The 1153433-nt window shown below is 42.0% G+C and overlaps 7 protein-coding genes across 16 annotated transcripts; 3 read left to right on the top strand and 4 right to left on the bottom strand.

Annotated features, from left to right (window-relative positions):
* Positions 1-17946: 17946 nt before the first annotated feature.
* KL (klotho) lies at positions 17947-79863 on the bottom strand. The gene is made up of 5 exons (XM_074959478.1): positions 79105-79863; positions 33174-33684; positions 29721-29989; positions 25113-26229; positions 17947-18287 (listed from the first exon to the last, which is right to left on the bottom strand). Exons 1-5 carry the CDS (start codon positions 79861-79863, stop codon positions 17950-17952), a joined length of 2994 nt encoding a protein of 997 aa, XP_074815579.1. The 3' UTR covers positions 17947-17949.
* A 141598-nt stretch (positions 79864-221461) lies between these two features.
* On the bottom strand, positions 221462-486824 carry PDS5B (PDS5 cohesin associated factor B). 3 transcript variants are annotated; one of them, XM_074959431.1, is made up of 35 exons: positions 486676-486821; positions 442121-442247; positions 425815-426018; positions 400152-400238; positions 399968-400065; positions 399130-399256; positions 371622-371702; positions 365106-365246; positions 336367-336482; positions 334052-334146; positions 331780-331925; positions 330132-330283; positions 329269-329382; positions 327125-327206; positions 320985-321033; positions 319265-319404; positions 319073-319188; positions 304178-304283; positions 299768-299928; positions 295913-296036; positions 294937-295095; positions 294122-294190; positions 287588-287724; positions 279271-279394; positions 268281-268485; positions 260910-261024; positions 260085-260217; positions 257645-257764; positions 257259-257321; positions 253373-253518; positions 249269-249374; positions 240974-241419; positions 240763-240864; positions 237317-237458; positions 221465-223908 (listed from the first exon to the last, which is right to left on the bottom strand). In XM_074959431.1, exons 2-35 carry the CDS (start codon positions 442226-442228, stop codon positions 223873-223875), a joined length of 4350 nt encoding a protein of 1449 aa, XP_074815532.1. In that variant the 5' UTR covers positions 442229-442247; positions 486676-486821; the 3' UTR covers positions 221465-223872. The 3 variants fall into 3 exon arrangements, with proteins under 3 accessions (XP_074815551.1, XP_074815532.1, XP_074815541.1); XM_074959440.1 differs by having other exon boundaries at positions 221466-223908; positions 249275-249374; XM_074959450.1 differs by lacking the exon at positions 240763-240864 and having other exon boundaries at positions 221462-223908; positions 486676-486824.
* A 25274-nt stretch (positions 486825-512098) lies between these two features.
* LOC141991173 (uncharacterized) lies at positions 512099-647301 on the top strand. Of its 3 annotated transcripts, none has more exons than XM_074959386.1 (11): positions 512099-512225; positions 514893-516340; positions 524629-524753; positions 537985-538073; positions 538489-538565; positions 546764-546907; positions 592249-594125; positions 597126-597211; positions 599567-599612; positions 602050-602248; positions 647174-647301. In XM_074959386.1, the coding sequence occupies exons 2-10, from the start codon at positions 514893-514895 to the stop codon at positions 602238-602240; spliced, it is 4083 nt and encodes a 1360-aa protein (XP_074815487.1). In that variant the 5' UTR covers positions 512099-512225; the 3' UTR covers positions 602241-602248; positions 647174-647301. The 3 variants fall into 3 exon arrangements, 2 of the variants coding, with proteins under 2 accessions (XP_074815487.1, XP_074815477.1); XM_074959376.1 differs by lacking the exon at positions 647174-647301 and adding an exon at positions 615911-616841; XR_012640342.1 differs by lacking the exons at positions 592249-594125; positions 647174-647301 and having other exon boundaries at positions 602050-602066.
* On the top strand, positions 624884-671340 carry N4BP2L1 (NEDD4 binding protein 2 like 1). 3 transcript variants are annotated; one of them, XM_074959409.1, is made up of 6 exons: positions 624884-625093; positions 647174-647301; positions 649963-650051; positions 651128-651204; positions 654328-654557; positions 671321-671340. In XM_074959409.1, the coding sequence occupies exons 1-6, from the start codon at positions 624954-624956 to the stop codon at positions 671323-671325; spliced, it is 669 nt and encodes a 222-aa protein (XP_074815510.1). In that variant the 5' UTR covers positions 624884-624953; the 3' UTR covers positions 671326-671340. The 3 variants fall into 3 exon arrangements, with proteins under 3 accessions (XP_074815510.1, XP_074815501.1, XP_074815520.1); XM_074959400.1 differs by lacking the exon at positions 671321-671340 and having other exon boundaries at positions 654328-656035; XM_074959419.1 differs by lacking the exons at positions 651128-651204; positions 671321-671340 and having other exon boundaries at positions 654328-654536.
* On the bottom strand, positions 668066-754971 carry BRCA2 (BRCA2 DNA repair associated). The gene is made up of 26 exons (XM_074959363.1): positions 754893-754971; positions 748796-749047; positions 746857-746968; positions 745885-745937; positions 745742-745782; positions 745159-745270; positions 742828-742883; positions 742339-742453; positions 727019-728233; positions 720038-725254; positions 717934-718026; positions 715832-715901; positions 714912-715354; positions 712672-712865; positions 705313-705500; positions 702744-702914; positions 702072-702426; positions 701221-701376; positions 695355-695499; positions 685512-685633; positions 680804-681005; positions 679243-679409; positions 679007-679145; positions 671579-671835; positions 670395-670547; positions 668066-668903 (listed from the first exon to the last, which is right to left on the bottom strand). The coding sequence occupies exons 1-26, from the start codon at positions 754969-754971 to the stop codon at positions 668262-668264; spliced, it is 10749 nt and encodes a 3582-aa protein (XP_074815464.1). The 3' UTR covers positions 668066-668261.
* Positions 754972-761793: 6822 nt separating this feature from the next.
* On the top strand, positions 761794-765639 carry ZAR1L (zygote arrest 1 like). Its single transcript, XM_074954669.1, is given in 5 exon segments — positions 761794-762138; positions 762140-762454; positions 765247-765311; positions 765313-765337; positions 765505-765639. Coding segments are annotated over 5 exon segments (885 nt in total).
* FRY (FRY microtubule binding protein) lies at positions 764324-1087516 on the bottom strand. Of its 4 annotated transcripts, none has more exons than XM_074959329.1 (62): positions 1087233-1087516; positions 992682-992881; positions 966777-966830; positions 954045-954184; positions 948976-949066; positions 948494-948573; positions 948300-948380; positions 943691-943859; positions 941230-941322; positions 941030-941128; positions 934527-934628; positions 927843-927946; positions 927215-927323; positions 926313-926399; positions 920420-920591; positions 918646-918778; positions 912896-913003; positions 907788-908043; positions 904427-904609; positions 903401-903487; positions 902169-902428; positions 901663-901852; positions 899390-899514; positions 898743-898800; positions 897088-897179; positions 896696-896868; positions 893937-894097; positions 892921-893031; positions 889232-889386; positions 885294-885393; positions 884851-884920; positions 881231-881487; positions 880661-880807; positions 873116-873284; positions 872245-872335; positions 868719-868801; positions 863370-863520; positions 862237-862340; positions 858987-859172; positions 850899-851097; positions 847727-847848; positions 845467-845654; positions 838259-838353; positions 835581-836188; positions 834140-834237; positions 833875-834045; positions 827269-827409; positions 826401-826580; positions 821254-821415; positions 820685-820759; positions 819395-819565; positions 811096-811296; positions 806801-806962; positions 801700-801866; positions 796511-796700; positions 785731-785880; positions 782532-782630; positions 781754-781837; positions 775375-775392; positions 772437-772547; positions 769927-770129; positions 764324-769389 (listed from the first exon to the last, which is right to left on the bottom strand). In XM_074959329.1, the coding sequence occupies exons 1-62, from the start codon at positions 1087435-1087437 to the stop codon at positions 769131-769133; spliced, it is 9090 nt and encodes a 3029-aa protein (XP_074815430.1). In that variant the 5' UTR covers positions 1087438-1087516; the 3' UTR covers positions 764324-769130. The 4 variants fall into 4 exon arrangements, with proteins under 4 accessions (XP_074815430.1, XP_074815419.1, XP_074815441.1 ...); XM_074959318.1 differs by having other exon boundaries at positions 767436-769389; positions 884749-884920; XM_074959340.1 differs by lacking the exon at positions 1087233-1087516 and adding an exon at positions 1041369-1042182 and having other exon boundaries at positions 767438-769389; positions 884749-884920.
* Positions 1087517-1153433: the final 65917 nt, after the last annotated feature.

Here is a 1153433-nt window from a genome sequence, read left to right as displayed (position 1 = left end):
GCCAGATGGAAAAGGTTGCTCATATAATGACCAGGTTTATCTGTTTGGAAAACAGCTACTCAAAGACTTCAGAAGAGATTGCTGCTGTCTGAGATAACTGAGGTAGATTATTGCCTCCAGCAGCATCCGCCGCAACAGCTTTTCTATCAGTTCATGGAGCATGGAACAAATCCTCACAGAAAGCTCTACACAATTGCCACCAAGGTTAATCCACAACAGGACAAAATCTCAGTGTATAGTCACAAAGGTGCTAGCTCTTCAGTCAGACGACTGAACTGGGATCTGCTTCCTCTGCAGTAGCTTCTAAAGAAACAAGGCTATTTTCCCTCTGCCAGTGCAGTATTTCCACGGAAACCAGACAAAGCTTTTTGATTCTTATGAAAACAACAAGAGCACAAGTTTAGAGCCTCCTTTTGAAAATGTGGTCCCTGAGCCTTAAACGGACAAAGACCTAACTACCACAGGGGCCTGCTCTGGCTTGATCTCCTGGTACTCCTTGGTGATACAATTATAGAATCATAGAATATCAGGGTTGGAGGGACCTCAGGAGGTCATCCAACCCCCTGCTCAAAGCAGGACCAATCCCCAACTAAATCATCCCAGCCAGGGCTTTGTCAAGCCTGACCTTAAAAACCTCAAAGGAAGGAGATTCCACCACCTCCCTAGGTAACGCATTCCAGTGCTTCACCACCCTCCTAGTGAAAAAGTTTTTTCTAATATCCAACCTAAACCTCCCACACTGCAACTTGAGACCATTACTCCTTCTATCATCTGCTACCACTGAGAACAGTCTAGATCCATCCTCTTTGGAACCCCCTTTCAGGTAGTTGAAAGCAGCTATCAAATTCCCCCTCATTCTTCTCTTCCGCAGACTAAACAATCCCAGTTCCCTCAGCCTCTCCTCATAAGTCATGTGTTCCAGTCCCCTAATCATTTTTGTTGCCCTCTGCTGGACGTTTTCCAATTTTTCCACATCCTGCTTGTAGTGTGGAGCCCAAAACTGGACACAGTACTCCAGATGAGGCCTCACCAATGTCGAATAGAGGGGAATGATCACGTCCCTTGATCTGCTAGCAATGCCCCTACTTATACATCCCAAAATGCCATTGGCCTTCCTGGCAACAAGGGCACACTGTTGACTCATATCCAGCTTCTCGTCCACTGTAACCCCTAGGTCCTTTTCTGCAGAACTGCTGCCTAACCACTCAGTCCCTAGTCTGTAGCGGTGCATGGGATTCTTCCGTCCTAAGTGCAGGACTCTGCACTTGTCCTTGTTGAACCTCATCAGATTTCTTTTGGCCCAATCCTCTAATTTGTCCAGGTCCCTCTGTATCCTATCCCTACCCTGCAGCGTATCTACCACTCCTCCCAGTTTAGTGTCATCTGCAAACTTGCTGAGGGTGCAATCCACGCCATCCTCCAGATCATTAATGAAGATATTGAACAAAACCAGCCACAGGACTGACCTTTGGGGCACTCCGCTTGATACCGGCTGCCAACTAGACATGGAGCCATTGTTCACTACCCGTTGAGCCCGATGATCTAGCCAGCTTTCTATCCACCTCATAGTCCATTCATCCAGCCTATACTTCTTTACCTCGCTGGCAAGAATACTGTGGGAGACCATATCAAAAGCTTTGCTAAAGTCAAGGAATAACACGTCCACTGCTTTCCTCTCATCCACAGAGCCATTTATCTCGTCACAGTAGGCAATTAGATTAGTCAGGCATGACTTGCCCTTGGTTAATCCATGCTGACTGTTCCTGATCACTTTCCTCTCCTCTAAGTGCTTAAGAATTGATTCCTTGAGGACCTGCTCCATGATTTTTCCAGGGACTGAGGTGAGGCTGACTGGCCTGTAGTTCCCAGGATCCTCCTCCTTCCCTTTTTTAAAGATGGGCACTACATTAGCCTTTTTCCAGTCGTCCGGGACTTCCCCCGATCGCCATGAGTTTTCAAAGATAATAGCCAATGGCTCTGCAATCACATCCGCCAACTCCTTTAGCACTCTTGGATGCAGAGCATCCGGCCCCATGGACTTGTGCTCGTCCAGCTTCTCTAAATAGTCCCAAACCACTTCTTTCTCCACAGAGGGCTGGTCACCTCCTCCCCATGATGTGCTGCCCAGTGCAGTAGTCTGGGAGCTGACCTTGTTCGTGAAGACAGAGGCAAAAAAGGTCATTGAGTACATTAGCTTTTTCCACATCCTCTGTCACTAGCTTGCCTCCCTCATTCAGTAAGGGGTCCACACTTTCCTTGACTTTCTTCTTGTTGCCAACATACCTGAAGAAACCCTTCTTGTTACTCTTAACATCTCTTGCTAGCTGCAACTCCAAGTGTCAAAGAATCAGCTTCCCTTGGACAAACCTGTATTTACAGTGGTGGCCACAAGAGGGTGGAATGAGACATCATGGGTGTTTTGTTTTAATCAGGCCCTCCCCATCTCCCTGAATAGGAAAGCTGCAAAGAGTTTTTTCCATGGCCACTCTGGTGCCTAAGGAATTGCACAGCTTGTGGGCCTATGTTCGTTTTTAATGATTTTATGTTTTGGGATTAATGTTGTTTTAGCGTCGTGTATGGCTCCCTGAGCATTTTGGCAGGGGAACATGGGCTGTCTGGGGACAAGATTATGCCATGGCTAAGGAACAGGGAGTAGTCAGCAGCTGAAGGTGCTGTTCCCAGCTCCATCCTTGGTTCTCCACATGCCCTTGGACAAGTCACAAACTTTCTGCACTGTATTTATCCCATCTGTAACAGGTTGGATAAATGACACATCCTACTTGTTAGATCATTTTGATATCTACAGCTGAAAAGCGCGATTGCAAGTGTTCGCTGCTGTTACCAATATAAATAATTATTGCAAATAGGCAGCGGGTTTAAAACAAAGATGAGGAAGTATTTCTTCACACAGTGCAGCATCAGCCTGTGGAACTTGTTGCCAGGGGACGTTGTGAAGGCCAAAAGTATAACTGAGTATTCAAAAAAGTATTAAAGTTAATGGAGGATATGTCCATCAAGGGCAAGTAGCCAAGACAATCAGGGGTGTAACCCCATGATCTGGGTGTCCCTAAACCTCTGACTGCCAGAAGCTGGAACTAGACAATAGGGGAGGAATCACTCAATAATTGCCCTGTTCTATTCATTCCCTCCGAAGCATCTGGCAGCGGCCACTATCAGAAGACATTGGATTAGATGGATGATTGGTCTGACTCCGTATGGCCATTCTTATGTTCTTATAAGTAAAAGAAAATTAAACAGCCAACACTGGGATAAACTAAAATAAAAGTAAACTTTAAAATACCTCCCCCTGCCATCACTGTAAATTTTGCCTGAATCTTTTTCAGCGATCGCTCCATTGATTAGAATAGAAATACACGGATTACTCGATTCTTTGAAAAAACCATGCAATTTAATCTTTTCAGTGCCTCATAAATCGCACCCTGTAATTAGAGATAGGAGATCAATAGCAGAGGTACAGGAGTACTGTAGTACTTTTAAATTAAGTGTGTCCTTGACAATGTCACCTGTGCATTTATATAATGATTATGCAGCATTAATATGAGCAAGCAGATACAAGGAGAAAATAATAAAAGCTAGGTTGTATTTTTTCTTCCTATCCCATAATAATATGTCAACAGAGGAATGTGCATGTGAATAGCAAACAGAATCAAATGTATGCTGAGCAGTGCAAGATCCATCTAGCTTACTGTATTAAAAGTAAGGGAAGGCAATATCCGGTCACATATCCTGCAGCAATGTGACCGATAAATGAGTTACAAGTGTGTAAAAAAATTCACAAACCTCCATTAGGAATAGATTTAAAGGCTCAGTTAGTCCTGTCAGGGATCACAACACTGGCAGCTTACTTCACGGGTATTTATTTTCTTAGCTTTCAGAAATAAGAAACATTCACTCCCAACTGGAAGAATGACTGGGGGAGGAGAGAGAGTACCCTGCGAGATTAACTAGCAACAACTACTCACACTTAACTGTAGCTAGCGCTTTAACTTCTAAACTAACCCTCGTGACATTCCTGCAAGATGGGTAGGGATTATTTCATAGCTGGGGAAGCTGAAGACTTGCCCAAAGGCAAAAGAGGAAATAGGAGTCCGTGTCAGGTTGGAATTAGAACTCCAGCATTCCTCATTCACAGCTCAGACCATTAGACTACACCTCTCCCAAAGGATGTTGAAAAACTGGAGAGGCTGCAGAAGAGAGCCACAAAAATGGCTCAAGGGTGGAAAAAATGCCTTGTAGTAAGAGACTGCTCAATTTGTTTAGTTTTTCAAAAGAATATTGAGAGGTCACTTGATTGAGGCATATAAAAACCTCCATAGGGAACAAATACTAGATATTAAAGGGCCCTTCAATCCAGTGGAGAAAGGCGTAACAAGAACCAATGGCTTGAACATAAAGCCAGACACATTTAAATGTGAAAGTAAGCATGAATTATTAATAGTGAGAGTGATTAACCAACTGGAACAAACTACCAAGGGAAGGGGTGGATTCTCCATCTCTTGGAGTCTTCAAATCCAGTTTGGATGTGCTTTTCTGGAAAAAATGCTTTAGTCAGACAAGTTGGTGGCTCAGTATAGGGGTAACTGGGTAAAATTTAATGGCCTGTATTATACAGAGAGTCAAACTAGATGACCTCATCATCTCTTCAGGCCTTAAACTTTATGAATCTAAGAAGGGTCTCCAGGAGACGTGCACTGCCTGTGAATGGTAGAGCACTAAGCCCATTCCAGAAGACAGAATATTGTTCTTGATCATTCACAGCACTCTGTAGTTTGGGAGAACCCGATCATTTTGCCAGAATTCACTGAGCCTTGGCAGGATTTAAGGTGGCCTCCAATAAGCGTTTGACTCTTGCACTGTTAGAGAAAAGAATTTTGTTAGTCTATATAAAACTTTAAAGCTCAGTTCCTACAGTTCCCCCTTTTGACACAAGCTGTTAGAAATATTCAGGGTCTTGTGGGTTGTTTCCGTTAGGAGGAGAAACTGATGACGGAGTCTGATTGCCCCAAAGAAATACCTAAAAATGGACATAAAATCCTGTTTCCCCGAACACAGTAGGAATCAAATAACAGGAGAGAATTTCTCTGTGTGTTTCTGTGGTGTTTGTCTCTCACTCTTGTGTACACACACACACACAAACACACTTGCTCAAACAATAACCAGCCCCATGCATGTGCATTCAGCCCCCAATTTATCCCTTCCACTTACATAGCTCAGATTCTTAACTAGCCTTACGTGTGGTCTGTGGTTTGGGTGATTGTTTCAGCTCTCTAGACTATTCCATAAAAGGAGCTTAGCTGCTTTTTACATTTATCCTAAATAATGGTTGGCTCTTGTGCCCACTCGTTTCAACACGGTTTCACCCAACCTCCATGATAACACCACAAATATGTTTATAGTGATCTTTCCCTTCCACTTTTTTAAAGGAAGCACTAGTTTTTAGTACTAGACTGGAAATGATTCTAAGCCGCAATGGTGTGAATTTGCTAATCAAGAATCACTTAAAACAGCATCCCCATTTTTAGAGGCTAGGTGGGGACTGTCCCAGGAAAGTGATGCAGCAGTCTGACATACTCCACAATAGTAACCATACAGTTGTCCACAGCAAGAATTCACATTTTGGAAGCCAAACCAAACTAATTCAAGAAATGTATTTCCAGCCTAAATTTCACCACATTCCCAGAGCAGATGGCTCCATCCAACCCTGGGTAGCTTACTTAATGCAGCAAAAAAAACTTTGGACAGCTTTATCAGCACCATATCAACCAGCACCACCATCACAGCTGCCACCACCCCAACATGCTAGCACACAGGTATTTTACTATTACACCATTGGTCTCCTTTGTCCTGAAAGACTTTTTGACAGGACCAGATGGGGATTTGAGACTAGATGATGCTGTCACTGCTGTGGCTGGGTTCTGAGCAATTCCTGAGATATGAAATTAAGGTTTCTGATATATGCTGATATGTCCATTTCCTCTCACCTTATTACTCCTTTTTCTTTTCATCCTCTGTCTTGGTTAAGCCAGTTGGCACAAATCTAGACTTTCAATGCTTTGCCCTGTCCCGGCTGGCAAGCTGATACGTTTGCAGTGTGTTGTGCCTGTGGTTTACCAACAGTTTACCAACTACACACATCAAAGAAAGAAGTAACTTTTCCCTTTCTTCCCCTCTTCCTCTCATCTGTGCTACACCTCAGCTTTGTGTGCCTGAAGAAACCAGATAGAACTGTTTCAGATGAAGCTGAGCACTATCACCTAAAACTGACATTTTCTTCTCCTCAGGAAAGGCACTTGTCACCGGAGAGACTTCAGACAAAATGGATCCCCTTTGAAAGATTCCATGCCACTAAAGAGAAGAATACGGCAGTTTGATAAAATTAAGATTTATTAATTTTTTTGTTTTAAATATTTTGACTCTTCCACTGCCACTGTCTCCATTTCCTAACCTTCCTGCTGCCCTCCTTATCCTGAGCTGTTTGGGAATGTTTTCTCTCTCTCTCTCTCTCTCTCTTTACACACACACACACACACACACTATATTGCCAAAAGCACTTTTATTGCCAAAAGCACACACACACACACACACATACTATATTGCCAAAAGCACTTTTATTGCCAAAAGCACTTTTATGCAGATAACAGTATATCTACAGTTACTCTAAGGCTTATACCAGCATAGATATGTCATAGAAAGGTAGGGCTGGAAGGGATCTCGAGAGGTCATCTAGTCCAGGTCCTTGCACTGAGGCAGGACCAAGTAAACCTAGACCATCCCTGATAGATGTTTGTCCATCTTGTTTTTAATCTCCAACAATGGGAATTCCACAACTTCCTTTGGAAACCTATTCCAGAGTTTAAATACGCTTATAGTTGGAAGGTTTTCCTAATATCTAAACTAATTCGCCCTTGCTGTGTATTAGACCAATGACTTCTAGTCCTACCTTCCATGAACATGGAAAACAATTGACCATCATCCTCTTTATAATAGCCCTTAACATATTTGAAGACTTATCAGGTCCCCTCTCAATCTTCTTTTATCAAGACTAAACATGCCCCGGTTTTTGTTTTGTTTTTTACATTTCCTCATACGTCAGGTTTTCTAAACCTTTTATCATTGTCATTGCTCTCCTATTGACTCTCTCCAGTTGTCCACAACCTTCCTAAAATGTGGTGCCCAGAACTGAATACTTTGTACTCCAGCTGAGGCTTCTCCAGTGCTGAGTACAGGAGGACAATTACCTCCCTTGTCTTAAATACAACATTCCTGTTTATACACACCAGAATTACATTAGCCTTTTTTGCAACTGCATCACATTGTTGACACATTTTCACTTTCTGATCCACTATAACCGCCGATCCTTTTCAGCAGTACTACTGCCTAGCCAGTTATTCCCCATTTTGTAGTTGAGCATTTGCTTTTTCCTTCCTGAGTGTAGCACTTTGCACTTGTTTTTATTGAATTTCCTCTCATTGCTTTCAGACCAATGCTCCAATTTGTCAGTTATTTTGAATTCTAATCCTGTCCTCCAAAATGCTAGCAACCCCTCCCAGCTTGATATCATCCACAAATTTTAAAAGCATACTCTCCACTCTATTATCCAACTCATTATTGAAAATATTGAATAGCACCGGACCCAGAACAGATTCATGCAGGACCCCGCTAGGTACATCCTCCCAGTTTGACAGCATTCTGGGGAATAAATCACAGCCCTAATCAGCAGAGCTATGCTGGTATAAGTTTTAAGTGTAGACGAGACCTAGTGTAGAGGCAGCTATGCTGGCAAAAAAGTGCTTTTGCCAGTATAGATTATTCCAGTCTGACAAGCAAAATAAGCTATATAAGCAAAAGTACTTATATGTCAGTATAACTGTATCTACACTACGGCTTTTGCTGCCAAAGCTATGTAGCAGGAAAAAAAAAAGCATTATAATGCATCTGACATAGCTATGCCAGCAAAATTTAAGGTTAGATCTGGTCTTAGTCATTGGCAATAACCCCCAAAATGCAAATTACTGTTAATGATGTTTCAGAGTAGCAGCCGTGTTAGTCTGTATCCACAAAAAGAAAAGGAGTACTTGTGGCACCTTAGAGACTAACAAATTATTTGAGCATAAGCTTTCGTGAGCTACAGCTCACTTCATCGGATGCATGCAGTGAAAAATACAGTGGGGAGATTTTATATACACAGAGAACATGAAACAATGGGTGTTACCAAACACACTGTAACGAGAGTGATCAGGTAAGGTGAGATATTACCAGGAGAGAAAAAAACCCTTTTGCAGTGATAATCAAGGTGGGCCATTCCCAGCAATTAACAAGAATGTGTGAGGAACAGTAAGGGGGGGGAAATAAACATGGGGAAATAGTTTTACTTTCTGTAATGACACATCCACTCCCAGTCTTTATTCAAGCCTAAGTTAATGGTGTCCAGTTTGCAAATTAATTCCAATTCAGCAGTCTCTCCTTGGAGTCTGTTTCTGAAGTTTTTTTGTAGAAGAATTGCCACTTTTGGGTCTGATAGTGTGGCTGATGTGATTAAGCCCTATGATGGTGTCCCCTGAATAGATATGTGGACACAGTTGGCAACGGGCTTTGTTGCAAGGATAGGTTCCTGGGTTAGTGTTTTTGTTGTGTGGTGTGTGGTTGCTGGTGAGTATTTGCTTCAGGTTTGGGGGCTGTCTGTAAGCAAGGTCTGGCCTGTCTCCCAAGATCTGAGAGAGTGATGGGTCGTCCTTCAGGATAGGTTGTAGATCCTTAATGATGCGTTGGAGAGGTTTTAGTTGGGGGCTGAAGGTGATGGCTAGTGGCGTTCTGTTATTTTCTTTGTTGGGCCTGTCCTGTAGTAGGTAACTTCTGGGTACTCTTCTGGCTCTGTCAATCTGTTTCTTCACTTCTGCAGGTGGGTATTGTAGTTGTAAGAATGGTTGATAGAGATCTTGTAGGTGTTTGTCTCTGTCTGAGGGGTTGGAGCAAATGCAGTTGTATTGTAGAGCTTGGCTGTAGACATTAGATCATGTGGTGTGGTCTGGATGGAAGCTGGAGGCATGTAGATACGTATAGCTGTCAGTAGGTTTCCGGTATAGGGTGGTGTTTTTGTGACCATGGCTTATTAGCACTGTAGTGTCCAGGAAGTGGATCTCTTGTGTGGACTGGTCCAGGCTGAGGTTGATGGTGGGATGGAAATTGTTGAAATCATGGTGGAATTCCTCAAGGGCTTCTTTTCCATGGGTCCAGATGATGAAGATGTCACAGTGTAGCGCAAGTAGAGTAGGGGCATTAGGGGACAAGAGCTGAGGAAGCATTGTTCTAAGTCAGCCATAAAATGTTGGCATACTGTGGGGCCACGTGGGTACCCATAGCAGTGCCGCTGATTTGAAGGTATACATTGTCCCCAAATGTGAAATAGTTGTGGGTGAGGACAAAGTCACAAAGTTCAGCCACCAGGTTTGCCGTGACATTATCGGGGATACTGTTCCTGACGGCTTATAGTCCATCTTTGTGTGGAATGTTGGTGTAGAGGGCTTCTACATCCATAGTGGCTAGGATGGTGTTTTCAGGAAGATCACCGAGGGATTGTAGTTTCCTCAGGAATTCAGTGGTGTCTCGAAGATAGCTGGGAGTGCTGGAAGCGTAGGGCCTGAGGAGGGAGTCTACATAGCCAGACAATCCTGCTGTCAGGGCGCCAATGCCTGAGATGATGGGGCGTCTAGGATTTCCAGGTTTATGGATCTTGGGTAGGAGATAGAATACCCTTTATCGGAGTTCTAGGGGTGTGTCTGTGCGGATTTGTTCTTGTGCTTTTTCAGGGAGTTTCTTGAGCAGATGATGTAGTTTCTTTTGGTAACCCTCAGTGGGATCAGAGGGTAATGGCTTGTAGAATGTGGTGTTGGAGAGCTGCCAAGCAGCCTCTTGTTCATATTCCGACCTATTCATGATGAGGACAGCACCTTCTTTGTCAGCCTTTTTGATTATGATGTCAGAGTTGTTTTTGAGGCTGTGGATGGCATTGTGTTCTGCACGGCTGAGGTTATGGTGCAAGTGATGCTGCTTTTCAAAAAAAACCCTTCAAAAACAGACTCCAACAAGAGACTGTTGAATTGGAATTAATTTGCAAACTGGACACCATTAACTTAGGCTTGAATAAAGACTGGGAGTGGATGTGTCATTACACAAAGTAAAACTATTTCCCCATGTTTATTCCCCCCCCCCCCCCCCCCACTGTTCCTCACACGTTCTTGTCAACTGCTGGAAATAGCCCACCTTGATTATCACTACAAAAGGTTTTTTTTCTCTCCTGCTGGTAATATCTCACCTTACCTGATCACTCTCGTTACAGTGTGTATGGTAACACCCATTGTTTCATGTTCTCTGTGTATATAAAATCTCCCCACTGTATTTTCCACTGCATGCATCCGATGAAGTGAGCTGTAGCTCACGAAAGCTTATGCTCAAATAAATTTGTTAGTCTCTAAGGTGCCTCAAGTACTCCTTTTCTTTTTGTTAATGTTGTGGCAGTAGAAAACTAACTAACAGGGTTAATTAAAAATTATCCTAAAAATCCTGCCACTAAAGCTTTACATAGGGCACTAAAAGGCCCGTACTCTTTTTGTTGTAAACAGGAAACTGGCAGATGTACAATTAAAATAAAGTTTGCAGTGTGTGATGTACAGTAAGTTTGATTCTGTTTCTAAGTGAGGGCATTGTGTCCCTCCTGGAGCTGCAAAGCAGGGGACTACAACTGCCATCAGGCCCTTCCCCACTGCACTTTCCTTTTCCCCTGGTCGGGTAAGAAGGGGAAAGATCCTCCTGAACCAGGAGGTGGCCAGAGCCTCTTTGGAAGTTTAAACAGCAGCCACATGACAAGCAGAGAACTGGAAAGAAACTGGAAGCAGGAACAGATGCAGAGCTGCACGTGGAACAGGCTGTGACTGCCGGACATTACAGCTAGGCAGGTCTGTGTGGGACTTACAGGGGCCCAGCAACTGCTGGGCAGGGAGCCAGTGCTGAGAGGCCCAAGTGAGAGACAATAAATGAGCCTGGCCTGGAAACCTGCAAGCACTTATTTGCTAGAAATAAAGACTGAGCTGGAGATGGCACCCCAGGCACTAGGGCTGAAGAACCCTGACTCTGGATTGGACTGGCCCTGGCACCCAAACGAGAGCTGCTATTGCTCACTTTGAACTGCAATTGTTGAAGCCTCTGTACCTAGGGTATCTGCAATCTGTCCCTTTCCTGCCATCCTTAGTAAAAACCTTTCCCTTAGCCATGAGTTTGGGTGGTTATTGGGACTCACCAGGTCTACCTCCTACAAGGCCTCGCTGCTGAAGCACTTACAGTGCTTGCCTCTGAGACGTGGTACACTGGGAATGCTACTGGCACCCTAGGGGCTTGGGGTACAGAGTAACTCCAATAATAGCAACAACATAAATACAACATATACTGCATACATTTTGAAAATACTTTCCATTAGCATTCATTCTTTACAGCCTGCCCCAGGAAACAAAAACAGCAGATTTCCACCTGTATCACAAAAATATTTTGGATCAAAATATAATTTCATATTTTACAACAGTGTTTGAGCTGTAACTTTCAGTAAATTGGAAATAATGTACATTCTATTAGCACAATTAAAAACATGAGCATATGCATTTCACACAGCCTATCAACACCAACTATCTCAGGTGCAAAAGCTTGTTAATTTTCAAAACTAAAGTATTATGCTATGTTTAGATCTCACTCTATTTTTATAATAGTGTTCTGTTTGTTTAAAAATTAAAATCTGGTTGCTGTCCCGTCATGGCACAAGACACTATAGATGCTCTCTTCACAGAAGAATGCTAAATCACCATTTACAAATAAATATCAAAAGCAAAAAAATTCCATCTGTATTACACCCTGATTACGGAGGAGGAGCTGAATCAGTCTGCAGGAGCACAGTGCAAATGTTGCCCAAGACTTAGGGGAGCGGTGTCCAATCTTGGACCATTGAAGGGCCATTTGGGCAATTTTCAAGAAGTCTGAGAACGGCTCCTAATGTCCATAAAATGAAGTAGACTGCTGAGTCTATACCCTGGCATGTGCTCTACCAAATCAACCTGTAGTTTGCCTGGGCCACCGCTCCATGTTAAAGGTACGGAATTAATTCACTCAGATTTGTACAGTGTTCTGAAAAGGAAAAGCACTTTATAAGTGCTTATTTGGTCTTATTTGGCCACGAACTTTCCTTTGGTCACTCCTATCTTATTTAAAAAGAGATTGCTCAGTTTTAAAACAGCCTGCACATGTACTGAAGTAGATAGGATATTGTGGAAAATATTTCTGCATATATTTATATTGAATCCATGAGGTCAGTGTTCTTCAGGGGTATTTAAAGTCAGTTTTGAAAGTAAGAGCACAAAAGGCTGTATTATTTCCACAGGTGCTAGCAGCATTATTGTATGGGATAATGTTTCTCTTACGTTACTGTAATGAATCCCTGATTTACATACCCTAGATAGTCAGTAAGCACCATTAGAAAACTCAACATTTGCCACTCACCAACTACAATATCACCTAATCTAAGTATCGGAAGAACCTGCAATGGTTGCAGATATTTGATCAGTTAATTTGGTTTAATGGTGCTCAGCCTCTACTGATTTCAGGGGTGCAAATTTTCACTAGGGTGATTTTTAAAATGGCACAGCATGGTCATCTGGCAAAACGCCAACCTAACCATGGAACTCTAAACAATCCTATACTTAGAATCATAGAATATCAGGGTTGGAAGGGACCTCAGGAGGTCATCTAGTCCAACCCCCTGCTCAAAGCAGGACCGATCCCCAACTAAATCATCCCAGCCAGGGCTTTGTCAAGCCTGACCTTAAAAACTTCTAAGGAGATTCCACCACCTCCCTAGGTAACGCATTCCAGTGTTTCACCACCCTCCTAGTGAAAAAGTTTTTCCTAATATCCAACCTAAATCTCCCCCACTGCAACTTGAGACCATTACTCCTTGTTCTGTCATCTGCTACCACTGAGAACAGTCTAGAGCCATCCTCTTTGGAACCCCCTTTCAGGTAGCTGAAAGCAGCTATCAAATCCCCCCTCATTCTTCTCTTCCGTAGACTAAACATCCCCAGTTCCCTCAGCCTCTCCTCATAAGTCATGTGTTCAAGTCCCCTAATCATTTTTGTTGCCCTCTGCTGGACTCTTTCCAATTTTTCCACATCCTTCTTGTAGTGTGGGGCCCAAAACTGGACACAGTACTCCAGATGAGGCCTCACCAATGTCAAATAGAGGGGAATGATCACGTCCCTCGATCTGCTGGCAATGCCCCTACTTATACATCCCAAAATGCCATTGGCCTTCTTGGCAACAAGGGCACACTGTTGACTCATATCCAGCTTCTCATCCACTGTAACCCCTAAGTCCTTTTCTGCAGAAATGCTGCTGAGCCATTCGGTCCCTAGTCTGTAGCGGTGCATTGGATTCTTCTGTCCTAAGTGCAGGACTCTGCACTCGTCCTTGTTGAACCTCATCAGATTTCTTTTGGCCCAATCCTCCAATTTGTCTAGGGCCCTCTGTATCCTATCCCTACCCTGCAGCGTATCTACCACTCCTCCCAGTTTAGTGTCATCTGCAAACTTCTTGAGGGTGCAATCCACACCATCCTCCAGATCATTAATGAAGATATTGAACAAAACCAGCCCCAGGACCGACCCTTGGGGCACTCCACTTGATACCGGCTGCCAACTAGACATGGAGCCATTGATCACTACCCGTTGAGCCCGACAATCTAGCCAGCTTTCTATCCACCTTATAGTGCATTCATCCAGCCCATACTTCTTTAACTTACTGGCAAGAATACTGTGGGAGACCTTGTCAAAAGCTTTGCTAAAGTCAAGGAACAACACGTCCACTGCTTTCCCTTCATCCACAGAACCAGTTATCTCGTCATAGAAGGCAATTAGATTAGTCAGGCATGACTTGCCCTTGGTGAATCCATGCTGACTGTTCCTGATCACTTTCCTCTCCTCTAAGTGCTTCAGGATTGATTCCTTGAGGACCTGCTCCATGATTTTTCCAGGGACTGAGGTGAGGCTGACTGGCCTGTAGTTCCCCGGATCCTCCTTCTTCCCTTTTTTAAAGATGGGCACTACATTAGCCTTTTTCCAGTCGTCCGGGACTTCCCCTGATCGCCATGAGTTTTCAAAGATAATGGCCAATGGCTCTGCAATCACATCCGCCAACTCCTTTAGTACTCTCGGATGCAACGGATCCGGCCCCATGGACTTGTGCACGTCCAGCTTTTCTAAATAGTCCCGAACCACTTCTTTCTCCACAGACGGCTGGTCACCTCCTCCCCATGCTGTGCTGCCCAGTGCAGTAATCTGGGAGCTGACCTTGTTCGTGAAGACAGAGGCCAAAAAAAAAAGCATTGAGTACATTAGCTTTTTCCACATCCTCTGTCACTAGGTTGCCTCCCTCATTCAGTAAGGGGCCCACAACTTTCCTTGACTTTCTTCTTGTTGCTAACATACCTGAAGAAACCCTTCTTGTTACTCTTAACATCTCTTGCTAGCTGCAACTCCAGGTGTGATTTGGCCTTCCTGATGTCACTCCTGCATGCCCGATCAATATTTTTATACTCATCCTTGGTCATCTGTCCAATCTTCCACTTCTTGTAAGCTTGACTTAATCCAGTCTACACCAAACACATTTATCCTATCACTACTTGTGAGAAGACTTTATACATTCTTACTATGTCTAGTCCATCCTAAATGTCTTGCTCTGTATAAATGCAGTTTAGGAATTAGGTTGGTTTTTTTTATGGTGCAGGTGTTATTACACGTTGGTGCAGTTATTGCACCATTGGTGCAATCACTGACGCAGATAAGGGGAACAGAGATGTCCCCTGCCATCTTTTTGTTACTCTGTTTATTTCCCCCTCCATGTGAATGCAGCTTTCATGCCTTCTCACTTCTGGCCTCCCACTGCCCGCAACATTTCAAAATGTGGCTTCACAAATGACTAGCTCAAGATAGTAACGCATTGATCATTCCTAGGTAGTGAAATAGCTGCATGATAAATACACATTTTAAAACAGCCACCCAGTGAGGAAGAGAGTAAGAATATAAAATACTTGTTTTGGGTTAGGATTTTCAGAGGTACTCAGCATACGCACACACACAATGCAGTCAGTGAGAGCTGCACATGCTCACCGACTCTAAAAATCAGGCCCAGTATTTATTATTCTAGCATAGTTATAGAAAGGAAAACTAGCACATAGATATATTTGGCCATGTATATATTAAATATTGTCCTTCTCACCATCAGCTGAGTTTTCCACCTGACACCATGAAATAAGCTATATGTTAAATATGTAAATAGGTGACTCTTTACAATGACATAGAGAAATCTATATAGCTCTCCATATATTCAGCAAGAACCATCTCTTTGTATTGCAGTCCATGCAGCGCCATATGGCAGCAGGTAAAGGTAGAAACAACACACAGTAAAATTTTAAAATATATTCTCCTTCAGCAAACTTTTCGAGGCTAATATACATTTTCTATACTTTATCACCTACCCAGAATTTGTCACTTGAATCCTCATAGCAAAATATATATATATATATTAGTGCAAATGGAGACTATTGTAAGTCTGAAACTAAAATACAAACATATTAATCACTATGATTGAACAATAACTATTTTCTATTTCTGTACATAACCTAAATAGGAAAGAAATGTAATCTAGTTTGCAAATGAAAGTAGGCATGTTTCACATATAAATTTCAATTTACAGTAGATAAACATTCACATTCAATACAGCAACATCAGCTTCTGCTAGATAAACTACTTATAATCGACACAGAGCATATTAGATTAAAAAATACTCTCCAGTGATGAACATAACTCATGTGGCAAAATAGAAATAGAAGCATAAACGCATCTGATGACAATGCAAACACGGAGATAGAGAAAACAATCACTGTTCTGCATTATGCACAGTGGGCTCCTAATATACTGATTCATAAGTCAGATAGGCAAAATTACCTTAGGGCTTTTCCAGTCTCTAATTTCTATGATTCTATTAAGAAACAATGTTGCTTTTTGTGTGTGTGTGTGTGTGCTAATTTATTCCATTGAAAGAGAAGGGAAAGTCGCTCATTTCTGGATCTGAGTGCTATCAACGCCTGATCCAATTCCCATTACAATCCATGGAAAAGACTCCAATGGGAGTTGGGTCAAGCTCTTAGAGAATAGATAAGTGAGCTTCAAAAGCAAGGGATGCAAGACTTAAATCCTTGGCAAACAAGGCAGCAGGTTGCCAGGGTAGAGGTGTGAAATTTAAAGGCTTAAAGCCTCCAGACCCAACATAATTCAGTCTCAAACAAAGCCCTTCCTCAAATCATTCCACAGTTTGCTAACCAATGGGAACCTGGGAAATGGTTAATTGCCAGTTTTGTTTTTTAACGTTGGGGGAAGGTGCACAAGTAGGAGGAAAAGGTTCTGGTTACTAGGTGGTGTATGGGAACATGCTGCATTTGCCCCCTGCACCCTCAAAAGACATACATTTTCCTGTTATCAAGCACAGCAAAGGTAAGTGCAGTTCTCCCATTTGTCAACTGGGAGCACCCCATAGCCTTCACCGTTACTACTCTCCCCCTTCACAAAACAAAAGACCCTTTAATTGTCTTTAACTCTCCCTTATCTCCAAGGCATGAACCCTACCCCCAGTGCTTAATTTGTAAGGGAAGAGGTACTGGGGCTCAAGCAATTAGGTGCCAGGGTTCAAGCAATTTTTTTTACTTTCATAACTGATGCAGCAAGCCCAGAGCTGGCGGGCCTATGAACTGCCACACCTAGAGGTGCTGAGGCTCAGCCCTGGCATAAATTAAACACTGCCTATCCCCTTGCCAGGAACCACCTTTACTGCCCTCCAAACATGAGTCAATTCCCCTTGCTGCTGTTTCCCGTTGGATTCTTCAGGTTAGACACAGCAAGGCGGAGCTGGATCATGCTCCACAGCTTGGAGCCAGGGCAGCAGACTGGCAAGGTGACAGCACCAATGGAGACAGAGCAGGTAGGGAGTGTGGGACCAGCAGCCTCCTTTGCAGTTAAGTGATTTACCCAAAGTCACCAGCACAGCAGGGGGAAAAATCCCAATCTCTTCACTCCCTGTCCTCTGCTTTAGCAAGAAGACTCTCCTTTCCCTTTTGATACAAATAGTTGTTGAGTCTCTACTTTCCTGATCATTTAAATTATGTGTTTGTTTTGTATCAGGTGCCATAACACCTGGTTTGGGGAGATGGTTTCTTTTGTTTCCCATCAATCTTTCACCCGGAGAACTCCACATCTGTATTTTCCCACTACTCTAGGTCTTAAAATAAAACCAAAACCAATTTACATCTAAGTTAACACCTTTGTTTGTGTCTCCACCATCAGGCTAATTGTAGGCCTTTTTTAAAAATACCCTTAGAATCATAGAATCTCAGGGTTGGAAGGGACCTCAGGAGGTCATCTAATCCAACCCCCTGCTCAAAGCAGGACCAAACCCCAATTCTTGCCCCAGATCCCTAAATGGCCCCCTCAAGGATTGAACTCACAACCCTGGGTTTAGCAGGCCAATGCTCAAACCACTGAGCTAACTCTCCCCCCCAAAGTGGAAAAAAACCTCCCCAAATAAAGGGCCTCAATCAAAGTCCTGAGATAAATTTGATGACAACAATCAAGGATCTGTCATAAACCAAAGGTATTAAAACACAGAGAAGGATTTCAGGGCCCTATGTTCACAATCCATTTTCAACTTCAGTGCTTCACAGTATTACACAGTGCAAATGGTTCCCTAGTATTGAAGTGATTACAACCTTGTGTGCCATTATTTCAGAATTCCCAAGGGAATGCAGACGGAGGAGTAGCGAGTGCTGTATGCGAAGGGGCAGCACTATTTATACCTTCTTTCAATCCTCCTAGAGTAGTAAATAATGAAGAATACAGTAACAATAAAAGCAAAAAATATAAAAGATATAAAAGCTAATAAAGATTTTCTGGTTTGGAAAAAGTTGCATTCAGGGCACAAGACAAGCATTTCTGGACACAGTCTATCAGGAGTTTCTGAACTGGGAAAACCATTATTGTCAATTATCTCTCTGTAATGTTTCATGGAAGGCTTCGGCTCATACTGATTAGCAATGTAACGATAGAGGCCATATTTGGGAGCAGTCCTGTCATTGAAAGAATAGACAAAATATCCCCGTAGATTGACATTATCCAGGGTGTATGCTGCAAAAGAAAACAAAGGGGAGGGGAAAGGAAAATAAATCAGTTATTAATTTATTTAAGAACAATGCTGTGTGCTACTGTATGTTGCTGAGGAAGTTCAAAGCCAAACCCAGATTTGAACTCATCTCCATAGAGAGGGAAGATAGATATGCATACATACATTAAGAGGTTATCATTCAAAAGTGAGCATTTGATGACAATTACCATACAGCGTGATCACCACACAATTTTTCCTTTTAATTAAAATATATATGGTCACTCTGGGGTAACGGTTGGCCTATTAATGCAGGTATGGATCTGTTTGTATAAAACAAACAGTAGTATACCCATGCACAGACAAACTTATAGTATAAAATATAATTTGTATGGTCAATGAATACATCTTCATTCAAGGGAGTGAAACCTAGGGCACGGAATCCATCACAGAATTCAGCCAGTGAAATTATCTTTTTTAAAGGCATGACAAAAGCAGTTTTCATAATTTTCTGCCTGATATGTTGTTTCGGGGTTGGGATTTTTAAAATTTTCTCTGCTTACTCATGCCCCCAGCAGTGAAGATAAATATGGTGAACACAATCAAGTTCTTTACACAGTGCTTCCAAATGGCAAAATGGGAGCGTCACATCAATCACTCCTGCTTGTGGCACCAGGAGAGCATACACACTAACAGGACAGGTTTCAGAGTAGCAGCCGTGTTAGTCTGTATTCGCAAAAAGAAAAGGAGGACTTGTGACACCTTAGAGACTAATGAATTTATTTGAGCATAAGCTTTCGTGAGCTACAGCTCACTTCATCAGATGCAACATGAGGGGAAGGGTGCAGTTGGAATAGTCAATGTAACCTTCCTCAACTGGTAAATCCTGCTCCATAACATCAGAAATCATTCCAGGACATGCTATGTGTATCAACCCCATCTCCTCATATTGCCCTGTGATTTTGGACTGAGGAGACCTGAGTCATTAACTGAGTCAGTAAGGTACTTAAGCACAAGTCTAGCTTTAAACACATGAGCAGACCCACTGAAGTCAAGTTAGGCATGTGCTTAAGTACCCTGCTGAATCAGGACCTGTCACACATGGACTATTCAGCTGACATCATCTCACAGTGTATCTCAGCTCTCAGAAGTAAAGTTATGCATGTGCACAAGTGTTTGCAGGACAAGGCTCTTACTGAAACATACAGACTTCTTGGCAGCAGGCTGTGCAGCTGGCAAGGAGAGTCAGACTGGGGTGAGGCAATTAGTAAGGCTGGTGTGTAACGCTGGCAGTAAATTGCCCCTTAGCACAGGCCCCATAAACCCCTAATCTGCCTCTGGCCCCCTTGTCCCTGGTTCCAGCACCCCTGACCTCCTACCATCCAGTGGGAAATTCACTCGTCAGGCCCTATAAACCCCTAATCTGCCTCTGGCCCCCTTGTCCCTGGTTCCAGCACCCCTGACCTCCTACCATCCAGTGGAGAATTCACTTGGCAGGCCCCATAAACCCCTAACCTGCCTCTGGCCCCCTTGTCCCTGGTTCCAGCACCCCTGACCTCCTACCATCCAGTGGGGAATTCACTTGGCAGCTTCCCTATACCCAGCGTGTGGCTCCCACTCTGCATTTTGCATCCCAATGACGATGGATCTCAAAGGCGGGGAAGCAGCTGGCTGAGTTCATAACCTATGAGTCACATAGGCTATGAGCTGCAGACCGCTGCTTCCCCACCTTTGAGATCCTACTTCCACAGAAGGTGGAACTTGAGTACAAACCTCTCATGCCTTATGTGATGCCTGCAGTATCTCCATATAACTCTGCAAGGGGGAACATACAACCTAGAAACCCATATAATGCAGTAACCACATCACCACATCTCATCTGCCTAAGGGAAATGAAATCCACTGGAAATACCTCAGGCATGTAGCTCTTGGAGGCATGATCTGGTGCAATATTTAACATAAGAACAGCTGTACTGGGTCAGACCAAAGGTACAGCCCAGTAGCCTGTCTTCCAACCATGGCCAATGCCAGGTGCCCCAGAGGGAGTGAAACCTAACAAATAATGATCAAGTGATCTCTCTCCTGCCATCCATCTCCACCCTCTGACAAACAGAGGCTAGGGACACCATTCCTTACCCATCCTGGCTAATAGCCATTAATGGACTTAACCTCCATGAATTTATCCAGTTCTCTCTTAACCCTGTTATAGTCCTAGCCTTCGCAACCTCCTCAGGCAAGGAGTTCCACAGGTTGACTGTGCGCTGTGTGAAGAAGAACTTCCTTTTATTTGTTTTAAACCTGCTACCCATTAATTTCATTTGGTGGCCCCTAGTTCTTATATTATGGGAACAAGTAAATAACTTTTCCTTATTCACTTTCTCCACACCACTCATGATTTTATATATCTCTATCATATCCCCCTTAGTCTCCTCTTTGCCAAGCTAAAAAGTCCTAGCCTCTTTAATCTCTCCGCATATGGGACCCATTCCAAACCCCTAATAATTTTAGTTGCCCTTTTCTGAACCTTTTCTAATGCCAGTATATCTTTTTTGAGATAAGGGAACCACATCTGTATGCAGTATTCAAGATGTGGGCATACCATAGATTTATATAAGGGCAATAAGTTATTCTCCGTCTTATTCTCTATCCCTTTTTTAATGATTCCTAACATCCCGTTTCCATTTTTGACTGCCGCTGCACACTGCATGGACGTCTTCAGAGAACTATCCACAATGACTCCAAGATCTTTCTCCTGATTAGTTGTAGCTAAATTAGCCCCCATCATATTGTATGTATAGTTGGGGTTACTTTTTCCAACGTGCATTACTTTACATTTATCCACATTAAATTTCATTTGCCATTTTGTTGCCCAATCACTTAGTTTTGTGAGAACTAAGTTTTGTTATGTTTTGTGCTGTTTGTACGAGAGTGTTCTCCATCCTGATGTGCTGTTCACAGTCTGCACTGTGTCACTCCTTACAAACACAGCCGTGTCCTTCAGTGATCACCGGGAGGAGCTTGCCCATTTACAGTGGCAAGCCTCTGATATAGGCCTGTGGGAGGACGGCAGGGGGGTCAAGCAATCCACTGGAAATAGTAGAGGTTTAGCTGTGGTGGGGCAATTAGAACAACATATAAAAGCAGGACAAATGGAGCAGTATTTAATTTAGCTGGGAGAAGAAAAAGCTATTCCTGAAACACTGTGCCGATTGTCTGATGAATTTGGTTACTTTACCTGAAGCAGATATTTTAGAATACTGTGTCTCAAATAAAAAATATTTTGCTTTTTACTCAGATCAACAGCAAGAATATTATTTTCTACTTGATACAGCAAGATCAAACCCAAGGCCGATTTGGCAGCTCCCTAGGAACCAGAACCCGTGGTGTGTAGAAAGGGAGAAAATGCAGTCTCCCTCACTATTGATATGGGAGCGTGGCCAACAGACCCTACAATTCCCCATATGCAATCTATTGTGAGTCATGCTTCTTCACAGACCACACCTGCTTATTTAAAAGGAGGTTAGTCACAGACTGCCTATTAGAAATCTATGGGCTGAATTTGGAACATGAGATGTATCTTGTCCACCCTGCGATACAGAGGCAGTAATTTAGCCAAAAAAAAAAAATGCTTAGTAGATAGATGACTAGTTTCTGGATTGATTTGTATCATCAAGCCCATTCAATCATGCTAAATTTAGCCCTGTAAATATATTCCCAGGTGACAGACTGATTTCCAGGCACTAGTATTGTCTCACTAGACTAAGCAATCCAAACATATGGAAGAAAACAATAAACACTACAAAACCTCAAAAATCGCAATTTAAATTTAAGAAGCATCTTCTAGTTTTCTGAGCACAGGACTGAGAGCTAGTAACTCCTGAATTCTCATCCTGGCTCTGAGAATAACACTCTCTGTGGCCTTGGGCAAGGTGCTTAACCCCTTTGTCCTAGTTTCCCCATCTGTAAAATAAGGTAGCAATATTTACCTGAGGGCTGTTATAAGAATTAATTAGCTCTGTTTGTAAAGCTCTGAGGATTAAATAATGCTACGTAAGTGGTAAGTATTATTATTTATTTGGCAGAGATGTGCTTACATATAGTACAAGACAGATAAAAACATAGCCCCTACCTCAAGAATCTTAGGGCCAGATTTTAAAAAGTATTTAGATGCCTAGTAGGCTTTTCAAAATCATCTATAGGCTAAATGCACAAAAGGAGTTAGACACTAGAACAGGGACTTAGGCACCTAGGTCCTTTTGTGCATTCATGACTAGGTGCCTAAAACTCATGATTTCAATGGATATTAGGTGCATAGATGCTTTTAAAAATCCCACTAGGCCGGGGTGGGCAAACTTTTGACCTGAGGGCCACATCGGGGTGCGAAACTATATGTAGGGAAGCCTGTGCCCCCGAAACAGCCTGGCCCCCACCCCCTATTTGCCCCCTCCCACTTCCCATCCCCTGACTGCCTGCTCCTGGGACCCTCCGCCCCAAACTGACCCCCCCGGGATTCCACCCCCTATTCAACCCCCCCCCGCTCTCTGTCCCCTGACTTCCCCAACCTATCCAACCCCACCCTGTTCCCCGACCCCTGACCGCCCCAGAACCTCCACCGCCCCTAACAGCCCCCTGTCCCCTGACTGCCCCCCGGGACCTGCTACCCAACCCTCCTGCCCCACCGCCGCATGCACCACCACCGCCCCCTTACCATGCCGCTCAGAGCGGTAATAGCTTGTAGCCCCGCTGCCCGTGTGACATCATAACTGCGTGGGAGGGGAAACAGCAGGGGAGGGGCCGGTGGTGAGCCTCCTCAACTGGGAGCTCAGGGTCTGGGTAGGACAGTCCCACGGGCCATATGTGGCCTGCGGGCCGTAGTTTGCCCACCTCTGCACTAGGCACCTAAATACCTTTAAAAATCTGGTTCCTACCTCATGGAAGCACCACGAGTTTTGGAGGGCTCTGAATGAGGGAAGAGTAAGGGAATGTCTACACTGCAATCAGAAGGGGTACCAAAGCCACAACAACGCGAACTTCAGTGTGGTCTAGCTGTCCAAATAAGTACCCAGGGTCCCAGGCAGGATCCTACAGCCTGCAGCTAGTACACACACTTGCTACATTAAAAGCTAGCTCAGGTATGTCTAAACATGGTGCAATCACATCTCCTACTGTAGTGCAAACATACGCTGAGAACTCATTTCAAGTGTATGGACAGTGTGGAAGAAAACATGAGACTCATAGGCTTTATGGTCAGAAGGGATCATCATTCTCATCTAGTCTGATCTCCTGCACATTGCAGGCCACAGAACCTCACCCACCCACTCCTGAAATAGACCCCCTAACCTCTGGCTTAGTGAGAGAAGTCCTCAAATCATGATTTAAAGAATTCAAGCTACAAAGAATTCACCATTTACACTAGTTTAAACCTGCACTTGACCCGTGCCCCTATGGTGACCAGATGTCCCGATTTTATAGGTACAATCCCAATTTTTGGGTCTTTTTCTTATATAGGCTCCTATTACCCCCACCCCCATCCCGATTTTTCACACTTGCTGTCTGGTCACCCTACGTGCCTCATACTGCAGAGGAAGGCGAAAAAACCCCAGGGTCTCTGCCAGTTTGACTGGTGGTGGGGAGGAAATTCCTTCCCAACCCCAAATATGGCAATCAATTAAGACCCTGAGAGTGTGGGCAAGACCCACCAAGCAGATACCTGGGAAAGAATTCTCTGCAGTAACTCAGAGCTCTCCCAATCTAGTGTCCCATCTCTGGCTGTTGAGGATTTTTGCTACTGGCAGCCATTGATGGGCCACATGCTATGGTAGGCAGTCCCATCATACCATCTCCTCCATAAACTTATCAAGCTCAACCTTGAAGCCAGTTAGGTTTTTTGCCTCCACTTCTCTCTTAGGGTAGATGTGTAAAAGCAAGTGTAAGGTCTTGATGGCAAGGGCAAGTTTTAACTTAACACAGAGAGCAAGGGGAGCTAGTACAGAGATGTGAAAATTGGGCTTCTGTGTTGTGACTGGAAAGATAATGTGTGTTCTGGAGGGACAGTGGGAGTGATACCCTACATGACACAATCACATGAAGAGATAAGGGAATGCACAAGTGTTTTAGCCAGCAGCAAAGACAGGACGGACTGAATTTTTATAAATTGTGAAAGATGTAGTGGCAAGACTTGGTGATGGCCTAAATGGGCAGGGAGAAGGAGGAGGAGGAATTAAAAGTGACCCCAAGGTTGAAAGCATGAATGACAGGCAGGATGATGGTGTTGTCAGCAATCACAGAGAAAGTATTAAGAGTTTGGTTTTGGCCATGCTTAGCTTGAATTGAAGACAGGCCACCCAAGATGGTGTGCTGGAGAGACAGTCAGATATGTAGCACTGGTCAGAAATAGTACGCAGAGGTAGACTGGTGAATTGGTGTGAGGAGAGGACATCACCCATGAATAAGGTGTAGGGAGAAAAGGAAGGGACTGTGGACTGAGGCTTGTGGTACTCGAACAGAGAGGGGAAAGAGGAAGAAGCACCAAAAGAGATGATGAAAGGAGTAGTCGAGGGATGGGGAGGAGGGTAGGAATCTCATGAGCAGATTTTGAAGCTATTCACACCAGTTATTTAAAGATATATTTTTCCTCTTCTGCTTTATTAAGAACATGTGGAAGTAGCTCTGTCTTCCTACTGCTTAACAACAACAGTAGATTTATGTACCATAGAATAAGTTATCCATTATAAACTACAGCATAACTACATGTTAGATGCTGTTAGATGCCAATTTTTTTTCCCAGTCATATGCTTTGCCAAAATTTATGCTAGTACTTTCAGTGTATAAACTTTTCATGGATTCCTTACCTTTTAAAGCTTCATTGATATAATTTTGTATGTAATATACTCTCAGTTTATCTTGAACCATATTCTGATCATCATCAATTCCATTGGCTATAATATAAACTGGGACATCCCCATACTTGGATTTAACCCACTTGAGCATTTTGCGCAATCCCCAGGGCACCACTGCGGCTCTGCTTGGGGAGTTCAGCCATGTGATGTCTTTTATCATTTGAACTTGAAGATAGTGATCATACTTCAGTGCATCTTCTTTTTCCCAGTCCACAAGAACAGTAGTGTAATGACTTAAGGCAAAAAAATCAAATGAGCCTTGGATTAATTTCTTTTCTTCTTCAGAGAAATAAGGCAAGTGAAAATTGTATAAATCAATGCTGTTTCTTTGGTGAAGCCATTCTCTCATCACATGTGGATAGTCACCATTCCCAAAGATGGGCTCAGCAAGCCAGCCAATGTCAAATTCTAGAACTCTATCAGCAACTTCTTGGTCATTTTTGGAAAAAGGACAGGCTGGCTCTACCCAATCAGCTTGCAGAGCTATAGATATTTTACCTTTCTGAAATCTTCTAAATTCTTTGTCATACAGGTGCCAGGCTTTAGCATGGGCTTTCAACAGATTATGCCCTGCAGAGTATGTCAGGTTCCTCACATAGGGTTCATTCATTGTAATCCAAAATTTGACATGGTGGCCAAGAGTTTTGAAGCACAGCTTGGCATATTCAACAAAGGCTTGAACTGTCTCTGGGTTCTCCCAGGCTCCATATTTGGCTAGCACAACCGGAAGCCCTTGGTTCTCAGCCATAGGTTGCCATAAAGCTACAACAGGATTTATATTAACTCTGAGAAGTTCACTAACAAAACACTGATAATAGTGCAGGAATGTGTGGTTGATTTGAGACAGGTTACCCAAAGGGAGAATCAAAGACCATTTCAGTGAAAAATGAAAATGTGTGACATGCATTTCCTGCAGCAATGAGATCTGGAGTCTGATGGCAGCAAAGTCAACACAGTGACGCTTACGTTTTGGGGTAACAACTCCATCAACTTTAATAAGCTTCTTCGTGTGGTGAACATCCCACACATATACATTAGTGTCAAGGAATTGGGAGGGGGTTGTGTCTACCTAAGAAGGGAAAAGAAACACACAAGATTCAAATTGTCAGTTCTGATTATACGGAAAATTCATAACCATCAGACAAGGTTTATGAAAAGATAATTACAAGTAGACTATTTCTTTTAATTGATGCTGCCTCCTAAGATGAGCACATTTTTCCTTTCAGCATCTCCCTCATACATCTCTAATTAGGGGGACCAGATGTCCCATTTTTAAAGGGACAGTCCCGTTTTAGGGGACTATTTCTTATATAGGCGCCTATTACCCCTCACCCCGTCCCGTTTTTTCACAGTTGCTATCTGGTAACCCTCTCTCTGATGCCATCTCTGACTCATATGAATGAATGCATCTTAATATTGTGAGGTCAGAAAATGCCAAATATATGTAGCACCTTCACCCTACTTTTATAAAAGGCAGTGTACTAGCGTATGCCTTCTGTTTACACTCTCCCCACAACACTCAGTTCTGTGAGGGAAATCAGGGGCTGCTCAGGGACAAAAAAGCAAATCCAGAGAAGGATAATACAGCAAAGTCTGTACTCATTTTTAAAATAATTTCTCTAAAGTTTAAAAGGCTATATTTTAGAGCTATTTGTACACTATAAATTACCATAAATAAGCCTTCCTTTTTCCTCTAAAGTGGAACAAAATAAGTAATAAATGAAACATGAAGAATTAAACAGTTTCCTTATTGGAACCTGTGATAAAAGAGAAATGCTCTTTTCAGCATGAATTTCAGCATGAATACAACTGATGGGTAAGAATTTTGCTTCTTGCTAAAGAAATGTCCTTTAACTGCACTAGCATATTGAACTAAAAAGTGTCATTCCTTCGCTTTGACGACATGAAATTGGTTAAGATAGCATGCTGTTTATTTCTAAGTCATATTTTTGCTCTGATATCAGAGTCATGCCAACGTGCATCTCTCCAACAATAAGCAAATTTTCCACAAATCTTTTGGGCTTGAGAGCTAGAGAATACCTGTATTACCCACTGAAATCAATGAGAGATATAGATGCTCAGAGTCTCACAACATCACATCTTTATTTTTTAATAAATACCATGATAATAAAAAGGACTCTAAAGGGAGGGAAAGAGTTACTTGGAAGGTTTTATGATGTGTATTATTTTTTTCTCCTTCCTAGTCCAGTTTACCTTTCAAAGGAAAGACCCAAACTATTGGACACAGTTCCTACATATACATCTGTCTATGTCCACTATTTTTCTTCTTAAATTAAGCCTCTGAGCCTAAGTTTCCCTGTTGGACCTTTTGTTTCAAAAGCAGGGTCAGCCTAAACCCACTGTTGAGCCTGTAACTGAGACTGTAGAATTGTGCAGAGCAGCTGCAGATCACTTGCTGTTTTCTCTGGAGAGGTCAGTGTTGTGCTTACAGAGGAAAGCAATAAAAAACAGCATGTCAGAGGGAAATTGCTTTTCTGGAGAATTGTTCCTTGTAGATTACTAAAGCATGCATTTTCACTAATACTGTGGGAATGCTAACAGAAATGTTTTTCCACTGTGATACATCTACAAATCATTCTACCTCAGCCTTACAGCACAAAATGTTTGAATATCCTTTTGAAGTGGAAATATCCAGAGTCTGAAGGGTTTTTTTTAAGTGTCTTGAACTAACAGACTCAGTAACTTTACAGCTGTTATTGATCCCAAAGGTAGCAGTGCCATTTCCAGTCTCAATTTATTTGGGACCAGAAGGACAAGGATTGCTGAATTTTCTTAAAAATCAATGCATCAGGTAAGGAGGTTGCAATGTTTCTCAATAGTGTGAAGTTAGAGCTTACTTTTAGGATAAGAAACAGAAAAAAAGCTATGCTCCAGCTCATAGGTGCTGGAACCAGGGGTGCTGCTGCACCCTCTGGCTTGAAGTGGGTTCCATTATACACAGGGTTTACAGTTGGTTCAACGGCTGTCAGCACTCCCATGATAAAAATTGTTCCAGAACCCCTGCTCCAGCCTTCAGAAAGTTTCTGTCTTTGTGGAAAATCTAAATTAAAAATTTTGCTCTTGGATCCAATCGGAGAGCTGAATTTTACATTACATCTTTATTGTGGCTACAGGAGCCCTGAAGACAAAACAGTATCTGAGAATTATACAGTCACATTTTCAAAGAGACCACAACCTGTCTATAATTTTTGCATGTGAAATGAAGGCTTTAATCATGAAGGGTTGTCAGAGGTAACAGATCTAGCTGGAGAAAAGAAGTGAAAGCTAAGAAGAGGGACTCAGGTTGGTTGCTACAAGTGGGCAGTGATGCCGCAGAGAGAGAGGCAACACTGCACTGCCTGGCAAATGAGGAGCACAGCAGAATTGTCCATTCCTGTTTCAAAGGTATTTTCCTGTACACACTCTGCTTTTTTTTAGCACATAATGTCACTAACAATGATGCTGTGATGCACATGAAGAAAACATGAACACATTGGGAACAGAACTGAGCAAATAACAGACTTTTCAGTTTGGGGGCTAACCAAAAAAACCCAATCTACCAGGCCGCGGGGAGGGGGAAGCCTGGTTCAATTCAAACCAAAACAATTTTTTTTCAAAATTTAAAAAAAAAAATTCAACCTCCCACCCCCCCCAAAACCTCTTAAGTTGACTTTAAACAATTTATTTTTGTTTTTTCAATTTGTTTTGGTCATTTTCAGGTGTGGGCAAATTTGAAAACAAGATTCCACTTTGAAACAAAAAGTTAAAATGAAATGATTCAATGTTATTAAACCAAAAGATTTTCACTTTTTAATTTTTTCCCCATTTTTGGGGTGTGTGGGGGGGGCAAACTATTCACCAGATTTGACCAAGATTTGCAAATAGTTAGTTTCACAGCCCTGAAAAATGCATTTTTCTGTAAAATTCCTAATTGTCAAAAAAAAGTGAGCGCAGCTCTAATTAGGAATGGCCTTTAGAAAACATGCGTAATGATGGTTTCATGACTTTTAACATTTCCAAATGCAAGGGTATATTTAAATAAATTTCTTGCCATTAAAAGGAATCGATTTGGATCACAACAACTGCATATGCTGCTGTTAAAACTATGGAGATAAAAATGCCACTTGCAATATTTGCCATTTTCATATATTAGTACCTTTGTGTGGAAGTGTTGAATTTAGTAGATAATTATCTTCCAAAATGAATTTGAAAAAGAATGTATTTTTGTTAACTGAACACATAGGAAGTGATCTAGGAAGATGTACATTAGATCACATTTTCTGTTTTTTGTTTATGTGGTGTTTGTTTTTAGAAAGTCTGTTATTTATGATATTTAAATTTGGACCCACTTTCATGGTCACATTTAGGATGCCTGGTGAAAGCTGGGAAGATATTCTGTAAAATGTGCAGCTTTAATAAATTGGTGTTCCCACTACATCATTATGGTAACAGACCTTATATCACCCAAGTTAAAATGATTATATACTTGCACAATACAATTATTATATACTTAAAGAACAGTTTGGTTGGAGCATCTATTGACTTTGTCATCAGACTTACCTGAATGTAGTTATCAACAATTCCCCAAGCGAAGTCGCAGGGAAATTTCCCATCTATGGGTTGATTCTCAGGCAAAGGCGGGAAGCCATTTTTCTCTATTAGCTTTTGGTAGAACAAAGCTGAAGACTTTGGCAAAAACTTCTTGTCATGGCTTTGAAAATCAACATAAAATAATCCACGTCTAATGCTGTATCCTCTATGCCATTCAAAGCCATCCATGAGGGACCAAACGGTGTACCCAAAGACATCAACTTCATCATATCTGATGGCTGAGAAGAAAAAAAACAAGACGACCTCATATTGTTCATTTTTTCCAGATAGAGTATACCATTTAAAAAACGATTCTAATATTTGAGCATTAGAACAATGCAGCAGGATAAATAAATGTCTTAAGGCTTGATTCAAATTCCATTCAGTGGAACTCCTTCAATTTACTTTAATGGGCTTTGGATCCAACTCTTACAGTTTACATCCAAGAAGTTATATAGAAACAAAAAAGTTACTCTGAAGCAATTATCATGAAAAATTTAACACAACTTTTTGGTGTTTTTAGGGATTTGCATTAACTATCCAGGCAATGCGGGTGGCAGTGATAATGCTGATGAGACTTTATTCATTTGATTTTACAGACCCCCTCACATCTGTGATGAGAATACCATTTTCTGGTATCAATATCTGGCACTTATTAACCCTCATACCTAAAGTAGGTTGAAAGCCTGTTACAGATGTAAGGGTCATACCAGCATTACTATTGTTGTGACAAGTTCTACTGTGTGATTTAATCTGAGTTTACAAATGGTTTGCATTTCTATAGATATTAAACACTTAGAATCAGCAAAATGTTCTTAGAGAGGGTCCCGATTCAACAAAGCTCTTAAGTGTGTGTGTTTAATTTTAAGCACATAGTTAAATCCATTCCTATTTAGCGAAGCATTTAAGCACATTTTAAAGTGCTTTGTTAAACTGGGGCCTGTATCAGCATCCAGCACAATTTAGCTTCATCACTCACCACCTTATGTAAACACAAATTGGATACCTATTGAACTTAACATTACACAGCCTAGTTACACTGCCAACATTTTACACAATCAAATGTCAAAGTGTTCATATTTCCTAGTTTTACAAATGTATCTCATTACAATCAGATATGAGGGGCCAAACTGATTCTTGATGTAGCGCCGTTTGAACCAATTAAACTAATGGAATTATAAAAGAGATTAATTTGGCTGTCTCTTTAATTTGCCATGATAAACTCACAAAGAAACTAGAATATTTCTTTCCCTAAAGATTAGTTCTTTTCTGTTTGGCAAACATTGATTTTTTTTAAAAAGCCCTCCACATTTACACAACGCTTGCTGTTCTAACAGAGTAAAAGTCAGGGTGGAGTCACGTTGTTAACTAGCATCAGCAAAAATTTCTCTTAGACTAGCATTACACTCCTGCTGCGTGTCAGCAGAGAGAGCTTCTACATTGCTTTTCTGGCACACCAAAAATTCTCCTAAAATCCCTCCTTAAAAGTTTGGTGACTTGTGCCATGTTCCCTATGAGAAGTGAGTTAAAAAAATTTGAAAGCAGGAAAAAAGTCTCAAATACAATGTAAGCATCAAGCAGTGCACATGCCTTATCGAGTAACCACATGACTTATTGATATTACTTTTATCTTCCTTCATACTTTCCCCTGCCCCCATGTTCAATCTTCAGGGCAGGAACTATATCTTTACTTGTTTCTGTAAAGGGTTGATCAAATTTTTGGCATTCCAAAATAATAATAGTTCTTGTTATTTATTATGGATTTCTTGGTGACCGAGTGGCAAATTGAAAGGGAAAATATAGTCTATAATTTAATATGTTGCCAGTAAGCCCTAGTCACACTGAGAGTGCAGATCTATGTATATATATCAATAATTTTATTAAACTGAATAAACAACACCTTTTTGTTAACAAGAATATGACTATGTAGTTTCCATATAATGCCACATACACCTCTAACACATTGTACTTGCAATAATTAATAACTCTAGTACACACTATCCCCCAGACTTTAGATACAACATTTGGCTTGCATGTTAATTCAACTTTTAGTTTAGATGTAATAGTGAGGTGTTTGCAAAAGCAGCTGAAACAAATGTAGTAATTCCAGGATCTTTTATCCCGGTTGAGAGGCAAATTGAAATCATCTGCACTACACCATTAAAGGAAAATTCCATTGTAACATAAAAGCTATTTAACCTGAATGAATAGTTTAATTCAGCTACTAATATTGTAAAAACCCTTGAAGCATATAACAGAGAAATAAACCAATTATGACAAGTTTTGTAGTAATAAAAAGTACAGTATAATAAAAATAATCATTAAGGAGGAAACAGGGAACAGTTATCCCAAAAAGTTGTTGTTGAGAAGCCGGACTGAAAGAACCTACAGTACTTTGCCATTAAAGAAGTATTAGAAAATGGGACGGGTCAATGTTATAAAGTAAGTTGGGGGGGGGGGTGTCATTTTTTTAATTCTAGGTTAACAACTGGTAAAAAAAAATAGTTAAAATAAAATAATTTTACTTAAAACTTCAAAGGCCTGATTCTCAGACCAGTGTAAATCAGGATTAATTCCGCTGAAGTCCACAGAATTAAACTGATGTAAGAGCAGAATCAGGCTCTAAAACTACAGGAGAACCCCATTTATCCAAGCCTCCATTATCTGGCTTTCCATATTAAGCAAACAACCAGCACACACACAGGATCATTACAAAGCATTAAAATGTAGCCTCCTTCTTTATTTATAGCATACACAAACTGTTACTTCTAGTAAACAGTACAGTACCAGCTTTTTAAAATGCAGAAACGATAAACTCAAGAAACTCAAAAATAGTACAGTATTGCTGTTGTTGCAACTTAAAACTATCATTTCTGCATTCTTAGAAACTGGATCTTTTTACTAGAAGTAACGGTTCATGTACGCTGTCAATAAAGAAGGGGGGTATGTTTTAATGCTTTTCCAGGAGGGGTCAGCTAGTTTAAAGCAACTCTGCATTTTAAAATAATGGTTAGAAAGCTCTTTGCCCATTCTCTGGATTATCCAATGTGTACATTCTTATTCAGCTAACATATTAAAACTCATCACTGGAGTTTTCCTGTAATGATTCCAAGCAAATCCCATTGATAACTAAACAAACAGCACTTCCTCTTACTGAAATCAATAGAAGTTTTGCCATTGGCTTCAAGGAGAGCAGGACCAGACCAACAAAATCCCATCCATATCTCACTCATTAAAAGACTCTTGTCAACCACTGATAAAAATGAACCTAACTAACTGATTTGAAGTCTCATTTCATAGCAAAAGTCTAGGTAAACGTTAAAGACCAAAATTAAGTTTTGGAGCATTTGTTTAATGAGCTTTAGTGGGATATTTTCCATAAGTTTTGTCAGGAGAATAATATTAATTTGTCAACAGAGCTACCTTTTAAAGTTTCCATAATGAACTTCTTGAGATAATAAATATATTTGGCATCATCTCGCTTGGTGCTACCAGAGACAAACCAGCTGTTCTCCACAATGAATATTTTGGGCTTGTTATATTCACGGCTTATCCAATAAAGGAGCTGCCTCAGGCTTAGTGATTCCAACTGATGGAACTTCATCTGAGAATCCAAGAGCTGGAAACTCAGTGTTGCTCCAAAAGAAAGAGCAAAAAAGTCAGCTGTTCCCTTGATGTACTTCTTCTCTGCGTCACTGAATTCAGGCAGCAGAGATGAGAGGTTATTTTTCATGCTATGAGGGTAATCACCATCAATAAATATGGGTTTAGCAAACCAGCCCAGCACAAAGTCAAGGGATTTTTGACATTCTTGTATGTCTTGTTCAGTCATAGCTTGAGGTTTTATCCAGTGGGAGCTGAGGGCAATGGACACTTGGCCTCCTTGAGTTGGACGAAAATGATCATTGTAGAGATGCCAGACTTTGGCGTGGGCCTGTTGAGAAGAAAGACTACAATGAATGCATCAGAAATTCTGTCTTGCATAACAGAAATGCAATAGCATATTCAATCACTAATGTTCCGATTTGACAAGCAATGCCTTATCCTCACATCCTTTAGGCTAAGTCTTATTCCCTTCTCAGTGATTTATGATTGCTAACTTCTATTATCCTAATCAGAGTAGATAATATTACACTGATCCAAGAAGAGCTTGTTTTAGAAAAGCAGCAAGATCTGCTTAATTTGGTGTATATTCCATGCACTGAATATAATGCTGGTTTTTCTGATCTTTTGAAAAATAGTGTTTTAATTTTACAATGAAACCTAGCTTTGTACTTACCTACTGTATGAGTGAAACTTAGGCTTTTGGTTTGAACACACATAAAAGAGAAAGGTCACTCTGTCTGATATCATTACTTTTTAAAGTTTTGCTGGTTTTAAATTTTATTAAATTGGTAACAAATTACACCTTACAGTATTATTGGCATCATGAGATTTCAAATAGTTAAAAAGTAAGAGCACATTTTAAAAATGTATTTGAAAAAAACATGTTTCAGATTGTATTTTACATTACAGGAGTCTTAGCTTGTTTATCACTGTTTTAGATTAGATGCGTAGAAATTGTCAAAAATTACATTATTACGTTTTTAGACAGTTACAAAGAAAGGCAAAACTAGAAAAAAAGCTATGGTAACTTCTTATCTGGAACTGCGGAAAAAATCTGGAGGTCCTACATTTAGCGGTTAGAGCTGGGACTGGTGGTCAAGAGAATGACTTCAAAACTCTGCCATCTCTGTCCTATATATAATCTTTTAAAATCTTTTATTTCTTTAATTTATAAATGAATGAATAAATTATATCTGACTTTTCTTGTTGTTCAAAATAAACTGGAGTTTTCAAACAGATTCTGAATCATAAGGTCTGATTTAAAACTATGCATAGAATCACGAGGATTTGGAAGAAGGATAGACATGAGCAGGAAGAGAAGCCAGTGCCCCTTCACACCCATTATAAATGGGTTTAAGGCTACTAAATCCAGATGGTCAGGAATCTCATAACCCCCACATCTCAACCCCAGCCCCCAAACACACACAGAGACACACCCATTCTCTCTCTGCACCAACCTATTCAAAGCCAAGTAGGAGCCCCATTCTACAACATGCAGGAAATGCAGAGACATCCACGTATAGCCACTGTTTCCAGCCCTTGCTCAAGATTTAAATGATACAGAAGGCCTTGCATCTCCATCCTGATAAATGTATCACTGATACATTGATAATTGCTTCTCAGTTTCATTTTAATCCAGAATTATCATTCACAGCTTCCAGTTGCAATGAAATGCCAGATTTATTAAGAACTAATTGTTTACATGTCAGATTGTCATCTCTATTGCCATAAGAGATAAATTTATAAAACATGATTAACTACTGAGGAAAAATTGAAAATTGAGAAATAGTAACTCTACTTCAAAACCTCACGTACAGACATGCTATCTGAATTGCAGACTCACAAGACAATTTGCCATACATTGTAACCCCATCCTCCTGACAAAAGGAGAAAACAGAGAAAATACCATGGTGTCACACTGTCTGGAGTGGCTCACTACCATGAGCCACTCAGGGTAGACTGTCAAAAACTGGGCAGACACCCCATACTGGTGGTATGTTCTATAGATTTCCTCAACCCAGTAACAAATGTGAACTCCTGGATCACTATAATAGTCTTACCATGGAGTTCCACACAGTTCCTTTAGGCTCTCCAGTCTATTTTGCCACCCAGGCAAGATGGACTATGTGATAAATGGCCACTTACACCAAAAATGATAAAATATTCAGGTTACACCTGTTCCAAGTGACCAGTCACTCACCTGGGTTGATTTGCATCCTAGATCTCACACCAAAGACAATGCTAGGAGCCAATTCTATAGTAAACTAACTAAAGGTTTATTAGCTAAGAAAAACAAATGAGAGTTACTGAGAGGTTAAAGCAGGTAAAAATATATGTATATGTGAGTCACAGTCTATAACAGTGGTTCTCAACCTGTAGCCCCCAGGCTGCTTGCAGCCCAATGAGCACACAGCTGCGGCCCATGTGACATCCTAAGGGCCACACAGATCCTATATGTATTGTGCAGATACGACCCACATAACATAGAGAGCAGCCCACAATGTAAACAGGTTGAGAACCACTGGTCTATAATTTCAAAAGGTAGCAGAGATGTAATCTGCCAGTTTCCCAAAAGTCTTTTAGGGCTACACAGAGTAACTCCAGGGATCTCCATCTTCTTTTCTGTTATTTTTCCCTGTTAGAATCCAAACAAAATAATTTTTCATGTGTCCATATTTATAGCTTCTTTTCACAGAAACTAAGCTGACAGAACAGCCTCCAGTGTGTCCTTTCTTTTATGATGGGGAAAGAGGAATGTACTTAGAGACTTTGATCTCACACACAATGACCATATGCTTTTCATGCACAGGAATTTGCACTTTCCTGTTAAAGTTCTTCATTTGCATTACACAAGGGTTTTTTCTCATTTGATGGGTTACTTAGTTACAGGGGTATATACAATGCAAATGTTTGCTATTACATTGTAACAGGGTACAGATAAGAGAAAACAATGCTTGCGACATTCCCCCAGTTTTTCATGAAGTTTAAACACAAACCACATTCTTATACATTTTAACATCTACTTTGAATTATACTAACACACAAGCAAACTGGCTTGTATTACCTCCTCCATAAATCCCCCTACGTTTCCTCATAATAGTGGTATCTATTCTCCCCATGTGACTCATGCCCCCCATCCCATATCCCTGACCAGACACCTGGAGACACTCACCATGCATGCTCCCAAAGATACATGACTTCTCTATGTCAACGGAGACCCATTTCACAATCCATGTTCAAAATACCTGTATCCCCGTACATGCTGTCCTTCTGTGTAACACTGTCCCCTCCAAGGTTGTACAGGGAGTGGCCCAATATGTCCCAATCCTTTCCCTCTAGGGGAGCAAAACAGATGCCTCCTTCAGATAAGCACCAACTCCAGAGGTGCTCCAAGGCTCAAGCTCCCAATGGAAAAAAATAGGGGGTGCTCTGAACCCACAGAGCCAGATTAATCTTTTGTGGGCCCCAGCCTCACCCCCCCCCCACTCCACTTGTGTTCTGCCCCAAGGCCCCACACCCACTTGGCCTCTTCTCCCCGAGGCCCAGTCCCCACTCAGCCTCTTCTCCTCCAGGCCCTGCCCACACTGCACCCCAAGGCTCAGGCCCCAACCCTGCTCAGACCCTTCCCCAAAGGCCCCACCCACCACTTGCAGTGGGGGGGGGAAGGGGCAGAGAGGAGATACTGGCAAAACCAAAAGTCAACACCTGTGGTCCTGCATCTTCATATCCACCTATCTCAAAACAAAGCCAAAGAGGTAGGGACTTCTTCCAGCTCAATCCTTTCTTCATAGCAAAGAGGAGAAACAGATGCTGGACAGTTCACCACTGGTGAAAAAGAAAGTACAACAATGGCCAGCCACTAACATTTTGAAAAAGTTGCATTTATACAACAAATGCCTGCCTTTCACAGTTTGCCTGGGTAAAAGGAATGAGACTGTTTTTGTGGCCAAAAATCCTGACACAGAAAATAACATGCCACACATTCATTCTAATGATTATGGACAGAGTGCCAATCAACATTACTGGAGTATTTGGGAATAGTTTGGTGTATGGAACCCTGGAATTTCTGTAATTAAAGGCTTCTGGAGATAAAGCTGCAGGAGGCCAGTGACAGAGCAGAGACAGCTGGTAGTAAATGTCTATTTGTTCCTTTGTCCTTATTTGACCTCTCAACTCCTGATAGTGTAGCAATGGCAAGCAAAAACTGACTTATGGTTCATGCAATTCAGTTCAGGGTTGAATGTAATTAAGACCACCAAAATCCACTATTTACTTGTATTAACTGAGACTTCTACTGAGCCTGGTTTGCCTAGGCATTTTCGAGCTGGTTGCGCAGCTTGGCATGAGCTTGGGTTGATCTGGAATGTGCAGTGATCATACCTTTTATATTTTGGCTTGGAAGGAGGTGCCTCACTAACATGGACTTGTTACAAACTGGCCCCCTGACCCACTATACAGTCACCAGTCTGTTGCAAGTGGACCCAATCGCTGGGTTCCACATGCTTTCAAGCCACCTGAGTCTGGATGTAGTCTAGTCACCGTTTCTTGCTCTTGGACTCTAAGGCTCACTCCCAGGTTCAAGCCTCTAGTCTGATACCTTTTTTGGGGGATGTGAAACATTCCATCCAGCCACCCTAGACGCTAAAACCTCTGAGCCCTCCAGTTACTTTCAAACACTCCCTCAGCACCCCATCTACAATGAGCGCACTCTGAGCTTAGTAGTTTAACTCCTTCAGGGACAACATGGCAGGGCAGCAAGGAATATGGGGTTAGCAGGGGAATTTCTTAACTACAGTCACTTTACTCTTAAAGTAGTTGAGAGTTACAGCTCTTTGAAAATAACAAAAGCCCTGAGACACACCCTCCCTTAATCTGAGCTCACCCCTTCTTGTGCATCTGTGGTTCATCAGTGTTTCAGGCATGGCAGAGCCCCTCCTGTCCTCTCTCTCCATCTCCTGCCAGTCCTTACATAGAATCAGAAACGTAGGGCTGGAAGGAATCTCAAGAAGTCATCAAGTCCAGCCCCCTGCGCTGTGGCAGTATCAAGCTTAACTACCTTTATAGTAGTAAGAAAGTTTTTCCTAATATTTAATCTAAATCTAAATCTCCCTTGCTGCAGATTCATCCCATTACTTCTTATCCTACCTTCAGTGGACATAGACAACAATTGATCACAGTCTTCTTTATAACAGCCCTTAACATAGTTGAAGACTTATCAGGTCCTCCCACTCCAGTCTTCTTTTCTCAAGACTAAACATGCCCAATTTTATTAACCTTTCCTCATAGGTCTGGTTTTCTAAAAAATTTTCATTTTTGTTGCTTTCTGATGGACTCTCTCCAATCTTATCCACATCTGTGGTGCTGAGAACTGAACACAGTACTCCAGCTGAGGCCTCACCAATGCCGAGTACAGCAGGATAATTACCTCCCTTGTCTTACATACAACACCCCTGTTAATATATTCTAGAATGATATTAGCCCTTTTTGTAACTGCATCACACTGTTGACTCATTCAGTTTGTGACCCACTGTAACCCCTATATCTTTTTCAGCAGTACTACCACCTAGCTAGTTATTTCCCATTTTGTATTTGTGCATTGATTTTTCTATAGCAGTTTTAGCTTGAGGAGACACCCGGTAAGGCTGGGCTTTAATTGGGTGAGCATTACCTGTGTCAATGGAGCGGTATGCCCGTTCAGTCAGTCCTGGGGTGGCTGAGAACGTCAGTGCGTAGCTAGTGCACAGCTCCTTTGATCTGCTGTCGCTGCATACGCCCAAGGGTCATGGAGAGGTTCACCTCTTCCACACCACCATCACTTTTTCCTTTGTAGTAGACACTTTTAGGCTACTTCGCGTTATCTCCTCCCTGGGCTGTAAACTGACAAACCTTTAATTTTTTGGAATAAAAGGGCCTTAGAGAATTAATATGGTACACCTTAGGCTTTTGGTTTGAGGTGGGGAATACTATGAGATAATTAACAGCTTCTAGGAGCTTTTGGACCGTGAATGGCCTTTTTTCATGACGCTTTCATTTTATGGGCCTGGAGCGCCTTTAAGACCATGACCTGGTTTCCTACTTTGAAGGAACGCTCTCTGGCATGTTTATCATACCAGGCTTTTTGCTTTTTTTGAGCATTTTTTAGGCTCTCTTTAGCAAGGGCTAAAGAGGTTCGGAGGGTGTTTTGTAGGTTGGTTACAAAGTTCAGAATGTTAGTGCCTGGAGAAGGTGTAAACCCCTTCCATTGCTGCTTTACCAACTGTAATGGCCCCTTAACCTTGGGGCCATATACAAGTTTAAATGGTGAAAACCCTAAACTGGGATGTGGTACAGCTTTGTAGGCAAAGAGCAACTGCTGCAACACTACGTTCCAATCACTGGAGTGCTTATTTACGAATTTATGTATCATGGCCCCCAAAGTTTTATTAAACTTTTTTACCAGGCCATTTGTTTGATGGTGGTAAGGGGTGGCAACCAAATGATTCACCCCATGAGCTTCCCAAAGGCTTTTCATGGTTCCTACCAGGAAATTAGTTCCTGCATTTGTAAGGATGTCGGAGGGCCAACCTACCCTGGCAAAAATTTCTGTTAGTGCCTGGCACACACTTTTAGCCCTGGTGTTGCTTAGAGCTACTGCTTTTGGCCATTGAGTGGCAAAAATTCATGAAAGTCAGTATGTACTGCTTTCCTCTGGGTGTCTTTTTCGGAAAAGGACCCAGAATATCCACAGCTACTTGCTGACATGGAAGCTTAATGATGGGGAGTGGCTGGAGAGGGGCTTTGACCTGGTCTTGGGTTTTTTTTACTCTTTGGCACACCTTAAAAGACCGGACATAGGTAGAAACATCCTTGCCCATTCCCTCCCAGTGGAATGACTTTTCCAAATGGTTTCTGGTTTTGTTCACCCCAGCATGGCCACTAGGATGATCGTGGGCTAAGCTCAAGAGCTTTACCCAGTACTTAGTTGGAACTACCAACTGTCTCTGAGAATGCCAGTCTTCCTGGTGTCCCCCAGAAAGAGTATTTTTGTATAAAAGTTCCCTGCCTGGGCTGCAGGGACATGGTGCCGGCCGCTTCTGAGAGTGGCGCGGGGCCTGCAGCAACACGGGGGACAATCCCACAGGCTGGATCCAAAGCCCTGAGAGGCTGGATCTGGCCTGCGGGCCATAGTTTGCCCACCCCTGGTATAAAACATACTTCAGAATTTGATACAGCCATATCACACTCCATCAGAGAGTTCAGCAGAGTTATGAGATAAAATTAATTTAAGAATATATACCATCCTGCCTACTCCCCAGGATTCCTGCCCCAAATAACCGAGACCTCCTAAGGTTTGGCATTGGCAATACACATCATTCTGTGCAATTTTGGTGTCAATCTCTAGGATTATCCTAACAATATCTATGTTATCCTTACATGGCAGATCCAGAATAAGAGTTTAGGACCTCCTGACTCCCAGGACCATGCTTATTCCTCTAGACCAGTTGTTTCTCAACCTGGGGATAGCGATCCCCGGCGGAAACGTGGGGCAGGTTCAGGGGAGTCACAAGCAGGGCTGGCGTTATGGTTAGGAAGCAGGGCAATTCCCTGGAGCCCCATGCCACAGGGGTCCTTTGAAACTAATTTACATGTTTCAGCTCAGCGCCAGAGAGTGCTGAAGCGCAGAATCCCAAACTTAAGGTGAGGTGGGGTTGAAATTTTTTCTATTGTGGTGGGGGGGAGGTTCCACGATTTTTTCTAAAGTCCAAAGGGGGACACCAGCACAAAAAACTGGAGAAACACCTGCTCTAAGACCATGTTGTACCAATTTTAATGGTGTTTTCTGAACCAAGAACAGTGTACTCTTCATTTCACAAATAAACTGTGCTTGCCATGCCCAAGTGACATATCTGTATTTAGTCTCTATTTGCATGTTAATGAAACTCTGCATAGTAAAGTGTTACCAAAATTCATTTAGCAATACAAAGAAAAAAGATAACTGGAAAAGACATGCAAAGGATTTGATTACTGTAAGTACATTAGGTGGGTGAAATTCTGTGGCCTGCGTTGTGCAGGAGGTCAGACTAGATGATCATAATGGTCCTGTCAAGGTTCCTCCCCCACTCTGAACTCTAGGGTACAGATGTGGGGACCTGCATGAAAAACCTCCTAAGCTTATCTTTACCAGCTTAGGTCAAAACTTCCCCAAGGTACAAAATATTCCACCCTTTGTCCTTGGATTGGCCGCTACCACCACCAAACAAATACTGGTTACTGGGGAAGAGCTGTTTGGACACGTCTTTCCCCCCAAAATACTTCCCAAAACCTTGCACCCCACTTTCTGGACGAGGTTTGGTAAAAAGCCTCACCAATTTGCCTAGGTGACTACAGACCCAGACCCTTGGATCCTAAGAACAATGAACAATCCTCCCAACACTTGCACCCCCCCTTTCCTGGGAAATGTTGGATAAAAAGCCTCACCAATTTGCATAGGTGACCACAGACCCAAACCCTTGGATCTGAGAACAATGAAAAAGCATTCAGTTTTCTTACAAGAAGACTTTTAATAAAAATAGAAGTAATTAGAAATAAGAAATCCCCCCTGTAAAATCAGGATGGTAGATACCTTACAGGGTAATTAGATTCAAAACAGAGAGAACCCCTCTAGGCAAAACCTTAAGTTACAAAAAAGATACGCAGACAGAAATAGTTATTCTATTCAGCACAATTCTTTTCTCAGCCATTTAAAGAAATCATAACCTAACACGTACCTAGCTAGATTACTTACTAAAAGTTCTAAGACTCCATTCCTGGTCTATCCCCGGCAAAGACAGAATATAGACAGACACACAGACCCTTTGTTTCTCTCCCTCCTCCCAGCTTTTGAAAGTATCTTGTCTCCTCATTGGTCATTTTGGTCAGGTGCCAGCGAGGTTACCTTTAGCTTCTTAACCCTTTACAGGTGAGAGGAGATTTCCTCTGGCCAGGAGGGATTTTAAAGGGGTTTACCCTTCCCTTTATATTTATGACAGGTCCCTTCTGACCTAAATATCTATGAATCTTTGAATCTATATCTAAAAAAAAATTCATTATTCAATCCTAGATCAGAAGCCCTTTTGAAACGCATATAATTATCAGTATGGCTTGGGAAAGAAGAAGAAAAATGTAATCTGTGTTTTTCCTTACCATCAAAAGGAAGGATGCGCCATCTTTAGACCCAGAGTGAAGTAGGTTTTATCTATACAATCTCTGAGCTGACACAACATTCCCTCTCAGGAGAAGATGACAGCCCTAGCATAGTATAAGGGACACATATGGCTATTAAAAAGCTATGCTATTTCTTCATATTTGGAAACTGCCAACATAAAATATTCTATATGTAAATTTTAGTACCAATTTGTAAGCCCTTGTTATGGACAACATGTCAGGCATTTAAGATTTTTATTTTTCTTCTCTCTCCTATTACTTCCCATAAATATCTCTTGGTCTACTTCTTTATTAGAACAAGGTGAAGTACTTTGCACCAGACAATTACCAAACAAAATGTAGCCCCTTCTTCTAATTGCAAATATCGGAGACCAGAATTAGTTTTTTACAAGTATGTTTGGTATTTGATGAGTGTTTTATGTGAACCTATTTCAGCCTATGACAGGGTTCTTGCAACACGTTTTTTAGTGGCCTCAGAGTGCAGCCACCAACTCTTGCTCTGACACTGACACTTTTTCCTAAAATACTTGATTAACTTTAGGAAAAACAAATAAATAGCACATAGACACATCCAAATCATTGTAATTTATTTATGTAGATTTTTTTTTTTGCAGACTCAATAAAAATATTACTGTGAAAAGTGGTATTTGTATGTTTGTTAATATCACTTTTCTCAGCAAGTCCCAGGACAAATTAAGCCCTTGATAGGGTTGGGGAATGGAGGCAAAGGCAATTGGGGTCCGGGGCAATGGAGGGGTGGGGATCAGCACCCAGAGCTGGTGCCTGCTGCTGAGCAGCTTGGACTACAAGTCAGCACCCGGGGTCAGCGGCCAGGACTGGGGGTTGGAGCACGCGGCAAGGGGTTGGTGCCCAGGGCCAGCGGCTGCCGCTGGAGTCGGGGATCGGTGCCCGGGGCCAGCAGCTGCTGCCGGGGTCGGGCTAGAGACAGGGATTGGAGCCTGCTGCCATGTGGCCAGGGGTTGGAGCCTGTACTGAAACCCCATGGCCAAAAGCTGGGGCTGCCTGGAGCCTGCCTCTCAACCACCCCAGGGCTGAAGCATGGAGGTGTTGGCTCTTCCCACTACACAGATCAGGGTTCTAGTCCCTGAAGAAGCTCACACCTGTTTTTATAAACCCCCAATGACAGAGATTCCACAACCTCCTTTGGTAACTTATTCCAACACTTCGCTACCCTTAGAGTTAGAAAGTTTTCCCTAATATTTACCCTAAATATCCCTAGCTGCAGACTAAGCCCATTACTTTTTGCCCTACCTTCATTAGACATAGAGAAGTGATCACCATCTTCTTTATAACATCCCTTTGCATATCTGAAGACTTATCAGGTACCCTCTCAGTCTTCTTTTCTCATGACTAAACATGCCCAGTTTCTTTTGGTTTTTTTAACATGCCCTCATAGATCTTGTTTTCTAAACCTCATATCATTTTTTTGCTCTCCACTGGTCTCCAATTTGTCCATATTTTTCTTGAAGAGCGGTGCTCAAAACCAGACACAGTCACAGTACTCCAGCTGAGGCCTCACCAGTGCCGAACAGAGTGAAACAATTATCATTCATGTCTTAGATACGCCACTCCTATAAATACAACTCAGAATGGTATTTGCCTTTTTTGAAACTGAATCACATTGTTGGCTCATATGCAACATGTGATCTACAATGACCCCCAGAACCTTTTCTGTACTATTACTGCCTAGCAAGTTATTCCCCATTTTAAAGCTGTCCATTTGATTTTTACTTCCTAAGCATAGTACTTTACACTGTCTTTACTGACTATGGTTAAACAGCAAAAAATAAAGATCATATAGTCCCTACTTTGTAAACGTTGATGTTTGTATTGTATATATGTGTCATGACAACATGGATTCTTCTGTTTGTATACAAAGGACTTGTTGAAATGTTCTGATCATTAAACTACCAGGTCTTTTTTAATGTAGTTGATACGAGGAAGCCAAGTTTTCAAAGAGCTGGTGTAGGAGTCGCTCCTAGAGTTTTTATTTTTCCTGCACTGCAAGGTACTTTCCAATTTTTTGTATTTATTAATCCAGCAGAAGCATATTAGTGTTGCACCACTATACTGCAATAACAGCTAGAGCAGCCAAGAAAAGAAACTGTAGTAAAGTTTGACCTTAATTTGGAACAGTTTTCATCCAAATCGAGAAGTGCATACAGTGGGGCAGGCCATATGATGGCAATAATTTTTGTTTCGAGATTTGATTCCAAAGCATACAGATTTGAAGACACTCCCGTCCTATACAAATAAAACCAAAAGCTAGTTAGCCATTTCTCTATCACCAAGCCTTGCTTAGGTTGCCAGTTTATTTATCCTAAATAGTGTTTCAAAGGCTCTGAATGGAAACTGATATTGTTTTAGGAGATGGGAACTCTTCTTAGAAGTATTGCTAATTGGCTGAGGTTCAGACGTGCTGAGTCTATCCACTTATGCCACTGAACTCAATGAGAGGTAGAGGTGCTCAGCGCTTTTGAAAAATCAGACACATGGCTTATAACTAAGGCTACGTTTTAGTCGCAGGGATTTTAAGTAAAAGTCACGGACAGGTCATGGGCAGTAAAGAAAAATTCACAACCCGTGAGCTGTCCATGACTTTTACTAAAAATACCAGTGAATAAAACTTGGGGGGAGGGCTGCCCAGGGGCCCCACAGGTGCTGGGGGAGGGTGGCCCAGCTGCTTGGGGGGTGCGGGAGGGCGGTGGTGAATGGCAAGGACCCCCACTGGTGCTGGGGTGGGGGTTGGCAGGGCCAGCAAGCTCCCTACCTCCCCAACAGCAACAGAGTTTGGGTGCGGGAGGGGGCAGAGGATTGGGGCACCAGATGGGATGAGGCGGGCTCTGGGCGGCGCTTACCTGGGGGGCTCCCTGGAAGCAGCGACATCCCTCTCGCTTAGCTGCCAGCCAATGGGAGCTGCGAAGCCAGCACTCTGGGCTGAGGCAGCGCGCAGAGCTGCCTGGCCATGCCTCTCCCTAGTAGCTGAGCAAGGGGGATGTTGCCACTTCTGGGGAGCCCCCCTAGGTAAGCACCACCCAGAGCCTGCCTCACCCCATCCAGGACCCCAACCCCCTGTCCCCTCCCACACCCAAACTCTGCTGCTGGGGAGCGCGGTGGCCCAAGACTGACCCAGGAGCGGCCAGTGTGACTGGCACAGGGGCTGCCTGAGCTGCCCCTCAGCCAGGCGCACGGGCCGCTGCAGAAGTCACAGAAAGTCACAGAATCCATGACTTCCCTGACCTGTGACCAAGTCGTTGCCTTATTTATAATACAGCAGGCCAACATGTTTCAGGTTTCCTTCTTTACTAGTCCTCCATATACGTAATCTCTTTTGGAGTTGAGTAGGCATTTATGAGAAGAGAGTGTACCTCTGCCACAAGGCCTTTACCACCAAAGAAGTTACAAAATATTATTTCAATTTTGGCTAACACTCAGAGGAATAAGTCTTTTTTTATGAAGCATGTATTGTCTGAACTCAAGGAATTGGCCGGGGGGAAAGCCTCTGTTATCTGTTTAATTTACTTGAGTGGCACAATTTGTCTTTTGTGTACTAGTACAAAGTACAATACTATGTTTTGAATTAATCAGAAAAACAGTGTGCTCCCTTTGTACCTAGTAATGTGAATGGCTTTCTGTGTAAGAGTGCATGTGTGCGTATACATATATCTAGTCAACATTGGACTGTGCAGCTAAAAACTAAATATTAAACTAAGTCTGAGAGATCCCAATCCTGTCCCCATTTTCTTTTTCCTGCTGAAGCCACACAGGGCTAGCTTTAGGGCACACTCTGTTCCAGATAAGCGTTGTGATTGTTTTTTGGAGATCTTTTAAAACAGAATGAGGAAACATAAGGGGGAATGAAGATCTGAAACAAGTAGGTTTTTCACAGTTTTATAGTTTATAAGATCCTTGGCCAGCGAGTGGGGGCCATGTTGTGCTCTCAGTTACACCAATGGAAATTTGATGTGAAGGAAGGCAGTAGTTTGTTGTGTATTCATGCAGCCTGAAAAACATCATGGATGCCTACTGCTATGGTGCAACATGCAAATATTAAATCACACAGTACAATTATAATTTGAATAATGATAATAGAAGTTATTCAAGGATGAAGCATGGCCTTGTGAATAAAGCCCTGCACTGAAACTTCTAGCTCTGCAACAGATTTCCTGTGTGACTTTGGTTGAGTCATTTAACCTTCCTGTGTCTCTGCTCCCCATTGCATAATAGGGATAATAATGCTTCTCTACCTATATGATGTCATGAAGATAAATTCATTGAAAATATAGCTCTATAGTGATGGCAGCCATATTGATACCTAGCTGGATAGAGATCTATGAATTAGCGGATGTATTAAAGGGGTAGGGTTTAAAGTGAACAATGAGACGTCTCTAATTTATGCTCAAATAAATGTGTTAGTCTCTAAGGTGCCACAAGTCCTCCTTTTCTTTTTGCGGATACAGACTAACACGGCTGCTACTCTGAAACCTCTAATTTCTCGGCAATTGATTGAACTACATATCCAATAGTAGCAGAAATTTTCAATGAGATTTCCTTATAAAGCAACAGCAACGTGACAGCAAGACAGTATCTGTTTTTTCCATAATTTATCTCAAAACCTAGATGTAAGCACATTTTTGGTACCTCCCTGAAACTCCTTCCACAGCTGAAAGACTACTCAAGGACATCTCTGGTCTAAATACTAGAGAACAAATATCAGGGGGTAGCCATGTTAGTCTGTATCCGCAAAAACAACAAGGAGTCTGGTGGCACCTTAAAGACTAACAGATTTATTTGGGCATAAGCTTTCGTGGGTAAAACACTACTTCTTCAGATGCATGGAGTGAAAATTACAAATGCAGGCATTATATAATGATACATGAAGGGAAGGGAGTTACCTCACAAGTGGAGAACTAGTGTTGACAGGGCCTGACATCTGAAGAAACTCCTCAAGGATTCCCTAGTTGAAACAAAACTTTAGTTGCACCAGTGATGCTGCAGCAAGCTGTTCAGCTGGTAACTCAATAACTAACTAGGTGTCCATATGCCAATAAAAATCAATAGGAAGATCAGTATGGGTCAGGGCCCTGAGGGCTTAAGCAGGCAGACACGGTGCTGATCACCCCACAACAAAGCATAAAATTCACACCCCTGAGAGACATAGTTAAGGCAACCTAAGCCCTGGTACAGACACTGCTACATCAACAGAAACATTCTTCAGTTGACCTCGCTACCACCTCTCAAGGGGGTGGATTTAATACTACAGCGATGGAAAAACCCATTCCGTCACTGCAGCAAGAGTCTACACTACAGCCTGGAGCAGTGCAGCTGCAGCACTGCAGCTGTGCTGCTATAGCATTTGCAGTGTAGACATACCCAGAGGTTTGAGCTAACAGGGAGATTAGCACTTCCACACCCATCACTCTAGAGAACCATCTGGCACCAGTTATACACTTTTCTAACAGTACACGGTCAGCCTTCTATAGACACTGTTTTGCACAGGAATCTAACTTTTATAGAAGCTAAATGCATAGGGAACAAGAAAACTAGAACTCATTTATTTCCATATTTTCTTACAGTCTTACTGGCAAGAAGGGATCCCTGGAGAAGAGGCACTTTGAAAGAGAGGACAGGCAACCTCGATTTGTAGCACAAAAATTTCTTTAAAATTCTGTTTCAATAGTATCTCACACTAGCAAGGTCCAAATGCATCTCTCTCTCACACACAAGTGGGGATAAATATTGGAGAAATAGTTGTGATTTTATGTGTATATTGTGGAAGTCTAATTTTAAAGACAGTTTTGGGATGTGATTTGTAACCAAATATTACAAATATATTGGACATTTATTACCAAATGATCCACTGGTAATCCTTTGGGGGTTTCCTACAGAAATTAATCTCTCATCCATTAGTAGCCTAGTAGATTATTGGAAGAGAAAAAATAAACCCCCAAATTAGAGTAGGAGTCACAAAATATATGGGATGTTATGGAAAAATAAATGTATCAAGTGCATTTACATAGCAAAATAAAGGATATCCTTAGCTATTTGGTTAACATTTATTAAATATTTAGGATATAATTACCAACAAAAAATAAATTTAACACATTTCTTTAAAATAATGAATATAATAGGCTAGAACTTTGGTCTGCTAATATGAGTGAAGACAGAACTATCTATCTATTTATACGTCAATTTAAACAAACAAACGTGTCAAAGGCTGTATAGAGAGGATTGTCTTGTAACTTATAGAACCCAATCAAACAGAAAAAATTCACGACTGTGTTGTTGCATAATACTTCTCTAATCAAAACAGTGATAGGTTCATTTTCAATCAGTTAATATTTGTATTTCTTCTATTTGTATGGTAAATGATTTGTAAAATTTCTCATACTTCCTAAATAAACAGCTTTTAAATAAAAACAATGCATATGGAAAAATAATTGCTACAGACCCTGAGTGAGAAAGGGATGGTGTCTCCAACTCTCACCCACAGTCAAGGAACTGGAGTACTTGTGGCACCTTAGAGACTAACCAATTTATCTGAGCATAAGCTTTCGTGAGCTACAGCTCACTTCATCGGATGCATACTGTGGAAAGTATAGAATATCTTTTTATACACACAAACCATGAAAAAATGGGTGTTTACCACTACAAAGGGTTTTCTCTCCCCCCACCCCACTCTCCTGCTGGTAATAGCTTATCTAAAGTGATCACTCTCCTTACAATGTGTATGATAATCAAGATGGGCCATTTCCAGCACAAATCCAGGGTTTAACAAGAACATCTGAGGGGGTAGGAAAAAACAAGGGGAAATAGGTTACCTTGCATAATGACTTAGCCACTCCCAGTCTCTATTCAAGCCTAAGTTAATTGTATCCAATTTGCAAATGAATTCCAATTCAACAGTCTCTCACTGGAGACTGGTTTTGAAGTTTTTTTTGTTGTAATATCGCAACTTTCATGTCTGTAATCGCGTGACCAGAGAGATTGAAGTGTTCTCCGACTGGTTTATGAATGTTATAATTCTTGACATCTGATTTGTGTCCATTTATTCTTTTACGTAGAGACCGTCCAGTTTGACCAATGTACATGGCAGAGGGGCATTGCTGGCACATGATGGCATATATCACATTGGTGGGTGTAGTGGTAAACACCCATTTTTTCATGGTTTGTGTGTATAAAAAGGTCTTCTGTACTTTCCACAGTATGCATCCGATGAAGTGAGCTGTACCTCACGAAAGCTTATGCTCAAGTAAATTGGTTAGTCTCTAAGGTGCCACAAGTACTCCTTTTCTTTTTGCGAATACAGACTAACACGGCTGTTACTCTGAAACCAGTCAAGGAACTGTGTCTTAGAATTTGTTAGCAATTAAAAATTGTGTTTGAATCAAAGTCAAACTTACTGGTTAGGGAAAGCATGATGCTTTAAACCCTGAAATACCTCCTGCAGTGTGGGCCAGTCATCCCACTAGCAGGCCAGGAAAATAATCTAAAAGGACAAAGCACACTAACTGCATGCTAGCCTATGGCACATTACCACTCTTGCTGAACCTACAGTGTAAATGTACCTGGGAAAGAGAATCTCTCAGTTACTTTAATCCAGATTTTAAGGGGATCCCAACAGAAAGAATTAATCTGATAGTGTCCATATAAGAACAGCAAGAAGAATCACATCAATGACCCGATCCACAGGCTGCTGGAGCTGGTTTGGCCTCTGCAGTGAGTAGTTATCTACACACAAACTTGAACCAGTTTAGCAAGTGCAAGCAAGTGCAAACTCTCTTGTGCACACTCTTGTTTTGGTTTACCTTGAAACTGGTCCGTGTCAACTTTAACTAAACTGAAATAAGATTGGGTTAAATGGAAATAAGAAAAGTGGGAGGAAGGGACAAAACTGACACATGCCAGCCTGACTGGAGGCCATGATTTAGCCCTACTAGTTATGCATTTCCTTAAATTCAAGCAAGAGGATGTTGTTTAATCAAAAGCTAAATTTTCAGTGTTACAACAAAGGATGTCACATACCTTATGTCAACTTTAGTTCAAAGGCAACAGCACTCTGAGCAGGGTTAAAGGCTTAAGGCTTTACCAAAGGCTATTACCTTTCAGAAGCATTTGACATGCTATCTTAATACAAAGGGAGTGATCTGGCTGTTAGAAGACTAAGGTAATTTTATTACATTGTGCAAACACATATCATGAAATATTCCGTATTTAAAATTTAATACCAGCTTGCAGAATCTTGTTACAGACCACATGCCAGGCACTTGAGATTTTAAACCTTTTTAATTTTCTGTTTTCTCCTTTATAACTTCCAAAATACATCTATTGCAATATCTAAGATGAATTAGATTTGAATATTCTATCTAGGACAGGAACTGATGTGCTGAAGAAAAAAAATATTTATCTCCTAACAAAGAGAAATTGTGACAATTTGCATACTGCTTATGCTACAGAGAGGAGTGTAGTAGTCATTGATCCAAGCAAAGGCCTCAACAGGACCTGGGAGTTACTGATGATGGCACAAAAAGGACAAGAGGTTCCAGGCAGTGGTGAGCTGGAGCCGGTTCTCACCGGTTTGCTAGAATCGGTTGTTAAATTTAGAAGCCCTTTTAGAACTGGTTGTTCCACGAGGGACAACCGGTTCTAAAAGGGCTTCTAAATTTAACCGGCCAAAAGTGGCTCCTTAGGCGCCAACACCATGGGTGCTCCAGCCCTGGAGCACCCAAGGGGAAAATTTGGTGGGTGCAGAGCACCCACCGGCAGCTCCCTGGCCCACCCCGGCCCCAGCTCACCTCCTCTCCGCCTCCTCCCCTGAACACGCCACCCCGCCCTGCTTCTCCGCCCCCCCTCAGGCTTCCCACGAATCAGCTGTTCGCGTGGGAAGCCGGGGCGGGCTGAGAAGCAGGCCGCGACTTCCTGCTCAGGCCCAGGGAGGCGGAGGTGAGCTGGGGGGGCGCGTGGAGGGCCGCCCGCGCCGCAGCAGGTGACCCAGGGGGGGAAGGGGGCACCGGGGAACCACTCCCCACCCCAGCTCACCTCCGCCACCCTCGGCCTGAGCGCGAAGCCGCCGCCTGCTTCTCAGCCCTGCCCGGCTTCCTGCCGAACAGCTGATTTGCAGGAAGCCGGGGGAGGGGGTGGAGAAGCAGAGCGGAGGGGTGCATTCATTGGAGGAGGTGGAGGCAGAGTGGAGGTGAGCTGGGGCCGGGCATGGGGTGGGGAGCTGCTGGTGGGTGCTCTGCACCCACCAAATTTTCCCTGTGGGTGCTCCAGCCCTGGATCACCCAGGGAGTCGGCGCCTAAGGCGCCACTTTTGATGTGATCAGTGGGGGGAGTGGCCGCCCCCCCTGCTCCCCCCAGCTACGCTCCCCTTCCCCTAGGAGCCAGAGGGACCTGCCGGATGCTTCCTGGGAGCTGCCCCAGGTAAGCACCGCTGGGACTCCCCACCTCGCCCCCCGGCAGGTCCCTCTGGCTCTTAGGGGTAGGCACCCACTAATGGTGCCCACGAGACCCTCCTACCCAGTTCTGGGGGCAGTCAGGGGACAGGGGAGGGGGGTTGGATGAGGCAGGAGTCCCGGAGGGTGGGGGTGGGCAACGACCCCCTCTTGGGGTGAGGAGGGAACCCGTTGTTAAGATTTTGGCAGCTCATCGCTGGTTCCAGGCAATATTACTATTATAAAGTGCGCCTTCTTTTAACTGTGGGGTGAGAACAAAAGTAATCAACTCTCAATTTTTTGACTGCATTTGTTAATTTTCTTTTATGTTTAGTAAATACTTAGCACATTTTGGGCACATCTGGAAGCTGCGCCAAGTGCTTGGCACATGTGGTGGAGGGGAATCAGTAGGACAGTAGGCTACTGGAGTCCAATTATTGAACAGCGCTCTATAACTCCTCACCCATCACACTGTCACCTCTGACATCACAGGAGGAGGGAAGGATGGAAGGATCCACCCTACCTACTCACACCCTTGTGCAGAGCACCCCGTAGAGCTGAGCTACACACAGCAGAAAGTTTATGCACCCCAAGGAGGTCTTCTGGAATCCTGTCCCCCTTGCAGATTGGAGCTTCACCAGCCACACGGCCCGCAGAGGACATGATTTTATTTGGGATAGTTGCGCCTACACAGCATGGGCAGAGTCTGGAGGGAGGGGCATTGCATCGCCAAACTGCAAGCCTCAGGCAGGCAGGCAGGCAGCCTGAGTGTGCAATGTAATGAGTTCTGCAGAGGAGACAGGAGACTTCTCCCAGCTTGTAACCCCTGAGGCAGAGAGTCAGAATTTTGTTTGAATTTTGAGTGATTAACAAGTGATTAAGATAAGAAAGGGCTATGAGAATATTTCCTTAAGTTAAATGATCTGTTCCAAGCTTGGTGAACTGCAAAAAGTAAATACCCTAAATGACAGAAAGTAACTGTAGATTTTTCTACAATTGTTAGATTCAAGAGGTAGTAACAAAGTTACTAGTATCTTTTTTGAGAAGATAACTGATTTTTTAGACAAAGGAAATGCAGCAGATCTAATCTACCTGGATGTCAGTAAGGCATCTGATACAGTTCCACATGAGAAATTATTAGTTAAATTGGAAAAGATGGGATGAATATGTGAGAACTGACAAGGAACTGGCTGAAGGGGAGACTACAATGGGTCATACTGAAAGGTTAACTATCAGGCTGGAGGGAGGTTACTAGTGGAGTTCCTCAGGAACCAGTCTTGGGACCAATCTTATTTAACATTTTTATTACTGACCTTGGCACAAAAATTGGGAGTGTAAAATTTGCAGATGACACAAAGTTGGGAGGTACTGCCAATACGGAGGAGGACCAGAATATCATACAAGAAGATCTGGATAACCTTGTAAACTGGAGTAATAGAAATGGGATGATATTTAATAGTGCAAAGCAAAATATCATGCATTTAGGGACTAACAAGAATTTTTGTGATAAGCTGGGGACTTATCAGATGGAAGTGACAGAGGAGGAGAAAGACCTGGGTGTATTTGTTGATCACAGGATGACTATGAGCCATCAATGTGATGCAGCCGTGAAAAAGACTAACATGGTCCTGGGGTGCATCAGTAGAGACATTTCAGGTAGAGACAGGGAACTGTTAATACCATTTTACAAGGCACTGGTGAGACCTCATCTGGAGTACTGTGTGCAATTCTGGTCTCCCATGTTTAAAAAAGATGAATTCAAACAAACAGGTACAGAGAAGGGCTACTACGATGATCTGAGGAATGGAAAACCTACCTTATGAGAGGAGACAAAGAGCTTGGCATGTTTAGCCTAACCAAAAACGGCTATGAGGAGATATCATTGCTCTCTATAAATACCTCAGAGGGATAAATACCAGGAAGGGAGAGGAGTTATTTAAGATAAGCAGCAATGTAGACCCCAGAACAAATGGTTATAAATTGGCCATCAACAAGTTTAGGCTTGAAATTAGGTGACGGTTTCTATCCATCAGAGGAGTGAAGTTCTGGAGTAGCCTCCCAAGGTGAGCAGTGAGGGCAAAAAACCTAACTGGCTTCAAGACTGAGGTTGATAAGTTTATGGAGAGGATGGTATGACAGGACTGCCTACAATAGCGTGTGGCTCATCGGCGACTGCCTGTAGCAAAATCCCCAATGGCTGGAGATGGGACACTAGATGGGGAGGGCTCTGAGTTACTACAGAGAATTCTTTTCCAGGTATCTTCCTGGTGGATCTTGCCCACATGCTCAGGGTCTAACTGATCATAATAGTGGTCAGGAAGGAATTTTCCCCAGGTCAGATTGGCAGAGACCCTGGTGGTTTTTTTGCTTCCTCTGCAGCATGGGTCATGGGTCACTTGCAGGTTTAAAATAGTGTAAATGGTGAATTTTCTGTAACTTTAAGTCTTTAAACCATGAGTTGAGGACTTCAGTAACTCAGCCAGAGGCTAGTGTCTTAACAGGGCTGGCCCTGCAGGTGGGTGGTCTGGGAGGTGGCCCAAGGTGGCCCGCTAAAGGAGGGCTGGGTGCAGAGTTTGCCTGATTCCTACCTGACCTGCTGAGAGCCAGCTGGGCTGGCAGAGGCAGGCAGGTGGAGCAGCAGCGTGTGGAGGGGAAGGAGGGACCCGAGCTGAAGGGGGGCAGTTGGATGAAAAGCCAAACCAGGTGACTTCTCCAGAGCAGGGTTGCCCCTCCTCCCCACTGCTCCAATGCCACTCCTGTCCCCGCTCCCTGTTCCTCCCCGGAGTCCCTGGCCACTCCACTGTAGGTGTGGGTGATCGCCACATGCACCAGTGCCGGAAGCTTTTCCCTCAGTGGTATCTGGAGCGGTGCCTGCATGGCGCAGTATGAGGGGCACTCCGACAGTGGGGAAGGAGGGGCAGGTCATGAAATGGACATGAGCAACATATCTCGAAGAACACCAGTTACCAAAAAAGGTAGCTGTCTTTTCTTCTTCGAGTGTTTGCTCATGTCCATTCCATTGTAGGGGACTCCCAAGCAGTACCACCAGAGGCGGGTAGGAGTTCATGGACATGTTGATTGCAATACAGCTCTGCCAAATCCAGCATCCTCTCTTCCTTGCTGGGTGATGGCTTAGTGCTCATGAATGTGTGTACCAAAGACCACATCCCGGCCCTGCAGATATCCTGGATAGGGACATGCTCCAGGAAGGTTGCTGAGGACACTTGAGCCTTAGTCTAGTGGGCCTTCACTATATGTGGCGGCTCGGCCTGAGCCAGCTCATAACAGGTCCGGATGCAGGTGGTGATCCAATTTGAGATCCTCTGTGAGGACACTGGGAGACCTTTTATCCTGTCCACTGTTGCGATAAAGAGCTGGGTCGACCTATGGAAGGGCCTAGTGCACTCCAGGTAGAACGCTAGGGTGCGCTAGACATCCAGAGTGTGTAGCCACCTCTCCTCATTGGTTGAGTGCGGCTTCAGACAGAACACCAGGAGGAAGATAGCCTGATTGACATGAAAAGGGGACACCACCTTAGGCAGGAAAACTGGATGAGGTGGCAGCTGGACCTTGTCCTTGTAGAATACCATATACAGAGTCTTCAAAGTGAGGACCTTAATCTCGGATACATGCCTTGCCAAGGTAACGGCTACAAGGAAAGCAACCTTCCACGACAGATGGGAAATGGAACAAGAAGCCAGAGGCTCAAAGGGCAGGCCTGTGAACTTAGAGAGGACCAGGTTGAGCTCCCATTGGGGAACTGGTTCCCAGACCAGCGGGAAGAGCCTTTCGAGGCCCTTTAGGAACCGGACAGACATCTCTTGCGCGAACACCAATTTGCCCTGGACACACGGGTGGAAGGCTGATATGGCTGAGAAGTGCCCATTGATGGAAGAAAGCGCGAGGCTTTGGTGCTTTAGGTGGAGCAGGTAATTCAGGATGGACTGTAGAGATAACTGGGTCGGGGAGATTCTACACTCAGACACCCAGCAAGAGAACTGCTTCCACTTTGCCCGGTAAGTCGCTCTGGTGGAGGGTTTTCTGCTTTCCAAGAGAACCTGCTGTACCTGACTAGAGCAGGCCTGTTCCTCTGGGTTTAGCCACTCAGCAGCCAAGCTGTGAGGTGACAAGAGGGAAGGTTCAGATGCAGGACCTGACCATAGTCCTGTGAGAGTAGGTCCGGGCGGCTGGGCAGTGGCCAGCCATGGGGCAGCCATGGCCAGATCCATGAACATGCGAAACCAATGCTGGCGAGGCCACACCGGAGACTCATGCCTTGTCCCTTTTGATTTTTGATAGGACCCTGCTGATCAGTGGAATCGGCAGGAACACATACATCAGATCCCCACCCATGATAGGAGAAAGGCATCAGAGGGGGCGCCCCTGCCAAGGCCTTGGAGAGAGCAGAACTGATGACACTTCCTGTTCAGTCTGGTGGCGAACAGGTACACTTGGGGAGACCCCCGCTTCTGGAAGAGTGCCCAGGCAACCTCCAAGTGGAGCAATCACTTGTGGTGAGAAAGAAAAAGGACCTGCTGAGGTGACCTGCCAGTGTGTTCCAGACGCCGGGGAGATGCAAAGCTTCCAGGTGGATCACGTGCTGGATGCAAAAGTCCCACAGGCGGAGTGCTTCCTGACAGAGAGCCAACAAGCATGCTCCCCCTTGCCTATGGACATAGGACATCGAGGCCGTGTTGTCTATCAACACCTACGGCACTTGACTGGACAACTGTGGCAGGAAGACACAGCAGGCTAGGCAGATGGCCCTGAGCTCTCTGATGTTTATATGCAGTGCCAGCTCCTCTGAGACCATGTCTCCTGAGTCCGCAGTGTACCGAGATGTGCCCCCCAACCGAGGCCTGAGGCATCCGGTATCAGGGAGACCATGGGTCGTGGACTCTCAAACGGCACTCCTTCCAGCACCCACCTTGGGTTGGTCCATCACTGTAAAGAGGTAAGTACCTTTGGCAGGATTGTGATGACCTTGTCCAGGTGATCCCTAGATGGGGAATACTGTCACTAGCCACAGTTGAACAGGCCACCATCTGAGCCTCACATGGCGAACGATTTAAGTGCACATTGCCATGTGACCCCGAACCAGGCCATGGTGAGTGGGTGCGTGGAAACACTGGCAATGAGATCTGACATCGTCCTGAATCTGTCATGCAGCAGAAAAGCCCTGGTTTGGGTAGAGTCAAATACCACTCTGATAAACTCTATCCTTTGGCCCTGGATTAACATTGATTTTTGTTCATTTATCAACAGGCCCAGAGCATGGCACATGGCTTGTAGCATGGTGACGCTGCGCTGGACTTGGGTCGTAGAGCTGCCCTTGTGGAGCCAGTCGCCGAGGTACGGGTAAATATGCATACCCCAGCGTCTGAGATAAACCGTCACCACAGACATGCACTTGGTGCTGTTGCTAGGCCGCACGGGAGCACTGCAAACTGGTAGTGGGTGATCTCCACCGTGAAACGTAGAAAATGTCTGTGTGAATACTGGTGTGTGAAAGTAGGTGTCCTTCAAATCGAGGGCGGTATACCAGTGTCCCGGTTCCAGAGAAGGAATGATGGAGGACACGCTCCATGAGGAGCGCTCTTAATCTTATGTCCTGCTCCTTTTTTGTCTTGAGCTTGAAGAGCTTACAAATGTGACACTTATTGCTGATGTGGGCTTCTCCCAAACACTTCAAGCAACTTTGATGAGGGTCGCTAATCAGCATAGGCTTCTGACAGCGATCACAAGGCTTAAAGCCTGGGGAGCGGGTAATGCCTCATCCCAAGCCCCGAGGGGACTATCTAAGCTATCTACAACACTAACACTCTAACTGTTAAGAAGACAAAGCATTACTTATCTAACTATTTACAATACTAAGATAAAACCACTGGGTAAGTAAGTGCTTGCTGAAGCAAGGAGACATTCTAGCACCATCACTGGTGATAAGAAGGAACTGAGGGTGGGGGGAGCCGGCAGCGCCCCTTATACTGAGGCATACGTGCGTCACTCCAGAGGGCACCAGAGCCGGACCCCTATGGATACCACTGAGGGGAAAACTTCCGGCACCGGTTCATGTGGAGAGCACACATACCTACAATGGAACGGACATGAGCAAGCACTTGAAGAACTGTGTTTAGTTGGAAGTTTAGGTTGCAACAGGACACATTTCATCCAGCCAAAATCTTAAAAGCACAGAAATAAGAAGGTTTGTGCATTCTATAGGCCTTGCTAGAGCCCTTGGCATTAACTATCTGTATGAACCAAAGGCTGTGAACCAAAGTAGTCTTGGCCTTGTCAGAACAGTAAAACACCAGGTAATGGCTAACCAAGGGAAGCACATTCCTGACGGAGAGGATGGTACAAGAACACGCACAAGTAACTACATAAACAAATTCCCAAGATATTGTACAGGAATGCATTGACCCCAGCACAGAAGTAAGGGTGGCATGGTATGGTACTGGCATGGTATGGTCTCCGGCCGCCCAGCTCTGAAGGCAGCGCAGAAGTAAGGATGGCAATACCATGACCCCCACCCTAACATAACCTTGTGACCCCCCTGCAACTCCCTTTTGGGTCAGGACCCCCCAATTTGAGAAATGCTGGTCTCCCCCAAGAAATCTGTATAATATAGGGTAAAAAGCACACAAAAGATCAGATTTCACAGGGGGAGACCAGATTTCACGGTCCGTGACGCATTTTTCATGGCTGTGAATTTGGTACAGCCCTACACATATGGCTTTCACTTCAATATCCGTCAGGTATGAAAAAAGCAATATGCACCCCTACTTCATCAAACTAGCACTCTAATGCAAAACCTTAACAATTACCTCATATGCTTTTACACCAACAGATCAGCACATCTGACTGCCACACATGCTATGCATTTGAGAAGTTATTCTCTCTTTGTGGTACTGACGTCACCCAATTTGCCATCAAATCTGGTAGGTTCACTTAAGTGCACATCTTTACTGTTATGGCTAAAATGCTATAAAATGCTCCATAGACAAAGACGCCCAATATTCTGGGAATCAGCAAGCGAGAAGCAACAATGTGAACAAAGGACTGGTCCCCAAGCATTGTAGACTTCTTTTTGGCAACGGGAGACAATACAGTGAAAAACTGCCAAAAGGCATGATTGTTAAATGTATTGTTTTCTCTGTAGCAATTCTTTTCTCAAACTACTTAAAGGGAATAGGACTGACCTATTTACTGCTGTTGAAAAGTGGAGGGGGAGGACAGCCAGCACTGGTAAATGTGGTAAGAAGTCAGGGGGTTCTAGTCCTAGGAGGAGAAAACAGTACTATGATGGAAGGGTTGTTGGTTGGTGGAGGGTAGTGGCATGTTAGCCAGGTAATGGAAAGTTGGTAGAAAGAGCATTGAGCTTGGGCTGATGCAGGAGCCAGTTGTCATTGTACATTAGAAATGGGCAGAGAATGGCGATTCCATTTCACAGATTATTTCTAAATTAATTTTTGTACCAATTTTGAATGAATTTGAAAGTTTCAAAATTCTCTGCAAAAAAAAAAATTGAAAAAAATTGCATTTCAATAATGGGAACATAGGACTGGAGAAAACCTCATGGGTCATCAAGTCCAGTTCCCTGGTGTCACAGGCAACCCCATCAGATAACCCCATTCAAATTTATCAAGCTCCATTTTAAAACCAATTAGGTTCTTTGCCCCGACTACTTCTATTGAAAGGTTGTTCTAGAAATTCATTTCTTTGATGGTAGATACATCCTTCTAATTTCCATCTTAAATTTACTCATGGCCACTTTATACCCATTTATTCTTGTGCCAGCACTGTCTTTTAGTTTAAATAGCTCTTCTCCATCCCTGTTGTTTAGCCCCATGTTTCATGTTGAAATGAAACAGTTCAACCTTTTTCAGCCCAGAACAGAAAAAAACAGTAGCAGCTAGTTTGATTGGAATTTTCACTGCATCACTTAGTCCAGGCAGGGAGAGGCCAGAGAAGGATAGGAGTACTAGTGACTGACAGATGTAAATAAAGGCCAAATAAATAAAAACTCCCCATAGCAGAGATGGAAGAAAGAGTGGTGGGGAGGGGGAAGGTGAAGGGGAGGTAGCCGCTTGCCACGCCACAAGGTGATGCTCAAGTATATGGGAGAACTTTGCAATAGTGACAGGTCAGTCAAAGGTGGCTGCCTGCCACCACTGTGAATTGGGCTCCCAAGTGCACAGGGGAAAGACTCTGGAATCAGTGCCTCTGGTCCCACCTGCAAAAGAGGCACCCACAGGTACCGTGGAGGCACCAAGGACCCCACTAGGAGCCTCTGATGTGCAGATCAGACTTAGATGATCCAGTGGTCCCTTCTGGCCTTAATCTCTATGACTCTGAGTACGCCTATGACATTCCCTGTCAAGAGACTCATGCACCTGCTGGAGACTGTAGGGCTTGTTGCACAAAAGTGGTGCTCCAAGTACAGATTTGATGGTGGGCAGGAGAAATGGGTAACAGCCAGCTGATGGAATGACTGGCCATACACCCTTCCTTAGCTGCTAATAATGAAGAGGGTCTGAGTTAGACATACCAGCATCGTATCTTGTAAATATTCCTCCACCATCCTCTCTGCTGCAGCAGCATCAGGCTCCTGCTCCTCAAGATGGGAAGAAACAATGTGACCATTTCAAATCCCCCAACCTCTGCCAAAAGGAGGACGACGACCTTTTGCTCTCTCTCGCCCTTGGTAGAACCCATGTCATACTGCCCTCTGCTAGTGTTGCCTCCTGGTGGTGACAATGTCTTGAATCACCCCATCAATGACATTAGCCACCATGTCTTTTAGGGTGTGACTACCTTACAGTCAGAGGTGTGACTGCAGCACATGTAGAATAAATAAAAGCTATCTTGGGTAACTAACACAACAATTATCAATGATGCCACGGCAGCATGGGTGGCAGCACAAGCTGTTTTTCCACCTGGAGCATGCCTGCCTCCCTGTTCTCTGATGAGAGGAAGGAAGGCATAGTACTTTTGAATCAACAGTCTAGATATGTTGCTATCCAGTTATGCTCCTTCTCCCAGATGTCTAAGAGATGGTGATTTCCCAGAAGAAAAGACCGCATGACTCCCACCAGGGATTCCCCACTCTGTTTCTGGAACATCCGTCTCAGTTCTCTCTCCAGCAGACACAGCAAGGGAATTACTTGGTTGATCCCTGTGGTCTCAAAATGTCATAGGAGTTTGGTTAACTTCTTCATGAGGAGCCAGTGGGTGGGTGAAGTTTGGAGGCTGGTGTTCATCTGTACATTCCTGGGCCCACAGAGCTGGAATCCTACCATTGCTTTTCTCTGCTCATACAGACTTTCCATCCTGTAAAAGGTGGAGAGCCACCTGCTCACCACCTCCTACTTCAACTGGTGGCAGTTTGAGTGACTCCTGTAGCTCTCTAAATTTGTAGTGCACTTAGACTAGCTGAAGTGGCCACAGAGCTTCCTGGCCATTGACAGCAGCACCTGCAGCCCTGTATCACACCCCTCCCAGGAATTCCCTCACAAGACTGAGGCAGTGAGCAAGACAAGGGACAAGTTGGAAGCAATCATCACACTCTGCCTTTGTGATGTCTACTCCATTGTCCATTGCCAGAAACCCAGCAGAGAGGTCCAGGGGCTTTAGCCACTTGGTGACAGCACACCTTCTCTAAGATGTTTCTGGAGGTGTGCTGTTTTTCAAGACCCCACATGCAAAGCATGGTGGGCTGTCGACTGAGGGTATACATATTGCAAATGCTGTTGCTAATCAATCTGCTGCTGCTCACCCAGTAGATCATAAACAGTCATGCAGTCACTATCTGATCACTGGTACACATGTTCATGGGCAGATGCGCCCTTCCACCTTCAGTTACCCAGTCAGCCCTACTTCACTTCTCACAGCAGTACACAGACCTGGAAATGCATTTTTAGGAAAAGAGGAGTGTCTAAGGTTCTGCCATCTGCAGACAGCTGCAGCCATAAGGTGTCTGCAGCCCTCATCCTCCACATGGGAGAAAGGAAATATGTCCACAGCCAGCATCCATACACATTCTGTAACCAGTGTCACAACGCTAGGGTGGCTGCAATCGTATTTTTGCCCCTTCTGAACACTCTCTCCTAAGCTGTCAAAATCATGGAAATCACAGGTTGCGCCAGCCTCTGCTCCGTAGAAGACCCAGTGCCTGGCTGTTTCTCTCCAAAGCTAACCTATTTCAGTATGTGTGCTCTGTGATTGAGTTCCATGTGTGCCAGCATGCCTGATGTCCCCAGCCTTTGTGGTGACAGCCCAGCCTGAACCAATGTCTGCATAATTGGCAAATGCACTGATACTCTCTCCAGTATCAACTTTGAAGTGTTTGCAAACCCAGGAGGATGTCCATTTAGTGCATTTTTCAGGAGAGATTTGGGGGATTGTAGCTGGCGACAGTTGCTGCTAAGTTACATGCTGCCTAGGAGCACTGCCTTCCCCTCTACTGTTCCCACCAAAAACCATGGCCAGCAGAGATGGAGTCAGTGGTTGTCCTCTCATCTGGGAGCTGTGACTATAAACCACATACTTTCCAGAAATTAATGAGTGGGAGCAGTGGAGCTAAGCTTAAGAGGAAGCTAATGGTCTCTGAGCATAGCTTGCTGGGGGTCAGCCTCCCGATCAGAACCTGCAACCTGCTAAACTAACTGGAGATACACTAACCTCCTCCACCTCCTAGTATTGCTACGTCCCTCAGCCTGACTGGTCAATTGTGCCTCAGGGAAATATTCCTTTTCAGAGGAGCTGTCTGCCTGGGGCAAAGTGGATTCTGCTAATTCCTGTTCCTTATGAGATTCTGGTTTCACTCCCTGGGGTTCATGCTGCAGAGCTTCCACAACCCTTTCTCCACTGAGAAAGCCAGAAGTCATCTTTCTTTTTCCCAACCCTGAACTGCTCCATGGAAGAACACTGCTTCCGAGCAGCCACACATTGTTTTGAGACAGGCATTCTGAGAGGGATGGCACAAGTTCACCACTGTTCATCCTACAAGCAGTTTCTGAAAATGTTTTTGCCCTCAAACTATTGCTGTTTTAAAATTCCTCTTTTCATCTTGGAGGATTGGAGGATAGGATGATGGGGGAATGAAGGCAGGCAGGCTCCTGAGGTGAAATAAATAATTACGGTCTCACACAGCAGTCATGCCACCAGCCAGCAGCTACAGAGGCGAGTTAGACAGTACCTACTATGCCAGAGGAATTCTATCCTGACAGTCCTCAGTCTGCTACATTTCTTTCACTAAAGAATAAGATGCATCAGTCTGCAACTTCAAGCAAACAAAGTAAACAGTCCTGCTGCAGCAACTCACACTGGAACTTCACATGGGTAAACTGAACAAATGTGAAACAATGTGTTCTCACTCAATGAAGGAACACACAAGGCAACATGTGCCTCTGCCATGTACATTGGGCAAACTGGACAGTCTCTATGTAAAAGAATAAATGGACACAAATCAGATGTCAAGAATTATAACATTCATAAACCAGTCGGAGAACACTTCAATCTCTCTGGTCACTCGATTTCTGATCTCAAAGTGACTATCCTTCAACAAAAAAAACTTTGAAAACAGACTTCAACGAGAGACTGCTGAATTGGAATTAATTTGCAAATTGGATACAATTAACTTAGGCTTGAATAGAGACTGGGAATGGTTGATTCATTATAAAAAGTAACCTATTTCCCCTTGTTTATTCCCTCCCCCCCCCCCCCCCACTGTTCCTCAGACGTTCTTGTTAAACCCTGGATTTGTGCTGGAAATGGCCCACCTTGATTATCATACACATTGTAAGGAGAGTGATCACTTTAGATAAGCTATTACCAACAGGAGAGTGGGTTTGTGGGGGGGGGGAGGAGAAAACCTGGATTTGTGCTGGAAATGGCCCACCTTGATTATCATACACGTTGTAAGGAGAGTGATCACTTTAGATAAGCTATTACCAGCAGGAGAGTGGGGTGGGGGGAGAGAAAACATTTTGTAGTGATAAACACCCATTTTTTTCATGGTCTGTGTGTATAAAAACATCTTCTGTATTTTCCACAGTATGCATCTGATGAAGTGAGCTGTAGCTCATGAAAGCTTATGCTCAAATAAATTGGTTAGTCTCTAAGGTGCCACAAGTACTCCTTTTCTTTTTGCGAATACAGACTAACACGGCTGTTACTCTGAAACATGTGAACAGAGTGACTGACACACTACATTGTAATGGAATTTTTCAACAACAAGGTGAAATAAAACAGGAAACTCAGAATGAAATTCTAAAGTTGGAACAAAACGAAGTGGTAAAGTCAATGCAACTCAGTTTTTAAATTTCACTTTATTCCAAATTTTTGTCAAAATTGAAATGTCTCTGTGAAATGTTTTGATTTCAATGAATCAGAAAATTTTGATGAAAAAGATCAATCACAATTTTTTCAACCAGCTCTAATTCCTATATATCATTTTGGGAGGAGAGGAAGTGTCAGGAATCTGAGCAAGGGGTAGCTGATCTGATAAAGGGCCCTCATGGATCCAGTTAACACAGCTAATTGGACAGAGGTCATTAGTTCTGCCAGACTGATTAACATCAGGGAGGCCAATAGCAACATTCCAGATGCTTTGGGACCAGGAGACCTGGAGATGGAGCCAGCCTCACCTGTGCCTTAATTAATTAATTGTTTCTCTGTCTGTGGGGCCAGGACTAACTGGGGGTCAGGTGATAGTTTAATGAAAAGCTGGGCCTCATAGGAGAGCGGAGAGAGATCTGTCTGGGGAGTGGGCAGGCTTCTGTGGACGGCCCTGAGCCATTGTCATCAATCAGGTGGGTACCCCAGGAAAACCAGTGCTCTATGGCAGAGCAGTGAGAAACCTCAGGGAGCAAGCTGGGTTTCTGTAGAAGGTCTTGGAGTAGCGTCTTGAAGAAATATGGAAGTCTGGGATCTATCCCAGAGCCAGGAAGGTAGCCGAGAAGGTAGCCCAGACTGTGAGAGGGACTCCAGTGGAGTCCAAAGCAAGGTGGAAAGACCCTTTCGTCTGTTTAGAACTACTGTTACCCTGAAAAGGGACTGAGAGTGACCCAGACAGAGGACTGAGCCATATGAATCTCAGAGAGAAAACCTGGGTGAGGAGAACTTGAAGCAGGAAGTGCCTGCAGTGCCATGTACAGCCAGCAGGTGATGCTAAAGGACACCCATTGCCCACTACTTACCTCCAGAGAAAGTTCCCTTCACACTCAACACAACAGAAGGGGAGCAGAGACCTCTCAGGAAGTTGGATTATCTCCACTGACAGTAGAAGCCCTCCTGTTGGTGTAGATAGCATCTTCACTGAAGCACTGCAGCTGTGCCATTGCAGCCTTTAAAGTATAGACAAGCCCTTAGGCTTCTTTGAAAAATCCCAAAGGCCAAATACCTATGTGCTCATATATTTTGATGAGGTGAGTAGACTTACCATTTGATGACACATCATATGCCATTTACCCTTTTCTTATGGCTGGAGGGTGGAGTCCCCCTTCAGGGAGGCTAGCCCCTGGCTCTTCCCCTTCCACCTATCTCCCCACCACCACCACCGGAGGAGCCCTGCGCTGGCCAGAGAACCAAGCACCCCACCCCCACCTGCCCGGAGGAGATCCGAGCCAGCTGCACCATGCCCCTTCAGACCCCAAAGCTGCCATGGGGAAAAGCGTCTCTGACTCTCTCCAGAAGAAGCTTTTGCTATGCCTCATTCAGATTCCGGCGCGGCCGAGAAGGCGGTATTTGCTACTCAGATTCCTGTGTTCATCAGTAATCTCTCTCTCTTCAGGGAGATTATTTATGAAGCCGAGAAGCTGAGTAGCAAATACCACCTCCTCAGATGCCCCAGAACCTGCATGGGGCATAATAAAACAAACTTCCCGCACAAACCCCGCAACTGGGGTTCCGGCAGCAGAGCCTGCCCTGACCTATTATACCCACTACCTATGCCTGTTCTGTTTTTCAGATTGTTTGGATCTCCCTCCCTTTCTCAGAGTCTTGAACTGGCAATGATGAATATGATCAATCACATCTCTGGAATCCAGATCAAGTGCAAAAATCTGAATCTTGGCCTTTAGCTCCACCACCTACACTGAAGCTCATTAAATGAGGAGTCAGACTCACCAAAATCATAAGATTATCTTCAAAATCTTATGATTTGTAAGCCAAAGTCATGGTGGGTTTTGCCAGCTTTCTGATATTTTTTTGCCTTTGGGGAAGGCCAATTGCCCCGAATTCCATTTTAGTTTCAAATGTCAAGCTTTAAAAACACATCACACAAATGCAGGCCTCCTTGTTTGCGACTCAGAGGGGAATCCACTTACCAACACATACTTCTAAGTCTGCCTCCTCCACCCTACTTTCTCCTGACTCCTCATAGGATCAGGTCCTGTTTCCTAACACATTCCTCATGCCGTTTTCCTCACAGTCTCACTACCAGCACCTCTGCATGCTTCTGTCCCCTGCCTGGCTTTAACATGGCCACCAAGAGGCCACCATTTTGTAAATAATGGGAGATGCTGGCCACTTTAGCTCAGGACAGCCTCACTGTCACCTACAAAAGGTTAAAGGGATAGGGGGACCATCTTGCTGAGGGCAGCCTGTTGCTATGTTTATAGTTGAATAAGATATAAAATACGATGCCAACAATACAGTAAAGTACATTATAATGATAAAGGGCCCAATCCAACATTCATTTAAGTTAATGAGTTTCTGGAATTGACCTTTTTGTAAAGAAAATTAAATTGAAATCTAAGTAAGAGGATACTCATCTGACTACACAATGTATTTCAAACCAACTTTCTCAAAAGAGAACCAATAATTGGCATGGGACTGGTGTTTGCAAATACTTGTGGCTTAAGACAACACAATCAGAATAATGAATCAGTGACCAGGTTCAAGAGTTACTGGGGCTGCTTTTAAAATGAGATAATTTTTAAAAATGCTAAAAGTTAAACAAATTAGGTACACTTTGCCCTTAGCTCTGGACAACAACTGATCTAATGGAGCTGCTAAATACACAGAGCAATAACTGAAAAAGAGAGCTGATTAAAAAATAGCTCTGACAATTACCGTGGACTTTTATCAGATAATACCATTGACTAGCTACCAAAACCAGATTACCTTTTGCTGTTTTCTTGAGAAGGAAATGAATATTCTTATCTATTCAACTGTAAAAGCAAACATTCTATATTGGGATGGACATGTAATGATTCTAGTGGTGCCAAAGTTTCCTAACCTTTGCTAAGGACATTAAGCTGTAAATAGATTTCTAGGTTGACTTTTGGACTTACAAAATAGCAAGGCATTTCCAGAAAATAATCTCGCCTGGCTGATTTTAAACTGTCCTGTTGCTCTGTGCTGTGGTGGTAAATTGGAGTAAAACATAAGTCCAAGATCAATGGCTATGACAGCCTTAAAATTGGAGAAACGATTATCTCAATTTCAGGGAATGCTGGGAGTCTCAAAATTAATTTATGTTCACTAGAGCTGGTTGAAAATTTTTTCAACAAAACACTCTTCCGTTGGAAAAACATAATTCACTGAAACGCGGAAACCTGTCGATTTTGACAAATTTCCATCAGAAACCTGCCTGATTTCCTGATAGCTTTTGAAACCTGCCCACCTAGCAGGCTGCCACAGAGCCAGAACCCCCAGGCTCCCCAGTTTGAAAGCCAGCTAGCTCTCTGGTAGTCAGGCAGCTGGGGGACCCAGCTGGCATGGGAGGTGGGAAGCTGTTGGAGCCCCAGCCAGGTGGCATGCTGCAGATCTGCGGTTTCCGGCTCCCAACCTCCAAGCCTCCTGACTCAGTCCAGGGATCCCGGGGCTTCTAGACTCACTGTTTGCCAACTTGTTTTGAAATGATCAAACAACATTTTTTTTTTTCAAATAAATGTTTTTAATAATCTTTGTTGCACAGAGAATTTATAAATTTTTGGTTTTGTCTGAATTGAAGCAAAAACAGATTTTGAAATGCTCCATGAAACTGAATTACAGCTGGGCAGAGAATGGCAATACACATAGAAATGAAGAGCCATGGGTTTTGCATGTCAGAGAGGCAATGTACTTCAATTTGGGCAAATTCAGAAATGCTGGAAGGTAGTTCTCAAGGAGCAATGCTGGACCAAGTTATGCCAGTTAAAATTCAAAATATCTCCATTGACATCAGTGCAGATATACTGTGTAAAACTGGTGTTAAGCGGGAAGAGAATCAGTTCCAGAGTCTGACCCATAGTATTTAATTTACAATTCTTTTGCCCACCCACAGAATGCTGAATCAGTGCAAGTTATACTACGTTACCAATTATGGGTGAGATTCACCAGCATCGTCTGAGCTGCTCAGACAACACAAAACAGCCATAAATCTGGTTTAAAAGGCAAATTAAGCCTTTCTTACAACTGTCTTGCCCTGCTGAAGCAGTGTGAGGTGCCTCGAGCATGCCCATAAATCTGATCCCCATATCCAGTTTTATGACCAAATTAAATCAATGACTAATGTACATCATCTTTGAATTTCGCTCATTGAATCCAACTCCTACTGATGGTACCCTACCTCTCACCAGCCGACCCTATCCCTGCAAGAAAAAAAATACTCTCAACACCGGTTATCTGCACACATGTACTATTTTGGCCATATTTCAGGTTAGTGCGAAGCAATAGTTGAAGCCAGGGGAAATTCACCTTTTGTTTCTCGTTGTAGATAGATTTGTGAAAGGAAGATTTTATAACTCAGTGAAAACTTTATAACTTTACTGAAGGAGTTAGTGTTGTAAAGAACACCAAGGGCCAGATTCTGCAAGTTACACCAGTATAAATCCAGAAGGACTCCTATGAATCCATCAGTGTCTCTGGGCCCAATTCTGATTTCATTTCCACCAAAGCAAAAGACATCAGAGTCAGGCCTCCATAGGTTTAAATCCTGAGTAGGAGATAAGGACACCAAATGTCTTTTACCCCAGAGTTCCTGTATAGCTTTCTGCTAAGACGTGCTGAATAGAGATTGCTCTTCTCTTCGTCATAGCTCACACAGCTTTGCTGTCTTCAGTCAAGAAGTAAAGGCAGGAATTACAAAATTATAAATGCTATCAAATTAAGCTATCAATTTCACCCTTTAAAAACTGAAGTTGGTTTTTATTCCAAACACCCAGACAAAAGTACGGTTAGGGATTATTCCCACCCTTTACCTGGAATACTAGGGAAAATTTGTGAAAATAAGGAGAAATATAAAAATAAAAATTTGTACAACTATAGAGTAGAACTGTGCATCTCATGAGGTATTTAAGGAGCATTCTGTAGAAGTATTCAAGTCAAGAAAGCAGCCACTCCTGCAGCTCTTAATCATAACAGCGGGCCCACAGCCCCACTATTGCCAGTGGGACTACTCCTGTGAATAAGGGCTGTGGGACTGGGCACTGGATCTTGATCAAAGCCCACTGAAATTAGTGGGAGTCTTTCCATTGACTCCAGTGAGTTTTGAATCAGGCCCTCAAAAGTACAATTATAAAGAAGTAAAGGTTCTGAGCTACTTGATTGAAGTGTAAGTACCAAGAGCAGGGCCAGTGCAAGGATATTTTGCGCCCTAGGCAAAACTTCCACCTTGCGCCCCCTCTCCTTCGTCGTCCCCCCCCCGACTCACACACAGTTGACACAAAGTATTAGCAAAATGATGCAGCAGCAATTGCCAGAGTCTTAGATCTGAAACAACTCAACAAAAATAGTTAGCCTCAGTCGACAATCTCCAGAAACTAGTAAACATAGCACTATAACCAGCCTGTCAGGCTGCGCGTGACGAGGAAAATGACGTCATTGCCACTTTGTACCGTAGTGAAGCAGCACGCTTGTCCCACCCACCCCAGACACTCTCCCCAGATCACAGCCCTCCCCAGAGGCCCCTGGCACACAACCCTCTCTGTCTCCCCCCGGAGCCTGGCAAGGCACACAACGTCCCCCCCCACATCCCCCTAAAACCCAGACCAGCGCACTCCACCTCGCTCCACAGCCCCCTCCCCGGCTGGCTTGGCCCGCTGTTCCCCACCTCGCCCCCAAAGCCTAGTCCAGCACACAAAGAGCCCCCCAGCCAGGCACACAGTCCCCCCCCTTCACAGCGCCCAGCCAGACATGCAGCCCCCCTCCGCCTTCTCCCGCCCCGGCACACAGCACTCCTTCTCCCCCACCAGCCCTGCTCGGCAGACAGCACCCTCCCCCAGCACACACACCCCCCCCCAGCCCTGCCTGGCACACAGCTGAGTCCTGCTCCCGTCTCCAGAGCATGGCATGCAGCCCCCTCCAGCCCAGCTCGCCTGCGCCTCAGGCTGGCCCACGGGACCCTGGCCCCGACTCCAGAGCTTGGCATACAGCCTCCCCGCCCCCTCATTTCTCCCTCCGGCCAGCCATGCCACACCATACCGCCCCTCCCCCCAGAGCCTGGCACACAGAGTCTCCCTGCCCCCTCCGCCCCCCGAACCCACAGCACCAGCAGGCCCCTGCCTCCCCACCACAGGGCAGAGCCCCCCAGGCAGCACATGGAGCCCCCTTCTGGCAGCCCAAGCCTTCCTCCTTGCCCTGCCCCCACAACCCTGGTGCCCAACGCTCCCTCCCCACTGCCCACCTCACCTCCGCGGGTCCGGGGGAGCCGGGGCTGGGCACTGGGCTGGCACCTGCAGGGGGAGAAGTGGAGGCAGAGCGATCAGCACGGGGGGTTGGGGGGGCGACTCCAAGCCCACACCCCCTCCGCCTGGCCACCTCCTACCTGCGAGCTCATCGCCGCTCATCCCACCGGAGCCCTTTTTGGCGCCCCCAAATCTTGATGCCCTAAGCAGCCGCCTAGTTCGCCTAGTGGTTGCACCGGCCCTGACCAAGAGGTCCCTACCACTCTATCATCTTTTATTAGATTAACATAGAAAAGGGTATCAACAAAGAGCAAATACCTTTTGACTTTCAGTCCTTCAGTGCCGAGTAAAGTTTTAGGAAGGATTCTTTTGGTGACTATCCAAATGCCCTTTATCTTTATTAAACTGCAGTTAACCAATAGTTCACTATCTTCCTGGCAGTGAGCAGAAAATATCCTATCCAATATGTACCAATGTCAAACTAGAACTTTGATCTTAAATAAAAATATTGACACTGCTTACATAGGAAAGCAACAACAGAGAATTTACACATTGCGTTTGAATAGCATTTCCTTTTATCTCTTCAAGTTCTGATCAAGATATAATATGCCTACAGTTGAAGGACATCCATTTAGAGCCTAACCTTATCACTCTTACACACCTTGAACAGCATCTTACTTCACAAGTTGCCCTAAGTAGCAGAGTAATGTTAGCAATTGTGGTACAACTGGGACTTTATTTACTCAGACTGAGTATTTGAAAACAACTCATTCTGTGAATGTAGTGTGCAATCATATGCTTGGAGGACAAAATGGGATTACTTTCATCCTTTCTCCCCCAGGTATTTACAGTTGATTTTTATAAAAATACAGCCAACCCAAGAATTCCTGCCTTTTGTTTTAGCACAGTTTACAACTGAACTCTTACTTTTTGTTTTTAATTTTTTTCATTCATGATGAAAGCTTCAAAGAGTCTCTCACCTCACAAATGGTAGAATTTGTGATTATATCAGAACCACCTATATCAAGAAGATTACATTATAGGAAATCATGATGTTTAGTCTGAATTCTCTATACTGGTTTAATTATACTTGTTCACCATCTCTGACACTTTAAAGCCACATGACTCAAAAGATGAGTGATTAATTTCCATTGAAATAAAATATTTGCAAACAAATACTATCCAAGAAGAGGAGATGAAAAGATATTAAAAGCTAGAAATTAGATAATTTCTTATTTGTTTCCATTTCCATTGTAACTGGTAGTATTTAAAAAAAAGGAAGGGGAAAATCTGCATGATGTGACAAAACAGGATTATTTACAGTTGCTCCTTGTTAAAAAAAAATCTGCTAGATGTATTTCTACAATAACTATCAGGTGTATTCACCTCTAACTGGGCCAAGTTCTGCTTTCGGCTATTTCAGAATAAATAGATCAATTGACTTCAATGGACCTACCCTGCATTTCCAAGTGAAAACAATGTGGTGCACCAACTATGCATTATTCTTATTTAATATAAAGGAGGTAGTGTGCATGCACTGAGAGGAGAAAGTTCCTAGATTTATAATTGTTCACACTTTTTAGGGTTTAGTGTTCAATGGTCAAACCCCAAAAGGTCAATACCTAAGCACAGTATTTATCCAGGAAAAGGAGAGGAAAGTCAGCATCCTGTCTGTGATGTGACTGGTTTCTAGGCAGCAGCTCCTCTCCACTTCTTAAAGAAATAAATGTGTTCTTTGGTTTCTGAAAATGCAGTTTATATTGTGCAAATTGGCCCAAGTTCAATGCACAAACAATTCACTTGGATCAAGAAACAGAAAAAATGTATTTGCAGAAACAGATCATTTCTCTGATTCTTTGAGGAGAAAGGGGACCGGTCACCAATACTCTAGTCACTCAGTAAGGGGACACGAACTCTTCTCTTCCCTATCTGAAGGATAGTGTTGCCCCTTTTCAATTCGAGGGGCTCGTCAAACTTCAGGCCCTTGGAGGTGTTCCAAATGGAAGTATAAACTGATAATGGAATCTTATATTTTCTTTGATGCAATCTTGTTTATTTACAAGGAATGTACAAGGTCCTGCTTCTCCAAATGCAGGAGGAACTAGAATCAAAACAATAGCTTCTTAGGCCTAGTCTACACTAGAAAATTAGGTTGGTTTAACTATGGCAGTCAGAGACAGAGCTGGCACTAGGCATAAGCAGATTAAGTAATTGCTTAGGGCCACGAGCAGCTCAAAGGGCCCCACGTTCACTTTTTTATTATGTGTTGTGAGTGGCGCCCCCCCGAGTTTTCCCGCTTAGGGCCTCCAATGGGCTAGCACCACCTCTGATCAGAGATGTGAAAAATCCACACCCCTGAGTGGCATTGTTTAGACGACCTCAGTCCTCATGTAGACAGCGCTAAGTCGACAGAAGAATTCTTCTACAAACATAGCTAATGCCTCTTGGGCAAGTGGATTACCTACGCTGACAGGATAATCTCTCCTGTCAGCGTAGGTAGTGTTTACACTGAATCACTACAATGGCACAGCTGTGCCACTGTGGAGTTTTAAGTATAGACATGCCCTTAGTTTACAGTCCCAAGCCTCCTGAGTCAACACTAGACCCAAAAACCCTCTCTCTAGCTTTTTTCCAGGGTCATACACCATGCTCACAGGCTGTTGCTTGGATTTTTTGCTTCTTACCTCTGAGTCTGTCTCTGTTCCACCTGTCTTAGTTTCTGTATCTGCACCCCAGTTTCTCCCTCTAATCTCTCTCTCTCTCTCTCTCTCACACACACACACACACACACACACACAGTGGAAACCTCCGGCTACACATGCTGGTTTGTCAGGTGTGGTCCCTTAACCGTCTCTTACAACGATCTTAAGTGAAGGGCGCATTCACACATCAGTTTTAACAAGGTTCTAACGCGGCCCATAACAAGATTTAACCCAGCTCATAAAAACAGGACGCATCCTACATTTGTCAACTTTCTACCATTCTGTTTTCTGACTGTAGACTTGAGCGGGTGTCAACTTCTATGGATTCAACCTGTTCTATTCAACTTCTTTTGTTAATAAAAAGGCACATAATTGTACCTATTTCTTACCCAGTTTTGGAGTCTGAGACCAGTCAAAAACAAAGCGTTAGCTTAAGAAAAATATTCATTTTCCCCAGTACCCTAAAACTAAGGGCCAGATCTTCAGCTGGTGTAAATCAGCATAGCTGCATTGACTTCAGTAGAACTATCCAGTGGTTTGTTTCCTACATACACTCACAGAACAAAAATAATCTCAACTATACTCACCTACATTATACATCTTCCTTATTATTTATTAGTCATACAAAATGTGCCTTATTTTATCAATTCAGAATTTGAAATGAGGCTACCACAAAGAGCTCTATAACTAGTGAGTGCACATTTATAGAACATGTTGTGACGCTTTCCAGCGGTACCCGGGGTTGTGAGGCACCTTGCTAATACCTGCCCTTAACGTGAGGAAGCCATAAGTGTACCTTCTGCTGGTCAGCTCTCCAACTCTACCTGACAAGGCAACACAAGCATGCACCTCTAGGCCTAGGCAGGCCCCACTGTCTTTCTACACGTTAGCAATAGGTACACTGCAATCTCCAAGCCCTCTGAGCGTATCCGTGGAGGGCCCAGCCCCTGGTCCACTGGACACTCACAGAATTCCCAGATCCACCGTTCCCAAAGGAGTAGTACACCCCTGCTTACCAGATTCACCTCAGGATCACAGCTCCGTTCAACTCACAGCACTTAGATTTGTTAATAGTGAAATCAAGTATAAGTTTATTTAACAAAGCACAGAGACTGAAGTAATAACAAGTAGAAGTATTGGAAACAAATAGTTACATATAAAATAAAATCATAACATGCATTCCAGAACCTAGACTTAATTAACTAGATACTTTCATGTCTTGTAGAGTAATGTTCACCCAAAGTCTTTTCAGTGTTTTACAGACAGTCTAGCTGGGACCCTTCTTTCATATGACAAATACGCTATTAGCTTGTCTCCTCAGTGATACTGTGTTTTTCTGTGCATTTCCTAACGTACCAGACTAATCCTTTGATCTTAGTCATAAACAGGATACTCCCCTGCTATTATGTTTCTTCCTGTAGATTTTCTCTCTTGTAGATTTTGCAATTTTTTTGACTGACTTTTAGCTTAGTGTGCATATAAGCCTCCATTGTGAGACATACAATGCACAATACACATGTGGCCAGACAGAGAATTAAGCATCTGTTACCTCCTGCCTGAAAGGAACATGTCCAAGTATGTCACTTCCCGGACACCTGCCTTAACTACCAGACCTTAAGAATATACTTTTTTTTAGTATAGCTACATAATTTCTGAAATATTATCCATACATACATTTCACAATGATAAGGATGACCAGTGGGCTACGGACTCTCAGTAGAGACCTCACATGCCAACCTTTGGTTATGCAGCTATTTCACTCAAGGAATCCCTGTAAAAATCTTTGTACCCCTCTGTGCCCTCTGGCAGTTGGCACTGAGAAGTCCCTGTGTCGTGCGTGCTTATATTTCTCTCCAAAATTAGCACCTGTGCACATGCAGTTTCACTAGCAAGCACTTTAACATTTTCAACAGGTGGTGCTATTGGACAAATCCTACAAAGGTGACTTCTATAGGAGATGAAGTTGCCTCAGCACTTTGCCTCAGCATTTTGCAGGATTGGGCTCTAAATCATGAGAACTACTGTGCACCTAAAAGAGAGCACAAGAAGTGGTAGGTTGGCCAGGGGTTATGACAATAAGCATTCAAGTGACTATGCAACATGATTAGGCACATCTTTAGGCACCTAAATTTAAGCAACGTATTTATGCTTGCAAGTATTCATGATGTATTTTAAAAGTTCTCCATTTATAACGTTTCATTCCACAATTCCTACATGTCAAAGTATGGAACCATATACTGGATTTTCAACATTATAAAAAATTTTTTTTTTAAATTGTCACCTTTGCACTAAAGTTCAAAAATTGAAAAATGTTAATCGCAAAGCAGAAAAAACAGTGACTACATAAATTAAAAAGTTCAAAAAAAAGAAAGAAAGAAAGGTAGCACATATAACAGTTTAAAATGAACACACAACCAGACACATTCAGACCCAGGTAAATGCATAAAATTCAACTGACTTGTTTATACCAACCCTGAATTTGACTCGCATTCTAATTCTTATCTGATTACTTATTTAGATAATAAATAACTTATCCTCAGAAGGAGTCCAAAATCCACATTAGTATCTGTGGGATTTAAAGGATTTGAGGGACATGAATTAATACTTTATGGTAATCAACATTCTGTAAAATGCATCAGTATAAAGACTTGCACAAGCTTCTTTTTGCTCACAAAGGTCTTTGTTTGAATAAAAGCAAAAAAGAAGCTAGAAACTCTGTACATATTGTAAATTAGGGGATAAATGTGAAAGGACATATATATTGGAGAGGTAGGGTGTTCATCTGTTGATAGCCAAACAGTTGAAAACAAAGGAGTTTTTCTGAAGATATTCAGCAAGCTTGATTTCACTGGGACAAGTAAGGAAGGAGAGGTAGTAGCGGAGAGACTCAGGAGGTCAGTCCATGGAGACAGATCAGATGACATGCTGGGACCAGGGGAACTGGGACCAGTTGGGGAGAGAGACTGGGAACAAGGAAGGGAACTGGTAATGGCTGGGCATTGGACTGGGAGCAGAGTAACTGGGAATGGAAGCAGGAGGGGAGCCTGGCACTCGGACAGGAAGACTAAGGGGGAGACTAGCGTGGGCTGGGCAAGGAGACTTGGATTGGGATGAGAAGCCTGAGGAGTGGAGACCTGGACTAGAGTGAGGAGCTGGGTTGTGGGTAGAGACAAGACTGACACAAGGATAAACTGGACTGGATGGGGCAGAAGGGGTCAAATTTCAAGGTAACAGACAAAATAATCTGTGCCACTAGCAGTGCTTAATTTATGCTGAGGCTTGCTAGGGCTGAGCCCTGGCACCTCTAGGCTTGGCAGTTCATAGCCTCAGCAACTCTGGGCTTGCTGTGTCAGTTATGAAAGTAAAAAAAAATTGCTTGAGCTCTGGCACAAGTTACATTACAAATTAAGTACTGGCCACTAGTCAAAGCCTGGAATGAAACCCAAGATTCTTGAATCTCACCACTGCTCTGCTGTCAGCAAATATCCATAAAAACTACTGAAGAAGTGCATGTCTCATCCTCATCTAGTGCTGGTCCACAATGAGGATGACAACCTATCAATGTTACTCAGTTAATCAGTGACTCTGTTAGCTCAAGTGGCAGTGGTGTGTGTGTGGATTTAAAAATCCCCTGCTGATGATCCATGTGGGTGTCAATGTGATGCTACATGATGGAGTTTGGGGATGGGAGGAGTGTTTCAGTTTGCTTTAAAAAAAATTAGAATTTTACACACACCTGTAACAAAAACTGTGTTAAAAGAACATTATTAAGGTTGCAAAATAAAGCACTCAAAAGTTTTGAAATGCCTGTGCAACTTTAATTCAGTCCCCTTATGAGTATACATTACCATATGTTTTTAAAAATCACATACTATTATTTTCTACAGGACCTTTGCCTCATTCAGTGCACTGAATGGGATGGTGCTGCCACACATCTTCCAACTATTGCAACAGGGGGGTGGTTTATTCACAACCCTAAGCAACATAAATTATGCCTGCATAGGCTATAGTGTAGACATAGCGCTAGCTATTATAACACGGGGAGGTGGAGTTCCTTCAGCGATGGAAAAAACACTTATGTCGCTGTAGTCTATGTCTACGCTATGGTACCATAGCTATGCTGCTGTAGCACCTGTAAAGTAGACATGGCCTAACACAAAAGAGGCACAAGTACTGAAGGGAAAACAGAAATTTTCTTTGTATCCAAAGATGAATATTAATTTGTGCTAGGTACAATGAACTTTGTACTTTGTCAGTGAAATTAAGACAAAATTTGTAGGTACTTTCCTGAACTCTGATTGGCAAATTGCAAGTGCTTCTGCCAGATACAATAATTCACAAATATGACCCAACAGGTAAACTATACAACTGGCCATTTGTATAACTGGTTAGGAAATGATTTTTTCTTGTTCAATATTGTCACAAAAATGCAAGTGGGAAATAAAAAAAAAATATCTCCATTTTGTTAAAGTTTTGTCTGGTCAAGAAAACATTCTGATGGAAAATTTTCAACTAGCTCTATCATCTACATTAATCTATGAAAATATTTTTCTCAGAAATATTTTACCACTATACCAAATATTTCCACTGAATCTTCAAAAGGAGATGCTACAAGTCAACATATCTGGATGTTTCAATTAATACAATTACACAGATAGAATTGAGTCTACAGATCTTTTGGAGCACAATATGTAACCGTTCTACAGTGTATTAATGAATGAAACAATGTGAGGCTTAGTTTAGTTTATTTTCACGAGTTAGGGCGGACCGTAAATGCAAAGTGCATCCACAAGTTCTGTGTATAGACATCGTTAACTAACGAAAAGATAGCGTACCACCCAGCTCAATGTAATACGATATATATTTACACAGTACCAAGTCATGTTTTATCTTAATTTACTATTTTATTTCAGTTTTGTAAGAGGCTTTTGCTACACGTTATTTGAGTGGAGAACACAACTACATCATTCCATCACGCAGACATACAGCGCTGAAACTTTTTTTAATATTGCAGATGTCATAGTCTGAATTTGCAGATTTACTATAGTGGCAATTTTAGCAAGGATGCCAAATGTATTTCATCTTCTCTGGTGGATGGCAATGAATTCACAAAGTCTGTGCACCACACAAAAGTTCAGAGGTGGATAGACATTAGGAAGATGAATATTATCTGCAAGCAATCTACAAACATGTAGAACTCCACCTCATCTCCTTTGCCTGCCTCTGAATCCCATTCATCTACTCTAGAAAATATCCCCTCTGTCTCAGTAAATCCCAGTGTAAGATATTTACAGATTTCCCCCAACCGTTCTTAGGGTAGGCGTACATCCTTTGCAATGCTCTTCCTGGGAGCCTCCTTTCTTCCACGTTTCTTCGATCGGCAACTCCTGCCAGGCATTTCCCAACTTGGCCAAGCCCCCGTATCACTGCCAGTGGAAATCTGCACTAACAAATCTGACTGTGTAAACCCCAGCTCCTGAGCCGATTCCTCGGTGTGTGCACGAGACAGCCCCCTTTCCCTCTCTTCCCCTCCACTACCCACCCCCCGCTTCTCTCCCCCGTCCAGCCACCGCTCCTTCCCAGCTGGGGGAGGGATTTTCTCTCCTCTCCAGCTCAGAGGCGGGCTGGGAGAGGAGACTGAGGCGCTTTCGCCTTCTCCCTCCATCCCCACTTGTGGGGCAAACTCCTTGGCCGGCCATCCAGCTCTGCACTCCGCCCCCCCATCCATCCATCCATCCCTCCCTCCCTAGGCGTCTCCTCCCCTCCATCCCCTGCCCGCCGGGCGCCCAGCCCGTACCTGCAGGAGGTTGTGCGCCGCCCTGTAGCCCAGCGGCGGGCCGCCCTTGACGCCCGGGGGCAGCCTGCCGGTGGCGTAGCCGTGCCAGGCCACCACGTAGGGGTTGTCGATGGTGAGCCAGTAGCGCACCTGGCCGCCGAAGTGCCTGAAGCAGAGCTCGGCGTAGTCCCGGAACAGCTCGGCCAGGGCCGGGCTGGCCCAGCCCCCGTAGGCGTCCTGCAGGCGCTGCGGCAGGTCCCAGTGGTAGAGGGTCACCACGGGCTCCACGCCCCGCTGGCGCAGGCGGGCCAGCAGGCGGCCGTAGTGCGCCAGGCCGGCGGGGCTGGGCGGCGCGGTGCCGTTGGGCAGCAGGCGCGCCCAGGCCAGCGAGAAGCGGTAGTGGGAGACGCCCAGGCGCCGCAGCCCCTCCGCGTCGCGGAAGAGGTTGTTGTAGCTGTCGCTGGCCACGTCCCCGCCGGCGGGCGCCGGGGGCTGGCGGGCGCCGGGCGGCGCCGCCCGGTGCGCGAAGGTGTCCCACACCGAGGCGCCTTTGCCGCCCTGGCGCCAGCCCCCCTCGGCCTGGTACGCGGCGCTGCCCGCCCCCCACAGGAAGCCCGCGGGGAAGGCGTCGTAGAGGAAGAGCTCGTCCTCCGGGTAGGGCCGACGGGCGAAGCGAGCCCAGGTGCCCGCGCCTTGCCCGGGCTCCCCGCGCAGCCGGCGGCCGCCCAGCAGGCAGAGCAGCAGCAGCAGCAGCAGGTGGCGCGGGGCCGCAGGTGACATGCTGCCGGGAGGGCGGAGAGGGGACGCGTGTGAGCTCCTGGCTCCCGCCCCGCAGCCCCCTTTATCCCCTCCCCGCCCCGCGGGTGGGCACGGCCATTAATCATTACCTAGGTGCTCAGCGCCCTTCGGCAGCCTCGGCCCGGGGTGGGGGTGGGGGGGCGAGATGGGTGCCCGGGGGGCGCGCCGGGCTTCGCCGTGTCTGCGGGGGGGTGTCCCGGGGGGCGCGGCCCGCGCTGCCAGAACAGGGAAGGGGACGGGGAGCAGCTGTCCCCTTGGCTCCAACTCTTCTCCCCTGAGAAGCAGCGCGTCGGTTTGTCTCCCTCCCTCCCCTGCACCTGGAGCAAAGACCCACCAGCGCTTCAGAGACAAACCCTGCGGGACCCATGGCAGAGGGCGGTTATGGCCTGGATACCTAAAACGCCCTGTGGTGCCTCACTTTAAGCCAGCGCCTTTGAAAACGAGCCCTGTGCTGCTCCCGGCTTGCTCCACTCCCTTCTCTGGAGAGAGCCATTTAAAACCACTTCGGGGTGTTTTCTTTGAATCGATTACATGAATGATTGCTGGAGCGCAAAGGCAGGTGAGAAATAAGCTCCGGCTCTTGCGGAGCAGTATGGCATAGTGTACCGGGGAAGGAATCTCTCTGCACCCTCAGGCATGAGCCCAAATCTGACTGGGGAGACACTTATTTCTGTAAGGAAATATTGTAAGGAGAGTGATCACTTTAGATAAGCTATTACCAGCAGGAGAGTGGGGTGGGGGGAGGTATTTTTTCATGCTTTGTGTGTATAGAAAGATCTTCTACACTTTCCACAGTATGCATCGGATGAAGTGAGCTGTAGCTCACAAAAGCTTATGCTCAAATAAATTGGTTAGTCTCTAAGGTGCCACAAGTACTCCTTTTCTTTTTGCGAATACAGACTAACATGGCTGTTACTCTGAAACTTATTTCTGTGTATCAGCCCCAGGCTTGGTATGTGACAGCGAGCACGCTTTAAATTGCAAAGCACTGGTGCAGAATGGGTTTATTGGACAGAAGTGACGAGTTTCACCAACTATCAAAGTCAAAATAAAACAGTCTTCAAGAAACTTTTTAACAGGCATCTAAATGTCAACTCTTCCAGAGCTCTTGAGACAAATGTATGATTAAATTGCCTTTCATGGTCATTTTTCCACCTGTGCGCATGGACAATTAGGAAAGAAAGGGGGAAAGTACAATACCATCCTGTAATCTTCGTTCCAACAGTGGAAAAAACTGACTGTGACGAACTAAATATTGGCATGTATTTAAGACTAGTGTATGCTGCTAACTGGAAGGCTGTACTTTGACTCGTTAGGACCACAAGCTAGAATCATACCGACAATCACAGACAATAGAAATGGAAATGACTTATAATGCCCTGGAGTTACAACCCCCTTGCAGTACATTTACATACAGCACTTTGTCTAACAGTTTTAAATGTCAGAGGCACAGCGGCATTAACATCCTATAGAAAATTACCCTAAAATAAATGTATCTCATGTTTTTCATGGTACAATATCAAGAGTCATCGCAGCTGCGATCATTCCACTCATGCAATAAAAAATTAATTGACCAAAAACTCTATACTCTCACGCAGGCATATACTAGTTTCTGGGTGGCCACCCACAGGCAATATCCTATTTTCCTTTCTGGAGGTGAAGACTATGGTATATGGTTGTTTGCTGCATGCAAAAACGTTTCAATTAGAAATGCCTCACAGATCTTCACAGGGCAAAATCCATCAAGCAGTGTATTTAAGTTTAATGATTTTAGTCACTCCCTTTAATTGCTTGTGTGAATGTGATATGTGGACTGTTTCTAAAGGTCAGGTTTCAAATGGCTACTCTTATCTCATTTAAACCAAAAAAATCCGACTAGAGCAGTCAAATAAAAAAAGTTGAAAAGGCCAGTATTTAAAATTCAAATATTGGGGCATCTAAAAGCAATATGCATCCACTAGAGAGGCTGATAACTAAAGATAGATGTTCCCAGGAGATAAAGTTATTATTTAACCAAAGAATGAAAGTATTATGATAATTTAACTATTTTTAGAAAAATAATCATCTGCAGGGGGGGAAAGGCAGGTAATTGCTTATAATTCATTGTATCTCAAGCAGCAATTGCTGCTGAAGCTGGAGGTTTTACTTATTTTTCAGGTTGGTTCTAACCTTTCACAAGCACGACAGACCATTTTACTTGGCTTTTGATAGTGTTCCATCTTTTTCCCCTTTGCACTGATTAGACTTGAAAGGGTTTGTTTTCTTTGTTTTTTAAATATAGGAACCCACATTTGTCATACTGGATCATACTACTTCTCCATTAATTCTGATTAATTTATTCTTCTGTCAGATGGCTAGAGCTTTAAGTTGATGGCTGTACAACAGCAGACTGTACCCGTTAATGCTGTGTGCAGGAAATTTATTAAATGGAAGCAAATAAGAGTGTAAGTAGGGGTTGATACTGGGATGGTGGTTAATCAGCTGCAAGGAGTGTATTTCCAGGCTGATAACCAGACAGTAGCAATACAATCTGATCAGCTGAATAAATTCGACTCCAGTTCAATTAAATACAGCAACAATTGTGGTTCAAACGGGGCAATACAAAACAATTCTGGGTTTGTGCTGAGTAGCACCTAAAAGGTTTAATCATTTGCTCCAGCAATAAATTAGGACTGGACACCAATGAAACATTTCAGTGCAAAGAGCAGTTTAATTTTTCTGGTACTGTACAGTGAAAATACCTTGTTTGTTGGGTGGTCTATGAGTTTTGCATTACTTTTAAACATGCTCTTTTGTGTAACATGCCATGTTGCTGTTCTCTGTTTTTTTCCTATGAGTTTACTGTTTAAGGAAGAGAAACATATGATAACTATTACTGATATTAAAGGTAGTGACCAGAAGCTCCAGTTATACTTGGGTCCTTTGTGCTGGGTGCTACACAAACACATGGTAAGAAATAGTTCCTATTCTGAAGAACTTACACCTTAGAACTGCCACGGACTTCACTGTGTAATGAGTGTAGAATGAAGTTCATTCAGCTACTGATCAAGGTTCTTAAATCTATCTAGTTTACCCCATACCATGATATTGGAGTACCTCACAATGTTTTTAATTTATTTATTATTATCACACCATCGCTGTGTTACCGCTTAAACAGTTTTGCATTTCTTAAATAGAAGATTTGTAAGTCATCTTTGTAACTAAACTGTGCTCAGTGGTAAAAGTAAATCAAAATAGGAAAGGGAACTCACGTGTTTTGGAGGGTGTTATGTCTGGGCATGACATCAGATCATCTTTAGGTGTGGGATGCAGCAAGAAGAGGAGACTGCGGAGAAGAGAAGAAATGTATCTTTAAGTTCCTTTGCCCAAACAAGCCCACAGCCATCTAAGTAAAGGTGTGGAGCTGTGCAATAGCGCATCTCTGAAGCTCCCCACTCCCTTTCCAATAAATCCCATAGTATATATTTAACCAGGAAGGAGACTCTTAACTGATATAGAAACAAATACAAATGGGGGAGGGGAGGGGTTTCCCTTGGAGAATTTTTAAATATCGGATGCAACATTTTTGAAGATGTTTCACAAGAGCACTTTTATGAAAAAGGCAACACATCTCATATAGTTCCAATGACAACTATATATTCTGTTTAAAAAAAAAACAACAGTGAGTTTTCACCACTAACATCAAGGCTCCTGTCAGTCATGCACACTTAAAAATAAAAACCATGACAGGTGTTAGTAGAAATGAAGAACAGAGACAAAAAACCAGGGAAGGTTATCCTGCTACTCTGTGCATACAATAATGGGCTCATTCCCATCCACAACTAGATCTCTCAACCCCCTTCCTCTTTCTTGGTCATGTCCCCTGAAAGCTAAGTTAACGGTTACATATTTCATTGTAATATTTTGACACAAGACTTTCTATATAACAGTGCCTTTTTAAAAAGCTTACATTGTCTCCCAGATTTTCTCTTTTCTTTTCCTTCCTTTAATTCATTCCTTTTCCCCCCCTCTTACTCCTATGTCTGCCTCTTTTCATTAATGTTTAGTTTTCTCTATGATTAACTATTAGTTCCTCCATGCTTTTTCTATTGCGCTAGTCCTCTTCCTCCACCTCTTTTATCTTAATTTCCTTCATTCCCCCCACCATCCTCTCAATTCACACACACACATATATCCAGTTCATCTCATCCCCTTCCCATGACTCACAAGCAGGGTGTGAGAATGGAATATTCGGAGTGAACATAGTTCTCTCAATCACTCTCCCATTCTTAGCTTCCCATCTTCTCCTCTCACCCCCCGTTCCTATCTTCTGTCAGGCCACATCCTACTTCCATCTTCAAGTCTCCTGCTCCAATCTCTTACATTTTCCCCCAGTCACTCCCACTTGATTCCATCTCCACAAAGGATGAAAGAACGGACATGGCTGTTTTATTGCTTCTAGGATCTAGCTAGGTCTATCTTTTCTTCCAGAGCAGAAGGTAAGGCAGTATCAAAATGTGTCCCCTTCCTATGCTCTGGCCCTGAATGGGTGAGGAAGTCAATAGAGGAACAGATCTTCCTCTAGAGAACGGAAGATTGGTAGAGAACTTTTCCTGACTCGGACATCTTGTCTTCTCCTGTCAGGTTCAGCTACTATTCCATCTATTGGCAGGAAGGCTGAGGACCTCAGAAGCTCTCCACCAAGCTTTAGCACCTCCTTATGCTACTAGTTCAGATTCCTTCAGAGGCCTCACTTCACCAGCCAAAGAAGATGGGAAACTCTGTGGGACAAAGTCCCAGTAAGAGGGAGAATGAAATGAGCTCTCAGTCTGCTTTTAATAGAGCAAACTGTACTCTGCCATTCTCCCCTTTAATTTCAGGTTGAGTTGCGCCACCAACATTTTGAAACCAGTTAGGTTTGGTCCCCAAATACTACTACAAAAGCTTGATTGTGTGCCACTGATACAGTTTAGAAGTGACAACACTCTAAAAGTACCTAAGGTGACCTTTCATATAAGAACAGCATCCTTATTTCGGGTATACCTGAAGCACTTCAATTCACTGTTGACAGTCCTAATCTTTCAATACTGCTGGCCAGGTGCCATGTCTACTATGATAAGTAAGATCCACAAGGCTTAAATGAATAGATAATGTTGTCTTACTTAGTTACTATTAAAATGAATGCAATGTAGAGTTTTCAATATAATTTATGTCTGTAAAATTTTGTCCAGACAAACAGTCTATAGATCACTTTCTGCAGGGAGATTGATGAGAACTGCTCTTGCTGAAGTTACACAGCAGGACAAGTAACTGCTAGGAAAATTCATATTTATAGTGAGGAACTGAATGATAACATAGGTTAAGCACTTGTTTCTTGCTGGGTACAGCTCATGCAAATATTGGTCCATTTTACTATGAAAGGAAGATTTGGTTCAGCAGGAATAAGTATGGTTTTAAAGTATAGCATTGTGTGTATTGCTGCAGTAAATGTTCCATTCACGTTTTCCTTCTTAACGAAACTACTACATTCAGGGAATTATATAATTTTAAATTAAATTGGGCTGAAACTTTGTAAACATCTAATTTTAAACTATAATGCACTGCACCTTAATACGTGTACAAAGAATTTGTATGGCTACACATACAAACATAAAATCATTATATTCCATTATATCTTGTTAGGCACTCAATGGCCTGAAGGCATATGGTGCCTGCTAATAAATATAATTCTTGTATTACACGAAATATTTTAAACCATTTTGATTGATTATTAAAAACTATATTTGAGTCTGAAACAGAATGAAGTACAGTAGCTACTATCCAGCATAATTCTGTAAATCAAGACCTTGCAAAAGCAAGGGCAGAACAGAAGAGGAACCTCTTAGTAAGACTGTCCTCTTCATGCATTCTGTTGCTATCAATCCCATTCAGATCTGATATTCCACCATCATTGCTACAATTATCTGTCCTCTTCTTCCATCTGTTGCAACTCTGTGAAGTATAGTGACTTGTGGGGATAACAGGGAGGGGCTGTGGAGGATCACTACATCGAAGGCTGTAGATAGCAGGTGGCTGTAATGTTCTAACAATTCATGAACATCCTGCCCGTATCTGATTATTAGTCCCCTTTACCCAGCAGTGAAGTCTAGAAATCTTTGGTATCCATATGCCTGTTAGCAAACCAGTGTATTTGGTCTGCCTTTGCAATAGGTGGGAGAGAAGACCCAAATCTTGGTTGCATGAAGTGATGACAGGAACTTGGAAGAGGCATATTTGGTACACCCTTAGTCTCAAAACGCAAGCAGAGGATTAAGTGTCTTGCAGTCCTGTGCAGGTTCAACTGTGGTGCTAAGATCAGCAGGGAGAGGGAATTGGGCAACAGTTTTATTTCCTTGTCAATACATATTCGCCAACTCTGGACAAAGATGCTGTCTAAATCCTGCAGCATGGTAGAAGAGGACACTTCCACAAAAATAAACCTTTCATTTAAAGTGAGATAAAATAGAAGGATGCATGTTCTAGATTTAAGATACTCAGTTTAATATTTGACAAGACAAACCTTTTAAAATTTTTCCAAGATTTCCAGACTTACAGTAAATGCATCTACCATTGAGCTAAACCACCTAAATCTAACACCTACTAGGTATCAAACTTTTATTTAAATGCTCTTTTATATATGCCCAAAATATAATCTGTGCAGAAAGTTAGCTTGAAAAATGCACTGCATTCTGTATGACTGAGTTTTATATTTGCACAGATTTATGGAAGAATGTACCCTTTAACAGTTATAGTGTAGGTATTGCTCATCTGAGCCTAAATGAAAAAAATAAGTTATATTTCTCTTTGAGGACAAATACTTTCACATAAATACAATACACCCACAGAGAGAAAGATGGACCATGACGAAAAGCAGACCATTCGAAACTCGCTTCATAGGAGACAAGATCAAGATGTCTCTTGAATTTAAGAAGTTTGTTACCGTTACTCATTGTAGAGAAACCCATACATTTGGTGAACATAGAGAAAGGATTCATTATTGCCACAAAGAAAAGGAGTACTCCTTTTCTTTTTGCGAATACAGACTAACACGGCTGCTACTCTGAAACCTGTCATTATTGCCACACTTACTGTCAAGGTAACAAAGAATCAAGATTTTTCTATAAGATTTTTCTATGTTTTATGTACCAAGAAGTACAAGAGATTTTTTTTACTGACTTAACTAAGCATCTATAGAACATGCCCTTAAAGTGGATTTTCACATGTGCAATTCGTGGCCATACATAATGATTGGTTGATATTACTCTTTTCAGTATTAACTTTGTGACCTGGTAGCAGATACCCAGCAAAGTTAATTTTGTCTTTTATGATTAACTTTGCACTTGAACTCATGTGGCCAGATCATCAGCTGATGTAAATAAGCATATGTACATTGAAGTCAATAGAGGTACACTCATTTACCCTATCTGAGGATCTTGGCCATGTGTCTTTTTATTATTTCTGTTTTTGGTTCTCCTTCAAACTTATATTTCATTAAGGATTTAAAAAGCTGATCAACTTATTAAACATTTTTACATGTTTAGCACACCCTTCTACATTCTATACCCATCAGCATAGTACCTGTGCATCTAACACATTTTCCAGAATTTGAGATTATCATGCTTTTCAGCTGCCCCAAATATTCTTTCTTTAAAGTAAAATGAAATGTAGCATTGATATTTGAAGGTCCTCCAAACAACAATAAAACACAGAAGAGTAAATAACGAGGTTCTTTGAGATGTGTGGTCCCTATTTGTACTCCACTGTGGGTACGTATAGATGAATAGACTGCCCATAATTCCAGAATATTGATGTGCATCCAGTTCTCTCGGGGTATACAAGTCCTTTTGGCATGTGTCTGTCCATGCGGGCTCCCCAGCCAAAAAGGGAGACATCTGTAATGACTGTCTTGTCTGGTAAGGGGAAAAGGAAGGGAATGCCCACACATACTTGATGGGGATCTTTCCACCAGAGTAGGGATGATGTTACCTTGGTGGGAACTGTTACTATGATGTTCATGAACCGTTTGTTGGTGAGTACACTCTTTGAAGCCATGCCTGTTGGCAACAAATGTGGAGTCTGGCAAATTGTGTAACATAAGTGCATGAGGCCATATGTCCCAGGAGAGAAAACAAGTCCTGATTGGTGTCCAGGGTTGTGCATGAACTGATCTATTATTGTCCATTGCTTGGAATCTTTCCATGAGTAGAAAAACTCCTGCTGTGACTGAATTTAGGGTTGCTCTGATGAAGTCTATAGTCTGTGTTGGAGTGAGACTTTTCAAAGTTTACGATGATCCCTAGGGAAGAGAGGAGATGAAGCATTAATGAAATCAACTCCTAGGCTTCTTGATGTGTCTTGACAATGAGAAGCCAATCGATGAGATAGTAGAAGCTGGTGAAGTTGTCAGGTCTGATATGGGCTGCTATGATCAGGAAGACATCGGAAAAGACCATATAATCTCTATGGATAGAAATTCCATGCTTGAATAATGAATATAACTGAAGGAATATACTACTGACCACCTGATCAGGAGGGTAACAGTGATTGTGAAATGCTCAGGGAGATTAGAGAGGCTATAAAAACAGAAAACCCAATAATAATGGGGGATTTCAACTATCGCCATATTGACTGGGAACATGTCACCTCAGGACAGGATGCAGAGATAAAATTTCTGGACACCATTAATGACTGCTTTTTGGAGGAGCTTGTCCTGGAAACAACAAGAGGGGGAGGAGCAGTTCTTGATTTAGTCTTAAGTGGCATACAGGATCTGGTCCAAGAAGTGAATATAGCTGAACAGCTAAGTAATAGCAATCAAGCTGTAATTAAATATAAAATCCTTTTGGGGGGGAAGGGGAATACCACAGAAACCCCCCACAATAGCATTTAATTTCAAAAAAGGGAACTACACAAAAATGAGGAGGCTTGTTAAACAGAAATTAAAAGGAACAGTCACAAGTATGAAATGCCTGCAAACTGCATGGAAATTTTTTAAAAACACCATAATAGAGGTTAAAATTATATGAATACTTCCCGTGTTGTCCCCCCCCCCCACACACACACACGAACAAACACTTAAGAGGACCAAAAAATGCCAGCATGGCTGAACAAAATAAAAGAGGTGGTTAGAGACAAAACGACATCCTTTAAAAATTGGAATTCAAATTCTACTGAGCAAAACAGAAAGGAACAAACTCTGGCAAGTCAAGTGTAAAACTATAATTAGGCAGGCCAAAACAGAATTTGAAGGTTAACTAGCAAAAGACAAAAACAAAAAGCAAAAAATAATAATAATAATAATAATTAAGTACATCAGAAAAAAGAAGCCTGCCAAATACACTGTGGGGTCACTGTAAGATCAAGCTGGCAAAGGAGCACTCAAGGAAGACAAGGCTGTTGCAGAGAAGCTAAATGAATTCTTTCCATCAGTCTTCAGTACAGAACATGAGATGGAGATTCCCACACCTTAGCCATTATTTTTAAGTGACAAAACTGAAGAAATGTTCCAGATTGGGGTATCAGTAGAGGAGTTTTTGGAACAGATTGGTAAATTAAACAGTAATAAGTCACCAGGACCAGATGGTACTCACCCAAGAATTCTGAAGGAACTCAAATATGAAAGTTTAGAACTACTAATTGTGGTATGTAACCTATCCCTTAGATTAGCCTCTGTACCTGATGACTGGAAGATAGCTAATGTGGCCCCAATTTTTTTAAAAAGGCTCTAGAGGCAATCTTGGCAATTCCAGGCTGGTAAACCTAATTTCAGTAGCAGGCAAATTGGTAGAAACTATCATAAAGAACACAATTATCAGACACATAGATGAACACTATATGTTGGGGAAGAAACCACACGGCTTTTTGTGAAGGGAAATTATGCCTCCACAATATATTGGAATTCTGTGAGGGGCTCAACAGCCATGTGGACAAGGGAGATCCAGTCGATACATTGTACTTGGACTTTTGGAAAACTTTTGACAAAGTCCCTCACCAAAGCAAAGTAAGCTGTCATAGGATAAGAGGAAAGGTCTTTTCATGGATCAGTAACTGGTTAAAAGACAGGAAACAAAGGATAGAAATAAACAATCAATCATTTTCAGACTGGACAGAGATAAATAGCAGGGTCCCCTAAGAATCCGTACTGGGACCATTGCTGTTCAACATATTCATAAATGATCTGGAAAAGGAGTAAACCGTGACATGTCAAAGTTTGCAGATGATACAAAATTACACAGGATAGTTAAGTCCAAAGCAGACTGTGAAGAGTTACAAAGGGAATCTCACAAAACTGGGTGACTGGGCAAGAAAACAGAAGATGAAATTTAATGTTGATAAGTGCAAAGTAATACACATTGGTAAATATAATCCCAACTATACATACAAAAAGAAGGGATCTAAATTAGCTGTTACCACTCAAGAAAGAGATTGTGGAGTCATCATGGATAGTTATCTGAAAACATCTGCTTTACGTGCAGTGAGAGTAAAAAAAAAAAAAAGTAACAATGTTAGTAACCATTAGGAAAGGGATAAATAATAAAACAGAAAATATCATAATGCCACCACATAAATCCATGATGTGCCCACATCTGGAATACTGCGTTCAGTTCTGGTTGCCCCATTTCAAAAAAGGTATATTAGAATTGGAAAGGTACAGAGATGGGCAACAAAAATGATTAGAGCTATGGAACAGCTTCCAGATGAGGAGAGGTTAAAAAGACTGGGACTGTTCAGCTTGGAAAAGAGATGACTGACAGGAGATATGATAGAAGTGTATAAAACCATAAATGGTGTTGAGTAAGTGAAAAGGGAAGTGTTATTTACCCCTTCACATAACATACAAACCAGGGGTCACCCAATGAAATTAATAGGCAGCAGGTTTAAAACAAGATAAGGAAGTACTTCTTCACACAACGCACAGTCAACCTGTGGAACTCATTGCCGGGATGCTGTAAAGGCCAAAAATATAACTGGGTTCAAAAAAGAATTAGTTAAGTTCATGGAGGATGGGTCCATCAATGACTATTTGCTAAGGTGGTCAGGGACACACCCCCATGCTGTGGGTGTCCCTAAACCTCGGACTGCCAGAAGCTGGGACTGGAGGGGAAGGGTGAGGATAGGTCACTAGATAAACTGCCCTATTCTGTTCATTCCCTCTGAAGCATATGGCAGTGGCCACTGTTGGAAGACAGGCTACTGAGCTAGATGAACCATTGGTCTGTCCCAGTATGGCCATTCTTTTGTTTTTATGTTCTTATGGCCCCTTCCTCCACACCAACCAACATTAAGTCTATCCCCCACTTCCATTCCCACTATTACCCCACTTCTTGCTGAGGTCACTTTCTCCCTTGGATTTTATCATCATATCTTGCTGCCTTTTCAGATTTTCTTTCAGCTTACCTGATGAATAGTTGATAACAATCTCTGTTGGATCAGTACAATCCCAGGTTTGCAACACCCATCTCATGGAACTAGAGTCCTGGTCAATGCCTCGTTACTGTGACATCTGGTAGGGTCCTTACTGTGTTCCCTTACCCTCACCCAGCTCTGGAGGAAGGGCAAGTCTTTGAGCAGCCACCACATTTATGGGCTGATCTACACACAATGTACACAACTAGATTAGTTTATAAATGGATATTGTTAAATTGGTATAACTGGTATAAAGGTGCTTATATCAGAAGAACTCATTTCTGTATATTTTGGGGAATAAGGTCTACTGATGATAGAACTTTTATATCAGTATAACTGTCCAAAGTAGGGGATTGTATTAGTTTAACTATAGCCATTTTAAACCAATATAATTAAATTGGTACAAAATTTTTTTTAGATGAGCCTTGTATTCAGACCAGGAGGAACGGGCAATGGCGAGATCATAGCAGCTTTTGAAGCCTTGTAACTCACAGTTTGCTCATCATGAGATTCCAGATGAGTTAATAACACATAATGGCTCACAATTCACATGTGGCTCATTTTGGCGATTCTTATTGATATATCAGATCAAGCATACCACATCAGGCCTTTACTATGCACAATCACGTGGGTTAGGAGACAAGTCAGAACAAACAGCAAAGCACAGAAGAGAACAAACCAACCCAAGGAGGATACTAGGTCTTTTTCTTCAGGACATTTAGGATGCTACTGATTTTGCACCTGTACTGACAGATGTAACACAAGCCCATTTAGTCACTGACAGTGAAGGAGCACCAAACAGAGACTTCAGGTAGCAGAGCCACCTCAGTGGCTGAAAAGGGCAATGCTGATAGCACTGTTTTAAGAACAAAAAGTAGCCATGTGATCAGAAATTATTACAGTTCAGACACAGCAGTTACTGATTGGTTGTATAGGTTTGTAACTGTTGTTAGCTGGTATTATACTATAATTGCATTTTATATATTTTATGCTTGAAAAGAGAAGTTGTAATTAGCCAGTGACCCTGTGTTGAGCCAGGAGCATGGTCCTTTGTAACCCAGTCACAGGATAAGTGAAGGATTCAAAACATTCCATTGTGACCTTCCTGATTATGAAGTTCCTGACTAACAGCAAATCTTCATCCACAATTTCCCCAACATCCCTGATAAACACATGCACACCATGTCCAAATTCTGCAATCATAAGGAGTAACTCCTCTGAATTCAGTGGAGTTATGCCATGTTTACAGTGGTTACTATGAACTGAGAATTTGGCCTCTGACCTTGCCAAATTACCTGTTCTCAGCCCCCAATACACACACACACACACACACACAGAGCTAGTATGACATAAGAATGTGAAGCAGGTGGAGGTGGGAAGGTTGTACATGATGTCTTGGGTCTTGTAGCTAGTAGGCAGTGGAGAAAGGGATTTGAATGATTGTAGAGAGGCCCAGGTTTGCTAGAAACGGACCTGAGACTGATAATGAAGGAGAAAAAATCCTGCTCCAGAAACCATGATCTTGATCAAGTCTTCTGCTTTTAAAAGCTTCAGGCCTTAATAGATGACCTGTTCAACTTAGATTTAGTTTGCTCAGATTGATAGCTCCTTGGGGCAGATCTTTGTACACATCTTTGCATTATGCGTGTGAACAGTGCCTAGTACAACAGGGTTTCAATCCCTAGCTTATGGCCATAAGGGACCTATAGGTTAATGCAATACAAATAATATATAATATTTATAGCTCTTCCCCTGAGATGTGGCATAAGTCTCCTCCCTTTTCTCTCCCAGGTGCTTAGAATTGCTAATGTTTGCAGTGGCTTGTAGGTCCTCAAGTCTTTATCTTGGTGCCTGGTTCTTTTATTCACTATGACCCCTCACTGGGCCTGATATTGGGTGCTGTCCTTTGAGAAATCGCTGATAATTCTACTACTGGAAAGTAGTGTAAAGCCCAGGGGCCAATAAAGTAAACAAAACAAACTTCAGCAAAGGAATGACACACCAATAATAATAGTATAACAAAGTGAGGAACTTTATGAGAACATGAAAATAGGATTTGAGGAAGGAAGGGGTTAAGGCTATCTAATAATTAACCAACATTTATAAATAAGTAATTCTCCAGCTCCTCACATTCAGACTTTTCCCCTGAGTGGGGCTGGGTCCTCTCCTGACTTCAACCAACTCACTGGTTTCCTTGGTCTGGAATCCTTCTGGGATCTCATCTGGTCAAAACTGTCTCTGGATCCTAGTCACTGCAGTGCTGGAGCTGCCTGATTCCTCTAAGGAGAGTCTTACAGGGGTACAAACTCCCTTCAGGGAAGTAGTAATTTAGCAGAGCCTCCCTGAGCCACGTTGTCTCTCTCTTAGGGTATGTCTACCTTGCAATTAAACACACATGGCTGGCCTGTGCCAGGTGGCGCAGGCTATGGGGCTGTTTAATTGCAGTGTAGATGTTCAGGCTTGGGATGGAGCCCAGGCTCTAGAACCCTGCAAGATGGGAGGATCCCCACATCTACACTGCAATTAAACATCCCCTTAGGTTGAATGCCCTGAGCCCAAGTCAGCTGGTACAGGTCAGCAGCGGGTTTTTAATTGCAGTGTAGACATAACTCTTAAATTCCAAACTCTTTGTCAGTCTGCCCCTTCCCCAATTAACTTGCTGGACTGCTCAGCTAGATCACCCTATTCAGACACCTCCCTAATTGCACCTAGCAGGGGGTTCCAGTTTCATCTGTTCCCTGCTGCCTCCAACAAGACTGGGGATAGGGTCACAGGACTTTGGTAGCCATCTTAGTAGTAGTGCTCCCTAGAGAGCAGAGCACTAGAACCTGGCAAACCCCAAGTGGGGATTACACCATTCAAAGAGAGTCATGGACTCCTTGGTGGACTGTCTACGCTTTTGCTATACTTCTGCTAATCTACTTCTCTCTCCTCTTCCTTCTCCCTGTTCTTCATTCATCGCTCCTCTTTTGTTCCCCCTTCCTTCTTGTTGCTCTGATTAGTCCATAACTTAGGGGTAGGTTATGCATTTAGCCCTGCGCAAGTGCAGTGCATTAACTGCGTGGCCTGAGGAAGCATTGTGCCTTTTCCCCTTGTTCTGAGAAAGAAGTTAGTTAGGTCCAGATCAGCAGTGGTACTCAAGTCCCATTTTAGGCACCTTTGCAAGCCACAAAACTGCTGCTTGGCAGCTGCCTAACACTATACGCACCTAAACTCAGCACATCAGTTTTTGCAGTCCCTAGATGCCCATGTTTCTGCCTCTGGGCATGTGCACTGCTGCCTACCTCTAGGCATCTGGGCACCTATCTCCCACGTAAGCCCCAGAGTGATTCATGAACCTGGGGACAATAGGCGTTCCTCCACTTAACTCACATGCCACTGGACTATGGGATATTCATGGGGGCAACCTCAGTCATTCCTACTGAAGTTGTTCCACTTTAATTAAGTAATTGAATAATTAAATGGGCCAGAGAAAGAGTGAGAATTATTCTATAGCCAGTTGTTGGAGCATTCATCTGAGAGGTGGCAGAGTCCTGTACGAATCCCTTCTCTTCATCAGGCAGGTGGCAGTCTCCCACATCCCAGATGAGTATCCTAACCACTGGGCTAAACGTTATAAGGGAGGGCCTCCTCCTCCCTACTCCAGCTGTTTTGTCTGGAATTAGATGGCCTCTAAGCATGCCAACTGGACGTTGGCCCTTGCATGCGAGTTAGTTGGAGGAGCAGCAGAGCATGTATCTTTCACTGGTTTGTGGATAACAACCAGAGATAGGCGCCTTCCTGCAGCCCAGACTTAGGTGCTTATCTCGGGGAGAGGGGTAGGGTTTAGCACACCCCTCTTGTCAGCCTCTCCTGTTGGCTAGCTAAGGCATTCTCCCAGCCTAGTGGGTTGCATTTTGTGGATCACATTCCAAGGTACCTGTCGCTTTCCATTCATTGTAGAGGGAGCCTAACCATCCGACTCAGGCTTTGTGGATTGTTCCTGTGATTTCCTCGGTGCCTAAAAGTTAGGCATCATGACACTGTGTCACAACACCTCAGTCTGTTTGTGGATCCATTCTTCACCACTACCCTTCCAACAGTACAGCTTATTTCCTGTCTCGTGCTTCACCAGCACGTTGCAGGTGATGGAGATGGAGATGGAGATACGGCTCTGCCCCTCCCGACCCCCATGTTTACAGGGAAATATCTGGAGAACAAGGGGTGCACTCTGCACCCCACAAGACCTGGACCCAAGATTTAGGTAGGTCTCGCTCAGCTGATCAAGAGGAGTGGGGAGTCTTACTACCCTGCTCAACCAAGTAAGTCACAATCTAGGCTTTTTGTAATTTATCAAATAACAAGAAAGAACACAAAAGGAACAATTATGTGTTACATAATCACCATTCTGTTGTATTAAAGGCATTCATTTTTTCTGCCTGTGGCCATGACATTTGTCTTTTCCTTTCAAAATGCTGAGTGAATTTACAAGTGACTTTCAATAAGACATTTGTAGTAATTTTCTTTTTTCTAAAATAAATTTCTTTTAAGGAAAAATAACGTCTCCCACATTCATTATAACGGAAGTCCTTTTGCAAGACACATTCTGCCCAACACATTTACTTACAACAAAAGAGTAAATGACGTGACAGATTGCAGTTTCTAGTCAGCCAAACAGCATTACAGCCCTATTCTTTTCAATAGCTTAAGACACTGCAAGGAATATTTTACACAAACTTTTTGTTGTTGCTTACATGTACAAAAGACAAACTAAAGTTATATTTGTGCTTTTTCTAAGAGTTTTTTTTATTATCTTTTTCTGTTTTAGCCCCCTGACCTAATGGATCAAAGCTTAAAATAAACAAGGCTATGTCCACTGACAGAAAAGAAGCGTGTTTGCAGAGAACTTTGACTCGATTCAAACTAATGCATTTGCCAGCAGTTTTGTAAACTTCAGCCATCTGTTGTTGAGTTTTGGAAACCATGATTCCCTTTTACATGGAATAAAAGGTGCTAAATTTAGATGCTATTTAAGAACAAGACAAGCTATCAGGGTGAAAACCTTGAGAAACAGCAGAAGCAATAAGTGAAGATAGCTCTGAAAAAATTTAAGGTGTGCAGCCTAACAACATCACAACACGTAGTGGGGGTAGATTCTCCTCTTACTTACACTGGTGTAAATCAAGAGTAATTTAATCAAAATTGATATAGGTGTCAAATTGATGTGGAATTAGAATGAGGCCCATAGTTTCTTAAGATATCTGCCTGAAGGATTAAATTCTGCTCTCAGTTACACTGGCATCAATCTAGAATAACATCACTAACTTCTGTGGATTTGCACTCGTGTAACTAAAGCTGCATTTGGCATAAAAAGTTGTTTATGTCCTCTGAAATAATGGCAAACATCCAGACTGACAGATGTATTCAATGTTTTGGCCACCTGAAAAGAATTGGTTGGCTAAATGCAATAGTTTGTTCTATTTCTTTTCACAAATCATTCCTATTTCCTGCATGTTTAAAAAAAAAAAGATTTCAGATAATTCTGTCATTCAAGCACCTTATCATCAACTACAATGAAATTTATCTGTTTCCAATTATCAAAATGTATTGCAGAGCACATCATCCTTGAGAACGGAAGCTGATAACTTTAAAAATAAAAATATAAAACTTACAGGAACAACAAAAAACACAAATGAGAAAAGCATTTTGTTTCCTTTTGGTGGATATTCTATGCAGAGGATATAGTGGCTACATGATATTCAGCAAACAAACCCTCACACCTTATGAGACTTGTGCCTGACATCGGGTTTGGCACAGGTTTCAGTGCTGATTTGAACTCCATGATTTTTTAACCAAATTCAAATATCTATGTGTCTTTTCAACTTTCTCTCTATGCAGTTTTGTTTGTTTTGTTTTGTTTACCAAGTACGTCAGGGGAACAGATAACTGGGGGTGGGGGCTAGCATTAAAAAATAAGAAGATAATAGCTGTTGAAAAGCACTTTAATGAGTAGTTTGCACTATAACTCAAGTTGTCCACTTTTAATAAAGTGAAATAAACAAACTTCTGTTCCAAACTCAGTGTTTGTTTATTAATGAAATCCCTAAATTTTGAGGGGATGCTAAAGCCCTCATTATCTATATCCATGTACATATAAAACAAATTGGTCAGTTAGGTTATCATGCAAGTATAACTCCAGAGTAACTCCATTAATTTCAGCAGAGTTTTAAAAACCTAAGAATGGCCATAATGGGTAAGATCAATGGTCCCTCTAGCCCAGTGTCCGGCCTTCCGACATTGGTCAATGCCAGATTTTTCAGAGAAAATGACAGGGCAATCTTTGAACTCCCCATCCCATGTCCTCGAGTCCTAACTTCTGGCAGTCAGAGGTTAGGTACAGAGTATGGGGTTGCATCACTGACTATCTTGGCTAAATAGCCATTGATGGACCTATCCTCCATGAACTTATCTAATTATTTTTTGACCCCAGTTACACTTTTGGCCTTCACAATATCCCCTTGCAATGAATGCCACAGATTGACTGTGTGTTGTATGCAGAAATACTTCCTTATGTTAGTTTTAAACCTGCCACATATTAATTTCATTAGGTGACCTGTAGTTCTTGTGATACGGGAAGGGGTAAATAACACTTCCTCATTCACTTTCTCTTTTCCAAGATGAATATTTCCAGACTTTTTAATCTCTTCTCATATGGAAGATGTTTCATTTCCCTAATCATTTTTGTTGCCTCTCTCTGTATTTTTTTTCCAATTCTAATATATATTTTTTGAGAAGTGGTAACCAGAACTGCATGCACTATTCAAGGTGTAGGCACACAATGGATTTATGTAGTGCCATTATAATATTTTGTCTTATCTATCCCTTTCCTCAGGGTTCCTAACATTCTCTTAGCTTCTTTGACTGCTTCTGCACATCAAGCAGATTTTTTTCAGAGAACTATTCACAGTGACTCCAAGATGTCTTTTTTGAGTGGCAACAGCTAAGTTAGATCCCATCATATTATATGTATAGTTGGGATTGTTTCCCAACGTGCATTCCTTTGCATTTATCAACATTGAATTTCATCTGCTGTTTTCTTGCCCAGTCACCCAGTTTTGTGAAATCCCTTTGTACTTCTTCCCAGTCTGCTTTGGCCTTAATTATCTTGAGTAATTTTGTATCATCTGCAAATTTTGCCACTTCACTATTTACCCCTTTTTCCAGATTATTTATGAATATGTTGAACACTAATGGTCCCAGTACAGATCTTTGGGGGAACCACACTATTTACATCTCTCCACAGTGAAAAATGACAATTTATTCCCACCCTTGGTTTCCAGGCTTTTAACCAGTTACTGATCCATGCGAGGACCTTCCCTCTTGTCACATGACAGCTTACTTTGCTTAAAAGCCTTTGGTGAGGGACAGTGTCAAAGACCCCTCAATTTGTCACCTAAAAAGAATGGGTCAAGTGTGGGAACCTCCCTCACATCTCCTGCAGTGAAGACCAATGCAAAGAATTAATTTAGCTTCTCCCCACAATCATGTCTTCCTTGAATGCCCCTTTAGCACCTAGATTGTCCAATGGTCCAAATAAAAGTTTGGCAGGATTCCTGCTGATGATGTACTTTAAAAAAATCCCTTTTTTTGTTTGTTTCTTTTGCTAATTGCTCTTCAAATTCTGTTTTGGCCTGCCTATTTATACTTTTACAGTTGACTTGCCAGAGTTTGTGTTCCTTTCTATTTTCCTCGGCAGGATTTGACTTCCAATTTTTAAAGGATTTCTTTTTGCCTCTAACTGCCTCTTTTACTCTTTTGTTTAGCCATGGTGGCATTTTTTGTCTTACTTTTTTTTGTTTTGGGGTATACATTTAATTTGAGCCTCTATTATGGTGTTTTTTAAAAAGTATCCATGCAGCTTGCAGTACTCCAGAGTTATACTGTTGTTACAGAACAGCATGTGGCCCATTGTGTGTGAGTACATTCATGCAAACTGTTGAAAAACCCAGAAAAACACAAATCAGAGTTTTAACAAAGTCTTTTCTGTAGAACCAGCGTAAATTTGACCCCTGTTGTGTCTGTGTGGTGAGTTAAGAGAATAGTCAATAGGGCTTACCTGCTAAACAGGAGGAATGAGTTCTGACAATCATTGCTTGCACACCCAAAAATCTTGTTGAAATTGGGGCAGCACAATAGTTCAGACCATGGGTCTCCTGACATTCCCATCACACTCCCTCATTTCAAAGGCATCAGACTGAATGTTGTTGTAAATGTGCAATAGTTAATAAGATTGTAAGCTCCTTGAGGCAGGGACCAACTTTTTTGTTCTCTGTTTGTACCGTGTGTAGCACACTATTGTCCTTGGTCATGAGTAGGGCTCGTAGGTCCTATGGTAACACAAACAGAAAATAAAAATACAAAAAAGTATTGTAACAGTAAATGTTTTAAATATTAAATTCAATAATTTATTTATTTTATTACATATTTTAACTTGGTTAACTAAAGATTTAGCTGATATGAAAGTGATAGATGCAACGATACATGTTAAAGAAAAATGTCTGTTGTGATTACATATGCCATCCTCTGCCCCTTCTCCAGAGACTGTCCACACTAGGATCAAAGGTGTATTTTTAAAGACTGTTAGCTAACATGTTTTAACAACCTAGTATAGACAGGGCATGTTGTGTTTTAACACATTAGTCATTCAATGTGAACCCTAGTAGAGAACTTAGAGTTCACCTTAACCAGCCAGCACCTGTTAAAATCCAAAGACAGAAGATAGTGGAGCCACCACCTACCATGGGGTATAATCACTTCAAGGACAAAATGACCATTCTTGGAAATCTGCACAAACAATATGACAATGTTCAAAGCATATGTGTGGAGCACAGTTAGGGCCTAATCTTGAAAGAGTCAATAAATGTTGAGGGCCCTCAGCATCTTGCAGCCTCTAAAATAGACTGATCACTTTTACTAATCCAAAACTAATTTTGTTGGACACTGCTGTCACGTTTTAGGGTTCAACCTAGACCAGTGAGAGGTTGTGTCACCTCTTGCCTTGTAACCTCAGGTGCCTTAAATGCTCTGCTGCTGTGGTTCATAGCCCGGATACCAGCAGTCAGGCATGCTGCAGTTCCCTGAATATCTGTGTGTTGTAAAGCCCTGGTTCAGCACTCTGACCTCAGCAGAATCTACAACAAAACAGACCCACCCTGGTTACCACCTGCCTTGGTTATTATGTGTAGGGTGACCCCAACACACCCTCAGTCCCAAATTTACCCAAAACGTTCTGCCCTGAAATGTCCAGCCCTGTCATGGAACGTTCAGAGGAGTAATATGGTCTGTTGCTTCCTTAAAGAGGCAAAAGCCTCCAGCAGCTTGTTGCTTTAACTGGCGTTAACAATGACTTCAATGCAAGCACAGCGCTGGGTTGGTTTAGTTTAAAAGTAAAACAAAAGGTTTTAACAAAAGAGAAAGGTTTTTAGTGAGTTCAAGTACAAGGATAAAGTCAAGACAAAATGGGTTACAAGCAAATAAAAGTAAAATACACTTTCTAGTGGCTAAGACTTAACTCAACAAGCTACAGCCTTGGTTCAAATAGATTTCTTACCAATTTTTTTCTTTATAGGCATGGCTGACTCTCAGTCAAGATGTTCTACAGAAGTACAAGGTGCTGATTTCCCTTGCCTTCCTAGGTGAAAGATCTAAGCAGGTTTTTTCAATTATATTCAGTTTCCAGAGACTTCAAACCCTTGGTCAAATGGCCCAGCTTTCTCAGCTTGCAAGAGCTCTGTCATCCAGGGATGGATTCTAAGATAGCTTCTTCTCTCTCCTTATATCTTCCCAAACTCACTCTTTTGTCCCTAGACTCAGGATGACCTCATGCTGTTCTTCCAGTCCTATGGACTTCCCATCTCCCCGCTGATTTATAAATGTGACTTCCATTGTTTTGGTCACACCTGGACTAATTTTGTTGGAGAAAGTTAAATAGCAACTTTCCCACATGTCTGGAGGAAAAACCTGTTTCTCCATGTTTGGTCACAAACTAAAGAATAATATCATTGAGTATTCAAAATTTCACATATAGTGTTAATATATCAGTAATATTAATTATCAGTGTGTCATTAGCTTTCATAAAAGACTACCTGATACACTTTTATAATACACTAATATTGTATACAATCAGTTGCGGCAATCACTTACCATTTGAGGTTTAGACTCCCCATCTGTATAATCCAAAGACTCTCTCTCCCAGTCACTAAGTTGGTGGCTTTGTTTACCTTTTATGTAAACGGACTTTCATTGTCTGTGCCTGACAATCAGGCTGGTCAGACAAACAAATACACATTCCATTGTCCAGGGCAGCCTGGACTTATACATTGCTTGCCAGACACATTTTAAGAATGTAATTCTAGCACATACCTGTAACTCTTTGTACATGCCCTGTACATACACCACATAAGAATATTAATGATCAGTGAGTTACTAGTTTTCTAATGTTATATACCAAAAAGTGGCATGTAATATATCATGACAACAGTGTGTTAGGTGTAATGAGTATGTAAGGCCTGATCAGAGTTGTTCACACAGATTAGTGAACCATCAGTGGGCCATTGTGTCACAACAGCTTAGGAAGTGCAACCATTTCCCTTAATGTTTTCATCACAATTCTAATTTCCTATCTAACTGAGTGGAACAGTGGCACCATGTACTTTAATGTATTCCATAATATGCAGTATCAGTCCTTGCATAAGTTGCTTCCTGCAGCTGACCTGCTATTGCAATAAATAGTACTGAAGATCTATTCATTTTAATGGCACTTAATGTAAGAAATGTAGTAGAGCACCCTATTCCTGCCATTGTGTTGTTCAGCAAAGGAATAGTATAGTGCACAAGAAGAGGTTGGTTTCATAGTATACAATAGGATTGCTGCTTCATGCAGTTTTCTTCTCCTAATGTTTATCCTGCCATAGCTTATGTTCAGAAAGTTGCTACTCCTAAGTGTAAATACAGTTCACTTACCACTTGCTAGCTGCAGCATATGCTCAGGGCAAGAATAGAAGGGACACTGACAATTCACATTCCAAAGTGAAACAAATACCTTCCCACCCCAAATCAGACAACTCTAATCAATAACCAATAATGATTCTTTATTATAACAAGATTTACACAGTGCTTCTCATGCTGGAGGTACTATATACATAGAGTAACATTAGTATGCAGCTACATGTGGAGTTCATGTAGGGGGAGGTGGAATCCAGCCAGAAAACACACTGCACAACCATGAAGGGAGATAAAAACTTTGGCCAAGTTCCATAAGATCTTTAATGTCATCTCAGAGCAGTAGTACTGAATATTTATATAACTATGACACCTGGTGGCCTCCATCAGGATTAAGGCCCAATTATACCAGGTACTATAAAAACCAAACAGCAAAATAAAGCCCCTGCCCCCAAATAATTTACAATTCAAGAAATCAATAGTCTAAAAATAAATACCATAATGTGGGTTGATATGGCTCCAGGCTATTTGGCACAGGAACGCTCAGTGCCATGCAAGAGCCTCAATCCAGCTTCCATTGAAGTCCGCAGACAGATGCCCCTTGTTTTCAACAGGAATCAAATAAGACCCAGCGTGCACATTCAGTGAGACAAGGATTCTCTGCTCACTGAATAATCTACAAAAAGAAAAGGAGGACTTGTGGCAACTAAACTAAAACCTCTCCAGCTAAAACCTCTCCAACGCATCCTCAGCGATCTACAACCTATCCTGAAGGACAAACCATCACTCTCACCGATCTTGGGAGATAGGCCAGTCCTTGGCTACACACAGCCCCCCAGCCAGAAGCAAATACTCACGAGCAACCACACACCACACAACAGAACCACTAACCCAGGAACCTATCCTTGCAACAAAGTCCGTTGCCAACTGCGTCCACATATCTATTCAGGGGACACCATCATAAGGCCTAATCAGATCAGCCACACTATCAGAGGCTCGTTCACCTGCATATCTACCAATGTGATATATGCCATCATGTGCCAGCAATGCCCCTCTGCCATGTACATGGGCCAAACTGGACAGTCTCTACGTAAAAGAATAAATGGACACAAATCAGACGTCAAGAATTAGAACATTCAAAAACCAGTCGAAGAACACTTCAATCTCTCTGGTCACTCGATTACAGACCTAAAAGTGGCAATTCTTCAACAAAAAAACTTCAAAAATAGACTCCAACGAGAGACTGATGAATTGGAATTCATTTGCAAACTGGATACAATTAACTTAGGCTTGAATAAAGACACGAAGTGGATGGGTCATTACACAAAGTAAAACTATTTCCCCATGTTTATTCCTCCCCCCGCTGTTCCTCAGATGTTCTTGTCAACTGCTGGAAATGGCCCACCTTGATTATCACTACAAAAGGTTCCCCTCCCCCCCCCGCCCGCTCTCCTGCTGGTAATAGCTCACCTTACCTGATCACTCTCGTTACAGTGTGTACGGTAACACCCATTGTTTCATGTTCTCTGTGTATATAAATCTCCCCACTGTGTTTTTCACTGAATGCATCCGATGAAGTGAGCTGTAGCTCACGAAAGCTTATGCTCAAATAAATTTGTTAGTCTCTAAGGTGCCACAAGTCCTCCTTTTCTTTTTGCGGATACAGACTAACACGGCTGCTACTCTGAAACCTGAATAATCTACCTGGCAGACTGAAAAAGGTGGAGATCACTTTAAACAATACGCATTGTGTCTACATAGCCCTGCTTTATTCAAAGTGTCTATTTGCTATGCAGCTAAATTATCCATGCACAGTTCAGACTTACCTTCCTTCTGAACATGGCTTATTTAGTGCTGTCATTACTAAACATTTACTGCACATGTAGAAAGTGTGATGGTCAGTCATAAGCTAAACAAAATCAGGGTTCATTGGAACATTCAAAGACACTACTTAGTCAGAGCTAATGCTCGCCCAACTTTCAACCCCCAGCCATGTCAGCTCTAGAGTTGTTCAGAAAAAGGTTGGCAAGGTTTGTATTTATTTATATTAGAGGATAAAGTGTGGGTTTTTTTCACCTTTCTCATACTCAAAAATGGATTTCAAAATATCAATTTTAGACAGAGAGCAGGCCTGGGAAATGTCAGCCTGATAGGTGAAAGTCTGAGAAAGTTATGAGCAATTCAAAACAGGATCTCTTCACCTATGCAGAACCCCACTGGTGGATCTTATTTCAGGATCGGGAAATAGTTTGGGTACTTTGCACACACAGCAGCCATACTGGTTTATAGGCCCCTGAGATAGAAAATAAAGTTTAAAGACATATATTGCATGCCATGCATCCATGTGGTTTTAAGGATTAAGGAAACGAAGTGAAATTTACCACTGTGTGACCTATGCAATACTTAAGTTCTCCTTAAGCCCTCAAAATAGAATCATAGTGCTAAATTCTCTCCTAGAGTAGCTCTCTTGAAGTGATTAGAGTTAGATGAGCAGAAAATGTGGCCCATAGATTTTAAGACCAAATGGGACCATTCTGATCATCTAGTCCAGGGGTGGGCAAACTTTTTGGGCCGAGGGCCACATTTGGGTGGGAAAATTGTATGCAGGCCAGAGCAGGGGGTTGGGGTGTGGGAGGGCATGCGGTGTGCAGGAACGGGCTCAGGGCAAGGGATTGGGGCAGAGGAGGGGGGCAAAGGACAGGTGCAGGGTGTAAGAGGGAGCTCAGGGCGGAGGATTGGGGTGCAGGAGGGAGCTCAGGGCAGGGGATTGGGGTGCAGGAGGGAGCTCAGGGCAGGGGATTGGGGTGCAGGAGGGGTGAGCAGTGCAGCAGGGGTCTCAGGGCAGCGGTTGAGATGCAGGAGGGGTGCAGGATGCAGCCAGGGGGCTTAGGTCAGGGGTTGGGGTGCAGGGTGCAGGCAGGGGGCTTAGGGAAGGGAGTTGGGGGGCGGGGTGCACGAGGGGTTCATGTTCCAGCCCGGCGCTGCTTACCTAAAGCAGCTCCGGGGTGGCAGTGGCGCACACCAGGACCAGGGCAGGCTCCCTGCTTGTCTGCCCTGGCCCCATGCCACGCCGGGAAGCGGCCGGCACCACATCCCTGTGCGGCCCCTAGGGGAAGGAGGGCACAGGGCTCCATGCGCTGCCCTTGCCGCGCCTCCAGGTACCTCCCCCAAATCTCCCATTGGCCACGGTTCCCTGTTCCCAGCCAATGGGAGCTGCAGGAGGTAGTGCCTGGAGGCAAGGGCAATGCACAGAGCCCTCTGCCCCACCCCCGCACCGAGCCACGGGGCCTGTGGCACCATGTGGGAGCAAATCCTGCGAGCTGGATCGAAAGCCCTGATGGGCTGGATCTGGCCCGCGGGCCGTAGTTTGCCCACCCCGATCTAGTCTTGAGAAATCTCCCAGTGTTTTCAGTAGTATAGGGAATTATTCTTTGCTATTAGGCAAGTGAACACCGTCAAGCCCAATATTCAGAAAGACCTGAAATCTTAAAGACTCTATGTGATGATGAATTTACAACTTCCTGTGGTAAAATGTTCCAATTATTAATAACCCTCTTAAAAGCCACTTCTTACAGGCAATTTTAATTTTTGTAACTTTAACTTCCAGCCGTTGAATCTTGTAATTTATAGACTATGATCAAGTTGCCCTTTAAAAACAGAGCTTAAAGGGAACTTAAGTTGTGCGTAAGTCTTGTGCAGGCCCTCTGCACGCGGACAAGTTTCAGCCACTGAGAAGAAGGCAGGCAAGAGGAAATATGGAATGGCAAAGTAGTGGGTTTATTCCAGAGTGATAGTAGAATGATAATTGCTCCTGTAATCTCAAGCAATTACAGATCTTGAAACACAATTAGGGTTTCTAATATTAAAGTTATTGTAACTACACTCATGATATTTACACTGTAGCCAAAGTATGTGTTATCATGAAAACATGATGGTATTATATCTAACGATCAGTATTACTGCAACAACTAATTCATTCTTAGTTTTCCCATAAAATATACTTTTTTGATTTTTTTTATGTTTGCATATTTCTGAAATTCTATTTAAAATGTTAAATGTATGGTGGGAATAACAAGTAAGATTTGCTTTGATTTTTCTAGAAGTATCACTTTAAAGGTTCTTCTTATAAGGCCAATGTGGGGGAAAAAAACCCTGAAACAAATGGAGATCCTTTATAAATTAGAACAGCTCACCTTTGGTATAACTAAGAGTTGGTAGAACTGTAATATTAATCAGACTGAAGAGCAGAGGAAAGTATTTAAATGGTCAATTTGTATATTAAAAATATTGAATGGTGATGGACAGAATGTTAGGAGAAGGAGAGAGAGGAGGAGGACGAGAAGGAGAAAACTTCTGGAAGAGAAAACTGAGGGAAAGGAGAAAGAATTGGATGGAAGAGAAAGAGACAAGGAGGAAAGGGAGAACTGGGAGAAACAAGGAGAGTGCAGAAAAGGAGGAGAGATTTGGTAGAAAAATGGAAAGGAAAACTAGGGGAGGGAAAGTGACAAGACAAAAAAGACGGGAGAGAGAAAATGGGCCAAAAAAGGTCAGAAATATTTTAACCATAACACTTTTTGGCATCTGGGGAAATGCAAAACAGGAGCTCAGGCAGTTACAAAAGTGTGCTTTCCAACCAGAAAGTTGGCAACCATTGCCATAATGAATAATGGTTAAATAATGAATCGCCCACATAAACAGTCTCATATATTCCAAGACCATATTGCATGAACTACTTACTGTGCTTTACAATAATGAATTAAGCCTTACAAACTTCCCTTTGAAGCAAGCATCATAAGTAGTCATTCCACAGAACTCACGGGACACAGAGTTTTAGTGACTAGCCCAAGATCCCACAAGTCCTTGGCACTGCCAGGAACAGAACTTGGATCATCTGACCGATGGTCCTGTACTTTAACTGCTAGATCATGTTCAAACTCTAGAATGATCATTTAGAATCATCATGGTACAACAGAAAAAACAAACTGGTAGACAATCTCATCAGTTAACTAGGCTAATATATATGCTTAGAGTGTCCCTTCTATAGCAGCAGCTATAATAATTATCTTCTAAAATTGATGCTGTGTGACAAGCGTATAGCAAATTAGCAGCATCAAAAGCTTAATAAGGTTGCTAAGCAACGTAGCTTTGCATCATTCACAGACTGATTTGTACAAAGTCACTCTAGAATGACTTTGATGATTGCAGCCTTTCTCCTTGATTGCCCATTAGGAGTAGGAACTGTAATTTGGGGTTGCCACCTGCCTGTTCTATTATTAGTAAGACAATTTCTTATTCTCATTCTCTGTCCTGCAGACTGCACCCAATATAGTGGTGTTTGGGGAGAGCTGGAATCAAATTGTCATGTTTTAAGGTTCCAGCTGGAAACCTGTTACTTTGAATGTAGGAGAGGTATTGAGCATTTTCCATTCCCACTGAAGTCAAAACAACTGTGGGAGCTCACCACCTTTAAAATCAGGCCATGTATGTGTGTTTCCAACTCCTGATGACCTATGCTGGAAGATGGCTGAGATAGATCAAAGAAGTGGGACTTCTTTGCATACCAAAGACAGCAAAGTTTTCTAAAACAGATGATGGTTATTTCATGTTTTAGAATAAACAGTGTATCATACTTTGTGACTGTTGTACCTTACTTAGCCTCACTTTGGCTCCCTTCTGAATTTTGCCCTGTGAATTCTTATGAGCATGAGTTTTGTGTAACTGCAACCATGGATCATTACAATTAGACTTCCAGGCAAAACTGAACAGTTGCTTGAGTCTCCCAAAGCTTGAGTTCACTAAGAAATATGAGAGTGGTAAGTATGTGAAAGAAGAAGATAGGATTTGTGAATAGTCATATTTGACCAGGAAAAAGATAAGATTAGTTCTCTAGTGAACGTATGAGATAAGCATCATTAATTCTTTCTAAAAGCATTGTCATAAGGTCATCAAGATCAGCACTAATATTTTAAGTTCTTCCTTCTTTGGGACAGGGACCACATTTTTGTTTTGCATGTATACAGAGATACCCTAATCTCTGACTGCTGCCTCTAAACAACCACCAGAGTATAAACAATAAGTAATAACCTTAAATGGTGGAAACCTGGCAAGAACATCTAGTCTCATTACATTTTTGAGCCAACATGTAATGAGAGATTATTTGGATGAGATTTCTGTTATATCAAATCATTTCTGCATACTACCTTCCAAAGGCAGAAAACCCAGAATTTGCATTCGTAGTTACATCAGGATACACAGTGCTTACGGAATTTTCACTGACTGCAACAGCCTCATTATTTTTGATAAAACATGCCAAATGGATGTTATGCCAGATGTTGACCTGGCAGATCTATATGAAAATATTAAAGAAGAATCAAAACTTATATGCTTACAAAATGTCCGTATCAGCTTTACTAGTTCTAAGATGGGTTAGTCAAGTGGTAAGGACTAGAGGCAAATTGAAAAGCAAGAAAGAGCTGGTAGTCATAGTAAAGAATCTGCTTACAGGTGATCCAGGAAGATATTGCTATTTACTGCTTGACTTGGAAACAGCATTCATGTTCTGCACATCTTATGTTGGAAAAAACTGCTCAGCATGTATCTATCAAACAATTTTAATGGTTTATGTATCATCCATTGCTGTGGTATCTAGAAATTTTTAGCATAGCTGTGCTCACCCTCTGTAGGGAATGGGTAGGATAAGGTGGTGTTAAAATTATTTAATCAGACCAGCAAAGAGCATTTGGAAGGGCACCAGATAGCACATGATATCCAGTCATTTTCACCTTTTGAAAACCAAAAGAAACTGATAAACATGGTTGGATGTGGGATACATAGGATTCCAGAACTATCGATTAATGCTCAGCTAGCATAAAAACCTGTTTTGATTTACCTGAAGCATCCCAAGACATAGGGATTCATTTTAAGGTCTGTATTTTAAGAAATCATATGCACATTGTGCATAAACTGCACGCTCAAATCATCCACTAAACGTATGACTGCTGGTTTGTGTGCACAAACACAGAATATGCATACATATTAGACATTTATTTACACCCATATATTTCTGAAAATTTAGGTTGAAATTCCTTCAAATATTGAGAAAAACTAGGTAGACAGCATTAGAAAACCAAACCCTAACTTGGAGACTCTTCAAGAATGCCCCATATTCAGAATGGAAGTTAACCAAGGAATTCTTGCCTTGGTGTAGTTCGCTAAGGTAAGTTTATAGGGCTTGATCAATGGAGGCCTCTCCACTCATTTCAGTAGGTTTTAGATCAGTCCCATAACCCTTTATATTGTTATATATAGGTTCTAAATCTATATAGAAACTAGCTTTGCTTGTGTTTGGGATAAAAATATGCTTCATTGCTTCTATTTGAGGAACAAAGATGATGGTTTGCTCAAATTAAAAAACAAAAACCACAGACCTCCACATTTTCTATTTTTTCCTCTGTTTTCAATTGTTTCCCTTCTTTTGTACAACAAACAGACGAAAGTGTGGGAACCACATACACACCTGTACCCAAATACTGGATTGGGGAAAGCTGTAGACATGATATATCTTGATTTTGGACATTTGACATAGTTCCATATGACATTCTCATATGTAAACTAGGGAAATGTGGTCTACATGAAATTACTAAAAGGTGGGGGGTAAAATTAGTTGAAAGACTATACTCAAAAAGTAGTTATCAATGGTTAGTTCACTGTCAGACTGGGAGGCCATATCTAGTGGGATCCAGCAGTGGTCAGTCCTGGGTCTGGCACCGTTCAATATTTCGTTAATAACTTGGATAATAGAGTATACGTATGTTTGCAGATTATACCAAGCTAGGAGGAGACGCAAGCAAGCACTTTGGAGGGTAGGATTAGAATTCAAAATGACTTTGAAAAATTGGGGAGCTGATCTGAAATCAACAAGATGGAAGTCAGTGAAGACAAGTGCAAAGTACTACACTTGAGAAAAAAAATGTACAAATGCAAAATGGAAATAATTGGCTAGGCAGTAGTACTGCTGAAAAGGATCTGGGGGTTATAGTGGATTACAAAATGAACGAGTCAACAACATGATGCTGTTGCAAAGAGGCTAATATCACTCCAGAGTGTATTAACAGGAATGTCATATGTAAGAGATGAAAGCTAATTACCCCACTCTACTCAGCACTGGTGAGGCCTTAGCTGGCGTGAAGTGTCCAGTCCTAGGCACCACACTTGAAGAAATATGTAGAAAAACTGGAAAGAATCCAGAATAGCAAAAATGGTTTAGAAAACCTGACCTATGAGGAAAGGTTAAAAAACAAACAAACAAACAAACTGGGCATGTTTAGTCTTGAGAAAAGAAGGCAGAGAGGACATAATAGTATTTAAATACGTTAAGAGCTGTTATAGAGAGGATGGTGACCAATCTTTTTCCATGTCTACCGGAGGTAGGACAAGTAATAATCAGCACTAAAGGAGATTTAGAGTAGATATGAAGAAAAACTTTCTAACTAGAAAGGTCATTAAGCACTGGAATAGGCTTCCAAGAGAGGTTGTGGAATCCCTATCATTGTAGAACAAACACCTATAAAGAATGGTCTTGGTATATTTGGTCTAGGGTGACCAGATAGCAAGTGTGAAAAATCAGGACAGGGGTTGCGGGGTAATAGGTGGCTATATAAGAAAAAGTCCCAAATATCAGGACTGGCCCTATAAAATTGGGACATCTGGTCATCCTAATTTGGTCCTGCCTCAGCACAGGGGCAGGGGGTGGATTAGATGACCTCTTGAGGTCCCTTCCAGCCCTGCATGTCTGTGATTCACTATTCTAATTTTACTACTTAACAAATGTAGCATTGAAAAACTTTCTTAGGGTTGGAAAGCATTTTGCCTGAGGTTGAATGCATTTAATATTTTCTCTAAACACAAATTCCATGCACCTGGTCTATATACAATCAGATATTATATAGATATGAGAATATTCATAGTTAAATTAAATAGGCTACTTCTATAAAAGATACAAACCTACGGCATAATACAACAATTAACTAACATGGGGTGGGGAAAAACTTCCCCTCTGGATAGGTTATTGCAAAACTCTCCATTATGTAGCTTTTTGCACCTTTCCTAAGCATCTAATACTGGCCACTGTTAAGGACAGGAGACTGACCCAGATTATCTGATCTGGTATGGCAATTCCTATGATTCAGAAATGTTCAGTGCATGAAATTTGCTAAAAGCTGCTACTTGAACAGAGATATGCTGGCCTAAAAATAGAGATAAGCATCGCAAAAATACACCTGTCTACCAACTCAGCTAGGGCCATTATCTTCATTGGTTTTTTTGATTTTTATTTTTGAACAGTTATTCTAAACTAGAGTAAAATGATTTTTAAACGGTGTTAAACAAGTCATTCAGACAGTTTTCTCCTAAATGCAGTCCTTCTCATTGGTTTCTTTGTATTTGTCCAGTACCCTGGATGACAATGTTCTTTCTTCCTTTTGTCCAGTCCTTTATTTTTTATCACACGCTTTTCTATTGATGTATACAGAAAAGAAATACAAATTCACAACTAAAAGAAGGTAACACTGGTAACAAGAAACACCATGTTACCAGGAGCACCGAGGCAGATTCAATGTACTGTTAGCAAATTAATCCTGGTAATATTAATAGTTTACATTCAAATCATACCTACTATCAGAACAATTCTAATGGTACAGAAAAATAAAAGAGCAAGGGACATAACAAATAATGCTGTGGCAATTAACAACAATCCCAGCACTGATTACAAGGAAGCTTTGAGCAGAGAAGCTTGCAGTTGGAGATAAAGAGGTGGGGAGGAAGGTATATGCTGGAGCTCAGCCATATGCAGAAGTAGCTTTCTAGGTGTTCTGGATTGTCCAGCAGATGTTGCCTGCTCTGAAAGTTGGTGAAAAGTCAGTCAATATTCTCCCCCTGCCCCACCCATAAGTTACTGTTATTATTTCTTTGAATTTATACAGATTTTGAAGTCAGAAGGGACCATTACATCATCTAGGGTGGACACCTATATATCACAGGCCATAGAATTTCACCCAGTTACCCATGCATTGAGTCCAATAATTTGTGTCTGACTAAAGCATACCTTCCAGAAAGGCAGTCAGACTCCATCCGAAGACATCAAGAGATAGAGAATCCACCACTTTGTCAAGCACCCTGACTCTTAAAAATTATCTATAGCAGCAGACACCCATGCTATGCTCTGGACCTAACTGGTTTGCCCAGAAAGATAATCACCCCAGCCCCAGCTTGATCAGTAGCTTGAGAAAAGAAATAAGAAAGATGAGCTCCCATAAATAACTTTATTTTCAACAGTTGTTCCATTTGTCAGTGCCAAAATACAAGTGTATATTTTGAAGATGCAAACTGCACCGACAAAGAGGGAGGTGCCCATCTGAAAATCTGTCCAAAAAGGTATTCTTTGAAAATGTAACCCTGAACGTGTGTACAAATGTGACTCACTGAGAAGCCCAATCCTTTTGCCATTGACTTCAATGGCAAAACTCCCCAGTGACTGCAGTAGATGGAGATGGAGCAGTTCCTTAGTTAGCATCAAGCCTTCTAACCATTCTCAAATCTGTTCTCAACCAACAGCCTTTTATAATGACAGAAAAGTGTACAACTTATTTTTAAAAAATCAGTCTTGCTCTGAAATATTCTGAAGGCTCAATTGTAAATCTTGTACACATAGTACCAATATTTTACTGTTCTGGGACAAATCAAATAAAAGAGTACAGGCATTTTATTTTTAAGTCTAAAATGTGTTTGCTGAAGTTAAAGATTAATGTGAAGACAGTAGTTCAGAATTCCAGTAATCACTGAAGCTAAACATACCATGTGTACAGGGCTTGGACTTGTTTTTCTCAGTCTTGTCCCGGTTCACTGGTCACAAATGTATAAGGAACTGTAGAGCTATCTCATCTTCAGGTCAATCTTTGTTGAGTCCGTTAGGTGTTTCCTTTTGCTACTTCAGGTATGTTTCTTTCAGATTTTACAATTTTTTAAAATCACATTGAAGATAGGATTTCTTCAACATATTGAACCTCAGCCCATCCTCAAGGAATCAAGCCGTAAGTCTTTATGGCACTTTGCTACAAAAATTATTTAACATGCATCTAACATTTCCATTTTCTGCTATTCTATAATATTTCCTTTTCTTCTTAACACAGGCTTTTCAAGATTTAAAGACTTTGATAACATTTCCATCATAAGATATATATTGCAAATCATAAGAGTAATTTTATAAGTGAGGCTAAACAAAATGGATCTAGTTAACAGTTTCATTTTTTCCTATTCCTTCATATATAAAACAGATAAAATGAAGAGTCATAAATAACAAAGAAAATTAGTTTCCTTTTGTTTAAAATTAACAGATCAGATCAGGCCTATTTTATACACAGAGATGCAAAAGAAATATTGTGAGTTTATTAATTGCAAAGTATAAAAGAACAGGAGAGCTAATTTTTTCCTGTGGCCTTGTACAAATCTAAATTTGTCCTTCTTTGTCTGGAACTACATACTGGGGGGAATTAACTACTCCAAGTTACCCAGTGGTTCCCTTCAGGTAGTCATGGAAAATGTATAACAATAACAGCAGCAACAAATAAAACTATTGACTTCTACAGTACTTTTCAGCTGAATATTTCAAATGTTAAGCCTCACAACATGCTATTATTCCCATTCTATAAATGTGGAAATTGAGGAAGAGTGACACTAAACTACAAAACAAGTTAAAAGCAGAGCTGGAAATAAAGCCAAGAATACCTGACCCTAACCAGTAGACTCCATTCTTAAGTCCTTTAATTTTGCTGTTAAACTCCAATTTCCTAAATAGCAGAAACTAAACCTAGATATATGGGAAGAGTTTCCCAGTATTATAACCTGGCCAGTCAAAAAAACATAGCTTCCGCCTCTCGTTGAGGTGGGGTAATTATGCCGAAGGGAGAGCGCTCACCTGTCGGCAGGGTGTGTCTTCACCAGATGCGCCACAGTGGCTCAGCTGCTTCGATGTAGCTGCACCGAGGTAGCATGATAGGGAAGCCAAGCTTTCAAGCTACTCAGAGCTCTTTCTTCGGGTCACGGTAGGATGTATACAAAATAATGAAGGGAAGGTAAATCAAGAGCTATGTGTCCCCTCTCCTAACAGATGAAAAAGGCAACAACTTTAAGGAATTTAAAAGTGATAAAAAGAAATACTTCACAGAATTAAACTGTGCAACTCATTACCACAAGTTGGCATTTAGGACAAGAATTGATTAAGTTCTTTAAAAAAATGGGGGGGGATTAGGCATTTATATGGAGTGACAATAGCCACAGTTACATCAGACAGGGGGGTTTGGATGGGATATAAACCCTCATGCTCCAAGACAAAAGAGAACTGCTAACGGACAGATTAGAAAGAAATTTTACCACAGGCAGGTTATTTTATATTTCTCTCTGTGAGGTTTCTTGTACCTTCCTCTGAAGCCTCTGGTACTGGCTTGTCAGAGAAAAGATACTGGGGACTAAATAGACAGCTAGTCTGATTGGGTATTCCAATTTGAAGTCAATGGAGCTTCACCACCAAAGATGATGATGATCATGATTTATGATGGCCCTGCTATGCACTGGACACTTTCCCAACAATCAGGAAGACTGGTTCCTGCTCTGAAGGTTTCACAGTCTACAGGGGAAGGAGAAGAACAGCAGGCAATGATATTGTGATGTATTTGGCCCAATGTTTTACCCAAGTTATTCAATACTATCCATTAAATCAGATAACTGCACTTTGCTAGGAGGAAACAAAGCCCATTCTTTGCTTTATAAAATTACCCCTATCTCAGATTCATGTTCCCAGATAAAGCAGGCTCAGGCCACAAATGCCTGGCAGAGATTTCCCTGCTGCAATGAAACTCCCTGTTGGGCACAAGTATCCTACGGAGGGGGCCTGTGTCCGTGCTGCTGCTACCACCAGGCATAGGTGATATGTAAGGGGTATGTAAGAGCCTGGAGGAGCTCCACTTTAGCCCCAAACTTGGACCAAACCTTTACTGAGGTTTAAAGAAAGAGGAACTAACTTTTCCATTACTATACTTAATTTTTGTGTTGTTGCCTGAATGGGAGCTATGCTCTCATGAAAATCTGGCCCATGAACACGTTTTTATGGTAAGCTTCTGATCTGCTATAGTCTTAGATAAACATTATCACAGGATCAAATAAAAAATTGTAAAGGCTAAAGGTAAAAACATTTTTTTATAAGCCAGACATTAAAAATTATTTTAATTTGATAAAAAAGAAAATGCTACAGCTAATTATAAGCAAAAATAGAAAAAGATTCAGGTTACATATAGAAATCTATAGACAAATTGCAAGGATTACAATTTTTTTAAACAGATAATAAAATGGAACTAATAAGCCATGTGCTCATTATCGTCCTGACTACTTTGCACATGTTGTATTTCTTTCGCTCTCTGTATTTTTGTCTCCTTAAATTGAAAGTTCTTTAGGGCAAGAACTAATTCTTCCCATGTTTTTGTACCTCAGTAAGTACAATGGGGCAAAGTCTCTGAACACTAAGTAATTTTAATAATAATGCATCAGTTGTAGCATGCACTATAGAAGACTATATGTCTCAGGTTTGAAAGCCCTCAGCACCAAGAATTCCAATTGACTTCACTAGGAGTTCCAAGTATGAAAGGCTTGGAGAACTGAGCCAATAGCAGAAAGAACTTTAATTGAAAATACATTCAATGAGAAGTAAAGTTCTTAATTTTAATACTTCAGATGTTTCAGCACTAATTTTCTGAGGCATTCAAGGTATTTCAGTTGAAAAAAGAAAAATAATTAATATGCCCAGTTTAGTTTTCCAGTTTCTCAGATCCTGTTTTCTTATGTTGCTTCCAGAAAAATGTAACTATTAAAACAGATTAACAATAATTCAGCAGCTGCTCTTAAGTTCCCTTAGTAACAAAGACAATCATGAGAACTCAAAAAATTCCATTTTGCTGTGCTGTTATGCAGGCCAGTAAAAACTATCCTGCCAACTGATATCAGGCTTTAATTTTTCTAAGGGACTCTAACTACGTTGCAAATCCTGCCATCATGTACCACCATTTAGTCATTATTAATAATATTTGTAATGCTTTGGGGTACTATAGATTAAACAACGTACTCAGTTATACCTGAAGTCCATGATAGAACAGGTAACAATCCAGACCTCCTGAGTCCCAGTCCAGAGCCTTAGCCACAAGACTGTCCTTCCTCATTATTCATTTTGGAACCATATAAGTTCCTCATTAACTTAATGACAACAACATAGGATAGGTAATGTACAGTACCATGCCATAGTCTCGCATTCCAAGTAATGCTTTGAACACCACAGAGGAGCTCCCCATTAATGACTGGCAAACCCGACGAGATGAAAAACATGGGATCCACAGACCTATCCTCTGAAATTTTGCCCAAAACTTGAACTAGAACGTTTTTTTAGGTGTAAAGGAAAAAGAAAAAGAAAAAGGAAAACTTACTAACTTCTATATTACTGCTATTTTTCAGTTGTTCTTCTCTTTACTTGTAAGTGGCAGTTAGGACTAGACTCAACAATGCCCAGGAGAAGATGAGAAAGGCTGTTTTTGTAGTATATCCAGCCCGAAAATCAGAAGAAAGAACCAGGAATCTCACAAGGAAGCCTGATCTCCAGAGATTTCTAGCCACATTTTGCAGAACCAAGACATTTGGATAAAGTCTGGGTAAGCATCCAAACTTGTGATGGCTTCTCTGACACAAACCAAACCTTGTGAGATGTCTATCAATAATCTCAATACAGAAACAAATATGGAAAATCTTCTGTGAACGGACTGTCATTCCTTGTGGTTAAAATAACCTAGAGAACACAGGAAACTTACCTGTAAAGTATATGTCAATATAGGAGCCTGAGACACTATCCGCCTTTCAAGAGAAATGAGCAGCATACTGAATTCTTAACCTTCAAAAGAAGAAAAGACTCATAACCCATTGGCTAATGAGTTTTTGAAAACAGCAAATATACAGTGGCTTTGCTTATAACAAATAAAAAGTCCCTGTGATATTAACCCTTCGGATGTCAGTATGGATGTGCTTGTCCTCAGCATTTTTCATATTTATTCATTCAACTTTGCAGAAGCCCCTACCCAGAACTGTAGGTGCAGACAGATATGTCACATACATTCAAAAATTCAGGAGATTAAAATTACCATAAAGCCCTCCCACACCATACACGTGCTTCTTCTTCCCAATAACCCTTGGAAATTAACAGCCTCCAGAGGACATCCATCTGGCTACTAACTATCTTCCAAAGAATTAAAAACAAATTAAAAAGTTGACATTTTGTACAGTAAAAGGAAAAATTAGCTCTCTTGAAACAGCAGAGATCAAACTATGTTCAATTTAGTCATACTGTTTGGAAGGGAAATCTTCCAGGTTCTCTGACATTGGATCAGTGTTTGCAAAACTCATCATGCCCAGCTGTGTAGAGGCTCCAGTTTGGGACCTGCGTTAAATATTTTGGGGCTCAGATTATTGCTGAAACTTGTTGGTTATCTTGAAACATGGGATCTGCTTGCATGGACAAGTTGCCTCTTTCAGTGTTGTGTTTAGGGCAGCTGTTACCCTTGTATTGGGCTCACAGGTAGGAGATATTGCTAACCCTCAAGAACTTCACCCAACCTTCCCTGGCTAAGAGGTTGGTGTTTGCAATACAAGGTCTAGACAGCTGGATTTCACACTAAAAGGAACTCTTTGGGGACAAGATTGTGTTCCTTTTTGCAACAAACTAATTAAAAACGTGTGCACGTGTGCATGCACACACATACACACACACAAGATTGAGAGCTGCTATTTCCTGGTGCATTTGTTACATAGGTTTATTTTTATATTTGTGAATAATGTAAATATATATATTACTTTCCATTCCAGGAAGAGGCTCTCTTTTAATATATAACTTTGCCACTATGCAAAACGTTGCCAGCAGTTTCTACCAATATCCACCCTCTAGCACATCACTATGGCTCCTTGGATGGTTGATTTAATTGCCTCTTTCTCATGTAATTAATCTCCATTAACTGTGTGTTCTTTTGAGACACAGAATGAAAACCAGTATTTCCTAGTAATTGAAGACAATGAAAAGAGAAATTTGAAAGGCAATTTAGAGGTATAATAGGGTTTGAGCACAGGACTGGGAGTCAAGACTCCAGGGCTTTCATCCAGTCCCTTCCACTGGTGTGTTGTATCCTAAAAAAGGCTAAGAAGTAAACTTTAGTACGGAGACATGAGAAATCTGGGGCACAACTCCACCCAAGAAAGTCTTGCTCTATAAACTTGTATGTTTTTAACTGATGAGCCCTTGACTAGTTCTGGTTCATACCACCATTTTGAAGCAGTTGAAGTCCTCATGTTTGGAAAGATTCAGCTAAAAAATGGGATCATGTAAGCAATCTGTCAGCCTTTATAACATTCAACAAAAGTCTGGCCATTTTATGATGTTATCAGATCTCCAAAGATTGGTGCAGGACAATAGGCTCCACAGGACCTCCAGGAAATAGTGTACCTCATATATGGAGAGAGACAGACAGACAGACATTCATTCCAAGTGAAATCTGGGTTAGGATTTCAGCCTCCATCTTTTGCAATCAATTATCTTCAAAGTGTTACAGACAATTAGTTTAAAAAACAAACAATTCAGGAATTTTTGAGAAAAAAAACCTCTAAGTTGGAGTGAAGGTGATACATAGGTATCAATATTTAAGGAGGATGTGGGGAGGTGTGGAGAATCTTAAAATAACAGTCTTTTAAAAAAATTTCAGAGAGGCAGAAAACCCATAGTTAAGATTTCACTTTAAAAAACACTGCAAATAAATGAAAGTAGCCAAAGCAGAATAAAGGCAACTAAGGAACCCCACTTCCTTCCCTCCCTTCACTCAAGCTCCTGCAACAATCTTACACCCACACATCATACATTTTCAACAGCATAAACTGTGGCAGGGGCTCCCCTCTCTGATAGTTACCTTCACGCTCCCACCCCTTGTCTTGGAGGCGAGAAACCAGCATTTGGGGTAAGAGGAATTCACCCAGAAATCACTTCTGCACCTCTATCAAAATATAAAAAATCACCTTTTCCAGCAAAACTATCTAAACACCCTTCCAGCATCAATTGCTCAGTCAATGATCAGGGTGCCTCCTTTCCACCTGGAGGTCTGGTTGATTCTCACTTGTGATGCAAGTTTATAGTGACACAGGCTGCTCCCTGATCCTGTCCCCCTGCCCTGGGCTCAGACTCTCAGCCCGCAATGTCCAGCAGAAGCATGTGCCATCTCTGACAACCTGCGCAGCTCCATCTCAGAAGGCATCTGCATCCTCCAGTTGGAGGAGATCAGGCCTCAGGAAGAAGAGGTGGAATTTCCTGCCAGCTCCCTAGAACAACCAGGACTCTGGGGACAGAGGACTGGCCTATTCACACAGTTGGTATCAGGAATAGGGGCTACCTCACTGTACTCTCCCATATGTGACATATTAACATATTTGCAACAGCCACATACTCTACTTCTTCTCTAGAAGGAACCTTGCTAAGTCACAGGACTAAGAGTAAAGGCATGTCTTCATGAGCACTTACTGTGTGGCAAGCTGGCTTATAAATCTACAGAGCTCTAGTCTGCCACACACTAGGTGTCCATATGGACCTTGCTGATGTTTATGTTAAATCAGAGTGTCCTAAAGAGCTTTTAGTGTGCATCAGCAGGGCCCATACAGACACTTAGCTGGTGGCAACCTGGGGCATAAATATACTTCACACTAGCCTGCCAGGCACTAAGTGTTTGTCTAGACAAGCCCCTGGTTCTCATTGAAATGCTGCATTCTGTTCTTACCTCCAACCACTGTACACAGGAAAAGCAGCCTGTGAAATTAAAAAAAACACACACTTGTGCAGCTGTCCCTTTACAGATTAACTGAGTTATGATGAACATTTGCAGACACTTGAAACTTTCACTGTAATGTTTACTATAACATAGTAGATGGTGATAAGGATCATATTCGCCCATCACGTTCACCCCCATATATTAGCCATCCTAGAGAAGGGTCTAAAACAAACCCCAGATCTGAGCACACACCAAGCTTGAGGTGTTAAAAAAAAATTAGATCTGGGTCTGAAGGTGAAAGAGTCACCCTAATTTCATTTCTGCAAAGTATTATTCATAATGTAATTCTCATAAGCCTTGCTCAGGATTGGGGCCCTCTTGTGCTAAGGAACTGTGCCAACATATAGAGAGGCACGGTGCTAGCCCTCTCTTCTTGATAGTGAATGGTTACTACTGTCTTTCCACAGAGCTATTTATTCATCTTCCCTCTCCTTGGATTCCAGAGTTCTATTTTTGTCCATGTTCCTATTCTGGAGGCAGTGCTGCCAGGAGGAATTAATATTTATCTTATTCTCAACTAAAATTTAAGATGAGCGTGTGCCTGACAGCCAGGCCATGGATCACAACATGATTATGCTTGAACTACAATACATTTATCTCATCATCTTGGCGGTCTGAAGTGCTACATGTGAACCACGTGGACCAAACTTACATTTTTCATTCCCATTCAAAAGTAAAGCCAAACTGACAATGGATTACAGAAGCCCTGTCTTCCCACAGTCCACATGCAGATCTTCCTCTGCTGCAAAGAAGTGCCGCCTTTGTAGCACAGTCACCTTAGATTCCATGAGGAAACGGAGAGGAGAGAACAGGGAAGCAGGGAGAAGCAGCGAGTATGGAATCACTGAACATGTAGGACTATATTAGGTTTGCTGCAGAGTCTTCTCCACACTGTGGAACCTCCACTTTAAAAAATTTCTAGGGCCAGGGAATGGAGACTTGCTGCCAAGGAGCTCTGGGGTGGGCAAAGGACCCCAGAACCAGGCCACGGCCTCTGTAAAGGTGGTTACCACCATCAGGTACCTGAAAGCTGAATGAATCAATAGAGGAGAAAGTCCCTATTCCCTAACAGAATGATCTAGAGAAAACTGCCTGAGCTGAACCCACTCCTCTCCCAAGCCTCCTTCCTGCTCCTGCTATTTTTCTATGGGAGGAGCCAGTCTGGGATATAGGACAAATGCAGGACTGCAGTAGTGTGTGTGTGACTAGCTGCCTCTTCTTACCTACTGGGCCTATTGCTTTCTGAGCAAGCTAGTGCTCCCCAAAGCATGGACTAGTTACTTTTCCCTTGCAGAGTCCAATAAAATGTGACCCTGATTTAAGATGTCTTGTCTTTCAGCAATGGAGAGACTAATGATTTAACTGTCACTACCAAGCTTTGAAAGACAAGTGCTGAGAGCTAGGACACTGAGTGAAGGACAAAAATACCTTAATGAAATGACAGTGCCGATTTTAGTTTCATACGGCTTTCAGTCACATCTTGGGAAACGGACGGTGTTGTCATCTAGACTCTTGTTCTGGGATAGCTGAGGTTAGGACAGGAGGAGAGACACTGGAAAGTCTGAAGAATGACAACAGTGATGTGAAGAGAAATCTAAAGATAATTAGAGGCATTTAAGTTTATAAAATACCTGCACTTCTAAGAAGCCATTGGAAGACATCTGATTCGTACTACTGACAGATCATTTTGTTGCTTAGTGACGGTTTTAAGTAACCTGATGCATTACTAAACAACACGTAATTCATTTAAAAGTAAGGGATGGTACCCCCTCAATACCCCTGCCACAGACACACACACATTTATAGTGTCAAAAAAAACAGGAGATATCTCTTTTAACTCCTTTGAGAGTTTGGCACTCCTGAAAGAGAAGGGCAAATTGTGTTGGCATCAGTCTGATAATCTGATGCACTGCTCAGACTCCTGAAGTTTACCTTGCTGTTAAGAGAAGCCACCACCTCACTAGGAAGAAATTAATAGGGACAGCAACAATGAAGCAAGGTGACATTTTAAAGGATTTGTTTTAATTAAATAAGTCTGCAACAGAAAGAAAGCTGGTTCTAATCAGCTAGCAAAGATCAAACATCAGGATAATCACAAGGAACACCTCTCTCTTTATTTTAAATTAGTTGTGTGAATTTAATGCTCATGAAAATTGCCCAGTTGACTGAAAGGACTGGAGTGCAGATGTAAACTGGTTTCAGGGAAGTTCTGGCTCTGTCATTCACCACCAGTGACTTTCACTGGTTTGCTAGGAAAATGTTGTTAAATACACCTAGAATGTTACTATCCCCTCTGATCAGCCAGGGAAATGTTATTTAAGTCTAGATAACAGAGCTCCCTTTTTCCAGTGATTGCAAATTCTGAGGTTTTTGCGGTGGGTTACTTTCCTGTTGAAAGAGATAGGTCGCACAGACACAGTATTATCTGATCCTCTATCTTTATTCACAAAATGTACTTAAAGCCTTTTTACCTTGAGCAAAGATGTAAAACCATCAGCACACCAGGCAGTCCACTGACATAAAATCCACCTAAGACACCACTGTGTCCAGCCCATTTTCCCCAATATTAAAACTTGCCAGTGTGTGAAATAAGCAATAAAGATTTAGGACAAATGACCAACTTGCAAAGCACCTGTATTTTGTGGGCATCATACCATAACTAACAGATTATAATTGTTTTTAGGGAAGCCGTGACCAAGTGAGAAAAATCTGTTTTATTTTTTATGAAGATAGTACATGTCTCGGTGTGTGTTTATGATGGGTTAATTACTATGGAGTTAGATCCAACGGGTATGTTAAAGGATCCAGGTACAAAAGTAGAACAATGTCCTAGATAAGGAGCATCCCAACACACACACAGACACAGTAACCAGATTTACAGCTGCAAAAAGGCAACTCCTCAGCCCCAACCCTGGTACACAGCTGCTTTGCCAAGGCTGAGAAGAGAGACATCAAAAGGAAGACAAAAACACTAGAGGATCCCAGGACCTAGGCAAGGGGTGGGAGATTGAGTGACCAGAGGCTGCCCAGAGAGTGTCAGTGAAAGCTGACAGGCTGCCAAGGGAAATGCTGCAAGCAAGACAGTCTGCTTCTCCCAGCCAGAGATGGGGGTTAGCTGGGCTGGGGGAAACTCACAAAACCTGGCAAGGAATGATTATGGTGCAAGACAGATGCAGGCATATTGGTCTGCTGTTATTTTTACCCTTTTCTCTGTGTGCTTTGTACATCTGGGGAATGAATAAATAATGCTTTGTTTTGAAGATGTTGGATTTGAGTCGCTTTAATCAACTTGCTGGTCACAGGCCCCTGGAATGAAAGGGCTTACAGGTGCCAAGCAGAGATGGCTTGTCATACAAACTTCATTGGAAAACTGGGGGCTGCAGCTCAGAGATCCTGTCTAAGAGCAGTTGGACCACATGGTTCCACCCAGAGTGAGGTGCAATAAGCGAGGCCTGTCAGCTCAGGTGCATTCAAAAGGGACTAAGAGGGGTTTAAAGTACAGTTTGCCCAGTAACCATGACACGTTTTCTCGCTATGTGAACTATATAATCCCATTTTTAATAAAGAAAACTGGAAAAACAAAGAGCATAAAGAGGCAGCAAGATTCAAACCCTTAACCTTCAGTTCTCCAGCACAGACTTCTACTTCTTCAGCTAAAGAAGTAACTGCTAGCTCTTACGGGGACCTGCCCCCGGGAGGAGACTTGACACACACTTTGCCAGTGGGTTACACAACTATTTGCTAGACAACAGTGGACTGTCGGAGGTCAACAACAATAGAATGTTGGGATTCTTTACTGGCTCACAGAGGGGAGCGCAGTCTAGTAGTCAGAGCAGTAGCTAGCAATATGCTAGCCAACCTCATAGACATGGCACGTTCATTCTGAGAAGTAGCGTGGTTGAATGGATAAGACTTGAGTCTGCCTGACATGACCTTGTACCACCTCTCAGTTATGCGCAGGAGATGTATGAGAAATACTTGTGGACGGGGTTGTCAATGCTTGGAAATGCTGAGGCTGGCAACAAAGGTTTGACTTTGGTTGGTGTGGTTTAGTTATTTACTGGAGCTACTTGCCAACGTCAGGCAACGTTTCAGGCTGAGTTTCAACAAATCAGTTTTAAGGCAAAGATGTCAGCTAAGATAACCATGAGGCTGAACACCAGAGAAGCAGACTTAAGTATATTCATAGCAAGGCTCAAGCTTCAACCCAGGTGTCATCTTCCCACTGGATGGTAAAATAGTGCTTCTGAATCACTGTGCTGAGCCAGTGTGCACATCAGAGTCTTTGTCCAAAGTGCAGGGAGGTTACTTATCCAACTTACTTGAAGCATTATGTTAAGATAATATCTGAAGACAGAGCTGCTGGAGGGATGCCCAGAGTCACTGCTACTGGACCTTTTCTCTTAGTAAATGTTCCATCACTGGAAACAATTTTCCTCTAATAATAAATAAACTCATCTCCTTTTCCAAGGGGAAAGGTTACCTCTTATAAACAACACTCATTCACTGCTGCTATCAATTTTAATTCTTGAAATGAAGAAAGAACTGCTCACTGTTAGTTACAGTTGGTGAAATTGGCTATGTATAAACCCTTTGTAACATGTAAGAGTTTCTTTGGTCCTGTAAAGGAAGCCCTAGAAAAATAACCAGGAGATATAGCTGCCACTAAGTACTATGTATTTACAGTGGTGGTGGGACACCTCAATAGCATCCTTTCTTCAAAATGGCCAGAGACTTTCAAACTTCCTACCTACAAAAAGGCAGGGGTTGGGGAAGATTCTTTTCTTCTCTTGAGCAGAGAATGCCAGTCACATTAAAATGTATAAAATTTTGGTTGAGTCTTATGATACAGACAAATGTCCACTTTAGGATTATGTTGAGACCACCACATGTATTGCTTGGGACCTGTGCAGCATTTAGACCCATGTTTCCAGAGAAGAAAGAGTAAGTGCATTACCGTCTCCCATTCTTGATATGTGAACAGTTGGTAAATAATGTAAACAACCCAGAAATATTCATCCCTGTAGAAGTTTTGTCATAGCCTTTCTATGCCACTCTATGAGAGGGGGGTTCCTGCTGAGCAGACTTGGCTGGAAAAGGTTTTTCAATAAAAACAGTGAAATAACTTCCACAATAGTTTTCTCAAAATATATTTTCCTTTTTTTGACAAGCTGGTTCAAATTTTTCAAAATGAAAAATACCTTGGACAAAAAAAGAGGGGGAAACGACAGAAGTATTCACTATTTTTCCACCACCTCTAATGCTGAGTAAAGTGCCACTCCCTTGACAACCAGGGGCTAAGCACATGGGGATGTCAGCTTGAGCAGCATCATGTGCAGAAAGACAGTACGTCCAGAAATTGTACCAATGTCTCTTAGATGGCAGAGCAGAGCTCTACACTAGGGTATCAAACCAGAAGCAGTTACCTGTCTTCGTTAAAATCAAACAAACCTGAAAGGAGGTCTCTGAACTATAGTATAATCTGTTACTGATAAACTGTCTTCATTAACCCAATGGCAGGCGGGACTCACATTATGAAAATCATTTAAGAAAATTATCACAGGCATTTAAGGGAACAATTAAAGATAAAGTGAAGCCTGTAAAAGTCCTGGAAAGAATAAAAGCTACATTTTCAACTAATTTCTTCTTTCAGCTGCAACCATTTGGGACACACTAACATAAGCACAAAAACTCCAGAGCAGGTTCATTTCTTGCAACACTAACATTTTCACTCAGTACAAAATACTTAACGGGTTATGTTTGCCAACAGTCCATTTATATTATTCTTACTGCTGCAGCTGAGCATTTTGAGTTGAAAATGATAATCCTCGATTACACAAGTGCACGAAATACCAAAATCAGTGGGCATCAAAGGAGGATAATGAGCTAAGGGAGGAAAGCAAGAAAAAGCTCCTCACAGACAGCACTTCACTAAACTAATCTTACCACTAAGAAAAGGCCAAACACTAGGAATGGTCTCAAGCCATAAAACTAGCATCAGGATCCAAACTTCTCCAAAACTTGAGGTGGGGCTTGGACCTAGAGCTCCAGTTTGGGCCCACCTCTGCTATAATCCCTAATTTATGTAGACAGAAGCCTTCCCCTGATAACAGGCAGACAGTGGATTGTTGTACCCTTTCTGGGGGGTTAACATCATAGTTTACTTTGGATTCCTGTTTTTTCCATCTGCTCATAGGACCATTGTGAATTGGCTAGACTGGCAAATTTGGACCTTGAAGGATGCACATTTCTTTACATGGCCAGCTCTGAAGGTTCTTGTAATATAGGATAGGGTTAGTTCTAGTTCTTTCCCATGTACTTAGAGGTGAATGGCTTTGATGATTTGCAAGGCCAAGGAAGTACATAAGAATGTTATCATTTCTTGGATGCCATGTTCTTTGTTCATGGATGGCTGCCAGGTAGGTACGGTATGTCCCAAGGTACCTGTCATACTCATCAGTGGGAAACTGTGTGTGTGACTGAGTTGAAAATAAAGTTCTTGTTTCAACATGAATATAGAATTACACAACCTGTATTTTACATTCACATTAAGTTTGTGCTTTGGAATTTAGAATTCTCCCCTTTCTGTGGTTCTTCTGAGGGCCCAGCACATTTTATTCAGAAAGGACTTTATTGCAGTGAAGACTGATGAATGCTGAAGCCAGAATGAAAAAACATTTTCAGGGAATTATTGAAGAAACAATATTGTACTGTTCACTGTATCGTTTGATAACCCATGAAGTTCACCTGGAAACTACTGTTCTTTTTAATACCTGATCTAATATTCCTCTACTCCCCAACTACAATCAAAGGGGTATCCCTCCTACACCAACTGTTACATCCAATTAAGAAAAAGACAGCTGCTTTATACCATGCCATTCTCTGTTTGACAAGGCATATCACTAGTTCTTTTTTGATATCTCCCAACGCTGGCACACCCCTCACAAAGTAAAATTTCAGCCTCTCTCTCTGACATCTCCTTGTGGATATCTAGCTACCAACTCAAACTGAATGTGGCTAAAACAGAGCTCTCATTCCTCCCCTTCACCTCACTTCTCAATTAATGTGGACACCACCATAATCCTGTTGCTCAGGCCCTAACCTGAGCATCATCTTCAACTTGAATCCTCTCTGTGTCCTCACAACCAGGCTATGTCTAAATCTTGCCCATTCTTGCTGCATAACATCTCTAAGATACATGCTCTAATCTCACTTGTTGATTACTGCACCATCCTTCTTTGGCCTTGACAAATGTGATTTTGCCCTGCTTGTATCCATTCAGAATGTTGCTGCAAAGATCATTCTCCCAGTCCATCACTTCGACCATGTCACCCCTCTCTTTGCATCCCTCCACTGGCTCCCTTTCTCTATCTCATCAGATATAAGGGCCTTCAAAGTCAATCCACCCTACCTATCATCTCTCATTCACTGTTGAGTTGTCGAGGCTCACCTCCAGTCAGCCCATGATGCCAGCCTCCATTGTCCATGTTACATTTTCAAACAAACACCTATGTACTTTCTTCCACCCTGCCCCTCACGCTAGGGAGGATCTCTCATAAACATCTGCTAAGATACTTTATCCACCTTCAAACCCTCCTCCTCTGTGATGCCTACAAGAAACTTGACAATAGTTAGGCTGCTAGTGTGCTGAGACCACTGCCCATTGTGCTGACCAATACTCTCATTGTTCACTTGTACTCCCCAGTCTGTACCACATGCACTGACTTTGGGAGTTCCCAGCTACCCCAGGCCCCGCCCTCACTCCTCCTCTCCCCCCAAGGCCCCACCCCTGCTCTGTTCTTGCCCCTTCCTGCCCTGCCCCACCTCTTCCCACCCAGTTCTGCCTCCTCCCCTGAGCATGCTCCACCCGCTCCCTCCTGCATGCCGCTGAACACCTGATCATAGCAGCTGCTGGGAGTGAGGGGGAGGAGTTGATTGGTAGGGCCCACTGGCAGGCAGGAGGCACTGGGTGGGAGGAGTTGATCGGCAGGGCCGCCAGCTGGTGCTGAGCACCTACTATTTTTTTTACATGGGTGCTCCAGTCCTGGACTACCCACGGAGTCAGCACATTATGAACCATAGAATATCAGGGTTGGAAGGGACCTCAGGAGGTCACCTAGTCCAACCCCCAACTCAAAGCAGGACCAATCCCCAATTTTTGCCCCAGATCCCTAAATGGCCCCCTCAAGGATTGAACTCACAACCCTGGGTTTAGCAGGGCAATGCTCAAACCACTGAGCTATCCCTCCCCGACATCTAGATATGGTCTGTATCCATCTCCTGTCTCTTCTCTTATACTTAGATAGTAAGCTCCTTGGACCAGGGACCATCTTTTTGTTCAGTCTAGCCTAGCACAATGGGGTCCTTGGATGCTAGGTCTTCTAGGCAATACAGTAATATAAATAATAAAAGTAATATTCCTCCCACAAGCAGACCTGCAACATAAGAGCATCCTCTCCCATTAAGAGGGCAGAATTAAGGAGAGGGCGACAAAAATAACCTTAATCTGGCAGTAGGAGAACAATGTATTTTATTTACAAGTTACAAAAATGTATGGCAGCCTAGGACTTCACTTTTATCACCCTGGACTCCTTCTGCTCCAAAAGCAGAAGCCCTTACCACAGAGCTAAAGGATATAATCTCCATTAATTATTAGCAGTATAAAGCCACTGACATGGGTGAGTAGTTCTGAGTCTAACCAATAGGCAGTAGTTGCAGCTATATATATACACTAGCCAGGACGTTATACATACATACATATCTACAGTGCTCAAACACAGTAGGGTCTGCTGTCAACCCTCTCTGGAATAGAGCACATTGACTGTCATTCCCAGGAAGAGATTAAGAGGGCCACCAGGGGATACTATGCATCTGACCTGGAAACCAGAGCTTTTAATATATAATATCTTTCACTGCAGTCTCTCAAGTTAATTTAGAACACATTGCCCTGAATGACAGAGGAAATATAGTATATTATTGTTCTTTGACAGCATAAGGATTATAAAAAAAATACAGGCTCTTAATCCTTTATTAGCCACTTTCTATACTGTGCAGACGGTGAATCATCCATTCAAAGGAGGAACTGACAAGAGAAGAATTATAGTGGCAGGAGCTGTCATTGAATACCTGCTGGGTGATAAATCCACTAGGAGTTTTCAGTTTCCATGCTCAGACTTGAGGAAAAAATATAATATAAAGCACACAACCTAGAAAAGCACAAGATGCCTCATGACCTGGTCTTACTCAATGACATGGGACATTTCTGTCATCGGCATGATAAATTATATATAAATATGCTTAAAAATATGTTGAAAAGATACTAATAAAACAGGCATGATATTCCATAAAACTATTGAATTACATAAAATTCAGTATGCACCATAATCTTGCTAACTTGCATTAATGATTGGGAGACCAATGGCAAAAGACTGAATTTTACAAATTAGTGAATGAACAAAATTTAAAAAGCAAGGACATCATCATAAAATATACTTTGCTCATATACTTGATGGTGAAGCTTAACTTTTACCAAAGGTGAAATAGAGTTACGAAGTCATAGCAACATGAGACTTCATCACAGTGCCCATTAGCACCATGCCAGTCCAAAATAAGTACCAGATGGATGACATAAGAAGGGGTTGTTGGAGTTGCAAGTCATCAATAACAGCATCTTAGTCTTGGGTCATTCTAAGGAGGAAGATGATGTGAACTTGTATTGTATTCAAGAGTCATGTGAAAATAGTGCATGCCTCAATGGAAAAGAATTATTTGCATTCCAGAAGTATTATTTAACACCAGACATTTAGAGCACATGCAATGAGAGTAACAGTGAAATCCTTGCTGATCTTAAACACAAAAAAGAAACTTACAAGAAGTAAGCTCATTCTCCACACTCCATGCAACTCTGCTTCACTACTTATTCTGCCAATAAGTTTCAGAGCTGGATTTTTTTCTTGATTGTCAGGGGCCACACCACGTAGGACCAGCTGCTGGCTGGCTCCCTGACTAACTTCACTACTATGCAACCAATGAGCTCAGCTGCCCTGCCTTGGAATTGATAGAGTAGCCACAGCCCCTTATTGGTGGCTGTTTAACAGGCCTGCTTACAAGCCTGCCCCCACAGCAGATCAGTGGTTTCTCAACACATACCACACCCACAGCTGTGCTTGCCCATGTTCCAACCCTGGTCCAGCCTGCTTCCATTCCCTGCTCCTGCTCTGCTCCAGCCTGTTCCCCTCCTGCTTCTGCCTTTGATTCCAGGCTCCGCACCTGGCTTATGATTCTGGATGACCCTCCAGCTCTGGCTTTCAGCTTCTATTTCTTCTGTATTGATCCTTTGCTCATTTCTGCAATCTGCCCACCCTGGGCCCAGCTTTAACTAATAGGCCAAACTCTCATTTCAATCACTAGGCCTGACCAGCCCAGTCGGCTACAGTTTGAGCAGCCCAATATAAAGGCTAGAGGCCCACCTCAATGTCATGGATCTCACTCAGGCCAATTTTTCCCTTGCAGAGCTGGTGGGAGCTATCTGAAACTTGCAGGTGCCCATCCTGCAGGTGCAGAATACAGCCCTACAAGCCCAGATGGCTTTGCCAGCAAACCTGGCTCTGGCCTCCTGGGAGCCAAAGGTGACACTGCCAGACAAGTTTAACGGTGATCATGGTCACTTCTGAGGTTTCCTAAACGAGTGCCGGCTCTTCTTCTTGATATGCCCCTAATTATTCCCCACAGACCAGCCCTGAGTAGGGCTCATCATTAGTCTGCTCACTGGGGAGGCCTCAGCCTTGGTCTCCCCTCTTGTGGAACAAGGGTGTCGATCAGCTGCCCAATACACTGCCAAATTCTGTTGTCTCTCTGCTGACAGTGAGTGGAATGAGGCGGCACAATGTTATCAGTTTCAGACTGGGCTGAACAATGATATAAAAGACATGCTGGTGCAAGTCAAACCACCATCCCATCTCAATGACCTGATTGGCCTATGTATCAGAATTGATGACTGCCTTACCAAGCAACACAGTGAACAGGGCCCAGTCCCTCAAGCCCTGATGACACTCTGTACTCTGACCTCACAACAGCACCCCCTGCTCCAGGATACAGAATACATGCCCATCGACTGGCCCACCCATGCCTATCTGAGGCAGAGAAGCGTGGATGGTGAACTTCTGGCTGTGCCTGTATTTTGGGAGAAGCAGACACATTGCCTTGAGATGCCCTATAAAGGTCAGACCAGCTTTGGGGTTGGGAAACAGCAAGCCACAGCCCCAATAAGGGGGCTTGGGTTGGGCCGATCCCTTTCCCCGTCCAGGGATTCTTGATTTCCACCTGCCTGTCAGGACAGAAGCAACCACGAATCCACGCTTGATGCATCTGCGACTGCCATTGCAGCTCCTACTCCCGACAAGCCCAACGGTCCACCTGGAGGCCCTGGTTGATTCAGGTGCTTCAGGTAATTTTATGGACCAGGATGTGACTAAGGCCCATGAGATCTTTGTTGTGTGTAAGAATTCCACAGGTCAGGTGGAAACCATTGATGAGTTGCTTCTGGCCTCGGGGCTGGTCGCCCCGCAGACTTACCCCTTAGGGGTCAATACCCTCCAGGGGCACCAAGAGAACCTTCAGTTTGGGTTGATTTGGTCATCCTAGTTGCGGCTTGCTGTCCATGACCCTTGTATCTGTTGGGGAGCAGTAAGAGACGGTATGCTTTTGCTCCAGTGAGTCAGCCTGCCTGAGGACATAGAGAGAACCACTATCCTCTGCAGCTCATGTCATCATCCAGGGATTCCCTGCTGTGAAGGAACAACCCCACCAGAGTTGGGTGAACGCCCAACTGTCCTGTTGCTGCCATTGAAATATGTTGCAAGTACTATGACCTTGCAGTCATATTTGACAAGGGAAATTCAGACACCCTGCATGTGCACTGGAATTACAACTGCCCAATTGACCTTCAGCCAGCAGCCAAAATTCCCTTTGGTCACATGTACACCCTTTCTGAACCAGAGCTCCAGGCCCTTTGTGTCTATCTACAGAAGACATTTATCTGGCCATCCACCTCTCCAGCAAGGCATCAATTTCCTTCATTAAAAAGAAGGATGCTTCCCTGAGCATCTGAATTGACTACTGAGACCTCAACAAGGTGACTACTCCCCCTCATTCATGTACTCCTAGACTGATTATGCTCTGCCCGTATTTTTATGAAGTTAGACCTCCATGGGACCTATAGCATAGTGTGGGCGTGAAAAGATGATGAGTAGAAAAAAACGCTTTCCACACCCAATATGGATACTTTAAATACCTGGTCATGCCATTCAGTCTGTGTAATGCTTCTGTGACCTTCAAGCACTTTAGGGGACATGCTGGATCAGTTCATTATTATCTCAATGACATCCTTATTTTTTCAAGTGACCAAGCACAGCACAACCTGCACATGTGGAGTATCTTATAAAGGCTTTGCCAATGCCGCCTGTATGGCTAGCCAGAGAAATACTAATTCAACCAGGACATAGGAGCATCTGCGAGCTACATCATCTCCCATGAAGAACTGGCCACGAACCCATAAAAAGTGACAGCCATTGTTGACTGGAGGTCACCCGGGGACATCCAGGAGGTGAACCACTTTTTGGGCTGTGCCAATTTCTATAGATAGCTCATTAATGGTTTCTAAGCTGGTTCCCCCATTCATTCACAGCCCTCCTGCAGGCCTGACCTCCCACAGCCTAGTCAGTTACACTAATGTAAATACCTGACCACAGGAACTGAACTGATTCCACCCACAAGGTTCACACAGACCAGTGAACAGCCCTCAGATGTTACAGCTTTGTTACTGCCAACCTGGGTGAGAATTCCAAAACTCTGGATCTCTGAAGGTCAAAAAGGATTTTGCCAACACTCAGTCAATAGAATTTGGATAATAAATATGAATCATAGAATCATAGGACTGGAAGAGACCTCCAGAGGTCATCTAGTCCAGTCCCCTGCACTCATGGCAGGACTTAGTATTATCTAGACCATCCCTAACAGGTGTTTGTTTAACATGCTCATAAAAATCTCCATTGATCGAGATTCCACAACCTCCCTAGGCAATTTATTCCAGCCCAACCACCCTGACAGTTAGGAAGTTTTTTCCTAATGTCCAACCTAAATCTCCCTTGCTGCAATTTAAGCTCATTGCTTCTTGTCCTATCCTCAGAGATTAAGAACAACCATTTTTTCTCCCTTCTCCTTGTAACAACCTTTTATGTACTTGAAAACAGTTATGTCCCGCTTTCAGTCTTCTCTTTTCCAGACTAAACAAACCCAATTTTCTCAATCTTCCCTCATAGGTCATGTTTTCTAGACCTTAAATCATTTTTGTTGCTCCTCTCTGGACTTTCTCCAATTTGTCCACATCTTTCCTAAAATGTGGCACACAGAACTGGATACAATACTCCAGTTGAGGCCTAATCAATGCGAAGTAGAGTGAAAGAATTACTTCTCATGTCTTGCTTACAACACTCCCGCTAATACATCCCAGAATGATGTTCGCTTTTTTTGCAACAGTGTTACACTTTTGCCTTGTATTTAGCTTGTGGTCCACTATGACCCCCAGATCCCTTTCCACAGTGCTCCTTCCTAGACAAGTAATTTCCCATTTTGTATGTGTGCAACTGAATGTTCCTTTCTAAGTGGAGGACTTTGCATTTGTCCTTATTGAATTTCATCCTATTTACTTCAGCCATTTCTCCAGTTTGTCATGATCATTTTGAATTATAATCCTATCCTCCAAAGTACTTGCAACCCCTCTCAGCGTAGTATCGTCCGCAAACTTTATAAGTGTACTCGCTATGCCATTATCTAAATCATTGATGAAGATATTGAACAGAACGGGACCCAGAACTGATCTCTGCAAGACCCCACTCATTATGCCCTTCCAGCATGACTGTGAACCACTGATAACTAGTCTCTGGGAATGGTTTTCCAACCAGTTATGCACCCACCTTATAGTAGCTCCATCTAGGTTGCATTTCCCTAGTTTCTTTATGAGAAGGTCATGCGAGACAGTATCAAAAGCTTTACTAAAGTCAAGATATACCATGTCTAATGCTTCCCCCCCATCCACAAAGCTTTCTTTGATGGGGTAACAAGCCATCATGTTCGTTTGACACAATTTGTTCTTGACAAATCCATGCTGACTGTTACTTATCACCTTATTATCTTCTAGATGTTTGCAAATTGATTGCTTAATTATTTGCTCCATTATCTTTCTGGGTACTGAAGTTAAGCTGACAGGTCTGTAATTTCCCAGGCTGTCTTTATTTTCCTTTTTACAAATGGCACTATATTTGCCCTTTTCCAGTCTTCTGGAATCCCTCCCATCTTCCACGAGTTTTCAAAGATAATTGCTAATGGCTCAGATATCTCTTCAGTCAGCTCCTTGAGTATTCTGCGATGCATTTCATCAGGCCCTGGTCATTTGAAGACATCTAACTTGTCTAAGTAATTTTTAACTTGTTCTTTCCCTATTTTAGCCTCTGATTCTGCCTCATTTTCACTGGCATTCACTATGTTAGACGTCCAATCACCACCAACCTTCTTGGTGAAAACCTAAGCAAAGAAGTCATTAAGCACCTCTGCCATTTCCACATTTTCTGTAATTGTTTTCCCCCCTCATTGAATAACGGCCTACCCTGTCCTTGGTCTACCTCTTGCTCCTAATGTATTTGTGTATATTTGTATATTTTCAATGTATACATTTATGTCTCTAGCTAGTTTGATCTCGTTTTGTGCCTTGGCCTTTCTAATTTTGTCCCTACATTCTTGTGTTGTTTATATTCATCCTTTGCAATTTGACCTAGTTTCAACTTTTTGTAGGACTCTTTTTTGAGTTTTAGATCATTGAAGATCTCCTGGTTAAGCCAGAGTGGTCTCTTGCCATTGTTCCTATCTTTCCTACGCAGTGGGATAGTTTGCTCTTGCGCCCTTAATAATGTGTCTTTGAAAAACTGCCAACTGTCTGCAATTGTTTTTCCCCTTAGACTTGCTTCCCATGGGATCTTACCTACCAACTCCCCGAGTTTGCTAAAGTCTGCCTTCTGGAAATCTGTTGTCTTTATTTTGCTGTTCTCCCTTCTACCATTCCTTGGAATCATGATCTCTACCATTTCATGATCACTTTCACCCAAGTTATCTTCCACTTTCAAAATTTCAGCCAGTTCCTCCTTATTTGTCAAAATCAAATCTAGAACAGTCTCTCAAGTAGCTTTCTCCACCTTCTGAAATAAAAAATTGCCTCCAATACATTCCGAGAACTTGTTGGATAATCTGTGCCCTGCTGTGTTATTTTCCCAACAGATGTCTGAGTAGCTGAAGTCCCCTAATACCATCAATTCTTGTGCTTTAGATGATTTGGTAGTTGTTTAAAGAAAGCCTCATTCACCTCTTCTTCCTGGTTAGGTGTTCTGTAGTAGACCCCCTACCACGACATCACCCTAGTTTTTTACCCCTTTTATCTTTACCCGGAGACTTTCAACAAGTCTGTCTCCTATTTCCATCTCAACCTCAGTCTAAGTTTATACATTTTTAATATATAAGGCAACACCTCCTCCCTTTTTTCTCTGCCTGTCCTTCTTGAGCAAATTGTACCCTTCTATACCAATATTCCAGTGATACATATTATCCCATTCTGTGATGCCAACTTTGTCATAGTTGTGTTTATTTACTAGCATTTCAAGTTCTTCTTATTTGCCATACTTGTCGCATTAGTATACAGGCTTCATACTTCACATACAACAGCTTGATGTTTCTTATGGTTAAGAATGATGCAGCTTTGACGACTGATGCATCATCCCTGTAGAAATCAATTGCAACCTCTTGTATTTATATAATGTCCTTCACTGTCTGCAGGGTCTGAACACTGTACAGAGCAAAACACAAAACATAACATTATTAGTGCTTGGGAACAATTAAAATCTATTGTGTGAGGAGGTTTGCCTGGAGCTTGTTAGAGTAATCCCCTTGAAGAGACTTTTTGTTGTTGTTAGCTTTGTAACAAATTAAAATAGATCTGTTCACTTCTGTCATTTAGCAGAACCTCAGAGATCAGTAACATGAGAACTGAGAACATCTGGATATATGCTGAGACTGGCTCTGTAGACAGTGTAGCTGTAGCCGCCTTTGTCAAAAGAAAACAAAATTGCAAGGCACCTCTTGGTGATAATTCAGCCTCGGTTTAGAATTTACAATGAGAAAAAATGAGAGTCACTTTCTTCTGAGCTGTGTTTGATGTAATGGTCACTGCGTTTCAGCAATGAGGCTAAACTAGTACTTCAAGCAGTCTCTTGTCTGGCAACTTCCCAGCAATCGTGCTTCAACACAAAAAAACTGAAGACAGTGATGATAGAATTTGACTATGGGCAAGAGAGAGCCTCACTCATATTTAAAAGTACTTCACTTCTGGTCAGTGGGACGAGTCACCAAGTAAAATGCTACTGAACCACAGTAATGGGCATCTGGCCCTTTCAGATTTTCTGTTTGTAAGCACAGGACAGACACTGGAAGAATATGATAAACACAAAAAGTGATATCAATAAGAGAAATATGAGTTGAGCTAACAGTATAGATTCTTGAAAAAGAACATTCAAGGACTAACCTCATCTTTCTGACCTCCTGGTGCAAAATTCCCCTTCCCAATCTCAACAAGTACCTTTCCTCTGCTGCCAACCCATCAAGGGAAGAGGTTGTCTCATATGTGGGGCTCTGTGCTAGCTTTGGCCAAGGTTTTCTTCTCTTCAAATGTTACAGCTTTGGTTTGTGTCATGGTATTACCATGGCTTCAGACAGTAAATATTTAATTGATTGATTTTGAACCAATGCCAGAAAACCCATCTTTACTGTTCAGGGATCATTTTCAATAAGAAGTGTGGTTACTGGTACACCCTGATTGTACTCACCACTAATATAATCTCCGTTGAAGTCAATGGAAAGAATACCATTGTCTTTCCATTGCCTCCAGTGGGCATTCCATCAAGTCCTTAGGTGTCAAAGGAATGTCAGGGATACAAGGCAAACAGAATGCCTAGCCTAATAGTCATTAGACCACTATCTAGCCATGAAAAATAAAAAGAGATTTGTGAGTGAGAAAGTGTTTTAAACGTTCATATTCTAGACAGTCCATCACTTTCTCTAAATACTATTATTGCCACCTAGCTCAAACATTTCTTTTAATCAATATCTCCTTTATAAAGTGCTTTGAGACCTATTGCACTGGTTGGAATTGCTCTGATTGCCCCTCAGTGGTTTTTCCTGTAAAAAGTTACTAATTCCCTTGATGTCATGCTGTTCATCATATACAATTTGTTAGGGGCTTATTCCTTCACCCGCTTACTTCCCTGGTCCTTCTCACATAAACAGAGAGCAACAATACCCGAAGTCCAAAGGTGGAAACAATTCGATGTTTATTGGGGTGAACTTCCAGCAAGCATGATTCCAGTTTCCTTCCTTAGTGTCCCCCTTCCCAGCTCTGACACCACAGAGCCTTACCTGTGTGCCTGTTCCCATTCCCCCCCTTAGCAAAACATGATTCCAATTTCCCCACCCCCATTCCCTGTTCCCCTTTCCCCCTTTAGCAAAACATGATTCCAAATCCCCACCCCCATTCCCATTTCCCCCCTCACTTCCTGATTGACTATATCGTAAAACTTAGATTGCAAACTATATAGTAAAACTTGAGTTCTGCTTAGCTATACCTTAACCAATCATTTTACTGAAATTTAACTAACCAATCCTAACATATTGTAACATGATTATTTAACCAATTATATCCCACCACCTTAATTAGTTTACACCCAGCAAAATTAATTATACAGCAGACAGAAACAATCACAGAACCAGACAGAGATTATACAGACAAACAATAGGGAAATGGGGACTACAATGATAGAACAAAACAGAAATGAGGATTTCACATCCCAGCTATTGATAAGTGAGTTCTTGCCAGACAGGATGCTATCAAACTAAGTTTTCTTTAAATCTTCCAGCACTTCCCTTTCTCTGAAGGTGATAGGCACTATCAGGACAGAATTGTATTCCTAACAGCCCAATAGCACCTTATTTCAATGTGACTAGTTTGGAATGTGAGGATGTGACCATTCGCTTCCCAGCTTATGGCTGCCTCTGCTGCTTAGCCAAAGGCCTTAGCCTAAGAACAGGGCCTCAGACTGTCACAGTAAGAGAAGGCCCTTACACCGGCAGACAGTGATTTTGATTGTTTCTTTTATACCTCTGTAACTAGCCAAGTGATAAGAATACACCTAAATTCTTAGAGTATAGGCCTTTACAGAGAGGCCTGAATATCTATATCCTAACACAACTGTGTAAGGGCACAGGAAGAGAAGGAACAAATTAATAAAACTGCATTCCCTACACAAAAGAACGCTCCACAGATGCTACAGATATTTTTTCAGTGGTCTCTTATTGTTCTGCTTGTATTGCAGGACTAATCTCAAGAATGAGGGAGGAGGCGTGGGGGAAAGAGGGACATCAGAATTGAAACAACTTGCTCCCATGCGCACACATACAGATTTCTCGGTGGCAGTCAGCCTGCCTTTAACAATCACATTTATAGTGTGAGCCTACAACTCCCACTGAAGTTCACGCAAGTTTTGCCAGGGTTTTCTGTGGGAGCAGGATCAAGCTGCTGAGGACCTCATGTAGCATTCCAAAAACATGGTAATAATTGCTTTTCTATTTTGAAATAGAAATTGGAATAGTCTGTTTGAAATCAGTTTCCACTCCTGGTTGCTGATAAACATTGTTTATAACAGAACACAAAAAGAAAACCCATCAAGATACAAGTACATCATTTTGGGGCGGATTAAACTGGGTATCAATTTAACAATTCACAGAAAAACTTTATCAATGCTAATTGGACCAGGTACTATATATGAGGAGGAAGCAGTGCTGACATCCATGATGGTCTGTGGGACCCAGGGACTCCTTAATGCTAACTGGCAGAGGACATAAGATGTACAGGGATCCCCTGGGTCTCATGTCTACATAATAGGGTGGCATGTGAGGTCTCTGCCAACAGCCAGTAATGCACTAGTCATCCTAATCATTGTAAGGTTTATGTACAGACATTTAAGGAGTAATGTATCTATACCAAAAACTGTGTTCTTAAGGTATGTGACAAATCTACTATGAAGGAACACACAGCAGGAGGGGCTCCCGTTTATGACTAAGAATGAATTAGTCTGGTATATCAGGAGAATTCAAAGTCACACTGTATCCTTCACCTAAGGGACAAGCTGCCAGCAGTCTTGTCTTGTGAATGAAGGGTTACAGCCAGCCTGGAAGTCTTTGGATGAACTAATCTTTATGGGACAGCAGGTGTATTATGGTTTTATTTTTACATGTAACCATTCGTTTCCAATATTTTTACTTGCTAGTCTCAAATGACTAGGCTTTGTTAAACAACAGTGAAAACAGGTATAAATTTAACAAATCTAAATGCTGTGAGTTGAGGTGATCCTGAGGTGAATCTGGTAAGCAGGGCTGTACTGCTCCTTTGGGAACAGTGGATCTGGGAATTCTGAGAGTGTCTAGTGAACCAGGGGCTGGACCTTCTGGGGGAGAGGAGGTACTCAGAGAGCTCACGGGTTGGAGCGCACCTATCACTAACCTGCAGAGAGGCAGCAGAGCCTGCACAGGCTGAGGGGCAAGTGCTTGTGTTGCCCCTGGCTGGTGGAATAAAGGAGCTGACAGGCACAGACAAGTTTCCTCACACTAAGGGCAGGTGGTAGCAGATGCCTCGCAAACCTAGGAAGTGTCAGTCTGCCATCCACACAGCTTCACCTTGAGGTTTCAGTAGACTTGGCTGGAGAACAAGAAATCCATTTTGTGACACCTTTCAAGGTTTTGAAATTCACTTGTGTTACACATTGGACAAGAAATGAAACTATGTTGAAATGTCCATTTGTGGATCAAAAAGGTCAAGTGTTTATTTGAATCTCACTCTCTCCACCCCCACAACTGGGGAGTCCACCCTGGACCTCAGAAACCTTACCATGAAAACCAATACATTCACACTAAATGTTTCATCTTTGATAAAACTGCATTTTTACCAAAGGGGGAGGGGAGGGAGAGTAGGTTTTCTATTGAACTGAACCTGGGGGATAAGATAATCAAAGAAGTGCACTCAGTTTGCTCAGGACTGTTAACCTGTTTTAAATGGAAGTTTGGTTCATTATTCTGAAAAGCGAGAGCACAGTAAACCCCACCCCACGTGTGCACAGTGGAGTCCAAGTAACAATGTTTATTAACTATTCACAACATGCAAGGCTTAGTGAAGTATACACACACACACACACGTTCAGGCAGGGCTTCTGAAACAGATGATAGTGAGGGTCAATAGGACTTATTAGCATACAACTTAGCATAACCAGCTTTCCAGTGGATCTTTCCGAATCATCTGCAGGTACAGTGATCTGCTCCAGTATGCCACCATTCCTGCAAGCACAGTCCCACCCTCCAGAAAGCCATAGACCTGATCCAAAACTTATTAAATGGAAACCTTTCCTATAACTTCAGGGAGCTATACTTCAAGTCGTACATGAAGATCATTAAAGTCATGGGTGACTTTAATTTTCCTGATATTTGCTGGGAGAGCAATACAGCGGTGCATAGACAATCCAGGAAGTTTTTGGAAAGCATAGGGGACAATTTCCTGGTGCAAGTGCTAGATGAGCCAACTAGGGGGGGAGCTTTTCTTGACCTGCTGCTCACAAGCAGGGAAGAATTAGTGGGGGAAGCAAAAGTGGATGGGAACCTGGGAGGCAGTGACCATGAGATGGTCAAGTTCAGGATCCTGACACAGGGAAGAAAGGTAAGCAGCAGGATACGGACCCTGGACTTCAGGAAAGCAGACTTCGACTCCCTCAGGGAGCGGATGGGTAGGATCCCCTGGGGGACTAACATGAAGGGGAAAGGAGTCCAGGAGAGCTGGCTGTATTTCAAGGAATCCCTGTTGAGGTTACAGGGACAAACCATCCCGATGAGTCGAAAGAATAGTAAATATGGCAGGCGACCAGCTTGGCTTAATGGTGAAATCCTAACGGATCTTAAACATAAAAAAGAAGCTTACAAGAAGTGGAAGGTTGGACATATGACCAGGGAAGAGTATAAAAATATTGCTCGGGCATGTAGGAATGAAATCAGGAGGGCCAAATCGCACCTGGAGCTGCAGCTAGCAAGAGATGTCAAGAGTAACAAGAAGGGTTTCTTCAGGTATGTTGGCAACAAGAAGAAAGCCAAGGAAAGTGTGGGCCCCTTACTGAATGAGGGAGGCAACCTACTGACAGAGGATGTGGAAAAAGCTAATGTGCTCAATGCTTTTTTTGCCTCTGTCTTCACTAACAAGGACAGCTCCCAGACTGCTGCGCTGGGCATCGCAACATGGGGAGTAGATGGCCAGCCCTCTGTGGAGAAAGAGGTGGTTAGGGACTATTTAGAAAAGCTGGACGTGCACAAGTCCATGGGGCCGGACGAGTTGCATCCGAGAGTGCTAAAGGAATTGGCGGATGTGATTGCAGAGCCATTGGCCATTATCTTTGAAAACTCGTGGCAAACGGGGGAAGTCCCAGATGACTGGAAAAAGGCTAATGTAGTGCCAATCTTTAAAAAAGGGAAGAAGGAGGATCCTGGGAACTACAGGCCAGTCAGCCTCACCTCAGTCCCTGGAAAAATCATGGAGCAGGTCCTCAAGGAATCAATCCTGAAGCACTTAGAGGAGAGGAAAGTGATCAGGAACAGTCAGCATGGATTCACCAAGGGAAGGTCATGCCTGACTAATCTAATCGCCTTCTATGATGAGATTACTGATTCTGTGGATGAAGGGAAAGCAGTGGATGTATTGTTTCTTGACTTTAGCAAAGCTTTTGACACGGTCTCCCACAGTATTCTTGTCAGCAAGTTAAAGAAGTATGGGCTGGATGAATGCACTATAAGGTGGGTAGAAAGTTGGCTAGATTGTCGGGCTCAACGGGTAGTGATCAATGGCTCCATGTCTAGTTGGCAGCCGGTGTCAAGTGGAGTGCACCAGAGGTCGGTCCTGGGGCCGGTTTTGTTCAATATCTTCATAAATGATCTGGAGGATGGTGTGGATTGCACTGTTAGCAAATTTGCGGATGATACTAAACTGGGAGGAGTGGTAGATACGTTGGAGGGCAGAGATAGGATACAGAGGGACCTAGACAAATTGGAGGATTGGGCCAAAAGAAACCTGATGAGGTTCAATAAGGATAAGTGCAGGGTCCTGCACTTAGGACGGAAGAACCCAATGCACAGCTACAGACTAGGGACCGAATGGCTAGGCAGCAGTTCTGCGGAAAAAGACCTAGGGGTTACAGTGGACGAGAAGCTGGATATGAGTCAGCAGTGTGCCCTTGTTGCCAAGAAGGCCAATGGCATTTTGGGATGTATAAGTAGGGGCATAGCGAGCAGATCGAGGGACGTGATCGTTCCCCTCTATTCGACATTGGTGCGGCCTCATCTGGAGTACTGTGTCCAGTTTTCGGCCCCACACTACAAGAAGGATGTGGATAAATTGGAGAGAGTCCAGCGAAGGGCAACAAAATGATTAGGGGACTGGAACACATGACTTATGAGGAGAGGCTGAGGGAACTGGGATTGTTTAGTCTGCAGAAGAGAAGAATGAGGGGGGATTTGATAGCTGCTTTCAACTACCTGAGAGGTGGTTCCAAAGAGGATGGTTCTAGACTATTCTCAGTGGTAGAAGATGACAGGACAAGGAGTAATGGTCTCAAGTTGCAGTGGGGGAGGTTTAGGTTGGATATTAGGAAAAACTTTTTCACTAGGAGGGTGGTGAAACACTGGAATGCGTTACCTAGGGAGGTGGTAGAATCTCCTTCCTTAGAAGTTTTTAAGGTCAGGCTTGACAAAGCCCTGGCTGGGATGATTTAATTGGGGATTGGTCCTGGTTTGAGCAGGGGGTTGGACTAGATGACCTCCTGAGGTCCCTTCCAACCCTGATATTCTATGATTCTATGATCATAACTACAGGAGCAGCTATGAAGACAGAGATTGAAAAAAAATTATGGGTAATATGTAAGACATTCTATATGATACTGTTTGTGAATGAGTTTTTATAGAGGTGATTTTTAATGTATCTTAACCCTTTACACACGTCCTCTGGGCACACTCAGGGACACTTATTTTAAAGGCAAGTCCAATAAGTTTCTCATACAGACCTGATGTACTATTCATCATGGGATGTATCTGGTGCCCCTTTTGCATGAGATGGACTGGGCAGCTCCTGGGTGCTATGGTATCAGAGCAGAGGCAAAACTCCAGCTTTATATTAGACTCAGAAACTCCATTCATTTTTCTCCCTACTTGGCATTCAAATTAGGAAGGGAACTTCATTTGTATGGGAGAAGTCCTTTTGCACTGCAATTTGCAAATTTCTTTGGATAACAGTCATTCAGACAGCAAAGAGGACCTATGATTAATCAGTTTACTCATCTAAAAAGTTCACACTATAATGAGTGAATCAGTTTTCAGAGAAATTGCCAGGAACAGATGATTTAAATCCTCCAGGATTGAGTATCACACGTCATTTAGCATCTCATGTGCAAATCTCTTATGAGTCACATGCACCATCTACACAGACTTTTTTTTTTTGTGGTTCTTATCTCAGTGTATTGTGTTCAGTTTATCTTGTTTTAGTCTCACATCCACAGCAGCGCGCGGTTACATTCACAGTGATGTCTGGCAACACAGCCCCTCATTACTCCCAGAAAACTAAGACAAGCCATAACTTCCTAGTGACCTGCACAAGCTAACTGAAGTCAGTGGAAAAGTCGATGGTGGATGAAGTAAGAGACAGTTCTCATGGTCATAGCCTGGTTTGCAGTACAAAATGAGTTGTACACGAGGTCATGTCCATTACACAAGAGCATTGTATTTGTCCAGGGTTTTTTAAAGAATAATTCCCATCACCTAACAAAAGTAAATTGCTTGCCTAATTGTTTTGTGAACACGAGGGACTAATTGCATAGGCTAGAGTCAGAATATGTGAAATAGACATTACACAGGCTTCCCAGCACACATCTGCCAATGCAGCCCAGTTCTGATGTACATAAGGCACAGTTGTATTGCCCCTTTACCAATAAGGTTCTAGTTCTTCACACAGGCCCATGCAGACCTGGGGGGGTCCCCTAGCATATCATCTTGAAGGCTGGTACCTATATATGCTCTTAAAACTTATTCCTGCAAGGTGCCAAGAGTCCTCAATTCAAGGGGAGTTGGTGCTCCACCCCCAGTGGGATCAAGCCCTTAGTTTAGAGTATTCCAGACATTCCATCAGCACCATGCTTTCAGGTTAAACAGAGCAATTTATGACTTTGGATTGGAAAAATATCAATAGGATCTTGTATAAGATTTGCTAAGGTTCACGAAAGAATAAGGGACATGGGGGTGTTTGCTACTATTGCAGTTCCCAGTGTCTGGGTCCTTTAGTATAGTCTAGTCCTTAGTGGAAAGCTCTAATTTACATCCAGCTGCTGTGACACCAAGGGCCATTCCAGCAGATGGGAATAGCTGGGGCACAAAGGTAGCCCCCTACTAGGACTGAAAGTGCCTTCTTTTGAGTTTGGACAGCACCTGGCACTTTGTGGGTGCTACTGAAAATAAATACATAAAATAATAAATGAATCTTTACTAAAGTCTCAGAACCATCAGTTTTCTTATTTTGTGTTTTATACACTTACTTTGTGTGTTTTATACAGCTCAGTTACAGATACCTCCTCTAAATTTACTCTGTGGTATTTTAATACATTTCTGGGGGCTCTTGGAGAGAGAACAATTATATCAATGCCTACTTGAAAACCTACGTACTGTGAATAACAAATCTAAATGTATAACCAAAAAACAAACTCAAAATGTCAAATTTCTGTAAATATTCCCAGCTGTGACCACACTTCCACAAAAAATCAGAATGGCCAGATGTGTCAGCTAATGTCAAAATCTGAAGATGAATTGAGAAGATTTAGACAAAGAGGCAGAACAAAAGCACTAATTCTCAAACCCAGTGCAGCCTAAATGAAGCAGAAAAAAAGAGGAGTAATCCCATACAGAAAAGAAATAGGAAGCAGGATTTCAATGTAGCCAAAAGGAACATACCTGAATACAACCACACATCACAAACAGTTCATAACACCATCTCCTCACTCATCATGCAGAGAATTCTCGTGGAATGTTACCACATATTTTATATAAACCATTTCACACACACACACACACAAGAAGGTGAAGAATTTGTACACCCTTAATTTCTGCTGGAGAGGTTGTGAGCCACTGTTGCACACAAGTTCTGGGACTTCTCATGGATTCAGATATGCTGGCCACACATACAATCCCCTAAAAAGTGTCTTTATTATACTGTTAGATTACAAATTCAATAGACTCTTTTCTTGGATAGTCACCCTCACTCCCCTAAAAACACTGCAAATATAAAGAATAGCACATAAAGCATCATCGTGTTATGACTCCCCCGCCCCCCCCCCAAAAAAACTACAATTAATGAGGCTGAACAAAATGCAAATTGCAGTCCAGAACAAACAATACTAGGACCAATATGAGGTTAGGTTGCCTTTAGAGATATACTAAACATGTGAGAAAAATAAACAATTTCCACCCAAGCACATACATATCACCATTGTATATTAACTGTTAAGTGCCAACAACCTGTGCAGTGCCATACAAGTCAAGGAGTTCAGAATCTAGTAGACAAAAAAGACAGAAAAGACAAGGGAGTGGGAAATGCAAAGGAGGTGTATTTGAAAAGCTGTCTTCAAACAACCGCAGATCTTAAAGCACTTTAAATAATTTCACTCAGTCCTTGAAAATACATGGTCAGGAGGGCCCCATCTTGGTGTTTCAAGTAGAATTTTCCAATGCCAAGATCATCAGAGCTTACAAGTTGAGGCTTACAAGAATTTAACTAGATTTAAAAAGTAATTGGATACTTCTGTGAACAACAATAGCAGCCTGTGTTGTCATAATCAATTATGACAAATTTTGGAAGGATATTAAACTTCATGCTTCAGGTCTTAAGGGATCAGGATGAGACCTACGCGAGTGGCAGATTATCCCACCTTTGCCTACTGTGGTGTTTTACTTTCCTCTGAAGCAGCTGAACCTGGCCCCTCTCAGAAACAGGATACTGGACTCAATCAACTTTAGTTTTGATCCAGTATGGTAAGTGCCTATGTTCCTACAAGTACTTTATGCTGCTGCTAAGCTTTGTGAAGCCAGTGCTCTCCGCTGTGCTGGAGAAAAAAGTCTATATACTTTGTCACTAAAATATTTCATCGATCAGATACAAAATTACCCAACTCTTACTATTTAATCTGTCATACTATCAGAATCATAACCTGTATAATTATGGAAATTATTCAAATATAACAACTACAGCTAGTGATAATGTATTTTATATCACTTGCTGTTACAGTATTAACAACGTGTTACTTAGCAACTGAACAACATCAAAGCTTTCAACATATGAAAAAGGTAGAGGAAGTAAAAGTACATTAATCTTTTCTTCCAAATGTAAAATGTGTGATGCTGGGAATCAGAAATTTTTTCTAACTGACAATCTCTCTCTTGGGTTTTATACAGCCACCCGTCACATAAAATCAATGGCAACAGCAGAGTCCTTAGTGGACTTCATGGAGTCTCTGGCTGGTCTTCCTTCTGGGGGTAAAAGCCCTGCTTGGGACATGGTGGGTTGGAAGGTTGATTTGTTTGTTTCAGTTCTCTCCTTAACTGTTTTCCTTTCAGTCTTTAGTATTATACACAAGCTGGCTTACTGTAAAGAAATGTGCACATGTGCACACACACCCTACTATTTTCTAGATTTCCTGGATAAAATAGCCCAGGTGGTACTTTTTAGCTATCTTCTGTGCTTCCATCATTCATTACCTGCTTTCTGAATTTTTTTATAGGGCAATGTCAAAGCCAAACTGAGTTATTAAACTGGAAAGACTCCATGTATAAAAATAAATTTGTCCTTTACACACACACACACACACACACAAAACCCTATTAGAAGACACTAAGGCCCAATCTTGGAATCTGATCCATACACCTAGACCTATGCAGCTGTGCAGGGCCACATTTACTCTGATGAGGCTCCCCACAAGCATTCAGGTCCACTCATGCAGATCAGACTGCAGAATCATAGTCTAATATGGTACAAAAACCACACATTGAACATCAACTTGTGAATGAGTAAATGAAACCCAGACTACATTTAAGGTTTTGGGGCAGAGACTCTCCTTCATCCTGTGTTCGCAGAGCACAAAGCACAACGGAGTCATGACCTGGTTGCCCTATAGGCACAATGGGAATATACATGATAAATAAATAATAATTTTAAGATAGGCTATGTTGTTCAGAAGTTTGATGAATTAGTGTTTCAACTCAGAGTGAGGGTTCCACTTAAGATCATACATGAACATTAGTTGGGTGGCCTCAGTCTAGCCTATATCACAAACGCACAGTTTGGCACAAGTCAGCATAGCTATCAGATAGGAGATGCCCTCTGCTGGAATAAGCAAGCTAGGTATTGCAAACTGAACAGAACTCTGTGAAAGAGGTTGCACAATACAAGCCCATACAATACATGGCTGTAGGCACTGTGGTTGCTGTTGCTTTGATAAGCATAAAAATTAACATTCACTCCAACAAAAAAAAAATTTCATATTTATGACCTTAAGTGATAGGGAGGTAAAAATCTTAATTCCAGTGACAGCTAGAAACACTGATACTGTAGGTGATGCACAAAGATAACTATTCTTCATTAACTCAACAGCAACGTACTTAAACAGCTACTCATTTTCCATAGTCCGTCTTAGTTAAGAAATTTACAAAAGCATCCAGATGTTTAGTGGATGTCATGCACTGTCAGATTTTATTAAACCCATTTAAGAATCCTATACCTAAAGAGACTGGCATAAACAGATGGGAAATCACCCCATTTCCTAAACACCAGAAATACTGCAAGAAAAACTAAGGCCATACTGCTTTAATAGGAGGTGCCTGGAAAGTATAAAAACATCTAATAACGTGAATGGTACAAGAAGTTCTATTTCTAACAATACATGGCTACACTTTTTTAAAAAATGTCCTATTATCTGATGTTAGTGGCAAACTTAAAACCAAGGTTCCAGTAAGTTAATCTACTCTCCTCTGCAAAGTTGGGTTGTATGTATTTTACAAGGGTTGCAGCAGAGAACTCAATTTATTTTTAATAGTGCGACAGGCCATCCACTAACCTGTGTTGTTTAAGAGCTTCTTAGAGGATGGCTGGGGACATATTTATGATCATCCAAAGTTGCACTCTGATTGCTGGCTTGGACCTTTTCCATAGCATGCACCAGCTCACAATGATGCACAGACAGAACCTCATTACTCAAAACAAATGAACAAAATCTCTCTCTCTCTCTGACCTCATTAAGTTCAATGGGTGAGGGAGAAAAAATAAAAAGAGGACTTCCTTTCTTTTTTTAAAGAGAAAGCCCTGCCCTTCCACCTATGCATTTTAAAGTGTTTTATTTTTAATATAAAAGCCACACAGATGTTGGTGCATTTACAGTGAAACCTATAAACCTACACTTTGACACCTGAATGCCTGAAGTCACGCTCATAAACATAAGGGATACGATTTACAAATGTGTTGAACAAGTGCAGCTCTCATGGAGATCAAAGGGAGCAGAGGGTGCTCAGCACTTCTGAAAAAACAGGCCACTTTTGTGTAGGTGCCTGCCACTATTCATTTTGGGGCCTAACCTTCACGCAACCATTTTTCAAAACATTGGCCTCAGGGTTTCAGCAGTGCTTCAATTCCAGGTGACTGGGGGGGCGGGGGGGAAGGGGAGAGAATCCTCCTGCTTTTACTGAAAAAGGGCTCTCTAGAGTTGTCTGTTTCCGCCGCCCCAAAGGGCTCTCTTTAGTTTATTTTCCAGTCAAATCAGAAAGATAAAATGTCACGGTGACAGGTGCCACTCACTTCTTGAGCACCTCCTGCTGCATCTAGTACAGCAGGCCTCTTCCTACTCCTGGCACCCCTTGTAGAGCATCAGCCTCTTTAGGCAGGTGTTCAGTGGCTCAGCTCTCAGACCAAGTCTCACACAGTAGGAATGGATGAACAAACAAATGAACCCCTTCCACAGAGGTCCAACAAAAACTATTTCTGTGCCCTTATTAGGGTCTTCAGCCCTGTCTCTGGGCCTTTTGAGTCTAGCCCCTTTCTCAGGCTTTTAATAAAGAGTCCAGCCAGAACAGTCAGTCTGCTATCACCAGGTCTTCAGTCTTGTCTCTGGGTATTTTTATTTAGACTTTTAAACCAGCTACATCCCCTTTCTAGGACTTAAGGATTCCAGCACTGGCTGGCAGAGGGAGAGAGGGCAGGTCTCAACATAAAGACCCTATACACAGCAGCCACATACTGCTCCCCCCAGTTCGCTGCTGCTTTTCCCACATCGCTCCCTTCTCTTCATCCTTACCTCCAGGCTGAAGTTCTCCAACCTTCCTCCTCATCACAGAATGCAAAATATCACCAGAAACCATCTTCTGATTCTCTCTCAAGCACCTCTGACCAGCAAGAGGCACCCCTTCTTGCTCCCCTGGTCCCACCAGGAACTGACTTGTTCAGGTCCAGCAGCTCCTTTTATCTGAGCCTGCTGGGCTCTGCTTGGCTGCTTCTGTGCAGCCTTTCTAGGCAGGTCTGGAGGACCCAATTCCACTTCTCCTTCCTGGAGCAGGGTGTAGTAGGACCACGGGCCGTCAGCAGGGGGCCTCAACGGGCCAGGTACAGCCTATCACAGTCACACTGACTGAACGGACTGGGGGGGACCCGTAAAACTTTCAAATGCATGGAGCCTGAATCTCCTTTCACTTACACTGATGTAAATCAGAAGTAACGTCATTGAAGTCAGTAGATTTACACCAAGGTAAGACTGGTTTAAGCAACAGGATAATCCAAACAATGTATCCATAGATGGATATTATCCCAAATCACCTTTGATATTTTTATGGCTGAAACTGTAGGGTAGGAGAGCAAAGATTGCTCAATGGTTGAAAACTAACCTGGGACTTAGGAGACCTAGGTTCAATTCCTTACTCTGCCATAAGGCTTCCTGTGTGACCTTAGGCATGTCACTCAGTCTGTGTCTCAGTTCCCCATCCATAAAATGGGAATAATAGCACTTCCCTACTTCACGGGGGTATTCTGAGGCACTCAGGGCTGGATCCACAAAGGGACCTAGGTGTTGCAACATTCAGTGTCATGGTGCCTGTTACACACAGAGACCCACAAAGCCTGAATTAGGTACCTAGGTTCCCCATACAATGAACTGAGAGTGATATGTGCCTAAGAATGCAATCCACAGATGCCAGCATTGATTGCAATGGGACTTATGCACATGCTTGAATGCTCTGTTAAATCAGAGCTTAAACTGGGAGCTGCCCATTTTACCATCTTTAATTTTTATAAAAAAAAGAGAGTGAGAAAATTTGCTGCTGAGTAACCCAGTTGCCAGCAGGGCTTGAAGGAATAGACGCTTGAGGGTCAAGGTATCTAACAATGCAGAGTTTTACAGTTTAACAACTTTAAAGAGACAGAGAGAGAGAGAGCAGGTTAGAAAAAATTAACAAAAAAGTGGTTTTAGCTTTTTCACTTGTTTCCTCCTCATTTTATAGGAACTAATTTGCAGAGTGGAAAAATAGTGTAAATCCCCATAAAACTGCCTTTTAAATGTGTGTTTTATTTCTTTAGATTTAACATTAACAAGAATGTCCCCATACAATCATTGAGTAATAACCAGACAGCATAATCAATACTCAGATACAAATAAATTAATCCCGTCAGGCAGCAACCTGGAATAATCCAATAGAGGTGACAATAAAATTGGGAAAACTCCAGAAAAACTTCTCACCTGTGAATCATACTCTGCAACATGCCCTCCTCCCCCCCCCCCACATTTTTTAAAAATTGTTTTTAAAAGTCAAATTAATTATTCATATTATAGTACCAGTAAACTACTCATGGAGTGCATTAGTAGGCTATTGGTGCAATTATTGAGTTATTGGCCTCAATCAATCCAGGACTGGATTAAGGCATAGGCACTACAGGCCCATATCTAGGGCCCCCCGTTCCTGGGGTGTGCAGCTAAGTCAGAATTTAAAACAGAAAGTCTCCATCCCTCATGGTTGTGAAGAAAATCTTGACAATGTGACCAGAGTGTACCCAATTCAGTGTTGATTGCCTGGATCTGTAGAGAGCCAGAAACAGTAGCTCTGAGAGATGCCCCATTCATCCCAATGTTAACTCCAAGACTGCTAATCTGGGAGGCCATGCCAACACCAACCTAACAGAGGAGAGAGAGCGAGAGAGAGAGAGAGAGAGAGAGAGAGAGAGAGTGTGTGTGTGTGTGTGTGTGTGTGTGTGTGTATGGCAGGGGGAGGTGAATGTAGACAAGCCCTTAGTTTTCATTGGCTCACATTGAAATGCTGCATTCATGTCTTACCTCCAGTCACCGGGCACAGTTAGGAAAAGCAGCATGTGAAATTAGAACACATTCCACACTGGTACAACTAGTGTTGCATGCCATCCCCATTACAGCTTACCTGAGTTACCACGAACGTTTAAAACTTTCATTGTAGTGTTTTCTGTAACATAGTAGCTGGTGCCAAGGATCTCGCCCATCACTTTTGCCTCCATATAATTAGCCAGCTCAGAGAAGGGACTGAACCAACCCCTCAGATTTGAGCACACTTGAACTCATCACAAAATTCAGTCTGATTTTTTTAATGCTTCAAACTTCATCTCCATACCTGCCAACGTCTGAGAGCTAAATAACGGGGCATTTGGGGAAGGATGCACAGTTAAATTCCAGGTAAATACATTGGAGTAGGGAAGCTTTTGAAGGGACACAGTAGACTTTTTCCCCTCTTAAAAATAGGGACATGGCTCCTCCTGCCCTTTGTAAGGATAATTGAGCTGCACTGGCTACTGGTAGGAACGGAATGAAAACACCATGAGAGAGCCATGGAAGATAAGCTGAGAGGATATGCTTCTCTTTGGCTTCCACTGCATATGTGCTGAAATCCTGGGGTTTGCATAAACATGAGCACTTAAAGAATTTATAAATGTATTAGATTAGATACAGAAGTGCAAGATGTCCCTCCAAAATATACCTGGATAAATGCAACAGGATTCCTGCCAAGCTGCCGGTCACAATGAACAAAACAGGAAGTACAATTGTTGCCATAATTTCAGACCACAGAGAGAAAAAAATGATCAGCATTCAGGGGAATTAAGAGAGTGTCTTAGCATTTGAAGGGAAACATTGGTTCATTTTTTCAGATCTTCCCACACGAGAGAGGATGTAGAGATGAAATCAGCTTTCTAACAAGACACCAGTGAAGCAACAAATCTGTACTCTGCCCTGCTCAGAATAAAATGATAGCAAATAAAATATATAGCTTTGACCAACTGTTGAAATCAGCAAAGATGAAACAGAAGGTTCTGAGTACAGACTGGAGATCAATTAAGTGTCCTGCTTAGAAAATCTTATGTTATTGGAAATCAGAAATCTGTCACTTATAACTGTTTGCTGAACTTGCTGAATTTTTGGTGATGTGTCTGACAAGATTTTGTTTTTCTGCTTCCTGAACTCAGTGAGTGTATGGACAGGCACTTACAAGATCCCAAGACTGTAGAATATGGTGTTATAGATAATGTCATTATATTTAATTGGTGAAATTTGTTTCATATTTGCATATACACGAATGTGTCTGTATCTTGCTGTTTAGCTCTATCTGTACTGAAATAGAAGAAAGAAAGAAAGAAAGAAAGAAAGAAAGAAAGAAAGAAAGAAAGAAAGAAAGAAAGAAAGAAGTGTAACCCAGCTTCACAGCTCTGTTGCCACTTTCAGTGCCTGTTACAAATGTAATTATCTTCAGTAGCCAGACTATCCAAGTCATGTTACTGCATAATTAGGGGCTCTTCTGGTTTGTCATTATGGTAGGCTAAATAAGATTTTTTAAATGGCTTGATCTTATCTGTTGTTTTCTACTGCGTCATCTGAACTTTCTTGGTGGCTATTAATAGGACAATTAATAAAAAAGGAAACATTTTGTTCCTGTTTTCCAGTAATAACTCTTGCTAATTTCCATTGCAAATAGTTTTCCTCAGGCTTTGGAAAAAAAGCATTGCATTGATAAGAAGTCATTTATTTCTGTGAATAGCAAAGCCTCTACTTTACAGCTGATAAACAAGTAAACATGTTTCTTCAGGGAAAAAAACCCTAAAATGCTTCAAAATGACCTCTGATGCACAAGCTGACTTTGATCACGGATCTGAAAGTGGCTGTCTCTCCCCCCCCCCCGCCACCCCCATAGCAGAATATTAGCTGAGGCTCAGGACAGGGGGAAAAGATCAGACTTCTTTACAGGCATTGATGTACCTAGCGACTGAATACTGTGCATGCAACCTAAGGCCATGAAAATAGAGCAGCAGGCTTGAGCCTTGAGTAATAGGGTCAAACAACAATTAAGCAGAAGTGGCCCACAGATATTAGGAGGTCATTCAAACTCTTGGCTCTGATGGAGACAATTAGTAAAACCAGATCTACTGTTAAAGCAGGCTGAAAATGCTGTCTTTTCACGAACAAGGAGATGTTCTAGCATTTCGTGGCTAGAAAAAATACTTGAAAACACTCTACTAAGCATTATTATTCCTAGAGAAGGGAAAGACAAGGCCCAAAAAGTGACCTGCCCAAGGTCAAATGGCACAACTGGCAATAGCATGCATATATCCCAAACTCCCATCCCCGGGCCATATCCACTGGAGCTACACTTCCCTCCTTTACACAAAGAGTAATAACGATTTTGAAGAATATATTCCAGGAAAGTAACAGGTTGGCTTTTCAGAGTGTGAAGCACATCATTACAATGGGGACAATATAATATTCCCTTTTAATTGGCCAAGGATAGGCAAATGGCCAATTTACAATTCCAGATCTGGCACCATCTGACAATATTTTCTGTTCATATGTATTTACCCAAACTGTAAAGTCTGAGATTGGGAGCAGCTCATTAGCTAACAAAGAGGTCTCCGTTTCTGGTAACTATTATGATGAGATGGCATCCTAATTAAAATATTGATCACAATAGACTCATTATGAATACTTTTCATCTCTATAAGAATTTCACACAATATAAAATTTTGCAAGAAAACTTACTATTTATGCAGATATCACTCTGTTAACAAGTCATACACATTGTAAATAGGTCCATCCCACTCCTTGACCTCCATAGAATTGGCCCAATAGTTGTAAAACGAACATTTGCCAAAGGTTATGCTCAGTAGTAAAGGCTGATATGCTGAAAGCACCTGTCAGAAAGCAGGTATGCAAAGAGGACAGAGTTGCCACAGGACATGAATGTGCTATAAATACATTAACAGAGACTCTGTCACAGGGTAGCTGGTCCCTGTGGATAGACTAGGCTCAGCACCCCTAGACCAGAACATGGGAATCCAATCCAGTCAATTAAAGGGAGCTGGACTACACCTGGACCTATAAAGGGCTGCTCATGTGCAGATGGAAGAGGGATTGATTGAAACAGGCTTTGCCTGAAGAGGGAAAGCGATAGAGTAGAAGAACCATTTCCTGTAGTGGGTCCCCGGGAGCAAGGTGCTCAGGGAGACAAAAGCAGGAGAGCTTCTCCTGCCAACAGAGCTACCGTGTCTCACGGAGGTTGTTTTATTATGCCGATGGGAGGCCTCTCTCCCATTGGCAAGAGCATCTTCGCTGTGCTGCTGTAGTCCTTGTACTGTAGACTAGCCCAGAGGCAGGGAAGTTGCTACAAACTCTCCTTTTAGTGATGGAGTTTTAACTAGAGCTCTGGGAGTCCCTCTAGCACAGTGTTTCTCAATCTTTTTGATACCAGGAACCAGCTTGCTGCTTTCCTAAACTGTGTCAGGGAGATATCTGAGACAAGCACTGGGCCACTGACCAATCATTGAGAAACAGCCTAGCACATCCCTTCTGTGGAAACCTTAATTCTGAATTTTTAGGATGATCAGATGAAGATCAGGAGTAGAACTGGGTGAATAACTGATTTTTTGATTTTCCAGCAATTCTGAAAAAAATAGAATCAGGAAAAAAATTGCTTTTGGTTGAACCAAAAATAAATTTTTTCAAAATGTTTGTTGAATCAACAAGTAAAAAAAAGTTCTAGATTGAACTAAACATTTTGTTAGACCCAAAACAAAACATTTAAATTTTGAGCAATTTTTAATATTTTTGAATTTAGAAAAAATTGACATTTCTAAATGAAAATCATTTAAAATGGAAACTTAAAATATTTCATTTAGAAAATGTCAAAGCAAAATGTTTTGATTTTTCCATAATTTTTATTTAGCTTTTTGTTTTGTTTTTCCAAATGAACAATTCAACACAAACTCCACAAATTTGTGAAACATTTTGCTGTCACCAAATCTGCATGTTTTGCCAAAAAATAGTTTTGGCTGAAAAAAATCTCGCAGGACTAATCAGGAATAATTTCAGGTTGGTATCAGATACATTCTCTTTCATTGGGAGAGTATATGCTGCTTTTATGGGGATGATTTGGCAGTCTTTTCCATCTTTAATTCCTATTATCCCGGAATGTCAGTCTTTTGTAGCTCATGAACATCACTTTTTTGTGGTTTAATTCCCTTTGTTTCTTCAGAGAAAAAGGGAAAAGACAGACAAATGCTGGGGCTTTGGGAATGAGATTGCTTCTGCTCTGAGATCAAGATGCAAAACTGCCAACATCCATGCCTGATGAGACTTGCACTGCTTGGAAAGCAATATTTGAGTTAGGTTTGGCCCAGAGCCAGCCATGCTTCTCCCATGCCACCCCTGAGATTCAGGAATCTGTCAGTTTTTCTCCCACACACCACTTCACTAATTTTTAGATGAAATAAAAACTGGATCCCTCTCACCTCCAAAGTACAATAAGCAACACCTGTAACAGAGCTGAAGCAGTCTCACTCTGCTCCCGTCCCTCCATCCCAGACTTGAGAAGAGGAGTCTACTGCTGGTCCTTGGCTCTGTCTGGCTGTTAGAGAGGGAATTGCCAAATAGTGCCTGTCTGTTTACTTGGATTCCCTGTACTGGAGTCGAGGACAAAGTTCTCCCCTCCCTCTCATCACCTGAGTTCAATCATATAGGTGCTTGCAACATAGACTGGAAAGAAAACTTTTGTTCTCCAACCCCTCTTATCTCTTGGCCTGAAGCCTGCTTACAAGCAATAACTAAAGACAAAAGTCCTGAAGCTAAGTGTGCAGGATGAAGTCTTCTTTTCATACACAATGTGGTTATTTTAAATTGGCTTCTCTGCTTGGTTTTTACTAATGAGAAACTAACCATTTTCCAGTTACCATTGGGCATGACCTATTCCCTATGTTGCAGGCATGTGAAATAAAATCGTGGTGATGTACAATCAGAATTGTACAAGCAAGAGTGCTGTGATATTGTGCCACACAGAAGGATGTACAACAGTTTGAACAATAATCAACAGTAAGGATAAGCAATGAGTCAGCTGACCGGGATGAGGGCAGTCTGGCTTAGTGGCCGGGGTCAGAGCCATAGTCAGTCACTGGGAGCCAAAGCCAAGGGTCAAAACCAGAGGCTGAAGCAGGAGCCTGAGCAACTAAGCTTCACGGTGCCTCCTGTGGCATGCGGCCATAGGCAATTTCCCTGCTTGCCACCCCTTAATGCCGACGCTGGTTTTTATATGCAGAAAACCAGTTATTGTGGCACAGGTGGGCCAAGGAGTTTTTATAGCATGTTGGGGGGGGGGGGGGCTCAGAAAGAAAAAGGTTGAGAACCCCTGGCCTACCCCATATTCTGCAGGATACATTGTGCCAGTGAGCAGAAAGAAAATACTTGTTGTCTTTACTGGCAGAAATGTGACATATAGAAGTTTTATCAGCACCTAACACATCTTTGTCCCACCTGCCCATCTCTCTTACAATCTTTCCCTCACTCCAATCATGCAAGTTCCAATCCCTCTCACCGAACCAGAAAAATAAATACCCATTTTAAACAACCAAATTAAAATATATTTTTTAAATAATATATTGGAACCACCAAAGCCTGCACATAAGAAACCTACATCATAGCATGACCTTATCTTCCTCCAATCTCCTGACACCAATTTTCTCCTGCTTCCACTCTAAATAGTCTCTGTAGTTTAGATTTTGTTGCAAAAATAATACCTGGCTGACATAATGCTTTTCACCCACAAATCCTCAGTAGTATCATTATCCGTGTTTTACAAATGGGAGGTCTATAAAATCATGACTGGTGTGGAGAAAGTAGATAAGGAAGTGCTAGTTACGCCTTCTCATAACACAAGAACTAGGGGTCACCAAATGAAATAAATAGGCAGCAGGTTTAAAACAAACAAAAGGAAGTATTTTTTCACACAATGCGCAGTCAACCTGTGGAACTCTTTGCCATAGGATGTTGTGAAGGCCAAGACTATAACAGGGTTCAAAAAAGAACTACATGAGTTCATGGAGGATAGGTCCATCAATGGCTATTAGCCAGGATGGGCAGGGAGGGTGTCCCTAGCCTCTGTTTGCCAGAAGCTGGGAATGGGCGACAGGAGGTGGATCACTTGATGATTACTTGTTCTGTTCATTCCCGCTGGGCACCTGGCATTGGCTACAATAGGAAGACAGGATACTGGGCTAGATGACCTTTGGTCTGACCCAGTATGGCCATTGTTATAGAGAAATTAAGTGATTTGCCCAAAACTTCAGAGCTTGTCAGTGGCACAGTTGGAAATAGAATTCATTCTTATGCCCTCTCCACCAGATAATACTTTTTTCACAGGGTCTTCAGGGCAATCACTATACATTTTTAACTTATCTGTCAGGCATTTTGCATGCTGTTGGGTGTGGTATAAATAGGAAATCATTATAAGCATGAGTTTGGAAATACACATTACTTGATGCTCATCTCTAATGTGGTCACCCCAGACTCAGGCTGATAAAACCTTTCTAGCACAGCAGGGGGAAAAAACAACAAATTTTTAAATAGTGAAATAAATCAATGTGGAGCGTAGATGTGTTTTTATTAACTTCAGCTTGGACAAGCTGTGTTCTCCACTGGCAACTGTTACAGGCAGTGTTAGAAGTATGCCGAGAGCAACAAAAACATTTGGGAAAAGGGTGATCTTATTTGTGCACATATATTCCAGAAGAGCCTTTGGAGTTGATCCTGCTGAAATGTATCTTGAAAGGGCTTTCAGTTCATCACCTAAATCACTCGCATCAATATCTCGCATGTCATCATGTGTCAACACTGTCTCTAGTGCCCTACATTGCTGGTGTAGCTCTTCTTCAGGTATAGTGAGGAGTTTTGGAATATCATACAACATCCCAAATATACTGCTGTGTTCCTTGAGATTCATAAAATGTTCTTCAACTAACTGTACTGCACAATCTAACACCTGGTTAAAGAATTCAACTTTGAATTGTTGTTTGGGGTCTCTTATGGAATTATCCTGTGCCTCATAATCAAAATGTCTTCTTCGGTGACTCTTGTATTCTTGAATGGGTGGGAACATAGCTTCAGTGTGAAGTTTCTCTGCCAACTTCTGTGCACTCTTCAGAACGTTTTGAAATCCCTCATCTGACCGGTAAGACTGTAGGTACGACTTTGCTTTGTCCAGTTGTTCCATTGCTCCAGATATATCAAGGTCAACACCTTGGAGTTTCTTGCATATTTCAAACAGTATGTCATGCCACAACACTAAGCCACACTGAAAGTTGAAGTTATGTATGTTTCTGGTGATTCCATTTCCCTCTGCCACTGTTCTCCCATGAACAGTTCCTCTCATAGCATTATCCTCCATAATGGCAACTATGGCATCATCTATCTTCCCAATTTGGTGTTTGATAGGCTTCATCGCCTTCACTCGACTTTCCCATCATGTGGCACTCAGTGGTTTCAGTGTCAGAGAGGATGTTCCCAGATATTGCTTCAAAATTTGCCATCGATGAGTTAATGCAGAGAAAAATACATAAATGCTTTGAATTACATTAAAAAAATTCAGCAGCCTCACTAGAAGCTGATGCTGCATCACTGACCACCACATTCAATGAATGAGAACCGCATGGGACAAAAAAAGCAAGAGAGTTTAACTCTCGGATCCGTGTCTGCACTCCTTTGTTCTTTCCTCTCATGTTGGCACCATTAGCCCTGACCTCTCATGTCAGCTATTGCAATTCCCATATCTTCCAGCTTTTTAAGAAGCACATTTGTCATACCGGCTCCTGTAGTATCATCAATGTCAATAAATTCTAGAAAATGCTCTCTGACAGTCACCATTGCAGGGACATTTTCACTAGGTTCTGTTGTTGTTACAAAACGCACCATTAAAGTCATTTGTTCCGTATGGCTGATGTCAGGTGTGCAGTCCAGAATAACAGAGTAATATCTTGCTGACTTCAGATCTGCCACAATCTTCTGTTTGACTTTTGTTGCCAGTAACTGTATGATCTCATTTTGAATTGTTTTTCCAAGGTAGTGGTGTGTGTACATTTCTTGGGTGGTGACTCTTCTTAAATGCTCCTGGAGTACAGCATCAAACTCAACCATCAGCTCCACAATTTTAAGGAAGTTTCCATTGTTTGGCACATACAGCTGATCTGAAGTGCCACGCAGTGCTAGTTTTTGGGTAGCAAGCATTCTCAACGGCAATGAGCCTTTTCAGAACATTTTGCTAGTAAAGAGACTCTGATGCAATCTTCTCTTGATGCTGATCATCTATGGTGGCCTTTAACCTTAGTCTCATCTCAAGCTCTTTCCACGTATGGAATGCTCTCTGGTGATTTGCTGCCTTCTCATGGCATGCCAGATTTCTAGTCAGATTTTTCCAGTCCTTTGTTCCTGTAGAACCCAGTGTGACTGGAACATTAGACTGGAAAAGTTTGCAACAAAAACAGTATGCAGCATTCTGGGTTTTTGACTACATAAGCCATGACCTCTCCACTTTGTCACCATTGGGGATTTCATGCCAGTAATGTTTTGGATGGAAACTTCTATTTTCATTGTCTTTGGGCAACATGAAGTTTTTCACTTGCTGTGGCCCATGCAGTACAAGGAAGTCCCTCAGGCTACTGCTCAAGTGGGTCCAGAGTCCTGGATCATCTAGACTTAAGGAACTAAACTCAGCAGCAGCTGTTTCTTGTGCCTCCACCACACTCTTCTCTGATTTACACTTTTCTTCAGGAATGTACATGGTTACATCCATTTGAGATGGAGATATGGATGCTGCAGTAGCTGCCAGGTCACCTGCACTCTGACTAACTGGAAGAGCAGGCATCTCCTCACCACTCACATCCTCACTGGGGCCGGAAGGCTCACCGTGAACATTTGTGTCTATGTATCTCAGGAGAGCTCCATCCTGCTTAGATAGAAAAGCTTCCTTTGCTTGCTTGCTTTCTTTTTCTGAATGCTGCCCCAGAGGGGCGTTTTCTTCTTTCACTCATGACTGCTGTTCTGTGCCAGCTATAGTGGCTCTCAACATTCAATTGAAGGGGACAAATAAGCAGGTTGGTAACAGGGCCTGAGTGAGGGAAGATATCAGCGTCTTAAGGGCCTAACTGGCTCCTGCTACTTCAGTTGACTGCCTGTTCTCCTCAAGTGGGTTCAGGGAAGCAGCAGGAAACAGGCAGCTCCCTGTGAAGCTGGTGTTAATCAGTCCAGGCTCCTGGGGGTGCTAGAGAGGTACATAAGAGGCTCCTCCTCTCTCCCTGCAGCTCCTGCTGCTTTCTGTTATTCCCTCTCACCTTTTCTCCTGCCTGCCTGTTATGTCTCTTGTGCCATCCTTCCTCCAGCACAGCACTCCACCATCTCTGTGCATCTAGAGCAGAGAGAATACATATACACCAGCACCAGACACAATTTTCTACACTCTGGGTCCTAGTGGCCCCTCCAAGTCTGGCACCTGAGGCGGCCGCCTGAGTTCGCCTCATGGTAAGGCCAGCCCTGCACCTAGGTGAAAATCCCTACTCCGTACTCAGATATTAGTGCAATATTGACTCTCAAAGAAGCGTGTCACCTATGAAATTGCCAGCACACTCCCTGCAGCACCTGAGTTTTTTCAAAAGCTCTCCCATCTAACTAGTAACCCATTCTGATATTGCGCAGCTTGTGAGATCTGATAAGATCACAGCTCGAGTTGATATAACTGCTGTGGATATGTATGCATGTAGGAGGGATGGAGATATCTACTGCATGGATTATTGTCAATGTCTATTGGGGAAGGGATCCTTAATCAAGGCTGATGTCATAATACACTTCATTTAAAAGGAGAAGCAATACAGAGAAGAAACTGTAAACCACATTGCATTTCTAGAGTTATGACTCCTTTCCACTGGTACATACGCAGCCACACACTACTTATGACTCATTTATTATTTGTTAAAAACTGACCGTGTACTCAGAACTGAATACAGGACAGAATACATGATCTTTGCAAGGATCTTCAATGGAAAGTTAACCTGTGGGACTACTCAAAATGAGTAAGGGCTGCAGGAGGCAAGTGTCCAAACAGTACCAGTTTATAATCACATTCACAACTGTGGCTGCCACAAACATTAAATAACAATATTAGCAATAGCAGCTCTTAGCTATCCTATAAACTTTAATTCTAAGAAACACTTGGTAAGCTGTTCTCTTCCTTTAAGTATATCCCAGTGCAACATGAGTTGCTTTACTTTAATAAAAGGACCTTATGTGCTTGATGAAAACATAGCAGAGCTAGGACTGCTGTTGCTACGGCTGCTAAGCAACGTTACTACCTTCCTGTCTATTCTTGCGTTACAGCTTTGAGTAATTATTCTTTCATGTAACCTTTATTTTTCTGTCACTCATGTTCCATAGCTGGACATCTTCATAACTAAACCAAAACCCTCGATCCAAATGCTTCTCGTATTTGAGGAAACAATTCCTCACTGTCTGTAACTAGCTGAATTGGAAGCCTTGATCCAAACATCCCCAGACTTAGGGGAAGTTCAGGTCTGCATCTAGATCTGAACTTTGTGGCATAGGCCACCTCTACTCATAACTTTCATCATTTGTTTATTTTCATTTATAACAATATATAAAAAAATTTAAAAGCACACAACCTGGAATCCAGGTGCCTTTGCCAAAATTTAAAAAACAGATCACTCCACTGGCCAAACATTCTGGCACCTCTTTTCGAAACAGGTGTTGGGCTATTGCATTCTCATTCCTAGGGGGAAGGTGTTTCAGTTATGCTTATTACAAAATTGGAATGTAAGAGTCACTGCTGTATGTGGTGGGGAGCATTGCTCCATCTGCTTCTGCTGACATCTCCCTTGTAATAGAAATGAGAACACACAGCTCTACCTCACATCCTTTGTGATCCTGCCCAGGTATTAACCCTCCTGAAGGTCAGGGCAGTTAAAACTTCCCAAATCCATACAAATCAAAAGAGAAGGTATAAGGGCTTCTGGGGAGCGTTTACTTGGATGGCTATTTTGGTTGGCGAGGTTCAACAAGTGAAACCAAGCCCTGGCAACCCAATGCCAAACCCAGATTATTGTTACTGTTGAAGCAATATGAAACACAACGATTAGGTTCACTCAGTGCTCAAGTCATGCCAGAATGCTATAGAACACTGTTCCAGCACTTTTTTTGGGTGCTGGAACAGCATTCCAGGGGCAAAATCGTGCATTCCGGCACTACTTCTTTTAGGACTTGAGCACTGGGTTCACTTAGAACTTGTAACATCCTGAACAGTACACACCAGGTACAAACTGTTCATGTTAGCTATTTGTTACCTGATTCACCACATTTCTGGCATACTGCATTGCAATTTGAGTATTTTTCATCACGGTTTCTCTATACACAGTATTTAAGATCACAAAACACAGTAGCTGCAATGAATTCCTTGAAAATTTAAGCTATGTAGAATCACAAGGTTTATTTGAAAAATTAGAACGAATTGAATTTTGAAATTGCCTCTTGTTTTCCAACTCAAACAACTTCACTAAGTCACATGTCTGTTACTATTAGTCAGATCAGGTCAACAGTAATAAAGCTTAATAAAGTTATATCTCTAGGAATGCAGTATTTTAGCTTGCCAGTGGCTTTATATTAAATTTTTGAATTATATGATCACAATACTGTACAGTATAATAACCACTTGTAAATAAAATGAGATTAAATTCAAAATATTAAAACATTCACTGGCATTTGTTAAAATGCCCATTTTCATTTAATTGTACCACCTGTGATACTGAAAGGTGTATAGAAAGTACACTGACTCAAAAGAAATGTTCTTCCTACGTATTCTATTAATCCAGCTCCCCTGGGCCATGATTCAAGGCTTTAAGCAGGGGTTCCAGCAGACATGCCTCTTGTCTAACGTGTTGGAGGAAAAAGATGGATTTGTGGCAGGAACGCACAGCCTGATGCTTAGATCTGAGTTCTCTTCCCAGGTCTGCTGTGTGACTTTGGGAAAGTCGCTGAATTTCTGGATCCTGGTGTTTAGGTAGAGGCAGCACATCCTCCAATAACAGCTCGCCATGGTAGAGACGAGACGAGACGAGGGAAGGCGCACATACCCACTGCATAGTCAGGCCTTCAATATTTCAGCTCCAGCAACTGCACTTTGACCATCCATCTGTCTCACCTCACAATCTGGTACAGTTTTTAAGGTCTAAACACCACCAAAATGACATATGCCGGCACACAGAGTGGGCGAAGGTAGTGGAGGATGTTGCTGTGGGTGCATGTGTATTGTGTGTGTCAACAAGAAGGCACCCCCAAAGCACAAGTCCCTGTGCAGGTGCACATGCCTAGGCTGTTCCTGTTTCAGCTAATACTTTAAACTAATTATTATAGATCCATTAAGATAGCACCAAGGAAAGAAAATATGTATAAACTCTTGAGTGAGAGTTTCAGTAGTACATTGCTTTGTATATGTGTTGAGAACAACGGCTGCAGAAGCACTGCCAATACCAACACCAATAGAAGTTGGCTTATTCCAGAATTGTACTATCCAGGCAGGCATAACCATCAAATTTTAAATATCTATTTTAACAAATAAAGCCATTGCTTTGTTTCCAAGAAAATAAAAAGCTATATAATTTCCATAATTTTGGTCTGATCCTACCAAATTACACGTTATAAATTCCCAGTGCTTTGCTATGGCAAAAGATATGTAAATAATAATGCATTTATCCAACACCTTCTATTAGAGGATCTCAATGCAATTTATAAACATTAATTTACCCACACAACACCCCTTAGTCAGGGGCATATTCACTTCATCAAGTTACTGACTTACACTAAATCAATATGTCAGGTGTAAACTACTGTAAGTGTGTTCATATAGGGGCTTCCATCAGTTTCAGTATATTGATTTTTAAAATAATTTAGGTTATGTACACCAGGCCCATGTCTTCCTAAGTGTCTGAGCACAACACCTCGCACAATGGGGCCCCAATCCTAACTGATCCATTGGGATGCTACCACAGTACCAATAAAATAATAAATAAATAAATAATTTGGAAAAAACAAATGTAGTTGGGAAAACTGTATTATTGTTCAAGCAATGGGCAGAGGATTTAGAAAATAATTCTACTCATGGAAATGTGATTCTTTATGTAAACCAAGAAATTAGAAGTCCCATCCTCAATTCCCACTGGTTTTATTGGGAGTTTAAGCAGTTCCGCACCTTGCCGGATTGAATCCCTACACTTTACACCTCATATCTAAGTCTAGTTTTTAATTATTGCTATGCACCAGTCACAGGAATGCTACAGGATGCACTCTAATATACATTGGCCTCTGGGTACAATGAGGTCCATTAGGATAGACTAGCTTTGACCATTTTTTCAGCTAGCTCACTGAACGTTTCTATTGACTTTTCTGTGGTTAAGTTTTGGCAGTAACTAGTACACGTAGTAGCAGTGATTGCTTTCCTGTTGCATACAGCACAAGACTGTGAAGGCTATTTCATTATGACCTTAATTTTATAATTGCCTTAAAATTCAATAAGAGAAGAATTTTAATCAAAATGTATTTATGTGGGATTAACCAGGCAACAAATGCAAAACTTCTATTACTTGGGTTTAAAAATTCACTAAATATGTCTTCATGAATATCTGAACATATAACAAGTTCCCTAATAAAATTAGCTCTATCTTTAATACAAAGACGTGTTCAATACTAGCAGGTAAACATGTATTTACAGAGGCCTGACACATAACATATGTAGAATATAACTAATCCTCCGCTTTCATCCTTTAATAATCATACCATTAACACACTGTAACCCCTGTAAATCTAAATTTTAAACCTTCATTTTAATTGTTAACCTGCTTCAGTACAGTATGTACATTGACCAGTAATCTTCCTATCTACTTAAAGTCACTGAAGATAATTTGGTCTATTAGAATTAGGAGGGGTTCAGTGACTGGCAATGCGAATGGTTAGGGAGATGGACAAACTTTCCTATGAAGAAAGATTGAAAGGATTGCAACATTTACATTAGAAAAGAGGAGAATGAAAAAGGAAATGATAAAAGTATACAAATGAGTAGTATAGAGAAGGTAGATGAGGAACATCTACTCTCCTAGGATACATTTTTTTAAGTGCCAAAGTGATTTAGGTACTTACAACCCATTTCCCAAAAGTGGCTTAGGTATTTAGGAGCCTACATCTCATTGAAATTGAGACAAAAGATTAAAATAAATTCCACTCACCATCTCAGCCACTGCCTGCAGCTGGTATTCACCACACAATGCCCTCTCTCTAATCCCTCTGGGCCAGAGCCCAGACCGTTCCCGGAAGTACAAGGATGTCTGATATGCTGGGGATGCATGAGTAGCCACCCTAACTTTACCCCCAGAGTTCCACTCTTGTGGGAACTTTGTCTTTAGAGATGAATCATAAAGGGACAAATGATCATGGAAGGAGACAGACAGACAGGTGGTGTTAGGTTTCCAAAAACCAATCATTCTATATTGTAGACAGCAAAAGAAATATGCAGCTCTCAACTAAATAAAACAGCTGTTGGCATTTCCCTGCCCAATGTCATGACGAATCCTGAGCATTCTTTGGGCTTAAGACAGAGTCCTCTAAGGAGTCCAGGATCCATGCTCCTGGACATGGCTTCTTCTCTGAGTCTGTCTCCATTTCACTCTCCTCTACAGCCAGTTTCCTTCTTCCTGGGCTGGTCTCACAGTTAAAAAGGACTCTTCTGCTACAAAAGCATGCTTGTCTGTTCCTCTCCTCGGCCCAAGCTTACTGTGTCTCAGAGTCCCCCTCCGTCTCTTCTGCCACCCGCACTCCAAGTCTCTCAGGCTCTGTATTTTTTTAAGACTCAGCACTAACATCTCCTTTGTTCTGTTGCTAATGGATTTTCCATTCTTCAAATGCCAGGCCCCCACCAAGTGGTAGGAGAAGACTGGTTTCACCTAGGATATGGTCACACACTGTCCTAAAGTGCTCCCATTTGAACAGGAGCCATCAAGGTTTAATGACCCTCCATTGTCCCTGGCCTGGGATATGTATAACACAGCCCTGCTAGCAGGTGGAGGATTCTACATATACTGAGGCATTCAGTAATACAGCTTCGTAAGATCAGCCAGAATTCATAAGCTGTACACAAATAGGCTCCCAAATCATTACAGTGTCTAAATATGGATTAAGGTACCTAATTTTAGGCACCCAAGCAATTTGCCCAAATTGAAACAGGAAGTCTGTGATGGATCTGGGAATAGAAACCAGGTCAAGATGCTGTGATGTTTAGATGTTGCTTGTAATTATTAGAATTGGGAGCACTGGCTGTTGGGAGTCTGAAAGGACAGGAAACAGGAAGGAGGGGGGAAGAGTTGAGAGGCTGGGAGAAAGCTACAGAGGGTGCAGCAGCAGCTTGGTAACGAGGTTTCCACTTTGAAAATAAAGTCCTGTTGAAGCTTGTTAGTACCTTGCCTGGTTGATACAACATTTTGGCGACAAGGATGGATCTTCTGTCTCTGAACCCACCTGCACCCTTTCTGCAAAGCCCAGGTGAGCCTCCAATTGCTTTTACTACGTGGATCCATATGTTTGAGATTTATCTGCTTGCAATCAGTGCTACAGATATTTCTGAAGTAAGAAAGCATGCTCTACTAATCCACTGCCTTGGAGCAGAAGGGCACCATATATTTTACACTTTTCCAGGATGCAGCAGCAGCTTGGTAAAGAGGTTTCCACTTTGAAAATAAAGTCCTGTTGAAGCTTGTTCGTACCTTGTCTGGTTGATATGAAAGATGCTTAAGTCCTACTGAAAGCCAATGAGACTTAGGAGGCATCAGAATTTCCCCCCACATTACTAAACTTCCTCCGTTAGTAGCAGCTGGAGTGGTTGGTTGTTTTTCAGATTAACAAAGTAGGGAGCACCATTTTTCTTAGAGGTATCTATAAACCTTGCTCACAGCTCTAAATCAAGGGTTTAATGACCACTTCTCCCAACCCAGCACTTAACATAATGCTAAAACCTTCACTTGTATCTTAATGTGAGTACACTGGTTCTGCATTTACAAGTAAAGGTAAATGTCTTATGGTGGGTAAAATAGCAGAATTTATTTCTGTTTAGTGGCAATTGGTGTAGAGGATTACCTGTTTAGTCAGAATATGTGGATGGCTGCACTTTGAATTTTGGCCTAAAAATATTTACAAGAGTGATCAAAACCGTGTATTTTCCAACTAATCTGAAGTACAACAGCACAACGAACCTTGATCTGGTTTGTCAAATGAATATGAGTAACATATGGTTCTTACTGATTCAAGTTAAACTGAATAAGAACATAACACAGAATAAGACCTGTTTTAACCATAAAAAACAATTATTGGAAATCATTCTTACATACTGCATATTACTGACAGGACTGAATGTCATTTGGGGCCAATAATCAACCACCATTTAATCCTAGTGTTTACAACCATCATGAGGCTAATGGTTTAAAATACAGACTCATGAATATAAAAATGTATTGTGTAAGGTGAATGAACTAGCGGAATGGAACAGTACAAAGTGCTCCAATATATGTGCAATAACTAGGACATTTTAAATTCAAAAACAATAATAAAATCCGTAAGAGCTGTTATCAGAAAAACTAGGTGGACACACCTTGTTTTAACTGCATGTTTTGCTTTTTAGTGACATGGCCTTGTGGTTTATTTATTGTGAATTAGTTGCTTGCAATACCATGTGGTGGTTAAAAGTCCAAAGCTGTTTTGGGTTACAGACACATCACAGAGCAGAAGCAACAGTAATGTTTCATTAGCAAAGAATGAAGCTGAATGCAGGTTAAGTTGAACTAATGGGACTTTATTAAACCCTGTGCGCTGCCCTATCCATGTGGCTGAATTCCTTCCACCTGACTCCGCCAAGTCCTTGTTCCCAGTGTCCTATCAATAATAGTCCCTCCAGGGAATGTGAACCCTCTGACTCCAGTTCCCCTTATCATGATACATCTTCCCTATTTTATAAACATTTTAATATAAACATTTAAAACAAATAATTGATGTCCCATGTCCCTTTGGCCAGAGGTTGCTAGCACATAGAGTTGGATTCTTGTCTTTACAACACACTCAGCTGGTTACCAAGTTTTTGAGATAGTTTGGCGTCCTCAACAGGTGACCACATCAGGAGTCACCTGTCTAGCAAACTATTCGTCTGTGGAGTCTCCTCCATCCTAGATGTTTCATTGTTATTCTGTTCTGTGATTATCTCTGTAGACTCTCTCTGGGTGTTGTGTCTGCTGGCTTTTTAGTGCCACCTGTTCTTTTGCATCATTTGTCCATCTTGCATAGTCACCTCATTATGACCTAGGTGCCACTGTGCCCCTTACAACATCTTCAGTCTGCTCTTTCTGGTATTTCTTTTATGGCTAGATCCTCACAGCAGTGCCTGTCTCCAAGGCCAGTAGGTCTTTGGCTGACCTGTCATACCCTAGTGCCTACTTTCTTTGATTGTTGGTTATCTCCTCTCAGAAGTATCTCCTTTCTTCTGGCTGCAACAGGTCTTCCCTCATTGGTAACAGGGTTTGGATCTTTTGTCCCATCAGTGCCTGCGTTGGATTGTTTTGGTACCCCAATGATGGGGTGTTCCTGTGCCAAAAATGCTAAGAAGGAGTCTGAACCACAAGGAACAGCCTCATGTAACAGTCGTACCTGTTTTCACAGCTGATTTTACCTTACCATTACTGTGTGTGTATGCTGGAGAGGTGGTGTGGTGGTCAAATGCCCATTTGTGTGCAAATTCCTTGAATGCTTCCCAGGCAAGTTATGGTCAGTTGTCAGTGAATACAATGTCTGGTATGTATGTGACAAAGTGGGTCTTCAGTTTGCCCACTTCTTGTATCAGGCAGGGCATTGACATCACAAAACTTTGAGTAACAGTCCACTGTAACCAAGAACTACTTTTTCTTGAAAGTAAATAAATCTGCTCCCACCTTTTCCCATGGTAATGTGGGCAGCTCATTTGGTAACCAGGTCTCTTTCTGCTGGTGGTTCTCCTGCTATCAAGGAACAGAGTTGTGTACTCATTCCCAGACAGTAAAACAAGTCTTGAGCCCATTAAAGACAGCCATCAATGCCCAGGTGCAAAGTATGTACATTTTGCATGACATCCTTGTTTCTCTTAACAGAAGTTGGTTCAATAAAATATATTACCTCACCCACTTTGCCTCTCTAATATCCTGAGATCAACAGGGCTACAACAACACTGCATACAACCTATAAGAACTTGTCTTTTGCCTTCTGGCCATCCTGATGGTATTGGTCTCCTGACTTCCTGTAAATTGGATGTCCTTTTCACTAGCCTCTTTGATTTTCATCAGCTTCGCTGCTGAAACTGGGAGATAAGACACTGAATCCATTAACATGCTGCACTAATACCCTTCACCCAGCTTGCTGATGCTGGGTATATATGAGCTGCTCAAGGTGTCAGCTAACACCAGTAATCATCCTGGACAATATCTGATCTCTCCCTGATAGCACTGGAAGTGCATCAAAATGCACTGCAGTCTCTTTGGAGCACCAAGATGGCGCTTTTCCATGATTGTCTCCAAGGGGTTGTGGTCTCATTATACTATTGTTGGGTGGCCATAGAATGTACTGATGGAGTCACGCCACTCCAAATACCACAGCCAGAACTCTCTTTCTATTTGGATTAACTCCTGTTCAGTCTCTGACAGGGCTCTGTTGGGAAAAGTGATCAGCTGCTCTGGCAAAAGTGCAACACCTAATCCTGTCTCCAATGCAGCACACTAGAGTGTCAGTGTATCTCCAGTCTGGGAGTACTTCAGAAAAGGGGCATCTGTTACCTTTTGTTTCAGCATGTCAAATGTTTACTGTTAGAAACCTGCCCAATTCCACTCAACATCCTGCCTTGTGAGCTAACATATGGGTTCCGGTTTGTTTACCTGCTGTGTCCGCAGGTTTGGCCAATTGTGGCTTCCACTGGCTGCGGTTTGCCGCTCCAGGCCAAGGGGGGCTGCGGCAAGCCGTAGCCAACACATCCCTCGGCCCGCGCCACTTCCCGCAGCCCCCATTGGCCTGCTGCAGCGAACTGTGGCCAGTTGGGGCCGCGATTGGCCGAACCTGCGGACGCAGCAGGTAAACAAACTGGCCCGGCCCGCCAGGGGGCTTACCCTGGCGGGTCGCGGGCCAAAGATTGACAATCCCTGTACTAGATTATGTAGTGCCACTGTACTTTTCCTTGGTGGTAAACACATAGGTTTCTCTATGGAGTCTACTTCCAGTCACAGCTTTTCTTCAAGGCAGTCATCACCTCTGAAAACATCTACATATGTTTTAAAAATGGTCTCCATTTTCCCTGGGACCCCCCTTTTTGGTTCTTCCACTGCAACTATACAATTCTGATGCTGCATCCTGATGAGATCCAGGGCTTGTATGGCAATATTCCCTCTGAGGAGTCTGTGTGGTGCTTACCATCCACCACTGCACACTGCAGTTAGTACTGTCTTATTTTTTGGGTAAATTACTAAGAGGTCACATTTTCCTATGGGCTGCATTATGTTCTCATTGTACATTATTAGCATGCCTCTGCTCTCTGTAGTGGGAGTGTTTGATTCCTATTCCCCGAGAAATCACACTGCAGGAAGGCCCACTATCCAGCTGAAATCACAGAATGTTTCCCTATTAACATTGCTGCATAGTCAGAGGATGGTATTGTCCCTTGTTGCTTTCCTGTCCTGAAAACCTGAACCTGATGAGCTCTCAGACTAAAGGAGAGAGCCATGATGATATCACCACTGTGATGTGCCACTGCCCTTTTGTACAAGCCTGACTGAATCTTTCTGGGACTTTCCTCTGCTCTTGCCCACACTGCTAAAATGGTTCAACTTGCCACATTTCTTGCAATGCTGTCCTAGTGTGGGGCACTTCTCCTTTACCTGCGCATGCTGTTTCCCACAGTAAATGCATCCCACTAAAGGTATGGAACTCTGGCCACCTGCTCTCCTTTGCTATTGTCTCACTACGTGTTCTTCTGAGACTTTTATCCTCTCTCTTGAAGCTTCAGCTACAAGCCCCATGTCTAAGCATCTGTCTAATGTGAGATCGCCTTTCTGGTGGTGATCCCAAGTGCTGCAGACCATCCTGTCCCAAATCTGGGAGTCTGTCAAGTTCGCAAAATTGCATGTAGCAGCCAGTATGCTTAAGGAAGTAACAATAGTGGTCTATCTCCTTGCCTCCCCTTCAGTTGGCATCTAGTGAAAACAACCTGTGTCACTCCATGGTTAGGTCCTAGGATTGCTGTGAGGCTTGAGGCAGTGGTGAGCTTCAGAGTGGTGCAGACTTCTCTGGGTTGTTCCTGGTAAAGTAACAGTTTTAGTTTCCTGCTGTTGTCATCCTCCTGCATGCCAGGTCTCTGGACAGCTTAACCTCCTCTTTTCCCTGGGTCCATCACTGGGCTAGATTTGTGTCTGCAGGTGGCTTCAGACCAGGAACTGCAGAGAACTCACAGCTCAGATGCTGCCACTATGTTTTATTCATAAACTCTGAAGCAGAATGCAGTTTAAGTTGAATAAGTGAAACTTTATTAAACCCTGTAGATTGCTGTGTCCATGTGGCTGAGTTGCTGACACCCTAACTCCCCAGTTCCCCCTTAAATAGCAGTCCCTCCAGGGAACAAGGGCCCTCTGACTCCAGTTCTGGTGATCATAATGCAAGTGAGACAACTCATGTCACCAAGGCACAAAGCATTTGGAGCAGTGTGTCATGCAGACCTGCTCTAAGCAGGGTTAAGTAATGACTCTACAATTGTCTGTGTAGGTAGAATACTGTTCCTGAACAGGTTTTGACATTTGATGGGGCACATGAGCCTTTAAGACCAAAATGTGATTGGATGGCCCTCTATGTTGCCTGGAGAAATGAAGATCCTTTGCTGCTTGAAATTAGGTGATGGTCTTCCAAGAGAGAAGCTGGTTTGTAATGTTCTCATGTCAACATCTAGTCCAAAGACCTAAATCGTCAACTGCAGCCAGCAATGTAGGAAGATTCTTTGAGAGTCCTAAGAGATGGAGAGAAGAGTTGAGTTTGTGTATTTTGATCTGATGCCTTGTCAACATGTATGTCGAAACCTCCAGGCCAATGAGTCTGGGCCACCTCACCACTTTCTCCAACAGCATCTCAGCCACTCTATTATGAAACCTTTGGTTTTCAGTGATCTGTATGAAAATCCATGATGGCATTGGCTCCGGTTTCACATGGTAAGTGTAGGAATTCCCGAGGGGGTCCTTGTTTTGTATTTGAGTTGGGGAAATGGACACAGCGCTGCCGGTTATCTTCTCTGCCGGTACCCTTGGATGAGTGGAGTGAGCTGGGCAGATGAGAAGAGCTAGCACAGGGTTTGTGTTGTCATCCAGCCAGATGTTAGAAAAGCAGAGTGCATCTGGACACTTACTGACAATGAGATTGTGACTGGTTTTCTGTCTGTTGACTGCTGATCTAGCAGTGATCAACACACGTTTGAATTCTTGGGGCTTCTTTGCATCAACTTTCATTATTGTGTGTAGTTGCTATTTATTACCTGGGTACAGTTCACAAACCTCTGGTGTTATAGGCTTCTAAGGTATACGCCATCTTTCTTAAGATTGTTCCTTCCATTTAGAATTTTAATAAGTGAGGAGGATGGTGCAATTGAGTGAGGACTGCTTCTTGTGTGTGCCAGATGAGTCTGCTCCTGGGTGGCACTGTCACCTGGCTGCATGGCAAACGAAGATAGAGCTGGCGTAGCCTGGCTCGGAAGGGGTGGTGGTGGTGGGGTGGAATAAAATATGCATAATGAGGCTACACAGTGACTAATGCAGCCTAGAAGGATAACCATCTACAAGCATTTTGAAGGTATAAAACATTAAAGAGGAAGAGGCTTTGTTTGAGGTAGACCTAAGAATAATGGGATGCAACTGAGGAAAGGAAAATTTAGGCTGAATATTAGAAACCATCCCTGAGAGATATGATGTCACCATCCAAAACAGCTAACCGGCACAAGTCAAATATTTAAAACATGGACAACAAGTGGCTAGGAGAATTGTAGTGCCTGAGAGGGCTAAACTAGCAGTGTAGCTTACTAGATATTTTCCTATTTTAATTGCAATAAAACACATCTGAGTTAAATCCAAAACACCAGTGAGTTCCCAGAGAGTTATTCCCAGAAAGACTCATAGTGAAAGTGGTGGCGCTTTAGCTATTGCTCAGCAACACTGAGGATTAATGTTTGTAAAGTGCTCTGAAGATGGAAAACACTCAGTTTTTAGTAAATTAATATAAAAACTGTCCTAACAATGGGCTCTATGAAAGGATAGAATAATCCCTCCAGGGAAGTGGCAGAAGCAGCATCACTTCACACATTTTAAATTGGCCTGAACAATACTAAAGAATATGCTGTAGGGAATGATTCTGCATTTGCCCCCAGGCAATGAACTAGCTGACCTAGCACCTAGCAAGTGTTTTCTATCTCTAGTTTGTAGCAGCCTTTCCTGAGGTTCAAGCAGTGGAGAAGATTATTCTAATTAGATTTTCTTTATAACTAACAAGTGAGATGTATTGACAGGAATTAAGTGTATCATTCACCTAGTAAGGCTGGCAGCTAAACGGAGATTATTAGTTACATATTCTCTAGGATTAAAATATACACACTGGAGAAGAATGCAGGGTCATCTGACTTTTCTTAGTAACCAGTACAAACTTACAAGCCTTTTTCATTCTCTATGCAGTCCTGCTCACTGGTGGGATGTCACCCAGCACTGGTCAGAAGGAATCCCTGGTCATTAAGAGCCAATCAGAATCCAAGTGTAACGCCAACAGACCCCGGTTGTCAGGATCGAACCTGGGACCTCTGGAACTAAATGCCTGAGCCTCTACTGCACGAGCTAAAGCTGTAGAGCAGACACATTAATCTCTCTCTCTAAGTGGTCTCAGTGCCACCAGATGGGACAGAACACCCAGGAGATGTGTGGGTTACACAAGCAGGGAAACAAAGGAGCAGCTTCTGTTCTTTTCTCCTCCTCCCACCATGCAAAAAGCAGCTCTCTTCCCCACCTCCTGTCCACTTAGGGCTCAACTCAGGCAGGGGAAGCAATGCCTCAAAGGGCTGTGGAGCCAGCTTTACAGGCCCTTGTAGAAGTGCTTTCCAAACTGAGTGCAGTGCAGGCACAGGGCAAGGGAGAGGTTGGGGAGAGAGATGCCCCACTCCACTCCTCAGCAGTACCAGCTTACCACCACTCACCTGTTCTGATGCGTAACTCACTAAGTGCCTAATGATCATCATTGTGACTCAAATCTTATACGCCCTTACACCCTCAAAGGATTGTGGGATATGTGGGTCATGGGACTATCTATCTGGACTTTTGTGTGTCACAAACCAAAAGCAAGTTGATAGATTCATAGATTTAAAGTCAGGGAGGATTACTGTGATCATCTATTGATCCTGCAATTAACAGGCCCCAGAATCTCCCCCACTAATTCCTGCATCAAGCATAACCACGAGGGCTTGGACTAGAGCACATCTTCTAAAACATGTTTTCACTGCTGTGTTAACTTGAGTGACCTACTTTTGAATTTCTCCTCTTGCATTAGCCTAGTCCAAGTGTGAGTGGCAACACTGAAATAACACTGGTGTTACTGTGTCCACACTGGCACTTCACTCACTCATGTGTAGCGCTAAGACTTCTGAGGCATAGCCCGTGTTTCTTATCACTGCTGTAAGCTGAGCTGCTAACGCTATGAATTCTTTCCCAATGGACTGTGAGAGCACTTGTCTGTCCTCAGTGGACACACCAGAGGAATTGTGGGAATGCATTGGAAGACTAGCAACAGTTGAGTGGCCGTAGCCTGTACTCACCTTTCACAGTGTTTATGTTAGCAGATAACCAATTGTGATCGCTGGAGCTGACGCCTATACCTTCGATGGGGCAGCCAGCTTGAGTTAAAAGCACCACCACACTCAAATTAAGGTGTTTTGTGTAGACAGGACTTGAGTTAGGGGCAAGTTAATTCTGCAGTGAAGAAGTGATTGACCCCATCATTAGTTTCATAACTAACCTGTAGCTCGTAATCAGAAGTAAGGCTTTGGCTAATGATCTTAGCCCTGGTCTACACTAGGAGTTGACGTCGAATTTAGCAGCGTTAAATCGATTTAACCCTGCACCCGTCCACATGACGAAGCCCTTTTTTTCGACTTAAAGGGCTCTTAAAATCAATTTCCTTACTCCACCCCCGACAAGGGGATTAGCGCTGAAATAGGCCTTGCCGGGTTGAATTTGGGGTACTGTGGATGCAATTAGACGGTATTGGCCTCCAGGAGCTATCCCAGAGTGTTCCATTGTGATCGCTCTGGACAGCACTCTCAACTCAGATGCACTGGCCAGGTAGACAGGAAAAGGCCCACGAACTTTTGAATTTCATTTCCTGTTTGGCCAGTGTGGCAAGCTGCAGGTGACCATGCAGAGCTCATCAGCAGAGGTGACCATGATGGAGTCCCAGAATCGCAAAAGAGCTCCAGCATGGACCGAACGGGAGGTATGGGATCTGATCGCTGTATGGGGAGAAGAATCCGTGCTATCAGAACTCAGTTCCAGTTTTCGAAATGCCAAAACATTTGTCAAAATCTCCAAGGGCATGAAGGACAGAGGCCATAACAGGGACCCGAAGCAGTGCCACGTGAAACTTAAGGAGCTGAGGCAAGCCTACCAGAAAACCAGAGAGGCAAACGGCTGCTCCGGGTCAGAACCCAAAACATGTCGCTTCTATGATGAGCTGCATGCCATTTTAGGGGGTTCAGCCACCACTACCCCAACCGTGTTGTTTGACTCCTTCAATGGAGATGGAGCCAACACGGAAGCAGGTTTTGGGGACGAGGAAGATGAGGAGGAGGAGGTTGTAGATAGTTCACAGCAAGCAAGCGGAGAAACTGGTATTCCTGACAGCCAGGAACTGTTTCTCACCCTGGACCTAGAGCCAGTACCCTCGACCCCACGCAAGGCTGCCTCCCGGACCCGCCAGGCAGAGAAGGGACCTCTGGTGAGTGTACCTTTTAAAATAGTATACATGGTTTAAAAGCAAGCATGTTTAATTATTAATTTGCCCTGGCATTCACGGCCAGTACAACTACTGGAAAAGTCTGTTAACATGTCTGGGGATGGAGCGGAAATCCTACAGGGACATCTCCATAAAGCTCTCCTGGATGTACTCCCAAAGCCTTTGCAAAAGGTTTCTGGGGAGGGCAGCCTTATTCCGTCCACCATGGTAGGACACTTTACCATGCCAGGCCAGTAGCACGTAGTTGGGAATCATTGCAGAACAAAGCATTGCAGTGTATGTTTGCTGGTGTTCAAACAACATCTGTTCTTTATCTCTCTGTGTTATCCTCAGGAGAGTGATATCATTCATGGTCACCTGGTTGAAATAGGATGCTTTTCTTAAGGGGACATTCAGAGGTGGCCGTTCCTGCTGGGCTGTTTGCTTGTGGCTGAACAGAAACGTTCCCCGCTGTTAGCCATGGGGAGGGGGGAGGCAAAATGCGACCTTGTAACGAAAGCACATGTGCTGTGTATGTAATGTTAACAGCAAAGTTTACCGTGAAAGAGTGTACCCATTGTTCTATAAAATATGTCTTTTTAAATACCACTGTCCCTTTTTTTGTCTCCACCAGCTGCATGTGTTTCAAGGATCACAGGCTCTTCTCCTTCCCAGAGCCTAGCGAAGATTAGAAGGTGAAAAAAATGCACTCACGATGAAATGTTCTCTGAGCTCATGCTGTCCTCCCACACTGACAGAGCACAGACGAATGCGTGGAGGCAGACAATGTCAGAGTGCAGGAAAGCACAAAATGACCGGGAGGAGAGGTGGTGGGCTGAAGAGAGGGCTGAAGCTGAAAGGTGGCGGCAGCGTGATGAGAGGAGCCAGGATTCAATACTGAGGCTGCTGGAGGATCAAACTAATATGCTCCAGTGTATGGTTGAGCTGCAGGAAAGGCAGCAGGAGCACAGACCGCCACTACAGCCTCTGTGTAACCAACTGCCCTCCTCCCCAAGTTCCATAGACTCCTCACCCAGATGCCCAAGAATGCGGTGGGGGGGCCTCCGGCCACCCAGCAACTCCACCCCAGAGGATTGCCCAAGCAATAGAAGGCTGGCATTCAATAGGTTTTGAAGTTTTAAACTTTTGAAGTGCTGTGTGGCCTTGTCCTTCCCTCCTCCACCACCCTTCCCGATGCTTCTCTCCTCCACCACCCCTCCCAGGCTACCTTGGCAGTTATCCCCCTATTTGTGTGATGAATTAATAAAGAATGCATGAATGTGAAGCAACAATGACTTTATTGCCTCTGCAAGTGGTGATTGAAGGGAGGAGGGGAGGCTGGTTAGCTTACAGGGAAGTAGAGTGAACCAAGTCGGGGGAGGGGTTTCATCAAGGAGAAACAAACCGAACTTTCACACCGTAGCCTGGCCAGTCATGAAACTGGTTTTCAAAGCTTCTCTGATGCGCACCGCGCCCTCCTGTGCTCTTCTAACCACCCTGGTGTCTGGCTGCACGTAACCAGTGGCCAGACGATTTGCCTCAACCTCCCACCCCTCCATAAACGTCTCCCCCTTACTCTCACAGATATTGTGAGGCGCACAGCAAGCAGTAATAACAGTAGGAATATTGGTTTCGCTGAGGTCTAACCAAGTCAGTAAACTGCGCCAGCGCGCTTTTAAACGTCCAAATGCACATTCTACCACCATTCTGCACTTGCTCAGCCGGTAGTTGAACAGCTCTTGACTACTGTCCAGGCTGCCTGTGTATGGCTTCATGAGCCATAGCACTAAGGAGTAGGCTGGGTCCCCAAGGATAACTATAGGCATTTCAACTTCCCCAACAGTTATTTTCTGGTCTGGGAATAAAGTCCTTTCCTGCAGCTTTTGAAACAGACCAGAAGATGCGAGAGTCATGTACCTTTCCCGGCCATCCCACGTTGATGCTGGTGAAATGTCCCTTGTGATCCACCAGTGGTTGCAGCACTATTGAAAAGTAGCCCTTGCAGTTTATGTACTCACCGGCTTGGTGCTCCGGTGCCAAGATAGGGATATGGGTTCCGTCTATGGCCCCACCACAGTTAGGGAATCCCATTGCAGCAAAGCCATCCACTATGACCTGCACATTTCTCAGGGTCACTACCCTTGATACCAGCAGATCTTTGATTGCGTTGGCTACTTGCATCACAGCAGCCCCCACAGTAGATTTGCCCACTCCAAATTGATTCCCAACTGACCGGTAGCTGTCTGGCGTTGCAATCTTCCACAGGGCTATTGCCACTCGCTTCTCAACTGTGAGGGCTGCTCTCATCTTGGTATTCTTGTGCTTCAGGGAAGGGGAAAGCAAGTCACAAAGTTCCATGAAAGTGCCCTTACACATGTGAAAGTTTAGCAGCCACTGGGAATTGTCCCAGACCTGCAACACTATGCGGTCCCACCAGTTTGTGCTTGTTTCCCGAGCCTGGAATCAGCGTTCCACCACATGAACCTGCCCCATTAGCACCATGATGCCCACATTGCCAGGGCCCATGCTTTGAGAGAAGTCTGTGTCCATATCCTCATCACTCACGTCACCGCGCTGACATCACCTACTCGCCCGGTATCGCTTTGCCAGGTTCTGGTGCTGCATATATTGCTGGACAATGCGTGTGGTGTTTAATGTGCTTCCAATTGCCAAAGTGATCTGAGCGGGCTCCATGCTTGCTGTGGTCTGGCGTCTGCACAGAAAAAAGCTGAGGAACGATTGTCTGCAGTTGCTCTGACGGAGGGAGGGGCGACTGATGACATGGCTTACAGGGTTGGCGTACAGGGAATTAAAATCAACAAAGGGGGTGGCTTTACATCAAGGAGAAACAAAAATAACTGTCACACAGAATGGCCCCCTCAAGGATTGAACTCAAAACCCTGGGTTTAGCAGGCCAATGCTCAACCCAATTCTCAACCCACTGAGCTATCCCTCCCCCTGGTATTTCAGGCAGGACTGAATCTCCATTAAACATTTCAAGGTGCCCAACAGACCTCACCGAAATGATTGTCAGCCATTGATTTCATGGAGCAAGGGACGGGGGGAGCAAATGAATACAAAACAAATCTGGTGTATTTCTTGTTTTGATCCACTCCATCTATCTTTTACATCTTTGGCTGGCCGCAGACGGTGCAATAGGACTACTAGCTATCTTCATCTCCTGCCTGCTTGCCATAAGACGGTACAATAGGACTGCCTGCAGGACTAAAGAGAATGACCTGGTCGAGTCACTCCTAATTTAGTCCCTGCGCCCATGTCTGCCCAGGCGCTCCTGACCGACCTTACCGAGGCGGCCAGGAGCACCTCAGACATGACGACGATGGCTGTCAGGCCTATTGCACCGTCTGCTGCCACAAGGCAATGGGTTGCTGCTGTGTAGCAATGCAGTACCGTGTCTGCCAGCACCCAGGAGACAAACAGTGACAGTGAGCTGAGCAGGCTCCATGCTTGCCGTGGTATGGCATCTGCACAGGTAACTCAGGAAAAAAGGCACGAAATGATTGTCTGCCCTTGCTTTCAGGGAGGGAGGGCCTGACGACATGTACCCAGAACCACCCGTGACAATGTTTTTGCCCCATTAGGCATTGGGATCTCAACCCAGAATTCCAATGGGCGGCGGAGACTGCAGGAACTGTGGGATAGCTACCCACAGTGCAACACTGCAGAAGTCGATGCTAGCCTCAGTACTGTGGAAGCACTCCACCGAGTTAATGCACTTAGAGCATTTTGTATGGGGACACACATAATCGACTGTATAAAAATGATTTCTAAAAAACCAACTTCTATAAATTTGACCGAATTTCGTCATGTAGACATACCCTCCATTTACTCTCTTAAGGCAGATGCCTGTAAGTAAAGATGCCACCCACACTGAGGGTAATCAATGTGTGAGTATTTACAGACTTTGAGCCATTATTTGTTAAAGTAATACAAGACCATATGGGCCACTGTAATGTTGAAACCATTTAGCTACAAATTGACTCCAACAATTAAAGAAGGGGGAAGGGGTGTGTTGCCGGTAATCACCATAAATTGTTATGTTCCCACTTCAAATTGTTTCATCTTTGCAGAAATCATCTACTAAGAATATGAGCCACCATGAATTGAAAAAGTCAAGCAAACATGACAGCTATAGGACTAGTTTGCTTCTCACTCTTTGGGTGAAAATGCTCTCAAAAGCATTTCAGTGTGTTTCTGAGATGTTAAAACACATGGTCAGGAATTTTAGGAAAATATTCCCGCAGGTGCTACTGCTAATTCAGTTCCATTGGACGGTAGCTTCGATGGGAGCCCAAATATAAACAAGGCTCTGGTGGCTTTCAGCTTTTTTACCACCTGTCTATTAAATTTGTTCCTTGAGTTCTAAGTGCTGGAAACCACCCATGCCTTATCTACACCAGGGCTCCCCCTGAGTCAGCTGAATTGGTGACTGAACAAGGGGGGCATTTCTAAAACCCATAGAGTAGACCTAGACAAAGCCACAGAGGAGAAGGAGTAGTCCAAGTTCCCAGCTACATTGGGCTCTTTTTGACACAGAGCTGAAGTTACTGACACATCTGAACTGTCAGTTGCCATCCAACTTCCCAGTTCAGGAATGTACTTACACCTAAACAAATATGGAGAGATATCCGGCATCTTCTGCCAATCAATTAATTTCTCTCCCAACAAAAAAGTAACCTATCCCTGGAGTTCTGTCTCTGCTGACTGCTCAGAAGCTGGAATGCTGACTATCGAGATATGTGGTTATATACTGAGCACAGTACCAGTTCAAATGGCACGGCTGGACAAATAGCCACACTACCACAAGGTCATGATTCAGGCAAGCAAGCAGCCTGGAACTCAGAATCAGAGTGGTTTGGTAGGAAGGTTTCTAGAACGAGGCAGGGACCAGAGATTTAGCACCTTGAATCACCACAAAATAGATATTATGTGAAATATCATGCTGGGCCTATACTGTTCAGAACAAGTGGCTATCTCAGAACGCACGTATCTCCATGGTGAGAGTCATACACATTACACTGATGGAGCATGACCTGATAGTGCAGTCCTTGGTTATCAGAATTAGCAGTTAGGATTCTCTCTCTACCTTGAATCAACATCAACATTCAAATCCCCAAGTGCCCAGATTTCACCATCAGCAAACCTGATGGATGTGCTAGAAATGAGTTTAAGACAGTTATTTAAACTTAATTAGGAAATGAGGAGCAATTCCAATAAATCAACAAGGTTTTTGTAAACCCTGTGTAAAGATTACTAACAGAACAGTGCACAGAGGCTTATAATATGACAAGGTATGTTAATGTTCATACCAGTCCTGGGAGGATATAAAATGCTGTAAACATACCACATATCACCATTATAAAACTATTTCATTCACTATGATAATATTCTACAAGTATTAATAAGTCTATCTTGTTTTACTGAAAGCTTTTTGTGGAGTACAAACATGCCATGATGCAAAACAAGAACTCAGTATGATGCATTACATTTTGAAAATAGCTTCAGCTTATTTAAATAAAATGTTAATGTACGGAGAGGATAAATCAATAAAAGCCATTTTCAGAGACGGTCTCTTAGTAACCACAATAACTCGCTTGCCATTGTTTTTGTCCCACCTGCACATTGTGCATTGTTTGGGGGGGTAAATAATGGTTTGTAAAGGCTGTTGAAGGATTGATAACAGATTAGGATTATCCAGAATAAAAACACACAATAATTCATGCAGCTGCAGAGGCAACACATTTACTGAACTACTCCAGATAAAAGTACACACGTGACTAAACCAGCCGACTGCCAGTGTGCAGTGCTTTACACTATCCCCTTTTAATAGTCGAGTTCACTTTCTGCACTTTTTATCCTTCCATCGTCTGCAAAATAAAACCAAGCAATGCAAATCTTTGGCAAACAGTGCCAGGGTAACATTTTTAGTGCTGGGTGTAGGGAATTAAATGAGCAATTTTACTTCTACAGTTCCTCACTCAACTGTCTGAAATCTGGGGAATGTTTTGTTGGAAAAAAGTTTGCACTCAACTTTAGTCCATGAGTTGGCTGATTAGGGATAGACCATAAAGTTACAGTCCAGCCTGGATAAGATGCAGCACGTAGATGGGATGCCTCTGGAGCAGGTAAGGGATGGAACTGTGACTCAGTCATAATTCTCGCCCTTGTCCCTCTTTACTCTAGGGGAGGCAGTAATTTGCTGCTGGTTTCATCATGCTGGTTGGTACCAGTAGCAACTTATGTCTCTGCACTGGCCTAGCTGTTCTGGCTGGTATGCCGTGGGTGGAGACAAGACTCTATCCATTTCTGAGAGGCGAAGGTATCAGCCCTGCTGAAGCTGCTCTTCCCCGGGACTTGGGCACGCCAGGTACATAGCTCACGCGGAAGATCATGACATTCCCTTACCCTCTTGAATGTGGGACTAGGGCAAGGGTAAATCTTGTCCTTAGTCAGCATGATCCAGGAAGTAGGGCACTAGACTAGGAGACAGGAAACTAGGGGTTTGTTCCTGGCATGACCTTGGTCAAGTCACTTCACCTCTCTGTGCTTTAGTGTCGCCCATGTTACAAACAGGGACAATAATCCCACTTACCTACCTTTCTAAAGCACTTTGAGACCTCTAGATCAAATGCACTATTTAAAGAGTAATGATGATCATATTAGCCACAGAAGCTAACTCCTTGAAAGTTGTGTCATTTCTGATACAGATATAGTCCCTTTAAATTGTATTTGCAGCACTAGCATCAGACTTGTATCCTAGCACCTCGTGGCTGCTGGTGTCCAAAATAAGTCATGCAGCTGCCACTAGCCAGCTCCCCCCCCCGCACCCTTGTGCCCCTCTTCCACTGCAGGTTGATCGTATTTTGAAAGTGAAAAAGTGTAACAATCTCCAGTGCTTGAAAACTTAGCACCTTTGAAGTTGATCATGAGAAACATAAGAGCTGCCGTACTAAGTCAGACCATGGTCCATCTTGCCCATACCACAGCTCCAGGGGGAGTGTACATAACAGGGCAATTATGGAGTGATCCACTCTTCTCTTCCACTCCTGGCATTCAAAGGTTTAGGTTCACCCCAGGCATGGGGTTGTATCCCTGACCATCTTGGGTAGTAGCCATTGATGGACCTATCCTCCATTAACTTATCAGGTTCTTTTTTGAACCCAGTTATACTTTTGGCCATCACAATATCCCATGGTAACAAGGTCCACAGGTTAGTTAGAACATAAAAATGGCTATACTGGGTCAGACCAAAGGTCCATCTAGCCCAGTATCCTGTCTTCAGACAGTGGCCAATGCCAGGTGCCCCAGAGGGAATGAACAGAACAGGTAATCATCAAGTGATCTATCCTGTTGCCCATTCCCAGCTTCTGCGTATAGTTGCGCATTGTGTGAACAAGTATTTACTCTCGTTTGTATTAAACCTGCTGCCTATTCATCTCATCAGATGACCCTTGGTTTATGTTGTGTGAAAGGATAAATAAAACTTCTCTATTCACTTTTTCCACATCATTCATGAATTTAGAGACCTCTATCATATTCCCTGCCCCGAGACATTTCCTTTCCAAGCCAAACAGCCCCAAACTTTTTAGTCTCTCCTCATATGAAAGCTGTTCCATACCCTTGATCATCTTTGTTGCCACCTTCAGAACTCTTGGGTGAATACCATCTGGTCCTGGTGATCTTCAGAAGGTCACAAATCTTGTCAATTTAACTGACATTTTAATAAAATTTCATCTAGTACTTTTCTCTCCTTACCGACTGGTTTCAGATCCAGATTATATCCTCATTTTTCTCAAGTGCCAAAAGAAGATCTAAAGATGTATCTAGAATCACAACCATTCCCCATTTCTCCTACTTATGGTGAGGCTTATAATGTGGGTGGGTCAGGAGGCTTGTAGTTATAAAGGTCATGTCAATTGATTCCCTCTCTTTATACTCATTGACGCTCCAATAATGATACCACTTCCAGGCCTGTAATGAAGATTTAAAATTTATAGGACAATGGGAAGCTTTGTAAGTATCCCACACAAAAATCTGTGAACTCTGAGTTAAGGTTGCTGGCCTGCATAGCTCAACTACTCAAACCATAAAAAGCAAACAAATCAGCAGCTATGCGCTATGCCCCACCCATCAGTTCCCTTTATCAACCTCCTTTCTACTCCCCACACTGCCTCATGCTCACCCTGAACCATGTGTGTCCTTAAATTCCAATTTGATTACAAGTATTTGTTATACATTAATGGTGTTCCATGATCTATCCAAGGTTGATTCAACTTTCATAAATTACACCATACATGGTTTTGCACTGGTATGTGTAAATAAGTGAGCTGCAAGCTATGTTTTTCCTGTGATGTTTAGGTAAGCTTATGTGAATGGGTGATCTTTGTTGTTCATGGTTATTCTAGAGCCAGCAATTAGAGAAAAGCAGTGGATCTGATATGTTATATGGATAGTCTGAGTTAAGACTTAAAAAAAAAAAATTCGAAGTCCAACTCATAACGCATCTGTGACAGGTTTCAGTTGGTCCACCGAGCCGCTGGGAGGCGGTGGGGAGCTACTGCCTCACCGGCAGGCCTTGGTCACACCTTTCTGTCACTAGGGAATTAGCGAAGGGAGGTGTGCCGGCCAGAGCCAGTGGCGCGCCCCTCAGGCAGGGGAGCGCCGGCCAGAGCCAGTGGCGTTGTTGGGATTCTTCTACCCAAGGCGGGTTGGCCGGGGTGGGGAACACAGGCCCACCCAACTCCACTGCATTCCGGCCCAGGGCCCTGACAGTGGTGGGAAGAGAGGGTCCCGCCACTGGGTCAGTGGGGGGCTATCCGCAACATGCTGACCAAATAGACCCACTGCACTGTGCAGTTCTGCCCCTGGGCTACTTCCTACCCGGTCTCTCGAGCAGGTCCCTCTGGTCTCTCCAGCTCATCGGGGTATTCCGCTGCTGGCAGCTCCAGCTCCAGCTCCCCCTCCGCGTCAGGCTCACGCTGGCCCGGGTTACTGCCTGGCTCCTCCAGTTCCTCGGGGTACTCGGCGGCTGGCAGTCCTGGTAGCCCCAGTCCTTCCTCCAGGTCAGGTTTCTCCTGGCTTGGCAGCAGGGTCTGGGGGGAACAGCCAGCAGCCTGTGTCCATCTCCCTCCCTGGTGCTGCCCTGACTGGGCTAAGGGCCCCACCCTTTGTACTTCCTGTTCCACCCCTCCACTTCCGGGGGTTGGAGTAAGCTTGGTCTGGCCCCCTTTCTCTCAGGCTGAGAGAGTGGCTCTTTACCCTCTGGTTCGGAGGGAAACCACCCTGGCTCCCTACCACATCCTTATCTATGGAGTCACCATCAAAACTTCCATAACATCCACTGTGGGAGACTTCATGGATTAGCTTGTTCCTATTAATTTTCTCTAGGTTCAGAATGGCCCTTCCTCATTTCTACTTTTTCTACATTATCAGTTGGGGCCAGTTGCGTCAGTTTACCAGTCGCCACATTTCTAACAGGCCTCTTGCCTCAGCATGGAGGCCCTGTATGCATCATTACAAGTCGTAGCATTTCTGTATGAAAAGGACAAGACTCTGCACCCCTCCCTCATTTTGCTCAGAAATGGGTCATTCTTCATGGCTGTCTTCATGAGAAAATATTAGTCAGCAACTCCCAATTGTTTAAAAAAAAAAAAAAACCTAAGAATTTCTATAGCACTCATCACCACATCTGGCTTCCTCAGTTATAATTAGTGAGGAAAGGCCTGTGCAAAGAGAGGACATCTTACCTTGCATTTAAAGGTTACAGCCCATGCCAGACTGTTCCCTACTGTATGTTTCCTAGTATGTTCCTCTCCAGTACCTTTCTAAATATCTCCATGCAAGGGGCTTCTATAATTAGAACAAATACAGTTAACTCCTCGACTACTATTGTTTCCCCTTTAATAGCCTCCAATAGCCTGTCTAGTATGATTTGATTTAATATGGGGATTATTTTATCTCCAGTGGAGCAAACGATCAGCATTTTCCACCCATTCCCGAGCTGTCTTTACAAGTTTATCTTACTCACATCCTTGTATTTTGATTCAGAAGGAGTGAGATCAAAGCAGGGAGCAGAGGCGGCACACTTTCAAGATTAAAAATTGGCCAGAGGCAAGCAACAGAGCAAGTAAATAGCTATTAAACAGTCTAAGGAGCAGTCTAGTCTCATGTACACATTTATGTTTCCATACGATTCCTGCCGTTCTTGCCCTTCCTCAGTTACACAAGCTGGCTCGGGAGATTATGCCTGCCAGTCACACTATTTCTTGTTCCCACTCACCCCCGTTTTAGTTCTTGTACCTTGTTAACAATGATTACAGGATGTATTCTTCTGGTAGCAATAAGTATGCCTTGTGGTTTTTCATTTTTATTTAACAAGACAGGCCAGAGCTTTTTTTCTTACAAATATAGTGGCTAACCATGTAAAGACTTAATGCAGTATTTGACTTCACTGGAACTCCTTAGCCTAGTAAGCTGTCAAGGTTCCTCCCCCACTCTGAACTCTAGGGTACAGATGTGGGGACCTGCATGAAAACCTCCTAAGCTTACTTTTACCAGCTTAGGTTAAAACTTCCCCAAGGTACAAATTAATTTTATCTTTTGTCCTTGGAATAACCTCTGCCACCACCAAACTCTAACTGGGTTTACTGGGAAACGTAGTTTGGACACGTCTTTACCCCCAAAATCCTCCCAACCCTTGCACCCCACTTCCTGGAAAAGGTTTGGTAAAAATCCTCACCAATTTGCATAGGTGACCACAGATCCAAACCCTTGGATCTGAGAACAATGAAAAAGCATTCAGTTTTCTTACAAGAAGACTTTTAATAGAAATAGAAGTAAATAGGAGTAAAGGAATCACCCCTGTAAAATCAGGATGGTAGATACCTTACAGGGTAATTAGATTCAAAACATAGAGAATCCCTCTAGGCAAAACCTTAAGTTACAAAAAAGACACACAGACAGAAATAGTCATTCTATTCAGCACAATTCTTTTCTCAGCCATTTAAAGAAATCATAATCTAACGCATACCTAGCTAGATTACTTACTAAAAGTTGTAAGACTCCATTCTTGTTCTATCCCCGGCAAAGCAGCATACCAACAGACACACAGACCCTTTGTTTCTCTCCCTCCTCCCAGCTTTTGAAAGTATCTTGTCTCCTCATTGGTCATTTTGGTCAGGTGCCAGTGAGGTTACCTTTAGCTTCTTAACCCTTTACAGGTGAGAGGATTTTTCCTCTGGCCAGGAGGGATTTTAAAGGGGTTTACCCTTCCCTTTATATTTATGACATAAGCATTATGCCCAGTAGCGAGCAGCTGCCAGATTGAACCATAATGTTTAATCCCCACCACTAAATATTGTAGTATGTAGATGGGGCTTTGTGACGGGAATTTCAAAAGTGCTCAGTACTGGCCTGGTTTCCCCGCCATTGAAATGAGTGGTAAAACTCCCAATGATTTCAGTAGGAGCAGAGTTAGGTCAATACTGGGCTATTCTGAAAATTATTTGCTTGGTGTTTATGTCATGCCAGGTATAACTCAGTTCCTTAACATTGTTTAATGTTCCTCAATATTTTATACAGTAAATGAACCCAAAATTGTGTCATTAAATATTGGTGTCATACCATGTACTGAGCATAATAGTGGGACTGGAAATGAAAATAAAAAGGGGATTATCCTTGTTATTTCCTGGGGAATTTTATACATTTTTGTTTCCATTTTCTTGGCAGTTAAAATTTTATATGGAAAAAACATACATTTTACTAAAAAAAATTTAAAATGTGTCATTTTATTAGCTTTCATTGTAGCTTTACTTTTAAATCAGTGCCTTCCCTCCTCCCTCCAACATACTTGAGACATCATGCAACATAGTTTAAAGCCATTATCGTCTTGCTCTTGGAAATTCATTTCTGATCCATGGTCATTAGGCTTGTCCCATGCCTTCAGCTTGTCAGAGTCACAATGGTTACAGCCCCTTGGTCTGCACCTTTGCCTGAGATATGGCCAAATGCATCTAGAAACAATAAAACGTAGGCCTCACCTACAGCATGGGGGACTGTATCCTGGAAAGCAGTGAAAGGCACCTTATGGATTGTAGTGGCCAAGCCACTGAACGTGAGCTCACAGTGGGATACTATGTCTGAAAGGGCGAATGCAATCCTTGGATATAGAGGGGGGGAATACTTAGTACGAGTAGGGAAGTAGTATTACCTCTGTACACGGCACAGGTGAGACCATTATTAGAATATCAGGTCCAGTTGTGGTGTCTATGCTTCCAAAAGAAAGCTGGGAAAAAAATCAGAAAATTTTCATAGAAGTCACAAAAATTATTCGAAGACTGAAAACATGTCTTATAGTGAGAGACTTGAGGAGCTCAATCGACTTTTCAAAGAGAAGGCTAAGAAGTGAGTTGATCATTGTCTGTGGATCGTGTGGTGTGGAATTCCACCATGATTTCAACAATTTCCATCCCACCATCAACCTCAGCCTGGACCAGTCCACACAAGAGATCCACTTCCTAGACACTACAGTGCTAATAAGCCATGGTCACATAAACACCACCCTATACCAGAAACCTACTGACCGCTATACTTACCTACATGCCTCCAGCTTTCATCCAGACCACACCACATGATCCATTGTCTACAGGCAAGCTCTACGATACAACCGCATTTGCTCCAACCCCTAAGAGACAAACACCTACGAGATCTCTATCAAGCGGTCTTACAACTACAATACCCACCTGCTGAAGTGAAGAAAAATTGACAGAGCCAGAAGAGTACCCAGAAGTTATCTACTACAGGACAGGCCCAACTAAGAAAATAACAGAACGCCACTAGCCATCACCTTCAGCCCCCAACTAAAACCTCTCCAACGCATCATCAAGGATCTACAACCTATCCTGAAGGACGACCCATCACTCTCACAGATCTTGGGAGACAGGCCAGTCCTTGCTTACAGACAGCCCCCCAACCTGAAGCAAATACTCACCAGCAACCACACACCACACAACAGAACCACTAACCCAGGAACCTACCCTTGCAGCAAAGCCCATTGCCAACTGTGTCCACATATTTATTCAGGGGACACCATCACAGGGCCTAATCACATCAGCCACACTATCAGAGGCTCGTTAACCTGCACATCCACCAATGTGATATATGCCATCATGTGTCAGCAATGCCCCTCTGCCATGTACATTGGCCAAACCGGACAGTCTCTATGTAAAAGAATAAATGGACACAAATCAGACGTCAAGAATTATAACATTCAAAAACCAGTCGGAGAACACTTCAATCTCTCTGGTCACTCGATTACAGACCTAAAAGTGGCAATTCTTCAACAAAAAAAACTTCAGAAACAGACTCCAATGAGAGACTGCTGAATTGGAATTTATTTGCAAACTGGACACCATTAAATTAGGCTTGAATAAAGACTGGGAGTGGATGTGTCATTACACAAAGTAAAACTATTTCCCCATGTTTATTCCCCCCCACCCACTGTTCCTCACACGTTCTTATCAACTGCTGGAAATGGCCCACCCTGATTATCACTACAAAAGGTTTTTTTCCTCTCCCTGCTGGCAATAGCTCACCTTACCTGATTGCTCTCGTTACAGTGTGTATGGTAACACCCATTGTTTTTTGTTCTCTGTGTATATAAAATCTCTCCACTGTATATTCCACTGCATGCATCCGATGACGTGAGCTGTAGGTCACGAAAGCTTATGCTCAAATAAATTTGTTAGTCTCTAAGGTGCCACAAGTCCTCCTTTTCTTTTTGCGGATACAGACTAACACGACTTCTACTCTGAAACTTGAGGAACTGTGATTATAATCTGCTTCTGTGTCTGGAAGCAGATGGAATGATCTGGCACGTCTGATATTTGTTTACAAAACAGACCAGTTCACGTCTTTAGTTCTCATTCTTTTCTTATATGTGTGGTCTTGGTTTCGAAAGGATAAAATATTTAGTAACAAAACAAATAATCACTTTCTTCTAGGAAATAGACTTTAAACAATAAACTTCACAAAACTGCTCACAGTATGGCTAAAAAAAGCAAAACAATAAGTGTTAGAGCTCATCTGACTCTAGCTTATTTTTCACTGGGCTTTGCTAAATGGCCTTTCATGTCCTGGCTTATGTTAGTCAGAGCTCTGCTATGCATGTGAAATCAAACCACCATTGGGCTAATTGAAGCTAGAGTAGGAACTAGAGGATCAGCCTTAATTACATCTTTGAAAGATGAAACAGCTTCCACGGCCATGTCAGGCATGTCTCAGCCCTGCTTACTCAGACAGCAAATTGAGAGGCAGAGTAAGTCACTGTAATTAGATGGCCTCAGTTCCCTTTATTGTTCCCACAGGAGGTGTTTACAGAAAGAAGCAGATGAAGTTTTGGGAGGCCAAACAATTTAGTATTAACAGGTCAGCCACATTCAGAACCTTGCCCAGGAAAAGGATAGGCAGCATTTGTGAAAGTTTGTCACCAAATTATTTCCTTTCTAGGGGTGACTTCATCCGTAGTCTGAGAATTTGGACTGTACCTCACTTTCTGGAAATACTAGAGGCAATTCAGACTTGTCCATGAGGTTGCAGGGCCGGACACTCCCTTTCTACCCTCACATCAACTGACTACTTTAAAAACTGTATGGAAACGTTACATTCTTCTTTGTGTAACCCTTCTGCCAGGCCAAGTTGATAGCAGCAAGGGCCGGGTTCAGTACACAGGGGTTCCCTCTCATCAAAGCAAATGCAAAACTGGCTCGAGCCCCCACCCAGTGACCTGGGAAAATCCTACACACCCCCTGGGCGCCTCAAAGAGGCAATACTTCCCCTCTTGCAAACACAGGGTCTCGGTGTAGCAGAGAATCTTTAAAAACATGAGGTAAACGACATCAGCATTACATTGGGAAAACACCACAACTAGTGTTCATTAACCAAACCATGAGCAAAGACCCACCCCAGCAAATTGGGCCACATCCTTTCCCTCGGGTTCTTGAGTCCCACAACCCAAACGTCTCTCGAGTCCAGCAATCCAAAAAAATCACCCAAAGTCCAAAAAAAATCCAGCCCCAGAGTTCAAAAGCTCATCTGCAGAGTGTTACTCCCCAGTCTGGCTAAAAATGTGCCCGTGTTGGGGGGGGGAAGAGAGCTAAGGGGCACCTTACGTGACCTGAAGCTGACTGCCCCACAGCTCCAAAGGGCTCCGCTCTGCTCGCCGTCACACGAACAGCTCTGCTCTGCACAGCTCGGCTCCACTCGCCGTCTCACGAACGCTCCGCCAGCCTATCCACGAACAGCACCACTGCACTCTAGATCTTCCGGCTCCCCACTACTTGACACAGTGCTCAGTGATTTTAGCTCTTTAGTCATTTCAGCTCATAGCAGTGGGAGCCTTAGTGCTGGTGCACCATAAGGCCAAAGTGAATTCAGCACAGCACCTGTAGCAAGACTCTTAATAGACCCAAAATTAGCTCTGACATTCCACAGTGGAGAGAGACAGAGGTGGAATTGGTGTTTCAGGCCCTCACAAAGGGGCCCACACCACCAGGTACTAATGCCTGTCTCAAGCCTCTCTCAATTCACAGAGTTTTGGAACCCATGTCCCTTGCCTAGTGAGTGCTACTTAGTTGATGGTGAGTCCCTCCATCATACCAAAAGGCCAAGAACAGTTCACTGTCCTTGATTCCCATAATCAGGGTAATAACAATTTATTCTTCCTGCCCCAATAACAGAGACTCTGGGGATCCCACAGCAGCCAAAGTGACCATTTGGGCAGCTATGGCCTCATTCTAGGCGGGGTGGGTGTGCCTATGCAAATGAGATCAGCCCCTGAAGTTCTTTTCCACAACTTGCCACACCTCACCACCAGATGTCAGGGTGGAGCTCATCCTGACTCTGCTTACATTTGTAAAATAATTTAACACCGCCAACTTACATCTCTATCATACCCTTGAACCATGAAGAGATCTCTGCAGAGATAGCTGGAAAATTTGTCTTATGTGGGAGAAACTGCAGGGGAGGGTCAGAAATGAAATCAGGTGATAAATTTGCCATTCTGCATTCTAACTGTTGCCACCGTGTGGGACATTTGGGATACAGCTAGCTGGAAGGAAAAATTAGTAGTGAGAAAGAGATCAATCAAACGGGAGAAGAGAGGGATTTCTGATTTCCCCTAAATTAGTAATATTAATCTATTCTGAGATTACCACTTGGAGCACTTTCCTGACAAAAGATATTTCTGCAGAGGACTGAAGATCGAGACCATGATGCTTTGTAGAAGTGTTTGCCCAGGTGACAGCTTTACAGATGGAACACTTCTTGGTTCAGGGACATTCTATGTGCCAGTTCACTTTTGTTTTCAATGAGCCCTCTATGTAGATTCCCCTGATGGCAGCCAGGTGATGCTAGGAGAGAACCTACTCCTGGTAAGCATTTAGACATGAACTTCTGGTATCTACTTTCATTACATACGCCATGGTCATTGAGTTGTCTGATTGAACCAGGATATGCTCCCTCCTCAGGTGAACCCAATGAGTCAGCCTGTGCACTCACCTCTCTTAGGAAACTAATGCTCATGATCTGACTTTGACAACATTACTGTGTATTGTGGTGCCCCACAATTATGCTTTCTCCTGCTCACCCTCTTTCTCTGGCTGGATCTGAGTGATGGCCATCAATTTCTTCATGATGGGTTCAGATATAGCTGGGAGAAATAACCCTGAGCTGGAGAAGCAGGGCTGGTTGTCCTTGTCAAAGTACCAGCCTCCTTTTTTTGTCTCATGCTCCCATTTGGATCTTAGCCCACTATGGTAGAGGGTTATCCTCAGCATTTGTGCTCATCATCACATGCAATAACTGGAGAAGTGAAGACAAACATCTCTAAGAGCCCAGTATCATTGTGGGAAGGAAAATCAAAAGGATGTCGATTCCTTGCCAAGTGACTTGATTACCCACTTAAGAATCTGGGATAGGACCGAGGAGCTTTTCCCACTGTAGGTGGATTCAACTAGGAAGGGGTTTGAGGGAATTATTGGGCCGAGGCTCACAACATGCCTTTAACTGCAGACGATGGTCCCAAGAGCAGAAGAGGAATGGGCTTGTGGACGTCCCTCTGCTTTTGTGGGGGAGATGGACAGTTATCAACAAGCAACCCAGGGAAAGGATATTCAGGCTGGAAGCTATCACAGCAGAATTCCCCTTTCTGTGGCTCCTGAGAGGGTCTCCTCTCAGATAACTTGCTCTATGTAGTGTCCTTCACCAAGAAGGGGAGAGGGTATGGAAGAAGGAGCTAAGTGGGTGCCCTCATTTGGAGACCAAATTCCCCTACATTTGGCCACCACAGGCAGGGGTGCGGTAGCATCCCCTGGCTTGGAGTGGTTTCAATCATATACAGGGTTTACAATTTGGTTCAATGGCTTTCAGCACCCGCACTACACAAATTGTTCCAATGCCACTGACCACAGGAGAGTGAGGGGAAAGGATTTTAGTTGCAGCTGCCCCAACTTAATAAATTAATAAAACTGGAACACTGAATCATTGCTCTGTTTGCATCACTGGAAGCAGAGACTCATGTGTGGTCCAATGGGATGGGGCTAAGCTCTCGGACTTTATGGACAATTCTGAATTGTCTCCACTATTTAAAGGTGGAAAAAGTGCAGCCCAAATATCAGGATCAGAAATGTAGTCATTTTATTAAATTAGAAATTCATGTATAGGTCCCAAAGTTATGAGAACTTGCAATATTTGAAAGGCTGTTTTCCAAGAGTTGCATTTGACAGTTCTTATTTTTCGACACCCAACTTTGCTGTAACATTTTCCAAATCCAATGCTGCTCTCAGAGTGTTTTTAGGTGCAGAAAGGTGCTTAAATGAGCTCCATATCAGGGTCAGCTGCCTCCCACCTGCCCCCTCATAAGAACAGCCATACTGGGTCAGACCAAAGGTCCATCTTGCCCAATATCTTGTCTTCCGAGAGTGGCCAATGCCAGGTGCCCCAACAGAATGAACAGAACAGGTAATCATCAAGTGATCCATCCCCTGTCGCCCATTCCCAGCTTCTGACAAACAGAGGCTAGGGACACCATCCCTGCCCATCCTGGCTAATAGCCATTGATGGACCTATCCTCCAAGAACTTATCTAGTTCTTTTTTGAACCCTGTTATAGTCTTGGCAATGGTGTAGCCAGGTGAAAAAAACAGTGGGAGCAGAGATTAAAAAAGGCGCCACCCACTAGTACTCACCCGGCGGCGCTCCAGGTCTTCAGCAGCACTTCGGCATCAGGTCCTTCACTCGCTCCAGTCTTCGGCACCGAAGGACCCCATCCCCACCTCCCGCCACCGCAATGCCACCGAAGGACCCGACACCGAAGTGCTGCTGAAGACCTGGAGCGCCGCTGGGTGAGTAAAAATTTAAAAGGCGCAGAAGAATTAAAAAGGTGGCACTTCTGCTTGGTGGGGGAGCGGCCGCAGCTACTGAGTCTTGTAAGGAGTTCCACAGGTTGACTCTGCGTTGTATGAAGGAATATTTCCTCTTGTTTGTTTTAAACCTGCTGCCTATTAAATTTCATTTGGTGACCCTTAGGTCTTGTGTTATGAGAAGTAAATAACACTTCCTTATTTACTTTCTCCATACCAGTCATGGTTTTATAGACCTCAATCATATCCCTCCTTAATGGTCTTTTCCAAGCTGAAAAGTCCCAGTCTTATTAATTTCTCCTCACACGGAAACCTTTCCATACCCCTCATAATTTTTGTTGTCCTTTTCTGAACCTTTTCCAATTCCAATATATCTTTTGTGAGATGGGGCAACCACATCTTCATGCAGTATTCAAGATGTGGGTGCACCGTAGATTTATATAGAGGCAATGATATTTTCTGTCTTATTTCTATCCCTTTCTTAATGATTCCCAAAATTTTGTTAGCTTTTTTGACAATCGCTGCACATTGAGTGGATAATTTCAGAGAACTATCCACAATGACTCCAAGACCTCTTTTGAGTGGTAACAGCTTATTTAGACCCCATCATTTTGTATGTATATAGTTGGGATTATGTTTTCCAATGTGCATTACTTTGCATTAATCAACATTGATTTTCATCTGCTATTTTGTCACCCAGTTACTCAGTTTTGAGAGATCCTTTTGTAGCTTTTCACAGTCTGCTTGGGACTTAACTATCTTGAGTAGTTTTGGATCATCGGTAAATTTTGCCACCTCACTGTTTACTCCTTTTTTCAGATCACTCATGAATATGTTGAATAGGACTGGTCCCAGTACAGACCCCTGGGGGACACCACTATTTACCTCTCTCCATTCTGAAAACTGACCATTTATTCCTACACTTTGTTTCCTATCTTTTAACCAGTTTACTGATCCATGAGAGGCCCTTCCCTCTTACCCCATGACTGCTTAGTTTGCTTAAGAGCCTTTGGTGAGGGACCTTGTCAAAGGATTTCTGAAAATCTAAGTACACTATATCCACTGGATCCCCCTTGCCCACATGCTTGTTGACTCCCTCAAAGAATTCTAGTAGATTGGTGAGGCATGATTTCCATTTACAAAAACCATGTTGACTCTTCCCCAACAAATTATGTTCATCTATGTGTCTGACAATTTTGTTCTTTACTATAGTTTCAGCCAGTTTGCCCGGTACTGAAGTCAGGCTTACCGACCTGTAATTGCTGGGATTACCTCTGGAGCCCTTTTCAAAAATTGGTGTCACACTATCTTCCAGTCCTTTGGTACAGAAGCTGATTTAAATGATAGGTTACAGACTACAGTTAGTAGTTCTGCAATTTCACATTTGAGTTCCTTCAGAACTCTTGGGTGAATACCATCTGGTCCTGGTGACTTATTACTGTTTAGTTCATCAGTTTGTTCCACCTCCTCTAATGACACCCTCGTGGTCAGGGGTGTCCCTACAGTGCTCTAACAATTTCTCCCTTCTCCAGGGCTCTCCCATTACAATCTCACAGGCCCTTTGGGCTGGGTTGCAATCCCGGGTCCTTTCTGGCCAGGCTTTTATTTCTTTTCCATTTTCCCAATGCAGCAAACCAAAGCTGAAAACAACATTACCCTGCTAACCTCAAGCTCTGTTCTGACAGGTCTCTCCCACACGGTTTACTGCCGGGTTTCCTACCTCAGGCAGCCTCAGCAATTCTCAGACACACCTTAACTGCAGCTTCCTGTTGCATTTTTTGGGGAACTTCCTGATCTAGCCCAGCTGTGGCTCCTTCGCAGTCGGGGTTAGTTAGCCAGAGGCCCTCCAGCCCATAAGGGCAAGTCATCCTGTTATAATCCCTTTTAAAAAACACAACACATTTCCAGGTTTTTCCTCAGGAATCACAAGGAATAGGAGAGAACAGGGCCACATTCACTAAACTAGATTTAAAAAAGTTAGGAAGTAAACTTTTGTTTTAAAAAGTAACTAGCAGTAAATTTACAACTACAACCATGTGGGGCATGTTTTGGAAAGTAATGCAGGTCATGTGCTTGCATACTCTAATGCCAAAATGTTTTAGTGACTCATGCCATGGTTTATAGCTGTACTTAACACTTTACGCTATCTGATAAACAGCTTCAGAAGTTCCAAAACACAACTACAATTTACAGTGGCATTGAACTCCAAATGGCCTCTTGGTCAAATTTAAAGAAAGGAAAGAGTTAGATGAAGGAAACATGTCATCAGTTATAAACAACGCTAATGGGGTATAAATCCTCAGCTGCTCTTCTAAATACATTGATAACTAAATCTGGGTCCACAGATACACTCAACAATGCCATAAGCCCTGCAAGAGCTAACGAGCGTCTCCACTTCAAACTAATTTTTTGGTATGTATGTAAATTATTTAATTTATTCCAGCAACACTTGGTACACAATTTGCAGAACCAGCTGTGAACTCTCTTCTCCCGCAAATATTCAATAATCTGTTTAGAGGTTACTGCTTTTAACGGGACTTCCCTTTCTTTGTTTTTTTTTTTTTTTGCATTTTGGTGAAATGTTTATGAGTTTGCTAAATGAGTTTCCCTTCACTGTTTCAAACAGAGAGAAACACATTCACTTTGTATACTCTCTTTTTATTGTCATCAGCATTATTAAGGATGTCAGCATAGGTTTGTAAACTGTCACTTACGCTCCAGCTGTTGGTTTGCAGCAGCAGAGGAGAAAATAAATATTGCCAGACGTAAAAGTTCTCTCATTTCGAATTTTCTGTCACTAAGTAGTGGATTTAATTCCCTTTCCTCCTCACCACCATTTCCCTACTCTTTTAACACACAACCAAGTTCTAATTTGCTTTTGGACAACATCCAAATGCACAGCCAATTCTAACACTTATAAGGTTAGATACTTGAGGTGGTCCCTTTAAATATTTAAGCTTACAATACATAATGCTTCATGGACTGTAGAGTGAGTCTTCCTTCATGGTATTCACAATAATACTGAAAAAATACTGCCAACATTTTAAAAAATTATCCTGTTTCTCCAAATAAATCTATGGTTAGTTCTACAGATCCCCACCATACAATGTAGTATTTAGGAAACTCCCACACTCCCACTTCAGAGATCACAGAGGCATATTTTTAATTGATGGTACTGTGTAGCATATAAAGTGAAGTGTTCTACTGCAGGGAGCAATTCTACATTGGAAAAGAGATTAACTGAAAGAGTTAGAAGATATTTTCTCTCTCTACCTTCTATAATGCTAGATAGTGTACTACAATCCACAATGGGATATCCAGATGTTTAGCATCCATCTTACATGATGAAACAAAAAAAATGAACTGTAAGAAAGCATGACTTTCTAAAATATGGAGTAAATACATGATTATATTTAACTGAAATAAAGTTTCAGATTAAATATAATGCAACTGTATTGACATACTATAAATTAATCTTAAGGGTTTAATTGTACTGTATTGAAAATCTTCCACAATTCAACAGTTTAAAACACCTCTAAAAGATCTGCAATTGTAGATGAAGGCTACCCCAAAGGCATATGCAAGTGATAAAATATGGTCATGTTGTCCTTGTAGGATGGTATTCACAAATGGAAACACATCTGAAGATGAGTGCAGAGCACTGGACTAGATGACCTCTCAAGATCACTTCCAGTCCTATGATCCTATGATGCTTTGATTCAAAAGAATCCACAATAAATCAACCTCTCTCACCCCTCCTTCCATTTTATTAGTTTTAAAAATGGGTGCATACAGTTAGAGACTCATTTTCTTGCACCATCTACTGGGTTTTAGCCGTAACTGCAGTCCAAATGCTGGCATACTTGGTTTCCTAGTCTACACATATATTGGCATATGGTTCCTTAATATGTCTTTATTTTCCAATCAGACTACGCATTTTCCTTTGTTTGTTGTAAATTATTGCAATACATTTTCTTTGGTATACAACTAAAGAATTTGTCATGCAATTTTTTTTTTTTTGCAATTCTCTTTTCACATGTATATATTTCTCCTCCATGCTATTGCCATTATACTATATGCAGATGAGAGAGTATTTGATGGAATCCAGCCACTTGTGCTTAGGTGACTGATGCTGGTTATAAACACTCACCCAGCATTTGCTATTGTAGCTTTTTCTAGATTGTTTATTTTTAGGGAAGGGTTGTCCTGGTTTCCGTCCATCTGTACCTTGGGCACCTGTAGGGTCTCTTTCTGTGCTTGCTCTCATGTGATACATTTTCAATATTACTGTTACACAGAAGCCCCTGAATAAAAAAATTACTCCTTTTGTTATCTTGACCTAACATGCCATTGCATTTTGTTCATATACCACAACACACTGTTGAGTAAAAAGAAGCAACTAACAAGTATTGGTATGAACAAAATACTAAACTGATCTGTACCTTCCAAATATTTATACATCACAGCATCTCAATTCCAAGATTTAAAAAAATTCTCAAAAATGTTGATGCTCAATGAGCCAGTGACACTAAGAAAACCAATAACTGCATCCAATATGCCATGTTAACTGCTGCAGAACTGTCTTCAATAATAGTTATAATCCTGGATTTACAGGTATTTTCAAAATCTACTCTCACTATGTCAGATTTAAGTTCCACATTCTTACCTTCAAAGTCCTACACAACTGTGCACTCCCTGTCGTTTCCTTATTCTCCTCTCTCATCAAAGCTCACAAACTGCATCTCTAATTTCTTGTCCTTCTCCCACTCATCTCTGGACTCTCCTCCATTTGGCCCATATACCTGGAACTCCTTCCCTAATCTGACTTTTTCTCCTTCCTAATACACACCTCTTTCAAAAGACCGAATACTCCTAAACCTACCTTCAGAAGAGTGTTAAGCTAGAACTAGATGCTTGAAAAATCTCTACCTGCAAATTTGCAAGTTTCTAGTTTTGAGGGGCTTGGTGATTGTTGTTGCAAATTAACAAGCCACTTTAATGAATCACTAATAAGCCATCTGCCTCGCCTGTTTATGGATTCATTAAAATTTCCTTTCCAAACACTACACTACAAATGTGCACATAGCTAGTCTATGTAACTAATGTTCCTATTACAGTTTTCCTTAACTTCTCCCAACAGCCTCCACCGTGCGCTTCACTCATCTGTGTCTTTCAGAAGACCCGAAAGTTTTTGCAACAGGGACTGGCCTTTACTGCACATACTATACATACATCACCCGGTACTAGTAGGAATGATCTAGATCCTTTTGGACTACTGTAATACCAATAATAAATCCAAACGGAAAGTCCAGCCCAGACTATAACAAGCTGACCAGACCAAATGTGACAATAGTGGGACAATGGAAGTTTTTGGTCAATGGAATAAACTTTGCTAAAAATAAACAAACAAACAAACACCCAAGATAGCAAAACCCTCTAACTCCAACATCTGACAAGCCAACCTGGTGCAAAAATATCTCGTATGTATGCATGAATGATTGCTTCGCTTTCTGACAGCTGGTCCGCAGAGAAGATAAGGGATGAACCGCTACCTTCAGCTACGTGTGTTCTTCATAAAGTGGGAGAGGACTGTATGTAAGGATTGGAGGAGTGAGGGATCTAGCGCCAGCTGTCTGTGTGAGATTTGTACACTAATTACATCTGTTGCCTGCTAATCACTGATTCATTACACTGTAAAAACTCCAGGAATAGCTATGCCTGTATCCCAATGATCCTTTGTATACCAGGGGCTGATACTATATTAGTGGAGTGAATAGGCTTTTTGTTTTTTGGAAATCCAGCTGTGCATCTGACTGGCGTAACAGTTAACTTCAAAATATAGAACCAGTGCTATATGATGTATATAGTTTACAGCCTGCAAAGCTAAACAGGTAACACCCCTTACTGGAAAGAGAAGAATACATCAGAAGACAAATCTACAGAAGACATCTACACCGTGGCATTTTACTTAAGATAATGACCTCCAACAACCTATTGACTGCACAGTAATATGGCAAAACCTATTTAAGTGTGTGGTAAGAGCTGGCCTTTGGGGCCTGCAGAATCCACATCTGTAGAGGCACCAGTGCTGATGCTGGAGTTCCTCTAAATTACCACCTTATTTTCAATTTTGTTACGAAGGGTGTGCTTCTAGAGCAGAGGTGGGCAAACTACGGCCTGCAGGCCTCATCCAGCCCACGGGACCACCCTGCCCAGCCCCTGAGCTCCCAGCCGGGGAGGCTACCCCCGGCCCCTCCCCTGCTGTCCCTCCTCCCCTGCAGCCTCAGCTCACCGCGTGGGTGGCACGGCTCGCGCCTGTCCACCTCCCAGGCTTTCCAATAAGCCTGTCCTGCCACTCTGAGGAGCCTGGTAAGGGGGCGGGGGGGGCTGGATAAGGGGCAGGAGGTCCCGGGGGGCAGTCAGGGGACAGGGAGTGGTTGGATGGGGCAGAGGCTCGGGAGACAGTCAGGAGACAGGGAGCAGGGGGGGTTGGAAAGGGGGTGGGTCCTGGCAGGGGCAATTAGGGACAGGGTCCTGGGAGGGGGCGGTCGGATAGGTCAGGGGTCCTGGGAGACCTGTCAGGGGGCAGGGGTGTGGTTAGGGGTCGGGGCAGTCAGGCGACAGGGAGGATTGGATGGGGGTGGGGTCCCTGGGGGGCAGTTGGGGGCGGGGGGTCCCGGGAGGGGGCATTCAGGGGACAAGGAGCGGGGGGGTTGGATGGGTCGGGGGTTCTGAGGGGAGCAGTCAGGGGGGCGCGAAGTGGGAGGGGATGGATGGGGGGCAGGGGCCAGGCTGTTTGGGGAGGCACAGCCTTCCCTACCCGGCCCTCCATACAGTTTTGCAACCCTGATGTGGCCCTTGGGCCAAAAAGTTTGCCGACCCCTGTTCTAGACCTTTCTGTTGCAGATATCACCTTGAAAATATAAACAAATTGCTGGAATTGAAAATTTGTGGCTGTGATTTTTCCTTAAATCCCCTTATAGCTGCCCAGGGACTGAGTTAAGCCTGGGGCCGTTGATCTGAGACAGAACCGAGAGCGATTTGTGACTGTGCATGTGGGGTTGCCTGGGTGCAGTCAGCTTCCTACCCCAGACGTTTACTTATTCCCACATCTAAACTGGCTTCACTGCTGAGCAGCCAAAATAGCCTCTAACCAGAAGGGCCTTGTCTACACTAAGAAATTCTTTGATACATAATTCACAGGCAGCTCCATTGATGGTAGCAAGAGTGGAAGATTTAGCATAGGAAGGGGTCAGACATTTATTCCATCATAATGTCTAATTCTACCCAAAGTTTCCACCATTATTAGCAGCAATGGAGTTGCACTGATGAAGAATCCAGATTTTGCCCATGCACGGGTAGCAAAGTAGGGACAGCTCCATAACGTAAAAGACCTGCGGACTGAGGAGAAAAGCAGGAGCAAAGACTTCAATATTTGTTAACCCCAGCTCTGACAATGACTGAGGGCTGTATAGAGTATCTCAAGCACTCAGAGAGATTTCCAAAAGGCACAAATGAGAATTAGGCTCCCAACTTCCATTAACTAATTGCCTTTTGAAAAATCTCCCCCATAAGTTAGTGCCTTAGCTCCTCCCTATCTGTATAATCACTCACCTAGCCCATACGGGGATGCTATGGCAATTAACTACTTGTTTGTGAAGTACTATATACGAAAGGGTTAACTCTGATTAAAGAGAGCTAGAGTTACGTCAGGAAGGAACCAAGGAGAGAGAGTGGAAGAAATGGGGAACCCTTGAAGGACAGACTTAAGATGCAATGAGTAAAGAGGACAGACAGTACAGAAGGAGGAAGAAAATGTAAACAGAGAGGACAAGTGGGTGGCCTGGAGACAGTGGAGGTGACTGACAGAAAGAATGAAGAGATGCTGCTGTTAATAAAAAAAAGACGAGAGAGAGAGAGAGAGAGAGAGAGAGAATGGAGATGGACAGAAAGGGACAGACCTGGAAGGGGAGAAAAGAGGGGTAAAGAAATAGAATATAGGAATATGAAATAAAAGGCACTTTTATGTTGTATTTAGTTACGCTTCTTTGTGTCATTGAATTGTCCTGGCAGATATTTTGGGCAAAAGAGATGGGATGGCTATTTTGAACATTTGTATTAATATTGCTGGATACTCTGGAGTCTATGTTACATGATTTTATGTAACACAAACACAGCAATAGGTGCTGTACAGACAATTGGGAAGAGAAGTTGATAAGGTTGACAAGGGGTCGGTCCTGGGGCTGGTTTTGTTCAAAACATCTTTATTAATGATCTGGATGATGGGATGAATTGCACCCTCAGCAAGTTTGCAGATGACACTAAGCTGGGGGGGGGGGAGAGGTAGATATGCTGGAGGGTAGGAATAGGGTCCAGAGTGACCTAGACAAATGGGAGGATTGGGCCAAAAGAAATCTGATGAGGTTCAACAAGGAAAAGTGCAGAGTCCTGCACTTAGGAAGGAAGAATCCCACGCACTGCTACAGGCTGGGGACCGACTGGCTAAGCAGCAGTTCTGCAGAAAGGGTCCTGGGGATTACAGTGGATGAGAAGCTGAATATGAGTCGGCAACAAGGGCACACTGCTAAGAAAGCAAACGGCATATTGGGCTGCATTAGTAGGAGCACTGCCAGCAGATCGAGGGAAGTGATTATTCCCCTCTATTCGGCACTGGAGATGCCACACCTGGAGTATTGCGTCCAGTTTTAGTCCCAGCACTACAGAAGGGATGTGGACAAGTTGGAGAGAGTCCAGTGGAGGGCAACGAAAATGACTAGGGGTCTGGGGCACAGGACTTACGAGGAGAGGTTGAGGGAACTGGGGTTATTTAGTCTGCAGAAGAGAAGAGTGAGGGGGGGATTTGATAGCAGCCTTCAAATACCTGAAGGGGGGTTCCAAAGAAGATGGAGCTAGGTTGTTCTCAGTGGTGGCAGATGACAGAACAAGAAGCAATGGTCTCAAGTTGCAGTGTGGGAGGTCTAGGTTGGATATTAGGAAACACTAGTTCACTAAGAGGGTGGTGAAGCACTGGAATGGGTTACCTAGGGAGGTGGTGGAATCTCCATCCTTAGAGGTTTTTAAGGCCCGGCTTGACAAAGTTCTGGCTGGGATGATTTAGTTGGTGTTGGTGCTGCTTTGAGCAGGGCATTGGACTAGATGAACTCCTGAGGTCTCTTCCAACCCTGATAGTCTATGATTCTAAGGTTCCTGCCTTTCTATGCAAATGGTAGTTCTGAATAGAGAAAGACACATGGAAAGTAACATTGTGCTAGGAATTGGCCTAGCAGCCCCCAGAACTCTTGCTTACTAGAATTGTCTCTTGAACATCTTTTTCTGATGTTTGTATGGACCAAATGTTCTGTTAATATAGTGTGATGAGAGTGGAAAGAAGTCAACTAAGTTTTTAAAGGGATCTGGGTGGCAACTCAGAAGGCTTTTACATGCCCACCCCAAAATGCACAAGTACATTTATAGGCATGCATGCACCACATCATACAATTACAATTTTCGAGGCAACTTTTGTTTAGTTCACCAGGTCTTTCATTAACACATAGCAAGATCTTTGTTTAGCTGCATTCACTGACCATACAATGGCTATGGCAGGTCTGCCACGGGACACTATGAAGGGCAGCAAATCAGCCATTATGAACAAACTTCAAATTAGTGCCACCTTGGAGAATGGTGAGAAAGAACAGTGTTAATTTATAACATATGGGACTAGCAGATCCAAATTTAACCCTTAGGAATCTGGCCTGTTCCCAGTTGGCTGTTTACATGTGGCTGGTTAATTTTCGGGCTGCTATGGATGCTTTAGTCATGAGGAATGGGGGAATTTGCAACTGCATGAGAGAGTCCAGAATGGTTCCATCTCTGCATACCAGGAAAATCGCAGTCTGCCCTGGCCAGCTCTTTCCATATGAGCCACCTTCCCCATGCCAGGTCCTGCTCTCCCCCACAAGTAGGACTGGCAATTTCCCAGTGTGGAAGACAAGCTCTGCTGACAAGCAGGCTGAGAGAGAGAATGAGCTGTACCTACTTGGAGAGTCAAGGACCTCTTTAGAGGCCACAGGAGGGCTATCTAGGGCTCATTCTGGAGGGAGAAAGAAGACAGAGCAAGGATGCGGTAAATGCAGCTTTGGAAAGCTAAGGTGCCAAGAAGAATCTCCCTCAGTACCATTTACTGAGGCTGTCCATTACCTCTTTGGAGGCAGACATGTCCTCAAGCTTCCATCTGTCCAGCAGTATGGAAAAGACAGAATTCTAAAGGGATGAGTTTTAAGTTTATTTCACTCACAGAGAGACTGTGCAAACACTGAAGGTCAGAAAAAAAACCACACACTAGCCGGTTAAGTATCTTGCTGAACTGTAAACATATGGTTTGAAAAATATTCTAGTATTTCTTCAGAGAAGCAATGCACGCAAATTCAGTTAGAAATGTGGAGAAAGGCAACTACTGAAGTGTGTGTCTCCTTTTAAACTATCACTTTTGAATTACACAAATATGAACTGAAACTTAAGACAATACACATTTGTGAATGTTATTTGTCAAGAAATGGAGGTCAGGCTACTGAATAACTGACTTCAAACTAAACTAACTTGGGCTAATGGCATAATCAAACCATGCAATTCATACAGCTCCTAATGGAACAGCACACATCCAAGATGCTATGCCAATTGTACCTTCCTATATTGTTATCCAAAGACTCCTGGTCACTAAGAAGAACCAATTTTGTCATTATCCTGTAACAAATAACCTTCCCTGAGTCTCTGGGCCACAGCCTCAGCTAGTGTAATTCAGCAGAGCTGTGCTAACTTAGATTGACAGAGGATCTGTTCAATTACAACCTGGAATGATCTCTTTAAAAAGCCTGCCTTCAGAGATGATCATATTACTTGTAAGAAAATTGCTGAGAAAATTGTCCTATATTTTGCTAACTTGGAACGGGACCCATTGATTAATTCAATTTAGTTTTTTGAAGAGGAAAATCAACATAATTCCTATGAAGAACTTTTATAGTGATGGAGGAAATGTCAGTGAGTTCTGAAGTTATTGAAAGTACTGAACCTTTTGAGCCTTAGCTTCTTCTCTTCCATCATTTCCTTTCTCTACACTTGCATAATGACAGGTTTCAGAGTAGCAGCTGTGTTAGTCTGTATCCGCAAAAAGAAAAGGAGTACTTGTGGCACCTTAGAGACTAACCAATTTATTTGAGCATAAGCTTTCGTGAGCTACAGCTCACTTCATCCAATGAAGTGAGCTGTAGCTCACGAAAGCTTATGCTCGAAGTGAGCTGTAGCTCATGAAAGCTTATGCTCAAATAGATTTGTTAGTCTCTAAGGTGCCACAAGTCCTCCTTTTCTTTTTATCTACACTGTAGCTCAGGGGTTGGCAACCTTTCAGGAGTGGTGTGTCGAGTCTTCCTTTATTCACTCTAATTTAAGGTTTTGCATGTCAGTAATACATTTTAATGTTTTTAGAAGGTCTCTTTCTATAAGTCTATAATAGATAACTAAACTATTATTGTATGTGAAGTACATAAGGTTTTTAAAATGTTTAAGAAACTTCATTTAAAATTTAATTAAAACGCAGAGCCCCCCGGACCGGTGGCCAGGACCCGGGCAGTGAGAGTGCCACTGAAAATCAGCTCGTGTGCCGCCTTCGGCACCTGTGCCATAGGTTGCCTCCCCCTGCTGTAGCTCAAGGAGTAGCTGAGAATTGGTAATGTAACCAGTGCTGGCCTGATCCTCCGAGGTGTTGAATACTTTCAGCTCCCAGGGGAGTTAATGGAGAGATGTAGGTGCTCAACAACAGACTCAAATTATCGTATTCCCAAGGCACTTATGAACCAAATACCAGTGCCAGAGTGTTCTGTTTTGTTCTTTTTTAATGTAGATTTTGTACCGTCACAACATTTTAAATTTAAAATATTAAAATTCAGAAGTATTAAAATCATTGTCGTGCAATCATGATTCTTATTGGATGTGCCTGGAGCTGACAAGGTGTTTTTGGCTCAGCTAAGTCTGATCTGGTTCCAGTTTTTAACTAGTCTTTTCAACAAATTATGAAAAAATATACATATACCTACTATCCACTGTGCTCTGGCACCAAACACTTCTTCCTCAACCCCCAAATCTGCAACCCCCTTATTTCTCTATTAGTTATCCGATACTGTGTTTTCTCCAATTTTCTCCAAAGACCAATTATGGATAACAAATTAGTTATTTTAATGTAAGATATCACTACTGATCAAATTTGTGTCACTGCTGTTCAACTCATGTGTGTTATTCATGGAGATAACATTCATTTTCTAGACCAAAAATGGTTCAACAGGTACATGATGATGACATTAATCTAAGTAATGTCTGCTCTAATAGAAACAATGCCAAAGCTAATATACACATAACTAATGGATTTATAGGTATGGACACTAAATGGAGTAGCACAAATCACTCGCAAAATTTAATCAGTACTAATTACATGATCCATAATAAACTGTAATAATTAAGAAATGCAAATCCTGTAAAAAGCAAATTCTTCATACCTGATTCTAACAGAGCTGAAACACTGAGTGGTTCATGCGGTTTATAGATCAAAGTCTCTTAATCCATACATTATCCCAAGAGGAAAATAAGTACCCTTAGGAGTTGTCTCCCAAACATTTAGACAAGTCCAGGCCCAGTCCTGCTCTCACTGAAGTTGGGTTCCATGGACTTCAGTGAGAACAAGATGGGGCTCTAAGTTTTCTAAAAGTTTGGTTTGCACAGCAGCATTAGTAATAAATGGCATATTATGCCATACAACAGGGTCAGTATAATGTTTTGATAGTATTTAGGATCATATAAAATGCAATTATTTTTGGCTTCCTAATATGCCTCTATTTCAAATTACACTGAATGAATTGTAAACACTGACATTTACACACAAAATCTGTTTGTGTAGACCATGTTTAAGTTACTCAGGAAAACAACTGAACAAAACTCCATAAACAAACTATTGCCTTGTATGCCTAAAAATACTGAAATGATGTGAAATGGACACTCTCAAAGCCATATGCAGGCATCAGTATTATGTGCTAAACAAAATCTGAGCCAGACAATCAGATTGCTGCATGGCTGACCATAAATTTAAACTAAGTCTGCCACTTTGGAATGAGCGTATTTGTGTCAAAGTACAATTAACTCCAAGGTTTTCCTTTGTTTAAAAAAAAAAAGGGGGGGGGGGCAGCCTGCCAGTGTGGTCTCTCTTCTTTCCTCTTATGGCTTCAAAAACTTACTTCCAGCCATCTTTCAGTACGATTGCTTTAGACTGTTTACTGAAAGAACACAAAGAAAGAATACTATGTTAAAGTTTGGCAGTCAATATAAAAGCCAATTGTATTTGTTAAGTACTGCTCTCTCTCTCTCTCTCTGTGTGTATAAAAATTAGAAACTCAAAACATTTTAATGAAAAACTGGTTTCTGATTCATCACTGAAATTCAACTCTGGTTCTCCACTTGTAAGGTAACTCCCTTCTCTTCGTGTGCTAATATACATATTTGTGCCTATATCTGCAATTTTCACTCCATGCATCTGAAGAAGTGGGTTTTTTACCCACTAAAGCTTATGCCCAAATAAATCTTAGTCTTTAAGGTGCCACCGGACTCCTCATTGTTTTTGTGGATACAGACTAACACAGCTGCCCCTCTGATCAAAATACAGTAATTTGTTTGGGAAAAAAAAGTAATACTTAAGTGCAAGGATGTCAAGACCCACAGGATCTCTTTTACATTTAATAGATGAAAGCTGCAGACTAAGGATGGCAAATTGTTTTAGTTTTGGATGGGAGAGTCTTCTTTCCCTGGCTGCATTTCAGTGGTGGCCACCAGGCTCTGTATTCACTCTCTGGCCCAATCAATATTTAATTATTGATACAAAGTGGAACAGCTTCAACTCGGGCAGGGGGAGAGGAGAGAGAGAAAGAACATGTGCAACCCACCCCAGACTTGCCATGGGCTGGTGCTTAGGTTCTCACCAGAGAAGGGAGGGCTGGGTTCCAGAAATGAAGCATTCTGACATTTGCCAATTTTTTTTCCAACCAAAACAATTAGCTAAACCTGACAAATTCACACAATGTTTTGATTGACCTGAATCTGCATTTTTCAGGGAGGAAAGAAAAGGGTCAGATGAAAAACGTTGCCCAGCTCTTCTTGGCAGAACACACTGTGTACTGTGTCTTGCTAAATGCTGCATGAATTGGTAGCCTGGCATCTATCAGTAATAACCACATAACATGTTTGGGAGAGGCAAACCCTGATTTCTGATTCCTCCATACAGAGAGCTCCACAATGGTACTTCAGACCTGCACCCACATTTCTGATTAATATGGTTATGGTATTTTACTTGAACATATCCATCAAACTCCCAAGTATTTTCCTCTAAACCACACTCACTTTTCCTTTTATTCTGACTGATGCTAAGAGTGGCGGATCAGAAATGAATACTTGGATGAAAGGGAAGCTGTATCCCCTACCCCAGAAGCATTCTAATGCAGCTATGGAACCAGCAAACTGATCTTCAACTTCTCTGAAGCTCCTACCCCACAGATTCCTATTACTCCTGCTGTTTCTCCTCCCCATCCTTGCCTGCCTCCCACACAATTCCCGCTACTTCTCCAACCCTGACTTCCAATCTCATTCTTCAGTTTAAAACAAAAATAATAAAGGGGTTCCAGGGGCTCCCCTAAAAGCATCATCACTGAGCTATCTGAGGGAATTGTTTAAATGACACCATCACGTACAACAGAATTTTAACCTTTTACATCTCCTTAATGCTACTCCTTCAGTGATGGAATGTGGTACTGCCTCACTCAAGGCAGTAAACATCCATAGCACTGCTCAGGTTATGATCTGCTGAAAGTCACTGTTCTATCGAAATATCATTAACGCATATGAAGTTATGAGAATTGTGTTGTATGATTGTCACTAAAATATGCTGTGGGTTTTGGAAGCGCCCAGATACTAGCTCTCTAGAGACAATGCCAAAGAAAGTAACCAACGCCTGGGTGGGTGTCGAACAACCCATCAACAGCTATTGTCCAGCAAGGGAACTATAATTCAATGACTCACCTGCAAAAGGCCATACCAGGGAAATTGCTCAACCTTGCCTAGGGACTCAGCAATGCCCACCAGACATGGCTGGCCTTGTGTTTGCCAAGCACCTGGGACTAAGGATATAAAACAGAACACAAGGGCTCCATGCTTGGCCTTTTGTCTGCCCCCACCTATGCTGCAAGCAACAAAGACACTCAAAAGAAGATTGAAGACTCCAACAGAGGAGACTGGCCCAGGTTTAAGGGACAAATCTGTATATTAAGGACTGCAATATCCAGTGAGGTGAGAAAAACTGCTTAATCTAGATGTCGCCCAGTGTAATAAGGTTGAGCGTTTAGACTGCATGCTTATATTTTATTTTATTTTGATAACTGACTTTTGCCTATCACTTATAATCTTTTGTAGTCAATAAATTTGTTTATCTTTACCAGTGAGTTTGCTGAAGTGTTTGGTAAAGGTTCTTGCTCAAGTTTACAAAAGCTGGTGTATATCCACTTTCAACTGATGAAGTGGTGAACCAAGACGGTATATTCGTGAGGTACAAAGCTGGGAGGATTTGGCTAGTGCCTTTCTCTGTGAGGCTCATGAGTAGCTCTGGGAGCATTCATGCAACCTAGCTGGGTGTGGGGCTCCACATGCCGTTGTGCTGAGTCATCACAGTGCCTGGAGGGGTTTTCTGTTTGTCACTAGCAAAGCATTGTGAGAGACAGCCCAGGCTGGAGAGTTAAGGGGGCACAGCGGTCCCACAGTCCCAGGCTGCACCCCAGGGATCCCATTATATCTCCTAAGTGTCTTTGCAGGGACTGGAAACGGGTATCTCTTAGGGAAAGGAGGGCCAGTTGGATTCCTGGTGAGCAAAGTGGGGGTTATTCATGTTGCGGGACACTGAAGCCTGACAAATAGTTATAGTTGAATTACAGGGGAAGGCCAGAATGGATGGCAGCACAGGTGCCACCATGACTGTCAGGACCCCATTGTGATACGGATTGGTGTCTTTAGTGTTAGCTTCAGTACTCGCACGGGCCTCGGAAGCAATTGTGGTGCCCTTTTATCATCTTAGGTAACCCCAAGGCATATGTTCTGGGGTGGGATGTTGGCCTCTCTGTCCTCACTTTTAGCCATGTCTGCTTCATATGTTGCTCAGATGGTGGCTACTTTGTCCTAAGCAGTTTGGTTTCTGGCCTTACTTGTTTCTGCCTAGGAGGCATCTGAAAAAAAGGAAGAAACAACAGTTCAGTTTCTGGGATGGGGACATTGGCATTTTTTTCACTTTAATCAGCTTGGTTTGGTTGGTGTACTTCACCTCTTATCTCAGTTAGATTCCCAATGCCCTGCAACTGGCATTTTGAGTCAGGAAAAGGAGATGGGGATTACAGAGAACACAAATTAAGAAAGAGGATTTAACACACCTCGGATACTAATATCTCACAGCTATGTGGGTATCTGCTTGTGTAATCTTCCACCTTCCCACTTCTTTCTCAATTTCCCCAGGCAAGTCATTTATCCTATGTGTTTCCCCATCTGCAAAATGGGGATAATACAGATTTATCTACCTCATGTAGATATCCACCTTGCAGGCTTCTGTTAATATAAAAGGTGGCAATCAATCCCATCTCCACTTGACCAGAGGAGTTATCTTGGTTGAAGTTTGATGTCCTGCTACTCCTTGCTCCTACCACCATTTATCTGTGTAGATTACCCTATTCTCAACTCAAATTTCCAGTATTTTCAAAGTGCTTCCTTCCACCAATATCCATTCCCCCTGCCAGCCACACACACTCCTCCACACACCAGTGTTTAGAGTTCACCTAAATCATTTCAAAGGGAAACTCTAAGTAGAAGCATGACAAGATTCTCTCAACTCCAATTCTCAGTTCTTTTCAACCATTACACACGGAGGGTCAGCAGCTGCTTTAGGAAAAAGTGGAGCAGTATCCGGCCTAGTAGGCAGAAGGCCAAAGGCTAGCACAGAGAAACGCAGGCATCTTATTCCCAGAAGGTATGTTATTGCACCTATAAAAATAGCTTTAAAAATAAGAAACTAATTTATTTAGAATTAGCATATTATGATTTTATTAAATATAGATTTAAAAAAACCACATTTCTGTTCTTTCAAATAGTTTTAGCTTACATGTATATTATTTTTTCTGAATACAAATATGCTACAGGGACTGTAGACACCTGGAAACTTAAAATATAACTCTTTAGGACAAGGACCAATCTTATTCTGTCTGTAGCACACTGTTGGGCACTTGATAAATACTAATAGAAATAGCTGCTAATCTAGAAGCTTCCTTTTATATTAGGTTCCCACATGCTTTGTAGTAATGAGAATAGGACTGGACTAAGTTAAACAACGTGTACTTTACTACTATACACACAGGATAAAGTGAGGGGGAATACTGGCATATTCTCCTTATAGTACCCAGCATTTTATATTCTATAGTTTTGTGCAGAACCAAAGACACTAGCTTATGAAATACAGAACATTTTAAAAACATTTTCTGCAGTGACTATGTGTCTGAATAAGCAGAGAAATATAAGAAATGCATTCAAACACACTGCTTAGGTTTCCAAAATACTACAGTTCTTTAAAAGTGTCTACCTACGTTTAAAGTTTAATACAAAATATCAGAAAATAAAAGTAACCCAATAAAATACCTGTGAGATACTGTACTTTATGCATGTTAAAATCAATTCCAAAGTTGTACTGTAGGATTTCTGAAATGTCAGAGTATGGATTTGTGAAAAATCTATTTTTATTTCAGAAAAAAATCCACCCTTAGTCCTCAGAGCATACAGATACAAAGGACAGTATATTGCAGCTGCCAAAGAATATACGTGCTAGTTATTGAAATGAATGTGCTATTAAAAACAAGACCGAATACTTGTAGTGAGGCACTGATTTACAGTGCAACATCAGATGCTTTGTTTTAGTTGCGACTTATATGAGATATTTACTATATAATAACTAATGCACATTTATTTACCCTCTGCTGCTCACAAATTTGTTAATGTTACTTAGTGAACTAATTAGGTGGAAGTCAGAACTTTTAGATGGTAGGATTTGAATCAAAGTTTAAGAACAAATTGTTTGGGTTCTACTGTTTTCGTTATGCTTGCACCTACAATTGGTAACATTCAGATTTGCAATTCTCCACTGGTCATGATAAGAGTGGATGCTCTCCTGAAGATAAAAGCGCAGTTATTTTTAACAGCATGTTGTGTAATCCTTTGGACACAGCAGTATAAACACATGCTCTGCCTACGTTATAGCATCCACCTTTGCTACCTAGAGGGGAGTTGCACCTAAATTAAAGGTAGAATTTTCCTTGTGTAGACAAGGTCTTTGTGCATGTGATGTCCATTAAGGGTAACGAGATTAGAGAATGCCAGCCTGACTCCTACAAGGAACTGAGGGTGAAGAGTTCTGAGTTCTACTATTCATTCTGCTGCTGACTCAATGTGTGGCCATGTTTAAGTTATTTGAACCTCTCGATGCCTCATATTTGTAAAACAGGGATAATGAGAGATCTACAGGATGGTAGTCAGGAGCTCATTCTAATCATGACTCACGGTGTTGCCTCGAACAAGTGTCTCAACATCTACCTCAGTTTCCTCAGTTGAAAAATGGGTAAAATACTAACAATACCTACCAGCTCACTGATGTGAAGTTGAATTAATCTGCCTAAAGCTTTGAAAACAAATGGCCAGATTTTCAAAGGCCAGATTCATGCACAGGCTCGCAATTGTGCACACTTAGGTATACACACTTCTTAAAGACATGTCTTGTGTGCAAGTGTTATAATACCCAAAGTATTTTAATGGAGTTGGTTGCTGAAAAAAGCAAGTATATATTTTAAATCCCAATCCTTCAAAAATTTATGCATCTGAGTTTACATTATCAGACCCCTAACATTTACAATGTGCATTCATGGAGACAGATTTTGATAACCTATCCCATAAAGCCATTTAAATCCTAAGTCTTAATAGCAATAATAATTCAACCTCTTTGTGAACTGTTTTGAGATCCTCAGATGAAAGATATTACACAAGTGTTAAGTACTTCACCTCTAAGTTTGTTGCATTTTAGTCACAAACAGGACACATTAGTATTTAAAGGAAATTTCTTCAGCTTTGGTGACTCCTTTTGTAAATAATTATTTAAATGTTTGTACTAATAGAAAAACTTCAAAACACCAAGATTCATATGCTTGAAAAATGGTTCAGTATTTTGTTATGAAAAGTAAAATGGCAGATTTAAATATGAACTCATATGTAGAAAGCTTAGAAAAAAAGAGGGCCAGATTTTCAAAGGCCATCTTCATGCATAGACTCACAATTGTGCATGTTAGGGTACTTAAGGAACTTCCTGAAGCAATTTTGGAACCACTAGCAATTATGGTTGAGAATTTCAATATCTGGAAAAATACTGGAACAATCTGTAACACCTAGAGGCTAATAGGGTAATAAATCATAGAATATCAGGGTTGGAAGGGACCTCAGGAGGTCATCTAGTCCAACCCCTGCTCAAAGCAGGGGCAATCCCCAACTAAATCATCCCAGCCAGGGCTTTGTCAAGCCTGACCTTAAAGACTTCTAAGGAAGGAGATTCCACCACCTCCCTAGGTAACGCATTCCAGTGTTTCACCACCCTCCTAGTGAAAAAGTTTTTCCTAATATCCAACCTAAACCTCCCCCACTGCAACTTGAGACCATTACTCCTCCTTCTGTCATCTGCTACCACTGAGAACAGTCTAGATACATCCTCTTTGGAACCCCCTTTCAGGTAGTTGAAAGCAGCTATCAAATCCCCCCTCATTCTTCTCTTCCGCAGACTAAACAATCCCAGTTCCCTCAGCCTCTCCTCATAAGTCGTGTTCCAGTCTCCTAATCATTTTTGTTGCCCTCCGCTGGACGCTTTCCAATTTTTCCACATCCTTCTTGTAGTGTGGGGCCCAAAACTGGACACAGTACTCCAGATGAGGCCTCACCAATGTCGAATAGAGGGGAACGATCACGTCCCTCGATCTGCTGGCAATTCCCCTACTTATACATCACAAAATGCCACTGGCCTTTTTGGCAACAAGGGCACACTGTTGATTCATATCCAGCTTCTCGTCCACTGTAACCCCTAGGTCCTTTTCTGCAGAACTGCTGCCGAGCCATTCGGTCCCTAGTCTGTAGCGGTGCATGGGATTCTTCCGTCCTAAGTGCAGGACTCTGCACTTGTCCTTGTTGAACCTCATGAGATTTATTTTGGCCCAATCCTCTAATTTGTCTAGGGTCCTCTGTATCCTATCCCTACCCTCCAGCGTATCTACCTCTCCTCCCAGTTGAGTGTCATCTGCAAACTTGCTGAGGGTGCAATCTACACCATCCTCCAGATCATTTATGAAGATATTGAACAAAACCGGCCCGAGGACCGACTCTTGGGGCACTCCACTTGATATCGGCTGCCAACTAGACATGGAGCCATTGATCACTACCTGTTGAGCCTGACAATCTAGCCAGCTTGCTATCCACCTTATCGTCCATTCATCCAGCCCATACTACTTTAACTTACTGGCAAGAATACTGTGGGAGACTGTGTCAAAAGCTTTGCTAAAGTCAAGGAACAACGCGTCCACTCTTTCCCCTCATCCACAGAGCCAGTTATCTCGTCACAGAAGGCAATTAGATTAGTCAGGCATGACTTGCCCTTGGTGAATCCATGCTCACTTCCTGATCACTTTCCTCTCCTCTCAGTGCTTCAGAATTGATTCCTTAAGGACCTGCTCCATGATTTTTCCAGGGACTGAGGTGAGGCTGACTGGCCTGTAGTTCCCCTGATCCTCCTCCTTCCCTTTTTTAAAGATGGGTACTACATTAGCCTTTTTCCAGTCGTCTGGGACCTCCCCCGATCGCCATGAGTTTTCAAAGATAATGGCCAATGGCTCTGCAATCACATCCGCCAACTCCTTCTGCACTCTCAGATGCAGCGCATCCGGCCCCATGGACTTGTGCTCATCCAGATTTTCTAAGTAGTCCCAAACCACTTCTTTCTTCACAGAGGGCTGGTCACCTCCTCCCCATGCTGTGCTGCCCAGTGCAGCAGTCTGGGAGCTGACCTTGTTCGTGAAAACAGGGGGGAAAAAAGTATTGAGTACATTAGCTTTTTCCACATCCTCTGTCACTAGGTTGCCTCCCTCATTCAGTAAGGGGCCCACGCTTTCCTTGACTTACTTCCTGTTGCTAACGTACCTAAAGAAACCCTTCTTGTTTCTCTTAACATCTCTTGCTAGCTGCAACTCCAGGTGTGATTTGGCCTTCCTGATTTCACTCCTGCATGCCTGACCAATATTTTTATACTCTTCCCTGGTCATTTGTCCAATCTTCCACTTCTTGTAAGCTTCTTTTTTGTGTTTAAGATCAGCAGGGATTTCACTGTTCAGCCAAGCTGCTCGCCTGCCATATTTATTAGTCTTTCTACACATCAGGATGGTTTGTCCCTGTAACCTCAATAAGGATTCTTTAAAATACAGCCAGCTCTCCTGGACTCCTTTCCCCCTCATGTTATTCTCCCAGGGGATCCTGCCCATCAGTTCCCTGAGGGAGTCAAAGTCTGCTTTTCTGAAGTCCACGGTCCGTATTCTGCTGCTCTCCTTTCTACCCTGTGTCAGGATCCTGAACTCTACCATCTCATGGTCACTGCCTCCCAGGTTCCCATCCACTTTTGCTTTCCCTACTAATTCTTCCCGGTTTGTGAGCAGCAGGTCAAGAAGAGCTCTGCCCCTAGTTGGTTCCTGCAGCACTTGCACCAGGAAATTGTCCCCTACACTTTCCAAAAACTTCCTGGATTGTCTGTACACTGCTATATTGCTCTCCCAGCAGACCTTAGGGTGATTGAAGTCTCCCGTAAGAACCAGGGCCTGCGATCTAGTAACTTCTGTTAGTTGCCAAAAGAACGCCTCGTCCACCTCATCCCCCTGGTCCGGTGGTCAATAGCAGACTCCCACCACGACATCACCCTGTTGCTCACGCTTCTAAACTTAATCCAGAGACACTCAGGTTTTTCTGCAGTTTCATACCGGAGCTCTGAGCAGTTATACTGCTCTCTTACATACAATGCAACTCCCCCACCTTTTCTGCCCTGCCTGTCCTTCCTGAACAGTTTATATCCATCCATGACAGTACTTCAGTCACGTGAATTATCCCACCAAGTCGCTGTTATTCCAATCACATCATAATTCCTTGACTGTGCCCGGACTTCCAGTTCTCCCTGCTTGTTTCCCAGGCTTCTTGCATTTTTGTATAGGCACTTGAGATAACTTGCTGTTTGTCCTGCTTTCTTAGTGTGAGGCAGGAGCCCTGCCCTTTCGCGCTCTCCTGCTCGTGCTTCCTCCCAGTATCCCACGTCCCCACTTATCTCAGGGCTTTGGTCTCCTTCCGCCGGTGAACCTAGTTTAAAGCCCTCCTCACTAGGTTAGCCAGCCTGCTTGCGAAGATGCTCTTCCCTCTCTTCGTTAGGTGGAGCCCGTCTCTGCCTAGCACTCCTCCTTCTTGGAACACCATCCCATGGTCAAAGAATCCAAAGCCTTCTCTCCGACACCACCTGTGTAGCCATTCATTGACTTCCACGATTCGACGGTCTCTACCCAGGCCTTTTCCTTCCACAGGGAGGATGGATGAGACCACCACTTGCGCCTCAAACTCCTTTATCCTTCTTCCCAGAGCCACGTAGTCTGCAGTGATCCGCTCAAGGTCATTCTTGGCAGTATCATTGGTGCCCACATGGAGAAGCAGGAAGGGGTAGCGATCCGAGGGCTTGATGAGCCTCGGCAGTCTCTCCGTCACATCATGAATCCTAGCTCCTGGCAAGCAGCAGATGTCTCGGTTTTCCCAGTCGGGGCGGCAGATAGATGACTCAGTCCCGCTGAGGAGAGAGTCCCCGACCACCACCACCCGCCACCTCCTCTTGGGAGCGGTGGTTGTGGAACCCCCATCTCTAGGACAGTGCATCTCATGCCTTCCAATCAGCGGAGTCTCCTTCTGCTCCCTTTCCTCAGATGTATCATCTAGTCCACTCTCCGCATTAGTACCTGTGGAGAGAACATGAAAATGGTTGCTTACTTGTATCTGCGCTGCTGGTACATGGACGCTCCCCTTTCTTCTGGAGGTCACATGCTGCCAAATTTCTTCACCGTCCTCCTGTCCCCGCTGCGCAGCCTGCTCTGAATCTTCAGAACATTGTGCCCGTAGAAGCATATCCTGATGTCTGTCCAGGAAATCTTCAGTTTCTCTTATGCAACGCAGGGTCGATACTGGTTTCTCCAGACCTTGAACCTTCTCTTCCAATATGGAGACCAGCTTACACTTTGTACAGACAAAGTCCCTTCTGTCCTGTGGAAGAAAGACAAACATGGCACATCCAGTGCAGGTCACAACAGCTGAACACTCCCCATCCATATTACCTTCCTTCTACGAGCTTCCTCAGGAGTTGTAGTAACTACTCAGAGAAACCGGCAAGATGTAAGCCTCAGTGGGCTCTCCCCAGGCGAACTCCCAGGCAAACTCCCTCTGTTAGCTTCTCTGCTGTTCGCCACTCAGCTGGTTCGCAGCTGACTGACTTTTTATAACAGTCAGGCCCACTCAAGGCTCACCTGGAACAAAGCACTCCTAATTCACACTTTTCAAACCAACAACCAATCAAGCACACGGTGAAACTGTCCCCACAACAGACACTCAGATACTCACCAACACAGCCTCCCTAATGCAGCCCTTAGCGTACCTCCTCTCAGACAGATCCCAGGCAAACTCCCTCTGTTAGCCTCTCTGCTGTTCGCTGCTCAGCTGTTATAAGTAATAGCCAACATGGATTTGTCAAGAACAAATCATGTCAAACCAAGCTAATTTCCTTCTTTGATAGGGTTACTGGCCTTGTGGATTGGGGGAAGGCTGCAGACATGAAATATCTTGCTATTCTTCAAAAAAAGAACTAGATAAATTCATGGAGGATAGGTCCATCAATGGCTATTAGCCAGGATGGTGTCCCTAGACTCTGTTTGCCAGAAGCTGGGAATGGGCAAGGGAATGGTGCACCTGGCAGTGGCCACTGTTGGAAGACATGGTACTGGGCTAGATGGACCTTTGATCTGACCCAGTATGGCCGTTCTTATGATTTTAGTAAGACTTTTGACACAGACCCCCATGACATTCTCATAAGCAAACTAGGGAAATGTGATCTAGATGAAATTACTCTAAGGGGCCACAAAACTGGTTGAACGATTGTACTCATTGTTCAACTGGTTGAACGACTGTTACAATGGTTTGCTGTGAAACTGGGAGGACACATCTAGCGGGGTCCTACAAGGTTCTAACCTGGGTCTGGTACTATTCAGTATTTTCTTTAATGACTTGTATAATGGAGTGGAGAGTATGCTTGTAAAATGAAAGGATAACCCCAAACCGGGAAGGGTTGCAAGCACTTTGAAGGACACGATTCAGACCTTGATAAATTGGAGAACTGGTTTGAAATCAACAGAATGAAATTCAATAAAAATTAGTTCAAAGTCCTACATTTAGGAAGGAAAAATCAAATGCACAACTACAAAATGGGGAATAACTGGCTAGGCTGTAGTATTGCAGAAGAGGCTCTGGGGATTATAGTGGATCACAAATTGAATATGAGCCAACAATATGACAGAATTATGAAAAACGCTAATATTATTCTGGAGCATATTAAAAGGAGTGTCATATAACAGGCCGGGTCTACAACTAAAAGTTACAGCAAGCTAGCAATATTGCTCAAGGCAGTAAAAACGTCATGCTTATGTGACATAGCTAGATTGCCCGTACCACCACTGTAGAGACAACCAGATTGACAGCAGAATTTTTCCGTCAACCTGGCTACAATCTCTTGGAGAGGATGATTACTGACACTGAAAGAATAAAACCCTTCCACTGATGTAGGAATCATCTATGCTGCAGCCTCGGAACTGTGCTGTAGACATGACCTAAGACACAGGAGGTAATTGTTTCACTCTACTTGGCCCTAGTGATGCCTCAGTTGGAGTATTCTGTCCGGTTTTGGGCGCCAATCTAAGGGTGTGAATATATTAGAGAGTTCAGAGGTGAACAACAAATATGAAAACCTGACCTCTGAGGAAAGGTTACACTGTGCATGTTTAGTCTTGAGAATAGAAGACTGAGGGGAGACCTGATACCAGTGTTCAAATATGTTAAGGGCTGTTATAAAGAGGATGTGAACTCCACGTCCACTGAAGGTAGCACAAGTAGTAATGGGCTTAATCTGCAGCAAGGGAGGAGATTTAGGTTAGGTATTATAGGTATGAAACACGTTCTAACTATAAGGATAATTAAGTAATGGAATAAGTTTCCAAGGAGCTTGTGGAATACCCATTACTGGAAATGTTTAAGATCAGGTTAGACAAGCACCTGTCAGGAATGGTCTAGGTATGGTTGGTCCTACCTCAGTCCACAGGGATAGACTTGATGACCTCTGAAGATTCCTCCCCCAGCCTTCTATGATTTTATGATTTATGTATAGATAAAGATTATCTAATTTTGTGGGTAGATTATTCAGCTACAACTGTCAAGCAAGCAGTTTCATATATTTCCCTATTTATGAGTAGCATAAGAAGAGCCCTTAATATTCACATTCTCAGAGGTGGTGGAGGAAACAAGGAAGAAGTGTCAAAAACCAAGCTTATGGAGTCAGAAAGTAAATTAACCTTTAACAGCTAGAGAACAGTTACAGTCACTGCATGTATTTTACATGTAAAGTGAAGAGCTTGGAAAGTTTCCTGTTGGACTGCAGCAAGAATACGAAATGTAATGAAGATCAGCTTAATTTGCTGCAGGATACAAGATACTCACTGTAATTTTGTAAGAACTTCATACTGGACCTTGTTACAGTGAGTTCAATTTGATTTTTTAATGTAATACAGTACATTTTTATAAACTGAACATTATCATTGCAGAAGAACATGCTAACTGAATGTTAGCAATTTATATTTTTATACATAATTATTTACTCTACTGTAGCTACTGTATGCAGATCTCAATATTAGTACATAAAATATTCATTTTACTTATATGAGGAGATGAGGATGAACCTAGAAGAGGTTTGAATATCAGAATGTCATATCTGCTGCACCTGTTTTCCCAAGAAATAATGAATTACACACTATAACCCAAAAAATAAACATTTAAATTGCAAAACTATAGTTTAAATTTACATCAATCATATTTTATGATCAGTTGTTGTGCATCTATATTCAATGAAATTTGATCTAATCATGCTTATGGACATATAACCAACAGCCCGCAGCAGTTTCAACACCAGTTTTTCATATTTTGTATAAAATGGACTTAAAGACATATCTTCCATAAATGTTTTCAGTGCAATTCTGTCAATGAAGAAAATATAAAGTTAACTTTCAATTTTTATTTTATAGGATAAAAAACTTGCATTTGCCCTGCTGAAGTGTAAATAAGCTATTAGGTTTGTTGTGCTAATAAAAATTTCAAAGTTAGTCACTTAAACCAACTTTAACTGCCCTTATGGGCAGCAGTTCCCCTCTATTCATGGGTATAACTAGAATAGTTGAATACTGGGAAAAAACTTAAGTAGAGGCAGAATAATCTACTTTTTGAAAATGAAGTTTTCAATGAACAGAAATTTTAAATTGAAAAAGTCAAAAGAAAACAGTCAAAGTTCTTATGATGTAGTCTTGAAATCAGTAAAACCATGTTTCAACACTATCATCCTCTCTCACATCCCTATGCTCTATCTGCTATCTTGCAATTATAACTTAAGAACATATGCTTTGATGGGTTATATGAAAATGCTCCATTATTTAATGAGATAAAGATTTAATAAGTTAGAAACTAATCTTTTTCAGTCAACTGCAAGGAACCAGAGGGAGAAGTGCACCTGAAATTATAAAAACGTGCTTGGCTAAGCATAAAATAATAACCTATACATTTTGGTTCAAAGACAGTTTGTAAAACTGCACACAGGATACTGCCTTACATATTTCGTCTCTGTTCTTTGTAGATTACACCCAACAAACAAAAATTCAACAACTCTAAGGTAGCACTAAATAAAAGTGAGCTTCATTCAAATCTCGAATACCTGACTGCAAAGACCTACAGCTGGTCATTCAATGACAATTTAGCTCTTCATACCAAAAAAAATTTGGCTCACAAAAAATAAGTATAATAAACTCTTGGTAGAAGGTGCTCTCATGAGGCAACCTACCATATACTACTGCTAGGTAAGAGTTTCCAAAAAAAAATTACATCCTATTTTCAGCACATTTTTCATAAACATGCAACTCACTATAAAATACAAAACACTTGGCTCTCAAGAACAGCTTTATAAAGACACACTGCATCAATAAAATTTTTTTTCTTTGTGATTAACTTTACATTGTAATAAGAACTGTATTTTCACTAATGTTTATATATCAGATTTCATATTATAATGTAGTAATAATTTGCTCTGTGTGAACATAATGTTCAGGAGGAAATATCTATACACATTAACATACTAGACTATTAAAAACTCATTCAGTTACAGAATTTTATTGATACAGTAGATTAATAAAAACTGATAGGGGAAGATAAAATGGATAGGGTATTCAGTACATTATTTAACAACACATTTTTAAAATTAAAATATTTTAAATCCTTTCTGAATTTTCAATGCCACTAGAAGTCCAGAAAAGCCTGGCATGAATACTGAGGCGTAAAGTGAATCAGACAACTTATTTCACAATTTGAATCTGTTGTATTATTCTATCGGCCATCGTTCACTGGTAAAAGAAAGTAATTTAGCACTTTGACGACAGGTGGGTGCTTAAAAGTAAACTCTAGATTAGATACAAAAGAAACAAAGATCAATAGTTTTCTTTCCCCCCCTCAACAAATAGTGGCAAAAGAAAATGGCACTATTTATTCAACTGATTTTTTTTTCACAGTTAAATGCCAAGGAGAGTACAAATATGAACACTGACAGATATTGCTTGAGATCCATTCTAACAAAAACTTTTTTCTTTTTTTAAATCAACAGATCTAATAAACAGTTGGGCACTGTCAGTTTAAAGCCACTGATAAAAGCTATACAAGCACTTCAGAAGTCGGAAACATTAAAAAAGGGCTATTTACAAGTTTCTTCTTTAGTTCATGTCTACAAAGGCAGCACACATTACACTTCACAAAAATCCACAGTTAATGATATCAACATGTGTGTGGCTAAAGCTTGTGACCTAGGGACTGCAAACGTAGGGGTAGTAAATGTAAAGTAAGTTTTTGTCTTCAGCAACCCCATTTTGTGCACCAACAGCTTCATTCAGCCTCAAGCTTCAAATTATGAGCATTCTTCAAAGCTTTCACCTTGGAACACGGATAATTACATGCTTCTTCATCGCCTCTCTCTTTTGGAAGTTCTGCGACGTACCTGTTATTGAAGAGAGAGTCAAGAGATTAAAATAAATAAATAATTAAATTTAAAAATTGTATTTATAAAATGAAAAAAAAGCTGCACATACATTATTGTGAAAAAGTTCATGTGTAAATGTATTCCATTATGGGAAAAATGTTGAGACTGACAATTAATTTACACAGTTCTTTATAACCTAGGAAATGATAAATTTATAGGAGCTCCCTCGGTCTGTCTCCTTCTAGTATTACAAAAAACAAAACAAAACCCACCTTTCTGGGAGATACCAGTTACCAAAAACTGCAGATGAACAGTTCTTGGAATTGGCCCAAATAGTAAATTCAGTTACATAGTTTTGGGGGCAAGACTTTGCATTTTGGGTTTTGATTCTTATAAGTTGTGCTTTTCAGCAATTACATCTGTTCTATAGCATTGTGGCATTGTTTGCAGTTCTCCAGTTTACATTGAGATTTGCAATTACAGGAGGGATTAAATCCTGTGCTTAGATACAAAAATGTTAGTCTATCATTTCCAATTTTAAAACAAAAAACTAATTCTTAAGATAGGCAGGAAAGAGATAAAGACTGAATTTTCTGAAAATTACAAATAAATCTAAAGTTTGAAGGAACTAAAAATACCTATTTAAAATTTAAACTTGGTATCATGTATTCCTTGCATCTGCCAAGCCTAAAATTCATAGAAGTAACACGCCTTAAACTTGGCACAATTACAGATACTGGTAATATCTCAGAACTTAAATAAATTATTGGAATTATCTGTCATAGCAGTTTCAATGTATGCTGTAGAAGCAAACTGAGAAAAAACAGTACGAACCAGAAAGAAATACTATTTTCTACATCTACTTCTAAGGCCTGTAAGGACTCTTGCAGACTTTCTAAACTCAGCAGGCAGGTAGTCAGGGATTGCTTAGCAGCTCTTTGACAAATGGGAACTAGAGGGAAAAACGGTTACTCACATTTTCGTAACTGTTGTTCAAGATGTGTTGCTCATGTCCATTCCATTGTAGGTGCACATGTGCCCACGTGCACGGTCATCTGAGATTTTTGCCTTAATGGTATCCATATGGCCGGCTGTGTCACCCCCTTGAGTGCCACGCTCATGTGCTGGAACATCGGGCGCTGCTGGCCCTATGCCCTCTCAGTTCCTTCTTGCTGACAACTCCAACACAGAGGGGCCAGAGGGTGGCTAATGGAATGGACATGAACAACACATCTCAAAGAACAACAGTTGCGAAAAGGTGGGTAACCATTTTTTCTTCGAGTCCTTTCTCATGCTGATTCTACTGTAGGTGACTCACAAGCAGAATCTTTGGAGTGGGCTCAGAGTTCACAGCTTCGCAGATTGTAGTACACCTTTGCCAAAGCCAGTGTTGTCACAAGTTTGCTTGGTCAGTGCATAATGCAACACAAACATGTGAATGGAAGACCAGGTCGCGGCCTGACAGATTTCTTGCACCGGCACCTGTGCTGGGAACGCTGCCAATGATGCCCATGCCCTAGTCATGTTACAATTACCGGAGGGGGTATCTTAGCCAGCTCATAGCAGTAACGGATGCAGGCCGTGATCCAGGACGAGATCCTCTGTGCAGACACAGGGTGACCTTTCATCCTATCTGCCACTGTGACGAACAGCTGCATTGACTTACGGAATGGTTTTGTTCTATGTAGAAAGCCAGTGCTCACCTGCCGTCCAGGGTGTGAAGCCTTCATACCTCATATCCGATGCCTGGGGCTTCGGGCAGAGGACCAGTAAAAATATATCCTGGCCAGTATGAAACTGGGACACAACCTTGGGCAGGAACGCCAGGTGAGTACGCAGCTTAACCTTCTCCTTGAAAAAAAAACCGTACAGGGTGATTCCGAAGTGAGCACCCTGATCTCCAATACCCTATGGGCCGATGTTATAGTGACCAAAAAGGAGACCTTCCAGGACAGGAGGAGGAGGGAACAGGAAGCCAAGGGTTTGAAGGGAGGACCTGAGAGTCTGGAAAGCACAAGGTTCAAGTCCCAAGGGGGAACTAGCTCCTGGACATGTGGGTAGAGGCATTCCAGCCCTTTCAAGGAAGGCACCATCATAGGATGGGTGAAGAGGGACCCACCCTGGACCAGGGGGTGCTGAGATGGCCGCTGGGGGACCCTGATGGAGGAAAAGGACAACGCTTGACGTTTCAAATGCACAAGTAATCTGGGATGTCCTACAGCCAGGCTTGCTCAGCCCAAAGATGCCTCTCCAAGGCCTAGCACGCTAACCTTTTCTGTTTCGCCAGATAGGTTGCCCTGATCCAGGGTTTTCTGCTGCCGAGCAACACCCGCTGAACATGGGCCGAACACGCTCTTTCGTCCACATTCAGCCACTCCGTCAGGTGCAGCGCAGCCAGGTTCGGATGCAGCAGGTTGCTGTCGTTCTGTGACGGCAGATCCGGTCGAAGGGGCAGCAGGAGAAGGGCTGCTGTCGATAGGTCCAAACCAGTGCTGACAGGGCCACGAGGCTCACTCTCCCTCTATCCTGTTTGATCTTCACCAGAACACCTGTGGATCAATAGCACTGGTGGAAAGGCATACATGAGCACTCCCCATCCACGGAATGAGGAAGGCGTCTGAAGGAGCCCTTGTCCAGACCTTGGAGGAAGCAGAACTGGTGGCACTTTCTGTTCTGCCTGGACGTGAACAGGTCCACCTGGGGAGTTCCCCACTGTTGGAAAAAATCAACCTGACCACCTCTGGCAAGACGAGGGACCACTCATGGCAAGACGAGAAGGTCCTGCTGAGGCGATCTGCAATGACGTTCCTGGAGCCAAGCAGATGGGCGGCAATCAGATGAATGGCGTACCACACACAGAAGCCCATAGGCTTAGCGCCTCCTGACAAAGGACTGAGGATCTGACCCCTCCCCGCCTTTTGATGTAGTACATCACAGGGGTATTGTCAGCCAGGACCCTGTACCACCTTGCCTTTCAGGTGGGGCAGGAACGCCTGGCAGGCCAGGCGAACTGCTCTGAGTTCCCTGACATTGACATGGAGGGCCAGATCGTCCTGCAGCCAGCAGCCCTGGCTGAGTTCGCCCAGGTGGGCTCCCCAGCCCAGATTTGAAAGGTCTGAGACCAGGATCAGTGACTGGAAAGGGGCCGCAAAGGGAACCCTCTGCAACACCGACTTGGGGTCCAACCACCAACTCAGGGACGAAAGGATGTGGTTCGGTACTGTGACCACTCGGTCCAGGGAATATTTGTTGGGGATATAGACCGAGGCCAGTCACACCTGCAGCGGCCGCAGATGAAATCGAGCATTACTGACCACGTACGTGCTCATGCCCATGTGCCCCACCAGATGCAGACATGTGTGGGATGTGGTGAGTGGGTGCCTTCTTAACTGGCAAATCAAGTCTGCCATGGCCTGAAACCAAGCTTCTGCAATGAAACCAAGCTGAAACCAATCTTCTTGTCCGTGTGGAGTCGAAAACAGCCCCGATGAACTCTATGTGTTGGACTGGCGTGAACATGGACTTTTGCGTGTTTATTAACAGACCCAGGTTGCAGGAGGTAGAGCGCACCAAGCGAAGACTTCTCTGTATCTTATCTGGAGAGCCAGCCCTTCATGAGCCAGTCGTCGAGATACAGAAACAGGTGGACCCCCCGACATCTGAGGTAAGTGGCACCAGCACCATGCACTTTGTTAACACCCTCGGGGCTGAAGAGAGGCCAAAGGGTAGTGCCATGAACTGGAAATGGTGCCCTCCCACGACAAAATGGAAGCGCCTGTGGCCCGGGAATATAGAAATGTGGAAGTAAGTCTCCTTCAAGTCGAGAGCAGTGTGCCAGTCTCTCGGATCCAGGGAGGGGATGATGGAGGCCAGGGAGACCATGCGAAACTTCAACTTCTTGAAAGACATGTTGAGGCAGCACAGGTCCAGGATGGGTCTGAGGTCCCCTTTCAGGATTAGGAAGTACTGGGAGTAGAATTACTTTCCTTTCTTGTCCCAAGGAACCTCCTCCACAGCCCCCAGACGCAGAGGGTGGGAGGGAGCGGACAAAAATTGTGGGATATAGCCCTGCGATATTACGTCCAGGACCTAGAGGTCTGACGTAACCCACAACCAGGCCAAGTGGAGGGGAACAAGCGGTTGAGGAAAGGTAGCAGACCCAGGGAATTGGCTGGGGCATCACTCTCAATTGTGCCATCAAAACAAGCGTTTCTGCCCTTCAGAATGCTTGGTCTGTCTGACTTGCACAGGCGAGTGGGAGGTAGAAGGGGGGCAATGACCAAAAACAGTGCCCCTGTCCCTCCTTCTCATGGGTCCGGGCGAGACTGCCATGACCTCAACGGCGGGGGCAGCTGGAATGGCTTATGCGCTAGTTGCGGTGTGTGGCTACCCAATGAATGGAGATGGCCTTGGTGTCCTTCACCTCGTGCAGCCTTGCATCAGTCTGCTTGGAAAACAGATCGTTCCCATCAATGGGAAGGTCTTGGATAGAGGTCTGCATCTCTTGGGAGAGACCAGTGACTTGAAGCCAGGAGCTGTACCTCATAACCATCATGGATGCCACCACCCTAGCTGCTGAGTCCGCCGAGTCCCACGCCATCTGAAGAGCAGAGCAGGCCGCCGAGGTGCACTCCTGAACCAGAGTAACAAACTCCTGGGCTCAGTCCTGTGAGAGGGACTCCTTCAGTTTATGGGACTCTCTCCATAAATTCAAGATGTAGCAGCCCAGGAGGGCCTGGTGGTTCACCACCCGAAGTTGTAGACTTGCAGTGGAATAAATGTTTCTTCCGAACAAGTCAAGTCTTTTGGCCTCCTTATTTTGTGGGGTGGAGTTGGTGTGCCCCTGCTTCTCTTTTTCATTGGCCGCAGAGACCACCAGCGAGCCAGGAGGAGAGTGGGTATAGAGATATTCAAAGCTTTTGGCCAGCATGAAGTACTTCTTCTCGGCCTGCTTTGAGGTGGAAGGGCATCTGCCTGCTGCCTCTGGCAATTTTCAAGACGCCTGTGTGCACGGGTAGTGCAATATGGATATGGGTGGAGGGTGACAGCACACTGAAAAGAGTGTCCTGTTCCTCAGCCATCTCGTCCACTTGCAGGCCCAGGTTGTCAGCCACCTGCCGGAACAAGGCCTAGTGATCCTTCAAGTTGTCGGACGGGCTGGCACTGAAGGGCCCAGTGACTGCCTTGTCAGGATGACCAGGAGTACTGAACCGGTGGCTGGGGGGCTTGTTCCTCCTCCGCTGGGGAGGATGGGTAAGGTGTAGGTGCAGCCTCCTGAACCTCGGACACTGGGTGTGCCTCCGGCATGGGGCCTGGTGTTGATGATCACTGCTCCGCAGCTGCGGCCGACAAGTGAGCCGAGGGGGGGCAACACCATGACTGGACCCCCCCAGGTGTTCCAACATGACCACTGAGCAGCCACTGTCCTGGTTGTCACTGTCCCGATGCCGCCACTAGCTCGAATGCCCAGTATCACCGCTCAGGTCAGGGCGATGGGCTGAAACGCCATTCATTTGCTGATGAGCCACCCTCTGGAGACCATGGAAAGGCTGTCAAGGCCTGAGTTTGCCTCAAGACCACCAACACTGGAGACAGGTGCCCCGGGGACTGGTACCAATGGCACGGTGAATGGGTGCAGTGTCGGGGAGATTAGAAGCAGGAGGGAGATCATTCCCACAGCGTTGGTGACTGGGAACAGCGTCTGGGACTATGACCGACTTTGATAATAGGGGGACTAGCGGCTTTCCCTTGGTGAATCACATCACAACAGCGGCGACTGCGACGCCAGAGACCGAAGATAATTTTGTGATGATCTAGATGATGGTACTGGCACCCGTTGGTCTGGAGGTGGAGAGCACGCCATTGTCTCGAGGGATCGGCAGTGCTCCACTGCTCCCTGGGAAACCTTATTGATTGGCTTGGGGAGCCTTACTCAAGGCGTGCAGCACTGGCTGTGCTGTAAGCACAGATGGAGGTTTGAGCTCCTTCGGTGCCTGAGTTCGAGAAGGTGTTGGTGCCAGCAGGACAGTCGGTCCTGTACCACTCGCTGGAGTCAGAAGAGGACCTTTCCACAGGCTAACGGCCTCAGCAGCAGATGGTCAACTGTGGGGCTCCAGCGTGGGTGGGTAATTCGGGGCAGGCTCCTTGCTCACTGCCACCTTCTTCGTCGGTGCCGGAGAGCTGTGGTTTTTCGCCCTCTTCTTAGGAACCAGTGACGAAGAACAGTGCCAGGTGGGCACCGTGGTGCACTTCGCGCTGATGTCGAGGTGCTGGGTGACTCATGCCGGGCCAGCTCTGATCCTGGGCAGATTTCATAAGGAGAGCCCTGAGTCTGATATCCCTCTCCTTCTGGGTGCGAGGCCGAAAGTTCTTACAAATCTGGCACCTCTCTTTAATGTGCGCTTCCCCCAGGCACTTGAGGCTGCTGCCATGGGGGTCGCTAACAGGCATAGGCCTGTTACAGGAATCGCAGGGCTTAAAGCCCAGAGATCGGGACATGCCCGGTGAAGTCCCCACTGGGACCCAACTCTAACTACAACACTTAACAAATACTTAACAGTAAAGATAAGTATGTACAAGCCTAAAGGCACAAAGTCCAAGATAAGGAAAACCGAAAGTCCTTGACAAGCAAGGAAAGGCACTCCAACTGACCACCACGGGGGGGTAAGAAGGAACTGACAGTGCGTAGGGCCAGCCGTGCCTGATATACCAGGACATGAGCGAGGCACACAAGGGGGTGACGCAGCCAGCCCTACAGATACCGCAAAGGCAAAAATCTCCGATGACCGCGCACGTGGGTGTGCCCACACCTACAATGAAATCAACATGAGCAAGCACTCAAAGAAGAACTTCTGTTCGATTTACTGAGCTCCATAAAGTAGCTAGATGGTTTATACCATATAAATATAGGTTTCAGAGTAGCAGCTGTGTTAGTCTGTATTCGCAAAAAGAAAAGGAGTACTAGTGGCTGTTAGGATATAGATATTCAGGCCTGTCTGTAAAGGCCTGTACTCTAAGAATTTAGGTGTATTCTTATCACTTGGCTAGTTCTAGAAGTATAAAAGAAAGAATCAAAATCACTGTCTGCTGGTGTAAGGGCCCTCTCTTACTGTGACAGTCTGAGGCCCTGTGCTTAGGCTAAGGCCTTTGGCTAAGCAGCAGAGGCAGCCATAAGCTAGGAAGCAACAGGTCACATCCTCACATTCCAAACTAGTCACATTGAAAGAAGGTGCTATTGGGCTGTTAGGAATACAATCCTGTCCTGATAATGCCTATCACCTCCAGAGAAAGGGAAGTGCCTAGAAAATGTAAAAGGAAACAGCATCCTGTCTGGCAAGAACTCACTTATCAATACTGGGATGTGAAATCCTCACTTCTGTATTGTTTTGTCATTATAGTTCCCACTTTGCTATTGTTTGTCTGTATAATCTCTGTCTGGTTCTGTGATTGTTCCTGTCTGCTGTATAATTAATTTTGCTGGGTGTAAACTAATTAAGGTGGTGGGATATAATTGGTTACATAATCATGTTACAATATGTTAGGATTGGTTAGTTAAATTTCAGGAAAATGATTGGTTAAGGTATAGCTAAGCAGAACTGAAGTTTTACTATATAATCTGTAGTCAATGAGGAAGTGGGGGCCTTGGTGGGAGGGGGTGGGTGTGTGTAAAGGGGGAAATGGGAACAGGGAATGAGGGTAAGGAAATTGGAACCATGTTTTGCTAAAGGGGGAAATGGGAACAGGGAATGGGAGTAAGGAAACTGGAATCCTGTTTGGTTAAAGGGAGAAATGGGAACAGGGACACAGGTGTAAGGCTCTGTGGTGTCAGAGCTGGGAAGGAGGATACTAAGGAAGGAAACTGGAATCATGCTTGCTGGAAGTTCACCCCAATAAACATCGAATTGTTTGCACCTTTGGACTTCGGGTATTGTTGCTCTCTGTTCATGCGAGAAGAACCAGGGAAGTAAGTGGGTGAAGGAATAAGCCCCCTAACAGTGGCACCTTAGAGACTAACCAATTTATTTGAGCATAAGCTTTCGTGAGCTACAACTCACTTCATCGGATGCATTCAGTGGAAAATACAGTGAGGAGATTTATATACACACAGAACATGAAAAAATGGGTGTTGTTATACACATTGTAAGGAGAGTGATCACTCAAGATGAGCTATTACCAGCAGGGGGGGGGGGACCTTTTGTAGTGATAATCAAGGTGGGGCATTTCCAGCAGTTAACAGGAACGTCTGAGGAAGGGGGGTGGGGGTGGGGGAATAAACATGGGGAAATAGATTTAGATTTACTTTGTGTAATGACACATCCACTCCCAGTCTCTATTCAAGCCTAAGTTAATCGTATCCAGTTTCCACATTAATTCCAATTCAGCAGTCTATTGTTGGAGTCTGTTTTTGAAGTCTTTTTGTTGTAATATTGCGACCTTTAGGTCTGTAATCGAGTGTCCAGAGAGATTGAAGTGTTCTCCGACTGGTTTATGAATGTTATAATTCTTGACATCTGATCTGTGTCCATTTATTCTTTTACGTAGAGACTGTCCAGTCTGACCAATGTACATGGCAGAGGGGCATTGCTGGCACATGATGGCATATATCACATTGGTAGATGTGCAGGTGAACGAGCCTCTGATAGTGTGGCTGATGTTATTAGGCCCTATGATGATGTCCCCTGAATAGATATGTGGACAAAGTTGGCAACAGGCTTTGTTGCAAGGATAGGTTCCTGGGTTAGTGGTTCTGTTGTGTGGTTGCTGGTGAGTATTTGCTTCAGGTTGGGGGGGCTGTCTGTAGGCAAGGACTGGCCTGTCTCCCAAGATTTGTGAGAGTGATCGGTCGTCCTTCAGGATAGGTTGTAGATCCTTGATGATACGTGGGAGAGGTTTTAGTTGGGGGCTGAAGGTGATGGCTAGTGGCGTTCTGTTATTTTCTTTGTTGGGCCTGTCCTGTAGTAGGTGACTTCTGGGTACTCTTCTGGCTCTGTCAATTTGTTTCTTCACTTCAGCAGGTGGGTACTGTAGTTGTAAGAAAGCTTGATAGAGATCTTGTAGGTGTTTGTCTCTGTCTGAGGGGTTGGAGCAAATGCGGTTGTATCGCAGAGCTTGGCTTGGATGGATTGTGTGGTGTGGTCTGGGTGAAAGCTGGAGGCATGTAGGTAGGAATAGCGGTCAGTAGGTTTCCGGTATAGGGTGGTGTTTATGTGACCATCGCTTATTAGCACCGCAGTGTCCAGGAAGTGGATCTCTTGTGTGGACTGGTCCAGGCTGAGGTTTATGGTGGGATGGAAATTGTTGAAATCACGGTCACCTACTAAAGGACAGGCCCAACAAAGATAATAACAGAACGCCACTAGCCATCACCTTCAGCCCCCAACAATTTCCCCCCTGCTCTCCTGCTGGTAATAACTCATCTTAAGCGATCACTCTCCTTACAGTGTGTATGATAACACCCATTTTTTCATGTTGTGTGTATATAAATCTCCTCACTGTATTTTCCACTGAATGCATCCGATGAAGTGAGCGGTAGCTCACGAAAGCTTATGCTCAAATAAATTGGTTAGTCTCTAAGGTGCCACAAGTACTCCTTTTCTTTATATAAATATAGTTATATTTTACCTACAAAGAACCTTACAATGGCTAGGCAGTTGATGTTTAGAAAAGCTAGACGAGCACAAGTCCACGGGGCCGGATGCACTGCATCTGAGAGTGCTAAAGGAGCTGGCGGATGTGATTGCAGAGCCATTCACCATTATCTTTGAAAACTCATGGCGATCGGGGGAAGTCCCGGACGACTGGAAAAAGGCTAATGTAGTGCCCATCTTTAAAAAAAGGGAAGGAGGAGGATCCGGGGAATTACAGGCCAGTCAGCCTCACCTCAGTCCCTGGAAAAATCATGGAACAGATCCTCAAGGAATCAATTCTGAAGCACTTAGAGAAGAGGAAAGTGATCAGGAACAGTCAGCATGGATTCACCAAGGGCAAGTCATGCCTGACTAATCTAATTGCCTTCTATGACGAGATAACTGGCTCTGTTGATGAGGGGAAAGCGGTGGACGTGTTGTTCCTTGACTTTAGCAAAGCTTTGGATATGGTCTCCCACAGTATTCTTGCCAGTAAGTTAAAGAAGTATGGGCTGGATGAATGGTCTATAAGGTGGATAGAAAACTGGCTAGATTGTTGGGCTCAACGGGTAGTGATCAATGGCTCCATGTCTAGTTGGCAGCCGGTATCAAGTGGAGTGCCCCAAGGGTTGGTCCTGGGGCCGGTTTTGTTCAACATCTTCATAAATGATCTGGAGGATGGTGTGGATTGCACCCTCAGCAAGTCTGCAGATGACACTCAACTGGGAGGAGAGGGAGGGTAGGGATAGGATACAGAGGACCCTAGACAAATTAGAGGATTGGGCCAAAAGAAATCTGATGAGGTTCAACAAGGACGAGTGCAGAGTCCTGCACTGCTACAGACTATGGACCGAATGGCTCGGCAGCAGTTCTGCAGAAAAGGACCTAGGGGTTACAGTGGACGAGAAGCTGGATATGAGTCAACAGTGTGCCCTTGTTGCCAAGAAGGCCAACGGCATTTTGGGCTGTATATGTAGGGGCATTGACAGCAGATCGAGGGACGTGATCGTTCCCCTCTATTCGACATTGGTGAGGCCTCATCTGGAGTACTGTGTCCAGTTCTGGGCCCCACACTACAAGTAGGATGTGGAAAAATTGGAAAGCGTCCAGCGGAGGGCAACAAAAATGATTAGGAGACTGGAACACATGACTTACGAGAAGAGGCTGAGGGAACTGGGATTGCTTAGTCTGCGGAAGAGAAGAATGAGGGGGGATTTGATAGCTGCTTTCAACTACCTGAAAGGGGGTTCCAAAGAGGATGGATCTAGACTGTTCTCAGTGGTAGCTGATGACAGAAGGAGGAGTAATGGTCTCAAGTTGGAGTGGGGGAGGTTTAGGTTGGATATTACGAAAAACTTTTTCACTAGGAGGGTGGTGCAACACTGGAATGCGTTACCTAGGGAGGTGGTGGAATCTCCTTCCTTAGAAGTCTTTAAGGTCAGGCTTGACAAAGCCCTGGCTGGGATGATTTAGTTGGGGATTGCCCCTGTTTTAAGCAGGGGGTTGGACTAGATGACCTCCTGAGGTCCATTCCAACCCTGATATTCTATGATTCTATGATGTGTTGAGACCACTGCCTATCATGTTGACCAGTATCATCTTGAGCTGTAGCTCACGAAAGCTTATGCTCAAATAAATTTGTTAGTCTCTAAGGTGCCACAAGTACTCCTTTTCTTTTCGCGAATACGGACTAACACGGCTGCAACTGTGAAAAAAGTATCATCTTTGTTTCCTTATCCTCCTGCTGTCTGTACCCACCTGATTCCTCTTGTCTTACATTTAGTTTGTAAGCTCTCTGGAACAGGGAGAATCTTTTTATGAGTTTTTACAGTGCCTAGCACAATGGGGCCATGCTCCATAACTGGGGCTTCTATGTGCTACTGCAATACAGATACTAAATTATACTTTGAGTTCAATGGGCTAAGTAGTTCCCCAGAAGCCAAATCTCTAAAGACCCAATAAACTCCTCAGGATCCAGGGGCTGTTGGCTGCATCTCTCTTCCAATCACCTCTTCTGACCTATGAGGTTTCCAATTCTGGAGATGAATGCAGTCAACCACATACTCAAGGACGTTCAGTAGCTCCCTAATACCCTGTAATTTAGGGTCATTCTGGGACTTCACTGAGCTTCTTAATATTTTCCAACACCAGCATACTTCATTCTTACTGAGCTGGTTAAGTACTTGAGCATTTTTTGCTTAAAAGCTTTAGCATTTAAAATGGTAAGTATATAAAACTAAGCCATAAGTGTTAAATTATCTTAGTTTGAAGTCTGTTTGCTTGGCACATCATAGTAGTTGAAACTTTCTTAACGTGCAGAGTTCCTCAGCTTCAGAGGACAAAGCAAATGAAAGTTTTTCAGATGTAGTGGGGAAAGAGCTGCCAAATTCCTTTCAAGTTTAAAGGACAATATGGAATGTAGGTGAGGAAGGAATGGGGCTTAAAAAAATAAAAAGGAAATACACTGATCCAGGGAGTGCCTCCAATCTTAATTTTTATTCTGGCCACTCATTGTCCATCTTCCATAATAAATTATACAGTCCTGAAAGACCTTTATTCCAGCTCAAAAACTACAGACTCCTCTCTTTCTATAACTCAGGAATTTAACTTGCAAACCTTCCCATCTCTTACTGAATTTAGGAGCCAGGCACCACACAAAAGTTGATGTCCCCAGTATATCTAATCTTAACTATTAAAGATCATTTTTCTTCCTGGAAGAAAACTAGGAAATACGTATTTAAAAATTGTTAATTTAGAGAGAAGGTTGCTTAAATAATAAAATCCTTATGCAAATATACATGTTTTAGCATTGCCATTAAAAAAATCAAAGTTAAAATGACTATAGCTAAATTCCACAAATATTTTATTACTCTTATATTTCAGACATTCAGCTAGTGACATTGATCATGAAAAGACCACCTTAAAACATCCTCTTACACACAAGGGAAACAAGCACACCCACTTTAAAAATATACATCACCAATATAGGTATATATTTGAATATTTATGATGTACAGGTTTTTATTGAAGGAGTTCATACGTACGGCTAATCGAAAACCAAAATTTCTATCGTGTGGGAAATTCTGAATTTCAACATTTGTCTTCATCCCAAATCTAGATGGAAAGTCAAAACGTTGAAATTTATCATGGAACAAAAACATTCTGAAAATTTTTTATTCAGAAATGTCAAAATGTTTCATTTCAGGGCATTAATCTACATATACCTGAGCCACTGCAATACTTCATGGGAGTTATTGGTCAGGTTGTGTCCCCAATTTTCCAAGGGCTAGGTTCCCCAACTGAACCATATTTTCCACAATCACAGGACTCCCAGAATGTCTGACAATCTCTCCTTTCCTCTGGCCCAGGTGCATCATAGGAATCCCATGACTGTGATGTATCACAGGAGATGCCGTTTGGCTGGGGTGTTCTGCCCATGGAGAAGAATGGAGGTAAGAAGCACATGAATTACAACTCCCGTGAGGCATCACAGCAGCTCAGGCACATGCTGAGATTAATACTGTCTTGAAACAAAATTTTGTTTAAATTTTCCCTACAGAAAATTGAAAGTGTCTGACAAAAATCGACAATTTCCCATACAAAATTTCAATTTTGCAGAACTCCTATTTTTCACCAAAAAAACACTCATGGATATTCTCACCAGCTCTACTTGTAAGTATATCTTGAGAGCTAAAATATACACTATCAGAATGTGAAAAGTGAGTTTTTGCTCATCAACATTAGGCATACGGAAAGGTACCACATAGATCTACAGAACACATTTCAAACATGTATCTTACACTGATCGTGGAAACTTCCTCTTCCTCCATTACTTCTTCTTGGGGAATGTCATCACTGATAGGAGAACTACCCTGAAATATATCCATCTCTTCACTAGATTCATTTTCTTTACTTGCTGCTTGTTTGGTGCGTCCAGCACGGCTAAAATTAAAAAATCACAGATTAATGTTACAGCACATGAGTCTTTAAGCACATAAATAAACTCTGCAATGGAAAAACACTTCCAGCTAGCCTTTTAAACAGTTGTTCTTAATATGCTTCCTGTAAAACTTCTACTCTAAGTGCCCACCTACTTTTATCTGTAACCAGAGGGTAGAAATTCTATTAGGCTGAGTGATTTTGCAACCAAAATTACCCCAGGATAATATATCAGGAGTAAAAAACATTTATGAGGCCAGACCATTAATATGTTTGGGACTATTTATGTTGCGCTTAAATTGGATATATTTTTCTTTCTAACACCTTAAGTCAAATTGCAGGCCTAGGGGTGGGGGTTTTTTTTCGTATCAATAACCCTTATGAAAAGATAGATGTATCTCAGGTATATTGTTGGTTTCATGGTTCTCGGGTACAGCACTGGTTTTGTGGTAAAATGAAAGACAAAAACACCATATCTCTCATGGGAAAACACTTTTCACAAAGCAATCACTCCATATCTGATCTTTCAGTACTTATCCTCAAGGGAAACCTGCACAACACCTTCAAAAGGCGAGCTTAGGAACTTTGCTAGACACCAAAAAACATGGACTTAACAGTCACTGGTTTTATGGCTGATTACAACAATTTGTAATATACCACATGGCCTGCTATCCTTAATTGCCCACTTCAAACCCTTTACGCATAACACTAATCCCCAATTGCCCACATCATTTTGAGTGGCCACCTCCAAAATGCATGAACCCTTCTGCTTAGCAATCTGATTTTTTCCTTCCTAAGTGAAGTACTTTGCACTTCTCTTTATTGAATTTCATATTAATTCTCCAATTTGTCAAGGTCCCTTGGAATGCTACTCCTGTCCTCCAAAGTGCTTGCAACCCATCCCAGTTTGGGGTCATCCACACATGCATGCTCGCCACTCCATTATCCAAGTCATTTTTGAAAATACTGAATAGTATCAGACCCAGGACTCACCCCTGCAAGTCCTCACTAGATACATCCTCCCAGTTTGACAGTGAACCATTAATAACTACTCTTTCAGTATGATCATTCAACCAGTTGCTCACCCACCTCTAGTAATTTCATTTAAACTACATTTCCCTAATTTGCTTATGAGACTGTCACGTGGGACTGTGTCAAAAGCTTTACTAAAAATCAAGATATACCATGTTTACTGTTTCTCTCCTATCCAACAGGCCAGTAAGGTTGGCTTGGCATAATTTGTTCCTTACAAATCCATACTGGCTATTCCTTATAACACTATTATTCCCTAGGTGCTTATAAACTGATTGTTTAATCATTTATTCCAGTATCTTCCCAGGTATTGAAGTCAGGCTCACTGGTCTATAATTCCATGTACCCTTTCTTCCCGTTTTTAAAGAAAGGTATTATGCTCACCCTTTTCCAGTCCTCTGGGATCTCACCCATCCTCCATCAGTTCTCAAAGATAATTATTAGAGGTTCTGAGATTGCTTCAGCTAGTTCCTTAAATACCCTAGGATGAATTTCATCAAGCCCTGCCAACTTGAATACATCTCACTTATCTAAATATTCTTTAATCTGTTATTTTCCTATTTTGGCTTGCCCCCGTTTCCCCTTTTTGTTAATATTAATTGTGTTGAACTTCTGGTCACCATTAACCGTTTTAGTGAAGACTGAAGCAAAACAGCCCTTCTTGATGTCATCAGTTATTAACTCTCCTTCCCTGGAAAGTAGAGGACCTACACTTTCCTTAGTTTCTCTTGCTCCCAATGTATTTAAAGAACTTGTTCTTACTTCCTTTTATGTCCCATGCTCATTTTGTGCTCTAGCCTTTCTGATTTTGTCTCTACAATCTTGTGCTATTCTTTTGTACTCCTCTTTGGCAATTCATCTATGTTTCCACTTTGTGTAGGATTCCTTTTTTATTTTCAGGTAATTATAGAGCTCCTTATGCAGCCATATTGGCCTCTTACTATTCTTCCTATCTTTCCTTTGCACTGGGATAGTTTGCAGTTATGCCTTTAACACTTAAACTTTAATCTGAGGAACTGCCAAGTCTCGTGAACTCCTTCATCCCCTAGATTTTCTTCCTATGGGACTTTACCTTCCAGTTCCACCCCCTCCTTTTTTTTTTTTTTTTTTTAAAAGCCATTGTTTTTATTCTGCAGCTCTTCTTTCTTTCTTTCCTTAGACTCACGAAATCTATCATTTCATGACCACTTTCACCCAAATTTCCTTCCTTCTTCAGATTCACTGCCAATTCCTTCCGGTTAGTCAGAATCAAGTCTAAAATGGCCGTCCTCTGGGTTATTTCCTCCATTTTCTGGAACAAAAAGTTGTCCCCAATACATCCCAAGAACTTACTAGAAATTTTGCGTTTTGCCATATAACTTTTCCAACAAATGTCTGTGTAGTTAAAGTCCCACATTACTAAAAGGTCTTCTGTTTTGGCTATTTCTGTAATTTGTTCTAGCAATGCCTTCTCCACCTCCTCGTACTGATTTGGTGGTCTACAGTAGACTCAACCATGATTTCACACCAATTTTTGATCCCTTTTAATTTTACCAATGTCACCTTCTTTTGGACCTCAGACAAGCATATACATTCTTGTTGTATGATGCAACACGCCCTCCCTGTCCTTCCTGAACAAACTATATCCCTCTATACCAGGAGTGGCCAAACTTGCTGATCCTCTGAGCCACATATGATAATCTTCATAACTTCAAGAGCTGGGCACACCTGCCAGTGCTTAGGGCGTCAGCACTGCAGGGCTGCCAGCTGGGGCTTGGGGCTACACCGCTGGACTGAAGTCCCAAGCCCCACCACCCTGCTGCAGGGTAGAAGCCCTGCCCGTCTGGTAGGTGGAGAATGGAGTGGGGGGGCATGGTGGGCTCCACGAGCCTCACTTTAACTGTAAAAGAGCCACATGTGGATCGTAAGCCAGGTTTTTGGTCATCCCTGCTCTATGCCAATATTCCAGTCATGAAACTTATCCCACCTAGTCTCTGTGATGCCAATTAAATAATAATTTAGCTTATGTACTAATATTTCCAGTTCTTCCTCTTTATTCACCATACTCCTGTCATATGTAGTGACAGAGCTTCAGATACCTACAGTTCTACAGGTAACTACGGAGAAGTGAGGCAAACCATGTGCCCCAAGACCTTCAAGAACAGTAACTCTCTGTAGACTGTAGCACATCTTGTATAGAAAATATTAACCACTGAGATGGTCTCCAAGTGAATAAAGCCTGACCTTTCAATAGGAAGGCTAGATGAAAATTCAGAAGGTTACATTCAGAACTTACACTTTTTTTTGCTGTGATGGTGGTGTTTTTGGTGGCCTTCCTCGTCTTTTCTGTGGTGTAGACTGTGTTGATTCAACTGCACTAGTTTCAGATGGTTCTACTCTGTTTTGAGGGAGACCCAAATTGCAAAATATCAAATTATAATTAATATCTAAGGGGTTTTTTTTGTTTTTTTTTTTAAAGAATGCACTTTATAAGAAAAGAGACACACCTTTGTTGCGCTCTTCTTGGTGTCCTGTATTGCCTGCCTTTTGGCTTCTGTTCCATGTTTTCACTTTGCCCTTCTTCCTCCTCCTCTTCCTCTTCCTCCACTGATGCTACAGGCACTGCTTTTTTTCTGCCCCTTTTAGATGTCTTTGCTGCTGGTTCTTCCTTTGGTGTACCCCCACTAGCTACTTTAGGAGGTCGTCCTCTTCTTCCCTTCTTTGGTGGACTGTTTTGTTCATCCTCACTTTCTAATACATCTTCCTTTAGTCTCTTTTCCTCTGGCCACTGTGGTTCATCAGATTCTGAAACAACTGCAGATCTCTTCCTCCCCCGCTGACTCCCTCTAAGTTTCTGTTCTTGCCCCAATTTATTCAGGTCATCTATACCCAACTTCTCTTCTGAATCTGTAATGGTTGCTTTCTTTCTACCTCTGGGCTTCTCCATCTCTGACTGAAAAGATAGATTAGGTTACTTTTTTTAATGAAACATTTCAATGATCTTATTTGACTAAAGTGACTTTCAATCCATGAAGAAAAGTAAATTATGGCAATTTTTCACCTTCAACAAATAAAGCCCTAAAGTTAAGGTATTAGAGTAAGATCTTGCACCAACTTCAAATACCTTTGCAAGGGTATATAAATATATATAGAAATGTTGACAAGAAGACATAAAATACTCTAAGAAAGCTGGCTATTAAGGCCTACCAACATGTGGGGCCTTCCTCACTTGGATTCCCAGCTGTGAAAATATGCAAGTAACTGGATAATTAAGACATTGTAAAAAATACCCATAATCCTATTTTTAACAGTGGTAGAGGACCAAGATATAGTATCTTGCCTGGTTTTGTTTAGGAGGAGCTTGCAGAAAATAGGTTACTTAAAAGATACGTAAATTATGTTCTCCAAATACAGTATTCCCAGTTTCATACTTGGTGTTGGGTTCAGTATAGCTGAAAAACTACAACACTTGATTTCCTTACCTATACATAAGGCTATATTATATTTAGACCCCCTCTCATACAAAAGGGAGAGCATTCCAAAAGGATATTTACATCACGACATTTTACACCAATAATACATTTAGTAAAGCAACATCATTATATTGCAATCCAAATACAATGCTTAAATGCATACTGACATCTGCTCTGTCCCCATTTGGTTGAAAGCAGACATGTTCACCAGTATGCCATTCAAATACAGATTGGACATTTCTCCTTTCAAACTATACTGTGAAGACTTAAGTTAGTAATCAGAGAGTTTATGACGAGAAGTCATCTTTGCTCAAGAAAAATGTGGAAAGTCCAGTCAGTGAGAAGGAGTTGTGAGAAAGAACAGGGAAGCCTACAGGACGAGATATTAACTAGAAGAAAATGACCTGGTTACTGTAAAAAAAAAATGGTTACTAGCCTTTCCGTAACTGTTGTTCTTTGAGATGTGTTGTACATGTCCATTCCACTGGAGCTTTCCAACTGTGCTCCAGTGCACAGTTGGAAAGTTTTTCCCTTTGCGATATCAGTTGGGGCAACATGAGCATCCCCAGTGCCTCTCACACAGCGCACAGGCATAAAGGGCAGAGCTGCCCCAGCACCTCTCACTACCAGACAGATTCTGATAGAGAGGGGAAGAAGGGTGGGTCATAGAATGGTAAGTGCAACATCTCAAAGCACAACAGTTAGAAAAAGCTAACTAACAGTTTTTTTTTACTGTGACCTGTTCACGTTTTCTCAGCTTAGTCATGTATATCTAGTTGGTTCAAGTTACCACTCCAAAGTCCAAGCCCACCTCTGTTTTGGAGTCTATCTGAACAGGGATTGGAGGACTACTTGTCCAAATCTGACATCGTCTCTAGACTGTTGAGAGATTGCATAGATAGAGGCAAATTTATGACATGAAGATCAGGTTGCTGCTTTGCAAATGTCTAATATGGGAACGTGAGCCTGAAAGGCTGCAGAAGCTGTTTGGGACCTAGTTGAATCACCTAATGACCTCTAGCTGGAGGCATTACATTAGCCAACTGGTAGCATAAGCGAATACAATTGGAAATCCAAGGCGAGACCCTTTGAGTGGATACTGGACAGCCTTTCATTCCGTCTGCAAACACAATGAACAATCATGTCAAAGACCTAAAATTGCTTGGTTCTGTCCAGATAAAAAGATAAAGCTCTTCTAACGTCTAGATTATGAAGCCTGTCCTCACCCTTATGGCCATGAGGCTTTGAGAAAAAGGTCGGCAAGAAGATTGCTTGGTTAAATGAAAACTGGAAACCACCCTAGCAAGAAACATGGGGTGAGGATGAAGATTATCTTTGAAGAAAACTGTATCTGATATACTAAACGTCCTCAGTTCCCTGCTGGCTTTCGTAATAGCCTGAAATGCAATCTTTATATAAAGGTTCAAAAGAGAGCAGGTCACTACAGGAACAAAGGGGGGACCCACTGGCTTTAAGACTAGATTAAAGTTCCATGGGAACAGGATCCTGCACCTGTGGAAAATGTCTGTCCAGGCCTTTCAGAAATTTAATGGACATCAGATTTGAAAAAAAGTGAGCAGTTATCAATAGGCAGGAGGAAGGCTGAGACAACTGCGAGGTGCACTTGCTAACCCTTGATGCTTTAGGACAGAAGATAGTCCAAAACATGCTGAATAAAAGCAAGGTCTGGGAAAACTGCATTCACTCTGGACCAGATAGAGAAACTTTCATATAGCCAAGTAAAGATGTAAAAATTTTATTAAAGTTAATGTTTAAAATCAAATTTACACAAGTTAAGAAGGAAGGTACTGTACATCTAGGGGTCAGGCTTAAGTTATAAAAGTATTGGTTACAAGGTTCACAAGATATATACATAGTATATAACCAGCATAGACCCAGATTGGGGTGCGGGAGTTTTTAAAACATCAGTGGTTAAGTGGGCTCGGGTACGCCACCCATAGAATGTATTTAAAGCCCAAGTCAGTATTGGTGTAGCGAATAAGTAGACCGGAGGAGCGCGTCCCTTGATTCGTCAGGGGAGGAAGTGGGTTATTTCCCTGGCTGATGGTCTCAATTACTCGACCTGATACTGATGGCGTCCTGTGATGTGTTCCGTTTAGATGTCTCTGGACCACCTGATGGTGTCCGACACCATGAGCTGTCTTATGAGCTGGGCGTAGCACTGACCGACTCCGCATGCTCTGAGCACTGGCTCATTGCGGGGCTCCGACGACCAGGGTGTGGATCTGGACCTCGTAGCTCTGGGCTCTCAGGGTGTCGGCCAGCGGTGGTATATTTCAACACCTTCTGAGCTCTGGCCTCGTGGAAGGCCGGTGACCTGTTTTCAACTACTACTCAGAAGCACTTCCAGGACCCCCTGTAGATGTTAGCCATGAAGCCACCAGACTGTCAGATGAAGGGTTTGTACATTGGATTGAAGGAGGCACTTGTGATTAGGCGAAATCAAGTCTTCATGTAGCAGGAGTGACAATGGGTGATTGACTGACAAGGCGAACAACTCCACAAACAGTACTGATGGGAGCATGCCGCGGCGATGAGTAAAAGATGAGCCTTGCCCTGTTTGATTTTGCACAGAACTCTGGGCAGGCGAGGGATGGGATGAAAAGGTTACAGAAGACTGTCTAACCACATCAATAGAAAAGTGTATGTTAGTAAACCAGGGCTGAGGCCCACTTGGGAGCAAAACTTGGCACTTTCAGTTGTGTTTTATTGCAAACAGATCCACTGGGGGAGTTCCCCAGAACTAGAAAACAGAGATGCTATATCAAGACAAAGGGACCACTCATGGTGATTGATATACAATTTGCTTAGGTAGTCTGCCAAGGTTTTCTGGATCTCTGGAAGGAAAACTGCTTTCAGAAGTATAGACTTGGCAACGCGGAAGTCCCAAAGTAGAATCGCTTCCTGATACTGCAGTGAAGATTGGGCTTCTCCTTGTTTGTTTACATAAGACACAGCCATTGCATTGTTGATCAGAAACAACAAGCCCCTTCCCCTTGGTGTGTGGAAGAAATGCAATGAAAGCTAACTGGGTAGCTCTCAATTCCCTGACATTTATATATAGTCTGAGATCTAGGGGAGACCAGAGACCTTGTATCTGTATGAGACCCAAGTGAGCCCCAACCCAAGTCTGAGGCCCCCATGACTAAAGTGAGAGATTGTTGAGGCAGGGCAAAGGGAACTCCCTTATAAAACTTTGGGAGGATCTGTTCACCAATCTAGGGAGGATAAAATTTGATTCAGAATCCAAACTGTCATGGCCACATGGTGCTTCCTTGGTGAATGTACCTCAGCAGCCCTGTTGCTCTTGAACTAAATAAGTGTACACTGCCATGTGCCCTAGCAGCCTCAAACAGCTTCTTATTGTGATGAGGGAATAGGTCTAAGTCTAGAACAATGCCTTGCATCATGTGAAATCTTGCCAGTGGAAGGAAGACCTTGGCCCTCATGGACTCCAGGACAGCCCCAACAAATTCTATTTTCTGTACTGGAGACAGGACAGACTTCTGTGTTTATCAGCAAGCCCAACACATTAACTGTAGACTGGATAACGTCTATGCTGGACAACATTATGACCTGGAACAGACCTGGAAGACATGGACTTCTGATCTCCACAGTTATGCTGTTATCACTGTCATGCACTGGGAATACCAGAGCAACAGTTGACAGATCAAAAAAGGGCAGAACAGTGAATTGGTAGTGGGAACAGCTGACTGTGAAACTTAGAAACTTTTTGTGCCTCTAATAAATTGTTACTGGGAAATAAGTGTCAAGGGCAGCATTCCAGTCCCCAGCTCCAAGGAAGGAGTAATGGAAGCTAGAGTGACCCTCTGTAATTTTGATTGGATTAGGAACTCATTTAATGCTCTCAGATCTAAAATAGGCCTGACATAGGCTTTCAGGATCCTGAAGTATCATGTGTAAAGCCCTTTTACCCTGAGCAATGGAGAGACCTCTTCTATAGCTCCTACAAGAAGTAGTAATCGAATGTCTCACAACAACATGGCTTCATGACAGAGGTCCCAGGGAAGGAATGGGACAGACAGAAATTGAGGGGTGTATCCCACTTCCACTGTGCTTAGAACCCACTGATCCTTGGTGATGTGAGCCCAAGCACAAAGGATGTGGGATAGGTGGTCTGCAAAAAGCAGGGGGGAATGAAAAGATGGCACTCTTGGATATGGTACTCTGCCTTCGACCAGTCTGTTAAAACATGCTCTTGGAGGATGCAGCCTTCCTTGATAAACTGGCAGCTGCAGAAGCAAAGGACGGTGGTGGATGTCTTTTGTAACATCTACTCCTCCTCGGTAGCTCCTGGGCTTGAGTAACAAATCCTGGAAATCACTGGGTCTTATGTGAATGGAAGGACTTCCTCTTTTCCACAGGTGTATAAATCCCTAGTCACTCTTGAGAGTCACTCTCGAGTCCTGAAGTCTATTCAGAGTCTCATCAGTCTTTTCCAAGAAGAGTGACGGCCCTTCAAAGGGAAGGTCTTGGATTGTTGGTTGTACCTCTGAGAGACCACCACAAGATTGTAACCATGAAGACTGTCGCATAATGATGGCGGAGGAGACTCAGTGAGCTGCAGAGTCACATGCGTCTAGACTAGCCTAAAGAGCTGTTATAGAAACCAACGTGTTCACCACCACCACCACCTGAAATTCCTATCATCTGGGAGCTTGTCCTTAAACTTTGAAATTATATCCCATAAGGTAAAACTCTAGCATCCCCAGCAGAGCTTGCTGGTTTGCAGTACAAAGTTGTAACCCTCCTGTGGAAAAAATCTTCTTTCCAAACAAGTCTAGTTTCTTAGCTTCCTTGTTCTTTGGTGTTGATGCCTGGTAACCCTGCCTCTCTCTTTCGTTAGCTGCAGATATTACCAGGGAGCCCGGTGATGAATTATTGTAGAAGTGTTTGAACCCCTGAAGGGGGACATAGTACCTCCTATCAGTGTTCCTTCTAATTTTTCCCACCCATGTGTGGAATGAATTTTATGTGCACCAACATGGAGGTGATGTCACACATTACCTCCATGTTGGTGCACATAACAAAATTCATGGGGTGGGGGTGGGGCTGAGGGGTTCGGTGTGTGGGAGGGGCTCAGGGCTGGGGCAGAAGGTTGGGGTGCAAGGGTGTGAGGGTTCTGGCTGGGGGTGCAGCCCCTGGGGTGGGGCCAGGAATGAGGAGCTCAAGGCTGGGGCAGAGGGTTGGGATGCAAGGGGGTAAGGGCTCCAGATGGGGGAAGCGGTTTCTGGGGTGGGGCCAGGGATGAGGGATTTAGGGTGCAGGAGGGTGCTGCGGGGCTACAGCGAGGAGAAAGGACTCCCCCCAGCTCTCTCCCCCCGCAGCAGCAACTAGGCTGGGGGGGAGAGGCACCTCTCGCTGCTGCGGCAGCTCCTGGGCTGGGGCACAGGATAGGTGACTCTCTCCCAGCAGGTCTGGGCAGGAGCTGGGTTTGGGCTGGGGGAGGGCAGCCCCAATCGGGTCCGGGCCCAGCCAGGTTGGGGTCAGGATAGGGGCGCCTTCGCTGGGTTGGGGACGGGGGAAAAGCACCATGGCAGGTTGGGGGCCTGGTTAGGTTGGAGCACCCCTCCCCCGGCAGGTCCCTGGGCGGGTTCCCTGAGCGCCTGTGCAGCACTAAGAAGGCTGCTGCGCGGCCGCGCAGCTTACAGGAAATTTAGCATCCTTTCCACCCTTCTTGCAGCAGGTGGTAGAGGGAGTCTCAGATTTTGGAGAATCCTATTTCTGATCTCTATCTCAAACATGCTCAGTTCATAAATATGAAAGATATTTTCAGATCTATTAGAAGACTTTAATACCACTGACGACAAGAATTTGTATCACCTGCAGGATTTACTAGAGACAGGCTAATTTCCTTCACAGTTCTCAGAGGGCTTTGATAAATGACTGATCATCTATCCCCCAAAGCTCTCACAAATGGGGTCCCCTTTAAGGTAATAATGCCATTCCTACAGTAGAATGTGTATGCCAGACTAATGACAACACTTTACTGTATCCTGCATTTGGCAGTGATATCACAGAGAAGTTTCATTTATATGTTGAACAATAGAGGCAAAAGCCTTTATTCTGGACAAACACATATCAAATCCTTTCGTGATAACACACGTGTTCATCACCACTGATTGTCTTCCATCTTCTAGATATGATTGGAACCACTGAAAGGAAGTAATGTTTTAGTTTCCAAAGCAGCAAGCAACAGTTAATCATACTGAAAGCTGGTGAGAGATCCAGCATGACCAAAATGGCCAACTGACTTTGATTTTAAAAAATCAGTGGAACATCGTGACTCGGGCATGAGCAATGTCCGCACCAAAGTTAGACCAGAATGCAAACTGTTATGTATGCTGTATGTCGATGTTCAAGTGCACATGTAATTTAATAGCCATTGCTTTCTCCCTCACTTCTACAGTAAAAGGGGGGTTCTGATACTTGGTGGTAGTTGACAAGCACACTAGGTAAACATCAAGGTAAAATTATCTGAGGAGACAGCAGACGTACATGTTTTAGCTGGCAATCTCTCCACATAAAGCAAAGTTCTGAGAATGCTTGTCAATGAAAACCAGAGTTATCTAACTTTGCCTTAATATGAAATATCCCACTTACTTAAAAAAAAGCAAAAAACAAAAATCGGACAAGGGGTGCACTTTCAAACTTCTCAGTAGGGTTTACCAAGTATCTCAGACAGTCAAACCAGTCCCCAAAACCAAGTCAAACATATGGTCAACCTTACGGGAGTTCTCCTTGATCTGCAAGGTAATCAAGCTTAATCTTCCATAGCTGGATTTGTTTTGCAGTGCTAACAATAGCTAGGGTCATCTTTAAGCACAAATTAGAGCAAGCAACTGCTAAGGGCCCTGAGCAAATTTGCAATTCACATGCCTGCCCAATTTCTTTCCAACAGGTTCTGAGCACAAGGCAAATCATGCACAAATTCTCACTAGCCTAGCTCCTCTAAAGCCTTCAATCCCAACTCTTGATGGTAATCTGCAAACCTTACTGCTAGCCTTCATGGTTTGGTCAATAACAGAAAGCAAAGACAACTCACACACAAAAAGAAACAGATATGTTAAGTAAGGGGCTGCCTTTTAAAAAAAAACACAGTCCTATTTCATCTCATAACCACATTGACCATCATGGACATTAGCTCAACTCCATGTAAAAGTGGGAGTTTACAAAACTACATTAGTTAATGCTTGTTATAAGGACTGTATCAGCTTATTTGTTCAATGTTCAGTTCATTAAGTTTAAATTTAATTGAAATAGCTGCAATACAACCAAGCAGCTCACCCTTACAAGATCAGAGTCATCCCTCTTGTCAGTTTTCTTTCCTGGTAAAGGTGAAGCCATTGTGAAATCTTCATTTTCACTGTGGTCCATCTCAGTACTGTCGAGCCTATCAACGCAGACATTTAATCATTACTTAATATCAGGAATGCAGTAACATAATTTTAATAAAAGAAAAGGAGTACTTGTGGCACCCTAGAGACTAACAAATTTATTTGAGCATAAGCTTTCGTGAGCTACAGTTCACTTCATCGCATGCGATGAAGTGAGCTGTAGCTCACGAAAGCTTATGCTCAAATAAATTTGTTAGTCTCTAGGGTGCCACAAGTACTCCTTTTCTTTTGTGAATACAGACTAACACGGCTGCTACTCTGAAACCGATCATAATTTTAATGTTATTGTTCAGATCTCAACTGTCAAACTGGCAGCAGCTTTGTCTGCATAATAAATCTAAAAAACCAACAAGAGCAAACTGAATTTTCCCTTTAGTTATTTTTCAGCTCATCTATCACTGGCAATGTCATAACGGGTGACTTGTATAACACTTTTTTTTTTATGGCTTTTCCCCAGCATTTTTGCAATTACTGAAGAAATCTGTTTTAATAAGAGTCAATCACCCAGGCCATCCTCTGTCTTTGATTCAGCAGTGAAGACAATGTTCAGTTTGTGACATCCCAATCAGACTGATGTCAAATAAATTCAATACTTCTGTGACACATTGTAGAAAAGGTTAAGCATCCTGCAGGATAAATGACCCAAATTCAACCTTCAGGGACATATTGGTAGATAATGTTTGTGTTTTTACATATATATTGTTAGAGGTTAACAATGTAACCAAACGGTTCCTGTCTATGCTGTATTCTGTTAATTCAGAGATCAAAAGGAGATAACATTTAACTGAACTGTAAATATAGTGATGTCACTGTATTGATCTCTTTAAAATGTATAGCAAATCACCTGCGAATGGTGGAAAACAGGCAACTGCCTTACTTTAATCCGTGTAGCTAAATACTGGTGATGCTTAGGAAATGGGTCTACTTCAAAGTCTTGATGATAGGTCGGAGTCCTTTGGCGAAAGCTAGGCAAGGAGAAAGCCTAGAACTGTATTCAAAACCCTTGGGTCCTGATCCTTTTAATCTCAGATCGGCTTGATGCTTTATGCTTTAAGTTATAAGACAGATCTCCAGTCCCACCTGGATCACCCTCAATATGAACATTGGACTGAATCTATGGACTAATTCTAAGAACCAAAGCTCACCATCCCTACTATGAAACTGGTCTAAGAACTGTATTCACATCTGTATGTATACTAATCTTTTACCAATCCTCTCTCTTTACTTTTTAAATAAATTTTAGTTTAGTTAATAAGAATTGACTATAAGTGTGTATTTGGGTAAGATCTGAAATAGTCATTAACTTGGGAGGTAATGTGTCCAATCCTTTGGGATTGGCAGAACTTTCATATTTGACTTGGGTGTTTGGGTGGAAGCCCAACGCTGGGATGCTATAAGAGAAATATGTTTTGGCTTCTGTGCAACCTGTAAGGTATTGTAGAAGCTGTTTTATGCTGGTTTGGTAAATCTAAGTATTGGAATATCCAGCAGCTTTGGGGATTGCCTGCCCCATTCTTTGCAGTTTGCCCTAATTGAGTAACCTCAGCGTGGCTGCCCTGGGACCCCAATCACAACTTCACTACATAATCTAACAGAATTGGACTGCAAACAGCTGCTAAAAAAACAGGAGGAAATTTTCAAAAAAGATAGTTGAAATTTTCCCCTTTTTTCAGTCAAATTTCACCAGTTTATTTTTATTAAAAAAAAATCAAAATTTGGAAAATTCCAGCCATCTCTAGCTGTGAAGGAGAAAGATACAATTCAAAACAAATACACTTTGACTAAATATAATTTAGAAAGTTACTGGCTAACTAATTTTTAATATAACTCTTTACATTTTTTTCCTAAGTTTTCCTCATGTTAAATTCCTCTAAAACCACACATTAAAAATTCAAATTCTGGAATAAGAATTTAGCTTAATAGCTGCATAATACATCAATCAACAAGACTAGAATTCAGAAGACGATTGAGCCCTAAGCCAGAAAAGGTTTGGCAGAGTCATTCAACTTCGGTTATTGGAGCTGACACATCGCAGTACATCGCATCATATCATAATTTGTCACTCCTAGCCAAAACAAAGATGTTGATGGCAAACTGGGGGGGCACTGAAACTCAGTGATGAGAATTCAAAATGATGGAATAGATAATTCATTTAGCTTCACAGATGATAAAAATAAAACTTTTTAAACAATTCAATAGTAAAATAGGACAGTTCATATATCATATAATTGTGTAAAGTGAAAGAGTGAGACATGTAGAGACAGTATTTTTTCAGTTACTGAATGCTGATACTTGTTATCGAACAGTAACTTTCAAGCTGTTTTACATAAATTCTCAAGTAAGTCTTAAGATTGTTCCTCAGTTAAGGTGGCATTTATTTTATTATTTACATATCAGACATGGGGGCAGATTGGCAAAGTCACAGGACAGGATTCTGTACCTCTTTCAAAGTTCAAGCAAAAAACATGTACACAGTCCTTTTTGCAAAAATACAAGTGATATAGTGTGTACATAAATACACCAGTGCGTGCACTTTAAAAAAAAAAAGTGTGTACACACTATGGCCTAGTTGATAGAGCACCAGAATGGAAGCAGGAGACTTGGGTTCTATTCCCAGCTTTGCCACTGGCCTGCTGGGCGACCTTAGGCAAGTCACTTCACTGCTCTGTGCCTCTATATCCCAATGATACTTACCTTCTTAGTAAAGCACTTTTGGATTTACTAAAGTAAAGCACTATATAAGAGCTAAGTATTATTATAGTATATGGAGGACCATTTTGTTTCATCTACTTTGGAGCTGAAATGAGGCAAGCATTTTAACACTGCAAACATTGCACAATTGTTTAGGGACAAGAAGTGAAGACTATCTTATCTAACAGAGCAAAGGGATAATTTAGGTATGTGGAATATAATTCCTTATTCTAAGATATGGTCTGGAGACTGTCCCAGTTATTCCTACTCTTAGAAAAAGTGCCAATGAGATCTTTAATGGACAGGAGTGATCTAGAGCTCAGTTTTACATTTCATCTCAAAGACTATATACATACACAGTGTTGCAATGTCCTGCCATCATGCTGGTAGATTGGTTCAGTACTGATTACAAAGAGGAGTGATACCTACTGAGTCATTAGCCTCATTTTGTGCAGTATTTTGTTTTTAACATGGAGGTCTCCATTCAAGTACTAACCAAACTTGGTCCTGTTTAACTTGTAAAATCTGATGAGATTACAGCCCAGCCTACACATTTTGTTGCATTGCAAAGAGATGACTGCTGAACAATCTGAATCTAGCTAGATTATTAGCCTAACAGACGAAGTTTACTCACTGGACCAGGGAAGAAACTGGCTTCCAGCCTGTTTTCAGTGAACAACTATTGTCATATACTACTTGTATTACTTCTAAATTATTCTTCAACATGGTCCTTCCAGCAGGTGCTCCAATATATGCAATCAATCGCCTTCATCAACTGCTCACAAATTGATTTAGTTACAAACCATTGGTCACATTAAAACTAGTATTACAAATTAAAAGGTGATATATTGTCAGGTGACCAGAGGCAACATAATTCACCACCACAGGATAGTCTACCAAAAATCTTAGGTCACGAGAGAGCTCATGCGTCCTTACACTCTTAGACTCAATGGGAGATGATGATGATGAAGTAGCTGGAATTACTGTTTACTGCACAAGCTTGATGGGAACCCCAGATCTATAACTGAATGTGGGTTGCTTTTTATTTTACATTGTACATGACGATTTCAATTTGGCCTGCTTTCCTGTAATGTGTTTGGACTACTTTTTAAAAAACTTATCTATTTTCATTGTGGTAGTGAGCCAAATTCTGGTTTCAGTTATACTAGTGTGCTGGTTATTCTGGATGTACACCAACTTAAGAGAACAGAATTCAGTCTAGCACTTTTAACCAATATTATAGAAACTCTTGCAGCTTTAATAAAAATACTTGAGCATCAAAGCTGCACTGCTATATACCCACCTCCCTTTGATCCTTCCTGGAGAGCTTGGATTTGAACTGCTGCTGGCATTGCTTACAGTTTCCATTCGTGAAGATTTGGATTGAGACTGCTTGCCTGCTGCCGAAAGAGGCTTATTAACTGCTCCAAGAACATTGGCTGCTTTGGGCTGAAACCAAAAATATATTTTTTATTTTAACCTACATATTTAGTATGTTACATACCTAGTCTGAAATAACATGTACTAAGCTTAAAATGTTTGCATGCAACCTGCGCACATTCTACAATCACCAGCATCTTTTTTTAATTAGAACACAATTTACTTAAAAAGCAAAAATAAAAGGACATAAAAGTTACAATTGAAGCCAGATGGAAGGTGGCAGAGACTACAATTTCCATGAGGAAAAAATAGGTTCAGAAGCAAAACATTTGGGATGAAGTCCTGACCCCACTAAAATCAATGGGATTTTTGCTACGGACTTCAATGAGATTAGGATTTCACCCAGGGAGCCAACATTTCCAAACATGGTTGGATCTTAGGTTAGCCCTTCAATAAAGAGTGGTCTGATTTTTAGATGGGCAGAGTACCTTCAGCTCCCGCTGACTTTAATATAAGTTTAAGATGTTAAGTCACTCTCCGTATTAAGCCACATACCTAGATGTCTAGCTAGAGAGACAAATTTGAAAACCTGCTAGAGATCATACATATAAAAGAACATAACTATTCTTATTCTCTTATGGATGACAGCAGTGATGAGCTGCCAAAATCTTAACAACCAGTTCCCTCCTCACCCCACGTGGGCCCCCACCCCGGACCTCTTCCCCATCCGCCCCCCTCCTCTGTCCCCTGACTGCCCCGGATCCAGGCAGGAGGGTCTCGTGGGCCACCGTAGTGGGTGCCCACCCCGCCCCTAAGAGCCAGAGGGACCTGCTGGGGAGCGAGGTGGGGAGTCCCAGCGGTGCTTACCTGGGGCGGCTCCCAGGAAGCATCTGGCAGGTCCCTCTGGCTCCTATGGGCGGGGGAGCAAAGCCGGGGGGGGAGCAGGGGGAGCAGCTGCTCCCCCCACTGATCACATCAAAAGTGGCGCCTTAGGCGCCGACTCCGTGGGTGCTCCGGGGCTAGAGCACCCACGGGGAAAATTTGGTGGGTGCAGAGCACCCACCGGCAGCTCCCTGCCCTGCGCCCGGCCCCAGCTACCTCCACTCTGCCTCCGCCCCTGAACGCGCTGCCCCGCTCTGCTTCTCCATGCCCCCCCGGCTTCCCGTGAATCAGCTGTTCGCGCGGGAAGCCTGGGAGGGCTGAGAAGCAAGCGGCGGCTTCGCGCTCAGGCCCAGGGAGGCAGAGGTGAGCTGGGGCTGGGAGCAGTTCCCCTGTGCTGTCCCGCCCCGGGTTACCTACTGCAGCACAGGCGGACCTCCTCGCGCCCCTCCGCCCCAGCTCACCTCCGTTCCGCCTCCTTGGGTCTGAGCACAAAGCTACCGCTTGCTTCTCAGCCCTCCCAATCGGGGGGGTGGGAGGGGGAGGGGGAGGAGAAGCAGGGCGGGGCAGAGCAGGGAGCTGCACCCACCAAATTTTCCCCATGGATGCTCTAGCCCACCGGCACCACTTTTGGCCGGTTGTTAAATTTAGAAGCCCTTTTAGAACCGGTTGTCCCTTCTAAATTGAACAACCGGTTCCAGTGAACCGGTGCGAACCAGCTCCAGTTCACCACTGGATGACAGTATAATCCATTATTTACTTTTTCATTACAGGACTGTTTAATATTAAACTAGTCCCTGTCTCTAGCTGACTACACTGAATGATGAAGGCGTATAACATGCAAGCTTTACCAAAAGACAGTTATCAGTGATTCTGTAGACAGAATGTGTGTCTTACAGAGGGGCTCGTTGTGCCTCCAAAGTTAAGGTTGAACTGAGTTTTACACTTACAGAAGGGATTCACTCTATTGTGTATGAAGAACAAAACATATCCTTCCCACAATTCAGTTATTCTCTGCATATAGTATTAATTTTTCTTAGAATGTGCAAGTAAATCTGTTACTTCATTTAACATCAATCAACAAATAGGTCCTTTACGAAATTTAGCACCACTTCAGACCTCCTTTTGTCCTCGATGATCTTAGCAATGAGAAAAACTCTTTCAACTTCTCATACAGTTAAAACTCATTAAAATGTAGTGTGTAGGCAACTTTTGACGACATTTGGTTATAATTAAGCTAAATTAACAACAATTGTTGTACCTAAGATTTGATTATAGGCAGGGCCACATCAAAAGAGCAGATCATTCTTAATTTGGCTCAGACATGAGATAACACAATCAAACATTACCATTCATCCGCACCTAATTTGCATGCGGCAGCTCTATCTATTGTAATGAGAGAGAGAAGACTCCTGTCAGAAGTTTTTACTGGTTGGTTACTTGGCCCCAACTATTGCTGATCCTAAAAGCGTCTATGACCACTTGCTAGTTTGGGCATTGGTGTCTTGACTCCACTGTGCAAGATGCAGCACTGCCTGGGGAACTCAGGCAGAAACACAAAGGCAGCCCTTAGAACAAGGGAGCCTTACAGGGGCTGTACTGGGCTCCAATCTGAACTATAGATTCCTACGTTACAGAATCATAGAAATGTAGGGCTGGAAGGGACCTTGAGAGTTCATCTAGTTCAGCCCCCTGCACTGACGCAGGACCAAGTATACCTAGACCATTTCTCAGGGGTGAAAGTAACATAAAAGACTTACGGGTACAGGGGCCCGGCTCTGGGCCCCTGGGCAGAAGAGGCAGGGCTGGGGGTCAGCCTCCCCGAGCCAGCCCTTCTGGGCTACCTGGCTCATGCCGCCAGGGGCTCCAGCAGCAGTTTAAATCGCTGGGCACCAGGGCAGCTGTGCTTTCCCCCCCGCACTGTCCCATCAGCGGCCCTAGGGTCCCTACCGCAGACTGCGTACAGGCCCATACTGATGGCCACTTCTTACCGGTATGCCGTACTGGCCCACTTTCACCTCTGCCATTCCTGACCATTGTATAAGGCCAGAAGAGACCACTGTGATCATCTACTCTGACCTCCTGCATAACACAGGACATAAAATGTCCCTGAATTAATTCCTGTTTGGACTAGGGCATATCTTTTAGAAAAAAAAAATCCCATCTTGATTTAAAAATGCCAATGATGGAGAATCCACTACAACCCTTTGTAAATTATTCCAATGGCTAATTACCATCACTTAAAAATTTGCACCTTTTTCCAGTGGGAATTTGACTAGCTTCAATTTTCTGCCACTGAATCTTGTTATACCTTGCCTGCTAGACTGAAAAGCCCATTATCAAATTTTTGTTTCCCACGTAGATATTTCTAGACTGTGATCAAGTTATCCTTGAACCTTCTCTTTGTTAAACTACATTGAGATTTCCAAGTCCATCACTATAAAACATGTTTTCTAATCCTTTAGTCATTCTCTGAACCCTCTCCAGTTTATCAGCATCCTTCTGATAGAGACCAGCAATGGATATAGTATTCCAGTTGCACCAGTAACAAATATGGAAGTAATATAACCTGCTTACTCCAACTTGAGATTCCCTGTATATTTTCTTAACATTGTTGCCATTATTTCTAGTTCATATTTCATACAGTTTTAGTCTACTATAAATTTTTTTAGAAATTTAACATTGTTCAAAAAAACCCAACATTTTACAAGTTTGCTAAACTTTGTATTAACAGGAGACAACCACCTTACTGTTGCGTGTTTCTCTTCCTCCCAGCTTCTGTCCCTGTTTTGTGGGATTTGTTTTTGTTTTTTAAAGTGTTTAAGCCCTTTGGGGCAGAGGCCATGCCTCCTTTTGTGCCTGTGCAATGGTTAGCCTATTGGGAGAGTTTAGTTGAAAAAACAAACAGGTAATCATTAAAAAAACCGCACCTTTCCAGGAGTGAAAAAAGATTTCATTTCCGGAGGGAGATAATTTTTGGTGTTGCTGAAATTCTGCAAGCAAGGGAATAAAGAAAAGAAAGGTTAATCAATAAACAAATTATAAAAATAGGTTTATGAGGTGGTACTGGCAATTTTTTTTTAAACCTGATTTTTTTCAAACCATCTATGTTTTTTAAACGCTAAATCTGAACATTTAAGATAACACACGTGCATTGACTTGAGACATTATTGGGATCATAAGTAAAAAGAGACTATGTAAATTACAAGAGCTCTATTTTAATAAAACAGATGAAAGCAAACTGTCTATTTAAATTGTTAGCGCAATTTAATTTGAAATTAAAAAAAAAAAATCCAACCCAAACCCCAAATGATACCTTGTCAGGTTGTGTGAAATATCGAGCTGGAAGTACTGGGTCTTTAGGGGATTCCAAACTGTATGTTGTACTCTTTGACATAATGATATTCATTGCTACATCACAAACTGTGTAGAGTTTCTGTTACAAAATAAAAATGAGTTATTTTTTTAAACAGACTTGGCATTGCCCTTAATTTTGACAGTAACAAGTAGCTCTGATGTGCCACTTTAGAGGCATACTGGAACTTATTCAAAATCCAAAGGATTTCTTTGCTACCTGAGTGATCAAACAATTTGGTCAAACAGAGCTGGTTCTTGTGGTCTCGCTACATTAGAAAACTGTACATTTCAAGATTAAAAAAGTACAGTTAAATATAATTTCTGAAAATATTCAATCTGTCTACACTAATTAGTCTGGCTTCTGTAAACCATCCACTTAACAGCACACTGTTGATGCACCCACGCACTGTAGTAACCTGGGTGGATTTTTCATGAGATCAGCAAGAGGTACTTCCTTGCCACCAAGGTGTGTTTCAGCCAAATTCCAAGTTTCCATTTCGAAGCATGAGGCCCTAGAGTTCTTCAGAGAAGTGATGGAGGGAAAAAATGCTTAACCCTGTTCTCGGAAAGGGTTGAACTATTTCCACTGGAACTTTAAAAAACTTTTAGCCTGCAACCCATATCAAGCATGGGAAATTTATAAGCAACTAAAACAGGGGGTTTTTAGCTGGAAGTGTTAGGCAACCTTAACTGTAAGAATCATTACTAACTCAGCCAACAATATATTCGGTGCTAATAATAAACACAATAATCTGGGAGATGTATGTAGTATATAATACATATATTCCCACAAACAAAAGCCATCTTATCATTGTAATAGTTGTGTAGTACAACCTCCGCCCCCAACAAAATTACTTACAAGAAAAAGAAACGTCCAGTTAAGTGAATTATCTTTAGCATACCTTACTAGCCACACATCACATTAACTACTCTGTGATAGGCTCCACCTTTCCAAATTCCAACAGATAGAAATAATACATACCAAATTCCTGCACATCTCACTCTAACACAAACAGCAACCTCACACACTTCCCATGTACATAACACATCACACACCTAACTAGTGCATGTCCACGCTACATAAACAGGAATACTAACGTTTTTGCATTGTAGAAGGGGTGTTAAACTCATACTATGGGGAAGACTAAATTCCATTTTCAATTATGATCCATAGGGTGCATGGGACCCATATTTAGGACTGTATGCCCCCCCTCAAACCACAGCAGATCTCTCACTGTGTCAATGGGAAATATTTACAAGAACAAGGGTAGATGTTGGCTTTACGTAGTACCTAAACTTTGTACTTCACATTTATTATTTGTTCAGTGACACACACTAACTACATGGGGTTCATTCCTACATCCTTCCTCAATCCATCAAAATTATTAGAATTGTATAGTTAATACTAAAATCTAAAATGTCATTATTAGGCAAGAGAGTTAATACCGCAAATGAGATTATGGGTGTGACTGGAGTCTGCAACTCTCAAACACTGTTTCAGGCTATCTGCAGTGAAAGAAAGACACAATCTGTTTATACTCAGTTCATTTGGAAGGTGAGGTGTTGTGTGGGGTGTTTTCCTGCAACCATAAGGGCTAAAAACTTATTTAGGGAGAAAAAAATAAGCTTACATTCTTCAGAATCTGACAGGTTCAGAGTAGCAGCCGTGTTAGTCTGCATTCGCAAAAAGAAAAGGAGTACTTGTGGCACCTTGGAGACTAACCAATTTTTTTGAGCATAAGCTTTCATGAGCTACAGCTCACTTCAGTATCCGATGAAGTGAGCTGTAGCTCATGAAAGCTTATGCTCAAATAAATTGGTTAGTCTCTAAGGTGCTACAAGTACTCCTTTTCTTTTTTCAGAAATCTGAATATATCACGTAATTTACATAAACACATGAAGAGATCCAAATATCTGACACGTTTGTGTTATTAATGTAAGTTAGAGAAATTTGGTTTGTGCATATTTTTAAAATAAATGTTCAAAAAACTGCTTACTGGTAATTACTCTGCAATTTTTGAACACTGCTGCAAAGTAGAAAAGCCTCACCTTATAGAACTCAACCCTAACTTGCCAGAACTTAAATTTATAAACCAGTAAAGATGTTACGCATATTTAAAGAAAATGGTTTATTGAAACTAATTTTTAAAAGAAAGATAATAGGTTCCTGACAATTTCAACTCGCTTCTGAAGAATATAGGCATCTACTGAAGCCAAGTATGTAACAGGACACCTAACCTAAAGTAAGTCCATAGCTTTGATTCTAGTGTACAGATCACCTAATGCCTTCTATATATAATTCTATTCAGAAATATACATATTTTAAAATAGGCGTAAAAAATTCCTCAGTTTCAAGATATTGGAATAAATAAGCAACTTCCACTAAAGGTAAAACATACTTCATTCATTTTTGGATCATCTGGTCCTTGAGCATCTTTTGTCTGCTTAATGTTTTCCACCATTTTTCTGATAAACGCATGACTATTATTTTCATTTTTAGCCATCAATATTTCCAATATGAACCACAGGCACCTAAGGGGAAAAATGGTTTTCCTTATTAAGTACAATAAGAAAAACTGTCAAAGAAACCTTGAAAAGATCTGGTTTAAGAATACAGTTTACTTTAACATGAATTCATCCACTGATCAGTTTGGCTTTTGGGAATGAATTCATCTTCAAGTTTTCTAAAGATGCTGGGAAGGAATAACCAAACGCAAGAGCAGGAAAAATGCATTACTCACATTGAACAGTTCCCAAATGCCTGACACCATTGAGTTAAACAGCCAATATGAGCTACGAATATTTAGTATTTTTATACTAATTTAAGAAAATAATTACTCTTCATAATTATGTACTGGACAATTTATCATGGCATCTGTAACTTAAACTATCATGGAATTATCTCAAAGTGACAAGTTAGATCTTAGGCCATGTCTACTCTTACAAGCTTACAGTAGCATAGCTGTACCGATATAGCTGTGCCACTGTAAAACTGCTGTGCAGCTGTGTTATGCTGATGGGAGACGGTAGCTATGTCGGCAGGAGAGCATCTCCCACTGACATAGCACTGTGCAGCCAAAAGCTTATGCTGTAAAATTCATGTCACCCAGGGGGGTTGTTTTTTCCACATCCATAAGCAACAAAAGATTTGCTGGCATAAGTGTTAGCATAGAAATGGCCTTAGAAATCCTCAGAAAAAATAGTATCAAAGGAAAGTGTCTTACTCTTTAATGTCCTTAAGTTGTTCAATATCCTGGACTTTCACATAATCTGGGTCATGTGCCAGAAGGTGGATAGTATATGGAACAACATATTCTGGTAGAAGTGACAACAGTTTTTCTGAAAGTATAGAACAGAATTAAAAAAAAAAGGAAAACAGTTGAGTTAGAAATCTGTATATTAGTTCAAGTTTTTTTTTTTTTGCCTTCACATAAAAATCAAAGAGCACTATATAAAGTCAATCAGCATTAATTTATAAACTAGTGCTGGTTTGGTGGACATAAAGAACAGTTATTTGCCCTATAGTAACTGTGGTTCTTTGAGATATTGTCGTCCGTATGGATCCTACCATAAGTACACTTGCGCCTCAAGCTCACAAGAACTGATTTTTTGACTAACAGTGTCTATCAAGGCCTCATATGTGCCTTGTGAATCCCTTGTTCTCCTGTATGAGGGCATAAAGGGCAGGACAGCCGTGACCCTCCCTAAGGTCTCTGACTTCAAACCCGATGTTACTGAGGACTCTGAAAAGCAGGGACAGAGGGGCAAACTGTAGTATCCACAATAACTACATCTCGAGAAACCAGTTATTGTAAGGTAATTAACTGTTCTGTCTTCTTCCAGTATGTCTTGGTGTGGATTCCAGCATAAGTGACTGGCATGCAGTAACCTCCCTGGATGGTGGGAACGAGGTGTTTCAGCTTATCAGTCAAATGGTGATTGCATACTGCTCTCCTGAACAGGTGTCTGACCTGGCTGCCATGTCAAGGGCATAATGTTGAACAAAAGTAAGCAGGTTGCTTCACGTACTGCTACCCTGCCCATCTCAGAAAGTGCCATATTTCTGACATAGTTGAATGATGCCACCTGTGCCCTGGTGGAATGTGCTTTGATGTTCAGTGGGAAAGGCTTAACAGCCCAATTGATAGCAGGTGGAGATATACTGCGTGAGAGTCTGAGTTAGCTTGGCCTGATATGGCTATAAAGAGGCAGAGGGAGAACCTGAAAGGTTTAGTCCTGTTAAAGTAATAATGAAAGGCTCTGGAGAGATCCAAACTATGCAGCTTCTTCTCTCTCGGTGTTGAGCGTGGATTGAGAAGGAGACTGGCAAGGTGATGGATTGGTTCAGGTAGAATTCTGAGACCGTTTCCGGGATGAACTTGGGATGTGGTCTCATCATCACTTTGTTCCTGTGGAAGGCTGTTTAAGGTGCCAGCTGCAATGGCTTGGAGTTCGCTGACTCTCCATGCCTAGGTAATGGCCACGAGAAAGACATCCTGATAGTTAACAGAGCATGTTGAACATTTCAACAGCAGCTCAAAGGCAGGCTCTATATAAGTTTTAAAAGGATGATGCTAAGGTCCCACATGAGAATTGGGTCTCTGACTGGAGGACAAGTATGAAGAAGGCTCTTAAGGAATTTCGATACCAGAGGATATGAACTGGAGTGCGACATGCTGATATTGTGCCAAGGTGAACCTTAAGGGATTTAAATGCTAGCCCATTTTGTTTCAGAAGTAGTATATAATCCAAGATTCAAGTATGTCTTTGTGGTGCAAGGTCTCTTACTTCGCACAAGAATATCCTGAACTTGTAGCGCACAATCTTTTACAATAGTGCTGTCAATCAGTCAACATCCAAGCCATCAAATGCAATGACTGCAGGTGCAGCATCTGACTGAAGTTCTGGGATATTATGTCTAGGTAAGCCAGGTGACATATGGGAGGCTGCTTGGACATCTAGAACAGGTCCAACAACCAAAACCACCTGTGCTATCGTATCAGTATGGGGTTATCATGATGATCAAGGTCTTGTCATTTAATTTTTAGATATTATTCATGGGCTGGGGTGGGGTGAAATCAGGGGAACTGGCAGTAAAGCATACAGGAGGCCCTAAAAGCACAAAAAAAAAAGATTAAGGCATCTAGCAGGAAGCCAGGGCTCTCACCTTCTCTGGGGCAGAGATTTGGACACTTGATGTTGTCCACTGTGGCAAACAAGTCTGTGGAGGGAGGTCCCCCCTGCAGAATATGGGGTCTAGGATAGAATTTCCGCAGTGAGCACTCATGGCTGGTTGCCACATTTCTATTCAGGAAATCTACTGTTGACCCCTGACAGGTGTAGACTTAGTGGGATCATGTCCCAGAACTTGAAAGCTTCCTCACAAAAAGAAGATGACTGAGCATCTCCTGGTTAGTTATGTAGTGCCTAACCAATGTGGTTCATCAAATCTGAACCGTGGAGTTGCACAGAATGGGCAAGATACTATATGCTATAAAAGAATCTGATTACCCTCAGCTCCAAGACGTCCATGTGTAGTTTCAAATCATCTTGAGACTACGTGCCTTGCATCTGAAGGTGGTTCAAGTAAACGTCTCAGTTGGCTCTGCGGCATCCATGAGAAGAGTTACTGTTGGGGAGAGGGACAGAAGGTGTCACCCTTTCCTCAAAGCAAGCTCTCACAGGACTTGAGCTAGGATTATGATCATCCTATTCATGTGATGTGTGAAAGGGGAGTACATGGACCTCAGCCACAGTTATAAGTGTTGAAGGTAAAATCTGGCAAGTGGTGGCATGTACTTGTATGCTGATTTAAGGCTTTAAGAGTCCCAGACACACACAAACAGTCATAGTCTTGCCTGTAGGTCATATACTGGTGGACCGAAGAGATTGGAACCTGTCGTCTGGCAGTTAGGCTTTTTCAGATCTAGAGCTGATCAAAGTTCCTATAAAATCTTATCAGTGATGGTGTGAGAGATTATTTCTCACAGTTCACAAGGATTCCCAGTTGAAATAAAAGTGATGGGACACAATCTGAAGCTATTTAAACCACCAGCTCAGACCTGTCCCTGATCAGTCAGTTGTCCGGATACAGGCATACATGGATCTTCCATTTCCTTAAATGTGCTACCACAACCACCAGTGAAAACTCTCAGTGCAGTGGAGAGTCTGAAGGGCAGAACCTTGTACTGTAATGGTTGGGCCCCACCATGAATCTTAGGTACTTCCTGTGAGCTGAGTGGAGGCTATGTAAACATACATATAAGAACAGCCATTCAGTAGAACCTCAGTTATGAACACCAGAGTTATGAACTGGCCAGTCATCCACACACCTAATTTGGAACTGGAAGTACACAATCAGGCAGCAGCAGAGATTAAAAAAAAAAGAAGCAAATACACTACAGTACTGTGTTAAATGTAAACTATAAAAAAAGGGAAAGCAGCATTTTTCTTCTGCATAGTAAAGTTTCAACGCTGTATAAAGTTAATATTCAGTTGTAAACTTTTGAAAGAACTATGTTTTGTTCAGACTTACGAACAACCTCCATTCCTGAGGTGTTCGTAACTCTGAGGTTCTACTGTACTGGGTCAGACTAAAGGTCCATCTAGCCGAGTATCCTATCTTTCAACAGTGGTCAATGCCAGAGCTTCAGAGGGAATGAACAGAACAGGTAATCATCAAGTGATCCATGCCCCGTTGTCCATTTCCAGTTTCTGGCAACAAGAGGCTAAGGACACCATCCCGACCCACCCTGGCTAATAGCCATTGATGGATCTATTCTCTATGAATTTATCTAGTTCTTTTTTGAATCCTGTTGTAGTCTTGGCCTTCATGTCTTCTGGAAAAGTGTTCTACAGGTCGACTGTGCACTGTGTGAAGGAATACTTCCTCTTGTTTGTTTTAGACCTGCTGTCCATTAATTTCGTGTGGGGATTCCTAGGTCTTGTGTTATGAGAAGGAGTAAACAACACTTTGTTATTTACTTTCTCCACACCAGTCATGATTTTATAGATCTCTATCATATCCCGCCTTAGTCATGTCTTTTCCAAGCTGAAAAGTCTCAGTCTTATTAATCCCTCCTCATATGGAAGCTATTCCATACCCCTAATCATTTCTGTTGTTTTTTTTCCCATATCTTTTCCAATTTTAATATACCTTTTTTGAGACGGGGTGACCACAGCTGCATGCAGTATTTAAGATGTGGGCATACATTGATTTATATAGAGGCAATACCATACTTTGTCTTATTATCTATCACTTTCCTAACGATTCCCAACATTCTGTTAGGTTGTTTGACTCCTAATGCACATTGAATGGATATTTTCAGAAAACTATCCATAATGACTCCAAGATCTCTTTCATAAGTGGTAACAGCTAATTTAGACCCCATCATTTCATATGTATAGTTGGGATTATGTTTTTCAATATGCATTACTTTGCATTATCAAAATTGAATTTCATCTGCCCTTTTGTTGCCCAGTCACCCAGTTTTGTGAAATCCCTTTGTAATTCTTTGCAGTCTGCTTTGGACTTAACTATCTTGAATAGCTTTTTATTATCTGTAAATTTTGCTACCTCACCTCTTACCCCTTTTTCGAGATCATTTATGAATATGTTGGAGTACTGGTCTCAGTACAGCTCCCTGGGGAACACCACCATTTACCTCTCTCCATTCTGAAAACTGACCATTTATTCCTACCCTTTGTTTCCTATCTTTTAACCAGTTATTGATCCATGAAGGAACCTTCTCTCTTATCCCATGACAGCTTACTTTGCTCAAGAGTCTTTGGCGAGGGACTTTGTTAAAGACTTTCTGAAAATCTATATCCATCAGATCACCTTTGTCTACATGTTTGTTGAATTCTTAGTGGTGGAGATTAGTTCCTTGATGCCTGTGCAGGCAAGCCCATTACTCCCAAAAAGGCCATGACATGCTGTATGCGTACAGATGACCCCAGGCTGTTGGCTGGACCAACAGCAGGCTTGGTGGGCCAGCGGTGGCTGAGGACTGCAGGTCTCTCAATGGCACTGACTGAACACCTGAGAGGGGAAGGGTCTCTGGTTGATGACATGGAGAATAATGTCTGCCCTGGTGAAGGCTTGGAGGAGAAGAATTCGTCTAGGGATGGCATCAACGTACAACGCACTAACTCTGTACTAGTGCTGACTGTCATCTTGGTGCCAACAATGGACCTGGGTTTGCACGAGTTTGATGCCCCCAGGCTGGCATCAATGCGAAGGTCACTGCGGTAGAGTCTGTTGCACTGCAGTCTGTTCCTTCACACCATCCCTCAGTGATGTGAGGCTTGGACAATTTTACTCTGAAGGTTTTGCTATGTCTGTTCCCACACAGGAGCTCATTGAGTTCCTTCTTGAGCGTCTGCCTTTGTGCTCAGACTGTCCGATTTCAGCCCTTGACTTTAAGACCTGAGATATTACTACCAGGTTCAGTGTCAAAAGCTGAGGTCGGTTTTGATACTGGTGCTGGGACTTTCCTTGGTGCCTCATCTTCATAGTAATCTTAAGTGCCTAGAAGCTCATAGGGTAATAAGTAATAGTCAACATGGATTTGAAAAGAATAAATCACGCCAAGCCAACCTTATTCTCTTCTTTCACATGGTTACTGGCCCATTGGACGGCGGAAAGCAGTAGACTTGATATATCTTATGTTATGTTGATTTTGTAAGGTTTTTGACACAGTCCCACATGACATTCTTATAAATAAAATAGGGAAATGTGGTCTAGATGAAATAACTATTGTAGAAGAGAGCACTGGAGCACTGGGCCTGGTGCAACACCTGAGGCCTGAACTCGAGACTGTGAACCAAAGTCAGGCCACGTATTACAGTAGTGCCCTTGCCAAGCTCATGTATCAGGCAGTGAATCTGTAAGCATCAGAGTCTCTTGCAGAGGGATTAGTCCATCGTAGGATGGACAGTGTTTCAATCCCACAGGTTTCAAATCCACCATTTAAAAAGCCCTGCTATAGGGGGGCTAGATCAAACAAATTTTCATCCAGGCAGTTGGTTATCAGTTCATGGCAGTCAAAACAGGATCTCAAAAATGATTCTCAGGATTTGAAGAAGATTTCAAAGAAGTTTAGCTTGATTTCAGAACCAGCAGATTGGACATTCACTAGGTTTCATCTCGCTGCCCTGGGAGAGAAGAAGTAACTGAGGGATGGTGGCGGCTGTTCTGCCTTTTATGTTCTTGTACAGAAGCATGAGGTGGTACAGGCTGCTTATTGACTGAGTGGTGTGTGGTGGAGATATGGGCCCAACAAAGGCTGTTCGGTTGACCTTGATATTGATTTACATACTTGTACATTTTAAAAAATTATAATCTCGCCTTTGAATTTTCTAATTTCTTAATGGATTAGCTTTCATTAACCACGCACTTATTTTAACATTTTCCTCTGACATTACTGATACATTTTTCATGGTCTTAAATATACTGGTCCTAAAATTTCTTTAGATTTCAAAAGTTACGTTTTTAAAACATTCCAAGAATTGCTGTGGTGCAGGAATCCATTTATTACTAATCCCCACCATGAAGTCTTAAGAACTCAAAGAACATAATCTGCAACCCTTTGCCCAATGCAGAGATTACTATACCTACATAGAATCACAGCGGGCTCACATATTTCATGACCACTATATATAATAAATTATTAATCCACCCCATTTTCCTAAAATTAGTCTAATATACCAGTCGTCACTGAAACACACAGAATGAAACAGATTTAGCCAATCCTAGGCCATGCCAAGAACATTTGGCTTGTCACAGGACAAGCGAAGAATCAAAGGGAAACTTTTTTTTATAAAAATTTTATTTATTGTAAACAAATTAAAATTATCCAAGTTGTCTTAAAATTTTGAAAAAAGGTTATTAGGGCCATTTTCACGTGCATTTATTTAATTCTGGTGAAATTAGGCATATCGGCCAAAACTGAAATTATAATGGAAAATTAGCTACAACCTTAATTAGTGTCTCTCCATAATGATTCATAAAACATATCAAGGACTAAACTGCAATGGTGTATGGGAGAAGGACCATTGCCTGTAATTCCCTTTGTGCTGGAGACTACAATTGTAGGACACACATAGAATTAGAGGCGGCGGCTCTGGAACACACCAGCACAAGGGCCAGACAAAATCTGACACCATGTGCTTTTAAACCATTAATCTTGTTTCCTGTTAACTAATGAACTAAAATCTAAACTAAACAACTAAAATGAACACTTTGTTCATAATGCTGTCGTATGTAACAATACCTCTGCATTATCCCTTGAACTTTAATTTACAGTCTAACTGTGAGCCAAATACCGATACAACTCTCAATAAAAAGATTGTAATACTTCATTTTGTAACAGTATACTCTATTTTAACAACTTCTGTTATGTGAAATTAGTTGTAAGATGTGTATAACCTTTCATTAGCTGAGGTATTTCTTAAAATTAAATTTATTACTTTTTATTTATTGAAATATTATGCAAAAATAAATCAATATTTTTACAGTCTAGTCAAGGTCTGCATACAAGCTAGCATACTTGTATTTGCATTTGCTGAGAATTACTTCTATTTTTTTTTCTTACCACTCACTGCTGCATGCTGCTTCAGATACTCTCTTCTCACATTTATGTTTTTCACAAGGCACTGCCTAGCATGTGCTCTTCTTTCCTTCACTGGGTCTTTTGCACACAATGCACAAATGGCCATATATTCCAGCGGGAGCCGTAGTCTGGAAAGGCCTTTGTGGAGTTTCTGAGCAAATATTTGTCTAACTTGGTAACACTCATCCTGTAAAAAATATACAAAAAACTGAGCATTTTTACATATAATAGAGACTTTTAGAAGTTACACACAAAAATGAATGGTATGTATGAAAAAAATCAATCCATCCCCTTGCAGCCATAAAATTCTTCCTATTCTATAGAAAAGGAAGATCTCTTCATCCTCCCCCAACCAGGAACTCACTTGGATTCAACTGAATGTATCCTGAAGGACAGAAAATCCCCTATAGAACAAGAAGAATGTTAAAGTGTAGGTTTAGGTCCAACCTTGAAGCCTTTTTAAGGTCCACCTGAGAAGCATGTGCCTAACTTTAAGCACATGAGTATTCCCTCCCATTGACTGAAAAGGGACTGCTCACAAATTTAATTTTAAGCACGTGTAAGTACCTTGCTGAATCAGGGCCTAAAATAATGAGTTCCTCTGAAGTAATAAAGCCTTTATTGATAGTTAAAACAAACCAAAAAAACCATGTGGAAATGTAAAGTGGCAAAATCAAAACAGATTTTTCAGGCCACTGAAAAGGACCTGACAAACTCCATCTCCCTGCCTAACTTCAGCTTTCTACATCTCCTGCTTAATCAAGAGACGTCCAACAAAAGTTTACAAATATTTTTACAATGGCAAAAGATATCCTCCCCTTTAGTCTTGGTTCCTGAAAAGTAACCATACAATAACCTAGTTTCAATCGCTAGAACTATAACATGAACATTCATACATTATCTGTTAAACAGTGCAAAATTAATTCAGCAATGGACAACAAACGGTGCGTAATTAGTGCATCAAATGCAGAGAGCACAAAATGTTATAACAAGATACAGTTTCAAAAATATACCACAAACAGCACAGGAGCGCTGTGACTGTCTGAAGTACTGCTAGGTGAAAGACCATAGATCAGAAAGTAGACCAGAACAAGAGGGGGGAAAAATAATCTTTCCACTTTTAGAATATTGCCTGAAAATTAATCTATGAAGCACCATTGGGCTCTGGCTTTGTCAGTTGGCATCCTCACCTGTGACCAGAATCAACTGATGCCACTAAGCGAAGGATGAGAATTAAAGAGGGATGGGTCTGAATGTCTAACATTAAGAAATGAGCTCCGATACCAAAAGGTTACTCGAAACATATATGTGTAAAAAAGTCTGAACTGGAATATATGGAATTGACACCCAGGTATAGCTTTTTATTCCACCTAGGTGATACAGATTGCTGTTCCATTGAGCATCAGTAGTAGTGCCTCCTGGAAACACAAAAGTCACTATACTATATTAGCTGCTCTAGCATCAGGTGCAGAAAGAAAGGTTACTTATTTTACGGTAACTGGTGTTCTTCAACATGTGTGGTCGCTATGCGTATTAGACTGCAGGAATGCATGCGCCCCACATATCTGGCACCAGAAGATTCTTGCAAGCAGTGTCTGTTGGAGATCACCTGTGCCCCTATCCTCCTTGTGCCCCAAACCAAGGGCATAAGAGACAGTGTGGACCAACCGACTGCCTCTCCAGTACCTTTCTACCATGAAAAACCTTAGACAATGCTCTGTAGCAGAGGGAAAGGAGGGTGTATAGTGGAACACACACCTTACAGTAATTGGAGTTCTTAAAGACAAGTAACCTTTCTTTCTCTTGGTGATGGTCCCTATGTGTATTCCATTAAGGGTGATTCACAAGCAGTATTCATTGAGGAAAAGCATGCAAGGACCTCTGCTCTACCACTAATTGGAGCACTGCTCTGCAAAAAGCTGCATCAGCTGTAGAAGTCTGCACCAGGGCATAATGTCTTCTGAAAGTGTGAACAGAGCTCCACGTTGCCGCTTTACAAATTTCCAGGAAAGGAACTTCTTGGAGCAAGGCTACTGATGCAGACTGTGTTCTAGTCAAGCAGTCCCTTACCCGTCATGGGAGAGAGGTTGTCGTTAACTCGTAACAGAGTATGATGCAATCTGAAATCCATTTGGACAGGATTTAGGATGAATCACTTACAAGTTCCACAAAGGATATGAACAATCTAGGTGATTTCCTAAAGGACTTATTCCTTTGCAGGTAGAATGCCAAGAGTTGATGGACACCCAAATTGAAGCCATTTCTCCTCACTGGAGGCTTGCAGATTTGGGAAGAACACAGGTAAGAAACTAATCTGATTTAGATGGAATTCTGAGATCATCTTGGGGTTGAAATTTGGGTGTAATCTCAGGGATACATTGCCCCTATGGAAGACTGTGAAGGGAGATCAGTTTTAAGGACCTCCCGCTCACCTACTCTTCTGGCTGAAATAATGGCCAACAGAAAGACAAGCTACATTGATAGGTGGGCAAAGGAACATCTGGCTAAGGTTTCAAAGGGAGTCTTTGTTAATGCTGAGAAGACTCAACTGAGGTCCCAAATCAGGGTAAGATTTCAGTATTGTAAGAAAGGTTCTAATGATATGCCCTTTACAAAATGTACAGGATGGGTGAAAAGTAAGTGGTTGTCAACTGCACAGTGACAGATGCTGATAGCTCCCTACGGATGCACTTAGCTGTTAAGAAATAGACCAATGACTTTAAAGAGAGGAGATATTCCAAGATGATAGGGATATCAGAATCCTCTGGTGTTAACCAACAATACTGACACCAAATACAAAACCTTTTCCACTTTGCCACGTAGCACTTTTTTGTGGATTCCTTCCCTACAACTGTTATAGATGGATTGAACTGCTTCTGACCATGTCTTTTCTAGGTTTGTTGCCCAAACAAATGAATACCAGGTGTTTAGGTGGATGGATGCAGGATTGGAATGACTGCTCTTGCCTTTGTCTTGGATCAACAGGTCTGGAAAGAGCTGGATATGGATGCATGAATGCGCTGACATCTGGAGAATGATGGGAAACCAGAATTGTCTATGCCACCTGGGAACAAATCAGGATCACCAATGCTCCCTCTTGCTTGTTCTCTCTTACAATCTAAGGTAAAAGTAGAATAGGTGGGAAAGCTTGTGTTAGTTGCCCTGACAATGGAACCAGAAATTTCTCTCCTCTACAGCCCTGACCTTGAGCTCCTCTGGAACAGAAGGCTAGACATTTCTTGTTCTCCTGAGATGCAAACAAGGCCCAAAATGGGGACCTTCATTGTCTAAGTACATTCTGAACCACCCAAATTGTGTATTTCCCATTCATGGTCCCAGGCAAGTGCCTGCTGAGGCTGTCTGCTAACTTGTGTATCCCTGTTAGATGCATTGCTGAGATGACCATCTGGTGATAAATACATCAGTTCCAAAGATTGACTGCTTGTATACAAAGATGGGTGGACCTTGCTTCCCCTTGTTTGTTGATGTAGAACACTGCTGGTACATTGTTTGACTTGACTTGGACATTCAGGATTCGAATGAACAGAAGAAATCATTGGTCGGCCTTGTGAACTGCTATAGCTCCAGGAGATTTATGTACCTTTGGGACTCTTGTAGGGGAGGGTTTCATGTAACTTGGGCTACATGTTCATCTAGATGGGCTCTCCATACTATCAAAGAAGCATCTATGATCAGTCTCTTTGCAGTTGGAGGCGGTACAAAGGGCTCCCACAAGTGCGCACAGCCTCGTTGCTCTCCTACCATGAAAGGGAAGCTCGCACTCTTGGGCGGGGAGCAAGATTAATCTGTCTAGAATGTGTTTGCTCAGCATACAGACTGCCCTTTACCAAGGCTGCAGACAGCGATGGTGAAGTCTCATGAAGGATATCACATAAGTAACTGATGCCATAGAGAGATGAGGCACGTGCAAACTGATGTCTATGGACTCAGCTGAAGCTGAGTGACTAGATCTTTTATGGATTGGAGTCTGTTCTGAGGTGGGTAAACTTTGGCATTGAGAGTCCAGCATCATCCTGATAAAGATCTATATAGTCTATGCTGGAACTAAAATGGACTTTTTAATGTTTACTTTAAGTCTCAATGAACACAGAAGATTAAGTACAATGTTGCTGAGGCAGTGAAAAGCTGATGAGTCCCAGCAGTAGAAGTGGGCTACCACTATCAACAACACTTTTGTGAATATACTTGCAACTGTCAAAAGGCCCAAGGGGAGCACTCTGTATTGGTTATGATCTACAGTGAATCTCAGGAATCTTGTGTGCAAGATGGATGTTTTCATCCTTTAAACTTACAACTGAGAAACCACTGTCCTTGATCAGTGAGGGAGTTATTGAGGGCCAGGGTGACCATCCTGAACTTTAATCGCTGGATGAAAATATTCAAGCATATGAGATTTAAGGTGGGTTTCCATCCTCCTTTCTTTTTGGGGATGAAGAAGTATTTTGGAGTAAAATACCTTCCTCCTGTGTTGCGTCTGGTTCTATTGTTCCCAGATGATGCAGGGAGTATTCTTCTAACCCTCTCCTGAGAGGAGTCCCTGAAGAGAGACAGGGAAGAAGGTTTGGAGGGGAAAAGGAAAGAAATTCTACAGTGTTGCCAGTACAGATGATCTCCAGGACTCATTCGTCAGTCATTAAAAGATGCCAAGCTTGGCAAAAATGAGCTAGGCAGCTACCTAATTGGGTGCTGGAGTCCTGAACAGATAGCTCTGGTAGCTGGATTGATTTGCAGCTCTCAAAGATCCTGTCAGAAGTGCTTTCTCATGGGAGGTTGGGATTGGAAGGAGGGTTAAGGGGGAACATTATGCTTGCTCTACTGAACCCTCTGCCGCTTCCCAGGTGGCTTGTAACCCTTTTCATAAAAGGGTTGAGGAGCTGGTCACTGCTTCTACGGTTGCGAACTGGAATGGTATTTCTCCATGGCTCTGAAGTGTAGCTAGCCAGTGAGTGAAGGACTGCCCGTTAGTCCTTAAGGGAATATAACAACTCATCTGTCTTTTCACTGAACAAACTGTTTCCCGCAAAGGGCAGATTTTCCTTCTTGGATTGGACTTCTTTGGGAAATCTGCAGGATTGGGGCCACAATGACCAAAAGATTACTATAAACCAGGGGCGGGCAAACTTTTTGGCCTGAGGGCCACACTGGTTTTCCAAAATTGTATGGAGCGCCAGTTAGGGGAGGCTGTGCCTCCCCAAACAGCCAGGCATGGCCCGCCCCCCGGGACTCCTGCCCCATCCATCCCTTCCTGTCCCCTGACTGCCCCCGGAACCCCTGCCCGACTGCCCCCCGCCGCCCCATCCAACCCCCTCTCTCCTTCCTGACTGCACCCCCAGGACCCCTGCCCCCATTCAACCGCCCTGTTCCTCACCCTCTGACCGCCCCAACCCCTAGCAATACCCTCGCCCCCTGACAACCACCCGAACTCCCATGCCCTCTATCCAACCCCCCCGCTCTTTGCCCCCCTACAGCGCTGCCTGGAGCACTGGTGGTGCTACAGCCGCGCTGCCCAGAGCGCCAGGACAGGCAGCCATGCCGCCATGCAGCACAGAGCACTGGGTCAGGCCACAGCTCTGCAACTGTGTTGCGCAGCAAGAGCTTGCAGCCCTGCCACCCAGAGCATTGCGTCAGTGGTGCAGTGAGCTGAGGCTGCAGGGAAGAGGGAACAGCAGGGAAAGGGCCGGTGGCTAGCCTCCCGGGTCAGGAGCTCAGGGGCTGAGCAGGAGGGTCCCGGGGGCCATGTAGTTTGCTCATCTCTGCTATAAACACTGCCAGCCAGTGGGAGGCTGCATCCGCTGTATTGCCTGAGGTCTGAAGGGAAGATCTAGCCAGCAGTTTGCCCTCTGTGATGAGCACTTTGAACTGCAGCCTATCCTCCTGGAGGAATGCGCCAGTGAATTCTCAAGCCTAGTATAATTAATGTGGTGATACTCTGACATTAGTGCCTGATAAGATTTTACTTCAACCAGCTTCCCATTCTGCATAGCAAATTTTCTCTCAGAGGTCTAAATGTTTAACTTTTCTACTAGAAGGAGTGCATCTCAGCTGACACTGCCTGCCTCTTTCAGTGAAGCTTGAATTACTAATGAATTCAGAGCAGGGTGCGTAAATAAAATTCTGCTCCTCTAGCTGGCACAAAGTACCTCTCCATTTTTTTCCCCCAGGAGTAGAGGTACACATGGCCAGGGTGTTGCAGACCATATTGGCCACTTCTAAGACTGCCTCCTTAATGGGAAATGCCACTTTGCTGGGGCCAACACTTTGGGGAACATCCAGAAGTTTAAGAGAAGTGTCCAACATTTTCTCCAGAGGGATCTGGAATGTGCCTGTGATCCTCCTTAGTAGGTCTTGAAATTGTCTTTAGTCATCAGCTGGCGAAGATGAGACTGGTGCAACCACAGTCTGGGGATGATGACGATAACACCAACAGAGGGGTGGTTCTCTTGGATCCAGTTCTTCCTCTTCCTCCATTAATTCCTGAGGAGGTTCAGGCTCCTCTCTGGGAGTGAAGGGTAGTCTGGATTCATGATAGGATCATAAAGACTTGGATATAATGTGCATGGGTCCCACAAGCCTCAATAAGGTCAGTGCAAGTGGTCAAAAGGAAATTGAGGTGGTCCCCAGGGACTAGTGTACCACTGGTACTGAGGTGCATGATCTCTCCTATGCAACAGGGATGGTGTCCAAGAGGCTCTAGATCCTCTGTCTGGACTGATCCCATGACCCAATGGGAGTGGACATGCTCTCCCACTAACACCCGACTTGCCAAAGAAAAAGGTTGCTTCTCACTCCAAGGGCAATGCTGTCAATACCAGGTGCATTGTTATGCCCCAGCTAGTAGAGGTTATCAGTGAACAACTATCCCTTGTTTGTATGCATTAGATAAATAGTATGGGGACTTCCCTGGTCATGATCAGTTCTGATAGGATTGGAATTCCGGGTTCAGAAGGATAGCAATGCCCTTAGGGATGGTGTAACTATCCCCAGATGGAAGGGGGTGGAATTTACTCCTTTCCACACGACTGGCAGTGTAGGCCTTGTGCCTGTCTTACCATGGTGTGATGGTACCATTGGTGCAGGAGGCATCCACTTCTGTTTCTCTCTTGCCGGTACCAAGGATGGTCCTGCTCCTGCAGTTAGTGAAGTTTCAGGCGCTCTTGCTCTTCAGAACTGGGAGACTGATACCATGTTCCTTGTGCACTCCTGACGTGTCTGCACCAGGGTGAGGAGTCTCATCCAACATGGAAGATGGCAGAGAAGAGGTCCTCTTCTCGGATGAGGACCTGGATGGGGATTGCTCTCATTTCTTGTGAAAATGTTTCCTCTCTCTCATGCCACTGTTTGGAGAAGTCCTTACCTCTGCTCCCACTGGCCTCAGAGTCGGAGATCACCATCCTTGGAAGGGTGCTTCTCGGTGTTTCTGCCCAATGTACAGGAGGATATGCCAGGCCAGAGTTGGAACAGTATAGCACAATTCATCAAGAATTTCCAAAGCCTATACTCTTGGGCTTGACAGGCTCAGCTTGGGAAGGGTTGACTAATAGTGCACTTCAAGGGGATGTGAGCTTCTCTGAGGCACCTGATGTGGTCATTGCTCACTGGGAAGGCCAGAAGGCAGGAAATGCAGCTCTTAAACACTGGGATCTTGGGCATACTAGTCACCCCATACGAGGCTGGCCAGGGGCACATCGGGGGAGAACCCCAAGACCCTATTTACTAAAAACTATGCTTATTTAACTATAAAAACTATCTAAAATCTGTTTAGAAATATTTACTGTTCAACACAGAAGAAGCTAGCAAACACTGCCGATACTGAAGAGGTTCCACCTCAGACTATGGGCTGTTGGGGATTGGTCCTGCTTTGAGCAGGGGGTTGGACTAGATGACCTCCTGAGGTCCCTTCCAACCCTGATATTCTATAATTCCGTAGAAAGGAACTGAAGAAGCAGTTGGTGTAGGCCACCCCTTCTACTTTCAGTTTGGAGCATGAGTGGTGCAGGCATGGATCAACAAACTACCAACAAGAATCTTCCAGTTTCTGGCATGTGGAGCGCATGTGCACCCACAGTGGAATTCACATAGGGACCATCAATCAAAAAAAATTGCTGTTAGATGCGCTGGGAAGGGAAGGAAAGCAGGAAGTGCCAAAGAGGGTGGAGGAAAATGGCAAGGTAAAGTGTGGGGTTTATTTATTATTTTCAAACCTCAGAAGTAGATTAGAAGCCTAAGGGAAAAAAATGAAGCCACAGTCCTGCCTCGAAAGAGCTTACACTCTATAGGACACTATACGAGAAGGTCGTGAACAGACAAAAAAGCAGGGGAGGCAAAGTGATAGAAGGGACAAGAATCACAAAAGTAAGATTGTGGTTACTGAGTAAGGCATTTATGAATTTTGATGGTTCCATTAACTTTTAAATCCCACCCCCTTTTTTAAACTCGCATCTTGTAGGAAAAGTAGAAGAATTGAGTTTTTAGGACAAATCTGAAAACAGCAAGGAATGTGACTTGGTTAACAAGTTTGCAGAACGATTCTATGCACAGGGGAAGATGCATAGCAGGCACAGACGTGGGAATGTGAGAAAAATAAAGGTGACATGAAGGCTGGAACCAGTGAGAGAGTGGAATTGGTGAGGAAAGAATGCAGAAGGCCTATCGCAGGGGTGGGCAAACTTTTTGGCCTGAGGGCCACATCTGGGAATAGAAATTGTATGGCATACCATGAATGCTCACAAAATTGGGGTTGAGGGCTCTGGGGTAAGGAGAGAGTGAGGGCTCTTTTGGGGATGCGGGCTCTGGGGTAAAGCCAGAAAAGAGGAGTTCAGGGTGCGGGAGAGAAGTTCAGTCTGCAGGACGGGGCTCCAAGCTGGGGCGGGGTGCAGGCTCTGGGGTGGGGCTGGGGAGTTTGGGGTGTAGGAAGGTGCTGCAGTCTGGGACCGAGGGATGTGGAGGGGCATCGGGGCTGTGGAAAAGGGTGGGGACGCTCGGGGTGCAGGCTCCGGGCAGCGCTTACCTCAAGTGGCTTCCAGAAACAGCAACCATGACCCGTTTCCGGCTCCTACGTGAAGCCAAGGCCAGGCGGCTCTGCACACTGCCCCATCCGCAGATGCTGCCCCTGCGGCTCCCATTGGCCGCAGTTCCCAGCCAATGGGAGCTGCGAGGGTGGTGCTTTGGGCGGGGCAGCATGCAGCACGGAGCTCCCTGTCTGCCCCTACACATTGGAGCAGGGCCATGCCGCTGCTCCCGGGAGCCATGTGGAGAGGCCCCCAACCCTGCTCCCCGGCTGGAGCGCTGACTGGGGCCATGCCACAGCATATCTAACCAAAAAGGTCGGCCAAATCCCTTTCCTGAACAAGTTTTATAGCAATGAAGATCATGTATTCTTGTTTTATACACAACTTGGTTTTTTGTTCTATTTTTTAAAAATTAATGTATTAAACTTTCGTAAGGTCCTTAGTTGTGTATTTTCTGTTTGTTCTCATTCCAATTAGTGCCATTGCTACTTTCCTTTTAGTGCTTTAGTAGATTTTAAATATTAACTCTGTGCTAAGGACTCAAACATATATCTCAACTGCAGGCCCATCTGCTGTTCAGTCTCTCATACCTCTCTCAGTCTCTCTCATATATATTATCTTGGATGGCATGCCACTCTCTCAGGCTCAGTATAGCCAAAACCAAGTGATACGGTTGTTTTTGACTCTCTTCTTTTCCCTGTGGTCTGGTATGTAACCAAAGCCTGTCACTTTGTCCTCTACACATTTTAAAGTCCTCAAGACAGTGTTGAAAACAGGACACTGGACTTGATGCACCAGGATGGCTTATCTCATGTTTCCCCCTTCCTTCCAGTGCCAGTAGCCAAAATTTGTCCATGCCTTAATCATCTTCCTCCTTGACTAAAGTTCCTCCAGTCTTCTAGATACTCATTGTCCCCAACTATCAAAAACCCTGGTTGTTGGTTTGATCCTCATTTCATTGTGTATCACCTCCTTTTCCTTGCTTTTAAAATCCTACATCATTCACCACCTACCTCCCAATAGGTCAGGGGTGGGCAAACTATGGCCCCTCGGGCCAGATCTGGTCCACCAGCCATTTTAATCCAGCCCTCGAGCTCCTGCTGGGGAGTGGGGTCTGGGGCTTGCCCTGCTCCAGAGCTCCAGCCAGAGAGCAGGGTCCGGTGCCACTCATGCAGCTCCTGGAATGCCATATTATGTCCAATTCAGACTTTAAACTCCTGGAGGCAGAGAGCTGTACACTTTAACTCTGAAGAGCCATGAACATATACAGCACTGAATAAATACTAGAAAACTAAAAGCAGGGGAGGTAGAGTTGAGAAGTCATACTCTCTAGCCCGAGACTAAACGTCTACACTGCAATTAAACAGCCCCGTAGCCCGAATCAGCTGACACAGGCCAGCAGCAGTTGTTTAATTGCAATGTAGACATACCCTTAAGGTCTGCAGGATGAGAGCTTTTTTCTGCAGACCACAAAACAAGTCAGTATCACAAAGTGAACTTTGCATGGCTCATAAGAACCAAAGATCTCTCTAAAAATCACCATACCCCAGAGTATCTCTCTTACATTGCTACTTCAGCATTAAAATAAATTTGTTATCTAGCTGAAGTATGGCAAATAGATACTAGAAAAATCTTTTAGTTGCAATGAATATCAATTTTGTAATGCTCGTTCCACTGCTCTTACTATTAGACCACACTCCTTTATTACTTTTAGTTCCTCATAATATTCATCATTTCAACATATAAAAAACCCTGAATTTTCAGGATCATAAGAAACAAATTTAAAATTGAGAACAAGTTAGAATTGCAATCTGAATATTGAGAATGACTCTTCAAATTAATATTCTTAGTGATCTGAAGCCTTAGATTATTAGCATACATATTAGCTGATTCAGACAAGCACACATACACTCCTCTCTCTTCCCTCCACCCCATTTCCTTACATTAACGGCTAATGCACACAGCTGGTATTGTTCTAATGTGATGATTTCATGGTAACAAGGTTCCTGTGCCAGCTTCACAACAGCACTAGCAGCAGCCAGCCTCAGACGAGACATATCGGGTTTACTGAAAAACAAGCACAGAGGTAGATGGGTTAAATTAGTGCAAAATTATTTAATTATCTGTGTCATGGAATCACATCCCTCAAGTTTGAAACAATTTTTCTCCCATCACGCTGAAAAATGGCTCAGGTGGAACAGGGAGGAATTTGCATGGCCTTTGCTTTCTGTATGCAAAATAATTATGTAAGTAACTGAAAAGTAAAATTAGAACCTTGTAAATTAATACTTCTAGATGGGTAGAGATTCCATGAGAAGTTTACATAGTACCTCTGCTAACCTTGTGTTATTTGCTGTATGAAAGGGATTAGTTTCCAGATTCAGGACAGCATAATCACAGCCTACTTAGGGTACACCTATACACTTGGGCACATTTTCCCCAAGGGAATTAATGTCCTTTCTGATTTCCTCAAAGAGTTTCACATGAGGAAATGGTTGCAGTTTGCCTTATCATAATGCCTATGTACTCACGGATGTAGGACAATATGCATCATGTCCTCGTATATATACTAGGGCTAATGAAATCTCAGTATAAGGGCTAAAGCATTCTTTCTCCTATGAAGCCAGATAAAGGGATCTGGTGAGTCAAAACAATTATCTCTCAATATTTTAGGAGTACCAGTAATTGGTTTACATGCTCCTCTAAGTAGGCATTTGCTATTTTCCAAATATGGTTGGATTTTTGGTACATTGGGTGATACTATATTGACAAAGAGATCATAATAGTATCAAATAGTTTCCTCATCTTATCTTTGCAAATTGGTATTGACCCAATCTATATAAACTTAATCAGCAGTGCACAGAAGCCAGAATAAGATCAGGGCCCAACTGTGTTAGAGATTATACAAACACATGATAAGAGACAGTCCCAGCCCTTAAGAGTTCACAATCTGAATTAAAACAAGCCACAAGTGGTTGTAATAAGCAAATGAGTTAAGAATGTGTGGTGGTGGTGGTGGTGGTGGTGGGGGGGTAACAGGGGGAAGGGCCATGGGGATGAGGCTAACAGCAATCACACATGGGGTATTATACAGGAGAAGGCATTGTGAACAGAAATATGAGGATTTAAGAAAGGGGCTCTGATATAAGCCATATATTTGAAACTGCAGCAAAGTGAGACCAAATGGGTAGATAAGTTGTGGTACTGGAGTACTCAGTCTTAATTTTGTGAAGTTCTCTGTTGTACATAATCTAAAGACATGTCTTGAAAGCACTTGTAAAAATCAATGGCTTATAAACTTCAGTGTGAACTGACATTTTCTCTCATTCCACAGACTAATGTTTAAGTATGTCAAAAAGAAATCCTCTTCTGAATGCACAGCGTGTAAATGAAAGTCGTCTAACCCTCTCAACTTCTTCCAAGTCACATGGAGCTAAAGGATTCCTCTGAACAAAACAAACTCTTTCGCAATATTGGGTATCAAGCTGGAGCCCGGAGGCAGCATTATGCCTGAATCTATAAAGCACTAGCAGCCACCGAATGAATGATATATTTTTCTTTCATCCAACTGTTGGTTTTCCCCTGCTAGTTTCATTTTTCTGTAGGCTTTCATTCTAGATCAATGTGGATGGCATGGCCTTCAATATTCTTATTTCCAACATGCAGTTTTATGAGGGGTGGCTTTTGGGACCTACTGCCAGTCAGATCTCCAGCCCCACTGAATTACTCTTCAAATAGATTCTTGCCCTAGTATCAGTATTCTTAACAGCTATTTGCAGCAGCTGGTGTCCTGTGGTACTGCAATATCCTAGTGCTCTTTTCACAAATACTTAAGCAATACTGTATTTTTACATTTCATGCTTTCTTTAGATCAAAATAAGAACAGCGTGGTGTGGCAGCTTTAACTTAAATTGTTTTAGTTTAGCCTATTTCAATTTAGTCTCAAGCTTTTCTAAAGAAATATTTAAATTTAAAGGGTATTATCATCAAGGTGAATAAGCCAAAAATGTCATCTGTACACGTGCTAACATTGTATGCATAAAGGAGTATAGTTGCTATGTAGAAGATTTACCTGGAAGCTAAAAAAAATAAAGCACTGCAGCCAACTATCCAAAGAAACTATCTCTGAGAGAAATATCTAAGCAGTTGCAGTCTACCAAGTTTCTTCAGCCAACTGCCCCATGGTTTAAATGGGAGATGGCTGTGCCAAGTGTTTTCCATGTGGTGCTCTGACTGGAACCCAGTTCATACCTACATATGACAAAGTCTGGACTTCGCGACTTTCAGAGCATGCTGCAAGGCCCATTTTCCCTATCCTGTCTGTAAAGAAGTGGGGCGGTATAGGTGTATAAGTGAGAAGAGGGGGGATAGAAATCTTATTTATGGTGGATGGGAGATTCTCTTTCCAAGATAGGGACATTCTTGAGGAAGGTGACTGAGGAGGAAACCGACTTCAGTCGCAGAGTGTATGCATATTCTGGATGGATACTGTGAACCTGATAGCCGTGTCTGATACAGTTCGAGACCCATCTGGAGAGCCGCTGGGCTGATATTACTGTGCCTTTAGACCTATTTGCAATAGAAAGAAAGAACCTAGGAGATTTCCTAAAAGCCTTTGTCCTGTCCAGGTAGAAGGCCACAGCTCTCTTAACATCTAGCATGTGAAGTATGGCCTCTCTGTTATTGTGGTGAGGCTTAACATAAAATGTCGGGAGGTGAATCGGTTGATTTATGTGAAAAGATGAGGTCACTTTGGACATGACCTTTGGGTGTGGCCTGAGAGTAACCTTTTTGTGAAAGAAGACTAATAGGGGAGTGCGCCCACAAGCACCGTTATCTCCCCTATTCTCCTTGCCGAGGTGAGGGCAACTAGAAATGTGGTCTTCATTGACCAGTTTGTGAGTGAATGGGTGGCCATAAGTTCAAAGACCAGTCCAGTCAGGCTCTTAAAAACTAAGTTCAGGTCCCATGTTGAGATGGGATATATGGGTTGGGGAAAGAGGTTTGCTATGCCCTTCAGGAACCTCTTTGTATGAGGTGTGAGAAAACCGAGTATCCCTCTGTTTGTTGATGGAAAGTCACTAGGGCCGCCAGGTTTACTTTGAGTGAACTGAGAGAGAGCCCTGACTTATTGAGAGTCCGTATATAGTCTAATACAGCAGGGAGAGTAACAGATGCCAGGGTAATTTGCCTGGAATTGCACCTAACTTGAAACCTGGTCCAGTTTTCTAGGTAATTACGACAGGGAGCCGATTTCCTACTGTTTATAAACACTTCCTGTACATCCTAGAACAGGAGCTCTGTGTGTGTTGGAACCATGAAGGAGCCAGGCTTTGAGCCGGAGTATCCATAGGTTTAGATGGAGAGTGCGTACTTTGTTCTGCAACAGAAGGTAAGGACTGAGTTGAAGAGGGATTTGTGGACACACTGCCAGCCGTGACAGGTATGAATACCATGTCTGTCTTGACCAGGTGAAAGCAATCAGTATGTCGTTTGCTTTTTCTCTTTTTATTTTTAAAAGGACCTTCAAGAGCAGAGGGAACGGGCGAAGCCGTATAGAAAGCCCTCATCCCGTGGAAGAAGGAGAGCATCCCCTAACAAGTGCTGTCCAAAGTCTGTCCTGGAGCAGTAACATGGGCATTTCTTGTTCAGGTAAGTGTCAAAGAAACCTATCATCAGTGTCCCTCATTGACAGAATATGCTGTGAAATACAGTTGGGCTCATTTCCCACTTGTGGTCATGTGAGAACTTGCAACTGAGACAGTCTGCTGTTGTGTTCTCCACTCCCGGTAGATAGGCCGCTGATATTACAAAATTGTGGGAAATGCACCAGTTCCATGGTTTTAGTGCTTTTGCGCAGAGGGCGGATGATCTGGCATCCCACTGGATGATTTATGCAGTACATGCATGCAATGTTGTCTGTCATGACCTTCATGTGTGTACCTCTGATCAGTGGAAGAAAGCAAGCACAAGCATTCCTGACCGCTCTGAGTTCAAGGGGGTTGATGTGGAGAGTTGCCTCCGCGGGTGACCATTTGCTGTGAATCATGAGGTTGTTGAGATGGGCACTCTATGAGGGATATATCCATAGTGAGAAGTATCGGGGGAAAGGGGGAATGGCGTAAATGGGAGCCCTGTGCAAATGTCTGCTGGGTCTTTCCACCAATCCAGGGAGTGTTTGACCCTAGAAGGCATAGAGAGAGGTTTGTTTAAACAGTCTTTGTTTGGCTTGAAAAACCGAGGTGAACCACATCTACAGGCACCTCATGTGAAGTCTGGCATGAGATATTACGAACATGCCAGCCGCCATGTGCCCCAGAAACTGGAGGCAATGTCTGGTCGATGTTTGAGAGCTGGTTTGCATTGTCCCTAAAAGCACTGTCAGGCTGTGAAATCTGTGCTGTGGAAGGAGCGCCCTTGCTTGCAGTGAATAGAGATGGGCCCCTACAAATTCCAAGCATTGTATTGAAGTTAGGGGCGATTTTTGGACATTGATTTGTAGACCCAGTTTCATAAATAGGTCCATAGTTCCATAGGTGGCCCGTAGAGCTTTTTCAAAGGAGCAGGCCCTGAAGAGACAGTTGTCTAAGTATGGGCAGATGATGATCCTGAGTATGTAGGTGGGACAGCATTACGGAGAGGACCTTGGAGAATACTGTGGGAGACAATGAGAAGCCAAAAGGGAGTACTCTGAACTTGTAATGGTCCTGACCCGGAGTAAATGGGAGGAATCATCTGTGGGACAGCAGGACTGATATATGGAAATACGTGCCCTGGAGAGTGAGGGCCGAGAACCAATCTCCCATTCCAAAGACGGAACAGGGATGCTACTTATGCGACCACACTGAATTTTTGAGCCTTGATGTATTTGTTCAATGCTTCGAGGTCCTGTATGGGTCTCCCACCTCCCCTTTTCCTGGGGATCAGAAAATATTGAGAGTGAAACCCTTTTCCCCAGAGATGAAGTGGTTCTATGGCTCCTAGACAGAGGAGGTGATCTGTCTCCTGTTGTAACAGTCTCTTTTGAGAAGGGTCCCTAAAGAGGGACAGGGAAGGGAGGTTGGGGGAAAGGAAAGAGGTGAAATGGACCAAATACCCACGGGAGATCATTTCCAAAACCCATCTGCTGGATGTTGTGTGTTCCCAGTAGGGGAAGAACAGAGTAATGCAGCATCCAAAGGGATGCAAGGGGTTGGAAAGTGGCAGCTGTTGTTGAAGGGAGTGATCTCCTGGGGTCTTGACCAAGGCATCAAAACTGATTTTTTGAGGTGGAAGATTGCGATGCTGAGGATTGAGGGCCTGATGGTTTGCACCTCTGAAACTTGGAGCTTTTTCTCTGTGGTTCATAATAGTGTTGTGGTGGGAACTGTGGTGTACACAGTTTGTGAGTAAGGGGAGGTCTTAGACAGTCACCTGAACCTCCTTCAGGAAACCTGAAATATGCAACCACAAAGCTCATCACATCACGACTGTCGTTGATGTGGCTGATACAGCAGTCCAGTGCTGTCTGGAGCATTGTTTTGGCCACCGACTACCCCTCGTTGATAATGGCTTGGAATTGTTCTCATTGTGACTTCACTAGATTATCAATAAAGGCATTGAATTTAGCATGCTTCATATTGTCATATCTTGCTGCTAGGGCCTGGTAGTTTGCAATTATGAATTGCAAAGTAGCAGAAGAGTAGGCCTGCCTCCCAAATAAGTCAAGGCGCTTTCAATCCCAATCATAAGAGGTGGATTTGGAATGATGTTAGCGGCCACAGAAGTTCACTGCGTTAATCACAGTGCAATTAGGCAGAGGGTGGGAGAAAAGAAATTCCATGTTCTGGGGGTGTATGTGGGTGTGTACACACATAGTACTTTTTATCAGCCCTTTTACATGTCCGTGTGGCCAATGCTGACATTTGCCATATGAGCTAGCTGCATCCAAAAGGGCCTTGCTGATAGGGAGGGCTATCCTCGAGGAGGAGGATGTATGTAAAATATCTAGCAGCTTATGGTGACTGTGTTACCGCCTCTACTGGTATTTGCCACCCTCTTCATAAGGTCTTGGAAGAGCTTAAAATTGTCTGCCACAGATAACGAAGGGGGCATAAACATCTCTTCTGGAGGGGAGGAAGAGATGTTAGAATGTGGTGTAACATCCTCCTCAAGTCCCACTTCCTGCTCCTCCAGGATCTCCTCAGGAGGTTCTGACGCTCTAGATGCGGTGGTTGTGGTAGAATGCCTCAGAGTCTCTCAGTGCGTGACACCAGACACCCGGGAAGGCATGATGCCTAGAGGCCACCCATGGATCCAGTAGGGCCACTGGGAAAGGCATGGGAGGCTGAGCCCATGGATGGTCATGGTAGCAAGAAGTAGAAGGAGTGATGAAAGAGAACCTCCTCCTGGTCACTGTCCAAATCTCCACTGAAAAGTGGTGGAGCTGACATGGAAACTGGAGGTGCACAGCTCAGTGCTGGTGGTAAGCCTTCGGCCCGAGATTTGCTCAGTACCAGGGCTGTGGTACCAAGTAGAGGAGACTCTGGTACCTCAGGTACCATAAGGTCCTTAGAGAATCTAAACTCCTGTGGTGCCACAGTAATATCTACCATCAGTGGTTGTTGGTGTTGAGTTGCTGGTGCCAAAGGGACTGGAGGCCTTGGCCGCAGCAAGCGGTCTGATGATGGCTGCCTTGCAGTTGCCTGTGCCGGGGGCTTCTGTAGCAGAGCTGTCTGCCCAGAGGTGGTACAGTCTAAGTCCCTGTCCCTGACCAGCAGTACTGCTGCTTTGGTGCCTGGGCCCACAGGGTCCTCAGGCTTACCAAAGGTGTCTACTGCAGAGGTCCCACCCAATCTGTGAGTACTGTGTTTACACGCTTTTGATACCAAGGAGACTGAATATGCTGGGTGGCAGCTGGGCTCCCGGGAGGGGGATTGTGGCTGAGTGAGAGCCCGGGCTCTCAGCCCCCAACATTGCCCCTGTTAAGTCAATGCAAGCGCTCCTGGTGAAGGCACAGACAGAAGGAGGGTAGTGGGGACATGGAAAACCACAGTAATTACTGTGGTGGCTGTTTGTCGACTTAAGTCTACTTAAATTTGTAGTGTAGGCATGCCCTAAGAAAAGAATAAAAGCACTAAAAACCAGAGAGCACCACATTTCTGAATAAGTAAAGTATCTGTGAACGGACTGCTAATCACTCCATCTCTAGCCAGGGGCGGCTGAAAAGGAACTGAGTGTGTTTCTCCCCTCAAGGCAGAGCACGAGGACATGAGCGTGCATGTGGGGGCCGAATGGACACTGCTACAAAGATTTCCGATCAGAAGCGCAGGAACGCACATATGCCTAAAGTGGAGCACGCAGGAACACTACTCGAAGAAGAATTATTACTACTTAATTCCTTCACGGACTGACTTCTATTTATGGGTCTTGTGATAGTATTTAAATTTAAGAGTGTTATGATTATTTACAAGTTATACTGAAATGGAATTCTCAACTTGAGTGCAGTGACTATAAAGTTAATGCATAACTACAAAATGCTCTATTTTGCAATTCCCTACCCTCAGGACTGGTTTGGTGTTTGATTTGCATAATGATTGTACAGTCATTTGACTATATACCAAACATGGCTATCTCTTTATTCTGACTACTGTAATCCCTCTCTTCTCCCCATTGGTTTCTGTAAACAGAATTTTCAACGTTTGCCAAGAACAATGATGGTGAACTCGGCTCCTCACTTATACTTGAAGGAAGATTAAGAAGTTTACACAAAAATAAACATTAGCAGTCAAAGCAAATGGGCTAACAGCCAGATGAAACAAATTGTTAAAAACCAATCTTCTTTACTTATTTCCCTCTTCCCCTTCATCCTTATCTCCCTTCCTAAAAGGCAGAGTGCCTTCAACTAGCCATAAAGTGCACCACAAGGTAAGATTTTTAAAAATTTTTTTGTTTAAAGTCAGTTTAGAAGGAGAAAAAGGAGAAATTGTGCAATTTTTCCTTTCAGTATGAAAAGTAGTTCAGAGTGGAAGGATGAGAGAAAAAGTAGAGGAAAAAGCATAACTTTTTACTATGATTTTGCATTATATTTATAGTAACAAAATAACTTTGAAGTTCTTTGGACTTTTTATCTGGGAATATAAAGTATAACATATATCGATACATCCTAAATGCCCTTAAATTCTTCTCCATACAGTGCGCATTGCCCCTTCTAAGTTACTGAAACTGTTGAGCAATTGTACTGTCCAAATAGATGGTTGCACTTAATTGCCGATGGCATACCTAATTTTTCCCTGTTCTGTCAAGTCTCCATCACTGTGCAATATTGTTGTTAGCAATCTCAGAGTAGAGGTTCCTGATTTACTGTGGTTATTCTTCATTCCTAGCAACCATCGAACCATCATCTTCATGGCCTGGATCTGAAAGAAATGTTCACAAGTAGTATGTTAATTGCACTCTGCAAACAAAATTTTGAAATAATCTCTATAGTAGCCTAATCATTTAGCAATATAATCTTCTCAAATGCTTTAATTAGGTAGAGAACATATTCCTCACAAGCATGTGACACATGCATTCATCATCATTGCAACATGCATAGTTCCTAAAATTTCTGAAATGTAAATAAACCTTACTAGTTTTCACGAAATAAAGCAATTTTTCATTGAAAGGTACAATAACAAAATTATACAACATTTACTATTGTAAGTAAACATCTGCTACAGAACATGGCTAATCAAGCCTTCCACCACAAACATTCACATCCGCTGTCCTGTGACACCACATAATATTTATTTTGAAATACATGATAAAAGTATTACTATTAAACTTTGGAACTCACAGGACAACCACTATAAATAATCCAATCATCATTTATTTTGTTTTTATGCATATGAAGAGCAGAATTAATATCTTATTTGTGCATAGAGATCTAAGATGTTGAGCAGATTCCCACACTATTGTCCCTCTTGCTGCTCCGATGACGTCACTATAATTTTCCGTTTTCCTCCCTCACTACATATTTAGCCCTCTGTTAAAATCACTTTTTTTTATACCTACCTGTGGGATTTTGTCACCTGCCCCCTTTGAACCTAGTTTAAAGCCCTCATCCCTAGGTTGGTGAGTCAGTGTGTGAAGATATTCTTCCCCTTCTTGGTCAGATGGACCCCATCTCTTCCCAGGAGTCGTCCTGTTCAGAACAGGACCCCATGGTCAAAGAAGCCAAAGCCCTTCTGTAGGCAACATCTGTGCAGCCATGCATTTATCTCCAGGATGCATGTGTCCCTGAACTGGCCCTTACCCTCAACCAGGAGGATGGACTGAGGGAACTGGGATTGTTTAGTCTGCAGAAGAGAAGAATGAGGGGGGATTTGATAGCTGCTTTCAACTACCTGAGAGAGGATGGTTCTAGACTATTCTCTGTGGTAGAAGAGGACAGGACAAGGAATAATGGTCTCAAGTTGCAGTGGGGGAGGTTTAGGTTGGATATTAGGAAAAACTTTTTCACTAGGAGGGTGGTGAAACACTGGAATGCATTACCTAGGGAGGTGGTAGAATCTCCTTCCTTAGAAATTTTTAAGGTCAGGCTTGACAAAGCCCTGGCTGGGATGATTTAATTGGGGATTGGTCCTGCTTTGAGCAGGGGGTTGGACTAGATGACCTCCTGAGGTCCCTTCCAACCCTGATATTCTATGATTCTATGACTGGACTGCCACCTTTGCTCCCAAATCCTTCACCCTCACTCCCAGAGCCCTGTAGTCCTGCTGATCTGCTGAGGGTCATACATGGCAGTATAATCAGCACCCATGTGGGTGAACAGCATGGGACAGCGATCAGAGGGACAGATGAATAAATAAATAAATAAATATATTTGTTAGTCTCTAAGGTGCCACAAGTACTCCTTTTCTTTTTGCAGATACAGACTAACACGGCTGCTACTCTGAAACCTGTCAAGATGAGCCTCAGCATCCTTTCTATAACATCTTCAATTTGGGCTCTAGGCAGACAGCACACCTCCTGGGATATCATGTCTACTGTCGGAGACCACAAGCAGCCAGCCTCCTCCCCACAGAGCAGCCAGTTCTCCTCTTTCCCCTGGTGCTCCTGTAGTCATCTGTAGCTCGCTAGCATACTCCATCTTGGATGTCTCCATGTGGATCCTGTCAATGAAGTCCTTATGCTCCTGTTACATCTGCAGATGAGACACCTCCTCCTGCAGCTCTCTTACATGCTTTCTAAGGGGCTACACCAGTGGTTCTCAAACTTTTGTTCTGGTAAGCCCTTTCACACAGCAAGCCCCTGAGTGCGACCCCGCCCTTATAAATTAAAAAAAAAGTTTTTATACATTTAACATCATTATAAATGCTGGATGCAAAGCAGGGTTTGGGGTGGAGGCTGACAGCTCGCAACCCCCCCCATGTAATAACCTCGTGACCCCCTTAGGGGTCCCAACCTCCAGTTTGAGAACCCCTGGGCTACAGCAACAGATACCTCTCACTGAAATAAATTTAAATAAAGGGAGTGGAGTCTCTTGTCCTCAGTACTATTGTGAGGTTTTTGGTAAAATACAGATAGGTGGGCTGTTTGGTTCAAGTGAAAATTGGAAGGAACCTTGGGAATAAGCCTGGGATGTAATCTCAGGTAAACTGTCTCTGTGAAACATCATATAAGGTGGGGGAACTATGAGGGCCCCAAGCTCACCCACTCTCCTGGCCAATGTACTAACAGTTAGGAAGAATACCTTCACTGTTAAGTTTAAAAGGTAGCAGGAAGCCAAGGACTTGAATGGCAGGTTTATAAGTGCTGATAGCACAGAGTTCAGGTCCCACACAGGCCTGGGTTTTAATACCAACAGGAATGTTCTGATAATGCCTTTTAGAAACTTTATTGTTGTGGGGTGGCTGAAAACTGGAAGATAAAAGATATTAATAGCTGTTAAATATACCTGTAGTGAACTGACAGATAGGCCTGATGAGTTCAAGGAGAGTAGATACTCCAGGATAAGAGGAATCCTAGACTCCTCCCGAATCCTGCTGACACCACAAAGAGAACCCCTTCCACTTGGCAGTATAGCACATTCTTGTAGATGATTTCCTGCTATTGAGAAAGATAGATTGGCCCTCCTCTGAGCAAGACTTCTCTAGCTCTGTTGCCCATCCAAAAAGCAGGCCATCAGATGGATGGATACAGGGTTGGGGTGGCTGGTGCTACCTCCATTTTGCAACACCAAACCCAGAAATGGCTGTAGGTAAATGCAAGGGTGAGAGGCCATCCGCAAGATCATCATGAACCAGAACTGCCTCAGTCCCCATAGTGCTATTAGAATTACTGCTGCCTAGTCCTGCTTGATCTTCTGGAGGATGCAAAGGAGTAGGGGGGATAGGAGGGAAGGCATACATCAGTGGGTCTGACCACTACACTATGAAAACATCCCCTCTGGAATTGTCCCAAGTGCAGTAGGCCAGGTATTTCCTGTTTTTCTGGGTTGCAGAGAGATCCCAATACGGAAATCTGCACTGTCAAAAAATGTGCTGGATCACTGAAATGTGAGGCTCTCTCTTGTGATCCTTGTGAAAATGCCTGCCGAGGCTGGCTGCTAGGGAGTTCATTTCTCCCAGTAAGTGCACATCAGAAAGGGTGATCAGATGTTGGATGCACCAGTTCCAGATTTTGATACCTTGAACCCTGAGCTGAATGGTCATCCAGGTTCACTCCCTATCCCAGTAGTGGGGTATCCATCATAAGCGTCTTCATGGGTGGGGCTGGAACAAAGGGAACGCCTATGCAGACATTGGCATTTGTGTCCCAGCAGGTGAGTGATGTCAGAATGCTATGAGGAAGTGAGACCCATTTGTTCAGGGAGTCTGTGCTCAGAGCTACACATTACTCAGTCATGCCTGGAGGCACCCATAGGTGAAGGGGGTAATATAGGTGCAAGAGGCCACGTGGGCTAGCATGATCAGACTGTCACTGGGGCTATGTCTAAGTTGAGAAATTAGATCTCATCATGAGGAATCTGTCCTGAGATAAGTATGCCCTGTCTGCAGTCAAGTCCTGATTCATTCCAATACATTATATTACTCTTGTGGGGGTTAAAGTGGACTCTTCTTGATTTACCTGAAGTCCCAAGGAATGACGCAGATCAAGTAAGGAGGTGATAGACTGGCTGCTCATGGGACAGTCTTATCAGAAGGTACAGGCAGCAAAGTAGGGAAATATTAGGCTGCCCTGTAATTGCAAGTAGGCTGCTTATCACAGCCCTCACTTTTGTAAAGACCCTCTGGGGTGTCAAGAAGCCAAAGAAGAGCGCACTCTATAGTGGAGGGCCCATCGTAAAGGAAATATTGTGTGAATGTCTATATGAAAATACGTGTCCCTCAAAACAAGAACTACAAGCCACACTTTCACTGAGAGAGGGGATTACTGCAGCCAGGGTAGTCATTCTGAATCTTCAATGGCGAATGAAGACATTCGTCTGTCTGAGGTCCACGATGGGTCTCCAGGCCCTTTCTTTTGGGGGATTAGAAAGTATTTGGAGTAAAGACCCTTCTCCCTCTGTTGGAGCGGTATGGGCTTCTACTGTCTCTAGCTGGACCAGCGAATCCAGCTCTTGTCTGAGAATTGTTTTCTGAGAGGGGTCGAGAAAAAGGGTGATTTGGAGAAGGGGCAGAAAGGACTCTGTTTATGTAGCCACTTGAGATGATGTCTAGGACCCATTTGTCCGATAGGATGTGCTGCCACACTGGGATGAAATGAGCCAGGTGGCCAATGAATGGGGTGGGGAAAACTGATTCTGCATGGACTGGCTGACAGCTCTTGAGTGACCCATTAAAATCCCTACTTGGTAGGTGGTGGGGTCTTATGAAGAGATGGTGGTACCCTCTCATCTCCTCAGAGGCTCACAGAAAGGCTAAGGAGCCAGTCAGCATCTATAAGGCAGTGGCTTAGAAAATTGTCTACAAGGTGTTGGGGTGTATAAGTCCAAGGAGCAGAAGGTGTGACAAGAATTCTTGAGGGAATGAAGCAATTCATCAGTCCTCAAGGGCTTCACTCTTATCTCCATTATTTTAGGTGATGGGATGACCATCAGCAATGGAATAGTTAATGTTGGCATAGCAGTGTCATCACTGTCCCTTACAGAGATTACACTTCAATGAGATTAAAAGGGAATAGGCGAATTCACCTCTCCCAGTCACGGCTTCAGTCTGCCTGACAAACCTGACAGTGGTTTACACTTGGTTCATGTTTGAAAGGTTCTCTCTGTAGCTATGGGGCCTACCAATCTTATTTAAAAACAAACAAACAAAAGCTTACATTTTGCACACATTTCAGTACATCAGAAGAGCCACAGAAATATATCATGCAGACCAGATACATCCTGTGAGACATGTTTGACACCTCTAGTGTAGAGGATGCAGCACAATACACTGAAACGGTCGGTTACATATGCATGTATATTTCATAAATAAGCACAGAAAGGACAAAGATATAGCAGGTTATTTCTGAGAGAAAGTGTGGCTGGGTAGATGGAATTTTAACCTGCCATAGTAGAGAACTAGGTTAAATTCCCCGCTTATGTAAACTGTCACAATGAGGCATTGCTTAATAATAAAAGTTGTGAAAAATGAAGTCTTAAAATGTTAAAGGTTTTAGGTGAGCTGACATCATCAAACAGGGAACCAGGAACACAAGCCACAGGAGTAAAATGGCACTAAAAAGCGAACCAAAATGTTAGGATACATAAGGAATGGCAAAGAAAATACTTCTGAAGATATTAAAATATCATCATCAAAATGTATGTCCACTTTGGGAATCTTTGCATCTTCTTCTGAAGCATTTTGTACAGACTGGTCACCTTCCGAGACAGAATACTGGCCTAGATGGAACACTGGTATAATCTGCAATGGGAATGCCTGTCTTACCCATGTATATTTAGCTTAATAACATAATTCCACCTCATAGTTAGTACTGCACTACAGAGTTGTGTATAAATGCTTACAATTTGGTGGCTGCATAAATATTGTACAGATCAAGGGTTCCCAAATTGTGGTATGTGTACCACTGGTGGTACATGAGATTGCTGGAATGGTATTCTGTAACAGGGTAGTCTGTCTCCTTTAAGGGGTAGTGGGGTCTGGGGCTAGTCAACTTTTATTCTATGACATGACCCATTTAGGGAAACAGGTACTCAAGGGAGTAGAAGACTAGCTGGGGAATAAGAGCCAAGGTGTTAATGAAGTAGCTACCTCCTTAACATGATCAACCCCAGCTGCTAGGTGATTCCCAGTACAGGAAATAGGGCAGACAGCCTGGAGAGCAGAACTCCAGAGAAGTATCAAGTCAGCAGAATAGGATGAGATGGGAACAAGAACCAGAAGGGAGACATGTGAGCTAGGGAAGCCAGTCTGAATCACAGGCCTTCCTCAAGAAGGATGCATGTGGGGCCCCTGAACCAAGGTAAAAAGTGTGAAACACCAAGGGATGCTTTGTGGAGCAAGACTGGAACCTGGATACTGGTGGGCTGGGGAAGCCCACTTGAATCACGGCAGAGCCCCATGAAGGAGACCTGTGGAATCCCAAGAGGAAGGAGTTGTGAGTCCAAGCCTATTCTGACAAAATTCTTATTTTATTAAACCAAACTTCTTTAGTTTTAGAAAGATCACAGGGGCAGACAGATCTGAAGGAAACATACAGAAAAAAATGACAATTATTAATGGCAGCTTTAGAAATTCTGGGCATCTTTAGGTATACAGACATTATTAATTCACAATTATTATGCCAGTAAATATACACCAAGAAAAAGTTTTAAGAGCTACTTACTTTGACAAGTGTTTCAGGCGAAACTTCCTCATCTGGAACCCAAAGTTTAGTTGTCTTTTTCCCAGGAAGCTAAATAAAATTTTACATCTTGTTATGTTTAGTTTATTATACTATTATTAACAGGATACTATATTATTAGTAAAGACTACTATATCTTATTTGCTTCTGTCTGCTTTTAAAGACAAACAGCAGCATTCACTGGTTAACTATATGGCTTTTGTAATGCTAATACACATATTCACTATTGACACAGCCAGTTTAATCATACTGAAAAAGATTTTTTTTTTTACCGATTTCATTTTTCTATTTCCACAGAGAAAGCAATTGCTTTAAAGTATAAGCCAAACAAAGTTAAATTCTTGCATTTAAGATCTGCTATTTCAAAATTGGAATAAAGCCTTCTTAAAGTGTCAAGTTGTTGGCCCAAGCACAAGAGAGGAAATCCTGACCCAGCTTGAAATCAACCACAAAAATCCCATTGACTAACATGGAGCCAGGATTTCACCAAGTGGATTTAATATTTTTAAGTATTAGACAGTCACTTGCTGTGATCCATGAAAGGAAAACGTATTCTACACATTATCTGGGGGGTGGGGGGGAAGCCCTCTTACCCCCCCTTTTACTGCATAAATTTCCAGTCAAGTTAAAAAAATACATGCCAAAACACCAAAATATCTCGAGATGTATACAGACAAGTGGAAACATACATGCTACTAATTTTTATAACTATCCTAATTTTCTATTTCCTGAATATCTTACTAAAGAAAAAAAGTCAATTTCTCAAAGGCGGCACAAATAGTTAAAAAAGTACTTACCCTGTCATTCATTAGCAAATCTTTAACAATAAAGGTGGCTACCAAGGATTTCAAAGGGGCAGCAAATTGGTCTGGGGCCAGCATGGCTATATGACCAATAGAAACCAATGGTGTAATAAGATGTTCAAGGTTGCTTGGATCAAGGCTCTTATGCAGTGGCTAAAAGATAAATACACGCAACGAATTCAGATCATACCAATCTAATCAGTTTAGCTATATTAAAAAAGTGTTTATTATTGAACACTAAAAATTCAATTCAATTAAAAGTTTCACCTGCTACAGCAACATATTCTCTCCCTCCCTCCCTCCCACACATACACAACCCCCTAAACCCTCCCCTCCCACCCCCCAAAAGCGTTGCAGGAATTATGAACTCATTAGATTAACGGATATATTTTTCTGTGTTGTTAAATTGATGTCACATTCCATCCCTCAAAATTACTATTTCAGTAGTGGACTAAGCGATTCTTCTTTGAATAGTGATTTAAGATCCTTCAAGATGAAAGGTACTATAAAAGTTAATTATAAAGGATGGTGAACGCATAAATTTCCATTAGTCCCATTTAATCCCATTTACCCCAAGCTTCCAAAGGAAAGTGAACGATTTACACACTGTTCCCTTTCCGAATACAAACTGAACCATCAAGGACTGCTTGCTGGAGCCTGTTATCACTACAAGGTAAGCGTAGACCCTCTACCAGAATCTATTCAACCAGCAAGATTGGAGCCCTTTAATATGACCTCCACTGCACCAACAAGAACTATTCATTTGAGACTGAAGGGAGAAAGGAAAAAAGTTTATTTCCTTTAGTTTTATGTCTTGGATACTGGGGAAGGACTGATAGAATAACTTGTGTTTCAAGATTAGTTTCCACTATACTCCTTATTTTAACAAAATAATAAAAATACAGAGGCATAAATATGAATATGCAATATGAAGATTAAAAGAAAAATAATTAAAACCTTTTTTTCTTACCTCAAATATCTGTGCAAACTGTGTTTCTTTGCTGGAAAATATTGCATGGATGCAGTGAATGGCATACTTGGCCTGACGAGGGGGGCCTTTTTTAGCTTTGTGATGCAAAACTGGGAGCAAAGCACTGAAAGTAAAAAGTGAATATCTTTTACAAATTTTAAAGTTTACTACTTTATGTGCTTTCACAATATAGCTATACAAAAGAAACTTTCTTATTTGCACAAATGACTGGGGGACTCCTTGGGAAATTCAGTTTTTTCCCTGTCCTTCATCTGGTTCTACAAATGTTAAATATGAAAGAATATCTTTCCAGCATTACAAAAGTGATTAACTTAGGTAACAGGCTGTGGTAACTGAAGTACAGTAATATGGAGTTAGTTTTCAGACATGCACACTATGTATCCATAGCCTGAGAATTTGAAAGTAATAGCGTCCATTGGTACGCGCGCACACCTTTGGCTCACCTCGTGGTTTTCTGAGGTGATAAAGAGATGGGCAGACCAACCGCCTCTCCAGTTCCATCTCTACCTCAAATCTAACAGATACAAAGCAAAGAGGAAGGAGAGCGGGAAGTGGAATACAATAGGCACCATGCATCTCAAAGAACCTCCAGTTACAGCCAAGTAACTTCCTCTTCTTTTTCAACTGATAGTCCCTATTGCATACCACTGAGGGTGATTAACAAGCAATACCTCAGTCGAAGGAGGGTGCAAGGATGAAGTTGGAATGGTTAAATGGAAGACAGGTGTGCTGAAGGAGGAATCTGCCACTGCATCCTGCACCAAGGTTTAATGCTTAGCAACACTGTGTACTGAACTCCACACGGCTGCTCTACATATGTCCCCAAGAGGCATACCATTCAAGGAGGCCATGGGTCTGAATGAGGTCTTGTGGCAACTTCCATGAGGTGCTTCTGAAGGCAGAGCCCAGCCTTCTCAGGTACAGCTGGGGAAGGACGGACAGATACTGCACTGGGATGCAATGTGGGCTTCTCCCAAGCAGCAAAGGCAAGGTTAACGTTCGTCGCTGACAGAGAAGGAATGTGGGCAGGAGGCACAGATTTCAAAGCCTAGCGTCTTCGGCATAGTCCAGTACAAGCACATGGCTACAAGGGGGAGGGAGGATATTTATGCAGAAACACCCCCCCCCCCCCCCGCAAAGTCCCAATTCTACTCCTAAAACTAGTTAACTACAAAAAAGGACTATATAAATAGTAAAAACAGTAAAATACTCAAACTATGTACAACTATATATTTTCAGAAGTTCATCACATGCAAGAGGACACTATAGCGCTGACCTGGACCATGTGGTGGTGAGAAGGAATTGCAGACATGGTTGGTCTGCCCTACCCTTTATCACCTCAGACAAAACCATGAGGTGAGCCTATGGTACATGCGTGAAAAAACGGTTACCTACCTTTCATAGCTGCTGCTCTTCGAGATGTGTTGCTCAAGTCCATTCCATTCTAGGTGCGCGCACCCACGTGCATAGCCGTTGGAGATTTTTGCCTTAGCAGTACCCACAGGGCTGGCTGTGGTGCCCTCTGGAGTGCCACGTTCATGCCGCGGTATATCAGGTGCCACCGGCCCTACACCCTCTTTGTTCCTTCTTGCCAATAACTTCAACTTTTTCTCAGCCCGTTTCGAGATGGGCAAGATGGAGGAGGCGGTCTGCCACAAGGCCTTGGCTATCTTGAGGACCCCCTCATACACACACAGGGCAACCCAGGTGGGCGTAGTAGCTGAGAGGTTGAAGAGGGCGTCCTCCTGCTCCACCATATCTTGCACCTCGAGCCCCAAGTTCTCAGCCACACACCAGAGAAGGGCTTGATGCTCCCTAAAGCCATCCAGCGGGCCAGCTCTAGAAGGTCCCGTGATTGCCTCATCTGGGGATGAAGAGGAAGACTGAACTGCCGGTGGGGATGCTCGAGTCTCGACCACTGTCATAGAAAGGAGCTTTGTGATGGCCACAAGTTCCTCCGCCCCGACCTCTGAACGGGCTTCTGGTACAGGGTCTGGGGCCAGTGGGGCCGTCACCAGATGTTCCATCGCGGCCGCCGACAAGTGCTGTGAAGGAGGCATCATCACAACCCGCATGCCCCTCCCGCTCCAATGAGGTCACTGCGCTGGCCACTGGCTGTGCAGTCATTGAGCTGCCACTGAAAAAGGAGCGGGCTCCGGTGCCTAGTGATGCCGATGAGACCGTGACGACGGGCTGAACTGGCCCTCTGTACCGGAGGAACCCCCTTTCAGCGACCAGGAAGGAGCAGTCTACGCCTGCATTTGTTTGCTGGTCGTGGCTACCGGTGACCATTGCTCAGGCGTAACTGAATGGTAACTGTACTGTGAAAGGGAGGACTGGTACCACGAACATTCCCACCATGCTGGTGATTGGGACTGATGCCTAGATGACGATTGTTGAGAAAGTGAACAATGCCGGGAATAGTAAGGGGAGCGTTGGCCCCGTGCCAGAGAGTAGTGCCGTGGGGATCTGGGAACTCGCCTGGACGACCAACGATGCAGCGTTGTTCCTGTCTCCTGAGGGGTCTTTATGGTGGACTTCCCCTCTTGGGGAGCCTTAGCTGCGTCCTGCAGCACCAGGGTTGTCATCGGAGCAGGTAGACCTGTGCTCTCCCTGCGCCATGGGAGCCTGGGATGATGAAGATGCAGGCAGGAGCGCGGATCCCCTACTGCTCCTAAGAGTCAGTGGTGGACCTTTAAGGGGGCTGGGCGGCCCAGACAGGGATGCACGATCATGTAGTTCTGGAGCAGTCTGGTGGGCAGGTCTGCGTCTTTTGATAGATGACCCCTGGGCCTTCTTGCTTGGCGCCGGGGCGCGCTTCTTTCCATTCTTCTTCGGCACCAGTGATGGCAAACGGCGCCCGAATTCAGGTGCCTGTGAGGCGCTGCACATGGAGGCCGAGGCACCTGGTGCAACCTACCCGGACAGCTCGAAAGCTGGGCGGAGGGCAGACTCCATCAGGAGAACCCTGAGGCCGATGTCCCGATCCTTCTGGGTGCAGGGCTGAAAGTTTTTGTAGATCCAGCATCTCTCCTTAGCATGTGACTCCCCCAGGCACTTAAGGCAGCTGCTGTGGGGGAGTCACTCGCAGGCATAGGCCTGCTGCAGTCAGAGCAGGGCTTGAACCCAGGAGACTAGGGCATGCGCCGCCTGGGGCAACGTCCAGCTGGGACCCTAACTACTAACTAACTGACACTTAACTACTTAAGAACTACTTAACACTAGTAAAGCAAACTATATACAACGGCCTTAAAGCACGAAGTTCAGAATGGTAGACAACCGTTAGCTCTTGCTAAGCAAGAAAGGCGCTCCGACTGACCACCACGGGCGATCAGAAGGAACTGTGAGGGCATAGGGCTGGCGGCGCCTGACATATCGTGGCATGAGCGTGGCACTCCAGAGTGCACCACAGCTAAGGCAAAAGTCTCCAACAGCCATGCATGTGGGCGCGCACACACCTAGAACAGAATCGACATGAGCAAGCACTCGAAGAACTAACGGATGTTACTGCTTTCAAATTCTCTCACTCCGGATGCATGGTGCGCATGCATAAACAGTCAGTGCAATACAATAGGGACCATCATTCGAAGAAACACTGCTTTTCACCTATTACTTGCACTTCTACCTTTCATCAGTTAATGCATTTAAGGGTTTTTAAACCACACTGCTATTCTTATTAAAAGCCTGAGTGCCACAAACTTTTCTTTGGAGTAACATGCAGTCCTTCAAAAAAAAAAAAAGGATGTTAAATATAGCACTTCCACATGAATAAAATTTAACTTCTAGAATTCCATTTAATAAAGAACTGTACTCAAACAGTATAATCGAACTCACGATCTGATGTGAGGAAAGTCCTCTTCAATTTTACTTCCTGTGTTTTTAAAAATTTGTAATGCAGCTTCTGCCACCTTTTCATCATCCATTTTCAGGCAAGCCAGAAGGGATTCAAAAGTTTCAGCTGAATGGAATGAGATAGGGTGTGTAAATGACAGGACCTGCAACAAGGAAGTGACAAGTCACATGTTAACTTTAAAAAAACAACAACCCCACAATTGTTTAAATTATCAAGTGTTATCATCTGCCATATTTTGAACCCTTAGAATACACTGCAGTTTTTTGGAAAAGCAATCCTACCTCTCACCTCTCCACTGAAGACCTTCTTTCCCTCACTTCTGCTCACTTGTCTCCCTGTGGCCATGGTCTTAATAATGTTTATGTGCTTTCCCCATCCTCAACCTCCCTTCACAATCCTTTGATTCTGTTTTTTTTTCTCCTGTGTCCAGCGGTGGGGTCTCCCAAAACATTTATCCCTAACCCTTTAGACTGCTCTTGCCCATCCTATTCCATCCTGCCTTGCCATCTCCTTCTCTCTCAAAGAACAGACTATCTCCAACCATAAAGAAACACTCTACTTGATCCTACTTCATTCTCTATCACCTCTTCTTCCCTTCATTTCCTTGAGTAGGCTGTTGATTTTTTGGAGCCTCAACTTCCTCCCTTTCACACCTGATTATGTCCTCTCCACTTTGCTGAAATGGTCTTCATGAAAAATCACTAATGACATATTTTTCAACTTGTGTGCTGTTTCTCATACTCCATGATTTCTTTGCTTCCTTTCACATTGCTGACTATCCTTCTCTTCCTTGGGCTTCTGTGGACTCTATCCTTTCCTAGCTCTCCACCAGCCTTTCTGACCACTTTATCAGCATTAATTTCAGTGGATTCTCTTCCTCCTCCCTCTCTTCTCTGCTGATAGTCACGCAGTTCAGTTCTGTCCTAGATCCATCTTTCTCCATTGTCTTCCTGAGCGACATCTTGGCTCGTATGGTCTTCCTTACCACCTCTGATGACAAGTCAAACCTACCCTTTCACTCCTGACTTCTTCCAACTTTGTCCAGACATGTACAGATCTTCAACTATGGATGTTAAACATCTACACTCACCCTTCCCCATCCCCAAATTACCATATTGTTAAATAAACTGGCCTCAGATCTCTGGATAATCTGGGCTATATGTTCTGCAGACGTCAGTCTACAGAGCTCTCATCTTTAATTGTCTGAATCCAACTGTTAATTTTTGGTGACCCAGAAGACCTTCATTAACTTGAGGCTGTACTCTACAGCATAATGTATCTGATGCCATAAACATAACTAAGCATATATGATATGAGCAACACAGTGGAACCCTTTATAGTGAAGTCAGATCATTAAATTCTGTACTGCTTCAGTTAAAGAGATTTTCACACTGTTCAGAGTACACATTTGTAAATCATAAGGTGATGAGCTCTTCTCCGTTTTTTATTTTGTCAGAGTTACAAGAAAAACAGGAGAACAGGAGAGACATAGGAACTTTGTTTAACTATGTTTATACCATGTCTAGTTTAAGAGATTGATCCTGACTGGGGCCTTGGCATACTATCCCAATATTAATATTATATGTAATAATAAAGTGTGGTAAAAATTAGGAATTGGCTGTTCTTTGAATAAAACAGTGATTTTAAAATATTAAACGATTTGACTATAGCCAGGTTCCACTGTAGTTGGTTTCTGAAGAAGAAAAGGGAGGCAGAGGCAAGTCACTCTCCTATGGATTAGAAAGAGTCATACCAGCAACTCAAGGATGAAGCCCAAAGGAAAATCCATGATATCAAAAATAAGTAGTGGTGAGAAAAGGCCTAGGAGATTGAGCTTTATGCTGATAAACATGACGTGAGGAGTTTCTTTCAGGCAATAAGGGCCATTTATGGCCCATGCTCCCATGAACCCACACCACTCTGAGCCCAAGACGGGTCAACATATTTTAAGCACAGCGAACCTTCAAAGCCAGATGGAAGGAGCATTTTGAGTTACTCCTGAACCATGAATCAATGGTCTCTGATGCCACTATCGAATCTAAACCTCAATGACATGAAAGAGAATCTCTTGCTGACACCCTACTCTTGAAGAAGTAACACGAGCCATTATGCAAACTAAGAACAAGGCAGCAGGGCCAGATGGCATACTAGCTTAAGTTTGGAGGTGAAGAACTGGTAGGGAAGCTCCACAAACTTTTTCTTCATATCTGATATAATGAGAAGATTCCAGAAGACTTAAGAAATGCTAACATTGTTACAATCTTTAAGAAATAAATCGGAGTATGGAAACTATCGAGGCATTACCTTGCTATCTAAGTAGGGAAAATTCTTGCCCGTATCCTCTTAAACCGATTACTTCCCTTGCTGAGGAAATATTGCCAGAATCTCAGTGCAGTTTTAGACTATCCCGCGGGACAACCGACATGATCTTCGTTGCCTGGCAAATCCAGGAAAAGTCTCAGAAGCAAAATCAGGACCTGTACATGGCTTTCATCGATTTGACAAAGGCCTTTGACTCTGTCAACCGCGAAGCCCTGTGGAAGGTACTGGCCAGATTTGGCTGCCCTCCAAAATTTATTAAGGTCCTAATGCTTCTCCATGATCGGTCATGGTTCTCTGTAATGGCCTTGAGACGGAACCGTTCGCCCTCAAAACTGGGGTTAAGCAAGGATGCATTATTGCTCCAATCCTGTTTTCCATCTATTTAGCAGTCATTTTGGTCCTCGTTAAAGATCATCTCCCCAGTGGAGTTGACATTAAATACAGAATGGATGGGCAGCTTTTTAACCTTCGACATCTCCGCTCTAAGTCTAAAGTCTTCAGTGCCTCCATTACTGATCTTCAGCGTGCTGATGACTGCGTCATCTTCATGCACACTGAGAATGACCTTCAGTCCATACTGGATTTTCTTGCACAACCTTACCAAAGCCTAGGACTCTCACTCAATATTGACAAGACTAAAGTTCTCTATCAGCCTGCTTCAGGCCTTGCACATGACCCAACACAAATCACCACTGAGGGCCAAACTTTGGAGAAAGCTGAGCACTTTTGCTAGCTCAGTAGCCAACTTTCTCAAAATGCAAAAATCGACAGTAAGATCCAGCATCGGGTCCAGTGCACAGGTGTTTCCTTTGGGAAATTGCTCCGACGCGTTTTCACGGACCATGACCTATGACAGGACATGAAGATCGAGGTTGATAAGACAATTGTTCCTACACTCCTCTATGGATGTGAAACCTGGGTGACCTATTGACAGTACCTCAAGAGTTTGGAGAGGTATCACCAGCGATGCCTCTGGAAGATCCTTCGCATCAAGTGGCAAGATCGCCGCACTAATGCCAGCATCCTCGCCGAAGCCAGTCACTAGCACTGAAGCAATGATCCTCATGCACCAACTTCGCTGGGCTGGACACTGTGTGTGGATGCCAGACTCTCGCCTCCCAAAACAAGTCCTCTACTCTCAGCTCACCCTGGTCAGAGATTCCATGGTGGTCAGAGGAAACGCTACAAAGGCACACTGAAAGCATGTCTTAAGAAAACTGATGTGGACATCGCAAGCTGGGAAGAGCAAACTACCATCTGACCCCAATGGCACCATATCCTCTATCAGGCAGCAGCCTGCTTCAAGAAGCACCTTGCCCTCGAAGCTGAAAAGGTACAGAGGAGGAAGGAAAAAGAAATAACTTCCTCCCAGCAGGCTGCTGGCCTGCCACAAAAATGTCTGTAGCTACTGCAGACAGATTTGCAGTTTCAGGATCAGACTCCTGAGTCATCTCAGGACCCATATGTAAATCCATGTAGAGATCATCCTCAAATCGAGGGATCACCAATCAATCAATCCAATCAGTACCTTGATTGACAAGTTATGCAGCAACACAAGACAATACATATGATAAAGGTGAAAATGGTTGCACTAATGATTGCTAGTGTGTGTGTGTGTGTGTACGTACAACAGGACAAAGGAATAAAACCAGAAGGTGATGGATGGAAGTGCAGGCAAATGCGCACTCCAATAGCTATAGCTCAGACCCGAACCTCCAAAAGAGAATAAAAATTTATTTTAAAATTGAAAGTAAAGAGAATATATAGCATGGTGTATATAAATATCCTCACTACCTTGTTATTTACGTCATGCATGAAAAAAGGACACAGTAATATTTGAGTATAGTTGTGAAAAGATACTGAGCTTGCAATTATAGTTTCTATTGCTCTATCACTTCATTACTCTATCTAACGTGAAGAGTATGGAAAACATTTTCTTCTGGATAACTGCTGTAAAGCCTACAGTAACTTATGAAATTTAGAATTAATAATATATTTTAACAAAGTTATTTTAGAGAATTTTAAAAAAAGCTATCTTACTGTTCACTGAACAACAAGAGAAAATTTACCTTAAGCAATTCAAGACCTGCTCTGATTGCCTGATCAGTAGGTACACCTTCATCTTCATCATCTGCTGTTCCATCTATAGACTTGTTTACTTGCTTGATAAGGGCACTGAGAAATGGAAAAACAGAACGTTGACTCAAATTTACAAATTACTGCAGATTTCAGCAAACAAATCCATTTCTAAAACATTAAGTTCAAATCTATTAGAAAGGCACTGTTAATCAGCCTTACACAAATATCTGATTGCTCTTCCCTAATATATAATTTGAGATGATGGCTCTAATGTAATATTTACACTCACAAAACCGCCTTGTTTACAATAATGAATATATAAGCTGTAAATAAATTACTCTGTTTAAGGGAGACCAATGCGAAATAAGTGAATAGTTTGAGTGCTACTAGAAAATTAAGTTAGTTAAAACGTTATTTTTCCACTTCAGATTACTGGCTATCATGGTTTCTTAGAACTGATAAACTCAGGGGTTGCTCGTTATTTAGCCTACAGCCAGAATTTTAGGAGATGAGTGGTAAAATAAAATCTATACTTTTTTCTTTCTAAGTGTACATTAAAGATGACAGATACTGTAAAATTGGAAGTAATGCTTGATTGCTCTTCCTTGCATTACACTTGAAGGGGAGCTGTGATTGCCAGACTAGACATGTTTGGCAATGCAGAGGCAGCTGCTCAGAGAGACACTCCTGAAAAATATTGTACGTAATCCCTGGGTTCGCTCTCGCAGAAAGGGAGTTTAGGATGACATTTTTTCAAAAACTCAAAATTTTCCTGTTTCCTGACTAGGCCTAGTCAAAACATCCGCACAAACATATTACTTCTGGTCGCTCTTAAAAACATATTTGAATTGAAGATGGAGCTGGCAGCAACAGCTATACTTAAGCAGCAGCAACTTCACGTTGCTAAGATGTAGCCATGGTGGTGTGCAAAATGGACTTCCATTTTGAACGATCCCTTGCAAATACTTCTTCCTTCAGCAAGAGTTAGTATGGAAGAGTTTAGGTTTAAACCCCTCATAATTGCATCTTCCAACATCATTTCTGGTTCGCTTCGTACTCTACTTCCTTCAACCTTAGCTCTAGAAACCTTCTGTAAAAGTGTACCTTCTTCTACGTGTTGGACATGACCCAACCACTGCAGTTGTCTTTTTCTCAGCTGGTTCAAGACTGCAACTTGTTGGGATCACCTAAGTATCTCCTTGTTTATGATTAAATTGAACCGACGGATGTTAATCACAGGACTGGAAGGGACCTCCAGAGGTCATCTAGTCCAATCCCCTGCACTCATGGCAGGACTAAGTATAATCTAGACCATTCCTGACAGGTGTTTGTCCAACCTGTTCATAAAAATCTCCAATGATGGAGATTCCACAACCTCCCTAGGCAATTTATTCTAGTGCTTAACCACCCTGACAGTTAGGAAGTTTTTCCTAATGTCCAATTTAAACCTTCCTCGCTGTAATTTAAGCCCATTGCTTCTTGTCCTGTCCTCAGAGGTTAAGAACAATTTTTCTCCCTCCTCCTTGTAACAACCTTTTATGTACTTGAAAACTCTTATGTCCCCTCTCAGTCTTCTCTTTTCCAGACTAAACAAACCAAATTTTTAACAACTTCCCTCATAGGTCATGTTCTCTAGACTTTTAATCATTTTTGTTGCTCTTCTCTGGACTTTCTCCAATTTGTCCACCTCTTTCCTGAAATGTGGTGCCCAGAACTGGACACAATACTCCAGTTGAGGCCTAATCAGCACAGAGTAGAGCAGAAAAGAACATTACCTTTTCCGTAACTGGTTTTCGAGATATGTTGCTCATGTCTATTCCACAATAGGTGTGCATGCTCGCCACGTGCACCGGTGCCAGAAGTTTTCCCCCTAGCAGTACCTGTAAGGGGGAGCCCCCCTCACGACCCCTGGAGTGGCATCTGCCTGGCGCAGTATAAGGGGAGCTGCACCCTCCCCCCACCCTCAGTTCCTTCTTGCCAGACAACTCTGACAGAGGGAAAGGAGAGTGGGATGTGGAACAGACATGAGGAACACATCTCGAAGAACACCAGTTACGGAAAAGGTAACTGTCTTTTCTTCTTTGAGTGATTGCTCATGTGTATTCCACAATAGGTGATTCCAAGCTATATCAATTGGAAGTGGGTAGGAGTTCACAAGTTCCCAGGACAGAGGACAGCCCTGATGAACCCAGGGTCATCCCTGGTTTGGGAGACGATCGCATAGTGCAAGGTGAACGTCTGAACCGAAGACCACGTGGCGGCCCTACAAATGTCCTGGATGGGGATGTGGGCCACGAAGGCAGCAGAAGAGGCCTGCGCCCGAGTCAAGTGTGCCCTTACAATGGTGGCGGGGGGACACCTGCCAGCTCATAGCAGGAGCGGATGCAAGAAGTGATCCTACTGGAAAGCCACTGAGTGGAAATCCGCTGGCCCCTCGCACGCTCCGCCGAGGCAACAAACAGTTGCGAGGACTTCCTGAACGGCTTGGTCCGCTCGAGGTAGAAAGCCAGAGCCCGCCACACAGCGAGTGTGTAGAGACAGTGCTCCTCACTGGACACGTGACGCTTGAGGGCAGAGGACTGATAGAAAAATGCCCTGACCCATGTGGTAGGTGGAGACCACCTTCGCGAGGAATGCGGGGTGCAGGTGGAGCTGGACCTTGTCCTTATAAAAGACCGTGTATGGCGGCTCAGAGGTCAGGGCCCTGAGCTCCGAGACTCGCCTGGCCGATGTGATTGCAACCAGGAAGGCCACCTTCCACGAGAGGAGAGACCAGGAGCATGTGGCCAGCGGTTCAAAAGGGGGCCCCGTGAAACGAGCCAACACCAGGTTTAGGTCCCACTGCGAAAAAGACGGTCCAAACCCTTAAGGAACCGGCCAGTCATAGCATGGGAAAATACTGCGTGCCCTTGCACCGGCGGATGGAAGGCCCATTAGGCTGCCAGGTGCACCTTGACTGACGAGGGCGCCAGGCCCTGGGCCCTCAGGCAGAGGAGGTAATCAAGAATAAGCTGGATCGGGGCAGCAACGGGGTGACACCCTGGTCCGCCTCCCACCTAGAGAACCGGGACCACTTGGCCAAGTAAGTGCAGTGAGTGGAGGGCCGTCTACTTTTGAGGAGGACGCGCTGAGCCTATTCTGAGCACACCCTTTCCTCTCCGCCTAACCACTGACCAGCCACGCCATGAGGTGAAGAACCGCTAGGCTGGGATGAAGGCAGCGGCCCTGGTTCTGAGAGAGCAGGTCCGGGCGGAGTGGCAACGGCCACGGTGGAGCTACCACCAGGCCCGTGAGGGTCCCGTACCAATGCTGCCTGGGCCATGCCAGGACAATCAGGAGGACCTGGGCCTTGCCCGTCTTTATCCTCTCCAGGACCCTGCTGATTAGAGGGAACGGGGGAAAGGCGTAGAGAGGCTGGCCTGACCAGGACAGGAGAAAGGCATTGGAGATAGTGCCCCTCCCCAGGCTCCCCCTGGAGCAGAACCAGGGGCATTGCTGGTTCTGCCGAGTCGTGAATAGGTCCACCTGGGGAGTTCCCCACCTGAGGAAGAGCTGGTGGGCCACTTCCAGGTGAAGGGACCACTCGTGTTGCGAGGGAAAAATCCCCGCTCAAGCGATCTGCCCTCTCATTCCGGGCGCCCAGTAGGTGGAAGGCCTTCAGGTGGATGTCGTGGGCTATATAGATGTCCCGCAGCCTGAGGGCTTCATGGCAGAAGGCAGAGGATCAGGCCCCGCCTTGCCTGTTGATATAGAACATCAAGGCTGTGTTGTCCTTGAGGACCCTGACTAACTTGCCCTCCAGGTGTGGGTGGAAGGCCATGCACGCCAGCCACACCACCCTGAGCTCCTTGACATTTATATGTAGGGTCAGGTCTTGAGCCGACCACAGGCCTTGGGTCTGAAAGTTCTCCACATGGCCCCCCCAACCCAAGTCCAATGCATCGGACACCAGCTCCAACGACGGGGCCCTGTCCCTGAATGAAACCCTTTGGAGCATATTGTTTGGGGCGGATCATGATGGTAGGGAGGTGATCACAGAGTCCAGCGCTGTGAGGACCTTGTCCATCCTGTCCGAGGTCTGGGAGAACTTAGAGGCCAACCAGAGCTAGAGGGGCCTCATCCTGAGTCTGGCGTGATGGACCACATATGTGCATGCCGACATGTGACTCAAGAGTTGCAGGCAAACCATTGTCACTGGGAACCTTGTGACTGAGTCGATGAGACCTTTCAGGGTCTCTAATCTGTGTGGCAGGAGAGAGACCCTGGCCGATACTGCGTCCAGGAGCATCCCGATAAACTCTATGTTTTGGACTGGGACTAACGTGGAGGTGGTGTTGTTTACCAACAGGCCCAAGGCAGTGCACATGGACACAAGGAGCGCCACGTGATCCCTCACCTGCAACCGGGAGGTGCCCTTGACAAGCCAATCGTCCAGATAGGGAAATATCTGGACCCCCCGCTATCTGAGGTAGGCTACTACAACCAACATGCATTTTGTAAACACCCTGGGGGCAATAACAGACCAAACGGGAGGACCAGGAATTGGTAATGATTCTGTCCCACCATGAAACGGAGGAAGTGCCTGTGCCCCTCTAATATGTGGATGTAGAAGTACGCGTCCTACAGATCGAGGGCAGCATACCAGTCCCCGGGATCCAGAGAGGGGATGATGGAGGCCAGGGAGACCATGCGGAACTTGAGTTTTACCATGTACTGGCTCAGACCTCACAGGTCGAGGATGAGTCTGAGTCCCCCTTTGGCCTTTGGGATAAGGAAATAGCGGGAGTAATACCCCATGCCCATGAACTCCTCGGGCACCACCTCTATCGCTCCTAGTCCCAGGAGCCACCCCACCTCCTGCTCGAGCAGAGCTTCATGGGAGGGTTCCCCCAAGAGGGATGGGGATGGGGGGTGGTTGGGCGGGGAGGAAGTAAACTGGAGGGTGTAACCCTGGGAGATGGTGTTGAGGACCCATCGGTCCAAGGTTAGCCGCAACCATTTCGGGAGGAAAGCACACAACCGGTTGGAGAAAGGTAGCTTTATTGGTGGTGGATCCCTGGTAAGGACTGGCAGGGTACCCCCGAGCATCCCGTCAAAAATGCCTTTTCCCTGCCTGTTTGCCCTTGGAGGACCCAGGCTGGGGGGCAGGCCGAGACTGCCTCTGGGGGAGTCTCTTATAGTCCAGCTGCTTCTTATGGGCGGCCTCATACTTCAGGAGGGCGGCCTGGGCAGGAGTCTGCTGCGGCGTGAACTTCGGTTTTGCTGGAGCCAGGACATAGAGGCCCAGAGTCTGGAGGGTCGTGCGGGAGTCCTTCATGCCATGCAGCCTTGTATCTGTTTCCTCCACAAACAGAGCCTTCCTGTCAAACGGGAGATTCTGCATGGAAGCCTGTGCCTTGCTGGACAGCCCAGAGAGCAAGAGCCATGACATCCATCTCATGGACACCGCAGAGGCCACTGATCGTGCGGCCGTGTCTACAGCATCCGAGGCTGCCTCCGAGAGTCTTTGTTCTTTGGGGTCAGGGCTGGCTGACCCTGCCATTCCCTGTGGTTGACTGACTCGACCACCAACGAGTTGGGTGCCTGGTGGGTATACAGGTACTCATGACCTTCAGTGGATACAAAGTACTTGCGTTCCACCTTTTTAGAGATGGGGGCCAACGAGGCCGGTGTTTGCCACAGGGCATTTGAAATCTTAGCCACCCCTTCATGAAGAGGCAAGGCCACCCTACCCGGTCGCTCCCCGCCATGGGTACTACTAGGGGAAAAACTTCCGGCACCGGTGCACATGGCGAGCACGCACACCTATTGTGGAATACACATGAGCAATCACTCGCAGAAGAATAATTACTTCTCATGTCTTGCTAACAGTCCTGCTAATACATCCCAGAATGATGTATGCTTTTTTTTACAACTGTGTTACACTGCTGACTCATATTTAGCTTATGATCCACTTTATTTAGCTTATGATCCCTTCCTAGGTGGTCATTTCCCATTCTGTATGTGTGCAACTGATTATTCCTTCCTAAGTGCAGTACTCCGCATTGGTCCCTAGTGAATTTCATCCTATTTACTTCAGTCCATTTCTCCAATTTATCCAGATCATTTTGAATTTTAATACTATCCTCCAAAGGACTTGGTATCGTCCGCAAAACTTTATAAGTGTACTCTCTATGCCATTATCTAAATCATTGATGAAGATATTGAACAGAACCAGACCCAGAACTGATCCCTGCGGGGCCCCACTCATTATGCCCTTCCAACATGACTGTGAACCACCAATGATTACTCTCTGGGAACAGTTTTCCAACCAGTTATGCACCCACCTTACAGTGTCTCCATCTAGGTTGCATTTCCCTAGTTTGTTCATGAGTATGTCATGAGAAACAGTATCAAAAGCTTTACTAAAGTCAAGATATACCACGTCTAATGCTTCCCCCCATCCACAAGGCTTGTTATTCTGTCAAAGAAAGCTGTCAGGTTGGTTTGAGACGATTTGTTCTTGAAAAATCCATGCTGACTGTTACTTATCACCTTATCTTCTAGATGTTTGAAAAACTGATTGCTTAATTATTTGCTCCATTATCTTTCCAGGTACAGAAGTTAAGCTGACTAGTCTGTAATTCTCCGGATTGTCCTTATTTCCCTTTGCATAGACTGGCATTGTATTTGCCCTTTTCCAGTCTTCCGGAATCTCTCCCGCCTTCCATGACTTTTCAAAGATAAATCGCTAATAGATCAGATATCTCCTCAGTCAGCTCCTTGAATATTCTAGGATGCATTTCATCAGGCCCCGGTGACTTGAAGACATCTAACTTGCCTTTTTTTCCCTGCCTGTCCTTCCTGAAGAAGCTGTTCCCTTCTATACCAATATTCCAGTAATGCACGTTATTGCACCAAGTCAATATGTGATGCCAACTATATCATAGTTGTGTTTATTTACTAGCATTTTGAGTTTTCCTGATTATTCCTCATACTTCTCACATTAGTATACAGACATCTAAGATATTGATTTGATTTCCTCTCCCCCACTCCCACCCCAGATCTGTCTGGTCTCTCCCTTATACCTGCTGTAACAGACCCTTCTCCCACATCTCCATGTTTTTTACTTACCTATGGGCTTTGTTCATCTGCCCCCTTCGAACCTAGTTTAAAACCCTCCTCAGGAGGTTAGCCAGTCTACATCCAAATATGCTCTTCCCCTTCCTCGATAGGTGGACCCTATCTCTGCTTAGCAGTCCTTCTTCCTGGAACAGCATCTCGTTGACAAGGAAGCCAAAGCCCTCCTGGCAACACCATCCTCACAGCCAGGCATTCACCTCCAGGATGCATCTGTCTCCAGTGGGGCCCCAACCTTTGATTGGAAGGATCAAAGAGACCACCACCTGCACTCCAACTCCTTCACCCTTACTCCAAGAGCCCTGTAGCCACCTCTGATCTGCTGAGGATCATACCTTGCAGTATCATTAATGCCCACATGGATGAATAGCATGGGGTAGTAGTCAGAGGGCCGGATGATCCACGACAATCCCTCCATAAACATCTCAGATACGGGCCCCTGGCAGGCAGCATACTTCCCACAATGCCATGTCAGAGCTAGATGGGTGCCTCTGTCCACCTCAGAAGAGAGTCACCAACCACCACTACCCAATGTTTCCTCCTGGGAGTGGTGGCTGTGATCCTCCCAACTTGTGGGTACATGGCTTCTCCTCCTGCACCTTTGGGGGTGATTCCTCATCACTCATTGCCAGACCAGCATATTGGTTTTCCATCACCATGGTGGGTGGGTTGGGAGTAGGGGTGGAGCACTGCCTGCTGCCAGAAGTAACCAGCAGCCAGTGTCCTTCCTGTGACAGAACCATATCCTCTTCCCCCAGTGGTGTGACAGCAGTCCTCTGTAGCTGGATAGCTTCCTCAGCCTTGGATGCCTCCATATAAATATTCTCGAGGAATTCCTCGTGGGCATGGATGCTCCTCAGCCTAGCCACCTCCTCCTGTAGCTCTCCCACATGCTTCCTGAGAGATTCCACCAGGAGGCACCTTTCACACTGGATGATCCCCCCAGCCTGTCAGTGGGAAACGCAGACCACAGTCTCTGCAAGTCCACACCAGGATCTGGGTAGAGGCATCCATGGTTAGGTTGTCTTGTGGATACAGGCGCAGGCGGAGGAGACAGGAGCAGCATTGGCACTGGTGATGAGGCCCTTCCTAACTACAGTGATATTATGTCTCCCTCCCACAAAGTCCCTCTCAAACTTCTAAAACGCCCTAACTTTTAACAATGAAAACAGTTTAGTTTCCTCACTTCAGCTGTTTTTAACAGACATGTTTCTGCTCCATATAACAGCTCTCATCACTATCATGTTGAACACCTATATTTTAGTTGTCACCCAGACATCCCACAAACCAAACAGAAGCCTTTGAAAACTCTGAAAGAGGAGGTTACTTCCTGTAACTGGAGGTTCTTCGAGATGTGTGGTCCCTATTTGGATTCCAGATGTGGGGGTGCATGCGCATCATGCACCAGAGCTGTAACTGTTTGTAGTAGTGCCCACTGACCCGCACAATGACCGTGAGTCGGCCGCGTGGTGCGTTGACGCGCCTCCAGGTCCCTCTTACCAGCAAGCAACAGAACCTGCAGTAGAGGGGATGGAAGGTGGATACTGGAATCCAAATAGGGACCACAAATCTTGAACCACCTCCAATTATAGCAAGTAATCTCCTCTGTCTTCGAGTGATGGTCCCTATTTGGATTCCAGACGTGGATGAGCAGCAAGCAGTGCTCAGAGTGGAGGTGGGTGCGAGGACTCACAAGAAGTCATAGGTTGTAACACACAGTGTGGCTCACTGTCGCATCTGCCACCGCTGCTGGGATGATGGCATAGTGAGCAGTAAAGGTGTGGATGGAGGACCACATGGCTGCTTTACAAATGTCTTGACACAGCATCTCTGCGAGAAAGGCCAACATGGTGACATGCACCCAATGAGAGTACAGTGTGCCGTGACTCCCACTGATCTCAGGTTCTGCACTTTTTCACAGCTCTTCCAGCATTAGCTGCAGTTGGTAAGTAGGCTCTCCAAATAAGGAAATATAATTTGCATACTCTAGATCCGCTAAAGATGCATTTTTAATTTTACAGCTGTACTTTGATGTCAGTCAGCTTTGCTATCACATGGTGTATCAGAACGTTAAACAACATAGGAAAAACACATCCTCCAGGTGTACTCCTGGTTCTACTGAAAACCAGTCTGTAATACAAACATTTAGCTGTGTGAGGGTCAATGGATCACTATACAGTTTCTCTACTAGGGACAGTAAGTCCTCAGACGCCCCATACTGGCAGAACAGTATCCACAGTGCTCACTGATGCAGCAAAAGTGGCTGCAAAGTCTACAAATGTGATGCCACTTCCTGTTGTCACTTTAGTTGTTTTTCAATAACATTCTGCAGAGCATATATAGCATGGATTGTAGATTGACCTGTATGGAAACCATACTGGTTGTCCCTCATTTTTGGGTTCAGACACTATTCCAGTCAATTTAGTAGACACCTTCCTTGGGACTGACAGCAGTGTTATTCCCCTATAATTTGAGCAAGATGATTTTTTCCTTTTTTTGAAAAAAAAGTAATGATGCAGATCCTTTTCCAATCTTCTGAAATATTACTGGTTTCTCAAACTTAAGATAACTCTTTGAAGCCAGTGAACTAAATCTGAGCCTCCACTCTTTAGCAAATCTGATGAAATATTGTCAAGACCAGCTGCTTGCTTTTCTTAACTGCTTGACTGCAAGTGTCATGTTCTTTAATGTCACCTGTTTTCTAGAGTGTTCATTAAGATATAGTTTACACCATACTAATTATGATAATTCTGATAGGCCCCTGACTGCTTGCTCAAGACATTTCTTTTTCCTCTATTGCCCATTTCCTCCTCTCATCACTGACACAAGAGAAAGTTACTCATCTTGTGCAGTAAAGGAGGTTCTTCAAGATGTGTGTGTCCCTGTGAGTGCTCCACTTTAGGTGTCCGTGCATCCCTGTGCTTGTAATCACAGATGTATGGTAGCAGTGCCCGATTGGGTTGCACTTGCGCGGTCTCTGTCTTGTGCTGCTTCACGTGGTTAACTGGCAGTGTGCGACCAACCCCCCCCCCGACCACCCCCACCCCCTGTGTTCTCTCTCTACTGCAGAGCTTAGTACTAAACTCCGAAGTAAAGGGGAGGAGGAAGGGTAATGGAGCACTCACATCTCAAAGAATGTCCTTTACTGCACAAGGTGAGTAACTTTCTCCTCTTCTTCGAGTGATATCCCCATGGGTGGTCCACTTCGGTGACTTCAGAGCAGTGCCCTCTGGTGGAAGGAGAGAGTTGAAGTCATAGCAGATGACAGCACAGTGTGACTGAACAGCGTATCGGAAGATGCATGTTGTTACAAAGCATAATGCTGGGTAAATGCATGGGGTGAGGCCCAGGTTGTAGCACTACAGATTTCCGTGATGGGAACATTGTTAAGAAACAATATAGAGGCTAATAGGGCTCTGGTACAATGTGTGTGGATCCCCATAGGGGGCTGTCGGTCATGCCAGAAATAAAGTTTTATGCAGTCTGATATCCATTTGGATAGCCATTGTTTGGATATGGTGTTGCCTTTTGATCATTTGGCGATTGCGACTAACAGTTTTGGAGACTTGCAAGAAGATTTTGTTCCGTCAGTGTAGAAGGCTATAGCCCTGCGGACATCCAAGGAGCGTAATCTCGACTGTCATCTATCCACATGTGGTTTTGGGAAAAGTGTTGGGAAGTGGATTGTTTGGTTGAGGTGAAAGGATGAAGCAACTTTAGGCAGAAACTTGGGATGTAGTCTGAGGCAGTGGTTCTCAAAGCCGGTCTGCCGCTTGTTCAGGGGAAGCCCCTGGCGGGCCGGACGAGTTTGTTTACCTGCCACATCCGCAGGTTTGGTCGACTGCGGCTCCCACTGGCCGCGGTTCGCTGCTCCAGGCCAATAGGGGCTGTGGGAAGGGCAGCCAGCATGTCCCTTGGCCTGCACTGCTTCCTGCAGCCCCCACTGGCCTGGAGCGGCAAACCGCGGCCATTGGGAGCCGCGATCGGTCGAACCTGCAGACGCGGCAGGTAAACAAACCGGTCCAGCCCGCCAGGGGCTTTCCCTGAACAAGCGGCGGACCGGCTTTGAGAACCACTGGTCTGAGGGATACTTTATCTTTGAAAATGATTATTTAAGGTGGGTCAGCCATGAGAGTTCCCAGTTCTGCCACCCTCCTGGTAGATATAAATGGCCACTAGGAATGCAACCTTCATGGAAAGGTGTAGCAGGGAGCTTGTAGCCATGCGCTCAAACAGATGGGGGTGAGGGTGTGGAGGACTCAGTTGAGGTCCCATGGTGGGTCAGGATTTCGAACTTTCGGGTAGGAATTAGAGAGGCCCTTAAGAAAGCATTTAGTAAGCGGGTGTGTAAAAGAGAATCCATCTACTTTGTGATGGAACACCGTGATAGCCCATCTGTTTTAGTTCTAGCAAGTAGTCTAGAATGAGAGGTAAGGGGGCTGACATGTGTGGCCTGTTTGCATTGGCACCATGAGTCGAATCACCTCCACTTATGTATGTGAGTCAGGTAGTCGTCCTCCAGCTGTTTAACAAGATGTTTTGTATTTTTGCGGAACATGTCATTTCAAATCCTGAGAGCCATGCAGTAACCACGCTTTGAGATGGAAGTCTTTGGGGATCCGGATGGATGACGTCTTGCAATAGCAGCCAAGGTAGAAGTAGGTGTATACGTGGTTAACAGACTGCTATGTGGAGAAGGTAAGGATACCATGTCTGTTGCGACCATGTGGGGGCTATTAAGATCACTCTGGATCTGTCTTGTCTGATCTTGTGAAGCACGTGGACTAAGATGGGGTTGGGACGGAAGGCATATAGGAGGTGAGCGTTCCACTTGATGAGGAAGGCATCATCCAGAGTGTGTGGACCGAGTCCTGCCCTGGGGGCATTTGGTATTTTGTACAGTTGCAAAAAGATCTATTGTTGGAAATCCCCAAGTCCAAAAAAATGTTTAGGAGTACACATATACTAAACTCCCACATCGGAGTGTGACTAGAGTGCATGATGTCCACAGTAGGTGACATCATTAGCAGAAGAGGTGTCGAGGTACTCGGTACCGACCGTTTAGTCGTGTCCGGTGGTATCGCGGCATGGGGTTTCATTTTCCCCTTGGTGCCTGTGTCCGAGCTCGGTTGCTTGACGGCTTTGATTTTCTTGGTACCAATGGTGCCGGAAGGTGCCACTGTTCCGGCTGTTGACATGGCGGTGTGGTCGGCACTGGGAGTGTTTGCCCATTAGCGGAGTGCCTTTTCTTGGCCAACTCCAATGTTGGGGATGTGGTAACCTGGGTTTTTTGCTGCCTTCTGAGCAGGCTGATTGGGAGCCCGGGCAATGGAAGGAGAGCCCTTGTCAGAGGCTGCATTTGGCAATTTCTGGCCAGGTGGGGTGCGTACCTCAGGCTCATACGCTGGGCAGACACACTTCTCCATGAAGAGAAGTTTAAGTTGGAGCTCTCTTGCCTTTCTGGTGCTTTCAGATTGTGACAGTGTGAGCACTTCTGCGGTATGTGTCTTGCTCAGACACCGGACATACTGAGAGTACCCGTCAGAGAGAGATAGAAAGCCTGCACGTACTGCAGCATTTGGAACCTGGGGAGTCAGGCATGCCCCTAAGGGAGCATACTCTCTCCATAAGGGAGCAGGGCATGAATACTGTGCTGCAGTGGTGGAAAAAAAGAAACCTACAGCCCTCCCTATGAGGAGAAAATAAAAATTGTTTTTGAACAAAAAAGGACAGGGATAAAGTATTAACAACTAACTATTCTAATTGAAAACTATGCCAGGTATTCTCACCAGGCTTTTACTGAAAGCCCCTGAAAATCGTTCAGAAATTTCAGGAGAAAAAGCACAGCAAAACAATATATTTTTCCCCATGTCAAAAAATTCTTACAACCATTTCTTTCATAAAACTCTAGCACCTGCATGTTTTGGAACAGGCAATCTGAAGTTTGGCAAGAGAGTCACTCTGGAGGCAGTGAAGTGCTTTTATGTTGACTCTGAAAATTTGAAGAAACCTGGCCAAGTCTGAGAACTGCCACTTCCACATGCTCAGAGGATTGCAGGTAAATTCTCTGAACATTCTGTTGGCACCAAGCATCCTTCACACCAGGGTTGCAGAGACTGCTGGGCTGGTCTACACTAAAGCTGTAAGTTGACCTAAGAGACGCTACTTCAGTTACGAAAGTTACGTAACTGAAGTCAACGTAATTTAGGTCGACTTACAGCAGTGTCTACACTGCACTGTGTCTACAGGAGACGCTCTCCTGCTAACTTCTACCTCTCAGTGACATGGAGTACAGATGTTGATGGGAGAGCACTCTGCCATTGACTTAGCTTGTCTTCACCAGACGCGCTAAATTGACACAACAGCACTGATTGCAGCAGTGCTGATTTATCCATAAACATAGACAAGCCCTGAGAATGGCTTTTCCTGCAATTACTTATCAAGCACCAAAACTGACAACAGGGAGATAGTCTCTCCTGTACTCTCGATACCCTGTGCTAGCACCCAGACAGCATGAAGGAGGAAAAGAAAGCAGTCTGTCTCAAATGAAGAGGGGTGAGGAGCAGAGGGGAGCCAAAACCAGGCTGTCTTGCAAATAACTGTGCTATCCGCTGACAAAGCCTACTACTGCTACCAGTTATTCCATTAGGACAAGTAGTAAAGGTCTGTGATGTGAATCTAAAGGCCCCAAGCCTGCTAATAACCCACATAGAGCTCAATATGGTTACCAATTATAGAATTATAGGTTATAGAATTCTGTTTGTTCAGTTTGCCTTCTAAAAGAAATTAGGAAATTGCATACAAAAACCAACTACCTCAAAAGACTGTTAAGGTTGAAAAGTAAACACTCAAAAGTTACGAATTGGGAGAATTAAGACAGTCTGTACAATCTTAGTTCTGCATTTCTTTGTGCCTCAATATTATGATAGATTTCAATTACACGATCATATACTGATCTTTCCACAGGACCCTTGCCTTATTCAGTGCACAAGACACATGGTGATCAGGGAATGAATTAGGGTTGTGTAGTGACTGAGACTGCAGGACTCCTACTTCCTTTGTTGCAGAAGTTGGAAAGTATGTACAGAATGAGGCAGGTGAATGTGGGAAAAGGAAGTTCAATTGATATGTCTAGTGAGCTGTAGCTCACGAAAGCTTATGCTCAAATAAATTTGTTAGTCTCTAAGGTGCCACAAGTATTCCTTTTGTTTTTGCAAATACAGACTAACACGGCTGCTACTCTGAAAGAAATATTACTGTTTGTAATGAACTACATGAATATTATTACAGTTAATTAAAATGTGCATGTTTTCTATTGCTTTTATGATTGTTCATACTTACAATATGACAGGTTTTTTGGAATGGACATACAATTAACTGGTTCTAATAATTACAAAGAAAACAAGAAATCCAATCCAACTTTTCCACTCTTTTCAGGTAGGTTGATTCTAAAATAATCTTTTCAGGACCTGTCCAGAGACTGAGATAAGACCATGCGGGGAACAAAGATTTTGGTGTAGATTTTTAAATGGAATAATTTCAGTGGTTCAGCTGTTTTCAATGCTGAATGAAATGGAAAAAGTAAACAAACAGTACAAATGCTGAAAAATTTAATTTAAAACAGTTTTAATCTATGATGTTACTAATAATAGATACAATAATACAGTATCTAAAAATACTTTAATCTGATTGTGTCTTGTTGACAAGCCACTATTTACATCTCAAAGCTTCGATTAGTTTATCTGCAACCCAATCAAAATACATACCTGATTGATTCTGTATCAATGTGCACAGGGGCTATCCTCTCCAGAAGAAACTTAATCATTTCCAGGAAAGGGTTTGTAGGTTGTTTGGGATTGCCCAACTTCTTTGTAATTTCTCGCTGCAATATATATTTGAAATAGGTTAATAACCAATTTAGTTACCAAAACATCAAATATTCTGAAAGCTATTCTTACCACACATCCTTCAGCCTGCTTGCAAGAACATGATGGGCTAACAAGCATTTCTAACTGGTTTCTTATTTTCTCATCATCTTCCAGAACTTGTGTGAACTTCTTCATGAAATCCTGAGCCTTACCAGGATCTGGCAAGTTTCCTTTAAATATTAAAAATCTTCAAATTAGTACCAACTTGGCAAATTTTAATTTTTAAGCAAATGTTTACTTGCTTGATAAAAGCACTGAAGAGGAAAAACAGAATGAAGCCTCATATTTCACACTGCTGATTTTAACTACAATGTCCATTTCTAAAACTCTTCCCCCTGTGCTCTCAGCCTCCTCTCTTTGCTTCCCTCATCGAGCCCACACCAGACAGCTCCCTCTCCTTGCTGCCGCCTGAGGCTTCTCTATTCTGCTGGTAATACAAAGAGCTAGGGCAGAAATGGTGATGGGCCAGCATTTGACCTATAGAAACTTTATTACTAGGGAGATGTAGATCAGGAACAACACAGCAAGGCTGGTACTTACTAAAAATACAAAATGTATTTACACAAATTGATCTTATCCAATTTACATATCACTTACATATAAACATGGAGCCTCACACTGCCATTTTAACAAAGTTACTTTTCCACTAGCCCTATACTTTATGACGAGATCTTTATTGTCGAAAAAAGTTTGAGAAGCCCTTCCTTAGACAGTAAATAGAAGATTACTGAACATAAATAAAAAAAATAAAACCCCCCAGTCTTTTAGCAATGGCAGCATTTAATACTAATCAGCATACTTTTTCTGCTGGTACATTAAGGAATGGGTGACAACGACAACAAGGGTAGAAGACCAATACATGCCTGTTAAAGCTAATAATAAGCAATCTTTCTTAGACAATTTCATACAAAAATATTTATTCTAAAAATTACATAACTTAGAACTGAAGGAAACAAGAAGTTACAAACTGACCATCCCTCCTACCATGGAGGAAAAAAAGATTCAGGAGAAGGCTAAAGGCAAACAATAGAAACTTCTATCATGTGCTAAATTCTTTCACAAATGGCACACTTTATGTGAAGCCTTTGTTATTTGAACCAGCTTGGATAAAACTAATTCATGATTTAAGATAAATTTAAAAAATAATTTTAAACTAAAATTTTTATTTTATGTTTATGTTCTCCAATTCTTTACTTTCTTATCATGTTTCTTTAACTAGTTTCCTTTTGGAAGAATTTCAGATTTTACATAAAGGTTCGCTCTTGTACAAAGTCTCACATTTATAATGATCATCTACACCAAAAAACAAGTCCCTTTGGTTCATGAACATCTGTTGTGGTCAGAACACACATTTCAATACAAAACTTAAGCAGACAGCCAGTGTTAAATCTGCAGCCAACATCACCTTCTAATATATTTTGTGTGCTACTATAAATGCTGCAGGACAAGTTGTTTACTTGTGTCATCCATATTCATCTGACTATTTTACTGTAATCTCTAGAAATGTTGTCAAAGTGTGAGAAAGAATATCAGTACCATGTAACTAGTTCTGTGATTTGAGACTCTGTACTATTTTATAAGTAATAGTGTTTTTCTGTTGCCTTGATGATCCCTCTCATTGAAAAAACAAAGTAAAATGCAAAGTTTGCTGTAAAAAGTTTACAGGCTAATGTACCAAATATTTGAAAACCAGGAAACATCATATTTCAATTCTAATTTTTAACAGCATAAAATATTTAATCAGACTTACTTGTAATGACCATCACTTTTGAGAATATAGCTTTACTGCTGGCATCTGTCTGAAAATCACAAAATAAGAAAAATCTGTTTGAAGTGAAGACTTGACATTTTATGCTAGCAAATGGAGACAGTGTGAGCACAATTCTGTAAGGCTATATAATCAGAACCAGACTTATTACTAATGCTGGGTAATACCCCAGTATATTAAATGTAAAAAAATGATATCAGTATTAGATGTTTAATCACAAAGTCAAAGTTTAAAGTTTTAATTTAACAGTACTACAGCCTCGTGGCATATTATGGATATATTTAGAGAATCATTTAATAGTTTAACTAGTAATAAAAATATTTTATGAACAATGAAAATGAGCTGTTTGTATGAGAAACATTACATTTAATTACCTTTTGTATTTAAATCTAATCTTAACACTGCATTCACAATTTTTTGCATTTTATTATCTTAGGGATTTTGTTTGTTTTTAACTGCTTCTAAAATAAACAAATAGTAGATAAATAACCTCAGCTGAAGTTTGTTTCTCACTACAATGAATGAAGCACATTCATACCATAAGCTGTCACACTGTTTAACTGAAGGGGTTTTTTTTGTTGTGTGTTTTTGCGAGGCAGAGGAACAAGAGTGACTAACAGTACAGCAACACAACTGTAAAAGCAACCATCAACACCACCTGCAATAGCAAGGAGTAGAAATGTATTTCTGGAGGACTATGCTATTTGTATTTTACTGAGACATTTACAATCCCCTTCACACTAAACGTCCCAATAACTACAAATGAGTATGTCATACCTAGCAGAAAAAATGTGCATGTGAGGTCAGAAAAGGAGAATGCAGTTTTTCATTCACTAATGACTCAAATGTTGGAGGAGGACTTTAAACTCCACATGCAGGTATTTCACACTAAGAACTTTGCTAGGTATGAGGAGTGAGGGAGAGAAAGGAGAATGTTTCAGAAATTCAAGAGCATATAAATCTACCAGGCAACTATTAGTTATTCCAATAAGGACATTTTTCCTTATCTGTAATTCTGGTTTCTGGAACATTAAAAAATGCATCCATTGACTTCTTCCTGTAGGTGTCACTCCTCTAGGCAGTTAAACCAATTACCAGACAACCTCTTCCTTCTTAGCTGCACTCTATGAGGTTCTACAGTTTGGAATTTTCCATAGCACTCACACTCAACTTTTTAAAAAAATATGAGAAAACTAACATTGAATAATATTCCCACCCACAAAATGGGGATAATACTTAATCATCCTTCTAAAGTGTTTTGAGATCTATGAATGAAAATTTAAGTATTATTCTCAGACATTTGACTACTTAATTCTGGTGTCAAAAAGTGGGTTGGGTTTGTTGCAGAATCTCAAATGGACAGTTGCAAAAACCTGGATTTACAAGTAGAGGAAATCTATACATCTGCTCCTATCCATTCTCAAATCTGCAGCAATACACTAAAGTAGCAGGTCTACTGGCTCTTCAGTCATAATGGGAACACTTCTGTTGCATGGTTCCAGCTCCCAGTTCTCTTCTAGCAGAGACTGACCATCCCGATGCCAAATTATGAAGCCTGTAATGCCTTGCAAAGGTATGCAAGGAGAACTTTCAGTTTCAGCTTTAAAACAGCCATGGCTCTGACATTTTGAGCTCTGAGAAGAAAGCGTTTGATATTTGAAGTGATCAACACTAAGTTACAATTAAGCTGAAAAATTCTTTCCCCCCACTCCCCACACGCACACACCCTTTTTGGGTAAGTCCTTTTACTGCAGGCAAAATTAGCAGCCAAAGTAAACAACCCTAAAAGCTGAGGACAACTTATGAAACTTAAAAGTAATCATCTCAGAAATAAGTCTTACCTTACAAGAAAAACTTCCCCAAAGAAACACTTAACTACAGGATGAGACAAAGGCCTCAGCCTTATCCTTAATAGGTTCTAGTCAAGAAATTATGTTTAAAGGGTATTAAGGAAAAGACCAAGCTCCAGACCTGTTTGTAGAAAGTCTAAAAACCATTTTTGAGGGGATAGGGGAAGAACTGGAGGCAAGGGAGGAAAATCATGCCCAGGCAAATTTCACTTTTTTGCATTCTTTCAGGGGAAATCTTTCCTAATACCAAACAAAGCCAGGAAACCAAGCTACATAGGCCTTGGAGATAACAAAATATCTACCTAATAGGGCAATTTTGACCATTGTGTATCTTTTACTGAGTGGCCAGAGAGGTTGAAGTGTTCTCCTACCGGTTTTTGAATGTTATGATTCCTGATGTCAGTGGCACTGCTATGGGTACCCGCATGGCCCCACAGTATGCTAACATTTTTATGGCTGACTTAGAACAACGCTTCCTTAGCTCTTGTCCCTTAACGCCCCTACTCTACTTGCGCTACATTGATGACATCATCATCATCTGGACCCATGGAAAAGAAGCCCTTGAGGAATTCCGTCATGATTTCAACAATTTCCATCCCACCATCAACCTCAGCCTCGACCAATCCACACAAGTGGTCCATTTCCTGGACACTACTATGCTAATAAGCGATGGTCACATAAACACCACCCTATATCGGAAACCTACTGACTGCTATACTTACCTATAGGCCTCCAGCTTCCATCCAGGACACACCCCACGATCCATTGTCTATAGCCAAGCTCTAAGATATAACCGCATTTGCTCCAATCCCTCAGACAGAGACAAACACCTAAAAGATCTCTATCAAGCATTCTTAAAACTACAGTACCCACCTGCTGAAGTGAAAACACTTTGACAGATTGACAGAGCCAGAAGAGTACCCAGAAGTCACCTACTACAGGACAGGCCCAACAAGGAAAATAACAGAACGCCACTAGCTGTCACTTCAGCCCCCAACTAAAACCTCTCCAGCACATCAAAGATTTACAACCTATCCTGAAAAACGATCCCTCACTCTCACAGATCTTGGGAGACAGACCAGTCCTCGCTTACAGACAGCCCCCCCAACCTGAAGCAAATACTCTCCAGCAACCACACACTGCACACCAAAAACACTAACCCAGGAACCCATCCTTGCAACAAAGCCCGATGCCAACTCTGTCCACATATTTATTCAAGTGACACCATCATAGGACCTAATCACATTAGCCATGCCATCGGGGGCTCATTCACCTGCACATCTACCAATGTGATATATGCCAGCAATGCCTCTCTGCCGTGTACATTGGCCAAACCGGACAGTCTTTACGCAAAAAAATAAATGGACACAAAGCTGACATCAGGAATCATAACATTCAAAAACCAGTAGGAGAACACTTCAACCTCTCTGGCCACTCAGTAAAAGATTTAAGGGTGGCAATTTTGCAACAGAAAAGCTTCAAAAACAGACTCCAACTAGAAACTGCTGAGCTTGAATAAATATGCAAACTAGACACCATTAACTTGGGCTTGAATAGAGACTGGGAGTGGCTGGGTCACTACACATATTGAATTTATTTCCCCATGTTAAGTATCCTCACACCTTCTTGTCAAGTGTCTAAATGGGCCATCTTGATTATCACTACAAAACTTTTTTTCTCCTGCTGATAACAGCTCACCTTAATTAATTAGCCTCTTACAGTTTGTATGGCAACTTCCACCTTCTCTATATGTATGTATATATATTCTTACTGTATGTTCCATTCTATGCATCTGATCAAGTGGGCTGTAGCCCACAAAAGCTTATGCTCTAATAAATCTGTTAGTCTCTAAGGTGCCACAAGTACTCTTGTTCTTTTTGTGGATACCGACTAACACGGCTGCGACTCTGAAACCTGTCAAAATTCCATATGGTGACAACTGAAAAGTTAAGTATGCAGAGAAGGGCAATTAGGGAATAGCCAATAAGGAGAAATACTTGATCATTATCAAAGAGAATTTATGAACACTATTTGATAGTTGAATGGATTAAGAATTGTTTATTTGGAAGTTTTTCCTAGTATGAAATTCTTTTTCTAGCACTTTTTCCAGAGACTAATTAAGCCTACAGCACTCCAGTAAAAATATTTCTTACATCAGAAGAGTATGGAACTGATGACCACATATGAACACAAATATTTCAGTATCACCACAAATCTATTTTTAAAATAGAGTATTCGTGGAAGCCTTCACTAAAACTTCAGTTTTAATATTATGGTGTTATGTCACACCAGTCTGATGCCAAAATTGATGACAAAGCACTCATTTTCAGGTAGATATAAATTTCCAAAATAACACTCTTTCAACTGAAATTTCTCAGACATTGAGGATATTTGAAAGTTTGATAAAATCAGGGCTTTGGAGCTGTGCTCCAGCTCCGCTCCAGCTAAAGGCAAAAACCTGCAGCTCTACTGCTCCGGGCTCCGCTCCAAAGCCCTGGATAAAATTCAGGCTATTGTTGAGAAAAATTACGACAAACAAAATAAATGATGTTTTTCACCAGTCAGGAAATTTTACAAAATGTCTTTTTGCATTTTACAAAATGATCCAAAACCGAAGTTTATTTTTCAAACTTGTAATGGTCTTATTTCAAAAAGTACTAGTCCTCAATGAAAAATAACTGAAGGATTAAGTAACAAGCATGCAAAAATTATAGTGTGCCTGAATGTACTAATAAATAATTGAGTTTACAATTGGAATGTAACTGTGATAATTTTTTTTTAAATAAAGCAACAAAATGGGGAAAACAATTTTTTTTTATATTTAACTGCATACGTACTATATAAGTATTGCACCATAAATCATTTAACGCTGTGTTATGGCTGAGATATCAGATTAGACTGATTCCCTCTGCAAACATAACTTGGCTCCTGGCCGCCTATAACATCATAGTTGTAAGAAATAGGAAAGACCTATTGGATCATAAAGTTCATTTATTTGCAAGAGCAGGGCACAGCACTGCAGAGGACATATTAGATAATATACTGATACATGTAGAAATACATGAGCAACAGGGAGAGAATGCAATTACAGTTTCAGTGAAAATAGTAACTGGATCTCTTGTTATGTCTCCAAAATCTCAAAGGTAACACTGCATATTAACATTTTTGCTTTCACCTGTATATACAATGTACACTTATTGCACTGTAATACCTAAATGTTGTCATTGCTCATGTTTCCTCAACACTACACACCATTTGTTTAAAAGTTAATGGGAAACACCAGATTAACTTTGTGACACTGATGTTGCCCAAAATCAGAAATTATTTTCAAAGCTTTAACAGAAAAATCTTGTAACAAATTCACATATTTCAACATATGCTGGGACTGGACAACAGGGGATGAATCATTAGATAATTGCTCTGTTCATACCCTTTGAAGCACCTGGCATTGACCCCTTCAGAAGATACGACACTGGGCTTTTTTATTTATATTTATTTACACACACACACACACACACACACACACACACACACGGGTGTGTAAAATTCTCCTATGCAGTTAGGTGTCAAGCAAAACACTGATTTTACAGAATTTTACATTAAGTTGTAGAAATAAAATTTATTATTCAATATTTATATGTAATAAACATTTATTAGGAGATAAAAATTTATATGACAACGATAGAAAAAAATACACTTAACTAACTGAATTGTCTGTCTTTGGAATAACCAAATTTCCAACAACTTGCAGAAAGAAAATATAAAATGAACTCTGTCAGGATAATTAATATACTTTTTTTTTTAAACTGTTAAATAATTTAATAATGAAAAATAAAATAAGTTTTTAACATTTGTGTACTTCCTTGTACTTCACTCAGTTTGGCCATCAGAAATAGATCGTTCAGTTTCAATTTCTAATTCTCCAGCCCTGATACATTCCTGCAAAATGTGGCTTTTAAATACTGGTATTTAAATAAAAACAAAATCTCTTTTTAATACTTTTTTACATTTTCCAACTAGCTACAAAAAGCCACCTCCTACGACAGACACACACACACACACTTTGCTATCTCATAAATAGTCTGACTAAATTTTATTTGGGTTTCCAAAAGATTTCACATCTGTCACTGAAAATAAGCATAGCAAGTTTCAGCTCGCAAGTAATAGGTTCTGGACATAAATTAACAGCGTGTCCCTTTAAGTAGAGCCATAAGGGATATACACACAAAATAATTCAAGAAGGAACTAGAATACCTGTAGAGTTTAACTTACTTTGGGCTGTTTAATTAAGTCGACCAAGTCCTTTACCTGGTGTCGTAGCAGATTTTGACATTTCCACATTTCATTCAATGCTCTGAAGTGGGGAAAAAAAAAATTAATTGACAGAAGCTGCTACTCATTGACATGCCTGTAAACATATAATATACCAAGTGACTTCAACTCCCATTAACTTCAATGAAACTTGAGGTGCTGAGCATCTTCCAGGGTTTGCTCAACTAGTCACAAGTTCAAACTATAAATAAAATTGTTTCCCGTGTGGTATGACATTTAATTGCTTGTCTTTTATTTTAAAGGTTCTACTAGTATACCTGTAGAGTTTAACTTCCGATTATTTCACCTTTAAAAAGGGTGGTACAAGTCATATGTCTCCTCTACAAAGAGTTCTTATTTGAACAAGTCTGAGCTCAGTGTCCTAAATACTTTGAAACATGGTAGGTTACAGCAGATAATTAAAAGTCCATTGGCTTAAAGCAGTATCTTTCTACGAGCTGCCTTTTTTTATTTGCAGGAGCAGCAACTTGACAAAGAGACCAGACTGGACTTGTTAGAAGCATCTTAGAAATATTATATAAAGGAACAAAATCAAATGTCTACCCCAAAGGCAAATAACCTACATTTTAAAAAATCCTCTAATCACAGCATCCTTTTGAAATACAAAAAAAATCACCAAATTTTACACAGTTCATTGTTGATAAAAATGCATTTTTTAAACTTTTAAAATATACTAAGGCTTAGTTTTTAAAATACGTATTGCTACAGCTTTATGAACCTCTACAGAAAAACAGCAGCAGCAAAAGCAAAATGAAGATTTTTTTGTCACTGCCCAAAATAAATACTGGAAAAGCAATTCTTTCTACTCTTAAGATAGCTATTTATTTATTTATTTCACTACAACAAAGCTTTAAGGACAACTATGCCACAATATTTTAACTTAAACCATGTAACAGTTCTTACCATAATGCTAAAGAAAGAACATCTTTTGAGCTTTTTTTTTTTTTTAAATTGTTCTTGACCACGTTAAATACATGCTACAGCAACGCAGCACTATCAAAAGATCAAGACAAAATGACAAGTGTGGCGGCTTTAGCCATCAACTTACGCAGCACTTAAAAGCTTTCATTTGGAAATACTTATGTTTCTGTCCTTAGAGTGGCAAAAATAACCTACCAAATGTAAACCAAATAGAATACATATTTTTCCTGAGTTTGCAGGCATGGAGCTCCAGTGTCACTGCAATGCTCATGATCAAACAGCAGCACAGTGAAATTAACAACACTCTTGGTCAGCTTCTGAACCCTGGAGGCAGCAGTGAAACTATCAATAATCATGTCCAATTCATGCTTCTGCTTGGGAGAGCGATGAACAGCAGCAGACGCAAGCTCTGCAGTTACCAAAAGCAGGTGCTACAGGGAAAGGGTTGAATAACAGACTACTTTCCACACTTTCCCCTTTGAGCAGCCAGGAGGCTGAAGGCGGGGTAGAATAATGGAGACCAAACTGCCAAATATGATCCAGAAACAGCACTCCTACCTCCCCATTTCCAGCAGCTATAAAGGATATGGTGCTCTTGCTTCTCACCAGGGATTTGTTCCTGAGCACACCTTTCATATCTATTTATGATTAGTGGGTTTAGTCACCTCATTAGGAGGTGTTTCAAAAATTCTTCAAGCCCTGAATTAAAATAAATATATACATACATACATACATACATACATACATACACACACACACACACACACTTTAGCACTGTATGTTTATTGATAATTTATTAAAAGGATTTGTCCACTACGGCCTGAACCATCTACAGGTTTTCCAACATTTATGCAAAGTAGTGGTAATACTTTGTACTAATACAGTGCTTTACAACGGAATATCATTTTTACAAATGAAGCAGCTCTGGCACAGACACATTAGATGACTTGCCTAAGATCACTTAATTGGAGGCAGAGATTGGTTTAGAACCCAGGCCTCTTAATTCCCCAACTAGTGCTAACTCCCAAGACAGACCAATGGGGCTCTATCCAGGTTCATTAGGATCCCTCTATTAAATATTCTCTATAAAGTAACCCTGTCAATCCTCTTAGTGCTGCAAAGGTAAAATATATTCAAGTTCATATTTATTATATGAAACATACTTCACAGCATTTGAGTCCAGTGTTGCATAAAGGTAATATAAACATTTCATTCGTTCATTTGTTTCCAAATTGTGAGGGACCATATACTGAGCAAAGATGCGTTCAACAAGCAATCTGAAAGAGAATATTAAGAAGGAACTTTAGCTATAATGCAGCAAGGTGGTTCTAAATTCAAATTACTAAAACATTCACTTAAAAATTCTCAGAACAACAGTCAGTGGTAGGTTTACACAAGAAGATGGATGCTGTTTAGAAATCTGAAAGCAAGCCACTTAATTCCCATTAATGGTCTCAAGTAGAACTTGATCACAACAGAGCTAAAAGTTATAATAACCCTACTATCAGAGTCTGACACAAAAAAGACTATGATTACTAGACCCAAGTGTATTGGAATTTGGGTATGAATCTAAGTATTTAGAGATTATTTTAGATCAGAAAACTGGAATTAGTAGGCTTTTTCCAAGTGAGGGAGTTTAGAGGATGGAAGCTTTTACCACATGGGTAAAGTCCTCTCAGGGTCATCTGACATTGCATGTGTTTGATTCTATTGTATATATTTTTAAAGTTTATATGTCTCTACAACAAAGCAAACAACTTTTTGAACACTAACATGAGATGAGTGAGAAACAAAAAAACTAGAGTAATTCTACTCCACTGAAGCAATATTTCTGAGTTTAAAAAAATGGAACACAATTTGGCAGTGTCCATTCAAGAACACAAGTTGACCTATTATATATATAAGGATAAAATATATTTTTTCCGTTTGTCATCATTTAACAATCAGAAAATAAATTCAAGTTACAAAGCTAGGCAACCTGTATATAACAAGTCTCTAATTTTCAAAACCGAGTAAACTGACCTACCTGTCATCAATACTGTTTTGATAATATATATGCAGCAGTTTGTCCTTGATCCATGAAATTTGTTTTGCAGCTTCTTTTCCCGCCTCTGACTGTAATGAATATTTCTTGTATATCTGTGCAAGTCCCATCATAGCTTCTTTTCTCACTCTCCACTAAAAAATATTGCAGTTTTAAAACTCAAAATAAACTATTTTTAAATATTATTTTAAAAGAAAAAAAATCTCTTGGCAAATAAAAAATTCCTTTTTCCTTAAAAAAAATGAAATGGTGATTCTAATTTGTGTCAAAAAAATGTTTACTGCATTTTATTAAATTTACTAAAAAGTTCTATATTTATCATTTTCATCACCATTCATAGCTAGCATGTGAATAAAACTAATACCTGAGTAAGCAACAAACCCTCTGGACTTTAATGGGTAATATTTCTAATATCAAACATTTTTTTCTTCAAGGAACTATACTGAATACCTACCATTATTTTATGGCTGCATAGGGGGAAAGCATGTCACCAAATGAGAAAAATAAAATCAGGAAATGACAAAATGTGATAGGTAAAGTTTTCCCTCAGCTTGCTTGCTGTTAATGTTATTTAGGATACATTAAAACAGTTTTAAAAGTTTACTGAATAATGAAACGTGGTTAACTGGAATTTCAAAAATGCTCAAGGTTGGAGTTTAGTGAATTTGCTCACAGTCTTCAAGGGTTCTAATGAAAAGTGAGCAACTTGACAGGCTCAGGATGATTGAATATTTTTCACTTTATTCCACAATAAATTTTGAATTCTGTGTTCCACGTTTTTCAAAAAATATTTCAATATCTTGGAAGAATTTCATTTTTTATTTACAAATACTAATATAACAAAGACAACAAATGATACAGAAAATACCGTTAAAATAGTTGTAAGACCATAGACTGAACACAACCCACAGTACTACAGTGCAAGACTATGGTTTGATTTTTGGTCTCTATGTATGAGCTGGCAGGGACACAGCACTATGGAAACAGGATATTCAGGCCCTACGGCAAGAGAATGCCTCACTGTTTAGCAGTGACTATTCCAGCTAAATATAAATGATCACCAATAATTTCTCCAAAGGGAATCCTGCCAAGTTCTCCTCAGCTGGAAGGATAATGATTACACAATGGTACCTCGAGAGGGGGATGTTTAAAATGGGATATTTCTCAGGGCTCAATAAGTGACACTCATTTTGTCATGCCCTAAGAGGAGAAGAAAGTGGACTGAAGTGAACACTCCATTACGCTATGATGCAATACTCCAAAGAACATAGTTTGTTGTCTACTTGTCTTTGACAAAGACACATACTATGGTGTTACCAGATAGTTCACCAATAACCTTTCAATCACAAGTAATTTTTCTCTTCAGTTTTAACTTTTTTTTAACCATTAGACTTCAAAATATTTTAAAAACTTGAAATTTCAGATGAATAAACTTTAAACTATCAATGGTAAATGTTTTTATCTTACTTAATAGTTTTTATAATCTGTTCAAATGAAAAATTTTAATTCAGGTGTTTTTAAAAACCAAAGTTATTTCTTACCAAAAAACAGAACGCTAAATTTATTACAAGATATTTGAGACTAACACTACTACAATTAATCACTATTAGAACTAATCTACATGTCTTACCCGTTTGTCCAGTGTTCTCTCTCTTACAAAATTAAGTAGGTGATCATTGACAAGCAAAAGATCTTTTTTAGCAGCAGTAACTATGGATACAATAACATCATGCCTAATGGCTTCTTCAGGGTCATGTGACCTTACTTTAAGATATTCTGAAAGAAAAATACGACAATTAAAATGAAATATTTATGCAGCTTTAACTGTATTTAATTCCCTAGAGACTGCTTAAAGAAATATGACTAAAGCCAGCCACATTTTATACTATTTCAAACATCAAGTATAAAGTCACTGAATTCATCATAAGGTGAGATGAACTGCCAGTTATTTAGCAAACTTGTTACTTAGAGTACAGTATATATAATTATTCCACTATTAGTCTCTCAACTCCCATCTATAATTAGAAGTTTTTTATTTTTGTTAATAGTTCATTCATTCAGATATACAGATTAAGATTTTCTTTCCCAGGCTACTTCATGGTATCCGTAACTGGTAACGATTTCCTCTGCCTGATCACCAATATTTTAAAAACAATACAAGGGGGAAAAAAGCTCAGAATCAGTAATAAAATACATAATCTTTTTGCCAGTACAGTCATTTAATCAAATTTGTACAAAACTGATAGCAGACCAGAAGTCATTGCACCTTGATCACTGTTCAGTGATCAATGAAAAATGAGTCATTGCAAACAACCACCATTAGTACTACTGGCAGCAAGCTGCGGTGCCATGGACAAAGTCCAGAAATAATGAAGTCCTGACTTCAATTTATAGAGGCTTTGAAATTTGAAAGCTATACCTCTCAGGGTGTGTTTTTCCTTAAAAAAAAAAAAACAAAAAAAAAAACAAACAAAAAAAACCACAAGGATAATTTGGCTAAAGCAGGTGGGCAAACTACAGCCTGTGGGCCAGATTCGGCCCCTCAGGGCTTTGGATCCAGCCCACGGGATTGCCCCCCATGGTGTCACAGGCCCCGAGCCACTCTCAGAAGCAGCCGGCACCACATCACTAGGGCCTGGGGGGGCTCCGTGCATTGCCCTTGCCTCCAGGCACCGCCCCCCACAGCTCCCATTGGCCAGGAACAGGAAACTGCGGACAATGGGAGCTTCGGGGGAGGTACCTGGAGGTGTGGCAAGGGCAGCACGCGGAGGCCAGTGCATGCTGCTGCCACCCCAGAGCCGCTTTAGATAAGCGGCACCGGGCTGGAGCCCGAACCCCTCCTGCACCCCGCCTCCCAACTCCCTGCCCGCACCTCGCACCCCTCCTGCACCCCAACCCCCTGCCACACCCCGCACCCCTCCTGTGCCCCAATGCCCTGCCCTGAGCCCCCTGCCGCACCCCTCCTGATTTAAGCCCTGTCGCACCTCACACCCTCCTGCACCCCAACCCCCTGCCCTGAGCTCCCTCCCGCAATCTGCACCCCTGCCCTGAGCCCCCTCCTGCCCTCTGCACCCCAAACCCCTTCCCTGAGCCCCCTCCTCTGCCCCAATCCCTTGCCCTGAGCCCGTTTCTGCACACCGCACCCCAACCCCCTGCTCTGGCCCTGCATACAATTTCCCCACCCAGATGCGGCCCTCAGCCCAAAAAGTTTGCCCACCCCTGGACTAAAGTGATATTTTCTAAAAGAATTCACCTAGAGGACACAGTAATGAACTAAAGTCAGTGACACAGTATTCAAAAAAGTTCTCATCCATAGTTATAAAGGTTGGAACAAAGATATTTTTCTATGACTCAGACTTAATTTGGGGGGGGGGAGGGGACCCAATACAAATCCACTATTCTCCATCTCTCAAAGCGTTCCACAGTGCAGGCCAGGAAGCCTAGTACGGACATGAAAGCAGACAAAAGTCAACTCAACCACACTTCCAGGACAACAGAAGGAACACAATTAACCTTTTGTTTAGTAAAAGACTGAAAATAATGCGCTGAAATTTTAGGTGAAAGATTTCCTCAGCTATATTTGTGTTATTTTGCTCTGCTTATCTGAAACACTTCATACTGTATTCTGTGAAGACCATGGAAGCAGTGTGATTAGGTAGTTATTAATTACTGAAAATACAAGTGTAATCTGGTCCAAAATCTTAAATTCATCTTTGCTGATACTTATCAGCTTTTCCATTTTTCATTCACTGTAAAAATATACTTAACCAGCACATTTCAAAACCGCATTTTTCACAAATGTTGCAAGCCACAATAGTAATCAGATACCTAATTCTGCTATTACCCTTGAGAACAAGATAAAAAATCCTGAAGAATATTAATCATAATAAAAAAACTGGTACCTGTTAAATCTTTTGCTAGATCTGGATGGTTCATAAGGCAGTGGCTAGCAAATTTCACACATTCAAGCCGGATAGGTACATGGATATCATTAAACCTGTTTAAGGAACAAACACTGCATTTAATAAATCAAGATGTATGTGTAACTCAACATTATTTTATTTCATTTCCATCAAAGCACTGAAATAGTGATAGTCCAAGACTGATCTTAAACTAGGAGAGACTCTCACACACATTTTCACTTAAGACTAGCACCTTCCCACTTCCTGTCCCCTTGTATCATGCAATCTTGTATACATACAATTAAGTTCTATGTCTTTGATACTATCTCTAAGGGCTGCGGATTCAGTTGATGAACTGATCAATAGGATTAGACTAGAGGTTTTGGGACACAGGGCAAAGTGTTCCAGGAACCACTATCTGCTTTTACATTTAGCTAAGGCAGCATGAAGCAACCTAACTTAAGTGAACACAAAACAGATGTAGCTGCTTTCTAGCCCTTTTCTTTTCCAACTATATCTATGCTTCTCATGTATGGATGCATGCATAAAATAGATGTCCTTAATTTTACATTGATAATTTGATTGGTCTTGCAAAGTCTCATTTAAAAAGGAAACTTGGAAATATTTCCTATATACACACAGTTAATTTATTTGCCCTTTACTAATGGAAATATCTTCCCCTAATGAATATGGAAAACTCCCACGAACACAAACAGCAGTTATTTATGGGTAGCAGACATTGGTTTAAAAATATATATGGAAATGGTGGACAGTGGACCATCTAAACATCAAGTATTTAAATAGTAATATGAAGAATCACATGGGTTTCACCAAAAAAAATTAGTTTCCTAAATTGTCAATCCCAAACAATCTATTCCTCTTTGAACTGAATAATGTAAGGCAACATTAATAGGCTTCTATATGCATCAAAGGTAACCTAATAGGAATCTGTTTAAAGATGGACCACTTTAAAAGTAGCTAAAACTTGAAAAAAAAAGTCTCAACAGAAGCATATGAACAGTTGACAATACAAAATCTAGTCTCATGTTTGATTTTGATTGGCATTGTGCTATAGAACTATCCAACTTTAAATTACTTTGTAATATCATCAAATACAAATTTAATATAAGATACTATACAAAAGGAATTCTTTGGAAAAAATCAAATGCCTTGTGCAATATTTTCAAAATCTCTAAACTAAAATTATCTAAATTAAATAAATTTAAAATTCCAAATTTTTAAAAATATAAATTCAAGATTGTGACACAGGGCTAATGTCATTTATGAAAAACTTTTGGCACAATAAAGACTGCATTTGAATGTAATAATGCTATACAATAAAAAAAATTAGCACATAATTTAGAAAATAGAAATATAGAATTACACTATATTTGAATGAAAATGGATTTATAAAAGGCATTATTATAAAATATAACTTTACTGGTTACTTATTTTTTCAAATGTCTAAAAGATTCTACAAAACAAATATTAAGTTTTCAAATTTGTAACCTTCTTAAAACAGCCACTGTGATTAGTTGATGACAGAGTAATAACACATCTTCATTACTATTTTACTTTACAATGAAGTATTTTCTACTAGGCCCAATTCGCATCTAGTATTTTTTTAAAAATATAGTATGCAAATATGTTTGATAGTGTCTTCAAAAACAATTTCAGTCAAAACAATCCTTCTACACTGAAATTTTCTAAACTTTTTATCTGTAGAAAATTTCTCTGAATACTGATATTTTATCGTTTTAATATGATGTAATAATATTTGCAGTATGAACTATTGCCCACTTGCATTAATTTACAGGAATTAGCACTGACCCCACATCAGGTACACTTTCACTACACAGTCTTTAGACCAATATTTTTAAATACAGCAATTATTATTCAGTGAGATAAAAAACAGTATAAGCATACAGTATATAAAGTCTCAAGATCACTTAAATATAATCTACTACCACCAATGCCATCTGATGTTATTTTAAAAGTTATAAACTCATTATTTCACAGTTTTATATATCTGAAAAAAGTAAAATAAAATGCTGTTATCTTGGCAATGGCAGTAAAGACATTTACTGTATTAAAATTATATCAGTAAAGAAAAGGGCTGGTTTATAATTATGAGCTCTATAGAATCACAGATGTAATATATTTAATATTATCTGTGTCATATTTCAGAGCAAGCAGCAGAATAGAATTCTTACTTATGCACAGATTATACTTATTTTAAATAAAGGAAATTTGTAAAATGTTGAATTATACTTCATTGTTTATCCCTGTGGGAAGGGAACTAAAACAGTGTATACCTCCCCAAGTAGCACTGCCAAAGTGGTTTGTTTTGAGATGCCAACTCTGAATCCTTTGCCCCAAACATTTTTGCTAGTAGTTTTACAACCTGCAGGCGTTCTTCATTGTCATTGCTCTGGAAAATGAACACATTTTTCAAAAATAAAAACTGTATAAATGATTTTACATATTTATCTTACATTACATACATTTATCTTCAGAAAAATTAAAATGCAGATTAAAATATACAGTTCTGATATACAGCAATCTGTGTTTCAGAGAGATAAGACTATTAATCATGGAGATGAGGAAATTAATATACAAATTAAGGAAGTTCAAATAAAGATGCAATGTAGAGTGCCCCAATAATACAAACCTGTTTAAAGAATACCAGGCTTATGTACATTATTTCAATCCTCATTAACAGTTTGCTAATAATTTTTATCTGTATTTGTTAAAAACTAACAGAAGTTAGGCATACTTATACAACCAAACTTAAGCAGATAATGAATGAGGTAAAACTCAACATTAAAAAGACAATTTAGAATACTGTCTACAAGTATACTATAAAAATGTTCTAGATATCTCCTACTATTGATATAATGAGAACCTGAGCAAGGAGTAAGGTTCACTGCCCCTAAGATTTTATGGAGTCATCACTGAAGGCTCTTCAGCATAAATTTTCAAAAGAAATAGTGATATAATGCCTCAAATTTTTGAGTGCCCAACTTGAGAGACACCTTGAGGCCTCATGTTCAGAAAGTGATAAGCAACAAACTTTTAGAAAATCAGGCAGTTTTCAAACGCTCTCTCAAAAGTTGGGTCCCCTAAATTGAGGCATCCAAACACTCTGGTTACTTTTGAAAATTTAGGCTTTTATAATTTAATACTTCCCAAAACTACAACACTTCCTAAAACTAAGCTTTTAGTTGGAAATTAAATTTGCTCCTACACAGTTCAAAATGATATTCTAGCTAAATATTCTAGTACTAATTTTCATTCCCACCTGTTTGAAGTACAAAACATATCCTTTAAGTTTAAAATATACTGTAGAGATGTTGTCACATTTGTTAGCTTTCTATACATTTACAATTCACCACACAATGACATGCATATTTTTGCATAAAGTAAGAAAACATGAAAAAGTTCTCCCATGGCTACACTCGCAGTTTAATGCCGCTTCTTTGCCCCTCCACAGTCATTAGCTGGGCACTCCTGGCTCCTCCCACTCTCCTTCCAGCTGATATAATACAAGGGGAGTCTTGAGGCAGGAAGGTACTGTTCCATTATCATAGACATCCTTATCGTATCGGTCCAACCCTGTTTGCCTCCGTTGGAGATAGCCTTTATCATCAAGAAATGAGGGCAAGGTGGTCTTCGTTAGCATTCCCTAGTCTGACTTGGTGCCCTGCTGTGCCTGGTTCGATACACTCTACATACCAATGGTTACTGTGTGGGGAAAGCACCGGAAGTTGGGCTTGCCCCAACTTGGATGGCATCTCCTAATTCCAGCAACACCATTTTAAACGACTTCTGGCCACTATCAAATGTCCCAATCTGTACGTAGGCACCACGACACTCTCCAGCAGTGGCCACTCATGTCACCTCCAGCTACTCAGGAACAGGTTGAAAATGTTTGCTGTACATTTATTTTCACACAATTTTCAAAATCTGAAAATATTTCACATATTTACAGTGAACATGCTCAGCTCTGCAATGTAATTATAGTTCTAAGAAATAGCCATATCCAAAATATGTAGCTCATATAAATACTGAGCATTTCACATGAGAATGGAGACAGCCCTTAGCTTGAATACTGTATTTATTTGGTAACAGAATAATTCAATATATTTTACTTCTAAATTTAACCAATAAATTCTCTGGTTATGGTTCTCATTTATTATTAGCAAGAACTGGCAACAATGATGTGTATTTATCTGTCCATTTTTTCAGATGAATGTTCCAGTTCCAAATTTGCCATTCTATTATGTGGTAATAAGGCAGATGGTGGCAATATTTTCAAGAAAACTATTTTTCAGTTTCTGCTCTTTTAATCAGTTTATAGGACTATTTGTCCGTCATTGGCTTCAACAAGTTCCAGGACTACAGTATCTTTTCCAAACTCATGCCAAGAATTTGTCTACTTGTGCAATTTCCTGCCTAACCACCTGGACAAAAAAAACAAACAAAAACCAAAGGTCTGCACTGACTAGTACTATGTGCTACAATCTATCTATTCATATGTGCATATCTACTTTCCTTGCAGGGAGAAAAGTCATGCATACCACCATACACTGAAGCATCACTCCTGATTATGCCATATAAATTTCAGAATCTGACCGACACTGGCAAGTGAGATGCCAGCTCTTGCCAAGACTGGAGGCATTAGCTAAGAACTAACAAATTCATATCTGGAGACCAGACCAGTTCAGCTATATGTTAGTTTTACTCAAAACAGGTATTATGTCTTATAAGAATGTATTTAGGGTTTAGACTACATGAAATGTCTGTAAGATGCTGCATGCTTTAGTCCCACATGTAATGTCAGTATTCCATGCTATAAGAAAATATGTAAGTTTTTCTTTATAACTTTGAAAATGTATGCCATTAACTTGTGAACTCAGGTACAGGAATCGGCCCCCCAATCCAGAAGGGCTATCAAAATCAGATGGGCCATCAAAGAACATCACAATACAAAAAGATTGATTAATGGCCCTATCACACCTTGGAAATGCTACATGCAAGGAAGCTCGTCCTGTGGGCTTGGAAGCTGAGTGAAGGAAATAAAACAAAGGCTATGGTTACAGTTGAGAATTTACAGTGGCACAGCTGTAACAGATGAAGCTATGCCACTGTAAGCTCTCTAGTGTAGACAGTCTAAGGCTATGTCTACGCGATCACTTTTGTCAGTGTAAAGAACCATCACTTACGTTCTTGTAACTGTTGTTCTTCAAGATGTGTTATTCACGTCCATTCCAATCAGGTGTGTGCGCGCATGTGCACAGTAGCCAGAAGATTCTTCCTCGAGCAGCAGCCATAGGCTCGGCCCGGGCGCCCCCTGGAGTCACGCCTTCATGGGACCCAATATATAGCCCTGCCACCTCCTCAGTTCCTTCTTGCCAGCTACTCAGACAGAGGAGTAGGAGGCTGGGTTTTGGAATGGATGTGAACCACACATCTTGAAGAACGGTTACTCACCTTCTTGTAACTATTCTTTCATTGAGTGCTTGTTCATATCAATTCTAATCGGATGACTCACAAGCCCAAGTTCAAGAGGCGGGGTTGGAGTCGTCCACTGATTGGAGCACTGCTCGTCCAAAGGCCTCATCGTCTCTGGCCTGCTGAGTAATAGCATAGTGCATGGTGAAAGTGTGGATCGAGGACCATGTTGCTGCTCTGCAGATTTCCTGAACCTGCGCCAGGAACACTGTTGATGAAGCTTGTGCCCTGTTGGACTGCACAGCAATCAGGGGTGCGGGAACTCCCGCCATGTTGTAACATTCCCAGATGCAGGATGTGATCCACGACAAAATGCATTGTGATGACAGAGGCAGACCTTTCATTCTGTCTGCCACTGCCACGAATAACTGGACTGATTTTCTGAATGGCTTCGTTCTCTCAATATAAAAAGCTAGTGCCCTGCGGACATCCAGAGTGGAGTGTCTGCTCCCTGCCTCTGGAATGCAGCTTAGGGTAGAATACTGGGAGAAAGATGTCCTGTTTGATGTGAAACTGCGACACCACCTTTGGAAGGAAAGCAGGATGAGGTCTGAGCGGCACCTTGTCCTTATAGCACACAGTATATGGGGGCTCTAATGTTAGGGCCCTGAGTTCAAACACCCTCCTGGTCGAGGTTATCACTATCAGGAACGCCACCTTGTAAGAGAGACAGAGGAGGGAGCATGTTGCCAAGGACTCCAAGGGTGGTCCAATTAGTCTAGAAAGGACCAGGTTCAGGTCCCAGACTGGGACAGGCTGTTGGACGTGAGGACATAGCCTGTTGAGCCCTTTTAAAAACTGGCTGGCCATAGGGTTAGCAAACACCAAGCGGCCCTCCTCGCCCAGGTGAAAGGTGGCTAAATGCACCCTTATTGATGACAACAAAATCCCCTGCTGCTTCAGACGGAGGAGGTAGTCCAGAATAAGCAGCACTGGTGCCAGCGTCGGGGACGAATGGAGCTGTGCCGACCAGACTGAAAATGTCTTCCACTTGGCAAGGTAGATGACTCTCGTAGAGGGTTTTCTACTGCCAAGCACGACTTGTCTAACGTATTCTGAAAAGGAAAGCTCAATCGGGTTCAACCATGGACCTTCCACACCATGGGGTGAAGTGCATCGAGGCTCAGATGTTGAAGATGACCATGATCTTGCATCAGAAGGTCCGGGAAGAGTGGCCAAGTGACTGGGGCTTCCATGGACATGTTTAGTAGAGATATGTACCAGTGAGGTCAGGGCCATGCTGGAGCTATCAATATAACCTGAGCTAGTTCCCTCCGGATCTTGAGGAGCATCTTGTGAACAAGCGGTATGGACAGAAAGGCATATAGGAGACAATCTCCCCAATGGAGGAGAAACGCATCCACTCTGGAGCCCGGGCTGTGGTTCTGGAAGGAGCAGAACTGTTGGCGCTTCCTGTTGTGTCGCGTGGCGAATAGGTCTATCTGGGGAAATCCCCACCTCTGGAAGAGTGAAATCGTGACATCCGGATGAAGGGACCACTCGTGGCCATGAAATGACCTGCTGAGGTGATCCGCCAGCTCGTTCTGTACCCTGGGAAGGTACGACACTTGCAGCTGTATTGAATGTTCTACACAGAAGTCCCACAGCATGAGGGCTTCCTGGCACAGTGGCGAGGAGACCCTGTTGGTTGATGTAGAACATTGCGGTGGTGTTGTCCGTCATGACTGATACACATTATCCTGCTACGTATGTCCGGAAGGCCTGGCACACCGCTCTCAGCTCTCTGACAATGTGGAGAGCCAGATCTGGCTGTGGACTGGTGAAGGGGACCCCATATCATACCTCCTGAGGGTCAAGCCACCACAGGAGGGAGTCGAGGACCAGGCGAGGTAGGGTCACTAGCCTGTCCAGGCTCTCTCTGGCCGGGCAGTATACTGATGCCAGCCACGACTGAAGAGGTCGTACTCTGAGCCTGGAATGCTGCACCACATAGGCACAAGCCGCCATGTGTCCCAGAAGCTTCAGGCAGTTTCTTGCTGTTGTGGTGGGAAACAGGCTGAGGCTTCGAATGGTATCTGTGAGGGCCTGAAACTTTGCTTGCTGCAGGTATGCCCTGGCCTGGGTGAAGTCCAATATTGCCCCTATAAACGCTATCCTCTGGACGGGGGGAAAGAGTGCACTTTTTGCTTCGTTTAAAAGGAGACCCAGGTTGACGAAGCTGGCTCTGATAAACTTGACCTGAGCCTTGGGAATAAAAGCCCTTGGCCCTGTGTTCCTCAGGAACCTCCTCCACTGCCCCTAAAGATAAGAACAACTGCACCGCTTGGATAAGGAGTTGCTCATGAGAAGGGTACCTGAAGAGGAACTGGGAAGGGGGTGGAAGGGCTGGAGGGCACAGAATTGGATGGAGTATCCCCTCTTTACCGTGCAGAGCACCCATCAGTCCGAGGGGATACGGGACCATGCATGGTACAAAGGAGATAGTTGGGACGAGAAGGTAAGGCAGGGTGGATCCATTGCCAGGTTTGGTATGCCGCCCTCAACTGTGCCTTCAGAAGGCATGCTTGGGGCCTGAAGACGGCTTCAGTTGTCCCAAGCTCTGGCCAGAAGGTTGACATGGCCTTCTCCTGCCACTTCTGATACACCTTCTGAAGCCATCTTGGTGGTTCTGCTGATCGAACCTCTGGGTAGGCTGCAGGCGGAAGTGTCTCCGCTGATTGGAGGGCATACAGAGGCCCAGGGACCTGAGGGTGGCTCTGGAGTCCTTCACACTATTTAGCCTTTTGTCTGTTTTCTCAGAAAATAGAGAGTCTCACCCTCGAAAGGCAGGTCCTGTATCGTTTGTTGGACCTCAAAGGGGAGACCTGATACCTGGAGCCATGAGTCCCTTCTCATGGCTACACCCGTAGCCATAACTCTAGTAGCAACATCTGCCGAGTCCACTGCTGCTTGCAAGGATGCCCTGAAAATCAACCTCCCCTCCTAGACCAAAGCCGAGAACTTGGCCCAGGAGTCCGAGGGGAGCAACTCCGTAAACTTAGCCATCGCCAAGCAGGTATTGTAGGCGAACCTGTTGATGATGGCCTCTTGGTTGTAGTCCCACCGTGGAGTATATCTTCTGCCCGAAAAGGTCAAGCTTTTTTGCGTCCCTATTCTTGGGGGAAGGGTCTTGGAAACCTTGCCTCTCTCTCTGGTTTGCAAAGTCCACCAGAGAGTCAGCTTGTAGGTGGGTGTATAAATGTTCATAGCCTTGGAGGGCACAAAGTACTGTCACTCATTGCGGTTGGTGGTAGGGAGGCCGGGGTCTGCCACAGGGTCTTGGTCGTGTCCATGATGGTTTTAATGAGCGGTAAGGCTATACGGGAAGGGCCCCAAAGGGGCCAGAATGTCTACAATAGAGTCTGCATCATCTGTAACTTCTTCTCCCTTAATGCCCAGACCCTGTGCAATCCAGGGCAGCAACTGCTGCAACAGCCTGGAGTCTTCCAGGGCTGAGGCAATGGTAGCACCTGCGAGTGCCTCATCCGGGGAAGATGACGACGAGGCCACTAAGGGAGGTGGTCGCTCCCTTCCATCCCGACCAGAGGGATCACATGAGCCGATGGGGACCGTGATGGTCTGGTCTTGGTGCCAAGAAGAGTGCTGGTGTCGACATCGCCCCCGACGTTGGTGCCGGAAGCGCTCTCAGGTGGTGTGTTTGCAGTGTGGTGGTCATCGACTTTGGTGTAGACAGTGTCGATGACGGTGTCAGTGCCAGTGCTGTCGCAGGAGCCGGTGCCACAGTTGGTGCCAAGGGCGCTGTCGGCATCGTGACCTGAGCCACTGGCACCTTTGGTGCTAAGGGCAGTGCCAAAGGGCACGCTGCCATCGGCAATGTTGATGCAGATGATGGCATTGACGCTGGAGGTAGCTGCTCGACCGCTGGACATGGTGGGACAAAGGTAGCAGACACGATTGAAGCAGCACCTGAGCGAAAGTGCTGGCTCCGACCCTGGGCTTGGTGGAAAGCCCATGATGTCCAGAAGGGTCACTGAGCTGGGTTCTGCCATGAGGGGCCCACTGCCTCCATTGGGACCTCCTACGGTGCCTGGAGGATGACATTCTGCTCCTGCTATAGTCAGAGCGGTAAGAGTCTGACTCAGAAGCCTCAGAATACAAGGACCAAGACACCTCTTGACATGGAGCACTGGGAGTCCTAGGACCGACTTCACTCCCTAGATGGAGGTGCTGGCATCTGTGGTTGCCAAGGCGACGGGGACTGGTGCAACATCATAGCTGCCTTTCCTTTAGACGGCACAGGACAGGATGGAGCCTGTGGTGCCGATGCTGTCTCCTATCTGGGGGAGTGGGGGCGGGAGAGAACAGCACCGTGAGCCTGAGCAGGTCCTGCACTGCCCCAAACTTTTCAGGAGTCGACAGAAGCGGCAGGCTCTCAGAGGGGTTCGGCGAATGCAATTGGCCCGGATTTGACTGCCTCGCCTGGGCAGAAGTCGACAAGGCCACCCCTTGCATCTCAAAGCCGCGGCCCCCCCTGTAGTGCCACTGATAGCTGGTCTCTGGGTCTAGGTATTGGGGATCGACCCCTTTCGACCCTCTTCTTCTTCTGCACTGGCGACTGGGATCTGTGCCAAAGGTTGGAGTGTCCTCGAGACGCTCCATGTCGCTGCCGAGGCTCCTCGGGCATGTCTTTCTTTGGCATCTGGTCCCTCGAAGAGGGTGCTGATGTGCCCCTCACTGAAGACAACATGCTGGTGGGAGGGTCCCCGGCACCGGGGTCCGACTGTGGTCGAAGAGCTGCCTCCATGAGGATGATTTTAAGCTGCTGCTTGCTCTATTTCAGGGTTCTTGGTCCGAATTCACGACAGATTTTACAGCAGTCTTTTTGGTGACCTTAGCCCAGACACCATAAACAAGAGGTGTGAGAGTCACTCTTAGGCATGCGCTTCACACAATCCTTGCAGGTCTTGAAACCCGGGGATCACAGAATGCCCTGAGGGCAGCAAAGGAGGGGGGAAACGGGGGGAAAGAAGGACTCGTAACAGAACCTAAAACTAATTAACTAGATAACAAACTATACTAACTGATTAAACAAGAAGAATACAATGAGAGTCAAGCGGCTAAGCCACTTGCTGGAGTAAGAGCCAGGGAAGTTCCAGATACCGTCCCTGCCGGTAAGAAGGAACTGAGGGGACAGCAGGTCAGCAGGGATCTGTATTGGGCGTCATGAAGACGCAACTCCAGGGGATGCCCAGGCCAACCCTACGGCTGCTGCTGCTAGGGGAAAAAAATCTTCTGGCTCCTGTGCACGCATACACACATGATGGGAATCAACATGAACAAGCACTTGAAGAACAACTGACATCGCTAAAGGGTGTGAAAAAACATACCCCTGAGCGACAAATTACACTGACAAAGGGACCAGTGTAGATAGCGCTATGTCAGCGGGAGAGCTTCTCTCCTGTCGGCATAGAGCGGCTACATGAGAGATCTTACAGCAACACAGCTGCATCAGTATAGCTATGCTGCTGTTAGCTCTCTAGTGTACACCAGGGCTGGGTGGTAAAATAGATTGGAGAGTCTAAAGGCCGCCTGTGATTTCAAGGTATACCTGTTGTAGTGATCTAGGAGTTCACAGCTATTACTGGCTTGGTGAAATCTAATTATAGAACACACTACCAGTCTGGGGTGTCTGCCCTGTTTCTGATAGTCTGCCCTGAGGTACGCACTCATGGCAGTGAGCCACTCCAGACAGCAGGGCACTGACATATATGTAGTTGACATCTCTTCTTTCACAGTAATCTGGCTTTTATCATTCATTATCTTTACAATAAGACCTACAAACTACTGCCTCAATTTGGCCACTTTCCTAGATGTCTTATTTATAAACCTTCACTCTTCTCAATGTTGTACAGAGTGGCAAACTGACTTTCAAGAATATCAATCTGGTTCCTCAGGTGTTCAGCTAGACAAGAACACAGTTATCATTCCTATATCAAGGAATCTCAATTCGTGCTTCCCACGTCACGATACGTTCATAAACCTAACAAATGCTGTATGGGAAGAAGGGCAATGAAAGAACATAAAAATACGACATTTAATCTGTCTACATCAAAAAACTTTCACCACCAACATCTATGGTCCAATTGAGGGAAACAGCATTTGCATAGTCTGCCACCAATCTAAACATTCTGGAAAGATTTTTCTGAAACCTAATATTAAAAGAAACGTTTCCACTGAAATTTCAGTGAAAACTAGTATCAAAAATATTCCTTTGAAATGTATGTGACCAGAGCCGTTAAAGGGAACATGCACATATACAAACGTGCATCCAGGTCTTTTGGGCTTCATGTAGCAGATCCTCACTATTTGCAGATTAACTATGGCAGATTATGCACACAGGCAGAAGGAATGTCAATGGTGCAAAATATATGCCCAATCCTCCAGTCAATACCAAAAACAACTTTGAAAGGACTACATCACTGCAGTAAAGGAGACAAGAGCAGCCATCTATTCCTCCACCATCAATTAGAAGAATTAGTTAGGGATGGTGGAGTTGCTAATATGATGAATGCCAGTGAAAATGAGGTAGGATCAGAGGCTAAAACAGGGAAACAACAAGTTAAAAATATTTAGACAAATTAGATGTCTTCAAGTAACAAGCCTGATGAAATGCATGCTAGAATACACAAGAGGCTGACTGAGGAGACATCTGAGCCATTAGCAATTATCTTTGAAAAGTAATGGAAAACCGGTGAGATTCCAGACTGGAAAAGAGCAAATATAGTGCCAATCAATAAAAAGGGAAATAAAGACAACCTGGAGAATTACAGACCAGTCAGCAATCAGTTTGCAAACACCTAGAAGATAATAAGGTGATAAGTAACAGTCAACATGGATTTGTCAAGAACAAATCATGTCAAACTAATCTGATAGCTTTCTTTGACAGGGTAACAGGCCTCGTGGATGGGGGGAGGAAGCGGTAGACATGGTAGATCTTGATTTCAGTAAAACTTTTGATACTGTCTTGCATGACCGTCTCATAACCAAACTAGGGAAATGCAACCTAGGTGGAGCTACTATAAGGTGGGTGCATAACTGGTTGGAAAACCATTCCCAGAGACTAGTTATCAGTGGTTCACAGTCATGCTGGACGGGCATAACGAGGGGTCCTGAAGGGATCAGTTCCTGGTCTGGTTCTGTTCACTATCTTTATCAATTATTTAGATAATGGCAGAGACAGTACACTTATAAAGTTTGTGGACAATACCAAGCTGGGAGGGGTTGCAAGTGCTTTGGAGGATAGGATAATAATTCAAAATGATTGGGACAAACTGGAGAAATGGTCTGAAGAAAACAGGATGAAATTCAATAAGGACAAATGCAAAGTACTCCACTTAGGAAGGAGCAATCACTTGCACACACACAAAATGGGAAATGACTGCCTCAGAAGGGGTACTGCGGAAAGGGATCTGGGGGTCATTGTGGACCACAAACTAAATATGAGTCAACAGTGTAACACTGTTGCAAAAAAAAAAAAAAAAAAAAAAAAAAACCGAACATCATTCTGGGATGCATTAGCAGAAGTGTTGCAAGCAAGACATCAGAAGTAATTCTTCCGCTCTACTCCGCACTGATTAGACCTCAACTGGAGTACTGTGTCCAGTTCTCAGTGCCACATTTCAGGAAAGATGTGGACAAACTGGAGGAAGTCCAGGGAAGAGCAACAAAAATGATTAAAGGTCGAGAAAACATGACCTATGAGGGAAGATTGAGAAAATTCAGTTTGTTTAATCTGGAAAAGAGAAGACAGCAGGGACACTTAACAGTTTTCAAGTACATAAAAGGTTGTTACAAGGAGGAGGGAGAAGAACTGTTCTTCTTAACCTCTGAGGATAAGACAAGAAGCAACAGGCTTAAATTGCAGCAAGGGAGGTTTAGGTTGTACATTAGGAAAAACTTCCCGTCAGGGTGGTTAAGCACTGGAATAAATTGCCTAGGGAGGTTGTGGAATCTCCATCATTGGAGATTTTTTATGAGCAGGTTAGACAAACACCTGTTCGGGATGGTCTAGATAATAGGTGACTGGACTAGATGATCTCTCAAAGTCTCTTCCAGTGCTTTGATTCTGTGATGCTAACTGAGTTTGGCCCATCACACTTGCTCAAGCCCAAGGATTCCTAAAAATATCAGAACAACCTGTGAAACTGACCCAAAACTGACAAAAACCTACTGATTAACAACTATCCCCACTATGAATGAAATTGTTAGCGCTTCCTTCAGAGAAACATGTCTGCCAAAGTCCTTGGAAAAAAAGCAATAGCTCACCAGTCCTCAGAAAACCACCACTCTGGCCTTAAATGCTAACAAACTATGAAATCTTACTGGGAGCAATTCCTCCACATTAGTGAGGAGTGTAGTCAGTGCTACATGTGATTGTATGGAGTGCTCCATAATCATCATCAGGGACCCTGGTACCACCTCTTAGTCTTTTAGTGCCAAGCGTTTCTGAAGATGAACAAAAGGCACAGATGTTGGCACTAGGTGCTTTGGTGCTGGATACTTCAATGTTGATGGGAGATGAGCTGCATGTGTAAGTGGCGCTGAGATTGTTCAAATATCAATTGGCACTAATCTGGCCCTTGAACTGCCTCCTAGCTTGGACCTACTCTGTGTCAGTGAGGGAGATCTACATCTTCCAATCACCCTGGGAACCATGCTCCTTTTTCCCCTCTCGTCTGATAATTGAGCTAAGGAGGATTCAGAGGCTCTTGTTGATTCCACAGCAGAGGAGTAAGACTTTCACCAGTCAGTGGCTGTGGAGCTTGGGGTGGACCTATGGCTTACCATCACTATCACTGATGTTATCTGATCCAGTCTTCTTCCCCTAGAGCTCAGGAGAGGCTCTCATGGATCCTTCAATGAGGAAGAATTTAAGGGCTGATTCCCTTGCTTTGTGTCCTTTTGAAACAAGTGGCATATTGAGCACTTGTTTGGCATATTTGCGTCACAAAGGCAAAAGAGGCACTTAGTGTCCATAGTTAATGGGGACAGCTGTCTTGTAGGTTAGACAGGATTTAAATCCTGGAGACTGACTGCTATATCAATTCTATACAGAGGTTTATATTGCACTCATCATTTATATTGCAACCACCTTCCAGTAGTACATTAAGCAATGTGACTTCACATCTGTCACATATTGTTTGTTCTCTCATCCTCTCCCCTCCACCTCTGGTTTATGACTCCGGTTGACCTTCCAGGTTCTGGCATTCGGCTTCTGTCTCTTTTTAGTCCCTGAAAAAACTCATTTCCAGTCTCAGACTGCCCCCAGAGAAAGTTCTGTCTCTCACACATACGGGCTCTTATTGTTGAGCGTTCCATTCTACCAGAGGAGCTTAGTTGTTAACCACTTCCCTAGTCCCAGAGTTTTAGACGATCTTTTAGATATTCACAGAGTGATTCAAAAATAAGGACTGAGACCTTGAACTGGATTTGAAATCCTATGGGAAGCGAGAGTAGAGAGTAGAGGACAGATCTGATATGTTTGGGGTAGACTGTGTTGCTGCACAGTTGTGAACAAGTTGGAGTTTCCTAAATGCTGAAGGTTTCATGCCCAGGTATACTATAATCCAGGCAAGAGGTGATGAAGGCACAAACAACAGAGACCAGATCCTCATCCACTAGAATGGGATGGAGATTCCTGGCTAAGCAAAGATGGTAGAAAGTGTTACATGTATGTGTGGGGTGGGGGAGGTGTCCACCATCAGCAAGGAATACAAGAGTACAAGACCAAAGCCCTGAGGTAAGTGAAGATGTGGGATACCGGGAGAAAGCACGAGCAAGAGAACGTGAAAGGGGAGGGCTCCTCCCTCATACTAAGAAAGCAGGACAAACAGCAAGTTATCTCAAGTGCCTATACAAAAATGCAAGAAGCCTGGGAAACAAGCAGAGAGAACTGGAAGTACTGGCAGAGTCAGGGAATTATGATGTGATTGGAACAACAGAGACTTGGTGGGATAACTCACATGACTGGAGTACTGTCATGGATGGACATAAACTGTTCAGGAAGGACAGGCAGGGCAGAAAAGGTGGGGGAGTTGCATTCTATGTAAGAGAGCAGTATAACTGCTCAGAGCTCCGGTATGAAACTGCAGAAAAACCTGAGTGTCTCTGGATTAAGTTTAGAAGCGTGAGCAACAAGGGTGATGTCGTGGTGGGAGTCTGCTATAGACCACCGGACCAGGGGGATGAGGTGGATGAGGCTTTCTTCCGGCAACTAACGGAACTTACTAGATCGCAGGCTCTACTTCTTATGGGAGACTTCAATCACCCTGATATCTGCTGGGAGAGCAATACATCGGTGCACAGACAATCCAGGAAGTTTTTGAAAAGTGTAGAGGACAATTTCCTGGTGCAAGTGCTGCAGGAACCAACTAGGGGCAGAGCTCTTCTTGACCTGCTGCCCACAAACCGGGAAGAATTAGTAAGGGAAGCAAAAGTGGATGGGAACCTGGGAAGGCAGTGACCATGAGATGGTAGAGTTCAGGAATCTAACACAGGGTAGAAAGGAGAGCAGCAGAACACGGACCCTGGACTTCAGAAAAGCAGACTTTGACTCCCTCAGGGAACTGATGGCAGGATCCCCTGGGAGAATAACATGAGGGGGAAAGAAGTCCAGGAGAGCTGGCTGTATTTTAAAGAATCCTTATTGAGGTTACAGGGACAAACCATTCCAATGTGTAGAAAGACTAGTAAATATGGCAGGCGACCAGCTTGGCTTAACAATGAAACCCTTGCTGATCTTAAACACAAAAAAGAAGCTTACAAGAAGTGGAAGATTGGACAAATGACCAAGGAAGAGTATAAAAATATTGCTCAGGCATTCAGGAGTGAAATCAGGGAGGCCAAATCACACTTGTAGTTGCAGCTAGCAAGGGATGTTAAGAGAAACAAGAAGGGTTTCCTTAGGTATGTTAGCAACAAGAAGAAAGTCAAGGAAAGTGTGGGCCCCTTACTGAATGAGGGAGGCAACCTACTGACAGAGGACGCGGAAAAAGCTTATGTACTCAATGCTTTTTTTGCCTCGGTTTTCACGAACAAGGTCAGCTCCCAGACTACTGCACTGGGCAGCACAGCATGGGGAGGTGGTGACCAGCCCTCTGTGGAGAAAGAAGTGGTTCAGGACTATTTAGAAAATCTGGACGAGCACAAGTCCATGGGGCCAGATGCACTGCATCCGAGAGTGCTGAAGGAGTTGGCAGATGTGATTGCAGAGCCATTCATCATTATCTCTGAAAACTCACGGCGATCGGGGGAGGTCCCGGACGACTGGAAAAAGGCTCATGTAGTGCCCATTTTTAAAAAAGGGAAGGAGGAGGATCAGGGGAACTACAGGCCAGACAGCCTCACCTCAGTCCCTGGAAAAATCATGGAGTGGGTCCTTAAGGAATCAATTCTGAAGCACTGAGAGGAGAGGAAAGTGATCAGGAACAGTCAGCATGGATTCACCAAGGGCAAGTCATGCCTGACTAATCTAATTGCCTTCCATGACGAGGTAACTGACTCTGTGGATGAGGGGAAACAAGTGGACGTGTTGTTCCTTGACTTTAGCGAAGCTTTTGACACCGTCTCCCACAGTATTCTTGCCAGTATGTTAAAGAAGTATGGGCTGGATGAATGGATGATAAAGTGGATAGCAAGCTGGCTAGATTGTCGGGCTCAACGGGTAGTGATCAATGGCTCCATGTCTAGTTGGCAGCCGGTATCAAGTGGAGTGCCCCAAGGGTCGGTCCTCAGGCCGGTTTTGATCAATATCTTCATTAATGATCTGGAGGATGGTGTGGATTGCACCCTCAGCAAATTTGCAGATGACACTAAACTGGGAGGAGAAGTAGATACATTGGAGGGTAGGGATAGGATACAGAGGGCCCGAGACAAATTAGAGGATTGGGCCAAAAGAAATCTGATGAGGTTCAACAAGGACGAGTGAAGAGTCCTGCACTTAGGAAGGAAGAATCCCATGCACCGCTACAGACTAGGGACCGAATGGCTAGGCAGCAGTCCTGCAGAAAAGGACCTAGGAGTTACAGTGAAAGAGAAGCTGGATGAGAGTCAACAGTGTGCCCTTGTTGCCAAGAAGGCCAATGGCTTTTTGGGATGTATATGTAGGGGCATTGACAGCAGATCCAGGGACATGATCATTCCCCTCTATTCGACCTTGGTGAGGCCTCATCTGGAGTACTGTGTCCAGTTTTGGGCCCCACACTACAAGAAGGATGTGGAAAAATTGCAGAACATCCAGCAGAGGGCAACAAAAATGATTAGGAGACTGGAACACATGACTTATGAGGAGAGGCTGAGGGAACTGGGATTGTTTAGTCTGCGGAAAAGAAGAATGAGGGGGGATTTGATAGCTGCTTTCATCTACCTGAAAGGGGGTTCCAAAGAGGATGGATCTAGACTTTTCTCAGTGGTAGCAGATGACAGAACGAGGAGTAATGGTCTCAAGTTGCAGTGAGGGAGGTTTAGGTTGGATATTAAGAAAAACTTTTTCACTAGGACAGTGGTGAAACACTAGAATGGGTTACCTAGGGAGGTGGTGGAATCTCCTTCCTTCGAGGTTTTTAAGGTCAGGCTTGACAAAGCCCTGGCTGGAATGATTTAGTTGGGGATTGGTCCTGCTTTGAGCAGGGGGTTGGACTAGATGACCTCCTGAGGTCCCTTCCAACCCTGATATTCTATGATTCTTAGATTATGGACTGTGGGTGTGTATCTTCAACCAATGGATACTGCACCATTGCTGCAAGTTCTTTTAAGTACCTTCCCCCTCTACCCACCAACATCACCTCTCTCATGCTTGGGTTCTGCTTCAGCCATTTCTTCATCCAAGAACAGATCTCATCCAAGCACTCGGCCATCTTAGTAGTAGTGTGGTCTGGCATTGAGAAGAATAGGTGGAGCTGTGTATCAGCTGCATATTGCTGGTACCTGAGTCCATGTCATCTGACCAGCTCACTTACTGGCTGCACGTAGAAAAAGGAACGGAGAGAAAACTGACCCTTGTGGAAGTCCACAAGTGAAGGGTCTAGTGGTGGAGATGCAGTTTCCCATCACTACTCTTTGGGTGTCTGCCACCTCTTTCAAGCGAGACAGCAGAATTTTCTCTCATTGTCAGTGTCAAATACTGCAAAGAGGTCCTGGAGGATGAGAATCAATGTCTAACCTCTATCCATTGACAGGAGATCATCCATCAGTGACACTATGGTGGTTTCAGTTCCACGTCCAGGCCTGAATCCAGATTAAGCTAAATCCAGAATGTTAACTTCTGTTAGATGAGTTGTAATTGGCCTAACAGGCTTTTATATGAGCTTGCTGAGGAATGGGAATTCTGATACAGGGAGCTTCTCCCGGACCTGAGGCCCTCCTTTTTGCTAACAGGCTAAATTATACTAAACTAGAACTACAACTATAACAACTAGGTAGAGAGGAAAGTGAGCACACAGTGCCCAGAGATGCAGCTACTGCAGGGGTTTTGTCTTACAGCCCTAGCAATAAGAAGAAATTAAAGGATGGTTGTGGCCACCCCATTCTTTATGCCAGCAGTCCCCAAACTGTGGTGCACTCCCCCCTAGTGGGATGTGATGGGGCCTGTGCCAGCCCCCACAGGAGGCGGGGAGGGAGCACCACCCAGCTCCTCTCTGCCCCCAGCTCTCTTCCAGCCCCACTCCCAGCTGCAACTCTGGTCCTGGCCTTGGCCCCACTCCAGCCCCAGGCACAGCTCTGGCCCCACTCCCAACTATGGCTCCAGCTCTGGCCCAGCTGAGACTCTTGATTGCAGCTCTGGCTCCTGGCTGCAGCTCCTGGGTGTGTGTAGGGGCAGGGACATGACTTAAGTTTGAGGACCGCTGGTTTATGCCCTGAGCTAAAAGGAGTGAGAAGGCATCCAGGACACAGGCTATTAAAAATAATCTGATCTTACCAGCATGGGGCGCAAGCACACCAGAAATGGAATACTGTACATACGGACAATCACACAAAAAAGAAAATTCAATTGCCCACCTTCTCTGTGGCTTAGGAAGTGGTGAACACATCAAGCCTGTGCTCTGGTCTCTTGACTAACTCCCAGGTAGTTTCCTTTGACAGTTTAAGGCCTTGGTTCTCATCTTCAAAGCGCAATTATTGGATCAAACCTCATAAAGACTATATTGTGATATATAAACCACTGGAAGTTGTGCTTATCTGGGACAATTCAAATGCAAAGCACAGGATGAAGCACATAATAGCTGGGGACAAGGCACTCTCCGTTGAGGTTATCTTGCTATGGTACAAATTTCCATAGGCGATCAGGCATATCTATAGTCTGATCATCTTTAGGAAAAGCTTCAAAACCTTCCTTTTTCAAAAAGCCTTTCCACTATAGATAGAATGATAATCACAATACGACTATCTACCCAAAAAAACCCTAACTCTATCCCCACTCTGACCAAAAAAACCCTACCCCCTAAACAGAGAACAGACAGATTCCATAAATTCCACTAAGTATTTTACATACCAGGTGTTAAAAGCACAGTGATAGGCAGACGTATAAAATCCTAAAATAGACAGACGTAAAAAACACTTGCCACCCAATCCACCAGTACAATTGAAACATTAAACCTGTGTTTCCCAAATTGCAGGACAAACACACCTCAGAGTTTGAAGACCCCAAAAGAACAGTTGGAGAGTTGATGATATGCCACAATTGAAAACCAGAATCTGAGCTCTCTTTTAAAATGTCTTAAAATATTATAGTTGTAAAAAAAAAAAACCCTTGAAAATATGATTTAAGCATAACTGAAGCAGTGATGACAGTAATAGCTCTTAGATGGGAACTGTTCCATTAGCTGAGATACTAATGATATTTTAAAGGTCAACAGTGTTAACTATTTAACTCCTAATTAAATCATGTACGAAAAGAGGAAGATTTACGTAATACACTCAGATGTTGGGAGATACCACTGTTTTTTTTCCCCTTAATTAGAGAAGCCATGTTGGCAACTGACCCACAATGAGGAAAAGTCAAGCTCGAAGACCCCAAAGGAGACCATGGCTATGAAATGTTCTGTTAGAGAAAAAAATTCATGCAGCCACATAGCAACAATAAATATTATAAATAGGACCCTAACAAATTCACGGGCCATTTTGGTCAATTTCACAGTCATAGGATTTTAAAAACAGTAAATTTCATGATTTCAGATATTTAAATCTGAAATTTTACGGTGTTGTATCTGTGTGGGTCCTGATCCAAAAGAGTTCTGGGTGGGGGTCACAAGATTATTGTAGGGGGATTGCGGGATTGCCACCCTTACTTCTGCCCCGCCACCAGCAGCAGCACAGAAGTAAGGATGGCATAGTGTGGTATGGCCACCCTTACTTCTGGGCTGCTGCCTTCAGAGCTGGGACCTCAGCCAGCAGCTGCCATTCTCTGGTGGCCCAGCTTTGAAGGCAGCAGCCCAGAAGTAAGGGTGGCATGGTAAGGTACTGCCACCCTTCTGCGCTGCTGCTGGCAGGGTGCTGCCTTCAGAGCTAGGCACATGGCCACCCACCACTGCTCTATGGCCATCCAGCTCTGAACGCAGTGCAGAAGTAAGAGTGGCAATACCACAACCCCTCTACAATAACCTTGTGACCCCTCACCGCGACCCTCTTTTGGGTCAGGACCCCCAGTTTGAGAAATGCTTGTCTCCCCCATGAAATTTGAATAGTAGGGTAAAAGTACACAAAAGACCAGATTTCACGGTCTGTGACATGTTTTTCACGGCCACGAATTTGGAAGGGCCCTAATTATAAAATCATTATTTTTCACATTTACAGTCATGTTACCAATGTTCCATGTCAGTTTTGAACTCTAAAACATGTTAAAATGTTTCTTAACATATAATATTGAATATACATCATTCCTTACATTAAAAATTTAAGGACACATTTTAAAACGATTTAATTTTATTAAAATCTAAAATATCAGTATGTATTTATAGCACATTTGAGTTAAAGGAGGAGGAGTCTGATTGGCTTCATTTACCCAGGGGAAAATACAATCAGCCTGAGTGGAAAAAGGAAGATGGGCTGAAAAAACAGAATGGGGGTCTCAACCCACCCTCTCTGCCACAGAAGTACAAGGCATGTGGTCTTCCAACTCCCCTACTCCTTTTTCTTTACCCACTGAACCTCAAAAAAAAGGGCAGAAAACTGTGGAAACTCAAGGAAGTTGACAGGGACTCAATACTCTTTTCCCAGGAAATGAAGTGCAGTGGGATCCTTAATCTAAACAGCTGAAGCATGCTCTACATGGCAGAGGACGACAGTGAAGTGACAGTGAAGAAACAGTTGCTGAAAAGTCATTCTAGGGTCTGTTGGAGTTAAGAAGTCAACTGGCTGGGGGCAGGAAAAGGGAGTCAAGAGTGGGGATTCTACTGGCTGAATCAGTTTGGAAAGATGGGAGTCAATTTATTTTGGGGCTAAGTAAAGTTGTTTGAAGCAACAGCTAGAAGATTACAGGGAACTTTAATTGGGAGTGGCACATATTTGGTGTATAGGAGAAAAGTAGAAGACAGAAGATATCATGGATATGCAGGACTAGTTGGAAGAAATTGGGCTGGAACAAAAGCCAGTAAAAGGGATTTCTGCATGGAATGGCAGCACAGAGGGAAAAAATATAACAAGTAGAAATAAGAATAAAAAATATACATATCAACACTGACATAAAATACTGGTGTAACAATATGAACTACTTAGCAACTGTTCAATGGTATCAAAACAGTCAATTTCACAGTTCTCAAACCGCACACTGGGGACAATTGTCGAACACCAACTATTTCCAGTTGACCCTCAGAGGTGCATCTATGAGGGTCTGCATCTGTCAAACAGCGAGTCTACCTGCTAACTGTAGCCCAGTACAGTCATCTTGGCCTCCTTCATGACTTTCATGCCCTACGTTGCTGGGAGTTATTTTTATGTAAATTCAGCCATGATCAAATTTGCAAATGACACCAACATTGAAAATATGCAAACATAGCAAAGGACAAAACTAATCTTCAAATTACCTTGGACAAATTAAAGCAGTATGGGCTGCGAACTAGGAAAGATTCAGTGATAATGAATATAAACGGCAACACTCGGACACAAAAGTGGGGAATAGAGAGGAGTAGGATGGGGAATAGGATGTAAGAGGAAAAATCACATGCACAAACATAAAATGGGGAATAACTGACCAGGCAGTGGCACTAGAGAAAAGGATCTGGGGTTATAGTAGATCATACACCTAGTGAGTCAACAATGTGATGCTATTGCAAAAAAGACAAAATGTCATTTCGGGAGGTATTCACAGGAGAGTCATATGTAAGACACGGGAGGCAATTGGTCTGCTCTACTTGATACTGATGAAGCTTCAGCTGGAGTACTGTGTCCAGTTTTGGGCACTACTCTTTAAGAAAGAAGTGAACAAACTAGAGAGGGGCCAAGAGAGCAACAAACACGATAGAAGATTTAGAAAACCTGACCTGCGAGGAAAGACTGGGCATGTTTAGACTAGGTAAGAGAAGACGGGGGACACTTAATAATTTTTACATATTTAAATGGTTGTTATATGGAGAATGGTTATCAATTGTTTTCCAAGGGTAGGACAAGTAGGGAGATTTAGGCTAGATATTAGGAAAAGCTTTCTAACTCTAAGTACAGTTAAGCACTGGAATAGTTTACATGGGGAGGTTGTGGAATCCCCATCAGTGGAGATTTTTAAGACAAGATTAGACAAAAACCTATGGTCTGGACTCTATATTACACCTGCCTCTATGCTCTGAGGTTGACATGGTGATCTCTTGAGGTCCCTTCTAACCCTATATTTCTGTGATAAGTGAAGCAGCAACACACTGTACTGAAGCGAGTTTATTTACAATTATTTGATGTTCATCTTATTTTCCTAATTTTTTTTATATTACTTACATCATTAAACATAACATTTATACTATGGTAGTACCCAAAGGTCCTAATCAAGATTAAGGCTCTATTTTGCTGGATACTGTACAAACACAGATAGGAAGATGATCCTGACCCTGGAGGGTTTACAATCTAAAAGGCACAAACAGATGAAGAGCAGGATATAAAATACAACCAAATAAATATAATATAATGATGAGTTACCATTATTGTATTGTTGGGTTTGTTTTTATTTTTATGTGGGGCAGGAATGCGCGCATTAGTAAGAGTCATGAAGGAGATGTGATGTAGTGAGAGGAAGGAAACAAGTCTCTGCTGTGTGGACAACGCTGTCACATAAGTGAGAACGACAACTGTCACACAGAAGGTAGGAAATCAAGATTGGGAAAGAAATTGTTTATCTTAAGAAGTGGACAATCATAAGAAAAATCTGAAATCTAATGCTTTAGAAAAGTGAATGGAAGAGTGCACATATCTTTAAAACCCGTTGATGAACCTGATATCAAGCATTCTAGTGTGCTTGCTCAGTAAATATCAATACGTATGAACAAACCACCATAGTTGCAAATTTGTTCAAAAATTTTAGGTGTCTGAATCTTTGACGTATTCGTGTTCATCAAAATTTGACTGTTTTTAAAATCAATCACCTAACAGTATCTCTTAAAATCAGTAATACAAATCAGTTTATAAGCACAACAGACAAATACCTTCACTTTCTTAAAAATTCTAAAGACTAACAAAAGCACATTTAATGCTACACAAAAAGTTTAAAGGAAATGTGAAGGCTTTTAGAAATTCCATATCTGAATATAGATATTTACATGGGGGTGGTCTGCAGTGTTAGAGAAAAAGCTAGGAAGAAGGGCCCATTAATAAATGAGGATGACAATGATTTATATACAGCTAAGATATTGAACTCCCTTTCAAACAGAAAAAAGTTTGCAAAATTGGCAAACCATGAAACCAAACCCAAAAATGATCTCTGGACATATATTTTGGAGTCCTGAGCCCAATTTTCAGCTCCACCAAAGGCTTGTGTGTGACCACGTCATTCAGTGTATTAACATTCTCCATCAACAATGGGTCAAGTTTTTCCCAGCTGGGTTTCACCAGCCTGGAAAGACATGTCCAAAGCGCACAGTTTGTAGCTCAAAATATTTCCAGCATCACTTAACATTCCTCACAAGGAGCAACACTGAATGAAGTAGAGTAGACAAAGGGCCAGAGTCTCCAGTCCACTAAGTTCACTTTCCTCCATGAAAGCAGTGCAAAGAGAACTTACGTCAACCAGAAGCTCCTACAGAATTCTCCCTGAGTAGGGGGAATCTCCGCTAGCATAAAAGTGGAATAGATAGCCTAGCCACCTTTACGCCACCTGCCCTCACCCATAACCACAGAGAGGAGTGGGCGCTGGAGGCAGGTGGTAATGTGAAGGAGGCACAGCCCACTACATCCAGTTGTCTACAGGTATAAGTTAGAGTGGCCCCCTATTGGTCTGTTACCAGTGCTGGGCCTCTGACAAGGAGCTGCAAATGGCTCCCTATGGCTTCCCCTCTCCACTACATCCAAGCAGAGCCACAGAAACAGTTAAGTCCAAACCTTTCTAATTTTATCTACAAGTGAACATGATATTTCCTCATAAAATGATGCGGAGGTGGGAACTTGTATTAATTTAGTGCCTCATACAGTTTTTATTCACCACCCCATCTACTACATGAAACAGAGTAGTCTACACGAGACTTGTGTATATATGAGAGTTGTACGGTCTAACCTAAAGTGTGTTTAAATTTACTTTAGTTACGCTTGTATCAAAGGCTGCCTGGACACTTATTTCAGTTTAAACCAGACTTATTTCAATTTAGCTTAAGTTTACTGGGAACAGGTTTAAGCTAACCTGAAAACCCTCTTAAATCAAAATAAGTGTATCCACACACGGTTTACACCAGTATAATAAAATCAATTTAAAAATCAACTAAATATGTTACAATAATAGGTAAAAAACATACATAGGTGATTTTTAAGTTGGTATGCTTTTAAGTCTTAAAGAGGAAAGCAACTTTTAAATTTTGTGTAGTTTGTCAGGGTGTGCACACATATACCTAAGTACGGCCAAGAAGGAATTAGTCCAGAAGAATTAAAGCATGAGACTTACTGCTTTGTACACATCTACAACACTCCAAATTAGCCTTCTTAGGATTCATTCCAAGGCTTTCTTGCCACTATATACTGGATGATGAAGTACAAAAAGAGTTGTACTTAGGAAGGCCTGATTATGATCTATGTAATTTCATCTTAAACTGAGTGTATGCCTTTTTTTTTCCCCCAGAGGATGAAAAGATCTTAGCAAGGAGAACTTCCTTCAACCTGTTTCAGAGTAGCAGCCGTGTTAATCTGTATTCGCAAAAAGAAAAGGAGTACTTGTGGCACTTTAGAGACTAACCAATTTATTTGAGCATAAGCTTTCGTGAGCTACAGCTCACTTCATCGGATGCACGAAAGCTTATGCTCAAATAAACTGGTTAGTTTCTAAGGTGGCACAAGTACTCCTTTTCTTTTTCCTTCAACCTGTAAAACTGGATATTCAATTTTAGGAATCAACTCCACATTAATTCCAAGAACCACCTTATACTTGCAAAGTATACAATGTTAAGCTTCAATGGATAATGCCCCTAGTTCAGATACCCTCCTTGACAAGGTGATGACTAAAAGAAAATTATTTTCATCGACAAGAAGTAAAGACTTTTCAACAGAGGTTATAAATTGGTGCTTAGTGAGAGTATTCAGGAAAACGTTCAGCTCCTATGGCTCTGTTCTATCATTTTTCTGAGTAGTAATTAGGCATGCTCACTACACAATTTTCTGATACATGGGTGAAAGCCTGTTGACACAAATATGCTGACATATAGCCTCCATCTGACCTTAAGTTTGGGGTTTTTAAATCCCTATCAAGCCCATTTTGCAGAAATTAAAAAAAGTGCTGACCTTGTCGCTTATAGGAAAAAATATCCTGGCCTTTACACCAAAATTTGAATTGAGACCAAGTTATAGAATATGTTGACGCATTCCTTGACACTAGTAATTTGGCAAGACTAACACGTTAATAGCCTCTATTTTTTTACTCTCTCCTTTCAAAATTGAAGCAGTTACATTTACGGCTGGCGTACACACAGGCTAGCCCCCAAATCATGAAATGTTTCCTAAAACTGATTTATTTACTTGGGTGCAAGTCTTTCTTCGGACACATTTTGGAATATATGTGGATTAGCTAAATTGATTTTAGCCACTTTTATTCCAAATAAGTGTCCATGGACAAACTTCCACTGAAAATAATTAATCTGGTTTTAATTCACACCTTGTTATTTCAGTGAAAGTTTCCAGCCCCTTTGCATCTTGATGTAGAATGAGTCCACGTGACAACAACAGGTATTTTCTGCAATGGAAATAGATGAGAAGGCTAACTGACATATTGCCTACATAACAGAACTGAGGTTGCCTTGAACAGAGGGGGGCAATTAGAAGCATAATTGATTTCTCCTTCCTGATCTTCTGAATCAGGCTGGATCAACATAGCATTAAAACAGAACTGGACACAAAACTGCCCATAAACTCCTCCTTGACACATAAGAGAGTGAATGGAAGATCTAAGCCAGTGGCTCTCTAACTTTTTTTTTACTGGTGACCCCTTTCACATAGCAAGCCTCTGAATGCAACCCCCCTTATAAATTAAAAGCACTTTTTATATATTTAACACCATTATAAATGCTGGAGGCAAAGCAGGATTTAGGGTGGAGGTTGACAGCTCACGACCCCGCCATGTAATAACTTTGCGACCCCCTGAGGCGTCCCGACCCCCAGTTTGAGAACCCCTGATCTAAGCCCAGCCTCCTGGCCAATACTGCAGGACCAAGATCTGGTGAGTGGATCCAAGCCACCTGGAGAGCACAGCAAAACAACTTCATCCTCAGAAATAATTACATTGCTGAACTTTACATCAATAACGGTTTTCAACTATGAGCTATATTTGTTCATGTTCTTGAGGGCTGCAAGGAATGGCAATGCAGGGTACTTCATGGAGAGAAAATAAATTAATCTGCATCAGAATTTGGTGGTTGTTGCAATGGAACACATGGGGCCCTTTGCGCTGATCGATAATATAAACTTTTTGGCAAGGTTCTCCAACAAGTTAGATTTAGCCCAGTATGCCCATTCCTCTTGGATAACATTCTCTACAGATAGCTGTGGGACATGGGTGTTTTAGATGCAGATGAAAAATACTTCTGAGTTGTCTGATCCTTTTGTATTTTACTCTTCTCCTTTCTCTTCCTGTGTCAGATTGTTAGGGGAAAAGATCTAGATTGGTAATTAACCATGTGAGGAGAGTTTTAAAAACATTTTTAACTGAAGATGTCTTACCCTCTCTCTTTCTAAGGTTTCTGCCCAGCATAAGATCACTGGCCTTCCAAAAGAAAGGGAAAGTATTCTTTCCCTTCTTAGGACTCAAAGACTTTTTCTTAGAATTTGATGACCTATAAAATTTCAGTTATGTCATTGGCCAACTAAATATAAAGAACAGGCTAAGGGAGAAGCTCTGGTGTTTTCTCTTTGATCTGCAGTACACCACATATTTTAATCAATTTATCTGGGGCTAGTTCCTCCTCTAATGTGGAATTAAAACCAGAGGAAAAAAGATAACTAGTCTTTAGTTTTAATGGAATCTTGGACAGCTTTGCTTTTTCTCAGAAGCAGCCTTCCTGGCCTTGGATTTCTTTTTCTTCAAATCAGCCTCTGCCTTAGGGTATGTCTTCACTGTAATTAAAAACCCACAGCTGGCCCATGCCAGCAGACTCGGACTTCCGGGGCCCAGGGTACGGGGATGTTGAACTGCAGTATAGACATTCAGGCTCAAGCTGGAGCCTGGGCTCTAGGACCCTGAGAGGTGGGAGGATCACAGAGCTCGGGATACAGCCCGAGGCCAAATGACTACACCATAATTAAACAGTTTGTAATGGGATCGCAAGCTCCCCCTGTCCAAATGCGTGTGCCTACACTCTCTCAGTCTGTGGTGGGTCCTCGGTGACTCAACCTTCCAGCCAGAGTTACACACAATTTGTATGTAAAATAGGGAAACAGTCCAAAAGGGGGGCCCTATCTCAGTTGGGCTTTCTTCCCCTGTCGCCCTCCCTGGGCTCAGGCCCTTAATTAGTCCTGCAGCCTTTAAAATGACCTTGGCCCTGGCATTGAGCTATACTCCAGGACTCCTTCCATGGAGGCAATGTCCTCACCCCCTCTGGGCCTTTTGGGCCCAGAACTCCTGCTGGGCCACTAAAAGAGTTCAGTTCCCCTTTGGGATGCACAGTTCAGGCCACTTTTCCAGTGGCTGATGCGGGGAACCCAGGCGCACCCTCTACTCTGGGTCCCAGCCCAGGGGCCCTAAAGATAGCAGCTGTCCACCATGCCCCTTTAACTGAGCTGCATTGCTGCTATGATTCCCTGGGCCATGTCCTTGTGGCCCCAGCACATTCTTCACCCTTATCTCAGGGCCTTGTCTTGGTTGAGTCCCAGCTGCTACCCAGAGCTCCTTCTCGCTCCCCCGGGTCCCTACCAGCACTGCTCTGTCCAAGGTCCTGTAGCTCCCTCAGCCAGCTAGGCACACCAGCCACGCTCCTCCAACTCCAGCAAGGAACTGATCTCACTCTGGCTCTGCAGCTCTTCTTATACTAGCCTGGTGCATCCTGATTGGCTGCTCCCTGCAGCCCCTTTCCGATTGGCAATGTCCCACACAACCACTCTAAGCAGCTTGAAGGATCCTCTCCACTGCCTTTTTCTGGGGCAGGCTGTGGCAAGGCTGCAAGGCCTCCAGCACGGGGCCTCAGAGCCTGGTCCACCCCACCCACTCTTAGACAGAGTCAGCTGGCACAGCCTGCCACATCTGTCTAATTGCATTGTACACATCAAAGGTGACAAAGAAAGGGCTTTCCATATTTACTGGGGACAGAGGAGATTCCTTAGGCTCACACTCTCAGTTTCAGATTTTATTTTATTTTTAATTAAAGGACACAAAGCTTGGTCTTTGGTGATCTGGCTCCTGGGAGATGGAAGTTCCTGATGCAGGAAGGCAGGGGAGAAATAGGCAATGACAAAAGGTCAACACAGCCACCAGCTGTGGTTGATAAGGCAAGTCCAATCATCTTCCTGCCCTTTGGGATGTACCTTTGGCTAATGCTACTTTGTGAGGACTCCTTCTCAGTTAAGGGGTATTACCACTCGCTTCCCCATATCAGTCTGAGTTTCTGGTCCAGAGTGGCTTCTTTCTTGTTTTGCCAGCTTGTTGCTTTGAGGATGGGTGTGACTGCTCCTTTCAGACACTCCCACCAGCAGAGAAGAATATGAATAGCAGCTTTAACCTTTGCTTCTTCATAAGCTCATCAGACATTACCAGGCTCTCATATTTAACACACTGCAACAGGAAGACCTGGTTAGCCTGCCTACAGCTGTGGATTGCGGGCTTGTCAGGGACAGACACACTCCTATTCTGTTCTGGTCTGCTTCCTAAACTCAGAATTGGTTGAAGACCCATTATTTAGGATCTGTGGACCTTATTACGCAGAAGAATAGAGAGAAGCAGCGGTGATAGACAAGAACAGAAATGGGTAGGACAAAGGCAGGCAAGGAAAAAAACATTACACCCCAAGCCCACAATGAGAGTGCCTTTTTATTCAGAGCTTAAACATTTCTTCCAGGACTTTCCCAATTCAAGCATGAGGAAGTAGAATGAGTAATACAGAAGACCTGAACCTGGTAAAAAATACTGACCATAGGCCTTATTTTTAAAATTATAAGGCCTATTTTTCCCCCATTCACGAGACTATCATTTTGACAACCTGAAAAAAAAGATGTGCTGCTTACTCAAGCGAGATGGGAGGGAAACAGCTCAGCACCCACATCCCCCTCTAATATAGATTTGAGAAGACCGACAGTGAGGCAAAAAGTAGCCCAGAGAGGGGGAGCATAATGCTCAGGGATGACCACACTAATGAAAATGGATATTAATTCTTAAATTTCCAGAAAGTAACAAGAAAGAAGTTGCTGTTTTCCCACTACAAAGGATAACAAATGTTTCCCAATCTAGTGACAGCTATACAGTATTTTAATGTTCACCAGACATATGCCCAGGAATTCCACCCTTCCCCACTCAAACTTTTTAATTACTACATATGCCATTAAGAGACACATGATTTTCAATCTATTAAAATTTGTGAACCACTGCATAGGCATTTAAATAAATAGTAACTTGCAATGCCAATGACATAAAACTGGAAATAAGTTATCTTTTTGTATGAAACATGTGAATCACACTTATAAATGCAGTCTTTTCTAATTACTCTGTGACATAACTTCTATAATTATGTTTTTTCTACAACTTTCAGATTAGTCCTCTTATACAATTACTCTTATGCACTGGTTGTTTTGAGTTACTTAGATGTGACAGTAAGAAAAACATTTAATTCCAAATTAGACATGGCAAACTTTTCAAATATTACATAACACATATTCAGAGCAAAAAATTCCATTTTAAGACTGTCTAAAACAAATATAGTATGGTATTTACCTTAAGTTTGAATTCAAGCTGTGGTAAAACAGAAAGCAAGAGATGACTGTCAATATTGTATAACTCCAGAATTAAGTCAAAGACATGCTCTGACAGATCACTGATAGAAGTTTTCCCAAGCATAAGCACCTGATTAAAGAACTGGAAAGTAAAACAAAGAACATTACATCAGTAACAGAATACAAGTAAAATAGTATACATCTTGTGTCTTTTCTAAAATTCTAACTTCACCTACCACTGAATCAATATAATATCTTCACTAATTCAGGTAAGGATACAAATTTCTATTAAAATGATAAAAGTGGGGGGAAACGAGTTTATGGAAAGATAACCCTTAAGATATAGTACTTTTTCCTATCAATTTATATTCATAAACTAGAGATGAAAAGCAACCATACAAAAAGGCGTCATGCAATGTTTAGTTTATCACAGCAAGTCTAGAAACAACTTAAATAATTCCTCTACCAGTTTCAATTATATCAGATATTTTGTAGTGACTAAATTTAGAGTTATTTAACCACAAGCGACACCAATTTATTTCAAAAGCATTCCATCCTTTTGCCTAAATGGGTCCAATATAGAGAAATAGCTAGGGAATTACTACACTACTGTAAAAAAATAATGTATGCGTAGCTGTAGCCGTGTTAGTCACAGGATATTAGAGAGACAAGGTGGGTGAGGTAATATCTTTCATTGGATCAACTTCTGTTCATGATGAGAGAGAGATTTCGAGCCACACACAGCTCTTCTTCAGATATCACAGCTCTGTGTGGCTCAAAAGCCTGTCTCTCTCATCATGAACAGAAGTTGGTCCAATGAAAGGTACTATCTCACCCTTGTCTCTCTGATTTATAAAGCTGTTAAATAGAAATTTATGAACTCACAATGACTGTATGGCTAAGAATTTATATCCACAAAGCAGCATTTTTGTACACTGCAGTTATAAAGCAAACATTTCTCATCGACTTATATGGACATGAGGGTAAATCTGTACTTTCAACTATAAAATAATTACATGGAAAAACAAATTAAATATTGCTTTACTTTTTAATCACTCTGTTACTTACTATGTACTGAAATATGTACTGTGTGGTAGGAAGGAAGGAAAGAAAGTTATCATTCCTACCTCATTTTAGACCACGGAACTGTTTCTCAAACTGCTTTTTTTAATCTACCGAAGAGCCCCATGCCCAAAGTGTGCAACACTGTTCATGTTACTCCAAAACCATCAAGTCCAGTGGTGGAGCACATTTAATTGGTGCTCACTCCTGTCTCTGCCTGGACTTGGGCACAGCATCAACCACAAAGCTTGCTACCCACTCTACCTGATAATATATCAGATCAGAGCAAGTACCATGCACTAGATCTAAATTTTCAAAAGTATCCACTTTTAGGTACCCAACCTGAGAAATCTTGGGTCTGATTTTTCTAAGTATTAAGCACCTACAACTCACCTGAAGTTAAAAGGAGCTCCAGGTACTCAGGCCCAATTCTTTTGAAACGGGCACCAAAAATTTGAGGCACCCAAAAATCAATGCCTACCTTTGAAAATTTGACAACAGGTATTGCATCAAACAAGTGGTATTGTGCCATGCAACAGGCAAGCCAGGATAGAGGAGACCCCTCTCCTTCCCAATAGTCAAGAGGAAGAAGAGCATCCTACCAATAACCAAAAGGCTGTATTAACCTGATAGGGAATTCTTTTATGGATCCTTTGAGAGAAAGGTGTGATTTGAGGTGAGAGGAAAAACACAAAGCTTAAGTTGTGCACCTTTTAGATGGGTGAAGATGAACCTGACTTCTTTGAACTCAAAAAAACATTAACCAATTATGCCCTTTTCCCTGTGTCAAATTAATTTTTCCACCCTTGTGTTTCTAAAACAAATCATAGAACTCTTTTGTGCATTAGCATGATCAATTTGCAAGGAAACGTACAGACCTTGGTAAAGCATTTGAACAATTAACTACAAAGCCAGCAGGGGGAGTTCAAATGTTCAGTGTGCTACTGTAACATAAATCAAGCCAATTAGGAAAAAAGGGAGCTTCTTTCACAAGGTGAGAAAAGAAAAGAAAAATGAAAAACTTAACTGATCAGGAAAGGATGCACAAAGGATATTTACAAATCAAAAAACTGTGTGCTACACTAGAAACACTAAGCCTGTGAACTGGCCTTATGGGATGTGTGTGGTTTTTTTTTTTTTTTTTTTTTTGGGGGGGGGGGGGGTTAAACAAGCAGCTTCTACTGGAAGATGTACATTCCTGGTTCAATTGTGTGTCCTCTATTGTGTTTCTTTATTTACCCTACCAAAGAAAATTGTTCTTTAATGCTATAGAATGTATTAAGTATCATTCCCACTTGTGGGGTGCATTTTCAGAACAACAGAGCTGTGAATGCAAAGATTTTTCACCACGAGGGAGGATTTTTATTGCAGTAGCACCTTGAGGCCCCAGTCTGGATTCATGGACCCTTTATGCCAGATGCTATACCTACCACAAACAGCTTACAATCTTTGCATGAGACAAGATATGTAGCTACAAACAGCAAACTGGAAGGTTGTGGAGAGAGAATCAGTGAGACATGGTAACAGTGAAATAATCACATTAAGTATAAGCAGCCACAGTATACCAACTGCCTAGAATGGAGACCAGGGTTGCCACATTTCCAAAAAACAAAAATCTAATCAAGCTCCATTCTTGTCTTTCCTTCCCATCTTCTTATCCATGTTAATTAACATGAATCGTGCAATCATGAATTGTGGTGGAGTAGCAGCAACAACTGAGTTAAGCTGAAGCCCAAGTTTTGCTTAAGCAGGAATGTTAAAACTTTCAAAATTATCTGCTTTGATTATCAATATGAATTACTAGATGTCCTTTGCATAATTTTTACACACACCCTTAATAGCAACCTCTCCAATCTTAAGTTCGTAAAACATATTTAATATTGTATCAGATGTAAAGATTTCTTGCTACAAGAGTATGAGGTCAGAGTTGCAGAATCTTGTAAGTGTACGTTTGATGAAGTTGGAGTGCCTATTGCTTTTATCTGTCACAGTTGGAAGTAAATGCAGTGTGGTATTGAGAGCATTTAAGGCTACATGAAGGTGGTAAGCAATAGTGAATATTTCCCCTAAGTTTATTTCCATGCTCTTAAGGTTTAGGGTGGCTGAGGTATGCCCTGCTGCAACCTTACCTGTAATAAACAAAGACTGTGTTACTTATGTTACTTACAAAAAAGCACTCATTTTTCTTATGCCTGATCCCTCTTCCTTCTCATCTCTTATTTCTCTCCCTCATCATCCATCTCTTCTCTGAGGTCTTCCCTCTCTATTCAGCTCTTAACTATTCCTTCCACGCCACCTGTAGTTTTTCTTTGTCCTCCATCCTTCCTGTCTATTCCTTCCTCTAACTCCCTGTTCCCCCTTTTTTCCCATGACAGTGGTGTAAGAAATCTAGTCATACAGTTACTCCCACGGTCAGATCACTTTCTCCATACCTGTAACAAACAGTAGTACATTGCCTACTTTAAGTCCTTTAGGCAGAGCAACAGAGGTGTGGAAAAATCAAACAGATATGGTAAGAGATGCATGAATTCTGCTCTCAGTTCTGTGGATCATGCCAGGAATCTAAGCAGCAGCTTAGAAATGGAGAATGAAAAACATGCAGGTAACACCCCTTGTCAAGCCAAAAAGCTTCAACAACATAGGCAGTAGGCCTAATACAGATAAAAAATAATAATTATCCAAAATAGGGCTATCGCATGGTTAAACAGAATACCATTTATTTAAATATTTTTGGATGTTTTCTACATTTTCAAATATATAGATTTCAGTTACAATACAGAATACGAAGCATACAGTGCTCACTTTATTTTTTATTACAAATAGTTGTACTGTAAAAATGATAAAAGTAGTATTTTTCAATTCACCTAATACAAGTACTGTAGTGCAATCTCTTTATAATGAAAGTTGCACTTACAAATATAGAATTATGTACAAAAAACTGCATTCAAAAACAAAATAATGTAAAATTTTAGAGCCTGCAAGTCCACTCAATCCTACTTCTTGTTCAGCCAATCACTCAGAAAAACAAAGTTTACAGTGTCACCTGAAAGTGAGAACAGGTGTTCGAATGGCACTGCTGTAGCTGGCATGTCAAGATATTAACATGCCAGATGCGCTAAAGATTCATGTCCCTTCATGCTTCAACCCCCATTCCAGAGGACATGCGTCCATACTGATGAGGGGTTCTGCTCAAAAACAACTGAAAACTAGGCAGGCTGACATGTTCATTTTCATCATCTGAGTCAGATGCCACCAGCAGAACGCTGATTTTCTTTTTTGGTGGGTCGCATTCTGTACTTTCCGCATCAAACTGCTGCTCTTCTAAGAGTTCTGAAAGCATGCTCCACACCTCGTCCGTTTCAGATTTTGGAAGGCACTTCAGATTCTTAAACCTTGGGTCGAGTGCTGTAGCTAACTTAGAAATCTCACATTGGTACCTTCTTCGCATTTTGTGAAATCTGCAGTGAAAGTCTTCTTAAAATGAACATGTGCTGGGTCATCATCCAAGACTGCTATAACATGAAATATAAGGCAGAATGCAGGTAAAACAGAGCAGGAGACATACAATTCTCCCCCAAGGAGTTCAGTCACAAATGTAATTAACACATTTTTTTTTTAACGAGCGTCATCAGCATGGAAGCATGTCCTCTAGAATGGTGGTCAAAGCATGAAGGATCATACAAATGATTACCATATCTGGCATGTAAATAACTTGCAATGCCAGATACAAATGTGCCATGCAAATATGACTGTTCTCACTTTCAGGTGACACTGTAAATAAGAAGAGGGCCGCATTATCTCCTGTAAATGTAAACAAACTTGTTCGTCTTAGCGATTAGCTGAACAAGAAGTAGGACTGAGTGGACTTTTAGGTTCTGAAGTTTTACATTGCTTTGTTTTTGAGTGCAGTAACGTAACAAAAAAAATCTACATTTGTAACTGGAACTTTCATTACAAAGATTGCGCTACGGTACTTGTATGAGGTGAACTGAAAAATCCTATTTTTTTGTTTATCATTTTTACAATGCAAATATTTGTAATAAAAAATAATATGCATTTCAATTTCAGTTACAACACAGAGTACAAAATATATGAAAATGTAGAAAAACATCAAAATATTTAATAAATTTCCATTGTTATTCTATTGTTTAATAGTGCGATTAAAACTGAGATTAATGTTTTTAATTGCGATTAATTTTTTTGAGTTAATCGCATGAGTTAACTGCAGTTGATAGACAGCCCTAATCCAGGACCAATTTTTTCTTCTAGCAGGAGCTTCCTGGAATGTATTCCACTGAAAGACCAGAGAGACTGGTCTGAAGGTGTGATTTGTATACACCTACACGCCAGTGGTTGTAGGTGCACAAATGAGCAACTGAGAAAGGAGATGCTCAGTCCTGTTAGCAACAGTGTGCAGTACCACAACCTTCGGTCTTTCCTGAAATCAAGAGGGATCCAGGAAGTTTTCTAAGAGGAGCCTGAGCTATCATCTGACTGTCACAGATGAAGGAACAGTTCCATTGTAATCATGATCATGGGTTAGATCAGACCAATGAAGAAATTATGCAAGAAGCTTCTATACTTGCTGACATTGACTACATATTAATGCTAGTTTGTGTAGGTTTTATTTCCCCCTTATCTTATGTTAATTACCATCCCCCTTGTCTGAAGAGGTGAGCCCTTGACACCAGACGACTGTAAAAAACAACTTTCATTCCATTCATACACACACCAAAAAAAACAAACAAAAAAAAAACTTCCTTTGATTTCCATTTTAGAACACTGAACCTAAAAAAAAAAAGCGTAGAAGCCATAGACCATCAACTCCCTACTTACTGGTATTAGGTCGTGTCTACACCAACTTGCAACTAAGTTCTACAGTATGATAGAAGACCTGCCCAACAATGCAGCATAAGCTAATGGGCAAGACACCGGACTGGAAGTTGGAGGCCTCGGTTCTATTTCCAGCTCTGCCACTGACCTGCTGTGCCACCTTGGGCATGTTACTTCATCTCTCTCAGCCTCTATTTCCCCTCCCACACTTTGTCTTGTCTATTTAGACCGTAAGCTCTTTGTGACAGGGACTGTCTCTCACTACATATATGTATAGAACCTAACAATGCAACTAACATGAATGGGACCTCTAGGTGCTATCCTAATACAAAATGATAAAAATAAAAGCAGTTTGGTTTTGCAACTGTCAGGAAATTGTAACAGAGTACCTCAAATTTGGTAATGACTTTGGTAATTTCTAAACAACTGAGTATTAGATTTTAAGGGCAATACGATATGGTATTTCTAATACAGCAGATGTTCTCCACCAGATAACAGTCTCAAACTATTAATCTTAAAAACTACCTACCCTACAACAAAATTAGTAACTACCAATAAATTACTCAGCTCTTTTAAAGTTATTTTCACCCATGTGTTTAACCACTTGCAAATCTTGACTTACGTTAGTAATGTACGGTTCAATAGCTTGAGCTGTCCTCTTTAGTAAAGCCTTTGCCAAGTCATATGCTTGCTTGTTTAAATTCTGAAAAACACAAATAGCAAACTTTGATCCACACATTAATCTTAAATATAGAATTTAAGAATCTTGAAATTAACATATACCAATAAATAATAAACCCCCTTGAATCCCTCAGTAGTTAAAGGGATGCTGTCAGATCAAAGTTGGTCCAAAATTTAGGTTTTGTAAAACAGAGTTTGGAAACTTAATTCACCTAATAGACAGTGAGTGGTGAATGGGGCATTTTCCCAAAGGAATCCAGGAGCATGAACAATCAATTCTCACAGAATCTAAAATTTAATATTTTTCAAATTAAGTTAATCACCATTATGGTTGTGAAGATAACCTTCCAAATATGACCCAACGTAGATGGAATCAGTGCTGCCTGTCTTCCTGATCTGTAAACCAACAGCCAAAGTGCCTGCATCTGCTGCTGTTCCTCATGGCTCTTTTGCTGCTTGGGGAAAGCTGTGCGCCACAACATATACTGGCACTGGAGTTAGTCATGTGAGAGAGACCCCAAAATGGAAGCTGGTGAGAGGCAGAACAGCAGATGCCTGATGGCTGCAAGGGTAGAAGGTATCTATGTGGGAGGGGTATACAGCACAGAGATCACAGCCTTGCTCTCCTACAGGGGTATACAGCATAGCGATGACAACCTTGCTCTCCTACAGATGCACAGTCTGGATGATTGGGGAGAGAAAACAAAAAAACAAAACCCTTCTTCCCCTCTACCACGAGAAGAGGTTGGTGAATACAAACATTCCAAGAAGCACTTTGGTAGGGATTTTGGCACACCTTCCTCTTCTATGATCTAAAAGTTGGGTTATGTTTCTCACCATGATACTGCCCATAAAACACATTACTGGTGGGCTTCCCCTGCCTTTCCCACCACTGATTTCTTTTATCAATCTCTGACTAGTATGTAAATTTTTCAATCCCTGTTGCAAAACTAATTTTTCAATAATTTCAGGAGCAGCAGACCAATTAAAACATTCTCCTGCAGTATTTGCAACACCACAATTGCAGTACTATTTTAATGCAATGAAAATTTCTTTTAAAATTACCCCTTATGGTTAAGCAAACAAATGTGAAACTGAAACCTTCAACTGTAAAAAAATCAAATGCTCAGTTCTCATTATCTACAGTGTTATTTGTAATAAGAAAAAAACAATTTTTAACCTGAAAGAACCCTATACAAGATAATACACAGTTGTTTTTGTACTCCATTTAAAAGAAAAAAATAGTTGTCTTCAAGTATGATCTGTTTAGAAATCATAGAACCACTGGGTTAGAAGGGTCGGCAAAGGTCATTAGTCTAAGCCCCTGCCAAGATACGAGATTTGTTGTTTCTCAACCATCCAAGACATAGCTATCCAGCCTCCTTTTGAAAAGTCTACAGAAGGAGATTCCATGACTTCCCTAGGCAGTTTGTGTAGTATAGTAACATTGCTACATATGAACTGATATTCTTCATTTTACTCTAAATGTTGTTTTCTAAATTATTCCTAAACAGCATGCATCATCAGAAACAGGAACTTACCTGAAAGAGGTTTGCTTAATTTCTACGTAGCTATTTTAATGCACACAGGGAGAAATATATCCTTATATTTGTAACAGCACTCTACCCTTAAACTTTCCAACCCTAAACATTAGTATACTTGACCAGAAGGTTCCAATCTGAGGGACAGGAGCAAAGTAAGATTTTTAGTTGTAATGGCAAAGAAAAACAAGACATTGGTAAGTAAAAATATTAAAATCAGTCAACAAAAGAAAAATCTGAAGACTATGAAAATTATTTTTTTGAATATTTATTGACTCAAGATTTGAGTCACTGCCTAAGTTCCCTCTAAGATGCGCGGCCGTGCAGCAGCCTATTAAGTGCTGCGCAGGAGCTTGGGGCTGTGGCAGGGAGATGCGCCTCTCCCCCAGCCCCAACCCAACCCAACCCAGCCCACCAGTACTGGGTTTATATTGGTGCCAGGCCCCAGGGGCCCCGCCAGCCTGACGTTCCACCTTCACTTGCGCTGCAACCTAGCAGTGCTGGCTCCTCTACTCTCTGGCCCCTCCCCAGTGCCCCTCTAGGCCCAGGGCTTCACCCAACACCCCCGTCCCCAGGGAGCCCGAAGCCCCGGACCATCACCAGCGGGCCAGACTGCAGATGGACCTGCTGTGGATGGGGGAGAGGCACCCCTTCCCCGGCCCCAACCCTGCCCAGGCCAGGGGAGAAGCGCGTATCCCGTGGCTCCAGCTGCAGAGCTGCTGCGACGGAGAGAGGCACCTATGCCGCGCCTCCTCTCCCCCTCACCCCCCCCCCAGCCCAGTGTTGCTGCAGGAAGAGAGAGCTGGGGAGAGTCCTCTCTCCCCACTGTAGCCCTGGGGCAGCCTGCACCCCAAGCCCCTCATCCCCACCCTGGAGCCCTCACCCCCTCCTGCACCCCAAACTTCTGCCCCAGCCTTGAGTCCCCTCCTACACTCTGAACCCCCTGGTCCTAGCCCCGCCACGTTAATTTTGTTATGTGCACCAATATGGAGGTGACGCATCTCACATCACCTCCATATTGGTTCACATAACATTCATTCCACACATGCGTGGGAAAAATTAGAGGGAACACTGGTCACTGCTAAAAGCAAATAAAAATTCTCATCCTGAACAACTATTCGGTGTTTTCACAGAACCTGATCATGGAAAAGACTTGAAACAATAACTGATCTACAACTATCTTCACTTTTTTTCCTTGAGAGATAGGGACATAAAACTGATCCATGTTTAGCACTTGAACCCAGACAGCAAGGGAAAATATGCTACATACAATGAACAAAATCAATCACTGGAGACACAAAGTCATAGTCAGCAAACAAAACCCAGAATGAGCGGATGAAGTCAAGATATGATGATTTAATATGCTCCTGAAGATTCTAAAACAATTAAAGAGCATAGTAACTCACAATTCTCTTGTTTTTAAAGGACTTGGATAATTAAAACAAAAATCTTGATTTTTTTTTTTTTTTTTTTTTTTTTTAGAAAAAACACCTACTGTTGTCAAAGGGTATCTCACCAATGTCACAATGATGAGACAAGTCACTCCTCTAGAAATGTGCATTTAAGCAGTAACAAGGAGGAAACTTTAAACTGTATTCAAGAATTGCAGATCATATAATTTTCCACTTTCCCAAAACAAATTTATTAAAAAACTTGACAAGTATTTTTTGAAAGATGTAGTAACTTACATTTTTTAAACTTATATTTAATGGAAGTGAGACATAAGGAAAGCCGTTAACACCCAAAGAGACACAGCAGTAATAATGGACAGCAAATTACATAATAGTTTGCAACATGATGCGGCAGCAATTACAAATAGTAGTAGTAGTAATACAAGACTGCGGGCAGCATGTGTAGAAACCTCACATCATGGAGCAAGTTACAGTTTCTGTCCAGCGAAAACAAACACGGAACATTGTGTTCAAGCTCTGGACACCTTTACCCAAAACCATCAACACAAATTAGAGGGAGTTCAGAAAAAAAGCAACAAAAAATTAGAGTATGTGAAAGAATGACTCATGAGATAAAATAAAAACAGCTAAGTATGTATAGTTTGGCAAAGCAACTGTCTAATATGGCTGTGCTAACTGACTATGAACTTTTGAAAGGTACAAAAGTAAGAGACAACATTATTTAGGGTGGTACAGGCAGGAATAGCTGTAAGTGACAGAAGGAAGTTAAGAACGGGAAAATGATAGTGAGATCATCAGGCTGCGGAAATAATGTTCCAAAAGGTGATGGAAACCCTATTACTTGAAGCATTTAAAACTAGATTTTCACAAAGCAGTAGCCCAAGTGCACTGTTTGGAGCAACCATGCTCTAGCAACAGGACAGACTAACACTAATAAGGCCTTTCGTTCTTAATTTCCATGATCTGATGCATGGTTCTAATATTATGAAAGTTATTTTGCAGAATCACCCAAACTCTCTGAAGTGAGTAATGATACCAATTTCTTCCCCATCTATAATGAAATGAAACAGAACTCTATAGGATGATTTAGTTGGGGAATGGTCCTGCTTTGAGCAGGGGATTGGGCTAGATGACTTCCTGAGGTCCCTTCCAACCCTGATATTCTATGATTCTATGATCCTTTATGCACTACAGCTTGAAACTGTTGGCAAGGGTATCTAACAGTCAATCCAATAAAATCCTTTATTGGCCTAAAAAGGGGAGGCAGTCAATGGTAATGAGGTGCCAAGGAGTTTCTAAAAATCCCAGTACGTACAAATCTGCATCTTTAGGTACCTAAATATCTTTGGAAAATGTTCCCTTGTGCTTTAGCTAGTAAATTTTTGACTATTTCACACTGTGCACCAAAAGCACTATAAATGCAGCACGAGAAATAACAAAAGATACATTCTAAAGAAAAGCTTAGACCCATTAATACATGTGAGACAAAAGCAAGATGTGATGAATTCAAAAGTTTAAGTGGCTTCAGGGGAGGTGGTGATATAAATAGGAGAAAGTATGATGAAGGGAGCAGAGACACCCATACTACAACAAAACACACTTGTTTTTAACAAATCCATAGAACCAAAATGTAAGATATTACTCGGTGGATAACTATTGAATAATTTTCAAGTTTTCCCCTGTCTTTCATCCTTTGGTGTTAGTTGGTACAACCACCACAGAATACTTGCAAGAAGAAAACTACAAAACTCCCCACATGAAAAGAAAAGCTATACCTTCATATCAAGTTAAAAAAAAAACTTCTCTATCAGATTGTTCATTATTGCAAGGGACTACTTGTTCTATTAAGAGTTTGCTCTTTTTACCTTGCTATTCATTAGTCTGTTTTTCCTGACACACATTTTCATATTACAGAGTATTGTGCTAGTGCTTAACATTCTTTGGCATCTCATATTCCTTCTAACTGAGAATCATCTCACTTATCTCCACTTTTTGTAACACTGTGATGTTTAACATTATTTAATCTTAATATTAAGTAGCTGCCAGAGGACACAAAAAAGTCCATTGTTCTATACACCATGCAGAAAGGTAGACATGGTCCCCATCAAAAAGAGCATAAAATCTTGCCATGATCTTTTTCTGCAAGTGCTGAAAGAGAAAAACTGAAGCATGTCTTTACAACATAAAAGCACTTTTTTCTTGCATTGAGTGATACAAGACTAGTGGAAATGCTGTAGAATTAAGACAGTTGTCCCTGCAATTCTATAATTTAACATTAGTAAAAGATAAAATTGCACAATCTTGTTCACACACTATTTCACTAAAGAGAACCAATACCTTATAGTACATTAAGGACTAACATCTGAAGGCACTGTTCATGTCACATCTCTCAATTTCACCTACAATTTTAGTGAAATATTATCCATGAGAAATTTCTTCATAATCGATATGTTGCGAAAGCCATCAAGAGATTTCATAATTCAAAAGATCGTGCAAAGATTAGGAGGCATACTAAAAATGCAGGAAAACCACTAGATACCAAGAACTTTGCTGACACTGCCTGATCTGCATTCTTAAACATATTGCTGAGCTTTAGATTTTCAGGAATCAGCTTACTTTCAAAATCTCTGACAAATATATCCTGAGAACTGACATTTCTGAAAAGTGAGCACTTTAGAAATAAATTCTACCTTTTTTTTTAACAAGATGTGTATCTTACTGAGCAGCTATTTGCCAGCTTATGACCATCACTTGTCATATCATGTTTAATATGAACTGTATTCTCTGGGGGGGAGGGGGGCAGGAAAGATGTTTACAATTTTGTGAGGCACCTAGCACGTTGCTGAGTGTTCTAAAAGATAATTATGTATAAATAAATTTGTTTTCACCTCTTCTCCACTACTTGGTCAGAAAAGACCATATGGTTGCCCCTCTCAATGATCTCTCTATCATACACACTAAGAATTTTGTGCCACTTGTGGGTCCTCCTATGATTCTCCTCGAGCTTCCCCACTTTGATTTTTCCCAAGATGAAAGAAATTAGCTCTACCCCATTTAAGAGGTTTGTGTTTTCCTGTAAAAACAGCTTCCCTCCTGGATGGGTGTTTGTACCAACTGACAAAATTACAGAACACAGCCAAAAGCTAGCTTTTAACTTTTGAGTCTGTGCGTGCACAAGCTGCCTTGCACAGCACAAATACAGAGGTCTGAAGAGCAGCCTTTGAATATACCGAAGTGAAATAAATGACAAAAGATTGTTGAGCCCAGAGAATAAAATCTTATCTATATTAGGATTTATATTTAAAAATACCATTAGTGCAGCATAAAAGACTGTTACCATTCCTAACTGTTGTTCTTCAAAATAGGTTGCTCACGTCCATCCCACTATAGGTTCTGTGCGCTCGCTACATACACCGGTGCCAGAAGTTTTCCCCTCAGCAATATCCGTAGGGGACCAGCTCAGGCACCCTCCGGAGTGGCATGCATATGCGCCAGTATAAGGGCTGCTGGCAGCTTTCTTCCCCCTCCCCCCTCCACCAGTTCCTTCTTGCTGGAACTCCAACAGTGGCGAAGGAGGGCGGGCCATGGAATGGACATAAAGCAACATCTCGAAGAACAACAGTTACGAAAGGTAACCATCTTTTCTTCTTCAGGTGCTTGCTCACGTCCATTCCATTGTAGGTGACTCTCAAGCAGTACAATCGCAGGTGGGTAGGAGTTCATGAACATGCCAATTGCAACACAGCTCTTCCAAATCCAGAGTCATCTCTGGCTTGCTAGGTGATGACATAATGCGTCATGAACGAGTGTACCAAAGACCACGTCCCAGCCTGAGGATGTCCTGGATAGGGACATGCACCAGAAAGGCAGCCAGACGCCTGAGCCTTTGTAGAATGAGCCTTCACTATCGGTGGAGCCACAGCCTGTGCCAACTCGTAACAAGTACGGATCCAGGTGGTGATCCAATTTGAAATCCTCTGAGAGGACACCGGAAGGCACCTCATCCTGTCAGCTATTGCGATAAAGAGCTGGGTCGATCTGCAGAAGGGCTTGGCATGCCTGACATTTAGATTGTGCAGCTGCCTCTCCTCATTGGTCGTGTGAGGTTTTGGATAGAACGCCAGGAGGAAGATATCCTGGTTGACATGGGAGTGTGACACCACCTTTGACAGGAAGGCCACATGGAGCCACAGTTGGACCGTGTCCTTGTAGAATACCATGTACTGGGTCTCCAAAGTGAGGGCTTTAATTTCAGAGACACGTCTTACCGAGGTAATAGCTACAAGGAACACAACCTTCCACGACAAGTGGGAAAGGGAACAAGAAGCTATAGACTCAAAGGGCGGGCTTGTGAGCCTGGAAAGGACCAGGTTGAGGTCCAATTGGGGGACTGGGTCCCAGACCAGTGGGGAAAGAGTCTTCCAAGGCCTTTCAGGAACCTAATCGTTATGTCATGTGAGAATACCAATCTATCCTGGACATGAGGGTGGAAGGCTGATATATATATTAATTGAAAAGAAGGCGAAGCCCTGGTGCTTTAAGTGAAGCAGGTAATCCAGAATAGACTGCAGAGACAACTGTCAGGGAGATACTCCACTCCACTGCCCAGCATGAGAAACACTTCCACTTTGCCAGTTACACTGCTCTGGGGGAGGGCTTCCTGCTCTCCAAGAGAACCTGCTGTACCCGACTAGAGCAGGCTTGTTCCTCTGGATTCAGCCACGCAGCATCCAAGCTGTGAAGTGGAGTGAGGTTATGTTTGCCATAGCACTGCACACTCCAAGCTCCATCACTGCCCCCCGCCTCCACCAATCCCCTATTCCCCACCTCACCCTACACATCCTCTAGGCCCACATGTGGCTACGCCCTTGTGTGCGCGCCTGCACTAATCAGGTGCGCAGTCCTTGATGGCTTCTTATGCGGCTGCGCAGGCACAAACCTTAGAGAGAACACAGGTTATTTCTATCACAAATGTACTAAATTTTCTGTGAGCAGGATGGATGGATGATGTGAAAATAAGTATCCTGCACATCCAGAGCAGTAAACCAATCCAGCAGATTCAGTGAGGAAAGTATAGCCCCAACAGTCACCATTCTGAATGTCTATTTCTAGAAAAAAGTGTTGAGTTGTCTAGAATGGCCTTCCTTCCCCCTTCTTTATTTGATACAAGGAAAAAACAGGAATAGAAACCTTTTCCTTGCAATTAAATGGAAGCTTCTTCTATAGATCTAACAGGGACTGAACTTTTCCTCATAGAAGCAGTTTGTGAGATAGGTCCTGAGACGCTAGAGGGAAGGGACACAGGGGACATCCTGAAACTGTATGACATATTACAAACAAATTATTTCTAAAACCTGTCTGGCCACAGAGATGTTTTCCCAGGCCAGCTGGAAAAAAATCCAAATGCTGGCCAAAAGGAGGTAGGTCAAATCATCAGATTTGTTGTTTGGTGGAAGGCTGCTGACAAGATGAAATAGAAGGAAATTTCATGGAAGCAGAAGAATGAGGTTTCTGTAACTGTTTCTTTCTGGATGGATCAGGTTGTTTCTGATAAAAGGTTAGAAGACTGCAGTGGTCGAAAAAGTTGCTTGTAATGAGACTCTGCAATGTCTCTTTCTGGTTTGTGGAGTATAAATTCCCCATGTCTTGAAGATAACTCTTGAATCCTTCGAAGTGTGTAATGAGCCATCAGTCTTGGAACTGAATAAATTTGTTACTTTAAAAGGAAAGTCTTCAATTGTATGCTGAATTTGACATGGGAAGCTGGAAGACTGAAGCCATGAAGCTCTTCTCATGACTATTGCCACTGCAGCTGAACGGGCAGCAGCTGTGTCAACTGCATCTGTAGCAGCTTGTAAAGCTGTTCTGGAAACCAAAGTCCTTCATTAACAATATTCTGCCTTTCTTGTTGAGATTCCTGAGGCAATTGATGCAAAAATGCCAACTTTTTCACCAACAGACCTGACATATCTATATAGAAGAGCTTGATAGTTACAAATCCTCATCTGGAGTGTATCTAAAGAATAATTATTTCTATCCAGAAAATCAAGCCATTTAGGCTCCTGGTCCTTATGAGTCATTTTGAAAGGTTGCTGCTTTACGTGCTCTTGAGCAGCAGTGACCAAACAATTGGGTGATAGATAGGTATAAAACATCTCCAAGTCCTTAGCAGGAACCTGAAATTTACTATCAGCTTCCTTTGATGTAGCTGCAATTATAACTGGAGTTAGCCATAAAGTTTGAGCTGGTTCCAGTAATCCATCGTTTATGGGCACGGCTATTCTGTCAGAAGCCAAAGAATGTAAAATATCTAAAAGCTTATGAAATTTAATTAGAAGAAATCTCAACTGTTATTTCCAGAGCTGCTGCAATCCTCTTTAAAAGGTCTAGAAAAGATCTATAATCATCTGGAGGTAAGGAAGAAGTTGTTGTTACTCCATCAGGAGAAGGCAACAAAATATTTATAGGAGGCTCTGACCTTGTCTTTCTTCCTCCCCCATAGCCCGAGCTCCGTGAGCCCAAGTCAGTTGATATGGGTCAGTCACGGGTGTTTAACTGAAGTGCAGACATACCCTCAGTGAACAATCAGAGGACTGACTATTTCACTCAACATTCCCTTTTGGGGTTCTTAACAGAAAAAGCAACTGTCTGCCAACAACTTTTGCAACAAGCTTTAGCATCATGGTTAGAGGCCTGAGTGGATACAAAATTTATATCTGTGGATGTGGATATCCGTACAGCTGCAGGGAACCACAGTGGAGAAAGCAGCAGCATATTGGGCCACCGCTCGCGGGAGCCAGAGCCCCATGCTGGCAGCTCCTCCAGCGTGTCTGTACCATGCCCAGGCCCGCCCACTGGGGAAGGCACCAGGCTCACCAGCAGCGGTCCATGGTCACACTGCTATGTGCAACGAGATGAGATGCACACTGTTGCATGGAAGGGACTCTCTAGTCCTAAACCCAAGAGACGTCCTCACCAGAGTGGGCCAGAGAGAGGAATCCCTCCATGAGCTACATCCTGACCACCACTTGGTACGTGAGATTTCAGTTCCCTCACCTGCTCAGTGTCCTTTTCCTTCAACTTATTTCTTCCCCCCCCCCCCCCCCCAGCCCCCTTTGGCCTTCTGTTTAACAAGAGTCTGGCTTAACTAGCCATAACTGCCTATTTTGAAACAGTGCTATTAATCAGCGACTAGGGTGTCAACCAAAAGCAATGTCCTAAACAGCCCAGTGCTGGTACAAGTTTGCCAGGTCTCAGAGTGATAAGACCATGTGCTAAGCCTGGGTTTTTCCCAGCAGTGAGGCTGCAAGTCAAAGTCCACAACAAAGATAGAAGCTGAATTTTCTAACTTTGGTCTTCTTTTCTCCCCCCTTTTGCCTGTGTTTGTCTTGTTTTGTCTTCTGAAAAAACGGAATCAGACTTAAACAGAAACAGCTCCAGCCCACCTCAATTAACTTCTCTTTTCCCCCAAAGTGATACAACTGTCAAAAAGGGGGTGTTGTCAAAAGAGGTGTTTTTTCCCTTCTAAAAGCTTTTTCCTGATAAAGGGAAAGGGAACCAAGGATGTTGTTAAAATGAAAGCCTTATTTAATACTTACTTCAATTTCTCTTTTTTCTTTTTCTTTTTTTTCTTTTATGCATCTTCAAGCACATTTGTTGGCAACCAGTTGGGAAAAACAAGGCATAACCCCAGTGCCACACCTAGCCACATGGGGTGGCCCAGTCATCTACAGTGCCTATGGGTCAACCAAGAACCGGGCAACAGGGACACATTGTGCTAGGTACTATACAAACATGGAATAAGTCATAACCCCTGTCCAGATGAGTTCACAATCCAAACAGACAAGACAAAGGGGTGGGGAATGTATAACATACAAGCAGAGTGAACCAGCATGATGGGTCAAATGTCATGTTATCTCTTATGTATTTATTTATTTAAATCCTTTCAATGGGATGTTAGGAGGAGATTAGCTAGATCATGGAAAGGAAGGGAGTGCAAGGGGATGGAGCACACAGCTAACCTGCACAGTGAGGAAAACATTCAGTGTGAAAACTGCAAAAGGACTTGGACAATATTATCAGTTTCCATCCCAATGCCTGGACTGCATGCGGGCAGCTGCTCTACTGGCATCAAACATTCCTATTTTATAAGGCCAGAAGGGACCACTGTGATCATCTAGTCTGGCCTGCATTACACAGGCCACAGACTTTCTCTGAATTAATTCCTGTTTGAACTAGAGTGTATCTTTTAGAAAGACAACTAGTCTCAATTTTAAATTTGCCAGTAATCGAGAATCCACCACCACCCTTCATAAGTTGTCCCAATGGTTAATCTCACTGTTAAAAATGTATGCCTTATTTCTAGGGTTGTTAATTGCAGCTAACTCACACGATTAATGCATTTTTTTTTAAACAAGCATCATTAGCATGGAAGCATGTCCTCTGGAATGGTAGCCAAAGCATGAAGGGGCATACAAATGTTTAGCGCATCTGGCATGTAAATACCTTATAATGCCCCCTACAACAGTGCCCATGCAAACACCTGTTCTCACTTTCAGGTGACACTGTGAACAAGAAGAGGCCAGCGTTACCTCCTGCAAATGTAAACAAACTTGTTTGTCTGAGCGATTGGCTGAACAAGAAGTAGGACTGAGTGGACTTGTAGGCTCTAAAGTTTTACATTGTTTTATTTTTGAATGCACTTATTTTGTACCTAATTCTACATTTTTAAGTTCAACTTTCATAATAAAGAAATTGCACTACACTACTTGCCTTGGGCGAATTGAAAAAAACTGTTTGTTTTTTACAGTGCAAATGTTTGTAATAAAAAATATAAAGTGAGCACCATACACTTTGTATTCTGTTATAACTGAAATCAATTTGAAAATGTAGACAACATCCAAAATATTTAAATAAACTGTATTCTGTTATTGTTTAACAGTGCAATTAATCACGCGATGGAGATGCATTTTTTACTCGCTTCACAGCCCTACTTATTTCCAGTCTGAAATTGTCTAGCTTCAACTTCCAGCCGCTGGATCGTGTTATACCTTCCTCTGCTACACTGAAGAATCTTCTATCAAAATATAATTCCCTGTGTGGGTATTTCTAGACTGATCAAGTCACTCCTTAACTTTTTCTTTGTTAATCTAAATAGTTAGAGCTTGTCTTTCACTATGAGGCATGTTTTCCAATCCTTTAATCATTCTCTTGCTTCTTGTCTGAACCCTTTCCAATTTAGCAACATCCTTCTTGAACTGTGGACATCAGACCCGGACAAAGTATTCTAACACTGGTCGCACAAGTGCCAAACACAAAGGTAATATAAACTTTCTATGCCTACTCGAGAGTCCGCTGTTTATACATCTAAGGATCCCATTAGCACTTCTGGCCAGAGCATTGCACTGGAAGCTCAAGTTCAGCTGATTATCCACCAGGATGTCCAAATCGTTTTCAGAGTCACTGTTTTCCTCCGTTCCGTAAGTAAGGCCGACATTCTTTGCTCCTAGATATGAGAGTTTATATTTGGCCATATTAAAACAAATTGTTTGCTTGCACCCAGCTTACAGAACAATCAGAATCACCTGTACAAGTCAACTATCCTCTTCATTATTTACCATATCCCCAACCTTTGGCTCATCTGCAAACTTTATCAGTAGTTATTTTATATTTTCTTCCAGGTTACTGACGTATTGAATTTTATTGGGCCAAGAGCCAATCCCTGCAGAACCCCACAAAAAATGCCCGCTCCATGAGCCCTTACTTAGTTATATTTTGACACACATAAATTAATCAGTTTTTAATCCTGTCAGTCTCTGGCTGAGGACCTTATAGTTTCTTTGCCAAAATCCACATGGCTAGGGGGCCAGGTGGGGGGGAAGGGGCGTGCCACATAGGTCATAGTGCCCACAGAGGGGTGTTTCCATTACACAGTTCTGGGGGTACTGGAGAGGGTTACCCCCAGCTAGGCCCGATTTCCCCCTAGTGCAGCAGAACCTGTTGGCACCATTGTTTGCAGCTGCTGTGCCTGCTTTTAAGATGAGCTAAGCAAGTAAATTCTGGATATCATAGACACTGAAGCTTGAGACAAACTCCGCTGTGCCATTTTACAGGGTCGGTTTCTCAGAGGCCAACAGCCCTAATATGGTGGTTTGTGAACCTTCCAGACCTCGTGTTGCTTTCAGGTTTAAATTTTAGTTTTTCAAACATACTGCTAATGGTTATTAGTAGACATGAGCAGTAATAATTTTTTTTTGCAAAACAGAAAATCCTAAATTTTGGAAAAAAATTCATTCTGCAGAAGAACAAAAATGAGAAATGGCTTATCTGAGAATTCTCTCTTTTATGCAGCTTCTCTCCAAATTCACTACTACTAAGTCAAAGCCCCCCACCCTGTGGCACAGTGTTGTTGCTGCAGAATCTAAGACTAAGCGCCACCCTTCAGCTCAGGCCACCAGAAGAGTTTTCCATAGCTGTAGAAATACTCCAACTTATTAAGACAACCTGAAATAATTTATTAAATTAACCTTAAAGGCAATATATGTTTAAATCTCACTCTAGAGAAAAGTTTCAAATTTATATTCTCATCATTTACCAGACTATCAGCGTAGGCTGAATTTGGAGAGAAGCTACTTGGGGGAAGGGACAGCTCAGTGGTTTGAGCATTGGCCTGCTAAACCCAGGGTTGTGAGTTCAATCCTTGAGGGGGCCATTTAGGGATCTGGGGCAAAAATAGGGGGATTGGTCCTGCTTTGAGCAGGGGGTTGGACTAGATGACCTCCTGAGGTCCCTTCCAACCCTGATATTCTATGATTCTACTGACCGAAAGTTATCAGGTAAGAAATTTCTGATTCTGTTGCACAGTTTCTATACTCATTCATTACTCATGGGAAGTAGCTAGAAGAGAATCCCAGAAGTCGGGGTGGAAAGGATAAGCTTTAATTTAATTATTTAATTTTTAAATAAGTTTAGTTTAATTATTATAGTAGAATAATGGACAGGAACAGAAATTCCCCCGACATAAAGCAAGAACTTTTTAAACTTAGAAGTTTAAATTGCAGAGAGATGGCAACTTACTTTGCAAATCTTCCTCTAATGAGGCTCATACACCCCCCCCCCCCCCCGACCGAGTGCCTCCTGCAAATATTTTCCCCAGATGCCTAGCATGCCAGCTCGTGCCAGATTTTTACATCTTGCCTTCAGCAACTTTGAGGCCCTGAGGCTTTGGCAGGTTGGATATAATAAGATGAACGGAGTACAACTGGCATATGTAATCAATAAGCTCGAGATGTATCTTCAGAGCTCTAGGAATGCTAATTTATGCCACAACCTTCCAAGGGTTAGAACAAACTGATGGGAGAATTATTTCCCAAGAACAGTGAAAAAAGAAACTTTCCTTGAACAGAAAGGTTTCTGGAGCCACAAGAATAACCTCTTCCTCATGATAAAAGCAGTTTAGTTCTTGTATGAACCAACTCCAAAACTTGCCTTTCAGAGGTCATGGCAAATAGAAAGGCCAGCCACAGGGTCACGTAATCAGTTATTCTGATTACACTTCACACTTGAAGAATATAATGTGCCTATCTACAAAATACCGGCATGTTTGGTAACCACTTTTCTAAGATGCTTGTTTGCCAGACTCCAACCAAACCTTCTGGAGAAACTCTAGCATACGTGAAATCACCAGAAAAAATAGCTACTAAACTGTATAGTCACTGCTGTTCTTAGAGATGTTTTCTCCACATATACATTCCACTCTAAGTGTCCAATTCATTCAAATCAGAGACTTTTGCCAGCAGTACCACTAGGTGGCACATGCAACTCTGCCCTCTTTGTGAAAAGGGGCATGGCTACTTCCCTCTCTGTTGCTTCACACCGAAATCTAATACACAAAGTAGCAGGAAAGGTGGGAGGATTGTGGAATGTACATGTGCACAATACATCTAAAACACAGTTACTTAGGTAAATAACGATTTTTCCCCATTGAGTTATTGTGCACATATACATTTCACTGTAGGTGACTCCCCAGCAGTGACTTCTGATTACTTGAAAAGAGACTGCAGCACTGACTTGCCAAAATTGGCATCATCCCAGGAAGCCTGAGTGATAGCACAGCATCTGACAGCCATTTTGCTGGCTTGCAAACATCCACTCTAAGTATATTACTCAAGCAAGCTCATGAAGTGGTATGAGCCATAGTAGAATGGGCCATTATTTTCAGAAGGGAAACCTCTTCTATATTATAGAAGATCTTGATACAGTCAGAAATCCAGTGAAATATATGCTGACTACCCTTTAATCCTTTCAGCAAAAAGGACAAAAGTCTAGGACACAATCTGAAAAACTTCATGTGGTCCAGGTAAAAGGAGAGAGCCTTCTGAATGTCCAAAGTTTGACGCCTCTCTTCATCTTTGCTAGAATGAGGTTTCAGAAATAATATTCAGAGGCATGACTGAGGTAGAATGCAGATATAACCTTCAGCATACACTATGAGAAACCATGTCTGTGTTAAATGTCGTAAAAGGGGGTCAAGCTTGTGGTGCCTGCAGCTCCAACACCCTTCTCGCTGCAGTTTTTATTTACAGCAATGATGGGGAAATTAATGCTAAAGGCTCGAAGGCAGAATCAATTAAACCAGACAATACTTCAGGTCCCTTGAGGGATGTGTGAAAGAGACCATTTAAAAATCTATATCCAAGTTAGTTGAAAAACTGAAAACTCATCTATGGTAGATGTAGCTTCCAACTCCAAGATAAATGTTCCTAGAACTCAGCCCTGGGCTCGGTACTCCCGGAGTCCAGCTGTCCGATGAGGTAGCCAATCCCTTCTATCAGAGGTCACAGAATAGGAGCACCTTGAGTGGGGTCCCAGGATTGTAGGAAACCCCCAGGGGTTCCAAAAGGGCTGCTGCATTAGCATAGGCCCCCTGGGACCACTAAGCCAAGCACTCAAAGGCACTCAAGTGCCTGGATCAATGGCAAGGTAGGGATGACTGGAAGAGCGGTAGCACCGATTCCTCGGATGAGGTGTCAGTCTGGTGACCACGAAAAAGTAATTCCCACCAGTGCCATATATCGGTGCCAAGGCGTGGAAGCCTGCGTCGGGGCCAACATGTTTGGTTTCCCCTTAGACAGTACCACAGGACCCAGTACAAGACAATAATTGGTGGCCACACACACTCTCATGTCTGCTGGCACCGATACCACCAACTCCTGTACTGCATGTGACACCAGTACTGACAGTGATGGCAGGTCCGTGGCAGCAGCACCGCCTCTGGTGCAGACAGCACTGCAATAGCGCTGGTACCACACTGTCCCTCAGGCTAAGTTCCCTGTAAGCTGCGCGGCCACAAAGTTGCACAGCAGCCTATTAAGCGCCATGCAGACACTCAGGGCTGCAGCAGGGAGAGGCGCCTCTCCCCCAGCCCGGGACCTGCCGCAGCGGGGAAAGGCGCCCAGGCCCCAGCCCCAGCCTCCTGGCCAGGGGAGAGGCGCTTATCTAGTGGCTCCAACCCAGCCCAGGAGCTGCCACGGAAGGGAGAAGCATCTCTCCTCCACAGCCCAGGTGCTGCTGCTGGGAGAGAGAGCTGGGAGGAGTTCTCTCTCCCTGCTGTAGCCCCAGAGTAGCCTGCACCCCAAACCCCTCATCCCCAGCCCCACCCCAGAACCCACACCCCAACCCTCTGCTCCAACCCTGAGCCCCTCATCCTCAGCCTGGAGTCCTCACCACCCACACACACACACACTCCAACCCTCTGCCCCAGCCCTGAGCCCCCTCCACACTCCAAAATCCTCAGCCCCACCCCCGCCACATTAATTTTGTTATGTGCACCAACATGGAGGTGATGTGTCACACATCACCTCCATACTGGTGCACACAATAAAATTCATTCCACACATGCGTGGGAAAAATTAGAGGGAACACTGCCCTCCAGTGCCAAAGGGTCAGCCGGTACCAGACTCAATGACACCAACTGCTGAAATGCTGAGGCTGAGTGGCGGCGTGACTTAGGTTGCACTCCTCTCTGCTCCCCATACCAGGCCTTCTTTGATGTCAGGGCACAACCCTTCTTGGCTGGCTGCTTCTTATGCCTCTTCCTCGGCACTGGGGATGGTGAATGGTGCCATGACTCTCGCCCAGTGGCAGGAGTGCTCCTCACAAACGCCGAGGTGCTTGGTGCCAAGTCCAACCAGCTCAGCTCAGAGGAAGTTCTCAGTGCTGCTTCCATAAGCAGAAACTTCAACCTGGCTTCCCAGTCCTCCTTTGTACAGGGTTTAAAGTCTCTGCAAATATGACAGTGATCCCGATGGGAGGCTCATCCAAGCACTTCAGGCAACTAGAGTGCAGGTCACTCAGGGGCAGGAGACACAGGGCCTGAAGCCCAGTAACTGAGGCATGCCTCAGTACTGGGTATGGACAAAACTCCACTAACGAATGTAGAAAAACAAACTATACTAATGAAGACTAACTACTGACAACTACTAACTATATACAACTATCAGAAAAATAGACCACAGAGAAAGCTTACCATAGCAAAAAGAACCGTTTCAGAGACCATCATGGTCAGTAAAAAGGAACTGAGGGGGCATGGGGTGGGCTGGACCTTTTTTATCAGTGCTATAAGCATGTGGCACCAGAGGGTGCCTGAGTTGCTCCGATGGGTTCCGCTGAGGGGGGGAAATTTCCGGCAACTGTTTTCAGGGCGCCCATGCACCTACAGAAGAGTAGGCATGTGCAAGCACTCAAAGAAAAACTTTAAGACAAATCACCATTTCTTTGTCCTCATGGGGAATGAGGTATAAATAGGACATTTGTTTCTTACAGGTCCCTTGCCTAAACAAATTAGGTAACTTTTGTACCTATCGGTGACAGGAAAAGGAGCCCTGCATGTGACACACTGCTTACATCAAGGGGATTTCTATAAGCAAAAAACCTTGAACAACTAACTAAACTATAACTGTACTAAAGTGACCTATAACTATATACAAAGCAGAAACCAGTTTCTAAGCTAACTGAAGTTCAAGAGCAACAGGGAGCTCCAATTCCTGCCATGGGCAGTAAGAAGGAACTGAGATGGAGCAGGTGGCCACGCCTGTTTTATGCTGTTTGCTCTGTGCAGGAGGAGAGCATAGACACATGCACTGCCTAGTGGTAGTACTGGCAAGTCTTCAACACGAGGGCATTGAGCGCACACACCTACAGTAGAATGTATATGTGCACAATCACCTGAAGGAGAACTTTGGGATTATTAAATTTGCATTGCAATTGCATTTAGAGGTTACAGCCCCATTGTGATGAGCTCTGCACAAACACAGAAGTAGTCCCGGCCCCAAAGAGCTTTGTGTCTCCTCTTGAACTGTAATGTAAATTTGACCAGATCAATGAATGAAATATCCGAGTTACATCTGGATACCACACTTTACTGGACATTAATCTAGAATCCATGCTCAATTACACTTTTCTTCCAGTGCCGAAGCTTTTAACTGTATGTGTTCCCGATCTGAATGAAGAGGTCCCTGCTTCTAGAGGTCTGGTGTTTTGTGCAGATAAAGTGTGGGGTCACTAGCTATCTAGCAAGTCCAAAGTGCCTTCAGGTCCAGTGGAGGACTATGAAAAGGACTTCAACTCTCCTTTTTCTCTATCCTTTATGTGAACTGTCTTGAAGATAGCAGGTTTTTTGTCTATCCATGACATTGTTTCCATTGCAATAAAGAAGCTCTGATCTCTGGTTACTCCCTGGTTTTAGAAAGGATATAAACACTCATGCTTCAATCGTAAGTCAACCTCTAATGGTAGGAGACGTCCTCCGAGTACCATAATTGCTCATTATGTGGTTTCTTGTACCTTCTACTGATGCAGCTGGTACTGGTCACTGCCACAGACAGGGTACTGGAACTGATGGACCACTGGCCCAATCCCATATGGCCACGTCCATGGAGTTTCGGAAAAAACAAAAAAACACCAACACCATCCTAATAGAGATGTCAAAATGAACTAAAAGGATGCATTTTATGAGATTTCGGAAATCAACCCTCCATAAAGAGTAAGCAAGGGTCTAGAATGAAAGTTGGGTTGACTTTTGGCTTCTTGTTTCTACTTACCTGCCCACCAAGGTGCATTTGGATGTGATCTGAAAACACCAAATTTTGCATTGTATCAAATGCATGGTTCTAGGTCCTCACAAGAAATTTCTGAAGGTGCATTGAGAAACCCACTCAGGAGATGTAGCGAATACATGGCATGAGTAATCCTAGCCATTGGAAATAACTGACTAACCCTCAGGAAAAAAACTGATGCAATGAAGTTTGGATCTCTGCAAATCTTACCATTAGGACAATACCCACCCATGTCTTGACCTCTGGGTGAGCAATTCTCTGCATTAAGATCAAAAGATGTTGTTTATTTTGAAGACCTGGTGGCTCTGAATCCTCTCCAGCTGTTGTCCATTTATGAACAGGTCTGTTTCAATGGACAGGATACTGATTAGCATGCTGCCTATGAATGGGTATAGGGTGCGTAACACACAACCTGTGCCTTGCTGTGACTACCACCAGCCACCTACGACTCTGGGTGCAGGGGGTGGCTCAGAAAGAGTCTTGTACAGGAATTGTGAGCTCTCCTACGCAAATGCTCTTTTGTCTGTCATGCTGAGGATTGTTAGTTTGGAGGAAAATTTATGTAGGTTTCTGTGGAAGCGTCAGCTACAGAGTTTTCTTTCTGCCAGGGTAACAGTCCCTTTTTAGGTACCCTTGATGTGGTAGCAACCAACAGATTGCTATGCTGGCTTTGACAGTGAGAGTTGAGGCCTCTCTGCAATCTTAGCTACTAATTTCATTAATGTTTCCCCCAATAGCTCCTCACGTGTAAGTCTGGATGCATATCTGTTTAGGATGATCAATGGCTATTCAGGAGTATAACGTGGTTTTCTTGTAGCCATCAAGATATCCATTGCTCCTCATAAATCACATCAAGGGTTTGACCAAGACAGAACCCAGGATCTCTCTCTCCAAGCAAGGATCAAACGTCTAGATCAGTTTCTCAACGACCAGTCTGTGGACTGGAATCAGTCCCTGAGATCTCTTTGATATAGTTTAGAAAGGCAGCAAGCTGGTTTCAAACATCAACAAGGTTGAGAAACACTATTCTAGATAAGCCACTTGTTTGCCACAAAGTATCCTTTCCTTACTAAGTGTATGAAAAGATTTTGGTCTGAATGGCTATCGCTAAGGCTCTGAAATTGCTATGCAGTGTGTCACCATTCGGAGGGTCTGTGGGATCTTTTCGAAGGAAGTCCCCTTCTGATGATGACTGTCTTTCACTCGTGGAGCTACTGCTGCAGAAACCTTAGGCTCCCAAAATGTATTAAATTTGTGTTTTTACAAAAACATTTAATTTAATCAGATATTCTCATTTGGCTATTATGATACCCTCAAAGGCCACATCAACAGGAAATTATGCATCTACTAATGCTTCAAAGGGATGATAATATTAATGAGTTCCTTGTAAGCCACTGATAAGAACATAGGAACATAAGAATGCCTATACTGCGTCACACCAAAGGTCCATCTAGCCCGTATCCTGTCTTCCAACAGTGGCCAATGCCAGGGGCCCCAAAGGGAATGAACAGAACAGGTAATCATCAAGTGATCCATCCTGTTGCCCATTCCCAGCTTCTGACAAACAGAGGCTAAGGACACCATCCCTGCCCATCGTGGCTAATAGACATTGATGGACCTATCCTCCATGAACTCATCTAGTTCTTTTTTGAACCCCGTTATAGTCTTGGCCTTCTGACCAGGATTTCATTTGGTGACCCCCTAGTTCTTGTAACACTTCCATATTTACTTTCTCCACACGGGTCATGATTTTATAGACCTCTATCATATCCCCCCTCAGTTGTGTCTCTTCCAAGCTGAAAAGTCCCAGTCTTATTAATCTCTCCTAAAACGGAAGCCCTAATAATTTTTGTTGCTCTTTTCTGAACCTTTTCCAATTCCAATATATCTTTTTAGAGATTGGGCAACCACATCTGCATGCAGTCTTCAAAAGGTAAGCATACCATGGATTTATATAGAGGCAATTTAACATTTTCTGTCTTATTTTCTATCCCTTTCTTAATGATTCCCAACTTTCTGTTCAGTTTTTTGACCTCTGCTGCACGTTGAGTGGATGTTTTCAGAGAACTATCCACTATAACACCAAGATCTCCTTGGGGTCTAAATTAGCTGTTACCACTCATCATTTTATATGTATAGTTGGGATTATGTTTTCCAATGCACATTACTTTGCATTTATCAACCACGAATTTCATCTGCCATTTTGTTGCTCAGTCACCCAGTTTTGAGAGATCCTTTTGTACCTTTTGTGTCTGCTTGGGACTTAACTATCTTGAGTAGTTTTGTGTCATGTGCAATTTTGTTACGTCATGGTTCACCCCTTTTTCCAGATCATTTATGAATTAGTTGAATAGGACTGGTCCTAGTACAGACCCCTGGGGGACACCACTATTTATCTCTCTCCAGTCTGAAAACTGACCATTTATGCCTACCCTTTGTTTCTTATCTTTTAAACAGTTACCAATCCCTAAGAGGACCTCCCCTCTTATCCCATGACAGCTTACTTTGCTTAAGAGCCTTTGTCAAAAGCTTTCTGAAAAATCTAAGTACACTATATCTACTCGATCCCCTTGTCTATATGCTTGTTGACCCCCTCAATAGCCTGTCTTAGAAAGGTCCTGTACATGATTTGTTTTTGTGATGCATGTATGGTACTTCTTCCCCCAGTTATTTAAATGGGAGAGGTAGCATGCTATTCATCCTGGCATGGAAACCACACAACGAAAGACGGGTACTGGTACACACATCTCAACTGTGGAAACTGCTTGTTAAAATATCCTCAGAGAGCTTAACAGGCCACCTCTACCTGCACCCCCAGGCTGCTTGGCACCCAGGTAAATACTGTAGAAGCAATCAGGGGTTTTGCCTAGTAAATCAGGATCATATATTGCCACAGGAAGAGATTTCTCACCCTTTATAATTCTAGGGTTGTACAGCTTTGTGGGGAGTGGAATCCTCATGTGCCTCTGCTCTGGTTACAGACTGCCTGAAGTGCTCCTAAGTCTTTAATGTGGAGTGAGCCTGTGGAACAGGGAAGGGGTGGAGAGCAAGACCCTTTCCTTAGCAGAGCAAAGGTTTATGGCTGATGATGATAAGTCACAACTCCATTCCACTCTTGCCTCAAATGCGACCCTCTTTCCCTGGCACAGAGGTGGTCCTTGAGCTGAAAGCCAGGTAGGAACAATTCCCTTTAGGCTGCAGCCTGAGGCAGGACTGCACAGGAGGGACAAGATCCTCTACATGCCCAGACATGCTGCAGGGTCAGGGAAGGATGGTGAGCACAATACAAAGGACTGCAAGACATACTTTACAGGAGAATAACCCCAGAAAACACTCCCTCAGGAGAAGGCAAAGGAGAAGAGGTTTAACCTTTGATTTTCATCCTACTTGTTGATAAATAATACTAATCCATACCTTGCAAAGGACACACTTGTTTTTTGCTTTTTTGGGACCCGGAGTTTGCAAGACTTACCGCTTAGACAGTCAAGAAAATCTCTTGATTCAAAGTAGGAAAAAGGGGAGTTGCATAGGAGCCCTGGTTCTTTGCCCAGGGAGCTGACAACCCACTTAAGCATACGAGGGACACTGGATCCTTTTGGAAACTTTCACCCCATCCGCCCACCTCCGACCCGGGTCTGTTGTGGGACTTACCCCTGAGCCAGCCAGATAGTTTCCTCCTCAACCTGAGACTCCCCCCTGCCCCAAAAAAGCTCAGAAGCTCCTGGTAAGGCTTTTCTGTGTTGCAGTCATGGCTCCTCAGGGCATGGTGAAAGACCCAACAGGTTAGTCTCACTGAGCCCCATACCCTGGCAGTGCAAGGTTTGTCCGGCTGGGAAGAGGCAGGACATAATTCACACACTGTAGAGCCTGTAACTACTTCCTCATATATGAAACACAGCTTAAATTTAGACAGGTGTTTGCAGGGCAGCTCTGCCATGGCTGAGTGGGGACAGAGTAGTCCAACAGGCACCTGCAGATGGTGGCTGAAACCAGAACGCTACCGTTTACCCAATCCGGGAGGGAGGAAGGGAGGGAGAAGGAAGACTACTAGAAGTCACATGCACGAAAACTATTAAATAAAATATTTTAAAACAAAATGGTTGGAAGAAACTGAACCACCAACTTATTCCACTGCTAGAGGCAGAAAATCTGGTAGGTTGAGCTGAGGGCAGAGATTAGGCCTGAAGCATCAAGCAACCACATTGGACTGCCTCTGAATTCCACTAGTTGGAGGTATTAGACCATTTATAATGAATAATGACAGAAGCTGTGCAAGAGAAAGTCTCTGAATTTTTTGTAAAACAGCTGCCAGGCCTCCAAAAGGACAGCCTGGGTAGCTGGCCAGGCATAAAGTGGGCACCCAGAAAACTGCTCAGAAGCCTGGGACCCTAGAAGCCTGGTCTCCCAAGACATCCAGGCTCTTGCTTCCCCATCCATCCGTCTGTTTTCCATGAGAATTTGGTGAAATCAACATGTTATGAAGAATGTTTGATTCAGAGGAATCAGTATTTTCCAATGGAAAAAACCTTTTTGTCAGAAAATTTCAAATTTCAGTTAATTTTCCCAGGTAGGAACATCTGTAGTTCCCTCAGGAATCTTGTTCAGCAACCAGTGGGAAGAGAGATGATCTGTACCATCTTGAATAGGAAGGGTAAAAAAGCACAATCTCTCTATTATGAACAATTGTGACAACTCCTGCACTACTTAAGTTAACTTTTAGTCTCATATACCCAAATAAAAGCCTTAGAAAATGGCAATTACTACAAGACTTAAACCACTGCAGGACAGAAAGCTATGCTGTATATATATATCACTAAACCCCTTCCTCTTCTACCCTCCCCACCTCTAAAATAACTATCCTGTAAATTTGACTCTACAGAGCTCTCCACCCTGCCCAGCTTGAGTAACACGCACCACTTGTAGTTCCTCCTAGCTAATGATAAACATAAAAAACAAAAACGAAACAAAAAAATAAAGTGAGATTGTACTTTTTTTTTTTAAACTGACCCTCTGAAAAAAAAAAAAAAAAATCTATAGTCAAGCTGATTAAATGTCCATTTCTAAGTCTTTAAAGGAAATGGTAAGAGTGTAAGCTATGTGCATATGTAGGAGAAAAAGGTTGTGGGGTTTTTTGTATTGTGTGGCCCGTGACTGACCCTTTTTTCTTTCTGATGGCAGGCAAAAGCCCTGCCCAGGTAGACTCCTATATCAGCACAGGCAAGCACATCTGCCTGAAGAGAATTGAGGGACTGCTGCAGGCCCTAAAACACATAAGAAGGTGGGGGCACCCCTGTAAACCAACTGTAGCAGTGGTGAGCTAACTTCCTCCCCATAGGAAGAGAGAGCTGGGAATCATAAGAAGCAGATATTCTCACCATACTTATGCGGCCCGGGGGGTGGGGGGGTAGGGGGGGGTGTAGACAAGGCCTAATTCTCCTAGTGGTCTTTTGATTTCTGCTGGAGGTATATGGGAGCTAGGTACCCTTAACCTCTCATGGAGAGAGGTGGGCTTTTTGGAATAATGCAACCTCAATTTGCATATCTTGGTTTTCTATCATTTGAGGAATTTTGCTTTTTTTTTTTTTTTTAAAGCTAACATTTTTGTAAAGTAAAATACATATAAACCACTGATATGTGCCTTCAAACTCAGGCTTCACCTTAACTAAGTTTTTGTGATGAAATATAAATATATCACTTGTATTGACTATGAAGCCTAAAATCTGTAAAAAAATTTCAGACTACTGGCTGAATAACCAGATGTAAAATACAGACCTGTATTTCGCAGAGTTAGATCACAACAGACTTAGATCACATACATACAAGTCTCAGAACATACTTATGCAAATTATGCAAATAATTGCAACCATTAGCGAGCATGTATTTAGGGCTTCTGATTTGTGATTTTAACCAGTAAAAACCCACAATACAAAAAAATTAAATCAGTGTTTAATCCACTAAAGATCAGAAAAAGAGCAGAAATGGTTACTTGAATCTAAAGGCTCGTCTATATAGAGTACTAATGAGAAATATAAGGGTGTGATTTCAAAAGCGTACCATCATGCTGCACATTTTCTGGTCCACATAGACCCTGTTGGTGCACATTAAATGTTTGTTAGTGCACTTTAATGTAGTGCTGTTTGAAACGTTAAAAAAATTAAAGCGCATTTCAGAATAATACGAAGAGATTACTCATTACAGTATATACCCCTGTAATGAGTAATGTATATTATATGCATTACTCATTACTGGCTGTACAAAAAGAAAGCCCCCAAAAACCCAAATTCTTGGATTTCTACTACTGAAAATTTGATAAAATAAACTTCAAAACACAAAATTAATAAACCCCAAAACACAGAAGCCCTGTATATAATTAACATTAGTGTAATTAAAAAGGCCACCTTTTATTAGCAAGAGGAGGGAGAAAAGCCAGAGTTGAAGCCTTACACAATTTGGTGGATTTCCTGCCAATACCTTGCTTTTATCCACTATAAACTTCCAAAATGCCCATCTGAGAGCCTACTATTCAACCCAGCCTGCACAGTGCTCAATAATACATCCAATCTTCCCTGAATATTTTAACTTTTATTCTATAAGGGTCAACGAACTACTTTTATTCAATAGAAGTTTAGAACTTTCATGGAAGCATATTGACCCATCTCTCACTAAAGATGCAGGAAAAACTTTCCACAAAATGAGAGAGAATAATTTGTAAAGTCTAAAGATTAATGTGGCACAAAAAACCAAATAAAAGACAGATATTCAAAAAAGAAATTCCAAATTGAAGAAAAAGTCTTCAGTCTTGCTTTTACATTTTTCATACCCTGAGGTCTCCTCTAGTAAACCTGAATTGCACCCAGAAATTTTGGGGCCGATTCTTTTGTCACAGATAAGTACTGGTATTGCTCAAATTACATACAATATAGCTGGGTGTAAGAATGCAATTTGAATATTTTCAGTCAAAAAAGACTGATACAACAACTTAGGTGCTCTCTCTATGCCTTGAATAGTAAGACTGTCAATAAAAAACAGCATCTTTTCACCTACTTAAACGCTGCTTCTCATTAAACCCGGTAGCGCTCAGTCTGCAAGTGGCCCATGTCCCTTTGAGGTTTGCCATGATGATGATGATGAAATTCTACTCCTATTAATTAATTTTCTATGTTGAATACATAAAGGTGAGGTGTACAGAACATTGTACTACCTTGCTTTATTCTGTCAAAGAGCACCTCTTCAAAAGTCTGACTGCATTCCTTCCAGTGAACCACGCTCTCTTACATACTGTTCTGAAGCTGCTGAAATCAATTTACCCATAAAAAAAATATGAAACTGCTTAAAAAAAATACCAGGCAGCACTTGGAAGTGACAATCAAAATCTTTCACATATCCATCTACTGTAGCCTGTCTGTAGCAGTATAACATTTAAAAAACACTGAGGCCTCTTTTCTTGAAAAAATAGTTCAGTTTCAAAAGACTCTGTTCTCCCCTGAGTACATCTAAAGCTGTCCAGAATTTAAGTAGTCACATTTCCAAAACTATCTTACATGGAGATAACTGAATTTTGTAACTTATATAACTTTGCATCGTCTTATCTACGTTACATCTTGTATCCAAAGTTCCACGAGATAACATCATGCAATTGTTTATACCTCAGAGCAAATCCAGCTTTCCTTCTTTTTTTAAGAATCCAAGGGTGATAATGTATACCCGAGATAAAAGTCTAAAACAGTCATTTCCCAATTTGCCTAGTAATAACTGCATGATTGCATGTAAGCTATCAAAGTAAAGCATCCATCCTTTTAGTACTTCATGTTCCACCATTTTCCTAATGTTTTTATTAACATCACAAACAATGTTGAGAATACATTATGATGCACTTAGTCACTAACACTTGTCAATTCAAGGGCAAAAATCATGAATTCGATTAATTTTGCCTCCCTTTCCCCCCGCAATTTATAAAAGTATGGTACTTGGGCCTGTTCACCCATGTACAACTATAAAACCAAAATCATCATTAAAAATAAAACAGTATCAACCTTGGTTTCAAAGGAAACAATACATTTATGCAAGGTTCTTACTACCCACACACCACTTAAATAAAGATGTCACAAACAATTAACTTTCAGACAAGTCACAATGTAAATAAAGTTTACGAAGAAAAATATTTACAACATTAGGCTACTGTTAAAAACCAAGACGCAACATTTTCACTTCATGACAACCCAATGAAAGCAATGAAATGTCACTGAGTTTTACATAAAATTGAGTCATGAAGGCTAGACCAAGTAAATTTAGTGGATTAATTCATTTCACAATTTGCCCTGTAAATTTGATCAAGTTTCAACATGACCGAACCATAAAATTCAACAGCTATTAAGGCTTACCTTATGTGCTGGCACTAGATTAACTAAAACTGTATCCAAAAGCTCCTGAGACACAGTATCTCCTTCACAAATGATAGAGCTCATCAAATCCACCATGTGCATGTGTACTTTTTGATTATGACCATTGCTGAAATTAAAAGTAGAATTTCTTAGCGTATATAAATATATGTATTATATTACAACAAAGTACTACCTCTAATCACAAGGCAATGCCAAAGAAATAGGCAGTGAATGCAAAAACAGCGCCTTTTTTTAAAGGAGCATTTCCTAAAGAAGTGGTTTCTAAATTTTGGCCTAGGAAGTTTCTTTCAGTTTAATTTGTTTTAAGGATATTATCCTGACAAAACCCAAAAGAGCAGAGCCAGAGTGAGCTCTCATTTTCTACTCTCTCATACATTATCTCAGAAATATTTCCCACACTTCTGACCTAAGATAATATCTAAATAAAACACACAACTAAATTTTTAAAGCTTTTGTATATTCAATAGTTGTTCTCCAAACACTAATACATTCTCAAAAAGAAAAGGAGTACTTGTGGCACCTTAGAGATTAACAAATTTATTTGAGCATAAGCTTTCGTGAGCTACAGCTCACTAACTGAATCCTCCTACAAAGTATTATCTGAAAAACAAGGCAGAAGATATACTTTTTTAATCCTAGGCAGCAGCATAAGTATAATAAACTGAATTCTTAAAACAGAAATGTTAAGCTTTGATTACTACAATATCCAGACTAAAAGCTTTAATGAGCAAGCAGAATATATACAGATTCAAAGTTTATATATTTCAGGAAAACGATTCTAATTTAATTAAAATTACATCGATCAGAATATACTTACTTTATTACAGAAAACAGCGTTCTGTACAACTGTGTGAAAATTTCATTGCTGTCTTCTAGCTCAAAGCATATATTATAAGATTTGACCCAAGCAATATTCTGTGTTGGGGGGAAGAACAGGGTACAGAAGTTATTAGGAGAACTTGAAAAAGTAAGAAGAAGAAATAGTAATAATTTTAGCTTACCTCAAGTAAATAAAAATATCTATTGAACTGTGGGCTTTTTGTATCTTCTAATCCTTTCAGTTGCCTTGTTATAAACATAAATATATCCTAGAAAGAACATACATAATAGTAATTTGTTTCATCATGTAACTTATGACTGCATTTAACTAAATTGTCTAAATATTCATTTTGAACTGTTTATCACATTCCACACTAAAGAACTCCCACAAAAGCCAGAAAAACCAATCCTCACTGACCCTGGCAAGTAGGATGACAAATAAACCTATGAAGAATTATGTGAGTGATAGTAATCCTTAGAAAGTTTCACCTTGGTAACAAGGTCAGGAAGGAGTTAATGTTGGTTAAGTTTCACATGAAAACATTAAGCTTGATGGACAGAAGGAAGCCTAGAGAAAGTTCCATTCTGCACTTGGCAGACATGACCCATGGGGTCAATGGAAAAGTTACGCATCCTCTTGTGAGCTGGATTTTCATTTCACAGTGCAACAGTTTTATCGGTTTGATTTTGGGCTGTTTTTTTTTTTTAAATAGAATTTTAACCTGTATACAGTGTGTCTCCATCTCTGTTACCATTCAAGACTAGCATATTGAGCAATGCTTCCTCTAGTTTTTTATATCCATGTGCGGAATGAATTTTATGTGCACGACTATGGAGGTGACATGGGGGGGGGGAAGGGTCCGAGGGGTTCAGAGTGTGGGAGGGGGATCAGGGCTGGGGCGGAGGGTTGAGGGCTCTGGGATGGGGCTAGGGCTGAGGGATTCAAACTGTGGGGGGACATGGAGGGGCTCAGGGCTGGGGCAGAGGTTTGGGGTGCAGGGCTGAGGGCTCCAGCTGGGAGGTGAGGGTTCTGAGGTGGGGCTGGGGCTGATGGAATTTGGGGTGCGGGGTGCCCCGGGGTTGGGGCCAGAGGACTCCCCCCAGGCCTCTCACCGCTGGCAGCAGCTCCCGGGGCGAGGCGCTTCTCCCCGCCAGCAACAGCTCCCGGGGCTGGGGAATAGGCGCCTCTCTCCACAGCAGCCCTGCACGACCCAACTTGCTCCCCTCCCCACGTACCTCTCTCATCTCCCCAGACTCCTGTGCCTGTGCATCTGCACAGGCCTCTGTAGCCTGCTGCGTGGCTACGCAGCTTAGAGGGAACTTAGATATTGAGCCCTCCTTTGACAAAAAGCAAACAACAAGAAAGGGTTATGGATGCCTCTCTCAAGCTTCAGTTTGTCAAATTACATTTCCATAGGAACATCTCTTATGAAACAGAAAACTCAAATAGGTAACATTAAGCAACAGCATCAGAAAAATTAATTATGTGCAGACCCTCTGGATTGGTAATTGACAAACATCTTTATTTTTTAAAACTGTTTTTATGCACTCAATGCACCAATACACACTGGATAATTATCCCAACCAACTCAAAATTCAAAAGCATGTGCTCCCACCACACGAAGGCAACATCCACAGACTGAACAATTTCCAGACTTCAATGCCTAAAAAGAATCCAGGGATAACCAGTTTGCTATCTTGCAAATCTCTTCTAGGATTCCTTTCAGTGAACAAGCCAAGGCTCTGGTAGAATAAGAGCATGAGAACACCCATACTGGGTCAGACCAAAGGTCAATCTAGCCCAGTATCCTGTCTTCTGACAATGGCTAATGCCAGGTGCTTCAAAGGGAATCAACAGAACAAGTTATAAACAAGTAATCCACGCCCTGTCATCTACTCCCAGCTTCTGGCAAATAGAAGCTAGGGATACCATCCTTGCTCATCCTGGCTAGTCGTCATTGATGGACCTGTCCTACCTGAATTTATATAGCTTTTTTTAGAATCCTGTTATAGTCTTGGCCTTCACAACATTCTCTGGCAAAGGGTTCCATAAGTTGACTGTACACCGTGTGAAGAAATGCTTCCTTTTGTTTTAAACCTGTTGCCTATTAATTTCATTTGGTGACTCCCTAGTTCTTGTATTGCGAGGAGGAGTAAATAACACTTCCTTATTTACTTTCTCAACACCAAACATGATTTTATAGACCTGTCATACCCCGCCCCCTTAGCAGTCTCTCTTCCAAGCTGAAAAGTCCCAGTCTTAATCTCTCCTCATATGGAAGCTATTCTATACCCCTAATAATTTTTGTTGCCCTTTTCTGAACCTTTTCCAATTCCAATATATCTTTTTTGAGATGGGGCAATCACATCTGCATGCAGTATTCAAGAGGTGGGCATACCATGGATCTATGTAGAGACAATATGATATTTTATGTCTTATTATCTATCCCTTTCTTAATGTTCTCAACATTTTTAGCATTTTTGACTGCCGCTGCACACTGAATGGATGTTTTCAGTAAACTATCCACAATGACCAATAATTTTGTATGTATAGTTGGGATTATGTTTTCCAATGTGCATTAGTTTGCATTTATCAACACTGAATTTCATCTGCCATTTTGTTGCCCAGTCCCAGAGTTTTGTGAGATCAAAGAATATCAGAGTTGGAAGGGATCTGAGGAGGTCATCTAGTCCAACCCCCTGCTCAAAGCAGGACCAATCCACAACTAAATCATCCCAGCTAGGGCTTTCTCAAGCCTGACCTTAAAAACCTCTAAGGAAGGAGATGCCACTACCTCCCTCCCTAGGTAACCCATTCCAGTGCTTCCCCACCCTCCTAGTGAAAAAGTTTTTCCTAATATCCAACCTAAACCTCCCCCACTGCAACTTGAGACCAATTACTCCTTCTTCTGTCATCTGCTACCACTGAGAACAGTCTAGATCCATCCTCTTTGGAACCCCCTTTCAGGTAGTTGAAAGCAGCTATCAAATCCCCCCCTCATTCTTCTCTTCTGCAGAATAAATAACCCAGTTCCCTCAGCCTCTCCTCATAAGTCATGTGCCGCAGCCCCCTAATCATTTTTGTTGCCCTCCTCTGGACTCTTTCCAATTTTTCCACATCCTTCTTGTAGTGTGTGGCACAAAACTGGACACAGTACTACAGATGAGGCCTCACCAATGTCGAATAGAGGAGAACGATCATGTCCCTCGATCTGCTGGTAATGCTCCTACTTATACAGCCCAAAATGCCGTTAGCCTTTTTGGACACAAGGGCACACTGTTGACTCATATCCAGCTTCTCGTCCACTGTAACCCCTAGGTCCTTTTCTGCAGAACTGTTGCCTAGCCACTCGGTCCCTAGTCTGTAGCAGTGCATTGAATTCTTCCTTCCTAAGTGCAGGACTCTGCACTTGTCGTTGTTGAACCTCACATGTCTTTTGGCCCAATCCTCTAATTTGTCTAGGGCCCTCTGTATCCTCCCTCCAGCATATCTACCACTCCTCCCAGTTTAGTGTCATCTGCAAACTTGCTGAGGGTTCAATCCACACCATCCTCCAGATCATTAATGAAGATATTGAACAAAACCGGCCTCAGGACTGACCCTTGGGGCACTCCGCTAGATACCGGCTGCCAACTAGACATGGAGCCATTGATCACTACCCGTTGAGCCCGACAATCTAACCACCTTTCTACCCACCTTGCAGTGCATCCATCCAGCCCATACTTTAACTTGCTGACAAGAATACTGTGGGAGCCCGTGTCAAAAGCTTTGCTAAAGTCGAGGAACAGCACGTCCACTGCTTTCCCTTCATCCACAGAACCAGTTATCTCATCATAGTCAGGCATGACTTGCCCTTGGTGAATCCATGCTGACTGTTCCTGATCACTTTCCTCTCCTCTAAGTGCTTCAGAATTGATTCCTTGAGGACCTGCTCCACGATTTTTCCAGGGACTGAGGTGAGGCTGACCGGCCTGTAGTTCCCAGGATCATCCTTCTTCCCTTTTTTAAAGATGGGCACTACATTAGCCTTTCTCCAATCTTCCGGGACTTCCACCGATCGCCGTGAGTTTTCAAAGGTAATGGCCAATGGCTCTGCAATCACATCCGCCAATTCCTTTAGCACTCTCGGATGGAATGCATCCGGCCCCATGGATTTGTGCTCGTCCAGTTTTTCTAAATTGTCCCGAACCACTTCTTCCTTCACAGAGGGCTGGTCACCTCCTCCCCATGCTGTGCTGCCCAGTGCAGTAGTCTGGGAGCTGACCTTGTTCGTGAAGACAGAGGCAAAAAAAGCACTGAGTACATTAGCTTTTTCCACATCCTCTGTCACTAGGTTGCCTCCCTCATTTAGTAAGGGGCCCACACTTTCCTTGGCTTTCTTCTTATTGCCAACATACCTCAAGAAACCCTTCTTGTTACTCTTAACATCCCTTGCTAGCTGCAACTCCAGGTATGATTTAGCCTTCCTGATTCCATTCCTACATGCCCGAGCAATATTTATATACTCATCCCTGGTCATTTGTCCAATCTTCCACTTCTTGTAAGCCTCTTATTTGTGTTTAAGATCAGCAAGGATTTCATTGTTAAGCCAAGCTGGTCACCTGCCATACTATTCTTTCTACACATCGGGATGGTTTGTCCCTGTAACCTCAATAAGGATTCTTTAAAATACAGCCAGCTCTCCTGGACTCCTTTCCCCCTCATGTTGTTCTCCCAGGGGATCTTGCCCATCAGTTCCCTGTGGAAGTCAAAGTCTGTTTTTCTGAAGTCCAGGGTCCGTATTCTGCTGCTTTCCTTTCTTCCTTGTGTCAGGATCCTGAACTCGACCATCTCATGGTCACTGCCTCCCAGGTTCCCATCCACTTTTGCTTCCCCTACTAATTCTTCCCGGTTTGTGAGCAGCAGCTCAAGAAGAGCTCTGCCCCTAGTTGGTTCCTCCAGCACTTGTACCAGGAAATTGTCCCCTACACTTTCCAAAAACTTCCTGGATTGTCTGTGCACTGATGTATTGCTCTCCCAGCAGATATCAGGATGATTGAAGTCGCCCATGAGAACCAGGGCGTGCGATCTAGTAGCTTCTGCGACTTGCCGGAAGAAAGCCTCGTCCACCTCATCCCCCTGGTCCGGTGGTCTATAGCAGACTCCCACCATGACATCACCCTTGTTGCTCACGCTTCTAAACTTAATCCAAAGACCCTCAGGTTTTTCTGCAGTTTCATACTTGAGCTCTGAGCAGTCATACTGCTCCCTTACATACAGTGCAACTCCCCCATCATTTCTGCCCTGCCTGTCCTTCCTGAACAGTTTATACCCATCCATGACAGTACTCGAGTCATGCGAGTTATCCCACCAAGTCTCCGTTATTCCAATCACATCATAATTCCCTGACTTTGCCAGGACCTCCAGTTCTCCCTGCTTGTTTCCCAGGCTTTGTGCATTTGTATATAGGCACTTGAGATAACCCGTTGATCGCCCCTTGTTCTCAGTATGAGGCAGGAGCCCTCCTGCTCGTGCTTCCTCCCGGTATCCTGCTTCCCCACTTACCTCAGGGCTTTGGTCTCCTTCCCCCGGTGAACCTAGTTTAAAGCCCTCCTCACTAGGTTAGCCAGCCTGCTCGCAAAGATGCTCTTCCCTCTCTTCATTAAGTGGAGCCCGTCTCTGCCTAGCACTCCTCCTTCTTGGAACCCCATCCCATGGTCGAAGAATCCAAAGCCTTCTCTCCGACACCACCTGCGTAGCCATTCATTGACTTCCACGATTCGACGATCCCTACCCCGGCCTTTTCCTTCCACAGGGAGGATGGACGAGACCACCACTTGCGCCTCATACTCCTTTATAAAGGAGTATGGAGTATATAAAAGATATGTTGCTCCTGTCCATTCCATATTAGGTGCATGCACGCCCATGTGCACAGCTGCCGGAGATTTTTCCCTTTGTGGTATCTGGAGGGCCGGCTCTAGCACCCTCTGGAGCCCCATGCTCCTTGCACTGGCATAGGGGGCACTACCAGCCCCGCACCCCCTCAGTTCCTTCTTGACATGACCTCCCTCCTTCCCTGCAGTTGGATTTGATGGAATGGACATAAGCAACATCTCGAAGAACAGTTACAAAAAGTAGGTAACCGTTTTTTCTTCTTTTGAGTGCAAGCAGTATCCTTGGACGTGAGCTCTGAGTTCACGGACATGTTGTTTGCAACACTGCTCTGCCGAAGCTGGCATTGTCCTGGGCTTGCTGGGTGATGGCGTAATGGGATGTGAACGTATGGACTGAAGAAGTACAGGTAGCGGCTCTGCAAAGGTCTTGGATCAGTACCTGTACAATTAAGGCCGCTGATGAAGCTTGTGCTCTGGTGGAATGGGCAGTCACAATAGCGGGGGGTGACACCCCTTCTTGTTCATAGCAGAGTTTGATGCATGTGGTTTTCCACAAGGAGATTCTCAGAGGAAACCAGTAGAACTTTCATTCTGTCTGCCACTGCGACAGAGCTGTGACGACTTAGGAAAGGGTTTGGTTCTCTCAGTGTAGAAAACTAAGGCCCACCTAACATCCAAAGAGTGTAAGTTATGCTCCTTGTTAGTCTTGTGAGGCTTTGGGAAAAAAGACTGGTAGGAAGATGTCCTGACAGTATGGAACTGACACACCACCTTTGGTAAAGCTGTGGGGGTACAGCTGAACCTTATCCTTATACACCACCATATAAGGGGGTTCCAATGTCAATGCTCTGATCTCGGAGACCCTTCAGGCTGAAGTAATCGCTACTAGGAAAGAAACCTTCCATGAGAGGAGCAGCAGTGGTGAATGGCTTGAAGGGAGGGACCCATGAGCCAGGAGAGCACCAGATTTAAGTCCCACAGAGGGATTGGGTCATGAACCTGGGGGTAACTCTGCCCAACCCTTCAGGAACCTGAACATCATTTCATGGTAGAAGACTGATCTGCCCTGACTCAGAAGATGGGGAAGGCTCAGATAGCTGCCAAGTGCACCTTGATCGACAGAAGGACCAGGCCTTGACACTTGAGATGGAGCAGGTAGTCCAATATAGAGAGTGTAGTGAGGATTCCATTCCGAGGCCCAACACGTAAACCGCCTCCACTTAACCAAGTAAGCCAGTCTGATAGAAGGTTTTCTCTTCGCCAACAAGATTTGCTGGACTTGCACAGAGCAGACTTGTTCCTCTATATTCAGCCATGCAGAAGCAACGCTGTCAAGTGCAGGGATAGTAGGTTTGGATGAAACAGCTGGCCCTGATTCTGCAAGAGCACATCTGGACATAAAGGGAGCTCCAAAAGGCACCACAGACAAGAGGTCCAGCAGTATGCCGAACCAGTGTTGGCATGGCCACGTGGGGGCTACCAGGATAACCTTCGCCTTGTCCCTCTTGACCTTTAGGAAGACCCTTGTGAACTAGGGGTATCAGCAGGAAAGCATAAAGTATCCTCCCCATCCATGGAATCAGGAACATGTCGGACAGAGAACCTCTGTTAAGCCCGCACATCAAGCAGAACTGCTGGCACTTTCTGTTCTGTCTGGACGCAAACAGGTCTACCTGGGGAGTCCCCCACCACTGGAAGATGACGCTGACCACCTCCAGGTGGAGTGACCACTCATTCCAAGAGTAGGACCCGCTGAGGCAAATCTGCCAGCGCATTCCAGGCATCCGGGAGGTGCAACACCTCGAGGTGGATGGCATGTTACACACAGAAATCCCACAGCCAAAGAGCCTTTTCAGCTTTGTATCAAGAGTGGGCCCCGCCCTGCTTGCTGACGTAGAATATTGAGCTGTATTGTCTGTCATGATCTTCACCACCTTGCAGGACAGGAACACTGGTAGGCTAAGCATATCACTGATTTCCTTCACTTTAACATGAAGGGAGCAGTGCGCCTGGAACCAGAGGCCTTTAGTGCTGAAGTCGCCAAGGTGGGCTCCCCAACCCAGATCCAAAGGGTCAGTGACCAGCGTCACCGAAGAATGTGGGGCTACAAAGGGGATCCCGCTTAACACCGACTGCGGATCCGTCCACCAGTCCAGGGATGATAAGACGTACAATGGGACTGTGGCAACCAGGTCCAAGTTGTGCCTGCTGGTGGCACAGACCAACGCCAATTACATCTGCAGGGGTCTGAGGCGCAGCCGCGCATGCTGTACCACATAAGTACACACTGCCATGTGGTCTAGTAGCCTAAGGCATACTCTGGTGCTTGTGAGTCAGTGAGCTGTGATATACACAATAAAGTTCCAACATTACTCGGGACCAGAAATCCAGTAGGAAGACTCTGGCCTGAGTGGAGTCAAGCACTGCCCCTATAAAAACTCTGTTCTCGGAAGTGAAGTCAGAATTGATTTCTGTTCATTTATAAGCAGGCCCAGCTTTCGATGGATGGCCCGTACCAAACTGATGCTGTGCTGAACCTCGGATCACAAACGGACTTTGATTAGCCAGTCACTGAGGTATGGATAGATCTGCACACCTGGACATTGCAGGTAAGCTGCCACAACCGCCATGTACTTTGTGAAAACTCTCAGAGCCGACGATAGACCAAAGGTCAGTGCTGTGAATTGGTAATGGCGTTGACCCACCACAAACTGGAGGAATCTCCTGTGCCCACGGAAATAGAGATATGGAAATAGGCATCTTTTAAGTAGAGGGTGGCGTACCACTCTCCCAGATGCAAGGAGGGGATGATGGAGGCCAGGGACACCATGCGGAACTTTAACTTTTTGAGATATTTGTTGAATCAACGCAGGTCCAAGATCGACCTGAGGCCCCCCTTTGGCATTCAGGATTAGGAAATATCGGGAATAAAACCCCTTTTCCCCTCAGCTCTCAAGGAACTTCCTCTACAGCCCCCGCATGCAGGAGGGCTCCTCCTGGACAAGAAGTTGCTCATGAGAAGGGTCCCTGAAGAGGGATGAGAAAGGGGCATGGGAAGGAGGAGTGGAAGAGAACTGTAGGGTGTATCCAATCGCTACTATGTTGAGCACCCAACAGTTGGAGGTAATGTGGGACCATGCAGTAAGGAAAGGAGACAAACAGTCCAGAAACAGATGGGGGTGGGGGGGTGGATCCTGACACAAATCTGGTACACCATCCTCAGGTACCCTGTAAAAATCCCTACCGCGAGCCACTAGGGTGTCTTGCAGAGCCCAACTGGGAAATCGGGGCAGACAGAGTGAGTTGACAGCATTTATAATCTCTATCCCTTTTCTTCTGGGACCTTGGGGAGGTGGGCCCGAGAACCTAGGAGGTGGCGGCTGTGGCCAGAAGTGCCTCCGTGAGGCCAGCAGCATGTATAGGCCCAAGGAGCACTGAGTGACTCAAATCTTTCAGTCCATGCAACTTGGTATCAGTTTGTTCTGAGAACAGCGCATTGCCCTCGAAAGGAAGGTCCTGGACCAGGTGCTGCAGCTCATGGGAGAGTCCCAAGGATTTTAGTCGCAAACTGCACCACGTAGACACCACCAACACCATCAACCTTGCTGCCAAATTGCCCGTGTCCAGGGCAGCCTGGAGAGGCGCACTGGCTACTTCCTTGCCCTCTACCATGATAGCCAAGAACTCCTGTCTCGCCTCCTGATGCAGGGAGTCCTTAAATTTGGCCACTGAGTTCCAGATATTGAAGTCATATCTCTCCAACAATGCTTGCTGGTGGGAGATACGCAGTTGCAGGCTGGCTGTCAAATAAACCTCTCCCCCAAATAAGTCCAACCTTTTAACGTCTTTATTTTTATGGGATGGACTAGTTTGCCCCCACCTGTATCATTTGTTGGGGGCCGAGACCACTAGTGACCCTGGGGGAGGGTGGGAGTACATGTACTCATAGCCCTTGACAAGGGCATAGTACTTCTTCTCTGCCCATTTAGATGTTGGGGACAGAGAAAACGTGGTTTGCCACAGTGCCTTAACCAGCTTGAGTACCCTGTCATACTGGGAGTGCCATCTCAGAGGGAACAGCCACAGCCAATGTGTCAAAGAGGCTGTCCACAGCTTCCTTAATCTCCTCAGCCTCCAACCCCAAGTTCGAGGCAACGCGTTTGAGCAGCTCCTGGTGGGCTCAAAAAACATCCAGCAGCAGCAGGTTCATGGGCCCCACGATTGCCTCATCCGGAGAGAATGAGGAAGAGGCCATCACCACAGGAGGGGCTGTGGCACCGGGGTTGTTGGGGTTTCGGTACTGGCTTCCAGATCCTCCATAGTCGGGGCCAATGGCACCGGGGTTGTTGGGGTTTCGGTACTGGCTTCCAGATCCAAGTTGGTCTCCAGTGGTGGTGGCCAAGTCAGCACCTGGGTCCACCTCTAGGAGACTACTGAGGACCATGACTGGGAATATAGCCCCGGCATCGGTGAGAACCCCCACGGGGTCCAGTAAGGCCATTTCGCCAGCCACTGCCCTGGCAGTCAAGCCATTGACAGACCTGCAGCTAAGTCCAGTGCGTACAGCCAATGTCAGTGCCATGACATGGGAGGGGTAGCTTCCTCCCCAGACTCGAATGAGCACTCCTCCCTCAGTGACCCCGGAGGAGCCGTCACTACCATCTCCTGCCATCTGTGATGCAGAGAGCAGTGCCACACCCAGGACTGGTGGCGGGGAGCTGATAACCACTGCCACAGGGCTGGAGATGTAGGACATGGCAATGGGGAGCAGTTCTGAGGGGCTGGTGACCAAGAAGCCAGTGACTGGTGCCATATCGGAGATCAACGTCACAGATCTGGTGACAGGTCAAGGACCTGTGCTGGGACAAGGCCGACTGGGGAGCCCCATCAAGGGCTTCCCTCTCAAGGCGACCACCTTTGCTGATGGGTGAGAGTCTCTAGGCATGGGTGGCACCAGGAGTGATAGGCGGCCTTTTGCCACCTGAAAAGCCTCCAGCATCGAGGGGGCTTGAAGATGTAGGGGTCCCTGACTGCTCCCAGGAGTCAGCAGTGGGTCCCGAACAGAGCTGAGTGTCCTAGCAGGCATATCTGCCACCAACTGTGGCTCTTGAAAAGACGAGCAACTTGGCATGGGTTTCGCTTTGTTAGGAGTTTCCTGCCTGCCTCTACGCAGCCCCAGGGAGCACCGCGTTGCCACGCTGTTTTTTTGTGCCTCTTCTTTGGCATGGAGGAATGAGAACGGCGCCAGGAAGAGCCCGGTGCCAACGGAGCACTCTGCACTTAGGCCGATGTGCTCCGTCCTGAGTCTGGAGCACAGCTCCGAAGCCAGATGAACGGCAGCTTCCATTAACAGGCCCTTCAAACGAATGTCCCTGGCCTTAAGAGTGTATGGTCTGAAGCCCTTGCAGATCCCGCACTTTTCTTTGATGTAAGCTTCCCCAAGGCACTTTAAGCAGCTCATATGAGGGGTCGCTCACTGGCATAGGCTTGTGACAGGCTGCACACGGTCTGAAGCACAGGAAACGGGGCATGCCCCAACCCTGGGACAACCGCCCAGATGGGACCTTTAACTAACTAAACTAAACTACTAACACTAAAAACTATGTAGATAGAAAAGTCCAAGGAAGTCCACAGACAAAACCACAACTGACCTTGCAATTGTCATGAGCAACAAGAAGAAACTGGGCAGGTGCGGGGCTGGCGGCGCCCCGCACACCAGTGCATAAGTGCATGGCTCCAGGGGGCGCCAGAGCCAACCCTACAGATACCACTAAAGGAAAAATCTCTGGCAGCCATGCACATGATCCAGTTTATCGTGATCATTTTTAATTCTAATCCTGTCCTCCAAAGCAGTTGCAACCCCTCCCACTTTGGTATCTTCCACATACTTTATAGATGTACTCACTATGCCATTATCTAAATCATTTATGAAAACATTGAACAGAACAAAACCCTGGAAAGATCTCAGCGTAACCCCACTTGATATACCTTTCTAGCTGGACAGTGAACGAGTGATAACCCCGCTGCACACAGTTTTCCAACCAGTATGCACCACCTTAGAATAGATATATCTAGTCTATATTTCCCTATTTTGCTTATCAGACGATCATGTGAGACTGCACCAAAAGCCTTACTGAAGTCAAGATGTGATATATCTACTGCTTCTCTCCGATCCACCAGGCTTGCTACCCTGTCAAAGAAGGATATTAGGTTGGTTTAACGTGAGTTTCTCAACAAATTCATGTTGACTGTTACTTACCTCCTTATCTTCTAAGTGCTTACAAATGGATTGTTTGATTATTTGCTCCATAATCTTCCTGAGTACTTAAATTAAGCCGACTGCTCTATAATTCCATACATTAGGATAGCCATACTGGGTCAGAACAATGGTCCATCTAGCCCTTCCGACAGTGCCCAATGCCAGGTGCTTCAGAGAATGAAATGAACAGGCAATCAAGTTATCCACCCCCTCATCCACTCCCAGCTTCTGGCAATCAGAGGCTAAGGACAACCAAAGCATGGAATTGAATCCCTTACCATCTTGGCAAATAGCCATTGATGGACCTATCCTCCATTAACTTATCTAATTCCTTTTTGAACCTTGCTATAATTTTGGCCTTCACAACATCCCCTGGGAAAGAGCTCCACATCTTGACTATGCATGATGTGAAGTACTTGCTTTTCTTTGTTTTAAACCTGCTGCTTATTAATTTCATTGGGTGACCCCAGCTCTTGTGTGATGTGAAGGAGTAAATAACACTTCCTTATTCACTTTCTCTAAACCATTAATGATTTTATAGACCTTTATCACATCCCTCTTAGTCATCTCTTCTCCAAGCTAAAAAGTTCCAGTCTTACTAATCTCTCCTCACACGGAAGCTGTTGCATACCCATAATCATTTTTGATGCCCTTCTCTGTACCTTTTCCAAATCTAATCTATCTTTGAGAGGCGGTGACCCCAACTGCACACAATATTAAAGGTGTGAGCATACCTGGATTTATACAGCAGCATTATGTTATTTTCTGTCTTACTGATTCCCTTCTCAATGATTCCTATCGTCGTTAGCTTTTTTTTTTTTGACTGCTATTGCACATTGAGGAGATGTTTTCAGAGAACCAACCACAATGACTCCAAGTTCTCTTTCTTGAGCGGTAACAGCTAATTTAAATCCCATCACTTTGTATGTATAGTTGGGATTATGTTTTCCAACGTGCATTACTTGGCATTTATCAACATTGAATTTCATCTGCCATTTTTGTTGCCCACTCACTCTTTGCAATTCTTCACAGTCTCCTCTGGACTTCATTGTCTTGAATAATTTTCTATCTGCAAATTTTGCTACCTCACTGTTTACCCCTTTTTCTAGATCATTTATTAGTATACTCAACACTACTGGTACAGATCCCAGGGAGACCTTACTATTCATCTCGCTTCATTTTTAAAACTGACTATTCCTAACCTTTGTTTCCTATCTTTTAACCAGTTACTGATCTATGAGAGGACCTTCCCTCTTATCCCATGACTGCTGACTTTGCTTAAGAGAGTGCCTTTGGTGAGGGACCTTGTCAAAGGCTTTCTGAAAGTCCAAGTACATTATATCCATTGGATCACCTTTGTCCACATGTTGGTTGACCCCCCCCGCCCCCTAAAGAATTCTACTTTATTGGTGAGGTATAATTTCCCTTTACAAAGGCCATGTTGACTCTTCCCCAACAGTCATGTTCATCCATGTTCTGATAATTCTGTTCTTTACTATAGTTTCAACTCATTTGCCTGGTACTCAAGTTAGGGTTACTGGCTTGTAATTTCCAGGATCATCTCTAGAGCTTTTTTAAAAAAGTGGCGTCATATTAGCTATTCTCCAGTTATCAGGTACAGAAACTGATTTAAATGATACACTACATACCACAGTTAGTAGTACTGCAATTTCATATTTGAGTTACTTCAGAACTCTCGGATGAAAACCATCTGGTTCTGGTGACTTAGTACTATTAAATTTAGCAATTTGTTCCAAAACCTCCTTTATTGACACCTCAATCAGGAACCGTTCCTCAGATCTGTCCCTAAAAAGAATGGCTCAGGTATGGTAATCTTCCCCCACATACTCTACAGTGAAGACCGATACAAAGAATTCATTTAGCTTCTCCTTACGCTCCATTTTATAAATACAGTAGAACCTCAGAAGTACGAACACTAGAGTTACAATCTGACCAGTCAACCACACATCTCATTTCGAATTGGAAGTATGCAATCAAGCAGCAGCAGAGAGAAAAAAATAAATACAGTACAGTAGTGTGTTAAATCTGAACTATTAAAAAAAGGGAGTTAAACAATTTCCTTACCTTGTCAAATCTTTTTTAATGTACTTGTTACATTTAAATTAAGATGATTAAAAGCAACATTTTTCTTCTGCGTAGTAAAGTTTCAAAGCTGTTTTAAGTCAATGTTCAGTTGTACGCTTTTGAAAGAACTACCACCTTTGTTCATATTTATAAACATTTCAGAGTTACGAACAACCTCCGTTCCCGAAGTGTTCGTAACTTTGAGGTTCTACTGTAGGTACTCTATTTGCTCTTTTCCAGTCCTCTGGGATCTCTCCCGTCTTCAAAAATAAATAAATCCAATACTGATTTATATTGAAGACATGTTCAAAAGGAATCATTTGGGGGATGTGCTATGGTGTGTTATATAGCAAGAACACTAGATTATCACAATGGTCCCTTCCCGCCTTGGAAACTATCCATCTCTGAAAACAAAAACTGTCCTAAATGTGGCCCTCAGTGTTCAACTAAAGCAGGATTAGGAAAAAATGATCCCAAAAAACAGGCCTCAAATCAACATCAAGAGCTTAATACTCCATAAACGTGTGCAGCAAGTTCCATATAGCTACTCTTCAAGTGACACCTCTACCCCGATATAACGCGGTCCTTGGGAGCCAAAAAAATCTTACCGCATTACAGGTGAAACCGCGTTATATTGAATTTGCTTTGGCCTCGAGCATTTCTGTTATTAATAGTCAGCAAATCATTTTTGTTAGAACTAACATGGTGTATGCAGTAAATAATTCTGTTCTACAATGGCTAAATTGTATCTTCTTTCTTTAATTACAACAGTTATTTTATAAGCTTACTTAAAAGATACACTGTATTAACACCGGTACTAAACACTGCTAAATGCAGCCATGTGGGCTAGGTTTCATCATACATCAATCGTTTGGTCTGCATGTAATGCTTAAGAAGATGCAAAATTTACATAAAGTATCAGAAAAAGCTTTTAATTACACATCCTTACAAATTGTTGTAAAAAAGGATTTTGGTATTTTAGCAAATAGAAGCATGGGCCACTTTGTCACTTAATCTGTGTATAACATAGTTGGCTAAGTACTGTAATATGAACTGTTAACTATTAAATACACTGTAGTTTGAAAACATTTTGGACATGGGAGTAGAAAAGGTTAAAATGAAGCTAAAAAAGGTAAAGTAAGAAAGTTTTAGAGATTGATAAAATGGTAAATACCTTTTTTGGGGGTACAAGATGCTTTCTTAACATGCACCCCTTAACATTTTTTTAATTTAAAAAAAACTTGCTATACTTTGTTGCTTCATGCTACTGAGAGCCTTCTTTGCCAGGTCAATTATGGATTTCAACTGCAGTATTAGCAGTCTATCCACAGCCTGGCTGTCTAGCCACTTAAGATCAATCTCTAACCCTACAACCTCATCTGCAGCTTGGGGCGGTGGCTCCGAAAGTTCTTCGTCACTATCCTCAGGGTTAGACATTTTCTGAGGCACCAAGTTGTTGAGGGGCAACATTATGAAATTATATCTACATCTGTAAGTCGTTCATAGGTTGGACACATAGCATCCACCTCCATCCACTCTTGAACATCAGCTATCCGAGTTTGAGCCATAAGTTCCCTGTAGACTCCATCTGCCTCCATGGCCTCTTCTTCCATAAAACCTTCAAAGTTGTTCTTATCTTTTTCTTCTTCCTCATCTTGGTTGTCGTCGCTTTCAGTGACTAAAGCACTTCTGAGACCATGATGCCAACATTTCTCTATCATTGACAGAGCAATTTCTAGCCAGGCTGTCTGGCCTAAGTTAAATACATTTAGCAAATTCAATTTCTTGATTACATCTGTTATGCTACTGTTGTCCTCAACTATTTTCTTTACTAATGCTTTACAATAGTTCATTTTAAATGTGGCTACAATGCCCTGATCGAGGGGCTGTATTTTGGACATCGTGTTCTTAAGAAGGTAGCTCACTTATCTTCCCGTCCTTGTTGGTTAAGGTCTCAACTGGCGGGGTGTGCAGGACAGTTGCCTTTGGCTCCAGGTTTTGTCTGCGTAGATGGCTCCGGACAGCTGGTACAAAATATTTCTTAAACCGTTCCTTGAAAATATCCGATGTCATCCAGGCATTTTTTTGAATGGCGATAAATGAATGAAAGCGAATCCATGTTCTTATGGTGGAAAGCCCTAGGTGAACTGGATTTGCCTATGCACAGAGGTTTAAGTTTGTGTGTACCAGTTTTATTCATGCAGAAAAATACTGTCATTCTCTCTTATCACCTTGAAACCTTCGGCCTTTTGTTCTTTGATCCTAGAGGCAAGTGTTCTCTCCGATAGCATACAGTAACATAAGCCGGTTTCATCAGTGTTATAGATTTGCTCCGAAGCATAGCCACCCTCGATGATGATCTCTTATAACTTTAGCGGGTATTCATTGCAAGCTTTTATATCTGCGGAGCGCGTCTCTCCTGAAATTGCGACTTGCCGAATGCCATGATGTTTTCTAAAATGATTAAGCCATCCACTGCTAGCTTTAAATTCGTTACCTTGATGTGCAGAAACGTCCTTGCCTGAGCTTCTAAAATAGAGATCCTTCTTCAATTTCTCCGCTTGTTTCCTTATAATGTCACAGGAAATTGGAGTGCCATCGGAGCGTTCTTGGATAAACCATGTAAATATTGCTCTATCTAGCTGGTTATCCTGGGCAGTTTTTAGGCACTTCCTTTCCAGGTCTTCATTTTCATCCAGTTCAATTAGCACTGATCATAATTTTTCCTCATCTTTGATCCACCTTCTTAATGTTGATTCCCCCACTCCTAGTTCTTTTGAGACCTTCACTTGGCTCATTCCTGATTTCAGTCTGTCCAAAGCTTCCAATTTTTCTTGGACTGTCCATGCCTTTCATTTCCATGGCTGTGAACTACTTGCCATCACACCAATGGTATTTTAATACTGTATTAATGCTAACAATTTTTTTTAATTGTTTAGAAAATGTCAGTGCAGTTACAATGTTTCCAAAATACAACTAGTGAGACAACTTAAGCTTAGTCTATACCGCACACAATTTAGAAACAAGATTAAAATAGGCGGAAGAGATGAGAATGCGTAACGCAGGGGTGGGCAAATTTTTTTGGCCAGAGGGCCACATCCAGGTTCAAAATTGTATGGAGGGCCATGTAGGGAGGCACAGCCTGGCCCCGCCCCCTATCTGACTCCCACCTACTTCCTGCCCCCTGACTGACCCCTCAGAGCCCCTGACCCATCCAACCCCCCCCGCTCCTTGCCCCCTGACTACCCCCTCCAGAGACCCCCCCACCCGTAACACCCCTCCCAAGACCCCACCCCCATCTAAGCCCCTCTACTCCTTGTCCCCTGACCTCCCCCCCCCCCGAAACCCTCTGCCCCTTATCCAACCCCTCAGCCCCAGCCCAGCACCCTTAACACGCCGCTCAGAGCAGCGTGTCAGAGCCAGACATGCTGATGCCCCCCAGAGCACTGCTTTACCACTTTATATCCGAATTCGTTTTATATCGGGTAACGTTATATAGGGGTAGAGGTGTATTGGAGACTGACAGGATAATACAGCTCTAGTAGTTTAAAGCTGAGTTTTAGTCCACCGATAACAGGTCTGAACGTTAATTTATTTGCACAGATTCTACACCAAAATACACATTTCTGGATTTCTTTCCAAATGGTTCAAAAATTATGTATCCCTACCACAGGAAAGTGTTAAGCCACAAAAGCTGCATGATGAACCTCCAGAGAAACAAGCTGAGGCTCATCAGTTAAAGTACTCAAAATTGAAAGGATCAAACAAGAAAAAGAGCATCTGAGATTACCTACAACCCCAAACAGAAAAGCATTTTGACTTTGAAGGTCATGCTCTTCATATGAAAGATTTATAGGATTTACCTATAATCTGGCAAACACATACTGATAACCCAACATTCCTCCACTTGGGAGAGAAGATTGCAGAAACAGCAATGGTTTCCAAATCATAGCCAGGAGATGGCAATACCTGAACTGGTACACAGAAACACAGGAATTGGTATACAAAATCAGATCAATGGCCCCATGTAGTTCAGTATCCTCTCTGAGACAGTGACCAGATGCTTTAGAGGAAGATAAACTCCCCTATTGTAGACAGTTATAGAACAACATGTCCATACAGAAGCTTCTTCAAGAAGCCAGTTGGCTTTCTTTATCCTACCTAACCTGAATATTCTCAGTATCCATATAACTGGTTAATTTTTTTTCCATTTTACTGAGCTCTTGGGCTCAAATACAACATCTCTTGTACACCTCTATTATACACACCCCACACACACCTCTATTTAGAGAGGAGATGAATAGTCACAAGTCTTTTCAATACATCTTCCTATGGGATTCTCTCCAGCAGAGCACATATTCTTGTTGATCCTGGCACCTTCAACTAGTCATACACATTGCTGGGTTCTAAATTAACTATTTAGAAAACCTCTGGGCACCACTGTGGACAGTTCATTGAGAACTTCAGTGCAGCGTGTAGTGGCAACCAGAGACTATATTACACAAACTACATTAAAACATTAAGGTTACAAAGAAAAGCATTCAGGAGTTAAGGTTGCACAGGCATTTCCTAATGCAGAATAGTAAATATGCATTATGATACTGTCTTTAATTATATGATCATAAAATAGGTTTTCCACAGGCCGCTGATTCATTCAGTTCACAAGATGGACAGAACTCATTTAATGAGCTGCTACTCACTAGTTTTTTTCCCCCATCATTGTTCAGTGCATGGCCCCAGACCTTGTTTACTATACCCTCTTCTGAACACAGAACTATTAATTTCCTCATGGGCTTTTCTATGAAACTCATCACTATAATATTTGAATGCTTCACAAACATTCACAACCTCCCTGTAAAGTGAAGCAGAAATATTACTCCCATTTTACAGACAGAAGATCAAAAGTATCCATTAATTTTGAGTGCCCAGTTTGAGACCTGGAATCTGATTTTTTCAGAGTACTTAGCATTGTATACGTTCAAGTCACATCTTCCATTGACTTCAGTTGAGTCCTCAGCACTTAAGCAAATCAGACCCCAAAGTCTCAAGGGGAATGAGAATAAAAAACAACTGCTGACGTTCTCTGATAAGTCTGGTAAATGACTTGCCCTTCATCACATGGGAACAGAATTAAATTCTCCTGAGCAGCATCCAACTTGGCTTAACCATAATACTGTCTTTTCTCCTTCCACAATCCCTTGCCTCATTCATTACAGACCTTCCAACTTCCGCAACAAATGAGACAGGTTCCTACAGACAATAGCCTCCTTAACAACACAACCCTGATTCACTCCCGGAGCAGGTCCATCCTGCATACTGAATGAGGCAGGAGTCCCGTGGAAAAATAGTATATGATCATGTAATTAAGGACTAACATAACGCATATGAACTGGCAATCTTAACTCTACCATTTCCTAATTTTGACTGCTTGACTTTGCAACCTCTGTAATGTTCTTTTAACTAACACACACACAGAAATTTACCAGACTTTTAAAAAGCTAACACATTCCATCATATTAACCCCCACCCACTTGTGTCGTCAGCAGGGATTTTTTAGATCCACCGCAGAGACCTCTGCCATTGAGCTAATGGAGTAACTGAAAGCAACAGTAAGTAGTCACCCTCTGTGTGAACCAGTACTAGATGAGGATGAGACACACACACTCTGCTAGTGTGTTTCAAAACTATTTTCTGGCAGAGGAACGGTGAAACTCAGAAATCTTGGCATTCATTCCAGGCTGTAGAGGGGAGTGTGCTCTTGTAGGCATAAACTCTGCTGCCCATTCCTTCCAAACTTGAATCCCTCTGCCCTGGCCCTGTCTTGTTTATTCATCACCATGGCTCTTTGTCCCAGCCCCAGTGTTCTCGCCTCAGGCTTCTCATCTGAATCTTACTATTCCCATCAGGGCTCCCCATCTGAGTCCCAGTCTCCCCCATTTTAATCAGTCTCCTTGCCCAGCCAGTCCCAGTTCCAACTCCTTCCCCAATCGGTCTCTTCTCTAACACCCAACCTCCAGTTCTTGCCCCGCCTCAAAGGTTTCACTACCACCACCAGCTCCCAGTGCCTGCCTCCATTCCCAGCTCCTCATCCAGGCTCAGTCTCCCACCTCAACTTCTTGCCTCAGTCTCCCCACTCCTTATCCCAATATCTTTGCCCAGCGAATTCCTGTTCTCCCCACTCCCCCGACACAATCTGGCTCCTCATCAGATCTGTCTTCCACACCATCATCTGGTCCAGGAAGTCCCAGTCACTTCCACCTCCTCATCTAATCTCAGGATTCCCCAATGCCCTGTTTCCCTCAAAGATTCTCAGTCCCACTCTCCTATCTCAGTCTTAGCCTCCCCTTTACCCCAGTCCCAATACCTCCCTTGGGCTCCAAGTCTACTTGCCCAACAAGTTCCAGTCTCCACCCCAACTCCACAGTCAGTTTCTTTTCCCGCACCCTTCCAATCCCAGTTTCACCAGGCTTCCTGTCCCAACCTACTCCTTTCCCTCCCATTCACAGTCCAACTTTTGTCCCCTTTGCCTTTGAGTCAGTTAGCTTTTTCCCCTCCGCACTGTGTGGGGGCTAGTAGGGAGTGGTCATTGCAAGCAGAAGACGACAGACTCCCTACTCTCAGTTCTGGTAGCCAACACCACGCCATTCTGCAGCAGCTGAGAGTAGCCATTACAGGGTAAGTCTGACTGCTTCTGAAGCCCTGGGCTGGAGCATATTCAGTCACTATTCAGAGATGGTGCACGCGCACATACAGGAGCTGTGAGAAGACTAATGATATTCTCTCCCTCTGAGGCGATGGCATATGTGCAGCCTCCACTAGCAGTTGTGACAGGATGGAGCATGCTCAGTGAAGACAATCTTTGGAGATTTTAGCTGCTGAACTCTAATCAGTCTCAACTAAACAGGTACGCATTGAGATTTTTCAAAATCTTATAGTAATTTAGCCAAATTAGGGCAAATTTTCACAGGAATATCAAAGACAAAGGCCACCTGCCTGCCACGTTTCAAGTCCCTGCTCCAAAGTATAGGGGCACTAGAGCGTCTCAAAGAAAATGTCACCAGTATTTTTTTTTAAAATGACAAAATGTATTTTTCTCTAGCCTCATTCTAAGAAACAACTGAAACATTTTGGATGGAGTTGTCATACAATAACTTCAGCCTGAGTCAGACATCCAGAATGGAAAATTTCAGCCCAAATGTCAAAGTTCAAAGTTATAAGGCTCTGAAAATAGGCTCTTATAATGGCAAATGTCAGACAACCTTAATTGGTGGACTACTGACTCCACCTATACCAAGGAATAGGATAGAAAATATTGATTTACATAATGGCATTATAATTCCAATTATATGCCCTAACTGTGCGCATATATTTTAAAAGGCCAGAAGGAATGGTTTGAGTATTGGCCTGCTAAACCCGAGGTTGTGAGTTCAATCCTTGAGGGGGCCATTTAGGGATCTGGGGCAAAAATTGGGGATTGGTCCTGCTCTGAGCAGGGGGTTGGACTAGATGACCTCCTGAGGTCCCTTCCAACCCTGAGATTCTATGATTCTATCAATCATAGGATTTTAATGCCAGAAGGCACAACTATGAACATTTAAGTCCAATTTTCTTATCTCAAAATACAGAATTTCACCAAGTGATTCTTGGATTGAACCCATAACTTCTGGTTGAGCTAGAACATATCTCTCAGAAAGACATGTGAATCTTGTTTTAATTTGGGGCCAGTCACATTCTCATTGCCCAACACGGGACAGCTTAAAATGGCCTCATTTTTACAGTGTAGGGATCACGCCTCATACGAATCTCCCCTTTGCTCAAGAGAAGTTGTGCACAACATTCTCATTGCAGGATATTCTATGTGGACCCTGAGGACAACACTGTATTAATTGCACTATCAGATTCTTTCACGGGAGACTCAAGGCAACAGGGCAACAAATCTTTGAGTGGGCCTTAGAGCCTGAAGCCCAACCTCAATTTCAGGCTAAAACAATGTATGCCTGATTAAAAGGCAGAAAGATTTAGAAGGAAAATGGTGGAGTAAGATCTGGGAAAACAAAACACTGGTCCAGAAAGAGGCATTCTTCCCCTTACCTTTTTCCCCCATGAATATGAAGAAATTATCACCGTTGTTTGTATCAAAAAGTCTTTTAGCCCTGCAACCAGGACATCTGTGAACTCATTTCATGAATATAAACTGTCTTAGTGTTACACACTATACCCTATATTTACTATTTTTACAGGACTACAATAAATTTTGTACAAAGTATGCCTTATAAGATGTACTGAAAATTACTGTCCTGGTAAAATGTGTTTATCAACCACATATAAAGTTATAAGATTCTACATGCTCCAAGTTTAAGAAAAACAGGCACAAACCAGTGTTTCAGAGACAAAGACATATGAGCACCTCAGCCAGGTATCAGCATCATCAGATGAACTATCACCTAGGTAAGTGACCATTCTTTGAAAGAAGAAGGTTGTAAGCGAGAACTTTACATATTGACAGTGGAACAGCTGGGAGTTGGTATGTAAGCAGATTAGTTGTCGCTTGAACCACAGCTGGAGATAATTCTCAAAGGAGGGGAGAAGAGCATAAGAAGGAGAAACAATGGCCTCCAAATCACCTAGGCTCCCCCCATCTCTACTCATGGAAGCTACAATGCTTGAAAGACAAAGGAGGCATCATTGAACTGGGGAAGGGGTCCTGGCTGGGAGCCTTTTCAGTCAATACAGATTGCTGTAAGCATATTATGAGATAAAAATCTTTGCTTTGAATCCATTTAGCTTGCTACATTAGGTATTAGTTTACGTATTATCATTTGATTCTTAACCAATTCTGTCTTTATGCCTCATTACTTGTAATCACTTAAAAATCTATCTTTCTGTAGTTAAAAAACTTCTATCTAAACCTGTGTGTTTGGGTTGAAGTGTTGGGGAACCTCCACTTGAGAAAGTTGGTGCATATCTAGAGTCCTGCCATGAGTGCAGGGGACTGGACGAGATGACCTCTCAAGGTCCCTTCCAGTTCTACGATTCTACAATTTTCCACTGATGAAATGACAGACTTTATATGAGCTCATACTGTCCAGTAGAGAGCTGTTCAGTACAAGATGCACATTTCTAGGAGAATTTCTGGTCCTGGGAAGTTGCTGGTGTTGCCCTGTATGTAAATCATGAGTGGCTGGCCAGAACATTCATGTAATTCAGTTGGGAATGATTTTGCATGCTAGAGGCTGTGTGTGAACTGGCCAGGAGTGGTAGTTCTCACAGCAAAGCAGTGTAAAAGGCACCCCAGGATTGGTGAATTGAAGGGACAGCTGTTCAACGGTACAGATTGTACCCCGTGTAAGGTCATACTCAGCAACAGTCTGCTGCACCACTGTTTTATAAGAAAGTGACTCCACTACCTGCCCTTTCTTTTTTCATGTCTTTGATACACTTACAAATTTACCTCTGAAATTTACAATTCTGAAATCTGCAAACAAGAAGACTAGAGAAGTGAAAGCCAAGAGCAGAAGACAATGAACAAAAAGACACCACCATTTTTTAAATACTAATTTTCGCCGCTGCCTATTTTAAAAGAAGAGAGAGCCCAACCCATCAGTCAAGATTTAGACAGGGTAGTGAAAAGTTGTTTGTTTTTGTATGTTTGGGGGGGGGGGGGGGGCGCGAGAGAAGGAGAGAGAAGGTAGGACTGGTGTTCAGTGTTCCCTATAATTTTTTACGTGCATGCGGTGAATGAATTTTGTTATGGGCACCAACATGGAGGTGATGTGTGGTGGGGGTAGGGCCAAGGGGTTCAGAGTGTGGGAGGGTGCTTGGGGCTGGGTCAAAGGGTTGGGATGCAGGCTCTGGCAGGGGATGTGGGCTCGGGGATGGGGCCGGGGATGCGGGGTAAAGGAAGGGGCTCAGGGCTGAGTCAGAGGATCCGAATGGGGGGGGGGGTGAGGGCTCTGGAGTGGGGTTGGGGAAGAGAGGTTTGGGGTGCAGGCTGCCCTGGGGAGAGAGAGGACTCCCCCAGCCCCCCCACCACTCTCCGCAGCATCTTGGGCCCGGCCAGGGAAGAGATACCTCTCCCTGGCCGTGACAGCTCCAGCCAGGCCATGGGAGGGGTGCCTCTTCCTGGCCACCTTTCCCTGCCAGCGTGGTCCTTAATAGCCTGCTGAGCAGCTTAGAAGGAATTTAGCTGGTGGTTTTTTGTTTTGTTTTTTTAAATGACAGAGTAAATCCATCTAAACTGCCATAAAACGAAAGTTTCTGTAACAAAAATATTACTCTGCAGCTGCTTGTTTAAATTGTCATTTCCTAATCAACCATCTCCATCTAGTTGGGCTATGGGTATTTCACGTAACGTAGAGTAAGGTCACTCTTAAAACTTTGCAACTTTCAAATTCTCAGCAGAAATGATCACTCTCTCAGTTGGGTGGAGAGTAACACCATAATTTGAACTATTTGCAAACATGCCTTTCTTCAGTAAAATAATCTCTCCCCTCCAAGAGCATATCTACACTGCACACTAAACTTGGTCTCTGACTCTGGTTTGAGCTCAAGCCCCCCCATCAGTTCACACAAATCAGTCCAACCTAGTCAGCAAGCACTCAGAACCCAGGTCCTAGAACCTAGATAGACGAGTGGGTCAGAGTCAGAATCCCACTGCAACTCAGGTTCAAGCTGTTACTTTGCAGTGTGGACGCACTTCAAGTAATGGACTAGAGTCAGAAGGTCTGCGTAGTGCAGTGTAGACATGTTAGTATGGCTGAGACCCAGGTCCAGCAACTGTAAACTCAGGTTTACAATGCAGCGGGGCACATAAGTGCAGGCTTGGAAACACCAAGTCCACAAGCCTGGGTCCCACAGATCCCGTGCAGTATTGAAATACCCCAAAATGCTAACTGAAAGCACTAGAAATCACTATTTTAGAAGTGCTGGTAGAGGGGATTTTGCTGCTCTCTCACAGAAGGATCCTGTGGAAGCTATAGACCTGTCAACACTACTAAAAGGACAGCAGAGTAGATATTCTAGTTAATCTCATATTGAAAACAGATATAAAAAGTTAATAATTCCAAGAGCCTTTAAATATTACATATGGAAACAGAGGCTGCCTGAGATATAAGGTGGGTGAGATATCTTTTATTGAACTAAATTCTGCTGGTGGAAGGTACAAGCTTTCAAGATACACAGACTAAGCAGTTTGAAATCTTATAACTTCCACCAACAGGAGTTGGTTCAATAAAAAAAATATTACTTTACCTATCTTGCCTCTTTCATAGGTTGGGACTACAGTTACAACAGTTATGCTTCTCACCAGTTATATTTGTTAAGTCTACAATATAACTGAGTTAGAAGATTTAATTACAACACTGTTATCTCCCGACTTTTATAGTAGCTAAATTTGCAGTGCAGACAGAACCTGTGTCCCCATAACGAGGTTAAAGCCTTGGATTTCTCAGGTAACTTATTTATTTTTATTTATACAATAACTAGTAAACTTGTTGAACCAGAAGTAGATAAAATGATTTGGCTTGGGATGCAATGGGTGAAATATATTCGTTCTGCCCTTACTCTCCCACCACCTTTTTTTTTTTATTTAACATATATTTTCCATGTGCGTACTTATTTCAACTTACTTTCAGTTTATCTGGTGAGGTGTATGGAGCTTCAGGAGCATAAATTCTGAAAATATCAGCAAGGCAACATGCTACCAGCAAGCGCACATCTTTATCAGGGTGTTTGAGAAAAAAATCTGAAGCAAGATGTAATGCAAGATTTAGATACAGCTCCTTTTCTTCTTCAGAGTCCTGGTCCATATCCATGAATGTTTTCACAACCATCTACAAAAAAAATTAGATCAATATATAAGTGAAGCTCTCTAGGTAAACAGGTCTTCATTCAAAATAAGGCAAGAGCTCATGCAATTCTACCCTTTCTCCACCCACCCAACACTCAGCTTTTGCACAGTGTTTAATATGCCTCTAAAGCAGCCATTCTCAAACTGTGGGTCAGGACACCAAAGAGAGTCCTGACCCTATTTTAATGGGGCTGCCAGAGCTGGAGTTAGACTTGCTGGGACCTTGGGGCCGAACCTAAGTCCAAGCCCCTCTGCCTGGGGCTGAAGTCCAAGCTCCACTGCCCAGGGCCAAAGCTGAGGAAGCCCTTGGACTTCATCTTTTCTCCCCAACACACACCTCTGGGGCGGTGGGGCTTGGGCTTTGGCCTTCCCGGCCGGGGCAGTGGGGCTTGGGAGGGCTCAGGCTTTGGTGCCCCTGTTGGGTAGTTATTTTTGGTGTCAGAAGGGGGGGCGCACTGCAATTAAGTTTGAGAACCACTGCGCTAAAACGACAATTCACTGATGCGACTGAGATAAGAGGTGTTTACCTGTGCATCAGCCATGCACAGGTAAACCCAGAAAGCAAAAGCAGTCAACTTTTATTAGGAAGCTTATAATTTCTGCTTTAAACATTTAGAGTGACACAGACAAAGTTGACAAACCCCAATCTGAACCTCCCCCCCCCTTTATTTTCTTTTTGATATTTTAAGTTTCTGTCCTCTAAAACAAAGGTTGAAACAAGCTTCTCACCAGGACAACTCACCAACTAAAGCAGAGTGCACTGGGTTTTAATGCAATCATACATTAACCCAGGACTTTATGCAAATTAATAGTATTTTTATTACAGGAGCACTAAGCGATCCCAATCAAAATCAGGGCCCAACTGGGCCAGGTCCTGTATAAACATGGTGTAAAAATGGTCCCTACCCTGAAGGGTTTACAGTCGAAATGGGAAAGATAGACAGACAGAAAGAAAAACTAGTGGCCCAATAAAATATGTTGAAGACATTCATTCACTAGTCCAATTTAAATAAAACACTTGTTTGAAGGGGGAAAATAGATGTATTATGTTTGGCCTTTGATTATTTAGAATGAAATTCCAATACCTACTTTCCATATGATGCAATTTATTTTATGGGATATTTTTAAATTGAAGAATTTAAGTCATTATATAAGAATTTCTTATTTGAATCGCGGAGATGTAATTATTTTAATTAGTGCAACTGCCATTGGATGTAACAAAATGGCAATTAAAGCTCGATCTTCACCCATTAAAGTTAGTGGCAAAATTCCCACTGATTTTAGTGCTACAAGATTAAGGCCTTAAGAGATAGATTACTTGTTAAGTGGCTCACTTTGCACTTACTGATAAAATACTTCAAAACAACTATGATATTTTATTATCATAATATTTTTAGATATGGCGAAATCAGAAATCTCTTCTGGCTGGCCAGATACCAAACCAACCTGATTTATGGCAATTCTCTTGCATGTTTGAAGGACCTTCAGAGATGCTAAACTTCAAACCACATTAGAAACAGAAGATTAAAATTATAATCTGTGTGTTTCTAATGTACCCATATAATTTCCATTGGAAAATGAATCTCCTTTCCTACTTAGCCCAGAAGAAATCAGTTGCTTGGGCTATCACACCACCAAGTCCCTTCCAAATTCCAAAGAGGAATTGTTTTTGTTACAGAAGATTGAGTTTCTGTAATTTATTAATGTACTAATAAACTACTACTTGGGCTTCAAATGAACTGAGCCACAAGTATGCTTCATGTTCATTCTGGGAATTAGCTTGAGTTCTCTCCTATTTTGCATTTAAACCAAGTTCACCATTTGTCAACATTTAAATGTTCGTTAGTTTTGAATGACCACTACCACCAAAAATATACAACAAAATTAATTGACTTTTTTTGCATTCTCATGTCAATTTGCAACTCATGGAAGTGAGGAATTAACATTTTTAGAACTAGGTGAAGTGCAGAAAGCCACTAGCATAAGTTTCTCCATATAGATCAGCCAATACTCTTAAATCCTGACCTGAAATTCTTCTACTATTCAAGTATTGGATTTTCCCAGAGCTCACAGTAACAACTACGCAGAACTGTGCTAAATTGGATTATGGTACTAGGATGAAAAACAGTTTCAGAGACTAGGATGAAATTAAATATTTTCACTCGTGACTTAAAGGATTTCAAACCAAGTTTCCAGCGCTGAAAACCATCCTTCCACCTAGATGCAAATGTGATGCTTGCATATAAAAAGATAAACAACTAGGAATTGTAAAACAATTCAAAATATTTGAAGACTACAAACACCAAAGAAAGAGATCAATTATTCAAGAAAGTAAGAGGAAGTATAACCAGAAGCATGGGCTGAAACTTGGCTGATCTCATTAGTTGCATTTTGAGGCCCAGGACTCATGAAAGGACTCATAATTTAAAATGTGACTTACATTTCTTTTTTGGATTGTTTGGTGATTTGAGTGTCTTGTTCTTTTCTAATGAGTCAGCAACTACTTTATATCCACTGGCTTATCAATTAGTTTCTACCCCTGAATACTTTGAGAATGACAGCAGTTGCTTTTCAAATCTGCCTTCCAAGAGTGCAGCCACCATGCACCTGCAAGATGCTATGCTGTACTCCACTCCCCTACCTGAGAAGCTTAAGTCAGGGATGCAATCAATACAAATGCCACTGGCACAAGATATGGAGAAAGGAACAATCTGTAGGAGTTTGACAGTTAGCTGGATGGATTCCAATAGAAGCCTGTCTAGGCCAGGATCATTACAGCTAAGCACAGGATGAGGATTCCCTTACAACTGAATAGGTTGCCTTGAAATTATTGTGCATTCTCATATGCAGGAGAGAAAATCTCTTTTCACAGGTATAGCTTTGTCCTTTGCAAAGGAAGAAAGTGCTACTTCAGCTTTGGGTAGGCTCAGAAGGTCTGTCTTACTTTGGTGATCATTATAAAAAGTGTCTTGGAATATTTGCCTAGGCTCTTGACCTTTGAAGAGGCCACAGTCCTCTATGATTTTTAGGGCAGCATATAGCAGCTATATACCTGTAAGAGCAAACTACAATATTCACGATTAAAGTTTGTCCTGAATTTCTTTCTTGGGCATCAGGCTCCAATTCAGAAAGCTAGCTTTCTTCCCCTGAAGACAAACCAACTAGTCTAGTCCTGTTCTATTCAGATTTTTTTTCTTGCTTTTCTAATGCACCTTCCATCTCCCACAAAAAAATATAAGGATGAGGTGGAAGCCTCTTCCTCCACTCCTTTGCACAGTGAATCCTAGGTATGATAGTGCTTGATTTTTTCCCCCAAGCTGAGTCTTCTACTCCAATTCTGAAAGGAAAAAGTATGGGGGAAAGAGGGGTTTACATTACCCGCCTACTGAGAGCAACTGCTAACCTTCAGCCTTTATTGGTATTGCACTGGGGGCTGGAAGGTCACTTTATTGGTCCTGACAGAGATAAGGAAAGGTATCTCAGGCATTTGTCCAAGGATAATCTGTAGGATGGATACTGTGATGGGTTCCCCCCTAGCCTGATAGATAAGTGCGTAGTGGGATGTGAAAGTGTGGATGGATGACCAGGTGGCCACTGTACAGATGTCCTGGATAGGCACCAGGCCAGGAAAGCTGCCGATGAAGCCTGCGCCCTGGTTGAACGGGCGGTGACAATCGCTGGAGGTAGCACATTTGCCTGATCGTAACAGCAGGGAATGCAGGTGGTAATCCAAGAAGAAATTCTTTGAGCGGACATTGGATGACCTTTCATCCTGTTGGCCACGGCAACGAACAATTGTGTCGACTCGCAGAATGGCTTGGTCCTTTCAATGTAGAAGGCTAGGGCCCTCCTGACATCTAGGAAATGCAACCTATGCTCCTCCTCTGACTTATGCAGCTTTGGAAAAAAGACAGGTAAGTAAATGTCCTGGCCCACATAAATCTGTGAAACCACCTTGGGCAGGAAAGCCGGGTGCAGCTGCAGCTGGAAAGTGTCTTTGTAAATGACCATATAGGGCGGTTCTGAGGTAAGTGCCCTAATCTCAGAGCCCCAGCAGGCAGATGTTATTGTAATAAAGAACACAACCTTCCAGGACAGGAGAAGGAGACAGCAGGAAACCAGGGGTCCCATGAGCCATGACAGCACAAGATTCAGGTCCCACGGAGGAATGGGGTCCCTGATGTGCGGGGTAGAGGCGCTCGAGGCCCTTGAGGAATCTGGTCGTCATGTCCTGGTCAAAAACCGACCTACCCTCGAGTGGTAGATGGAAGGCCCGCTCGGGCTGAACGCCTTTATCCAAGAACTAACAGGAGAACAGCTTCCATTTGGCCAGGTAGGTTGCCCTAGTGGAGGGCTTTCTGCTGCCCAACAGAACCTGTGGGACAGCAGCCAAGCACTCCTGCTCCTCTGCACTTAACCACGCAGTAGCCAAGCAGTCAGGTGCAGCACCTCCAGGTTCAGATGCAGAAGACTGCCGTGGTTTTGGGACAGCAAATCCAGCCTGAGTGGTAGCTGCACTGGAGCAGCCACCCAAGAGGTTCAGAAGCATGCTGAACCAGTGCTGGCGCAGCCAAGCCATCACTACAAGGCCCCTCTTCGCCCTGTCCTGCTTGATCTTCATGAGGACCCTGTGAATCAACGGCACTGGGGGGTAGGGGTGGGGGAAAAGGTGGAAGGCATACAACAGAGCCCCAGACTACTGAAGCAGAAAAGCATCCAACAGGGTGCCCCTGTCGATCCCCCCAAAATCAAGCAGAAAACACAGCATTTCCTGTTCTGACTGGATGCGAACAGGTCCACCTGAGGAGTCCCCCACCTCTGGAAGATGAAGGTGACCACCTCCGGATGGAGGGACTGTTCATGGGGAGACAAGATGGTCCTGCTGAGGTGATCTGCCAAACCGTTCCTGGCCCAGGGGAGGTGCCCAGCTAAGGTGCCTGGCTAAGAGACGCATGTCATGTTGGAGACAGAAGTCCCAGAGCCTAAGGGCTTTGCAGCCAAGGGCAGACAATCTGGCTCTGCCCTGCTTGTTGATATAGAACATATACGTGCTGTAGTGTCCGTCAGGACCTGGACCACCCTCCTTTTTATGTGAGGTAGGAAGGCTTGGCAGGCCAGGCAAACCAAGGGAGTCCCACAGGTTAAAACTGTACCTGCCTAACAGGGCCTGGTGGTTAGACACCCAAAATTGCAGGCTGGCCATCGAATAAATCTTTGTGCCAAATAAGTCCAGTCTCTTAGCGTCTTTGTTTTTCAGTGTGCCACTGACTTGGCCTGACCTGTCCCTTTCATTAACAGCAGACATGAGCAGTGACGCTACTGGAGAGTGTGTACACAGCTATTTGAACCCCTTTTACAGAAGGACATAATACATCTTTTCTGCCAACTTAGACGTAGGCTGAATGGGAAAAGGTCTGTCACAGCCATTTGGCAATCCTGATTGGACAGATAGTGCGACCCGGGCTGGGGTGAGAGGAAGATATAACATTGAAGAGGTCATCAGACTCCTCCATGGCCTCCTCATTTTTTAAGTTCAAGTTGGTAGCCACCCTTTTAAGAAGAGCCTGGTGTTCCCTGAAGTCATCAGGGGGACAGCTCATGTGGGAGGGACCTGCCACCGCTTTATCCGGAGACGACGACGATGATTGCTCCACCGGGGGAGGACCAGGTTCCCCCTCCTTCTCTGGGGATGGCTCCTTAGGTGCTGGAGTCCAAGGCGCTGCCCCTGCGTCTGACTCGGTACCATGTTCCGACTCTAGTGCCAGCAGTGCCAAGGGCAGTTTGTCTGAGGCAGCCAGGGAGGATTGGTGGGAATATGGTACTGGCACTACAGGCACACCCCACAGGTTCCAGTATGGCCATTGAGCAGGCCACTGTCCCTGCTGCCACACCATGCCTGCAGATGCTGCATGGGTTTCGCGGGTCCCAATCCAACTCCAACCATTGCCCTTCCAGCTTCCAGGGCGGAGCCATTGAGGCCTGACTTTGCTCATTGACCCTGGTTGGCAACCAGCGAGGGTCGGTGCCTGCCCAACAAGCAGTACCGGGGAGACGGAGACTGGTGCCATGACAGAGAGCGATCCCGCCCAGGTGGGGACCAAGGTCTGGTAACCATGTAGCTGCTTTACAGATGTCAGAAATGGGTACGTTATGTAGGAAGGCAACGGATGTCGACATAGCTCGAGTGGAATGAGTTCTAATGCCTTCGGGTGGTTGAATATTTTCAATACGGTAAGAGGATCTGATACAGTCAGAGATCCATTTGGACAGACGTTGCTTAAAGATAGCCGTACCTTTCAATCTTTCATTAATGGAGACAGAGTCATGGGGACTTACAGAATGGCTTAGTCCTGTCTAAATAAAAGGCAATTGATCGCTTGAAGTCAAGAGTATGCAGGGTTGCCTCTTGCGGAGTCTCGTGAGGTTTAAGATAGAAAGTAGGTAAGTATATTGGTTGGTTAAGGTGGAAGGTGGATACCACCTTAGGGAGAAATTTAGTATGTGGTCTCAGAGTGACTGTGTCTTCGGAGAAGGTTGCGTAGGGAGGATAGGCCATCAGGGCGCTTATTTCACCTACTCTACTTGCTGATGTTATTGTAACTAAGAAAGCTACCTTCACAGACATATGAAAAAAAGATGAGGTAGCCAAGGGCTCGAATGGAGGTTTCATGAGACCGTGAAGAATGAGGTTAAGATTCCATGTAGCTGCCCTTGGATACATTTCAGGGTAGAGATTTTGTAGGCCCGTGATAAATCGTTTTATGCTGGGAGAGCATACCCTGAAATGTATCCATGGATGACGGTAGGACATGCGGAGTAGGTAATGATACCACAACTGTCTAGGCCAAGCCAGGGCAATAAGTATGACCCGCGCATTATCGTCTATGATCTTCCGAAGAACCCTGCGTAGCAGAGGGATTGGTGGGAAGGCTTACAAGAGAGTTGTTTCACGGGATGAGGAACGCGTCTCCTAGGGATGCAGTCCCGAGTCCCGAGTCCCACTCTGGAGCAAAACAGGCAACAATTTCGATTCTGGGTTGTGGCAAAAAGGTCTATTGATGGGGTGCCCCAGAGGGAGAAGAGCTGTTGAAGTATTGCGGGGTGCAGTTCCCATTTGCTTTCTGTTGAGAAGTGTCTGCTGAGTGCGTCGGCAGTAGTATTGTGGCAGCCGGGTAGGTATGAGGCAATGATTTGTATTTGATGTTGTGTGCACCAATTCCATAGTCGGATGGCTTCCATGCACAGGGAATGTGATCAGGCTCCCCCTTGTCTGTTGATGTAAAACATACATGCTATGTCATCTGTTAAGACCCGAACAGATTTGTTCTTTATGAGGGGAAGAAAGTGAAGGCATGCTCGTCACACTGCTCTGAGCTCTAAGAGGTTTATGTGCAGGCGTGTCTCTGATGTGGACCACCAGCCTTGTGCCCTGTGTCCCCCTAGATGTGCTCCCCAGCCGATTAGGGAAGCGTCCGTGGTGAGCATGAGCATTGGGGATCGTTGCTGGAAGGGAATGCCCATGCAGAGGTTTTCTGGTCTTGTCCACCAGTGTAGGGAAGCTAGAACATTGGGAGAAGGGATTAGCAGCATCCCTAAGGTGTGTCTGTTGGGTTTGAAGTTGGAGTTGGAGTTGAGCCAGCCCTGAAAACATCTCATGCATAGCCTGGCGTGCTGGACCACAAAGGTGGTGGCTGTCATGTGACCAAGGAGCTGTAGACAGATTCTTGCCTGTGTCCTGGGATGAAGAGAGAGCGTGCATATCAGTTGTGTGATAGTGAGGAACCTGTGACTTGGGAGCGAGGCTCTGCTTCTAATTGAATTCAGATGAGCTCCAATGAACTCGATCTGTTGTGTAAGTGTCAGGGTGGATTTCTGGACGTGTATTTGGAGCCCTAGGCTGTGAAAGAGGGAGATGGCGAAATGGGTAGCTTGAAGTGTCTCGCCATAGGAGTTGCCCTTGATGAGGCAATCATCCAGGTAGGGGAAAAAGTGTGATTCCATGTCTGGGGAGGTGAACCACGACCACGGCTAGGGTCTTAGAAAAGACTCTCAGCGCTGTGGAGAGTCCAAAAGGAAGAACTCTGTATTGAAAATGGTCGAGACCAATTGTGAATCACAGGAAGCGTCTGTGAGCTAGATGAATTGGTATATGAAAATAAGCGTCCTGTAGGTCGAGGGCTGTGAACCAGTTCCCTTGATCCAGTGCAGGAATTATTGTGCCAAGTGTGACCATCTTGAATTTTTTTTAACCTCACAAATTTGTTCAGTAGGCATAGGTCCAGTATAGGCCTCCATCCCTCAGTCTTGTTCTGGGTCAGAAAGTAATGGGAGTAGAACCCTTTCCCTCAATGTTGTGTCAGCACAGTTTCCACTGCGCCTAGTTGTAGAAGGTGAACCACTTCTACGCGAAGTAAGCGCTTGTGAGAGGGTCACTGAAGAGGGACAAGGAAGGGGGAAGGGTAGAATATAAAGGGGCTAGAGTAACCAGACTGAACTATTTCGAGGACCCAGCGATCCTGTGTAATCCGCTGCCAGGCATCTTGAAAACTCTGGAGGCAGTGGCTAAATGGGCAAGTAGGCGGTGGATTCAAGGGGAGGTCCTGCAGACCCTCCACCAACGTTTCAAAATTGTTGTTTATTCCCCAGTGGGTGGGAGGTGGTTGCTTGAGCTTGATTTTGTCTGCGCTTAGGGGGTCTAGTGCGACTCCTAGTTATGTCGTATGATTTGGGTTGAGACTGATAATACTGTTGTGTGTGGGGTCTTTGGTAGGGTTGGTATTGTCTCCTGGGAAAAGATGGGTGAATGCCCATGGTGTGCAGTGTCGCTCTAGAATCTTTCATGGTGTGGAGGAGTTCATCAGGGTTTGGTTGTTTTTTTTTTTTTTTTTGGGGGGGGGGGGGGGAATTGGAGAAAAGTTTATCCTTATCAAAGGGGAGGTCCACCACTTTGGTCTTCAGATCTTTACGGATGCCAGAGCCATGAAGATCTGCGCATAACCACAGCAGTTGCAGTAGTAGGGCTGCTGTGTCTAGAGCTGCTTGTAGGGCAGTTCTGGAAATTAACTGGCCCTCAACCAGGATTGATTTGAAGTCTGCTCTCCTATCCTCTGGAATATAGGAGGCAAATTCGAAAAATTTATTGTCATTATCCAAGTCATAGCTGGTGAGGAGGGCAGAATAATTCGCAATTCTGAATTGTAGAGTGGAGGACGCGTAAACCTTGCGACCGAAGGTGTCACGGCGTTTAAGGTCCTTGTCTTGAGGGGTGGGCCGATATTGCAGCTGTTTTGTTCATTGTGCAACTGCATCCATGACAAGAGAGTTCGATTGTGGATGAGAAAATAGGAAGTCAGCGTCCTTAGTGGGAACATAGTATTTACGTTCAGCCTTTTGCAAGTTGGTAATAAAGAAGCTGGAGTTTACCAGAGAGTGTCAGCTGGCTCCAAGAGTGCCTTATTTATGGGGAGCGCGATCTTTGAAGGCGCAAAGAGTTGAAGGATTCTGAGGAGTCTGTGTTGTGTTTCCTGAACCTCTTCTAAGGAGATGTCTTGACTGAGTGCCACCTTCTTGAAAAGTTCTTAAAATTGTTTACGGTCATCCACGTTCTGTGGAGACGGAGGGAAGAGGACGCTGTCTGGAGCTGATGGAGAGTCAGGGGTCGGTGAGTCAGGATATGGTCCGTAGCTCATGTTCTCAGAAGGGGGTTCAGGCACTCTAGAAGTGGACAGAGCTGGAGATAGAGGCACAGAAGGAGGTAGTGGTTTGGTAGAAGAGGTCTAAGGGTGAGTGGTAGGACGATGTGGCCAAGGGTACCACTGAGGCCAAGGCATAGGATAGGAGAACCCAGGTGCTGTCCACCGAGGGGTGAAGTAGGGAAACAGACTGGTGGTTGTGAGCCATGACCTGAGGCGGAAAAGGTTCCAGTGGAGGAGGAGAGGCAGGTGGGGAGAGCAACTGTTCAAAAAAAAAAATGAGCCCTGTGTGTCAAGGAGCAAGGCATTAGGCTCAGGTGGCACTGAGAGATCACCTTGAGTGAGAAACTGTTGCTCCTGCTCCCTGGGCTGCACTGAGCCTGGACTGTGCTCTAGCGCGTTGTCAATTGAAAGCCTCATTGGTGCCCCGGTGCATGTGGAGGAGCCCTGCAGGGGGTCCATTGCTGGTGCCAGGGCAGGAGGCAGGCTCGGTGCCGACATTCTTCCTAGCAGTGTAGCAGAGCGCGCAGTTGGCACCATGGCTATTTTCAGCCCAGAGGGGGTAGGTGCTGACGTTCTTGTCAGTACCAGAGCAGAGTGCGCAGCCTGCACCGCGGCTATTTTTAGCCCGGAGGGGATAGGTGCAGACCTTCTTGTCAGCACTGGAGCAGAGCACACAGTCGGCACCGCGGCTATTTTTAGCGCTGAAGCTCTTGGTGCCACAGAAGCCTTCCCAGCACAGGAGGTCGGGTTCCTGCCTCTGTGGGAGTCATGGCTGAGGTGTTGTGACAGCCTTCTGCGCTGTCAATACAGAGGGTAAGGATCTTGCGGGAGACCCTTTACCCTTGTTAAAGTCTCTCCTCGGAGACTGTTGGGCTTCTTGCCTCTGCTATAGAGAGGGTGAAGCCATGCTCCCAATTGGCTATGATCTGGTCAGGGAGCATGAGGGAGAGGGTTTAACTTTCCCCGTCTCCGAAGGCAGCTGCAGAGATTTTACCATTAGCAACATTTTAAGGCACAGGTCCCTGTCGCGACGAGCCCTGGTCTTGAGGCTTGCAGTGAAGGCATTTTGCAAGGACAAGTGTTTCGCCAAGGCACTTCACACATCATGAGTGCCCATCAGATCTTGGCATTGAGACCTGGCAGGAAACACACTTCTTGAATCCTGAAGCCCCTGGCATATTGAATTAGAAATGGCAGGGGAAAGTGTCTCAGCGGGAGACAAGCCTGAGGTGAAGTTTTTGGTTTTGGTTTTTTTTTTTAAACTAAGTAACTAAACTATTAACTATTCTAAGGAAGGGAAACAACTGGGATGTAACTAATAACTATTTCTATAAAAAGAAAAAAGAAAAGGAGTACTTGTGGCACCTTGGAGACTAACCAGTTTATTTGAGCATGAGCTTTCGTGAGCTACAGCTCACTTCATCGGATGCATAGCATATTGTGGAAACTGCAGAAGACATTATATACACACAGAGACCATGAAACAAAACTTCCTCCCACCCCACTGTCCTGCTCGTAACAGCTTATCTGAAGTGATCATCAAGGGAGGGCCATTTCCAGCACAAATCCAGGTTCTCTCACCCTTCCCCCCGCCCCCCCCACAGACACACATACAAACTCACTCTCCTGCTGGTAACAGCCCATCCCTCTTTGAAACCTCTCTTTATAATGCACATGATAATCAAGGTGGGTCATTTCCAGCACTAATCCAGGTTCTCTCACCACCGCCACCCCCCCACACACACACACCCCCCTCCAAAAACCACACACACAAACTCACTCTCAGCAGGAGAGTGAGTTTGTGTGTGTCGTTTTTGGAGGGGGGGGTGTGTGGGGGGGGGGGTGGCGGTGGTGAGAAAACCTCGATTTGTGCTGGAAATGGCCCTCCCTTGATGATCACTTTAGATAAGCTGTTACGAGCAGGACAGTGGGGTGGGAGGAAGTTTTGTTTCATGGTCTCTGTGTGTATATAATGTCTTCTGCAGTTTCCACAATATGCTATGCATCCGATGAAGTGAGCTGTAGCTCACGAAAGCTCATGCTCAAATAAACTGGTTAGTCTCCAAGGTGCCACAAGTACTCCTTTTCTTTTTACGAATACAGACTAACACGGCTGTTACTCTGAAAACTATTTCTATGATCTTTGTTACTGTTTCCTACTGAGACCAGGGAAGAGAAGCAGCACTGCCCTGAGTCCCGTCTTCAGCCGAGGACGGTTGAGAAGGAACTGAGGAGGGTGCAGGACACATGCACTCAGGAAGATTCCAACGAGACGGGAAATACCAACTGAGTGTGTGCGTCCCGACCAGGCACTGCTACCGAAGATCTCCGATCAGCAGCGCCAGGACGCACCGTCACCTAGACTGGAGCACCCACAGGGACAGCACTCGAAGAAGCAGCTAGGATCCTCTAGCTTGAAGGGTATAGCAAGGGGATATAGAGAACTAGCTCTGGCACATAATAGGAGGTTCCAGAAGCTACTGTTCTCAAGCATTGGTTCTCTGGAAGACAGACCAACTGTGACTCCAATCTCCAGCCTTGAAACAACTAAGGTACAGCTGCTAAGGCTACCTGCAAGTGGGAACCCACTGAGAGGTCCATTGGGTACAGGAACTGGTTAATCTACCCATGTAAGGACAGCGGTACTGGATAGATGTCAGAGCTGGAGAATAGACAGGGCAGCCTTTTACTGGTACCTTCCCTGGGTCTCAGCTGTCCTCCACACTATTGCCTTTTTGCCACAGTCAGGCCCAGACGCTGTTGATCAGGTTCGGGCAATTTTGCACTCTTTCCCCACTTGTAACATCTCCTAAGGAGTGACTAGAGTGGGAGCACCTTCAGCTGCTCCTCCTGTGATGCTACTTGGGTCTCTGAGCAAAGTAGACTTAGTTCTTGCCTTGCTGAGGGTGGCTTGAGCAGTCAATGGCTAACCTGATAACATGAAACGTCCTGGCTGTAGATTAGAGAAGATGTCACATCTGTTGATACAATGAAGCACTGGCACCAGAAATGAAGTTTTGCCTTTCATTACTTCTGGGCACGATGCTGCACCTTCCTCATTAAAAAGGGAGCAACTCAGGTGAGATATCTGAGACACAATCCCATGTCTTGCCAGAAAGCTCACCAAATAATTAATGAAAATTTTATTCTTCACAATGACCAATTAGTTTTGCTTGCTTATGTTCTGGACTTTTATTAGATGTCATTAAGAGTTCTGCAGCAGGAAGGTCTGGAAAAGACAGCTTGCAGCTGCAGCAGCAAACTAACTAACCGGTTCCATGAGAGCAGGGCTCCCATTCCCATCTGTCTGTGATGGGTAAATTTTGTTCTGCCTGTGATGCGGTGTTAACCCCACACAAGGCCTGGAAAGGTCAAGATAGCTAAGTTGGCCAATTAACTGCCCAGGCTGCACTTGGAGGAGGAGCTAGGGAACAGGGAATTGATTAGAAAGGGCTCAACTAGGTAGGTAGAAGTGGGGCCTATAAAGTCAGGAAGCTAGCAACAGACACTGGCTGATTCACCCCCTGGGAAGAGGGAGGAGGGTTTGAAGCTGGTACACCCGCAGAAAGGAGGGGAACCAGGAATTGTAGGAAGCATTCCAGGGAAGGAGCAGTGAGGGCTGGGAGAGAAAAAGCACAGGAGTGCTAGGTTGAGGGTCCTTAGACTGGAACCCGGAGCAGTGGGCGGGCCCAGGATCCCCTGTGGGCCACTAAGGAAGTGGTACCATCAGTGCAGTGCTGGAGAAGACTGCCTGAGACAATTTGTGCAGAAGGACTTTGGGTAAACCCCTCGAAGGGGATACCACAGAGTGAGTCAGCCGGAAGGCTAAGTCACAAAGAGGAGGATGCAGTTCATGGAGCAAGAGGGGCTGCAAGGCGAGATGACACAGAGACACCGCCAGGGGAGGGCAGCACCCGACAAGAGCTATTTCCCAGAGCCACCAGGAGGCAGCGCCACATGCCGTGAGTGGACCCCATGACACTGCCCTTAAAGCTGCAAGATGGCTGAAGACACACTGTTCAGATCTGAAGGGGAGATAACCCTAATTTTTTCCTAATGTTATACTACACTAAGATTCTTGGATACAGGAGACTCCAAACACCTTTGACTGTATCAAGTCATCTTGATTTCTGAAGGACACATTAGATGTACACAGTACACCCATGCTATAACGCCCTTCACAATAATTAATCTTCGGCTGTAACAAACCCTGGGGGCTGGAAGAGCTGTCACCCCTCTTCCCCCCCTCAAAAAACACCCGTCCACAGGTCTCTTTTTGTTATAATGAACTCCTGGCTATAACAAATAAACGGCTTGGATCCCGAGGGGTTTGTTATAGTGAAAGTAAACTGTACCTTTAAAGAATAAAGGAAAACTCTTCCAACTCCTGAAAGAATCTGAAGGATGCTATGTATGCATGTGCATTATATCAAGAAAAATCTTAGAAAAATAGTAACTGAACTAAATGCTCTGTATTTGGAACCTGAAAAGGAACTACCCATTACTCAGGTTCCTGATCTTGAAAATCTGATACATAGAGTCTGCCGTCTCTTGAGAACCTTTTCTAAATCCTCTCCAACAGCACATCTCCATAAAAAGGCATTCTAATTAAATGAGTTTTTAATACCATAGTTTCCTTCTATAGATTGAACTGAATTGTTTTTTGGATGTCACTTGCCACTATACCTCTAAGACACTGACAAGGAACTCAAGGTGCGGTCAGCTAACCATTCTGCTGCCTTAGCCAAAGAAAATGTTTTATTTAAAACCAATGGATAGGAATTGGCCCTTAACTCTTGCAGCTACAAAAATACAACTCTGGAAATCAACCCAGCATACACAGCTTCCTGCACCCCAGTTTTTATCATCTCAAATGCCTGGCTTAAGGGCAACATCTGCTATTCTATTGACAGATCTTTAAGCCTGGAGTAACCTCAAACTGGAATGACATTTTCCTTCCCATGTTAGAACAAATATTTCAGCAGCATTTCGAACTGTAGTAATGCTCTTGATTTTTTAGAACTTATCAGAGTTGTAGCCACCCAAGAAACTGTTCCCTACATGTTTGTGTGATATAAGTTTAATCTTAGAAACATCTAGAGTTTGTGGTAACAAATTTTAATGGAAACCATTTCTAAATCCCCTGTATTTCTTCAAAAAATTCAACTATCTAGGAACTGCTGATGCTGATCCACCAACTTTGTCATATCATTATGGGCGGGAAAAACATTCTGGAGCTTTGCACTTAGAAAATAATTACATCCCCATCTGTTTTCCCTAGTTCCGTAATATCCACTCATCTTTTTCAGAAAGGTTTTCATATCCAAATGTGTCAAATGGTCCAATTTAAATATCATGTTATTCAATACTTTAACCTTAACTAATAATTCTCACATTGCAGCCTGGCACAACAGAAGTATTTATAGGAAGTAATTGTCTCTTACTTGCAATCTGCTGTCCTCAGCCACATTAAGACAGTTTCTATATTCTAGTGCATTAACACCTGGGCTTAACCCTACAACATTTTCATTTGGTACTAGACAGCCTCCTACTGTAAAAGCACTAATTAAGCTAATAAAAAGGGAAATTTTATTTTTATTTTTCTCTTTCCTAAGTCTATATTTTATATGAAAATGAACCACAATAGGACTGTTCCTCCACTGAAGAGATATTCAAAACAAATAGGAGAAAAGACAGGGTATCAAATAAAAAGTTTAATTCATTTCCATGTGCTGATCAAAAAATTGAACCTACTAGCTCTGGACTGGCTCTGCTCTGTCACACCTCAGCACCACTATACTGGAAATCTATCAACCACAGATTCCTAACAGAGCACACAGAACTTACTGGAGAAGGCAAATTATTTTTAAAAAGCAATCACACCTCTTTCCAGAATAAAGCAGCCGGCACCACCACCCTCCTGAGATATGTGAAAGGGATTCTGAAAGTGAGAGAAAGATTCATCCATACTTCTCCCATAAAGATATCACACACTCACCCAGGGCAATTCCCTTTGTTTCCTTCCTATTTAAGGAGATCCTTCCATATACATAGCCTTGTTTTTAAAGAAGAAGAAATTTTAAATAGTATTTCATAGAAATAGTAATATGTCATTTATTTCCACTATTCATTGCCACTTTGTGCTTCTAATTTTATTCAAATATTTTTGGACGGACTAGTCTGAGGTAGCGGCAGACCACAAAAACAGAAAGCAACCAATAGTTATTCTGAGAGTATAACACGAGTAAAAAAACCACAAATTTAATAGGTATTACATATATATTTTTTTTATATAAAAAATATATATTATGCAAAGTCTCATGTTCATATTGAAAGAAATTTCAAGATACCCCAAATGAACCTCCAAAATTTAGCAAGCTGTTTACTAACCTTTAACCGCCTCACCATCTCTTCTTTAGATATTTTATCAGAGATTTCTTTGACTCCTGGAGGATACGTAATTTTTCCATCATTGGCTCGTGTCTTTGAATGAGCCATGATTTCACTGTTTTAAAACCTGTAAAGAGGAAATCAAAATTAGTTAGATTAAAAAACAATGATTTGTGAAAGTACTAGCTTGATATAACTTGCAATGCAACAGACAGGGGTGAATACATAAGCCATCTGCCCCACTGGGATATTATTTTATAGGCAGTGAGATAAATATGAAGGGCCCTAAATTTACCCTTCAAACAAACACTTGCAAGTACAACTGAAGCCAACAGGAGCAGTACCCTTATTACTGATGGTAAAGTTGGACATTGTTTGTCTTTCAGTAATCAACGGTGTGATTATACAAACCCTAAGGTTTCTTCTCACATAATGGCATCCTAAATAAAGGAACCAAGAGCAACTGTTTTCTTGAGGTATTTTCAGCCACCAAGACATTCTAACTGAACAGGACCTCCAGAAGTAGAACATAAACACCAATACAACAATCCCTCATTCTTACTTATAATTTGACCATTATACTTAAGGTGCAGATAATGCTGCCTTTAGTTACCATGCTGACAGCTTGATAAATCAAAACAACAACATGCTCCCTAGATCCTATGGGCTTCTAGGATCTCACAGTAGATCTCTCTTAAGAACTAAAGAAATAGTTAGAAAAACAGAAGTAAACAAGTTAAAGATGTTGGGTAAAATTTTCCTAAGCATTTAAGTGATTTAGGAGACTAACTCACTTAGGTACCTTTTGAAAATTTTACTTTTAATTTGCCAGTGGTATGCAAGAACCCTCGTCTCCCATCCTAGAAGAGATGTGGAAAAACTCTGAAACATAGCAGGAGCATGGGTAGTAGCAACAGCAGGAGAAGGGAAGAGGACAGGCCAATTGGGAGCTTTCTCCCTTGACCCTGCTCCAAACTTTGGGGCAACAGGCCCCAGATTCCCTTTTAGCCCCCAGAAACATATTGACTAGAACTACTCCAGCAGCACTTCCAGGGAACCACCTATAAGAAGCCCAGGGAAAACAGGAGAGGAGCTACACATCAGCAGACTTTTACAACCTTTAATATCTGCGGTGAAGTGATGCTTATCTTTATTATTTGAATTACCACAGCCCACAGAAGCTCTACTCATGGACAAGAACCCCACTGTGTTAGCTGCTGTATAAACACTGAACAAAAAAGTCCCCGCCCCAAGGAGTTCACAATCTAAGCACATGCAAGAGACAACAGGAAGAGTACAAGGAAACAATGAGACAACATTTGTGACTGGCAGTGGTCACAGCACATCAGCAGCCCAACCATCCTCAAGATTTTTGTAGACATCATGGTTAAAGAGTTTTGAGGAGGGATTTGAAGGAGAATGAGATAGCGGATGTTTACAGGCACCACCTCCCCAGCGTTAGAGTCAACATGGGAGAAAAAAAAGATACTTGTTTGAAAATTTAAACAAGTGGGCAATGGAGACTGACATCATGGGGCAACTGGAGGCAGGCATCAACAGCTTGATGCAAATGAGAGATGATAGTTAGGGTGGGGATTGATGTGAAGGGCCCTGAAAGTGAAGATAAGCATTTTATACTTGATGTAATAACCAAGGGGGAGCCACTGGAGGGCTGCAAAGAGAGGGATGACAAGGTCAAAGCAATGGGCTAGGGAAATGATCTTTCAGCAGCACTCTGAATGATTATGAACAGAGAAGACTGTCAAAGTCCAAGACAAGTATATTGCAGGAATCAAAATGTAAGATGATGAAAGTGTGGTCAAGTTTTAATTGTGTGGATGGGTGAGGGCCATACCTTAGAGATGTTATGCAGAAAGAATCAGCAAGATGTAAACATAGCCTGGATATGAGGATCTAGATAGAGGTCCAAGTCGAACAGGAGGCCCAGATTACAGACCTGAGTGACAGGCAGGTTCATGGTGTTGTCCTCAGTGATCAAAGAAGGTGGTGGTGGGGAGGGCTTGAGGAGGAAGATTGGGAGCTCTGTTTTTAGTCATGTTTAGTTGGAGCTGATAGCAAGACATTTATAAGGAGAAGTCAGAGAAAGAGGCCGAGATTTCAGTCTGGACAGAAGGAGACAGGTATGGAGTAGAGAGGTAGATCTGTGAGTCATCAGCATAGAAATGGTAGCATATCAGATTATTCAGAGAAGGTACAGAGGAAGAAGAGAAGGGGACAAGGACAGAGACCTGAGTAGCACCTACAGAAAGCCGGAGACGTATGAGCAGCACTGTTCCCTCTAAGCTGTGTGCACCGGCGTGCACAGATCCTAAACCCCATGCACATAGCAAAACACCGCGTGCACAAAAATGTGCACAGAAGCAATTTTTTGCATACACGGCCTGTCAAAAATTAGAGGGAACACAGATGAACAGAATCGTCTAAAGGATAACCATTTTCCCCACCATCACTGACAAGTGGTCTGTGTGAATCCCTATTTTCCCTTCTCCCCATACAAGGGTTCCCCTATCTCCACCCCACCTGGGGTTCCGCGTTCCCCCAACACCCTATCCACCCACTCCAAGGTCCCTCATTCTCTCTCCTCCTAATGCAGAGGGTCTGTACAACCTTGTTCCATACCAGAGGCCCCCTCCCATTTAGTGTCCCTCATTCTATCCCTCTCCCCACATGCCAAGAGCTGTGTGCACACCCCCATTCCCCCCCCCTTTACTCTCTCCTCCCCCACCACCATTATTCTTCTGTCTGGCTGTTAAGTCATTCAGAATGTCAACATGTTAACTCTATTGACAGGATAAGCAAGGATACTGTTATGCAGAATGCATTAATGGGTGCCATCAACCAACTGTTTGATCTATAGATAATTGTAGAGGTGCTTGAAGCCACTATGGCTGTGTTAATCAGATGGAAGGGACTCCATTTTTTCTGCATTTTTCCCTTTGTTTTCCAGTTTTCTCAAAACCAAAAGGGTTCTGGTCAGTGGCCACTGATGCCTAGTACATTCCATGAAATGCTGGAATTATGGGATGCAACATTCAAAAAAGTTAATGCATTACACATAGAAAAAGGCTGTGGAGTTGAGTGTAAGGCCTTTGTAAGCACGGCCAAAAATTGTATATTGTTTGGAACCAGGTTACTCAAGAGCTCACCTCTTTCCCCAGGCCATGCTGTCACACCTGAGATCAAAAGAAGTATTCATATTGGAACCTCGATACAAAGTGAGAATGAGCTGCTAAAAGGTATTCACCATTGGGGTCCTTGACAGTGGAATTTGGTCTCCCCACCATTGGTTCGCCAGACCCTAGATGTTAACTTTCTTGGCACACTGAAAAGCTCACCTTTTTCACCCCCTCAGTCTTGAGGAGGGAATAAGCTAAGAGTTGGAGAAGTTTGGTGGATATCTGTGTATTAGTCCTTATGGAGGTGTTAGTCAGGATTCTACAGTTAAGGCTGAGCTGAGTTTTTCACCTAAGCAGAGATTAACACACACACACACTCTCTCTCTCTGTATGAAAAATACAGTGTGTCCTCCCCAAAATTATAGCATTTTTGAATTTTCTTAGAATTTATAAGTAAATAAGGTCACTGATGAGTTAAAAATTAATTTTAAAATGGGTCAGTGTCAGACCTTTTAGCTTCCCATAAAGTTAAAATTCACTGAAACTTTGTGCTCATAGACTACATATGAATTGTTTTAGGGTTAACAGTGTTTTTGTTTTGTTTTTTGCCATTCTTTAGCAGAGGCTGAAGAATATTGTTCGACACCAGAGAATTCTACAACAGACTACCCTCTTTCATGGTTGAGATCTGCTGCTATTTATCTAAATGGGAATGAGGCTAGAAGGTAGGCTACTGTAAAAGATGGTCATTCCCTTCATTCACCTGCACCTCACAGAGGGCATTCTAAGGGCTTGTCTACACCGGCACTTTACAGCGCTGCAACTTTCTTGCTCAGGGGTGTGAAAAAACACCTCCTGAGCACAGCAAGTTTCAATGCTGTAAAGTGCCAGTGTAGACAGTGCACCAGCGCTGGTAGCTATTCCCCTCCTGGAGGTGGGTTTTTTAGGATTTGTCTACACTTGCATTTTATAGCACTCTAACTTGCTGGCTCAGGGGTGTGAAAAGTCACCCCCTGAGCGCAGCAAATCTGAGCGCTTTAAAGCGCTAGTGTGGACAGGCTTGGAGTGCTGGAAGCCGCGCTCCCAGTGCTCTGAGCTAATCCCCTTGTGGAGGTGGAGTACCAGGAGCGCTGGGAGAGCTCTCTCCCAGTGCTCACGAGCAACCACACTCAATTCAAAGTGCTGCTGCGGGAGCGCTCCCGTGGCAGCGCTTTGAAGTTTTCAGTGTAGCCTTGCGCTTAGAGCGCTGAGAGCTCTCTCCCAGCGCTATGTCGTGACTACACAAGCCAAGTTAAAGCACTCCCGCAGCAACGCTTTAACATTGCCAGTGAAGACGTGCCCTAAGGCCTCAGTCCCATTGAAAACAATGAAAACAGACATTTTGAAAGAGCAAATCTTTGCAAGTTCCTCTGAGAGAAGATTTTATACATCAGAATCTGCTGACAGATACATTTCCAGATATGAAAAGCAATAGCAAAAGACCACCACTCAACAGGAGGCCAGGAGGGAGGCAGAACAAGCAACGTGCGTGGACTTAGGGGAATGCAGAGGATAGCTGAAAGGTGAATGTGCGGTGTACATCTTGGCTGATTTCCACTGTTCTGCTGATGCAAAGGAGTTCTAAACTCTAATGGCGTAAAACAGTCAGAGTACACCAGGGAATAGGGCTCTCAAAATTAAAATAGGAGATGCACCCATAGCACAAGATAGACTCCTATTGATTTTTTTAAAATATAAATTTGAAGAAAAATAACGGTTCAGACATAACTTGGGTGTGTATCTTCACATCTCTTCCCTCAAATCACCTACCCTACAATCCTAGATTAAAAATACAATTTAAAGTATGGCATACTTTTACATGTGACAAAAACTTGGCATAGGTTCCATTTTTTTCCAAGTTCATGAGCTCTTAAACTAGCCAAGAATAATTAATCATCTACATGGTAAATTAAAAATGCTCAGGACAGCAAAGTCAACCCCGGCAAGTTCAACATCAATTTAGACATGAATTATGTTAGGGAGAGGGTGGAAGATAAGTAGAGGGCCCAGATGCTGCTTCTCTTCCCATGCAAGTCAAAACCAGGTAGCACACAGTCCTTGCTGTTTTGAATTGGAGGATATGGGGAACCAGATGTGAACCTGTGGGTATATGTGGGGAAATTGGTAGATGTAGGTGAAGTGGCCAAGAGAAGAAGAGATTGACTTTTTTTTTTTTTTTTTTTGGAAGTATGGTACAGACTTTGGGGGAAGAAATGGGAGAGACAGTAAACGGAGGAAAACGATAAAAAACAAAAGTGTAGGAAAAGAGAAGGGAATTATAGAGAAGGAAGAGAGGGAACACACCAAGAACAATGATATGAAAATAAAAGTGGAGTGAAGCCAGAGAGGATAGAAAATGTGAAAAGCAAGGAGAGCATGTAAGCTAAATTTTTATTAAACAGAAGGTGATTAACACTGCTACAACTAAATACAGTACAAAGTACACAATTGTTTTATTCCTTTACAATGCAGAAGTGCAGCAGAGCAGGTATTTCTCATTTAAACTGGCAGACTTAATCATTGTGGCTAGTTGATATGAAAAATTTCAATCTTTGGTGATGAGCACTTTAGTAATACTTATAACAATTTAGCTTTCAAAGAAAACTATCAATTGGTCCAAATGCATGCACACAAGTGTCATAGCATTTCACTCTACTTCTGTGTGAAGAAGATTACATTTAAAACCACATTTAATGCAAAATTACGGTTATCCACAGAGGGCTGGACTGAATACAACTCATTACCATTAGCAGAAACATCAGGTAATAATGCCTGTCACTGCCAACCTAGGACAGATTCAAATTGGTAATCTGAAAGCTAATGGTTCTGTAAATAATTACGAAGACCCCAGAGTCATCCAATTATGTTTAAAAAACAACACACACAGCTATTTTAAAATAGGTTACCAAAAGGTGCCCTACACATACACTATTTTTATGAAGATTTTTAGAATATTGTTCCTTGCTCTTCCATATGTAAGAGTATAGAACACCAATTTTGCTGTGTGCTTATGTGTAAATAAAACATGGATTATGGGTCACATATACTAAATACAGATGCTCCCCGGGTTACACAAGATGCAATTTACGCAAATCCGCACTTACGGAAAAAGTTCCGTAAGCTAGAAATAGGACGTTTTTTGCTTTGGGGAGGGCATAATGGTCGGGTATACGTTTCCGACTTATGCAAATTCGACTTACACAAAGCGATCCGGAACGGAATGATTGCCTAAGTCGGGGAGCATTTGTACTGACATGATAGATTTAATGGATTTAGTAAGTACCATTACTGTATCTCAAGTCAGTGATCCATGCCTTAACAGACAGGTCTCAAAACACAATTCAGTGACATGCAGTTTATTATTTCTGTTTGGATGGCAGTTTACATGGCTCAACATTCTTCACTTTAGTAAGTTTAAGACAGACCCATCACATAGTGCTTCAATGAATTGTGGTGATATTAAAATACGAACATCTCCTAATATATATGAAGCCAACTAATGAGAGCACTTTTTCAAAGATCCAATACATATTTCACTGTAATATAAACCCAGAAGAAAAATGAAGCTCTCCTCCCTTCTGCTATTCTTGTATGAAAACTTTCCCAAGAGATAAAGGAAACTTTATCCTAGAGATAAAGGAAAGATAAAAGCAAAGGATCAATTTTACATTTCATGCAAGTTTATCTTTCTGTTTCTATTGGCTGACTTTAAATCACATATTATTTAAAATCCCAAATCCTAAAACTACCAATACAAAAAATTCACCCTGTTAAACTACTTTTACAACTATTTCACTTAAGATGTTTGTAACACATGGACACGGTTACCTCTAATCATTTTAGAGGTTTATAAAGGGGAGTAATTTTAAGGGCTTGTCTACACGGGGATATGATTTGTAAAGTGCTCTAATGTGCTGCGTTCACTGCCTCATGCAGACTCTGATTTAGCACTCAAAAGGGTACCTAGTTCATGTTCTTCAGTTAATAGTAAATTACTTGCAATGAATTTCCCATATGAAGCACATACAACCTTCTAACACTTACACTTCGGCTTTACAACACAGATTACTCAAACAAAACAGGGTGTGCAGTAGACAAGGCACTTGCCAAGTGTTCTCTGCTGTCCATAAGTCAATGGCATATGACATGGAAGTCTTCCCTCTTCAAAGCAAGTACTCTTAGGGAGATGGCTGATACAGTTTAGAAGAAAAGTCTTAAGAAAAACTGCCAAATATTAGGGTTGGGCATTTGACCAGTCCAAAAATAACTGGTCAACTGACTGGTCATATATTGTCAAATAATGTGAAAAACGGTAAAATATTTTAAAGCATTAATTTATTTTAACAGTAACAGTAACAAAAAGGAGTAAGACTTTATGGTCTCCAATCGGCTTACCCTTAAATGCTGGCAGCAAATTACAAAAAACAAATTTTTAGCAGAGTTATTTTAACTAAAAAAAATGTGAAACCATTAAATGAAACTCAAGAAAAAAAAAAAAAGACATCATGCAATTCAAAGGTGGGCCACTGCCTACATCAGGGTATTTGTTCCTGGAATATTTGACTGTGGACAAACAGATGATCAATTACCAGACATTATTTGACAAGTCAATTGACCAGCTTGCCAAGCCTACCATAAACTACCCTGCTTCAACAAATGCTGGGAAAAAGCTTAATCTCTCCAACAAACTCTGAAGTATTCTTGGTCCATTCAAATGTGACTTCAATCCCCTCCATAGTTGAAGACTATTCTATCATCCTTGACCTCGATGTCACGTTTAACAGCGTAGTTTTAAAAGTCTTTGCCGTCAGTAGTCTCTTTTTTGGACTCTTGAGGACAGGTGCACCTCAGACTCTAGATTAGTAACTAGAACACAAGGTCCAACTCTCTTGCTGCTTCACTGATTCCATCCTTGAAAAGGGAGCTCATTTCTTCTGTGCTGCTTGCTATGATGAAGTCCTCAATCAGTTCACTTACTATTACCAACACTTAATGCCTTTTCTACTATCCAGACAAACTGACAAAATAAGTTTCAGGGATGTGGTTCTCAACCTTTACCATCCATTACAACAGTTTTAAACTCCTCCCTTAAAGAAAGGAAAGGTAATTGTTATCTCCTCTGGGCTCTCTCACAATGCTGATGGTCGAGGGAATATCCACCCTTCAAGTGAGTAGGGGATTTTATTTTTTAGTTCTGCACTGAATAAAAATTTCACTGGCTCAGGGGCTGCCATGCTGAAGGGCAACAGAAGGCAGATATTTAGTGATCACAACTCTGACTGAATTTGCACAGGGAAGGTGCTACCCTTTGGATCCAGAACTAGAAATAATGGTTTAAAATAGAGAAATTTTTAAAAGAAGTTTAAGCATCTTTGTATAGTATTCTTATTTACCAATATTTGAACAAGGGAGATGTGCTTAAATATACAAAGTACTTGCAGCACATAACTGTGCACATATGTTCAAAACATGTATTAAGATTAGTAGTAAATATAACTGCAAATGCTGCATAAAAAAGAAGCTATAAGACATGGGGGAGGAAAGAATGTCATGGAACAGATTTGCATGTAATTCTCCAACCCAGGGTATGGATCAGTAGAGGGAAGCCCTTTACAGCTACTACTCCAGCCTTACAGCTTCAGAGAACCCTGGGGCATCTATCTTCCCCAAAGAGATAGGCGGCAGATCTGGAGATCCATTGGCCATGCTTTAATTTCTATAATATGGTGTGGGAAACCACTGCAATCCACAGTACACAGGAGGTGCTGAATCTCTGACTGGGTTCTCCAAATCCTGATACCTCTATTTGCAAGAAGACCAGATGGGTTCCACTGTGGTTACCTATTGTGCCAACAGATGAAAACGCAAGTGTTTAGACCAAGAGAAGATTTTAGTTTCATTTCTGCTTGATGATTTTCACTTTCAGATTTGATTTGGAGTGTAGTAGAACCCCTATTTTACGAACTAATTGGGGACGTTAATAAAAATCAAAAAGTTCATAAAACTGAACTTAACATTACAGAAAATATGGTCCCTGCATCTTTGTCTTGTCTTTTAAAGCACTGGAAATTGCTTTGCAATGAGGTTTGAAGGCACTGGAACGTGAAGGGATGTCAATTTGTTTTTCATCAACATCACCAGCATTATGTGATTTTCCCACACACACACACACACACACACACACACACCCACCCCCCATCAGGAAAAATGGTTCATATATCTGGTCATACATAAAACAGTTTTTGTAAAATCAGGACTGTATTGTAGTTCAAAACAAAGGGTTTTACACACATTTCTTTTGGCTTCCCAATCCACCCCAAACAGTTCATTGAATTGGTGATTGAAAAAACTACAGAAATTCTCTTCCTCTTGCCTTTCCCCAAAACCATGTGGAACCATACATCTCCCCTTAAAAATAAAATTACTTGCTCTTTCTTATTTACTGTAATAATTTGAGCAATCTGTCTCTGTACAATTTATTTATTATGTTTTAGATTGTGTTCTCCATATGTTTAAGTCCTTATGACTATATGGCAGTCAGTTTACTCGATAGAGCACTGGACCAAGGCACCAGAGACCTGGGTTCAATTCCTGGCTCTGACAATGGTCTACTGGGTGACCTTGGGCAAGTCACTTCCTTCCCTGCACCTCACTTTCCCAATTTGATATTGATCACCTTTGTAAAGCACTCTAAGGGCTTGTCTACACTTGCAAGTTAGAGCGCATTAAAGGAATCCTGGGCACACTAGCTCACTACCCGTCCACACTGGCAAGGCACGTACAGCGCTCTGACTCCGCGGCTAGAGCGCTTCTGGTACTCCACCTTGGCAAGTGGAATAATCTTTTGTGCGCCCCCACTGGAGCGCCGCAGCGCCAGTGTGAACGCCTTGGTCTGTTAGTGCGCTCTGACTGGCCTCCAGAAGTGTCCCACGTCTGTTCTAGCCACTCTGGTTATCACTGTGAACTCTACTGTCCTGCCCTCAGGTGACTAACCATTAATGTCAATGAAACGCCCAAGGTGATTCACAAGCACCTGGAGAACCATAGAGAAATACCCCTTCTGATTAACGTACTCGGAGGCTAGGTGGGCTGGTGCCAGAATTGGCATGTGTGCCATCTATCACCCCTCCGCAGTTAGGGAAACCCATTTGTGCAAAGCCATCCACAATGTCATGCACGTTACCCTGAGTCACGGTTCTTCTGAGCAGGATGCGATTGATGGCCCTGCAAACTTGCATCAACACGATTCCAACAGTCAACTTTCCCACTCCAAACTGGTTAGCGACCAATCGGTAGCTGTCTGGAGTTGTCAGCTTCTAGATTGCAATAGCCACCCGCTTCTCCACCGTCAGGGCAGCTCTCAAGCTCATGTCCTTGCGCTGCAGGGTGGGGGCGAGCTCCTCACACAGTCCCATGAAAGTGGCTTTTCTCATCCGAAAGTTCTGCAGCCACTGTTCGTCATCCCGGACTTGCATGACAATGTGATCCCACCACTCAGTGCTTGTTTCCCAGGCCCAAAAGCAGCGTTCCACAGCGGTGAGCATGTCCGTGAATGCCACAAGCAAACTCGTGTCATATGCGTTACTGGTGTCGATATCGGAGCCCTCACTGTCACTTTGGATCATAAGGAGTAACGACTGCCAAACGTGACGTGCTGGCAAAACTTGTCAGCATACTCCTCAGCAGTTCGGGCTCCATTCCCGCAGACCGAAAGGAAAGAGAGAGCGCAGTACAAAAACCGATGAAAGATGACGCCAAATGTGGACAGAAGCACAGGGGTTGCTGATGCATCACGGGGCATTGGGACAGGACCCAGAATGCCCTGCACCTCCCGCCCCCTTCCCACAAGCCACAGCACCAGAATGGGAAGAGGTGCTCTGTGGGATAGCTGCCCATAATGCACCACTCCCAATGCCGCTTCAAGTGTCACAAATGTGGCCACGCCAGTGCGCTTGCAGCTGTCAATCTGGACAGATTGCAGCTCTTTCCCTACTGCGCTCTCCAAAGGCAGGTTAACTCAAAGCGCTCTACATCTGCAAGTGTAGCCATGCCCTAAAATCTACTGATAACTGCTGTACAAGAGCTAGGTGTTATCATCTGCACCATATCCCTGCCTAAGTGGCGCGCCTGAGTGTCTGTGTCTGAACAGGATGGCTGTTAAAGACCATCAAAACCTGAACAGATTTTGCCCAAACAAATGGGAAGGCTGAAACCTAAAAGAATCAGTTAAACCCAGCTTGTCTGCAGGGAAGGAGAGGAGCAGTGGAACTTCCCCAGGAAGGGAACAAAGACTGAGGTACAGCCCTTTAAAAACAGAGGCTGAGAACCAGAATGGACAAAAACCAATAATTATTTCTTTAAATTAAAATTCAGATTTAATTTTAAATAGTTATTTTAAAAAATGGTAATTGACAGCATATGTTAAGGCCTAACCTTGTTAAAACCATTTAAATTAAATACAAAAAATAGCAAGCAGTACATTTGCTGCCAAGTTTTAAAGTCAAACCACTGAAAAAATGGAAGTCATTGGCCAATCACCTGTAACCAGAGTTTGCTGAAGTACTATACCAGCTTTTGACAGCAGCCTCTTCTGCAGTTGCAGAAAGAATATTTTCTTAATTTCAGTTTATTCAGCTACTTCAACTCAATGATTAATTAATGCAAAGTTAAACTAGGAGTTGAAAAAAAAAAGCAGGAGAAAGTTTTTCCATTTCTAATCTATGAATACAAACTACGTGCAAGGGGACATGACCTACTAGTTTTAAAATATTGAAAGATATGGTCATCAGAAATCAGTTCCATTAACTACTAAATACTTCCTTTAATAAACATTAGTTATAAATGCAAAACTTGTTTTGATAAACTTTTTTTCTTATGCACCCAGCACATTTAAGGTACCGTATATACTCGTTCATAAGCCGAATATTTTTTGTAAAAAAGTGACGCATCAAAGAGCAGGGGTCAGCTTATAAACTGGTCTACACCAAAATTTGATGATTTTTAACTCTATTAAATCTTTTACTTGAATATCTAATACATTGTCGTTTTGTTTACCTGGAGCGTTCACAGGCATGGAGCCCCTCAGTTCCCTATGGCCATGGTTCGCCGTTCCCATTGGCTGGGAACGGCGAGCCGCAGGGAACTGAGGGGGCTCCGTGCCTGTGAACGCTCCAGGTAAACAAAACGTCCCGACCCGCCAGCGGCTTACCCTGATGGGGCGGGAGCCAAAGTTTGCCAACCCCTGAAATATACGATGGGCTTATGAAAGGGTCATACAGTTTTTACTATTTTTACCTATCCATCTTGGGGGGGTCAGCTTATAAAATGAATGGGCTAATGAACGAGTATATACGGTAGTTTTATTTAATTAAAAAACTAAATGCTGTGCCGGTGAATTGAATTGAATTTCCATCCATCCAGAGTTTTTACACAAATCACAAGTAAAAAATTAATCTAGTAAGAAATGCATCATTTATTTTTTAACATCATGACAAATATAACAGTTAATCTGAACAAATGTAAATTAATCTGAAGGAAGCAGACTGCAGAGGTCAGAGAGACTCCATGATTTTGGAGGAGAAGGTCTGAGCTGAAGGAGCGTGCTCCAACAGAGTGGACTTGGAACCCTGAAAGGACACTGACCCAAATCCCAAAGAATACTCGAGAGTGAGGAGGAAACTGAGGCAGAAATGGTGTACAGGAGTTTCTTATTTTCCATGGATCTTTATATCTCTTGTGCTGTCTAAAGTGAAGAAACGTGATTTTAGAAATTATTTTCCAAAGCCTGTATCTATTTCCTTCAACTATCACATGTCCATGAAGTTGCTATAAACCACAGTGCCCAGAAGGGTGGAGTTCTGGGAAAGGGTGTCCTTACGCTACTGAGATGTCTTGGTAGGTAAGCACTGATCATGGGGTCCCACTTCCAGAAGAGGTGCCAGACAGAGTCCATCCCCAGAGAGCATGCTGGACAAGCCGGTGCCAAAGACAGACTGTGTCTACATCACAAACAAGGGGTGTAATTCCCAGCTGACATGCCCATACTCTCATATGCGCTAGCAGGCTAAAAAACAGTAGTGTAGCTGCAGTAGCACAGGAAGCAGCAGCCCAGTCTAGCCACCCTGAGCACATACCTGCATGGTTCAGGTGCCTGTGTACTCAGGGCAGCCAGCTCATGCCACCATGCTGACTGTTGTACCACGGCTATGCCACTATTTTTAGTGTGCTAGCTCAGATGAAAGCTAGTATGGAATATCACTATAGAAGCTGGGAATCACAACCCTAACTAGTAGCGTAGCCGTAGCCTCAGTGGCTAAAGCCTACCACTGACTAAGGGGAGCTTAAAAGCCCTCAGATCCACTGTTTGGATGCAAGGGGACCTCAACCAGGTTTGTAACGTTTATTACCCAGTTCCTTCTCAACCCCATATATTTTTCTGCCAATCTCTTCCGCTACCTCAATCCAGAATTTCTTCCCTCGTTCTCCGATTCCCCATTCTTTTTATTTCCTCTTCTTAAAAGAATGCACAGCCCTTTGGCAACTTTACAGTCGTGGGAAAGAGGGATAGACCATTCAGGTCCGAAGCAATATCATTAACCAAAGCCAAACAACTTTATAACTCAGTCTTTCAAGGAAATCTTACTTTGGGTCTTGTTAAATTCCTACTTGGGTTAGCTGGTTATCAACAGTGTTTTGGTCTGATCTGGCTTAAAGTTTCCCACTAAAAGATGAATCTACAGTCAAGGAATCATAACCTGATTGTAAAAAAAAAAAATAATAATCACTCCAGACTGACAAGTTCCCAGACCTAGACTAAAACAGAACACTTTACAGAAGTTGAACCAATATGGTTTAGTGTGTAAATATAGGTATGTTTCATATTGATTCAGACAAACTATTTAGATGAAAAGAGTACATTTTTCCTTCCTCTCATTAAAATGTCTTTAGATGTGACACTGCTTCAACTGAAGAACTGCTGTTCAAACAGTGAAGGTATATAGTATTATTCACAGCCCACAGTGGGCATCAACAAAAGAGGAACTGTAAACCTTAAGGGGTTTTATCCTCCTCTCTCTGCAGGACAGCATTATCCCCAGTAAGGATTGGTGTAAGAAGTATTTACAGAAACTGCTATCTGCTTAATCAAACATCTTCCTGAACTGAACAATCTTGCCAGAAAGGCAAAACTAACACTTCACCATAGACAAGTGATATGAAAAGTATTGGGCTTTACCACAAAAAAAAAAAAAAAAAAGTCGTTAATGACAGTGATCCACTGAGAGTTACCATGTCAGGCAACTAAATGTTTCTGCTTAAAATCAAGAAACCTCTTGTATCCTTTTAGCCTTGTATTACAAAATACGGGGGAGAGAGTTACTATGAAACAAGTTGAAACAACGAGGAGTCCTTGTGGAAGCCTAGAGACTAACAAATTTATTCGGGCATAAGCTTTCGTGGGCTAAAACCCACTTCATCAGATGCATGGAGTGAAAAATACAGTAAGCAGTATATATATCACAGCACATGAAAAGATGGGAGCTGCCTTACCAAGTCGGGGGGGGGGGGTGGATGTCAGTGCTAACGAGGCCAATTCAATTAAGGTGGAAGTGGCGGGGGGGGGGGGGGTGTCATTGCTAACGAGGCCAATTCAATTAAGGTGGAAGTGGCCTATTCTCAACAGTTGACAAGAAGGGGTGAATATCAAGAGAGGGAAAATTACTTTTGTAGTGCTAATGAGGCCAATGCAATCAAGGTGGACACTGCCCATTGCCAACAGTTGACAATTACCAGGGGGTTGGATCTGGGGTGAGGTCCTGGGGGTGGTTTAGGGCAGGGGGGTCGGCCATCTGACTGCCCCCTTGGATCCCTTGCCCCTTATCCAACCTCCTGGCCCCCTTACCATCCCGCTTACAGCCACATGTCTGGTTCTGAGGGGAGCAGTCAGGGGCGGGAAGTGGGAAGGGGAGGATAGGACGTAGGGGCCAGGCTGTTTGGGGAGGCACAGCCTTCCCTATCCGGCCCTCCACATAGTTTTGCACCCCTATGTGGCCCTCAGGCCAAAAAGTTTGCCCACCCCGGACTAATGAATTTAAATACCTACAGTAAAGAGGTTAAAGGAGAAGAATAAAAGACAGAAAATATGGGATGGGGTTGAGAACAAAATGTAGGGAAAGAGATGAGAGGAAAAAAGAGAAAACAAAAAAAAGAGACACCATGATTTTTAAAAAGTGAAAAGCAGCAGCAGAGTTCAGGCAGAAACAGGAAAAAAAAGATGTCAAGATGAAACAGGTATGGTTCCTGAAACAGAACTCAGCAAATATGTTATGTTTAATTTTACCAATTAATAATTTCTATTAATACATTTTTGTGATATCTGACCAACTCATTAGCTTTATTACTTGGTCAATTACTACACTACAAATATACTAGATTAAGACTGGTAGAAGTCTAATATATTAAACAATTTTTCTTCTGACCATCCCTAGTAGTAAGTCAAATATTTTAAAATATTTATTCATATATTCCAAGGCAAGATGGGATCATTGTGATCACCTACTCCGACCTCCTGCATAACACAGATCATGGAACCTCCCCAAAAAATTTCTAGAGCATATCTTTTAGAAAAACAGACAGACAATCTTGGTTTGAAAGTTGCCAGTGACTGAGAACCCACCGTGACCCTTCGTAAATTGTTCCAATGGTTAATATCCTTACTGGTAAAAATGTATGCTCCCCATTTCCCCCCGCCCCAATGTAGAAGAGAAATATTTATAGAACAGTTCTGCCTCTTTTGCATCAATACTGATAATTCTACCATTTCCATTTATTAATAGACCAAAACTATTGTTAGCATTATTTGTGTTCCTAATACACAAACTTTTTTTTATTGTCCTTAACTCTGCTGGCCACAGATTTCTCCTTGTGTCCTTTTGTTTCCCTTGTCATTTTTTTTACAATTCCTAGCTTCTGATTTATATTCATTACTATCAACCTCCCCTTTCTTCAATTTCTTATATATATTTGTTTATTATAGCTGCTTTCACTGCCCCTCTAAAAAAGATTTTTTTAACTAATACAGCCTTCTCCCTCGATTGTGGGTTTGTGGCTTTTGGGGCATCTTGTGAAGTTCTTAAACAGTTCAATTGTTATTTACATTATTCTGATTAAATTCTTCCTCCCAACTGATTTGGCTCATTTTCTGTTTTCTGCTTTGTGAGACTGACCCTTTTAAAGCACCAAGTATATGCTTATTTTTATATGTGTGTGTGTCTGTGTGTGTGTGTATTTATTTATTTATTACTGGTCTGGCCTTTATTCTTCTTGCACATTATAAATGTGATCACATCATGATCATTTGTACCAAAGTTACCATTAATTTTTAGTTGTGAAAAGATCCTTATCTGTCAAGACAAAGTCTAACATAGAATTCCCCTGTGTTGGCTGCAACATTTTTTGAGTTTGGAATTTCTAAACGTAATAGATGACCATTTCCTAGGATGTTTTAGTATTGGTAGCATGAGACCTCCACAGCATGTGTCATTCAAATTGAAGTCCCCCATGATCACACAGTGTTTTTTCCTCTACATATTACAGATAACTGTGTAAGGAGCAGGTCATCCTAGTGTGATTTGGTGGTCTGTAGCAGACACCAACTAACATCCAGTCTTGTGCTTTATCTGATCCATAAGCATTCAAGATTGTTTTCTTCTGAGTTATCAGTGACTCAGAAACAGATAATGCTATTTTTGACAGAATGCAACTCTCCCCCCCCGCCCCCTTTTGCCTATTCCATCCTTCCTAAATAGGTAATCAACACTGATTTTAACATTCCAGTTATGCAAATCATCCCACAAGGTTTCGGAAACACCAGCTAGATCAAATTTATGCTAATAAACAAGCGATCCCAAATCCTAATTTGTTATCTAGGTTCCTCGCCATTGTGCAAAGGCAAGTAAAGAAATTATTCTTTTTAAGTCCTTTTGTTTGCTTGATTAATTTTGTTCTCAACATCTTGATTTTGTGCTAAGTTAGTGCTCATATCATCCTTCTTACCCTTCCTTTTTGCCATTAGTTTAATGCCTGCCTAAATACTCATCAGCCTGTCCCCAAGGAGATTCGTTCCTCTTCTACTGAGGTGGAGGCTATCCATACAAACTATACAGATCCCTCTCCCCATAGAAGGTGGACCAATGTTAAACAAAACCAAAACGCTTTACCTTACACCACTGACCTAGCCAACAGTTCACTTCCAGAATCTTCTGCATTAAATTTCCTTCGCTCATAAGGCGGGAACCATCTCAGAGAAGAATGTCCAAACTTTCTTCTTCAGCATGATTGTCAAGTTCCCTGAAGTCATTTATTATCTGTGAGATCAGTGTCGTTAATGCCAATATGAACCATCACCAATGGATCCTTGCCAGTTTACTTCACAGGCCTATCAAATCTTAGAGCAGCATCTCTTGTCTTGACTCCAGGATGACAGCACACTGTCCTGGTATCTGCACATTTTGTTCCTTGGAAAAAGCTCTTTCGATACATCTGGGTATTGAATCCTTTACCAGGATCATCTGTCTTCCTTTGATGGTTGGGGATCTCTGTGGGCAAGCCTGATTTTCTTACAGATTGGGCCAAGCTGCCATCCACAGGTACATCCCATACCCTTCTCCGTCACCTTTGACAAGCTAAATCTTGAGAGGTATCTTCCACAGTTTCCAGGCTGAAGTCCTGGTATCAACTGGAAACTTCTAGCTGTGTGGAACTACTCTTAGTTCTTGTCTCTCAGGTGGGCACAGCCTGCACATTTTCACCTCTCTAGTAGTTACGAATTGCCACACCTCCTCTCTTTCTTCCTTGAACCTGGGGGACTGATGTCTCCTGAATCTGGCTGGCAAGGAACTCCTCTGCTTCTCTGATGCTCAGTATCATCTCTACTAGCTCCTCCAATCCAACAATTTTTTTTCCTCCAGCACATAACCACCAACCTGCACTTCATATACAGGAAGTCCCTTCTGGCTTCAGGCAGGAAATAAAATATGGCACAAGCACTGCAGGTCAGCACTGTTCCCTTGCTGACCTTCTTGAAATCAAAGATGAACCTCAAAGGCAAGCCTCACATGCTTCCTCTCTCAACTCCCTACAAAACTCTCGTTCGCTACCTATGTTTACTATTCTCGAGTTTGCCTAGTAAGTGACTTTTCATACCAAGTCTCCTTGCTTAAATCAGTTCAGCTTCAGCTCTCGCCACCAGGGAGCGATGAACCACTCAGAGGCTTCAAACAGAAGGGATGATCAAAGCTCTTAAGGTCAGAGCCACATGGCCCTTAACAAGACACCAAACAGTCGTCTCAGGGCCCACAGCCCAACTACACAGCCTGTATGCAGAAAACAGCCGAACAATCCACCAACAGACCACCAGCTATTCACCAAGTTCCACTATTTCCACACGGAGTCCACAGTTATGCCCTCCAAAACTCTCCTATTAGCTGTCTCTGTTCATGGTAAAGTTAAATGATAAGATGTTATAATTAAATACAAAGTACAATAAGCAGTTCACAACTGCCTTATTCTTTTAGATTACAGGGAAATTGACCCTCAAAGAAGATAAGGCAGCAAGGTAATTTGCACCCTGACTAGTATGTTTAACTATAGGGCTTGGTGTTATCTGGTAATTTTCTCAAGACCTCTGGTACAGAATTGATTTCACTCAATGAAAAGTGATAGCTCTACGGCGCCTTAAAAGAAATTGAGGCAAAACACAACAACAAAAAATGTTGACTTAGAATAGCAAATAGGTGTGATTTCACCATGCTTGTAGAGACAAACCAAGAAGAAAGTGGTTGCCTCTATTTCCAAATATCTTCCTATCTCAAAACTGGTGTAAAACTCATCTTATTTAATAAAAAAAACTACTACATTTTAAGGTAATACATCTAAAAAAGGACTTTATAAAATGATTGTGACTCTGAAACTTTTTGTAATTTCAGTCATTATTTCTTTCTAACTGTATGTATGTCTGTATGTACAAACGGTAAAGTTTAAGAGGCACTGTTAAATACTTTATAAAAGTCACTTTTTAAACTTTATTTTAGGGAAGGCTGGTAGCGCCATCTACTAAGGTTGTCCTATATACTTTCCACTGTAAAACCCTGTTTTCAGTTACTTTTAAACTTTGCCACTTAATTGTTTGGGCTGACATTTTCCCTTGTGGGTGTCTGCCTCAGAGTGAATTTTGTTGGAAGATTTCAGCCAGAATGATTCTGCCATTTTTGAGAATGTGGCTATGGAAAAAGACATCTGGCTCAGGTTAAATTACAGTGAGCTTTTCTTTGCACAGTTGTTGTGACCCCATGCTTCAGGGCAGGAAAAAGCGGCTACTCACTTTCTCGTAACCGTTGTTCTTCGAGATGTGGTGTTCATGTCCATTCCAAGCAGGGTGTGTGCACGCTGCGTGCATGCCAGCTGGAAGATTTTTCCCCTAGCAGCGTCCGTAGGGTCGGCCTAGGAGCCCCCTGGAGTGGCGCCTTCATGGCGACCAATATCGGGCCCCGCCGACCCCCCACCCCCTCAGTTCCTTCTTGCCGACTATTCCGACAGAGTGGTAGGAGGGTGGGTATTGGAATGGACATGAACACCACATCTCGAAGAACAGTTACGAGAAAGTGAGTAACCACTTTTTCCTCAAGCGATTGTTCATGTCCATTCCAAGCAGGTGATTCACAAGCTAGAGCTCAGGAGGTGGGGTCGGAGTTATCCACAGAGAAGAGCACGGCTCGCCCAAAAGCTGCATCCTCCCTGGACTGTTGTGTAATTGCATAGTGCGACGTAAATGTATGTATCGAGGACCACGTAGCCGCCCTGCAAATTTCCTGAATAGGGACCTGTGCCAGGAACACTGCAGAGGAGGCCTGGGCCCTGGTAGAGTGAGCGGTTATCTACGGAGCGGGCTCCTTTGCCAGGGTATAGCACTCCCTAATGCAGGACATTATCCACGACGATATGCGTTGAAAGGATACCGGGAGGCCCTTCATTCTGTCCGCCACGGCTACAAAGAGTGGGACGGACTTCCGGAATGACTTAGTTCTCTTTATGTAGAAGGCTAAGGCCGTACACATGTCCAGTGAGTGCAGCCTGCGCTCCCTATCGGAGGAGTGTGGCTTAGGATAAAACACTGGGAGGAAGATGTCATGTGAAAATGGGAGACGACCTTCAGGAGAAAAGCTGGATGAGGCCTGAGCTGGACCTTATGAAAAACTGTGTAAGGGGGCTCAGACGTGAGGGCCCCGAGCTCCGAAACTCGTTGAGCCGAGGTAATTGCCACGAGGAATGCGACCTTGAACGAGAGATATAACAGGGAGCAGGTGGCCAGAAGTTCAAATGGCGGGCCTGTAAGCCTGGAGAGGACTAAATTGAGGTCCCAGGCAGGGACAGGCTGACGCGTGTGTGGGAAAAGCTTGTCTAAACCCTTGAGAAAACGACTGACCATAGGGTTTGCAAAGACCGAGAGACCATCTGAGCCTGGATGGAAGGCGGAGACAGCGACCAAGTGTACCCTTATTGATGACCGGGACAAGTCCTGATGCTTTAGGTGAAGGAGGTAGTCCAGCATAAACGGTATGGAGGCGAGAAGCGGCGACTGACTACACTGCTCCACCCAGATGGAAAACTTTTTCCACTTGGCCAGGTAAGTAGCCCTGGTGGAGGGCTTTCTATTACCCAGGAGAACTTGTCTGACCTGGTGCAAACAAGACAGCTCTGTGGCACTTAGCCATGGAGCATCCAGGCCATAAGGTGGAGCGACTCTAGATTTGGGTGCCAGAGTCGGCCCTGGTCCTGCGTGATCAGGTCAGGGACCAATGGTAAGGTGAGTGGGGCCGCTATGGACATTTCCAGGAGTGAGGTGAACCAGTGCTGACGCGGCCACGCCGGCGCTATTAGTATGACTTGGGCCAGGTCACTGCAGATCTTCAGGAGCACCCTGTGGACAAGGGGGGGGGGGGGGGGATGGGTGGGAAAGCATATAGTAGGAAGCCCTCCCATGAGAGAAGGAAGGTGTCCCCGATGGACCCTGAGCCGTGGCTCCCAAGTGAACAAAATGTCTGACATTTCCTATTGCCCAGAGAGGCAAACAAGTCTACCTGGGGAGAGCCCCAAAACCGGAAGATTGAGCTCACCACATCTGGCCGAAGGGAACACTTGTGGCCATTGAAGGTCCGGCTGAGGCTGTCTGCCAGCATGTTTCGCACCCCTGGGAGGTATGAAGCCTGCAGGTGGATCGAGTGCTCTATGCAGAAATCCCACAGGACAAGGGCTTCTCGGCCCAGGGGAGAGGAGTGTGCACCCCCGTTTGTTGATATAAAACATCACCGAGGTGTTGTCTGTGAGGATTGAAACATCTGCCCATTATGTGTGTTTTGAAAGCGTGGCATGCCAGACGCACTGTCCTCAGCTCTTTGACATTGATGTGAAAAGCAAGGTCCACCGGAGAAAAAAGGCCTTGGGTCTTGAGGTCCCCTATGTGAGCGCCCCCCCCCCCCCAACCCAGATCTGAGGCATCTTACACCAAGGTGAGCGAGAGCTGGCAAAAGGGACCCCTGCGCAAACCATTCAAGGGTCAAGCCACCAGAGGAGGAAGTCCAATACCAGGCGGGGCAGGGTTACGACCTTGTCCAATGGATCTGACTGGTCGGTACACCGACACCAAACAAGACTGGAGTGGGCGCAGCCTGAGCCTGGCATGCAGGAGGCCATGTGTCCCAGCAGCTTTAGACAGTTTCTTGCCGACATCGTGGGGAACCGTCTGAGGCTCTGTATGATGTCCTGAAGTGAGCGAAGCCTGGCCTCCAAGAAGTACGCCCTGGCTTGGGTAGAGTCCAGGACCGCACCTATGAACTCTATCCTCTGCACTGGGAACAGAGTAGATTTCCTCCTTGTTCAGGAGGAGACCTAAGTCGAGGAAAGTTCTCCTTATAAACTCGACCTGAGCCTCCACCTAGGCTCTCGAGCGACCTTTATCAGCCAGTCGTCGAGGTATGGAAAAACCTGTATCTGGCGCTTGCGCAGGAACACCACAACGACTGCCATGCATTTTGTGAATACGCGGGGGGCAATCGACAGTCCGAACAAGAGGATGGCAAACTGGTAGTGCCCTCTGTTCACCACGAATCTGAGGTAGCGTCTGCGATGTGGGACTATTGCGATATTCAAATATGCGTCCTTCAAGTCGAGGGTGGCGTACCAGTCTCCTGGATCCAGTGAGGGGATAACGAAGGTTAGTGAGACCATGCAAAACTTGAGTTCCTTTACGTACTTGTTGAGCTGTCACAGGTCCAGTATGGGTCTGAAGCCCCCCTTGGCCTTCAATCTGAGGAAATACCAGGAGTAGAAACCCTTGCCCCTTAGCTCCTGAGGAACCTCCTCCACTGCCCCTACCGAGAGGAGGGACTGCACCTCTTGAATTAGAAGTTGCTCGTGAGAGGGGTCCCTGAAGAGAGATGGGGAACGGGATTGGGCGGGCGGGAGGGTACAGAATTGGATGGAATATCCCCTCTCTACCATGCGGAGCACCCATCGGTCTGAAGTAATTCAAGACCAGGCACGGTAGAAAGGGGATAGACGGGATGAGAAAGAAAGATGGGAAGAATCCAAAGGTCGTACTGGCAAGCCGTCCCCAACTGTACCCTCAAAAGGGTGGTACAGAGCCCAGTGGGGCCCTGGGCTGGCCTGAGCTTTGTTCAGAGGGAGGGCTTTGCCTCCTCCGAGTGCTCCTGTTCCACCTACACAGAGTGTCCTGGCGGTTTTGGAGTTGGTAAGGACGAGGGGCAGGCTGAGGCCTAAAATGTCTGAGCTGGGTAGCAGGCGTGTGAAGCCCTAGCGAACGAAGGGTAGCCCTCGAGTCCTTCAGGCTGTGAAGTCTTATCAGTCTTCTTGGAGAAAAGAGCTACACCCTCGAAGGGAAGGTCTTGAATGGTCTGCTGGACCTCGTGGGGAAGACCAGACACCTGTAGCCAGGAGCCTCTCCTCATAACCTCATAATCTCCCTGTGGCCAAAGTGGGGGAGACCACATCCACCACATCCCAGGCTGCTTGCAAAGACGCTCGGGAGACTACTTTCTCCTCCTCCAGAAGCTTCCTGGGGCAGAACTTCTGTAAACTTAACCATAGATGAGCAGGTGTTATGCCCGCAGCAGCTTACTATGGCCTGCTGCTTGGCTATACGAAGTTGCAGGCCTGCTGTCAAGTAGACCTTCCAGCCAAACAGGTCCAGTTTCTTGGCATCCCTGTTTTTAGGGGTGGATCCTTGAAACTCTTGACATTCTCTCTGATTGGCCGCACTGACCACCAAAGAGTCCAGAGGAGGGTGGGTGTAAAGATATTCATACCCTCTAGACGGAACAAAGTAGCGGCGCTCCAATTTCTTGGCCGTAGGTACCAGAGAAGCAGGAGTTTGCCACAAGTTCTTAGATGTTTCGGTTATCGACTTGATAAATGGCAGTGCAACCCTGAATGGGCCGGAGAGAGCCATGACGTCTATGACAGGTTCTAAATCCTCTTCCACCTCCTCTGCCTGAATCCCCAGGCTTTGGGCGGCCACCTCAAAAGCTGCTGAAGAACCCAGTTGTCCTCCAAAGCTGGGGTCGTCAAAGTCCTCGTGACCGCTTCATCGGGTGAGGACGAGGAAGAGAGAACAGGAGGTGGGCCCAGTTCACTGCCTTCGGCCCCCAGCCAGGGTCCCTCCGCACACAGTACTCTGACTGTGGAGCCGGTACCGATGAAGAACTCTGCGCTGCAGCCCATGCCGGGGCTGATAAATCCAGCGGGATCGAGACCGTCGGGGTCGGTAGGGACAGAGCTAAGGCTTCCACCGGTGCCGGAGCTGGCCGAGGTATCTGTGCCAAAACCATGTGACTCGGCAGGGCCACTCCACCAGAGGACAGCCCTGTCATCAGTGCCGGCACCACTGACTGTGGCACGAACAATGCTGAGGACACAGACACTGTTCTGGAGCGCGGACCATGGACTTGACCCTGGCTCTGATGGTACACCCAGGGTGTCCAGAACAGCCATTGAGCAGGTTGTTGCCACTGTTACTGCCACGGTGCCAGGTATGGCTGGTGACTGCACCGTGACCTGGACCTTCTGCTCCACGATCGGCTAGATCGAACTGAGTCTACCTCCGACTCCGAGGTCTCCGAATAAGACTACAGAAGAGCAATCCCCTGGGTCGCCAACGAACAACGACTTGATTCCGGGGAGCAGTGCGCTTCCTGCATCGGGGCAGGTAGTGCCAGAGATGGAGACCGACAGGCCATCATGGTTGGCTTAACCCTGGAGTGGAACAGGGGGCGTGCAGTCGCTGGAGATTTGTCCCTCCTTTGGGGGGAGGACGGCACCGGGAGGCGCATCAGGTCCGTTGCCACCTCGAACGCCTCCAGCGTTGATGGTGGTTGTATGTCCACCAGAAAGTCTGGGGACCGAGGAGGGTTTGAACTCGACTGGATCCCGGCCGGGGCAGGAGTCGATGAAACCCTGGGCGGAAGCAAGACGGAGGCGGTCTGTCCCAAGCCACTCGCGGACAGCGCCGGCCCCTTAGGTTTCGGGGGTGGGGGCGGGGGTGGGTGATTGGTCCCTCACCCGCCTCTTCTTCTTTACCAGCACCGGAGATGGAGAACGGTGCCAAACTGAGGGCGACGCCCTATGGCCCAAGTAGTGGCAATGCAGGTGGGCTTTAGAGTCCTTAGCCAGGACCGTTTCGCGCGCCGTTGGCACCGGAGCACTGCACACCGAAGAGGACATGCTCGGTGCCAGGTCGTTGGGTCCCGGGTCGGATTGCCCTCTCAGAGCCGCCTCCATGAGCAGGAGTTTTAGAGTCTGCTCTCTGTCCGTAAGGGTTCTTGGGCAGAAACCCTTGCAAATGCGGCACTTGTCCTTTTGGTGAGTCTCACCAAGGCATCAAAGGCAAGGTGAGTGAGGATCACTCTTGGGCATAAACTTTCCACAGGACTCACAGAGTTTAAACCCCCGAGACCGGGGCATACCCCCAAAGGGGAAATGAACTATCTAACAAACCACTACTAACTAACTATAGAGAATAACTATTTACACTAAGAACAAAGACGCTGCTAAGGCACTTGCTGTAAGAGCGAGCAAAGTTCCAGCTAGTCATCACGGGTGGTAAGAAGGAACTGGGGGGCTGGAGGGGTCGGCGGGGCCCGATATTGGGCGCCATGAAGGCGCCACTCCAGAGGGCACCCAGGCTGATCCTACAGATGCTGCTAGGGGAAAAATCTTCCAGCTGGCCTGCACACACCCTGCTTGGAATGGACATGAACAATCACTCGAAGAAGAACTTGACATTTGGCATGTGTGTCAGGGATGTACCTCTTGTTCTCTCTGAAAATCCACACAAATTTGGCCAAAATATAAACCTTTGAAAAAGCTCAGTTTGCTTATGCTTAAGAAAGACTGATTTTAACCACCAAAATCTCCAAAGATTTCATCCATACGCAAGCCTCTCACAGCAACAAGGGCTGACAAGACAGCACATACACCATCCCCATAGAGCAACTGAGCACACTCCAGCTCAGGGCTTCACGGATGAAGCTGGACTTTCTCTGTAATAGCTGCTCCAGATCAGGGTGAGGTCAGCACTGGAACTGAAAACAGGAAGTCTGCCTCCTCTGTCCTCTCAATGATACCCCTGCGGGCATTCAGGCAACATGGACAAAGAAGCCATCTGATCCAAATGCAGAAGGAACAAAAGCTGGACCAGGAGGAGGGACAAGAAGTCTGGTGAGAATGGGACTGAGGGGATGGAGAGAAAACCTGGGATGGTTACAGATCCAGGGAGGGAGCGTGTGAGAGGGGGCAGAGGAGACTGGGAGCCCGTTGGAGGAGAGTCAAGGACTTTTTGGGCAAAAAGACTTAAACTAGAAGCTAGGGGAGGAGAATAATGAGACTGAACAAGGCACAGGAGGAGGGGGCAGGCCAGGACCAAGAACCAGCATGAGGGGAATGGGGATCAGAGGAGATTAACTGACAAGGAGCTGATATGCAGAAAAGAACTGGACTGGCTGGGAAAGAGACTAGCAAGGAGCTGGGGGAGGAGGGTCAGTGCAGGGGAAGAGTAGGACAAAGAACCAGTGTGATGGGGGATGCGAGAGAGATTGGACAAGGAGCTGGGAGAGAGAACTGGGGCTGACTGGGTATGGGTGTGTGGAATTTGGGACTTGGACATCCAACCAGGATGAATAAAAATCAATGATTTTTTAAAAAAATTTTTTTTTTAAATCGGATTTTTTTTAATTTAAACCTGATTTTTTTGATAAAATGCCCTTTAGGTTTTTCCTAAAAAAAAAATCTAAAGATTATTTTAATTAAGATACCTTATAGCTCAAAGATATCTCATCATGGAATAGGGATTATAAATTCTAATTCTATAGTATGAAACAATATATTCATGTAACATTTAAGAAAAATTTTGCAAATGAGTTCCAATAGTTCATGGATTAGGGACCCAATCTTATGGGGTTCCAGGGGCTTCTGTGAAGATTATTTAGCTTAATCTTTTTATCTACCCATCTACCAATGGGGCTCAGTCTAGAAGATACCATCAGAGATGCTTAGTTTTGCAGTTCTCAAACTGTGGATTTTGTCTCCAGAGATAATATGCTTGTTAACAGCAAAAATGTTTTTAAATAAATAAAATAAATATATAGAGGTGAGAAATGAGACCTCAACCCTATTGTACCTCTGCAAAATTTGTGTACATAGAGTCAATCCCTTATCTCTCTCTAAAAGTGAAAAGCTTCAGAAAGTTCAATGAATAGAAGATTGTTGGGGGCGGACTAGATCTGGACAAGGAGAAGTCTGGAGATAAATGTGAGAAGGGAGGGACAGGCAGTAGAAACAAAAACTGTTTGAGCAGCATATTCCAGAAGTCTTGAGATCTTTCCAAGTGTAGCCTTCATTAATTTGAGATCTACAATACTGTTCTCTCACTAGAAGGGAAAACCTACAAGGGCAGCAGGCCATAAAAGAGACCCAATTTGGGAATAAGAACCATTCAAGATATATGTTTGCTGAAGATGTTTTAAAGAAAGTCACACCAGTGAACTGGAGGAAGTCACTTAAGCACTTTGATTCAGAGACCGTTGAAGTGATAATCTCACTTTTAACAGCAGTAGCTTCTTCTGCCGGTGTAGAAAGAATACTTTCTTCCTTTGGACTCATTCGTTCCAAATTGAGAAATTGTTTGGGACCTGAAAAAGCAGGGAAGTTTTTCTTTTCCAGGTTATGAACAACAGGAAAATGAAAGTAAAGATGACTGAGTTAGCTGCAGAAGCCAATATTTTGAGTTTCTCATGTTGACCCGGCTGACAGTCTATTTAATTTGTTTTTTTTTTTAAATATTTAACTTTTAATTAAACAATTTTAATAAAAACAAATCTGATTTTAAAAAACTTGAATGTTTAACTAAATTCAAAAATTCATATGCTTGTTTTGTTAAAATATTATATGTTTGCTGTTGAAGAAAAAAATCCAGAACACACAACGTTGTTGTTTTAGTTAAATAAAAAATGTAAATGTCTGTCTGGTGATGTTCTCCTCTTAATACAGCATGGCAAGAAAATCCTCCAAATATTAATGATTAACCTATGGAATTGGAGATAGTTCACCTCCCAATGACTTCATAAATACCTGCTTCAATTACACCTTTGGTAAATGAAATAACCAAACAATCGTTCATTTTCTGATATAACTGTAAAACTAATCTGAAAAGTTTTCAAAATAAATCACTTTAAAAATGTATGTGTACACCTTCTAAAAATGAAACCTACATCTATCTCTGAGTTGTGAAGAATATGTATTAAGGTTATAACAACCAACAAGAATGCACTTTTATGTAGAAATCCATGATTAAATTGAGTCTTCCTGACTAGTGATTTAAATCAATCCACCCTGCATCACACCTAGAGGGGAATACTATGCCTGGCTGAAAAAGAAGCCTGATGAGAGGAAACTGGGACAGCAAAGAGAATGGGACAGGGAAAAGGAGTCCAAGTAGAGAACTGGGATAGGGCAGAAGAGACAGAAAAGCAAACTCACAAGTACACACTCCCCTCCAGAGCCTGGACAGGAATCCAAGATATCTGAGGATCACCATTCCTCTACCAAGAGCAAATAACCATGAGAGCCACTGACAGTGTGTGTGTCTCATCACCCTCTATTGCTGTCCACATAGAAGCAAAAGTCTGTGTTGTGGCTCTAAAGGTTCCAACTCTGCTGATGACCAATGTGGATGTCAATCTGAATCCACATGGTGGAATGTCTACTTCTTCAGTATCTTTGTTTTTTAAATTAGACTATTAGGAACATTAAGGTTGTGAAGTTAAACATTCAGAAGTTGGAAACATGCTGGCATTTCCTTACGTGCATCTTTATTTTAGCTTCCTTGTGCATATGCATTATTATAGAAATTACATGATCATACACCTTTTTTCGACAGGACCCCGCCTCAAAATGGACCATGCTCTGGGGCTGAATCATGGTTGTGTAGTAAAAAATGCGGTTGCTTATAGGATCCCCTACCTCACTTGCTGCAGAAGTGAGAAGGTGTGTAATGAATGAGGAAGGGGGATCATAAAAGAGAAAGGATGGTCTCATGGTTAAGGCAGTTGAATTCTGTCCTAGAAAAGTGGTGTCCATCCCTGTCTCTGCCACAAAATTCCTATGCTAGGAAAGTCACATAAGCCAAACTTTTCAGAGGCGGTCACTAACTGCGTGTTCCTCATTTTCTGGGTATCCTACTTGATACTCCAGGGTCTAACTTACATGAGTGCTGAGCACTCACAACTGCAGCTGAAATCAATGGGAGCTCTGCTTGAATATATAAAATGCTATATAATGCCAAGTACTCTGAAAAATCTGGTTCCAGGTGTCTCAAATTGGCTACCCATAATCAGTGGAAACTTTTGACCTTAATCTCTCAGTTCTCCATCTGTAAAATGCAGACAATAAGGCAACCTCTCAACTCATGGGTGTTGTGAAGATAAATTAATTGATATTTGTGAAGCAATCAGATACTATAAGCACCATAGAAAAGCCCATGATGATTTTAACTATCTTCAGAGCAGAGGCTTCCTTAATTCTTGTATTTACTAATTTTTGAATGCTTGACTTTGCACCTTTAACAATGTTCTTTTAACATAGTTTTGTGTGTGTAATGTATAGTATGTACATATAAACCAACACAAATACTATGGCTCTGATGTTAGGAAGTCTAGTGCATGGGCAGGCAGCTGACCCTTCATACCACATTTTCCAGGATTAGGCATATAATTAATCTTTTTTAACATGTCTTTTTGTTGTATCAAATTCTAAAAACCATACACTAGAAATTGTTACAGAAGCCTTGTTGCATTAAATTATATTTTAAGAGATTTATTCCTTAAGCAAAACTTATTTTGTGATAACCATTAGTTACATTAATATATTAATTATATTGCATTTTCCACGTTGGTATACGAGTAGTTTTATTCCTTCAAACTACATTTGAAAGAGGTCATGCATGTACTTCTTTTTAATTACTAGAGTATAAAGACAGACATCAGTGGTTCATTCAGTTTACGCATGCAAAATTTAAAGCCACTAGATCAAATTACATCCACAGGTACTATTTTGCAGGAGTAAGTAATTTTTTTTTATGTAATTCCAAAATGTACTGAAGGCACCAGTCTCAATAAACAGGTTCAAAGTTTTAAGAGTTTAAAATCTAACCTCTTAAATAAGAAACTCTAGCAAGTAATTCTTATTTGCGTCATCAAGATTGGAAGAGTGATGGTATTATGGGAAAGAGTGCAAAATTCATAGTTTAGTTAAAGGAAAAGTCAGACCAAAGAATATTTTAAGTTGTTTGTCAAGGGAATTTAAGAGAAAAACAAGATATACTTTTATGGTTTAAAAACCATTTAAAAATTTACTCCACTACGCAGGACTTACAAAGAACCAACCTGCAAAAATTCATGGAGGAGTTATTTAGTAGCAAGCTGGCCAGAGGCGGAAACCATAATTTTTATTCAAAAAAATGTCAGTTTTTGCTATAAGTACAGCCATGATAAACACACAGTTGTAATAGTCATGTATAGCATTCAACTTTCCTTCTTGGTCCTTGGAACACAAATAGGATTTTTTTATTTCAATCCATAACGACTAAGCTTGGCAGGATTCAATATATTACAATTCAATAACAAGCTTAATGAAATCTAGATTCAATAACTTAGTTCATCTGCGATACTTCAGAGATGTATTTGTTTTTATGAAATTGCCTCTGCAGATTCCTACTGTATCACTGAACGAATGATGAACTGTGCTTCCTGATCTCAGGACTATTCTATAGCAGTTTAAATTATTAGGGATATATATGTTTCGAGCTGTTGACTGGGAGTTCCACTCAGTTATAAAGCCCATGCCCATAAAATCTGTTTTCTTTCCATTTGTGAATGTGGTCTTAAAACAGTCTTTCCTTTACTGTATAATTTGTTTAGCTTTACATTTTTATCAATCAGTATGTTTAAGCAGTTTAAATACAGATCTAATTACAGTAGTAGTAGTTGGTAGCATTGGCCTGAAATGAGGGATTGGATAAGTGTGTTCTGGCTTTAGGCAATGTGATTAATGAGATTACATACTGGTTTATGATGGGAATTTAAAGAGCTTGAAATGCCTGGGAGGAAGTCATTTCCTTGTTCAGCTTTTATTCCCAGAGCAAGCATCACCTCAAATTTATCCTTTTAGAGACAGAAGGCAAAGCAAACAAGGCTATTTCTAAAGGCTCAGAGTTTTGTATCTGAAACTGTCAAATCCTTCACCAAGAATACAATGAAAAAAAATAGTTCCAGAAGCTCATTCTAACCACATAAAGTCCTTGGTACCACTACCATCCTCTTCTCAAAAACTGTATTTCAAGGCCTCAGGATGCACTGACAAAGTTCTCCAAAAGGAATTCCAAGTTAATTAAACCAATCAAATGAAAGAGATGCTCATCTATTTGGATGTGCCCTGGTGTCATCTAACTTCTCTGATTAATATATTCACAATCCATCTCTTTGGCTGAAGGTGGAAATGGGGGAGAAGGAGTGGAGAAGAGAAGGCCAACTGAATTCTGCAATGTCCTCTCCTGAAAAGTTCAACTGGGCAACACCTCAGAAATAATTACTCCTAAAACAGAATCCAATAAAACTGCACCAGAATTCACCCCCTTTAAAAACTCTTCAGTCCCTAGCCCTGTATCAGAGAGATCATCATTTTCAAGAAAAGCAGAGAACTATCAGATCCAGAATGAATTTTCATCATACCAGATTCTAATCAGGTCAGATGCCCACCTAAACACCGCAGCTAGCCTAGCTAACACAAATACGCTCAAGCCAGACCACTGATCAGTATCCTTGAGAAGGCAGGAGAACACTACAAAAACTTCAAACCTTCCATTCTCGGGAATGCAAAGTCCTGATACAGTCAGACAATGTTAGAGTTTTAGACGGGCAGCAAGCAAAGTAGAACCAAGGGCTGGAACATTAATACTAATCTTCTGGAACTTGATTCTGCAATAAGGACAACTGCCTTAGCTAACAGTCTCTCACAGAAAATTCATCCCTGTCTCTCAAAATCTTTCAGTTTCTGATAAAATGGACGAAAGGTGAAGGGAACACCACACATGCTTCTGTGTCAACCAAAAACGTCACAATCCAAAAAGACGACAGCTATAAACTGGAAACCAAAGGCATAATCCTCCCGATGCAGTCAGGCAAACTATTTTGGGCTGCAGTGAAGAGTGGAGCACAACTGTTGTTTGCCACTTTTTCCAGCCTTGAAATATCACCCTTTTCTTTACATATCAACTGAAAATAGTGCATAATGATGTCCTTTTAATGAGTTAAACACAGGCACAATCTTTGTTTCAATATACAAGTCTCCGACATTTCTACATTATTCTGCATGTCACTTCTTTGAAGGCCGATCTTTGTAGTGCTTAAGTACACATTTAGTATTATACACAACAGTAGTATCAGGTTTGAGACCACAGGAAAGGAAAGAAATCTGAAGGAAAGGACAAAATAAAACTTGGAAAAGAAAAATAGTGAGGGAAATAACTGAAGCGGAGAAGGTAACATACAAATAGAAAGGAGAAGACTGCCTAGTACTTGTAATCTGACAGCAGACCTCAGATGGCAATCAGATTTGATCCTCTGAACTGTCCCTGGGGAAGAGAAATTGCTTAACCATCACTTTAACAGCCCAACTAGTTGAAAAAGAACAACAATGAAAGGGTACAAAGGGAAGATGTGTTAAATCCCATCCTGCGCTGAAATTTTAAACTGTCCAAAGTGGACAATAGGTGCCAGGATGTTGTTTTAAATCTATAATGGGAAATTTTTCAAATAAAGTATAAAACAGAAGCAAATGAATTTGTAAACTAAGTTCAGAAAAACTTGCTAATTAGGGGTTTTCAAGGCTTTGGGTAATTTTAAAAATTGCTTGAGTAACAGACCAGAGGAAATGCAAGTTAATGCACTACCAAGGATTTTGTGCTGATTGGTTGAGTTTGAGAGGACAAAGTTGCCTTCCCTTTGGGGGATTTTTTTCTCTGGGGAGCATGGCAATTTACTCAGTGTGTCAGTGAACTGAGAGCTTTCTATGTTTTTACACTAACTAGTACAATAATAGCCTCTTGATACTACTATAAAATAAATAAATCTTCTCTCCATTTGTGTGTACATCTTGACTGGTCTTTTAGGAAACAGAATCAGTCTTTAATAACAGAACATAAGAATTGAGAGCTACCACCTAAAACTCCTCAAAGACATTTATTACTATTTGAGAAACTCAAACAAGAATTTTCCCCCTTTAAAATTCCTAAACAAATGAGAGGGAATAAAAGAGACAAGGTGGTTGAGGTAATAGCTTTCATTGGACCAGCATCTGTTAGTGAAAGACAAACTTTCAAGCTTACTCCATAGACCTGAAGAAGAGTTCTGTGTAAGGGAGATTATGTAAAATACAGAAGTGAGTAAAAATTCATTTTAACATTTTGCTTTTTCCTTCCTTCCTTGGTTCAGGGCACACCAGCACAACCAAACCCTAACACCAAGATTTAGCAATAATGGTGTGTTAGTAAAGTTAACAAACAGGGTAGCAAAAATAAGAAAGCTTTAAAACTCCTATCCTAAACACCAGAGAGATATGCATTGGTATAGGCTAGAAGGAAAGGGAACAGGGAGATCCCAGAAACTCCTCCATCCTCCCACATAAGGGAAGGGTAAATCTGCTAAAAAGGGATGAGAGCAAAGAAGTGCAAAAAAAATATAGGAGAGGTGGAGAAGAAAAACTAAAAATTTTAAATTGCAGGACCCAAGCTAGTTCTTGAATATTGATCTCTCCTCCAACTCCACAAACAAAAATCTAGGCTTTAGAAGTATTACTTGAGTAATAAGGTACCACTGGAAAGGGCCCAGTTAACCTGGCACCTCAGAATGACTAGCTTCAAATTTTTCATTTTTTCTATAGTGAGTGCAATGCCCTCTAGCCATATAGGTGAGAGCATATAAAATTTCAATTGAATGTACAATTGAACACATCCAGATAAACATCTGGGATAGTGGCATGCATGACTGGAGGTGTTTGGCAGAGATGCCAGCAGTCAAGGGATGTTTAAGAGGACAGTATGATGCTTTTAAAAAATGACACTGATTAAAATATGCCACTCAGGTAAAACTAATCTGGTTCATCTTATGCCTAAACTTTTATTTAATTCTACGATGCCCAAAATACTTGTACTCCTATGCTTATTAAAATCTTGCACCTTCCTAAGTTGTTAAGCATAGAAAATAACATACATATATCATACACTACTATGTTTTCTAATTTGCCTATTTTTCTTCAAATATATCTAAGGCACGTCTCAATTTTTATTAATTTATATATGAATACCTAAAGACCCCAATTACTACAGTCATTTTACTAGGCACTGTACAAATAAAGACTTACTTACGCAGCTGGGGTAAAAAGCAATTTAGCTTAATTTGCTAAATAAAATTTAAAAAACAATTTTAATTAAACCAATACAAGTTGTATGCATACAGACAAAGACACAGGAAAGCACAATCCCTGCCCTGATGACACAGACAAATGCAATATAACATAAAATGCAATATAACAAAAATTAGTAAGGTGAAAACTCAGGACAGCTTTATCGGTTAAATGTCGTCATTTTTTGTTTTACTTTTTTTTTTTTTTAACGGGGTGGGGAAAAGGGGGGGGGGCAATCAGTATTTAGGGCAAGGAAAGGGCAAGTTAATAAGTGAAGAGGAAGGACAGCCACAATTTGTCACCTCCTTAGCCATGATCAGCAGGTAGAGTTTTGTAAGCAAAAAGATTACCTCATCCTGTTTCACATACCTCCTTAAGACTAATGAGCCTATGAGAACCACAAACTTAGTTTAAAGGTGCTTTTATAAAGCCATACGAGTTTATATGATTACACATAGTACTTCCAAAAAATTCTGTTTGGAAAAAACACGTGTAAAATGTTTTGAATGCTCAAAACAGCCCAACAGAATTCTCAATCCTTTTTTTTTTTTTTTTAAAGCGTGATAGAACATACATGAACTTCAAGCAAACAGGTAATTTTTTCAGTAAATTATATGAGCATGAAAACATGTAACTTAAAATTAGATCTCTTCAACCTTAACTACAGAAACACTAATAGGATACACACTGTAAGATATACATGGTCCCAACTGCATCGGACAACCTGCACCTCATAAAGAACAGGTTTCAGAGTAACAGCCGTGTTAGTCTGCATTCGCAAAAAGAAAAGGAGCACTTGTGGCACCTTAGAGACTAACCAATTTATTTGAGCATAAGCTTTCGTGAGCTACAGCTCACTTCATCTGATGCATACTGTGGAAAGTGTAGAAGATCTTTTTATATACACACACAAAGCATGAAAAAATACCTCCCCCCACCCCACTCTCCTGCTGGTAATAGCTTATCTAAAGTGACCACTCTCCTCACAATGTGCATGACAATCAAGGTGGGCCATTTCCAGCACAAATCCAGGGTTTAACAAGAACGTCGGGGGGGGGTAGGAAAAAACAAGGGGAAATAGGTTACCTTGCATAATGACTTAGCCACTCCCAGTCTCTATTCAAGCCTAAGTTAATTGTATCCAATTTGCAAATTAATTCCAATTCAACAGTTTCTCGCTGGAGTCTGGATTTGAAGTTTTTTTGTTGTAATATCACAACTTTCATGTCTGTAATTGCGTGACCAGAGAGATTGAAGTGTTCTCCGACTGGTTTATGAATGTTATAATTCTTGACATCTGATTTGTGTCCATTTATTCTTTTATGTAGAGACTGTCCAGTTTGACCAATGTACATGGCAGAGGGGCATTGCTGGCACATGATGGCATATATCACATTCGTAGATGGGCAGGTGAACGAGCCTCTGATAGTGTGGCTGATGTTATTAGGCCCTGTGATAGTGTCCCCTGAATAGATATGTGGGCACAGTTGGCAACGGGCTTTGTTGCAAGGATAGGTTCCTGGGTTAGTGGTTCTGTTGTGTGGTATGTGGTTGTTGGTGAGTATTTGCTTCAGGTTGGGGGGCTGTCTGTAGGCAAGGACTGGCCTGTCTCCCAAGATTTGTGAGAGTGTTGGGTCATCCTGCAGGATAGGTTGTAGATCCTTAATAATGCGTTGGAGGGGTTTTAGTTGGGGGCTGAAGGTGACGGCTAGTGGCTTCTGTTATTTTCTTTGTCAGGCCTGTCCTGTAGTAGGTGACTTCTGGGAACTCTTCTGGCTCTATCAATCTGTTTCTTCACTTCCGCAGGTGGGTATTGTAGTTGTAAGAATGCTTGATAGAGCTCTTGTAGGTGTTTGTCTCTGTCTGAGAGGTTGGAGCAAATGCGGTTGTATCGTAGAGCTTGGCTGTAGACAATGGATCGTGTGGTGTGGTCAGGGTGAAAGCTGGAGGCATGTAGGTAGGAATAGCGGTCAGTAGGTTTCCGGTATAGGGTGGTGTTTATGTGACCATCGTTTACTAGCACTGTAGTATCCAGGAAGTGGATCTCTTGTGTGGACTGGACCAGGCTGAGGTTGATGGTGGGATGGAAATTGTTGAAATCATGGTGGAATTCCTCAAGGGCTTCTTTTCCATGGGTCCAGATGATGAAGATGTCATCAATATAGCGCAAGTAGAGTAGGGGCGTTAGGGGATGAGAGCTGAGGAAGCGTTGTTCTAAGTCAGCCATAAAAATGTTGGCATACTGTGGGGCCATGCGGGTACCCATAGCAGTGCCGCTGATCTGAATATACACATTGTCCCCAAATGTAAAATAGTTATGGGTAAGGACAAAGTCACAAAGTTCAGCCATTATGCAAGGTAACCTATTTCCCCTTGTTTTTTCCTACCCCCCCTCCCCCCCCCCCCGACGTTCTTGTTAAACCCTGGATTTGTGCTGGAAATGGCCCACCTTGATTGTCATGCACATTGTGAGGAGAGTGGTCACTTTAGATAAGCTATTACCAGCAGGAGAGTAGGGTGGGGGGAGGTATTTTTTCATGCTTTGTGTGTGTGTATATATAAAAACATCTTCTACACTTTCCACAGTATGCATCCAATGAAGTGAGCTGTAGCTCACGAAAGCTTATGCTCAAATAAATTGGTTAGTCTCTAAGGTGCCACAAGTGCTCATAAAGAACAATACACCTCTGACCTGCTGACTCCTTCAACCTAATTCCACCAAAACCGTGAGGGGATGCCAGAGGATTTCAGCTCAACTAGAGGTGAAAAGTTTGTGCTGGGGTAAAAAAGTGGTTATCTGGGGCCCTCCAAATTCCCCCTTGTACCCCCAGGCAGTAATATAGCACCACATATTAATAAATCTCACTTATTAGCTTATATTAGTTCCCCAACACATTGTAAAAGCTGCCCAGACGGGAGGGAATCCACAGATAACAGTACAAGTACCAGGCACCGGAATGGAAAAAAGGGCAATCCATCCAAAGGCCCTTTGCCTCTTCAAATTAAGCAATGGGAGAAGTGCACAAATCACACCCCATAAAGAAATTCCAAAAATGGATGCTGGCAAAATTTATTCTCTTTAAAATAGATTACTCCTATACACAGGAAAACAAGGTCCCTAAATGCTTAGCCATCAGAAAGCTTCACACTCATCTCAACAAGTAAAATAATTACCAATGTCTTGCAGGGTGCTAAGAGCAAAATCATGATTGTGTATCAGTGAATAAAAAAAAAGTCAGAAGTCAAAAAAAGCATTTTATTTAAATCAGATCTTTTATTTAAATTATAATATGGTTCTTTTTAAAAATAAACCTACTTAAAATTACATCTGAATTTAATACAAAATAAGTTAAGGCCTAAATTTATTATAATCTGTCAAAACATTTAAATTAAAAATAAATATGCTTAATTAAAGTGTCTATCACTTTTCTATATAAAGAAAGAAAGAATAGGGGAAAAACATTTAACTTGTGAGGTCAAGCTTTATGAATATGGAACAGCAGGTCATGTACTGTATTGTGAGCTTGTTTTGATTTAATAAAAATAAATCTGATATGCTGTTGTGTGTTTAATTAAACTCCAGTTACTGTTCTAATGTAGCTTGACACAAATCATGAGCAGAGGGTTAATTATCTCGTAAATAAGCAATATATCATTCATCATTTTCTAACGTACTACAAATATACAGGTTTCAGAGAAGCAGCCGTGTTAGTCTATATTCGCAAAAAGAAAAAGGAGTACTTGTGGCACCTTAGAGACTAACAAATTTATTTGAGCATAAGCTTTCGTGAGCTGTAGCTCATGAAAGCTTATGCTCAAATAAATTTGTTAGTCTCTAATGTGCCACAAGTACTCCTTTCTTTTTAGAAATATACAATTAATATGAAAATATTAAGCTATATAATTGCTTAAATAGTTATAGTGTACCCTCATAGGCAGAAAAAAGATGTACCAAATCTAATGTAAATTAATCAACATTTTAATGGTTATGTCAACCAATGTGAATACACCTTTCTTTAGAAAAAACTGAAGTACAAAGAGAAAAACTGATTTAAATTGGGCCTTTCCACTTGGTCATTTGAATCATTATTTAAATCACCTTGATTTAAATCAATCCACCCTAAGCCACCTAAAATCTTCACATTGTCACATAACAGATATGCTTAACATAAAATAAAAAAAAATAAAAAAAAAATCAAACCACAGAAAAACTTCTGCTTGTTTCACAAAGTTCACTAGGATGCTTAAAACAAAGTTTCTTCCACAACATGTACTTTTGCCCCATATTCTCAACTTACAATTTCTGCCCATTTTGTTTTTATCAAAATGAAGTTGCGTGGGATGCACTTTGTCAAATCTATGGAAAATAAAGTTCTTTATTTGCAATATCCACGAAAATATATACAGAAGCAGTCTATAGACACTAAGGGCATGTCTATACTTACAGTGATGCAGCTGCGCCGCGATAGTGCTTAGTGAAGACGCTACCTACACTGACAGGAGAGCATAGATCGATACGACACTCTCTATATCGGGAGGTAGGTCCGTATAACTGCATCACTCAGTTGTTTTCTCCACACTCCTGAGCAACGTAGTTATACCGACATAAGTTTGTAGTGTAGACCACGGCTAAGAAAAGTAAAGCAAACAAGTTAAATTCAAAGGGGTTTTAGAACTGGACATGGAGAGTTTGTATATTTAAAGAAATGTTTGGACACTCCCTACAAATTACACGACTTGCATCCACTTAGTGCCACAAGAGTTGAAATCTCTCAATTTTTGAACAATTAAGTGTCAATTTTTTTCTTTTCTAGTTTAACTTATCTCAGAAATTGATATCTGGCTTAACTGTATTATAGTCATCTCCAAAAGAATAAACTGGGTTTGACTGACAGAGAAGCCAAGGCTGGAACTGCTTTGAAAGCAACAGACTACGCTAACTCTTAGTACAATGGGAGAGGAGCCCATTCAGTAGTTGCCCTTCCAAAGCCAGTGATAACTAGGCTTTTAGTTCACTAGTGAGGGTCTAGTCCTCTTTACATGGAAAGGTATGAGTGATAATTTAGGCAACTAGAGCACTGGGGGATTAAAAGAAGGATGATCTGGGTTCTGGACTTTAAGGACACTTGTGTTTATTTTTTCATTAAGAAGTTCATCAAGAAGTGCATCAGCAGATGTGGCACACATGTAAAAAAATGGCACTCTTGAGGAAAATCTGCAGTAGCACTGAAGTTTCTCCAAGCAGTTGACTACTTATTTCTAACTTCTAAAGATAGGTCATCAGATTCTTAGATCTGCACAGAGTGGCACACATCCAACCCCCACCCCCACTGCATTGACAACTGCATATCTTATGAGACCTGCAATAAAAGGGAGGAGAGTGTAAATTAAAACAAAGTTGAGAGCAACACACACACACACAAAATTTATATTTTCCTGCTTGAAGGACTCAATTTCATTTAAAAATTCTGATAGAATGAAAGGAAACCCAGGAGGTTTTATCCTTTTCTTCCATTTCACGGTTTCTATTAAAGTTAGGCAGAACACCACACTTTAGTGGGAAGAGCTGACATTACCAAAAAAAAGTCTTTGTGAAGGATAGATATGTATCATTTCCGTGACAATAAAATACAGTTTACTGTAAAAAATGTCTACTCTATGCCTCAATCTCTGTCACACATACTATTTACAATGTTTATAAGACATTAAACTACTTAGTGAACCAGTTTCATCTCTTGGAACTGACAATTTTTTTCTATGTTTACTTAATCCACAAACACCAAAAGACTGCATTCTCAGGTACTGCTTATGGCCCCAATTCTGTATCGGTTATGTTAACACTGACCCTTGTCTGTCAATAGTCCTAGTGATCCCGATGGAAGACCACTCTGATTCAGAAGTCTGCATTAGAAAATCTCAGATAAAATAAAATAAAAAAACATTTAACACCAACATAACCCATCTAATTTTGATGGGGAGTTGCTGTTTTACCATCTCTCACAAAAACTACACCAAAGTTACAATCAGCTAAGGCACTAGAGCTGGAACACGCTCAATTTAAAAGCAAGGGGGCTGCTGGCAGGACATGCCCCACCAAAGGCCCCCAACTCTGGAATTCACTACTTCACCCCCCCCCCCCCCCCCATTTCCAGACCACCACAACTCTTGACTTTCAGGACATGCTTCGAGGCCTACCTATCTTCTCATGCTTTGGAGTGGGATTGAAGAGGCAATCTGTGGTAGGAGGAGTGAGGGAAGAGATTGGTGTTCTTTAAGAAGGCTGAGTTCTTTATGCTTTTGCATTGATTCCTTGTTTATTACATTACATAACAGGAGTTATTTTAGATTAAGTTTTTGTATGAATTGTGTACATTTTATTTTTATTGTGAAATCTTTTAGAACTTTAGAATAGCTACTTGTATAAATCATCATATACACACATTTGTTCTTGCTAGCGAGGGATTGCATTGTTTATCTCATGCTCAAACTCATTTACTGTTTGTATCAATACTCTATTTAAAATGAATTAAGCATACTCTACTATATCTAAAAACTAAACAGAAAATCAAATTTCCTCTGAGACCAACATTTAACCGATAATTTCACTGAAAGAGGGTTAATAAAGATACACCTTTATCTTCACATATACACACAAATATAAATGGTTTAGCTTTTCCAGGTGGGTTTGGAGGCAGGGAAGAGGAGAGAGTCCATTCTTAAAGGCCCTCTGTTCTGGCAATTCTTCTCCAGCTGATGTCTGCACAATTCCCTCCAGAAACTGTCAATGCCACTCAAGCACTGTCCATAAAATAAGGCAACCTAACGCACTCCCCACTACTCTCACAGAGGAGGACCAGGCTGCTTAATAACCTTTTTAATACACAATGAATTTTCAGAATTTTTCACACATCAGCCACAGTTCAGGACTGATTTTAAAATAATTCTCTCAAAATTCTCACTCTTTCTGGGGGTTTTTTTGGTTATATGATTGCATACACAGACACTGCATTATTTTTACAAACCTATGAAAGGACGATGAACTTTCATATCAGCACAAAGTGCCACACACTATAACTGCCACTAGACAGTAATTTAGAACTATTCTGGAGGAGGCAAAGGATGTCTGAAGGAAAAGAATGCATCCGATGAAGTGAGCTGTAGCTCACGAAAGCGTATGCTCAAATAAATTGATTAGTCTCTAAGGTGCCACAAGTACTCCTTTTCTTTTTGCAAATATAGACTAACACGGCTGCTACTCTGAAACCTGAAGGAAAAGAGACAATAAAGGAAGGAAAGCCTAGCAAAGAATTGGGGCTGAATAGCATCGAGGAGGGCGAACAAAGAGGAGATTATGAATTTGCTCTCATTTTTCCTACCCTTCTTTTCCTATACCTAAAAATCACCCTTCTAATCTCCCACTTTGGATCCTCCTTCCACTCATCTTCATGCCTTCTTCCAAGTTGTCCCTTTGAAAATACTCCACTTGCTGCACAAAAGGAGTATGTTGTCTCCTCCAAATCCAACCTCAGAAAACACTTCCTCCAAGAAGCCTTTCAATTATTATCACTATTAGACTTCAACACTTTTACATTATAATCATTTTACTATGTATAAATTGTGCTCCTGTCTGAAGTAGGCTATAAATGTTTTTTTATACTCTTGTACAGCATGAAGTACAATATCAGTGCTCAACAAATAAAAATAGGACAGAGAAAGGGAGACCAGAGAAAGAAGAGAAAAACCAAAGATAAAACAAGAGTGAGACACAAAAAATATATACCACCAGAAAAACCTCCTGTTATCAGTCACAGACATGCAGCACTGCCTCTAGAAAATATGTACACGTGAGAGAGACAAGAGTAATAAAGGATTACACCTTTACAACTTTCCTTTTCAAAACATTGACAATTGTTGAAATTTACATTTTTTTTAATTTCAACCTTAATGATTTCTCCTAACTGTCCAACTTAAATCTCTACTTTGAAGACTGACTTTTTCAAAATGTATTTTAGCATGTGAACTTCCTACATAAGTCTGACATTCACACTTCCACAACTTTGTCTTGTCTGAGAAGAAGCTGGATAAACTACACAGAACTACAGTTTGGTATACCAACCAACTGGTATACTAGTAAAAAGTGTAAATGAAGTATTAGATATTACCATTGACCTATAAGAATAAGAAACATGGGCACAAGGGAAAATAGGTTGAATACTTAGGCACAAGGTGTAAGGGCTAACTACGACTGTTTTCTCCTGCACATGCTTTCAGATGTAGGTGGTGAGCACGTGGCACATTACAGTCAAAAAGAGCACATCATTTCTTGATTCTCTAACACAACCATACATTTTTTTAGGTGGTTTGTGCATAATATATATTCAAATGTTTCACAGAATCAAAGATTAGGGTTGGAAGAGACCTCAGGAGGTCATCTAGTCCAACCCCCTGCTCAAAGCAGGGCCAACCACAACTAAACCATCCCAGCCAAGGCGTTGTCAAGCCAGGCCTTAAAAAGTTCTAAGGATGGAGATTCCACCACCTCCCTAGGTAACCTATTCCAGTGCTTCACCACCCTCCTAGTGAAATAGCTTTTCCTAATTCTACTTCAACTCCTAATTCAATTCTACCTTGATTAGCTAAGCACAATTAGTGCTGTTCCAAAAAAAAAAAAAAATTAAAGGTTTTTCAACTATTCTCCCCAGTAATTTAAAACAAAATACACAGAACTTGTATAGCATTTTACACATGAAATGCACTATACCAATTTTGATCAAATAGATTAGAACCTGCTGTTTTCAGGAAGAAGACTATAACTTAATTGGTTTGGAGGGAGGGAATGTGAAAATGTATGTCACTGCATACCCCCCTGAAGTCAAAGATTGAGGGGAGGGTTAGCTCAGTGGTTTGAGCATTGGCCTGCTAAACCTAGGGTTGTGAGTTCAATCCTTGAGGGGGCCATTTAGGGATCTGGGGCAAAAATTGGGGATCGGCCCTGCTTTGAGCAGGGGGTTGGACTAGATGACCTCCTAAGGTCCCTTCCAACCCTGATATTCTATGATTTGAGATGTATTCCACTTTAAATATCCTCAATGTTTAAAATTTTCTACCTTGTTTGTTATCTATTTCACAGTTAATGAGGAGACACTGAACTTGGCAAAAGTGCCTCCCCAACACTTCATAAAGTGTTGAAATCAAATAAAGAATTGCGTGGCTTTCAGTAACTGTGTTAAACCAGAGTTAATATAACACTCAACAAGAAATAGTTATCAATAGGTAACTATTTAAAAGTCAAAACCCATGCAACTCGGAATTTCATTATTTCTTTTAGAGTAAAATCCTGTCCTGTAAGAGCTCAGCTACTGTAGTTGAATTTTCAGGTTTGTACACCATCATTTATTGTTGATTTGTTTTGAAGAACAGATAGGAAGTTATTTGCAGCAGCATGAAGTTACAGACTTAGATTCCTCGACCAGAGACTCAAATAATACATATTTTAAACACAAGATGTCCTTCACCTGGTAATTCAAGTGTAAAATTTCAGATGTAGTAACCAAACATCCATATCTATCTCCCCCCCCCACCCGAACGTGGTTTAAAAAAAAGACAACATGAGGGAACGAGCTTGCTGCAAATAGTGACCCGGCAAATCCAGGTCGTCCTCAGTCACCATCCCCCGCTAGCTGAGCAGCCTCCGATCACTGGGGAGAGGAGAGTACTGAAGAGAGTGAGATGCGGTCTTTTCCCCCCTTCTCGACCTCGAGCAGCAGCAGGACGAAGGGGCTGCGGGAACCCCGGGTGCCGCTAAGCGGGGGCTAGGCCAGCTGCCCGGGGCAGCGAGGGGACAGCCAGCGCCAGGGGAATCACAATTGTTAACCCCCTCGGCACGGCTCCGCCACAAGGAGCCACCAGCCAGCAGCACATTGAGGGAGCGACGCCGTCCGCCAGGGACACAGCAAGAGCCCAGGCCACCGGGGAATGGGCGGGGGACGACCCACAGCACCAGCCACCAACTCCGGGGGAGGGGGCAAAGCCCCGCCAAGGTCACCCCCTCGCTGCGACCCCCCCCCAGCCAGGAAGGGGAGGGGGCGCCAAGTTTAGTGTGTAGAGGCTGGAGATCGCGCAGGGGCGGCGGTGGGGGGAGGGGAGCAACTAGCGGGGGGGGGCGCCCCCACACACTGGCCGTGCAGCATGGTCCGGGCTGGCGCCGCTCCGGCCCAACTGCAGCGGGGGAGAAAGGAAAATGGAACAGCGTGGGAGGCGGTTGGGGGCGCACAGCCGCGTTGCCGGGCTCCTTACCTCCCCTGCAGCAGCCGCCGCCGCCGCCTTTCCTTGCTGCCAGGCGGGTCCGCTCCGCGCTGCCGCTGCTCTGGGCTCGGAGAGGAGCCGCCGCCGTAGCCGCAGCCAATCGCCTCTAGCCGCCTCCCCTTCCGCAGCTCGCCCCGCTCTCCCTGTCGGCTTCAAAATGGCGCCAAGTTGTCTCCGGCTGTTCCAATGGAACCGCCGAGAGAGGCGAGCGGGCAGCAGGGCGGAGCAGCAGCGCCCCCTGCCGGCCGGCGCGGGCAGAGCCCCGCACCGGCGCGGGCAGGCGGAGAGAGAGCGATCCAGACTCACACAGAAACAACTTACACAGCCAGGCACTTACCCCGTCAAAGGGGTGAGATTCTGCAAACCAGCGTCGGCGGCTGCAGAGCAACTCAGCCATAAAGGCTGCGGAGCAGAGCCGGCTCGGATTCCCCCCACCTAAGCAACGTACAGAAAACTAAACTCCTGCTGCCCTCACAGCAAACCCTGCTTCCCCCTGCCAAGCACTAGAGGGCTAAAAAGTAAACCCTAACGAAAGCGTGATCTAGCTCTATAATACGTATTCATTGCCTGGGCGCAATAACGCTAACTTCCCGCAAGGGAAGCGATACACCCATCCCCTAACGAAAAAGCAAAGAAGATGATAGCCCAACAGCTAGGACACCAGACTATGAATCACGAGGAAAAGCAACAAGCTAAACTATTACAGATCCTAGCACGGAATTCTTGAACTAGCAGAATACCTCACTATAGTGACTTGCAAAAAGAAAAGGAGTACTTGTGGCACGAGACTAACCAATTTATTTGAGCATGAGCTTTCGTGAGCTACAGCTCACTTCAGCAGATGCATACTGTGGAAACATATTCCACATACATACATATTCCACATACATATTCCACAGTATGCATCCGATGAAGTGAGCTGTAGCTCACGAAAGCTCATGCTCAAATAAATTTGTTAGTCTCTAAGGTGCCACAAGTACTCCTTTTCTTTTTGCGAATACAGACTAACACGGCTGTTACTCTGAAACCTATAGTGACTTGGACTCTCACCAAATACAAAAAGAAAAGGAGTACTAGTGGCACCTTAGAGACTAAATTGGTTAGTCTCTAAGGTGCCACAAGTACTCCTTTTCTTTTTGCGAATACAGACTAACAGGGCTGCTACTCTGAAACTCACCAAAGACAGAAAGCAAGGACCATATGCAAGAGGGGGAGGGGTAGTTCAGTGGTTTGAGCATTGGCCTGCTAAACCCAGGGTTGTGAGTTCAATCCTTGAAGGGGCCATTTGGTATCTGGGGCAAAAATTGGGGATTGGTCCTGCTTTGAGCAGGGGGTTGGACTAGATGGTCTCCTGAGGTCCCTTCCAACCCTATGATTCTATGACTTTAATCCATCAATATACAACTGCCAGGTGGAAACAGAAGGACAATGCACCATCCAAATGCAGAGAGAACTGTACAATCAGTGTAACAGATGGGAGGGAGAGATACCATCTATTTCACGTGCAAAAGAAATATTTCCTAAAATTAGCAGGAATTATAAACTACTTATCATAGAACAGTCATGAATAAATGTGTTTAATCTTGGGAGGGAGAGACAAGGAGAGCTGAGCAGCTCCAATGAGTGCATCACTTGACTGGAAGGCAAGTGAGAACAAATGTGGTGTATAGTTCCATCTCCCAGGTAAACACTATGAAAGAGGAGAGCCAGAATATCAGAAGACAAAACTAACAAGTTTAAACTGCAGTTATGTTTGTTTTTAAAAAGGGACAACACTTCACTCAACAAGTCTGCTAATACAAAGGGCTTTGTCTAGACTAAAAATAAAGGTTTTTTGACATTAGTTAACGTTACCCTAGTGTAGACAGGTTTCCTAGGACTCTCCTCAGCTATCTAACACATTAAAATACAATATGTGTGATCTTCACTGAAGTTTTAAAATATGTTAAAATATACTAGCTAACAAAATTTTCTTTTATTATAGTCTAAATAAAGCCTACAAGAGTAAACTGGATCCTTCATTGCCAGAATTGTTAGTTTAATCCAGTTGCCAGGGCCAGGCCAAATCCTGGCCTTTTTTACATCTTTGCAACTCTGTCTGCCCTGAGTTATGCCTGTTCCACCATTCTTGAAAACAAAAACAGCACCACACAGGTATAAAAGAGGGCAACGTTTTGCCTGACAAATCTTTATTGCTGGTGATAATTTACCAAAAGTAAAGAACCTAGCTAGACTTTCAGGGCTCAGAGGAAATTTGTTGCACTCGCAGTTCAGGAAATCATTTTTACTTGCAAGCTGAACACATATGATATGTCAATAATAATTAAAATAAATTTCCCATGTGATAAGATTACTTTCACATAAGATTATTTTCCTTTTCTTTATCCTGCCCCTTTTCCCAGTCCTCTTCCTATTGTGGTGGTCTTTACCTAGATTATAAGATTTTATGGTCAGACAATCTATATTTATCTTTATTGTTGTGTGAAGTGCTAGACATATATCAATCTCTGCAATAACTGCAATTTAAATTTACATACAAGTGTATCTGTTGTAGACTCTCCAGTTTAATTGTTGACTTTTGAATCTTCTTGCCATTCCCTGTTTACAATAAAGTGTATCTCTTACTCCTCATTCCTGGAGCAGGGAAGGGTACTTATCCCCTCCATCTGATGTCAGGATGCCTGTCAGCTATGGACAGATGTTTGGAGACTGAAAAATGGTGAGGTGGATGCTGCGAGGAAGCCTAAGTCATTTCAGAAGTTAACGCTTTTATATAAATCCCTTTATTTTTTCTCCTCTCCTCTACCAGTGTTAATTTTCTTGTAGGGGTTAACACACAAACAAAATAAAACATCCACCACTAGTTTACTTAGCTACATCTTACTGCTTGGTAACTCAACAGCAGTACCTTTCATTTTCCTCCAGAGGGGGCCCTTGCAGCACCTCTTTTCATGAGGGTTAGCTGCTGATTCCTCCTCAACTGTCATAGAGGGGTGCCAGAACTTGAGTGCTAGGAGTGTGACCGAACCTCCAGGCTTGATGTATTAATAGCAGGTGAATGCACGGCTTTCATCACATTCAGGGTTTACAGTTTTGTTCAATGGCGTTCAGCATCCCCGCTATAAAAATTGTTCCAGCGCCCCTGCTGTTATTCGCAACTTCCAGAGATCGTTCTGATTCTAACATCCCCTCTTCTTGTTGTAAAGGGACGTGACTCAAAACATTCAAACACTGAAGTTTGAAAAGAGGAAAATAATCACACATACCCTACTATACATGCAGCAATTTTTCTGCTCCCATTGCTCCAACACCACCCCTGGAGTTAATTTATGGCAGAAAACAGCTCCTGATGCTACAACTTCAGAGAAACCGACGAGCCAACTACCGTAAATTGGATACTTGCCCTGAGTGGTGATAATCAGCAGTACTGCCCTACCCACACAAGCTGCAGGAGGCAGCAAGGAGCTGCTGTTACCCAAACACCAGCCAAATCCAGGTGCATACTGACTGAGGCCAGTGATGAGGCTTTACAGAACACTCTCATATGTTGCATTACATTTCTATTAAAATTACATGGTTGTGCTGCTATAGTCCCTGTAGTATAAACATGAGCTGTCTCTCAGCTCTCCATCTGTAAAAATGAGGATGATAGTACTTCCCTACCTCACAGGACTACTCTGAGAATAAATACTTTAAAGACTGCCAGGTTTTCAGATACTGTGGCAATGATCCTAAATAAGTACCTTAGATAGAGAAAGGCACATGAAGAAACAGAATTCAGTACACATTCTCTTGTTCTGGCTCTTCAGTGCAAATAAGAGTAAAAAGCAGTAGTAATGGTCACAGGCAAAATTGGCCCCTTTTCCTACTTACTGTAAAAAATAACAGTATCCCAGAGAGAACCTGGAAGAACACTGATTCAACTTTTCCACATCATTCTCTGGACTCTTTCCTTACTGAAATAATCCTGAACTCAGAGGACAAAGATGTGTGTATACATACAGCTCGGAAAAGTTTTCAGGTGAATAGTTTATTCCCCCCCAAAAATGCAGTTTCAGTAAACCTGAAACTATTGTGAATTGATCTAATTAGTTTCAACTGAGAAAAAGATTTTCAGGGCCATCTTCAGAAAAGAGAGTGAGCGTGAGTGTGTCTGACCATCTTATAACATTAGCCCAACAGTTAGGCCTCTTGCCTGGGATATTAGAGACATAGGCAAGAATGAATCCCCATTCTATAGCAGGGATATCCCCCTCCTAACCACCAAGATAGGCTATTCTGTTCTCAGTCACTCCTGTTTAAGTTGTTCCACTTTGTATAAATACATATATATTCATTGGGCCAAAGAGATAGAGAGCAAGAGAATGAGAATGACTCCATTGCCTGGTGATTAAGACATTCACCTCAGAGGTAGGAAATGTGGATTCAAATCTTCTCTCCCAGATTCAGAGGAGGGATTTGAATCCACATCTCCTGCCTCTCTCTTTGGGCCAATGAAATATGTATTTATACAAAGTGGAATAGTTTCTCTAGGAAATGCTGAGAGCAACCCACCTCAGAACAGCTGACAGCCAGATGATGAGGATGATTACCAGAGGGAGGGGAGACATACATACAACCTGAAACAGACTTTTCTCATTTTCTGACAAATTCCAAATATTTTGTGAACTGAACCAAATATTTTTTCTGATTTTTCAGTTTGCTGACTGAACTGAGAAATCACTTATTTCCCCCAGCTCTGTGTATATCTATCTCTTTACCATCCTCTCCTTGAAGGCCCTACTATTCTCAATCTCCTATTTAGTTTCTTATCCTGACTTCACTACACTACAAGTCTCCTTCACTACACCCATGGCAACAATCTCACTGCTCAATTTGTTTCCTCTCCCACCTTCATGACTTCTTCAAAGTTGCCCCTTACATAGAATGATACCCCAACTTCAATAGAGCAGACCCTACAGTCTCCTCATTCAAATCACTTCTAAAAACTCATTTTGTTTTATCTGTCTCTCTGTTCTACAATACAATCCAGCATTCAGGGCATAGACTATTATTCTTTCTATAAATCCAACACATTACCAGCATTGATTATACATAATACATATGTGGTCATGGTAGCTATGAAAAAATTCTTTTATTTCTGCTACCATGAAGTAAACTGCATTTATTCTGGACCTTCTGCACTCTGTCCTTTGATTCATATGCCATAGGGTAAGGGCTAGCCTTATTTGTAGGGCCCTAACTTGCTGGACGGACATAACAGGCTATGAAATGCCCCATTCTCTAGTTCAGTGGTTTTCAACCTGTGGTCTATGGTCCCCTGGGGATCCGCAGACTATGTCCAAGATTTCCAAAGGTGTCTGCACCTCCATTTGAACTGTATTTGGGATCCACAAATGAAAAAAGGTTGAAAACCACTGCTCTAATTCCACAACCAGATGAAGAAAAAGGGCCAGTCTGAGAGTATAGAATTTGAATAAAAACAGAAGCTCAAGCAGCCAATTGCTTTGCTTGTGCTTGAAAGCACCCCAGTCCAAATTACTTGCTTCCAAAAGTCCAAACCTCTATCATTCCAGAACAAAATGTTTAACAGAACCTACCAAGTATGTTTCCCTCTCTCTATTGATCAGGTAAAAGCAGGGGTCTGAAACAAATTTTGTCAGAAATATCCAAAAAGTAAAATTTTGTTGTACCTTTCTTCCTGTTAGTGGCTTGACCTTTCTTTGTAATGTCATTGTGACAGGCTAGATAAGAGAATGCAAACTCTGTTCTAACATTTGTATCCCTTCCCCTGTATCAGTTCTCTTATTTTCCTGTTCCCTGTTATAATTATTAAACTTTAAGTGATTTGCTGTACCAAGAACTGTGTTTGGTTAGAGAAGAAGCTAAACAGGAGTACAGATCATTTATAGAATTATACCAGCCCATTGGTATGGTTTACAACAGTTGGGAGAGGGAAGTGGAGATAGGGCCCTATATAGACAGTACTGTACCTGGAAAAGAAAAATATAGTTGATTCCTTGGACTGGTCCTATATATCTCTATACATAACTAAACAGTTGTTTATTTGTAACTTGTTTGCACTCAATTCTGTTTATAAACTTACAAAAAAATATTCCTGCCTATGTGATTGAATAAGCATATAATAGTACACAGTACTGGCAATTTGGTGGTGATTTAGCAGCTTGCACAGAAATTAAATTTTCACTTTAAGTTCAAACAAGAAAATTAATTTTCTAGCTTTTATGGTTAAATTATATAGTTCTCACAGTAGTGTCTTACTGGTTCTGTGGACAAACTGAAGCAGTGACTCAGAAGTGACACATATTCACTTGGCTCAATTAAGTGTTAATTCAGAAGCTGAATAAGGAGAATGTAAATGTCAATATTAACTATTTCAAAGAGAATCATGTCAGTAGACACATCCAGCTATTCTTGCATTGTGGCACTATTTATGCTATACAGTGAAAGGGCAGAAGTCAACTGAGAGGATATAGACACATGAACTACTTGTAAAGCATTAAACTTTGGGGCTAGAGGACAAATCAGCTAATGGCAACAAAATCCACTTATTTTGTCTATCACAATCCCAGCAGCTCTCTAAATAGGGCTCTTTACAGCTGATGGGCATGTTGATCTTGCAGGACAGTTCAAATCAGACTAAGTGACTCTATCACCAGCAGCCTTTTAATACTGGTCTTTAAAAAAGTTACTATGACTCTAAAAGTTATGTGGCAGTAGATTCTCTCTCTGATTTCCTTACTCTTTCCGTTTTCCCTCTTCATCTTTAGGTCCTGTCTAAGGAGAGCTGTACCATTAGAGTCCCTTATGACAAAACAGTAGAAAAAGGTGCTTATGTGTTTTTCCATGTGATAGCTAGAGTAGAACTGGGTGACATACCTCAAATTGTAAGCTCTTTGGGGCAGGTACTGTCTTCGCACTGTTTACAGTGCCAAATGCAGTGGAATCCCTATTAATGATTGGGATAGTTAGCTGTTACTGCTATCGAAACAATTAACAAACTTGGGTAGCAACAGCAGTAGGTGTGTTGGGTTACGGAATATTTTTACTCAAACCTTTTCCTTAGGATTTTCTGATACCAGCTTCTTTCATGGCTTCCTGACAGTTTTCTGTCTCCAACTGCCATGGAACCTTCTCTGGTGTTTTATAACACCACTGCCAGTCTGTCTCATACATTAACAATGACAACTCCAGTTATTTACAGAGTATACAGCCGACAATATTAATTTGAACAAGAACACAGCAGTTACTATCCAAAAAAATAATAAGCTTGAGAAAATAATTGTTCCTGTCTTTACCTTCTTTCACTGTCTGGAAGATAGATGCCTTGCTGGCAGATGGGGTATCAGAGATCTAGCATACTTGGAGACTGCAGGAAGAAGTCTGCCTCTTTCCAAGGTAACTGACTGGCATCAGTAGAAATGGTTTAACCCAAAGTTGTTAAAAGCCCTATCCTAATCTATACTACTGTACAGTTCTGTATCTGATTTCACAGTTGCTGCTACTGTATTTTTGTTTGTTTGTTGTTTATTATTTTTATGGGTGGAGCATGGAGCTATGTGTATACTTACAGGTGCCTAACACTTTCCATTATAGGACTCTGTTTTCAATTGTTTATAACATTGCCAAACTTAAACTCTTTGGACTGAAATTTTCCATGATGGGTATCTGCTTTGGACTAAACACTTTTGGAAAGTTTGAGCTAAAATGGTTCAGCTGTTTCTAAGAATGAGGTTAAGGGCAAATTGCTTTGCCCTTGTTAAAAAATTCTTATAATCATTTCACAGAAAAGATCTAGTGTCTCCCATGTTTTGGTGCAGGGACTTGAAATTTTGCAAGGGAGGTGCTAGTGTCAAGGAGGTGCTTTTGGCTGCCCCCGGGAAAATCCAACCAAATTTGGCCAAGTTATATGTTTCTGCAAAATTGAAGGTTGCACATACTCAGTAGAGGTTTGTTGGAGTCTGGCAGCATTATTCTTCACATTTTCTATCTGCACTGAGCATACTCCATCCTCCCACATCTGGCTCCTATGTGCTGACTGGACTGACCATGCCCCATTCCATGTTTGCAAAGGCTGACTAGGACTTTTTCTGTTCTTCATAGCTATTGGAGGCTACTGAAGCACCAGGTATCAGAACTGAGAGTAGGGAAACCGTCACCTGCACTTTCTAGGTTTCCCTGCTGGAACCTAGGCACCAAGAGGAGGAGAAGCAGCTCGACCCAAATGCAAAACAGCAGCAGAAGAAGGGGGAACCAAGGTAAAGTGGAAGTGATAGGAATATGGTGCGGTGGAGTATAGGAGCAGAGAGGACAGGTACAGGAATGGTGGTGGGTAGCAGAAGAGGAGGATAGGGAGAGAAGCTGGGGTGGTGGTGGACAGGTGGATAGGACCAGAGAGTGATGAGGGCAGGAGTTGTGGAGGGGCTAGGAGCAGAGGAACACAGAGACAATCTAAGAGGACAAAGCAGAAGAGTCTATAACCAGTAAAGAACACTCTCTTCCAGAATCTGAAATTGAATCCACATAGAGCATAACTGCCTACTACTACTATTAGTTACTGTGTTAGCTCAAGTTGCAGAGATCTGTGCTATAGATATAAAATTCCCAACCATACCGATGATCAATATGGAGATCAATATGTTTCCCCATAATGGAGTTTTTGTTTTTTTCACTTTGCTTTTTAAAAATGTAGGAAATTAAATACAAAATTACTCTTTTAACAAAATGTTAAGGTTAAAAAGTCAAGCACTCAAAAGTTAAGAAATGCCATTAGCAAAAGACAAAAAACTAACAGCAAGAAATTTTTTCAGTACATCAAAAGCAGGAAGCCAGCCAAACAATCAGTGGAGCCACAAGATGATTGAGGTGTTAAAGATGCACTCAAGCAAGACGAGGCAATTTCAGAGAAGCTAAGTGAATTCTCTGCATCAGCCTTTACTGCAGAAGATGTGAGGGAGATTCCCACCCCTTGGGCCATTCTTTTTAGGTCTCAAAACTGAGGAACTGTCCCATATTGAGGTGCCATAAGAGAAAGCTAGGGAACAAACTGATAAATTAAACAGTAATAAGTCACAAGGACCACATGGTATTCACCCAAGAGTTGTAATGGAATTCAAATATGAAATTGCGGAACTACTAACTGTGGTATGTAACCTACCATTTAAATCAGCTTCTGTACCAGATGATTGGAGGATAACTAATAAGAAGCCAATTTTTTAAAAAGGTTTCAGAGGCAATCAGGGCAATTACAGGTCGGTAATCCTAACTTCAGTACCAGACAAACTGGTTGAAACTATAGTAAAGAACAGAATTATTAGACATATAGATTAACACGATTTGTTGGGGAAGAGACAACATGGCTTTTGTAAAGGGAAATCATGCCTCATCAATCTATTAGAATTCATTAGAATTCACTGTGGACAAGGGTGATCCAATGGATACAGTGTACTTAGACTCTCAGAAAGCCTTTGATGAGGTCCCTCATCAAAGTTCTTAAACAAAGTAAGCAGTCATGGGATAAGAGGTAAGGTCCTCTCCTGGATCAATAACTGGTTAAAAGATAAAAGAAAAGGAGGACTTGTGGCACCTTAGAGACTAACCAATTTATTTGAGCATGAGCTTTCGTGAGCTACAGCTCACTTCATCGGATGCATACTGTGGAAATTGCAGAATACATTATTATATACACAGACACCATGAAACAATATCTCCTCCCACCCCACTCTCCTGCTGGTATTAGTTTATCTAAAGTGATCATCAAGATGGGCCATTTCCAGCACAATCTAAAGTGATCATCAAGATGGGCCATTTCCAGCCCATCTTGATGATCACTTTAGATAAGCTATTACCAGCAGGAGAGTGGGGTGGGAGGAGATATTGTTTCATGGTGTCTGTGTATATAATAATGTATTCTGCAATTTCCACAGTATGCATCCGATGAAGTGAGCTGTAGCTCACGAAAGCTCATGCTCAAATAAATTGGTTAGTCTCTAAGGTGCCACAAGTCCTCCTTTTCTTTTTGCGAATACAGACTAACACGGCTGTTACTCTGAAACCTGGTTAAAAGATAGGAAATGAAGGGTAGGCATAATTGGTCAGTTTTCAGAATGGAGAGAGGTAAATAGTGGTGTCCCCCAGTGGTCTGTACTGGGACCAGTACTATTCATCATATTCATAAATGATCTGGATAAAGGGGTAAACAGTGAGGTGGCAAAATTTGCAGATGATAAAAAGCTACTCAAGATAGTTAAATCCAAAGCAGACTGCGAAGAGTCACAAAGGGATATCACAAAACTGGGTGACTGAGCAACAAAATGGCAGATGAAATTCAATGTTGATAAGTGCAAAGTAATGCACATTGGAAAACATAATCCCAACTATACATACAAAATTATGGGGTCTAAATTAGCTGGTACCACTCAAGAAAGAGATCTTGAAGTCATTGTGGATAGTTCTCTGAAAACATCCACTATATGTACAGCAGCCGTCAAAAAAGCTAACAGAATGTTAGGAATCATTGGGAAAGGGACAGATAATAAGACAGAAAATATCATAATATTTATCATTATCATTTAAAATTATCATAATATACACAATATCACTGTATAAACCCATGGTATGTCTACACCATGAATACTGCATGCAGTTCTGGTCATTCCATCTCAAAAAAGATATATTAGAATGGAAAAGGTACAGAGAAAGACAACAAAAATGATTACAGGTATGGAACAGCTTGCATATAATGAGAGATTAAAAAGAATGAGACTGTTCAGTCTCTACTGTACTGTGTACTCAAGTGCTTACAAAACACTAACATGATCAAATCAAAATATTGTTTATAATTAAAACAACTATTTGCAAAAATTCCCTTCCACTGTTCTCTCAGCTGTACTAAGTACTACATTGCATCAATTAAAGCAAATGTGACCACCCCTGCCCATAGTATAGTATCAGAATGAGCAGTCAATTTCCAATGTCTTGATTCCAGGGCGAAAATACAGTACATTTGATGGAAAATGTTAAAAAGGGAGAAGTGTTAAAATTATGTGTTTGTATTTTTGCCCTGGAATCAACACATTGACTGCTCATTCTGATACTATACTATGGGCAGGGGTGGTCACATTTGTTTTAATTGATGCAATGTAGTATTTAGTACGGTGGAGAGAACAGTGGAGGGGAATTTTTGCAAATAGTTGTTTTAATTATAAATATTTTGATTTGATCATGTTTTTTTTAATATCTAGCAGATAGACTTTTTAAAACATTAACATTTATGTTCAAAAGTAACCATATTACATTAGTTTTTACTTTTTTAGGGAGGAAATACTCCAGCATGTAAAATGCAGTATTAGTGCTAAAATAAGTCACTAGTTATCAATACAAATATCATTTAACAGTTATGTCACAATGGAGGGAAGTTAGATTAGGGAACCAGAAAAGTAGGATTCCTGAGTTCTATTCCCAGTTCTTAAACTAGCTTGCTTTGTGACTCTGGGCACGTCACTTAGACTCTCTGTGCTTCATTTTCTCCATCTGGAGAAGTTAATAACTGCTCATCTTTGTAAAGCACTTTGAGATCCTTGAGATACTATAAAAGGGGCATACATTATTTATTTGTAAATGTTTATTAATGCATGTTTCAGTAGATAGGTTGTTGGCCTGAGAAACTGCTTTAGTCCAGATATGCATACTGTTTTATATAGTACAGTGTGCATATGAATAGCTGTTCCAAAGTATCAATCTAAACAAAATCTGTATTTTCATTTTTCATTAATGATAATCATATTAAGGAAGATAAACCAACATGTTAACTGCAAATAGCTTCTATCCCCAGATGATGTATGCTTCATGATTTATCTCCTTAAACGTAGAAAATCATTCAGTATTGTAAACGTGCCCAGATGCTTGGGCAATGGGAATATGTGTGGTTTTTTATAAATAAATTAATAAATACATTTTTTCTAAATAAATTAGCACAGCATCAGCTTTGTGCCAGACAGAAAAATCGCTTCTACTGTGTCAGGAGACCCAAACATCATTATTTGGTTCTGTTTGTATGTACATTGGGACTTTTAGTTCCTTACCAGATTGAATACATGGAATAAAGCTATTAAAAATGAAACAGTCCTAGTTAGTCTCTAAGGTGCCACAAGCACTCTTTTCTTTTTGCGAATACAGACTAACACGGCTGCTACTCTGAAACCAGTCCTAGTTTGGGTTACCTCCTACACCTTTGACTTATGTCAATATTTGTTATATTTTACAGTACTGTAGGTGTTCATAAAAGGAACACATAAAAAGACAGATCCCTATTCTGTGAATTTACCATCTAACAATATGTCTATATCTCAAATGAAGTTTATACCTGAGGGCATTCTCCCCTAAAAAATTAAAAATTCTGAGTACAATATTTTAAAATTTTGCAAACTTTTGCAAGTTTTATTTGTCAATAAATAAATGTAGAGGCTCCAGCATTGCAGTGGGGAGCATAGGCCACTGGCTGCACGAAGGTGGGAGATCACCCTGAAGACCCCCCATCCCCACCCATGGGACATGATTTAGCCGTGAGGCTGCACCTGACCCTAACACAGCACAAGGCCTGGGCCTGCCCCTCTTCACCAGGCATACCAGGTGCGTGGCAGGCAGGCTCAACCAGGCAGGATCCAAATGTGAAGGGGCTCAGTGTGGGGGGATACAGCTGTGGGGTGAGAGGGTTCTGTGTGGGACAATCTGGGTGCAGGCAGCTCATTGGTGGGCCGAGGTGTGGGGAAATCTGGATGCACAGAGGCTTGTTGGGGGGGTTCCAGGTGCAGGGGCAATGGGACTCTGCAGGGGCTTCCAGGTGAAGGTGGTTGGGGCTCAGTGGAGGGATCTGGGTGCTGGGGGAGTGGGGCTTGGTGGGGTGGAGATCTGGGCAGAGCTGGTTGGGGGTCAGTGGTGTGGGTGTCTGGGGACTCAGGGTGGTGTGGGAGGGATGGAGCTCGTCAGGGTGGGAGTTTGAGTGCAGGGAGCTCAGTGGGGAATGGTCTGTGGTGCAGGGGTGGGGGTCCAGAGTCAGGAGGTCTGGTGCAGGGGGGCTCCAGATGCAGGAGTTGAGATTCAGTTGGGTGGGACTCAGGTATGGAGCGCTACATATGGATGTACAGGGTAAGGCTTGACAGGGGTGTCTGCGTATGGAAGGTCTGGATACAATGACCCCTCCCCACCAGAGCTGAAGAGTGATGGGGGCAGGAAGGGGAGTAGAGGATGCTGAGCTTCCTGCAGGTGCGGGATGTTTCTGGGTGTGTGTCTGATACAGCCCCAGCCACTCCTTGCAGGGGAAGAGGAGGTCCCGTCCTCTCCTGCCTCCAGCCCAGCCGGGACTAGCAGCTGATCCCAGCTCAGAGTAGGAGCCACTGGCTTATGTGTCCCCAGCCCCGTGGTGATTGACCTCTCTGCCGGCTGTTCCAGGTGCCTGAAACGATGTATCTGTATGGCTTGGGAGTGATGCATGACTGCTTTTGCAGCTTCCCTTTGCTTCCCTGTCAGAAAGTCATTTTTCTGTGGGGAAGCAAAGAAATCTGCAGGGGATGTGAATTCTGCGCATGTGCAGTGGTGCAGAATTCCCCCAGCAGTAGAAGTTGTAGTTATAGACAGGTAGACATACCCATGCTAACTTTAATCTAGCTAGCACAGTTAACAACATTAGTGAAGATGCAGCAGCACAGGCTTCAGCGTAAGTTAGCTGTCTCCATACAAGCCCAGCAGATGGGTACTTGGATTGCTGGCCCTTGCTGGCCACTGCATCTTCACTACTATTGTTATCTGCACTTGTTAGATTAAAGTTAGCATTGCTATATCCGTGTGCTACCATTACACCTTAATTTGCAGTGCAGACATACCTGAAGACCTCAGTCCTGTTAAGCCTTACAAATATATTAACCATGGGCAGCCCTGCCCCCCTGCCTGCTGGAGTCCCGAGCACCCCCCACCCCGTGGCCAAAGGAGTCTCCGCCCGATGCCCACCCCTGCTGACCCCCCCCCATTGCTGGGCCAAGCTGCTAGCCCCCTCCCCCGCCCCTCCCAGTGCCAGGCTGAGTGGCTGGGCCAACTCCCTCCCTCTGCTGGCCACAGTGCTGCTCCGGGCCGCCAGTGGGCCCGATCTCAGGGGATCCTGCCTGCAGGAGATGAGCCCCTGGTGCCCTGCAAGCTTCAGGTAGAGAGGGAGGGTAGGGCCTCAGGGTGCAACATGGGCGGGGCCACATCCTGGGTCAGGTAGGGTTGCCAACTTTCTAATCACACAATACCAAATACCCCTGCCCTGCCCTTTCTCTGAGGCCCCACTCCCCACTCACTAGATCCCCCTCCCTCCATTGCTTGCTCTTCCCCACCCTCACTCACTTTCACCAGGCTTGGGCAGGGGTTGGGGTGTGGGAGGGAGTGTGGGCTCCAGCTGGGGTTGTGGGCTTTGGGATGGGGCTGGGAATGAGGGATTTGGGATGTTGGAGGGGGCTCCGTGCTGGGGCAGGCGGTTGAGGTGCAGGGGGGTGAGAGCTTTGTCTGGTGGTGGGGCTAAGGATGAGGGGTTTGGGGTGAAGGGGGGGGGCTCCGGGCTGCAGCCAAGGGGATTGGAGTGCGGGAGGGGATGTGGGCTCTGTCTGGGGGTGTGATCTCTGGGGTGGGACCAGGCAGGGGGTTGGATTGTGGCAGGGGGTTGAGGGCTCCAGTTGGGGCTGGGGCCAAGGATGAGGAGTTTGGGGTGCAGGAGGGGGATCTGGGCTGGGCCAAGGGGTTGGGGTGTGGGGGGGTGAGGACTCTGACTAGGGTCATGGGCTCTGGGTGGGGCCAGGGATGAGGAGTGTGAGGTGCAGGAGGGGGCTCTGGGCTGGGTCAGGGGGCTGGGGTGTGGGCTCCAGCTGTGGGTGTGGGCTCTGGGGTGGGACCAGGGATGAGGGGTTTGGGTTGCAGAAGTGGGATGCGGGCTCCGGCTGGGGGTGTGGGCTCTGGGTGCGGCCGGGGATGAGGGGTTTGGGTGTGGGAGGGAGTGCAGGGTCCTGATGGTTCTGACCACGGCTCCGAGGAAGCGGCCTCCAGACCCCTGCAGTTTCTCAGCACATGGGTGGCCAGGTGGCTGGGTGTGGTGTGCGCTGCCTTGTGCCTACTGGCACCACCCCATGCAGCTCCCATTGGTCGTGGTTCCCAGCCAATGGGAGCTGCAGAATCGGTACTCAGGCGAAGGTAGCACACGGAGCCTCCCAGTCCTCAGCCACCCCAGCGCCTAGGGCTGCAGGGACCTGGGAGCCACTTCCGGCAGCCACACAGACCTTGGGCAGGCAGGGAGTCTGCCTTAGCCCCGGGCCTCTGCTGCATCATCAACCAGACGTTTAATGGCCCGGTCGGCAATGCCGACAAGAGCCACTAGGGTCCCTTTTTGACCGGGCATTCTGGTTAAAAACCGGACGCCTGGCAACCCTAGGGTCAGGGGAGATTTAGCCTGCCCTAGCCTATGATACCCACCATCCATGATATTAACTTTATGCATTGTGAGTAGTCTCATTACAGTACATGCAAAAGTCTTTGCAGGATCAGGATCTTAGTAAACTGCAACACTTTACATAGTATTTTAATTTTTAACTTTTCAGGGTTTTACAGAAGAACTATTAGCACAGTGTTTCCCAAGCTGGGGGTAGGGCAAGACTTGGGGTAAATGACAAGAGCAGCAAGGGCTAGGGAAAGTTGGCTGACTCCAGATTTAATCTTGCACAGTTGCACTCCTTCTCTTCTCCTCTCCTTTCCTTCCCCAATTCCCCTATTTCAAACATACTTCTACTGCAGTAGCTGGCTCCTTGAAAGCCACCTACCAACTTACCTACCCACTGCGTTCCTACAGGAGCTTCTAATGCAGCCTGGAGAGAGCTTGGAGATAAGTTCATTCTACTATGGCTTGGGGAGGCATATTCCAGGAAGACTATTTTTATCTATATAATAACCAGGTACAGCAGTTTCCCATGTGGGTAGGGTGACCAGATAGCAACTGTGAACAAACAGGACGGGGATGGGGGGTAATAGGTGCCTATATAAGAAAAAGTACCAAAAAACAGGACTGTCCCTTTAAAAACGGGACATCTGGTCACCCTAAATGTGGGAGCTGTAGCAACTGTAGACATATCATCAGGGAAAATCACCTTCATTGAGGTTAAAAAAATTAACATTGGGGTATTGTCAATTACAAATTATGTGGTTTATTTAATCAGGTACCTGAGTATTGAGAGAATTCCCAAAATGAAATATATCTGAGACAGGAAATGATTGTTGTTATAACAAGAGGCACTTGAGAATTTTTAATCTCCAGATACTGGCTGCAAAAGACACAAATGAGGAAGCAAAATACAGTATATTTGTTTCCTATCTAAAAGGTTAATTTTGATGCTTCATGATTTACCTTGTCTAGAGACCTGAGCAGTAATGATTTAGGAAGGGATATCTTGAGCGGGGAAGGGGAGGTCTTTAGGAGCAAATAATCAACAGTACCAGTATTCAAAGTTTTTTTTCGCCATAGGAATCAGGAACACTTTGTGCCCAAAATCTTCTTACATTTGAAAAATCAGGAGCAACTCCAATGACTTCAGTAGAGTTAAACTGGTGAAAAGCTGGTGTGAGTGAAAAGAATTGGATTTGTCTCCCTTTTGAAAATGGACATTCTAATGCCCTTTTCAAGTTAAAGTAATAGCCCTGCTTGCATGCATAATAAATAAATGAGCTTGTATCACTCTCCTAGCATCTAGCACTCTTGTTTTAGTTTTTCCACTGGAAAAGGACAATTCTTTGAACCATTTCTACTTTCCTTCTCATGAGAGCTCCTGTGGGTTTAAATGATACAAGCTTCTTTACACATTCTTTTGCTGTGGGCTCCAAAAAATTATTAGAGCAGTCAGGTTTCATGTCTCCAGGCAGCAGTGTTATTGAAGAAAAGACTGTTCCAGCCCAGGCAATAAGTATGTTGGAAGAGGTCCCGCCCTAGTTCCTGGCCTGGAGTGCAGTGGAGACTGTGCCAGCCCTGCTCCCTGGGAAGAAGCTATACACTGGTTTCTCAGAGTATGTCTACACTCGCAGAGTTACATTGCCGGCAGTTACATCGCTGCTCAGAGAGCGCTGAAGGGAAACCGCTGTTGTGTGTTCACACTGTCAGCTGCCTATGCAATAGCATGTTCACACTTGCAGCACTTGCATTGGTATTCAGAGCGGTACACTCTGGGCAACTACCTCTCAGAGCATCTCTTCCTCTTCTGCCGCTAAGAGTTGTGGGAAGGCGGAGGGGGTCGTGGGGCATCCTGGGTCCTGTCCCAATGCCCCAGGATGCATTGCTTTGCATCCCAGCAATCCCTGTGCTTCCGTCCGCATTTGGTGCCATCTTTCAATGGTTTGTGTACTGCGCGCTCTGCCTCTTCGGTCTGCGGGAATGGATCCCGCACTGTTGACCAATATGCTGCTTGCTGTCACTAACACATTACGAGTGGCAGTGGAGTTATTCCTTAAACTACAAAGGCAAGAGGAGTTCGACATTGATCTTGCCACATGTAGTAGCTATGACATAAGATTGCTGTGGCATTCACGGAGGTGCTGATCACAGTGGAACGCCGCTTTGGGGCTCGGGAAACAAGCACTGAGTGGTGGGATCACATTGTCATGCACATCTGGGACGACGAGCAGTGGCTGCAGAACTTTCAGATGAGGAAAGCTACATTCATGAGACTTTGTACTGAGCTCACCCCAGCCCTGCAGCGCAAGGACACGAGAATGAGAGCTGCTCTGTTGTTGGAGAAGTGCGTGGCAATTGCACTCTGGAAGCTGGCTACTCCAGACTGCTACCGATCAGTCGCTAACCAGTTTTGAGTGGGAAACACTCATTGGAAACACTCATCACAACATTGGACTCATGTTGATGGAAGTGGGCAGAGCCATTAATCGCATCCTGCTCTGAAAGACCATGACTGTGGGCAACGTGCGTGACATTGTGGATGGCTTTGCACAAATGGGCTTCCCTAACTGTGGAGGGGCGATAGGGGGCACGTGTATTCCAATTCTGGCACTGGACCACCTAAGCACCAAGTACATTAATCGAAAGGGATATTTCTCTGTGGTTCTCCAGGTGCTTGTGGATCACCGGAGGAGTTTCACTGACATTAACGCAGACTGGTCCGGAAAGGTGCATGACTCACGCATCTTTTGGAACACTGGCCTGTTCAGGCAGCTCCAAGCAGAGACTTTCTTCCTGGACCAGAAGATCACAGTAGGGGAAGTTGAAATGCCCATTGTAATCCTGGGAAACCCTGCCTACCCCTTAATGCCATGGCTTATGAAGCCATACACAGGGAACCTTGACAGCAGCAAGGAGCCGTTCAAAAACAGGCTGAGCAAGTGCAGAATGACCATTGAGTGTGCTTTTGGCTGTTTAAAGGCCTACTGGCGCTGCCTATATGGGAGGCTGGACCTGGCTAATGACAATATTCCTATGCTTATAGCTGCATGCTGTATGCTCCATAATCTTTGTGAAGGGAAGGGTGAAAGCTTCACTCAGAGCTGGACTGCTGAGGCTCAGCGCTTGGAGGCTGAATTTGAACAGCCAAAGACCAGGGCTATTAAAGGGGTGCAGCACGGGGCCTTAAGGATCAGGGATGGCTTGAGGCACTAATCTGAAGCTGAAAGCCACTAATATTTGTTGCTATTCTCGGGAGTGCAGTACTTGTAATGCTAGGAGGCGATTGTGATTGGTGCAGACGATGCACTGTGAAGGTTTAAGAAAATTGCCTGTTGCTTTCCTTTCAATTAATGGAATAAAAATTGCTTTCAAACCAAAACAATTCTTTTATTAAAAAACAACAACCGGAGGAGAGAGACAAACAAAAAACCACATCAGCACTGCGGGGGATGGGAGAAGGGAGAGTCCCAGGAGGAGGTGGGGTCCCGAGATGGTTAAAGATTTGTGTACGTCCAGGTATCATATGCAACCTTGTCCTTTGGAGTACAGTGCAGTGGGTACTATTCTTCAGCAGGCCTAAAGTGCAGAGGGACAGGTGTTGAGTGCAGTGGGTACTGGGAGTCCGCAGGGCTGGACTGCAACGGGGCCGGAGTGGAATGCAGTGGGTACAGACTGGAGCCAGGAGGCTAAGAGTGAGTTGGTGGTGTCTGGGGGGGCGCATGGGAAAGAGTTTTGCCACAGCGGCTGCAGGGAAGGGCAGGTGCGGGGCTGCTTGGTTTGCAGGGCTAGTAGCACCTGGAGCATGTCCACTTGGTGCTCCATAACATTTAAGAGCTGGTTCAGGGCTTCATTCTGGTGTGCTGCATTCTCCTTTTGGTCCCTCTTCTTGCTGACCTGCCACTCCTTCAGTTCTTGGTTTTTGGCCACGGAGTGCACCATGACATCATGCAGAAAGTCCGCTTTAGTTTTTCATGGCCGCTTTCTAATTCTGCACAGCTGTTCAGCCAGCGATAACGAAGAGGGAGGCTGGGCTCCTAAGGTCATATCTGTGAAGCCAAAATGCAACATTTTACAGAAGCAGTATTGTTTGCAACACACAGACCACTGATTCAGTGATTTAAAACACAGCCACTATTCGCATACCTTTCACTAACTGGCTGACCCCAGGCAAGCACACATGAGCCACAAGACCCCCAAAATGGTGAGTAACCGCAGAGCAGGGGAAATCAGTGTTCTGGGACCGTACTGGGCACGTGGGCTCCTGGGGAGAGCCAGCACTGTAAGGGGGACCTTGTAATCATTACTGTCCCCACATTTTCCACAGGCTGTGTTCTTTATGGAAGATATCTCACTGCTTAGGGTGAGCAGGGAATCAAGGGAGGGTCTTCTCCAAGACTGCGGCTTCCGTCCTGGTCCTTATGCAGCTCACCTTTGTGCAGCAATGGTCTCTCCCACACTGACGGCAGAGTGGCATGGGAAAGTTACCCTTAATGGGGCAAGAAACAAAGCAGCTCTGCCAAAGAATCTATGGCAGCAGATTGCCCAGTATCTCCATGAGAGTTTCGTAGAGATCTCTGAGGCAGATTCATGTGAAGTGAAGGAGTCAATCAACACCCTGTTCTGCCGCTCAGACTAGGCATGTGGTGATATGTGCATCATACAGACACAAGCCTGCATTCTGCAACCCTCCTGCCCTAACACCTTGCTTCAGTGATTCCCAAAATCAAAGCCACTTACCAGGGGCCTCCTCTCCTGTTTGTGCTTCGCTAAGCTCCAACCACTATGACTAGCTAGCCTCCTCCGGGATAGAAAAGAGCTCCTGGCTGCATGCATCTCTGGCCTCCAAGTCATCCTCTGCCTCTGGGTCCCCTTCCACATCCTCATCCAAGATTTCCTCCGCCTGGCTTGGTCCACTCTCGACTGGCATGCGAGCCATCAAAGTATCCATAGTGGCCTTCGCAGTGGAGATGGGGTCATCACTGAGTATCATGTCCAGCTCTTTGTCGAACCAACAGCTCATGGACGTAGCACCGTAGTGGTGGTTTGCCTCCTGCACCTTGTGGTAGGCGTTCCGCAGCTCCTTCACTTTGACCCTGCACTGCAGTGTATTCCGGTCACGGCCCCTTTCTGTCATGCGTCGTGAAATCTGTCTGTAGGTATCATAATTACTACGGCTGGAGCACAGCTGGGACTGGACAGCCTCCTCTCCCCAAATGCAGATAAGGTCCAGCAGCTTGGCATTGTTCCAAGCGGGGGATCGCCTGGTACATGGAGCAGGCATGGTCACCTGGAAAGATGCACTGAGACCACTGCATGTGTCACCGAGCAAACAGGAATTTAAGGGGTGGGGCTGATGGTTGGTCACCTGAGGGCAAGGCAATAGAGTTCAAACCAATGACCAGAGAGGCAAGAACAGGCATTGTGGGACACCTCCTGGAGTCCAACTACAGTGCTGTAATTGACCAGGGTGTCTACACTGGCAGGGCATTGCTGTAGCCCCGGTGCAGAAAGCTGTACATCTCTCGTCGGGGTGTTTTTTTACAGCGCTGCAACTGCGCAGTTTCTGTGCACTACGTGGCTTGGCAGTGTGTACACCTTGGGAGTTACACCACAGAAAGCTGCTTTACTATGCAGAAACTTGCCAGTGTAAACCAGGCCTCAGGCTTGGTTGTGGTGAAGAGGAAAGTTAGCCATGGAAGATAATACACGGCAGCCATACCCCAGTTGTCTCCATTAGAGCAATGCTACCATGACATAAGAGGTAAAGCTACACCCTGCTCACTGGGACTAATGTCTATATAGGGAATGGCTGGCATAGAAGTAACAAACACTGTGAAGAGCTTGCAGTGTATAGTAACTGAACTGGTGTTGTTGAGACCTTTTTCCCACCTTGGAAATGACCATTTATGCAACAGAATGATATGAAAGTTTAAATGTTTGTTTTTTAATGCAAGTGGTTTTAATACAATGGTTCTTGGAAGTAATTTGCCAGTATTAATTTTACATATCTTTCCATAAGAGACCATGCTAGAGAAGAGTACAAAAGAACAGCACAAGCACGTAGGGACTAAATCAGAAAGGCAGGAAGGATGGGCTCCACCTAAATCAAAACAGAACCAGATTGCTGGCATGTAAAATTAAAAAGGTCCTAGAGGAGTTTTTAAACTAAGGGCTGGCGGAAAGCCGACAGGTATGGAGGAGCACACCGTTCAGACAGAGACATCTGCTAGCCGAGGATCTACTAATGGGGATTCTCTGTAAGCTAGTGTAGGCCTTGCTGGAGCTCCAAGCATAAGTAACAGTATGAATCAAAGGTTGTGAACCAGACTAAGCCTGGCGTTGTCAAAATAGTGATGCACCAAGGTGTAAGCTAATCAAGTAAGCACATTCCTGACAGGAGAAGATGGTACAAAAACACACAGATCTCTCAAGTAACTGTAAACAGATTCTGAAGAGATGATACAATGTTCATTCCCTCATGAATGTTCATGAAGTATCTGGCATTGGCCACTGTCGGAAGACACAATACTGGGCTAGTGTCTGACCCAGTATGTCCGTTCTTATGTTTTTATCTTAAAATCCGTGAATGCCTTTTTCTTGTATCTAAAGGAAAATTAATAAAGGGAACCAGTTTCTTGGAAGTAGTATGGCTGCTCTGTTCCACATCCCTAGTAGCATCCGGCCACAGGACTACCAACCCATGTAGGGTATTCTCTGCTATATTTGGGACTGGACCAGCCAGCCCAAAATCAGGGAAGTGCAAAGATGAGCTTTACATCCCACTCTCCCAACCCTGCATATAGTGTGCTCTTTGAAGGCAGTTGAGGATGTAGCCAATTACCCTTTCTCCTTAATAGATTACAAACTATTATTGTTTAAATGACCTTGATGCTAAGCAAGCTTTTTCACAGATTCATAGAGTTTAAGACCAGAAAGGACCATTAGATGATCTAGTCCGGGGCAGGCAAACTTTTTGGCCTGAGGGCCACATCAGGTTTCCGAAATTCTATGGAGGGCTGGTTAGGGGAGGCTGTGCCTCCCCAAACAGCCAGGCGTGGCCCAGCCCCCCACCCCATCCAACCCCCCCTGCTTCTCGCCCCCTGACGGCCCCCCTGCCCCTTCCAACCCGCCCTGTTCCCTGTCCCGACAGCGCCCCCGGAACCTCTGCCCCATCTCTCCCTCCATGTCCCCTGACTGCCCCCTGCCGCCCCATCCAACCCCTCCTCTCATTCCTGACTGCCCCCCCATGACCCCTGCCCCATCCAACCGCCCCTTCTCCCTGACCGCCCCTGGATCCCCTGCCCCTGACTGCCCCCCACCGCCCATCCAAACCTCTCTCCTTCCTGACTGTCCACCCGGGACCCCTTCCCCCATTCAACCCCCCTGTTCTCCGCCCTCTGACCGCCCCAACCCCTATCCACACCCCCACCCCCTGACCACCACCCTGAACTCCCCTGCCCTCTATCCAACCCGCCCTGCTCCCTGACCCCTTACTGTGCTGCCTGGAGCACCGGTGACTGGTGGTGCTACAGCTGCGCTGCCCAGAGCACCAGGACAGGCAGCTGTGCCGTCCGGCTGGAGCCAGCCATGCCACCGCACAGCACAGAGCACTGGGTTAGGCTGCGTCTCTGCAGCTGTGCTGCCCAGCAAGAGCTCGCAGCCCCACTGCGCAGAGCATTGCGCCAGCAGGCCGTAGTTTGCCCACCTCTGATCTAGTCTGACCTGTCTCTCGTAGGCCATTACACCTCACCCAGTTACTGCTGTATTGTGCCCAATAACTTATGTTTGACTAAAGCATATCCTCCAGAAAGGCATCCACTCTTGATAGGAAGACATTCAGATATGGAGAATCCAATGCTTACCTTAGTAGTTTGTCCCAATGGTTAATCATCCTCATTGTTAAAAATGTGTGACTTCTTTAAATTTAGCTGGCTTCATTTTCATCAGTGGTTATGGCTTTCTCCACTAGCTTAAAGAGCCCTGGAGTACCAGTATTATCTCCCCTTATCCACAGTAATCTGTATATATGACTATGTGTTATGACAGTTATAATTTTTGCCATTATAAGTAAAGCATTGCTCTTGTGTGTTTGACTTTCCCAGTTCCTATGATCCAAAATGATCTGTTCTCAGGAGAAATTCTGCTGTCAGCTATGCTGATGTAAATCTGGAATCCCTGATTCTCTGGAAAGCTTGCTTCTTGGTTTGGTAAAAAAGAGCTTCTGTTTCTATAAATGTATCTTTCATCATATCTGCATCTTTAAAATGCATATATGGAATCCTTTCTACTTTAGTGGGGTTTAGTAATACAATTTGTTACCTTTCACAGCCAAGTCAGCAGTTAAAATCCAACCTAGGTTGGCAATGACCATGATTTGTTATATTTAAGTTTAACAATTTGGTGACTCACTTCTTAGTAAAAGAGTCAGTTTTAGGATTTTTGGGTGGGTCAGAACAGTATTTTTGATCACATATTCAAATATAATTGACTCCTGCCACCATGATCAAACCATTATGCACAGTCAGCCTGATGATTTGAGGGAGGTATGCTACACCGCATTACTTTTTAACATCAAAATTGTTTATTTGTAGAGATGATCTTTGTGTTTCCTACTGCTGCAAAAGTGGATCCCAGCTGTATGTGCTGGGATCTGTACGTAGCTGTGATCATGTAAAAAAAATTGCATGGGGGCTTTTGCTCAAATGAGCTGGAGATATGGGATAGCTGTAAATTTATTGAAAAAGAAGTATGATCACTCTAGTAACTGACTTCTAGTAACCCATTATTAGGGAAGAGTGAGAGCCTACAAGACTTGTTTACAGACTGGTTGTTCTAAAAATATTAGAAGTGTGGCAAGAGATTGGAATCAGAAAATCAATCTTTTCATGAACAGCTAGAGAAAGAAGAGGCACAATTCTGAAAAATATGTAAGAAAGGCAATATAATCTGTTTTAGTACAAGACAAATGCAAGCTAAAGAAAAAGGAATTCTCTAAATCTCAGAACTCTCTAAAAACGAAAATGTATTATGTCATTTCTTTGCATAGTAAAAGGAAGTTAGTCTGCTGAAAATATACAAACAGCCCTGGGGGACAGAGGAAGACAATTATACTATATTCAAATTCATACTGACAGAGCAGTTACAAGCCAAGATCTACCACTGTAGTTTATTTTTAAGAAAAATAATCCAGCATTAAAGAGTTTTAGGAAGCAAAACCAAACTGCAGCAACCACAAATCGGAAACGGTTTCAAAATGTGATTGTAAGTATAGTCTGCAACCTTCAGCAAGTGGCCACTGAGAAGAAACCACAAACCATCACCCAGACCCCATGTTTCCAATAGCATCTGAAGAGCTTTTTATTTTTCTTTTAACGCTTTAATAGTTATGTAAAGAAATCACACTTATTACATGTCTGCAGTCCCACTCCATAAAACTAACACTGAAATTCTCCCCTCATTCCCTGTTACTCAGGGAGATGGGGCAAGAGACTGTAACAAATGCAGAACCCCCCCAGAAAACAGATCATTCACAGAGAGGTAGACTGGAAACAGTGGTCCTAAAAACCAAGCCCCAAACAGGGGGTATCCCATCCCCTCCGAAACAAGGGGAGCTCCCCGCTTCCCAGTTAAGGACCCCCCAAAAAGGGGGGTCCGCACCCTACTAATAATGTCTCCTTGTGACTCATCAACGTACAAGGCATCACCCACGTAAGAGTCACCACCCCAGGAGAGACCTTCTCCCCAGCCTGCCCTGGTCCACCACGTTCAAGCAGCATCTGCCAGCACTTCTCTGCAGACCTTTCCCGGGCGGCCCCACGCCTGAGCTGTGGCGGAAGGGCCGCCCGCGGGGCATTCTGGGCGTTGTAGTTCTAAGACCAGGCAGGGCTGCACTACAAGCCCCACACCAGGCTGCGTTCACCCCGGCGTGGCTGCTGAGGTTTCTAACGCCATCTTGAGAGCGAAGCGCAGTAGGAACTCCCCTCCCCCAACTGCCCGGGACTGCGCTGCTGCGAGCCGGAGGCCAGGCTAGGCCGCGGAAGGCTGTTGCTGTCTCTGCCTGGAGGTTGGTCCTTTCACCCAGCCGTGGTGGTGATGATGAGAGGGGGGCGGCCGGTGCCGGGCGCCTCCCCGCGTGTGAGAGGGCGCTCGAGGGTGGGTTCCCCCGAGAGCCCTGCCGGGTGGGGAGCGGGAACGGGGTGGGCCGCACAGTGCTGGTCGGGCCCCAGTGCGGGAGAAACCGAGTCAGCAGCAACAGCCCCAGCCCAGAGAGACCCTGTCACACACACACACACACAGCAACAGCCCCAGCCCAGACAGAGCCTGCTGTCACACACACACACACACACACAGCAACAGCCCCGGCCCAGACAGAGCCTGCTGTCACACACACACACACACACAGCAACAGCCCCGGCCCAGACAGAGCCTGCTCTCTCTCTCACACACACACGCACAGCAACACCGCCAGCCCAGACAGAGCCCGCTCTCTCTCTCTCTCTCACACAGCAGCACCCCTCCAGCCCAGAGAGGGTCTGTCTCTCACACACACAGCAGCACCCCTCCAGCCCAGAGAGGGTCTGTCTCTCACACACACAGCAGCACCCCTCCAGCCCAGAGGGAGAGAGACTGCCATACACACAGCAACCCCTCCAACCCAGAGGGAGAGAGACTGTCACACACGCAACACCCCTAACCCACAGAGAGCGGAAGCGGTGGACACAACAACATGCACCCGTGCACAGAGGGAGAGACTGTGTCACACACACAGCAACACCCCCTACAACCCACCCCAGAGAGAGGGGAGAGACTGCGACACACATCATTACTTGCAGCAGAGAGAGAGAGATTGTCTTATGCCCACAGCAACACTTCCTACCCGAGAGAGAGGGGCGAGACTGACACACAGTAACACTTCTTACCCAACGCTCCCCTCCACGGAGAGAGGGGAGAGACTGGTACAAACATCAACACCCCCCCAACCCACTTCAGAGAGAGGGGAGAGACTGTGACAAACACAACAATAGCCTGCACTCTACCTGGAGAGAGTAACATCCTCCATCCTAGCCCTAGAGACAAGGGGAGGTAGTTTATAACACAGAGCAACATTCCCTGTATCATTCTTGAAGTTGGGGGTTGCAGCATGGGTGACAATTGGGGAGACAAAGATGTGTGTGTACATATATATAAATACACACCTATATACATATGTACACATACACCCTAACAATATCTGCATCCCGAGAGAGGAGAGACATTTCTTCCTTTCCCAGTCCAATCTTATCCCCAGAGTAACTCACAATGCAGAAAACAGCAAAGTTCTCTTCCCATCCCTTGAGATGGAAGAGACTAATATGCACGTAGCAAAATTATTCTTATTTCCATATTGGAGCGGGAGGGTAGAGGCTAACCTTCCTCACATATAGCAAAACTTTTTTCTGTAAGTGGAAGGTGAGACTATAAAAACTACTTAAAATTTCGTGTTTGGATAAGGGAATCTGACTCTCCCTGCAAATTGGAGAGTTCTCTTTAATTTTGTTATAGTTCAGTTATTGGATTCCTGTCACTTTCCAGAGTTCAGAAGTTTAATAGGTTACAGACAATAGTAGAATTTATCCTCTAGTAGGAACTTGAAACTGGAAATTGTCTGTTATCCACAGTCTTGTCTGATGCATTTATCGCTTTATTTCATGCCAAAAAAATAGCATGTCTTGTCTTTTGAAAGGCAGTTGATATTGCATTCTTTATATACCTCTGCAATGCCATGAAAGACCATGTATTTTTGGGTTAGGTGACTTTGTATGTAGGTGACTGGATGACACTCAGAGGAGTGATAATGATGGCCTTTGGAGACTACTGCCTGTCATACTGACCAATATTGTGTCACTATTTCCTTGTACCCTTCCATCTGTCTGTATCCATATGTTGTCCCTTGTCTTGTACTTAGACTGTAAGCTCTTTGAGGAAAGGTCAGTCTTTTTGTTCTCCATTTGTACAGTGGCCTTTTACAGTGAGGTCCTGATCCATGGCTGGGGCTCCTAGGTGATATGGTAATACAACTAATAATAGATTATAGCTTTAATTTTTAAATCTGATCTAGTTTATTATTGATTAATAACTGGCATCTAACAGGTGTTCGTTTGGTGGGCTATGAGTTGGATTAGTCTAGTGCGTATCATAGAAATTACATCACAGTGGCTCTAAGTAACATTTTGTTGGCAGTCTGAGTAGAAAGGTCAAGCATTAACTGAGCACAGGCATTTGGTTATCTAATTCTTAGGAGCGATCCCTGTAGAAAAAGGACTGAAGCTTGTTGGCAAGGATGTAAGTAATTGTATTGCTAATGCCCATACTGAACCTGTCCTGTGGATAACTAGAGAATTCCAGTATTCAGGCTGCTGATCTAATTTATTTCTGAAACACTAAATTCACTTTTAAAAAATAGCTTAGCACAGATAGTAAATTGCTAATATTTGTCACTGAAAGATGAGAAAAGCTCTGTACTAAAATAGTTGTTATATTACCTACTGAAATAGGTAACTTTTATTTAAAGCCAAAACTACATTAGCCTATAGTGGATGCTTTCTTTGATGAAATGAATAACTAACTTATTTTAGTTGTGAAAGTAGATAAACTCTGATGTTACAAATTATAGCTTAGAATAACTTGTAATTTTGCATAATGTATTCTAAAGGTGTATGTACTGTTAATATTCTTGCTTTTTTTCTTTAAGATGCTTCATGCCGAATGTAAAGTAAGGCCTTCGGAATGTCAAGATGAAATTACAATTGAACCATGTTCTAAAAAAATGAAATCAACAGAAGAAGCTCATGATAAATTCTGTGATGATAGTTTCCAGGGATCTCATATGAAAACAGACACTGAGAGAATAAACAATGAATGGATACCTTTATGCATCTCTGATGACCAAGGAAAACAGGAAGTGCAGCAGAAAGAGAATGAAAATACAAATGTCTTGGAAACATCCAGTGAAGAATTCCCTTGTAATAGGCCGGGGATTATTGAGTCTACTCATTCAACGATCATGCAGAGTGTAAATCTTCCAATAAAAGACACTGAGGTTACAGAAAATAAATGCCCTTTCATTACAGAAAAAGGTGATGAAGCTAATATTAAAGAAACTAGCAATAAATCATTCACAGTAAAGGCTGAAGAATATGGTACAAGCAAAGTATTTATTGGGCCCGTTTACAGACCTGTGGAGGAGAACAAACAGGATGAAACCAGGAATTTCACTAAATTTAGGACAGGCAGAGAGGAACAAAATGCTGTACTTGACAACAAAATTGACAAAGAGGAAGGAAAGAAAATTCAGACTCTCTCTTGTGATGTATCAGAAATAGATGAGGAATTGTGCCAATTTTATAAAGAAATTCAGCAGCTTGAAAGTGATAAAGATGAGTTAGAAGGTCACTTACAGGAAAAAGAAACTGAATCATCTCAGGAACGATTTATACCATGTAGTAAATACAGTCAGTCATCTCACAAGGATGAACAAGATACCTGGTACAGTAGAACACAATCATATTATGACAATGAACAATGTTTCTATAATGAACCAAGTGGCCGGAAGACAGGCAGTGAACCAAAATGTTTTGACAATGAAACAAATGGCTGGAGAACTGAGAATCATTTTAATTGGCAGGCGGATTCTAAATTCTGGAACCATTCAGTCCCTCAGTTTAGGCCTGGATGGCAGCCAACTCCAACGCTATCTTTCATAATGCCTCAAGGTCCTCTTCCTCCTAGGTTCAACCATCATTTAGATGTTCAAACTCTTAATTCCCCACCACATCAACCAGATACTCTCCATCCTCAGAATGATGGACCTTCTCACAAGAATTATGTGGGTTACTATGGAAATAGTGGCAGTACACACAGGAGCTGTCCATTGTTTGATCAGAATAATAGTTATGCTGGTCATATTGATATCCATAGTACGCAAGTCTCCAGAAATGGATATAGCGACCAGGATGGATGCATGAATAATGGTTTCTGTGAAACAAGAAAAGAGTGTTGGAAAGATCCTAGAACTTACCAGATAGAGGGAATACACAATTTTAATTTTCAGCAGTTTTCAGAAGACAGGTTACGTAGGTTGCAGAAATTACTTCTAATTTTAAGAGGTCTTCCTGGCTCAGGGAAAACAACGCTGTCTCGGTAAGTATATGTTGAAATAATTTAAAAAAATAGAACTCTGCTAGTTTGTTCTTGTTTTAGGTCCTGATCCTGTAAAAATTTACACAAGTAGTATTTTTGAAGTCAGTGGGACTACTCTTATGTATAAGTCTTCAGAATTGAGGCCCTATTTGTTACATAGTGAAGGGGTACAGTTGTGAATATTGGAAATATTAGTCACTTCATTGTTAGCTGTTCTTTTGGTCTTTTTCAGTAAGAATGCTGATGATCACAAAAAGCTGTTTTATATTTGTTTTAAAAATATTTTTTTCTTCTATCCAGTGACTCATGCATTCTTCCATGCTAACTCCTGAAACTCCAAATGCTTCTAATACGAAAGTTAGCCACCCTCTGGTCTTTCAGATTCCTTCCTTAAAATGTCTTCTTCCAAGTCTACTAATATTCATTTAAATTAGAAGTGCTCTTTTATGCCAATAAAATAAACTTTAATGGGACACTATCAGCTTGAAAAATCTCATTCATATGAACGTTTTACATTTTCTATTGTTGTTTAATTTTACAAATAACACTTAAGATTAGTAGAAGTGAAAGAGACTAGAAAGAACACCTCTTGTTTTCGGTGTGTTTCATTTGTGAGTAATTAATTTAATAAAACTTTGTTTATAGTCCCTTTCACTGTTTTTCCAGTGTAGTCATTCAGTTTCCACATTTGGTGAAGGCCTTTCCCACAACAAAAGGGGATAGAAAAGTTTTTTAAAGGAAGGTATGCTAGTTAAACTATAGAAATTCTCAGGGACTCAAGTCTGGTATGAACTGACACCACTTTTAATTTTTTTAAAATTATTTTAATTAACTAGTTTTCAAGTACATAGTGTCTTACAACATTCTATGACAATGTGCCTGTCATCAAAGAGCATAGTTTATGTATCTGTCACATCAAAAAAACCTACGTTAAGGGAACTTTTGAGTCAGTAGTTTCACTCAATTTAATAAAATCACCAGAAACAACACTTCCTGCATGATTTAAAGGAGCTTACCCTGTTAAATAGATTTGATGATCATATTACTGCATAATATTTCTTGGAACAAAAAAAAGCTCACGGTTGTAATAATTAGCATTTGTTTTTGATTTGTAAATCCGCTAAAACTTCCTTTAATACTTTATTTTTCTTTTCTTCTTCTTCTAAAGGGGGAAAAAAACAATATTAAGCTTGCTAAGTCAAGCACTAAAAAGTTAGGAAATGCCAGAATTAAGTTTGTCTTAATTTGAGCCCCCTTGTGCATATGCATTGCATAGAAAAGACACTGTTCACTTAATGAGCAGCTATTTGATATTTTGTTTCCTATGCTTTTCTTACTGTATCTTATTCAAATCCTGCTCCAAAGACAGAATTGTTAATTTCTTAATAAGCTTTTTATGGCATTTGATGCTATAGTATATGAGTGCTTCACAAACATTACATTGTTTTCACAACACCCCTATTAGATGACATGGTTTTATTTTCCCAGTGTTACATATGGGGAGCTGAGACACAGATAATTTAAGGTCAAAAGTATCGACTAACTTTGGGTGCCCAACTTGAGACACCTAGGACCTGATTATTTCAGAGCACTTAACTTTGTACGTTCAAAGAACAGCTTCCAGTGATTTTATTTGCAGTTGGGAGTGCTCAGTACTTCTGTAGATTAGACCCAGGGGTCTCAAGTCAGGCATCTAGAAAATGTGGGACACGCAATTAGTGACCATCTGTAAAAAGTTTGGTTTAGGTGAAGCTTGGCAAATCCACATAGGAACTTGTTGCCAGAGGCAAGGGTAGAATCCAGTTCTCCAAGGCAGCATTCAGTTGCTTTAACTATGCTCCAATTCTTTCTATTCTTGCAGTTCCCTGTCTCATTCACTGCACACCTTTCAATTTCTGCAACAAAGAGTAAGGGCAGACAACAGCTCTTTCAGTTCACAACCCTAATTCATTCCCAGAGTAAGTCCATCCTGTGCTCTGAAAGAAGCATGGGTCCTGTGGAAAAAATAGTCTGTGATCATGTAATTAAAGACTGAATCCTTAATAACATTTTAAATGTAGATTTTTGTGTATAATTTCCTAGATTTTTTTGAAAAACAAAGTGAACAAACAGAAATTTCATCATGTGACATCATATTAACACCCACCTGATTCATCAGCAGGGATGGAACCTTTGGATCTACTACACAGATCTATGCCATTTGAGCTAATGGAGTAACTGGTAGAAATAGTAGGTTGTCATCCTCTTTGCAGACCAGCACTACAGGATGCTGAGATGCACACTTCGTCCAGGGGATTTCATAGATATATACAGAAATCAGAGAAATGTCTGGAGGGGAATGTGGTCTAGTAGGCAAGGACTTTTCTGCTCATTCCCTCAAAGTTTGACCCCTTCTGCCTCATCCCCTTCAAGCTGTCCCAGTCCTATCTGTTTCCCACCCCATTCCCCTCATCCAAGTCCCAGTCTCTACTCCTCAATCTCTAATCCCAAGCCATGTTTCCTTATCCAGTCAGTCCTGGTCACCACCTCCTGACTCCCTATCCCAGTTTTCCTCTCCCAGTCTCCCTGCCAACCCATTTCCAGTTCCCCCCAAACCCCATCAGCTCCTCGTTGCCAGTTTCCTTGCCTGGCCATTCCCATCCCTCCTCCTCCCCCTCTACTCCTTGTTTGATATGTCTTCCTCCCCACCCACTTTTCCCATTTCCCCTGGCTCCCAGTCCTAGTTTACCTCCTCGGTCTCCTTATCCAATCTCATTCCACACCCCGGCTCCTGGCTCTTTGCTCAACCAGTCCCAATTCTCTCCCCATTCCCTGCCTCCTCATCAAATCTTTCTCCGTCACTTACTTCTGCCCTTTCTAATGGTTCCAAGTCTCATTGCCCAGCTAGTCCCAATTCCTCCTCCTTGCTCCCTGCCTGGTCCTCATCTAATTTCAGTTTTCTCCCCCACCCCCGGGGGAACTGGCTCCCAGACCCAACCCCCCATTTCCCACCTTGGCTCCCATTCCTAGTCCCTTTGCCCAGCCAGTCTCTTCCCCTCCCCCCTTCTACTTGTCTGTTTGCTCCCTAATCCCCTCCTCAACTCTTGTCCCCTCTGCATCTTAATCAGGCAGCTTCCTCTTCCATGCTGCCTGGGACCAAAACCACAGGATTGACATGCTTCCTGCTCTTGCTGACAGCAGCCCAGAGAAACAATTGTTGGGGAAGTACTTGCTCAGTACAGATGGAATCTTCCGGGATTTTAGCTATGCTAGCAAGTGTCTGCTGAATATATGTGAACTGACTTTTTTTTTTTCAAAGGTTTATAACTTGGCCAGATTTGGGTTTTTATGAGGATGGCATATGGCCCACCTTTGGCATTAAGGTTACCCCATGCCAAATTTTAAGTCCCTACTTCAAAGCACGAGGGCACTAGAACTTCTCAGAGAAAAGGTTGCCAGAATTGCCACTCTTAGGTCAACAGAAAAGCTTCAAAAACAGACTCCAAGGAGAAACTGCTGAGCTTGAATTAATATAATTGAATTGAGTAAGCTCATCTTAATTAATTAGCCTCTTACAGTTTGTATGGCAACTTCCACCTTCTCTATGTATGTATAGATCTTCTTACTATATGACCCATTCCATGCATCCGATAAAGTGGGCTGTAGCCCACGAAAGCTTATGCTCTAATAAATTTGTTAGTCTAGTCTAAGGTGCCACAAGTACTCCTGTTCTTTTTGCGGATACAGACTAACATGGCTGCTACTCTGAAATCTATTGTTTAACAGTGATTAAAACTGTGATTAGTCGCAATTTATTATTTTTTTTAGTTAATCACGTGAGTTAACTGTGATTAATCAACAGCCCTAATTTTAATATATATGTTATGACTGTCTTAATTGTGCTGTATTCAGAGTTTTTGGCTGGCGGTAACCAATACATGGAAAATAAAATAATTTATTGTGTTTCTGGGATTGCAGGACTTTTGTGCCATTGTCAGTGTTGACTTTAGCAAATAGGAGAATACAGCAGAATGTGCTGGATATGTGTCAGTACAACATAAAATGCTATGTAAATTGTACATAACAATGACACTGTAAAATTTAAAATAAAACTGAAGGCCACACATTTAGCCTTGCAGAGAGACTTGTTAAAGTCATTGGGGCTCCTCAGAGGTGCATGAATATGGCTATATATAGCCAGTTGGTGGATTGTGGCGTAGTTATCTACGACCTGTTTCGTTAAGGTAGGTACTTTATCTTAAGATATGAGAAATTTTTGTTTGTAAGAATCTACTGAATTGTCAATTATTGCTTGGGAAGAATAGCTACACCTGAAGTATATGTGTTTTATACAGTAGGTGAATAATATGGAAGCCGGATCTCATTGCCAAAATGCAGAATTATCCTGAGCTGAATAAGAAAGTCAGCTACTTGTCTGAAATCATGGCTTCCTGGAATGTTGTATCTATAGAAGAAAGTTTTTTTTGGGGGGGGGGGAAATGAAGTGCTGTCAGGCAAGGGAAAACTCACCATTTACCTCAAAGTTGTTAAAAAGGCATCAGTACTATGAGCTTTATTTGCTCAGGAGGAAACTTGTGTTCAAATTCTTATACATTTAAAATGTCATAAATTGTATTACATATATTGATAAAGATGTTTATGTAACCCTATCTATAGGGGTGGGGGAAGAAGAAAATAAATTGGTTAGTCTCTAAGGTGCCACAAGTACTCCTTTTCTTTTTGCGAATACAGACTAACACCACTGCTACTCTGAAACCATTCTTAGCACAGTCTTGATCATACTACTTGCAACTTGGATCATTAGTATCTTTTGGACTTCATTATTCTTAATGCCATTATAAATTGCTGTGTTAGGGCGCTGTAAATGCATAAGTAATATAAATTATACACAGATTAGATAAAAAGAAAAGGAGTACTTTTGGCACCTTGGAGACTAACAAATTTATTTGAGCATAAGCTTTCGGGAACTACAGCTGTAGCTTTTCTTTTTGCGGATACAGACTAACACGGCTGCTACTCTCAAACAGATTAGGTACTGTGTTATGAGCTTTATCTTCATGATTGATCTGGCGGAGTGGGGTGTCAGATTCCTTCTGTGGTTGAATTTTTAATGAAGATGTGTGGTTTTGTGACTGGTCTACAATGTTAGATTATATACTACTTATGATCTTGCTGACTTATCTTGCTGATGACAGTGGGTTGTGTGCACAAAGTTAAGGACAGAATCGTGTAATAACTAAACTTCTAACGAGTAAAGTTATTGCAAATTTTTATGGACAGGTATGGTAATTGAGTGTGCAAATTGACACACTTATGCTTCTACGTTATTTGTGATTTGTCCTGTTCTCCTCCTTTCTGGTTTCTAAAATGTAGGACATCCCAGAATACAATGCCCCACATGCTGCTCTATTTCTTATCCTTTGGCTACTCTGTTTCCTTTTGAGGCAATATAGCATAGCTGCCTAGATTTCCAAGAATGCACTGATACCAATATGGTTAGGCAGTGTGATAGTTGTGGACATGTGTTGGTAGTGGCAGAAAGACTGCTGTGTACATACAAATTTAACCATGTTTACTTGAAACCTGTTAAAGTAATAGTGGGTCTAAGAAGTGGCTGATAAATATGAATATATTAAGTAGTCTCATTTTGACCCTGGGTTGAGATTTTGATTGTGCTGATGAGGTAGCAGATAATTCTGTTCCTATAACTGAGCTGTAATAAATCAACCTTCCTGGTTCACAAATATGTTTTGGCATGACTAGGCAATATTGAAATGAATTTTGGATAAAACAAAAGTTTGTTAATTTTAGCTGTATTCAGAATTTAAAAATTGAAAAGAATAAAATCATTCATATAAAAATTAAGACCTCTTCTGTAATGGCTTATTTATCATGGTAGTTGATGACAAAATTAGATAAAAATATAGGATTATAAAAATGTGTGTATAGTAGATTTTGGTGACAATGAGTGGTATGTTTTCCCAAGACAGAACTGCTTTTGCATTACTGATTTATTTGAGATTGCAATAGCATTTCCAGTGAAAATAAAATGCATATTTATGATGGTCCCATTCCCTTAAAAAGAACTGGACAGGCCTCCATGGCTTCAGTGGGGCAACGTAGTGTTACATTGGTAGATTGTGGCCTTAATTATGTACATACTATTCTTCTGATGGATCCTACAGGAGCTGCAGAGGACACTTGATGGGTTTATTTTGGGGATGATATGGCTTTTATAAAAATCATAATTCTCTGGCCCCATATATTTGAAATATGAAAGACACTTGATTGATTAAATAATAATAAAGTGTTAGGATGTCTGAATGAAACATTAGTAGTATTAAATGGATCCAATCCATGATACAATACCAAACTGGCATTGACAAATTTTAAAAGAAAATTTAAGGTGGAGGGGGAGGTGAGGTGGTTTAGGAGGATAGATTAGTAAGAGAACAGGTAAAGGAAAGAAGAGCAACAGAAGGAGAGAGAGCAGAAATTCATATAACATAAATCAGTCTCTTTTTCTTTGCCATTTCTTTAAAGCTTTTTAAGAAACCATTGTCAACCAAGATTGTTTAATGCATAGAAGTGTTGGCAAAGGTTTTATTTTAAATAAAAAATGCCGTGCATCAAATAATTATGAAATGTAAACCCTTAATTATTAAAATTAAGATACTTAATTTTTTGCATTAGGGAGTGATAGTGTGGTGATTGGATTTAGTATTACATTGATGGAGGAATGTGCTTTTTTTTTTTTCTCCTGGTTGAGCTAAGAGTGCATGCAGTGACACTAAAACAGTGTTTTCCACTGAAAATTTAGGAAAGATGGAGGGTAGAGGGACTCATCAAATGATTTCTCTGTGTGACCAAAAGTGGGAGAAGTTAAATTTGGGGCGGGGGGAGGACGGGGGACGGGTGAATCAAATTGCTTGTCTTATTTTAAATTAAGTTAAAAGTGAGGGATGCTTTTAAGAAAAGCCATATGCTCTGTTGCAGTTCTGACTTTCCTCAGTAGAACAGTCCTGCAGGGTTGTTACATTGGTGCTGCTGCCACTGCCTGTTTTTCTTGGGTGTGCAACAGCAATAGAGTAATTGACGTGTAAGTCTTGTTAGTTTTACTGTGCTGCTCCGGCTAGGCATGTACTATATGCTAGAGCAGGGGTTCTCAGGACAAATTTTTTGGTGGCCTCAGAGTATGGCCACCAGCTCTTGCTGATGGCTGCTCTCACACTTTTCCCTAAAATACTTAATTAGCTTTAGGAAAAACAAATACATATGCAAACTGACCAGTCCAAAAGATTGTTATTTATTTATTGCTAGATAGAAAGTCTGTTGTGAAAAGTGTTGTTAATAAACATGCCAGTATCACATTTCACAGCAGACTTACTCAGCCCTGCCAAGCCTGTGGATAAATTAAGCCCTGGATGGTGGCTGGAGCTGAAGCCCTGCAGCCGGAGCCTGGGGTCTACCGCCTCACAGCCACAGCCCGGGGCTGGAGCCCAAAGTCCTTCAGTCAGAATCTGCTGCTGTGTCACCTCAGGACTGAAGCCCAAAACCTGAGCCCCACTGCTCTGGGAAGGTGGGGAATTCATTGGCTGCCAGATCCTCCAGCGTTGTGCCCCAGGTGTCTCCAGAGGGGGGCCGAGCCCAACCGCTGCTGGCAGCCCCAGCAATCAACACTAATGTGGTGCATCCAGGAGCAACAGGGAGGGGGAGATGCTGCTATTTTGCCACTCACCCCCCACCCCACCCCCATCACAGTCCAGGAGGGTGTGGCCACAAGAAAAGCCCCTGGTGGCCGCATTTGAGAAACGCTGTGCTAGAGTTGCACAGGTACAAATGAGAGAAAGGATGGTCTAGTGGTTAGGGCTCTGGTCTGTGACTCAGGAGACCCAATTCAATTCCGAACTCTACCACAAACACCCTGTGTGATTGTAGCCCATACTACCCACCTGCAAGATGGGAGTAATACTTCCCAGGAGCGTTGTGAGAATATATACATTAAAAGATTTGGAATGTGCTCAGTTGCTACTGTCATGGAAATTAGGCACAAGTGTACCTCCTGTGAGGAGGGGAGAAAAAACAGCGAATAAAGAAACAGTGGAGAGTAAAGAAAATGCTTAATTTTGGGTTGGAAATTGTTGAGTTTCTTTTAGCTACAAAACTGAAAGTATCGAAGATCAAAAATAGTACAGCATTAAACTTCTCTATATCACTTTTATTGTTTACCCTCTAAAGAATAAGATTTGGTTAATTTGTAATGGTTTTCTTTTTCCTTTGTTTAACAGTATTCTACTTGGTCAAAATCGTGATGGCGTGGTGTTCAGCACCGATGATTATTTTCGACAGCAAGATGGATATACATATAACGTTGCTCAGCTTGGTGATGCTCATGACTGGAACCAGAAGAGAGGTGTGAACCCAGTGGAGGAATTCTTTTAGATCTTGAGTGGTTAGAATATGCATGTATAGCATAAACATATATATGCACGTGTCAGTGGTCAGTTTACATGGAATTCACAAATACATAACTTCTGTACCCTTCTTTAAAACTAAAGATTCAGATGTGAGAAGACTGTAGACAAAAAACCTTTTTCTTCTTTGTGCAAAATCCGCAGATCTATTACAGTGGATACTTCATCCTGCTTTCAGGCTCAGGGCAGAACCAGATCTGTTAGTCACTTGGCAGCAGGGGAACACCCTGTGTCCTGAAGTTCCCTGCAGTGGCCAGCGTCTCAGCCACCCCTCCCTGCCGCAGAACTTTTCTGTGGGAAATTCCTGTCTTTTATTTCAAAATTTTAGACTAACACTGGGCCTCAGTAATGTTTTTGTCTAATTCCCAGTCATGTCCCAGGGCTGCACTTGATTTTGGGGCAATTGTCCCCTCAGCTCTGCGTCCCTTTCTGAGGTGTTTGCATCGGATGGTGCCTCTGCAGGCTTCAGGGTGCAAGCTCGGTCAAGAAAAGCTAGAAGCAAAAGGAAAGGCCCTTTGTCTCCTGCTCCCCCGCTTACTTAGTGTCTCACTGGGTATCTCAGTTGGCTCTGCAGGCAGGATACAGTTTCCCTCTCAGCCCAGGGATGGCAGGGTTGGCTTATTGCCTGACCCGTTCCTGGGAAGGAAAGGAACCAGACAGTGTTGGGGAAGCCAGCTTTGCTGGGCAAGATGCAGTTCAGGCGTGGTGGGGTTGCTTCAGACCCTCTTTGCCTGGTAAGAAAGGAGTCAGGTAGGACTGGAATGAAATTGGCTCCAGGGCAATCAGCCACTCCCTTTTCACTTCCCATGAGGGGAGGGGAGTGAAGTCAGAAGGGCAGCATAGTAGATGGAAGATTACATCTGAGTTCCTATAACCTACACTAGCAGCTGTGCCTGTGACTGAGGAGCTCAACTGCCTCCTCCCTGTCCCCTTCCACTTTTCTGTAGGTCACAACTGGAGTGAATCGGACAAAGCGTGGATGCTGCCAACACCAGAGACAGTGGTAAAAGGCCTTTGGACCCAGCTCCCTCCCCATCGTCTCATCTCTAGAACAGCCTCCTCTAGGAATCCCTACTCCTATTCCAGGCTGAGTCCTTGGGGGAAACACTGACTTATCTGGACCATGTGGATCCCAGGCAGTAGAGAGGGGTGGAGCTCCTGGGGAAGCCCATCTTTGAGCACCAGGACAGGACCTTCCTGAGAGACCCGAAAGGGAAACAGTCTCTGTCCAGCCTCTTTGAGGACAGAGGTATCGGTAGCCACTTGAAATATTTCTGGAGCAATTTGGGACCAGTTTCACTCCCCCTTCTGAAGCCAGATTATGAGGACAGATTCCCAAAGAGTGAACAAATGAATAATAAAATTGGCGCTGTTTCCCCTGCTGACCTTCACAAAGTGCAGCAGGGCAGATAATCCTCTGTGAGAGTTCCTCTGCTCGTCTTCAAAGTGCAGCAGGACAGATCAGTGAAGAAAAGACTAGGCCATAGACAGGTGTTGATTCCTCTAGGCATGCACCTCCCCCCACTTAACACACATGCAAAGGGAATTCTTCCTGCTTGCAGGAGGAAGGCCAGCAGATGAAATCAGAGTTAGAAAATCAAAGAGTAAAATAAATTTAAACAAACAAATAACACAGCAGAAGATAGACACTGTTCGACAATAAAGTACTGAGTATTGTGAAACAATGCACAGGAGGTCTGCAGCTTCTTACCCAAGAAAAGCTGTAGCCATATACTCTTCCTTATGCACTCTGGGAAGATGTACTGAAGGGATAGGGATTTCTGGCCACACCAAAAAGACTGGGAAAGTATCATGCTGTCATTCCCAGCTGCTGCTGTGCATCCCCATACCCTAATATCCAGATTATTGTTTTCAACCTCTGTTGCAGGTTGCCATGTCTCTCATCATTACTTCCATCACTTCCCACCAGACACATGGGCTATGGGGTGAAGGAAGAGACAGCAGCCCAGATGTGAAAGAAACAGTGGGCAGTGTGAGGCCTCTTGACTCACCATTAATTTTTTTTCTGCCCTGGCCTCCATTTTATAAGGCCAGAAGATTCCTCAATGTTCACTAGTCAATATTTAACCTGGGTTTGGTGTCAGAGATAAATGTGGCTGTTTTCCCTTGTGGTGAGGAATTCAGTGTTTTGAACTCAGAGAGATTTTTACTTGAAAGAATGGCCTCTTCATATACAGGCCCTTTACAGCCAGCCAAGTTCAGTCAGGCATCATCTCATCGCAGCCTTCTTTGGGCTGAAAACTTTTAGGTGGCATCAGATGAACAAAAATAAAACAAATATGAACTGTCATCTGACATGCTGAGTGTCTCCCTATGCTTTCACAAGCAGCACTAACAAAAGTGGAGATTATTGCAACCTAAAAATTGCTTGGCCTAAGGGCTTCTCCCTGGAAAGAAGAAAAAGGGAGAGAAAAGAGGTTCATATTTGTTTCATGCATGTATATGGGGCTTTGGACCTTGGGATTAGATGCTCAGACAAATCAGTTTCCAGCTATTTTAGTGATACTGTGGTTCTCAGATCTGGTTAACATAGCATTGGATCTTTAGATGTCCCTATCTCACAGAAGAGATCTGCTGTTGCAAAACCAATCCTTCCTCTGGGACCGGACAGGTTTAAAATGAATACTTGGATGAGGTGACTTGTTGCTGTCATGGACTCCAAAAGAGAAGGAAACAAATAGAACTTAAACTGTGGACTGTGCACCAGTCAGTAGAATAACTACCATGTTAAATAAGTGAAACATATCCTTGAGTGGCCATAGCCTGGAGAGCTTTATTGTGAGAGCGTGAGCATCCCAGCAAAAAGGTCAAGGCTCTGTAGTATAATGTTCTCAGCGTATTCAATAAAAGGCAGTTTTTTACACATCCCAACATTAAATCTCTCTTTAGGGCATCAATCTTGCCCTAACCTCACACAGTCACAGAGTACAACCTTGGCATGTTGTCCTGCTCCTTACAACATCGCCCAGATTGAAACCTTGCAGGAAGGGATGTTACACTTCCTGTCCATTAGAGTAGACCTCCAGATAGCTACTATCTTCAATCAGATGAGTTTCTTTTTTTAAATAAATAAATTGAGAGCTTTTTAACTGATATTTAGTATTGTAATTTTAATTCAGACAGCTGTCATAGCATCCATTCCTTAAATAAATTCAAGAAATATTCCTCCTTCAGTTAAGCATCAAAGTCCAGTCCTTAGGAACGTTGACAATCTCAGGACAGAGTAGTCATGTCTCTGCTATTGATATCTGCTAGACTTCACCATATTCTGAATATTTGCTCATCCAGCCTTATCCAATGCATTTTCTTTCTTTGGATAGAAATTTTATCCACACCTTAGTGCCCAAGGAAAGATGGAGGCAATATTTATATAATTTACCTTGTTTTGGATGTCCATTTTTAAAGCATATTCCTGCTTCCCATTGTGGTGGGACACTGCTATGAAAATCCCCTTCTAATGGATCTGTGGATCTATGCACCAAGAATAAGGAAATGTATCAATGTTTACTTGAAAATTTTCTTTCTTTAAGTAATAAGGTCCACAGATCTGGCCCACCATGGAGACAAGTGGATCATAAAGAACAGAGATGGAAATTGACATCCAAGGATTTGGGGTTGTTGCTATTAGTTAGTATTTACCTAGCTTTGCAGTAGGAGAAATTGTTGTGTTTTTCCTCAAAGTATATTTAGCACAATCTGTAAATTTAAGTAGGTTTGAAATATCCTGGCTGTGGAAGTTATCTGAACTGGAGGGAACTTCAGGAAGTAGCACGTTCCCAGGCTGCTAATGACTGATAGGTCTGGTTCTACCTCCAAGCAGGCTGAAGTACCCATTGTAAAGGATCTGTGGATCTTATTATTTTAAAAAAGGAAATTTTCAAGTAAGCACAGATAAATTTTCGTATTCCATCGAAATAGTGGAACAGCAACAGTATAGGCTTCATCCACTGCTTCTCAATGGTGTTATGGAGAGGGACCAGCTTCAGGAGTAGAGTGTAGGTTAGTTGATTAATTGGCCGTTTGTTTAAAACTGCCAACTATGGTAATTGTGGTGGATTTTCTGATATAGACACTTATTCACTTGGAATGAGACTGTAACTCATTTGGTGTATTCTTGTCAGTATTCTTGTCAGCAAGTTAAGGAAGTATGGGCTGGATGAATGCACTATAAGGTGGGTAGAAAGCTGGCTAGATTGTCGGGCTCAACGGGTAGTGATCAATGGCTCCATGTCTAGTTGGCAGCCGGTGTCAAGTGGTGTGCCCCAGGGGTCGGTCCTGGGGCCGGTTTTGTTCAATATCTTCATAAATGATCTGGAGGATGGTGTGGATTGCACTCTCAGCAAATTTGCGGATGATTACTAAACTGGGAGGAGTGGTAGATACGCTGGAGGGGAGGGATAGGATACAGAAGGACCTAGACAAATTGGAGGATTGGGCCAAAAGAAATCTGATGAGGTTCAATAAGGATAAGTGCAGGGTCCTGCACTTAGGATGGAAGAATCCAATGCACCGCTACAGACTAGGGACCGAATGGCTAGGCAGCAGTTCTGCGGAAAAGGACCTAGGGGTGACAGTGGACGAGAAGCTGGATATGAGTCAACAGTGTGCCCTTGTTGCCAAGAAGGCCAATGGCATTTTGGGATGTATAAGTAGGGGCATAGCGAGCAGATCGAGGGACGTGATCGTTCCCCTCTATTCGACACTGGTGAGGCCTCATCTGGAGTACTGTGTCCAGTTTTGGGCCCCACACTACAAGAAGGATGTGGATAAATTGGAGAGAGTCCAGCGAAGGGCAACAAAAATGATTAGGAGTCTAGAGCACATGACTTATGAGGAGAGGCTGAGGGAGCTGGGATTGTTTAGTCTACAGAAGAGAAGAATGAGGGGGGATTTGATAGCTGCTTTCAACTACCTGAAAGGGGGTTCCAAAGAGGATGGCTCTAGACTGTTCTCAATGGTAGCAGATGACAGAACGAGGAGTAATGGTCTCAAGTTGCAATGGGGGAGGTTTAGATTGGATATTAGGAAAAACTTTTTCACTAAGAGGGTGGTGAAACACTGGAATGCGTTACCTAGGGAGGTGGTAGAATCTCCTTCCTTAGAGGTTTTTAAGGTCAGGCTTGACAAAGCCCTGGCTGGGATGATTTAACTGGGAATTGGTCCTGCTTCGAGCAGGGGGTTGGACTAGATGACCTTCTGGGGTCCCTTCCAACCCTGATATTCTATGATTCTATGGTGGCTAATCTCTTCCTGATAATGGACAACGGTTGTTTGACTATTCTGATCCTTTAAAATCTGTCAGCAATCTTTGATACTGAGGCCACGTCTACACTACCCGTGTAATGATCGATTTATCGGGGATTTAATGAATGATTTATCGGGGATTGATTTATCGCATCTAGTGTAGACACGATAAATCAATCCCCGATCGCTCTGCCGTCAACTCTGGAACTCCACCAGGGCGAGAGGCGGAAGCAGAGTCGACGGGGGAGTGGCGGCCGTTGATCCCATGCCGGAAGGACGCGAAATAAGTGATTCTAAGTCGATCTAAGATGTGTCAACTTTAGCTACGCTATTCTCGTAGCTGAAGTTGCGTATCTTAGATGGTCCCCCCCCCCCCCCCCCCCCGGTGTAGACCAGGCCTGCGGTTTTGTTAACCTGCCTGTGGCCACTAGTTGAAGTTTCCTCTCCAAGGCTTTTTGTAGAGTAGGGGAAAAGGTGCTTATTTTCAATCAGATTAACTCAATTCAATTTAAAACCCAATTTAGCACCAATGTAGACTTAGTTTTATATTGTTTGCTCATTTTTTAGTAGGCAAAGGCTATAATTAAACCTGATAAAATTGAGCTAACGTTGTTAATTCCATTTAACACTAATATACATAGTTAAACTCAATTTGAAAATAAGCACCTTTTTCCTACCTAGACAAGGCCAAAGAGGTATTGGAGAGTGGTTCTGAACAATTGCTTATCCGCTCTGAAGAATCTCTTGTAAATAGCATGACATTTTGGGACGTAGGGTCATCCTTATGCAATTGACATGCTGCTCTGCATCTTCATTTTTATCAGACCTGGATGATGATGTGTCTGTGCTTTCTCAGCACCTGGCCAAGATTGGGACTTGGATGAGAATGATCTTTCTGTGTAAACCAGACAAAATAGAAGTGGCTGGTGGGTTAAAGGAAACAATTATTTCTGCTCCTTTTATTTGCTTGTCTTTTGTCCAAGGAAATTTAAACATGGGAATGCTCTTGGACCCCTGTAAACTTGGGTGGTGGTCGTGGAGGTGATGAAGAGAGGAGTTTGTTATATTTTGTTTGTTTGTAGTTTTTTTACATCTGCCTGGCAAGTTAAAAAAAGAACTAGATAAGTTCATGGAGGATAGGTTCATCAATGGCTGTTAGCCAGGATGAGCAGGGATGGTGTCCCTAGCTTCTGTTTGCCAGAAGCTGGGAATGGGCGACAGGGGATGGATCACTTGATGATTACCTGTTCTGCTCATTTTCTTTGGAGCACCAGTCATTGGCCACTGTCGGAAGACAGGATACTGAGCTAGATGAACCTTTGGTCTGACCCAGTATTGCCGTTGTTATGTTCTTAAGTTGTTTACAACATTTTCTTACACATTCAGACAGTTATCCATGCCACTGTGTTTTCTGGATTTGGTTACTGAAAAGGCTCTGATTTGGGTCACACTGAAGAAGCCTTGTGTACTCCAACTGGTGCAAAATATGGTTTCCTGCATACAGGAAATGTATTACAGAAGTTTTCATAGTTTTTTAGTTCATTTCTTGATATAGAGCAGAGTTTGACTTTAGTCTTGAAAAGCTTTACTCGTTCTAGATCTTAGCTATAGAAAAAACAACTTTTCTCCCAGTGAGCCAGCATGGTGAATGAGGTCAGCTGAAGTGTTTGAGCGATTTAGATTCTAGATTTAAATGTTAAGTGATAGAATATTCTCAGTTCAAATTTTTTTTTCCTTTGTTGGTGACCAGAGCAATAATCTGGTATGTTGCCCTTATGATACAGTGTTTGATTAGAAATTGTTTTGGAAGGGAATTTTGTTTTGGAGAACTGTAATTTTTTTCTTCTAGAGGAGGGCAAAAAATGTACATTCTTAAGTGTTTTTTGTCCCTGAGACATGTTAGAGGGCATTTTATAAATAAAAATATAAATAAAGGCCACCAAACAGCTGTCATTTGATAATGATTTTTAGTCCTTTCTGACCTGAGACTAGCTCAGACTAGTGACCTAAAGGTGAAAAGCTCTATATCTCCTTATCCATTTATCTAAGTTATCCAATATTTCTGTATTTCAGTATTTAATAGGAACACTGTTCCTATTTTCTGAAGCTGGGGTGTGTCTGTGCAGTACCAGAACAACTCATTACCTTCAGTTTTAGCGTGCAGTGAATGCCTTTATACAGCTTTGGGTGCAAGCAGCTATTAATTACATCATTATGTAGGTGTTGGGGAGGTGCATACATTTATTCATAGACTTGCTAAAGTGCTTGTAGCCCTACACATGTGTATATAAGCCTTGAATACTACTTATACTAGGATTACAGTGAAGAAAGCAAAGATGAAAGTACACTTCCCAAATGAGGAAATTAGTCAGTCAAGAATAATTTATGAAATTTTTGTAAAGCTGGAAAGGTAATTTAACGTTATCCATCTCAGAACACTTGAGAGTTACCTGATACCTATTTTACAAAACTACTAATTAGATTTTAGCTCAGAGTGAAATTTTAGACTCCAAAATATTAATTTGAAAATTAAATTTACAGATTGTAACTGATACTAAAACAATTTATATATTATAATTGTATATTGCATTTTAAAAACTGTTAATAATGTAAGGTTGCAAAGTCAAGTAGTCAAACATTAGGAAATAGCAGAATTATGGTTGCTTATGCAACTTTAATTTGACCTCCTTGTGCATATGTATTATGCAACTGTCTTTAATTACATTATCACTGTCACAGTTACAGGGTGACCTGTACTTGAGTCCCTCTAGTGCACCCTTTCAGTGATAGGCTTCACTACTACAACTTAAGTAGCAAAATGCCCTCTTCTCTAATAAGGTACTGCTTACCCAAAGTGCTTTTCATGGTATTTTCAAACAGAATGGCTGGAACCTTCCTTTCATGAGACCAAAGGCCTGCTGGCACCTTGTCTCCAAGATGAAGGATGCCAGGGTATCTCTGATATATATTGATATAATAGACCAGTCCTTTGTTCTTCATCTGTAAATAGGGTTTTCTTTTCTCCTCCCCCAACCCCATATGCTGTTCACATCTTCCTCTTGATTTCTTCTCCTGAAGTCCCCACAATCTCTTCAATGGTATTTGACTCAGTATGCAAATAGATTTCCATTGTAAGATACAGAATACACAGTGGTCAGACAAGGAGATAAATGTCTCCTACCTCATGTCTGGTGTAACCTTTCTTAAGGTATGTCACCTCCAGGTGATCTGTCTTTAACTTCAAGGCATAATTCACAGTTACATATACATAGCTCCTTACATATTATTCACACATACATTTCACAATGATTATGATGAACAGTGGCAGGCTTTCAGTAGAAACCTGGCATGACAGTTTTTGGTGAATGTAAATACCAGAACCAGGGGATCCCTGTAACCCTTATGCACCCCTGTGTCCTCTGCCAGTTGGCATCAAGAGGTCCTTGGGTCACACACACAATTAGTGGCAACCTCTGAAAAGTTTCATTTAAGTGGCTTGCCTAGTAACACATAGGAAGTTCATGGGAGAAGCAGTGATAGAATCCAGTTCTTCAAGATGACATTTGTGGGGAGGGATAGCTCAGTGGTTTGAGCATTGGCCTGCTAAACCCAGGGTTGTGAGTGCAATCCTTGAGGGGGCCATTTAGGGATCTGGGGCAAAAATTGGGGGATTGGCCCTGCTTTGAGCAAGGGGTTGGACTAGATGACCTCCTGAGATCCCTTCCAACCCTGATATTCTATGATTCAAGTGCTTTAAGCATGAGACTGTACAGTACAGTACTATAGTTGGGAGGTGCCTCCGCCTTACCTCACACAGACACTGGTACTGGAGACAGTGAGGCAGGCAAGGAGGCTGAAGGTGCTGTAGGCTAGGAGAAGCACATTGTGCAGCAGCGGCAGCTTCCCCTACTCTGCAAGCACCGGGGCGGGGGGCTCAACCCTCGGCCTGCCCATTCCACCCCTTCCCCCAAGCCCCCACTCTTAACCCACCTCTTCATCCTCTCCTCCTCCTCCCCCCGTTACGCTTCACGCCGCGTCCTCGCTCCTCCCCTGCCTGCTTCCCGCGGCAATCAGCTGGCTTGCGGCGTTCAGGAGGGAGTGGGGAGGAGCGAGGACACGGCGCCCAGGCTCCCCCTCACTCCCCTGCCTCCTGCCCTCAACAATCAGCTGGTTTGCAGCGTTTGGGAGGCAGGGGAGGGTGAGGGAGCCTGCGTGCCAAGTCCTCGCTCCTCCCTCCCCCCTCCTGAACGCCGCAAACCAGCTGATTGCCGCGGGCAGGAGCCGGGGGAAGGCGCCGATCTGTGGGTGTCTGCCAGCGGGTGGGAGGCCCTGTCGGGGGGTTTAGGGGGGCTGCCAGCTGTGGACAAAGCAGGCAGCCAAACGGTGTTATAGCGAAGCATTGCACAACTTTAAATGGAGCATGTTCTATAATTGAGCAGGGAAGTAAGATCGAAACACCGTTAAGCAGGGAGTTACTGTACATATCTTCCAACTTCTGAAATCAAGTTAGGGATGCATGGTTCTTATAGACAGTAGTCTCATTCATTGCACAGGCAACCTTAGTTCTGTCATTACCTAAATTTGTGCACTTGACTTTGCAGATTTAACACACTTTTAACATAGGTTGTTTGGGCTTTAACTTCTTAGGGTTTTAAAAAAGTAAACTGAAACCCACCCACATTCCATCCTGTGGAGCCCTGCTGACTCTTGCATGGATCATCAGCAGGATTTGGATCTTAAATCTATCAGGCTTCTACCACTTGACCTAAACTAATAACTGGTATCTGTCTTGGGTACTTAAATAGCCCTCCGTTACTCTAATATGTGAGTGCCTCACAATCTTTTTAACATTTTATCACAATACCCCTATGAAAAAGAAACTACTGTCATCTCTATTTCAGAGATGTGGAATTGAGGCAGAGTGAGGCTAAGTGACTTGCCCAAGACTCACACAGGGAGTCCGTGGCCAAAGAGAAACTTGTAGAGAGGTCTACCAAGTCCAAGTGTAGTGTTGTAATTGTTGGATCATCCTTCCTCTCTATGTATGGTCCTCTCAAGTAGCAATAGTATGCTGTGTGGACAAGCCACTAATGGAAGATGGCGCACCTTTTGCAATGGCTATTTGCTAGGCAATAGAGGAATTTTGAGACTCTGGAAATCTGGGTCCAATTCCAGGTTCTGGAGGGGAATGTGCTCTTGTGATGATAGACTGGGGGTGGGCAAACTTTTTGGCCTGAGGGCCACATCTGGGTATGGAAATTGTATGGTGGGCCATGAATGCTCATGAAATTGGGGGTTGGGGTGTGGGAGTGCTTGAGGGCTTTGGATGGGGGTGTGGTCTCTGGGGTGAGGCCAGAAATGAGGAGTTCAGGGTATGGGAGGGAACTCCAGGCTGGGGCAGGGGGTTAGGGGGAGGGGTGGGGAGTGAGGGCTCCAGCTGGGGGTGCAGGCTCTGGGGTGGGGCTGGGGATGAGGGGTTGGGGGTGCAGAAGGGGGCTCTGGGCTGGGACCGAGGGGTTCGGAGGGCAGGAGGGGAATCAGGGGTGGGGCAGAGAGTTGGAACATGGGAGGGGGCCAAGGGTGTAGGCTTTGGGGGGCGCTTACCTCAAGCAGCTCCTAGAAGCAGCGGCATGTCCTCCCTTCGGCTCCTACGTGGAGGCACAGCTAGGCGGCTCCGCATGCTGCCCCCTCCGCAGGCGCCACCCCTGCAGCTCCCATTGGCTGTGGTTCCCAGCCAACAGGATCTAAGGGGCCAGCGCTTGGGGCGGGGGCAGCATGCGGAGCCCCCTGGCTGCCCATATTCATAGGAGCCGGATAGGGGGCGTGCTGCTGCTTCTGGGAGCTGTGTGGAGCGGGGCAAGCCCCCATCCCCGCTCCCCAGCTGGAGCAGGGCAAGCCCCAGACCCCGCTTCCCGCTGGGAGCTCAAGGGCCAGAATAAAATGTTGGAGGGCCAGTTGCAGCCCCCGGGCTGTAGTTTTCCCACCCCTTTTATAGACCCTTTTGTCCTTTCCCCTCTCTGCTCCTACTCCTTTCCCCTAGATACTACTCACATATCTCTGTTTCTGTTCACCACCACACCATTTTCTGGGCCATTCCATTTGCTGTTATCCCTGCTTCCACTCACTCGCTACCAAGCTACTCCTTCCAATTTCCTTCTTACCCCTTTTTTGCATTTGAGTCAGTTTTGCCTCCTCTTTACCACCCCATGTTACCTAGTGGCTAGTCCTTACTGGAATACTGCATTCCGTTTTGGTTTCCACACTTAAAAATGGATTTTGACGAATTGGAAAGGATTTAGAAAAGAGCTACCAGAATGATTTGAGGTCTTACAGTGAGACTAAAACTCCATTCAGCAAAGAAAGTTCACTGGTGATACTTGATCTGTCTATAAGTATCTATATGGGGAAAAGATCTCTGGTAGTAGAGGCCTTTTTGGTTTAATACAGAAGCCATAACAAGATGGAGTGACTAGAACAGTGGTTCTCAAACTTTTGTATTGGTGACCCCTTTCACACAGCAAGCCTCTGAGTGTGACCCGCCTCCCCCTTATAAATTAGAAACACTTTTTTACATTTAACACTATTATAAATGATGGAAGTGAAGTGGAGTTTGGGGGTGGAGGCTGACAGCTGGTGACCCCCCATGTAATAATCTTGCGACCCCCTGAGGGGTCACGACCCTCAGTTTGAGAACCCCTGAACTAGAAGCTAGAATAAATTAAGATCAGAAACAGGGTGCAGATTTTTTTACAAAAAGGTTAATTAGCTATGAGAACAATTTACCTAGAAATAAGAACGAGGAGTACTTGGCAGCTTAGAGACGAACAAATTTATTTGGGCATAAGCTTTCATGGGCTAAAACCCACTTCATTGGATGCATGCAGTGGAAAACACAGTAGGAAGATATATACAGATACACACAGAGAACATGAAAAAATGGGTGTTGCCATACCAACTCTAACAAGACTAATCAATTAAGGTGGGCTATTATAAGCAGGAGAACAAAAAACTTTTGTAGTGATAATCTGGATGGCCCATTTCAAACAGTTGACAAGAAGGTATGAGTACCAGTAGGGGAAAAAATTAGCATGGGGAAATAGTTTTTACTTTATGTAATAACCCATCCACTCCCACTCTTTATTCAAGCCTAATTTAATGGTGTCCAGTTTGCAAATTAATTCCAGTTCTGCAGTTTCTCGGTGGAGTCTGTTTTTGAAGTTTTTTTGCTGATACAGACTAACACGACTACCACTTTGAAACCTGTTACCTAGAAATGTGGTGGTTGAAGTCTTTAAATCAAGATTGAAGGTCTTTCTAAAAGATATGCTCTAGCTCAGCCAAAAGTTCTAGGCTTGATAGTTTGCAGTTATTCATATGGGATTTTTATTAATGGATATATTGGTTGCTTAAAGCAATAAAGTAACTTAAGCATAAGTTTTTCTAGAAGCATTTTCATGCCATCTCTGTCACAATAAATGTGTATTCCATGTAATGTGGCCCTTGTAATTATTACTCTAGGAATTAACTGTAAAAGTAACTATAAAAGTTCTTTAGCCAACACTCTTCTTGTCTTGTTCCCCACAACAAATGCTTCCATAGCTTATTATTAGGAATCAAGAAGGCAATAGGCAGTTTTCCCTGTTAACTATATAGCTCTCTTAGCACTTGTCTGTGTTAAGCAGATTACTGTTTGTTGGTTTACCCTGAAGCTGTGGCTGCCTTATTTAAGTGGAATCTAATTAAATAGAAATCCAGTTTAGATTCCTTAATTAATCACAACATACTAATGCAAACCTCTTGTAGAACAAAAATGCTTGTCATCATTTTACTTGAAATAGACAGAATATTCATTCCAATTTTTCACTCATATATTGAGGGTTGTATTGTAATCTTTATTTACTGCAGCAAAGCAAGCTATGGACCAGGGAAGATCTCCAATTATAATAGACAACACTAATACTCAAGCCTGGGAAATGAAGCCGTATGTGGAAACGGTAAATATAACTACTGTGTAATTAAATCCATTGTTGTTATACTGTGTTTTTTTTTTTTTTGCAGACCTACCTTCACAAAGCACGAATGCAACTACTTTGTCTAGTAATGGGTCTTCCTTGTTGACATTCCTTTCTCTCCTCGAACAGGCTATTTCTTTGACATAGCCACTAACAGGTATGGGGGTAGTCTAGTTTGGATTGACTTGACCTAATGTTTTTATCCTAAGATGAAACCTAGAGGTTGTGGGGTAAGTGATCTAAAGTTCAGTGGGCTAAGACTGCTTAGTATTTAATTTCAGTAAGTCTGTTTTTCATTAATATTTTTTCTATTTAATGACATTATGTTTGTTGCAGCATAAACTAGTATAATAATGTTACACCTGTTCTGCATACTGTATTTCTTTGTTTGCTGTAGGCTCTAGGGAAAGGCTACAGAGTGGAATTCCATGAGCCAGACACATGGTGGAAGTTTGATCCTGAGGAGTTAGAAAAGTAAGACTTGTGTTATAGTAGCCATCATAGTTATTTTCTTTTGTATTGTTGTTTAATTTAAATTTTTCTCAGTACTTCAATAATTGCTTAGGTGCTTTACTGCTAACGTGTGTTTTCTAGTATGTATTGACTTCTGTTAATATGTATGTAAATATACTGCTTACATAAATATCAGCTCAGGAATACACAGAGGACCCTGTGTCCTGGTCCCTTTGAAATCAACAGCAAAATTCCATGGACTTAAGTGGAAAAATAATCAGGCCCATAGGACACACTTCCTTACACAGCGGATGATTAACTTAACCTGGGAAGTCATTACTACAAGATGTGACTGAGGCCATGAGCATTTATATAGATTAAACATTTATATAGATAAGAACACCGACAGTTTAATTAGGTAGGATAAAACATTTTACAAGGAATATAAATCCTCATGCCTAAGGGTGTAACTCCATTCCTAACTAGTGGGGATTAGGAAGAAAATTTCCATATGAGCAGGTTATTCCATAATTGTCCATCACAGTGTTTCTTGAAACTTTTTTCTGCGCCCCCTCTCCCCCAATCATCGGTAGTAAGTACTGTCAGAAACTTGATACTGGATTAGATGGACTTTTGGTCTGACCTGTTATGGCAGTGCCCATTTAATTTTGTTTGTTAATTTCTGATGTTTGTCATCCACTCCAGATCCTCTTGAAATCTATGGGATGTCAGTGCATGCCAGGCAAACTTGGGAGAAGTCAAATGGATGAAGATGTTCACTGTTTTTTCCCCATCTCTTGTTGACATGGTATCATTTTAGGGCTACCGACAAAGTGATTGGGTTGAGTTAGCCTTGCAATGGTATGTTAACAGGGGATAAGGAAAAAATAGTAAGAACATTCACCTTCTAACTAGATAGTAGTCAGAAGAGCACAAAATTTGGTTTTCTTGTTTTGGTAACTAAAAATATTAAAATTTAGATTCAAGCATAGTGTATATAAAAAGAATAATAATTACTAAACAATGAGAAATTGCATGCATAATCTCTCTCAAATTAAACTAAATTCTTAATGACCAAGTATCTGAACTCTTTCAAAATGTAGGTTATAATGAAAACTTACATAAAGAAGTGTAATGGCTCTAATACAATACTGGAGTGAAACAAAAGTAGGAATCCCAATTCAGTATCTCATCAGCTCTTAATAGCTAAGCAGGGTAGGATCTAGGTAGTACTTATGTAGAAGGTCATCAAGGAAAATGCAGGGCTGCTTAGGAAGTGGTCTTTGGTGGTTCCGTAAGACATTCTATCCTCAAAGTCAGTATTGAACAGGTGTTGCACTTGTCAGAGGGACTTTACCGTGAGAATCAACATCTTACCAGTTAGTTCTGATCACATGTAATTATAAAATAGTCCATGAAATTATTTTGCAAGAGTTAGGGACGTTAACTCTGGCGACCTGGCCAGATTCTTCTCTTGGTAATTACACATTACATTTCTCCTGCAATTGGGTACAGTATTTGTGTGAAGTGTTGCTCTACTCTGTTAAACACTTGCTGTTTCTCCCTCCATAGAGGCCTTCATTCATTCATTCATATAGGTCTAAAGTGAATGGCATGTGGAGGTACAAAATTGCAGTTCCTTGTGCTGGAGAGGTTCATTGTGCTTTGGGAGAATTTACAATAGGGTAATGGCAAGTGGTAGTTCTACTATCCTGCTTCTTCAGGTTTTATGCCATTGGAGGGCAGCCTTAAGCTGCAGTCAGTGTTCCTTAGAAATTCTGTCCATGGACACTATTGTGGGGATGTACTGAACTAATGCATCAGCAACTGTGGCCATGCCTCCTCCACTGTCAGCACCACTTACCTTTGGGGCCTAACTGGCTCTCTGCAGGTGCCTTCCTCAGTACAAATTCTTTGCAGCTGCCTGTGCCACTGGACACTGCCCTTCCTCCCCCATCCCTTACCAATTCATACAATGAAAGACTTAAAATAGGAGCGACCACATACTAATTCTGTGGTAGGTACTGAATTATTATGGCATTGAGAATCAGTGAGTTGGGAGCAAAAGAATGACTGGCAAAATCAGAAACATCAGCCTCCATTGTCAACAGAAGGGATCTAAATGGACAAGGGTGGCAGCAGAAATGAAAGCCTCTTTTAGCTGATTGAATACATGTTGACTCTCCGCAGACCAGACAAATCAGGCTCCCTTTTTCAGAAGGGCCACTGGGGGGCTACCGGGTATCGAAATCTCAGATGAAACACTGGTAGAAGTTAGTAAACCCTAAGAATCATTGTATGCCCCAGACGTCCCTCGGAGCGGTCCACTCTGGGATGGTAGACCTTACGTGAGTCCATAGGCCCTCTGAGGAGACAGTGTAACCCAGAAACTCAACTATGTTCCAACCAAATTTGCATTTTTCTAATTTAGTGTAGAAATGGTCTGACGTATTCTTTCTAGAACATTGTGTACATGCTGGTCATTCTGATATTTGTTTTCAGAGAAGATCAGGATGTCATCTAAGTAAATTACTACAAAATGGTCCAACATATTTCTGAAAATGTCATTTATAAAATGTTGAAAAGTAGCAGGGGCATTGTGTAGTCAGAACAGCATCACAGTGTATTCAAAATGTCTATACTAGGTGCAGAATGTAATAGTCAACACACAGGTGTAGGAAACCATCCTTCTTGGTGACAAATAAAATTGGAGTCCTGCTCGAGGACTTGGAGGAGCAGATGAACCCCTTGCAGACTCTCTTGTAGGTAGCTTCTAAGGGCCTGCAGCTTGGATTCTGAAAGGGAATAAATATGTCCCAAAGGAATTTCCACTCTGGCCTGGATATGTATAGGGCAATTATAGGGCTGACAAGGCAGCAAAATATTGGTCCTCCCTTTGTCAAAAATATCAAATAGATCCTGATACTTTGCAGGTATAGCCACAGTAGTTGAGGGGCGGGTTGTGTCTCATCAGGCCCCTCCTAACCTGCCTTAGCCTGGCTTGGAGAGAGACAGCTTCAACAAGTACAAGATGTGGGCTGCCTCTTTTCTCGGACTGAGGTTGAGACAGCAGGTCTGACATCAGTGCAGAGAAGTGAACTTGATCAAGCTAGAGCTCCAGCAGTTGTGGGGGTCATGAGTGGTTAGCCAAGTGATGCCAGAAATAACCAGGAAGAGGGGGAAATGGACTAGGCCAAACCGAAAGGTCTCCTGGTGGTCCTGGATAGTGGTGACTTCTGAAGGAGCTGTTTCTCATGTAACTGGGCTGGAGGAAAGTAGAGATCCATTGACCGCTTCAATGAGGTCTGGGATGGGATTGACTCATGTTGATATCTGGTGTTGTGAGATGCTCCTGTGTCCACGAGGGCTTCCAGGTGGACATCTGCCATGGCCGGATGTCTTAAGCGGAGCGGGAGCCGAAGGTGGAGCACCGCCACTAACAGGGTACCTGTGATGTGGTACTGATGTATCAAGCTAGATCCAGGGGAAATCACCTCCAACCAGAACTCTTGTAAAAGGTGGAGGGCTGGTATTTCCTTGCTGGGAGACGAACCAACCTTTAGCTGGGCAGCTTGAGCTGTAATGTCTAGTTCTGCCACAGTAAAGGCATAGGCCTGCCAAGTGGCATTGGTTCTTTTCGCCATCAGAAAGGCAGGATCAGACAATGCCAAGTTGCATGGGCTCTGGTTGCGGCAGGAGGTCAGTGGGGAGCTGAGTCTGGGCATGAGTGACTGAGACTGAGGTATGGTCAGGGCACCGTTGCCTTTTCCTGGCAACGTTCCCGTAGCCGGCTATCAATTCTTATATTCAGGTTGATCAGGGGTAACAGTCTGGCCAAGATTTCTGCCCAGGCCACTTCGTCCTTCTCTTCATCACTCAGACCACGCCAGAAGTGGTGGTGCTGTGTAGCCTTGTTCCATTCCGTGTCAGCTGCGAGGCAGCAGAATTTTGTGGCATAGCTAGTGACCAGCTTGTGGCCTTGTCTCAGGGCTTGAAGTGCTGATTCTGCCATATGTATCTGGTTCGGGCCATCGAAGATGGTTGTCATGGCCTGGACAAAGTTCTTAAACTCTCCCAAGAAGGGACTGGCTTACTCCAGAAAGGGGGAAGCCCAGGCAAGTACCTCTCAATCAGGAAACTGATGTCGAGCCCCACCTTGGCTCTATCGATGGAATAGGTGTGTGGTCTTATATGGAACAGGAGTGGCATTGGTTCAGAAACCCATGAGAAGCCCTGTGATCCCCATTGAACTTGTCTGGGTGGAGAATCATAGTACTGGAAGAGACTTCGAGAGGTCATCTAGTGCAGTCCCCTGCACTCATGGCAGCACTAAGTATTATCTAGACCATTCCTGACAGGTGTTTGTCTAACCTGCTCTTAAAAATCTCTAGGGATGGAGATTCCACAGCCTCCCTAGGCAATTTATTCCAGTACTTAACCACCTTGACAAGAAGTTTTGCCTAATGTACAACCTAAATCACCTTTGCTGCCATTTAAGCCCGTTGCTTCTTGTCCTATCGTCAAAGGTTAAGAAGAACAATTCTTCTCCCTCCTCCTTGTAACAAACTTTTATGTGATTGAAAACTGTTATCATGTCCCCTCTCAGTCTTCTCTTTTCCACACGAAACAAACCCAATTTTTTCAGTCTTCCCTCATAGGTCATGTTTTCTAGACCTTTAATCATTTTTATTGCTCTTCTCTAGACTTTCTCCAATTTGTCCACATTTTTCCTGAAATGTGGCACCCAGAACTGGACACAGTATTCCAGTTGAGGCCTAATCAGCGTGGAGTAGAGCGGAAGAATTACTTTTCATGTTTTGCTTACAACACTCCTGCTAATACATCTCAGAACAGGGGTGGGCAAACTACGGGCCACATCCAGCCCGTCAGAACTTTTAATCTGGTCCTGGAGCTCCTGCTGGTGAGTGGGGTTGGGAGCTTGTCCCGCTCTGGCTGGGGAGCAGGATCAGGGGCTTTCCGTGTATCCCCCCTCTGGTTCCTACGCATGGGGGTAGCCAGGGAACTCCGCATGCTGCCCCCGCCACAAGTGCCACCCCCAGCAGCTTCCATTGGCCGGCGATGTGGACGGGGCAGCGCGCATAGCTGCTTGACCAGCGTTGCACCTCCGCGTAGGAGCCAGAGGGGGGCATGCTGCTGCTTCTGGGAGCTGTGGGGGTGGTGCCTGCGATCAGGGCAGCGCTCAGAGCCGCCTGGCCAGCGCCGCACCTCTGCATAGGAGCCGGAGGAGGGGACATGCCGCTGCTTCCGGGAGCTGCTTGAGGTAAGTGCCTCCCAGAGCCTACACCTCTGAACTCGCGCTGTGGCCCAACCCCCTGCCCCAGCCATGAGTCCCCTCTTGCCCTCCAAATCCCTCAGTCCCAGCCCAAGCACCCCCTGCACCCCAAACCCCTGATCCCCAGCCCCATCCCAGAGCCTGCACCCCCAGCTGGAGCCCTCAAACCCACCCCCCCCCCGTTCCCCAGCCTCCTGCCCCATCCCTGATCCCCCTTCCGCCTGCCGAACCCCTCAGTCCTAGCCTGGAGCACTCTCCTGCACCACAAACCCCTCAGTCCCACGCCGGAGCCTTCACCCCCTAACCCCCAGCCCCAGCCTGGAGCCCCCTCCCACACCCTGAACTCCTCATTTCTGGCCTCACTCCAGAGCCCACATCCTTAGCCGGAGCCCTCACCCCCTCCCACACCGCAACTCCCAATTTTGTGAGCATTCATGGCCCGTCATACAGTTTCTATACCCAGATGTGTCTCTCAGGCCAAAAAGTTTGCCCACCCCGTCCCAGAATAATGATCGCTTTTTTTTTTTTTTTGGGGCAACAGTGTTACACCATTGACTCATATTAAGCTTTTGGTCCACTATGGCCCCCAGATCCCTTTCCACAGTACTCCTTCCAAGGCAGTCATTTCCCATTTTGTATGTGTGCAACTGATTGTTCCTTCCTAAATGAAATACTTTGCATTTGTCTTTATTGAATTTCATCCTATTTACTTCAGACCATTTCTCCAGTATGTCCTGATCATTTTGAATTTTAATCCTATCCTCCAAATTACTTGCAACCCCTCCCAGCTTGATATCATCCACAGACTTTATAAGTGTACTCTCTATGCCATTATCTAAAAAAATCATTGATGAAGATATTGAACAGAACCGGACCCAGAACTGCAGGACCCCACTCGTTATGCCGTTTCAGCATGACTGTGAACTACTGATTACTGTATGGGAATGGTTTTCCAACTAGTTTTGCACCCATCTTATAGTAGCTCCATCTAGGCTGCATTTCCCTAGTTTGTTTATGAGAAGGTCATGCGAGACCGTATCAAAAGCTTTGATACTGTCAAGAGGAATGAAATGGTTGGAAGAGAGGTAACCAAGCTTAGTGGCCAGGTTAGGAGCTAAATTATCACGTTTAGAGGGGCTAGCTGAGAGCCAGAGACCAGGAACCAGGGGCAGAGCAGTGATCAGAAACCGAATGCCAAGTGCAGGGAGCGAGCCAGGAGCCAAGGTTCAGAGCTGTGGTCAGAAGATGAATATCAAGTCCAGCGAGGAAGCCAGAGCCAGGAATCAGGAGTCAAGGATCAGAGCCAGAGTGGAGGCAGGAGCCAAGAGCAGGGATTAGGAACTGGGAGCCATGATTAGGAATCCAGGAACAGAACCAGAGACGAGCCAACAGGAGGCAGGAGCAGGGATTCAGAGTAAGGGCTAGGAGCAAGAAGGGAGCTGAGAGCAGGAATAGGAAGCAGGACTAAAAACACAGGTGCAGCTGTGGAATGCTGTGGAGCAGCCAGGAACCCAGGGCTGATGCAGTGCTTGTTTAAGACTGAGTGCTGAAGTCTTCAGCCAATCTGGGTTCATTAGCGAGTCAGCCAAATCCAATGAGCAGGGTCTGTGTTCAACTGTGGGTCCCTGACACACCCACTCAATGATATGGCCCCCATAATGGTTCTATTTAACAGCACCGTAGTATCTGATAGGTAAATAGAAAGAAGAGTCCTCTTAGAACGGTATACACATATTGTCCATATTAACAGTGTGTAAGATATTGCAAACCCATGCAGTATCTTTGGGGTCCATTGTTTTAAATACATGGTTTATGTATGATTGTGTTCTATTCCATGGGGGAGGATTACGATAGCTCCTCTGGGAATTAAAAACAGTGGGTGGTGACTAAGGCAAATCAGCCAGGTTGTAACCCTCCCAGAGAGGTACCATCTCCTGGAGAGGCTCACATATACTATTTCTAAGCAGATTCTCCGAAGACTAACAGACAAAGAAAGGACTTTTGGGTAAATAGCCTGAGTTTAAACTGATTTGGGGCCTTGTTTCTGGTCCAGCAAACAGACAGGAGCTGCTGTCACAGCGGGGCCCTATCCCTTGTAGAAGGATTGGAAAGACTTTAGCCTACTTGGGCCCCATAAGACGAATGGGTGACCTCTGGTAGGCTATTTGTTTTTACATGTGTATTTACCTGGTGAACAAATGTGCTTGCTTAGAAAAAGCTGTGTGGTAACATGTAACAGCTGGCATTAACACCACTCATAGGCCTTGAAGAGAAAGCAAAGCACAGGTCTTGGTCTTTTTAGGCAGACTGGCTTGCTGCTATTATTGCAGTAGAAGACAGGGAGCTGTGCAGCCTTAAAACCACTGGTCGGGGGGGAGTGAGATGCAGGTCTCTGCTCAAGAGAGGTGATGACTGGGAGCCAGAAACGTTGAAGTGGGTGCCCCCAAGGGACCACAGAGGGGGAAATACAGGTGCAGTTGCTCTGAAACTGTGACAAAAAGCACCACATTACTGTATAAAGGAAAATACTTTTGTTTTATATTTTTGAAGTATATATATTTGTATATTTGTACAGTATATACAATGAATTGTGTTAAAAAGATGTAATACAATTTGTATATTATAAAATGGTAAATACTGTGTAATTAAATCTGAACTTCTACACGCTACAGCATATTGTTTTTCAGAAGTGTGTAGTCAGTTGTAGTGAATTTATTTCAAAACAGTAAGCTTAAATATAGTTGTAATGTTGGAAAACTCGATGTGATCCTTCTGGATCTCGAAAGTGGGCAGAAAATTAAATGATGGCATTTGACAGTTTGGACAGATGGAGAGGATAAAACACAAGATATTCTTCAAAAGTTTAAGAAAGACTGCAAACATATAAAAAGTACCAAACAGTTTATTTAAATTATTATTTTTGTAGGAGGAATAAACATGGGGTCCCTCGTGAGAAGATTGCTCAGATGTTGGAACGATATGAATATCAAATGTCCATCTCTGTTGTAATGAATTCAGTGGAACCTCCTCACAAAAACACACAAAGGCCACCTCCACAGCGAAGACAGAGGTGGGGAAGCTGTATAGACTCTTGGAATTATTTCAGTATTTCAAATAACCGATAACTCAGGTTACATTCAACTAACACCAGTTTGTTGATCACTCTTTTAAAAATATTAAACAGTGGACTTTCTCCTGAGGTTTAAATAGGCTTAATGCAATTAAAGGACCATTCTCTCTTGGAGATTGTTCCATTAAACAAAGTTTTGGAGGCTTAAATGTAAATAAAATTTAATATAAAAATGTATGTTAAATGTTTTTACAATCTCTATTTATTACATTTGTACTAACTTTGGTTTTGGATAGTGTAAAGTAAACAAGTCTTCCTTTATAGTTGGGTCTCAAATAATGTTATCTACAGAGGATATTGTTGAGCAGATTTTTGTTTTTGTTCTTTTTTTGAGGAAGTCCTAACAAAACTTAGGAAACAAAACTGTTTTTTAAATAGAACTCAGAAAAGCCCAGAGTTATAAGTTATGTGTGTAGTTATTTCATTTTAACTATTTTCACTGCTTTTTAATATTTTATCCAACTTTTACCAGGTTTTTATACTGAACAATTATGTTTTCTATTTCTTGCTGGATGCTTGTTCATTTTAACTGGTATCCAAAATGTTGTCACACTTATAACCCAGATTTCCTTTCCTCTTCCCTTGGTTTCCATCTTCACTTTTGGCTCAGAGTCTCATCCGGCAGTGAAATCAATGTGCTGCAATTGCAGTATTCACCAGCCTGAAATTACAAACCATGATTTGTCTTAAATTTGTTTGCTATCTACTGAAATACCAAATGTAGTTGTGCCTTGAAATTACCTAAATTTATTTTTTGAGATTTTTGTTGGCATGAAAATGTACAGCTGCATTTCTTTAAGTTTACAGCATTAAGATGCTTAATTGGAACTGAGTCTTTTGGGGCTAAGTGTTCTTACTGGGCAAAGAAAACAGAATACTTAAAATATTAGTCTCTCAGGGATCATCTGCAGTTGGAGTATGTGCAATTGCACCAAGTAGGTACAGGTGGACGGTGGTCTCAGTTCTGTAAAACCACATTACATTCTTTTCAGGATTTTGACACAGGTAATATTCTCTTCTTAGCAGATGCCTAAAACTGAGCCAGCATGGAGATCGATCCTTTTATTGCCATAGATCCTTTTTACCTTAAGCTTAAACACTGGTATGGTAGTAAGTTTTAAATTTAATGCTTGCATTTTTCCTGGTCCCTGGACTAATAAAGTATCTCTCTGTCTGTTATTGCTGCCATTGTTTTAGTAGTCCAATGTAAGTCTGACAAAATTAGTATTTTGTTCTTATGTTTTATCGTTTTATATTAATGAAAATATTACTTAAACAGCAGTTGATATAGTTAATGTTTAGACTGTGCCACATTGGATTTTCTGTTGTGTGTCAAGAAACGTGGGGGAGATCTTGATGGCAATTTTTTTCAGGAATCTTTGTCCGTTGGATAAATAGATCTTCATTTAATATTTAATTCTGTTCTTCAAAGACAATTGTAAAGAACTTGGTTGTGTGCAGTACTATTAGAATAAGATAGCAATTATATTGCAGACACCAAGATGCATTTTTTACTTTTGTGCAATGAATGGATAAGTTTATAATGCCTCATTGAACATGTTTATACTGTAGAGATATGATGGCAGAAAAAAAAATCAGCATTTTACAATGGCTGCTCAGGTAAACTGCCCAAAGCAAACCTCATTAATTTCAAAGAATGTAATACGGTATCAATTTGTACTTATACAATAAGGGGCTAAGCATACAAGACATCTACAGGTAATGGGATGAATTTAGTGATCTTTAGATACATTGGCTGTCTACATGCTGTCTGACTGATGAGAACCACAAAACAAGTTTTTAAATCTGAGGCTCTTTCTAGAAAAGTGGTTGATGCAATTAAGACTTCTGTAATTGTGTAGGAAACTATAACAAAGCAACTCCAAAAACAAAAAAAAGTATTTATTTGAAAATTTGCATTTAAGACATACCTCAGTCTTTCATTTTTAAGGTTTAGGTATGAAATTACAGTGTAGTTAGTCTGCTATAATAGATCTTGAAAGGGAGAAACAAGACTTTAAATCGGTATGTACCGTTAAAGTACACATCCTATGGGTTCCTGTTATGTTTTGTATTGTGTAATCATGATATTTGAAAATTGGCCCTAATTCATTTTTAAATATTGGAAAGTCTTAGGTCAGTATGCTTTGTTGTATTAAATAAAAATATGAAAATAAAAATGTCAGCAGTCACTGGGTAGAACTCTAAAAGGTGCAGCCCATTTGCTCTATAGGATTTATAATATATAAACACTTAATCATGTTTTCTTATTATATGTTTAAACCTGATTACATGATTAAAGGGACACTTGGGTTAAAAATGACTATTTAAAAAACAGTAAGTTTCCCTGTGTGGGTTATTAGTAAATTTGATGATTAAAGCTGAAATAGTTGGATAAATTTAACTTTTTTTTTTAAATTTTTTTTGCATATTTCTCAACTTGGAGGATAAAACTAGATTGTTCAATTCTTGTTCACATTCAGTTTTCCCTTTGATCAAACACTGCAGGAAGGTGTTTAAAAATCAGACAAAGTTTTTATTAACATTTAAAAGGGAAAAAACTATTTACATTTTCTATTGTATTAACAAGGGATGTTTTTTCAATTTTTAAATAAAATCTAAATCTTGGGTTTAAAAGTACCTGACTTTGTCCCTTCCATGGCACAATGTGCATTTGTCCCCGTCACCATTTATTGGGAGTCCAGATGTGCAGTGCAAACTTTTAGGACTTTATACAGCTGTCATTCTAGTATTCTAAGAAGAGTATATCATCAGGCCCCATTATAGTGGCTTTTGGAGGGGAACATTTGAACCTGTAATGGGGTCAGGTTGAATAAACCATTAAATCATTATTTCATTTCTGAGAAAGGGAAGATCAGAAAAGTTAAGGGGAAGTTGTAGATGCCTATGAAGGGTGGCTGCATATAAAAATACATGTCAAATCACTTGAGCTCTCGATTAATCACAGTTAACTCACATGATAAACTCAAAAGAATTAATCACGATTTAAAATATTAATTGCGATTAATCACAGTTTTAATCGCATTGTTAAACAGTAGAATACTAATTGACATTTATTAAATATTTTTGGATGTTTTTCTACATTTTCAAATACACTGATTTCAGTTACAACACAGAATACAAAGTGTACATTGCTCGCTTTATCTTTTTTATTACAAATATTTGAGCTGTGAAAATGATAAACAAAAGAAACAGTATTTTTCAATTCACCTCATACAAATACTGTAGTGAAATCTCTTTATCGTGAAAGTGCAAGTTACAAATATAGATTTTTTTTTTGTTACATAACTGCACTCAAAAACAAAACAATGCAAAACTTTAGAGCCTACAAGTCCACTCAATCCTACATCTCATTCAGCCAATTGCTAAGATAGACAAGTTTGTTTACATTTATGGGAGATAGTGCTGCCCACTTCTTATTTAAAATGTCACTTGAAAGTGAAAACAGGCATTCACATGGGACTTTTGTAGCCGGCATTGCAAGACAGTTACGTGCCAGATATGCTAAACATTCGTATGCCCCTTCATGCTTTGGCCACCATTCCAGAGGATATGTTTCCATGCTGGTGATGCTTGTTTTTAAAAAAAAAATGCATTAATTAAATTTTGACTGAACTCCTTGGGGGAGAATAGTATGTCTCCGGCTCTATTTTACCCGCATTCTGCCATATATTTCATGTTATAGAATCTTGGACGATGACTCAGCACATGTTCATTTTAAGAACACTTTTGCTGCAGATTTAACAAAACGCAAAGAAGGTACCAATATGAGATTTCTAAAGATAGCTACAGCACTCAACCCAAGGTTTAAGAATCTGAAGTGCCTTCCAAAATCTGAGAGAGATGAGGTGTGGAGCATGCTTTCAGAAGTCTTTAAAGAGCAACGCTCTGATGCGCAAACTACAGAACCCGAACCACCAAAAAAAAAAAAAAATCAGCACTCTGCTGGTGGCATCTGACTCAGATGATGAAAATGAACATGCGTCGGTCCGCATTGCTTTGAATTGTTATCGAGCCTAACCCATCATCAGCATGGATGCATGTCATCTGGAATGGTGGTTGAAGCATGAAGGGACATACGAATCTTTAGCGCATCGGACATGTAAATATCTTGCGGCACCGGCTACAACAGTGCCATGAGAACACCTGTTCTTACTTTCAGGTGACGTGAACAAGAAGCAGGCAGCATTATCTCCTACAAATGTAAACAAATTTGTTTGTCTGAGCAATTGGCTGAACGAGAAGTAGGACTGAGTGGACTTGCAGGCGCTAAAATTTTACATTGTTTTATTTTTGAATGCATTCTTTTTGTACATCTATATTTGTAAGTTCAACTTTCATGATAAAGCGATTACACTATAGTACCTGTATTAGGTGAATTGAAAAATATTTTTTTTTTACAGTGTAAATATTTGTAATCCAAAATAAATATAAAGTGAGCATTGCACTCTGTGCATTGTAGTTGAAATCAGTATATTTGAAAATGTAGAAAACATCCAAAAATATTTAACCTATTATTGTTTAACTGTGTGAATCATCGTGATTAATTGCTATTAATTTTTTTAATTGCTTGACAGCACTACATAGCACTAGAGAGCAACAAGGTCCATTGCACATCGGAGTAGAGCACTGATATAAGATACTGGTTTTAGAAGAATAATCTGCAGTTAGTTATCACAATTTTGTTTTTAAAAAAAATCAGGATTTGGTAATTAAGGAAAAATGTTTGAAATTTGATAATCTCTTTTAATTATTCTAAGATTTTTGAGGTGGTTTTCTATATAAGCATATTAGGCAATAAATAGTAATACATAACTGAACTAATGTTTTAAGTGCACTTTTTGGTTTAGTGGGGCTTAGTTTTGAAGACTTGCATCAGCATGCTTTTGTTTTATTATGAAGCAATTGTGGAAAACAGTATTTTAAATTAGAGTCTGCAAATCATCAAGGTTGAAAATCCAGACATTTAATTCAGTCTCTTTCTGTGGTTCTGTACACCTATTGTGCAATTTTAAATTTGTACAATGTGATGTATATCTAAGTGTTTTGATAAGAAATTTTATTAAAACTAAAAGCCTGACATATGATTTTGTTTTCTTTTTAGTAATGGTTTTAGTCATTTGCAAGTTATTGCAGTGAAGATGTTTTTGTAGTCCGTGCTTGAATTGTTAAAATATTTAAATTATAGTGTATTTCATAAGTTAATGTTCTATTAAATACATCCAGTTATTGTATCTTATTCACAACCACTTGTATTACTTTTTCTTCAGTTTTCATGTTTAGTTATCAACGTAAATATCCTTAAAGAAGGCATGGAAATCATAGGAAAAAGTCAGAATTATTTTCTGTGTCCCAAATCTTTGTACACTTAAACATAAAAATACATTACTATTTTGAGGGAAAAAAAAAGTTTTAGGAAGCCTCATTTCACTTACCATTGTGATTGTTAGTTTCTCTAGCCCATAATAAGGTTAGAAAATTACTTGGTTTTGTCTTCAGTTTACATCAAGATATTATAGGAAAAAATAGCCAATGACTGGAATCTGATATGTGTTTGCAAGGATTTTGCAATAACTTAACCTTCAGCTTTTAAAGGAAGTTGGGAAGTTGACACTGAGTTTTAGTTTTCATTTGGAAATTTTTGTTTAAATTTTGAGGTTTAATTCTTGTCTGAAAGGTTAAAAAACAATATACAGGCATCTTCTATGTTTTTGGCCTGTCTGGAATTATAATTCATGGGTCATGGTTATGTTTTTGGTATAAAAAGCACACAGATGAAAGTAGGCTAGTATGTATGAAGAACATATTACTTTTTACAGCTTGGCATGTTACCAGCATTTTCTGTAAAGCTGTATTCTATCTCATCTGTAAACCTATATTTTAGGGTAAGTGCAAAGGTGTGGTAAGTGTAAACAAAATGAAAATGCTCTGCTGATTGTGTAGTATGTATCCTTTGTTATATTTTGTTTTTTGCTATGTTTTATTTCCTTGTCTTTTGTATATCTGTATCAGCTGGGGATATGAAAAGTCATTGTAATGAGCTCTAATTATAAATAATACCAGAACATTAAGCACTTCATGCCAGAAACTTTGCCCTCTTTTTTGAGTCTATATCCTTAGGAGTGCTGCACCATAGGGTGTACATGTGTCTGTGTGCTCTCAATCGGAGACTGCAAATTAATGTCCTCAGACCTGCACAGAGTAGCACCTCGTGTGCTGAACAAGGGCATATAGGGAGGCGTGAACCCACCCCCACTCAGTTCCTTCTCATCTGCCTGCAGTTCGAGATAGAGAGTTCTGCTCTCTGCTGTATTCACTTCCTGCCTTCACTTTGTGAGTTCTTTACTTTGTTTGTTTATTTGTTTTCGTAGTTTCTTTTCATTATCTATTTTCATTTGATATCTTTATTTTATTTATCTTGTATCGGTTGAGGGATAGGGGGCTCTTTCCCCTTCTCTTTTTTTGATCTTTTATTTGTGTCAGAGCACAATTTGTTTAGCTGTGGGGTCTTGGGCATAGGACCTGAGAGATTTGCCACATGCCATTTTCCCATAATGAGGAACACTCCAGCTACCTGTGGTTTTTGGGTACCCTCACAACCCTTCTGAATGTAAGGTCTGTCTGGGTTTGGAAGGCAGATGCAAGAAAGACAGGGAGAATAGACAAGCTCCTATTAATAGAACGTGCTGTAGCTCTGGAGGGGTCTGCTTCTCCTCCCTGTACATTGGCCTCTACATTTCAAGCTGCCTCAGTCCCAGTTTGCTGCCATGTCTGCAGCCCCGGACAATAAGACTTTAAAAAGAAGAAAACATACCTGTCCAAGCAAGGAAATGGAGAAAAGGGGCAGGTCACCCCATGAGACTCACTGTCGGGAGGCCTCTTATTCCTCTAAGGGTACAGGAGAGGCTCTGACTGAGTCCAATACCAAAGGAGAAACCCAGTTTTGATATACCTACCATCAGAGCTGCTACTATGGCAGCACTGTCTGATACTTTGTAGCACTGTGAGATGCACAGGGCTTCCATCCGTTTCCTGGTATCTGTATCTCACTGTACCTCTGAAAGGGGAGATGACTCTACAGTTTACCTCAGTACCACAAAAGCCTCCATGTCACAAGCCAGTAACAATCCAAACTTTATGTGAAAGCCCTCCACCTCCTTCCAGGTTCCTTTCTTCAGAGGATCTCATTATCTCTGATGAACCTGTGTCGCCAATGTTGGCAAGATCTACCACTGCCACCACCTTGGTACCAGCAAGCAAGCAGCAAGTTGAGACTTGTTTACGTCTCAAGGCTTCGGTATCGGTTAGGGGAAGTTTCCTCTGATTCAGAGATCTTGGTACGGGGATACATACCCTACCCTCATGAGTCCCTTTCATGAAGAGGATCCTAGAGAACCTACCAGGCATCGTAGGCTCAGAGATTATGATTATCATTGAGGTCCCTTCTTTTATCCCCTTCCCCATTAGGGTTACTGGGACCTATGGGGTACAGCAACCAACTCCATCAGGTGCCTAAGAGAAAGCACTGGCACCCACCAGTACTCTACCAGCCACTGGCACCTACAAATCGTCCTATAGTACTGTGTGCATCTGTCCCACACACAAACACACCTCAGTACCACATGATTCTCCAGTGCCGGAAAATATACAGGAAGAGCAAGAATCTCGGGCTGAGGAGATCTCCCCTTAATTTCCAGACGAGACAGTAATGTTACCACCTCTCTCTTACACTGATGATTTTAAGACCTTCCAGGACCTCATGAAAAAACTACTGGATTTACTTCAGATCCCACTAGAGGAAGTCCAAGAGTCAAAACATTACTTGATGGACGTCCTGAACATCAGTCCCCAGAGAAAGGTGGCCCTACCCATCAATGAGGCTTTATCATCTGCTGCACATAACCCTTTGGCAAACATCTGCCGCAATCCCATCAACCTGTAAGTGGACAGATGATAAATACTACATCCTACCGAAAGGCATGAAGTACTTCTTCTCCCACTCTAACCACCGTTTCCTTTTAGTGGATCAACCAGTGTAAGGAACTGTCAAGCTTACTCTAGATTCCCTGTCAGATGGAGAGGGCCTAAACAGCTGGAGTTGCTGGGAAGGAAGAGCTACTCATCAGCCACTCTCCAATTATATATTACCAACTACCAGACCCTGGCAAAATACGATTTTAACACACACTCCAAATTTACCCATTATATTGAGCACGTGCCACGAGACCAGAAAGATCAATTTTGATCTGTCATCACTGAAGGGAAGTTGGTTGCAAAAGCCTCCCTGCAAGATGTTGTAGATGCTGCTGACACAGCTTCCAAGTCCATGGGCATGGCAGTAGTTATGAGAAGAGCATTCTGGTTCCAATCTTCAGGTGTTGCAAGGGATGTACAAAACACAGTGTAAAACATCTTGCTTGAAGGGCCCAAGCTCTTCAGCAAACATACAGACTCCTCTCTCCACATGCTCAGGGATTCCAGAGCAATGTTGTGGTCACTGGAAATTTATTTGCCTGCAACAAAAAGGCCTTTAAGTAGATTCCAACCCACTCAAAGATCAAAACCATTCCAGTACCATCAGCGCACTTTCCCTAAGCCTCAGGAGCCCTTCAGGAGAGAGGCCAGGATACAAAAACTGGGGCCTCCATCCCTACTTCTGCCCAATCAGCCCCTCCGGCTAAGAGGCAATTTTGACACCTCGGTCTAGAGCATCAACTAGTTCACTCCACTGGATCACATGTTCTGTGACTACCTCTCCTTTGGAGACATCACACTACCTACTTGTCTGGAGTACCTTATCTCAGATAAGTGGATACTGGAGGTTGTCAAAATGGGCTACTCTATACACTTGGTTCTTTTTCTCCTTTCTATCCCTCTTCAGGGATTCTTCTCATGAGCAACTCTTAAAACAGGAATTTCATTCTCCCCTCTGCCAAGGAGCAATAGAACCAGTCTGACTAGAGTTCATTGGAAGATGGTTCTATTCCAGTTACTTGTTCCCAAGAAAGGTGAAGGGTGGACTCCAATCCTTGACCTCAGGAACTTGAACAGTACTTGAGAATGGTGACATAATTCCATCCCTAAGCCTATAGGATGCCTACTTTCATGTAGCCATCCACCTCTCCCACAAGCATTTCCTAAGATTTGTGATGGGGCGCACTGTCAATATTGATATCTCCCCTTCAGACTCTCCGTGTACCCAAGGGTGCTCACAAAGATTCTCTCAGTGGTAGCGGCTCACAGTGTTCCCGTATTTTGATGACTTGCTTCTCAGAGGCTGGTCACCGCAAGATGTCCAGTCGGCCCATGTCCAGAGCAGTAACACTATTCCAATTTCTGGGCCTCAACATCAACCACAAAAAATCCATACTAACTCAGGTACAGACAATAGACCTTATCGAAGCTACTCTGGACTCTGCAACAGCAAAAGCTTACCTCCCAAGGAGAGATTCTCCACCTTGTCGAACCTAATCTCAGCATTACAGTGCAGCCGGCAAACCATGATGACTTGTCCGCAGGACTTGGGCCACATGTCAGCCTCCACATATGTGACTCCCCACAAGGATGCCTCCAGACATGGATAAGAACAGTGCATACCCAAAACAGACGCAACCTCTCCAAATGCATTATAGTGCCTCAGAAGGTGTTGGACTCTACTACATGGTGAAAGGGCTCAAGGAAGGTCTGTGTTGGACCCCCAGTCTTAAATCAAGCACCTTTGAAGACCCTCACAACATGCGTCTCTGTTAGGATGGGGAGTTCAGCATAGGGAGACAGCAAAGGGCAAATGGTTGACACAGGAATTGACATTCCATATCAATATCTTGAAGCTAAGAATGGTACATTATTCTTGCCAACACTTCTTTCACGCCATATGAGGTCATAAGTAACGCTGGACAACAGGGCAGTGATGTAGTACATCAGCCTCCAGAGCAGAGCAAGATCCCAGTCCTTATGTGCAGAGTCATTAAGGCTGTGCAACTGGTGTATCTACCAGCAGATAGAGATATCAGCAGTCTGTCCACCAGGGCTCCAGAAAACAGTTACACAACTCCCTGAGTAAATACTTACAGCAAGCTCAGGAATGAGAGCTCAAAAGCTTTTCCGCAGCATCTGCCACACATAATGTAGTCTGTTTTTACTCTAAGGGAGGTTACAGCCACAACACTCTGGGAGGTGTACTGACAACACCATGATCCCATACCCTTTGTACTTATACCTATACCATTATGCACAAGACTGTTCTCTAGCTGCCCCGAGAAGGAGTGAAAGCTATCCTCATAGCACCTTCTTGTCTGAGACAGATGAGGCACTCAAACTTTGTCCACCTCTCAGAGGTAGCACCCCTCAGACTCCCTGCATTCTATTGACCCAGAACTCAGAGTCCCTCATGCATCCCAACCCCTCCTTCCTGAATTTGAGAACAGGGCTCCTCAATGGCATTCAAGCATGGAAATGACCATTTTGGATAGAGATCAGTCAGTTCTCTTATCCGGCAGAAAGCCTGGTACTTACAAGACTTACCTCCAAAAGTGGAAGCACTTCCAATCCTGGGGTTCCCTCTCATCTTCTCAAGCCTCAGAAGTTCCACTTTTCAAGATCCTGGACTACCTGTTAAAATGAAAAGCACAGGGTCTCTCAATGAGCTCAGTCATAGTACATCTGACCACCTTCACAACCTTCCACTCATCTATCAAGGCTTCTCAGCCTTTGCCCACCGTACAGCAGCCAGATTTCTTAAAGGCCTGTACAACTTGTTTCCTGCCATTTGACAACTGGCCCCCCAATGGGACCTCAGTCTGGTTTTAAACGCTCTAAGGAAACCCTCCCCCTTCAAACTAATAGTGACCTGCTCCCTCCTCTACCTGTCCCTCAAAATTTTGTTCCTAATTGCCATCACCTCCGCAAGGAGAATGGGGGAGCTAGGAGTGCTCATGATGGACCCAGCATACACCACCTTCTACAAAGACAAAGTTATATTACATCCCCATCCTTGCTTCCTCCCAAAGGTCTAATCATAACATCACCTTAACCAGGATATTCCCTAAGTTTTCTAACCAGAACCTCAGACCTCCACAGAAAAATCAAGCCTTCATTCATGGGATGTTAGAAAGGCGGTTCATAGAATCACAGAATATCAGGGTTGGAAGGGACCTCAGGAGGTCATCTAGTCCAACCCCGTGCTCAAAGCAGGACCAATCCCCAATTTTTGCTCCAGATCCCTAAATGGCCCCCTCAAGGATTGAACTCACAACCTGGGGTTTAGCAGGCCAATGCTCAAACCACTGAGCTATCCCATATCCCCAAAAGCCTCTGCTTTCTATCTGGACAGGACTAACCTATTCTTGGCCTCTCTCAGGCTATTTGTGTAGAATAAAGGGCCAACTGATTTCCACACACAGATTGTCTAAGTGGGTTTTGGGTTGCATCTTGAGCAGCTATGAAAATGCCGGGGGTCCAATTAGCCTTAAATTAGATGTCTTCAAGTTTCAGAGAGAAACAGCACATTCCACTAGAGCTCAATCCACATCTATAGCTCTGCTGAAGAACATTCTCATAGCAGAAATCTGCAGGACTGCTACTTGGTCTTCTGTTCATACCTTTGCCAAACATTACCCCATCGTACCAAAAGACACCACCTTTGGTGAGGCAGCCCTTTGAACTGTCCTGGACGTACCTTTTCAGCACCCACCTCCTCACTGAGTTATTGCTTGGGAGTCGTCTCTGGTAGCGCACCCACAGGAACATATACTTGAAGAAGGAGAGGTTACTTACTTTGCAGTAACTTGAGTTCTTTGAGATATTTTGTCCCTATGGGTGCTGCTCCACCTCCCACTCTCCTTCTCCTGTGCTGTGGAGTTCGGCTTCACAGTTGAGAAAGAAATGACTGGCAGCCAGCTCACACCTCCCTATATGCTCTTGTTCAGAGCACAAGGCACTTCTCTGTGCAGGTGCAGGCCCACAGATGTTTCTTTGCAGTCTCTGATCAAGAGCCTTGGGCGCGCACACATCCTGTGGTGAAGCATCCATAGAAACAAAATATCTTGAAGAACTCAAGTGACTGTAAAGTATATAACCTCCCCTCCTTGTCTGTGTGAAGAGCATCTAGCACACTGAGTGCTATATAAATAACAATAAGAGGTAATGAATAATAATAAAAGAGGAAGTGAAACTGAAAGGAATTGCAGGGGGAATTTCCTTTTGCACCCTTAAAAGTAAGAAAAATCACTAATTTTGTCAACAAGGAACACTCCTTGAGGAACAAACTCAAGTGTGGGGCCTAATCCTCTTAATACTGTGAATAGTCTTTTTTTTTTTCTTCTCAATGCAGTAAACTCTTTGTCCAACAGTATATATATCCAGAATCGGGTCCTCTTTGAATATTTAAGTAACAAACTTGTAAAATAAATTGCCAGTTCTTTGTATTTTATGAATTAGTGGAACTAGAATTTGCTTTCTTAGAAGTTAATATACAGAATTTCTCATTTTTCTAATCTAAATAATAGCCATCAAAATAGGAATGCTCTTTCATGCTGATACAATGGCATACAACAGAACTTTGCTAATCCACATTTTGCTAATACTTTTCATAATCTACCCAGAAATATCCATATTATCCTGACCTCTCAGCAAAGATTTAATAAGTGCTATTGCATGGTATTACAAGAAGTTCTTGGAATGTATTGGAGACAATTTTTTATTTCAGAAGGTGGAGAAAGCTACTAGGGGAGAGACTGTTCTAGATTTGATTTTGACAAATAGAGAGGAACTGAGAATTTGACAGTGGAAGGCAGCTTGGGTGAAAGTGATCATGAAATGATAGAGTTCATGATTCTAAGGAATAGTAGGAGGGAAAACAGCACAATAAAGATCATCGATTTCAAGAAGGCAGGCTCTAGCAAACTCAGGGAGTTGATAGGTAGCATACCATGGGTAGGAAGTCTAAGGGGAAAAACAGTTTAAGACAGTTGGCAGTTTTTCAAAGAGACATCATTAAGTGCACAAGAGCAAATTATCCCATTGTGTAGGAAAGATAGGAAGTACAGCAGAAGACCGCCCTGGTTTAACCAGGAGGTGTTCAATGATCTGAAACTCAAAAAAGAGTCCTACAAAAATTACAGAGGATTAATATAAACAACACAAGTATGTAGGGACAAAGTTAGAAAGGCCAAGGCACAAAACGAGATTAGCTAGAGACATAAAGGTAACAAGAACACATTCTATAAATACAAAAGGGCACGTCTTCACTGGCAACGTTAGCGTGGCTTGTGTAGTCATGGCACAACGCTGGGAGAGAGCTCTCCCAGCTCTCTAAAAAACCCACCTTCATGACCCACCTTCATGAGGTGGTGCACTGTCTACACTGGCACGTTACAGCGCTGAAACTTGCAGTACTCGGGTGTGTTTTTTCACACCCCTGAGTGAGAAAGTTGCAGCGCTATAAAGTGCCAGTGTAGACAAGCCCTTAGAAGTAAGATGAAGACCAAGGACAGGGTAGGCCCATTACTCAAGGAGGGGGGAAAACAACAGAAAATGCGGAAATGGCAGGAATGCCAAATGACTTTTTTGTTTCAGTTTTTACCAAAAAGTTTAGTATCAATTGGACATCTAATTTAATGAGTGCCAGTGAAAATAAGATAGAATTGGAGGCTAAAATGGGGAAAGAACAAGTAAAAAATTACTTAAATTAGATGTCTTCAAGTAACCAAGGCCTGATGAACTACATACTAGAATACTCAAGGAGCTGACAGAGAAGATATCTGAGCCATTAGCAATTATATTTGAAAAGTCATGGAAGATGGGAGAGATTCCAGAGGACTGGAAAGGGGCAGTTAAAGTGCCTATCTATAAAAAGGGGAATAAGGACAACCCAGGGAATTACAGACGAGTCATCTTAACTTTCAGTACCCAGAAAGATAACAGAGCAAATAATTAAGCAATCAGTTTGCAGACACCTAGAAGATAATAAGGTGATTAGTAACAGTCAACATGGATTTGTCAAGAACAAATCCTGTCAAACCAACCTAATAGCTTTCTTTGGCAGGGTAACAAGCCTTGTGGATGGGGGGAAGAGGTAGACATGGTATATCTTGACTTTAGTAAGGCTTTTGATACTGTCTCACGTGACCTTCTCACATACAAAATAGGGACATACAACCTAGATGGAACTACTATAAGGTGGGTTCATAACTGGTTGGAAAGCTGTTCCCAGAGAGTACAGTAGAACCTCAGAGTTACAAACACCTTTGGAATGGAGGTTGTTCATAACTCTGTAATGTTTGTAACTCTGAACAAACGTTTTGGTGGTTCTTTCAAATGTTTACAAACGGAATACCCTACGCTATCTGTCTCCCCATAGCCCCTGTCTCCTGACCTGGCCTGACCAAGTGCTGTGAAGAAGGCAGGCTTTCTTTGGCAGGCTTTTTCTTCCCTAACTGGCCAGGAGTTGCTGCTTTTGTCTATTGCCACAGTATCCTCTGGTGCTCAAAAGGTGGAACTGCAGCAACATTTTGGCAGAAGCTTTTTCTGTGCAAAAAATTAAAAATCTGCAGGGCTCATTAATTATGCGCATGCGCAATAGTGCACAATTCCCCCAGGACTAAGTAGTCTGGAAAGGTTGACAGCCACTTAATTATTCATTGACTAATTTCCAAAAAACTAGTAACTTGCAACGTATCTTCCATGTACTGGTACAAATTAATAAGGTTTTAGTGTACGGTTATGTCTACTAATGAAGGAAAATGAAATGTATTTATTTATCATTTTATCTCTTGCCTGCTTTTCTTTTGCATTAATGAATTTATTTTCTGACATGTTTGAGAGAAATTTTCAGTAGCCTATATATTAGTATGTCACATTATATCTATGCCAGTAAATGGAGAGATGGTTATTAGCACTCCAATTTTCCTTTTTTTCAGGGCTAGAAAAAGTGTTAGTGCATTATTCTCTCAAATCAGATAAGAGATATAAAGGGCTCATATTATGAAGATATCTTCCATTCAGTGATCTGAGTCCTCTTCAAGCTTATTCTAATCAAATTGTGAACATTGTTTTAAACTCTTCGATTTTAAAAGGGGAGAGACCAAAGATATAATCTTCTCCCTTTGAAATAAGTTGGTGTTCTATTGTTGTTGGTTTTTTTGTTTTTTTTTACTGAAGTGTACCCTGGAACTTTATGTAGGAGGTGGGTAACTCAAAGCCATGTTCTGTCTATCTTTGTTTTTTTCTGTGGCACCTGGCACATAGATAGCTAATCATTCTGTCTCTCTCGTACCTTCTTACCCCCAAAAGGCTGCCTTAATTTTCTTAATACCGACTTTATTCTGATCATAGATTTTAAGGATAGAAGGGACCCTTTAGACCATCCAGTTAAAAAATTCTGATTTGGTTGCGGGGAGGGCAAAATTTCCATTAGGAAAATCTAAATGAAATTGTCACAAGATTCACTCACTGTTGGGTGCCTCTTTGTGGCCATGTCTGGGGATTACCTCCATTTAGGTCTGATACCCCTGCTCTTCTGACGGATTGCTTACACCACATCTCTCCTTGCTCTCCGGGGCTTGCAGTGCTTCCTTTTGTGGCTCAGTCCTCCAGCTAGGTCACTGTGTAGTCTCCCCTTCCTGGGTATCAAAGTCCCACTGGGTCAGATGTCTGCATGCTGTTCCAGACAGCCTTCCACTCCAAGGCTGGGTCCTATGCCACTTCCCCTTGTGGTTGGCTGGGGAATCCGGGTCCGCCCGCTACTCTGAGTTCCAGTCCAGGGACCCTATGTCTAGCAACTATGCTCTGCTTGCTCCCAGACTCTGTAGCTATTTGCCTATCTTTTGCCCCCTCCTTCCCTTGGGTTACTAGCCCAAATTCCCTCCTTTCAGGAAGTACCTATAGGCTACTTCCCTCTTGGACTTCTTGTCAGACTTTGTAGCCCTAAACACCCCTCTCTTCTTCCAGGGAGTGACTCCAGATTACTTCCCCTGCAGCCCTCTTCTGTTCTCAGCTTCCTGGCTTTCTACAAACTCAGCCTGTCCCTGCCCAGCTAAACTTCATTATCAGTTAGCCTTTCTGTTGCTGGCTGTCCCCCAGGTGCAACCTACCAGGTTAATTGGCCTGACAACCTGCTCTGTCTTGTATGGGAGAGCACACTCTCCACCCCATCACTGAAATATTTTATTTTGGGTTGTTTCATCCCAAATGGGAATACTATGTGTTTTGAACTGACCAGGAACATTTCATTTCAAATGAGCTTTTTAAAAAATTTAAACTGTATTTACATATGGTGCATTTCCCTATGGGTGTTGTAGTTAGTATTAATTTGTATTACCAAATCGTCTCTGAGTCTTACTTATGGACTAGGATCCCATAGTGCTAGGTGCTATCCAAACACAAAATAAAAAGAGGGTCCTTGCCCCAGAGTTACAGCCCCTGTTCCCGTCTATGGGCTAGGTTCCCTGGAAGACTATATTGCATAATGCAGTACATTCCCCATAATGCTTTTCCTCTGTATGATGCAACATGGCTGTCACATGAGTCTGGGTGCATTATGGAAGATCTATTTTGGCCAGGAAGCCTGGCCCGTAGGAAAGAATGGGGGTCCGAACTACAACTCCCATAAGGGAATAGGGAAATGCAGTTCAATGTTGAAATGCAGTTGAACAAACTGAGACAACATTTCTATTTAGGGAATATTTTGATTAAAAATGTCAAAAGAAGTTGTTTAAACATTTCTGAATCACAATACCTTTGAATTTGTCCATTCTGCAGAAAATTTCAACCTTCAACATTTTGTCCTATTTCAGGAAGAAAACAGATTTTGAAATATCAGAATTTGCCATGGAATGGAAATTAGTTTTGCTCAGCTCTTGTTAAATATTTGTGTCTTATTTCTATTTTTAATTTGTCAGGTTTTAACTACCAGACATTGATTCTTGTTATGCCTTTCTCCACTGGATTAAAGAGCCCTGTAGTACTTTGTATTTTCTCGCCATGAAGATACTTACTCATCAAGTCATCTCTTTGATATTCTTTTTTTTGATAATCTAAACAGATGGATCTTTTTCAAGTTTATCACTGTCAAACATTTTATCCAACCTTTGAATAGTTTTTTGGTTCCTCTGCACCTTTTCCAATTTTTCAACATCCTTTTAAAAATGTGGATGCCAGAACTGGATTTAGTATTCTGGAATCGGATTCTCCAGTGTTGTATACAGAGGTAAAATCACCTCCCTACATGTATTTGCTTTTTACACGTTCAAGAATTGCACTGGATTGCACACATTGAGTTGTTTGTACATTGTGACCCCTAAATTCTTTTCAGAGTCAATTTTTGAGAATACAATCCCTCGTTCTGTAGGTGTGGTCTGTTCCTACATTTATGATTTTGCATTTGACTGTATTAAAATGCATTTTGTTTGAATGGGCCCAGCTTACCAAGTGATCCAGATCTCTCTGTATAAATGCCCTGACTTCATCGTTATTTACCATTCTGCCAATCTTTGTATCATCTGCAAATTTTATCAGCAGTTGATTTTCTGTTTACTTCCCAATCACTGATGAAAACATTGAATAGCACTGGGCCTAGAACCAACCCCTGAAGCCAGGGCTTTGGAGCGGAGCCCAGAGCTGGAGCGCGGAGCAGCTCCGGAGCAGTGGAGGTGCAGGTTTTTGCCTGGAGCTGGAGAGGAGCTGGAGCACAGCTCCAAAGCCCTGCCTGAAGCACCCCACTTGACATACCGCTATTTAATGATGATTCCTTATTGACAACTACTTTTTGAGATCTGTCAACCAGTTCTTAATACATTTAACACGTAGTTGATCAATATTGTGTAGTGCTAATTTTGTAATCAGATTGACAGGTATTACTAAATAAAAATATGCAGTTAGCTTTATCAACCAAACTTCATCAATCTCGTAGAAAACAAAGTCAGGTTTGTTTGACATTACCTATTTTTCAAAATCCCTGTTGATTGACATTAATTGTACTCCCATTCTTTTAATTCTTTATTAATAGAATCCAGCATCAGCTTTTCCATTATTTTGTCTGAAACTGATGTCAGGCTAATTGGCTGTAATTACCTGGGTCATGCTGCTTGTGCTCTTTCAATATTAGCACATTAACACTCTTGTAGTATCTTGGAATTTTTTATTATTATTCAAAATTAACATCAGTGAGTTAGAGATCTCCTGAGCCAACTCTTTTATGACTCAGAACTTGAGTGCAAGTTACCTGAGGCTGCTGATTTCAAAATGTTTATCCTTAGTAAATGCTCTATAATGTCCTCCTTATTTACTAATAGACTGAAAAGTTCTTCATCGTCTTCCTGTGGTATGAATATATCTTTCTTCTTCTTTCCAAATAGAGAACAGAAATATTTATTGAATACTTCTGCCTCTTCTTATTTATTATTAATATTATTTATTATTATTTAGTGATGGCCGTATATCATTGTTAGGATTTTTGTTCCTGATAGATTTTAAAAAGTATTGTCCTTAGCGCACCAATCATGGATTTTTTCCTTGATGCCTTTAGCTTCCCACATCAATTTTATACACCACATGACTTCCATTTTTTGATTGATTGTTAGGTGTAGTGTGCCTTTGTTTTTAAGTGAGTTAACTATGTGAAAAGTTTGAATGAGTATTAGGGTGTTTTATAGCTAATGAGGCACAAAAGTTAGAGAAGTAAATTTTGAATCAGGCTAATTTTACTTACATGTAACTCAAATTTTGACCAATTTTCTTCACACTTTACAGAAAAATTCTATCCAACCTTTAGATTAAACTTGGCAATTTTTAGGACAAAACAATTTTACTATTCAGAGATATAAAGGGACTAAATATAAGACTGCTTAAGAACCTAGTTGTAGCCTTAATTGTGAAGAGTTATATTCTCTCTATAATAGACGACTGAACTGCTATCAGACAGGGATGACTTTTTTCCCTGCCACCTGGGCTGGAATCAGATTGCTGGCCTAGAGTGGGAAAGCTCTGTGGCATTGTCTGCACTAGCCTTTTTTTCTGGAGAATTTCTCATTACTGCTAACACTACTACAGTTTCACTAGGTTGGAGTGCTAGTGTAAACAAGGCTCCAAGCTGTTGACATTTTAACTACTGTGTCTTTTAAACTTTCTCAAAACAGGTCTACACAAGATGGAAGTTAAAACACCCATGGCCCCCTGGAGCTTTGTCCAGATTAGCACTGTCACCACGACTGAGCAGACCTGATAATAGAGTTGATGTGGAATATTTTCAGAAAATAGATTAGCATAGACAAGACACTATAGCTGGAAAATCTTCACTTTCTGATGCTGCAAAGGTAGAGTGAACAGGACCTGGGTCTAGAAGTCATTCAGTGGCTGGTTCTGCCCCTGACTCTGTGCATCTCTTCTGGGCCTCAGTTGCCCCCTTCTGTAAAATGATAAAATATTTACTTTTTAGAGGATGACAGATGAAAACACTATGTAAGTCTTATTATTATTAATTTTCTTCAAAGTAATTATTATATGGAGAAGTGAAAATACTGTTAAGCATTAGAGTATCGTCTCCACAAGAAAAGAAGAGAAACTTTTCACTGTAAATCAAAAACAATGGAAAGTAAAACATCTGGAATTGGGTAAATCAAAAAGTCCTAAAAATCCTAACCTTCTGTACTTTAGATTACTGTAGACTTGAGTAAACGCTTACTCTGGTGATTTAGGTTCATATTACAGATTATATAGCAGATTTCTGCATGGTATATGCTCAGAATATTCAGATATATGAAGTATATGAAGAAATTCCAGATTTTATTTTTTTTTAATCTCATGATTACTATAGTTGGAAGAGGATTTTCCTTTGGCCACATAGGAAAAGTAAAAAAAGATTTTGTTCCATTTTAATATCCTCATTCACCTTCCACTTTCAAGAAAAAAAAAAGGGTTTCTGATTTTCAGCATCTTAAAGTTTAAATGATGAGACTATCTTTCACCAAAAGTATGAGGGGAAAATCTTTGTTTATTTTTCTGGATTTTCATAAAGGAATTACTTATAAAACATGTTCAATGAGAGATTGAATAGGCAAAGCATAAAGAGCTAGGGGCTAGGAGACAAAATCTAGGGGAAAAATATTCAAATATTGGGAAAAGTAGAAGGAAAGAGACTTTTTACTGTAAACTATTTTAAACGTAATACTAGAAGTTCCATTTTATATAATATATAGACCTAAAAGTTACTTGATTTTGTTTTTTAGCAATCCATACTAAGCATACCAGTTTCTAATGCTATGGTCAGGTTACTCCACTAGAATGTATCTATAATGTTGTCTTTGGGCACTGCAAATTAAGGGCAAGATCGTGAGGAAATGATCTCCCATGAACAAGGGCAACTCTCCCTCCTGGTTCCCCTGCTACTATGGGAGGTAGTAAATTGGATGCAGGATGGTCCCATGGTTAGGGCACTAGTCTAGGGCTTGAGAGTCCTGAGTTAATTCCCTGTTCCACCACAGATTTCCTATGTGACCTTGGCAAATATCTTAGCCTTTCTCTGCCTCAATCCCCTCTCTGTAAAATGGGGATAATCCTACTTCCCTACCTCAAAGGACGTTGTGAGGATACATATATGAAAAATTGTGAGGAGCTCAGATATTTTGGTAATACAAGGTCTACACCCTGGGGGGTCTACACCTGGGGGTGTGGAGACAAGGCTCTCCCCATTCCTCATGCCATTCCACCCCCTCCCACCCACTTGTTCTGGATGAGGGGGAAGTAGCAGCTCTGTAGAGCCTGCTTTCACACCCATGCTATGATTTGTGATGTGCCCCCTTTTGCCCACATGCTGCCGTGTTAGCTAGGCCATAATCGGGACCGTAGTAAGTACAACAGTCGCAAACTCCTCAGGTTTCATCTTCAGAAATCAGGACTATGTTCTCGAATAAAATAATACTTTTCATTCATAGATCTTAAAGTACTGTACAGAAGCAAGCATTATCAAGTTAATTTATAGATGAAGTAATTAAAGTTGTATCAAGTCAACAGCAGCGTTGGATAAAGCGGCCAGATCCCCCAATTCCTGGCTCTGTTCTCTAATCAGACAATAGCTGCCCCCCTCTACCCTCAGCTTTATTATAAGGACAGATTTCCCAGTTCACTTTTCGTCCTGTACAGGTGCTACAGTAAATTTTTCCTCTCAGTAGAAAGGGAAAATATCTTCCTAGAGTCTTAGTCCCTTTATTCCTCTTCCTTGGCATATTGGTCTTGGAAAAATTATCTTCCCATTTGAATTTTTGCCATTTAACTAACAAAAGTAGCATTTTCTAATCTTCATAGAAAACCTAAATACATGTATTAGTAGAACTCTAGAGATCCGCAGATATCCACTTTATATCGCAGACCACTTTTGCGGATCATGGATCGGATGCGGATAGAAATTTTGTATCCACTCAGGGCTCTAGGTGTTAGTATCTATCTGTTCTGTTAGAGGAAAGTAATTAATGGAAAGGTGTACATAAGGCTTCTCCTGACTGACTCCAGAAACTACCCATCCATGCAAAAAGTGTTACATTTAGAAAGAGAAATTGGGACTCCTACATAAAGGGTAACTTCAGCTTCACAGTTTTTCTTTCTATAACTTCTGCTCTCCCCTTTCTACTTTGATTTCTTTTTAATGATGCTTAAGCATTGGTGAAAGGTATTGAATTGACAGATGTTACCTGAGGTCCTCTGTCTAGCCACATAATTGGAATAACGGAGGTATGTATGCTTCTTCATGCGGTGCATGTTCCTTTTTTTCAAACATGTCTTGGAGGGACCTCCTCAAAAAGTAAAACGGTAGCTGACCACATGCCCACTGAGTTTTTGGTGCCTCCGCTTAGAGCGCCAACAAGGATGCCGAGGAGCAGTAGTGAGTTAATCAAATGATTTACATATAGGCCTCAGATGTTAAGAACTTGAAATCACTATCAGGTCTGCTACAAGAATTTACAGGGCATCAGAAGTAGGGTCCTATTGGTGCACATTGCGCCCTCACTCTTGTGAGAAACCTACTGTCTCATGGTTCAACCTCCTCTCACAGAGAAGCAGCTGAAGGCACCAGCCAGACCTTCTGCTGCATTTACTTGGACTGATTATTTCGTTCTTCAGATGCATTCATGAAATGCCATCAACCCCAGCACAACTACCTTGGCTGATCTCTTTCCCACCAAACAGTGGCCATGACTATTACAATCTTGTGTCAGATTCATACTTGTCACCTAGACATGCAAAAATTCTGTATTCTATTACTTATACCTTAAATAGTTCTGATTCTAAATTCACTGACAGCAATGTCTGTTGACCATCAAATTACCGGATGAGGACATACAAGATTGTATGGCAACATAAGACAGTTCTACATCCAAACCACTTTATTTTATCAGAATAAAAAAGTAGTACCTGTAGTTGTACGTTTCTCCAGACGATAAGAAGAGTATGCGATAGTTCTTTGAGTGTTTGTTCATGTCCATTCCATATTAGGTTTGTGTGCTTGCCACATGCACTGGTGCCAGACGTTTTTCCCTCAGCAGTATCTGTAGGGGACTGGCTCTGGTGTCCTCTGGAGTGGCGCCTGGTTGATGCTGTTTAAGGGGTGCTGCTGGCTCCCCTCACCCTCAGTTCCTTCTTGCCTCCAGTGATGGTGCTGGAATGTCTGCTGGCATTGATTCCTTCTCTGTTCTTGCAAACTTTGAAACCCTGTAAAATAGTTATACATAGTTAGTAGTTTTCTTAGTTACCCTTAGTAGTAGTTCTCAAACTCTTCATTAGTCCCGAATGGGACCTAGCCGGGGGTCAGGGCATGCCCTGGTCCCCAGGCTTTAAACCCTGTGATAGCTGCAAATGGCCTATGCCTGTCAGCAATCACCATACCAGCTGCCTAAGGTGCTTAGGCAAAGGGCACATAGGGCATTTGTCACTTATCTGCAAGTCCTTCAAACCTAGGACGAAGAAGGAGGACTCTTAATGGAGTTGGCACTCACTCCAGCACTGGAGCAACAATTCGACTCCACACTGAGCACCATGGCCTCTGTGTGCAGTGCTCCCCTAGCACCATCCACAAGCCGGCACTGGTCTCCCTCCACGACTCTGGTCAAGAAACCGAAAAAGACTGAGGGGAAGATCTCCTGCTTCCTGTAAGGGAAAGGAGAGGGCAGGGAGTTAGCCAAGACTCGTGTCGGGCAGGTCAACATCCCCCTTGGGAAGTCGGGCCTCAGCTCAAGCCGAGCGGTGCAGCCCATCCCAAGCCTTGCTTGCGACTCCAGATAGCAGTTTAGGTCCCAGCCAGCTTCAGGTGCCATTGACCCGCAAAGCCCTTCAAGCAGCTCAGGAGATCCTGACACTCCTGGTGCCGCCCTCACTGGCTCCCATGGTACCCCAATCTCGGGGAAAACCCACGTCAGGACCTATGCGTGTGTCCCCGCCTCAGCGGTACCATTCCCCATCAAGAGGGACGTCTCGCCAGCATTGCCCTGCCTGCAGCCTTCTCTCCCGTCCTGAGGTGTGGGAGGCTCAGCGGAGCCCTCTTCGGTCCCCATACGGGGGGCACCGATCAAGGGAATCGAGGCGTACCTCGCTGGTAGATTGGCACAGACCCTCTGCGGCACATGCCACCCGGCAAGAACCCCGGGATTGGCCCCGACCACCTTCAAGGGTCCGGGACCGATCCCGGGACTGGTCGGGCACCAGAGACTGCCGATTGCTGGGCCGTCATCGCCGTCTCCAAGAGGAAGGTTGCCCTACTCAGGACGATCCTCCCGGCAGCAGGCTCATAGCAGCTCCCGGTCCCGTTTGACATCCTGGTACCAGTCAAGTAGCGTGAGGCATGGTTTACCAGGTATCTGACGCAGATCCGCCGAACACCGTCGGTCCCCGAGAGCCCGACCAAGACAGTCCCGCTCAGACAGGTTGGCTTTGGGATGCAGCAACTGGCACCAGTTGGACAAGAGCCACTGCTTAGCCTGATCCTGCTCGCCTGGGACCAATAGCTTCGCAGGTAGCTCCGGCTCAGAGCGAGGTTTCCTGACTGCGGGACAAGCACCGGTACCGATGGTGCAGACTACATTATCAGCACCAAAACCTGTCCCATGGCACCAAGCGCAGTGGCCGGTGCGATGGTACCCGTGGAACCCTTAAGGGTTCACCCAGCCTTCCCAGGCTGCCTGATTGGTGTTGGGAGCCTCGGAGAGGCCAGCGACCTCAGTATCCCATCCCCCTTCAGTATGTGACAAGCCATGGCCAAGTTCGAAGGGTTGCTCCCTGAGGCTTCCAAGAAACGTGTTCCGAGTGATCCTTGATGAGGGCATGCCTGCGACCAGGGCGGCCCTCCAGGCAGAGTCAAACGCTGCGGATGCTGCCTGCACCATGGCTTCCGTTATCTCCATGTGGCAAGCCTCTTGGCTGCTCCTCTCTGGGTTCTCCATGAGGCTCAGAAGTCAATGCAGGATGTGCCCTTTGACAGCTGGGCCCTATTTGCGGAGCAAACAGACAGCAAATTGCATGGCCTCAAGGACTAAAAACCCTGGGTGTCTGCGTCCCAGCCCCAGCGCGTAAGCGGTTCAAACTGCAGCAGCTGCAGGGCCAAGAGAGTTGGCCTCGGCAGGACCAACTCTACAAATGAGCCAAGTGCTACAACCGCTGCCTGAGCCACCCTCTGCCCAGTTGGGTTCGACCTGTAATAAGCAGGGGGCCAAACAGTCATTTTGAGGGTGCGCCCAAGTGCATGTCAGTGGTAGCGACTTACCTCAGCTGCTGGGGTATTCAGATTTACCTGTACCTTGACAACTGGCTCATCAAGGGCAGCTCCAGGTCTCAAGTCCAAAGGGATGTTGTGGTGCTTCAGGCCACATGCTGCTCTGTGGGCCTACTGGTAAACAACAAAAAGTCGATGTTAGTGCCGGTGCAGAGGATAGAGTTCATTGGAATGGTCCTCAACTCGACCTGCGCCAGGCTTTCCTGCAGCTGGAAAGATTCCACATGTTGATGAGCCTCATCACGGAAGTCTCTGTATTCCCTCTGACTGCAGCCAGGGTCTGCCTGCACCTCCTGGGTCACATGGCAGCATTCACTTACGTGGTCCACCATGCCAGCCTCCGAATGCAGCCCCTGCAACAATGGCTGGGGACCATCTATTCCCAGTCCAGAGACCCACTGGAAAAGATGGTTACAATTCCCCAGGCGATACTTCGCTGCGATGGTGTACCAACCGTAAGACAGTCCTGGAGTGGGTTCTGTTCAACAACCCCCAACTCCATTGAGTTGGTGTTGGACGCTTCGGACTTTGGCTTGGGTGGGCATCTCGGCAATCTCCAGACCTGGGATGTGGTCCCCAGAAGAGGCAAAGTTGCACATAAATGTCAAAGAGCTCGGAGCAGTCCGGTTGGCGTGTGGTGTCTCCCTGACCCACCTGTCGGATAAGGTGGTACGAGTCCTGATGGACAACACAGCCTTGATGTTCCTACATCAACCGGCAAGGGGGAGCGCACTCTTCAACTCTCTGTCAAAAGGCATTAGGTCTATGGGACTTCTGTATCAGCCACGAAATCCACCTGGAAGCTTATCACCTTCCCCGTGTCAAGAATATGCTGGTGGATCAGCTCAGCAAGACTTCTCCTCTCACCATGAGTGGTCGCTCCATCCAGAGGCAGCCTGCATGATCTTCCTAAGGTGGGGAATGCCCCAAGTGGACCTGTTTGCTACCAGACAGAACATGAAATGCCACCGGTTTTGCTCTCGGCAAGGTCTTAGCAAGGGCTCCCTCTCCGATTCCTTCCTCCTGTCGTGGTCAGGGAGCCTGATGTACTTGTTCACTCCGATTCCACTCATCTGCAGGGTCCTGGCAAAGATCAAGAGAGACAAAGCGCAGGTTGTCATGATGGCCCCGCCTCGCCAACATTGGTTCGCAATGCTCATGAGCTTGTCAGAGGCCCCTCCCTGTCCCCTGCCCAGCTGCCAGGACCTGCTGTCTCAGGACCACAGCCGGCTCCTACAACCCAACCTTGAGTCCCTCCACCTCTTGGCATGGATGCTGCGTGGCTGAACCTGGAGGAGCAGACCTGTTTGGAAGGAGTCGAACAGGTCCTCTTGGGGAGTAGGAAGCCCTAAGTCAGGCTGACTTACCTGGCCAAGTGGACAAGGTTTTCCTGCTGGGTGTCCGAGCATGATATCTGTCCCTCCCGTTCCTCCATACGGGCTGTCATGGACTACCTGCTCCATTTGAGGAACCAGAGCCTGGCACACTCTTCCATTAGAGTGCATCTAGCGGCGATCTCCGCTTTTCACCCGCTGATCCAAGGACAGACAGTGTTTTTGCATGACATGACGGTCAGATTCTTGAGAGGGCTCGAGAAACTCTTCCCGCAGGAACAGACTCCTGTCCCGCAGTGGGATCTTAACTTGGTCCTCTCTAGGCTCACCAGCCCGCCCTTTGAGCCACTGGATTCCTGCTCCCTTTCCCATCTGTCATGGAAGGTTGCATTCCTGGTGGCGGTAACATCAGCAAGACAGGTCTCTAAATTAAAGCCTTGACCTCAGAACCTTTGTACACAGTCTTCTACAAAGATAAGGTTCAGTTGCGGCCCCTCCCGGCCTTCCTGCGAAAGGTGGTCTCTACCTTCCAGAGGAACCAGCAACGTCTTCCTCCTGGTATTGTGTCCCAAACAGCACAAGACCAGCGAGGAGAGGCATCTTCATGCCCTAGACGTCCAGATGACCTTGGCTTTCTACTTAGAACATACCAAACCTTTCCGAAAATCGACTCAACTCTTCGTTGCTACAGCGGATAGGATGAAGGGTCACCTAGTGTCCTTGCAGAGGATTTCCAATTGGATTATCTCGTGCATAAGGACCTGTTACTATCTGGTGAGGGTTCCACTGCTGCAGATTGTCAGAGCCCACTCAGCAAGAGCTCAGGCGTCTTCGGCAGCTTTCCTGGCTCACGTCCCTATCCAGGACATCTGTAGAGCTGCAACGTGGTCTTCTGTCTACATGTTTACCACTCATTATGCCATCACTCAGCAGGCCAGAGACAACGCTGTGTTTGGCAGAGCTGTGTTGCAATCTACACGTCCGTGAACTCCTACCCGCCTCCACGGGTACTGCTTGGGAGTCACCTAATATGGAATAGACATGAGCAAGCACTCAAAGAAGAAAAGACAGTTACCTTTTCCGTAACTGGTGTTCTTCGAGATGTGTTGCTCATGTCCATTCCACAACCCGCCCTCCTTCCCCACTGTTGGAGTTTCCGGCAAGAAGAAACTGAGGGTGTCGGGAAACGGTGGCGCCCCTTATACTGCGCCATGTGGGCGCCACTCCAGAGGGCGTCAGAGCCACTTGCCGATACTGCTGAGGGAAAAACTTCCGGCACTGGTGCATGTGGCAAGCATACACACCTAATATAGAGTGGACATGAGCAACACATCTCGAAGTACACCAGTTACAGAAAAGGTAACTGTCTTTTTCTTAATCACCAAAGGTATTTTTGCTTCATTAGGCTTTAAGAAAGTAAATCCTTATTTAATTCTCTTTGATCCTAGAGTTAAATCATACAGCAGAAAGATTGTGATGCTGAAGTGAGGTTAGGTTGTGAGGGAGAACATTTTTGTTCAAACATACATTTGGAATAATAGAAGAGAGGATTATTCAAGTAAATATTTTATATAAATATTGCTTTTATTTGAGTCAACTGACAAAGTAATTTCTCTAAATAGCATATGTCCTAGTATTGTGCCATATTCATGGGCACAGAGTTATTTTTGAGTTATCAATTCATTTACATTCTATTTCAGGAACAAGTACAGCCATTCTCAGATATTATAATCAAGCAATGTTAGCTTTTGGGATGTGCTAAATTTGAGGCTTCTAAAGTGGCAAAGCTGTCTTTGGTTAAACTGCTTGTTTTGAATCTGGCATATTTTAGAGAGGTCTGGCATAATTTTTCTGTATATTTTTCTCTGTGTACTGTACTTCAGTCAGAAGCGCATTTGCTGTTCCAGTGGGCAGCCTATTTTGAGCATAGATTTTCAATCAAGCTGGACTTCATTAATTATTTTGGGCACTAGCGCATACCACAAAATCATAAGTATCAGAGCATCACTTCATTGATATTTCATGCTTCTTTATTGGTGGTAGAACAAAAGGATGCAAAATATCAGCAAATAAGCAATAAGACTCTTATATAATAAAGACAAAGTGTCACCTTTCAGGTTTACTTACGAAGAAACATTGTTTTTATACTTACTGTACAGCAATATTTAACAAAACTGAAACAACAACTTGGTTTATTTTCTTGGTATTCTTTGGGGTTTTGTTTTGTTTTTTTACACAACCCTACTAAAAAGCTCCACTTTGTAAACAACTATCTCCATGCTGGTTCCCAAATTTCCTCGGTGTTTCAATGTACCTTATTATGTGTGTGGTTTTATGATACAGAAAACTCTCCACCATAGATTTATGAGTGATCAAAAAGAGAATGAAAGAAGCAAATATTTCTACTAATTTTCTTTGATTTTTTTTTATTAAATTCTAAAATCTTAATATATGACATAGAATACACACCAGGCAAAAGTATCGTTCCTAGTGCTGCTAGCACAACGAAACATTGACAAACACATGCCTTATCAACCAGACTTAGGATAGAACCTATTGAATGAAGTGCATCTGTCTGGGCAAAAGAGAGGTAAAGAATGAGGTCAGATGTTTGATCTAGAGTGTAGCACCATTGCTTTTTTTTTTTCCACCCCGAGTTTTTTGCTAAACTAGCTTAATGTGTCTTGTTCTACTAATACTTCTGTTCTTCCAAACCCTAAGTCATTGACATGGCCTTATGAACGTGGAATAATATAGCTCAATCTCTGCTAAATCCATCCGTCCAGATTGATGGGTTGCACTTCTTATTGAGTTTGGCAGGCAGCAATTTCAATGAAATAATAGCTATTGGTTCCACTAGATCAGGGGCGGGCAAACCTTTTGGCCTGAGGGCCACATCGGGTTTCCAAAACTGTATGGAGGGCCGATTAGGGGAGGCTGTGCCTTTCCAAACAGCCAAGCGTGGCCTGGCCCCCACCCCTATCCAGTGCCCCCCTGCTTCTCGCCCCCCAGTGGCCCCCCTGGGACTCCTGCCCCATCCAACCACCCCTGTTCCATAGAATCATAGAATATCAGGGTTGGAAGGGACCTCAGGAGGTCATCTAGTCCAACCCCTGCTCAAAGCAGGACCAATCCCCAATTAAATCATCCCAGCCAAGGCTTTGTCAAGCCTGACCTTAAAAACTTCTAAGGAAGGAGATTCTACCACCTCCCTAGGTAACGCATTCCAGTGTTTCACCACCCTCCTAGTGAAAAAGTTTTTCCTAATATCCAACCTAAACCTCCCCCACTGCAACTTGAGACCATTACTCCTTGTCCTGTCATCTTCTACCACTGAGAATAGTCTAGAACCATCCTCTTTGGAACCACCTCTCAGGTAGTTGAAAGCAGCTATCAAATCCCCCCTCATTCTCTGACGGCCCCCGGACCTCCCGCCCCTGACTGCCCCCTGCCGCCTCATCCAACCCCTCCTCTCATTCCTGAATACCCCCCCGGGACTCCTGCCCCATCCAACCACCCCTTCTCCCTGACCGCCCCTGGAACTCCTGCCCCTGACTGCCCTCCGCTGCCCCATTCAAACCCCCTCTCCTTCCTGACTGCCCCCCCAGAACCCCTGCCCCATTCAACCCCCCTGTTCCCCACCCTCTGACTGCCCCAACCCCTATCCACACCCCGACCCTTGACCACCACCCTGAACTCCCCTGCCCTCTATCCAACCGCCCCCTGCTCCCTGCCCTCTTGCCTGGAGCACCAGTGGCTGGCGGCGCTACAGCTGCGCCGCCCAGAGCACCAGGACAGGCAGCCGTGCCGCCCTGCTGGAGCCAGCCATGCCACCGCGCAGCACAGAGCACCAGGTCAGGCTGCGGCTCTGCAGCTGCGCTGCTCGGCAAGAGCTCGCAGCCCCGCCGCCCAGAGCATTGTGCCAGTGGCACAGTGAGCTGAGGCTGCAGGGTGGGGGAACAGCAGGGGAGGGGCCAGAGGCTAGCCGGCCGGGCAGGAGGGCCTGCGGGACGTAGTTTGCCCACCTCTGTGCTAGATCCTTCAGATTCCTGTTTCCACAGTCTCTGGTGCCAGTAGTTGCTCCAACTTAGTTAAAATACAGTTAATGGATATAGAATCATAGAAATACAGGGCTGGAAGGGATCTCAAGAAGTCATCAAGTCTAGCCCTCTGCTCTGAGGAAGGACCAAGAAAACATAGACCATCTCTGACAGGTGTTTGCCCAACCTCTTATTAAAAACCTCCAGTGATGGGGATTCCATAACCTCCCTTGGAAGCCTATTCCAGTACTTAACTATCCCTGTCATGGGCGGTGAGTATCGTAGGCTGGGGGAGTCACTGCCTCCCCAAACAGCCTAGTGTGGCTCCACCCCAAGGGCCAGGTCCCCCTCCTGCAGTTCCCCCCAGCATTCTGCCCTGACCCAGGCTAGCTGGGGCTGGCCGGCCTGTGTCTCGCAGGGACTCAGGGCGGCTGGCACTGGGGTCACGCTGCCCACCCAGCGCTCAGATCATGCCCTTTGGCGCTCTGGGACTGGCTGCCCAGTGCATCAGGGCTGTGGGTGCTGCAGACGCACTGCCTGGCGCACTGGGGTAGGGGGCGCTGCAGCTGCGCCACCTGGTGCTCTGGGGCTGGCCACCCAGTGCACCAAGGCTGGGTCACTTCTTCCCAGCACACCAGGGCTGGGTGCGCTGTGGCTACGCCTGTGGGAAAGGGAGGGCAGAAGGGGAGAGTGAGGGATGGGGCCTTGGGCACAAGGGGAGGAGGTGGGATTTTGCCTCCCCCAATGGCTGTGTCACTGTCCGCCCATGATCCTTATAGTTAAACGTTTTTTCTAATATCCTACCTAAATCTTCCTTGCTGCAGATTAAGCCTATTACTTCTTGTCCTGCCTTCAGTGGATATGGAGAACAATTGATAACAGTCCTTTTTATAAAAAGAAAAGGAGTACTTGTGGCACCTTAGAGACTAACCAATTTTTTTGAGCATGAGCTTTTGTGAGCTACAGCTCACTTCATCAGATGCTGTAGCTCACGAAAGCTCATGCTCAAATAAATTGGTTAGTCTCTAAGGTGCCACAAGTACTCCTTTTCTTTTTGCGAATACAGACTAACACGGCTGCTACTCTGAAACCAGTCCTTTTTATAACATCCCTTAATATATTTGAAGACTGTTAGCCAGTCCCCCCCTCAGTCTTCTTTTCTCAAGGCTAAACATGCAGTTTTTTTTAACCTTCCCTCAAAGATCATAACCTTTCCTCATAGTTCATGTACTCCTGCTTTTCTTGCACTGCTAGTTGAATCCTGTTAGGATGTTATTCTGCTACCTGTTTCAGAATGATGATTGGGGCAGGGGGGAAGACTAACTGTGTTAGTCTTGTGATTTTTTCCTCACACTTTTGTAACCCTCTGCAATATGTTAGGAACCCACCCTCCATTGTAGGTCCCAAGAGAGCTGGGCTCTCATGTGGAATGGATTGAGAGAAGTGGCCCAGTATATCAGGAGGTAAGTGAGTCCTCAACTTTTTGTCAATTTTTTAAGCCCATGGGGAAGGTACAGAGAACCTGCTTTAATCAGTATTTGTAATGTTCCCTTTGCTTGGGCCTCAGCAGGCTGCAAAGTCACATCTAGGAGAGGAGAATGATAAGAAGGGATAGAGCTAATCCAGCAACCATAAGAGAAGTAAATGATGACTCCATACCTTTGCCTTTGGATTTCAATTATACTCATTCCTGCTAACAACATTGGAAGTATGTCTCTCAGATCTTTATAGTTGTTCAAGCACTTCTGTACTATAGTAGCATAATACTTAGTTCTTTTGTAATAGCAAGGAACCCGTTACTGCAGATACACAGGGCAGCTCCTTTTGTGAAGTTGGGACATCCCTGTCTTTGTCTCATTGCAAGAGACCTTTAAGGAAGACGTTTGCATCAGTTCTAGAGAAGTCTTCTAGCATCCCTGTAAATCTTCCATATAGAATCATAGAAATGTAGGGCTGGAAGGGATCTTGAGAGGTCATGAAATCCAAACATCTGTGCTGTGGCAGGACTAAGTAAACCAACCATCCCTGACAGATGTTTGTCTAACCTGTTCTTAAAAACTTCAAATGTTGGGGATTCTACAACCTCCCTTGGAAGCCTATTCCAGTACTTAACTATCCTTATAGTTCGAAAGTTGTTCCTACTATCTTAATCTCCCTTGCTTTAGATTTGGCCCATTTACTTCTTGTCCTACCTTCAGTGGACACGGAGAACAATTGATCACCATCCTCTTTATAACAGCCCTTAACATATTTGAAGACTGTTATTAGGTCTCCCTTCAGTCTTCTTTTCTCAAAACTAAACATGCCCAGTTTTTTTAACCTTTCCTCATAGGTCATGTTTTCTAAACCTTTTATCATTTTTGTTGCTGTCCTCTGGACTCACTTCCATTTATCCACATTTTTCCTGTACACAATACTCCAGTTGAGGCCTCACCAGTGCTGAGGAGAGTAGGATAATTACCTCCTTTGTCTTACATACTACCCTGCTGTTAATACACTCCTGAATGTTATTAGTTTTATTCTCAGCTGCATCACATTTTTGACTTACATTTGGTTTGTGATCCATTATAACCCCCAGATCCTTTTCAGCAGTATTACCATGTAGCCTGTTGTTTACCCATTTTGCAGTTGTACATTTGATTTTTCCTTCCGAAGTGAAGTACTTTAATAGATTCACCGATTCTAAGGACTTGAAGGGATCATTTTGATCATCTAGTCTGCTCTGCTGTATAACACAGGCCATAAAACTTCCCCAAAATAAGTCCTAGAGCGTATATTTTAGAAAAGCATCCAATCTTGAGTTTAAAATTGTCAGTGATGGAGAAATCCACCATGACCACTGGTAAATTGTTCCAGTGGTTAATTACTCTCACTGTTAAAAAATTACACCGTATTTCCAGTCTGAATTTGTCTAGCTTCAGGTTCCAGCAATTGGATCATGTTATACCTTTTTCTCTGTTAGGTTGAAAAGCAAATTATTAAACATTTGTTCCCATGTAGATACTTAAAGATTGTAATCAAGTCACCCCTTAACCTTCCCTTGGTTAGACTCAAAGAGCTCAGTCTAGTTAACTTATTACTATAAGGCATGTTTTCTAACTCTTTAATGATTCCTGTGACTCTTCCACCCTCTCCAATTTATCAACATCTTTCTTGAACTGTGGGCACCAGAACTAGACACAGTATCCTGCTTCCTGGGATATGATCCTGTAAATATGGCTTACATTCTTTGTTTCTACATGTATATGTAACGCCAACAGACCCCGGTCATCGGTGGGTAGGATTGAACCTGGAACCTCTGGAGCTTAGTGCATTAGCCTCTACTGCATGAACTAAAAGCGAACTGGCTGTAGAGGTGTTTGTGTTCCCTCCCCCGCATGTGGAACAGAACACCACATCCAGAAGGTATGCGGGTTACATTTAGCCATATTAAAACATACATTGCTTGTGCCCAGTTTACCAAAACATCCAGATCACAGTGAATCAGTGACCTGTCCTCTTGATTATTTACCACTCCCCCAATTTTTGTGTCATCTACAAACTTTATCAGTGATGATTTTGTGGTTTTTTTCCCAGGTCATTGATAAAAATATTAAATAGCATAGGGCCAAGAACCGGTCACTGTGGGACTCCACTAGAAAGACACCCACTTGAGGATGATTCCCCATTTACAAGTACATTTTGAAACTTATCAGTTAGCCAGTTTTTAAACAATTTAATGTGTGCCATGTTAATTCTATATCGTTCTAGTTTTTTCATCAAAATGTCATACGGTACCAAGTTAAACGTCCTATAGAAGTCTAAATATTATTTAGACTAAATAGTCGATACTATTATCTTTTTCAACCAAACTTTTAATCTCATTAAAAAAATACCTTAGTTTGACAGTTTCTATTTTCTGTAAACCCATGCTGATTTGAATTAAAGAATGAAAGGTGGGTACTGTAATTATTAATCGAGTCCCATATCAGCCACTCCATTATCTTGCCTGGGATCGATGTCAGGTGATAGGTCCGTAATTATTCAGTTCATCCCGTATACCCTTTTAAAATTTTTTTGACAACTCTAGCCTTCTTCCAGTCTTCTGGAAGTTCCCCAGTGCTTCAAGACTTACTGAAAATTAGATTAATGATTCAGTAAGCTCCTTAGCCAGTTCCTTTAAAACTCTTGGATGGAAGTTATATGGACCTGCTCATTTTAAAATATCCAACATTAATAGCTTCTGTTTATCATCATCCAGAGATACTAGAGGAACGGAAAGAGTTATCGTCACCAAATGATTAGACTATATCTTTCCCCCTTCCCCCCAAATAGAGAACAGAAATATTTATTGAACACTTCTGCCTTTTTTTTCTTCGTATTACTATTGATAATACTACCATTTCCATCTAGTAAAAGACCAATTGTCAGGATTCTTTTTATTCTGAATAGATTAAAAAAAACACCTTATTTTCCTGAACTCTGCTAACCATAAATTTAAACTAGTGTCCCTTTGCTTCTGGTATCAATGTTATACAGTTCCTAACTTCTGATTTATATTCATTACTACCTAATTTCCCTTTCTTCCATTTGATAGATATTGTTTTTTATAGCTGCCTTCACTTCCCTTCCTCTGTAAACTCTTCACTTGAATTACATTTTGTTGATTTCAGACCAGTTCTCTAATTTGTCAGTCATTTTCATTTCTAGTTCTGTCCCCAAAGTGATTGCAGCCCTTCCCAAATTGCAGTAATCCACAAATTTTGTAAGCATTCTTTCCACTCTGTTATCCAAGTCATTCATGAAAATATTGAATAGTACCAGACCCAGGCTGACCCTTGTGGGACTCTGGTAGATATGCCCTTCCTATTTGACAGTGAACCACTGATAACTACGCTACCACTCTGAAATCTTTGAGTATGGTCTTTCATCAGTTCTGCACTCACCTTATAGTTATTTTATCCAGGCCACATTTCCGTAGTTTGCTTATCAGAATTCTGAATATCGGAAGAGGAAGAATTAGTCAGCTCTGTATCAGGGTTAAAGGGATTGATTCTGTTTTTTCTACATACTTACTCTAGAAAAATTTTGTCTCTCGATATATCAAACTTTCTACCCAGCTGCTAAAGCAAGGTAGATAATTTTTATATCAAAGTGTTGTCAAAGTGTTAAATATGGCCCACTCATCTCTAAAGGATCCAACATCCTGTGTCTTTAATTTATTGTAAATTTTATTCATAGTTAGACCTAAAAGATGCCATATTTTTGGTAGGAAGTACTTGGATGCAGACATTCAGGCTATATTCACACTACAGCTTACGTTGGTATAAGTTATGTCACTCAAGGGTACGAATAAGCCACTTCCTTGAGCAACTTAAGTTACACTGACATAAACGCCAGTGTGGACAGCACTATGTCAGCGGGAGAAAGTCAGAGCTACTGCTGCGTGTAGGGGCTGGAGTAATTCAGTTGACGGGAGAGCTCTCTCCGGTTAGCGTAGAGTATCTGCACTAGCAGCGTTACAGTGGTGTAGCTGCATTGGTATAGCTGCACCGCTGTGAGCTCTGTAGTGTGGCTATAGCTTCAGCTACAACAGTGTGCATAATATAAATGCGGCATGCGATAGGTGCTCTCTCTCAAAAACTTGTCTCTCCATTTAATGTGTTCGGGTTTATTGTTACCAGGAAAGCTTTTTGACCCTTTGGAAAAGTAGAGCCCTATCCTCAACTTTGAGGATACTTTTGTAACAATGTACTTCAAGAAATAGGAAATGATGGGTTGGAGGAGGAGAGTCAGTTTCTTTTTACCTAAGTGGAGGCATCCCCTTGCCTTAAGAGCCTGACATCTATTAAGGAAGACTAATCTCTTAGTAGAATTCCTCAGCTGGCTGTCAATTCAGGGGAAGCTAACTATGCACCCAAGCAAGTTTGATCTCACAGATGCCAGACAAAGACCTTTTTTTCTTCTTTTTGCACCAATACTGAGCTGTCCACTTCTGCAGCTGTTGTCAGATAATATGGCGATTTTCATGGTCACTTTTTTCCCCTATTGCCATGGTTCCAGAATTTTGTGATGTCATTCATTCCCCAAAATTATTTAGAAAAATGGAATATCAGGCAGAAGACCCCAATACATCTAGTAGTTCTTGCCCTGGACACCTTAGCTCTGATTTGTCAATATGGTTCCCTCAATCTGTTTTGAATTCTTTCATGAGAGGGATACAATTAACTGCTTATTTGTCCTCTCAGATACGCATGGATTGATCTGAGGGAACTGGGATTATTTAGTCTGCAGAAGAGAAGAATGAGGGGGGATTTGATAGCTGCTTTCAACTACCTGAAAGGGGGTTCCAAAGAGGATGGATCTAGACTGTTCTCAGTGGTACTAGATGACAGAACAAGGAGTAATGGTCTCAAGTTGAAGTGGGGGAGGTTTAGGTTGGATATTAGGAAAAACTTTTTCACTAGGAGGGTGGTGAAGCACTAGAATGGGTTGCCTAGGGAGGTGGTGGAATCACCTTCCTTAGAGGTTTTTAAGGTCAGGCTTGACAAAGCCCTAGCTGGGATGATTTAGTTGGGGATTGGTCCTGCTTTGCGCAGGGGGTTGGACAAGATGACCTCCTGCGGTCCCTTCCAACCCTGATATTCTATGATCTGTGAGAGTGCGCATCTTCAGAGACTGAGGGTCAAGCTCACTTGTGCACCATTACATTATCAAAGGCGAGTCAAAATGACTTGTTCCCTTTTGAACAGTTGTTCCACCTTGGAACCTTAATATGATTAATTAAACTGTTGTCTTTGGCCACTAATGTTCTTGAGCATTAAGTGTTCTTTTAGGCATGTTGTACATTACAAAAAATAGCATTAATTTTAATAGGTTTCAGAGTAGCAGCCATGTTAGTCTGTATCCGCAAAAAGAAAAGGAGTAATTGTGGCACCTTAGAGACTAACAAATTTATTTGATCATAAGCTTTGCCAACTGTGTCCACATATCTATTCAGGGGACACCATCATAGGGCCTAATCACATCAGCCACACTATCAGAGGCTCATTTACCTGCACATCTACCAATGTGATATATGCCATCATGTGCCAGCAATGCCCCTCTGCCATGTACATTGGCCAGACTGGACAGTCTCTACGCAAAAGTATAAATGGACACAAATCAGACATCAAGAATTATAACATTCAAAAACCAGTCAGAGAACACTTCAATCTCTCTGGTCACTCGATTACAGACCTAAAAGTGGCAATTCTTCAACAAAAAAACTTCATAAACAGACTCCAACGAGAGACTGCTGAATTGGAATTAATTTGCAAACTGGACACCATTAAATTAGGCTTGAATAAAGACTGGGAGTGGATGTGTCATTACACAAAGTAAAACTATTTCCCCATGTTTATTCCCCCCACCGGTTCCTCACACATTCTTGTCAACTGCTGGAAATGGCCCACCTTGATTATCACTACAAAAGCTTTTTTTTCTCTCCTGCTCCTGCTGGTAATAGCTCACCTTACCTGATCACTCTTGTTACAGTGTGTATGGTAACACCCATTGTTTCATGTTCTCTGTGTATATAAAATCTCCCCACTGTATTTTCCACTGCATGCATCTGATGAAGTGAGCTGTAGCTCATAAAAACTTATACTCAAATAAATTTGTTCGTCTCTAAGGTGCCACAAGTACTCCTATTCATTTTAATGCAATTGCCAGCAATGGTAAGGCTGCTGTCATGGTAGGAATCAGATAAGTGCTAATGTAGAACAGCGTCAGGCATTTTTACTAGTATTATTCTAGCAACTTAGCACAGGTACAGCTGCCCTGTTGTTGTGGGCTCTGTAACACTTTTTCTAGTGTGCACGCACACATTGGTGACCACAGAGTGACAAGCTGGCAAATTGTCTTGTATTATAGTTTTTGTTTTATATAAGGAAAGTCTTGTGTTGAGGACCATTTCCTCCTTCCTTTTTCTGTTTATCTCAAGGTTTATTTTGAATTAAAAATGCATGTTTTTGTCCCATTCTATATCCAACAAAGAGCACCTTTTGGTGCTTCTTTGTCACAGAAGACTCCTCAATTAATCTGGAAAGAATTTGGCATGTTTCTGCTAGTGGAGGGTCTCAAGTATATTCACAGCTTAGATACCAGGTTAATTGATGCTTTTTTTAAAAACTGTAATATAAAAGGGAATCAAGACTTTCAAATCCACTATAGCTTGGTGAATTTGTCTGAGACCTACCTCAAAGATTGAGACTTACCTTTGACTGAGACCTACCTACCATATCCACTGAGAGTCAAGGTGCCTCTTCTTTGATTTCCAACGTGTATTCCACTCAAGGTGTGCATGCACTCCTTGCATCTGAGACCAGAAGATTTTTTCTAGCAGCGTCAGTTGGTCCACACCAGTGCCCTTCTGCTCCTTATACTCTGAAGTAAGGGCATAAAGGGTGGTCTAGACTAGTGGCCTCTCCAATTCCTTTCTACCACCTGTGGCCTGAGATGGACTTCTCTAGTGTCCGTAGCTTTAGATAGCATTCCTGTTAAGAAAACATAGATCTGTTAATAGTTTTACCAATTTAGATAGTGTCATTTCAGTAGTTCAGGAGTACAAGGGGCGCCCTCACCCTGATACCCCCCTATGCAGGTACCTAGGATGCCGAAGACCCTGGGATTCAAGATCTGTGTGGCCTGTCCCCAGGCTTTCCCAGTCAGTGACGACTTTGATACATGTCTTTATTGCCACGGGAAAGTTCATATCCTCTCTCACTACAGTGTCTGTTGATCCTCTCCTCACCAAACTAATCAACCCTGTGAGTTCAGGCTTAGAAGATTCCTGATGGATCATTCCATGAAACCTCATCCAGTTCTGGACCATCAGATGGTCCTGTACATCGGAGAGAGGCACTGAGAAGCTCCCCTTTGAGCAGGGTGATCTCTGGCTCTGAGGCTGTTCAAGGTGGAGTTAAAGACTCTTCCAAACAGAGACATCAGGAGGGTAAAAGCAAACTCTCTCACAAGAAAAGTGAGAAATCTCCCTCCAAGACCTCATCCAAAAGAAGATTTCCTCTCCAGCACCCTTTATGTCAGTTATCACTTTGCACCTATGGGTGTGGCGTGGCACTCACCACAGTATTGGTTCCTTAGCACTGAACCACAGAAGGAACAAGCAACCAAAACTGTTGACAGCTGCAGGGCTGGAAATATCGTCAGTATTGATGAGGGAGAGAAGACAGTGGATGCCTCTTACACCAATGGTACTGATGCGCAGAGAAAAGGAATCGTCGGTACCCAAAAAATGCTGTCCATCTGAAGCTGGCACCACTAAGGTATGGGAGCCTGATCCACTCTCCAGCACCTGGGGCTGCCACTAGATACACTATACTGGAGGACCTTATGATCTGTGCAGACCCAGAATCACCCATACTTTCAGATCCAGTCCTAACCAAGCAGGTCCCTACACCAACATTTTGCCACTTTTCAGTATTGTCGACCAGCTGAATCATAATGAGACCACGGCTACCAACGGCACCTCCTATTGTCACAGAGACCTCATTCTCCTCCAATGAGTCTGATGGGGGGGAGAGCTTCACCACCCCTATCGAGGCGGGAAGTGAGCCCCAATAGAGGCTCCAAGATCTCCAGGGCACCTTCCCAATCTCACAGGAAGGAATATCCAACTTGGAACCAATGGTGTCCTCTTCCATGGGGACCACCCTGTTACCCCTATGATTAAGGTTAAGATTTTATCCTGGTTATTTTTAGTAAAAGTCATGGACAAGCCGCAGGCAATAAACAAAAATCCATGGAAGCCCAGGACTTGTTGGTGACTTTTACTAAAACTATTTTTTGGGGGGAGAAAGACTACCGGGGGGACTAAAGGACTAAAGCCTGAGTCCCGCAGTGGTGAAGATGGGACTGAAAGCTCCAGGATCCGCCACTGGCTGAAGCCAAAGAAGTCGTGGATGTTCATTAAAGTCATGGAATCCATAACTTCCATGATTAAATTGTATCCTTACCTATGATCCCTCACATTGGCCTTATTGGGGTCCATGGAATCATAGAATCATAGAATATCAGGGTTGGAAGGGACCTCAGGAGGTCATCTAGTCCAACCCCCTGCTCAAAGCAGGACCAATACCCAATTAAATCATCCCAGCCAGGGCTTTGTCAAGCCTGACCTTAAAAACTTCTAAGGAAGGAGATTCTACCACCTCCCTAGGTAATGCATTCCAGTGGAATCCATATGTGAGGTATCCCAGATAAGCAAGGTTTCAAGGGGAGTCAAGACAGGCTTCCCATTTTGGGGCAGAGCCTTAACCTGCTCAGGGACACTGAGGAAGAGGAGCAACCTGAACAGGTGGAACCACTCGTTGCTGAAGAATTATGAATGTCCTCACCAGATGAGGCAGTCACAGCAGCCTCACCATCACCACCTGATAACTACAGGCAATTCCAGGACATTCTGAAGAGAATTGCAGACACACACCAGATCCTGCTGGAGGAAGTATATGACACCCCTCATAAGATACTGGATATCCTCCAGAGCGCTAGTCCCAGTAAAGTGGCACTGCCTGTTAATGAGGCTAGAACTGGCCAAAATAGTCTGGCATTTTCCAGCCACTTGCACTGCCCCCCCCCCCCAAGGAATGGAGAAGAAATACTTTGTATTATTAAAGGGGGCAGAAAAGTTACTTTCACACTGTGCTCCAAACTCTTTAGTGGTGCAGGCAGTCACCAAAAGAAACAAGCAACAGCCAACCTGGATCTACAGCCACAAAGAAGAAGACCAAATGTGTAGCCCTCTTTGGAAGAATGAATTTCACATCAGCAAGTTTGTAGTTCTACATAGTGAACTACCAAGCATTGATGTCTAAGTAAGTATGATTTTATTAATTACAATAAGCTCTCTGAATTCAATAACAAACTACCTCAAAAGGATAGATTTCAGTTCCAAGCAATCACTGGTGAAGGTAAATTGCTAGCTAGATTGGCCCTTCCAGGCTTCGGTGGACGCAGCAGGTACAGCATTCCTTCTCGATGGCAACATCCATAGTTATGAGTTGGGCTTTGTGACACCAATCCTCCAGATTTTCAAAAGAAGTTCAGTCCACTACAGAGGATCTTTCATGGGAAATAATCTATTCAGTGAGAAAACAGAGGAATTGTTATGTACCCTCAAAGACTCAAGAGCAACTCTTTGTTCTCTGAGTATCTTTACTCCCGCACCAAGGAGGATATATCCTAAGGCTCAATCTTATAACCGTATAATAACCATCTCCTCAATCATTCTACCATCAAAGAGCTTTCAAGCCTCGTAGAAAACACCAAAGAATGCAGTATAGTGAACAGACTGTTCCTTCTTCATTATCCTTCTAGCCCCAGCCTCCCACCAAGAAATCTTTTTGATGGGACTTTTGTGTCCCCCTACCACATCCACACATACAGAGATTCTATATCGCAGTGGTACAGAGTGTATTCCAATTATGGGATCTCTTTGCATCCCAAGAAAACAAGAAAACCCTGGCATACTGCTCCAGAGTGGCTAGGGGCCTCAAGTGCAGAGGGGATGTGTTTCTAGTACAATGGCCAGAAACACTGATGTATGCATTCTCACTCATTCTGCTCTTACTTTGAATCCTGAGTAAAATCATACAGGACAAGGCATTGGTGATCTTAGTTTTTTCTCAGTGGTCGAGACAGTTCTCGTTCACCAGCCTTCTCCAGGTGGCCTCACACCTGTTCCTCTGCATTCAGCTCTTCCCAGACCTTTTGACCTAGGACAATGGCAAGATCCTCCACCCCAACTCGGAATCTCTCCCTTTAACAGGTGGTTATGATGGATGCCAAGTGCAGAATGATCATGCTCAGAGATAGTACAAGCCATTCTTAGCTATAGCTGAAAAGACTTCATGAGAAAATGCTATACAGCTAAATGAAAAAGATTTTCTATCTTGTGCCATAGACCATCAGAGGATGCTGAGATCCCTACTATTCTGGACTGCTTCCTCTCTCTAAAAACATTGAGACTATCTATCATCTCGTTGCAAGTGCACTTGAGAGTAACTTGTGCCTTTCACCCTCCAGTGGACAGACATTTGGTCTTTCCCCATCCTCCTACAAAACAGTTTCTGAAGGGACTTGTCAGAAACTTTCTTCTGGTACTAAAACCTAACCCAGTATGGGATCTGTCTAGTCTTAATAGCATGAATGAATGTTCCATCTAGCTACAAAGGTTACCTTTCTGGGTGCAATTACCTCAGCCAGAAGAGTAGGTGAGCAGTGGGTCCTTATGGTGTACCTGCCCTATATGGTCTTCCAGAAGGACAAGGTTTCCTTGAGGTTATATCCTAAATTCCTCCCCAGAGTAATCTCAGAATTCCATCTGAACAAGGTCATCCACTCACCTCTCTTCTTTGTGAAGCCACATGCCACCAGACAGCATAAGCAGCTACATACTCTGGATGTCTGTTGAGTCTTGACATTACACCTGCAAAGGACAAAACCCTTCCGAAAATCCCCTAAACTGTTTTTCTCCTTTGCCAAAAGCACGAGTGCGGAGGCAGTCTCCTCACAGAGACTTTGCAAATGGATTTCAGGCTGAATCTTGCTTTGCAATGAACTAACTGCGACCTCTCCCGCACAAGTGTGAGGGCCCACTCGACCAGAACCCAGGCTATGTTAGTAGTTTCACTTTGAAGTGCCCCTCTTGTGGAAATCTGTAAAGCAGCAAGGTGGTGTTCTGTGCACACCTTTGTGAGACAGTACATGCTGGTACAAGCCTCTACAGCAGATGCAGCCTTCAGCAGAACAGTCTTCCAATCTGTGGTAGAGTAAGGTTCCTCACCCCCCCCCCCCGCCCTCAATGAATACTGCGAGTAAGCCCCCTCAGGTTGAATACACATAGGGACTATCATTCAAAGAAGAAAGTACGGTTACTTATCTTATGCAGTTACTGAAGTTCTTTAAGAACTTCAGTAACTTTGAGTCCCTATGTGTATATTCCACTACCCGCCCTCCTTCTCCTCTGCTGTGGATCCTGCTGGTAATTCACTATAGAGAAAGAACTGGAGAAGTGGTCAGTGCACTGTGCCACTGATGCCCTTAGTTCAAAACACAAGGAGGAGAAGGGTGCAGACATGGACCAATGGAGACTGCTAACAAAAATCTTCTGGTCTCAGACAAATGGAATGCATGCACATCTCAAGTGGAATCCACATAGGGACCAAATATTTTGAAGAATTCCAGTTACTGTACAAGATAAGTAACAATACTTTTCCAGTAAAGAAATGGAAAATGACATTTGTAAGATGACAGGTTAATCATTCTTGCACTCATTTACTGGGTATTATAGGGAGGAAACAAATCTCTATGGATGTGGCCTCGAGGTATGGATGTGGTACTCTACTGGTGGTATCAACTTTTCCCTTATTTTTTATTTCTATAGAATCTCTTCTCAAATTGTATCAGTCTGTTCTGGTGTATATGAAGGTATGAAAAGAAACTATTTTACCTATATAGGTCATCAACCTCAGATTCATTTATTTGGGATTACCTTCCCTTCATTGCATCCGATGAAGTGAGCTGTAGCTCACGAAAGCTTATGCTCAAATAAATTTGTTAGTCTCTAAGGTGCCACAAGTACTCTTTTTCTTTTTGCGAATACAGACTAACGCGGCTGCTACTCTGAAATCTTCCCTTCATTGTTTTGCTCTATAAATAAAAGTATAGCTATAGAATATATTAAATTCCTGTAATAGGTTTATCTAGTCATCTTTATTTTCTTTATTTAGGGCTTAGTTTGGTTAGAAACCTGTAATTGAGAAGTGTGAAGCCAAAAAGTTTAGTTGCCATTTTTATTTGTACTGCTGCCTGTTAATCTTGATGAGAAGTGCAACTCAACAATTCAGATTTATAGACTTGAGATTCATAATTACATAATTGCCTACTACTAAATTAATTTGTCTCTAGTAGACTTAAATCATTGGATTGAGGTTCACTTACTCAACAGATGGGTCTAAAAAATATTTATTAAGGCAAAACACTCAGCAAGTAGTTATCAGTTACTTATAAGTAGGAAGCTCATTAGAACAATCTCATCACAGTCACCTCCAGCACCAGACTCTACAGCTTCAACCTCCCTTTCTTACACAAAGTTATTTATAATTTTTGTTATTTTTTCTTAGACATATATATTATTCTCATTTCCATGTCAACTCTCCTTCCCTGTCAGTACAGGTTTAGTATTAGTTCAAACTGGTCTTTTATAGCTTTTTAGTTAGTTTATCTTTTCTTGTTCTCACAAACATAATTATTCTGCAGTTTCTTACACATACAGTTCTACTTATGTTTACACTATTGAACATTATCAGAACAGACTCTTAAAATCCACAGCAGGCTTCTGGAAGGCCTAAATATACCATCTCTTCCAACAGTCATGAGGTACCACTTTGTTCCAAATTAAATAAGTAAGTAATTAGAGCTACTATACTCCCCTGATAAAATGCATGTGTACACATGCTAAACATGGTACATTGAGCAATAGGTCTGAGGGAATGGTAATAATTATTAAACTTGTATGTCAATCAGGATTTTTTGTACTTAGTATCTTCTGAATTATTGAGTCCATCTAATCTATTTTGCCCAATAGAAGAACACTCTGATATCAGTGGGATATTCTAACAGAAGGAAAACAGATCATGTTACTCTCCACTCATTTTCCACCATTCTGAACATTGCACAAAGTGGAACTTCACAAAATTACAGAACATGGGCAAACCCTAGATGCTGAATGACTAGTGGGGATCAATCATTTATAATTTTGAAAGACGCCTGAAAATGCTGCTTTACCTACTGCTTTGTTTTAAGTTGGAAGTTCTTGAAATGAGATTCAAACTAAAATTCAGTGTGTGTATGTTAAACAGTTTAAAGATGCTTTGTGAATGGTAAGACACATTTATATCATGTTTTTGAAATATACAGAAATGGTAATTTTTAAATGAAGAGGTATCAGGATTTAAAAAAAAAAATTCAGTAGTGAAGGGATCAAAACTTGATTACCAAATAGTTAAATATTTTTTCCTAAAGCTGCATATTATGAGTGGGTTATTACTGCTATGGATTTTCTTTCATATTTAGTTTTTTTTATTCTACATTTAGGGAAACAGACATTAAGAAGAAACCTGGGCACAGACTGAGCAAAGCTAAACAGAGGAAAAAGCGAAAAAGAAACAGAAAAATGAAGCATGATCATGTTAAAATCACAGAGAAAAAATCAGATGGAGCCCCTTGTCATCTAATTCCAGATGACCAGGAAACATCAGAGAGTGAAGAGGAAGATTCAGAAGAAGAAAAAAGAAAATCAGTATTTACATTTAATGGAGATCCAGGAGACGAAGGTTGTGAAGGTCGTTCCAATAGTGACTATAATGAAAGCCCAAAATCTACAAAGCATCAAACAGGAAGTTTACCTATTGCTGTGTCTGAGACTTCAGCAATGTTAGCTAGTCCAGTGAAAAGTGACTTGTTTACAGAAGATGCTGGTCCATTTCTAATAAATTTGACATCTGCTCCTAATAAAAACATAATTGAATTTGAACACACACTTGATGATCAACACGGCTGCTACTCTGAAACCGATGATCAGGTGGTTGCTCATAACCAAAATAAAAACCTTAAGGAAAATGAGACCAATTCCTTAGATACAAATGATCACAGTTCTGTTCTAGTCACAGAATATAACAGTAAAGAAAATAGTGCTATGATGTTAAACAATCAAGATGAACTTACATCAGATCAAATTGCATGTGAACCTGACCTAGAAAGTAAATTGTTAAATGTAAGTAATGGAAAAAAAGAAACCCTGTCTCTCCAGCATGATTTGAAAACATCTGAAATTTGTGTTGTCTTGCCTGATAAAACCATGAAAGACAGACAGACATCAAAAAGGAATGAGAAAAATCCTTGGGCTTTTTTTTCAATTGATTTAACTGATATACAATTGCAGCTTGGCTCTGATAGGCCGGGTTCTTGTTCTTGGCCTGAGGGTGCCCATAAATTCATATGTGAGCAAAGACCAAAAAGAGTGAGGCGGCCCAAACAGGCCTATCCTGACAACACAGTAGAACAAACTCATGAATCTAATGAAGAATTAGAAAAAGAAACCAGTCTGCAAACATTAAATGAAGAGAGTGGCAGCGTAACACATGGTGGTCTACAGTCATCATTGATTGACAAAGTACATAATATTTCATTTATAGAGTCGGGAGTCACTGTTTCAAACTGCTTAACTGAAATAAATGTTCCAAGCAATGTAGGTACACCAGTTCCATCGAAGAAAAAAGGAAGATGCAAAAGGATTTTCAACTTGGCACCAAACTTTCATCTACCAAGGCAGATTGCTGTTAGTACAAAGGAGGGACGCAAGAATGCTCTATTAATGGATGATAACCTATCAGAAAATGTTTTGAAAACAGAACAAGAAAGAATTTCAAATAAGGACAATGGAAAGAGGAATGAGCAACACCTTGAATTTCAAGAACATCTAGCACCTTCTAATAATAATGTGACAGATTCTTCACTTAACCATGGTGTGGGATCTCTCTTACATAATAATCAGTTGGGACAATCTCTGTGTCTTTCAAAGAAAGCTGTTTCTTCTCCAGCTCAGAAGTTTCCCTCTAGTTTTTGTATAGTTTCTTCAACAAGTAGGGAACAAATTACAACTTTTAAACAAGAAAAAATACTTGATAAAAAAGAGAGTGAGGGAGAACAGTTCTCTTCAGCGCTTACAAATAGTCAACCAGATATTTTGTGTTCTGTTAAAGTAACATCTGACTGTCCTACATACCCTAATGTATTTGAAAGCTGTGGTGAAGATATACACAAAGCAGATGAAAGTAAGCCATCACAGTCCTCACAAATTGAAGCTAATCAAGATACTTTAAATACTAAATCCCATTTTTTGGGTCTTCCGTTATCATTGGGATTTGCATTTCAACTTGTAGACCTTTTTGGTTCTCCTGGATTTCCACTGGGTAATATTATTATTATTTATTATTATTTATTTTTAACAGTGCTTAATTATATAAGTCTCAGTTTCTTATTGCAACTAGCAATTACATAAATGTGATAATATATTGTAGCTGATCACTGCTTGCCAATATAGATACTTTTGATGGCATTCACTTAGTGTCTTGCAAATGGTACTTTGCACCAAGATTTTGCTTTTCAGCTCTGTAGATTATCTATTACGCAATGATCACTGTTTTCTTTTGTTAGCAATTTACCCTCATTGCATGATCTTGAGTAATACTGAGTACTTACTAACTTTAAATGCAAGGAATGATGTCCTTGTAGCTGTGTTGCAATTTCAGCTGCCCAAATACATCATACGAGTGAATTTTTAACCTGTCATTTAGGAAACTGCATGAAAACACGTATTATTTGGATTTGTATTTCTTTGTTGATAAATGTTTGTTTCACCTTTGTAATACAGTAGTATCCCTTTACTAATAATTTAAAATTATAGGGTAAAATTTTCAAAAGCACCTGCATCACATTTTCAAATGTGCCATAGGCATTTTGGAGGTTTAATTCCACTGCCTTTCAAACAGACATACGCTCTTAAATCACTTCAGCAGTATGAAAATTTTCCCCCTAATCAAATTTAATTTGAAATTGAAATTAAAAACAATAAAGTATTTTTTCTAGTACTGAACATATTCTTTTAATCATGCAATCCATACATTCAGATGTCATGGTTAGAAGGTAAATGAACAAACAGAGCTTGAATTTTCATATTCTAGTGTCATTTAATGTATACTAAGTCATGTAGTGTAAACCCTTTTAGAAAGATTGAACTGCTTAAGCCCTAATTCTTCAGAGTTAGGCACATGGTTAATTTTACCATGGGACTATTCATGTGTATATATCTGACTGTGCATAAATCTTTAGAGCCCTGCGCAGATTCAAAATTTGTATTTTCATCCAATCCGCAATCAGCAAAAATGGTCTGCGGACATAAAGCAGATATCCACAGATTTGCAGGGCTTTATAAAGGATTGATGTCACTTAGACCCCTGTTTAGCAAGGTACTTGTGAACCTTCTAACTCTCTAATTGTAGTCTCTCCTTAATGAAAACATTAACAATTGCTCCAGTGCAGCTGCGCCACTTTAAGTTTTCTTTGTGTAGCTGTTCTAACCCAATGACGGGGCGGCGGAGCCTTCCAAAAAGTGTGGGGTGGGGGGCCTGCCCCTCCGTGGCCCTGCCTCTTCTGCCCAAGGCCCTGCCCCTGGACAACCCAGAAGCCGGAGTGGGTCAGGAGCTGCAGGCCCTCCACCTACCTGGGGTGGGGGGGCCAAGAGCAGGCTCTGGCCCATGTCCACAGCCTGAAGGCCCCCCTCCAGCCCAAGGCAGGAGGATCCACGGCTCCCCACAGCTCCCCGAGCAGCTCTTACCCTGACATGGCTCTGGCCAGGGGAAGGGGTCTTGGAGCCACAGCCTGGCTATGGAAAGAGCCATGCACCCTCCATCTGCCCTGGGCCAGGGGACCTAGGAGGGGTGGGGACATGGGAAGGAGGCTGCTCTCGGCCACCTGACCCCGGGCTGCTGGAGGGTCCGTGGCATGGCACCCCATGCTACCCAGGATCCCCAGCCAGGCTCCAGCCTCCAGCCTAGATGGGGCCTCAGGTGGAATAGGAGGGGCAGGGGGGCAGAGCCTCTGGCAAAAAGTGAACGGACCAGACCCCGTCCACTTTCAAGAAGTGGGAGGGCCATGGCCCTCCGGGCCCCCCTATTCCAGCGCCCCAACCCTACGAGTGGCAGTAGCTATGTTGGTGGGAGAAGCTCTTCTGCTGACATAGTGCTGTCCACACGGGTGCTTAAGTTGGCATAAGTTATGTTGCTCAGGAGGGTGGGTAATTCACACCTGTGAATGACATAACTTATGTCGACTTAAGCTGTAGTATAGGCATAGTCTGAGGCACTGGCCACTTGTGATCATTTAAAGAACCTATAGCATTTTTCTCAGAATTATAGGTGTTAATTCCACTGTCCTGGCCATATTCTGATTTGAGTATCAATATTATTTCTTCTGCAATATTATTTCGTCTGCTGCAATTTCAGTCATGCATATTTTTCCTCATTGCCTGTCCTAAACTGTTGTGTACTGCTGCGTACTGTTAAGGCAACTACAATGAATGTGTGGGTCAATGGTTTCATAAAGCATTTAGGAATATTCCTAAATGAAAGGTACTATAAATGTTGTTTGTTGTTCTATTGGAAGGTAAATAGCTTTTTAGTTAACAAATTTATTTGTCACTTATTTACAGTTAACACATATAACAGAATGTGTATTCCATAAGCGTTTTACACTGTTTTTCTACAAAGCATTTCTTTTCAACTTCGAAGAACTTTCAGTCATTGAAGAACTCTATCAGGTTAAAAATATGACATATTTATAGAATAATTTCCATATACTATGTTAAACTTTGAAGAACTTTCAATCATTGAAGAACTCTATCAGGTTAAAAATATGACATATTTATAGAATAATTTCCATATACTATGTTAAAATTCCTCTTATAAATTGTTAAAACTGATAAAATTTTAAAAACTAAATTTACTTTTCATTTAAGATGTTTGTTTACTTTTTGCATTTTATTCAATTTAGAGACTTAAGTTTCACTTTTGTTTTTAGTGATTTTCCTAGTAAATTTCACTTTCCAGTTCCCATGCACTTGGACAAAGCTACAATTTTGGCAGTGTAAATAATGCAGGAAAATGTTTGGTTTAAAAAATATCTTTACATTGGCATTAAACAAAAATATAGACTTTTTTTTTATTGGTCCTAGGTTCTGTAGAAGCTTATTTGTATAAAACCTAAATTCTGGGCTTTGTTTGAGCTGGCAGTATCTCCTTCAGATATGCATGAAACCTGACAGAATATAATGCCATGATACTATTCTGATGGATCACTGCTTTATGTAACGAGGTATTAATAGTCAGCTGTGAAAATGTCTTGTTCTTTTTCAGAGTCTTTACTGCCAGATGATTACATAGTTCCTCTTGATTGGAAAACATCAAAGCAGATCCATTTACTATGGAAGACATCTGTGGAGGTATGGGTTTAAGTTGTCTGCAAGGCTTTCTTGTATTTTAGGAGTAAAGAGGCACCATTTACTTTAGGGTGTAACCAGAATTTTCTGAAGAAGTGGGCCCAGGTCACCTACCATGTCCTCATTGAGCCACCATCTCTCCTTCCAGAGTGAGACCATAAGTGGAAGAGGCAGTGTGAGAAGATGGCATCCTGGGGTTCTGGGAAGCAGGGAGCTGGGTCAAGGGGGTGCCGGGAGCCAGAGCCACATGAGAAGCTGCCATCCCAAGTCCCTCCCCTCCCCTCCCCTCCCAAGGACCAGCTGGGACCTTCCCTCCCCCAGGAAAGACTAGGGGAGACTGTGAATTTGTGTTAGCATCTATGCCCCTCCTGCTGCTCCCCCCCCCACCCCAGTCATTGTGCTTCTGGATTCAGTTCATGTGGAGAAAGAGTATTTCTTGCTGGTAGGTCCATGTTTTATATAAATGAATACAAACGGTGAAGGAAGAGGCATTATATAGATCCTGTCTTGCAAGCCCTGTGCAAGGGAGAGTTCTAACCTATAGCAGGGTTGAGGGTTTAGGTGGACAGAGCAGCAAAAAAACATATGAACCAGTCAACAAAAATAAAACTGCTCCCTATTGCTCAGGGTCCTTCTTTTTACCCCGCAGATACAGTCCTCCTCCTTCCTTTTCCTCCTCCTTCTACTGCCCTCTAATCAGACTCCACCCCCGGTATCTGCAGTTCCTTACCCATCACTTCAAGCAAAAATGCTCACAGAGTATGTGCTGAGTGGCTGACTGGGACTTAGCTTACTTTGTCTGATCAGAAACTGTAATTGTTTCACACTCTGTCAGTGCCCTCCATTCAGAGACCCAGCTCAGTGCCACTCCCCTCTGTCGGTGAAGAGAAAAAGAGCCTTTCTCCAAACCTTCCTCCCTTGTGGGGATAGATAAGAAGAAATCACCCTAAATGTGTTGAGGGGAGGAGGTGAATGAGCTTAGACTCATAGAAACTGGAAGTGACTTCAGGGAGGCAGATCTAGCTTATATGACTGATGAGGGCAATTATATGTATCTTATGATTTTAAAAACAAACTTTGTATTTGTGGATAATCTAAGCACTATACCCAAATGTACAGACACTCTTTTCTCAACCTATGTATTATATAATTTTTTTAACATTAGCTTTAATAAAATTCATGTGCTTGGAGGGTATACAAGGGAGAATTTGATTGATGGGATAATGTATAAGGTGTATGTGTGAATGGTGGAGGAATGAATTAAGGGAGACAAGGGAAATCAGAAAAATTATACTCTAAAAATAAGTTTAAGGGGAAACAGAATTAAAAAAGAAAAGTTATGCCAAGATAGCTAGGCAATGGAAAGGAAAAAGTAGAGAAAGGAAAAAAGAATGGACAGGGAACACAGTACATTTTAAAAAAGTTTAATGCTAGTGTTGTTTTAAATAATTGTAAAATGAGATAGAATAGCTGGATGGGTAGGGGAAAGTGGTGCACACATTGAAATTTCCTTAGAGGAGCAAACTGTCTAGGGCTGTGTCAGATCTCTGTGCATACTTAGAACCTCTCTCATTTAAACAGGAGTTTGGGTGAAGACGATTTTTAGGATGGGGCTCTGTATGTATACATATATTTATATACTGTTTCCAAACTTTCAGAAAGTAGCCTCTGCATGCATGGATATCTATATCCATACTTTGAGCATTGTCATTGGCACTTACAGTTGATAGAATTTACATATGCAAAACCCGTCACTTGCGTGCACAAGTGATAGACTGTCACATGTGCCTTCACATATGTGTGATCCAATAATATGCATGCAAAACAGAGGCTGGGTTTGGCCCTCTTAGAATATTTGTCCCACTATATACATATATACATATTTGAACATGCAGGCATTCTCTACTGGTTGAGGGTACAGTATAATTTCACATGTTAGGAAATACCCCATTATTGATAAAGTAGGACAATGCAGAGCTGTAAGTGTGAATGTAAACATAGTTTCATATTTCAATATTACATATTTGTATACTGTTTATACCAGAGTAGTTTAGTCAATAGTTGGACTGAATCATATTTCTGAAATAATTTTTTATATTTCTTAACCTTTTGTTTGTCACTTCTCAATGAAAGGATAGCCTATTACTAGGGCTGTTGTTTTATGGAGGCAACTTTTAGGAGATAATACAGGATAGTGTGATGAAAAGGACAAAAGCCTTGTAAATACAGTTTAAAAACTTAAGTAATATAATATAGAATTTGTTCTGTACACGGATTACTCAATTCCCCCCCCATCATCATATAGATTTTCTTTTTCTTCTTCTCTCCTTTATTATTGCTTATTTTATTTGTTTTTAGAGGAAACAGAAAAAGAATGGATTACAGAATGGGAATTCCTCGGCTGGTAAGCATAACTTCGTGAACAAAAAGAATGTAAACGTTATTTATTCAGTGCAACAATCAGTTAATGTAGAAGTAAGTAAGTTGAAAGTTACTGTGCAGGATTTTGTACTGTAGTGTATGGTATTAAATGTATGCCTCCATATACAGTATACATACAATGTGGCAGAGTTACAGCTGCTGTGGGACACAATTTTGAATTTCCTCACTTGTGATTTGAAATTCTCCAACTTAACAGTTTTTCTTATTAAATGAATCGAATAATTTTACTTTGAGTCTACTTGAATCCAATTCGGATGAAGCTTAAAGTTGTAGTGCATAGGCTTTCCTTTACTATATTCACTGCCTTGCCTTAATTATATTTAGCTGCTTTCATTATATTCAGCTGTAATGCAAGAAGCATACAGTATCCTATATCCTGTAAGACATTAGCTGAAGCATAAGCTAGTATAAGTGTGGTTAAGTAGGCTGTAACCCTTGGCATAGATTAATGGTTACCTTTAGATTTTAGGAACTAAGGATCGCTTGCTCAATGGTAGGAGGTAGAATGTTCCAGTAAGTGCTACCACAAGGAGCATGGAAGTAATAACCCCAGATCTGCTTAAGCAAGCGATGGCGGATATGAACATGAGTTGAAATTGTAGTTACATGTATCAGTATACTAACCTACAGAAAGAGGACACCTCAACATTAGTAGGATGAGGAATTACACATAAGGAAAAGGGGGACAACCCCTACTGACTATGCATTAGATATAGTGGCATCAGCATAACGTATTATAGAAGTTGCATGCCAGTCCATGGGCAGTAGGAGAGAGAAATGTAGCCCTTAGTAGGGACCAGAATGATGACCACTAGTGGTGAGGAGGAAGGTTATGGTGATGAGGAAGATAATGGCTAACATTTCAGGTCATCCTGCAAGGGATGGTGTGAGTATATGGATATTCAGATGTACATTCTGTAGTCTCTCTATCTCCCTTACTGAGTTAGAGTGTTTGTGACTTTGCTAAATGTATTAATAAACTATTTGGAAATATAGAAGAGTTCCAATTGTGTGAGTGTTGCAATTGTGCACGTTGGGGGTCCCAACTGTATAGTAATTTTAATAATACTGGGCCTGATCTTAGGACAAGAGCCTGTCAACCCTTAAAGTGGTAACTGGGAATTCTTAAGTAATCAATATAATAATACATAATCTATATATCGGGCTACAAAGTGGAAAACATGTTGTCTTAGATTTTATCTGTGAAGCGTTGGGGGTCATCAACTCTCATTGAATTCAGTGGGAATTGAAGACGACCAGCACCTCAATGGATCAGGCTCCTAGGCCTCGGAGGAAAGTGAGGTTTGATGAGAACCATCAAGAGCTATGTTAGGTGAAGGAATCCTGTAGTGTTCAGATGGCAGGAGCATGTTTCCAGTTGCCTCACACTGATTTTCATTTCTTAGGATGGGTGGGTCACGACTGACTTCCAGTCAATGTCCTCCTACTTTGGGGACTGGGAGCATCAAAAGCATCTATCCCACAATTCTGCTGTCTTCAGTGGGAGAGCTGGCTTCCAGCAGCCTCCCTCTGTAATCACCAGCTGCATCTATCCTCTCACTCTAGCGCATAGGATCTCTGAAGGCAGCTGGAGAATACCCTGCTGGCAGCCTTTCCCTAAAGGTGTCTGCTGCAGCAGCGTCTGGTAATGCACACTACTTCACATACTGTATGTATGTGTTCTAAAATACTATACCATACGAGAATAATCACGTCTAGGGAACAGCTTTTGGTGTTTAATATAATTGCACAAGTTGGCATAAGGCCTTCTAAAATTGTTGGAAATGCATGATATAATTATTTCCTGGAGAATGACAGATAACTTGGTGTCTGAAGTTGGGGACAGATCCAGTGGGAAAAGAGAGACCGAGGGTATGTCTACACTGCAATTAAACACCCAAATCTGGCCTGTGTCAGCTGATTTAGGCTCACAGGGCTCGGTATAAGGGGCTGTTTAATTGCAGTGTAGAAGTTGGGCTCAGGCTCTGTGATCCTCCCCCCTCGTGGTGTTCCAGAGCCTGAATTCCAGCCTGAGGCCAAACGTCTACACCTCAGTTAAAGAGCCCCTTAGCCCGAGCTCTTTGAACCAAATTCAGCTGACACGTGCCAGCCACAGGTGTTTAATTGCAGTATAGACATACCCTGTAGCTCTTGCCTTGGAAGTTAATTTGCTGGAGAGCCAAGAGAGATTCAGACCAGCAGGGAATGTGTGTAATTGTCAGGGCACAGCTGAAAAATCCAACAAACTAGATTAAATATTTTGTGTGTAAAATTGGTAACATTTGTAGTTTTCTAGGGCAATAATCTTGTTCTGTAAATAATCTTGACAAATAAAAATGACAAACTATATAAATTATACTTTGGGTGTCATTTGGCAAATTACAATCATATTTTTTTAGTTGGTGCCAAAACTGTGGAGAATACAAATAAAGATTGCCAAAAGAGTCAAGAATCTTCTGAAACCCTTCCAGAAACAAACCTATATCAACATGTAGTAGAAGAGAACTCCGCGACTTATCCAGACAACAAGCACTTGTATAACATATCAACCAATCTTGAATGTCATCTTAAACAGAAAAAGTCAACATGAAGATAAAGGTAACATTTTATAAAACTGTCATTCTTATGGATAATGCTGGTCTAAACAGCTGAAAAACAAAGATTATTCCATTCATTTATAATAAAATGATTTTAAAAATACTAACAGCTCATCCTGTCTGTAAGCACCTATGACTTTACTATAAGTAAATATTTAATTATTTATAGAAATTGGAACAGCTCCAACAGGAGAGACTGAGAGAGACCCATCCCAGAATAGCTACAGCCTGGTGTTTAGGGCACTCACCTGGGATATGGGAGACCCAGGTTAAAGTTCTTTCCAGGCAGAGCGGAGGATCTCCCACATTTCAGGAGAATGCCCTAGCCACCAGCCTATTGGCTATTTTGGGTGGGGAATCTCACTTTCTCCTTTTGACCAGAAATTCCATCTTGGACCTGAGAAACCTTCCTGATAAAAGTTTAATTGAAACTCATATGTTTCAACGTATTTTCTAATGAAAAATGTTTTATCGAAAAAATCCCAACCATCTCTACCTAACATTAACTCGTGCTAACGAACAACACATACTGTGTCTCGTGATCCAGAGGTTGGGAGATTCATTTCTTCAATCCTTTTAATTCTAACTATTCCAAATAATTATCTGATATTTTCCTAGATGATATTTCTCTAACCCATGTTTTGTAGGACAGGACACTGGCTGATATCTTAACCATAAAACTTGTTTATGTTACTATATTTCTAAGCAATACAGAATTAACCTTATTTCTGTATTTTGTGTATGTACAAGTATGTCTGTGTTTATGAAGATATGTGTGAACATTATGAGCGTGGGGAGAAAAAAATTTCCAAGCTCCCAAAAAAAAAAAATGTTGGTTTAAATAGAAGTCCTAAAATGTAATGAATATCATTATCATGACAGAGTAAATTTGGGGTGTGATATTCCAAATGAACTAAGGTGGTTATTTTTTACAATTCAATGCCTCTCTTGTGATACTATACATCCTACCTATCAGACTGTATGTGGATGGATGTTCAGTAAGTTCTTAGCTGAAGTATCTTCACATTTACCCAGAATGGAGTAAACATGGTTTAATTAACCTCATTGGGGTTTTTAAAATTTATGCATATAAATATAGACAGTGACAAATCCAACACGTGATCATGTCATCAAATGGTGAAAGGAGGAGTCTAATAACATTTGAGTTGTTGGTGATTGTGTTATTTTTCATTCTGCCATTTTGAACTCAATAGTGTGAAAGATCTGCTTTTAAGAATGCATAGTCAGGTATAATTACTTATAAATTAAGTTATAATTACTTAAACATACATGTGAGAGTACTGAATGTGTATGAGATGTGCAGGGATGTGTGTGAGAACTAGCTCTGAGGGGCTCACAAGAGCCTGTTGTTAAAATGTTGCCATCGGTTTGAAGGGAGGTAATCTCTCTCCCTCTCAAGAAATCACACATTTCCCACCTCCCCAATGGATGCTAATAAAGTAATCCAGTCAGAAGTGACATTCTGGAGGCTTTTAAAAAAAATACTCTGAAATATAAAAATCTTGAAATGGACCATATTTCACCAAATGTCAGGTATTTTAAAAATAAATTTCACAGAGGCGAAGACTCCTGGGAATTTCCACTGTAACCTCTTTAAATTACACAATGCAGTTGAATGCAGTGCTAATGCTATCATCATAGTCAGTATATTTTTGAGAAACATGTTATAAATATTTCTAGCAAAGTTCAGTTTAATATAAATCTGTTTGCCGAGTGGTGGTGCTTCCTTCCTTTAATAGCTTATGTGTTTCGTCTAAATGAATACATTTGTGTCTCTCTGCTCCTCTTTGCACACATATGCCTCCCAGAACATGGTTTGTTTCTGGTTAAGAGACAACATTTTTGTAAGAATTCCTTATCAAAACATTGACAACAAATCAGTGGTTGAATAACTTGTTCTGGGGAACAGGCAAATGACTATGATCAAAACTGCTACTGAAATAAGCATCTGTAGATCAATGGAAACAAGTGTTTTTATTTATTAGTTTGTATTACCATAGTAGTTAGAAGCTGTAATCAGGGACGAGGACCCTATTATGCTAGGTGCTGTACAAACACTGACAAAAGAAGGTCCCTGCCCCAAAGAGCTTCCAGTCTAAGACAAGAAACAACAGACAGGTGAATACAAAGAAACAATAAGACAGTATTGGTCAGGATGATAGGAATGGTCTTAGCACACCAGCAACCTAAGCATTGTCCAGTTTTTTTGCAGGCATCATAGAAAAAGAGAGTTTTAAGCAGAGTTCTGAATGAGGATAATCAGGTAATTTTCTGGATGTTTATGGGCAGCCCCTCCCAAGTGTGAGGGGCACCATAGAAGAAAGCACAAAAGTGCTTATTTGAAAATTTAAGAATTGGGCAATGAGGCCAGGATCATAAGCCAATCAGCGGCAGGGTACAACATCTTGACTGTGAATGAAAGAAGATAAGTAGGGAAGGGAAAGGGTGTGAAAGTCCAAGTAGCTTATGGAAACATGGACAAATTGCTAAGGATTGAATACAAAAGAACAGAGCAAACATGTAGAGACAAAATCATAAATGCTAAAGAACAAAATGAGTTACATCTAGCAAGGGACATAGAAGGTAAAAAAAAAAAAAAGAGGGTCTATAAATATATTAGGAGCAAGAGAAAGACAAAAGAAAGTATAGGTCCACTACTTAGCGGGAAAGAAGCTAATAACAGATGACATCAAGAAGGCTGAGGTGTTTAATACCTATTTTGCTTCAGTCTTCACTGAAACAGTTAATAGTGACCAGCTGCTTAGCACAAATAACATTAACAGCAAGGGGGAAGGAACACAAGCCAGGGAAGAACAGTAGAAGAATATTTAGGTAAGTTAGATATATTCAAGTTGGCAGAGACTGATGAAATTTACCCTAGGGTACTTAAGAAACTAGATGACGCAATCTCAGAACCATTAGCAATGGCCTTTGATAACTCATGAAGGACAGATGAGATCCCTGAGGACTGGATAAGGGCAAACATAGCATCTATTTTAGAAAGGGGCAGAAGGAGGACCTGGGGAATTATAGACTAGTTAGCCTAACTTTGATAACTGGAAAGATACTGGGAACAAATTATTAAACAATCAATTTGCAAGTCTAGACTAGAGGATAATAGTGTAATAGCCAACATGGATTTGTCAAGAACAAATAATGTCTAACCAATCTAATTTCCTTCTTCGACAGGGTAACTGGTCTAATGGGGGGCCGGGGGGGAGAACAATAGATGTGATATATCTTGATTTTAGTAAGGCTTTTGACACAGCCCCACGTGATATAATCATAAGCAAGCTATCAAAATACTGTTTAGATTAAATCACTACAAGGTGGGTGAACAACTGGTTGAAAGACCATATTCAAAGCATAGTTATCAATGGTTCACTGTCAAAATGGGAGGACATATCTAGTGGGTTCCCACAGGGGTCTGTCCTGTGTTGGGTAGTATTCTCCATTTTCATTAATTACTAGGCTAATGGAGTGGAGAGTTTGCTTATAAAATGTGTGGATGACACCAAGATGGGAAGGGGTGCTTTGGGAGACAGGATTAGAATTCAAAATGACCTTGATAAATTGGAGAATTGGTCTGAAATCAGCAAGAATAAATTCAATAAACGTAAGTCCAAAGTACTACATTTAAGAAGTTAAAATTAAATGTAGAAGTACAAAATGGGGAATAACTTGTTAGTGAGAAGTACTGCTGAAAAGAATCGGGGGGTTTTAGTGGATCACAGAATGAATATGAGCCAACAATGTGATGCAGCTGCAAAAAAGGCTAATATTGTTCTGGGATGTATTAATGGAGTATCATATGTAAGGCACAAGAGGTAATTGTCCCATTCTACTTGGCACTAGTGAGTACTGTATCCAGTTTTGGATGCCACACTAAGAAAGATGTGGACAAATTGGAGGAGTCCAGAGGAGAGCAATAAAAAAGATAAATGGTTTAGAAAACCTGACCTGTGAGGAAAGGTTAAATAAACTGGGCATGTTTAGTCCTGAGAGAAGAAGACTGAGGGGAGACCTGGTAACAGTCTTCACGTATGTTAAGGCTGTTATAAAGAGGATGGTGATCAATTGTTCTTCATGTCCACAGAACGTAGGACAATAATTAAAGGGCTTAATCTGCAGGAAGGGAGATTTAGGTTAGGTATTAGAACAAAAGTTTCCAACTATAAAGATAGTTAAGTACCAAGGGAGGTTGTGAAATCACTGTCATTGGAAGTTTTTAAGAACAGATGAGACAAATACCTCTCAGGGATGGTGTAATTTGCAGAGTTGTTGTAGTCATGTTGGTCACAGGATATTAAGAGACAGGGTGGGTGAGGTAATATAGAATCATAGAATCATTGAATATCATGGTTGGAAAGGACCTCAGGAGGTCATCTAGTCCAACCCCCTGCGCAAAGCAGGACCAATCCCCAACTAAATCATCCCAGCCAGGGCTTTGTCAAGCTTGACCTTAAAAACCTCTGAGGAAGGAGATTCCACTACCTCCCTAGGTAACCCATTCCAGTGCTTCCCCACCCTCCTAGTGAAAAAGTTTTTCCTAATATCCAACCTAAACCTCCCCCACTGCAACTTGAGACCATTACTCCTTGTTCTGTCATCTGCTACCACTGAGAACAGTCTAGATCCATCCTCTTTGGAACCCCCTTTCAGGTAGTTGAAAGCAGCTATCAAATCCCCCCTCATTCTCCTCTTCTGCAGACTAAATAATCCCAGTTCCCTTAGCCTCTCCTAATAAGTCATGTGCTCCAGCCCCCCTAATCATTTTTGTTGCCCTCCGCTAGACTGTTTCCAATTTTTCCACATCCTCCTTGTAGTGTGGAGCACAGTACTCCAGATGAGGCCTAACCAATGCCGAATAGAGGGGAACGATCATGTCCCTTGATCTGCTGGCAATGCTCCTACTTATACAGCCCAAAATGCCGTTAGCCTTCTTGGCAACAAGGGCACACTGTTGACTCATATCCAGCTTCTCGTCCACTGTAACCCTAGGTCCTTTTCTGCAGAACTGTTGCCTAGCCACCCAGTCCTTAGCCTGTAGCAGTGCATGGGATTCTTCCGTCCTAAGTGCAGGACTCTGCACTTGTCCTTGTTGAACCTCATCAGATTTCTTTTGGCCCAATCCTCTCACTTGTCTTGGTCACTCTGTATCCTATCCCTACCCTCCAGCATATCTACCACTCCTCCCAGTTTAGTGTCATCTGCAAACTTGCTGAGGGTGCAATCCACGCCATCCTCCAGATCATTAATAAAGATATTGAACAAAACCGGCCCCAGGACTGACCCTTGGGGCACTCTGCTTGATACCGGCTGCCAACTAGACATGGAGCCATTGATCACTACCCATTGAGCCCGATGATCTAGCCAGTTTTCTATCCACCTTATAGTCAGTTCTTCCATCCCAAACTTCAACTTGCTTTATTTAACAATAAAATATCTTTTATTGAACCAACTTCTGTTGGTGAGAGAGATAAACTTTTGAGCTTACACAGAGCTCTTCTTCAGGTCTGGACCCAGCTCACATTTTATCACAATTATAATGAAAACTTAATGTTCTTTTTGGACAGGTGAGTAAAATATTAAGTGCCCAGTTCTCTAACTTTAGTGGGAAGTATAATCTATTAAATATATATAGTAAAAGCTATTTTGTCTGGCACTTCACCAACCGGAAAGCTCTATAAACTGGCATTTCTGATCTTCATTGAAATTCTGGTTTATAGTCCGGTTGGCATGGGACTAGCAGGGGGTTGGGGTGCGGGGTGCCGGATATGGGGGGGGGGCACTCATCTTGGGTGGCTCCTTGCAAGTGACGAACTGTCCTGGCTGCTCCTAGGCGGAGGTGTGGCAGGCGGCTCCGCCCGCTGCCCCGCCCCAAGTGCTAGGTCCGCAGCTCCCATTGGTGGGGAACCACAGCCAATGGGAGCTGCGGGGGCAGTGCATGTGGGTGGAGGCAGCGCACAGAGCTGCCTGCCGTGCCTCTGCCTAGGAGCAGCCGGAACAGGTCACCACTTGCGGGGAGCCGCTCGAGGTGAGCGCCCCCTGGATCCAGCATCCCGCACCCCCTTCTGCACCCCAACCCACTGCTCCGAGTCCTCTCCCACACCCAAACTTCCTACCAGAGCCCACGCGCTGCATCCCCTCCCACACCCAAACTCCCTCCCTCTTAGTTAACTGGCATTTTTCACTTACTGGCATCGCCCATTCCCCCAACATGCCAAATAAAACAGCTTTTACTGTATTACTTTGTAAGAACTGTGTGATGTAGTGAGTATACAGATATCCACAGATTACATTTCTAGTTTACTGAATCTTTCCCATGTTGGTATAACGTTTAATTTACACTCTATTATTATTCAGCATAAGATAAAACTGTAACAGTCTGCAGAGAAAGGTATGCTAATACCATAGACATGTGGATAGTCAGTGCATTTATGAGCACAGAGAGCTAGCCATGAACAGTCTCTTCTCATCATTAAATGCAAAACCTCTACACAAAACAAAATAGATCTTTAGACTATTGACATTTTATGCTAGAACTAAAGCTCAAATGAAGGAGAACACTACCCCCTTTGTTAAAATAAAATTATTTGTTTAAATATACACAGAGATTGGACAAATGTGGAGAAAGAACTCCCTTGTACAATGTTTACTAATAGAGCTCAGTGTCACATTTGACTTCAAAAAGAGAGGAAATAATTGATAGGAGACACAAGAGTTATATAGAATACAGGCTTGTATCTACTTAGAAGAGCTTAAGAAATTGTAAATCAAATTGTGCTGATATCTTCCACAGAATTCCTCAGATTTTTTTATAGAGGACAATCAGGTTCCATATAAATTTAACAGAAAAAAAGAAAAGTTTATACTTGAAATCAGTTTCTGAAGCCTAGCTATGACTGAAGTAATATTGGTGACATTTTAAGTTCATTTTAAGTATTGTTATCCTTTATTCCTATTCTTGTTTTTGATTCTTCATGATGTCTAGCTCCTTGTCTTGCTCCAGCTCTGACATTGTCTTCCTATCTTCCCTTCCTCTATATTCTTTTCAGTCTTCCCACCTTTTCTACTCTCCACTTCATTTCTTTTCTAAGGGTATGTTTACACTACGAAATTAGGTCGATTTTATAGAAGTCAATTTTTAGAAATCGATTTTATACAGTCGATTGTGTATGTCTCCACTAAGTGCATAAAGTCAGCGGAGTGTGTCCTCAGTACTATGGCCATCATCGACTTATGGAGGGGTGCACTGTGGGTAGCTATCCCACAGTTCCAGCAGTCTCTGCTGCCCATTGGAATTCTGGGTTAAGCTCCCAATACCTGATGGGGCAAAAACATTGTTGAGGGTGGTTTTGGGTACATGTCGTCAGTCGCCCCTCCCTCCATGAAAGCAACAGCAGACAATTATTTTGCGCCTTTTTTCTTGGGTTACCCATGCAGATGCCATACCACGGCAAGCATGGAGCCTGCTCAGCTCACCTCTGCTGTTGTGAGCATTGTAAACACCTCGCGCATTATCCTGGAGTATGTGCAGAACTGGGCTAAGAGGACAATTGTGATGAGGACATGGACACAGACGTTTCTGAAAGCATGGGCTGTGGCAATTGGGACGTCATGGTGGCCATGGGGCTGGCTGATACAGTGGAACGCCGATTCTGGGCCCGGCAAACAAGCACAGACTGGTGGGACAGCATAGTGTTGCAGGTATGGGATGATTCACAGTGGCTGCGACACTTTTGCATGCGTAAGGCCACTTTTCTTGAACTTTGTGAGTTGCTTTCCCCTGCCCTGAAGTGCAGGAATACCAAGATGAGAGCTGCCCTGACAGTTAAGAAGCGAGTGGTGATAGCCCTGTGGAAGCTTGCAACACCTGACTGCTACCGGTCAGTCAGGAATGAATGTGGAGTGGGCAAGTCTACTGTGGGGACTGCTGTAATCCAAGTAGCCAGTGCAATCACTGACGTTCTGCTATCCAGGGTAGTGACTCTGGGAAATGTGCAGGTCATACTGGATGGCTTTACTGCAGTGGGGTTCCCTAACTGTGGTGGGGCGATAGAGAGAACACACATCCCTATCTTGGCACCGGACCACCTTGCCAACCAGTACGTCAACCGCAAGGGGTACTTCTCAATGGTGCTGCAAGCACTAATGGATCACAAGGGACTTTTCACTGATATCAACGTGGGATGGCCGGGAAAGGTGCATAACACTCGCATCTTTAGGAACTCAGGGCTGTTCGAGCAGTTGCAAGAAGGGACTTACTTCTCATACCAGAAAATTACCGTTGGGGATGTTGAAATGCCAATAGTTATCCTTGAGGACCCAGCCTACCCCTTGCTCCCATGGCTCATGAAGCGGTACACAGGCAGCATGGACAGTAGTAAGGAGCAGTTCAACTATAGGCTGAGCAAGTGCAGAATGGTGGTAGAATGGCCTTTGGACGTTTAAAAGCTTGCTGGCGCTGTTTGCTGACTAGGTTAGACCTCAGCGAAACCAACATTCCCATTGTTATTGCTGCTTGCTGTGTGCTCCATAATATCTGTGAGAGTAAAGGGGAGATGTTTATGGCGGGGCGGGAGGTTGAGGCAAATCTCTTGGTGGCCGATTTTGAGCAGCCAGACACCAGGGCAGTTAGAAGAGCACAGCTAGGCATGTTACGCATCAGAGAGGCTTTGAAAACCAGTTTCATGACTGGCCAGGCTACGGTGTCACAGCTGTGTGTGTGTGTGTTCTTGCTGCAAACCTGCCCCCTTTGTTGATTTTAATTCCCTGTAAGCCAACCACCATCCCCGCTTCGATCACAGCTGGCAAAGAAAATAAAGTAACTATTGTTTTGAAACCATGCATTCTTTCTGTATTAATTTTTTTTTAAAAAGTGAGATAACTGACAAGGTACCCCGGGTGGGGTGGGGTGGGGTGCGGGAGGACAAGGCCACATTGCTTATTGTAGCCACGCTACAAATCAAAACTGTTTGAATGACAGCCTTCTGTTGCTTGGGCCATCCTCTGGAGTGGAATGGCTGGGTGCCCAGAGCCTCCCACATTCTTGGGCGTCTGGGTGAGGAGGACCCTGGACTTCAGGAAAGCAGACTTCGACTCCCTCAGGGAACAGATGGCCAGGATCCCCTGGGGGACTAACATGAAGGGGAAGGGAGTCCAGGAGAGCTGGCTGTATTTCAAGGAATCCCTGTTGAGGTTACAGGGACAAACCATCCCGATGAGTCGAAAGAATAGTAAACATGGCAGGCGACCAGCTTGGCTTAATGGTGAAATCCTAGCGGATCTTAAACATAAAAAAGAAGCTTACAAGAACTGGAAGGTTGGACATATGACCAGGGAAGAGTATAAAAATATTGCTCGGGCATGTAGGAAAGATATCAGGAAGGCCAAATCGCACCTGGAGCTGCAGCTAGCAAGAGATGTCAAGAGTAACAAGAAGGGTTTCTTCAGGTATGCTGGCAACAAGAAGAAAGCCAAGGAAAGTGTGGGCCCCTTACTGAATGAGGGAGGCAACCTAGTGACAGAGGATGTGGAAAAAGCTAATGTACTCAATGCTTTTTTTGCCTCTGTTTTCACTAACAAGGTCAGCTCCCAGACTGCTGCGCTGGGCATCACAAAATGGGGAAGAGATGGCCAGCCCTCTGTGGAGATAGAGGTGGTTAGGGACTATTTAGAAAAGCTGGACGTGCACAAGTCCATGGGGCCGGACGAGTTGCATCCGAGAGTGCTGAAGGAATTGGCGGCTGTGATTGCAGAGCCCTTGGCCATTATCTTTGAAAACTCGTGGCGAACGGGGGAAGTCCCGGATGACTGGAAAAAGGCTAATGTAGTGCCAATCTTTAAAAAAGGGAAGGAGGAGGATCCTGGGAACTACAGGCCAGTCAGCCTCACCTCAGTCCCTGGAAAAATCATGGAGCAGGTCCTCAAAGAATCAATCCTGAAGCACTTACATGAGAGGAAAGTGATCAGGACCAGTCAGCATGGATTCACCAAGGGAAGGTCATGCCTGACTAATCTAATCGCCTTTTATGATGAGATTACTGGTTCTGTGGATGAAGGGAAAGCAGTGGATGTATTGTTTCTTGACTTTAGCAAAGCTTTTGACACGGTCTCCCACAGTATTCTTGTCAGCAAGTTAAGGAAGTATGGGCTGGATGAATGCACTATAAGGTGGGTAGAAAGCTGGCTAGATTGTCGGGCTCAACGGGTAGTGATCAATGGCTCCATGTCTAGTTGGCAGCCGGTGTCAAGTGGAGTGCCCCAGGGGTCGGTCCTGGGGCCGGTTTTGTTCAATATCTTCATAAATGATCTGGAGGATGGTGTGGATTGCACTCTCAGCAAATTTGCGGATGATATTAAACTGGGAGGAGTGGTAGATACGCTGGAGGGGAGGGATAGGATACAGAAGGACCTAGACAAATTGGAGGATTGGGCCAAAAGAAATCTGATGAGGTTCAATAAGGATAAGTGCAGGGTCCTACACTTAGGATGGAAGAATCCAATGCACCGCTACAGACTAGGGACCGAATGGCTAGGCAGAAGTTCTGCGGAAAAGGACCTAGGGGTGACAGTGGACAAGAAGCTGGATATGAGTCAGCAGTGTGCCCTTGTTGCCAAGAAGGCCAATGGCATTTTGGGATGTATAAGTAGGGGCATAGCGAGCAGATCGAGGGACATGATCGTTCCCCTCTATTTGACACTGGTGAGGCCTCATCTGGAGTACTGTGTCCAGTTTTGGGCCCCACACTACAAGAAGGATGTGGATAAATTGGAGAGAGTCCAGCGAAGGGCAACAAAAATGATTAGGGGTCTAGAGCACATGACTTATGAGGAGAGGCTGAGGGAGCTGGGATTGTTTAGTCTGCAGAAGAGAAGAATGAGGGGGGATTTGATAGCTGCTTTCAACTACCTGAAAGGGGGTTCCAAAGAAGATGGCTCTAGACTGTTCTCAATGGTAGCAGATGACAGAACGAGGAGTAATGGTCTCAAGTTGCAATGGGGGAGGTTTAGGTTGGATATTAGGAAAAACTTTTTCACTAAGAGGGTGGTGAAACACTGGAATGCGTTACCTAGGGAGGTGGTAGAATCTCCTTCCTTAGAGGTTTTTAAGGTCAGGCTTGACAAAGCCCTGGCTGGGATGATTTAACTGGGAATTGGTCCTGCTTCGAGCAGGGGGTTGGACTAGATGACCTTCTGGGGTCCCTTCCAACCCTGATATTCTATGATTCTATGATATGGAACTTGGGTAGGAGGGCAGGCGGTTATACCATGGAGGCAGCGGGGGTCTGTGTTCTTGTTGGCTTTCCAGCTCCAACAGATGCTTCATCATGTCCGTTTGCTCCCCCATTAGCCTCAGCATCGCCTCCTGCCTCTGCTCTTCGCACTCACTTAATGCTTTCCTGGCCTCTGCCACTGAATGCCTCCATGCATTAAGCTGTGCCCTATCAGTGCAGGAGGACTGCATGAGCTCGGAAAACATGTCATCACGAGTGCGTTTTTTTTGCTTTCTAATCTGCTATAACTTCAGGGACGGAGATGATGGGGGAGCACAGAAACATTTGCACCTGGGGGGAGATAAAAAGGGAGAGTAAAATTTAAGATGATACATTTCTGAGAACAAAAGGAAGACTCTTTCACAGTGAATCAAGCAATTCACAGCACATGTGCTTTAGGTACAAGGTCACACTTTGCCTTTTATATTGAGCACCTGCCGGTATGGTGACACATCACACACAGCTGGGCAACAGAATTTGGTTTCCAGGCAGCCATGGTAAGCCTTTTGGTACACGGGGTTGGGCTTCTTCCACCTTCATAACATGTGGGAATGGTTTCAAACTGCAGCGCCATCCTTTCCCATAGCGAGCTATGCTGGTTGGGTTTCACCGGAGGGGCTGCGGTTTTCAGGTGGATGTGCAGCACACACTTCCCCCCACCCCACCGCATGGCTATTCTCTGGGATGATCCCTTCACCCGTCCTCCTGCCACGTGGCTATTCTCTGGGATGATCCCTTTACCCCTCCCCGCGCCGCGTGGCTATTCTCCAGGACAATCCCTTTTAGCCAAGTGCAAACAACCCAGCATGAATGGGGTCCTTTTACTGTTCCCTTATAAAAATTCCCCTATTTCAACCAAGTGACCGTGAATGATATCACTCTCCTGAGGCTAACACAGAAAGATAAAGACCGAATGTTGCTTGAATGCGACCCAAACCCAGGACCATTCGCTGCCATGTTTTGTCCTGCAATGATTCCAGACTACTTGCTACTGGCTTGGCATGGTAAAGTGTCCTACCGTGGAGGACAAAATAAGGCAGAGGCTTTCAGAGTACCTCCACGAGAGCTTCATGGAGATTTCCCTGGAAGATTCCCACTCCATCCCCAGACATGTTAACAGTCTTTTCCAGTGGCTGTACTGGCCACAAATGCATCCCAATTCTTCAGGGCAAATCAAACATTAAACACTATTGCTTTTAAATCCCGTACTGTAGTTACAAATGTGCACTCACCAGAGATGCCTTCTCCGGCTTCAGGGTCGGGGATCCCGCCTTGGGAGGGTATTGGATCCAGGGTGATGAAAAGGTCCTGGCTGTCGGGGAGAACTGATTCACTGCTTGCCTGCTGTGCATTCATCTCCTCCTCCTCATCTGCAAAATCCTCCTTGTTGCATGAGAGTCCCCCCTTGCAGGTGTCCAGAGACAGTGGTGGGGTAGTGGTAGGGTCCCCACCTAGAATGCCATGCAGCTGATCATAGAAGCGGCATCTATGGGGCTCTGACCCAGAGCGACCGTTTGCCTCCTTTGTCTTTTGGTAGGTTTGCCTGAGCTTAACTTTCACGCGGCACTGCTGTGTGTCCCTGTTATAGCCTCTCTCCACCATGCCCTGTACGATTTTGGCATATATATTAGCATTTCTTCTTTTTGATCAGAGTTCAGCCTGCACAGATTCTTCTCCCCATACAGCAATCAGATCCAGTGTCTCCCTTTCGGTCCATGCTAGAGCTCATTTGCGATTCTGGGCGGACTGCATGGTCACCTGTGCTGCTGAGCTCGCCATGCTGACCAAACAGGAAATGAAATTCAAAATTTCCCTGGGCTTTTACTGTGTACCTGGCTAGTGCATCGGAGTTAAAAGTGCTGTCCAGAGCGGTCACATTGGAGCACTCTGGGATAGCTCCCGGAGGCCAATACTGTGTAATTGCATCTGCACTACCCCAAATTCGACCCAGCAAGGTTGATTTTAGCGCTACTCCCCTTGCAGGGGAGGAGTACAGAAGTCTATTTTAAGAGCCCTTTAGGTCGACGGAATGGGGTTGGTTGTGTAGACGCGTTCATTTTAAAATCGACCTAATGCGGCTAAATTCGACCTACTCCATAGTGTAGACCAGGGCTAAGCCTTCAAAATCCCTCTTTGTACCTCCTTCAAAAGGAGGAATGAAAATCAAACTGTAAAACTGAGAAGGAAATAGATCCCTTTATCAGGGACTGGAGGTGAACAATTATCGTTTAATACTCTCTTTTAGTCATAAGGCGGGATGTGGCAATATTGAAACAATGTTTACAACAGTTAGTATTTTTAAAATCTGCATTGGTTATTGGTTATTATGATGCTGCAGCAGGCTCTCTTCTTTTATATTACAGAAATTTGTCAAGCTTGGCACCATCATGGAAGGACCTCAGTTTACAATCGAGTGTTATAAATGTAAGGAAGAACCTGGGAGAAGTATTCAGTGTAGAATTTGGTGCTGAATCCATGACCCTCAGTAATCCTTAGGCTTTATATCCACATAGCCACCCATTCTGGTTTTGAAATAAAAAATTGTAATAATATTTGATTGTCAAATGGCCAGTTTCAGAAGTCACTTAATATCCATGCTTCTTTTACTCATCCTTCTATGGCACAGAGAGACTGAAAATAAAGGAGATTGTTTTTCCCAATGTCCATTTCTTAAACTGGCGCTCAGTTACTTGGTGTTTCTGAGAGGCAGAGGTGGGGAGTGGAGAATGTCCCAGAGGTGCTGCAGGAGGAGAGTGGTCAAGTAGCACTGAATGACCAGCATTCATACATAAATGGTGTCAGAACAAGTGTGGGAGGAGTGAGGAGCCCAGAAGGGAATGAATGCGGTGTGGTGAACTAGAGAGGGAGGGGGAAAGCAAGCGGACATATGTAACAGGAAGGGGAGTGGAAAGAGGGGATAAAGTATGAAGAGGGAATAGTTTTGGCTATAAAAAGGAGTAATAACACACAGGAGGAGAGGAGGAATTTAAAAGCAGTAAAGGTAAAGACTAACAATAGAAAAGGAAGTGGGGAGAAGGTGAAAGGACAAATTGATAGTTTATGGCATAGTCAGATGGCACTACAAAATAAAGAAATACATAGTTACACATAAAGAAAACAGAAGGGAAGAGAGAAAATGCTACTTACCACTAGCACAACTTTTGTCAATCACAGAGGGCCCTGTCACAGGAGTGGATGAAAGCTTCTCTGTGATGTGTGGGAATGAACAGAGAAGGACAAAAATTACCCTGACTCATGGCAGAAGTGGAAAAAATAAAAGACCAGGGGGTGGAAGAGTGGAGAGGCTATCACATTAGAAAGCTTAGTTTGCATATGTTTGTCAAACAAACAAACTACCTGGATTAGGTTACCACAGTCCTCCCCCCCCCCCCCACATGCTTCAGATTAAAAAACAATTTAATACAGTTTCTCTGACTTGGGCATCTCTTATCTTCTGCCCTCCCGCCATTTCCCCCTCACCAGTATTTTATTATGTATCAGCTCCTGACCAGAACGCCTGCTAAAGGATTGCTGCTTTGTGATCTATCTGCAATTTCCCCACAAGCTCTAATGTAAAACCAATAAACAAAATTGAATAAGCAGCTCTAGCACATCAGCATTTCTAAAATTATTAGTGCACCACTGGCAAAACTGGTACTTCCATTTTGCTTAATATTGTTTTCCCTTGGGAGAAAACGTACTGTACTTCTGCCAACATGAACACTATATAAAATAATAAGGGGGTTGGTATTTCACATTGGTTGCAACATTAGTGCAGCATAATTTAGCATAAAACACTAGTGACGTTAGAACAGGTCTCATTTAATTTAAAGAAAGATTCACCCAAACATTTAACAGAAATGTGATTTTTTTTCCTATTTATGTTTATTTGACAAAGAATAGGAATCTGAGTACATTTACTGTCCGTGAAATTTAATCTTGTTAACTGAGTATTGAACTTCCAGAACACCTGAAATAAAAAAGAAATGTCAAAATCTCTCTTTTTTTTTTTTATGAAAAAGAAAAGGTTTTGGGGTTTGACTCTTACAGGAATACTGTGAGTTTAAAAATTAAATTTAAAAATAATTTTGTAAGCACTTGGAGGATAATAAAATTATAAGGAATAGCCAGCAAGGATTTGTCAAGAACAAATCATGCCAACCATTATAATTTCCTTCTTTGACAGGGTTACTGACCTGTTGGATGGGAGGAAGAAGTAGACATCATATATCTGTGGATTTTGTCACAGTTCCACATGACATTCTCATAAGCAAACTAGTGAAATACAGTCTAGATGAAATTATTGTAAGGTGGGTACACAACTGGTTGAAAGACTACGCAAAGAATAGTTATCAATTGTTTGCTGTCAAACTGGAAGGGTGAGGCCAGCAGGGTCCCACAGAGCTCAGTCCTGGGTCCAGTCGTATTCAATATTTTCATTAATGACTTGGATAGTAGAGTGGAGCATATGCTTATAAAATTTGTGGATGACACCAAGATGGGAGGGGCTGCAAGCACTTTGGAGGACAGGATTAGAATTCAAAATGACCTTGACAAATTAGAGAATTCTTAAGAAGGAAAAATCAAATGCACAACTAAAAAAATGGAGCATAACTGGCTAGGTGTTAGTACTGCTGAAATAGATGTTGGGGTTGTAGTGAATCACAGATTGAATGAGAGTCAACAGTATGTTGCAGCTATGAAAAAGGCTAATATTCTGGGATGTATCAACAGGGGTGTCGTACATAGGACACGGGAGGTAATTGTCTCACTCTGCTCAGCATTAGTGAGGCCTAAGCTAGAGTTCTGTGTCCAATTCTGGACACCACACTTCAGGAAACATGGACAAACTGGAGAGATTCCAGAGGAGAGCAACAAAAATGATAAAAGAACCTGATGTAGGAGGAAAGGTGGGAATGTTTAGTCTCGAGACTGAGGGGGACCTGATAACATTCTTCATATATGTTAAGGGCTGTTACAAAGAGGACTGTGAACAATTGTTCTCCATGTCCATGGAAGGTAGGACAAAAACTAATGGGCTTAATCTGCAGTAAGAGAGTTTTAGGGTAGATATTAGGAAAAAGTAACTATAAGAGTAGTTAAAGTCTGGAATAGGCTTCCAAGGAGGTTGTGGAATCTCCATCATTGGAGGTTTCTAAGAAGAGGTTGGACAAACGTTTGTCAGGGATGGTCTAGGTTTACTTGGTCCTGCCTCAGCACAGGGGGCTGGAGTCAATGACTTCTTCAGGTCCCTTCCAGCCCTACATTTCTGTCATTCTCTGATTTTATAATGTGGCCATAATATGTAGCACATGTGCCTGGCTTCTTCAGATCTTCATAAGAATGTCAACATTATCCTCCTTTTCAATACATTTCTCAGTATTGTCAGCAAAACCACCTCTCAGCAGATGTGCATAGTCTTTCATTGATCACCAAATGATGTCACAGAGCTATCTTCAGCAGATATGTTTATAACATTTCCCCTTGAGGTCTGATTATCTCAGCTGTAAGGTGAATAAACACAGAGTGACCTGTCAAGTGGCTTGCCTACAATGAAAACATCCTTTACAGCTTTGGAAACAAATATAGAACATATCTAGTAACTGCCACACCTGATTTTTTGGATGTTTCTGGGTTAGGTAATGGTAGGGTTGCCAGGTGTCTATTTTTTTACTGGAACACCCGGTTGAAAAGGGACCCTGGCATCTCCAGTCAGCACTGCTAACTGGGCCATTAAAAGTCTGGTTGATGGTGTAGCGGGGCTAAGGCAGGCTCCCTGCCTGCTCCATGTGGCTCCTGGAAGCGGTGACATCCTCTGGCTCCTAGGCACAGGGGCTACCAGGGAGGCTCTATGTGCTGCCCGAGCCCCGGCTCTGCAGCTCCCATTGGTCGGGAACCACGGCAAACGGGAGCTGTGGGGGACGCACCTGCGGGCAAGGGCAGCATGCAGTCTCCCTGACAGCCCCTGCGTCTAGGAGCCCTAGGATGTGTCGCTGCACCTGGGAGCCGCCTCAGGTAAGGGCCACCTGGAGCCCATCCCAAACCCGCTCCCAACCCCCTGCCCCAGCCCTGAGCCTCCTTCTGCACCCAAACTCCCTCCCAGAGCCTGCACCCCCTCCAAACCCTAGCCCCAGACCTGAGCCATCAGTTGCACTCTGAACCCCTTGGCCCCAGCCTGAAGCCCCTTCCTGCGTGCCCCACCTCGGAGCCCTCACTCCCCTCCGCACCCCAAACCCCCGCCCCAGCCTGGAGCCCCCTCAAACATGCTGAACCCCTTGGCTCCACTCCCCAGCCCAGAGCCCCCTCCTGTACTCCAAAACCCTCATCCCTGACCCCACCCCAGAGCCTGCACTCCCAGCCAGAGCCCTCATTACCTTACCCCCGCCCTGTGAAAATGAGGAAGTGAGCGAGGGTGGGGGAGAGCGAGCGATGGAGAGAAGGGGGATGGAGTGAGCAGGGGTGGGGCAAGGGTGTTCAGTTTTCTGCAATCAGAAAGTTGGCAACCCTAGGTAATGGGCCCTGCACTCTGCATATGCACAGAGACACACCACCACAATGTTTTAAGTGACCTGAAAATATTTTTGTTGCAGCCTCTCATACTGTGTCCTCACACCTTTGTGGATATTGCAATAATAAACTTATTACTATTACCATCATAATGTAAGAAAGGTGTAAACACAACAACTGCTGTGTTTGTAAGTTAAATTTTCTTAGGAGCACGTACTTAGTACAAGATAAGGTTTATATCGTGTGTGATTATTCAGCAGGCAGAAGCTGAGATCCACGAGGAATCTTTATATTTAAAGCATTAAAAACATGTATCATTTGGTTAATTCTAATGGGACAAGAGTGCCACCACTTTATATGTATTGCTTATAGAGCGGATCCTTCTACAGCTAGGCCAATACCCTCTGTGTGCACAGCAGGATTTATCATGGCACTATTAGGCCTTCATTCTCCTGCTCTGACCAGCACAAGGCAGAAAGAAGGAGCAAGATCACCTTCATTTTAACTTTAAACTAGAGCTGTCGATTAATCGCAGTTAACTCGTGATTAACTCAAAAAATTAATCCCGAATAAAAAATTAATCGTGATTAATCGCACTGTTAAACAATAGAATACCAACTGAAATGTATTAAGTATTTTCGGATGCTTTTCTACATTTTCAAATATATTGATTTTAATTACAACACAGAATAGAAAGTGTACAGTGCTCACTTTATATTATTTTTATTACAAATATTTGCACTGTAAAAATGATAAATAGTGTTTTTCAGTTCACCTCATACAAGTACCATAATGCAATATCTTTATAATGAAAGTGCAACTTACAAATGTAGATTTTTTTTTTGTTATATAACTGCACTCAAAAAACCAAAACAATGTAAAACTTTAGAGCCAACAAGCTCACTCAGTCCTACTTCTTGTTCAGCTAATTGCTCAGACAGACAAGTTTGTTTACATTTATGGAATATAATGCTGCTTCTTATTTACGTCACCTGAAAGTGAGAACAAGCATTTGCATGGCACTTTTGTAGCTGGCATTGCAAGGAATTTATGTGCCAGATAAGCTCAACATTTGTATGCCCCTTCATGCTTTGGCCACCATTCCAGAGGACATGCTTCCATGCTGATGACGCTCGTTTAAAAAAAATGCATTAATTAAATTTGTGACTGCACTCCTTGGGGGAGAATTGTATGTCTCCTGCTCTGTTTTACCTACATTCTGCCATATATTTCATGTTATAGCAGTCTCAGATAATGACCCAGCACATGTTGTTCGTTTTAAGAACACTTTCACTTCCTTCAGATTTGACAAAATGCAAAGATGGTACAAATGTCAGATTTCTAAAGATAGCTGCAGCACTCAACCCAAGATTTAAGAATCAGAAGTGCCTTCCAAAATCTGAGAGGGACGAGGTGTGGAGCATGCTTTCAGAAGTCTTAAAAGAGCAACACTCCAATGCGGAAACTACAGAACCCGAACTACCAAGAAAGAAAATCAGCCTTCTGCTGGTGGCATCTGACTCAGATGATGAAAATGAATATGCCTCGCCCCGCACTCTTTTGGATCATTATTGAGCAGACCCCATCATCGGAATGGATGCATGTCCTCTGGAAGGGTGGTTGAAGCATGAAGGGACATATGAATCTTTAGAGCATCTGGCACATAAATATCTTGTGATGCCCATTACAACTGTACCATACAAACACCTGTTGTCACTTTCAAGTAACACTGTAAATAAGAAGCGGGCAGCATTATCTCCTGCAAATGTAAACAAACTTGTTTGTCTGAGTGATTGGCTGAACAAGAAGTGGACTGAGTGGACATGCAGGCTCTAAAATTTTACATTGTTTTATTTTTGAGTGGAGTTATTTTTTTGTACATAATTAACATTTGTAAGTTCAACTTTCATGATAAAGAGATTGCACTACATTATTTGTACTATGTGAATTCAAAAATACTATTTCTTTTGTTTTTTACTGTGAAAATATTTGTAATAAAAATAATATAAAGTGAGCACTGTACAGTTTGTATTCTGTGTGGTAACTGAAATGAATATATTGGAAAATGTAGAAAACATTCAAAAATATTTAAATAAATGGTATTCTATTATTCTTTAACAGTGCGATTAATTGCACGATTAATTGTGATTAATTTTTTAATTGCGCAATTAATCACAATTTTTTTAATCACTTGAAAGGCCTACTTTAAACCATTTCTTGTAATTTTGTCAGGCCAATATTTACACCTGTGAAATATTGCCAAGGCTTTTCTACAGGAAAAGTTAAGATGAGTGCTCCATTACTTCACACCTTTTTGGACTGAAAAAAAGCAAATGTGGGTTACCCCTGGCCTGTACAAAATTTTTTAAATGTTCAAGACAAGTCTAAGACCTGATGATTAATAGAGGGTTTGGGAATGAGTCCTGCCATCTTCGAGGGTTGCCCTAACTGCCGTTGTCAAAACTAAGGGCACTTTATTTTTCAATGAAAGCATCCACACAGGGGTTTAAGGCACTGTAATGTATGTACATTAACTTCACACCTTTACTGTCACATGACCTAGACAAGCCCTTAATAAGGGAAGTAATGAGGGAAATAGATGCGGGGGCGGGGAGCCTCTATTAATTCCTTTAGTTTAAAATGCTTTAACAGGTTTTGAATGACACCCATACAAGCGGGGGAAGGTGCTGCAGACATTCAGATGTAACTATCTGATGAGAAAGGAGCAGTGTTAGCCACACAATCAGTATCACATTTGTCAAGCTATGAACAATAATGGGTAACTACATAGGTGCTGGAACTAGGGCTGCTACAGCATCCTTTGGTTTGAAATGATTTCCATAGGGCCGTCCCTTGCTATTCTGGGGCCCTATGCAGCCCCTCTGATGGGGGGGCAGGCCTCCGGGGGAGGGGGAGCTGGCTTGGGGGGCAGGGGAAAACCACCCCGCAGCGCTCACTGGTGGCATGGCTGGGGCCAGGTCGCTGCACTTCCCGCTGCCAGTGAGTGCAAGCCCAGCCCTGCTGCAGTCCTCAGGGGAGTGGGGGTGGAGCAGGGGCAGGGGTTTCCACTGTATACAGGGTTTACAGTTTGATTCAATGGCTCTCAGCACCCCACTATCAAAATTGTTCCAGCACCCTGGTTAATTAAACATCTGAGTCAGGATTATAGTCTGTGTCTTTAGTGTTAAGAAAATGTGTGTTTTTACTTTGGGATAACTAACATGCATTAGCTAGCTCCCTTTAAAAACAGGTGGAGATAAGGTACTTTCATTTCTCCAAAAGGCAACCAATGCAAAGGAGTAACAGGATAATTTATCTTAAAAAGTCCTTGATTTTGACAGTAGAAAACAGTAAGCTTGTCAGAATAAAGAACATCACTGAAATGTATCTTAACAAAATATGTAGCATACATAAAAGGCTATGACATGAAAATATGCAATTAGAAGTATAAACAATAGAAAAATCAACATTAATGTATGCAGCAAATGAATTAGTAGAAGAGTATAGTGGGCCCTTCAGTGGTGGCAGGATGGGGAATTACTTACAAAAATAAGGATTTTAAATAAGTTTTCAATTACAAAGGGTGCAGAGGGAATCACATGCTACTTGAAGACCAAAACAGTATTGACTGTTACAGGAATGTACAACTTCTTTACAGCACCTTAAACCCATCAAAAGTAAATATAGGTCTATGTTTTTTTTAGGAGAGGTTACAAAAAAAGTAGGAAGCTATGCACCCTAAAGACTGAGTAACAAAAAAGGCAAATTAAAAGAACCCAAAATGTATGTATGTATTTATTTTAATTTCGTGACTTTTGGGTGCATAATTCATGATTTTTGAATACTGATGGTTGCCAATTAGGGTGACCAGATATCCTGATTTTGCTGGGCCAGTCCCAATATTCTAAGCTTTGTCTTATATTGGCACCTATTACCCCCCTTCCCGATTTTTCACACTTGCTATCTGGTCACCGTATTGCCAATCTATCTTGCGGTTGTGTACCTATCTTGAGTAAAAATTACAGCAGACATTTACTTTTGAGAGGGATTTAATACGAAGAGTGTAGTGCTCCTTGATATAGTGCTCCAGATTTTTAAATGTATTTAGGCAACTAGTGGGCTTTTCAAAAGCAGCTAGATGCTTCCAACTTTTAAAAATGTGGCCTGTAGTGATCCATATTCTACACACAAGTGGGGAACCTGAAAAAGGACAAGGATGCTGGATAGAGGCAAAATAACAGCTGCCAAAGGTAGAATCCCCTTTGGTCGATTAAAGAAACCCTAAGTTTTGCCATCAACCCAGGAAATCAATCAGCCTGACATCATATGAGCCCCAAAAATAAACTTGTGTAGGAAAAAAAAATCCATTTACCTGGCTGGCAAGGGAAAGGCCGCCCCGTTCAGGCAACTAGGCCAGCCGACAAGGCAAATTTTGTCACGTGCTAAACTGTCAAACATTGACCATCGCAGTTGGTTTTGGTGGGGGCGGGTCTGAAACAGATGTCACAGGATCGCCGCTCCTTTAGCGACTCACTACAGCAAATCAGGTGGGGCCGTGGTCAGACACTGGGCTCTGGCACAGTGCCTTGACGGGCACAGCCCTGGGAGGACCCCGATGCTACGAGCCGCCCCCTCCCCTTTCCCCCCTTTTTTTTTTTGCAGGCGCTGCAGCCGTCTCAGCGCACCTGGGATAACGGTTAGCTCCGCCCCCGCCCCGCGGCTGGTAGCGCCTCGCGCACGCTCTCAACCCCACCACTCCTCCCGCGAGCTGGCCCCTGAGCCCCGCCCTGGGCAGCCCCACGCGCCCCTGAGCACGTGGCCATGCCCGGCTGGGCTGTTAGCGCGCATGCTCAGTGCAGGCCGAGCCGCTCGCAGCAGCTGACGGCCCGCCGCGCGCCCATGGAGGGGAGCCTGGTCCGCGCCTTCGGGGGCCTGAGCCTGAAGCCCCCGGCCCGGGCGCAGCCCCGCAGGCGCCACTTCAGCAAACGCCTCTACCTGCTGCGCGGCCTGCCCGGCTCCGGGAAAACCACGCGGGCCAGGTAACGGGGGGCGCCCGGATGTCGTGACCCCGCTGGGGCAGGGACGCCCCGCGCTGCTCTGGGCCGCTCCCATTGCGGGGCTGCCGCGGCAGGTGCCTGGCCGGAGCCTGGCCTGGGTGTGGCGGGGCCAAGCGCCCGCCTTGCAGCCACCCCGGCCGAGGCGTCCCTGTCCGCCGGGGGCACTAGCGCTGGCGGGCGGGGCCCAGTTCCGGGACGGGAGCGAGGCGAGGCCGGAGTCGGGCTGCGGGCGCAGGCTCACGGAGCGCGGCCCAGCCGCAGGGAGCGCGCTGCCCTTCGGGGCACATTTGCTGGCTGCCCCGCTCGTGGCTGTTGTCTCCTGCGGCCAGCGTCGGAGCGGGGCCTTTGCGGCCTTAAAGCGTCTCCCGAGTCTGTAGAGCGGCAGCCGTAGCGCCCTCAGCTGGGTCCCGCCCTTTTCTGCAGCGTTGCGGGAGGAAGTGCCGGGTTCCTCTTCTCGGGGCTTCAGGAACAGCGGTCACGTGTCTGGCACGCTACTGGGTGGTGGTGGTGTAAAGTGAACAAGGTGGCAGCAGTGGCTTCGCACTGGGGGAAACCCGCCCTCCGCCCCCGCCCTTTGCAGAAGGAAAGCTAATGTGGAAACTGACTATCGCTGTTGTATCCTTTTTGTTAATAAAGTTGAACTGAACAGAAATGTACACTAAGCAGTGACTGGATCACATAGAAGCTGTGACTTTTCTTCTTTTAGTGTATTCTTTGATTTGTACACTGTGCCTGTCAACACTTGCCAGCCACTTTACCTACACAGACCAATTCTCATCTCTGTGATACCTTTTCTTCCTCCTGTTGTGCACTCTCCACCTCTCATTGTTCCTACCTGAATGTATTCAAAAGCTTGTCACTGCAAAACAAAACAAAAATCTTTGCTTTAGTTTAACTCAAAGCTAAAGCAAACTTAAGGCCACTTTACTTCCAAATGATCTTATCCACACAAGGATTAATATGTTTTAACTAATATGTGTTAAATTCATGTGGTTAATTAATTTGGCTTAATTTCCCATGCAGACAGCTTCAGTGAAGAGAAAAACCTTGGATTACACAGCACCGTATCCAAGAACCTTACGAATACCACGGGCAAGATTCTGTGCTGCATCTCTTATGCAGCGCAGTGCAGGGGAGGGGGGACTTTAAGACACGTTTTTGCCTTCTTGATCCAGGAGTTGGAGAGGCCCCCAGCATACCATACACAGACCTGGGGCCTCTGAATTATGGCAGGCCCCCCCCATTGCCCTGTAGACTGCAGTGTTATGGCCTCACTCTTGACATATCCCTCCTGCTCCCAGTATGCTTCCTGCACCAGGACTCTCAGCTGTCTACTGTCTTGGCTGTACTAAAGGAAACCTCAGCTGGAACTGGGACTTTTGAGGCCCCTTTATGCTGCTCTGGTCCTTTTGTTCAGCCTAAAGGGGCTGGAATGGGCTTGAGGATCTCAACCAAAGACTTTAGCCTCACAATACACTTATGAGGTAGGGAAGTATTATCTCATTTTATGCATGGGGAATTGGGAGATTGTCAGTCCCATGCCCTAAAGGAAGTCTGTGGCAGAGTCAGGAGTAAACCCAGCTTTCCCATGATCTATGCCATTGCCTAAAGTATAAGAGCATCCTTTTTTTCCTCTGGAGGATCTGTGCCAAAGTGCAAATCTGATAAAACCCTCATTGCAGTATTAGAGGTTAATGTAGTACATCAAGCATCGTCTTCTAATGGGAGTTGAGGCTGGGGGCACATCTATATCAACTGTTAGTACAGGGCAAGCTCAGATGTAAATCTACTTTGCATTAGTCTGCTGTGCATTAACCTTCCACGTGGACCCTGCTGCTCTGCACTTCACCTTCTGTAGTGCACTTTGATCTACTCCCATTTCAAAGTAGAGCATATCAAAGTGTGCTAGGGAACTTTTACTGCATGGCCACAGGGTCCACATGGACAGTTAGCCTGTGACGCTGTGACGGGCTAGTGCAAGGTAGAATTACAGCCTAGCTTGCTGTGTGCTAACTGTTTGTATAGTTGGGGGTTTTTCTTTGGTGTCTGTCCATGTATGTTTCATATTCAGCTTTATGTACTACCATTCTGTGAATATGAAACAACTCTCCCATTTTTCTGCTCTTTCTGTGTGATGTCAGTTAACAGGCAAGTTAAATGCGTACACAAGTTTATTGGTGAACTGAGGAAAACAACTGGCATAGGAGAGCAAAGTCACCAATGTGATTGGTTTCACAAATACTGTTGCATGCAGCGATGATTAGTTTTGTGTGTGTTGTAGCTAAGTCACTTGTGCACCTTAATCAGGCCCCATTAGGAGGGAGGAGTAACACAAGAGAAGTGGATGCAGGGAAGGGGGGAAAATAGATTCACAATGGTGAAAAATTAGGTTTCACCCCCATGGGAAAAGTAAAAAGAAAAGGAGTACTAGTGGCACCTTAGAGACTAACCAATTTATTTGAGCATAAGCTTTCGTGAGCTACAGCTCACTTCATTGGATGCATTCAGTGGAAAATACAGTGAGGAGATTTATATACACACAGAACATGAAAAAATAGGTGTTATTGTTACACCAAAATGTTGTACCAATAAAATAAAAACCAGCAGGATCTTATTAGAGGGGAAAGGCAAAATGCCACATTTATTGTAAATATAATAAAGAAATATAAAACTCACACTGTCCTATCGTTACTTATTCCTTGCTTAACTATATATATATATATATTCATTCATTCATTCATACCAGTTCTGCATAGGGGTTTATAGTTACCAGCCTAGAGGTTGCTCGTGACAGGGTACTGGCCAGGTAACCTGTACACGAGAGTGGAGCCGAGTCCGTGTCAGATGCGCATCCGATGCTCCTGAAGGGTAGTGGCAGAACTGGAGACTCAAAGTTCTCAGTCCTTAGTATCCATTTTTATAGGAATTTCTTCCTATGCCAGTCCATGGAATTTGCTTTGTCATATTGTTAGTCATGACTGCTCCAGGACGGCTGTCAGGTGCTCATCAGCTTTCTTTATCCTTTGAATTGGTCGGGTGGATCCCAGTCTGCCCTCCGGTGGGGTTCTCTGGTTGTCTCCACCTGGCGTCTTCTTCGGCCAATCGATGTTAAATTCCTAGGCTGGCACTTCCCTGATTATTCAAAACCCACCATTCATTCACATACATTCCTTACTTTAATAAAAAAACGTATTTCTCATTTCACCGAGTATTGTTATTTTATTTGAGACTCCCTGTCTTTTAACATTCTTTCGGTATTGCCTTTCTTCTATTATACAAAGGTGTTATTTATTTGAGACTCCCAGTTTTTTAACATTCCTGATCCAAACTATAGAGGGTGGGGGGTCTCTATGTGACATTTCTATGAGTGCCGCTCCAATTCGCGGTTCTTCATGGGTGTTACAAACAAGCATGTCAATCTCCATCACAAAGTATCCGTTTGCAAAGTGGAGCCAATTGAACATAAAGTGAAGTTAGTTAACAAGCATGTCAATCTCTATCACAAAGTATCTGTTTGCAAAGTAGAGCCAATTGAACATAAAGTGAAGTTAGTTAACAATCATGTCAATCTCCATCACAAAGTATCTGTTTGCAAAGTAGAGCCAATTGAACATAACCATTTGAGAAAGTAACGTTAATTGATTGGTTTACATTTATAAGCGTCAATCTCAATTACAATCAATGAAAAGCGCCAATACAGAGAAAGCAGAGTCAATTAAGCCGTTTAGTTTTACAAGCGTCAATCTTAATAACAAGTGAGAAAGTATCAATTCAGAGTCAAATTGAGCGGTTTAGTTTTACAAGCGTCCTCATAACAAGTGAGAGAAAGTATCAATTTAGAGTCAATATGAGCGGTTTGGTGTTACAAGCGTCCATCTTAATAACAAGTGAGAAAGTATCAATTTAGAGAAAGCAAAGCCAATTGAGCGGTTTGCAAGGTACGGTTTGCAAGCTTTAATACAGAATTGTAAATCAATATTGCAGATTTACAATTATGTCAAATAGAAGAATTATAAATGCAGATTTAATAAATATTATGAATCAATATTGCAGGTTTACAATTTCTTATGAACAGAATCACAAATATTGGAATATGCCTACATTATCATACACATTGTAAGGAGAGTGATCACTTAAGATGAGCTTGTGGCACCTTAGAGACTAACCAATTTATTTGAGCATAAGCTTTCGTGAGCTACAGCTCACTTCATCAGATGCATACTGTGGAAAGTATAGAAGATCTTTTATACACACAAAGCATGAAAAATAGGTGTTTACCACTACAAATGGTTTTCTCTCCCCCCACCCCCACTCTCCTGCTGGTAATAGCTTATCTAAAGTGATCACTCTCCTTACAATGTATATGATAATCAAGTTGGGCCATTTCCAGCACAAATCCAGGTTTTCTTCCCCCCTCCCTCCCCCCCCACACAAACCCACTCTTCTGTTGGTAATAGCTAATCTAAAGTGTTCACTCTCCTTACAATGTGTATGATAATCAAGGTGGGCCATTTCCAGCACAAATCCAGGGTTTAACAAGAACGTCTGAGGGGGTAGGAAAAAACAAGTGGAAATAGGTTACCTTGCATAATGACTTAGCCACTCCCAATCTCTATTCAAGCCTAAGTTAATTGTATCCAATTTGCAAATGAATTCCAATTCAACAGTCTCTCGCTGGAGACTGGTTTTGAAGTTTTTTTGTTGTAATATCGCAACTTTCATGTCTGTAATCGCGTGACCAGAAAGATTGAAGTGTTCTCCGACTGGTTTATGAATGTTATAATTCTTGACATCTGATTTGTGTCCATTTATTCTTTTATGTAGAGACTGTCCAGTTTGACCAATGTACATGGCAGAGGGGCATTGCTGGCACATGATGGCATATATCACATTGGTGGATGTGCAGGTGAATGAGCCTCTGATAGCGTGGCTGATGTTATTAGGCCCTGTGATGGTGTCCCCTGAATAGATATGTGGGCACAGTTGGCAACGGGCTTTGTTGCAAGGATAGGTTCCTGGGTTAGTGGTTCTGTTGTGTGGTATGTGGTTGCTGGTGAGTATTTGCTTCAGGTTGGGGGGCTGTCTGTAGGCAAGGACTGGCCTGTCTCCCAAGATTTGTGAGAGTGTTGGGTCATCCTTCAGGATAGGTTGTAGATCCTTAATAATGCGTTGGAGGGGTTTTAGTTGGGGGCTGAAGGTGACGGCTAGTGGCGTTCTGTTAATTTCTTTGTTAGGCCTGTCCTGTAGTAGGTGATTTCTGGGAACTCTTCTGGCTCTATCAATCTGTTTCTTCACTTCCACAGGTGGATATTGTAGTTGTAAGAATGCTTGATAGAGCTCTTGTAGGTGTTTGTCTCTGTCTGAGGGGTTGGAGCAAATGCGGTTGTATTGCAGAGCTTGGCTGTAGACAATGGATCGTGTGGTGTGGTCAGGGTGAAAGCTGGAGGCATGTAGGTAGGAATAGCGGTCAGTAGGTTTCCGGTATAGGGTGGTGTTTATGTGACCATCGTTTATTAGCACTGTAGTGTCCAGGAAGTGGATCTCTTGTGTGGACTGGACCAGGCTGAGGTTGATGGTGGGATGGAAATTGTTGAAATCATGGTGGAATTCCTCAAGGGCTTCTTTTCCATGGGTCCAGATGATGAAGATGTCATCAATATAGCGCTAGTAGAGTAGGGGCGTTAGGGGATGAGAGCTGAGGAAGCGTTGTTCTAAGTCAGCCATAAAAATGTTGGCATACTGTGGGGCCATGCAGGTACCCATATCAGTGCCGCTGATTTGAAGGTATACACTGTCCCCAAATGTAAAATAGTTATGGGTAAGGAGAAAGTCACAAAGTTCAGCCACCAGGTTAGCCGTGACATTATCGGGGATAGTGTTCTTGACGGCTTGTAGTCCATCTTTGTGTGGAATGTTGGTGTAGAGGGCTTCTACATCCATAGTGGCCAGGATGGTGTTATCAGGAAGATCACCGATGGATTGTAGTTTCCTCAGGAAGTCAGTGGTGTCTCGAAGGTAGCTGGGAGTGCTGTTAGCATAGGGAGTCTACATAGTCATTACCAGCAGGAGAGTGGGGTGGGGGGAGAGAAAACCATTTGTAGTGGTAAACACCCATTTTTTCATGCTTTGTGTGTATAAAAGATCTTCTGTACTTTCCACAGTATGCATCCGATGAAGTGAGCTGTAGCTCACGAAAGCTTATGCTCAAATAAATTGGTTAGTCTCTAAGGTGCCACAAGTACTCCTTTTCTTTTTGCGAATACAGACTAACGGGGCTGTTACTCTGAAACCTGTTAAGATGAGCTATTACCAGCAAGGTGTGTGTGTGGGGGGGGGGGCGAAACCTTTTGTAGTGATAATCAAGGTGGGCCATTGCCAGCAGTTAACAGGAACGCCTGAGGAGTGGTGGGGGACATAAACATGGGGAAATAGTTTTACAAACTGGATACAATTAATTTAGGCTTGAATAGAGACTGGGAGTGGATGTGTCATTACACAAAGTAAAACTATTTCCCCATGTTTACCCCCCCCCCCACTGCACCTCAGGCATTCCTGTTAACAGCTGGCAATGGCCCACCTTGATTATCACTATAAAAGGTCCTCCCCCCCGGTAATAGCTCATCTTAAGTGATCACTCTCCTTACAATGTGTATGATAAAACCCATTTTTTCATGTTCTGTGTGTATATAAATCTCCTCACTGTATTTTCCACTGAATGCATCCAATGAAGTGAGCTGTAGCTCACGAAAGCTTATGCTCAAATAAATTGGTGAGTCTCTAAGGTGCCACTAGTACTCCTTTTCTTTTTGCGAATACAGACTAACACGGTTGCTACTCTGAAACATGGGAAAAGTAGCTTGCAAAACCCTTAAACAAGCACAACATTCAACAGTCAGTCTGCTTTTTCTTCAGAACTACTGCAACAAATTGAGTTTATCAATCTATCCTTAGAAATAATTACTTCTAATCACACCTATAGCACTGTAACTGTATATGCTGCTGTTCAGAGAAAGGTCAGTGCCAAACTGAATGGTGTTCTTAAGAAGGGCTAATAATCTAAGGGCACGGGTAAATATGTTGCATCCACAAAGTATAGCAGAGGAAGGATGGTTTTGTGCTTAAGGCACTAGACTGGAACTCATGTGCTCTGGGTTCTTTCCTGGCTCTGCAATAGACTTCTTGTGTGAACTCATTAAACCACTTACTCTCGCTGCTTATTATAGTTGTAATTTGTGTTACCATAAGCCTAGAGCTACAAAGGGGACTTAGAGTCAGCAGTGCAATGCCTTACTGGCATCCACAGCCCTCAGTTTGGTGCTCAGGCTCCCTTTGCATTGTCTGGGGGAGAGTAAGACACCTAAGAATGGGATTCACAAAAGCCAGCAGGCTGAATGGGGAGCCATCTAAGCTGGACAGTAGGAAGAGCTGAGGAGAGGGATGTGCATGCCCCTCAGAGATAAATGTCTAGTGAGAGGCACCACCCTCTCTGTTTGGGAGTAAGAGCTCTGAACCCTCTCCAACAGTTAGGCACCTAAACCAGATCAGTCCTTTCTCAAAACAAAAGGGAGGAGGAGGTAGTGCAACACTTGCTCAGGATGTGGGAGACCAGGGTTCAAATCCACACTGTGAGAGATGTAGAGCAGGGACTTGAAGCCAGGTCTCCCTCCTAGGTGAGTAGGTGAGTGCCCTAACCACTTGGCATTTGGTACTCTAGGGCAGCTATTTCCCACTCTCCTGTTGAAGTTGTTCCACTTTGATTCAGGGGTAAGAGATTAATTCTATAGCCCAATGATTAGGGAACTCACTTGGGATATGGGACACCTGGCTTCAAGTCGCTGTTCCACATTAAGCAGAGTGGGCATTTGAACCTGGGCCTCTAACATCATAGGTGAGTGCACTAACTCCATGGCTATGGGAGTATAAACTAGGGTGGTACCACCACCTGTGGGTTGTGCTGGTCCTGACCTAGTAGGCATGCTCTGACAACACCACCCAGATTGGGCACCACAGGTGAGATAGGTGGGGGAAAGATAATTTGAGGATCCAGCTAGGCCCTGGGCCTCAGGACTGAAGCAGCATTGTACATGTCCACTAGCAGAAATTTAGGCACTTCCAGTTAGGTGGCCACTGAGCAGGGCTTTTGAGGATCTATGTTTTGGATTTAAGCATCTAAAGTGACAGGTGGGCACCTAAATTCCTTTGTAACTCTAACTCATAGTGCTTAGGAATCATAGCCATGGACTGGGTACCCCACTGTGCCAGGTGTTGCACAGATAGAACGAAAAACAGTTTCTGTCCCACAGACCTTGCAATCTAAGGACTGTTCTACACTAGAAAATTAACATGCAGATGTGTGAAAAATCCACACGCCTGAGCGACACAGTTAAACCAACCTCACCTTTGGAGACAGTACTAGGTTGACGGGAGAATTCTCCCCTCGACCTAGATGCTGCCTCTTGGGGAGGTGGATTATCTGCACTGACAGGAAGAGCCCTCCCATTGGCATAGGTAGCATCTTCACTGAAGCACTGTAGCAGCACAGCTGCAGTGGTTTATGTGTAGATGAGGCCTTAGTGTAAGACAAGAGACAGATGGATATAGTTGGGGTGCAGGAGGTGGGGATAAAAAATAATGAGACAATTACTGATTAGAGAGTTGGCTCTAATCCAAGTAAACCATTCCTTTACTGAGGCAGAGAAAGTGATATACAGTGCCATGGGGCACTTTAATTGCTCTTACTCTACAACACCATAGCGAAGGAGACTGGTATTCTCCTGTGTCAGCTCACCAAAGACTTTTCTGGGAAATAAAGTTGTAATCAGTATTACAAGTAAAAAGGTACTTTCTGTGAAAGTGCATGTGTTCTAAATATGAATGATCCTTAAGTGTACACCAGTAGTTCTCAAACTTTTGTACTGGTGATCCCTTTCACAGCAAGCCTCTGAGTGCGACCCGCCTTATAAATTAAAAACACTTTTTAATATATTTAACACCGTTATAAATGCTGGAGGAAAAGCGGGGCTTGGGGTGGAGGCTGACAGCTTGCGACCCCCCCATGTAATAACCTCGTGACCCCCTCAGGGGTCCCGACCCCCAGTTTGAGAACCCCTGGTGTATACCATACTAAATGCCCTTCTAGATGTTCCAGTGATCCCTTGCTTTGTGAGGAGTGAACAGAATGGGTGTGTGGAACTGCTGTTAGATGCATTAGAACCCTAAGCAATTAAATAGGCAACAAATAAAAATCTTGGAACTTTGCCAGTTGTTGGATATGCGTAACCTATGATGCCTTTCCCAATCTGAATGATGAAATATCCATTTCAGTATGCTTTCTAGAATTCAATGTCTTTCAAATTCTGTGATTAAAAACACCTGAAAGCTCTGATTATTTCCCCAGCAATGTTATCCATGAACCTGGAGGCGTCTCCCCAGCTGCTTACTTGCATTTCTGCACCTATGCAAAATGAAGCTGAACATTAACTACTTGTTTTCATGGACAGAAACAGGCATATAGTTAAGTCTGAAATGGTTATATGGAAGCCTTGAAGAGTTAATATGCAGTGCTCTCAGCAAAAAAAGGACTTTCATTTTATCCTTATTGATGTAAAACACCAAGAATGTAGAATGATGTGTGAACTTGAAAAATAATACATAATTAACATGATTACAATGCTACCCAACTCATTTAGTTATTTCATATAAACAATGGACAGGAGAGGTGACAAGACAGAACCCTGCAGATCTCATGTGAGTGCCTTTAGAGTGGACAACAGTTGGCCAGCGTGACCTTGTGGGATCTCTCCAAGAAGAACAAAGCTACTGGAGAGCTGTTTGTCCATTCCACAATACCTTGTGTCAGCATCATCAATTGCTGTTGAAAAATCCAACAGAACCAGATGTTGGTATTCTTTTTGTATTGGTTTTCTTTCCTTGATACATTAAATTTAAAAAAAAAATTTAAAGTGGACCTTCCATGGGCATATACAAGGACTTCCCTAGAAACCCTTAAGCAACATATGCCATCATGGACTATGTTCTCATCCATTATATACACCTACAACCGTTTGCAGTTCTTTTATCAGAGAAGTCATCTGGGACATCTCCTTTCAACAGTGCCTGGACTGTTTGAGTTTTTTTCTTTACATACTGTATTTTTTTATTGCTATATTACTGTTACTACTCTTATTACAAGTAGAGACAGTTCCTACCCAGAAGAGAGTAAACCAATACACAGAGGATGAGAATTTGCAGCTCTAAGTGTGGGGAGAGTATCTGGTGGCTTTACGCTACCTTTGCCTCCTCCCAGTCTTGTGGTATTCTGGAGGGTGGAGAGGTCTCCAGCATAAATTGGACAACCCTGGGTCTGTCTATGTTACAACAACCTGCCCAAGCTGCCCTACAAGCCACAGCAGTGCTGTGTGCTTCTGTCCCACCACTGACACATTCCCCTACACCAGGGCTTGTCATAGAATCCTCGACCAACAACCTTATAGTTCTCTTCCACTGCACCTGCGCTGGGGGAAATCCTCCTCAGCCAAATACAGGCTTTTCGGTCCCCTTTATGCTGCTCTGGCCCTTTTACCTAGCATAAAGTGGCTGGAGCAGGAGTGAGGAGCTTATACTGAATATTTTAAATAGTCTCAAGAAACACCCCCAATTCAACTTTTTAAGCAGCAAATAATTGCCTCTTATAGTTAAAGCCCATTGGAAAGTTGGTGTTAGAGTTCAAGCAGAACAGGAGAGGGGAAGGAGAAAGATACCATGGTTTATGTGCTGGCTTGTAAAGCTAGATATTGAAAATATTTGAATGATAAGAATTTCATTACAAATAGAGGAAATACTGTTTCCCTAAAGCAGCCTTGTAGTCAATTCTAGTGACAAAATTATTGTTTAGCAAGATGCAAAATATTTAAACAATTTATTGTAAATAAAAGTTATATATTTTATAATCGCACTAAGACAATAGAGTGTAGGTTGTTAGGCAATAAAATGGCCCAACCCATGGGAATTCATATTAGCAGTTAGACAACTGTTCCCTATCACATTTTAGTACTTAAAGTCCAATGACATTGTTTAATAATAGAAAACAGAGCTGATAAGGTTCAGTTACAAGCATCCTTTGATCTTGCTACCAGCTATGTTTTCTGTCTTTTCTTTCTGTATATGGTTTTGTGTGTACTAATCTAACTAATATGTGGGGTTTTCTTTTTACAGTTCTGCTCAAAATCTACTACTAAATTTGTATTAGTGACAAAATTTCCCATTTTCAATGCCTGGTGTAGATTTTGATAAAATGTAGGCATTGTGTTGTTCAAGGTAGTATTTATGGTGACACTGTTGATAGTGATATAACTTTACTTCAGTTAAAAATCAACATGTACTTAATATGGGTAGACTGACACGGGTGATTTTTAGGAGTAGTGTGTGCACTTTAAATAATAAAGGTCAAAAGAGAAAACTTTTGGCAATTAGCCTTTTACATAGACTGTAAAAGAGTTTACAGAAAACATGAGAACCTATTACTTACAATATTTCAGTTTGATTACTTTACAAAGCCAGATGTAAACATCTCCTTTCAATTAATGTAAGCTTATGCTCTTGTCAATAGGCATTTACATATATGCTTCTAAAAACAGAACATATCAAATGTGCTAATGATTCATAATTTGTAATGTACATTGTGTCATATAATTTTCTTTTTGAAGCACAAATAGATTGGAAGCTGTTAGGCCTAAATACCAATGGGGTGAAACTGGTAGCGCTAGTTTTGAGTTTACAAACACCCTGCAGATACAGTCTAGATAGCTATGAGGATGAATATCAAAGCCACCATGTGAAATATGTGAATGTATGTGAGCTGTGTCTGGAGTGAGATAAGGCAGAACAATTAACTTGTCCTGATTAAGCAGCTTATTTTCTCAAATTGTGAATTTTACTAAAGGATGCTTATCTGTTTTCTTGCTCAAGAAACTTTGAAGTAGCAATTCTGAGGGGACAATATTATTCCTCTCAAGATAGCCACCTCTTCCTCTGACAGTCAAAGAAAGAAGGGGCTGTTTACTCTATCTAAACTATTTGTTTACAGTAAAGGTCATGATTCGGAGGCTAAGATTGAGCCAGAGGGCAAGACAGTGTTTTGCAATATCAGAGTTAAGACACAAGGTCAATTTAAGTTTATCAACATACAGAAATACCAGTTTCATTGCCACAGTGACAACATGTTGGCAGAAAGTAAATGTTCCTTTTTAAACACATACACCACCATATTTTTTCATTTTGCAGCAGTTGGAGTTAAACTTCCTGCAACTAAATGATCAGTAAACGTATAGGCACATTCATGCAGAATGTAACTTCTGGACAGAACTCAAGATCTTGCTCCAAGATCTCAGGGACAATGTGATGGTGGTTGTTTAATTTGGTTCTCATGCTTATTTTGCTAAGAAGGGGCTGTATTTCGCCAATTCTGAGTGTGAGAAACTCCCAAACAGTTGGAGTTCTTTGCATAGAACAAGGGCAGAATCAGGCAGAAAAAGTAAGTGTTTGCAAAAGTACCAAGAGTATTTTTTTTTTTTTAGACATCTGTGCTTTAAAGCAGTTATGTGAACATCACTTCTTTTCAGAGGTTGGAAGGCATAGGTTATGTAGCTGTATGACTTTTGCAATGTGGTGTAGTAGCAAGCACAGGACTATGAGCCAAGATTCTCAGCAGTTGACTTGGTCTGTGATGTTGGGTGAGTCACAAACTCTATGGCTCAGTTTCTCCAACTGTAAATTGGAGATAATACAGTAGAGCAGGGATCGGCAACCTTTTGCATGCGGCCTGTCAGGAAAATCTGCTGGCGGGCCAGGACGGTATGTTTACCTGCAGTGGCTGCAGATTTGGCCGATCGCAGCTCCCACTGGCTGCGGTTCGCTGTTCCAGAGCAATGGGCGCTGGGGGAAGTGGTGTGGGCCCAGGGATGTGCTGGCCGCCACTTCCTGCAGCCCCCATTGGCCTGGAGCGGCGAACCGCTGCCAGTGGGAGCTGCAGTCGGCTGAACCTGCGAACGTTGCAGGTAAACAAACTGGCCCACCAGCGGAGTTCCCTGACGGGCTGCATGCCAAAGTTTGCCGATCCCTGCAGTAGAGCCTCAAAGATACGAACACTATAGTTATGGGCTGACCGGTCAACTGGACACCATGTGAAACCAGAAGTAACCAATCAGGCAGCAGCAGAGATTTAAAAAAAAAAAAAAAACATATACTCTACTGTGCCTATATTGCATCTTAAAGGTAGGCACATCTGGGCTGCCTGCCCCTGCCCCCATCCCTACTCACGGGGCAGCCACTTACAGCAAGATGCTGTGGCTGCCAGCCCAAGCCAGCCAGAGACAGCAGAGCAGGAGCAACGCTGGGGTCTCTGCAGCTTTCACCCCCAGCCCTCCTCTGGGAGTCGGTTGTGCTGTTTTTACACCCCTCCCTGCTCTTTACACATACACACACACGAACGGCCATACTGGGTCAGACCAAAGGTCCATCTAGCCGAGTATCCTGTCTTCCAACAGTGGCCAATGCCAGATGCCATAGAGGGAATGAACAGAACAGGTAATCATCAAGTGATCCATCCCGTCGCCCATTCCCAGCTTCCTTATTTACTTTCTCCACACCAAGCATGATTTTCTAGACCTCAATCATATACCCCCTTAGTGGTCTCTTTTCCAAGCTGAAAAGTCCCAGTTTTATTAATCTCTCCGCATATGGAAGCCGTTCCGTACCCCTATCATTTTTGTTACCCTTTTCTGAACCTTTTCCAATTCCAATATATCTTTTTTGAGATGGGGTAACGACACAGTATTCAAGATGTGGGCACGGATTTATATAGAGGCAGTATGATATTTTCTGTCTTATTTTCTATTCTTTTCATAAAGATTGTCAACATTCTTTTTTGACAGCTGCTGCACATTGAGTGGATGTTTTCAGAGAACTATCCACAATGACTCCAAGATCTTTTTCTTGAGTGGTAAAAGCTAATTTAGACGCCATCATTTTATATATATAGTTGGGATTATGTTTTCCAATGCGCATTACTTTGCATTTATCAACCATGAATTTCATCTGCCATTTTGTTGCTCAGTCACCCAGTTTTGAGAGATCCTTTTGTAGCTCTTCACAGTCTGCTTGGGACTTAACTATCTTGAGCACTTCTGTATCATCTGCAAATTTTGCCATCTAACTGTTTACCCCTTTTTCCAGATCATTTATGAATATGTTGAATAGGACTGGTCCCAGTACAGACCCCTGGGGGACACCACTATTTACCTCTCTCCATTCTGAAAATTGACCATTTATTCCTACCCTTTGTTTCCTATCTTTTAACCAGTTACCAATCCATGAGAGAACCTTCCCTCTTATCCCATGACAGCTTACTTTGCTTAAGAGCCTTTGGTGAGGGACCTTGTCAAAGGCTTTCTGAAAATCTAAGTACAAGACATCAGCTGGATCCCCCTTGTCCAAATGCTTGTTGACCCCCTCAAAGAATTCTAGTAGATTGATTCTTCCCCAACAAATTATGTTCATCTATGTGTCTGACAGTTTTGTTCTTTACTATAATTTCAGCCAGTTTGTCCGGTACTGAAGTCAGGCTTACTGGCCTGTAATTGCTGGGATCACCTCTGGAGCCCTTTTAAAAAATTGGCATCACATTAGCTATCCTCCAGTTCCCACACACACATCCCGACACACACCTACCTCTGTCGGATCTGGAGCCTGAACTGCGCTTTGTTCAGAGTTACGAACATTTCAGAGTTATGGACAACCTCCATTCCCAAACTGTCCGTAACTCTGAGGTTCTGCTGTACTTACCTTCCTGGGTTTGTTATGAGGCTTAATTAATGTCTGAAAAGTGCTTTGAGTTTCTCAGAGAAAGATACTAAAAATGTAAGTGTAAAGTGTCACACTTTTGATAGTTTTCTCAAATCTAATGATGCTATGTTTATTTTTTCAAATGCAAAACCAGTGTAACCTTGTCTATTAATAAATCTATATAAAGAGAGCGTATACTCTCTCCTTCTCTATCTAATTAGGCATTTTAAGATCCAAAAAGGGAAAAAATAGATAACACCGAAACTTTCACCTTTGTGTAGTGTGTAAGAAAGTCCAGTTAATTATGGTCTCAGAGACCACCTATTCTATCAAAAGCAACCAAAGAGAAGGATGTGTAGGCTAAACACAAGATGCCTGGGATTTTGAAATGTTAAAACAAAAGTTTAAAATAATAAAATTCTGCAAAAGCAAAATAGTTCAAAGTTAATATACTTGCTGTGTTATCACTTTAATTCATGAAAACCCCAACATTTGGCTGTACATCACTGCTGTCACATTATATATTGCTCAAAGAAACAAAATGTTCTAAAATCTTTCAGATGTCTAGATCGTAATGAGATTCAATATATAAACCTAAGCATGGTACAAAGAAAATGCATCTGTTTTTGCAATAGAGCATGCATACCTTAGTTAGTGGCCCTCCCATTCTGGCATGCACAAAAGTACTTGGACATGTGATCCAAATACACAGGCTTTGGTTTTGTGGAGTGGATGGGAGGCAGGCTCTCGGACAGCCATCCAGGCAGCAGCACAGGTTTGTGTCTGTACTGCTGCTGCACATACCACTTCCACCACAGAGCTGTAAGGTAAAACTGACTGGCATTCTGTGGCTGCCTCAGCCAGTGTCTGAAAAAGAACAATGACATCTTAGGGGAAGGAAGATAGAAACAGAGAGCTAGATCAAACTGAAAGGGAGGTTGGAGAAAGCAAATAAAGGGATGAAAAAAGTCAGGGAAGTGGGGAAAATGAAGTGTGGGGAGGGAGGAGAGGCAGACAGAAGGGAGGCTGGTCCCCTGGCAGCACATCAAATTTTAAGACCAACTTGGTCTCTCACTCCTTGTGTCATCCAGGGATGAGAGAACTGAGGAGGGCATGAACTCGGTTGCTAAGAAGAGGTTATCCCTTGTGAATTTAAGGTCTCCCCAGCTAAAGAAGCAGCTCCAACTGGCTCAGGAGGGATCTACATACAGCCTTCTTCAGTTATGTTGCATGCTTTAGGTGCCACTAGTACTCCTTTGCTTTATGAAGGCTACTCTCAAAAGCTGGAGTGGGATAGAATCTGTCACAAAGAGGGGAAAAGAAGTAAAAATGAAGCTAGGCGGGGCAGGAGGGAGACAAGAGAGTATAATGTGTGTAAACGTAGCACTGTCCTTTACTGGGTAGAATGTTGGATCTGCTCATGTGTGTTCCCTAAACCGTAATACTGCTACAGTCTAAAGGTATTTCTATTAGTTCATGTGGTAGGGTACTGTGCTTTTGGTGCAGAAAAACCTGAGTTATATGACCGTAAAAGTCCTGGGTAATCAACAATATGTGGTTTAATTATAATGATGAGATCATCTGTAAGTGACCAAGAGAAAGAAAGCATATCTGGTGGGGAGTGGGAAAGAGGCAAATACAGGAGAGAGAGAGAATGGTTTAATTTTAGAGGCATTTGAGGAAAAATTAATTACATTTGAGTTTTGTGATTATGAGTCCAATATTCAGTTGGACTGGCAATGGAAAGAAACTTAGGAATATCACTAACATTTTATAATTTTTCCTTCCTTCCTCATTTGAAACGGGAGGTTGGAGGTCTGACAAAATTAAATTAATTTCTTTCACTGAGAGTAATGGTTTATCGTTGCAGGTGGTTTTAATATGTAGTTGAAGTCTCAAGCACAGAGCTTGCATTAGAGTTCTGAAAGACATGAACTGCTCTTCTTTTCTCTGTCTAATGTTAGGGTCATAGATAGGCTGTATCATATGCCACAGTGAACTTTGGCTCTGCCACATCACACTGTCTTCACAAAATGTCTGTAGGTTATTTCAAGTTTCTTTGCTCAAACCTAACTTGAGTGAATTCAGGATTTTTGTCATGAGGCTCAGTCATGCAACATCTTTGTTCCCAAACCAACTTCCAGATGGTAACACAGGTACAATAGCTTTTTCTGACTACCATCATTGGACATTTATCCATGAAATTACTTCAGCAAATACAATGCAGCAGCATTTAATTGAAAATTAGCCCATTAGGATGTTTTGGCCAGAATTTTCAAATTGAGTGCCCTAAGTTGGGCACCTAAATCAGTGGCCTGATTTTCACAGATGCTGACTTTAGTTTCTACCCTTAGCTGTAATGTCAGTGGGAGATAGTGGTGCACAGCACCCTTGAAAATAAGGCCACCGCTTTAGGTGCCAAACTTTAGGAACTCATATTGGAAGATTTTGGCAGTACCTACACAACCTCAGTGTTATTCAGAACAACTGAAATAATTGCAAATATTGGTCCTGCCTTGAGGTTTTATAGGAAATAGATTTTACATTGAACTCAAATAAACCAAAAGATCTTGCAGCCTGAATGCTTGTAGTAACTTCACTTAGTAATATAGAAAGCAGAAATAGGTGGTATTGGATGTATTAGTCACAGGACTGTCTGCAAAAGGCAAGTTAAAAACAAGAGATGCAAGCATGGAGTACACCAGAGGAATGTACCATTCTAACCGGTCTAACCCATTAAAACACTTGCAATACACCTCAAACTCACACAAGCTCCAACTTGTTTTCTTGCATTTTTAAGAACTATTTAGAATAGCTTTCAGCAGGTCTAAACCAATTTAGTGCCAATGTGGACAGCATGAAGATGCTTCAGATAGGCCTCCCACTACTGCCCCACAGGGGACTGATGGCCTTTCCAGGTCTTCCTGTTTCTGTAAGCTATGCAAGGAACTGGAGGATAGGTACCCAAAGGCAGTGCAAATTAAACGGTTGAAACAATACCAGTATGGACAAAAGCAAGATAGTTAGTGTGAATTGATATATTGACAGGCTCTAATACAAATAGTTACAAACAGCTGAATTCTCCACTGCAGATCCAGCTTTTGGAAGGTGAAGTCTATGGAATTTTTATAATACAGAGGCTAGTTCTGGCCATCAGCCAGTAACTACTGAGTCACAGCTGTATGTGGCGGTAGCTACCATAAAATAGCACTCATTTAACTGGCAGATAAAAGCCACAAAACAGAAAAAAGGAGCAAACTCAGCAGCTGAACCGTACTGATACAAATTTATGAAGAATAATTGCACAGTCTAAACCAATATACAACATAATTTACAAGTGAGGAACTTCTAACAGCAGGCAGATTAAGGTAGACAAGTACACAGACAGATAGCAAACAGAGATGACAGAATTAATCTTTGGCTGTCTGCCTCTGTTTATTTGTAGATAACCCAAAGCAGTTCCTTCCCTGCTATTGCTCAACTAGATAACACATTGAGAAACAGTTTTGCATCTTAAGAATTATGGATATGGTAGTTTAACCCTTTTTTGAGAGCACCCTGCACTCTTGAGATGGATATGGGATGGGTGCCCCCTACTCTTCATAACCATATCCTGACACTGTTGCTGCCATCTGTCTTTTTTCTCTTTCCTGTCAGTCTGCTTTTCTGTCTCTTCTCTTTTCTCCTCATTGTCTTTTTCCCTTTGTTATTTCTTTTTCCTTGCTCTGTTACCTGGCTCTACTCCTCTCTTCCATCCTTTCTGTTGTAGTTCTGACCCTTTCCCATCCCCATTCACCAGAAAAATCCATGATGTCTACGGTGCATGATATCCACTGATGGCACCCAAGGCTGACTGGAGTGCTGAAGGAGTGGAGAAAAGAACTTGGGCTGATGGGCAGCTGCCTGAGCCTGAAGTCTTCTATATAAGAGCTGCTCCCCCTGTCAGCTGTGTGGGGGGCCACAGTGGGTACAGGGAGGGAAGGTGGGTGGCTTTCAGTGCACAACCTGACATTTTATCTGCAGACACAGCAATGCAGGAGGAAGGTGGAGATTTCACCTGCAACTTTCCCACCCATGTTATCTTCTCTTCTGCCCTGAAGCTCCTAACTTGCCTGATCCCCCCCCTCTCACCTCCCCGACCACCGGGAAACATTGCTTTAGAAGATGAAAGATCTACAGTGAAATTATTCAGTAAAGAAATTTAATGTCCTTTTTAAGAACGCGTATAGCCAGTGTTGTCTTTTCAACGTGTGCGGGGCTACAAATGAAACAGTTACCTTAAAATACTTAACAATGAGGTTGCAATTACAAAGTTTTCAATAATAATAATAAATAATTAGTTGGACGAGAGAACTGAGTGGAAAATAAATATGAGAAAAAAAGAAGTAGAGCAGGAATATGTGATGAAAACATACCAAGTAGCAATGCTCAGGAAAAAAAAAAATAAAAAAAAAATGGGGATCAACAATCAAAGCAGTGAAATAAAAATGGTAGCAGGATTTTAAATAGTCTCTGAAAAAGGTCAAAAGGATTGGAAAAATAAAAAGTTTAGGGCAGAGGACATTAGACCATTGGTAGAAAAAAATAAAAGTGAGGCCATCATCAAACAAAAGGATAGCGGGTAAGACTGAGAGCGTCAAATGTGAGAGGAAGGAGAGATCCGTGGAGACACACACACACAAAATTGGAATATATGGAGCACAAGAGCTCAAAGAGGCAAGTCGACAAAAAGAAATGAACTGAATGTCTGCTTGGCTAATGCACAAGACATTAATTTTCTAGATGTGCCCTATATCTGACTGTACAAAGTGACACTATCTCACCACAAGAGTCAATACACCAATCATGTAATATAATTACCACGTAATTTGATCTTGGGACAGAGCATAGTCAGAGCTGTTAATGCTTCCCTTATCCATGGGTCTGCACACATGAACTGAAACAAAAGAAAAACAAATACTGGAGCTTCCCTCAGTACCCCTATTCTATATTTAGAGTGTCTGGCTGTTTTAAGGTGGTGACTAGTAACTGGCCAATTTGAAATTCTTTCTAATCCAAATAAAAAAACATGTATGAGTAGAAGAAAATCACAGTAAAAAATATGAAATTGAACAACCTATTCACATATCTGTTGTTACTGATTAACAGCAGTTATGTCTTGCCCTCCACTAACTCCTCCTGTTGTCCAGTATCAGTTCTTAAAATGGTCTGAAAAAAGTGAGGGGGGTAGGTAGGAGGGGGGGGTCTAGCTACAGATACGAAATTGCTATCACATCGCCTGACTCTTCATTAACTCTGGCCCCACATCTGTCTTCCTACCTTCCCCCCCCCCCCCCCCCAGTTCTTCCTACAGTTCCAGTTGTTCTTCACCTCCCACTTTCCCAGGCCTGGGAGGCTGCAGCAAGGTCCCCTTCTCCCCTTTCCCAGGAGGGGTGTTGCAGAGAGGCAGGGATGGGGGGGGGGAGAAGCAGAGGAACTGGCCAGTTGGTCAAAGGAAGGCGGGGAAGAGGAAGGGGTGTAGCTGCACTAAGCTGGTGGGCTATTTAGCTCCCTCCTCCCCTCCTGTGAGATTATTGCTGGGTAGTTGAGGAGAGGGAGCTCTGCCTGCTTCCTGTAACAGTCCTGATTGTCTGCTGACACCCAGGAGGGCAGGGCAGTGGGAAAAGCAGCCAATCAGAAGGGAGTTTCCCCCAGGCTGACCAGAAGTGCTCCCTCAACAATCCCGCTGGAGTTGTAGAAATGTTATTTGTGGGGTCAGTGTCCCCTTTTGACCAGGCACACTTTAAGCATTGCTTATAGCAGTTCTTCAGCAGTCTGAGTCTAAGCATAGCAGATAGATTATGGACCCCTGCAGAAGGGAGGCCAAGGCTTAGCTACCTCATTGGAACCATCCCTGAGCAGCAGAGTTCCTAAAGAATCGGATTGATGGAGAGCTGGGGCCCAGAACCTGTGTGGTGATACAGGGCCTCTGTATAGGTGGTCCAAGCCTCCCTGGAATCCACCAGGTTTCTGGGAAGGCCCAGTATCCTTTTGTGTGGATGGGCAAACCCCATCCCCCTGATGGATGCAGAGAGGAAAGTATGGTTAGGTCTGTGTTTCAAATTTGAGTCAGTAGGAAAGGAACATCCTTACTTCCCACTGCTGATTAATGGGATATTTGAAAGGTTGCTCTTCTCATACCTAAGAGAAAACATAAGTGTCCATACCACAAACAACTCCCCTTCCAAATTTTCACTGGTAATCTCCAGACTGAAGGGTCATGGAAACTGAACTATCAGTCACTCTTGCAGGTGCATCAACCATGAAGCATATAGGGAAGAAATGTGCCTCTGTCCATAGTGGACCTGTTTTATGTTAAGGGACTTTAGCGTCAGTTCAGTAGATTTAAACATATTCACTTAGAAAAAATGTTTCATTATAAAATGAAATAAAAGTTACAAACTTTGGAGGAAAAGGGATAAGTATGAATTACACATACAGCTAACACGCCTAAGTAAATCAACAAAAAGTCAGTGGTAGACAAAAAATTGTTGTGATAAAACTCTTTGTATTACATTAAAAGAGTAGGAAAAATGTTGATTAATCATGCTAAAATTTATTTACAAATATGACAATGCAGATGTGTGTGCTATGTAGCTAAAAAAGCAAAAAATGAAGAGGTGGGATAGAAGGAAAAAATATGAAAACTGGTAGAACAGAGATGAAAATCACATCTTCCTTGGCACCAAACCATGCCCCTTATCCACTCCACCTGTTTTTCCCAACTGTCTTTGAAAAACTGATGTTTCTTTATGTACAAAGAGTTTTTCCTTCTTTAAAGGAAAAACTCAGATGATCAGATTCTCTTTATTTCCTCCAAAAAGACAGATTAGCTTGAGGTTATTGATAGCTTTTTGGAAATTTACAAGCATTCCCCCTTCGGCTAACTCAGAAAGACAACTGGATTTATCAACATGATTTATGACTTAGACTCACATGTTGAACACTCACTGTTGATCTCTCTTATAGATTAAAGGAAGGGATCAAAAACATGCCCTTCAACTCCATTCCTTTCTGCCTGTCTTCCAAGAGATTGAGGAAATATTTTAGTTTTTCTTTAATTGGTATCTGCAGAATGAAAGCATTATGCAATTGGCAGTCAGTCATGCAAATTTTTATTTGTAAGTTACATAGTAAAGGAATAGATTTATGTGCATTAATCCTTCTCTCACCATTTTTCAGACAACTGAAACGTGAATTTCCTGGTGCTGTGATTCTTAGCACTGATGACTTTTTCTTCACGGAAGATGGCACCTATGTGTTCAGTCCTGATTGTCTAGACGAAGCACACTTATGGAACCAAAAGAGAGGTGATTGAAACCATTGCTAGTTTCTTCACAATCTTAATAGATTCACTCATATCAGTCGGTCTACATACTTATATGGCCTTCAAAACCATAACATTTCAGCTTAGTATCCTTGCATTATAGTGACACCCGAGGATGAGCGAGAGCAAGTTGATCTTCCATTGAAGTGCATGGCTTGTCAGTCTTCTCAAAAACCATAGGATTTACAGTCTCCAACTTTGTTCTCTAGGATGTTAAAGAAATAAATTCAGTATTACATGAACGAACTTTGATAAACTCATGGCTAATTTTGTTTTTAAAAAACTTTTTTAAGCAGTACACACTTACTATAGAAGTGCAGATGTTGCGAAATTTAGATATCGATGTGGTGTAGAAACTCCAGCTGAAATTGTTCAGAATATAGCAGCTTAACCATCTACAATGATTGATTTGTGGCTTTTACACTAGGTATTTGTTGTGTCAAAGAGATGGTTTACAGAGTTTATTAGAAAGAGATTTACTAGGTTTGGGAGCTGAATAACAGTAACATTTTAGGGAGAAAATTGTGACAGTCTTTTAAAGAGATTGATGAGTGTGAACTTGTGTATATCAATATTACAACATTCTATTTACTCCTGGGGGGATTCTCTACCAAAAAAATTAAAAATTCTGCACCAAAAACTTAAAAATTCTGCATGTTTTATTTGTCAAAATAATGCAATATAATCACACCAGTTTCAATTGTTTTGGTAGTTATTTAAACTACAATACTGAAAAAAGTCACCATAATTATTCAGCATTTCCTAAACACATGAAAGTTAAGTTACAAACACTTGTAACTAATACCCTGCATTCAAGTTATCATCCTGGATTTTCATTTAAATTACGTTATGCCAAACAGGAAAAAAAAAGTAGAATGTAATTTTGAATTGCTCAGACTTTCACACATGAAAGTCATACAGTTTTGCTAATCATTGTCCTGTACCTGGCTGGGTACTTTGGGAAGTGCTTGGTTCTGATTGTCCTGACATTTTATTGACGGCTTGGTAAATGTTTTATTTGCCCTCAAAGTCTTTTTTTTTTTAAATGGGTAAATAAAGTAAAGCCTGAGCTGTAATCTAACTCTGTTGTGCCACTTTGGCACAGGAAAAAAGTGAAAAAGCACAGATCTTCCTAGCTGATTCCCTTACTGTCATTTATAAGGCTTTACATCACTCTGGCAACGTAGCGGCCTTAAAATTGTTTACAGGTTTTATGCTCCTGGGGGAATTGACTGAGAATGGGAACAGTTAACTAACAATAGGAACATTAACAATGTTACTAGGCAGGCAGGCTGCTCCATTTCTGCCCCAGGGAATGAGATCAGTTAAGTAGCAGGCAGGCTACTACATTTCTGCCTCGGGGACAGAGCCTTCCTCTTGCATAATAGAAAGCCCTACCCCTCCATGCTGGTGTCTCTTGCTGGTTGGCAGATCAATGTCTCCCTATGGTGATTTGCGTCTCTGAGGCACACTGGAACAGACGCGCTGCCTGGGGAGAGGCGCATGTCCCCCCGCAGATTTCTTTTGCATTTTTCTGCGTGGGGGCAGAATTCTGCCAGGAGTATATATTGTACCAAAGTGTATTTATATCTGCTAGCAATCACCCTTTATAAATATTTCATTTACATTGCTACTGCTTATATAAATCAAAGTATGTTCTAAAACTAAATATCAATATTTAGAATAAATTATTTTTAATTCAAGTTTTACTACTGAGCACATCCATTGGCTACTTAACATCTTCTAGCAATTTTAAAAGCGTTAGCTGATTACAGTCCATCATTATTTATTTTCATTGTGATGGGTATAGGCACCGATTCTCCATGGCCCCGCCCCTGCACCATCCTCGCCCCACCCCAATTCCACCCCTTTCCCCCAAGTCCCCGCCCCGTCCCACCTCTTTACTGCCTCCTCCCCCTCCCTCCTGGAAAGTCCTAAGCACCACCAAACAGCTGTTAGGTGGCAGGTGGGCAGCGCTGGGAGGAACGGGGACATGGTGCACTCGGGGGAGGAGGCGGCGAAGAGGGGGTGCAGGCGGGGGGAGCTTGGCTGCCGGTGGGGGTGGAGCACCTGCTAATTTTTCCCTGTGGGTGCTCTAGCCCCGCAGCACCCACAGAGTCGGTGCCCTATGGTGACGGGCCCTCAAAGTCCAGGTCAGGAATGGGACGCCACTTTGCTGGGGGTCGTACAAATAGAGCAGCGGTTCTCAAACTGTGGGTTGTGACCCCAAAGTGGGTCATGACACCGTTTTAATGGGGTCAACAGGTCTGGCATTAGACTTGCTGGGGCCCAGGTTGAAGCCAAAGCCAGAGGGCTTCAGCCCTGGGCAGTGAGGCTCAGGTTACAGGCCCCCTTCCCGGGGCTGAAGCCCTTGGGCTTTGGCTAGTCCTATTCCCCCACTGGGGTATCAAGGCTCAGGCTTTGGTCACCCCATCCTGGGGTCGTGTAGTAATTTTTGTTGTCAGAAGGGGGTCACGGTCCAATGAATTTTTAGAACGTCTCAAATAGAGAATGTCTTCAGTCTGGATCCATCAGTTATCTGGTGCCACAGGACTCTTTGCCGCTTTTACAGATCCAGACTAACATGGCTACCCCTCTGACAGTTGTCTGGTGTTTTTGAGCTTTATTTAATGTTATGTTACAGCACATAAAGCAATGAAGAATGGGAAATCCCCGGTTATTATTGATAATACCAACATCCACGCTTGGGAAATGAAGCCATATGTGATTATGGTAGGGAAAACTCTGATCGACTATCATTCTAAATGCTTAGCTATGAAATTTAAGAGGTGGACTGATTGAAAAAAAAAAAAGGGAAAATATTTTTAAAAATTAGTATTTCAATTTTTCTTTTGATCTTCAGTTATAACTATCAACAGTTGAGTCCTTGCAGAAGTGGGTGAAGAGGTTTGCCTGTGTACATGCTAATAAACTCTTTAGTTCAGTAAGAGCAAAAATCATGTGAAAATATTGTCTGTTGTTAAACTTACCTGATAATTACTGAGAGATCAACCTGTAATTTTCCTTCCCCCAATAATAGTCTATATTTAACAGTTTCCATATTGTTTATCTGACAAACATATAAAGTCCTAATTTATGGCCTTAGTTTACATCTTGCTGTGTGGAGATCACACAAAGAGTCTAGAGGCTGCATTTGTATCAGCCTTTAATGGTTGGCAGAGATGGAGCTTTATTGGCAGTCTTCCTAGTATGATAGTGAGGCCAGTTAGTGCTAATATTTCAGTTATGCTTGAGTACAGCCACCTTAGATTGCGATCTTGTTAGAGTTTAAAGGGCTGAGACCTCCAAGATGCAGGAAATAATGGTGGTGGTGGCTCTGTGTCCTCTCAGCTGCTACCAAACTAGTGCTTGTGTGTAATTTTTCTAATGAAAATCAAGGTTGTCTCCACTTGTGGATGAATGCATAGTAACAGCAATCTAGATCAGAGGTTCCCAAACTGTGAATGTGTGGCTGGTCATGTGGTGCTGGCTCTCCCCCTCCTTTCCAGCTACTAAATTGGATTCTTTTTAAAAAGGTAAAAATATTTTAAATACTTTTTTTTCTAATCTCACTTTTCCATCTAAGCAATTGCTGTAGTTGCCACAGACATGTTATGTAATTGTGAATGGGAAAGAAGATGATCTGTGTGATTAGGAATGGGAAGAATGTGGACCACCCTCTAAGTTTGAGAATTCCGGGTGTAGGTGACTAGGCACATAGTAAATGTTAAGTGCTAGCATAAATCTTCAAGAGATGTAAAAGATCTACATGGTAACTGCTTTAAAATTTGTTCACTTTTTCAAATCAGGCACGTGAGAATAACTATGAAGTTATATTCCAAGAACCTGACACACACTGGAAATTCAATGTTCGAGAGTTAGCAAGGTACATCTTTTTTCCTTAATTCATCAGCTTGCATCTCAATTACTTCCACATTTGTGCTAGAAGAAAGAGCAAGATTGTAAGATGCTCCTCCCTCCTTGACCATTGACTAGAAATAGTCTAGTAAATGACTAGTCGAAGACGGCTGAGGAATAGTTTTGTTAATTTAGTCCACATTGAGAGCTAAGTAACACCCAACAACTCTAGTCATGCTGAAGGGTATGAATCAATAGGAAGGGGTTCATTTAGATTGTAAGCTGCTCCTTAGATTGTAAGATCCTTAGGGGCAGGGATCATGTTTTTGTTCTGCACCTACCACAATAGGATCCTGGTCCACGACATGGACACCTAGGCACTACGATAATACAAATAAATGAATAACTATAATAATACCTACATTTTGTGACTTATGCACTTAAAATATAACCATAATATTTCTTTAATATAGTTTGGGGAGGAGTAGATGCTACATTAATAACATGCAATAAATCAGTCTCCGAAGGATCCTTCTTCAGATCTTGACTGACATCTATAAAAGGGACAAAATATTGTGGGTCTCAGAAGTATGGCATTGTTTGCCTTATCCATGTTGCTTTTGGCTAATTATGATGATGATTCTTTATTTGTGTTATGGTAGTGGCTGTGAACCCCAGTCAAAGATCAGTGAGTTTCCCCATTTTGTGCTGCACAGACAAATACCAAAGATGATGGTCTCTACCCAGAAAGCTCACAGTCTAGGTATCAGACAGGATGGAAATGTGGGCAAAAGAGACAAGTGGTTTGGGGATGGGGATGAGGTAATGAACAGTTTAGCTGCACAATGAAAGTCTTGGGTTGCCTAACCAGTGCCCAAGATGGTTAGTGATTTGCAGGCATCACAGCAGAAGTAGGTTTTAAGGATTATTATGTATTTGTAGTAAGAAGAGGACCTGAAACATAAGGCCTTGTATCAGAGGCCTGAACTAAAGTAGAAGTTAAAACTTTGTTATATATGAGGCAAAGTTAGGTTGTGAGCAAGAGGAAGGCCCTGCTCACAGAATTCGGCAAGCACAGGGCTGATATTGCAGAAACACATATTCCTAAGAGGTGCTGGGCACAGAGCACTCACGCAAGCACGTTCCAGAGGGTGGTACCAGAACACCTCCATACCAGCATATTCCCCAAAGATAACAGGAACACACTGACCCATCCTAAAGATAAGGTCAGAATAACAGCATAATAAATAAAAAAGTTTTAATCAAACCAACATGTACAAGGCAACGGGTGACACCCTAATATGTCAGGAGCAAAATTTAACTTGTTTGTATTGGTGTATAAAGATGTATCTCAGAGGGAGTGTCTTTGGCCAGCCTAGGGGGCAATGGAAAGTCCCACCACTGACTGAGCTGCGTCCATTGCGACAAGCATACATGTCTTAGTACCCTCGTAGAGTCTGCAGGTGCTATTACCATGTTTTGTCAACAATAAACCTGGCCAGGTGCCTTCGCTGAAAACCGAGTCAGTGGATTTATTGGGCAGTTTAACTGAGGTCTGTCGTCTCCTCTATCTCTGCAGAGCTGGGACAGCACACTGAATGAACACACATGCAGTCAACATCTGACCATAGTATTAATTTTAGGGTCAGCTTCCTAATGATTTGTATTTTATTCTATTAATCAGTGGGGTGAATGTCAAAATTTCACCCAGATGTGCAGGGAAGTGGATATCTAAACCAAATCTATCAAACATACAATTTAAGGCAACACATTGGAAAGTGATTCAGGTAAAGACGGAGGGTGGATATCAATGAACTATTCAGTCAGTAACACACTGTAAAAGTGTCCCAATTTTGAAACGCTCCCCTATCCCCTATCCCTTAAACTAAGAGTTGTACAAGCTACAATGGGTTACCTTCGATGGCAGGTGTTACTGCCCTGTCTAATCACCATCTCTTTGTGGATGGTCACTAGGCTACTGTATTAGATCCAAACCTTGGATCTCACATATTTTTAAGTCTACTGAGTCTGAGAAGTGTCCAGAAACTGTCTAAGACTAGCCTTTCAAGTACACTCCTCGGGTACAGACTCCAATGCTGGTACCCCTTCTTGGGATGTGGGGCCCTTCAGCCCAGTTGCCCCTAAGCCCCAAGATTAGTGCAGACCCACTAACTCAGTAGCTCATGCACGCTCTCTAGGGTTTTACCCACATGGTTTACCACTTAGCTGTTTGAGGGCTACATGACAGTTAAAACAAGGAACACGCAGACTTTGTAAACTTAGACAAAGCACAAGAGATATACAGATGTATGGAAGAACCACCACATGCAAGACCCTGCCTCAGTTTCCTCACCACTCTGAAAGCCCTTTAGGTCTTAATATTCTTCAAAAGATCCAGGGTCCTTTTGTATCCCCTCTCCTCCTGTCAAGCCTTCCCTTCTGGTTTTGCTCTGGACTCCCCTTGCTAGAGAGTATCCCTTTTTGACAGCAGATTCTAGCACCTTTGTCTCTTTTGATTCTTCCCTTGGGGGTTTTCCATTCTCCAGTCCTCAACGTTTGTTGCAGCAGATCAGAGGCCTTACCAAGTCTTTGGTAGTCTCCACTGTGCTGGTAGGACCCTGAGTCTGTCCTATGCGGAGGGTGGCTGTGCTTCACTTGGGCTTGAACAATAACAGATCTTGACACCTGTGCTGTATGGTTCAGTATCAATGAGTGGGCAGTCGAACACCATTGTCTGCCTTTCTGCAGATGTGAACTGTCCCAGGACTGAGCTGACTCTCTGCACCCATGTAGCAGACATCATGATAGTAATCAAAAAGAGCTACATATAATATTCATAAAAATAATAAAGATATCGCCCATGTTCTTCACAGCAGTTTCAGTGGACTTGCCCTTGTTCCAAAGGATTCACCTAAAATTACATTCTGACTGCCCATAAAAATATTTGGGTTACATTTTGCAGTGAAGTGGCCAACATAGCTTTGAAAACTAGGTTAGCTGAGAGGTAGCAAAAATGTTAAAGCCTGACCCAGGGGGAAAAGAATTAGTGCATTACTAAACACAGCAGGAAGGTTTGCAAATGTAAGAAAATCCATCTGATACACTTAGAGAGGTAAATACTTACATTTTTCTGTTAATTTTAATTCTATAGAAGAAACAATCATGGCGTCCCGAAAGAAAAGATACAGCGCATGAAAGACCAGTATGAGCATGACATTACTTTTCATATCGTGCTTCACTCTGAAAAACCAAGCAGAGATGGCAGAAATTCCAGTGGACCAAATGCTGCTCACAACACTGGGGCTTATTCCAATATGTGTCCAACATTCCCAAACAGAAGACCACACAGCCGCTACACAAATGAAAGATCATTTAATAGAGGTGGATTCCAGAACGTATTTCATTAGGGTATAAAAGACTAAAAAAATTACTAATTTTACTCTCAATTTTTATATTTTTCTACTAAATCTCTAAATCAGGAGTTATTTCTGTTAATTTACAAGTCTTAAAATATCACTGTAATGTTGTTTTGTCAATTACACAATCTGAGACCACTAAAACCAATATAAACTGTACACATCATCCCTGTCCCAGTACACCCCAGTGTTTGCCAGTTTTCCTTGTTTAGTCATGTCTTAACCTTTGATTATAAATTTTGCAGCGTAGGGATGCGGTTTGTCTCTTGCCTGTAACGATCATGAACATTTATGATGCAGTGTAAATATTATTTCTTCCTGTCTTCCAGGCCCATTCTCTCTCCTTCTCCCCCATATACAGTCTCTCACTAACGCCAATCACTTCTTTCTCCTTAATAGTTCCAAAATCCACCCTTTCTTCATGCTCTCCGTTGCCAAGACACTTGTCCATGTTGTAGTCTTTTTTAGCTTCTCTACTTTCTCCTGTCTGGCCTCAGTGCTTCTCACTTCTTCTCACCTCAGCTTGACCAATGTAAACTTTCAATTCTTCCATTGGTTTCCTGTCTTCTTACAGGAAATTCACCTTACAAGACTCTACACAACCTTCTTCCTACCTGCATCACTGCTTTCATTTCTCATGCTCTTCTCAATCCTTTCACTTTTCTCCCCACTTTCCTCAAACTGTTTCATGCCGTCTCTCATGCTGCCCCTCTACACCTACTCTCTCCATCCTCATCTGCCCACCACCACCTCTCTCCTCATTCAAACGCCTTTTTTAGCAATCCCTTTTCCCTTCCCTTCATTAATCACCACCACCTGCCTACCCTTTTCCTCAACTGTTGTTCTGTATTTGTTCTCTCTTATACTGTAATCTCTTTAGGACAGAGAACATATTTTGAAGTGCAATGTGAATTACTGGCATCATATAAAATTTTAAAATAAAATAATACTAATAATAGAAAAAATAAAGACCTAAATGCTAATAATTCCATACTGGGGACATTGTAAAACCACAAGAGAAATAGAACAATTTACTAAAGACAGCCGAGTCAATTGTCTTGCAACCTTACCTTGAGAAACTACCAAAAATGTTTGTAGTTATTCCTTTGCACATTATGTGGGTTTTTAAGACATTTTATCACAGCACTAAGATAATTCAAGGTATGTTGACATTATCTAATATGACACCTAGATAGTTTGAAGACGCATGGCCTGATTTTGAGAGCTTCCAATATAACTATTTTGTCCTCTTCTAGCTCAATTTTTGTCTGTTTCATCCCTGTTGCACCTAGTCCAGCAGTTCTCAAACTCTAGCAATCTGGGGATCCCCATTTTTATTTAAAATTTTTCGCAGACCCTCAAGCCAGCTTCTAATATTCCACGGGGGTGCTCAACCCCTGCTCAGCCCCAGGCCCAGCTCCCACTCCACCCCTTCCCCCAAGGCCCCACCCCCTACTCCTCCTCCAAGTGTGCCCCTTCCCCGCTTTTCCCCCTCCCTCTCAGCATCTCCTGCACGACACTGAACAGCTGTTCCGCAGCATGCAGGAGGCACCGGGAGGGAGGAGGAGGAGTTGATCAGTGGGGCGAGTGGCCCTGGACAGGACTTGAGGACCCCCTGGAGTACCCTTGCAGGCCCACAGAGGTCTGCGGACCCCAGTCTGAGAACTGCTGATCTAGTCAACATCCTAAACTTTAGAGCTCTCTCGGGCAAGGGCACTTTATTGTTTGTTTGTACAGCTCTTAGCACAATGGGCCCTGATCCTTTATTTGGGCCCATAGGCGCTACTGTAATATAAAACTAATAACAATTAAATGGGGACTGTGGAGACTCGCCTCTGAAAGTTGGGCTGTAGGGCCTTGTTTTTCAATTTGGTGGTCTAAAGTTAGACACCTAAATATGGATTTGGGAACATTGTTTTAGGCATACAAGTTTGAAACTGAGGGGTTAGCCTTGGGCCTCATGGTTAGCCTTGTCATATTAGACCATGTGAAATCTTTTCATTCCTTATCACTCCAGGATGGACAGTTCACATACACTGCACTAGTTATGGAGTTATCTGGCATTTGATGTTGTGTCACACAGTATCCATGAGGAACATGACACCCTTTGTATAATATTACGTATAAGAATTTGTGTACAGATATTGGGCTTTTTCTTGGTGCTTGGGTACTGCTCTACACTCTGGTTCCTGCTTTGTGGCACATCTCTTTAGTCTTGTTATTGTGTAAAACTTGATTTCTCTGGTAATCTAACTGGAAATGCACATTCTCTGTTTATGTGTTGTAATGTCTGTAGATATGAAATCACTCTTCCTCAATCTGTGAAAAAGGGTCACAAAACCATTAAAGTAGCCTGAGAATAGTGGGCTTATTTAAACAGAAAAAAATGTAAACAGGAAAAACAAATACATTTTGATGTCATGGTTGGCTTTCAAGTTGTATTGCTTTTCACTGTGCAAACTATTGACCAAGTAGAGGGATGGCTTCCCTGTCAGGTAATCAGGAGATGCAACTCTGGCTTTATAATCAAAATAGACTGTGAACAGAAGAGGATTAAAATACACACAACATTTGAGATTTATAAAAAAAGCAAAAAAAACCCCAAAAAAACCCGGCACACATTAATATGCATTGTTTTTCAGGTCATTTAGGAGGCCTCATGTGCTGAGACTCAGGGAGGTTTGGGTGAAGAGGGAGAATTTTGTCCTGATATTTCAAAAACAGAAAGTTAGTCAAAAGGTAGTCAGACAAGCAGAAGAAATCTAAAAAACTTTGTAAGTACTTGAATGTATGGAAGTTTTCTCTTTCTAAACCATGTCAAATAAAAAGATAAAATGGGACTTTTTCTTTTCTTTTTTTAAGTGTGAGAAACTAATCTACCTTAAAAACATGCATGACCACAACCAAAAAAATAAAAAAGAATAAATATGAACCGTTTGTGTATTATAAAGTATGGGTATTAAGGCATGCGAGCTGAGGAAGCCTTTGCCGAACCACATCATCTCTGTGTCTCAGTTTACCAGTCTATAAAAATGGAGATAATGTTTACCCACCTAACTCACACAGGAGTTGTGAGCATTCACTAGATAATGTCTCTATAGTGCTTTGAGCACCCAGAATGTCAAAGAACTCTAAGTATATCTTTATGGTGTGGACAAGCATGTTGGCTTAGCTGGTGATGTGCCTGATTTCTAGTGATTGCTTTATTAGGAATGTGGAATTTATTATCTGATCGTTTTCTTTCTGCTAGCAGCTTCTCTCCTTATTCATCTCTAATGAGTCAATGTGCCACACCTGTGGAATTCAGAGACAACACAATGTTGTTGCTGGAAGCTCCAGGATTAAGCCCCGCCCTTGAGCTCCAGTCACCAAGAGAGTTCTTCCAAAATTGTAGAAATACTCCAGGAACCAATTATTAGCATTAAGACAACAGACTTGATATATCAATGAACCTTAAGGCAAAGAGAACCTTAAGACAAAGAAATTCTATTCCAATTGTTTATCAGGGTGGATTGAATGAGGAGAGGAGCTGCTAGCAGAAAGAAAACCATTAGGTAATAACTTTCTGGTTCTGCAGCACAGCTTCTCTTCTCATTCATCACTAATGGCTGGTAGCAAGCAAAAAGAAAAGGAGTACTTGTGGCACCTTAGAAACTAACCAATTTATTTGAGCATAAGCTTTCGTGAGCTACAGCTCACTTCATCGGATGCATAAAGTCGTAGCAAGCAGTGAATCATAGAGGGGGGAGGGTGGGGAAGAAGGAACAGAGCTTTAAGCATTATTATAATAGAACAATAGGTAGAAATAAAAGTGTTACTCCATATAAAGCCAGAGCTTTGTAATTTAAAGAATTCTTTGAGGACAAACCCAGTAGCACTTTCCGACCCTAGAACAGTACTACAGAGGAATGGAAAACTACTTTGAAATCTTCATTATGTGAAGCTCATACAATTTCCCCCCACAATACCACTAGGGTCCTTGTAGAGAGAGTCTTGATTCCTTCTCCATAAATACTTTCCTAGATGTTTAGCATGCCAACTGGGGAAGGATTTTGACATCTTGCTGCAGCAAGCTGTGGCCCTAAGGCCCTAGCCTTTTGGATGGAATGATCTGAGCAGAGTACAATTGGTGTGTGTTCTCCATATGTTTGAGATATACTTTCATCATTTTCCAAAGGGTGCTAAGGATTAAAACAAATGATGGGAGAACTATTTCCCAGGAATTGTGGAAAGAATTTACCTTGAACAAAAAGATTTCTGGAACGAAGAGTAACTTTTTCCTCATGACAACAGCACTGACATAGATTGAGGAACTAATTCCAAAATCTGTCTGTATTCCACTTAGGGTTATGCGCATGTGCCATGCGCCCGGAGCCAAAGCTTTTTCAAAGTAGTAATGTCTGTCGGTCTGTGCATGCACCCTTGTACTGCATTGTGATTTTGCCCAAGGTGATAAAGGACAGGGCAGACCAACTGTGTCTTTGGTTCCTTCTCCACCACAGATCTACCAGATCCTCAGCAGAAGCGAAGGAGGGTGGGGTTGAAATACAGATAGGGACCACACATCTCAAAGAACTTCCAGTTACAGGTAAATAACCTCCCCTTCTTCGAGTGAGGGTCTCTATTGTATTCCACTGAGGGTGATTAACAAGCAGTACCTAAATAGGCGGAGGGTGAAAGGAAGATGATGGAATTGTTGAATGGCGGATCACTGCACTGAATGAGGCGTCCATCACAGAACCATGCACTAGAGTAGAGCATAATGAGAAGAAAAGGTGTGTACCGTACTCCACGTGGCTGCCTTACATATGTCTACTAGGGGCACGTCATGGAGCATGGCAGTAGTTGATGCTTGCACTCTCGTGGAATGGGCCCGTATCTCACCTGGTGGGTACCATCCCAATAATTGATAGCAGAGCATAATGCACCCTGAGACCCACTTTGAGATTCTCTGGGTGGAGATGGCCTACCCTTTAATTCTCTCCACTATGGTGACAGTTTGGGAGTTTTCCAGAATGGCTTTGTCTGTCCTTTGTAGGTAAAAGGCCAGGGCTCTGTGTATATCGAGGGAGTGGAGCTGCCATTCCTCATTTGAGGTGTGCAGTTTAGGAAAGAAAGTGGGTAGATGTATGGGTTGGTTTAGGTGGAAGCAGGAAACCACTTTTGGAAGAAATTTGGGATGCAGGTGCAGTGAAACCTTGTCCTTATGGAATGTGGTGAAACGGGAATTTGCCATCACGGCCCCCAGTTTGTCAACCCTTCTTGCAGAGGTAATAACAACCAGAAAGGCGACCTTCATGGAAAGGAGTGAAAGAGAGCAGGAAGCCAGAGGTTCAAACGGAGAGTTCATTAATGATGTAAGGATTAGGTTGAGGTCCCATTGGGAGTGATAGGCTGAATGGGCGGGTATTTATGTGCAAGGCCCTTCCAGAATCAGACAGTCAAAGGATGGGTAAAAAATGAATCTCTCTCCACTGGAGGGTGGAAAACGGTAATAGCTGCTGCGTGTACCCTAATGGAGTGGAGAACAAGCCCCGAGGTTTTCAAATGGAGCGTTGGGATACCCACAGCCTCAGGGGCAAGACCTTTCTTGGGCCCAAGAAGTGAAACATTCCCATTTGGATTGGTAGGATTGTCTCATGGAGTCCTTCCTGCTGTTGAAGAGGACATCTTGTACTGCCAACAAACACTCCAGTGCTAGTGGAAGCGTCCATCCAAAAACCAAGCTGTCAGGTGAAGCGTCCGTGGATCAGGCTGCCGGAGTCTGCCATGGTGTTGTGTGAGCAGTTCTGGAAACATCAGTAGTGGGAGGGGAAGATGCTTTGACATGTGGAGAAGAAGGTGAAAACAGAACTGGTGAGGCCAGAATAGAGTTATCGTGTTGAACGTCGCCCTCTCCCATCAGAGTTTGTGATGGATACATTGCAGGACTGGTAGGGGAGGGAAGGCTTAGTTGATTCAGTCCGACCATTTGACGACCAGGGTGTCCTCCTTGTGAATGGGCACCAAATCCTCCCTTTGAACGGTACTGAATGCACTTGATGTTGGTGTGAGATGCAAATAGGTCCCTGATCAGAGTTCCCCAGTGACCAAAAACGTCCACGATTACTGTGACATGTAACTCCCATTCATGGTTGTTGCAAGGTTCCTGCGGAAGGCATCAGCAATCACATTCTGAGTTCCTGGCAGGTAGGCTGCCGAAGAAGGATATGGTGTGCAATGCACCATTTCCAAAGGCATAAAGCTTCTGCACACAATGTTGGGGACCTTGTGCCCCCTTGTTCATTTATGTAGTAAACCATAGTGGTGTTGTCCAACGTGACGAGGACATGATGAGAACGGAGAGCTGATAAAAACATGCAGCATGCCTTGTGCACTGCCCAAAGTTTCAGGATGTTGATGTGCATCCTGGCTTCGCGAGTGGCCCAAGTGCCTTTTGTCATGCAATCTCCCTTGTGGGTGCCCCAGCCATCAAGTGACATGTCTGTTATGATTGTCACACTAGGGGAAGACGGAAGGAAGGGCATTCTGGAGCAAACTTGGAGTGGGCCTGTCCCTCACTGAAGGGAAGAGATGACTTCTGGTGGAATGGCAAGAATGGTGTCCATGGGTAGGTGTACGGGGGAGTAGACTCCCTGTAGCCATAGCTGTACACAGTGGAAGCACAGGCAAGCAAAGGCCATGATGTAAGTGCACGCTGCCATGTGACCAAGGAGGGAAAGGCAAGTTCTGGCTAGACTGAGGGACTGGTAGTCATCAAGGTGATCAGGTCTAGTAAGCTTTGGAACCTGTCTTCTGGCAGATAAGTGCGTGCTGAGGCCGCATCGATGCATGCTCCTTGGAATTCCAGGAACTGAGTAGGATGCAAAGTCAATTTTTCAACATTGACGTTTACTCCTAGGAAGGAGAGGAGTAGAAGGAGTTGGGATGTCGACTCTTCAGCTTCCTTTCTGGATCGTGCCACCAGCAGCCAGTTATCTAGGTAAGGGAAGACAAGGACTTGACGTCAGAGGTGAACCTCTACCACAGAGAAAACCTGTGTGAAGACCCATGGGGTAGTGGCAAGTCTGAGTGGGAGAACCCTGTATTGGAAACGCCGAGGACCCACCATCAATCTCAGGAACCATTTGTGGGTTCTGTGAATGTCGATATGGAAGTAGGCATCTTGCATATCGAAAGCAATGAGCCACATGACTTCTTCTAGTGAGCCATGTGGAACTCCAGCTTGTGAATGGAACGGTTGAGGTGTCAGACATCCAATATTGGTCTTCATCACCCCTTCTTCTTGGGTACCAGAAAATAGTTGGAACAGAAGTCTGTGCTGATAGGCTGCAGGGACTGGCTCCACTACTCCTCTCTGCAGGAGGGTGTCCACCTCTAGAGTAAGCATACTGTTATGAGAATGATCCTTGGGCCACGATTGGGGCAGGAGATGTGGAGGAGATAGCACCATAGACTCGATGGTATAGCCATGTCGAATGACATCCAGGACCTACTTGTCCATTATCACTCTCCATGCTGGCAGAAATAGTTTGAGATGACCCTCGAAAGGGTGGCTGGCAAGAGAGTTGAGATGCAAAGAGGCTAACGGCTCTCTAGTTGAACTCAGATATATCACTTACATGACGACTGGGGCTGGAGCACCCACTGGGAAAATGTGGTGGGGGCTGAGCATCCACCGGCAGCCCCCCTATCATCTGCCCTCCACCCCGAGCGCTTCCCGCCCGCTGGTGGGCCCCATGGATCAGCACCTCTCCCTCCCTCCCTGCATGAACAGCTGTTTTGTGGCATGCAGGGAGGCTGGAGCTGGAGCGGGAAGAGGTGGGGTGTGGGTGGGGCCTTGGGAGAAGGGGTGGAGTGGGGGCAGGGCCTGGGGCACAGCCAGGAGTCTAGCACCCCCCGGCAGTTTGAAAAGTTGGCACCTGTGGCAGACAGGATCTGTGAACCTTTGGGTGTTTCTGTGGAGGCATGTAGGCTTGGTGATAGAAATGGGAAGACCTGTAGCATTGTGTAGGCGGCGGATGGTAAAATTTCTGCTTTGGTGCTGGCATATATATGCCTAAGGAACACAGGGTGGCTCTGGAGTCTTTTAGTGAGTTCAAGGAAACATCCGTCTTCTAACTGAGCGATATGATTCATCCAAAGAGAGGGCCTCAATTGTTTTCTGTACCTCCCTAGGGAAACCTAAGGAATGCAACCAGAATTCCCTCTTCATGACAATTCCAGTTGCCAATATGCACGAGGACATGTCTGCTGAATCAACTGCTGCGTTAAGTACGGACTTAGCGATTAACTTGTTTTCTTCTAAAATAGCTTGGAATCAGGCAAGATCCTGTTGAGGTAGCTTATCAGCCAAATCCACCATCTGTCCACAGTTTACAAAATCATAGTCGGTCATCAATACCAGATAGTTCGAGATCTGGAACTGGAGATTGACTGAGAAGACTTTTCGACTTATAAGGTCTAACCTCTTGCCCTCATCAGCAGGTGTGCAGTGTAGATGCTGTTTTTTAGCTTGGTCCGTAGCAGCCAGAATCATCAGGGAATTGGGTGGAGGATGTGAGAACAGAAACTCAGACCCCTTGCAGGGAGACATAGTATCTCTTTCCCGCCCCTTTCAGGGTGGGGGCACACGTGGCTGGGTTCACATGGTGCCTGCTGGTTGTAGAATGGCATCATTGATTGGTAGGGCCACCCTGGCTGGTACTGATGTGTGCAAAATGTCTAGTAGTTGGTGTTGACTGTCTTCTAATGGGTTCTGAATAGTGTTAGTTATCATCTGTAGCAGCTCGTGAAACTGACAATAGTCGTCTGGAGGAGAGGAGGGTATCGATGACACAGCCATGTGCGGGAACGACAAGGGAAACCTCTCCGGATCTGTCAGGGCCAGGCTGATTGGTGCATCATCTAGCACTGGTTCTGAACATCTATTTGACAAATGATGAGGCAGTGAAACAGAGGAGTCCTCCCACATTGAAAGAGACTGTTCCGAAGCCAAATATTGGGGCCACAAGCTCCACTATGGCCAACCTGGTTGATCCTGCTGTTACAATGGTGGTGCCCAAGGAGTCGAGTACCAATGACTCCTGGGCTTAGGTAAGGGAGGGTATTGCCACAGTGCTGTCGGAACCCTCTGATAGTTATGTCTTTGGAATGGAAGTGGCAGACCATGCATAACATCCGGATCCTCAGACTCAGAGTCCTGTACAAATGGCGATGCCGACAGAATGGGGTGTGTGTAGGAACACGTCCAGAAGGTGGTGGATCCAAGACACTGGATGGAGCTCTCTTAGTAGGTGAGAGTACCGGAACACACGGAGACCTCATCCTTTCCAGAGAGAACTCCTCAGAGATAAAGGCCCAGGAGCACTTCCAAGTTTCCCTAAGTCAGTGGTACCTTGGTCTACGGACGGAACCAGGGCAAGTAAGGAGATCTGTCTCAAGCCCGACGACTCATAGGATACCAGCGGAGCTGATGCAGGAGGGGTCTGGGACTGGCAGATCTGGTGAGCGATGTGACTTTTTGTCACTCTTGTGGGCCTTGGAACGCAGTGCTGCTCCATGGCTGGAACTCGTGGATGGGTTCTTTCTTAGACCTGGAGGAAGACCTACTGTCATGCTTATGTGCATGCTTCCGTGACTGACGGCTAGGCCCTGGCGCAGGGTCCGTAGCATTGGTACCGGTAGAGCTGTACTGAGGCTCTATGGTAAGAGGCTCTTGAACTGTTCTGGCTGACGTACGTGGGGATTCCCTAGCAAAGATCCAGCTGCGGCCCCATGGTGATGTCCATGAGGTACTTCTTAATACAGAAGGCTCTACCTTCCCTTGTACAAGCAGGGAAGGAGAGGCAGATACTGCACCGGGACATAGCGCGAGTTTCCACCAAACAGTACAGACAATGTTGGTGTTCATTGCTGAGAGGAAATAGATGGAGGCAGGAAGCACAGACTTTGAATCCCAGGTTCTTTGGCATAGTCCAGTACCCAGACCTGGATGCTGGAGTGGGGGATTGTTCAGTGGGAGACCGCGGAAGCAGTGCCCAAAGTCCTTAATCGTACAAGAACTTTCAGAAACAAGAAAATTACTACAAAAACAGCAAAAAATCTTGACTGTATACAGTACCCAAACCTGGGTGCTGTGGGGGGGAAGGGTTAGGGATTGTTTGATGAGAACCACGGAAGCGGCGTCCCTAGCGTGTAAACCTACAAAACTTCTAGAAGCAAGAAAACTACTACAAAAACGGCAAGAATCCTGACTATGTACAAAAATAAAAATAGTTTTACAGAAGATTGGAAAATGCATCACACCAACGGGAAGACAGCAGAAGCTCCAACTCAGATCATGTGGTGGTGAAAAGGAACTGAGCATGCGGTGAGTCTGCTCTGCCCCGCCCTTCATCGCCTTGGGAGAAACCATGAGGCAGTGCAAGGGCACATGTGCGGACCGACAGACATAACTACTTCGAAAAAGCTCCAGCTTTGGGCGCATGGCACATAACCCTCAGTGGAATACAACAGGGACCATCACTCGAAAAAACTTGTCTCTCTCAACAACAAAAATTGGTTCAATAAAAGGTATTAACTCACCCTCCTTGTCTCTCCAAGATCAATGACTGAAATTTTCTGGTTGAGTTTTGTCTGGAAATCAAAATGGATCAATGAGACTAATGGAGAAACTCTGCTGAACTATTCTTTTCTTTTGATGCCCAGGCTAACTATATGTTGTCTAGGTCTGATTAAAGGAGAAGTCCCTGCTTCAAGAGGTCTGGTCTTTTCTGACAGTGCAATGGAGGTTCCTTGACTGTCCATCAAGTCCAACAGGAGCATTCTGCAGCTGCCTGAAATCTGAGCCACTTTCCCTGGAGAAAGGCCCTTAAGCACAATTCCCATTACACTGCAGCCTAAACCAGGGCTTCACCGGAATAATAGGTTTCCCTGCATGCCCAGACATGCTGCCAGGAAGTGAGAAAGAGGTGGTGAGCTTGATACAAGACAACAGTGAGACTGTTGGTGTGCTGATACCACTGCCTATCATGTTCACCAATATTTGTCTCATTCTTTCCTTGCAGTCCTCCTTCAGTCTGTATCCATCTGTCGTCTCTTGTCTTGTACTTAGATTGTAAGCTCTTTGGGATAGGGATTGTCTTTTTTGTCCCATGTATGTACTGAGCCTAGCACAATGAGGTCCTGGTCCATGACTAGGGCTTACAGGATACACGGTAATAAATAATAATAATAATACAGAACACTGTGAAAGAGGCTCTGTGTACTAGCAAAACCCCAGCAAACACTTCTTCAAGGGGAGGGAAGGGAAGGTAGGAGTTTAACCCCTGATTTTTATACCACTTGTTCATTATCACTACAAATTGCTATTATGAAGGGGATGGTTGCTTTTGCCTTTTTTGGGACAGAGTTTCTGGAGTTTGCAAGATGTAGCCCCAAGCTTCATAAGAATCCCCCTGTTCATAATGGGAGGAAGGGGAGCTGCATACAAGCCCTGGTTCTTTCCCCATGGAGCTGAGAACGCCTCCCCCCCCCCCATACACACTTTGGTATCCTGAAGAGAGGAGGCAGCTTTGGATTCCTTCAGGAATTTTTCCCCTCTGACCCAGGGACTTACCCCCAATCCGCTGGCCAGATGGTATCCTCCTTAGATTCTCTCCTCAAAATGCTCAGAAGGTCCTTATTGGATTTGCAGCTTCTCAGGGGAGGAGGTGCTGATCCAACTCTCAGCCCTATGCTCTGGCAGTGAGAGCACTGGCTGGCTGTGAAGGGGCAGAGCATAAGTCACCTGCTGTAGAGCCTGTAAAGGCTGCCCCACATTGAGAATGCTGCTTAGATTTAGCACAGTATTTGCGGGACAGCTCTGCTATGCAGGAATTTCAGAAGGGAGGTGCAGCAGTGGTGGATCTGGGTGGTTGAAACAACCATGCTGCCAAATACATAATTCAGGGGAGGAGAAGGAAAAAAGATTGTAAATTGGTACTGCACGAAAACAAACAAAAATTAAAATTATAAATCAAAATGGTCAGGAGAAACTGAACCACCAACTTGTGCAGCTAGAGGCAGATTTGGAAGTCTGAGCTGAGTAGGGCTTAGTCCAGGAGCTTCCAGCAACATTGGACCACCTCTGAATTTCACAGATACAAGCATTAACCCATTAGTGATGACTAAACATAGAAGCTGTGCTTAGCACAGCTATTACCATCATATCTGAACACCTTGAGAAATCTTTTAGAAGTAGGGGAATGGGGAGTGTTGGGCAGGGGGCAGTACTGAGTTATTTTGGTGTCCACCCTTGGAGGAAGTGGGGAGGACAGCAGGAGTTGAGGAATTGGACTGGAATAGAAGGAGCACGGCATAGAACGATTGTGGACATGGGAGGGCAGAGGGGATGGTCAGCAGCATAGAGGGAGAAGCAGCAAGGTTTGTGCAAGTAGACATGGAAGGGTGGAGAGGGTAGGTAGGTGGCATGGAGGAAGCAACAGCAATGTTTGTGTGGGGGAGCTGGGCTTTCCATAGTGGTCACTGAAGGAAAGCAGATATTTTATGGGGAAAATGGTGTTTCTGTTGGGTGGGGAGAAGCAGGTTTGTGCTGTGACAAACCTTGTACATTATGCTAGAGAGGATCTCCACTCTACCACTTATAAATAATTGGGAAGTAGGGAGCCAGATACTCATTAGGGACAGGAAATTGGGAAAAGGTGTGCAACAGCAGTATTAGTGAGTCAGTGGTGAGTCCTTTTACACCCCACCATGTTCCCTATAGTCCTCCTTTAAGCATAACAACAGGAGTCCCAGTCCAACTTGCTAATGTTAATCATAGCAGGTCTCTGCAGCAGGTTTGCCAGAGCTGCTAGCTTAATTTTTCAGACAATCCTTACCCCTTCTTGCCAGTAGGACATGGTGGGGAGGAAGGCGGTTGAGGAGGAAAAGCTGCAGTCAAACAAGTAGCCCTAGTCAGGGAGGCGGCTTCTCCCTCTAGTGAATCTTTGTTATTTGTCATGGGGAAATCCAGCTCTGACAAACCTCACTTGGTATGTACAACCGGAACTAAAATAAAAGTGGTCAGTAAAAATATGTATTCAACCCTGGAGTTGAAGGATACGTTCTAGGCAAGTGGATTTGATTGTTTACATGTTATAAATAAATGAAGAAGATGTGAGCCCCTTTCATGATGTTACTGTTCTATGTGATCTCTTCGTCCAAAAACTAGTAGTAGTAGATATATGACCAGCAAAACTCGGATTCTAGATTCAGCAGCTAAATACTGTAAATACATTCTGATGACTTCCTGGATAATCCAAGAAAGTCAGAAAAGCCAACAGTTTAATTTAAAACAAATATTCTATTTGTACTTTATCAATACATCAGGTTCAAAATACGGGTTCACGACTAAATGTTGGCAGACCTTTAACTACACCATTGTGAGCAGTGCTGCTGTAATATACTGGTATGAAGGAGATCTTAATGGATAAAAGATTGTACCATTCTTGTTCAACGCTAAGGTTTTCTATTCCATAGAGCAAATTCTATTTATTAAACCTTTGTTTTTGCAATATAGATGTGCATTATTAAGTACAATTAGGTACTGTATAAATGTTTACAATGTGCAAAGACTAAAAAAATCATTTAAATATGAAGTATATACAGTACGATACATATGCATTTAGTAGCATTTTCGTTTTCTTAGCCTTTGTAGCTTCTTTTGGATTGCTAATGAGCCCTCACTTTCCCTTGGGTCTTTCTCAGGAGCCTCAGCTCCTTCAGTATTGTTTTGTGAAGTTTTTGTTTCTGCAGCAGACTTAGGAGAATTATTATTGAGTAAAAGGTGATCTGATGAATAATTGGATATTGCACTGGTGGATTCATCCACACAATCTATCTTCTTTTCTTCTGGCAATTTATACAAGAGCACTTGTGTGTTTATCATTGCAAGTTCTTCATCAGCAACCAAGTCATTCTCAGGAAGAGGGGCAGTTTCATTTGTCCTTTTAAAGGAGTTGATATGACCAGAGTTATGATTTGTTCTCTTCAATGATTTGTTATACTGGACACCAGAGCTTCGTGGTGGCTGAAAAGCCTTTTTCAAAGATGAAGAAACAAACGAATTGATTGGTGTCACTGGAGGAGGGGAAGGTATTTGACTGAGCAGGTCCAGAGCTTTTCTTTTTTTGCAGTTCTTGGGGGGTTCTTCACTATAAGAAGTATGTGGGGTCATTTGTGCTGAGCCTTGTGGAACAAGTTTCAGGTCACGCTTGCTGGCTGGCAAAGACCTCTGATACTTTATTTCGCTATTAGGAGAGGAAATCTAGTTAAAAAGAAGAAAAAGTTTTAATGTTGAGTCGAGCACCTTATTTTAGTTAATTTCCTATTATTTCCACATACAATAAAAAATTGGACAAAACAATACTGTGCCACCATTTATGTCTGAGCACATTAGTCAATCTTCTGGTAGTGGCTATCAATCTCAAGCTGAAGTTAGTAGAAAAAAGTTGTATGACTCCAGGAGGGTCCCTGTGTACATACATATTAAGGCAGAGAACAGTTTGGCGCTGTATCTCAAATCTAAATTTCCCATATGGGAAACCTCTTCCATCAGATGATGAGGATTCATAAAATGCCTGACCAGCTATGAAAAAGACAGGCTGACCTAATATATTCTAAATGACAAGAGGTTGAAAAAATAAGAGGTAGGGAAGTAGGGAGACAACAAAGGAAAATAGGGTATGTTGCTCTTGAACTGAAAGCTGGGAACTGATCTTTAGAGCTTGGCTACACTTGCGAGTTAGAGCGCGTTAAAGCAGCCCCGGGCGCCCTAGCTCACTCCCTGGCCACACTGGCAAGGCACGTAGAGCACTCTGACTAGAGCGCTCTTGGTACTCCACCTCGGCAAGAAGATTAATGCTTGTTGTGTAGTGGCTGAAACGCCCGGGCGTCAGTATGAACAAGGTGTTGCATTACTGCGCTCTGATCAGCCTCCAGAAACGTCCCATAATCCCCTTAAGTCAAGTGGCCACTCTTCTCATTGTTTTGAACTCGCTGTAAGAATGCAGATATGCCCTTTGAAAGCTCCGTTTCTGATAGCCGACATGCTTATCTGCTCTGAGACAAAGCAACCATTACTGTGGAATGCTGCGTGTGAGAGAGAGGCGGAGGGGAGCGGGGGTCTGCTGCTGTCTAAATTTACAACATGCTGACATGCTCTCAGCCCCCCAAAAACCCACTCTTGCTCCCCCCACATACACACAACACACTCCCTGTCACACTCCACCCCACTCCCTCCATTTGAAAAGCACGTTGCAGCCACTTGCATGCTGGGATAGCTACCACAATGCACTGCTCTCTGTGGCCGTTGCAAGAGCTGCTAATGTGGCCACGTCAGTCGCTTGTAGCTGTCACTGTGGACAGATTGCAGCACTTTCCCTACTGAGCTCTACAAAGGCTGGTTTAACTCAAAGCGCTCTACATCTGCAAGTGTAGCCAGGCCCCCAGTTTGTTTCAGATAAAAGTTAGATAGGAAGTCTTACAGATGTGATGAACAAAGGCATATCTTGAGACCACTTTATTTGACTTTATGAATGTTATATGGAACATTTTGGGCTATGGACTGTACTCTACTCCCTGGAGGATGGTTACCACAACACTCCAGGAACTAAAAACAGTGGGAGGTGATTATTTCAGTCCTTGAGATTGTGAACAGTTCTAGAGAAGTACCATCCCCCGACTAGTTTGCATATACTGGTTCAAACAGCTCTGAGAGGTCTAAGGAAACACTAATCTTACACTTCATTAAACTTACCAGACATTTATTTCCTGCATCAAGTCCTGATTTCCAGGAAGGAGAAAGGTGATCTAAACCACACTCTTTAGGTAAGTTATATGGTTGTGGGTCATTTCTTTGAAGCAAATTCATCAGTTTGCATTCTGCTTCATTGTAAAAGCAATTTACATTCTACAAGACAGAAGAGAGAAAAATGTAAGGAGGTTGTGTGATTTTTAAAATGTGTATAAAATATAACATCTCAGATTATGTTTACTACTGAAACAATAATGCTAAGATGAGCTTTGTGAACATTATCATGCATGTCTCCTGGCTAGTAAGTGATTTAAATATTACTAATTCAAGTTGTGAATTTAAAACAAATTTTACTGTAGCTCTTAGAGAACAATGTAAAATTGTTAATCCTACTTCGTTCCTGTTAATGGGGAAAAAAATTAAACTCCCCCAGCGTGCCTAATAATCCAAAACAAAATAAATGTACTTGTTTAGTATCAACTGACATGAAATTATTTCCTATTCAATGTGAATTACAAATGTCTGGCATCCGGTGCCAAACTGTAGTTAATACCAATTATTTCAGGTACTATCAATGATTTTTCAAATATTTATATTATTTTCTATATATACTAGCTATATGAAACAATAGCTTATGACAGTATGAAGTTTTGCTACTTGAAAAGTAATTCTAATTGTTCATGTATATTTGTATACATTTGAAAGAAAACTAAATAAATGGGAGAAAATGCATGCTATGTTGATTTCATATTCCACTTGACACAGTTCAGTTGAAAAACTGCAGTCACTGCAAAAATATTGTGAGAGCAAACTGTTGTTAACAAATGGGCTCAACTATAGAAAAGCAGTGTACTTCTCATATCTTTAACTTCATCCAATTAAAGTGGCAATGACAGGTTCCACATAGAAAACTATTCTACTTTTCTTAGGCTGAGGATGATGACCCTGACAGTGCCCTTGAGGATAGTAGTGAAAAGCCAAGAAAAATGAAGAAATTCCATGAGTGATATGGAGGCTCCTCCAGAAGAAAAAACAAACAACCCCCCTGCAAAAATCCCATCAATCAAACTGAATATTATCAGTGTTACCATAGGTTGGTCAGAGTATTACCTGTGTTAATGGACTCTATATTGAAAAAAACCTGTACTGTACTAATAACTACTGTATTAAAAAATCCACCACTTTACCTCTGTTGTGCTCTTCAGTTTATTAAATCTCTCTTGAAGATAGCGATCCTTAGGACTTGCAGAGAATATGGAAAGGTCTCCAGCAAATAATGTGGGAATTTCTGATTTGAATTCAGATCTCCACTGAAGATTGCTTGCAGAAATCAATGTAAAAGGGTTAATTATGTCTTCAATAGCAAGTTGCTTAAGGTCTGTCCAGATCTTGATGGCCACTAGATTATGATCTTCATCTGACAAATATACCAGAGTAGTGAAACCTAAAAAGTTTTAATTAACAAAATGATACATGCAGTTTGGACAGATGTTTTCCTAGAAAAAAACCTGCTCTATTATTACTTTTGGGTTGTTTTTCCAAAGTCCAAAGAAAGGAAGCCTTCCTACTTGCAAAATGATTTTTATTTACTTAGGGCCAGGTTCTGCTCTTAATTACACTAGTGTTAATCTGATGTAATTCCACTGACTTCAGTAGAGTTGCTATACTCTATATTTACACTGGCATAACAGAGCAGAATTTTGCCCTTAATACCTTTCAAGTCAAATGCATCTGGGACTCAAACTAATATTTAAAATATCTATGCTGTCTAGTGGGGTAAAATGCCTTAGGTCATTAAAAAAAACCCCAAAATATTGTAAGTCCTTGTACCATGTTACTGCAAAAATTTGAAGGATACTTATAAATGATCAATTTTTTTTTTTTTTTTTTTTTTTACAAGTTACAAGTATAACTTTTGTGTAGAAACAAAAATTATGCCCGCAAAGTAGTAGTTGACTAAACCAGGAGATGAAAGTAAAAGAACAGTGAGAAATCTCTATTCAAAAATATATAAAATACTTTACAATCTGCAAGCAGAATACTTCACAAACAACTTCTGGTGAAGATCCTTTAGTAGTTGTCTAATTAATTTCTGTGTGAAAGAAAACACGTCAAGCTTAGCAGAACAATTCAGGGCTTCAGAGATGAGTTTTGAAGATAATAACATTGTAAGCAACCTCTGAAGACAACCTTACAGCTTTTATTATTTCCAAGAGAAAAGGAAGAAAGCAGCAGTAGGACTGGTGATATAGCAGTAAAAGGAAAAGAGGTTTCGCAGCACAATATTCTCAAAGAAACTGGAGAGGGAAGATTTATTAGGTCAACTTCAGGTCAGGGCGTGGTATCGAGACATTGCTTGTTCTGGCAGATGATCTGTCCACTGACAAGTAAAATAAAGCCATATTCATCCTGCTGTGCCCATCTGTAGCGTTTGATAACGCTAATCACTAGATATTGAAATGTCCTTCCTCTATGTCCAAACCAAGAGGATTATGGGCAATTGTTCCTCCACTTCTGGAGCCCTTACCTGTAGGGTCTCATAAAACTCAGTTCTCTCCTCCTTACTATTCAACATCTACATGAAGTCCTGGAGAGAGCTGATGAGACACCACAGGCTGAGATGCAGGCAGCACCAGTACATCAAATACAACCAGATCTACATTTCCTTTTGTCAAATATAAGCCAGCTCTATTTCCCAGATTTCTCAATGCCTAGTTGTAATCAACACTTGACTGAACCCAGGTAAGACTGAAGTCATGTTGGTAGAGAGAGAGAAATGCTTCAACGAACTTGCCTCAGCTATAACATCCCCACTATCAAGGGCATCTCACCTTAGACTAAAAGTTGGTCTGTAGCTTGGGGTTCCCCCTGATGGATTCAGTGCTACCAGATGCCTAAATAACCATTCCAACAAAAAAAAACATAAATGCCCATTTCTATCAGTAACTGCCCAGAAGATTGTGCTACATCTTCCTGGGAACAGAACTGCCACAAAGACCAAATATTGGTGACCTCCAGATTTGTTTACTGCTGCTTATATCTAGGAATGAAGCCAGACACCTCAAAAAAGGTCTAACTGGTAGAAAATATAGCTGCTCATCTGCTTAGCAAGAAAGGTTGTCCTGACTACATTAGTCTGGTGTGTAATTCATTCTCTTCACTAGTTCACTACTGAAGAGAGAGTCCAGTTCCAGGTCTTTGTTTTGATATTCAAAAGCCCTCTCTAGGATTTTCTCTAGTTACCAATAAGATCACCGGTCTCTCTGCAACCATCACCTTCAACAGCTAGGTTCCACTGGATCCATGCAACTGCTGATCAAGAGGGGAACTCATGAGTACAGGGGACAGAAATTTCACAGGTATTGAACCTAGACACAGGAAATCACTCCTGCAATAGATGAGAATACCAAACTTAAAAACAAAACTCATCTCCACTAAGTTCTTCCCCAACAAATAATTAATCAAGATATTTTTCCTAAATGGCCGGGAATGAAGAAAGATTGTTGTTACTATTTCTAAAGTCTCAGACAGCCCTCAGATACTATGGTGAAAGGTCCATATCAGCAGATTTATTATAGTGGGGTCTACTATAGAACACCAAATCAGGAGGAGGGGGAGGTGGATGAGGCATTTCTAGAGCAAACAACATAAATATCCAAAACACAAGACCTTTTAGTAATGGGGGACTTTAACTCCCAGACATCTGTTGGAAAATGTAATATGAAAAAAACAAAATTTCCTGTAAGTTATTGGAATGTATTTGGGATAAGTTTTTCTTTCAGAAAGTTGAGGCAGTAACCAGGGGGACAGCCATTTTAGATTTGATTCTGACCAACAGAGAGGAATTGGTGGCAAATCTGAAGGTGGAAGGTAATTTGGATGAAAATGATCATGAAAAGATCGCTTTCATGTGTCAAAGGAAAGGAACGAATTAGGGCAGCAGAATAAGGACAATGGACTTCAATAAAGGAGTCTAACAAACTCAGAAAATGTCCCATGGGGAAAAAATCTAAAGGATAAAGGAGTCCAGGAGAGCTGGCACAATGTAAACTAATCCAATGCAAAGGAAAGAGAAAAAACAGTAAGAGGCCAATATCACTCCATCAGGAGCTCTTTAATGACCTGAAAAATCAAAAAAGGAATCCTACCAAAAATGGAAACATGCAGGAATTGCTAAGGAGATAGAACAAAAGGATAGCACAAGCATATAGAGACAAAATCAGAAAGGCTAAGGCACAAAATGAGTGACATCAAGCACAGGACATAAAAGACAGTAAGAAGAGGTTATAATTACATTAGGAGCAAGATGAAAGAAAGGGTAGGTCCTCTACTTAGCAAGGAAGGAGAAAAGACAGTTACCTTTTCTGTAACTGGTGTTCTTCGAGATGTGTTGCTCATGTTCATTCCATATTAGGTGTGTGTGCTCGCCACATGCACTGGTGCCGGAAGTTTTTCCCTTAGCAGTATCCGTAGGGTGTATGGGGAGATTTTGGCAAACCAGTAAAGAGCCTGAAACCACTATTACTTATTGCTAAAAGCATTCATGTCAGCAGGCCGTAAATCTCAGACAATGACTGTACCGTGGGGGGAGGCCCCAGGGCATCATCCCCCGTGGGGGTAGCGGGTGGGCACTGTCTCCTCTACCCCAACCTCCAAGCATGTTTCATGCACCAAGCCCGGTGCCGCCGGTGCAGTCAACTGTTGCTCTGAGGTGGCGGCAGCTGAATGGTGCAAAGGGGGCATCGTCATCACCAGCATGCCCCACGCACTCCAATAAGGCCACTGGGGAGGCCAGTGACCGTGCTGCCAAGGTGGCGCCGTAGACGTCGATGGGGCCTCAGGTGTCCAGTTACGCTGGCTGAGTCTCAGTGAGGTACTAAGCTGCCCTTCCATGCCGGAGGAATCCCCTTCCGGTGACCATGGTGGGGCCATCGATGCCTGTGTCTGCTTGTGGCCACCCGAGACTGGTACTTGGAGTGGGAGGATCGGTGCCAAAGTCGGGGGGACTGGTGCCGGGGGGACCAGTATTGAGACGGGGAGCACTCCCACGGGGTAAGCGACGGAGATCTGCGCCGCGAGGACGAACGGTGATGGTAATACAGAATCCAGCACCTCCCCCCTAGATGATCCGTGTCGAGATGGCAGGGACCACGAATGCTGTGCCGGTGACCGAGGGTGAGCACCAGAGGATCTGGGCTGCGATGCCGGATATCTGTGGCGCGGAGACGGAGATCGCTGCCTTGGCTAGGGGAATCGGCAGTGCTCCACTGCCCCTTGGTGGGGTCTTAGCGGCTGGCTTGCCCTCGTAGGGAGCCTTTGCCGCTTCCTGCGGTGCCTGCGGCGTGGGCCAAGGCCTCTGCTCTCTTGGTGCCCGGGGAGCTTGGGAAGGAGTTGATGTCGACATAAGTTTGGGTCCCTACCGCTCCCGGGAGTTGGTTGTGGATCCTTTCAGGGGCTAAGGGCCTCAACCAGGAAGGCATGTCCACATGGTTCCGGAGTTCCCAGGCGGTCCAAACTGGGTCCTTTGCCCGATGCCCCATGGCCTTTCTTGCCCTGTGCCGGAGAACCATGCTTCTTAGTTTTCTTTCTGGGCACTGGTGACGGGGAGCAGTGCCAGGTGGAGCATGGTGCTGGGGGTGTGCTGCACGCCGAGGCCGAGGTACTAGGAGTTGAGTCTTGGCAGGATGGCTTGCAAGCCGGACGGAGGGCAGCCTCCATGAGGAGAGCCCTCAAGTGAATATCCCACACTCTGAGTCCTGGGTCAAAAATGTTTACAAATATGACACTTGTCCTTCATATGTGATTCCCCCAACCACTTGAGGCAGCTGCTGTGGGGGTCACTTACAGGCATAGGCCTGTTACAGTCTGCTCAGGGCTTAAACCTCAGAGACCAGGGCATGCCCCTCCTGGGACGAAGTCCTCGCGAGGACTCTAACTTCTAACTACACTTAACAGTTATTTAACATTAACTACTATAAACAACTATTTACAAGTCCTTAAGGCTCGAACTCAGAACAGATGAAACCACTAGCTCCTACTATGCAAGGAAAGGCACTCCGACTAACCACCATGGGTGGTAAGAAGGAACTGAGAGGGTGTAGGGCTGGTGGTGCCTGCTGTACTGACGCTTGAGTGCTACACTCAAGGGGGCGCCACAGCTGACCCTAATGATACTGCTAAGGCAAAAATCTCTGACGACCATGCATGTGGGCATACACACCTAGAATGACATAAGCAAGTACTCAAAGAAGAATATTTAGATAAATTAGATGTATTCAAGTTGCCAGTGCCTGATGAAATTCATCCTAGGGTACTTAAGGAACTAGCTGAAGCAATCATTAGCAATTATCTTCGATGGGGTGGGATCTGAGTTACCCAGGAAAGAATTTTCTGTAGTATCTGGTTGGTGAAGCTTGCCCATATATTCAGGGTTTAGCTGATCGCCATATTTGGGGTCGGGAAGGAATTTTCCTCCAGGGCAGACTGGAAGAGGCCCTGGAGGTTTTTCACCTTACTCTGTAGCATGGGGCACGGGTCACTTGCTGGAGGATTCTCTGCTCCTTGAAGTCTTTAAACCACGATTTGAGGACTTCAATAGCACAGACATAGGTGAGAGGTTTTTCACAAGAGTGGGTGGGTGAGATTCTGTGGCCTGCGTTGTGCAGGAGGTCGGACTAGATGATCACTAAGGTCAGAAGGGACCATTATATCTATGAATCTATAAGTCCCAGAGGAACGGAAAAGGGAAAACATAGCACCCATCTTTAAAAAAGGGGGGAAAAAGAGGATCTGGAGAATTATAGACCAGTCAGCCTAACTTGGATAGTGGAAAAGATACTGGAACAAATTATTACACAATCAATCTGTAAAGGACTTAGATGATAACAGGGTTATAAGGAATAACCAGAACAAATCATACCAAACCAACTTAATTTCTTTCTTTGATAGGATTACTGACATAGTGGATAGGGAGGAAGCTGTAGACATGGTATAGCTTGATTTTAGTAAGGCTTTTGACAGTCCCACCTGACATTCTCAAAAGAAAACTAGGGAACTGTGATCGAGATGAAATTACTGTAAGGTGGTTGCACAACTGGTTTAAAGACTATACTCAAAAAAGTAGTTATCAATGGTTCACTGCCAAACTGTGACGACTTATCTAGTGGGGTCACAGCGCAGTCAGTACTATTCAATATTTTCATTAATGACTTGGATAATGGAGTGGAGAGTATGCTTATAAAATCTACAGATAATACCAAGCTGAGAGGGGTTGCAAGCATTTTGGAGAACAGGATTGGAATTCAAAACAACCATGAAAAATTAGAGAACTGGTTTGAAATCAACAAAATGAAATTCAGTAAAGACAAGTACTTCATTCAAGAAGGAAAAATCAATGGGAAATAAATGGCAGGTGGCATAAGGCTGAAAAGGATGCGGGAGTTATAGTGGATCACAAATGGAATATGAGGCAACAATGTGATCCAGTGGCAAAAAAGGCTAATATAATTCCAGGGTGTATTGACAGGAGAGCCATATGTAAGACACAAGAGATAACTGTCCTGCTTTACTCAGCATTGGTAAGACCTCAGCTGGAGTAACTGCGTCTAGTTTTGGGTGCCATGCTTTAGGAAAGATGTGAGCAAATCAGAGAGTCCAGAATAGAGCAACAAAAACAATAAAAGATTTAGAAAACCTGACCTATAAGGAAAGGTTAATCTGGGCCTGTTTAATCTTGAGAAAAGAAGATTGGGCGGGGAGGGGGAAACCTGACAACAGTCTTTGAATATATTAAGAGCTGTTACAAAGAGGACGTGACCAATTGTCCTCCATGTCCACTGAAAGTAGGACAAGAAATAATGGGCTTAAATCTGCAGTAAGGGAGATGTAGGTTAGATATAAATAAAAACTTTCTAACTATGACTATAGCTACACGGTAAGAGGTGTGAGCCCCCTGCTCGCACACAGAGAATCACGCTCGCACTCACCAAGCTAATGTGAGTATAAACAGTAGCGTAGTTCCAGTAGCACTAGCAGTGGCAGCAGAAACATGGCTAAGCCATGCTGAATGCAAGCCCATGAGAAACGGGTGGCTATGTACTCAGCATGTCTCCGCACATACCCAGTCGTTTCAGAGGGGTTTAATACATGGCACTGCTAAGCTCTGCTATCGTTACCTGTGCTAGCACGGCTACACTGCTATTTATACTCACGCTAGCCTGACAGGAGCTAGCATCACTGTGTGTACATGAGCAGGGGAATCACACCCTTACTTCTTAGAGTAGGCGTAGCCTATAAGGGTAAGAGAACAGGCTTCCAAGGGATTTTATGGAATCCTCGTAACTGGAGACCTTTAAGAACAGGTTGGACAAACACTAGTCAGGAATGGTCTAAGTTTACTTGGTCTTCCCTCAGCAGAGGTGGCTGGACTTGATGACCTCTCAAGGTCCCTTCCAGCCCTACATTTCTATGATTCTATGGTTTGGCCTGTCTAACCTAAACATTAGACAGTTATAAACCTGCAGGTACAACACCAAGATCAGCTTGGAAATGTAAGATTTTTTTTTAAATATGATCTCTTTAAACATGAAAAAACTTGGACACAATGCACAATATACCTGTTCTCTTGCTAACAGAAACTATAAATCCCACTAAATCCACTTCAGCACAGGCTGGTCGAAAAGATGGATCCAACAACATGCTGAACTGCAGAGCCTTCCTTGGAATATACATCTGTAACAGCACCTCTTGCGAAGCCTGAAGAAATAGAACTTTAAATATTTATGCCATAACGCTTATATAAATTGTTTATGCTGTTAGTCTAATACATATATTTACAGTTAAATGTTTTTACCTGTAGTTGCAGGTACTGAGTTTTGTTTGTGGCTGTTAACTGTACATTAACAGTGTCTGATTTGCCTTTGGATTGCGAAGCTACTAGCTGGTATATTCTGTACCGACCACCTTCTTTTAACAGGGAACATACATCCAATAATGGACGCCATATATTCAATATAATGGCTATAATGTAAGATTAGAAAACATATTAGTATGCAGTAACATGGAGGCCTCAAAAAAATTCAATTTAAGACATCCTTGGTGTAACTCTTGAATTTATAGACTCATAGATGTTAAGGTCAGAAGGGGCCATCATGATTATCTAGTCTTACCTCCTGCACATTGATGGCCACAGAATCTCGCCCACCCACTACTGTAATAGACCCTGAATCTATGGCTGAGTTACTGAAGTCCTCAAATCATGATTTAAAGACTGCAAGTTACAGAGAATCCACCATTTTACACTAGTTTAAACCTGCAAGTGACCCATATCCCATGCTGCAGAGGAAGGCAGAAAACCCCCAGTCTCTCTGCTGATCTGATTCAGGGAAAAAATCCTTTCCGGCCCCAAATATGGTGACCAGTTGGACCCTGAGCATGTGGGCAAGATCCACCAGCAAGACAGACAAGAAAGAATTCTCTGTAATAACTCAGAGCCCTCCACATCTAGTTTCACTGACTGTTGGACATGTTTCCTGCTAGCAGTCGCCAAGGTTGTCAATAAAAATGTTAAATAAGACTGGTCCCAAGACCAATCCCTGAGAAACTCTGCTAGTAACCTCCCTCCAGACTGACAATTCACCTTTCAGTGGGACTTGTTGCTATCTCCCCTTTAAACAGTTTCTTTCCACCCTTCCATTCTCATATTAATCTCCATCTTCTCCAATTTAACTAATAATTTCCCATGTGAATCTGTATCAAATGCCGTACTGAAATCCAGGTAGATTAGATATCCTGCATTTCCTTTCTCTAAAAAATCAGTTATTTTCTTAAAGAAGGGGATTCAGATTGGTCTGGCACAATCTAACTTTTGTAAAACTATGCTATATTTTATCCCAATTACTGCTTACCTCTATGGCCTTAACTACTTTCTCTTTCAAAATTTGTTCCAAGACCTTGCATACAATTGAGGTCAAACTAACAGGACTGTAGTTTCCTGGATCACTTTTGTTGTTGTCACTATCTTAAAAATAGGAACTACATTAGTGATTCTCCAGTCGACCTCTGAGTTTACAGATTCATTAAAAATCCTTATTATTGGGATTGCAATTTCATGTGCTAGTTCCTTTAATATTCTTCGATGGAGATAATCTGGGCCCCCTCATTTAGTCCCATTAAGATGCTAAATTTGACTTCCACCTCTGATGTGGTAATTTCTACTTCCATATCCTCATTCCCATTAGCCACCCTGCCACTACCTAAACTCTTCATTACCCTTATTAAAAACTAAGGCAAGGTATTTGTTTAGGTGTTGGACCATACCTTGATTATTAATCTTTAATCTCCACCCCATCCCAAGAGTTTAAATTGGCCTATTATGGTGAAAACTGAAGTTGTTTACATTTTTCAATACTAACCGTTATCTTTTTCTTGTTTTCTGTAATCCACAACACGTAACTTCCATACAGTAGACACATCCCTTTTGGAACAACCGTGTTCCTCCCGTTCAGCAGACTCTATAGCCTTCTTGAATTCTGCTTCTATCTGAGCTTGCTTCTTATCATTCAACATCTGTCTGTGAGTATTCAAGGCTTTTAATTGCTCCGCACTAAGATAGCCCTGTAACCACAAAGGGCAAACTCACTCAGCTTCATGTGTCTATCAGTCAAAAAGTCTGTCACAGATTTTGAGAAAGTCTTCTCTAAATATACAAGCTTAATTTTCATTTCATTAATATAACAACAGGATTTCAGAAGTATTATTATATATTATAACACAAAGGGGCCCCAATCTTGGTTAGGCCCTCTAGGTATTACTGGAATGCAAATAATAAGCATTGTACAGCACCATAAATACACACATTTTACAAAGTCAAACTCACAAAGTCAAAGTCTCAGACGGCATGAACTTATTAGTCAAAAGCCCTGATCCTGCACATGCTTAGGCATGTGCTCAGCTTTATAACAGACACAATGGGACTACTCACTACTTAGCTTGTTGCTAAGTGTCTATGCTTGAATTAAGCTTGGGAGATATGGCAAACACAGGCTGGAGCTGGAAAAGGAGGAAGACTGGGGGCAAAGACAGCAATCACTTAGGTGAAAAGTATGTAAGTTTACAGGGTCACATCACGGTGGTGTTTTTTTTTTTTTTTTTTTTTTTTTAAACTTTAGTAGAAAGCAAACCTGGATCAATTTCTTTTGCAAAAACATAAAATAGGACAAGGGCATAAAACTACAAACATTAACTTTAATTACATTGTTTGCTAAGTTGGTTGAACTGAAAGTATAGATTTGTTTGTTGAATCTCTCTCAAACTGCTACTCAGTTACTTTAGTGATTTTTGTATGTACCAGGTTCTTATAGAGGTCTTGTTATAATTACATTGGGGAGGGAAACACAAGCATGGCAAGAAGCACCGACTGTCACTGAACCACAAATATTTGGTAAATATTTACTCAAGTAGAAAATTTATTTAAATACTAATAATAATTAGGGCGGTCAAGCAGTTAAAAAAAATCAATTGTGATTAATCGCGCCATTAAAAAAATTAATCACGATTAATCACGCTGTTAATAATAGAATACCATTTATTTAAATATTTTGGATGCTTTCTACATTTTCAAATATATCTATTTCAATTATAACACAGAATACAAAGTGTACAGTGCTCACTTTATATTTATTTTTTAATACAAGTATTTGCACTGTAAAAAACAAAAGAAACAGTATTTTTCAATTCACCTAATACAAGTACTGCAGTGCAATCTCTTTATCATGAAAGTTGAACTTACAAATGAAGAATTAGGTACAAAAAAACCTGCATTCAAAAATAAAACAATGGAAAACTTTAGAGCCTACAAATCCAATCAGTCCTACTTCTGGTTCAGCCAATCGCTCAAACAAATTTGTTTACATTTGCAGAAGATAATGTTGCCTGCTTCTTGTTTACAATGTCACCTGACAGTGAGAACAGGCATTTGCATGGCACTGTTGTAGCCGGCGTTGCAAGATATTTACATGCCAGATGCACTAAAGATTCGTATGTCCCTTGATGCTTCAACCACCATTCCAGAGGACATGCGTCCACGCTGATGATGGGTTCTGCTGGATAATGATCCAAAGCAGTGCGGACCGACGCATGTTCATTTTCATCATCTGAGTCAGATGCCACCAGCAGAAGTTGATTTTCTTTTTTGGTGGTTTGGGTTCTGTAGTTTCTGCATCGGAGTGTTGCTCTTTTAAAACTTCTGAAAGCATGCCCCACACCTCATCCCTCTCAGATTTTGGAAGGCACATCAGATTCTTAAATCTTGGGTCGAGTGCTGTAGCTATCTTTAGAAATTTCACATTGGTATCTTCTTTGCATTTTGTCATATTTGCAGTGAAAGTGTTCGTAAAACAAACAATATGTGCTGGGTCATCATCAGAGACTGGTATAACATGAAATATATGGCAGAATGAGGATAAAACAGAAAAGGAGACATATAATTCTCCCCCAAGGAGTTCAGTCACAAATTTAATTAACATGTTATTTTTTTAAAGAGCGTCATCAGCATGGAAGCATGTCTTCTGGAACGATGGCTCAAGCATGAAGAGGCATATGAATCTTTAGCGCATCTGGCACGTAAATATCTTGCGACGCCAGCTACAACAGTGCCATGCGAAAGCCTATTCTCTCTTTCAGGTGACATTGCAATTAAGAAGTGGGCAGCATTATCTCCCATAAACAAACTTGTTTCTCTTAACGGTTGGCTGAACAAGAAGTAGGACTGACTGGACTGGTAGGCTCTAAAGTTTTACACTGTTTTGTTTTTGAGTGCAGTTATGTAACATAAAAACCCCTACATTTGTAAGTTGCACTTTCATGATAAAGATACTTGTATGAAGTAAACTGAAAAATACTATTTCTTTTGTTTATCATTTTTACAGTGCAAATATTTGTAATAAAAAATAATAAAGTGAGCACTGTACACTTTGTATTCTGTGTTTTAATTATATCGATATATTTGAAAATGTAGAAAAACATCCAAAAATATTCAATAAATGTCAATTGATATTCTATTGTTTAACAGTGCAATAAATTGTGATTAATTTTTTGAGTTAATCATGTGAGTTAACTGCAATTAATAGACAGCCCTAATAATAAATAACAACAACAACAAAAAAATTATCAATGAAAATAATTTTGTAGAGCCATATATTTACAGATTTGTACAATTTCACAGTTCACAGTTGGAGCTTAACTCCAGAGAAGAGCTGCCCAAAATTTGGAATTTTCTGTTCATAGGGAATTTCAGTATTTTGAAATTTGGTTTCAGATTCATTCAAACTGAAACCAAATTTTACAAATTTTCTCATGAAACTGGCGGATTCAAAAAAATTGTGTTTGGGAAACACTGAAACATAGTGTTTTTGAAATAAAATGTTTTTGAAACAAAACATGCTCCCCAATCCCCAGCAGCTGCCAGTGAACCTGACATAATTCATGTCAGTTTCACTGCTTCCCACCACTAAATAGTAAGGCCAAAATATGAACAGACTGCAGAGCTGAGAGCCTGAGCTGAGAGCCACAGCTTGAGCCAGGGTTCCCAGGACCTCCAAGGCTACCAGGCTCCTAGCTCTGAAGCAGAAATGTTGGAAGCCAAGGACCCTAAAAACCTGGCCTGGAAGCAGACTGCATGGTAGACCTAGTTGGGTTCCTTTAGAACCCTAGCAGCCAGGGTACCTCTGGAAACATGCCTGTGACTGAGTGAAAGTTAGCTGAACCCGACTCATTTTCACAAGAAATTTTGAGTTTGACAAACTGGCAATTTCTGATGAAACTGTTAGTCAAAACATTTCTGTTCAGCTCTACTCTAGAGTACATCTTTTCACACCTTAAAATCCACTAGTATAATGTTTATTAAATTCAATAAACATCTTTTATATTTATTTTTATTAATATGTTTGTTTTTGTGGAGAACTGGGAAACTTCTGGTTTATTTTTATGAAAGAATGCCTGACTCAGTTCCTCCACCCCCTCTCATATTGTTACTCTTCTCTTTAAATGAGATGTGACAGATGTGAGACCTTGGAAACATGGAAAACTTCAAAGACTATTATATTGAGATATGCCAAATGCTATGGGTACATAATATTCATAGACCTTTGTATTAATAAGTTTTATGTGTGTATCTTTATGTTCCTGGTTCCCCGCATGTGTTTCCTATGGAATATGGAATCACAGGGATAGGGGTTGATTAATGCAGAGTCCCAGTGCCAAAATAGGTAGATACCCAATCTTTAAAGCTTTTCCCCCTTGGAAAAAGTGCATTGACTAGTTATACCTGTTTCATGAGCCCTCAGGAACAAGCCCTCAAATTGTAATACAGTGACAACCTGAATTGACTTAGAGATCCCTCACTTAATCCACAACCTTACATGAGACTGTAACCAAGGGCAAAACCCTGCTGGAAGGGTTTGAAGGACTCTGAAGATACCCTGGGGTCACCACATGGAAGATGGTTGACATCTGGTAAACTTAGCATGTACGTCGACTATTTATTGTTTTATTACATGTTCCCTCTATAATGCTTTTGTCCAAAATAAATATACTGGGCTTTGTAAAAGTTGGCTGGTCACTGGTAAATGCTGTCACAGCTCCTGGTAGAGAGCAGAACTGCAGGTGTTGGACTAAAAGTCAGACCTGCTGGAATAAGCACAGTGAATTGCCAGGGGGCTGCAACCCTAATCCTCTGGTCTGGAAGGAAAAGGAACATTGGTTCCTGTCCTTAGGCCACTAGTCATCACCCTTCTAAGACCTAAAGAGATGCCCTTGAAGAGACCACATTTCTGGAGTTACCTACAACTCTGTAGGTAACTCCAGAAATGTGACAGTTCTAACAGACCAATACTAGTGAGTGAAAAAATGCAACAAAATTTGAATCCTGCATGCCATCTTTTAAAATTATTTGAATCTGAATTCTTATTTAATGATCAGCACATTGCAGAACATCTCACAAGAAGGCAAGAGGCAATACTAATTTAAGGTCATATGTCCTTGAATCCAGCAGAAACTACTATTGAATAAAAACAATGGACATTCCACATGTATTTGAGGGTAGTATTCACAATTAATAATTACCTCCATACAACCAGGATCAGATGCATTCTGAAGTGCTTCGTAAAGCTCTGCACCATCTTGCAAAGTATGAATCTGCTGTCTGGTGAGTGCACGCGATCTCAGTGCTCTTCTTTGAGGTTTGTCTGTTTAAAAAAATGTTTGCTACAATCTTAAAAACAACAACAACTAAAAATGTGATGTAGAAAGCTCATTTGAGTGGCCAAAGTGTCTCTGAATGAAAATATCAGGCTGAGTCTCCATACAAGAATTCACTTTTTTTAGTAATACAAGTGGCAGAAAGTCTACTATTCACTTGGATTTCAAATAGGAGAATGTGGTATAAGCTCACTGGTATAAACTCTCTATAGAATCACTGGAGACAAAAATAGAAAATATCTATTAAAAAGGAAAGTCATCTTTGTCATATAAGAGGGATAAAATATTATTTGCAATTAGGTGGCTGAACTACTTTACTTTTATATTTTAATGGCTTGTGAATCTATGTCAGTGTGTTGATTCAAGACAAGTCAGGACCTCTTTGTGCAGGGTAACGAGTGTGAGGGAAAAGGAGCTGATACGTAATAATGTTATGATTACTATAGGAGCTGCTAAGCAATATTCTAAGAATAATGAGATGTAACAATTTTATGGATCCTTTATGGGACCTGGTCAGTGAAGGGAAGTTGTTGTATATTGGGTTATAAGACCTTCCTGTACAAATGTATTGCTGTAGTGTAAGAAGGGACCGCAGGAAGAACAAACAGAAAGGCAACATGTCTCCCTAGATAAGCAAACTCTTGCAAAAAAGACTTGAGGTGGCAACTGAGTAGGCCTGACTGTTATAAAAAGCCAGTTAGCTGCGAACCAGCTGAGTGGCGAACAGCGGAGAGGCTAACAGAGGGAGTTTGTCTGGGAGTTCGCCTGGGGAGAGCCCACTGAGGCTTTCATTGTGCTGGCTTCTCTGAGTAGTTACTACAACACCTGAGGAAGCTCTTAGAAGGAAGATAATATGGATGGTGAGTGTTCAGCTGTTGTTACCTGCACAGGATGTGACATGTTTGTCTTTCTTCCACAGGACAGAAGTGACTGTCTGTACAAAGTGCAAGCTGGTCTCCATATTGGAAGAGAAGGTTCAAGGTCTGGAGAAACAAGTATCGACCCTGCGTTGCATAAGAGAAACTGAAGATTTCCTGGACAGACGTCAGGATATGCTTCTACGGACACAATGTTCTGTCCCCGCTGCACAGCCTGCTCTGAATCGTCAGAAGGACGGTGAAGAAATTTGGCAGCATGTGACCTCCAGAAGAAGAAAGGGGAGCGTCCATGTACCAGCAACGCACATACAGGTAAGCAACCGTTTTCATGTTCTCTCCACGGGTACTAATGCGGAGAGTGGACTATCAGACTATACATCTGAGAGAAGGGAGCAGAAGGAGACTTCGACGATTGGAAGACATGAGATGCACTGTCCAAGGAATGGGGGTTCCACAACCACCGCTCCCAAGAGAGGGAGGCGGGTGGTGGTGGTGGTGGTCGGGGACTCCCTCCTCAGGGGGACTGAGTCATCTATCTGCCGCCCCAACTGGGAAAACTGAGAAGTCTGCTGCTTGCCAGGAGCTAGGATTCACGATGTGACGGAGACCCTGCTGAGACTCATCAAGCCCTCGGATCGCTACCCCTTCCTGCTTCTCCACCTGGGCACCAATGATACTGCCAAGAATGACCTTGAGCGGATCACTGCAGACTACGTGGCTCTGGGAAGAAGGATAAAGGAGTTTGAGGCACAAGTGGTGTTCTCGTCCATCCTCCCTGTGGAAGAAAAAGGCCCGGGTAGAGACCGTCGAATCATGGAAGTCAACGAATGGCTACACAGGTGGTGTCGGAGAGAAGGCTTTGGATTCTTTGACCGTGGGATGGTGTTCCAAGAAGGAGGAGTGCTAGACAGAGACAGGCTCCACCTAATGAAGAGAGGGAGCAAGCAGGCTGGCTAACCTAGTGAGGAGGGCTTTAAACTAGGTTCACCAGGGGAAGGAGACCAAAGCCCTAAGGTAGGTGGGGAAGTGGGATACCGGGAGGAAGCACGAGCAGGAAAACGCAAGAGGGGAGGGCTCCTGCCTCATAGTGAGAAAGCGGGACGATCAGCAAATGCCTATACACAAATGCAAGAAGCCTGGGAAACAAGCAGGGAGAAATGGAAGTCCCGGCACAATCAAGGAATTATGATGTGATTGGAATAACAGAGACTTGGTGGGATAACTTGCATGACTGGAGTGCTGTCATGAATGGATATAAACTGTTCAGGAAGGACAGGCAAGGCAGAAAAGGTGGGGGAGTTGCATTGTATGTAAGAGAGCAGTATGACTGCTCAGAGCTCCGGTATGAAACTGCAGAAAAACCTGAGTGTCTCTGGATTAAGTTTAGAAGTGTGAGCAACAAGGGTGATGTCGTGGTGGGAGTCTGCTATAGACCACCGGACCAGGGGGATGAGGTGGACGAGGCTTTCTTCCGGCAACTAACGGAAGTTTCTAGATTGCAGGCCCTGATTCTCATGGGAGACTTCAATCACCCTGATATCTGCTGGGAGAGCAATACAGTGGTGCACAGAAATCCAAGAAGTTTTTGGAAAGTGTAAGGGACAATTTCCTGGTGCAAGTGCTGGAGGAACCAATTGGGGCAAAGCTCTTCTTGAGCTGCTGCTCACAAACCGGGAAGAATTAGTAGGGGAAGCAAAAGTGGATAGGAACCTGGGAGGCAGTGACCATGAGATGGTTGAGTTCAGGATCCTGACACAGGGAAGAAAAGAGAGCAGCAGAATACAGACCCTGGACTTCAAAAAAGCAGACTTTGACTCCCTCAGGGAACTGATGGGCAGAATGCCCTGGGAGAATAACATGAGGGGGAAAGGAGTCCAGGAGAGCTGGCTGTATTTTAAAGAATCCTTATTGAGGTTACAGGAACAAACCATCCCGATGTGTAGAAAGAATAGTAAATATGGCAGGCGACCAGCTTGGCTTAACAATGAAATCCTTGCTGATCTTAAACACATAAAAGAAGCTTACAAGAAGTGGAAGATTGGACAAATGACCAGGGACGAGTATAAAAATATTGCTCGGGCATGCAGGAGTGAAATCAGGAAGGCCAAATCACACCTGGAGTTGCAGCTAGCAAGAGATGTTAAGAGTAACAAGAAGGGTTTCTTTAGGTATGTTAGCAACAAGAAGAAAGTCAAGGAAAGTGTGGGCCCCTTACTGAATGAGGGAGGCAACCTAGTGACAGAGGATGTGGAAAAAGCTAATGTACTCAATGCTTTTTTTGCCTCGGTCTTCATGAACAAGGTCAGCTCCCAGACTATTGCACTGGGCAGCACAGCATGGGGAGGAGGTGACTAGTCCTCTGTGGAGAAAGAAGTGGTTCGGGACTATTTAGAAAAGCTGGATGAGCACAAGTCCATGGGGCCGGATGTGCTGCATCCGAGAGTGCAGAAGGAGTTGGCGGATGTGATTGCAGAGCCATTGGCCATTATCTTTGAAAACTCATGGCGATCAGGGGAGGTCCCAGACGACTGGAAAAAGGCTAATGTAGTGCCCATCTTTAAAAAAGGGAAGAAGGAGCATCCAGGGAACTACAGGACAGACAGCCTCACCTCAGTCCCTGGAAAAATCATGGAGCAGGTCCTCAAGGAATCAATTCTGAAGCACTTAGAGGAGAGGAAAGTGATCAGGAACAGTCAGCACGGATTCACCAAGGGCAAGTCATGCCTGACTAATCTAATTGCCTTCTATGACGAGCTAACTGGCTCTGTGGATGAGGGGAAAGCAGTGGACGTGTTATTCCTTGACTTTAGCAAAGCTTTTCACACGGTCTCCCACAGTATTCTTGCCAGCAAGTTAAAGAAGTATGGGCTGGATGAATGGACTATAAGGTGGACAGAAAGCTGACTAGATCGTCGGGCTCAACGGGTAGTGATCAATGGCTCCATGTCTAGTTGGCAGCCGGTATCAAGTGGAGTGCCCCAAGGGTCTGTCCTGGGGCTGGTTTTGTTCAATATCTTCATTAATGATCTGGAGGATGGCGTGGACTGCACCCTCAGCAAGTCTGCAGATGACACTAAACTGGGAGGAGTGGTGGATACGCTGGAGGGTAGGGATAGGATACAGAGGGACCTAGACAAATTAGAGGATTGGGCCAAAAGAAATCTGATGAGGTTGAACAAGGACACGTTCACTGAACCTGCACTTAGGATGGAAGAATCCCATGCACCGCTACAGACTAAGGACCGAATGGCTAGGCAGCAGTTCTGCAGAAAACGACCTAGGGGTTACAGTGGACGAGAAGCTGGATATGAGTCAACAGCGTGCCCTTGTTGCCAAGAAGGCTAACGGCATTTTGGGATGTATAAGTAGGGGCATTGCCAGCAGGTCCAGGGACATGATCGTTCCCCTCTATTTGACATTGGTGAGGCCTCATCTGGAGTACTGCATCCAATTTTGGGCCCCACACTACAAGAAGGATGTGGAAAAATTGGAAAGAGTCCAGCGGAGTGCAACAAAAATGATTAGGGGACTGGAACACATGACTTATGAGGAGAGGCTGAGGGAACTGGGATTGTTTAGTCTGCATAAGAGAAGAATGAGGGGGGATTTGATAGCTGCTTTCAGCTACATGAAAGGGGGTTCCAAAGAGGATAGATCTAGACTGTTCTCAGTGGTAGCAGATGACAGAACAAGGAGTAATGGTCTCAAGTTTAAGTGGGGGAGGTTTAGGTTGGATATTAGGAAAAACCTGTTCACTAGGAGGGTGGTGAAGCACTGGAATGGGTTACCTAGGGAGGTGGTGGAATCTCCTTCCTTCGAGGTTTTTAAGGTCAGGCTTGACAAAGCCCTGGCTGGGATGATTTAGTTGGGGGTTGGTCCTACTTTGAGCAGGGGTTAGACTAGATGACCTCCTGAGGTCCCTTCCAACCCTGGTATTCTATGATTCTAAGATAAGACAATGGCATACTTCCAGGCTCCAGGCCAAAGTGACACAGGTGTTTTGCCAGGCCAGAAACTAGAGAGGAAAAGGACAAACAATTAAAAAGCGGTTCTCAGAAGTAGAAGAGGGAATCAATTGTCAGTGAGCTCTGAAAGGAAGACATGCTGTCAGACTCGATGGAGGAGTCTGAAGGAGCTGGACTTTCCCAGATTCAGGAAATGGTAAATTTTAGGGAAAAGCAGGCATTCATAAAGGCTAGTTTATTATTTTTAAAGTATATTTTTCTTAAAGGCTTTTATTCTAATAAATAATATTTTGCTTAAAGGAGGATGATTGGTCTCTCACTTCAACTGTCATTGCTCCCAGAGGGCAGAGTGTCTGAGCTTAAACCAGATTTGCTGAGGCAATCATGGGTAGTTAGCAGGGGATTATTCCCCAGGGCCTGGTATGAGAGTAGAAGAATCACTTGATTCTATCCCATGTCTTGAACTCATAAATATATATATCAAATGGAAGAAAGGGCAAGTTGAGAGTAATGCATATAAATCAGAAGTTATGAATTGTAGAAAACTGATAAAGAACTCAAAAGGACACATGGAGAACTCTATGACCAACAGAGTTAAAGACAATGAAGGAGGAGTTTTAAGTACATTAGGAACAGAAAAAACCTTAACGGAACTGGTCCTTTACTAGATACAAATGGTAGAATTGTCAATATTAATGCAAAAAAGAGAAAATATTTATTTTCTCTACATAGGACAATCAGATTATATAAGTAATATCATGTGATGAAACATGTTTCATTCCAATAGTAACTTAGGAGAATGTTAAATAGGAGTTACTACAGTTAGGAATTTTTAAATCAGCAGGTCCACATAACTTACCTGCAAGAGTTTTAAAAGAGCTGGCCGAGGAGCTCACTGGACCATTAATGTTGCTTTTCAATAAATCTTGGAACTTTGGAGACATTCCAGAGGATAGGGAGAAAGCTAATGTTGTGTGTTAATATTTAAAATGGATTAACAGGACATCCTCTGTAATTATAGGCCTGTCAACCTGACACCGATCCTTGGCAAGTAATACAGCACATGATACAGGACTCAAAATAATGAACTGTTTTGTCCTCCTTTAATTCTTTATGGTAATCAACATGGTTTATGGGAAAAAACAGACCCTGTAAAACTAAGGTTTTGTTTTTTTACGAGATTACAAGTTTTGTTGATAAAGGTAATAGTGTGGATGTAATATACTTAGACTTCTGTAAGTCACAGGACTTGGTACCGTACGATTATTAAAAAAACAGAATGACATAAAATGAACATGGCACACATTAACTGGATTAAAAACTAGTTAATGGACAGGTCTCAAAATGCAATGTAAACCGGGAATCATCAAGTGAATGTGTTTCTAGTGGGGTCCCACAGGGATCAGTTCTTGACCCTATGCTATTTTACATTTTTATCAGTGATGTGGAAGAAAACATAAAATCATCACCGACAAAATTTGCAGATGACACAAAGACTGGGGAGTGGTATGTGACATTGGCAGGCCAGGTACCAAGGCTGCAGGCATTAGTTAAGAAATGACAAACTCATAGCTGGAGACCGGAGCAGTTCACTTATGTGTTAGTTTTGCTCAAAACAGGTATTAGTCTTATAAGAATGTGTTTAGACTCTATAGAATGCTGGTAAGTTGCTGTATGCATTAATCTTATTTTGTAATGTCTGTATTCCATGCTGTAAGGAAATAGGTAAGTTTTGCTTTATAACTGAAAATATTTGCTCTAAACTTATGAACTCAGATGGGAAGAGAGTTTCCTGCCACCATCCAGAAGAACAATCAAAATCAGATGGGAACATCGCAATACAAAGGATTGATTAATGGCCCTATCGCATCTTAGAAACACCACATGCAAGGAAGCTGGTCTATGGACTTGGAGGCTGAATGACGGAAACGAAACAAAGACAAAGAAAGATGTTACAGCTCTGTTGTTTGAACTCTGACAGGGCCATAGGCTATAAACTGAGAGGCAGAGACCCCCAGGGTCCGCCCTGAAATCCATCTTGAATTGACGGAGATGTAGTATCTTTAAAAATCATAGATAACTTATTTGTGTTTATGTTTGCTTGCTTTAGCCTGGAAATAATTCTCTTATTTCTTTTTTCTAGTTAATAAACCTTTAACTTAGTTTATTACAGGATTGGCTACAGGCATTGTCTTTGGTGTGAGACAGAAGATACAAATTGATCTGGGGTAAGTAACTGGTCTCTTGGGACTGGAAGCAACCTGAATATTGTGTGATTTTTGGTATAAGTAACACTAAATCCAGTCTGCCTGGGTGGCAAGATACACTGGAGAGTCTAAGGCAGTGTTTCTCAAATGCAGCCACCAGGGGCTTTTCTTGCAGACACAGCCTCCTAAGCAGTGATGGGGGGCGTGGGGGGAAGCAGTGGTCCCTCCCAAAGGGCCACCAGGGGTTGGACCCTGGCCCCCTCTGGAGACACAAATGCTAGAGGAGCAGGCAGCTAGCGAGTTCCCCACCTTCCTGGGGATGTAGGTTCAGGCTCCAGCCCTGGAGTGGCAGGCAGTAGGCTCTGGTCACAGGGCTCCAACCCCAACTGCAGGGCTCACCCCCCATCACCCGTGACCCCCGCCAGCCTGTCATGCATTCCCCTCTGTCCCTCACATCCCCCCTACCGACCTCCCTATCCAGGCTTAATTTGTCCCCGGGCTTGCCAGGACTGAGTAAGTCTGCTGCTGTGGAAAATGATATTTGTATATTTGTTAATATCACTTTTGACAGCAGCAGACTTACTAGCTAGCAAGTCCTTTAACAAAAGCAACCAAAAAAAGCAAAAGAAACAATAACAAAAAAGATAAGAACCTGCAGAGCACCTTATTTGTGTTTCTATTCTGTTAAGATCCTGTAAAGAAGAGAAGCAACTGTACATTATTTTAATTATTGAGTCTGCAAAAAATATTCAATAAATTATAATGATTTGGACATGTGTATGTGCATATATATTTGTTTTTCCTAAAGTTAATTAAGTATTTTAGGAAAAATTGTCAGCACAGCCACCAGCAAGAGTTGGTGGCTGCACTTCGAGGCCACCAAAAAATTTGTTGTGAGAACCCCTGGTCTAGATAAGACTTAGTCCTTCCATGAGTGCAGGGGACTGGACTAGATGACCTCTCGAGGTCCCTTCCAGTCCTATGAATCTATGATTTAACTTAACAAGGTATAAGTTAAGGGTTGAGTTCTTGGAGTTTATCACTATGCGGCACGCTTTAATTATTCTCGTGGCTCTTTTCTGAATCCTTTCCAGTTTTTCAACATTCTTCTTGAATTATGGACACCAGAACTGGGCACAGTAGTCAAGCAACAGTTGCACCAGTGCCAAATAGAGAAGTATACAAACTCTGCACTCCTACTTGAGAGTTCTTGATGATGCAAAGAAGGACCTAATTAGCCCCATTGGCCTCAGTGTCTCACTGGGAGCTCATGTTCAGCTGATTACCACCTTGACCCTGAAGTCTTTTTCAGAGTTAACTGCTTCCCAGGATAGAATCCCTCATCCTGTAAATATGGCGTATGTTCTTAGATCTATAACTTCATTTGGCCATATTAAAACACACATTTTTTGTTTGTGCCCAGTTTACCAAGCAATCCAGGTTGTTCTGTATCAATGATCTGTCCTCTTCACTATTTACCATGTCATGCTGTCAGGAGGGGCTCACGACCTTGAGTGGCTACCTCATGGCAGACTATCCAAAACAGGGCAGTCACCCCAAACTGGTGGTATGTTCTATAATTAGATTTCACCAAGCAAGTAACAAATATGAACCCCTTGATTACTGTAGCAGTCTCACCGTGGAGTCACAGACGGTCCCCTATATGATCACTTCTTCTGGTCTCTTCTGGCCTTAGAATCTACGAACCTGGTGATAGCTAGAGGCCTGAGACCAGAAGAATTCAGAGGTGCAGTTCACCAGAAATTGCGACAACCACCTCACTCAACTATCAGTGACTCTACATTTGTTTTTGTGTATTCCAAGTCTACACCTCACAGGAACAAGTCCTAAATTATGTACAAAAATCTGTTAACAAGTTACAGTAGAATCTCAGAATTGTGAACACCAGAGTTACAAACTGACCAGTCAACCACACATTTCATTTGGAACCGGAAGTATGCAATCAGGCGGCAGCAGCAGTCGAGACACAGACACATGCACACACGAATTAAAAAAAAAAAAAAAAAAAGAAGAAGTAAATACAGCACAGTACTGTTAAACATAATCTACTAAAAAAATAAAAGGGAAAGCAGCATTTTTCTTCTGCATAGTAATGTTTCAAAGCTGTATTAAATCAATGTTCAGATGTAAACTTTTGAAAAAACAACCATAATGTTTTGTTCAGAGTTATGAACAACCTCCATTCTCAATGTGTTCATAACTCTGAAGGGTCTACTGTAGTATTTCTGGTGATTATTTACAAGCGATGGGGAGTAGCAGCCCATCAGAGTTGCCTTAAACATCTCAGAAATAACATTAAAAAACCAAAACTACTGCATTCAGACTTGGCAGAAAATCTTAGTAGTATCTCTCAAAGTATTTCAGGAAAACTCCTTTTTCAGCATTTACAGGAGAATCCTCTATAAACAAGATCTTTGGGTTCACACAACACATTCCTGTAACAATGAGAATACCTTCGAGAAAGTGAAACAGAAGACCTGACCTGAAGACGAGTTCTGTGTGAACTGAAAAGCTTGTCTCTCTCACCAACAGAAACTGGTCACATAAAAGATAATACCTCACCCATGTTCTCTCTCTAATATCCTGAGACCAACATAGCTACAACTACACTGCACACTTTGAAACAAACAGTTTTACCTTCATGCTGTTTAAACTCCACTTGGATTTGTGAAAACAGAGCTTCCAGGTGTTTTTGTCGATTCTCTGCATGCTTTGCAGCTTCCCTTTCTTCAGCTCGACCATTACGAAACACATATGATCCAGTTGGTACCTTTTCCACCCACTGGAATAAGAATTCACATATAAAATTAAGGCTTTTATTTATTTATAAGTGCCCTAACCCAGTCTTTTAAAATTCTATTCTCCCTCCAATAACGGCAATTTTTGGAAGCTTTTTCACTATCATCAATAAAGGACAAAAAACTAGATTTTTTGCATGGTCTCAAATTTTCATTTCAGTTTTGAAAAACTCCCTTATCCTCTCCCTCTATTGCAATATTTTCAATTTAGGTTAAAATCTGACATTACACCTGCTAAACTGGGTTTAATCTCCACCACAAAAACTTGAGGGCTGCAATGATTACCAAGTGCATGATTTTACAAAAATGGAAGAATAGGCTTATGCCCAAAATACAGCGGTGGTATTCGGATCTGTCCAAATTAGCAGCCAAAAAAAGAATAGCTTACTACCCTAGGAATCAGTTATATGAAATTGAAGATATTTGGACCCTGTTTCTTTAGGTATGTTTGAATACAAATAACAGACTGCTCAAAGAATGCCAGTTCTCCATCCTATCTAGCTGCCACGTCCCACCCTAATTCCCTTCGGCTTTGGTTGACCTTCCTTCCTCCTCATGTACATCTTCTCCCATTTTACTATTTTAATCTCCACCTTATTGTGTTATAGTATAGTCTTGAATCTGATCAATTATAAAATTGCATAATTCTGTTGTAGCTTCCATGAAGTATATGGTATCTGGGAACATATACAAGCTATAAATAATTTTATATTTTTTGTATTTTTATCTGCTTACTAAAAATTAATAAAGATAACTCCAAAGTTCAGGGCTGTAGCTTAGTTGAGATGACAGCTACAAAAAACAGTAACTCTATCTCTGTTGCAGTCTAAAAGTGAGGGACGAGTCAAAGACTGAAAGCAATAGTACAAATGTTTACTCATGAAGGACTGTTTGAAGAAACTGGACCTCTGAAAGGAACCATGACAACAGAAGTGCCTAGCATTATTAATGTGAAAGATACCAGAGAGGACAAAGAGTATAGGCTGGACGCAAGGGACAGCTTTGTTTTATCCCAGAGAGAATTATTTGCAAGAAAACTAGCAAAACAAAAGGAAATGATAATAGGAAACTTCTTAGCTGAGTATGCGCTTTCTGCTAGCAACTGTTCCCACAATTCTGAGATATATGAATGGTTCCCCTCCTCTCTGCAGTTCCAGTGGTGATTAAAACATTGTAACATAGCCTGTGATGACCACAGTCCTTTCTCTGGCTTGCTGCCAGACTATTCATTCCAAAACTGCGTAAGAACTCTTGGAATATTAGTAACAATTTTAGAGCCAACCAGGAAACTACATACACTACATTAACTGGCTCACAAACTAGAGATATAAAAATTAAATTTGTCCATTGGCTAATAAGCCATACAGGAAGAGCAGAATTGTGGAAGATGCTGCTAAACAGAAAGAAAATTATTGGATAAGAAACTCTCCATTTTGCAGCCAACTGTCTCCCACATTTCTGAGACACATGGAAAGTAGCAAGCAATGCACCTAAGTAGGAAGGGATATAGAAAGACTAAGACAGGGAAGTCTCCCCTTGAAATTAAATGCCAAAATGGGAACTATTTCTGGATCACTACATGCAGCACCTTCTCTTCCAAAGGAGACCCCTGCAAAGGACAGAAATTCCGCCTTACAGAATCTAACAAAAGTTGTTAATAGAGGACCTTGTTGCTGCTCTGCAGATTTCCTCAGTGGAAGCTTAAGCTTTTTCTGCCCAGGATGTTGTGATAGATCTTGTAGACATTAATCTGATGCCTTGTATTGCTCCACCTGCATAACTGGCCAGGAATAGCGTGGATCCTTGAAGCCTTTGACATTGGGCTTGTAGTCCTTTCTCAAGATACCATGTGGGCAGAGGAGGAACTGCTTTGTTTAAATGCACTGTCCACCACTATGTCACCCACTTCCTCTCCAAATAGGGCAGTGCCTGTGAATTTGGATGAGCACAGCATTTGTTTGTAGTGGGCATCTGCCATCCACGAGCACAACCACATTTGGTACCTGGCTGTTAACTGGATGTGATGGCCCTGGCTGAGAATCTCACACCATCCACTGAGGTATCTGCCACAAAGGCTGTTGTTAGGGATATTTTCTTAACGGTAGATGAAGTCAGGTTGGTCCTTGTTGTCCAGGGTGTTTGAGTCATCCAGCTAGGACATGGGGATAGCTTTTGCAAAGGAGACAAGTGGCCAAGGACAGTGAGGGCAACCAAGGAAGACTCAAAATCCCTTTGAGGATGATTTTCACCTTACTATCAGTAGTATCTTTGGGAATCCCATTTGGTTAGTATTATCATATCTTTTGCTAATGCCATTGTAGCATCTACCTTTGATGTGATGGCATTTTTTGGCTCTTGCACCTTGTAGTATCTAAGTGCATGTCTGCTGATATGCTCATGCTTTTGAGGAGTATTCCATTTATCACTGATCATATCTTCAAAAGAAGAATACAATGGGATTGCTTTTTCAGGCAGAGACTTGCCTGGCAGGTACTTGCCTTTGGGCTTCCCATCAGGTATCTGCTCTGGATGCGAGATGCAACCTTTCCACGCATTTTTTTCCATGCTCTGCTCAGAGCCTGAATCAGAAAGCTCTCCCATCCTGAGTACATGTGGTGAAGCCTGAGCCAGAGGTCTTAGATTTCTTGTAATTTTTTTCTTTCCTTTTTTATATTTGTTTGACCACTAGGAGTGTCTGTCTCTCTCGTGTCCTTTTTATCAAAAACCTTGAGGCCTCTCAAGTTCTACCTCTGCATCATCCTCAACAAGGTCCCCTTTTGCCACAGTTCCTGGGTTAACTGCCTTTCTGTTCCTTTTGTGGTCTCCTCCAGGGCACCTCTTTAAGGTCTCAGGCCTCTAGCTGCCATCTCTCTATAGGCAGGATTTCATGTTCCTTTTCCCTCCAGACCGGAGTGCTACAGTTACAGTCCCCTTACAATTCACTGTGCTTATCCCAACAGTCTGACTTTAGTTTAGCACTTGCAGTTCTGCTCTCTCCTAAGGGCTATGACAGTATTTACCAGCGACCACCCAGCCTAGTACATTTATTTAGGACAAAAGCATTATAGAGGGAACAGATAAAATAAACTGCCTACATACATGCTAAGCTTACTGTCTGTTATCCACTTTCCACATGGAGACCCTAGTAGGTTTTCAAAATCCTTCAAACCCTTCCAGCAGGATTTTTCACTTTTGTTTAAAATATCATGTCAGTTTGTAGATCAAGAGAAGGAGTGAGTCAGTTCAGGATGCTCCTTTTGGTATAAAGCTTGTTTTTTTGGCTGCTGGGCTTCTTGAAGCTGATCGGAACCAGTACATGCTATTCCTCCAGTTGGTGATACTTCTCTGGAGTTGTGTGCCTTTCCAGGATTTTGCAGTAATTACTCCCCAGTGAATTTTAGTTCCTGGAGGAAGATCTGTAACCCTCCTCCCATGGAGCCAGAATACGATACGTAGCTCACAGCAATACATATTGGTGCAAAAGTCTATGAATATTCCATCTGCCCATAGTGTCTTGCACAACTCAGCATTGCAGTAATAGAATCATAGAAGATTAGGGTTGGAAGAGACCTCAGGAGGTCATCTACTCCAACCCCCTGCTCAAAGCAGGACCAATCCCAACTCAATCAGCCCAGCCAGGGCTTTGTCAGGCTGGGCCTTAAAAACCTCTAAGGATGGAGAATCCACCACCTCCCTAGGTAACCCATTCCAGTGCTTCACCACCCTCCTAGTGAAATAGTGTTTCCTAATATCCAACCTAGATCTCCTCCACGGCAACTTGAGACCACTGCTTCTTATTCTGTCATCTGCCACCAATGAGAACAGACAAGCTCCATCCTCTTTGGAACCCCCCTTCAGGTAGTTGAAGGCTGCTTACAAATCGCTCCTCACTCTTCTCTTCTGCAGACTAAATAAGCCCAGTTCCCTCAGCCTCTCCTCGTAAGTCATGTGCCACAGCACCCTTATAATTTCCGTTGCCCTCCGCTGGACTCTCTCAATTTTTCCACATCCTTTCTGTAGTGGGGGGCCCAAAAATGGACGCAATACTCCAGATGTGGCCTCACGAGTGCCGAATAGAGGGGAATAATCACTTCCCTCAATCTGCTGGCAGTGCTCCTACTAATACACCCCAATATGCCGTTAGCCTTCTTGGCAACAAGGGCGCACTGTTGACTCATATCCAGCTTCTCGTCCACTGCAATCCCCAGGTCCTTTTCTGCAGAATTGCCACTTAGCCAGTCGGTCCCTAACCGGTAGCAGTGCGTGGGATTCTTCCGTTCTAAGTGCAGGACTCTTGTTGAACCTCATCAGATTTCTTTTGGCCCAATCCTCCAATTTGTCTAGATCAGTCTTTTGAAGTTTCCATGCTATCAATGTCTCATATCTGTCATACCATCCCACTACCTGTGAGAATCCACTGATTCATGTAGGGGAGAAGAGGAGCGGTGTAGAAGGCCTGCTTTATTTCTCCCGTGGAACTGAAGATCCATTTCAGTATCTTGGGGGAAATGATAAACACAGTGTCCTTCTGGGCTGGGTCTTTTGTGAAATTTACCTCCCTTAGCTGGCTGGATGGTGCTGGTCTCATCCTTAGACTCTCTCCCTGAGATGATCAGAAACATCAAATTATTCTCTGTTGGAGTTGCCATTCCTCAGGGGAGGGGTGTCCCAACATGTTGGTCTGACTTTCAGCCCGATGCACTGGCAGCGCAAAGGTTGACTGGATGAGAACAGACATGACATAATTTGCCTTCTGATAAGCCTGTAAAAGCTGCCTCACATATGATACCACCACTTTGGTTTAGCTCTGTGGTTCATGGTAAAATTCAGCCATGTCTGAGACAGGAGCAGAGGCAAGGAAGTGCTGCAGCAGTAGATCCAGGTGGTTGAAACCACCACACTGCTAAATACCCAATCTAGAAGACAAACAGGAGGAAGAAGGGGTAAAAGTTGCTTGCTACTATCCAAAAAATGTATAAAAATAAAGCTTGCAAAGAAAATGGTCAGGAGCAATGCAAACTGCCACTAGTTTCTGCTGAAGAAGTTGAAGTTCTGCCATCAAGATGGAGAGGGGTGTGTGGCCAGCACTGGTTGTGCTACAAAATTATTGAGAGGAGTGCGATCAGTATTGTGGGAGATGCTGGCCTGCAGAAGGAAGCATGTATCTGAATATTAAAAAATTCCATCTGAATTTCTGGTGGTGTTTAAAATGACTCTGTTCTATTTTATAAACATTCACAACTTATTTTCACTGAAATTTAAAAATATAATGATAATAGGTCACATAGTGATGCAACCAACTCAGGCAAGACAAGCAGCAATCCTAACAATGCTCCTTAATTTTTAACTTCTATACAGTGGTGCTGTATGCTACAAACTGAACCCAACTGGTCTGGTTTGTTTTGCTTTAAGCTGAAAGGTTGTTCATCAACATTTTTCCTCAGCTCACTCTCAAACAAGTCTCCCACTTTAAAAATTACAACGTTCTGAAACACTCTGTTACTCCAGGCTCTGAGGAGCCAAAAGTAAAGCTGATTAGAGGATAATGGGCATAAATTGAAATAGTTGGTACACTGAGGAATACACTCCTCTTGAAGTGTTAAGTCAAGTGCAGACATAATGAAACGATAATCTACTCCATTAGTATTTCACAAATGATACATCATCTTATTAAACATTTTAGCCCAAAAGTATTCATACGGTACCTGAATAGGATAAGCTCTTTGAATAACTATATCAATACACCCAACAGTACCACCTTCACTGAAAAGTGATGACAAGGGCAAAGGAAAAGGTCTGGGATCCTGATGAAATCCTAGTTTGGCATGCCACCGAGCACGTCGAGTACTGTTAGCTGAAATCTGAGTAAATTAAGTGTTTTTCAGTGAAAATACCACACAAACAGACCAAAAAGATCAGCAAGTAATTTAATTTAGTGGGAAAACTCTCAATCTAAAATGTTCTTATTTGTGAAACTGAACATATTAAGGGTTTTCCAACTTTTTCACAGTGTGAACCACATCTGAATAGAGAGATATGCAAACTGATGGCCTCATGTATTTTAGTGAATAGTGAGTGTCCATGAGACCTAACAGACTTATTACTTCATACCAGAATAGAATGCTCCTCAAATAAAAATATTTCGCACATCTCATACCCCAGAAACAACTTGTGTCCCAAATTCTCCTCTCTCCTTCAAACTCGTTCCCCAAAACCTACTTTTTTCATCCCCCTCCCAAACAAACGTCTCACATTCTTGAGCGATTTAGTACCAATTTTTTTTAAAAAGCATTTAAAGAACACGTCAACATGTAGTAACTTGATACAACTTTGCTGTATAAAAACGTTCCTTCATTTCCTACCTCTCTCGTATAATATCCTCTATCCCTCTGTCATGTCATGGCCCATCAAATCTAGACTGCAAATTCTTTCTGACAGAGAATATATTTTTTATCTGTCTGTAAAGCACCAACTACACCTATGGCACTGCCGAGATAACTACCATTACCCTCAAAATGCACATCTAATCAAGTTAAAAAGTAATACTTAATTTCACCTTTAACATAAGAGAGTCTGGAGTTTCCAATGGTGTGCATGCATCTTGAGAGCCCACAAGTTCTGCTCCATGTACTATGATCTTCTGACCAACAGTCAGCCTTCTTCCATGTAACAGTGCTTGGAGAGGAGGATCCAAGAGAGCCCTAATCCCATACCACCCATCTGTAACTTCAATCACTGCTGCTTTTTTTTTGCTTTCCACAATGTTTTTATTACTACAGATATCAGGCATGTTTTCATTTAATGATATGATTTTAGAAACACATAGTATGAGTGTTTTTGCAGCTGTATCATCTCTCTCCACTATCTTTTTGATAGCTGATCGCTGACTTTTATCAATTTCCAAATCATATCTACAAAAAAAAAAAAAAAAAAAAAAAAGGAACAATGCATTTACAATACACTTGAAAATATACAGTGTCTAAGATATTTTCTTTTAAATTAAACAGTGATTAACTATAACTAACCAATCTATATGAAAAAGCCCCCTTGGCAGAAACTGGAACTTCTATTTATTTTTGCAAATATTTATGACATATTTTAAGTATCAAAGGGATGAAGTTAAATAACACAAGCATTAAAACAGATTCATAAAGATAAAATTGATGTGTGCAAAATTCACAAAACTTACAGTGCAGCAAAAACCTTACATATACTGCTGTACACTTACCTGTATTTTAACTGAAGTAGCACTCTTTCTGGTGTCAAACACCTATTAGCAAACTCCTGTGGAAAAGAGATTTCCATAGCTGCCAATTTCCATACAATCCATCTATAGTGGTTGTAGACCCAGGCTTCAGTAATTAGCTTTGGATCCACACCAGGTATATCACAGAGTGCCCTGTATACAAATTTTTATAATATTAAACTGAACACCATTTTAAGTTTTTCAAATTTGTATTTTCAATAATATTTTAATCTGTTATATTAGTACTTTGGTACTTGATATAGGAATACATCTAAGGGTGCATGTACTGGAAAATTACTGATAAAATACATATTTTAATATATCCTATTTATTGAGAAATCAGGAATGGGCACTGAATCAGAAAATATGAAAAATGTTGACAAGAAAATAAAATATTTAAAAAATCTTTCTAAAATAATCAAAACCAAATGTGCGATGTTTTGCTTCATATGATGTCTTTTGGGTTGTAACTAATATGCAAAATGGCCAGTAGCAAGGTAACATATAATTGATTTATAAAAGTGCACAGTAGAGTTACACTACGTGTGTATATTTTGCTTTTAATTGATCTTTAGAAGGGGACTGCAAATGGGTAGGGATAGCGAGTGTGGAGGAAAGAGATATGTTTGCCTCCTTTTTGTTTCTTATCCTTCTTAGCCAATATCACGTATATTTACAAAATGTTTTGTATTTAGGCTAAGTTGTATAACTATGAACTGGATTCCCAGAATGCTTTGTACTAATGCTAAGATCTTTTGTGGAAATATACTTTCTATCAGAAGTTGTATGTTCTGTTAAGGAATGTTACATATAAATTGTGTGCTGGGAGAGAAAACAGTTCATTTCTTTACTGTCTAAACCTACTTTACCGTCTACTAATATCTGGAATGTTATTGTGTATGGTTGGTACAAATATCTTTGTATCCTGAAAATATAGGTATGAAACTAGATAAGAAAAAAGGAGTAAGGTATATATAATATTCTACTATTCTTGTAATAAACAAGTGGACTATAAATATAAGCCAAATTAAGCTCACACTTTGGGACAGACTGAACTGCTGCAATACTGTTCCCCTGAAACAGGTAATGTATAAACCCTTCTGTGCTGATCTATCTGATTAATAAATTGATTGAGCCATGTGATGTGACATTTTGCTAATTGATAATCTAAACCAAACCACTAATGATGTATATTAAAAAAAGCCTTAAACAGCATTTCCCCCCCTCAAATAAGAAAAGTTAGAATTTTTTTCCGCTAGTTGTTTTCCTTAGTAATTTTAGGAATGACTTGTCTCCCCGTTTTTTTTTGTTTGTTTGTTTGGTAGACTCCTTGGACAACTCACAGTTGAGGATAAAGGGCTTTTAGTCCTTCATCTGAAGAGCAGGGGTGTTAAATACTTAAGTGTTAAATCCTTAAGAGAACTTTTCAACCAAGTGTTTTAATAAGATAGGTGTTAATAAAAAACTCACAAATTTTTAATCCGAATAAAAATGAGAAAATGAAACCAAACTAGCTTAGAGGGATCATCTCCATGTCATAATCTTGCCAATAGTGAAATTATCCAGAGGCTTCCAGAGTGGACAAGCCCTGAATTTCTAACGTAGAAACAAAAAATCCTTCAGACCTTTCTTATAACTTCAGAAAGCTGCCAAAAAGGTATGAATGAAAACCGGACCCACTGAAATCAACAGGAGTTTTACCATTGACCTTTGTAGAGTCAGGATCTCACTCTATAAATCCAACTTCCCTTTGCAGGGGAAGATAAAGTAATAATTGAACTGGAAGATTTGCCAGTTCTCTCACCCATCATGCAAAAAAACCGAAAAAAAACCCTTCCCCTTAAGCGCACCTGAAAAATGTCAAAAGATATCAATCAAAAGATTCAGCAGGCTTCCAGGCTACATGAGTCTTGAAAATCCCTCCAAAAATATGCTCCTGATTTTAATATAAGCCAACCTTCCATATTTCTATTTGCAGATCACCACAGTGGAGAAATGGACAGATGACCCATTAATGCACACATTAAGCCTCCCATAAATACAAAGGCTTAAAATATTCTTTAGTACAATGACATAAGTAGACTAAAATGTGCATTAATGACCTGTAGTAAGAGGGTAGCTACCATCTTATAAACACTTACTGTGTATAGTGGTTTTATCATAGGGCAGAGGTTCCCAAACTTGGTTTGCAGCTTGTTCAGGGTAAGCCCCTGGTGGGCCGCGAGACGCTTTGTTTACCTGAGCATCCACAGGTACGGCCACATGCAACTCCCAATGGCTGCGGTTCACCATTCCCGGCCAATGGGAGCTGCGGGAAGCAGCGCGGGACAGGCCACTACTTCCCGCAGCTCCCTTTGGGCAGGAACGGCGAACCATGGCCACTGGGAGCTGCGAGCGGCCGTACTTGCAGACACTCAGGTAAACAAAGTGTCTCGCAACCTGCCAGGGACTTACCCTGAACAAGTAGCCAACCAAGTTTGGGAACCCCTGTCATAGGGTAATAACATGTAGTAATTTAGGAATAATTTTTTCCTCAAACTCATAATCAAACCTGTAAAATTCTTCTTTCCCTGCCTTTCCCTCATCAGTAGGTATAAGCCATCCTCCGTCAGCAAGCTGTATTCCATGTCCAGCCAGTAAATACTCCTTACTGAAAAAATCCTGGATGAGAAACTGGAAAGATTCTGCATTTACGCTGTTAACTTTTATGCAGTGCTTCGAAACACCATACATGTGCAGCTGTAAATGATCAGGTGAGAGACAGCAAAGTAAGAAAAACTATCCAATACAACAAGCATTTCAGCAACCAGACAATTTTTCTTGTTAAATACAGAGTTATTGTAAAACATCTCCTTTAAATGTGTGCAGTTCTCATCTGCCAGGGAAAACTAGTATGTAATCCAAGCAGAGAGGAGGAACTCCTAACAATATTAATTGGAAGTTGAAGCTAGACAAATTCAAATCGAAATAAGATGCAAATATTTCACAGTGAGGGTGATTAACTATTGAAGAGGAGATTACTCACCTGTGCAAAAACTGATCTTCTTCAAGATTAGTGTCCCTGTGGGTGCTCCACTGTAGGTGTCGGTGTGCCCCTGCGCCATTGTTTGGAGATTTTTACAGGAGTACCCGTATTGGCCGCACATGCGTGGAGCCTGCCTCACATACCAGTCTTGTCTTAAAAGTGCGCATGCGCGGCCGAACTCCTCAGATCCTTCTCTACAATGGAGGCCGCCCAGCTCCGAAGTAGAGGGGAGGAGGATGGGGAGGGGAGCACCCACAGGGACACTCATCTTGAAGAACGTCAGTTACTGCACAAGTGAGTAACCTCCTCTTCTTCTTCGAGGTGTCCAAGTGGGTGTTCCACTGTAAGTGACTGAAAAGCAGTATCTCTCAAGGAGGTAGGGACTTCGAATCTGGAAGGAATGCAGTAGATAGAACAGCTCTGCCCACACGCGTATTGGTGATGGGTCCCTGTGTAAGAGCATAATGTTTTGCAAACGTATTTTCAAAAGCTCAAATGGCAGTTCCGGAAATGTCCTTAAAGGGGGACGTTCTGTAGAAAGGCCACTGAGGCCGCCCTGGATCTGGTGGAGTGAGTAGTGATAAAGGTAGGAGGCGTCACGTTCTGTAGTTGATAACAGAGACAAATGCAATTCGAGATCCAGTTGGAAAGTCAGTGGTTAGAGATAAATGAGCCCTTAGGGCGTTCTGCAATGGGGACGAATAGCTTGTCGGAACGCGTAAAGGTTTTAGTCCTGTCAAAGTAGAAGGACAAAGCACTGCGCAAGCCCAAAGTGTGCATCATAGATTCAAAGGAATTCGCATGTGGTTTTGGGAAAGGTAGGGAGATGGACAGGCTCATTGACAGGGAAAGATGAGTGCACCTTCGGGGAATTTTGGGGAGTAAGCGTGGGGTGACTTTGTCCTTAAAAATATGGTGCATGGCAGATCTGCCATGAGTGCTGCAATTTCTCCTGAGTGTCTCACACAGGCAATCGCTACCAGAAACGCAGTTTTCATAGAGAGATGTAGGAGGGAACATGTGGCTAAGGGTTCAAATGGTTTTGGGTTAGGCATGTTAAGACTAAGGGGAGGCCCCAAGATGGATTAGGCGGTTTGATGTGTGGGTATAAGGTTTGGGGTCCCTTAAGGAATCACTTAGTAATGGGATGAGCAAAGATAGTCCTATCGTCGATGGCATCATAGAACATTGTAAATGCAGCCAAGTGGAGTTTGATAGGACTCAGGGAGAGTCCAGATAATTTAATCTCTAATAGATAGTCGAGGATTAGTGGGAGAGGCACGGAAAAAAGGAGCAGTGTTTGTGACAGCCCACCAGTGTGTAAATCTTGTTCAGTTATAAAGGCAGGTGGTGCATGTAGAATTTGTTGTGCTACGAAGGAGTACATTTGAACCTGCCCCGAGCAAGTTCGCTTGGCATGAAAGAACCATGAAGGAGCCAAACCTTGAGGTGTAACATGGTTAAACTGGAGTGGAGTAGCAGACCCTGTTGTTGGGACAAGAGATTCGGGCGGAGGGTAGCAGGATGGATGCAGAAAGTGACATCTTGATAAGGAAAGGGTATCATGCCTGTCTGGGCCATGTGGGGCTATCATTATGACCCTGGCTTGGTGTGTTTGTATTTTTAATCAATAATTTGTGTATGAGTGGCATCAGGGAAATGCATACATTAGGTCGGTGTTCCATGGGAACATGAACACATCCCTCGAGGAGTGTTTGCCTAGTCCTGCTCTGGAACAAAATCTTGGGCCTTTCTTGTTTGCTGCAGTTGCAAAAAGCTCTGTGGTTGGGTATCCCCATGTGTGGAATATGTCTAGTACTACATCCTCATTTAGTTCCCATTCGTGGTCTATGGGAAATCTTCTGCTGAAGTCGTCGTGGTGGTATTGAGAGAGCCAGGTAAGTACGCAGCTTGATATTCAGACATTGTGTCTGAGACACCAATTCCATCATTTCATCGCTTCTGTATAAAGGGAGCGGGATCATGCCCCCATCCCCCTTTGCCTGTTTACATAGAATATATAGGCAATGTTGTCGGTCATTATCCTGACATGTTGGTTTTGTATGAAAGGAGAAATTGGAGACAGGCATTGCGTATCGTTCAGAGTTCTAGACGTTGATGTGAAGGGACGTCTCGGCCGGAGACAAAAGACCCTGGGTAGCGTATTGGGGCATGTGTACTCCCTATACCATAAGGGATGTATAAGACAACCGATGGGACATCCTGTAGAAAGGGGACCCGTAGCAAAGGTTGTGAGGCAATGTCCACCAGTGGAGAGAGTCCTAGACTCTGGGAGGTATGTATAAAAGTTTGTTCAGACCATGGACATTCGGGCTGTAGACAGTGGAATCCAGCTTTGGAAACACCTCATGAAGAGGCGAGTGTTCTTGACTACAAAACTGCAAGAGGCCATTGGGCCTTGGAGTTGTAGGCAAACTCGTGCAGCCACTTGTGGACTGTTGCACAGCTTGGGAACGAAAAGGTTGATAGTGTTATAAAGGTGGAGTGGGAGAGATGCTATTCTTTTGCATGAGTCGAAATGTGCTGCTATGAACTCCAGTTGTTGGGTGGGAGTGAGTGAAAATTTTCTTTGTTCATTCCCAGGCCAAGAGCATGGAAACATTGGACTGTCCATTGTGTGGACTGAATGGCTTCTTGGAGCGTCCAGCCTTTGAAAAGGCAGTTGTCGAGGTAAGTAAAAATTATGATTCTCTGCCTTCTGAGATGAGCTGTTATGACTGTGAGGAGTTTGGAAAAGACACAAGGTGCAGTCGAGAGGCCGAAAGGTAGGACCCTGTACTGGTAGTGTTGTGAGCCCAGAACGAAGCGAATAAAACATCTGTGGGCAGGATGTATGGTCACAGGAACATAAGCATCCTGCAGGTCGAGGGCTAAAAATCCAATCTCCGTGCTCCAGTGCAGGAATTATGGTTGCAAGTCACCATTTTTTTTTAAAATTTTATTTAACGAATTTATTGAAGCGTCTGAGGTCGAGAATGGGTTGCCATCCCCCAGTTTTCTTTTGTGTTAAAAAATACTGGGAGTAGAACCCTTTTCCTCTGTGTTGGTCAGGCGCTGGTTGTACTGCTCCTAATTGGAGGAGGTGATGTACCTCTTGGTGGAGCAGTTGTTTGTGAGAGGGGTCCCTGAAAAGGGACGGGGGGGGGGGGGGAATGGGCACGAAGTAGGGATGATGTTTTCTATACCGTTGCTCACATCTTCAGATTTGCTTATTAGTGGGAGGGGGTTGACATGAAGCCGATGAATTGATGTGGCGACATTGATATCTTGGTCACGGACGTTGTTGTTCATATGGTCTATGACTTTGTTGAGTATACATTGGATAGCATGGATGTTGATAAGGTTGGTATCTATATTGTCTCTTCCTATTTGCGGGGTTTGGATACCGAGAGACCATAATGTCGCTCTTGAGTCCTTCATGGAGTGAAGCACATCATTGGTGTTACTGGCAAATAGTTTTTCACTATCAAAAAGGAGATCTTCTATGGTATTCTGAACCTTGCAAGGAAAAGATGATGATGAAAGCCATGAAGCTCGACGCATCACGACTGCTGTAGCAGTGGACCTCGCAGCTGTGTTAGCAACATCAAGCGCAGATTGTAGTGCAGTACGGGAGATGATTTGTCCGTCAGAGACTATGGCTTTAAACTGTTTGTTTGTTTTTTCCCCACCTTTGGAATATCATAAATAAAGTCCATGAGTTTCTCATAATTTTTGTGGTCATATTTTGCCAGAACGGCCGCATAATTAGATATCCAGAATTGTAATGTGGACGAAGCATACACTTTACAACGAAGCAGGTCCAGCCTTTTACTGTCTTTATCAGTTGGGGTAGACATGGGAACTGGGTTAGCTACCTCTACTACCAATGTCTTTGGCGCTGGGTGAGTAAAAAGGAATTCAGACCCTTCGGAAGGAATAAAATATTTCCAGTTAGCTCGCTTACAGGTAGGTCTGCTAGTAGCCGGAGTCTGCCATATGGTTTTGGCAGGATCCATAATGGCTGGATTTATAGGTAAGGCAATCTTGGATGTGGAGGAAGATTGCAGGATGTCAGTCAACTCATGCTGGTTTTCAGAAAACTTCCTCCAGATTAATCCTCAATTCATTGGCGACTCTTTTGAAGAGATCTTGAAATTTTAAGAAATCATCCGACAGTGTTGGTGGGGAGGCAGTATAGCCTCATCCTGTGTGGATACGGGCTCCACAAGGGTTGGGGAAGCACGTGTAGTGTGTTCATCAAAGTGTGGAGTAAGAGCTTGTTGTCTCTCATTCGTAGCCGTATGCACTGATGGTGGCAAGGTGGCATTGCTCCTATTTTTGGCATCTTGGCGATCATAGTGGAATCGCTTATATGGTGCTCATGGACCCCATATTGCCACTGACTGGGGAAAAGGCATAGGTGGTGCCATCCATGGATTTGTATACCAGGGCGGGAGGTCTTTGATGAAAGAAGACCTAGATTTTCTGTGACCAGTGCTGATTTGGCTCTGTGACTGGGAGAACTGGTATGATGAAAAGTCTCCCTGCACTATGGCTTCCTCATCACTAGAAAAGTGAGATACAGCCAGAGACAGGTGTCTGGACCACACATGAATGTCCGGAGAAAAACAGGTGTCAAGTAGAGGTAACTGTAGGTTAGGTGACACCTGTAGGTCCAGTGAATGAATGAACTGCAGTGCCAGGGAGCCTGTGTGAGAGAAATCCTCTGTTAGGAGCACCTGCGGTGATGGAGGGTCATTCGGCACAGACGTTCTCTGCACCATAGCGCTCAATGTATGCGCTGAGGTCGGTTGTGCTGGGAAGGTAAGCACAGCCCGGGTCTGTTCAAGCAAGGTCCTCTGTGCTGGCACCGTGTCCACTGCGGTGCCAGACGGTGCCATAAGAGAGGCAGGCAACTTGAAGCCTGAAGCCTCAGCACTGGGAGCTTGTGCTGTCACCGCAGCCAGAGGCAGGATTAGCGCGATGCCAGGGGAACCGGCACATCAAAGGTGCTGAGTGGAGAAAAGGTCTGCACAGAAGAAATAGACCTGCTCAGCAACCTTTTTGCTTGCAATGTTTCCCTTTTGGGTGAGGGAGGCAGGCGTCTTTTTTTTTTTTTTGTCCTTTTTGGAGGCGGGAGGGCTGCGGTTCACTGAGGAGCCCATACCTGGGTCAGAAGCAGGTCAGAGTGACTTCTGCCCAAGAATCATTTTCAGGCGGAGTTCTCTATCTTTATGTGCCTTGGACTTTAATTTGGAACAATGGGCACATTTTTGAGGAACTCCCCAGGCATTTTATACACTGGGAGTGACCATCCGACATAGGGATGGCGTCCCTGCATATAGTGCACTGTTTAAATCCTGGGGAGCCAGACATATTAACGTCGGCTGGAGGCTGAGAGGAACAAGCGGGAACAAATTTTTTTTTTTTTTTTTTAAAGGGATGAACTTATCTAGTAACTAGAGTGCTAAAGTAAGGGGGAAAAGGATGTAGAATGGATAAGAGAAAAAGTTTTAACGAGTCTGCTGTAGGTCCGACTCTGGCCGGGGGACGGCAGAGAAGGAACTGAGAAGTTCGGCCACGCATGCACACAATTAAGACAAGACTGGTATGTGAGGCAGGCTCCGCATATGTGCGGCCAATATGGGTACTGCTGTAAAAAATCTCCGAACAACAGCGCAGGGGAGTACTGACACCTACTGTGGAGCACCCACAGGGACATCTCTCGAAGAAGAAACAATGTTACCAAAGATTGAAGTGGAATCTCCATCACTGTCAATTTTAAAAGAAAGCTTGCAAGTTTTTCTAAAAGATATGCTCTGGGTCAAACAGGAATTAATTCAGGAAAGCCTTAGGGCCTATATTATACAGGAAGTCAAACTAGATTTTCACCATGGTCCCTTCTGTCTTTATAATCTATTAATCTAAAATTTTCCCTTATCAAACATTTTTCAACAAAATTTGCATAAACAGTATGAGATCCTCAGTCAGCAGTAAAAGATTTTACATGGATATTTTTGTATTGTTGAATTGAGCCCTTTTGTCTTAAGTTTACAAAGAAGATGAATATAAACACCAACGAGTAAAATATTTAAAACAAAACGAATTGTCTAAACAAGATCCAAAACATCATTTAAAAGATTATTTTTCTCTATTATAATGGCAAGCTTGTCATTTTAGCTAGAAGAAAAAAAAGGTGGAATAAGAAGGTGGAATAAAATTTGAACCCCAATTTGCTACATTCATGCCTAAGAGACCATACATGTCACCTATTAGCTATTACCAGGCTTTTCAGTTAATCATTTCTAAAGCTATCAATTCTCTAGTAAAGCCAAATCTTTTATACACACTGTGGGCTATGAGGAAAGTCTCAGGTTTCTCGGAGTGATATCACCCATATTAATTACAAAAACCACCACAGCCAATAAGAACAGTGGGATGACTATGAGATTCTGCTCCTTTCCTGTGAACAAGAGGCTTCTGAAACCAACTTCGCTCCAAGGTAACAGAAAAGAGGAAAAATCACTAGTAGGATCTCAGCAGAAATCAGAACATGTTATATAAAAGGCTGAAATTTCATTTTAGGATTAACTATTGTGGGTTAAGAGCCATCTCACTAGGGGATTTACAACCCCTCACTTCACCTTTGTAATTTGCTCTACTCTTATTTTGTAATATAATTTTTGAAGGGCCACAGAGATACAAAAGTTTCTTAAAACTAAAATGATTGCATGTACTAGTTAATTTTTTTTATTGTAATTACAACCTTAGGGAATGTACTGCTGTAATATTTGGCTATAAAATCCAAGAAGATACATATTTCACTTAAATTCACATATTCAAAATTAGCTAAACCTTGTGAAGAATACAGTAAAGATCCACCTGTTCAATGGAAAAAGTACTAGGAGATTTTTCTTCTACAGCAGCTTTCAGGGAGATCCTTTTTGCTGCAGATGTTTTCATGAGATAAAGACTGCCTGGCTGCGGGTGAATATTTTGCCTTTTTTTCTTTCTAATTCTCATCTCTTGCAGATTTCTGGCACAGTGAAGGTTTGCAATCATTTCCATCAAATCTGCTAGGAAAAAAATCACCACACATCAAATCCTGTTTCAATTGTGTGTTAATTTAGGATATGAACTCAATTCAGTAAAAGCAAGTGGGTAACAAGCATGATTTTTTTTAGCTCGCATAATTTTTAGAATTTGCCATAGAGCAAACATACAGAATCAGAATGATTTAAGAAGCATCATTCATTGAAAACATTTTAAAATGTTTAGTTCAATGAGTGCATTTCAAACAAAGTTAAACACTCTTATTCTAGAATCTAAGTTTGTTTTTGTTGAAAACATTAAATAAATAGAAAGTAGTCAATCATTTCTGAATCTATAATCTTGAGATTGTAAAAAGTGACCTTTTCCTTGTAAACAATGGGCCTAACTCTGCAAACACTTATAGATGGGTATAAATTTATGCACATAATCTCAGTAACTCCTCACTTAAAGTCGTCCCAGTTAGCGCTGTTTCGTTGTTACGTTTCTGTTCAATTAGGGAACATGCTTGTTTAAAGTCGCACAATGCTCCCTTATAATGTTGTTTGGCAGCCGCCTGCTTTGTCCACTGCTTGCAGGAAGAGCAGCCCGTTGCAGCTAGCTGGTGGGGGCTTGGAACTAGGATGGACCGGCAACCTCCCATCAGCTCCCCACTCCCCTAAGTTCCCTGTGTGGCAGCCGCCCAGCTGGCTACCAATTGCTGGCAGTTCAGCTGTCCCTCCCGTCACTGCCATGTGCTGCTCCTGCTCCCTGGAGCCTCCTGCTTACTATGCGGAGAGGACGGGGAAGAGGGAGGCTAATGTCAGGGTGTCCCCCTCCCCTCTACTCCTGCCCCCCAGCTTACCCCTTCTCCAAATAGAGCAGGATGGGGACACGACAGGGCTCAGGACGGAGAGAGCTTGCTGGCCACAGCTGCTGTCTCAACTTGCTGATCTACTTAAAAAGGCAATGTACTTAGAATGGTGTCAGCGTACTTAAAGGGGCAATGTGCATCTCTCTCTCTCCCACACACAGGGTGTGTCTCTCTGTCTGCCATGCGGTCTCCCCTCCCTCCATTTGTGCTGTCTTGTAGAGTGTGAGGCTACATTAACAACGTGTTAACCCTTCAGGGCTCAGCCAAATGCTAGTTCACATAATTTAGCAGTAAGGCATTCCCTGGGAAATATCCCACCCTCTTCCACCCTCTAACTTCACCACCTCAACCAAGCTTCACAATCATCATTGCTGTGTACAGTATTAAATTGTTTGTTTAAAACTTACAGAGAGTGTGTGTGTGTGTGTGTGTGTGTGTAACTATATAAAATACAGTTTTTTGTCTGGGGAAAAAAATTTCCCTGGAAGCTAACTCCCCCATTTACTTTAATTCTTATGGGGAAACTGGATTCGCTTAACATCATTTCGCTTAAAGTCGCATTTTTCAGGAACATAACTATGTTAAGCGAGGAGTTACTGTAGTCCCACTGAAGAACTTTGGACTACTCACATAAGTGAAGTTACACATGCTGACTGGGATTTTCAAAAAAGCCTAAAAGAGGTAATCCCAACTCCCACTGAAAGCTGAGTACCTAATTCCCTTATGCCTCTTGGAAAATGCTGGCAATGAGTGTTTGGCAGGATTGGACCTAAATTTTAAAAACATTAGCAAACAAAATAAATGTACGTATGTATGTATGTATAAATAAATAAAACATACTACAAGTGACCATTCTATACAGCACCTAGAATGCTGTATGTTAAACAAAAATGTATAACCAAATGTTAAATGAAATTCAAATAGCTGTCACACAACTTATTTTCCAAGAACTGGTGTCCAAAGGTATAGCAAGTCCTTGACTCACTTTCAAAATTTACATATAAATGCAAATGCAGCATTATGAATATCACAGACCAAAATCAATCAAATATTGAAAAAAGATTTACACTTTTAAATTTTTAAATTTCTAATGTTCCTACATCTAGGTTTAAAAATAAAAGCAATAAACTCTCAATAATATGCAAAAACCTTCAAGGTTATAGTCAAACAATTACTGCTCACAACAGATATATGTTCAAAAACGTTTGCTTGAAAATACCTGAATCACCATCTCCATTATCTCCTAAATTACACACTGTAACTTGATTGGTGCAATCTTTCTCCTCTAACTGATAATCTTCAGACTCTGCAGTATTTGGTTGAATTGTGACATCTTTTAGTTCTTTATCTCTATTCATATTTTTGTTAATCAATGAGTCAAGTCTTTTGCTGCCATGCTGCTCATTTGTGGAAACATTTGTCTTAACTTTGAAAGGTGGCACAAAAGTTTTGGCAGTTTTGCTCAATACCGGCAGATTTCTTCTTTTCTCACTTTCTTCAGCAGAAATCTTATTAAATGGAGTAAAAAAGCCTGATGTACCACTTAAAGACTGTCTTAACACATGATGCTGAAAAATGTCAGATTTAGATTTAAATCCTTTAAAACCCTGGTCTGGTATAGTAAGATTAGGATTCTTGACTTCTTGTCGTTCTTTAGTAGCACTGTATAGAGGAAAATATTGAACAACATATAATTGAGCTTGGCTATCAGTAAATTTTCATACAAAACCTAACAAAGTTTGTCATTCCTTATAACTTTTTCTTTACTCTAATAGTCTCCCATTTAGTAAACAACTTTCAATTACATTCACATAAAATAATTCTTAGAACTAGCTAATGCTTTATTACTTCAAAGAAATCAGGTTACCTAATACAACATTTCATATCTATGGAAAAATAAAATCTGAACACATATGTAGAATTTCCATGGAATATTGCAGCGGTTTTATAGTAAGGCAAAAATTTAGATGATGTTTCAGTATAATTTGAATTAAAATTGATTAGCATTTTTTTAGAAGATTGTGTAGCAAATTACTACAGTAAGATTAAAATCAATCCACAAGAACATATTCACCCCATATTCTGTTAAGCAATTCTTTAGAAATAAATCTGAAATTATACTACACACTTTTTCCTTACCTGAAAGGAACACAAGTTTCAGGTTTTAAAGGAATATGGTACATAAACTTTCTTCTGTCTTTCACTGTGCCTAAAAAATAATGAAAACATAGTATGTTTCAATGGCACATGTGATGTTTCTGGAAGATTGTGTGTGTGTATACCAACCCACAATGTATACACACACATATACAAATAATACACACAAGTCTACAGAGTCAATAAACAGGTTTTTTTCCTTTTTTATTTTTTAAGGAAATGAACTGATTTCATATAAAATTCTCTTTGTTTTTAAGAGACCAATATTTAGGTCTCCTTGGTTACCATTAGCGAGTGAAAAGTAAGTTTTGCTGTGCTGACAAGTGAGCTCAGATATGCTTCCCAGATCCAAAACCTGAACAGCTACTATTATTGTGAGAGCAGTTCTTGTTATTAGAACTCCCTTGCCTGCCTAACAGAGCTGCTAGAAACCAGCAGCAAAACCTCTTCTGGCACAGATCTGTGGGCAGGTCTACACCACAACCGGGATTGACGTTCTGAGATCCATTTAGCAGGTCTAGTAAAGACCCGCCAAATCGACTGCAGACCGCTCTCCAATCGACCGCTGTACTCTACCCCCAACAGGAGATTTTCTCCCATCGACCCCGCGGTAACTAATTACGTAGCTGGAGCTGCGTAGCGTAGGTTGACTTACTGCGGTAGTGTAGACATAGCCTGTGTCTCTTTACCTGCCCGCTTCTAGAAACCCTCTGGCCCACAGGCATTCTTTCTGACCAGAAATGTTAAGCCCTGGTATATTTCAGATTAGCTCAGTAGTAGACAGCTTAGAATTTTCACATCTCAGTACTTCAGACACGTGTGAATATAGCTTACAGTAATTATTTTTTGTCTTTTCGTCAATTTTATAGCTGTTCTAGCTCAAACTAATGGTGCCAAAGAAATCCTAATACATCCTTTCTAACATCTACATGAAGCCATTGGGTGAGAAGCAAACTGGGGGAGACCACAATCTCACATCAGCATTATGCAGATGATCCCTAGCTTCGCTTCCAGTGCAGAAGGCATAACCAGTATCCTCTCCCAAATATCACAGTGTGTGGCTGGCTACAATCAGTACCTGGATTAAAGATAACTGGCAGAAACTCAACCAAGGCAAGATGGAAGGGATGCTTGTAGAATGTGTAAAATGCTTCCAAAAGCTATCTACTGCTATCCAATCACCCTCTATTAAAGGAGTCTGCTTCCAGGCGATCAGTTGGTCGGTACACTATGGGCCTTTTTACACTCCTCACTGATTCTAAATTTTCAAATAACTGCCACTCTGAAGAATGCCACCTATTAAATTCTACAAAATTGTCTGATGACAATTTTGTCACTGTGATATGTGCTTTTATGACCTTCAGAGTGAATCACTGCAACTTTGTATATCTAGATAGGATGACAGTCCTTAAAAAAGATCAGTTAGCTTAATTAGTTTGCAGCCTCCCGCCCTACCAACACCAGGTGCCAAGAGCATATGAACCCCAGTGCTCTGGTCACTACACTGACTCCCCACAAAATACCAGGTCAGGGTAAAATTCTTGGTCCCAGTCTTCAAGGCCCTCCATAAAAATGTTTCAAGGTATCTAAAAGAGCATCTCTTTGGGATGTTAAGATCTCTCTGCAGCTATATTCCTCAAAGACTCTTCGGTGTTAATATGTTTTAACTCAGACCTCCAAATTTTTATGCAGAAATAATATACTAGTTTACATAAAAATGCACCTATTGGTAAGGTATCCTCATCTTACTGAGGTTGCAGTTTGAAATTTTGAGTTACTGGATGCATGCACTGCGGATGATTGTATGTTGGAAGTGATAGAGTTTTTTTTATAGAGGTGAGCTGTGAATATACTTCAGTATTCTATTTGTGTGGTAAGGCATCTGATTTCAGGTTAGCACAGATGTTAATATTGCTTAAATGGCGATTTCCTTGATTTTTCATGAGTGTGTTGATGGGAAAAGCGCTTAAGCAATCTTAATTCATTAACTTTTTTGTGTTGGTTTATTCAAAAAAGAAGAACTATAAATGACACTTGATATGACAATTTACTATATCGTATATGAACAAGAAAAATAAAATTACCATCTGGAGTGCTTTTTGAAGCTTTCAAAGATTTGTGGGGATTCTCTGTTCTGTCAAATTCAGGTAATAGTTGTCTTTTAATTGGAGGTTCTCCTGAAAAATAAATTACATACACCAATTTTAAAAAAGAATTTTCTCTTAAGCTCAAAAAAAAAAAGTACTTGTGGCACCTTAAGCTCAGTATCTCTCCCACTATAATACAGTAGCTGAACTTCTAAATTTAGCATTTAAAGAGTTGTGTCAAACTAAAATTAGAAACTTTACAGACCACACTTTCTCAATTTAAATGTCTTTTCCCACAATTTGGCTTCTGTTTAGTAATCAAAGCAAAGAGAAGGATATAAAATAGGAATGCATTTTGTCTAGGGTTCCGTTATACACATATATCATGCCTGTTTCAAATACCTTGATTATTTGAAATATTGTTATACTATGTAAAGTGTTTTGGAAAAAATCACTGACAAAACTGAACATGATAAATAATTTTAAGTTTGAATATAAAGTAAAGAGAGAAATTTTTTCAAAAATCTTTAAAGGAGAATATTCCAAGTCTGACTGATACTATTATCTTAGGCATTATTATATATCCTTATTACCATAGTATTAGCAATTCACAAGGTGAAGAGAGATGTTTCCTTAAACCCTCCCAACTAAAAACCAAGGTCAATTTTATAAGAAACTGCTGACTATCCAAACACTTAATTAAAAGACATTTAAACAAAAAGTGTTTCTTTACCTTGCTTTTGCATATCTATAAAGCAGCTTTCCTACAGGGCTAGTGATGTTAGAGCAACCTACACACTGTACTAATGTAGGGAAATAGCTTGTGTAAGTGGAAAGATTAGCCTGTTTTATCAGCTTTGGGGTTGTCTGTTTAGGGGGTTATAGCCCTTCTCAGAACTACACTAAATACTATCAAAACATTCTTGTCAAATCAGTTTAAATGGTTAAAGCCTTTTCCAGAAGTAATGGATCCCGATGATTTAATTTGCAAACTTTTTTCCTGTCTGGCTCTATTATGTAGCATTGTTGGGAGTGCTTCTAAAACTTCATACAATAGATAGTTTGTTGGAGACTTCTTTGTAGACAATATGCCTGATTCACTCCATGGTAATATCTATGGGGAGCATAAGCTACTATAGATCTTGGAGCAAGTTCTTGCTCAGAAGAGGGAGGCGGAGGATTAGTATGCCAGAAAGTTGTCTGTGTGGCACAAGGTGCCTGCAACCTCCCTTGCACAGCCAGGATGGCAAGAAATCCACAGGAAATGCTAAAAGTAGCTTTGGAGAGGGTGTGACTAAACGCTGGCCGCAGCAGCACTTTAACATGACTTGTGTAGTCACGGCAGAGCGCTGGGAGAGAGCTCTCCCAGCATTCTAAAAAAACCCCACCTCCACAAGAGGCATGGCTCCCAGCACTGGCACACTGTTTACACTGGTGCTTTACAGCACTGAAACTTGCTGTGCTCAGGGGGGTGTTTGACCGTAAACTGCCAGTGTAGACAAGCCCTTAGGCAGGTAGAGATGTCCTAATTCAGACATCCACGTAGGGAGCACTTCCACCAGTGGAATCCCTATGAAATCCTGTCACAACTGAAAGCTATTCTCCACTGAAGAGACACTAAATAATGAAGGTGGAAACACTACCTGTCCTTTTCTGGGGTTGAATAACCTTTAGACGCAGCTAATTAGATTTGCAGAGAGAGATACCATTAGCACTTGCCTGCTCCCAGGAGGAAGGAGCTACTGTTCTGGCCCCCATGCTAAAAAGTGAGAGTCTGCCATAGCTTTCAGGTGGCAGCTGTAGCTTTCATAAATATTAGCAAAAAAAATCTGCAGGTTTAGAATTATGCTAATTATTAAAGTACGGTTTGTGCTTCATAACAAGAGTCCTGCTCGTGCGCCATCTGAAATCAATAGATAAGTTATCACCAATGTCAAGGAGAGTTTTGACATTGAAATCAAGGAGAGCAGGTTCAAGCCTTAGATTACTTAAAATCAGCTTAAACAAGTTATATTGCAAAGTGCTCTAAACTATTTAGAAATGCAAAATTAAATGCCCTTACTAGAATTAAAAAAAAAAAAAAAAAAAAAAAGACACCTACCAAGTGAGGTTTTCTCTTCCATGTGTCTTTTCCCAATTCTCATATTTAATGGACAGTTTTTATCAATCTTTCTACAAAAAAAGAGGGGTTTTTTTGTATTATTTTCTACTCCAGAATTAGAGAGTTTATCATCTTCCATAAAAGCTTTGGCACTTTCTACTGCTTCTGTTTCCAAGTATTTTTCTGAACTTTGGGAGCGTGTAAGATGATAAACATCCAGCTTTGTTTTAGTTGGAGCACTGCACGAAACTGCTTCAGCTTCCATTTCCATCCTATTTAGACCGTAATGCTCTTTTTCGAAAAGCTGAGTCTCCTCTGAAGGTGTAAAACTGTTTAACAGAGTTAGGTGCTCATCTTTCTCACTGTGAGGTGCACATGCAGGTATTTTAATATTGTAAATGTTTCGTAAAGGCTTCATTTCAACAGGACAGCTATTTGTTAAGTCAAGTTCTTCATTATGAGTTTCCTGGATTTGGGATTTTAAAGAGGCTTCATCTACTGCTTTGGTTGCATCAACATAATTAACAGAAGATTTTAGGGCTGTAACAGGATCTTGTCTTAAATTAAGTTGATCTGCAAAGCAGTATTTGCTGTTGGCAGTGTCATCGAACACCTGCTTCACTTTCAGAAAAGCATTTTCAGAAACTAGCACTTGCTTTCCACTTGCTGTGCTGAATCCGAAAGTAGCATTTGAAATCAGTTCAGGGTTTGGAAATCTTTTTTCTTGTAATATTGCTATCTCAGATTTCCTAAGTGCTGAAGTACTTCCTGTTCCAACAAACTTTTCTACTTGGTCCCCAACTGAAGATGCATCATAATCACATTTCAGCTCTGATACACATTGTTGATCTGACAAATTATGATTTTCAATTTCAGAAAAGAGACTTCTAGCTTTCTTTAATGAATCTTCAGATAACTGTACAGGTTTACCACTTGCTGTGCTAAAAAATCCATAATTACCTGTAGAAAAGTCTGACTGATGATTTAGTTTTTTAGAAAACTTACATAGGCCAGAAAATGTGTCATTCACCTGAAAGCATGACGTCTGAGGACTTGGCTCAGACCCAATATCTACAGATTTATTTCTATTGTACTGTAGTGCTTGTCCATCTTCATAGATGTTCTCATTTGCATTGGGAAAATGGCATGTAGATGAATTATAGGTCTCATTCTTGTCTATATTTGAAGAGTTAGCAGAAGTGGAGCACTTACCACTGTCCAAGGTCTGAGAGCAATTTGCTGCAATTTCATTTTGATTAGTTTCTGATTTAGTTTCAGTGTTCTGTTTCCTAGATTTATCAGAGTTTTCTGGAAACATCTGTCGGACTCTCTTTAGTGCATCATAGGAAACAGTGACTGTTTTACCTCTTGCTGTACTGAATGGAACTAGTCCATCCTTAGAAAACTTTGAACTGGAGCCTGCCACTTCAGTGGCTGAGATTTTCAAAACATTCTTGGCATCCAGAAATTTTAAATCACAGTTTTGATTCACATAACTCTCATTTTGAAAATCTTCTTCAGAACTAACTAAGTTGTTTTTGTCTGCAGTGAGACTTACAAGTGGCTGATCTTGAGAAACACTATCCATATTTTCTGGGAAGCAGTTCACATCATGACTTGAATCATTTGAATGTTGAAAGTCAGACCCTTTACTATCATCTTTTAAATGAAAAGAGCAATGTTCTTCCCTGTGAGTTAAGTAAAGAGAATCATTTTTTATTTTGTCCTCCTTTACAGTTAAAATATTTTTCATATTTATGTAGATGGGATGTTCTGCAAGAATATCGGATACTTCTTTTAACTGCAAATCTGTAGTAATCTGATCAATAGCAGAAACAATTAATGTACTTTTTGAGCCATCATTTTTTTGGGGTGAATTTTCCAGATCTCCCTCTGCAAACAGCTTTCTTGCCTCAAATAAAGATGCCTCACTTAGAGATTTTTTTTTGTCATTTCCAGTATAAAATCCTAAAGCTGACTTTCCTATGGCCACACAAACAGGCTTTTTTGAAAATGAAGTTTCTGAGTGTTCTTCAGGTTCTTTGTCCAAATTAGCAGATAAATGTACCTCTACTGAAAGTTTTTTCACAGTTTCAACATCCACAGGTTGTTTAATTAGACTATCATGTAATACCTTTTTAGGTAGATTATCACGTTCTTTAGAAATAAGGTTACCTGTAAGGTTAAGCATTTCTTGACAATATTTGGGAGTAATTTCTGCAAATAACTCACAATCTTTGATAATGTCTTTGTTATATTTCTTTTTTTTTAAAGCCTGAATCTTGGAGTCCTCAAAATTACCATTATGATGCTTATTTTCTAGGAAAACATTTTCTTCTGCAAAAATTTGTTTTGCTTTAGTCAAAGATTCATCAGTAATTATAACTCTCTTGCCACTAGCGGTATGGAAACTTGTCATATTGTTCTGTTTTATATTTTTTATTTCAAAATCTGTGTCTTGGATGGAGATTTGTTGATGGTCAGAGCCTATTTTGGATTTGTTTTGGTTTATATTAATGGTTTTTTTTACAGAAGTAGCACCTCTGCCTTTCTTGTTTACACTGTTTCTCATTTGCCTATTGGAATTTGATGAAATATTATCCAGCTCTTTTTCTGTGCATGTTTCAAACAAATGGAGTTTATCCAATGGTGCTAGGGATACTGATATATTACTGCGAGATGTAGTTTGAAAATCATCTAGATTTTTTACCTTTTGTTCATTTTTATTAGGATCCAGTTCTGTTTCATCTGAAATATTTAAAGTTAATATTTCTTCAGTTTTAGACACTTCGCTCAAACATGTTAGGTCTGACAAACCTTCTTGTAAATTATACTGAGAGTGAGTGTCACTCTCATTTTTTTTTGTTGAGATGTTCAGAGTCTGATTGTGGTTTTCACTAGATGACAGACCATTTTCCATCTTATATCTAGAATATTTAATAGCTTTTAAATTATTAATTTTTGTACTACTAGAAATAAAATCATTTTCGCCAATTTTTTTTGTACTTTTCCCCCGATTTTCTTTATGTATTTGCACAAATGTATTAATATTTTCTTCATTATTTTTCAATGTATTTTGGTATTCAACATTTGTATATCTTAAACTTTCTCCACAATAGTTGTCTCTTTCTGTCAAACATCTGGAAACATTCCTTCTAGAAGGCATGTGTTTATTACAATAACCACTTCTGGGATTCATCTCAGTGGGTTTAAACATCTCACCATCATCATCCAGGTTACTGAACAATTTTGCAGCTCTCATCAAAACCTCATTAGAAATATTAATTTTTTTGCCTCCAGCTGAACTAAACCCTCCAAAATTAGAAAAACTGTCCTGTGTAGATATTGAAAAACTTGGGACAAGAAGTGTCTTATTTGCATTTCTGCATAAGTTAGTAGAGGTAAACTCTTCACAGTTATTTTTCTGGAAAATATCTCTCTCTTCTTTTACATTACCCATCACTGTAGACTCTTCATTTGTGGTGTGCTTACTAGATTTATCATTTACTCTTTGGGCTTCAGTTTCAAAAGAGTCATCAAAATCAGCATCTTGCCACATATCAGAAATATTCTTCAAGTTAGTTGTTTCATTTGTATCTACACATCCAGACAGTTCAGAGCTATTATTTTGCACCATATTACTTTGCTTTCTAAACTGTGTAAATTCAAACTGACTATTTGTTTCTTCCAGTATGTTAGAAAGTTCAGTAATTTCAGCTTCTTGGCTTGCTGTCAAAGTTCGGTTTAGTTGAGGTTGTCGATTTATAGGCAAGTTTTGAAGAGATGAATCAATGCTTTCAGGCAGGATACCTTGTGCATTCTTAGGTTCAACAAGACTTGCCTGTGAATCAAAACCATGGGAATCGTTAGTGTCCAATTTATTATCCACAACTGGAGAAATCTTAACATTTTCCTTTGTAATTTGATTTGAAATGTTTTTGATCCCTTCTCTGGAAAAGTCTTCAAGGCACTCAGCTTCCATATCTTTGAACAACATTTTGCCTTTTGTTATGCTATTTTCAGAGAGTTTTATCTGCTTATTAGAAGCAGTTTGGAAGCCACCAAAGCTTTCATTTAAGCCATGGCCATTAAAATTTGCATGTCCTAACCATTTCTCTTCGTCTTCTGGGTTTTCTTTTGACTTGATGTCTAAACATAAAGGTTTTTTTGAATATAAATCTTTATCTGATGCAATATGTTTGGAAGGAAGTTTGATCAGCTTCTTTATGCAATACTTATCTTCTACATTAGGCTCTGGTTCTTGTGTAACAAAGCCTGAGACTATTTGTTCAGGTCTGACTTGTAACGCAAGCTCTGGCAAGGTAGATTTTTCAGAAATTACAACTTGTAATGAACCACAGTCTTTGTGATCGAACGGTTTTTTGGCACTTTCTAGAGTTACAGTGTTTTTGTTAGCAGCTGTCTGAAGCTTATTTTCATCCTTTTCAATTGACTTGGTTTCTTGATCAGCAGCTATAACTTTTGAAAATGGAACTACATCTGTTTTTCTCTCTCTGTTTAACATAGTGCTAGAATTTTTATATGGCTGAATTGCCATAGGTGGCAGAGTTACAGCTTCGCATTCATCTATTGGCAAATGGCCTGTAACATCATTTTCATCTCCTGATGTTTTTTTATTGCAACAAACACTATTGTTCTTACTTATGTCAAGGTTAATTTCACTCAAAGTATCATTGAAGTGACAGTTTTTCATAGATACTGGCTCTTGTTCCATTTCAACCAACTGTTCACTATCACTAGACGACTCTCCAGGTTGATCCTTAAAGATCTGAAGTATAACAGTGTCATTATTTGGATTAACGTTCCTATGCATATCCATCTCATCTTTCTTTAGGCACTGAACCACATGTTTAATCCTACCAAAGTCCATTTCGGAATGCTTTGTTGCTAGGAGGCAAGCTGTAGCTATAACTTTAGGCTTTACATTCAAAATATTTCTACTGTTTGAAGAAACCACTAAATATTCTTTTGGAGTATTAGACGTTTCTGAGCAATTTAATGATGAAGCAGGCTGATGTTCCCTGCTATTATTTCTTAATACATCTTTCAAGTCTTGATGTATCATTCTGTTATTGAAAGAACTATTAGGTGAGTTATCTACTCTATCTGCTCTTGTGGCATATTTGCTCAATAGCATGGAATTTTCCTCAGTATCTGACCGCAAATACTTTCTCTCAGCAGAAGAAACCAAAAGATCTATAAGGAAATGAAAAACATTGTAAAATAGTTAGACATGTCAATAAATAGAAGACAAAGCAGTTCTCACTTATTCAAATAAACTGAAGTTAATTAACTTAGCCCTTAAATACAACTTTGGCCCCAATTCTGTAAACATTTGTGTACATGCTTAATTGTATAACCACGAATAGTCCCATTGATTTCAAGTGTGTGTTTGCAGGATCAGGGCCTTATATACGTTAATCATGGTCTGACAATTGACTTTACCATGAACAGAAATCAGTAGCCTTCAGTTCAAATACCATGAGTTGTGATCACAAATCAAGTAATGCTTTTGTTAAAATAGAGGAATAGGTATCCCCTTTGTGAAGTCACAGCACATGGATTCTGCGGTAAGAGCATCACATGAGGCGGGATTCACAGCTTTTGAAAAGAAATTATGTATATCACAACAGGTGTATAACTTACATTAACCCTGGCAGATTTTTTTTTAAAAAGTGTTTTAGTGCTCCTGAAAGGTATCAGATGGAAAAGTCTAGAGGAGGGGTGGGCAAACTTTTTGGCCTGAGGGCCACATCAGAGTTGCCAAACTGTATGGAGGGCCAAGTAAAGAAGGCTGTGCCTCCCCAAACAGCCTGGCCCCTGCCCCCTATCCATCCCCTCTCACTTCCCCCTGACTGCCCCCCTCAGAACCCCCCGACCCATCCAATCCCCCCTGCTCCTTCTCCCCTGACTGCCCCCTCCTGGGACCACCACCTCTAACCGCCCCCCCGGGACCCCACCCCCTATCCAACCGCCCCATCCCTGTCCCCTAACTGTCCTGCCCCCTGTCCACACCCCCGCCCCCTTACAGGCCCCCCGGGACTCCCACGCCCTGTTCCCAGTGCCCTGACCGCCCACGCAGAACCTCCGCCTCATCCAACACCCACCCCCGCTCCCTGTCCCGACTGCCCCCCCGAACCTCCACCCCATCCAACTCCCCCATTCCCCGTCCCCTGACCACCCCGCCCCCCCAAACCTCCGCCCCATCCAACCACCCCCTGCTCCTTGTCCCCTGACCACCCCCTCCTGGGACCCCCTGCCCCTAACCACCTTCCCAGGACCCCACCCCCTATCCAACCCGCCCTGCTCCCTGTCCCCTGACTGCCTCCGGGACCCCCTGCCCCTTATCCAACGCCCCCGCTCCCTGCCCCCTTACCAGCCGGAGCCAGCCACGGTCCTTGGCAGGAGCTTGCAGCCATGCCACCCAGAGTGCAGGCAGCAAGGCAGGCGGCACAGCAAGCTGAGGCTGCGGGGGAGGGAGGACAGCAGGGAAGGGGCCAGGGGCTAGCCTCCCTGGCTGAGAGCTCAAGGGCCGGGCAGGATGTTTGCCCACCTCTGGTCTAGAGATTCAAGCCCTCCAGCTATACATAAAGGATGCAACAGTAGTACAATGTTCCCCATACTGTTCATCAACCCTGACCTAGAGACACTATCTCTAGAATACTCCATGCCCATTCAGTCACCTCTGGCGACACTGCAAAAAAAGTTGTCAGCTCTGACAATTTATTTGAGGTGGAAACTTTTCTTCTAGAAACTAAACTGAGACCAATGCATTTCACATAAGCTAACCAGACTGTTTTCATATGGTAATATCTTTCTGTCACCATCAGACCCCATTACCAATCTTATGAATTACAGTTCCCTTCAGAACGATACTTGTTCATCTGAATTGTGAAGGGGAAGCAAGAGGTAAGTTTAATTAAAAAAACTTCAACTAATGAAAATAATTAAAAGCCATACCTTGATCATCATTATTGGCTGTATCAGGACCTTTAAAGGTACATGATTCAAATTCTGAATGAGATGATGCAGAATGAGTAAAAGAGCCTGTTTTTATTTCTTTCTGGACGTTTCCCTCTTGATACGGGGAAGCATTGTTTACTGTATAAATAAATCTTTTTGGTCTCTTTTTCAAGCTGGATAACACACTCATGCTTTCCAAGCCAGATCTCATAGGGGTGTTTTCATTATTTGTTGACCATTTTGTGTCATCAGGATTATTTGGAATTGAAGCATTACATATAACAGGGTGAGAGGTAACATCAGTTATGGAAGATTTAGAACATTCCTTTAAATGTTTATGAAAGCAACTGTTATGGACTTCTGGGTATTCTGTAAAGTTTGTATTTTCCATTAAGAAGGAACTACAGTCTAAAAAGTTCACTTCAGAAACCTTTTCAGCTGCAGATGCTTTCACTAAAGTTGGATCCTGAACACTCAGAGAGACAGAATGCATTAGAGAGGTTTCAGAGGTTGAGTACTTTTCATAAGTTTTTGTTTCATTCTCTATGTGTTCTGACCAATTGATATTCAACAGCTTTTCTGCTTTTATTAGACTTGAAGTGTTCAGTAAAGATGTTTCAAAAGTACTGAAGTTATCATGTTCCTTAGTCACAAGTGCTAATTTGCCTTCAGATCTTTTCTTGCTACAGAAACTGGACGGTGAACAAGTGTCCCGGGTGGATATTTTTTCCAGTTGTGTTACATCTAGACCAGATAAGTTCAGCTGAGACCATTCAGACGTTAAAGAAGATGGCATATCCTCTCTTGTAAATTTTCTATTTTCCGAGGGCTTCTGTATTCTATTATTTGGTATGTTAGGGGTAAACAGCTCACACCTAGGAGAATCCAATTCTCTTTCACACCTTAAGCAAGCATCTTTAAAATTCCCCATCACTTCACTAGTCTCTTGAAGTAAAACAGTAGACATTTTATCAAAGTGTGTTTTCTTAGTCCAGTTGGTTGTTTTCACTTCTTGTAGACATTTGCCACTAGTACGACATACAGAAAGAACATGTTCCCCTGCATCTGGCATATCTATGGTCATTTCATGCATCTCTCCATCTTGCAGGGCATTTTGTGCCATTTTGTTCCCACCTGACTTAATGGAAATGTGAAATCTATCTTCCAAGCTATTCATCTCACCAAATGAGCCATCTAACATCTTCTCCAGCTCTGTAAATAGTTAAAAAACAGGATTATTGAAAATATCACCTTAGAAATACTACTCTATTTCTATCTTGTAGTCTGCAAACTGTATTTACTCCTGCTGTTTCCCTCTCATTACTGACCCTTTGTGTCAGTTTGGAGCTGTAGTGGGTGTCCACAGCAGGAGCGTTCTCCAGTGACCAGCTTTTGATGCTATGGATAGGAGAGAAGAGACATGGGGCATCGGTGCAGATATCTCTTGCCTCCTATGGACTGCAGTGGACCAACAAATTTTGAGAATGGAACTCCAGGCTTCTTCTACCAGTGGGAGGGAAAGTGTGAATGTCCCGTGGACAGAAAAATTAGTAGAAAACTCCACAAGTTAAATTTCTGTATTTGTCTCCTATGCAAGTTATACCATGCAGGGGACAATGAAGGACCTACAATTAAATTCAATGTTTTACATTTTTTCCTTTCTTTGGATCTACTGTTTGTAGTTAATGGAACAATAATTTAATGGGAAAAATGTAATCTATCATGATCATTCTCCATGCACAATATCACATGTATCTCCATTCAGTTTATATTTATTTAACAATGAAAGTGTCTTAAAGTTTTTTTTTTATTACTCCAGACTGAGGTTCCATGTCCTCTTACTCATATCAAAGCCCATTCCCCCAGGGTAACTGTCTATCCAAATCCTGTATCCATGGTGTCATATATGGATATTAGGAAAGTTGCCTGCAAAGACTGATATCAATTAGGAAACAAACAAACAAAAAACCTAATCAACCAGAAGCCATAACTTCTATTAAAGTTAACTTTCTCCATAAAACGGTTTTACTAGAAAGTTGCGAAACAGAATGCCTAATCTGAAGGTACTGATACCAGGGAGAGTGAGGCAATTAAAACTGGTTTTGATTTCTAAAAAGTTCTTTAAAAAGTTCCTTTGGTGAACAACTGGCCAACTGTATGTACTCCATAGCTCTCCCAAGCACTGAAAACTCTGATTTGTAATTTGGGTTAAAATCTGGATTATTTACAGTGGGTGTCATGGGTGAAGGAAAAGATCTTTTTTCTAATTCTATCCCAAACCCAGAGAGTAGCATTTGCTAAGGAATATGTATAAATTTCTGGAGGGCATGGTTTTTTAAGAATTAATCTATGGTAGCCTAGTAATATTTACATGGTCACCATTTTCTTGTTCAATTACAACCTCGTGCTTGGCTGGATTAGATTACTCCCAATCCATTATTTCTTTGAGGTGGCTGGCTTCTCCCTTCTCCACTTCAGGCAGAGGAGGGAACTGAATCCAGGTCTCCCACATACCAATTGAGTGACTGAACCACTGGGCTAAAAGTTAGATGGAAGACAACACCACCACTACATCCTCCTCTTCCCTCCCGAAAGTTTGTGAATGGCATCTAAGTGGGAAGTGGGGTCGGGGGGAGGAGCTTAAATTATTTGGTAAATTTGTGTCAAATTCACAAATAGTTTCAGGTCAACTGAGCTGCATTTTTTGGCAAATAAACTATTTGTCCAAAATGTTTCACCCAACTCTAACCCACCCAATTAAACCAAATTTCATAGTATCTTTATGTTAACATAATTACTGTTCATTCTTTATGACTCCCAATAAATATCTTCTGGTTAATATTCAGGTTACTCAGGTATCTGAGTCCTCTTGTTCAGCATCACTTCTGCCATAACCAGAACATTCTCTAGAGTCTTCTGTCTTTATTTTTCCTACCCTCCTTTTCTTGGGTTTCACCATTTCTGATGATTTTTTCAGCAGCTTATCATTAGTTTCTACCTCTGGAGTATGTTCTTGGTGCCTGAGATTTGGATCTCTATCCCAAGTGACTGGAGTGTACTTTTTCCTTGTTTAGAGTCACTCACTGTGTACTACTGATTTTGGAAACTGAATGAGAATGAAAATGGGAATCCCCATCTATAGTGGATATCTGACCTCCTGAGTGCTGCTGTAATTTTCCCCAGCTCTCTCTTTTAAAAGTTAAGGTGCAAAGGCCTAGGGAAAATGGCATCTTGTGATCTTGTAGTATAAGCTTTTCTTTGCACTTTCTTTTTTGAAACTTTTTATTATGGCACAGTTACTCTAAAACATTAACATACAACATCGTATGTTACTTATGCAGGATCAGGTTAATATTCAAAGAACATGACGTCAGATTCTAGCTTGCTAGCGGGAGAGCCCTTCTCCTCTGAGTATGCTAAAAAGGGTGACCAAATTTCTAAATGCCTTTCCTCTTTTTGGTGTTTCCTCTTGTGGAAGTGTTTTCATTACAAGGACAGTCCATATTTTGCTAAACCACAATTCTATAGAATTCAGATTTTTCCAATAATGTGCAATACCAAGTCTTAGAGCTAACAACAACAAATATAATGTGTATTCTGTTTAAAATGTAGATCTTTTACTGAAGCATTAAGTAAGCAGGTCAGGGGATCACAGGAAGCTGGCATTTTGTCACAAGATGAAGCTTTTTAATAATTTCCTCACAAAAGCATCTAGTTCCTGGACATGACTACCATGCATGCAAATATGTTCCCTTTTCTCCCTCACCCCGAACAGAGTGCCTGCCCCGTAGAAAAAAAAAATTACAGATCTTAACTAGATTACAATACCATCTATACAGTAATTTATATTATTTTTCTTTATGTGCTACACAAATTGAAGATATGTATCCCCTTTCCCATACAGAGACCCACTCAGACAGATCAATTTCTTTGTCAAAGCCCCTTAGCCATCTTTTCATCTCAGCTGTTCTCTGAACAGCTTTTTAAATCAAAGTTGTATATATCTTAGAAATAAACCTTTTTTTGCAGTTTACTCCTGGGTCAACTCCTCAAATGGCCGTAACTGTCTGTATAGAGCCACCCTGTAACCAGATTTCGCAATAAAATGTTTGATTTGTACATATTGAAAACATATTATTGTACATATTATTTACATATTCCTTGATATGATTCATATCAGGACCCAGGAACACCTATCCAAATTGAGTAATCTCAACTCTTACACACTACAAATAGGAAATATTTTTGACTAGGGATAAATTCCTTATTATTAATGAAAGTAGCTAAGGGAGAGCACCATGGCAACAGGAATTCAAAAAAATTGTCCAAAGCTGCTAAGGTGGTCTGGATGAATGAGTATTTTGGGCTTTTTCAGGTGACCTAAATTTCTTTTTAATTTAACAATGACTATGAATAGCTATATTTGAGCATGAGTCTTGTTCAAGTTTTGCCCAGTGTTTGGATGGCCTATCGTTAATGCAAATGATCTAATATTTTAATTGTGATGCATAATAAATAAATAAATAAAAATCAACCAAATTAGGGAACACTAGTCCACCCCACTTTGTAGGCTTATACGGAGCTTTAGAACTCACCCTATGTCTTTTATATTTCCTCACAAATTTTAATAGCACATATTGCCATGTTTTAATGTCATGTCAGGGACACCAACAGAGATGCACTGAAAAAAACCTAACACCTTTGGGAGGAAAATCATCTTTACCGAGGCTACTCTACCTAGCCAAGAAATTTCATATTTTTTCCATTCCTCCAAGTCTTTTATTATTTTATTCCTCACTGGAGAATAATTTGCCTTAAAAAGATTTTTAAGTTTCTCCACAATATTTATTCCTAAATATTTTAAAGATTCCTTTACCTATATTAATGTATGTAACTGACAAGAGTTTGTTTCAGCCCTTTCAGGAATATTAATTCTTAACATTTCAGATTGATTTTAGTATATTCTGAAACCTGGTAGCTGCCCAAATTTCAAAATTAGTTGTTCTATAATTTTTAGCAAAGCTTCTGGATCCTCCTAATATAGCAAAACACTATCAAGAATACAAAGCTATATTGTGTTCTAATTCTGAAGGCATTTTAATGCCCTACACAAAGGGGCTGTTTCACACACATTGCAGATGGCTCCAGTGCCAAAGCAAACTCACAGGGCAACCCTGTCTTATATCCCTAGACAAAGTAAAAGAAAGGGACTGATGACCAAAGCAGACACTGAAGGATGAGTACATAGGTCTAATATTCCCCTCTAAAACGGATTTCCAAAACCAAACCATATCAAAATCTGTCTGAAGTACTGTACTCCCACTCCAGCCTGTTGAAGGCTTTCTCAGCATCCAAAGAAAGCAGCACACAGGAAGAATTGCCAGAATTAATATTTTAGGTCAAATTCAGAGATCCTCTGATATTATCAGATAGACGCCAGCTCGCAACGATCCCAGACTGGTCAGGGGAACAGATCTGGGCAACATGACACTGTCACCATGTCTCAGTGGATCACAGCAGAGGATGCCAAATTCAGGACAAACTGCTAAGAAATAGGGCAGATTCACCCCAAACTGGTGATTATTCTATCATTAGACTATACCAAGCCAGTAACAAAGTGAAAAACCCAGACACTGGACTTTATGATGAGTGGTTACTGAAAACCAATTTAATCAAATAATATAGGGTCCTTCTAATCCCAAGAGACCAGCCTCTTAGCTAGGTCAATATATAACTCAGATCTTATGCAACAATCACACTGATGCCAATCCTTTAGTAACTAAAAACTAAAGGCTTAATAATAAAAGAAAAGAAAAGGGTTATAAATGGTTAATAGATCATATACATATAGGTCATTTTTCAGTGTTCATAGCTCAAGATCATAGCAGTGATGGAATAAATTGTGAGCTTGCAAAAGCCTCTCTGGAATTATCCAAACAGATTGGGGGTCATCAGTCCTTGTTTAGAGCTTCATTGTTAGAAATCCAATCCAGAGAAATGAAGCAGGAAATGAAGACAAAAGGAAGATATCTCAGAAACCTTTGTATATCCTCTGCCAAGTGCATGGAATTTTATTGTCTCAAACAAAGCTCAGTTTGTTTGTTTCCCCCTCCACCACTGCCATTGTCAAGGTTCCTTCCCCACTCTGAATTCTAGGGTACAGATGTGGGGACCTGCATGAAAGACCCCCTAAGCTTATTCTTACCAGCTTAGGTTAAAAACTTCCCCAAGGTACAAGCTTTCCCTGGTCCTTGAACAGGATGCTGCCACCACTATGCGTTTTAAACAAAGAACAGGGAAAGAGACCACTTGGAGACATCTTCCCCCAAAATACCCCAAGCCCTACACACCCCTTTTCCTGGGGAGGCTTGAGAATAATATCCTAACCAATTTGTTATAAAATCATCAAAGACCCAAACCCCTGGATCTTGGAACAATGGAAAGATCAGTCAGGTTCTTAAAAGAAGGAATTTATTTAAAAAAAAAAAAAAAGGTAAAATATCATCTCTGTAAAATCAGGATGGAAAATACTTTACAGGGTATTCAGATTCAAAACACAGAGGATCCCCCTCTGGGCAAAACCTTAAAGTTACAGAAAACAGGAATAAACCTCCCTCTTAACACAGGGAAAATTCACATAAAACAAAAGATAAACTAATCCACCTTGCCTGGCTTACCTATACTGGTTGCAATATTGGAGACTTGGATTAGGATGGGTTGGAGAAGATGGATTTCTGTCTGGCCTCTCTCAGTCCCAAGAGAGAACAACCATGTAAACAAAGAGCACAAACAAAAGCCTTTCTCCTTCCGCCCCCCCCAAGATTTGAAAGTATCTTGTCCCCTTATTGGTCCTTTGGGTCAGGTGCCAGCCAGGTTAGCCGAGCTTCTTAACCCTTTACAAGTAACAGGATGTTGCCTCTGGCCAGGAGGGATTTTATAGCACTGTATACAGAAAGGTGGTTACCCTCCCCTTTATATTTATGATAGCCACCAACTTGACTTTTTCTTTGCAATCAATTACTTCCAACTCCCCCACCTCCTGCAAATGCCTCTGCAAAAAGCAGCATCCAGAAGCCGCGGTTAGCAGCATGTCTCATTGAAAGCAAGCAAAGCCCCAGCATCTCAAGTTGGATAAGGAGCTGCATGCGGAGGAAATTTCTGAGCATGGTAAAGGGGCTCCGTGTGTCTCTCGCTCTGTTATTGGGAGTGGGAGGGCGGTGTTTTTTTTAAATCACGGGCTACAGATTATTCCCATGCTGCAGAAAGTGGGGATTAGAGCTGCTTGGGGGAGACACAGAGAAAAGGAAAAGTTAACAGTTCAGCCAAGTTTCCCCAACAACCACACCAATGCCCTGTTGCCCATTGTGGGTGTTTTCATAATTGCTCGACTTGGTGTGTGTGTTTAGTGGGTGGTGGGGGGTGGGAGAGTCCTCTGGGTTGCCCCTGGGTGCTGCGTGAGGCAGAGGGGTTGGCACCTGGGAGGCGAGCTCTCCTCCCACTTCCCAGCTGGGTTTATTTGCTCTGTCTGTCACCCAGGCTAGTTTCAGTTGAAGAATTGCATCCCCCCTCCCCAGCAGAAAAGTTGGGAGCTACTCAGCTGCTGGTGTTCTGCTCCAGGGACTGCAGAAAAAGCTGCAAACCGCAGCTCTGCTGGGCTGGGACGTGCAGAGCCAAGGGGGCTTGTGCTCTGGAGCAGCATGGCTCCAGCCACACTCCCAAAAAATCGGGCCAGCGTGCTCAGTGATCTCCCCCCTGTCCTCAGACCCCCGTGAAGGAGATGGGGCTGCTGAGGGGCCCCCCCATTGTGTCCCTGCAGCTGCCACTGCTGCTGGGATTGGTGCCTCTTGCAGGAGGCGCTGCTGGTGCCAGGGAGACACATCATTTGGCGGAGGGAGAGGCCAATCAAAAACAAAGCTGTGTCTGTAAGGAAATGTATGGGTGAGATATTGCCCATCCATAATAATTTGCGGCCCACCCAAACTTACATTCCTAGCTACACTACTGGTCCAGGGCCATATGAGCATATCACATGTCCTTACATAGTTTACTGAACCACAAGGGGTGGCCATTGGCCCCTCGGAGTCTGAGGTGTCCCCAGTAAGAGCTATCTGGGCAGAATGAGTTTCTTCTATGGCCCATTGTGAAAGCTAAGTGTCCTTGATGGGCCATCAATACACAGAATTTACATTAAGGCCAGACAGCTATCTGGTGGATCTTACCCAGGAATACAACTCAAGTATAAGATACAAGTCCATGGCCAATATTCATAACTTTAGATACAAGGATGATACATTAATTTAACCAGGATAATCATATTTGATAGATTGTAACTTTTCTATTGACACCTTACATGATGCACTTTGTATAAGATTTATGGAAACTGTGCAACACTGGTAAGAACAGTGATACAAATGGTCACCTTTCTTATACACAGCATCAGACAATCTATTTGGGATAATTTTTGGTTTTCACATTAGCTAAAAAAATAGGTTTGTATGGTGCAGAGTTAGTAAGATCTTTTCCTTCTTTAGTAATAACCACACTTTTTGATTTTTCCATAAATCTGTAATCTCATTCTCCTGCAATTATCCATTAAACAATTCAGTTAAAATTGGGACCACCACTCGCTTTAGAGCTTTATAATACTCCAAAGAAAATCCATCAGGACCTTCTTGATTTTAAATTCTTAATTACAACTTTAACTTCCTCTGCAGCAATTTGCCTATCAAGAACTACATCACCCTCTGGGTAGTTTCATACTTTGTTTTGAAGCATACAAAGAATGCAAAACGTTAGCAAATGTTGCAGAGATCAGACTGAGACCAGTTATTAAATCTCCCTTTTTATTTCCAGTCTTTTAATCTAATTGTAACAGGGGCCCACCTCCACCCCATCCTCTTCCCTGAAGAAAATGCACAGATATCACCAGGTGTGCGCACAGTGAAACTATTACAATTCCCCTTCACCAATATCACCACACTCCCCCATGCTCCTGCCTATTTACAATATTTGCTGAGCTTTAGGCTGTCTCAGCAGGACCTGAGGGGAACAGAGATCTCCCTTCTCTGAGGCCTCTGTATGACTAGATGCAGCTAACTCTGTTCCTCCCCTCCCCCACTTCCTTCCTAAAAGGCGCACACTTTTATCAGCCCGGGGCTGATGGAGCTAATTAAGTTTTTACCCCACCCAGTCTGTTCAGATAACTACCCCCAGTCAGCTTCTCCTGGGGCACTAACTAGCATCTAACTTATCAGAGCGCAGGCTCAGCTACACACTTTTTGCACTCTGTCACACACCACCCATCCTTGCAAGGTCTCTTTTCCTCTGCACCCTCCCTTCTTTAGAGGCGCTGAGCTCCCCATGCTCGCCCCAGCATGGTTGTCCATGTTCCACCCCTAGAAGTCACACTTTGTGGGTGAGGGTCATCCTCATTTTTGTTTCCACCCACAGATTCGCACACCATGGACAGCCTGTTTCCCCACTCCCTTTACCTTCTCTTTCAGTTTGGGCAGAGCCTGTCACTATGCCTCCCTTTCCTCCTCCACTTGGGGGCTCTGGTTCCCCCAACCCCACAAACTTGTCCCAGGATCCCTCCTCCTGCTGTGCTGGTGGTGAGGTTCCCTGGAACTGCCTGCTTTTCACTTGAAGCTAGGAGCACTATTTTCCTCAGCCCCTTGTGTTAGGCCACCTGCTTTCACCCTCTCCTTTTTGAGGGTGGTCGAGTCTTCCTTCTGGCTTGTATCTTTATGTCTAGGGTTCTCTGGTTTTCCTATATCTACTCCTTTGCCCCATTCCCTGTTGGTCTTGCTTCCTACCGTGGGGGACTCTAGACCCTCATTTTCTCCTTAGAAGGGAAGAGGCTCCAGTCTGTCTCTATAATGACTGGATGGGGCAGCCCATCTACCACCCCTACCTGCTTCCACTCAAAGTGCTTCTTGACCTCTAGGGATATTTCTGCACTGGGCAGAGCCTCTTCTTGCAGTGGATGCATTCTAGTTTCAGGCTGTCACCCGGTAGTATCCAACAAGGCTTCACAAAACCCCTCTGGACCAGTGTGCATCCTGAGGCCGTGTCCACCAGTCCCCTCTGGCGCCTCCTCTCCACTTTTACAGGGATGCTAGGCATTTTCTTTTTCTGCCTGTGTAGATTGAGTCCACCCACAAAATTCGGCAAACCCACATTTCATATCTGTGCCATCCAGCTTTATATGCCCCGGCTGCCCACACTGGTAGCAAATCACTCCCTAGTTCCCCAAAGAAGTCCCCATCATCTCCTCCTTTTTCTTTTCAATCATCCAGGATGTGGCCAAATTGCTGCCCTTCTTCCCTGAGTCCTGTCCCTGAAACATCTGGAATTCTTTCTTAGGAAAATCTGCACCCACAAACTCCTCTGCCAACTTTACCGCTTCCTCCAGGGTCGTTGGCTGGAGCCTCTGGACCCATAAGTGTGTGCTTTCAGGGAGGCACTGGAGAAATTGCTCCAGTATTATGATGTCTATTATTACCCCCAAGCTTGGGTGTCTGGTTGTAGACAATGGGTTGCCCAATCTGTTAATTTTTGCACACATGCCTGGGGTCACACACCTCTAATCAATCTAGCAGCCCAATATTTGTGTCTATATTTTCCCCCCGAAAGGCCAACCCTGTCCAGGATGGCCACCTTTACTCTACCATAGTCCCAGGCTTGCTCCCCACTCAGGGCCACAAAGTCTGCCTGGGCTTCTCTGGACAAGTAGGGTGCCACTTGGCGGATCCACGATCCTTTATCCCATCTGGCTCCCGTTGCCACTCTCTTTAAGGTTGATAAAAACACAACAGGGTCATCTCCAGGACCCATCTTACACAAGCTCACCCCCATGTCTTACTGCTGTTCTTGGTTGTGGGACTCACCAGTCCCCATATCAGTTGCTGCTGTGCTTGTGCTTTCTCCTCTATGAACTCCTACAGGGATTAAGGACCTTGTTAAAATCCCCTCCTAGAATAATATCTCCTTCCCTAAAATTTCCTAAATGCTTAAAAAACTGAACAAACAACAAAAAGAGCAGCAGCAGCTTGCCCTTGACTGCGAGCACACACATTGGCTAAAGTGAGAAGTTTACCTTTCAAGGACCCCTTAAATAAAACGTATCAGTCTTCTATATAAAGCAGGGATCGGCAACCTTTGGCACACGGCCCGCCAAGGTAAGCCCCATGGCGGGGTAAGCCCCCTGGTGGTCCGGACCACCTCTTCCCATAGCCCCCATTGGCCTGGGGCGGCGAACCGCAGCCAGTGGAAGCTGCAATCGGCTGAACCTGTGGATGTGGTAAACAAACCGGCTGGGCCCGCCAGGGGGCTTACCCTGGCAGATCGTGTGCCAAAGGTTGCTAATCCCTGGTAAAAAGGATTATCTACTTACAGGAAACACTCTTGACGAAACATAAATACCTGAATACTTGGATACAGCCAGCATGTGTCTCTCCAGGGCAATTTAATAGAAGAAGGGTGGCAATATTCTTTGCTAAACACTTCCTTTTTATTGTTTCATCATAACTCATAGCTCAGTGAGCAAAATGCCCTTTTCCTTTTGGTGAGCTGTTCACCCCGTTAACATTAATGGTCATGCAATCAACCAGTTCACCCATGGGTATGAAGGCTTATCTTGCCCAGTACATTACCCATTGCTAAAAGCAGTGAGATGCCAGTTCTCCAGTACTTTTGTGACTCTTCTTTAAAGAAGACATTTTAGATAGAGTTCCCATCATACACATAGTAATTTTAGAACTCCCACATATATTGTGTTTCTTTTTAACACCTATACTGTTGTACCATAAGTCTGATTTACTATATATTTTTAAATACTGAGGCCTATTATTTTTAAATATACATTTTTTCTATTAGAACATATAACTACATTTAACATCTGTTTCTGTTCTCTTATCCAATTTCCCCTGTATCTCTCCCTATGCATTCTCCCACTGTCCCCAGGTCCCCTCTAGCTGTGGGATCCTGGGCTCTCCTTACTTACTCCATGGATATATCAGCTCCCTGCTGGAGGGTGGGTTTTTTATATATATATTTTTAAGAACCAAGCCTTATCTAATCCCATCAAACTTCTTTATAACACTGGACACTATGAGAAAATTATACCATCTTTGAGTTCACTTATTCTTAACGTTTTCCATCACAGGTGTTCCTTTTCCAATTAATATAAAATTTTAAAATGTTTGTGAGAACTCTAAAGTGAGACTTACTTCAGTTGGGGAGATCTGGGTCTCTTGCTATTTCGTTATTAACTCTGTTTATAATATAAATCACAATATTAAGTGTTATGCCCATTAAGTATTCGGTAGTCGCACAGCATAAAATATCCTGGATGCTGTACAGCTCAGCTTCCATTTAACTATATTCCTTTATCATTATAACCACATGGATATCATATCCATTATTTACTGTAATGTCATAGCCCAGATACTAATCTTATTCTTCTGGATTTGGACTGTTTCTTCTGCTCTAAAGTCTGTCCTTTAGTCCTGATGTTGCATCTTTCTGAGCTGTTATGGCTCTCTTTGATCTCACTAATTCCCAGTAATTTCTTGGTAAACTGTAGGACTGATGCCTTGAGCCCATTCAGATTTGTCTTCAGGGGATTCACCTATTCCCATGTCCAATAGTACCCATTTCTCTTCTTTTGGATTTGAGATAGACATATCTGTCCTTCCATTTAAAAGCCAGTCTAAATGGGGACCCCCATTTGTACCTTATTTTGTCCTAAGAACTGTGGTTACCTGGTATAGTTCTCTTCACTATCTAAGGGCTGAGGTTGCCAGATCTGGGAAAATGTGTATGGGCTGCTTAAGAATTGTCGGCAGTTCAGCTCTCTCCCTCATCGCCCTCAGTATTTTATCCTGGTCTTGACAGTAGTATAAATAGATTATCATTTCTCTTGGTCTGGAGCCTGCTGAGGGCCTGGGGAAAAGGGATCTGTGAGCTTCTCATTATGAATGCAATCTTTATTGCCACATTTTAATGTGTAATGGAAAATATCCAACACGGCCAGCAGATTTGTCCCTTCAGTCTCCTCTTGAACACCTTTAATCCTTATGTTATTCCTGTGCTCTCTAATTTCTATGTCCTCCAGCTATATTTTTATTTTTTTTCTCCTTTTGCAATTATTTGGATTCTTTCCTCTAGATTAGTAATGATGTCTGATTGCTCATTTAATCCCGTTTCCATATTTATTTATTTTATAATTTTTCCCACTAATCTCATTCATTTAATGTTTTGTATCTATTGTGAGCCAGGACTTTTCCTCTCATCTCCTCATTCATCTTTTTGATTTCTATATGTAGGGCCTTCAGGTCAGACTCAATGACTGCTGCTTCTACACCCACATCCATAGTGTGTTTGCTGGAGGGGCAGTTACTCTCTTCCACAACCATGTCTTCATTTGGGAGAAGGGGAGGATTTCCTTCCTTTCCCAGACATCTAAATCTTCTTGTCTTCCATCCTTACTTGTTGTGACTCTCTCAAAATGGCTGCTGCCATACTTCCTCCCCCAGCCACAACAAAACAATTTTTAAAAAAATTAAAACCCCCTCATTGCACTCATCCCCTGTACCTTTACAGCATAATGAGGGTCCAGATCAACATCTCCAAGCTTAAAGAGTAATTTTAATATATTTTGCAGCCTAATGGCAGTGGATTCCGTTGCTGGATTTTCTCTTCCAGAGGCTGCTCTCTAGGACTGGGATCTGCCCGCTCCCTTTAGTCTTCTTTTTCTGATTTGCATATTTAGGGCACAGATCTGTGGATTCAGGTTGGCTTAGTTCTTTTTATCTTCTTAAACTGCTTTAATTTATTCTCCCTTTATTGTAAACAGGTGGATTAAGCTACCATCTTGTTTTCTAGTTTAGCCATGCCCCCTTTTTTCTATGTCAATTTAAGATGTCTCTCTCTCTCTGCTCCAACAGTGCAATGCAGCTCTGTGTCTCTCACTTGTTTCAACTATGCCAGTTTCTAGCACGATGACTCAAATCTTTTAAGTCAATAACTTCCATCTTGACTGGTAGAGTTTTAGACACCAGACCACAGGTGCCATCTTTCTGAATTGCTGGGAGGTGGTTGACCCCCACCCTGTCCCAGGCCCCACCACCACTACACGCCTTCCTGTCTCTTCCCGCCCCTGCTCCACCCCCTCCCCCAAGTGCACGCCACCCTCAGTCCTCCCCCTCTCTCCCACCGCCTCCTGCATGCCTGATCATGCCTCCTGAACAGCTGATCACCAGCAGGCGGGAGGGGGAGCTGATCGGCGGGGCCCACCAGCAGGCAAGGAGCTGGGGGAGGAGCTGATCGAGGGGGCTGAGCACCCACTATTTTTTTTCCCGTGGATGCTCCAGCCCTGGAACACCCGTGGAGTCAGTGCCTATGCATCAGGCTATTCCCTCAGGCCTTTATACACTATTCTAAAACTATTAAAACTGGTAACACTACTAATCTACAAGTTATTTAAGAATTAATAGAATTATTTACAATTATTTATTTAGAACAAGGTCAGAGATTAGGACACTAAAGTTCCAACCCAGACCATGCGGCAGTGAGAAAGAACTGAAGAGGCAGTCAGTCCACCCCAGCCTTTATGGCCTCGGTCAGAAGCATGAGGCGAGCCAGGGCGCAAAAGACTCTACTTTCAAAATTCTCCGACTCTGGGTGCCTGGTGCGCACGCGTAACCCACAACAGGGACCATCACTTGAAGAAAGCCTCAGATGGTTGGGTGGTCTTGGGAGCCCAAGATGCAACTCAAACCAAAACATCAACACGGCGATATTAGCAGCCTGAGCTGCTAGCCTGAGTTCTGCTAGCATGAGTCTGTCTTCCTGGCCTGGGAGGCTTGCTCCCGGGTGTAGTGTAGACATTTCCAAATGACTTAGGAGTTTAAGTCCTACTGACTTTCAGACAGGCTCCTAAGTACTTAAGTCGCTTTTGAAAATGGCACTTTGGAGACATTTCATTGAAAGTCAATGGGACTTAGACACTTTTGAAAATATTACCCCAAACCCTTAATATATTTACTTTAATACAATATGAATGGGAACATAACTGCTACTACAGTCTTTTGTATCCTAGCTAAAATTCTGAACATTTATGGCTGCATTTCCTGACCTCACAACATGTGTCAGTCTTCTCTCTAAGGTATATGAGTTCTGTATCTGATCAACAGTCAACTACCCTGAGAGTTTTTCTTGCATATATTTCTTTTAGTGAAGGTAGCTTAATATTTGAGGCTAAGAAACAGTAAACCCAATAAGGAACTAACAATATTAAAAGTATATGTGCTTACCATGGTCTTTGACATCAATTTCTGTATTTAAGTTTACTGTCTCTGGTATGGATAGTACATTTATATCATTCTTCTCAGGCCTTTTACCCTGACTGGAGAAAAAGTTGTGCAAGACCTGTAAACCCAAGAGTCAAATAACAATTATATAATATTAAATGCTCACTAGGATTTACTAATACTTATGATTTTTACAAGTTTTAATACTGCTAATGTGTATATAGTTGTGCATAGTAACAAGTGGAGTTTGCATCAGTTCAAAACAAATACATTAAATGAAATTATAGCTTGGTTTTACATACTCAATTTTGCAAACACTAAGTTTTAAAATGTAACTTGTTTTAAACCATACTGGAGATAACAGAGTGAAGAGAAGAGGAAATTAAATATTTCATTTTTTTGGCTCAAGGAATATTAAATAATAAATAAATACATAACTATGAATTTAAAAAAACAGATTCAGTGGGATATTTTCTGCTTAAATTTACTCACCATAGCAATTCTCTCATCATGTTGCTTTGCTCCAGATATGGAATCATTTCCTCTAGCTGAAATTAAAAAATAATTCAATTCACTTGTACTTATGTGGCTGATAAAATGCTCTGAAATATGTAAAATATTTATTTCTGTCTAGTACTTAAACAGTTCAAATCTGTGGACCAGTCATTTAAAAAGCTTATGGGTGAGATTTTGTCCTGTGCTCTTAAGTGTCCTGAGGGGCTGTTTAAGTTACAGCAGTCTCTTTGGACTGCACTGCAGGTGACAGTAACTCAGAATCAGTACAGTGCTGCATACTGTGACTCTGCTCCAACATGCCCCTAATGCCAAGGTTTGCAAAGGGGTCCTCTGAAAACAGCTTTACTGCTGGTCTTACATAGTTTCTGCCCTTGGGGGAACTCCCCCCAGGCATTATGAAGAGCTTTTAGAGACCCTATGGACCATTCCAACTCCTATGGATAGCATACAGGGGCAAGAGTGGGGGGGGGTGTCAAGATTTCACTGTATATTTGGAATACACAGGATATTTGTAATAATCACAGTGAAATAATATGAGGCTGATGGATTGCAGTAACTATTTGTTTTTAGGTCTAGCAAGAAACTATTGCTTGATAAACCTGTTTTCCTTTTGCATTGTTATTTCTGTAGCAGAAACCAAGCCATTAAACACTTTACGCATCATTCTTAAATTGACCAGTACATGTGGATTCAGAATGGCTCTATGAAAATCAGCTGTAAACATATTTTCAAAACAATTATGAAAAAGTTGAAAGACCATCTGGATAACATGCTAATCTTTCACCTCTAGAAACAGACACAAATGAAATAAATGTGATGGTCTCAACCTAATTCCAGAGTTGACATCTACCCACATCACAAAAGCTGCCACAATTTAGCGTGATTGTTTCCGATATTGCACACCAATGAAGAATTGGAGTGTTGTCACTGGAAAAGCTGTAACAGGAAAAGTAATGATCTATTTATTAGTCTTCCACTTACATAAACAAAAATCTTTCCTATAATTCTACTCCAATTTACCCTCATCTCGTTAAAAATACACAAATATAGAAGAGAATTTATTAGTGTTTAAATATCATACTTTATTTAGAACACCTGAGCTTAGAGAAAGACTTGAATTTTGCATTTTAGAAAAGAAGTCATTCTTACCCATCTCCAAACAAGAAGGACATCTGTTGGAAGTAAATGAATGAAGGATGGAAAAGAAAAATGGGTGGCACAATGCCATCAGTGAGGTGTAAAAAAACAAAACTAAAGATTGCAGTAGATCAAATCACAACTACAGAGGCTGATTTTATGTTTTAAAAATGAGACATCAGATAAAAAAATTGAACATAAGCTATCTACAGCATGTTTTATCATACAGTCTTATATGTCCTGCTTCCTTAAAACAAATTCACAACTTCAGTATTTTAATCCCTTCACCACTTACTGGACTTGTCAATAATTCTAAAGTGAACTTTAATTCAAATAAATTGACTATTTGGGAAAAAAAGTATATACTAATATTTGTACAGCATCATAAATACTATAATAATTAAGATGTTAGGCAACACTGGACAAGCACTTTTGTTGTACGTATGGGATGATGGACTAATGATCTTTTATAGCTATATAGTGTGCTTCATCCAGATATGTCAGAGTATTTTATAAACTGATTATACAAACTAAGTATATCAGTTCATCCATCAATGACATACAAACACATCTGAGATCAAACATTGCAGCTGTTTGGTTTTGTATTTAATCTGAAAGACTGTGCCCCCCAGCAGCCCAGTGCCCATCAACCCATTGCGAGCACATTTTTTCAATACTGAATTTATGGGGCAAATTAAACCTATTGAATCACCAATACCACTTACTACTGAATCTTATTTCTCCTAGAAATATTACACCCAAGTGTTGACCCAGCCTGACACAGTTTAGCTTGACCTTATAAAAATCACAGCTTGAGGTGGTATAGATGCAGGCAATCAATGTAACATGTTAATCTTTGTTCCTATAAATGTTGCTATGTTATTCTGTCAGGTAGGATGCTATTATTATATGCCCTGAGCCCTGATATAAAGGAACTAGCTTTTCAAAGAGCAACAACACAGTTCAGGTTCATGTTTTCCTTTCAGGATGATGTTGTTAAAAACCAACTGCTACTGCTCAGTTATGGACACCACTTTACAGCAAAGACAAAGCTGTCATATAAATACCATATAAACATCCAGTTTACTCTTCAGTCACGTGTTCCTGGGATTATAAAAACATTTAAGCCAACTATGTTAACCTTGAAATACCACACATTTTTAATGTTACCTATTATCACTGTTGCACTAAGCGTAGGGGGTGTGGCTAAAGAACTTGACCAAGACATATCTGGATCCACTTCTGCTCCCAGACCTTCAGAAATACATTTTGGTGTCTTAACCTAGAAATACATCAAATCATTTTAAAAGTATATTTTAAAACAACGCTCTTGCTTAGATGCCTGGCTGGTGCGTCTTACTCACATGCTCAGGGTCATACCAATTGCCAGCTCTGGGGTCAAGAAATCATTTTCCTCTACTTCTGATTAGCAGGGACCTTAGGTTTTTTTCATCTTCCTCTGAAGCATGGGGCATGGATCACCTGCTAAGATCATCTGAGCATGTCTCATCTAATTAATTCAATGCCATTGAAAGAGGTTCAGGCATTGATAGTACCTCAGTATCTTCTGTTCTCTATCTGTGGTACACAACCGTTTGGATTCTTTTAGTCTAGCTAAAGTCATTGGGATCAACATAGGGCATCTTGCTGGAATGTAATGGTCTGTAATATACAGAAGGTCAGTTTAGATGATCTAATGGTCCCTTTCTGGCCTTAAAGTCTATGACTCTAAACCCGGAAATAAAATGCTTACCTCCAAAAGTTTAGGTGTGCAAAACAAGCGTCCACGTGCCACTGAAAAACATTTAGAAATTAGAAAGAACATTTAATTAAGTCATCCAATGATCTTTAGAGATAAATATTTTTGTTAGTAAGAGAAGGAGCACAGATACTCACCAGGAATATTATTTCTTTGTGGTGTTCTGTAAATATCCCTTAAAGCCGCTGGACTAAATAACAAAATCAAAGAAAAAAATTGTTACTTATCAAACTTAAATGGTAAGCTTTCCTAATAGACATTATTGTACACTCTATTATATTGCCTTCACACACAAAAATATTTGCAGTTTTACTTTAGCCATATGGGCCATCAAAACAGAACTCATGGAATATTTAAGATCCAGTGACTTTGCATGTGATAATTAAAATAAGGAACAATGAAGCTATTCCATGATCAGTACCAATTTTCATGGGTTTCTACCAACTGTTTAATAAATGCTTTGATTGAACTGTATTAAAATCTGGCATACAAGCTTGTAGTCCAATTGTCATTTTAAATGAACATACTTCACTACGGAAGTGTTCTACAGTTTCAGATACTTTGGCCCGATTTATCTGAAATAAATAAAATAAATAAATAAATAGAATTGTAGAATTTGAAATGTTGCAGGGACTTGCACCATTTGTCATAAACTAGTTCCTTTGCTAAACAAATTTTATGAATAGTGCATTGTGTTAATATGTTGCAGTTAGTATTTTATGGTCATTGTATCAAATGCTAAGAATTTGTGAAGTTGAGATGTCAACTAAAGCACCCTATGCACATTATGCTACAATTTAAAAATAAAAAGGAAATAGAGTATTTTAAGAAAGTTTCTTAAGAGTCCAACAAACCTAAAATAGGGGGAAAATTCCAAATATAGCTGATAATCCATTTGCAAATCACTCAGCTATGTATATATACTTTAGTGCTTGTGTATAAAATATGCAAGATTATCCACTGTTCTGAAACTCTAATGTTTTCATCCATGTGCTAGCCAACAGTTTTAATAATATAATTTGAATTTAAGTATAACCCTCCTATAAAATATATTAAGTCAAATACTTTTGAACATTTCATTTTAAAAAGTGTTAACATCCATAACATACCTTACACTGAGGGAGGTATTGAGAGGTGAAAATATTTCAGTTGTTTGATCCAATTTTGTCTTCATAACATGTGGACTTACTCTATGTTCTTTGTTAACCAAACTGACTTTGCCTGCAATGTATAGTATATACAGTAGACAGTTAACCAAGTCCTGCATATATAACTATTTTGATTCTGAAATTTAAAAATAAACTTACCTTTTAAAATGTACATAACAAAGCCTTAGTTTTTAAAAAGAAACATTGTTCAATGTTACTTACATTTCTAATAATGGAGCCTTTTGATCAAGTTGGAATACGTTCAGAAATTCTAGTCAAAATGACAATACATGCACAGAACTTCAGTTAAGTTCATTTAATAAGCCTCATTCTTTTTAAAAAAATATTTATTAAATTTATTCTGTATTTATCTTCACTATAGATTATGTCAGCTAGGCAAAGGAGTCAATGTGCATTGTCACTGAATTTCCTGTTACTACAGGAGAAATGATTTTTGCGGGAGGCCATAAAGCTCTTTCACAGATATATTGTACCAGCATTCTCCCAGGTCTGCACAAAAAATAAATTTCTTGCATTGAATGAGCTAGCATAAAGAAGAAATATTTTTGGTTTTATGTACAGTGCCAGACAGTACCGAGTTGTATTACAAGTGTCTCATGAACAGTTGAGAGTTAAGAATTAGTAAATGAAGAAGAGCATTTCCACCTTCGCCATTGGAACCCTATGGGCTAAACTGTGAACCTCTTGGGTGGTGAGCAGTTACTCATACGAGTTGTCCCATTGACTCTGATGAGACTACTTATATAAGTAACTGCTCATTGGTGTAAGTAAGGGGTTCACAATCTGGCCATATGATACTAAGGTATATCCTCGAACCATTACACAAATGTATGTAAAGCACTGAAATACAAAACAACTCAAATAACCCTTTTAAAATGGGAGGGCCATAAACTGCCCTGATTTACATCTTGTGCAATGCTATTCTGACTTGCTGAACATCTTTAAAGGCTTCACTGTAGAATCTAGGTAAGCCTCTGATATATGTCAAGAGATCCAGCTTCAGCAGAAGCCAATATTTGAAAGGAAGGACACAAATTTACAGGAAATGTACAAATCAGATATAGTAGCAATGGATGCATCAGAAATACCTATGCAGAAAACATTTTTATAGTTCATCTAATTCTGATCCAAGAGGCATAGATGCTAGAACTTCTAGATATGTCAAAACTTGAGTGAAAATTGGCATATACTTTGAGGAAGACAACGAGGTACAGTCTTAAGTGAAATGCTACCTGAAAAGAGAGAGAACTCTCTCTTTTCATATTGAAGATTTTATTCACCAATATGGCTACACTCCATAGCCTACAATTTTATTAATTTAACAATAAACTTACATCTATATGCCTTACAACTTACACGTCTTGATTAGAAATGTCAGTGAGTGCCCCTAGGACTGCACTAGACCTCAAATTGGCAACAGCCATTTTCTATTTAACCCAAACCAGCAAACTAACTTTTTAGAATGTTTATACATTAAATACAGACTAGTTTTACTTTTTAAAAAATAGGGTAAGCAAAATTCATTCTTGAGCTCTCCCTAGATTTGGCACCTAGCAACTCCAAGCTTCCGTTCTGCTGATATAAAGAGTGGTTAAAGCACTGGAAAAGATATCACACCCAATCCTGCAGTGAGCTGTGTGTGCATGGAGCCATACAGAGCTCACTGCAAGAGTAAATTCATTTTAATGAACAATTCTGCACTTATACAGGGTGAATTAGAGGGCCTACTACTGTATGTCTTTTTCGTATTTAATGTCTGTGATAGCATTATCTACTGCAATACTAATGGGAAGTTATAATAACGAAATATAAAATCTCTCTTTTAGGGGGCTGTGGGAAGCTATAAGCACTTTTACTTCAAACAAACCCAGGTACTCACCTGCTTCTATTTTCTTCTGACCCAGTTCTTTTATTGGAGAAGACAAAAGTGGCAATGTTGCACTCTGTTCTTTGAAAATCATTGGAGTTGAGGCCAACTGGCTATATGTAGAGAGTTTCCCCCTTGGAGTTTTAGTAGCACTTTGATCAAGCCAGCCAGCTCTGTATTCAAGTTTCTCTGATGTTTCAGATTCATAGAGTGGAGCTTCTGTGCTGAGTTCCTCAAACCAGTTGAGACTTATTGGCCCTAAGTCTATAAAGAAAAATATCACATTATTTTTATATGTAATTAAACCTAGCCTTATATATATTTGAGAAACCCTAACTTTATGTTAAATTGTCTGAATTCAAATCAGTTTAATACTCCATGAAGGACATTATACAATAGCTGAGATTGGACAATACTGGACATTTAAACCAGCCTGTTATAAAACCCAACAACACTCCTCTAACCATACATTTTTATATTGTAGTACTCCTTCCAATTTCGATGTTGACTCAACATCAGTTCTGTCAAAAATCAAACAATGTTGACTAAACTACTACTGTGGCTTTTTACCAAAAGAACAGTTACCCTTCAGTAACTGTGGCTCTTCAAGTTGTTGTAGTCTGTGTGGATCCCACTGTGGTGCACATAAGCCTCATGCACATGAGCTTAGATTTTTTTCTTTTTCTTTTTTTTTTTTTTTTGGCGGGGGGGGGACGGGACATCAGTGTCAGCCAGCGCAGCACACCTATGCTGTGCCTCCTTGTGCTGCCCTATGCAGGCATAAAGGGCAGAGGAGTCACAGCCTTCCCTTAGCTCCCTCACAGCTCAGAGCCCATGTTAGCTGAGACTCTGAAAACAGGAAGGAGAGCAGGTTGTGGCATCCACACTGACAACACCTTGAAGAGCCACAGTTACTGTAGGGCAAAGCAACTGTTATTTGCGTACGTCAGTGTGGATCCCAATATATGTGAATGGCAAACAGTGTCATCTCTACATAGTAGGAGCATCACAACTGCATCCGTCAAACACAGATAGGAGTACTGCTCTTCCAAACTTGCCGACTGATCTACTAGCTAAATCCAGTGCACAATGCTTGACAAATATGAAAGGGTGGCGCCATGTGGTTACCTTGCAGATTTCAGGTATCAGTGTATTTCAGGAGCAAGTAGAGGATGTTGCTTGTGCTCTGGTGAAGTGAGCCTTAATCGTCAGAGTGAGAGACACATTGCCCAGCTGGTAACCCAGTGAGATATAAAACATAAGCCATTTAGACAATCTTTGCAATGGCCTGGTCCTCGGAGCAGCCAGGTATGACCACAAACAGAGGTGGGGACAGTCAAAAGATTTCTGTCAATATCACATAGTTCATAGCTTCTTCTCCCCTGGTGTGGAATGTGGTTTTGGGAAGAACACAAGCAAGTTAATTGATTATTTTAAGTGGAACTCAGAAGTTACCTTTGGAATGCATTTTGCATGAGGTCTCAGTACTTCTTTGCCTTTATGGCATTAAGTATATGGGAGTTCTTCTATGAGCGCCTGAAGCTCACTTACTCTTCTGGTCAAGGTGATGACCAACAAAAAGGCAATTTTGAGAATAAAATAGTGGATGGAGCACTCCAAGAGGTGCTAAAGAGGTGCGGGGGCTGACTCCATAAATTTTAGGAGGAGGATGTTGAGGTCCCATTCTGAAGTAGATACTTTTCTCAGGGACTATATTTTCTAAATAGACAATCAACTTAATTCTCAATTACTGAGGGACAATCTCCACTCATTGATATACTTTGCTTTCCACAACCAAATCTCTGTATAACTTTTCATAAGCGATATACCCGAGTATTCGGATTCTAATATCTAAACTGTATTGTTAAATCTGTTCACCTAAATTTGGGTTATTGCTGATTATGTACTCTATGTATCATGTTTCAGAGTGGTAGCCATGTTAGTCTGTATCAGCAAAAAGAACGAGGAGCGCTTGTGGCACCTTAGAGGCTAACAAAATTTATTATTATGCTCAAATAAATTTTGTTAGTCTCTAAGGTGCCACAAGTATTCCTCGTTCTTTCTGTGTGTCATATGACTTCTAAAAACTAACTTTGTATTTGTGGATAATCTAAGCACTATACCCAGATGTACAGACACTCTTTCTCCAATCTATGTATTATATAAATTTTTTTTAACATTACCTTTAATAAAATTTTTAAATCTCTAACCAGTGATTAAGCATGCATTAGACTCTTAAGAAATTCTGACACTATCAAATGAGAGAAGACTAACAACTATCAGTGAATGATACACTGACAGTGCTCCCAGCTAGATCTTGACGTAGCTAAATGAAAATCCAGAGTGTTTTAGTTACAGCAAATACTCAAGAATCTTCAGTACTGCGGCCTGCAGCAGGTCTTGGCCACATCGGGCTGCCAATGTTAAGAACCTTTTCCATTTGAAGGTGCGGATAGCTTCCTGCTCTGTGCCAATGTTTCCTGAACATGCTAGGTGCAGTTCCTTTCTGAGATGCTCAATCAGCCAGCATCCAAGCCATCTGGTGTAGTGACCTTGGGTCTGGGTGGAGTACTTGAGCTGATCTTTGATGACAGGTCTGAGCAATCTGGGAGACTGACTGGTGATCACGTGGACATCTGTAACAGGTCTGTCAGCCAAAACTACCTCGGCCAGCAGGGAGCTATGAGAATGAGCATGGCCTGGTCTCGTCTAGCTTTGGCAATCACCATGAGGATTAACAGAATTGGTGGGATAGCATATAGAAGGACTTGATTCCACTGCAGAAGGAAGGCATCTGGTAATGATCCAAAAGTCATGCCCCCTCTGGAACAGAAGTCTGAACACTTGGCATTGTCCTTGATGGCAAACATATCTGTCAGCAGCATCCCCTACTGATGAAATATCAATTTGGAGAGCAATTTCTGCAGTGTCCTCTCGTGGTTGGTGATGGACTGCTCAGGAAGTTCAGTGCGTCGTTGAGTCTTGCGAGGTGCAGAACTACCAGGATTATGGCATGTAAATTGCCATCTTAAAACTCTAAGGTATTTATATGCAGTTCCATATCTCTTGCATCTGTAAGTGGTCCAGGTGGGCTCCGCAGCCTGTCCCAGATGCAGCAGTCACTAATGCCCTGGATAGCAACTGGGCCACAAATGGCACCCCTTTTAGGGCATTGTCAAGATGCAGCAAACAGTGCAGCACCGCAAGGACATAAGGAAGTATTAGAACCTTCTTTGTCGGTGACTTTGCAGGAGAATAGAGTGACCAGAGTCAGAACTGTAGCAGTCTCCGGAGAATCTGGCAACCAGCATCACATAAATATAAGAGGGCACATGGCATAATGCTGCAAGGCAAATCTGTACCATTGTAGCCAGATGAAATTTACTGTATTCAGTAATGTCTGAAGGGAGAGGAATCGGTCCTTAGAGTTCATAAGACACAGAATCTATCCTGGACCCTATCTCTGTGATGAGATAGTGACGATTTATCATATTTCTCCAAGCAGCATGAGGGCACAACTGAAACTTGTCAAGGTCTCCTGATATGATCTGCCTCTGATAAGCCAGTCAACCATATATTATATATATAAAGGCAGTACCTTGTACTGGTAATGATTTGATCTCAGCATAAATTTCAGGTAATTCCTGTGGGCTGAGTGGATGGCAAAATTGAGAGTCACAAGCCAGTCATGAGTCTGAAGCGAGGGAATGGTGAAGGCAAGTGTTACCATCTTGAATCTGAGGCAGCATATGAATTTGTTTAGTCTCTTCAGGTCTAGCATAGGACAAAGAGAATGAGGGAATGCCAGAAGTAGAAGCCTCTTCCCCAGTATTCCTGGGGAACCTCTTCTGTGGTTCCTAGATGAAGGCCACTTCTTTTTGTGGAAAGCTCTCATTAGTAGGGTTCCTGAAAAGGGATAGAGAAGGGTATGGCAAGGTGCCAAACACAGCAAATGGATGAGGCAGCCATGGGTGAAAATGTCCAGCACTTATTTGTCAGCTGTAATCTTTGACCATGCCTGATTGAAGAGAGTAAGAATTTCCCCAGGCCGACTCTGGAATGGCCTTGATGGGGCTCTCAACACCCCTATCAAGCCTGCTCCCTCTCACAGGGAGCCTGGCGTGGGACAGAGGACAATGACAGGTGCCTCCTGGTGTGACAGGGCCACTTTCCAGGTAGTGTTCCAGTTGGTGACTGAGGTAGTAATATAGCATTCTGTGTCTTTGTGGGAGCTGGTACCAAAAGGGCTTATGGTATGGCACTGAGGTATAGATCCCTAAAGATCTCAGCATTGCACTCAAATCCTTGAGGGAATGGAGTGCATTGTCTGTCTGCTTGTGGAAGATCGCCATGCCTGCAAAGAGTAGGTCCTCTTTTGTCACCTAGACTTATTTCAGAATCCCAGATGCCTGTAACTAGGAGACCTGATGCACTAGGACTTCCTTAGCCATGGATCAAGTTTCTGTATTAGACTTGTCTGTTGCTCCTTGTAGTGCTGTTTTGGTACCATCTCCCTCCTTGATGGTGTGTCTCAGCTACTCCCTATAGTCCTACGGGACCTTTTGTAGTAGGAGATCACCCTCTCCCACATCAGAAAACTGTATTTTACAAACAGTAGTTTGCAATGTATGCTGGAGGGAGGATAAAAGTAAGGCTTTGTACTGTAAAGGCCCAGTTTCTTGAGGGCCTTATCTTTTGTAGTTCCCTTTGCGGCTCTGATCTTTTCCTGGACTGCAGATACCACAAGTGACCCTGGTGACAGAGTGGTAGATACACTGGAGGGTAGGGATAGGATACAGGGGCCCTAGACAAATTAGAGGATTGGGCCAAAAGAAATCTGATGAGGTTCAACAAGGACAAGTGCAGAGTCCTGCATTTAGGACGGAAGAATCCCATGCACCGCTACAGACTAGGGACCGAATGGCTAGGCAGCAGTTCTGCAGAAAAAGACCTAGGGGTTACAGTGGACGAGAAGCTGGATATGAGTCAACAGTGTGCCCTTGTTGCCAAGAAGGCCAATGGCATTTTGGGATGTATATGTAGGGGCACTGCCAGCAGATTGAGGGACGTGATCGTTCCCCTCTATACGACATTGGTGAGGCCTCATCTGGAGTACTGCGTCCAGTTTTGGGCCCCACACTACAAGAAGGATGTGGAAAAATTGGAAAGAGTCCAGCGGAGGGCAACAAAAATGATTAGGGGTCTGGAACACATGACTTATGAGGAGAGGTGGGGGGAACTGGGATTGTTTAGTCTGCGGAAGAGAAGAATGAGGGGGATTTGATAGCTGCTTTCAACTACCTGAAAGGGGTTCCAAAGAGGATGGATCTAGACTGTTCTCAGTGGTAGCTGATGACAGAACAAGGAGTAATGGTCTCAAGTTGCAGTGAGAGAGGTTTAGGTTGAATATTAGGAAAAACTTTTTCACTAGGAGGGTGGTGAAACACTGGAATGCGTTACCTAGGGAGGTGGTGGAATCTCCTTCCTTAGATATTTTTAAGGTCAGGCTTGACAAAGCCCTGGCTGGGATGATTTAGTTGGGGATTGGTCCTGCTTTGAGTAGGGGGTTGGACTAGATGACCTCCTGAGGTCCCTTCCAACCCTGATATTCTATGATCCTATTCTATGATTCTATGAATTGGTTTGTTTTACAGTTAGAAGGGAAACTGGACCCATTTTGCTAAAAACAGCAATATAGAAGTTTAAAAAATAAGAAGTCCTTCTCAAAACGAATAAATCACAAAATACAGTATGTTTGGAAAAAGAATCATGACCACTAGCACTTCTGAACCTAGAGCGGGAGGCAACTTAAAAGTGAAATAATTTTTAACATTGACATATAAGAGACTAAGGCCTTGATAACATTAAGTATGTTAAAATATTAGAGCATTTATGAGTCTTGAGCCATTATTAAAACCATTTGGAAATTACAACCACATCTTGTGGATAAAGAACATAGGAATCTAAGGAGACAATCAAGTTAAACTAAACTCTTCATTGGGATATACAGTTTATTGCAAATGCCTACAGAATACAGCACCCTGAAAATGCCTCTGATTACAATATGCTTTCAGTACTTTATTTTAATCAAATGAAATAATAGCTGTACCTGATTCACTGCATCGTGCCTTAAATATTTCAAAGAAAGTTGGTCTTTCCACAGGTTTGTCAGCCATTTTCTTTTCCATAACATCACTGGTATGCTTGTTAAAGAAGCCTGCAAAATTATATCAAAATGGTTTGATACTCAGCTATCCAAATGGCACTGCCAGGTAGAAGTCCATGGCTTCCATTCCCATCAGGGGTCAGCAACATGTCCATACACGGACACAAGTGTCCGTGGTAAAAATTTTGAAGTCTGTGGTAATTTTTCAAAAAATTGAATGACTGAATGACATAACTCCCCCACCCCACAATGTCCGTCACTATTAGCACAATAATTTTCTCGAGTGTCTGTCACACAATGTGGTGGTGCTGACCGGATTCCCATTTTTTTGCTCCTCAGGGAGTGATGTAAGGCAGCACACACTTAGCCCAAGGGAATGACCTTCCTAGCCAATTAGTTGTGGTGACAGATTATAAAGAGGGTTCCATCCAGTCCTACATGGCAGAATTATAGCTGCAATGTATGCACTCAACACAATAATGGGCATAGCATAAAAACCTAGACAAAAATAGTATGATCTCCAGTGTGTGAAGTTTCACAGCAGGGAAAGGAAAAAGAACTCAACTCTATCATAGAAGACAAGAACACCATGCAAAATACAGAATACTTTGGTAAAGTTTTACACTAAATGAATCAGTGTTTACAATGATTCTTGATTAATAAGGTATATCACTTTCTATATAATTAGGACATATATACACAGTGAAATCTGAAAGGCTGTTTTTGCTGGCAGACGCATCCACCAAATAAGAATGTGATTGAAATTGGAATACCAGCTAGACAGAGACTGCCAATTTCAAAAACATACATCTGTATTGTTGATTTTTTTTAAACTACTGCTAAAAGTAACAACTAAGATTACTGTAGCAATTTTTCAGTTTATTTACTTTGTGCAATTGAAAGCATTTTAAGTAGAGTCTATTTTATTGTTTCCTTTTGGATAGTCTGTCAATTTCAGCTATGTGGGTACCAGGGGAAACAAACATTTTTTAAAGTGGGAAAATGTTATTACAAAACCACAAAAATTGGCCAAGGAACTGAAAGGTAAGAATACTTGAAAACTACTTGTAAGTTTTTAAAATTACTAATTTAAAAGTTAAGGCCTTTTAATTTTCAAATGTTTGACTCTGAAAATTTTTGCCACATGCATTTATGTGACGCTCTTGTGTAAAATAAGTTTTAGAAGACGGTTGATCTTATTTTACACCATGGGTCTGTAACATTATCACTGATGAACCATGTCGTTCCTCGATTTGCCCTCAAAATACCTGCATAGAGAATTTACTTTTGGGGGGATGCAAAGATGATAGTAATGTTCAAAAAATGCATTTTCATTTTATTTTATTCAGAAAAATTCTATATGTTGTCTACACAGGCACAGAAGGGAGCCAAATCCCAGTGTGGGATGTTGCCTCAGAAGTGCTTTGTGAAGTTTAGCCTACATTCACCCTACTCTAAAAATAACACAGAGAGAGAGAGAGAGAGACCCATTTTATTCCTGCTTAACTTCTCTGTGACCCTGTACAAAAGGACAGCTGATCAGAAATCCCCCAAACTTTCTCCCCCTTCCCCAGGATGACAAGAAACACCTTCACTGGGAACGGATTTTAGAATCAGTATTTCAAATGTAATACAGATGGGAGGAAATAACTGGGCCACCCTCACTTCCCTCTAACACTCAGTGCTTTGAGCAGGGGATTGGGCTAGATGACCTCGTTAGGTCCCTTCCAACCCTGATATTCTATGATTCCCCTTCACTGGGGTGTATAGCAGAGAGGACATCTACAGCTGGAATCATCTCCCACATGTGTGAGTCCAGCGCTCGGGAGAGACTTTTTAAATATCAGTATTTCCAACTGGCAGCAAGAGGGAGGCAGAGTGACCAGGAAGCAGTCCTCTGTGCCTCCACGCACCCCGCCCTCTGCCACCCTGGGGGTGGAGGCTCCCAGGGATCATAGAATCTCAGGTGAAAGGGACCTCAGGAGGTCATCTAGTCCAAACCCCCCCCCAAGCAGGGCCAATCCCCAATTTTTGGCACATGGCCCCCTCGAGGCTTGAACTCACAACCCTGGGTTGAGCAGGCCAATGCTCAAACCACTGAGCTATCCCTTCCCCCATCCTATGCGTGCCTGAAGAGGAGAGGAATCAAATCCAACACCTCCCCTGCCCGCCCCCGGCGATGCCCCTCCCAAGAGCAACCCCCTGCCCCCGGCGATGCCCCTCCCCCCCGATCCAAGAGCAGCCCCCAGAGAGAGCCCCTGCAGACTCGCCGCCGGGAAGCGGCCACCGGGGCCCGCACACGGAAGCATCGAGTCCCCCAGCAGACGCGGGGCTAGCCCGGGACGCGCCCCGCACTTGCCTCAGCGCTGCCGCTTCCACAACATTCATTCGCCGCGCACAAGCGCTGGCGCCAAATCCCCTTGCGCCTGCGCCGCGAAGGCCGTTTCTAACGCCACACCGCCGGCTCCCTACTGCGGCTGCGCTACAGTCAGCGCGGGAGGGTGGGGCTGGGCGGTAGCGCTGCGCTCCGCTCCCAATGCGGGCTGCGCCTCTGCGGGGTGCGGGTGAAACGCAGGCTCAAGCGTGTGAGGGGAGGATTTAGACAGGGGAATTGAACGATTATTGTCAGCTCAAAACACACCGCGCCGTACATCCCCTAGAGAATAACACCCAGCAACACCCCCTGGAGAGAGACTGTAACACACGCAGCAACACCCCCGAGGGAGAGAGAGAGAGAGTAACACCCAGCAACACCCCGTCTAGAGAGACTGTAACACACACAGTAACACTCCTCTAGAGAAAGAGGGAGCAGCTGTAACACGCAGCAACATCCCCTGAAAAAGAGACTGTAACACACATCGACATACACCCTCCTAGGGGGAGAGAGACTGTAACATACAAAGCAAAATCCCCCCGAGCGAGAGAGACAGTAACACACACAGCAACATCCCCCCTGTGGAGAGAGACCATAACATGGCGGTCATAGACGAACTGAGAATGGGTTAGAGGAAAAGTGGAAGTAAATTCTGGCTGTGGGGAAGGGGGACTACAGGGATAGGGGAAGAACCACATTGTAGGATGGGTAGAGGAAGAGACAGGTAGGTATATGTTGGGGACAGGGTCAAAAGGAGGAGTTAGGCAGGGAAAGAAATGTCTGTGACCTCTAAACACACTTCCTTCCACAATCTGAGAACCCAAGATTCCTGCATCCCAGCTTTTCTCTGTCATCTGCAAATATCTATGTATCCCACTGGTAATATGTGTGTCTTATCCCTCTGTAGTGGCTGGTCCACATAGAGGAGGATAGCCTACTACAGGTATCAGTTACTCCATTAGCTCAAGTGGTAGAAGTCTGTACAGTGGATGTAAGAGTCCCAGATGTGCTGATGACCCAGGAGGAGGGTCAATATGGTTATAAATGAAAAAAAAACCCTCGAAATTTCCACTTTAAAAAACAAGCTATGGTAAAAGAAAGCTAAAGTTGCAAAGTCATGTACTCAAAATCTAGGAAATTCTAGTCTTAAGGGTTCCTGTGCAATCTTCATTTGGCTACTTGTGTGTATGCATATCTTTAACTACATAATCACATACTATTTTTCCAGCCATGTCCGTATGTCATTCAGCGCACCCTATGGATGGTGCTCACTGAATGAGCAGCTATTCAATATTTCTGTTTATCCTCATCCCTCAATGTGTGTCCCCACCATACACTAACTGCAGAATCATTTATTTACTCTTGACAACACAACTCACTGGGATAGGACATCTTTCCACATGACCAAAACTGAAAGGAGGATTTAGCTTCCAGAAACTCTTTCGTCTCAGTACCTCCCATTAGAGATTACAGTGTTTACTTTGTGGATGTACTGCATGAAATTGTCCATATAACAACAGTCTTAACAAAAACAAATTTTATTCAAAATAGAAAGAACATATAAGTAAAATAAAATTATTTGCTTAATGTATCTACATTTTTACTTCTCATAAACTAGAGTACATAAGGTATTCTCAGCTTCATTATAGATAAAAAAGAAAGTAAATGGTTTACATCCTTTGAAAGCAAACCCCTCTCTCTTGCCACTGTCTAGTAACTAACTGCCCTTTATGTCCAGAGATCTCTCTTATCAGAGCCCTCCCATCCAGGCCACTATTACCATTTCCCATCACTTACCTACACACAGAGTAATAATATAAGAATTGCCATATTGGATCAGGATCCATCTGGTCCAATATCCTGTCTCTGGCAGTGGCCAACACCAGATGCTTCAGAGGAAGATGCAAGAAACCTTACAGTAGATGTACCAATGGGCAGAAGAATAAGCCCCCCTATAAAGGTCTCATCCTAATCCCTACTAGTTAGACATTGTCTTAAGCCCTGAAACACAAGGTTTGTGTCCTTTTCAATACTTTTTGTTAGTATTAATCAGTATAACTCTGCATATTCTTGTTATCCATAAAGGCATCCAATCTTGCTAAATTCTTGGCCTCAACATCCTGCGGCAATGACTTCAGAATCTAATTTCAACTTGTGCACATTAAGCAGAAGTCTTAACTGAGGTGGCCACAATGATGCCTCATCTTTCCTGAATTGGTACAGTTAATTTAGAACTCTATAAGGTGTCTGAATAGTAAATTTTTCTCCTCCAATGTGCAGAACTTTGTATTTCTCAATATAGAATTTAAGCTGATATCGTGTTGCCCATTCACCTACCTTGGTTAAGTCTCTCTGCGTTTCCTCAGCCCTCTTTGGTGCTGACTAATATAATAACTTGTGTCTTCTACAAATTTTGCTACCTCTTTGACAAGGTCCATCACAAAAGGCTTTTGAGCAAAGTAAGCAGTCATGGGATAAGGGGGAAGATCCTCTAATGGATCAGTAACTGGTTAAAAGATGGGAAACAAACGGTAGGCATAAATGGTCAGTTTTCAGAATGGAGATAGGTAAATAGTGGTGTCCCCCAGGGAAGGGGTTGGAATGGGGGCAGGGAAGGGGTGGGAAGAGGTGGGGCAGGGGCGGGGCCTCACGGAAGGGGTGGAGTGGGGGTGGGGCCGGGGCAGCAGTGGGGATGGGGGTGGTCAGTGGTGCGGCCCTCGGGCCAATGTACTAGTCCTCATGTGGCCCTCATGGTCATTTGAGTTGGAGACCCCTGTTTTAGAGCTTGACTGATTTTGGATTCTCAGAGTGGCTTGTGGCACTTTTTATAATTTGCAGGTAGCTAAACAATTGCAATCCTTGTTGATTATGGGGATATTACTGAAACTATAAAGCCTTTGTTGCAATGTTTTCTACTTTGGGCAACACTTGAAGATCATTAGGAAGCTACATGCATTTAGTGTAAAATGCTGTAGCTTATCTGATAAGCAGAGTGAGTCAGTATGAGGACACCTGTGTTAGGTGAACTGCACAGAATTCAGGTATACAGTGCTGCTGTAGCTGTGTAGATCACAGGATATCACAAGGACAAGGTGAGTGAGGTAATAACTTTTATTGGACTAATTTCTGTTGACAAGAGAGACAAGCTTTCAAGCTTCACAGACCTCTTCCTCAAGTCTGAGCTTTGTGCAGCTCGAAAGCTTGCCTCTCTCACCAATAGAAGCAGGTCTAATACAAGATATTACCTTACACACCTTGTCTCTCAGGTGCAATTCAAAATATTGGTTTGAGCTATAAAGGTTTTCATGTTTACAAATATTACAAACTATAGGTAAGCTATCAGGTGACATCCAGGGCCCATTGCAGTCAATGAGCATCTTGCCTTTGACCTCAGTGGGGCCAGAGTTTCACTCATATTGTTATACAACACATTTCATTCATGGTCTGAATATAAAGTAATCAACAGTTTACTTGAACATGTGAAATATGGATTTCCCTTTCCACCAAAGACACCACAACATTACTTTAGTTACAAGAAAAGAACCAAACTCATAATGAATTTCTGCATGTGTGGAACTTTGTAAAGTATTTTGCTTATTCTGTGTAACGTAAAATATCACCCTTTTTTTGGAGCTGGAGAATGGAGACATGCTCATTTAGATCCTAATCCTGCAAACATATACATTCTTAACTTTGGGCGTGTGAGCAGTGTACTTGACTATAATGGGACTACTAGTGTAAGTAAGTGTAAGCATGCACATATTTACAGGATTGGGGATTTTGACAGACTGGCTGCTGACTTTTCTCTCACTAGAGATTGATGTTATAACAGTGTTTAAAGTCTTTCCCTCTTGTGATGATTAATGTATGTATCTGTGCTAATGGGACATTTAATATCGTATATTTTTGGAAGAGAAAATCTCATTCATTTAATCAGACTTCTACCACTAGCCTTCCTCATGTTTGGGTATATTGAGAGTGATAGGAAATGGGAGGGCATACTTCCTAGTGGGCAATGGATTTTAGGCAGTGTTTATAAAGACTGGGGATGAATACTGAATATACTGTAGCATTTTGCCGTGTGTGTTGCAGTCTCCCCTTCTGGGGATGGGAAAGGAGGAGTATGTGCCTTGTATTACAGTCTCTCCTATTCCTCTGCAGAGAGGTGAGGGGGATTTTGTTGGGTGTGCATTTAATAATCACACTCATTTTGTGAGTTGAATCTCATTCTTAATTAATCACTGAATCCCCTCCCCCTTTGCAGAATCATTGAGGAGGGGGTGTGGGAAGTGGGCATTGAGCCAAGCCTGTGCTGACTATCCAAGGAGGTGCTAATTACCCAGGAGCAATGTCAATTTCCCTATAGGTTAGCATTAATTACCAGCAGTTCCTTGCAGGATAAAAGTGGGGGTTGTGGGCCCAGGCTATCTTTCTCTAGATGAAGAGGGAAGGGAGAAGCATTAGCAGGCCATGGAGAGATTTGTCTATCCCCCCTACAGTGTGTACCAGGGGTACAGCGGCACCTTCACGTTCAGCCACAGCGGGGGCTCGGCGGGCCCCAAACAGAAGCAGCCCAACTGGAAGCAAAGCAAAGGCAGCAGCCCTTTCCTGGGCGTCCCCACCACCCCCTCCCCAGAAGCCACTCCGGAGCCCGTTGACTACCTGGACAGCAACAAGCAGGTGCAGCTCAAGGGGCTGCTGTCCCAGGTGAGCCTGGGCCTCACCCCGCGGCTCTGCAAGGTCAACACCAAGGAGGTGGGGGTGCAGGTGAACCCGTGGGTGGATGCTTTGGTGCAGTGCTCGATGGGGCCCCGAAACACTGCAGGGCGGCCGCCCACAGAGCCCCTCGGCCTGCTTCAACCAGGCGGCCCCGGCCATCTACTCGCCTGAGTTGAACCTGCACCTCTTCACCCTGCCCAAGGCGGCCCGGCCTAAGGTGGAGCAGGAGGCGCTGCCCACGGCCCTGGAGAGGAAGGAGGGAGCCGACGGGGAGCGGTGCTGCAGCCGGAGGAAGACCCCAGTGAGAGGAGCCAGGGGGAGGCCACCGCCCCTGCCCAGCTGTCGCAGTGGGAGGAGACTTAGAAGGCGCCGCCGGGAGGAGGGGCTGCTGAGACGGAGATCTGCCTTCCAGGTGGGCTGGGCTCCCTCTGCGCCGGGGCTCACTGCGAAGTGCACGGAGTGGGAAACAGGGTCCTGGCTAGGGCAGAGCCGCCTTCCCCCCCCCTCCACTGTGACCCGCCGGCTCAGTAGCCCCGACTCAGCCCTGGCTCTGGGAGCAGCAGGTTCCCGCCCCTTGGCAGGCACCGTCCAGCTCCCGCTGCGCAATATCTCCGACAGAGTTTTCCCCTAGGCAGGAGCTGCTGCCCCAATGGCTGCAGTGCAGGAGCGGCCGCGAACCCCACTGTGCCCGGCGCTGGACAAAAAGCTGGAAACGTTGCCGGGGCTGGAGAAATGTTCAGGCTGAACAGGGGGAAGGGGAGGGGGAACTGGACAAGGTTGTATTTGCACAGCATAGGGGCATAATCTCTGAGATGTGAATAAGGGATGTTAGTTATACAGCAATGTGAATAAGGGGTGTTAGTTCTCCACCTACCTAGCCACTGTCATACGAAGGGTGGTCACAAATCATTTTGACCAATAGTTTATTTTTGAGCATTTATAGATTTTTTTTTTTTAATTTAAATATTCATAGTTGCAGGAAATCATAAGGGGAATCATTAACTTTTTATTTACAATTGACATTGAGATTCAAAGTTAAAGCTTTATATCCATTAAAACACAAATTGTCAACATGACATGTCAAGATATACGAAGTGAATATCCTTAAATCAAACTAAGTTCTCAAGTAGCACGCTCTTCTTTGCCTGTCTAAAATTTCTGTTGATGGAACTGTTTGGCTTGTGCACAGTGAAGTCAACATTTACTGACATTTACCAATAAAAATCTAATCCAGGCTTAATGGAAATTTCCTATGGCTGACGGCAGCAATGGGTTGTATGGGATTGGAAGGAGTGGGTCTGGTAGCAATCTCATTTTTGAACATGGCTACCTCTCTGATCTCCACTAGCATGGTATCCATGTTTCTGAACATTCTTGTATCTCTTAAAGCATAAGTGCAACCATACTAGCACCACCCTCCAGCTGTAATGTCTCTTAATTTTAAGATCCAGATAAAATCCTCCATGAATTTGATTAGACCTTATAGTGATGGGACAGGATGGCCTACATAACACTCCCTGTTATATGCTCCACACTCCCTGTTTATACTCCATTTTTAATTTATTTTTTAGCATTGGTTACTTCTGTTCAATTAGTATTCTCTAGGGCAGTGGTCACCAACTGGTCGATCGCGATCTTCTGGTCAATCCTGGAGGTTCTCTCAGTTGATTGCAAGCTCCAGTAGTGTAGCGGGGCTGCCGCTAAGGCAGGCTCCCTGCCTGCTCTGGCCCCAGGCTGCTCCCAGAAGCGGCCAGCACAACCCCGTGGCTTTGGGGGGGGGGGAGCAGAGGTTTCTGCATGCTGCTCCTGCCTACAAGCACCACCCCTGCAGCTCCCATTGGCCGGGAATGGGGAACAGTGGCCAATGGGAGCTGTGAGGGCAGTGCTTGCAAGCAGGAGCAGTGCATGGAGACCCCTTACCCCCTCCTCAAGCCACAGGGGCGCATTGGCCCCTTCCAAGAGCAATGTGGGGCCAGGGCAGGCAAGTAGCCTGCCTTAGCGGCAGCCTCACTACACCACCAACCGGGAGCCACCAGCAGTAAGTGCTGCCTGGCAGGACCCTGCATTTGAGCCCCCTCCTGGAGCCAGCACCCCAAACCCCCTCCTGCACCCCCAGCCCTGACCCCGCTCCTGGAAGCAGCACCCTGTACCCCTTCCTGCACCCCAACACTCTGCCCCAGCCTGGAGCCCCCTCCTGCACCCAAACTCCATCCCAGAGCCCGCACCCCTTCCTGAACCCCAACTGCCTGCCCCAGCCTGGTGAAAGTGAGTGAAGGTGGGGGAGAGCAAGTGATGGGGGGAGAATGGAGTGAGTGGAGCAGGGCCTCGGGGAAGGGGCGGTGTAGATCCTAGGTTACACTAAAATTCAAAAAATGATCTTGTGTGTAAAAAGGTTAGAGACCACGGCTCTAGGGCATCTGATATTATTGAGAATGGTCTTTCTTCATCTTATTCTAGCTCGTTCAAACTCTAAACACCTTTTATTGCATCTACCTGTTTCTTTCCCTTTCCCTTTCTTGAGTGATTCCTAAAATGCTTTGGGATACAGTTTGTATGAAGTACTCCTTATCAAAGCTGCACCAGTGGTTCTCAACCTATTTACCATTGTGGGCTGTGTTCAATAATACCTATATGGCGCTGAGGATGTCACATGGGCCGCAGCTCTGTGCTGGTTGGGCTACCGGTTGAGAACACTGGTCTAACTCCAATTGTTGGGAGGGGACACCTCCAAATGTAACTGAACTCCCTCACCAGGGTCTCAACACACTGCCTTAATGCTAACTGCAAATGAAGGAAATACTTAGCAATTCTAGCATAGGATTTCTAGGTAAATACTAGGGCCAGTGATTCACAGGCTAAATCCTATCCTGAATGGTTTTAAGCACATGCTGCTTAAAAGCATTCCTGAATCAGGGACTTACACTCTTTCTAAAGGATTACAAGGGAAACACTGCTACAGTTAAAAGTTCTGTGGTCTCATGAAAAATTCTTGCCTTTAAAAAAGGATGAGGGATAGAGATCCATGCTTCATGGTTATGCATAATCATGTAACCACTGAAGCTCACAGCAGTTTAGCTCCTTTCTAATACTGGTGTAGTGCAACCCCCTAAAAATCTAGGATCAGTCACATGGAAGAACATAAAAAGGGACTTGATTCAGTGCCTTGTATTCTAGCAGGTTATGACTGAACTTTCTCTGTCACAGTTCTTGGAACAGAAGTATGGCTATTTTCATTGTAAAGACTGAAAAACCAGATTGGAAAGCGCCTATGTGGTGCATTTCTGGAAGTAACAAGGTAGCTAACAATGTACTGAAATCCTTATTATCCATATTCTAGTTTGTAGAGAGGAGGAACTCTTCCTCTAATAAGAATAATCAGACATGACACAAATTTAGGATCTGTCTTGGAAATATTTCTGAATGTAAGTGTCACAGTGGTAACTAAGCATTTACATTTCTTAGGTTTACTTTAAACAACTCTGTTGCAAATGCCAAAAGGGCTTCAATCCTTACTGAGTGGAAGCAATCCAGTGCCAGGTAAATTATATGAATGGTGAAAGACACTCTAAGAACTGTAGCAAATTCAGGAGACCTTAAAATTAATTACAAGGTCCAAGTTAGTTTGTCACCCTTTCTGCTGTCTTCAGTTGTATATACTGGTCTTTAATCCAAGCACCCTCATGGTTCAGGTATGACTACTAGCTTGGGTAACTGCACAAATGAAGACCCTGATTCCTGCAAACACTCATGCACATGTGTACTTGGTAGGCTGAAATAATTTGACTACTTTTGCAGGTCTTTAGCTTTACATGTAAGTGTCTGCAAGACTTGGGTCTAAATCATTATGATTTGTTGCTAGGTGATAGCTAGGTTCCATAGTCAAACTGCTTCTGAGAAACAACAAATGTGCACACAAACTTGGACTGAAGTAATGTCAAGTATGAAAACATGAGTAACTTACCTCAGTTCATAACTGAAGAAGTCACTAATACTTGACAGAAGGCAGTTCTTAACATTGGCTGGAATCCCACTCTAAATTCCTGTACCAAAAACTTCAGTTGGCCTTCACAGTAGTTGTGGTACTTGATTATGTTTAGTGTGGCTCTGGTAATTGCTGAGGCACTGGTAGAAAAACTCAGTTGTGCTGGGAAGTCTAGAACTCCTCTTTCCTTAGTGATGTGACAAAAATAAAGTATTGCAAAACCTGAGTCTTCACAAAGAGCATTAAGACATATCCCAAGTTGCAGGTATCACTGAGGTATGGGGCTGAGTTCCCATGTGTCTGTACATTGACCTAGTCACAACAGTTAAGATAAAGGGCAGAGGTGATTAGAGTAAGGCCCTGCAGAGTCCAGGATCTTAATTTCATGTATTAAATTCTTGCTCTGCCAGAGGATCTGTATGTATTGCACTGACAAGTTTAACTCCATTGTTGCTGAGTTATTTCCCAAACCCATGAAAGGCACTGAGCAGTTGAGTGGGAAGATGGTGGATAGGGGAGGATTGTCATTTCTATTTTTAGCCTTTCAGGCAGGTACATTAAACTGATATGCAGTTTGGCTATAGTCACCATAGCCATTAAGTTGACTAAATTTTATCCAGTGGTACAACGTGTTTTCCCTACAGAATAATAAAGTTTTCCTGTATGATAGTACCTACTTTTCCCCCAAACTATTTTTGCAGTTTAGGAAAAAGTGCACTGTTCAATAGATGCTCCTTCAAGGAGATCTAATTTGAAGCAATAGTAGCTGCTCCATTGTGGGAGCTGCATTCAGTCACACAGTATAGTCAGCTGGCAGTGGGGATTTGAAGGGAAAATTCTAACGTTTATTATTCATAGGGGACTGGCTGGCAATTTTAAGAGTAAATGGGCAGACAAGGGAGAATGTGATTAATTAAATTTTCTACCTCTCCAGCTTCAACGGTCTATTTCTTCTAATAGTTCTATTGGCTAAAACCAAGTCCCTATTACTAAGTTCACTCAGGAAAACAAGGTCCCAGTGACCAGCTTCAATACTTGGATGCATCCACATAGATGCAAATTGGGATCCCTATTTATTTTATCACAAAAATCCCAGATGGGTGTAAATATATTGAAACAGGTGCTGTTATTGAGCACCGACACAAAGTTCTTACAGTACTTTACTAATGAAAGTCAGTCAAAACAGTATTTAGAAATGAAATATATAGCTGACATTTGATATCTTGTTTTCCATTATCTTTAGTAATTTTTTTCAGAGTAGAAACTTTTTATGTGCAACAGCATTTCTTCCTGAACAGACTTTTTCCTTGTGTCTATTCAGTCATACAACTAGAAGTGGTTTTTTTAGTACTTGTGGCCCTACAGGGTCAACGCAGATCTGAGAGATGGGTTATATACCTTTTTGTGCAGCAACACAGTTGTTTACCAAGTTCCAATTACAGGGCCAATCAATTATGGCTGTGCAAGCAAGGAATAAGAAGGGTGGCAAGTCATTGTGTGTTCAAAGGAAGAAATGCTACTTGACTCTCAGATGCCAGACTGAATTGGTAACGTTGCCAGTTAGAAGATGTTAGTACCTATAAACCAAGAACACATGAGATGGAAATCGTTCTGACACAAAACTGGAAGGCCACAGTGTTATATTCATAGTCACTTTTCAGAACTGAACTTTAAACCATGAGATTTTAGAAACTTGTTTTTTAAAAAAATCTACAGTCAATTTGCTCTTCCCTGTACATGCTATTGCTAAGGAACAGAATACAGATATCTTACATTTTCTTTCTGTATAATGGGCTTAGCCTTTTCGGAAGGAAATATTTATGAACATTTCAGTGTCTGCATGTTATTAACAGCTTGAGTCAGAATTGTAGACTCAGTCAAGAACAAGTTTTTCAGCAAACCAATCAGCACATACGCAGTTGTGATATATGACTTTTATATTTTAGTTAAATGAATGTACTGATCAAAATATCAACCAAAGTTACTTCACAAAAAACTAAATGTATTTACAGCCTGAATAAGTTATATAATGTCTGAATAAGAGTGTCTCAGATGTGCAACAGATTTACATGCACACATTTAACAGCAGTTAAATGTAAGGAAACAAAAACATACAAGAATGACTTATATATAACAAATCAAATAAGACATCTTTTTAAGAACTTAAAGTGAGAACTTGCATTTCACATTAATATTTTAAATTTTTATAGTCCAAATTTATATTAAATAAAAATATGCATGCGTGACAGTTCAAAAGGATTTTGAATATGTGATGTGACTTTTTCCTACAAAATGGTAAGGTAAATCAGATCAACCATCCTTTAATAGTATAAATATATTAATAAAAGCAACCCTCTAGTAAAAAGCAGCCAAAGTCCTTAACGAAAAGAAGAAGAAAAAAAGGGAAAAATCTACCTAGACCATTCATGGCATTCAGGGCCTAAGAACAGACCTCTGCAATATGATCCAGTACCTTCAGAAACAGTAGCCTAGCAACATTAGGAAATGTACTTCATAGCAGCTCATTGTTTTAAGATACAGTAATCATATTCAAATTACAGTGTACAGTAAATTGTAGTCCATTTACAATTTGATTAATATACACAGGCTCTCAGCTTTCGACCAATTTTGCTATGTTCTGTGGCCAGCTTCATTTTGCCCAGCTTTCACTCAATCAAACAAGACAAAAAAGAGAAAAAATGTTCACGTTTTATAAGAAAAAATATTCTATAGTGAAGGAAACATTGCACTTTTGCCAATCTAAAATAATTTTCTAAAAAGGAAGTACTGTTCAGTGTAGTAGGCTTTGGTATGCAATGGAAGTCACTTCTTCAGTAGTGAGTTGCAGTTGCTCAGTGAAATGCTAACCAATTTTTGTGCAACACAGAACAAAGGATTCTGTTCTGGATATTCTATGCTTCCTTTGCCCTTACAGTATTGCTACACATTTGAAGTTCTGCCCACCTCTTTTTAGAAGAAGTCCTAAATGTAACAAGAGTGAGTACAGTTTGACCAAACCTTTGTAAGGCAGAGAAGACATCGAACCACCTCACTCCAGCAGGGCAGCACTCCCAGCTTGAAAGAGAAAGGGGACACAAGACTCCTGTCAGAGACTTGTGCCAGAAACACTGGAGTCTGGAAGAAAAGTATTGATGACCCGGTAACTCTGAGCTCTGCGAATCATGTCGCGAATCTCTATATTCAGCTCCATTAGTTTGGTACAGATTTCAGTCAGGCTCTGGTTGGAGCCCACTAGTGCATAAGTGCCAGTCTGGCCCAGTGTTTGATGCCGGAAGTAAATGTTCAGTAGTGTCTGGACCTCATCATCAGAATTGCTTCCAAAGATGTCATTTGGCCACAAACTCCTGCAGTGCAACCAATGGAAAGCATATTTATGTTATTACTTGTTTGGTGGGATGATATTTTACTTAGTTATATACATCAATTGTACTTTCTACATATCTATAATCATACTGGAACTAAATAATTTCACAACACTTACTTGTCAATCAGACCCAGAATATTAGACACTGAATTCACATACCATATAAAATGCAAGCTCCATCATATAAAACTGGAAAATGAAAACACATACAAAGAAATGGAAAAGACAATGGGCTGGATCCTTAGGTGGTGTAAACTAATGATTTACACCTGCTGAGGATCTGGTCCTATAAGTGAATTAATTTTCAAAAACAACTTCACTGCAGTACTTTTGATCTGTACTATAATTAAAGAAATTAGGATAGTGAGTTTTGTTTGATCTAGTATTAACATCCCCAAAGTTACTCCAGATATCACTTAAATGTTCTTGCTGGAGAAACAATCCACTTAGGAAACCGATAAAAACATGCATTTTTAATAATGTGACGGTTTGGTATAAATCACGTGGGAAAACTTGCCTGCATTCTCTTATTTGTAGTAATGCTTTACCAAGTTCATTATTTTTTAAACACTCCAACATGGATTGAATGGCTGCTTCTGTAGAACTGAATGTGGGCTCAGATAAGGCAGCTTCCATATTTAGAGGATCAGCTGCAATAACAGCAGTAGCATCTTTAAGATTTTTCTTTAATTCACTCAGTTCTCTTGACATATTTAGGAGCTGTTCAAAGACAAGAATTGATAAACATGTTTATATTTTCCTTTTGTATCAAGAAGTAGCAATACATTTCAGACAAGCTCTATCATCATATTAGAATTATTTGTTGCTTATGAACAAACATTTTAATACAAGAACAACACTTTTCAATCTCAATGGCAAAAAAATTCTCATTGGTGTGTACAGTATATGCATCTAATGTACACAAACTGAATAGATCTTATTTTTATTCTTTATTCAATCCTCTGCTTTGCTTTTGGCTTTTAACATATCAGAACACGTCTAGCTTTCAAAATATATCATATCTAATAGGATCAGCTCCCTGAAATGTTCAATAAGGAGATAGTAGTTGTGTAACCTTTTTACTGGACAGAAAGTTTAACGTGGCAAAAGATAGACAATTCACAATGCCTTAATTTGGTTCTAAGGATATAACAGAACATGACAATATGTGAATATCATGTTCTATCGACTGTGACAGCAACTGACAGTGGCTATTTCTTTTAAATAACAGTTCATGTATCCAGCAAAACATGCTACTTTCATGATTAAAACTATTCCTCATATTGTTTTTTTCCACTCTGTAGGTTGCATCAACTGTAACAAATGATCCCATTGATTCACTCATTAACCTCAGGTATTGTGCTAAAATATGTTTACAAAATCAACTCTCTACTAAAAAAATTACTAAGATCTTAAACAAAAAAAAAAAAGTCTACCATTCATGGTACTAGAGTCCTAATAACTGTCCTCTGCAATATGATCCATTACCGTCGAAGAGAACAGCCTAGCAAAACGACAAAACATACTTGGCAGCAGCTTCTCAAGATAAAGATAGGGTAATATTCAGATTGAGTGTAGCGTCCACATCACAATCACACCGGAATTAAACCAATAACTATATAAATTAAACAATCCCCAATTACTACAGAATCTGCGAGCTACTTGCTGTATACACTTTACAATTTGAAACTTCTTGTTCTAAGAATACAATCATATTAAAAGCTCTAATTCTTTCCCACTACTTTCATATATAATAAATTTTTACAAGGAAAAAAACATATGCTGTAATTTATTTTCTCATCTTCTCTTCAGTGATGACCACAGAATATACAGTGGTTACATGAAAAATACCATTTCTTAATATATTATGTGTTTTGGAGTGTTTATGAGAATATATTTGCCTCCAAAACCTGCTGAGGTGAAGTATTTTAAAAAGTAATCTGCGTAGAAATATTTGAAGAGACATGGCCAACTATCAAGCTCAAAATAGACCATTTCTGTGTCATGGTTTTAGAACTACTGTATCTCAAAGATGTAGTGAGAAATTTTAGGAAATATTTTCTAAAACAAGCGATACAATCTTTATGAATCAAATTAAAATTAAATGACTATGATGATATGATTATTCGTACACTATAATTTTAATATTTTTTCTTTTAAGTGAATTTAGTACTCTTGGATGGAGTCAGATCGACAGCAGCAGAGACTGGAGACCTTTGTGAATCCACAGAAGAGGTACGGCATGAACACTTACAATGCAAGCTTAAGGTCAAGTCTAGACTACAAACTTCTGCCAGCATAGCTATGTCAGTCAGGGGTATGAAGAGGTGTGATCCCTGACTGACACAGCTGCGGTGGGAAAGCTGCTAGTGTAGACTCAGTTACACCAGAAAAAATGTGCTTTTGCTGGTATAACTATATCTACACTAGAAGCTTTTTATTTCGTTCAGGGATCTGGAATAAGCAAAAGTGCAGTATTGCCAGTATAAACTGCATCCACTAAGAGCACTTTGCTGGTATCGTTATAGTGGCAAAGTGCTCCTACTGTAGATCTGGCCACAAAGTCCAACTAACATCAACCATGCCCTAGAATAAGAATCATTTCCAGACAATGGAAGCAAGGTCAATTTCCCTGAAAATTTTCTTTGATCCTATAAAGACTTATGCATGTACTTAATTTTACATAGTGTGAGTAATCCCAATATATTAAATTAAGCATTTGAATAAATCTCTGCAGGACTGGGCCTAATTTAGTATTCTCACTCATTACCATGCAATTTACTGAAATTACCATTGAAGACTGACTGCATAAAAGAACTCAAACTTTGAATCACTGTACTGTCTCTTACATACAGTGCAGAATTCCTAAACGCATTTTAATTCAGACAACGAAGTGTTACAGAAACATTTAGTCTGGAGACCCATAGTTCAGGTTAATAATTAATTTTTGGTGAAATCATGTAGAAATAAAAATACAAAGATACAGTGATTATTTTAGTAAAAGGCTTCGTTGTGCTTACGACATACCTCTGGCATGGAACTAACTTCATGCACCTGTCCAATGAGTTTACAGTACGACTGAAAAAGCAACAGCAGCTGGAAGTGGAGTTTATATAATCTCTGACACAGTTCCAATTGCTAAGGAAAGATGTACAGGAAGAGAAAACATTAATAAAGAGCAGCAGATTTTGGGTCATTTTTGTGCAGCCAATAAAACATATTTGGGGATATATCTATTACTGTTTCTCTGGTAAGAAAAAGCTGGTTGGCATGATTTTACCAAACTATGATCACATATCAGAGTGAAAACACCCATGATATTGTTTTGTCTGTAGCTGGTCACAGTTCAAAATAAAAATTCCTAGCTCTTATATAGCACTTTTCATCTGTAGATCTCAAAGTGCTTTACAAAGGAGTTCAGTATCATTATCCCCAATTTACAGATGGTAAAACTGAGGCACAAAGAGGGGCAGTAACTTGCATATATATAATGCTTTTAAAATTCAAAAGTGGATGTCTTCTGAGAGAAAGGAAATCCAAAATGGGGTCCTGTCCCATGACCTGGACTCCTAGGTGCTATGATAATACAAGTAACAAGCAATAATAAGAATAACAAGGCGGTGCTCCAACCGAGCCAAATGCTCCCTTCTGCTTCTATGAATGGAAAGGAACAAAAAGCAGTGAATCCAATCATGTGGACACGGGGGAGGTAGGAAGTGCTGGGTTTCCTACATAAAACCCCTTTTCCTCAACCTTGATGAAATCACTTCATGGTATTCTGGGTGGGGATCAAGTTCCATAGGTAAGGGGAGTTCTGGTCTCTGTGGTATCATTCCTGCCATCTTAAGATAATATTGCCACAGGAGTACTAACTTAAAATGATTCTCCTAACATGATGTGCAACTCCATCCCCAAGGGGGGACTGAGGATACCAAGGTATCATGGAATGGCTGCAGCAGTTATGAGGTTCAAAGGAGCAGATGGACCTAGAGTTGTGGCTTTCCCAAGAGTGTGGGTTTTGGGGTTCTGAACCCTACAGGTGGACCAGGGGCCGAATTCTGTGTCCCTGACTGAACTGAGGTGGAAATGCTTTGAATCCAAATTCAAGGAGCTTCCTGTCTCTCATGCAGGAAGGATTAACTTGTCTAGGGGATGATTTGTCTTACAGACTTTTTAAAAGAAAAAGCAAAATGTTTAAAGCTTCAAAAGGGACCAAAAGGACTTGTGCTTAGACATAATCTCAGTGGCTGCTTTTGTTGCTTTAGAAGCTTGTTAACAAAAAATACCTCACAAAAGGCTTTATGAGACAATGTCCATTTCACCAACTCTACCCCAAACCAGTATTGTGTCAACTCTTTATTAGAACAAGGAGGGCTGGACACAGCTCATTCTGAGGGTTCCATGATGGAATAACTTGACAGCAATGCAAAGTGTTTCTTCCCCATCTCCCACATGAGAGATTAAGTATGATACTTCTGTCATTTGTAACCAGTAATTAGTTAGAAACAAGGTTCTGATTTAATCAGAGTGTTACCAACCCTTGCAATATCTCCCCAAGTCACAAGAGTTTGGCCAGGGTTGGAGCCAGTCTCGCAATGACATGAGACGCTCCTGCCCTCTGGTGAATTTCAGCACTATATGGAGGGAAAACCCCTCTGACTGGCTGCCTTCCCCACATGCTCACTTCCTGGGGAAGAGCAGCCAGCCAGGGCTGATATAGGAAGCAGGCCGAGATTTTGCCCTGTGCCCTCAGGAACCATTCTCACAAGAGTGGGGAGGAAGGAACAGAAAAATCGCATTAGCTTAGGGCAGCTCCACTCCCTCCTTCCCTCCTGGGAACAACTTGCTCTCTTCTTGCAACACCTGGCCTGGCAAAGAGGAGAAGAAGAAACCTACTGCAGCTGCCCTCACACCCACACCAGAAGGAGCAGTGCTGAGTTTTGGGGATGGGGTGCAGAACTGATGTGAAGGAAGGGCAGATGTGGGGGCAGAACTGAAGGGGTAACTTGAGGGGTCAAAATTAGGGATGAGCAGATTAATGTGACAGGCAGATCTCATAAGGGGACAGAACTGATTTGGGGATTGGGAGGGTAGAATTAATTCCTGAGCAGGGGAATGAGCAGATATGAGGTGATTCTTGCTGCAGGGTCAAAATCATTTTACCCAAGAAATTTGGAAAAGTGGGCCACAGTAATTGTCACACATGCACTGGGGGCAGGTGGGAAGAATTCAAAAACCAAACACAGACCAAAAAACCACAATATAACATTTTTTTAAAATCTCATGATTTTGGGGGGTTAACTTGTGATTTTTGAACCTTTAGGATAGGCAATACTATAGTTTTAACATTCAGTTTTTCCCTTCTGACTACTAAATTAAACTAACATAATTGTGCAAAACTAAACTAATCTGAATTAAATGTAAGTTTCAGCCGTTAACTATCATATCATGCAGCTTACTTTTTTTTATTTGTGGATAACTTATTGAAATGACAACATGGTGAAATTGTTCAAATTAGCATATAATGAAAACATTTTAAAACCTAATTTAAAATTAGTATTTCCAATGTTTCATATAGATATATTGAAACATTACAAGTTTTAAAATAATCAGTTCCGCTCTCCATTCTAGGTTATTAAAGCTACTTAGAGTCTGGATTGTTAAACAAGACTGACTCACACTCAAAATTAATTTAAACAGCTGTTCTAAATGGTATGTGACAATGCCAGAATTTGTCATAGCAGCTTAGATTTCTGCTTCAAGAGAAAAGTGACTCAAAACACAACTTAGTTACTCATTTTAATAATATGTTGAATCAAAATTGCTAAGGAAAAAATGAAAAGAAAAAGGGAAAACATGCCAAGAGATAAACAAACAAACAAACAAACAAACAAAAAAACCCAGTAAAATCAGGCTGTATTAGTCCATCTCTAGATGGACAAAGAATATGAAAACTTCAACTTACTGCAAGAGATTCCATTTGCTACACAGCAAGCATGGCACAGGAAAAAGGAAAGGAAAGAAAGTATAGTGTCAGTGTAATGCATGCAATAGAAAGCACAGCCCTTCTTTAATAGCTTAACTGTCAACAATATTAGCATTGCTTGCCTCAGTTTGCTAAGTGGTTGAAAATGTACCATCCACACATCATGCACAGCATTCTCATTAAAACCAAGCTTTACTCCTAATGGTAAATTATAAACTAACTGAAATCTGTTAAATTTTGAGATTTATTATTCCCAATTTCTCTCAGAGTGTATTTCCAAAAACCAGGAAATTAAACCATCAAAGTTTCCACTGCTTAATGATTTTTAAATGAATAAATTTGGCTATGTTTGGTCTTTTTATTATGGACAAAGAATTCATAGCACAGAAGTTCTCAAAAGTTTATGCAGTGGTTTCAAATCGTTAACAGAACTGAAGCAAAAATGTTGTGTTATATAGACGTATAGGGTCAAATATTATTTCCATTAAAAACCCTGTGGCTTCCAGGTTTATAACTGGGCATTTTAAAACTGAAAAGTTTTGTGTATAACGTTTAAGCTGTGAAGTATTTTAAAGTCTGAACTTTAAAGAAAGTTCCCTCCCTGAAAAAGGAGAGATGCTCTCTCTTCCTTTTCCCAGGAGCTAGTGTTTGCTCTAATATATCTGTCTATGCATTTCTAATACAGCTTTCACTATTTTGTCGAGGTGCCGTATCAGATCTATAAAACCATCATGTCATCAGTTTAACTCTTGCATAAACCTACACTGACATCTGCCCAGCTTCAATGTGATGTCAGTGCACATGCAATGATGTTAATGAACATTTGTAATTGTTATAAAATACTTTATATTATTATTTAAAAACAAAGAAGGCAAATACAAAAATGTTAAATACTAAGGGACTATCCTGGCATTGCCAAAGCAAAGGAATTCAGCCCTGTCCTCATCCCATTGTGCTTTGATATTAAAGCATGTATGAATTTAAGCATGCCCAGTTTCCTACATTACCTCTATACAATGGGATGAGTTAATGACTGAATGGCAGACTAAGCTCTAAATGTGCTGGCTTTTGTGGTGGTTAACATTAAGCCTTTGACATTATTGGTCAAATTCCATGCAGTTTATGTAATTAAGCCTTGTACAACTAAATATAAGATCAAACAGGAAGAGATAAGACAGATTCCTGTGCCAGTAAATTCAGAACTACACTGATTTGCATTTGTCAAAGCATTTCACTTATATATTTCCAAATTTTGGCACCATCTTCAGCTTTTATGTGAACTTTTAAAAATCCCTGATTCAGTAAAAAAGTAAGTGTGTCCTAATTTACCATGGAATTTACTTTTTAAAAGTGGGGTAAAGCAGCCAAAAAAAGAGTGAATTCCATGGTCTGTTGTTCAAGAAAAGCTGCCTTCTCTCCCCTGCTTCCAAAAAGAAAGTGTGTGTGAGTGTGGGTGAGTGGCGGGGGAGGAGAGGTGAGGATGAAGGGAAAGGCACAGAGTAAGTCAAGAGAACAAAACCCTCCCTGCTCACTGAAGGAAAACATACCACTCTTTAAATAAATATACTTGAGATCCTCTAGGTTAATGATGCCCAGCCCCAACTTGGCTCTATAATTTGATAATGATTTTAATTCCTCATCCTGGCTCCCTCAGCATGAAAAGTAATATACCTTGGAAGTTGAGAGGGTAATCAGTTTTTGATTGAGAACTCATTTGCCTTCCCCTGCCATTTAACTATTCAGGCAGAATGACTTTAGCACTCAAAGGTCTCAGGCTCCAGTCTAAATTTTCTTGGTGTGTTTGTGAGAGAGAGGATAGAGATTAGTTGACAGACCTGCGTGGTAAAAACCCTGTAGGAATGAATATTACCCATATTTTTCAAATAGGTCTAAGAAAGAAAAAAGTAAGAAAGTCACTGTGCTCCACCAAAATTTTGATTTATCTTTTTTTCAGGAAAAGAGTAGTTTTTCAGTTTTGACAAGATCAGAACTGGGGCCATTAAAACAGGGTAGAAAGATGGCAAAGAAGTAGTCTGATGCCAGTAAGCTTTCTCATGATTTTAAGGAAGTACTTATAGGTCCTAAAAAGAGATGGGAGTCACCCCATTACTCTGAAGGTGCTAATGTGATTCCAGACTAGACAGACACTTTAAAGGTAATACAATTCTTTGCCATTCATTGACACAGGAGAATCCCACAGGAGCTGGAGCATTCAGCAGCAAGTGGATGATGTTCAGGTGTTCCAGTCCTCAGCATTGGTTCTACTGTTTTCATATATTGTTCTGCGAGCCTTGGAAAGTATGAGAGAGAGAGAGAGAGAGAGAGAACGAACATGTGCTAATATATCCCTAAGTAACTGTTGGATTTGAAGGCAGTAGAAACTATGCTCAGCCTGTAGCTGTATTTTGAATAGCTATGTATTCCTCCTTTCCAGGAGCTAGGTGCAGGAGCCAATTCAACTCCATGTTTAAAGGCTGCGTCTGCTCATTTGTAGTCAGCCAGTATAGAGGACTTACATCATTAACAGAGTTCCTAGTTTAGCTTCAAGAGTTGCTGTGAGTGCTCAACTTTACTGAAACTGAGACTTGTTTCCAGATCTTCCTAATCCAACTTTATCAGGGAGCCTTCTGTGGCTAACCCAGTAGGAGTTAAACCAAATTGGCATCAAGTAGGAATCACACCTTGTAAAATGATTGGTTTTGCCCACATAGTTGTTATTGGGGCATTTGATGCACTGGATGCGGTGCATCACATGTTGTGATAAGCATGTGTAGGACTTGTGAATCTTGAAAGATGTGTTGTGTGGAGTATTGATCATCGTAGCCATGGAGATATAGCTGCAGGGTTTGCAACTGTTGTTCTGGCAGGTGCTGGTGCTGCTTTGAGTTGGTGCGTCCTGGGGAACTTGCTTTTGATGATGAGCTTGGCAGGGTTGAGGGGCTGTTCGAAGGTCAGAAGAGGGAGTTCATGTGCCAAGCAGCATTCTAGGACCTATGTATAACCTTTAAATGGCATTAAAGAGTTTAGGTAAGTTCCCCTATTGCTTCCTCTGTAAAACAGAGAGCCTTTCTTTTACCAACAATTATTTTATTCTTTGGCATATCCCCATCTTCTTCATTCTGTGCTTGTCTGGAACTATCATTTCATGCTCAGGGTGAAGAGCAGAAGAAAGGCATGGAAAAAATTACTCACCATTGTAGGAGTTATTTTTCCCTTCCGAATGACACTTTCTCAGCACATGCTTCCCTGGAGTCTTCCTCCCATTCTACTTTTGATAAGTAAATAGAATAAAAAGTGTTGGAGAAGAAAGGCCTTTTGGTGAGAAGGACTGTTTCATATGGACAGGTGAATGGGAGGGGAGAAGAGAAACTTATGTATCTGTCCATCAAAAGTCCTACCATCTTGTGAACTCCCAGGAATAATACATTTTGTGTTGTGGGAACATTGTTGGGAAGAGAATAGGGATTCCTGCAGCAGCGAGAAACACTTCTTTTCATTCTGACCAACAAGTAGTTTGTATACTAACCCTTGCTTCACAAAACACACACATTAACTCTGAAATAGAGAACACCTTATTAAAGACAAACACAACACAACTGTAATATGACATTCATATTTTTAGATGTGTTTAGGCCATTTAGTATCTTATGCAGATTCTATGTACCCAATTCACATTTTAATCCCCCTTTGTGCATCATTCAGTGTTCTCTCTATTCCTTCTGCTTTATTTCCTTTTAAAATAATGAACAAGATGTTGTAAAATGGGACTGAGAATTACAATTATGAAAGCAGGGACTGGTGAGGACGAGGAAGCTTTAAAAACAGCAGTGCATCAGGAACTTTTTAAGCTACTGTTTGGTTTCAGTTCTAGTACAGTGGGAACACAATGATTAAACATATTCCAGTCGTTAAACCTCCACACAAATATTATCTCATATTTGAACTGTATTTATAAAAGCAATAAGGAATCTTTCCCCATATCCATCTTTTACTTAGTTTTGCACACAGCCCACCCACAACATGCCCATGTGTCACTACATCAGGGCTTGTAAAATGCAACCCAAGCGTTGTCAGGTATGTGAGCAGCTTTCCCAATGTGTGCATATACTTATGCTGGCACTGGTCCACAGGCTTTAATGCTAAAAGTGTCAAGGCAGCCAAAATACACTGGGACGGGGGGCGGGGAAAGAGGGGAAGCACTAGCTGTGGAATTTGCTCTCCCTTCCCATATGTTCACAAATGCACGTTCACAAAAAGTAAGGGAGAGCAGGAACAGAAAGCGAAGTACAAAGGAGGGAAAAAATGAAGCAAGAAACATAAGAACATAAGAATGGCCATACTGGGTCAGACCAAAGGTCCACTGAGCCCAGTATCTTGTCTTTGAACAGTGGTCAATGCCAGGTGCCCAGAGGGAATGAATAGAACAGGTAATCATTAAGTGATCCATCCCCTGTCGCCTATTCCCAGCTTCTGGCAAACAGAGGAAGAGGAACAAAGGATGATCAGAAAAAAAAGGGGAGAAGGAATAAGAAAGAAAATGAACCAGAAAAAAAGGGAGAGAATGGGAGAGGAGAGATAATGAACAAGTAGAAAAAACATGTTAGAGGAAAATATGGCTAAAACTTCAGGTGTGTAGTTCTGAAAAGGTTATTGTCCTTTTTTTACACACAAAAAGACAAAGAAGGAGGGAATGTCATGTTTTTTCTTTCTTCTGCCTTAAGATGTCACTTCTTAAGTGTGTTCTCCCTCTCAACAGTACTCCTTCTTAGGCAGTCATTTCCAATTTTGTATGTGTGCAACTGATTGTTCCTTCCTAAATGAAGTACTTTGCATATGTCCTTATTGAATTTCATCCTATTTACTTCAAACCATTTCTCCAGTTTGTCCAGATCATTCTGAATTGTAATCCTATCCTCCAAAGCACTTGCAACCCCTCTCAGCTTCAACCACAGACTTCATAAGTGTACTCTCTATGCTGTTATCTAAATCATTGATAAAGATATTGAACAGAACCAGACCCAGAACTGATCCCTGTTGGACCTCACTCAATATGCCCTTCCAGCTTGACTGAGAACCCCTTATTACTACTAACTGGGAATGACTTTCAAACCAGTTATGCACCCACCTTATAGTATCTCCATCTAGGCTGTATTTCCCTAGTTTGTTTACGAGAAGGTCATGTGAGGCATTATTTAAAGCCTTACTAAAATCAACATATACCACATCTACTGCTTCCCCCAGCCACAAGACTTGTTACCCTGTGAAAGAAAGCTATTATGGTGGTTTGACAATTTGTTCTTGACAAATCTATGCTGACTGTTACTTATCACCTTATTATCTTCTAGGTGTTTGCAAACTGATTGCTTAATTATTTGCGCCATTATCTTTCTGGGTACTGAAATTAAGCTGACTGGTCTGTAATTCCCTGGGCTGTTTTTATTCCCCTTTTGATGGATAGGCATTATATTTGCCCATTTCCAGTCCTCTGGAATCTCTTCCGTTGTCCATGACTTTTTGAAGATAATCCCTAATGGCTCAGATATCTCCTCAGTCAGCTCCTTGAGTATACTAGGATGTTTTTCATCAGGCCCTGGTGACTTGAAGACATCTAAATTGTCTAGCACTTGCTCTGCCATGAACATATACAGTATTTGCCATTAAAAAAGAATAACATTTTCCAACACTTCCCACACAATGGTGTTTGAGATACCAATTGTTCTCTATAGTTAAAATAGCAAAGAACCAGGAAGACTGTTGACTGCTTTATGGCAATCACTGCATGCATATACAGGAATCTTTTGTTTCAAATGCAATACATGAAACATTGTTTCGCATAAGTGTTTTTCCACAGCATTAATTACTTCACAGACCACTGAAAAGTCCTTTGATGGTAAATATTTTGTTACTACTAACATCAGTTGGATTTCAACCAATAATTTAAAGGTGAAAGGCTTAATATTTCAGGTATTAAAGCTCAAATGCAAAAAGTCTACACACTATGGGGCCAGATTGTGGCTGCAAAGCCACTGGCCACATTGAAGGTGCTCTGGAAATAAAGTGCACCAGAAGGAACTCCCAGAGACATTATGCTGTTACAGAGCAATATACATTTGCCCTGGTCAGGGCCAGCTCTGCCTACTGGTGCAGAGTGGGAGGATAGAACCATATCCCCACCTGTTCTCCACCCACTTTGGGCAGGCCTGTGCCAACAGCGACAATAGACTCATAAGTGCAAGAACTGGTATTGTGTCCAAGCTCTGCAAAGGGACACAAGGAGGGAAAGGCACCAGCTTCTTTTGGCATCAAGAAACAATGCATAAATGTCACTTGACAGGAAGGTAAAATAGCTCCTTATTACCTTTTCTTCAGAGTCCCCTGGCTGACAAGTAATAACTCCATCTTGTGAACCCCCAGCAAACGTTGCTTTGCAGTTTGCAAGCCACTGTTTTCAGAGAAAAAAAAGTGAGGTATCAGCTCTGGCTAGATTTAAAGAAGAGTAACATAAGTATTTTAAGGCTTCAGAGTAGCAGCCGTGTTAGTCTGTATCTGCAAAAAGAAAAGGAGTACTTGTGGCAGTACAGTGAAAATTTCCACTGCATGCATCCAATGAAGTGAGCTCTAGCTCACGAAAGCTTATGCTCAAATAAATTTGTTAGTCTCTAAGGTGCCACAAGTACTCCTTTTCTTTTCATAAGTATTTTAGTCTCACAATATCATGTCTTGAAAACATATTAAATCAAGTTTTGCAATTAAGCTCTTCATTCAGACAGCCCAAAACATTTTGCATGAGTGGGTTGAGTTAAAAAGCTATAATTCTGATTTCTAATAGTGTTTATATCGTATAAACAAAACAAATTAATACATGAATTACTAATTAATAGAGAGGAGGAGCTTGAAAGACTAGAGAATTCACACACATTTGAAATTAAGCTATATAAAGAGCCATTCTTTTAATTCTTGTTGTATCAATTACAATATCTTCCCAAAAAAAGAGAGAGAAGACATTTATGGATCCAAATTCTAGATACAATATTGACCTACAAAATGTTATACTACTATTAATTTAAACAGATTTCAGATCAAAACATTTTAATATATGAATACACAGGGCAATAAAGCATAGAAATCCCACTTACTGAGAGAGTTGCTTCTTTCCTGTTGTTGTATGTGTCCAAATACTCCTGTAGTTCTAGAACACTGAATTTTAGCTTTTCAAGAAGTCCACAAGAGAGAAGCTGGAAACATTAAAATAAAAAATGGGCCAGTAAATTTTACTATTAAAGAAGAAAAATATCAGTAAAGTAGAAACTATGGTATGCACTGCAAAAAGGCACTTTAAAGTTTACCCATTGCCAGTCTCAATCCTATGCTAAAACTCTACTAACATTTCTGGATGTACAGGTTCCTGCTCCAACTGGAATTAAAATTGAAAACACAACGCATCTTGCTAATGGTTCTGGCAGCCAGTAAGGGTTTCTGGAGTAACTAGCACTTTCTTTTGACTTTCAGAGCTTGATTCCATCCGCAGGGCATGTTCAGGGGTTATTGGAGCTGAGACAGCCACCTTAGCTCTTATTACTAAAATCTCAGGAAACACATTTGTATTCTGGGCTTCAGCTCAAAATGCTAGACAGAAAGCTGACCTTCCCAAATAAATACACAAAGTGCTGTACAAATATTAACCAGTTAATCTTCACAACTCTCCTGTGAGGTAAGTAACAGTATACACATTTTTACAGATACAGAAACAGATGCACAGAAATTAATAACTTTTCCAAGGCCACAGCAGTGAGTCAGAGCTGACCCAGATTATAGTTCAGAAGTTTCTAGCTCGCAGCTTTATATAAAATGCACATGATCACACTGCCATCACAGAACATCTACCTATGGCTAATTGACAAAAGATGGACGAAGTCACAAGAAATTAGAAAGGTTGTCTCATTTCGTAAAGCCAGTCTGTATCATACAACCCATATTACACCAAACTCAAATGAAGCTGCTGAGCATATTGTGTTGTCTGATGACTCAACATGGCTAGAGCCAGTTCTGCCCCCTCCTCTTGTCTTTCAAATATAGAGCTAGAAGAGGAAGAGATGACTCAAATGTCATGAAGTGTTCCATGCCAACCTGGCAATGCACACAATATTGGCTGCTTGTCAACTTCAATCATGGAGGCAAGTAGGGCAGCTGAGGGAGTGCACAGGCACCGTTGGCTTTCCCAAGAGCTCCATAGTGAACCACAAAGCAGCAAAAGGAAGGCCATTCTGAAAGCCTGCCCCACTAAAATCTGATGGCCTCTTCAAAAACCACCTGCTGACTTCTCCTTCACTCTTTTTTCTCCAACAGAAATACATGGTACTCCAACTACTTTGCCCTGTCCAGAGCAGCAGCACGAGAGAAGCCTTGCTTCACAGCATGAGAGTGTGTTGATGGAGTCAATGTGTATAACATGGTGCTTTCCAAATAGCAATCTCCCTACTCTTCCCAACTTATCTATAGAACCTAGCTAGTTTCCACTTGAGGGTATGTCTACATTGCACAGTTAACCTGGGGTCTTACATGCGTCCTAGCCTTAGTCTTTCTACCATCCATACAATAAAAAAAAAAAATCTTCTGACTTGAGTTTGGAGGTGCCTTAAGTCTGTGCTACCTTACGACGCTGGGGGTTAGAAAACGGCCTCCACTTCAATTCGGGCTAGAACCCACCCACTTTGCAGTAACGATGGAGGCTAAATCACTCAGGTGCTGACAGTCATTCAATGACCTTCCTACAATTTCCCCCAAAGGACAGACAATGAGGGACAAAAATCCCCAATGATGGAGATTCCACAACCTCCCTAGGCAATTTCTTCCAGTGCTTAACCACCCTGACAGTTAGGAAGTTTTTCCTAATGTCCAACCTAAACCACCCTTGCTGCAATTTAAGCCCATTGCTTCTTGTCCTATCCGCAGAGGTTAATGAGAACAATTTTTCTCCCTCCTCCTTGTAACAACCTTTATAAGTGTACTCTCAATGCCATTATCTAAATCATTGATCAGTGGTTCTCAAACTTTTGTACTGGTGACCCCTTTCCCATAGCAAGCCTCTGAGTGCGACCCCCACTTATAAATTAAAAGCACTTTTTAATATATTTAACACCATTATAAATGCTGGAGGCAAAGCGGGGTTTGGGGTGGAGGCTGACAGCTCGTGACCCTCCATGTAATGTCCTCGAGACCCCCTGAGGGGTCCCAACCCCCAGTTTGAGAACCCCTGTCATTGATGAAGATATTGAACAGAACCAGACCCAGAACCGATCCGTGCAGTCCCCCACTCGTTATGCCATTCCAGCATGACTGTGAACCACTGAGAACTACTCTCTGGGAATGATTTTCCAACCAGTTATGAACTCACCTTATAGTAGCTCCATCTAGGTTGTATTTCACTAGTTTGTTTATGAGAAGGTCATGCGAGACAGTATCAAAAGCCTTACTAAAGTCAAGATATACCACATCTACCGCTTCCCCCTATCCACAAGGCTTGTTGCCGTGTCAAAGAAAGCTATTATGTTGGTTTGACATGATTTGTTCTTGACAAATCCATGCTGACTGTTATTTATCACCTTATTATCTTCTAGGTGTTTGCAAATTGATTGCTTAATTATTAATCACATAAAACTATGGGCAGGGTGGGGAACCTTTGTGTGGGGAGAATAGGGAGCACAAGCAAAGACCCTGGCATGGGGGGAGAAATGGGGATTCTAGTATGGGCAGAAGAAGGAAAAGGGGTGTATGGGGGAGAGTGGTGTACCCTGAGATGGGAAAGAGGGGGCAATGGGAAAGCATGCAGAGACCCTGGCACAGGGCATGTGCAAGGAGTCCCTGAAAAATAAGGGACGGGAGAATAGCACCTAGGGAGCTTGAGGGTGGAGTGGGAAAATGGAGGAATACAAGTAGCTTCCGGTATGTGCAATTCTTTTGGCATACAAAAGCAAAGAAGTGTATGACCCCCTAGTTGTTACTATTATTACTAATCCAAAACATAATGCAAACTGAATATGTGGATTTGGGTTTCACCAAAGTGTGAACTAGCAAGATTCTGCTCTACAATGTCTTCAAACTACAAACTCGCATCCTTATTATAAGCGCAATTTTGACTGAAGAAAACAAAATCACTTCTAACAAAAGAAGCTGGATGTTTCCAGTATTCTCCAATAAGGCTGTGCAAATAGTTTGGGTAGAAATCTAAGCCTGCCAACCCAAGAATATTCTGAGTGAGGTTTTTGCCACCCTAGCCTCCTTTACACGACACATGCTGGACATGCTAGTTATTATCCTCTACAGGAATATACTCACCGTTTCAGCATCTACGAAAAGAGTGGGGCATTCTGAACAGGAAGTTAGCATCTGAGAAGAGCTCACAAACTTTGAGCCTATTCCTCGTAGGTTGTCGCCAAGGTAACTGGCAGCATCACAAGTTAGGAAGCAGAACCTTTTCTGAATATTCTGTGAAACAAAATAGTTCTTATCACATTCATTGCTCAAGTACAAACATCTTTCCTTTGCAAACACAATTGCATACATTCCTTTTTCATAGAATAACAGCAAGTGCGAAAGAAACCATCCCCATGGGAGGAAGTGAATGTTTGCACAAGGATATTGAATAACAATTACTATTACACTGGACACAGTGCTCAGAAGTTTTTCCAGATAGGCAGCTGTGGAACTGGCCAGAGAATTCACATTTAGCAATGGAATTACAAACTGCTGCTGAAGTACCATGTTCTTGCTTGTGAGGATGATTCATTCTTTATAAACTATGTACCCTGATGTAGTTTTTTCTTGTTCCTGCTGATCATCAGTGTTGATCAACACACGAATTCTCTGCCCATTCTGGATACTGTTTTGTTAGTACCCAATATCAAGAGGCCAATCAAACAATGTAGCAACAAGCCTAATATCAAACAGCAGCACAGAAACTCATGAAAGAGGTTTCTCTCCTTTTGTTTTCCACTCTTCAGAGAAACCTCCTTGCTTGAACACCTCTGCTGCTTGGGAAGGCTCCAACAATATAAAGTTGCATCTGGAAACTATTGTTCACACAGATTTTTGATATCTGAGTAGGTACAGCACCTAAAAGAGTACATAGTCTTGGTCTTCAAGGAGCATACTGCTCCTGTAACTTCTTTTAAATGACTTCCCTTTAATAAATAATAGTAATAAAAAGACAGTTTAAGCCTTTCAAGAATTGAAACAATTATGCAAATATCACTGCCACAATATACCTCTGAGACCAAAAGCTCAGTAGGATTGACATTTTAAAAAAGGAAGAGACGCTGTATGGATAATTAGACCACCTACGTTGCACTAGATAGGAAAAGCAATTTTAAAAGGGATTTATAAACCCTCATGCCTTGAGGCACAAATCAACCATGGTCAGGGAGAAATCTCCCCTATGGACAAATTTAATCCATAATTGTCCATTCCTGACTGTTCCTCTAAAACACCTTTGATTGATTTCCTTTTATTTTTATTTAAAAAATAAAAAATGTTGAAAAATAGATGAAAACTAAGTGAAACATTTTGATTTTGTAGAAATTAAACATTTTATTTGACCCAATATAATTTTTTTCATGATCTTTTGGAAATACCAGAGAACTTGAAAAATCCATTATTCACACAATTCTAATCTTGGTGTCTCCATCCCTTGGTTCACAGCAGTTGTCCAGGCTCTAAAGTAATACATGATGTAAAGGGTAGAGACAGTATAAAAAAATAAATTATTTTGCATGTGTGGACATGGGAATGGGAGGCCATTTAAAGAAGTTTTTCTAAATAGTGAAGTAGCAGGTGCAGATTAATTCTTTATATTAAGCAACATTTCTTAAAATTTGTTGAGTTTAGGAGGCCAAAGCAAAGTGTGTAAAAATCTTAAAGTAAAGACAGTGTGACTGAAACACAGAAGACTTGATCTTGCGAGCACAACCAAGCGTAGTGCTTACTACTGGGAGAAGTCCCATTAAAGTCAAACACTAAACTCTATATATGTCACATTTAGAAACAATCCTTTTGGGCTAATTAAGTATCACTGTTGCTGGCTTGCTCAGATTCACACCCTGAATGTACTATAATTTCTCATTCCTCTTACTTGATTTGAATAGTTTTTAGAGTAAAAAAAACGTAGGCAATTCTGAATTCAGCCTACGTGGGCTAATTACAAGATGAGGGCAGATTAGAAGGAAAGTATGAAGCACCTACTACTACTAGACCAGTATTTAGTTAAAGTGTTAGAGATAATGGGGCTACTTAGTATACGGTATTTGCATAATTAGCCAATATTATACTACAAAAATGAATTTAATTGGTTACCAGAACTCTTAAATTAACATACTCTTTCGTTTATTTTAGGTAATATTGCAGAGAATGTTGAAATTTCAGCTGCAAACAGGCTGGCTTTTTAGTTCACAGTTAATAGTATGTAATTACATGGGCCATCAGTCATGCAATAAGTGGGCTGAGCTCCCTCCTGCTGACTTCAGTCATTGGGATTTGCACCAACTTAGCCCAGACCTGAATCAGATCCTATGTTTCATGTAAACAGAGGCTTTTGGGAACAGTATTGTTAATCAGCAGTGGGTTTACTAATCGTACATGAAAAGAGTAGTGAGAACTGCATGTCGATAACATCCATGAACATTTTATAGGAACATAAAAATAGTACAATTTTCTCAGGATTTTTTACTCCTTCATCTGATATTCTCCTCCTCCAGCTGGAAAGAGCATTTTCAGCAGTATATTTATTAATCAGTAAAGGCCTCAATTATAGAAGCTAACTGTTGGCCTTTGATTCTAATCATCACAGAATTAGATGGCCTACTGGAGGAATTAACTTAAACATAAAGAAGCAACAGCAGAGCAGGGACCCATGAAGATTACCTGGCTCCAGAGACATCCCATCAGTTTACCGAGGAAGTACTTTAATAATTTCAGGAATCTTAAACAAGTCTGTGGTGTTGTGGGCAAACACCTAATATACAAACAGTTTGAGGCAGTCCCAATTCTAGATGCCTTGAAAACTGCATGTCTTTCGCTAAACACAGCATTAGGTTGACAGGCTGCTCCAAACAAGATTTTGTTGCACAATCAACTATGTTGGGAGTATTTCACATTGCAAACTTAGCACATTTTGGAGTTGTTTGTGAAACTTCCCATTGGCCTGGGTCAACAGTCTTATATTATGAAGTTAGCAGATACGTGGCAAAATTCTGTGGTGCAAAAACAAACAGTTTCTGGACAAGTCAGGAACTAGATGATAAAAGCTTGGGGAAGTTGGTGTTCCTGTGCTTTCACCTTAAAGAATAGAATACTGCCATTTCATGGGGTTAAAGATACTCCTAGCTTGCAGTGCTAGCTTGAAGATGCTAGTTTCCTCCCAAAACAAAAAGACAGAGTTACTAGGTCCTCTGGCCAAGGAAACAAATGAGTTGCAGCGAATGCACAAGACTGACCAAAATAATGAAAACCTCCTACATTCTCTAATCAATGCCAAATATAATTATAATGAATGCTTATCTAGCCACGTCAAATTTACACTCAACAGGGTCAAACAAAGATATTATGAATGAGGAGATAAAGCAGATGAACTACTTGTCGGAAGACTCACAATGGAACTATCAACAACATTTGTTCCTTATTACAAGAAAATGATAGTGCCATCCTTGAAGCAATAGATGTAAATAACAATTTAAGCAATTCTATCAAACTTTTATATAAATCAGACAACCAGTGTGGCTCTAATAAACTTAATCATTTTGCTGAAGGCCTACCTTTTAATAACCTTACTTCAGAACACGTGCTCTTTATGGACAAAGCTTTCACAACACAAGAGATGGAACAGGCTATATAAAAAAATATGAATTCCAGCAAGGCCCCTGGGATAGATGGCTTATCTGGCAGATTTCTACAAAACGTTTTGTAATCAGCTATCTTCTAGTCTTTCAAAGGTCTTCACTGAAACATTCCCAAAAAGGAACCATATTTCACGACATGAGAACTGCTTTACTTACTTACATATTAAAGAACAAAGATGGTCGCAACTGTGGCGACTTCTGCCCCATATCTCTATTAAACACAAACTGCAAAATAATTGCAAAAATTTTAGTGACACAACTGGACACCATCATCCCATCAATTATACACGCAGATCAGGTAGGTTTCATTAAAGGAAAATTGATTTTTCTTGTATTATCAGCAGCCATTCACTTCATCCAGCAAACTCAGATGTTCCCTCCATAGCTTTGTCTCTAGATTCAGAGAAGGCCTTGGATAGAGTTGAACGGCCTTATCTAATGGCTGACCTAAAAATTTTTGGATTTGGACCAATATTCCTGAACTCGGTCAGTGCATCATCATACAACTCTACCCTTGCTTCACTATCAACTAATGGAATTATTTCTCCCACATTTCAACTAGAAAGACACACATAACAGGGCTGTCCCATCACCCTTCCTTTTTAATCTCTCTCTTGAATCACTGGCAATGCACATATCTCAGAACTCAGCCACTGAAGGTGTGACTATAAACAGGAAAGAATACAAAATCAGTTTATATGCTAATGACATTTTTTGTACTATTGAAGGATCCATCCTCATCATTCCCGTCTCTGTTGAACGTAGCTGACATTTTTGGAGAGATCTCTGGTATTCACATTAGCTCGAATAAATCAGAAGCAATGGATATATTCAGAAGACCAGATCCTTCTCAGTTTCAGCATTTTCCATTTCAAATATGCAAGGAAATAACTTAATTAGGTGTTAAGATATATCCTAAGCTTCCAAAAATTGTTTCTATAAATATGGACTGTATATTAAAAGAAATTTCCAAGGATGTAGAGAGGTGGCATCTCCTCCTTCTTTCTTTACTGGGGAGAACAGAAATAGCCAAAATTAATATCTGCTCAAGATTGACTTATATTATTAGTCAATTGCCTTTCAAGTCTCTCTTTCACTCTTTGCTTGAATAAATACGCTTATGGTGCAATTTACATGGGATATAAAAGAGCCTCACTTGTCACAACAGACTCCTGAAAAATCCTGGACAACTGGAGGTTACATGGGGTTACCAGATTGTATTGATATTATCCAGCATTCCAACTGTGTCTTATTGTAAGGTGGTTCTACTCTAGTGGCTCTGTATACACATCGGCCTGGTCTGAGATAGAAAAAAGTTCAGATATACCGTTCAGTTCCTGCTCTTCTTTTATATATCTTAAGAGGCTAGCCATACCCTTAAGGAAAAAATCCATTCTTTGTATCTACATGGAGCATCCTGCAACATGTTAAGATGATTAAAGCATCCAATCTTACTAATTCTCCTCTCGTACCACTATGCAATAACCCACTTCTCAGTATCAAGGCCAACTCCATGCTTAAGACAATTTGGATAGAAAAAAAGAACTAACAAAAATTAAAGACCTCATACAAAATGATAGACTGGCTTCCTTTGACTACATGTGTAACAAATATCAGCTATCACTGTTTCTGCAGCTATTGCTCAAGAATTCATGCACGGATGGGGACAACTGGTCCATTTCAACTCTCTCACCTCTAGAAGAACATGTTAAGAAATATGGAACCAAAAGTCACTTTGTAAGAATTACTGATATGTGGTTTAAGGCTTTGCAGTAACCTCTCAGTTTCAAAAAGAAAAGGAGTACTTGTGGCACCTTAGAAACTAACAAATTTATTTGAGCATAAGCTTTCATAAGCTACAGCTCACTTCATCGGATGCATGCAGTGGAAAATACAGTGGGGAGATTTTATATACACAGAAAACATGAAACAATGGGTGTTACCATACACACTGTAATGAGAGTGATCAGGTAAGGTGAGCTATTACCAGCAGGAGAGAAAAAAAAGCTTTTGTAGTGATAATCAAGGTGGGCCATTTCCAGCAGTTGACAAGAACGTGTGAGGAACAGTAGGGGAGGGGAAATAAACATGGGGAAATAGTTTTACTTTGTGTTATGACACATCCACTCCCTGTCTTTATTTAAGCCTAAGTTAATGGTGTCCAGTTTGCAAATTAATTCCGATTCATCAGTCTCTCGTTGGAGTCTGTTTTCGAAGTTTTTTTGTTGAAGAATTGCGACTTTTAGGTCTGTAATCGAGTGACCAGAGAGATTGAAGTGTTCTCCGACTGGTTTATGAATGTTATAATTCTTGATGTCTGATTTGCGTCCATTTATTCTTTTATGTAGAGACTGTCCAGTTTGGCCAATGTACATGGCAGAGGGGCATTGCTGGCACATGATGGCATATATCACATTGGTAGATGTGCAGGTTAACGAGCCTCTGATAGCGTGGCTGATGTGATTAGGCCCTATGATGGTGTCCCCTGAATAGATATGTGGACACAGTTGGCAATGGGCTTTGTTGCAAGGATAAGTTCCTGGGTTAGTGTTTTTGTTGTGTGGTGTGTGGTTGCTGGTGAATATTTGCTTCAGGTTGGGGGGCTGTCTGTACGCAAGGACTGGCTGTCTCCCAAGTCTTGTGAGAGTGATGGGTCGTCCTTCAGGGTAGGTTGTAGATCCTTGATGATGCACTGGAGAGGTTTTAGTTGGGTGCTGAAGGTGATGGCTAGTAGCATTCTGTTATTTTCTTTGTTGGGCCTGTCCTGTATTACGTAACTTCTGGGTACTTTTCTGGCTCTGTCAATCTGTTTCTTCACTTCAGCAGGTGGGTATTGTAGTTGTAAGACCGCTTGATAGAGATCTTGTAGGTGTTTGTCTCTGTCTGAGGGGTGGAGCAAATGCGGTTGTATCGTAGCGCTTGGCTGTAGACAATGGATCATGTGGTGTGGTCTGTATAAAAGCTGGAGGCATGTAGGTAAGTATTGCAGTCAGTAGGTTTCCGGTATAGGGTGGTGTTTATGTGACCATCGTTTATTAGCACTGTAGCGTCCAGGAAGTGGATCTCTTGTGTGGACTGGTCCAGGCTGAGGTTGATGGTGGGATGGAAATTGTTGAAACCATGGTGGAATTCCTCAAGAGCTTCTTTTCCATGGGTGCGGATGATGAAGATGTCATCAATGTAGTGCAAGTAGAGTAGGGGCATTAGGGGACGAGAGCTGAGGAAGCGTTGTTCTAAGTCAGCCATAAAAATGTTGGCATACTGTGGGGCCATGCAGGTACCCATAGCAGTGCTGCTGATTTGACGGTATACATTGTCCTCAATTGTGAAATGTATACATTGTCCCCAGTTGTGCAGCTGTCCTATCTCGGGGCCTCTCCTTCTGCCCCTCCACCCCCACGCACATGATACAGTTCTGTGGTGACCTAGAATCCTATTTTCGACGTCTCCGACTCAAGGAATATTTCCAACACACCTCTGACTAACATACTAATCCACAGAGACCTCCCTACCAACACTACAAAAAGAAGGATTCTAGGTGGACTCCTCCTGAAGGTCGAGACAGCAGACTGGACTTCTACATAGAGTGCGTCCGCTGACGTGCACGGGCTGAAATTGTGGAAAAGCAGCATCACTTGCCCCACAACCTCAGCCGTGCAGAACACAATGCCATCCACAGCCTCAGAAACAACTCTGACATCATAATCAAAAAGGCTGACAAAGGAGGTGCTGTTGTCATCATGAAATGGTCGGAATATGAACAAGAGGCTGTCGGCAGCTCTCCAACACCACTTTCTACAAGCCATTACCCTCTGATCCCACTGAGAGTTACCAAAAGAAACTACAGCATTTGCTCAAGAAACTCCCTGAAAAAGCACAAGATCAAATCCGCACAGACACACCCCTGGAATCCCGACCTGGGATATTCTATCTACTACCCAAGATCCATAAACCTGGAAATCCTGGAAGCCCCATCATCTCAGGCATTGGCACCCTGACAGCAGGATTGTCTGGCTATGTAGGCTCTCTCCTCAGGCCCTATGCTACCAGCACTCCCAGCTACCTTCGAGACACCGCTGACTCCCTGAGGAAACTACAGTCCATCGGTGATCTTCCTGATAACACCATCCTGGCCACTATGGATGTAGAAGCCCTCTACACCAACATTCCACACAAAGATGGACTACAAGCCGTCAAGAACACTATCCCCGATAATGTCACGGCTAACCTGGTGGCTGAACTTTGTCCTTACCCATAACTATTTTACATTTGGGGACAATGTATACCTTCAAATCAGCGGCACTGCTACGGGTACCCGCATGGCCCCACAGTATGCCAACATTTTTATGGCTGACTTAGAACAACGCTTCCTCAGCTCTCGTCCCCTAATGCCCCTACTCTACTTGCACTACATTGATGACATCTTCATCATCCGCACCCATGGAAAAGAAGCTCTTGAGGAATTCCACCATGGTTTCAACAATTTCCATCCCACCATCAATCTCAGCCTGGTCCAATCCACACAAGAGATCCACTTCCTGGACACTACAGTGCTAATAAACGATGGTCACATAAACACCACCCTATACCGGAAACCTACTGACTGCAATACTTACCTACATGCCTCCAGCTTTTATACAGACCACACCAAACGATCCATTGTCTACAGCCAAGCGCTACGATACAACCGCATTTGCTCCAACCCCTCAGACAGAGACAAACACCTACAAGATCTCTATCAAGCATTCTTACAACTACAATACCCACCTGTGGAAGCGAAGAAACAGATTGATAGAGCCAGAAGAGTTCCCAGAAGTCACCTACTACAGGACAGGCCTAACAAAGAAAATAACAGAAAGCCACTAGCCGTCACCTTCAGCCCCCAACTAAAACACCTCCAACGCATTATTAAGGATCTACAACCTATCCTGAAGGATGACCCAACACTCTCACAAATCTTGGGAGACAGGCCAGTCTTTGCGTACAGACAGCCCCCCAACCTGAAGCAAATACTCACCAGCAACCACATACCACACAACAGAACCACTAACCCAGGAACTTATCCTTGCAACAAAGCCCGTTGCCAACTGTGCCCACATATCTATTCAGGGGACACCATCACAGGGCCTAATAACATCAGTCACACTATCAGAGGCTCGTTCACCTGCACATCTACCAATGTGATATATGCCATCATGTGCCAGCAATGCCCCTCTGCCATGTACATTGGTCAAACTGGACAGTCTCTACATAAAAGAATAAATGGACACAAATCAGATGTGAAGAATTATAACATTCATAAACCAGTCGGAGAACACTTCAATCTCTCTGGTCACGTGATTACAGACATGAAAGTTGCGATATTACAACAAAAAAACTTCAAAACCAGACTCCAGCGAGAGACTGTTGAATTGGAATTCATTTGCAAATTGGATACAATTAACTTAGGCTTGAATAGAGACTGGGAGTGGCTAAGTCATTATGCAAGGCAACCTATTTCCCCTTGTTTTTTCCTACCCCCCACTCGCCCCCCCGACGTTCTTGTTAAAGCCTGGATTTGTGCTGGAAATGGCCCACCTTGATTATCATACACATTGTAAGGAGAGTGATCACTTTAGATAAGCCATTACCAGCAGGAGAGTCGGATAGGGGGAGGTATTTTTTCATGCTTTGTATGTATAAAAAGATCTTCTACACTTTCCACAGTATGCATCCGATGAAGTGAGCTGTAGCTCATGAAAGCTTATGCTCAAATAAATTGGTTAGTCTCTAAGGTGCCACAAATACTCCTTTTCTAATTGTGAAATAGTTATGGGTGAGGACAAAGTCACAAAGTTCAGCCACCAGGTTTGCCGTGACATTATTGGGGATACTGTTCCTGACCGCTTGTAGTCCATCTTTGTGTGGAATGTTGGTGTAGAGAGCTTCTACATCCATAGTGGCCAGGATGGTGTTTTCTGGAAGATCATCAATGGATTGTAGTTTCCTCAGGAAGTCAGTGGTGTCTCGAAGATAGCTAGGAGTGCTGGTAGCGTAGGGCCTGAGGAGAGAGCCTACATAGCCAGACAATCCTGCTGTCAGGGTGCCAAATGCCTGAGATGATGGGGCTTCCAGGATTTCCAGGTTTATGGATCTTGGGTAGCAGATAGAATACCCCTGGTCAGGGTTCTAGGGGTGTGTCTATGCAGATTTGTTCTTGTGCTTTTTCAGGGAGTTTCTTGAGCAGATGGTGTATTTTCTTTGGGTAACCCTCAGTGGGATCAGAGGGTAATGGCCTGTAGAATGTGGTGTTAGAGAGCTGCCTAGCAGCCTCTCGTTCATATTCCGACCTATTCATGATGATGACAGCACCTCCTTTGTCAGCCTTTTTGATTATGATGTCAGAGTTGTTCCTGAGGCTGTTCTACAGAACACAATGCCATCCATCTCAGGCATTGGCACCCTGACAGCAGGATTGTCTGGCTATGTAGACTCTCTCCACAGGCCCTACGCTACCAGCACTCCTAGCTATCTTCGTAGCAAAATAATAAATGGACACAAAATCAGATGTCAAGAATTAGAACATTCAAAAACCAGTAGGAGAACATTTCAACCTCCCTGGACACTCAATTACAGACCTAAAAGTCGCAATTATTCAACAAAAAAAACTTTGAAAAGAGACTCCAACAAGAAACTGCAGAACTGGAATTAATTTGCAAACTGTACACCACTAAATTAGGCTTGAATAAAGACTGGGAGTGGATGAGTCATTACACAAACTAAAAACTATTTCCCCATGCTAATTTTCCCCCTATGGTTACTTATACCTTCTTGTCAACTGTTTGAAGTGGGCCATCCTGATTATCACTAAAAAAGTTTTTTTTCTCCTGCTGATAATAGCCCACCTTAATCGATTAGTCTCGTTAGAGTTGGTATGGCAACCCCCATTTTTTCATGTTCTCTGTATATATACATATCTTCCTACTGTATTTTCCACTGCATGCATCTGATGAAGTGGGCTTTAGCCCACAAAAGCTTATGCTCAAATAAATTTGTTAGTCTCTAAGGTGCCACAAGTACTCCTTGTTCTTTTTGCTGATACAGACTAACACAGCTACCACTCTGAAACCTGACAACATAATAAGTAATTCATTACTACTACTATTTAAGAATGTATGGAGAGGTGTGTGTGTGTCTATGTGCTCACCTAAAGGTATTGTTTTAGAGTTCCAGATCTATTCTCTTACCTTAAACAGAGAGGAGAACACATGAAATGTATAAACTGCGCAGGACCCATCAGAATCGCACATGAGCTGATTGATATGACTACGCCAGGCTTCTTCTGCATCATCACATGCAGCGGGCTGAAATGCAGCAAGGATGGCAGAAAAGAACGGTGAAGGAGGAGGGGAGGCATTTCTGTCACCTTCACCAAAACTGGAGGAGAAGAGAAAAATAAACCATCTCACTCTATAATGCAAATACATCCAAAAGATGCTGCAGATAAGATGCTTATTGTCTTAGCATGCTGCAATAAATTGATGTAATCTAAATACCACTACAGTATCTTCCTATCATAACTAGAATCTTGGTAATTACTGCTTGAGACTGGTGAGATGTGAGAGTATAACTCAATACCTCTAAATCAGAATGCCCACCCATAATTGTAAAACATATTTTTAAGGGAAAAAAGTTAAGTATTTTTCAATTATTAATTTTTATTTACTTTAATTTTAACTTTCTTTTTCTTTTTGTGTATTGAATATATTCAAAAGGTTGAGCTTAAGCATCTGCAGTACACACTACTGGTATAAGAAAATGTTGTCTTAGTAACATATGCGCAATTATCTACAATATATTAAAGCTGGTCTCTCTATATAATTAAGGTTACAGAATCCTTATTTTCAGTTGCACAGAACTTTCTGAAATTATCACCTACTGGGCTGATATTTTCCATACTTGGTTTCTGCTCAAAAGTTAACATTTTGGAAAGTTTGATCAAATATTGTGTAGCTGTTTTTGAGTAGCAGGAGAGTGAAAATAAACATACTTTCCTCATTGTTCTCCCCCTTGCCCCACCCTCCACAAATATGTTCTGAGTAGCTTTACGGTTCATAAGGTTGGAGGAAGAAAGTGAGAATTTGGCAGAGAAATAGACCCAATTGAGGAGAAGGACCTTTTGCTTTCAGGGGAAATTGGTTTTGACATAACTTGAGTATGACCTATGGAAAACTGCACTTTGTACATGTGTAGTAAGTTTTGAGAGGGTTTTCCTGCTGTGTCAGGTGGAGGGTGGAGATGCATTGTCCCAAGGGGAGCTCTCAGAGGAATTCTATCTCAGGGAGGAAGAATTCTTCCTGGAACAACATGGTGCAATAGGGGAATGAGCTGACCCCTACTTTAGGAGGTGCTAAAATACTGTCTCCTGGACATTTCCCCTGGGAAATGGTGCACGTACATGGAGAAAACAGTCCCTGTGCTCCCCTGAAAGCCTGACTGCTCTGAGAAATCTAGCTATCTGGGGATTCTGTGCCAAAGAGCCAGAGGATCCTGCAATTAGAACTCTACTAATGGCTAATACTTAGCGTACTATGCTGGTGGGCTGACGATCTTTATCCACACTTTCTAACTAATCCTAGACTTTCTTCAAGATTTCAAGGATCTCTTGAATTAGCATTGCTCTCTTGGCACCAAAGGTTGAACTTGGTCGAGATGGAGGAATAGACTTTTATTGTGGAAACTCTCCTGGACGCAAGTAAAATCCTGATCAACTTAGAAGACAGGCCTAGTATGGTTTATGCTTTCCTTCCAGCAACAGTGCAGGCCGACAATTGAAGATGGTCTGGGTGGAGAAAAGGGCCTTGGAAAAGAATGTCCAGTCTGGGTGGCAGCTGTCATGTTGATTCCAGTTTCAGCTCTATCAGATTGCAGAATCTCCTTAGCCAGTTCGGAGCTATTACAATCACCTTCACTTATTCACCGTTTTATCTTTTGGATTACTTTCCCTACCAGGAAAGGGCGGGAATGCATATAGCAGGCCTTGTGGCCACCTGAGTGACCCCTGTGCATGATACCAGGAGGTTCAGTAGATGGAAGCACTGAGCTATGGTTCGTTTGGTGCACTTGTGCAGGACAGAGATGAGTTCCTGGATCTTCTGGAATCTGCTGAGTGATTGGTAGATCTTTGCCACTGAGCTGTCTTTGTCCACTCCCAGGTGGGTTATCCTTACCGATGGGATCAAGGAACTTTTCTTGATGTCTGTTACAAAGTTGTGGGCTTGCAGGAGGTCCAGAGTTTGCATCACGGTGCTGTAGGTTGGGTCAGATTTCTCATTAGAATATCATCCAGACGGGTATAGATGAGTCCCTTGTGACCTGAGCCTGGCTCTAACCACCAGCATCTTTGTAAAGACCTTTAGGGATGATGAGAGACCGAATGGGAGGGTTAGTCACTGGTATTGCTTTGTGCCATAAGCAAATCTCAGAAGTCTGTGGTGGCACAGGTGGATGGGGATACGAAGACATTTGTCTACCAGATCTACGAAGTTAGGAGATCCCCATGACACGGGGATGTCACCACAGAAACTAGGGTCTCCATCAGGAATTTTGTTTTTGTCATCCATTTGTTGAGTCTGTTGATATTTAGAATGGCTCTGACTCCCCCTGTATGCTTCTGAACGATGAAGAGTAGAACCCTAAGAACTTTTCTTCTGAGGGAGCAACTTCCATAGCTCTTATATCTAGGAGATGGGAGATTTAGTTATGGATCAATTTGTGCTTGATGGGAATGGTGGAGATGGGGAGGTGGGAGGGAGGAGCTCACAGCTCAAGGGAATATCCCTGACTTACTGTCTCTTTTACCACTTATCTGTGGTTGATATAAACCATTCTTCTGAGAAGTAGGAAATTCTGCCTCCTAGATTCTGTTCCGGGCTGAGGCATATCTGCTTATTGTCAGGATGGGCTTTTGAGGGTTGCAGGCCAACCTCTGGGCTTTCTGCTTGAACTCTGGCACCAGGACTTTCCCTTGGTGTATCTGCTATGCTTCCTCTGGTACTTCAGCGAGGGAGAAGAATGAAAGGAGAGCCTCTGTCTGAAGGCGTGTTTGTATTCCCTCCTGAAGGTACTCAATGGAGAAGGGAGGGACTGCTTATATTTCAGAGGGACTGCTTATATTTTCTGTCACAATCTTATCTAATTTTTCTCCAAAGAGGAGAGATCCTATGAACTTGGAGGGACTCAAGACTTGCTCAGAGTGTCTACCTTCCAAGGATGGAGCCAGACATGTTGCCTGGCCACTGAGCTGGATGCCACAGTCTTGGCTGAAAACCTCATTGCATCCATTGAAACAGCCGCCACAAATGCTGTTGCCAGGGTGATTTTCTTGAGAAGAGAGCAGAAGTTGGGAAGATCCCTGACCTTCAGGGCCCTGAGGTCTTCCACCCAGGACTGTGAAGCTCTTGCAAACCATGTGGATATGAGAGATGCTCTGAGAGGGGCTGAGGATGCCTTGAAGTCTCTTTTGAAGAGTGGTCTCCACTTTCCTATCTGTGGGGTCCTTAGGAAAGAATTCCCCTTCAGCCAGAATAAATATATCTCCTGCTAAGGATGCTACTGCAGCATCCAACTTTGGAACCTCAGCTACACAATTTTTTGGCTCCTATAGCTTGTAAAATCCTTATTGTAAAATATAAGACCATATCTATTAATGTGCTTGTCGTGTCGGGTTTTCCTCACTCTTTAATCGCATCCTCAAAGGCGAAGTGCAGGGGAATTGCAGCCTTGAGGGAGGATTCTGAAGGGAAGTATTTACTTTGGGTTGTCCTCAGGAGCCTCTTCAGGTTGGATCTGTGGTAGACACAATCTTTTTGCATTTGGCCTCAGACTTCTTGGGAGAAAATTTTTTGTTGTTGCATTTTCCCCAAATCGTGCTCACATTCAGAGCCTGGAAACGCTCATTCCTTGGCAGAGGAGGAGGAGGCTGAGTGTCTTCTGGATTTTTTGTACTTTTTCTTTCCCTTTTTGTTCTTTCTTGACTTTTTGACTTATTGGCACACTTTGCGGGCATGGCTACCCAGGGATGGCCAGAACGCATTCTCTTGCAGCTTGCCTTATACAGAGCCCAAAGCTTTCTAGAGTTTTCTATCAGAGTCTTCCCGGTCAGAGTCCCACTCCCACTGGGTCGGAGATGGGGGTCTCATTACTGGAGTTCCCTGATCTGGACTGGGAGGGTGAGAGGCTATTTATGAGTCCGGCATCTCTCTCCAAGGAATCTAAGACCTAGGTTAGGACTTGTGGGGTAGGGTTCTTATCTTATCGTTCCTGTTTACCCTTGGACTTACCCCTTGGGCAGGCTGGATGAAGTCCTCCTTCTCCTTAGAGCCTCTGTCTGTTCTGCTCCGTCTCTCCTGGCTGGGTTCTTTCATGATGAAGTCATAGCTTCTTGGGTGCTAGGGAACCCAACTGGCCTGCCCAACTCAGTACCCTGTGCCCTAGCAGAGGTAGGGTCAGCTGATTGGGAACGGGCTGGACAAAATTCGCTTTTTTGCTGAGCCTGAAAGTGCTGCCTTGCTTATAGAGCATCACTTGGATTTTGCCCTGTGCTTGCATGGCTGCTCTGCCATGCCTGACACAGGGTAGAGGAGCTCAGCAGGGAGCCGCCAGAGTGGAGGCTTCAGGTGGCTGTAACCATCGTGCTTGAAGCAAACTGCCAGAACAATAAAGGTGAAAGAAAAGAGATGGGAGTGAAGTGAACTGTCACTATCTGCTGCCACGGAGGCAGAGGATCTGGCGGCAAGTGGGAGAAAGGGGCATGGCCAGCACAAACCACACTGCAGCTTCAAACTGCCGCTGGAAGCTGCAGAGAGAGAAGAGCAGCCCATGTGTAGCAGAACTGTGGGAGACATGGCTCAGAAAGGCTGCAGTGTGTATGTACCAGAACCTCAAGTTGTTCCAACGTATGCTGAGGGACGATCCCTGCACACAGCACTCACAGGATTGGAGGAATGAAAAGGTGAGAGTTATGACATCCTTGCACCCCCTACCGCCTGAGACACAAGGGGTGAGATTTCATGGATGATCTGACTCTTGAATGTTAATCATACAAGCCATATGTTTTTGGTTTTTTTTTGGTGAAATGTACTATACACATGATCAATGTAACTGTATAGATGGATGCACAAATCTTATACAATTTCTGCTATGAGGAATGTCTTGCCTTGTTTTTCAAGTGTTGATAAATTTGGTTGAGAAGACACATATTTTTCAGAGTTGTCCTCTCCACAGTCCTCAATTCCAATGAGTTTTATTCCAGTTGTGGCTAACATAGCAAGTGGGGATATATTCTTTATAAGGACATATTAAGAAGTTAATTACATGGCTACATCTTTGGCATGTGTTGTGGAAGAACTTTATACCCTACCAAGTATACCAGTACCTGGCAAGAGCAAACTGCTCCAACAATCTGTCCCCTTTTTCTTCAGTCTCTGTCATATCCAGGCTAAGGCTATCACTGCATTCAAATGCTGCTGGGAGTTCATTTGTAGACCCAGAAAGGTCATCTTCATGTACTGTTGTATCTTCCTCTTCATGTGCAGCTTCGGCCTGAGAAAGCAAACAACAGCAATAACGTTTTAGAGGAAACAGCAAATTTAAAATGTATCATTTTGACTCATAAGCAGACAAGTTAATATGTAAAAAATGTATATTTAACAACATTTGTTAAGCAAGAGAAATATAAAGTGAAAATGAAAAAGACTAAAATTAAGTTACTCTTGATCAGAAACTATATATTTGTACAATCCATTCCTTTAATCAAGATGTTTTTAAAGAAACTTCATCAGCATGTCTTGTGCCTATGTTTACAGAATGACTTTCATTCAGAAGGGCTCCATAGCACTTTAAAAAGTGAATATAGGGATTGTGCACCCACCATTTTGGAAATGCAACAGCCTCTTTTTGTACTTTGAAACCTCCTGTGTTCCTTTCCCATCTCTCAGAACACAATTGGCTTCCTGGGTGATCCCTATCCCAGATCTAACCTCCTTATATTCCCGAGGCTTTTCTTTCCTGTCCAATTCTTAAACCTGAACAAAGTTCAGCTCAGTCCCAGTTCTCTCTACTTTTTTGTTATTCTGCCAGATATGTCTTTTGCCTCCACTGCTCCCCTTGGAAGGCTATTCCAGAACTTCACTCCTCTGATGGTTAGAAACCTTCATCTAATTTCAAGTCTAAACTTCCTGATGGCCAGTTTATATCCATTTGTTCTTGTGTCCACATTGGTACTGAGCTTAAATAATTCCTCTCTCTCCCTGTATTTATCCCTCTGATATATTTATAGGGAGCAATCATATCTCCCCTCAGCCTTCTTTTGGTTAGGCTAAACAAGCCAAGCTCCTTGAGTCTCCTTTCGTAAGACAGATTTTCCATTCCTCGGATCATCCTAGTAGCCCTTCTCTGTACCTGTTCCAGTTTGAATTCATCCTCCTTAAACATGGGAGACTAGAACTGCACACAATATTCTGGATGAGGTCTCACCAGTGCCTTGTATAACAGTACTAACATCTCCTTATCTCTACTGGAAATACCTCGCCTGATGCATCCCAAGACTGCATTAGCTTTTTTCACAGCCATATCACATTGGCAGCTCATAGTCATCCTGTGATCAACCAATACTCCAAGGTCCTTCTCCTCCTCTGTTACTTCCAAGTGATGTGTCCCCAGTTTATAACAAAAATTCTTATTATTAATCCCTAAATGCATGACCTTGCACTTTTCACTATTAAATTTCATCCTATTACTATTACTCCAGTTTACACGGTCATCCAGATCTTCCTGTATGATACCCCGGTCCCTCTCTGTAGTGGCAATACCTCCCAGCTTTGTGTCATCCGCAGACTTTATTAGCACATTCCCACTTTTTGTTCCAAGGTCAGTAATAAAAAGTTTAAATAAGATTGGTCCCAGACCGATCCCTGAGGAACTCCACTAGTAACCTCCTTCCAGATTGACAGTTCACCTTTCAGTATGACCCATTGTAGTCTCCCCTTTAACCAGTTCCTTATCCACCTTTCAATTTTCATATTGATCCCTATCTTTCCAATTTAGCTAATAATTCCCCATGTGGAACCGTATCAAATGCCTTACTGAAATCAAGGTAAATTAGATCCACTGTGTTCCCTTTGTCTAAAAAATCTGTTACCTTCTCAAAGAAGGAGATCAGGTTGGTTTGGCATGATCTACCTTTTGTAAAACCATGTTGTATTTTGTCCCAATTACCATTGACCTCAATATCCTTAACTACTTTCTCCTTCAACATTTTTTCCAAGACGTTGCATACTACAGATGTCGAACTAACAGGCCTGTAGTTTCCCGGATTGCTTTTTTTAACCTTTCTTAAAAATAGGAACTATGTTAGCAATTCTCTAGTGATACAGTACAACTCCTGAGTTTACAGATTCATTAAAAATTCTTGCTAATGGGCTTGCAATTTCATGTGCCAGTTGCTTTAATATTCTTGGATGAAGATTATCTGGGCCCCCCGATTTAGTCCCATTAAGGTGTTCAAGTTTGGCTTCTACCTCGGATGTGGTAATATCTACCTCCATATCCTCATTCCCATTTGTCGTCTTACCATTGTTCCTAAGCACCTCATTAGCCTCATTAAAGACTGAGGCAAAGTATTTGTTTAGATATTGGGCCATGCCTAAATTATCCTTAACCTCCACTCCATCCTCAGTGTTTAGTGGTCCCACTTCTTCTTTCTTTGTTTTCTTCTTATTTATATGGCTATAGAACCTTTTACTATTGGTTTTAATTCCCTTTGCAAGGTCCAACTCTACTTGACTTTTAGCCTATGTCACTTTATCCCTACATGTTCTGACCTCAATAAGGTAGCTTTCCTTGCTGATCCCTCCCATCTTCCACTCCTTGTAGGCTTTCTGCTTTTTCTTAATCACCTCTCTGAGATGCTTGCTCATCCAGGGTGGTCTACAACTCCTGCCTATGAGTTTGTTCCCCTTTCTTCGGATGCAGGCTTCTGATAGTTTCTGCAACCTTGACTTGAAGTAATTCCAGGCCTCCTCCGCCTTTAAATCCATAAGTTCTTCATTCCAATCCACTTCCCTAACTAATTTCCTTAAAACAGTTGGCCCTTCATAGATTACCACACTTACTCAGCCCTGCAAAAGATTCCAGATATCCTGAGTTCTGAGAAAAAACAGTTTGTATTGGAAGGGACAGGAGTGTGTGTGTAGGCGTTGAAGAGAGAAATGAAGGTTATCTGGTGAGACTGCAAGAATAGGAGATAATAGGGGGGTCAGGTACTGCACAATTAGAAGTACTATATTCATGCTATACCTTCCTTTGTTTTAGCAACTGCATTAGCCACTTTGAAATATGGAATATCAGATACATGGATCATTGGTTTGTTCTGGTTATGGCAATGTCAGTGTTCTTATCAGAAGAGATAAAGCTCTAGCTGAGTTAGGAGGAAGAAAGGAAGTGATATAAAGAAAAAACTGGGATGTAAAAGAGAAGTAACCTCCAAAGGTTTAGTTATGTTTTAATATGCTTTCAGAATATGAGGGGGTTAGATATTACAGTGATAGGAGCCATGAAAATACCAGAGATAGATAGATCTGAATCTCTTTTAGGTTTTCCCATCAGTAGTCCTAATTCTTATTAATAATCTACTAATTGTTGCAATCTTTGCCCTTAGAGTTCTTATCTTTGGTACTTGCTTTACCTTCTGTGGTTGAAAAACTGACTATACATTGGCAGATACTTTTTGGCACAGGAATGCTTAAGAAGAACCTTTAAAAAGAGACATAGGTTTGGAAAGGTTTCCCTTTCCCCTATCTACTCTCATTGTTTGTTGCTGTCACTCCTTGCATTGTGTCTAAAACTGACCTTGTAAGATTCCTGGGGAAGGGACCATGTCTTTTCTGGTTGCCTGTGAAGTGCCTAGTACAAATTTTGGCACTATATAAAAAGCAACAATTCCTCCTCTGCATTGCTAACCTGCTAGTAGGAAATATAGGAATAAAGAAACCAGGGGGGAGTAGAGCTTTGCTTTTACTAGACTACGTGAAATTATTTAGCTGCAAGTTTAAAGCTTTTGTAATGAAAGACTGGATGAGATAAGCTTTTGAGTCACACACAGCTCTTTTCCAGACATGAGGAAGAGCTCTGTGTGGCTCAACAGCTTTTTTCTCTCACCAACAGAAGTTGGTCCAATAAAAGATACTATCTCACCCACCTTGTCTGTGGAAAGGTCCCTATCAACTTGGGTTATGCATTTCATAAATGTTAAACCTGTTGTGGGACTAACCTAATCTGTGTATCAGTTTTACAAACAGCTCATCATGTGTTTTCATTCTCTACTCCTTTACAGATTGCATGCATTCAACTTTGTACCAAACATGTCAGTATGAGGATAGGGACATTACATGAATTTTCATGATACTGTTTTTTAAATTAGGCATATAAGTAGCATATAACATTCATGAATAGTGGTCTATGAGTTTAATTTACAGATCAATAACTATTAAAAGGACCCTTAAACACTGGTATCTAGCAGGCAGTAATTGTAGCCTGCAACAGAATCTCTTTGACTAGAGCTACTTGAAATAAAATATTATCAACCCCTGCCCACTCAATAACACTCTCTCATTTATTTTCTTTCCTTGCCTCATTCTTTTATTTTCCTGTTATGTGAAAAGTACCCAACTCAGCCACAACAGCCTGACTGGTAACCCTATTATGTCCTAATTATACAACAAAAATATTAATCTGAGATTATGTGTATCACCTGTTCTTTCTTTTCTTTTGTATTGTGGGAGGGAGGGAGGAAAGGGTAAGGTTCAGCTGATATACTGTTATGGAAGTATTACCAAAAAGAAAGAGAACCACACACACACATTGATAATCTTTTACCAACCTTTCATAATGACAGAATTGTGTCTGCAGGCATGGTTCACTTCAGACAGCTGTATGGAACAGTGTTTTGCAAATTTAACATAATACTGCAATTAGGCTTTTAACATTCTGACAGTATGCCAAAAGGCAAGAATTGAATCCAGTGCACACAACTGCACAATAGGTTCCCACATACAAAAAAATCTCACAAATACATGCATACACCCACACTCCCAGTTAGCATATTATCCTATAAAAATCAGCATTAAGAACATTAGGAGTATTTCTCAAGCTTTGCAACTTCAGAGACTCATATATTTATCTTGCCATTAGTTAGTGGCATTCATACTATGCAAAATACTTAATTTAAAAAGACCAAAATAGAAAGAGACAAATGTTTAAAAAAAAAAAAAAAGAAGAAGCGTCTGGATCACACAAGAGTGTGTGAAAATATACCTATATATAGATATATATAAAACATATAAACACTCTATACTACTAGGGGAAGAGAAAACATACTTGCCCCTGCATTCAAACCCCTCATTTTAAAAATAAGCTATTTTTAAAAAAAAGTTCATTTAAGGAAAAGTATAATCAGAAAGTTCTCAAAACTCCTTCACCTTAGAACCCTCAGACATCTGGTGATTACTCATGTTGGGCAAAGACACTTCAAAGCTAGATGTTCTTGTATTAAAATGATGCGGGTCAGCTGAGGTTGTATCACATGATATAGAAAGAGAGTCCGTGTGAATTGTATCCTCAGAGGGGGAAAGAGTCATAATCTGTTAAAAAGAATAATAATAAATAATAATAGAACCAGTTGTGAAGCTCCTCTATCACATGCCTTTTTATTATACCAAGGTGACAGCCCTGCTACAGTTAAGGTTAAGACCAGGTTTCTGGTTAAAGCTTGACTCTAAGTGCTCTAAAATCTACATGGTCACTCAGAATGCAAACTGAAATTTGGTGTGCCTCATGGGAGCATGGGGTTTTGTTAATGGACCAAACTTGGGGCCATTTGACCAAAGGATTTCAGGATACAGCTTCTGGAAAAAAAAACAGCATTGCTAAGAGTTGAGAGATTCTGCTAACCTTTTTTTGCTCACAGACAGAGATCAAACCAAGGCTCAGATCATCCCACAAAGGTATCCAATACTCGAGGGTTATCCCAACAGAGTGCATGGCACTTTGGGGTGAACTCAAATTAAAAGGTTATTTCAAAAAGATTTTTTATCTCCTGTTTAGAGTATTGCAAACCTTGCACACTGATATGCTAAAGAAATTACACTGAGCATGTGGGGAAAGAGGATTTAACAAAATTGTTAACCTTTAAAGTTCCTGGGCAGTTCACGGGGATAAACAATAGTCCTTGGACTCTAAGCCAGCCAGCCACTGTCAGATCAAGTCCCACCTTGGGCAGAAATTTGGAAAAGTATGGATGGGTGCTGTCAGATTTTTCTTTTTAATTTGAGGGGAATATAATTCATATGTTTTGTATTCATCTTCATATGTATTCATATTTTCATAAAAAGGAGATATGTGAATGTTTGCTTGCATTTCATGGGGTAAAGGAATGGGTGAGGGAAATAGGAGTGAGAGGGGGTTAGGACTGCATTGAGGGGAGGAGGATAAATGGGGATGGGTAGTAAGGGGGAAGAAGGGTTGGGGGGGCTCAGGTGACGGAGAGGGACACACTGGGGTGAGTGGCAGGAGGGCTGGGGGTCTGTCCACCCCACATTCTCCCCTTCTGTGTATGAGCCAGGATCTGGGGTATCTGAGTCCCTCTTCCTCTCCGTCCCCTCCCCGTGTGATCTGTGATCTGGAGAAGCCCTGCCACTCTGGGTGGGGCGCTTAGAACAGGCATGCTTGGAGCATGCACTAGGGACATAGTGCTGAGGCCGGGGTGAGGAGCTGAGAACGTGTATGCTTGCTGACACATATCAGAAATGCTCCAACCCTTGGGAAGAAGGAAGGGAATGCTCACTGACTGGAATGGAGCAGTTCACAGGTCTCAGAGCTATTGTTTCAGGCTGTATGCCTACCCCTGGGGTATTCTCTTTCAGCTGAAAACATCTCCTTGAGATGAATGGGCCACTTTGAAGTCTGAAAGGGAGGGCAAGGCGATTAGGGGTGTAAGAGTAAGTGGGAATAGGGCAGAGTTGTTTTGGTCAGGGAGGATATTAGGCATAAGGTATAAATGGGAATTGGTGGCAGGGGAGAGAAGAGTGGTTGGGGGCTCAGGTAAGAGGGAGGGGATGTGGGAGGGGAGAAGATGGGAAGGGTTGGAGAACATGAGGGGTAGCAGAGGAAATTGGCTTAATTAGATGGGAACAGAAGAGGGCATCTGGAAATGTTGCAGGGACTGGTGGGGGCAGGGGTTGAGAAGGAGAGACACACCAGTATTCTCTCACATGCTTAAAGTTACTGTAACAACCACAAATAAAACTCTCAAGGTTTTGGGACACAGACCATGGATGAGATTTGCCTCACTGGCTCTGTTAGCAGCTACACATTTCAAAGCATGACCATTATCCCCACTCCACTATAACAAAATATATGGGGGATGAGGGAAGGAGCACAGAGCAATCACACAGCAACTGTATATCCTAGCAGAAAGACCTCTAGGCTGGGCCTATTCCTGGCTCTGCCACTGGCCTGCTGGGTGACCTTGTGCAAGTCACTTCATCACTCTGTGCCTCAGTTTCCTCTGTGTAAAATGTGGACAATGATGTAAAGTTCTTTCAGATCTACTGATGAAAAGCTCTATACAGAAGCACTTTTTTTGATTATTACCTAGCCACAGTAGTCTTTCAGCTGCAAACCTAGGTGAGAACTACAACTGTCTAAATGACCACTAACTTCTACCAACAAACATTTCTCTTTCTGTTTAAAAAACTAGGAAATTAAATGGCAAAAAACTGTTAACACAGAGGCTTGGTCTACACTGAAAACTTACATCAGCATAGCTACATCTCTCAGGGGTATGAAAAATCCACACCCTTCAGCGATGTAATTAAGCTGACCTAACCCCTGGAGTATACAGCATTAGGCTGATGGAAGAGTTCTTCTGTTGATCTAGCTACTGCTTCTTGGGGAGGTATATTAACTATAGCAATGGAAGAATTCTGTCATGACCCAGGTTCATGGGAGCAGTCCCGCTCCAACACTCCTCCTGGCAGCCTGCTGACAACTGCTTCCCTAGGATCCATGAAGCCCAGCCCCAGCTTGAGGTTCCATCCCTGAGGGCCCATTGGTGGAGTCCCAGAGCTGCTGATTAGCCTGCTGGCCCTACTTAAAGCAGGAAAAGAAAGCTATCTGAACAACTGGGTCCACCCTGCCCTGGACTATGTGTCTTGTGCTTCTTGCTCCTGCTCCCCCAGCTTGATTTCCTGGCATCCTGACCTCGCTTGACTCCTAGCATCTGATTCATGGTTCTGATCTCCAGTTTGTCTCCTTCTGATCTCCTTATATCTTGACCTTGCTGACTCTTGTCTCATGAGTGTGGACTCTGGCACTGATCACTAGTCTGGCAGCCCAAGACCCGGCTGTGACAAACCCCTTCCATTGCTGCACTGTCTACACTGAAGTGCTGCAGTGATGCAGCTGCAGTGTTGTAGCTGTGCCACCGTAGTGTTGAAATGTAGATACACCCAAATTTAAGGCTGTTGGTGACAGCTTGTGCCCTTCCAAAACCCTGAGTTAAGCAAAACTCATACTTCTGAAAACCAAGGAATACAGGGTTCAGGTAAACGTCAAAACAACCGTAACTCTTCCTCTTTGAGCGATGCCCAATACACCCATAATGCACACGTTCCCACTCTGTCTTTTCAGTGTAATGGACAGGCACTACTTGCACTTGCCCTACATTTAAGCACTAAGCCTACTCCCCCAACGGAATATCACACTTGTAAAATTTAACAACTTCATATCCTTTTACAAACCCTTTACACTTGCACACTTGATACCATCTCAACCTATACCTCTATTATTAAATCCACAGACTGCTCTCTGATCCGACCTCACTACTGACAATACCTATCTCAGGAAGATCCCTGTGCCCTGCTGCTGACACAACATACACAACTCTGTACTGAAATGATGCAGATTGAACCTCAAGATACATGTGCACTTCTTTCGTTTGATAACACACTTGGGTGGGGTGGGAGGACTCAGACCTAGATATCCTCATATCACAGTCAGAGATCTTCTAAGCTATCCCAGTTTACTCCTCCACCATTCAATACAGCTACACTTAACACAGTGAATGCAGATGGAATGCCAGCTCCAGGTCCTGGCGGAGATGGCGGGGAAGGGGAGGGCAAAGTTAAGGTTGTTTTGGTGTTTACATTATCTCTCTATTTCCTGGTTTTCCAGAAGCTTGAGTTTTGCTGTACTTGACATTCTGGAAGGGCATGAGCTACACCAGGCAACTTTATCTCTGCATTAACAAAGTTTTTTGCCATTTAATATATGAATGCAATGCACACACTGTGCTAATGCTACCTTCCCAAGGCTGTTGATTAGCTTGTTTCAGCTTGTATACTTTTCATTTTATAATCTTTCAATTTTTTATTCATATTTAAACATCCCAAAGGTGAATTTTTCAAAATCGGATGCCTGCTACATTTTATAAACATTATACATCTGAAGGATTTAACATTGGCCATTTAAGCAAAACTAATAGCTTGCTGAATAAAGTGCTGCTTATCAGATCTGACACTTCCTGTGTTTAGTACTTTCATCAACATTCTTTTCCATTTTCAGTTAAAGGACAAGCGAGCCATTAGAAAGCACTCAGTTACATGACATTTGGCATCCCAGTTGATCAGTTTGCATTTAGGCAACAGGAAATTAAAAGATCACTTTATTAAAAAAAATCTATCTATTCTTAACAAACGGTAAATTAACTACTTACTAGGTCTGAATGTTCCAATATTTGGCTTGTTGTTAGGTCCTCCTCCTCTGATGACTCATCGGAGTCCTCATGGTTCCTTTTATTTAGGCTGGGTGTACTTCCTGAAAGCTGGCTTTCCTCCAGAAGCTGCATATCGCATTTGTCCAGACTATCTAAAGAACGTCTGCGCACTCCCCAGTTGAAATTGTCCATACTTTCACCCTGAAAACAAATGCAGGCTCAACTTGTTTCCTATACTATTATATACAATTATTTTCAAAATTACTAATAATTTGTTCTAATCTAGCAGAAGAATGTTTTTGATATAAAAATATAGTACTGATCTTATATGATCACAATTTTGTTAAGCAACAAATTAACCAGAAACTACTGAAACTTTCTAAGACTCCATCTGGACATAAGAGCAATAAAGATGGAAATAAAAGTTACATTAATATTCATTATTTTGAATACTAAGTGTTTTTCATGCTTTGCTGCTTAAAAATTTGCTTTTATAATTCCATGAGCACATATATGCATATCTCAATGTCAATGAAACAGTGACAGGTTAAATAAAAATTTTAAAGCAACTTGAAAAGATCCCCCCCTCTACCCCCCCCAGTGTTACTGTAAAACATTAGACTCAATCATACAGGACATGTTCATAGTAATATTTCAATAGCAAATCACATGTTAAATATTTTAGATTCTCTGTACTACGTACATAACCACAGTAATGAAATGCAAAGTTAAGACAGATTTGAATGCAGCTCTAATTTTGCATGCACAATGCAATGGCAAAAGCAGCACAGCTTTTTAACTTTTATTCTAGGCTTCTGATTGATTTTTCTTTATAAACTGGACATTTTTTCCCCCAGAAATAAGCTGACTAGTATGGACCAACATTTCACTTTTTAAAAGGGACAAAGTCAACTTAAAAATCAAATTTGTATCTGAATATTTTCTTCCTATTTAAGGTTCTGAGTCTATGCACGCTTATGCAAATATGAGTTAAAGCACAATGGGTAAGTATTTGCAGGATTAAGACAATAGTGGCAAACACTACCTAAGATTGTTATAAATGAATAAAGTTACTGAAAAAAGTATTTCACACTATTTTTCCCGTTTGTTTACTTTTGCATTTGACAGTACTTTGTGTGTAGTCAGTTTCACTAATTCCCTTCTATGGGCAAGTTAAGGCCAAGTCCTTGCAGATATTTAAACATATGCATAATTTTACTCATATGAGTAGGCCCATTGAGGTCAAAGGGGCTCTGCACAGGGCCAAGCGTCATCCAATTTGGATCCAATTGCTGGTTTGGGGTCTTAATCATTTTCCCTCTTGCTAAAAAGTCTCTTATAAAGACATCAACATAAGAAAAAAAGCTATTACAGGAAAAAGGATTAAAGGGGGGAAAAAGTAAGTACAAAACCTACTTTTAAAATGGTGCTCTACAAGAAACCAGAATTTTTAAAAATGAATCAGCTTCAAGTTAACAATTAACCTTTAAATATGAAATAATTAAATATATATTTTTAAAATTTGGCAAAAAAATCTTTGTCTTAAAATCATAAACAGGAAGAAAAAATTATATATTACACATGAAGTATATTATATTTTTATAGAGTCCCACACCCATCCAGAATATACTCCTGAGTAATATAATAAATTTTCATAGGTGAAAAAGGCCCAGTTCAGCATGCACCTAACTTTGGGCATATGAGCAATGCCATTGATTTTCACAGGACTTCTCACATAATTAAAATTAGACATTTGCTTAATACCTTGCTAAATCAGGGCCAAAGGCATAAGCAGCAATGAATTAAGTATAAGTTTATTTTAAAATAAATCACTGAATTTGTGCAAAGATATATAAGCATTTTGAATCACTGCCTTTTAGTGTAAAGAACATTGGCATATAGATATTCAGAGAAAAAGCTCTGGATAACAATGATAAGCTAACCTCTCATGAACAAAGATGGAGCAAAACTTAAAATAGATGCAGAAAAGAGAAAATACCTCTAGAAATATATGCTAGTCTAGCCCAGCCGACTGAAACATTTGGTAGACTTAAGGGATATACTACAATCAACAGCAAAATGACAATGAATCCATTATGAAGCCAGACATAGCAGAATATTGTGTCTTTCATATTATGGAAGTGGGAACACATAATAGGTTGGTCGTTGGAAAAGAACAGAAATTATGTCCAACATTTAAGGAAACTTGTCTCTTTGAATTGTAAAAAATATTTTATAATTTCAAACTATTTATTTGTGTTAAAAATTATTTTTTTCCCAACATGAAGGCTACAGGACAACTGCACCAGTTTCTCTTCCTCCACAAGGTATCCGGTAACAAGAAATAGATGAATGTCATGCCCTTGTCTTTATGATACCAACTGCCACTGAAATATCCAGCAGTTTTACTTTGCAGCTGGTGCCACAGAAACGAGGCACTAATTTATTTCCACTGCTGCTCCTCTTTGGAATCTCTCAAAGAAGAAAAGATGAAAAGAAGAAAAGAAAAACAAAATGGATGAGAGATAAAAAGAAGGGCAATATATAGTAAATGTAATCAGGAAAAACAGGGTGAGAGAAAATGGGACAAATCAAAGAAAGGAAAACAAATTATGAAGATGAAGACACTAAAAATGAGGAGAGAGTACAAGAGAGGAGGCTTGCAGGAGATGTGAGGTACACATCAAAAATATGTGGGGCCTGATCTTTCCAACGGTACATACAGATTTCACACTGAATTCAATGACAGACTGGAGCGTGTAGACAGATTACTATTTTTGCACCAAAAAATAATTTTGTTATCACAATTAACGAGGAGGAAAGATGGTCTTATTAACTTCTCTTTTGCTGCACGTAGAAATTATCATCTACTTTCCATAAAGCTACTTGTTACAAACACAGATCAGTTCATGTGATCATTGTGACTCCTGAACAATGGCCAGATATGACAGCATACTCTATCACTTAGCATCATACAGTAGGGGGGCAGGGGTTGAACACATTGTGTGTCCATCCTAAACACTACCACAAACCAGACTGAAACTGGGACCTCTGTGGTTAGGGGGAAAAAATAAAATAAAAAGCAGTTCTACCAGGCAGACCAGAATATATGCTCAGTCAAGCCAGAAGGAATTGTGCTAAGCTTGTTGCAGACAAGAGCTTCCCTGGCAGTGTTGGCAAAACATGAGTCCATTAACTTTGCACATAAATAGCAATGTATATAATAGATACAGTGTTGTCCATGTAGATTAGATATGTTTTAGTAATTTAAGATTAACACAGTATTTCCATATGCTTGTGTCCATATGCTTGTGTCTGTTTCCCAAATGGTGGGGAAGGTTCTAGTGGGTTGCAGATCTAGTGTAAAGGGGAGACACTAGGAGGCATAAGGGGGTTGGAGAGCGAGCCTGCGCCATACTTACTCTGTAGTGGTGGCTTGACCCAGCTCCTGCTCTGGATGTTATGACCTGGCACATGGGGACACAGTGCCATTCACTCAAATTTGGCATGGCTGCCTCTCTGTCATGATAGGGGTCCAGCCAGGCCAAACCAGAGAGATGCTGTGATCCCATGCATTAGGTCACAACACCCAGAATGGGGAGACAGGCCCAATCCTATGAGACAGGAACTGCTGCTATAGGATGAATGAGGCTATCTTGCTCTCCAAATAATATTTTCTATGATCTCTTAATAGCTTTCAGTGTCATTTCAATTTTCTACAGAAAGTTAAAGGTTTAAAACTTAGGCCCCAACTCTGCAAACCACATATGTGCATCCTTAACTTTACTCACATTAGTCCCATTGACTTCACTGGAACTACTCATGATTAAATGTAAGCACACATATGTTTTCAGGATCAGAGCCATAAATAGTCAGTAAAACTCTGGGGAACTGTGGACTACTGAAAACTTTTCTATAAAGAGGTCACATGTACCTGTTTTCGCAGCATGCTAAGAAGAATCAATGTACCTATTAATTTCAACATGGAAGTTAAGAGTCAGTCATCAGTAGTTTAATGCTACAAAAGCAAAAAACTTTTCTACATTTTAACAAGATAAATGTGACAGATTAAACATATTTCCTGTTTTTTAGTGTCTGTGTACTACTTGTGTGCACAGTTATTGAAAAAGAAAAAGAGTCCAACTTTGCAACTCAAATTAGAAATGAGGGGATTTAATCTAGAATCCCCATTTTTAAAATCACATATTCTTTGATAATGTAAAGCCACACATATTTGAAGTTAAGCCCCAAATAGCTGAATTACTTTCAACTCAATTTTTCTAGAGCTCTAAAAATATTTCTAGGGCAAAGCAGCAGGTGAAACACCACTTACATACATACATACACACACACAAACTGAAAGAGAAAAAAACCTACGGTGTTATTCTATAATACAAATTTGCAACAATACACACCATCTACTTGCACATCTGAATTCAAATAGCATTATCTTACCTGAAGTTCCTGGATAGCAGATATAATAGATAGAAAAACAAATAAAAATCTATTTAAAATTACTGTATTAAAGATACCATATACTTAAACATTTGCCCTACAGTAATAAATAACGCTATCAGAAAAACTTTAGCTCTGTAATGCTACCGTTAAGTAAAAAATAAAAATAAAATAAAATACTATGTTATTGGTTTTTAAATCTTTATTAAATACCAAACAATCATATCTTGTGATCTGTGCATAATGCACCCAGCACTGACCGGTTTATAATATAATCTTTCCAAAATAGCTGTCTCCATTTGTGCTAGTCTGAGCTTTCCAACACTGTTTTATTCATGTTTATGAACACCAAATTTAGATTAGGTGTAAGTGGGCAAAGTTCCAATGAAGTCACTATAGTTCTCACCTCTTATGCAAGGCCTGAATTTGGCCCTTTATTTGTATTTGTTTAAGACACTGAATTGCATAATGATGTGAGGGTTCAATTACAGGAAATATATTATTGGGTTGCCTAATAATGTTGCTATACTTAAAAATAAATATATTTTCCCATTATAATTCCCTCTTTTCAGGCTTTCAAAGTTGAAAGTAATAACTCCAGTCTTGCTTAAATCTTGATATGCAAGTTCCAGATGTGGAGCAGTTTATCAAATAGTGAAGGGTTTTTTTACATCTGTATTTTTAGTTTTACTTTATGTAAAAATAGAGATGTTGGATACTTGATCCACAAGTACCATAAGACTGATTTTTTTTTTTAAGGTTTAGGAGCAAGTTTTGTCATTAGTAGTTCAATACTGGGATGGTCAAAACATATGGAAAACCACAGTAGAATCCTTTCCGGGATGAACTAAACACCCTATTAAGTTTTTCCTACTTATTGCTACATGTTTGGTATGGTCACTGGTTCAAGGGAAACTGCTCATGTGATTCCAGGGATGATATGGCCTTTATTCAATAACATGGACTAATCTCTTGTAGAGAGTTGGGAATGTTTATATTATCATTAATTAATTATTATTATTATAATGAACTGTAAAATGTTTGCCAAAATTTAACAATGCACAATCTGCTGAGTTTATGTTACATCCATCCCCCTCACCCTTCTATCCATATATTGACTAATTTAGGCCTCAATCCTAAAGTTAGGCACATACTTAAATCTTTGCGGGATCAGGGATTAAGACTATCAACTCTTTGGGGCAGGGACTTCACAGCACCTTGCACAATGAGGCGCCAACCTGGTTCTGGATCTGTAAGCATTACTTTAGCAGTGCTACTAATAGCAATAATAACAATTTTCTAATTGGTTTGCTGGTTTGTCTATATTTCTACTCTTTGCTCTCTGGCTCAATACTGAAGTTTTTTTCTCCATCTGATTTTAACTGCTGAAGGGAAAGAAGAAGCAATTCTCAAATCTCAGTCTGTGGGTGGAATCCTGCTTTCAAGATTCTCATGCCAATTTATCATCTGATAATTGATCAAATTATAATAAAATTATCTTGCATTGTAATATTTTGAATACATTTTTAAAGATGTATTTGTAATGACTGCAGCCAGTGTTTTTTTTTTCCACAAAGTTATTTGGCATAAATATTTTGTCCTTTATCATTATCTTTAACAGCTTTTGAACTCTATTGTAACAATCACAGACAAAAATTAATCTTGTAGATCTAGTCAGAACTAATTTAAAATTTTTCGTGCAAGCTATTCAGCTTAGCCATGAATGGACCTTGCAGATGATTTTGCTTTCCCACTCAATGGGAACTAAATTAACGTTTGTCTCTTTCTGTCTTCCAGAGATCAGCCTGGATGGATTGTTAAATTCTTGACTAATGATGCTAGGACTTCATTTCAGATAGTTCAAGAAAGAGCTGCTTTTATTTGTCAGATAGCTACATCCAGTGAGACATTAGTGCTTTCCTCCAAGAGGTCAAAGAGGGAAGTGCCATATCATACGGGTGCCTCTTTCCCCTATCATTCTACCTAATGAGGTCTGAAATTGAAATAACCGCATTTTAGAGAAAATGATTATGTAGGAAAATGCCTGTCATGAATGACAACAGTAAGGATGAGTGAAGCCTGGTAGGGAGAGTGACCCTATAATTTCAAGATCTGAGACGTAAAATGCTATTGGAAAAGATATCTTCTGCATGGACAGCACTAGAGATAATGGCAGAATTGGCTGGGGGCCTGGAATTTTTATTTTAAAAAGCTGTAAGTGAATTTTGTGCTTACGAAAGTGAGGGCTAACAGTATTGGCTTAAGAAGCCATATTACAGGCTGGCACTGTGAAAGCTTCCTCATACTACTCTGCCAATGCACCTCAATGCTTGCATGCCACCACTTTTGCATTTCCAGTTATGGGCCACTTTTGAGTAGAGGCTGCCAATCACATTAAATTGTGTGTGTGTGGGGGGGAGGGTTGTGTGGAGGTGCAGTGCCATTTAGGTTTGGCCTGGCCATCCCTGAGAGGCACTGTGACCCCGTGCACCAGGTTGCAACATTCAGAGTGGGGAGACAGGCTCAGCACTGTGGGACGGGAAATACCACTGGTGAGATGAGTGAGGGGTGCGTTCATTGTCCAACCACCCCTGGGGCCTCCTCTACTTATCTGGCTAAGGAAAGTGTATGTTTCCCTGGTTTTGCACCCTTGGTTTCATGATTTCTGTGAGTCCAACTGAACGCATGAACCCACACTAACGCTACTTCTGCTCCATCCCTTCATTCTCTCTTCTATCTCTCAATTAAAAAACGTAATCACAAGCATTATGACACCTGAGTTCACAATGGAGAAGTATGACTGCTGCTTGTAATACGGCTTGAAATGTGCAAGCAAGGGTGCTTGTCAGCTCTGCTGCACACACTTTTGTCTCGAGGCTATTAATGTTGAATCTGGGTCTCCACAGCGGTAGCAAGATGTGCTACCAGCTGAACTGTCAGGCTGGCCAAAGATCTTCATTTTAAATACTTGGAAATAGTTGACCAATAGTTTCTGAATTTTTAAATGGTAGCAACATTGTTAGACATGTACAATATTGGGTATGAATTTCTTGTCCCTTCCCATTCAAGTGGAAAGGATTATTCCCAGTTGGCACAAGTTTGCTCAAGGGTTAAATGGTTTAAAAAAACTAAAACAAAATAAAGAATAGAACAACCTTATCCCTCAACTGTATAATGTATATTTGATTGAAGTTCCCCTGAAGCATTTGTAATTAAAGGTGAACTGACAGGCTTTACCTGCCAAGTCCTGATCTCAAGCCTCAGGGTTCTGTTTTGCTCCTGCAAGAGCCATGAAATCATTGACGCCCAAGGCAGAGCAGAAACTGCATCCTTTTAAGTGCTCAAATGTTAGTGATTTCATCAACTGTTGCAGGAGTAACAGAACCCTGAGGGCTTGAATTCAGGTTTTGGCAAGTTATTGATGAAAGAACTGATTTTAAACTTTTTTGTTTTGTAATGTAATTTCTTAAAAGCTGCAGACATATTTTGTTAACAATTTGGGATCTTCAACAACTTGTGTTTCAAAGCTTTCAATTTCACTTTAAAGTTACAGAAACCTGATATTTGTGTTGCCATTAGAACTGCAGCTTTGCCTTTCAGTAGTAATTCTGCAGTGTGTATTAAAGTGGGTTCAGACAGGAAGGGTGTGGTAGCTTGCCAATGTTAAGCTACTGTCACAACACTGTGAACATTATAAATATGTTTATTGAAAATCAAATCTAGAGTCATATAGTTACATTTTTATGTTATAAAGAGTGAATTACTTAGTAATAAGAAGTGTTAAACTGTGTTTTAGCCAGAGATAAAACTTAAGCAAAGCCATTTCATAGAGAATATACTGTACCTCCCCATCTTCCAGTTCAACATCTAGGAAATCGAAGTCCCTAAAGACTCTGAACTGTTGTTCACTGTTTGAATCGTCCATGTTCTCTTGTTCCCTTGTTCCGTCTTCTGAAGACACCAAGCTTGTCTGGTGCTCAATCAGATCCAAATCACCACATGAAGAAAAAATTACCTACAATTCAAAAGATTTCTCTTTTGAGAAACTTTCCCCTTTGGTTGCTTGTTAGTAAAAGCTGAATTGGTTATTCAGAAGACTGTATTCCAGTACACACCTAATTCCTTTAGCTGGTATTTTTAGAACACGCTCTTTTACTATTTATGTTGGACAGGTGCCTTGAGATTAAATCTTGTACAAAGACACAACTTCATGCTGCAGGAACATGTCCAAGAATGTAACAGCTACCTCCTAATGGCTGCAGACTGATGTTGCCTAAATGTTTAGATACATTTATGGGAATGAAATTCAAAGAGCTCACTGCTGAAAGGACTGTCAAGGGGATGAGTTAATACTTTCACCAGAAAACCTCTAGTTAAACATGCTTAAGCATGTGGCGAGATTAGGAAACATAACACAGACTAATTTGTGCAGCAGTAGCTTTTCCTTTCCCACTGAACAATGTCTGCAGTTTAGATGAGAACAATTCATTCTGTGGGTTCCTGTTTTGTTCAAACTGAGAACACGTCCACAACATTACAGCAAGAGTGGCATAGTAATAATGTATCACAAAGTCCTCAAGATTTTTATATTGCTTTTAAAATGTTTAAGCATTATTTTAAAGAAAATAAATACAAATCTTTATCTTTGAAATTTAAAAAATCCCTCGATCAACCAAGAAAACTGGAATAGTCCACTATACATTCCACTGCATGAGACAATACTCATTTCCTTAAAGAGTAATGTTAGGATCATTATCTCATGGGATGATAAGGGTGCTAATCTTCATTGCTTTTTCTGTAATTAAATCTAGAAAGGAGCTAGACTGACAGTACTGGAGACGAAAATGTTCTATCCATAGAACAGGTAAAGCTTGGACAGTGATAGTGCCAGCAATCCAAGAACGCTCCACCGAACTGCTTCATAGCCTGTTCTGGAAGCACAGCCTCTAAAAGTGAGAGGACCATTTGTGCTGAGAAATGCAACATGTGCCAGATTGTGCTAACGACGATGATGGTTTTGTGACATGGAATAAATTAAAACACCTCTGAAATTCAGGGAGATGAAGTTCGTGATATTTAAAATTAAAGATACAAAAATAACAAAAGACGAAACAGACAACTCAGCAAGACTCACTGAAGGGTTTTTGCTCAGCCCCACATCTTGACCACACAGAGTAAGGACGTGTACCAGCTTTTCCTTTGTCCTTTTCTAGAAAAAACATTTTTAATTTTAGCATCATTCTTTATCCATTCTGTTGGAAACTAGAGGGATATGTTATTAGGAAAAACTATGATCAGAGACTCACTGGTTTGATGTTAAAGGAATTATTTTAGAGCAAGTATACATACAGGGAAATAGATAAAAGCAGTAGCTAATACTTTTTCCGTACTTAAAAAAATTTAAAAACTGGTCTATTCATGCCATTAGGCCCTAAACTAGTAAAGCACTAAAACATGTGTATAACTTCACTGGGACTACTCAAGATCTTGAAATAAAGCACATGCATAAGTTTTTACATTACACCAAATCTCCAATACGCTAAACAACAGCAATAAATAAATAAATATATTTTGTATGTTTTTACTTTAGCTGGCAGCTAACAAAATCCAATAGTGCAAAACAATGTCACATTCAGGAGCAATGCTGCAGGCATATTTTAATGAATAGGGGGCTCCATTATAGGAACTTAGTGGGAATTCTACCTGAGAATACTGAGGTCTTTTCCAGCTCACAGGAACGAGGACATTGGAATTAGAACCTGAGGAGGTTGAGGAAGTGCTTCGAGTGACAGCCATTGCCCTGGATTTACCATCTCGGCCAGCAGAACTCTGTAGCTCATCATATCGTCTCCCAATAACTGGAGTCTGAAATAATATAGAGAATAAAGCCGTATTATGTCGAATAATGTTAATGAGCTTATATAGGCACCTGTTAGCTCACTTTTAGATGAATGTCACTCTGAAGACAGGCATGCCCAAAATTTTACCTATTTTTTGTTTTTCTGTTTATGAGCCTCATGTAAATCTTTACATGTATATTTTCCACCATATATTCTTCACAGCTTCTCTACCCCCAACAATGCCAGCACCTCAGTATTCAGGAGCAGCTTACAGTAATAAATGAGTTTACCGAATGGGCAATGGAGAAAAGCAAATTTTGTTAAATAAACTTATTTCAGCTGCAGATTTCTCACAGGCTGTTGTTACAGAGGTTTTTCTGCAGGGTGCTGAGCACTCTGGCTCCGATCCAGCAGAGCACTTATGCACATACTGAAATGTTTTGCTGGATCAGGCCAGAGTGCTCAGAGAGCCAAGGACAGTAAGAGTGAGAAAACCTTTATGGAAAAATACTAAAAGTACATCCTTTTGTGGTAGTGTTTCCTTTATAAACCCTGTTTCTCAGTAGCTGTTGTAAGAATAAGTCTCCAATCCTGCATACACACACGTGATTAACTTTAATCAGGTGAGTAGTCTCATAAAGTTAAGTATGTACGTAAGTGTTTGCATGGTCAAAATGTCTCCTGTCAAAAGACTCCAGTCTGAAACTAGATAATATGGTTTTACTTAGGTAACATATTTTTGTACATTTTTAAAAAGAAGAGTTTATTATAATTTGTATTTAAATTAATCAAGTCAACAGCTATGTTATAAAGATGTGAAATGTAACATACACAGACATATATATATATACACATATAACATGGATATATATAACATGGGATTCCAAAGGAAAAACTCTTAAAACCTGGGGAAAATAATGACATATATATATATATGTCATTATTTTCCCCAGGTTTTAAGAGTTTTTCCTTTGGAATCCCATGTTCGGAAAAAATATGTTGAAACCAAAACCAAAAAGAGAGGTTGCTCTCCCTGTGCAGTAACTGTAGTTCTTCGAGATAGTGTGTCCCTATGGGTGCTCAGCTTCAGGTGTGTGTCCAGCCCATGAGCCTTCGACGGGAGATTTTCATTAGCAGTGTCTGTTCAGCCCGCGCATTCACTGTTGATATCCTTGTGCCCTGCATTGACACTATATCAGGCTGCGCGGGCAACCCACCCTTAGTTCTTTCTCCACTGCCAAGTCTCAAATGGAAACTCCAAAGCATAGGGGAAAGAGGGCTGGTAGTGGAGCACCTATAGGGGGACACATCCTGAAGAACTACAGTTACTGCAAAGGGTGAGTAACTTTCTCTTTCTTCTTCGAGTAGTGTCCCTAGGGGTGCTCCACTTCAGATGACTCCCAAGCAGTATCCCATCAGGGAGCTTCGGAGTCAAGTCCATTACTGAGGAAAGAACTGCATTGCCAATTGCTGCTTCAGATCTGGAGGCACTGACTAAAGCACAGTGTCTGGAGAAGAAATGTACCAAAGACTGTGTAGTAACTGACAAGCCGTTGGGGGGTGGGGGAGGGGGAGAGAGAAGAGTGCTGGTAGCAAGCTATAATACACTCCAAAATCCATTTTAATAACCTTTGGGTATAAACTGCAGAGCCTTTTGACCTGTCTGCAAATGAAATGTACAATCTAAGGAATGATTTAGTCCTACGTAGATAGAAGGATAATGCCCTTCTGACATCTAGAGTATGGAGTACAGTCTCCACGTTGGACTTGTGCAGTTTCAGAAAAAAAACTGTCACGTAAGTGATCTGATTCAATGAAATTCAGAAGACACTTTAGGAAGAAACCTGGGACATGGCCATAAGGAAACCTTATCCTTGTAGAAAACTGTGAAAGGAGGTTCTGCCATTAAGGCCCCAATCTCTTCAACTCTGTGGGCTGAGGTAATAGTTACTAGGAAGGTTGTTTCCATAGACAAATTTGATAAGGAGAAGATCACTACCCATTCAAAGGAAGGCTTCCTGAGACTTTTAAGAATCAGATTAAAGTCCCAAACAGGGGTAGGGCTTTTCAGCAGCGGAAAGAAATTTCCCAGGCCTTTCATGAACCTTACGTTTGCAGGGTGAGAAAACAGGGAGAACTTTTCAATAATGGTATGAAAAGCTGTTAGGGCTGCCCGATGAATTTTGGGAGAACTAAGTGACAGCCCTGTTTTCCTGAACTGAAAAGCAACAACAAGCAGAAGTGGGCCAGATTGCTGGACAGTGTCCTGGAGTTCACACCAGTGACTAAATTTTCTCCACTTCTGAAGTATTTCTAGTAGAATCTTTCCTGCTGTTTAATAATATGTACTGTACTTCTGCAGAACAGGATGACTCTAGCCCCACAAACCATCGAGGAGCCACGCCTTGAGGCAGAGAAGGCTCAGACTGGGATGCAGCAGTCAACTGGGATAGGAGTGGAGGAGTGATTGGGAGATGTATTGGTGGACAGAGAGCTAGGTGGAACAGGTAAGGAAACCACGCTTGCCTTGACCATGTTGTGGCTATTAGAATGACTCTGATCCCATCCTGTATGATTTTTTTCACCACTCTGAGGATCAAAAGCATCTGGGGAAAAGCATAAAACAGCTTCCCCATTCCAAGGGAATAGGAAGGTGTTCCCAGGGAATAGCAACCTAACCTTCCCCTTCAACAAAATATGTGGCATTTTTTATTCCTAGTTGTTGCAAAATGGGCCACTTCTGGTAATCCTCAAATCTGAAAAATGCTGACCAGAACTTGGGGATTCAGCTCCCAGTTGTAGTCTTGGGGAAAATACCTGCTGAGAGCATCAGCCGTAACATTTTGTCTGACCGGAAAATACATTGCAAAATTCCCATGTGATGTTTTATGTACCAGCTCCATAACCTTATTGCTTCAGCACAGAGGGAAGGGGAATCTCCCTCCTCCACGCTGACTGATATAGAACACACAGGCCACGTTGTCCATCATGACCCTCGTGGATCTGTGCCTGATGAGAGGCAGAAAATGAAGCCACCCATTTCTGACCGCTGTGAGCTCCAGCAGATTGATATTGAGGGAGGTTTCCTGGGGTCATCATTTTCCCTGTACTGTGAGAGCATCCATGGTTATGGTTACAGAAAAGGAACCCCTGCCCCTACATTGTGATGAACATTTCACCAGTCTAGGGAATGCTTTACCTGCTGGAGAAGTGACACCTGCTTGTCTAGGATGTGTTTGTTTGGTGAATAAACTGATGAGCCGCACAGATGATCCATGCCTGCTGATGCGGGGGCGGAGGGGCACAATCCCAGAACAGCTCGAGTTACGACCCCCTGGCAAGGAGCAGCTCCTCCATGCTGCTCCCAGCTGTTCCTTTGCTCCTGCCTCTCTCTGCCTGGCACAGTTCATCGGCTCAGCTGCTCCGCAGGGAGGGGGCCCAGCCCACCATATGACTGAGCAATCTGGGGGGGCACATGCCCCCAACGTGTTGCCCCTACTGCTAGAAATAGCAACGATGTAACCTCATATGTTCGGACACAAAGGTACAAGCTGCCACGTAATCAAGGAATTGAAGAAAGTTTCTGACTCAAGTCTGAGGGCTCTTTTGAATAGTTCTGACAAGCTTTGATAATGTTACAAACTTGCCCATGGGAAGGAAGGCCTTGGCTACTAAAGAGCCAGGGATGGCCCTATAAATTGTATGTTCTGAATGGGGGTCAGTGTGGATTTTTCCACATTCATCTATAGGCCCAAATCTAAGAACAGGGAAAGTGTTTTTGCATGGCAGATGACACCTCGTGGCATGACTGATCCTTGGAGCGGCCATTGAGGTATGGGAATACTGTGATCATCTGATGACGCAAGTAAGCAACCACCAACAGACCCTTTGAAAACACTCTTGGATCCGAGGAGAGGCCAAACAGGAGCACCCGACACTGAAAATTATCCTGGCCTACGAAAAAATGCAGGAACCTTCTGTGGGACAGGTGTACTGTTATATAGAAGTATGTGTCTTAAAGGTCAAGGGCTGAAAACCAATCCATTGATTTTAGAGAAGGAATTATAGCTGCCAGAGTCACCATTCTGAACTTCTGAGACTTTATGAATTTGTTTAGGCGTCTGAGATCTAAGATTGGTCTCCACCCTCTGTTTTTCTATGGTCTGAGGAAATACCTCAGAGAGAAAGCTCTCCCCCTGTGCTGAGCAGGAACCGGTTCAACTGCTCCTAACCAAAGAAGGGAATTTAATTCCTGTCTTAACAGGGAGTCATAAGAGGGGGTCCCTATAGATGGATGGGGAAGGGGAACAAGGAGGTGGGAGGGCAGTAAAATGGATTGTATAGCCCAATGTTATCACTTCTGTCACGCTGTCTGGAGTGGCTCATGACCGAGAGTGCCAATCTCATCGTAGACTGTCAAAAGCAGGGCAGACACCCCAAACTGGTGGTATATTCTATAATTAGATTTCACCAAGCCAGGAACAAATGTGAACTCCTAGATCACTGTAAGAGTCTTACCTTGGAGTCACAGACAGTTCCAATGGGCACTCCAGTCTATCTTGCCACCCAAGCAAGCTGGACTTAGTGATACATATCACTTACACAAACAATCAAAAAATATTCAGGTTGCTCTCAGTCCCAAGAAATCAGTCACTCAGGCTGAAGTGGTTGAAAAGGAACTGAGGGTGGTTTGTCCATGCAGCCTAATATAGCCTTGGTGTGAGGCACAAGAATATCAATGGCGCATATGTGGGCTGAAGAGATGCTACTAATGAAAATCTCCTATCAAAGGTGTTCATGCACCTTAAGTGAAGCACCCAGAGGCACACTACTGAAAGAAGAACATGGTCTTCCCATATAGGTCATTAAGTTTAACTTTGGATCTAAAACAATGTTTTTAAGATGATGTCTTGAAATTTTCCCTGCTTCCCAATTCTTCAACTTTCATAAAGAACTAAGATGGAAATTAAGGTCTGAACTAGTAGATTTTCCTTGTGATATATACAGTACCTCAGAAATATCGAAATGAAACTCCAAAGTTTTCCCTGGCAGTTCCTTTGAAGCACTGTTCCATACTCGATGTATTTCCATTTTCGAAAGATCACTGTGTTGGTAGGAAGGTAAAACCAGGCTGGCAGAGCGAGAAACTACCAACTTCAAGATGTTCAAGGCTTCTCTCCAGTGAATGCTCTAGAAGTAGATATTGTTTTTGTCAAAACAATTTGAAAGAAGAATTTACATCAATTAACAATACCTAAACAGCCACATTATTAACCACGAATCTTAACAACTACTAAAAGTGATGACACACAATTAAAGTAAGTTAAATACTGAAATCATTCATAGATTTTGGAATTCAGTACAAAATTGAGTTCTAGAAATAGTGCTAGTAGAATAAAGGTGTTTTTTTTAAAGGATTGGACATTTTTGTAAATAACAACTGCAGTTAAACGAGAAGGATAAAATTACAAGGACTATCATCAACCCTCATACTTCAGAGTATGAATTAATTACCAGCTAGGTCAGGAAGAGATTTCTGCCATGGTATCATGGTACAGTTTTGCATTTACTTGCAATTAGGTACATTATTATTTATCATTGGTTAGGCACAGACAAGGTGCTTGCACTGCACAAGACAAAATGAGAACTCCTTGACCTGAAGTATTTTATTCTAATCAATGATTTTATAGTGGGTTATGAAAGTGTTACATCTTACTTTGGCACACCTGGTATTGGCTGCAGCAGAGACAGAGGGAGAATATTGGACTAGATATTGTGTGTCAGTATGGTAATTCCTAAGTTCATATATGAAAGTTTAATATTTCACAGTAACTACAGTTCAATTCATATTTTAATACAAGGAAGATACAATATTTACCTGCACATATTTTTCAATTGTCTTTAACACTTCCATGTTAAACTGTTTAACAGGAATACCTGACAAGTCCATATAACTAAGAAGACTGTAGATCATCTGCAAGAGGGACTGTTGCATGCTGGGAAGGCCCTTTTCTAGTAGCTATGAAAAAACAAGTGAAAATAACTGGATTTTGAAAGGTTGTTTCTCAAAGAAAACAGCACCAATATCAGTCAGGTACAGACAGCATTTCCCTAGCTGAAAAACAATAATTTTAGAATGTCTTATTACAATAATTAGTAATGATGTTACTAACAAGACAAACTATAAAAGGTAAATTATGGAGTCTGGAGCTAATTAACTATGTTCTGACAATGAAACATAAAACTTCTTGTCTGCCCAGTACTCCTATTCTAAGCTATCCAGAAAGCCCGTACAAGGACAGAATAAGCTGGCAGCTGAAATTCAGAACTTAATTGAGAGAGACATCCAATAAAAAATAACCAAATATCTTTTTATTTTTTCCTTGGCTGGAATTCTGAGGAAAAGGTTGAGGAGACACAGGCCGAAAGAAATAGACCACTGTTATTCAGACAGCAAATTATATTTACCCAATAAATTTCACTACCAATGCCCTCCAGCGATAGCTTCCATGGAAACACATATTCACTGGATAGGAAGATGGAATGCCTGGTCTCTCTCATGGTAGAAATTAATATAGAGATGAGCCTAAACAAAAACCCTAGCTTTAAATATTCCCAAATTCTGGAATGTTTGGATCTGCATCCAGGAGTACAAGATCTTGATTTTGCAAACATGATTATGCTTAACCTGGCGTATGTGAGTAGTTCCACTGGCTTCAAAGATTACAGCCTTAAGGATTTGTGTGTCACATGAATAACACATTTCTGATCTGATAATTTTCTGTTAGTGGCTTCTCTCTTCATTCGTTGCTAACAGGTAATACTTCCTGCATGTGGAAGTTGGAGGTGGCCTAATGTTGTTGGAGGCTCTAGAACTAAGCCCCACCTTTCAGCTCTGGCTGCCAGAAGAGATCTCCCAAAGCTGCAGAAATACTCCAGCAGTCAATTATTAGCATTAAGACAACAATTTGATATGATATGTAAATAAACTTAAGATCATTATATGTCCAAGTCTCCTTTTAGAGAAAAATTTCAAATTTTACAAATTTTATTCCAGTCATTTCCCAGACTAGTAGGTTGGGTTCAATGAGGAGAAAAGCTCCTAGCAGAAAGAAAATAAGCAGGTAAGAAATTTTTCATTCTGTAGCACAGCTTCTCTCCTTATTCACCAATAATGGGAAGTAGTAAACAATAAATCACAAAAGTGGGGGGAAAGAAGCAGAGTTTTAATTATTATTACAGTAGAATACTAGGCAGAAACAAGAACTCCCCCCATATAAAGTAAGAGCTGTATAATTTAAGGAATTATTTGGGAACCGACCCAGCAACACTTTCCTACCAAAGGATGCCTCTGCAGGGGAATAGAAATCCATGTTGCAAATCTTCCTCAGATTAGGCTCATATCCTTTTACCCACAATGCCACCAGAGACCTCACAGAGTGAGCTTGACTCCTTTGTAAATGGCTTCCTAGCATGCCAACTGGTGCAGGATTTTAACATTGTGCCTGTAGGAACATTGAGGTCCTAAGGACTTGGCATTTTGGACAGGATGAGATGAACAGGGTACAATTGGCATGTATACTCCATATGCTTGAAAAATATCTTTAGAGCTCTAAGAATGCCCATACATGCCACAACCTTCCAAAGGGGTGCAAAGGGTTAGAACAAAATGATGGGAAAACCCTATTTACCAGTAACTGTGGAAATAAAAACTCATCTGAAGAGAAAGGCTTCTGGAGCAGTACAAGTAACTTTTTTCCTCATGACAACAGTAGTGTGGTTCTGTACTGACAGAGGAACTAATTCCAAACTTATCTTTTGAAGGTGATGGCAACTAAAAAAAGCCAGCCACAGGCTTGTCTAATCTGTTATTTTGATTAATTCTGACACCTGATGATACTCAGATAAGGAGTCTGATGTGCCTGCCTGAAGAACCCACTTTTCCATGGTGCTTGGTTGTAGGACTCCAGTGAACCATCCTGGAGAATCTCTAGTGTAAATGAAAAGGAGGACTTGTGGCACCTTAGAGACTAACAAATTTATTTGAGCATAAGCTTTCGTAAGCTACAGCTCACTTCATCATCGGATGCATCCGATGAAGTGAGTTGTAGCTCACGAAAGCTTATGCTCAAATAAATTTGTTAGGCTCTAAGGCGCCACAAGTCCTCCTTTTCTTTTTGCGGATACAGACTAACACGGCTGCTACTCTGAAACTAGTGTAAATGAGATCACCAGAACTTTGTGGTTACTATTATTGTTTATATTATGGTAGCATCTAGAGCCCTGGACCCATAAGGCTGGGCACTGTACAAACAAGACAACCTTTGCCCCAGAGAGCATTCAGTTTCTCCTCACACAAAAATGTAATTTGACCAGATCAATCATTGCAATTTCCTGGTTGAATTCTGTCTGGATACCAAAAAATATCTATGATGCTAATGGAGAAACTCTGATAAACTACACTTCTCTTCTCATGTCCATCCTGTTAACTGTAGGTTGTCCAGGTCTAAATCAAAGAATTCGAGAGGACTGGTGTTTTCTGCAGGTGCAATGGAGGTTCCTTAGTTGTCTATCAAATCTGAAGTGCTTTCTGGGCCAGTGGTGGAGTGGGATGAGGTGGGACTTCAGTTCTGCTTTTTCCTCTTTTCTGCATGCTTTATGTGAACTGTCTTGAAAAACAGCACATTCTTCTCTACCCAGGATATTATTTCCTTTATCACAGAGAGGTTCTGATGTCTGCTTATCTCTTGGCTTTGGAAGGGATATAAACATGCATGCTTCAGTCTTAAGCAAACCTCTAATGGGAAGTAAAAAGAAACTTCCCCTATGAACACCATAACTGCCCACTACAGGGTTTCTTGCACCTTCCTCTGAAGTGACTAGTGCTGGCTATTGTCAGATATGATACTGGACTCAATGGACCACTGGTCTGAGTCCATGTGGTCACATTTATATGTTTTTGTTCACACATGCATCTGATAGGGCTGTTGAACTAAAAGGGTGTACTCTGAGATTTTGGAAATCAGTCTCCAAGTATGCTCCCCATACTGCAAGACTCGCTTCCATAGTGCATATGTAAGGGGCTACAGTGAAAATTGGGTTGGTTTTCTGCATGTTGCTCATACTTACCTGCCCACAAAGGGACATTTGGATACGACCTGGGAATGACACCTAATTTGCATGGTCTCTGCTGAGTGGTTCCATGTATTTAGAAGGAACTGGAAGTACATTTTGAGAAAAAGCATTCAGGGATTGACCCAGTGCATAGCACCAGCAATCTGAGCCACCAGAGATAACTGTCTACAGATGACCACTGCCAAGCAATGGACGATGTAATCAAGTTTTGGATCTTTGCAAACCTTTACCGTGATGGCATAATTATTACCAGGTTCATGCCTGGGTATGAATCCGTTCAAGCAGCTGGCAAGCTGTGAATGGGTCTGTTTCTCTGGACAAGGCACTGATTGCTATGTTGTCTCTGCCTGAGCCTTGCTGTAACTACTAATAGTCATTTTTTTATTACTCTGGGTATAAAGGGTAGAGCAGAAAGAAGAGTCCTGTACAGGAATTGAGAATTCACACAAATGCTCATTTTCTCTTTGTCATACTGAGGATTTTGTTGCTTTGAGAAGAAAATGCATGCAGGTTTAATTAGGAGCTTCTGCTCCAGATTCTTCCCTCTTAGGGGAACAGTCCCTTCATGAACATCTTTGGTGTTGACAGTGACCAACGGATTGCTATGTTGGCTTTGGTAGTGAGGGTTGAGGCCCCGTCTCACTCGGGTTCCTTTATTTGGCATACAGTAAAGCTATGCTGAATTGATCAGACTCGAGCATAGAAGGTGAGGATAGAGCAGTGGTTTTCAAACTTTTTTTCTGGCGACCCAGTTGAAGAAAATTGTTGATGCCCGCGACCCAACAGAGCTGGGGATGAGGGGTTTGGGATGTGGGAGGGATTCAAGGCTGGGGAAGAGGGCTGTGGGGCGGGGCTGGGAATGAGGGGTTCAGGGCTTGAGTGTGGCTCAGGGCTGGGGCAGAGGGTTGGCATATGGGAGGGGGTCAGGGCTCTGGGTTGGGGGTGAAAGCTCTGGGGTGGGGCTGGGGACGAGGGATTTGGGGTGCAGGAGGGGCCTCAGGTTTGGGGGGCGCTCAGGGCTGGGGCAGGGGGTGGGGTGCAGGGTTGGGGTGAGGGCTTACTTCCGGTGGCTTCGGGTCAGTGGTGCAGCTGGGGTGCAGAAGAAGGCTTCCCGCCTGTCCTGGCACTGCGGACCATGCTGCTCCCTGGAAGCGGCCAACAGCAGGTCCGGTTCCTAGACGGAGGTGCGCAAACAGCTCCGTGTGGCTCTCGCCTGCAGGCACTGCCCTCCCAGCTCCCATTGGCTGGGAACTGGCCAATGGGAGTGCGGAGCCAGTGTTTGGGGCGGGGGCAGCACGTGGAGCCCCCAATCCACAGTTTGAAAACCACTGGTATAGAGCATACCACACATCCAAAGTTACACAGCAAACCTCTTCCTCTATATATATTTACACATTACATTTCACGATACAATATTCATATACATTGCAACATTTGAGATTGGCGTGGTTACTTTGTAGGTCAAGCTTATCCATTGTTCATAGCACCAGGGTATTCCTGCTTATCTTAGTTAGCACAGACATCCTGACTCCCACATACTGCTTATTAAGCCCTAATTTACAACTTAACCTTCTGTTCACCTTCCCAATTGGCCTATTAAGAAGTGAGGCAAGTTACTGATGTCAAGCCAGGCCTACAGTCCATTGGCATGGAGCCAGAGTATGGAGAAGGGAAGGGCAAAGAGAGAGACCTCTTCCTACCCATCAGATTCTGAGCCCCATTCCTTGGCAGACTGAAAACTAGACAGGCACAATTCCCATTACACTGCAGCCCGAGGCAGGGCTGCGCAGGAGGAACAGGCTTCTCTGCTGGTCCAGACATGCTGCAGGGTAAGGAAGGGGCAGGGTACCTGCTACAGAGCACTGTCAGAGGACCCCTGTAAGCAGAGATGCCCCAGCACACACTTGCCTCTCAGGGTGGGGAGGAAAAGGAGAAAGGGTTTAAACCCTGACATTTACCCCACTTGCTCATTAACAATATGAACTGCTGTCTTACAAAGGGGATGCTTGCTTTTGCCTATTTGGAACTCAGAGTCTCTGGCATTTGCAAAAGTAAACCCTGAGCAGGCTGAGAGGTGTTCCCCTCTCTATGGGAATTGTCATGCTCCTGGTTGAGCCTCCCATGGTGGTGTTTCAGCTTTGGGTGGGGGTTGAGGCCCTCCACACCTCTCCAACTCAAAGCCACATGCTCTGGCAGAGCGAGGGTCAGAGGCTTTATGGCTACAGGGCACCGTTATCCTCTCTAGCCTGTGACCTGGCAGGGGGAGGGTCATCGGCTTGTGGCAGCAGGGCATAGATAGCCTTCTCAAGCCCATACCTCAGCAGAGTGACAGTCAATGGTTTGCGGCAGCAGAGCATCGTTTACCCCTTGGCAGAGTGAGGATGATGGCTTGTGGCAGCAGGGCTCAGTTTATCCTGTGAGGCTCTTGGAAAGCTCCCTATAGCTCCCCCTGGACTTGGCTGGATGTTTGCAGGGCTTCTCTGCTGCCACAGTGGAGGGCAGAGGGCGCTCACTAGAGAAGTGTTGAATTGGAGAAGCCAGAGGATTAGAGCCTCAATACTCCACTGATTCCTCACCTCAGGGGAGAGAGAGAGGAGCTAGAAGGAAGTGAAGTCACGCATGACAACAAATAAACATGAAAGTTATAGAAAATGGTTGAGAAAATCTGAACTGCCAACTTGTTCTGCTGCCGAATGGGGCAGAAAATGGGACAGAAAATCTGGTGGCCTGAGCAGAAGAATGGGGTTCCAGCTTGGAGTCTCCAGCAACATTAGATGGCTTCTGAATTCTGCAGGCAGGTGGTATTACCCATTACTGATGAATGAGGAGAGAAGCAGCGAATTCCCTCTGGAGTTAGAAGAATGCATTTGGATCCATTAGGCATGGATATTTATAACAAGAAATGGATTGTTATGTAACAAGCAGTTTAGGTTAGATTGTGCAGCCCTTACTTACGTCCCATTGAAAGGAATGACAGAAAATACTAACTCCTGTAAGTGTTCACCAACACGAATAAGGATGGACAATCTAGCCCAAAATTATAAACTATAAAAGGTGCATGCATAAGGTAGTTACACACTCTTTCTTTGTACTCCAGTTCTGGATGTAGTGGAAAACCCTATTTATTCATGGGCAAGCACAGCTTTAAGAAGTAATCAACTTGAGGACTTTACTTGACTTTGGATATGTTTTGCATTAAGTGTTTAATTTTTTCAAAAAAGCATACAGCAAAATTCTGCTCTCAGATCTGCACTTTGAGTAAGAACAGAGGATAGGAGATCTTTAATGAATAGCCCTTCAGTTTGTCTGTCAACAGAAGATGGAAAATTGTTTGGTTTTAAAAACTTACCTCAGCCAAATATGTAACCATACTCAGGGTAATGTCGGCAAATGCTTCATGGAGGTAACGGCAAACAACATTTACCCAGGTAGCACAGTCTCTTGTATAGCTGTGAGTTTTATAAAGGGTCATCACATGTGCAAGATTTGATAGCTTAGGGTTCTTTTCTTCCAAACAAGCCTAATTAAATATGAATGTCACATTATGTTAAGAACAAGTCAAAGACATTCACAAGACTTAATATGATGTACAATGTACCAAATAAATTTCCTACCTGAGCAATTCTCTCTGCTATATCCTTACAGAACTGGTTTGGGCTATCAAAATGTTGAATTAAATGAGGCAGGAGACACAAGACATTCAGTGGGAACCCTGGTACAGAACAATACAATACAAAGTGGATATCTGATGAGAGGACAGGAATATTAGCTGTCTTTTAAGCAATATTTTGCTGACAGCTATAATCACAAAAGTACATTACAGTGATGTTATACAGACTCTTTCAAATTGTTCAGATCCCATATTTCACCTTAAGACTGTTGTATCAGATTAAACATAACATCTATTAAATATATGACAATGTCATGGTGTCATTACAAAGAATGGGACTGATTCTGCAAACATTTACTAACATACAAAGTGCTTACTACCAAGTATAATCTCATGGAATTAGTAGTAGTAAGCACTGCTACTAATCGTAAATGTTTGCAGGATCTGGCCCTACACCTCAATATCCAAAATTCCAATAATACTGGAGGCATTTTTTGTATAATATATACTGCTAATATATGGTAAGAGAAGGAGGAGGTAATAAAATAAAATGTTGGGCCTGATTCTAAGCCCCATTTCCCTACATTTTATACTAAGTGGCCAAAAGAAAAAAGGGGCGGGAGGGTGGGGGAAGAGGGAGGAAGAAGATGTCTGCAACTGGCCAACTGAGAATTCCCCAAGTGAGGGGAATTCTGAATTGGTAGAAAGCTAAAGCAAAATTTAGATCTAAGTCACACAATTCTTCCCAAAGTATGGCGGTGTTTGGAAAAAAGATTCTGGTTTCAGACCTTGACTATTGAGGATTCTCACGGCTCTGAATATAGCAGCCCCTCCTCACCCCAAGAAAAAAGAACTTGAGGTTTTATTATAGAAATACTGAGAAAACTTCACAGCCCTTGCTAGGTTCTATAACTAGAAATAAAATGTGAAAGAATATCCCTGTACAAAAATGACATCTTTCCTGCTCCCCTGATATTGAATAGGTGTGCTGAGACCTCAGACTATCATGCTGACCAAAACTGTCTCATTGTTTCCTTGTACTTCCCTGTCTGTATCCATCTGTTGTCTCTTGTCTTATATTTAGATTGCAAGCTCTTTGGTGCAGGGGCTGTCTTTTTGTTCTTTATTTGTACAGCGCCTAGCACACAGGAGTCTTGGTCCATAACTGGGGTGCTGAGGTGCTATGATATTACAAATAATAAATAATAGTAATAACAAAAGAATTTCCCTTTAGTTGTTTCTTTGGAGAGATCTGCAATGAGTATAAATATGTATTCATTAAAAAATGCATTACAATTTGTAGCATTACAATTTGTACACACAAAAATAAATTTATATTCCATAAGGTGACATAGGTATTTTTAAGTAGCATAGTGAGGTTTTCATATCAAACATAGAAACAATTTCATAATCAAAATGTGAAAGACAGAAAAAATTGGCTTTACCTATAACTTGAGAGGAATCCACCATGGATACTCGTGACACAGGTGTCAGCAAACTGAAGAGCTGTAACGTGAGGTCAGTGGTGGTAAGGGAAGTGAATCCTTTTAGCAACAGCTGCTGCAGCCCCAAGAAATCTGACCACTTTAGCTGTCCTTGTAACTTTTCTAACTTCTCCCTATTTTCAGCTTTATCCAGTGGCAAATAAGCTAGTAGTTTATTCAACAATCGTAAAGCCATTAGATACTCAAATTCAAAATCAGATTCCATCAAAGCTACAGCAACCCAGAAGATGGTGGCCAACAGGTTGGTTGGATTGTTAATATTAGAAGGATCAGTGAGGCTGTCTTTTAGAGATGATGAGCTCCTGGTTTTAGAGGAGAGGCCTTGCTGGGTGCATGCCTGAATTCTATCTAGTGTGGCACTGCGTGGTGGATCTGAGGATCTGTCCACAACACCAAACTTTTTGGGTACAGAAAAGCTTCTCTGGTGTCTACTTCGTTCAGCAGTGGCTGTGTTACCACTTACAGCCCCAGGATTCACGTTCAGCTGGCCCGTACTCTTCCGATTTGCAGTCAGTTTAGTGCTTGAAGTTAAGTCTGGTGATGATGAACTAAGCAAAAAAATAAATAAATAAAATAAATAGGATTTTATTATATCACAAAGCAGCAATGTAGAAAATAAATTAGTACAAATAAAAAGGAAGTAAACCAAGAATTTATCAAAAGATAAATAAACAGTAAAAAAAAAAAAGTAAACAAACACCACGCTGTCTGTTTTAGTCTCCCACAGATTTCTCCATATAACCTAGAGACCCCAACTGAGAACAGGGCCATATTGTAATAGGCACTGCACAAACACAGAGTAAGAAACAGACTTTGCCCTGAAGAGTTTACAATCTAAATAGACAAGGCAGAAAGTAGGGGGAAGGGAAAACGAGGGGTGAAGTGGTTGCTGAAGGTCATGCTCTGGGTCAGTTGTAGTGCTGGGATTAGCACTCAGGTCTCCTGAATCTCAGTATCCTATCCACTGGACCCGCTGCAGGAGTTATTTGGCATAAGTCACACTTGTAGAATTACTGGCAAATTGACCCTGTGGAGGGAGGAGTATTGGCCACCATGGGTGAATGTATGCAGCTAAACTAATGGTTGTAAGCAGAAACTTAGAAATGTTGCGTTATCCCTATCCTGTCATGGAGCTATCAGGGCTCCCCTTAGAAGTACTGTCCCTTAGAATCCATGCTGCTACCCTAGCCTCCTTTCAGGGAGGTAGTCCGCACACTGGAGACTTAGCTGGCGTTTCAAAGAGTTACAACTGCCACATGGATTACCACTTGGAATTCCATGCAGTCCTTATTAACTATTTATATTCTAATAGCACCCTCAGTGTTTAGGTATTGTTCAAAGACAACAGTGAGACAAAGTCTCTGTTCCAAAAAGCTTATAACCTAACAATTTACAGTTCCAAGGGAAGCTTGCTGTACAGAACAGCTACTTCCCAGCTCCCTCCATTCTTACCTCTGAAATGCTCTACTCACAAAACTGCAAAGCCCCTACTCTGTGGTATTTTCGCAGAGGGGCTTACACAGCCACTAGGGGTAGGAGGGAGGATGGTGTTATCCCCTTCCTTCCACAATTTGGGGCCATTTCTGTTCCATTTTCTCCCTTCTGAACTGTGTAGTCAAGAGGAACATGTGACTCTTGGTTTGGAATATAAAAGACTATAATATATTGTAACAGCACCACCCCAGGAATTTTACCCACAAACTTTTATGTTGCCGAAAAGTTTTAGAATTTAAGGAGATCTCTCCAGGGACACACCCAGCTCCTACTACTGCTAACGGACACCACAGACAGACATTAGCCTCCCCTTGGTGCACAGATCTGTCACTGGTTGTGCTTTAGAAGGAGTAAGGTTTGCCATCCTCTCAACCTTGGAGGGCTCCCAGTGAGTTCAAGGATGCACAGCTGAGAAGGACTGTGCATGAGAACAAGAGCAGGGGGTGCACACTGTTGAACATCCTCAAACCTGAAAGGAAATCTGTGTGTGGCCTTTTTTCATATTGTGGAACCCCTCTTCATAGGAGGCTCCACAGACATCTGCTTACGGAGGTTGTCAAGGAACGGGAAACATAAAGCAAGTGCAGAAGCATAGGGCCTCCTGAGGACCCCTTGGGACATCTGAGTTCTGAGGACAGAATCCCCTATTTTTTCCACAAAGGCAACAAATCCTGCCCATTCATGCAGTGATTTGGGAAATACTTAATTAGTGGAACCATGAGTTTTCTCACAACAGGGAGTGATCTGTACCCCCATCTGCAATATTCTAAGCAAAGTAAATGTTGTTTCCTATACATCTTTTCAAGACTACGTTAGGTACAAAAACAGAACGTGGAATCCTAATGTTATTTGTTTAAAGAGGACATCAAATGTGCTGTAGATGGCTGAAAGGAAGAAAGAAAAGCTATAACAGGCTAGGAGGGTCCACGAGTTTATCAATATTTATTTCAATAGTTGCCAAATTGGGCTCAGATGCACTCTTAGGCTCGTTTTGTAAATGTATTTTGAGCAAGATCAGTTATACCCAAACCATTTCATGCAATTCTGATTGCAGAACATTGTATTGCTTCATAAGATTTATATGGGAAAAGATTATGTGATTAAGGGAATAGACAGACTCTTACCGAGATAATACGGTCAGGAGATCACAGTTCTTCAAACAATCAGACAGATTATCCACAGTAGCCTCCAAGGTAAGTAGTGCTTCCATTACATAACCCTGTCAAATACATACAGTCAGTGATTTTAGCAAAAACAATCATGAGTAAGTCAGTAACAAATCATTCTGTACTGACGCATCTTATTGAAAGCACAACACAATACTAATCGTAGTAAAAAACCCAGAGCCATTACATTGCACATTAAAACATTACTGCACATTTTATTTTCTGTCTCCCTGAATGATCTGTGAAGGAGAGAGTATACTTAAGGAGACCAGTTATCTTATCAGGGGATGATGGATAATAGGATGCTGAGCCTTTCGCCTCCATGTCACTGGTTCAAATTCTGCAGAGGCAGTTGTGACAGAATATTATTGTCACCTTGAGGCTATTTGATGATCTATGTGGAATGTGTTGGTGATCTCAGTCCATTTCCTAATGGAAGTTAATAGTGTCAAGATTATAAAAATAACACTAACAAGAATGCTATGGTGGTAGAAATCTCAAGAGAGAAGTCAAAGATTGAATAGCCATAGAGAACAAACTACTGCTCCATCAATAAAGGGGGGCATTTAGGTCAGGGCATGGGTTTGCTGGTTTTGATTTTGTTGCTGTGCTCTAGCAGATAAAGTACCAGATGGGGTACAACAGTGGTGTCTGCTACAACAACCAAACCACAGTAGAGAACAGGCTCCTTAAACACTCATCTATGTCAGGCATAGGGAAAAAATGTTGCATAATCATGGAGGACTTCAGCCTGAGTGACATATGCTGGAGGTTTCAAGCGGCCAGTAATAAAACATCATTGGTATTTCTAAAAATTACTCATAACAATCTGCTAACTCAAAAAAAATTGCATTCTGCATAGAGGAATTCCATAGTAGAACTGATAATGACAGGTGAAATAATCACAGAACTAAAAATCAGTGGCTGGTTAGGTTCAAGTGACCCTGACCCTTAAATTTTTCATGGGTACGCAAAATAAAGCCCCAACCAGTAATATATATTCTTGTCACTTTTAAAGAACCAATTTAGCAAAGATAAAAACAATCATGAGTCAAATCAGACGTGAGAAAGAATTCCAACCGAAAATAAGTGAATGATAAATGGGAACTATTTAAGAACATTTTACTAGAAGCACAAAAAGCCACAATCCCACAATTGAGAAAGAAGGTTATACTCGTTAAAGGACCAGCCTGACTTGGGGGGGGGGAAATGAAAAAAAGGGAAAGTAGATATCAGTGAATATAAGCTAGAAGGTGGGTATGATGTTGCACCCCATAATGCTTTATAGAAATATGCTTATGAGTGTAAATATGACATAACTGGAATGTTTTATGCTAGATATGCCATGTAACATATCTTTGCAAAGGTTATGTTCTCCTGAATGTATTCATCCTATTCATATGCATGTATCATTTTTATATCTGAAGTTATGAGCATTGGCTCTATGCTTGTATTTAAAGTGTTTGCCGTAGGAAGCACATAAGGCAGATTTGGTCAACATAGTGTGAAGGGGTTATTCAAGTAATTAGGATTACTCAGCTGACAATAGACCTTGGGAGACACCAATCCACATCTGAGCTTTCCTGGGAACTTTCAAACTAACATGTAAACAATGGAGTCGGCCTACAAAAAACTGAATCATTCATAGACATGGGACTTGCTCAGGTGACTGCAAAACTCCATCTTGTGGAGGGGAGAAGAGAGGGGTTTCCACCCACAAGAGAAAGACTATATAAGCCCCTGGGAACCCCTCCATTTTGTCTTCTGATGGCTCAAGAGATAGCCTCTCCACCCCAAAGAGATGCCTGAAAGAAACTGGAACAAGGAACAGTAACTACGGGAGTGTGAGTGATTGCTGCACCCAGACTAGGAAGGAGTCTAGTCTGTCAAAGAAGTTTACTGGAACATCTCTGAAGGTGAGATTTACCTGCATTTAGTTTCCTACTGTATTAGGCTTAGACTTATGTGTTTTTGTTTTATTTTGCTTAGTAATTTACTTTGTTCTGTCTGTTATTACTTGGAACCATTTAAATCCTACTTTTTATATTTAATAAAATCACTCTTTACTTATTCATTAACCCAGAGCAAGTATTAATACCTGGGGGAGCAAACAGCTGTGCATATCTATCAGTGTTATATAGCATAAACAATTTATGAGTTTACCCTGTATAAGATTTATACAGAGTAAAATAGATTTATTTGGGGTTTGGATCCCATTGGAAACTGGGCATCTGGGTGTTGGAGACAGGAGCACTTCTTAAGCTGTTTTCAGTTAAGCCTGAAGCTTTTGGGGGACGTGGTTCAGACCTGGGTCTGTGTCTGTAGCAGGCTAGCGTGTCTGGCACAACCAGGCAGGGCACTGAAGTCCCAAGCTGCCAGGGAAAACGGGCTTAGAGGTAGTCTCAGCACATCAGATGGCAGTCCCAAGGGGGTTTCTGTGACCCAACCCGTCACAGTGGGAATGGTAGAATATTGATAAGGGAACCAAAAAGACACAGGAGAAACCAATGGACAACAGAGCTAAGGACTAGAAGAAGTCGTATATTAGAACAAAAGGAATCCAAACACTGGTATTGGTCCACTACTAGATGAAGACTGTAGAATGGTCTATAATAATGCAGAACTGTTAATAAGGCAGAACTATTAAATAAATATTTCTGTTCTATGTTTGGGAAAAAGCCAGATGATGTAGTTATATCATATGATGATGAAATACTTTTCATTCCAACTGTAAGTAAGGAGGATATTAAAACAGCAGCTAATAAAGATAGGTTTCAGAGTAGCAGCCGTGTTAGTCTGTGTCCTCAAAAAGAACAGGAGTACTTGTGGCACCTTAGAGACTAAGGTGCCACAAGTATTCCTATTCTTTTTTCTAATAAAGATAGATATTTTAAAATCAGCAGGGGTACAGATAATTTTCATCCCAGAATTTTAAGAGAGCTGGCCAAGTACCTCTGTGGACTGTTAATGTTGATTTTCAAGAAGTCTGGGGGAAGTTTCAGAGGACTGGAAAAAAGTTAATGTTACGCTAATATTTAAAAAGAGTGAAGGGATTGACCTGGGTAAATATAGGCTGACATCAATCACGGGCAAAATAATGGAATGGCTGATAAGGGACTCTTATAAAGAATTAAAAGATGATAGTATGATTAATGCCAATTGTCATGGGTTTATAGAAAATAGATCTTGTAAAACTAATTTGATTTTTTTTGGTGAGATTATAAATTTGATTGATAAAGGTAACAGTGTTTGTTTTTTGTAAGGCATTTGGTACTGCACGACATTTTGATTAAGAAACTAGAACAATACTAATTCAACATGGCACACATTAAATGAATTAAAAACTGGCTAACTGCCAGGTCTCACAAATGTAACTGAAAATGGGGAATCGTCTAGCTGGTGTGTTTGTATTAGGGTCTCACAAGGATCGGTTCATGGCCCTGCAGTATTTAACATTTTTATCAAAGAGCTAGAAGAAAACAAACTCATTACTGATCAAATGTGCAGATTACACAAAGATTGGGACAGTGTTAAATAATGAAGAGGACTGTTTCTGACAGATATTGCAACTTCATGCAGTATCTATAGGGGAACATATTGTATTAAGTATAAATATCACTGTGGGCCATGGATTACGATTATGTTCTACTCCATGGGGGAAGGTTACCACAGCTCCTCCAGGAATTAAAACAGGGCAATTAAGGTGAATCACTCACACTGTAAACACCTCCAGAAAGGTAGCACACTCTGGGGAGGTTCGCATATACTGATTCACACTTGGTTTCCAGAGACTGGGAAAACAAAGAATGGGGTTTTGCCTTAAAAAGGCTGCGTTTAAACTGAGTCAGGGACTACTTTCTGAACCCGCAAATGGACAGGATCTTCTGCCCAAGAGCCCCAACCCTGGTGGAAAGATTGGAAAGAATTTGGCCTACAAGAGCCCCGTAAGTCTGAGGGGTGATCTCTAGTAAGTTTTAAGCATAGTAACTTTTATTGTTTTATATGTTTTCTCTGTAATGCTTTTGCTTGCTTAGAAAGAGTTGTGTGGTATCTTGTAACTGCTGGCAATACACTGTTCATGGTCCTTGGACAGAAAGAAAAGCACAGGCACTGACCTTTAGAAAGACTGGCTTGCTGGGCATATCTCAATGTAAGACAGTGAGCTGTGCAGTCTTAAAACCCTGGGCAGGAGGGAGAGAGATGCAGCTCTCTATTGTATTTATTAATACAACATCTCCACCCAAGAGAAATGATGTCTGGGAGCTGGAAACTTTAAGTGGGTGCCCTCGAGGGGCAATACAGATGCAGTTACTCTGAAACTGTGACGCAGGTCGCTGATACAAAGTGATCTGCCTGTGTGGTAAGCTGGATACAAGCAAGCAATATGTGTTTCCATATCCCAAATGCAAAATCATATATCTAGGTTATGATTACCGGAGGAGGAACTCTATTCTGGGAAGCAGTGACTGTGAGAAAGACTTTGGAGTCATTGTGGATAATCAGCTGAACACAAGCACCCAGTATGATGCTGTGGCCAAAAGGGCTCAAGTGATCCTTGGCTGTATAAACAGAGGAATATCAAGTAGAAGTAGAGAGGTTATATTAGTTCTGTATTTGGCCCTGGTGAGACTGCCACTGGAACACTGTATCCAGTTCTGCTGTCCACAGTTCAAGAAGGATGCTGATAAATTGGAGAAGGTTCAGAGAAGAGCCATGAGGATGATCAGAGATTGGAAAAATGCCCTACAATGAAAGACTCAAGGAGGTCAATCTTTTTATTTTAGCCAAGAGAAGGTTAAGGGGTGACTTGATCATAGTCTATAAGTACCTACACAGGGAACAGAAATTTGATAATAGAGGGCTCTTCAATCTAGCAGGCAAAGGTATAACAAGATCCAGTGACTGAAAGTTGATGCTAGACAAATTCACACTGGAAATAAGGTGGACATTTTTAACAGAGAGGTTAATTAACTATTGGAATAATTTACCAAGGTCTGTGGTGGATTCCCCATCACTAGAAAATTTACATCAAGAATGGATGTGTTTCTAAAAGATATGCTCTAGTTCAACCACTGTTATTGGACTTGAAGCAGTTATTAATTCAGGGAAGTCCTATGACCTATTTTATGCAGGAGGTCAGACTAGATGATCATCATGGTCCCATCTGTTCTTAAAATCTATGGATTTATTAATCTATTTTTATTCCTTTTCATACACTTCCTTGGTGTTTGCTCCATCTTTCATTTTTCTCTCTTATCTTCCACTCACTAGAAGAATGCATGCTGCTTGAAGGGGTGGTGGCACATATCCATGAGTGGTTCCATGGCGCCAGTCTGCATGGTTTTCTCATGGATGGGCTGGCTGGCACAGAGAAGAGACTCTTGGCCAGCAGCCTCCAGGCCAGTACATGAGTATTCTTGCAGCCCGATTTACTTCTGGTGGGGAAGAGTAACAAGATGTTCCCCTGCCACTTTGCCTGCAGCTAAGGTTGCCAACTTTTTAATCACACAAAACTGAGCACCCTTGCCTGCCCCCTGCCCTGAAGCCCCAACCCTACTGACTCCATTCCCCCCTTCCTCCGTCGCTGGCTCTCCCCATCCTCACTCACTGTCACTGGGTTGGGGCAGAGGCTTGGGGTGTGGGAGGGGTAAGGGCTCCGGCTGGGGGTGCGGGCTCTGGGGTGGGACTGGGGATGAGGGGTTTGGGGTGCAGGAGGGGCTTAGGGCTGGGGCCCAGGGGTTTGGAGTGCAGGCTGGGACCCAGGGCTGGGGCAGGGGATTGGGGTGTGGGAGGAGGTGTGGGGTCCTGGCTCTGGGAGGAAGTTTGGGGGTGAGAGGGGGCCCAAGGCAGGGGCAGGCGGTTGGGGTGTGGGAGGGGGTGAGGGGTGTGAGCTCTGGGAAGGAGTTTGGGTGAGGGTGAGGGCTCAGGGCTGGGACAGGGGGTTGGAGTGCAGGAGGGGGTTTGGGGTGCACGCTCTGGCTGGGCGGTGCTTACCTCAGGTGGCTCCTAGAAGCAGCCAGCATGTCCAGCTTCTAGGTGGAGGGGCTGGGGGCTCTGCACACTGCCTGTGCCTACATGTGCCGCCCCCACAGCTCCCACTGGCCATAGTTCATGGCCAATGGGAGCTGCGGAGCCAGGGCTCAAGGCAGGGGCAGCGCGCGGAGCCACCTGGCTGCCCCTGCGCCTAGGAGCCAGACATGCCAGCTGCTTCTGGGAGCCAGGACAGGCAGGGATCCTGCCTTAGCCCTGTTGACTGGACTTATAGCGGCCCAGTCAGTGGTGCTGACCAGAGCAGCCAGGGTCCCTTTTCGACCAGGCGCTCTGGTTGAAAACCGGATGCCTGGCAACCCTACCTGCAGCCAGGAGAGACTTTTGCAGCAGGGAGCAAGTCAGATTCAGGGTCATGCAGCTTTCCCATATGTATTACTACTTATAGTCCCTTGTCCAGTCCACCTCTCAGGTTAACACTACACCATGGTTTGTTTTCAAACTGGATCAGCTGCATTGTAATGGTGTGAGCTTGTTAAAACAGTATGTTCTTTCTACTGTTAATTTATTCTTCTTAAAAAGAGAGGGCCAAAGCAGTTTGTTTTTAATTTTATTTTTACTCTCCATTGCTCATAGTACTCTTTATTTATATTAAAAATCCTTAATGATTTCATCTTTTAGCATATGGCAAATATAAATACTCCCACCAACCCATCCAGTGGGCCAAAAGCCGCAGACCTTAATTGAGCAACATTCCTAATTGCTTTGAAGTTGAATATTGCTCAGTAAAGGACAATGGAATTTGGCCCAGTGTTTGCAATTTAACTGCTTTTGGAAAGGCAGCAGCGGAAGCTGAAAATGCTGTTTCTGTGAACCCCACTACAGTTGGCTATTTACAATTTTTAAAATCTCACAATGGGGTGATACATTTTGAAACAAATTAGACTTTTCTTTTTCAGGGCTCAGACAATAACAGTTAGATCATGACTTTGACAGCATTTTTGTAATTTCTGAAATTGTGATGAGAACACAGTTTTTGTTTTCTAAGGTCACATTCTCACTTGCATCATAGTTTCCAAGTTTATTTCACCCTTTACATTAAAATGAAACAAACAATACTGAACATATGCAGCATTGTGAAACATTGTCAGGAATACAGTACTGTCACACATGTGTACCTGAATCTCATCTCCATGTTCTCCTATAACTTCCACCAATCTTGACAGAAGGTCAGACAATGCATGTGCAGAAAGAGGTTGCTTTAGCGCCCTGAATATCTGGAAAGATCGACCTGCATAATGTCTTGAAGAGCTTGCAAGAGCTGTTTGTAAAGCAACTTCACTCAGATGCTGCTCCAAATGAAAACCTAAGCAGCAAAAGAATAGTATGTTGATATTTAAAATCTAACAAAGCAGATGTTACCGCAGGAGACAAAGTTACTTTATAGTTGAAACCCTGAGCGGACCAATTCCCTAGCATTTCAAAAAGTTTTGGCCATTTTTTAAGGTATATTAATTTATGAAAGAACCACTAGAACCTTCTTTACAAATAAGTGAACAATTCCTATTACTGGACAATACAGTATATAACATTGGCAGCATGGTCTAGTTATAATGAGTAGAGCTGCATGGGAATTTGGAGTTGTGTGATTTCAAAATTTCTTCCATTCCAGAAGAGAACAAAACAAAAAGATTTCAAAATTTCCCATGAATTGAAATTCTGGAAAAACAGTAATTTGGGATCAATTGAAATGTTTCATTTTGAGAAAATCTAAATGATTAATTCCAATTTTTACTTTTTCATTTTATATTATATTTCATAATATAAAAAATTGGGGGTGGGTGGGGGGGAGTTGTTTTGAAAGAGAAAAGTGGAACATTCCATTCCAAAAAGGTCAAAACTTTCCTTAGTGAAATGCTTTTTCTCAGGGTTTTTTTTCTATGAATTTTTCTCAAAGGCAACGTGTTTCTGCAAAAACGTTTTGCTCTCAACAAATGAACATTTCCAAACAGCTTTACTAATGAACACATTCTAATTGTGGCCACTGACTCACTGTGTGGCCATGGCAAATCACCTAACTTGTAAGCTCCTGGGGAAAGGAACTGTTTGTTTGTTCTGTGTTTGTATAGCACCTAGCGCAATGGAGCCCTGGTCCATGATTTGGGCTCGAAGGCGCTACGGTAATATAAATAACAACAACAATAATAATAATTTCAGTGTTTTCAGCTGTAAAATGGGAATATCATTTCTTATCTCCTTCATAGGGTTGTTTTGAGGATTAGCTACTTAATATTCATACTGTGCCTGGAAGATGTAAAATTGCATATAAATATGCTATATAAATACCTTGCTAAATGCAAGCACTGTAGCCCTGATTAGGGAAAGCAGTTAAGCACATGCCTAAGTACTTTCCTGAATTCAGGCCTTAGGCCCTGATCCAAAGCCCACTAGAAATCAGGAGTCTTTCCATTAACTTCAATGGGGTTTGGTTCAGGTCCTAATTGCACACTATGTTGCTCTCTGCCCTACTAATAACAAGTGAGTTTTTATTACTTTTCAAAATACTGTTTAGTATTACTAGTTTACTATGAAATCCCATAATAAATAATTAAAAATAAACTATAATTGTCAAATTAAATGAACAAAGAACATTTTGCCTGTTGGGAAGATTATTTAATATCGCCAGTCTATTTTACAAATAAGAGGTGGAGTTTTTCCCTTTTTTATCAAATAGAACAATCAAAATCAACCATCAGTGATGGTTTAGAAGAATCGATTGTACTGTAGCTGCATGCTAAAACAATCTATGACGCTATTTTTCTAGTCAGTACATAATATGATATATGTCCTATATAGGATACAAAATGCTTCAGCATACGGATCTAATGAAAGAAAGATCACAGGATAAAAGTTTACTGTGGGCTACATAAACTAAAGAAGAATATATACTTTTCACTGATCAAATGGAGCAGTCTGTAGTAATCTCTTCAGGAATACAATAAAATTAAATGACAAGAGCATTAAAAGAATATGATCTTTAACTTCGTACAAAAGGAAACAAAGTTATTTAAAATTAATTTGAAAGTCTTTATTTGCACCAAACATATTTGAATCCAATTAAAGTCACATAGTGTAATCAGAGTATATGAAAAGAATAACTTGAAACAAATTACGAAAACAAAATTGCTTTAAAACTTTTAATCCTCGCACAGAAAATACTGCAAGAAAGAAGATGTCTTGAACAAAGAATAAAGAATCATTATCAAATTATTACTTTCACAAAACAGAGGGCACTGTTGCACAAGCAAGCTCCTGTAGCAGCCATTCAGGAGCAAAGAAACTGGCATTAAAAGGTAAGTTCTCTAAGCAAACAATCGGGACTTGTCCACTAGACGGGGGTTTTAACTAAGGTACAATCATGGAAAACAGTTTCAGTACCTGACTTGGAATCTTTAAATACAGACACAACATGTCTCAGAAAATTAGTAAGTTGATCAGCACTCTTTGTATTCTGATTCTTGGGTGTGATATCTTCATGGCACCAGAGTGGACCAAATGCCCTTAAAGAGAAGAAAAATGTAGCAAAATGTGTAAGTATTTGAAGTAGTTGAAATAAATGTAAGTAATTTTAAAAATTATTATACTGTACATCCAAAAAGGGACAGACAGAACTACTTGCTGGAAAGCATGATTGAACGTAAATCTATGAACAATACAACTACTACTACACTTCAGCTTTACGAAGATTTCCAATGTCAAATGAACTACTGGCATAACATTATACACGACTGATCATTTCAGGGCACTGCTCTACTTTCCATTTTCTAAATGTAAGGCCATCTTTTACACTGGGGAATTTTACAAAAAATAAAATAAAATGAACACAACCCCACTGGTGCTACCTACCACTATGGGAATCATAGTATAGACAATGCTCAGGTAGCTTCTGGTGTTTTTAGTACTGCTGAAAAGAGGTTAAAAAAAAAGGTCTATCCACAAGACCTTGGTCTACATTAAGTTTCCTACTGGTGATAAAAATAGTGGGCATTTTTTTTGGTAAATTCCTTAGTGTAGAGAAGGCTTAGCAGTGTTAATCTTGACGGCTACAACTCTTGCTGAAGGCCTACTCAGCATGAAACAAACAAGTTGTGAAACTGACAGACGCAGACAAAGAGATTGATGAAAGCTGGAACATGCTATCTTGTTTTATGTTTCACTTGTAAATTCCTTGTTGAAGGCACCATCTTTTTGTTCTATGTCCAGTACCTAATATGTTGGGATCCTGGTCTATGACTGGGGTCCCTATGCACTACCATAATACAAATAAATATCAAATTAAGGAATAATTTTCAGTTTAAAAGCATAGTTACTATTGAATACATAACCGGATTTAATCAGACATTTGATTGGTAAAGTTCAATTTATATTACAACTTGAAGACAATCTTATTACTGACATAATTACACAGCATTACTTAATGCATCTACTGTGTCAGGTTGAACAATGCTATGTATCAAACACAAATAGAACTAAAAATGTAGTGTAGTCATTGCAAATAATGTGGGTAATGGGAATTTGCAAGAATTTTTAAGGCAAACCTAGGATTTCCCGCTTTTGTCCTGATGCAGGCAAAATTTCCATTACATTCAATAGGAGTTTTGCATGAATCAGGATTTTACCATTAAGCCTGGCCTTCACACAGTTTTTACACTAGTACAGCTATTTTGGTTAGGGATGTGATTCATTACCAAAATAGTTAAAGTGGTACAGCCCTGAGTGTGGTATACATGAGTAAGCTATACTTATATAAGCATGCAGTGTTATTGTAGCTATGTCGGTCCCAGGATATTAGAGAGACAAGGTGGGTGAGGTAATATCTTTTACTGGACTAACTTCTCTCAGGAGAGAAACAAGCTTTCAAGCTTACACAGAGCTCTTCCTCAGGTCTCTGAAGATATTACATCACCCACCTTATCTCTCTAAACACCAATATAAACACATTAACAACAGTGTAACTGTATCCACCCTAGGGAAGTTGTACTGTTTTAAATATACTGGTATAATTATAATGGTACAGCTTTTATGTGTAGACAAGGTCCTTAGGCACGGTGAGTGTTCTGCAAAAGTAGACTTCTCAAGTGTGCCTAGGGCAACTATAGGGTCCAACTCTGGGCCAATCACCTTCTGTGCGAACAGGGGTATGTGTTAATGCTGCAAGAACAGAGTTAACTTGGGCTGTATTCTGGTTAGCCCAGGAGGGTTTGAACAAAACCCACCCAGCTGCTCCTACAAACTTGTGCCAGGGCCATGATTAATCCCCATGAGGAGGAGTATGTAGGGAATTGAAGGACTACCAAGTAAAAATTCATAAACAGCCTCTGACCCAGCTCTGCAGTGCTCCCTCTGTAGCTCCAGTCATATCAGATCTGCATAGTGTGGACATTAAAGATTTCAAAAGATGTTGCCAACATTGTCCCTAAGGTCTTATTCCTGGCTGCAACCCCTTGGGTGTAAATTTCTTAGCAGCACAAGGCCTGAATTGAATTAATTGGATGCACACTACATGGTGTGTGGCTGAACAAGATTTTTGTTCTTATTTTTCCTGCCTATCTCCTGACTTCTCAAGATTAAAGAAAGTCAGTGGAATTGTCAACAACTAAGTACGGAGAAGAAAAATAGGTTGAAAGAGAACTTGCCTCATATTGAAAAGACACCCATCTGTGCTAGATTTGTTACTTATTCAAAATGCTAAGTGCAAATATCAAAAAAACCCACCAGAGGACTAATACCCCCAAAAGCCTTTGATTATGCTGTAATGAATGGGATGTTTTCCTTGGTGAAATTCTGGTTAACTGTGATTACAAAGACTTTCCAAAACTATTTCCTCTAAAAAAAATCAGGTAAGATGTGAGAAAGAAACATTATTCCAAATACAAGTTCACCAAGGAGACAGTAATATTATCAGTTTAGAAAATTAACTAAGTTAAATAAAATGAGTTTTAAGACCTAACAAAATCATGTATTATTCTGGATTTTGCCAGTTTATAATGATTACATGTCACTTACAGCCTTTCCGCACCTAATGCCAGCTCTTCTTTTGCTGTCAGTTAAGAACTACACTTCTGGATGGAAAAATAAAATGCAGAGTCACTCTGTAGCTGCTCTTCAGTTGGCTAGACTTAGGCTTCCACACACTTTGCCGGGGCAGCGTAAAGGGGTCTTAATGTAAATGAGGAGCAGGCCCTAAATTTTTCAACAGAACAAGCCTAGGATGTGCCAGCCCTATTCAGTAATTAAAGCTAGGCTCACTGTGGCCCCTCACAACTGCTGTCTCCTTTATAGCAATAAAATTGTCCTATTTCATGAGTTCTGTCTTGAGCATAATATTATAGGATACTGAACAATTTATTCTGGTCAGGCAGCATTTTTTGCAGTCTTCCTGACACTGTAATGCTTTTAAATACATCTTCACATTTACAAGTTTATTATTACTGTATGTTCACCTCAAACATTTTCATCTGTGTCCTTTTAAAGTTATTATAGATAATTTTACAGAAGACGAATCTTTTTCAAGTGTAACCCACAGTAACCTCTCCTTTATCTTGATTACCTGGTAGTTAGAAATTCAATTAATTTGTTTGCCTTTTCATCTGTTTCAGCAGCTGTGTCCATGTCCTCCACCTCTTGGGTAATCTGTGGGAGATTTCCACTGCTGCCTCCTAGACTGATACTCGAGGAGGTAGAGCTGGAGCTTAAACCAGAATCTGGCACTGGTGATGACTGGTACTCCCGTAGAAAGTCAAAACCACCTGGCAGCAGCAGAGGAGAAGATAAAGATGGAATGCACCACTTACGTCAGCATTTCAGATGAATGAATAGGACAAACACCTCTTTTAAAAAGTAAGCTGCTGAAAATTTTCGCTTGGAAGCAGAAAATATAAGCAAAATGCAAAAACCTACAGCAAGAGTGGAAAACTGGTGATCTTACACTTTCATATCTTCAGAATGCAGTAAAAAAATGACTAATACAAAAGTCAAAAAATTTCTGCATTATAGGTATTGTATCTGTAAAATAAATGTTTCACAGGTTACATTCAGAAGTAACATCTTTTTGTAAACTGTATTACATTTAAATAACATTAGAATATGTCTACAATCAAGCTAAACCAAGGCAAAAGTCTAGTTCATTAATCCAGGCTGGTCTGATGTTGAATAAGGTTTGCAAGAAATGTAAGATGGGGTCTTAAGTTCATAACACAGAGTGAAGTAGGTGATATTATCCTCATTCATTCTCATTTAACCCTCCTTTGCGGGTTAACTGCCTACTTCACCTGGAATGGTCTCTTACAGCATCTTAACTCCTTGTGCTAAACAGTTTGCTCCACCTTGTGTTTAGCTCTGACACTCTGAGGCCTTGTCTACACTGACAATTTACAGCACTGCAACTTTCTCGCTTTAGTGTTGCCAGTGTATACTAGCCCTGAGTGCTTTTCCCAGACCTGAAGAAGAGCTCTCTGTAAGCTCCGAAAGCTTGTCCCGTTCACTAACAGAAGTTGGTCCAATGAAGGTATTACCTCATTCACCTTGTCTCTCAAAGAGTCAGTTTCAGAGATCAAATTAGAAGCCAGGTGTCTTCATTTTAGATTCTATGTTCTAGCTTCTGCACCATATAGCATACTGGCTGTATCTGAATTGCTTCCTCATACAAACAGCAACTCCTCAACATTAGCTGATTAAAAAGCATTTTAACTCAAAAGGGAGTTCTACTCAGTTCATCCTGGCCACAAAAGAGGCCTTGACATGGGATATCAAAGGTGGGAAAACCCATGTGAATCTTAGGGGAAAATGAAAATGTAATTTAAATTTAATAGTTTATTGTATAGGTTTAACAGTTTGTGAACATACAACAGAAAGAAGGATTTTCACACAGTTTGGGAAGGAAATATGTTTTTCACTGCTGTTGAAGGTAAATAATGGGCATATAAATCATTTGACTTAATATTTTTGTCCTGAATTACGATAAAGTTTTGCAATGAAATATCTGAAACATTTAAGTGGAATAAATAATCCTGAATTAAGCAAAAAATGTTGTTTACCATTACTATCAGCATTCTCCTAAAGGTCTCTGATAAAAAAATGAAAGCCATCAATCTTCATTTGTTCTGGCCATGCACCAAAGCAACTGACTGAAGGTCAAAAGATTAAAGTTCTAAAGTAATTTTCTTTAAGCTTCTACTGCTCATGAAGTTATACACTATTCAAATTTCATAAGTAGGGTTAAAAACAGCCTTAATTTTAATAAGAAAAATTTTTGAGTGAGAATTTTAATCTATGTTATTGCTCTTTTTTAAAAAACAATCATGTCCGTGACCTTTTTAAACTGTGTGATTGTTCCCTTCAGAATACTGAATAAGAATCCATGGACTGTGTGCCCAGGGCAGAGGGCAGCATGACCTTTGGATTGTTATGCTGCATTGCACATTCAATAGATTATTTTCTGCCTCCTTTCCCCATCATGTCTATTTTTATTTTAGGCAAAAAATCCTATAGTGATTAGTGATAGATAAATTTCAAAAGGTTCAGATAAGTATCCAAATTATGGAGACAAAGTACCTGAAACTTGTCCAAAAACTTGCAGAGCTTTGTTTCTCTTTTCCATGGTAGCATTTTCTGAAATGCTTCCAGTTCCATGCACAGGGCCAGTTAGACAGGCAGAACTGCAGGGTCTCAATGTGTGGATGAGACGATGGTGTAGGGAGGAGGAGTTTAGATTTATTAGGAGCTGGGGAAACTTTTGGTAAAGGGGGAGCCTATACAGGAAGGATGGGTTCCACCTAAACCAAACTGCTGGCACTTAAAATTAAAAAGGTTGCAGAGCAGTTTTTAAACTAAGGGCCGGGGGAAAGCTGACAGATGTGGGGGAGCACGTGGTTCGGACATCACTTAGGGGAGGATCTATAAATGGAGATTCCCTATGTCCTAATAAGGAGGAGAGGATGGAAGATGATGAAATACAGGTAGAATCTGATGAGAAACAGTCAAAAGAAAAAAAGTCCCATTCAATGACATCATGTAATGGCAGACAGCTAAAAAGCGACAAGTTTTTAAAGTGCTTAAATACCAATGCTAGAAGTCTAAATAATAAGATGGGCAAACTAGAGTGCCTCATATTAAATGAGGATATTGATATAATAGGCATCACAGAAACTTGGTGGAATGAGGATAATCAATGGGACATAGTAATACCAGCGTACAAAATATATCGGAAGGACAGAACAGGTCGTGCTGGTGGGGGAGTTACACTATATGTGAAAGAGAGCGTAGAATCAAATGAAGTAAAAATCTTAAATGAACGAAACAGTACCACAGAATCTCTATGGATAGTAATTCAATGCTTGAATAATAAGAATATGGCAGTAGGGATATATTACCGAGCACCTGACCAGGATGGTGATAATGACTGTGAAATGCTCAAAGAGATTAGAGAGGCTATTAAAATAAAAAAAAAAACTCAATAATAATGGGGGATTTCAACTTTTCCCATATTGACTGGGTGCATATCACCTCAGGAAGGGATGCAGAGATAAAGTTTCTTGACACCTTAAATGACTGCTTCTTGGAGCAGCTAATCCTGGAACCCACAAGAGGAGAGGCAATTCTTGATTTAGTCCAAAGTGGAGCACAGGATCAGATCCAAGAGGTGAATATAGCTGGACCGCTTGGTAACAGTGACCATAATATAATTAAATTTAACATCCCTGTGGTGGGGAAAACACCACAGAGGCCCAACAGTGTAGCATTTAATTTCAGAAAGGGGAACTACACAAAAATGAGGAGGTTAGTTAAACAGAAATTAAAAGGTACAGCGCCAAAAGTAAAATTCCTGAAAGCTGCATGGAAACTTTTTAAAGACACTATAATAGAGGTTCAACTTAAATGTATACCCCCAAATTAAAAAACATAGTAAGAGAACCAAACAAGAGTGACCATGGCTAAACAATAAAGTAAAAGAAGCAATGAGAAGCAAAAAGGCATCCTTTAAAAAGTGGAAGTTAAATCCTAATGAGGAAAATAGAAAGGAGCATAAACTCGGGCAAATGAAGTGTAGAAATATAATTAGGAAGGCCAAAAAAGAATTTGAAGAACAGCTAACCAAATACTCAAAAAGTAATAGCAAAATTTATTTTAAGTACATCAGAAGCAGGAAGCCTGCTAAACAACCAGTGGGGCCACTGGACGATCGAGATGCTAAAGGAGCACTCAAAGACTATAAGGTCATTGCAGAGAAACTAAATGAATTCTTTGCATCGGTCTTCATGGTTGAGGATGTGAGGAAGATTCCCAGCCTGAGCCATTCTTTTTAGATGACAAATCTGAGGAACTGTCCAGGATTGAGGCGTCATTAGAGAAGGTTTTGGAACAAATTGATAAACTAAACAGTCGTAAGTCACCAGGACCAGATGGTATTCACCAAAGAGTTCTGAAGGAACTCAAATGTGAAATTGCAGGACTACTAACTGTCGTCCATAACCTATCATTTAAATCAGCATCTGTATCAAACGACTGGAGGATAGTTAACGTGACACCAATTTTTAAAAAGGGCTCCCGAGGTGACCCCAGCAATTATAGGCTGGTAAGCCTGACTTCAGTACCGGGCAAACTGAAACTATAGTAAGGAACAAAATTGTCAGACACATAGAGGAACATAATTTGTTGGGGAAGAGTCAACATGGTTTTTGGAAAGGGAAATCATGCCTTACCAATCTACTAGAATTCTTTGAGGGGGTCAACAGACATGTGGACAAGCGGGATCCAGTGGATATAGTGTATTTAGATTTTCAGAAAGCCTTTGACAAGGTCCCTCACCGAGGGCTCTTAAGAAAAGTAAGCAGTCATGGGGTAAGAGGGAAGGTCCTCTGCGGGATCAGTAACTGGTTAAAAGATAGGAAACAGAGGGCAGGAATAAATGGTCAGTTTTCAGAATGGAGAGAGGTAAATAGTGGTGTCCCCCATGGGTCTGTACTGGGACCAGTCCTATTTAACATATTCATAAATAATCTGGAAAAAGGGGTAAACAGTGATGTGGCAAAATTTGCAGATATGCAAAACTACTCAAGATAGTTAAGTCCCAGGCAGACTGTGAAGAGCTACAACAGAATCTCTCAAAACTGGGTGACTGGGCAACAAAATGGCAGATGAAATTCCATGTTGATAAATGTAAAGTAATTCACATTGGAAAACATAATCCCAATGATACATATAAAATGATGGGGTCTAAATTAGCTGTTAACACTCATGAAAGAGATCTTGGAGTCACTGTGGATAGTTCTCTGAAAACATCCACTCAATGTGCAGCGGCAGTCAAAAAAGCAAACAGAATGTTGGGAATCATTAAGAAAGGGATAGCTAATAAGACAGAAAATAACATATTGCCTCTACATAAATCCATGGTACTCCCACATCTTGAATACTGTGTGCAGATATGGTCGCCCCATCTCAAAAAAGATATATTGGACTTGGAAAATGTTCAGAAAAGGGCAACAAAAATGATTAGGGGTATGGAATGGCTGTCGTATGAGGAGAGATTAATAAGACTGGGACTTTTCAACTTGGAAAAGAGACGATTAATGGGGGGTTTGATTGAGGTCTATAAAATCATGACTGGTGTGGAGAAAGTAAATAAGGCACTGTTATTTACTCCTTCTCAAAACACAAGAACTAGGGGCCACCAAATGAAATTAATAGGTAGCAGGTTTAAAACAAACAAAAGGAAGTATTTTTTCACACAACGCATAGTCAATCTGTGGAACTCCTTGACAGAGGATGTTGTGAAGGCCAAGACTATAACAGGGTTCAAAAAAGAACTAGATAAATTCATGGAGGATAGGTCCATGAATGGCTTTTAGCCAGGATGGGCAGGGATGGAGTCCCTAGCCTCTGTTCGCCAGAAGCTGGGAATGGGTAACAAGGGATGGATCACTTGATGATTACCTGTTCTGTTCATTCCCTCTGGGGCACCTGGCATTGACCACTGTTGGAAAACAGGATACTGGGCTAGATGGACCTTTGGCCTGACCCAGTCTGGCCGTTCTTATGTTCTCACCAATCCTTGCTGACTAGAATTATGGAAGCTAATGTCCGTACCCAAAGAAAGATTCAGTCCAGTCTATTCCCAAAGAAAGACTGCTCCTCAAAATGAATTTTCTAGTCTCCTGCCCAGTCTAATTTTAAATGTACCAAACAAGGAGGTTTCTACCATTTCCCATGGGAGACTATTACACAGCCTAGTGCATCTCACATTGAATACGTTTTTTGCTATTCAGCTTACGATCCCCTTTCTTAATTTTATCTCTTTCACCACCCTAAATAATACTTCTCTATCCTCGTTGTTTACCTTTCAAATACATGTATTCTGATCTCCCAGCTTTATTGTTGTTTGGCCAAGTTATAAATATTTATCACTGTTAATATTTTTATCATAAATCAATCTCTCCATCTTCTTGACTGATGTTCTTTGAACTAGCCCCCAGATCTGTTACTATCTTTCTGGTAACAAAGTGCCCAGAATTAAATTTGATATTCCAGATATGGTCTTACCAGAGCCATACAGAAGACAGACTTTTATCTTCCTGTCAGTGACCTGATGCCTTTGTGTACATGGCCCAAAACTGCACTGGCCTTTCTTCTGCCACATCTCATTGTAAACTCACTTCTAATCTCTTGTCAAAGATTAGCAGGACCAATATGTATAACTGCTCCTCCACTTCCCAAGCCCTCACTTGCAGAGTCCAAAAGGGCATCAGTTCTCTCCTCCCCATTATTCAATGTCTATATCAAGACATTGGAAGACCTTTTGAGACAACATAGACTGAGGCACTTGCAATATGCAGATAACACCCTCTATCTCGTTTATATCAAATGTACATGGCACTATCTCCCAGGTTGCTTAATGACTAGTTGAAATCAGCACCTGGATGACATGCAGATGGCTAGAGCTGAGCTCAGGCAGCACTGAGGTAGGAGGTGGGACGTGTAAAGAACATACCTTTTCCATAACATTGAGAACTTCTGCCCTAAGAATGTTAAGTTGGTTTCCAGCCTTGAGGTCCTTTTGGACTCCTCAATGCTTCTGGCAAGTACAAATAGTTAGGCAAAAAAATACCCATTTCCATCTTCAACTGGCCAGAGGATTGCTCTCCAAACACACTGTGGAGGAATCAGGCTGTCCTCCAAAAGGACGATGTAAACCTGTACAGTGAGAAACTCAAGGACAGCTCAGGGAATCTATGAGGTACAATCCCTGCATTCAAGCTACTCCTGGATTGATGCACTTCTGGACTGACCTTAATCAGGGCTGTGCCCCATAGGCATAATTCGCCCCTCAATACACTGTATTTACTGCCTTCTCTTCACCCGTTAGTTCTGTAGTCCCAGGAAAAAAGCAATTTATCATCTCTTTATTGTTTATAAACTCGCGCTGCTTTATTGCTCTTGGTTCTGTTACCATCTAAGAGTTTCAAGATTCTCTCTCTTCACATGCATTCTGCTATTTTACTAGAGCCAGAAGTGAATTTATGCCAAGATCATTCCTCTTTCCTTCTCCCTTCCTCCTTCTACCACAATCATAATTTTCTTTGACTGTATTCAGCCTTCTTCCTGAACCCCAATCTTATCTCCACAATTCTAAACAGGCGCTGTGACTCCCACAACTCCCAACTGGCTCCTTATATTTGGTATCATGTCACAACAGTCTAAAATCTGTCCAGCTACTTTCATCAAGCTTTGCCCCCACCCAACCCCATAAAAGTCCTTGAATTTGCAAAAAGTTAGCAGAGCAGCCAGCCTATCAGTGATTGACAGACCTGCTGAAACCAGAAATGGATTTCAGCCGAGGGAGGAAGTGTGTTCATGGTCAGTAAGAGATAGGTGGTGTTGGAGGGAGTACTTCATATTGGAGCTCTACTGAACTGAAGGAAAGGTTTAATTGGAACGTTGAGGTGGATATATCATTCCTAACCATGTTAATTCCTTTGCTTTTCTTGTGCTGCAACCATATATTATTTATTTAGGTTAAAGTTCCATTTCTAACGAATTCTGTGTCTCAGTGTGTTATGGCTTGTCTACACAGTGGGGTAATGCACATTATGAGGATGTGATTTCTAACCTTTTTCACATTAATAGGTCCATACAGATCCAGCTGGTGCACACGAAAGGTTTCCTAGTGCACTTTAATGCACTGTGCGCACTGTTTCAAACAGCACTATGGTAAAGCACACTGGGGAACCTTTAGTGCGCCTCAGCAGGATCTACACAGACCAATTAATACACAGCATGTTAATATGCTTTAGAAATCACATGTACATAGGGCAAATTGCCAAACCGTATAGACAAGCTCTTAGAAAATTACAGGTATGTAAAATTGGCACATTCATTTCTAAAATTATATTATAATTTTTTCCTTATAGCAAGGGGCTTTTCCTACTTTCATAGTAAGTCATCATTTAGTAATCTGTGGTGCATTTCCAAAGTAGTTCACAGGGAGTTAAGATCAATGGTTCCTGTACAGATTTCCCACTTTGATCATTCAGCCTATAGTACATCAAAAATATAACACTATATCAGGAAAGAAACCCCTATGTTCCAATATTTCAAACTTTTAAAATATAGTGTACTGTCTCTTCCAAGTGTACTTGATTACCTGTATACAGGAATTCAGGTAGATAGGCTGGTTGGACTGTCAGAGTCTTGGTTTCATTCATCTCTCTGGTCTGAAGAAGCACAGAGGCAATGGTCTGAAAATGGCTGTTGCAAGACAATGCAATCAAAAGATGAAGCAGTAGCTTTTTACTGTGTTCAAAGACCTCAGGGCGGTAATGGTCAAGACCTGAAGGAAAGAGTTCCAGCAATCACTGAGTATGAAGTGATTATAAACAAGTTTAAATTCCAGAAATAGCAAAGATTCCAAGGCACTTCATGGCAACAGTACAGAACAAACAGAAGATACAGTACTTCAGGACACAGTTCCCACAGTTTTTTCTTTAAATATTTGTGTGAATTTAGTACTTGAGAAAGGCACCAGAACAAAGTCCTCTCTGTATCTACTGAGACAGTACATCATGAGCTGTAGCAGTGCCCAGACCTTGAGATGGGGGGACCACCTCCAGAGATGAGAGGGTAATCTAGTGTCCATGTACATTCAGGAATTAGACTCCCTAGTAAGACTGCCAGGTGGACAACTAGTCCTAACTGTAGTGGGTTTTGAGATGTTGTGAAGGGGTGCAGTAGCTTTTGGTCACTAGTAGCCTGAGCTGGATTTGAACTAAGGGTATTGAGATGAAAGGATCATGAGCTATAAACATAAATGATTCAAGTTTGTATAAAATGTATTGCTTCACTGTGACAAAGCATTTTTTTCATTTATCATCTTAGTTCTGGTTCAACACCTGAGATGGTGGCATGAGAGATCAAACTCAGAATAATAGAGCTGGCTGTCTCCTCAGCTCCTTCCTTGTCTGAATCTCCTCTTCCCTGGGAGCCTGCTTTTCTTTAGTCCCTCCACACTGCTCCTTCATGTTATGTGCCTCTGGTGCACACTTGCCACTCTGCTCTTTGACTGGCCTGCAAAACTGTAGCTGCTATTAGTATGCCAGTTTGTCAGCAGTTCTTTTGACTCCTGTGGACCATCCTTTTAGAACCTTGTGATCCTCTGGTTCATCCACCTACCAATATGCTAGGACCCTCCGCCAGCCTCTCCATCCTTGCTTCTATTCTCTACTCCACTACTTTTGTTTTCTTCCTTGCTCCTTCCCTTCCTCCCTTTCTTTCCAGCTGCCAAGAATTAATTTCTCCACCCACCCATCCACCCTTCAAAATATTCAGGAATGGGATATAGATGCAAGTTGCTGCTGTGAACTTGCTTGGTTTAGTAGTGCCTGAAAGCCACTGCCATTTGACAGCTCTTTGGTAGCTATGTGAAATGAATTGGTGGGCAAAGTCCTACTCCACCACCACAATTTGCACCAATTGGTAACCTTCAGAGTTAAGGAGAGAGGCCAAGGACTGAATGAGCATGGAAATGGAGCTTTCCTCTCACCCCAGAGGTGGAGCATCTAGATCAATCCTGGACTGTTTTACAGTGCCGCTGTGTGGTTAAAAACAGAGGATTTCCGTAACTGGTGCTGTCAATCCAACGTCTTATTCAAGGACTCAATTAACAGAAATTTTTTTAACCCCTTCATTATCAATATTACAGACCATCCTATCCTTTACCTATGTTTCTACTGTAGAGTCCCTTCACTTAAATTTTATTTTCCTATTTCTTCCAATATGTGAAAAGGCACATGCTCAGTTTAACTGCCAAAATATCTCTAGTTTCTTTCTCAATCATATCCCTCATACACTCCTTCCCATGTGCATTCTCACATTTCAGCATGACATGACTTCTTCATGTGCAAGTCACATTCACACCTCTGGTTAACACATTTAATACTACTTCCCTACACCCTCACAAGGGGGATCTATAGAAATGTAATGAAAGGAAACCATAATAAAATGGAAGCTTTAATGTTAATTTAAATGTGAGTCATTATGAAATACTGTAATGTTAAGATATTACCTGACAAAAAAGGTAAAGAAATTTTGATAAATGCATTTGTAATATCAGAAATCTATTTCTGCAAATATCTACTTGCATTGGTCAGTGATGACTAGTATACACTGACTGTCTCTCAACCAAAATGAAAAGGCTAGAGTCTTTCATCTTGCTGCATATTGTTTTTATTCTCAAGTCCCTTCATTGACTCATTGACTCAAATTGAGTTTTATTACTAATACATTTCTAACTACAAAGGCCCATCTGTTTTTCAGAACAGCTACAACTATAATTCGTTAGCCATTCAATCAGTTCACCAGTTGCTGGCTATTTGTTTTGTCCACACAAGACTGATGTTACAGAGTCTTTTTCCTTTCAGCCACTTTTCACTATATTTGGAGAGTCAGCTCCCAACTGAGTCTGAAAAGCTGAATCCATTTTTGTTTTTAAGCCTACATTTTGATGCTGCCTATAAAATATTTTAAGACTGTCTTTGTAAATTGCTTGGGAATAATACAAAAGATAGATATTTGATATAATATTCTATGAAAGTCAGAGAGAGAGAGAAGAGGAAAGTGGCATGAATGGTAATTTTACCATGACATCCATTTTATTAAAGAGGAATTGTATCCTTTTAAATCTGCATAGACCTCTAATGAAACTCTGATTTCTCTTTCTGGATTTTTTCTGCCTGTTGTTAGTGCTTGTGAAAGGTACCAGAGTGATCACAATGGAGCTAGAAGTACTTTTCTTGATCCATAGACTTCCCCCATTGTTCTACAAATGTGCTATAATCTCTAGCTCAGCCTCCATGGCCATTCAATCCTTGCTGTCTGTGCTGAGACTACCAATAAGGGTGGAAATTAGTTGCAATTATGGTCGTGGGTTTTGGAATGTGGACATTGATCCACTGAGAATTGGACTGAGACCACTACTTATTATGAGTTCATTCCATATGTCTAGCTATTCTAATGACATACAGAAAGTATGTATCAACCACATGAATTGGATAATGCCTATACACTTCCTAATTACTCTAGTATGCTAAACATTTCTGCTTATGAGAACCCCGAAATGATCAACTAATAAAGTAAAGTGGGGGAAAAAAGGCCACAAAAAATTCAGCGTATTGTGAGGTGTGATAAAGAATGCTGCAGCCACAACATTCCAGCATTCCAGCTGATCAATTTTAGTTTCAAGAACTGATGTAACAAAATACGAATGACGGCTGTAAACATAGCTATGGAGGGGAAGGCAAAGAAAAAATACATTTAAAATAATGCTAACTCCACAGCTTCAGTTTGACTAATGGTATTGGAGTATACCCATGTTTTAATTCCTGTTGTATTGGTCTTACCTAAGAAAAGAGCATGAAGTAATAAAGGGAGGTGAAGGGCCCAATCTTCTCTCACACTGTGATCCACTACCATCTCAGTCATGAAAATAACAGCAATATTGCACCTAATAAATGAAATCACAAAATCAGTTGAAAAACTTATTCTGGGAGCTGGACAACAGTAATATGATATGCAATCACATGAGAATTGGTAAGACATGGGTTAATGCACTAGCCTCTCAGCTCTGGGGAATGAAATTCAAACCCTGACCCGGATCCCAAGTGAAACTAGTTTGATGGTCTTATCCTAGTTTCCCCTCTTGTTTTCATTACTAATCCAACATACAGTTTGGTACAGTTCAGCATGATCGCCATTCAGCACTCAAAAGAAGCCCTGGACTAGAATGTAGCAGGTTTGATACAGGGGAACTGAGGCCCACTGGCAGAGGCAGGCAGCCTGCACACTGGCTGGCTCTGCTAGTCACTGCTAACGTTTACTAGGTCCTGAGTTTCTACACCCAAACCATTATTTAAAGAAGTAGCAATACTAAAAACAACATTAATAACAATAAAAGAAATGATAAATTATGAAGACAGTCACAGAAGTGCTATTGACCAGCTTTTGCCATAAATTATCATAGTACATGGAACGTATAGCAAGAAAAATGAATTGATACAAAGCTATACTGGAGAAGTCACAAAATCCTCAGCATTTTCCAAAATTAAGCTTCCTTTTGAATGTTATTAATGTCAAAAAGATATCACAATACTTAAAGTCACTGTACTTAGCTGTTAAGTATCATTAATGAAAATAATATTATTAATGTCAATGTAGATTATGTAAAAGAGGAGTTCTAGCATATGTATAGCAAAATTAGAATAGCACAAAAAAGTGCTACAAATAACATTCTGTTAGGTTTGGGAATGACAATGTTCAGCTTCTGTGAATCAGGTATGCTTGCTTTAATCCAATTCCTACCAGTATATATGATCACATGCAAAGTAAACAAGCTACAGTTTTAACAAGGCACTAGAATTGCAAGGCCTTTTGATTTAACACTGAAATGTTGGGAAGCAGTAAAATGTATTAGTGATTTTTCCTAAGTGCTTGACCAATTATCTAATTAGCGGAGACTTATTTCAGTACTGCTCACCTATGAAGGGGTCCCCGTGGCGTGACAGTTTCTGGGAGGTAGTCAACAAGTGGTGCCCAGCATCCTCCATTGTAAGGCATTGGCAAGGGTTGTGGCTGTTTGGTCTCCACAATATTCAACAGCCAGCTAGTATATGGAGAAACAGGATCATCTGCATGGTAAAATATTAAAACATGCTTTAGTCTGTAATGACTTAGAAACCAAATAGTTTTATTATCTAGTATCTAAAACAATGTGCATGCTAAATTCAGTTCAGAATATTTGGCGAGAGGACATGGGTTTGCAATAACAAGTGAAGGATGCTTAATTCCTCCTTCACTATGCTGAAAATGTAACACAGAGTCCAAGCAGGCAGCACTGAATTTTATAGGCTGCAGCTGAATTCCTTGTGTCATTTTTTAGTAGCTTAGGATCCAGATCACAAAACACCAAGCAATGGACTCTCTCCTAAAAAGTGAGAGTAAAGTTCAGCCAACATAACTGCCATGGCAAGGCATCTGTTGTACAGGGCCCTCTACCAGTGACACATTCTTGTAACTATCAGCAGGTGCCCTGCTGAGTGATGCTATGAAGAAGCCAAAAATTAAATCTGCTGAATTAGGAGGAGGAAATAAGGAATGTGAAAAATATCTTCAGTGTGATACAATTTTTACAATGGGGATTAAATATTTATTAAGCTTCTCAAATATCTATTTAGTTTAGGTTTAGTGAGAAGCTGTTGTTACATTAAAAAACAAGATATTTATCTATAAATATACAGAAATATCACTTATTTGCCTTATAAGAACTTGTGATAATTTATTAATGTTTGCCAAGTGCTTTGCACACGAAAAGCACTATATAGCTATGATTTATTATTATTCAATAATCTATTTAATATACAGTACAATAACTATTCTATTAAATCTATATTAAAGTCAAGATTGTCCCTGGTTCTTGGGAGAGCGCGTGTGGGACCCCTGGGTGAATATTTATGTAAGAAGTACAAAAAGCCTTCCACCCCCTCACCTAAGATCCCTGCACAAAGGTCCAGAAAACCCACAGCCTCTGTGCCCAGAGGGGTACAGAGACTACTCCCTGAATGTGCCCTTAAGCATACAACCTGGGGCAGGCAGGGGAGGAGAGAAGACCATGACAAAGAACCCCTCTACATAAGCTTGCACAGCTGGCTAGGCATGCTAAAGGGAGCAGGCTGCATCATCATAAAGGAACTTGTGCCACTTGGCCTGCATGATGGAGAGCAGAAAGAAGGATTGGCCCATCTACTTAGAGATGTGGCTAAATGTCACACTCGAACTCTAAATGAGTATCTAGGCACCTCTGTTTAAAGCAGGGGTGGGCAAACTTTTTGGCCTGAGGGTTACATCTGGGTATGGAAATTGTATGGTGGGCCATGAACGCTCAGAAAATTGGGGACTGGGGTGTGGGAAGGGGTGAGGACTCCGGCTGGGGGTGTGGGCTCTGGGATGGGGCCAGAAATGAGGAGTTCAAGGTGTGGGAGGCGGCCCCAGGCTGGGGCAGAGGTTTGGGATGCGGGAGGGGGTGAGGGCTCCGGCTAGAGCTGCGGGCTCTGGGGTGGGGCCAGGGATGAGGGGTTTGGGATGCAGGAGGGAGCTGCGGGCTGGGGGTAGAGCAGAGGGGTTCAGAGTATGGGAGGGGTCTCCAGACTGAGGCAGGGGGTTGGGGTGTGGGAGGGGGGACGGGATCTGGCCTGGGGGTGCAGGTTCCAGGGTGAGGTCAGAAATGAAGGGTTCAGGGTGCGGGAGGGGGCTCCGTGCTGGGGCAGGGGGTAGGGATGTGGGGGAGGGGGCTCTGGGCTGGGGCAGGGAGTTGGGGTTCACGGGGGTGAGGGCTCTGGCTGGGGGTGTGGGCTCTGGGGTCAGGCTGGGGATGAGGGGTTTGGGGTGCAGGAGGGTGCTCCGGGCTAGGACCGAGGGGTTCGGAGGGGGATCAGGGCTGGGGCTGGGGGACAGGAGAGCGTCGGGGTGCAGACCCTGTGCAGCGCTTACCTCAAGCAGCTCCCGGAAGCAGTGGCATGTCCTCCCTCCAGCTCCTACACAGAGATGCGGCCAGGCAGCTCTGCACGCTGCCCTGTCTGGAGGTGCTGCCCCTGCAGCTCCAATTGGCTGCAGTTCCTAGCCAATGGGAGCTGCAGAGCCAGCACTTGGGGCAGGGGCAGCGTACGGAGCCCCCTGGTTGCCCTTATGTGTAGGAGCCAGAGGGGGACATGACACTGCTTCCGGGAGCCATGTGGCGCGGGGCAAGCCCCTAACCCCGCTCCCTAATGGGAGCTCAAGGGCCAGATTAAAATGTCTGATGGGCCTGACACGGCCCGGAGTTTGCCCTGGTTTAAAGCATATACTTTACATCTTGATATTTGTCAGAAGGAAACCTTGTCCCAATAATTATGTAGTTTTGAAGCTTGCAGATAAAAACAGGGATCTTCAGTCACAAACATGACTTGAGGAGACAGACCCGTGGAGACTCTCACTTTTCTTAATTAAGACTTTGATTTGCCTCTCCCCCACTTAAAACTAGCAAGATGTTTTGGGGATTTTATATGATGCTATAACTATCATCTTAGTTTACTGTAACTGTATCGCTGATCCATCCTTCTAATTATGGAAAGCAACATGAAGTTTTTGGTATCTGATGGTGTGTGATTAAATTCATGAGTTACTTTGGTAAAATTCAAGTTGACAGACGCTAAAACTGGAGGGAAAAGAGAATGAAGAATCCGAACCAAGGTTTTTTATTTTGTTAACAAGACAAACAGAGGGTTGGATGGAAGTGTGACTATATTCCATCTTGGGTTTGTGGAGTGGTGGTGTATTTCTCTCTTTCCTGAAGTCTCCCTAAACTGTTCCTTTTGAAGCAATTGTTACAGAAATGTTTAACTCAGTATGGATACCCCTTTTTGGTTTGAGGGTTTAGCCAACATCCACCCCCTTGAGGATTGTTTCCATTAGCGGGACAAATTGATGTTAGAATCAGGTATATCTTTGATGAAATCCTACTTATTTATGAAGACTGTATACAAAGTCCTATTTTCCTCAGTAAAGTTGGACTCAGAAAATAGTTTTTAGTTTCTTGCTCACAATTCCAAGCCTCTTTCCAACCAGCACTCAGCCCACAAAGATCTCTTGACTTTCTCTCAGGACCATGCTGTAAGGAATCATGTGGGTGGTCAGACCTAGTGGTCAGAGTCAGGAATCAGGAACTGTAGCTGAGGGTCAGTGCTGAAGACAGAATTAGGAATCAAGCCAAGGGTCAAAGCGGAATCAGAGTTAGGGGATGAGTGAGGGGTCAAGCTGGATTCAAGAGTCAAGCCAATGGTTAAGTTGGAGTCAAAGTCAAAAGTCAAGAGTCAAGCCAGAGTTGGAGTCAAGAATAGGGCAGAGGATCAGGGATCTGGAGCAAGACAGGAAAGCAGAAACCAGGGGCAGAGGAGAATCTAGGATAAGGAGGGCAGGAATAGGCAGGTAGGAAGGGCTCAGGACTCAAGGTCCAAAGTGGCAGGCAACCAGCCAGGGATCCACCTAGTTACTCAGACACTTCCTGTGTCTCATTCTGGTTTAAGTAATGTGGCCAAGACAATCAGTTTGGCCACATGTCTCCCCCTATCAGGAACTTAATGGGCAGCGCGCTTCGTGAGCTAGAGCTCTGATAGCCTCCATTGTCATGGGTGCCAGTGAGCTGCTGGATGACGGCAGTAGTCTGCACGCTGCCTGGAGACTTACAGACCCAGGTTCAAAACCCGCAATCACATACACACACAGTCATACAATACACATACAATCACATACACACCCAGTGCTTCTCTTGCTCACTCACCCACCTCTACAATCAAACCCATCTCCAGCCCCTATGTTTGTATTCAGTGTAGTCTTTGGGAGAGGTTTGTGATGGCCTGTAAATCAAAGACATACTGCTAGGAGCCACCCAACCTCCAGCAGAACAGTACTAGGAAGAGAGGGAGTTACATCAGTGACTGGGAGTCAGGACTCCTAGATTTGATTACTGGTTCTGCAACTCACTCATCATGTAATCCCAGGAAGCTGCTATTCCTCTGAACCCACTTTGCCCAAAGCCCATGTTGTAGAGAAAGCGTTTCAACGTATTAACGTTGTTCTGTATTGGAACATAGTTCATTAAAATCACATGAACACTGCTGCATTAATTAACCTTTGCAGCAGAACTGTCAATTTGCTGAAGAATTCAGCACTAGCAAGCCACACAAGGGAAGGAAAATTGCAGCAAAATGTAGGTTGAGTATGTTGCAGAATATTTATTTTATTAATTAATTTTGTATAAATATTTACTGGTTTTCTATTTGTTCACAATCATGCAAAAGGAACTATTTGTATATTTTAAAATAATCAAAATAGGTTATTACATTACATTTGATAAGTTTCCTATTTTTTATTATGAAAAATATTGCCAAAAGAATTTCATTTGGACAAACAGAAGATATAAAACATTATTACATTTATTATTCATGTTGAACCAGACAGTACTGTATGACCAGAGCCATATCATTGATTCACCTTGGTGGTTTTTTTATCAGTTAGGAATAAGGGACTGTATAAAAGACTGGCCTTTCTAAGATGCAGTTTAGGGTTTAAATGAAATCAGTGTATCAGCCTCTTCACAGACCATTGCAAAAATGAATTCATACTACCAGACTTCCCAAATGCCAAACATAATTTAGTAAATAACTGAAATACCAGGTGTTTCTTGATATTCTTTACTAGATAAATACCAAGGGCCAATTTATGGTCAGTTTAGAGTAGGTGTGCGGGGGTGACAGACACAGCGAGCCCTTTTTACTTTTCCCCCAACACAAGTGTGGAGCCAGAATTAAGTTGCAGGTAGTGGGGAATGGAAGGGATGGGATATGATTTGCTGACATGACATGACATGTCTTGGTGGGTCCCTGGACCTGCTCCCCATCTCCAGGTACTAAGGGAGAGTGCTGGTTACTTCTGTTACACTGATGTGGTAAGTCCTGATGCTTGGTGTGTTCCCAATAGTGCCCCTAGAAGTGTTATAATTTTCAAAGCGAAAATGCCTCCACCCAAGTACTGCTGCTTGCATGGTACCTTACTTTCCCCACTCCAATGAAGCTCTGCCTCTGCCTACTGAGTCCTGAGCTAGCAAAAGGAATTATCTATAAGATCAGTTTAAAGGCAATAAGGTGACACAGAAAGCCACTGGAATGATAGCTTCCTATGCTGTGACTAGACTATACAGACAGCTTTATCAGGTGTTCTCTTCAAGTCACAAGAAACATTTCCTTTCCCACCAATACACCCAAGAAATTGCATAAAATGGAATGTCAGCACTTACTTTTATCATCATCGTAAGATCCGCCAGAGCTATTACTGTACCTTGATTCTAGTCGACTGTGTGCTCTGATTACATTACTGAACCTTGAAATACAAGAAAAATCTTCATTAAATGCTTTATTTAGACAAAGCAAACCACTGTAGTAAATGCTCACTCCGACCAAATTTTCAAGGACCACCTTAAGCATGGAATTTCCTACTTTTAAGTACTTGACTTTGCAACCTAAATAAAATTCTGAAAAGATGGGAGTTGCCTTACCAAGTCGGGGGTCAGTGCTAATGAGCCAATTCAATTAAGGTGGAAGTGGCCTATTCTCAATAGTTGACAAGAAGGGGTGAATACCAAGGGAGGGAAAATTGGCTCATTAGCTCTGACCCCCCACTTGGTAAGACAACTCCCATCTTTTCATGTGCTAGAATATATATTCTGCTCACTGTATTTTTCACTCCATGCAGCTGATGAAGTGGGTTTTAGCCCAAGAAAGCTTATGCCCAAATAAATTTGTTAGTCTCTAAGGTGCCACAAGGACTCCTCGTTGTTTTAGCATATTATTGTGGCAGTCTTTAAAAAAACCCTGAAAAGTGTACTAAAAGATATATTTTGAGGGGAAAACACATATGAAGAAATGCACAATGTCAAATTCTATCCTCATCTGAACTCCGTAAGAATATAGCTAGACAGACTGCAAATAAGAGAAAGCGGTCACTTTGAAAACCATGTAACAAATGCTGACAATACAAACACATAACTGTCACAATATAACATCCAAACACATTGATAACAAAACAATACAGTATTATGATGTCAGAGAAAGAAATCACATCACAAGACAAGACACAATGCAACATCACCTTGAAAAGCTATGGTGCAGTATGATGACATTGTGCCAGATCAAAAAAATTTCTAGACAAATAAATGGCATTTTACACATTACTCAGGGTTTCCTTTTATGTGATATTGTGTCTTCAACACAAAAACTAGAATATTTTCTACTTAGTTTCATTATAGAATATTTTCTACTTAATTATTCCAAAACAGGCCTGTGATTATGAGAGCAGGTGGCAAAACTTCTATTACTTACTGTAGAATTTTTTCATCATAAACATATTTAAAGAACAATGATTGTTGGAGACAAAGTCATCCACAACATCTGCTCTGGTCACCTTATTATTTAAAAAAAATGACTACAAGAGACAAAGAGACAAATGACAAAGAGAACACTAAGAACAATTCTACATCTGTGCATTTAAATATAGCAGTGGCTCTCAACCTTTCCTGACTACTGTATCCCTTTCAGGAGTCTGATTTGTCTTGCATACCCCCAAGTTCTACCTCACTTAAAAACTACTTGCTTACAAAATCAGACATAAGAATACAAAAGTATCACAGCACACTACTACTGAAAAATTGGTTTGGCCACATCTACATTTTGTGAGAGACAGGACACTGTGAAATTGCTGGCAGGTTACAACTGGGGCACATAATGAAAAACGTTGTATCAGTTGTTCGCTTCGCCATTTAAAAAAACCCCAATTTAATACAATACACCTATAAACATTTTTGTAGGGAAAAATAAGAAGGACACCCAAAGGCAAAGAGGTTTATTTTCTTTTTGCTCACACACAGCATCTTTTTGCTCCCTACTCTGAGACCTCTATCAGTTTTTGGCACACTCTCTGTTATATGAAGTTTTTATACCATGCTCCACAGCATGACATCTGAATGCCTAACCAAGCTTACTCTATAGAGAAACTAAGAGATTGAGCTGAGAAAATGGCAACCTCTTATATTTATAAGACCTAACAAAGAGATAGTTCAAAGTGGTTATAAAGAGGGGAACTACAGGAGAAGATCTCTGAGCTGATTGTTCTTGCTCATTTGAGCCCTGATCCAGTGGAAAATGGGACTTTGAAATGATGCTAGTGGACATCAAGAACCACAAACTAATTCAACATCAATGGGGACCTTCACTGACGTTATTGCAGCTCATTCGTATTTCCCGTCTAAAGAGAAAAGGGATTTAGTAAGAAAAAGAAAATAGACTTTTCTGTGGTACTGGAAATGGTGTGCCCCTTTAACTTGTGACTCTACTGTTTTGTAATCTGCTTTAATGGGTGCTTTAATCATAGGGTTAGTAGGGACTACAAAGGGCATCTAGTCTTGCCCCCTGCCAAGATGCAAGGTTTGTTGTGTGTAAACCATCCAAGACAGATGGCTATCCAGTCTCCTTTTGAAAACCTCCAGCGAAGGAGCTTCTACAACCTCCCTAGGCAGTCTGTTTCATTGTCCTACTGTTCTTACTGTTAGGAAGTTTTTTCTGAGATTTAATCTAAATCTACTATGCTGTAGTTTGAACCTACTGCCTCTTGTCCTGCCCTCTGTGGCAAGAGACAACAACTTTTCTCCATCTTTTTTTATGGCAGCTATCATATCCCCCCTCAATCTCCTCTTTTCCAAACTAAACATACCCAGTTCCTTCAGCCTTTGCTTGTATGGCTTGCATTCCATCCCTGTGATCATCTTTGTTGCTCACCTCTGAGTCCTTTCCAGTTTCTCTACATCCTTTCTATACATTGATGACCAAAACTGGACACAGTATTCCAGCTGAGGCCTAACTAGCGCCGAGTAGAGCGGTACTATCACCTCCTGTGACTTGCGTTCTATGCCTCTGTTAATGCAACCTAAAATTGCATTTGCTTTTTTTACAACAGCTTCACAATGCTGTGTTCTACAACAACTCCCAGATCCTTCACAGCAGTGCTGTTATCAAGCCAGTTGTCCCCCATTCTGTATTTAGCATTTGGCTTTTCTTCTCTAAGTGTAGCACCTTACATTTCTCTTTGCTGAATTTCATTTTGTTGTCTATAGCCCAGTTTTCCAATGTATCAAGATTATATACATACAATAAGAAATGAAAGATACAGAAGGCTGGAAATATATTAAGTGACTCAGGATTGCTGGGCAGAATATTTTTCAGATGTAGAAAATGGTCCTTCCAATATCTGCCACCTCATCCTAAAAAGGAAGAGTGATACTGAGCTTCTTTGCACAGTCAGGAACACTGATCTGCACACAGATTTTTATCCTCTCTTCATGGACTAAAAGAGTATGGGATCAAACCCAATATTTTTAAAAGATTTTAAAATTCTTTTTTTCAGTAGATTCCCCCACTTCTCTTTCTCTTGTCCAGTTGGTTCCTACAACATGAGCTAGGTAGCACAAATTGCTCAATTTAGATGTCACACATACCTAGGCTGTACCTACAATATTAGGCTTATGTTACTAATCAACTGTTTGAAACAGGAGATTCTGCAGCCTGCTTTTACTGCTTTCCTGAATGACTATTTAAAAACATTCCTCCTGGGATAAAAACAATGCTTCTGGTCAGAAAGATCATCAGCCAGTCTACATCAGTGTGGCTCCACTGAAGTCAATGGAGCTTGGTTGATTGACATGAGCTGATGTCAATCTGGCCCTTAAAATCTTTTTTTAAAATGCGCACATTTTGGAGAAACAGATTACGAACCTTTCATCAGTTTCCTTCACCATCCTGCTCTCCTCTATATCAGGAAAACTGTCTTGGCCAGCTACAACGGTATTACTGCTAGAGGTAGTTCCTGTATGTGAGATGACAACAAGCACACCCATTAAATTACACACGCATACAAATATACATAGTCTTTTCATGAGCTGCTTTTCTTTCATACTAAAATAACAATAAAAAACTTTAACTTTAGATTTATGTCAAAGGCCACAGTAAAATTGGTCATTATGCATATACTACACACACATTCATATCCATGCAACATGTACATGTGTTTTAGGGTCTTGTTTCACATCCTAAAAAAAGTGAGTTCCCAGAATCTTGCATGTCCTGTAAATTTGTGTTCCCTGTTCTTTACCAGTTTAAAAAGATGCTGTCAGGGTTTGGTGCAGTTCATCATTTATCTGAAGTGGTTCTTCTATCATTAATATTACAGAACAGTGTGCGACCAGCAATCCCATGATCACAGCAGGCATTCCCCAGCACCAATTTATTGACAAGCTAGCACCTTAACTGTGTTGCAGTCCTAGTTTTGAAAGTCTACTGCAACTTTCAGAACAAGGTGGTCAAAGAGAACATGACCCTATGACATACACCAGATCTCAAGCTCAGTCTCACCAAGATCCTGCTGAGTTCTAGAGAAGCACTATAGAAGGCTGCACGAGAGAGAACAACTAAATGAACCCGTCATTCAGCGCATGTGGTTTGCAGAGCATGCAGCCACGCTAGTAGGTGCTGTGACTTATAGGTGTCATTATTATTTATTTGTATTCCAGAACTGAACTGAACAAAGAGACTGAGACTAAAAAACAGGTATAAAGTCATAGCTGAAATAATAATATTTAGCTCATACCAGAAGCAACAGCTGAGGGCTTGTTGCTGGCAGTAAAGCGGTAAAAAGGTGGATTATCACAATGCTGGACAATAGGGTTTACTGGATCGGTCTGCTGCAGTTCAAAAAGAAGCTCTTCCATTGTTTGAATAGTGTTATTCCGACACAAATATATGGCAACCTTTTTGATCTAAAGGAGAAAAAAGACATTTATTAGTATCCACACAAAATAGATAAACAACTAGAATAGTTCACACAATAAAAACATATTACTTTGCAATAACCAAAAGGCTAAAATGCATATATTACTGTTGAAAAAGACACCAGAACAATATAATTGAATTAACCCTGCTCATATTAATATGAATATAACTCCCTTTTGATTTCAACATACTTTCTCTTAAAAACAAATCTCTGATCTGGTTGCTCAGAATTATTCGGTTATTATCCCCCATAAGCCAACATTTTTAATATACAGAATGTAATTAAAAACTCTGTAACTAGCATTATTAGTGAATCATATTCAGGGGTTTATCTTTTGAATTCATTAATACCTTCCAAGCTGAAGCTTGCCATACTTCATAGGGCCAAAGTTCCAAAAAGAAAAGCAGGGGTCCACGCATAATTTCATATGTACATTTATGCATGCAATTGTGTGTGAAAGTCAGGTAATTGTACACACAAATGGTAGGCAAGGATCCAGCTAGCCATTTACATGTGTCATGAGAGTCAAAGGTATTTTCAGAAGTCTTGAAAATACATATTTATATAGGTAAACAAGCAATCACAGTAAAGTCAATAATGCATACCATACTGAGCCTACTCCTATTGAAGTGAATGGCAAAATTCTCACATTTATTATTTTCTATTTATTTTACTCTCTTTTTTAACTTTAGAGAAAATGTACACATTTAAAGACTATGCTAAAGTAACTGGAAAAAATGTGCTTGTTGTATTTCACTGTGAGTGATATTGTAGGAGTTTCTAAAAAGCAAATGCTCTTCAATCATTATTTGTACTGCAATTAAAGATGGGCAACACCTTACCTAACAAACCTTGCACAGCACCCTCTAAAACCAGGGGAGCAGAGCAGTTCATGTGGATGCACTAAGAAAACAACACTTAAAAGACAAAGAAATAAAAAAAGACCAGCCAGCCCTCTTAAAGCAATCTTTGCCTCTTTTAAAAATCCAGCCAGTAAAGCATTAGAGGCATTGCCTTGTGCCCATTGAGCCAGAACATATGGCTGAAGGCAGGAAGCAGCTGGTGAGGGCCAGAGGCACACTGATTCCAAAACAGAGAAAGGTAAAGACAAAGAGTTAATCTTGCAGCAGTGTGGCCTTTTGGATTCTGCAAGCCTGAATGCTGTGGATAATTTGTTGGTATTATTTTTAGTTGCTAATTATTTTGCTCTCTGCCATAGACGATGCATAGAAGGGGCATGTAGGGTCGAGTGCCGCCCCCCCCCGAGATTTCTGCTTGGCCTACCGGGATGGGAGAGAGGGGGGAGAGGGGCTGTGTCCTTCTCCCACTGAGCCTCCCCCTGGCACGTTTGGCCTCTGTCCCTGGCAGCCAGGCCCAGGCAGGGAGCGGAAGGGGGGGACTAGACACTTCTCATGCCAGCCACTCTGGGTTGCTGCTCTGTGCAGTATGGTGGCTGCCTGAGAGACAGCCTGGCTGTGGAGGTGGTGGCGGTGGCAGGTCACTTCCCGCTTGAGCCTGGCGACTAGGGACAGGGGCTGAGTGAACCGCAGTCCCCTCTTTCCCCTGGCACATTTCCAGCTCGCGTGGCTCCTGTCCCTGGCAGCCGGGCGTGGGTGGGGGGCAGCCCACTGCCACCATCTCCCCAGCCAGGCTCTCTCAGGCAGCTGCTGTGCTGCACAGAGCAGCGACCTGGAGTGGCCAGCTTCAGCTGCGTGAGAAGCGGCTCCGTACTGCTCCTTGCCAGGCTGCCAGGGAGAGCAGAGCTCAGTGTGCTGTGGGGGGCGGGGGAGAAGCACAGCAGGAGAAGGACAGAGCACCCCAACCTCCTGCAGTTAACTCTGGTGTTGCAGGGAGAGCGCTGGGCACAAGGCAGAACACATGGCGGGGAGAGTCACTGGGCAGAGGAGACACATGGGGTGGTCACATGTCCTTTCCTTTAGATTGTGCCCCCCCCCCCCAGTAAGGGGAGGCATGATTCATCTATGCTCTCTGCAGTAAACATATTGTGTTCTCCTTTTTTCTAACGAGGATAGGGGTGAGTGGTATACTATTGCCATTTCAGGTCTAATTTGGACACAACAAATCTGAGTAGCTACAGGTTTTAACAAGCAATTGTCCTCCCGGGGTTTACTTCTCTTCCTTAGCTGCCACCATCCTCACTGCCTCTCTCTTTAGGAGCAAACTCACTCACCCAAATCTAGCTTGCTGCTTTAAGAGCATTTAACTTTTTTTTTTTAACATTAAAAATGTCCCAGTTCTCAGACCACATGTAGAAGAACAGGAGGAATGCTGATACCCCTATTTCTAGGACCTGTACCACATATGCTAGTCCTTCCTAATGCTAGATTATGAAATTCCATTTTTAATATCAAAAGTCATATGTTGCTTTTTGCTGTGAACAATGTAAATGTTTAATGGCATGTGGTGCCTTTTTAGCTGCCTGCTACTCTAAAACTGTCTTATTGTTTCTTTTACATTTCTGATGCAAAACTGACTTGGAGTATGTCCTATCATCTGTCTTTAACACACCCACCACCATGCTGAAAGTGGTTTCTTTCCCTTTGCTACAGTTGTTAGGATAAGATCTACATATCTATTTTACTTTGTTATTAATGTATATAAGTTATCTGTAAGATAAATGATTAAAGGAACATGTGTTTATGGCATGAAAAACCTTTTATAGTTATCACAGTAAACTATGATTTCTTATCTTGGTACACTGGGGCACTATCAAAGCATTGCACAGATTCATGTGATAAGCTGACATATTTTGATAGCCTAAATGAAGATGTAGATGGAAGTGCTACTGATTATCACAATCAAGATATGAATTATAATTAAGGCTACATTTTAGTCACAGGTATTTTTAGTAAAAGTCATGGACAGGTCATGGGCAGTAAATAAAAATTCACAGCCTCTGACCTGTCCATGACTTGTACTATATACCCTTGACTAAATCTTGTGTGCTCTGTGGCAGGGAGTGGTCCAGGGGCGCCAGGAGTGCTTGGGGGAGGGGGCTCCTAGGGGCGCTGCGGGTGCTCGGGGGAGGGGCATCCAAGGACCCCTGCTGGTGCTTGGGAAGGCGGGAAACAGCATGTGGCCTGGAATCCTCGCGGTTGCTGGGAAGGGGGGGGGTTTGGCGGGGCTGGCAGGCTCCCTACTTGGCTCCACATGACTCCCTGGAAGTGGTGACATGTCCCTCGGCTCCTAGGTGGAGGCGCAGCCAGGAGAGCTCCGCGCGTTGCCCCTGCCCCAAGCGCCGACTCTGCACCTGCAGGTGGAGGCAGCATGCAGAGATGCCTGGCCACGCCTCCGCCTAGGAGCTGAGGGACATGTCGCCGCTTCCAGGGAGCCCTCCGAGGAAAGTGCCACCCGAGTCCTCACCCCCTCCCATGCCCCAACCACCTGCCCCAGCCCTGAGCCCCCTCACACACCCAAAATCCTGCTGCTGCTAGGAGGAGGGGGCATGGTGGCCTGAGATTGCCCCAGCAGCGGCCATTACAACTGGCCCAAGGGCTGCCCGAGCTGCTCAGGTGGCCCCAGGGCCAGCCACACCTGCTGCTGCAGAAGTCCCAGAGGTCCCGGAATCCGTGACTTCCGTGATAGACTCGCAGCCTTAATCATAATGGAAGTCAAACTCCTATCATGTCAAAGTTGAGGAACAGACACAAAGATGCCTTTGTTCTTTTAACTTTACGTTGCAAAGAGCAGCATTGGTGGAAGAACTATATTCCAGTTTTTTGTGAAGAAGCAATAAATAGTGTTTGAATAGATTACATTAATTCCTTTTTCTAAATGTTCATGGCTACTGCTGAAGTTTTGTGGGGGGGGGGGCAGCGGGATTGTTTTGCATCTCCACATAAGAGTATATTCTCTAAATCTCCTATTTTTATCATCATTTTTAAAATTTATGACTCCATTTTTCTATCAGATTTCTCTTAAATAGGCCTTCCATGTTTCTCCCATTGTTATGTATGAACAAACAATACCTACATTACATTGCATACAGGCATTGCTGTTTTAATACCATCTCTGAATGTATAGATTTATGTCTATTACTCCTGGGGGAATTCTGCACAACTGCGCGATGCAGAATTTGCACAGAATTAATGTTCTACACAGAATTTCATTTTTTTGCCTGAAGATTTGGTGCTGCAGAGCTGCTGGCCGCCACGAGGGACTGCTGGAACCAGCAGAGTGAGGCTCCCCAGCTCACAAATAGAGGACACTACTGATTGGAAGGGGAGGGTGAGAGGGTGCTGGAGGGTTCCTGATAGCTGCGGTTCCCAGCATGTCCTGAAGGAAGGAGGCTGTGTGAAGGAAACTCTATACAAGCCCCGTCTGACCAGCATCAGGCTGTTTCTTCCTCTGGATTCCTGGGCTCTGGAGGGGAAGGAATGTGGGTGTCTGGGCCGGGGGGCCCCGCACAGCCCCCTCCAGCTCCCCCAAGTAACCCTCGAAGTACACACACACTGCTCCAGCACCCTCCAACTGTATTCCCCCCTCCAGCTCCCTCCATGCCTTCCCCTTCTCTCGGCAGTGTCCTTTGTTTGGGAACCTCTATATGGTAACCCTACGGGGGGCAGGGCAAAAAAATGAGAATCGACCAAAAGACCACAGGCGCAGAGTTTTCCCTGAAGATATGCTCAGCTGGCATGTGTGACACGCCCAGACTGAGGCGCCCAACAAAAGCATAACAGAGAAAAAGGAACTGGGTTGTCACAGAGGTTTTTTTAACTCTCTACTCCTGGGGGAATCTTTTTTGTTGTCTGTATTGTTACAGACATGCTTGCTGACAGGTATTTTGAAATAAATTACCAAAATAACTGAAACTGGAGCAGTTATACTGTGTTATTTTGACAAACTAAATATGCAGAATTATAAAATATTGTGCGCACAATTTTTCATTTTTTTGGCACACAATTTTTAATTTTGCGGTGCAGAATTCCCCCAGGAGTAGTATATGTATATTTCTCTATGAGAGTATAATCTCTGTGAGAGTGTGTGTGGATATATGCCTCCTCTTGGCTACATGAGATACAAATAAAGCATACACAAAAACAGTGAATTATTTAATGGTAATAATTTGCCATCACTGACCTCTGTAAATAAGCTGTTTGAGCTAAAGGAAAAAGTCAGTTCCAGAAAACAAAGCATGACAGAGTAATTAAAGCCCCCTTCTAGTAACCTTTCTCTTGAAGCTGTATGTAAAGCAACAGGTATCCAATGGACTTTGGATACAAATTCAGATGAAAACATACCTTTTCTGGGGCTGACAAAACCTAAAACACACCTGTGCTTTTGACCATCTTTAGCAGCATTATGTAGACACAGACTGGAGAAGCATAAAAAGCATTTCAATAGCTCAGGTGGCAAAGGATGTGTTTTGAAATGGCTAGTACTGCCTTCCTAAAAATCAATCCGAGTCCTGTAACAGTCCTGCCTCTCTAGTCTACCCTCAGTTCCCAGCATTTTCTCTCATAGAATCATAGGGTTAGAAGGGGTTGCAGGGGTCATCTAGTCTAAGTCCCTGCCAAGATGCAGGATGTGTCATGTGTAAATCACCCAAGACAGATGGCTACCCAGCCTCCTTTTGAAAACCTCCAGTGAAGGAGATTCCACAACTCCTGTCAACTCAACTGACCTTGATGCTCCTTTTGGGCCTGATTCAGCTAAGTCAATAAAAAAACTCTCACTGACGTCAATGTGCTTTGGATCAGGCCCTTTGTCTCCGTCTCTCATAAGCTTTGCACCTTTTCCCATACCAACCCTTTAAACCTGGAAAATCCTTCCTGACCAGGAGCACCACATTATCCTCCTTCAATTTTTTCTCCTTTGGATTAGCTTTCTTGCACTAACAACCATTCCAGCTTTCGTTGCACAAAGACAGAGTTCACAATTTTAATCTATTAAATTAAAAAATGAAAGGGAACCAAAAAGATGTGTATGTAATAATGAGGATATCTTGTGATCCTCCGCTGTCTTCCCACAAACTCTCCCCCACCCTTTATTTCCCTTATTCTATTATGGGTGGTAAACTCCTCAGGGCACGCCTGTCATTTTAAACTGTTTATAAAGAACTATGCACACCTATGATGCCAATTAACTAACGTAATCATTGTAATTATGGATTCTCATTTTCTTAGTATGGGAACTAATAGGGACAGTCAAATAAAAAACTGTAATTCTGCTGAAAAAAGTAAAAAGCACTAAATTTTGATTCAGTTTCTCCCAACCACTGAAGAGCCAGACAGAAGTGGAGCTATATTACTTCACTCAGAAAAAAAACCTGTTTTATTCTAACGGCAGCAACAGCAGCAATATATTGTACAACTTGACTCACATACAAGAAGGAACAGTTATGTAACCAATGACAGCTATGCAGGGAACAAAAAGGAATAAGCTGACATGCTAAACTTTACAATTTCCACTAGTGTTTAAATTGACATCCTGCATTGCACCATAAATAACTGATATAAGGTTCTGACTCAGCAAAGCCCTAAAGCACATGCTTAAGTTCAGTTGACTAAAAGGGGTCTTAAACACTTTCTTAAGTGCTATGCAATGGGATTTTTGCGAGTGCTTAAAAGGAGTTAGGCACCCAACTCCCATTGACACACACCTTTCAAAATCATAGCCTTGCTAAAGAAGGATGGACTTCAGAACATGTTTAAAGATAAGCACATGCTTGGTGCTTTCCTGAATTGGAGCTAAATCCTTAAAATGCACAAACACTAATACTGGAGATAGCATGAATTTATTATCCTTTTCCTTGTATAACTTTTCATTGTTTTAAGCCCTTGCAAAATTTAGCGTACCGGTTGTCGTCTAAACTAGCTGCCTGCTGGGGAAAGTTCAAGGCATTTAATATTTTTAACTTAGTTAATTTTTCATGCAAGTTATTTAAACTTGTAAGAGTTCCTTTCTGTCGTGTTCATAACATTTTGTATGTACAAAATGAATATCTGTTGTGTAAGTTTGATATTGAAAAATGGTTCTGATGTTTGTTCACAATGCTTTCAGCCATTAGTGGCCAGCCACTGTTACTGCTGCACTATTCCCCGGTGCTGACAAAGCTGAACTTTGACAAAGCTGCTATTTTCACTGGTGGAGCTTACCCCTGCTTGGAACCAAGTAAGCTCCACTGGTGCAAAGAGAGGCTCTGATGGCACATTTTCTCTGTTTGCCTTCAGCGCCTGGGCTCGTTTACTCTTCCCAACTGACCTAATATAACACTGGATGCTCGTGAATGGATAAGCATAATGGGGTATTTTGGCAGTAATTAATTTTCTACAACTGCTGTTTTCTTCCTTAAAAATACAGTGCAACCAACAGCAAATAAAACAAAACACAAACACTTACATAAGGTAAAAGGATGGTATCACTGCTAACCCCACACAAGCTAATTAGAAATTGCAGCGTTATTCTAAGGTTGTTGCTCCATTTCTCATTGTTGGCCAAGGCATTCCAGACATTTTCCATCTCTAGCCCAGGAACTTCATCTCCATACTGTAAAGAGGCACAGAGATGGAACTTTTGAAAAGGTGCACTAAACATATCATTAATATATGCAGACATTTAGAAGACAAACTAAAGATATGTTATTGTACAACGTCAGCTCATGCAAAATCAATAGCAAAACACGGTAACAAGATGTAGAGTACAATTTTCAAAAGCAACTAAGTGATTCAGGAGCCTACATACCAGTCAGAAGTGAAATGGTATTTCAGTGGGACTTGGGCTCCTAAGTCACTTAGAAACGTGTACAATTTTTTACTCAGAATGAAATTCACATTTAGAGAGACGTGAGTATTTGTGCTCATGCAAGATTATATCAATAGAAGGAATTCTAGACACACTTTAGTTTTTGAGTATTTTTGAATTTTTAAAAATATCATAGCTTGAATATTTCAGAAAACAGTTTTGCTTTACCTTAGCTGTCATATACATGAGATTATTAAGCACCAACGATGTGGCCTCAGGAGAGCCCCATCCATTTCCTTTTAGTCCATATGTGACAGCTATTTCCCCTTCCTTAGCCTTTATTTCATCTTCTGGGGTGCTAGGGCTTGAACCTGGGAGAAGAAGTCTGCTGTCGACAAGTTCGATGTTATGAAGCCATGGTAGCAGATAGGTAAGCATGATCTGTCTCCCATTTGGATGGGTTGTTGGGAATCGTTGACTTACCTCTAAAATAGTAAGCATTAAAAAGCATCAATCATTAGTCTATAAAGATAAGTACAAGTACACTGAAAAAATTACATGCTTAGCAAGTCTGATTGTTTCTGTTTTGCCACCTGATGACCTTAATCTTGCAAGGTAAGAGAATATTATCAAAGCACAAAAGCAAATATTTAGGTATTAGCAGGAGGAACATACATTACATTGATGTAAGCTACTAGTAAGCAATGTGTCAGAGGTCTTAAGTGCAAAATAACTGAGGTAAGAATTTTGAATTTAGAAATATAAATTAAGAAGCATGTTCAAGACATACCCTATTATAGATTGCTGTGTACCGACACACACAGCTAAATTTTTGCTAACACAAAAAAAATAGGGCAGATTTGACAAATTATTCTAGAATTTTAAAAGCTTTTGGAGAATTATGGAAAATTTTCAGTAGTGTTCTGTAAATAATTATAGTATTCTGATATCTGGTTATAATTGTCGCATAAGCTTCTATATTTCCTAAATGTGGCCTAAATCTCAAGGCATTTACATACATTGACTGTATAAAATCACTTGTGGTTATCACTAAGCATTATTCATATCAATGATATTATTTCTGTAGTAACTAGTGTATTTCAAAAAGAAAATTAGAAGAAGACAACAACAATAAAGACAAGGCCTAAACAAAATACATAATAGAAAAAAATACATGTCTTCAGAATACAATATAAATAGGGTCCTACCAAATTCAGTCCATTTTGGTCAATTTCATGGTCATAGGATTTTTAAAATAATAAATTTCATGATTTCAGCTACTTAAATCTGAAATTTCACAGTGTTGTAACTGTAGGGGTCCTGACCCAAAAAGGAGTTTGGGGGGGTTGCAAGGTTATTGTAGTGGGGGTTGCAGTACAGTTATCCTTACTTCTGCACTGCTGCTGGGAGTGGCGCTGCCTTCAGAGCTGGGCAGATGGAGAGCGGCGGCTGCTGGCCAGGAGCCTAGCTCTGAAGGCAGAGCTGCCGCCAGCAGCAGCGCAGAAGTAAGGATGGCCTGGTATGGTGTTGCCATCCTTACATCTGTGGTGCTGCTGGCGAAGCGCTGCCTTCAGAGCTGGGTGCCCGGCCAACAGCCGCTGTTCTCTGGACGCCCAGCTCTGAAGGCAGCGTAGAAGTAAGGGTGGCAATACTGCAACCCCCCTAAAATAGCCTTGTGACCCCCCCGCAACTCCCTTTTGGGTCAGGACCCCCAATTTGAGAAACGCTGGTCTCCCCTGTGAAATCTGTATAGTATAGGGTAAAAGCACACAAAAGACCAGATTTCACGGTCTGTGATGTGTTTTTCAGGCCGTGAATTTGGTAGGGCCCTAAATATAAAGTTTTAAGTCCTTATCTGTGAAGACCTATTTAATTCACAAATGACTCTTGAGTACTGTGAACATACTTTATAGAACACTAACACTATTTCATAAAAAGTAGGTGTGAAAGCATATTATAGACAAATAAACAATATGTGTAAACATAAAATGTATGCCATTAAAAAGTCATAATTTATTAATAAGGAAATATGACCCTGTGGTTAAGGCACTGGACTGGGGGGTTTCAGGAGTCATGCCATAGATTTCCTATGTGACCTCAGGTAAGCCACTTACTTTCTCTGTGCCACAATTCTCTACCTAAAAAATGAGAAAATAATACTTGTTTCTCCCACCACGGTCCACTTTGTCTTGTAAACTCTTATGAGAAGAGATTGCCTCTTGCAATGTGTCTGTACAGGGTGTAGGTCTGAACAAAGTGGCCCTGACCTCAACTGGGGACTCTAGGCATCACAAGAATGACCCCATTAATGACTGCTTCTTGAAGCAGCTAGCCCTGGAACTCACAAGGGGAGAGGCAGCTCTTGATTTAGTCCTAAGTGGCGTACAGGATTTGGTCCAAGAAGTGAAAGTAGCTGAACTGCTTGCTCATAGCGACCATAATGTAATTAAATTTAACATCCTTGTAGGGGGGGAAATACCAAAAAAACCCATCACAGTAGCATTTCAGTTCAAAAAGAGGAACTACACAAAAATGAAGAGGCTAGTTAAATGAAAATTAAAAGGAACAGTCACAAGAGTGAAATGCCTGCAAGCTGCATGGAAACTTTTTAAGGACACCATAACAAGGCTCAAACTATATTTATACGCCAAATAAAAAAACCCAAATGAGTAAGAGGACCAAAAAAATGCCACCATGGTTAAACAACAGAGTAAAAGAGGCAGCTAGAGACAAAAAGACATCCTTTAGAAATTGAAAGTCAAATCCTACTGAGGAAAATCAAGAAGAAACATCATCTCTGGCAAATCAAGTCAATTAGGCAAGCCAAAAGAGAATCAGAAGAGCAACTAGCAAAAGACACAAAAACTAAGAGCAACATTTTTTAAAGTATATGAGAAGCAGGAAGCCTGCCAAACAATGAGTGGGGTCACTGGATGATTGAGGTGTTAAAAGAGCACTCAAGGAAGACCAGGCCATTGTGGAGAAGCTCAGTGAATTCTTTGCATCAGCCTTTGTTGCAGAGGATGTGAGGGAGATTCCCACACCTGAGCCATTCTTTCTAGGTGAAAAATCTGAGGAACTGTCCGAGACTGAGGTCTCAGCAGGACCAGATGGTATTTACCCAAGAATTCTTAAGGAACTCACATATGAAACTGCAGAACTACTAATTATGGTATGTAATCTATTGCTTAAATCAGCCTCTCCACCAGGATGTGTGTGCATGTGTGTCTGGAAGTTAAAGCTGGACTGGTGTAGACTAGAAATAAGGTGCAAATTTCTAAGTGAGGGAATTAACCAGTGAAGGAACAGCCCAGGATTGTGAGGGCACAAAGCTGCCTTAAAACTACCACAGTCAGTGGCGTTGGAACAGTTTTTATAGTGGGATGCTGAAAGCCACTGAACAAAACTGCAAACCTGAATATGATGGAAACCACTTCAAGCCAGGGGCACTCCTAGTTCCAGCACCCCTGACCGTAGGCCCTTCCCAGTCCACCCCCAAAGACTGCACACCCTGAGTTTTAAATATCAACCACTGTACTTTGCATATGTCTGCAGGAAATTGTGTATCTAATTACAAAGCATTTTGCTTAATTTTAGTACAATAGAATTGGAATATAACCAAACTGACCAGAAATATCAATCTAATTGTTATTCACAACTTGAAATACACTAACAGGCTACCATTTGTACACTACATAAAAAACAAATATTGAAAACATTTTTTTAAAATATCAATAGACAGGTACCTGAAAAAAGTGGAAGGGTGAGCTCAGGATACATCCTTGCTAGCTCATATGAAAGAAGTGCCAATGAAACACTGTAAAGAGGTGGTAATGGGCCATGTGTACCATACAGGATACTGCCAGGTCTTTGCTCAGCAACTTTCTTTGAATAAACAAAAAGCTTTGCCTCAAGAATCTACAGAAGAGAAGAAAGTGGGCAATGAAGTGAAAGGATTTCATTAGTGCACAAAACTTTCAAATTTCAACTTTAAACAGATTAAGAAATCACATAAAGGTCTACATGTTTCACAGTAAAATTTCCAAGTTTCAGAAATATTATAAATAATCATTTGCATTAAATTTGTATACAAGTAATCACTGCAGCATTTATGATTATTATTATATACTATATTTATTACTGTAGCACCTAGTCGTGGTTTCAAAACAAAAAGTAAAACACCCCAACCAAACTGTAATACATGGTAAGAAGTTCATGGTGAAAACGATAGGGCCACTTGCATTTGGTTACTGTTTTAAAGGAGATTTTTTTTTAAGTAGCTGATACATGCCTGCATAAGTTGCATGGAAATTTCATAAATCTCTCTGTTGGTGTCGGACGCCTTGAATAGCACTAGGTTTAAAAGTGTCACTATATCAAAAGGATAGTTCCTGGAAGAATAAATAATACATTTTTGTCAACATTAGAATCTCAGTTTAAATTCACTCTGATTTCCTATGCGTAAAAATGATATAAAGAAAAATATCACCTCTGTTTTTTCCACTCCTCCACCAGACTATAGGAAAGGGAGTTATTTACTTATGGATACATACTCCGGAGTCAAGTGGCCATCTGGTGACGGAGGGATGGACAATTACCTTGAGACAATGCTTAGCAATGCATTGCAATTGCCTATTCCATAAACGTAAATTCTTTTAAAATATAGTATCTAATTTTTTATAAACTAACTCCCAAGAGCAAAGATGGTTGGGCAGACAGTTTCCAGGGATAAAATATTCTTCAAGCAATTCCACTGACAGTTAAAATAGCCTCTTCTGGAAAAGGATATATTCCTCAAATTGCACATTCTCAGACATTAAAGTCAAAGAGAACTCTCTATCAGATTGAACAGTTAGTGAAGGATAAACATGAAGAATGGGAATGCATTGGCTCAACAAATGACACGCTCTTGCTGAAGAAATTCCACCATCCTACGTATTCAAAATTTAGTGTAGAGTGGATAAATAAGAGCAGGGTCCTGAAGGCACTATTGCTAGAAAGGCAATTTTCCATGTAATGTTATTTGGTCTTGCACAAATCTAGATTGGAGATTTCTACCCTTTTTCCATGTAGATATGTAAATACACTACCTTAGTTTTAGCCAACATAAAATTGTGGAATTTGTATATCTACCACTTCGACCATAACGAATACAGAACTAAGAGCCTGTTTACACTACAATTACAAATGAGTCAGGGGATCTGATTACAAGATGGTTCTCTCCGGACTTACTTACGAGATTGTTCCAAATTGTAGACATGATCTTAACCATGTTCAGTAACTGACCTACAACCTTCTTCATTATCTTGTCTATTAGGCTGAGTCTTCACATGCAGATTTAGGATCCATAATTCACCACCACTGCAGCTCCACCAGTGGAAGCAATGGAAGCTATAATATAGACAGGACTCAGGAGGTTTTTACCACCGAGTCTAGGGCAGACAACATGGTGGTAAAAAATTCCTGAATCCTGTCTACATTAGAGTCTCCACCACTGTTATCAGTTGAGCTGCTGTGGCAGTGAAATGGAAGTTCTAAATTACCTAGCGTAGACAAAGGCTGCTGCGTTGTTGGATGGACAGAAAGTGATTTCTGGGACATCTTTACTAAATCCACATACTAGTGTATCCCAGCTCTGCTGCTCCACGTCAGTCTATCTGGTCCTTCCCCAACCTGGTCCTTCCCACAGTTCACAAAATTCAAATAATCCCCACCTGAGGGAGCATCTTGAAAGAGGAAACTATCAAGGGTTACAAAAGCATGCCTAAGAGAATCCAACACAAAAATCTAAAGATTAGGATAAAACAAGATTACATTAACAGAATAATTATACTGTAGAGTACATTGATACAAAATAGAAAAAACTAAGCTACATGAAAAATAGCAGTGAAATGGCCAATAAATAAATGTAGTTAAAAATAAAGAACACTGGCTATCTGGTATAGGCCTCCTTCAAATGAATTTGACAATCATATGAACCGGTCTGGTCAATATTTGCAAACCTGTGGTCCTACCATTAGTCAATGAAGTCCATATTTAGACACCTAAATAAGTGGTCTGATTTTCAAAATGGTGAGCATCCAGCAATTTCCTACTATTTAAATAAATGTTCTGATTTTTTTAATGTATATAAATAAAGATTCGAATACCTAACCTTTAGCCTCTCTTATACAGTATGATGGAGACTTTATAGTTTTGCCTCAAGGAAAAAGTCTTAACTGACTAAGATATCAACTGACTAAGATATCAGTTGCCCTTCCCACTTCATCATCAAAATGCCACTGGCCACGTTGTTGCCAAAGGATATACCGTCTAGGAATTTGAACCCAAGTAAAATCCCTGTAATTACTAGTTGAAAAGAAATGGAAGAAAAGTGTAAATAAAGTGTATGTTTTCAATTACTCCAGTATTCCAGTTTGTAGGGACATGATTAGTGAAACTCCAGAACACATTATTTACAGTATCACAATAGAAATGTAGCATGGGAAACCATGGGCTGGGACAAACTGAGTTTTTTAATGGAGAGGATTCTTTGTGGAAAGAGAGGCATAAGTTATGCAATACTACATTGCTTATTTACAGCTGGATTAAGCAGAGGTTCCCCTACACTTATTGCTACTGACGAAAGGATGGAATATGGGAAATTGCCAACCAGTTTTTAGTATTAGCTAAACTCTCAACATAGCTCCCCAAATAGGCTGAAATATGAGTTTCTTCTTGAAAATGATCATGCATTTTTAACTATTGCTAATGGCACATCAATGAAACCCTTTCCCAGGGCACTTTTTCCTATCTAATAAAAATCTGAGGAGAAAAGACTGTAGGTGAAGAGCTAGTGTTATTGTGTTTTCTTTTAAGATAGCAAAACTGAATCTCAGAAGCTACTAAATCTACAAGCATAAAATTCCAATCATACTTTTTAAATCTCAGGGCAATGCAGCTTGTACTTGCAGCTGTTTCTATAAGAACAAAATAGTGTTTTTTAGAGATATACCAAATTCTAAAATACTTAACATGTTTTGAAACTTTGCACTGTCCCACACATTACTCTCTCAAAACATACTGATCAGACATCTTGCCAAACTGTTTTTGTCAAGAAGTCTCAGTCTAAAATATATCAGCACTTCAGATGCCTAGTCAGATGAAAACTATCCTTTATTTCAAAATAACTGTTAAACCTCTTTTCCACTTTAATCCTGAAAAGATACTAAGAAAAAAAATGTTTATGCAGGACCTATACAAAAAAACAATGTTTTGTGCTCCCACTCTGTTAACATCATTGATAATGTTAATCCGAACACAAAAGGAAAGGAAACTCAGGTCAAATCCAAGGGCAGTTAGAAAAAGGACAAAATAATTGTTTGGCAAATGACAACACAGAAAACTTTTATTTTCATATTATTTAGTCTGAAGGTATTGGAAAAATCCATCAAAAATTGTTTTGGCACTAGGTTTAAAAATGGTGTTACAAATAAAAAGGTTTAGGCCCCAGTTTACCTTTCTGTGCATGGAAGGATCAGAAGTTCAAACGCCTACGCAGCAACAGGACACTACAAGGGGCAACTTATCACATGCTCAAAAAATGTGCCTCAGGCAGGCCTGTAAGAGAGTGACAGGGATGTGTAGCCTCAAAACATTGTGTAAAAAGACATGACATGGGAATGCTAGCAGCAATTCCATACAGAACTTGCTCAACACCCTGGCCACTCCCTTGCAGACTTGATCACATACACAGACAAAGCAGAGATTATTTTTTTAACCTTTCCCCAATACTGTGCTGACTTTGTCAGTATAAATAAGCATGTTTGCAGACGCATTTCATGTGATAAGAGATGCTCTTCCAAACTTTTTGCATCTGGCCCCAGATCTGGTGCCTTTTCTCCTGTTTGCTGCAAAGTCACAGAGGTGACTGTTATTCAGTGGATGGTCTAAGGCAGTATAACACTTGGCTGTGCAGATGTTTCACCATTCCCTTTCACATACATGAGTTTTTTTCTGTGTCTTTCATAGCATGCAACCCAGGGCAATACAGCAACCAAAAGCAAACACACTTACAGTTTCAACCATTATTTTTAAATTTAATGGAAAAGAACTTTTAGAATCTGTTTCCAACAGAAACAAGTAGGATTACACAAAATATCTGGTGAGTAAACATCTTAGAAATAGCAGCCCTGATCTTGTTTCACACTAACTGCCTCAGGGACAGTCTACTTCTAGGTTTATTAATACCTGCTTCCGCACACAGTCGCAATGGCTTTGAAGCATCCAGAAGCAAGCTGGTATGATCCAGTATAACACCGATCTATAGCCCAGTTGAAAAGATTTACTTGGTCCGGATTTAGTTCCAGCAATAAGACTACAACTTCACATCCAAGCTGATGAACCTGAATACACACAGAATGCCAATTATTATTTTTTGTAAAAAAATAAAAAAGATCCTCCCAAGGTTTCTTAAAATTATTCAGGGAGATAGACACAAAGCCACAAAACTAACCTGCCTTTTAAATGAAAAAAAAAAAAGGACCATGTTTATTGCGCACTATGGAGAAAAAAAAAGTGGAGCGTTTATCATAAATACATTTTATGTATACCACAGATGGGATTTAACTCAGTTGTGAATAGTCCACACTTCATAAAAATATGTCTTGCACAAACCCCATATATGTTAAATATATTTTTAAAAATAGACCTTCAAAATAAGGGTGAAAGCATAATATTATGATTAATATCCTGTGTCAGGAGATCTGGGTTGTATTCCCAGCTTTAACACACACTTGCTGGCTGACCGTAACATCCATGTGTCTTTGCTATACAACCTGTAAAACATAGATACTGCTAATTTTCTACCTCAAAGGAGTGCTGTGAGGCTAAACTCATTCATGTTCGTTAATCCTTTAAGTAAAGCTTGGAGTACATCTTTGTGTTTCTTGGATTGCAGGTAATGTAGAAGCAAAAGGTGTTGCGCCAAACATGAGGTAACACTATTTTGGATCTCACTATGATGGACAAAGATGAAATTAATCATTGGACTGGAGGTTAGTGGTTGTCTACGGATGAGTGGTTATGATGGGATAACATTCAATAGGGGCAAACAGAGGATAGTCCCACCCGTAATATATATATTTGGAGCTTCAAAAGGGCTAACATTTCAAAGCTGAGGAACATTATCAATGAAATTGACTGTGAAGAAAAATTTAGACAGAAAAATATGAATGAAAACTGGGAATTCTTTAAGAAGAATTTGTTAGATGACAAAAAGCCATAGTTACACAATCAATATGTATCAAGAAACAGAACAAACTTGGCTAAAAGCCAATCTTAGTTCAGCGGTAAAGTGAAAGCAGCAATTAGAAATAAAAAATCAATACGTATCAATTGGAAAAAGGGGGAAATAGACCTCAATCAATATAAATTAGACATTATGAAGTTCAAAAAAATTAAAAAAAAAAAAACATCAGAGAAAAATCCATATTTGGCTGGGCTAAGGACAATAAAGAGATTTTCAAATGTTAGGAGCAACAGAAATCTTTGCAATCTTTGCAATAAATCATTCAATTATTTAATTGAGATGGAAAAATTATTAATAATGATGCACAAAAAGCAGATGTGTTTGTGACAATCAGTATTCAATAAATATTTCTGTTCTGTATTTGGAAAAAACAGGATGAAGTACTTATATCGTATGAAAATGAAGAACTTTTGAGTTCATTAGCAACTGAGGAGGATGTTAGACAACATCTACAAGGGATAAACCTTTTTAGATCAGCAGGCCCAATAACCTGCACTCAATAAGAAAAGGAGTACTTGTGGCACCTTAGAGACTAACCAATTTATTTGAGCATAAGCTTTCGTGAGCTACAGCTACACGTGAGCTACAGCTCACGAAAGCTTATGCTCAAATAAATTGGTTAGTCTCTAAGGTGCCACAAGTACTCCTTTTCTTTTTGTGAATACAGACTAACACGGCTGTTACTCTGAAACCTTGCACTCAATAGTTATAAAAGAGTTAGCTGAGGAAATCCCTGGCCTGGTGATTAAACAGTAGGAATATAATTAATGCCAGTCAGTCAAAAGTATTTTGCAGAAAACAAGTATTGTCAAACAAATCTGATTTTTTTTTTTTGGATGAGATTACAAGTTTGGTTGATAAAGGTAACTTCATAGACTTCTGTAAGGTGTTTGTCTTAGTATTGCATAATATTCCGATTAAAAATCAATACTGTACATATAAAGCACATCTTAAATGGATTAAGGGCTGGCAAAATGCTGATACCTACAGAATGGAATGGGGAACTATATCCTGGAAAGCAGTAACTCTGAAAAGAATCAAGGGGTCATAGTGGACAAGCACCTCAGTATCACATCTCAGTTCAATACTGTGGCAAAACGGGATATTGAGATCATTGGATGTACAAACAGGGGAGCAGTGAGTGATTTTTACCTCTGTATATGGCATTGGTGAGACCAATACTGGAATATTGCATCCAATTTTGGTCTCCGCATTGTAAAGAGGATATCGAAAAATTGGACAGGATGCAGAAGACAGCCACAACAATTATTCGAGGGCTGGAGAAAATGCCTTATCATGAGAGACATAAAGAACTCAATCTGTCAGTTTATCAAAAAGAAGACTGAGAGGTGACTTAATTACAGCATATAAGTATCTTCATGGTAAATAGAGGAGGATTAAGCTACTGCGAATTTAGGGCACTTTACTTCTGAATGAGAGCATCCATATCTATCCAGATTTATCAGGCCATTTCCAGCAGTTGACAAGAACGTATGAGGAACAGTGTGTGTGTGTGTGTGGGGGGGGGGGCTGCTGGAAATGGCCCACCTTGATTATCACTACAAAAGGTTCACCCCCTCCCCTCGCCCGCTCTCCTGCTGGTAATAGCTCACCTTACCTGATCACTCTTGTTACAGTGTGTATGGTAACACCCATTGTTTCATGTTCTCTGTGTATATAAATCTCCCCATTGTATTTTCCACTGCATGCATCCAATGAAGTGAGCTGTAGCTCACGAAAGCTTATGCTCAAATAAATTTGTTAGTCTCTAAGGTGCCACAAGTCCTCCTTTTCTTTTTGCGGATACAGACTAACACAGCTGCTACTCTGAAACCTCTCTTCCCTTTATCATCTAACCAGAAATGTCTTTAGGGCACAATCATTTTAAATGCAAAAATAATCCATCAAATTAGTACTCATGGAGTTATTTTCAAACACTAACAAGTCAATAAATATTTGGTTGTTACAGATCCAGGCTATAAGGTAAAGACTCCATTTTTCCTAAAATTAGTAGGTTTTTTGCCACCTTCTGAAGATCTGCCCACACACATTGACTCACTCAGATTTGCCTCACCAGCAGCTACATCACTGAGCAGGAAATGATTTTACATTCTTACTTCACAAGTCCTGGAAGCAGGTGGGATGGAAATACTCCAAACAGAAATATAAATACTTTTTGAGATCATACTGTCCTTGACCTTTGTATTAGTAATGGATGAAAAACCTAAAACATTGCTGCAAACCAGTCTGAGCCTCATAACAGAACCCTGCTTAGTTTAGTATGCTACACAAACTGTGTGTCCTGAAATAATAAAATTCCTTTTACTACTTAAACGTTATTGTGATACGGTTCATTATGCATTTGTAATTGAATACTGCACGGATCTATTGTTTTCTGTTCAAAACAAAGGTCACAAAGCCTACAGTCATACAGACAGGTTTCAGAGTAGCAGCCATGTTAGTCTGTATCCGTAAAAAGAAAAGGAGTACTTGTGACACCTTAGAGACTAACAAATTTGAAGGTGCCACAAGTACTCCTTTTCTTTTTACAGTCACAAAGTGGACTGTATTCAACAAGTACAGAGTTTAAAATCATTTTAAAACCATACATTATTGATGAGGTACTTACTCGTAAATCTTGACAAGCTAGAATGTTATCAAGCCATTTGTAAAGATAGCCATCAGGGGAAAGACCCACATTGTCAAAAACAGGGCCACAGCAGAGTACAGCTGACATTGCCTAGTAATACAGAGAAATCTGTTTAATTTAACATTTGTGAATGTGTTTAACAGACTGTGCTTGCAAGACATTTCCAATTGCTACCTGTTTTTAGTGAAATCGTGCTTTTTTGCTAGATTTCAACATTTACATTGATCTAGAAGGTAATTGCATTAATTAAAATAGGTTAATTATAATTAAAAACTGCATTAATTAATTCAAATGCTTAATTAAAAAATTAAGCACATTAAAGGAACACTGCAATAGGAACACTTTGCAAATGCTTCAAAATGTGTTTTGTCATTTCAGCCAATCTGTTCTTAATGAGATTATAAAACCTATTAAACATTTAATTAGCATCATGTTCTCTGTCTAAATTAAAATTGTTTTATATCATTTGATGCAGCATATACTGGTACATAGAACATTATTTCCCCAGTTTATTTAGGAGCTTGAGTTGCAGCTATTAGAGCTGGACAAGACTTTTAAAACTATTGAGTACATCCCCATATAAGTACAGGATATAGTCCTCTGGAAATAGGATGTATCAGATACTGAACTGATATTGCACTTGATCTTAGGGCCTGATATCCTGCTTCCACTGAAGTCAGTGCGAGCTTTTTCTTACTGAAAATCTAAATAATAAAACAAAATTTCACTCTATGCGGGCAACAAAGAAGTATACTACAAGAAATAACTTTAGATTATAATTTTGGAAAGAAAAATAGGAATTTTTAACTTTATAGATCTCTCTCTCGCTCTCTCTCTCGCTCTCTCTCTCTCTCAAAATAATCAACTACTTTAAATAAAAGGAAACAAATAACCACAATATCTGCCTCTTTTACATTTCTAAACTTAGGCTTTGTTGTTGTAATCTGTTTTACCGAATAGATCACTTTGCATAGTGGAAGGAAAATATGCTATACCTTTAATGCACAATACTGGTATCTTGTAATCTGGTGATTTCTGTCACTGTAACGATCCAGTGGTGTAAACATAATGCTGAAAGGTCCAGCCCATTGACTAAATAAGATGAAAAGGTGGTGCCTCAAGCTTTGCTGAGGGAAGAGAAATCTCCGATGGTGAACTAAGGGAATAAAAACAAAATTTGTCATGGCTTGCTAAAGTAAAATAAACACAACAGAAATAGTCAGTCAGTGCCCTCTCCCAATGGCAGTAGTGATAGTATATGAATTTCATACTTCCATGAATAGAAAGTCTTTCCTTATATTTGAGGATACACTTAGTTCAAAGTAGCTAAACATCTTTTGTCAACCTAATATAGTTAATAAGAGACATTTTATTTTCAAGAGCCTTAATGCTTTGAATGAACATGTGTTTATATTTTATAATCATGTCTGTGTACACTAACTTTAGAATCAGGGTTTTGGAGTTCACTGCCTCACGTACTCCTTTCATGGTAAACTCCTACCTGCTTGATATTTCCAGGTCTTTCAACACAAGCCCTAAGAGTGGATAAATGCTGTTCTACTATAGTAACAGGTGGAGATAGGAAATAGATCAAAGCTTTTATCATATCATTCCTTTATAAAGAGGTTTGGTAGGCTAACTCAAATGCTAAGACAGTTCCTGAGCAAAAGAAAAGTATCTATTAATGCTAAAAAAAAATGTGAGAAAAAAAATTCAGAATTTTTCAAAATTCTTCCAACTCAAAACAGGATGGGGGATAGGATCTCTCAGCTGGCAGACACAGACTAGGGAGAAACCAATTTAACAGGGAAGAAATTACCATTCTTCAACATCCTTGTATGCCAGCCCCAAAATAGGAATTTCAGATAGCAATGTCCAATACAAAATTAAACAGAGTAGAAATTCACCCTGTGGGGCTGAAATGAACAAGAGAAAATTTTCCTAACTCAGTGAAAAGTGAAAATCCATAAGAGAAGGAAATGACAAAAAGGTTTAAGTGCTGCATTATCCAGATAAAAAATAGTTCCCTTGAGAGGGCCTAGCCCATTCCTGCTGCTACTTCTCCTGAAGCAGTGCCAGTGCACTGACAGGTTGCTGGACTCATTTTGCCTTTGGCTATAAGGCAGGAAGGGGAGTGGTACAAGACCAATAAAAACATGGAACTGCATATACTAGAACTATCTCTGCTGAGTTACAGGGCCTGTTAACCACAGAAATTAATTCACAGGCCTCCCAGCTGGTTAAGAGGGGACACACTGAACCTATTGATTACACTATTAAAAAGGCATTTCTGGTTTACTAGAAAGAGGCAGGGCACACTGCTACTGGTGGACCCCACATCCAAAGAATAAGATAAAACCCCAAAGTCTAGTCTAGCTAACTAATAAAAATTGCAAGTCCAATATTTACAATTATCTAAAGATAATGGAAGCTGACAATGAAAATGTGTTTGTCAAGGAATTACGTATTATGGCTTTGTAGTTTTGGACATGTTTTAACATCTGCTTGTTAACAGAAAGATAATAGTCTCTTCAGAAAGAAATTTTGGATTAATTAAAACACAGTTATTGTTGGCTTTTTGCAGAACATATAAAATGGCTGTTTCAATGCGCAAAGTGCATAGAAATATAGTTACTATAGATAATGCACATTAGATTATAAACACAATGAGAATACATGCAAAGAGGAATACCTTTGCAAATATTCACTACTGGGTAATTTCTCACACAAACCCTATATGGATGGGAACAGAAAAAAGGAATTCAGTAAATTGTCCACTGATAACAGCTAATGAGATGGCACCATTCAAATGAATGGGATTTTTCCATTGACTGGAATTGGAGCAGGACCAACTATAGGTGTTAACTATAGACTTCTTTTCCTTATCTTGTACACCTCTTATATATGTTACATATATCATACACCTGAAAACAACCAAATCATGAAACCATCCAGTTGTGCACGTTTCTGGCCTATGTTAATGCGTGGTCTCATTACTCTTTCCCTTTCTTCTGCATTCCCTCCTTCCTACTCCTTGGTACGCCTGTTGATGTCTGTCAAATATTCTGTAAACAGCAAATGTACTTGGGCGTGAGCTAGCTTCCACATTTTAGTTTCTATTAGTTAGGTGGAGCCTTTTGAAGCAGACCTTTTTACTTTATCTGCTAATAGAATTACTTTACATTTTAAAAACAATCTTGCAATATACACAATGCATGAGAATATGGTCATATTATAATAATATAGCAAAGCAAGAGCAGATATGAGCAATCTGTTGCTGTAAGAAAGGCCAAAGGGAGCTTTGCTGAAATGGGGTACAACTGGAAGCAAGTTTTCCACTATGTGTTTAAAACTGAAAAAACATTTTCTGCAGCTATCAATAGAGATTTTTTTCTTTTCTATGGGCCTGACTGAGTTCCCAGGAAGTTAATGAAAATTTTGACACTTCGAAGGTAGCAGGATAAAGCCCTATGTAAAAGAAATCTGGAGCTGCAATAGGCTGTGTATGGTTCATTTGCTGGGCTTAGAAAGAGAAGAGTCTTATATATGTACATTGCAAGCTTTGCTATGTTGATTCTTGAGAGAATTCTGTACTTGATTGCCCAAATTCCCTCTAATATTTGCTACAAAACAACCTTATAAAGCGTGGCTTATAAAGAGAAAAACAGAAAAACTAAATAATGAATTAATATATCAATGTATTTACACATGTGTTAAGTGTAGTTGTGTAATATAATGAGGTAATATATCATACCTGGAACACACTGAATCAAGTTGGCAGTCATGGCACTGAAATGTGCTCTCATGTCCTTAAGAATTTCAACTTCTTTATCATTTTCAGCCTCTAGCAGCATGCGAGTTAGATCAACATATTCTAAGAACAAGGCTCCAAGGGCTAAAGTATCCCTCTCTAAGGCTCCATTTGTACTAGAATAAAGAAAAGTTGAACATTTCAATATGAGTGACAGTGCATTTAACTTGTGACGTAATACATTATCATCTTTCAACACAGATTTTAAGCTTCCGTAGTCGCATATTTTAAAAAACCCCATATTTTGTATATTTTATAATTGTTCAAAGAAGCTACTAAAACAAACAGAATGACAACATCACCAATGGAAATTCTTCCATACAAAACAGTGTTACCTGTCACTTATAACACCAGCATCAGCAAGCAATTCAAAAATTCGCAATAGCTGCAGTCTCAGCAGATCTCGGCGCTCACGGCGTTTCTTATTCTTGGGGTTAAAAAAAAAGATACTTAATACATGTGCAGGTGCAGACATTAAAATAATGCAAGCCTGGTCATTGAAGCTGTGTTTAAAGCAAAGCAGTATAACTGACTTATTTACTTATGATGGAGTACTATGACATTTGTGTGTACCATAGTACAGGTATGCTTACATAACAACACAGGTAGAGGTATGTTCACATTTCTAACTTTCTAACAGTTTATAGCCTTATTTGTCCATAAGGAAAAAGTGAACATGGTATTCTTGAAATTCTGGACCAGAAATAACTTTTAATATTCAAGTTTTGGTGCTGAAAACACACTTTCTTCATGTGCTGAAATACTATCATATGATATCCAAGAATGGTGCTTCTTGGATCTTTGAAAGTGAGCATCAACAGTACTTCCTGCAACCATGATAGTCTTAGTTCATAAACTCTCTCCTGTATTTTATACTTTCACTAGGAGAAAGTGTGGTTTAAAGTGTCTCAGAACCCCAAGGCTTCCTCTTCACCTAACACTTCCAGAAAGCTCTCCTTCACCTCCAGAAAAGCCCTTGCTTCGCTCCTGACAAATGTGAAGTCAGCTAGCAAGGCCTGCTCTTCGCCTGAACAGCTGTAAGTAGGGTGATGGTGGTAGGTGATAATAGGGGCCTATATAAAACAAAGCCCTGAATACCGTGACTGTCCCTATAAAATCGGGACATCTGATTAACCTAGCTGGAAGTGCAGCTTCCTGGGAGTGAAGAGAGCGACAAAGATGACTTGTTTTGTCTTGTCTTGTCTTCCAGTGAACACCAGAAAGTATGTCTTCCCCCTCCTTCCCCTCTTCCTATTGCTCTAAATTAGAAAAAAATCAAGGGAAGGCGATAAAACCAGTCACTGCAACTAGTAGTGGATTTTTCAGTCAATATAGGACAACCTCATTAAAAGTCATATTTTCCCTGAGTACAAGGCCAGTCTACACTTGAAAGTTGTACCAGCATAATTATTTTGTTTAGGGGTGTGATTTGTTATCAATATAGTTATACTAGTACAATCCCTAGTGTGACGGGTTATAGAACTAGAACTATACTTGTAGAATTAAAGCAGGGCAGCTTTCTAGTGTAGACAAGGGCTAACGGAAACTGAAGTCCCTGGTAAGACCTGTTTATACTACAGAGATAAACCATATTTCCAACACTGTTGTGAAACATGGTTGTGGCTGAGTTATGTTACAATATCTTTTTCTCTCACCATTGTAAGTGGGATTTCACTATATCTAAATTCACCATGAAGAGGTGGCACTGTATTTAACTAACTTGTTCCTCCCCTAAAAAATATAAATAAAAATTTATGAACTGTATTTTTACACAATAATTTAATTTTAAATAATCCATTTAAATCCAGTTTTAAATGGAATTGCTTTAAGTAATTTTTCTACACAATTATTGAAAAGTTCCTTTATTAAATATCAAGCTAGAGTTACCAATAGGATGTTTTTCTGTTTTTTTTTTAATTAAAGAAACACATTCACTACTTTTAACTTCATGTTGCAATTTAAATAAACAAATCTAATTTCTTGAACTAACCTCTGGTCTTCTTTCTAGGGCTTCTTTCATTAATGGGTGAAGTTCTTCTACTAATTCCCTAAATTAAAACAAAACAAAAACGTTCTAAACAAAATCCTTCATAATTGAGTCCATCTTCATGAATTAAATGCTCCTTTTAAGATAAAGAGTATTACACTGCTCTCTATAAGGCTTCTATAACACATTTATTGATCTGGATAGTGTATTTTCCCTCCCAGCTACATATTTGGGCACTGGTATTCTCGTGGTCCAACGAGCAAGGACAAATTTTAGGAAGGGTTCCAACTAGGGCTGCAGTTTCTACACTAAGGCAGTGGGAGAAAGTACTAACATAATGGTTGGTTAGATTACACCTAATATGAATAGAAAGGTAAAGCTTTTTAGTGCTTATGAAATATTAGGTTATTGGGAAAAGCGATCTGTGGCTTTCACCCAGAACTTTCATCCAATACCACATCACAAGCATACACCGCTAATTCAGTGCTCCTTGTCATTCCCTTCTCCCATAAAGTTCAACATCCTATTTATTACATAAACACTAACATTTTAGAATTAAAATTTTAAAAATTAATAATTTTACATTAAAACAAAAACAGCATATCTGAATTAAAAGCAAATTCCTGGGATTATTGTAAACTGTTCAGTACCTGAAAACAAGAGAATTTGTTCTTCCGAATCCTAATACAAGTGATTCTGTGATTTCTATGCTTTCAAGTCTCATCAAAGGTACTAGCTGCTTTAACAGGACTCCAACAGATGGGGTTCCTATCGCCTAAAATATATTTATCAAGAAATCACCAACATTTAATTATTAGCATTATCTATATCAAATAAACAATTACAGATTTCAAAGCATGAATAAGTATTCAGCAAAAAAAGAATAATTTAAGAGTCAAAAAGTGCCTTTTGTTAATCATAATGAAATTACTTTATAACTGTGGATATGTTCTAATTGGCTGTCTTCTACATCATATCCATGTGAGTAAAGTCCAGTAAATATATGGATCAAAGTAAATTAAATCACTGATTTTAATCATGATTTAAATCGGCATGCAGAAAACATTGATTTAAATAATTGATTTTTAATCTTGTTTTACATTTGAACTTACTTATATTCCTTAAAAAGGGTTTATTCTCATTAGTTGGTAACCATTAAAACATGTTGATTTGCAACCAGATATACTCTTTCACTAAATTTGGTGCTTCTTTTTGCTAACCAGGAGGATACACTATATCTATACACATTTATTTAAGCAATTAGATAGCTTTAGCTTACATTTATTCAGACTCTTAATTTTTTACATTTTTCTATGTTAGAAAATGGTGAATGTTGCATTTCTTGTTTACTAGATGATGATTAATTTTTACTAGTGATTGATGTTAAGCTCTATTTGGATGGAAATTAAATTAAAAATGCACAAAACAGCAATTTTTAATTAAATAAAACTTCCTTACAAAGCATAAGAAAAAAGTTTATTGAAACATGTTTTGCATTTAAAACTAACTGATTTATTAAACAGTTTATCCATCCATTCATCCATCAGCAGGAAGTTGAAGCAGACAAATTCAGACTGGAAATGAGATGTAAATTTTTGACAGTAAGGGTAATTCACCATTGGAACAATTTACCAAAGGTCGTGGTGGATTCTCTGTCTGTGACAATTTTGAAATCAAGATTGGATGTTTTTCTAAAAAGTATGCTCTAGGAATTGTTTTGGGGAAGTTCTATGGTCTGTGTTATATGACTAGATGATCACAATGGCCTTGGTTAAATATTGATTAAATATCAGTCTATTGTTAGTGAGTTGAACAGATTATTTCTGGTCACTACATCCTTCAAGATTTTAGAACCAGTAGATCTCATCCTTTCACATCTAGTTTTTACTGATAGATTGGAAGAAAAAAAAACAAGCTTTCCTGATTTTTCAGCTTCCAACTGGTTACTTAACTTTGCATAAACGAGTCACTGAACTGAACTAGCTGAACAAACAGAAATGAAGAAAACAGTCTCTTCATCTGCAGAAAAGATTACTGCTCTCAAAACCTGGTCTGGCACTTCACCAACTCTGGATCCAGGTGCTTAGCCAGTGACTTCCACCAATTCAGTGGGCTGACTGTCTTTAAATCTTGGCAGCAAACAAGTACTCCAATATTATTGTTTGTGGTTAATTTAAATTATTTTAATATATTATACAACGTTTAGGCCTTAACATAGGTTGTCAATTTCAAATTTAATTTTAAATAGCATATTTTTATAAATAAATCTGAATTTAAATTAAAAATCTGATTTCAATTTTTTAATCAATATTTATCCATCCTGGTTTAAACGTTTTCTGTATTTTCAAAGACAGTATTGTACTTTATTTTCATAGACAGTATTGTACTTTTTTGATTAAGTTTACAATATCAAAAAAGACTCCAGTCAATGAATTTGTAGGAACTAGTACATTTCTCAAGCTGTTACCACTAGGCCTTTGGTTTCATATCACGCTCCAGAATTGCAATAATGATGCAGAAATACATCACCTATTGTGCCTTATTGCTTATGTATGTGCTATAATAGTACTTAACAGAGTGATCTGCATTAAAAGCATGACACATGGTAAAGTTAACTTTAGCATATTATGTGCAACATTTCCACACCTTGAATATATACTACTTAGAATACGAATTAATCACATAACACAGGAATGTGCTGCAAATACCACGGGAATTGTCATATGTTTAATGGCAAATGGTGTAATGTGCTATACAAATGAATGTTTTCAATAATAAATAATAATACTTGCACCAAATCACATATATCGAAATAATCCTCAGATGTACTTTTATCGCTGCTACTTGACTTTCCCATGTAAATTCTTTTAAAAACATACTTAAAATAATTACGGAATAATTCTTCTGAAGCATGCCATGTCACCTTGTTATCGTAGCTCACTGTTCCATCGGGAGTGGTAGCCATGATCTCTGGAGTTGAAGCACGTAAGTGTCCAGGGCTCATAATACTGGGTTTCGCTACTCCAAAGCAGAGAATAAGATAGTTTCTCCACAGAGTTACATAGTTGTCTCCACTGCTTGCTGTACTGGTTTTCTTTGCATTAACAGGGATACTGGAATTTAAAAAAAAAAAAAAGTTAATTCCAGTTCCTAATTTTAATTTTCCAGAGCTTTTTTAAAAAACCAAACAAGCTAAGTAACAACAACTATACTATTAAATATTATATGATGTAAAAATAAAATCAATGAAGGCAATAAGAAAAGGAATCATTACAGTTTAAAGTGGCAATCATCATATCAAATACCAAAAGTTTGGATACTATTAGCATAGTTGGACTGTCAAACTGGTCTGAATATAGGACTAAAGAATTTACATAATAATGTCACTAACCCTTAACAAATGAAAGCCGTGTACAGAGTATCACTTACTTTGGATCCACAAGAGGCATTACTAGCTGTAACCTCGTAAAAGCATATGGCCAAGCGTAGCTAAGAGCTGTAGGACAATGTTTTGGTAAATTCTCTTGTCTAAGAAAACTGAAGAGGCAGAGAACCCATGGATCTTTAACTGACTGTGCAAATATCCAGACATGGGAAGGGCTTTTTACATCATAATGACTATTTACTAAGACTGCATTCCATTCTACCAGCCATTGCAAATCCACATTATGTGTTAATGGTAATGTAGTCTGTGGAGAGAAAAAAAAATCAATATCACAGTGGTAGTAACTTATTCCCAACTATTTAGGCCACAGTTCAGCAAGTCATTTAGGCATCTACTTCCTAAATAAAGATGCTCAAGTGTTTTGTTCAATCAAGGCATTAATCAGTTATAAATATCATTTCCTATTGGCAAGAGCTGTTCCCATCAGATGAAGAAACCATTTCTCTACTGTATATTCTTTAACTCTTTTCTTAAGAAAAATATCTATGTGAATGAAGGCTAAAAATGTGTAAATTTGGTAAATTAATTACATTAATTAAATCTGAAAAACACTGATGTTATTGGGTCATAATTGTATATACAAAATTGTTTTTATATCATATATCAAACTTTTTTATTGACAAAAACAAAACAAAGGAACGAACAATGACTAAGCAGGAGGATAGATGGGCATATGTTTTTATGTACACATTTATATACATACATATACTGACATAGATATAAATTTTCAGTGAAATTTTCAGTTTTGTTACAGACTTTTGTACCTAAGTCACTTGACTTTGAAAATTTTACCCATAAATAAAACCCCTGGAACTAAGAAGATACATACCAATCATCATTCTTACAACTTTGCTTGCATGCTGTATTCCTCTCCCTCACCCATCTGTCTTTCTGCATGATAAGGTCTTTGGGGGCAGGGACTGTGTCTTTCTTTATGTTTGTAAATCACCTAGCACAATTGGTTGCTACTGTAGTACAGTGTATATTTTATGACTGCCAGGGTAAAAATAACCACAGAACTAATACTGACATTTACCACAAAGAAGGTGCTATGTACAATAAGGGGTAGATCCTCAGCTGGTGTAAATTCTCATAACTCCACTGATTTCAATGGAACTATGACAATTTACACCAGCTGAGGATCTGCCCCTATAAACATGTAATAGCTGGTGGTATATTGCAAATGTCTATCATCAGAAAATAAACAGGTACTTACTGAATCAGAAACTGCCACATGAATAAAACTTTCAAGAATAGAAGAACTTAGCTGATCCATGACATCAATCATAGGCCTGTCATCATCCTGTACAAATTAAGGTAATAGCAGTCAACTACTTTCCTTAGCTAACTGATTCTTTTCATCTTTGTTCAATACACGAAACAGAACTGCATGAAAGATTATAAGATACAGAACTGGTAAAAAATATATTCAGGTGGTTGTCTTGATGGATACATTTTACCTTTTGTTGTATTAACCTCGAAGTCAAGCCCAGCTTGTGGTTTGAAAGGAAGTTAATTACTGGCCTTAGTTCACTGTTTACTGAACAAAAGTGCTCATCAGAAAATCCCATATGACTTGGGACATCTGGTATCAAAGGACTGAAAACCTAGCTTAACTGTTTAACTAAAGCATTCCTTTTCTATGAACACACATATTTGTGTTCTCAGGCAGCTAGATGGCTCAGTGTGTTGGGGCCACCGCACACAGCAAGACTCTACATACTTTTGTATCTGTACACAAGAAAAGAGTTAGACTTCTGTACTGTACAAGGAATATTTTATGTGAATAAAGTTAAACGTTTGTTGTGCTGTTTTTGTTGAATATACTGAGACATAGTAATAGTGAATTTTATCTTCACTAAAAATTAATAACGCAGATGATGCAAAAATTATTTGCCCAATTCAAGGAACATTTTTACAGTATACCTTTGTGTGTACTTTATAACAGAAAAAAAACTGAAAAAGGATTTGATGTTGTGCAAAACTGGATGTTCTTTGTGAACAACAGAACAGGTTTTGCAAAAAGAACGTTATTAGTGCTTTATAGTCAACAGCCCATAAACTGTAAGGTCTGCAATAATCAGACACATTAAAATGGCAAATTCCAAATAAGCCAAATGTTTTTATGTATAATAAATGTCCTCTTCCATTACATGCATTATGGTAAAGCAGCACTGTTAATTTTAGTTTAGAGCTTTATCTCTGGAAAATTTTCTTTGGAACTTCTAAAAAAAATCCATACCTCTGCCTGCCCCAGGGCGAGAAATAAAGCACGGATCTCTTTGAGAATTAAAACTGCTAGTTTACGGGTAGCAACCTGGAAACTACAAAGTAGTACCAGTGCAAATCCTTCCACAGCATGCAGTACGTTGGAATAAGGACTTCTTTCAGACTGTATCCTATGGCTGGATCCGTTTGGTATCAGCTGTAAAGAAATGAGAAAACTATACTCAAAAGAGGGAAATATTAATAGGAGATGAGGATGAGGTTACTGAGAAGTGCTCTATTTGGCCAGGACTGACCCCACCCAAGCTATCAGGCATTAACTGGGTCCCAGGAGGGGTTAGGGTGACCAGATAGCTGGTTTAAAAAATCGGGACGGGGGTGGGGGGTAATAGGTGCCTATATAAGAAAAAGCCCCCAAAATCGGGACTGTCCCTATAAAATTGGGACATCTGGTCACCATAGGTGGGGTTAAATGGCTCCATCACATTCATTGAAGGAATGAGGATTGGCTCTCTTAGTGGCTCTCCACTTAATTCATGGTTAAGCCCACTGCTAAATGCCACTATCCTCCTCCTGCAAGGTGGCATGATGGTGGACAAGGGAGTACATAGTTTGTGAGGATTTAAGACTTCCTCTCATCCTTCAGGTTAACAGGATCCACTAGGCCCTCCTAGGTATTGTGCTCTTTCCCACATGCTGACCCTCTGAAGCCTATTACCTGCACTGGACACCAGCCACAAGTCGCAACACTATTTATTGAAATTTATTTAACCCTTCCCCCTTTTTAAGTATTTTCATAAGTACCTTTACTTATCCTTATTATGCCTCCAGGATACCCACTAGATATCTTATCATTCTTGCCCAGAGGGAAAAATTCCTCCCTGATCCCAAAAAACAACTGGATTAGACCCACAGCAGGCCTGGAAAGCAGAGGAGAATTAAGGTTTCCTGGAACCCTGGGCCAGAGCAAGTGGTGGGCCCCACCCCATCCCTTCCACCTGCTGCCCCGCTCCTATTCCAGCTCCTCCACCTGCAGCCCCGCCCATAGCCACACCCCTTTCTGCCTCTTCTCCAGGGCCCTGCCCCCATTCCACCCACGGTCCCCCCATTCTGCACCCCCACTGCAGCCCCGCAACCATTTTGCTAGTTTCTGGGCCCCCCTCCCCCCCCCACTGCAGCCCCAAGACCGGAGAAGCTCTGTTCCCCCGCCACAGCCCCAGGCTGTAGCAGGGAGTGAAAGCTACCCCAGCCCTGAGGCTGCAGCAGGTAGCGAGAGCTCCTTCAGTCCCGGGGCTTCTGCGGGGGACCAGGGTCAGGGCGCTGGGGGCTTCCCCTGCCACCCTGGGCTTTTGCTGGGGAGCGGGGGTATGAGGGCACAGGGGCTTCTCCTGCTGTGCCTGCCTGGTGCTGCTACTGGGGAGCAGGGTCAGGCATGGGGGCTTTCCCTGTCTTCCCTGCCCACCCGGCAGCCAGGGCTCTGGGGCCCCTGAGTTGTCCGGGACCCCTGGGCACGGGCCCCGTAGGCCCAGTGCCTAATCTGTCACTGCTGGAAACCCAGCTCTGACAACGAAAGTACCTACTGGGCAGATGGGACAGCTTTCAGCAAGAAGAAAGCTGCAGTGTGCCCAGGAATGCTTAAACATGCCTGGAGAGGGGGTTTTGCTGGAACCAATCAGCTCCCTCACCATCCCTTGAATTGACCAATGTGGCAGCTGAGGGAAGTGAAGCTCCACTCCATTGTCCAGAGCCCCAGCCACCTTTATAACTGCAAGATACCCATTTGCATTCTGGGCAGGAACAGAAGATAGGAAGGGGGACAATTGTTTTTCAGATGCTGGCTCAAAATAAGCAATGAGCATTTCTGCATGCAGGATCAAGGCCTTACAGCAGATCATTAAATAATTGTGTTAATCTCAGTGCTGATGATGTCAAGCATTCAAATATCATGAGTCAGCCTCCTGCAAATGATAATACTGATAAAAAATAAAACCAAAATAAAGGGAGGAGGATGTCTTTTTAGTTGTCTTCTGGTTTTTGAGCCTTTAAGGTGCACTCAGGTCATGTTTTCAAGTTTTCTTCCCCGACTATACAGTCTGGAAACTTAATTTCATTTTTAAATGAAAGCTGAGATTCTCATGTAATCACGGGACTCCAAAAACTGGGGGCTTTCAGAAAAAATGAATATTGCAAGACTCAATAAAATCATGAGAGTCGGCAACATTGTGAAGCATAGTGACCTCCTCTAAAAACACATTGGGTCTATATAGTATTATTTATTCAACTTAATCTACCATGATATTTCGTGACATAGGTGTTAATTTGGTGCTAGTATAGTGAAATACATGAGAAAGATAGAGTGATAAATTTTGGAAAGCATGACCAAATCTTTTAGACTTTGTCAGATTGTTTAGGGAATACAAACAAAAAAATTATTGAAAATTTCTATTAAAAGCAAATGGTTTGTTCAGTTTCTTGCTCAGCTGATTTTCAAAAAGTGCTGATCATGCACCTACTGTTGAAAATTAAGCCCTTTTACAATATCTCAGTTTGGGCACCTAAAATACTGAGACACCTAAATTCACTTTTGAAAATCCTGGCTATAAATGCTTATTTATCCAAACAAAATGGAAGATAAGGAATTTATTTGGATATATGGGAATTCAGATAAACTAAGTTTTTCATGTTAGTGATGGCCATTGGGGGACATAATCTTAATCACATAATGATTTTTTGGATGAGTGGGGCTTTATTGTTGCTCATAAAAGTAATTAATTGGAAAAAATCATTTTAGTCCCTTTGATGTTACCAGTTAGATAGATAGATAGATAGATAGTCATGAGACAATGTAACACTTAGGAAGGGTTTATATAGATGCTCACAAACCAGTGATCACAGATCATGAATATGTCAAATTCTAGAAAGTTTGAAGGGTTAAACAGAAAAACATTATGGCATTTTAGCATTATCTGTAAGTTACAGTGCTGGGAAAAAGTCTTCCTGTCAGCCCCACCACTTTTATGTGGTTTTATTAACAAGCCTATTTTGGTTTGACATACATTCTCCTATGTTGCTGCACTACAATGACATGTACTATGCTGCAAAGGGTAACAGCTGTTCTAGGTACACTTAATCCTGCCTCAGCATGGGTGGATGGACTAGTCGATAACCTATTCAGGTCCCTTCCAGCCCTACATTTCTATGCTTCTATGAGACAGCTGAACTAACTGTTTTATGGAAAAAAGTCTAACAGCAGTGAATTCTGCTGGAGCACAACTTGAGTAAATAAGGCATACATAAAACAGAACAATATCCAGGAAAAGTTAAATAACGTCATAAATGAGTATAACTATTGGAATGCAGTTCACTTTTATTCATACCTCTGATGATCTGCTTTTTGTCTGTTCACTGGCTTTTCCTGGAGTGTGTATTACAAGTTTCCATTGTGTAAGCAACTGTAGCAGCAACTTCAGAGAAGTATCAAGAAGAGTGTGATGCATATCATTCACTTCGCGTAGTAGGAAGTTAGTAAAACCAAAGAGCACATCCTCTCTCCAGTCAACAAAGTCAACAAGTAGACCCTGAAGAGAATTTTGTGCAATGTGCCGAAGTTCATCATCCATGTGGATAGAGAGTCTGCATGTTAAAATAAAAATGACACTAAAAATGTAAACACCATTAAATGGTGTAAGTGAGTAAAGTAGAAATTAACACTGACAGAAATTCCCCAAAGTTAATATAAAATTTCATAAAACTATTCAAGCTTTTATTGTTATTGACCACAATCACCATTGTCGACATTTTATAGAAATTCTTGCTACACCAGTACTTGAATACATACATAGATCCAAAAGATATGTTTGCTCCAGTCCAAAAAGATACTATAGAGCAGCTTTGTGAGCAACTTATTTTTTTTCACTTACAAGAGCATGTTTCAAGATAGTTGAAATATGGCAACTTTGCAGTTTCTCAGAACAAAGAAAACTGCTGACTTGATCACTTATGAGAGCAAAAGTCTTTCAGGATAATGTGTGCACCTCAGATTTTTTATTTTTTACTTCCAAGATAAAATCAAACAAACAAACAAAAACAAACAAAAAACTCCCATGTGTCAGTAGAACAATTAAAATTAACCTTCAACTAAGAAGAAGCAAATTATAATTACTGAGAGAGAATCTTTAAATGAAATTAAAAATTCCTAACTAGAACACAAACATTGCCTCATACTTTCATTTCTTCTGGGAAATAGAAATAGAAACCACAGCTCCATCATACTCTCCGTTTTTTAAGAACTAGAAGTCTATCCTCCCAAAGCATTTTCTAAGGAACTGGCATTGTAGATCCCATTTTCTCTATTTCTATATTTGCACCTCATTTGTGTCCTTTTCTGATGGACCACAATCCATGTTTCCTCTTTAAAACAAAATGAGAAAGTCACTTCATAGCTTGTAGCTGGGCAGAATGAAACACTTAAAGATCAGTATGCTCATCACATTTTTAAGTTTGTCACTTCCACAGTGTACTAAGTCTTCATTAACCAAAAGGTAGTAATATTAATGGATGGGTTAGCATCCACTTTCCAAGTATTTAAATTTAGTTGTCCCTGAATAATTAGAAATGAGGATATATTTGTGAATAAATAGAGAAAAATCTAGAGGCCCTAATAATATGCAGTGGACCAAATTCTTTTCCATTAAAATTGTATGATGTGGTATACTTGAGAGAAGAATTTGGTTCAGTGTGTGTTAAAGTGAAGTTAATTGACTCCAACCAGTCCGAAAATTCTTCATAGGCAGGTCAAAGACTGTTTTATTCTATGCAAGGAAAGTCTAATTGCCATGAAACTTCACCAACAGGTTCTACCCCAGTCAGCAAAGGGCAAAACAGCTCCTGTGGGTACCTTTGAGGCCTGTCAAACCTGAGATGGGCAGCTTCTTAAAAGTAAGTATCCAAGCCCAGTGCAGGGTGGGCACTCAGAGGGAAGCAGAACTAGAGCGCAGAGCAGGGGCTGCTTACCCAGGAGAGCTGCTTAAGAGCCTTTGCTGCATGGACCCTCTGGAGACACAGAGGGACCACCTTTAATTCATTTTTCTTTCATTAGGGCCCAGGGCACTCAGCCTGGGCAACCTTAAACATACAGGGGATTAGGAACCCTTTCACAGAGACTATTGACCTTCTGCCTTGTGCCTTCTGCCAGATTGTTTTGCAGACTGCAGGATTATTTTGTTTCCCTTTTACATTTTGAACGGCTGTTATGCCCAGAAGGGAGAGAGCTGCCTCCCTCAGACTTCTAGTCAGAGGACCGCACCCCACATTCCAAACCAGAGCTACAGAAAGGTTTACAGTCAGGAAAAGAACATCTGGGATGAGAGAGGTGCTCACCCTCACCACTATAGGTATAACTTGTGACATATCCACATGAAATTCTTAACAAATTGGGAATTACTGTATTTCTCTGACTCTAAAGGAAGGCAATTTATCACCTTCGCCTCTGGACACTAAAGATCACAAAACCAAGCAATAAACTCAGATTATGACTGAGTCATTCATGAAATGACTCTTTCTAAGGGTACGTCTACACTACCTGTTGGATCAGCGAGTAGTGATCGATCTATCAGGGATCGATTTATTGCATCTAGTGTAGACGTGATAAATCGATCCCCGATCGCTCTGCTGTCCACTCCTGTACTCCACCGTGGCGAGAGGCGGAAGTAGAGTCGACGGGGGAGCAGCGGCAGTCGACGCCGTGCCATGAGGATGCGAGGTAAGTCGACCTAAGATACATAGACTTCAGCTACACTATTCTCGTAGCTGAAGTTATGTATCTTAGGTCGATCCCCCCCTCCGCAGTGTAGACCAGGCCTAATTGACACATGGAGGTAGTGGAAAACAAAACACAGACTAAAACTGCCTCCAAGCTCAAGTTACTGTATAAATGCATTGGACAACATTATCAAGAGAGATTAGAAATAAACCTAGTATAAAACCATAGCTCTGTAATACTATGGCAGTGGAGTCAGTAGAAAGGACATGAATTTGAAGAGTTACCATGGCTGCATTAAGAATTTCTTCTTATTACTCAGATATAGGACTTTATGAGAAGAACTCTTTCTGGTAAATAATTTGGCTTGGCAAAGTTGTTTTTAGGATGAAGCAGATCAGGTGATGTCAAGAAAATATAAAGACAAGTCATCCTGTACTATATTGGTGGTAGTAAATACTTTGGTTTCTCACAATTCTTACTGAGCAAGAAAGATCACCAAAGCCAGTAAAGCCACTTGTTTTCACTTCAGACTCTTAAATCTAAAACCTACCTTGGGGATTTGTAATGAATGGATCCAGTGGGCAGCAAAAGGCAGAATATGAGCTTGACATCTGCTTTGCTGCTCATAATTTGAATACAGCTGTCTTGGAAGAAAATCTGGTTTTTGAGTTACAGATTCTTTCTGGGATTTGCCAAAAGACACATCTGTTCTAAGGATGAAAATTCAAACTAAAAGAATCTGTTAAACCAGAGATGTTGTTTAATCTTGAGAAAGAAAAACACATTAATAGCTTTTTGTCCAAACATCAGAGCTCACACAGACCACTACTGAAAGGTGGCCCAGGACTCTGGATTGCTCTTTTCAAAAGGATTATAGTTAGGAAAGGTTGAATCCCCAAAACTTTAGATTCCGGTATGGATTTTAGTCACAAAATGTGATGAGTCCTGAACCTGAAGTGAGAAAATATTGTAACATATTATGCAGCATCTCCAGACCAGTAAAGTCGGAGCCCTTGGGATGCAGCATGGGTGGCAAGAGAAGACTGGTGTGAGGGAAATAGCCCATATTTGAGTTGAGACTGGGAAAACTTTCATTGTTTTATAGTGAATGCACTTTATTCTGATAAAGATGTAAAAACAATTTTGTGTCTCTAGGTTAAAGGTTAAAGGAGTAGTTCATAAACTTCCATCGAGATAAGACCCTCATGTTACTCCCTAGTTGCCTTTCAAGGAAGCAACAACTGCCATAGGCCCATCAAAGAATGGTGATTGAGTGCATGTGCTGACAAGTCATTACTAAGCTACTAAAATATTAAGCATGGGCCCCACATCCATTATCCCACATGGAAGCTGGTACCACAGCACAAGGGAGTTGGGCAGAATCAACCTCTTTAAAACTCTAACCCCGAGACTCCACCCTGTATAGTTTAGACACAACCTAGGATGTGGCCCAAATTGGTTGGACACTTATCTGATAATAATGGTGGCCACAATGACTTGCTTTGTCACTGTAATCCAATAATAATTCCATTTTAAGAGGAATATGTTGAAATCACTTAGCAAAGTCACCCTGACACCAGAATTGAGATATAATGGCAAAGGGTTCTGTGCTGAAAGTTCTTTGCTACCATCATCTCTTATCATAACTGTCGTACAACTGAATCTTCTCAGACTTGGACCGTGTCACTGCTATGACATCTACCAGCCCACCTCCATTGTATAGATGCCGTGCCTTAATCCCTCTCCTTCATGATAGTGATACTGTATCCAGACAAATCAGAGGTAAGGACCCCAGCTCTGGGAGATAGAGAGACCCAAGCACTCCTACCTCTCTATTTTTTCTCTTTTAATTAAAAATAATTATGATTAGGCTTGGAAAGATTAGATTTTTATTGGTAAATGTCAATTTCACTGTACACTCACAAACTGATGTAAAAATATTTCCAACAATAATAATAGAAATTTACAGATAGGCAAAGTAAGAAAAACGCTGCTTGAGAACTTATTAGAGTTTGATTTAAGGATATTTATTTTGTATATTTTGACGTGATGTTGACAATTTGTGTTTTAACATTTATAAAGCTTTAACTTTTTGAATTTTAACTTCTACTGTCATTAGACAATTATTGTCTGACACCTCATTGTTTGAAACCCCTACATAACTGTGAAAATTGAAACGAATAAAAATTGAAGAAAATGCTTAGAAAATAAACATTGATATTATCTGTCAAAATGATAAAAAAATAAAAATCAAATTCTGCTAAGTTTAGTTATGATGTACTAGTAAGAAGAATGTGAAAACACACCATCTCTAGTACATTATGTTTTGCCAAGTTGATGTGTAGGATTCATAATCCAAAACTGAATTTTAAAAGTTTGTTTTCTCTCTTCTCTTGTTTAACATACGATTATGGTAAAAATAGTGAGAATTATATATTCTTCATATTACAAAAGAACAGTTTGTTTTCAAAGTGCTACCAAGGGGGTGAATCTATGTGCTGAATCACAGCGTGAAAAACATCTTAAGAAAGTACATTTGTTTCTGTATCACATTTGGGGTCTTAGGTATAATGTCTCCTTGGTCATAATGCTGCTCAGGTCAGTTGAATCTTAAACTTTAATAAGAGATTAGTTTGCACATCTATGTGCCTCTAAGAAATAATTACACAGACTGGTGCTCATTCTATTCCTGCTGATCAATCTTTTCAGTGTTTACACACTTACCTTGCCAGCAAGTCAATCAGCTCAAGTTTTGACATTCCATCAGGAAGCAATCGAGGAATAGCAGCAACACATGTTCTGAAAAGATCTATTTTCGGTTTTCTCTCACCACTGAAAATTTGAAACAGAATGTATGGATCACCGGAAGCTGACCAAACTTGAGAAATAAACATATTCAAGGATCTATAGTTTTGCTAAAATGTTTTGGAAGAGATATAAAACATCTAAAAAAAATGTATCTGCTTGAGTGCCAGACCACTGGTAAGGTTCTTGGCAAAAAGTCTAAGCACTAACAATATAACAACAAGGAAACTTCTCTGAAATAAATGACTGGCTTTAGCTGTTCTTGGAGACATGACTACCAAAACATTTGCTTATTTTTGTGGACTTACTGTAAAACGTATCATTTACCGATTCACAGTACAGTATTTAAGAAGACCAACATAATACACAGATTAAAGCACCAGATTCTGGCCCTCTCTATGGCACTGGCAAGGAGGACATCTCACACCACCCGCAGAGCACTTAGGAATTTGGAAGTGGGGAGAGAAGGGGCGGCCCAGCCAGCGGCCAGAGCACCTGTGTTGATCCCCAGATGATGTAACAACCTCTTGAAGGCTGTTACGGGCTGGCACAATTTATAGCAACCCTAAGTCTGCTCTAAATTGTGCAATGGCCAAACTGCTTCCTGGCAGCCCTGAGGATTGGGTGAGCATAAAGCTCTGTCAGAACCAAGGCCAAGGCCAAAATCTTGAAATTTCTTAAAAGCAGGCTTTCAACCAATGATTATCTTAATGACAGATATTGCAACAAGCATGGGTTCTAGTTGTGCCACTTCTTATGATCATTACAAATATTTCTGTGAGAATGCAGAAGTAGAGTAGAAATCCTTCCTATAGTCTCCAAAAAATGATCATTAATTTGACTATTTTTACCAAATCTTCTGCTATTTGGCTATCTGGCATTAGTTACCCATATAAATAAGCTAACCAAAGTACAATATTTTAACAGACATAGTCTTTCACACAATTAATTATTTGTATTGCAGTAGGACCTGGAGGTCCCAGCCAAGATCAGTACCCTGCTGTGGTAGGTACTCTACAAAAATGTATAGTAAGGGAGAGACTCTGTCTTGAAAATCTTACAGTCTAAATAGACAAAGGATGGGAGGGGAAACCAAGGCACAGAGAATTGATGAGACTTTCCCAAAGTCATAGAACCAGCTCTCCTGAGTCCCAGTCCACTACCCTCTCTAGACTACATAGGGTATTAAATTTGGATATCTTATTCTCATGATAAATAACACAGATGGCATTCATTTAGAAACACTAGAGACTAGAGAACATCACCATTTTAATGCATTCTTGAAACTATTAATGTTACAGATACAAACAGAGTCTATACTTATTATAATATGAAGATGTGAATTTAATCGTAGTTTTGTGGCCCTACTTGGCAGCCATGATTGCTCAGCACATTTTCATACATTCATCAGCTTGAATTTGGACTGTCAAAAATATAACAAATCCAAATGAATGTTCAATGTACTCTGCTTCCACTGTATAATGCATGAATATTATTTTTCCTGATGAATTACTTGCTCTAGCTCATGAAAGCTTATGCTCAAATAAATTGGTTGGTCTCTAATGTGCCACAAGTACTCCTTTTCTTTTTACGTATACAGACTAACACGGCTGCTACTCTGAAACTTAATAGTATCTGTATCTTAAAGCGTATCTTATTTGAATAGACTCCCATTATGAAGTTCTGCATTTACTTGTGAAGTGCGTTGAGATCCACTAATGAAAAGCATGATGTAAGAGCTAGGCATTGTTATTATCTCTAAATTATAACTTTTCATCTGAGAACTTAACAATCTGGTGATCTGTCCTAGTACTTCATTAATACCGATATCACTACAAGATAAAATTTGCAGGGCTTCTAGCTAGACAAAGCAGGTTCAGTATTAGACATTTAATTAGTAAAGAATTCTTTGCTAGCAGTCACTAGGGCTAATAGTTCGTGCGTTGAGTGGAAGCTTGTGAGCTAACAGTTCAAGAAGAAACCTTTATAATGGTAGATGTGAAAATATTTATAAATATTATGTCTCTAGGCTGTTCCAGTAGTTTAGCAACTGTTCAGAGCACTCCTATGGGAGGATCCTAATCTGACAAGCCTTCATGTTCAGACATTATCTGGGCTAGTGAGGGTTCTGTGGACATAGCATGCAAGATTTTACTAAGGAATGGCTGACATGGCTCTGCAGTGATCTCTTTGATTGATTCAGGAACTCATATGATGAATTCTGGATGAAGTTGCTTCCACCTGTTTTCAGCTGGAAGGACAGTATTTGCATGTTGAGGGTGGGAAATTAAAGCAGACTAGAAAGGATTTTTTTTAAGTCTACAAAAATTATTACAGTAATTGTAAAAGAATGTGTATATGCAACTTTGGCATATGATGGCTTTGAGTGTAGTGCAGAGATTGGTAGACCCCTGCGCAGATGCAAAATTTGTATCTGCATCTGAAGCGATCTACAAAGATGGTCCGTGGATGTGGATATCCGGGGATGTAAGTGGATATCCGCATATTTGCAGGGATCTAGATATAAAATTTGGATCTGCATCCATCAGCGATCTGCAAATATAAAGCGGATACCCACAGATTTGCAGGGCTCGAGCAATCAGCGGCTCTGCAAACATTTAGGAACTGTGAGAGATGTTTTAATGATTTTGTTCAGTTTCGGGAGGAGGTGGGCCTGTCCACACTTTGGCCAATCCTGGAGGACTGGGTACTTCAGTACATGGTGTGGCTGGCAAGCCAGGGGCTGGTGTCAGCCATCTCCACTTTCCTATTGGGACTTTCATTTGTCAGTAGGCTGAATGGTTACCAAGATGCTTGTGGCAGGATTTCAGTGGGGAGGTTTATAGTGGGGTGGTCATGAAGCACTGGCCCCAAAGATGACCCACATCACCCCATCACTGTTAATACACTTAAGGATTTGGTGCAAATTCCTGATCTCATATGTCATTGTGGACGAGAGGCAACCTTGGTCAGGGCGGCGTTCCTGGTAGAATTTTTGGGGGCTTTTAGGATCAGCAAATGAGTGCCTGGGCCATGGAGGGACCCTTTGGGAAGGGCTTTGGAATCGAGGCATTTACATTGTGAGGATGATTAGTTATCTTAACATTGAAGATGTCAAAGATAGATTTGGGAGGCCGGGGTCAACCCATTATACTGTAGGAAGGTGACGAGGTGAGAATCTGCCCTGTGGGGGCCATGAGGCCATATATTGCAATCAGACCAATTAAAGATGGGACCCTCTTTATTCATAGTGATGGAAGCCCCCTCACAACATACTGGTTTGTTACTATTTGAAGATGGGGGCTGATGACATGGGGCTTCTAGCTCATAAATTTGTTTCCTATTCATTTCAGGTCAGGGTGGCTACAGCGATGGCGCAGCTGGGTCTGGGGGCCCAGGCAATTCAGGCAATTGGGCGTTGGCATTCTAATGCATACAGGATGCATGTGAAACCCTAGGTTGGGAATCAGAAATAATGTTGCTTATGTTTCCATTTCAGACAATTGCAGACAAGTCAGGCAGCCAGTGGTGAACATAAGAGCAGCCATACTGGGTCAGACCAAAGGTCCATCTAGCCCATTATCTTGTCTTCTGACTGTGGCCAATGCCAGGTACTCCAGAGGGAATGAACACAACAGGTATGGATCTGTGGGCACAATATTGTGTATACAGTGCACAGGCTGGCTTCCAGGTTGACAGGAGGTTCACAGCTCGGCCTCAGTGGTGAACCAATCCAGAGATAGCATGGCAGGAGAGGCATGATACGGCACCAGTGGATGCCCCTTGTATATTCTGGTGACCCAATAGCAGTCACCGGGTGTGACTGTAGTTCACCTTGGGGAAAATGATTTGGGAAAGTGTAAAGGGGTAGACTTGATGTTCAGAAACAAGAGGGACTTGGTACGGATCCTATACATTTTCCAAGGAGTAAAAATTATTTGGTCTGATGCAGGGTGTGGAGCAATGAAGCCCCTGCAGATCGACAAGGCTAGGAGACCTGTGAACAGGGGCACCAGAGTTATTCAGGGAGGATGGGGTCCACCTATCTGACTGGGGAGCTGATCTATTTTTGGCTGACATTAAAGAAGGCTTCAGTAAATACCTGGCTAAGTATGGGGAGGAGGCAGCCAAGCAAATTACTGGTACCTCCTTGTGGCAGATGTCCAGTGCAGGTACTTCATAGGGAATGGATATGGTGATCAGATAAAATGGATTAATCAAGGATTTAAAGGAGGCATTCTTTAAAGGAGCGGAGAAAGAGGGTTTGGGGCTCCCATGACTAGCATGGCAGGGACTCAAACCATCTTCCCCCTTTTTTCCCTCTTAACAAGAGACATGGTATGTCTGCCTGAGCTGAAAAAAAGGGGTGTGTCAAGACCATTAATTTTTCCTAAAAAGCTTGGACACCCAAAATGCTCTGAAATTGCTGTGAGCACTGATGAGCATTATGGGTATAAGCATCAAGCATAATACTTTGATGCAGAAATAGCATTATTATTATTTACATAGTAACATTGGTGTGCATGATGTTTAATAGAAATAAAAGATGACAGAGTTCCTGACCCAAAGAGCTTACAATCTAATTTAGACTAACAGAGCAATGAGAACCAACAAAGGAGAACAGAGGAAAGGCAGTTACAACACAAAGGTTATTCACAGCTGTAACAACAGCTGGATTTCAGCCAATTAGTGGAGTTGACTGGGTATTTGCTGTACTGCTGGTAAGTTGGCCATTTTGTCTGACAAACCTATCAAAAATCCACAACAGTCCAGCTGCCTCTCTACTACCATATCTCTCCAATGGTCTCATTCTCTACCAGGGGCAAGCCTCTTTTAAAGGGCTGGCTCTCTGATTGTACAACAACTCGCTCTGTCCCTCCCACAACAAGGATGGGCAACGTCTGTCCAATGATCTGGCTCCTCTTTCCATGAAGGCAGTTTTCTGCAAGCGGCTGCCCGGCTTCCTTCATCACATGACACCTCAGATTGCTCTGTATCTAGTAAAAATCCCTTTCCCCTGGAACACTCAACAGAGAACTTGTTCAGTGATTCATACTGAATGTATTCATGAATGCACCAGTGAAGAAATGCTCCTTTTAATCCTCTTAAATTCGAGGCCATCACCACAAGATGACTTGGGATTGTAATGAAGGTTTGATTTTGACTGTAGTCATGGACATTGAGGAGAAATTTCAAAACTTCTTTACTATTAACTGTAGTTCTCAAAATTTACTGCCACCATTTTGAAGTTCAGTGATAGCAGAAATATTTAGCAACAGTGGTCTGAGTCATTCCTTTACATACTCTGCTGATAGGCCTGCATTGTGGACACTGGTGCTTTTTACACTACCTTCCCATTCCTAAAATTCTGAGGTCATTTGGCCGCTTTACCACATGCATGCAAATAAACACTAAAATCCAGAAAAACAAAGCTATATTTTCTAATTAAGAGAGGGGGTGACATCACTGACCAGTCCTGCTGTACCCACAAATGGTGGATTTCACAAAAGGCACTAATTGTATACATTAGCAAATTGTACTTGTTACTCTCTGTCCCTATGACAGCTAAGACAGGACTTGAGACTGGTTGGAAAAAATAAAGCAAAAGGTCCTTTTGAGTTATTTTTTCAATCACACAGGATTTTTCTTTACTTTCATTTAACACTCACGTGATCATGTCTTCAGGTTCCTTGTTTAACATCTGTATGTTAGTTAACATCATGCATCGTCCGACTTCTTTATCAAGATGTCTTAGTATGTTGTCCACAGCTTTTCTTACTTGAGAATAATACAATGACATACCTGTAAAAATATATATTTAAATTTTTAAAGAAGAACATAATATTAATAGAGATTCAGGCATTTTGAAGAAGGGAGGGCCTTATTCTAGTAATGTTACAAGAAGTAAAAAAAACACAAAGTTTTAACTATAATGTAACCTATTGCCTCAATTTACTACACCCTGATTCAGAGCCAGATCAGCCACCCTTTCTCATGGTGAGTAGTACCTTACTCTGAGAGTAGTCCCAATGATTTGGACTACTTATGGGAAAAGATACTAACACAGCCTTAGTAGCTTAGTAACTGAAATCTGGCTGTAAGTGGTTAAATGAAAACTGAATTTTATATAATTCTAGTCCACGTCCTGAAAAGCTTTATTATATATTTAGCCACCCTCTTAGACTTTGAGAGCTTTAAAGAAACCTGATAAAGACAAAAATAAAGGTTCTGAGCCAGCAGCTAGTCTTAAAATTAACACAAAAATTGGATTTGAACTAGCTCTCAAAATACTCTTTTGGTATGAAAAATTAGGTCAAGCTGTTTTGTATTAAATACAATATTAGTTTCATACTGTAATACACTCGCAAATGGAAATCAGATAATTTAAAGGTAGATATAATTTACACAATTAAAAATGTAAACCCCAAAACATAACACTTCTTACTTTTATCCTATTAGGCTGAGCTTTTCAAAGAATCCCAAGGAAACTTTACATAAATCACCACCAATCAAGAGGTATTTCTTAATCTGCTTTTCTCTAACTATTTCACTTTTTAGCAGATAAAGCCAGCATAGGTTCAGAACTCTGAAATGACCTCAACATTCAACTTCTTCATATGCTCTAAATCCCATGGTAGTGTGGGAAACATATGAATAAGTAATCTACCATGATTTTATATTACATTGAACATGAGTAATTGACTCTCCATTTCATTTCAGAATTAAAATTCTGTTTATAAAAAAAACAACGAATGCAGCCTCACGAAGTGGAAACCAGACTGTTTAAAGCTGGTGCTAAATATTTTGCTGCAAAACTACAGTAACAAGAAATAAATTAATAACAAGAATTCAATCCTGCAGACTTTTCATACTAGCTGGAGAGCTTACTAATGTGAGTAGTAATTGAAGTAAATATGATTAGCACTAATATCTAGTAGTAAGTGTTTATAAGATTGGGCCTTAAATTTTTATAGTTTTTTATTATCATGATTATATACTATAGTACAACAAAAGTATTTTTCATTGGTGGGGAATTATACTGCACTTGCTTCCAGTACTTGCTTCCAGTTTCTTCCAGTACTTAAAATATAGATACTCTACAACTGATGGTGTTTCTCAAACTAGTGAATACATGTGGAGTACAAACACTGTATTTCAATTACTAGCAGGGAAACTGAATAAACAAACAAATATTCAGCATTCAGAAGATTTATCTATTTACTTACATACTCAATGAATCATGAAATATATCCCAATAAGCTTAAATTTAAGAAAATAGAATTAATCAGTCTAAAGGATATATTTAACTAAAAATATATGATAAATAAAAATACAATTAAATACATAACTATATTAAAATTTTCTACATATTCACTTAGGAGTCTTGTACATGGTTACACTGGTCATTATAAGTTTGCACATTATTACATGCCTTTTACTGACCTATCATTTTAGCTTCCTCCTCTGTGAGAGTTTTGCTTAAGTAAGTTTTCTTCACTCTTAGAGTGTTTCCAGAGGGAAGGACAGCTCCAGTAACTGGCATTGGAGGTTCACCATCTTTTTGCTGCAAGCTATCAGCAATCACCAAGAAAGCTCTCAGACCAATATTCATTCTCTGTAAAGTTCAAAATATGAATGAATAGCATAATCAAATAATTACCACTCTGCTCACATTTCAGAAATAAAATTTTGCTATACCAAATCTGAATAAATTAAATTACAGAGATATTTCTCTCTGTCAAAATTTGAACAGAATAAAATAATGTTTCTACTCAACCACATTAAATGTTAGCACATATATCTATGTCTATAATGCAAACTCCATACAGTTGTGGCAATTACAAAAAATCTGTGGTATAAACATTCAACAATATTTCCTACAATGCATCATATCTTGTATTAAATAAGGCTAAAATAAAGAACGGTTACTCATCTTGTCGTAACTGTTGTTCTTCGAGATGTGTTGTTCATGTCCATTCCAATCAGGTGTGCGCACGCTGCATGCATGACAGCCAGAAGATTTTTCCCCTAGCAGTATCCATAGGGTTGGCCTGTGCACCCCCTGGAGTCGCGCCTACATGGCACCCAATATAGAGCCCTGCCAACCCGACCCCCACTCAGTTCCTTCTTGCTGGAGACTCCGACAGAGGGGTAGGAGGGAAGGTATTGGAATGGACATGAACAACACATCTCGAAGAACAACAGTTACGAGAAGGTGAGTAACCGTTTTTTCTTGTTTGAGTGCTTGTTCACGTCAATTCCAATCAGGTGACTCACAAGCCCAAGTTCAGGAGGCGGGGTTGGAGTTGTCCACTGATTGTAGTACCGCTCTACCAAAGGCCGCGTCATCTCTGGCCTGCTGGGTGATTGCATAATGTGTGATGAAAGTGTGTATGGAGGACCACATCACTGCCCTGCATATTTCCTGGGTAGGAACCTGAGCCAGGAAAGTGGTGAAGAGGCCTGTGCCCTGGTGGAGCGTGCGGTGATCGGAGGGGCAGGCACCACTGCCAGGTTGTAGCACTCTCGGATGCAGGACGTGATCCACGACAAAATTCATTGAGAGGAGACTGGAAGACCTTTCATCCTGTCTACCACAGCCACAAACAGTTGAATGGACTTCTGGAACAGTTTTGTTCTTTCAAAGGCTAGTGCTCTGCAGATGTCCAATGAGTGAAGCCTCTGCTCCCTGCCGCTCGAGTGCGGCTTAGGATAGAGCACTGGGAGGAAGATGTCCTGGCTGATATGAAACTGGGAGACAGCCTCTGGGAGGAACGCAGGATGTGGCCTCAGCTGAACCTTGTCCTTATAGAACACCAGGTAAGGGGGCTCTGATGTTAGGGCCTTGAGCTCGGACACCCTTCTGGCTGAGATTATCGCTACCAGAAAAGCCACCTTGTACAACAGGTAAAGCAGGGAACAAGTCACCAGTGGTTTGAAGGGTGGCCCCATCAATTTGGAAAGGACCAGATTGAGGTCCCAGGCCAGGACCAGCTGCCTGACTTGCGGGTATAGCCTGTTGAGACCTTTCAGGAAACAGCTGACCATAGGGTTGACGAAGATTGACCGGCCCTCTGCGCCTGGGTGGAAGGCAGAGATGGCGGCCAAGTGAACCTTTATTGATGACATGGACAGACCCTGCTGCTTGAGATGGACGAGAGTCTAATATAAGTGGCATGGAGACAAGCGTCAGAAACGAACGGTGCTGTGCCAACCAGAAAATCTCTTCCACTTGGCAAGGTAGGTAGCCCTTGTGGAAGGCTTCCTACTGCCAAGGAGGACTTGTCTAACCTGGTCCGAGCAAGAGAGCTCCGTCAGGTTCAGCCATGGAGCTTCCACGCTGTGAGGTGCAGCAACTCAAGGTTCGGGTGTTCGAGGTGGCCGTGGTCATGAGTTAGTAAGTCCGGGAAGAGCGGCAAGGTGACTGGAGCATTTCCAAGAGCGATGTGTACCAGTGCTGGTGGGGCCAGGCTGGAGCTATCAATATCACCAAAGCTCGTTCCCTCCAAATCTTGAGGAGCAGCTTGTGAACGAGAGGGATAGGCGGAAATGTGTATAGGAGATGGCCTTCCCATGGGAGGAGGAACGCGTCTGTGATGGAACCTGGACTGTGATTCAGGAAGGAACAAAACTTCTGGCACTTCCTGTTGCGTCGCGTGGTGAACAGGTTTATCTGGGGAAAGCCCCCAAGTTTGCAATGTCCGGGCGAAGGGACCACTCCTGGCCTTGGAATGACCTTCTGAGATAGTCTGCCAACTCGTTTTGTACTCCAGGGAGGTACGATGCTTGCAGATATATCAAATGTTCTACGTAGAAGTCCCACAGCATGAGGGCTTCCTGGCACAGGAGAGAGGAGCGTGCACCCCGCCGTTTGTTGATATAAAACATCGCCGTGGTGTTGTCTGTCATAACTGATACACATCTCCCTGTTAAGTGGGCTCAGAAAGTCTGGCACGCCAGGTGTACCACTTTCAGCTCTCTGACATTGACGTGGAAGCAAGTTCCGCCTGAGACCAGAGGCCTTGTGTCCTGAGGTCTCCCAAATGTGCTCCCCAGCCCATAACTGACGCATCTGTCACTAGGGAGAGAGAAGGCTGAGGGCTGATAGTATGGGCTCCCACACATACTACCTGTGGGTCAAGCCACCACTGGAGGGCATTGAGGACTGAGCGAGGCAGAGTCACAACCCTGTCCAAACTGTCCCGAGCTGGCCAATACACCGAGGCTAGCCACGATTGGAGAGGCCAGAGTCTGAGCCTGGCGTGTTGCACCACAAAGGTACAAGCAGCCATGTGTCCTAGAAGTTTCAGACAATTCCTTGCTGTTGTGGTAGGGAACTGCCTTAGACCTCGTATGATGTTGCTGAGGGACCGAAACCTTGCTTCCAGGAGGTATGCCCTGGCTTGTGTCGACTCAGGTACTTCCCCTATGAACCCTGGACAGCACTGATTTCCCCTCGTTCAGAAGGAGGCCCAGTTCGTCAAACGTTGTTCTTATGAAGTCGACTTGTGCCTCCACTTGACATCTGGAGCGGCCCTTGATGAGCCAGTCGTCGAGGTATGGGAACATCTGTACCTGCCGCCTGCGGGGTAGATCCAGTTCTTGTCCTGGTGTGCCATCCTCAACCACACCTTCAAAAGGCCGGTTTGGGGCCCGAAGGTGGCTCGGGTTGGCTAGAGCTGTGGCCTGAGGATGTGTGTGGCCTTTTCCTGCCACCCCATTCCTCCTCCAGGAACCGTCCTGTCGGTTTTGTTGGTAAAACTGCTGAAGAGGCTGCAGCCTGAAGTGTCTGCGCTGTGTAGTGGGGATGTGTATGCCTAGGGAGTTGAGGGTGGCCCTCAAGTTTTTTAAACTATGCAGTCTCCTGTCTGTTTTTTCAGAGAAAAGGGCCTGACCTTCAAAGGGTAGGTCTTGGATGGTCTCTTGGACTTGGTAAGGAAGCCCACAGACACTGAGCCAAGAGGACCTTCTCATGGCCATCCCCGTAGCCATGGTTCGGGCTGCTGCGTCAGCACCATCAAGAACCACCTGCAAGGAGGCCCTAGAAATGAGTTTGCCTTCCTCCACCAAGGCATTAATTTAGGAGCGGGTGTCTGGTGGCAATAGCTTGGCAAACTTGGCCATCACTCGCAGGTATTAAAGGCATACCTACTAATGATGGCCTGCTGGTTTGAAATGCGGAGCTGCAAACCACCGATTGAGTAGACTTTTCTCCCGAACAAGTCCGCTTTTTCACCTCCCGATTTTTAGGGGAGGGTCCCTGAAACCCCAGACACTCCCTTTCGTTTGCAGCATCCACCACCAAGGAGTCGGGTGTAGGGTGGGAATAGAGATCCTCATATCTCCTTGAGGGGATGAAATAGCGTCTCTCTTTTCTCTTCTCTTTAGGGGGCAAACAGGCTGACGTCTGCCACAAAGTTTTTGTGGTTTTGTGGTTTCAGTTATAGTTTTGATGAGTGGCAGAGCAATGCGTGAGGGCCCAGAGGGGGCAAGGATGTCCACCCTGGGATCAGTATCCTCTACCAGCTCCTCTGCCTGGATCCCCAAGTTCTGGGCCACTCTGCACAACAACTGTTGCAGGACCCTGCTATCCTCCAAGGTGGGGCCTGTTGACGTGCCCTCATCTGGGGAGGAGGAGGCCGAGAGCACAGCACATGGCCTTGGTCACTGCCCTTGGCCCCAAGAGGGTCACTTTGTCCATTGGGGTGCTATAAACGCTGGTGCTGCAGTTGCCGGTGCCAAGGAGGTCGGTGCTGAGATGGTCATCGGCACGGAGGCCTGAGCAGCAAGCAGAGGTATCGGCGTCGTTTCTGGTGCCAGCTGCTGCGCGGGGGTGACCAACGCCGACCTGCATCTCGATGCCTGGCTCTGACCCTGGGCTTGATGATAGGCCCAGGGAGTCCAAAAGGGCCACTGAGCTGGTGGTTGCCATTGAGGTGGCCACGGTGCTGGAGGAGGCTGGCGGTGTCGCCAAGATCTAGACTTCCTGCTGCTGGACCTATCTAACTGATAGGACTCTGCCTCAGATTCCGAGGTCTCGAAAAAGGAAGACCATGGAGGAGCGGTACTGGGTGGTGCTGATGAGCAGTGCCAGGCCTCTGGGGATTGGTGCGGTCCCCCCACATGGGCAGCCGGCACCAGGGAGTGGCATCGCGGAGATGGGAAGCGGTGTGATATCATCGTCGGCTTGCCCCTAGATGGGATAGGTGGCTGGGTTATGACCAGTGGCTCGTCCCTCCTTGGAGAAGGCAGTGCTGTGAGGTGAATATGGTCCTGTGCCACCTCAAAAGTCTTTGGAGAGGAGGGGAGTTGAATATCCCGGTCTGACGGTCTGGAGAACGGTAGTGGGTCGGACTCGACTGGACACCTGGCAGCGCAGGAGTTGATGAGCTCCTGGGAGGTGCTGGGCCCAAAATAGGCTGGATGGGCTGAGGCCTCCCTGTCGCTGGCTCCTAAGGCTTAAGAGGGGGAGAGCACCGTCTCTCCTGCCTCTTTTTCTTTTGGAGCACGTGGATGAAGACTGGCGGCTACCAGAAGTCTTATGCTCAGCACCGTTTCAGTGCTGGGAGTCCTTAGCCTCCTTCCTTAGTGCCGGCTTGTGCACCATTGGCGCCATGCACAGAGGAGGACACACTTGGCACGGGATCCAATGACCTGAGGTCGGACTGTGGGCAGAGGGCTGCCTCCAGGAGGACAATTCTAAGTCTCTGCTTGCGATCCTTAAGGGTCCCTAGCCGAAACCCTTTGCAAATGCAGCACTTGTCCTTTTGGTGACTCTTGCCAAGGCACTTCAAACAAGAAGTGTGCGGGTCGCTCCTTGGCATCAATTTACCACAGACTTCACACGGTTTGAACCCCGGTGACCGAGGCATAACCTGGTGTTGGGGGACGAAACGGGGAACCCTGGAACCTAGCTGGAACCCTCAAAACAGAAACTTAGAGAAACTACTAACACTGCTAATACTACTAACTAAGAATCTAACTATATACAAATGATAGTGGGACACTGCTAGAGACGCTTGCAGAAGCAAGAGCAAGAGAAGTTCCAGCTAGCCGTCACTGGCAGTAAGAAGGAATGGAGGGAGGGTCAGGTTGGCAGGGCCCTATATTGGGCGCCATGCAGGTGCAACTCCAGGGGGCACCCAGGCCGACTCTACGGATACTGCCAGGGGAAAAATCTTCCGGCTGTCATTCATGCAGCGCATGCACACCTGATTGGAATTGAGATGAACAAGCACTTGAAGAAGAATATAAATTATTCTGAGCAATCAAAATTAAAGCTGAACATAATGCAATAAATACCTATTTCAGTAAAGAGTGTGCATATATGTCATACCTCTGGATTCAGACTGAAAGCTTTTGCTGGTTTTCCAACACAAAGAAAGTCAAAGATAATTTCTTTCATTGCAAAATCTAAACGTTCCTAAAATGGAAAAAAGAATTCACAAATCATATGAAGTTGCTTCTTTTGTTAAATGCAATAGAAATATTGAAGCAGGATGTCATCAGGATTTATTTAAATTTATTTAGGATCATATTTTCAAAAGTGCACAGCACCCACAATGTGTTCCAGACTTTCAGTACAACTCAACTCCTATTCCAGCTACTATCTAAATGGAAGTTGCTGAGTACTGAGCACTTTTGAAAATCTGGCCACTTAATTTAGGTACCTAAATGAGTAACTTTGAACGTCTCTTTTTTAAATTATTTAAATTTCACTTGAGCAATTGTAGTATTAATGTGCTATTTTATAAAACAAAAGTCTATTCACAGATGCAAAGCGTCTAAAATTCTGCAAAGCATTTAAGTATATGCTTAAGTGCATCCCCATTTAGCAAAGCACTTAAGCAAGGGCTTAATTTTAAGCACACATGTAAGTGCTTTGCTAAATGGGGATGGTTTGCTGAACTGGAGACACAGAGGAGACTAGACTTCTACTGATGAGTGCAGAATTTATGTGGTTAACTCCCATTAATACCGAATAACATTACGTGTGTCAGTCCCTGGTGCATTAAAATTGCATTACTGGAACCGATCCTGCCACTTTCCCTTGTTTTACACCAGTGCAACTCCACTATCATTTCTAGCCTAATCCACACCCACAATTTACCATTGCCTAAGAGAAGGCTATCATTAGTGGGGGATGAATAAAGTGACACAATACCGAGTTTATTCTGCCATTAATAATTTATTAGGAAAATAAATTATTCATTACTTGGACACAGTTCTTTTCCATACCTGTGCAATGAACTGTATAATTTTCACAAAGATGTTTAGAGGCATATCCCTTGGTACCACACCACGGGACCCTTTTGGGAATAGCGTTGTGACAATGGTTATAAGTCGACTAAGAAAAGAAAAAAGCAAGTATTAGCACAGTTCCATCCCTTGCAGATGAGTGGCAGGTGTATCTTCTTGTTTAATCATCCCAAATTCTGTCTGGAAATCTTGGTCTCATTTAGAAAGCCTTAGGTATGGAAAGGCGTTTCCAAATTAAAAGGTACAGTAGTAGCTTGCTCTATTTCTTTGTTTCTAAGTTTGACTGAGTTATTGCTATTTTGTTATTGTGCTGCAAGCATCCACAATCCTGCCAATAACACACTTCTCTTTCAATTTCCACTATTTCCAGAAGAAAAGAGTGAGTCTGTTTATATTCTGGCTCTTCCAAAAGCAAAAGCTTTTGGTATAGTAATTGAAAAAAGCAGGAGAAAAATTGTTAAATGTCACAAAAGGGAATACTTTATTGTGCACATTTGACAGAAGAATCTCTGCTAGGTCAAGGACGCTCAGTGGAGCCACTGGACTTCTACAATGGAAACATCCACAGCAAAGGGGCCTGGTTACAATCACAACTGCAAAACTTTACCTCTGGGTAGCTGTATTGCTTTCACATTTAATTCTAATCATGTAAACCCATAGTAGTCTGTAGAGAGACTCCAGTGCAACTCGAGCCATTTTGGGGTCCTTGTTCTAGAAGAAAAACACAAGCAAACAGTAGATTTCAGCCAGTTAAGTCTTAACTCTACAAATCCTTCTAATTTTTTCTAGGAGCACAACCTATAAAGGAAGTTTGGGCTGCATATCCACTCTTAGTGCATGCCAAGATTTATAGCTTTGGTACTGAGCATCATAAAAAGACGTGGAAACACACAGCTGCTTGATGCCCAAATATAGTACTGGCACACAGAAAAACATATAACATAATCATTGTACAGAATTTAATCTTAAAAGTTTTTTAAAACTTGTTTCTAAATGACCCATCTTTTAAAATACTATTAAAGATTTCAGACATCCTAAGTGTCTGTGTTAGCATAAAATAGATGAGATGTAGTGCAATTAAGAATCACTATGGAAACCAATCCTATTCAAATCTAGACAAAAATTTCATCTTCAATTAAGCTGTCAGACTTTTGATAATACAAATCGTATTCCATTTTTATGCACTGATATTAATCATACATCCAATAAATGTATTATATACTGCACACATTTAAAAATGACAACATTTAAACTTAGATAGAATAACCAGTCAGACTGGGTAACATTTGAGGCTGAGAATAACATCTGTGTTGGGTTTTTTTGGAAGTTTGAACCAGTAAAGTCTCCTGTTTCCCCTTCATCTGGTGTGGTGCTCAGTTGTTTTAGCCTTTGGGTAGCTACAGTGCTTACTTTATATTTTTTATTACAAATATTTGCATTGTAAAAATGATAGTTAAAATAAATAGTATTTTTCAATTCACCTCATACAAGTACTGTAGTGCAATCTCTATTGTGAAAGTATAACTTACAAATGTAGATTTTTTTTGTTCCATAACTGCACTCAAAAACAGAACAATGTAAAACTTTAGAGCCTACAAGTCCACTCAGTCCTACTTCTTGTTCAGCCAATCGCTAAGACAAACAAGTTTGTTTACATTTATGAGAGATACTGCTGCCTGCTTCTTATTTATAATGTCACCTGAAAATGAGAACAGGCATTCGCATGGCACTTTTGTAGCAGGCATTGCAAGGTATTTACATGCAAGATATGCTAAACATTCATATGCCCCTTCATGCTTCAGCCACCATTCCAGAGGACATGCTTCCATGCTGATGATGTTTGTAAAAAAAAATAGTGCATTAATAAAATTTGTGACTGAACTCCTTGGGGGAGAACTGTATGTCCCCTGCTCTGTTTTACCCGCATTCTGCCCATATATTTCATGTTATAGCAGTCTCGCATGATGACCCAGCACATGTTGTTTGACTTAAGAACACTGTCACTGCAGATCTGACAAAATGCAAAGAAGGCATCAATGTGAGATTTGATAAAAATAGCTACAGCACTCGACCCAAGGTTTAAGAATCTGAAGTGCCTTCCAAAATCTGAGAGGGACGAGGTGTGAAGCATGCTTTCAGAAGTCTTAAAAGAGCAACACTCCGATGCGGAAACTACAGAGTCCTCCCACACTGATAGGGCAATGCATGGAGGCATTCAGTGGCAGAGGCCAGGAAAGAATTAAGTGAGTGCGAATAGCGGAGGCAGGACGCGATGGTGAGGCTAATGGGGGAGCAAATGGAGATGATGAAGTGTCTGTTGGAGCTGCAGAAAAGCCAACAAGAGCACAGACCCCCCGCTGCATCCACTGTATAACCGCCTACCCTCCTCCCCATGTTCCATAGCCCCCTCACCCAGAGGTCCAAGAACGCGGGGGGGGGGGGGGGGAGGAGGCTCCGGGCACCCAGCCACTCCACTTCAGAGGATGGCCCAAGCAACAGAAGGCTGTCATTCAAACAGTTTGATTTTTAGTGTGGCTACAATAAGATATGTGGCCTTGTCCTTCCCTCCTCCCCAACCCCATCCGGGCTACCTTGTCCGTTATCTCTCTCTTTTTTTTAATTAATAAAGAAAGAATGCATGGTTTCAAAACAATAGTTACTTTATTTCGAAGGGGGGAGGGTGGTTGGCTTACAGAGAATTAAAATCAACAAAGGGGGCGGGTTTGCACCAAGGAGAAACACACACAACTGTCACACTGAAGCCTGGCCAGTCATGAAACTGGTTTTCAAAGCCTCTCTGATGCGCAGCACGCCTTGTTGTGCTCTTCTAATCACCCTCGTGTCTGGCTGTTCAAAATCGGATGCCAGGCGATTTGCCTCAACCTCCCACCCTGACATAAATGTCCCCCCCTTACTCTCACAGATATTATGGAGCACACAGCAAGCAGCAATAACAATGGGAATGTTGGTTGCGCTGAGGTCTGACCTAGTCAGCAAACAGCGCCAGCAAGCTTTTAATCGTCCAAAGGCACATTCTACCACCATTCTGCACTTGCTCACCCTATAGTTAAACTGCTCCTTACTACTGTCCAGGCTTCATGAGCCATGGGAGCAAGGGTAGGCTGGGGTAGGTGCGACCACGTGGTGCTGCTGGCTGGGAGAGCAACCTGAGGCAGAAGCCTCCAGCTCGCATGATATTCCAGGCAGGACTGAATCTCCATGAGATGAAACTTAAAGAAGAGAATGACCTGGAGTCTCTGGCTCCCATTCGGTGTTCTAAGAGGAGAATAGCCATGTCTGTCGAGGTGCCCCTGGTCGACCTCACCGAGGTCTGCCAGGAGCACCCAGGAGACGTACGACGGCTATCAGTCCTACTGCACCGTCAGCTGCGAAGGCAAGGAGCTGCTGCTGTGTAGCAATGTAGTACTGCATCTGCCAGCAGCACCCAGGAGACGTATGGTGACTGTGAGCTGAGCGGGCTCCAGGCTTGCCGTGTTATGGTGTCTGCACGGGTAACCCAGGAAAAAAGGCGTGAAACGATTGTCTGCCGTTGCTTTCATGGAGGAAGGGACGAAGCGGGGCCTGACGACATGTACCCAAAACCATCTGCGACAATGTTTTTGTCCATCAGGCATTGGGAGCTTAACCCAGAATTCCAGTGGGCAGTGGAGACTGCGGGAACTGTGAGATAGCTACCCACAGTGCACCACTCTGTAATCGATGCTAACCATGGTAGTGAGGACGCACTCCACCAACTTAATGCGCTTAGTGTGGACATATGCAATTGACTGTATAAAATCGGTTTCTAAAAATCGACTTCTATAAAATAGACCTAATTTCATAGTGTAGACAAGACCTAAGTCACTTTTCAGCATCTAGCATAATTTTTGCCTTGATCCAGCAAAACATTTAGGCAAATGAGTAAGCTTTATTGACCTCTGTTGTACTGCTCACCATTCTCAAAGTTAAGCAAGTAGACCCTTAATAACTGCAGTTTGTCCTACAGTTCCCCCTGTGCCAGAGGGGAGGAGGAGCAAGTAAAAGCATGCAGCTGGCTACACTGGATTTACTCTACTTCCAGATTCTGATCCATCAGGAGAATCTCTCACCTACGTCCTTACAGCAATTTACTGTTTGTTTTGTGCTACAGGGCAGTGCAGAGCTGCTGGCCATAATACGAAGTATCTCTACCCAGCACTCCCCAGATGGCTATGAGGAGACCTGTAACTGCATTAGTTGGTGCACCACATTCCAGAGGTGTCGCAATATGCCAGCTATGGAATCTGTCCAGCCCCACCCCCACTAGCAGCTCATGCTAACCAGAGAAACATATTGCTTCTTTTAGAACAGCAGCACAGGATACCTGTTGGTGCATGGTTTTGGCATGCCCTGAGAGATTCTGCCCTGCAATCACAGTGGCATGTACAGCAGGCCCACTTGACTCCCTTTTAATATGAGGGCAGAATTTGTATTACTCCGAAATTCCTCTATAATTTTGCCCTAATACATCCAAATATTTGCAGTGGTCATCTGGGATTTATTCATGGGCAGTTCCATTGCTTCGTCTCTTCTTTTCAGCTTTAACTTCATTCTACCCTAGCTAATGAGGTCATCTGGGATGCCTGAGTGTTACTTATAGTCCCTAGCTTATAACAGGTTATTCTCAGTGATGGCCTTTGACTCCGGAACTTTTATCCCTCTGGTCTGAAAGTGCCCAAGTTTCCTGACAATCACATACTGTATCTATTTCTCCCAGGGTGATGTCTTGGCCATACAGAAGTCAATGGGAGTTTGCTGAGGAGCAGATGGGATTTTATTCTGGCAGGTTGGGATAAGTCTGTAATACTGTAAAGTACATATCTATGCAAAGCAAATAATAATATCCATCATATGAGATCACAGGCGTAGTTCAGGAAGTTGCTCCAGCCAGGCCAACAGGGCTGAGCAGGGTTGAGGGGGGGGGGGGGAGCAAATTCCACACTTGCCCAGGGCTTGCAGTTTGGGGAGCAATGCCCCTTCCCCCCCCATGTCCTCCCAAACTATGCCTATGTATTAGGTTTTAAAAAGGCCCCACAAAAAAACCCACATAAAAACCTTTGTTTCTGGAATGCTTGCTAACCATCCAAAAATTGATTAGCTGAGATAAGTTTAAGGTGGTATAAAGTATAAAGTAAAGCCTACAGACAACTTTCTAAAAACCACCTTATCTTACTGTTTAGAACACAGAAATGCTTTCATTGTCCCACCTAACTCCCTCCCTCTTCTGCTGATTTATGTGCCTGAATGACATTGGTCTGAACTTTGACCAAGCAGCTTTTCAAGTTAACGTACAGTATAAGTGAGCATGAAAGGATAGCTTTGCTAATGCAGAGCTTCATGTATTAGCTTGAACAACATATTTAATTTTAACATTACTCAAGCCACAGTCACTAAATAAAGACATTTAAAACATTTACAAATATGTCAGAATGATTTAAACACACTAAACTAAATAACTACAGCCGAATTTCATAAATTCTATAAAAGCAAGTCACAAAAATTAATGGCAGTGCTGTTGAGCCACATCACTTTTTAAAAACTAAAGTTAATATACAATTGAATATAAAAATTTGTATCAAATTAACACTTAAATGACAAATTATTTTTGATTTCATTATTAACTACTGCATTTCAAAACTACCATTTGACATCAAAGCAGTACTGCAATTAGTTAAAAAAAAACAGGAAGCTCAGTCAGCAAAACAGTATGTGAAATATTAATGAAACAACAGAAACTAGATATGGAAAAGATCTATTAGGTCACTTTGCCTAACCTCCCTTGTCTAACCGAAGGACGATAGTTCCTTATTAAATATTCTCTATCACTTTGTCCAGTACAACTTTAAAATGATCCAAAGCAATAGGACTGCCACTTCCTTTTGGAAACTACCCCATAGATTACATTCCTCACTTGTTAGGAAATGTTTACAGTTACATAACATAAATGCTTGTCCCAGTTCAGCAAACTGCATCAATAGTCTCTTTTGCTGGACAAGCCATGGATTTTGGCAACCTATTGAGAGGATAGTTCAGCATACTGCAGAAACATCTTCACAATGCTTAAAAAGTCTCCAAATACGCAACATATCTCAATTTCATTGTTCAGAAGTTACCTCTACATACTATTTTGTGTACATATGGAATTATCACCCAGAAATGAAGTGTTTTAAGATCAAACATGCTACAGCACAAGTATTAAACAGCAAAGTTCATTCTCAAAAAGAGTCGGAGTGCTTATTTTAGACGCTTTAACTTTTATCTATCTGCCTAGATTCTAGTATAGCATCCACAGTCTTAATATCTGAGCATCTCACATACATGAATGAATTTGCCCTCACAAGACTTGTAAGGTAAGGTATTTACAGGCAATAGTATTGAGGCAGAGAGAGACTAAAAGCCTGATCAGAGCACTTTGAAGTCAGTGGAAAGACTCCCACTGAATGTAATAGGCTTTGGAACAAGTCCTAACTACAAGACCATCTTTCCTCTCCTTCTTTAAATCAATAAGTGATTATGTAGGTTTCACATCTCTTACATTTCCTTCACTATTCAACAAAATATCTTAATTTTACTGTACACCGAATAGCATCACAGGGTGCGCACACCAGAGAAAAAGCATCTTCTTACAAAAGCACATACCATACATTCACATCAGGTGATTTTTTTTAGTATTTCTTAGTTCCTTAAAGACTGGATGAAAATGGCTGTGGTAATAATTAGTAAACCATGTATCAGTCCTGGGGAAGAACATCAGTTGTTTAGGTGGACAGAAACAGGAGTACCACAAACATTTTAATTTAGTTTTAGTTTCTTTAATGAGACTTTCAGATTGAAAAAAGGAGAATCAGTATCATGTGACCAGCCAGCTATCCTCAGGCTAGCAGCAAGTGCTCCAGTTTAAGAATGAATGAAATAAAAGGTTCAAAAATAACATTTGGCAATTTTCTTCTTCCACTCCATTCCTGGCTAACTTTTACCAACAATTTAGTCTGTCCTCACATGCATATGCAATATTTGGGTTGTTTGGTTCAAGCCACTCTCCATTAACAAAGATATGAGAAATTCAAACTAGGCATAGGAATATTTTTTTCATTGACAAATCTGTATTGTTAAATTATAAAAGCATTGCTATGAAATAAAATTACTGATAGATTCAGCTATTATCAAAAAGCTAAATCACGTAAAACTAAAGATGACCCAGGCTACGTACAGTGAGCTAGCAAAGTATTAAATAAGAAAATAAGATACTAACTTTGAGATTGGATAGGCAGTTGTTGAGGAAAATATGCCATCTGTTTAAAAAGAATTGCTTCTGACTGACACAAAGCAGGCATGTTACCAAAGGATACAAAGCCTAAATAGAAAGAAAGATGATACAGGATTATTTGTATGTCAACAAAACATCAAACTAATTTAACACTAGAACCATTGTACATTTAGAGTCCTAGAGCCCCTGTGTTATGCTATATACACCAGCCAACATAAACACATTGTTCAATAACATAATTTAAAAGGAATGTATCTCTAAAGCTGTTATGCATTTGTATGATTTACTCTGTACAAATGTAGAATTACATCTGCACCAAAAACAGTCAAATGCCTAACTATATCACTGTTCATAAATCCTAAAAATGAGCCAAAATTTTGCAGCACCACAGGGCTAATTTCTGTGTCAGTTAACTGAAAAATGTAGTAGCTGAGGAATTGCTTTGCGTACCATACTCAGCATTAGAATCCCCATAGGCCATTGTTTGTTGTTTACAGAAGACCTAACTCCCCTCAGAATCCATGGTCATTTATTTGAAGACCTGTCAGATCCCAGGGGCACATGGTTTAAATTATGGTCAAAACATAAGCCTTCTGGAGGGTAGTTACTCAGCGTGTAAAAACAGGCAAGACAAAGGATAGAAAAATCAAACACTGTGTGCGGTGTTCTTTTCCCAAATCTGTTCTGACCAATGTTTGACATTTGCACTGCTACAGTTAAGCTAAAAGATAAGGCTAAAAGTCAGGAATAAATCTTGATTTTGACAGTGACCTTGCTGTTCCAAGCTCCTCTTCTGGGTCAGTTCTTATTTAAATGCAGCCAGGTCAGGCCTTTAAAAAACAATGACCAAAGAGGAGGCAGCTTTCTGCACCATAAACACAATTGAGTCTTAAAACTAACCCTAAAATTTCAGCCTCAGGCTTGCCCCTAAATGTAAACCTCACTGTAAAATCCAAATCCTGTTTCTCTCAACCTAGGGCACAACATTGTCTGTAGCTAGTTCAAAGGTGGGCAAACTACGGCCCGCGGGACCGTTCTGCCCGGCCCCTGAGGTCCTGGCTCAGGGAAGCTACCCCTGTCCCCTCCCCCGCTGTCCTCCTCCCCCGCAGCCTCTGCTCACTGCGCCGCCGGCACAACGCTCTAGGCAGTGGGGCTGCGAGCACCTGGGGCAGCGCAGCTGCAGAGCCGTGGCCTGACCCAGTGCTCTGTGCTGTACGGTGGCATGGCTGGCTCCAGCCGGGTGGCACAGCTCCCTGTCCTGGTGCTCTGGGCAGCGCGGCTGTAGCGCCACCAGCCACCGGTGCTCCAGGCAGTGCGGTAAGGGAGCAGGGAGTGGGGGGGGGAGGGAGTTGTATAGAGGGCAGGGGAGTTTGGGGGTGGCTGGGGCCTGGGGTGTGGATAGGGGTCAGGGCAGTCAGAGGGCGGGGAACAGGGGGGTTGAATGGGGGCAGGGGTTCCGGGTGCGGTCAGGGAGAAGGGGTGGTTGGATGGGGCAGGGGTCCCGGGAGGGGTGGCAGTCAGGAAGGAGAGGGGGGTTGGATGGGGTGGTGGGGGGCAGTCGGGGCGGGGGTTCCAGGGGTGGTCAGGGAGCAGGGAGATGGGGTAATTGGATAGGGCAGTGGTTCGCGGGGGGCAGTCAGGAACGAGAGGAGGGGTTGGATGGGGCGGTGGGGGGCAGTCAGGGGCGGGGGTTCTGGGGGTGGTCAGGGAGCAGGGAGAAGGGGTGGTTGGATGGGGCAGGGGTCCTGGGAGGGCAGTCAGGAAGGAGGGGGGGTTAGATGGGGTGACGGGGGGCAGTTAGGGGCAGGGGTCCCGGGGGACTGTCAGGGAACGGGGGGTTGGATGGGGCAGGAGTCCCAGGGGGGCCATCAGGGGGCAAGAAGCAGTGGGGGTCAGATAGGGGGCGGGGCCTGGGCCGTGCCTGGCTGTTTGCGGAGGCACAGCCTCCCCTAACCGACCCTCCATACAATTTCTGAAACCCGATGTGGCCCTCAGGCCAAAAAGTTTGCCTGCCCCTGAGCTAGTTTAACTCCAAGTTCACTGACACATAAGACCAAATACATATAACTTTTTAGCGTTCTACATCAAAACACACAGAAATGTAGTACCCAGAGGAGAATTAAAGCTTCCTCACAAAAGGCTTCCTCACCAGACTGATAAACATCATGTATGTGGCAGATGAACAGCCCCTACAGGCAGAGCCGTCCCTTGGGTACAGCGAATTGGGCCACCGCCCCAGGCCCTGTGCTCTGGGGGCCCCTGCGCTTCAATAAAATCATGAGGAGGCAAGTAGGGAGATGAGGTGGGAGGGCTGAGGAGGCAAACGGGGAGGCAAGTGGCTAGCAGCAGGCGGGCAGGCGGGTGGGGGTTGTGAGGAGGAGCCCCCACCAAAACCTCCCCCTCCGCCCAGCGCCTCCTGCCTGCTGGCGAGCCCCGCCAATCAGCACCTCCCCTCCCTCACAGTGCCTACCACCTGCCACGGATCAGATGTTTCGTGGCATCAGGAGGTGCTGGGGGAGAGGGGAGCGAGGGCGCAGTGTTCTCATAGGAGGCAGTGGAACTGGGCAGAGAAGAGGCAGGGAGGGGGTGGAGCAGGTGTGGGAAGAAGCAGGGTGGGGGTGGGGCCTGGGGGAGCACCCCCAGCAGATTAGAAACTTGGCGCCTATGTCCCGGGCCCCGCACCCCCGCCTAGGGAGGGCCCTGCCTACAGGACAATATAGGTTACATGCATATTGACTGAACAATGACTAATAATCCCCAAAACATAATTCTCATAGCAAAAGCTCATCCCCTAAAATTTAAAGTAGCTTGTATTCTTGTTTAAAGAAGGCCAATAGCCCTTCCCTTGGAAATATCTGCAGCTACTGCTTTCACTGCTAGCTGCTTACCATTCTTTTCTTCTTTGCAATGTTTGCTTTTCTAATAGATCATCCCTGGAGCAATGTTCCCTCTAATTTTTGACAGGCTGTGTGCGCAAAAAAATTCTTCTGTGCAAATTGTTGTGCTTCTGTGCAAAATTTTGTGAGCACAGTGTTTCGTCATGTGCGCGGGGTTTAGGATCTGTGTGCGTGCGCCCACAGCCACAACTTAGAGGGAACAGTGCCCAGGAGTCTATTCTATTTCATTACTTTTCATTATGTGGTATCTGTATGTAAGCAATCACACAGAAAGGCCCCAACTCTATCCCTTACTCAAATTGAGTAGCATTTACTCTAGTGAGTAGCTCCATTATCTGCAATGAGGTTATTTGTTTAGGAAAGTTCTACTCAGCATAAGGATTGGAGGGAGGCAGTGATCATGAGATGGTCGAGTTCAGGATCCTGACACAAGGAAGAAAGGAGAGCAGCAGAATACGGACCCTGGACTTCAGAAAAGCAGACTTTGACTCCCTCAGGGAACTGATGGGTAGGATCCCCTGGGAGAATAATATGAGGGTGAAAGGAGTCCAGGAGAGCTGGCTGTATTTTAAAGAATCCTTATTGAGGTTACAGGGACAAACCATCCCGATGTGTAGAAAGAATAGTAAATATGGCAGGCTTAACAGTGAAATCCTTGCTGATCTTAAACACAAAAAAGAAGCTTACAAGAAGTGGAAGATTGGACAAATGACCAGGGAGGAGTATAAAAATATTGGTCACGCATGCAGAAGTGAAATCAGGAAGGCCAAATCACACTTGGAGTTGCAGCTAGCAAGAGATGTTAAGAGAAACAAGAAGGGTTTCTTCAGGTATGTTAGCAACAAGAAGAAAGTCAAGGAAAGTGTGGGCCCCTTACTGAATGAGGGAGGCAACCTAGTGACAGAGGATGTGGAAAAAGCTAATGTACTCAATGATTTTTTTTGCCTCTGTCTTCACGAACAAGGTCAGCTCCCAGACTACTGCACTGGGCAGCACAGCATGGGGAGGAGGTGACCAGCCCTCTGTGGAGAAAGAAGTGGTTCAGGACTATTTAGAAAAGCTGGATGAGCACAAGTCCATGGGGCCGGATGCGCTGCATCCGAGAGTGCTGAAGGAGTTGGCGGATGTGATTGCAGAGCCATTGGCTATTATCTTTGAAAACTCATGGCGATCGGGGGAGCTCTCGGACGACTGGAAAAAGGCTAATGTAGTGTCCATCTTTAAAAAAGGGAAGGAGGATCCGGGGAACTACAGGCCAGTCAGCCTCACCTCAGTCCCTGGAAAAATCATGGAGCAGGTCCTCAAGGAATCAATTCTGAAGCACTTAGAGGAGAGGAAAGTGATCAGGAACAGTCAGCATGGATTCACCAAGGGTAAGTCATGCCTGACTAATCTAATTGCCTTCTATGACGAGATAACTGGCTCTGTGGATGAGGGGAAAGCAGTGGACGTGTTATTCCTTGACTTTAGCAAAGCTTTTGATACAGTCTCCCACAGTATTCTTGCCAGCAAGTTAAAGAAGTATGGACTGGATGCATGGACTATAAGGTGGATAGAAAGCTGGCTAGATCGTCGGGCTCAATGGGTAGTGATCAATGGCTCCGTGTCTAGGTGGCAGCCGGTATCAAGCGGAGTGCCCCAAAGGTCAGTCCTGGGGCCAGTTTTGTTCAATATATTCATTAACGATCTGGAGGATGGTGTGGATTGCACCCTCAGCAAGTTTGCAGATGACACTAAACTGGGAGGAGTGGTAGATACACTAGAGGGTAGGAATAGGATACAGAGGGACCTAGACACATTAGAGGATTGGGCCAAGAGAAATCTGATGAGGTTCAACAAGGACAAGTGCAGAGTCCTGCACTTAGGAAGGAAGAATCCCATGCACCGCTACAGACTAGGGACCGAATGGCTCGGCAGCAGTTCTGCAGAAAAGGACCTAGGGGTTACAGTGGACGAGAAGCTGGATATGAGTCAACAGTGTGCCCTTGTTGCCAAGAAGGCCAATGGCATTTTGGGATGTATAAGTAGGGGCATTGCCAGCAGATTGAGGGACGTGATCGTTCCCCTCTATTCGACATTGGTGAGGCCTCATCTGGAGTACTGTGTCCAGTTTTGGGCCCCACACTACAAGAAGGATGTGGAAAAATTGGAAAGCGTCCAGCGGAGGGCAACAAAAATGATTAGGGGACTGGAACACATGACTTATGAGGAGAGGCTGAGGGAACTGGGATTGTTTAGTCTGCAGAAGAGAAGAATGAGGTGGGATTTGATAGCTGCTTTCAACCACCTGAAAGGGGGTTCCAAAGAGGATGGCTCTAGACTGTTCTCAGTGGTAGCAGATGACAGAACAAGGAGTAATGGTCTCAAGTTGCAGTGGGGGAGGTTTAGATTGGATATTAGGAAAAACTTTTTCACTAGGTTGGTGATGAAGCATTGGAATGAGTTACCTAGGGAGGTGGTGGAATCTCCTTCCTTTGAGGTTTTTAAGGTCAGGCTTGACAAAGCCCTGGCTGGGATGATTTAGTTGTGGATTGGTCCTGCTTTGAGCAGGGGGTTGGATTAGATGACCTCCTGAAGTCCCTTCCAACCGTGATATTCTATGATTCTATGATTGAAGAATTGGATCCTTAGTTTGCTGTAGTTTCAACGAAGTGTTATCAGTGTGTCTGCATCCGCCAACAGGGTTGGCTACATATGTGCCTAAAGGGAGAAATCCTGGCTCCATTGTAGCCAATGGCAAAACTACCACTGACTTCAATGGAGGCAGAATTTCACCCAGAAAGAAGTATTTTGACTCCCTTCTGGAACTGGCTGGAGTAATGACAACAGTAGTCACAAGTGTGCCTGTACGAGTCCATCAATGAAATCTGATAGCATCACTTCCCAACCCTCAGAGAGATAGTGGGGGATAGGGAGGTCCTTTTGAATTTTACATAAAATAAGAAAGGACCAATGAAAATAACTTTCTTTTCTTAAAAGCCCAAAGACTTCAAAATGGATTAATAGACGCCTCAGTGCTGAGGTGCACTGACCCAGTTGGAAAGATAGAATGCTTAAGGCAGCCAGTGTCAACCTGACTCAGTGCTCCATTTAATCCACTTCAGCTATCGCTCCCAACAATACACATTTATGCCACTGTAAATCTCTCAAGAAAATATGACATAGAGAGCTTCTTAGCTGACATGCTGTGTAAAAAGGCACTGCCATTTTAAAAGGCTGTCATATATTGGTTTGTTCCAGCAAAACATTACTTAACCACTTTGAAAGAGCTGTTCCCACTTGTCCCGTTAGTTCTCACTTGACAGGCAATGCACTGTCTGTTAAGTTTTTCCTCTAATGCTAATGGTGCTAATGGTCAGACACAACAGGTGTTGACCATTTTATAATAATAATTTGCAGGATCTGAAAACACCTAGAGGATTCAGACTAAAATAGATTGGATATAGCATATACTTTTGAAATAGCAATTAATTGTACGTTGAGCCAGATGCAGATGAATGGTTTTGCAACAATTCTGCAAGCCCTTTGAGAATCTTGCCTAGAGAGACTTCTGACAAAGAATTTTAGCTTCAGCTTCTCAGGATTACTTACCAGTGAGTGCTTCTTTCGAGAAGAAAGCTCGAGTGTTGTGTCATACAGGCTTTCAACAAAGTTCCTCAGACAGGGGACATTCACTTCATTTTTAACAGCCTGAAAAGAGATTTCATGTTAACACTGTTTTTCGTACGTTGATTTTCGAATCTAACATGAAAAAAGTCATGCAAATAAATAAACAAATAAATAAAACTCACAGCAGCTACAGGGACAAGAATTTCAACGAACAGTCCTGCTAATGCATGCTTGATATCTTTGTCCTTCACTTCAAGGAAATAATGTGCACATTCCTGGCAGACAATTAAAGAGAAGAAAAAAAATTACACATCAGGTGGAATAAAGACATCTCAGTGTTTGCTAAAAGCACGTGATAGCTTTTGTTTCTTATACTGCAAAGAACATTTTATACGTCCATTAAGGTTTAGGTTCCGCATTCACAATCTGCCCTGAGCATGAGGCAGTGCACAGCCCCAGGAACAGATCAGGCGGGAATTGTGGCTCTGTCCATGACTCTCCATTTGCTTTAGCTTGTGCAGGCTAGTTAACTGGGGGGCCAAATGCAAGGCTTCCCACAATCCCCATCCCTGCCTAGCCATCTGTGTGGGAGCAGTAGTAACAGCCCTGCATTCGGATCCATCTGGCACATAGCCACAGAGGGGAATATGGAATCACCTTTTGCCTCTTTACTCCACCAAGTGTGCGCATGGACCAAGGGACAATCCTGCCCTAAATATTTTGGGTTAGATTATGTTTCAAGGACACACCTACAGTAATTCTGAGGGCATGAATTGTGGTTCAGAATGGAGCAATTCACTGTGGAGGGTGGTAATTTATAACGGGGCTATACCTGCAATAAATTACTACTCCCATCCCCAAAGCTGTATTGGCAGTGAGTAGAGGGGAAGGAGCCAAGGATGTGCCCATTCCACACTCCTCTCTCCTCAACTGCTCTGGAAATGGAGTAAACAGGCACCTAGCTCCAGTTACTCCTGCATATCTTGGCCCAAGGCCTAGACAGATACTCCTCCTCCTCCCTGGCTCTAGAGACCATACAGGTCCCTAGCCACCCTCATGATTTGCCTCCATCCCTTCCTGTGAAGATCATTTTTTCCCTATTGATGATAATTCACATTAAGAGCTCTCAGGTCTTGATCAACATTATCCCTCCATCTTCTTCAATGGTTCGACACCACATGGATGTCCCTCCAAGAACAGTTTAGCTGGTCTGTCTTCTGTCCTAAATACATGCCCTGCCCACTGGAGTTGTTGAGATTTCACTATATTTACTATAGTTTTGGTTCTTCATAGACTTCCAACAGTTCCCTATTAGAATCTGTTCTATACATCATTCTCCCTTACTACCCCCAAAACTCATATCAAGACTTTATTTTTGAAGGTAGTTAGCTGCCTTTCTTCCTTTTTAGCAAGAAGCCAGGTCTCTCATCCATATAGAATATAGGCTTTATAAGGGTTTTCCTTCTATCTTCTACAATAGCCAGGTCATCAGCACATCCAATGAGTTGGTGAAGGCCCTTTATAAAATCACCCCATCCTGAGAATTCTGCAATTATCAGACCACTTTTTCCATAGCCACATAAAAGTGTATCGGGGACAGTGCATCTCCCTGCCTTAGTTAGCACACAGCCTATATAGTATACAAGGACGGTTCTTACTATCTTTTCCTCCCTTGCATGGGCGTGTAAACCAATTTACAATATAGCCCATAGTTTATAATTATTATACTGTAAATATATGTGTAAAGTGCAAGCTGTATTATAAAACACATCAAGTATGTCTGATTTTAATACATACTTTTAGCACCTATTATAATACATTTATATTCTGTGTGTGATGGTGAGTTTGGCACACACATAGTATGGTGATGACTATAGTTCAAAAATCTAGATAGATTCGAGTCCTGCTTCCATTAAATGGGAATTTTGCCATTGCCTTCAAAGGAAGCAAGAATGGGCCCCAATAGCACTGTACTATCAGAAAACACTACCATTTATTCATATCACCAATGTACATTTCACACACACAAAATCGTGCAACATGACACCTCCGTATAACTTATATGACAATATGTAGGCATCCATGAATATGGCTGCACACATGGAAACATAACCAATATGGACTTTGGGTGTGCTGCTCCAAAGAGAAGAGGAAAAAGAGATTATTTCTATGTTGCTAAATATGATATAAAGCATTTTGCCAAAATAATACTTATGCAGTTGCTATTTAGGTTTTATAGAAAATAAAAAATATATTTGTATTAATATTTCAAATACTTACTTTAGGACACCTAACATGACCATAGGGTATATTGATTTTTATCTATGAGAAATCTTCACTCAGCTAGTCTCCATACACAGGCCAGTAAAAAAGCATGTATTTTTAATAGGATTTTAACAAAAATGAATGGCGACTGCCAATGTGTCCATCTGTCACAAAAAATGCCCACAGGGAAAAAGAATAAAGATACCCACATGTAAGCTAATCTTTTAGGAATCGTGTCCTTTGCGCATTAAGGACCAACAAATGAGCATTTTTTTTCATATTCTAATATGATTTCCCCCGCCTTTTACAGCATGATATAATTTGGCAAGTTAAACTGTTTAAGACAGGCCAAGTGGGGTCTACATCAAAGAATGTTACCTGCATAAACTGAAGAGAGGCTTCAAAGTCCTCCACGGGATACATCTTAATGCGAAAGAATTTCATCCCCATTATTAGACTGATAATGCTTTGAACCACGTATGGGCTTTGCTCTTTATGCCGCAGCTCTTTTAATTCTGCCATGAATTTCTTCTTCACAGCAGGAAATCTATGAAATCACACTGGTTAGTTACAAAACAATAGACTGGTAGTAAGATTTGACATGTATTGTAAGGTACCTAGAAGAGAAACAATAAAAGAGATATATTATATATATATAATATTATATAATATTAATTATATATATAAAAACAGCCAAAGCTTATGCTCAAATACATTTGTTAGCCTCTAAGGTGCCACAAGTACTCCTTTTCTTTTTTCAACTTTACAGTGTACTGTGCCCAAGGACATTTCAATCATTCATTGTCATCCAAAGGCATGGAACAGAAATCTGCTATGATAAAGGTTACAATTTTTAATTCCATGTTGGTAGCTCATCCACTCTAACTTTTGTGACAAAGTTCCTGCTCTACCTTGGTGGGTCTTGCACTTGTTGGTGGATTTGCTCGCCTTGGAGCTTCACGGCAGCCCTCAGCTTGGCCGTTTTTCTGAACCCACAGTCTAGGTCGACTCCTCCTGTGACTGACCAGGAGTTGGGAGGATTCGGGGGGAACCCAGGCCCGCCCTCTACTCTGGGTTCCAGCCCAGGGTCCTGTGGAATGCAGCTGTCTAGAGTGCCTCCTGGAACAGCTGTGTGACAAATACAACTTCCTGGGCTACTTCCCCATGGCCTCCTCCCAACACCTTCTTTATCCTCACCATAGGACCTTCCTCCTGGTGTCTGATAATGCTTGTACACCTCAGTCCTCCAACTGTCCACGTTCTCACTCTCAGCTCCTAGTGCCTCTTGCTCCCAGCTCCTCACACGCACACCACAAACTGAAGTGAGCTCCTTTTTAAAACCCAGGTACCCTGATTAGCCTGCCTTAATTAATTCTAGCAGCTTCTTGATTGGCTGCAGGTGTTCTAATAAGCCTGTCTTAATTGTCTCCAGAAGGTTCCTGATTGTTCTGGAGCCTTCCCTGTTACCTTACCCAGGGAAAAGGGACCTACTTAACCTGGGGCTAATATATCTGCCTTCTATTACTCTCCTATAGCCATCTGGCCTGACCCTGTCACACTTTCTATTTGAGATTAAACCTAGAATGATTTCGCAATAGTAAACAAGAGATATATGATATAGTAATTCCCTCAAATCTGTTGTTCAGACATAACACTTTTTCATCTATTTTCAATTTGCCACCGCCGAATAAACATTTAAAAAAATTGAATATCGATAATAATGTAGGTAGAATCTTTAAAACAATTACTTAAAACACATTAACGCCACCAATGTTAATGCAGCTAAAATGGTAAAAACCAGGCTGAAAATACACTCCTTAATATAGGCCCTGACCTGCAAACATTGGATAATGTGAGTACTCATATGAGTAGTTTAGTCATAAGAGTAGTTGTATGAGCAGTCTCAAAGAAGTCAATGGGACTATCAATATGTGTACAATCAAATATATGTGCGGGTATTTTCAGGATCAGGCCTATAGTAATGAGATTAATTAAAATGTTATGGAAACTCAGATCACAAACCCTATAAATGAGAAAATGATTCTGCAACTTTTTTGTGTTGGTGAACTTTTATGAATGTGGAGATGCCAACTGATTTCCATAGGACTCCATGCAAGTGCAGCAGTATGCCCGGGCACAAGAAGCTGCAAGATCGAGGCCTTATTGTGTTTCCACAAAAACTCCTCTTATTTAAACATGATCACTTGGTACAGTTCAATGACTTATCCACCAATGATACCAAATTACTACATATGTACTCTCATGTCATCTGTTTTCCTTGTAATTCAGTAATCATTCAGGAATCCTGGCTCAATAACTAACAGATGAAATGTAAAGTTCCCGATGGATGTCTTACTGGTGAATAGAGATGGGTGAGAATTGCAAAAATATTTCTATTAATATTATATTAAATTATTAAACAAATGTACTTTGTAGTGCCCATGCCCCTTTTCTGTTTGCTTTCTTTAAATATTCATGCAATCAAGTTTTACTAGTATGGATGCTTACCAATAGCAAATTTTAAGCTCGTGGGCTTGAATATTTGTAGAAAGTGGGCTTCAGAATTTATTTTCTCTGAGCATTCACACCAGGAAATCAGTGATAAGAAACAATACCATGAGACTTATGCAACCTAGCATAAGCAAGCAATACAGTTTTAATTTTGGATTTTGTTACTTCATGTAGCAGGCCATTGAGTATATGAAACTTCTAAAAAAATCCATTGAATAATTTTGAAAAACTTAAAAAAATCTTGATCTGTTCACAATTACCCATGAATAAAATAAGAGGTAAAAATGTAATTAAAAAAAGCAGGATAGGTGCTTCTTTTTGATTATTGTGCTAGTAACAGCTTATGGCTCTGTTTACTATTAAACAGAATTCAGGACTGGAACCTTAAATTAAAAACTGTGGAGAGGAAAACTCAGGGAGGAAAACAGGTGAAAGAGACAGAGGTGGGGAAGAGACTAAACACAGAAATTAGATAGGGGAAAGAATAAGGAGGCACAGGGGAAAGAAACCGACTTCTTCGAGGAGACTGGTATACAGCAGTCCTGTGTATCTTTTTAAAACAAAACTATGTAACCTTCTATGTGTAACCCCTTTGGGGTTTAGAGAACATGGCCCCTTTAAATCTTTTTCCTAAGGAGGGAGGGGGAGCAGTGAGAGAAAGGAGGGGAAACTCCAGGGTGTGGCTCTGGAGCTCCAGAGAGAGAGGGCGAAGGGCTGCAGCCTGTAGGCCCTCAAAAAGTGAAGCAGCAGAGAACCTGCCTGAAGCCTGGGAAGGACAGAGCTGCTGACTGGGGACACCCCAGGACAGGAGCCAGGAGCAGCACTGTGCCAGGGAGGTATCGCCCGAGAAGGACAGGCTGGAGCTGGACCCAGTATCTCTGGTGCCCAGAGCTGCATGGGGCTGTGAGTACTAGGGCTTGTGACTCTGCACTGGGAATAAGGAGGGAGGCTACTAGCTAGTTAAGTGGGGACGTGGTCGCTCTGTGTGGCTTTGCAGAGAGCGGCAGAAGAGGGCACCGGAAGGGTTTGTTGGGGAAAGTTCACTGGCGCCGAAGACAACCAGGAGCACCCAAGACTCACCACTGGACTGGAACTTTGCTCAGGACTCCTGAACTCTGTGTGCAGGCACATTGCTCGGTGTCTGCCCTTTCCGACTGTGCTACCACTGGGCTGGTGGGGCCTTGGTTTGGATGCAACCCTGTTTTACCGCTCCCCCTATATTTCCCCTTGTTGTTTTTCTCTTCTCATCCCTCTGGAAATAAATATTTCCCTTTCTTATATTCATTGTACTTTTGCTGTGGGTGGGTGTGTTCACTCTGGGGGGTTTGGAACAGGTGCCCCTGGGGTGGAAGGCATTTTTCCTGCTGCATTCCTGCGCGTGCTTTCCGTTGCTCAGAGCTGCCTGCAGAGAAAACTTCATCTTGGCCACAAGGGCGCTAAAGTGACATATACATCGCTATTACTGTGTTCAGCAATCACATGAGCTTACTTTCTTTAACCTCCCACACAATGTCTCTGTGAGTTATCATTTCTTTCTGTTGTTTTTGTCATGACTTAAAGCCCAGTCCTGCAAACACTAAGTGTGGGGCCTGCTTCCACAAACAGTCCCCTGACTCTAATATAATTAATAACAATGTATATTAACAAAGAACAATATAAAAAAATGGACAGAAACAAAAGATAAATAAAAGAACTAGCGATATAAAAAAAGAATATGTTAAAAAAGGGAATGGAAAAAGAGAAAAAAACACTTGCAACTTTAAGGTTATTAAACTAACCAATATTTTGCTTCATTCATGTTCATTTCAACCTAAAAATAACTTTGACCATTTTTTGACAAAATAGCAGCAGGTCCCAAAATTATCTTTATGACGTTAGTATAATCTCCAAAAAATGCACCACTTAAATTTAGTTCTAAACTGCAATAATTGTGAACATTTAAAAAATGTTTCCATGACTGGGTATGGGTCATTTTTAGCTTTGCCAAGTTAGGGAAAGAATGGCACATAGTAGAAAGACTCATTCAAATTAGGTCTCTCCATCCCTTTAGGCTGTGAACATTTAAAAGTGAACATTTAAAACATTTTAAAAAATGTTTCCGTGACTGGGTATGGGTCATTTTTAGCTTTGCCAAGTTAGGGAAAGAATGGCACATAGTAGAAAGATTCATTCAAATTAGGTCTCTCCATTCCTTTAGGCTTTCCACAGATAGCATCTGTGATGAAAACTAAAGCTGTTGTAGTCTGGTTGAATGTAGCTAGAATTGCTTGACTGGATGCAGAAGCCCAGTCTGCACCTTCTGTGATTCCATAGGCTCCCGTGCGATGAAACATTTTGGAGAACAGAGTGCTCAGGTGAAATGATTTACAGTTTCTTTAAACTATAAAATAAAGAATATCAAAATATCCATGTTTCCAGAATGATAAAATTAAAATCTCTCAGATTTCCAGTAGGCAGTGTATTTAAGTATACTTACTTAGCTTGCGCTAGCACACCTATTACTTCTGCATACAGGTCTGCAACAATGTGCATATTTCCAGTGTTAGGACCAAGGTACCTAGCAAGAAATAATCAGATGGTTGAGAAAGCACACTGCTTTAACTAGTACAATTTTATTAAACAATTCAGCAAGCAATTCTTTTTGTGTTTTTTTGTGGGAAAGAGCCTTACCCTTCTTTATATTTAAAGTGCTTGAAAGCCAAGTTAATAACATCATGTACCAAACTGTCTATGACAGGATGAAGTGGAATCTGAAAGTACAAATAAAACATAACTGGCATGTGAATATTAAAGTTTATGCTTCATACTTCAGTGCCAATATTATTTTTGTATATTGTCCCTGAATAAATATTATACGAGCTGAAAAAGGGCTAAAAATATAAAGACAGCTTAGTACTGAAAAGAAATATTTCATCTCTGAAAAATATGGCAAAATGAAGTCTATATTAATACTAAGTTCAATAAGATGTTTCCCATATGTGGGAAGAGAGGACAGAATAAACAAACAGTTGGTTTAGAAACCATTTTTGTGTTAGACTATTTATGTTATAAATATAAATTAATAATAATTTGAAAATTAGCCTGAGAGATGAAATACTGTACTTCACAATCATTTACTTCTTAAAGAATCATTTATTTTAAGGATCCCATACCTGTTTCAAAACTTCTATTAATACTAAAGAAAAAATAAAATCAATGGCTAAATCTCTTCTTTCCATTAGATAGTCTCGCTGCTGTTCATCACTGCAAAATCAAAACAAGAAATAAAACAGTAGTGAGACATGTGTCTTATTTTATACAATAGGTCTGCATAAATTATAAGTATTCAAATAATCATAAATTGGGTTTTAGTTCCAGTTTTTCAAACGGTAATCCTGAATTAAAAAATGAAAGGCCGTACAATGACAGTCTCTTAAAATCTAGGATAAATAGAACAAGTACAGACCTGTCACATTCATCTATTTTCAGAAGTCGACATGCCCTCCCTTCACTTCCTCCCTCTCTGTTTCCAGCTCCAGAGACCCATGTTAGCTCCTTCTCCCTCAACACTCAGGTACTCCATTTTCTCTTTTTATGCTCTAATTGAGTGATGCTGAACTGAAATCTAGAGAGTGGATTTTGTATTTCGATCTCACTCTCAATGTCACTGTTTATTAAATAATCAATGGTTTTAAAGGTGGAAACAGTATTAGAGTGTTGTACTAGTCAGAAATTATTTTAGGTCAAGATTTTCAAAAATAGGAGCCTGAAGTTAGATTCCCAAATCCAGATGAAGGTGCTTGCTTTACTGTTTAGAGTGCTGAACACCCAGCAGCTCCCATTGAGATACATTTTTTAAACATGGGTACCTAAAGTCAGGCATCTAAATCCATAGTTAGACATCTAAATCATAGGCCTGGGTTTCAGAGGTCTGAGTACTAATAAATCCTGCTGAGGTCAAAGACCGTTGACCAAATATGTATTTAATTGGCTAACTTTACACTCAATTTTGAAAATTTTGGCCTCTGCATTTAACTCGGGTTGAATTATAGTTTACTGTGTCATACTGACTAAAGTTCTGTACTAAAATTTGGGCACCAAAAGTATATATTCATAATGTTGATGAATAATTTTTAGTCAGTGACAAGAAAATGAGACTTGAAAGAGCCTCAGACAATGTTTTAAAGATTATTTTCAGAAAAGATTTGTTTGGCCTGGTGAAATTCAGTATCTTTTTCATATTCCGGTCAGATAGCATTAGAACTTAAAAAAAAAAGCAACAGCAACAGATTATATTTTATAATCACTACTGATTTTTGCTTCAATTGTAATCAAGTTCCCCAAAATAGAAAATCTTCAAGCTGGCCTAGTAACCAGACATGAATATCTAAATGCCCTGTAATTACAGAGGTGACCTTGCAGGATTTTTTATAAATAAATACAAAAGAACATAAGAATGTCCATACCGGGTCAATGGATCAATGGTCCATCTAGCCTGGTATCCTGTCTTCCGACAATGGCCAATGCCAGGTGCTTCAGAGGGAATGAACCGAACCAGTAATCCTCTTTCCATTCTGAAAACTGACCATTTAGTCCTACCCTTTGTTTCCTGTCTTTCAACCAGTTACTGATTCATGCATGGGTGGTGCATTGCATAGGCTGGGAGAGGCTATGCCTACCCAAACAGCCTGGCATGGCCCCGCCCATGCTCCTCCCTGAAGCCCTCCTTGCCTTTCCCAGCTTGGCCCCAGGGTCTCCGGTGGGGGAAAGGGGACGAGACCTCGGGTGAGGGGCGGGCTGGCTGGGGGCCATGACAGGACCTTCCCTCTTATCCCATGACAGCTTACTTTGCTTAAGAGTGTTTGGTGAAGGACCTTGTCAAAGGCTTTCTGAAAATCTAAATATACTATGTTTCAGAGTAACAGCCGTGTTAGTCTGTATTCGCAAAAAGAAAAGGAGTACTTGTGGCACCTTAGAGACTAACCAACTTATTTGAGCATAAGCTTTTGTGAGCTACAGCTCACTTCATCGGATGCATCCGATGAAGTGAGCTGTAGCTCACGAAAGCTTATGCTCAAATAAATTGGTTAGTCTCTAAGGTGCCACAGGTACTCCTTAAATATACTATATCCACTGGATCACCCTTGTCCACATGCTTGCTGGCACCCTCAAAGAATTCTAGTAGATTGGTGAGGCATGATTTTCCTTTACAAAAACCATGTTGACTCTTCCCAACAAATCGTGTTCATCTATGTGTCTGATAATTCTGTTCTTTACTGTAGTTTCAACCAATTTGCCTGGTACTGAAGTGAGGCTTATTGGCCTGTAATTGCCGGGATCGTCTCTGGAGCCTTTTTAAAAAATTGACATCACATTAGCTATCCTCCAGTCATTTGGTACAGAAGCTGATTTAAATGATAGGTTACATACCACAGTTAATAGTTCTGCAATTTCATATTTGAGTTCCTTCAGAACTCTTGGGCGAATACCATCTGGTCCTGGTGACTTATTACTGTTTAATTTATCAGTTTGTTAGAAAATCTCCTCTAATGACACCTCAATCTGGAACAGTTCCTCAGATTTGTCACCTAAAAAGCATAGCTCAGGTTTGGGAATCTCCCTCACATCCTTAACCATGAAGACCGATGCAAAAATAATTCATTTAGTTTCTCTGCAATGGCCTTATCGTCCTTGAGTGCTCCGTTAGCATCTTGATTGTGCAGTGGCCCCACTGGTTCTTTAGCAGGCTTCCTGCTTCTGATATACTTTAATTTTTGTTATTACTTTTGAGTCTTTGGCTAGCTGTTCTTCAAATTATTTTTTGGCCTTCCTAATTATATTTTTACAGTTCACTTGCCAGAGTTTATGCTCCTTTCTGTTTTCCTTAATAGGATTTAACCTCCACTTTTTAAAGGATAATTAAAAGGATTTAAAGGATATTGTAAAGTATAATTAAAAATAAAACATAATTAAAAATAACACATTTGTTTTTGAGTGGTTTGATGTAGTATGATGTGGGGTGAAGAGGTATTTAGAACATATGGGAGGATTAATGGGTCTCTTTCAACTTTCATTTATGTGACAGCTATTATATACCAGTTCATTCCCCCATGTGCAGTTAATTGTTTGCACAATAGGGTAAAAAGTAGGTTTAATATAACATGAAAGTAGGTTTAAACAGTAGGTTTACTATAACATGAAACTGAATTTTTGGACAACCAGGAAGTGAGTAAAAAATCCAAGTTAGCACGCTTATTTGAGGTTGACTGTTCCAACATCTGATTGGATAATAAACCAGACATTATCTGTCTTTTTTATGCCTTCAGCTGGTTGAGAATCCACAAGCAGCCAGCATCCTCTTTCTATATCTTGCTTAGCTTTCTACTTTCATTATTTATTAATGCTAACTGTGTGCTGGATGCTATATAAAACATGTACAAGAAATGGTCTTGCTCTGAGTAGCTTCCAATCTAAATAATCTTCAGGTGAACGTTGATTGTTTGCTCAGTTTTAAAGTTGTCATGAGAAAAATTGAACTTTTAAGTGTATGGCTATTAATCCCCAGAGGTCTAATCCTGTATCCTTTCTCAGTCAAAACTCCCACTGATTTAAGTAGGATATTTTTCTGAGAAAACAGTAAAGATCAGTACAGTTCTCATGTACATGAATAATCCCACTGACTTCTAGTAGGCTACTTGTGCTTAAAATTAACCATGTGCTTAGTGCTTTCCTTGATTAGGATGAGTATAAGGGATGTGCGATCTTGCCTGCTAGTCTACAATAATCTGAGAAAATCCAGTATATTTTTCATAAAAATCTATGAAATGAAATGCTAATCTTATATCCTCATTGATGAACTAAAGTTCTAATAGGCCCCACACAGCTCCAATTGACTTCAGTAATTATTGGCCACTTTTCAAGCAGTTGTAGTTTTCAAAGAATAAAACTGTACTAAAAACTCTCTAAAAAAAATCTCTGCTAAGAGCAGACCTCAGATACAGGCTATTATCTAGTTTCCTAAAACACAAGAATCAATTACATCAAATGAGGTTTAGGTAGCACTGTTGGGTTTTTTTTGTTTTGTTTTGAAACTTCATTGAGGCAAAGTTACAATAAAACATTAACATACAACATCATATATTACTTATTTGGGATCAGGTTAATATTTGCTAGAGCAATGGTTCTCAACCAGGTGTATGTGTACCCCTGGAGGTACACAGAGGTCTTCCAGGGGGTACATCAATTCATCTGGGTACTTGCCTAGTTTTACAACAGGCTACATAAAAAGCACTAGCGAAGTCTGTACAAAGTAAAATTTCATACAATGACTTGTTTTTACCGCTCTATACACTATACACTGAAATATAGGTACAATTCTTATATTTCAATTGATATATTTTATATGCAATTTTTCAGTAATAGTGTGCTGTGACACTTTTGTATTTTTATATCTGATTTTGTAAGCAAGTAGTTTTTAAGTGAGGTGAAACTTGGGGTATGCAAGACAAATGAGACTCCTGAGAGGGGAACAGTAGTCTGGAAAGGTTGAAGACCACTGTGCTAGAGCTTTCCAAGTGAGCTCTTTGCAGTGTTTTGGTATATGTATATGAGAAAGCAAGTATGCAACCCGGAGTGTTTTTTACTGTTACTTAACCCATCTGTTCTATTCTTGTGAACAAGCAGCATACTAACTCTATAACAATCCTGCTCTCTGATGTGCTTGGAGATTATTGTCAGTATAGTACCTTCTCACAAGAGTAAAGCAGACGGACACAATAGATGAAAAGCATTATTTAAATGGCATTCACAACATTCAAAATGGTGGGAAGGACCAATACTCTGGTTGATATGGGATCATCCAGGAGCATAATTTTAATTGGAGGAATATTGGACTCCTTCTTCAGGTGGCCTGGGGGAGGACTCCTATAAACTTGATGTGAAGAATAAAATGGTTGTATGTTATAATACAGGTAGGTAGTATTTAGAGCCCAAGAATCTTGACAGTGCCCTTTAAATATTTAGACATTTGTTTTGGTTATTCAGCTAAAAAGTGATTATTCAAATTGATATACAAAAACTTGATTCAGAAATGTCACCCAATACCAGAATTTTCCTGAAATTCCTGTTTTCCAAAATTTCTGTGCCTGAAAAGCCACTTAAATAAAAAGTATAACAGAAGCTGAATGCTTAAATGTAATACATTACATCTTAGAATCTAAATTATGCTTATTCAAGAGTGTACCTTTTGGATTTAGTGCTTGTTCTTGGTCTGTATTCATGAGATTCATCTTCTATGCCATTTTGCCTTTTATACCAATCAAAAAGAGTGCGCAGAATAGAGGGTAGGCAATACTCTGAAAGAGAGCTCATTGAGCTTATTACCTATGGGAAAAACATAATAATTCAGATAGTATTCATGCTTTATCTTCTCCTTCAAACAGGGCTGTAAGTTCATACTTAAAGGTTAAACTTGCTCTTTCTTGTTTTTATCTCTGTTTGAATTTTTTATTTTTACCACCAGCAATGCGCCTTAATGTTCTTTATCCACACACACATACAAACAGAACTGTAAAATGGTTTGCACTTTTATAGTGCCTTTCATCTAATATCAAAGTGCATTAAAAACATTAATTAGATCTTGCAACACCTTGGGAAGAATCTTTAAGAGGGAAGGGGCTGTTTCCTGTATACCTGGCTGCTGTGCTGTGGAGTTGAAAATGATCACCAGAGCAGTCACAGCAGACCATTGCGGGACACCTCGTGGAGGCCAATTCAGGTGACTTACACAACACTGCGTCTACACTGCCTCTCTGTTGACCCATCAACATTGAATTAAGCGATATGCCTCTTGTGGAGGTGGAGTAATTAAGTTGACGTAACAGGCGAGTTAGGTCGGCAGAAGGGACCTAATAGTGCAGATGCATACATTATTAGGTCCACATAAAGCATCTGGTGTCGCTCTAAGTTTGTAGTGTAGACTAGGCCTAAGTTTTTATACCATGTTCCCCGCCATGGTGTCTGAACATCTTCCAAGGTAAGGATATATGTCCATTTTACAGATGGATGAATTGCTGAACCTAGACATTGTGATTTGCCAGAAGCCAGAGGACTTGCAAAGTGATGAGCACTCTGGCCCTGGCCCAAAAAAGCAGTGACGCATGTGCTTACCTTAAAATGTGTGAGTAGTGCCATTAACTCCATTAGGATACCCACATGCTTAAGTTAAGCATCTAGTTAAGTGCTTTGCTAGATCAAGTCCTGACAGCTGAAAGCCTTGCAAGCTCAAGCCTATTGAGTGTCAGTGTCTAAGCCAGGAATAGACCAAAGGAGGTCAAATTCCCTATTCTAACACCTAACATAACAACATTGTTCCCAAACTAGTAAAATAATTTATAACAGTCTTTATGGAATGACACAACTCATTCAGAAATGCAATTTAACCTAAATTCTGATTTATTTCATTATAGAATTGCAGATTTTTGATTAGATGCAGAACTAACCTACTTCACAGTCATCTTACGAGGCTTAACGTTTGTGAAATGTTTTCAGGATGAAAAGTGCTAAATATTATTACTATTTTCAATTGTATTCAGACATCATGGACTAGAACTTATGGGCTAGAATTTAATCATGTTAAACAAAAAAATTATACCTATTGCCTGTGTAAAAATAGTACATTTCTACAAATGTATTATTCTTTCTAGAAAAGCATATATATTTCAGTCCAGCTGTTTCAACACATTTTATTATTTGATACATGAAACCAATAACTGGAAGTTGGTATGAAGACATTGTAATTTGGTGTCGTGTCAGGGGCCTTCAATGATAAAATATTACAGTAGTTCGCATTAAATTATACTAAAGTCCTGAAGCATAAGCATTCAGATAAGCACGTAAAGGATATAAACAATGTTGTCAGCTCAAAATGCTAATCACTATCAATTCAGGATGCTATCAAATTACAGCTTAGACAATTTTATCTTACTTTCTAAAGCCTGAAAAAGTTATTTCTGCAGAGTGTCACACCAATTTTTGTTACTCATAAATAATAATTAAAATAACACTGGTTGGCCAGAGTATAAAACTCATGCAGAGATCCCATTTTCAGAGCACCCATTATACCTTTTGATTCAATTTTTTTGAAGGGAAGGTGTAGGAACATGGAATGTTGTTCTCAATTTAAAACTATGAACTTGCACAAACATATTCAACTTTGCATTGAATTAATAATTTCAATGGTTATCAATTGTCATATCAAAAATACTGTAACAAGATGTGATGCTTCATAACAATAAAGTACCTAGACTGGGAAATGTACATAGCAGAAAAGCAGCAAGCAAATTTAAATTATGTTTTCTATGCACTCCAGAGAGAAACCTGTTTTTCACCCCAGTTGTTTATAACACGTTCTTTTCTAGTATAGCTGCCATTAATGTTTATTATTAATTAATATAGCACTATAAATGTACATGACCCTTTAAAGAACCTGTAAAAAGACAAGGGTCCTGCCTCAAAGGGTTTACACATCATCCATCCAACTACAATACACAGAAAGAGGCCAAAAATGAAAAAGGGCAGACACGTCGTTAATGAGCATTAATGAGCATCACACAAAAGCTTTGTGGAAGAGGTGACTTTTTATGAGGGATCTGGAAGATAAGGAAATTCTGGGTGCAATGGGAAGTAAGACAGTTACAAATACAAAATCATGAGATAGATTAGTAGTACTGCTGATGTCTTGCTCTTTTTTTGTATTTTTAGTGAAAAGCTACTTTAAAAAAACAAGTACATATTTTCACTACATACTTTTTCATAGATTTTTGTACTGCTCAAGTTGGCACCAGGTCATAATGCCACATAAATGAGCACCCAAAGCTACTCTGCCAACTGAAAATCAAGAAGCATCAGTTGCAGAGTTCTTTATTTATGATTCCCCGCAGAACCAAGCTAAACCCTAAAAGGCAAAATACTCTTCCAAATGAAGTTTCTTTCTCCCATTTACTACTAACTCTGATTACTAACCCCTAACGCCCCTACTTTACTTGCGCTATATTGATGACATCTTCATCATCTGGACCCATGGAAAAGAAGCCCTTGAGGAATTCCACCATGATTTCAATAATTTCCATCCCACCATCAACCTCAGCCTGGTCCAGTCCACACAAGAGATCCACTTCCTGGACACTACAGTGCTAATAAACGATGGTTACATCAACACCACCCTATACCGGAAACCTACTGACCGCTATTCCTACCTACATGCCTCCAGCTTTCACCCTGACCACACCACACGATCCATCGTCTACAGCCAAGCTCTGCGATACAACCGCATTTGCTCCAACCCCTCAGACAGAGACAAACACCTACAAGATCTCTATCAAGCATTCTTACAACTACAATACCCACCTGCGGAAGTGAAGAAACAGATTGATAGAGCCAGAAGAGTTCCCAGAAGTCACCTACTACAGGACAGGCCTAACAAAGAAAATAACAGAACGCCACTAGCCGTCACCTTCAGCCCCCAACTAAAACCCCTCCAACGCATTATTAAGGATCTACAACCTATCCTGAAGGATGACCCAACACTCTCACAAATCTTGGGTGAAAGGCCAGTCCTTGCCTACAGACAGCCCCCCAACCTGAAGCGAATACTCACCAACAACCACATACCACACAACAGAACCACTAACCCAGGAACCTATCCTTGCAACAAAGCCCGTTGCCAACTATGCCCACATATCTATTCAGGGAACACCATCACAGGGCCTAACAACATCAGCCACACTATCAGAGGCTCGTTCACCTGCACATCCACCAATGTGATATATGCCATCATGTGCCAGCAATGCCCCTCTGCCATGTACATTGGTCAAACTGGACAGTCTCTACGTAAAAGAATAAATGGACACAAATCAGATGTTAAGAATTATAACATTCATAAACCAGTCGGAGAACACTTCAATCTCTCTGGTCACGCAATTGCAGACATGAAGGTCGCTATCTTACAACAAAAAAACTTCAAATCCAGACTCCAGCGAGAAACTGCTGAATTGGAATTCATTTGCAAATTGGATACTATTAATTTGGGCTTGAATAGAGACTGGGAGTGGCTAAGTCATTATGCAAGGTAGCCTAACACCCCCCCCCCCCCAGACGTTCTGGTTAAACTTGGATTATTGCTGTGCACATTGTAAGATGAGCTATTGCCAGCAGGAGAGTGAGTTTGTGTGTGTGGTTTTTGGAGGGGGGTGTGTGGGAGGGGGGGGGTGGCGGTGGTGAGAAAACCTGGATTAGTGCTGGAAATGACCCACCTTGATTATCATGCGTATTATAAAGAGAGGTTTCAAAGAGGGATGGGCTATTACCAGCAGGAGAGTGAGTTTGTATGTGTGTCTGTGGGGGGGGCGGGGGGAAGGGTGAGAAAACCTGGATTTGTGCTGGAAATGGCCCTCCCTTGATGATCACTTTAGATAAGCTGTTACGAGCAGGACAGTGGGGTGGGAGGAAGTTTTGTTTCATGGTCTCTGTGTGTATATAATGTCTTCTGCAGTTTCCACAATATGCTATGCATCCGATGAAGTGAGCTGTAGCTCACGAAAGCTCATGCTCAAATAAACTGGTTAGTCTCTAAGGTGCCACAAGTACTCCTTTTCTTTTTTCTTTTTACGAATACAGACTAACACGGCTGTTACTCTGAAATCTGATTCAACAGATTTATATTATTCACTTCAAGTTTGAACAAAAGGTTCACCACCAGGAGTTACTTAAAGTTCATGACAAGCAATGGGAAAGCCTCAAAAAGTTCCATTCAAATACAAATTCAAAAGTTTTGGTACCTAACCAAAGCTTATCTGAGTTATCTAGACCTATTGGTTCTGCAGCATCAGGCTGGAAATCTTATGAGAACTCTCGTAGATTTCAGGGTAAGAACATAAGAATGACCATACTGAGTCAAACCGATGGTCCAACTCATCCAGTATCTTGTCTTCTGACAGTGGCTAGTGCCAGATGCTTCAGAGGGAATGAACAGAACAGGGCAGTTTTGAATGATCCATACCCCTGTCATCCAGCCCCAGCTTCTGGCAGTTGGAAGTTTAGGAACATCCAGAGCATGAAGCTGCATCCCTGGCCATCTTGGCTAGTAACTATTGATGGACCTATCCTCTGTGAACTTATCTACTTTTTTTAACCCAGTTATACTTTTGACCTTCACAGCATCCCATGGGTTCCATATATTAACCATACATTGTGTAAAGAAGTACTTCCTTTTGTTTAAGCTTACTGCCTATTAATTTCACAGGGTGATCCCAAATTCTTGTGTTATGTGAAGGGGGTGAAGCACATCCGCTCCTAATCCCAGCCAAAATATGGAAGCCCAGAGGAATGCAAACATGGAAAAAGACAACCACGTTTAAGAAAACCTCCTAAAATGGTTGAGTCAATTTTGTTTCAAGTTTTGGTGAAGGTTCAGGAGTGAGGCTGATCTTATTTGAAGCTGTTGGCTCAACTCTGTTATGGTCTAAACTACAGAAAATTTCTTGAGGAATTTAGCTTTAGTTTTTAATAGTGATTGAGAGCTCTCTCCCATTACATATGTATGTTTAATATTACCCAGTGTACTACATATGGTGTCTGTCTGGAAATTATCCACCCTACATTGGAGAGCTATATATGGCATATGGTATATGGTTGTTTAATAATTATTACTTTCTAGTATTAGATCATATGAGCAGCACATATTGTTAAATGTCTTCTGGGATGACCGACATAGCTGCCAAATAAAAAGTAGTAAACAGCTTGCCTTCTCAAAAGTTGGGGACTCTTATGTATGTTCTTGCCAGTCTTTTTTACATCATTCACCATTGCCAAATTAGTGTCTGAGGCTATCAGGATAAGAGCTACCAGATTTTGATGTGCGTGCAGCATGGAGAAGTCGTGGCAGATGAGGAAAACTAATGCAGCCTTTTACAGAAGCCACACCTTTTTAAATTTGTGCTCGTCAATCACACAGAGACCTCATGGAGCTTCCACTGATGGGCATTTTCAGAGCCACTTTACTGCCTGATGTATAAGAAAACATGAATAATTCAGTACATTTTTTTCATTTACTTTTTAATAAACAAGGGTTTAGATCTTCTCAGATATTGTATGCACTGCAAGAAAAGGAGAGGTTACTCACCCTGTGCACCAATTGTAGTTCTTTGAGATGTTTCCCCCTATGGGTGCTTCACTTCAAGTGCCCGTGTGCCCCACGTGCTTTCAATCAGAGATTTTCATTAGCAGTATCCGTTTGGACTGTGTATACATCCTTCATGTCCTCATGCCCCGCACCAACACTACATAGGGCTTTGTGAGTGAACTGTTCTCAGTCCCTTCTCTACTGCAAAGTCCCACAGAGGAAACTCTGAAGCAGAGGGGAAGGAGGGCAGTTAATGGAGCACCCCTAGGGACACACATTTTGAAGAACTACGTTACTGCACAGGGTGAGTAACTTCTTCTTCTTCGAGGAGTGTCCCTATAGGTGCTCCACATCAGATGACTCCCAAGCAGTATCCCTGCAGGGAAGAGGGATCTTCATAATCGGGTCCAGAACTGAAGACAGTAGTGCATGGCCAGCTGATGTATTGGATCTAGAGGCATGGACCAAGGCATAGTGCTTGGAGAAGGTATGTACTGAAGATGGTGTAGTGGCTCTGCAGATCTCAGATACTGAAACATCTTTAAGTAATGCCATAGATGTTGATTGCAACCTTGTACAGTGCACTAATATCCTAGAAGGAGTTTGAATGCTCGCCACATCATAACATGCAATAACACACTCAGCTATCCACCTTCATAGCCTCTGGGTGGAGACCTGGGATCCTTTAGATCTTTCTGCAATGGAAACAAACAGGAGACCTCCAAAGTGGTTTGGTTCTATCTAGATAGAAGGCCAACACTCTTCTGACATCTAAGGTATGGAAGGAAGCCTCCTGTATGGAATTATGTAATTTTTGAGGAAGAACGTGGTAAATGAATGGACTGATTAAAATGAAACTCAGATGACACCTTACGTAGGAATTTAGGATGCGGACATACGGGAATCTTGTCCTTGAAGAGGGTCTACCATTAAGGCCCCAGTTTCTCTGACTCTTTGGGCTAATGTGATGGCTACCAAAAAAGGCCTCTTCATAGACATGTTCAGTAAAGAGCAGGTAGCCATTGGTTCAAAGGGAGGTCTTGTGAGACATCTGAAAATTAGACTGAGATCCCAAGCTGGAGTGAGGTCTTTCCCTTGAGGGAAAAGGTTCCTCAATGCTTTGATACACCTTAGAGTTGTTGAGTGAGCAAACACTGAGAATCCCTCAACTGGGGAAGGAAAGGCTGTTATAGCAGCGCTAGATAGCCTCAGTGCAGGGTACGAAGATGTGAAGGGAATGGACACAGATAACGAAAATCTCTGATTAAAAGCGTGTGGGGACATGCACACTTGAAGTGCAGCACCCGTAAGGACGCTACTTGAATGTTATTTATTAATAGTTAATTATGAAGGCTAACACCAATGTGTGGATAATTCATTTTGAAAGATTAATACTCTTTTTGGAAAATTGTGTGTTTCATGGTAACTGTTGTGCCCATAAGGAAAAATGCATAATTGACATCGAAATATCTTAAATCATAAAATTCAGCTCTATGTAGCTGAATTAGGTGTAACTGCACATTCCCCGTAGTGTGCGTCAGTGCTATTCTTCAAATCTCAGCTATAATGATTTCACTCACCATAAAAAGTCAAAGTAATTCATTGTAAATACCCACATGACATACTTTCACTGGTAAATTTAGAGTAGGTGTCTTTAATATGGATAAAAGGTCAATATAGCTTTTTTAATCTTTCTGTCATTGCTCTTTTAAGGCAGGAAGGAAGGGTGGAATTTGCAAAGACCTGGTTCTCAGAGAACAGGAAGGGAGGAAAGTCTAGCCAGAATGTTGCTTACTCAACTCCTTAATTTATGGGAAGCAAATCCAGCGGTGAGATGAATTCTAGGTCTGTGCTGTTGCTGAAAGGGAGTGTACAGATGTACAAATATGTCCTTGTTGCATGATCATGTTATTCCATCATAAATGAACGACATACTGTACAGCTTAAGGATATCGGGGCTACACAAGCACAGATCTGTTTAAACCCTGTGTTCATAGAGCATTAAATGCTCTTTATGTAAATGCTTCCTTAATATTTATTTTGGCATAATTTGAAAAAATAAATTTAATGAAACTTTGCTCTAGACAGTTTGCTACAACTTCTACAGTTTTTCATAAAAGTCTTATTATACTGCTCAACTGAAAATGAAAGAAAATGTGTTGATAGTATACTAATGACTGAATTAATCTGCATTTTTATATTTCAAATGTTATTTTACCATAAAAGTGATAAATTTAACAGCAGTTATATTCACTACTAGCTCAATTTCCAATTATATCATTAATATTTTGGAACTTAGCTTCTATTTTTTTCATTTTGCTTATAACATGTTTTCATACATATGAATTTTACTGTCATTTTAATAATACAGACTTAGAATGATTGTTTTGTCTTGCATACTATAGGACAAATTCTGCTCTCAATCATGCTGGTATAAATGCAAAATAACTCAAAAAGTCAGTGGAGTTATTCTGCATTTACACCAGTATGACTGAGAGCAGAATTCAGTCACATGTTATCTTCTTGGATATATTTAGGATACTCATATAAGAATGCTTTTCCTTTGTTAAAGGTTTCTTGCACTTCACTCATTTTACAGTAGGGAAACTAGGCCAAATTTACAAAAAACAAAGGTCTATAATAGAAACATATCCATAAGCAAAACAGGCCTTAATAAAGTAAGACCTAGGATGAAACCCTGGGTCATTGGAGTCAATGGTAAAACCCCCATTGACTTCAGTGGGACCATGATTTCACCCCTAATATTTAAAAACTAGAAGAGAAACTAAAAAAAATTCCTTGTTCAAATTCTATAGACTGTAGTAGAAGATGATGTGCTGCATTGTGCTCTTATCCGAGGCAGTTACATCCTATAAGTGCCTTTGAGACACATAAATCACCTTCTTTCTGAAAAGGCCACCCTTTCAAAAAAAGCTAGTTCCCTCATGAAAAAAGGACCAAGATTCAATATGAAGAGCAAACAGTGGCTTTCTGATAGTGTAGGTTTCTTTTATTAGCATCTTAGTTCTAAGCAGTATTCTCTCATGGCAGTATTGTGCACCTAAAAGTCTCTGGAAATATGTAGATAAAGGGAAATTCTTAAAGCTGGTAAGGATAAAATTAGACCTGTTAGTAATGGTTTGTGGTCTCAGTTCAAAAACCAGCTCATCATCGTGAGTTTATTGATGGGTGTTTTTACCTACTTTGCCTTGATTTTGGAGCGCTGATAGCTATTTTGGCACCAAGATAAATTTTAAACAAAATAACATTTATTTTTAGTGTACTGTAAATTAACTTTTGAACCTATGACCCTTGAATTTGTCTCCTGAAGTGCTTCTTTCCACATTGTTTTATACTCAAATCTGTGATTAAGGGCCCACACCAGCTGCCAAGGTCCTCCTGTAAACATAATCTCCTCATCCTTTCTCTGTTGTGTACCCTACCGCTAGTGAACAGGGCTGCTGTGTGAGACTGAAGAAGCAAAGGGGAAAAAATGAAAACAAAGAGGGTCAACTAAAGTAATGCAGCTGTTCAGGAAGATGAATGCAATCATAATACTGATGTGATTACTCATGTACCATCTCTTGCAGACATACTATGGAGTGGGAATACTGATTTTGCTGGTGATTATCACCACATTATCCACCACCTCAAAGTTGTCATAAACAATGGACAGCTGTTGAGCCTAATTAGCATATTGTTTAGCCTCTTATTTATTTTAGTTTCTATTTTCTAGTTTGATGGTTTCCTTGACTTACATTTATTACATTTAAAACATAAAAGAAATAGGCTTCTGTTTTTAGATTTGCACAGTGATCCCTCTGACATATTAGGGTTATCATATCTCGGGTTCCCCAAAAGAGGACGCTGCTGGGAGGGGAATGGGGAAGCCGGGAGGCTATAGTTGGGGGTGCTGGAGGGGTGTGTGTGGGTGTACTTGGAGGGTTACCTGGGGAGTGCTGGAGGGGATACCTGCAGCCTCATTCTCAAGGTGGGGGGCAGTGTCACTCCCTGTCACGGTGGCAGGGCAGCAGGTGCAGGCCCAGGATGCACTGCCAGCCCATCTGACAGCGCCTCCCTGCGTGACTCTCCCTCTCCCCAGGGCTGGGAGCCTGGACCTGGGAGGGCAGGACCCAGCAGCTGCAAAGGAGGGACCAATCAGCTGTGGATGCCAGAAGGGACAGTCTGCAGTTTTATAGTCCCTCAGACTGAGCCCTGCAAACCCAACACAGCTGACACGGGGAGCCGCGGTTGCTTAATTGCAGTGTAGACATAGAAGTACATACTCAAGTGGCAGTCCATGCTGCTGTAGCTTCACTGCTATTCTTATTTGAATTGGCTAGATAAAAGCCATCTTGGGGTATGTCTAATCATGCTGCAGTCACACCTCTGACATACTTAAAGTAGACATACTTAAAGACTTACATAATTTGGCCAAATTTGGGCAGATTTTCATGAGGATGGTACGAGACACATCCCTGAGACTAAGCCAATTACCCTGCCAAGCTTCAAGTCCCTGCTCCAAAGCACAGAGGCACTAATACTTCTATGCAAAAGAGTTTTAAGAATGTTTTAACATGGACAAAACAATGTGTTTCTCCCTAATCTCATTCTGAGAAATGGCTATACCATTTTGGCTGAAACTTTCCCAGATAATACTGCCTGAGGCAGACAGCTGGCCTGGAAAATTTCAGCCTGGACAGTTTTAAGGCTGTCAAAGTTATAACCAACTGAAAACAGGGTCTTGTAACAGGAAGTGTCAAGCATGCTTAACTACAGACTTTGCTACCAGCTCTGTATATAATATATATAGGGACAGATATGCAGTTAGAATTGTATACAACTGCTATGTATTTCAAAGCTTGTTTATGTCTTTATCTTTCTCCCCCACTCCGCCAGTTTCAGATTCAACACCTGTTACAACTTGGAAATACTCTAGTAAGCACCCTATGTCTTCATTAATCAACGTTGACTTAACAGGTGCTGTTCAAACTGTCACTGTAGCAACAGCTAGGAGATGCATAAGAATTTTAATTTATCCTAATAAAGGAACACAATTTGCTTAACCCTTAGGCCCTGATCCTGCAGATAATACTTAGGCACATGAAAAACCTGCTGATGACACTACCGAATGAAGTCAACAGGAGTAGTCACAGTGCATAAAGTTAAGCATGTGCTTAAATTTTTGCTGGATTTTATGTATTGATGCCTTCATTAGGTAATTTCTTATAACTTAATTTCTTCTGTGTGTGTGAGTCTTTTCTCTCATAGCAAGGGGAACAAGAAAACAGTCATAAAAATAGGAAGTTGAGATTGTAGAACCAAAAATATTGGCATTGGGATTCAAAAGCACCTACACGCCTTTAAATAATTTTACCTCATTTTGTTAGGAAAGCGATTTAGGCTGGAGCCTAGATCTTCAAGCTTTCCCTTTTAAATTAGGCCCATAATTAAAATTTTGTGCAAATTATGCTTTAATAACATTTAAGACCTACAGAATTGTCTCCACAATGAACACAAGAGAGTTGCATTAAAAAACAGATATTTCCCTGCAGTGTTTACAACCAAACACTGCTGAACTAAAGTCATTATAGAGAAACTGATTATAAACAAAAATGAAACTGAATTAACTGATTTTCATTTTGCAAACTGAGAAAAATTAAAAATAATAAAAATAGATAGAGCATAGACACAAACAAGTTGCATTTTAAAAATTCTTTCATTTTGAGTAATCTAAAGTATAATCAGTAACATAATTAAAGAAATGTGTTTGTTTATAAGTATTACTTTTAAGTTAACCATATCAGTTTAAAAGGAGATTCACTAAATGTATCCTAAAGAATTGATTTTGTGGGTTCTGATATCCTGCATATACATAAACCTGAGATCTTCTATTACTACATATTTTTTCTGATCTTTATCTCAGCAATGATGACAGTAGAATTTATTTTCTTATATAAGCAGTAAACAAGAAAAAAGCTAAATCTAATATATGAAATTATTTATTTTTAACCAGTTCATCCCACTTGGTCCGTTTTCCCTCAAATGGTCTATTTTATGTGTTAATCTAATAGAGAAAGTAAATAAGTTTATTTCTGTTAATTATCTTCCTTCCTATTGACCACATTTCTCTAGTGGGTACTTATTTTTGCAACAATAGGCCCTGGCCAATCCTGAAAAGACTCGCGTACATGTTTGACTTTAATGTCTGTGAGATCACTCACATTGCATGAAGTTAAGCATGTACATAAATTATGCATGATCACAGCCCTACTGATAAAAAAAACTGAAGAAAATGTCTGCAGTGACAAGGATTCCAAAATCTTTGGTTAATTTTAGGAAATGCTTTGATTTACTAACAGCATAAAACAGAAATTGGGGCACAGCTCTTTCATCTTTATATAACTTTTTCATCTTATTTCTAACGTTGAACCAGAAGTCCATCAGTTTGGAATGTTCCGTGAAGATATGACGTTCATCTCACGAATCGCATCAGAAAAAGTCCACAGGAAATAATACATAGATATTGAATGTGCTAAAAAAAAATTAAAAACTTGTAGTGACAAACAATATTAAGTTTAGAAGAAATGGAAATTACTCCTAATTCCTAAGGCAGATGATTAGACAGAGCACTTTCAGTTCTACAGCCTCAAGCAGAATGAGAGACTTTGATTGCCTGCATGGCAAATCATTGTAATGTTATGAGGACACTAGGCTAGCCTACAAATACCTAGATTTTGTCCTGAGAAACAGAAGCAACAAGAAAGAAATGTCCTTGCGTTAGATATCACTTACTTGATCAAACTGGGGATCTTCTCCTCGTTGCAGAGATTTGGTCAGTGGCTTTTCCTAAAATTAAATATTAAAAAATATATATTATTTAAGAGACATCTTTTGAGATGTTTTAGCAACACTGCTATTACATTTCTCTTACCATTCTATCCCGATAGTTTCTCCCTTCCCACCTACTGTAGTGAGGGAAAGCTGTTTACTTCACACACACACACACAAAAGACGACATATCCATGCATATTTATTGACATTGGAATAGCTCCTTTCGGTATTTTTTTTTAAAGAAAAAATTACTAAAATTTATTATGATTGAATAAGATTGCTCTTCAATAACTCAAGAGTCAACTACACAGGAGATCTGAAATGAGTCAAGTGTTTCCTCCTACACATATTGTAGGTACTGTCTTTAACTACAGGATACTTTTTTGCCAGGGAAAGTAGTTTGCAATACAAAAATGACTGCACTGGACCTTAAGTGGAGGGCTATTGTCTAGCCTGCTGAGGGAAGGGATATACCTCTTTAAGAGCAGAGGCAGGGATGCTGCTGCAGATGCAGAGCAGGTCAGTGTGGGGACGCTGACTCGTCCACCAGGTGACCGGAAGAGAGCAGAAATAATACAGATGCAAGCCAGGTGAGAGGAGCCTCTCTTTCACTCAGACCAAGCAGAGCAGCACCTACCCTCCCACACATGAAAGTGGCGAAATACCAGGTTTGCTCAGGCTCTGCTGTGGGCACTGCGCTAGCAGCTGTTTTCTTGGGTGGGGGGGGGGGGAGGAATGTTTCCCTCCCATAAGGAGGACAGGAGACACTGGATGTGGTTTTACTTAGACCTCAACTTTATTATTAACTGTCTGAGAGTACCTGGTAGATAAAAATGTACAGTGCAAGCAGCTCTATTTCAATATCTACCTGGGGGGCTTCCATCATCCTGGTCCCCAGCCAACCTGCTGCTGGGACCTTACCATCCCCCACCCACAAATGAGGGTTAAGGTGGGCTAAAAGGGGGAGGATTGGCTCCCTGCCATGCCAGTCATAGGAGCCCCCCCCCATTTCTGCTCCTTTAACAGATACCTTCTTTAAATCCTTTTCAAAACCATTTATCTGATCACTGTATCCCTTCCCTACGGAATACCTGCACTGGACCATCCTCCCCATGCTTACTTAATGAGTTGCAACACCATAGCCTAACCCTCATTCCATGCTCACCCCCACTAAGCCCTCACCCCCCATGAACCTGCTGTGGGGAAGGTGAAATAACGCCCCCCCCCAATGGCTTGGTGACTCTGTACATGACGTCAGCCTGGTCCACAACCCAAGGATCATGCAAGTCTGAACTAATCAATGGACTGGAAAGCTATACTACATAATTTACAACAGATTTTAAAATGTGGTATTTGTCCAGAAAAAAAATACATTTTTCTTTTTAAGAACAATGAACTTTTTCTCCTATTACTTGACCCAGCACCCAATGGCCATTTACTGACCAATAAGGCAGGTATGAGGTTTACCGGAGAGGAAAAAACAAGCAAGAAAACAAACAAAGAAGAAGTGAGACCTCTTAACACTGAGGATGGAGTGGAGGTTAAGGATAACCTAGGCATGGCGCAATATCTAAACAAATACTTTGCCTCAGTCTTGCCTCATGAGGCAAATGAGGAGCTTAGGGATAATGGTGGGATGACACATGGGAATGAGGATATGGAGGTAGATATTACCACATCCAAGGTAGAAGCCAAACTCGAACAGCTAATGGGATTAAATCAGGGGGCCCGGATAATCTTCATCCAAGAATATTAAAGCAACTGGCATATGAAATTGCAAGCCCATTAGCAAGAATTTTTAATCAATCTGTAAACTCAGGGGTTGTACCGTACGACTGGTGAATTGCTAACATAGTTCCTATTTTTAAGAAAGGTAAAAAAAGCGATTCGGGTAACTACAGGCCTGTTAGTTTGACATCTGTAGTATGCAAGGTCTTGGAAAAAATTTTGAAGGAGGAAGTAGTTAAGGACATTGAGGTCAATGGTAATTGGGACAAAATACAACATGGCTTTACAAAAGGTAGATCGTGTCAAACCAAACTGATCTCCTTCTTTGAGAAGGTAACAGATTTTTTAGACAAAGGGAACACAGTGGATCTAATTTACCTTGATTTCAGTAAGGCATTTGATACGGTTCCACATGGGGAATTATTAGCTACATTGGAAAAGATGGGGATCAATATGAAAATTTAAAGGTGGATAAGGAACTGGTTAAAGGGGAAACTACAACGGGTCATACTGAAAGGTGAACTGTCAGGCTGGAAGGAGGTTACTAGTGGAGTTCCTCAGGGATCGGTTTTTGGGGCCAATCTTATTTAATCTTTTTATTACTGACCTTGGCACAAAAAGCAGGAATGTGCTAATAAAGTTTGCGGATAACACAAAGCTGGGAGGTATTGCCAATACAGGGAAGGACCGGGATATCATACAGGAAGACTGGATGACCTTGTAAACTGGAGTAATAGTAATAGGATTAAATTTAATAGTGAAAAGTGCAAGGTCATGCATTTAGGGATTAATAACAAGAATTTCTATTATAAACAGGGGGTGCATTACTTGGAAGTAACAGAGGAGGAGAAGGACCTCGGAGTATTGGTTGATCACAGGATGACTATGAGCCGCCAATGAGTCAACAGTGTGCCCTTGTTGCCAAGAAGGCCAATGGCATTTTGGGATGTATAAGTAGGGGCATTGCCAAACGTGATCGTTCCCCTCTATTCGACATTGGTGACCAGCACTGTATAAAATGTGAATGTGCTGAACAGAAGTGGAGATAAAAGATCCCACAAGGCATGGAGGCAGATGCTTCTGTATTGTAGTATAGGATTCTCCCACTTAAGTCTGTGAAAAACTACAGGACAGGCTAAAAAATATGTGATCCCTGCAACTGTGCATTGAATTTTAAGTTCTTCTGGTGAACAGTCCATGTCTCTATGTCTGAATCATTTGTCAGCAGCCTTTTTCTCCCGCTCTCCCAAAACCAAGTATGTCCCTTTTTTCCATGATCAGAAGATCTAGGTATTACCACACCCTTCAGAAAAGAATTTCTGTATAACTCTGTGCAGGCTGCTTAACCTGTCTGTGTCTTGGTTTGTTAATAAAATAGACATAATGCATGTGAGACTTAATTCATTAATGTTTCTAAAACACTTTGAGATGCTAGGATGGAAGGAGTTATTCAAGTGCAAAGGATTTTCATTTATGAATGCTATTTTGGGGAGAATATTATTTTGTATAGTTTGTTGACTGATTTGATAATTAATTATGCTGATATGGTCTTAATGCTACCTGGAAACGAGGCTTTCTGAAGAGTCAACAAAGTATCCCCTGACTGCCTAGCAAGGAGAGAAATGAACAGGTTGTTTCTATTGAGTGTTTAGTCACTGCTTTGCCCAGTACAATGCACAATATTTCCCCTTGTTAGGCAGTGGCTACTTCAGTCTATAAAGTGACCTTTCCAAGTATATTGGTGGCACAATAGCCTTTATTAAGAGTTTTGTGGAAGCTTATTAGCATTTGTACCATATATGTTCATTATGCCTCTTAGTGATATACACACGGTAACTGGGAAAAAAGGGTGCCAAATATCATAGTACTAACCCCATTCATTTGTGCAAGGGCTCAGCCTTTCCCCACTCAGCTGCATCTCATGTTTGGGTAATATGTGTATTGTCAGTTGATGCACACTGAAAAGGGAGATAGCAGACATTCCAAAGCAAGTATTTAATTTTTTTTCAAAATATAAAGGGGTTCCTCAAGATTTTAGTGAAGGGTCAGCAACAAACCAACAAATGATCTTAATATATTGGGGAAATTTAGAAATTCAAAAAATGTATAGAATTTTGATATTCAGTTCCCAGCTTTGCCACAGACCTCAGGGTGACCGTGAGCAAGTCCCTTAGTCACTCTGTGCCTCATTTCCTCATCTGTAATGTGGGCATAATTAATAGTAATGATAATACTAATGAAAATCCATTTCTCCCATCAATTGTATCTCTTAACTACTTAGACTGTGAGGGCTCAAATACCTTTAAAAATCTTGGCCTAAATTCTTAGGACCAGAGACTGTTTATAACTACTGTGACAGGGCAAGGCCAGATGGCTATAGAAAAGTAGTGGGAGATAGATATATTAGCTCCAGGCTAAACAAATCCCTGGTACCAGGATAAGTTAAATGGCAGCTGCTCCAGGTCAATTAAGACACCTGGGGCCAATTAAGAACTTTCCAGAAGGCAGGGAGAACGCTAGGTTGATTGGGACATCTGAAGCCAATCAGGGGCTGGCTGAAACTAGTTAAAAGCCTCCCAGTCAGGTGGGTGTGCATGTCAGGAGCTGTGGGAGGAAGTTGCGCTGTTGGAGAGACTGAGCAGTACACACCATATCAGGCACAAGGAAGGAGGCCCTGAGGTAAGGGTGAAGTGGAGCCTGAGGAAGTGGGGGCTGCTGTGGGGGAAGTAGCCCAGGGAATTGTACGTGTCATGTTTCTAAAAGGTCAGCTACCATAGCGGATACTATTAGGGTCCCTGGGCTGGACCCTGGAATAGAGGGTGGGCCCGGGCTCCCACCATCTCCCCCGCCCTCCCTGATTAATCACTAAGACTGGGAGACAACAGAGACTGTGCAAGGGAGGATAGCTTCTCCTCACCTCCCTCACTGGCTTATGATGAAAATGGCTCAGTAGACTGGGACGCTTGTCTCTAGAGAGAGAAGGGTTACGGGGAGGGTCACAGTGAGCCTCTGAGGCTAGCGAAATCCGCCAGGAAACGCGGGACCCACGGAGACAAGGACAGAGCTTTGTCACACTACATATATGTAGAGTGCCTAGAACAATGGGTTCCTAATCTTAGTTGTGGTGTTTTAGCACTGTTTTTATATGAATAGATACTAACCAGCACAATAATAGTTGGATTAAACGATAGAGCTGGGAATGAGCGACAGGGAATGGATCACTTGATGATTACCTGTTCTGTTCATTCCCTCTGGAGAACCTGGCAATTGGCCACTGTTGGAAGAGAGGATACTGGGCTAGATGGACCTTTGGTCTGACCCAGTATGGCCATTCTTATGCTCTTATATTAGAGGCTTTCAAAATTGGGAGTGTGTGTGAGCCAAAATGAAAGAAAGCTGAGGACAATACCCTTTAGGGTTTTGAGGGAACCTCTGATCCTGTATTTGGAAAACCTATTTAAACCAAGAGGTCATGTGTTGAATTTCACTTTCGGTGGTAATTTCCTTCAGACAGAATACTCAACAGTAATGAATTCCAAAAAGCAGAAGTAATTTTTTTTATTGAAGAATCTAATAACCCACTATAAGATGAACCAGACTAACAGTTCAACAGCTTGACATCTCCTTCCTTTGAAGTTTTTAAGGTCAGGCTTGACAAAGCCCTGGCTGGGATGATTTAGTTGGGGATTGGTCCTGCTTTGAGCAGGGGGTTGGACTAGATGACCTCCTGAGGTCCCTTCCAACCCTGACATTCTATGACATCTTGGACAATATTAGTAGCCTAAAGCACTTAGCAATTTGTCTTAGTTAAAATGCTCCCAATCATCAAATTGCTTTTAAGTCATCTATGTCACCGACTGGCTTGCTTACACCACAGCACGAGAACAAATCCTTGTTTTGCAGCTGACAATAAATTGCTTTTTGACCAAGTTAACCTTACTTCAGTGCAACGGTATGTATTTGTTATACCTGTACCACTAGCTCTTGCCTCTACAGCTGTCAAAAAATGATTATTACAAAATCTATGCTTTTCAAAAAATAAAAATGTAAACACTACCAGAATTTGTGTGCTTTCTGACCAAAAACTAGAGGAGCAAAGATCGATTGTCTCAGAACTGTATGCAAAAATATTCTAATAAAAGTTTGAACCACTGACGTTTGCTTACTTAATGTGTCTCTGAAGCAAATAATAACCCTTTAACATCAGAAAAGGACATAGCATAAATATTGTAAGACGTATTGTAAATCTCAGACTTAATTGTACAAAAAATTAAAGAAAATATAATTAAGTAAACAGTGTGTACTGAATATAAAGAATCTGAGGCAGGAGCACAATGTTTGGAGAAACAAATTATAATTCAGGTCTTGCAAGTTCTGTGTTTGTGGCTTCAAGCTGCAATAAAGCTTCAGCCACCCCTTTGGAAATAATACTGTATCATTCCACGTGAAGGCCATGTTTACACTTAGAGGGTATTACACCTCAGAGCGCTCTCTGGTCGACGACCGCAGAGCGCTCTCTGGTCGACTCCACCGGAACGAAAAGAGTAAGTTGTGTCGATGGGAGAGCATCTCCCATTGATGCAACACAGTGTACACACCGCAGTAAGTCGACCTAAGCTACATCGACTCCAGCTATGTTACTCAGGTAGCTGGAGTAACGTAACTTAGGTTGACTTACCCCAGTAGTGTAGACAAGGCCTAACATCCTCACTGCAGTAACACTAATGTAGAATGCAGTGTTTTATATCAATTCTATAGAATAGCTGTGAGGGGGTGTCCGCCCCACACTCACCCTGAAGGGGTTAATGGAGGCCAGATGAGCTAATTAACCTGTTAGGCTGAAGGCTGAGAGGAAAGCCATAATTAGGGGAAGCTCACCTGTGTGGGAACAGGCTGGGCTTCTATAAAGCCAGGGAGCTGATAGCAGAAAGGGGCTGCAGGGAGACACTCTGCAGTCACTCCCTGGGAGAAGGGAGGTGTGACGGGGGACTAGAGAGACAAGTACCCCACGGTTGTAGGGAGTAGAGAGGCCAGCAAACCCCAGAGAGGGGAGAATGCAGGAGTGAGAAGCAGACCAGGGAGTAAGAAGCAAGGTTGGGGACTGAACAGGACATAGCTGCATGTGGTAGAGTCCCTGGGCTGGAACCCAACGTAGAGAGCTGACTCAGGTTCCCCTATCTGCCACTGGGGAAGTGGCACCAGTGGGGCAGTGAACTGGAAGACTGTCGGGGTCACTGTGGGAGTGACAGAGACTGTGAAGGACTATATCCTGGAAGGGGGGAATGCTGAGTGACCTGGCTGGAGAGCCAAGTCATAAAGAGGACGCTGCGGTCCATAGAGCGGGAGAGGGGCTGCAAACCAGAGAGAGATGGAGTGATGGCATGAAACCAGAGAAAGGCGTCAACCTCATAAGCTAATCCACAGAGCGACCGTGAAGAGGCACCAGCCTAGCAGTGAGTGGAGCACCCTGTGACAACAGCATACTTCAAAAACATAAAAGGATGCATTCCCCTGTGGTCATATGAAGAATATAACAAGAAATTATGTCAGGAAGACACTGCTGAGTAAACTCAAGGAGTCCTCATGCTAAACAGCTATGTGAAATGTCTTAGGGCAGACCCTGCCCGGAGTGCCCTCCTGCAGCAGGCTGCAGCATGACAGGCATGCCTGCCTCAGTTTCCTATTTCAGAGTCCCTCATAACTCCATGCAAGCTCTCTTGACACAATAAGACATTGTGCAAATCGTCCAAAACATAAAGTCCCAAACTCATATAGTTCATTTCTCACCCCAGTGCAAACAGCCATTAAGATCACCCAACGCCTCATGCCATGATGCCCCACGTATCATACACTGGCACCTTCAACCACACCCAGAGTCTCTGGCAATCCTCCCCTGTCCTGGTACCAAGACAGTCACCCCAGCCCTTCCTACTGGATTGTAACCCCAGTCTTTCCATCAGGAACCCCCACAGCCTTTCTTCTGGGAGTTCATCTTTACCAGGGGAGCATCCTGCACTCCCTCTGGCCTCTCAAGGTTCTTCTGGGTCCAGATCTTTGGCCCGGGAGACATCAGCAGGTAAGCGCCTCTGCTGCTCTCCTACCTTTGGCTCTCTCTGGCTTACAGCCAGCAAGCATTTCCCTCCGCTGCTCCTCCTGCCTTCAGCCCTGGCTCTCTGGCTTGGGCACGACAGCCATGTAACACTCTTGCTGTTCTCCTGCCTTCAGCTTTGTTCCAGGTCCCAAACATACAGTCTCTGGCAGCTTTTACCTGCCCCTGACTTCCACTCTTATTCACCAGATCTCTCCAACTGACTGGGGATATCTCTGACCTTTTATAACCCATAGGTGCTACTCTGCCTTCTTAATTGGCCACATGGGAGCACCTGCTCTGGCACAGGGATGCTGGAGCTACTGCATTCACAGGGCCCAGCCACCTTGTGACAAAAGTCTTCAGAAAAAGAAATGTCTGACTATTTCATACACCTTTATTACCCTTCCTGTTTCCTCCACTTATCTAGCACTAGCCATTTCTGTCTTCTGATAGAATCTCAGCACCTGAGGCACAAAAGATTTTTCCTCTGAAGCTACTGTTATCTAGGACAGCTTTCCTGTTTTAGCACACCTCCATCACTCTGTATCTTTTAAACTCTCTTCTCAAAACAAATTTTCTTCCCTTGCCTATTATCTCAGTTTCTCTCACCCTCTATTATTGTTGACTATGTAGCTCTTCCTTATTATTTGGCTCTGCTACTATAGATTTAACTCTAAAGTTATTTATTATTTAATTCTATGAGGCATTTCAGATTCAGTTTGCACAAAAGCTATTATATACAATAAAGATGTATTGTTTGTATTGAGGGTTAAAAAATACAATAAAATGAAGCTGTTGATGAGCAGTGGATTTTATGGCAGTTTATCTGCCCTACAAATGAATTTATTTAAAAAAAAACAACAAAACAGTTTTTCAGCCTCAGGAAACCTTTTTTTTGTCCACCCAGCTCAGAAATGACAGAGAGGCTCTTTTATATGAAATGTCCTTTCCATCTGAGCTTCTGTAGCTTTATTACACTCTACAGAAAGGTCTTCCAACTCCTGTATGAATAGGTAGGTTGAATATGGAGCCAAGAACTACAGCCACAGAAAATATGAATAAAGAAGGGTTTGATTCATCTGAAATAACCCACAGCATTCTGGACTGTGGAAACCGTCCGATAATTTCAGAAAAATTGAGTCCTTAACAAAAATATTCCCATTTTTAATCATTAACATTCTTATTTCTTATCTGAAGTGCTCCTCTCAATGGCATATGTTGCATTTGTTTCATCTATGAAACTCCCATTGACATTAATATTCATTAGAGATAAGCAGTGGAGATCAGAGAGAAGAATTTGCCCTTAATCTTTAAGTTTATTTAAATTAAAAATATTATCATAAACCTCATAAACCTCTTCCTCTTTTCTAGGTCAATACACAAATATAACTGGGAAAATTTAGATAGGCACATGTTTTCCCAAACACCTGTCACAAAATTCAGTGTTCAGGAAAACATGAAAAATAAACAATGGGATGTTGTAGTGTATATTAGAATTCATTGTGTCAATATATTACAATGATATATTGTTCCACTTAAAATGCCAGCCACTTCCATTCACAGCAACCATTATGCACACAACTAACACACAGCTGCAGCTTTCCACTGTTATTAACACAGATAAAACCTATTTTCTTATAAAAGCTTCCTGAACACAAGAATATTCTGATACAAAAGGGAAACAGGCTACACATTCTCTCTTGGGGATTCCCTGGATATGGGAGAGTCTCCAAGAAGAAATGGGAGTAGAAGGGACCATTAAACAAAACGATGGAGCTCTTTGTTTCACTTTTATTTAAAATGTAATATGCACAGACCACTTTCAATTACTAAAGCTGTTTTTATCTAAAACACATTAAAAGAAGCATCATATTTTTAATCCAGAAAAACATGCTTTCTTCAACAATCCCAATGAACGTCCAAATCCCATGAGGTGCTCAGCATGCTCATCTCCCATTCACTTCAATGGAAATTAAAAGTGGTCAGCTTTTTGTGGAAGGTGTTCAGAGTCAGCACCACACAGGATTGTGCCATTTCTATTGTTAGTGCCATTTAAATTTTTAGGTCTCTCATTACTTATTACTTTTACAAAGATCAGAAATCCTATCGCCGTCAGGTTGGTGCACAGCTGGTTTGTAAACTGTAACCTGTATTTAGAAGAGTCACTGAAAACATGATGATTTCAAGAACCTTCTGAAGGCTGTGTGTGTTATTCCATAGAGAGCCATCTTAGTCTAGCCTGATAAAAAACCTTACAAAATGGCAGATCCAAAGGGTAGTCTTGAAAGGAGTAGCCATACAGGTCTGCTGTAATGAAAATAATTTTGAACTTCTTTCAGCAGGCACTCCTGTCTCCTATTTGCTTTATTACATTTTGTGAATTGTCTTTACTTCTTACATGAGGAAGCCTGTTTGGAATATTAAAATTCCAATCCTTACAAGGGCCCAGATCTCTCAGTTAAATCCACAATCTCTCTTGAAACTGTTGAAAAGTAGGTGATTAATGTCCTGTGTATTCAAAATCTCTTTCTAAATCATCTGGTCACCATAACTTTTTAAAAAATCACTATTTCAGTGTAATGGCATTAGAATGCTTGAGCTTGCCTGATGCTCTGCTAGGTGCCTGTTAACAACCAGATCCTGTCTGTAGTGCCCTGTATTAGGGATAATGGTGCTCAGACAGTGAACTGAACAAAACTGGGTGTGGAATATTTTTTAAAATCTTTGCAATACTAGACAGATGTGATGCTGTCTTGAGGTGCTGGGACTATGGGTGACCTTGTTAGCCCCTGCCTCCAGTGTCAAAGAGTCTATCTTGTGGTAGATGGGTGTCAGCTCCAGTACAATAACAGCCTTTCCACCACTCAAGCACTCTACTCAGTCCTGCCCTGGCCTAGCAGGTTAACATTAGGTGCACCCCAAGCTCAAGCCCCTTTGGAGAGCATTCTTCTGCAGTATCCAGCTTCTGTCACTGGAGAAATCACCAAGTCCTCTGTCTACAACACCAGCCTGTTAGCTCAGCTGAGGATGCACACTTTAATATTACAGCACTGAGATGAATTGATAGTAAAACCAAGAATAAATTTATTAATAAAAACAGAAATTTAAGAGCTACTAAGCAAAGGTAATCAAAACAGAAATGGTTACAAATAAAATAAATGTATAACACACTTCTAAGAGACTACATTATAACCTTAGCAGGCTCCAATCTCTGTCTACAGCAGTTTTTCTCACTTACAGCCAATTCTTAGTTTCACCAACCAACATGGCTGGGGATCTATCGTTCATGGATGCAAAGAGCGCAGACCTCTTTGGTCCCTGAGTGATGGATAACAAAAGCGTTCCTTCCCCTGCTTCTTATAGTTCAGAAAATCTTTGACATATATTCTTTTGACAGGTACACCCAGACAAAGTTCTCCCCAACTAGTATGCAGACACAATGCTACCCATGCTGTTTCTTCTCACACACCTCTTAATTTGCTCGTCCTGTTTTCCTCCAACGCAAATAAACTTCCCATTGTCTCTAGCTTCACCATGATCAGTTTACATTAGTGATAGGGAGATAACCACCTACCCTCCTGTCTGGAAGCATCATATCAGTAAGTATCCATAATTTCTCACATACTGTTAATGCATACATTTCATAATGATATAAATGACCAGTGTGTAACTGGCTTCCATTTGATATATCAAATTCTTTATAGATAAACTCTATGACAGCAATGCATTAGGTGTAGTGAGTTTGTCAGACCTACAAGAGTTGCTGACACAGCACAGTGAACCACCCATGGGCTCTGTGTCACAACATATGGCAAAAATAAAATATTAACCAAAAGCAGAACAAAATGGATATGAAAATAATTTAATGTTGTTCATGTTTCCAAGAAAACATCAAATTTGTATTATACAAAATTATAAAAACTGAAACAGTTAAAGAAGAATTTCCTTTTGAAAAGTATAAACAATGCAACACTAACTTCAACAGGCTCCCTTATACATACTTCAAATAGAGGAAATTGGTGATTACTTATAACTGAGTGCATATGAGGGATGCCATATAGATGTCACAACATATCATATCCCCAAAATACTGTTTACTTTAGTAAAATCAACTCAACATGCATCTCAATTATAGTTATTACACTGAAACCGAGGAAAGCTGATACAAAGAGGATGGCTTCAAAGATTAACTGATCAACGTCATTAAACCATCCCTCCCCCATTCATGAAATCACTCATCTTTTTAAAAATTCTTCCAATTCACTCATGTGGATAAATGGAATGATAAGCTTGGTCCCATCTAATGTATTACTGGACGTAAAAATTGTGAGAGAGCTACAATTTTGTTTTATGTACAGGTTTTTACTCTCTAGTTCCCAATCTTACTACTCTGGTATCCACTTCACCAGCATTCCAAGAAAGTAAATCCGTGATAGATTATGCCATCACATCACATATTACAGGCTCACTTTTGTCTCCAGTCATCACATTCTTGATAAGAGGCATATTACACATACCTTCTACTAACAACATTTTCAATGTGAATGTTCAGAAGTTCTATCTGTGAGAATAATTAATTTTAAGTGATTGAAGGATCAGAAAAAATTGATAAAACATGCCAAAGTGTCAAATTAATTTTCAGTATTCATGCTAAGCAAATGTGGAGTAAACTGAAAACATATTTGAGAGAGAAACAAGATTACTATATTAGAAAACTATTCTTGAACCCACTAGGTGTACAATGCAAGAATGAACAATGTAACAGTTTCAGTAACAATGACTCGGTAAGAACTTCTTACTGGGTCGGTGTTTCTTCCATATCCTGTAAATAAAGGAAGTCCCTCAAAAATAAAATATGAGTAGTAGTACTTTATAACTTTATTCAAATTTGAATGTCAGAACTGAGTGAGAGACCTTTTTTTAAAATGAAAGCTGAGATCTTCACCATACATTTGGCCCTCTTTAAAAGTCCACTACAAGCAGCCCAGAGAGGAGTCTGACATTCCTAGTTCACCATTGAAAACTTCCCTGATATGCCTTTTTCCAGCTTAAAGTTTGCCATGTGCACTAGTTTGCATCAAGAATTTTTTAGATAAATGTTACTGAAGTTTCTAGGACAAGCTGCTTTTGAGATAGGATGTACATAAAAAGAAGCATTAGAAGACTTTTAAAAACATGATTCAACTATTTTAAAAAGAGCTTATCAAACAAAATCACCTCAAGTTTGGCCACCAAATACACATGCAAAGTCTATTCTATAGGGAGGGGCTGTGGGGGGAGGGCACTGGTCCAAAAGCCCCTTACCACACTCTCTGGTGTTGGCAGTGTTTGATGCCCTCCAGCCAAGACCTGCAGAGAAGCAAAGGGGAAGTGGCTGACCTCCACCATCAGAGGCACGGCTGCTGGTGCATGACATAGGGATGCAGGAGCAATCTTCCATCTGGCAAACTGCCCTTCTGGGTTCACGCCTCATGTGGAGATGCAGGGAGAGGAGCTGCTTGTCCTGGAGCCTGTTCTGTTCCAGTCCTATCTGCCTCATGGAAGGAAGAAAGCCGAGACGAGCTCACCCAATGGGGCTGTGAGGGAAACTGTGTCATGCTCACAGAGTTGGCCAAGCTCCCCAATCATAGAATCATAGAATATCAGGGTTGGAAGGGACCTCAGGAGGTCATCTAGTCCAACCCCCTGCTCAAAGCAGGACCAATCCCCAATTAAATCATCCCAGCCAGGGCTTTGTCAAGCCTGACCTTAAAAACTTCTAAGGAAGGAGATTCCACCACCTCCCTAGGTAATGCATTCCAGTGTTTCACCACCCTCCTAGTGAAAAAGTTTTTCCTAATATCCAACCTAAATCTCCCCCACTGCAACTTGAGACCATTACTCCTTGTTCTGTCATCTGCTACCACTGAGAACAGTCTAGAGCCATCCTCTTTGGAACCCCCTTTCAGGTAGTTGAAAGCAGCTATTAAATCCCCCCTCATTCTTCTCTTCCGTAGACTAAACATCCACAGTTCCCTCAGCCTCTCCTCATAAGTCATGTGTTCCAGTCCCCTAATCATTTTTGTTGCCCTCCGCTGGACTCTTTCCAATTTTTCCACATCCTTCTTGTAGTGTGGGGCCCAAAACTGGACACAGTACTCCTGATGAGGCCTCATCATTGTCGAATAGAGGGGAATGATCACATCCCTCGATCTGCTGGCCATGCCCCTACTTATACATTCCAAAATGCCATTGGCCTTCTCGGCAACAAGGGCACACTGTTGACTCATATCCAGCTTCTCGTCCACTGTAACCCCTAGGTCCTTTTCTGCAGAACTGCTGCCGAGCCATTCGGTCCCTAGTCTATAGTGGTGCGTTGGATTTTTCCGTCCTAAGTGCAGGACTCTGCACTTGTCCTTGTTGAACCTCATCAGATTTCTTTTGGCCCAATCCTCCAATTTGTCTAGGTCCCTCTGTATCCTATCCCTAGCCTCCAGCGTATCTACCTCTCCTCCCAGTTTAGTGTCATCTGCAAACTTGCTGAGGGTGCAATCCACACCATCCTCCAGATCATTAATGAAGATATTGAACAAAACCGGCCCCAGGACCGACCCTTGGGGCACTCCTCTTGATACCAGCTGCCAACTAGACATGGAGCCATTGATCACTACCCATTGAGCCTGACAATCTAGCCAGCTTTCTATCCACCTTATAGTCCATTCATCCAGCCCGTACTTCTTTAACTTGTTGGCAAGAATACTGTGGGAGACCGTGTCAAAAGCTTTGCTAAAGTCAAGGAACAACACGTCCACCGCTTTTCCCTCATCCACAGAACCAGTAAAGAGACACTCAGTAAACGGGGTGGAACAGGAAATATGGACTCTTCCTTTTTCCTCTGGCTTTTTTCAGCTTAGGTTGCTTTCTGAAGCATGCAGGGGTCCCATACACTGTCATCTCAGAAATGGAACCCAAGCTGAGCAGACAATCGCCCCAAAAATCAAATGCAGCCCTGGAGCACAGCTGGGAATTACACAGACAAATTACTGAACCTATGTGTTAGTCTAAAAATTTGAAATAAAGTTTGCAATTTCCCTCAGAAAAGCTCTGCAGCGGGAGGTCTGGCTAAGCTGCTGGCTGCTGAAGGGGCGGGGAACCTAAGGGATGTGATAGATACTATGACACATGGAATATCTAAAGACTATTGTCCTGTATAAACTAATAATCACTAACAGATAATTAATGCAAATCCTCAGGCAACTAACTAGTCTGGAGAAGACTCACATCTTGAGGGAAATTGCATATACTAATTTGACCTAGTTCAAGAGGCCTGACAAACAATAAACTGACATCTGCATAAAGTGACCACTCTGATGCAGGGAGAGAGGTCATTCTGCCCCAGTCCAAGAACTGACATGAGACTGTGATCCAGAGAGACAGGCCTTCTGAGAGAACCTGAAGTACTCTGAAACCTTCCAGGGTTTCCACAGGAAAGATGGGTGACACCTACTAAGCTAGGCATGCATGTAAACTATTTTTTGTTTTCTTGATATGTTTCCTCCGCAATGCTTTTGTTCTGAATAAATAAAACAGGCGGGTTCTGCCTGATAACGATCCAAAGCAGTGCGGACTGACGCACCTTCATTTTCATCATCTGAGTCAGATGCTACCAACTGAAGGTTGATTTTCGTTTTTGGTGGTTCGGTTTCTGTAGTTTCCACACTGGAGTGTTGCTCTTTTAAGATTTCTGAAAGCATATTCCGTACCTTGTCCCTCTCCGATTTTGGAAGGCACTTCAGAGTCTTAAACCTTGGGTCAAGTGCTGTAGCTATCTTTAGAAATCTCATATTGGTACCTTCCTTGCGTTCTATCAAATCTGCAGTGAAAGGGTTCTTAAATTGAACAACATACGCTGGTTCGTCATCCAAGACTGCCATAACACGAAATATATAGCAGAATGTGGGAAAAACTGCGGAGCAGGAAACATACAATTTTCCCCCAAGGAATTAAGTCACAAATTTAATTAACACTTTTTTTTTTTAATGAGCTTCATCAGCATGGAAGCACGTCCTATGGAACGGTGGTTGAAGCATGAAGGGGCATACAAATGTTTAGCATATCTGGCAGGTAAATACCTTGCAACGCTGGCTACAACAGTGCCATGTGAATGGCTGTTCTCACTTTCAGGTGAGATTGTAATAAAAAGCAGGCAGCATTATCTCCCATAAATGTAAATACATTTGTTCGTCTTAGCATTTGGCTGAACAAGAAGTAGAAGTGAGTGGACTTGTAGGCTCTAAAGTTTTACATTGTTTGTTTCTGAGTGCACTTAAGTAACAAAAATAATTCTACATTTGTAAGTTGCATTTTCACGATAAAGAGATTGCACTACAGTACTTGTATGAAGTGAACTGAAAAATACAATTTCTTTTATCCTTTTTTACAGTGCACATATTTGTAATAAAAAAGAATAATATAAAGTGAGCACCGTACACTTTGTATTTTGCATTGTCACTGAAATCAATATATTTGAAAATGTAGAAAAACATCCAAAAATATTTATAATAAATTTCAATTTGTATTCTATTATTGTTTAACAGTACAATTAAAACTGTGATTAATTGTGACTATTTTTTAATCTAGTTAATTTGTTTTGCGTTAATCGCCTGAGTTAACTGTGATTAATTGACACCCCTAATAATAATCACAATTAAGAAATACATTCTTGAATCATGCAGAGTGAGCACAGATGGCTATAGACTCATGGTGGGAAAAAAATAGCATATCTGTAGCATTTTAAAGAATATGCTTCCAAGGAAAACATTTTCTACTTTTCATTGATTAAATTTTTCTATAAAGGGCAAAAATACACTTTACACGGTTCCATTAAGTGTCACTTCACTAAAACAATGTTATCTTGATTTCTTCCTTTGGGCTCCCATAAACTGAATTGACAGCTGGAGCAGAGGCAAGGTATAAAAACTGTTTACAAAATAATATATATTATATAATAGCTGCAGCCTGTGTAATGTGCCTACTCTGTGAATAAATAGGGGACTCCAGGCTCTTATGTTTTCAAGCCATTTATGATGACTTAAATGTAAAAAACGTAAAGTGTTATAATGTGCCATTATATGTGAGTACAAAGCGGTGATGTTTCATTTGACCTGTTGGTATTTTAGGCTGTATAAAAGAGAAAAGATTGCATACTGGCTGAATGTAAAATACACATGACATTGTTCTAATCTGCACAAAATGAGCTTCTACCCTCAAAAACCTGCTACCTTATCTTCTTTCAAATATCTCCTTAACTCATTTCTGCTGTGATAACAGGCAGACAGTACTTTGTGCACACTGCTAGTCCTTACAAAAACATGCTCATGTTATTTTTACCTCATCCTCCCTCTTCCTGCCCCCACCAGTTTGCTCGTCTACTACTCCTGTCTCATACTGAGGTAAGTCAGACTGTAAACTCTTTGGGGCAGAGACTTTCTTTTTACTATGTTTGTACAACTTCTAGCACAGTGCTAATTCCTGACTGGGGCCTCCAGGCATTACTGTAATACAAATAAAGAAATAAATTGTTTAATCAGAATTACAGTTAGTCACACCAGCACCATCAGTTTTTCATTTCAAAGGCCTTATAAATTTATGCTGTGGGCTTTTTATTGGCAGGATGCATGGATATTCTAGTAGCCCTAGTTCTCAAGGGACTCAGACTCCCTTCTGAGTTCAATGTCAAGACAGAGTTCTTGAATTTGAAGTCCTATAAGAGATTGGATTGCCGTAGAAAAGCCAAATGGAAGTTCACAAACAGCTAAATTAATGGTTAGCAAACCACTGTCAATGCCTTAATTTATTACACTTCATCACTGTCTACAACTACATAAATACTGTAGAAAGCAGTTTGAAGACAGGCCTGATAATGCTGAGAATAAAAACAGATATGTAAATATGGAATAATATAGAATAAATTATCACCCAAAGTGATCAACAGGCATAAAGATGAAAACTAATTTTTTATGCCTTTTCTATTCTTTGTATGTTACTTGAGATAATACATTTTATAATTTGAAACAGCAAAATGACCTCCCTGCCTCCCTAATTCTAAACTAATTATAAGACTACCAAATCAGGGGAAATGATCAAGGGGTAATGAACACAAAGTGCCAAATTATGGTTTTGGAAGTGAAGCGATGCAAAGAAAGGGATTTCAAAATAAACGATCACAAATGTACTTTTTTCAGAGTAACAGCCGTGTTAGTCTGTATTCGCAAAAAGAAAAGGAGTACTTGTGGCACCTTAGAGACTAACCAATTTATTTGAGCATAAGCTTTCGTGCATCCGATGAAGTGAGCTGTAGCTCACGAAAGCTTATGCTCAAATAAATTGGTTAGTCTCTAAGGTGCCACAAGTACTCCTTTTCTTTTTACAAATGTACTTATATACATGTATATGAAAAAATGGTCTCCAGGAAATATGGTTAAAGTTCATTACAAGGGAGGTTCAATAACTGTTTAAAAACAATAAATTATTAGAGAAAATTGACAGTAAGAAAAGTTCTATCATACACTTAACCGCATATGATTTTATAAACTGGAAAGCATTTTTAAAAATTAATTATGCTGTCGAATACATTTGACTTAGATCCATACAACACTTCAATATTTTAAAGCCATTTATATATATAAATGACTAAATAATTAGCCATGTGTTTGTGACTGTAATGTATTTATTAAGATCCCTGCTAAACTCTGCAGATCAAAACAAGGTAAAGAGGATGCCCCGCAATTCTAAACGAAATCCTTTCTAGTTAAAGCACAAAGAAAGATCAACATCTAAAAACAAAAGGTGTCAAGTCAAATTTGCACTATCTTGCTAAGGTCTTAAAGATGCATATTCTACATTTGCTTCGTGTCTATAAAACATATTGAATAGAAAGATTGTCCTCACGCTGATCACAGCCTGCTTCAGTAGCCAAAAAGTCAAAACATAATTGGCTGAAGCTGCATCTTGCTATGGTCAGTGCAGTAAAACAGAGAAGTGGCACTGCCCCATGTATCCTCTACTGCTGGAATTCTGCTGTCCCAATCCAGATTTCATGGGGTAACGAAGGGAAGCACTGTGGAGTGCACTGTGCCACTGTTCTAAAAAGGAACACTACTCTGTACCCCCTTCCAGTGTTTGCTGCTGATGGCAGCGTATCGATAAGCCCCTTCCATCCCCGTTTGTCAGATCACTGTGATTTGTGGCACTGTCTTGAGCACTAGATAGATAAACTACCCTGCTGCTTTTGTGATGGGGAAGAGGCAGCCTATGCCCTCTTTCCCCATCTATGGCATCAGTGGGTAGTATCTAGTTCACTGCATAGTGTTTCCAATACAGTATAAACTATTACTGCCCTAATACGAGTTTGCAGTGCCATTGAGTTCAACTGCCTCGTGTGAACATCTGAGGTTCTGGGTCAATATATCAAGCCAAAATCTTACATATTTTACCAAAAAAGGGAACTACCAAATTTTGTATTTTTAACATTTGGCTTGTATGTTGTCAGTTTATTAAATTTTCTCTGTCTCGTGCATTTAGATTCTGAGCTCTTTGGGACAGGGACTGTCTCATACTCTGCATTTGTACAGAGCCTATCATAATGGGAACTCAATTCTGATTGAGCCTGCTAGGCGCTATCTTAACACAAATAACAACATATGCTATACTCCACCATTCACCACATAAATAATAGAAGTCCCTGTTCAGTATCAACGCACATGTTTTGATGCCTATGGGACAAAGGATGTGCTCAGACACAAGGTGGAGGAATCAAGGAACATGCTAGTGCATGTAGCACTTTCTACTCAAAGATGACACCTTATGCAGCATATGCACTTTTGTGAGTCATGGAAGGATTGAGTGCATATGTAACTCATGCCTGCGTGGTGGGGCACTCTGTCTCCCTCTAGTGGCACCTAGCCCATCTAGAGATTGATGAGTCTGCTACAGCCACATGGCTTTTAGCTCATGCAGTGGAGGCTCATACACTAAGCTTCAGAAGTCCCAGGTTCGATCCCACCCACCAGCGACCAGGCTCTGTCAGTGTTACAAGGGGGGCTCATCCAGGATATCAACTCAAAAGTCTCTGAAGCTCAGGGTGCACTTCCTCAGCTAGGGGTAGTATGTAACCCATGCCCACTTGGTGGGGCACTCTGTCTCCCTCTAGTGGCACCTAGCCCAGCTAGAGATTGATGAGCCTGCTTCAGTCTTGGTTAAGAGCCATGTGGTTTTTAGCTCATGCAGTAGAAACTCATGCATTTAGCTCTAGAGGTCCCAGATTCAATCCCGCCCGCCGACAATCGGGGTATGTTGGTGTTACACATACATGCCAGGCAAGGGACAACCCAATGGTAGTATAAAACATGTGTCAACAGTGGGAGAGGGGGCTGCTTTGGGATATGGATGGGCTAGCACAGGGGTCGGCAACCTTTGAGAAGTGGCGTGCAAAGTCTTCCTTAATTTAAGGTTTCATGTGCCAGTAATAAATTTTACATTTACAGGGGCCCCCAACAGAACCCCAGACTGGCAGCGGGCTGAGCGGGGTCGGCGGCCAGGACCCCGGCTGGCAGGGGGTCGGGTGGTTAGGACCCCAGACCAGCAGCGAGGTGTGCGGGGTCGGTGGCTGGTATCCCAGGCCAGCAGCAGGCTGAGCAGGGCTGATGGCTGGAACCCCGGCTGGCAAGAGGCCAGCAGCCGGAACCTCAGACCATCACTGGACTGAGAGGGGTGGCGGACAGAACCCCAGACTGGCAGCCCTCACTGGGTCTGACTAAAGAAGAATTCTTTTGACACAGGAACTGAGGAAGACAGCCTACTGTCTTCTGAGGACCCCACACAAACTCACTGTAAAAGTCATGCTGGGGTGAGATTGGAAGGGGTTTGTTGCGAATGCCAGGAGCCAGAGATGCAGTGCTATGTGCCATGGAGATTTTGGGCAGTACAGGTGCCCCTGTAAACTGGGGAGAGGCTACTGTCACATAGGCAGCCCTCCAGGAGTGTCTAAGCTATGCTGGGACCTCTGCAGCACCCGGAGCAGTTCAGAATTAGGAGGATGCAAATGTGACTTAAAGTCACCTTAGGAACTTCCCACAACTCCCTAGGCAGAGCACAGACTCTCCCATCTACAAACTAAGGCCTTATGTATATGACAAAAGGCAGCAGATGGATACAAACAGATATGGGGAAGACAACAGTGAGAGAAAAATACATACAAACAAAAATAAAATAATTAAAAAGTCTCTCCCATCCACACCTCTTTATGTACAAAGAAAAATATCTGGGAAAAACCTTATCAATATATCTTTAATTTTATCAACTGGATCAATCTCTGGCATACTGCTTAAAGTTATTTGGTTATATATTTAGTTTATATCCACCAAAGCGTTTGATGCCCATGTGATTGCCAGTTGTGTAGCTGTGTAACACTGACAGACCCCGGTCATCGGGGGGGTGGGATCGAACCTGGAGCTAAATGCATGAGCCTCTACTGCATGAGCTAAAAGCCACATGGCTGTTAGCTAATGCTGGAGAGCAGACTCATTAATCTCTCTCTCTCTAAGTGGTCTCGGTACCACTAAATGGGACAGAACACCACACCCAGAAGGTGTGTGCATTACAGCAGCATTCCTTGGTACACATGCTTCAAAATTTGTTGGTCTTCCATTGTAGCAATATGTCTATAGCAAGAAAGCCACCAAAACTGAACCAGTGCGGATGGGGTGATTGCTGGGTTTGGCTTAGAACAGCCTCATTTTTGATCTTGTCCTGTCAGTTGGTATGGAGCAGCTGAAGAAACCAACAAGAATCTAAAATGTCAATCTGGTGTTCTTCAGCCTTCCTTAATGCCCATGTTTCACTTCTGTTCAATAGCATTGGTTCAACTGGGGTTCTATAATTTCCCATTTCCCAGCAAGCTTGATGTCCCAATGTCCCCACAGAGGCTGCTGAAGGGCTGAAACATTTGTCATTTACTGGATTCCATTTTTACTGTATTTGTAAAACCTAAAGACGGTACTCTCTTTCTGTAGAACTCCTGGTGCTGAATGCTGGTGTTATGAAAGCATGCTAAATTTACACACATTTGGATTGGTGCATGATGATGATATTTGATATTAAAAGGCCCTGGTCTCTATGTCTCTCTACGCTGCTTTTCTAAAAGAAGCAGAAATACAGCAAAAGGTTTGTTGTCGCTTCTTGAGGACTGAAATAGTTTGGGCTTTGGTTTTGTTCCAGAAATGGAAGCTTGCATTGTACCACAATGAAACAACTGGAACGAGAATTAAGTGTCAGTGAATGCTGCTGGTGTCTCTTTTATTGGGAGTGGAAATTTTCTTGATCCTTTTCTTGATCCATTTGAGGCTTCTTTCTGGCAAATAGATTAAGACATAGCTCTCCACAAAGACAGAAACTTTCCAAGTGGTAAGGTAAGTTCTTAAATAACAATATACCTGAAATAAATAATATCAGACAAACAGCAAGTTGCCATACAACAACTTTGTAAGTCTTGAGCCTTTCTCATTTATTCAAATAATGAGCGGTTTTTTTGCATCTTAATCTACTTCCCAGCAGGAAGAAACTGAACCACAGAAATGGAACAGAACTATTAGATTATTCAGTCTTTCCCCCCTCACCCACCATCAGTTGAAGTGTGCTCTTTAATATACACTTATCAGTTTAAATCCAGTTTAAGTTTTTTAAAACTTTATTTATTTAGATTTTTTTCAGTTGTGTCTACTGAAGTCTCTACATGCACTAAAGTTGTATGCTGAATTAATCATCAAAATGTATCAATACAATAGTAGAAAAATAGACCTCTCAAAAATATGCCCAACCCTAGAATTAATTCCACCGCATCATTCATCAGTTCCCTAATCAATCCTTAAACCTCTGAAAAGTCTGGGGAGACAAATGAATCTCACTGCATGTCACTACATCTGGACTGCGGTGGACTAGGAGGGCAGGAAAGGGGAAAATAAATTTCAAATCAGAAGACCCTTCACACCAAGAATGACCTGCTCCCAGGCCCCTCCCATTTAAACCAGGAGACACTTTGGCTCAAAATATTCAGATGATCACAATTGCTGCTTTATCACAGAGAGAAAGAAAGGCAGTTTCTCAAGTAGCTAGGACTCAAAACATTTAGGACTTCATATGTCAAATTAACACATCACATTGGGAGCTTATAGCCTCAGGAGTCAAAAACCTGCCTGGATGGTGTCTTTAAAGAATGCACTCTGTGGGAAATCCTGTTTAATAGGCAAGGTGCCACAGTCTGCAGTAGCTGCAGTTTCCAAACGGTGTGAGGATGTAGCCCCATTAAACAATGCAGTAAATGTAATTTTGAGGTGACAAAGTCACAGACAGCCTTGATGAGGTCCATATCTCTTCCCCATTAAAAAAAAAACGGAGGCAACCTTCTTATGAAGTGTAATTGATAAAAGCATGCTTGGCAGACTACTCGGAAGCAGCTGGATATCCAACAGCTCCCCTAGATTATAAACCCAAGCAAGAAATGGTGGGCATAAACCCTCACTCAGCAGGCCAATATATTTTTTGCCATTTTCCCCAGTTTCTTCCATCTTGTAAGTATTACCTCAAGGCCACCTGGGTTGAGTCTCTACAGAGGACTGCTTCAGTATGTGTCATCTGGTCACCCTTTGCTGGCGATACCCTATATGCTTTATCTCTACTAATTAGATATGAATACTTAATTGAAACACTGATAGCATTTCATAATTAAACAATATTTTCAGGACAAATGCAAACACTGTAGAAGAGAGCAAACCTCCAGTTCATCACAAAATTCTTATACTCTAGACTCCGTTTTCTACAGCACAAGTAAAATTTTACATAACCAATAAAAAATAAGATTATCATTAACATTGTCATACATTTCACACACAAAAATTAACATATCAACACATTGCAAATGCAAGTAATCCTAACACAAGTGAAGTGGGGGAAAACAGAGACACTATATTAAGTCTCTATTTCATTGCATTTTAATTTTTTGACTGCTGCTGAAAACATCTGTTCAATGTGCAGTGGCAGCCAAAAAAGCTAACAGAATGTTAGGAAAGGGATAGATAATGAGGTAGAAAATATTATAATAACACTATATAAATCCATGGCAGTACGTCACACGATGCAGTCAACCTGTGGAACTCGTTGTCAGGGGATATTATGAAAGCCAAAAGTATAACTGGGTTCAAAAAAGAATTTGGTAAGTTCATGGAGGACAGGTCCATCAATGGCTATTAGCCAACATGGTCCAGAACACAACCCCATGCTCTGGGTGACCCTAAACCTCTGACTGCCAGAAGCTGGGACTGGACAAAAGGGGAAGGATCACTCAATAATTGCCCTCTTCTGTTCATTCCCTCTGAAGCATCTGGCACTGGCCACTGTCAGAAGACAGGATACTGGACTAGATGGACCATTGGTCTGACACAGTATGGCCGTTCTTATGTTCTTATGCTTATTCCTGCAACATTAAATGAAAGCACATGATCAAGTGTTCAAGGGCTACATAAATGGCCTCAATACAGAGGTATTTCTCAGTATGCAGTCTCCTTTTAACTTTTCTTCAGAATCCATCTTATTGTTGCTTCTCTTATCTTGTCTAGCAATTTCTTAGTATTATTTTGTCTCTATATGTTTAAAAGTGTTCACTACAGATAATATAAAGATTGTTTCGTACCAAACAGCCTCTGTCATTCCCTCTTCCCAAGAAGACCCTGTACCATGGTTGATTCCTTTATTTTACTCTCTCTGATTTATTTGGAGAGATCTGGAAAGAAAAGTAAACTGGATTGTCCTCCTTCCCCCACATAGTTTGCTTCATTTTACCATGCTGTGCTTAAAATTCTTTCCCAGTCTTTTACCTCTGACAAAATTATGTAAGGTATCTCCATCTTCCATCTGCACAATATTACAGAGGGAAGAAATATGTCTATGTACAACAAATCCTCCTAAATCTAACTCAAAAGATACAGCTAGTCACATTTCATCAGAGCCAAGACAATCTGGATCTTCCCTACCTTTAGGAATCTCTAGAATCCTAAAGATATGGGGTCTAATCAGATTTTCTAGATGTTCTAAACAGGGTTCTATTATAAAATGTTATAAAGACACTGCAAAATTTTTCCGATTACTTAGAAATCTAGGTCCCTAATTATTTGTAAGTGATGCTATGATGGGATAACATGATTTTGGTAATTAAATATTCATGGTAAATAGGCCTAATGGCCTGTGATGGGATGTTAGATGGGTGGGATCTGAGTTACCCAGGAAAGAATTTTCTGTAGTATCTGGCAGGTGAATCTTGCCCATATGCTCAGGGTTTAGCTGATCACCATATTTGGGGTCGGGAAGGAATTTTCCTCCAGGGCACATTGGAAGAGGCCCTGGAGGTTTTTCGCCTTCCTCTGTAGCATGAAGCATGGGTCATTTGCTGGAGGATTCTCTGCTCCTTGAAGTCTTTAAACCACGACTTGAGGACTTCAATAGCTCAGACATAGGTGAGAGGTTTTTCGCAGGAGTGGGTGGGTGAAATTCTGTGGCCTGCGTTGTGCAGGAAGTCAGACTAGATGATCATAATGGTCCCTTCTGACCTTAGTATCTATGAATCTATGAATCTATTCCAGCTAAAATATGTGCTGCAAAACTATTACTGGTCTATTCAAGATCATAAAATTTAAATAAAATGTAGTTTCTGGTTAAAGGTACAGAAGGCTAGTTGCATAATATGGGCTACTCATATCTGGAAGATTAGGAATAATAACATTAGGTCAAGTGAAATAATTCTTAAAAGAAAAACCTACTATTATCATGGAAGTAAAATACAGGCTGTTGTACTACAGATTTTTATGTTTTAGCTTTTGAGAACTGTTGCCTTTTTGAAACCTCATTGAAATTTATATCATAATCTGAAACAGATTAGAAATTTCAAAATAAACTCAACACTGATTTAACAATAAACTCTATACAGTTTAAACTCTTTTTAGGATTTCTTTTGTACTCACCAGGGGCTCTGCCATGATGATGCGAATTTTGCGCTCAGCCTGAGTCGTAAAGTTAACAAATAAGCTCTTCAGGACATATTCGCCTGGTTTACTGTCTGGGTCAACACTGATGGGCAACATGGCTGGAGGTCCCTTTTCCCTTTGTGTGCCAGAAACAGGTGGAACTGGTGGTTTGATGTATCCGTTACCAACTGGAGAGGCTGAAATGAACAAGAAATATGTTTACTTTAGGCAACACCTGCATGTTTTAGTTTTCTAAGACTATTCTAATGTCTTATCAGTGAAACAAAGCAACAAATTAGATAATACTTAGTCCTGCCTTGAGTGCAGGGGACTGGACTAGATGACCTCTCGAGGTCCCTTCCAGTTCTATGATTCATCAGGCAAATATACTATGTAAAAATAAATATTGAAAATAAGTTGTGCACTTGTTCAACAAAAATGTGAAAGTTTAGACTAGGTTCTATGGTCTGTGCATGATGAGATTGTCACAAGAAACTGTAGATGACATCTTATATCTTATGACTGGGTACAGTTTACGTTTCCTGTTCCACTCTGTACTGTCTTTTACATGATGAGACCTGCCATCACTCACTGCTCTTAATAACACTCCAGTTTCTTATCATCTTATCTTCCATGCAAGATCACGATTGCTCGATTGTCAACTAGTCTCTTTATTGTTATTCAAAATGCTCAACTCCCACGGACACCAGAAGTATAACTATTTTTGTGTGTGTTAAAACTGGAATATAGAGTGCCTGATTTTCCTCTCACTTGTAAATCAGGAGTAAGTCCAGTGAGTTTCACCAGTATAAACCATATGCGAAGAGAGTCAAGCCCCAAATATTTTCTGTGGTACTGAACATCTATAATTTTATCAGTTTACCTGAAAGGACCAAACACTGTTGTTTTATTAACATTATTTATCAGCCTCATAAGCATGATGACAATGTGTACTGTATTTAGCTCTGCTTCTGTTTCTTATAACAAACCAGAAGAGAAATAAAAGCAAGTGCCAATACTGTTTTTCTATGCATGAGAACCCTAAACTTAAATTCCCAAACTTATGCCAGAAGAGGCTTAGTCCTCTGTGGGGAAAAAGTGACATGTTTGATCTTGTAGTGTGATGCTGGCTGCATCCCCTGCTGTTCACTTTCCAGTTGGTATAAGAAGTGGTATTATGAGCAGCTCTCAATGGCGCAGATCACCTGCCACTCCTGCTGCAATTCAGGTGTCAGAACACTTTTGAGCAGCTGTGGAGGTGGGGGTAGAGAGATTTAAAAAATGATAAAATGTACAAGACTGATATCACTTCCCAATCTTGCTGCAATCATAAGAGAAAAACAACCAAAAAGCACATGCATCGCTTTTGTGTGCATCTTACCAGGTTAGAAAAAAATGAGACCTGCAAGTACAGACGCAGGTTTTTCAGATACGCAGTGATGGATATCACACATCTAAGATTAGAATCTGGCTCTTAGCATTCTATACCATATGGTCTTCTGGGACGAATTTGGTATCTTCTGCTGAAAGTTATTTTCAAATATTAACCATCTGAATTTACCATAAGAATAGATGATATTTTATATGCTTAACATCCTGTTTCTACAAGGTGCTAAGCATCTTCAACTCCCAATAATTTCAGTGGCATTTGAGGATGCACTGGACCTGGCAGGCTGTGCTCAGAACCTTGCAGAATTAGGCCCACATTTTTTGCACTGAAAATTATGGAAACTGCATTGCAGAATAGGGAACAGATAGTTTTCTTTCAAAATTCCATTTTTAAAAGACCACTATATATCATGTATATGCTAGACAGAAGTAAATTTACTGTTCTGTGTATGACAGAATAGCCATTACTCTTAATGGGTGTTAAATATCCAATCCATATTGCAGTGCAGTGGGAATGAGCCTCTTAATTAACAAGATATGAGATCACATACAGCTCTAGTACAGCTATCACCAATTATTTTCTCCATCTAGCTTAACTTTCCATAAAGCTTACATTGATTATTGACTGTTAAAACATAATAATGATAATTAAGCTATGCTGGGAATGTGATATTGTGCATATAACAAATCATAAATAGAGCACTTCTACATTTTCTAAAACAGGAGTGCCCCATTTACTTCAGCTAGTCTAAACAACAACAGACTTCTAGTGTATGAAGAAGAGAACAATGAGTGAAGAGTATAACTACAAATTCCTCTCCCATCATCATTTAGGATGGTATTATGAGGAATAATGGGGTGCAACTGAAAAAGGGAAAATTTATTTTCAATATCAAATCTATTAGATGATGGAAGTGTCTCTGTCACTTGAGTCCTTTAGCAAAGGATGAGACACTTTTCTGCAAAGAAATTATGTAAAATAGCATTGGGGTTCCAGGTTTATTGTAGCAATTTCTGACATTAAACTTGTTTAGTTTACAAGCAAAATGATCATTTTCTAACTGCCAGGTTCACATATTCAGTCTCAGGTCTGAAAGGCAACATAACCACCATTAAGAAGATTTGACAACTCAAATTCTATCCTAATTTATACCAGTGCAACTATTGTATGCAATTTCTGCCTTTTGTTGCATATGTTGACACTTAACATTAAAAAGGTTGCAGAGCAGTTTTTAAACTAAGAGATGGGGGAAAGCCGATTGCTGCAGAGGCGCACGTGGATTGGACAGAGACTTCTCTTAGAGGAGAGTCTATTGATAGAGATTCTCTAGGTTTTAGTCAGGAGGAGGGGATGAAAGAGGATAAAGTATGGCCCAGATCAGATGAGAAACATTCACATAAAGAATCTGGCACATCAGAAAAGGGCAGACAAATAAACAATGACAAGTTTTTAAAGTGCTTGTACGCAAATGCTAGAAGCCTAAATAATAAGATGGGTGAACTAGAGTGCCCCGCGTTAAAGGAGGATATTGATATAACAGGCATCACAGAAACCTGGTGGAGTGAGGACAATCAATGGGACACAATCATTCTGGGGTACAAAATATATCGGAAGGACAGAACAGGTCTTGCGAGGGCCGGGGGAGTGGCACTATATGTGAAAGAAAATGTAGAATCAAATGAAATAAAAATCTTAACTGAATCCACATGTTCCATAGAATCTCTATGGATTGTAATTCCATGCTCTTATAAGAATATAACAGTAGGAATCTATTATTGACCACCTGACCAGGACAGTGATAGTGACAATGAAATGCTAAGGGAGATTAGAGAGGCTATCAAAATAAAAAACTCAATAATAGTGGGGGATTTCAATTATCCCCATATTAACTGGGTAAATGTCACCTCAGGACGAAATGCAGAGACAAAATTTCTCGATACTTTAAATGACTGCTTCTTGGAGCAGCTGGTACAGGAACCCACAAGGGGAGAGGCAACTCTCGATCTAGTCCTGAGTGGAGCGCAGGATCTGGTCCAAGAGGTAACTAGAACCGGACCACTTGGAAATAGTGACCATAATATAATAACATTTAACATTCCTGTGGTGGGAAGAACACCTCAACAGCCCAACACTGTGGCATTTAATTTCAGAAAGGGGAACTATGCAAAAATGAGAAGGTTAGTTAAACAGAAATTAAAAGGTACAATGACAGAGTGAAATCCCTGCAAGCTGCATGGTCACTTCAAAGACACCATAATAGAGGCTCAACTTAAATTATACCACAAATTAAAAACACAGTAAAAGAGCTAAAAAAGAGCCACCATGGCGTAACAACCATGTAAAAGAAGCAGTGAGAGATAAAAAGGCATCTTTTAAAAGTGGAAGTCAAATCCTAGTGAGGTAAATAGAAAGGAGCATAAACACTGCCAAATTAAATGTAAAAATGTAACAAGAAAAGCCAAAAAGGAGTTTGAAGAACAGCTAGCCAAAAACTCAAAGGTAATAACAAAATGTTTTTTAAGTACATCAGAAGCAGGAAGCCTGCTGAACAACCAGTGGGGCCCCTGGATGATTGAGATACAAAAGGAGCATTTAAAGATGATAAAGTCATCACAGAGAAACTAAATTAATTCTTTGCTTCAGTCTTCACGGCTGAGGATGTTAGGGAGATTCCCAAACCTGAGCCGTCTTTTGTAGGTGACAAATCTGAGGAATTGTCACAGACTGAAGTGTCACTAGAGGAGATTTTGGAATTAACTGAGAAACTTAACAGTAACAAGTCACTGGGACCAGATGGCATTCACCCAAGAGTTCTGAAAGAACTCAAATGTGAAATTGCGGAACTATTAACTATAGTTTGTAACCTGTCCTTTAAATCAGCTACTGTACCCAATGACTGGAAGATAGCTAATGTAACACCAATATTTAAGAAGGGCTCTAGAGGTGATCCTGGCAATTACAGACCGGTAAGTCTAACATCAGTACCGGGCAAATTAGTTGAGACAATAGTAAAGAATAAAATTGTCAGGCACATAGAAGAACATAAATGGTTGTGCAAAAGTTAACATGGTTTCTGTAAAGGGAGATCGTGTCTTACTAATCTATTAGAGTTCTTTGAGGGGGTCAACAAACATGTGGACAAGGGGGATCCAGTGGACATAGTATACTTAGATTTCCAGAAAGCCTTTGACAAGGTCTCTCACCAAAGGCTCTTAAGTAAATTAAGTTGTCATAGGATAAGAGGGAAGATCCTTTCATGGATTGAGAACTGGTTAAAAGACAGGGAACAAAGGGTAGGAACAAATAGTAAATTTTCAGAATGGAGGGGGGAACTAGTGGTGTTCCCCAAGGGTCAGTCCTAGGACCAATCCTATTCAACTTATTCATAAATGATCTGGAGAAAGGGGTAAACAGTGAGGTGGCAAAGTTTGCAGATGATACTCAACTGCTCAAGATAGTTAAGACCAAAGCAGACTGTGAAGAACTTCAAAAAGATCTCACAAAACTAAGTGATTGGGCAACAAAATGACAAATGAAATTTAATGTGGATAAATGTAAAGTAATGCACATTGGAAAAAATAACTCCAACTATACATACAATATGATGGGGGCTAATTTAGCTACAACTAATCAGGAAAAAGATCTTGGAGTCATTGTGGATAGTTCTCTGAAGACGTGCAGCGGCAGTCAAAAAAGCAAACGGGATGTTAGGAATCATTAAAAAGGGATAGAGAACTAGACGGAGAATATCTTATTGCCCTTATATAAATCCATGGTACGCCCACATCTTGAATACTGCATACAGATGTGGTCCCCTCATCTCAAAAAAGATATACTGGCATTAGAAAAGGTTCAGAAAAGGGCAAATAAAATTATTAGGGATTTGGAACGGGTCCCATATGAGGAGAGATTAAAGAGGTAGGACTTTTCAGCTTGGAAAAGAGGAGACTAAGGGGGGATATAATAGAGATATATAAAATCATGAGTGGTGTGGAGAAAGTGAATAAGGAAAAGTTATTTACTTGTTCCCATAATATAAGAACTAGGGGCCACCAAATGAAATTAATGGGTAGCAGGTTAAAAAAACAAATAAAAGGAAGTTCTTCTTCACACAGTGCACAGTCAACCTGTGGAACTCCTTGCCTGAGGAGGTTGTGAAGGCTAGAACTATAACAGGGTTTAAAAGAGAACTGGATAAATTCATGGAGGTTAAGTCTATTAATGGCTTTTAGCCAGGATGGGTAAGGAATGGTGTCCCTAGCCTCTGTTTGTCAGAAGGTGGAGATGGATGGCAGGAGAGAGATCACTAGATCATTACCTGTTAGGTTCACTCCCTCTGGGACACCTGGCATTGGCCACTGTCGGTAGACAGGATACTGGGCTAGATGAACCTTTGGTCTGACCCAGTATGGCCATTCTTATGTTCTTATGTGTGGCATATTGTGTCAAATATTTGCATAGTAAAAGAGTAAAAAGAGTGACCCAGCAATTGGAACTTCATTGGCAACTCTGCTGCTGATCTGTGAACCAGAATGGAATCCATAATGTTGCTCTGTAATGCTGATCTCAGTAAAATAAGAGAGAACTTACATTTGTCACTACAGTCAACAAACCGTACCGTTTACTCAAGGGAGCGGATTTGCACAGTTACTTTTCACTGTAGAACCACACTTTAAGAATATATTGTAGGGACAAGTTTTCCATTTGCAGAAGGACAGACAAAATGGAGCAAGAACTTTTTACTACTAATTACTATTGTCATAATTTTCAAAGCTGGTTGCCTGTTAGCATCTTAAAAATATATTTAGGTTCCTAAATTAAGGAGGGCTAATTTTCATAAGTGCTGAATAAATGCAAACATCCAGTTTTAAAAATTTTGTCTTCTGATTTGTAAGAAAAACTGAAAGACATTTGCACCCTCTACACTATGTAGTAAGTTTTGAAGTATCTATATATAGAAAGAAAAAACTGTCTTACAAAAAACTAGATTAACAGAATATAAAGTTTGTAAAGCCAAGCACTCAATATTTAAGAAATGCCAGAATTAAGGTACCGGTGTAACAGTAATGTGATTCCCTTGCGCTTATGCATGATGATATAGTCATTAATAATATGGCACATACTATCCTACTAAGATACTATGATGACAGCATCATAGAAAATCCTATGGGAAATTAATTCTGTAGTAGGTACAGGATTTGGATGGTATGCAGTAAATAAATCAAAGGGACACGCAATAAATGACGAGGATAAAACAAAATGTTTAATTAGCATTCAGTGAGCACCGTTCATCCTATGCACTGCCTGGTGTATAGTCCTGTGGGAAAAATAGTATGTGATCACATAACTTTAGATTGTATCAAAATGCATAAACACTGGGGGGCTGATTATAGGTTGCAGGGGCAACCTTAATTTTGGCATTTCCTAACTTTTGAGTGCTTGACTTTGCAAACTTAATGTTTAACATAGGTTTTTTGGGGTTTTATTTTTCACACACACATGCACACGCGCACACACAAAACACCTGCCCCTGAACAAGATATCACCCTTATCAGATCATCCCAAAAATATCTCCAACATTTCAAGTGCAATTCTAGTCCAATTTTGTAGAGAACCACCCCCATTAAGCAACCAGTTTTGCTTGGTACCTTGAGTTATTGCTTAAATTCTATCATACCTGCAAACCAACGGTACCCAGAAACATTAATCCTTCCCTTTTTAACACTTTCACTTAGACCAGGTTATAACAGCATAGCATTTTCTTTAAATGTGAGAAAGACATAGTATGGACATTGCAATGAAATATCCACATATCCTTTTTGACCCTATGCCATTACTGAAAACTGGATAACTGCATTGAAATGTATGTTAAATCACCGTTAATTCTTTTCATGTTGTAAATAATTTGCTTTTCTGATGTGATGAACAATTACTATAGTAAGAGTTCTAAGAAAGTACAGTAGCTTTTAAACATACGTATGCAGTAAGCTGATGAAAAGTGAGGAGTACAAAATAAATTATGCCATTTCCTCAGTACTTCTTGTACATTATATTACAGAAACTTTTCTTCAAACTCAAAGATCAAGCAAAACAACAGAAAAATCAATCTAGTATGTGCAAGTTAAAAACTTGCAACACAGTGGGTACAATTTTAGAAAAACACTGTTAGTGACTTCTCATTATATTTAACAGGAAAAAGAATACATTTTCTTTAACTTAAGAGTGCCAAAGTTTGAATCTAACACCATACAGGCTAATGAGACACACTAAAACACAAAGTCCCAATGTTTTTATACCTACCAAGCTCCTTTATAAAACTGACCACACTGAATCTTCTCCAACAGGCTACTGTAATATCCATGAGCCTGAAAATAACTGAGAAGTTCCAATTCTCAAAACTGTTTTCTTACTAAAATGGAGAAAGAAATTACTTGTTTCATGATCCTGTTTCACACTTTCACTATATGTCTTTCTTCAACATCAAGGCAGGCATTTCATTTAGGTTTTTTGGTTTTTTTTTAAATAGGCAAGTGCTGAAGTTCGAGCAGGCCTCCCGATCGGATCAGGCTTTCCATAGCCAAAGGGGTAATTTTTAGCTTCAGCATATGATGATGACCTACAACTTGCAGAGTGGCTGCATGTCTATATTTATCCAAAAGTACATACTATACTGACAGATTAGTGAAACTACTTCAAGCACTCCAAGAACATGAGACTGGCTAATGCAGTTCGGCATAAACAAACCATGTGTACCAAATATATGTATTATCACACAGTTCAAGTTGAAGGCATTTAGTAAAGAAATGTTAAGGATAGAAAGAATACAGGATGGGTGATAAAACTTTTGTTTTGTAACTAAGGTCTTTTGGCCACAAGTACAAACAGTTTACATTCCTTGAAACAAAACCAACACAGTATCCTTTTTCCATGCCAAAGAGCCAGTGAGAAACCACACATCCTTAAGGAAAATTACACAGTGAACATCTACTGGAATAATTCTTAAGGAAATATGTTTGGTTTTAAAACTATAATTATAATATTAAAAAAGACACACAGTATAAACCAAATTGTTAAGAACTTAATTTATAAGGTCAAGTACATAGCAGCAAGGTTGGCAAAAGAAAGCTTTTATGCTCTTTGAAGAAAAACCCTTCCAGATCAGTGACAGACTGTCAGGCAAGGGAAATAAAATTCAAGGCTTAAAAACAAACTGAAAATGTAGTAGATTGATCTTATTTTAGTCACAGGAACTGGTCAGGGACAATATATTTGTATAGACACAACTAAGATGTTTATACATTTTTGTTAATGTAAATGTTACTTTGCATCATTAATTTACATCATTTTCAGGCTCAAAAAAGGCTTTATCAATACAGATCTAAAATTAACAATGACATGATACACTTAACTAACCATTTAAACAATGAATCATATGAAGAAAACACACCTAAAGCACTATTTAAAAACCCACATGATGTTATATTGACCAACTAAGACTGCTGAAGTTGAGTCTTATAGTATTACTCTCAACCCTGTGGGTTTGGGGTTTTTTTGCAGATTTATCCTTAATGGGTGAAATTCACCTTTGGAAAGAGGGCCAGCACAAGTTCTATGCACCAGCTAATGTCACACTTTGAGGCACAAAGTGGAATTTATGTGCTGTAAAGACCTTGGCCTTAACCTCTGCACAAGAATCAATTTCACCCATTATGAATATTTGTTTGTAGATTAAATTTGGCATTTGTTTTAAACATTTTTATAATACGGGACAAGCTGGCAGCAGCAGGTTCTGCTAAATGCAAAATCGCCATTTACATCCTGAGTTCATTGTATGTGGGCGATATGTATTCAAAAGGTAATCTCATATCTCTTGTTCCCTAGGAGAGTACATTCTGCAATCTGAAATGCAATGGGTTTTCAGTATTAGAGAAAGGAAATGATGTCCATATTGTATGTGCTTTTGGCCTACACACAAAGCAGCTTGCGCACAGAATTTAGAAGATGTTATACGTCATATCTGCCTACTTGTTTGCATTCCTTTCAGTGAATGGTGTTAAATGCTATTCTGGTAAGTGGGGGTGTGTGTGCATTCATCCCCTCTCCTTATCTACTCCTCAAGTGCTTATGACCTTGTTTTGGGCCAATTATCTTTCTTGACAAGGAGGACTGGACATGGGGCTCCAGAGTCCATCAAAATCTCTCCTGGTTCAGCCACAGGAATCACTAGAAAATGTGAATTGGTGTTTTCCCCCTGAGCACTGAGCATGCTGTCTCCCCAATATCCCAGATCCTTTTTGGCCTCAGACTGAGATGGACTCAATGTTAAAATCTGACCCACAGCACAGTAGTACAGAAGACAAAATGTTGTACAATGGTTGTAGCAGAGAACAGGACATCAGGAGTTCCTAGGTCTTCTCCAGCCATTTAACCTCTCTTTAGATCAGTTTTCCCCACTGTAAAGTGAGGGTAAGTATAATTCCTACCTTGAAGGAATGCTGTGAGGTTAAATTAATTGTAACTGAGGAGTTGGGCTCCTCAGTTGAAAGCCCATAGATTTTTTTTTCTCGGATTGCTAGCCTAATCGCTTGTACATTTTTGTATGGCTTGAATTTCTAACTGCAGATGTTCAAGCCACAGTCATAACATTCCTCTTGCATTTCTATCTAAAAGGCAAGTGAGGACCAGTGATAGTCACACTGAGGCTCATGAGCCGCAAGTGGCTCTTTAATGTGTCTCCTGTGGCTCTTTACAGGACATATATTAAAACACTGTGTGATTTAATTATTAACCAATCTAAGTTATTAACCAATCAGGATGCTTTTACTATGTTATTAACCAATTAAGTTAATAACAGTTCAAGTTGATAACTTATTTGTTGTGAGAAATATATATAAAATGAAACAATGAATTCACACTATGGTGGCTCTTTTGGGTAATACTGAACGCTAATTTGGCTCCTGAACCACTGAGGTCTAAGTATCACTGGTGTAGATTGTTTATGCATTTAATCTTACTAAAAATATACAATTTAGAAAGGCATGGGGAAGCCAAACTGCTAAACTTCAAGAGGGTCTCAAAAGAACTACCTCCTAAAACTGACACATCTCTTCTTAAAATTACACAAATTCAGTACTCTGATCTCTGGATTGTATTATATATTCTTGCATCCAGAAAAGGGGCAAGGTATGGTATGATGGATACAGAAGTTTGCAAGTGGCCATGTTGTTTTTAATTTCTGTCACATCACCAGCCGTGAGTTTGATCAGCCCCACAAGCTGATACTGGTCTCCGCTTGTCTCTGTGGGCATTGGCATCTTGAATTGAGGGGCTCAGAACAGGTAGTTTTTCACCAAAATCAGGGCTCGGGGGGGAGGCAAAATAATTCTCCCCAGATGTTGTCAAGCCTTTTTCTTCTAGGAGGTCCTTTATTTAGGTTGGGGAGACTTTAGGAAGGGTGGATAGGATGCGATTGCCAGAAGGTATGAGGAACTCAACTTTCCTTCATCCAGACAGCTCTGTAGCACTACTTAGTCTCCTCTTCCAATAATTATTTTAAAAAGTGTTCTATATTGTATCCTTTATCTGGACAGAATTTATACTTTATAGTTGTAATATGAATAACTGAAATTATAGTTATCACTGAGATTTCTAATGAATGTAGTCTTGAAGACAATTTGCGGAGACATATTCTTCTATGGGAGAAAACCAATTTCAAATCTTTTGCAGTTTATAGAACAGATACATCTTTTTATCATGTATAGATGTTTAAACAAAGTGTTATTAGTTAACATTTTTCATATACCTTTGTTTTTAATTAAATAGATGAGACCATTTTGGATTAAAAATGTGTACCTTAACTCTCTTTTTGCTTAGCATAGAAACAATATTTCAAGACACTCTGTTCTCTTTGCTGACAAATTCTGTTATTGATGTAGGTGGCTCCAATAGAAACAAGAAACTGCTGTTTCAAAATATGATTAGCATAGTAAAGAATGAAATGAGTCTGACAGGAAAAATGTCATGAAGTTACACACTTTGTCAACTTTTTACAGTCTTTCCTTTCCTATCTTAATATTTAAAAAAAAGTGAGGTATACTTTTATAGGTCTTGTCTACAGTGGCAGTGGTGTGTAGGGTATGTGTAGCAACACACTGCAGTGAAAAGCAGGCTGTGTCCGCACTGCAGTGTGTAGATAAAAGCCGATGTGAAAGACTCTGGCAGGCGGAAGCAGCAGGGAAAGGCTCTGGCAGCTCCCTGCAGCAGGGAGAGGCTTCATTGGTGAAAGGCTCCAGCAGTGGGGAGCTGCCAGAGCACTCCTGGACATGTGTGCAGACTTAACACCCTGCTTCTCACCGACGTAGCCTTTGTGGCTTTCATCAATGACAAACTCGAGAATTTTTAAGAAACTATAAAACAATAAAGTTGCATAAGATTCTCTTTTTAGGGTCCTTAAGGGAATGGGATTCAGTGATCACTTTATCAACTGGGATTAAACTGCTCGACACCAGATCCCCTCCTGGGTGATTACCAATACTTAGAAACAGCCTCATTACAGAAAGGAACAAGGCAGGGCTGTCCACTATCCCTGTTACTCTTCAACATAGCACTGGAATCGCTAGTATGCACAATTGGGTATGAAGATCATAATAGAATCATGGAGGGATGGGGAGGCAGGAGGGTTCAACACTGTAAGCAGAATCAGCCTCTGGAAAATTCTAGAAAAATTTGGCTGCCCCACCAAATTTGTTAATACCATATGTCAATTCCATGAAGATAGAACTGGTCAAGTACTCTCAGATGGTGGCCTCTCTAAACCATTCCCCATATCTATTGGGATGAAACAAGGCTGCACGCTAGCACTGATTCTCTTTAGTTGCTACATGAGGTTCAGAACTGATGGAAAACTCTTCAATGACCAAAAGCTTACTGCAAAGACAAAAGTAATTAAGAAATTCCTATGTGAACCCTTTTTATGGATGACTGTGGTCTACTTAGTCACAGTGAAAGTGACCTACAACTTACCCCCTTGACAGGTTCTCAGAGGCAACTAAGGAGTTTGGACTCACAATCAGCCTGGAAAAAACTGAAGTCAACTTCCAACCAGCCCCATCAACCACTAGCAAAACCTAATTTGCTTCACGCTTCTCACAAAAAATAACATGTGAACTGACGACTAGCAAAGTTACCATAGACAATAAAGGAGAAGGGATGCAAATCAGGATAAAAAAAGAGCACATCAGAGATCTTCTGACCAATTTGAATGAATTTAAATCAGCAGGGCCGGATGCATTCACCCGAGGGTACTGAAGGAATTAGCTGAAAAAATCTCAGAGCCATTGGCAATAATATTTACAAACTCATGGATGACAGGAGAGTTCCAGAAGTCTGGAGAAGGGCTAATGTACTGCCCATCTTTAAAAATGGGGAAAAGGAGGAGCTAGGGAGCTATAAATCAGCCACCCTGACTTCGATACCGGGGAAGCTACTAGAGCAATGTATAAAACATTCAGTTTGTGAATACCCAGAGGATGAAGGGGTAATCACTAGCAGCCAGCATGGATTTATATTATAAAGAACAAATCATGCCAAACCAGCTTGATTTCCTTCTTTGACAGGGTAACTGATTTGGTGGACAGGGGGAATGCGGTGGACATAATATACCTGGACTTCAGCAAGGCTTTTGACAGTCCCACATGGCATACTGATAAGTAAGCTGGAGAAGTGCGGTCTCGACAGAACTACCATTAAGTGTATATATTATTGGTTAAACAACCACAAACAAACAGTAACTATTAATTCAATGATGTCAGATTGGTGGGAGGTCTCAAATGGGGTTCCACAGGGATCTGTTCTTGGTTCAGGATTATATACCATCTTCATTAATGACCTGGATATACGAATAGAGAGCACACTGATCAAGTCTGTAGATGACACAAAGCTAGGAGGAGTTGCCAATACTTTAGAGGATAGAGCTAAAATTCAGAGAGATTGTGATAAATTGGAGAACTGGGCTATAGACAACAAAATGAAATTTAACAAAGACAAATGTCAGGTGCTACACTTAGGGAAGAAAAACCAAATGCACAAATACAGAATGGGGGGAAACTGGCTTGGCAGCAGCACTGTTAAGAAGGATCTGGGAGTTGTGCTAGATCACAGCCTCAACATGAGTCAGCAATGCAATGCTGTTGCAAAAAAACCCAACAAATACAATTTTAGGTTACATTAACAGCGGCATAGCATGCAAGTTATGGGAGCTGATAGTACCACTCTACTCGGTGCTGGTTAGGCCTCAGCTGGAGTACTGTGTCCAGTTTTGGTCACCAATGTATAGAAAGGATGTAGAGAAACTGGAAAGGATCCAGAGGTGAGTGACAAAGATGATCGAAGGGGTGGAAGGCAAGCCATACAAGCAAAGGCTGAAGGAACTGGGTATGTTTAGTTTGGAAAAGAGGAGATTGAGGGGGGATATGATAGTTGCCATAAAAAAGATGGGAGAAAAGTTGTTCTCTCTTGCATAGAGTGCAGAATAAAAGGCACTGGGTTCAAGCTACATCATAGCAGATCTAGATTAAATCTCAGGAAAAACTTCCTAACTGTAAGAACAGTAGGACAATGGAACAGATTGCTTAGGGAGGTTGTGGAAGCTTCTTCACTGGAGGTTTTCAAAAGGAGGCTGGATAACCATCTGTCTTGGATGGTTGAGACACAAAAAATCCTGCATCTTGGCAGGGAGTTAGCCTAGATGAACCTTGCAGTCCCTCTAACTCTATGTAGTAAGAGGTGGGACCTCAAGACATCCCAGAGGTTGCAGTAGAGAGAGTGACGGCGGAGCAGCCGACGATGGAGTGAGCGAGCAGTGGTGAAGTGAGTGGCTGGTAGCGGAGCGGCTGACGGTGGAGCAAGCATCCACCAGCAGAGAGGTTGATGGTGGAGTGAGTGGCGGCAGAGTGGCCGATGGTGGAGCGAGCCATGGTGCCTTCCTCCCTCCCTGCCAGGTGGGAGATGAATTCATGCAAATGCACCTCTGAACTCTGGGTCTTCAGTGACCAAAGAGAACAACTGTGAGTGGGGTGCAGTGGAGGGAGAGAGGACAATGATTACTGAAGATCAGTTTAAATGGACTGGTCATGTTATCACCATGGGGGAATGACAGATTCCCCCCAAAATTCCTCTATCGTGAGCTGAAATTCAGAAAGGGCAGGAACGGCAGTCAACATAAATATTTCAAAGACACTCTTTAGCAGAATCTCAACTCACATGGCATAAATATTGATAAGTTCAAAGACACGTTCAAGGACATATCTGAACAGAGAACTACTATCAATAAAATTTGTAAACACTTTAAAACAGATGCGAAAAACTAACTGAAAAGGGCCGAGCATCATGCCATGTCTTCAGTGGGAGAGTATGCATTCCTACATGACATCTGTTCAGGACCTTGATCCTCGCAGATTGGACTATACAGCCTCAAGAGAACATGAGATGCTGTGATGTGATCGCCAGATACAGTGGAATCAAAAAGAATCACAGAGCTTAAGGTGAGAAGGGACCAACAGATCATCTAGTCTGATCTCCTGTATATCACAGCTACCAACCCCACCCAGCCAGCTGCACACTTAATCCAAACACCAACATTAAACCAGAGGAAGGAGCCAAAAAAAAAAAACATAGAAAAAAGAAAAGAAAAGAAAAAAAAAGAAAAGAAAAGAAAAGAAAAGAAAAGAAAAGAAGAATACATTGGGGGAATAAAAGTCTCCCTTTCTGTCCTCTGCAAATCCCTGGCTGAAGTTCTGAAGGATGAGATTTTAGGAATATAAGACATAAATCAGAAGTAGCCCCCAGTGCTGCCAAGCCCTGCACCCCTCCCCCAAGAAACCCCATCATACAATCATAATCATAAAATTGTCAAGCTCTCTCTTACAACTAAGTTGTTTGCCCCAGCAACATCTATTAGGAAGCTGTTCCAGAACCTCAATCCTCTGATTGTTAGAAATCTTCTTGTAATTTACACCCTACATATATTCATGGCAAGTTATACCCATTTGTTCTTGTGCCAACATTGTCCTTTAGATTAAATAGCTCTTTCCCTTCCTTGGGTTCACCCCCCTAAAGTATTTATAGAGAACAACCATATCCCCTCTCAGCCTTCACTTTGCTAGGCCAAACAAGTCACGCTGTTTTAGCCTCCTCTCATAAAAGAGGTTTTCCATTTCTCTGATCAACCTAGTAGCTCTTTTCTGCACCTGTTCCAAGTTTGAATTCATCATTCTTGAACATGGGTGACCAGAATTGCACGTAGTATTCCAGATGAGGTCTTACCAGTGCCTTGCACAATGGCATTTATACTTCTCTATCTCTTCTAGAATGCCTTGCCTGATCCTAGAATCGCATTTGCCTTTTTTGTAGCTGCATCACATTGGTGGCTCCAGGTTATCTTGTGATGGACCAACACGCCCAGATTTCTCTCCTCCTCTTCTGTCATTTTTAACCGATGAGTCCTCATTTATAGAAGAAATTATTTTTACTAGACTCTAGGTACATGACCTTGCACTTTGTACTCTTAAAATTCATCCAAATTCTGTTTCTCCAGTTTTGAAAGTCATCTAATTCTTCCTGTTTAATATTCCATTCCTCATCTGTACTGTACCCAACTTTGTATCTTCAGCAAATTCCATTAGCACACTCCTGATGACTTAGTGCCAAAGTCATTAATAAAAATATTACATAAGGTAAATCCCATGACCAGTCCTTGAGGAATTCCACTAGCAACATCCCTCCAGCCTGATAGTTCATCTTTTAGCATGACTAGTTGCTTCTCCCCATTAGCCAGTTCCTTACCTACCTTACAATTCTTGTACTAATCCCCATCATAATTTAAATAATAATTTCCTATGTGGTACTATGTCAAATGCTTTTCTGAAGTCCAAGTATATTAGAATTAGATCTACTGCATTTCCCGTATCTAAAAAATCAGTTATCGTCTGTTCTCAAAGAAAGATATCAGGTGGTCAGGCATGATCTACCTTTGATAAACATATTTCATTACATCCCCTTTTCTGATTACCTCCATGAATTTAATTATTCTTTCCTTCAACATTTGATCTAAAGCCTTGTATATTACTTCGGACAGACGAATGGGTCTATAATTGCCCAGATCACTTTTGTTATACAGAACAAAAAACTAGGTTGTATGTGGATGATACTATCACTCTAATCCACAAAGGCTGATACCCAAATTACTAGAACTCACTGAAAAGTCTCGGCACTTGTCTGGATATGAGATTAACTAGAACAAATCTGAGGAGTTAGGATTAACTAAATACATGTACTGGTCTTTGCTTAGTCAGTGGGATTTCCAATGGAAGCTGATAGCATTCAAATATCTAGGAATTCTAATCCCCTGATATTTAAAGCAAATAGTTAAAATCAGTTTAGACCCAATTATTATACAAATCACTAACAACCTGGGTAAATGGAAAGCTATCCTCCTCAGCCTCTTGACAAAAATAAACCTAATAAAAATGAACACACTGCTCAGATTAATTTATATGTTCAGGGCTACTCTCACTCCAAATATCCGAATACTATTTTCAGAAAAATCATTTATATTCTTTTTTGGGGGGGGCAGCGGGGGACAGGGGGGCAGAAAGAATCATGTCCTTGAAGAGACTTCAGCTACCAGTTGATCTAGGGAGGTTTAGAATCACAAATCTGATGCAATATCATAATGCCTGTATAATAAGCCTTTATAATAAGCCAGACCATGCAATGGACATATACTATCACAAATCAAACATCTATGTGGGTGAATATTAAGAAAGAGCTGTCCTACTCTTTCCTATTATGGCTATATTGGGCTGTGGAGACTGTAGATATCAAAAATATCTAATTCCCACCGTCCGTATGGCCTGTCAAATAAGGGCCACTTTAGCATGCCAACACAAATTCCACCCTTCATTTGGGAATCCCATTCTAAAAATTGGGTGGGGGGAAATTGGGGGAAAGATGACAACGTGGAAAAATTGGATGGAATGTAGCATATTATACATATCTCCCTCCCAATTAATAAGTGAGGACCAAATCACAATGTTTACTTCTCTCCAGCTACAATACAACCTATAAGATACGGCAATGTGGCAATGTAATGAGGAGGAATGACCTCATTCTGGCACAAAGGGCTCCTGTTGCGCTCAGCTAACCTCACCCCTTCCCCTTCAAAGGAATTACAGGGGCAGGGCAAAAAGTATCAGAGCAGGACCCTGAAGCTTAGTTGGAACCAGATCACAGAAGGAGCCCGATGTCCTTCCCAATGAGCTGAATTGCCAGCGGAGCTCACAACCAGCTGTGGCAGGTGACAACTGCCCTGAGCCAGCCAGGAGAGAAGGCCAGCCACTATCCCAAGAGATGGAGAGACCCAGAGAGGCAGTAGAGAGTGAGCTGCTTGGCACAGAGATGAGGACCCAGGCCCCAGGGGCCGCACAGCAGCCCCACCAGACAATAGTAGGACGTAGCTCAAGGAAACAAGTCATTGACTTGGCTCTATTGCTGTGGGGCAAGGAAGCAAGCCCAGGCTTCCCTGCCAACCCTGTGACAGGATCACCCATTCACTTCTAGGGTCTTAGACTGAGATCCAGTGGAGCAGGGTAGGCCCGGGTCCTCACACCACTGGCCCTGCACTTGGGGATGGATAAACCACAGACTGCTTGCTTGCTTAGCCCCTACCAAGAAAGCCTGAGCCATTGACTGCTTATTTGCTTAGCCCTCAGGAAGGAGGCCTGAGTCACAGGCTGCTTGAGTATTCAACCCTTAGGCCAGAAGGCCTGACCCACTGACAGTTTTTCTGCTCTGCCCCCCATCCAGGAGGCCTGAGCTAACACTTTCTTAGTGACTTGGCTGCTAGACAGGACACCTGACAGACCAATCCAGCATGAACACCGATTCCCTGCTAACACCAAAGGGGGCGCTCCTGGCCCTGAGACAGAGGAACCTTACAGGCAACATCTTCAAATTTGTCTCCTGCTCACCTCAGAATCAGGCCTGGAAGCAACTGCACTGTCCAAAGTGCCTGAACTCAAATTTTGTAGAGTTATATCATTCCCCCAGACTGGCAACTACACTATACTACCTGCCAAAATATGAATACTGATGTAATGAGGCTAAAATGGAACAAAGAACTGGCAATAAATAGCTCACCCCCACAGTGGAACAGAGCAATATGAGAGAATAAGGAAGCAAACTTGGACCTCCAATTATGTTTCATTCTACACAAAATCATCTTTAGGGTGCACTAGTCACCCCAAACACTACACAAAATTAAAGCTGCCCCCAGTGATCAATTTTGGAAAAGTGGGGGCAAAGGAGCCCCAGAAAAACGTGAGTCCATTTGGGACAGTTTCCTAGAACTGGTTGACTAAAGATCCCTGCAGGAGACATGGATGAAAGGCAGACAATAAATCCACATACTACCTTCTCCCATCCCTCCCTCCCTTTTTCCTCTTGACTTTGATTTCTTGAATTTTTGTTTGTGTGTTTATTCTGATATGTGTCTGGATATAGTGTGGTTAATAGGTGGGAAGCCAGGCATTGTGTAAAATCAGTAAAAGCTGGTTTATCAGGCATGTTGGGAGAATGGGAGGTGCCGGTAAGTGAAAAATGCCAGTTAACTAAGAGGGAGGGAGTTTGGGTGTGGGAGGGGATGTGGGGCTGGGGGTTAGAGCACGAGTGGGGGTGTGGGGCGTGGGCTTTGGGAGGGATTTGGGTACAGGAGGGGACTCGGTGCAGCAGGTTGGGACATTGGAGGGGCTGTGGGGGGTGCCAGATCCAGGAAGCGCTCACCTCGGGCGGCTCCCCACAACCAGTAACCTGTCCCGGTTGCTCCTAGGTGAAGGCGAGGCAGGCAACTCTGCATGCTGTCCCCGCCCCACCCACTGGCTCCACAGCTCCCACTGGCTGGGAACCATGGCCAGTGGGAGCTGTGGGGTGGTACCTTCGGGCGGAGGCAGCGCACAGAGGCACCTGCCATGCCTCCACATCGGAGCAGCTGGGACAGGTTGCCACTTGCGGGGAGCCACCTGAGATGAGTGCCCCCTGGATCCGGCACCCCACACCTCCTCCCACGCCCCAATCCCCCTCCTCACCCAAACTCCCTCCCAGAGCCTGTGCTCCACACCCCTTCCGATGCCCCAACCCCCTGCCGACCCCACGCCAAGAGGACTATAAAACGGACTTTCAATGAAGATCAGAAATGCCGGTTTATAGAGCTTTCCCGTTGGTGACGTGTCAGATAAAACAGCTTTTACTGTATCTTGTTTTTTGCTCATTTCTGGTGTTTATTACTTTTGAATTTGTTCTGTATGTTGGCACCTAGGATTTATATGGTTTGTTATAAGAAAAATTGAAAAAGTTTAATAAATAATAAATATTTTAAAAGTAATTATTGGCAAACCTTGTGCAAAATATCAGAATGATCTTTTACTATAGTTTCTGTGTGGGATTAAACTGTTTCATACTTTCATAGAAATTTAAGAAACATTTAACTTATTTATATTTAATGGTGGAACTTGGCATACTTAGAACATAACATCATTTGGGGGATAACGTCCTCTCACTTATGGAAATACCCACATTGTCTCTGTTATCAGAGTTGAACTAAACACAAATACTGCTCAGCTTCTGTGTTTTAGAGAACAATTAAATGTTTCCTCTTTGAATGCTGACCTTAGGTTAACAAATACAGTATGTTTAGGAAATCCTGACAAACTTTCTATATGTCTTTAAAGGTTTTATTATCTTTGCTGATCTTGCCAATTATTTCAAAAGTAAAAAGGCTTTAATAATCAGGGGGAAAGTCATCACCTTTTGTACTTAAATAAGTAAACGGATTTGGATAAATTAAAAACACACATTGAACATTGGTCTGTTTCCCAAACTGAACTAGAATGTCTTTGCAATTCAAATAAAGTTAAGAAAATATTTTGTTTTATAGTAAAGATTTTCACATTTCCCTATGCTTAGTTGTTTTTATTAAAATACTGAATGAAAAGCTACTCTCTAAATTTCTGATCTGGCTGAAACTAGAGTGCTGGCAAGTTCACATATAAAAACAGGGTTTCCCATACGATTTCGAGCCTGCTGTTTTGTTGAAGTAGCCTTTCATTTTCGAGAAGAAGAGGTGAAGACGCTTCTTTGAATTTTGTGAGTGTAAAGCTTGGAAAAGGCCCAGGAAGCTCAAGATTTTAAAAAAAGAATGCAAGCGCAGTGCTAAAAAGTAAGACTATCTGCTTCAAAAAAAATGAGGGGCCAGCCAACACAAAGGACGTGACCGGCATTTTCCCTCCTTACTCCTCTTCTTTTCAGCAAGGTGTATTTTTTTCCCTCCCTAAACATGCAACAATAAAGATGATTAGGGTTTTGGCTGAGATAGAAAACAGATCTATTTTTGTTTATTAAAGATCATATTTTTCACAACACTAGGAGTGTAAACACTGGTATCCTGGCCATATTCCAATTTAAGTAGTTACCATCTAAGTTCCCTCTAAGTTGCCCAGTCACACGGCCGCCTATTAAGCCCGACGCAGGGGCTCGGACCTGCCACAGTGGGGAGAGACACCCGTCCCTGCCGGCCCCAGCACGGACCTGCCCTGGACTTGCCATGGCCGGGGCAGAGAAGCCCCTCCCTTGGCCCGGCCCAGCCCAGCCGGAGATGCCACAGCCGGGGAGAGGTGCCTCTCCCCTGGCCCTGAGCTGCTGCAGCAAGAGAGGGCTGGGGGGAATCCTCTCGTCCACTGCAGCCCTGGGGCAGCCTGGACCCCAAACCCCCATCCCCAGCCCCACCCCAGAGCCCACACCCCAAGCCAGAGCCCTCATCCCCCCACACCCCAACACTCTGCCCCAGCCCTGAGTCCCCTCTCACACTCCGAACCTCTTGGCCCCACCCCCACCACATGAATTTTATGTGCACCAATATGAAGGTGATGTGTCACACATCACCTCCATATTAGTGCACATAACAAAATTCATTCCGTCCATGGACGTAAAAAAATGGAGGGAACACTGCACTACAGATAATTAATTTTTTAGGTAAGTGAATTCTCAACTCTTTCTCGTGGGGCCTGACTTAAGTATGTTTTTTCATTCATTTTTGTCCATTTTTATTCCGTGTCTCTGTTTCTCAGCACATGGAAGAGTGGCCTAACAGCATGTAATAATGTATCTTTTTCCAGTGGTCATTTCTTTGATGGCAGTCAGGGGTTTCAGTGTATAAAAGGGGTGTTCATCACAGTCCACTGGGCAATATAAAGAACATTGTCTTTCTACATGATGTATTTGGGGTACTGTCTGGTGAAGTATGGTGTACAGTCAGATAGTAGGTTAAATTCCATCTGGTTGAATGATTTGTTCAAGTGAAAGGTTTTTATTTAGTAGCTGGCTTCAAGCCAGAGTTTCAGAAGCTTTCACTGAGTTAAAGTAGATGCAAAAAGTCTTCTCGGGTAATGTCAAGGCAAGAAGTGTTTTTGTCCGTGACGTCTGGGTCTAGCAGTAGCTACTATGCAACGTTTGTTTTTTGGATTTGGAAATGAGAAACGAAGTGGGTTCAGTATTGAAGAAGAAAGTACATAATACTTAGATATTACAGCAATGGGCTCTACAGAAAACCCTAAGATAGAATATAACTCTTTAGATAGTAGCAAATGAGGACATCGCTGGGCAGGGTGGCTGTAAACAGGCCAGATTAATATGAAATATGGAAAAGTTAGTTAGGCCTTGATCCTGCAAACACTTAAGCATGTTCTTAACTGCCCCATTGAAATCAACGGGAGTACTCATGGTAGTAAAGTGAAGAACATGCTTAAGTGTTTTCAGGATCAGGGCCTTGGAATGTCTTTTTCAGCAGAAACAGATCATGTTGTGGGAGCCCCCCTGTCATCAGTGGTAAGTAATGATAACCAAAAATGAAGCAGTCAAAGATAGCAAATGACAATGGTAGTGGTGATTTTATTTTAAGAGTTGAAGATCCATATCCTGGTTGCATATAATATATTTTTTCCTCAATTTTCCTTTAACATATGCCATGCTGGTTGCTGCATTGTAGAGGTGCATCACTCAGTGTGACTTCTTGTTAAATTTATGTTTGTTCACAGAAAACTTTTGTTTGTTTTATTTGTTTTGCTCACAGAAAGTGGTGTAGTATTTAAATTTTGCCTGTGGAAATTTAGCTTGTATGTGTAAAGTGCCAGCTAAGGGCTTTATTCTCACCTTGGGCGGTGCCAGCTTCCACCCACACAATCCTGATTATGGACCTCACCAGCAGCAGTTTAATTGCTGACTTACATAGAGTGCAAGAAACAAAAACAAAAATAGTCGCTGCCGTTGAATAGCTTATAGTAAAAAAGAGATTTAAAGTAGGCAAGACGCACCAGAGTGATCTAGGTGAGGGAGTAACAAAGACGTCAATATTTTTAAAAGTGTGGTTCTACTTTGAAAAATAACTGTGTAAAAATGGGTACCTACTCATCTGGGCACAAATTCAGCAAAGCACTTAATCACATGATTAACTTCTGGCTCTGAGGTTCCAAGAGTGAGCTGGCTTCTGTTTCTTGTGCATCGTCAACAGAATTATTTACTAAGTTCCAGTTGCGGGGACTATTAATTATCATGAGGTAATTGAGTTTCATAGGTATGTATATGCTGCACAGGAACCATTTCATCCACAGTTTACATGCAGCTGCCTATCTAGTGGAACAAGGCAACTGTTTAAGAGCACATAACAACATTATACAACGGTTTTGAACAAGGAGTGAAGAATAGTGACGAGAGGACAGTTCAAGGGATGTTCTAGACATGCAGAATGGTAACCAGTGTTCCATCTAATTTTTTACATCCATGTGCGGAATAAATTTTGTTATGTGCACCACTATGGAGGTGATGAGTGATGTGTAACACATCACCTTCATTTTGGTGCACATAATAAAATTCATGTGCTGGGGGTGGAGCTAAGGAGTTCAGAGTGTGGGAGGGGGCTCAGGGCTGGGGCAGAGTGTTGGGATGCGGGGGTGAGGGCTCTGGCTGGAGGTATGGACTCTGGGGTGGGGCTTGGAATGAGAGGTTCAGGGTGTAGGAGGGGGCTCAGGCCTGGGAAGAGGGTTGGGGTGTGGGGATGAGGGCTCTGGTTTGGGGTGTGGGTTCTGGGGTGAGGCCAGGGATGTTGGGTTTGGGGTGCAGTCTGCGGTGGGAGAGAGGACTCCCCCCAACCCTCTCTTGCTGCAGCAGCTGCGGGCCTGGGGAAAGGCGCCTCTCCCCAGCTGAGGCAGCTCCAGCTGGGCTGGGCCAGGCCAAAGTAGGGGCTACTTTCCCCAGGCTGCGGCAAGTCCAGCGCGGGTCCATACTGGGGCCGGCGGGTAGGGGCGCATCTTCCCATTGCAGCAGGTCTCCCCGCCGCGGTATGTCCGTGCTGGGGCCGGTAGGGAGGGGCACCTCTCCCCACTGTGGCAGGTCCGTGCTGGGCCAGCAGGGAGGGGCGCCTCTCCCCGCCGCAGCCCTGAACCTCTGTGCGGGGCTTAATAGGCAGCTGTGCAGCCGTGCAGCTTAGAGGGAACTTAGCTGTAGTGCTCCTTCACTGATCTGGTGGTTCCTTAATATCAGATATATTTCAGTTGTTAGGGGATCTGGCCACCCAAATGTATTTTAAAATCTCTCATCAGATGGAATCTTACAATATTGCAACTTAATATTCGAATAATATTGATATAGTGGGGTAAAGTTCAGAAAAGGGCAACAAAAAAGTGACAAACTGCAGCAAATAGTTTATGAAAAAAAGATTGAAGGGCTAAATATATGTATTTTGACAGTGGCAATTAAGAGCAGATACAACAGTTCCCAAATAATTGAAGGGTGTAAACACTAAGAAACTAGAGGAATTATTTAGGATAGCACAAAGGGATATAACTACAAATAACTGAATTAAAGGGAAAATTTAGTGTGAATAAGAGGGAAGACTTCCTGACAGTAAAATCTTTTAGGTTGTAGAACAGTCTCCCCACAAAAAGTGGTGGAAGCCCTTTACTTGGGACATTTAAATTTAGACTGGAGGGTATTGTATTAATGTTCATGTGATTTACAGGAACATGGGGGAAGTTCCAGAGGACTGGAGGAAAGCAAACATGCCATTATTTAAACAGAGTAAATGGGATGAAACGGGTAATAACAGGCCTGATACAAGACTCAATTAATAAAGAGTTAAAGGAGAATAATATAATAAATGTCAATTAACTTGGGTTTATAGAAAATAGATCTTGTCAAACTAACTTGAAATATTTTATTGATAAGATTATAAATTTGGTTGATAAAGGTAATAGTGCTGAAGAGATATACTTAGACTTCTGTAAGGCATTTGACCTGATACCAGGACATATTGATTAAGAAACTAAAATGATACAAATTCTAAAATGATACAGATTAATTCTAGTCTGAATTTTTCTAGCTTCAACTTCCAGTCGTTGTATCTTGTTATACCTTTATCTGTTAGACTGAAGAGTCTTCTATTATCAAATTTCCTCATGTAGGTACTTAGAGATTGTGATTAAATCACTCCTTAACCTTCCCTTTGTTAAACTAAGCAGATTGAGTTCCTTGAGTCTTTCACAATAAGGCATGCTTTCTAATCCTTAATTAGTCTCATGGCTCTTCTCTGAACCCTCTCCAATTTATCACCATCCTTCTTGAATTGTGGACACCAGAAATGGACACAGTATTCCAGTAGTGGCTGCACCACTTCAAACACAGAGGCAATATAGCTTCTCAACTCCTATTTGGTATTTCCCTGTTTATACAGCCAATGATTGCATTATTCCCCTCCCCCCGCCCCCACCAAGTTCTTTTCAGAATCACTCCTTCCCAGGATATACAATCTCCCATTTGGTAAGCATGGCCTTTATTCTTTGCTTCTAGGTGTATGACTAGAATTGGGCAAATAATGTGTTTTTGGTTCACTAGCAATTCTGAAAAATTTGGGGTCAAACTGAAAACAATTTTTTAAAAATATTTTCAGCAAATCAAAAAGTTGAAAACATTTCAAGCAGGGTAAAAATAAAATGTTTTGTTTCAACCTAACTCAAAATCTTTTGTTTCAATTTTGGGCATTTTGAAAAAAGCAAGGAGTATTAGATTCACAAAACGGTTGGGGCTGAAGGGAGGGAGAGAAGAAGGAGGCCTCCCTAATAACTTTTACCCCAGTGGTTAGGGAACTTACCCAGGATTTAGGAGACCCCAGTTCAATTCCCACCTTTGCCTGACAGGGAAAAGGGATTGGAACACGGGTCTCCTATCTCTCAGGTGAGTGCCCGTATTACCAGATTATAGAGACATTCTCACATTCACTGTAGCCCACTACATGTGTATTTGTACACAATAGGAGCGACCTAATTCAGAATACCCTATAGTCTCCCACATCCTTGAACAACTCACCAAGGAGTACTGGTGGATTTTCTATCGCTGGAAATTTTAAACTCAAGATTGGATGTTTTTTCTAAAAGGTACGTTCTAGTTCAAACAGGAAATAATTCAGGGAAGTCATAGTGCCACAAGTACTCCTTTTCATATTGCCTGTGTTATATAGGTCAGTCTAGATGATCACAGTGATCCCTTTTAGCTTTATTATCTATGAACTAGTAGAAAACATAATGCAGGGAACAAGACTGCACTGATATGAGGATGGAACAGATTTCCTAAGTAGGTCTTGCCCATCTCAAATTTCTATATTTCTATAAGAATAAAATTTTCAGAATTTTTGAACAGACATTTTAACTTTGTAGTGCATATCTGAACCTAAATGTGTGTTGAGGTTTCCCCATCACTATTTGATTTTTGTCTTTGTGACCAATATTGTGGAATAATTTCCTACCAAAATGATTTGTTGAATATGCTTTGCCAAATGAGAAGCTGGTTTAAAGATAACCTTGTAAACTACACTTCTAAGGATTATGAAAAATGGGAGAAGTTAATTGAGATGATTGTGTTTTCATGGCATTTTCTGAGGACACGGGAGTACAGTATGTTGCCAAACTCATTCTTAGACACCCTTTATGACTAATCTGTGAAGTACTTGAAATCAGCATTGCAAAAAACTGGTGGTTTTGCTGAATTTATGAAACAACATTATTAAATCCACTGCATTAGTAATACAAGAAATTATTTTAATACAATACAAATTATTTCAGAGAAACCAATTAACAAACAAAGACAAAATTGTAAATATTTCCCTAAAACAATTTTCATTCTATGAGAAAAAACCCAAATAAAATATCCACTCATTATATCACGTTGAGAAAGGCCATTTGTAGTAGAAACATTGATATGCTTCTTTCCTAATTATGTTAAGAAATTTGTCTGTATGTAATTTAAATAAAATTTGTTCTATTTTAACTTTTTTTGGCCATAAGAAAGCTTTTGTTACAGAGGATTCAAACTCTGCAAATGACACTGTGCTATGTGCGTGGGAGCTTATATCCCACTTGTTCAGTTAACCTAAACAAAAATTCTGAAAGAGTGTTGCGTAACATAGAAGAATTTCAGTCAGGATGCCATTTTACATAGCATGCACACTTGGATTCCTTGGAGAATCTGGAGTGGTTTATATCTGGATTGCTGTCCAGTGGGCAAGTGACAGAGCACAATCAAAAGCCTAGACACCTGCCACAGAAGGAAGGCAAATCAATAAAAAGATTCTAGAGCAGCACCTGGTTTAACAGCATAATTTGGAATGGATTTAATTTCATACTAGGATGTGTAAGCAAGGAGCGGGTGCATCATGGAGTGACGTTTTCAGTGTACACAAGGTAGTTTGTTTTGCCTTTCTGTTGTACACCCTTATTAGCTGGCCATATTCAAGCAGATTGCCTTGCCCCTATTCTAGTGGGCATAGCATAGCACAGCACAGCATACAGCTGTCGCTGTATGAGATGAGAAAATTCAGAAGGCAAATGGCTGCTTACAAATAAGTCAATAGGCAACAACCTCTTCATAATGGGTAATTAATGATATCACTAGACAGAAATTAAAAGTTGTACATCATAAAACTTACCTTAAAATACATAAATAGTTAAACAAATAGATATGTTGTCAAAAGTGACATTTCAGAGAAAATGGGCTAAAGTGTTAGGCAGTAGCATTTCACAAAAAGGCAATTTATTGTAAATTTAATTAACAATAAAGATCAGATGTTGCTTTAGAACACTGGTTATGGGACATCACTTTGCCTCGAGGACCATGACAAACTACATTAGCATAATGGCTTAGTATTCCCTGTACCATGTGATCAGTACAGTGTGGCATCCCAAAGATAATGACCTGCTTTGGTATGCCACGAGGAGAAAGCATGTACAAAACAGAATGAAGTTTGAACCTGAAGTAGCTGAAATGTTGGACACACGTTGCAGATAAAATAATTTATGCAGTGGCTTAATTGTGTACTTTTCTTTGTACAGTGAAGAAAAAAGGCTCCAAACATTTGAATATAGTTGTCCCTCTTCTCAGATAACCATCAGAAGTAAAATATATTCAGGAAATTTAGTATTTCAAAATGGAACTGGCCAAGGAGAGAGTAACTCATTCTTATTCAGCCCTTCATTCTGGGCTGTTTGAATCCCCACATACCCCAGTTCCTACCCAACAAGGCAGACACATGAATTCTTCATGAATGCTGAATTACACCAGCTTCTGGAATGGGTAAGTAGCAGCTTCCAAAGGACACAAAGTAGTCAATGATTAGGGTTGCCCAGGAGCAATACAAATTAAAACCTTTCCTGGACATTCAGACCATTAAAGCTACTGGCCAAAAGGGTTACAGTCTTGAATTCTCTCCCATCAAGGTTCTTATCTGGCAAAACAAGACATTATTTAGTGAGTTTTGGGGGAAAGCACTTAGGGCGGAACAGTGGTATTGGTAGCCACATTTAAGCATCAAATGAAGGCTTTCCTACAACTTAACCTATGTTTAAGAAAATAAGAATGGCCATACTGGGTCAGACCAATGGTCCGTCTAGCCCAGTATCCTAGTGGCCAGTGCCAGGCACTTCAAAGGGAATGAACAGAACAGGGCAATTTTGAGTGATACAGTCCGTCATCCAGTTCCAGCTTCTGGCAGTTGGCTTAGGGATACACAGACCATTGGGTTGTATCCCTGACCATCGTGGCTAATCACTACGGATTGACCTATCCTCCATGAAGTTATCAAATTCTTTTTTGAACCCAGTTATACTTTTGTCTTAACAATATCCCCTGGTAATGAGTTCCACAGTTGACTGTGCATTGTGTGAAGAAGGCCACCTTTTATTTGTTTTAAACGTGTTGCCTATTAATTTAATTGTGTGACCCCTACTTCGTGTTACATGAAGGGATAAATAATGCTTCCCTATTCATCATTTTATAGACCTCTATCATATCCCTTATTAGTTGTCTCTTTTCTAAGCTGAACAGTCTCAGTCTTTTAAATCTCTCCTTGTATGAAGCTGTTCCATACCCCAATCATTGTTGTTGCCCATCTCTATATCAATTCTAATATATTCCAACCCTAATAGTTTTGTGTGTGTGAAAGGGATAACCAAAACTGCACACAGATGATATAAAATTATTCAAGATACTTAAATCCAAAGCAGACTACGAAGAGTTACAAAGGGGTCTCACAAAACTGGGTGACTTGGCAACAAAATGGAAGATGAAATTCAATGTTGATAAATGCAAAGTACTGCACATAGAAAAACACAATCCCAACTATACATACAAAATGATGGGGTCTAAATTAACTGTTACCACTCAAGAAAGAGCTCTTGGAGTCATTGTGGATAGTTCTCTGAAAATATCCATTCGGTGTTCAGCAGCAGTCAAAAAAGCTAACAGAATATTAGGAACCATTAGGAGGGGGATTGATAATAAAACTGAAAATAGCATAATGCCACTATTCAAAAGCATGATACACCCACACCTCAAATACTGAGTGCAGTTCTGGTCTTGCCATCGCAAAAAAGACATATTAGAATTGGAAAAAGTACAGAGAAGGGAAACAAAAATGATTAGGGGTGTGGAACAGCTTCCATCTGAGGAGAGATTAAAAAGACTGGGACTTTTCAGCTTGGAAAAGAGATGACTAATGCGGGGATATGAAAGAGGTACATAAAATCAAAAATGGTGTGGAGAAAGTGAATAAGGAGGTGGTATTTACTCCTTCTCATAACACAAGAACTAGGGGTCACCCAATGAAATTAATAGGTATCAAATTTAAAGCAAAAAACCAAAACTTTAAAGGGGTGCAAAAAAAGAACTAGGTAAGTTCATGGAGGCTAGGTTCATCAATGGCTATTAGCCAAGATGGTCAGGGATGCAACCTCATGCTCTGGTTGCCCCAAGCCTCTGACTGCCAGAAGCTGGAGCAGAGGACAGGAGATAGATCACTTGGTGATTGCTTGTTCTGTTCATTCCCTCTGAAGCACCTGGCATTGGCCACTGTCAGAAGACAGGATATTGGGCTAGATGGACCATTGTTCTGATCCAGTACGGCCGTTCTTATGTTCTTAATATTCAAGGTGTGGGCATACCATGGATTTATAAAGTGGCATTATGATATTTACTGTCTTATTATCTATCCCTTTTCTGATGATTCCTAACATTCTATTAGCTTCTTTGTCTGCTGCTGCACACTGAGTGGATGTTTTCAGAGCACTATCCATGATGACTCCAAGATTTCTTGACTGGTACAGCTAATTTAGACCCTATCATTTGGTATGTATAGTTGGAATTATTTTTTCCAATGTGAATTACTTTGCATTTATCAACACTGAATTTCATCTGCCATTTTGTTGCCCATCACCCAGTTTAGTGAGATCCCTTAGTAAGTCTTTGCAGTCAACTTTGAACTTAACTATCTTGTTTTCAATATCTTCAAATTTTGCCACATCACTGTTCATCCTCTTTTCCAGATCATCTATTAATATGTTGAAGAGCTGTGGTCCCTGTACAGATCCTTGGGGACCCAGCTATTTACTACTCTCTATTATAAAAAGTAACCATTTATTTTTACTCTTTGTTTCCTATCTTTTAAGCAGTTACTGATCCACGAGAGGACCTTCCTTCTTATCCCATGACTGCTTACTTTGCTTAAGAGCCTTTTGTGAGGGACCTTGTCAAAGGCTTTCTGAAAGTCCAAGTACACTGCATCGACAGGACCACGCTTGTCCACATGCTTGTTGACCCCCTCAAAGAATTCTTATGGATCAGTAAGGCATAATTTCCCTTTACAAAAACCATCTTGACTCTTCCCCAACATATCATGTTCATCTATGTGTCTGATAGTTCTGTTTTTTACCACAATTTCAACCAGTTTGCCTGGTACTGAAGTCAGGATTACAGTCTATGACTGCGAGGATCACCCCAGAGTCTCTTTTTAAAAAAATCAACATTACATTAGCTACCTCCAGTCATCTGGTACATAGGCTGATTTAAGCAATAAGTTAAATTTGTAAATCAAAGGGGATTATCTCCTCCCTAAATCAGTGACTCAAAACATCAACTCAATGAGCTTCTCTGTTTTCACCAACCACTATATTCTAAGCAATCATTTTCTTCTCTTCTACATTTTCTGCACTATGTTCTGTAGGTCAAAGGCAGGGTAGTCTGCCCGAATATGGCCAATGAACAATGGTGTATGTCACAATTCCTGTTGCAGTGATGTACTCAGTCTGGACAGCTCATAGCTGCTGCTTCTGTCAGCCTCTTCCCTGTTTCCCTTCAGGGAGTTGGTTCCAAGATTTTTCCCATCTGCTGGACCCTCTGCCAGTGAACTGGCTATTCCCTACGAACATATATCATCATTCCTCTTCTGATCCTGAGAATACAGCAAGACATCTTGTTGCACCCTTGTCCACCCCTCAGTGCTGAATATCTTTCTCTGTATAGCTCATCTAGCTGACTTTCTTCAATTGTTCATAATTCTTTCTCCCCTGTTTGTCTTTTCACTATTTCTTTCCTAAAAAGACTACTGAGACTTTTTTCTGTGCTTTCCCCTTCTATGGTACTTGCTTTCACTACTGTTGGCATTTATGCAATTCACAGTAATAGATCCACAAATGCTGCCAGACTATGTGTCAAAGTTCAGGGCAGTGGCTTATGTATTTCCCTCTCGTGGTCAAGCAAGGGCACACACTTTAAGGCTTACAGCTCCCCAGCTGTCACCTCTCTTGGGCAAAGAACTGTGTCTCTCTCTCTCCTTCCTGACCTGGATATTTCCAAGTTGCAGAGTTCCCTGCCTATACTGTGAATTCCCCAGCATTCACAGACTGCCTGAACAGGTCTGCTTTGCTTTCTCCCCAGAGGCTAGAAACAGCATATATACCTACAGTTATAAGTTACCACATAGCCCTTTCTAAGCAAGCACATTTATTTTAAGGCGAAAGCATTACAGAAAAAAACTATGAAAACATTTCTAAAAAAACCTGCACACATGCTAATAAGCTTACCTGAAATCATCCCCCAACTCTAGCAAGGACTTTGGTAGAATTCAGTCCTTCAAACCCCACGAAGGGGTTTTTCTCCAGTCACAAGCTCATAACAGCTTTTGCTCAAAACAAGATCACCCATGAATCTTTGAGTCACTCCTTTGTACAGTTTAGGTCCCACCCCTCAGGACAAAGTTTCAAAAAACTGAGTTCTTGAATAACCAGGCAGGAGGACATTCGCATACAACTCCCCCAAAAGATTTCCTGGGAAGTAAACCTAGCTTTTTCTCGTAAGTTTGCTCTTGTCTGGCACATAGTCAGATAGTCCTTTGAAGCTCATAACACTTCCCAGCTTTTGCACAGGTCATCTCTTCCACCCCCCACCCCACCCCACTCTTATGAAATTTACATATAATTGCACAATAATACATGAACTTTGCATTTTTATTACAATGTACTCCAAAGCTACTTAAACTTTATTCTTTCAAGGAGACTGGAGGAAACTGCTATATCTGTCAGAGTGCATAAGGGACGAGTAAAAAAAATTACAGCTTGTAGTCTACATGTGTCAACCCATTATACTTCCAATGCCAGCCTGGCATTAGAGTGTAACTAGGTCTGTCCTAATCCTGGGTCCCCTGTCTATTTCGACAGTTTAAATTTTGTATAGTTCTGATTCCATTTAAGGTCTGAATTTTCTTTTTAATAAAGGATGGAGATTTCCTAACAGAGGGGGAGATTTTTATTGCTTGTTGTATGGATTCAATTCTCTCTCTTTCGTTTTCCAAGGACATTCAAATCCTATTAGTAAGAGGTCTCTATATTGGTATGGACTACCTATGTATTGCAATTATATTCCACTCCTAAAACATTCGTAAGTAATTTGTGAATCAGGAGAAAAAAGGTGGGAAAGTCGATATCTGATTTTATAAGTGCTAGTAACTAGACATCTGCCTTTCATTTGTACAATCTAGTTCAACCAATATGAAGCTGAAACTCCAAAACAAATCTGTCGTTCAAGTGAGAAAAAATGTAAGGAAGATAATTAATGAAGCATATGACTACTTTCATTGATTTATTTTACTGAACTTCATATTCATTAATCATTAGCAAATGCTTGGGGTACAACCTTTTATATTTTCTTAACTGACACCTTCGAAGAAAATTTATGCAATTTTAAGTGGATTACATTTAAACCAGATTATTATGAAAAACACAGAATGTGTTCTTTAGCACACACAAATATCCTGAGCACTTCACAGGAAATGCATAGAAGATGGATCCTTGACTGAATCAGTTTATGGTATTGGGCCCTGTATGTGAAACTGGACCCATGGAGGCAGAATTCTACCCTGTGCTCATGCAGAGACCCAGTAAAATCAATGATACTCTGCACAGGTGCAAGGGTCCACAGCTGTAGATCTGACTGCAGGATCACTCAGGGCCTAAAGACAACAAAGGATAAAACATACACCCAGAAGGGGGAATTGTGAGAAAGTTCACAGTTTATGGAAATACGATTAAATAGTTCCTCTGCTTAGGCACATGTAGATGCTGGAGGTTCAAAATGTTATTCATTCATTTTTAATTGACATATAAACATGCTTATAGAATCACAGAAATGTAGAGCTGGATGGGACCTCAAGAGGTCATCTTGTCCATCCTCCATCGAGTATACCTAGACCATTCCTGAGAAGTGATGGTCTAATCTGTTCTTAAAAACCTCCAATAACGGGGGTTCCACAGCCTCCCAAGGTAAGCTTTTACTAATATCTAAATGTCCCTTGCTGCAGATTTAGGGGACATAGAAAACAACTGACAATAACTCTCTTTATAACAACTCTTAACATATTTGAAGACTGTTATTAGGTTCCCCCTCCCCCACCCCCATCTTTTTTTCTCAAGACTAAACATGCCCAGATTTTTTTAACCTTTCCTCATAGGTCTGGTTTTCTAAACCTTTTATCATTTTTGTTGCTTTCCTCCAGACTTTCTCCAGTTTGTCCACATCTTTCCTAAACTGGACACAATACTTCAACTGAAGCCTCACCAGTGCTGAACAGAGTGGGACAATTACCTCCAATGTTTAACATATGACATGCTCCTTAAGACACCCCAGCATATAAGCCTTTTTTCACAGTTGACTCATATTTAATTTGAGATCTACTGTAACCCCACATCCTTTTCTGCAGTACTACATTCTAGACAGTTATTCCCCATTTTGTAGTTGTGCATTTGTTTTTTTCATCCTAAGTGTAGTAGTTTTCACTTTTCTTTACTGAAATCCATCTTGCTGATTTCAGACCAACTTTACATTTTATCAAGAGCCTTTTGCATTCTAATTTTGTCCTCCAAAGTGCTTGCAAATCCTCCCTGGTTGGTGTCATCCAAAATTTTAATAAGTATACTCTCCACTGCACTATCCAACTCATTAATGAAAATGGCGAATAGTACCAGATGCACTACTGACCCCCTGAGGGACTCAACTAGGTATGTCCCCCACTTTGACAGCGAACCATTGAGTACTCTCTGAGTATGGTTTTTCAGTGAGTTGTGCACCCACCTTTCAGTAATTTCACATAGTTTGCCTATGAGAATGTCATGCAGGACTGTGTCAAAAGCCTCACCAAAATCAAGATAAATCACATCTACTGTTTCCTCTCTATCCACTAGGCCAACAACCAAAGTGGATACACATTTTAAAAAATCGAGATTTTTAAAATTTAAATTAAATACAGATTTATTTTTATAAATAAAAATTGAAATAACAACAACCTATGTTAAGGCCTAAGCTAACTATTATATATTAAAATAATTTAAATTAATTTTAAAAATATTAAGCAGTACATGTTTGCTGTGAAGCCTTAAAGAAAGGCAAACCACTGAACTGGTGGAAGTCACAGGACAAGCACTTGGAACCAGGATTTGTTGACATGCTAAACCAGTTTTTCACAACAGTAGACTCTTATGCAGGTACAGAGCAAATATTTTCTTTATTTCAGTTTATTCAACTAGTTCAGCTCAATGACTAGCTCACTCACAGTTGAGAAACCAACTGGGATTTGCCAAAGCAGGAAAGCTTGTTTTTTTCTCTCCCAATCTCTGAATAAAAACCATGTGTGAGAGGATGAGAGCTACCAGTTCTAAAATCTTGAAGGTCATGATGAACAGCAACAATCAGTTCAGTTCACTAATTACTGATAATACTTCTCTTGTCTAATAATTCAGTTAGTTTTAAATTCAAAACTTTTTAATGTATTTGATAAACTTTTTAAATGTATCCAGCACATAGAGATTTACTTAACTAATAAAAAATTAAAATCCTATTTTTGTGAATTTTAATTTATATCCAAATACAGCTTGACACAAATCATAAGTAAAAAATTAATCATATAGTAAATAAAAATGCATCATTCAACATTTTATAACATAATAAAACTGTAAAAATTAAAATTCTGAATAAATGTGGGTTAAGCTATGTATTTGCTTAAATAAATATAAATCAATACAGTATATCCTCCTGGTTAGCAAAAAGAAGGACCAATTTTGTGTAAAAGCTATATTTACTTGGAAATCAACATGATTTTTGGTTTCCAACCAATGAGAATCAACCTTTCTTTAGGAAAATAACTAAAAGGTACAAATGCAAAACAAGATTAAATTCATTTATTTAAATCAAGGCTTCTTGTTTGCTAATTTAAATCATGATTAAAATTGGTGATTTAAACTGCTTTGATTTAAATCAATGCACCCTGCCAATATCCTGGTGAAAGAGGAAATTCGTTTGCTTTAGCATGATTTGTTCTTGACAAATCCACAGTGGGTATTGCTTATCACCCTATTTGCTTACAAACTGATTTTTTAAATAATTTGCCTCAGTATCTTTCCAGGTATCAAAATTAGGCTGACTATTCTATAATGCCTCTGGTGCCCTTCTCCAGATCTCTGGAACCTCACCCTTCCTCCATGAGTTATTGAAGATAATCGCTATCAGTTCCAAGATTGCGTCAGACTCATATTATTATTTTTTAAAAGGTGAAAAAATTCCAAACATAAGGCAGAAAGTCATACACACTTTAAAGTTCAACTATACATTGCTTGCATTCTAATTAAGTTTCTAAACATGAAGATATTTTTCACTAAATGTATTTATAGTGCTACAGCGGAGAGAATGAAGCGCCTTAGTAATTTTGTGCTAAGTAGCCTGCACTATACTGTGTTTTCATCAAGGGGGGCAGTGTAAGTTTCTAACAAAGGAAAAAATATTGTGCCCTCTCACAGAGAGCTGTAACTAGAAGTTGAAGTAATGGCCTAACATGACCTAACATGAAAGGAGTAAGCATACAAAGAAATCCGCAACTGATCCTTCCTGAAAATGTTTTTATAAACTGTAAGGTTTTGTCTGGCTCATACTACAAACCAAAGATGGTATGTTCAATTTTGATCCCATTATTTTGGGAAAACAACAAAATGTATTCTCCCTGAAATACTGTAACTTAATAGCTGTAGTTTGATTACACACAATGGGTGAGATTTTAAAAAGCATTCAACATCAGCCTAACTCTGCTCCCACTGAAGTCAATTCTTAAACTCCCATTGACTGCAATGGAAGCAGATTTACGTCAGTGATGAGCGCCTCTGAAAATCCAACCACTATCTATCTATATTAAGGCCTATATTGTCCATTTAGATTTCATGAGGATGACAGGAAGTTGTGGACATTTGTTGGAGAGTTTACGGAAAGTTATAGTGATAATTTGAATCCATTGTGCATATTAAATTTAATATCATGCAATTTCATGCTGTTTTAATCAACAGCATGAGTCAGATACAGAACCTAAAAGCTTAGTCTCACTTCCCATGTTTTTGTTGATTTATGTCAACCTTAATGATAATTAAAGATAGTTTTCGGTATTTAATTAGTAGCATATAATCTCTTAATATACAGTTTCAGGCTTCTAGCAAAACATTCTAAATGTTGCTTCTATAAAATCATGTAGAAACCCACATTCAACACAAAATATATCAACTTAAAATGCCTTTATTGACTCACATATTGTAAAAATGTAACATTGATAATAACAATTATTGCCCTAAGGGCTTTGTCAAATTGTGCATTCAGACTTTAAAAAGCATGATTTGTAAGTCTGATTTGTAAGTCTGACAGGCTTTGAGACATTTACAAATAATGTTAAAGGAAAGTTCAGCACATGGACTAGCTATGTAGCAAGATCGAAGAGCTCCAAAGCATGAGAACAACTTTATGCAAACTACATCACATAGGAAAGAAGAATCAGCTGCTCCGCTCTTAGGGCATAATTCCACAAAATATTTGATTTAAATCAATTGGAGTTGAAGGTGCTCACCACCTTGTAGGATGAGACCCTTTTTGGTAACAAGAAAGTAACTTGTACATTTTTCTAATTATGGATCTCTAGGTGAGCTGGAAATAAGGTATTAAAATTAGTGTTTACATTACATTTATTTATTTAGCTTTTAAATTAAAAGAGCTATTTATATCATGATTATGTGACATCTTAACACATCTCCAACATGCCAATGGTGAGGTGCTTCCACACTACTTCCTATATGAATACCATTCACCCTAAAACAAGAGAAAGTCCCTTACTTGTAATTCTTCCACATTAAGGTTATACAGTTCACATTACAGCTCTATGGATTTTGTGCTTTTGGCAAATTACAAGTTGGAATTTGCATAGATCTGCTTGGAGCTCTAAAATCACAGGATGCAGAGATGAATAAAAGATATATTGGGTCATCTAGTCCATCTTCCTTCCAGTACAGGACTGTTCCCTAGAACAGTTTTTAATGCATTCACCAGTTCAAGTTTTAAATGTTCCAAAAAACAGGGCTTCAATCATTCCACTTGAGAGACAATTCCACAGTCTATTAGATCTCCATGTCAAGAAACTTTTTCTGATATTCAGCCTAATTCTTCCCTCACAGAATGTTCTTACTCTTTGTCCAGATTTCTAACTTCTGCATCCCTTCCTCTACCCCATCTTCACTGATGTTCACTTCTCCCAATTGGAGAATTATCTGCAAATATCATCAATGTCTTTCACTTTCTTCCAAATCACTAAAGATCCCGATGAAGATAAAGTCTAACATCCATCCCTGTAGTACCCCACTACTCTACCCATACTAATTTGATAAATTACCATCAATAACTCTACTTTATGTACAATCCCTGGTGTGAGTTTTCAATATAGTACTCATAAAATTAATTATGAAAATATTGTAAAATACTCAAATTCTTGTGAAATACTCAAATGCTTTACTAAAATCCAAACATACACTCTGCTTTCTTCATCTGCTAATTTTAGAATTCTGTCAAAAAAAGCAATCCAGTTTGCTTGGCCTATCCCAACTTATGAGATCCCTGTGGCAGGGACTAGCCCTGTGTTATTAGCCTGTACAATGCCTAGTTCACTGGGGCCCTGATGTGTCTGTTATGCAGTACCAGTAGAAATAATAATTAATAGAAAAATAATAATCTGGTAAATTCCTTCTTTATGAATGCATGCTATTCCTCATGGTCCCATTAACTCCGAGGGCCCAGGCTTTCAGAATTGCATATTGACAATCATGGTAATATTATGCACAACCGATCAATTTGATGCCTACCTAGCAGGCCAACAGCCCACACAATTACCTTAGTAGCACATGCAAATTATGTGTAGGTCTTCCCAGATGACAGATTTTAATACTCTCCATCATGTCACCTAAGAACAGTAACAGTAGGTTGTCACCCTCCATGTGAACAGTTCTAGATAGGGATGAGACATGCACTTTGCCAGGGGGCAGGGCCAGATTTAGGGGCAGGTGACCCAGGCGACTGAGGTGCCAGGCTTGGGGGGCACCGGGCTTGAGGTGCTGTTTTTGTTGTTAACAAGAAAAGGGAAAATTAAATGTCTGAAGTAAAATGTAATAAAAAATAAGGTATTCAAAAGTTTAACAAAGGCGGGGGGCAGGCAAAGACGCTCCTTGCCTGGGGCATCACTTGGTCTAGGGCCAGCCCTGCCAATGGGCTTCAGCAGAGGAATGGTGAGACTGAAATCTTCCATTTCAGGTTCTGGAGGAGAATGTGCTCTAGTGGGCATAAACCCCTTTGCCTGTTCCCCCAAAGCTTGAGTCTTTCTGCTCTGTCCCCTACAAGATGTCCCTGTCCCAGTTCTGTCTCTTCCCCATCTCTTGCTCCCCAGTCCAGTCCTATTCTCCTTCCCTGATTGATTCTGCTCTCCACCCTACAGGCTTTTAATTCCAGTTCTAGTCTCTTTACTGAGCAAAATCCTAGTCTAACCCCTCCAGCCTCTCCAATGCGGCTCATCTTCCCCCCACTCCCAATCTCCTTGCCCAGCCATTGCTAGTTATCACCCCTACCTCATCTCCATGTCCCCAGTCTCCTTGCCCAGCCAGCCTCAGTTCCCCTCTTCCTGGCTCCTCATCCAACCTTTGTCTCCTTCCCCCATCCCTGCTGGTTCCCAGTCTCAGACTCTCTCCCCCAGCTCCTCATCCGATCTTAGGCAGCCATCCTCCATTTCCTTCCTCCTAGCTCCTATTCTCCTTGTCCAGACAGTCCTGGTTTCCCCCGCCTCCTCCATGATTCCCAGTCCCCATCTCCTTACACAGCCAGTCCCCATTGTCCCACTTCACTCCTTGGCTCCTCGCTACTTCTCCATCTGGCGCCGTATCCCAGTCTCTGCTGCCCACCCAGTTTTGCCATCCCAATCAATTCCCTGCACCCTCCCCAGGTCTGGCTCTAGTCCCCTCTGCATTGAAATCAGCCAGTTTCCTCCTCCATGCTGCCTGGGTCCAGCCAGGTGGGGGCTCTAACAGCACAGAAGAGAGCCTCCCTGCTTTCAGTTCCAGTGCCTGGTCCTGGCCCAGTCCATAGCTCCCCAGAGCTGCAATTGCAGGGAAAGTCCTGCTCAGGCCCAAGCTGCAACATACCCAGTGTAGGTGGGAACTTCAGGGAATTTAACTGCGAAGGACTAGAAAGTTTTTACTGAGCAAGTGCGAACTGTGATTTTTCAAAGGATAAGAAGCGAAAAAGCCATCCTCTGCCAAATTTGAAGTCCATGATGCAAAGCATGGGAGCACTAGAGCTTCTCAAAGAAAAGGTCACCAGAATTTTTTAAGATGGGCGAAACAACACATTTCTTCCTAGCCTTGTTCTCAGAAACAGCTGAACTATTTTGGCTGAAAATTAAAACAAAAACAAAAAACTGACAGGTTTCAGAGTAACAGCCGTGTTAGTCTGTACTCACAAAAAGAAAAGGAGTACTTGTGGCACCTTAGAGACTAACCAATTTATTTGAGCATGAGCTTTCGTGAGCTAGTGAGCTGTAGCTCACGAAAGCTCATGCTCAAATAAATTGGTTAGTCTCTAAGGTGCCACAAGTATTCCTTTTCTTTTTGAAAAAACAAACTGAGGCCGACAGCCAGCATGGGAAATTTCAACCCCAAAATTTAAGTTTGTCAAAATGAAAAGCCACTGAAAGCAGGATCTTAAAATTATATATATGTGTATATACATTAATGAAATTCTTATGCTTCATCTTCTGTTCCATAACACCTCTACCTTCTGTCTCAATTGAACATATTAAAGGTTCGTCAGGAACAAACAGATTTAGCTTTAATTCACCCAAACCCTAACGACTCTTGTACTTCAAATGTGAGACTGACAGACCTTATGATCCGAAAGTTACTGTTCCTGATCAACAATTCATCTAGGTAGAAATATGTACATTGCTATGCCGAATGGCCTTTCAGTATGACCCAGGCCCTTCGTTTTTAATTTTTACCAAAAATGTCCTGCGTTTTATAGAAGCTATTATTAGTTTTTTGCCGATTTTCACCTGAATTTTGTACCACTCAGGTACAGAAAATACATATTACATTACGAAAATCCAATAGATGTGTTTATGTTAATAATAAATTAGTCCAAATGTAATGGTGAGGTTGTCTGTTAAACTAAGGCAGTGTCATGGAAGACACACACACACACGAACGTGCGCATGTGTACGTCGATGCTTAAGCCCTAAAGTGCCAAACTTTAGAGAGACACCTGTCAGGGGTGGTTGGATAACACTTAGTCCTGCCATGAGTGCAGGGGACTGGCCTAGATGACTTCTCGAGGTCCCTTCCCATCCTACAATTCTATGAACTTCCCCGACCTGGCTCCCAGCTCTGGAAGGAGAAAGAGTGGCTCAGTACCCTGTCCGGCCCAGGTAACCAAGCCACCATCTCTCCTTCTGGAGAGGGCACAGAAGCAGAAGAAGTGGAGGAGGAAGCTTGAGGAAATGGCGCCATTGCATCCGCTACCTCTTCCATTTCTGGGTCCATTTTTCTCTATTTGTTGCTTTCTTCTGTCCTCTCTTCTCCCAATATCAACCCAGAAAACTGGGAAGTTAATTTTTGCCCCAATTTACACCTGTTTTTTTATTTTTGTAACAAACACAGATAAATTCATGGGAAATTTTAGAGAAATAAGGTGGGTGAAGTAATATCACAGAGGTCCAATAAAAGATATTACCTCACCCTCCTAATCTCTCTAATATCCTGGGACCAACACGACACAACAACACTGCATACAACAAAACAAAAAACAAAAATAAAAGGCCCTGGACATGATTAATAAAACAAAAATCAAAATAAAATGATCTCTACCTCTAAGGCCAAGACAGGAATAGAATGTGGTGGGATTATTTGTTATAAGTATATGCATTCAAAGAACAAGAATTATAATTAAATATTTTCTCTTCTCCAAAGGTATCAGTTATAACACATTTGCACACTATGGAAAGTAAAATGCTCCAGGGATATCTTCGGGAAAATTGCTAATTAATACCAATTAACCATCTTGTTATAAATAATAACCAGTAGAAGCATGATTCATAAAGCGTCAGTTGGCTACAGTCAATATGGAGGAAAGATGGTTCCTGTGGCTAAGGCATAAGACAGGCTTCTATTCCCATCTCAGCCACAGACTTCTTGTGTGACCCCATGTACATCAGTAACTTCTCTGTCCTAGTTTGCCCATCTATAGTAACAATCCTATGAAGATAACACTTCCTTCTTTTGTAAGCATGTTATGATGCTAAGTGAAGAAATGTCTGGAAAGCATTCAGTCAGAAAACACTTGAGAAGAATTATTTTACTGGCTATAGGTGAACCAGAACAAGAACTTGGCACCATTTTTAAATATAAAGGGATGATACAACCTCGAGAGATACAACAAAACATATGAGCGGGATCCTAAAAAACCAGAACCTAGAAGACAGGAAAGTTGAGCTACTTCCAACCCAGAAAGATATTCTGCAGAACAGATAGACCAAGCCTGGAGCTGTGTTCTGATTCTGAAGAAAAGCAATAGTGCCTTATGAACATATGTAGAGAACCTTACATGTCTGCTTTGCAAGTTTCTTAAACATGGTTCTATTCAATCAAGGGAATTAGTTTCAAAAGAAAAAAAAATCTGGATGGACATTCTTACAGGTTTAATTTGTTCCACATAAAAGTTTAGGCTCTTTTTTATATCAAGCTCGTGGATAAAGCACTATGTTTGGATGGATGGCTATGAGATAATGAGAAAAATATTAGTAGAATGATGACTTAATTGAAGTGAAACTCCCAGAATACAGTATTTTTGGCAGGAATCTATGATATGTCAAGTTCCTCTTATGTACTTATTTATTGAATGCACAATAATCCAACAAAGCATCAAAGTCTCACTGCGAGGCAACTTTACTAATTTATAATAAATAATAAATAATAATAATAATAATAATAAAATTACAAGTAAAGCCATTAGCAATTCCACAATCATAAATTTTAATCAAGCAGTATCATATTCTCCTTTCTTGGCAAGTAAGTAGAAATCAGGACTGTTTTGTGGGATTAAGTCTCAAGTCACAACTCAACAACTCTCCAGTACAGAAGGCAGGATTTTGCCCCTTGACTGTAAATTAGGATTTATTTTAAGATGAGCCTCCTAGACTAGGGATCAAATATCTTTTTGCATGGGCTCCTTATCGGCGTCCACAGAGATCAATGGAGTGTCTAGTGAGTCCTGTGATGTACCTGCAAAATCTACACAATGGATTTCAGGAAAGTCTTCACACTAGCCTCCTGCAGTACAGCCCAAAATCTGTCTCCTGTGAAGACAGAGATGTGACCTTGCTGGCTAAGACACTGCAGCATCACCCCAGAATATGTCAAAAGGCCTGGAGCAGACAACAATGAACCTCTTAGCAGTTCCTCTGACACCAAATGCATCAACATCGCTGACCTCTGGGCACAAGCATCAGTAGTGCTCGCACACGCTGTTTATTCATGGAGTTCTAAGCAGCCCCAGTGCCAGGACATCTATGTAGTCATTGTTAAGTGGGTGAGAGCAGTGATGCAGCCAATATTGGTCCAGCCATGATGTCATAACCCATTGGCTTTACCTTTCAGTAAGTGAACCAGAAGGTCTGGTGTCAACAGAAGACCCTAGTAGTTCTGGCATTTAAGGCATATATACATTTAAAGCATATAAGGAAAAGAAAGATGACCCACCAACAGTGCATGCCTCAACACAAGCTTTGAGGAAGGCTCCAATGCTTCAACTCTTAAGTGAAGAACCATGAGGGTACCGCATCATGACTTTGACTGCAACAAGATGTCACTTCATCTTGGCACAATGAGGATTGCTCCATGGATGTCATTGCATCACCTTTGCGCCTGTTAGGCTAGATCTGCATTGATCCACAATTATTCAATGCTGGGATTTTTAATCCTCCCTGGGTACTACCCTATACTCAGCTTATCTTGAGGGCTCCTTCCTTTAATGATGGACTTGCACCTGGAAACACAGGGAAGCTGAGTAATGACATAAAAAACCCATCCAGGGCTCTGACACCTTGAGGTTAGAGCACACGACATACCATGTTATGATCCTCTTCAAAGCAGTACAAGTACTAGCCATTTCTGCACTTAACACTGTTGCGCTGTTTCTCCACATATGCATTTACAAAACAACCCACATGGGACAAAAAAGACAACCCCCTCCTCCTCCCCTCCGAAACGGTAAAATAAGAACCCCCAACCAGTAGTGAAAGTTATTTTAAAAACAGATAGGACACAGTGTGCCACTGATGCTTAGTACATCAAAGCCACCCTAGCCAATGCTGGTCTTCAAAATAACTTTACATTACATTTCTTTCTCCTTTTTTAAAAATACAGCACTCTAGTGCAGTGTGATTCCCCGCAGGGCATACTCTCACCAGAGCAAGACTCCTCAGCTCCAGTGCTTCCTGGATCTGGCCTCAGAGCATTCAGAACCCCTGCTGACACCATGAGTTGCCCACAGTGAGTGCCTCTGGATGGGACACCTAGACAAGCCTTACCCGACCCCCAAAGCGGCCCTGCACCCCACATCCACAGTCAGCAGTGACTCTCAACCAGCTTGGAAAATAGAAGTGGTTATTAGTTGTCGGGAACACAGCATAGAACAGATCTTGTTGCAGAGAAATAAGGAACATTCACCAAAGTCCATCTTGGAGGGGGGAAATCCAGAGCCCAGAGCTCTGTCCCCGAGTCCCAAAGCAGGAGACTGACCAGCTCTCAGCTGCCCAGCCTTGGTCACAACCTGCTGCCCCGCCTCCTTCCTTTGTCTCTTTTCCAAGCAAACAGGTCACCTGACCTGTACCTCGCACTTTGTTTTCTAGTACCTCCAGCTGATTCTTGCAGAGGATGGACCCTAGACGTCAACTTCCAGGATACAGAGTGTCAGCCATTGTCTGTGCCCAGGTAGCCAGACATCAGTCACACCTGCCCTCTTGGGGTCTCTGCAATGACCACACACCCTTGTCCCACCACCTAGATACTTGAGTAACACATAGGGGAAACTGAGGCATGCACACCCTCATTAAGACAAAACATTAAGAACTTTCCCACTTTGTCACATATACATAGACCTTTCACTTCTACACATCACAAAATGTAGCACCAAAAATAATTAAAATTCAACTTTGAACAAGTAAGGCCTCGGTCTGAATTTAAATTAAATGCATGTATAGAGATAAGGCTCCAACATTCAAAGGGAGAGAATTCCAAAGTCTTATTGCCTTGAAAGCAAGTATCATTATTCCTAAAGATGTGACCTTTATGATGAAACAACTGTGCTTGCTGAAGCAATTCTATGAAAAGGAGCAGAAGGAACCAAAATCTTAGGTATGCAAAATGTGTCCCATCTATCATTTTATAATTCATAAAAGCCGTCTTAAAATCTATATTTAGGAAAATGAAATCATTGCAAAACAATCTGTACCAGCTCACATAATATTTGAATTGTGGCAAGAGGAAGGAAGCCATCTACCTGCATCATTCTGAATCTCCTACAGAGTAGGAAAGGAAGAAAACACTGAACTGCTAGTCTAATATAGAAAGTACAAAAATATGAATTTGTGTTTGGATATTTAACAGTGTACATTTCCTGTAGACTATAAAAAGATCCCTTATCTACAGATTTTTTTTATTCTGAAAAGATGAGAAGTTAAGCATAAATCCAAGATGTAACAACCATTTACAAAGCAAATATTCTACTGACAGACCAGCCTAAAATACTGAACCTTCTTGTTACATATATTCTTTGCATTAATTTAAATAATTTCTTTAAAAATACAGGGTTTGGGACACGACCACAAAATAAATCTACAAATGATATTCTGATACCCTTGCTCACATTTAGTATTTTAGTCCAGGAGTAGTCCCACTTATTTCAGTGCAACTACTCTTGGAGTAAGGTACTATTCAACATGAGTAAGGGTATGAGTATCTGGGCCTTGGTATTTTATTAACATAATTTTCTAAAATAATAATATGTACTGCTTTTATGATCTACGGCTGTTCCTATATGTGAAAAGTGGCAAATGGAAGCACTGTCAATCTGGCAAGTTATAGAAATATTTGCCAGCTTTGTTTGAAATTCAGTCTTTCATTAACAGATTTAGGGCAAAATTCTGCCTTTGATCCTTACAGCCACATATGGGGGAATGCAAAGGAGCCATACCACTGAATGCACCTTTTTTGCTGCTCCAAAAAGCAGCCGTGTTTACCCATCTACAACATGCTATTGCCAAGCTGAGCCTAAATATTATGAGTGCATAAAAACACCTAAAATAAATATTAGCTGGTTCCCTCACCTGACCATGGTGAGCCAGTGAGCATGACAGATGGGCCCCTCAGCAAGCACTCTGGAATGCCTGGTAGAAATCCTACCTTGCCGCTTCATGAAACTGTAAAGTAGTATTGCATTTCAGAAGACCTTAGATATCAAAGTTGGACACTAACACCATACCATGCAACAGAATCGGTAATTGTGCACTAAACAGTCCATTAAGAAAAAGTTCATGTTCTGTATAAACCTTAATACACTTCAGCAGGAATGACTGGTTTCATTAGACTGATAAACCTTAAGAAGGACAACCAATATCTATGGTTGCTGTTTCTATTAAATGCCAGTTTACGGAAACTTTTATTAATAGGACCTTTACTACCACTACCATTTTGGTAAATTACAAAGCAGAGCCTTTATGTTTTTTTTTTTTAAAATAGTATTTTCAGAAGTATTTCTTTTGGGCAAACACATTAGCATAACTAACAGCTTGATTCTGTGCTCACCTATGCAGACACACATCACCTCTTATTCCGAAAAACATGTTCCTGTGCATGAATGTGGAACCTTAGCAGTAAGTTTTCAAGCAAGGGGGTGTTCCACCCGCCACATAACAGAGTTTAATAGAGCCCCAAATCTTTTGAACTCCACAAAATTCTCTGATCAAATAGTTTATTGTTCAACCACAGAAAATATGTACAATTTCATAAACAGTCTTTCAGACTGCAGGTAGATAGTCCAACAACAACTTTAAATAAAACTGGATTAACTGACTGGATTTCCTCAATGTTTAATCCAAGTACAGTAGAGAACACCACATTTATCTGTGAAGGAATGGCAGAAAGAGTGATACTTCATATACCAATTTAATTTTTCTAAAACAGAGAAAAATACAGAATTTCATTTAAGGACTTCTAATTTCAGTTTAGGAATGCATTAGTTATTTCAAAATACTTTCCTAGGAAAAAAATCTGTGGTATCAGCAATTTAGAAATTAAAAAAATTATATCCATCTTCATAATATTGTAACAGTGTTATGTTCTTACCTCTTATGATTAAAAAATGTAAGGGCTAGTATCACCTGGCCTTTATTATTTATATAATTAAAAAAAGAAACAGGATCCATTTATGACAATTTCCCTACCCTCAGAATGATTTATTTTTCTTTATTTTCGTAACACTGACTGTAATTAGTTATGACACCCATTGTTACAACACATACTTTTGTTTCCTTTAAACAATTAATAGTTCAAAAGCAAAATAATACTAAATTCATCATCTAAGTCTTATGTCATAGATTCTAAACGTAATGAACGTGTGCAAAATGGTTTAGGATTATAGCAAATCAAGAAATACTGTTTAGGTAACAGTATTATTCCCTAGTGGTTTCACACTTGTGGGAGAAAAACTGATTCAGACAAGCCCGATGGTTGAAATTGACCTGGAAAAAACATGGTTTCTATGGTTATCATTTAGAAATGGATATGCTAGTGCAACACATATTTAGGGTTTTTTTACATTTCTTAACAGGTTATCAGATGTATGTCAGACACTAACAATGTCTGCAGAGGTATAATTTTATATACTACAGTATCTAACACACCATTTTATTCAGGAGCTATTTAATTATAGATATTGGGATGATGGTTACGTATGCAGTAATGAATCCAAATTGGATTTTTCCAGAGAGACTGTATTCTATATTTTTTAAACTGTTAATGTATTGAGTGTGCCACTACTAACAGTAGCTAATGCGAAAAGAGAATACAACATATATGTACATATTTTAAATAAAAATTAAATCTGTATCAGAAGTAAGAATCTAGAGGCCTAATTCTAATGTGACTATATTTACAACCATTGCCTCTACTTTTGAGATCTTATACATCATAATAAATTATTATATTACAATGCATTCCTGAAAAATAAGACTGATTGATATACACAGTGATAAATTATTAGCATTATGAATAGAGAAATAATTAAAGAAGACTGTAATCTCATTTGTTTACATTGTATAAAGCTTCAAGTTTGGATTAGATATACACCCTGATACATTTTTGATACTAATGTTTCAAACGAATCTGAATTTAAAGCATAAAGGAAGGGGGCGGGGGGAGAAACAAACCTGTAAGTACCTAATTGATTTTTTTTCCTGGCTTTTACAATATTACAGTGATGACTTGCAGATCTGGAACATAAGCAGTCCATTTTTTGTTCACATGATACAAGGATAAAACAAATACAAAATACTTCAGAACAATGCCACACCCCACTGATTAAATAGCACTTAAAATATTTAGATAAAGCCTGAACAAATCAAACAAACATCTAGGCAGGAAATTCTGTTTTAATGCACTACCACTGTGCTATTTCAGAGAGCCTGAAAGCAGCCTAACTTGAGAATTCAATCAAGCAAAACCTAGTATAATCTCATTGCCATATTTGCAGTTAATGAAAGCTATTTAAATCTGTGACATTTTTGTTTTTATAGAAGATGGAATCAAAAATTATTTGTTTCACTAATAACACAAACATACAGTAAATTTAAGATTTTATTATTTAGGTTATCCTTACTATTTACCAATCAATGTACAATATTAAAATATTACTCTTCTGCTACTCACTATTGCTCCAGGATTTCAGTAAATATTTGATACTGATTTCAAAGAAGCCTGAATCCTGCTGGCTAGCCATGTCTGCTGCATACAAAGAGGCTTCTATAATTCTGAGCAGTTGAAGTGGCAGGTACTAGTATGTAGATGTAACTGTCACCAGTTAGTGATGTAAACGAGGGGTCAGAAGAGGAAATGAAGTCTCTGCAGATCAACTTCTTCCGTGGTAGGTAAGCCCATATTTAATACAACAATAACAACAACAACACACCATGAGATGCTCGTCCTCTGCTCCTCCTTCAGGGCTGGTACTTAGCTTTATTTGCTGTATTTTTTTTCACCCTGCAGACATTCAGTAGGAGCTTTCATGTACTCCATTCCACAATGAATCAGATTTTTGCACCTTTTCCATAGGCTCCGTTTAATACATATACTGTACCAAAGCAGCTGTTGTATAAACAGTTAGAATGTCTCCTTGAAGGGTTTTTGAGCTGGCCTTTAATAGCGTGCAATCTGCCTGTCTGAAGGCTTTTTCCATTAGAGACTGATAGACTGATCGTATGCACCTCCTCCGGCAAGCAAACACAGAGTATCAACTTGAAGCCCTACTGAGAATGTCTCTTCTGCAGCTGAAGGAATTTCACAGGTTTTGTTATTCTTTTCTTTTTTAGAAAAACCTCTAATGGTCTGGTCAGCTGCTTCCCTTCAGTCTGTTTCCAAGAACAACACACTGTATTAGACACAACTGCATCATGCTGCGGTAAAGCAAAGCTGCACCCATCTATCTGATTGCAGTGACGTTTTAAAAAAGCCCATCAGTCAGCCCAGTTGCAGAAGGGAAGCACTTGCAGAGCATCAACAACCAGACATTTAAATGGCTGTTTGTTCTCGTCTTTCGCAGCTAAAGAAGAATCTCTGTTTGATGTCATTTTTGTCTTGAGTTAGACTTTTATAAGATAAGAGACAGCAAGCTGAATTAATATTGGAAAATAAAACAGGAAGCTAGTTGCTTATTTCACCCTCTGCATATTCTATACTAAATTTGATTACTAGCTACAATTTACCTATTTCTCAAAATTTTCTAATAATCACAATACATCAGTATGCACAATTTGCTAATAATGAAGAAGTATCAGTTTTCCAGTGGCTTTTTGCTTCCTGAGTTCTTGGTATCATATTTCCTGATTTCAGTTTGCGTAGTTTTACATTATTTCTTCTCTCACCTAGTGGAATAAATAGTGTACTGTCCTATAATGTTTAAACAGACATATAACATCTCCGTAATGGATTCATTCAACAACACTGTGAACTGTTGGATTTTTAGAAACTTGGTTCAAGTGTACAGAAAATTTTATCTTCAGATTTAAATTCCTATTGATATGCATTTTATCAGATTGTTTTCTCCTGAAAAATGCATAATTACACTGAAATGTTTCATAAAATACATAGAATATTGGGGGAAAAGCCAACAAAAATCATCATTCTAGAACTATACTTTTTTTTTCATCAAATGTAAAAATACACATAGAAAAAGACCTTTTTACATTGTGCCTACTGGTCTCAGAAGAAAATACAAAGATGAACTATAGCGACAATTCAAGGCATTGTTGAGCTTTCTCAGTCAAGATAGGAATGTTTACAAACTCGTCAGCCTGATAAAAAACCCAACCACCAGAGAAACAACTATTCCACTACTTTATTACAGTCCTTTATTTTACTGTATTCAACCTTTTGTTAAAATCAGATTTACTATATACTGTTAGTTGATATTTATTCTTTTATCAATGATGCTTCAAATAGCATGATCCACTCAATTAACAATCACATCAGAGTTCAACTTCTGATTTACTTATTTAAAAGAAAAATATATCAAGTATAGCCAGTTAAAATCATACTGAATCTTATTATTAAAGCAACTTAAAATATGAAACACCAGATTTGAAGATGTATTTAAATGTATTTTGATCCTATTTAAATGTTTTTCAATATAAATTTCACTCTAATATTAGAACATCTAGAGATAACAGCACATTTTTGGCAACATCTCGGAAACATTCCTGAAACAGCTGCAACTAGCTGAAATGGCAGTAACAGCCGCACTCTACTTCAGATCCAAAAGAAATTCCCCAAATTGACTTTAACTGGGTTAACATCTTTAAAAATACATCAGTTCTGCTTTCTTCCACATTAAATTAATTTCTGATATCTCACTATCTTATTATGTATTTCAGTAGCTGAAAAGCTGATTAGCACAATGCAGACTCCTGAGGTGTAAAAGAACTCTTTTTGGATGGATTTTAGAGCCCTATGTATTCACAGTATATCAGTAACATAATGTACACGTTTTTGTCTATGACAGTGTGGATATTAGTACACGTGAGTTTAAAATAAAGAGTCCTAATATAACATTTTTTTACCATAAAAAGGAAATAAAAGATCAAGAATCTGAGTATTTTCACAGATAACCCATGATAAATTGCCCATTTCAGTCATGTACAACTGCCTTCAAGCCAGCCCCTATACTCCTGCTGTCTTGTCCACTTCCTGTGCTCTCCAGGCCTTTCGGAGAGCAGATATCCAGGAGTCTTGGGAAAAGGGACTAACCCCACCATCTGGAAGAGCGCCAACACTAGAAATGGTCTTCAGCATGTGAGAGGCTTAGGGACTAGCCCTACATGAAAATCAGTGATGCTCTCATGATCAGTACTCTGTCTATGCACAGACTACTGTGATCGCCACAACCAGATGTTCTCCTACTAAACTTTTGATCATAGTCTTCAAAAATAATTACCCGATAAGAGAAAAAGAATGGAAAAATGTGTAGTACGTTTAAATCTTCGTGATTACTGTTTATGATAAAGACTCATGTATGCAGTTAAGAACTGTATATTCTGAGCAATACTTACAGGAATTCTTAAAACAGGTCCACTTAAATGGAGCTGGGAGTACAGCACAGGCCTGCAGCCTGATCAGATACAATCTCTGAAGCTCATTTTAGCTTTAATGTGGAGGGAACTATGTGGTGCCAAAACTTTTACATTCTGAACACAAAGAAAGTGCAATTTGAGGCTAAACACAAGAAGTAGGGGAGGCCTCTCAGTAGGGTGATGATATTTCCTTAAGCTGAAAGCAGGATGTGCAGGGCTGGCCTGAGCTGCCTGGCATTACTACTCATCTCTCACATTCCTGCGAACGTTCCTCCATGCCCCCAATAGAGCAAAGTAGCAGAGATGGGAGAAAGAGGGAAGAGGAATGGGTATGGGCTGGGATCTGGGCAGCAAAGAAGGGTGTGAGTGTGTGGGTGTGAGTAGCCAGGGCTCACAGCCAGGAGGTGAAGCTATTGAACTATGATCCATTTTAGCAGTGTGATGCCCCTCTGGGGGCTGGGACAGCAGAGGTTCAGGAAGGAGCCTCCAGGTAATGGGAGGGACCAAGGAGATTCCAGAGAGCAGCCCTGGAGAAGTGGGGGACAGCTGGGATGCAGAGCCACCATTTCAGATTGGGGGGGAGGCAACTCCTGGCTGGGGAGGGGAGGGGAAGAGGAGTGAATGACAGGGGGCAGCTCACTCCCGGCCGGTGAGAGGAGTGAGCAAGTGATGGACGACCAGAGGGTGGTGGAGTTGGTCCCAGCCAGTGGTACAGAAGTCGGGTGGGGAGATGCCCTCCTTAAATGGTGCCCCTGCTGGGATGTGGCAGAAGTGGGCTACTGGACGCCGACTGGAGAAGAAAAGAAGCCTGTTGGGGTGAGGGTGGGGGGGCTGTACAGGGTTTTGGGGACCGGCTCTGAAGGATGGTGGATGGGGAGGACATAAGGCCGGGGTGGGGGCTGCAGGGACCACTCGGGGGGAGGAGTCTGCGGGGAGGGCCATGCCATCTTTGGTGCCCTGGCACAAGCAGATGCTGCGGGACCTGGTCATTCACTCACCAGCTGGGTTGCCCACGGATTGGGTGGCAGAGTGAGCACATGACATCCCATTACTCCCTGATTGGAGGGGCAGGACATTGCAGAGACACATCATCCAGGCTCCTATCCCCCCCTCCAAAAGTTGCCGCTTACCCCACCCCCCACCCCAAATGTTCCTCCGTGCCCCACTTTCCTAGCAAAACAGGACAAATGCCCAGTTTTGCCAAAAAAGTTGGGATGTCAGAAACAGGGCTTAAAAAGGGGACTGTCCCTGCCAAAACAGAACGTATGGTTACCCTACCTCTCAGGACCACGTCTGAAGCAGACCACAGGAGCAAACTAAGTATAAACTAGATTTGTGAGTTTTGTGTATCTGTAATACAGTGGATTAGTGTACTTGAATGTATCTCCCTCTAGTGGCAGCTACTAATAATTAAAACTGATTCTTGATTTCCTTTAGCTCAGGTAGCAGGGGATTGTGCTTTTGGTCCTTAATTACCTTGTTTCGATCCCCACTGATAAACCATAGTGTTTGTATTTGTCAGCGGACATACGCACTGTCTAATATGCTGTTGTAGTATAAAACTGGTACTCTGGATTGGCTGATCTAGGGCTTGGAGTCTGATCTAGGGCTTAATCATTCAAGGTGTCAGTCTGGGCCCTGCAGTCCTGATCCTCAAAACAGTGAAGCACACGCTTAAGCTACTGGTTTATTTAAAGTACCTGCACGGGTATTATCAGTTCGTAAACTATCACAGACATCATGGTGCAAGTGGGTCTTGAGGAAAGATCAAGAAGATCAAGAACCTGCATACTGGCTTTACGAATTAATCTGGAGAGGGAATTCTGTGAGTAAAGGGTAGCATGGAAGAAAGTATAAAGGTGCTCACGTGGGAAGCGGACAAGAAAGTGATGGAGGCTGGCATGTTGGAGGAGAGGAGAGATAGGAATGTGTGACAGCACAATAATGATATATTTTGTTGTAGAGAAATTAAACAACTGTCTATATTTTGAATCATATATTTACTTTCTAAGATCTCCAGACTCTTTTTCCAAACTATATTAACCCACATTAATGACTTCCCCATAGCAATACACCTTTCTAAATCAGTATAATAAATTTACACTTTTTTGACTATACTGTAGGACAAAAGACAACTAAAAGACAACACACTTCTCAAAATTATAACCAATAGAGTTGGAGAAGACAATTTTTTTTTAGTTTTTGTTACAGTATGATTCTTTTTAGAACTGTTTCATTTCATTAGTTTTTGAAAGCAGATTAAAAATCTATTATATCACAAAACAAACATAATGGAGTTCATAATACAGTGTGTAACGTTCCTAGCCCCAGCCCATCTCCAAGAATTTAATTAATTTCAAATGGGCAACCTCTGAATTTATGAATTACGAAGTCTTCACTTTCCTCACATTAAAATATTTAGCAGAGCCCTTTTTTTTGCCTTTCAAATGCATCCAATTTAGATTTACCAAATACAAAAATGTGCATAGCACTAAACAAGTCAAACTAAGTGTTACGCACACTGTATGCATAAGTGTTGTATTATTAGTGTCCTCACTTGAAATGCAGATCACAAATTTCATCTAGTCCATTTGAATTTGTATACTTATACAGGCATCCATAATCATTACATCGTAAAAGAGAAATTCAACATGCCAAAATCCAAATTCAAAATATAGATTTATACTGAACCTATGCACAAAACGATTATCATTAAGCTAAAACCATTTAAGTCTGATAGGTTGTAAACTAAGGTGACAGTAATTCTGTTCAGTTTTTATGTCTCAATCCAGTTATAGTTTTGCTGCACCATTTTATCTTCTGTCTATAATTATATGTCAACATACTGCCACTTAGTGGTAAAAAGCATAACAGAAGCAACGGAACAGAACAAAGATGGCTGGCTAATGGAAGTGAGAGCCAAGGTGGTTGCAGTAATACCTTTTATTGGACCAACTTCTGTTGGTGAGAGAGATGAGCTTAAACACTCATAAACTGAAAATAGAAATGTAGTAAGTAATAAGACAGATAGGCTTACTCACTTTCAAAGAAATTATATCAGACAACTAGGGAATTTGGATACCAATAATTTAAAGTGAGACTATTATTTTACAGTATTTATTTTAACACCTTTGTTCTAATCTTGGCTTGGACACTGAACTGATGAGCATCCTGGGCAAGTCGTAAGTGATCTGTAACTCAGCTTTTCATCTGTAAAATATGGCTGATACTAATAAGTAATAATAAGTGAGCTGTAGCTCACAAAAGCTCATGCTCAAATAAATTGGTTAGTCTCTAAGGTGCCACAAGTACTTCTTTTCTTTTTGCGAATACAGACTAACACGGCTGTTACTCTAAAACCAATAATAAAATTGACCTCCAGTACCTCCAGGGGGTGCCTTGGAAGATTAATTAATATTGAAACAGTGCTCTGAAGAGACAAGCTGTTACAAATGCTGTTTTTCTTGGTTGTGCCTTGTTTTGAAGCTATCAGACTGAGATGTACGCATTTAGGAATCTGTAGCCACTTCAAACATTTTTTCTAGCTGATAGTCACAAGTAGCATCAGTCAACCAGGGATGAACTTCTACGACTCTCCCAGACCCACCACAAAAAAACATTTCTAAGTTCATCCTACAAACCCAGGTTAAAATCTGCAGTTTTACCAGTTAGAGTAGGTTTGCGTAACACACAAAAAACGTGCAAGCCCTCATTCAAAATAGGGTGCAGATTCTGGAGCTGCACAATATGCAAAACTCATATAGCCTACATGGATCAGCAACAGGGTGGATAAAAATCAATGATTTAAAAAAAAATCAAACACACATTGATTTTTTTTTATTTAAATCGGATTTTTTTGATAAAATGCTTTTTGAGGAAAAAAACCTATCAAGATCGTTTTAATTAAGATACATTATAGCTCAAAGATATCTCATCATGGAATAGGGATTATAAATTCTAATTCTATAGTATGAGACAATATATTCATATAACGTTTAAGAAAAATTTTGTAAATGAGTTCCAATAGTTCATGGATTAGGGACCCAATCCTATGGGGTTCCACAGGCTTCTGTACAGATTATTTAGGTTAATCTTTCTATATACCCAATGGGACTCAGTGCTCACTCTAGAAGATACCATCAGAGGTACTTAGTTTTGCAGTTCTCAAACTGTGGATTTGTGTCTCCAGAGGTAACATGTTTCTTAACAGTAAAAATGTTAACAAATAATATATAGAGGTGAGAAATAACAGACCTCAACTCTATTGTTCCTCTGCAAATTTGTATACACAGAGTCAATCCCTTACCTCACTCTAAAAGTGCAAAGTTTCAAAAAGTTCAATGAATAGAAGATTGTTGGGGGTGAAATAGATCTGGACAAGAAGTCGTCTGGAGGTAAATGTTTGCTGTTGAAGAAAAAAATCCAGAATACTTAATGTTGTTGTTTTAGTTAAATAAAACAATTTAAATGTCTCTCTGGTGATGTTCTCCTCCAAACACAGCATGGCAAGAAAATCCTCCAAATATTAATTATTAACCTGTTGAATTAGGAGACAGTTCACCTCCCAGTGACTTCATAAATATCTGCTTCAATTACCTTTAGTAAATGAAATAACCAATCAATCATTCATTTTCTGATATAACTGTAAAACTAATCGAAAAGTTTTCAAAATAAATCACTGTTTAAAAATGTATAGTGTGTACCTTCTAAAAATGAAACCTACATCTATCTCTGAGTTGTGAAGAATATGTATTAAGTTTATAACAACCAACAAGAATGCACTTTTATGTAGAAAACAATAATTAAATCGAATCTTCCTGACTAGTGATTTAAATTTGATTTAAATCAAATCCACCCTGATCAGCAACCATAGAGCTATTTGAGCAGCATCCTCTCACTGCTCTACACCCTAGTCAGCTTCCCAGCAAGTTATTTTCCTGTGAGAACAGGCCTGTGATGTACCTATAAACCAGCATTTTCCCCTTCCTAGTTTTGTTACAAACTCTTTTGTTTTCCATGTGTGTGTGTGTGTGTGTATAAAATAATAATTAACATGCTTGACAAATGTCCCAATATGCCTGGGAATACAAAGAGGTCCCACAGCTAAAATTTTCAGAAATGGCCACTGGTTCTGAGTGCCTCAATTTTTGGATGCCCAGATTGAGAGACAGGGTACCGACAATGAAAGGCCACTTAAATTATTGGTTCTATGTTACAAGAGTCAGTGCCAGAGCAAAGAGAATCCAGGAGTTTTGACTCACAGTCTCATGCTCCAATCCAGGGGACGTCTAATCTTTTCAAAGGTCAAGAGTGCTCCCATAGACTCACGCAGACCCAACTGAGCTCCTATCTTGCTCTCCCAGGCCTCCCACAGCATGACCTGGGCTACTCTCATCCTTCCCATAATGCATGAGGTAGCCTGCCAGGAAGCTTCTGAAGGAAAGGGACAACAGCTGAACAGAGTACTCCTGATTCATATCAGAGCTGCTCCGGAAGCTCAAGGGGAAGCAATGGGAGGCAGTTGGGAGGAGGTGCTTCTTAGTGCCTACCCATAGTGACAGGATGTGACTCAGGGGGACACATTTTCGGATGAGAACTCATCATACATTTTCTGCTTAACATGGTCGCCATCACGGGCCACAAGTTGGACACTTATCTCTAGACCATGACAGCTCCCTCTATTTCATAGTTTTCCTGTTTCTCTTTATTTTCTTCTTTTAAAACCAACTGTTCAGAAGAATAATTTGCAACCAGATGTTTGCACATAATGTGCTCTATTCACTCATGGCTTGGCTAATCAGGAACATGAACTGTCAATACAGTAGGCTTTGAACTTGTTTTCAGATTCTAGCACAGCTGTGCAAAATCTCTGCTGCCTTGGCTCAGGCAATTTTAGTGACAGTTTTTAATGAAAATATTTTTTTGAATATCAAAACTATTTACATAAATACATATTCTCTTTTCTTCCCTCTTCTTTCTTTAATCACAAAACTCTCACTATTAACTTCTGAAGCATCCAAACTTTACATCATTTTGTTCTTCTTGTGCATCACTTGATTTGTTCATTCTTTTTTAAAAACTCTTTCCTTTTTGTTTTCTTAATTATTAAAGTTCCTTTCTGACTGACCTATATGGACATTCATACCTTAGAAGTCTAGCTACTGTATTCTCCACCAAAAGTATTCCCCTGATTGTGTTGCCCCTTTTGCTTCACCCATCATACCAACCTCAAATGTCCATTTGTCTGCTTCTCTCACAAATAGTTAATGCTATCAAAATTTTTGGAAGGGATATTAAACCTCCTGCTTCAGGGTGTGAGCCAATCTTTATCTATTAAAGATCAGTGTTAGACCAAATGTGGGTGTCTTACACCTTCCTATTACTTCTGGAACTGGCTATTCTTAGGGAGACTGGCTGTTGAACTCGATGGGCCTTGGGTCTGATCCAGGATACCAATTCCTGTGTTGGTCCAAACATCTATGCACTTTCCTCTACACTGACTTTACGCATGAAATGGCCTCCATGAACTAATCCCAAAGGCTACTACCTTCTCCTCAAGACCCATTTCTGCTGCAAGCATTCCAAGAAATCAGATATCCAATGATGGCTAAATTGAGCAGTAAATAGGGACAGATTATATCTATCTATCTATCAACAATTTTTAAAGAACCCTTTCAAATTTAGTTGGGGATTGGTCCTGCTTTGAGCAGGGGGTTGGACTAGATGACCTCCTGAGGTCCCTTCCAACCCTGATATTCTATGATTCTATGAAATTATTTGGAAGTATCAAGTTGTGCACATAGCTAAACAAGATAGCTATATGATCTTATTGCCATTACTGTCATCCTCCCTTTCCTACTGGGCTCCTACAGTTTCGTACATTCATTGGTTGTGTCCTGTTTCAAAGTATAATGTAAATTCTTCTGGGCATGGACCTTCTCTGCCTTTGTGGACATACAGCATCTAGCATATTAGGGCCTTTGGACATTAACAGATAAGTAATGGGGAAGGGGGGGTGTCTTATTCAAAATGCTATGCTCCAAAAGAAAAGCTCAAGTACAGCTTCAAATATCTGAAGTCTATTTCAGATTTGTGATGCAATCTGGTTCTCTGGAATGATGATCTAGTTACACAGCAGGGTAATATTTATGACTGTTTTCCTTGTTTCAGCGTGGAGAAGAAGGAATTCCAAAAACTCAAAACCGCTAACGAGAAGTCACCACAGGATCCTGAAGCTTTTTTTTTTCTCCTCATGATGAAACTGGCAAACACCTGGCATGTACTTACCCACCCTGTGTTATTTTATATATTGTGACTAGTGGCTATGAGATTAAGTCTGCACTGCATTGCCCCAATGAAGTTATTTACATATGTCCAAAATGTGCATAAAATGCTAACAAATTGGAATTCTCCACAAACTTGCACCACTGGTAGTTTTAGACCCACTTTGTACATTTTGACTGCATAATTGTACATAATGACTACACAGGATTTTACAGTGGTGGTTTACCACATGGGACCACAGGGCTCATGCCAAGGGGCTCCACTCAATTTGGGGGCCCACACAAGAGCGCCAGAACTCTGACCCCATCCCCTGCTCCTCCTCTTCCCCAGGGTCCTGCAGCCCTGTTCCTCCTCTTCCCTCTGATTCCCCACCACCTGGCCAGGCTGTAAGCTGGAGCCAGGCTATCATAGGGTAAGCATATTCCCCCCACCACAGAGCTGACCTGAGGCCCTCTCCCCCTTCCAGCATGCAGAGCTGGTCTGAGCCCTCCTCCTCCCCCATGTGGACCTGGCCCAACCCATTTTCCCAAGCCCCATTCATCCCTTGTGCAGGGCTGGCCCGAGCCCCGCCACTCATCCGGCCCGAGTCCCACTGCTCACACCTCCCTCCCAGCTCACATTTTTTTTAAGCAAGGCTTAAAAAGGGTACTGTCCCAGCCAAAATGGATATATGGTCATGCTAGGCTGTAGTAAGAGCTGCCCAGGGAGCCTGGGCAGCTCTGAGGAGCCCCAGACCCTCCACCTGCCCTGAGCAAGGGACGGGGATATCTGAGAACAGCCCCTGGCCCATGTCCCTACCCCCCCAGGGTGCACTGCCCAGGGCAGGTGGAGGGTCAAGGGCTCCCCACAGCAGCCTGGGCTCCCTGGGCAGCTCTTACCATGGCCTGGCTTCCAGCCAAACCAGGGGGCGGGTCCTTGGGGGAAAGAGGAGGAGCAGGGGGTGGGGCCCAGAAGTAGGGGAGACCTAAATGTTCTTTGTACCCAGGGCCCCAATAAATCTTAATCCGCCTCAGGGTGCAAGGCAATGGAGAATCAGGTCTTAAGTCTTTGCAGTATATGCACTGAGTGCAATGATTCTTGTTCCTTAAAGTGGATGCTCATTGTGGGTTTATAGCTCCAGCCTAAATACTCTCCTGCAGCTACTCAAACTCCTCTCTCTATTCCCAAATTCTGATGATGTGATGTCACTAAAATACCTGATCTTTCCATAGAATTCTTTACTGGTGGTGAATAAGACACAACAGAATGGATATATTTTGTAACATTTTAAATCCTATTACACGAAAACATGCTTGGATGCTTGCTAGACAGGAGGTGGAGATTTACACAACCATTTTACACAATAATCCCTGTACTAGCCTGCAATATCATGCATACATTTTTACAATATAAAGGGATAGAACATTTCTTTTCAATTATCTTTAAATATGTATCTTTTCACCTTTAAAAGTAGTTTGTGGGAGGACAAAACTCAATAATAGAGATGTTAAAGATTTTCCCCATTTTTCCCCTTACATAATTTTAGAGTAGAACAGCCAAATGTTTTAACAAAGGTTTGTCTCTCCTGAGTGTTGTAGAAGTCTTATGAGAAAAGGGGCTCCCTCTGGGCGATGGTGAGGAGAGGGTTAATTGGGCCCTCAGCTCCCTCTCAGCCGCTGCTCTTCAAACTCCTGGTTGAAACCAATGGAAATGACAGTAAAGTTAAATATCTGCACAAGTCTTTGTACAGTTGGGACTTCAGTCCCTTCTTGGTCTCTCTCCCTTATTGTTAACTTAAAAACAAACTTTTTGCCACAACCTGCTCCTGAGTTTGCCAAGTTCTATGCCTGCTCCTTACCAACTAGGTATCATATAAAGTGTTGGGATCTATCTGCATGTTGTAATTATTCCTGGGTAAATTCTTACCTCCCCAATGGTTGCAGAAGCCAGCCAAGAGATTTGGCCATAGTGGGAAGATGAGTATGGTTTTCCATCCCAAGGCCAAGTGGGGTGGGAGTTCGGGACAACCTAACAAACAGGAAAGCTCCCATCACTAGTGATCTGACAACCACAACATGGGGTCCTAGAACCTGACATCCTTTTACAGGGAGAAATCTAGAAAGCAGAAATGCTGTATGAGACTTTGGGGCACACCTTTCATTTTATTTTTATCTGGGGTCACAAGGAAAGGTCTGGGATCTTTCTCCCATTCCCCCCCACAACATCCATACATTTTCAAATGAGCTGGTGAAGGGAATCTGACACTTGGAAGAAGGATTTAGGAATTTTATTTCTGGCTACTGTGATAAATGAAGGGGGGCGGGGTAGCTCCCTTTTATGGACACCCAGCCAGCCAGTTAGCTATAAAATCCCTCTCAGTAGCTGTTCTCTACTTGCTTTACTTCTAAAGGGTTAAAAAGTCTGACTGCATGCATAGGTAAAAGGAAGTGAGTGGGCACCTGGCCAAAAGAGCCAATGGGAAGGTTAGAACTTTTTAAAATTGAAACAAGGCTCCCCTTTTGTCTGTCTGTGGTTGTTCTCCCAGCGAGCAGGGACAGCGCTGGACTATGCTGTAAGAGCTTGCGCCAAGTATGAAAAATCATTAAATCATACCTGGAAACTACTCATTTGAAACCCCAGATATGTAAGTAGATCAGGAAATGTCTAGGAAGACGTGATTAGGTTTATCTCTTTGATTTCTTTATGGCTTGTGGCTTCTCTGTGCTAACCCTCAAATGCTTTTGTTTTGCTTGTAACCATTAAGCTGGACTTCAAGAAAACCATTCTTGATGTTTAATTATTATATTTGCTCTTTTTAAATCTAGCAATAGCCTAAGTTCCAGATGTATTTTCTTTCTTTTTGTTTTTAATAAAATTTACATTTTTTAAGAACAGGATTAAGATTTGTGTGTCCTAAGAGGTTTGTGCATATGTTGTTTAATTAGCTGGTGGCAACAGCTGATTTCCTTTGTTTTCTTTCTCAGCTCTTCCCTGGGGGGGGGGGGGAGAAGGGCTTGAGGGTACCCAACAGGGAGGAATTCCCAAGTGCACCTTCCTGGGTTTAAAGGGTTGTTGGGTTTTTTTGCATTTGGGTGGTGGCAGCAACTACCCATCCAAGATCAGAGAGAAGCTGGAACCTTGGGAGTTTAATACAAGCCTGGAGTGGCCAGTATTAATTTTTAGAATCCTTGCGGGCCCCCATCTTCTACACTCAAAGTGCCAGAGTGGGGAATCAGCCTTGACAACTACCAATCTAATTAATGGGAATAGTTAACAGGATTGGGAGCTGTTTTAGTAATTGGGGCCTCACACATGCCAACTCCAAGGGTAAGCTCAATTGACAGAAAGTGATTAAGAGTTTATATAATGTTCCAATGACCTATAACAAATGTTAAAATGTACAAAAGGGAGACAAAGGACTGGGTTAGTTCAAACAAAAAGCCCTCCTGATATAACTCAAGCACTGTGTTGAGACTGTGTCTGGTAGACAAGAGGAGTGTGGGACCGGAAATCTATGAACCAAAATTGTTGTGTCAGAACTAAGGCCTAATACAGGGGTCAACAACCTATGGCACGCGTGCCAAAGACGGCATGCAAGCCAATTTTTAATGGCATGCTGCTGCCTGCCGGGTCCCAGCCGCCAGCCCTGCTCAGCCCGCTGCCGAACCCAGGCCTGCAGGGGGCTGAGCGGGGCTGACGGCTGGAACGCCGGCAGGCAGCAGCGTGCCATTAAAAATCCTGCCCGCTCTGGCCTGCTCTTCTCCACCCCCACCCTGCGGGGGCAGGCTGAAGAAGCTTGGTCCTGCCGGCTGCTGCTGCAGGGCAGGCAAGCTCCCTCCTCCCCGGCTTCTTCCCCCAGCATGCTGGATTCCTGTCCCTCCCTCCCTCCCTGCTGCAGATCAGCTGATTGCCCTTGCGGGGGAGGGGGAGAAGTGGAGCCGCAGCGTGCACTGCTCTGGGGAGGAGGTGGTACGGGGCCGTGGGGACGGGGGGTGGAATCAGGCCATATCTCCTCCAGCCCCCTGCCGTGAGCCACTCTGGGTAGGGGGCTGGGACCACCCCCTCGACCCTAGCCCACACCCCCAGCCCTCTGCCCTGACCCCTACACCCCAACACACACACCCCAGCCCTCTGCCCTGAACCCCCCCAACACAGCCCCAGCCCTCTGCCCTGACTCCTGCACCCCCCTCTCACACACCCAGCCCTCTGCCCTGACTCCTGCACCCCCCTCTCACACACCCAGCCCTCTGCTCTGACTCCTGCACCCCCCTCTCACACACCCAGCCCTCTGCCCTGACTCTTGCACCCCCCACATTCCTACCCCCACCCTGAGCACCAAATGGGAGCTCCTGCACCCCCCCACACACACATTCCCACCTGCACCCCTCGCACCAAATGGGAGCTGCCCAGGTAAGCACTCCACACCCAAACCTCCTGCCCCAATCCTGAGCCCCCTCCCTCATTCTAGCTCCTGGCCAGACCCTACATCCCAACCCCCAGCCTGCTCCTTCACCCCCAGCCCTGTGCTCAGCGCACTCCCATCCTCATCTCAGTGCAGAGAGAGAGGAAGAGAATGGGCTACAACCAGGGAGAAGGTAGGTACCCACTCCATGTGGGCAGGGCCGGGATCCCAGACCGTCAGCGGGCTGAGCGGGGCCAGCAGCCAGGACCCTGGCTGGCAGGAGCCGGCAGACCGACAGCTGGCTGAGTGGCAGCGAGCTGAGCTGCTCAGCCCACTGCCGGTCTGGGGTTCTGGCTGCCAGCCCCTTGCCAGCCGGGGTCCCGCTCAGCCTGCTGCTGGCCGAGGTGAACGGAACCCCAGGCTGGCAGCGGGCTTAACAGGCCGGCGGCGTAAGATCAGCATTTTAATTTAATTTTAAATGAAGCTTCTTAAACATTTTGAAAACCTTGTTTACTTTACATACAACAATAGTTTAGTTATATAATATACAGACTTATAGAGAGAGACCTTCTAAAAAACGTTAAAATGTATTACTGGCATGCGAAACCTTAAATTAAAGTGAGTAAATGAAGACTCAGCACACCACTTCTGAAAGGTTGCCGACCCTTGGCCTAATAGAACAGAATAATGAGAGGTTGGGCTATTCCACCCATCACTCTTCTGTGGGGTTCTTAAACTTAGGGCTGGTCTACAGTAGAAAATTAGATCACCCCAGCTGCATTGTGCAGGGATGTGGAAAAATCCATACCCTGCTGAGCAATTTAGTGAAGCCAACCTAAGTCACCATGCAGACAGAGCTAGGTCAACAAAAAATTCTTCTATCGACCTAGCTACCACCCTCAGGGAGATGGATTACTAATGCTGCTGGGAGAACCCCTCCTGTTGGCATAGGTAGTGTCTATACTAAAGTGCTGCAGCTATGCCACTGTAATATTTAAAGTGTAGTAGACAAGCTCTTAGTTAGCCAGCTGGCTGGAAGTTGAGTGGATCGGAAGCAGCAAGCTTCATCATTATGGCTACTACCCCCATTGCTTCCTTGAACCCTGGGATCCACCATGACACTGATGGGCCTTCATCATCCTGATCCTAAAAGATGTCCTGACCAGACTGGGACAGAGAGGGGGACCCAAATGACATTGCCACTCCTATCAGCTGCAGCTCGATCCCAAACACCAACTGGGATGTGAGACCCCAGCCCCCATGTATCTTTAAGCCTTCCCCACCTTATTTCTTCTCTTTCTCATCTCTCTCCTTTTCCCTTCTGCTTTTAGTAAGAGTTTGGTGTAGCCAGCCAAGGCTGCATATTTTGCAACAATACTGTAGCCTGTGACCAGAGAAGCAACTAAAAGCAATGCCCTAAACAGCCTGATACTGGTACAAGTTCACCAATTCTCAGAGTGGTTAGTAAAACTATGTGCTGTGCCTGTGTTTTTCCATCCGCAAATAAGAGTGAGCACCAGAGACAGAAGCTGCATTTGCTATCTTTGCTCTTCTTCTCTCCCACTTTGTGCATGTTTGTCCTGCTTTGTCTTCAAGAAAACGAGACGGGACTTTCACAAGAGCAGCAGCTCCAGCACATCTCATTTCTCCTTTCCCCCACAAAAGACAGATGGTCATCTTTAATACCATCTAAAAGTATCACACAGGGTTGGCTTGTTTGTTTTTCTTTTAAAAACCTCTCTAAATTCTAACTCTTTCCCTCAGTTAAAGGGAAAGATAAGGGATATCGTTAGAATAAAAGCCTTACTTATACTTTCCATTTCAAATGCTTTAACTGATACGGAAAGATGCCCTGACCAGACTGGGCACACTTTTTTTATATCTTCAATGAAAGGTTAACAAGATTTTTAATGGTGTGTTTGCCATGGGACTAAGCAGGCTGGGGTCTCTGGGTTCAAACCCTCAAACCTTGTGTAATTGTTCAGTGTTGTACATTGAAAAGGTCATGTTAACACCTTTGTCTGTCTGAGCCAATTTATGCCATCACACTTAACAAAGCCAAAAAAGCATGTATGTATGTATGTTCCCCAACCTTAAACACTTTGCTTCTATTTGTTCTTTTCTTTCCCTCCTACATCCCAGAAATACTTTGCTCTCATCACCTCAAAAAAACCTGGGTTGTGTTGTTCCTCATCTTTTAGCGTCTCTCCCCCATTTCTCCAAGAGATGCTTCTCCCACTCCCGTTTCCTACATTGCTCCATCCTCCGATTGGTCATTGTCCCGTGCTGGGCTGCTCTTCTGAGTGGACCCATTACTATGTCTCCAGGTTGGCACCCCTCACATCCTCACCCTGAGTTGCTTGAGCAAGCTTTCTTTCAGAAAACTGGGACAGGGAGCAGAACTTTCATTCCTGCCTCCACTTGAAGGCAGTGTTCAGAGCAGATCCACTGAAAGGGCAGAAGCTAATGAAAAGAGAGGGAACCTCACCTCCACTGCCTACTCAGCCTTTTAATCAATAAGGCCAACAACTAGATGACTAAAGGACTGCTCCATCAGGCTGGTAACTAACTGTTGAATCCTGAGTGGAAGCAAAGACAACGATTAGTGCTCAGCAGGCCCTGTTGCAGAACAGGGAAAGGTTTGGGGGACTGTACAATTCCCACACTCATTCACAACTTTGCAGGATGGATTGATTTAAATCAAAGTTATTTAAATGACAAAAACAGCATTTTAATATTGTTTTTATTAGTTAAATAAAAAAGTAAGCTTATCAAAAACATGTTTTCACAGAGTTTAAGGTCAGAAGGGACCAACAGATCATCTAATCTGACCTCCTGCATATCACAGGCCACCACCATGCTCACTAACTCCAACAGCCAAAGTTAGAACAAAGTATTACAGTCCTCAGGAGACAAAGATTACATGCCACAGGCAGAGACTAGGAGAAACCAAGGTGCACCAATGCTCAAGGCAACTGCAATGTCAGTTTTTGTTTTATAAATCAGTTTTAAATGCAAAGGAAGTATTAACCATAGTTTGTGAACTGATGGATTGTTTCTGGTCATTATAAGCCAGATTTTCAAAGGTGGTTTGGTGCCTAAAGCAGCAGCCTAGGATTTCCAACAGTTCCTAAGCAGGTTAGGTGCCTAACCAGCTTAGGCACTTTTTGAATATCTCACTAGGCACCTATCTGCATCTTCAGGTGCCCAAATATCTTTGAAAATCTGGTCCAATATTTGTCAAGTTTTTAGAAGTAGTAGATCTCATCCTCTCCCATCTGCTTTTTATCCATAAATTGGAAGAGGAAAAGCTTTCCTGCACTTTCAACTCCCAACTGGTTTCTCAGATTTGAATGAATCAGTCCAAATGAAAAATATATGCTCTCTGTCCCTGTTAGCAAAACTGAAAACAGAAGTAATTAAGGGGAAAACTTTGATGCACAACAGAAATGGAAAGTACTTACATTTGGAAACATGCAAATACCCACATTTGTAAAGACTGAAAATAATATAGTTAAATATTTAATGCAGTACATGACATTATGACATACTTAGCTACACTCTGAGTTTAGCTTGAATTTAGCCATACATACTGGTCTACACTATGAGTTTAGCTCGAATTTAGCAGCGTTAGATCGATTTAACCCTGCACCCATCCACATGACAAAGCCATTTTTGTCGACTTAAAGGGCTCTTAAAATCGATTTCTGTACTCCTCCCCGACGAGGGGATTAGCGCTGAAATCGACATCGCCGGGTCGAATTTGGGGTAGTCTGGACGCAATTCGACGGTATTGGCCTCTGGGAGCTATCCCAGAGTGCTCCATTGTGACCGCTCTGGACAGCACTTTCAACTCAGATGCACTAGCCAGGTACACAGGAAAAGCCCCGGGAACTTTTGAATTTCATTTCCTGTTTGGCGAGCATGGCGAGCTCATCAGCACAGGTGACCATGCAGTCCCAGAATCTCAAAAGAGCTCCAGCATGGACCAAACAGGAGGTACTGGATCTGATTGCTCTATGGGGAGATAAATCTGTGCTATCAGAACTCCTTTCCAAAAGACGAAATGCCAAAATATTTGCAAAAATCTCCAAGGGCATGATGGAAAGCGGCTACAACAGGGACCCGCAGCAGTGCCGCATGACAATTAAGGAGCTCAGGCAAATCTATCGAAAAAACAGAGAGGCAAATGGCACCTCCGGGTCAGAACTCCAGACATGCCACGTCTACGATGAGCTGCATGCAATTCTGGGGCGGGGGGCCCTACCACTATCCCACCTCTGTCCGTGGACACCTGCCAGGGGGGAGTCTCATGAAACAGGGATGAGGATTTTGGGGACGAGGAAGAGGAGGAGGAGGAGGAGAGTGCATAGCAGGCAAGCAGAGAAACTGTTCTGCCCGACAGCCAGGAACTGTTTAGCACCCTGGAGCCAATACCCTTACGACCCTCCCAAGGCAGGCTCCCGGACCATGAAGCCGGAGAAGGCAACCCTGGTGTGTGTACCTTTGTAAATATAATACATGGTTTAAAAGCAAGTGTGTTTAATGATTAATTTGCCCTGAAGACTTGGGATGCATTCACGGCCAGTACAGCTACTGGAAAAGTCTGTTAACGTGTCTGGGGATGGAGTGGGAATCCTCCAGGGACATCTCCATGAAGCTGTCCTGGAGGTACTCCCAAAGCCTTTGCAAAAGGTTTCTGGGGAGGGCAGCCTTATTGCGTCCTCCATGGTAGGACACTTTACAACGCCAGGCCAGTAGCACGTAGTCTGGAATCTTTGCATAACAAAGCATGGCAGCGTATGGTCCCGGTGTTTGCTGGCATTCAAGCAACATCCATTCTTTATCTCTCTGTGTTATCCTCAGGAGAGAGATCATCCCAGAGAATTGGGTGGGGAGGGGTTTAGTTGGGTTTGTGCTGCACATTAACCCGAAAACCGCAGCCCTCCTTTTAAATGGCCAACCCAACAGGTGCTTGGTAGGGAAAGAAGGGCACTGCTGTTTGAAACCATTCCCACATTTATGAAGGTCGAAGAAGCCAAAAGACTGTGGCTTACCATGGCTGCCTGCAAGCAGAATTCTGTTGCCCAGCCCTGCATGTGTGATCTCTCACGCCAAACCGGCAGGCCCTCAATATAAGAGGCAAAATGCGACCTTGTACTGAAAGCACATGTGCTATGTAATGTTAACAGCTTGGTTCACCGTGAAAGAGTCTACCCATTGTTCTCTAAAATGTGTCTTTAAATACTACTCTCCCTTTTTTTCCTCCCGCAGCTGCAAATGTTTCAACGCTCCCCCTATCATCTCCATCCCATAGGCTAGTGCAGATAAGGAGGCAAAAAAATGCACTTGCGATTAAATGTTCTCTGAGCTCATGCAGTTCTCCCGCACTGAAAGAGCTCAGCAGAATACGTGTCACTGTCAGAGTCCAGGAAAGGAGAAAATGAACGTGAGGACAGAAAGGATGAGTGAGATGAGAGGTGACATGAGCGCGATGAGAGGAGGCAGAATGCAATGCTGAGGCTATTGGGGGATCAAACTGATATGCTCCGGCGTCTGGTGGAGCTGCAGGAAAGGCAGCAGGAGCACAGACCGCCACTGCAGCCCCTGTGTAACCGCATGCCCTCCTCCCCAAGTTCCATAGTCTCCTCACCCAGATGCCCAAGAACATGCAGGGGGCTCCTGGGAACCCAACCACCCCACCCCAGAGGATTGCCCAAGCAACAGAAGACTGGCATTCAATAAATTTTGAAGTGCAGTGTGGCCTTGTCTTTCCTTCCTCCCTTCATCCACCACCCCACCCGGTGCTTCCCTCCTCCCACACCCCTCCTGGACTACTTTGGCAGTTATCCCCCTATTTGTGTGATGAATTAATAAAGAATGCATGATTTTGAAACAACAATGACTTTATTGCCTCTGTAAGTGGTGATTGAAGGGGGGAGGGCGGTTGGCTTACAGGGAAGTAGAGTGAACCAAGGGGGCGGGTTTTCATCAAGGAAAAAACAGAACTGTCACACCATAGCCTGGTTGGCCACGAAACTGGTTTTCAAAGCTTCTCTGATGCGCAGCGCACCCTGCTGTGTTCTTCAAACCACCCTGGTGTCTGGCTGCACGTAATCAGCGGCCAGGCGATTTGCCTCGACTTCCCCCCCCCCCATAAATGTCTCCCCCTTACTCTCGCAGATATTGTGGAGCACACAACAAGCAGCAATAACAATGGGAATACTGGTTTCGCTGAGGTCTAACCGAGTCGGTAAACTGCGCCAGTGCGCTTTTAAACTTCCAAATGCACATTCTACCACCATTCTGCATTTGCTCAGGCTGTAGACTCATAGAATCATAGAATATCAGGTTTGGAAGGGACCTCAGGAGGTCATCTAGTCCAACCCCCTGTTCAAAGCAGGACCAATCCCCAGTATTTGCCCCAGATCCCAAACGGCCCCCTCAAGGATTGAACTCACAACCCTGGGTTTTGCAGGCCAATGCTCAAGCTACTGAGCTATCCGTCCCCCCCACCCCCGTAGTTGAACAGCTCCTGACTACTGTCCAGTGTGCCTGTGTATGGCTTCATTAGCCATGGCATTAAGGGGTAGGCTGGGTCCCCAAGGATAACTATAGGCATTTCAACATCCCCAACAGTTAGTTTCTGGTCTGGGAAGTAAGTCCCTTCCTGCAGCTGTTCAAACAGACCAGAGTTCCTGAAGATGTGTCATGTACCTTTCCCGGCCATCCCACATTGATGTCGGTGAAACGTCCCTTGTGATCAATCAGTGCTTGCAGAACCATTGAACCCCTTGCGGTTTATGTTCTGGCTGCCAAGGTGGTCTGGTCCCAAGATAGGGATATGCGTTCCATCTATCGCCCCACCGCAGTTAGGGAATTCCATTGCAGAAAAGCCATCCACTATGACCTGCACATTTCCCAGAGTCATTACCCTTGATAGCCACAGCTCAGTGATTGCACTGGCTACTTGGATCACAGCAGCCCCCACAGTAGATTTGCCCACTCCAAATTGATTCCTGACTGACTGGTAGCTGTCTGGCGTTGCAAGCTTCCAGACGGCTATCGCTACTTGCTTGTGAACTGTGAGGGCTGCTCTCATCTTGGTATTCTGGCGCTTCAGGGCAGGGGAAAGCAAGTCACTAAGTTCCATGAAAGTGCCCTTACACATGCAAAAGTTTCGCAGCCATTGGGAACCATCCCAGACCTGCAACACTATGCGGTCCCACCAGTCTGTGCTTGTTTCCTGGGCCCAGAATCGGCATTCCATGGCATGAGCCTGCCCCATTGCCACCAGGATGGCCAAACTGCTGAGGCCAGTGTTTTGAGAGAAGTCTGTGTCCATGTCCTCATCGCTCTCGTCACCGCGCTACTGTCGCCTTCTCGCCTGCTTTTGCAGGTTCTGGTTCTGCACATACTGCAGGATAATGCACGAAGTGTTTACAATGCTCATAACTGCCACGGTGATCTGAGTGGGCTCCATGCTTGTCATAGTATGGCATCTGCACGAGGGCAGAGTTGCAGCAGAAGTGGTGGCTGACGACAGATGCCATAAGAATAGATATTTATAGAGAACAACGAGAGGACCTGAGAGGTGGATTCATGAGAGCAGGAGAGCAGAGTTGCAGCGGAAGTGGTGGAGGACGACAGTTAGCACCGTGCACATTTCCCGAGGAAGCACACACGTACCCGGGAGCCCATGACAGACAACATGGAGAAATTCGCTATTGAGACAATAGCAGCAGAGCAGAGTTGCAGCGGAAGCAGTGTATGACGACGGTTAGCAGTCCTACTGCACCGTCTGCTGCCAGCAGCACCCAGGACACAATAGCGGTGGTGTAGATGAGCTGAGCTGAGCGGGCTGCATGCTTGCCATGGTATGGCGTCTGTGCAGAAAAAAGGCACAAAACGATTGTCTGCCATTGCTGTCACGGAGGGAGGGGCGACTGACAACATGTACCCAAAACCACCCGTGACAATGTTTTTGCCCCATGAGGCATTGGGAGCTTAACCCAGAATTCCAATTGGCGGCGGAGACTGCGGGAACTGTGGGATAGCTACCCACAGTGCACCACTCCGTAAGTCGATGCTAGTCACGGTAGTGAGGACGCACTCCACTGACTTAATGCGCTTACTGTGGACATACGCAATCGATTGTATAAAATCGATTTCTAAAAATCAACTTCTATAATATAGATCTAATTTCGTAGTGTACACATACTCTTAGAAAGCTTGAGTTGCCCTCACAAGTTATATATTTTCCCCTTGATTTTGTATGTATTTTAAAAAGCAGCACCCTTTATCTGATTAAAATTTGAGGAGGGCTCATTGATGCAGCATATTACAGTATATTTATTTAAATCAGAGGTCCCCAAAGTGAGGGGATGTGCCCCTCTAGGGGGGACAAGGAGGACCATCTGGGAGGGCACAGTGGGGCCTGGACCAGCCCCAAAGGGGCGGGGAGGGAGCACTACCCAGCCCCTCCCCGGCCCCAGCTCTGCTCTGGCTTCACCCCCAGCATCCCCAGCTCTTAGCCCCGACCTTGGCCCTGTCCCCAGCCTCAGCTCCGCACCCAGCCAGGGGCCCCCACCATGGCCCAGCTGAAGCTCTGCTCCTGGTCCTGTGCCAGCCCCCAGCCTCAGCCGCTGGCCATGATTCCGTTCCCAGCCCAGGGCCAAGGCTCGGAGCAAGGCCGGGAGCGGAGCCACATCTGGCCGTGGGCCTGGTTGCCGGCCCACACTGCAGCCCAGCTACAGCTCTGCTCCGGCCCCCAGCCTCGGCCCCTGTTGTGGCACCGCTCCCGACCCCAGATCCACCCCCAGCTGTGGTCCCGGCTTCAGGCCTCTTACCTCTGTCTGTGTCCCCCCCTGCAGCCGCGGCCCTGCTCCTGGCCCCGGCTTGGGGTTGGGGGAGAGGCATGGACAGGGGCGGGGGTGTGACCCTCAAAAGTTTGTGGACCGCCAATTTAAATAATTTCAACAGATTTTTTTAAGATCTAAGCTTACTATAGGATGTCAATTTCAAATATAATTTTAATTAAGGTTTATTTTTAAGAAGGAAAATGTATTTAATTTAAATTTTAAAAAATCTATTTTTTTTTAAATCAACAATTCTTAATTGCCTTGTGGATGTAAAAGCTCACTAACAGCTCCGCCATCAGAGCCACAGTTGGAACAGAATCAGTTTCTGGACATGGAATTGAGCTGTACCAATTGCAGTAGTGCTCAGTCACACCATATCCTTTGGACTCCCAGCAGGTCACTGATGTATAACCTTTGCCTGAACCTTTCTTCTACTCAGGTCAAGAGAGTCATCACTAGACACCAACTAATTTGATAAGCTGAAAATGCATCATCAGTACAGAATGAAATCTTTATGAAGCTAAAAGTGCTCCAACAGTGCAAGACTATTTTCCTGTTATAAGATTACAGTTCCAGCACTAAACCACACTACAGCTTTTTGCTCGGGAGAAAAAAATGTGTTTTTTTCTCTTTACAGAACTATATGTTATTTTGATTCAGCATTTTAGTTTTAGGAGTAAAATATAAGTTTGATACACTGGGACTCTGCACATACATACCTCCAAACATTCCCAGGGGCTAAAGCAGACAAATCCTGCTCCAAGGGAGTGGGCTGGGGGGAGGATCAGGTGATGGCAAGCCTGGGGGAGGGCAGCTGCAGAGCGAGCCCTCCCCTGCAGCAGTGGCTGCTGTGCCTCCTGTCCCATGGGGGTAGCAGGGCTCAGTTTCCCACTCTGTGCGCCGTGACCTGGCCCCTGGCACTTGAAGTCGCAGCACTACTCAGGCTGGGCCCAAATCTGGGCGGTGCTGTGACCTGTGTGCTCAGGGCCGGGTTGCAACACCTGGATCGGGGAGCTGTGCCCAGAGAGCCCTGTGGGACAGGAGCTGCTTCAACGAGGACAGAAGGCTTTGGGGGTCAAAGTGGGACAATCCCACAAAACCCAGAACTATTGGGAGGGGAGTATGCACATATTAGGAGCCATGTCAGAGTAATAGTGTGTGATTCCAACTGCATTTTATACACAGGAACACATGACAGTACAGTGTGGTATAAAATTTTATGCACATGAGTTTGGAGTTAGTGCATTACTCACAAAAGTGTGCACACTCATACAGTCACCCCAGAGATGGCCGGAAAATAGAGAAAAAAACATTTATGATAATTTAAAAGATATACTTTTCAGAGAAATTGCATTTTCAACAAAATTTCCCAACAACTCTAATCCGCATGCATGAGGAACATTCTTTTAAGGCACTTTTTAGTACTGAGATATTTGTTATTTCCAGAAGCAACACTGTTAAGCACTCTAGTTACTAATTATGAGAGGCACTACTTCCTGTGATGTCAATTCACAGATTCATAAGATTAAACCCAGAAGGGACCATTATGATCATCTAGTCTGACCTCCTGCATCATAATGCAGGCCATAGAATTTCATCCTTTAATTCCTCCATCAAGCCTATAACTTTCAGTTGAGCAGGAACAATTCAATGCAGCCAAGCAACACAATAAAGGCCTTTTGATGGCTCTCGGGTACTAACTGGCAGTCTGGATCCAGATTAAGATGTTTTGCAAATTGGTAAAACACATCAAAGTATTCACGGTACCAGACCCAGTTTCCAGGACATGTACTGAACATTCTAGATGTACCCAGTTGCACAGACTGTAATAGATTAATCATTTAAATCGGGGGTTCTCAAACTGGGGGTTGGGACCCCTCAGGGGGTCACAAGTGTCAGCCTCCACCCCAATCCCCACTTTGCGTCCAGCATTTATAATGGTGTTAAATATATTAAAAAGTGTTTTTAATTTATTAGGGGGGTTGCACTCAGAGGTTTGCTATGTGAAAGGGGTCACCAGTACAAAAGTTTGAGAACCACTGCATCATTAATAATTTTCAATAATATACAATTATATTAAAACATTTATGCTAATGTACCCATCTGTCTGTATAGGGAAATAATTATATTAATAAGCAGTTGCTGGAGAAAGAGCTCTCGTTTGTATTTTTGGATTTCACTAAAATAACTATTTACAAATTCAGCAACTGAATGGTGGATTTAAGATCAAAGTATCTTCATTGTATTACAATAACTTTAAAGTTGGTTTAGGCCCGAATTTTGACCTTTCAATGTAAAATCTTTAACAGATCTATAGATGAGAAATTATATTAGGAATCTTAAGTACAATCAACCCAATTCACCCCTTGGGTTCCGCCAGGGTTAAACTGCCGGCATCCAGGCTTTGGGGCCTACTGGCAGAAAGTCTGCTATGCACAAACCCGCTGTGTAGCGGGCAGGAATCAGCCAGTGGTATCTAGAGGAGAGCAGGACTAGCCTCAGAAAAGATGGGGGTCACCCTAGATAAGAGATCTACTGATTCAGCAGTTCTTCAGTGTAGATGTTCCATGGGCATATGGTGGACAAAGACACAAAGACACAAAATCATGTATTATGAATACCAGAAATGTTTCAACTTAAACTTAACATTATATATAATTTTTCTATTTCTTAATTTTTTCCCTAGAGCTACAGAAAAGGAACTCCAAGCAGTGGCCTCATCATGCCAGATCCAGCTTAAGACTAACACTGAATACTTAACACTTTTGAAAACACAATAGGGAAAGTGCTCTTCATAATGAAATACATTTATAATATATAAAATAAACTGAATACATCCTATCCCTCCAGTATCTGGCACCTGTACTGAGGGGAAGGAGGTGCTTATAAATAGCATCGAACAGTTCATCTTAATAATAACAGTAATAAATAACAAGTAGTTTAAGCAAACATCATAAACATCAATGTTCATAGTATGTATATACATATCCCTTCTCAGTATCTTAAATCATTTTTTCCAGTTCACAATAACTCTTATACATCATGATCATCTAAAAAATCTGAAATGTGTTTTGTCTCTTTACAAAAACAGTGTCCGTCCCCCCACCCCCCACCCCCCAAAAAAAAGAAAAAGAAAAAAATTCAGAAGGTCATCCTAGGCAGTAGACTCTGAATAGTCTCCTGAAAACCAGAAGGCATAATTTTCACAGTAGGACTTATAAATATAAACAAACCATAAAATAACAGTGCAAATCCAAATTACAGTGATTTTTCATAATTATTAAATGGAGAACATCTCCCATGGGCCAGAAATGCTTTAAAAAGTGAACAAAAAGGAAAACAATATCCATGAAGATAATGCCACTTCTTCACTATCTCTGCTGAAGGAAGTTGCAATAGAAGCTACTCTCCTAGCTCAGGGCCATACCAGAATACTACTATATATCCTATTCTTAGTTAGCACAAAGTTCTAATTCTAAAAGATTAAAATTTATGAGTGACTATGGCTGCTATCTAGCAGCTATTCTAACATTATCCATCCTTGCATTATGCACATGGTATCCATGCATTCTCAACCCCAGGACTTGCATACACTTACTGTACAGCAGTGGTTCTTAAACTGTAGTCCGCGGACCATTCAGGTGGTACGCGGATAGTTCCCCCTAAAGTGCACACCTGGGCGGCTGCACATGAGAGAATGAAGGGCCACTAATTAGGTGCCTAGACCCTGGAAAAGACGCACATGTAAGGTGAGGTGGTAGCCTTGCGGGGAATAGGGGGTAAGATGGGAGGGGGCAGTGGGATGAGAAGAGGGGGTGGGGAGAATTTGGGACGTGCAGGGCTGCGGCGGCCAGAGAAAGAGGCGACTTTCTCCAGCTCCAGGGCTGTGGCTGCTGGAGAGAGACTCCCCTCCTTCGCAGCCCCAGCTCGGGGGCTGCTGCAGTGGGGGAGAGAGGGCACATCCATCGCATTAGAAAAGTAAGACTACTGATATTAAAATATGAGTTGTGTGCTTTTATTTGTAAAACAAAAAAAGTTAATTATTATAAAGGTTTTTTTATATAGCGCTTTTATCCAAAGCACTTTACAATAGTTAGCTAACGGTACAAACAACACTTGGAAAGATCATTAAGTGGTCCACCGAGACCCTCAGCAATTTTCAAGTGGTCTGCGAAAAAAAAAGTTTGAGAACCACTGGGGGATTTTGCCCAAAGAACACAGTATGTAGCTGCATGCCAGTTTGTGGGAGCAGTATGGCTAGTGGTGTGGATGGATGTGGATTTTAGACTGGGAGATTTCCTTTTTTGACAAAACATGGGAAGTACACGTGTCATAACACATAATTTACATTGTGCAATACCCCTGAAAAGCCATTTTTAGCAGATCACTTGGTGCTGACTGCCAGGTCTTGATCAGAACTACTTTTCCCCTTAGCAGCAGAAAACAGATGCTAGGATTGTGGCAACACATCAATGCATAGGGATGGTCTTGCTGCTACAGTTTACAATCCCTATATGGCTGCTTTCTCTATATCTCCCTTGGCAGGTGATAATCCACACTGAAAGGTGGGAAGCAACCACGATGGATCCTGACATACCAAAGTTAATATAACCAAACTCAGTCCCTAGCAAAAAATTAAAAAGGGCATGGACCCACACTTAGAGCCCCAGCTCCTGAGATAAGTGATGACATGAGAATACATTTTAAAAGTTAATTCTCATGGTGGAGGAGAAAAGTTCAAAAACATGACCCCATCTCACCAGTGCAGCTTTATCTGCAGACAACTCCATATATTTTATTGTGTTATTCATGCTGAAACCCGCTGCTCTGAAGGAGGGGCCAGCAGCTGACAACAACCCTCACAATTTTATCATGAGTCTCATGATATTTGGTTTATTTCTTAAAGCTGCTGCTGGAATCAAGAGATTACACAAGAGTCTCCGTTTTCACTAATGAAAATGAAAGAAACTATGGTTGTGGAGAAAAGCTTGGATGCATTTTAAAAGGCCAGAAAATTTTCAGAAAAATCTCATTATTTTTGGAGCCTGACTCGTGATTTTGAGCACTTGGGGCTGGCAATACTGTCTGTGTGGAAGAGGCGTAGGGTTGCCAACTTTCTAATCCCACAAAACCGAACAATGAAGAAAAAAGTATATCCATGAGGAGTAAGTAACAACAATAAAATTGTTGTCAATGAGAACCAGAGGCCTGAAGAATTCTTGTCATGCATTGTCTGGGGATGCCTTAATTTGTTCATCTGCTACTTTCAGTATTTAAAAGACAAAATGAAAATTTGGAGAGAGATGAGTAACTTGCTCACTCGCAGAAGGATTATCAGTTTTTGACACTGCCACTTTTTGGACAAACGCACTTTCCCTAGAAAGATACCATAAGTATGCAAATTACAACAGAGAACGTTAACCTTGCCTAAAGAAAACAAAATAGCTATTGTGGCAATTTTCATTTAAAATATTCAAAAAGTCTGTGTGTGTGAAATGCAACTAAGATCAGGAGAAGGCCCACTTCAGACTGTCAGACACTGTGGATTAAAGAGAATCTCTTAGGAGTAAACTGATAAAGTTTAATGCACTCTAAATGTTATATACAGAAAATAAGCAAATGTACATAGCCCTGCAGCATTCAAATCCTTGGATGTGCAATTCTTCAGTTAATTGGGTGTGGGAAAGTGTAGGCTTTCAAACATTAACACTATTGTTCTGATGCTCAGTTTCATTCTGGTAACTAAAAAAATATTAATTTAAAATCAGTATGATCATAATTTTCAATGAAGACAAAACACTATATCATCACATAGTCACCTATATCTTTCTTAAAGACTCCATCCCACCCAGTTGTCATGTATGATAATTGGGCTTATGGCAATGATTCACAAGATATATTTCGTATGTCTCTAGAGGAGTGGGTGCCTGCCTAGCAAATTAACATATTTTCAACCAAAAGTGGTTATACAGTCCCAAATCTCTGTTTTGGAGTTTGGTCAGGAAGAAGGGAGATCCATTAGGTAAAATATCTCCCCCCACTGCTTCCTGCCAAACCAAACTGCAGTAACAATTTTGGAGCAGCTTTCCATTTTGACTGGGGAGTTCCTGTACAACAGAAATATGGCACCTGCACCCCTCCTCAATCTTTGGTGATAAGCAGAAACTGCTCCCTTGCCACCAGTGACCAGGAGTGAAAAAGCACCCAAAGAAACTGTTAAAAAATGTTAATTCAAAAATTAAGAGAGAGAATGGGCTAAGCATTTGGCAACTTCTCCTGATGCCATGGAGAGGTGATTACTGCACCTTCAGGACAGTAGCTGCCACAGCACATTGTCCAGCCCCACTTGGGGAGATGGGACCAGCATAAGAGTCCGAGTGTGCAGAAACTGAAAACTCATGTATATGCCTAGCTGCTCTGCAACTACTTTCTGCACCCTTTTTTACCCCACCATCACACAGTACATGAGATTTTCTGTGGCTGGGCTAGGCAGCCATTGATATTTCTTTCAGGATTGTGCTCAACATATATTCAGGTTAATTTTTTTAAAATAACTGATACTATCCAAATGCTTTTAGTTCATGAAGTGAGATTTTAGCAAGGGGATAAGTTTAAAGAATACAATATTCTTACATTGTCTTTGGCATCTCTGAAAGCAGGTTTGTAAAGGTAAACTTTAATATTACTCTACTCCCGCCTTTAAAGATACAAGATGAAGAATGATATAAATTAAACTAAATAATTACTGACATTTGTAAGAGTAACCCAGATCTCCTGAGAATAGAATTAATTTAGAAGTGGACACACAAACACATTTTTCACATAAATTCTTTTTTACATTATTTTCTGTGACACAGATTGGGGATATACATGTGTCAAATTGTGAACTCTATGTTGTGTGGTGGAGTTCTCCTTTGTATTGCAATCTTCATTTTGGAGTGGGACTTTTATGTTCTATTACCACCTCCTTTGTGGATTAGAGCATCTATTTTGTAGCAAGGACTTGACACCTAGTGGAAAGATTATGTCTGAAAAGCTATGTCAGAGTCATCAAGTCAAAGGGCTATTGAATTTTCATACATTCATAGATACTAAGGTCAGAAGGGACCATTATGATCATCTAGTCTTACCTCCTGCACAACGCAGGCCACAGAATTTCACCCACCCACTCCTGCGAAAAACCTCTCACCTATGTCTGAGCTATTGAAGTCCTCAAATCTTGGTTTAAAGACTTCAAGGAGCAGAGAATCCTCCAGCAAGTGACCTGTGCCCCATGCTACAGAGGAAGGTGAAAAACCTTCAGGACCTCTTCCATCTGCCCTGGAGGAAAATTCCTTCCCGACCCCAATTATGGCAATCAGCTAAACCCTGAGCATATGGGCAAGATTCACCTGCCAGATACTACAGAAAATTCTTTCCTGGGTAACTCAGATCCCACCCCATCTAATATCCCATCACAGGCCATTGGGCCTATTTACCATGAATATTTAATTACCAAAACCACATTAACCCATCATACCATCTCCTCCATAAACTTATCAAGTTTAATCTTAAAGCCAGATAGATCTTTTGCCCCCACTGCTTCCCTTGGAAGGCTATTCCAAAACTTCACTCCTCTGATGGTTAGAAACCTTCGTCTAATTTCAAGTCTAAACTTCCTGCTGGCCAGTTTATATCCATTTGTTCTTGTGTCCACACTGGTACTGAGCTTAAATAATTCCTCCCCCTCTCCAGTATTTATCCCTCTGCTATATTTATAGAGAGCAATCATATCTCCCTTCAACCTTCTTTTAGTTAGGCTAAACAAGCCAAGCTCCTTGAGTCTCCTTTCATAAGACAAAAAGAAAAGGAGTACTAGTGGCACCTTAGAGACTAACCAATTTATTTGAGCATAAGCTTTCGTGAGCTACAGCTTATGGTCAAATAAATTGGTTAGTCTCTAAGGTGCCACTAGTACTTCTTTTCTTTTTGCGAATACAGACTAACACGGCTGCTACTCTGAAACCTTTCATAAGACAAGTTTTCCATTCCTCGGATCATCCTAGTAGCCCTTCTCTGTACCTGTTCCAGTTTGAATTCATCCTTCTTAAACGTGGGAGACCAGAACTGCACACAGTATTCCAGGTGAGGTCTCACCAGTGCCTTGTATAACGGTACTAAAACCTCCTTATCCCTACTGGAAATACCTCTCCTGATGCATCCCAAGACTGCATTAGCTTTTTTCACAGCCATATCACATTGGCAGCTCACAGTCATCCTATGATCAACCAATACTCCAAGGTCCTTCTCCTCCTCCGTTACTTCTAATTGATGCGTCCCCAGCTTATAACTAAAATTCTTGTTATTAATCCCTAAATGCATGACCTTACACTTTTCACTATTAAATTTCATCCTATTACTACTACTCCAGTTTACAAGGTCATCCAGATCCTCCCGTATGATATCCCTGTCCTTCTCTAAATTGGCAATACCTCCCAGCTTTGTATCATCCGCAAACTTTATTAGCACACTCCCACTTTTTGTGCCGAGGTCAGTAATAAAAAGATTAAATAAGATTGGTCCCCAAACCGATCCTTGAGGAACTCCACTGGTAACCTCCCTCCAGCCTGACAGTTCACCTTTCAGTAGGACCCGTTGTAGTCTCCCCTTTAACCAATTCCTTATCCACCTTTCAATTTTCATATTGATCCCCATCTTTTCCAATTTAACTAATAATTCCCCATGTGGCACAGTATCAAACGCCTTACTGAAATCTAGGTAAATTAGATCCACTGCGTTTCCTTTGTCTACAAAATCTGTTACTTTCTCAAAGAAGGAGATCAGGTTGGTTTGAATGATTCTCTACACAGAAGCCAATGAGCAGAAGAGTGTGGAGCCTGGAACTCCCAAGCTGCAGAATATGGGCCAAAGGGGGAGACAGGCTATTTTCATACAGGGGAGCACTTTTCTGAACAAGCAGCTGACCACAACCACATGCAAGAAGACCAGCCTAAGAAAGCAGAAAGGGCTGCCTAGCTGAAGGATGATTACTCAACACTGATGTCACCCCTTCTGAGAGTCCTTAATTGCGGTGGCGGGGCAGTTTGCAGTCAGGATTTGGTTGTTTTTAAAAGATCTGTAACTCTGTACTGCTTTTAAGAATAAAGCGTCTGTGGTTAAGAAATTCCATCACTCTCACAAATCTTGGGAGACAGGCCAGTCCTTGCCTACAGACAGCCCCCCAACCTGAAGCAAATACTCACCAGCAACCACAGACCACACAACAGAACCACTAACCCAGGAACCTATCCTTGCAACAAAGCCCGTTGCCAACTGTGTCCACAGATCTATTCAGGGGACACCATCATAGGGCCTAATCACATCAGCCACACTATGAGAGGCTCGTTCACCTGCACATCTACCAATGTGATATATGCCATCATGTGCCAGCAATGCCCCTCTGCCATGTACATTGGTCAAACTGGACAGTCTCTACGTAAAAGAATAAATGGACATAAATCAGATGTCAAGAATTATAACATTCATAAACCAGTCGGAGAACACTTCAATCTCTCTGGTCACTCGACTACAGACCTAAAGGTCGCAATATTACAACCAAAAGACTTCAAAAACAGACTCCAACGAGAGACTGCTGAATTGGAATTAATTTGCAAACTGGATACAATTAACTTAGGCTTGAATAGAGACTGGGAGTGGATGTGTCATTACACAAAGTAAAACTATTTCCCCATGTTTATTCCACACCCCCCCCCCCCCACCGTTCCTCAGACGTTCCTGTTAACTGCTGGAAATGGCCCACCTTGATTATCACTACAAAAGGTTTTCTTCTCCCCCCGCCCCCCGGCTCTCCTGCTGGTAATAGCTCATCTTAAGTGATCACTCTCCTTACAGTGTGTATGGTAATACCCATTTTTTCATGTTCTGTGTATATATAAATCTCCTCACTGTATTTTCCATTGAATGCATCCGATGAAGTGAGCTGTAGCTCACGAAAGCTTATGCTCAAATAAATTGGTTAGTCTCTAAGGTGCCACTAGTACTCCTTTTATTTTTGCGAATACAGACTAACACGGCTGCTACTCTGAAACTTTGCTAAGCTTGTCTTCCTTGCTTGCTTGCTACATTGTCCCTGAAGGGGTTAAAATAAAAACTCAGAGCACCTCAGCATGATGAAACTGCAAGGGAGCACGGGCACAGGAGGGCTGGGACACTGATTTTGGGATCTAAGGCAGCTGGACTGCAGGGTCCCACTGCCCAAGAAAGGTGTCAGACACAGGGAAACCCAAAGCTAGGAACAGTGACCAATCAGTACCCAGGCCCAGTGGGGCTTAGAGGATTCAGGGTTGGGTCCACTCACAATAAATTGGTATCTGTCTAGAGGGAGGGAGTAGGCCAACTTGTGACATTCTCTATGCTAAATACAAAAAAACAAAAACAAAAAAAACCCACACAATTTAACACGTAATTTATGAATATAATAACAGGATAAACTACTATAACTCTGAGTCACATGTTATTCTATTGTCAAACAGCAACACATATATGCCATAATATGAAGACAATAGAGGATTTTCAAAAAGCATCTAAGCAACAGAGGCACACACATCCCAGTGAAAGTCAATGGAACCTGTGTTCCTATATCACCTAGGTACTTTTGAAACTCCCACCCAAGGTCTTTAAAAGGGAATTATTAAAGTGTATCACATACTATCGATCAATGTGAACTAAACACTTTTTTTTTTTTGGGGGGGGGGGGGAGGTAGTTTAACCTAAAAAGAAAATTACCACTCAAGCTAATAGTGTAAAGAAAAAAAAAAAAGACAAAGGCTCATAGTGTTTCAGAAACTGCAGCATCAACATGGAGTGATGCCTTGCCCTCAATATGCTTTCAACATTGTAAAGCAGCCAGAAATCTGTGTACCTTAAACCAATAAATAATTCAACTTAAAGGTCTTCATCTTCAGAGGCACTCGTGCAGCAATGACTTCCAATAAACTCAAAGTGGAGATGCTCAGCACCTCTCAGGTTTAGGACCCGATTCAGAAGCCAATCCCAACAAAATAAGTTTTTCCTAACAGAATTTTTTTTTCCAAACTAAACCATAGTTTTGTAGGAGTAAGGACTTTCAGAATGTGTGATGCATCTGGTGAACTTTGCTCATTTTAAAAGTGAGACACAAACAGATCTGTCTAGAGATAGGCATTGTTAATGCACAATAGATACTGTAAAGGCTTCTTCACACAACTGTGTCAGAACATATTTATCTTGACAAGCAATATATCTGTCCTTCCAGCTAACTGCAGGTAATTCCAGTAACCTTTTTCTGAGCACTCTGTATTACCTAGCATAGATTCTATTACACATTAATTTTCCATTAAACAATATATTTATTAAAAATAATACAAGCAAAGGATTATTTGAACCTAAAGAGAGAGAATGTTTATTTAGTACTGCATTTCATTTGTACATTTATTTTTGAAAATACAAAATCAAATATTTTTAGAAATTCCTGAAACCCTAGCTTTTAATAAACTTTTTTTTTTAAATTTGAGGGAGGTAATATACATTAAAGAAATAAAAAAAGAAAATACTGAAAACTTGTATTCTTTGGGTTATAAGATCATCTGGTTATTTAACTTGGATGAGGTTTTACATACCGTGTGTCTCCTTTTTGAAGGTACAAGGCCATGTGACTGATCAACAGCTCTGATAAGATAGCTACCTACCATATACATAGAGCAAGCCTACAAGTAAGCAAGTACTATACAAACAGTAAACACCGAATGATTAACTTGTAGTATATAGACCTATGCAAAAGTCAATATGAGGCATAAAGGCAAATTTTCCCCTCACTAGCCACATAGATTAGATAAAAAACACAGAAAAACAAAGGAGAAACCACAAAGGTTAGGAAGAAGGTTAAACAAGCAGCACTAAGATAACCCTTAAGTCCACTTCTTCAAAAAGCATTTTGTTTGCCCTAGGTGTTTTCATTACTCCAGAAGTATTCCTTTAAAATTTTGAGAAGGATGAATATTTCTGATGTTTAATGAAATACTCCAGATTTTATCAGCTCTATAAAAATGTAATTCAGACAAATTTTCTGTCATATTAGCACGATAACACTATTTTGTGATTGAAGAGTATGTACAGTTTGATGTGGAATCTACACTCAAAGTACATTAGGAGCAAAGAGATGGAAAAGACTATTTTCTAAGGACTTCTGAACATAGACTTTTAAAAATGAACTATAAATATCTATGTCTACTAACTACTATAATTTACTGCATTTGAAATTAATTGTTTTTCATGTTTTTGTTTCAAATTCCGATGTTGCTCTCTAATTTCTAACTAACACCTTTATACAGCTATAACTCATTCTATAACAGGCATCTGTTGAAGAAAAAACAGTAGCAAACATTCGTTTAAAAGCTTTCTTCAAAATGAAGGGATATTTTGTTATATACAGAAATCTACACATTTCCCATCAAAGGACATACATTCAGTATATGCTCTAAATTAAAATTTCAGTATATTTTTCAATTATTATCCTCTAGATAAAACACTGTACAAATGAAGAGTCAAACAAGTAAAATGTATTACTGGGCCAGATTCTTTTTTTGCATTCTAGCCCCAAGACAGATTTATCCTATGCTGGGAAGCAAATCCATGCTGAGAATCTGGTAACTGGCTCCCTGAGGCTCCCCTCCCACCACCACGAGGAAACTTAGGGCTTGTCTACACTGGCAATTTACAGCGCTGCAACTTTCTCACTCAGGGGTGTGAAAAAAACACACCCCTGAGAGCAGCAAGTTTCAGCGCTGTAAAGCACCAGTGTAGACAGTGCACCACCACTGGGAACTACGCCCCCAGCGCTGATAGCTACACCCCTCACGAAGGCCTGGGTTTTTTAGGGGGCTGGGAGACCTCTCTCTCAGCGCTCTGCCGCGACCACACAAACCACATTAAAGCGCTGCCGCAACAGCGCTTTAGCATTGCCAGTGTAGACTAGCCCTAGTACAGCAATGAATCTAAACCACCAGGTGTTGTTTAATTTCCAATATATTACTTAAGATGGGATATAGCCCACTGTCCATCTAATGGACTTTTTTCACAGGACTACCATCTTGGCCTAAAAATGTGTTTTAGCACCAGTAATAAGAGATCGTGACCCTACAGCAAGGGGAAACTATACGACACCAACATGCAAGGTAAAAAAGTAGCCATAGTAGCAACTCTCTCATCTTTTTCATCTTCACCTTCAGGCTGATTCTCCAATGGAAATGGAGAGCCTCCTTGATGTTCCAAACACAACCTGAGACTAAGGTGGTGCCATCTTCATCATAGGCCTAATGGAAGATCAAGTGATCTATCTACATAGTCCTTAAGCACCAAAAGCAGTAATACCAATGAATGAAAAAAGAAAACAAATTTGACAACCATATCCATCAGACCTGTTTAGATTTAGAATCTAAAGCTTTCCTTAGAATCATGGACAAATTACATTCAAAAGAAATAGCAAAGGCTTAAAATGATGAATAATAAGGAGGCATATGAATGTGCGAGTGCAAAATTAAAATGTGCAAAAGCAAAAAGGCAAAAGTTTTATTCACAGAAAAAATCAAATTGAGAACAACTGCCATTTATTCAGATTCTTATTTATAAAATTGTGACATTCTCACACCAATTTAGCAATTTTGGAACAGGATTAAATAAAACAGAAAAGAAAATGGTTTGAATTAAAGCAAGTTTACTATGAAGTAGCTAATAAAATGTGGAAAATATCAGTTTAACACATTTTTTCCTTTAGCAGAAAATTTAGCTATAAAATGTTTAGAGGATAATGAGTCTTGGGTCAGGAGATTTTGGTTCTACTTTTCAAAGTGTTCCTGTGTGCACTTGAACAAGTCACTTAAGCATTCTATGCCTCAGTTTCCCAGCTATAAAATGGGGATACACTGAAGCACATGAATTACTTCCCTAGCTTACAAGTTTTGGAGGGGAAAAGTAGAAGAAAAGGGAGAAGGAGACCAAGGATGGATTGAGTTAAATCAAAGCAATAATTTTAAATCAGCAAGCAAAGCTACTTGATTTAAACTACTACAGAAAATTCTTTCCTGGGTATCTGGCTGGTGAATCTTGCCCATATGCTCAGGGTTTAGCTGATCGCCATACTTGGGGTCGGGAAGGAATTTTCCTTCAGGGCAGATTGGAAGAGGCCCTGGAGATTTTTCACCTTCCTCTGTAGCATGGGGCACGGGTCACTTCCTGGAGGATTCTCTGCTCCTTGAAGTCTTTAAACCACGATTTGAGGACTTCAATAGCTCAGACATAGGTGAGAGGTTTTTCGCAGGAGTGGGTGGGTGAGATTTTGTGGCCTGCGTTGTGCAGGAGGTCAGACTAGATGATCATAATGGTCCCTTCTGACCTTGGTATCTATCTATAAATAATTGATTTTAATTATGCTTTTAATTTGTACTTTTTAAAGTATTTTCTAAAAGAAAGGCTCATTCTCATTGGTTGGTAACCATTACAAGTTGATTTGCAACTAAACATAATATTTTACACTTCAGGGAATTCTGGACCAAAAAAATAAAAATTCTACACACAATATTTTAAAATTCTGCAAAATGTATTCATCAATAAATAAATATAGAGGCTCCAGCATGGCAGTGGGAAGCACAGGCCACTGGCTGCATGGAGGTGGGAGATCACCCTGCAGCTCCCTTCCCCCTCCCTCCAGGACACGGACTTGGTGGTGAGGCTGTACCCGACCTTGATTCAGTGCAAAGGCCAGGCCTGCCCCACCCCAGAAACACTTAAGGGCCATGCCCCTCCACGCCAGATGTACCCAGTGTGTGCAGGCAGGCTCAGCCGAGCAGGATCCGCGTGTGGAGGGGCTTAGTGTGGGGGGATCCGCGTGTGGGTGAAAGGGTTTTGTGTGGGGCAATCTGGGTGCGGGCAGCTCAGTTTGGAGTCTGGGTGTGGGGAGGGATCTGGATGCACAGAATCTCATGGGGGGGCGTGGTGTCCGAGTGCAGGGGCAAAGGACTCTGCGGGTGTGGAGGTCCAAGTGAAGGTGGTTAGGGTTCAGCATGGGGGGGGGGGGGAGTATGAGGGAATGGGCCTTGGCAGGGGGTTTAGGTGCTGGGGGAGTGGTCCTGGTGCAGCCGGTTAGAGCTCAGTAGGGTTGGGGTCCAGGTGCATAGGGAGTGGGGCTTGTTGGGGTGGGAGTTCAACTGCAGGAGGCACAGCGGGGGGTGGTCTGGGTTCAGGGGTGGGGGTCTGGATGAAGGGGGGTTTCTGGATGCCAGAGATGTGGGGTCAGGTGCAGGGAGCTCTGGGTGTGGGGGATGAGGCTTGGTGGCAGGGTCTGGGTATGTGGGGGATCCAGATGCACGGGAGCTGGGTGAACGGGAGAGCAGCTCCCCGTACAGTGACCCCTCCCCCTGTGGCTGAGGAGTGATGGGGGCAGGAAGCGGAGGAGGGGAATGCAGAGCTGGGTGAGGTTTCAGGGTGCAGGGTCTGACCCAGCTCCAGCCACTCTGTGCAGAGGAAGTGTGCTCCTCCCCCACACCCAGCCCAGATGGGACTAGCAACTGAGCTCAGCACGGGTACGAGCCACCAGCCAGGACATCTCCAGCCCTGGGTGGGGTTATGGAGGGCCGGCTGTGGGTGGGGGGCTTTGGCAGGGCAGGTGCAAGAGGGCTCTGGATGCAGAGTATAAGGCTCAGTGGGGTGGGGGTGCAGAGGGCTTGGGGGGGAGTTGTGGGTGCAGGGGGCGGTGAGGCTCAGCAGGGGAGTCTGGGTATGGGGGAGTCCCCAGCCTCATGCCTCTCCCGCCCAGTGAGTTCTCTCTTTGCTGGCTGCTCCGGGCACGCAAAACGACATGTCTGCCCAGCTAGGGAGGGCTGTGTGACCGCTCTCTGCGCCTGTGCAGTGGCTTAGAATTTCCTCAAGAGTTATATTTACATGAAACTTGGTGCTTCATTTTTCTAACCCAGAAGATACAGTGTATCCATACACATTTATTTAGGAAATTATACATCTTAATTTGCATTAATTCAGATTTTTAATTGTTTACATTTTTATTAGTTAGAAGGTGTTGAATGATGCATTTCTTAATTACTAGATTAAATTTTTACTTGCAATTTGTGTAACACTCTATTTAGATGAAAATTGGAATTAAATTAAAATGCACAAACAGCATTTTAATAATTTTTATTAAATAAATTACCTTAAACATAAGCTTATTTTTTCTCATCAATACATATTTTGCATTCAAAATTGATTTATTAAACAAAGGAAGTATTATCTGTCGTTAGTGAATTGAACTGACCATTTCTGGTCACCATGCCCTTCAAGATTTTAGTACTAGTAGATCTCATCATCCCACACCTAGTTTTTATTCATCGGCTAGAAGAGGAAAACAAGCTTTCCTTCTTTTTCAGTTTCCAACCAGTTTCTTAACTTTAAATGAACTAGTGAGAGACGACCCATAACTCCTGATAGTGGGGGGACACAATTTAAAGGTTCGGTCACCCCCGGAAGAGCTCGAGTCACGCCCCACACCGTTTAAGCCCGCCCCCCTCACCCTCAGTCTCCTCTCCAGAAAAGCAGTGGCCCCTCCCTGCAGCTCCCAGCTGTTGCTCCTGCCTGCTTCTCCCCGCGGGGCGCAGTTTGCCTGCTCCGGCAGCTGCTGTGCAGGGAGGGGGCCCAGATGCACCAAGTGACTGAGCGGGGCCAGAAAACTCTGGCAGAAATCGGTGGGGGGGGCACATAACCTTGCATACCTCCTCCACCATCTGGAGACCTTTGGGAGAAGCAAGTCCTGTCTCCCTTCTGCTTTCTCTGCCTGGTGCTGTCTGCAGCATTAGGCCCTAATTTACAACTACTGTCCATCATCCTGAACTTGATTATGCATTGGCGCACTGCCCCATTGAAGCTAACGGGCCTTCGCATGCACAGCAATACACCCACACAGATCACAATGCAGTATCAAGGTTTTAGAAATGACATAACTTCTTTTAACTTAGTATAGATTTAGTCAAACAGGAAGTAGGATTGTTCATATTTTAATAAAATGAGAATATTACTTTATGTCTTCTTTAAATCAAGACATGTATTACATTTACAATTTGTAGCATCCTTATTAAAAGTAATTAGATTGTGAAATTTCTACTGAGAGTTAGGTAGGCAACGTCAACATCCCCACCCATAAATGACCTTGCCTAGTTTAACCTGTGGTAAAACTATAGTTTCTTGTCACCACTATGGACTATACACTCATGGCTTTTAACAGTTTACTAATTCATCATTTATTAATCGTCTTCAAAACAAGACAATACACCATTCATTTTTTAATAAGATACCACCCAGACAAAGGCTGCATCAAGGGCTAGTATATAGAATCAGCCCTATCAGCTCAGATCTGGTCATACTGAACCAATAGCTCTTGCGGCATGAATTCCTCCATCCATATGAACAGATGTTAACTGTAAAGTTTAATTATAATCTCTAGGGCCTGTCTACACTACATAAAGAACTATATGTTAGCACAGTTCTCAACATAGGTAGGAGAGTCCTTGCTACGCTACATTCTTTATTACCAGGCATTCAGACACTATTAGACTAAATATTCAGAGCAGTGTTGCCAGTCAGGATGTGGAATATATATGGTGAATTTAGTACACGGTTTTCCTGTCATCATTATTAGTTGGTCACTGATATGATCATTCGATTTACTCTCGAATTAAGCATACATACACAGAAAAGCAAATCTGCATCTTGAAGTTTTGAAATTTTTAGGATGCGAATTTACAATGCTTCTTAAGTGATATCATTCTTGTGTTCAGCAATCCTACCAATTTGATCAATCATTTGCTAATGCCAGTGGAAGATTTGTGGTTGACTAGTATCTTCTATAGGAGCATAACACATTATTACAGAAGGGCATGCAGCATTTTTATCCATTTAATGCTCATTCCAACTCCAAAAAAATCAAAATAAAGAAATCAAACAAAATTGAACCATAAAAAACTCCCACTCCAAGCAGAGTCTTTACTCTGAGAAGGAAGAAGAGTGAGAAACTCAATGAAGTCTACTAAGAATTCCTCTATTGCTACTGATTTTACATGGGAGGTGCTCAGATGTTATGCTGATGAACAGCAGTATAAAAACCCTAAGATAGACATGAACAGCAGTCAATATAAAAATGCTTTCTGACTTCCATTACATTGGATATGGTCCTTAATTCCCAGTGAAACCAATGGGAGTTTTACATGCAAAAAGACTGAAGAATTAAGCCCACAGGGTTTGTTTTCAAGTGTTTAAAATAAGATATCACTTGGGGGCCACATACTCTCCAATATTATAATGTGCAATTCCTATTGGCAATGCATAAGGACAGCATATGGGCCTTTAGTTTGTTACAATTCAATCTACTGGTCTTTGTTCCAAATTAAAAAATTTCCTTGCAGGTAGAAATTCCACAAAACCTTTTGGTACTATTTAGGGGTGGACAATCAGGTCAATAAAAAATATGTACACATCTTGCAAAGTTAAATTCCTAGTCTTTAGAGGAAAAATTGTTCCAAAAGTTTGAATTTCAAAGAACTGAAAAATCAGTTGCTTTAAAAAATGTCTTAATACATTTTAATCCTTTGACAAGGTTCATTACTAGGGCGCTACCAAATTCATGGTCCATTTTGGTCAATTTTGCGGTCATAGGATTTTAAAAATCATAAATTTGATGATTTCAGCTATTTAAATCTAAAATTTCACGGTGCTGTAATTGTAGAGGTCCTGACCCAAAAAGCAGTTGTGCTGGGGTCACAAGGTTATTGTTGGTGGGGGTTGTGGTACTGCTACCCTTACTTCTGTGCTGCTGCTGCCTTCAGAGCTGGACAGCTGGCGAGCAGTGGGCCCTACCAAATTCGTAGCCATGAAAAATGTGTCACAGACTGTGAAATCTGGTCTCCCCCCATGAAATTTGGTCTTTTGTGTGCTTTTACCCTATACTACACAGATTTCATGGGGGAGACCAGTGTTTCTTAAATTGGGGGTCCTGACCCAAAAGGAAGTTGCGGGGGGGGGGTCACAAGGTTATTGTAGGAAGGTTGCGGTATTGCCATCCTTACTTCTGTGCTGCCTTCAGAGCTTGGCGGCTGGAGAGCGGCAGCTCTCCACCAGCAGCAGCAGAGCAGAAGTAAGGGTAGCAGTACTGCAACCTCCCCTACAATAACCTTGCAAACCACCCCCCCCCCCCACCAACAACCCCTTTTTGGGTCAGGACCCCTACAATCACAACACTGTGAAATTTCAAATTAAAATAGCTGAAATCATGACATTTACGATTTTTAAAATCCTATGACTGTGAAATTGACCAAAATGGACTGTGAATTTGGTAGGGCCCTATGTATAGTATAGGGTAAAAGCACACAAAAAGACCAAATTTCACAGGGGGGAGACCAGATTTCACTGTCTGTAACGCATTTTTCATGGCTGTGAATTTGGTAGGGCCCTATTCGTTACTTTTACTTGTGGTAAGCATTTTTCTCCTCTTCTCTCCTCCTTCCCCCCTCCCCCCCCAACCTTTATCCTGCAGCCAAGAAGCACATATAGTAAACTGATTTCAGAGTAGCAGCCGTGTTAGTCTGTATTTGCAAAGAGAAAAGGAGGACTTGTGGCGTGTAGGGCACCCCTGCCTGGGTGTGTGTGAAGGACTACCTTTGGGGGGGAGCGGGAAAGAAGGCAGGCAGGCAGACACATCAAGTGCTCTCCAGAGTTTCAGTTTTCATTTATTTAAAAAAGTCTCTAGTTCTTATGATTGTGACTAAAATGTGAAATGAGTCTAACCAGTGCAGACACCTGTCTGAGTCTGCACAGAGTCTGAAACAAGAGATCTGATGTATGAAGTGCCCCATTCATCTTAAGGGGTGATAACTTAGATGCCTTTAAGTGTTATCACTGTTAATTATTTCACTGCTCAAAGCACATCAAGAAGGAAGGAAGGAGAAGAAGGTTTATATTATGAATATCTACACATATCCCAAACCTTGGGGTGCAGAGAGGAGTGAAGGACTAGCAAGGGAAGAAGGGAAGGAGAAAATGCGGAATATGTTTACATTAAAAATATAACAACACATGGTGAGGTTGGAGCAAGGGGACACGATTGATTTTACCTTTCTGAAGGGGGCATTCAGCCTTCAAAAGTCTGGGAAACACTTCAGTAAATCAGGACTGCAGAACATTTGAGTCATCAGTATAATTCCATTTCCATTCTACTCTATATTTACATCAGTGACAATCTTCTTAGCATATGTGCAACATATGTGACCAGGATTCATCAGTGACAATGAGAGGAGTCTAGAAGGCTTTTAAAACTTTTCTTACATTAGATTATTTCTAAAAATTTATCAACTGAAAATTCTACATATAGAGTGATGAAGTTCCAGATAAAGGAACAGACCACATTTCTCCACCCCACTCCACCTACAGCTTGGAGCCAGCAATTTGCATTACTTTTCAGTCACTGTGCACTGTAACATTGCTGCAGTGCATTTCATAAGCGTTGTGGCAGCATTCCAGATGCACAAAGCATTTTAGAGAATTCAAGTCTGAGACAGCACAAACCTTGTGAGGACAAATGCTGGTGTGAGTGATTTTGAGGAAGGGGAAATAATGTAGTGGCAAACAGAAAGTGTAGTCTTTTGTCCAAGATCACCCTGGATGGGGTGAGGGGAGGGTATAAAAGGAAAAGGAGCAAAGCTGAATGGACACAAGAGCATAAGATCAGATCAGAAAGAAGAGAATGATACTGGGTATGGTTACATCCAAATGAAAAAAGTTGGTAGACAGGGAAGAACAAAGAAGAGGTACAATGGGGAAAGAGAAAGAGAAAAAAACAAAAAGAGGAAAACAAGAGAATGCAATAAAGGCAAGAAGAAAATAGGGTAGATACAGAGACAAAAGAAAAGGAAAGATAAGATAGACTATAGTTTGACAGTCACACAGGCAGCACTGCCTCAGGAAGAACCGGTTCAGGCACTGGGAAGTGGTGGAGCTACAGGGCATGCCTGAGTCACCTGACATAAAGCTATTGTAGGAAATGTATTTTTTAAGAGCAAAAATAAAAGGGAAAAAAAAGAGAAGGAAGGGGGCCTTATTTCCTTTAGTGTTCAAATGCTTCTTAACTGATTTTACTTTTCAAAAATATTAAAGTGAGAAGCCCCCTATCATTCCTGTAACTCGATTTTAAGATTCTAAACCCTGAGCAAATTTCACTTTTCTCTGGCATCTGGTCTCCTTTCTCTTACCCTTGCTCCTATTATGATTGTTCAGCTCACCATATGAGCAGAGCTTTGCCTCTGGTTCCCTTATACGTCTAGCGGCCTCTAAGGAAAACACCCCACGATTTTAAAAATAAAAATCTCAACAGTTGCTCTTTGGTAAGTGTCTGCATTACAGCCCCATTCCCCAAAGAGGATTTGGGAATTTAAATCAATCTGATTTTTTCAGCTGAAAATAAGATACATATATTTTCTGAAACAAGTTTTGTTCCTTGGAATAAGGATTGTATTTGCTTTGATTATTTCACTGAGATACACTTCCAGTTTCTACGGGAATGACATAAATATTGATTTTTTTTCTAACCATTTTAAATCATCTGGTAAAAAAATCTCATAATAGGTCCGAATACTGCTCTGCAACAGATGCTTCCATGTTTTCCTCCTAATCTCTTGCTTATTTTAGACACTATTTATAGATTTTTTAAGGTATATATTTTATTCTGACTGAAATATACGGATCCAGCTTGTTCATAAATTTTAACAACCAGAGGTTAAACTGAATCATTTACTACAAATATCTTCAGGCTCCAATGCAAGACAGGAATTCAAAGCATGCATTCGAGTATTTAATGGTTTTAATTTCTGGCTACATAAAAACCACCAGCTTCACTGAACAAGTCCATGCTTCTCCCACATCCCAACAAAAAGAAAAAGAGACACTGAAATAATTAGAAGTGCAAGCTGGATATCTCAGTATCAAAATTAAATAGTTAATTAGCTGTGCTCTTTGTAAATCTGATTGATTAAACCCAGAATTGTAAGCATTGTAATACATGGAAATTATTTTTTTAATGGTAAGCATTAACATACCAAGCAAACAATATGAAAACAAAAAGCCCAAGAATGCTGTCTTTTTAGTTACAGTTTAGACCGGTGTGTGTCATGCTGCTGTACTACAAACAACAGCCATATTTCTTCTGTCTTATAAATCTTAGACAACACCTGTAGATAGATTTTATATTGAACATAGTCCATCTAATAACTGTTTTAAATAATCACTGAATTCCTCAAATATCATCACAAAGTTTAAAGAGGTACTGCACCAATCTACTAGTAAACATAGCATGTCCTACCTGGAAAAATAGAAGGTCTTTTCTTAGGGCGCCTTGGGTGTATAGGTTCTAAATTCTTAATATTTCTTTGAAACTTTCCTTTAATGTCATTTCCTAGGAGGAGGTCTGGTGGTAGGCTGCTCCGTCTTGTTGATTTATAATCAGTGTGATATGAATTCAGTTTACTCTTAGTCCTAGAGCATAAATTGTCGTCATCAATTGCCATTATAGCAGACTAATTTGTAAAGCTACCCCAGCATAAGACCAAACAGTAAAAATCTGCACACTCAAAGGCTTATTTGATGGTGGTTAAACTCCTAAGCAACACCTGATGTTCTCATGCCTAACTCTGCACTTGTTTGGTAAGTTTAGCAAGTTGATAGGCGTGGGCTAAAACAGGTGTAGAATTACTATGTAGCCCCTCCTTTCAATGCTTAAACAACACAGGGGAGGAGACACACTGAAATCATTAGATTAAAAGGTTTTGGATCTCTAGAAAGATTCAACAAATCTGAACTCACCAGCTCCTGCTGCATAAAAGGGAAAATTTGCTTAATAACAGCCACTGTATGGGGTACTAGATGCATCCGATGAAGTGAGCTGTAGCTCATGAAAGCGTATACTCAAATAAATTTGTTAGTCTCTAAGGTGCCACAAGTACTCCTTTTCTTTTTGTATGGGGTATTGTACTTCATGTTTCATCAACTGTATTTCACAGTTCAGTTCATTAATGTTTTATCAGCATGACAAACTAAACAAGTTGTTGCTCAACTGTTAAACAAACAACAACAAAAAGCACAGACCCTCCAGGTATCTGTCAGGGGAAGGAAGGTACAGTTTGACCAGTGTGTTTGGGTTTTTAGCTGGGGCCTGTGTCCATCTGTCTCAGAATGAGTGTTACTGTCTGGCCAGAAGTAGAGCACATTTTGAGAGTAATGCCCCAGAGATTTTTACGCTCAATTTCTGTATTAGTTTGGTTTCTACTCTCAGAACCACTGTGGCTTGTTTTCTCAACAACATAGTGTTTCTGAGATTATATATCTCTAATTATTTAGGCTTCGTAATATATATACACACACACACATACCTACATACTCTCTCTCTCCGCACCCCTGCCCCAAGAACAATTTTAATAAATGGCAGACATAGCAGAGACATTGGGAAGGAGCAGTAATAACATTATTCCTTAACTGTAGCCAGGGTTAAAATGTGGCAGCCTAAATAGAAGTTTACTATTTTGATATATTCTGTACATATAGAACATATTTACAGACAGACAGAGAGGTCTGCACAATTTCCATTTAACAAAAAAGTAGGGATAACCTGCCACTGAAACCACATGATGTTTGCACAAACCTTTCAACAAAATCTTTTTGCTGTCTTTGGATTCTAGAAAGGCAAAAAGAAGTGTCAGTGCATCCATGTCTTTGCTAGAGTTTTGTAAATATACAGACAAAATTCACTAGTAAAAGAAAGTCATCAAAAGTCAGCACCATTGCAATTGCCATAAAACCATTCACTGAGTTTGTCTGACATTTGTATTATTTTAGGGGTTCATATAAACCTGAAGACTGATGGGAGTGAAGGTGCAAAACCATGTGAACTGAATCTGCCAGAAAAGTTCAAACTTGTGCAAAAGAGAAGCCAGCAGATATTTCACTGTTGAAATAACAACTTTTAATAAGCCGTTGGTGAACAAGCAGGGTGGCAATTCTACAAGTCTCAGTAGCCAGTCTTTAGATGACTGATGTTAAACAGACCCTGTCACAACATTACACTGCCTCTGCAGAGGCTCCTCCTTTCTTTCTTTGAAAGATTTCCTCGGCTTTCAAAAGAAGGATTTTCATATTGTTTTGCAAGGTGCACAGATTTAAGAGTTTGTCAACAGGATCATGATTCTATGAACTTTTAAACAATTTTAATCACTGGATTCAGATAGTTGGGGATCTGAAGTTCATCAAGGCTCCCAGGTGTGTTCTACTAACACCATGCACCTATAACAGGAAAAATTAGAACTAAATAAATGGCTGGACATCCCAATGTGACAGCTGGGATGCTTTAACTTTAGCCTGATTAAAGTGAAGGTGGTAGCTAGCCTCAGGGAACAGAGGTCCTTAAGATATTTGCAGATTGTGGCTTCTTTCCAAAATGAGAGATCCATTAATGCCAAAAGTTGGAATGGGTCATTGTCTTGGATCCATGCCTTGCTACTGGTTGGAACGGAGGCTGTGGACAGAAATCTAGAGTGAGACAAGCCAGAAGTGGTTTACTTTACTGTGTTTGGGGCTTAGACCCACTTCTGCACACAGGCCTCGAAAGGACAGACAAGTTCTTCCACAGTGCATTTCCAAAAGAATTCATATAGTGGTGCAGTTTAGTGCAGTGCTAAGAACCATGGGATAAGCATCCAGAAAAGTCCTAGTGCCTCACATGAGTGAGTACATCTCCAGTCTGCATACAGCAATTCGAGTATACCTTTGCACTGGAAACGCTCACACACAAGCTAGGCTAACCTGGGTGCTGATCACCAGAGTTAACTCTGCAGTGAAGAAATACCAAAGAAAGGAGTTTATAGCTCTAGGCTGTTACATTCACCAAACATTTCAGTGATAAAGGTCTGTTTGTTTTTTTCTTAAGTTCCTCAAAAATAATCTACCACTCAGATCAACATATCAATACCTTCAGGCCAATAACTATGTAAATACCCTGAGCCTTCATGACTGGTCATTACTTGAAGCTAAAGCTGCCTTAACTAAAAAATGATCCACTTTCAAAATCATATCCAGATTGTACTGGAGCTAAGGCCTTGTCTACACTTGGAAATTTACTAAAATAGCTATTCCAGAATAATTATTAAGACCCTGTGTGATCACTCTTATTCTGGAATAAGAGTGCCTTTTTCTGACTGAGTTTAATCTATTTTCACATGATACCAGAATAGTTATTTTGGTAAACGTCCAAGCGTAGACAAGCCCTCAGTAAGAGAGGAGGCAAAACAGCATTGGTAGAACTAAAAGTGGGCCTAAATTAATTAGATTAAAAATTCTAATTTTTAGAAAAGGGAAAAAGCTGTTAGTATGATTGTTCCATTATAAATTACCTTTGAAAGCTTCTGTACTATAAAAAAATGCACTATGATGTGCCCTGGCAAGTGCTGGAGAGGATGTGGAAGGAAGGGACACACACATATGATTGTCAGGAGCGGCCTGTGATACGAGATTTTTGAAAATAAATCTTTTCAATTATACAGAACGTTACCAGTAAATAAATACGATTAATTCCCCAAACCCTAATTTCGCCTGATATCGAGACTAGAGGAAATTTCATTTAAATGAGACAGAAGTTAGTAGCTCAAATTGTACCAACATCAAGACATGTAGTTGCACTGTATTGGAAACAGATTCTAGTAAAGGAGCAATAGCTAAATCAATTGGAAGAAATACAGCTAGATAAATTCTCAGCCAACAATTAGCAGAAAATATAAGTATTATGATTCCCCCTGAACTAATCTAAACTGGGACTCCATTATAAAACTACTTCCAGCCCTGACAAGGAAGCAAACAAACTGTGAAGGAGGAGTAGCAGTTAAGGAGAGCTGAACTACAAAATCAATTATTAAAAGAGCGGGGAAACCCAGGGCAACATCATGGTAAAAATATCCACAACACAAGAACGGGTAGTAATGGGGGACGTTAGCTACCCAGACATCTGTTGGGAAAGTAATACAGCAGAACACAACTTCAAAAAAGTTCCTGAAACATATTGGGGATAACATTTTGTTTCAAAAAGTGGAGGAAGTAACCAGGAGGATAGCCATTTCAGACATGATTCTGACTAACAGGGAGGAATTGGTTGAAAATCTGAAGGTGGAAGGCAATTTGTGTGAAAGTGATCATGACATCATAGATTTCATGATTCTAAGGAAAGGAAGGAATGTGAGCAGGGGAATAAGGACAATGGACTCCAAAAAGCAGACTTTAACAAACTCAGAGAACTGGTAAGTAAGAGTCTGAAAACTATCCCAATGTGAAAGAAAGATAGAATAGTAAGAGGCCAATATCCGAAAATGAAAAAAGAATCCTAAAAATTGAAAATATGGGAAAGTCGCCAAAGATGAGCTCAAAAGAATAGAGGGACAAAATCAGAAAGACTAAGGAAATGAGTTGCACTGAGTAAGAGATATCAGACAATAAGAGGAGGTTCTATAACTACAAGAGAAAGAAAAATGTAGGTCACTACAAAGTGGAGGAGGAGATCCAATAACAGATGACATCAAAAAGGCTGAGGTGTTTAATGGCTATTGTGCTTCAGTCTTCACTAAAAAGGTTAATACTAATTAGATACTTAACACAATTAATATTAACAACAAGGGGGAAGGAACACAGGCCTGATCAAATTCATCCTTGGCGTGATGAAGTATCCACCCCACACAAGCCCTAAATAAGTTAATGTGGGCCAAAAGGAGCCAATTCACTTCAGATGCTGCACTTGGAGGAGAGCAAGAATTGATAGGACAAAAAGGCAGATGAAACCGTCTTAGCGCAGGAGCTGGGACAGGATTATAAACCAGGAAGGGGCTGCAGGGATGAGGTCTGCAGTCACTCCTTAGAGGGAAAGGGAGTTGGCCAGGGACAAGGAGGAGTTCCCAGGGGATAGTAAGACCTGGCTTAGGGAGTCTTGCAAAAGGCTAAGACAGGTGAAGTAGCCATGGAGAGCAAAGGAATCTCCAGTAGTAAACCAGAGACAGGCAAGGAGATAGAGAAGTGGGGTAGGAAGAACCAAGGGAAACAGCAACAGGGTCTCAAACTAGGGGTATATCTACCCTACCCGCCGGATCAGAGGGCAGTGATCGATCCAGAGGCGGTCGATTTATCGCGTCTAATCTAGATGCGATAAATTGATCCCCGAGCGCTCTCCCATCGACTCCTGTACTCCACTGCCGCGAGAGGTGCAGGCAGAGTTGACGGGGGAGCGGCAGCAGTCGACTCACCATAGCGAAGACACCACGGTGAGTAGATCTAAGTACATCAACTTCAGCTACGTTATTCACATAGCTGAAGTTGCATAACTTAGATCGATCCTCCCCCCCAAGTGTAGATCAGGGCTAAGTACACTTAGATTGCTAGTCTCAGGGCCCTGGGCTGGAACTCAGAATAGCAGGGAGGCCTGGATTTCCCTACCAGCCATGAGGAAAGTGATACAGGATCTAGAGACATGGAACAGAAGACTGTCTGAGGTGGCATCTGGACAGCTTGTCCAGTGGGATTTTGTTACCCTGGAATGGGGGGACTCTATAGTGACCTTCCAGAGGGCTGAATCATCCCAAGGTGGGGGGGGAGGGGGGACAACAGTGTGAGCAACCAACAGAAGGGTGTGCCAGATGGGGTGAGAGCTAATTCCCAGAACCAGGCCACAAGGTGGCGCACCTGCAGCGCGGAGAGCCCTTCACACTAGCGTACTTAAGGAACAATCCCAGAATGATTGGCAATTATCTTTGAGAAATCATGGAAGACTCATGAAATACCTCTCTTTAAAAAGGGGAACAAAGAGAGCCTGAGTAATTATAGACCAGTCAGCCTAACTTTGATAATTGGAAAGATACTGGAACACATTATTGAACAATGAACTTGTAAACACCTAGAAGATAATAGGGCTATAAGTAACAGCCAACATGCATTTGTCAATAACAAATCATGCCAAACCAACCTAATTTTCTTCTTTGACAGGACTACTAGCCTAGTGGATGTGGGGAAGTTGTAGGTGTTATATATATTGATTTTAGTAAGTCTTTTGACAGTTCCACATGACATTCTCATAAGCAAATTGGTCTAGATTAAATTACTATAAAGTGGGTGAATCACTGGTTGAAAAAACACACTCAAAGAATAGTTATCAATGGCTCACTGTTAGACTGGGAGGATGTATCCAGTGGGATCCTGCAAGTGTCTGTACCAAGTCAGGTATTACTCAATATTTTCATTGATGACTTAGATAATGGAGTGTAGTGTATGCTTATGAAATCTACAGATGGACGCCATCCTGGGAAGGGGTTGCAAGCATTTTGAAAGACAGAATTATAATTCAAAACTACTTCAACAAATTAAAGAATTGGTCTGAAATCAACAAGATAAAATTCAAAAAAGACAAGTGCAAAGTACTACACTAAAGAAGGAAAAATCAAATGTACAACTGGCGGTAGTACTGCTGAAAAGGATCTTGGGGTTATAGTGGATCACAGATTAAATATGGGCAAACAGAATGATGCAATTACAAAAAAGGCTAATATTCTGGCATGTTTTAACAGGAGTGTCATATGTAAGAAAAGGGAGGAAATTGTCTAACTCTGTTTGGCACTGGTGAGGCCTCAGCTGCAGTACTGTGGCCAATTCTGGGTGCCACACTGAGAAAGATGTAGGTAAATTAACTAAAACTAAACTATTAACTAAACTAAAACAATCTTTAAAAAAACTGAAAAAGGGAAAGTTAACTTCCTTGGTGAGCTTGTAGGAGGGGTAAGGAACAGTTCCAGGGAAATCTGATTAAGCCCCTTGACGTTTTGTCTTTTATCTGCAGGAGAAGCATGATCACATGCATCTACTGCTTTTCTTTTATACCTTTTATGAGTCTCATTTGGGGGATTTATAATCTGAGTAAACTCCAGATCCACAAGTAGTTGTGGATCTGAGCAGTGATCTTGTGCTACCACCATTGCTGTCAGCATGGACAGAACCATGGCATCCGAACAGACATTCTGAATGGTAATACTTGTTACAGTAGGGGGTATGACTCCCTTTTAAAGATTTACCTTGAGTACATCTCAGGCTTCAGTCTAGAATCCAAGGAGGTTATTGGAACCAACAAAGGAATTCAAGAGACTCAATCATGCTTTGCCCTACTGTCGGGGTGGTGGGGGGCGGGGTGTCTCATTATGAGCCACCATCTTTTTTGGAATTGAGAGTATCAGATCCAAAGGGGTGATCTTACCTCTTATTTGTTGCAGTGGCATAATGACATTTTGCTGCAGCATCACCATATTATGCTGCAACAGTGCAATGTCATGTTTCACGGACTCTCTCAAAAGTTATTTGGGGGATACAGCATGAGGGTCAGAACAGTGGTTGGATTGCGCAGTAAATGTGTGTGCCAGGTACTCTAGCATAGTTAAAAGCATGCTGAATTAAACTGGAGAAGACATTCCATGTTTAAGAACTCACAGTACTGTTATCTTCTTATAAGCTCAAAGAATTACCTAGAGTTAAAATGGTTTGGATGTGCCACATACAGGGCAAATGAGATGACAGCTTGAGCAGCCACCTCACTGACTGTTCCAACCAAGATGCAATCCTTTAACACGTACAACCCCCTTACCCACCCACAAACTCACCACACTCCACTTGCCATCCTCTGAATGAATTGTGCATATAAACATTACCATGGAGAAATGCTAGGGAAAAGGGAAGAGTTTCCCAAGACTTGCCTGTACTGTGGGTCATATAATTGTCTGGGTCATATAATTGTCTAATAGATGTATCCCTTTAGGAATGCCTACCTGAATGTGTCTTCCCATCATCTACTATAGCTACAGTGATTGAGGTTCATGAGATTAACAGCAAAGGACAAAATTCTTTTATTAAAGTTCTTACAAGATTCTTGCTAAAATTAATGCCAAGTATGAAAACACCAGAGAAAATTATAGCATGCTGTGGATGGACTTGGCAAGTATGTGGTAATGTAGAGCAAAAAAAATTAAAATAATATAGGCTGTTGTCAAAGCACTCAATATAATAAGTAAATGTCTATAACATTTTTCTCGATAGTGTCTGGGCTTGTTTAATGGTTGTATAAATATGCTGACTCCCTCAAGAAAGAAGAATAAAGCTCCTTTCCATTTCCTCTCTATATATGGGCCATTTATATAAAAGGATTTAAATCTAGGTAGTTTATTTCCTAGAGCATGAAGCCAGGGCCAATAACAGTTTAGTTGTTTAAAGAAGGCTCGCCAAAGGAGAGGAATCATAAGCTCAAAGCAGGACCAATCCCCAATTTTTGCCCCAAATCCCTAAATGGCCCCCTCAAGGATTGAGCTCACAATCCTTGGTTTAGCAGGCCAATGCTCAAACCACTGAGCTATCCCTCCCTGCAATCTTGTATCACACTCAAAACGTGGCAAGATTCTGACTCTACCTGAATATTCCATAGTTCAGGGTGTTCCACTGTGAATGCCTCGGAGACCCCTCCCAAACTAAGAAGAGCAGTAGAGTAGTGAGCAAAAGTGAGTCTCCCCGGGCTTTGCTTACAATGCTGTGGTGTAGACACTAGTTATGCAGATAGGAGGGCTTCTCCTGTCAGGACAGGTAATCTACCCATCTGAGACAAAGCAGCTAGTTTGTTGGAAGAATTCTTCCATCGACCTAGAGTTGGCTGCCAGGGGTTAAGGTGGCTTAACTATGTCGCTCAAGGGTGGGGATTTTTCAAATCCGTGAGTGACGTAGCTGGGTCAACCTAACTTTTAAGTATAGGCCAGGCCTCACATACACACCAAGTCCTTTAGAGCTCTCAAGATTAAAAACAAGGATTTTGAAATGAACCTGTTCTTCAGTGGGGAGACCAACACAGAATATACAGTTTTGGCGTGATGTATTCCTGTAGCTTGGACTAGTTATAATTTTCTTGTGCTTTCAGAATCAGTTCAAGATAGAAGTAGTAATCCATTATAGCATAGATCTGTGACTATATCTGCATCAAAGTAAAAGCACAGTCAGTCTTCAGGACAATAAAAGATGGGGGAAAAGGCATTCTTAACCACAGCTATTTCTGCCTGAGTGTCCATGAAAAGTGATGATATAGGGCCTGATCAAATGCTCACTGAAGTAAAAAAAATCCAATTGATTTCAATAGGAATTGGATCCGATTCTCTAAATGCTTTGGGGCAGGAACCATTTCCCTCACATTTGTTTATTAAGAACCTAGCACACTTTGGCACTATAAACATGGTGCATAAATGATAATATTTAGTTGTCAAAAGACTCCAAATTTGGACACCACCTTGACAACAGGAGGGGAGGTGCCCTCCTTTAACAGCAAGGACAATTCTTGCTAGGTCTTCAAAAGGTTAACTTTGTCTGTAGTCACCTCTGTGTTTCTTGGACTAGACAGCTATTTTATCATCTGGGTCCTTCTTTCAGGACCTTCTGATTCACTCAGACAGTGGGATAGCAAGGAAACAGCACTATTTGTACTTAGTGAGGAGGTGACTAGATAGCATGCAAGAGATGCAACAGAGAATTTTGAATGTGATTCAATATCTGTAAAGATCTTGAGAATCCTTCGATTTCCTATATACTTGCAGGATGGAGGACTCTATCTGAGGAAACAATGACTTTGAAAAGATTTGGGAGTCACGGTGGATAATCAGCTGAACATGAGCTCCCAGTGTGAGCTTCCCAAGTGCACGCATAAAACAGAGGAATCTCGAGTAGGAGTAGCGAAGCTATTTTGCCTCTGTGTTTGGCAAAGGTGTGATCGTTTTTGGAATACTGTATAGAATACTGGAAATTAGGTGTAAATTCTTAATGGTGAGAGTAATTAACCATTGGAACAATTTACCAAGGGTCATGGTGGATTCTCCGTCACCGACAATTTAAAATGAAGATTGGTTTTTTTCTAAAAGATATGCTCTAGGAATTATTTTGTGGGAGTTTTATGGCCTGTATTACACAGTAGGTCAGACCAACTGACCACATTGGTCCTTTCTATAAAATATTCTCTCTATACCTGCAACAGGCTGTCAAAAGCTGGGTTAGCACTTCAACAAACTCCAGTTTCAGGTACATAGCCAGTGATTTTCACCAACTCAGTGGTTTGACTTTCTTTAACATTTTATCAGCAAACACGTAATGCTTAATATTTTTTTTAAAATATCGAAATGATTTCAATCAATTACCGTAAATGTTGGCCTTTAACATGTTATCATTTAAAATTATAATTTTAAACAGCTTTATTTTTAAAAGATAAACTGTATTTAAATATAAAATCATATTGAAATTAAAAAAAATCTGTTTTTTTTTAAATCGATTTTTATCCACCCACTTTGTAAATATGTAGAAAAATAACATGAATTAAAACAAATGATTAAAACTGACTGGATTCTTAGGCAGGCAGGCAGACAGAATCCAACCAAAAGAAAGAGGGGGCTTAAGACCCAGTGTATTTTCTTGAAATCTCACATTAAAGCCTGCCATTTTATAGTCCAGAACTAACAAGCAGGAAGACCAGACTTGTTGGTCTGACAAGCTTCAGAATATTATTTGTCTATACTGTTTACAAATCATTTTGAGGAAGTAAAGAAATTGGACCAGTTTGTCCCGTTTCTTTCTGTATAAACTAAATGTTCTTTCTGTATAAACACATTAGGCATTTTAGAGCCCAAATCCACTGCCATGTAGCAAATTTGTAGATTTAATGATCACTGAGTAAATTCTAGATACAGCCAGTGATTTTGTTGAGGTCTTTCTACTTAAAAAAAAAAATTAAGACTAAGTATGGTGCCTTTTTGTTTTTGTTGGTGAAACAAAAAGAAAAAATAAATGTAGGTGTAGTGTGACGTTCTTTTCATTTGTGCTAAAACTGGCATGTCAAGTCCCTTTCTGTGAACAAAAGCATTGCGCCCTATTGCTCTCTCCTGAGGAAATACTACTGGGAACAGGTCTGTGAGCGGGAACACTTCTTGTGGTTAATCCTTGTGGAATTTTACCTGAGATTATTCCACCAGAGGTAAAACATACTCCTCTTTTACATCCCCCAGCAACTGCCCCAAAACGTACAGACTCCCCAACTCCACCTGGATATCAGGGAATCAGCTCTTGGACCTCTTGTCCTGCCCGAGCTTGCAGCTGCATCTGGTATATCCATTTTGGGGGAATTCCACAGTGCAGAGGGAACTCCATGTAGACTGGCTTTGATGCACATCCTGAGAATTCCTAATCCTCTATCCTCCTGATCCCAGGGAGAAACTTCCAGGAGGTCCCAGAAACAGGGAGATTAACTTCCCTTCCAAGTGGGCAGGGAGAGGATCCTGCTGGCACAGACCAAGGTGGGTAGAGGAACATATGAGCCCCAGTCCTCTCTGTCCAATTGCATTTAGATAGATGTTCAAGACAAGTGTGTTCAAATTGCAAAAGCTCCTGTTAAAACCTAACTCTCTCATAGACTGGGTATTTTAGATGTATTGAGCTCTTTCAATGATAAAATAAATGAACATAAGAAATATGTACTTTTACCTGTGTTAAATATTCAATTACATATATAACTTCATGAGTTTAACTGAATATCTAATCCAAATCTTCTTGCCATCTTTTTTTTTACCACTATGTTTTTAGAAATGCTCAAACTGGGTCAGTATACAGCCTAGAATAGCAAACCTGTATTTAGAAAAACTAAACAATATCTTTGGATATAAATGGAGAGAAGAAGTGTTTCCCCTCCTTCCTACCCTTTGAGGGAATGTGTTCAGTAAAGATTGCCTAAGTTTAAAAATGGACAATGTTATTTGTCTAAACAACAACGTTATTTGTTTCAACGCAAACAAAATAGCACTAAGCACTGCAATTTAAAATTTCCTGGCAATTCCCTTGCTTATATATACACATTAAGCTTAATCCATTTAAGCACTACACCTTATTTCCTGGCAGGAATAATTATTAATAGTTTTATCTACAGTAGAACAATATTAATTTTAAAAGTGAGGACTCTTGATGTGCTTTTACCATTTTTCCTCTTTTTATAAGGGTTCAACTATTTGGTTACTATTTCATCCATCATCAAAAGGAAATAATTAACAAAGGAGCACGAGCTCCATACTAAACCCAAGCCTAAAGTCAACCTGACTGGTGTCAAAGAGAATGAAGCACTCCAGAAATCACTGAGTTACCTTGTCTTTCTTAACGATTTTTTCCAGCAGAGGTACATTTAAGCCCCAAAAATCTGTGCTATAATAGGTGTTTAACACATTTATCAATAATCTGGAGAAAAGGATAATTACCTGGCAAAATTTGCAGATAATAAAAAATGATTTAGGTTTGTCAAGACTAGAGAAGATTGTGAGGAATTCAAGAGGGACCTAACAATGATAGGAAAATGGGCAGCACAATGGCAGGTGAAATTCAGTGTTGACAGACCTGTATAATGAGAACATCCACAGCTACATCCGATCAGATAACAATATTAAAGGAATATAAGACCTTATGATTCAGGGCTTAAAAACTAACTACTAACTGCCTGGGATTATGAATTAGCTTTCCCAAGGGCAGGTTATCATGCAATCATTGAAACCAATGGGACAGTATCAAATTGAGTTTCAGTTATGGACTGCTCAAAACAAAGCTTTACCTAGGAAAGCACTAGATCTCCCTTAGTGTTACCATATTTCCTTGCAAGAGTCCATCCTCCTGGGACTCAAATCAGAAAAATAGCAAGAAACCAAGTCTAAAACTGCTATAAAACCCACCTAAATTTGTGACGGTGCCCCTCCTCCAGGTCAGTTCCTGGAGAAAGGAATTTGCAAAGTTAAGTGCCCAATCAAGAAGCACTTAAGGAACAATGCATCTTGGAATGCTCCAATCCACATAAGAAGTCTTCCTGGAGACATTCAAGATACCATGTGGGCAATGGCTTCTGCCCATAAAAACTGTGAGTCATTCATGGACATGTGACTTGCCCATGTGACTCCAGAACTCCATCTTGCAGCTGGACTTTGCATAGGAGAGAGGAGGGGATCTCCACCCACAAGAAAAATGTTATAGAGGGCAAACAATTTATGAGTTTACCCTGTATAAGCTTTATACAAGGTAAAATGGATTTATTCAGGGTTTGGGCCCCATTGGGAGTTGGGCATCTGAGTGTCAAAGACAGGCACACTTCTGTAAGCTGCTTTCAGTTAAGCCTACAGCTGTTAGGGGACGTGGTTCAGACCTGGGTCTGGGTTTGCAGCAGGCTAGCGGGTCTGGCTCAAACCAGGCAGGGCACTGAAGTCCTAAGCTGCCAGGGCAGGAAAGCAGGAGCAGAAGTAGTCTTGGCACATCGGGTGGCAGCTCCCAGGGGGTTTCTGTGATCCAACCTATCACAAAATTAACCTATGAAAGCTTTTTTAAAAGGAGCCCAAGTGCACATAAAAAGTTGGCAAGATTAGTTCCCCTCTCACTCACACTATCAATAGCACTGTCTAAAGAACCTCCTCTTTAAAAGAGGATGAAAATACAAATTGATCCTTCCCTGTGCATGAGGGCATCAACCTCAAGTGTAACACACACCAGAACACGTGTTCAAGATGAGTATAAAGAAAAATAACCCACATTTCTCCTTTCATTACTTTCTCTAGCTTTGCTATGTAGCTTTCCAGAATGTTACACAGCTACCTCAAATGAGTCCTGGTACCAAATCAGTTGCAGCAGAACCAAAAGTACAGGCCCAAACTGAATTTAAGAATAATTTCTTACAGTTAAGTCACTAATTAAGTTTTGTTTTACCACCATCAACTTATATCCCTCCCTCCAGTGACCTTTCTTCTGCCCCAGTCTATTGTTTTAAATTCACAGGTACACCTCTGCCCAGTCAATCATTAATTTTCTTTGATGCGGCCTTTATCAACAACTCCCTAATCAAAACACAAATTAGTTGATGAAACAACCACTCCCCTCTCACCCTTTCAGGGAAATGTGTATCTTCTGGAAGTGTACGTTTATTGTATTTTTGGTTTAATCACAATTACTCTTTGTTTAGCAGGCTAGAGAAACGGCCTCAGTTTGGCTTTTAGTCTCCCTCTGAAAATTAAAAAAAAAAAAAACCACAAGTAAAACCAATAAACTTTCCATAATTACGAAGTTTCAATGGAAATCCTGAAAATACTGTGCTTCTTAATGATAATTTTAAGTAAATAAAGTGCAAGTTTCACAATGGAACTGCCTTTTCTAATTTGCTGAATGAAGTTACTGTTTGCATAGAATTGCTTGGCAATACATGGTATGTAAAAACTACAAATAAATATTGAGTTATTTTTGTATTAACTGAATTGATAATAGTGGAGTTCTTTAAAAATGTCAAAGATCTAGTAGAAGAGGAGGAGAACGCATCCAGTTCTGCTGTAAGGCCTCAATCCTGCAAGGTGCTTCACACTCTGGCCTTAACCCTGCAGAGCATTTCAGTCTTTATTTAACATTAATTGTGTGACACTTAAATTAATGCAATTAAAATTGAGCATGTGCTTAAGTGGTTTACTGGATTGCTACCAGAGTATTTAGCACCTGGCAGAACAGAGCAATACCTACAACTTCTTCATATTGAGTAAATCACAGGGTAGAATTTTATAAAATTCAGCAAAGGAGGTAATTAAGATTATGTGAATAGGAGCAGATATAGAACTGAAACATTTTTATCTTTAGTATTCTCACTTTGATTGTGAGGAATTGTGTATATATGTGCATACACACAAAAAACTCTCCAAACACAGACACATTCCCCGTCTTTTCTGATTTGGTGTCTAAAGTGTACTTATAAAAACTATTTAAAGTTAGTTTTATTTAACTTCATGACTAAAAATAAACGTAAAACACAACAGTAAATCATGCAAAAATACCTTCACAAGGCCACAGCATGCCAGCATGTTCCTTTTAAGAACAGACACCTAAGGTCCTACTTCTGCAAGCTGTGCTGCAGTTGTATTCTCTCGTGCTCACACCCAGCTGCATGGAAGTCAGCGCAGCTGTTCAGGAGTGGCCTTAATATCATTACAAGTCTGTACATCACAATGGTGTGTATCCTAAACATATAATAAGCCACATGTGTGCAAATATCTGTGCACACAAACACTAATGATCCTTTTATTTTTAATGATCTGCAAACACTCATAAAAATAGTTGAATATATGGAAATAAAGGCATTGGAAATAATCATGGATAACAAAATAATTGACCTTATTGCTAAATACTGGCATGTCAACACCCAAAAGAAAAATGTCAAAATAGGAGACAATTTATTAAAGCAGTTAATGTAATACATAAATAATCATTCAGAATCGAGAACTCCCCCAATTAAATTGGACTAAATGCACAGGAGCTATATGCAATTTTTCCAGTTTATTCCGTGTCCCAGAGTAGTGGTTTCGGGGGTTGTTGGTTTGTTTTTAATAGGGAGCATATCTGGACCAGAGCTCTGGATAGGTCCTCCTGAAAAGATGCTTTGATGAGCCAATTACCTAAATAGGGATAAAACGAGGATATCCTGCCTTCGAAGATGTGCTGCTACTGCAGACAGGCACTTTGTGAATACCTGAGGCTCAGTCAAGAGGCCAAAATGGAGAACTCTGTACCAGAAATGGTCCTCTCCTACAATTAAACAAATATATGAAGACCCATTAGCAATATGGAAATATGCAACTTGCACATCGAGAGATCAAAATCAATCTGGAGTGGATAAGGAGGGAATAGCTGATGATAAGATTAACAGATGGAACTTGAACTTTCTGATGAATGGGAGTTGAGCTTTCGCTGGTCTAAGAATGGACTGAAGGCCTCCATCCTTCATTTGGGATCAGAAAGATTCTAGAATATAAAACCCTATCCATGGAATTCCCTTAGAACCTTCTCTGTCTGTGAAAAGGGAAAAGGGCAAGAGTTTCAGGAGAGGTATTGTATTGAAGTAAATAGAATAGCCCCTCTGAATGGTTTCCAGGATCCATCTGTCTGTCATGATGGCACTTCAGATGTTGAAGGAATGGAAATGTCTGTTTCCAAAGAGGGGAGGGGCAGGGAGATGAGGTTGATGGATTAAGATTAGTCTAATGCTCTCAGGTGTCTTGTCAAACCTTAGGTCCAAGGTCTGCCATGGAAGACAAGGAAGTTGCTGGTTTACTTTTCATCCAAAGTTTATATATTTTCCTCCTTTGTTGTTGTTGCTGCGGAGGAGATTGTTGCTGGAACTGCCATGTCTGAATGAAGTTGGAGGATAAAGAAGAACAAGAGTATTATTGTTTATTCTATGTAAAGGCAGGAACACCAAATCTTCTAACTAGTTGGTAGATCCAAGAGATTTAGCTGTGCATTTACCATCCTTCAGCTTTTCTAGAACTTGGTCTGTCCTTGTACTGAACAGACCATCTCCCTCAAATGAAAGGTCTTACACATGTGTTCTCATTTCTAATGGAAGCCCAGGATCTCAGCTACGAACGTCAGAGAAGACAAATGATCCTCTTAAAACATGCTTGGATACTAACTGACCTTCAGAGATTAGGACTTTCTCCAGCTTCTTTTGGTCTTCAGGAAGGGTTATGGTGAAAGTGGCCATCTTCTTCCACAGGTGGTGATGATACCTGGACTTTGAAGCTTGGTGATTAGAAACCATAATGGCCAGGTATGCTGAAGAGAGGACCCTTCTGCCTAGGGAGTCAAGCTTTTTCCCTTCTCTGTAAGACAAGGTGGAGTGTACCTGTCCTTCTTTTGTTCTTTGGACAGTTGTGATGTTTCTCATGGTACCCCGGATTATGAGTCCTCTTGCCACCCCATGCCACCTGTGTGAGGGAGTCTTGCTTGAGCTTAACTGGGTATCAGTTCCTTAACAGCACCAGTCTGTTAGCCACTCAAACACTCTCCTCTGGGCTATGCCAGCTCCCACTTGTTAATCTGCAAGACAATAGGTGCGCCCCAGTCCCAAGTCCTTTTGAAGCACTCCCCCTGTGATATCCAGTCCCTGACACTGGTTAATCACAGAAAAATCAGGTCTGCTGTTGCCAAAGGAACAATACACACATCAGTTTTTAAAGATTCAGCTCAGGGCCAGCACTTTACACCACAGCATTGAGATATATTTATAGTGAAAACAAATATTCATTTATTATCAAAGTCTAGAGAGTAAGGAGATAATGAGCGAAGACATTGGAAGCAAATGGATACATATAAAATAAAATCATAACAAGCTTTCTAAAGACTAAAACTATTAGGTTAATCTCTTGTCTAAAGAAATTTATCTCACCCAAAGTTTTCTGCAGCATCTTCAACCAAGATTGGCTGATATCCCATTTTCATGAATGTAAATGTACTTCCTGTTTACTTCCTAGGTGCAGGATAAGGTGGTGTGTCTTTTTTGCTGCCTACATATAACCCCAAAGTTCATTTTCTGTATTCCAAGATAGGACAATCACTTGTGTTTTGTTCTTCCTGTGCGCTGTTTCCATGTTGAGTTCACATTTCTATGTTAGCAAGTGACTTTGTATGTAAACAAGCACCCATTGTGTTAGCTTACAATGCCAACAGAGTGATATAAACTTCTTACCTACTGTCTGGAGGAAAGCCGGTTTTTCATCGCTGCCTTGATACAGATTTCAAAACCATTATTTTCAGCATATAAACAACTCCTTGTAGTTAAATAAACTACTTGTTTTTACTGTAAACATATTTAAGTGCTGTGTCTTAAGTGGATGTAACTGGTAAGCTGGGATGTATTGTTCCCTTGGGAGCAGAAGATCTGGAAATTCTGTGAGTGCCCACTGGATCAGATGCTGGGTGCTCCATGGGGATTCTCGGATGACTCGGGGATTAGAATGTGCCCATCATTAACCTGCACAGAGAGAGCAAGGCGTGTGGAGGCAGTGCTCGTGCTGCGGAACTGGCCCACAGCAGGCACAGATAAGGCTTCCTCACGCTAAGAACAGGTGGTAGCAGGGTACCTAAACACTGGGTATTCCTGGGAAGTGTCATATTGCCACAAAAGGTGCTAGAGACAATTTTCTAACATATGCTCGTTACATTAGAGGTATGAGCATTCTTTCAGGAGTTGCTAACACCATGGCCATTTGTTTTTGATTTGGGTTCCAAAGGTGGTCTTGGAATGGAAGTTAGGGAATCCTAGGGGGTCCTTGTGCACAAAGTAGCTCTGCTAAGAGAGGCCAACACCTGTGACATTTCTTTATTCAGAATGAGAAGTGGTGGGTATCAAGGATTGCATTTCTGAGACCTGGTTCTGCTAACAAAAGCCAACACCTGCAGGGGCCTGTCTGGCTGGCTGGTCAGATCTGATGGCTCTAGATCCTTCGGTACTATGGTGACAGGTTTTGCCATGGTAGTGCAGGCCAGAACTCTGGATGGGATCTTATGCTGCTCTGTCTCCTGAAGGTGCTGGGGCTTAAGTAAGCCTATCTGTACTCATGCATCACAATGACTAAGAACTGGAGAACTTGGCTGCTAAGGCTTGGAGCTGGTTTTAACACTCATTATAAGCTCTTGGGGTGAATGTACTGCATATGGCACAGCAACATGGAAAATAACCTTCCTCCAAGCAAGCCAGACACCTAACATGGGCATCTGAAGCCAGAAATATGGCAGGACAAGAAGCCCACCTTTTAAATCCTGTTCTTTTCCCATCTGGATCCACCATCAGATCTGCAGATCCATGCCAAGGCAAGGGAACCAACTAAAATGAACAAAATGAAGAAATAAAGAACTTTATAAAAGGAGTTTAATTTAGAAGGCTAATCCTACACTGAGAGCGAGCTAAGGCTCTGCATCTTGAGTCGATTTTGGAATGGAGCCACCCGGTGAGGTTCCTGGTCCCTTGGCAACAGCAGTGGTAAGGAGCTGAGGCAATCGGAGTGCCACACCCACTTGTATAAGCTCGCCCTCAGATACTCAGGAACAGGGAGGGGACTGGCAGGAGGGACACAAGAGCAGGGAGGCACTGCTACAAGAAGGTTCAACCATCAGAGCTGCACCACCAGCTTGTCCCATGAGTGGAAATGCATAGAGGCCCCTCAAAGAAGAATACCCTCTTCCACAGAGATATGTAGAGAGGAACCTCACAGAACTTCTCTATAACTAGATGCCTGAGAAAGAGAGTGTAGTTAGAGGCCTGCAGAAGATTTGGCCACCCGCACTGGTGGATCCCAGGAATCTGGACAGATCAGTCCATCCATGGTGCTCCACAGACTTCTCTTCTCCCAAGGTAGAATGCATCATATACACTGGGATTGTTGCCACTGCCTAGGAACCTAGCCCTGATGGACTGCTAGAAGCGGTGCGGGCCGAGGGATGTGCTGGCCGCCGCTTCCTGCAACCCCATTGGCCTGGCACGGCGAACCATGGCCAGTGGGAGCTGCGATCGGCTGAACCTGCGGACGCTGCAGGCAAACAAACTATCCCAGCCCACCAGCGGATTTCCCTGGCGGGCCGCGGGCTAAAGGTTGCTGATCCCTATTATAAAGTATCACATCTGAATTAGCACCCATTGAGATCAAGGGGGTTTTTCATATCTCATAGTTATTGTTTTGGACCTTCTGCAAATTCAGACAGACAACACATCATCAGTTACTGTCCCTCCATATTTTGAAGATTTTCTTCACAACTATAACTGCTAGAGACTTACTTTTTTCCCTAAATGAAAGCTGATATTTTGGAGAAATGAGAGGTCTGTCCACACCCCCTATTTAGTCCTTAATGCCCCTTCTTGGGAAGTATATCCCACACTTCATGAAACACTATCACAGGAATATGCAATTTTTGGACATTTGATTACTTACTTTCGCCTCACTAATCAAAAAACAAAACAAAAAAAGCCCCTTGTTTGTTTTAGTGTGCATTAAAAGCAAGAAAGCAAACTTAATTTGACACATACAGCATATATGTTTGGGGTAATTAGACTACACATATCAAAAGAAATCTGAAAACAACCGGATTCACATGTCTGTGTGATAAATTGCACATCCCAATCCTAAAACACCTAAAGCAGAGGTTTTCAACCTGTGGTCCACGGACCTCTGGGGCTCCCTAGACTATGTCTAAGATTTCCAAAGGGGTCTGCATCTCCATTCAAAATTGTCCACAAATAAAAAAAAACACTGATCTAAAGTAGTTATACTTTACTGGGGTGGGGGATTACTCACAGCATGTGAAGACTGATGCAAGAACAATATATAGTAACTTTGATGCACGGACTTTACTTCAAAGAAAAGGGATGAGTTGCAGAGGAAACAAGTAGTCTCCAGTCAAATTCAACATCTATGTGCAAGTACACCCCCTGCTGCTCTTCAACACAAAATATTTGGAATTTCTGTAAAAGCAATTAGAAACATTCTTCTCTGAAGCCAGAGGAAAAACCCAGAATCTGGACAAGGTTAACACTGAAAACAAAAACAAAATCCTTAAAACTATTTATTTTCTTGATCTATATACATTCTGTGGTGAAATAATCTCACAAAATAGAACATATTGAATATAATGAGCATGGTTTAAATTAGAAATGATTTGACAACTTGGTGGGCATCACTGGGTAAACACTGAAAAAGTGCATTCAGGCCGATGTATCTCATTAATTTACACCAACTACATACACCAGACTTACACCAAACTACATACATATGATAATCAAGTTGCATGGTAATCAGAGATTATTGCACTGATGTGCAGAAGACACGGGTCTGAAAATAAGAGTTGCACTGCAAAACAGGAGAGCCAACCCAAATAAATCATTGCCACACTAATGCCAGCTTTTCCCTGCTAATAAATAGGACTGCCTCAAAAATAAATATTAAAAAAAAATAGCACACAATAACTAACTCTTTAGGTGGACAGGTATCTTACTTTCTCTTTGGAATTTTTGTTACTAATTAGGAAGAGGACTTTCTTGGACTAAAGTCTCAGCCTCATGCAAAATGAAAACCAAGCCTACAAAAATAAATAAATATATAAAAATCATGGTATTACACGCAATAAAAAAAAAATCTAAAAAATTCATTTGCAACTGATCAATTAAAAAAACTCTGTTCTATTAGCAGTAGAATAATTTGGCTACACACAGTGATTTTAAAAGGTAAGAAGCTAATGAGAGTATCAGCTGCAGCACTTTATCACCCTCTTCTGGCCCTTTTGAACTATGCAGTTAATTGTTTATCCCCCCCCCCGTTCCTCAGACGTTCTTGTTAACTCCTGGAAATGTGCTGGAAATGGCCCACCTTGATTATCACTTCAAAATGTTTTCTCTCCGCCCACCCCACTCTCCTGCTGGTAATAGCTCATCTTAAATGATCACTCTCCTTACAATGTGTATGGTAAACATCCATTTTTGCATGGTCTGTGTGTATATAAATCTCCTCACTGTATTTTCCACTTTATGCATCCGATGAAGTGAGCTGTAGCTCACGAAAGCTTATGCTCAAATAAATTGGTTAGTCTCTAAGGTGCCACAAGTACTCCTTTTCTTTTTGCGAATACAGACTAACACGGCTGCTACTCTGAAACCTATACAGTTAATGACATTTGTCTTTATTTGTAACTAGGAGTAAAGTGGATTTTACACAAGAACATGTGTGAATTTGAAGAGGTGAGGGAATCAGTGATGAAAAATATACAGCATATTAAAAATATATCTGTATAACAACAACATTATTGAACATTTAATGCACAAGCTTACCTTTTGATACAGAGGACAGGCTCAGTCTCTAAATTTGTAAGGACAAAATACCCCTTTTTCCAATCGACTCTGTTGATCTAGTTTCCATAACATGGATTTCTAGTGTATGGAGTCTCACGTGGCGTTTCCATTCACATAAATGACAGTTCCACACATGGAACATGTGAAGAATGTTTCTTTTTAGAACACCTCTCACTAACAGCTAGGTGCTTATTTAGGGTTTTTTTGTTTGGTTGTTTTTTTGTTTTTGTTTTTTTCGGGGGAGAGGGTTGCTTGTTTGTTTAACAAAAATATATATATAAACCATCCACAAAAGGTAGCAGCACTATCCAACCAAAAGCAAAGACAAATAAAATCCAGAAGTTAGACATAAATTGAGCAAAATATGAACATCACACATTGTGCTATGGTGGACAGCCAGCCAGTGTGGTTTCCAGAAACAGGGTCCCTCAACTGAGAAAGCCCTGAAGCTGGGATACACAGAACTGACACTCCAAGAACCTAAAAAGAGAGTATCTCAGATGACCTGAACTGCCACAACAAGGGAGAGGTAGTCTAAGAAAGGTAACTATCATACTTCCAGTCAGATAGAGAAGAATCCACCAATACTAGGATATAAAGAAAGGCAGTGATCTCAAATTTCTGCATTGGCTCTTATTATTCTTCCTTATAAAATTCAAAATTTCTCATCTTCAAAGCACTCCACAATTCTGCACCTGCCTACATCTCTCTTTGCATCTTCCTATCAGACCCTACCCTTAACTTCATGCTCATTACCTTGCTGTTGCTTTAGGTTCTTCCTCCACTTCCCAGGTCTAGAATAACCTCACACTAGTTTATGCCAACCTCCCTCTATCTTAAATTTCAAGAAACTCCTAAAACCCATGTTTTCTGTGAAGCATTCTGTGACCTAACGGCCACACATCTCTCTATGTATCTTTTGTTTGTATTTCCTCACACCTTTACATTCTAAGCTCTTCAATGCAACTATGACTTGTTTGATATTAAGCTACTCCTATACAGTAGTGGGTACATTTATTGTGATTTGTACATGATAATAATAGTCTCCAAGAGACTGACCGCTGTTTGGGGCAGAAGGCAGGGCTAGGTGGCTGCATAAGGCTAAAAGTCAACTTTATCTGTCTAGTGAAGGAGAAATGCTTTTGAGTAGAGAGCACTCTGTGTGATTGCAACTCCCCAGAAGTCAACCGAGCTGCTTTCAATAGAGCAGCCACTGAGGAAGTATGTCTGTCCAATATATATGTTATGGGGACTTCACAGGTACACAGCAAGGAAAATGACTTTTTAAAGGATCTAAAAAGCTCCCAGCTAAGGCGAATGGCCTTAAAAAACATCAGCCAAGTTTACAGTATTAGTCAAATCAAGACTACCACTCACTTCTTAAATCTTTACTTGCAATTTAAAAACAAACAAACAAACAAACAAACTCTGGCCAACTTATTTTACCATATGATTGTGACAGATATAGCCATTTCCTGCAATATCTTTGGGAGAGTTTACCGCATTAAGTTTATGTATAATTGTAGGGCAGGTTTCAGAGTAGCAGCCATGTTAGTCTGTATTTGCAAAAAGAAAAGGAGTACTTGTGGCACCTTAGAGACTAACCAATTTATTTGAGCATGCAACTGTAGGACAGAAATTACAGTAGAACCTCAGAGTTACGAACAACCTCCATTCCGGAGGTGTTCATAACTCTGAACAAAACGTTATGGTTCTTCCAAAAGTTTACAACTGAACATTGACTTAATACAGCTTTGAAACTTGACTATGCAGAAGAAAAATGTTGCTTTTAACCATTTTAATTTAAACTAAACAAGCACAGAAACAGTTTCCTTACCTTGTCAAATCTTTTTTTTTTTAAACTTTCCCTTTATTATTTTAGTAGTTTACGTTTAACACAGTACTGTATTTGCTTTTGGGGGATTGGGGGTTGCTCTCTGCTGCTGCATGATTACATACTTCCAGTTTCAAACGAGGTGTGTGGTTGACTGGTCAGTTTATAACTCTGGTGTTCACAAGTCTGAAGTTCTACTGTATATGGAATTCCATCGGGGAGGGTGACCACAGCCACAGCTCCTCCATGAACTAAGAACAGTGTGTGTGTGTGTGTGTGTGGGAGGGGGAGTGATTTGGAAATTCACGAAGGTTGTAACACCTCCAGAGAAGTTCCATCACCTGTAGAGGCTAGTTCAAACTAGATTCTCCAGAGACCAACAGACAAAGAAAGGATTTTGGATAAATAGCCTGAGTTTAAACTGGCTCGGGGCCTCCCTTCTGCCCCAGCAAACGGACAGGACCATCTCCCCCAATCCTTCCTGGGAAGGGTTGGAAGGATTTAGGCCTACTGAGGCCCCATAAGACTGATGGGTGACCTCTGGTGAGCTTTTAGCATGCATATAGGATCTTTTATCATTTTAAATTTGATTTCTCTGTAATGCTTTCGTTTTAAGAATAGATATGCTTACTTATAAAGGGCTGTGTGGTAACATAACTACTGGCAATTACACTGTTCACAGCCTTCAAAGAGAAAGCAAAGTGCAGACACTGGCTTGTTTAGGCTGTCTGGCTTGCTGGGACTATCACAGTGTAAGCAGGGAACTGTGTAGCCTGGAAAAGCCTCAGTCAGAAGGGAGATGCACAAGGATCTCTACCCAAGAGAGGTAACAGCTGAGGAGCCTATAGGGGGTTCTCTCAAGGGACCATGAAGGGAGAATACAGGCCCAGTTGCCCTGAATTGTGAAAATGACTATGTGTGGGGGGGAAATGACAGTTTCAAGATCAGAGTTAGAGTTTTAAGATTAGGATTATTAGAGCCTTATATTAGATGTACGTAATAAAACTGAGACCAGTTTATGAAAACTGTGCAGCTCATCAAGGCTATCAACCAGTACAGGAATCAAAGTTCAGCCCAAACCAGAAGCCCCCATCCATACAATCCCAATCTTGAAGAATGTTCACATCTGGATTCACAGTCCAGCCCGCTATAACCAGGACCACAAATTTAAAAACATAGCTCACCTTGATATTAATTAAAGCTCCAAAACTTATATTTTCAGTAGTTTCAAAAGTAGTTACTACTTTGTCAGAAAATAATGGACATTCATGTTCTTCCTTCAAAGTCATTACTGCTGGCAAGAGGGTTTTGTGTTTGTTTTTTTTAATTGTGTTTCTAATACAACTTCACCCTTTCATTTTTTCCACATTTGATATTCTTGTTCTGAACTGTAAGTGTTAGAAGTTATTTCCTCCAGAATTTGGCTGTTTGTAACACTGCTGGTTATGGCTTCTGTGTCTGTTCAGTAACTGGCAACTTACGCAACACAGCTCATCTGCCTAGCAACAGTCAGGGTGGGGTTCAAAACAGAGAACCTACTCCAGTAACAATTTGCAACTGTGAAATTAGAAAGAGAGAGATGCAGGAACTGACTGTTTTTTTTACAATGGAAAAAGACATTACTCTCACCCTTCCTTTATGAAACATATGTTATTTTCTTCAGAAATGCAACATAGGAGAATGAATGAAGATAAAGTTAAAATATCTCCCTCCCCCCAAAAGTGTAATTAATATAATGTTAAGACTATAATATATGCTTAGATCACCACAAATAATGCATACAGAGGAGTAAAGATAATGAACCTTTGAAGTGAGTATCATTAGTGCTAATTCTCCCCGCGCCTCCCCCCTTTAAATCCTGAATAAGATTTCAGTTTATCCAGTTACCATGCCTGAAAATTTTCTTATCACCAGGTATTCGCTATGTTAGACATTTACAAAGCACCTTTCACTTTAGTATCTAGGGGATGACATGGTAATAAAAAAGAATAAGATAAAATCAAAGATCATACATTTGGATGGTGAAAATGGAGATAACAATGGATCTGAATTTTTGATTTTGAAAAGGTTGGAATAATTTTTTCTACTCCACTGAAGTCAAGAGGAAAAACTGATGAGATAAAATTGACATTATTTATGGACTGAAAGATGGGTACTTTGTGAAAGAATTAAGGTCAGGACTAAAAGTCTAGTATCAGAAGGAATTTTTAAAAAATACAAACCTGACTTCTTCATAAAAAATATCAATTGTTGTATAACCCAGTTTATTCTCTTGTTGTGCATTACTTTTACTTCTGATTCTGTAACATTATTCACAGTGAATTCTTCCTTTTAAAAAGGTTCATTTTACATATGTCCAAAAGCCGGCTCAGCACCTGGGTAGGATCACACTTAAGAAAGACCTCCATCTGTGTTTCATTTTGTTTTACAGGATTTTTTTTTTTTAGTATGTTTCTGAAAGTATTTTATAGTACAGGAGAAACTATGTAGATGTTTGTGTCTATTGCATAGTTTGTCAACTGTTTGCAAATATAACAATAATTTGCACTTGTTTTTAATATAATTTCCATCCCAGAATATTAGTTTCTGATGCACAACTGCTTAAATAACATTTTTTTCTGATAGACAGACTCCTTTTTACAGTAGGAAACTCCTGTTGTGTGTAAATGGGAAGTGGTTACCAACTGACTCTCCGGAATGGGCAGTTCTCATTTTCTGAAATGGTGTGTTCGTGTACCAGATATTCTGAAGAAAAATTCTAAGCCACTCTACACACTGAAAGCTAATTTAAATTTAAATCATTTTTCACATACAAAATTCCATAAAACTGGCATCACTACTAGGAATTAGCAAGCATTTCTATAAAAAGGGGGGGAAGAAGAAGACAGCTGACTTTTTAAAGGATTTATCTGAAATCTATGTTTACAGAAGAGAAATGGTCTGCTTGACTTTTACCAAAAAAGACTTGCAGTAGGCTAGGTAAGCCCATCTTGGAGTTTCTCTCTGTTGACCTTTATATATCCCACACAGCACATATGGACATCCAAATTTATAGAAGGCTCAAGTTATATTAATGCAGCACTTGGAATACCAGGTTGTTGAACTTCCTGAGGCTATTCTGGTCTTTGGCAAAGTTAGAGCAAAGCAGTGTCTCAGTTAATATGAAATAATGAATTTAGTTGGGGCAGGGGCAATATCTTCCTAGAGACCAATTCTATTCCTTGATGTTCCAATCTCACTAACCTTGTATATTGAAATAATAGCAGAATAAGCATATTAAGGGTGACAAAGCTTAAAAAGGCTTCTTTCTATACACGGTTATAAATGAAGATAAGTGAAGGCCTGAAGCAAAAGACCCAGATTCCACTTTGAAAAGTCTCCCTTACCACCAGTTTAATTTTAGAGATTGCTAAATTCCTTAAAGCAATGTAACAATGAAAGGCCAAATTCTCTGGACTTCAGGAGAGTCTGATCTACCAATACTGTGATTTTTACAAAAAACAAAGGTTTCAGAGTAACAGCCGTGTTAGTCTGTATTCGCAAAAAGAAAAGGAGTACTTGTGGCACCTTAGAGACTAACCAATTTATTTGAGCATAAGCTTTCGTGAGCATGAGCTGTAGCTCATGAAAGCTTATGCTCAAATAAACTGGTTAGTCTCTAAGGTGCCACAAGTACTCCTTTTCTTTTTACAAAAAAACAAACTAGATCTAGGCCACTGTGGTGATCAATCTCTAGTGTACAGTGCATTAGGACCCACAGCATGGGAATTGCATCAGAAGACATAACTTTCCCCTTCCCAGCCAGTTTTCAGAACCTTGCTGTGGGGCCTTAGCCTGAAGCAGAATATAGACTGTTTGGAGTAACCAAAACTCCAGAGGTTCAACTTTCAGATTCCAAGCTGCAAAGAAGGGGGATTGTGGATCTGTTCTGGGCCCTGGGACAAAAGATTCATATATATAACTCCCTGGCTCTGCAACTCCCAATTATTCTGCCTCCTGTAAGTGTCATTGGCATAGCCATGAAGACTACTGAATCCTTTAATTTGTAAGCAGGTGGAATTCTCACTCTGATCCAAACAGTGTACACCAGGGCTTTTGTTAACATAGACAACAACAAAATATAAACTTCAGCCTTTCTCCTGAGCTGGGCTATTTCCTGATATCACTACCAGTGACAAGTTGAAAGACAAGAATGTTGGACCAGGCATCTGTTGTCCAGGCATCCTTCTCCCATCATCAACAGCATAAGATATCCACCCTTCTGCTGAGTGATACAAAAACATAAACTGTGGGATTGGTACTATCTGCTGAAGATCTGAGACATGTTATCAGACACTTTTGTAAAACCAGTCATGCTAAAGTTCTATTTGGAGAGGGGGTCACTGACTATTCTACATTGTAGAATGAATTTTGTCAACAGAAGAGCAGGGAAAGATCAGGCCTAAGCTGTATTGTGTCAGGATACTTGGTATGCAAGTGTGTAACAAGGTGGCACAGCTGTTTCTAATTTGTGTTAGAAATATTAACTTTTATATTGCAGTAGCACTTAAGAAACCATCCAGGTTATGGCCCCATTGTGCTGGGCACTGCACATGCATAGAAAGTGATGGCCCCTGCCCAAAGAGCATACAGTGTAAAAACAAAACATAATAATAAGTGGTTAAGACGGAGAATTGGGGGAGTCAGCATAACAAAAATAATAGGATGTGCATAATTCTTAGCCAGTCAGGTATAGCAATCAACTTGCTGCCTAAATAGTCACCAACAGAGCTAACGGCAGAGAGAAAAACTGTGTTGAACTGAGCTTGAAAGTGAGAAATTTGGACTATATATTTTACTTAAAGTTACAGACTTTTTAATCCATAAAGTGATTTTTTATATATATAAAATCACTTTATGGATTAAAGAGTCTGTACCTGTAACTGTAATTTATATATATATATATACACATACATACACACACACACACACGGTAAAAGACAAATTTGACCAGGTATCAACTGTTCTGCATAATACCTTAAGTGATTGCATTTTCTTGCTGTCATATGTTTGACATAATCGAACCTCAAAAATAAAGTCAAAATAATAGTAATGAAGAATAAGCTCTGCGAAAGGATGCATCAAAAAAGATCTCCAGTTACAAAATCCCTTAAAAGCTGACTTCATTTAGAAGGACTAAACAATTCAGAAAGAGTCTGTAAGGAAGTCTTTGTAATTGCAATCTATATAGCTTTTTTCAGCACCACAATAAGCCACTGTTGTCATAATCATACTATCAATGCACTTCTTGAGGATTAAGCAACGAGCAGTATTCAAAATCCATACTAACAAAACCAAAGGAAAATTTATTCTCATTGGACAAAAACTTCTCAAAACATTCACATCCAGCAAGACTCGCAGTGTTTTCTGTCTCCATTGTGCTTGGGAGAAGATCCAGACCTGTCATTCAATGGCACTGGAGCTTCGGACATCTTCCTACCATTATAGGAATAGAGGCAGGAACTTATTAAGAAAACCCTTAGGTTGTACATAGAGATGAATTTTAGACAAATTCATGGGGATATTTTTATATCATGTATGCAGCATTTTGAATAATCTGCGTTTTTGATATGACAAAAATTCACTGGTATAAAAATAATTTAAAATATATTTTGAAAATGTTAAGAATGGCATGTTGAAAGTTGTTTACATACAACTATTGGTGGTGGTTTGAATATTGAACATCTGTGTTCTGAGAGTGCCTATTGCCATGATATTGTACAAGACAATAATTAGCAATTATAGTACTTTTCCTCTTTAAATTTCAAAGTACTTTTAAGAAAATGTGGGCAAATATTATCATCCTCATTCTTAGAGATACCTAGGCATATGGTAACCTTTGTAAATTCTTACAAATTGTGTATTTCCTCACCTGGATATATTGTTTATATCTGTCAAGATTTTCCTAGTAAAATACATTCAAATAAACTGCAAAACGACAAAAACCAGATGTAGTTAGTTTCATTATTAAAATAAAGGATATTAATTTTTTCAGAGAAAAAGGTACCTCTGATAGTGATCTTTCCCCAAATTTGGAAGCAGATAGGAAAGGAAACAGTACCAGTAGCAATCACAGACATCAGGCTCCTATGTAGAATCTATGAGACAAAGGGTTTTCCAACTGCTGTCACCACCACAACTCAGTTTCAATTGTAACTATTGATGCTGGGCAGTTTTACTGAATCTAGCTAGATATAGCATAGCCTGAAAGAAGTAAATAAGTTATCTCTTTTATCTACATGAAAACACTCCAGTATGGTAATACAAAATGAGGGGCAATTTATTAATTTTCAATAACCATCATGCCAACAGAAGAAACTAGACATAAAACCTAGGAAAATAATAGGAAAAGAAATGAATATTAGATTACTAAAATACAAGCTTAATCCTTAAATAATGGAAAGAAAATACATTCTTTTCCTCCTATCTTAAAGTCTGTGTAAGTATGCAATGGGTCTCAGATACTATAATTTTCTCAGCTGTTACCTTCTTTTCATATATCCCTGAAAAGGGAAAAAGGCAAATGGCTCTGTCTCTGCAGTATTTATGGAGCATTAGATCCCTCTTCTCCATTGTCTGTCATGACATTTTAAGTGACTAGTAGACCAGACACATCTCAACTGCTTCCCACCTCCAACTGCCTCCCCAAAGACAAATACAACATACCTCAGCAATATCCTACGTTCCCCCTCAGAATCCATTCTAGAACTAAATGCTGCAATATTTGCAGCATACAGTTATCCCCTTATTTTAGGGGTTTACCTAGCTGAAAGGCAACTTCTGTCCCCTAGAAGTTTCATGAGCTTCCTGGGCCACAGAGCCATAGCTGCTACCTCGTATTCAGGGAGAATTACTTTCTCTAATGGTTGGTTTCAGAGTAGCAGCCGTGTTAGTCTGTACTTGCAAAAAGAAAAGGAGTACTTGTGGCACCTGAGAGACTAACCAATTTATTTGAGCATAAGCTTTTGTGAGCTACAGCTCAGTTCATCGGATGCATTTTCCATTTTCTCTAAGGGCTACATTGGACTTCACTCAGCAGAATTATAATATGCAGTGCGGAATGTCAGCCGGACTCGCAGAAATTATATCTCACTGATTTCTTGATGTATGACAACATCTTACCCACCTTACTAAATTACTGTAGAAGAATTTTAAAAGTCCCAAATCCCAAGGATAGTAATCTCTCCTTAATTTACAGCTCTGTCTCACAATCAGCCAAAGGGAACAAAGATACCAAATAACTCAAAGAATACCTATTACCTACCTATTCAGATTTTGAGATCCTAAAGCAAAGATGAAGGGCTTGGGACCGCTCCATTATAGCCCATAAAACACAAAATGCTAATTTAGCGGAGGGAGACTTTCATCTATCCCTGGGATGGAGACAAAGGCAACTCATCTCATTCAATTTTTTTTTTTTTTTTAATTCCAGTCCCTGGGCTGAAGGCACTATTCTTCCAACACAGGTTTATAGTTCCCATAGAGTGGGATGCCATATTCTGGCTTGAGGAGCTGGAGAGAAAGGATGGACCAAGTTGTTGAGTATGGGAGCTGGGGTGCTCAATTCCCTGAGCTGCTCATCTCCCACGTTTCCATAACTTCTGCATATTCTCACTGCAAAGCTGATAAGGTTTATTGATGTTTCAGCCTGGCCATTCCCCTGATTAACTCAACTTGTGGTAGATCTAGAAGTTGCATGTTACTGCTTGAAGAGATTGTGGATATATTTTCCAGATTCAGACCCTTAGTATTTCATTTTTTATCCCCATTTTTCTCTCTTTAATTAGCCTGTCAGCATCACTTGCTATTTAGATGCCAGACAACTCTCTCTGCATCCAAGACCTGCTTTTTAAGTCCCCCTGACTGTGTCAGCATGCATTTTCAGATACGCCCCTTATGTCTGCCTCAGGTTACAGTCGTTACCTCAGCAGGTTTCAATAACATTGAGCCTTTGACATGAAGTCCCATTTCAAGGGTTGAGTGCAGAAGAGGAGGCCAAACAATGAATGCTTCCTAATTAATTACCTCTGAGAATCTCCCAGCCTTGGAGGCTAGAAGCATCAAAAGCACTGGGGATTTCAATTTTTTAAGATTAAGAATGGTGACCAACTTTTGATCTGCACCATTGTTACTTTCTATAGGAACTAGTTTATACTCTCTTCGTGAATATATCCAGTGTCCGCTGGATACAGAGATAGCTGAGATGGGACCTTTTAAAAATTTGTTATTAATTTCTCTCATCATAAAACAAATTATTGACAGATCCTAGATCCTCTGCCACCAGCGTCCCTCTTAAGAATAAACTGAAAAAAATTATGGTCACAGGCATATTTTGAAGTTCACATGTGAATGCATGAGCCCCATATTCCGGAACATCCATGTCTTAGAATTAGTCCCAAACCTCTGTCTTACTTATTAAGTTTCCAATGATCTGCTATAATACCGGATACAGTACCAAGAAACCATTTTATCATTTTTGCAGCTGCATAGTGAAAATTATTCAGTGCACAGTTACTGGAGAAACATGAAATAAAAATGCAATATTTAACCACAGGAAGATAATGCACATTTATCAATTAAATACCATTTATGTTATAACTGCAGCAATTACAATTCTAAACACATTTCACTATTCTCACTGACTATGTACACCTTCAGAGAGACAAGGTAGATGAGAACTTTTACTGGACCAACTTCTGCTGGTGAGTGAGACAAGCTTTCGAGCTTACACAAAGTTATTCTTCAGGTCTGCATACCTCTGTCATCTACAGTAAGAACCCTGCAGAAACCCACTGATTAGCATATATATTCCAATTTCTACTTCCTCTTCAAGCCATGCTTTTCTTCTCAAAGACTATTAAAAATGAAGAAGTGTGCTAAGGCCATCATTTCTGTAGCTTTACAACAAAAGGAGAATCTGAAGTCCAGACACTGGTTATGTACTACAAATTATATCCCCCATTAATAAGAGCTTCCTCTTTAGAGTAGCAATGTTAGAGCTTCCCTTGTTGGGATTTCCTATATTAAGTGTTTCCTGGACCCATTGTGCTTAAACCTTTGTGTCTGTATTTACAACAGATTCCACTTCTATTCTTTTGCTTAATTATTTTGCTGGTCTTGGTCTCAAATGCAGACAACATAAACTAAGTTTAATTCAATTGTCAGATAAACAAAAATCAGATCCAAAAATCCAACCCATACCTTCTCTCTCTTGAGTTCATCCATGGGAAATAGGCTTTACGGAGTCATATTACTGACAAACTTAGAAAAATACTCCAATCACTTTTATGCCTATTTCGTTTCTTATGATTCATGCCCCAACATCATAGTATATAAAAACAGAAAACAAAAAACACCACCTCGCTCTCTTCCCAAAAACACCTTCCCAAAACATACGGCTTGATTAGTTTATAAGGATTAAATTTGCATGTTTACATTTGTTTGTGTAAGAGAAGATGGGTGTATTGTGTTTATGCACATATGTAGAACTTACTACGGGAAGGTTATGGTGTCTCCCAATTTAATATAATCTTCACATTTCATTAGCATGCTGTTTTTTTTTTTAAAAAAACCTGTTCTAGACAGTAAAATGTTAAACAGGACTGGTCCTAACACTAATCTGTGCAGTTTTTCCCTTGACACCTCTCTAGACCAGTATATTGCTGTTTATCATAACTCCTTTGGTGAAAATTCTTCATTAATTTTAAAACGGTATGATAGCATTTCAGTCCAAAAGTGATTAGAGTTAATTCTGAGAGATAATGTGTAAAATCCTTTCCTAAGGTTTAAATATATTTATACCCATTGCGTCCCTTCACAAATTATATAATTCCATTCACAAAGTTAAACAAGTTTATCATGCAAGATTATTGCTTATAATGTTATGCTGCTTACTGTTCATCACCCCTCAACATATTAAGAAGAAAATTTCTAGATATTTGTTAAATTATTTTACCAGGGATAGATTTTGGACTTCAAAAGCAACACTTGCCAGGATCAATCTTCTCTCTTTATGGAAACTAGTACAGTTCTTTCATTTTTCTTATGAGCTCCTGTATCAAGTATCCCTCAGTTAAGGATGTCTAATTAAGGACACCTCATTTAAGTTCCTCTGAAAAAAAAATTTAATAAAAAGGGGAAAAAAATCTAGGAAACTAATATTACAGGGGCAATCTTATGCAAGATTAAAAGTTAAAGAGTCAAGCCTTCAGACATGCAATTAAAAATATTAAGGTTTCTGGAGCACCATTATCTCAACGCAAAGCACATATTTCCATTCATCTCTTCCCTGTTAAATGTATACTTTAATATATTGTTATTAAAAGTATACCATGATATACACAGGATAGCAAAGTTAATATGATCTTAGAAGCTGTACATTTTTTAACTGTCTCAGTTATGTGATTGATTTTTTAACTTTAACGCTGCAGTAACTTTATATATAATTGTATGTATCTATGCACACACAGCTGTATAATATATTAAAGTTCTGCATGAAACCTGACACATAATTTGCTTATGTGTTGTTTGAGACTTTATAATGTACAAAGTATGCATACGTATCAAAGAGAACAGACTGTAAATGATCATTCCTAATCTTAGAACCATATCAATTATTTACTAACTCAGTTCTTCTTGCGCTTTATCTTATAGACTTCCCCATGGCAACATCACACTTCACTTCCTAGCCTTAATCAGTGAAGTCTGAAAATTAATATTAGATTTAGCTGTTGTGTTACTTGATATTATGCTTATTACACCCTAAACTCTAGATAATTTTCTGCATGTCAATAAAGTTCACTTGTTCAGCAATATTAAAAAGGTAACTTTTCTCAAAAGTAAACAGCTGGTTATTTGTTCTGTGTTGGCATATCAATTATAAATATGAAATTTTACATAATCATCATTTCAGAATTAAAAAGATTAATGATAATAATGTCCTGAGGCAATAGCCACCATATCTGCCTGACAAAAGCTGGAAAACTGTTCATTTTAAAAAAACTGAACAGCCAAACCACTAGAGTTACACTTCCTTTTTTAGAAAATTTGCTTAAAATCAAAAATTATTTGTGTAGTATCAACAATTTTCTCAGTGTACAATATAAGAAAGGTACAATTTCCTGCTCTGAAATATTTATATTTCCATGCTTTTTCTTCCCTTTTCATGTTTTCCTTTCATAATCAACTTCTGCCTTGATGCATCATTATTACTTCAGCAATTATGACTATTTTCATATAATTTCTCATCCTTTTAAGACATTTTACTTCTACAGGCTTTTGCGCAAGACATTTTCTTCTATTCTGATATTGCCTTTTACCTTCAGTATTTCCACTTCTTTCCTTCCTTCCCCACTTTCTATCCTACTACCTTTTTCTTCACCATACGGTATATCTACACTGGAAAAAACACACCCTGCCACAGCAAATCTCAGAGCCCAGGTCAAATGACTTGTGCTTCAGGGGCTTGCTAAAAATAGCAGCACAGATGCGCCCTGTCTGGCTGGAGCACAGGCTCTGAGACATTTGGCTACTTTCACTGTGTGGGAAATGTCCTCTGCCTTCACAATCATAGCACCTTTCCATTCCATCAACTCGTCTGCCCTCCTCCTCTACATTTCCTTTCTTGCTTCTTCACCACAATCTCATCCATTGTTTCAACTTGTGATTTTTCCCATGGGTCTTTGGGGAACACTGACTCAAGCTGTGTTTTGAAGTACTTTGCTATACTTCAGCATGGAAATGATTGACCAGGTTTTCTTTAATGGACAGAAATCTAACCTTTGCATTGCAAGGGATCTAACCCAAGAATCTTCAGAGAGATCACAGCCCAAGCTACTTCACTCAATTCCAGTCCCTTGGAATTCTTAGTTAGCAATTATGAATTGTGTGTTACCTCCCCTAAAAAACATTAATCTTCATAACTACTGAAAAAAGGAAGAATCTCTTATCTAAAGATACATAATATATAGGATTGTAGAAGTTAGAGAAGGAAAAGACCTACTAGGTAGAATCCACCCTATTGCAACTGTAGGTCTTCCAACATATTGACACTACGTACCTAAAATGCTCTCTGTCAGGCCAAGACATTTCTCAGGGATATTGAAACAGATACAGACAAACTAGCCTCAGAATAAGGATAGACTTACAAATTCAGTGCTAACTGGAGTACCTGAAAACATGGAACTAAAGGATCGAGTCTCAGCCATTCCTGGAAGAGTAGCTAATACAATTCTTTGGTAGCTACTGTCTCCTTTTCTGGTTCATTTCAGACAGCAAGTACCTCTTGGTATTTCATGCTGTAACAGCACCATCACTTGTTTTGGAGGCAGATTTTAAAAGGTATCTCCTTTTTGGGACAGCTGTATATTAAAAAAATCTGTTCAAGTTCTTGTGCATATTTATTTCTAACATTTATATATTACCATCTTTATAGTACCTGGGTGCCCTATATAAAGCTTACATCAGCACAAGAAAATATCTACTCAGTGTAATAGCAGTTGTCAACTAGATATTATAAGAAAAGATACTGGAGAGTTTACGTAACAGCAAACACTGTACTTATTACTGAAAACTATACAGATATGTATTGCTGGCTTGTCAACCTGGCTCCAAGTCCACAGAAAAGCAACATGTGTGTCTGCTGATAAGACTCACTACATAATGATTTGCCCCATATAACACTACGGGAAAGTTTGGTCCTTCTCCAAAACTCCTATCATCATTACATCTCCCTTTTTAAAAAACGATATGCATACAATTTAACTGAATTTCAACTTTTTTACTTAATTGTTTCACCTTAATTCAACATTCATAACGCAAATCTGAATCCTTAAAAATCTAGAATGGGCTCTATCTAGCCAGTTTTCTTATCACGCTGCCCTAAAGAGGCAGTAACAGGAGTTTGTGTCCCATTTTTTTCTGTATTCAAACTAATTGCCTGAGACTAGGTAGATTCAGTAGACAGGTTTAGCATTGCTTGTATTTCTGAGTTGGATGTTGACACAGTTTCTGTTTGTTCAAAATTTTCATTCTCGTCCCCAACAATTTATTTTGTTCTCATCAAATCCTACTCCTGAGAGCATTCTGTGCCAAAAATTTTAAAATTCTGCAAATTTTATTTGTCAGATAAATATGGAGGCTCCAGCATGGCATTGGAGAGCACAGGCCACTGGCTGCACAGAGATGGGAGATCCAGGTGTGGGTGGCTCCTCTGGGTGCAGGGGGGGGTGGGGCTCATCCGAGGGAGGGGGGGTTCTGAGTGCAAGGGGTGAGGCTTGGTGGGAGAGTCTAGGTATGAGGAGGTCTGGATGTGTGGGGGTTGAGCAAATCGGGGAGCAGCTCCCTGTACAGGGATCCCTCCCCTTGCAACTGAGGAGTGATGGGTGCAGGAAGCGGGGGTGGAGGGAGTTTGCAGAGCTTCCTGTGGCTGGGGGAGAAATCTGGGGGTTGGTCTGACCTGGCCCTGAATGCCGTTCAGGGGAAGAGGAAGTCACATCATCCCCAGCCCAGCTGGGACTAGCAGCTGAGCCCAGCACAGAGTAGGAGCCACCAGCCGGGTCTTCCCCAGTCCTGTCCCCACCCCACAGTGATTTACCTCCCTGCCAGCTGGCCTGGGCACCCAAAACATACTGCTGGGGAGGATGGCTCATGTGGCTTCCCTTTGTTTGCCCATCAGAAAGGATTTTAATAGATACTGTATGCATACAAAGCAGACTATGTTTTTATTCAACAAAAATATTTTTCTTGTATTCTGACTATAAATTACTCCATAATTACAGCACTATTAAAATACATTTTATATTGGATTATGTTTTTGAGGGGAAAAACTCAGCAAAAATAAGATTTCAGTGCTTACTATCATGATGGCAATAACTCAGCTTCCTCATAAACTTTGATCCTGTAAAGACAGTAACACTAATGCTCTTTTTCAAACTTGGCTTCCTCTCTTAATTCTAGTTGCTATTTGATCTGCATCATCTTTAGTTATATTTAAGCAAAAGATCTAGGGATATTTTGTAGTAAGTCTAGCCATTGAGCACTGAACATGATTTAATGCTCTAACATTGTTTTGCAGGAAGTACTGCAGAACATTATCACCTTGGGGCAAGACCTCATTGTTAAACAATAAAGTTTAACCCAACTTCATTAATAAATAAGAAAAATGTTTCCCTCCTAAGTAAAATGAATGTTTATTCAAAAGGCTAAAAACTAAAATGGACTGCAAATCAATGCTCTCTCTCTTTTGGATTCATGTTTAATGTCCACTAAACTTTTCACAGCTTCTTGGCATCTTTGATACCTGAAATATGCTGTGATCTTTATCCCTGCACTTTGACCACTTGCAGCTCTTTGGAATCTTCAATTTAAGTGGTTATGGTTCCATGCCACACATTCAGTAACAGGGCTAAAAATATTTTTAAATTTAGAAAGGGTTAAGTCCTAAAATAAGATGCTTTTCCACTTGGCCAGTAAAAATATTCCTAAGGTTTTCTGACTTACATGGAGGATGATCAAGACTAACTACTGGGTGGGTTTTTTGTTTGTTTGTGTGATTGATTTGAACTGTCCAATGATATTCCATAGCTGATTTCAAAAGAACCAGGTCAAACAAAGCAAGCTAGATTTTAGTAATCTAACACAAAAGTCAAATTGTAATTCTTTTAAACTATCTAGATAAATATGATTGCAAAAAAAACAGCTCCACTCTCTCGCAAAACATCCTGGGGCATATCCCCTCATTTGGTTCACACCATTTAGTTTTTTTTTTTTCCTTTAATAAAAAAAAAAATCCTCTGAAACTAAACCAGGAGAAGTGAGGTAACAGCTAGTAAATACACTGCCTGCATATTCTCACTGCTGTTGTGAAATGGAAGACACATTCCACAAAGGATAGTTTGAAGTTAATTTAAAAAAAAAATCAGAAATACAGTATATTTTACCATGATAATTAGGCAACTTTTTAGGCATCCCAGATCAAAAATGGACAAGATTATTCTGAAAATTTTGAAGATAGTTCTGTAATTGATCTAACTGATTACATATTGTGAAAAGCTGATAGTAACTTGGGGCCTGATCCAAATTCACTAAAGTCAGTGGGAGTTTTACACAGACGTCAAAAAGCTTTGGCTAAGAACCTAGTTTGTGCCATTAAGAAAAATGTCAAATACTATAAATAAGATTTCTGAGCTTGACATTTTCTCTCTCAAGATATTTTTGAGGACTTCTGCAAGACATTTTAAATGTGATTTTATGATACTGGTATATGAAAATAACTTTATTGGCACCAATTCTGTGCAAACACCACCCACTCTTCCTTCAGAAACAATATCCTCTATGTGCCCACACAATCAGGTTGGAGAAAGTGAGGAGCATTAATTTTATTTATGCTATCTACCATTTTCAAAGTTACTCAATGTCTAGAGTTTTGCAAGATTAGGTTTCTCTATAGGCACTGCATAACTCAGGTCTCTGCTAGTCATTCCATAACCAAATAGTGTAGGTAAAAGGCAAGCTGTTCTTCTAACTACACTTGCATGTGAAAAGAACCATTTTTGCTCTATATAAAGACAACTATTTTGAAAATCGTATTTTAGATAAGATGCTTTCCTCAACACTTGAATTAGATCAAATTCCATTTCACCTGTTTTTTCCCTGTGCATAAGATTCTTAACAGAATGAATATTTTTAGCACCCAGTGCTTTTTCTGCATGACTACCTATCATTTTCTTCTAAAACAAGTTTCTAGATACTCCTTGTAAGAAGGGACATTGCTTTAGGGATTTTATTTTTCTAGAATTTTCATTTCAAAAGAAAAAAACAGGTAAAGATATCTTCAGAATTTCAGCCATCAGTTACTTCTTCACAGTTTGTTCCACTAGGCTGTTTTATGCAGGGTATTTACTCATATTAAAACAATATTTACTTACAGCAAGGAAGCATAGGTGCAAAGGGTAGTCCTAAGTGCTTATACTGGCAGCAGCAGCAGCAGCAATTCAAGATTGTCTGGTGCCAGATCATAAATGACCACTTGAAAGCCTTTTATTTGGTGGATAATTGATATTCTGTATAGAAAATCTGAATCTTACACCCATGTGGGGAGGGAAAAGAGCCATGACTCTTATGTGCCCAGTTCCCTTGTCCTATGCCCCTTCTGACTTCCAGAAATTTAGATTCCCCCATTCTAATGGGGCTGGGGCAGAAGACAGGGCCGGCTGTGTAGACATTGCTCCATTCTCTCCCACCAGTGGTTCTTAAGGGACCACCTTTGCAACTGGAGAAGTAATGGGTAGCCCAAGCTGCTAGAAGCAGAGAGATAGGGACTCGATCAGAGCCTGGGCAGGCAATTTCAAGCTACAGTGAAACTAGCTGTAGCTCTTTTTGGTCTCCCTTCTCCAGACTACATCTTCTATGCAGCTGCAGATGCACGTTTTTGGTGGGATGGCTTTTCTCTGCCAGCTAGCACACCACCATCTGCTGCCTATTTAAGGGTGAGAAATACTGGCTTCCATTGCTATCTTGGACAGAGTGTGCTGGAGCCTATCCTGCCTCCACCTCATTAATTCAGAAGTTTGCAGACACTTGCCCTCAACTAGCTCTACAGAGGACCCTGCTGCTCCTCTCCTATGCTCCACAGCTGCTGAACTGATCTGCTCTTCAAAATCACTGCTACTAGATCGGTTTCTGCCTCCTACAAGAGCTTCGACCCCAGCTATAACTTCTGAAAGGGCCCCTCAGTATAGCAAGTCTTCTGGGTGCCTCAAATATTTTCCTTTAAAACAAACAAAACAACTTAATTTACCACTCTGTTTTGTTTTTGGCAGACTTTGATACTAAACTAAGCCCGGGGGAGAAGAGGGGGAATCGCAACTTCAGCTTTGTGAATAAGGTAGCTGAAGTCGACATACTTAGATCGACTTACCGTGGTGAGTCGACTGCTGCTGCTCCCCCGTTGACTCCACCTGCGCCTCTCGCGGTGGTGGAGTACAGGAGTCGACAGGAGAGTGCTCCGGGGTCAATTTATCGATAAATCGATCCCCGCTGGATCGATCACTGCCCGCCGATCTGGTGAGTAGTGTAGACATACCCTAAGATATAACCTGCAAAAGCACTCTCCTAGGTAGAGAGCAATGTAACTTAAGCTACTAGGTTTATTATAGGAAGGCACCTCTGAACTTTTAATAAATTATTTAGCCAGCTCAATAAAGCGAAAAAAGCATGACTGAACTATGAAGATATATCAGCAAACCTCTATCAGCAATGCATGCACTCTATACACCAAACTATTGTACTAGGCAAGCTCCATAATTATAAGGAACACAGTAGGCCATTCAGCAAATTATGTGAAAAAATAATTAGCAACAAAGCTTGATTATAAATAATTAGGTAAGAGAAGGCTACTTACCTTTAATTCATGCCCTTGGAAGATATGACTGCAGTAGATTTCCACTTTGTGTATGTTTCACTTCTTGCATGTGACAGGTCAGATTTCATTTAGTTCACATTTTGAGCCATTAGAATTTCCATCAGCAAAAGACACATGCCAGCATGCACAGATATTCTTCTCTACTATAAGTGCCACTCCTCAGCCCCTTTCTAAACAAATACAAGCAAACAAAAGAACAAAAGACAATTAAACTGTGGCTCTCCAAACTGATATTCAACCTCCCCCTACTCCAACACACACACACAAGGACATGACACTGGTGATTAGCCATGGCATTGCATCTTCAAAAGGAGAAGATGCTACGTTCTCAGCCCCAGCTCTCCTAAAGCTCTATAGTGACAAAAAGACCTCGGCATTGGCTTCTGATACTGTCTCCAAACTACTAAAAATTATCACTGCAGAATTATAAAGTGAACCATCTGTGCAATGTATACGTGATGTTGACTGCATAAACATGTAGCATTCTCCATTTTTGCTCACAAAAGAAGGGGCTTAGGACTGGTGAAGAACGAACCACAGTCAGGACAGACATACTACTACTAAACCATGCATGAAATATAAGGAGCTGGTGACCACTGAAAAATATCAAGCACAGCTGAACTAAAAAATGCTGATTTTTGGAAGACAATATTTAATTAGTAGACAACTGAGAACACACAAACAAAGGCTTCATCATGCATTATCATAGTGCCTAGAAGCCCTAGTCATGGACCAGGACCCCATTGTGCCAGGTACTGTAAAAACACAGAATAAAAAAAATAGTCTCTATCCCCAAAGAGTTTGTAATCTTCTCTCCCCTTTTCCCATCCTATACCCATCTCTCTCCCTCATATTCTTCCTTCCTCCTTTCAATATCAGTTTCTAGTTTCCTACTAACCTCCGCCCCTCCAAATCCCTCAATTTGCCATAGTTTCTAGGGTATCCTTATTCTCATAACCCTTTTCTTCTTTTCTATTCCATTGTAACAATCTTGAGGTTCATTAAATAACAAGCCAGTGAATGAGAAAGGAATAAAACTTTAATAAAACAAACTGGAGAACTTCTGTAGTGAGGTGCTGCAAGCAACCATGTAGTGTTTCCAACACCCATCTCCAGGGCACATCTCCAAATTCCTGTGTTCATAATACTGTCCCTTATGAGGGAGCGTCTCTAAATTATTATCTTCTACAAACATATCTCTACATCTTCCCTCTTAAAGAAAAACAAATTAACTCTTCTATACATATTATTACTCCTGGGGGAATTCTGCGCCACTGCACAATGAAGAATTTTGCAGAAATTAATGTGCGCACGCAGAATTTCCTTTCCTCCACAGAAATGGGCTGCAGTGCTGCTAGCTGCCACTAGGGGCCACTGGACCTGGCAGAGCCCACCTTACACATAGAAGACACTGCCAGGGGGAGAGGGAGGGACTGAGGGAGCTACAGGATTCCCGGCAGCTGCAGTTCCCAGCACGCCCTGAGGGAAGGAGGCGGCGGCGGAACGCAGGAAACTCCACACAAGCCTGGGACCGAGCATCAGGCTCTTTCTCCCTCTGGATCCCTGGGCTCTGAGGGGTAGGGGGATGGGTGTCTGGACTGGGGGGAGCCACAGCTGACATCTGGGGGCAAGGGGTGTGGGTAAGGAGGGGGCAGAGAAACAGGAACTGGATTGTCATAGGGGTTTCTTTAACTCTCTTCTCCTGAGGAAATTTTTGAGTGTGTCTGTATTGTTACAGACATACTTGCGGACAGGTATTTTGAAATAAATTAGCAAAATAATTGAAACTGGTGTGATTATGTAGTTTTATTTTTGACAAACAACATTTTCAGAATTTTGCAGAATTTTAAAATATTGTGCCCAGAATTTTAACTTTTTGGCACAGAATTTTTAATTTTTTGGTGAAGAATTCTCCCAGGAGTAACATATATATATAAACAGCTAACAACTATCTTATAACACATGTATTCAATTCTTAACCCATGTAGTACATTTCCATAACCCCAGTGTGTCAACTACCTAGAGAAGAGAGGTTACCAGCACATCACTCTCAAGTCTTTACCACTTTTCCTCAAATCCCCTTTCTCCAGGCAGGTTAGCAAGTCTCTGTGAGTCTTTCAGGACACTTAATCTCCCGCTCTGATTTTATAATGAAAGGCTGATACTAAAAAGCTGAGTTGTTCTCTTGTTCCTTGACAGTTTCTGCTGTGTGTATTGATGATAAAGAATCAGTCAGATGGGAAATGCCAGAGTCCACATCTACCTTTTTGGCCCCAAGTATTAGAGGTGCGATTCCTCAGGCACACTCTATCACCTAAGTTAAGAGATGGGAGATCACAGGCCCTTTTGTCAAAATAATATTTCTGCTTCCACTTCTGATTTTCTTTCATCTTCTCTAGGGATTCATTATTATAATATTTCAGCAAGTGATCACTAATGGGTAAATTAGATCTGATCCTTCTTCCCATTAACAGCTGAGCTAGAGAAAAGCCATTCTCCAAAGGTGTACTTCAGTAAACCAATAAAACTTTATAGAAATCACCCCCACTGTCAAAAGTCTTTTTCATAAAGTTTTTTACTGTCCATATAGATCTTTCCACAAGTCCATTTGATTGGGAATAATTTGGATTTGATCTTTTGCAATGAAAATCCCAATTTATTGCAAATTGCCGAAAATCTGCACTGGAAAATTGCTGACCATTATCACTAAAGACTTCATCTGGAGAAGATTCCCTTCATGCTGGTTATCACTGACTTGCTATTAATACTGTTCAGTGTGCAAATTTCTGGATACAGAGAATAATAAATAATTAAATAATCCTTTGATTGCCAGATAAATAAATCAGCACCTACCTTCTCCTAAGGCCTTTGTGGAACTGGATGAGGTCTCAGCGTCTCTGCCTGTTAGCATGACTTGTATTTCAAGCATGAAAAACAGTTTCCTACCACATTAGTAATGTTGTGATTGATCTGCAGCCAGTACTGCACCTCTCATGCTTGTTGTTTGCACGTCTCAATTCTTAAATGACCCTTGTGGATCTTCTGTAACATTTCTTTTCAGAGGCCCATTGTAATTACAACCTTATTGCCCTTGAAAATCACCCCTGGGCATGTAAACATCTCCAATATGCAGTTTTTGGAATGCATACAATATGTAGGATTCTGAAATCCCAATAATACCAATTTCAAAATAATAACCAAATTAAAGGTGCACCAATACAGTGTACAATACAGTATGGTGGTTATGGTATGAAGACATGATGTCTTAGTCTGCAGGGCTTCTGAATAAAAATTTTGATTATACCTACACAGAGTAACTTTACCTATCATCCTAACGGATTTTCAAAACCCACAATGAAAAAAAACTGGAAAACTGAATAATTCTATGAATTTTATTAAAAACATAAGAGTGACCACACTGGGTCAGATCAATGGTCCATCTAGCCCTGTATCCTGTCTTCCAACAATGGACACTGCCAGCTTCTTCACAGAGAACAAACAGAAAAGGGCAACTATTGAGTGATCCATCCCCTGTTCGTCCAGTCCCAACTTCTGGTAGTCAGAGATTTAAGGATACCCAGAGCATGGGATTGCATCTCTGACCATCTTGGCTAATAGCCATTGATGGACCTATCCTCCACAAACATAACTAACTCTATTTTGAACCCAGTTCTACTTTTGGCCTTCACAACATCCCCTGGCAACGAGTTCCACACATTGACTGTGCGTTGTGTGAAACAGTACTTCCCTGTGTTTGTTTTAAACCTGCTGCCTTTTAATTTCATTGGATGACTGCTGGTTCTTGTGTTACGTGAAGGGGTAAATAACACTTCCCTATTCACTTTCTCCACACTATTCATGATTGTATAGACCACTATCATATCCTCCTTAGTTGTCTCTTCTAAACTAAACAGTCCCAGTCTTTTTAATCTCTCCTCATCTGGAAACTGTTCCATACCCCTAATCATATTAGCTACCCTTCTCTATACCTTTACCAATTCTAATGTATCTTTTTTTAGATAAATTGACCAGACTAATATAGCACAAATAGAACAGAATTCTTTGTTTACAGCAGTCAGTATAATTTCAGCAGACCTAGATACTATTACGGTATTACCTGCGGGTCATTTCACCTTCTGTGCCAACATTGTAACTGCAGGACCATCTGTGGCACCTCATGTGTGCTGAGGTCACAGCCCTGCTCTTGACCGGCAACCAGGCTGTCACTCTCATCAGTTTAACCTGCCTCTAACAATAAAATAAAAGTAGCATTCATTTTGAAAGCAACTGTGTCTAGTGCTTACAAAAATAAGGTAACTATTATAGTCATTTTTTGCTTTCATATAAAAATTAGGCTTTTAATATTATACCAGGCAACGTAAAAGAAACATACAGAAACAAGTTGATAGTGCAACATATTGCTGTATGAAAAGAATCTAATAATGATTTCATCCTATAATGAATTCATGTAGTGTCTGTATAAAACAGCACTTTCCAGCTATACTATGCTTGATGACAGTGAGGATAGCCCTACTCTCAAAATACAGGCCTCTACCACTTGAGTTAAAAAAAAGTCTCCATTAGAAAGCGAGTATTAGATGTCACTATTAAGGCTGGGTTTTTTTTTTTTTTTTTTAAGAACCAGCTACTAGTAGACAATGAATAAATACAGAGGCTTGATTATATCTGATGTTCGATCTAACAGGAGGCAATATTACACATACAAGATTGTCAGTACATTACACACACTGTCCTGTCAGACAAGCATTACTCCTTCAAATGTCTGGTGTTCACAGTTCAAATCCCAGGACTGGGTAACACTCTTGATTCCATGTTAAGTCTATGTTACCTGTCATGAGCAAGTATAAAGTTCAGAAATCTTCAGCCCTAAGACAAACCAAATGTAGGATGTACTTTAATAGCATAAGAGGATCTATACTGCTTTCAAATAACTATTAATTTAACAACCCAGACTGACATGGGTATCTGAACTCCTTTTATAGACTATTACTGCTAATTTATCATGCTCTCTTTAATTTGTGGGAATGAGTGTTGGTATACTCACTTTCTGTTCTCACCTTGTTTTAGAAATGTAACTAAGTCCCCGACTGGAAAAAAATTAACATACCCAACAATTGGGTAGTGTAAAAGCAAGTATTTATTGTGTTTTTAGTCCATGCACTTAGGCTGTCTGGTGCATGTCTGGTGCTGTCTGGATGACATTTAAGTAGCAGATCAGAGCAGTGCCCAGAAAAAGGCTGTTGGGACAGGTTGTGGTAAGAAAATTATCCCACGATCTAGTTTAACTCTTAACTTCTTTGGCTGCATTTGCACTGAGAGTTCTCACACATTGCTCTAGAACTGGTGTGGTTGTAGGGTACTAGTAACAGTGGGAGCACTAGAACAAAAGACAATTGCTACCCATGTTTTTAACCACCAGGGTGTCCAGCCCTGCTATGATCATGTTTAAACGACATGGCGGTAAAGATAGCAGAGACCAGTCCGCTAGCAGTAGTTCTCTGGTAGTATTGGTGGAGCAGTAGTATTTTGCACTGCATGCATCCGATGAAGTGGGTTTTAGCCCACGAAAGCTTATGATCAAATAAATTTGTTAGTCTCTAAGGTGCCACAAGTACTCCTAGTTCTTTTTGCTGATACAGACTAACACAACTACCACTCTGAACTCTGACAAGCACATTCTCGGTATTATACCTATGGCTAAATACTGATTTGTATGATAAATTCCAATCATTACTGTCCAGGTGTTCTGGCAGCTGTATCACTAACTCCATCTCTGCGACTTTGGCCAGATTGAAAATTATACTCTAGTGTCTAACACTGTCAAGTTAGGCAAGGTCACTACACTCCCTAAAAGGGACTCTATTCCTTCTCTTACAATAATGACCCATCAATGGCAGATGTATCAGGGACAAACAAATTAAAAGTTAGGAGGTTAGCAAAATGGCCACCGGTTAACCAGGTTGGATTTGAAACCATGCATAAAGAAAAACAAAAAAGAGTTGTACATTCTAAAAACCACCCAGGTTCCTTTGATATACTAATACTAGACTAAACAGTTCATGCTTAGAATTTAAAATATGAGATACATCTCATTTTCCAAAAGTCATCAAAAACTAGTAGTGGTAAATTACAGGATTTTACTAGGACACTCCCTCCCAGCCTGACAGAAAGTGACCTAGCCTCAGTTATTCATCACCTCTTGGTTGGAATACAACAATGTGATGTACATGGGCATGAAGACCTCAGTGTTTTGAAAATTCCAAGTAGTATAGAATGCTGCAGTATGTTTCCTCAGCAACAAAGGCTATCACAAGCACATCCAACCCGTCCTCCACTTTCTATGCTGGTTTCACATACAATTTCAAATCAAGTTTGAGATCTGGGTTCTTAGAGTTCCATGACCTGAGCACAGAATATCGAAAAGATCACCTGAAGCTCTGGGACGAAGACCATGGTAAAAAAAAAAAAAAGGCTAATGTAGTGCCCATCTTTTAAAAAAGGAAGAAGGAGGATCCTGGGAACTACAGGCCAGTCAGCCTCACCTCAGTCCCTGGAAAAATCATGGAGCAGGTCCTCAAGGAATCAATTCTGAAGCACTTAGAGGAGAGGAAAGTGATCAGGAACAGTCAGCATGGATTCACCAAGGGAAAGTCATGCCTGACTAATCTAATTGCCTTCTATGATGAGATAACTGGTTCTGTGGATTAAGGGAAAGCAGTGGACGTGTTGTTCCTTGACTTTAGCAAAGCTTTTGACACTGTCTCCCACAGTATTCTTGCCAGCAAGTTAAAGAAGTATGGGCTGGATGAATGGACTATAAGGTGGATAGAAAGCTGGCTAGATTGTCAGGCTCAACAGGTAGCGATCAATGGCTCCATGTCTAGTTGGCAGCCGGTATCAAGTGGGGTGTCCCAAGGGTCGGTTTTGTTCAATATCTTCATAAATGATCTGGAGGATGGTGTGGATTGCACCCTCAGCAAGTTTGCTGATGACACTAAACTGGGAGGAGAGGTAAATACGCTGGAGGGTAGGGATAGAATACAGAGGGACCTAGACAAATTGGAGGATTGGGCCAAAAGAAATCTGATGAGGTTCAACAAGGACAAGTGCAGAGTCCTGCACTTAGGACGGAAAAATCCAATGCACTGCTACAGACTAGGGACCGAACGGCTAGGCAGCAGTTCTGCAGAAAAGGACCTAGGGGTGACAGTGGACGAGAAGCTGGATATGAGTCAACAGTGTGCCTTTGTTGCCAAGAAGGCCAATGGCATTTGGGGATGTATAAGTAGGGGCATTGCCAGTAGATCGAGGGACATAATCGTTCCCCTCTATTCGACACTGGTGAGGCCTCATCTGGAGTACTGTTTCCAGTTTTGGGCCCCACACTACAAGAAGGATGTGGAAAAATTGGAAAACGTCCAGCGGAGGGCAACAAAAATGATTAGGGGTCTGGAACACATGACTTATGAGGAGAGGCTGAGGGAACTGGGGATGTTTAGTCTACGGAAGAGAAGAATGAGGGGGGATTTGGTAGCTGCTTTCAACTACCTGAAAGGGGGTTCCCAAGAGGATGGCTCTAGACTGTTCTCAGTGGTAGCAGATGACAAAACAAGGAGTAATGGTCTCAAGTTGCAGTGGGGGAGATTTAGGTTGGATATTAGGAAAAACTTTTTCACTAGGAGGGTGGTGAAACACTGGAACGCGTTACCTAGGGAGGTGGTGGAATCTCCTTCCTTAGAAGTTTAAGGTCAGGCTTGACAAAGCCCTGGCTGGGATGATTTAATTGGGGATCAGTCCTGCTTTGAGCAGGGGGTTGGACTAGATGACCTCCTGAGGTCCCTTCCAACCCTGATATTCTATGATTCTATGGTAGACAACTATAATCTTCTGTCTCAAAAACCACTCTCCACCATAAGGGTAAAGTCTGTCTGTGCAGGAGACAGAATGTTTTAGGACCCAGGAACTGAGGCCCATCACAAACCTCACCCCTTCTGCTAAGTACAAGGCACATTTCTTTGATCTTTGCCTTCTCTAACAAACATATATATTAAAAGAAGGAGAAAAATAACCCTATTTAAACAAGACATTCCACTATATACATTTCTCCTCCTAGGTAGAGGATAAAAGAACACCACATGATGGATTTTTGTCACACTGCTTACTGCACTACTGGAAAGTTCTCAGAAACCACAGTGGTGAGCGAAGTATAAGAGCTTGTACAGAACAGAAATATGTAAAAGATAGCATTGTATGAGTCTATGGAAAGAACTTGTGGAGATGTGCATGTGAAGTGTATCTAAGACTTATATCATACAGATCTATAAGAAGAGAGCTGGTAGATTTGACAGCTTCCTGCTGCAGTAACTCACCATGAACAATACAAGTCAACAGGTGTGATTGTGGCATTCTAATGTCCAACATAGCATTGTACAGTACAGAAGTATGGTGTACGTAAGCCAGACAGCTTGTAAAATAAACACAAATTACAATATCAAATTCTGTGTAGTCAGTCATTGAGGCTGCTATTTCAATAAATTATTTGATACAGTACTAGTGAAAAGCAGAAGTTATTCAAAAAAGTTCAATAAATAGTAAATGAGATCACACTAATTTTCTGGAATTCTATCCAGACATTTCCACAAGCAGCGTGTTGTGAATCACTTTTTGGACATACCCTCTTGCTTTTGAAAGATTTTCAGTAAGGTCCAATCGTTTGTATTAAGAACAGCTAGGTAATTCAGCCACTCATATGTTTCATGGCCGCAAGTAGTAAATTTTTTAACTGCACAGACTAGAAAAACTATGTTCACTGAACAAAAAATGTGCTCATATCATTCACCCCTCCAACAGCCTCATGAATTACAGCTGAGTCTTCCACTGCCTCATGAACTGCAAGGTTTCTTTAGTGCATTAAACAATACATAAACAGTGCAAGGGCTCCTTTCTGATAACAACAGGTTGCACTCCACTGTCCAAAGCTTCTCCCTCCCAAAACACAGCTAACTTCAAGTTTAAAGTTTAAAAGCTTTCCCTTATTAGAATATGGGACAGAATTTTATTCACCCACACTGACCCAATATTTGATACTTTAAATGACAAACGGACCCTACTAAAGGCTGGTGAAAGGGCAAAAGGTGAGGTTTTAAATGTTGGGGACATGAAGCTACAGTAATCTATTTCCCCAGGTTAAGTATCCTCACACCTTCTTGTCAACTGTCTAAATGGGCCATCTTGATTATCACTACAAAAGTTTTTTTCTCCTGCTTATAATAGCTCATCTTAATTAATTGGCCTCTTACAGAGAAGATGGAAGTTGCCATACAAACTCTACGTGGATAGATAGATAGATAGATATCTTCTTACTATATGTTCCATTCTGTGCATCCGATGAAGGGGGCTGTAGCCCACGAAAGCTTATGCTCTCATAAATTTGTTAGTCTCTAAGGTGCCACAAGTTCTCCTGTTCTTTTTAGAAAGGGAAAAGAACAGTTGGGCGAATTCTGCAAACTATTTGGTTGAATGTGGCTGAACAAATTTGCTTCCATAATGTTTGTGTGTTTACTTTATGAATAGTCTAATAAATGAGTTCACAAATATCAATATCCACCAAAATAGTGAATTTTAAGTAAACAGTTCAGAACATTTGTGGAAAGCAAATTTCAAATTCATAAGTGAGTATTTGCACTGGAAACCTAATACCAAGAATTATTCTAATCCGAGAAGAGAAACACCATGTGATCTGCATATCCAATTAAAATTACACATATTTCAAATTCTTATGCATGAATTGCTCACAAACATTTTCAGAAATTATTTAGTGAAAAATCTAGGAAGAGTGATCTGGTTGGGGATGATTTTTTAACAGTGAATGATAACTTTGTCAAATCAGTTGTTCGTTAGAAATTATTTGTCCGGCTCTAAAAATGAAATTCATCTAGTGGACTAGATTAATCTAGTGGACTAGATTAATTAATGCAACTGGCTTGAAATCCTCCAAGCAAACAAAAGAAAGAGTTTAAAACACTAAAATCTAGTAATAACCCTCTTGACTACATAATGAAGCTCTGATCATCACTCAAGCCCAAAATCTTGGCACTGTCTCTAGCAGCTGCTGGCAGTATGCCTAAATATGACTGTCATCACCTAGGAATAGGGTCACTAGGCATTCTTTGTACTTCTTTCCTTTGTTTTTTCAGTAGGAGTAGTACTCTATTTACACTATGTCTCCCATGTATCTATATTAGTGTCAAAATGCAAAAGAGAAGTAATAGTCTAATAGTACAATACTGTCAACGTTCCTGTAATGGCAAGTCATCATAAAAATAAAATGTAAATTCAGTCTAAATACAACATTAAAAAAAAATCAAAGGGTTATTTTTCAAAATACTAAATAGGACTTCTTTATACTGCCTGCAAACACTTTTCCCTAAAAAAACCAACATCCTGTAGATGTACTGAATAGGAGCCACAGTACATTGTTAAGTCTTTATTAGATTGAAACCCAATAACATGAATAATTTTACATCCATGAGTTGCCCCATTGAGTTCAATGGGACATTTCACATGCATAAATCCTTACACTACAAAATAATTAAATTTCCACAACCAGTGAGAAGGGGAAAGGCCTCCTAAACTCAGAATTACTTTTCTTTTATAGGTTTAAATTATTACTATTTTTAAATTATTTAAAACTGCTGCAAGGTATCATTTGTATGGGACTCGGATAAGAAAACTAGCATCCTTAGGTTCTTTGAACGTGTAAATGAAATATTTTTATTAAACACAGATGTTTTAAAATATCATGCATGTGCAGTTGCCATTTTTCATAATTAAATAATTCAGCCATTTAGAAAGACAATGCCACACTAAAAGGCACTAATCCACCTGGGGCCAGCCTACAGAAATGGTTCTATTTAGTAATTTCTATAAAAAGTCTGGAGCTCACAGAACCAAATCACTTCCTCTCTCGGAACTTGAATATGGATTAAGCTATTTATAAATGCATAAAAATATGAGATACATCTAAAAATAAGTTTTCTGGCGCACACAGCATGTGGCAGAGCCAGCGTTTCTAAGCATTTACTTCTAACCAGAGAGGGCAGCAATTCCCATGCAAGTCAGTCGGCATCCAACCATAACGAGAAATAAAAACAAACCCTGTTGAGGAGAGGGGACCTTTACTGAGGTTTAGGGGGATTATTATTGTCACACCCCCGAGCCCGACAGGTGGGGGCTGGGGAAAGGTCTCGGGCCCCCAGCTGCCCACTGCTAAATGGTTTTTGTTCCTTTTGCCCATTGGCCCGGGCTCAGAGTAAGGGCAGCATCGGCAGGGAGCAGGAGAGACAATAAAGGGAAAGGAGGGGGCGGCGGGAGGATGGATGGGGCCCGGGTGGGGGCCAGGCACTTGCTAGGAAGGGCGCGCGGAGAAGAAGCGGGTTCGGGGCCCCGGCTTCCCGGGAGAGATGGGGAAGGGGCCCCCAGCGGGCAGAGGTGCGGAAGGGGCTGAGTGAAACTTTCCTCAGGGCTGTGTCCCCCTAACGCCGGCCCCGACCCACCCCCATCGCCGCGGGGCAGAGGCACCTTCGCGTCCCGCCCGCTCCCCCAGCATCACTCACTCGCTCGCCCGCTCTCAGCGCTGGCGGCCGCCGGTGTTTCCTCCCTCCTTCCCGGCCGGAGCCGGCGTAGCGTGAGCAGAGCCCACCCCTCACAGCGCCCGGCACCGCCCCCCGTCTCACCTGGGTCCTCCTGCCCCTGGGCGTCGCTCCCGCCCCGGAGGTGCCAGGGCAGACGCAGGGCCAGAGGGGGGAAGGGCAGCTCCGGCTCCTCGGCCAGGGGCCTAACCCCCCCCCCTTCACCAAACAAAATACCCGCCGCCCCCACACGTAGGCCCCAGCGCTGAGGAGCCTGGCCCTGATGGTAACACTCCCCGGCCCGCAACGAGGGGGCTGGGACGCGTAACAAACGCTAGGGAAGGCTGTGTGGGGCGCTCTCCTTCAGCTGCCCCTCCCAGAGGGACTGGACTGGAGACAGGATCCTGAGCTACACACTCCTGCAGCCTTGTCTTCTGTCCTGTAAACAGGTGCATAAGAGGAGGAAATAACCCCATCACCAAAACATACCGCTCCACTGCGCCCACAGTTCTCCCCCCAGGAGAGGGAACGACCAAAGCACACCTGACAGCTCCACTCCTGGAAGGCCTTTGCGGTACAGGGGGTCCCCTGTATATATTGGGGTTGCCCTTCTTGAAAAGGGCAATGGATAGCAAAATGACATATACTGGGGAATTTTTCCCTGTAAGAAATAATGGGGGGGGTCATGCGCATTGTGGGGAGGGTGGTCGCTTTGGGTGGGCTGTTGCCAGTGGGAGAGTGAGTTTGTGGGGGGGGGGGGCGGAGGGTGAGAGGGCCTGGATTTGTGCTGGAAATGGCCCAACTTGATGATCACTTTAGATAAGCTATTACCAGCAGGAGAGTGGGATGGGAGGAGGTACTGTTTCATGGTCTCTGTCTGTATATAATGTCTTCTGCAGTTTCCACAGTATGCATCCGATGAAGTGAGCTGTAGCTCGCGAAAGCTCATGCTCAAATAAATTGGTTAGTCTCTAAGGTGCCACAAGTACTCCTTTTCTCTTTACAATGTGTATGATAATCAAGGTGGGCCATTTCCAGCGCAGGTCCGGGTTTTCTCACCCCCCCACCCCCCTCTAAAAACCACACACGCGGACTCGCTCTCCTGCTGGTGGTGGCTTATCCGGGGTGGCCACCCTCCCTACGGTGTGCGTGGTGGTCGGGGTGGGCCATTTCCGGCGCGGGTCCGGGTTTTCTCACCCCCCCACCCCCATACACGCACGGACTCACTCTCCTGCTGGTGGTGGCTCGTCCGGGGTGGCCGCTCTCCCTGCAATGTGCGTGGTGGTCGGGGTGGGCCATTTCCAGCGCGGGTCCGGGTTTTCTCACCCCCCCACACACACACACACACACACGCGGACTCGCTCTCCTGCTGGCAATGGCTCGTCCGGGCTGGCCACTCTCCTTACGGTGTCCGTGGTGGTCGGGGTGGGCCATTTCCAGCTTGGATCCAGGTTTGGCCGGAGCGTCGGGGGGGTGGGGTGGGAGGGACAGGGGGAGGTGGGCTGCCTTGCGTGATGACTTGGCCACTCCCAGTCTCTGTTTGGGCCTAGGTTGGTGGTATCCAATTTGCAGGTGAGTTCTGGTTCGGCGGTTTCTCGCTGGAGTCTGGATTTGAGGTTTTTTTGCTGTGGGATGGCGACCTTCATGTCTGTGGTTGCGTGGCCGGAGGGATTGAGGTGTTCTCCGGCTGGTTTGTGAATGTTGTGGTTCTTTTGCGTGGAGGCTGTCCAGTTTGGCCGGTGTGCATGGCGGAGGGGCATTGCTGGTGCGTGGTGGCATTTGTCGCATTGGTGGATGTGCGGGTGGGCGGGCCTCTAGTGGTGTGGCTGATGTTGTTGGGCCCTGTGGTGGTGTCCCCTGGGTGGATGTGTGGGCGCAGTTGGTGGCGGGCTTTGTTGCGGGGATGGGTTCCTGGGTTGGTGGTTCTGTTGTGTGGTGTGTGGTTGTTGGTGAGTGTTCGCTTCGGGTTGGGGGGCTGTCTGTGGGCGGGGGCTGGCCTGTCTCCCAGGATTTGTGGGAGTGTTGGGTCGTCCTTCGGGGTGGGTTGTGGATCCTTGGTGGTGCATTGGGGGGGTTTTGGTTGGGGGCTGGGGGTGGCGGCTGGTGGCGTTCTGTTGTTTTCTTTGTTGGGCCTGTCCTGTGGTGGGTGGCTTCTGGGAGCTCTTCTGGCTCTGTCGGTCTGTTTCTTCACTTCCGCAGGTGGGTATTGTAGCTGTGGGGGTGCTTGGTGGAGATCTTGTGGGTGTTTGTCTCTGTCTGGGGGGTTGGAGCAGGTGCGGTTGTGTCGCGGAGCTTGGCTGTGGACGGTGGATCGTGTGGTGTGGTCGGGGTGGGGGCTGGAGGCATGTGGGTGGGAGTGGCGGTCAGTGGGTTTCCGGTGTGGGGTGGTGTTTATGTGGCCATTGTTTGTTGGCGCTGTGGCATCCGGGGGGTGGAGCTCTTGTGTGGACTGGACCGGGCTGGGGTTGATGGTGGGATGGAGGTTGTTGGGGTCGTGGTGGAGTTCCTCAGGGGCTTCTTTTCCATGGGTCCGGATGGTGAGGATGTCGTCAGTGTGGCGCGGGTGGAGTGGGGGCGTTGGGGGGCGGGAGCTGGGGAGGCGTTGTTCTGGGTCAGCCATGGAGGTGTTGGCATGCTGTGGGGCCATGCGGGTGCCCGTGGCGGTGCCGCTGATCTGGGGGTGTGCATTGTCCCCAGGTGTGGAGTGGTTGTGGGCGGGGTCGCGGAGTTCGGCCACCGGGTTGGCCGTGGCATTGTCGGGGGTGGTGTTCTTGGCAGCTTGTGGTCCATCTTTGTGTGGAATGTTGGTGTAGAGGACTTGATGATCACTTTAGATAAGCTATTACCAGCAGGAGAGTGGGGTGGGAGGAGGTATTGTTTCATGGTCTCTGTGTATATAATGTCTTCTGCAGTTTCCACAGTATGCATCCGATGAAGTGAGCTGTAGCTCACGAAAGCTCATGCTCAAATAAATTGGTTAGTCTCTAAGGTGCCACAAGTACTCCTTTTCTTTTTGCGAATACAGACTAACATGGCTGTTACTCTGAAACCTACACAACTTCACCACACTCACCTATGGCAATGCTCTTTTTGCCTGAATAGTGTATCTTTTTACAATGACAGGTTATACAGTACATATTTTACACATAAAACATTGAATAAAATAATGTAAAACCCTACTAACACTGTTCAAACACAGAACATTTTAATACAGTACCGTAATACAGTATAAAACAGTGTCAATTATGCTAAATATAGGTAGGGGTGGTGGCTGGATTTTGGGCTGGCTTTTCTGTGGCTGGCTTTTTGGTTGCAGAAGTCTTTAAAAAGGATTTTATCAATGTCTGCTCTCCTGTATGAATCTTTGAACAATAGATCTCCCTGTAGCAAGCCACAACATCATTGAGAGCCCCGGAGACTTCGGCAGACTGTTTACAAAAAAAGAAAAGGAGGACTTGTGGCACCTTAGAGACTAACCAATTTATTTGAGCATAAGCTTTCGTGAGCTACAGCTCACTTCATCGGATGCATTCAGTGGAATTCACTGAATGCATCCGATGAAGTGAGCTGTAGCTCACGAAAGCTTATGCTTCACTGAATGCATCTGATGAAGTGAGCTGTAGCTCACGAAAGCTTATGCTCAAATAAATTGGTTAGTCTCTAAGGTGCCACAAGTACTCCTTTTCTTTTTGCGAATACAAACTAACACGGCTGCTGCTCTGAAACCTGTGTTTACGAAAAGGATCACTGCTCTGTATGATTTCTGTCATCTCATCCAGCAATCCAAAGCAGTGGGAGATATTCGTTGTCATCAGACTCCTGGCTTCCTGCCCTATGTTTTCGTCCTTGCTTTCTTCGGATATCCGTTGTTGATCCATCTCAATCAGTTCCTCATTTGTAAGTTGCTCAGCATGAGACTCCAACAACTCCTATATACCATTCTCCTCCACTTCCTCAAAGCTGACATCCTTTGCCAACTTGACAATTTCTTGCTCAAGAGCAGAAATGGCATCAAATCCCACAAAGCTGTGGACAGCATCTGGCCATGCACGGCACCAAATGCCATTCATACATTGCGAAGTGACCTCTTCCCACAACGTCAATGTTTTCCACGCTTTTCAAGATGTTGTAGGACTTCCAAAACTCCTTACACTGGGCTTTCCTTCACCTGCTGTCTCCTTAATAAGCATGGAGAACATCCTCCATAGATAATAAGCCTTGAATGTGGCCAGCGGATGCAAGTACAGTACTGTACTGTTCAATAGGGGAACGAGTTTCAATTCACGTCAGTCCCAATCCGTGCAAATGATGGATATGTGGATCAGGACCAATGTAAATCGGAACATGTTTCCCAAATTGATGAGCGACAGATAGCCGAAAAAAATGGATAAAGGGGAGATGTATACTGGGGACCCCCTATATAGGAATCAATGTAGAATAAAAGTTAATTTGTGATGTGCAAGACAAATGTAGGCTCACTCCGTAATAGACGTACTTGGTGCTTTAAAAAGGCCAGTTCTCAAAGCTGATGAAAACAATCCTGAGGAAAATTGAGTGGGAAGAAAAATTTAAAAACTTAAAAATTAGGGCAGTCAAGATATTAAAAAAAATTGATCGCAAGATTTAAAAAATTAATCACGATTAATTGCAGTTTTAATTGCACTGTTAAACATTAAGAAAATATGATCTATTTAAATATTGTTTGATATTTTCTATATTTTCAAATATATTTATTTCAGTTACAACACAGAATACAAAGTGTACAGTGCTCACTTTATATTATTTTTGATTAAAATATTAGTACTGTAAAAAAGATTAACAAAAGTAACAGTATTTCAGTTCAACTCATACAAGTACTGTAGTGCACTCTCTTCATCATGAAAGTTGAACTTACAAATGTAGATTTATTATTTTTATTTTACATAACTCCCTTCAGCTGAGTGAGCCCTTGTTTGCCAGGGAGGATGGATTTTACCTCAGGGAGGAGAGGATGGTGCAGGGAGGCTGAGTTTGCCAAGCCCCTGTTCTTTATGGCAGTGTTTCTCAAACTTTTTGTGCTGGTGACCCCATTTGTACTTAAAAAAAATTGTGACCCTTTATCTTCAGCCCTAGGGGGCTCAGGGTGGGGAACTTCAGCCCTGCTGGGCGTGGGGCTCCTGGCTTCAGCCAGACTGGGGGTTCTGGGCTTCAGCCCCATTCGGGGCTTCAGCCCACTTAAAGTGCAGGGCTTGGGGCTTCAGCACCCCCTCGGAGCTCCAGGCTTCAGTCCCCTCAGGGTGCAGGGCTTGGGGCTTCAGCCCTTCTCAGCATTGGGGGCTGGAGCTTCAGCTCAAGCTTCAGCCCCCTCTGGAGCTGCGTGCTGGGGCTTCGGCTGCCCTGCCGCTGCAGAGCTCTGGGCTGGGGCCTCAACCCCACTGCCACCTCCAGAGCTTCAGGCTGGGGCTTCATCCCCCTGCCATCCGCAGAGCTCTAAGTTGGGGCTTCAGCTCCTCACCACGGATCCCTCCTTCTCCACACAGAGGTATGCAATTAATGCATTAAAAAAATTAACATGTTGTTAATTTTGTTTTCAGTTAATTGCAGTTAACGCCTGTGATTAATTGACAGTCTGTAGGCGTGTAGGCTTTCGTGGCCACCCCTCGCTGCCAATCTCTGAGGGTGGCCACACCTCTTCACTGTCATGTATCTGGAAAAACAATCTGTACAGGGGGAAATTAGCTGTCTCTAGGGCTCAAACCCTCAGGCAGGGTAGAGCAGTGATCAGTTCAGGGGTCCAAGCTCTTAGGCAGGGCAGGGCACCAAGCAGTCTAAAGCTCCAACCCTCAAGCAGGGTAGCGCAGGTAAAGGTCTAGGAGCCCAGCCTTCAAGCAGGGGTGAGCGCTCAACACAGTTCGAGGGGCTCTGGCAAAGGGCGATTGCCCCAACACAGGCCAGGGGGCTCCAGTAAGTGTTGAGTGCCCAGCAAGCGCAGGTCTCCTGTCCTAAAGAGGGGGGAGTACTACCATCCCAGGGGAGGGATGGCAGAGGGACATGAGCCCACCCAACTCCACCGCGTCCCAGCCCAGGGCCCGAACAGCAGCAGCGTGGTCTGCCACTGGGTCAGCGGGGAATCCACCTGCAACACACTGACTGTGTCTGAGGTGGCACCACAGCCAGACGGTAGTCTGGTTTCCGTGGGCTGCTTCCTATCCTCCCCCTCAGGTGTACCTTCCAAGGGTCGTCCTCTGCCTCCTGAGGGTACACGGCAAGTGGCAGTCCCAGCAACTCTTCAGAATCCAGTGTGTCTGGCCATACGGGTAGGTTGGGGCCTTCCTCGGGACAGTAGAAGTCTTCTATGGGTTCCTGCATCTGCAGCAGGAAGAACACATCTGTCTCCTCTGGCAGCTACCTCTCAACTGAACTACAGGGCCATTCTTTTATACTTCCTGTTCCTGTCCCACCCCTCTGCTTCCGGCATGGAGAGCGTGGCCTTCCTGGTCCCACCCACCAGGAGGCATCTGGCTGCCCCTCGCTGCCAATCTCCGAGGGTGGCCACACTTCTTCGCTACACAGTCCTATTAAAAATGTGAATTATCATTGGGAATTATTTAAAAATGCTTTATTAGATGTCCTTCCCGCAAAACACACAAGTCCATAATCATAAAAGGCAGCTTGTTTGGTTAAAAAAAATGGTTAAGAGGGGAGGTAAAAGAAGCTAGTTATAATTATTAATTATTATCATAGCACCTAGGAGCCCCTGTCAGGGAGTAGGACCCCATTGTTGAGGCACTGTACAATCACAGAACAAAAAGTCTCTGTCCCCAGAACTTACAGTCTAAGATAAGAGACAACAGATGGATATAGACGGGGAGAATACCAAGAAACAATAAAACAATATTGTTCAGCATGATAGGCAGTGATCTCAGAACACCACCAGCCTAACATGGAAAAATGAAGAAGCTGATAGCAATAAGTACAAATCAGCAGTTAGGAAATGCAGACAACTGATAAGGAAAGCTAAAGATTTCTGTGAAAACAATCTATAGCCAGGAGGCTTAACAAAAGAAGGAATTCATTAAATCTTAGCAATGGTATAGGTCTCTAATACTAAACAAGGATGATAAAATTACCAATCATGAAGAAAAGGCAAGTATTCAATAAATGTTTGTGTTCTGTATTCAGAAAGAAGCAGGATGACATATTCACCTCTTACAGTGATAATGAAATACTATCTATTCCATCAGTAACCAAGGAGGATGGTAAAGAGCAACTATTAAAGTTGACATTTTAAAATCTGCAGGGCTGGAAAACTTGCACCGAGGAGTATTAAAATAATTGACCAAGGAGCATTCTGAGCCACTAATGCTGATTTTTAACAAATCTTGGAATACTGGGGAACTTCCAAAGGACTGGAAAAAACCTAATGTTCTGCTAACCCTTAAAAATAATAAATGGGTTAGTTCAACATCAATCCTTGAGGGGGAAAATTGCAGAAAGGTTGATATGGGATGCAATCAATAAAGAACTAAAAGATGGTAGCCTAATTAATGCCAGTTAGCATAGGCTTTATGTAAAATAGGTCTTGTCAAAATACAATATCATTATTTGATTATATTACAAATTTGGTTAATACAGGTAACTGTATTGACCTAACATAGATAGACTTCTGCAAGGCATTTGACTTAGTCCCACATGACATTCTTATGAAAAAATGTGCACTATATAAGATCAATGTAGCCCATATTAAATGGATTAAAAACTAGTTAACTGATAGATCTCAAAAAATAATTGTAAATGGGGACTCATCATCCAATCCAGGTATTTCTAGTGGGGTCCTGCAGTGATCTGTTCTTGGCCAATGGTATTCAGTATCTTTATCAATGAATGGAAGAAAACAAAATCATTGATAAAGTTTGCAGATGACACAAAATTGCTGAAGTGGTAAATAAATCTGGGGAATACATTTACAGACCTGGATTTCTTGGTAAGACGGTTTTATTTCCATAACATGGATTTTATATCTAGAGCCAGCTGAAAATTATACAATGAAACAGAAAACTTCCATCAGAAAATACAGATTTGCAAAATCTAAACATTTCACAGAAATAAATCAATTGTCAAAATCTATGATGAAAAGTTATCAAAATGCAGTGCTCTGATAAGATTAAAACACTTTATTTAGATAAGGTAATTTTGATATTTCTAAAACAATTTTTTTTGGAAATATCATTTAGCAGAAAATTTCAACTTTTCATTCCAATTCAGGATGAAAGGATGTTTTGAAATGTCAGAATTTCCCATGAAAAGGAAATTCCAAGTTTCAACCAGCTCTAGTTTAACATAGCCAAATGCAAGATCAGACACTTAGGAACAAAGAAAGTAGGTCACATAAGTATGGGGACTATATCCTGAAAAGCAGTGACTGTAAAAAAAACATAGGAGTCACAGTAGATAACCATTTGACCACAAGCTTCCACTGCGATGATTAGATCAGAGGAGGAATGCAATCCTTGGATATATAAACAAGGGAACATAGAATAGGATTAGGAAGATGATATCGCCTCTGTATAAAGTATGAATGAGACCATTACTGGAATACTGTGTCCAGCTCTGGTGTCAGCACTTTAAAAAAAAGAGGTTGAAAAATTGGAAAGGTTTCAGAAGACAGCTAGCTACAAGAATGATTTAAGGTCTAGAAAGGTGGTGACTTGATCACAGTCTACAAGTACCTATATGGGGAAAAGATTTGATAGTAGATGTTCTCTTTAATCTATCAGAAAAAAGCATAGCAAGAATCACTGGTTGGAAGCTGAAGCTAGACAAATTCCAATCAGGCATATGTTTTAAACAGTGAGGGTAATTAACCAACCACTGGAAAAAACTTACTTGAGAATGGGTGGATTTTCCATCATTTGCAGTCTTTAAATCAAGACTGGATATCTTTCTAAAAGATATGATATAGCTCATATAGAATCTATGGATTTTATGCATAATTATGGAAGCTATGGAGGTTTGTTACCTGTGTAATGCAGGAGATCAGACTAGGGGTATGTCTACACTGCAACTGGGAGCGTGCCGCCAAGCCTGGGTAGACAGATATGCACTAGCGCTGCTCAGGCTAGCATGCTAAAAATAGCAGTATGGACACTGTAGCATGGGTGTCAGCTTAGACAGTAGAGACCTACCCTAGATGATCACAGTGGCTCCTTCTGGCCTCAAAAATCTGCAGATTTATGAATCTCTAGGTTACAGGATAATTAGCATTTTATTTGACACCTCTCACCCAAAGCCTGTCCAAAACTATTTGTATATAAGAGGCCTAATTTACAATTTATTTGTTTACATAATACCTTTGAACCAAAACTCTAGGGAAGAACTACAGAAGGACACAGGAAACAAAGTAAAAAAATACATAAAACTGTAACAACGATAAACGATAAATACAAACAGATCAACAACTGGTGGTATTAAAGAGTGAAGTGACTCTGTAAAAATGTCACCATGGGGCTCTGTATTTATTGTCTTTCCAAGACTATATCTAGTTTACAAATAAAGCCCCTGCCCCATCCTGTAGAAATTTCCACAACTGCACAACTTTACTCATATGAGTAGACCTATTATCTGTAATGGGATTAGTTGTGGGAATAAAGTTATACATGTGCTGAAGTGTTTGCAGGATTAGAAACAAAAGTCTGATTTTTAAAAAACTGCCTAACCTGGAATCTCTCAGACCTGGGATCTGGAAGTCAGGCTGAGCTCTTTCCTTGTCATGAATATCATTAGCAATAAATGCCCTATCCGCTAAGATACTTCATGCAGGTGGAGGAGACATAGTGGGGTTCAGGGGTTGGGAGTTAGGGGTCTGTCCCAACAGAGCAACATGCAGGATCAGGGCCAAAGTTTATGCAGGCCAAATTATGCACTCAGATACATCTGTGCAGCCTCATTTCTTCTTATTGTTCTTTCAGTTACACAGGACTGGCAGGAACCTGCTGGGTCATTGAGTTGTGTCCCCTGCTATCACAGGTAACCCTATCATATAATCCCATTCATAAATGTATCAACTTCATCATAAAATTGGTTAGGTTGTTTACTCCCACTACCACCAGTGGAAGGCTGTTCCAGAATCTCACTCCTCTGATGGTTAGAAATCTAATTTCTAGCCTAAATTTATTCATGGCTAGTTTGTTCTTGTGCCAACATTATCCTATAGTTTAAATAGCTCTTCTCCCTCCCTGGTGTATTCCTCTGACATACTTATAGACAGCAATCATATCTCCGCTCAGCCTTCATTTTGCTAGGCTACACAAACTAAGCTCTTAGTCTCTTATAAAATAGGCTCTCCATTCCCCCTGATCATCCCAGTAGCTCTTTTCTGAATCTATTCCTGTTTGAATTCCTCTTTCTTAACATGGGTTACCAGAATTGTACACATTCCAGAGAACATGTTACTAATGTCCTGTACAATGGGATTAATACTTCCCTATCTCTACTGGAAATATCTTGCCTGATACATTTTCAGGATTGCACTTGCTTTTATTAGGGCTACATTACACTGGTGGCTCTTAATCAGTTAAAATATCCAGTTCTTTTCCCTCCTCTCTCATATCCAACTAAACCCCCAGTTTATATCAGGAATTCTTGTTATTTGTCCCCAGGTGCATGATCTCATCCCATTTATATTACTTAAGTCCTCTAAGTCATCTAATTCTTGCTCTATAATATTCTGAGCTTCCTCTGTATTTATGATGCCTCCCAATTATGTGTCATCAGCAAATTTCATTAGTACCCTCCTACCTTTTGTGCCAAGATCATTAATGAAAATATTAAATAAAATCAGTCCCAAGACTGATCCTTGACACTAGTAACTTCCTTCCAGCCCCATAGTTCTCCTTTGAGCACAACCCATTGTTCTTTTTCCTTTAGCCAGTTCCTTCCCACCTTACTATTCCTGTACTAATCCCACCTTAACTAATACTTTACCTTGTGGTCCTATGTCAAATGCTCTACTGAAGTCGAGATAGATTAGATCTACTGCATTTCCCTTGTCTAAGAAATCAGTTATCTTATAAAAGAAAGATCAGGTTAGTCTGGCATGATCTACTTTTGGTAGACCCATGTTTCATTTTATTCCATTTCCCATTTACTTTTATGTCTTTAATGATTCTTTCCTTCAAAATTTAGTCTAAACTCTTGCATACTATTAAAGTCAGATTAACAGGTCTGTAGTGGCCCAGATTGCTTTTTTCCCCTCCTTTTTTAAATATAGGTACTACATTTGCTTTTCTCCAGTCATAGGCTATTACCCCCAATTTGAAAGATTTATTACAAATACTTGCAATTTTATGTGCCAGTTCTTTCAGTATTCTGGGAAGCAGTTACACTTCTGCAAGTCCCATGGTGAGGCTACAGGGTTGGCAGTTGGTGGGGGCGGAATCCTTTTTTCTTATAAACTGACCAATTTGACCTGGAAGTTATTGAGAGATGATAAATTTAGAGCTCTAGTAGGCAGTTTCAAATAACCTCTTTTCAGGATAGAGCCACACTTCAAGAAGAAGAAAATTGACATTGTAGATTTAGGTTATATAGATAGATTGATTAGATAAAATAAGATAGCATTAGATACATAGAAAGAGGCAGATTTGGAGATGAACTGAAAAGGAAGGTTTCAGAGTAGCAGCCGTGTTAGTCTGTATTCGCAAAAAGAAAAGGAGTACTTGTGGCACCTTAGAGACTAACAAATTTATTTGAGCATAAGCTTTCGTGAGCTACAGCTCACTTCATCGGATGCATCCGATGAAGTGAGCTGTAGCTCACGAAAGCTTATGCTCAAATAAATTTGTTAGTCTCTAAGGTGCCACAAGTACTCCTTTTCTTTTTGAAAAGGAAGGGAATCATTTTAAAAATGGGGGGGAAAAGAGTTCTAATGGTTGGAGTAGAAGAAAAAAATGATATTTAGAAATGTCAGTAGCAGAATAAATGTTGGTAAAAAGATTGGGGAAAGATGAATGAACAGATTGAACAGAAAGAAAGGGAGTAACAACATGAAGTCCTAGGAAATAGCTTGATTTAGAGTAGAATTAACGCTATGGTATTTTTTGAGTTGCTTATCAGAAAAGAGAAATTGTCCAAAGAAAACACTAAGTTTCCCAGCAATGACGAATGGAAAGATGGGAATATAATCAATTATGAGAAAAATGGACAATAGAAAAGAGGAAAAACAACTGGTGAGGTGATAAGATTCAGAAGAAAGAAAAGGAGGACTTGTGGCACCTTAGAGACTAACAAATTTATTTGAGCATAAGCTTTCGTGAGCTAACAAATTTATTTGAGCATAAGCTTTCGTGAGCTAACAAATTTATTTGAGCATAAGCTTTCGTGAGCTACAGCAAAGTGAGCTGTAGCTCACGAAAGCTTATGCTCAAATAAATTTGTTAGTCTCTAAGGTGCCACAAGTACTCCTTTTCTTTTTGCGGATACAGACTAACACGGCTGCTACTCTGAAACCAAAGATTCAGAAGAGAAACTCCAGGCTGACTTGAGTTCTTTTTGTGAAAGTTAGCAATGGAGGTGGTATCCAAATTGCACTTTGATTATTTATTAATTATTAGTATTTGTTTTGCAGTAATGCCTAAAAATGCCAGTTATAGACCAGAACCCCATTGTGCTAGGCACTATACAAATACATAACAAAAAAACAAAAAAAGAGACATTCCCTGTTCTAGGAAGCTTACAGTCTAAGGCCCCAGTCCTGCAAACACTTATACATGGGATAAACTTTACTACTGAGAGTAGCTCCATTGAAATCAATGTGCCTCCTCACAGTAGTAAAGTCAAGGACATGTATAATTGCTTGAAGGATTGGGGCCTAACTATAAGACAGAGACAGAGGGATACAAACAAACGGACAGTGAGAAAACACATGCATGGAATCTTACAACCTTAACTATAGCTCCACAAAACACAGCAGTGAGTGAAATGCAACCTCCTTGGACGGCAAGGTTGCAACCAGGTGCATAGCACAACAAAAAAGGGAAAGGGCCAGCCACCAGGAGAATTTCAGTCATGCACTCAGGAGCAATCTCCTATTCTTTTCTATTTAGGTTCTTATACTTCCCTCATCACTGTACTATCTCAATACCCTACAGTAGTGCATAAACATGATTATCGTCTGTCATGTGTGGTTTGTTCTCTCTCTCATCTTCTCCCTAGAGGGAGAATTCTGTCTGCAGTGTAGTGTTTTCTTTTGGTTGGCTTTTACTTTTGTTTTTTAAATTTACACACTGCTATGTGTTTATATTAGAGAAGGAAAGGCTGAAGATGTGCATGACTGGAAAAGTTTGCCCACCACTGCCTTGGGTGCTAAATTTAGGAAGCTGCAAACAATGAGACAACACTGGACTGTGAGGTGTGGGGAGTAGGAGGGAGAACTTGATGGGATGCAGGAGGAGACTCAGTTGGGACGGTAAAGCAGGGTGCAAGAGGAGACTGGGGGAGAAGGGAGTGTGAAGAGTAGGAAGAATGGGCTGCAGAAGGAAACTGGAGGGAAGAAACTGAAGTGGAACAGCGAGGCCGTGCAGGGGGATGTGGGAGTACAGGAGGAGGCTGAAGGAGTGAAGGGGAATGAATGCACAAGAAAAGGTTGTTGGAGGATAGGAGGTTAGGAAGATTCAGTGGAATGTGAAGGAGCAAGAGGAAACTTAGGGAATACACTTTAAGGCTGAAGATTTAGAAATCTGGAGATTTCGTACTAATGATTTACTCGTGTAATTTGCATATATCATGAGTAATTCATCCTCCTTTCCCTTTAAAATTTACTTAGTGGTTTG

Source organism: Natator depressus, chromosome 1, assembly GCF_965152275.1.
Source record: "Natator depressus isolate rNatDep1 chromosome 1, rNatDep2.hap1, whole genome shotgun sequence".
In the NCBI taxonomy this organism is placed as follows: domain Eukaryota; kingdom Metazoa; phylum Chordata; order Testudines; family Cheloniidae; genus Natator; species Natator depressus.
This window is presented reverse-complemented; position numbering and strand designations above follow the sequence as displayed.

Excerpts from the sequence above, each read along its gene's own strand:
- KL (XM_074959478.1), bottom strand. The coding sequence starts at position 79,863 with ATGTCACCTGCGGCCCCGCGCCACCTGCTGCTGCTGCTGCTGCTCTGC. Across the intron at positions 33,685-79,104 it reads CGGCGCACAACCTCCTGCAG|GCCCACGCCAAAGTCTGGCA; the intron begins GTACGGGCTGGG and ends TCTTCTCAACAG. Across the intron at positions 29,990-33,173 it reads CATTATGGAAACTTTAAAAG|CCATCAGATATGATGAAGTT; the intron begins GTAGCTCTGTTG and ends TTTTCTTCTCAG.
- PDS5B (XM_074959431.1), bottom strand. The coding sequence starts at position 442,228 with ATGGCTCATTCAAAGACACGAGCCAATGATGGAAAAATTACGTATCCT. Across the intron at positions 365,247-371,621 it reads TTGAACCGTACATTACTAAC|TTCTTTAATCAGGTGCTTAT; the intron begins GTAAGTCAAGAT and ends TTTACTTTCCAG. Across the intron at positions 279,395-287,587 it reads ACAGAACAGGGAAAAATTAG|TAAACCCGATATGTCTCGTC; the intron begins GTATGCCATCGG and ends CTTGTTTTTCAG.
- LOC141991173 (XM_074959386.1), top strand. The coding sequence starts at position 514,893 with ATGCTTCATGCCGAATGTAAAGTAAGGCCTTCGGAATGTCAAGATGAA. Across the intron at positions 594,126-597,125 it reads TTCTCCTGGATTTCCACTGG|AGTCTTTACTGCCAGATGAT; the intron begins GTAATATTATTA and ends GTTCTTTTTCAG. Across the intron at positions 597,212-599,566 it reads TATGGAAGACATCTGTGGAG|AGGAAACAGAAAAAGAATGG; the intron begins GTATGGGTTTAA and ends ATTTGTTTTTAG.
- N4BP2L1 (XM_074959400.1), top strand. The coding sequence starts at position 624,954 with ATGGAGGGGAGCCTGGTCCGCGCCTTCGGGGGCCTGAGCCTGAAGCCC. Across the intron at positions 647,302-649,962 it reads CTTATGGAACCAAAAGAGAG|CACATAAAGCAATGAAGAAT; the intron begins GTGATTGAAACC and ends GTTATGTTACAG. Across the intron at positions 650,052-651,127 it reads TGAAGCCATATGTGATTATG|GCACGTGAGAATAACTATGA; the intron begins GTAGGGAAAACT and ends TTTTCAAATCAG.
- BRCA2 (XM_074959363.1), bottom strand. The coding sequence starts at position 754,971 with ATGGAAAAGAAAATGGCTGACAAACCTGTGGAAAGACCAACTTTCTTT. Across the intron at positions 745,938-746,856 it reads AATACCTCCCTCAGTGTAAG|TCCAGCGGCTTTAAGGGATA; the intron begins GTATGTTATGGA and ends TTTGTTATTTAG. Across the intron at positions 745,783-745,884 it reads ACAAAGAAATAATATTCCTG|TGGCACGTGGACGCTTGTTT; the intron begins GTGAGTATCTGT and ends AATGTTTTTCAG.
- FRY (XM_074959318.1), bottom strand. The coding sequence starts at position 1,087,437 with ATGGCAATTGATGACGACAATTTATGCTCTAGGACTAAGAGTAAACTG. Across the intron at positions 934,629-941,029 it reads CTCGAAAGAAGCACTCACTG|GCTTTGTATCCTTTGGTAAC; the intron begins GTAAGTAATCCT and ends CTTTCTATTTAG. Across the intron at positions 838,354-845,466 it reads AACATGGAGATGAGATTCAG|GGTTATGTAATGGAAGCACT; the intron begins GTACACATGTGT and ends TGTATTTGACAG.